This window comes from Lepus europaeus, chromosome 5 (assembly GCF_033115175.1).
Source record: "Lepus europaeus isolate LE1 chromosome 5, mLepTim1.pri, whole genome shotgun sequence".
In the NCBI taxonomy this organism is placed as follows: Eukaryota; Metazoa; Chordata; class Mammalia; order Lagomorpha; family Leporidae; genus Lepus; species Lepus europaeus.
The window spans coordinates 3,769,097-4,907,156 of NC_084831.1; the positions used below are offsets into that span (position 1 = coordinate 3,769,097).

Here is a 1,138,060-nt window from a genome sequence, read left to right on the forward strand (position 1 = left end):
AGGACTTAGGCCATCTTCTACTGCTTTCTCAGGCCATAGCAGAGAGCTAGATTGGAAGTGGCGCAGCTGGGACTTGAACCAGCGTCCATACGGGATGCCGGATGCCGGCACTGCAGGCGGCAGCTTTACCGGCTATGCCACAGGCCGGCCCCCAGAACCTGCGTCTTTACCAAGTCCCTGAGTAACGCTGTTGCTGCTAATCCAGGGACCGCGTGTCCAGAAAAGGGTGTGTGCCACTCACTTAGGACACTGCCACTTGTGAACCATCGGCTTCTCGATATTCTGAAGGTGGACGGGTATTCACAGAACTGTGCACACTGAACACCAAAACGGCCTTGCGTCGGGGCGCGTGCTGGGTGCGCCCACATCAGAGGGCCTGGGTTTGCGTCCACCTCCACTGCTGATTCCAGCTCACCTTCAGAGGCAGCGGGTGGAGACCCAAGCACTTGAGCCCCTGCCACCCGTGCAGGAGGTGCAGGCAGCTCTGGGCTTCAGCCTGGCCTGGCTGTGGCTCTGTGGGCATTTATGGAGTGAACCAGTGGATAGAAGATCTCTCTCTCTTTCTCTGCCCTTCTAAAAATTATAATAAATTAGAAAAACCCCTCAAAATCTACCCTTCGCTCTCTCTGGCCCCTGAGCCGCACTGACTTCTACTCTGAGGATCTGGAGGCGACAGGGCTGTGCGTGTCAACTCCCATGGAAGTCACAGTCCACCCAGTGAGGAATATTCGCTGGGCTTGTTCTTGATCCACCAGTGGCAGGACACGTGGGCAGTGCGTTTGTGACCCCAAGCCTAGACACAGCGGAGAAACTGTGCTGGAAGGGAGTGAGCTGGGGCGGGAGCGAGCCGGCCCAGGGGCCAGGGCTGCCCCCCCCCCCCCCGTAGGGGGGTCATCTCCCTCACAAACCTGCTTCCTTTCCTGGATCTCTCCTGGTTTCCTTCTCTTGTGGCACGCCGTCTACTCTCCTCCAGCCACTCCCGACTGCTCTGCCTTCAGTCAGCCCAGAGGCCGCCCCTGCCTGCACCCTGCTCGGCCTGTGTTATGCACTGGCTTTGTGCCGGCTTCCCCCCTCGCCCCTCTGCTCCGCCTGCACTATGTGCCCTCCCCCTGTGACATCTGTCCTACCGTGTCACTCGCACTTCCCACTGCCCTCGGGATGAGTGATTCCTGACCTGGCCCAGCGGGCTCTTCCTGCCCCTGGGACACCAGGCACTTCCACGCTTCCCTTTGCTCACTCAGCTTCCATAGTCGAGCCTCTCTGCGCTTCCCCTGACCCATAAGGGAAGCACTCACCCCAGGCCCTTTGCACTGGCTCTTCCCTCTCTGCAGGGCATGTGTTTCCCCCAGAGACCCACATATCTACTTCCTCGCCTGCTTCTGTCTTTGCTCAAGTATTCCCTGAGGTTACCTTCTCTGAGTTTATTTTTTTTTTTAAAGATTTATTTATTTAAAAGGCGGGGGAGAGAGAGAGAGAGAAAGAGAGAGAGGGAGAGAGAGACCGTCCTTCCATTCACCGCTTCACTCTCCAAAGCCCACAACACTCCCAACTGGGTCAAGCCAAAGCCAGGAGCCTGGAACCCATGCAGGTCTCCCACGTGGGTGCAGGGCCCAAGCACTTGGGCCGTCATCTGCTGCCTCCCAGGAGCATTAGCAGGGAGCTGGATCAGAAGTGGAGCAGTGGGGACTCAACTCAGGGGCCCCAGGGTGGGATGTGGCGCCCAGCATCGTGTAACCCACCTCTGGCCCTCTTGCTGCTCTCCCTACCCTCTTGCCTGCTTTATGTTTCTTCTCATAGTACAGTGTGAGAATGTCAAAATCCATGTGGGCAGGAATTTTGCTCACAAGGCCTGCCACATAGGAGGAGCTAGTAAAGTTTGCTGAATGACTAAATGAACGCCCATGTGGTGGGCCAAGGATTGAGTGCACACGGAGGCCGTTGTGGGACTCCCCAAGGCTGGGAAGGGGAACTGCTGGATAAGGTACTCAGCTCATCGATCTGGGACGGCAGGAACCTGGCAGAGCCGCAGGCAGGCGTGGCTCTGAGAACCCAGGAAGCGCACGCAGCACCGGGATGCCGCTGATGCTTCTCCCGTCTCTGTATTTTCCCTTGTTCCTTCCCCTTCCTCAGCTGGGTAGCTGGCTCTGTGTGTCTGTCACAACCTCTGACAGCGCTGGAGCTGGCAGATCACAAGGGAAGCTGCAAGACTCTGGCTTCTGTTTCTGAAACCCCAACTCCACAAGAAAACCCGAGAGCAAGCAGGGCAGAGTGGCTTGGCCACAGCCGTGAGCCTGGGGCTCGCGTGCGACTGTGGGGCAGGAGAGGCCCAGAGCCGGCTGAGGGCTGACATGAAATTAAATGGCTCTTAGAGGCAGTCTGTCTGTCTTTCTTTTTTTTTTTTTTAAGATTTATTTTATTTATTTGAAAGACAGAGTTACAGAGAGAAATAGAGCCAGAGAGAGAGAGAGAGGTCTTCCATCTGCTGGTTCACTCCCCAGATGACCACAACGGCCAGAGCTGAGCTGATCTGAAGCCAGGAGCCAGGAGCTTATTCCAGGTCTCCCATGTGGGTGCAGGGGTCCAAGGACTTGGGCCATCTTCCACTATTTTCCCAGGCCATGTCAGAGAGCTGGATCAGAAGTGGAGCAGCTGGGACATGAACCAGCGCCCATATGGGATGCTGGCACTGCAGGCTGGGGTTTTAACCCGCTGCGCCACAGCGCTGGCCCAGAGGCAGTATTTCTTATGATACATATGAGTATAGTCCATTGTCTGTAGCACCAGTCTGTGGCTAATCAGGTCAATAACCATGCTCCCAAGGACTGGATCTGAGTTAATGAAGACATCCTGTGTTTATTGAGTGCTTACTATGTGCCAGGCCCTGGGCGTGGCGCTTCACCGTGCACTGGATGTAACCTACAGGACAACTCCTAAGGCGGGCTTATTGCGCCTCCGTTTTACAGATGTGAGAAGCGAGACTTGGAGAAGCTCAATAATTCAGAGGAAGCCGTGTAACGATGAGTGGGTGGGATTTGAAGCCAGCCCCTTCTGTCTCCAGAGGCTGGACTCCTAAACATGGCCCCTGAGACGCCCAGCCTGGCCCAGACACTGCTCATGCTGCAGGGCTCTGTCACCCTTATGGGAGACCTGGTTCCTGGCTTCAGCCTGGCCCAGCCCTGGATGTTGCTGGTATTTGGAGAACGAACCAGCAATAAAAGATTCTCTCTCTCTCTCTCTCTCTCTCTCTCTCTCTGTCTCTTGGTGTCTCCCTTTCTCTGGAACTCCGACTTTTAGGTAAATAAATAAATAACATGTCTTTTTAAAAAAAATATGTATTTGGCCGGCGCCGTGGCTTAACAGGCTAATCCTCCGCCTTGCGGCGCCGGCACACCGGGTTCTAGTCCCGGTCGGGGCGCTGGATTCTATCCCAGTTGCCCCTCTTCCAGGCCAGCTCTCTGCTATGGCCCGGGAAGGCAGTGGAGGATGGCCCAAGTCCTTGGGCCCTGCACCCGCATGGGAGACCAGGAGAAGCACCTGGCTCCTGGCTTTGGATCAGCGCGATGCGCCGGCCGCAGCGGCCATTGGAGGGTGAACCAATGGCAAAGGAAGACCTTTCTCTCTGTCTCTCTCTCTCACTATCCACTCTGCCTGTCAAAAAAAAAATAATAAAAATAATAAAAAAATAAAAAATATGTATTTATTTGAAAGGCAGGAGCCAGGAACCAGGAGCTTCTTCCAGGTCTTCCACATGGATACAGGAGCCCAAGTACTCGGACCATCTTCCGCTGCTTTCCCAGATGCATTTGCAGGGAACTGGATTGGAAGTGGAGCAGCCAGGACTCAAACAGGCGCCCATATGGAGTGCCAGAATCTCAGGTGGCCGCTTTACCTGTTACACCACGATGCTAGTCCCAATAAATAATCTAAAAAGTGATTACGATGGTGATTTTAATTATGTGCATTTTATCACAATTTTAAAAATATCAGAGGACAGATGAGAATTCAGCCTGGAGGTCACTAGAGATTTCCACCAGCCCTGTTTCGGTGGAGGCACGGGGTAGACGCCGAACTGCAGTGGGGGAAAGTGCGGGAGTGAAGCCCCCATAAAGGCGGCTGCCAGAGGTGGGAGGGGATGGCGAGGGGTGGAGGGCGTCAAGGGGCTTCTCATCTCCAGAGATGGCCGCTCTGGGTTCTGCTCACGGCTCCAGGGAAGGAGGTTTGTTTGTTTGCTTTTTCTTTTTTGACAGGCAGAGTTAGGCAGTGAGAGAGAGAGAGAGACAGAGAGAAAGGTCTTCCTTCCGTTGGTTCACCCCCCAGTGGCTGCTGTGCGGATCCAAAGCCAGGAGCCAGGTGCTTTCTCCTGGTCTCCCATGGGGTGCAGGGCCCAAGCACTTGGGCCATCCTCCACTGCACTCCCTGGGCACAGCAGAGAGCTGGCCTAGAAGAGGAGCAACCGGGACAGAATCCAGTGCCCCAACCGGGACTAGAACCCAGTGTGCCGGCGCCACAAGGTGGAGGATTAGCCAAGTGAGCTGCAGCGTCGGCCAAGGGAAGGAGGTTTTTTTTTTTTGTTTTTTTTTGTTTTTTTTTTTTTTTTTTTTTTTGACAAGCAGAGTGGATAGTGAGAGAGAGAGACAGAGAGAAAGGTCTTCCTTTGCCGTTGGTTCACCCTCCAATGGCCGCCGCGGCTGGCGTGCTGTGGCGGGCGCACCGCGCTGATCCGATGGCAGGAGCCAGGTGCTTCTCCCGGTCTCCCATGCGGGTGCAGGGCCCAAGGACTTGGGCCATCCTCCACTGCACTCCCGGGCCATAGCAGAGAGCTGGCCTGGAAGAGGGGCAACCGGGACAGAATCTGGCACCCCGACCGGGACTAGAACCCGGTGGCGGAGGATTAGCCTAGTGAGCCGCTGCACCGGCCAAGGGAAGGAGGTTTTAACTGGGGGTTGCTTTACGCTTCAGAGTGAAAACGTTTGCCCTCTTACAAATGCAGTCACGTGATCCAGCCTGGGCCCCGAGTGCTGGGGAGAACTTGTGTTTTCATTCCCTTCCCTTGGAAAGACGGCAGAGTGAGAGGGGTCAGGTAAAGGGGCATGCAGGTTATGAACAAGCTATGCATGGGTTTTATTTTTTGCAACAAAATAAGCTTATCTTTTTTTTTTAAGTTTTATTTATTTGAAAGAGTTACAGAGAGAGAGAGAGAGAAAGAGAATCTTCCATCCACTGGTTCACTCCCCAAATGGCCACCATGGTGTGGGTTGGTTTGCTGGTGAAGCCAGGAGCTTCTTCCAAGTTTCCCACATGGGTGGCAGGGCCCAAACACTTGGGCCATCTTCTGCTGCTTTTCCCAGCCATTAGCAGGGAGCTGGATCAGAAGTGGAGCAGCCGGGATAGAAACTAGCGCCCACCTGGGATGCTGGTCAGCCAGCGGCGTGCAGCTGGTGGCTTAACCCATTGTGCCCCGACTCTGGCCCCAGACCCTGCTTTTTGCTACGCCCCCTGCCCAGCCTGGTGATGGTCTCCTGGGGGTTATAGTAATTCCTTGCTTGGAGTTGTGACAGTGTTTGCTTCCTTGTCTCTATCGCTGGAATAGAATATATGAGGACCAGCATCCCATATGGGCGCCAGTTCAAGGCCTGGCTGCTCCACTTCTGATCCAGCTCTCTGCTAAGGCCTGGGAAAGCAGCAGAAGATGGCTCAAGTCCTTGGGTTCCTGCACCCACATGAGAGACCTGGAAGAACTCCTGGCTCCTGGCTTTGGATCAGTGCAGCTCTGGCCATTGTGGCCTTTTGGGGAGTGAACTGGCAGATGGAAGACTTCTCTCTCTCTCTCTCTCTCTCTCTCTCTCTCTCTCTGCCTCTGCCTCTCTTTAACTGCCTTTCAAATAAATAAATCTTTAAAAAATAAATAAAAAATAGGTAATGCATGCTTTTTTATTTTTTAAATTTTATTTATTTATTTTTATTTTTTTGACAGACAGAGTTAGACAGTGAGAGAGAGAGAAAGGTCTTCCTTCCGTTGGTTCACCCCCAAAATGGCCGCTACGGCCAGTGTGCTGCACTGATCCAAAGCCAGGAGCCAGGTGCTTCTCCTGGTCTCCCATGCGGGTGCAGGGCTCAAGCACTTGGGCCATCCTCCACTGCACTCCCAGGCCACAGCAGAGAGCTGGCCTGGAAGAGGGGCAACTGGGACAGAATCCAGTGCCCCAACCGGGACTAGAACCCGGGGTGCTGGCACCACAGGTGGAGGATTAGCCTAGTGAGCCGCGGCGCCGGCCGTCTGTGGGGCTTTGTTATGGCGGCCCAGCTGACTGGAACAGTGTCCACACCAGGGCCACCTTGAATTCCCTGAGAATTCCCTGCCTCACAGCAACCTGGCTCATTTGGACAGGGCAGGTGTGGGCCGTCATTTGTTCATTTGGTATCTCCTGCACACTGTTGTGTGCTGTTGTATCTAAGCTCTGGGCACACAGCAGTAACTGTGTCACAGTCCCTGGTGTCATGGAGCTGCTGCCTGAAATCCCCAGGAAGAGGCCGTGTGTCCTGAGCGTTAAGATGCCCGAGTGCTGAGCTCAACGCGCGGCTCCAGCTCCAGACAGCAGCTTCCTGCTACGCCTCCTGTGAATGGTCCCGGCTCCCTGGGAGGCAGCAGGGGATGGCTCGTCACTGGGTTCCTGCCACCTGTGTGGGAGACCTGGATTGAGTTCCTGGCTCCCAGCTCTGGCCTGGCCCAGCCCCATTTGGCACTGGGGAGTGAATCAGTGGATGGGAACTCTCTGTATTTCTGTCTTTTTCTCTCTGCTTCTAACACACACACACACACACACAGACAAAAAAAAAAAAAAACACTCTCCAATATCCTCCTCAAGAGAACTACTGGAACATTTACCAGGAAAAAAGAGAGGATACAGTAAAAATAAACTAATGACCCAAATCATGATTCATGGTCCAAATTGTATTTGTTTTCTTGCTTTTAAACATAAACCACTCTTGGGCTCATATGGGCCCATATACCCACATCCCTGCACCCACATGGGAGACCTGGAGGAGGCTCCTGGCTCTCCTGGCTTCAGCCTGGCCCAGCCCTGGCCATTGCAGCCATTTGGAGACTGAACCAGCAGATGGAAGATTTCTCTGTCTCTCCCTGTCTCTCCTCCTCTTTGTAGTTCTGACTTATAAATAAATAAAATAAATCTTTAAAAAACTACATAAGCCATTCGTTGCCTTGTTTCATGGGAACTTTCAGGAACAAAGGGCTGAGTGGGGTGAGCATCCCGCGCCCGGCATAGCCAGCGTGGAGGCCGGCAGTCCTGCTGGCGCTCTGAGCCAGCGCCGTCCTGGCACGTGTGCTCCCAGGGACCACCCAGCTTCTGGGTAGAGCTCCAGCTCTGCTGGTGCTGGTGGTGGCTCCCCTCTCGGCAGGAGACTGAATGCTCGGCACGTACGTGGGTCCACTTGGCTCTTGCACGGCTCTGCCCTGCTTCCCAGGCCCTGGGTGCCGGGAGCAGCTAGAACCCCCGTGCATTCCAGCCATGACTCAGCCGCCTCCCCGGCTTCCCTCTCGCAAGGTGCTCTCTGGACTCTCAGGCGAGCCCGAGAGGCTCATTGCAGCTACCCATCATTAACGTGCCTTTCACGCTTCTTAATTCCCTCCAGAACTTTAACAATCATGGCAAACACGGAGAGGATGTTCTTCCCGGAGAAAGACATTCATCACGCCCGGGGCCCAGCCTCCTCCTCTGTCTGCGGCGCTGGCGGGGAGGACTTCAGTTGCCAATGGGGAGAGGGAGCCAACAGGTACTTTTAAAGAGGCTGTATCCGCCGGAGGATCGGGAGGAAAATATCCCCTCTGAGCATTTAGTCACACACATCAAAGGAAACAGCAGTCTCAATCTTCATTTGCATCGCGCAGGCATTAGATGTGGTCCAGTTACACCGCGCTGCGCTTGAAAAGGCAGAAGTGCCAGTACTTTCCAAGCCTTGACGGAGACAGAGAGAAAATGCAGCCAGGCAAATAATATATCACCCTGCCAAGGCATTTTCCATTTTTAAAAGGACAGAACAATTCCACAGTATTTCTGGAGCTTCTCTGCAGAGCTTTTCTTGACATTTGCTCAAGCACCCTGGCCGGCTGGCCTCGGAGCGCTGGCCCGCCGCAGGATGCTGCTCCAGGCTGTGCGCCCGAGACCACGTTCGGCCTTTGAGTCTGGAACGTGCAGACGGGAGAAGGGCGATTGGCACGGCTGTGGAAGCACAGGCAGGAGCGGCCAATGAAGTCAGCACCCTGATGCAAGGAACATGGTGTTTCAGGTCCCAAGAGGGAGCTGGCTGGAGAATCAGCACTCAGGGCTCAGGGCTGCTGGGACGGAACATGACGGGGGGCTTGGGCTTTCCGGGCGCCGGCCTCCTGGGGAGACCTCTTGGGAAATGGGGGAAACAGACCTCAACATGGGAATAATTCAGCACAAAGGGCTCCTAGTTAGGGTGACGGAGACTCAAGATCGGCCACTGCCTCGCAGTTCACAGTCTTCTTCCCAAGGGGTCTGGGGCGAGGCCCTTCCTGTCAAGGGTGAGCTGTGGGTTTTGTTGTTTCTAATCCTCAGTCCTGGCTGGCCTGAAAAATCCCTGGGTGCTGAATGATTAATTCCAGCCTGCCCTAGAAACCGTTAGTCAGCTGGCAAAAGGAAATAGCCCAACGTGATGGCAAAGGAGCAAATTGACTTTATCTGTGAGTGATTCTGTTTGACAAGATGAAAAAGAAAGAAATCTTTGTCACTGAAGAAAATCGCGCTTTGAGAGATCTTTGCACGAGTCTGAAGGCTGTGCTTCACCCAGTCTGAATTAAAATAGAAAACCCCCTCCCCCTTGGCTCCCGGATAAAGGGCAGAGAACTAGAACTTCATTTCCCTGCGTTTACTACAGCGCTCCGGGACGCAGACCGGCAGCTCCGGGTCTGCTCCAGAGCGGCACGTTCATTAGCTAGGAGATTCTTTCAAGAAACCTATTTTTGAATTGCTATTTACTACTAAAATTTTAATTTCTCCTTTAAGTATTGTCACACATGCAGGCTGATTCTTTGTGGGTGGAGGAGCGAGGCAGATGGGAGTCTCCGCTAATGGAAAAGGAGAGCCAATTTTCCTTACGAAAGGGTGAAAAGATCAGCATTGTTAAAGTTATTCTTCGGCTCTCACACTTATCTCCTGCCCACAGCATCACCGCACGCCGGGGACTTGAAAGCACACATCATGGGCGGGAAAACAAACACGTTTAACTCAATCTATGATTCATATTTTTCTGCTTGCATTTTTTCCTCTTCACCAATGTTTTAAAAATTAAACTTCTTTTTAAAAAGTCTAAATTCCTTTTATATTTTAAACAGTCCTCTCTCTGATACCCACATGGCTAACTCTTTCACCTCCTTTGAGTCTTTGCTCAAATGATTTCTTTTTTTTTTTAAAGATTTATTTATTTATTGGAAAGGCAGAGTTACAGAGAGAGAGGGAAGAAGAAAGAGGGAGAGAGAGAGAGAGGGAGAGAGAAAGAGAGAGAAAGAGAGTTATGATTCTTTCATCTGCTGGTGCACTCCACAGATGGCTGCAATAGCCAGGGCTGGGCTAGGCTGAAGCCAAGAACCAGGAGCTTCATCTGGCTTTCCCACACGGTACAACAGCTCAAGCACATTAGCAGGAAGCTGGATCGAAAGTGGAGCAGCTGGGACTCAAACTGGTGCCTGCATGGGATGCCGGCACTGCAGGCCTCAGCTCAACCCGTCACACCACAGTGCTCAAATAATTTCGGATATTTTAAAAACCATTTATTTATTTATTGAGAGGCAGGGACGAGGCTGAGTGATCCTGTGGGGTGAGCTGCTTTCTGTGGGCCGTACGGAAATAGGAAAGAGAGAATAATGCCGATGCTTTTTGTTCTATAGAAAATATGGCTCTGAACGTGGCAGTTTATTGCCCTGCAGGGTAGAAGCAGTTCTGCAGCTCTTAGCAAGCACCCTTGCTGGCCTGCTCACCTCTGTTCTTCCAACCCTCTTTTGAACTGATTTCAACATCTCACTGATTCCTTCATTAATTAAAGAGCCGAATAAAATCCTTGACACATACTCTCTGTATTTGTAGGAGAGGCATGGTTTTTATCCTTTTTTAAAATTGTGGTTGCGTAAAAGTGAGCTATGTCCCCTCCCCTTGGAAATCCATGGCTTTAATTAATTAATTATTTTTATTATTTTTTTATTTTTATTTTTTGACAGGCAGAGTGGACAGTGAGAGAGAGACAGAGAGAAAGGTCTTCCTTTGCCGTTGATTCACCCTCCAATGGCCGCCGCGGCTGGTGCGCTGCGGCCGGTGCACCGCGCTGATCCGATGGCAGGAGCCAGGTGCTTCTCCTGGTCTCCCATGGGGTGCAGGGCCCAAGCACTTGGGCCATCCTCCACTGCACTCCCTGGCCACAGCAGAGAGCTGGCCTGGAAGAGGGGCAACCGGGACAGGATCGGTGCCCCGACCGGGACTAGAACCCGGTGTGCCGGCACCGCAAGGCGGAGGATTAGCCTAGTGAGCCGCGGCGCCGGCCGAAATCCATGACTTTAGATACCTCTGAGTGCTGATTACTCTGCTTCCCTGGTTATAACTTCTGTGTGCTTCAGGTGCATGGGAGGCCCCATCAGAGAGTTCACAGAGAATGTGTATTTTGAAAAAATTACGCACGGAAGCCAGCACTGTGGTGCAGCAGGTGAAGCTGCCGCCTGCATTGCTGGCATCCCATACGAGTGCTGGTTCGAGTCCTGGCTGTCAGCGCCCTGTTAACGTGCCTGGGAAAGCAGCAGGATGCTCAAGTACTTTTAGGCTTCCTCTCCAGCTTCCTGCTAATGCACCCTGGGAGGCAGCTAATGGCGGCGCAAGTGCCTGGGCTCCTGCCACCCATGTGGCAGACCTGGTGGAGTTTGGTCTGGCCCAGCCCTGGCAGTTGCAGCCATTTGGAGTGAGCCACAGGATGGAAGATCTCTCTGTCTGTGTCTCTGCCTCTCTCTCTCTCTGTTCCCCCCTCCTTTCAAATAGTCTTAAAAAAATAGAAAAAATTATGCATGGATTTCAAAATTTTTTGCACCAAAATAAGCTTACCTCTTAATTCCATTTTTCCACAAACATTTTGAAGTTCCCGCACATATTCAGTTGCCTTTTTGATATCTCCACTTGTGTATCTTATATGCATTTCAGAATTATTAGCATGGCCCAGATGGAATTTGGGATTCCCGCCCACTCCTAAATCTGCTCCTCCTCTCGTCTTTGAATGCATCACCATCAACTCAGTTGCTCTGGCCCAGATCCCAAGAGTCAAACTAGGCTCCAAAACATTCTTTCTCTTATCATATTCAATCCTTTAGCAAAAGCTGAGCAATCTACTCTCAACACGTATCCCAAACCTACCAAAGACCCCCTTGAGACCCTCAGCTTTCATCTAACAGGTGGCACTCATTTTCATCAAGTTTTGCTGGAACCTAGGCCTGCCCATTGGTTTATGTATTGTCCATAGCTGCTTTTGTACCACAGGGACAGACTGGAGAAGTTGTGACAAGGATCACAGGATCTTCCAAAATTAAAATATGTAAAATTTGGTCCTTTACTGAAAATAATTGCTGACCCCAGTGTGGTAGGTGAATAAGGGCTCCCAGAGATACCAAGTCCCAATCCCTAGGATGTATAAATATTACCTTACTGGGAAGAAGGGTCTTGAGATGGGTTGATTATCTTGCATTATCTGGGTGCGCCCTAAATGCCATCACCTGTCCTTAAAAGAGAGAGGCAAAGGGAGAGCTGACACAAGACAGCAGAGAGAGAGAGCAATGTGGATTGGCACACCCAAGACTTGAGGATCTTGGCTTTGAAGATCAGAGTGATGTGGATACAAGCCAAGGAGTCCCAGCAGCCACTGGGAAGTGGAAGAGGCGTGGATTCTCCTCTCCAGGAGAATCCGGAAGAGTCCAGCCCTGTCAATGTCTTGATCCAGCCCAGTGGAATTAATTTCACCCGTCTGGACCCCAGAATTGTGCGAGAACATATTTCTGGTTCTCTGAACCGCTCAGGTGACCTGTTGCAGCAGCCACGAGGAGCAAATACCGTGCAGTCTCAGCCATTGCCAGGCTTTGGCATCTGTGGTAATCTCCAAACCGGTCTCTCTGCTTCCTCGCTCGCCTGTTCCCGGTCTGTTCTCTCCATTGTGGCAGAGTGATCTTTTACTTTGTAAGATTTATTTATTTATTTGAAAGGCAGAGCAACAGTGGGGCAGGGGATAGAAAGAGTAAGAGTGAGAATGAGAGTGAGTGTGTGTGTGTGTGTGTGTGTGTGTGTGTGAGAGAGAGAGAGAGAGAGAGAGAGAGAGAGAGAGAGAGATCTTTCATCTGCTGGTCCACTCTGCAAATGCCCACAACAGCCAGGTCTTGGCCAGGCCAAAACCAGGAGCCAGGAATTCCATCTGGGTCTCCCACATGAATGGTAGGGGTCCAAGTACTTGGGCCATCTTCCACTGCCTTCCCAAACGCATTAACAGGAAGCTGGATCAGAAGCAGAGCAGCCGAGACTTGAATCCCACTTCTATGTTGTAGCAGCGGCTTAGCCTGCTGCACTACCATGCCAGCCCCACAGCAATCTTTTAGAAACACCAGTGAGATAGTTCTCCCAGTTCCATGAGGCCAGCATTATGGCACAGCCAGCTAAGCCAGCACCTGTGAGGCTGGCACCCACATGAGTGCCAGTTCTAGTCCTGGCTGTTCCACTTCCCATCAAGCTACCTGCTAATGTGCTTGGGAAGGCAGCAGAGGATGGCTCAAGTGTTTGGGCTTCTGCCATCCACATGGGAGACCCAGATGGAGTTCTGGCTCCTGGCTTTAGCCTGATTTACCCCCAGCCATGTGTTGCAGCCAAATGGGAAGTGAATCAGTAAATGGAAGACCTCTCTCTCCCTCCATCTCTGCCTCCCTTTTCCAGCAATTCTGTCTTTCAAATAAATAAATAAATAGGTATTTTTTAAAAAAGGAATACTTTTTTAATAATTTTTTTTTTGACAGGCAGAGTGGACAGTGAGAGAGAGACAGAGAGAAAGGTCTTCCTTTTGCCGTTGGTTCACCCTCCAATGGCCGCCGCGGTAGCGTGCTGCGGCCGGCGCACCGCGCTGTTCCGATGGCAGGAGCCAGGTGCTTCTCCTGGTCTCCCATGGGGTGCAGGACCCAAGGACTTGGGCCATCCTCCACTGCACTCCCTAGCCACAACAGAGAGCTGGCCTGGAAGAGGGGCAACTGGGACAGGATCGGTGCCCCAACCGGGACTAGAACCCGGTGTGCCGGCGCCGCAAGGCGAAGGATTAGCCTGTTGAGCCACGGCGCCGGCCTTAATAATTATTTTTTATTTCTTTGAAAGAGCTACAGAGAGAGTTAAGAGACAGAGAGAGAGATGTCTTCCATTCTGCTGGTTCACTCCCCAAATGATTGCAACGGCCAAAGCTGAGCTGATCTGAAGTCAGGAGCCAGGAGCTTCTTCCAGGTCTCCCACACGGGTGCAGGGGCCCAACGACTTGGGCCATCTTCTACTGCTTTCCCAGGCCATAGCAGAGATCTGGATTGGAAGAGGAGCAGCCGGGACATGAACTGGCGCCTACATGGGATGCTGGCGCTGTAGGCTGGGGCTTTAACCCACTGTGCCACAGCACCAGCCCCCAAAAAGGAATACTTCTACCTGCACACTCCTCACTCGTTCCTTAGCCCCCTTAGAATAAAATCCAAAGAGTTCACTGTGGGAATCGAGGTCCCATGTGGTCTGGTGTTAGGTCACCTCATCGTTTTCCTTCGACACGCGGAGTGTGCACTAGCCTCAGGGCTTTTGCACTTTTGGTTTCCTCTGCCTCGAATGTTCCTCCACCTCACCCATGACTGCATGACTCATGTCCCCTCCCTTCAGGTATCAGAGAGAACTTCCCAGACCCCTTGGGTCCAAAACAGCACCCTCATCACTCTAGCCTCTCGGGGTTTTGCTTCAAGCTGATATTACTATCCTGTGATACTCACATTCCGTCATCTATCTGCTTGTTCATCATCTGTCTTTCCTACTTCCATGTCGGCTCATAAATGCAGGAGTTTTGTGTCTTCTGCTCATTGCAGCATCCTCAGCACCTAGAACCAGGATCTGGGGTGTCAAAGCATCCAATATTGTCAAGTGCATGCGCATGGCAAAAATAACTCAAACCACGTCCAGTGAACAGGAAGCTCTTTTTTCCTGCCTTGTCCTCAAAGGTAACTATATATAATGCATTTCTTGTTAATGTTCCAGAAATTTTTTAAAAAAAGATTTACATATTTATTTGAAAGGCTGAGTGAGAGGGAGAGAGAGAGAGAGAGAGAGAGAGAGAGAAAGAAAGAGAGAGAGAGAGATCTTCCGTTTGCTGGTTCACTCCCCAAATGGATGCAATGGACAGTGCTGGGCCAGGCTGAAGCCAGGAGCCTGGAACCCCATCCAGGCCTCCCATGTGAGTGCAGGGTCCAAGAACTTGGGACCATCTTCCACTGATTTTTCCAGGCACATTAGCAGGGATCTGGATCAGGAGTGGAGAAGCCGGGACTGAATGGTGCTCATATGTCGTGCTGGTATCATGGGTGGCAGCTTAACCTGCTACACCACAGTGTTGGCCTCTGTTCCAGAAACTTTTCACATATACAAGAATATCTGCACATGCAATAAGCCTGGCATCCATTCTCCGCACATGTGTATGCCGTGTTTGTGCCTTGCCTTCTGGGTGAAGCAGTGGAACTGGAGACCTGCAGCACGCACTGGTTTGCCTCCACTGTTTTTAATGGCTGCCTCATATCCCACAACTTAACACTTAAAGAAGAATAAATTGCTTGTCTTGTTTGAAAAATGGAAAGGCTGACGACGATTAGATGCCTCTCTGTCCACACCCTTTTTATTGATTCTGTGGATGGCAGCGGTCTGGTCTCTTCTGGACACTCCCCAGTGACTGCCGAAGACCGCAGTGCTGGACTCCCAGCAGCTCTTCTGTCCTTCAGTTGTTTTGATAGGGCCATGTTACCTTCGACAACTGGACAAGGCCTGGGAGTCAAAATAACAAGCAGTTGAAAGTACTGAGCCAGGGGCTCGAGCTCGGGTGTGATGAGTTAAACCACTGCTTCAGGGGCTGGTGTTGGGATGTAGTAGATAAAGCTGCCACCCGCCACCCTGGCATCCCTTATGAGTGCCAGTTTGAGTCCTGGCTGCTCCACTTTTGATCTAGCTCCCTGCAAATGGCCTGGGAAAAGCAGCAGAAAACCACTCAAGTGCTTGGAGATCCTGATGAAGCTTTGACTTGGGCCTGGCTTTTGTGGCCATCTTGGGGAGTGAACCAGAAGATGGAATATCTCTCTCTGTAACTCTGATTTTCAAATCAAAAATAAATAAATCTTAAAAGAAAAACAAACAAACAAACAAACAAGTAACAAACCGCTGCTTCAATGCTGGCATCCATGTCAGGGTGCTGATTTGAGTCCAGCTCCCTGCTATGGCCTGGGAAAGCAGTAGAAAGATGGCCCAGGTTCTTGGGCCTCTGAACTCACATGAGATACCTGGAAGAAGCTCCTGGCTCCTGGCTTCGGATCAACCCAGCTCCTGCAGTTGCAGCCATTTGGGAGAATGAACCAGTGGATGGAAGACCTCTCTCTCTCTCTCTCTCTCTCTCTGCCTCTGTAACTCCGCCTTTCAAAAAAATAAATACATCTTTAAAACAAAGAGTGGAGCAGCTGGGACTGGTGCCTACATGGGGTTACCCCCTATGCCACAAAGCCAGCCCCAGATTTCTGTTTCTCTCCCTCTCACTTTGTTGCTCTGCTTTGAGATACATAAATAAATAAATAAAAGTATTGAGCAAATCAGCAAGAGAACAAACAAAACTTAAGAGTCCTCCCAATGAGCTCACAGCCCTCAGTGGTGGCCACAGCACCTCCATTGGCTGCCGGTAGTCACCAGAGGAGAGAGCTTGAGGGCAGCCGGGTCTTCCCGTGCGGCTCATCTGCTCCCAGCAGTCACACGGCCGCTCCCAAGCCCTTTTTCTGTGGAGACTGTCTGGCGCGTCTCTGGGTTTCAGGAAGCAGGGGTCTGACACTGGTCTCCTAAAACCATGCGCTTCAGGAGTCATGATGCTCTTCCCCTGTGGCCCACGGGATCTCTCCAAACTTTCCCATCCTGGGAAGCCATTTCTTTGCTCCTGAGTCCAAATTCAATAAAGAGTATCAGGCTGCAATACCAGAAGGCTCAAGAGGGAGAGGAAAGACTCCAGTTTTAAGAAGAACATCCAGAAAAACACTGGATTGATTCCTAAAGTACTGTATGAAGGTGAGACACATTCCACGCGAGGCATTTAGATGTAGTAACTCCAGCAAGGGCCCCTGGAGAGCCAGTGCACTCAGGCATGTTTTATGCAATAGCTGGATGACGGGCAAGAGTTTTATGATTATAACTATTGTTTAAACAACCTCTCTTGCAACCCCAATAACGAAGGATAATGGTCTGTTCTAGGTTTTAATTGCTAAAAAGAAAGCAAACCTGCCAGACGCAGTGTGGCTGGTCCTTGGACCTCCTGTCCATTAGGATCTGGCTACACTTCGGTGAAGTACATATTGAACCAAGGAAACTACTCATTCGTTTCAAAACTTCAACAGATTCTTGGTCCATAAATCAGGCTCTTAATATTCCAATTAGATTTCAAACGAGTTGAGATTTTGGCCTACTAGGTCCAAATACCTCATTCTATTTGGGGTATCTGTGAAGTTTTTCTTGCCTCTAGTAGTACACAGATTGTGTCTTTTCATCAGTGCTAATTTTTTTGTAATTCATATTTTCCATGAGCTTTTTGATGATCCTCTTGTATGCATGAATTCCGAGCTTTTTTTGCATCAAAGTAAACTAATCATTTCTGATATGAAAGATTTATTTATTTTTTTTTGGAAGGCAGAGTGACAGAGACAGAGAGCGAATGAGAAAGAGAGGTATCTTCTATCGATGGTTCACTCCCCAAATGGATGCAATAGCCAGGGCTGGGTCAGTGTCCCACATGGATGTCAGGGGCCCAAGTACTTGGACCATCATTCACTACCTCCTTGGGTACACTGGATCACTCCTTGCTAATGACCATCTGGGAGTGAACCAGCAGTTGGAGGATCTCTCTCTGTCTTTCTGTAACTCTGACTTTCAAAATAAATAAATACATCTTTTTTAAAAAAGATTTTTTTATGTATTTATTTGAGAGTTAAGAGTTACAGACAGACAGAGGGGTCTTCCATCAGCTGGGCTGATCTGAAGCCAGGAGCCAGGAGCTTCTTCCAGGTCTCACATGTGGGTGTAGGGGTCCAAGCACTTGGGCCATCTTTCACTGCTTTCCCAGGACATCAGCAGGGAGCTCAATGGGAAGTGGAGAAGCCAAGACTCGAATGGCACCCATATGGGATGCCAGTGCCGCAGGTGGATGCTTAACCTACTACGCCACAGTGCCAATTGTAAATCAATCTTTAAAAAAAAATAGGAAGCTGGATCAAAAGTAGAGCTGTCAGGACTCGAACTGGCACTCTGATATGAGATGCCAGTGTTGCAGTGGTGGATCACTTCTCCTTCAGGAATGTTTAAGTTTCTGAAATGGGTCTGTCCACATTTTCTGCTTTCCCAATCCAGTAATTCGTAAACTTTAGTTACTTTTTTTTTTTTTTTTGACAGGAAGAGTGGACAGTGAGAGAGAGACAGAGAGAGACAGAGAGAAAGGTCTTCCTTTACCGCTGGTTCACCCTCCAATGGCCGCCGCGGCCTGCGGTGATCCAAAGCCAGGAGCCAGGTGCTTCTCCTGGTCTCCCATGCGGGTGCAGGGCCCAAGCACTTGGGCCATACTCCACTGCCCTCCTGGGCCACAGCAGAGAGCTGGACTGGAAGAGGGGCAACCGGAATAGAATTCGGTGCCCCGACTGGGACTAGAACCCAGGGTGCTGGTGCCGCAGGCGGAGGATTAGCCTATTGAGCCGCAGCGCTGGCCAGTTACTTCTAAATGAAGGAAACAAACCCAAGCATTTTCATTTTTGTTAACACCAAGACTGTTAAAGGCACTTTATTTCTTGAAGTTGACCATTGAGAGAATGCTTTTTACAAATATTTTTAGGGTGACAATTTAATATGCTCATCACCTATCTAATGATCATGTTTCAGGATGGCAACTTTTAAAAAAATTTACTTTTATTCTCCCTGTCTCTCCCTCTGTCACTCTTCCCTTCAAATAAATAAAATAAATCTTAAAAAAAAAAAAAACAAACAAGACCAAAAACAGGGGCTGGTGTTGTGGTGCAGTGGGTTAAGCCACTGCCTGTGACATTGACATCCATACTAGAGTGCCAGTTTGAGTCCTGGCTTCTCTTGCTTCTGATCCAGCTCCCTGTTAATATGCCTGGGAAAGCAGTGGAAGATGACCCTTGGGTCCCTGTCACCCTTGTGGGAGACCCAGATGGAGTTTCAGGCACTTGGCTTCGGCCTGGCCCAGCCCCAGTCATTGCAGCCATTTGGGGAGTGCAACAGCAGATAGAAGATCTCTTTCTCTCTTCCCACTCCCCCTGTCACTGTTTCAAATAAAATAAATCTTTAAAAACTTATTTTCAATTTATTTGGAAGAAGGGAAGGAAGGAAGGAAGGGAGAAAAGGAGGCGAGGAGGGAGAGAGGGAGGGGAGGAGGGAGAGAGAGAGAGAGAGAGAGAGAGAGAGAGAGATTCCATCTGTTGATCCAAGTGCCCTCAACAGCAGGGGTGGGTGGGTCAGGCCAAGCTAGGAGCAGGGACCTCAGTTGGAAGCAGAGGTGTGGCTTGAATCCAGGCACTACAATATGAGTGTGGGGATCTCATGTGGTGGCTTGGAGGTGTAACTGCTGAACCAAATGCAGGCCATGGGTGGTAACACTTTTTCCGGTGAAGAACATCAGGGCCCAAGGGGGCAGGATCCCAAGCGGTCCTCTAAGTGTGTCTTCTACTACCCTTTTTTCCTAAATGGGCTGCATCCTTTACTTGGAATTCCCATTTCATGCTATCCCTCGAGCAAACAAAATAAACACCAACCAGTGAGTCCTCCATGCCTCTCACTGTCTGTCTCAGGGATTCCCAGACACTCTGGTCTCAGGGTCCCTTTACCAACTCCTGAGGACTTCAAAGAGTCTTGTTGTGTGTGGGTTGGTTTATCTACATTTAGGTACTGTCTTTGCAACTAAAACTGAGACACTAAAAAAAGTTTACCTGCTTATTTTAAATTATTAAATAATAATAAACCCATTACATGTTAATGTAAGTCATTTTTATGAGAAGGACATTTTCCAAAACTGGAAAAATTAGCACTGACATCGCTATCTAGTTTTGCAAATCTCTGCAGTGCCTGACTTAATAGAAGATGGTTGGAGTCTGATCTGCTTCTGCATATGGTCTGAGACAACATGTCATGTAGCTTCTGGAAAACTCCACCGTGCATGTGGGAGAGACTGACACAATGTTGTGAAGAAATCAGTTCTAACCTTGTGGATCTCAAGAATCTTGGGAACATCCCCTTCCGCACTAGGAGAGCCAGGCCTGCATTTAAGGTAATTCCCATGGTAAAGGCGATGTCTTCTTCTTTAGGATCTATTTATTTCAAAGGCAGAGTTACAGAGAGAGAGAAGAGAGAGATCTTCCATCCACTGGCTTACTCCCCAAATGGCCAGGAGCCTCTTCTGGGTCTCCCATGTGAATGCAAGGGCCCAAGTACTTAGGCCATCTTCCGCTGCTTTCCCAGGCACATTAGCAGGGAGCTGGATGGGAAGTGGAGCAGCTGAGACTTGAACTGGTGCCCATACAGGATGATGGCACTGCAGGCAGTGGCTTAACCCTCTATGCCACAGCGCCAGTCACACGGTGATGCCTTCTTTTTTTTTTTTGGACAGGCAGAGTTAGACAGTGAGAGAGAGACAGAGAGAAAGGTCTTCCTTTTGCCGTTGGTTCACCCCCCAAGTGGCTGCCAGGAGCCAGGTGCTTCCTCCTGGGCTCCCATGCAGGTGCAGGGCCCAGGGACCTGGCTATCCTCCACTGCACTCCCGGGCCACAGCAGAGAGCTTGCCTGGAAGAGGGGCAACCGGGACAGAATCCGGCGCCCCAACCGGGACTAGAACCCGGGGTGCCGGCACCACAGGCGGAGGATTAGCCTAGTGAGCCGCGGCGTCAGCCCTTGATACCCAGCTTATAGTCACTTCCTTCTGTGTCCCTACCACACCGTGTCCTGCTGTTTGTTCACTCTGCAAGACTGTGATCCCTTGAAGGAGGACGCTCAACTTTATTCATCTTTATAATTTAGCATCTGGTCCTTAGTAGGTACAATAGAATTATTTTAAATTTAAATATGTATTTTAAATATAAAAACAATATTATAACTATATTACAGAAAATAGTCACTCATAATCCCCTAAATGTCACTTGAGGTGTACACCAGTATTTTTTTGAAATGCAGTTTTTTGTATCTCTCGTCGAATCACATGTTATAAATGAGCACCGTAATTCTGAATACTTCTCCCTCTCAGCAATGGTAAAGTTGTTTTTTTTTTTTTAATATTCATTTGTGAAGTGGAATGACAGAGAAAACCAGTGAGAGTGTGAGAATCGGGCACTCACTGGTTCACTCCCCAAACGTTCACAACAGTCAGATGAAGCCAGGGTCCAGGGACTCCATCCAGGCCTCCCACAAAAGGAGGGGCTCGGGCAGTCGGGTCATCATCTGTTTTTGTCGGCGCATTGGCAGGGAGCCGGCTCAGAAGCAGAGCAGCTGCTGGGACTGGAACTGGGGTTTAGATACGGGATGCTGGCACCGCAAGAGGCAGCTTAATCTGCTGTGCCACAACCCTTGTCCTTGTTCTGTTTCTGATGTCCCATTGTGTGGGTGGGACACAACGGAGGTTCACTTGCTGAATATCCGACATTAGCCCACGTAGGTAGGAGGCTGCTGCTTTGTGTGTAACACATACAGTGATCCTGCAAATACCTTCACACACACGGCTTTTTTTTTTTTTTTTTTTTTTTGCATTTCGTGTTATTTCTTTAGAACAGATTCCCAGAAGTAAGATTACTGGGTCAAAAGATGCAGACGTTTTTATGGTTTTTAATACACACTGTAAAATTGCTTTTCAAAAGGGTTATACTAATTCACAACGCCACCAGCACTTTTAAGAATGTTCCACTGCAGAAATCGTCAACACAGGTGCTATTAAGAATGCTAATCGATAAAATACTGCACCCTGGTTGTTCAAAGTTTGCATTTTTTGAGGCTTATAAAATTAGAAGTTTGTGGAGAGACGAGCACGTCCTACAGAAACACTCTTCTGGGACGTCTTCGGGAAACCGCAGCCCTGCCGGCGAAGCCCGCGTCGTCGGGGCTGCCCCCCGCTCCCGCCGTCTTCCAAGCTCGGCTTTTCCCGCGTCCGCGTCTCCTCAGCGACAGCGACAAACGGCAACGCTCCCCGCCAGCCGCGCTCCAGCCCTCACGGGGCCCGCGGCTCCGCTTTTCCCTCAACTTTTCCCTCTCTCGGCGAACATCTCCGTTCAACTTCGCGATTTCGGCCCCCGCTTCGTTCCCGGCGCGCTCCGCCCGCGACTTCTCCTCAGAGGGGCTCTTGGTGGTCCGCGAGCGTGGTGGTCCGCGAGCGCGCGCGGCCACCCCGCGCCCGTCAGCAGCGGCGCGGAGGCCGGGGACGCCGGGCCTCGCACTCGGGGGCCCCGGGCGCCCCGTCCCGCCTCGTCCGTCCTCCAGCCCGGCGCGCCGCGGGGCCGCGCGTCTCCACGGCTCCCTCCGGCGGCCTCCTCCTGGGACAGGCGCTTCTGAGTCATCGCCCCGTCGGTCACGTGGGCAACGTGACCAAAATAAAGTTTCAGTATTTTAAGCCGCTGGAAAAGGGGACAGCGGAGCACACCGGGGGCGGGGAGCCGGAGGCGGACGCGGGCGGGCCGCCGGCCCCGGGGCCGCGGCGGCGCGGGGCCGAGGGGGCGGGGCGCCGGCGCAGGGGGGGCGGGGCGGGGCCTGGCGGGAGGCGCGCGCGCGCCCCTCCCCCGCGGCCGGCAGCGACGCCCGGGCTCCCGCGCTGACCGGCTCAGGGCCGCGGCGTCCCGGCGGACAGCGGCGCCGAGAGGGGCCTCCCCTCCCACCCCGGGCCCTCGCCCCGCCGGCAGCGACAGGCGGCGGGATCCCGGAGATCCCGGCGCGCCCTCCGCGGCCACCGAGACCCCACGCGCCGGCAGCGGCTTCCCCGGGAACGTCCTTCAGCCCCGGGAGCACGCGGGAAAAGCCCCAGCGCGCCAATGAGCGAGCGCCTTCCTCATGACGGTCACGCTTAGGGGCGGGGCTTCCCTCCGCCGCTCCCGAGTTCCGGGAACCCCCTTTGATTGGTCTGGACGGCCTGGGAAACACTGTAGTGACGCCCAATGAAAACGCCACGTCTCGGCCTCGAGGAAATATTCCGTGTCGGCCCCGTCGTGATTGGGCAGCCCTTTCGGGCCCAGGCCACTGGGAAGCTTTGTTTAGGTCTGGAAGGCGGGCTTTCCTGGGAGTGGGTGGGGAGGGGGCGTTGATGCCTGACCAATCATTTCGGTCCTTTGGGTGGTGACCAGCCAATGGGCCAGATGGATAGGACGCTCCTCCCGGAGAGTAGTGAGACCCCTGGTGCAGGGCGATTGGCGGTGGGAGCGGTGAGTGGCAGCCGCGCGGCCCAACGGGCGCTGTGCGTGGGCCGCGGGGCGGGGCCAGGGCGGGTGCGCGGCGGCGGCGGGGTGGCTGGGCCGGCGGCGGCGGCGGTACGAGGCGCGCGCTCGGGGTCCCGGTCGCGAGGAGGAGGAGGATGTGGCGCGCGGAGGGGAAATGGCTGCCGAAAACAAGCCGGAAGGTAAGAGCCGGCGCGCGAGGGGCCGGGGGGCGGCGCGGCGGGCGGCGGGACGCGGCCCCGCCGGACATCCCGGGCATCGGCGGCGCCGGGCGGGAGCGCGGGGGCGCGGCGGGCGGGCGCCCCGGCCGGGGAGGGGGCCGGCGGCGGGGGGGGCGGAGCGCGGCCGAGTCCTGAGGTGACTCGCGGGGCCGGCGGAGCGCGGCGCCCCACCCCCCACCCCCGGGGGCGGGGGGCGCCGGGGCGGGGGCCGGGCCCAGCGAGCAGGGGGAGGAGCCGGCGGCGGCCCGGCGCCTCCCCCACCCGGCCCGGGCAGTCCCCGCCGCTCGGGAGCCCCGCGCGGCCCCCGGCGCCGGCCCGGGGTGGGGGCCGCGGGGCGGAAAGTTTATCGGCCCCGGGCCCCCGGCCCCGCGCCCCGCCGCTCCGGGCCGGTCCCCCTCGGGCGGCCGCGGCGGCGCCCTGCCCTCCGGCGGGCAGGGCCGCCGTGCCCTCCCCGGCAGCCCCCCGCAGCCCCGGGCGCCGCTCCCCGCCAGGGGGACCCCCGGCGGAGGGCCTCGTGCGAGCCCCGGGCCGGGAAGGGGGCCTGCGCAGCATCCCCGCCCCTCGCAGCCGCTCGCCTCGTACTCTTGCCCTTGCCCCCTCCCCGCCGGGAGGGTGGGGTCTCCGTGTCCACGGCGAGTGGGCTCGCCACGGCCCCTTGCCCTTTACCTTCCGTGACCCCGATCTTCCCTTGGCTCCGGGGTCCGTCTGAGCCGCTCATCCTCCGTGGGAGCTCCTGGGGCCTCGGCACGCTCTCCGATGACCCTTGGGCCAGGACAAGGGGACTCGGGCTACCTGTGCTCCTCCCTCGCCCGTGGACCGTGGGGGCCTGTGTGGCTCCGAAGTCATTTCCAAATGGGAGAGCAGATACTTCGAGATTGGGTATACTCTCCGCACACTTTCCTGGATTGGGGTGAGCTCATTTCCTGAACACCCTTTGAGTTGCCCTCTTTCTTGCTAGGGGCCCGTGCTCCCCTCCCGTTTGTCTGTCTCCCCCGACACGCGCCCTCTCCTCGGAGTTCTTGTCTGGGCCCAGGAGGGTGCCCCAGGAGGATGTAGGGCAGGGTCTCCATTGTGCCTCGCAGCTGAGTGGAAAAGAGCCCCAGGACTCCCTCGTGTGCCCGAGTGGTTTTCTCTGCCGCTGGCCCTTCCGTGGGAGGGCGCAGTCCCCAGGTGACACTGCCCAGCTCCAGGGGCGTCTTGCGTCCTTGCGTGTCTGTTCTGATGACCGTCTTCTGTGCAGCAAGAACCAGACTTTGTGCGTCCCACACTCAGGAGTCTCTGAACCGTCCCTGGAAATAAACTTCCCAATTCTTTTTTGAGAGAACTCATATCCTCCTTCTGGCTTCTGTTTCCAGTCAGCCATATTTAGGGAGCCTGTTACCTTGACTTTTTCTAATTTTCTCAAATTGTATTCGTGTTGGCTGGGTAGGGAGAAGCCATATGCCTTTCCATCCAGAAAAGGGAGTGTAGACACCCAAGTCGCCCACGTGCCATTCGGGAAGAGGTTGCTTGTGTGCTCCTTGTTGTACTAGAACCTTCCTTTGGCCCTGGTGTTGTCTCTTGTGGGTTTCAAACGTTTCTTGGGATCTTGTAGCTTTCGGGCGGAGAGGAAATTTGAATGTTTTCTCTCTCTTGCCGTTCTGGTTTCTTTGGGTGAAGCAGACAGAGGTGGTCGTGCCGCGGTGTGTGGTTGTTGACAGACTTACCTGCGGGTTATATTCGTAGAGATCAGTGCGTCACAGATGTATGGGAACTCAGCAGCTGAGGTGGCTGGCTCGACAGAGACCTGTGTGTGAAGGAACACAGACGTGTGTTGCTGCTGTTGGGAAGTCTTCAGGCTGAGAAGAATCACTGATCAATGGGCAGTTCTCTCTGCTCTCTTATTTGTCATCTGCTCTGTAGAGTAGAATGACATCCCGAATGTTCAGCACGTCCCTGAGTGCTCACCGATGAGCACCCAAACTTGGGCGTTCCGACTTGAGGGGTGAGGCTCGTTCTCTGCTTGATTCTTTACTGCAGTGGGGGGAAGATTTCACGTGTTCTGGGCAAACGACAGGGGATGGGTGAGGAGAGGTGCTTTCCTCGGACAGAACCAGGAATGATTTTCCATAAACATATCCCAGTTATGTTTTGGCTGTTTAAATAATTGCCAGAGGTACTTTTGGAGAGGCCCTTCACTCTTCCTGAGGGTGGGAGGGGGCTCTTCCGGTTCCTTTCCTTGGGCAGAGGGGTAGTGGGAGCCCTTGGGGCTGTCTGGCTGAGGTCAGGTGCCTTGCTTCTCCTGGTCTCCTTCACTCCTTCCCTGGCAGAGCTCAGAATGGCTCTGACAGCTGGCTGCTGTCCCTCAGCAGTCTTACTTTTCGACAGGCCTAGTGTGGACACAAGTCCTCTCCAACAGGCTCTGTTTTGGGCCCTGGCATTCAGGCCTTTGAGCTGCCCGCCTTGATTTACTAAGGAGATGTGGTCATCTGGAGGTTTGCTCAGCACTGGGCCTGGACTTGTCGACTTTGCCTTTTAGTTAATAGTGAGTTGTCCGGTGGGCGTGGTGCCCTTCACCAGAAAGTAGAGCCGTTGACCACAGTTTCCTTCTTGTGAGCTTCTTTTAATTTTTGTGCGTTTTTATTCTGTCTGTATCTGAGCAGCTCGATGGGAGTTGTGTATTTTTAGGGAAGTATCAGTGAGCTTTGACGGCCTGCTGTACATTGCTGGCGTTTACCCAGAGAGTCAGCTCATTTCTTATAGTGGCTCTTCTGTGCCCCTTTCCGTGCCTTTTGTAGTTTTCCTTGCTAAGAAGGGTGTTCTGTACAAGGCACAAGACAAGGAAAAGTTGTGAAGATTGGTTAGAGCCGCACACTTCAGGCTGGCGTGCGAAGTCAGGCTCTCCCTCTCGGGTTGAGTGTGATTGTGCCTTCTGCATCCGCGGGTTCCCTGGAAGCTGTGCCGGGACCAGGCGCCCTCCTGCAGGTAAGCAGGCTCAGTGGGTGCTCCGAGCCACTTTCTTGCTTACGTCTCTCTGCTGGCACGTCACTCTTTCCTCTCTCTGACCACTTAGGCTCGGCTTTCTGGACAGGGTTGGATGGCCGCCTCTCCCCTTGTCTTCTTGAAAACCTTACTTACCCTGCTCCTGGGACACGTTTGGTTTCCACATCTCATCCTTGAGTGGATTCAAAATGTTGACACATATACAGTACCTCTGCTCAAGGTCATATGGGGTCAGTTTTTCATTCTCAGAAAAGCAGCATCGCTCTTGCCCTTTGGGACTTCCTTATGCATCCTGCTCAGCCACGTTCTTCTCTCTCCCTTCGGTTGTAGGTGCTGGTGGCTGAGGGTCCCCACAAAGAGCCTGCTTTTGAGAGTACGGTGGTAGTAGTTCCGTCCCCTGTAAATGGCAGACGTTAGCCCTGATTCTTTCTGATTTTGAGGAGCTCATCTTGTGGTTTAACATTTCCCCCCAACTGTTTTCATGACTTTGTGCCATTCTTGGTTTCCCATTTCTGAAGTTCTGAGGAAATACGTGTGCAGTTGTACTTGTTTCTGATTTCCCTCTGGAAGAAGCAGAAGAAAGTGATTCTCATGTTCCCTTTCTTTCCTCATAGTTGTGACAGTTGCTTCTTTTTTGAGATCTTAGAAAGTTGTCCGTTTGGGGAGAAGTCATTTTTATATCCATTCTCTCATTATCTGAAGTCATTGAGGAGACCTTTCCCGGAGCATCTGCTATGTGCAAGGACCTGTGGGGCTTTCTGTGCTTTTTTGCTTGGGACTGTTCTGGAGCTTGTTAGGCTTTTAGTGTGAATGACATTCCTGTGTATCTAGTGCTTGTTTTTTTTATAGTCTTGTAAGGAGTTTTTCCCTGGATTTTATTTTATTTTATTTTTTTTGAGTTGTAATCTTACAGATGTATGCCCTGTACTGTGCTGTTGAGCTTTTCTCCCCCTCCCTGCAGGAGTAGGGGTGGTGAAGAGGGTGGAGCTTAGGCTGGGAGAGGCTTTTCCCAAGTCTGTGTGGGATGTGGGTGTCGAAGAAAGTCAAGTCAGCCTTCTCAGGCTAATTGTCTAGGCATAACTTTTAAACCGTTTAGTCAGATGACTGATTGGAATGCTTGTTTACCATGTGGACAGCAGTGCTATTCCAGGTATCGTGTAGAATATAAAATCACACACATCCTTCATCTAAGGAAGTGGTAGAAGATATTTTCTTCTTCTGATTAACTTGCATGGCTCATCTCATCAGATAGCAAGAACTGGATGAGCTGCTGTTAGTATTTTCACTGCCAGGACGTGTTATATCTAAATTTAATGCTTAATTAAGTGTTGACCATTCTGGGGCTAGATCGTTGATACAATTACCGCTGCTTTTGTTATGTGACTTTTAATTTTTTGTGCTTTTTAATGTTGTTATTTTTTAAAAATAAATAGCCTCATACTTCTTTTTTGAATGGAGGTTATATACAATGATACTGATGATACTAAACATCAACATGAAGGGCATTTTCTTTTCCTTCTTTATTAAGCAGATATCCACCTTCCACAATGTATGTGGAAACCAATTCCGCCAGTATTTCACTTCTGTGCAAACTCTTGTGTGGGATTGTTGTAGTATGTAATTTGGCAGTGTCCTTTGAGTATGTGACTGAATATTTTTTTGTGCTAACAGGTGGTGTGTGTATTTCCATTTTACAGATCGCTTTCCAAGATGTGTGTTTTCCAGAGTCACTTACCATGCCCTGTTTCTTGATGTTTTACAAGACTTAAATTCTATTTCCTTTCCTTTTTTAGCCTTTCTTTTACTTTTTGCCCTTTCCTATAAAAGGAGGTTTCTTTATTGCGCTTGTCCTCATTATTAAAAAAAAAAAAGTGTGAGTATTTGTAGGTTTACTGTGTTTGTAGCCTTCTGTCTTTCAGTAAGGGGTGCCCACTGTCCCTTTTGTCCTGTAGCACATGGTATTATTTTTATTTCCCTAGGATAGGCAGGTGGATAGGGCAGGATGGGGTGGTTGTAGTGTTTGCCACCAGATGACATGCTGGGGTGAGACACTGGGCTTCCCCATGTAGCATTTTGGAAATTTGTTTTTGCTATATTTAGTGAGTTTCTTTCTGTCTCTGTGACAACAGTACATTTACTTGGGCATAGAACTTGAATAGTGTGTAGTCATTCACTTTGCTTTCCAGGTTCTAGTATATAATCTTCCTTTTTCTTCTTTTTTTTTTTTTTTGAAAACTTTGTCAGAATTAGGACATAGGTTGATCATACACGATCAGATTCTTGTACTTGTCATGTTTGTGGTAGTGTCAGTCCTGTGGTTATGCCATATTAGAAAGACTTGTAAACACATAGATGGCCTGCCATCCCATAGTGTAAGCATTTGTCTTGTAAGGAGGTTTATTTCTGTATATTTTGACAGTGGACAGAAGTTCATGATTTTTAATGGTGGGACAATGTAAAGAGTGGTTTTTTTTTTTTTTTTTTTTTTTTTTTTTAACATCAGTATGCTGGCTGTGTGTTTCCAAGGTTGTATTACATCTTTCTGCTTAGAATGCCATTGCTTATGGAAGGTCATAGGCCTGCTTGTGTAAAGATTGGTAGTGCCATCCTGATCTATTTTTTTTAAAGCTTCATTACCCTGGACTTAAGAAATACTAAGTACCCCACTGCGAAGAGAGGTCTGTGTTAGCCCCTTTCACTCCTTTTTTAAATGGTTGTTCATTTACTTTCAGCTGATGGGCATAGCTAATATGGAAGGACCAGAGATTTTTTAAGAATTTTTTTTCCACATTCACTCCAGTGTTTTGCTCATTCCTGATGTAGTTGCGTGTTCTCTTGGACATGAATTCCTTTGCTCCTTTGGAAGAGCACAATTTTGTTTTCTCCAACTTACAAGATAAGATCCCTTACAATTTTAGTGGAGAGTAGCTCTGAAGGAGAAAGTGCTGGCTGCGGCTGGCTGCAGTATAGTTTGATAGTTGCTGATGCACAAGTGACATGTCTTGGAATACATGGTTGGGGTTGGTTCTTAACAGTTGAAACCATAGCCATGCCTGGCAGCTAATTAGATGGCAGCGCTCTAACCTCTCATCCCACTCCCTCATGGTTTCTCGAATGCCCCCACCTCTTCCCTACCCTGCCCCCCACCCTGTTTCTTCCACAAGACCCCCAAATTCAAAAATGACAATTTTTGTAACAGCAAAATTCCAGAAAAAGCAAGGCGTCCTGAAGGCTAGCTCTCACTGCTAGCTTTGGACAGGTGTGTACCTGCACTTTTTGGATGTGTTGTCTTGGTGAGGTCGACGTGTGACATGTGCGTCACTCATTGAACAGCCCGTGCAACATAGCTTCCGTTATTCCTTATCAGTTACCATGTGGTAAGCTTATGGGTTTGGTCACTTAAAACACACAACATTGTCATGAATACTGGCAATTGCAAATGGCTATGTCCCTACTCTGTGTTCAGCTCCTGAGAGAGCAGAGTACTGGCTTCCAGTCAAGGCAGTGCAGCCACTTGTAACTGACTTCTCTGTGTAGCTGGCCCCCACCAGCAGTAGTGATCTATACTTGACAGTGTAGGTAACAAGGGGCAAACCAGGCCTTCTGTTTCTTCTTTTTTTTTTTTTACAATGCAAATTTAACAGAATATGTTTATGTGTTGTTATGATGACATGCAGTTATAACCAGAGATATGCTTCAAACTAAAAAGGAAAAAAGAAACAAAAAGCCTTTCTCTCCTTTTGAAAAACAGGTGTTTTTTTAAGTTTTTTTCCTCAAGGTTGATTTAGATTGCCAGGAGTCATTTCTGAAGATACATTAATACAATCAAGAACTTATCCTTTAAAACTTAAATTTGGTTTTTTAATCCTTTTCTGAAAGTAATTTCTGAGGTTGTGTTTGCCCCATTTGTTTGGATATCAACTGGGGAGTAAAAATAAGAAATTGGGACAAAGTGTAAAATTATGTAGAAAGGAAAAAAATACTACAATGAAAAAAATTAGGATTAAAAATAATCTCAAGATGATGAATGGAAGTGTAAATTAAGTATTCTTAAGACAAATGAAATGTTGATCTGGTTACCATTTTGAAATTGACATATGTACATATGTCCAAAACGGGGACATTGAGAAGACAAATAGGTGTATGGGAGTCGTCATTTTAAAATGTTAAGTGTTTTTCCTTTTTTTGAAAAGTAATTGAAATAAAATAACTCTTAGTGAAGAAATTGTAAACTTTGATGGAACTTCAGCAGAATGGAACATTTAAAGAGTGAAGATTGAAGATAAGGATATTTTATTGCAAATCCACAAGGGGGTAGTGATGTTCTATCAAAGATTTGTGGTGGAAATGTGAGATGATCTCTTCTAGCATTTTAGATTTACAAATAAAGCTGGCACGTTTGCATTTTAACTTAATAAGATCTTCCTTTTAAAATGTTTATTGACAACATTGTTTATTGAGTAAATTAAAAAAAATTCCACTTGAGAGGAATGACTATTTTCAGTTCTAGGAATGGTAGGGAAGAGAGAACGCCCTTGTAGTTCTGTGCTTTGGAGAGATTACTGAGGATCTGAGGGTCACTGTCATTTTCTGAGAATGTAATCATCTTAAATTTCCTGGGAAACATTAGGAATCTGGGGATCAGTTACTTAAGCATCCTGAATGAAAGAATTTTGGTAAATTATGTGTAAACTTTACAGAAGTTTGCATTACTACTTGTATTTTCAGTTCTGCCAAGAGATGAAAAATGTGAACAGTCCACAGCACTAGCCCTTTTAATAGTTGTAAATAAATCAACTTTTTATAATCTTTTTTATTAGTTTATATTACATAATTAGAGAAATTTTTTTCCTCTCACATAAAAATTTCAGTAGCTTGCCTTTGGTCACTGGCTTCCAATCCATTATATTTAGAATGACTTAAAATCAGGTGTGGTGTGGCAGTACCAGGTGGTTCATAGTGGAGAAATAAAATTCATGCTTTCTTTTTTAGTTGATAAGCCATGTGGTAGGACGAAAATTTAAGATTGGGATGGAAACTGTGTCCTACTTATTTAGAGACTCAAATAGCCATATCTTTAAAAAATACTACTTCCAACATTAATAACAGGAAGCAGTTTTGTGGCCTTAGAAGTTATGCTCGTTCATGCCCTATCTGTTGTATATTCTGCATTTCTGGTCCAGGGAGAAGGTTAATGCAAGTTTTCCTGTTCCCCCACTCTTCTGCCCTTATGCTGACCTAGGGCTGCTGCTTTTATCTGCCTTCCAGTTGTCCCCAAAGACACACAGTTTCTTCACTTACATGCTAAGCTCTGTTGGGAGCTGAACTATGACGTCAGCATTTTCATTCATGAATTTGATTCTTCTACATCTCTTCTGTTTTGTATTCCTGAACTGATTTCTGGCACATCCACACATTGGTTTACCATCAGTCAGCATGTACATCAACGCTGAAAGGAAAAGCAGAAGGTAGATAACAGGTATTTTGGAAGGGCTTGATTTGCATCAGTGCTGTTTGCATATAAGATTGCTGCCCAGATTGAAATCTAAAATCAGTCAGTTTAATTATCTCGTGATTTTGTGGACTGGACTGTGTTGTGAGCATATTGACACAAAATTTTTGTTCTTGCTGGAAGTTTAGAGTGCTATGGTTGTAGCTCCTTTGTTACAAAGCAGCATGTCTTTTATAAAAAAATTTGGCTAAATCGGAGTATTCTATCTTATTTCAGAGCGGTTAGGCTTGGAGATTAAATTATGTCCTAGAATTTGGATTTTTTTTTTTTTGGTGAGGGGGAATTTGCTCTTGAAATATTTTAGATGGCTTTATTGTTTGATGCTTAGATTTTTGATATAACATTATTACTATTAAATTAGTGGTGCATCCCTTGTGTTGGAGTTAGATTTCTCCTACCCCAGATCGTGCACTTATGTAGCTGTTGACTCGTTTCTCCTCCAGGGAGGTCACTGCTTGTAATTTAGCGCTGCCTGGGAGCAGTTCTTGAAGAAATCTTATTTGGAGGTTTCCTGTGCAGGGCCGGGTTTGAGGCTAAGCCTCTGGCCTCTGGCATCTTTCAGGCCTCCTGTAGTTGATGAACGGTGAACTGTGAAAAACTTCATTTTCTCTGCTTTCTTGAGGGTTTGCAGACTTTCTGGAGATTTGATTTCTAAGAAACATTTAAAATAAAATGTGTTTTTAAGATTCACCATTTTGGTCCAGTTATAACTTAGGGTTAGAGTAGACGATCTGAACTGCACTGATTGGTACCTTGTCTTTCTCTGGAGATGAAGTGAAAACGTCATGGCAGCTCTTGGGTACTGTCTCTTCCTAAGTGGAACTAGAGCTTTGTGTTCCTCTGGGTTAACTTGTCCGCTGGGTAGCAGAAATGAGTGGTCTGCTAGCCAGCTTTTGCCTTCAAGGAGATGCACTAAAAAAAAAAGAATAAGAACAAGTATATTATGAATAAGCATTTGAAGATTACTTAAATTTATTTTCCCCAAGAACTTAATAGTTTTGATATTATTTAAATATATATGAAGGAATATATTTTTAAGTATTATTAAGAAAGGAATATTTAATCATAGAGGGTCTTTGTAAAAGATTTGTAATTTTCTTTTTTTCTAAAGATTTTTTTATTTGAAAGGCAGAGTTACAGAGAGGCAGAGGCAGAGGCAGAGAGAGAGAGAGAGAGAGAGAGAGAGGTCTTCCATCCACTGGTTCACTCCCCATATGGCTGCAGTGGCCAGAGCTTCTTCTGAGTCTCCCACGTGGGTGTGAGAACCCAAGGACTTGGGGATGTCTTCTACTGCTTTCCCAGGCCATAGCAGAGAGATGGATCAGAAGTGGAGCAGCTGGGACTTGAATTGGCACCCAAGTGGGATGCTGGCATTGCAGGCAGCAGCTTTACCCGCTGCACCATAGCGCAGGCCCCATGCTTTGTAATTTTCAAAACCATGTGCCACTGTAGGATTTATGAAAAGTTAGGAGCTATGATTATTTATTTTCTTCCTCCCTCCCTCCCTCTCTTCCTCCCTCTCCTTTCTTCCCTCCCTCCCTTTATTCCTTCCTTTCTTTCTCAGAGATAGAGAGAGAGAGAGATTGATTGATTGATTGATTTCCATCCACTGGGTCATTCCCCAAATGGCTGCAACAGCTAAGGCTGGACCAGGCTGAAGCCAGAAGCCAGGATCCAGGATCTTCTTCTGGGTCTGCCACGTGGTTGCAGAGGCCCAAGCACTTGGACCATCTTCTGCTGTTTTCCTAGCCACATTATCAGGAAGCTGGATTGGAAGTGCAGCAGCCAGAACATTTTCTTTTGTGTCACTTTGAACCCAACAGTGATAAGGTTAGTTGTCTGACCTTGAAGTCATAGTTTAGGTTTTCCGGATGCTTCTTTGGTGCCGCAGGTTGAGCTGCTTCCTGTGACACCGATTCCCATATCAGAGTGCCAGTGTAAGTCCCGGCTCCTCTGCTTCTGATCCAGCTTCCTGCTAATGTGCCTGGGAAGGCAGTGGAAGATAGTGAAATACTTGGACCGCATCACCCATGTTGGAGACCAGAATGGAGTTCCTGGCTCCTCCTGCCTCTAGTCTGGCTTGGACCTCGTTGTTGGCAGCCATTTGAGGAGTGAATCAGTAGCTGGAGGATTGATTGTCTCTGTGTGTGTGTGCGTGTGCGTGTGTTTGTCCCTCGCTGTTGCCTTGCCTTTCTGATAAATAGCTCTTAGAAAAAAGAACAAGCCTACTTTGATTCCCAGCTAGTGCTCTTTGCTTCCTGTAGCTGGAATGCTGGTGAAGGGGACCAAGGAGCTCCTCTTGGAAGTGCGGTGCCTGTGTCCTTTGCCGCCCTCCAGTGGGACAGGAGCTGAAGCCGCTCTCCTTGGCGTCTATACCTTCTCTTCCTTACCAGACAGTACTTCTCCATTCCTCTCTCTTGACTCTGGCCCAGCTCCTCAAGTAGTGCCTTCCCCTAGGGTTGTCCTAGTGATGAGTTCTAAAGTGCCTTCCCATTCTGTCTTAAAATGATAAGAAAATGAAGTTGGCTATGTGGAATTTGCATCGTGACTTGCTTGCTGCCATCAGCTGTTTGGTACAATGGTCCCTTTTCCTTTTGAAGTACCTGCCCCACATCAAGAATCAGCGCGTTGACTCAAGCCCCTGTGGGAAGAATTTGAACTACGGGCACTGAAGTGAACCTCCTTTCTGGTGTACATGGTGGGCTTAAATTTTAGGTCTCTCTGCGTACCGCTGTATTTTCTGCAAAAGAAAAAAAAAGGAAAAACTGTTAGTGTTATCATAGAAGATGAACAGCACAAAAATGTTAAGTCTTATTAGTTATTCCCTGAGGTAGATTGAAGGTCTTTATTTTTAGATACGGATGAGGGCTCAGAGTTTTGGAAAATAGACTTAAATAATATATGATTACAGCTGAAAAGTATCTAGTAGCATCAGACTATTTCATGTTCATGGTAGTTGTTCGTATTCATTTGACTGTATTTTCTGGAGTTGATTAATACAACTGTTATTAAAATGAATCGATTGCCAGTAATTCAGTAAATAAAGACTCTTCCTATTAAGAACTACTCCTGTGGATTAGGGAGTTGCTGCGGGTCCACTCTAATTGATCATCTAGGATCTTCACTTGGACACACTCCCTCGGCACAGGCCGCATTTGGAAGGGCTTTGAACATGATTTATTTTTTGACAGTGCCTTTCACTTTTAAAGATACGAGGGGCAAGTTAGAGTTCCTAGTGTTCTTGTAAACGTGCCCTGCCTTTTCCTTCCCATCTCTGCCATTATGAATTGGGGTGGCTGAATCATTGCCTTGACAAAGCCTTGATGGAGGTTTCCCTCTCGTTTACTTTTGTTATTGAGAGAGACTGTTGTGCTAAAAAGAAAGCTGTAACAAATGTGGGTACTCAGTGTTTTTAAAGTACTTGTTTTTCCTGCTGGGGTTCTCCAGAAATTGATCATAGATTACTTGACCAAATTTAAGGCCCAGAAGCTTATTGCAGACATCCAGGAGGGAAGAAGCATCAGTGCTATACTGAATCTGATTATTCTAAATATGACCCGTGGCTGCTTGTGTGAGTGTCTCCCGATGCAAAAGTGGTGATAACAGTGACCTAACTGGGCTGAATATCCTTGGCAGGTTTTATCTGCCCGCACCAAGTATTTTCAGTCTCTCTTGCCTCTGTGGCCCTGTCTGGAGGAACTGAGGATGGGTTTAACCGCTCTGGTGCTGCTCCAAGCTGCTCCAGTGGCTCTGCCACCTTCTCCACCTGTTCCACCCAGCATTGCTCTCTGAGCCACCTTGCCCTTGTCGCTGGATGAAGGAGTGGAGACAGAACTGTTTGTTTGATGAAACTAAAAGAGTTGTGATTTTCAGGATGGTTTTAAAATTAAATGGGTAGTGTGATGGTGAACAGCAGTGTGAATGTAACCAGCATCACTAAATTTGGTATAATCAAAGAAGGTTGCAGTGGCAAATTTTATGTTACATGTGTATTACTACAGTTACCAAAAAAAAAAAAAAAATCTAAATGAATGTAAAAGGGCCGGTGCTGTGGTGTAATTGGTAGAGCTGCCACCTGCAGTGCTGGCATCCCATATGAGCACCGGTTTGAGTCCAGCTGCTCCACTTCCAGTCCAGCTCTCTGCTATGGCCTGGAAAGCAGTGGAAGATGGCCCAAATCCTTGGGCCCCTGCACCTGCGTGGGAGACCCGGAGGAAGCTCCTGGCTCCTGGCTTCAGACTGGCATAGCTCTGATTGTTTCGGCCATCTGGGGAGTAAACAAGCGGATGGAAGACCTCTCCGTCTGTCTGTCTCTCTCTGCCTCTCTGTAACTCTGCCTTTCAAATAAATAAATAAAAGAATTTGAAACCTAATGAGAAAAGTAGTTATAAGGTCCTAACAGGACATGGCACTATTTTCGTTACCCAGAGGTGGGAGATTGTATCTTAATTAAGCTGTCAAAATCACACATGCACAATAAATGATGATAATCAGGCTTTGAGGCTTGTTTATACAGAAAGTAATTTTTAGGTGAGATTTTAATGTTTGCGGTATTTATGTTTGTAAGGAGATTTGACCAGCTCATTCAGAAGAGTCTGAGGCCCTTAGTGAGCACTAAGAAACACTGACTATGTGAGGTTGATGTTGGGGAGAATGAGCAGGTCCTACCTGAAGTTAGAGCAGTTTGGTTGCAAAGATCAGAAGTCACTTGGGTTGGGCTAAGTGGAGTGGTTTTATTAATTTAGCCTTTATTTATTTATTTGAGAGAGAGAAAGAGAATTCCAACCTGCTGGTTCACTCCCCAAATGCTTGCAGTGACCACAGCTGGGCCAGGCTAAGGGAGCCAGGACCTCAGTCCAGGTCTCCCACATGGGCAGGGGAACCCAACTACTTGAGCCTCAGCTGCACATTAACGAGAAGCTGGAGTAAGTAGCGGAGCTGAGACTTGAATTCAAACACTCTAAGGTAGGATATGGACGTGCCAACTGGCGTCTTAATAACTAAGCCAAACATCGGCCCCAGGTAGAGCTGGTTCTAGTGTAAGAAGAGCAGAAGCAGTACTGAAATTGAGGTGTGATGGCCAGTTTGGATGGTCTCCAGAAGATGCCGCTGTGAAAATGCCCTGAGCTTGGCTGGGATTCCATCTGGGATCTCATGCCTTGCGTCCGTGACGTTCCTCTGCCTGCTCCCTTCTGTTTGTCTGTGCAGACAGGCTTTCCCGCTCACAACATCTGACTTCCATGTCTGTAGCTCTGTGTGGAGTTTCTAAGGCAGGGACTTGGACTGGACTCCTCGGTTTGTTGTCCGCTGGGTGTTCAGCCTGCTGTGGGCCAACTCTGAAGGAAGCATGGCTAGGGCCCAGTGACGGCTGATCATTTCCAGGGCGTGGAGTGGGAGGAGCCTGTATAGGAAGGATCATGGCACCTCAAACGCAGTGTCTTTCAGGCAGTGTAAACTAAGGGATATTTACTGCTAAAAGAGTTTCCTCTGTTCAGTTGCTATTGTGATGAAACTTTGTGAAAGCGAATGTTTATTGTCGCTCTAGCTAGGAAGCATGGTGTCCTTAGCGTGGATGTCATAACTGTCCTAAAGCTTATGCTTGGAGTGGCAGCGGAGCAGGACACCCTGCAACGCCATGTCCATGCACTCTTTGTCCTGTGGGAGTTCTCAGCTAGGATCAGGCGGTTTGGGGATGTCGGTATCATCTGTGGGCTTCTATAGGTCAAGATGTTTGGGTGAGTTTCCTCTGCTTCCCCCTTGTTGTGGACTTCAGGTCAACTTGAAGGGTTGGAGACGTGCAGTGGAGACATTGTCTTCAGAGTGGGTGTGGGAGAGGAAGACAAACAGTCTCTGTTGAGCTGTGGCCACCTCTAGGTACACTCATTGGGCTTTTCCTTGGTACATCCTACTGGTCTCCAATCTTGTTTTTCTAAGGAAGAAAGCAGAGTTATGGAAGACAGGTGTCAGATTGTAAAGAGACAGTACTTTGGAGGTGCTGTTTAAAGGGCTGATAGTTGTATCCATTGAATTCTCTGTGTAGTAGTTGGTATTTCAGAGCGATGACCTTGAGTGTACAGTATTCAGGAAAGCAGTGTTTAGGGCTCTGTTTTGCTTAATGAAAGAGGAGAGAAACATGGTCATCAAAAAACAAAACCAAACCAAACCAGAAACATTATCAAAGTAGTTACAGGGATTGGATTCTGATTAAAAATTTAATTAATTAACCTTATTAAAGAGAGAGATATCTCACATCTGCTAGTTTACTCCCCAAGTGCCTGCAACAGCTGGGGCTTGTCCAGTCCAAAGCCAGCAGCTAGGAACTCAATCTAGGTCTTCCCAGCTCAGGTGGCAGAAATCCAACTCCTTGAGCCATCACTTGGCTGCCGCACAAGGTGTGTGTCAGCAGGAAGCTGGAATCGGGAAGAGGCTGGAACTCAAACCCAGGCACTTTGATGTGGAATGCAGACATCCCGTGTGGCACCTTAACCACTATGCCAAATGCCAACCCCTTGATTCTTTCTTAAGACATGAATCATAAACTATAACATTCAACCTCTAAAATATCTGATGGGGGAGGGCTTTTGGCTTCATGGTTAAGACTCCTATGTCCCATTTTGGAATCCTTGAGTTTTGATTCTCAGCTCTACCTTCTGATTCCAGCTTCTTGCTAAATGCAAACTCTGGTAGGCAGTGGTGAGAGCTCAAGTGACTGAGTCCTGGACACCTACGTGGGTGACCTGGATTGAGTTCCAGCTCTTGGATTTGGCCAGGCCAATCCCAGCTGCTCCAGGCATTTGAGGAGTCAGTCAGTGGATGGGGGAGCTTGTTTGCTCTCTGCTCTCAAATACATTTAAAAAAATTAAAAAACTTAGACAAACCAATGGATTTTAGTATATTTACACAATTGTGCAATTATCACCACTGTCTAATTCCAGAACATCACTCCCAAAAAGAAAACCTGTATCCACTGGCAGTCACTGTCCTGTCCTTCCACCTTAGGCAATCACTAATTTACTTTCTTTCTTTTTTTTTTTTTTAAGATTTATTTATTTATTTGAAAGAGTTACCCAAAGAGAGGAGAGGCAGAGAAAGAGAGAGGTCTTCCATCCGCTGGTTCACTCCCCAATTGGCCGCAACCGCTGGAGCTGCGCTGATCAGGGGCCAGGAGCTTTTTCCAGGTCTCCCACACGGGTGAAAGGGCCCAAGGACTTGGGCCATCTTCTACTGCTTCCCCAGGCCATAGCAGAGAGCTGGATCAGAAGTGGAGCAGCCAGGTCTTGAACCGGCGCCCATAAGGCATGCCAGCGCTTCAGGCCAGGGCGTTAACCTGCTGCGCCACAGCGCTGGCCCCGCAATCACTAATTTACTTTCTGTCTTTATGAATTTGCCTATTCTGAACATTTCACATAAATGGCATCATGGAGTGTTTGTCCTTTTGTGACTGGCTTATTTTCCTTAACATAATGTTTTCAAGGTTCATCTGTGTTGAAGCATATATCATTACTTCATTCCTTTCACAGCTGAATAACGCTCTGGTGTGGATATATTACGTATACCCACATATATATTATGTTTATCCATTAACCAGTTGATGGACATTTGAGTTATTCTTTTTGGCTATTATGAAAAATGCTTCTATGAACATTGATGTACAAGCTCTGTGTGACATTTTCAGTTCTTTTGGGTATATACCTAGGAGTGGAATTGCTGTGTCATATGTTAACTGTGAAACAAACAGGCAGTTTTATACTTATTTGAAAGGCAGGGAGATAGAGATGAGATACACACACATACACACAGAGATATCTCCTTCTCTGATTTACTCCCAGAATGGCTGCAATAGCAGGGGTTAGCTGGGAGCTGGGGATGAGTCCAGGTCTGCTCTATGGATTTGAGCCATCATCAGCTGCCTTCTAGGGTGTACATTAGCCAGATGGTAGAATAGGGAATGACCTGAGACTTGAACCCAGATACTCCATATAGGATGTGGGCATCTTAATCACTATGGCTGTTGCCTGCCACCTCTGTTTACCTTTTTTGAGGAGCTATTGAACTGTTTTCCAAAGTGGCTGCATCGTCTACCAGTCCCATCAGTTTCTCCACATCCTTGTTAACATTTGTCACTGCCCATCTCTTTGGTTATAGCCATCCTTGTGGATGAGAAGTAGATGGGTATACCCTTGTTTTGCATTTGCATTTCTGTAATGACTAATGATGTTGTGCTTCTGTACATGTGCTTATTGAACACTTGTGTTTTTGCTTTGGAGAAATGTTTGTTCAAGTCCATTCCCATTTTTGAATTGAGCCAAAAATTATTTTCATTTTTTGCTGTTAAGAGTTTTTAATACAGTCTGGATATCAGTTCCTTATCACATCCATGATTTGCAAATGTATTTTCCAGTTTGTGGGCTGTCTTTTCACTTTCTTGATTGTGCCCTTTGAAGCACAGAAGTTTTAAATTTGATAAAGTTCCATTTATCTTTTTTTTTTTTAAAGATTTATTTATTTATTTGAAAGGCAGAGTTAGAGGCAGAGAGAGAGAGAGAGAGAGCGAGGTCTTCCATCCCCTGGTTCACTCCCCAGATGGCTGCAATGGCTGGAGCTGTGCCAACCTGAAGCCAGGAGCCAGGAGCTTCTTCCGTGTCTCCCATGAGGGTGCAGGGGCCCAAGGACTTGGGCCATTTCTGCTGCTTTCCCAGGCCACAGGAGAGAACTGGATCTGAAGAGGAGCAACTGGGTCTCTAACCAATACCTATATGGGATGCTGGCACTGCAGGTGGCTGCTTAACCCATGATGCCATAGCGCTGGCCCCTGTCTTTTTGTTTATGCTTTTGGTACTCTACTTCAGAAAACATTGCCTATTCCAACATCATGAAAAATTTGCCTTTATGTTTTCTTCTGAGTTTTATGAAAGTTTTAGCTCTTAGACTTAGGTGTCTGATTTTATTTTTTAAAGATTTATTTTATTTATTTGAAAGAGTTACAGAGAGAGAGGTCTTCCATCTGTTGGTTCACTCCCCAGAGGGCTGCATGGCTGGAGCTGAGCCGATCCGAAGTCAGAAGCCAGGAGCTCCAGGTCTCCCACATGGGTGCAGCAGCCCAAGCACTTGGGCCGTCTTCCACTGCTTTCCCAGGCCATAGCAGAGAGCTGGATTGGAAGTGGAGTAGTCGGGACTAGTCGGACTGGTACCCATATAGTATGCTGGTGCTTCATGCCAGGGCTTTAACCCGCTGAGCCACAGTGCCGGCCACTCTGATTTTATTTTGAGTTAATTTTTATATGTGATGTGAAGGAGCTCTCCAACTTCATTCTTTTGCATGCGGACATTCAGTTTGTCCCAGCACTTTTTGTTTGAAAGAGCCATTTGTTGTAAAAGACTGTTCTTTCCTCATTGAAGTATGTTGGCAATCTTGTTGATAGTCAATTGACTATAAATGTGTGGATTAGTCTCTAGTGTCCCAGTTCTGTTTCATTGACACATATATGAAGGTGTTTCAAAAAATTTGTAGAAAATGGAATCAAAAGTGTGAGTTTATTTTGGTGCATTGTTTTGCAATTCATGCATAATGGGGCCAGTGCTATGTAATAGGTTAAGCCTCTGCCTGCAGCAGCAGCAGCATCTCATATGGGTGCTGATTTGAATCCCAGATGCTCCACTTCCAATCCAGTGCTTAATGGCCTGGGAAAGCAGCAGAGGATGAGCCAAGTGCTTGGACCCCTGCACCCACATGGGAGACCTGGAAGAAGCTCCTGGCTCCTGGTTTCGGATTGGCTCAGCTCCAGACATTATGGCCATTTGCAGAGTGAACCAGTGGATGGAAGATCTCTCTCTGTCTCTACCTCTCTCTGTAACTTTACCTTTTAAATAAATAAAATAAATCTTAAGAAAATTCATGCATAGTTTTTTCATAATATTCATTTTCTGAGCCGGCGCCGTGGCTCACTAGGCTAATCCTCCGCCTTGTGGTGCTGGCACACCGGGTTCTAGTCCCGGTCGGGGCGCCGGATTCTGTCCCGGTTGCCCCTCTTCCAGGCCAGCTCTCTGCTGTGGCCAGGGAGTGCAGTGGAGGATGGCCCAACTGCTTGGGCCCTCCACCCCATGGGAGACCAGGAGAAGCACCTGGCTCCTGCCTTCGGATCAGCGCGGTGCGCCGGTCGCAGCATGTCGGCTGCGGCGGCCATTGGAGGGTGAACCAACGGCACAAGGAAGACCTTTCTCTCTGTCTCTCTCTCTCTCACTGTTCACTCTGCCTGTCCAAAAAAAAAATTCGTTTTCTGTATATCATGAAAAAAATTTTTTTACACTAAAATAGACTCATACTTTTAATTCCTTTTACTTTTTGAAGTACTCTTATTTGTTTTCTTCTCAGGACTACACTGTCTTAGGTATCATAGCCCTGTAGTATTTTTAAAAAAAAATTATTGGCCCCCGCCGCAGCTCACTTGGCTAATCCTCCGCCTGCGGCGCTGGCACCCCAGGTTCTAGTCCCGGTTGGGGCGCCGGATTCTGTCCTGGTTGCCCCTCTTCCAGGCAAGCTCTCTGTTGTGGCCCGGGAAGGCAGTGGAGGATGGCCCAAGTGCTTGGGCCCTGCACCCGTGTGGGAGACCAGGAGGAAGCACCTGGCTTCTGGCTTCGATTGGCGCAGTGCGCCGGCCGTGGCGGCCATTTGGGGGGTGAACCAATGGAAAAAGGAAGACCTTTCTCTCTGTCTCTCTCTCTCTCATTGTCTAACTCTGCCTGTCAAAAAAAAAGAAAAAAATTATTTTTTTTTGAAAGAGCTACAGAGAGAGATCTTCATCCACTGGTTCAGTCCGCAGATTGCTGCAAAGGCCAGGGTGGAGCCAGGCTGCCTTTCTTCTGCTGCTTTCCCAGGCCTTTAGCAGGGAGCTGGATCAGAAGTAGAGCAGCAGGGACATGGATGGGGCACTCGTCAGGGATGCTGGCATTGCCGTTGGTGGCTTTACCCGCCGTGCTCCAGCTCTGGCCCATATAAACAAGTTTTGATATTGGAAACTGTCCTTCAACTCTGTACTTCTTTCTCAGAATTTTTTTGGCTATTCTAGGTCCCTTGTATTTCCATATGAATACTGGGATCAGTTTGTCAATTTCTGTGGAAAGGCCACTAGAATTAGCTTATATCTGTGGGTCTGTTTAGGGACTTTGAATCCTTTTTATGGATCTGCTGTATACTTAAGAACTCCTGGGTAACTTGTTCAAGCATCTTGCTTTAAAGACATAGTGTTGTTTTAACTTATTAATATTGTAGGCTGTCATGGTGAAACAGTGCATTTCACTGTTAGACTAGAATTGGACTTTTCAGGTTATAAGAGAGCAAATAGCTATTCCATATAGTCTGTAGGTTGATTTCTTATACCATATGTTCTTTGTTGTATGTGTTCTTTTGATGTGAAAATTTGCTAATGCCTTGTATGTTTAGAAAAAAATGTTGGTATTCTTGTTAGGATAGATTCTAGTTAACAGAGAATTAGTAGATTACATATGTGGATATTTAATGATTAAAGACTTAGGATGTGTTGCAGTAAGATTGTGATGTTGAAATTTATATAATTGTTATTATTAACGTTGGAAGCCTCCGAATTGTTTTTTGGTTCTTGTATTACTGCAGGGGCCACGTGAACCTCAATTGGTACACTTTTTTTTTTTTTTTTTGACAGGCAAAGTGGACAGTGAGAGAGACAGAGAGAAAGGTCTTCCTTTGCTGTTGGTTCACCCTCCAATGGCCGCCGCGGTTGGTGCGCTGCGGCCGGCGCACCGCGCTGATCCGAAGGCAGGAGCCAGGTGCTTCTCCTGGTCTCCCATGGGGTGGAGGGCCCAAGCAGTTGGGCCATCCTCCACTGCACTCCCTGGCCACAGCAGAGAGCTGGCCTGGAAGAGGGGCAACTGGGACAGAATCCGGCGCCCCGACCAGGACTAGAACCTGGTGTGCCGGCGCCGCAAGGCGAAGGATTAGCCTAGTGAGCCGCAGCGCCGGCCAGTTGGTACACTTTTTAAGTTAGTTTGTTTACTGCCAGGCAGAGAGAAGAACAGACCCAGCCAGCCTCTATCCTTGTTGAGCTAATGAGGGAGGCTGACATTAATCAAGATGCCATAGGAATTACATCTGTGATACATGCTGTAAGGTCCAGTGCACTGAATTCTAAGGGGATTCGATGAGAGGTTGGGGAAGACTTCTTCAGTGGTACTCTGGAGGAGAATGGGAGTTCATTGAAGAAGAATTAGGGAAGAAAGTTCCAGATAGTGAGGTTAGCTGGAGGTATGGTGTGTGAAGGTGTCTCGCTGTGTCTGGCTGCTTGTCACTGTTGGGAAGGTGTCTGCAGACTCAGCTCTGGTCTGCTCTGCCCCTGACTGAGCAAGGAACTTCGTCTTTGTAAGCCTGCTTACTTGCTTGTATAGCTGTTTTATTTAGAGATGCTTATATGAGAAAATATGAAAATATCTAGGCTTTTGATGGAATGTTTTCATATAATTCAAAAATGATTTTTGTGATCTGTGCTTCACTGCATAGAAATGCAGTACTGGTAAATTGAGTATTTCTCTGGAAAATTTCTGTAGTATTTGAAATTAGTATTTGCTTTGGTTTATATATACTCTAGTCCTGCAGGGGACAGAAGTGTGTAGGGAAGCAGATACGATCAAGGCAGTTTGTGGCATTTTCCAGTAAGGCACTGGGAGGACCTGGGAAGACTTCCCAGAGGAGGTAGAATTTGATCTGGAGTCACTGAAGGCAAATATGGTTGTTGGAGGAGAAATTCCAAACAATGGAAAAGGAGCAAAGAAACAAAGCCAGGCAGTGGCTGGAATTCTAGGTACATGGGGATAGATGACCCTGGTAGGCGTCCAGTTTTAGAGGCTTCAAAGGCAGACTGAAGCGTCTGTATCTTATTGTTTGCTCTGGGAAAGGCTTTTAAGCTAGAGTTTTTTGTTTGTTTGTTTGTTTTTGTTTTTGTTTTTTAAAGTAGAGGACTGGAATTGGTTGCATAAAACCAATTCTCTTTCAAAGTGTTAAGAAGAGCCACTTGCTTTCCTCTCCACTCTATAGGTTGTGCCAGAGACCCAGGCTCTCTCGAGGTTTTAATGCAGCTATTGCCTGGACTTAGAAGATGCACCTGTCTCTAGGATGCAGGCACACAGACTCAGCATGCTTTTGTGGACTTTCCCTGTCCTCTGAATTTCAGCTTAAATGAGGCTTGTCCCAGAAGTCTTCCTGACCTTGACTTTTTTTCCGTATAGGATTGAATACCCTTTCTGTGTGTGCCGTAGCGCTCTGGTTATCCTGGTGATCACACATTTTAGCTTTTACCGGCATTGCCTGTTAACTGTTTTTTTTTTTTTTTTTTTAAATTTTTTTGACAGGCAGAGTGGACAGTGAGAGAGAGAGAGAGACAGAGAGAAAGGTCTTCCTTTTGCCGTTGGTTCACCCTCCAATGGCCGCCGCAGCCAGCGCGCTGCGGCGGGCGCACCGTGCTGATCCGAAGGCAGGAGCCAGGTGCTTCTCCTGGTCTCCAATGGGGTGGAGGGCCCAAGCAGTTGGGGCATCCTCCACTGCACTCCCAGGCCACAGCAGAGAGCTGGCCTGGAAGAGGAGCAACCGGGACAGAATCTGGCGCCCCGACCGGGACTAGAACCCGGTGTGCCAGTGCCGCAAGGCAGAGGATTAGCCTATTGAGCGCTGGGAGCCTGTTAACTTCTCTTTCTGTCTCAATCAGATGTAAATGTCTAGAAGTTGGTGGCATGAGTACCTGGGTATAGTAAATGTTTATTGGTTAGAGGAATGAATGTGTGAATGAGCAAATAAGAAGACCTGTAGCCAGGAGAAAATTGTTGCAGTTAAGAGTTGTCCAGGGGCCAGCACTATGACATAGTAGATTATGACTGCCTGTGGCGCCAGCATCCCATATGGGTGCCAGTTTGAGTCCCAGATGCTTCACTTCCAATCCAGCTCCCTGCTAATGCACCTGGGAAAGCAGTGGAAGATGGCCCAAGTGCTTGGGCCCCTTCACCCAAGTGGGAGACTGGGAAGAAGCTCTTGGCTTTGGATCAGCCCTGCTTTGTCCGTTGTGGCCTTTTGGAGAGTGAACCAGCAGATGGAAGAACTTTCCCTTTATTTTTCCCTTTCTTTGTAACTTTACTTCTCAAATAAATAAATCTTTAACAACAACAAAAGAATTGTCCACAGGGGCCAGTAATGGGGCCTAAAGGGTAAAGCTGCCACCTGCGATATCAGCATCCCATATGAGCACAGTTTCATGTCCTGGCTACTCCACTTCTGATCCAGCTCCCTGATAATGGCCTAGGTAAAGCAGCAAAGATGGCCCGTGTTTGGACCCCTGCTACACACATGGGAGATCTGGAAGAAGCTCTTGGCTCCTGGCTTTGTTGAGACCATCTGGGGAATGAACTAGCAAATGGAAGATCTCTCTTTCTCTCTGTGTAACTGTGATTTAAAAAATAAAAATAAATAAAAAAGATTGTAGTTGAGTTGGGGATAGTTTTGGTGTGGCTGAGTTGTGTGTGTATGTGTGTGTGTGTGTGTAGGCATGCACACAAGTTTGTGACTGATTGAAATGTGGGCCTTGAGAGACAATGACTCATATTTTGAACCTCAACAGCTGGGAGTTTGGTGAGGCCATACTGAAGAGATCTTTTGGAAAGACTGGATTCTAAGGTGTTTGCTCTTCAGGGTAGCTTTAGAAGGTGCATTGGCAGCATGACCTGGAATTGTGAGTCAGAGATTAGGGAGTCATTCATTTCACCTTGTTATTTTTTGCCTTCAATGTAACTTCACAGGGCAGAGAGCCCTGGCGATGTACTCAATACAGGTCAGCTTCTTGGGCGCATGGCAGTGTGCAGAGGAGCAGTAAGTGGAGCTGGAACCAGCACAGTTCCAGTGAGAGTGGAAGTGTCCCAGTGAAGCAGCCTTGTTTGTCTTCTCATGGTTACATTGCTGCATCCACACGTGCCTCTGATTGAATGAATGAATGAGTTAAAAAGAACTAGGAGTAGAAATTGTAGTTGTGAGATTTCCATGGGAAAAGAAAGGACTTGAGGGGAGAAATGTGGAGAATGCTTGCGTTTCTTTTTCTTTCTTTTTTTATTTAAAGATTTACTTATTTACTTCAAAGGCAGTTACACACACACACACACACACAGTCTTCATCTGCTAGTTCTCTTCCCATATGGCTGCAATGGCTGGGGCTTGGCCAGGCTGAAACCAGGAACCTGGGACTGCATCCTGGTTTCCCATGTGGGTACCAGGACCCAAGTATTTGGATCATCATCCACTGTTGATTCTTGACCCCTCCTGGTGACACTTAGATGCAAGCATTCTGGGACAGGGGATGGGGGGGGGGGGGGCGGCGGCGTTGTGGCTCAACAGAAAGCTTCTGCCTGCAACACTGCATCACATACGGGTGACAGTTCAAGTCCCAGCTGCTCCACTTTTTTGTTTTTTTTTAAAGATTTTATTAATTTATTTGAGAGGTAAAGTTACAGACAGTGAGAAGGAGAAACAGAGAGAAAGGTCTTCCATCCATTGGTTCACTCCCCAAATGGCTGCAGTGGTTGGAGCTGCGCTGATCAGAAGCCAGGAGCCAGGTGCTTCTTCTCTGTCTTCCACGTGGGTGCAGGGGCCCAAGTGCTTTTGCCATTTTCTACTGCTTTCCCAGGCCATAGCAGAGAGCTGGATTGGAAGAGGAGCAGCTGGGACGAGAATGGCACCCATATGGGATGTGGGCACCTCTGGTGGAGGATTAACCTACTGCGCCATGGCGCTGGTCCCCTAGCTGGTCCACTTTGAATCCAGCTTCCTGCTAGTGCACCTGGGAAAGCGGTGGAGTATGGCCAAGTACTTGGGCCTCTACAGTTGTATAGGAGACCTGGATGGAGTTCCAGGCTCCAGGCTTCAGCCTGGCACAGTGGTCGTTTGGGGAGTGAACCAGCAGGTAGAAGATCTCTCTCTCTCTCTCATCTCTCTCTCTGCCTTTCAAATAAATGAGTAAAAAAAAGAATGAATGGCCAGAGAGGTAATCGAACAAGAAGGGATGCCTGTTGCAGAGGGTTGAAAAGAAGTTCTCAGTTTTGATGCCCCAGAGAGTTTGAGTAGCCTGCAGACTAAGGGACAGGATTGGTTTTGTGAATTTGATAGTGAATTGAAAGCGTAAAAGAATTTGGGTGATATACAGAGTTCTGGTAGAAATGATAAATCAAGTTAAGCTGAAAAAAGAAATCACTGGGACCTAATGGGCTGTGGGTGTATTAGTTATCTAACAAATAACCTCAAACTGAGCAGTTGAAAACAACATACATTTACTGTTTCAGTGTTTTCGTGGGTCGTGTTTGGCCAGGCCTCTGCCTCAGGGCTCCCCAGGTGCAACAGAAGTGTTGGTCAGGACAGGCCTGGCACTGGAAGCCGAGCTGGGGTGGGATTGTGTCAGCTCCCAGGGTCACGTGGGAGATTCTCGGCTTTGTGGGCTGTCGGGCTGAGGCCGCCCCTCCGGAGTCATTCTCAGTTCCTGCTACAGGAACCTCTCCAGCCTGGCAGCTTGGGTCATCAGAGCCAGTGGGGAGAGCCTGCTGGCGAGACAGAAGTCACAGTCTGCGTCCCATCCCCAGAAGCAACAGCCGTCACCTCTGCCGTGTTGAGCCGGCTCGCGGCAAACTGCTGGCCCAGCCGCATTCTGGGGGAGGGAAGTACATGAAGGTGTTGGCATCAGAGGTGGCAGTCGTGGTGGGTATGTCCTGAGGTTTGTCCACTGTGTGGGGAGGGATGATGAGACTGGAAGGGGGTAGATCAGGTCTTCAGGTGGACGCCCTGGGGAATGCACGGGAGCAAGAGAACTTTTGGAGAGGGAAGTTTTGGAAGTGAGGAAGTTCCAGTTTCAGGTCAAGACACAGTCGAGAGGTGAACTCTCAGGAAGCCTTCCATGCCCTCTCTGTCCCCTGGCAAGTGGGGTGGGTGCTGTCTCCCTGGTAGACAGGTTAACATCCTGTCTTACAATTGTTGATACATCCGTCTGTCTTGCTGAAATAGAATTATTCCCAGTGCAGTTACGTGCCCTGCTCACCTTAGGATTTTGTTGAGGATGCAGGAGGTAATTCAAACGTAGCTATTTTACATAATGTGAAGCGATAGGTAGACAAAAGTTACTATACTGTTACTGTCTTAGCTGTGTGAAGCAAAACACCTGGAATTTAACTTATTTCTTTGTTAACTTGAATTCATTACATTGTGCCCAAGTTATTGAAGTGGGCCATATTTAATACTGTGATATTTTTAGGATCTTCTGAGTAGAGTGCTGTTATGGAAAATGATCACAAACTGCTGCACCTTTCAAGTCCTTGTCTGTCTGTCCTCTCTCTCTTTCTCTCTCTCTCTCTATATATATATATATGTATATATATATATACACACACACTAAACTCTGTCCTTGTTGTCCACTGTCACTCTTTTGCTCCTCTCTGTGTGTCAGTTTTTAGCTGTCTTTTTCCCCCCTTCTGAATTGTTGCTTCTGATCTTCTCTGGGTTTGGCAACCTGATAATTAAACTCGTTAGAACTGTGAGTATTCTAATAGTAACCAAGCCGGGAGTACGGCCTTTTGTTGCCATGCTGTATGTGAGCTTTTGTGCTTGGACTTGTAGAAACCTCTGTTGGCCTTCAGAGTGTGCTTGGCTCCCTTCCTGCTCTGGCTGTGTTCAGATTAAGTGAGGTTCCCAGACAGCCCAGGTCTGTTGGGGGCGCATGGCTGCCATTTTCTTGGCATACGCCTCATTGCTCTGTTAGGAGAAACAGTATTACTCTCTCCTTTAGTTTTGATCAGGTTTCTGTTTTTTGGGCAGGAGCAAGTGGTGATAGGTGATAGGTGGTCTGTGGTTCATGGACCAAAAAATGTTTGGGAAGCAGGGAAAATCTTCTTTAGACAGGATCAACATTGAGATGTGTGCAGTTGCATTCTGGTCTGCGGTTCTTGCCTGCAGGATGTCCACCCCGCAGCCTGGATTACCAGAGGTTCCTTGCTATTCCTCCATATGCACAGCTCCTTTGCCTTCTTTCAGAGAGATTTTTTTTTAGTTGTTTTGTGCGAACTTTTGTTGATTTCTTTGTGGAGAAGCATGACCACGTTACCAGGGCGAGAGCAACATAAGATTTTATATAAGAAAATGCTTGTTATTTGTGCATATTAATAGTGTCAAATAGATTGCTTCATTTGTGTTTGATTTTGTTGATTTCTTTTATAGTGCTCTATCTCTGAGGAGCTAAAAAATTATACTAGCAACAATAAATACTGCAAAAACAACGTGATTTATAATTTTATAACATTTTTCCTGAATATATCCTACTGGTATGTGTATTTTTGTACAAATGTGAACATTTAATAAGTGCTGTCTGTTTACTCATATTTCCAGACTACTGAGTATACTGGCTTCCTAGACAAACTATAATTTATGAAAATCCTAATGACATTGTGATTCATATCTGGAAAGAATGATTTTCTTTTTTAAATTCTGAAATCACTTTAAATATGTTTTACAGGAATCTCTGGTAATAGTAAATCAATTAATCTGATTTCTCAGGTCATAAATCAGCCTTGAAATATTCTAGTAATAGTTCCTGTGTGAGCAGCTTAGAACTTACGCTATTTTGTGGTCTGTTCTAGCTACTTGTTTGCTTTTGAACTCAATTCTAGGTGTTGAACTCAATTTGAGAGCCTAAAATGGTTTGTGCCCCAATTACCTTGGAGGTTACTGTTTCACTTTTTTATTTCGCCTGCCCCAGGAGTAGGAAGTCGGCTCCCTACCAGACTTCCTTTTAACTTGAGTGTGCACTTTAATTTTGTGTCTATCCCATAGGAATGTTGTGAAGGTTATTATAGCATAGTAGCACTTATGGTATATTTTAAACTTCTTGAAAAGAGGTAACATGAGAACTCAAAATATTTTTGTACTATACCACATAATTTTTTTTTCTATTAACCTTTTGTGGTTTAGGAAAAGAATAAAGGAACTTGGGTCTAGTTTTCCATGTTGAGTTTTCAGTCAGTAACCCAATTTTATAAAGTATTCCCCAGACCCCATGCTCTAGCCAAAAATTTTAGTGTTGGCTCTGTTGGTAATGGTGAAAACTGCCTCTCCATTCCCCCACCCCACATTGCTTAGTGGGTCTAAAGTAGCTTTTGTCATATTGCTTGATTTCTTGAATGAATAAGTGGAAGTGGTCCCTTCTTGGAAAACATCCACAACATTGCTAGACCAGGACTCCCATGTTCATCTCGTCTTCCTGTTCAGTTATTTGTTCTTGTGTCAGTGGCTGGAGCACTAAAGACAGCAGAACATCAGTGTGGTGTCAAGGGGTCCAGGTGATAGGGAGCGGCTCGGGGTTGCATTAGCAGAGGGAGAAAGGTGCTTAAAAAAAAACAAACAAAAAAACACAGAAGGCCTTGGTACATCACAGGTAGGAGATGGGTCAGTCTGTCTCCTTTGCATGAAATTTTGTGAATGTCATTCATTCATAAATTCAACAAATATTTGAACTTCTGTTTTGTGCCAGACATTGTATTAAATCCTAGAGATACTGCAGTGTACAAACCAGACGTCCCTGTAAAGATGCCCTTGATGCACTCCGATTTTGAGTATGTTAGAAAAATGTTTATTAGAGAAGAAAAACTACTAAATTGGTTTTAGATGCTAAATGGACTTAGGAAGCAAAGGTGGAGCTGTAGGTTAGCAGAAAAAGACAGTTTTGAAAAGAGTGACTTTTCTGAAATTATACAGGTGGTGTTGTGGCCATCCCAAATCTGCCTCCTCTTCCTGGCTTCTGTTTCCCTTGCTCCAGTTCCAGCCAGCGGAGCAGAAGCAGAGGCCACTTCTGGCCAGGCCCTGGACCTTGGGGTGCAGAGCAGCCTCACGGTCCTCGCGTGAGAGGAGGGCAGTGCCAGAGCCACTGCTCGGAGGTGCGTGGTCTGCTGGTCAGGCTCCCCTGCTCTGGACTTTATACCAGCAGGAAGTAAATATGATGGTATTTGAGTCATTTTATAGTTTGTCCTAAGACTTAGCCTGCCTAACTGATCTAGCCATGCCTAGAAAACTGGTGAGGTTAGGAAAACGCTAAGAATTTCAGACTCTGCTTGAATTTTGATTATCTGTAAGTAATGTTGGATGCAAGACCAATGAATTTTTTAGAATCTTTTTAAGTCTTGATAAAGTGACAGAAATTTTTAATGTACCACTTTTAATGGGTACAGTAGTTTATTGCACTCACTGTGGCCTTTCTCCATTTTGATTTAATATGCTATGTGGATCCTCAGTTAGCTTTAAAAGTACTCTATGGAGACTTAAACCTTCTCAGTTCTTATTTCAAAGAACTGTAAATACCATTTTCATCACACTTCTCTGTTCCAAGGCCTGCAGTTACTTCTCATGCGTATGCCAGGTTCCCATCATCAAGAGCTGACACGTGGATTGTGAAGGGGCATGCGACAGACACCCTGACCCAGGTCTCTGGAGAGGACAGGGTGAATAAAGCGTAGTCCTTGCCTGCAAAGAAGGACACAGCGGGCCACGGAGTTCCCACACTGCTGCCATCTACCTTTCGTAAATCATGTGTTAGTTTTTCATTACATCTGTTTTTAGTATTATCTCTTCAGCTAGACAGCTTGCTTTTTTTCTTTTTTTTTTTTATTTTTTTATTTTTTTATTTTTTTTATTTTTGACAGGCAGAGTGGACAGTGAGAGAGAGAGAGAGAGAGACAGAGAGAAAGGTCTTCCTTTGCCGTTGGTTCACCCTCTAATGGCCGCCGCGGTAGCGCGCTGCGGCCGGCGCACCGCGCTGTTCCGATGGCAGGAGCCAGGTGCTTCTCCTGGTCTCCCATGGGGTGCAGAGCCCAAACACTTGGGCCATCCTCCACTGCACTCCCTGGCCACAGCAGAGAGCTGGCCTGGAAGAGGGGCAACCGGGACAGGATCGGTACCCCAACCGGGACTAGAACCCGGTGTGCCGGCGCCGCAAGGCGGAGGATTAGCCTGTTGAGCCACGGCGCCGGCCGACAGCTTGCTTTTTTAAAAAGACATTTATTTATTTTAAAGACAGAGTTAGGGAGAGACAGAGAGAAAAGAGATCTTCCAACTGCTGGATCATTACCCAAATGGCCATAACAGCCATGGCTGGGCCAGGCCGACGCCAGGAGCTAGGAGCTTCATCTGGGTCTCCCATGTAGGTACAGGGAACCAAAAACTTGGGCCATCTTCTGCTGCTTCCCCAGGCATGTTAGCAAGGAGCTGCAAAAGAAGTGGAGCGGCGGGGACATGAACTGGTGCCCGTATTGGTTGCCAGCACTACAGGTGGTGGCTTAATCCATTGACAGCTTGCTTTTTGAAAGCAGGGAATGTATCTTACAGAGCTCAGCATTTCCCCTCTTGGGAGCTTCTAACAAACACTGGGCACTATACTGTCCTTAATTAACTGTCCCTGTGGTTTCTTTTCATTGTCTTGCTGTGTTATTTTTGTATTATAGAATGTATTAAAAGCCAGGTGTACTTTCTTAGTCAACAAGGAATTCATCCACTTGTGCTAGAATGTTCCTCCAGAAGGCAGACCCCTGCTGTCTTGTTCCCTGTGGTGCTCATGCTGCTTGACAGTAGCACATGATAGGTGCTCCTGTTTGTGTTTGTAGAACTATCAGAAGGGGTTACAGTCAAGAGGAATTTTTCTAGAAGTGAGAGGGAAACACAGACTACTTTGTAGGCTCCAGCAGGGCTGCCTAACCCCGAGGGCAGGAAGCTTCCAGAGGGACAGGAGGTCTGAGTCTAAGTCTAGAGGAAGACAGCCTGGGAGATGAGCACGCAGACCTGCTGCTGATCCACCCGACGTGGCGGTTCTGTCTGCTCTGTTGTGCTGAGTCATTTGTCCAGACTTCTCGGCAGTGGCAGGTGGAATGGGTGGCAGCTGGCTCTAGCCCTGCACGTGCGCAGTGCAGTCATTCCCACTTTGTGTAGTCCCTCAGGGTTACAGATGTCTAGAGATAGGCTGGGACAACACAAGGACCGTGGACGTCCGCTCAGTGTCTCGTACAGGGTATCTAATTCACGGTAGACATTAATGACTAATTTGAGATGCAGAGAAAGAGGCAGAAAAGAGAGCTTTGCTGTTCATTCCCCAAGTGGTCACAACAGACGGGGCTGTGCAGAGCCGGATATGCAATCCAGGAGGAACCTGGTTACTGAGTCATCGACTGCTGCTTCTTAGGGTCTGTATTAGCAGAGCAGCAGCTGTGGGAAGCCAGAGCTGGGATTGTAACCCAGGTTCTTCGGTGTGGGACACTGGCATCTTGATTGGTATCTTCTTAACTGCTAGGCTGTATCCCTGCACCCAGGCTTAGCCATTTCTTATTAAGTTTTCTTATGTTTGGCTTACTTGCTTTGAGAACCTTGAACTTTTTTTTTTTTTTTTTTTTGTTTAAAGCTTTATTTGAAAGAGCATCAGAGAGAGAGAGAGAGAGAGAGAGAGAGAGAGAGAGAGAGAGAGAGAGAGATTGATTTATCTACTATCAACTAGTTCATTTCCCCAATGCTTAGAACAGCTAGAACTGGGCCAGGCAGAAACCAAGAGCCTAGGACTCATTCTAGATCTTCCACCAAAAGCCTAGAACCCATTCTGGATCTCCCACAAGGGTGGCAGAGATCCAGGTACTTGGGTCATCTTCTCCAGCCTCCCAGGGTGCACAGGAGCAGGCACTGCTTTGTAAGCAGAGGCCGGGACTCCGGTACAGCACGCTGGTGTCCGGCAGTGACTTAACCACTGTTCATAAAGCCTGCCCTGGGAACCTGCTGTTGTTAACTGTGACTCAAGGGGTTTCACTCTCAACTTTTCTGAATTTCTTTCTTTAATTATTAAGACTTTATTATGCCAGTACTGAGAAGGTTTTTGTCCATGTTTCTGTTATGTGTGTTATTTTGGTGCTTTTAATTCTTCCTGCTTGTTATTTGGTATATTTTCCCACTAATTATCATCAGTCTTTGCAGTTGGATGTGAAAGTCCTTATTTGTGAAGCCATTCATTAGTGTGTTCTTTTTAGTGCTTTTTAAACTTTTGATCTATGACCATTGTTATGATGGTTGGAAAGTGATATCTTATACTTTTTACTAATAGCATTTTAAACCTTAAATGTAAGGCATTCTTTTAACACCACAAAGCTTTACGTTTCAACTCAGAAACTGTATTAGGGTGGAATGTTGCATTTGTGTGGTTAGTGGATTGTTGCTGGTGGCTTTGCAGATGTTAGTGAGAAGATGATACTGCCGATGTCATGTCAGCTGCTCATCATAAGACATCATGATCCTGGGCCCAGAGTCATGGGTGGAAAGTAATGTCGACTCTCTCAGAGGTGATGTGAATTCTGAGGTTTGTCCATAGGTTACAGAGATACTCCTTGACTGGAAGTTACACAGACGCTACCACAGACACTGTTGATTAGATCAAAGAGTGTGCCAGTAAAAGTCCTAGAACAAAACTTTTTCAGAAATAGTAAAGGATTAAGGAACTGATGGTTCTGCTGGTAGCTAGGAATCACATTGTACAGAAAGACTTATTATATAGACCCTGAAAATAATGTGACTTCTGCAGTACTTGATCATGGATATGAGGGAGAGTAAAATTAAAAATTAATGGTAGGGGCCAGCGCTCTGGTGTAGTGGGTAAAGCTGGTGCCTGCAGTGCGGACATCCCATATTGGCACCGGTTTGATTCCCAGCTGCTCCACTTCTGATCCAGCTCTTTGCTGTGGCCTGGGAAAGCAGTGGAAGATGACTCGAGTCCTTAGGCCCCTGCACCCAAGTGGGAGGACCCAGAGGAAACTTCCTGGCTCCTGGTTTTGGATGGGTGCAGCTCTGGTGTGGCCAATTGGGCAGTGAACCAGCAGTTGGAAGACCTCTCTCTCTCTCTTTGCCTCTCCTTCTCTCTCTGTGTAACTCTTTCAAATAAATAAATAAATCTTTAAAAAAAATTAGTGGTAGTCAAGATTAGTCAGATTTCAATACTCATTTTGGTATAAAAAATTCAGGCAATCCTAAGTTTGTTCTTAGAAAATCTTAACATTGTTAAAAATTATCTTTATTATTTATTTTAATTTTTTTGGAAGCAGAGAGCAAGAGCAAGGGTGGTGTTGGGGGGTGCGGAGAGAGATCTTTGTTGGAATACCTACAGCAGGCAGGGCCGGCCAGCCTGAATGCAGGCGCTCAGACTCAACCAGTAAGTAATCTCTCCCATGGCGGCAGGAGCCCCAGTGCTGGAGCCATCGCAGCTGCCCGAGGATGCACATTAACAATTAGGAATTTGAGGTGGGACTGGATATGGGATGTTGTCGTTTTAACTGCTATACCAAATGCCTGCACCGGAGATTATCCTTCTTAACCATAGTAACAATAGTGTTTTATGTTTGCTGGTACTTTTGAATTGAAAGTGCTTTGGTATGTATTATCCCATTTGATCCTCCATCTACCAATTAGACATGAGAATCTTTTTTCTGATGAGATAATACCTAGTGGCTTTCCCAAGGACAGCTAGTAGATGGTAGAACTGAGCTCTTTATATTTTAAATATGAAACACTGAGGGTGGTTGTTGAACTTGTAAACTGTCTTTGGTTTTCTAAGTATATAAATGTGTGGTTTATAATGTGAAATCTAAAATTTTATTGAATACTAAAACCAAACAAGTTATTCATAGAACTGAAAATAATTGGCTGGCAAGATTCAAAGGGATTTTCCTTCTTCTCTTAAAGTTACATTGTATAGGTTTTTATCTGAAACTTTTAATTTTTTCTGAATTGAAGCAGCCTGAAAGCAGATACTTTATTTTCTGATTTTTTTTCCTGACTTAACTGCCACATTACCAGTTGGCACTCGGAAGATTGTTTTGAATGAGTTGTGTGTTGGACTTATTGCCATGAAATGATTATTAATGTTGTTGGCATTGACTGAACTATAAAATGAATATGACATTGGTTCTTAACAAAATTTACTGTTACAACACATGTTCTTCCATGAAAAACTTTATGAGTAATACATGTTCACCAGCATAGATCTTTTTCTCTCACACATACACACACCCCTCAAATTTTGAAACAGTCTTAGGCCTACAGTGTGAGGAACTTTATGTCTCCAGAACCATTTGTAAATTTGTCGCAATGTGATGTTCCCTCACTCTTAACTACTTTATTATGTATTTCCTATGAAAAAGAACATTCTCTGTAATCATAAAAGGAGAATGGTAATCAAAATCAGGAAATTATCGAGGCATTTCTACTAGTTAATTGTCAAATCCTATTCTAGTTTTTTCAGTTGACCCAGCAGTGACCTTCGTAGAAAAATGTCCAGTCTGAACTTTGGGTCACGTACTGTTGTCTCTTCAGTCTCCATTCATACAGAACAGTTCTCAATCCTTTTTGACTTCTGTGACCTTGATACTCTTGAAGATTGCAGGCCAGTTGTTTTGTGGAATGTGCCTCAATGTGGATTTGTCTGATGTTTCCTCATGATTAGATTCAGGTTTTGCATCTTTGGCAGGAATTTCACAGAAGAGCCAGAATATATCTTTTTCAAAGATTAGTTTTACATTTTATTTTCTGTTTCCTTAGAGCGTTTCCCAAAGTGTATTCTGCGGAACTAGCACCTACTGTGTTCTCAACACCGTGCCACCTATAGAAGGTAGGATTTGAAAAAGCTTTTGACTTACAGGAAGGGGTGGGCTTGGCAGTGAGAGTACTTCCATCATCCTAGTGCAGTGGGAACAGCCTTTGGCCAGCACTTAGAAGACCTGGGTTCTGCCTCTTAACTGCTGTGTGATCTTAGATGAGTTACTTAATCCTGGGGTAGCAGAAAGAACACTTTCCTCATAAACTTCATTTGAGGATTCAAAAGGACTATGGATTTATCACATGGGAAATTCGCAGCATTCTGCAAATGTTAGATTTTAATTAATAGAATGATTCTGTAATTCTGCTGTCCAGTAGGTGAGTTAGAGTAGGAGCAGTGTGGCATTATGGGAAGAGCCACAGCTCATGTTTGAATCCCAGTTGAGCACTTGGTAGTTGTGGATTTTGGGCAAATTAATCTGAACCTCAAGCTTCTGATCTGTAAAATGCGGGTGACTAAACCCTTGTGTTTTATTGTGAGGATTGAATGAGCGCACTGTGAAATCCTTTGAGTGCCTAATACGTAGTAGAGTCCCACAGATGTTTACCCTCTCATAAATAATAGAAACTGGATTTACTTGATCACACATAGCTCAAGTTGTAATTGAATGAAATAATGCAGTAGAGGGTGTCCCGAAGCCCACGTTGAAGCAGTGGATTGCAGGGCTTCCTTGCCACTGTCTTACTTGTCTCCACCCTCGTATTTCTATAAAAGTGCAGATAAATAGTAAGAAGTTAATTGAACCTGAATTAAGAGTCAACCTAAACCTGGACCAGAGATTGGGTATTGATGTAAAGGAAAAGGGTAAATCTGGACAGCTTAAAAAGTAGGAGAGATAAGATGTGATATTCATACAACTCTTAAGAGGCAAGTGTTGTTACATAGCAAAACTTGTTTTTTTGCTAAAGAACTTTTTATCTTTTAAAAATCTTTTAGAGAAGTACAACTGAGTTTAATTCATTTTGGAGACTTTGGGAAACAATATAAAATCAGATGAATGCTTGGCACATAATGCTATCTAATTAATAGTTACTTTGGTGAGTAGTGATCAGAAGGTCTCAGGTTAGTAATGGGAGTCTCTGCTGCTGTGAGCCTTGAATGTAACAGTTTCTGCCCATGTTTTCTTGAATCGGTTCCCATCTTACTAATTAAATCTAAGCACATAATAATTAGAGCTAAACAGAAAATTGTAGAGCTTTCTTTTAATTTTATCATTCTAAGTTGTTGATCAAATGTATACCCAATAATATTTATCAGTTTGACATACTGTTATACCAGCTAACTTTAAACAGTTCAGTATAGAGTTGAGATTAATCATAATCAACTTGATTGAATAGCAGTGTTAGTCATTATTCATAGGACCAAAATTAATTTATATTATGAATCAAAATAAAATGGATGTATCATTTCTATGTTAGAGTTAATATAGTTATAATTTACCTTACAGAAGTTACAGCTTGCTCTAAGGAAAAGGTCAAGTACATTTCTTTGGATTTAAATAAAGGATTTAGCTATGTGAATCTCAGTTTTTAGAAACAATCATGAAAACAATAATTCTGTCTTTTGCTTAGTTAAGTAAGTGAGTGAGCATTTTTGTACAGTTTAGAAAGCTTTACCTAAATTATACCGTGACTTTAAAATTACCATTTGGAAAATATTTGAAGGTTGGTTCATTCTCTAGAATTACAACTGCCAGCCAAGCACATCATCAGTCAGTTTCAAGAGCTTCATTAATTATTTTTTTCTTAATTGGGAAGTAGGCTAGAATATTATTTTGTAAAGTTGTATGTCATACATGCATATTTTGCTAAATGATGATAATGGACTATTTTGCTGTCATTTGGTCTACACTCTAATTTTGCAGTATCAGAGTTTTAACTATTTGAGTTGAATCTTGAGCTGTGGTTGAAACCTGTGTACCTTAATTTTGGAGTTAACTCACAATATTGTTAGTAAGATTTAAAAGCTGGCATATACGTTTAATTATTTCATTATCAGTTGTTACTCTAAAAACATTACAAAGCAGTTTAAAAAAAGCACATTTTTATGTAGTATAGCCATATGATTAGATCTTTTCTAGTATAAACGCGAAATTACTCTTTATCACACTTTAACTGGAAAAGCTGAAATTTGAAAATGAGTTTTAACATTTTGTGTGTTTGAGTTCCTAATAATTCTTTTCCCAGTATTAAAATTGCTATATTTATAATGCACAGTGGGAAAATTTTCCCATTGTATGTTTCTTAAAAACATCCAGTTTATATTCAGCATGAAGCTAAAATTCTGGAAATGGCATAGTTTAAAAACTGATTAAGGGGAACCCATCGGCCTGTCATACTTCTGGTCCTTTTTAACCCATGGCTGCACATCTCCATAAAATGTTATATTTAGAAACTTGATTGCGACAGTGCTTACACAGTGGTTCTCCTTTTTCTCTGTGAAAGCCTTTGGGCAGACTTAACCGCTGCCTCAGTTGGTATCAGAGTGGAAGACCTAAGCTTTTTCTGGAGCGTTGACTTGTGTTCAGAACAGTCCTCCGCACACACGCCTGCACGCTCCGTGTGCACTGTGTACCACCTGGCAGCTAAGTTCCTCATCAGGCTAAAAGAACAGAAAATTACCATCAGGTTGTGATCACATAGGAACCGGGGTTTAATCTGTTCATTAGGATTCAGATTTAAACTTTAAACAAATAGCTGTCTCAGAGATAGGACTGCTCATGAAGAGTTCAGAGTAAGTCTTTTAGTTGAGCACCTAGCACAGTGCTATTTTCATAAAAGGTACCCTGTAAATGTTGAGTATCTGAATCGAATATAGATTTTGGAATTTCACCTCTATTTTCACAATCATAGACATCATGAGCGATTTTAAAAAATGAGAGTAAAACCACTTTAGGGGAAGAGAGAAGGGAGGGAAAGACTCATGTGGTTTGGTATTCTGTGCTTTCAAGTTTTATGGCCCATGGTGCCTCCCTCAGGAGGATGAAGTGCATGGAGCATGCAGAAGCACACAGAATGACGAAGGTTTTATAGTATGTAATTAATCCAGAACTTTCTGTGAACTTTCATAGTTGAGAGATTTCCTTTTGGTTTCATAGCAAGATTTTAAAAAGTCTAATCTTACTCTGTTATTAAAATTTTGGATTCTTAAAATAGCAGTCAGTTTTTAAGTTTTTCAAGTTTTTCTACTGCTTATGGAAATATAGGATGGGTATTATAATTCATTTGGTTATATAGTTCATAGACCGAAAAAGATTTAGTGTGCTAAAAGTCTGTTAAGTTCATCCCTATAAAATATTTCTATAAGATGCAATAAATTGTTTCAGACTTTATTTCTATGCCTAGTGTTTTCCTTTTAAGATCGTTTCTTTGAGGAGAAATGTGTTAATTGAATAAAAAATGTTTGGAGAGGGTTTTGTGATCCTAGAAAATATTTTTTTATTCTTTTTTTTCACATCTTCCAAAAATAAACTATGCTATATGAAGTTACCACAAATAAATTGGAAAGGTATATAAATATGATATATTGCTTTTCACTTTTTTAAAAAAATATTTATTTTATTTATTTGAAAAACAGCGTTACAGAGAGAGGTGGAGACAGAGAAAGAGGTCTTCCATCTGCTGGTTCATTCCCCAAAAGGCTGCAATGGCCAAAGCTGAGCCGATCCAAAGCCAGGAGCCAGGGCCTTCCTCTGGGTCTTCCCTGTGGGTACTGGGGCCCAAGCACTGGACCATCCTCCGCTGCTTTCACAGGTGCATTAGCAGGGAGCTGGGTTGGAAGTGGAGCAGCTGGGACTAGAACTGGTGCCCACATGGAATGCCGGGGCTGCAGGCCAGGGCTTTAACCCGCTGTGCCACAGCGCTTGTCCATTTTTCACTTTTTACGTTAACTGTTGCCTGTATATAGCTATGTAAGGTTATTAATTATAAGGTATATTAAGTTATTGGATGATAGTAAATTTTACAGATTTGTGCCTGAGAAAAAATGAGATTTTTTTTCTAATTATCTAATGATTTGCGAAAACTGAAAATATTAAGTAACTTACCCAAGGTCACACAATTAGAAAGTAGCAGAACTGGGCCAAAGTCTTGGACTCTTGACTTTGAGTTTGGTATTTTTATTATACCTGTTAATAAGAGAAAGAGTTCTTTCAAGTCTTCCTTGAGGACTTCCTGGAGTGAACTCAGGCCTCACTGTTTAATGCATTTCTCCCAGGTTGCCAGTTATGCATCAAATCCTTCGGATATTGGTGATTTCATTTAGCATGTAAAAAAAATTGGAGGAATTTGAAACCTTGATCCAAATTTACCAAAACTGACAAGAAATTTTGAGCCAGGCAAAAGTACTGTATTATAGAAGTGAAATGATACTTGTTAATGTAAATAAGAAAATGTTACATAAAGGAAATTATCTCTTATAGAAATCATCATGTAGAATGATTATCAGGTAGTGGGACATACTATACAGACTGGAAGGAATTGATTTTTCTTGTACTCATTTAGAATTACATTTTAAAAATACATTAATTACATAGCTATGCTTATGTAAATCAGATCAGTTAAAATTATATGTTTTAAAAAATTCCATCTAGAAAGGCCAGCTTCTGTATTACCTGGTAACTAACTATAGGTTTAAATTCCTTATATTTGTAAGATATGTGATTTGTTTCTAAAGTATAAATCTTATTTGTATTCTGAAGGATGAAGTAGTATTAGCTTATGAATAAAATAGTCACATATTGCTGTAATTCTTCTTACCAAAAAAACCTAAAACTTTCTCAGCTGGTTAATGAAAGATGTCTGGATTTTTTGAGGCTAAATCATTTTGCAGTTTTGATGTGCTTCTCGGAAATGTGGGGAAAGAACCTTGAGAGTTATATTCTGACTCTGGGCAGCTGCTGGGGTGGTGGCTGTTCACTTGCGTGTGATGGAGCAAGACCTCACTCCGTGTTAGAGCCTGTTGCCCAGATTCTGCTGCCATCTATCTGAGCTGTGTGAGTGAGTGTTACTGACTAAGGAACACTTGGGCCTTCTGATGCTCTTAGTCTCACAGTGACTATACTGAGCTACTGGCTCTGACCTTGCCAGTGTACTTTATAGGATGTTTGCCTGTGCTGTTTTCTCTGAATTTATCGTTTTCTTCTTTATAGATGATCATGGGAACAGCAATAGTAGTCATGTAAAAATCTTTTTACCGAAAAAGCTGCTTGAATGTCTGCCGAAATGTTCAAGTTTACCAAAAGAGAGGCACCGTTGGAACACTAATGAGGTAGATACATTTCTATTTTTAAGGATATCATTATTTTAAGGGCAAATATGTTAGGTTATTTTGCATAGCAGTACTTTATATTAGTTTTATATTCAAAATATTGAACTAAGAAGTTGTAAATGAGAAGAATATTTAATCTGAATTTGACAGAAACCCACATGTTTCTTGATCTTTCTCTAATGTGCTTGGCTTGTGTTGAAAAACAGAAAATGTGCTCACTGAGTTTAACTAGGGTAGCATGAGTCTTAACTGTTTGTTTTTCTTTTTTGGTGTCTTGCGTTTGGTGGTTAACACTGCCTGCCTCTCAGTTAAACATTAGTTCTTATGTTGTCATGAGTATAACAGATACACGGCCCCCAGAGTTCTGCAGATGTGTCTGACAACGTGAAGTTTCTGTGGAGTTGGGAAGGCTAGACTTATTAGGAGCAGGTTAGTTCTCTGTGATGAAGAAAATTTCCTTGCGGAAGTAACTGGTTTACCTTAATGAGTGGGGTTTTAATTAAGAATGCAGGCTGTGTTGTTGAGTGTATATTTGGCATCCAGTTGGAAGGTAGATTGATGATACAGGAAGAACGCACTTTTATCTTTTTGGGTAATGTTGCTTTTTTTGGTAAATTTTAATCTGGGGGGATGTTTTAATGTTAGGAGTGGATTGCCTTCCCATTTTTATTTTGCAATCTGAATATTTCAGTTTAGGGTAATAACTGTCAGTGTGGTGGTTAGGAATTGGGTATGTGTTCATTTCAATTCAGGGTAATATTCATTTAGTGTGGTTATGAGGGTTGGATATACTTGTATGTCCATTTGGGAATTATATTCCTTTAATTCGAATGTTTGGAGTTCCTGGTTTTGCTAAGTTGGGTTAAGTCCATTTGTCTTTGTAGTTCATCGATACTTCCAGGTTAGGTTAAGTGCAGCACTGGGTACTTACTGGCTGCCCAGTTTTGGTAAGCTACAGGAGAAAACGTCACCCATTCAGGCTCGTTTTTGAGAGGTTATTTCGCATCAACTTGACACAGAATGTTTTGTTTTGAATTGTGGGAGGTTATGTAGGTGAAAGTCTTTTTACTTATCACTGGTTACAGATTTAAATACTAGCTTTGTTACTTGTCACAACAAGTTTTAAATTTTGATTATTTGCGAAAATTATATTTTCTCCTCAGACTACTCTAGCTTAGACAAACGTTAGTTTAGAGCTCTGTTGTTTTAACCAGCTATGTATTAGCTATTTCAAAAATGTTAGACATGAAAAATAAATTTGCTGAAAGTCTTGGTCATAGTTGTTACTCTGTCAGCAAAGTAGTTAATTTGGAAGCCAGCCAGTTGTTCATCATTAGGTTATCAATTGTTTGGAAAGTCAGTATGTTTCTTAGTATTCCCTGAATTGTAGATTTGATACTATATTATAGTACATTAGCTCCAATTTATTTATAAGTGTAACAAAACACATAATAGGTGTGTATTTTTCCAGTATTCTATTTTATATGAAATTGGTAGCTTATTTTAATTATTATGAATTATATTTGAAATGAGAAATTGGTTAATAAATTAAAATCATTGCCTTTAAAAGTCTTATAAAACTGGATGTGGAAATGCTGGAAGTTTAATTGGTAGATTAGATCAGTGGCTCCAAGACTTTTTTGGAACTTCGGAGCATAGATCCTCTACTTCTGCATATTTGTTTGCCTCTAAGTGATTTACACGTTCCACTTTACTACTGTGTTAGATACATTATAAAGTACTCAATGAAGGATTTTCCTGGAGGAGGAAATTAAAAGAAGTGAGCAGTGATTCTCTGTTTTCTGCAGGACCTCAGCATGTGTAATGCCCTTGGAGACGGCAGGTTGATACAGTCCAGGTTAGAGCCAGGAAACGTCTCTCTGGTGAGATGGAACATTGCAGGTGTAGAGGAGAAGAAATGGATTGCTCTGTGCCAGCTGTTGCCCAGTGTGTGTTCTTGAGGGGGAGGCAGCAGGAATTCTGGTAGCGGAGCTGATGAGGGGACAAGTCATCCCACCCCCTGGGGATTGCTGCTTCTCTCGGCAGCTTGTCAGCGCCACTTGGACAGAAACTTTCAGTCGAGAGAAATGAATTTAAAAGTTAGCCACATTTCTGTGTAAAGACCTCCACTTTTTTTCTTGTCTCTTTATTTTTTGGCTTTAGGAAAAATAGGGGAATAGTAAGTATGGTAGCAGAAGATTTTGGTAGGAATTGTAAGCAGTGTGTTCAGGGTGATAACCTGGCTTGCAGCCGAGCCACCAGTGCTGAAGCACTTGCCTCTTCCATCTGCTGGGAATGGTGTTTTCCCCTGTTCTTCATCCTGTCGTCCTTCTCGTTGACATCAGACCTGAAGGAAGCTGGGTTTGATGGGCTTGTCTCTTAATGGGACGTCGTTGGTCCTTTGTAAGGTAAAATGCTGTTCAGTCAGAACCCTGTGAAATTCCTTGGCTTGCTCGTAAAGTTTAGTCGTGCTCCATGACTAAGAGCCGGTTTCCTTCTAGAGTTGGGATAGATTGCTGTGTTCTGGTTGAGGACCACATGAAGTAGTTGGCTTATATAAGAAGCTGTGTTGTGCAAAGACTGCATTTTCTTAGATCCCACTTACTGGGACAAGGGGCTCACATTGGATGAGGTGGCGGGAACGAGAGCAGTTGAGTGCAGTGGAGTTGTGTTTCCAGCACACTCTCTGGCACTGCATGATTGACAAGTAAGACTGGCAGTTGGAGCTGCCTGTGTGACATGTCAGCTGTCATCTTTGTCTCCCACGTTATCCACTCCACCACTGCTCTCTGGTGTGTAACAGTGGAATTCCTGGGTTAAATGTGGCTCCTCCCCGTACTTGTAAGGAAATTCTCTACTCAAATCTGTGTTTCAGTATTTGTGGTTGAGAAGGTCCAGCGTCTGTACTCTCTGCGTATGTGGGTGTTGAGAGCGGACGAGGGAGCGTGTGCCCATTCAGAGGCTGCTCTTGAGCACCTGGTCTTCGCTAGTGACTGGGTACTTGCTTTATAAAATTATTTCTGAGCCTCATAATCATATTGTAAGATGGTAATATTTCCTTTTAGAGGTGAGAGAGTTTAGATAGATAGTTGTTAAATAATCTGGTTAAGATGGGACACTGATAGAGCCTGAGCTTAATTTCTTCTGTGTTGCTTGTTAATTCTCGGGAACTTCATTCTGTTGTTTGTCGTCTAGACTTGTAATCAGAGATCCCATAGCTCTAAACCACATTAGTGTACTCAGCACATCCATTCCATAATGTGACTTTGAACTTAAAAAGAGTAAATATAGGATTAGTACTGTGGGTTCATATGCAAATGTTTGAAGCTAGAAGTTCTCCAGTAGGAACATGGAGAAGATGAGAGATCTTTGTTCCTAGTTAAGCTCCTTTTAACTGACCCACTGGAATATGTAAATCTGCTATCCTTCTTGAATGTTACTTGAAGTTACAAAATAAGTTAAATGCTATATCTACAAACAGACCCATTTGTGATCATGGGCTCTCAGTCACAGGCACTGTTCCTGGTTCTGAAGACGATAGGAGATGATGATGATGACGGCAGTAATTATGGCAGCTAGCATTTGTCGAACATCTATTGTCTGCTAGGAGCTATTGAGTGCTGTGCATGAGTAATCCCATTTAGTCCTTGAGTTAATCTTGTGAGTTAGGTTACATGATTATCTTCATATACAGGTGAGGAAACTTGAGCCCTGGAGATATCACACATTATAGGGGTAGGGAACCTCTTTTCTGCCGGAGACCATTTGGGTATTTGTAGCATCATTTGTGGACCTATGAAATTATCAACTTAAAAATCAGCTGTATATAGATTTACAGGTTTTGAGCCTGGGCTGCGGTTGCCTTGGCAGGGCCAGACTAAATGATTTCGCAGGCCAGAGGAGTCTTCCTCACTCATCAGTTAACGAGGCAGAAGTAGGGGACTGGGGAGTCCAGCCCATGCTATCTGACTTTGAGTCCGTATTCTCTTCTATTCTGTCCCAAAGAACCATTTCAAATAAACTTTTCCAAATTTTTTGCTGCTGATATTTAGTGTTTTGTAATCCTTTTGTTTTCTAGACTTGTTTGGTTTCTTTATTCATATACATTTTCAAATATTATGGAATGGTTCTTCAAAAAAGTTCTGGAAAAATGTAATTAAAAGATAAGTTTATTTTGTTACCAAATTTTTTTGAAATCCACAAATAGTTTCATAGCACACATTTCCATGAACTTTTTGAAGGACCCTTATACGTAAACATGTATTTTGATGATGATTTAAAAAATTTTTTAAATTTTTAAAATTTCTTAGGTAAATACTTTTGATTCTTAATAATGAATATTATATGGCTCAGGATAATAGAGAAATACATTAAAAGTAGAAATTTTATGCATGTGTGTACCTTGAGTTTTAAGCTTGATTTTTTTTTTTTTTTTAATATTTATTTACTTATTTGAAAGGCAGAGTGACAGGGAGGGTGGGGGAGGCAGAGAGGGAGAAGGAGGGATAGATAGAGATAGATACTGCTTGTTTTCATTTGTCCCAAGTGGCTGCAACAGCATGGGCTGAGACAGGCCGAAGCCAGGAGCCAGGAACTCAGTCTGGGTCCCCCTCACGAACGTCCGGGGTTGAAGCCCTGGAGTCATCATCTGCTTCCCAGGCACGTTAGCTGGGAGCTGGATCAGAGGTGGAGCACCTGGAGCTGGAACCCACGTGGGTGTGGGATGAGGTGTCAGAAGCACTGGCTTAACCCCGACACCACAGTGCCCACCTTAGGCCTGTTCTTTATCCAGGGCCGGAGAGAAAGAATATTTTAATTACAGATCACGTTGGCTAAAGAACCGGTTCATATTTCATAATCAGTTTGGTGCTCACATCTTCAGTAGCTGAACTATTAGAAGGTTTCTGCGTTTTAAGCTAATATTTTTAAGGCCCAGAGCCAGAGATAATTATGCTAATGCAACTTTCTGATTCACAAATGACTACTTCATAATTATGCATATTAGTACTCTGTGTGTGTTGTCCAGACTGAAATTTCTTTTGTTTAGTCATTAATTAGCTGTTTGACTTAAAATATAGCTACTGCAGTCCCCAGTCTCCAGATCTAGGTTTCAGATGGCATTCTTCCAAAGTCAAACTAGTGCAGTACCATGAACCTTTCATAATGGAAATGTTCTCCCTAAATATGTTCAAATCCATGTGGTATGCTACTGTTTTTGAACTATTTATGTTATTTCTTTGGTTTTTCCTCTAATACAAAATTTTTCTAGAGTAAGCAGGCAAAATAGAATTTTAGTTTGTACTAATTCTTAAAGTTGCATCAATGTTTTTAGTCAGTGGTAGCTTCAGAGAACTTTTTATTCAATGAATATTTTCATTTAATTATTTACTTTTAGTGGTAACATTTTCATGTAGGTGTGGACCGTTAGCCCATCGGTTAAGACGCCTGTGTCCTACACTGGAGTGTCTGGGCTCGATTCCTGCTCTGCCTTCTCTGACCCTGGCAGGCAGCTGGTGTTGACTCCACGGGTTGGATTCCTGTTGCCCATGTGGGGAACCTGTTCCCAGCTTCTGCCCCAGCCATTTCCAGCTTTTGGGGAATGAACTAGCAGATGAGGGCTTTCTTTGTCTCTCTGTCTTGCAAATAAGTAAATAAAAATTAAAAGAGTCTGTGCAGGGAACAGTATTGATACAGATGGTTACATTCTAAGCCATGTCTAAGAGCCTGAAGAAAAAAACTCCTATATGTAGTGTGTTTTTTATAGGAGAGAGTTACCCTTTTAAGTCCTGAATACATTTTCTCCTCAACTATATATATTTTGAATTATTAAATTTCATTTCATTTTTTTAAAGCAATAAGCCAGGTTGTCTTTTTAAAAATTTCTATGAAGGCATACATTCTTGTGTGTTTTTTGTATTTCTAATTTTTTTCTTTGTATGACTTTAATAAAGTTATAGATTCAGGGCTGTGGTTTCTTTTCAAATTTTTATTTTAACTTAGGGATAGGAATCTCTCATATGTTGGTTCACATCCTGAATAATTGCAACACCAAGCCAAACCAGTAGCCAGGATTTCAGTCCAGGTCTCCTGTGTGCGTGGGAGGGGCTCAGCTGGGAGTTGGAATTGGGAGTTGAACTGGCACTTGAATCCAAGCACCCTGGTAAGGATGTGGGCATCTCAAAGACATTTTAACCCCTATGCCCAACACCCGCCCCCTAGGGCTGCAGTTGTGTAATGACTGGTTTTGCTAGTATATTTGTTTCTCTCTCTCTTAAGGATTTAGTTATTTGAAAGCAGAGTTACGAGGGAGAAGGAGACCTTCCATCTGCTTCCATCTCCCCAAGCCCTTGGGCCATGCTGCTTTCCCAGATTTGTTAACCAGGAACTGAATTGGAAGCAGTGGGGACTTGAACTGATGCTTACATGGGATGCCCAGCATCACAGGCACGTGACTTAACCCACAGTGCTGGCGTCTGTATGTTATCTCTTTGAAATACAGACCCACATGTGTGGGGATTATTGAAGATACTTCTGTCTCCTACCTGAGAGGGAAGCTGAAAAGCACTGATGCTCTAACAATGAAGATGGGTGAGAGATCAGTTTTGATGACTTGGGAAGTTAGTCCAGAGGCAGGGCTTTGTTACGTTTAGTTTTTGGCTGTGCTAGTGCTTTGAACCACCCGAGTACTCTGAGTCTAAGTAGGTCTTTTCTGGTTAAATTGCAGCTGGAAAGAATACAGCTAGGAGCAGCAGTGCAGAAAGCTGAACTTTAAGAGGATGCATGGTAGCCTCAGCAGCAGTAGAAGTAGACACTGAGATGCGGGACAGAAAGCCCCCCAGGGTGGATGAGGGAAGCCAGGAGAGGAGAGGAAACGGGGGCAGGTTTGGCTCTGAGCAGCAGTAAGGAAGGCGGAGCAGTGTTTGTAAAATTTAAATAGCATATTAAAGAAATTTTTTTAAAGGAATAACATTACTGTGGGCTTACCTGATTTTTTAACCTGAACTGTTTTTATTAAAATATTCAGTATGTAGTACATAGAATAACTGGCTCAGGGTCGTAGTTTAGGAAATATTTGTTGAATGAGTGAAATCTGAGAAACACAAAAATCTCAGTATGAGTTTCTTAATTCTTGGAGTTCTTATGCAAATACAAAACATATATATATATATATGTTTATATATGTTTATTTGTGTATGTTAGTGGAGATGAGTCGGATAGGTTCTTGTCTTCATGCAAGAAAGAATTCAGATGTGAGACAGAGACGAGTGGTGGGTAGCAAGATTGAGGGTCCCTGTCCCGTTCCTCCTCCTCCTCCTCCTCCTCCTCCTCCTCCTCCTCCTCCTCCTCCAGGACAAAGGGCTGCTGAGTGTGAATTGGATGAAATTCCCCCCAAGGTTTCGCTGCTCAGCACTGTCAAAGTGGGTAGCCCACCTGGTGCCAGGCAGAGAAGCTTCCCTTAGAGTGCCTTCCTTGGGAGAAGGCTGTGAAGTTTTCTTGCTGAAAGTTACCAGGCTAGGTAACCCATTTGGTGCTGAGGAGACTGGATTCTCCTGGGGAGCTTTCCCTGGGGGAAGGCTGAGGCTAGTGTACAATTATTGGGGTCTGGGCAGGACTTTTTAGTGTGAAATCCTGGGCTGCTTCCAAGGTCTGCAGATGCTTTGTTTTTTCTTAGGCTCCTCTAGCTTCCTAATGCATGTGTGTGTGTGTAAAACAGGTAAAGAAACTATAAAGCTGATAAAATTTATATTAGCAACATTTGTTCAATGCAGTAGGTGGTGTTTTGCCAACACTAAATTGTCTTGCAACACGAATATTGCACTCACTGTTCTCAGGCAGGTTCTTTTGAATTTGGCATGGGATACTGTCTTGTGCCCTGCAATTCTATCCCTTTCCCCATTGAGAAACTATTTTTTGCACAGCAAGCATTTCTATGTCCTTCACACAAAAAAATCACTTAGTCTTAAGTTCACATCTTTCTCATTAGCCGGAGAGCAATTTAAATGACACTACTGGGTACTAAGGCAGATGTAATCACAGATTTCAAACTTGAGCAGTGAATTGTGTGCTGAGATATATTTTTTACAGGCATTACTTTTTCAGATTATGTTTTAAATGAAGATGTGAAATTAAAAATTTCTTAAAAACCCATGGACTCCTGATAGTAATTCCACAGAACCTAAAGTGAGGACCACTGCTATCCAGGGAAGAGTACAGAGCTTGCATTGGAAACAGGTTGTAGTCTTGCCTTTTAAATGTTGGGTCAGAAACCTACCTGCTCTGCCTCTCAGGTTAGTGGTGCTTAGTGATCTTTGAAGATTGTGTTTTTAAAGATTGCTGTTGCTTTTGGAGTTGTGCGAGGGGAGTTTGAAACCTTCCTAGGAGGGTTGGGTTCAGCTTGGAAATTTATTTAATTAAAAATTTTTTTTTACTGTTAATCATTGTCTTATTTTTTTAAAGATTTATTTATTTATTTAAAAAGCAGAGATACAGAGAGAGGAGAGAGATCTTCCATCTGCTGGCTCACTCCCCAAATGGTCACAATGGCTGGGCTAGGCCAGGCTGAAGCCAGGAGCCAGGAGTTTCTTTGGGGTCTCCCACTTTGGTGCAAAGGCCCAAGTACTTGGGCCATCTTCTGCTGCTTTCCCAGGCATGTTAGCAGGGAGCTGGCTTGAAAGTGGAGCAACTGTGACTCGAACCAGCTCCTATATGGGATGCCAACACTGCAGGCGAAGGCTTAACCCTCTACGCCATAGCGCTAGCGCCTATGTATTTCATTTTTAAAGTATACAGTTCATTGGTTTTTTATTATAGTCAGAGTTGTGCAGCCATCACCACTGCCTAAATTCTGAACATTTTTCATCATCCCTCAGCCTTCTGGACTGCGTGAGGTCAGCAGTGTCTTTGCATGGGACTTGAAGCTCTTTGGTATCTCCTCCAGGTTTCTATGCCTGTTTGGTACAGGAGTTGTAGTTTGGACAGATTGTCCTTGTTTGTAGGTCATTACCTGTGCTTAAACTTCATGTGATTGTATTTACAAAATGTTAAGGTACAGAAATGATCCATTTTGAGTCCTTGGTTTTTTAAGTTGAATGGGGTGTGCTTGAGTCGTTTTCAGTTGCAGTTCTGTGTACTGTACCTGTGCCATATTGATGGGTTCCAGTGAGGATAGAATGCCCCCTTGTTTTCAGTAATGGTGGGGAACTCTGGGTGGTGGTGACTTCCCTGAAGGAGCTGAGCCATATTAGGAGGTAGGCTGAAATGGGAAAGGGAGAGTACTTGGGAGAGGTTGGTGTTCCTGAACTTGGTGGGCTGCAGGTTTGAGCTGCAGACAGATTCAGGCCCAGATGGCCTGGGCCCATTTCAGTTTCTGCCCCAGGGGGTCTTGGGTGGATGGCCTGGGCATGTGCATTGCCAGCAGGTGCCCAGGTGAAGAATCTAGGTGTGTTCTGGTTAACCTCACTTGACTTTAGTTTCAGCTTTCTGTCTCCATTCCACTTGGGTATATTTTGGTCTACTTTGGTTTTATGAGATACTGTTGAGCTTTGTAGAGTTTATTTTTCATGTGTTTAGCTAATAAGTACTTAAAAGTAGTAGAATGAAAAATCTTTTTCTTTTTTGGTGTTTAAGTGTGTGTCAATAGAAAGCTCATTTTTTCAGTATATTTTGGCAGCAGTGGGAGTGTGTGGAGGAATTTTTTTTAAGATTTTATTTATTTGAGAGATGGATTTATAGACAGAGGGAGAGGCAGGGAGAAAGGTCTTCTTCCATCCACTGGTTCATTCTCCCAATTGGCCGGAGCAGCTGAGCCAATCCGAAGCCAGGAGCTTCTTCCAGGTCTCCCATGGGGTGCAGGGGCCCAAGTGCCATCTATATGCTTTCCCAGGCCATAGCAGAGAGCTGGATCAGAAGTGGAGCAGCTGGGACTAGAACCGGTGCCCATATGGGATGCCGGTGCCACAGGAGGAGGATTAACCCATTGCGCCACAGCGCCAACTCTATAGAAGAATATTTTTAAAAAATTTACTTGAGACGCACACACACACACACACACAGAGAGAGAGAGAGAGAGAGAGAGAGAGAGAGAGAATGAGAATGAGAATGAGAATGCTTCTCCATTACTTGTTCACTCCCAAATGTCTGCAGTGGTTGGGGCTGGGCTGGCCCAAGGCTAGGAGCTGGTAACTCAGTCCATGTGGGTGACAGGAATCCAGTCATTTGTGCCATCACTGGCTCAGGGGCTGGGCCAGGCAAGGAACCTCATACACTGCAGTATGGGACTTGGCCATCTTAATCAGTGTCTTCATTGCTAGGCCAAATGTCTACGTCCACATTCTCATTTCTTCAGTGTTTTTTAAAGAGCTAGCAGGAAGGATAGTCCCGCTACCTTTTTCTCTGCCATTTCCATTTGACCCAAGGAGCTGAAAACAGAAGAATCCTAAGATGAATATCTTTTTTTTTTTTTTTTTAAAGATTTATTTATTGAAAGTCAGAGTTACACAGAGAGAGAAGAAGAGGCAGAGAGAGGTCTCCCATCTGCTGGTTCACTTCCCAGTTGGCTGCAGTGGCTGGAGCTGTGCCAATCTACAGCCAGGAGCCAGGAGCTTCTTCCATGTCTCCCACACTGGTGCAGGGGCCAAAGCACTTGGGCCATTTTCCACTGCTTTCCCAGGCCATTAGCAGAGAGCTGGTTTAGAAGTGGAGCAGCTGGGACACGAACTGGTGCTCATATGGGATGCCGGTGCCGTAGGCGGAAGCTTAGCCTACTGTGCTATAACGCTGGCCCCATCCTGACACATCTTTAAGCTGTGTAGTGACAGACCCCACTTTCCTGGTGTCAGAAGGCAATTGTTAATGTGTATGTTAAAATTTTATTTTTGTACTGTTGAACAAAATTTAGACATCTTAACACTGTTTTAAGAATCATTTTCTTTTTCTTTCTTTCTTTCTTTCTTTCTTTCTTTCTTTCTTTCTTTCTTTCTTTCTTTCTTTCTTTCTTTTTTTTTTTTGACAGGCAGAGTGGACAGTGAGAGAGAGAGAGACAGAGAGAAAGGTCTTCCTTTTGCTGTTGGTTCACCCACCAATGGCCGCCTCAGCCGGCGCGCTACACTGATCCGAATGCAGGAGCCAGGTGTTTCTCCTGGTCTCCCATGGGGTGCAGGGCCCAAGCACTTGGGCCATCCTCCACTGCACTCCCGGGCCACAGCAGAGAGCTGGCCCGGAAAAGGGGCAACCGGGACAGAATCCGGCACCCCGACCGGGACTAGAACCCGGTGTGCCGGCGCCGCTAGGCAGAGGATTAGCCTGTTGAGCCACGGCGCCGGCCCTAATGTGGGGGCAAACTGTTGAAATCTTTACTTAATATATATACTAAACTGATCTTCTGTATATAAAGAGAATTGAAAATGAACCTTGATGTGAATGGAAGGGGAGAGGGAGCGGGAAAGGGGAGAGTTGTGGGTGGGAGGGAAGTTATGGGGGCGGGGAGCCATTGTAATCCATAAGCTGTACTTTGGAAATTTATATTCATTAAATAAAAGTTAAAAAAAAAATCATTTTCATTAGGCCGGCGCTGCGGCTCAATTGGCTAATCCTACGCCTAGCGGCGCTGGCACACCGGGTTCTAGTCCCGGTCTTGGCGCCGGATTCTGTCCCGGTTGCCCCTCCCGAGGCCAGCTCTCTGCTGTGGCCCGGGAGTGCACTGGAGGATGGCCCAAGTGTTTGGGCCCTGCACCCCATGGGAGACCAGGAGAAGCACCTGGCCCCTGCCTTCAGATCAGCGCGGTGTACTGGCCGCAGTGGCCATTGGAGGGTGAGTCAACAGTAAAGGAAGACCTTTCTCTCTGTCTCTTTCTCTCTCACTGTCCACTCTGCCTGTCAAAAAATAAAAAAATAAATAAAAAGAATCATTTTCATTAAATTATTTAATTATTATTTATCAATTTTTTAATATTTAAGCACTTTTCCAGTAAATTTTAAACATTCATTCGTCAAGCAATTTAGATACCCTGCTGCATGGTGATTATTTGTTTATCTTACAAATGAAGATAGTGAGACATAAGTATATTGGAATTAGTATTTGTCATCTCTAATCTACTATATAATTATGTCTTTTTACTGAGCATCGGACTGTTGGACTGTAAGTTCTAGGTGGGCAAAGATCTTTGTTTTTGTTTCCTGATGGCTCCAAGGAGTTTAGAATAACACGTGTTGTGTAGTGGGGTTCAGGGATCTATCATTGAATGAATCAGGGAAGACTTTGTCAACAAACACTGTTTAGCCTCCTCCTCAGGTGTATTTTGTCGGTGCTCTATCAGGGTTCTTGGTTGGACATAAGGGAAGGAAAGTGGAGAAGAATGATGCTTTGTTTGTTGCCTCAGTGCCTTTGTGATGCTTGTGCTGGTCATTGAGACAGGGAAGATTGGGGAAAGGGAGGGTGGGAGGAGGGAGTGAGGGTGTTGTCTGCTAGACGTGGAAGCAGTGGTGTCCAGTAGGCGACAGTCCAGAAGTCTGTAGAGGGGTCCTCTCTGGAGACAGTAGTTAGAGAGCTGTCAGTGTGCAGATGCATGTAGGACCACAGACTAGGTGCTGAAGGTGGAGGAGGGGAGGCCATGCCCTGCACAGAGCACGAGGAGCTGGTGCCGGAGGCTGCGGGACAGCAGTGTGAAGTGGAAGCTGGAAGAAGAAGGTTCTCTGTTTGCTGCTGTAACAAGTGATCACAGCTTAGTGGCTTTAAACTGCACAAGTTTATTGTCTGAGATTATGTGGGTCAGATGCCTCACTTGGCAAAGATCAAACTTTGGGCAAGGCTGCCTGCCTTTGTGGAGGCTCTGGGGGAGAATCTGCTTCCCTGCCCGACCCGCCTTCTTTATACAGGCTTTGTACATCCTGGGGCACATGGCGCCGTCCTCTTGAGAGCCAGCAGTGTCCTCCCTGACCCTGCTCCCATCACTGCTTCTCCCCCTCTGACTCACTGCTCCTGCCTCCCTTGTCTACTGTTAGTTAAGGGCCTTTTTGATTACATTTTGTCTGACTGGGTAATCCAGGATAATCGCTTTATTTTAAGGTCAGCTGATTAAGAAGCTAACTCTATTTCTCTCTGCTGTGCAACCTGATACAATTGCAGGTTCTGGAGATTGGGATTTGAATATCTGGGGGGAGGGCACTGTTGTTCCTGTCACAGATGGTGTAGCCAAAGGTTCCTGGGAAGTTGAGTAAAGTGAGGATGGGATTGGGTCCATGGTGGCTCTGAACAACCTTGACAAGCAGTTCCAGGCAGTGCTGGCACAGAGGCCACAGAGGTGAGGATGTGGACAATGCAGGTGAGCTCACTTGTGCCACGCGGAGCTCTGGTCTTTTCCTTTCCTGTTTCGGCCTGGGACTACTTCACTGCATTTCTGCTGTTCTCCTGCTCCTTGCTGACATTGTAGTCGTGCCTCAGTTTCTCACCTTCATTACAGTTTAATGTCATTTATTCACTCATTGTTGACCATTAGACTCTGGGGAGCACAGTGGTAAAGCAAACAAGGATCTCTTTCTTGTGGGACTTGCGTTCTAGTGGGACCCGCCTCACAGGTAGTAATAGATCAGCCAGGGCTGCCGTCTCCCACTGGATGAGGCCTTGACCTTATGTGGCCTGCTCTTTCTCTGGGGATCTTGGACAGTCCTAGGACCTTGCTGTTGGACCCCTGTAGACACGTTGTTGTATTCCTGCTGAGGCTGACCTGGCTGCTCTCGTTGGCGTGGCTGCTCCTCTCTCCTCGCTTACACTAGCTAACTGCTTACTGATTGCTCTTCTGCTTCCTTAGGGAACTCTGAACCTCAGTCTGCAGGAGTCCCTCTTTTCATTATTTCTGTTTGTACCTGGTTTAAATTTCAGAGTCATAACCACTCTCTTACACGTGTCCTTGACTTCCCTGCTCTCTCCTCTCCTGTCATAATCACTGGCCCGGTCCCAGTTGCAGAGGGACCTCATCTCCTGGCTCTTGATGATTGTACCCAGGCAGTTGTCAGTGCAGAAAAACCGGGCAGAGCAGACTACTGTCTTTGCAGAAATCTGTCATCTGCTTCAAGTGGGCAGGTGCCACTAGCAACTAAACCTGTCTGCCTCTCCACTGCCTCCTTCAGGCTTCACCAGCCTCTGCCACATCTGCTTGGGGCTGAAGGGGCTGCTTGACACTTAGGAAGTAGAAGACGGTGAGAGCTGCAGGTCCTCCCCTTGTTGAAGGCTAGTCGGCTTCCTTGAGCTCTGGATCCCAACCTGCTCTCCTCTCCAGGCCTTGAGACCAATAGTCAGCTCGTTTTCTCCTACATCAGTGACCCCTCCATATCTACCATATTATTCAGATCATTGCTGAAATCCTCCGGTTAGACCAGTTATACCTCGCTACCCATACCTCTCCATCAAGAGCCGCATTAAAAAAACTCAACGTGAACACTTCCCCCAGAAGTGTATTCAGCATAGTTGCCTTTTCCTCCCTTAGAACAGTGTCCTCTTCTAGGTTCCTCTGCCCACCCTGGGGCTACCTCCTCCCAGTCCCCTTGGTCCTCCTTCTTTTTTCTTTTGTTTTTCTTTTTTTTTTGACAGGCAGAGTGGACAGTGAGAGAGAGAGAGAGAGAGAGACAGAGAGAAAGGTCTTCCTTCCGTTGGTTCACCCCCCAAATGGCCGCTATGGCCGGCGTGCTGCACCAATTGGAAGCCAGGAGTCAGGTGCTTCTCCTGCTCTCCCATGGGGTGCAGGGCCCAAGCACTTGGGCCATCCTCCACTGCACTCCCGGGTCACAGCAGAGAACTGCATTGGAAGAGGAACAACCAGGACAGAATCCGGCGCCCCGACCAGAACTAGAACCTGGTGTGCCAGCGCCGCAGGTGGAGGATTAGCCTAGTGAGCCGCAGCGCCGGCTGCCTATATTTTCGATTAAATAAAATCCTGTATTGTAGTTGAAAGTTAGTAGATATAAGGATGCCGTCCTTTTCTTATCCAAGTTCATGGACCCCTGCTCTGTTTTTCCCCATTTACTTCTAGGTCCTTCCGTTGCCCGTGGTTGCCACCTCTCACAGTGGTCTCATGTATCACTATGGGAGCCTCCTCTAGTGCTGGACCTCTTCCTCCTCTTTCTCCTGTGTCTCGCTGCTGTGTGAGCGTAGGGTGCAGATGTGGCGTGGCTTGGAGTCTGTAGTAAAGGTGTAGGCCAGGCTGGAGCTGAAGACTTTACTGGGAAAGGGCGTCTTACTGACTCACGTGGATGTTGGCCTCATGAGTGGACTGTTGGGCTGAAGGCCTTAGTTTCCATCCATCCCTGGGTCATTTCTCAAGTGGCCACAATAGCTGGGGCTGGGTCATGTGAAGTCAGTGGTCTAGAACTCCATTTGGGTCTCCCATGTGGGTAATAGGGACCCAGGTACTTGGGCCCTTCCACTGCTTTCCCAGGCATGTTAATAGGGAACTGAATTGGAAATTGAGCAGCTGGGACTTGAACTTGTGCTTGTATGGGATGCCGGAATGGCAGATTGCAGCTTAACCTGCTGTACCACCATGCTGACTGCTAAAAGTACTTTTTTTTTTTTTTTTTTAAATAAAGATTTACTTACTTTGAAAGAGTTAGAGGGAAAGACAGAGCGATCTTCCATCTGCTGGTTTTACTCCCTAGGTTGTCAACGGTCAGGGCTATGCCAGGCTGAAGTCAGGAGCCAGGAGCTTCATCCAGGTCTCCCATATGGGTTGCAGGAGCCCAAATATTTGGGCCATTTGCTTTTTTCTAGGCCATTATCGAGGAGCTGGATCAGAAGTAGAGCAGCTGGGACATGAACCTATGCCCATATGGGGTGCTAGTGTTGCAGGCAGCGTTTTACCCACTGCACCATAATGCTGCCCCCTCCCAACAATTTTTTTCTAAAGATTTATTTATTTATTTGAAAGGCAGAGAGAAAGAGAGAGATTGGCCAGACAGAAGCCAGGAGCCTGGAACTCCATCCAGGTCTCCCACGTGGGTGCAGGAACTTGTGCACTTGCACCATCTTCTGCTTTCTCGGGTGCATTAGCAGGAAGCTGGATTGGAATTGGAGCAGCTGAGACTCAAACTGGTACTCATATGGGATGCCAGTGTGGCAGGTGGCAACTTTACCTGCTGTGCCACAAGGCCAGCTGCTCAAAACAAATTTTTAAAGCAACAGTTGGACCAGTTTTTCAAACATAATTTTATGAGGAATCAGAACCTACCAAGTAGACAGAAGTGGAGATACTGTGGTTTAAGCCAGGGAGCGGAGCCCAGCTCTGCTTGCTCCTGCTGACAGCTGCCACAGTGAGCCCTGGGAGTCCTGGGAGTTAGGGAGCCAGGTTAGAGTGTTAGGGCTGTAGTGCAGCTCTAGTCCTCACAAAATCTAGACTGCACACCAAACCTTTCTGACCCGTGGCTCTCTGGTGGTGGAGGTGCTGGCCTTAAAGGAGAACCTAAAGGGGTGTCCTGTGTGCGTGCTGCAATGCTGTGCTAGATGGTAAAACTGCCCTTGCTCAGAAGCCAGTCCTCGGTTATTGGTGGCTCTCCATCCTGGCTGCATAGTAGAAGTGCGCACACAGCTTAAACATGTCGGGGCCTGGGCCCCCCTCATACCAGTTCTGATGGAGTCTCTGGTTAGGGCCCAGGCCTGGGAAATTAAAATAGTGGCCATGAAATTCTTCTTCTTCTTCTTTTTCCCTTCCCTAAAAGCTTTGTAGGTGATTCTAAAGTACAGCCAAGGTGAGAGCCACTGCCTTAACGCTGCTGTTGCCTGCTTTTGGAAGAAGTCTTCATTGTAATTAATCAAATTGTGGTTAAAAATAAGGAAAAGGAAATCTGGAGGGGAACATTTGTAATAGGTGGTGGTATTAAATGTGCAGTTTCCTTATTAGAATGCACATTGCCGGAATCCATGGATGCTTCTGAGTTTGGAATGATGCTCTGAAGCGGGATGTGGCACTCACAGCTTGGCAGCTGTTAGGGCAGAGGTCATCCATCATTCCCCAGGGCCTCTTGGCACTTTTTCCCTACCCGGATATTTCAGCCTCATGAAGTGAAGCATGTTTGTCACGTGTGTGCATTGTGTTTTTTTCTTTCCCCAAAGTCCGTTTCCTCCATTAGCTCCTATGCTCGTTCCATGCCCGAGGTCCTTAGATGTCCGTTTCCTTCCCCACTCAGTCCCAGAGCACTGTGATGGTGAGACTTGCTGACAAAGCCATCATCTAGGGTAGGAAGACTGTATTTTGCATCAGTTTCTGAGAAATGCCAGTTGTTAGAAAACTTCCTGTTGTTGGCTTTGCCAGGGAAAGAACTTGAGAAATGACAGAGGAATTATGTTAGCTCCAGCCTCGTGGAGTTCTCAGAGTGGGGACTGGTTATTAATTGGTCTCACAACTTTTCCTCATTGTGTAACCATCCCCGTCGTACCTTTCCAAACTGTTGTTACTGTGCTTCTTTCTGACATTGATATATTCTCACAATGACAACAGATTTAGCAGGGTTTAAAAAATACTTCAAAAATATGTCATGACAGTTAATCTCACTTTGCTTTGTAACTTTCTAGAACAGTCATTTTCTTCCTAGCCCACCCTGTAATTTATAGTTTTCTTACTGTTTGGTTTTCCTGTATTACTCATCAGCACTACTGAATTATCTGCCTGTGATTTTTCTGTGAACTAATGCCAATCTTCATGGTTTAGCCTATGTCTCTTCACTTTTTCATGAGGTTGCACTGGAAATATGTTTTTGAAATACAATTTAATTTTTAGATTAATTTCTTTAATATGGGTTAGAAATGTATATATGTGGATAAATGTTACATGTTTGTATTGCACATGTATGTGTATGTTATACTTATGCATGTGACTGTTTTACGTATGTCACTTGTGTATGTGGGTCATTGTTATATGTGCATGTTCTCTGTATGTGGGTAAGGGCGAGGTGTGGTTGGAAGAGTGCTATTGGAGGAGTTGCCATCTTCCGCCAGCAAACACAGCTCGGTGTATGACACTGGGTGGTGAGAGCAGGTTTGCTGCATCTGGCGGCCTCTTCTGCCCAGTTCTCCTGTAGCACTCTGTCCACCTTGAGGATGGTTTGAAGGATTCAGTGAGTTAACCTACAGTATATGACAGAACATTGGTTCATTTGACCAGTGTTGGTTTGTAGAGTAAATAAATATTAAATAAGTCACAAAAAGTAATAACTATAAAGAGAAGGATTGATGATTTGGATTACATCAAAAGAACTTCCGTTTGTCAAAACATATCATTAACTGAATGAAAAATGAAGTCATAGGATTAGGTTGGCTAAAGTAATCCCATACTCAGAAATTCTGATAATTCCTAAAAGTAAGAAGACTGCTAAGTAGAAAAATGTACAAGATAGTTGAATAGGTATTCTATGAATATACTAAAAATACTCCTTAAGGGAATAGACTTCATGATACATGAATTATGTGTTAGTAATGTATTTATTTATTTATTTTTTAAAAAGGAATACGAGATATAGCTTTTTTAAAGATTTTTATTTATTTTATTTGAGAGGTAGAGTTACAGATAGTGAGAGGGAGAGACAGAAAGGTCTTCCTTCCGTTGGTTCACTCCCCAAACGGCTGCAATGGCTGGAGCTGTGCTGATCTGAAGCCAGGAGCCATGTGCTTCCTCCCGGTCTCTCACGTGGGTGCAGGGGCCCAAGGACTTGGACCATCTTCTACCGCTTTCCCAGGCAACAGCAGAGAGCTGGATTGGAAGTGGAGCAGCCGGGACTAGAACCAGTGCCCATATGGATGCAGGTGCCGCAGGCAGAGGATTAACCTACTGTGCCATGGCGCAAGCTGCTAGCTTTTTTAAAAAAAGTTTATTTATTTATTTGAAAGGCAGTGAGGGAGAGACAGAATGAGAGAAAGAGTTCTTTCATCCTCTGGTTCCCTCCCCAAATGGCTGCAATGGAGAGGGCTGGGCCAGGCTGAAGCCAGGAGCTTCTTCTGGGTCTCCTACATGGGTGCAGGGGCCCAAGCACTTGAGTCATCTTCTGCTGCTTTCCCAGGCCATTAGCAGGAAGCTGGGTTGGAAGTGCAGCAGCTGGGACTCGAACTGGTGCCCGTGTAGGATGCCAGCATTGTAGGTGGAGGCTTAATCCACGCCACAATGCCGGCCCCATAAAGCCTTTATTTAAACAAAAACTGCCACAGGTTACAGACTCTATAAAGAAAAACAAGCAGATAATTAGTAGAAAAGTCAGGGTAGTGATTACCTTTGGGAGACAAGGGGCAAGGGATTGTGAAGCAGTTTTCCTGGTGTAGAAGACTACTTTCCTTGATGGTGGTGGTGGTTCCTCAAGTGTTTGCTTGGTTGTGCTGACTTCTGCAAGTCAGTGTGGTTTCTAGAGTTGTAAGGCCACGCTAAATCTGCACTTCCTAGCTTTGTGATGATTAAAACATGGCTCATTTCAGTGCTGCTTCCTGAGTTCTCCAAGTTTCAGGGTAATAACTGCATCTTAACCAGGTTGTATCTTTAAACCACTGTTATTTGGAAAGCCAGAGAGTAGTAACTTGGCCTGTTTATTAGCCAGGTCTCTGGTTTTGAAAACAGGTTAATGAGATATTTCTATTACTTTTCATTGTGTATGTTTGATTTAAAAATTTGAATTATGATTTGTTTGTTTTTAAAAGTAGGTTTTTCAGATTCATCAAGTCATAATAAATCTATTTAGATAATCTTAAGGAATTAAAACATTCCCATCATCAAACGTACTGTAAGTGCCCTTATCTGTTTTCTGTTTTGTAGAGCCACTTTCCCTTTGAAGATTCCGTATGGCTCTTTTTATTCTCTGTGTAATGAGGAAGCAATTGTCCAAATAAAGACATGCAGCTTTCCTGCCTGGGGCTGAAGTTGTACCATAGTGAAGAAATGGAAGTGAAGGTTTTTCTGGAAGTTCAAAGGCAGACATTTGTGTTTGTATGCAAAGACTAGAGAAATAGTTTTCTGTAGTTATGTAGGCCTTTTTGCTTCTTCTCTTGGTGTAGAACATATGTGGACTGTTTTTTGAATGAAGTGATTTAACTCTTCTCTAAAAGGACTCCCAAACAGTTTATTTCTGCCTGGGTTAAATTTACAGCGATAAATCCTCTTTAGTATTATTTGTAATGCCTCTGAACTATTTGAAAACTTCAGAGGTATATTTGTTACATAATTTAACGTCTGTTGCCTTTATTACATTATTATAGTGATTCCTTTATTATATTTATGATTTGAGTCAAATGTAACATTTATATTTTTCCATTGAAAATAAATTCTCGATAATTTTTGTTAACCATTTCCTCAAGCATTATCTGCTTAATCTTTTTCATCCAGTGGTTATTTTGTGTACCTACCGTATGCTGTTGAAGAAATAGTTACTCACGTTACTCGTTAAAATAGGCAGACTATATTTGGGTGTAGGAGGGTGGTCTTGCATAGGAGTACAGCTGTGGGCTTTCACAGTAGGGGAGTGAGATTGGGCTCAACTCCCAACACACACAAAAATGGGAATTTGTAGCCAAGTATCAGTGGATGGAATATGACTAAGAGGAAACATCAGAGTAATAGAGAGATTCTGCTGAAGTTGACTGTGTTAGTTTTCCTTTACTACAGCTAAATTACCTTAGAAGAGCTTCTTGGGAAAAGGAGGTTTATTTCAGCTTATGGTTTGGAGGTTCATCGTCCAGGTTTTGGCTCGTTGATCTGCCATCTGGTGAGGTTGGAGGATGGCACAGGGGCAAGCATGTGGGCCAGGAAGCAGAGACACAGAGGAACCATACTTAGTCTCCCCTCATATGATCTCTTTTTAACAATACTGTCATGATCTGCCCTGGCAGCCTGGTCCAATCCGGTCTCTTCCCAAAGGCCCTACTTTCCAGCACTGTAGTCGATAAGTCTCCACCCTTAAGCCACCAGCCATTAATCCGTTACCGTTGACTTGCTGCTCTGAAGTTTAGATGTCCAGAGTTTGGGGAGTCAAACAGGAATCTTGCTACAGGCCAGGTGACCAGACGTCATCCAGGGGATGTGGAGGAGGGTTCTGGCTATACCACATCGACAGGAGTTTTGCTAGGATTGGGCTACACAGGTGTGACTAGGGCACTGAAGTTTGCAGCAGAGGAACTAGACTGGAGTGTGGCCAGGGGGACACCTGTGTCCGTGCTGGGGCCAGGGTGTTGCAGGAAGAGAACTGCACAAGAATCATTGCATATGGTATGATGCAGGCTGCGATGCAGTGTGCAGTAGGGATGTGCACCTGCAGCAGCAGGCATGGGAAGAGTTTAAGAAGAGACACTGCAGCTACACTTCAGAGGTGATTAGGAGTTTGCCAGGCAGGCACAGATCTAGGCTGAAGATACGACCTGTGCATAGGAATGGAGACAGAACTCATTTGACTTGCAGAGGGTTGAAGGATAAAGATGGACAACATTGAAAACAAAATTTGTATGAAAGATAAAAGAAACGGAAGATTTCTGGGTCCATGCTGTGGTGGGTAGGGTAGGTAAAGATGTGAGACCAGCATTGCAGTCCGTTCTGTCCTGAAGTAAAATGCTGATCAGGAAGAGGCAGGCAAATGAGAGACTGCAAAGCCCAGCAGAACTTTTGGTGGAGGGCACCGTCGGAGTGTGCACAGCTCATGGAGGTGGGGCCCTGGGCAGGGGTCCTGAAAGAAAGCCTATACCCCAGAGTAGCAGGTGTTTGTGGATACTTCAGTCCAGCTGCAGGGACTTTGGATCAGGGTTAACGTGGCAGAATGAATGTGAATCTCTTCTCGAAGAACATAACATCCCTCATGCAGAGCCTCAAATTATCTGTTGGTTTACAATGTCTGGCACTCAGAAGTCACCAGGCAGTTAAGGATTTAAGACAGCTTGACTGGAAACCAGGAGAAACAACAGACTTTGAAGGCAGATCCACTGGGCTCCATGGAATGAAATTATTAGAAAAGGGTAGTGTGCATGGTATGTTTTAGGAACAAAAAGATAACATTCAGCGTCTGGAAACTGGAACAACAGCAATAAAAGAAACCTAAAATCCAGAAAAACCAAACATAAGTTACGGAATTGAAAGGCTATCACTAAAATTGCCATGTCAAGCAATGCTACAGAACAGGGACATGGGGTGCTGTTGTGCTCAGTCTTGGAGCCTTGAGAAGCCGTTTGCTGGAGAAGCCACCTGGTTGCAGGCGCCGGATACTGTAGAATAATACACTTAATATAGAAAGATCTAGAAGGCTAAATATAACAAGATGCCTATGGAGGCTCCAGTGGTTTATGGGATCCAAATAGGATTATGGCGATTCTTTACCCCATTCTCTTTTGGGGTAAAGACATTCAACATTAATTCAATAACTGTTCAGGGGCTGGTGCTGTGGTGTAGCAGATAAAGCCACTGCCTGCAGTGCTGGCATCCCATATGGGCGCCGGTTTGAGTCCCAGCTGCTCCACTTCTGGATCCAGCTCTCTGCTATGGCCTGAAAAAGCAGTAGAAGATGGCCCAAGTGCTTGGGCCCCTGCACCTCCCGGGAGACCTGGAAGGAGCTCCAGACTTCCTGGCTTCGGATTGGCGCAGCTCCAGCCTTTGTGGCCAACTGGGGGGTGAACCAGCAGCTGGAAGACCTCTCTCTTTCTCTCTAACTCTGTCTTTCAAAGAAATAAATTAAAAAAAAAAAAAAAAACAAAAACACAAAAACCGTTGAATGTTCTCTTTTATGATAGACTGTGAGTTTGTTGCTGGATATAAAGTAGTGAACAAAATCAGTGTTCAGCTTGCTTCTGCAATGTATGGTCAGGTAGGTCAGCCAGCCATTCAGCTGATCAATTGAGCTCTTTTTGTCAGACACTGTGTGCTATCCCTGGGGATATAATGGTGATTAAGATTCAGTCTTGTCTTCAGAGGGAAGCAGTCATTAATCAGACAAGCATAAGAATGTATTTGTTATTACAAAATCATAGAAAAGTCTCTGAAGGAAAAATACAGGCTACTATGGTAGAAGAGGTTCTAATTTAGATAGGAGGCCAGGGAAGGTTTCTCTTAGGAAGTTATCTATCTATTCACTTAAATGAAAGATAGACAGAGATTGACAGAGATCTTCATCTGCTGGCACTCTCCCTAAATGTTGGGTCAGGCTGAAGCCAGGAGCTAGGTATTCAATCTGGGTCTCTCTTAGGGGTGGCAGGCTCCGCGAACCTTGAGCCATCACCTCTGCCTCCTTGGGTGTGAATTAGTAGGAAGCTGGCATTCAAAGCAGAGCTAGGACTCAAGTGAGACCCAGGTACTCTAATATGGGATGTGGATGTCCCAAGTGGTAGTGCCAAACACCATCCCTGATTGCTTTTGATAGCCGTCATTCTGGTGCTGAGTGAATGGCTCACGAATTGGAGGCGAGAGTGGAAGTTAAGTAATCACCAGATACATATTCAGGAATCAAGTGAAAGGTGCTGATGGTGGAGGTGGTGCCAAACAGCGGCAATGGAGCTGGATGGTGTGGAGATGATGTTGAGAAATAGAATCAGTCAGACCTGGTGACGGGGTGGAAGTAGGCTGGGAGGGAGAGGGAGAATTTGACAGTGACTCCCAGATTAGAGTATGGAATGCGTAAAATAAAAAAAACCCGGTTACAGTGGGGAGTAGGAGGTGAAGAAATGGAGGTAGTAAGTGCCAATTACTGCTGGCCCACGATGTCTTTGGAGGAGACTGGGAATAGGGCTGCAGGACGGAGGTGGCTGTGTCTTGTTTTATTGATGGGAGAGGTGTACGCTCTCTGTGGGGAAGCTGAGTCCATAGAGAGAAGAGAGGGCATTTGTTAGCTCAGCTGATGGCTGGGTGTCTGGATGCTAGAATGTAAAACATGAATTACATTTCTGTCTCCAGGGAGCTTGCCTTCTAAAGGGGGAAGACTGACAGTAAATGAGATAACTTGTTAAGTGAACCATAAAGGGCAAAAAAATGAGAGCCTGTTTATGGGGATACACAGGAACGCTGAGGTGTGGTAGTGGGGTGCAGTTTTATGGATTGGGTGGCATGGATGGATTTGATGCTACTAGAAAACAAGACACATCTGGGCAGAGATTTCTGTTGTACTCACTGCTCTATCTCCAAAGTTTAGATTGGTGCCTGGGAAACAGTATGTGTTCAGTACATGTGTATTTTGAAGATGAGAGAAGTTAATGAAAAATATGCATTATAAAGGAACTGTATGGGGCCAAGCATTGTGGAACTGGGAATTCAGCCACAGTCTGTGATCCTGGCACCCACATGAGTGCTGGTTCTAGTCCTGGCTGCTCCACTTCTGATCCAGCTCCTTGCTAATGTACCTGGGAAAGCATGAGAAGACAGCCTAAGTCCTTGGACCTCTGCCACCCATGTGGGAGACCCAGATGGAGTTCAGGCTCCTGGCTTCAGCCTGCCATTCAGGGAGTGAACCGTGGATGGAAGATTTCTCTGTCTTTGTCTCTGTCTCTGTAACTCTGCCTTTCAAATAAAGAACAAACTTTAAAAAACCAAAAAAACAAAACCCCAAAAATCCCTGTGCATGGATTTGAAATTTTTTTACACTCAAATCTGTCTTTTAATTTTTCCACTAATGTCCTGAAGTCCCCGCGCATTGTGAAGTTCTGTCACAACCTGGCTTGCTTTCAGTTTTTATTTTTTTTATTTTCATTTTTTATTTGACAGGTAGAGTTATAGACAGTGAGAGACAGGCAGAGAGAAAGGTCTTCCTTCCGTTGGTTCACTCCCCTAATAGCTGCTTGGCCTGCGCTGCGCTGATCCGAAGCTGGGAGCCAGGTGCTTCCTCCTGGTCTCCCATGCAGGGCCCAAGCACTCAGGCCATCTTCCACTGCCTTCCCGGCCACAGCAGAGAGCTGGACTGGAAGAGGAACAACCGGGACTAGAACCTGGGGTGCCGGCGCCGCAGGCGGAGGGTTAGCCAAGTGAGCCATGGCGCCGGCTTGCTTTCAGTTTTATTCTGCCGTAAAGTGGCATGTGTGTGGTGGTTTTATACCAGGTAACCAAACCAGCTGTGTTTAAACTGCAGTGGTTATATCGTAAATTCAAGTTCGTGCTCCTTGCCACGACTGTTGCAGGTTGTGGTTGGGTGGGTTGGCTCCGCAGGGAGACTCTTCATGGGCCCTTGTGAAGTTTGCCTCCTGATGGTCTTGTTGTTTGCTTGAGATCATGCTGACGGGCTGTCACTCCTTTAATGTAGGCATGTGTGAAGAAGGCTACCCTTTATGTGCCGAGTCGAGGGTTCTTATTTGAGGGCTCCAGTGCCATATATAACTTCGCCATAGCTCAAGACGATCTCACTTTTTCTGACTGCTAAGTATAGGGCGTTTCCGTGTCAAAAGGACATGCAGATGTTTTAAGACTATAAAGTCCTATCTGGAAGTTGCTTTGTACGTATTTGAAGGACTTCATAAGTAATGAGGAAAAGGGTGCATATAAAATCACAACACCCTTTTTGCTATAGGCTGTCTCCTTTCTAATAATCACTTTACTGTATTAGATTTTTATTATGAAAGTATATAAAAGTAGACTTAATTATAAAATTAATAAGTGATCACTGGAGAAGCTGTAATAACATGGAATTGTAGAGTTTAAAAACAAGGTTTTCTCCTAAGGTTTTCCATCTTTAGGAGATAGCCATTGCAAATAATTGGATTCATGTCCTTCTTTGGACTTCAAAAATACATATGTAAATTCTGTGTGTATCTGTAGTATGTATGTGTAAGTACATGCACAGCACACATGAGAAGAATTGTGTGTACTTACTCTTTTTCTCCCTGTGATATAATGTATTATGGACATGTCCCATGTTAATCTATGTGTGTGGATGCATGTGTGCATAATTGTACTGCGTGGACGTTGGATAAAAAATTTGAGGCCAGTCTTTATTGATATCAACTTCATTTATTTCTTTTAAATTTTTGCCAGTGGTCTTGTTGCTTTTGTGAAAGGATTTTTCTAAGTCTTTATGTCATTCTTAACAGAATTGCTTCATGTCCCATTCTCTGTTAGCTTTTTAATTTATTTTTATATATTTATATGAAAGGCAGAAAGAGAGAGGGAGAGACAGAGATAATCTGTTGGTTTATTCTTCAGTTTCCCACAACAGCCAGGACTGGGCCAGGAAGAAGCTAGGAGCCAGGAACTCTGTCCTGGTCTCCGCTGTAGGTGGTAAGGGCTCAGGTCTGCTCCCTTCCCAAGTTCATTGATAGGACTCTGGAGTAGAAGTAGAGTAGGCCAGACTTGAACCCTCACTCTGATATGGCTGCTTAACCCTCTGGACCACAGTCTTGCCCGATATAATTTTTTAAATTATTTATTGATTTATTAGAGAGAGAGAGAGAGAGAGAGAGAGAGAGAGAGAGATCCTTACTCTTCAAATGCCCTCAACAGCTTGGGGCTGGGCCAGGCCAAAACTAGGAGTAGAGAACTCAATCCATGTCTCCAATGTGGGTAGCAGCAGTGACTTAGGTGTGAGCCATCTTGTGCTGCCTCCCACATTCTCAGGAAGCAGGAATGGAGAGCGGAGCTGGGACTTGAATCCAGGCACTCTGATATGCGATGTGGGCATCTCATATTTGGTCTTAACCCCAATGCCAATTTATTTAATTTATTTGAAAGGCAGAGAGACAGGAAGAGGTCATATCCATTTAAATAGATGATTTATTTATTTGAAAGGCAGTTAGGGAATGGGGACGGGTTGGGGATACTGATCTTCCAGCAAGGGTTGGGTCAGGCTGAAGCTAGAAGCCTGGAACTCCATTTAGGTCTCCTACATGGGTGGCAGGGGGCCCAAGAACTTGGACCATCTTCCCATGTGCATTAGCAGGGAGCTGGATAAGAAGTGGAGCAGCTGTGACTCGACCTGGCACTCAATATGGGGTGGTGGCCTTGCAGGCAGTGGCTGTGCGTGCTGTGCCACAGTGCTGATACTTTGTTCTTATAGTCAGTGGTACACTTAACATTCTTCTTCATGCGTGTTTGCTCACTTCTCCTGTGATTTTCTTAGGCCACAAGCCTGTCAGGTGTTAACACTTGTCATAGCCCTTTAGCAGTTGGACTCTGAGTAGCCCCACAGGGGAGTATACATTTCCCCAAGCCCTCACCAGTGCTAGGTGTTGTTAGTCTTGTAAATCTTTTTCAGCCCAATAGGTGAAAAACTTAGGTCTCCTTTTTTTGCATTTCTTTGTATATTCTTTCCATTTGACATGTTCTGATCACTTATATTTTATTGAACTATCTTTTTGTCCTTTGCTCCTCTTCCTAGTAGGTCATTCTTTTTCTTTCTGATTTCAGTGTTTTTCTTCAATGATATATATAATTTTCCCCTTTTAGTCATTATATTTCAGTTAATTTTCTCAATACTTTGTGTCCGTGCCAGTCTTCTGTGTGTACAGCCAGACTGCGAATCTTTGTGGCCTTGGTGATGTACTCAGGAAAGTAGGTGATGTACCAGGCCAGTGATTGATCGTTTTCCCAGGTTTTCTTCTTTGCTGTGAACTTAAGTCTTGGAGGTTGAATACAGACATATATGGCGGGGCCGACGTACAGCTCTGACTTCATTTTCCTCCCAAATGGATGGTTATCATTGAATCATTGATCTTTTCCTTTTGATTTGAAATTTTATCTTTGCCATGTGCTATTTTTCTGCAGCTACATTTTTTTTTAATAGTATGGATTATCTCTACTCAGTGCTCTGTTTATTCTCTGCATATATCAGTAGCATCTTGTTTTTTCTTTTCTTTCCTTACACAGTGATTTTCTTGGGTCATTCTTACATATTGTAAAGAGAAAAGTTATTGCTCCTTTTCTCTTTAAAGATCCCTCAGAAGTGGAGTGTGGCTTTGCAGTGGAATGCATTTGTTCCCCCAGATGCCCTCTGTTACTAGTTTCAATAAGTTAAGATCATGTAATCGTTTTTCTTCTTTGGCAGCAAAAATTGTGGATTAATGAAGAAAAACTAAAGCAACTTTTCTTGCAACCGAAGATGAAATTGAAATCATCTCCAACCTTGATTTCTTTAGCTGTTATAAACTAGCCTTTCTCACATCTCGGACAAGTCAAAAGCAAAAGTTTATAGGACCAACTGTGTGAATGTTTGAGTATCCTTGAGGTCAGAGACCACAGGTCAGGGGTCAGTTGGGCTTGGTTCCCCCTGCAGGACTAAAGGGGAGCTAGACCTGTGCCCATTTGCAGGTCGTCAAGAGAAGTGTCTGAGAAGCACTGCTCACAGCTACAGCACTCCAGCTGTACAGTTTTTTCCTTGTAGGTCATGTAACTTGATACGGATTTACTATTTGGAGAGCCTGATTTGTTTCTTTTCAAAAAAAATTTTTTAAAAGATTTATTTATTCACTTCTACGGAAGAGTTACAGAGAGGCAGAGGCAGAGAGAGAGAGAAAAGAGAGAAGTCTTCCTTCCTCTGGCTCACTCCCCAAATGGTTGCTATTTCCAGAGCTGGGCCCATCCAAAGCCAGGAACCAGGAGCTTCTCCCGGGTCTCCCATGCAGGTGCAGGGGCCCAAGGACTTGGGCCATCTTCTGCTGCTTTCCCAGGCTACAGCAGAGAGCTGGATCGGAAGTGGAGCAACTGGGACTTGAACAGGTGCCCATATGCTGGCACTGCAAGCAGTGGCTTTACCTGCTATGCCATGGCTTTGGTCCCTCCAAATTTTTTTAATTGCAGTAAAAAACACATAAAACAATCTTAACTGCTTAATTTATCTGCCTATTTATTTGAGAGGCAGAGAGCTAGGGAGAGCCACCATCTGTTGACTTACTCCGCAGATGCCCATGATGGCTAGGGCTAGGCTGGGGCTGAAGCCCAGAACTAGGAACTCGATTCTTTTCTTCCCATGTGGTTAACAGGAACCTAATTATTTGAGCCATCATAAATCTGCAGTTAGGAGCTGAAAGGTATATATATGTATATTATACATGTATATATGTATTTATGTATTTATCTAGAAAGGTAGAGTGACAGAGGGAGGGAGAAACAGGCACATACGTGCGTGCACACACACACAGACAGACATCTTTCATCCACTGATTCACTCCCCCAGTAGTCGCTATTGCTGGGATTGGGCCAGACCAAAGCCAGGATCCTGGAACTCCATCCATGTCTTCTATATGGGTGGCAGGGACACAAATACTTGGCCATCTTCTGCTGCTTTCCCAGGCTTATTAGTAGGGAACTGGATCGGGAATGGAGCGGCCGGGACTCGAACCGATGCTCTGATACGGAGTGCAGGTGGTACTACAGTGCTGGCCTCTGGAGCTGGCTATTTACCCAGATATAATGTGGACATGGGGATCCTGTCAACTTAACTTTTAGGCCAAGTGCCCATCCTCTTCTGAACTATTTTGAGAAGAGTTTAGTTTAGTAGTGTTGAATTCATTCATATTATTGGGCAACCATCATCACTATCCATCTCCAAGACTTTTCATCTGTATAGCTGAAACTGTATATCCATTAAAGAGTAACTTTCCATCTTCCCCTCCCTTTAGTCCTAGCATCACCATTCTACTGTCTATCAAAGAGGAGTCATACAGTATTTATATTTTTTATGACTGACTTATTTCATTGGCATAATGTCACCAACATTCACCCATGTCATGGCATGTCTTTGTTTTGTAGGGTCAAATAATATTCCATTATGCTTTTTTTTTTTTAAAGATTTATTTATTTACTTGGAAGGCAGTTAGAGAGAGAGAGGGAGAAACAGAGAGATCTTCCATCCTCTGGTTCACTCCTCAAATGGCTACAATGACCAGGGTTGGGAAGCTCTGAAGCCAGGAACCAGGAGCTTCATCTGGGTCTCCCATGTGGGTACAGAGGCCCAAGGACATGTGCCATCTTCTGCTTCTTTCACATGCCATTAGCAGGGAGCTGGATTGGAAGTGCAGCAGCCAGGACTTGAACCAGTGCCCATATGGGATGTTGGAACTGAAGATGACAACTTAACCTGCTCTACCACAGCACCAGCCCTTCCATTATGTGTATACCACATTTTGTTTACATATTTGTCCATCAGTGGACACTTGATTTGCTTCTGCCTTTGGATATTCATGAACATGGTATATATGAACATGAGTATGTATGGACATGCTGTATATGTCTGAGAGCCAGACTTCTTCTTCTTCTTTTTTTAGATTTATTTATTTATTTATTCGATAGGCAGAGTTACAGAGAGGCAGAAGCAGAGAGAAAGAGAGAGAGAGAGAGAGGTCTTCCATCCACTGGTTCACTCCCCAGATAGCTGCAATGGCCAGAGCTGCATCGATTCAAAACCAGGAGCTTCTTCTGGCTTTCCCACATGGGTGCAGGAGCCCAAGACGTGGGCCATCTCCTACTGATTTCTCAAGCCACAGCATAGAGCTGGATCAGAAGTGGAGCAACCGGAACTCAAACCAGTGCCCATATGGGATGCTGGCACTGCAGACGGTGGCTTTACCCTCTTTGCCACACTGCCGGCCTAAAGGAAGTCACACTTCTTGAAAGAGAGGTCTCATATCCATCTGCTGGTTCACTCCCCAATTGGCTGCAATGGCTGAAGCTGGGCTGATCCAAAGCCAAGAGCTTCTTCCAGGTCTCTCATGTGGGTACAGGGACCCAAACACTTGGGCCGTCTTCCACTGCATTCCCAGGCCATTAGCCTGGGAATTTTTAACCATTCCAGTATGAATTGAGCTTCTGCTGCCCTCTTGAACCTTCTTTCTTAGATCACTGGTAGTCTTAAAGTTTTAAACATAGGGAACATTTTTCAGTATTTTATGAGTTCTCAGCCATGTTCAACCAAGTTATCCATATCTTCCTTCTCTGCTCTTGGGCTGTGCAGGGCCCTGGTTTTCTTCCCACAGGCTGGAAAGAAGAGAATCAGAGAGATTCAATCAAATAGTCTCATTGTTTACATGAGCAGAGTAACTCTCTCCTTTCTTCATTTATTTATTTGAGAGGTAGAGTCACAGAGAGATCAGCTGGGCTGATCCAAAGCCAGAAGCCAGGAGATTCTTCTGGGTCTCCCACACAAGTGCAGGGGCCCAGGGATTTGGGCTATCCTCTGCTGCTTTCCCAGCCACACTGTTGGGCAGCTGGATCTGAAATGGAGCAGCTGGGATTTGAACCTGTGCCCATATGGGATGCTGGTGTTGCAGGCTGGGGCTTTAACACACTGTGGCACAGCGCTGACCCCCAGGCTAGGCATTTTATGGTGTTCTTCAACGTGGGTCTGTCTGCTGTCTCCTTCATGATTAGACTGGGCGTGGAGGAAAACCACAGAAGGAAACTGCCATTCTGGTCTTATCCTGTCCAGGCCCATGCTCTCAACATGACCTCCTACAGACAGAATTAACCTTTGCTTGGCTCAGGTAGTGTTTATCAGGTTTCACTACTGAAGTTACTATGTTTTCTCCTGTAGGGGTCATTTGGGATACTTTCCCTTCTTTTAATATTAATATATATTGAATCCAACCCAATTCCTACCAGTCCTTTTTCCAAATTCTTGTATATTTCCATTCTGTCCGAATCACTCTTTTTTTTTTTTTTTTTTTTTTTTGACAGGCAGAGTGGATAGCGAGAGAGAGAGACAGAGAGAAAGGTCTTCCTTTTTGCCATTGGTTCACCCTCCAAAGGCCTCTGTGGCCGGTGCATCTCGCTGATCCAAAGGCAGGAGCCAGGTGCTTCTCCTGGTCTCCCATGCGGTTGCAGGGCCCAAGCACTTGGGCCATCCTCCACTGCCTTCCCGGGCCATAGCAGAGAGCTGGCCTGGAAGAGGGGCAACAGGGATAGAATCCGGCGCCGCGACCGGGACTAGAACCCGGTGTGCCGGCGCCGCAAGGTGGAGGATTAGCCTGTTAAGCCACGGCGCCGGCCCGAATCACTCTTTACAGCCACATTCCACTTCAAGCCAGTTACCTTCTTCCAGAGGGCTCCTCCCTCCTGTCTGCGTGTACCCTTGCCTCCTCCCAACCTGGTCACCACCGTGATGCCAGAGTGGTCTTTGAAAAATGCCAGCACCCTTCTCTTCACCCCTTTGAATGACTTCCCGTTGTACTTGAGGTGCCATCCCAGCTCCTCAGCCAGTCTTCCAGGCCTGTGTCATCTTGTTGCCGTCAGCTCTCTTGGCTCCTGTCAAGCCCATGTTGCCACCCACTAGTTTCTTGCCCTGACTCCCTCAGCACTCTGAGTTCCTTTAGGCAATGTCATTTTTCCTGCTTAGACTGATGGTCCTATTCCTCTTTGTTTTCCTTCAGATTTTAGCTTATATGTGGTTTAAGTGTACTTTTTTTTTTTTTTTTTTTTTTTTTTTTTGACAGGCAGAGTTGAACAGTGAAGAGAGAGAGAGACAGAGAGAAAGGTCGTCCTTCCGTTGGTTCACTCCCCTAATGGCTGCCATGGCCAGCGCGCTGCGCTGATCCGAAGCCAGGAGCCAGGTGCTTCCTCTTGGTCTCCCATGGGGTGCAGGGCCCAAGTACCTGGGCCATCCTCCACTGCCTTCCCGAGCCACAACAGAGAGCTGGCCTGGAAGAGGAGCAACTGGGACAGAAACCGGTACCCCAACCGGGACTAGAACCTGGGGTGCCGGCGCCGCAGGCGGAGGATTAGCCTAGTGAGCTGTGGCGCCGGCCTAAGTGTTACTTCTTAAGAGAAAACTTCCCAGCCCCCTGGCAGGGTCAGTGACGTTTGTTTGCCATGCATTCCTTAGTGTCCTGTGCATTTTTGTACTCAGGATGCTTGAAGTCCTGTGTCTGAACTGCACCTTAGTTGCTAAGGTGGACAACGCTGATTGCTTACTCTTCATTGATGCTGAGCCCTGCTCCACAGTGGGTGCTAGACAAGTCTTTGCTGAAGAATGAGTTTTGTCTTTTGAATAGATAGAAAACAGTCACTCATTTAAAAAGAAAAATATTTGAGAGGGAGGGAGTGAGAGAGAGAAAGCGCGAAAGCATGCCTGAGTGAGTTCCTGCCCACCGCTCACTCCCCAGTGTCCTGCATGCCTGGAGCTGGGAATGCAATGCAGATCTCCCTCCTGGTGGCAGGAACCCAGTTACAGGAGCCATCACCACTGCTCCTACGCTCTGTATTAGCAGGAAGCTAATGCCAGGAGCAAGTGCTTGGCGTTGAACCCAGGTACTCTGCTGAGTCACCCCCACTCTTCATTTTTAGTGTGCAAGTATGCAAATAAGTTCTGGAGTTTATTTATCTTAGCCCATTTATTTGAATAGCATGGGTATCCTTTCAAATGCATTGTGTAAGGTGCTGTGTGATAGGTAACTAGTAGATCTAGAATTTCAGTTCAGCCTCTGCTACCCTCAGGTACTTACCATTCCATGACTTTATCACACCTGTAACAGGAGCTTCCATGGCCAAGTCCTGTGCAGAATTTGGGAACGTGATGCGAACGAGTCTCTTGGGGACCTGGAGAGGATCTTACAAACCCTTCAATGTTGCGGGCTGGACCAGGACAGATCTGGACAGATTTAGTTTGAATTCTAGCTCTGCCATTTTTTTTTAACTTTTTATTTAAAAAAATTTTTTTTTTATATATTTATTTGACAGAATTAGACAGTGAAAGAGAGAAATAGAGAGAAAGGTCTTCCTTCCGTTGGTTCACTCCCCAAATGGCTGCTACAGCCAGCACTGTGCTGATTCGAAGCCAGGAGCCAGATGCTTCCTCCTGGTCTCCCGTGCGGGTGCAGGGCCCAAGCACTTGGGCCATCCTCCGCTGCCCTCCCGGGCCACAGCAGAGAGCTGGACTGGAGAGGAACAACCGGGACTAGAACCTCGCGTCAATATGGGATGCCAGTGCTGCAGGTGGAGGATTAACCAAGTGAGCCACAGCGCCGGCCCTCAGCTCTGCCATTCTTAAAAAGATTCATTGATTCTAACACAAGGTGACAGAGAGGGACAGACCGATAAACACACAGAGAGATCTTACATCTACTGATTTACTCTCCAAATACTTATTGTATATTTTTAGAAGACTTTTATTTAATAAATAAAAATTTCAAAAGTACAACTTTTGGATTATAGTGGTCCCCCCCTCCCATAACCACCCTCCCACCTGCAAACCATCCCATCTCTTGCTCCCTCTCCCATCCCATTCTTCATTAAGATTCATTTTTTCGGGGCTGGTGCTGTGGTGCAGCGGGTTGATGCCCTGGCCTGAAGCGCTGGCATCCCATATGGGTGCCGGTTGTAGTCTGGCTGCTCCACTTCCTGTCCAGCTCTCTGCTGTGGCCTGGGAGAGCAGTATAAGATGGCCCACACCCTTGGGGCCCTGCACCCACATGGGAGACCTGGAGGAAGCTCCTGGCTCCTGGCTTCGGATCAGCGCAGTTCTGGCCATTGCAGCCAGTTGTGGAGTGAACCAGCAGATGGAAGACCTCTCTCTCTCTCTCTGCCTTTCCTCTCTTTGTGCAACTCTTTCAAGTAAAATGAATAGATCTTTAAAAAAAGATTAATTTTTAATTATCTTTATATATAGAAGATCAACTTAGTATATACTAAGTAAAGATTTCAACAGATTGCACCCACACAGACACACAAAGTATAAAGTACTATTTGAAGACTAGCTTTGCTGTTAATTCACATAGTATAACACATTAAGGACAGAGGTCCTACATGGGGAGCAAGTACACAGTGACTCCTGGTGTTGATGTAACAATTGACACTCTTATTTATGACGTCAGTAATCACCCGAGGCTCTTGTCATGGGCTGCCATCTCCAAATACTTACAACAGCTGGGGCTGGAGCAGGCCAAAGCCAGGACCAGAAACCCTAGAGTATCAGGAGCCCAATTACTTGGGTCATCATCCCATCATCATCACCCCCTGTCCTGCCTCCCCTCCCCCCCATTACAATAGCTGGTTAGGAAGTGGATTAGTTGGGACTTGAACCAGCACTCCTTTATAGGATGTGGCTGTCACAAGCAGTGGCTTAACCTGCTGTGCCACAGTGTCCCACTACAGCAGCTCTGCCGTTTTTAGGATTTCCAGTTTTGATGTTAATATTTACCCGTCTTCAAAAATGGGGCCACAGTGTCTCCCTTGTAAGTTGTGAAACACATCTGATAAGAACAGGAGTGTAAGATGATCAGCATTTTAATCATAGTAACCACATAACTAATGTTTATTGTGTTTTAAGTCTCAAGCACTGTGTTAAACAGTTAATTCTCACAGCAACCTTGTTAGGTAGAGATGCTGTTATTTTCACATTATAAGTAACCTCTGTTAAAAATATTTATTTATTTGAAAAGCAGAGAGATGGAGAGAGAGGAAGAGGGAGAGGGAGAGGGAGTGATCTTCCATCCACTGGTTCACTCCCCATGTTCCCACAACAGCTGGGGTTAGGCCAGCTGAAAGCTAGGAATCAGGAACTCCATCTGGGTTTCTCTGTATAGTAGGAACTCAAGTACTTGTGCCATCAATGGCTGCCTCTCTGGCATATTGGACAGGAAGCTGGGTTGGAAGTGCACAGTAGCTGGGACTTGAACCAGGTTCTCTGATAATGAGATGCAGGTATCCCAACTGGTGGCTTAACCTGCTGCAGCACAACACCCCATTCTGAAAATGAGAAATTAAAGCATTTTTCCAAGGTCACAGAAGGAGTGGATCTGTCAGTTGAACTCAGATTCAACTACTTGGTGTCCTGAAAGGACTCCTTATATCTTACATAGCCACTCCACCTTTCAGTACAGCTTTATTCTTTTGGCTTTTTTTTTTTTAATTTTTTTTTTTTTTTAAATTTTTGACAGGCAGAGTGGACAGTGTGAGAGAGAGAGACAGAGAGAAAGGTCTTCCTTCTGCCGTTGGTTCACCCTCCAATGGCCGCCGCAGCCAGCGCGCTGTGGCCGGCGCACCGCGCTGATCCGATGGCAGGAGCCAGGTGCTTCTCCTGGTCTCCCATGGGGTGCAGGGTCCAAGGACTTGGGCCATCCTCCACTGCCTTTCCGGGCCATAGCAGAGAGCTGGCCTGGAAGAGGGGCAACCGGGACAGGATCGGTGCCCCGACCGGGACTAGAACCCGGTGTGCCGGCGCCGCAAGGCGGAGGATTAGCCTAGTGAGCTGCGGTGCCGGCTTTTTTTTTTTTTTTTTTTTAAAGATTTATTTATTTACTTGAAAGGCAGAGGCAGAGAGACAGAGAGAGAAGAAAAAGAAAAAGAAGAAGAAGAGAGGAGAGGTATTCCATCTGCTGGTTCTTCCTTCAGATGGCTGCAATGGCCAGACCTGGGGCATCCGAGGCCAGGAACCAGGAGCTTCTTCCAGGTCTCCAGTGTGGATGCAGGAGCTCAAGGACTTGGGCCATCTTCCACTGCTTTCCCAGGCCATAGCAGAGAGCTTGATTGACTGTGGAGTAGCCGGGACTCAACCGGCACCTCTGTGGGATGCCAGCACCACAGGTGGTGGCTTTACCTGCTATGCCACAGTGCTAGCCCCTCTTTTGGGTTTTAACAACTTTTTAGGCCTGCATTGGCATTGAAAACATTTGAATATTCTTGTGAGGGAGGATGATCTTAAGCTGCTATCAGCTTTAACATCTGTGATTTGGACCCTGCATGAGAAGAGTGTGTCTGTATGAGGACTGCGGGGTAGGGCTGGACCCACCTGGACAGTATACTTTAAAGTGAAGATTAGATTTCTGATCAGAGATTCACCTGGGAGTTTTTCAGAAATGCAGGTTACCATGCCACTTCTTGATCTCCCCAGGGTAGTTCTTGGGAAACTATTGTTACAAGTCAAGTGGTTTAGATAGGGGATTCTTATTCAGTCTGAAGGTGTGTGTGTGTGTGTGTGTGTGTTTTTAAGTTAAGATTTTAATTTGAAAGAGTAAGAGAGAGAGAGATCATCCATCTGTTGGTTTACTCCTCAGATGGCTGCAACACCTAGGGGTGAAGCCAGGAGCCAGAAGCTTCATTCAGGTTTCCCAAGTGGATGCAGAGGCTCAAGCACTTGGGCCATCTTCCACTGCTTTTCCCAGGCCATAGCAGGGAACTGGATCAGAAGTGGAGCAGCTGGGGCATTAATAGCAGTGATATGGGATGCCAGCATTGCAGACGCTATGACGTTGGCCCCTTAGCCTGAAGATTGAGAACAAGTGAATAGAGAAAATGTGAAATGTTGAGTCTTAATGCTTCAGACTGTCCCACAGGAAGCCAGTAAAAACATTAAAATAAACGTTACTGTTCATGTCTAGTAAGTTTAAAAATAAGTGGAAGAAAAATCAACAGTGAATAAATTTGTTTCCCTTTTGCTTTGTTTCTTACATATTTATATTTGGAAGAATTTGGCATATGTCTTATTATCCCTTTTTCCTGGTGTGGTAGCACTGGTAGGGACTGGGTTTTGGCTGTGACAAGATTGGCTCATATAAATGCAGCAGACCAGTCTTAAGAACAAATTTAAGTAAATTTTGTGAATTAGTATTTTCAAAACTAGCAATATGTCATAAGCTGATTTCAAATAGCCTTTGCATATAAGGGATCTTCAGAAAGTTCATGGTAGGTGTGGGTATTGTGGTGCAGTGGGTTAAACTACCACTTGGAATGAATGCCTGCATTCCACATCCGAGTGCCAGTTCCTATCCTGGCTACTCTGTGCTTCTGATCCAGCTTCTTGTTGTTGTATCCTGGGAGGCAGCAGACTCAAATGCTTGGACCCTTGCCACAAGTGTGGGAGACGCAGATGGAGTTCCTGGCTTCAGCCTGGCCCAGCCTCAGCCGTTGCATGCATTTTGGAAGTAAATCAGGGCATGGAAGCTCTCTCGATCTCTCTGTCTCTGTCTCTGTCTCTTTCTGCCTTTCACATAGGTGAAAATAAATAAATAATCATCAACAAAAAAGGTACTGGTAAATGTGTATTATTAAAAACTGTGTATGAATTCCAAACTTTTTTGGGAAAAAAAAAAGCAAAAAGCTTCTAATTATCTATAAAATTTTTGTAGTACCCTCATGAAAATTAGTAATCAGTAACAAATGTTTTAAATTAATGTATTTATATATATATTATGTATTTCTTTATAAACAGTGATGATTCTCCTGTTACCTTATATGACAAGAAGGCAGCAAGCGTCACTGGGGTAGACTTGCCCACAGCCTGCTTGGCTGTCTCTGCACAGCTGTGTGACTCTAGGCATGCAGGGAGAGGCAGAGGTCTGTGTGGTGCTTCCTACCTGCCAGTCATACATGTACAGGGTGTGTACCCCATGACCGTCACCGCACTGCCAGTCACACATGTACAGGGATATAGTCATACATGTACAGGGTGTGTACCCCATGACCGTCACCGCACTGCCAGTCACATATGTACAGGGATATAGTCATACATGTACAAGGTGTGTACCTCATGACCGTCACCGCACTGCCAGTCACATATGTACAGGGATATAGTCATACATGTACAGGGTGTGTACCCCATGACCGTCACCGCACTGCCAGTCACACATGTACAGGGGTGCAGTCACACATGTAGAGGGATGGTTACCCCGTGACCGTCACTGCACTGCCAGTCACATATGTACAGGGGTATAGTCATACATGTACAGGAGTGTGTACCCCATGACCGTCACCGCACTGCCAGTCACATATGTACAGGGGTATACTCATACATGTACAGGAGTGTGTACCCCATGACCGTCACCGCACTGCCAGTCACACATGTACAGGGGTGCAGTCACACATGTAGAGGGATGGTTACCCCGTGACCGTCACTGCACTGCCAGTCACATATGTACAGGGGTATAGTCATACATGTACAGGAGTGTGTACCCCATGACCATCATCACACTGCCAGTCACACATGTACAGGGGTGTGTCACACATGTAGAGGGATGGTTACCCCATGACGGTCACCGCACAGCCAGTCACACAGGTACAGGGGTGCAGTCACACATGTAGAGGGATGGTTACCCCATGACTGTCACCGCACTGCCAGTCACATATGTACAGGGGTATACTCATACATGTACAGGAGTGTGTACCCCATGACCATCATCACACTGCCAGTCACACATGTACAGGGGTGTGTCACACATGTAGAGGGATGGTTACCCCATGACGGTCACCGCACTGCCAGTCACACATGTACAGGGGTGCAGTCACACATGTAGAGGGATGGTTACCCCGTGACCGTCACTGCACTGCCAGTCACATATGTACAGGGGTGCAGTCATACATGTACAGGAGTGTGTACCCCATGACTGTCACTGCACTGCCAGTCACACATGTACAGGGGTGCAGTCACACATGTAGAGGGATGGTTACCCCGTGACCGTCACTGCACTGCCAGTCACATATGTACAGGGGTATAGTCATACATGTACAGGAGTGTGTACCCCATGACCATCATCACACTGCCAGTCACACATGTACAGGGGTGCAGTCACACATGTAGAGGGATGGTTACCCCATGACTGTCACCGCACTGCCAGTCACATATGTACAGGGGTATAGTCATACATGTACAGGAGTGTGTACCCCATGACCATCACCGCACTGCCAGTCACACATGTACAGGGGTGTGTCACACATGCACAGGGTATGTACCCCATGACCGTCACCACATTGCCGTAGTGAGTGTGTTTATCACTCAGAAGTTCCTGGGGCCTTCATGATTCCCCCCTCCCACCGTTTTTGTGGAATCTTTGAAACTGTTAAGGTATAAAAGTTATATTGTTCTGAACAAAATACTAGGTAGAAAAATATTAACTTGTAGTCTAGGTTTTTTTTTTTTTTTTTTTTTTTTACAGGCAGAGTGGACAGTGAGAGAGAGACACAGAGAGAAAGGTCTCCCTTTTACCGTTGGTTCACCCTCCAATGGCCACTGCGGCCGGCGCACCGTGCTGATCCGATGGCAGGAGCCAGGTGCTTCTCCTGGTCTCCCATGGGGTGCAGGGCCCAGGCACTTGGGCCATCCTCCACTGCACTTCTGGGCCACAGCAGAGAGCTGGACTGGAAGAGGAGCAACCGGGACAGAATCCGGTGCCCCGACTAGAACTCGGTGTGCTGGTGCCGCAGGCGGAGGATTAGCCTAGTGAGCCGCAGCGCCGGCCTAGGTTTGTTTGTTTGTTTTTTTTTTTTTAAACAAAATCATGTTTTTGAGAAAGAGTGAAAGATAGAGGAGAGAGAGAGAGAGATTGAGAGAGAACTCACATGTTCTATCCATGGGGTCACTCCCCAAATGCCCACAGCAGGTGGGCTGGGCTGGGGCTGAAGCTGGAAGTTGGGAATGTGATCCAGTCTGCCCACAGGGGCGGCAGGAACCCAGACACCTGAGCCGTCGCTGCTGCCCCCCAGGGTCTGCATAGCAGGAAGCTGGAGTCAGGAGCCGAAGCTGGGATTGAACCTGGGAACTCCGATGTGAGACATGAGTGCCTGAGCATTCTCCTTTCCCTTCTTTCATTAATTATTGAAGGAGACAGACATGCACACAGAGCGCCGCCACCCACTGGTTTACTCCCCAGATGCCTGCAGTGGTCAGGAGTGGGTCTGGCCAAAGCCAGGAGCTGGTAACTCAATCCAGGCTCCCATGTAGGTAGCAGGATTCAACAGCTTGAGTGGTTGGTCTGCTGCCTCCCAGGGTGCACATTAGCAGGAAGCATGGAGCCCGGGGGTGGAGCTGGGTCCTACAGAGGCTGTGACATCTTAACCACTGGGCCGGATGCATGCCCTCGTTGTCTTGGTGGCCTGCCAGAGAGAGGTTGATGCATTCTTTACGACTTTAGAGGAGCAGACATTATCTTAGAACAGATCATCTTGAAAAAGTAGACAAGAAATGACATTTTCAGAAAGGCTGAGTGGTGGAGATGGGGAGAGGAGGGAAGGGTGCCTCCTGCACCCGCACTGAGTGAGTCACAGACGGGAGAACCAAGTGCTTCTCTTTCTAATAGATGGCATTGCTGCCATGAACTAACGTGAATTCTAACAGGAAATGGTGTGACAGCAGCATAATCCCTGCTTAACTGAAGGCTAATCTTAGCTCAAGTGCAAGTTCATTCTAGTGAATTGTCTGTTTTATTGAATAGTATGCTGGTGATTTATTTATTTACATTTATAGATTACAAATAATAAATTTTGCCGCACCACTATAATCAGCTTTGGCTGGGCGTTTCTTTTTAATCGTAGAATACATTTGCTGAGGTTAGTGTCTGCTGCAGAAGCATTGTGTAATGTTGTTGAGTTAATAGACATTTTGTAAGGAATTAGTAAAATGTATAGCATTCTGTTTTAATGGATTTCTTGAACGATCTCCTTTTAGCTTCTCAGACTCTTTGCATTTTCTTGGCTCTTTATTCATTTCTGTCCAGTTCTTCTATGTACTTTTTTTCCCCAAAGTAATATGCTTGAGGTGAGAATGGCCATATTTCTGTCATAATTTAACCTTATTGGAAATGATGGTCTTCTTTTCTGTGAGACATTAAACAATTACCTGTGCTTACAAATGCTGCTCCTCACCGCCCCCCCCCCCCAAAAAAAAGATAAAGCATTTTTTATTTATTTTAGTTATTTGAGAGAGAGAAAAAGAGAAATCTGCCATCTGGTAGTGTACTCCCAAACGCCTGTGGTTGCCGGGCATGGGCTAGGCTGAAGCCAGAAGCTGGGAACTTGATCCAGCGCCTCAGGTAGGTGGCAGGAACCCAGCAAACCTCAGCTGTCCCTGCTGCCTCCCTGGGGACTGGAACCCAGCTGTTGTGACATGGAATGGGGAGTCCTGAGTGGCATCAGCCAGTGTCCACCTCCCACCCCAGCCCTCCCCCATCGCAAAGAAAAAAAGATTTTGAATAGAGTACCAGTGGAGTTGATTGGAAGGTACAACACTGTAAAATGTGCAGATGGAGCTCACCTGGGTGAGAATATCCCTGTAGGAGCACTCCTTGCGAGGGTGACACTTGATGTGCCCCTTCAGTGACACAACTCGCAGTGTGGCAGCCTGGTTTCCCAGAGTTGGAGGTAGCTGGTCAGCTGTCCTGGCACCTTCAGGTTCTGGGATTGACTGGGATTTTTGAACGTTTCTTTTTGATACAGTTAGTTACAGAAAGAAACAAGGTGTGCTTTCAACAGGTCTACCTAGGGCTGACTGGCCTTCTCCTGCGCTGTGTGTCTTGAGGATCTGTCGGATAATAGAGAGCCCTCAGCCTGTCCATACACCGTGTGTCCATCAGTAGCTGCCTGTGGGCCTCACGGGAGGAGGTGGAGGCTTCTGAGGGAGAAGATGGGCAGTCTTGGGTCTGGAGGCACTGCTGTCTGAGGCTGGGATTGTGGCCAAGAGGTAGGAGCTTTGGGAGAGGAGCCCAAGTTTCAGCTTGGGCCAGGCCTTGGGGCGGAGGAAGCTATTGGAACCCAGTAGTAAACCCTAAGACGGCAAGAGTGGGAGTGACACGAATGCTTGTGAGATTAAATAGGCAGGTGTTAGCTATAAAGGCTGCTTGTGGCGTCGTTTCTGTGGGAAAATGGATGTGGACGATGGACCTGCCTCAGGAGACAGTTGTGTTCAGAGACTCAGCTCGTTCTGTGGTTGGAGTGAAGTCAGCTGCTCTCCAGGGCTGCACTGTGCCTTGATGGCTTCAAGCTTTCTTCCTTTCCAGGACCCCTGGCCTTGGGGACCAGGGGAAACCCCTAGTGGTCTGTACCTCCTCTCCCTTAGCAGCAGACTCATTGTAGAAAGTATTGAGTTAAAATCCTTCACACGTGTTTTTGGGATTATGTGTGTTATCATTTATTGGCATGTTTTCATTCATAGCAGATTTGTCATATGTAAGAAATTAGGTAAGGAGATAGACATTATGCTCGTGGAGTGATGTGTGAGAATTTGGTTGGAAGAGCAGTCCCTGGCCACATGGAGGGTACAGCATGTCCTGGGGTCCTGGGGTCCTGGGGTCTGAAACGCTGGGCAGGGACTAAGCTGGTAGAAAATTTGAGCTAATGTTTTTTGAGAGTTGCTGAATTTTAAAAATGATTTACAAGACTTTTAAAAAGCATTTGTGAGGGGTCTTCAAAAAGCTCACAGAAAATATATTATGGAAAAAATGTTTTGCACCAAAATAAATCTTTTAATTCAATTTTCCACAAACCTTTTGAAGCCCCCTTGTGTAAGTTCTTTATCATTTTATTATTAAAGTTGTTATCTGATCCATACACATTTTGGTAATGAAGGGGGTACATTTGATCTGAATAGGCATGCTTTTTCTCCTTTATAATGGAAAATATTTTAGAAAAATAAAACGACACATTACACTGCTGACTTCTTGGTGTTTGTTCTCACAAACATGCTGAAGTGATCTAAATAATGATGCTACTAAAACGACGTATGCTGCATTGTTTTGATGAGGTATTGATTGCTTCTGTAGTGTGCAGAATTGTTTGCATGCCTCCCAGCCACGAACACGTGTGTGACAGGCTTTATGTGAGATGAGCAGTCCAGAGAAATGAGATGCCGGTTTACTTTTCAGGGGCTGTGCAGTGTAGGACTGTGGCCTCGCGGTGCTAACACGCTGGTGTGGGGGCACGAGGCTCTGCTCTGCAGGTTGTTGACAAAGCCTAGGAAGAGGGAGCAGTCTGGCATCCCAGTCTGTTTATTGATTGATTGCCATAAGCCATGAGAACAAATAGTCTGTTCCTTTTAATAAAATCCTTTTGGGCAGTTGTCTGTAGTGTACAAGTATTTCTGGAATTTGATTTTAACAAGATTATCTAAATGTTAGCTGTTGTGGGGCAGACCTGAGCTCGGAGAATGGAAGGAGAAATAGCAGCAGATAGGGGCTGTCTTAAGAATGGTGACTCAACCAAGTTCTTCTGTTGCTAGTTATGCTCCCAGTTATGGTCATCTGTGGCGGGTTATCTTTCATGTTGCTTTTTAGAATATGCTGTCCAGTAAGCATTAAGGAATTTGGGTCCCAAAATTTGGGAATGTAGCTGCTCAAGCTTTGTTTTCCGAGAGGAGATGCCAAACGTAATTATATTATGATACCATTCATTTTATTCATTAGTGAAATGAATATAGAATTATTTGCTGTAACTATTAGTTGTACTTAACTATAATGCAAAGTTGAATAAGTTTGTCATAATTTAAGTGGTAGCTACATGTTTCCAAACAAAGCCTCAGCTCTTTCCGTTCTTTGTAAAAATGTGAATTACTCTAGTTTGTTTAGGGAAAGTGAATAAATAGTAATATTTGTTGAAGAAATGAAGCCTGTGAGGTACTTTTTCCCCCCTGTAGATATTCTTTGTTAAGCTTCTGTTAACTCTGTAATTCCAGTAGAACTAGCAAGTTACTTTGCTTTAAATGTCTTTTTCCCCTGTGCAGTGAGAGTTGAATGTGCGAACAGAGCCTAATAGATAGTTACACAGTTTATTTTATCATGTATCACTTTATTGCTGTCTTCTAGAACATTGTTATACTAAATGTTCCAATAATGGAAATTTTATGCAGCTACTTCAAATGAAACAAATTTGCAAAAACTCAATTTTGGAACTCATTCCTTGAGGAGAGGGAAAAAAAACTCACCATGCTGTGACCAAATTAGATTTCTGATATGTTGGCAACTTATCAAGCACTGTCATTTCCAGAATGTATGGTATGGGGTCCAATTGAAAAACCAGTACTTCCTAATCACTTTCAATTGGAGATATTTTGAGTTTTAATATGGTTGAATGGTTAAATTTTTAGAAAAATTTTCTTGGTAACAGGTAATTAAAATATAGTTTTGTACCTAAATAGAAATGGTTCTACACGGAATCAGGAATGCTGTGTTCAATTACGTGGAGTCTTCTTTTCAAGAGCTGATTTTAAATTCTCGGAGATATCAGTTGTACTTACTGGAGCTCCTTTGTTTTGCAGAGATCATGATGCAGCCGTCCTTTTGGATTTCTTTTTAATAATGTGTGACCCTTCACCTTTGATCCCCTGACCTGCATTACCTTGGTAACCATTTCATTTTTTAATTTAATTTCATTTTTTAATTTTGGTGTACAAGCTGTAACATTTCATCTCTCAAAGTGTAACACGCTGATTTCCTCAAATAGAGATACCCCTTTGAGTGATAAATTTGCAAAATGCTGTCTTCATTTTCTGTATTAAAATTCATTTCAGTTTTAAAAATAAAGTGTAATCTGTGTTTTCATCCTTTTAAAATTTAAGTTTAATGAGTGCATTTCCCCATACAATATATTTCCTTTTTATTCATGTTTTATAGAAGCTGAATGAACTTGTTTATATAGAACTCACACACACCCAGGCTCCCACAATCTCTCCTCTCTTACACACACACACACTCTACACACACACACCCACCCATTGTCTTTGTAGAGCACTGTCTGTGTAGAGCAACTTGTCTTTCTTTTGGAAATACAAGGGTGGTTAAAAAAGTTTGTGGAAAATGGAGTTAAGTTGTTTGGGTGTAAAAACTTTTTGAAATCCATGTATACAAGGAGTTTTTAAAAGGTCCATGGAAAATATGTATTATGTAAAAACTATGCATGGATTTCAAATTTTTCACCAAAATTTTTGCACCAAAATAAACTTAAAATTTCCATTTTTCGAAACTTTCTGAAATTTCCTCATAGTAGCTACTTGATTTCATTCGTCTTAGCTGCCACAGTCTTGCATTCCCAGATTGTATTTTATATTTTCAAATGTTATTAAGGAAAAATGTTCAGACTTTTAATTTCTTCTAAGGGCTAGAAGAATAAAGTTGTCTCATTACCAAAATTCACTCCCTTCCCCATTAATATTTTATTTCTTCATTTGAGGCATAAGAATAAGTAACAGTTACATCATGACCAAAGAATACTTTTATCTCTGCTAAAACCTGGTCAGTCAGCTCTGATCGTCTGTATACCAACTGATTTACACCATGTGCTATTTCAGGACTGGTTTTCAAACAGTGCACATTTTATTGTATTATTCTTTTCAGAAAGCAAAACAAACCAAAATCAAAAAATAAAAATAAAACTTAATTCTTTGAACTGGCAAAATATTCCTAAGAAATCAAGATCTTGATCTTGAAAAAAATCATGTGAGATCTCTTACCATGGCCCGCTGAAGCAGATTATTTTTTAAGTGTCTCATTATTTTATTCTCTAACATTTAATGCGGAGGTTTTAATTGCACACAGCTGAAACTGCTAAATGAGCATTGAAATGGATTTAAGTCCTCTCTGAGCTTTGTTGGTACCTATAAAAGTTTATATCATTCATTAGAACCACAAATTAAAATTAGTCGTGGTGAGCTGTTCATTGGCTGTTGGAACTGTCATGAATACTTGTCAGGCTCACCGGCTTGTTTGTGCCTCCTATACCTGGAAAGGTGCCTTTGTCCTATTCAGTATCTTTCCATAGAATTGCAAAATATCAGAGATGAGAAATACAGATAGGGAAGGCATCCTATGATAACCAAGACCCTGTGTTACAAATGTCCCTATACTTGAGAGAAACTTGCCGAACCTTGAGTTTGAAGGTGATTTTTTTTTGTAATAGTGCTTTTCACAGTTGTACAGGAATATTTTCCAGATCTTTTGACTTGTTCCACCTCAGATGTGTCCCATATTTGTTCCTTTGGTGCCTTGTCCTTCCTGCCCCGAAGGAATGGCGTGTGACTCCACGTCCACGGTAGAGTAGCAGGGCTGCAGCGGCCCAGACTGTTGGCTCCACTCCTCTTGTGAGCAGTGAGCTTTCCGGTGGTCCCCTGCAGAGTCTCAGCTCCCCTGGGGGTTGCTGTCTGTTCCTAAGATGGTCAGATTCATAAGTCCAGTAGGAGCTGAAGAGACATTGATAGGTGGAGAAGAAAAATGTCTTCACTGCCATATTTCGTGATTAGATCAATCAGATTGAGGTGTTTGCTTTGTATGTTCTATGATAACCTAATCATTCTGATATAGCACATGGATGCACTGAGGACATTTTCTACAAATATTGCTCACTTGGCTAGATTTCTCGTCAGCTGAAAGCTGTGTGGGTGCCGTGTCTGTGAGCACGAGTCACTGGGCAAGCCTTGTCTGGGACTTAGGCCTGCTCTGGACTCTGAAGATCTCTGGATGTGTTGTTGGTGCTGGGAAGGTAGTCACAAAAACTAAAATACCCAGAATGCAAAAGACATCCATTTTAGTGTAAAAGCCATGAAATTAATTGTTTGGCTTACCATCTGGGAGTTTGTAAAACATTTCATTGATGCTTCTTGCTTTTTGTCCTTAGATGTAGATACTGTCTGCTTTTAGGGTTGTTGGGAGGATACATGAAACATGGTGTGACAGACACATGGAGAACTCAGAAGAAATGTGCTTTTGAAACTGAACCTCATCTGTGATGTCGCGAGGCAGTGGTAGTGAACCCCATCCGGAGGGGCCGGGACCAGAGGCCCAGGAGCCAGAATGCCTTGGTTCAAATCCCTGCTCAGCCTCCTGCAAGTGGTCTGACCACTGCAGATTACCTAAGCTCTCTGTACTTGAGTCTCCTCTTCTTTTTGGTGGGAATGGTGACCGTAGTACCTGCTCAGAGGGCCATGAGTTCTAGCTGGGTTGATGGATGCAGAGTCCTTTGAACAGTGCCTGATGTGTGGTGTGGCTGATCTGTGCAGCAGAGACACCTTGGGTGGGAGACACATGCCTTATAGAAAATCACATGGCACATATTCTTCTGCTAGTCTTCCTTTTTTTTTTTTTTTTTTTTAAATAAAGATGTGTTTGTTTATTTATTCGGAAGGCAGAATTACAGAGAGGGAGAGGCAGAGGCAGAGAGAGAGAGGTCTTCCGTCCGCTGGTTCATTCCCCAAATGGTTGCAGTGGTCGGAAATGAGTTGATCAGGAGCCTCCTCCGGGTCTCTCTCTAGGGTGAGGGGCCCAAGGACCTGGGCCATTTGCACTGCTTTCCCAGGCCACAGCCAAGAGCTGGATCGGAAGTGGAGCAGCTGGGACTCAAACCAGCGCCTGCATAGGATGCTGGCGCTATAGGTGGAAGCTTAGCCCACTACGCCACAGCACTGGCCCCCTGTTAGTCTTCTAACATTGACTTAGAGACCCTTGGGTGCTTCAGAGGGGGAACAGAATAGTTTAAGCACTTCTAGAGCCAATACTCATTCAGGAGCATGATGTTGAATGTGGGTTCCTAAGCTTTCATGAGGGAAAGTTCAGATCATGAAGAGCTCTGTGTCCCTTTGTTTTGATAACTTCTTTTGTTTGAGCTCTTTCTGGCTAGGGAGACACAAGGATAGAGACCCTGAGGGAGAGACCCATCTCGTCCTTTGCCCTACTTGCTCTCTTCGCCCTGGTTTAGCTGTCTAGCTAACTTTCAAGGAGTCAGAGTTGTAGAGGTGGTCAGAGATTTTCAGTGTCCTCTTGAGGGATGTTCGGCTGTCTCTGTGTAGGAGTATGTCTCACATGTTGTTCCCAGAGCTTTCTGAACATTTTAATCATTCATATTTACCTCAGTGATGGATGGGCTGTTAACCCCAGTTTGCAGGTTACTCTCCCAGGCCCACACCCTAATAAATTGCAGAACTGGCACTTAAACTTTGGTATTGCTCATCTCATGGCACCTGCTACCTTGCGTTTGTCTGTAGACCGGGCCAAACCTCTCACATGAAACAGTTCTGCAGTTTTGTTGCAAAGCCCCCAGCTGTGTATATCATCTTTGCTCAGCCATCAGACCTCTTATGTCCCCACACCCTGAGGCGCGAGTACGGTGTCTGAAATGCTGCTCGAGCTGCTGCATCCCATATTGGAATGCCTGCGTTCGAGACCCGGGCTCTGCTTGCATTCTGGCTTCCTGCTAATGTGCACGCTGAGAGCAGGTGAAGACTCAAGTACTTGGTCCCTGCTGCCCACACGGGAGACCTAGATTGAGTTCCTGGCTCCCAACTCCTGGCTTCAGCCTAGCCCAGCCCTGGCTCTTGTGGCATTTAGATAGTGAAATCAGTGGATGGAAGATCTCTCTCTCTCAAATAACTTAAAAATAACGATAAAAAGTTTTTTTTTTTAAATAAATAAATAAACAAACAGCATCTCTAATTTAGTAAGGCCTCTTTTGATGGCATATCTGGTTCCAGTGACACCCCCCTCCCCCAGAACCAGGCAGGCTCTGTCAAGTGAGACACATTTAGGACTGTAGCAGCAGCTTCCTCACTCCTGGCTGCGAACCTAGAATCACTTACACAGTTTTTCAGAAACTCAAGTCTCTGACTCAACCCCAGGTTTCTGATGTTTGTTCTTACAGAGGGCCATTGATCTATAGCTTTAGAAATACTGGAAGCTTGTTTTATAAGACAAGAAGAAAATAATTTGTGTATATATAGCTCTGTGCTTCTAGAATACAGACCAGTGCTATTCTATAATTTTCTATGTTGTGGGTTAAACTGGGTCTTTATGGGCCAGTTCAGTTGTTCAGTAATCAGTACCTTTTTGGGAAAATCCTAGGCATCACTGTTCTCTGGAGTGAGCACTTGACAATCAGAAACAATAGATTTGAGCATAATTATGGAGTTTAATGAAGTAGAAGGCCAGGTACTTTCTTTGTCAGTTTTACTTTCACCCACTCCTTTTTCCTTTTCTCTCTTTTTAAAAGAAAGTTTTAAAAATTTATTTCAGAGGCAGAGGAAGAGAGACCAGCACACAGACAAAGAACTCGAATCTGCTGGTGCACTCCCCAAGTGCCCCAGTAGCTGGGGCTGGGCCAGGCAGAAGCTGGGAGTCAGGTCTCCTGTGTGTGTGTCTGACCCAAATGAGCCATCACCTGCTGCCTCCCGGTGCATGGTAGTGGAGGCTGGTGTCAGGAGCAGCGCCTGGGCCTGCACCGGGCGCCCTGATGTGGACTGCAGGTGGCCCAGTGGCATCCTAACCACTGGGCTGAATGCTTGCCCTTCCTCTTCTCTGTTAAAGCCTTTGTTTTTCCATTTCTGTCTCCTCTCTTATCTCCTCCATAGTTCCTGTTCTTGCTTTTTTTCTCTTCTGGGTGTTCATAGTGTATATGTCATCAGACTGTAAAGTACCCACAATCTTATGGGTGCCTAGGGCATAGCAGGTGTTGAATTTTTCAATGTTTTTCAATTTGTTTTGGTATCTTATTTTTCAAAGCAGTAGGCTCTACCCCTCACCCCCACCCCTGCCTGAGCATTGTCAGGTTTATCTGGAAAATTTAGATAGTTTAGTTTCATGGATTTAAGTGGGTTGAGAAATGTTAGGCTTCACTCACTGAGTAGAGCGGAATCTTGGAAAAGAGCAGACAGACTGGGACCGTTGTAGAGGCCCCATCAGTCGGGCTTTTTAGCACATCTGCTGCCTGGTTTTTAGAGTTAGGAGGTCCAAGATTATCACCCTTTGTTGCTGGTGATGAGAAAGCTGAGAGGAACAAACCTTCCTCAAGCTCATGGCCAGTCTAGACTTGCACCGTGTGTATGGGGCGGTGCGGCGGGGAGCAGAGCACGCGTGAAGGCATGGGTGCCTGTGATGACTGCTGCCTCCACAGATACTGGAGGAGCAGTCAGGGTGATCCTCCTCTGCGTCCCCCTCCTCTCCACTGTCAAGGAAACACATGGCTGAAGGGTGGGTGAGTGGGAGGCCACCCAGTATGAAGGTTGGGAAGCCTTGTTTGACCTTGGAGCCCAGCAGGTTGGCCCACGTGCCAGCCAGGCTGCCTGAGGAGCCCCGTCGGCCAGCAGTTAGCAGTTAGCTGTTCTGAGGCTTTTGAGGAGAATAAAGTACACATGGGGAAGGTATGGGATGAGGTTTTTGTCATTACTTATTGAAAATCCATCCCAGCCAGAAAAGGAGTTAATGAAGAGGTCGGCAACAAAATTGCTGCACAGGCAGGAAGTAAGGGGAAACAGCTCCTGTTTGTCCTCCCTCAGAACTGGTGGTGGTCACTGTGGCGTTGTGTGGCTCACTCCCACATCCCGAGATTTAGACCAAGTCTTCCTGTGTACACTCATCTTTCGGAAAATGCCACGTGATGAGTTGTCACACACACCTGCCACAGAGTTCTCAGGTTTGGTTCTTCAGGCCTGTAAGTTTTCCCCTTTGAGTTGATGTTTCTGAGTGTTTACCGAGATGACTTGATATGGTGGGGAGAGGGTTGACACTCTTGCCCAAGGTGCCACCCTGCGCTTCTTTGACTGGCTGCAGTTCACATGGAAGCGCCTGGTGAGGTTCTTATGCATAGTACACTCAGCAGATGCTGATTCTCTTCTCATCTCTCCTTAGCACAGGTAATTAAGAGTAGGAGCTAGTAGCCTGCACGTATCTTTGCAGAGGTATGTCTGCCATTCAAGTTCTAATTACAGGTACACCAGATCAGGCAGATAGTTCTTATCCCTGCATCCTGTAATCCAAGCAGCCATGGGTTTTCAGTCTTGCAGATAAGCGTAGCTGAGAGCAGCAACATGTGTGGGTTGCACCGAAGGGGATAGGTAGTCTTCGTAGCTCCCCACAGTCTAATTTTGGTAGCCTCTGTGTGATGCCAGACCCAGGGACAACACTGCAGTCTGAAATGGAAAGATAATACATCAAAGTTGTGTCCCAACCAAAGCTTTTAAGCTTCAAGTCAAGGGCATTACTACAGCCAGCTGGTAGATCACAAGGCATGTGGTTTTGTGCTAGATCACAAAAGCTGACAAAGTGTTATTTAGGATCATCAGCTAAATACAGTATTAAATTAGAGTGCTATCATCCAGATTTTTCAGATTTTGCCACCGTATGACAGTGCAAAATTGAAATGTGACTTGTGCCTGTCTACTGGAGGTCCTTTGCTATGTCACAGTGACCTTAAACGTCAGGTAGGCTGGCGCCGCGGCTCAATAGGCTAATCCTCCACCTGCGGCACCGGCACACCGGGTTCTAGTCCTGGTCGGGGCGCCGGATTCTGTCCCGGTTGCTCCTCTTCCAGGCCAGCTCTCTGCTGTGGCCCGGGAGTGCAGTGGAGGATGGCCCAAGTGCTTGGGCCCTGCACCCGCATGGGAGACCAGGAGAAGCACCTGGCTCCTGGCTACAGATCAGTACGGTGTGCCGGCCGCAGTGCGCTGGCTGCAGTGGCCATTGGAGGGTGAACCAATGGAAAAAGGAAGACCTTTCTCTCTCTCTCTCTCTCTCTCACTGTCCACTCTGCCTATCAAAAAAAAAAAAAGTTCAGTCAGGTAGATAATCGAAAAAAACAAACAAACAAACAACAAAACCCCACTCCCCACAAGGAGGGCGTAACAGGAAAAAACTTCTTATCACTTCTTAGGGATACCCTGCAACCCCACCTCACAGTGAACCCCAGGCATTTGCTCTAGTTACATCAGTGTCTGGTGCAGGGGCAGGAAGTGAGGCCCATGCCAGTTCACACCTCCTCTTGGGACTCAGCTGTTCTCATAGCCCCCAGGTTCATAGTTCTTCACTTAGCTGTGCACATGATTTTAGGCACTTCATGCAGGCAGGCGGTTCCACACTGGAGTTGTGCGCTGGTGATGGCAGTTCCACACTGGAGTTGTGCACTGGTGATGGCAGTTCCACACTGGAGTTGTGCACTGGTGATGGCAGTTCCACACGGAGTTGTGCACTGGTGATGGCAGTTCCACACGGAGTTGTGCACTGGTGATGGCAGTTCCACACTGGAGCTGTGCACTGGTGAGGGCAGTTCCACACTGGAGCTGTGCGCTGGTGATGGCAGTTCCACGCTGGAGCTGTGCACTGGTGATGGCAGTTCCACACTGGAGTTGTGCACTGGTGATGGCAGTTCCACACGGAGTTGTGCACTGGTAATGGCAGTTCCACACTGGAGTTGTGCACTGGTAAGGGCAGTTCCACACGGAGTTGTGCGCTGGTAATGGCCGTTCCACACTGGAGCTGTGCACTGGTAATGGCAGTTCCACACGGAGTTGTGCACTGGTAATGGCAGTTCCACACTGGAGCTGTGCACTGGTAATGGCAGTTCCACACTGGAGTTGTGCACTGGTAATGGCAGTTCCACACTGGAGTTGTGCACTGGTGATGGCAGTTCCACACTGGAGTTGTGCACTGGTGATGGCGGCTCCACACTGGAGTTGTGCACTGGTGATGGCGGTTCCACACTGGAGTTGTGCACTGGTGATGGCGGTTCCACACTGGAGTTGTGCACTGGTGATGGCGGTTCCACACTGGAGTTGTGCACTGGTAATGGCAGTTCCACACGGAGTTGGGCACTGGTGATGGCAGTTCCACACTGGAGTTGTGCACTGGTAAGGGCAGTTCCACACTGGAGCTGTGCGCTGGTGATGGCAGTTCCACACTGGAGTTGTGCACTGGTGATGGCAGTTCCACACTGGAGCTGTGCACTGGTAATGGCAGTTCCACATGGAGTTGTGCGCTGGTGATGGCAGTTCCACATGGAGTTGTGCGCTGGTGATGGCAGTTCCACACTGGAGCTGTGCACTGGTAATGGCAGTTCCACATGGAGTTGTGCGCTGGTGATGGCAGTTCCACACTGGAGTTGTGCGCTGGTGATGGCAGTTCCACACTGGAGCTGTGCACTGGTAATGGCAGTTCCACACTGGAGTTGTGCACTGGTGATGGCAGCTCCACACTGGAGTTGTGCACTGGTGATGGCAGTTCCACACTGGAGTTGTGCACTGGTGATGGCAGTTCCACACGGAGTTGTGCGCTGGTAATGGCCGTTCCACATGGAGTTGTGCGCTGGTAATGGCCGTTCCACACGGAGTTGTGCGCTGGTGATGGCAGTTCCACACTGGAGCTGTGCGCTGGTGATGGCAGTTCCACACTGGAGCTGTGCGCTGATGATGGCAGTTCCACACTGGAGCTGTGCACTGGTAATGGCAGTTCCACACTGGAGTTGTGCACTGGTGATGGCAGTTCCACACGGAGTTGTGCGCTGGTAATGGCCGTTCCACATGGAGTTGCGCACTGGTAATGGCCCTTCCACACGGAGTTGTGCGCTGGTAATGGCCCTTCCACACGGAGTTGTGCGCTGGTGATGGCAGTTCCACATGGAGTTGTGCGCTGGTAATGGCCGTTCCACACGGAGTTGTGCGCTGGTATTGGTGTGTTTTTGCCACCTGCATCTGCTCATTTGCGTTGGTTTTGGTAGAGCCATTACTGAGGATGTTCGTTTTTTGCTTCACAGTGAAGCTATTTAACGCAGAGGTTGTGAGGTCGTTTCAGCTTTGCTGAACAGTGGGTGACCTCACCATCCTCTGCTTCTTTTTAAGGAGGTGTAGTGTCTTTGCTTGGAAAAGAGCTCCCATAGCCCTAAGAAGTATACAAGCATATTAAAGACCGTATCATAATGTGGTAAAGCCTGGAAGTATTCTAACTTAATACTTCTGTAAATCAGAAACCTGGTCACACGGGGAGACACTGCAGGGCCATGGGACCTGGGGTATCCTGTATGGACCCTGGGTCTCACGGTGGACAGAAGTGTGTCTGCCACTGTCTGGGGTAGGGGAGACTCAGTTACTTGGCGAGATACTCTTTGGTTTTAGAAGTCAGTTAAATGTAAGCTGCTTTGACTGAACAGTCTTTTGTTTGTGTCCAAAAAATACTGCAAGGCCTATACAGAATTGTGATAGTAGTTGTTAAGTCGGCTTTTTGTGTGTGGGATTTGAACCTGACTGATGTGAAATCTCTTTCTTACTTAATTTGGTTAGAGACCTGAGCCTGTAACCTTTGAGTCTACAGCAATCTGGATGGCAGGGGTTTCTTTTCAAGGGGGACGGTTGGCGGGGTCTCGCTGCAGGGTGGGAAACAGACTTGCTTCCCCACTGAGGGCAGAAGCATGAGCAGACCCACCCTGGGGGGTGGCAGGTTTTCTTGCCCTTTCTGTGCTGGCCCTCCTGAAGGTTCGTGTGATGATGGGAGGAGGGTGTTCTGCCCACTCCAGAGCGACTTATATTCACGTATTTATTCAGTAGTTACTGAATGTCTAGTGCTGTGCACTGTTTTAGGTCTTTGAAATAAAGCAGTAAGTAAAACTGTTGAGGGGGGACAGGAATGATAAACAATAACTAAAACAAAAACCAGTAGTAGTCACTGAATGCTCTTATGTGACACTTACACTTATTAGCACTCTTAACTCTTCAGAACACTGAGGGAAGTGGGTGCTGTTTTCACTTAGACTTCACAGATGTGGAAACTGAAGTACAGAGACGTTAAATTAACTTGCTCATTGCCACGTAGCTCGTAATTGCTGCTGTTGGCATTCCAGCATTCCATGCCGTTTTGTTTTTCTGTTTAAAAAGTGTCTAATGGTTTGTTTATTGGTTTCAAAAGAAAGAAGTGTCAGGGAGAAGGAAAGCGAAGAACAGTGAAGCAAAGTGGACAGTTCAGAGGGTTCCTGTGCTTGTGTGTGCGTGTGCACACGCTGGGCGTGACTTTAGCAGGTGTGTCTTCCTAAGGTGATTGGCAGGAAGTGACACAGGGAACCATGTAGACATCTGGAGTGGGGGTCTTCCAAGCAGAGGGGCAGCAGAAGCAGGACACGCAGGGACTGCAGGCTTGGCAGTAGTGCGGGCGGGCCAGGATACCAGGGCTCCAGTGTCACTGCTCTGAGGGAGATGGGGGGAGGAGCAGGATATGGCAGCCCGGAGCCGTACCCTGTTCCCCCCTACCTCCTCACCCCTGGCTGGCCACAGTCAGGCCTTTTGAGTTTGTTGTTGGGAAGGGAAGCCGTCCAAGAATTTTTGAGCAGGAAAAAGACACGTTTAAAAGGATTGCTTTGAATGTAGGGCAGAGTCCAGGGCACGGTCAGCAGTCTGCGGCCCGGGGCCGTATTTGTGTATAGGCAGCAAGTAAGAGTGCACTTTACATTTTAAAATAATTGAATGAAGTGAATAGTGATATTTTGTGTCACTTGCAAGTTATATGAAATTCACATTTCGGTGTGCACTTGGCGGCAGCGCTGCTGGAGTGGGGCCACACTCTGCGTTGTCTGAGGCTGCTCTCCAGCTGCAGCAGCCGAGTGGACTGTCGAGTCAGAGCGGCATGGCTTGCTGACGTGAGATGTTCACAGTTTACTCCTTCACTCTTTGCAGGAAAAGTTTGCTGACTCCTGGTTTTTTTGCAGGATGGAGTTCGGATCAGGAGACCAGGCAGGGGACGGACTACTGCAGGAGCTGGTGGTGACTTGGACAAGGGCAGTCAGGAGTCAGGATATAGTTTGCAGGAAAAACTGTTAAGATTGTATTCAAAAAGGCGGAGTCAGGGATGATGTTGGTGTTTTGCACCAAGTAACTGGAAGAACGCTGTTTCCTGTTGTGGGACGGGGAAGACCTCAGGAGTGGCAGGGTCAGAAACACATGTGTTGACTCTAGGGCACCAGTTGGAGTTGTTGAATAGCTGGCCACACGTGTGAGTGCGGTGGAGGGAAGGGGCTTCGACTTCTGAGTGTTTTCAGCTTGTAGAAATAGTTCTTCAGTCCTGTAGGGGTGTGTACAGAGTGAAGTCTGAACATGGAGCTGGGGCTCCCAGCGTGAAGAGGAAGGGAGGAGAAGGAAGTGAGGGCGAATGAGAAGCATCCGGAGAAGGAAAACCAGGAGCCTGGGGTGTGGGTGAGCGTTGGCTGTGGATTCGACAGCATGGGGTCGTGGCTGGCTTTGAGGAGCCGTGTGAGTGAAGTGCTGGGGACATGAGCCTGATGTCGCTGGTTTAAGCAGGAAGTGGAGCCCGTGCCCTGAGGTGTTCTGTAGCCTAAGTGCAGGCCAGGGGAGGGCAGAAAGATTCTGAGGGATTTCTTGCCCTATTTTTAAATTCAAGTGATAGCTCCTGGAATCAGGGTTTGGGGCAAGATTTCTAAGTTAAGGTAAAGTATGAGAACACAGGCCATAATGTTGACAGGATCTTCCAGAAGGCCTTTCATTGAGTCACTAATGAAAATGCTAATCCAATGTGGTCCTCTCCCCCCTGTAAAAATACCCTTTAGGTTCTTATCTTTCCTTATCTTTGGACATACCTTTATATGCTTTATTTCAGCAAAATCCTCAAATCCTGTTAGAAATACTGACCAGGCCGGAGCCGCAGCTCAATAGGCTAATCCTCCGCCTAGTGGCGCCGGCACACCGGGTTCTAGTCCCGGTCAGGGCGCCGGATTCTGTCCCGGTTGCCCCTCTTCCAGGCCAACTCTCTGCTGTGGCCAGGGAGGATGGCCCAAGTGCTTGGGCCCTGCACCCCATGGGAGACCAGGAGAAGCACCTGGCTCCTGGCTTCGGATCAGCACGGCGGCCATTGGAGGGTGAACCAATGGCAAAGGAAGACCTTTCTGTCTGTCTGTCTCTCTCTCTCACTGTCCAACTCTGCCTGTCAAAATAAATAAATAAATAAATAAATAAATAAAAAGAAAGAAAGAAAGAAAGACTGACCAGTCCTATCCGTGTTTGAATCGTGGCCGTAGCAATTCCTTGCCTGCCATGTAATCCAGGCAGCAGCATGCGAAGTCAGCTGGCCCCATCTGATGGTCAGCCTTTCACCACGCAGAGAATTTGTATAGGTATAGGTGTACACACACGTGTGTGTGTTTGAGGACACTTTTAAAAGTTTGTGGGAAGTGGAGTTCAAAGATAAGTTTATTTTGATGCCAGGAGTTGAAATGCATGCATAGTCCCCCCCCCCCCCCCCCATAATAGCATTTTCATGAACTTTTTGAAGAACTCTCCTATCTATAGGCTTTGGTCCACATTGTGTCTAAGATGAATGAAAGCTGATGATGTCAGAAAGCTGTGTTTTAACCTGTGCGCCATAAAAATATTTTAAAAAGTTAAGCAGGGACACCTCAGTAGCACACGTACATGTGTTGTTGCTTTTCATACTGATAGCCAGTGCTGCCTACCCCAGCCCTGAAGGTGTAGGTCGACGCTACCATGACTCTGGGCCTTTATCAAGCTTAGATTTACCGGCGCTTCCTTTGTGTGCGTTTTCCTGCAGTATTAGGATGACCAAAAAGTCCTCAGAAATCTAGCAAGCCCTGATATTAGGAAGACCCATGTTGAGGCATGTGCAGACGAACTTGATGTTCCTGGATGACTTGTGTGTCGAAGGAACAAGGATGGGGTCATTTTGTTGTACTCGTGTCATGGGGATGAAGGATTGAAGTGGTTCGTAACTAGTCGAGGTCAGACTTCAGACCCCTGAAAGCAACAGGCAGTCCACTCCGTCCTGGACACTCCTTTCCGTGTAATGTATTCCTTCTCACACCTTTGTGGTCACACAATGAAAGCTCAGGAGACACCATTTAGCAATAATGCAAGTTTACTCATTGCGGAAGTTTTCTTAAACTCTCTTTATTCTAATTAAAATGTTTCCATCTGATGGGGAAAGTGTATGAATACTAAGAACTGGAGATTAAGCAAGAAATTAAAAGAACATTAATGGCTTTATTGCAATTTGTTTTGAGTCTTTCCTCCTCACTAAATGGTGTTTTGTGTGCAAAGTCACCCCTTCACACATAAATCTTTATGACAAATGGACTGGAATGGGTCCCAGCCAAAGAAGAGCTATTTTATGATGCCACTTGTAAATTATAACACATGTTATGGAAGAGAACCAAAGAATTCATTTTTTAAAAAAGCATTGTTAGTGTAATTACTTAATTGGCACACACAAAATTCTAGTTTCTTTGAAAGTGAAGTTGCTGTGTCTAGGAGACAAGTGAGTGTCCTGACATTTGCACATTGGTTTTTTGTTTGTTTGTTTGTTTGTTTGTTTTAGACCTGGGACACTAAAATGCACACAAAAAAAATCTGGAGTATAACGTTTAAGCTTGTAATCTATTTATTGCTTCACGAATTTACTGCTGAAACTTCAGTAACCACGACTGCATGGAGGCAGCTGTTTGGCCTGCAGCAGATAAACATTTGCCCCTTTCTTGTCTTTGAGGTGAGGCTTTCCTGTTGGTGGTCATCTGGATTTCTCTCTACTAGTCAAGTATTCTTTAATCTGAAACTCCCCACCTCTGGCCACAGCAGCAGGTGAAAGTCGAGGAAAACCAAACCTGCAGCCGTTCCTGGTGCAGTGTAGCCTGCCCCGCGCAGCTTCTTCGTCTCACCTGCCTGCTCTCTACCCCGCTCTCTGCCCGCCCCAGAATGTGGCAGTTCCCACTCCTGTCTCCCGCCGTTTCCTTTCTCCTCTACCCCAGCTGCCCTCTGACTTCTGCCTGGTCCAGTGGACAGAGCAGAGGCAGTCCTTGCGCCACTGCTCCCATAGTTTCCTCCCTGGACTCTGTCAGCACAGCCTGTTCTGAGGTTCACTCTGACCTTGGCTCTGTTTCTCACATCCCCGTGAGGCTGTTGCCATGGTATATTGCAATTTCCTGGAGCCTTTAATCCACTAAGCTAGGAACCCCTTGGGAACAGGTGCTGGGTCTCCCTTACTTCTGGGTCCCTAGTCCCCAGGCCAGCATCTGGTTGTGAGTGATGAATGGGGGAAATGACCGTGAGGTCATGTTCTACAGGCCAAAATGCTAAACTTAATGGTGTTAGAGGAAGAGAGAACTAAATGTGGCTTTTGCTTATACAGGTCTTTAAAATTTTGGTAGCAGAAAACAAATGTGCAAAGAGCAGTGGAAAATAAGTCAGAAGCTGCTAAATCCAGAGATGATCACATTTTATGTAAAAAAGATATAATTTACATTTGATTGCTTTGAAATCTTAAGTTTGTCATTTTGGCATCTTAAGTAGCTAATTATTTAATTGAATACCTCCTAGGGAAATAGGCTATGCCACGAGGACTTCCCTTGGGAGAGGCCCATGGTTCTGTTCGTTTCACAGCATGGCCTTTATAGTACATATTCTAGACTTGTGAAAATGACGTGCCTCTGAACCCAGGACACATGCCTGACTGTGATGGTCCTTTTTTACTTACCTTGACTCACTGGAATATTACAGTCAATTTGGAGATTTGGTTGGGAATCAGTCCCAAATTGGGAAAACAAATTAAGACGGTACCCACACCTCCACCACCATGTGCTCTTAGCTTGCTCTGGAAGCCTCACAAAGCATTCAGGGTTTTGCCTGAAATCACTCACGCTTTTTTTTTTTTTTTTTTTTTTAAAGATTTATTTGTTTATTTTCAAAGAGAGGGAGAAAGATCTTCATCCACCAGTTCACTTCCTAATGGGTCAGGCCAAAGCCACGAACCAGAAGCTTTCGTCTGGGTCTCCCACATGGGCAGCAGGGTCCCAAATACTTGGACCATCTTCTGGGAACTGGATTGAAAGTGGGGCAGCCAGGACACGAACCAGCGCCCATGTGGGATGCCAGCATCACATCGGGCAGTTTTTACCTGCTGCACCACGATACTGGCTCCAGAAATCATTCACTTTCATGACTCCTCCCCTGCACCTTTATGACTCCTCCGAGCTTAAGGAGAGGTAAATGGGAGACCTTTGAGACCCTTCAGCATCAGTGTCATCGTGGTAGGTCTAAAGGCCATTGGAGAAGTGAGGAATGCTGTATTTAAATGGTGAAACCGCCTAGCAGTGACATTTGGGAGTGCTTGGAACTGAGTTTAAGAAGTCCACCTCCTGTCCTGTACTTCAGCAGGCAGTGGGGGAGCCTCCCGAAGCGCTGTGTTCTGTTTCGTCAATGTCTACTCAGACGTGTTAATCGGGACGAGAGAGCTGATTGTACACAGTGACTCCTGGGATGCAGCATCAGAAAAGCAACACAGAAACTCAAATAGATTGCTGAATAAGCATGCTTCTGAAGTTAGTATTATTTGACTCTGAACCTTGATCATCTGTAATTTGATCTTTTGAAAAAGTTTTGTGTCCTTTGATGATACAAACTTTAACCAATAAACGTTATGTTATATTGATTGCAGAAAGACCAGTTGTGCCAGAGTCAGCTTTGAGTTACTGTAGGAAAGTGAGTCACATGAATGTGGGTGTGTACGGTATAGCGGATGTACAGGGGACATGCTCACAGACATGCACACACATGTATGTGCGTGTGTTTAACAGGGACTTCAGTTTGCCTTTCCTCACAAGTCTCCTCTCTTTGCCTCTGGAAGTGGGGCAGATTTTCTTCAGTTAAAAACAGAAATAGAAGCGATGGTCTTGACCCATTTTATACCTGTTTATTTCAGGCTCTCACCACTCATTTGTTCATGGGCGCAGCAAGAAGAGGGAGCCACAGAGCTGGAGCCAGGAGGGCTGACACATTGGAGTGAGAGCTGGCAGGGTTTGTAGGGAGAGCTTTTCCATCCTGCCAGCCCCATATCTGGCTTCAAGACAATTCTATTAGTGAATTAATTGTACTCCAAACCCCAAATTAATTTGAATCGAATGTTACTAAAAAGGAAATAGATTAAAGTGACCTACTCTTCCTCACCCAGACTGAAGGAGCTCCACGGCCTGACTCGGCTCTGCAGAGCAGGTTTCTCTACATGCTGCATGGCCCCGAGGCCTCCATGACCATCCGTGAAGCCCTCTGTGCCCTCAAGCAAGCTTCCCTTTCCTCCTAGCAATGATGTACGCACATCTTGATGACTGTCTGTCTCTGGTGAGAATGGAAGCTCCATGAGGGCAGGGCCTCTGTCTTGTCTCCCTTGTATGCCCAGGGCATAGGATAGTGCACAATGGCTTCGAGTAAATGCTGTGGAGCGAATGAGGGGTCGCGGTGTTGCATCGTTTCTGCATGTCTCCCTGTAACTTGCTGTTTAGATATATACTGTGAGCTTCTGAAATGATAAAGCAGTGAAAATTTGGGCGTGAATATAAAAATTTGATTGGGAGTGAAATAACTGGCAGCCCCGTTGAGGGTGGTGCGTATGAAGCTGAAGCACGTCAGGACTCGGAACCGTGAGTTATTATGCATTTGCCGTGTGCCTTGGACTCATGCCTCCCAATGCAAAGGAGAAACACAAGTCACGTCTCTGGGATATTTGAATGTCAAGATGTCTAGTGACAGCTTAGAAAGAAACACCAATAAATAAACGTTGGGGGGTAGAAAACAAGCAAATGCTGATAACAATACATTCTAGCATCAAGTAAGCTAGATAAGCTATTTTCCACATCAAGTGGGCTTTAACGAAGTGTAGAGGGGACAGTTACAGTCACATGCCACGGTGGAGCGCACGTCTGCCTGTGGTCCCATCGCATCATGTCGCCTGGTGGTGCAGCCGGCCCGGCTGGTGTAAGCACACACAGTATTCTCACAGTGACAGATCCCCTGCAGTCCTCACGTGTGTGCGTGTGTTCAGGTCGTACTACAAGAGTACCTTTGTTTTCCTTTTCGCCTTCACGGATGCTGTGGTTACCCCATCTTTGTTCTTTGTGTGTTGGCACAGGCCAAAATTTCAATATTGATTTTGAAAAAGTTTGAGGAGATTTTTTTTTTTAACAATACCAAAAACAGTACCTAGGAGATGGTATCCTGTGATGTACAAGGTGAGTTTATTTATAGCACGAACTTGTGATGAATTGTTCAAAGAACTAAAACTTCTTTTCAGGTGTAGTTTATTGGTCATTTTTGTTTTGTTCATTTTAGTGTAAACCTCAGCTGTTCCTTAGGCCCTGGAGAAAGCAGCTAACACTAGTCCAGTTGAAATCTGATTCTGGTTTACATAGAGAAGTGGCCGGTATTTCTGATCAAATCGGTAAATATGTCTTAGTTCCTTCTACGTAAAAGTGAAAAGCAAAGTCCCTGTGTTTATGTACTACAAAGCAAAACACAAACCTTTGAGGCATGATGTATTTTTCATTAAACTTGTTGCTGAATTATTTTGATTATATGCTCTTACCCACCCATGAAAGGGTAAGGAGTCCTAGGGTGAAGAAATGATTGCAGAGCGCAGTTAATGAGGCAGAACTCACAAATCCATATTTATAGTTGTGTAGACAAATAAATCATCAGTGGGCGATACAGATATAAAGAAAAAAGTCGAGATTGCGTTGAAGAAATGCAGGGTGGAGCTTTGTAACAGGATAGAATTTTAGAGCCTCTCAGAGGGGTGTTCTGAGTGTCACGTTAGTGCAGAGCGCTTAGGACTGCGGCCCGGAAGACAGGGAGCACTCTTCCAGTGTGGCGTGTGGTGTGTGCTCCTACAAGATCCTAGCCAGTGTGGTGTGCGCTCCTACAAGATCGTAGCCAGTGTGGTGTGTGCTCCTACAAGATCGTAGCCAGTGTGGTGTGTGCTCCTACAAGATCCTAGCCTGAAGAGTAAGTCAGATCTTAGTCAAGCTTAACAAACTGCACTATAATCTCATCACAGAAAACGGCCATCTCTGATTCAATCATGAGTGACTTCCAAAAGCCAAGAAGAAGCCAGAATGTTCTGTACACATAAAAGGATAGGAGGTGTTGGGACAGGGTATCCAGGTGAGAGTCCTGGCGACTGAAGGAGCAAGTGCGTCACTCTTTGTTTTATCCGGGAGTTATTTCCATAAATCTAAGGATCTGATGAACTTTGTTTTTAGTATGCCCTGCTGTTGCATGTGTGTACCTTTTATGGCATTAAAGTGAAATACAAGACAACAAAAGCTTAAGCCGCTGTCGAGATCCATACTTAACACTTCACTGATTGGAAATCTGGTTGTCACTCAGCATTGCTGCAGTTAAAATGTGGGACAGAAAATGTCAAAGAGCAGTTCCATGACTTGGTGCCCTCTGGTGGCTCACGGAGGACATCGGGCAGGGAGGGGCTCTGGCCCACGGCCTTGGAGGGCTCTGCTGGGGGTGGGGGGTGGGGAGCCACGCTAGAGCTGGTTCTTGGGGAGAGCTTTGGGAAAGTCCCAGGGTGGTTGGTTTATGCCTATTGTGATTTTTTTTCCTCCTGCGTATTTAGTGCTTGTCGCTTTGCTGCTCCATGAAGCGTGGCCTCTGACAGTTTTGCAGTGTCTTAAGTGAAATTCTGGGAGAAAATTTAGTGTGGCCTTCCTGTGAGAAGTTCTGAAGGGAACCAGGACTTCAGGTTTTAGGGGCATTTTTTTTTTTTTTAATTTTTAATTTTTTTTGATTTTTTGACAGGCAGAGTGGACAGTGAGAGAGAGAGGTCAGTCTTCCTTTACTGTTGGTTCACCCTCCAATAGCCACTGCGGCCGGCGCACCGTGCTGATCCGAAGGCAGGAGCCAGGTGCTTCTCCTGGTCTCCCATGGGGTGCAGGGCCCAAGCACTTGGGCCATCCTCCACTGCACTCCCGGGCCACAGCAGAGAGCTGGCCTGGAAGAGTGGCAACCGGGACAGAATCTGGTGTCCCGTCCGGTACTAGAACCCAGTGTGCCGGCGCCGCAAGGTGGAGGATTAGCCTAATGAGCCATGGCACCGGCCAGGGGCATCTCTTAACTCCCTTTTCCAGGGGAGATCATGTCCCTTCCTGGATTAATGAGCCTAAATGGTGGCATTTGGGTGACTGTGGCCATTTTGGTTGATTAGCCTTGGGGGAGTGGTGTTGCCATTCTGGTCCTGCCCACCCCAGTCTCTTGGCCAGATGCTGATACTCTGGGCTCTGGGATCAGGCAGATCAGGAACCTAACCCCACCTCCAACCCTGTGGTTTCTTTAGCTGTGAAGCAGGGGTGATCCAGAGCCCGCATCAAGAGGTGGTTGTGAAGATGCGGTGAGGCAGTGGATCCAAGAGTCCTGACAGCGACCGGGGCCCTGGAGACCTGTTTGCCTCTCTCTCTCTCTCTCAAAGGTGGACCTTCCCCTCCCCTTCCTTTTCTTCGTATTTGGTATTTTGTTACAGTAATGGGAAGCTGACCAGCACAGATGGGGAAGTTAGTGTCTGTGTTTCAGTGAAGCATCTTTGCAGTCCCATGGCGACTTGTCACCCAGTGACAGAGTCAGGAGTGGGGGCCGTCCAGCCCGTGGGCCATATGATGACTTGTCACTCAATGACAGAGTGGGGGCCGTCCAGCCCGTGGGCCATATGATGACTTGTCACTCAATGACAGTCAGGAGTGGGGACCATCCAGCCTGTGGGCCATATGATGACTTGTCACCCAATGACAGGAGTGGGGGCCGTCCAGCCCGTGGGCCATATGATGACTTGTCAGCCAATGACAGAGTCAGGAGTGGAGACCATCCAGCCCGTGGGCCATATAATGACTTGTCACCCAATGACAGGAGTGGGGGCCATCCAGCCCGTGGGCCATATGATGACTTGTCACCCAGTGACAGAGTCGGGAGTGGGGACATCCAGCCCGTGGGCCATATGATGACTTGTCACCCAATGACAGTCAGGAGTGGGGGCCGTCCAGCCCGTGGGCCATATGATGACTTGTCACCCAGTGACAGAGTCAGGAGTGGGGGCCGTCCAGCCCGTGGGCCATATGATGACTTGTCACCCAGTGACAGAGTCGGGAGTGGGGACCATCCAGCCCGTGGGCCATATGATGACTTGTCACCCAGTGACAGAGTCGGGAGTGGGGACCATCCAGCCCGTGGGCCATATGATGACTTGTCACCCAGTGACAGAGTCGGGAGTGGGGACCATCCAGCCCATGGGCCATATGATGACTTGTCACCCAATGACAGTCAGGAGTGGGGGCCGTCCAGCCCGTGGGCCATATGATGACTTGTCACCCAGTGACAGAGTCGGGAGTGGGGGCCGTCCAGCCCGTGGGCCATATGATGACTTGTCACTCAATGACAGTCAGGAGTGGGGACCATCCAGCCCGTGGGTCATATAATGACTTGTCAGCCAATGACAGGAGTGGGGGCCGTCCAGCCCGTGGGCCATATGATGACTTGTCACCCAGTGACAGAGTCGGGAGTGGGGACCATCCAGCCCGTGGGCCATATGATGACTTGTCAGCCAATGACAGTCAGGAGTGGGGGCCGTCCAGCCCGTGGGCCATATGATGACTTGTCACCCAGTGACAGAGTCGGGAGTGGGGACCATCCAGCCCGTGGGCCATATGATGACTTGTCACCCAGTGACAGAGTCGGGAGTGGGGACCATCCAGCCCGTGGGCCATATGATTTGTCACCCAATGACAGGAGTGGGGGCCATCCAGCCCGTGGGCCATATGATGACTTGTCACCCAGTGACAGAGTCGGGAGTGGGGACCGTCCAGCCCGTGGGCCATATGATGACTTGTCAGCCAATGACAGTCAGGAGTGGGGACCATCCAGCCCGTGGGCCATATGATGACTTGTCACCCAGTGACAGTGTAAGGAGTGGGGACTGTCCAGCCCGTGGGCCATATGATGACTTGTCACCCAGTGACAGAGTCAGGAGTGGGGACCATCCAGCCCGTGGGCCATATGATGACTTGTCACCCAATGACAGTCAGGAGTGGGGGCCGTCCAGCCCGTGGGCCATATGATGACTTGTCACCCAATGACAGTCAGGAGTGGGGGCCAACCAGCCCGTGGGCCATATGATGACTTGTCACCCAGTGACAGAGTCAGGAGTGGGCGCCGTCCAGCCCGTGGGCCATATGATGACTTGTCACCCAGTGACAGAGTCAGGAGTGGGGGCCGTCCAGCCTGTGGGCCATATGATGACTTGTTAGCCAATGACAGAGTCAGGAGTGGGGGCCGTCCAGCCCGTGGGCCATATGATGACTTGTCACCCAGTGACAGAGTCAGGAGTGGGGGCCGTCCAGCCCGTGGGCCATATGATGACTTGTCACCCAGTGACAGAGTCAGGAGTGGGGGCCGTCCAGCCCGTGGGCCATATGATGACTTGTCACTCAGTGACAGAGTCAGGAGTGGGGGCCGTCCAGCCCGTGGGCCATATGATGACTTGTCACCCAGTGACAGAGTCAGGAGTGGGGGCCGTCCAGCCCGTGGGCCATATGATGACTTGTTACCCAGTGACAGAGTCAGGAGTGGGCGCCGTCCAGCCCGTGGGCCATATGATGACTTGTCACCCAGTGACAGTGTAAGTCAGGAGTGGGGGCCGTCCAGCCCGTGGGCCATATGATGACTTGTCACCCAGTGACAGAGTCAGGAGTGGGGGCCGTCCAGCCCGTGGGCCATATGATGACTTGTTACCCAGTGACAGAGTCAGGAGTAGGGGCCGTCCAGCCCGTGGGCCATATGATGACTTGTCACCCAGTGACAGTGTAAGTCAGGAGTGGGGGCCGTCCAGCCTGTGGGCCATATGAGGCCTGTGATGTCATTAGGGGGTCGTCCAGCCCGTGGGCCATATGAAGCCTGTGATGTGATTTGGGGGCCGTCCAGCCCCTGGGCCATATGAGGCCTGTGATGTTATTTGGTTTGGCAACTGCAGGCAGGACTTGAAATTCAATAAATCTATAGCAGGCGAATTAATTTGGCAATTTTATATGAGCTGTGAATGATATTATAAATATGCAAATAGATCTTAGCAGAGAAAAGGTTCCCCACCCCTGGTTTAAGTCAAGGTGGAAGCACACATTTTTTTTTTTTTTTTTTTTTTTTGACAGGCAGAGTGGATAGAGAGAGAGAGAAAGGTCTTCCTTTTTGCCATTGGTTCACCCTCCAATGGCTGCTGCGGCCAGCGCATCGTGCTGATCCGAAGCCAGGAGCCAGGTCTCCCATGCGGGTGCAGGGCCCAAGCACTTGGGCCATCCTCCACTGCCTTCCCGGGCCATAGCAGAGAGCTGGCCTGGAAGAGGGGCAACCGGGATAGAATCCGGCGCCCCAACCGGGACTAGAACCCGGTGTGCCGGCGCCGCAAGGTGGAGGATTAGCCCGTTAAGCCACGGCACCGGCCGAAAGCACACATCTTAAAGAAAAGGTAGCCTCCAGATGTTTCTTGCCTTCCGAAATACTCACTGAGCTTCCCAGTTCCAAGTCTAGCTAATTTTAATCCATAGCTGGCCTTGTTCTATGAAGGAAATATTGTGCAGTTTCAGAAAGTGGTGTCATAGACAGCATCTCAGTTGCTTTCTTAACAACCCCGAGGAGCTGACAGAGCTTTGTCCCCTCCCTTTTCATGAACGCAGATGAAGTAAGGGGGGCCAGGGAGTGACCTGGTGGAGGCCATGTGACCAAGAGTTGGAGCCTGGGTCCCTTGGAGTCGTCGTAGCAGCTTGGCCTGAGCACTCCTGGGCTTTCCCACAGCTCTCCCACACTGTGAGGCTTGGAAATGCTGCTGTTGCCCTTCTACGGTGACTAAATTCTGCCTTGTGGCCACACTGTTAGTCTGCGTTAACAGTTCTTTCCTATCAAATAGACAGTGTCTGCAGTTCATTTCACTCAGCTCTTCACTGAATACTGGGAAGTCAGTGTTGTTAGTCTTGGTTACCAAAACCCTGCCATACCGCCCTGTGCCCCCCTGACAGCGCCGGTGCCATGATTCGTTGCTGTGCGGCCACACCTTGTTTGGTCTTTGGGTTACCTGTTGTGTTAGCCATTAACTCTGAGATACTGCATGAGAAGGTGATTGGTCTGAAAAGTGGCAGGTGGGCCAGTGTCCTTGCGAAGCTAAGCCCAGTGCTTTACTAGGACAACGAGAGGAGGCAGAAGCGCATCTCCTAGGTCTGGTGGCTTTTGGGTTAGCCAACACGATGGGGCAGGTGCTTTTATATACACTAATGCCTCTTTCTTACAAGTGGCTTGTGTTGCCCGTGCCTGGGTTTGTTTGCTTGTGGATCAGGCCTCCGCTCCTCATGGCCTCCCGGCTCAGGAGCCATGTGCTGGTGGCTGCAGCAGCAGCTGGCCCCAGGCTGAGTTTGGAGGGTGGAGGTTTTTTTCTTTTTCTTCTTTTTAATCAATAACAGGTAAATCTACAAAGCAAAAGGCAAATATATGAGTTAAGATAGGTTTTAACTTTTTAAAGTTCTAACAGCCTCATTAAAGAGCCCTTTATTTTCCTTTTTCTTATAAAAAACTGAAAAAATATCTTAAGTATTTGCCTGTTCTAGCCTGGTACATGGGAGTTCTAGGGCAGCATCCAGAGTGGTTTTCTGCTGGCCTGAGGCAGGGGTGAGTTGGGGTGGGGGCAGCTTCTTTCCTTCCGGAACCTCTCGCTTCAGCTGTGCTGCTGTGCTGCCCTCCTGGCCACAGTGAGGGGATCCTCCAGCGCACGTCTGCAGACTTGCAAATAAAGATTGAGCTTGCACGTGCACGTTGTGGGGGAAGCTGTGCATTCTGATAAGCTGGCTCCCACCAGGGACGGGCATGCACCCAAGAGGTCCTGGCCTCCGCTGGGCAGTGGTCGTTCTGTATAACACTTACCTGTAACCCATGGACCAGTCTGAGTGTGGTTTTGTATTCATTCATAGCTTGCTCACCTAGACTGGAAAAGAGATAAAAGATTTTTGGTATTTAAATGACCCACACCATCAAGCCCACTCCTCACATACACAACTGACCCAGTTATCCAAACATTTTCTATCATTGTAAATTTCTTAACAGCCAAGGATGAGCACTTCATTCCCCCTCTTTTTCTTTACTTACTAAATAGATTCACAGTGAAAAATCAAACAGGCTCCCGTATTTAAACTTTGGAAGTGAAGGTTCATGTGTCGAGGTGCCTCGTGGCCAGCACAGGTGTATAAATGGAGAACTGGGCGGTTGTTTGTTTGAGTTGGGTGTGACCTGTGAAAGAGCCTGCCTTGGCTACCCACCTCCCACTTCTCCATACAGGACCGAAATAGGAATTGGGAGGTCCCCCCCTCCTTAAGATTGATTTATTTATCTGAAAGTCGGAGTTACAGAGAGGAAGAGACAGATCTTCCATCCACTGGTTCACTTCCCAAATGGCAGCAACTGCCAAGGTCGAAGCTAAGAGCTTGGAACTCCATCCATGTCTCCCACGTGGGTGGCAGGGGTGCGAGCATTTGGGCCGTCTTCTGCTACTTTCTCAGTTGCCAATTTTGAGAACTAGCTATTCTCTGTAAAAGTGAAGTTGCTGGGAAATTTGTTTTAAAAATGATGCTACCTTCTATTTCTGTGAACCCAGTAAAAATAGCATGGAAAAAATTTAATTATGCTATGCTGAATATTTCATGTGGAATTAAGGGGCAAAAGCATTAGGTTTGGGAAGAATAAAGGCTGCGTAGGTTCTTGGGAAGATACTATAATTAAAAGATTTGCTCAAATGTATTTTTCCCTTTTTGAAGAGTTTAAAGAAATCCATCCGTCCCTTCCCAAATTGATTGCCTCCCAGGCACCGGCCCCGCTCGGCAGTGGACTTGGCGACTCTGCGGTGCTGATTTGATGGCTGCTTTCTGTAATTGTAAAATAGTTTTTTTAATCTTCTGATGTCGATGTTTAATAGAAAGTAACTGTTTGACTTGCTTTGGTTTCTGCTGAACCTGTATGTGAATCCACACAAACAGCTTGAATAAAGTGAAAACATCACTGGACCAGCTATTTTAAACATTTCAGGATATAAGATGCTAAATGGGGTTCCCTTTTAAAAATAGAAATAGCTGCTTGCATTTACATAATTACTGCTAACTAGCACAACATTTTAAATGGTGACAAACTCAGGGTAGAGAAAGTATCTGTTTTTAAAAGCCTGGTGAAGGGTGCTGAAAGTGTTCTGTGAACAGCTGCTTGGGGTGGAGGGTCTTTGCAAACCCGGGAGCTGGCGACAGCCACGTCGAGGGAGGAGCAGGTGCGTGCCCAGGCAGGCTTCTCAGATCCCAGGCTGCGCAGAGGCCAGACTTGCCAACCTTTATTTTAGAATCGTGGTTATAAGTGTTAGCATTTAAGCTGCTTTGCTGCTTTGGACAGGGTGAATGTTCTCTGCTCATAGGTGCCTGGTGGGATTGAAGTTCAGTGTTGGACAGCAGAGCATGGACAGATGTTTGTGAAAGTGAAGAGGAGGCTTACCCAGACTCATCATTGGTTCAGGCCAGAAACCCAGGACTGTCCTTGATGTCGCTTTTTTTTTCCTTCTTTCATCCCCAAAATCAACTCTATCTGCAAGTTCTTTTGTTCTCCTTCCAGGTTCTATCCGACTCTCCACCTGTCCACTGGTGTCACCCTCGTCCATGCCACACTTTTTTTGTTGCCTGACATCTGTCACATTTTCCTGTTTGGACTCCTGTCTCCATTCTTGCTCCTCTTGCAGGATGTTCCCAGTGCAAGGGCTAGCAGAACCTGTGGGAAGTGTAGATGGGAGTAGGCCAGTAGCTCGCCTCCCCCCACAGTGACTTTGCACCTGTTTGGCGTGTAATCAGCCTGCCTCGTCTTTTTCCCATTGTTTGCCCCTTCCTTCGAGGCACACTGACCCCTCCCATACCCAGGGTGCACCCAGCATGATCCTGTTCAGCCTCGCTGTTTGCCCCACCCTCGGCCACCCGTCTGTCGGTGCTGACCCAGGTCTCACCTCAGATGTCACTGTGTCCTCAGAACCCTCCCTGCTGACCCGGTCCAACAGTCCCTGTCATTCCCTCTCGTCGCAGTTTTCTCTCATCATATTACTGTCTGAAATAATCTCTCGTCTCTTTTTTTAGTTTTATCCTTATTCCCCCCACCCCCCAGCTCTTTTAGGGTAAGGATGGTGGTTGACTGTTTCCTCAGCTGTGTTCAGCATCTGGACAATTAAGTGGACATGGGAGGGGCCCCCTGAAGATGGCTGCCGTAGAAGGGGCACACGTGGCTGCAGAGCTGCCTGAAGGGTGGTCCCTGCAGCCCCGTCAGCGTCTCCTCGAGTGTTTGCCTGGGAAACACTGCTCTAGACCTTGTCTTGGGGGTTTGAAAGTTAAACAGTAAGGTGCATTGGGTTAAAGCAGCCGCCTGCTGTGCCGGCATCCCATATGGGCGCCGGTTTGAGCCCTGGATGCTCCACTTTGATCCAGCTCCCTGCTAATGTGCCTAGGAAGGCAGCAGAGAATGGCCCAAGTGTTGGCCAAGTTTTGGCGTCCCTGCACCCACATGGGAGACTAGGATGAAGCTCCTGGCTCCTGGCTTTGGCCTGGCTCAGCCCCAGGCCATTATGACCATTTGAAGAATGAACCAGCAGTTGGTAAACCTATCTCTCTCTCTCTTTCTATCCCTGCCTCTCCCTCTTTGTAATTCTGACTTTCAAATAAATAAATAAACCTTTAAAATTTTTTTGAAATTTAGGGATTAAAAGAGTGGCTGTACTCAAGTGAGGTACACAGTTCATGTTCCTAGTACTCTTGGCCTGCGGTCAGGGCTCAGCTGTGGGGTTTGGCCTCTGGTGCCAGGGACTGAATCTGAGTTCACTCCCCCCAGCCCGAGAGCCAGGCCTTTTCTCTGGCTCCTCCCACAACATGCTTCCGCGCATGATGGGAACACTTCCTGGGTTCCAGCGTTCGTTCTGGAGTTAGGTAGCCAGTCTGTTAAGGTGAAGGTGTTTGCAGACTAAATTTCAGGGAGCAGCTTTTAGCTACTTTGAGTTTCCTCTGGCAGTGTTGGGGGTGGGGGGCAGCCCCTGGCTCGACTACATCCAGTTTCTTGTCTCCACTTGAGAAAGAATTCTGGAAAGAGACATAGAAGTGAGCAGGAAAGCAGTATTTATTTAAAGCCAAAGTACACACTCAAGAGTCTTAAGTGCAGTCAAGCTAGAGAGAGAATGAGTAGCCCTTAACAAGGCCTGGAGCTGTCCTTTTATATGGTCTGGAGGCGGAAGGGGTGGTTTGGGTTGGGGCTTAATTGAATATTCAAAGGGAGTGGGTTTTAGGTGGGGCTTGAATACCACCCATTTCTGTGCCCATGTTTGGAAACCTCAGAAGGGTCAGGGCACTAGGTGTGTGATGGGAGTGGGAGTCTTGGCCATAGTAATGCTATTACAGTGACGTTACAATGACCTAAAGTTCGTCACAGGACACAGCTCCTGGCCATACTGGAGATTTCTAGTTGGCACTGATTCTAAGTTTGGAACGTCGCAGAACTTGCAGTTTTTGCTGCACGGAAACACGTGGTGGTTGGACAGTGGGTGGAAAAGGGGTTTGAATGGTGCAAACTGGGCCGTCATGGCTACGACACTGGCTGGGGCTTCTAAATGGACTGGCCAGAGCTGTCATGTGGGTTCGCTGTGGCTGTGGCTGTCACACGGGTCAGCTTAGCCAGGGCTGTTAAACCTCTGCTCCTCTGTGCTCTCTGCCCACATCAGCAACATCTAGATTCTTAAGAACAGGACGTTAGGCCACTGAGACCTAGAGAGTCAGGGAGGGTGCGTTGAAGTGGTTGCTTTTCCAAGTCGCTGAGTCTCAGCTACGTTAGCCTCTCCAAGCTGTGTGTTGGAGTGTTTATCCTGCTCTTCAATGTGCTAGCTGGGGACTGGGTTGTAGAGCTCAGGAGACCTCTGTCTGCTTAGCACAAGCTCCCCTTTGTGCCATAGACTTCTTGCTGCTGTCTCCCTGGGCTGTGTTACAGTGGTTGGGTTGTACTAAGAACAATCACTTTACACTCAATTGAAAGTGAATGGACCTTGGTAGAACTGAAACCCAGGGCTAAGCCCTGGAGCTGGAGGAGGTGAGTCTTTGATCATCAGTGCTTTAGGCCAAGTTTGAGAAACTGCTCTTCCATTTCCTGTCTGGGACCCAGTGCCAACACATCCAAGTGCTTGACTCTACCTGGTCCCCCCTAGTTCACCTAAGGAACAGGTCTGAGCCGGAGGAGTAAACAGGATGAGCACAGGCAGAGTCACCAGGGCCTCGCCTGTGCCGTCTTGAGGTGTGTGCAGTGGAGGTGGGTAGTTGGGGCTGGACAGTTGGTTTGCTGCAGTGTGTGGAGCAGGTGGGTGTTTTCCCATGGCTGTGGTAGTGAGCTGTTACGTGTTTATGTCAGCAGGGAGAATACTTGGGACTGCATGTCAGACACTAGTTTCCTGTTAGTGCAAACTCGGTAAGCCTAACCCTGTGGAAAGTGACGAACAGATTATTAGAAATGTGTGCAGTATGCCACATTCTGTATATGGTAATTAACTGCTTAATTGTTTGAAAATGAAACAGGCCCCTCTGATCCAACCTGATTGGGAAACGGCTGCGATCAAACCTGAAGCAGTGAGATCGGCACTTCCAGATGGACATACTTGTGTTTAATTGGCCTTGAATGTTGTTATTATCCATTTCTCTCTTTCCTTGAAAGAGCCAAAATGATTTCTTGCTCACAACAGCTTGTCTTTTCTTTTTTCTTCCTATTGTCTTTTCATGGTACAATCTTTACAAAAGTTTCTGGCTAATCCTTAGTCCATCACTTTCCCTCTTCCTTGCAAATGCTGTGTTTTCTAAAAACTTCCGCCTTAGGGAACTTCCGAGTCCTGATTTGGTTGTCAGATCGCTGCTTCGTACTCCTTGTCTGGTTACTGCAGTTGGATCACTAAGGGTTTCTCAGACTTGACTGTGGAGCTTAAATACTTGCTAGAATTTTAGTGTGTCCTGATTTTGAGAAGAATATCGTATATAATTTACAAGATCTGCTAATACAGTCTGTCTGCCAGGTGAGAGACGGTGGCATTGGCCTGTGACTTGGCTCCTCAGGGTGGTGCAGTGCAGTTGGTTTCCCAGGGGACATCTGTGAAGGTGCTAGGAGAGGCACCTGGCTGAGCTCGGCTGGCCTGAGTCCGGGAGGGACCTCTTTGTATTAATTAATTTATTTGAGAGGCAGAGTTACAGACCGAGGGAGAGAGAAAGGTCTTCCATCTGCTGGTTCACACCCCAAATGGCTGCAACGGCCAAAGCTGAGCCAGTCTGAAGCCAGGAGCCAGGAGCTTCTTCCAGATCTTCCATGTGGTGCAGGGGCCCAAGGACTTTCCAAGGTCACGGCAGAGCTGGATCCGAAGAAACGCAGCCAGGATACGAACTGGTGCCCATATGGGATGCCAGCACTGCAGGCGGAGTCTTAACCTACCACCCCACAACGCTGGCCCCCTCATCACATAGCAGTCCTCCAAACAGACCTGGTTGACCTGGAACCCCAGGTTTGCTTTGCTTGGGTTATTATTTCTAATGGAGAAGTGGACGGTCTCGACTCAGTGCCAGGATTCACTTGCCTTCCATCAGTTCCTTGTGTCTGCAGGGAGTTGAGGTTGTCCCTGTGTCTGTGACGCTGGCTGTGCTGTGCTGCTCCTCTGTGTGGGAGGATGTGCCGCCCTCGCGGCCCCGGCTCCGATGTGTGTGATGATGAGTCGTAGAGGCCGGGTGCTGGGAGGCAGGGTGCAGCCAGTGTGTGCTGGGCTACAGGGTTGTCCTGACGGATGGAGCCTCTTCTGGGAGGCAGCCTACTGCTTCATGTGAACAGCCCTCCTAAGTAAATGACTGCTTTCTGGAATTTTGAGTCATTTCCTTCAGCACGTGTTTTGTTGCTGTGGTTTGAAAGCTTGCCAGATGCATGCCTTCACACAAGTCCCTGTAGGGCTGGGTCTACAGTCAGACCAAACCGTGCGATTGAAGCCTGAGCGTAATTGGGAACTCAGCAGTCGCCTTATTTTGATAGAATGGTGGTGGGGATAGAATGGCTTGGGAGTTATTTCTCCGTTAAATAGTGTGTATGTAAGACACACAGACACACATAGGGTGTCACTGCCTCCTAACAGAAGTGTCTGAAGCGCCACTGGGCAGGAGCACCGGCATGATAAATAATTACTTGACTTTTGTGATGGAGGGAATACTTAACTTCAGACACATCCTAGCACTTGACACCATAGACGTGAGGACCTCAGTCATGTTATTTATTTTTATTTATTTATTTATTGACAGGCAGAGTGGACAGTGAGAGAGAGAGACAGAGAGAAAGGTCTTCCTTTTGCCATTGGTTCACCCTCCAATGGCCGCCGCGGCTGGTGCGCTGCGGCCGGCGCACCGCGCTGATCCGAAGCCAGGAGCCAGGTGCTTCTCCTGGTCTCCCATGGGGTGCAGGGCCCAAGCACTTGGGCCATCCTCCACTGCACTCCCGGGCCACAGCAGAGAGCTGGCCTGGAAGAGGGGCAACCGGGACAGAATCCGGTGCCCCGACCGGGGCTAGAACCCGGTGTGCCAGCGCCGCAAGGCGGAGGATTAGCCTATTGAGCCGCGGTGCCAGCCTCAGTCATGTTATGTAAGGTTGCAGGAGGGAAGAAAATGAGATGGAGTAGAAATACATTTTAAACCCAAGCCTCTGTCAAGTCTGCCACCAGATGATCTGTTCCTTGTTTCTCTGTACTTGGGTGATTGAGCCATAAACTTGGTGAACTTGATGTCGCCTCCCTGTGAAACAAGGATTTTTGCTTTTTTACGTTTCAAACACAGCTGTGTGTTTTTTATTGTTGGATTGTCAGTTACCTGTAATTGAGACCTTTTCACGGGCCTCTGTGCTGGTGGGAAAAATGCTATTAACAGCCTCACTCCCTGGAGTGCTTTAAAAGATGAAATTGAGAGCTCTTTGAAAAGTCACATGTGAAATCCAAAGTTTTGTTTACAAGGCCAATAGAGATCGTATTACCAGAAGCTTAGGATAGAAGAGGATGGAGGGGCACCGTAGCAGCTGCTGCTGCTTCCCTGCCAGGCACGCCGGTGTGCGCCAGGCCCGCCGCCAGCACTGCGGACCGCACAGGAGAAAGCTGTGGTGCGCGGAGGGAAGAGCTCTGGGGCCGTGCGTGAGAAGTCGCAGCTCTGCAAGCCCCTCCACAATGGCATGTCCCATTGCCGCACCATCAGCCAGCCTCCCTTGTCCCCTGCGAGAGCGCGCCAAGCCAATAAGGAAATAAGACTCCGAGGTCAGAATGTTGTCATCCCAGTTCACGCGTTTACAGTGAATTTTTCCCCAAATTTTTGCTTCTGGAATTTTAGGCACTCTAATAATGGAACTCTCAGAGTTCCACACAGTCAAATCATTCCAGGTGCAGAATTTAACTTTTATTTGCAAACAACATGATTATGAGAACCCCTATGGGACCTATTAAAGAAAAAAATCTCCTACAAGAATAATACGTGACTTCAACAAGGCTACAAAGCATAAGATCAATTTTATTCCTGTATGTTAGCAACAAACACTTCAAGGCAGACGTTTAAAAGTACTGTTTACAATAGCTTCAGAAGCATCAAATACCTTAGAATAAAACTAAGGAAATGTCAGCCTCTACACTGGAGACGATAGAACGTCACTGAGCGAAGTTGGAGATTGCATAAATGGAGGGTTATTTTATGTATTTAAAGACGCAGTATTGTGAGGATGCCTGTTTTCCCCTAAATTGATTTATGAATTCCATGCCAGCCAGGTCAAAATTTAGACAAGCTGATTGTAGAGTTTATATGGAAATGCAAAGGGCTTACAAAACCCAAATCAGTCTTGAAAAAGAACAGAGCTGGAAGATTGCACTGCCTGATTTCAAGACTTCGTATACAGCTAAGAGTAATCAAGACAGCGTGGTACTGCAAGAGCATAGACACAGGAATCAATGGGACAAAATAGAGTCCAGAAATAGACCCGCACACTCTTGGGATCAGTAGGCTCAATGGAGGTGCACAGGCAATTCGCTAGAGAGGGGAGAGCGGTAGTGGAGCAATTAGACACCCATATGCCGGAAACAGAGAGGAAAACCCTCACCTGATACTCTGTGTATACCAAAAACAGACAAACTCAAAATGGAGGGTAGACCTGAGTTTAAATTCTGAAACTGAAACTTCCAGAAGAAAACAGATAAAAAGTTTTGTGACTTGGGTTAGGCAATGATGTCTCAAATATGGCACCAAAAACACGACCCTAAGAACTGGAAGTTAGATTTTATAAAAGTGAAAACATTTTGAAGAAGATGTCGTTAAAACAATGAAAAGGCAAAGCAAACAGCAGCAACCTTGTGCAAAGCATGTATTTAATAAAGGGGCTTGGGTTCAGAACATGTGAACAATTCTTTAAAACCCAGTGGTTTGAAAACACCCTATTTTGAAATGGGCAAGAGATTTGAATAGACTTTTTAAGAAACAGATGGCCACAAAGCACATGAGAGATACTCAACGCCGTTAGTCATCAGGGAAATAAAGCTGAAACCACGCTGAGGCAGGAGCACACGCCTATCGGGATGTCTTCGAAAGAATGAAGCCAGAACACCCTGGTGCTGCCAGTGCTGCAGAGCCGTGGGAGCCACTCCTCCTGTCTTGGTTGTCAGAATGTAGAATGGCTCATCCAGTTTGGAAACACATTTCAGTTTCTTATGAATCTACACTTTAAAATTTTAAAAATGCATTTATAATATGACCCAGGGATCCCACTTTTAGGTATTTTTATCTAAGAGAATGACGAGTTATTTTTTATGCAGAAACATGCATGTGAATGTTTACAGTGGCTTTACTCATTATCTCCGGAAATTGAACACAACCCAAATGTCATTCAGCTGGTGAATGAATTAACAACTTCATTGAAATACTAGTCAGCAGTGGGAAGAAACAAACTGACATAATGCCGACGAATCCCAAATGCATTATGCGTAGTGCTCAAAAGACTACAGGCTGTCTGGTGCCATTAATGCCACAGTTTGGAAAAGGCAAAACTGTGAAAAGAAAGTCCTAAATGGTGTTGGGGACTGGGGCTGGTGATGGGGAGACTGCAGTAGGACACGTGGGGTTTTTGGGGTCATGGCAGCTTTCTATCTCTTGATTGTGGTTGTGGTTACACAGCTGAATAGAGTTTGTCAAAATTATGAACCTGCTCACTTTGAGCAAGTACTTCTCAGAGGAGGATACACAAGTGGCCAGTGGGTGCTCAGTTCTTCTGTCGCAGAGAAATACGAACTAAAACCACCATGAGAAACCATCTATTAGAACAGCTGAATTGGAAAGATGGCTGTGGCGCGCCTGTGTTGCTGGTGAGGGGATTAAGTGATTTCTCTTTGGAGATCTGTTTGACAGCCCTCCCTCCCCCATTACACATACATCTGCTGTGGCCCAATAATTTAACTCTTGTCTGTTTACCTCGGAGAAATGAAAGTACACGTCCACAGAATTATGTGAACAAGAATATTTAAAGAAAGCCCTAACCGGAAATAGCCCCAATGTCCATCCGCTGAAAAATGAATAAGTAGTCCAGTTGAGTCCTGCTCAGCAGTAAAGAATGAACTGCCCGTGCGACCACGCGGGTGGAGCGCAAAGCCGACAGCAGTCCCTACCGTAGGAGCGTCTCCAGGTAAAGTCAGAGCGGATGAGATGTGGTCAGAAGTGGTTTCTTGAGAGAAGGAAGGGAAGTTGATTGGAAGGAGGCAAGCAGGCTTCATTGAAGTGTGCTAACTGCCATTCTGGGCGTTGATTACACGATGTGTACAATTGGTAAAGCTCACTGGACAGATTAAGATCTGTACATTTTGTTGGGTGTTAATTATGCCTTAATAAAAAATATCTTTAAATTCCGCTGCAGTAGACACTTCATCCAGTCCTAAATCCTCTCAAGTGTGTGTTGTATTTGGTTGTCGTTGTGTGCATTTTGCATAGCCCCAGTTTTTACGTGGTGATCTTGTTGGCATCCTCCGGTGCTCTACCGAGTCACCAGGAGAGGCTTCACTTCTGCTGGAGCTGTTGATGCAGCTCCGGGCCTCAGACTGTTTAGGCTTCCAAACAGGTAAGTAGCCCATGTTTCTGACTCGGGGTCCATTGCATCTTCCTTTGTTTAACATTTCAGTCTCTGTGGAACCTCAGTGTTGCCGAGAACTTGAAGACCTTCCATCTGCTTCTCATAAGGGACAGGCACTACTAGAAGTTAGGGTGGCCAGCATCGGCCTTATGGGCCGAGCTGTGTGAGTGGGGACAAGGCGCGGTGCTGGGGCCAGCATCGGCCTTATGGGCCGAGCTGTGTGAGTGGGGACAAGGCGCGGTGCTGGGGCCAGCATCGGCCTTATGGGCCGAGCTGGGTGAGTGGGGACAAGGCGCGGTGCTGGGGCCAGCGTCCGGCCTTATGGGCCGAGCTGGGTGAGTGGGGACAAGGAGCGGTGCTGGGGCCAGCGTCCGGCCTTATGTGTCGAGCTGGGTGAGTGGGGACAAGGAGCGGTGCTGGGGCCAGCATCCGGCCTTATGGGCCGAGCTGGGTGAGTGGGGACAAGGCGCGGTGCTGGGGCCAGCATCCGGCCTTATGGGCCGAGCTGGGTGAGTGGGGACAAGGAGCGGTGCTGGGGCCAGCGTCCGGCCTTATGTGTTGAGCTGGGTGAGTGGGGACAAGGCGCGGTGCTGGGGCCAGCGTCCGGCCTTATGGGCCGAGCTGGGTGAGTGGGGACAAGGCGCGGTGCTGGGGCCAGCATCCGGCCTTATGGGCCGAGCTGGGTGAGTGGGGACAAGGAGCGGTGCTGGGGCCAGCATCCGGCCTTATGGGCCGAGCTGGGTGAGTGGGGACAAGGAGCGGTGCTGGGGCCAGCATCCGGCCTTATGGGCCGAGCTGGGTGAGTGGGGACAAGGAGCGGTGCTGGGGCCAGCATCCGGCCTTATGTGTCGAGCTGGGTGAGTGGGGACAAGGCACGGTGCTGGGGCCAGCATCCGGCCTTATGGGCCGAGCTGGGTGAGTGGGGACAAGGAACGGTGCTGGGGCCAGCATTGGCCTTATGGGCCGAGCTGGGTGAGTGGGGACAAGGAGCAGTGCTGGGGCCAGCACTGTGGCAGAGTGGGTGAAGCCTCTGCTTGTGATGCAGCATCCCTATGGGTGCCAGTTCATGTTTTGGCGGCTCCATTTCTGATCAAGTTTCCTGCCCAAGTCCTTGGGCTCCTGCTACCCTCGTGGGAGACCTGGAAGAAGTTCCTGGCTTTGGCCTGGCCCCAGCACTGGCTGTTGTGGTCATCTAGGGAGTGACCTAGTAGATGAAAGATCTCTTTCTTTCAGCCTTTTCCCCCTCCTCTGTAACGCTTTCAAATAAATAAATACATCTTTAAAAAAAAGCAATGCTTGGATCAAGGATGGGAAAAGAGACCCTTGCTCCAGCTCCGTTTAAACCTCACAATCTGGTTTGGGCTTTATTTCCTGCATACTCTCCAAGAGCAGGGTCATCCCTAGGCCTCCCACTGTCACCCATCTGTTGATGGTTTCTAAGTTCTGCAACCCAAACTTCATACCCAGATACCCACTCTATGCTGCTCTCTCCCTCTCTCTCTATACAAGTGTGCTGTCACTCTCTGGGTGTGTGCTTTCTCTCCAACCTTCCTGCTAAAGTTCTCCTTCCCATTCCCCCTTAACACCGATGGTGGGCGCCTCCCTTCCCACTCCATTCGATAGGAACTTCTCATTTTAGGCTTCAGTGAGAACTCTTTGTTACTAAATCTCATGGCCTGTTTGTAGCCCTCATCCTTCCTGGCTTCTCTTTAGCATTATTTTTAATTTTTTTTCTGAACTGCCCTTTTTCTAAAATAAAAACATTAAAAAAATATTTTCTTATTTGAAAGGCATAGTTGCAGAGAGAGGGAGAGATGGAGAGAGAAGTCTTCCATATGCTCCCTATACACTCCCTAGATGGTTGCAGCTGGCCAGCACTGGCCCAGGCTGGAGCCAGGAACCAGGACTGCATGTGGGTCTCCTACAGGTGTGGCAGGGGTCCTAACACTTGGGCCGTCGTCTGCTGCTTTTCCAGGCCATTAGCTGGGAGCTAGATTGGAAGTGGGACAGCGGGACATGAACTGGTGCCCCTGTGGGATACCGGCGTGCAGGTGGCAGCTTTACCTGCTACGCCACAACACCGGTCCCCGATAGAAAATCTGCCTCTGCTGGGGGAGACTCTTCCTGCCTCATTACCCAGTCCTTATGCCCTTCTTGGCCAGCCTTGGGGTTGGCTGCTCCTTGGGTTTACATCCTTGGCCTGTGTTTCTCTTGCTGAGAGCTCTCAGGACTGCCTACCCCACTAATGGTTTAAAATTCCATTAATCCACAGAGGATGCCCACATCTGTGTCTTTAGGTTCTACTTCTCTTCTGAATTTCAAGCCTTTTTTCATAGCACATCCTGAACACTCCTGGTGTCCATAGCCACACTCATCATTTCTCCAACAGCTTCCATGTCTGGTTCAGGATGTCCCTCGGCTGAGGCCAGTGGCCCTCCTTGGTGTCCTTCTCCGCTCTCTGGAGTCATGAAGGCTTACAGATCCATACCCGGTCCCCTGCCACCTCAGTGTGAACCTGAGTTGGGGGAGTCTCTAGGTCTCCCTCCTCGTCTGTCCAACCCGCTTCTGCCTTCAGGCCAGCCCTGCTGTGCAGGGTGAAGCGCAGGTCCTCAGAACAACCCAGGCACCCTTTGTGCACTGCTTTGCCCTTCCTGCTGCTGGGTCCGGGGGGCTCATTCAGGTTTCAGTTTAGCTCTCCCTCCTCCCTGTCCGTCCGCATCTCCCAGCAGTATCAGTTGCTCCCTCGTGTCTTTATTGCTTTGTGCATATGTGTGTGTGCACACGCTGAGTTCCTTGGATAGCACTTGGATCTCTGTCTTGGCATGTTCTGGGCCCTCGTACGTGGAAGTCACTCAATACAGTGTGCAGCTGATCTGGTGGAAGCAGTGCCGAGTCCGCCCTGGAAAGACTCCTGCTCATGCTGTGTCTGGGCCTCCCACACAAGCTCTGCAGCTCCAGACATCCAAAAGGGACAGAGCTTCCAGGTGGCCCACATGTCCAGTGGACCAGGAAGGACCACTGTGTGATCCAGAGACTTTCTCATGTGTGACGTTAAGAAGAGGGATTCCTTCTTCCCTGTCAGCTGAAAATTAATTGGCAGTTAATTCTCCAGGGTCGTCCTCTTCCTGGAGGTGGGCAGAGGGCTGCCTGCCAGAGATGGGAGCATCAGCCTCCTAGCCGAGGGGTGTGTCTTCCATGCCCGGCGCACTTGTTGCGCCTGGGCTGCTGATGCTTGTGTTGTATCTGGCGCTTTCATCCTTACTGGGCGGTGGGCAGCGACCCCTTGTTCAACTTTAAAGCATGGTGTGGGTCCAGAGAAACAGCTTCCACCCTAGACCGGTTCTGCCCCACTGACGTGGAAAATGAGGGTGGCGGCAGGTGCTGCAGGCGAGGTGGGAGACGTGCCAGCGACCTTGGCCATGGGAGCTGTGGAATTGGGCACTTTTAATTGATGCCTTTAATAATTACTGTGTAAGCAACAGAAGGCGCAGTGAAACGGTTTCCAAGGCAAATCAGGGTGGCACAAAGTTTGGAAGCTGGCTCAGACATTGGTGCCTCCCTTCGCTGCTCTGTGGCTGTTATTTGAAGACATTTTTTATTTAATTTTCCCTCCCCCTCATTTCTGAGCACGACAGTCTTTTCCCCCAAAGGGTGTGAAGGAGGAAAGTGCTAAATGAAATATTCTCATACCGTTGCTCTTTGCCTGGGGCCAGTTCGGGCTTCCTCAGTAGACCACAATATGCGTTTTAGCAGCATTTAGAGCTTTTCTGCCTGAGCCAGGGTGGGCCCTGCCAAAGGGGCAGGAGCTGTTGCATCTGTCTCTGTGGCAAGCCTGCTGCTTTCTCCCGGGGAGCCTTGGGTCTGAAGGGGAAATCGAGGTCCATCTTCAAGGTAGACACCATGTAGAGACTCAATATTCAAATATTTGTGTTTTGTCTCCGCTAATTGCTTTTCCGTTGGTTTGCTTTTTAAAGATCCGGTGTGTGGTTCCCAGGGTGTCCTTGAGCTGGGGAAGCAGCAAGAGTTACAGGGCGTCCTGCAGCCCGAGCTGCGTCGGCAGCAAGCACGCTCTGCTGAGTCGCCAGACAGCTGGGCTCTGGGGTGGATGGAGAGCCCCGTCCCTGGCCTCGAGGAGCTGTGCTGCAGAGCGAGCTGGTGAGCTGACTAGCAGCCTCAGCAGGTACCCTGTGGCACCCGCCTGCCCCCAAAAGTGCGCACGTTTCTGAAGGGGGCAGAGTGTGTAGTGTGAGTGAGGTGCTGCCTGATCAGGAGCTCTTCGAGAGCGAGGTGTGCTCAGAGCAGGCAACCGAGGACCTCTGGGTTTCGTCCAGACTGTGGCCGGGTGACCTTCAGGAAGGCAGGGCACCTCTCAGCCTCCTGTGACCCCAGGCCCCTTGCATCCAGCCTTCCTGCTCGCTGTACATGGGAACCAGTGTGACCCTCAGGCAGCTCAGAACCCACCCCGTCCTGCCCACCTTATTGGCTACCCGTCACTCTGCAGCCCAAATCCAGAGGCCTCCCATGCTCTCCTGGGGTCCTGGGTGTCCAGCGTGTGATGCCAAGAGGAGGGATTGGCTCCTGGATCCCTCTGCCCTCAAGTCTTGTCGCAGCTGCTGTTCTTGGTGCCTTGGCACTTGCCGCTTCTCCTTCCTGGGACGCCCCCGGTGGTTCACTGTCCCAGTTCTGCTCAGACCACTCTTCCCCTCAGCTCCCTGTCTGCATTTTGTCTTTGAGGTACCCAATGTATCCTCTCGTCCCCCTGCAGGAAGCTAAGGAACACCAGGAAGGGGCTTGTACTGTGGCTGCAGGTCTTGTATGCCTGGTGAAGAGTGGGTGCATGGCGAGTGGCAGGTGCCCTCCTGCAGGCGGGTTGGCCAGGCCCTTGCCTGTTCTCAGCATGCAGTAGCTCTGCTCAGCTGGGCCTCTCCTGGAGCTACAGACACAGGGCACTCACTGCTCACTGTGCAGGCTAAGCCAGAGCATTTGAGCAGCCGATGTAGAGGGAATGTTTATGGGCTTTCCCCAAGACAGATTTTCTTGTTGGCCGTTTGGCAACCTGATCACCTGTTGGCCCTCCCCCATAAACTGGAGGCTCAGGATGGTGGCCCTGTGGTCGTTCTCCAGGGTTCAGAGACATGAAGTATCATCCTAGCCCATGTTGCCAGTTGGGAAGATAGACACAAATTTTAAAAATAAACTTTGATTCAACTTTGATAAATGCTGTTCACCAGGCACTGGGGGTCTAGGGTGATGAAATCTAACCTAGAGGAGGGGTTCATGCAACTCCGAAGTTGGGGCTTCTGTGTGAAGTGTTCCTGCTCCACCCTCCCAGCCGGTGCTCAGTGGGGTGGGCTTTCCTTGGGCTCCTGGGTGTGCCATTTCTCACCAGGAGTGGTTATTGACAGGTATGTGTGTAATATTAATTTAGGCAGATTCTCAGTCACACACGAGTACTGAGAAATCATTGCTGAAGCTACTCGATCAATTTCAATATAATTAAAAGGCATCAAATCAAAGAATAACACAGTAAAGTACAAGAATAACCACAAGCATCCTGGTCATTGTCTACCATAATCCTCTCTGTTTTTTTAATGAAGCAGGTGGGATTAAGCAGACTGACTTGCCACATTGTCTACTCTTTAGGAAAACAAGAATTTCTTGTCACTAAGAGAAAACTCAGTTATTTGAGTTATTTGTTTCGGCCATGTGAGGTGTTTAAATGCAGACTGGAGAATCCTTGGGAATTTTGATAATTTAGATGAAAGGGAACCCAACATAGTCACCTAATCTGTATAGTACTGGTGGAGTGTTTCTGAATTCAAAATCTGTATAGTATTGGTGGAGTGTTTCTGAATTCAAAATCTGTATAGTATTGGTGGAGTGTTTCTGAATTCAAAACATACATGAAAGGTCAGCTTTGCCTCCTTGTCTGTCTACACTTTGAAAAGACACCTGTAGATGTTCTTTCTAAGCAACATTGTAGTATCATTCTCCAGCACTTGCTCTGGACAGGCTGGAAGCAGGTTTGAGCTGGAGGTTCATAGCCGGAAGAGGCTACAGGCCTCGGGGTTCCTCCAGCATGGAGTGCCGCCTCCGGTGAGTGGGGCTCCACCACTACCCATGGGCAGGCCATACCCATACCCATGCCGCGGGGGACAGCCTGGGCCAGACAAGGCTCCGGCCTCTCAAGGAGCTGGTGGAGCTGAGGCACCTGTCAGTTTGCAGCAGGGATTAACGGTAGCAGCTGGGGGCTCACCAGAGAGGAGTGATGTAATAACAGGAGTCCTGAGTGCACTGACGCACCTGGGGTGGTCCTGTGATCTTGAGTGTGACCCAGATAAAACTAACGAGTGTGTGCTTCACAGGCTTGTGAAAACCACACCTTAAGTGAACTTTCAGGTCTCCTGTCTTCCGGGCTGAGCTCTAAGGAAGGCTGCTGGAAGCCTTGGGAACTGTCCTGCCCCCTCTGCTGGTACCTAAGCCCAGGAGATTGCTTCTGCTGTTGCTCCAAGGACGGTCCAGCCCAGCGATTGGCCTTTCTCACGATGCTCCGTCATGGAATTTGCAGCAGTGCTTCCTGGCTCTCGGCTTTGTCTATGTATTGAGTGGGTCTTGGGACCAGGCAGAGACCCCTGCTGCTGTCTCGGAGCTTGTGTGCTGGGGCCCAGGTGGCGGTTCCGTGATCAAAGGAACACTTTGTTTATCTTCCCTCTGCAGGGTCAGACTTCAAGTGTACAAACCAGATGATTCCAAAGCCACCATGGCTTTTACTTCGACAGCCTGCTGGGTGGGAAAGGAGAGCTGTAATCCCAAAACCCTGTATGGAAACGTTTTTTTTCCTTTCCGATTTACCCCAGTTTTCTTACAGCTTGTCTGCCAGCGCAGAGTCCCTAGGTGGCCCCAGGCCTTTTTAGCCAGACTGGACCATGGTTAACCCATTCCCAGACATGTTCCTGCTGAGTTGAGGCCCACAAGGTAGAGCCCGCTTGGCCTTTTCAGGGATGTGCTGGTGTTCGAAGGGAACCTCCTGGTCTCTCTTGGTGAGTGCTGAGCTGTTGAAAGTGTTCTCTGCACACCTTGCATCCCTGTGGCGCGTCACTGCTGGGGACGGTCACTGTGTCCCCACAGCCCGTCGTGTGCCTGCCCTCTTTGCAGAGCACAGCAAACAGGGTCAGGGACCGAGGCAGAGGCGTGTCCTGTCCTCTCGGGGCCTGCGTGTGGCAGCCTGTGGCTGCTGGGTCAGAGGTGCTCCTGGCCCAGGCCTGGGCTGCAGAACTCCCCCGTGGGCTTCGGCAGCTTGGAACGTTGCGCTGGGAGTGCTTTGTTCCCGACTGCTCAACGGTGAGGAGCTTGAAGTGGCGGGGGGACGCGGCCGTGTCCCTGCCGCCGTCCTCCAGGATGTCATCCTGAGTTGCCGTACATCTGCTAATGATGAGACAAGGTGTTGTCTTCCTCCTGGAGCGGCTGCATTAATTACCTCCTCTCAGACATCCCCTGTGCCTACCACTCCTGGCCAGCTTCCTTTGTTTTAAATTAATAGACCAAATTGGAGGGAGTTGGGGGGTGTCCCTGGAGGCCAGGTACCCTCTACTCCTTGGACGTGGAAGAGGACGTTAGCTCAGGACCAGGAGCTATTGGTGGAGGGCAGGCCGGCTCCGTAACGGGGCCCGTGGGGGCGGGGGGCGGCTGCCCTTGGCCTTGACTTCTCGTGTGGCATCAGGGATGGGGCAGGGGAGGACTGAGTGGTCCCCCCGCCAGAAATTGTTGAGAATATCTGAAACAGACCCCTCCTCACAGTGGCTTCTCAGGCACTCATCCTTTCTGTAAGGAGGCCAGCGTGCAGGGGAGCCTGTGCCTCGGAGCCCACTCAAGCCCCTCGGTTTACTGTGTCCCCCCTCCAGCAGCAGGGAGAAACCAAAAACCTCCCCAGCCAGTTGCTGCTGGGCCCGTCATCTGAAAATTGGGAGCGCTAATACCCCCTCGCGGGGCTGCGTGCACCATAAATCAACACCTGGCGTTAATTCCTGGTTTGCTGGCAGCAGCTCCCTGTTGTGTACCCAGTGTGGAGCGCGTGCCTGCCACACAGCAAGTGCACAGATGTCACAGTGATCTGCACAGTTCCTGACTCTGAATCCCTAACGGGAAGGGTGGACGTGGATCCTGTAACTTTTGGGTGGCTCTGCCGCGACAAGCCCTCAGGGGTGCGTATATGAGCCTGCAGGGGTGAGGTGTAAGAAGCCTGAGAAAGGTTTTCCTTCCTCACCCTTGCAGCTCAACTGCTTAGCCCTCCATCCTTGGATTAGCAGGTTTCATGAGAGCTGCCTCCCCAGGAGATCTTGCTCTGGGGGCTCACTGGGGGCTCACTGGCTTGAGTAGCCGTAACCCTGAAGGTCAAGTCCTTTCCAACTGGCTGCTTCCGGGTGCTTAGCATGCCAGCGGGGTAAGCCGCAGAGTCTCACCACCCACACCTCCCCCACCTGCCCCCATTCGTTTCTGAATGAGACATTATTCCCAAGAAGTCACGAGTGTGAAAATATGTGTTGTCTTGCTAATGGGACATTAATGAAATATTAAAGTGCCTCTTCCTGTCTGTCTCACGGGGGCCACAGTATCCTCTGGATGTAGGCGATTTTAGTGAATCTTTGCATAGAGCCCCAGGGAATTAACATTTCGTGGTACTTTAAAAGTAACCTTGGTGTTCCCGATGCCATAATAGAAAAGTTCCTAATTTACATTTGGTGCTGCCTGGCTTGGGGAGAGGCTCTGTCCCTTTTAGGAGATGGTTGTTTTGGTCAGCTCTCTCAGCAACCCGTCCTCGGGCTCACACCTCCCAACTCCCTCTCAACGGAAGACTCTGCCCTGCTTTGTGGGCGATTTGCTGTCCCGGCCATGCTGACAGCTCAGGCTGGGAGCCAGGCGTCCTGCCGGTCAGTGAGTCCTGGCAGCTGGGGAGGCATTTCGGTCTCCACCTTGTAGGGAAAGAGACCTGGGTGTGGTGCGGTTATGTGGCTGCTAAGTCACAGAGGCCGGGTTGGACCTGGTGCGAGCAGTGACGCATGTGCACAGAGGTGCCGTGCTGTGCTGTGTTTTGCTCCCCACCCACAGCATCCGCTTTCCCTGTCTGCAGGCTTGGCCTCCCCACGCTGCCAGCCATGCACTGTGACCTTGAGTGATTCACGTGATCCGTGCTTTAGCTCTCCCTTGTCTCCAGAAGCAACAAAGCACTGTTCTTCGTCCTCATACGTGTGGAGCCAGTTTCTCCTCCCGTTGGGCTTTAGGCTCATGCCCTTGTCTTTGCTCTGGCTGCCACTGCTTGGTCCAAAAACCCTTGCCTGGGTCCTGGGGAGGTTGAGTTAGCCATCCTGTGTGTACTGTTCCACATGGCCAGACACGGTTCCCGTTAGGTTGGTTGGAGCTCTGCTGAGGAGCCTGCAGCCCCTTTCAGCTCCGCCTGCCCCTGGGGTTTCCTGGCCCTCCGTGCTTGTCAAGGTGCCCTTCCCAGCAGAGCCGCCGGGTGATAGAACAGCAGCCCCCGCCTGGGATGTTGCCTCCTTCCCTTATGCCCCAGCTTCCTCCAGGGTAGGCTTGGAGCTGCTTCTTCCTGGAAGTTGTCACCAAGAAACTTCTTGCCCTGGTTTCTTTTCCTTTTTTAAGGTTTATTTATTTATCTAAAAGAGTTAGAGAGAGAGACAGGGATTTTCCATCTCTGGTTTGCTTCCTAAATGGCCACAACGGCCAAGGTGGGGCCAGGCTGAAGCCAGGAGCCAGGAGCTTCTTGCAGGTCTCCCATGTGGGCACAGGGACCCAAGCGTTTGGGCCATCCTCTGCTGCTTTTCCAGCTATATTAGCGGGGAGCTGGGTTGGAAGTAGAGCAGCTGGGACTCAAACCAATGCCCAGATGGGATGTTGGCGTCACAGGCCGTGGCTTAACCCAGTGTGCCACAACACCAACCCATTATTTTTCAAGCCGCTTTATGTGCGAGCATTTTTGTTCATCTCCAACTGATGGGCCAGGCTCTGTGCTCAGTGCCAGAGAGAGCTGAGGTGAGTCCAGAGGAGAGAGATGGCAGGGGGCCCCTGATGGAGGTTTTACAGAAGAGGTGGCGTGGACTTGGGTTGTTTGGGTGTTCCAGGGGAAGGGGCAGTGTGAATACAGGCATAGGAGCAGGTTGAACTTGGAGGCAGAGTAGTCTGTTTTGTCTGGACCGTGGGGAACTGCAAGGGCCAGTCCTCCCTCACATCACCTCACCTGCCTTTGAGCTGCTGGGCACGGCTGGTCATTTCTGAGGTGGTCCACTTGATGCCTGTCTCCCCATTGAATGTAGGCAGTGACAAGGCAGGCCCGTCTCTGATTGGTCACTGTTGTCTCTAATGCTAGGACTACCCCTGGCAGCTTTCCATAACTGAGTTTGCACTTGAGATACAACAGACTCGTGCACGCTGACAGCACTACACACTGAGCTCGCTGGTGACCACGCTGGTCACTCCCCGCGCCTCTGCCGGTGGGGGTGCTGCGTGGGGTGCCGTCTGCCCATTTGCAGAGCCTGGTCTTAGGTGGACTCCTGGGGAGGGGTACAACATGTGTAGGATTGGGACAGGGACCTTTTCCCACTTTGGGCCCAGGTCTGGGCTTGAAGAAGTTGGGGTTTTTGGTTCAGCAGGTCTGTGGGCGTGGGGAGCTCCCATTTGCCGGAGACACCAGGAGCCAGGGCACTTGGGGCATTGTCTGAGCTTTCTCTCTCCTCCCCAGAATACATTCTTTTCTCCATCTCACCAGCTTTTTATCTTAATTTATGAGCCTGCTGTAGCACCAATGAAGACACACTGTACTGCCCGAGAAAAACAGCCGCACCCTAATTCTGTGCCATTCAAAGGCGGACCTCTGGCCGGAGACACTCCAGAAATAAGCAGAGCAGGCAACGCCGCCCGCGTGCCTTTGGGGCTTGTCTGGAAGCCTCGCCCTGGCTGCTGCGGACTGGCCTTGGGCGTAATTAAGCTTTCTGATTTATTTTCAATTCATTATTTTTTGAAAAAAGAAAAGCTGCTTTAATGGAAGCTTTTAAAATCCAGCAGCTTTGGATTCCTCTACTTCGTCAGGCAAAAGTAGACTCATTTAAGTAGTTTTATTCTTTTAAGAGCATATATTTATGGTTTCAAAGATTAGATTTTTCACTCCAGGAACCTAAACGCCAAACTTGGAGAATACTTTTGTGGTGGTATTTCTTTCAGCCAGGGAATCTAGTGATTTTAGAAGTGCTCTGAATTTCTGCATTTTGTATATTCCCTGACCTGGCCTCTTGGGAACACGGGCTTTGATTCTTTCCCTGTCCGCACTCCTGATCTGGAGACATCGGTGCAGGCTAGGGCGTGAGAAAGAAGGGAGACTCGGTGGGTGGGAGGGGTGTTAGGGAGCTGCGTCCACACTGCTTTTGGAGATGGAGGACCTGTGTGACTCGAAGGTAGAGGGCGAGCCAGAGGGAGATTGGCATGTGGCCCCACAAGGCCAAGGCGGGAAACAGCAGCAGGGCTCTGGGCTCCGACCTGGGCTCTGCAGCTGTGGCCACTCAGGAAGAAGAGTCAGGGACACCAGGAAAGACAGCAAGCCAGCCTGTCCATCTCAGACTGCAGCCTGCGTGCAGGGGTGGCACTCCACTCCGCCGCTGTGAGACATCAGCCGTTCCCGGACTCCCGCACAGCAGCTGATGCCTGCCAGATGGTCCCTGGAGCTGCCATGCTTGCTCTTGGTTCTGTCTGTCACACTTGGAGTGGCTGCTGGAGCCCCCAGTTTCCAGGGCATGCCCCAGGAGTGCCGTTGCTGCCTTCCTGTTCCTAGACCCAGAGGCCTTGGAGGGGACAAGGCTGCCAGAGAAAAGGACAAGCAGGGAGCTGGGGACATGTGATGCCTTAGTGTTCTGTCACTGGACAGAGATCCCCAGGACCATGGTGACATCTGGGTCTCACCCTGGCTGGCCTGGATCCGCCACCCTCCCCCACCTGTCGGTGGAACCCAGGGGCTTCCCAGGCATCACAGTAGAAAGCTCATCTGGTTTCCAAGAAAGGCTGCTAAGAGAGATGGCCAAATTGAGTTAGGAGTGCCAGGAATCCAGATCCCGGCGTTCCTGTAAGGCCCGCCCCAGCTCTGAATCCCAGCAGCATTCTGAGTTTCTGCAGGGAGACCGAGCCGCTCTCCCCGCGGCCTCTACAACAGCTTGATTGACAGCCCGCGTGTGCGCTGCACTCTGCGTCCATCCTTTCTCCTTCTTTAAACTTTTAAGCCTTTGCCTTGTGAATGAGGCCACTGCTTTTCTAGGTTCCATATGCATCTCTATCAGGGTTTCTCTCTGTTGGTTTGTCTGTGAACATGACCCACGACTCGTTGTTCTGGGACTCCAGGAGTTGCCATTCCTGGGTGGGAGTGGGGGGCACCCGATATGCAGATTTGCTGTCTGCTTTGTTTACACACTGAGCACGTGTATAACGGAGCCTTGCGCTGTGCAGGCTCAGTGCCAGGGGCCGAGGCTGTGTAAGTGATGAAGGAGGCTGACACGGACCCTGAGCTTCCCCTGTGGGGAAGGCAGAGGCGTGGTGAGGGTTCAAGGGGAGACCTGCAGCCATTCTGGGAGTCCACAGTAAAGCTATGTGTTCCAGGTCAGGGAAGACTCCTCTGAGCACGTGGTGTCTAAGCTCAGACCTGAAAGACGAGAGTGTTCGGGAAGAAGGAGCTGGGAGAGGAAAGTTGTTCTGAGCAGAGGCAGAGAGAGCATGACATGTTCAAGAAACCGGAGGGAGGCCGGAGAATGTGCAGCCTGTGTGTGGGGGGTGTGAGCAAGGGGTGAGCAAGGGTGTGAGCAAGGATGGGGTTGTGTTTGTGTGCACGTGCACAGTGCCACAGCACCTGGGGAGCCTCTGTAACACTGAGGGCCCGGGGAGGGGTGGCATTGAGATGCTGGCTTCTAGGAGAAGGCAAGGCTGGCAAGACTGGACACAAGGGAACCCATTAGAGGATTCTGGCCTTGCTGTCACTCTAGGTGACAGCTGGCCCAGCGGAACTGGAGAGAAGTGGCAGTCAAGAGATTGTTAAGGCGTCCGTAGGACTCGGTGGCCCATCAGATTTGGAGGGCAAAGGTAAGAGAGGAGGCTCCCGTGTCTGTCTTGGCTGGCCAGCAGACAGAGTACCCACTGCCCTGGGGGGCCAGGATGGGGTGCAGCCGAGCTCAGTAGGAGGCCCCGTGGAGCAGCCAGGTGCAGAGCAGAGTTTATGGGTGCGAAACTCTGACCTGAGGAAGGGCAAGGAGATGAAGATTTGGGAGGCATCAGCAGGTGGCAGAACCCCCGTGGGGGAGATTACAGAGTGGGGGGGGGGCGGGGCTGGAGGGAGCCCTGAGAACCAAGGGCAGGGACACAACCACAACCGATATGGAGAGGTCTGCATCAATGGGGACCCTCTTGGGTCCTTTGCACAATGTGGCATTTCAGCAGGTGGGGATCACGGGTCCCCGGGGACATTCCAGGTGACTGGGCCAGCATGAATGGTGGGGAGGTGAAGGGGCACCTCATTTTCCTTGGAACTGGGCTGGCCAGGGCTGAGTTAGGCCCAGCGCGTAGAGGGCCCCAAATGCCCAAATTCTAGGGCCTTGCTTGCTGGTCTCTAACTTCTGTGGCACCCACTTGTGAAGGCTCCTCAGCTCCTGTTGGGGAAGAATACGCAGTTACTCCTAAGTGGAGTGCGCGTCAGCAGCCCTGACGCTGGCCAGGAGCAGCTTGTGAGGAGAAGCTTCTCACCAAGTCTTAGTCCAGCTGCTTCTGGAGAATAATGACAAATAATAATATTTCTCTAATCTGGGAGAACTTTGCCTTTATGCTTGACTGAAGCACGGACCACAGTTGTCCTGGGAGCCAATGGGAAGCCAGAGTTGGGGTAATCTATGTAGAAGCCCCTCAGCTGCCCAGCGTCCATCATCCTTGGTGACAGCATTTCCATCATTAATCATCGGTGGTAATAGAAAAGTCATTGGAATAGAATGTTGTCTCAGGATAAATGTCTCCCAATTGCATAGAAATGTCTCCGCCTTACTGTACTGTTGGAGCTTGAGAAATACTGCAGCTTCAAAACGGTATTTATCTGGAATCAAGAAGCCATCAACCCCAGTCGGTGCTGCCCACAGCCCTTCCCAAGGAAGCCGGAACTTCCCACGGAGGCCTCGGACCCAGGGCCGTGGTGTACACACTCCTCGGGGGAAAGGGAGGAGAGGCCAGGCTCCTGGGTGCTGTCTGGTTCACGAGACCATTGGAAAGCGCTCACGTTCCCCCTGTGCAACCCTCTCATGGCACCCTCTCCCTGGCTGCCCACCATGTGATGGAGAGAAGAACAGGGGTTTGAAGCTGGCCCAGCCGTGCCGGCAGCTGACACGGGCCCGGATTCAAGGGCGCGGTCACTCCAAAGCCACCACAGGCTGCCGAGAAACCAGGGGAGACCCAGCAAGCCAGAAGCCAAAGAGCTCAATGCTTGAAGGCCTCTTTTCCCTTTTAGAAATGAAGGCCGCGGCGCGTTTTGGCTGGAGTCTTTCTGTTCTGTGACCTGAAAACACTCTGTTTTTGGAAAGTGCAGATCTGCTGACACCGTTTTCCGAGGTTGGTGTTTCTCTCCGTGCGCGCCGAGACAGATGCTGGCGCGGGGCTGAGCCAGGCAGCCTTTGCCGGGGTTGGAAGGAACTCTTCGTTTCGAGCCCTGACCTCTCCATCCACTCAAGGGCCTTGGAGCCCGACTGGGCCGTGCAGAGGGTTTGGACGCCAGCAGTGAGGCAGGCATGCCGGAGGCCACGGCGGGAGGGAATGGCCTTTGGTGGTGGATCACGGGGGTCCATGTGTAGGACATGTGGGGCCCGTGACCTATGGGCAGTTTTAGAACAGAGCCAGGGGTCAGCTGATGGCCAGGACAGAGATTTTTAGAGTACATTTGGCAAGAAGAGAGGAGGATCCATGTTTTCTGTGGGGGATTTAATAAAAAACAGCACCGCATGTGTGGAAGTGATCAGAGACCCCTCCTCCCCCAGCCAGGTGTTCCCCAGCACTGGACATCACAGGCTGGCCACATTTTAAGAACATTTGTGGGACTGACACAGGATGGGCAACTTCTACTTTGACCGACAGAAGCCGTTACAAGGCCATTGCCATATACTTTGTCATCATTTCATAAAGGAAAGACCATTTATAAAAAAAGATTATTTATTTATTTGAAAGTCAGAGATACACATAGAGAGAAAGAGAGGCAGAGAGAGAGAGAGAGAGAGAGAGAGAGAGAGAGAGAGAGGTCTTCCATCTACTAGTTCACTCCCCAGTTGGCAGTAATAGCCGGAGCTGCTCCCATACAAAGCCAGGAACCAGGAGCTTCTTCCAGGTCTCCCATGTGGGTGCAGGGGACCAAGCACTTGGGCCATCTTCTACTGCTTTCCCAGGCCATAGCAGAGAGCTAGATTGGAAGTGGAGCAGCTGGGGCTCAAACCAGCCAGAGCCCATATGGGATGACGACACTGCAGGCAGTGGTTTCACCCGCTACACCATAGTGCCAGCCCCAGGAAAGACCATTTTAACACCAACCTTGTAAGAGAAACCCAATTTTAAGATAAAGAATATCTCTTCAGTGGATTAAATTTAGCATAATGAGGGATTCATTCCATTATGCCGTTTTCTTCCTTGTTCCTCTCGCATTGGCAAAGATTGGCAAAAATCTGTCTGTGGTCCCCGCTCCTCTTGGTTCAGATGAACAGAAGGAGGTGCAGAGGGGCGGGACTGGCCGGGGCCCTGGGCTGGCAAGGCTGTGGGCTGTCCTGGTGGTTTCCGGCCCCGATGTGGTGGTGTGAGACGCCAGTGGTGTGTCACCACCCCCTTTCTCAGTCTGGGCTTGGCTCAGGCAGCCCTCACTTGGGGTGAGTCAGGTGGTATCTGGACTAAGTCATCCCAAAGACTGCTCGCCCGAGTGTGTCAGGGAACGTGCAAGCATCTGGGGACAGGGCAGCAGGTGTCTCGGGTACCCCCCACCCCCATCCTCCTTGTGGCCCTTAGCCTGGCAGCTTCAGCTTCAGGACTTCCCATTTGCTGGTCCCAGGACAGCCCGGTGGAAGCCGTGAAGCCTTTGGGGGCTGCACCTTGGAAGTCAATGTGTCCTGTGAGTGACAGGTGAGCCATTATGGCCAGCCTGTGTGCAAGGGGAGGGGGATTAGACTGTGTTGGTGGGAAGAATGCCAGGTGAGTTGCAGATGTGTTTGAAAACCACCACATGGATTCAGTAGGCCAAGTCCAAAGCTCCCGGGGAGAGCCGGGACCTTCAGGGCTCCAGGAGGGTGTCTGCCAGGGGACTGGCAGCCACTTCTGGTGCTGGGCGGCAGGCTTGGCTTTCTGGTTCGTGCTGTTCTAGCGTGAGGTAATAAATCTCATGAATAAGGTAGATTCCCTCAAATAACTATCAATTAAGGTCCTTTATGATCATAGCCGAGATGATGAATTAAAGTCAATTTAAAGAAATAACCAATAAAAAGAACAGAGACTTCAGGAACACAGCATCATCTCCGGACTCGCGAGCACTGTGTGTGCAAGGCTGCTGCTGTGGGCTCTAGTGAAGGCTGCAGTCCCACGGGAAGCAGGAGGTGGCCACGTCAGCACCCCCAGTATTTGTGATCAGACTGGGCTTCAGCCACCTGTCACCCACACCAGGACCTGAGTGCGCGAAGGGGTGGGGACTGACCCTTTTCTTTTTTAAAGATTATTTATTTGAAAGGCAGAGTTACAGACAGACAGAAGCAGAGACAGTCTTCCATCTACTGGTTCACTCCCCCAAATGGCTGCAACGGCCAGGGCTGGGCCAGGCTGGAGCCAGGAGCCAGGAGCTTCATCTGGGTCTCTCATGTGGGTGCTGGGGCCCAAGGACTTGGGCCATCTTCCACTGCTTTCCCAGGTGCATTAACAGGGAGCTGGATTGGAAGTGGAGCAGCCGAGACTTGAACCAGTACCCACATGGGATGCAGGCAGTTGCTTTACCTGCTGCACCACAACGCTGGCCCCAGACGGGCCCTCTTCAATCGCTGCTTGGTTCTAGGGAGCAGAGCTGCTGCTGCTCTCCAGTTCCTTGCTGACAGAGGTTTGTGTTAAGGACTCTTGGGAGAGTGGGGGAACCTTCAGACCTCCTGGGGCTACAGGGCGCATTCCCCAGCGTGCTGCTGGCAGCCCTGGCTTTGTCTAGCCAGGGATCAAGTGTGTGAAGTGAAGGGCATGTGGGGACCGGGAGGGGTTTGTAAGCCTCGCAGGCAATTTCCGTCGTGATTCTCCGGTGAGCCAGTGGGTGGGTAGGGTCAGTTGGGGCTGGGGGAGAGTCAGGACTGGGCTCTGATGTCCTGGTCAGTATAAGCAGGCCTTAGCAGGCTCTGGGCAGGGACCCAGGGTTCCCAACCGCCAGTTAGCGTCTCTCAGCCTCAGCTTCAGCAGAGCCTCCTCAAGCATCCCTGGTCGGCTTCCTGCTGGCCCTGTGCCCGTGTCTCTCCTTGAGTGGCAGACAGCCCGAGGAGTCAGGTCCTTTGAAACCTCCACTTACTACCCTGCAGCACCTTCCAGTTCCTCTCTGAGCGACAAACCCCTTGTCTCAGGAGGCCTCTCCCGACCCCGCCAGCCTCACTCGCTTCTCCTCATTTCTTGTGGTGCTGAACGCCGGGGTGGGGGTTTGTGTTGCTGCCCCACCCACTGCTCCTCTGCGTAAGGAAGTCACTGACGGTTCTTCCAGCAAGGTGAGTCTGCTGCCAGCTGTGACAAAGCACAGGGCTGTGTCTGGGCAGTCACGGAGCTGGCGGGACGTCCACCGTGTGCCTGCAGTGAGACGAGGTGGCGCTGGCCTGCTCAGGTGCTCTTAGTCTTCTTGTAGGATGGAGATTGGGGACCCACCTTGTGCCAGTCAGGCTTGCAGGGGACAGAGTAGCAGACACCGCCCGCCTGCTGCCCCGCACAGCTGCCGAGAGGGTGGCTTTGCTTGGCTCTGAGTCTCCTGGACCTGCTGGTTTGGGTGGACAATTATTTTATACCATAGCTCTTGTCAAAAGGAGAAAAGCAGCTGCCTAATGTATGAAATCTACCAAAAATGAGGAGCCCCCCCCCCCCCAAGGCTGTCAGGCTGGTCGGTAGCCCCACGTGAAGGGGCTCCTGGGTACATTCATCACTGGAGGTCAGAAGCTCACCTGGAACCATAGCAGACTGGCAGGAGCTCAAGCTAAGCCAGGCTTGGCCACTGGTCACAAATCCCTCCCCCAAAGATTGATTGATTGATTTGAAAGAGTTAGAGAGAGAGAGAGAGAGAGAGGAGAGATCGATCATCCATTTGCTGGTTCTCTCTCCATATGGTTATAACAGCCAGGGCTGGGCCAGGCCAAAGCCAGGATCCTGGAGCTTCATCTGGGTCTCCCACATGGGTCCAGGGGCCCAAACACTTGGACCACCTTCTACTGCTTTTCTGGGGTTCTTAGCATGGAACCAGATTGGAAGTGGAGCAGCTGGACACAAACCCATGCCCACGTGAGATGCCAGTGTTGCAGGTGGTGTTACCCACTGTGCCACAACACCGGCCCACATAAATGGCTGGGCACTGGTCACATGCCAGGGGCTATTCCAGGGCCTCAGAGTAAACAGTGGGCAGAAAAGGAAAAATCCCTTCTCTGGAAGGCCTTGGGCTGGGGAGAGACCTGCCAGCCCCCTTGAGCACGGCCTGTGGGGCCACAGTCTACACTGGCCTCTCCACCCTGACCAGGGCGTGAGGGCTCCCAGCTTGGTCCACTGGTCATGTGGGGAGGTGACCCACGGCCGCGCCTCCCTGCCTGGCTCGTCCCTCCTTCACCCACTGAGTGTCAGCTCCGCTCTTCTCATCTGGGTCCCTGTGAGGAGGAAATATATATTTAGACTCCTCTGTACTTTCCGTGGTAACAGCCGCTTTATTCCTGGTGAAGAATGAGGAAAATGGGTCAGCTGTATTTACTAAGAAGCGTGTTCCAGCTCCTTTTCTGGGGCTATTTATAAACTTTCAAAATGTGAGCTCAGCCTTCACCTCTTCCTGGGAGCTGGAGTGCCTGTGAATACCCCTCTACTACTGTGCCGGGACTCGGGCACTTGAACACGGGAGCTGTCGAGTAGGGCGGGTGGAAATCTTGCAAATAGCGATTTTGATGAACCCTAGGCAGCCCAGGTTTGCTGCTTGGTCTGGAGCTTTTTTGTGTGGCTTTCTTAGGGGGGGGGTTGGAGGGCTCTGGCCATTCTGGGGCCCCTCGTGTCAGGCATCCTCACCACGTCGTCTGTACCTGTCCTGAATCGTGGCCCCTGGTGATGACGGGGCCCTGCTCTCGGCTGGTCTTGCCCGCTGGGTCGTGGGGCAGTGGGTCCAGGGAAGACAGCCCCCTGAGCCTGGGGATCTGGGGAAGCTGTTTCTGACCTGCCCCTCTGTTCCTCACATCCCCACAAGGCCCTGGAACTCTGCCCCGGCTTCAGCTCCCGAGTTGCGTGCTGGGCCACCAGCCCCTGGCCCCGCTCCTGTCTCTAGTGCCATGCCTGTGTGTCGTGGCCCGCATGCTTATACTGTGCCCCATGTGCTTTTCCCTTTCTCCAAGATGGGGATGAGAAATTGGGGTCCCCTCCCCGAGTCCCTGCTGCAGGGAGGCTGAACTGTAAAACCCAGGAGCAGCGGCTTTGCTCAGGAGTCAGGGGCAGGAGTCCCAGCACCCACGGTGGAGCCCTGGTTCCAGGATCAGTGGAGTCAGGGGCAGGAGTCCCAGCACCCACGGTGGAGCCCTGGTTCCAGGATCAATGGAGTCAGGGGCAGGAGTCCCAGCACCCACGGTGGAGCCCTGGTTCCAGGGTCAATGGAGTCAGGGGCAGGAGTCCCAGCACCCACGGTGGAGCCCTGGTTCCAGGATCAATGGAGTCAGGGGCAGGAGTCCCAGCACCCACGGTGGAGCCCTGGTTCCAGGATCAATGGAGTCAGGGGCAGGAGTCCCAGCACCCACGGTGGAGCCCTGGTTCCAGGATCAATGGAGTCAGGGGCAGGAGTCCCAGCACCCACGGTGGAGCCCTGGTTCCAGGATCATCTCATTGGCTCTCCAAGGCCCCTTCCTTCCATCCTGATTTTCTGAGGTCTCTGCTTTTGGTGACCCCCTTCACCAAGTCACTGGGGCCTGCAGCTGGTAGGACATAAGCTACCTGGGCTGATCTGCCCACCAGGGGGCAGTGTACTGAGGGGGGGGGTAACATGGGCAAGGGCTGAACAGCCTTGGAGAACTATGGTATCCTGTCCATAATAAAAGTAAGTGCCCCCAACCCATCACTTCCTGAGCACCTGCCCTATGCCAGGCCGTGCCCGGCGACTGTCCATGTGTGAACAGATTAAACCCACAAGGCAAAAAGGGCTGATAGGAGAATGCAATAAATTACTCAAAGTCAGAGTCACAAAGGATAGTACCTGGTCAGTGGTCACTCCAGTTACTGTCCTGCCTGTTGCACGTTGGGAAGGGCCTTGAGCCAGGTTTCCCCCAGAGAAGAAATCCCCAAGTTGTTTTGATTCTTAGTACCCCCTGTGTCTAGGCCTCAGGAAATATCCAGCAGTTCTGCCTGTTAAGTAGTTAGGTCCAGACTTAATAAACATTTGTGTCCTAGCAACCTGATAGCTATTGGAGAATATGCATGACTTTAAAAATTTCATTTTTTTTTCAATTATTTGAGAGGCAGAAAGAACTAGAGAGAGTGAAAGCAAGTAAGACGACTCCCATCTGCTGGTTTATTCCCTCTGAATGCCCGCAGTGGCCAGAGCCGGGCCAGCTGGAGCCAGGAGCCAGGAAGTCGACCCAGGTCTCCCGTGTGGGTGGCAGGTGCACGACCACTTGAATCATCACTGATGCCTCCCAGGTTCTGCATCAGCAGGAAGGCAAAGCTGCAAGCTGGAACTGCAGGTCAAATGCAGGCACCCTCACATGTCGTGTAGACACCTAGCTGGCTATAGGAGACAGCTGTCCCCACATGTCATGTAGACACCTAGTTGGCTATAGGAGACAGCTGCCCCCACATCATGTAGACACCTAGCTGGCTATAGGAGACAGCTGCCCCCATATGTCATGTAGACACCTAGCTGGCTATAGGAGAAAGCTGCCCCCACATGTCATGTAGACACCTAGCTGGCTATAGGAGACAGCTGCCCCCACATGTCATGTAGACACCTAGCTGGCTATAGGAGACAGCTGCCCCCACATGTCATGTAGACACCTAGCTGGCTATAGGAGACAGCTGCCCCCACATCATGTAGACACCTAGCTGGCTATAGGAGACAGCTGCCCCCACATGTCATGTAGACACCTAGCTGGCTATAGGAGACAGCTGCCCCCACATCATGTAGACACCTAGCTGGCTATAGGACAGACAGTTGCCCCTACATGTCATGTAGACACCTAGCTGGCTATAGGAGACAGCTGCCCCCACATGTCATGTAGACACCTAGCTGGCTATAGGAGACAGCTGTCCCCACATGTCATGTAGACACCTAGCTGGCTATAGGAGACAGCTGCCCCCACATCATGTAGACACCTAGCTGGCTATAGGAGACAGCTGCCCCCATATGTCATGTAGACACCTAGCTGGCTATAGGAGACAGCTGCCCCCACATGTCATGTAGACACCTAGCTGGCTATAGGACAGACAGCTGCCCCCACATGTCATGTAGACACCTAGCTGGCTATAGGAGACAGCTGCCCCCACATCATGTAGACACCTAGCTGGCTATAGGACAGACAGCTGTCCCCACATGTCATGTAGACACCTAGCTGGGTATAGGACAGACAGCTGCCCCCACATGTCATGTAGACACCTAGCTGGCTATAGGACAGACAGCTGCCCCCACATCATGTAGACACCTAGCTGGCTATAGGACAGACAGCTGCCCCCACATCATGTAGACACCTAGCTGGCTATAGGAGACAGCTGCCCCCACATGTCATGTAGACACCTAGCTGGCTATAGGAGACAGCTGCCCCCACATGTCATGTAGACACCTAGCTGGCTATAGGAGACAGCTGCCCCCACATCATGTAGACACCTAGCTGGCTATAGGAGACAGCTGCCCCCACATCATGTAGACACCTAGCTGGCTATAGGACAGACAGCTGCCCCCACATGTCATGTAGACACCTAGCTGGCTATAGGAGACAGCTGCCCCCACATGTCATGTAGACACCTAGCTGGCTATAGGAGACAGCTGCCCCCACATCATGTAGACACCTAGTTGGCTATAGGACAGACAGCTGCCCCCACATCATGTAGACACCTAGCTGGCTATAGGACAGACATCTGCCCCCACATGTCGTGTAGACACCTAGCTGGCTATAGGAGACAGCTGCCCCCACATGTCATGTAGACACCTAGCTGGCTATAGGAGACAGCTGCCCCCACATGTCATGTAGACACCTAGCTGGCTATAGGAGACAGCTGCCCCCACATCATGTAGACACCTAGCTGGCTATAGGAGACAGCTGCCCCCACATGTCATGTAGACACCTAGCTGGCTATAGAACAGACAGCTGCCCCCACATGTCATGTAGACACCTAGCTGGCTATAGGAGACAGCTGCCCCCACATCATGTAGACACCTAGCTGGCTATAGGAGACAGCTATTCCCACATGTCATGTAGACACCTAGCTGGCTATAGGAGACAGCTGCCCCCACATGTCATGTAGACACCTAACTGGCTATAGGAGAAAGCTGCCCCCACATCATGTAGACACCTAGCTGGCTATAGGAGACAGCTGCCCCTACATGTCATGTAGACACCTAGCTGGCTATAGGAGACAGCTGCCCCTACATGTCATGTAGACACCTAGCTGGCTATAGGACAGACAGCTGCCCCCACATGTCATGTAGACACCTAGCTGGCTATAGGAGACAGCTGCCCCCACATGTCATGTAGACACCTAGCTGGCTATAGGAGACAGCTGCCCCCACATGTCATGTAGACACCTAGCTGGCTATAGGAGACAGCTGCCCCCACATGTCATGTAGACACCTAGCTGGCTATAGGAGACAGCTGCCCCCACATCATGTAGACACCTAGCTGGCTATAGGACAGACAGCTATTCCCACATGTCATGTAGACACCTAGCTGGCTATAGGAGACAGCTGCCCCCACATGTCATGTAGACACCTAGCTGGCTATAGGAGACAGCTGCCCCCACATGTCATGTAGACACCTAGCTGGCTATAGGAGACAGCTGCCCCTACATGTCATGTAGACACCTAGCTGGGTATAGGAGACAGCTGCCCCCACATGTCATGTAGACACCTAGCTGGCTATAGGAGACAGCTGCCCCCACATCATGTAGACACCTAGCTGGCTATAGGACAGACAGCTATTCCCACATGTCATGTAGACACCTAGCTGGCTATAGGAGACAGCTGCCCCCACATGTCATGTAGACACCTAGCTGGCTATAGGAGACAGCTGCCCCCACATGTCATGTAGACACCTAGCTGACTATAGGAGACAGCTGCCCCTACATGTCATGTAGACACCTAGCTGGCTATAGGAGACAGCTGCCCCCACATCATGTAGACACCTAGCTGGCTATAGGAGACAGCTGCCCCCACATGTCATGTAGACACCTAGCTGGCTATAGGAGACAGCTGCCCCCACATGTCATGTAGACACCTAGCTGGCTATAGGACAGACAGCTGCCCCCACATGTCATGTAGACACCTAGCTGGCTATAGGAGACAGCTGCCCCCACATGTCATGTAGACACCTAGCTGGCTATAGGACAGACAGCTGCCCCCACATGTCATGTAGACACCTAGCTGGCTATAGGAGACAGCTGCCCCCACATGTCATGTAGACACCTAGCTGGCTATAGGAGACAGCTGCCCCCACATCATGTAGACACCTAGCTGGCTATAGGAGACAGCTATTCCCACATGTCGTGTAGACACCTAGCTGGCTATAGGAGACAGCTGCCCCCACATCATGTAGACACCTAGCAGGCTATAGGACAGACAGCTGCCCCCACATCATGTAGACACCTAGCTGGCTATAGGAGACAGCTGCCCCCACATCATGTAGACACCTAGCTGGCTATAGGAGACAGCTGCCCCCACATGTCATGTAGACACCTAGCTGGCTATAGGAGACAGCTGCCCCCACATGTCATGTAGACACCTAGCTGGCTATAGGACAGACAGCTGCCCCCACATGTCATGTAGACACCTAGCTGGCTATAGGACAGACAGCTGCCCCCACATGTCATGTAGACACCTAGCTGGCTATAGGAGACAGCTGCCCCCACATGTCATGTAGACACCTAGCTGGCTATAGGACAGACAGCTGCCCCCACATGTCATGTAGACACCTAGCTGGCTATAGGACAGACAGCTGCCCCCACATGTCATGTAGACACCTAGCTGGCTATAGGAGACAGCTGCCCCCACATCATGTAGACACCTAGCTGGCTATAGGAGACAGCTATTCCCACATGTCGTGTAGACACCTAGCTGGCTATAGGAGACAGCTGCCCCCACATCATGTAGACACCTAGCAGGCTATAGGACAGACAGCTGCCCCCACATCATGTAGACACCTAGCTGGCTATAGGAGACAGCTGCCCCCACATCATGTAGACACCTAGCTGGCTATAGGAGACAGCTGCCCCCACATCATGTAGACACCTAGCTGGCTATAGGAGACAGCTGCCCCCACATGTCATGTAGACACCTAGCTGGCTATAGGACAGACAGCTGCCCCCACATGTCATGTAGACACCTAGCTGGCTATAGGAGACAGCTGCCCCCACATGTCATGCAGACACCTAGCTGGCTATAGGACAGACAGCTGCCCCCACATGTCATGTAGACACCTAGCTGGCTATAGGAGACAGCTGCCCCCACATGTCATGTAGACACCTAGCTGGCTATAGGAGACAGCTGCCCCCACATGTCATGTAGACACCTAGCTGGCTATAGGAGACAGCTATTCCCACATGTCGTGTAGACACCTAGCTGGCTATAGGAGACAGCTGCCCCCACATGTCATATAGACACCTAGCTGGCTATAGGAGACAGCTGCCCCTACATGTCATGTAGACACCTAGCTGGCTATAGGAGACAGCTGCCCCCACATGTCATGTAGACACCTAGCTGGCTATAGGACAGACAGCTGCCCCCACATGTCATGTAGACACCTAGCTGGCTATAGGAGACAGCTGCCCCCCACATGTCATTCTTACCCACATCACTCACTTATGGAGTGTGTGTCCCTTGGGCATGGGCCATTTTTCAAATTCTGGCATCAGACTGGACACTGCCACTGTAGTTTGTTCAATATTGACTCTGGCAAGGTCCTTGCTTTTTGTCTCAGCAGCCTCTGAAAGCCCAGCCTTCCGTGGCACGGCGACCTGCGAAGGGGTCTAGAGTCGTCTCAGGGTGAACCTGTGAGCTGCCCCATGCTAGCAGTTCCGATGGTGTTAGGTGTTTGGGGAAAACCAGTATTGCTTTTTTTTTAAAAAAAAATTATTTATTTATTTGAAAGACAGAGTTACACAAAGAGAGAAGGAGAGGCAGAGAGAGAGAGAGAGAGAGAGAGAGAGAGAAGGGTCTTTCATCCGCGGTTCACTCCCCAACCGGCCGCAACGGCCAGAGCTGTGCCGATCCGAAGCCAGGAGCCAGGAGCTTCTTCTGGGTCTCCCACGTGGGTGCAGGGGCCCAAGGATTTGGGCCATCTTCCACTTCCTTCCCGGGCCACAGCAGAGAGCTGGATCAGAAGTGGAGCAGCCGGGACTCAAACTGGCGTCCATATTGGATGCCGGTGCTACAGGTGGCGGTTTTACCTGCTACGCCACAGCGCTGGCCTCAGCTTGTTTTTCTTAAAAATATAGAAGTATACTTCAGGTCTCCTGTGAGTTGGGTGAAGTTCCCCAGGGTGCATTGGTACCTGGTTTGGGTTGCTGTGCATACTGGCAAAACCCAGACCTGCCCTTCAGAGGAGACTCCCTGTGTCAGTTCAGTGGGTGCGTGCCCTCGCCTGGAATGATGAAATCCGTTTCTTCAGGGGTCCGGGAGCTCCCTAATTGACCAGGGGCTCTGTCTTAAGTACAGGTCACTTTGAAACTCAGCTAGGCAGACGTCTTATTAAACAGGTGCTTTGCCCCAGCTTTGGCTTTGCTGTTCTGGCTCCCAGAGCCCCTTCTCTTTTCCCTTCCTTTCTACCTTTACCACCTGCACTCCCTCGCAGGGATGGTGCCTGTGGCTGCCTTGTTCCCAGACAGGCCCTCACCTGCGTTTCCAGGTGCATGCTGTCCCACTCTCACACCCCCACCGAGAGCTCACCCAGCTCATTCTCAGGAGTTCTGTGCTTGCCTTTCCCCCTATCTGGGACCCTCTGTCTCTAGTCCCTACCATTGGTGGTCCCAGACCATTTTCCGGCCCTCACTGTAAATGTCACTCTGAATAAGCAAGCCAAGAACACTGCTGTGGTTTGGTTGGGGTCTGAGCGTCCCTCAAGGCTACATGTGTTGAAATTTAAGAGGGTGGAGACGTAATCTGAGCGTGGTGTTTAGGGGAGGCCCTTTGCAAGGTGAGTGGGACTAGACGAGGTCATCAGGGTGGGGCCCCTGTGACTCTTCATGGCTTGGTAAGAAGCAGCGAGGCCAGCCAGCTGGATAGCCAGCCAGCCAGCCGGACAGCTACTCCCTGTCTTCGCCTGTGATGCCCTGTGCAGCTTCTGCAATCTGCCAGCCAGCCCGAGATGTGAGCCCTTGGACTCCAACATAAGCTAAACAAACATCTGCTCTTTGTAAAGTTGTCTCAGGAATTTCATCCTGGTGATGAAAGTGGACTAATGCAGGCACCTTGTCTAAGGAAGGCCCCCAGCTTCTCTGTTTAACCTCTGAAGACACCTTGAACTTGAACTTGGTGGTGCAGCCAGCATCCACTTGGTTCGTTGCTGCGTCTTAGCACTTAGCCCTGAGCCTGGCCCATCGCAGGCTCCCGAAAGTTGTGTCCAGATGAGTTAGGGCTTCCACAGGGGGTACATTCTTTTGTTCTAAAGGGAAGGGACTTACGAGACCAACAACATTCGATTTTTCCAAGCAAGATTTAGAAAAACCTCTGGGGCCAGCACTGTGGTGTAGTAGGGTAAGCCTCTGCCTGCAGTGCTGGCATCCCACGTGGGTGCTGTTCCACTTCCGATCCAGCTCCCTGCTATGGCCTGGGAAAGCAGTGGAAGACGGCCCAAGTGTTTTGGCCCCTGCACCCGCGTGGGAGACCTGGAAGAAGCTTCTGGCTCCTGGCTTCGGATCGGCGCAGCTCCAGCCATTGCAGCCATTTGGGGAATGAACCAGAGGGTAGAAAATCTCTCTCTGTCTCTCCTTCTCTCTGTAACTCTGCCTCTTATATAAATAAATAAATATTAAAAAAAAAAAAAAGGAAAAACTCCTGCCACTATATATCATCAATATTCTGTAAAAGAAACGGTGGATGGACATGATCTCCGAATAAGTGGAATAAATCCAGCGTGACTGAAAATGTGTTTCATTGTCTGTCTTCCCTCCTTTGGAGGATGCACGAAAACTCAAGACAACAGCGTAAGCACTTGGGGGTGTGTGTGGGACTTGGTCGCTGGTTCGTTGTGGCCTGTGTTTGTCTCTGCCACTAACCCAGGAGAGCCTTCAGGACAGACCACAACGAACCAGCGACCAAGTCCCACTAACCCAGGAGAGCCTTCAGGACAGACCACAACGAACCAGCGACCAAGTCCCACTAACCCAGGAGAGCCTTCAGGACAAGTGGTGTTTTACACTTGCCTTCGCATGGGCTAATCCTGCATGGAGTGCCCCGTTGCTCTCTGGATTCCTCCAAGTTCTGCACAGACCCCCTCTGCTGAAGCTTTGCAGGACCAGCCTCTCCTCCCCTTCGCCCTTGTCCACTTGCCTGGTCCTCAGGATCCAGGTGTTTTTGTTTGTTTGTTTGTTTTTTTAAGATTTATTTGTTGGGCCGGCACTATGGTGCAGTGGGTTAAAGCCCTGGTCTACAGTGCCAGCATCCCATATGGGTGCTGGTAGGAGTCCCGGCTGTTCCACTTCCGATCCCAGCTCTCTGCTATGGCCTGGGAAAGCAGTATAAGATGTCCCAAGTCCTTGGACCCCTGCACCTGCGTGGGAGACCAGGAAGAAGCTCCTGGCTCCTGGCTTCAGATTGGCGCAGCTCCGACTGTTGTGGCCATCTGGGGAGTGAACCAGCAGATCAAATACCTCTTTCTCTCTCTCACTCTTTCTCTCTCGCTCTTTCTCTCTCTCTCTCTCTGCCTCTGCCTCTCTGTAACTCTGCCTTTCAAATAAATAAATAATTCTTTTCATAAAAGGATTTATTTGTTTATTTGGAAGGCAGAGTTACAGAGAGAGAGGGAGAGACAGAGAAAGAGATCTTCCATCTGCTAGTTCACTTCCCAAATTACCACAATGGCTAGAGCTGGGCTGATCCAAGCCAGAGCGAGGAGTTTCTTCCGGTTCTCCTGTGTGGGTTGCAGGGATCAAGGCACTTGGCCATCCTCTGCTGCTTTCCCAGGCGCATTAGCAGGGAGCTGGATCAGAAGTGGAACAGCTGGATCTTGAACTGGTGCCCATGTGGGATGCTGGCGATGCAGGTGGAGCTTTACCCGCTATGGCACAGGGCTGGCCACGGGATCCAGGTCTTACCCTGCTTTGTGCTGAGGGGCCAGGCATGCTGTATTATGCTGAAAGATGACCAGCTGCTTACTAGCAGTGGCATAAATAGGCGACAGGAACAAACCTCACAGCCAGGGTTGTGACATGAAGGCTTCTCTGTCTTGCTCTAGTTGGTTGTAATTTCTGTTTCAATCCCTCATCCCCCAGGTTACAGAAACATTGTCTTTGGGTTTCCTGAGCTGCCCGAAAGCTTCCCCTAGTCCACTGCTGGGTTGGCCAGTGTGAGAGGCAGGTAGAGGGGAGGGTCTGGCCCTCAGGCCTCTGGCTGTCACCCTAAAGGTCTTTGCTGGCCCCCTTTGTCCCAGCAACAAGGCTCCTCGAGGCCAGTTTCTTGTTGGTAGCTTCCTGCCCCTCTCTGGGGATGAGGGATTACCTGGCTGTGCTGCAGCCCCCAGGAGTCTTCTCCGGTCTTGGATCAGGGCAGAAACTCTGCAGCTCCTCTGGGGTGTGGGCCTCTGGAGGGCTCAGCACCCCCATCCCCAGGTGTGGGGCAGGAAGTGTCTCACTCGTCACTCTCCCTCCAGCATGGCTCTGGGCAGGATGTGGCCCTCACTGGCCTTGGCTTCCGCTGGGCCTTGACTTTTGTCGTTCTGAAGCCTGGGCTTTGACTGTTTGGTTCTCTGGTTCTGAGTTACAGTCTTCCTTGGGGGGTGGATGTCCTCGGTCTGGTTGGAATGAAAGGCTACAAGGACTGGGGGCAAAGAGCAGCCTCTGTGCAACCTCTGGTGTATGTACCTGCTGCAGGTACAGGGGCTGTGGTGTGCAGGCCGAGCACCCTGGAGCTTGCCTTTAAAGTGTGCCCAGGGGGGTGGGTAGGTAAATACTGAAGCTGCTCAGCATCCCGCCTTTATTTGTTCATTTGAGTATTTTTATTTACTTAACATTTTAATTATCAGTGGTAATACATGTTCAGTGAGGAAAAGTAAGGAAACACAGGAAAGAAAATAGAATCAGAGTCACTTAGCTTAGCGCTGGAAGATGACCTGTACATGTGGTATGTGTCTCTACAGGTAAGTCAGTAGTGAAAGCAGAGATGACTACGGTCTTAACTGTAGGACACACTGTTGAGTGCTTCTGCGGTGACGTTGTTCTAAGAATTTCACAGATGTTAGCTCTGAGATTATGAGCACATCCTCTTCACTGTACAGACGAGGAGACTGAGGCACAGGTGTTTATTCTGTTATTTGCTGAAGCTCAGCCATCCTGGCCAGGTGTGTCTGCATGCAGGTCTGTCTCCGACCAAGGTGCAGGGCAGCTAGCACGGTCGCCAGCCAGGTCCTCACGTTGGCTTCTTTCAGGGGAGAAGTCAGATGTTGGTACCTCAGGGCTCTGTAGACCATTTGCTAATTGAACAAGCGAAGGAAGGACCGAGGGGTTTGCTTTTGAACACAAAGTTTCCCAGCACTAGTCACCGGCAAATGACTGTTCCTGCTGACGTCTCCTTTTTTTTCTTTTTTGGTAAACTCCGTGGACGTACAGCACCTCTGCAGCTTAATGTCTCCTTGAACACTGTCCTTGTCACTCTTCACGTTGTGCTCTTCTCCTAGTAACAGCTTTATTGAGGCATAACTGACGCGTTATTGAGTTACTGATGCATAATGCACATATTTAAGAAATGCGATTTGGTGAGTTTTGGCATAATTGTCACCAAGTCAGGATAATGAATATACCTATTGAACCCAAGTGCCTCCCAGGCATCCGCTGATCTGCTTGCTTTTGCTGTAGATCAGTTTGTGGTTTCCAGTATTTTGTTTCAGTATACATTGTTTTTGGTCTAGCTTCCTTAATTCACTATAGTTATGTTGGGATTCACCTGTGTTGTGGTGTGTATCAGAAACTTCTTTCTCTTTGTTGCTGGGTGGGTAGGAGATAATTTGTCTCTTTACCTATTGATGCATATTTGGGTTGTTTCCAGTTTTTGACTTACAAACAAAGCTGCCATGAGCATTTGTGTTCAACCTTTCATATGGACATCTGCTTTATCTTCTCTTGGGTAAAAGCCTAGGGGTGGCATGGCTGGGTCTTATGGAGGTTGCCACGCTGCGGTCCAGGGTGCCTTGTGCTGTTACAGTCCCATTCCAGGGGATGAGGGTTCCAATTTCTCCACCTTCTCTCCAATGCTCTGTACAGTCATTTTAATTTCAACCATTCTAACAGGTGTATGGTAGTGTCTCCCTAAAAATGCTAGTGCTGTTGAATTTTTTAAAAAAGATTTATTGATTTATGGATTTGAAAGGCACAGTGACACAGAGCGAGGGAGAGACAGAAAGACATCTTCCATCTACAGATTCACTTCCCAAATGCCTGCAATAGCCAGGGCCAGGCGAGGCCAAAGCCAGGAGCCAGGAGCTCCATCTGTGTCTCCTATGTGGGTGGCAGGGACCCAAGTACTTGGGCCGTCATCCACTGCCAGGTTCATTAACAGGGCGATCAATTGGAGGAGCTGGGGCATGACCAGCAGTCTGATATGGGGTGTGGGCGTTGTAACCTGCTCTGTGCCACACAGCCGCCCCGTGGAGCATCTTGCCATGTTCCTGTTTGCCATGTGCCTTCTTTAGTGAAGTGTGTGCTCAAATCTCTTGTCCATTTAAGAACAGTGGATTCCTTGTGTGCTTGAGTTTCGCAAGTTCTTTGTGTAAATGTTCTGAAGTCCTTGATCGGATGCGCGCTCTACAGAGACTCCCTTCCAGCCTGTGACTTGTCTTTCATCCACTTAGCAGTATCTTGTAAGAACAAAAGTTAGTTTTGGTGATGTTTCAGTTTATCAGCTTTTTTTTTTTTTTTTTTTTTTTTGTGGATCATGGTTTTGGTGTCCTAACTAAACAATCTTGGACTAACGCAGGGTTAGAAGTATTTTCTCCTATGTTTTCCTCTCTAAGTTCTATAGATTTTAAACTTAGCTCTAGTCTCCATTTTGGGTCAGTTTTTGTAAATGGTGTGAGGTATGAGTTGAGGTTTCTTTTTCGTCTTTAAAAAGATTGTGTAGCTCCTTCTGCCATGGACCCTGCTTAGCAGCACCACTCTGGCTCTGGCTGCCTCGTGCGGATGGCCCCCTCCTGTACCCCCACAGAGGACTCCACAGAGCGGCCAGAGTCACAGCTGAGCTGGCTGCAAGTGCCTGATGGGACACTGAGATGGGCTGAGCTCATTAATGACCCGACCAAGGTCACATGACAGTGGGACGATGGGGCTCCCTGGGGAAGCCGCCTCCCTGGGAAGCTGCTTGCCAGAGCTTTTGTACCGAGATTACGGGCATGTCCAGGATGTAGCGAGGCACACACATAGCTTTATTTGGCACTGAGCCGTCTGCCAGGCGCTGGGAATGCTGGGATGGGAGGACACCATTTGGTGGAAAAGGCCTGGCCTGTGTGCTCTGTTAGCCTGGGCCTGGAGGCACGGGGCCAGGAGCCATGTTCCAGATGCACCCGACTGCTCCTTCGCTGCTTCCTGCGAACCGTTCTGTCCATGGCCCTGCCCCGCACTGACCTCTGTGAATGCCACCACAGTGAGGATTGAGGTGGCAGGGATGTGACTAATTTTGTTGGTTCCGGGGCTTTGGGGCAAGCCTTCCCTTTTCCCTGGGCACGCATGCCTGTCTTCCCTTCCCAAGGAGGCTGTGCGGGTGGAAGGAGCCATGCAGGACTGGCGGTGGGAGACACAGGCTCTGCTCCCCATCTTGACGCCGGCCCAATGCGCAGTCTTAGATCAGTTGCTTCCTTTCCCGGTCCTCCATGTTCTCATCCATGCTAGATTAAACATGGCCACAGACTAGTTACAGAACTTCCCATCAAGAGACGGCATCTTTCTCTCACTTCCTCCGATCCCACCACCTGCCAACACCCTAGCCGAGGTCTCCATCATTGCCTTCGCTCCCTGATAGTTCTCCATACATTCACCGCGCTCCTGCACCCTTCCCCTAGCATGCTGCGCCCAGGATCTCCAACACCCGAAACATACATCGGAGCTGTCATTTGTCACCCGGCACTCCTACCTGGCTCCCTGTCCTCTCTACCTTTCTCTCTCTGCTTTGTTCACACTGCTATAACTCACATCTGGGCCTGTGACCCTGCTCCACACAGCTGGCCGCCTAGAGACAGACTGGAGCAAAACGCCAGGGCAGCAATTGAGTTGGAAAGCGCATGAAATTGACGTTTCACCTTAAGATAAATGCTCAGCACTACAGGAGACAGAGCGTTGCCCCTTACACCTGGTGAAATGAGTTTTGCTAAGAGGTGGTGATGGTGGTGACATCAAGGAGGAAGGGGCTGGGAGACCCAGAGATTCTGGTGGAAGGAAGTGGTCAGAATCCTCAGCTGTCGTCTGGCAGCTGGAAGGTGAACAGGGCCAGGGAGGCACCAGCCAGGCTGCTTGCACCTATCTTACTTAATGCCCCTTGACTACACCTCTGGTGCTCCACTGTGGCCTGAACTCCATGGAGGGAAGGTCTGTGTCGTGTCCATGTCCCCAGCTCCCTGTCTGCCGTACTTTGCCATGGAGAATGTCTGATGCACGCGTGGGCGACAGTTCTTGTCAGCCCACCCCCTGGTGGCAGCCGTCCACCAGAGAACCCTTCCTTCCCCACTCTCGGTCCGTGTGCTCTTCCATCAGAACCAGTTCCCTCTCTGGCTCAGGCTTTAGCCAAGCAAAACCTCAGCCCCTCCAGAGCACAGCGGGTGGGGAACATTCCAGAAGCAAATTGACCAAGGAGACCAGGAGAAGCAGCTGAAGGCAAGCGGCTTTTCTGCAGTGCTTCAGGTGGTAAGGATGTGGCAAGAGAGAGAGGTCCGATCCTGATGGCAATGGCTCAAGCCCCTGGACCCGGCTGTGTCTGAAGCCATTTGTGTCGTTCGATTTTCGAGTCGTCCGAGCACGTAAATTCCATTTCTTGCCTAAGGCAATTAGAACTGGGTTATCTGTCACTTGCATCCGAGAGAGTCCTGGCAGAGCAAGGAAGGATTGAGTGAATGTAGCAGCATCTCTACCAGAGACTGCGTGGCATAAAGGAAAGTCTCACTACCAGGGGTCAGGGTGGGGTCCTGCCGTTCTGATCACATGACACTGGGCCCCTTTGCCACCGCCTTTGAACTGCAGGGTCATTCGTTTCTTCAGCATTTGTTGTACCTGCCTGGCTAGGTGTGGACAGGACTGCGGGGACAAGACCCTCCCAGTTCTGTGAGGATGGAAATGAAGTTCAGTTCTAGAAAAATAAGGTCTCGTTTTGGCATTAAAAAAAGGCTATTTATTTATTTAAAAGGCACAGTGACATTGAGGGAGGGAGAGAGGGAGAGAGAGAGGTTAGAGGATATTTTCTGTCCACTGGTTCACTCCCCAAATGTGGCAAATAGGCAGACCTGGGCCCGGCTGAAGACAGGAGCCAGGAACTCCATCTGGGTCTCCCACATGGGTGCAGGGGCCCACGTACTTTGGCCATTTTCTGTTGCTTTCCCAAGCACATTAGCAGGGAGCTGGGTTGGAAGCAGAGCAGCCAGGACTCCGACAAGCGCTGTGATATGAGATGCCAGCTTTATAAACAGTGGCTTAACCTGCTGTGCCTCACTGCTAGCCCCGATTTTTCTTTTTCTTTTCTTTTTTTTGCATGTGGATACCTGATTATTCCAGCACTAACTATTGAAAAGACTCCTCTCTCTCCACTGAGAGGCATTTTGCCCCTTTGTGAAAACCTGTTTGTGCCTGTAAATGAGTGTCTGTCTGCTTGTCCGTGTGCAGTGTCACACTGTCTTGACAACTGTGGCACTATGAATCAAAGTGGTGTTGGCTCTACAACTCCATTCTTCTCTTTCAAGTTGTTTTGGCTACTGAGCCCTCTGCATTTCCATATGGCTTCTAGAAAGGGCTTGTCAATGTTCAAAACAAAGCCTGCTGGGAGTCTAACTGGGAGTGAGCCTCCCCTGTGTTCTCTGTGGACCGGTCTCTTCTGGTGCCCCACTGTGCTGTTTGCCCCTGGAACCAATGAGCGACCAGACAGCACTTGCAGTCAGTGCAGTGAGGGCTTCTTGTATTTAATGAAGCATTTTCAGAGGTTTTGCACTGGCCTTGGGGTTTAAAGATGTGAGTTTTTGGCCAAGGAATGTAGACTGGACAAATTCAGACACGCCGTGGAAATTACCACTGCAACGATCAAGGTTTGGCAAAACTGCCCCTCCTTGGAAAGAAGGGTGCATAGAACTCTTGTTCTCTGATCATCCCTGTGCCGCCTGCTTTAGGAGTTAGCATTGTAGGGCGCCCTGGGAGAGGGGGTGAAGGCCAGTGCGGGAGGGATATCCTTTCCAGAACATTCCTTTGAGGAGGAGAGAGAAGCAGAAACTTGGTAGGTGTGGCTGCACTTGGGCTCGCTGTGTGCCTGTGGTGTGTGCTGTGGACGCATCACCTCCCTCCAGGGCAGTTTGTGAGGGCAGGAGCTGCCCGAGGCCCGGCAGGCAGGGGCTCGCCCTCCCTTCACCAGCACCGCCTGTCTCTCCAGTCGGCTTCCCTGGCGAGGCCCTGTCGTGGGGGAGGAAGGAGAAGCGCTGAGGAAGCTGGGAGGTGCCGTTCCGGTGTGCTTTTCCCAGGACTGCTCACCAGAGGCTGCCCCTGGGGAGAAGGAGCTGTTAAACCGTCAAAAAGAGGCCGGCGCCGTGGCTCAACAGGCTAATCCTCCGCCTTGCGGCGCCGGCACACCGGGTTCTAGTCCCGGTCAGGGCACCGATCCTGTCCCGGTTGCCCCTCTTCCAGGCCAGCTCTCTGCTGTGGCCAGGGAGTGCAGTGGAGGATGGCCCAAGTGCTTGGGCTCTGCACCCCATGGGAGACCAGGAGAAGCACCTGGCTCCTGCCATCGGAACAGCGCGGTGCGCCGGCCGCAGCGCGCTACCGCGGCGGCCATTGGAGGGTGAACCAACGGCAAAAGGAAGACCTTTCTCTCTGTCTCTCTCTCACTGTCCACTCTGCCTGTCAAAAAAAAAAAAAAAAAAAAAAAAACGTCAAAAAGTCCGGCAAACTCCGTAGGCCAATCGGAAGCACTTTAGTGAGAGTGCAGACAGCAGAGGCGGCAGGTTTCCCTGCCACGGCTACGGGGGAACCTCGAGAATGCAGGGGAAGTTTTCAAATTCAGAGTACACCTAGTCAATAATATATTAAATTTGGGATTCACAGAAAGAGATAGTGGCGAACATCTTCCCAAATAAGTTTTCATTCTAGAATCTGATGACAAATCTCTCGGAGCACCAGTTATCCCGTAGGTATGAGATTCTGAAATACAACCCGAGGCATATCTATCGTCAAATAAGTAAGTATTATGAAACCAATCAGCTGTGAGCTCCCCACTTGGCAGTTTGGAAGTAAAACCCTTTCTCCTTTACAAGGCCAAGCGACTCTTAATTCCTCCCAGGAGGTTTCACGTTAAAACGTGTTCACTGCCAGCTGACAAAAGAGGCAAGTCCAGATTTATTACCCTGGCACCTGCCGCAAAAAAAATGACGGATGGTGAAAATGTATTTAATTATCATTCTGTGCCACGTCTCTGTCTGCTCCAGTCGCAGGGCTGCAGCTGCTGGCGTGCACTTTATTTTAAAGTCAATGTGCTTATCTGGAGAGGAGGCTGCTCCCGAGTAAATTGACTTGGGGGAGGAAGGAAGTGGCGGTGTCCTCCAGACCCAGCTGAACAAATGCAGATTTCTGTTCCAAGAGCCTGCTTTGTTGTCTAATCCGCCTCACGTCACATCAGCTCCAGGATTTGGCTCTTGTAAAGAAAACATTTGCAGAAAGTAAACTTTTCCATGGTCTTTCTGAGCCAAAACAAGTGGATTTTCTTCCTGGAGTATGAGATGTGGGCAGATAGTGGATGCTCACGTTTCTGCTGTGGGTGTGCAAATTGCTTTTAGTTGCATCTCTGAATGGAGGAAGCCCTGGCTGGGCCCTCTCCTGCACTAGACGGAGGGGCCACAGATCTTCAACGATGGGCTCAGGGTCTCAGTGGGTGGGAGGTCTGGAACTGGAGCTCAGAACGCCTCCGTGTTCCTGTAGCTGTGGCCGTCGGTGGTTTGACTGTTGGGGATGTTGACCCTCAGCCTGGAGCACGGCGCCCCCAGACCTGCCTTCCTGTTTGCCTTCTGGAAAACGGAATTTGGGGGCAAAGCAGCAGCACTCAGACGTGGGCAGAGCCATCCGATTTCCTGGAATAAAGCCCACGGGGATGACTCTGGCCTGGCTATTGGGAGGCTATGCCATCAGTGCGCACGGAAGATGTGCCGGTTTCAACAAAAATAGCTCAGATAATAGGCAGCACCCAATGTGGCGATTTTCCTGCTGTATCTCTTATCAGGAAAGCCACTCAATGTCTGGTACAAAGTGATGGGATTTCGACTGAAAGTAAAGTGCGATAACTGGCTTAGCAGGTAGCGTTTAGGGAAGAGAGATGATGCTGAGTGTTCTTGACTGGGCCTGGTGTACTGGTAGCCAGAGGCAGATGGACGCCTGTGGACAGGGCTGGGAAGGGATGAGGTTTCTGTGAGGGGGCAGTAGATCAGCGAGAGGCTCGTTTCCCCGACCTCTTTGATGAATAGGATGCAAGATGGCATCTGCTGAGCCTGCAGCACCTGAGGCTTGGGTGAAGAAGTAAAGCCTGGCTTATGGATTTGGGCTCTGAGCAGAGTGCTTGGCTCCCAAGATTTCTGATGTATTGATCAGATCTTGCCTATAAGACAGAAGGAGGAGTCCATCCTCATCAGTAGCAGTAACATCACCATCATCACCACCATCACCACCACCACCATTATCATCACCACCATCATCACCACCATCACTACCACTACCATCACATCACCATCATCACCACTATTATCCCTGCCATCATCACTGTTACCTACATCACCACCCTCACCCCCACATTATCACCCCTATCACCACCAGCACCATCACCACCATCACCAGCACCATCACCACCATCACCATCACTACCACCATCATCACCATCACCACCATCACCACCATCACTACCACTACCATCACATCACCATCATCACCACTATTATCCCTGCCATCATCACTGTTACCTCCATCACCACCCCCTCACCCCCACATTATCACCCCTGTCACCACCATCACCATCATCATCACTACCACCATCATCACCATCACCACCATCACCATCATCATCACTGTTACCTCCATCACCATCATCACCATCATCATCACTACCACTGTCATCACCATCACCATCATCACCGTCACCACCATCACCATCACCACCATCACCATCATCACCATCATCATTACCACCATCATCACCATCACCACTATTACCACCATCACTACCATCACTACCACTACCATCACCATCATCACCACTATTATCCCTGCCATCATCACTGTTACCTCCATCACCACCCTCACCCCCACATTATCACCCCATCACCACCATCACCATCATCATCACTACCACCATCATCACCATCACCACCATCACCATCATCACCACCATTACTACCACCACCATCACCATCACCATCATCACCCCTATCACCACCATCACCATCACCACCATTACTACCACCACCATCACCATCACCATCACCATCACCACCATCACCAGCAGCAATAGCAATAGCAGTGCTAACACTACCACTACCACTATTACCACTACTATCCCTGCCATCATCATTATTACCTTCATCACCACTCTCACCTCCATAGTCATCACACCATCACCACCATCATCATCACCATCATCATTACCACCATCATCACCATCACCACTATTACCACCATCACTACCATCACTACCACTACCATCACCATCACCACCACTATTATCCCTGCCATCATCACTGTTACCTACATCACCACCCTCACCCCCACATTATCACCCCTATCACCACCATCACCATCACCACCATCACCATAATCACCCCTATCACCACCATCACCATCATCACCATCACCACCATCACCATCACCACCATCACCGGCAGCAACAGCAATAGCAGTGCTACCACTACCACTATTATCACTACTATTCCTGCCATCATCACTATTACCTTCATCACCACTCTCACCTCCATAGTCATCACACCATCACCACCATCATCATCACCATCATCACTGCCATCACCATCACCACTATTATCTCTGCCATCATCACTGTTACCTTCATCACCACCCCCACAGTCACCACCACCATGTTCTCCATCAGCACTGTTACCATCATTGTCACCACTATTACTACCACCTCACCTTGCTCAGTAATTTGTACATCACTTGTCACATACCAGACCCTTTGATAAGTTATTTAAATTGATCTTCTTTAATCTAATGCGCAGATACTATTCTGTCTGTTTCATGCAAGAGAAAACAGAGGCTTAGATGAGTGACAGGCCTGGGACTGGAAGCCGGGCCCTGGAGCCCACCCTGTTGATCAGACCTTTTCATCCCCCTAGGATTCTGGCTTTGCCACCAACAGCACAGCCCTGTCTCTGCTGGTTTTCGCGTGATCAGTTGGATCTGGCGGGTTGTGCCAAGTGGCCTGCACTCTGATCCTACCCTAATGTGGCCTCATAGCCCTCAGGATGCCCGACCTTGGCATTTCTGGCCTTTCCTGATTCCTTCTGGCTCCTACCAGCCCATCTGGGGCTCTGTTTTTTTTTTTTTAAGATTAAATAAATCTTAAAAAATATAAATAAATAATTTATTTATTAGAATGACAGAGGGAGACACACACATACACACACACATGTGCATGCACGCATACAGATCTTTCTTCTGCTGGCTCCCTCCCTACATGGCCACATCAGCCAGCTCTGGGCCAGGAGCTCCATATGGGTCTCTCGTGTTGGTGGCAGGAGCCCAAGTACGTGAGGCAGCTTCTGCTGCCTTTCCAGGAGCATCCGCAGGGAGCTGGATCGGAAGCAGAGCAGCCAGGACTCCAGCTGGCACTCCAACATGGGATACCTCGCAAGTGGCAGCTCAGCTCACTGCACCACTGCACCAAACCCTGGGGCTGACTGACCAGTACAGTGGCCTCAGGCTTTGTGGCTGAGCCTCCCAGACACGTGATAGGGTTGTGCCAGCAGAGGATGGCAGCCATGTCACATTCAGCTCCACCGTGGCCCTGGACTCGGGCAGGATCTGGGGGTTTGTGCCGGCTCCTGGAGACGACCAGGCATGAGGGCCCTGAGTATCTCAGAGAACAGCTTTGGGCAGATATTCCTATGTGTATACGATCTGCCAGGGACTGGCGAGGCTTGGAAAACCTTGGGGAGTTGCCGTGACACATAAGATTGTCTCTTATGTGCACACGTCCTTCTGAGGCCTGGGATCCTTGGGATTCGAAGTCACTGCCGGAGGAGCAGGCATCTCCCACATGGATTGAATCGAAGGTCGAAGAGGTGGACATGTCACCACCAGCTTGTCAGGATAACCGCGGGCAAGATGTTAATGCTTCCATTTCCAAGTAAGGCCGATTATTCTCTTTTCCACATTAATTTTTATTAAGCGTTTTATGTATTATTCCAAAACCACATAATATACTGAGACAGTTCAGGACACATTATGGATCGTACACTTTGTAATTATCATATGGCCTCCGTCCAGGATGAAGAAAAGAAAATAAACACACTTTGTTTCCCAACAGAAGGGAATCACCAGGCGATATGTGGAGCTGCTGGAACCACCCATGGGCTCCAAGTTAAGGACCCGGTACCACCTGGGACTTGGAAAGTGGCTCAGACCTGTCCTTTGGGGCAGCCTCCTGGCCCTTGTCCTACTCAGCTTGGTTCCCTGTGGCAGGAGTTCCTCCCTCCTTCCCCTGTGCTGCCTGGGACCCTGTTTATTCTCTGAGGCTGGACACATCCCACAGTTCTTCTTGCTGTCCAGGTCTTGTCTTGAATAAGCCTTCCTTGCTGTTCAAACCAAGGTAAACCCCAGCCACTCTGCCGCAGCACAGAGCCTTACCCACAACATGTGTTTACTCTACACAGCATCTATGTCCTGCCTCCCTGCAAGCTCCTTGAGGGCAAGTCCCTTATCTGGTACCCAGGGCAGCACCCAGCACAGAGGAGGCGTGGATGAATACTTACTGGGTGAATGAAGGAATGAAGGAATGAAGGAATGATTGTCTCCTCTGTGGACTGCGTGCTTCTCAAGGACAGGTGCAGCTCTGCCTTAGCCACACACACAGCCAGCACCATGCCCCTCTCTCTGCCTTAGCCACACAGCCAGCACCATGCCCCTCTCTCTGCCTTAGCCACACAGCCAGCACCGTGCCCCTCTCTCTGCCTTAGCCACACAGTCAGCACCGTGCCCCTCTCTCTGCCTTAGCCACACAGCCAGCACCGTGCCCCTCTCTCTGCCTTAGCCACACAGCCAGCACCGTGCCCCTCTCTCTGCCTTAGCCACACAGCCAGCACCATGCCCCTCTCTCTGCCTTAGCCACACAGCCAGCACCATGCCCCTCTCTCTGCCTTAGCCACATAGCCAGCACCATGCCCCTCTCTCTCTCTGCCTTAGCCACATAGCCAGCACCGTGCCCCTCTCTCTGCCTTAGCCACACAGCCAGCACCATGCCCCTCTCTCTGCCTTAGCCACACAGCCAGCACCATGCCCCTTGCTTTCTCTGCCTTAGCCACACAGCCAGCACCGTGCCCCTCTCTCTCTCTGCCTTAGCCACACAGCCAGCACCATGCCCCTCTCTCTGCCTTAGCCACACAGCCAGCACCGTGCCCCTCTCTCTCTCTGCCTTAGCCACACAGCCAGCACCGTGCCCCTCTCTCTCTCTGCCTTAGCCACACAGCCATTACCGTGCCCCTCCCTCTCTCTGCCTTAGCCACACAGCCAGCACCATGCCCCTCCCTCTCTCTGCCTTAGCCACACAGCCAGCACCGTGCCCCTCTCTCTGCCTTAGCCACACAGCCAGCACCATGCCCCTCCCTCTCTCTGCCTTAGCCACACAGCCAGCACCGTGCCCCTCTCTCTGCCTTAGCCACACAGCCAGCACCATGCCCCTCTCTGTCTCTGCCTTAGCCACACACACAGCCAGCACCATGCCCCTCTCTCTCTCTGCCTTAGCCACACAGCCAGCACCGTGCCCCTCGCTTTCTCTGCCTTAGCCACACAGCCAGCACCGTGCCCCTCGCTTTCTCTGCCTTAGCCACACAGCCAGCACCGTGCCCCTCCCTCTCTCTGCCTTAGCCACACAGCCAGCACCGTGCCCCTCCCTCTCTCTGCCTTAGCCACACAGCCAGCACCGTGCCCCTCTCTCTCTCTGCCTTAGCCACACAGCCAGCACCGTGCCCCTCTCTTTCTCTGCCTTAGCCACACAGCCAGCACCATGCCCCTCTCTTTCACCGAGTGGAGGTCTTCACAGTCCAAGCAGAAGGAAGGCTGGGATGGGGTCTGTGTTAGGATTCCCTAGAGAATGAAACCAAGCGATACAGGATGCATTTCCTGTACAATCACATGCGTGTGTGCGTGTGTGTGTGTGTGTGTCTGTACCTATGTATCTGTGAAGTTTATAAGAAGTTGGCTCATGTGATTTTGGAGCCTGGGAAGTCCTACGATCCGCTGTCTGCAAACTGGAGACCTGGGAGAGTGGGAGGTGTTGTCCTAGGCTGAGTCTGAAGGAACCGATGGTGTCAGTTCCCACCCAGGGTGGAAGACTGATCCCAGAGAGAATTCTCACTTCAGAATTACAGAGAGAGAGGGAGAGATCATCCATCCACTGATTCACTCCCCTAGTGGCTGCAACAGCTAGGGTTGGAGCCAGGAGCCTGGAACTCCATCTGGGTCTCCCATGTGGGTAGCAGGAGCCCAAGCATGTGGGCCATCTTCTGCTGCTTTCCCAGGCAGAATAGCAGGGAGCTGGGATGCCGGTGTTGCAGGCATCAGCCTACTCTCCCGGCGATGGCTCTCAAGCCAGCTTCAGTCATTGTCCATGGGCCCTTGGGTCCAGCTGCATTTGAAGCAGGCCTCCACTGGCGCTCCACTACTGCCTTGAACTGTGAGCTCTCCCTAGCTCTCCAGCAGCTCTTCCATGATCTAAGCTCCTCACGGGTCAGGCGCCTCTGTGTCCTTTGTGCAGTGAGGACGCCGTGACCCCAAGGGGCAGGGACGCGATGCTTTCCTCTGATTCCCTGTAGAGGTTGACCTTGAGACAGATTGGAGTGCGAATGACCTATGTGGGAGGTGACTCCAGAAAGCAAACCAGGGAGGGGTGGAATCCAGGAAGCCCTTTGTTGTTGAGGACACACTGCCCAGTGGTGCACTGATGGCCCTAAGAGCAGCCTTGGGCAGAGATGCACATGCTCAGGCAGGGTCTGTGAGTGACCTCCAGAGGGGCAGAGGTGCAAGTGGGCCTGCCAGCCATGCTCCTGAGCCTGCTGGCCAGTGACCTCCAGAGGGGCAGAGGTACAAGTGGGCCTGCCAGCCATGCTCCTGAGCCTGCTGGCCAGTGACCTCCAGAGGGGCAGAGGTGCAAGTGGGCCTGCCAGCCATGCCCTGAGCCTGCTGGCCAGTGACCTCCAGAGGGGCAGAGGTACAAGTGGGCCTGCCAGCCATGCTCCTGAGCCTGCTGGCCAGTGACCTCCAGAGGGGCAGAGGTGCAAGTGGGCCTGCCAGCCATGCTTCTGAGCCTGCTGGCCAGTGCCTGGAGCAAGCTGGAAACCGGTGTGCCCAGCGCTCTCTCCTAGGACACCACGAGGAGGGACAAGAGGCCCACACAGTGATCAATTCAGCCAGTGAAGAGTCTGCAAACGAGGGGTGACGTGCCAGGGACAAGGAGCGGGTGACTCTGGGTAGGCTGGGGTCAGGCTGCTGTCCCTAGGGAGGACTCACCCCTGGGTGCACAGGGTGCAGCCTCTGGGGTCTGCCACTCTCAGGGGCCCCACAGGCTCCACGCAGGCCTGCCTCTGTCTATGCCTTGTTTCTTTTTTTCTTTTCTCATTTTTTTAAAAAAATCTCATTTTATAAATGGTTTTCTGCACATTCCAAGTGCTGCTCACAGCGCTTATACCCTGTTTCATAATTGGCCCATACAATACACCCTGTTCAGAATTTTTAATCAGTTATGGCAAGTTGCCCCAGCAATTTAAATAAAAAGTATATAAATGAATTTAGTATTTTAATATTACAGTGACATTAGCCTTATATATGTACTTAGCAATTTCATACAGTATTACAGTTTTGTAAAATATTCCTCTTCATTTGGCTGGCGGATAAAGCCCAGAGTTAGAACCATGGATTCTTTGTGCAGCCAGCGGAGGAGGGAGTGGGTCTGGCGGGAGGAGCAGGACCTGCAGGCCAGGTCCTCCTGAGGGTCAGATGCTTCGAGTGCCCAGCAGTCCAGCTGAGGCAGGGCAGCCCTTGGCAGCACCCATGTGTGTTAGGACGAGGGACTTTGACCTGGTGGCCCTGGCACAGTCTTGGACAGGTCCCTGGGCAACCTGCTACGTGCTGGGCAGGGCGTGAGAGGTGGCCTGGGCAGGGTGAGAACGCTAACGTGCCGCTTCCAGCATCTGGCCACTTCTTTTTTAAATTAAAAAAAAAATTCTCTAAATGTCTTTATTTGGCAGTTCTACTTATTTTTTTTTACTCTTTATTTATATAAAGGGAACAAATTCCATGTATTTCATATATACAGGTTTAAGAGCATAATGATACTTCACACCCTACCCTTCTTCCTTCCCATCATCTCCTTATTTTCTTTTAATTTTTACAATGACATGTTTTCAATTTCCTTTATAATCACAAGCTTAACCTCCACTAAAGAAAGAATCCAGCAATTCTCAAGAGTATAGAGGGCCCAAAACAATAATCAAATATAAAATTGTCAATTTTGCTCATATATATTACTTTTTTTGTACCCTATATTAATTACCACAAATCAGGGAAAATATATGGTATTTGTCTTTTTGGGACTGGCTTATTTTACTAAACATAGTGGTTTCAAGTTGCATCCATTTTGTTGTGAAAGACAGGATTAATTTTTTCTTTTTACAACTGAGTAGTATTCCATAGAGTATATATACTGCAATTTCTTTTTTTCCCTAAGATTTATTTTATTTATTTGAAAGTTGGAGTTACAGAGACAGAGAGGGAGAGACGGAAAGAGACAGATTTTCCATCCGCTGGTTCACTCCCCAAATGGCTGCAATGGCCAGAGTTGGGACAGACCGAAGCCAGGGGCCAGGAGCTTCTTCCAGGTCTCCCATGTGGGTTGCAGGGGCCCAAGGACTTGTGCCATCTTCTGCTTCTTTCCCAGGCACATTAGCAGGAAGCTGGATTGGAAGTACAGCAGCTGGGACTCAAACCAGTGCCCATATGGGATGTCAGCACTGCAGGCTGGCTTAAACTGCTGTACCAGAGTGCCAGCACCTATACCACAATTTCCTTTTCCAGTTATCATTTGATGGACATCTGGGTTGATTCCATAACTTAGCTATTGTGAATTGAGCTGCAGTAAACATGAGGATACAGATAGCTGTTTAATATGCTGACTTCATTTCCTTTGAGTAAATTCCTAGGAGTGGAATGGCTGGGTAGATCTATTTTCAGATTTCTGAGAAATCTCCATACTGTCTTCCACAAAGGCTGTACTAGTTTACATTCCCATGAGTAGTGTATTAGGGCACCTTTTCCCCTACATCCTTGCCAGCATTTGTTATTTTTTGATTTTTGGATGAGGGCCATTCTGACTGGAGTGGGGTGAAACTTCATTGTTGTTTTTATTTGCCTTTCCCTGATGGCTATGATCCTGAGCATCTTTTCATGTGTCCGTTGTATTTCCGCCTTTGAAAAATGCCTGTTCACGTCCTTTGCCCATTTCTTAACTGGATAGCTTGTTTTGTTGTTGTTGAGTTTCTTTTATTTATTATTATTATTTTTTGTGATTTTATTTACTTTGTTTGAGAGGTAGAGTTATAGACTCATTGTACAGAGAGGGAGAGACAGAGAGAAAGGTCTTCCAACCACTGGTTCACTCCCCAAATGGCTGCAATGGTCAGAGCTGGACATACCCAGAGCCAGGAGCCAATAACGTCCTCTGGATCTCCCACACAGGTGCAGGAACCCAAGCATCTGAGCCATCTTCTATGCTTTCCTAGGCCATAGCAGAGAGTTAGATTGGAAGAAAAGCAGCTGGAACACGAACTGTTGCCCATATGGGATGCCAGCACGTCAGACAGAGGCCTAACCTAATCGCCACAGTGCTGGTCCCATTGTTGAGTTTCCTGAGCTATAGATTCTGGATATTAATCCTTTATTAATTGCATATTTTGCAAATCTTTTCTCCCATTCAGTTACCTCACTATTTTTTTAAAAAAGATTTATTTATTTATTTGAAGGCAGAATTACAGAAGGGAGAGACAGAGAGAGTGAAAGAGAGATCTTCCATTTGCTTGTTCACTCCTCAAATGGCCACATTGGCTAGGGCTGGGTCAGGCTGGAGCCAGGAGCCAGGAGCTTCATCTGGGTCTCCCACGTGGGTGCAGGGGCCCAAGCAATGGGCCATTCTCTGCCATTTTCCCCGTCACACTAGCCAGGAGCTGAGTGGGAAGTGGAGCAGCCGGGACTTGAATTGGCACCCATACAGGATGCCAGCACTGCAGGCAGCGGCTTAACCTCCTGTGTCACAGCATCAGCCCCCTGCCTCATTACTTTGAGTGTTTCCTTTGCTGTCCACAAGTTTCTTAGCTTGGTATAATTCCATCTGTTCTGCTGAGACCATTGCATGTGCCAGGGAATGTGCTAACCACTCTGCAGATGTTGGGCCTTCCCAAGGTCATGGGTGACCTGCCTGTGGCTGGTGCAGGGCTGGTTCCTATTCCTTGTCTCAATGGACAATCCCCCAGCATCCTAGGATGGTCTTCCCCTGGTCTCCAGGCCAGCTCGGAAAGTCTTGCAGGCAGTGCCACGATCCTCTGTATGAGGCCGGATGATCCCTGGTGTACACGTGCAGTGAGAGAAAGATGGGCGCTTTCTCATGCCAACTTCAGTCCATCCTCTTAGTGCTGCCAAGAGCAGGTCTTGTTGTCCCCATTTTACTGATGGGGAGCTGAGGTCAGGTGACTTCCTGGAGTGGTGGTGGGGGACATCACTTGGTAGAGCATCTTCCATGTCGGTTACCATGCTGTAATATATATGTATCTCCTCATTCAACACTGTTACCTCTGCTGAGTGCAGAAAATTGATGCTCAGAGTGGTGAAGTAAAGTGTTGCGTGCACACAGCTCATCGATGGCAGGATCTCCCTTCAAACCCAGGAGTTTGACCGCCCCCCCCCCCATTCTACCTGCTTTCCTTGCACCATGAGGGCTGAGGTAAGGAAATCATTAAAGGGAGATGAACATGCACAAGGACAATTTCCAGAAGGCCAGTCTTGGCAGGTGTGTTGTCCCCGACACATGTCCCCTCCTATGTCACCCCCACTTGGGTTCCAGTTTTGTCTCGGGAGGCAGGATAATCTTCCAGGCAAATGCAGGCAACCAGACCAGCTGCTGAGCCAAGAGACCCGTTCATGCAAACTCCGGTCTCTTCCCAGATAAATCTGGCTAATCCAGTCCTTGTGACTAATCCACTCCGAGGATTTATCTTTAGAACTGATGATTAATTGAAATAGGCTAAATTGTTCTCCTTTCAGCCCCATACCTGGGAGCGCCTGCGGGAAGTGGGGTTAGGGCAGGAGGATGGTACCTGGGGGTTGTGAGGGTCTTGAACTCCTGGGACCGCAGAGTTTCCAGCAGATGGGGCTGGGGCCAGAGCCCATGTGGGACTCTGCAGCGGATTCTTCTTTGGATACCCCAGGCAGCACCAGGTACCGCTGGGGTCAGACATGTGCAGGGGACCCCCTTTCTACAGATCTCACAGCTGAGGCTGTGGGTGAGGCTTCTGGGAAGACAATGCTGGCCCGTCTGTGGCCTTTTCTTCCTGTTCCACACCAAGAAAGGAATTCTGCCCTAGGATTACAAGACCCCACGTGGTCAGGCACAGGGAGTGGACGGAGCCGTGGGGTGCTGTCACAGAAGTCCCCCTCCAGCTTGCCCTGGACACCCTTACCATCTGACGACCTGACTGGAGTCAGACTCCTGGCGACTCCTGCCTCAACGACTTTAGGCAAATTATTTGGTGTTTTGAGTCTCTGTCTTCTCATCTCAGAGCTGACCCAGGCCAACAATTAATTATTCCACAGAAGACTCCGAGCCGTGGGGTCTTCTCCAAAGCTGTGCGTTGAGTGAGTGTGGAAGGACGGGCAATGACATCGGTTGATTGCCCCGGGAATGCCAGGCCTCTGTCATCATCACATTTGGTCTTCGTCACCAACCCTGGCTGACAGGTTACTCTGCCAAGGCCACACAACAAAAACGTGGCAGAGCTGGGTTGGGATCCTGGCTGACTCCAGGCCTCATGCAGGTCTGGTGGATACATCCTTGGACGTCTCGCTGCTGGCTGGCTGTCAGCTCAGCCGATAGCCATTGCCTCTGGGATGGAGAGGAGGGGGGCTCATCGGTTCAGGGGCAGGGGACAGTGCCAGCTGGGCGAGCTTGGGGTGGGGGCAGTGAGAGAGGAGACTGCCTTCTCTTCCCAAGCCAGCCCCTACTCAAGCCCAGTTGCTAAGAGGACCCTGGGCCTGCGGAGGCCAGCAGCCGCCCAGCTCCATGGGGGCGTTCCTTCTAACATTTACATTCAGTGCCATGTTCCCTCGGCATCCAGAGCTCAGAGCTTTGGGACTTTGGATTTTTTTTTGTTGTTGTTGTTTATTCACATTTTCTTTGAAAGACAGACAGAGGTCTTCAATCCACTGTTCATTTCCTAAATGCCTGCAATGCCTACGACTCGGCCAGGAACCAGGAACTCAGTCCAGGTCTCCAGGGTGCAGGGACTCAGCTACCGGTGTTGTGCAAACTGTCAGGAGCTGGAAGTCCGTGAGGGTGCCATGCACGCTGCTGCCTCCCAGACTGCACAGAGCAGGAAGCTGGACTCGCACCCAGGCACTGTGGTAGGGGGTGAGGGTGTCCCAGGCATCTTAACCATGTGTCCAGCGCCCGCCCCGGCTGTGGGACTTGGAATGGTGAGAAAGGAACCCAAGTGCCTTTAGCGCCAGCCTTCTTCCCAAAGCTGCCCCTCAGATCTCCCAAACCTCAGTGAGCGGTCTCTCACTTCTGCATCCTGCTCACTGCAGGTGGGGTGGGGGTGGGAGTTTGTGCTGGGCTCATCATGGTCATGCAGGGACTCGGGGCAGCCACCATTTCAGCCATCACCGGGCACTGCAGAGAGAAAGTGGCGGCCTGGAGGGCCTTGAAATGGTTTTCAAATGTTCCAGCCAGAAGTGGTCTCACTTTCACAGCTCGCTGCCCAGGCCCTAGGCTTTCCCCCTGCAGTGCTGCAGGAGGGCACTCCTGCGGTGAGCAGCGAGTGAGGGAGAACTGGTCACGGAGCTGATGAAGGCCACAGCCGGGGAGAAGTGAACGAGGGCTCTCTACACCATGGTGCTGGGGAGAGGCTCCCTTTTGTGGGCCGGTTCATGAGCAGGCGTGTCTGGCAGGTGTCTCGAGATCTGAGCTGGGCTGCGGCAGGACAGTGGGCCATCTGTGCCGGGTGTCCGTGAGAATGCAGCGTGGACCATCCGTGCCGGGTGTCTGTGAAGCGCGGGCAGAACTGTCAGGGCAGTGTCGCTGTGATATGTGTGCGACTGGTATGAGGTGCTGTTTTCATGGTCAGGGTCTGGCCTGGCTTCCTGCTGCTCCTGTGAGCCACAGCCCCAACCCCTCTTCTCCCACCAGTGGGGCCCCATCTGTCTGCCTGCTGCCTGTGCCCTACTGGTACCTCCTGTCAGTGCCGAAAAGCATTGGCTTGTTTAGATATTTCTGGCATCAGATAAGATAAAACAATGAAGACTTTTCTTTTGGAAGGAATGTTATTTCAATACGTAATATATTTTCACATCATCAATTTTAGCTGTTAACAGCAACTGTTTAGTGCAGGGGATTGGGAACGTACGGAAAGACATTGAGGAACACAGGGCTCACTCGCCCCAACCTTACCGCCTGGCGGTCACCGCTGTCGGCCTGTGCTTGCTTTCCTCCGGCCCTTCGCTGCGTTTGGGCGAGAGCTTCGTTTTCTACACGGCAATCCTGTTTTTCCGTGGCTTACTTTTCCACGCAACAGTTTATTGTGGGCATTTTCCCGTGGCACTAAACACTCTCTGCAAACATGGGTTTGAATGTTACCCAACTGCCCGTCCTGTGGCTGTCCCGTCCTTTTCTCTCTACATCACTGCTGTGGCTTCGAGGAATTTGGTATAGATCCTGTCCCTGGAATCCAGCCCAGTCTGAGCGATAGAAAAGATTCTAGAAACTGTCAGGAGCATTCTGTCTCCACCACGTGCGTCCCTGCCTTAGGAGCTGTGCAGAGACCTGGAGGGGTGTGGAGGGGCCAGGGCCCCACCCTGGGAGCCTGGCGAGGACCACGGTGGACTGTGCTTCCTACCCTGCCTGTGGCCTCCTTGCTGCCTTGCTGGTGTCCCCTCCCTGTCAGCCTTGGCAGGGGTGCTCTGACCACTGCACCCAAGCAACAAGTCCTTCTTTGTTCAGGGATGCTAGCTTGGGCCCTAAGCCTGCCTGCTCCCGATTCTCCCATCCCCCTGACCTTGGAATCCACTTTTCTTATGTCCTTGTCACCTCCTTTTGCCCAGAGTCTGCTTTGATTGGGGGACTCTCTAATACAAGATGGAAAAACCCAAGGGTATGAAAGTCACTGCACTTTATAGCCTGTTAAGGGCCTTTTAAAAACAATGTTCATTCCATTTCTTTCTTTTTTATGAGCTTTTTGGTACACACGGCACATAATCCCACATAAAACAGCTGAGCGTTATACTGGCATAAAACCCCAGCGATGGTGTGGAAGTCCACAAAGTTACGGTTCAGCTTCCGCGGGAGAGGCTGCGGTCTTTCAGCTCTGAGGGGCTGCTGGCTTCCCCGCCGAGGCTGGCTGGGGCCAAGGGCAGCACCTCGGGGCTTGGGTCATCGAGGGTGGGTTCACGCTGGCCCGGCCTGAACCTGACCGGCGTGGGCAGCCGCACTCATCGCTGGGGGTCGATCATTTCCTCGTCATTTCATGAAAAGCGCCTGTTGCTTTTGTCAGCCAGTCTGGAAGAGCAGATCGCAAGTTGTGACTTTCTTTTTAAAAAAAATATTTACTTTTTATTTATTTGAAGAGCAGAGATACAGAAAGAGGGAGAGACACAGAGATCTTCCATCTGCTGGTTTACCCCCGAAATGGCTGCAACAACCGGGGCTGTGCCCGGCCTGAGCCAGGAGCCTGGAACTCCATTAGGTTCTCCCACGTGGGTGGCAGGGGCTCAAGGACCTGGGCCACCTTCTCCCGCCTTTCCCAGGCACATTAGCAGGGAGCTGGATCAGAAGTGGAGCATCTGGGGCTTGAACTAATGCTCCTATCGGGTGCTGGTGTCACAGACTGTGGCTTAACCTGCTGTGCCACAGTGTAGGTCCCCGTCGTGGCTTTCTCAATGTCATCTGTGGATGGCTGCTCGATGACTGACGAGTCCACAGGCCAGTAAGGGGTGGCGACTGCATGCAGGCGCCAGGTGCTGGGCTCTGTGTGGACAGCAGCAGGCTTGGCCTTGGGTCCCAGACTGTTATGGGTCTGGGGGACTTGTCCCACAGCAAGTAGCCAGCAAGGTGTCCAGTGCCAGTGTGGGTTAGAACCTCAAGTCCAGGGTGATGAGACCATAACTGTCTGTCTGTCCTAATAAACTACGGTGTTATCCCATGTGTGCCACGCGCTCCAGTGTTGCATTATCCAGAGCAGCCTCTCAAACCTCAAAGTGCAGACAACTCTTCTGTGCGATCTTCGGCTCTCAGCATGTCTTTGCGCAGTGGGAAGAAAGTTCCAAAGGCAGTTGCTCTGTGCCTGGCGTATGGTTACAAATAGCCCAAATGAGGCGATAAGAGACTTGGAGAGGTCAAGTCAGTTACCCAAGGCCACACAGGAGACAGACTTGGAGTCCAGAGCGGTGCATTTCCAAAGAACACCTTAAGGGAAATGAACCCCTTAAAGCTCACCCTGGCAGCTGGGAGTTGGAACAGTGCCAGCGGGTGCCTGCTTCTCAGCAGGGTGAGGCTGGTGGGCACTCTGCCTTCCTCACCTGCCTCCGGCTGCCCCTCTCCTGCCCGGGACAGTTTGGGCTCCCTGGCTGCACCGAGCTGGGGAGCAGCCTCCTCGCGGCTCAGGGCCACCCTGACCTCTCTCAGCATGCCCCAGTTTCCAAGCCATGGTTTCCGTTTCTCTCGCTTCCTCCATTCTCCTCCGGCTTACTCATTGCAGTCTCTAGGCCTGCGGTGTTTCCCTGGGGGCTCTGCCGATCTGGAAACGAGGCCTGCGGCCTCGGTAGCCTCTGCACTCTGAAGAACATCTGACCTTTCCCCCGCCGGCTCTAACGAATCATGGCTGGTGCTTCTGGGTGAGCCGAGGTGGGGGCTGGGAGAGCAGGGACCCTGGGGTAACTGAAGTGCGATGACGACCCAATGCCGCCAGGCATGGCCTCTCCTCAGCCCTCTCCACTCCTCCTCTGTCCTGGGGCCCCAGGGGCCTGTCCGTTAGCTTGTTAGGGTCTTCAGTGATTCAAGGTCAGACCTGGCCCCTTCTTGCTTACGGCCAGAGGCCACGCCCAGTGGGAGAGCATGTGGAGTTCGGAGCCAGGGCTTCGGGGTTATTAGATACAGGTGCAGTCCTGGGCTCGTGGCCCTGGGCACGTTTTATATAAACTGGACGGGGGGCACGAATGCCTCAAGGCTTAGGGCACTGCCAGGGGTGAAGTGGCCACAGGATTCCTGTTGCTGTGATGGTCCAGCAGGTCCAGGTTCCTCCCAGAGACTGCCTGGCCTTGTCCCTGAGCCTGGCCCCTTGCTCTCTGTCTGGCTTGATGTTCACAGGGTCGAGCTTGCTGAGCCCTGAGCCGGGCCTGCGAGGCCCGCATGGGTTGCCTGTGGAGGAGGAAGCTATTTGGCTGCCAGGACTGGGGTCTGGCTCCGTCCTGCACTGTGGCTAGTAGCAGAAGCATCGGGGTACTCTGGCGAGGGGGTGGGGTTCTTCCACCTGGTCTTTCTGTGCAAACCAATAACGATGCAGGCAGCAGAAGGCAAGGAAGCCGTGCGCAGAGGAGGCAAAGGTCAGGGCGGCTCCTGCGATTCCCTTCAGCTCCTCTGCAGCTGTGTTTCCAGAGTTTTCTACGAGAAGGTGTGGCAGCAGGGCCTCACTGGGGAGTTCTCTCCACTGAACAGATAAGAACTGAGCATCTGCTCGGTTCCATGCACACCGCCTGGGGCTCACTCCAGACCGATCCAGGACCTGGCAGCCCTCAGGGCAGCCGGAGACAAGCCAGCAGGGCCAGGAACTGCTCCCTGTGGGGAGTCCCGGACCTGTCAGCACCCCAGTCTCCAACAGGAACTCGGGGGGTAGAAAACATCCCACCCCTTACCTCCGCTAGGAGAGTACTCCGGTGCACAGCATGGTACCGGAAGTTCCTGGTCAACCCCAGGGGCTGCGGGATCCACATGGCTTTTCCAGAGAGCTGATGGGGTCCCAAGTGTCCTCTGTCCTGCCCCTGCTTGATCCAAGCCTTGTTAGTGCTGTCCCTGGCTGGGCCTCTCCTGTTTACCATTCACTGTTAACAACAGTAATTACAGTACAGTTGTGAGATGAAAACATGACTAAATTATGACACCGCTTGTGTAACAATCTCTTAAAACTGACTCAGAAGGCAACAGCTGCACAATTAGGCCATAAATTCCCTTAAATGAACTTGTCGGTGGCAGCGGTACCTGTGTGGCGGTGCCGTGGACGAGATAACTGGGCTTTGTGGACTTGGAGAAGGAGCACCAAGGATGCCCGCGTAGAGAAGGAAACTTTGTTCTTTGTCATAATCCACTTGTTCTCTTATAAAAACAGAGAGCTCAGCGTTGGCCCATTAACTCCCCGTCTGCTGGGGCCGCGGGAGCAGCGCTCCGTCTGATGGGCTGACACCAGGGAAGGGCTCTGCCTTGAGGGCTTGGCCTGCGCCAAGTCTCCCGTAGGGGCGCAGCTAGCGAAGGCCTGGGTGGGATCTGTCAGTCAGCAGGAGTGGCCTCGTGGGGGCCCAGGTGAGCTGCTGCAGTCCTCATGGATGAGCTGGCAAGGCCTGCCGCTCTCACACCAAGCAGCACACTGCAGGACAAAATCCACGCAGCGGAGCAGCTCGGGTGTGAGCCTGGGACTTGTGAAACCACAGGCTCCGTGGGGGCTGGGAGAGGCTTGCTGCGCATTTGCTGTTTGGGAGAAAAGTTTGGGGCTGGCGCTGTGGCATAGTAGGTTAAGCCTCCGCCTCTGGCACCAGAAATCCATACAGACAAATGTTCGAGTCCCAGCTGCTCCACTTCCAATCCGGCTCTCTGCTATGGCCTGGGAAAGCAGTGGAAGATGGCCCAAGTCCTTGGGCCTCTGCACCTACAGGGGAGGCCTGGAAGAAGCTCCTGGCTCTCGGCTTCAGATTTGCCCAGCTCCAGCCATTGCAGCCATTTGGTGAAAGAACCAGAGGATGGAAGACCTCTCTTTCTCTCTGTCTCTGTCTCTGTCTCTGTGTAACTCTGCCTTTCAAATACATGATTAAATTAAAATAAAAAAAAAGCAGACCCTTTAAGAAGAATCAGCTGATGAGTCACCTTCATTGCATGTGTATATCCATGGGGTTTGAGGGTTACGCTGTGAACATTTTTCGGGGCCAGTGTCCTGCTGACCACAGCAGGTAGAGAGCTGGGCCTTGGACCAGCTTGACCTTTGTGTCCTCTGAGTGGGCACAGGCAGGGCTTGGACTTGAGCAGGGGAAGGCGAGCTGGTCCTGTGGGAAGCCCTGAGTGGGGAGGCAGGGGAGTGGAGTCCACAGCTCGGCTGGCCGGGCAGCGATGGCTCTGCCTCAGACATCACGTGCGTTTTCCAGGAGCTCCTGGTCAGTAGCAGGGAGAGGACTTGCAGGAATGAAACCCGAAATGAACGTGCCCCACGGCTTCACAGACTGTGCCGGAAGCTTCCTGAGTGAAACGACAGGTGGGTAGCCTTTCCCGCCTGGGCTCCCTCCCTGGAGAAGGTGCGAGTCTGGAAGCCGCCGACAAAGGATACACTTCAACCATGACCATCTTCAAAATAGAGGAGCAGCACGGAATTCCCCTGCACAAGCCATGGGTTTTGCTATGCTTTACCCTCTGGGGCTGCAAAGATTTTGTCTGCCTGGTCGCCTCCACTTTCTCCCTTCCCATCCTGGCTGGGTAGCAGCTGGACCCTGCTCCTGGACAGTGTCTCCCTAGCCCCGTCCGCACGGCAGATTTCAGGAGCTCGGCCCCAGAGACCTCCAGCTCACACCCATTGCCGAAGTCCGTCACCCAGAAAATGTGTTGACAGAACCGTTCTCTCTGCACCACGAGCAGACTGGGCAGCTGGAGTGTGATGCAATCAGCCTGCAATGAGCGCGCGGAGCCACTCTCCTCCCAGCCTGGCGTCCTCCGCCCTCTGCAGCTTCCTGGGCTGTCATCCTTGAGGGTGGCCACATACAGTATTTATTTTCTTTAATTAAGCTGCATTGCTATGTGGCTCACCCTCCCCAGATGCTTTATAACGCCCAGCCTTCTAAGTTGCTGAAAGTTTTTATTTTTTTTAAGCGGATAGTAAAATTAAGCAGTTATTAGTATTCACGAAAAATGCTCATGGCAGGCTTTGCACACGTAATGAGAAGCCACCTGCAGTTCAAAGCAGTACTTGATAATGCTGTAATTAGATTTGAGATGCAAAAAAGCTCATTAAAATTAAATAACATATTTGTCACTGTTGTAAGAGGTACAGATTGCCTAGAACCATGCTGGTCTCTTGACCTTGAGTATTCTGCCGGAGTCCTTGCTGCCAACGATTCAAAAATAACATCGGCAGTTCTGCAGAGTCCGAAAAACATGTTCATCCTCTGCTCAGTTTGTGTTGAAAAAAATGATAGAGATGTCCAGCGGCCATCAGGGATTCGTACCCTGGGAGGGAAGGGTGACCAGAGTCCTTTCTGAATAAGCAGTTCTGATGACACAGAGGGTGTGTGTGTAGGGGTCCCCACAGGACATGGCGACACTGTGACGTGGAGCCCACAGGAAGTGGCAACATCAGGTGCCCCCGCTGACCCCTCTGGTCCCCCGGCGAGACAAAGCCGCTTGGCCAGAGCAGGCCCAGGGCAGCTGAGAACCAGAGGGTCAGTGAGTGTTTCCCGGGTCCAAGCAGGGAGCCACGGGCCAGGGAGATTTGCCCCAGGCTGCACAGAGTACACAGCTTCAGTGTCAGTGGCTGAGGCCGAGGGTGTCAAGCACGTGGCCTGCATTATCCCAGGACCTGCCCGCAGGGTCTCACACTGCCCCGCCTGTCCCAGTTTTCCTTGAGGAGGTTAAGTTGCTTGAGGTCACATAGTAAGCACGTGCTGGAGACAGGATGGAATTCCAGGTCTGCTCTCCGTGAACCCTTGTGTTAATCACAAAGCAGTTCCTGTCCGATGGCTGAACAGAGAGAGCTAGGGTAGGGGGATTGGAGGGGGACAGAAAAGTACTGGAAGGCACCAGCACTTTGAGTGCCCACCGTTTGCCAGAATCTATTCTGAAAACTTCATGTCTATTGACCATGTCACTGCCATAGCCACCCTCTTACACCAGTCTACAGATGAGGAGATGGAGGCCTGGTAGATTAAAACAGCAGCTGCAGGTCACCAGGCAGGTGGCAGCAGAGCTGGGCTGAAGCTCTGCTCTCGACTGTTATCTTACTCACATCTTCTCCCTTGAAATCTATAAGCGTGCTGCAGAGACAGGGCGTGATCCGAAAGCGGTCGTGATTATATTTGTTCCAGGGAAAGAAAACGCTAGTTGCAGTCACAGGGCAGAGACCGGAAGTCTGTCTGGGACACAGCACTCTTGAGCTGGAGGTGAGTGGGCGGGGCTGGGCTGGGAACGTGATACAGAGACCTGACCCAGCCTCCGCGGAGATTCTGGGCACCCACAGCCTGTGGGAGCTGCTGGGAAGGCAGCCTGCAGCTGGCTGCCCCTTCTCCGGTTGGCTGGATTGATTTTTGAGGCCGGCTCTCTGGGCGCTGGGTCCGGATTTAGTTGTGTTGGAGAGCTCGTCTTTCAAAGTCCAGCTCAAATGTCACCTCCTCAGCAAAGACTCCCCAGCCCCCGAAGCAAAATTAATCACTCCTCCTCTGTGCTCCCGGAGCATCTGTGGGTACCTCCGCAAGTGTCTTATCACACGGGACGTGGATTTATGTGTTTACCAGTCTGTCTCTCCAGCTAGGCGGTGACTTCTGAGGGCAAGTCCACTCTGCCTTTGCATAGCCAAGCTTGGGGTAGTGCTGCGCCTAAAGTGGGTGCTTAATCGGCAGTGCCTGTGTGGATGAAGGGCCTGTGGGCACGTACTGAGCACCGAGTCTGTGCAGGTCTTGCTCATAGCCTTTTGCATCACGAATGCTTGTAGTCTTCATGGCAACCCATGAGATCCTTCAGTTCTAGAAGCTCCATTGTCCACGTGAGGACAGTGAGGCCCAGAGATGTTATGTGACGTCTTGATATCATGAGCTGGTTGGTGGTAGAACTACGGTGTCCTTTTCTCTTTCTTTTTTCTCCTCCTCCTTCCCCCCTCCCCCTCCCTCCCCCTCCCTTCCTTCCTCCCTCCCTCCCTCCCTCCCTCTCTCCCCCTCCCCCTCCCTCCCCCTCCCTTCCTTCCTCCCTCCCTCCCTGCCTCCCTCCCTTCTTCCCTCCTTTCCTTCCTCCCTTCCTTCCTTCCTCTCTTTTTTTTTCTTTTTTAAAAGATTTATTTGTTTATTTGAAAGGCAGAGTTTACAGAGAGAGAGAGGGGGAGAGACAGAGAGAGATCTCCCATCCACTGGTTCACCCCGCAAATGGCCGCAATGGCCAGAGCTGGGCCGGTCCGAAGCCAGGAGCCAGGAACTTCATCTGTGGTCTCCCACATGAATGCAGGGGCCCGAGCACTTGGGACATCTTCCACTGCTCTCCCAGGCACATTAGCATGGAGCTGGGTATGAAGTCGAGTGGTGCCCATATGGGATGCTGGTGCCGTGAGTGGCAGCTTTACCTGCTATGCCACGGTGCAGGCCCCAGACCTAGGGTTTTCAAACCAGACAGTCTGGGGTGGAAACATCTGCTTAAAGCGAGTTCATGGGTCAGCCTATTCCAATTGTGGACAGTGATTCTTTGTCAAAGGAGTTTCTGGAATTGATTCTTAGTCTCCTTTTCTTTCTTCTCTAACTTGTCTGAATTTACGAAGGTTTGGACAAAGTGCTTGGGCTATGATGCAGTTACAGTTAACTTTGTTCTAAGTCACAGAAACCAATTGGCTAAATTAAGAAAAAAAAAAAAGTCTATCATGTGCTACGAGTGGCTTGCAGAAGGAGCCAACGGAAGAGAGAGCTTTGAAAGCCAGAGAGACCTAAGTGACAGGAGGCGCAGGGCGCTCTCACTGGGGCCAGCTCAGCGTCCACTTTCCGTCTGCAGTTTCGGCCCGGTGGCCTGGCAGCTATCATGGCGGTGCAGCCAACAGGGCTCCAAGACTGTGGGTGGTGCCGGGGGCTCAGGAGTGTGCACTGCAGCTCTCGGGTTGTCCGTGTCCACCCTGGCCCTGCGGCTGGGGGCGCTGAGGGCCGTGAGGGCCGGGGCTCTCCGTCACGCCTCTGATGCGTAGTTCTGCAGTTTGGAGCGGGTGATGCTTCTAAAAAGAATATTCACTGGCAGTGACCTTTCTTAGGTTTTTAACATTTTGAGGGAATTGATCGAATTGATCCAGGCCCATTCATTCTCTGCCTCCCAAGGACACGAAGGCATCGTGGCCAGTGCAGCTCGGAGGGCTGTAGGAGGGGGCTTGGTGGAGTCTCCCTGTCGGTGGCACCCAGCCCTGAATCTGGAGAAGGTGGGGTCTGGCCACGTGGACCCTGTTCTGAGGCTTCTTGCCACCTTGGCCCTCCCTGAGGCTGGTCCCGCGTGTAACAGGATGGGAACCTAGGGGACTGGGGGTGTTTGCAAAGGCTGGGGGCCTACCTCACCTTCGACATTCCCGGAGAGTCAGGGTGCTCATGAGGGGCAGCGTCCTGGGTGCTCAGTAGGGACTCAGCATCCTGGGTGCTCAGTGGGGATCAGCATCCTGGGTGCTCAGGTGAGGACTCAGTGTCCCGGGTGCTCAGTGGGGACTCAGCATCCTGGGTGCTCAGGTGAGGACTCAGTGTCCCGGGTGCTCAGTGGGGACTCAGCATCCCGGGTGCTCAGTGGGGATCAGCATCCCGGGTGCTCAGTGGGGACTCAACGTCCCGGGTGCTCAGTGAGGACTCAGCGTCCTGGGTGCTCAGTGGGGATCAGCGTCCCGGGCGCTCAGTGGGGATCAGTGTCCCGGGTGCTCAGTGAGGACTCAGCATCCCGGGTGCTCAGTGAGGACTCAACATCCCGGGTACTCAGGTGTGGACTCAGTGTCCCGGGTGCTCAGTGGGGATCAGCGTCCCAGGTGCTCAGTGGGGATCAGTGTCCTGGGTGCTCAGTGGGGACTCAGCGTCCCGGGTGCTCAGTGGGGATCAGCATCCTGGGTGCTCAGTGGGGACTCAGCGTCCCGGGTACTCAGGTGTGGACTCAGTGTCCCGGGTGCTCAGTGGGGATCAGCGTCCCGGTTACTCAGTGAGGACTCAGTGTCCCGGGTGCTCAGTGGGGATCAGCATCCTGGGTGCTCAGTGAGGACTCAGTGTACCCGGTGCTCAGTGAGGACTCAGCATCCCTGGTGCTCAAGTGGGGATCAGCGTCCTGGTTACTCAGTGGGGATCAGCGTCCCGGGTGCTCAGTGAGGACTCAGTGTCCCGGGTGCTCAGTGGGGACTCAACGTCCCGGGTGCTCAGTGAGGACTCAGCATCCCGGGTGCTCAGTGGGGATCAGCGTCCCGGGTGCTCAGTGAGGACTCTGCGTCCCGGGTGCTCAGTGGGGATCAGCGTCCCGGGTGCTCAGTGAGGACTCAGCATCCCGGGTGCTCAGTGAGGACTCAACATCCCGGGTACTCAGGTGTGGACTCAGTGTCCCGGGTGCTCAGTGGGGATCAGCGTTCCGGGTGCTCAGTGGGGATCAGCGTCCCAGGTGCTCAGTGGGGATCAGTGTCCTGGGTGCTCAGTGGGGACTCAGCGTCCCGGGTGCTCAGTGGGGATCAGCATCCTGGGTGCTCAGTGGGGACTCAGCGTCCCGGGTACTCAGGTGTGGACTCAGTGTACCGGGTGCTCAGTGGGGATCAGCGTCCCGGTTACTCAGTGAGGACTCAGTGTCCCGGGTGCTCAGTGGGGATCAGCATCCTGGGTGCTCAGTGAGGACTCAGTGTACCCGGTGCTCAGTGAGGACTCAGCATCCCTGGTGCTCAAGTGGGGATCAGCGTCCTGGTTACTCAGTGGGGATCAGTGTCCCGGGTGCTCAGTGAGGACTCAGTGTCCTGGGTGCTCAGTGAGGACTCAGTGTCCCGGGTGCTCAGTGAGGACTCAGTGTCCCGGGTGCTCAGTGGGGACTCAATGTCCCGGGTGCTCAGTGGGGATCAGCGTCCCGGGTGCTCAGTGGGGATCAGCGTCCCGGGTGCTCAGTGAGGACTCAGCGTCCCGGGTGCTCAGTGAGGACTCAGCGTCCCGGGTGCTCAGTGGGGATCAGCGTCCCGGGTGCTCAGGTGAGGACTCAACGTCCCGGGTGCTCAGTGAGGACTCAGAGTCCCGGGTGCTCAGTGAGGACTCAGTGTCCCAGGTGCTCAGTGAGGACTCAGTGTCCCGGGTGCTCAGTGGGGACTCAGCGTCCCGGGTGCTCAGTGGGGACTCAACGTCCCGGGTGCTCAGTGGGGACTCAGAGTCCCGGGTGCTCAGTGAGGACTCAGTGTCCCAGGTGCTCAGTGAGGACTCAGCGTCCCGGGTGCTCAGTGGGGATTCAGCGTCCCGGGTGCTCAGTGGGGACTCAACGTCCCGGGTGCTCAGTGGGGACTCAACGTCCCGGGTGCTCAGTGGGGATCAGCGTCCCAGGTGCTCAGTAGGGACTCAGCATCCCGGGTGCTCAGTGGGGACTCAACGTCCCGGGTGCTCAGTGGGGACTCAACGTCCCGGGTGCTCAGTGGGGATCAGCGTCCTGGGCACTCAGTAGGGATTCAGCATCCTGGGTGCTCAGTGGGGACTCAGCGTCCCAGGTGCTCAGTGAGGACTCAGCGTCCCGTGTGCTCAGTAGGGACTCAGCATCCTGGGTGCTCAGTGAGGACTCAGCGTCCCGGGTGCTCAGTGGGGATCAGCGTCCCGGGTGCTCAGTGGGGATCAGTGTCCCGTGTGCTCAGTGAGGACTCAGTGTACCCGGTGCTCAGTGAGGACTCAGCGTCCCGGGTGCTCAGTGAGGACTCAGTGTCCCGTGTGCTCAGTGGGGACTCAACGTCCCGGGTGCTCAGTGAGGACTCAGTGTCCCGGGTGCTCAGTGGGGATCAGCGTCCCGGGTGCTCAGTGGGGACTCAGCGTCCCGGGTGCTCAGTGAGGACTCAGCGTCCCGGGTGCTCAGTGAGGACTCAGTGTCCCGGGTGCTCAGTGGGGATCAGTGTCCTGGGTGCTCAGTGGGGATCAGTGTCCCGGGTGCTCAGTGAGGATCAGTGTCCTGGGTGCTCAGTGGGGATCAGCGTCCCGGGTGCTCAGTGGGGATCAGCGTCCCGGGTGCTCAGTGAGGACTCTGTCCCGTGTGCTCAGTGGGGACTCAACGTCCCGGGTGCTCAGTGAGGACTCAGCGTCCCGGGTGCTCAGTGGGGACTCAGCGTCCCGGGTACTCAGGTGTGGACTCAGTGTCCCGGGTGCTCAGTGGGGATCAGCGTCCCGGTTACTCAGTGAGGACTCAGTGTCCCGGGTGCTCAGTGAGGATTCAGCGTCCCGGGTGCTCAGTGGGGATCAGCGTCCCGGGTGCTCAGTGGGGACTCAGCGTCCCGGGTACTCAGGTGTGGACTCAGTGTCCCGGGTGCTCAGTGGGGATCAGCGTCCCGGTTACTCAGTGAGGACTCAGTGTCCCGGGTGCTCAGTGGGGATCAGCGTCCCGGTTACTCAGTGAGGACTCAGTGTCCCGGGTGCTCAGTGAGGATCAGCGTCCCGGTTACTCAGTGGGGATCAGTGTCCCGGGTGCTCAGTGAGGACTCAACGTCCCGGGTGCTCAGTGGGGACTCAGCGTCCCAGGTGCTCAGTGGGGACTCAACGTCCCGGGTGCTCAGTGTGGACTCAGTGTCCCGGGTGCTCAGTGGGGATCAGCGTCCCAGGTGCTCAGTAGGGACTCAGCATCCCGGGTGCTCAGTGAGGACTCAGCGTCCCAGGTGCTCAGTGAGGACTCAGCGTCCCGGGTGCTCAGTGGGGATCAGCGTCCTGGGCACTCAGTAGGGATTCAGCATCCTGGGTGCTCAGTGGGGACTCAGCGTCCCAGGTGCTCAGTGAGGACTCAGCGTCCCGTGTGCTCAGTAGGGACTCAGCATCCTGGGTGCTCAGTGAGGACTCAGCGTCCCGGGTGCTCAGTGGGGATCAGCGTCCCGGGTGCTCAGTGGGGATCAGTGTCCCGTGTGCTCAGTGAGGACTCAGTGTACCCGGTGCTCAGTGAGGACTCAGCGTCCCGGGTGCTCAGTGAGGACTCAGTGTCCCGTGTGCTCAGTGGGGACTCAACGTCCCGGGTGCTCAGTGAGGACTCAGTGTCCCGGGTGCTCAGTGGGGATCAGCGTCCCGGGTGCTCAGTGAGGACTCAGTGTCCCGGGTGCTCAGTGAGGACTCAGCGTCCCGGGTGCTCAGTGAGGACTCAGTGTCCCGTGTGCTCAGTGGGGACTCAACGTCCCGGGTGCTCAGTGAGGACTCAGTGTCCCGGGTGCTCAGTGGGGATCAGCGTCCCGGGTGCTCAGTGAGGACTCAGTGTCCCGGGTGCTCAGAGGGGATCAGCGTCCCGGGTGCTCAGTGAGGACTCAGTGTCCTGGGTGCTCAGTGAGGACTCAGCGTCCCGGGTGCTCAGTGGGGATCAGCGTCCCGGGTGCTCAGTGGGGATCAGCGTCCCGGGTGCTCAGTGAGGACTCAGCGTCCCAGGTGCTCAGTGGGGATCAGCGTCCCGGGCGCTCCATGTAAGGGTGCCTTGTCCCAGATCTGGGTAGTACCCAGCAAGCCCACTGGCCCTACCGCCTGGAGGACTGCATGGAGCCTGGAGGACCGCTGTGCCCACCCCTCATTTCTCCTATGACCTGGGCCTCTGTGTGGTAGGAGTGTGCAGGCTGCCTCTCTTCCACATTGGAAGAGGAACACTTTTTTTTTTTTTTTTTGACAGGCAGAGTGGACAGTGAGAGAGAGAGAGACAGAGAGAAAGGTCTTCCTTTGCCGTTGGTTCACCCTCCAATGGCCGCTGCGGCCGGTGCACTGCGCTGATCTGAAGCCAGGAGCCAGGTGCTTCTCCTGGTCTCCCATGTGGGTGCAGGGCCCAAGGACCTGGGCCATCCTCCACTGCACTCCCGGGCCACAGCAGAGAGCTGGCCTGGAAGAGGGGCAACCGGGACAGAATCCGGCACCCCAACCGGGACTAGAACCCGGTGTGCCGGCGCCGCAGGCGGAGGATTAGCCTATTGAGCCGGGGTGCCGGCCGAGGAACACTCTTTAATATTAGTTTTTAAAAGATTCTTATTTTGGCCGGCGCCGTGGCTCAACAGGCTAATCCTCCGCCTTGCGGCGCCGGCACACCGGGTTCTAGTCCTGGTCGGGGCACCGATCCTGTCCCGGTTGCCCCTCTTCCAGGCCAGCTCTCTGCTGTGGCCAGGGAGTGCAGAGGAGGATGGCCCAAGTGCTTGGGCCCTGCACCCCATGGGAGACCAGGATAAGCACCTGGCTCCTGCCATCGGAACAGCGCGGTGCGCCGGCTGCAGCGCGCTACTGCGGCGGCCATTAGAGGGTGAACCAACGGCAAAGGAAGACCTTTCTCTCTGTCTCTCTCTCTCTCTCACTGTCCACTCTGCCTGTCAAAAATAAAAAAAAAAAAAATTAAAAAAAAAATTAAAAAAAAAAGATTCTTATTTTATTTGTTTGAATGGTAGAGTGATAGAGTAGAGAAAGATCTTTCATCCACTGGTTCACTCTCCAAATTGCCACAACTGCAGGGGCTGGGCCAGGCTGAAGCCAGGAACTCTATCCAGATCTCCCACGTGGTGGCAGGGACTTGAGCCATCTGCTGTGGCTTCCCAGGTGCGTTAGCCTGGGAGCTGGACTGGAAGTGGAGTGGCCAGGATTCTAACCAGCCCACTGATGTCCGAAGCAGTGGCTTAACTCTCCTGGCTCCAATGCCAGCCCCTATTTGTATTTTCGTTTTATTTGAAAGGGAGGGAGGGAGGGAGAGGGAGGAGTAGGGACACGTGGCAGTGGCTCTGGGGGTCCACTCCCGTGCGGGAGGAGGTGGACTCTGGCAGTGACCGCTCCGGTGGCCCTGGGGGGCCCTCCATGCTAAGGAGGCTCCACTGCCTTCCTCTCCTGCTTCTGCAGGCTAATGGTCGCAGGCAGGAGGGTGACTGTCCACTCATTCCTTTGTACGTTTCTGTCAGAAACCCTTGTAGATCTTGTCTTGCTTTGGTGGATTTGAGGTACATACAGCAGCGGCTGGGTTCTTCCAAGGGGCATCTTGGGGGTGGGCAATGAGTCTTACCTGTGGGGTGCTGCCAGGAACTTTCTGGAAGGAGGTCCAGGAGATTTCTTCCTCCCATGTGTTTCACTGTGTCTCTGTAAGAGCTGAGGAAGGGAGGCTGGGCTGGCTGGGGTAGAGCTGTCTTGTGTAGGCGGGGGAGGAGAGTCGACTTCAGATCTCAGGAGAGCAGGTGGAGGGCTAGAATCTGCTGATTTAGGGGGAGGGTCTTGTCTGGGAGACCCGCCTGGCCCTCTGTTTCCTGGGTGTATGCTGCTGGCAAGGCAGGGCACAGAGAGGCAGGGCTCTCGGAGGGCTTGGCTGTGGCCTTTGTGGGCTGTGTGCGGAAGCTGCTTTGAGAGATGTATGTGTGTATGTGTGTGCACATACGTGGGCATGCTTGCATGTGTGTTTGTATGTGTTTGAGTGCATGCCTGTATGTGTGTGCTCCCATGCCTGTGTGTGAACGTGTGCACATGTGTGTGTGCTGTGTGTACATGTGTGTGTGACACACGAGCAGCCCTAACCTGAGGGACATTCTGTTGTTATAAATAAGGCTGATTTTTATATTCCCATTTGGCCATGGAGTGCAACCAGCCGACCAGAGGTAATGCATTTCAGCCGCCCGTCGGGGAAGGTAAATGTGGTTTATAAGCCCCTCTGGCTCAGAGGGGGGTGGACAGCAGTCGCAGCTGAAGCAAGGCGGACTCCAGATGGAGGGGGGGTCAGGTTGGGGATGGTGTGCCCTGGTTTCTCTAAAGGTAAAAAAACGACGTGCCGCCTGTTAGCTAATCAACAGCGGGTAGAAAGTCCTGACAACAAGTAAAGAAAACTTAGCTGGCAATAAAACAAGGGACTTTTTATGGTGGTTTTTATGGGAACATTTTCACTTTGGGAGTTATTAGAGTTAGTGCTGGTTGTGACAAAAGCCGCATTTGCATATCGCCAGTGATGGAGGCTGGATGGAGCCTGAATGCGGCATTAACTGCATATCAGAGACCCTTTCAGAAGCCAAACAGGATGACATTTATTGCAAGCTCGATGCCGCGTGTCTGGCATTAGTTACTGCTCGTTGTGTCCTGTGGAATGTAGATTGCCAGTCTTGGGATCTTCATGGGACTTGCCGCAGCAGCTTCCTATGTCGGGCGAAGGCTAGGGCCTTGGGGTGCGGTCTGGGGGTGGGGGGCACTCCTGGGAGAGGGGGAGGGGTTAGCCTTTGCAGGGTTGGACATAGCCCAGGTGCCTCTGCAGGCTGCCCTAGACAGGAATGCTATTCTACAATTCAAGCCACATAGCAGGAATTTCTCCCAGTTTTTTTATGTTTTAAATAACAATTCACATGCCATAAATTCACTAATTTTCAGCGTGTAATTCAGTGGCTTTTAGTGTGTCCACAGAATGGTGCAGCCACCGTAACAGCCGAATCCAAGACACTGCCATTACCCCCAGCCCCCTCATCCTCTCCAGCCCTGGGTGACCACTAATCTAGTGCCTTCCATGGACTTGGCCTGCTCTGGACATTTTGTATGGATGAAATCTCACAGGGTTTGCCCTCTTGTGTCCGGCTTTCTTTCCCCTCAGTAGAATGTTTTCTGGTCCATCCGTGTTTAGCTTGAATCAGAACTCCCCAGTAGTGTTCCACTGTATGGATGTGGTTTGTTTATGTATTCATCAGGTGATTTCCCCTACTTATGACTAAAAAATATTCGGGAGGGAGGAAGAGTGTGGATGGGAGTGGGTGAGGTGGGAGAGCAGGGAGAGGGGAGAGAGACCCCCTGTCCATTGGTTTGCTCCCTAAATGCCTCCAACAGCCAGGGCTGGGCCAGGCCAAAGCCTGGCACCAGAAATTCAATCCAGTTCTTCCAAATAATTGAGCCGTCACCCACTGGCTCACAGATCTGCATCAGCAAGAAGTTCATATTGACAGCTGGAGCTGGGAATCGAACCCAGGAACTCCTGATACGGAGCATGGGCATCCCAAGTGATGCTTTAACTGCTGTGTTAAATGCTCATCCTTCCCTTTTAATTTTAAAATGTATTCATGAAAAAAAATCACAGGGGAGCCTGTTGGGACCCAGCTGACCTGGAGTCTGGAGTTGTGGGAGAGGTGAGGAGGACGTCGGGAGAGCCGGGCGGAACCACACTGCCTCTCGTCGGGGGGGGGGCCGGGCGGAACCACACTGCCTCTTGTCGGGGGGGCCAAGCAGAACCACACTGCCTCTCGTCGGGAGGGCCGGGCAGAACCACACTGCCTCTCGTCGGGGGGGCCGGGCAGAACCACACTGCCTCTCGTCGGGGGGGCCGGGCAGAACCACACTGCCTCTTGTCGGGGGGGCCAAGCAGAACCACACTGCCTCTCGTCGGGGGGGCCGGGCAGAACCACACGGCCTCTAGTCGGGAGGGCTGGGCGGAACCACACTGCCTCTCGTCGGGGGGGCCGGGCGGAACCACACTGCCTCTCGTCGGGAGGGCCGGGCAGAACCACACTGCCTCTCGTCGGGGGTGGGGGGGGGGGCGGGCAGAACCACATGGCCTCTTGAACAGTCAGAGCCGATGCTTTGCATCCAGGCCTGGTCAGCGGACTGGATCGGGGGAGGCGCAGCCGCCTCAGACCCCAGTGCTACCGGACAAAACCGTCGTGCCCTTTGCTGCTCGTGCTGGACAGCCAATTCACCAAGGATGCGAGTGGGTGAGAGAAAAGGGTTTATTTAAAAAAGTCGGCAGTCTTGGGGAAAGAGTGGTGTCTGAACCCCAAAATGTGCTCTTTCTGCCCAAAAAGCCAGCAAAAAGGGTTTTTAAAGAGCAGGGGTAGCTGCAGGTGGAGGTTGTAAAGAACAGTTGTGTCAGCCGATTGAAAAGTCGACTCTCAGGCTCCGATGATGGTCCTGGTGGTGGCGTCTGGTGACGGAGCTCAGCTGTGCGCAGTGGCTGGTTGCAGGCCAGCTCCTCGGCTGGGCGTGAGGCCTGCCTTTCCAAGTCATCTCCTTGCAGCAAGCTTCGAAATTCCGGAGCAGACGTGATTGTTCACAACACCGGCAGCTGGCCCGTGTCAGCCAGCACTGAGACCGGGGCCCTTGGAGGGACTTGGCTGCTGGTCTTTCAGAGGCTCCTCCCTTGCAGGGGCCCTCCGGGTGGGAGTTCCCCAGGCTTGTGAGGTTGAGGGCTGTTGAGCCACTTGGATAGGGGGCTGGAGTTCCGGTGTTGACCCCTCCTCCCCATGAGCTCCCACCCCGGGGAGGTCTGGGCTGAGTCTGCTGAGAGGCCACGCAGGTTTGCAGCTCTCAGGTGGGGGTGATCGCTGGGAGACACAGAGGGTTCTGCCTGGTACCCACTTTGGGCAGGGGTGAAGCCAGAATGTTCTATTTTTTCCTCTCCCAGAGAATCAGCAGGATCCCTTGGTGACTCAGCTCTTAGTCTTAATTATGCTGCTATGTAAATATTTCTGAGGTCTCTTGGTTTTCTCAGTTGGCATTATATCATCGTTAATAACTAGAGGGCACATTATAAATATGCAAACTAATAATAATGCATTAACTCAAAGAACATCGATAAATTGCCGTCGAGCCTGAAGCGCTTGGCAGCCGGTTCCCCTTGCTGCCGAAGCCACGCACCCCCCTCCTGAATCGTGGAACCCAAGAGTCCCGTCGGCTCCCTGGCCCCAGCTGGCTTGCCCCCTCGTGTGCCAGGGAATCCTCTCTTCCTGTGACTCTGGTGTGTTCTGCAGCATCCAGAGCTGTCCTGTTGAGGGCCAGGTGAGTGGTGTCCTGGCTCGCTCTCTGCTCTCTCTGTGCAGACAGGATTGGAAATGAAGGCTGGAGGGCTGGCTCTGTCCGTCCTTGATTGAGTTGGGAAGATCACAGGCCCCAGGGTGGAGACACTGCCAGCTCCCTGCCCGTGAACATGGTCTCAGGAAGTCACCTCAGCTCCTTGTTCTGGAGTTCATTAACTCGACCGGTGTTTGCTGGTGTCTCTTGTACGCCTGGTGCACATGGTTCTTGTCTTCATGGAGCCAACAGTCTGACGGAAGAGACAGGTGACAGCAATGAGTGCAATCAACGTGTGTATGGGAGCATAGGGGTCAGTGGGCTGTTCAGGGTATGTAATCCCTGGTGGGAGGGAGTGCTGAGTGCAGGCCTAGGGGGTGACTTGGAGGTGCCTTGGCACAAGGAGGCTCTTAGAGTGGTGGGGGTGGGGATAGCAGGAACAGCATGCCCAGCAGAGGGAATGGAACGTGCAGGCGCTCAGAGGACAGGGTGCAGGTTGTGACTGGGGAGCTGCTCCATGGAGAGTGTGGAGGAGAGGTGGGGTGATGTGGGGGGCAGACGTGGTGAGGGTCTGTCTCTGAAGGCCTCGTCCGTCTCACCATTTACAGAGTTGGGGCTTTATCCTGGTGGAGAGAGGGGCTGCCCTGAGTGGACAAAGGGGGCACGTGTGGCGGCTGGAGCTCTCAGGGATCCTCTGAGTGCAGTGGGGGCTAAACCAGCTGCTCCACCTACTGCAGAGCACGCCGGGCAGGTGTCTGGTGGCCTGAGCCATGCCACACAGGCAAGGACAGGATGCAAGTCCAGGGGCCTGACCTGGAGTCCGGACAGAGGGAGGTGGTGATATGGAGGCACCACAGAGGGGAGGTGGCCAGGTTGGGGAGCAACCAGGTGCAGGGAGGAGTCCTGGACTCCTGTCACTGTGCCGCCAATGTGTTCGGTCACCTGGTCGGGCTCTCACCTGAGAACTGAGCACAGTCTCACCTGCTGTGGGCTGTGAGGAGGGTAAGTGGCCCAGTGGGGTCTGCTTCCGGGTGAGCTGAGCATTTGAAAGAAGGCTGGGGGCTGCCAGGCTCGTGCAGCTCAGGGCCCTCTTCCCGCCCCAGCATCCTTGTCCATCAGGTGGGCCCTGCCTTGTGGGTTCTTTGTGGGCAAAATGAGATAGGAGATCCAGCAGAAAGAACGGGCCGTCAAAGAAGGAGGTACCTTTCTCTGAAGGGAGAGGAGAACTTCCACTTTGACTATGGCCTTGCCTAAATAAGATCAGAGCTGGCGAACTCAGGAGGCTTCCATAGCCCTGGCAACTCCTGACAAGAGCCTTGGGTGATTACTGACGTCATAAACAAGAGTGTCAATTGTTAAATCAACAACGGGAGTCACTGCGCACTTACTCCCCATGTAGGATCTCTGTCCTTAAAGCTAGTACTCAAACAGTACTTCATACTGTGTGTGTCTGTGTGGGTGCAAACTGTTGAAATCTTTACTTAGTATATACTAAATTGATCTTCTGTATATAAAGATAACTGAAAATGAATCTTGATGAAGAATGGGATGGAAGAGGGGGAGGGGATTGGATGATTGTGGGTGGGAGGGTGGATATGGGGGGAAAAAGCTGCTATAATCCAAAAGTTGTACTTTGGAAATTTATAGTTATTAAATAAAAGTTGAAAAATGAGATAAGAGAGCATGCTCCCTGCCTTTCTGTGTTCACCAGCCTGGGTCTGCATGGGTGTTGATTGGCGTTCAAAGTCAGCTTAGGCTCGCAGATAGACTCTTACCCATGTCCCTGAACGTTGGATGGAGACAGTGGTTAGATGGATTTTAAACTGCTTACTTTGAAATAATCATAAAATTGTAGGGAGTTGCAAAGATGGTACAGAGAGGCCTCACATGCCCTCTCCGTTTCCCCCAATACAGCACAGCATCGTGGCCCTGTGTGCAGGTGTATGTGGAGCCATGTCACGTGTTGGAGTCACGGACCCAGCACCACGACCCAGAGGCAGAGCTGCTCCATGTCCACAGACATCGCCTGCTGCCCCTTTGAAGTTAGCCCACCCTCCCACTCTCTCTAACCACTGTCACCTGTTACTTTTTAAATTATGGATTTGCATATTTTTGTTGTACAGTATGTATCTTCCAGAAGCTTAGGGACATGAGAAGAGAAGCATTTCCACTTTCCTGCGGCTCTCGGGAGTCCTGTGGCTACTTCCAGGCTGCTCTCGAGGTGCGTGCGAAGCTGGAGATGTTTGCAGTCCTGTGTGCACAGGGCCTCTGGCCTGCTCTGTTCTGACGTGCCCGAGCATTCCCCACGCGTGTTGGCCCAGGAGGAGCACAAGCACCACTCCAGGGGCGGGGATCAGGTGGCACACAGGGCACTCGGCAGGAGGAGTGGGGACCAGTAGAGACAGCATCAGTGACGGGGATGCGGGTTCTGTCCTTGGAGAACCTTGGTCCCTCCACAGGCCTGGCAGAGGAAGCAGGGCCAGGACCGGTGACCTCCCTGAGGCCTGAAGAATCCAATGATCACAGTGACCTCTGACCCACGGAGCCCTGGAGAACAGCCCAGCCTGGTGGCCGGCGTCCATGGGCGTCATGGCTGGCTCTGGCCTGTCCCCTGTCTCTCCCTTCCTGGGCCTGGCCAGCCCCCCTGGGTGTTGGGAAGGAAATGGCTCCTTACTCCTGAGGCCCTGGGGAGCCCCTTTGCTCTGAGAGCAGCCCAGCTCTGTCGCCAAGCTGCTGGCTGAGCGGAGCTCTGGAGGGTCAGTGAGCACAAAGCAGGGGTGGAGAAATGCGAGAAGGCCTGAGGAAGGGCCGTGGACACCGCTTCTCTCACACCTCGGTCTTGATGAGTTACTCCGCCTGGGTGTCTGGCAGTGGCAGTGTTTATAGCTGGAGTGTGGACATTTCTTCTCTGTGGCACTATACTCACAAAAAGGTAATCAAATAGCAGGCGATGTGATCATTATCTGTGTTGTTCTGCGGCAACTTTAATGAGGACTAAAAAGAAATAGAAAATTGCAATTCTGAAATTGTAATATCCCAAATAGTTTGCGAGCACATCAGTGGAGGTGGAGTTTGCTTTATTCTTTTTTATTTATTTATTTTATTTTTATTTTTTGACAGGCAGAGTTAGACAGAGAGAGAGAGAGAGAGAGACAGAGAAAGGTCTTCCTTTTCCGTTGGTTCACCCCCCAAATGGCCGCTACGGCTGGCGTGCTGCAGCTGGCGCGCTGTGCCGATCCAAAGCCAGGAGCCAGGTGCTTCTCCTGGTCTCCCATGCGGGTGCAGGGCCCAAGCACTTGGGCCATCCTCTACTGCCTTCCCGGGCCACAGCAGAGAGCTGGACTAGAAGAGGAGCAACTGGGACAGAATCTGGCGCCCCAACCTGCACTAGAACCTGGGGTGCTGGCGCCACAGGTGGAGGATTAGCCTATTGAGCCACGGCGCCAGCCTATTCTTTTTTTTTTTAACAACCCCCACCCTTACTACTAATTTCACAGTTGTCTCTCAAGCTGTGCAGTGGCAGAAGCACCTTTGGGCAGGTCTCTGCTGAGCATAGGTCCACAGCCTGGCCTTTTATTAAAAGGCATTTAATGACTTCCTTGCGTGGGAGCCGACTCAGTGCAGGGTAATGGTGTCTGTGGCCGGGATGAAAGCCCCCATGACCATCCTCCGGCATTAGGAGGTAAGTGATGGGGGTGGATTCCTGCTCTCCGAGGGAGAAAGGAAGGAAAGGACAGGACTGTCCTGGAGAAGCAGGAGTCTCGGCTGTGGCCGTCCCCGGGTCTCTGCAATGGCGTCGCAGCTGCTAACCCGTGTGTGGCTCGGCAGCATCTGCTGTCAGCATGGCCTGTTCTGCTGCGGCCCTTTGATCTCATCAAGAAACAAGAGATGACCCAGAGAAAGGGGGAACACCCAGGGCAGGTGCTGGGGTTGCCGTCTCCAGGGAGGCCTTCCTGTGTTCTGGACAGGCTGTGAGCGGGAGCCGGAGGGTGCTGGTGAGGTGTCCATCAAGGCGGGACTCCGGCAGGGGGGCTCGGGCGGGCCCTGGAGCTGGGCGTAGCTGGGAGGGAAGGCGGAGGTAGACCTTGAAGGCTTTAGAAGGGAACCTGGTAAAAGGGCTCCTCTGCCTCTTACCTTCCTCCCAGCAAGGACATCTGCCTGGGGATCGGCCAAGGCAGGCGGTTCTTGTGCTACTCCACTGGGAAGGGAATTTGTTTTGTGAAGTCTAAAGATTGTAAGTAAGGGGCTGGCATTGTGACGCGGTGGGTTAAGCCACGGCTTCTGATGCTGGCGTCCCATGTTGGAGTGCTGGTTGGAGTCCCAGCTGCTCCATTTCCAGTTCAGCTCCCTGCAGGAAGTCCTGTGTGTGCTCTTAGTCACACATCTGGACTCTTTGATAAAGACAAACAATAAACCAACACCTCAATTAGGGCCTTTTCTCATCCTTGTGATTTGATGATCGACAAGTATTTGAAGTTTTACTTTTACATCTGGAGGAAGGACTCATGCTGAATAAGCATTTTATGCCCTGTTATTTACAACTATGCTTCAGCCACTGGTCCATCTCCACTGGCACCTGCTATGCGTCAGGTTGCTCTTTTTGGGCTTCAGGGCTCCTGGTCCCTGCTCTCACTGGGCCTCTGTTCTAGGGAGAATCCAAGAGGGAAGGAGGAGTCCTGTTGGCTGCCACGGGGTCTGGCAAGGAGCCGAGAGCTGAATTCTGCCTGTGCTTCCTGGCCAGGAGTGGCATGGGGCGGACTTTGTATCCAGACACCATCTGATCCCAACTTGTTCTTTTGTAACTAGCAGCAAGAACACTTAGATGTGTGAGTGTACGATACAGTGTTGTTGCCGTAGGCACACTGTGGTACAGCACATCTCAAACTAACTCATCTGGCACCATTGAAAACATGTACACCTTGACCAGACCCCCCCCCCGGCTACCGCCATTCAATTCTCTGCTTCTGTGAGTTTGTTTTTATTTATTTAAAAATTATTTATTTGTTTGAAAGAGAGAGAGAGAAAGAGAGGGGGATTTATTTGTTTGAAAGTCAGAGGGAGTGATTTATTTGACAGGCAGAGACAGAGAGAGAGAAAGAGGGAGAGATCCTATGCTGTGGTTCACTCCTCAAATGCCTGCAACAGTGGGGGCTTGGCCAGGCCAAGGCCAGGAAGCTGGGTTTCCAGCCGGGTCTCCCACAGCGGGGCAGGGACCCAACTACTTGAGCCAGCACCTGCTGCCTCCAGGGTGCGCATTCACAAGAAGCTGGAGGTGGGATCGAAGCTGGGACTCAAACTCAAGCGCTTGGATACGGGTTTCGGGCATCTTCGCGACTACACCAAACGCCTGCCCTCGCGTGACGATTTGAGAGATGTGCAGTGAGTGGAACCATGCACTGTTTGTTCCATTTTGTACAAAGGCCTCCCAGCTCATCCACGGTATCACACATTCAGGATTCCCTTACTTTTAAAGGCCGAGTAGTATTTATAAATATGTGTATATAAGGAAACTTTAAAAAGTTCATGGAGGGGTGGATAATGATTAAGACCCTGGCATCCTGGGGCCGGCGCCGTGGCTCACTTGGTTAATCCTCCGCCTGCAGCGCCGGCATCCCATATGGGCATCGGTTCTAGTCCCAGTTGCTCCTCTTCCAGTCCAGCTCTCTGCTGTGGCCCTGGAGGGCAGTGGAGGATGGTCCAAGTGCTTGGGCACCTGCACCTGCGTGGGGAGACCAGGAAGAAGCACCCGGCTCCTGGCTTCGGATCAGCACAGCTCTGGCCATAGCGGCCATTTGGGGTGTGAACCAAAGGAAGGAAGACCTTTCTCTCTGTCTCTCTCTCTCACTGTCTAACTATCGTGTCAAATAAATTAAAAAAAAAAATTAAAAAACACCCTGGCATCCTACAGCAGACACCCGGCTCTGCTCCTGACTCCAGCTTCCTGCTGATGCAGGCCCTGGGAGGCATTTTGGTTTCTTACCACCCACATGGGAGACTTCGCTTGAGTCCCTGGCTCCTGCCCATTGCAGGAAGCAGTGGCTGGGAGCCCTCTCTGTCTGTCTCTCAAATAAATAAAAAATATAAAACTTTCATGTAAAATGGAATTAAGTATATTATGGTGACAAAAAATTGAAATCCGTGTATAGATTTTTCATGACGAGCATTCCATGAACTTTTGGGGGGACCCTGGTCGATACTCCATTCTCCTGTCCGTCCACGTGAAGGTGGACGGTTCGGTTCTTTCCACGTTCTGACGGTTACGAATAGTCTGCAACGAGCTTGGCGCAGGAAACGGCTCTTCAAGATTCAGATTTTGCTTCTTTTGGATGGACATCCAGAAACGGGATCGTATTTGAATCCGTTCTTGGTGCTGACCTCCTCATCCACCAGACACCTGCCTTACAGGGTTATTGCGACACGAAGCGCTCAGTGCTTGCCTGCTCCGTGGCAACCTCAGTCCCGTTTCTGTGGCCACGAGAGGCAGGAAGAAGCCACCACCTCTAACACCCACAGTGGCCAGCGGGGTCGAAGCTGGAGCTGCTGCCTGCCCCTCCCACGACACCAGGCTGGGGAAAGAACCTTCACGTCCCCAGATCTCAGCACCGAGAAGAGCTTCCTGTGCAGGACCAGCGTTTGTGAGTGAAAGGTGATCCTCGGATCCAGCTTGAAGCCATGGCCAGTTTTTGCAGGGTTCTCCTTGTTTAAAACTTGGCCTGGAATGACAGATTTTCCTGACCTGCAGGAAGACCAGAGCTGGAGCCGTCGGGCCTCCACCGGGGTGTGTGGCACGGCTTGGGCTCCCGGGGCCTGGTGCGGGTTGTTCTGCTTCATAATAAATGTTGTTCTTGGTGCCAGGAGCCGCCGCAGTGTCTCAGGTGGGGAGCAGGGAAAGGGAGGAGCCCAGGAGCAGGAGGGAAAATTGGAGTCGGAGAATCCAATTTTTCATATAGTAACAAAACAATACAGTTGTGTATTCCCATAATATCCCTTCAGTTTCTTGTGGTCTGGAGTTGCATCTATTTTTAAAAACACTTGGACCAATAACTCTGCTTTATGCGGACCAACTAGAGGGTCTCTGGCTTGGAGATTTAACGTAAAATAAACTCTAACTGGGCGGCACGCAGCACGGCGGCCTGAAGCTGCAGACAGGCCATTCTTCTCCACCGAGCTCAGGGACTGATGTAAACGGTCACTGGGTTCGGTCTGTGCTGGAGCCCAGTGCTCTCTGCAGATCGCGGAGTTGGGTGGGGGCTGGGAGAGAGATGCAAGGTGGGGCTCCAGTGAGTGCCCCTGGGGTGGGGCAGTGCCGCAGGCTGCAGGTCCAGCAGGACTGTCCAGGCACCGGGATGGGGACTCCCCGACACGTTGGGGCTGACGTGCGAGGCTCTCTGCTGTGTTTGCAGGTGTCTGACGCTGGGCTGGCAGGCGTCTCTGAGAAGGTGCAGCTGCAGTTCTTTGTCCGTCTCCCAGGGGTTTTGATCCTGAGCTTTTGCATCTAAAACCTACTTGTTTCTGGCCACCGGAAGGGACGCAGTGCTAGAACTACGTCCTAGGCCCCAGGCCATGCTCAGGACTGGCCTAATCTTTCGAGTTATCAGAACAGCGTTGTTGAGCGACCCATCTCCAATCTGAACAATACTTTAAAAGTTGCAGGGCTCGTCTTCATTCATTTATACCAGAACCTCCCCTCTTCTGGCTCCCAGCCTTTTATTCTCGAATATTCTATCATCTGCTCTCCGTGCCTGGGGGTTGTTTTACGCTCATCCTTGTCTTTCCTCACTAACTTTTGAGAGGCCACACGTTCCTCTCTGCCCCAGTTCTCTCCAAGCTCTCTGGTCACTGTCTCAAGAAATAAAACATCAGCTGTCTCAGAGGCCAGGAATTGTGCTTGGCCAGCGAGGCGGATATGAGTTAATCATCTCAGAGAATCCCCCTAAATGTCAGCTTGGAATCCGTCCAAGACGCTGGGAGGATTACATTTCTTTGTTTAAATAAAATAAAATCCAGTTCAAGGCCCCATTTGCCACGATTACAAGTTGGTCCCAAATCACGAGTTCTTGGGGCTTCCTGTCCAGGTTGTGGGGGAACCCCGGCTTACAGTCCAGGAACGACCTCCTGTGGTGGCTGCAGGGGCAGCCTCTGCTTCTCCATGGGGCATCTGCTTGCTCCACTTGGCTGAGCCCAGCCGAGGCCGTTCTGGGTTGGCTGGCCCCTCTGGTGGCTTTGTGTCTTGCCAAGCAGGGCCACCATGAACCTTGGTTAGGTCACAAAAGCCTTGGCATTTGGTCCTCACAGACCCCCATGTCCCTTCTGAGGTTCTGCTACCTCCGTGTCACTGGATCTGACCGAGTTCAGGTCCTTCCACCCCCAACACCATCCTCCTGTCCTCTCCAGTTCATGGAGGAGCCAATGTCCCCCCCCCCCAAACGGGGTCAGAGACCCTGGAAGTCCAAGACCTCTGCCACGGGCTGTTCGTCTCCTTTCATAACGCAGGTGAGTTGTTTTCTCCCCATGGAGTTGATGATTAAAAAAGGCATGAATTCACCCAACAAAGACCAAGTATTTGTTGGAACTTCTTATTCCTGGTGAGTCTTCAGGATACAAGTTAACTTCTCAACAGATTACCCCGATGGCTTAAATTCTCAGTGAATCATCCTGGCACACTGGGTTCTTTTGGGAGGCAGGTGCCGCAGGGCAGGGATGGAGGGGCCTGAGCAGCGTGACCCTGTGGGTGGCAGAGCTGGACGCTGACACCAGGGCTTCTGAGGCCAGTGCTAACCCCTGTGTGTTGTGTGAGGTTTGGGGGGAAATAGGTGCAGTACATTGTCCCCATCCTTGGCGAGTTCAGGATCTGCTCAGGAGGAAGGAGCAAACCCTGAAACATTCAGTACAAATGCGAAGAGGCAGTGGGGCGGTGTGGCTGGCATCACTGCATCTGATCGCCCTTTTGCTTGCTGTTGTGCGTGTTGTTTTGTTGTTGCTTGTTCTTCATTAGCCTGTGAGCTCCCTGGGAGCCAGGACTGGGTGCTGTTTGCTGCCGAATCCCCGGGAGGCATGGTGGACTCACGGTCATCATCTGTTGAGTGCAAGAATGACTGAGTGAGGGGTGGGCACGGTGGAGCCGCCTGGGATGCCTTCATCCCGTATTGGAGCGCTGGTTCAGGTCCTGGCCGCTCTGCTTCCCATCCGTCTCCCTGCTGTTGCACCTGGAGAGCAGTGGAGGATGATGGTGGCCCAGTAACTGGATTCCTGCTGCCCGTGTTGGAGACCCAGAGGGAGTTTTGGGTTTCTGGCTTTGATCGACTTCAGTCCTGACTGTGGTGGGCGTTTGGGGGGAATGAAAGCTCTGTCTCTGTCTCTTTCACCTAGATGAACGTAAATAAATAAACACTTCAATAAAAAGAATGAGTGAATGCATGAATGTGTGCAGCTTCAGGAATTTGGGGAGCTAGGCCTTGCAGGATGGACAGGCTGAATGGGATGAGACAGCAGCTCTGGCTGCGGGGGAGGTGCAGGCTGCTTGGAGCCCAACCACAGTTTTATTGAGATAATTCCCATGCAGTGCAACTCAGTCATCTAAAGTGTGCAGCTAAGTGGTTTTTGGTGTACTCGCAGACTTCACATGGCTTCAATTTTGTAACATTGCCATTGCCCCCCCAAGCCCCCACCATCCCGAACCTTCACCCCAATCTCCTAATTCCCCTCCCATCCCTTGGCAACCACGAATTTCCTTTCCATCCCTATCCACCAATCTTGCATGTTGGATTTGCCTATCAGGGACATTTCATGCAATGGGCTTTAGGTTCTGGCCTCTTCCGCTTAGCACAGTGACCTCAAGGTGCAGCCACAGTGCAGCCCTGCAGCACTGCCGTCCCGGCTGCTGCGTGGGCCGCTGTGGTGTGGACGAAGCTCAGGGCATCCTGAATGCAAACCCGAGTCAGGCACCCAGAGGCCTAAGCAGAGGCTGCTGACCAGGGAATTTTAGGGAGATCAGTCTGATGGCAGGATGGCAGCCCGCGGGGGCTGTAGGAGGCTGAGGCCGGTGGGGAGCCCTTGTGGGGCTTTGTGGAAGTAGCTGGTGAGGGTCAGGAGCTCGTCGTGGGAGGTGCGGGGAGGCTGCTTCAGAGCTCCTGCTGGGATGTGCGTAAGAGGCCAAGGAGAGGGAACAGGCGTTTCCAGAATGGACTCTCAGGGTGAGAATCCCACGGTGGTGATGGAAGGGGAGAGAGGAGTCCCCACTGGCGCGTTGCCTTTGGGAGCGCTGCAGGCATGGTGCGCAGTGCGCTGTCGGGCTCTGGAGTCGGTACCTGAGTGCACAACGGCTCCTTCCTTGAGGAAGTTGCCTTTGAGAGTGAGTGAACCTGCCTGAGTCAAGTGGAACACCTGTGGTGGACCCTGAGTGAGGGGCCACCCAGAAGCAGGGAGCACAGGCCAGCACGCCCCACACAGGGTAGGTGGCCCGGGCAGAGAGAGAGGGAAGAGAATCTTCCAGACTCAAGCCAGGCTGCCAGCAAGAGCAGGGGCCCTGGAGGGGAGAAGGTGACGTGGGTCAGACCCCGCAGCCTGCAGAACACGGCAGAACAAGGCCGTCGGCACAGTACTGGTCGTAGCACCTTCTGCCCGCGTGCAGTGGCTTGGTGCTGATCGGTTATGTTGTGGCCCAGCTTTTTAATATACGTGTGTTATATCCTTTGCCCTTCACAACGGCCTGCCAGTAGACGGTGTTATTCCTACTGCTCTTCAGTGGGGGAAACCTAGGCTTCAGGGGTCCAGCCACTTCTCTGCAGACTGCCGAGCCTGGGTTCCTAAGCTGTTTTCATCAGGGTGTAACAAAAGTCAGTGATAATCACAGCATGCTTTAGCCTGGATGGCGTTCACCCCACTGGCGGGCTGGGAAGCTTCCAGAGATGAGATTTCAACCCCGCAGATGTTGGTTAGGGGCTGGGTGTGCGGGGTACAGAGCTGTACCCCAGCCTGGGTGTCCCTGGCAGGTGTAAAAGGGCAACCCCCGCCCCTGCTGCCACACACACTTGGAGGAAGACTCCTGAACTCTGCCTGCTGCTAGCCAGGGTGGGGTCTCCAGGGCAGGTGGGCTTCCCAGGCAATGCCCCCCGCGCCTGCTCCCCGGGCCCCGGGGCCCGCTCTGCTTCATTGAGGCGCTAAATGGGTCTCCAGCAGCTCCAGAGAGCATCCATTGAAACCGCGCGGTCGTGTGGAGGAGGCGCCGGGAAGAGCAGCCCTCGCCGAGCTCCTGCGTGTCTCAGCCTTCTGGAACCAAGCAGCTTTTAGAATTTCAAGCCACAATTTGTATTCAAATGAAGGTCATTTGAAAGGTGTAACATAGTAAACAGCCATTATTTCATTTTGATGGTGGCACTAAAATTATAGTGTTGGTTGAATTATTTTAGTGTAGGACCATTACCATCTCCCTAAAACACTTACAGGGGTTCTTAGAACGCTGCGGCAATCCTAGAATTAGAAGAAAATTAAAGATCAGGAAGCTGTGGTGGTGGTGGTGGTGTGTGATGGAGGGAGAGGACCCCTGTGTGCCAGACACTTTGTCCCCTCAGCTGCACTTCCCAGCTGTCGGGGTGCTCCGCTCCCCACGTGCACGGGAAGAAGGGGGGTTTCTGAATACTTTGAATTGTGGAATGTAGAGGAACGCTCACTCCAACCTGTCCCTCTCACATACATCCTCACAACCCCATCGCTGAGACCTTCTCCCACTGGGCTTTCCTTTTCTTTTTCTTTTTTTTAAAGACTTAATTATTTATTTGACAGAGTTACAGAGAGGTGTACACACACACACAAACACACACAGAAAGAGAGAGAGAGAGAGAGAGAGAGAGAGTCTTCCATCTGCTGGTTCACTCCCCAAATGACTGCAATGGCTGGAGTTGAGCCATCCTGAAGCCAGGAGCCAGGAGCTTCCTCCAGGTCTCCCACGTGGGTGCAGGGGCCCACGGACTTGGGCCATCTTCTACTGCTTTCCCAGGTTATAGCAGAGAGCTGGATTGGAAGTGGAGTAGCAGGAATGCAAACCAGCGCCCATGTGGGATGCCGGCACTGCAGGCAGTGGCTTTACCTGCTTTGCCACAGTGCTGGTCCCTCCCTGGGCTTTTCTTCCAAAGGAGAGCACCCTAGGAGGGAGCCCCTGGGAGAGGCAGATTATGAAGCCATCGCTTACTGAGCACTTCTGGAGAAGCTACGAGTTCATTTGCTTGTTTTCCATTGTGTTTGGGGCTCAACCATTGGTGCCTACAAGTTGTGGGGGAGACTGAGTTGGGGCAGGCACTGTCTTGCCCAATGGGCAGTTACCCTTCTGCTACCATGGGGGCATCAAGAATCTTCTCCCTCTTTCCAGAAGCCAGGGCTCCCCTCTCTGCCCAGCCAAGATGGAAGAGGTGTTGGGTGGACTGAAGGGTTGGGCTCCTTTGGTGACTCTGCATGGCCTCCTAGCGACACCCAAGGTCAAGAACACGCAGAGTGATGGCCCAGGAGAGATGTAAACGTCTTCAGCCTTTATGGTGCAGATCCAGAAACTGGGATCTTAGAGGGATGTGACTTCTGTTAGGCCATGCCCCAGGTCTCAGTGGACAGGAGCCTGAGCCTGGAACCCAGGACCTGTTTGGCTGCCACTGGGTGTGTGGCTCCCTTGTCTGTAGCCCCCAGGGTCCATCACAGGATTCATTCTCTGGGTTTCTGCAGAGTGAGGAGGGCACATGCTGGGTCAGCTTGGTGGATTTGGACACTGAGCAAACACGTGGGCATTCCCACAGTGGGCCAAGACGTGGGCGTATCCACACCAGGTGGGATAAGTGAGGACTATGCCTTGTGCCAGTTCAGATCAGGTTTTGCCACCACAAGTTGCCAAATTAAAGTAAGGCTTTGTGTTCCCCAGGCTTTTTGGATTACAAGATTTTCCATGAAGAAAATCTTAGGCCACCCCTAAGAGTAACACGCACTCCCCGCAGCGAAGTTGAGAAGTTCGAAAGAGTACTTTAGGAGAAGATGACAGTGGCCCCACATCTTACCGGACTTTCATCTGTGCATTTTGCATAGCTGAGCTCTTGCTCTGCACAGTTATCAACCTTTTTTCATGATGTTAATGTGTAATTTTTTGCATGTAATGCACACTAGATTTTTACTGCATTGCATAGTAAATGCATTTCTATTTTTAGACACGTTCTCACTGTGAGACGTGAGCTCCTGGCTTCACCCCCCACAGCACACACTGCTTCTCTCCACACAGCCGCCCTGAGAACCCACAAAGCAGCCGTTGAGAGCATTCTCGAAGGTGTGGGGATGGCGTGGGAGTCCCCCTGGGAATGCGCCCCCCAGAGCTGCACCTGGGAGCTGTGCTTGGGGTGGAAGGTGAGGGATGGAGCCCCAAGGCTGCTTCTGGGGACATACACTTCTCTGCTGTCTCCTCTGCTGGCCACGGGGCTTCCATCAGCTTGGCAAAGCAGGACAGATCCTGGAGAGGCCCGCTCCTCTGTCTGCTCACCTGGGATGGGACCATCACGTGCCACGGCGCAGCCCTTGAGGCGCGAGCTTCCTGCCTGCGTTTCTCGGGAGCCCTTATTCGATTCCTAATTCCCAAGTACTTCTCAAAGTCACAGGCTTTGTGGGTGTGGCCTGCGCCCCTAAGGGGGTGGCAGAGAGTAGCTGGAAGCTCCTTGAGCCTCCCTGGACGGCCCCTCCCCAGCTGTCTCTCCCTTCATAGAATCTGAGCACAGGCTCCCAGACGTGCAGGCCTTAGACTGTTGAGGGGGAAGTGAAGGGGAGCGAGCGTGGCTCCTGTCTCAGCGGCTCACGCTCTGAGGGCTTGGTAGGGGCCAGGCCGTGGTTTGTCCTGGTTCGTGGGCTCCCTGCCTCGTCCACTGTGGAAGGCGTGGGTTGGAGGTGAGGGTTATTGCACTGCATGACGGCGACCTTGGCGTCCTTTCTGGGTGAGGGAGCCTGGGAGGCTGCCCGTTCACGTTCCTTAGTGGTTCAACCTCCCAAACTCTGCCTGGCGGCTGGGAGTGGTCCCCAGGGCTTGCGGAACACGCTGAGCTCGGGACCTGTGTTCTGTCTTTATCTTGTGTTACTCCCCCTCAGGCGGGCTGATCCAAAAGCGAATTCTAGAAAGAATCCAAGAGTTTGTTTTCAGAAAGAGCTAGCTTCTAAGTCCCCCGAGTGAGCACCCCAGCTTCCACCCGCCCTCCCCTCCACACATCCAGCTCCACTGGCTGCCTTTGGGTTCCAAAGCCCCCGCGCTGCTCTGGCCTCTCCCTTCTCCCGTCTCCCTCATCTGCTCAAAGTCTCAGCCTCAGTCTCGGCCCCCACACCTCCCGACACTCCTGCCGTAATCTGTCTCCACACTACGTGCTCTGCCTTCGTAATCCTTATCACAGCTTGTCTTTATGTATTTATTTTAAGGTTTTGTTTTATTTCATATTTATCTCCTCCACAAAGCTTTGTGAAGACAGGTTCCATAACTAATTTCTTCACTATTGTAGTTCAGCGACTGGCATATGGTAAACGCTCGATAAATAGATCTCTTGGGTGGATGTATGGGAGGGTGGGTAGATGGATGGATGGATGGAGGGGTGGAGGGGTGGGAGGAGGGGGTGGGTAGGTGAGTGGATGGATTAGTGGATGGATGCATAGATGCACATAAGTGGATGGAGGGGTGGGTGGGTGAGTGGGTGAATGAGTGGGAGGGCAGGCGGGTGAGTGAACAGATGGGATGATAGATCTATGGCTGGGTGGGTGAGTGTGTGGATGGATGGGTAGGTGGATAGCAGGTGGGTAGATGGGTAGATGGATAAGTGGATGGACGGATCGGTGAACAGATGAAAGGAGAATGGGGGTAGATGCATAGATGGGAGGGTGAGAGAGTAGATGGACGGATGGTTAGGTGAGTATACGTGGGAGTGCAGGTGGATGAACTGGTAGGTATGTGGCTGGGTGGGTGAGTATGTGGATGGATGGGTAGGTGGATAGCAGGTGGGTAGATGGGTAAATGATAAGTGGATGGATTCGTGGCTAGATGGGTGAGTAGACGGAAGGGTAGACGGATGAAGGGTAGGTGGATGGTGATACCAAGGACTTCTGGCACATTCCATGAAGATTAAGCTAGATGTCTCAGAATATCCTTGTGCATTCTGTATTAGAGGCTCTCCCCTCAGCTGCAAGCCTGGGACACCTGCCCATGTGGAGCCGTGAGCGCGGGGGAGCGGGCTGACTGCAGAGCGGCTCAGCCACCGGGGCCTCTCTGGGGAGGCTTCCTGGGTCCGTCCCGGGGGATGCTTCTGGGGTCTGTCAGACGCCGTCTGTGAGTGAGAAGATGACTATGAAGTGGAGAAGACCCCCGCGAAGCGGGGAGAGAGGACCCTGTGAGGCGGTGAGGGGTGGAGTCTGAGTTCCCGGGTCGACCCCCGCACTCCCCCACACCCAATCTGATTTTGCAATGGGCAATTGCTGCCACTCTCAGAATAGAAATTTTCTCCGTGGAAAGAAAGAATCCCTGTGTGCACTTTTACAAAGCTGAATCTAATTTAGGTTTCAATAAGGGAAGGAACGGTTATATCACCCTACTTCAGCGCTTTTGGTCACTGCATTATATTCTTAAAAATACTTTCATCACAGACCTGATATACACTTACAACGTCTCTGCATTTATTTTCTTTTAAGAACACATATAATAAAACTCAACGTTAATAGCACGCGAATAATTTCTACAATAACAGTTGTAGCAAATCTCGGAGCTGCCTGGGTGAAGGTGGCTGGACAGAGTGAGGCAATCAGGCCTATGATTAGCAGCGCGGGAAGGTGGATGTGCAGCGGGCTGTGTGTAAGCAGGGCCTCCCGACGTGAACCACATTTCAATGGCGGAATTCTCATAGATTAGAACTCCCTTCATTAACATTTTCACACATCGCTGACTGACAAATGAGGAGCGAGGCCTCCCACATCCGCAGATTTATTAGGCTCCGGGCGCTCCCCGCACCCCTGTGCTTGGGCAGGGCTTCATCTTCTAACCTCTGACTGCAGCAGGATTAACTCTTCCTGGGCTGACCTGCTTCCCTCAGGGGTGGGAGAACGTTCTGGAAACACCGGCTCTGCCATCTGAGACTTTTAGGCGTTCGCTCCTGGGTGCGGTCCTGCCTGCTCCCTGTGATCTTCCTCCACGTTCCCTTGTTGGCACCTGCAGGTGGATGTCAGAGGACCGAGTCAGGCCAGGGGCTGGGCGCGTCATCCACCTGCTGCCACACCTCATGCCCGCAGTGCAGAGGGAGCTCGCCCTGCTCAGCTACTGGAGTCCCAGGAGCTGTGTCGCACCTTTTAGCATCAGATAACGATGTGAAAGACGAGGCACAAGAGGAGTAAAGCAGCCATCCGTCCCCATCGAGGCGGGGAACGTGGTCCAGGATGGGACAGAGGGAGTTTTGGGGGTGGGCTCGTTGGGCAGAGAGAGAACAGTGGACCCTTTGGTGAGGATCCGGGTGAACTGGATGCCCAGGTGCTGAGCCGTGTCCAGGAGAGGTTGAGTGGTTATGGATTTAGAAGCTGTGGGGTGCCTGCCCTGGAGGGGTTTGGATGCTAAGGAGAGAGAATATGGCAGAGGAACTTGTTCTTGCGTGAGTTCGTGTGTCGTACACAGACTGTGAGAGGGAGTGCAGGGGTGTGTGGGGCAATGCTGTCTGCCAGTCACCCCACTGATCAGGGAGGGCTTCCTGGAGGAGTCTGTAAGCCTGGGGGCTCCAAGGCGGTGGTGCAGTTGTTGTCTGTGCCTGGTTCCAAGTGGGTGAGAAGGTCAGACACCGAGGATGTGAGTTAGTGCATGGAGAACACCCCTCCAGCCTCCCTGCTGAAGCCCCCCTGCTACTTTCTTCTGGGGACAAATCCTTGGTGATGCACAGCCGGTGTTTTATAAGCAAGCTCTTGGGCGGGTTTTGTGATGTCTCTTGGGCCCCTGCAGGCACATGAGCCCCTTGGGTTCAGTTTGCTCCCAATGCTCATTTGTATGTCGCTGAGTTGGGGGGGGGGGCATCTTGATAAAAGTTTTCAGCACGTTCTAACCCTGTCTGCATCTTATCATCTCCCAGAGGAATGTTTAAAAACCGTGGATGCCGGGGCCCACCCTCAGAGACTTTAAGTGACCCTGATGGGGCTCAGCAGCTGGTTTTGTTGAGAAGGTCCCCGGATGACTGTCATGCCCAGGCCAGGTTGAAGACCCCCCAAACCATTGGGGCAGGGGAGCTGCGGTGGAAGAGTGGCAGTGTGACCAGGGCAGAATGAAGCATCGGGCCAAAGGCGCTGGTGTGTAAAACCCCTCCCTCTTCCTCTCTGTGCTTTGCCATCTGCAGATAGGAACTCGTTGCTGTTGGACAGAACTTGCACGCAGGTCAGTGTGGAAAAGACCACTCTGCTCTGGCCCCAGGAATCCAGGTCCCCCTGGTCCCTGTCACTCTGCCCTTCCTCCCTTCCCAGCCTGTGCAACGTGGCACCCACCCCAGCCTCGCGGTCCCTGGGTGAGCCTCGTGTGTGGCAAGAACTGGCTTCTGTAGTCTGGGGTCTCCCCCTGCAACTCTGCAGGGCTCAGCTGGCTCTGCCTGGCACCAGCTCCGCACCAGGAGCAGGAGCTGCCCTGCCTCCCTCGAACGTTTTCCCTTAAATAAAATCAATAGGCCCAGAACACGGCTGGAATCGGGGAGCCCATCCTTCACAGGTTCCCCTTCCGTGTCAGAGTTCTCCCCGTGGCCGTCGCTGAGCGTGGGGGTGGCCACCTGGGCCAGGCCTTGGTGAGGGCCCCGTGGGGGTGGGGAGGGGTCTCGCTGTGCTGGATGGCCCCGCTGGGCAAAGGCTTGCCCTGGAAGCTGGGCTGGGGTTCCTGCGCCTGCCCAGAGCCCCTCCTGATCCTGGCACCCATCAGGTGTTGCGGAGTGTGGGAGGCAGGCCTAATGAAAACCCCGGCTTCATTTTTGCATAATCAGGCGCTATTGAAATGATCCTTTCAGTGCGACATGCTGCAAATTAACAATCTGACTTATATACAATAAAACCCGAGTATTGTACAAAGCGATACTTCTTAGGTGGTGGATACACAGATGGAAATTCATTTAATGAACTACAAGTCCCCAAATGGATTTTAAACTTCTTGTAATTACCCTGGAAAGAACCCCAGTAGAAATAGAAAAAAAAAAAGCGTCTTGTATTCTGCGTTCCCCTGCACCGTGGCAGGCATCTCCCCCATCCTCACGCTGCGGCGTGGAAATGACTGTGGTCATGTGGGTTCTTCCAGCCCGTCCCGCAGTTTGGCTTGGGCCCCATGCAAATCGGCAAACTCTACCCCCACTTCCTGGGGTTCTGAGAACAGGGTGATTCGTAATGACGTTGGTGCTGAGTAGAGTGTTCAGTGGTGTTGAGAGAAGTTTAGCTCGTCACCCCCCAGCGTCAGCCAGAGAAGAACCTGGCTGTCTGCCCCGGTGTTTGAAGGACTGGGGAGACCCAGTCTTTGGGGCACTGGTTTGACTGTGTCTGCACCAAGGTGACCCAGGGCAGGGGACTCAACCCTGCTCCTCCTGCTGGTTTTCTCTGAGATGTGTTGCTCCAGTGTCGGAGGCCATCAGAGGGTTCCCCTAGGCCAGCAATATCCAGGGGCAGGATGAGGTGGCGTGCCGTGGGTAGTCCACAGCTGAGCCAGGTACCGCACCTCCTGCCTCCCACCAGGAGCACCCTCATGCTGGAGGCAGCGCCTGGGACCGGCCTCTTCAGAGGGGTGGGTTCCGTGGAAGGGGGTTAGGAGCAGATGTGACGTCCACAGAGACTGCCACACTCGATAAGTACCACAACCTGTTCCATATTTATTATGGGCAACAATTTGACTAACGGAGAATTTAGATTAATAACATTCAGGCCAGAGAAGTAATTTCCTTTGAGAAAGCGATTTACATGCACTCTGCCAGAAAGAGCCGTCACCGCTCTCTTGTCGTGTCAGCTCAAATAATGAAGTTGAAAATAACATGGAAGGTTAATAGGTCCAACTTATCTCCTTAGAACTGAAAAGGAAGATATACAGTGTGCAGGCTGCTTTGCATATTCCCAGTGGGAATTGAAAGGTTTTCTTCTTTTTCCCCCCCAAACAAGATTTATGAGAACCCGTGGTTCAAGGTATCTGGCGTTATTGCTCCTAAGTGAGGCAGCAAGCCTCATCACTTGGTGGATGCTCTCGGCATCACCAAGAGCCGTCTCCCTGGGACACCGGCACGGCTGCCGGGACGCCAGCTTCGAAAGCAGAGTCCTCTGCTTCTGACCGTGGAACGTCACATCAGCGGTCTGCAGACGGCTCGGGAGAGCCTGAAACATCTCCATCATTTGGACCTTTCAAAAACGTGTTTTGATTTATTTGGTCCTCACTTCCTGCTCCTAACTTGGTGGGCTGGCGCCCGGGGTTGAGGAATGTAGGGGACTGGAACTGGATCGGCACAAGGAGAAACCTGGGGCAGAGCAGCGACAGGACCTCTGGATCCCAGGCCAGAGGTGGGTGGGAGAGGGCCTTTCCGGCTCTCCTCCTGATGCGCCTTCCTGGAAGTCCCACCAAGGGCTCCTGCTGGCGTCTCCTTGTCCAGCTCTCTCTGCAAAGAGGCTGCAGGGAGATCTCCTCAGTGCGTTCCTGCCCATGATCAAGTTGGGGTGTGACGTGTAGCAAGAGGGGGGGAGAGATCCTGGACGACCTCCAGCGTAGCTCATTAATTTTTATCCTTTATTGAGTTCCACTTTTTAAAATTTTTATTATTTATTTATTTGAAAGGCAGAGTTATGGGGGGGGGGAGAGGGAGAGGGAGAGGGAGAGGGAGAGGGAGAGGGAGAGAGAGAGGGAGAGAGAGAGAGAGAGAGATCTTCCATCCACTGGTTCACTCCCCAAATGGCCACAACAGCCAGAGCTGCTCTGATCCGAAGCCAGGAACCAGGAGCTCCTTCTGGGTCTCCCATATGGGAGCAGGGGCCCAAGGACTTGGACCATCTTCCGCTGCTTTCTCAGGCCATTAGCAGGGATCTGGATTGGAAGTGGAGCAGCCAGGACTCAAATCGACCTCTCTTGTCCTCTGTTGAATGCAAACTATAAAATTCCACTGAAATACTGCCTTGACTGTATCCCACAATTTTTGCTTGTCCTCAGATTTATATTGAAAGTTTTCCAACACGAAGAAGCAGCAGAAGGATCATATAATGCTTCAAAAATTGGTGGATTATGGGATTAAAAGAAATTTATTTCAGAGCAAAGATTTTTTGAAGCTCATAAGTAGGAAGAGGAACCTTCAAAAAGGTTATGAAAAATGCATTTTATGAAAAAATCATGCATGGACTTTAGAATTTTTTGCAACAAAATAAACCCATCTTCTAATTCCATTGTTCCACTAACTTTTTGAAGTGCCCTTGTGTATATCCATCACTGAAATGCTTTGCTATGTTTGCTTTATTGCGTGCCCCGCATGTAGGAGGATTCCTCAATCCATCATGGTCCTTTGATGCATTTCATAGTAAAATAGCAGATGACAGTATATGTCACCCCTAACTCTCACAAACAACCTGTTTACTTTTGAAGTGAAACTTCTGTGCAACGAGATGTACAGTCTCAAGCGTGCTGTCTGATGAGTGCTGACAAACGTGGCCACCCGTATGTAACCCAGGCTCTTGTTAAGACACGGACCGTTTCCGGGGCAGATGGCTAGCCTGGTGGGTAAGCAGCAGTTTGGGATGCCTGAGTCCCACCTCAGAGGACCTGGGTTCGATTCCCAGCTCTAGTTCCTGATTCTAGCAGTGCAGACTCTGGGTGGACAGGGGAGCGATGATGGCTCAGGGTCTCTGCCACCCTTGTGGGAGACCTGGATTGGCTCCCTGGTTTCTGGCTTCCACCCCAGCCCAGCCCTGGCTGTTGGGTTGGTGGATGGGAGTTGTCTGTATCTCAAATACATAAAATAATTAAAATGATGCAGGACATCAGGAGCACCCACAAGGTCTCCTTTTGCCCCTCTCTGGTCGATTGTGCCCTCCCCTGGGTGTCCACCACTGTGGCTGTTTTCATCATAGATGTTTTGCCTATTCTAGAACGTCACATACGTGCAATTTCCTCTCTTTGGGGGGAAGATGTTTTCACTCAGCTTGTTCCTGTGATTTATCTAGGTTATGGCAAGCATCAGAGTCTTTGTTGTTGTTGTTTATTGATGTATTCCAATCGTATTCCATTGTGTGAATGTAGCATGGTTTGTTTATCCATTCATTCATGGACATCTGGTATGTTTCCAGTTTTGGGCTATTATGAATAAAACTGTGACTATTTTGTACAAGTCTTTTTTGGGGATGTGTGTTTCTATTTCTTTTGGGTAAATGCCTAGGAGAGAATTGTTGGGTGCTATGCTTTCCTTTCTCTCTGCCAGGCTTTTTTTTTTCTCCCCTAGAATGAGTGTGCCAATTCCACCCACTGTGTGTGAGGGTTCCAGGTTCTCTGTGCACACACCAGTGTTTAGCATTGTCACTCTCGCTAATTTTGGCCATTCTGAACTCATTGTGGTTTCCATTTCCATGTCCCTCATGACTAATGATATTTTCCAGATGCTTAGTGGCCATTCATGCATCTTCCTTTGTAATGTTTCCATTCTGATCTTTGGCCTCTTCATTTTTTAAAAATTTTCTTTTTATAATTGGCTTATAATCTAAGTACAAGTTATTTGTTAGTTATACATTTCACAAATATCTTCTCCTAGGATGTGGCCTACTTTTTATTTTTATAGTGGTATCTTTTCACAAACAGAAGTTTTAAATTTGGCTGAAGTTTAATTTGTCATTTTTTTCCTTTTATCATTATTGCTTACTATGTCCTCGGTAAGAAATCTTTGGTTACGTGAAGTTGATTCTCCTGTGTTTCCTTCTGGAAGCTTTATAGTTTTAGCTTTTACATGTAAATTACCTGTCTTAAACAAACTTTTGTGTGAGGTGTGAGGTAGGAGAGAACATGGTTGTTTTCCGTACCATGCTTCGCTGCTCAGAACCACGGTAGAAAAGACTCTGTCTGCTGCAGAATTAATCGACTGTGTGAGGGTGGGTCTGCTCCGGGTTCTACTCTTTTCCATGGATCTCCTTGTCTGTCTGGTGCAGAACCTCACTGACTTGATGATGGTAGCTTGGTAATAAACCCTGAAGTGAGTCCTTCAAGTTTGTTCTTTGGATTGGATTTGGCTATTCTGCTTCCTTTGGATTTCTGTATAAATTTTAGCAACACTTTGTTAGTGTCTGTAAGGGTCTTGCAGGTGTTTTTCATTGGGGTGGTGCTAACTACATAGATCACTGGGGGCACTGTCTTCAGTCCACAAGGACGGCACAGCCCTCCCTGCTGTGGGCCTTCTTGAATCCCCCTCAGCAATGTTTTCAGTGCAGAGATCTTTTTTTTTTTTTTTCAAAGGATTTTATTTATTTGGGAGGCAGAGTTACAGACATAGAGAGGGAGGGAGGGAGGGAGAGATAGGAGTGGGGTTTTCCATCTGCTGGTTCACTCCCCAAACAGCTGCAACAGCTAGAGCTGAGCTGATCCAAAGCTAGGAGCCAGGAGATTCTTCCAGGTCTCCCACATGGGTGGGGCCCAAGGACTTGGGCCATCTTCCACTGCTTTCCTAGGCCATAAGCAGAGAACTGGATTGGAAGTGGAGTAGCCAGGTAGAGTTAGTGAGAGAGAGAGAGAGACAGAGAAAAAGGTCTTCCTTCCATTGACTCACCCCTCAAATGGCCGCTACGGCCAGTGCTGTGCTGATCCGAAGCCAGGAGCCAGGTGCTTCTCCTGGTCTCCCATGCGGGTGCAGGGCCCAAGCACTTGGGCCATCCTCCACTGCCCTCCCGGGCCACAGCAGAGAGCTGGACTAGAAGAGGAGCAACCAGGACAGAACTGGCACCCCAACTGGGACTAGAACCTGGTGTGCCAGCGCCGCAGGTGGAGGATTAGCCTAGTGATCTGCGGCGCCGGCCTCATTTAGCTTTTTTCATAGAAGAGGATGTGCTGGTGGTCAATTTTTAAAAAATTCTTTTAAAAATTTTTATTATTTGAAAGGCAGAGTTACAATCAGACAGAGGGAGAGACAGAGAGAAAGGTTTTTGATCCACTGGTTCACTCCTCCAAATGGCCATAACAGTGGGAACTGGACTGATCTGAAGCCAGGAGCCAGGAGCTTCTTCCAGATCTCCCACATGGGTGCAGGGGCCCAAGCACTTGGATTGTCTGCCACTGCTTTCCCAGGCCATAGCAGAGAGCTGGATCGGAAAAGGAACAGCCGGGACTCATACCGGCACCCATGTGGGATGCTGGCACTGCAGGTGGAGGTTCAGCCTACTACACCACAGTGTCGGCCTCTGGTGGTCAATTTTCTTACAGTTTATTTTTGTGAGCATGTCTTTTTGACTTCATTATTGGTGGACATCTTTGTTGGGTATAGAATTCTGGATGGACAGTTTTTTCCTTTTTAAAGATGGTGCTTTCCTCTCTTCTGAGCTGATTTTGCTGTTATTCATCAACTTCTTTGCTTGCTCTCTGTGGAATGTATCGTCTCTGCCTACTTCTAGGATTTTCCCTTTATCTTTGGTGTCATTCACTTTGACTATGAGGTGCCCACATTTCTTGTTTGTTTGTTGAGGATTTGTTGATCTTCTTGAATCTGAAAATCCACATCTTCCCATAAATTTGGAAAACTTTTGGCTATTCAAAACCTTTTCTGCCCTAGACTCATTTTTCTCCTCTGACACATTAATTATACATCTGTTGGACCACGTTATTTTTTCACAAGTCACTTTGTCCAAAAGTCTTGCTTGCAGATTCATCAGGATTTGTCAGTTGATTTTACATGACTGACATTTTGGGCAGATCATCACATGTTGTGTGTGTGTTGGGGGGTTCCTGTGAGATCACCGTATGTTGTGTGTGTATTGGGGGTTCCTGTAAGATCATCACATGTTGTGTGTGTGTTGGGGGTTCCTGTAAGATCATCACATGTTGTGTGTGTGTGTGGGGTTCCTGTAAGATCATCACATGTTGTGTGTGTGTGGGGGGTTCCTGTGAGATCACTGTATGTTGTGTGTGTATTGGGGGTTCCTGTGAGATCATCACATGTTGTGTGTGTGTTGGGGGGTTCCTGTAAGATCATCACATGTTGTGTGTGTGTTGGGGGTTCCTGTGAGGCCATCACATGTTGTGTGCGTGTTGGGGAGTTCCTGTAAGATCACCATATGTTGTGTGTGCTGGGGTTCCTGTGCACTGCGGAGTGTTTAGCAGCATCTGGGGCCACCGTCATTGCATCCCAGTGGTGTCCAGACATTTCCAGAAGTCCCCTGGGGAACAAACTTCACTTTTACTGGAGACTCACTGTAAAATTATCCAGTCCTCAAACTCATTGACTCTTTTCTTGGGTCATCTCCAATTTAGTGAATGTTCTGGATATTTCACTTTGTAGTTACAGGATTTGTGTTTGGTTCTTTTTCATATATAGCTTCTACCTCTTTGTGGAGATGACTTATGTAGTAATTCGTTTCCAGCATATTTTCCCTTCTTCACTTGAGCATAGTTATAGATCCTTCAAACTCTTTGTCTTCTAATTTCAGTGTTGCTTCAAAATGCAAGCTGTTGGTATTTGGGTGTGGTGAGACCAGCGGATCAGATGACTGCCATTGAAAAGTTAGCTCATAGCCGGCGCCGCGGCTCACTAGGCTAATCCTCCGCCATGCGGCGCCGGCACACCGGGTTCTAGTCCTGGTCGGGGCACCGATCCTGTCCCAGTTGCCCCTCTTCCAGGCCAGCTCTCTGCTGTGGCCAGGGAGTGCAGAGGAGGATGGCCCAAGTGCTTGGGCCCTGCACCCCATGGGAGACCAGGAGAAGCACCTGGATCCTGGCTTCGGATCAGCGCGGTGCGCCGGCCGCAGCACGCCTACCGCGGCGGCCATTGGAGGGTGAACCAACGGCAAAAGGAAGACCTTTCTCTCTGTCTCTCTCTCTCTCACTGTCCACTCTGCCTGTCAAAAAAAAAAAAAAAATGAAAAGTTAGCTCATGACTGACAGTTCCAAGGGGGAGGGGCTTAGCAGGGAGGCACCAGGGTTGGTTGGGAGGCAGAAATGAGGGCCAGAGCCTTGATTTGGTTTCCTGCGAGAAGTCAAGGCAGGGTAAGCAGGTCCAGGATAGGCTAGTCTAAGCACTTTCAGTGGACTCTGTCCCCACTCGCTTGGTACCTGGCTCAGGGGTGATTAGGGTGGGGGAGTAGTGGGGTGAGTGTGGAGCCTCTGAGAACCCGATAAGGAAAAGAGGTGGCTGGGGTGTGGGCTTCAGTTGGTTGTCTTGCACAGGAGTGGGGTATTGGGGGCTCTCTTTAGGAAGTGGCTAACCCTGGGGGGGGGGGCAGTGTCACCAAGGCCCTAAGAGGTCAAAGCATCAAAAGGAAGAGACGGGCCCCACAGATGCCTGCTTGTTGTCTTAGAATTGGCCTCCACTCCCTGCCTGTTCTCTGAGGGTGGATTCTGGTTTTCTACAGAGCCTTGTAGAATTCGGGTTGTGTTCTAGACCTTGTGAAGGGTGTGCTGTGGAGACCCAAACTGGGCAGCAGCCGAAATCCCTGTCCCGGGTTGTTTTTTTTTTTTTTTTTTAAGATTTACTTATTTATCTGAAAGGCAAAGTTAGAGAGCCGGTGGCGGGGGGATCTTCCATGAGCTGGTTCACTCCCAAGATGACTGCAATGTTCATGGATGGGCCAGGCTGAAGCTAGGAGCTTCATCTGGGTCTCGCATTTGGGTGGCAGGGGCCCAAGGACTTGGGCCATCTTCAGTGGCTTTCCCAAGCCCACCAGCAGGGAGCTGGATCAGAAGTGGAGCAGCCGGGACATGAACTGGTGCCCATATGGGCTGCTGGTGCAGCAGTTGGCCACTTAACCTGCTAGGACATAATGCTCCACACCCTGCCCCCACCCATCCGGGTCTTACAGCCGGGGTGGGCTGCACAGTCTCCCGGCCCATGATTCAGGGACTGACAGGAGATCTGGGCAGAGTCAGCACACAAGCTTTGTGGCTCTTCCTTTCTGGGCTTTCCTCTTTCACTTTCTAGCCGCTGTGATCGCCCCGAGTCCCCTCTGATTCTACAGTTAAGAAAGACTTCAGTTTCCATCTGAGCGTTCGCTGCTCCATGACACTGGGGCCTGCCTCTGGCAAAAAGCTATTAAAAGAAAAACAAAGCCCAGAAACTCACCCAGTCTCATTATCCTCTTCCTGCTGGCCACATCCTGCCAGTTCTGCCGGCGTCCGGTTGATTGGAGAGTTGTTCCAACCCGAGCTCCTCCTCCATTATTGGAAATGGAAATATTTGTGTCCCATGAATCTTGGCTTGGAGGTATTATTTTTTACTGTGTTCTGAGCGTTTGAAGTTTCCCTATAAGCTTCTTCCTTCAACAAGGACCAACACAATGTTTGTTTTTCCCCGGATATGTTGTTCATCGTTTTTGTTTTACTGTGTTAAGGTCTCAGCCGTGGCTGTGACACTGATGCCTTGGCCTGGAGCATGTTTACTTCTCAAGAATTTGTTCTATTTATGCTCAAAAAAGCATGTGTTTTCTCTGCGGGGTGAATTCTCCATATATGTAGTTCAACCTTAATAAGTCTCTTTATCTTTGTATTTTTTTGCTTTCTGTGTGCATAAGCCATCAATTTTTTTCTGAGAGGGGTGTTGAAGTTGCCAACCAAACCCCTTGATTTATCTGTTTCTTCCCGTAGCTCGGTCAGTTTCTGTGTGGTTTTCCAGGCCAAGTTCTAGGTGTGTGTCTGTTCGTGACCGTCACACCGTCTTGAGTTATTGTTCCTTTCTGGGGCATCCGATGCCCCTCTGTGTCCCAGTGTCCCCCGGCACCCTGGACATCCTTTCTGCCTGAGGTTTTCCCGCCTGTGCGATTCTGGGAAACTCGGTTGTCAGTTCTCCATCTGCTTCCCCTCCACACACATCGCTGTCCTTCCGTGTCTCCCTTGTATAGACGCTGACAAGTGTTCTGTTCTCCAAAATACTGTCACTCGTTTATTAAAAAAAAATAACAGACACTTCCCATTTCTGTGTCCTTTCCTGCTGCTGCCTGGGCAGGTTCCCTGGCGTGACCGTCCGTGGTGCTACGCTACACTTTGGTTGTCTATTGGCTGCTTTCTTTGGGGAGTAAAATGGGAGGGGCCCAGGCCTCTGACAGCCTCCATGCCCTCACTGGGGCCCAGAGCACCGAGTGCTTTTGGCAGGTGTCCAGCCCTCTGCCTCGTGCGTCCCTGCACCTTTGTCCGTGTGCTCATTGGTGACCGCCAGGAGCCCTGTCCCCACGGTTCCCTTTGGAATCCGCTCCCTGACCTCGGGATGGGCTCCTGGCTCCCGGCGCCGTGTGGAGTGCGCTGTGCTGTGTGTGTTTTCTGTCTTTCCTGCCAGAGGGCAGGGCCCCGACGCGGTGCTCTCTGCCTTTCTTGTCCTCTAACGTTTCTCTGTGCTGCCGAGCATCCGACTCCGTGGGTGCTCAGTGAGGATCTTCTGGGTGGATCGCTGATTTTGTTATCGTTTTTGTCTATTTCACCTGCTTTTTTTTTTCCCCCAAATAAAGCTACCTTTTATTGGGCATCTCTGTTCCAGAAACAGTGTTAGGATCTTTACCAATCTTCCATCTACTTATTCACTCCACAAATGCCTACAACAGCTGGGGCTGGGCCAGGCTGAAGCCAGGAGCCAAGAACTCAATCCTGGTCTCCCACATGGGTGGCGGGGACCCAGGTACATGGGCCATCACTGCTGCTCCTCACTGTGTGCATTCGTAGGTAACCGGGTCAGAAGAAAAACCAGGACTTGAACCCAGGCCATCTGATAGGGGCTGTGGACATTTCAAACAGCATCTTACCTATTGTGCCAGATGCTGCCCCTAATTTCTTGAAGTTTTGAGGGCCTGGATATCGGACTGTTAGGGGAAAATCTGATGGGACATTCTTAATATGGAAACCCAGTGTCTTCGCAGCACCTCCCCCGCTGTGTAACCACCGACTTTGACTCCATGAGGACGGGCTCTCCCCCAGCTCCCGGGGCAATGCTCTCAGTACCCAACTATTGAGTGAACACATGGCCTGGCCAGCAGCCCATCCTGGGGGTCCACCTCCAGCCCCATCCCGCACCGGAACATTGTCTCCTGCAGTGACCTGCCAGTTCTGAGCGGCCGCATGTTTAGGACACTCTTGCTCCAGCTGGTCTGCAGTCGTCTCCCGTGGACGTCACTGCTCCTGCTGCTGACCTCTGGCAGCACGGAGGGTGTCAGGCGCTCACCCTGTCCCTGAGGGCACTTCTGGTATGGACAGCAGCCTCGCGGACTCCCTGGAATGTCTAACAAGCAGACGGCCCCATTCCGGCGTGTCTTCTTCTTGGGGCACTGACATTCGTCAGCGTCTTAATCATCCTCCGGTGAGCGAATTCTTGTGCCCAGTGCTGCTTTTAGATGCAGCTACACGACGAAGCCACAGGCGCGGCTTCTGCCCAGAGCAGGGAATAGCATTGCCCCTTCCCTCCTTCTTGACCGTATCCCTGATTAATGCCACCGAGTTAATGCCTTTCAAGTCTGCCTGCCACTGAAGCCCTTTTTCAGACGGACTCCCCGTGCTGCAGCCAGGATGTGTTTTGATGTACCTGCAGACACTTGCATCCCCTCGGCGAGGCGGGAAAGAGAACAGACGAGGGAGCAGGAGTCAGGGGACCCACCCACCTCACGGGCTGGCCGTGATGATCAGATGAGCTAGCCTGGTGTGCAAGTGCTTTGAGAACATTAAAAAAAAAAAAGTGTAAGGCCGCCTATCATTGCTGCATAGCTGGCCTTTTCTATCAGAGCCCCCTGAGGTCTGTTACGTTGACTCTCAGCCCATCAGAATATCAGTATCCTTGCCAGCGTCGCGTTGTGTGAGATTTCCTGAGTACTTTCTGGGACTTTATTCAAGTCATCGAGAGCAGTGTCCCACTAATAGGGCTGAGGGCAGAAGCTGGGCCTGGGGTAATTTGGATTTCCTGTGCCACGCTCAGTGGGCCAATGACGAGTCTCCCTGATGTCCTGTTCTGCTGTCCAGCCCGTGCGGCCCCATCTCATTGACAGGGGTAGCACGTGGACTTTGCCAGCTGTGTGGCTGAGGTCCAGAGGCACTGCAGGTTCTGTCAAGAAAGGGGGCCTGGTGGTCTGTCGCGACTCGCTCGTGGTGCTGCCCAGCAGCCTCGGGGAGGCCCAGCCTCCTTCTCAGTGTCCCTCAAACCCGTAGTCACCAAACCTCCACGACACGGCAGCTCCTGCAGGCACGTGGGAGAGACCGCGGTGAACCACGGTGATCTAGCTCAGCACTGCCCACCTCGGCCCCGTGGGCATTTTGGTCTGGATGATTCCTTGTTGTCGGGGCTGTCCGGTGTGGCACGGTGTGCAGCTGCACCCACAGTTTCCACCTGGGTGCCAGGAGCACCCGCCTAGAAGGCACAATAAAAACAGCCCCCAGATGTTGCCAAATACCCTTGGGAGCCAAAATTGCCCCTGGTTGTGGAGCTCCGGGACAGACATATTTAGAACAGTGCCGCCTCGCTCTCCCACTGTTCACGGATGTGGCTCCAGAATGACGTAGATCTGCCGCCCTAACGGTGTGTTCAGGGAGTTTGTGTTACAATGAGTTCGCGTGCGCTGGTGATGCTCTGTCAGCACAGAGTAACGTGGTCTCGAAGCACGTCGGTGATGAGGGGTTACCAGGCTGCACTCATCCCCGGTCACAGGTAACAGGGTAAGTGGATGGTCCACACGAGAACAGCTGCTTGGGGAGACGCTGCCGGAATCCCGATCTCAGCAGAGCACGCCTGTGGCAGGGGCGCTCCTGGACTTCATGCATGTGGCCCAGGGCAGCAAAACGGAGTAAGAGGGAACGTCTCGAGTTTCCTTGGTTTTAAGTCATCCCTCACGCAGGTGGGCTGGCGAGCAGGGGAGGCCACACGGCTGCTCTGCTCAGAAGTTATCATTTCCATGAGAAAGAGTGATGATCTTCATTTTCCAGCAAGGATGAAGCCGTGTGGTCAGGATGGGCTGAGGCAGGGACTAGCAGGGCCTCTGCAACTTTGCTGAAGAACCTGGCTTGCACCCTGGGAGGTAACGCAAGGCGTGAGAGGCGAGTCAGAGCCTGTCATCAGACGTCAGACAAGAGATTGCTCATCATTATTATTTTCGTTTTGAAAATTAACTCCCCCACAGGGGCCAGGCTGCGCTCTGCGCCTCCAAGGTTTAATTCCACTTTAAAACGTAAGCTGTTCTGAGATGATCTGAGCACAAGGGTGCATCCAGTTACAGAAGATGATCTCCCCGAGATAAAAAATTGCCCGGCGTGCTTAGGAAATGGGAATTATGGTGGACACTACATTATTTTCTAGATGGATCACCTTACAAACGAAAGTCCCGTCATCCCGTTAATGGTGAAAAATTGTCTGTTTGAAGAGAGAATAATTGCTGAGGAGCAGAGAGGCCAAGTGTGTTGGTTTTTTTTTTTTTCAAAAGCGGGGGTTTGATATCAATCGCATTTGGACTTCAGCATGGGGAAGCTGAATCCTCAGCTGGAGAGCGTGGCCAGGAACCTGCAGCTTGGTCGGGAGGGAGACGCCGGGCCGTGGCTGGGGCCGGGCCGTGGCTGGGCACACTCCTGTGCTCCCTTCCTCCTGTCAGGAGGCGCTCATGAACCCACGGAACTTGTAGAAATGTGACTTCTGCTTGCTTTTATTTAAAACCATAAATTTGTTTATTGTGAAATAAAGTATGTATACAAAAAATACCCCAAGTGCAAGCGCACGGGTGGGCAGGGAGCGTACGTGAGCCTGCTGTGTGCAGGGTGCAGCGTCCAGTGCCTCCCGGTCCTCGTACTCACCAGCCCCGTCGTCCTCAGGGAGACCACCCTCCTGACCTCGAGGGCTGCGGCTTAGTGTGAAAAAGTGCCACACGTACAGGGAAGAGGAGCACCTTCCTATTTCCCCTGGGGACCGGTTGTGAATGTTGACCTCACCTGGGCCATGGGGTCACACTCGGGCCGTCTTCCAGAGGGCACTTAATTGGCCAAAGCCTCGCTGATTCTGCAGCTCTGCAGGCTCCTGGCAGAAGGAGGAGGGGGCTTCCCCGTGGGGCCTCCAAGGAGTCTAGGTTCAGTTACTTGGGAAAAATGATCAATGAATGAATTCATTCATTTCTCTTTCTCTCTTTTTTTTCCTCCTCTCCTTCTCCCTTCCTCTTTCCAGTCTTGTCCCCTCAATGACTACTTTCTGAACCCCGGAGGTCTTTGTGCCTGGTGCTAGGGCGGCAATGTGGGCCTGCCTTGGCCTTCACGGATCTGACCTGCTGGGGAAGGGGAGGCTAAGAGTATACAGACAGTCACCCAGGTGGCGCACAAGGAAGGCTGGGATCCGGTGGGAGCGTGCAGGAGGCCGGGGAAGGTTTCCTGCCAGCCGGAACCTCCAAACGCAAGGGCAGCTAGGTCTAGTTGGAGCTCCGTGTGCTGAGTCCTCTGTCTAACGGGTTGAGCACCAGACACACACAGCCACCTGCAGGCTGTGAGCGCCTAGACCTGGGTCTGCAGGGTCTGGGTAGACAGCTCAGCCCTCGGTGAAGCTCCCTCGTGCCAAGGTCCAGACACGACTGATTTGAAACCCTCACTTTCGAGAAAAATATAAGGCAAACCCACACTTGGTGCCCTGCTGTGCTGGAGCCAGCTGCCGGGCAGACAGGACACCGGTGCTGGTGGAGGGAGAACAGAGAGGCCCGGGGAGGTGGAGGGGTTGGGACCAAGGCTGCTCTCGGAGTGTTTGAAGGATGTGGAAAGGGAGGGGAGGATGTGCCGAGTGCTGTGGTCCTGGGCTTAGCTAGGCTTGGAGGAGAACTGGGGATCCCTGCGTGGACCTGCCTGTAGCACTCGAGTTTGGAATATCTGCAGATTTAATTCTGGGCTCACCTTGGGCAGTGCGCTGGCTTCTGGTCCTCCTGTCTGTGCCTCAGTGTGGTTGGTAAGGTCCAGGGGGCAAAGGCGTTTTTAAGAATAGAGTTTACTTTTCCCTACTACGAAGCAATCTAGGCCCATCACAGAAAATTCAGTACAGAAATACAGAAATAAGAAAGCAATTATCAATGGATGGTGGCCTTCGTCCTAGGAATCCCATGGAAAGGAGCACGGGGGTGTTATCCCCATCAGTGTTTATTTCACGGGGAGGGGAGCAGCTCTGGGCTCTGCAGAATCACCTGATTGATTACGAGGAAGATGACACCACGGAGAAGGGACTCCTGCCTCCCCGAGGCCAGCCTGCGCACGCAGCCGGGCAGGGCGACATGGAATTGAGCTTCTCCAAAAGCACTGGGCTCAGCCGGTCACTCCAGGCCACCTGGGCCCAGGTCACCTGTCACGGGGACCGTCCTTACCTGACACTTCCAGACACCCGCTCCCAATGCCCTTGGCCTTGAGAGTGGGGGCTCCTGTCTCCATGTCAGCCCGTTTCCTTTGGGTCCCACGCTCATGAAATCACACATCTACACCAAGGTATGGCTGGCAGAGTTCTCTCCCTGGTTGGAGGACTTTCCCGTTCACTTCGGCTCACGTCTCATTCGCTCTCAGGAAGGATGTGTGAGAGACTCTAATGAAATGCAATTTCTGAACAAAGGTAATAGAATCATAGAAAATGATGTTATGTCACGGGCTCTACCAGGTGTCCTGGTGGTCAGGACAAGAGGGCGTGGCGGGGAGGGTCACGGCCATGTGCCTGGAAGCTCCGCTCTGGGTCTCCCTAGGGCCACTCACCAGGAACAGGGTGTGTGTGGCCCACAGGGTCACCCATGGCTGAGTGCGAGCCTTCCCGTAAGCATCTCTGAGTGACAGCCGAGGCCTCACAGAGGGAGCATGGGGAGACTTCCATGGACCAGCCGTCATGCCCATGCGGCAGAGGCCACGCCGTGGAGCTTCCGGTGTAACTGGGCAGCACAGCATCCCTCCTGGGTCCTGCCCAGGCTTCCCAGGGGGCTTGCCAATTCCTGCAGGAGAAAGTGCACACTCTAGAACGTGCCTCTGTTTACCTCCTGCCTTTAGCTCTAAGTTGTCCCTGGCCACCCCAGCCTTCCCCCTGCTGTCAGGCACCCTCGTGTCCCCTGGGCCGGGCCTCTCCAGGGCCTGCCAGGCTCTGCCTGCTGTTTGGAGGCCGCCTCCTTCAGGGAGGCCCTGTGTGGGGCTCCGTAGCAGCTTGCTTCTGCCTCTCCCACAACACGCCTGCACTGCTCTGTGCTTTTCCACCCAGAGAGACGAGGGGCTCGTCCCAGTCACAGCCACCCCTCCAGAGGCCTTGGCACATCACAGGGGCTTAATGCTTGCCCACTGGGTCCCCAACAGAGCAGCTAGGGGTCCTGAGGCCTGGGAGACGTCTGCTCATTGACTATACAAAGCGCTGTGCCGAGCGAGGGGCCTGGGGTGGGCACCCCTCCCCTGTCCGGGAAGCAGGAGAGACTTGAGCAAGAGGACACAGAGTGCTGCCTCTGTGTTTCCCTTGGAAGCAGGGCTGGGAGGGAGCGCAGGGGGCCTTGGTGGGCTTCATGGCCAGCGCTGTCCTAGGTTATCCAGGGAGTGGGAGGATGCGGAGTCCTTGTTTTCTCTCTGGGCCTTGGATGTACTCAGACGAGCTCCTTATGGACCCATACATGGGACTGTAAGGCAAGCGTTGGGGAGCAGCACAGAGAAATTAGAGCAGAGAAGCGCCAACTGCGCCAATGCCCAGGTGCGAGTGGGCCCTGCTGGTGTACGGGGGAGGGCGCGTCCTTGCCACAGAGAAGGTGCTAAATCAACATTTCTGTGGCTTGTTTGTCATTTAAAATTGTTTATTTATCTATTTTCATCTACATGAAGGGTGGGGGGGGAGAGAATGAGAGAGCGAGAGAGCAAGCATCTGTCTGGCAGTTTCCTCCCCAAATGCCCCTGACAGCCAGGCCTGAGCCAGGCTGAAGCCAGGAGCCCAGAACTCCATCTGGTTCTCCCACATGGGCTGGCAGGAGCCCAAGCCCTTGAGCCATGATTCTCTGCCTCCCAGGGTGCATGAGCAGAGAGCCGGGTCAGAAGCAGAGGTGCTGGGACTCAGACTGGCACTCCGATGTGGGATGTGGGCATCTCAAGCTGTGGTGTAACCTGCTGCACCGCACCACCCACCCACCCACCGTTTGTCACTTTGATGGATGTGACTAGGACACCAGGGAGGAGAGTCCAACCAGGCCAAGAAAGAGCTTGGCTCGGAGTGAGGCTCCAGAGCCTGGCCTCTCTCACCTGAGGGTCCCAGGAGAAGGGGAGGAGCTGGCTGTGGCCAGGTGGGTGAGTGCAGATGGCTGGGCCTTGAGCATCCTGCAGCCAGGACCCCATCGAGCGGCTGGTGGGCATCGTCCTAGCTCCTTTATGTGCTCTGGATCAGAAGAGTTTTACAAGCTCATGGCTGTGTCTTGATTGTTTAAATTTCATAAAGCATTGGGACCCCTTTTGAGTGGCTCTGAGAGGAACTGGATTGCTAAAAAATGCAAACTGAAATATTCATTGGAGATGATTATTTCACATTATTGAGTAAGTGCAAAAAAATGAACTTTCTGCTCGCGTACGGTGGAATCTATAGCTATCCGAGCCACTTAGTGGATGAAATATTCAATCTAACTCATGTGCCTCAAGTGACCTCGGGATAAATGCTATGGTTTAGTGCTGGAGAAGAAACTCACGGAAATAAACGGACTCTTCCAGCCTCCTGCGACTTCTGACCGGGAGGGGACGCTCTCCTGGCTCGGCGCTCCTGCAGGCACTGGCGCCTCTCTGCCCTCCACAGGCACCCACGCTTGTGACACCGAGTTCACACGCCCTTGATCTCTGCCCTGAGCTCAGGGCTGGGGAGAGAGCTTGGAGGGCCTCGGGCACTTCCCTCTCTGCTCTGTGTTTGCTCCTCAGAGCAGTGCAGGCCCGAGCCAGGGACTCCAGGGCTCTGTCACCTCTGACATGCGAGGTTCTGGGGGCTGGGAGGCATCTGCCCTGGCTCGGGGTGGTGGGTGGTGGGGGGCAGGGAAGCCGGCTCCTCCTGAGTTGAGGCCTAATGGCTGGGTGGGCTGGCCACTCGGGTCTGAGTTCTCTGGGGGCTGTGGGGCTCCAGGACCAGGGCCCAGCTTGGTGGCCGTGGAAGGCCCTGCCTGCACCTCCCTGGGTTTCCACGTTCCTGTTTGGCAGTGTGTGCAGTTCTGCTTCCCATGCTTCATGTTGCTGAGCTGACCGGTGGGGCTCTGGCACCTTGGCCTCCTACAGGGAGAGTTACATGCTGCTGCCGTAGCTCCAGGCTGCTCGAGGGGTCACGCCTGTCCCCCAAGCTATATGGAGCCCGAACCCCTGACTCAGGACTTGCCTCTCAGCCAACACGCAAGTCACCAAGCTGCTGGTCTCTGCACAGCCTCTGTGCCACCTGCGACCCACAGAGCTGTGGGCTTGGTCCTGCTCTTGGCCGAGGGCCCTGGGTCCAGGCAGCGGATGCTGAAGCCCATCCCTGACTCCTCCAGCCTGGGCCCCCAGAGAGCTTCCCTCCTGAATGCCGGGCCCCTGGGCCTTGTGTGTGGATTTGAGAACAGTGTCCACAGTGGGCTGGGGCTGTGCAGGGCCCGGCCAGTGTGGACGTGGAAGAGCCCGTTCCTGGGCCTTTCACCAGCCACTTGCTTTGCCAAGTTCAAGCCCTTGACAGGTGTTTCTGTTTTGGGTTTTGGACGGGGTTTGTCCCTTAGGTAGATGTCCTCAGGCATAACCAGTGGCTTGCAGGGTGTTGCTACAGGGAGGGCTCCCGGGGTCTGGAGGAGCTGATGCCCAGGAAGGGAGGGGACTGGGGTGCAGAGACTGCCAGGGAGCGTTAGAGGCAGAGTGGGTGCCCTGCGTCTGGATCCTGGGCCTGGCTGCTCGTTCTGTGTCCAGAGCACAGGCGTCTGTGTTCTCACCCTCTCTTTACCTGAGCTCTGCTGTGCTCGGTGGCTGTGGGCTGTGGGCTCAGGTGTCACCTGCTCCAGGAGCCTTTCTGGCCACTCCCAGGCCGGATCCGTCCTGCGGGTGCCAGGATACTTGCTTCCTGATTTTCGTTATCTCGTGTGGCAGGTGCAAAGTCACATCTTGCCCCGCTGCTGGCCGCTGTGTGACGCATGGATGGTTGCCCACACAAGCCCAGGTTTTGTCTGTGCAGCAGGAAGAATTCCAGGTGTCCACAGAGCCCACCGAAAAGGACTGGCTCGGGACGTGTGGTCCTCATACCTTAGCTGTTAGGATGTGCTCCCCCACCCCACACCCACCGACCACACACCCACCAACCGGCTTCCGTTTTGCACAGGTCCGAGAAGTGAGGCTTGTTCCCGGCAGCTTCTGTATCAGCCTCCAGCTTCCCTTCCCTTCCGTTTCCGCAGAAGCCTTCCGGCCGAGTGAGCAGCGGGGAGAGCACGGTCTGCTACCTGTGACCTGGTCACGGAGGTGTGACCACCCGGGCCCAGGTGCAGGTGCCACCTGGGACAAACGTCCTAGCCCCCAGCATCAGCAGCCTCCTGACGTGGCACCCAGTGTCCTGCGGGGAGCTCTGTTTCCTGATTGCTGCTGGCTGGGGCTGACTCGGTGCTGAGATGTCCCCGTGTGGGCTCCTTTGCTGCGGACACCTCTTCAGATGCTTCCTTGCCCTCAGAATAGCTCCCGGGCCCCTCACCACGCCTGCACGCTCCCTCCCATCTCTCTGGCTCCGTCTCGGGCCCTCCTGTGTCGCTCTCTGCTCTGAAGGTGTGGAGGGCCCTACCTTGACTCCCTCCATGCTTTCAACACAGGGGCCCCTTGTCACCGTTCTGGCCTCCGCTCAGCTCCTCCACAGACGACCCCTGGCCACTCTGTTTAACATAATCCCTGCCCCAGTCGCCCGCCACATCCGTGCTGAATTCCTGTGTGACATTTATCTTGGCTTGCGGCTATTTTATTGTCTGTTCCTTCCCTTTTTGGTCGATTTCCCGTACCAGAGTGTAGACTTGACAAGTCTACACCTGACAAGTCTCGACCTGCCTGTTGCTCCCAGACTGGTGGGTGGAGATGCTGGCCGTGCTCTCACCATCACCAGCAGCTCCAGCGCCTCCACATTCAGAGTCTACAAGCGCCCCGTCTCCAAATACCCCATTCCCGTCTCCAGCACAGTCCCCCAAGGCCCCACAGATACCGCAAGCCACTGGTCCCAGTCCTGGCCCTCTGGTCCCTTTCTGTCACCATCACACTCCCCTGGTAAAACCTCAAGCCTGCTCAGACTCAGCTCTGGCCTTGTTCCTCGGCTATGCCCGTGTAGCTCATGTGCTACGCAGACACCTGCAAGTGTGCTGACATCACAGCTGCTGTCACTGGCCAGGCTTGGGCCTGTGATGCTGCCCAGCCAGCTCCCAGGGTCCCTGTCTGCTCCTTCTCCTGCTCTCCTAGGCGGCTTTTGTCTACCTTCCCCCTCCTCTCCAGCCCCTACCCAACATTCCCCCCAAAACCCCAGATGTTGACCTTGCTAGATGGAAAGAATCCAGAAAGCATTTCCTTAGGCTCCTCCCACCTAAGCTGCCACCTTCCTGCCAGTCCCTGGGTGGCCCTGGCTCTGTCCATGGCTGCTCCTGACCTTGGCCTCATGCCCTCCCAAGCACCTGTCTTTCTCTGTCCCTGGATCTTCCTGTCAGCACGCAGCCATGCTACCACTCCTCCCATTAACCACCCCCCCCCCCGGACCCTACTCCCTTACAACCACAGCCCACATCTGTGTCTTGCAGGGAAGCTCTTGGAGAAGGTGCCGATCCCCATAGCTCCTGTCAGTCTCCTGGTCCACCATGAGCCCTCCACACTCAGCTGTGCACCAACCAAACCAGAGTTCCCAAGGCTGCCATGGCCTCCACGGCCCTGAGCCCAGGGGTCAGCTGCTTCCTGAGCCTCACCCCTTCCACACCAGCAGCGCTGGGCCTGGGAGACTCCTCGCCCTGAAGCTCCTTCTCCTGCGCCCAGCCTGTCCCGTCAGACATGCTCGCTTGCTTCTTTCCTCTTCTGAGAGGCTGCGTCTCCTCTTGTTCTGTTTCCTGGGCCAGCTCCGCCTCCTCCTCCTCTCCTCTCCACTGCACAGTGTCCCCAGCTCTGCCCTTGGACTCCTGCAGCCATGTCCCTGTGATGTGTGTTGGTGACCTGGGCTTCCCTTCCTATCCCCAAGCTCACCCGTCCGGCTGCCCCTCTGCCACGTTGGCTTGTCTAAGCAGCCCAGGCCCTGAAAGCCTTTTGTTCTCCCCAGATCTCATCCTTGGGCTGTCTTCCCCTTCTCAATGAGTGCCAACCTCATCCTTCCAGCAGGGCCCAGGGCCCAGGCTCAGCTTTGAGTCCCCTGTCTCTCTCTGTCTGTCTCTCTGTCTTTCCCCTTCCCCTCCCTCCCTCTCTCTCTCCCACTCTCTGACTCTCTCTCTCTCCCTCTCTTTCTTTCTGTTGGTTCTACCTTCAAAATGCTCCGGTGTCTCACTGCCCTTGTCCCACCTGCCCCTGCTGCCCCAGCATCTCTCACAGGGGTGGCTGCCGTCCCGCCTGCCTTTACCCTTCAATTTTTCCTGGAGCCGGCCGCCGAGCCGTTGTACTGAGCTGAGAGGCCAGGCTGCTGTTTGCCCTCCAGTGGCCCCATCTCACCAGGAGTGAGGAGCAAAGTCCTTCCCTTGCTGCCAGGCCCTGCGCTGCCCTCTGCTCCCATCGCACTGGCTGCCACTGTTCCCGGGCTGCTCCGTCCTCTCCCAGTGCTGGCTCCAGGTTGTTTTACTGTTGCTGTCGCTGCTTAACCCCAGCCCTGTCTTGATATCTATGAGACGAGGACGAGGCTTGGAGGGCTCACAGGACCTGACACGGGACAGGTGCTCCCACCTGCTGAAGCGTCACCTGTGGGGGCCACCGTGGGCGCCACAGTTCTCACTGCGTCCCTCCCACCGTTCTCCTGTGCTTGCTTTTCCTCCGTGGCACCTTTCGCCATCCAATCTGATCAGCCGTCTCGTTTTGTCCTCTTGCTCACCTTCTCCGTTTTCTGTCGCCCCTTAGGATGGAAGCTTCTGGAACTCAGGGATAGCTGCTTCTTTTGCCACCACTGGGGGCCGCTGGCCCCGAGAGCCTGGCTCTGCCCGCTGAGGCTTGATCAGTGTTGTGGGAGTTTGTTGCCTGGTGACTGGCAGCACGAGCTTCCAGGCCCCAGCAGGCATTGTGGTGGCTCCTGGAGTTTTGAGATAAGACTGGAAGCGCAGCCTTGAATGAAGTTGTTGGTTTTAAATTGTAGAATATATGCACTGGGGCTGGTGCTGTGGTGTAGTAGGTTAAGCCTCCGCCTGTGGCTCCAGCATCCCACGTGGGTGCGGGTTCATGTCCGGCTACTCTACTTCTGATCCAGCTCTCTGGCAGTGGAAGGTGGCTCAAGTGTTGGACCCCTGCACCCATATGGGAGACCCAGAAGAAGCTCCGAGCTCAGGGCATGCAGCCATTTGGGGAGTGACCCAGCGGAGGAAGACCTTTCTTTCTTTCTTTCTTTCTCTCTCTCTCTTTCTCTGTAACTCTGCCTCTCAAATAAGTGAAAAAAATCTTTAAAAAATATGTTCTGTAAAGTTTACCATTTTTTTTTTTTTGACAGGCAGAGTGGACAGTGAGAGAGAGAGACAGAGAGAAAGGTCTTCCTTTTGCCGTTGGTTCACCCTCCAATGGCCGCCGCGGTAGCGCGCTGCGGCCGGCGCACCGCGCTGTTCCGATGGCAGGAGCCAGGTGCTTCTCCTGGTCTCCCATGGGGTGCAGGGCCCAAGGACTTGGGCCATCCTCCACTGCACTCCCTAGCCACAGCAGAGAGCTGGCCTGGAAGAGGGGCAACCGGGACAGGATCGGTGCCCCGACCGGGACTAGAACCCGGTGTGCCGGCGCCGCAAGGCGGAGGATTAGCCTGTTGAGCCACGGCGCCGGCCAAGTTTACCATTATAACCATCTTAAAGCGTCCCATTCAGTACCTTTGTGTTGTTGTCTCCAGAACCTTCTCATCACTTCAGACTGAAACTCTGTCCCCATTCAGCACTGACTGCTGTCCTGTGTCCTCCCCACCCCTCCCCCAACCCCAGTCCCCATTCAGCACTGACTGCTGTCTCATGTCCTCCCCCACCCCTCCCCCAACCCCAGTCCCCATTCAGCACTGACTGCTGTCCCGTGTCCCCCACCCCCTACCTCCAACCCCAGTCCCCATTCAGCACTGACTGCTGTCCCGTGTCCCCCACCCCCTACCCCCAACCCCAGTCCCAGCCCTGGCAATCCCAGTTCTGCTTTCTGTCTCTATTTAAATAAAAAAAAAGAATTTATTTATTTATTAGGCAGAGTTGCAGAGAAAGAGAGAGAGAAAGGACTTCCATCCGCTGGGTCACTCCCCAAATGGGCACAATGGCTGGAGCTGGGCCCATCCAAAGTCAGGAGCCAGGAGCTTCTTCTGGGTCTCCCACGTGGGTGCAGGGCCCCAAGCAGTTGGGCCATCTTCAGCTGCTTCCCCAGGTGCATTAGCAGGGAGCTGGATTGGAAGTGGAGCTTCCAGGACTTGAACTGGCGCTCATAAGGGATGCCGGCGTGGCCGGCGGCGGCTTAACCTGCTGTGCCCCGATGCCTGCCTTGCTTTCTGTCTCTGGGAGCTTGACTGCTCCAGGTGCGTGCTGTAAGTGGAGTCGTGCCATGTTCGCCCCATGATGAATGACTCGCTTCATTTAGCACGGCGTCGTCACGGTTCGGCCATGTGGCAGCTTGTACGGCGGCCCCTCCTCCTCACCCATGACACCACTTTGCAGCGGTCAGTTGAGCCCTGAGAATACTACATGGAAAAACCCCGGGAATATGTAACCCCTGGGTTTTAAACTGCATGCCGTTCCGAGCATCTTGATGATGTCTCATCCCATCCTACGTCCTCCCAGGATGCGAGTGTCCCTCCGTCCTGTGTTTTCACTCCGTATACAGTGCCTGCCATCACTAGCGCCCATGTTGGTTATCAGATCGGCTCTCATGATATTGTAGGGCTTGTGTTCAAGTCCCTCTTGTTTTACTTAATAATGGCCCCCAGGCACAAGAGCAGGGTGCTGGCCGTTCAGGTGTGCCACGGAGAAGCCGCACCGTGCGCCTCTGGGGGAGGGTGTAGGAGTTCCGGCAGCGAATCATATGCTGAGGTTCAGTAAGAGTGAATCTTCTACCCAGGAGACTGCAAACAAGGAAAAAGAGATTTGTGCTGGTTTTGCTCCTGCCCCTCACGCTGCCGAAGCTACGGCGACAGTGTGGTGTAACTGCTTAGTTAATCCGGAAATGGCTTGCGTGTATGTGTACAGGAGAAAACGTAGTCTGTGGACCGTCTGGGGACTGTTGTCTCAGAATCCCCTCCCTGGGCAGGCATTTGGCCTAGTTGTTAAGACGCCTGCATCTCACGTTGAAGTGCCTGGGTGCTGGTCCCGGCTCTGCTCCCAGTTCCAGCTTCCACTGATGATACCCTGGGAGGCAGTAGTCATGGTGTAAGTATTTGGGTCCCTGCCTCCCCATGTGAGAGACCTGGATTGAGTTCCCAGTTCCTGGCTTCAGCCTGGCCCATCCCTGGCTGTTGCAGGTTTTTGGGGAGCAAGCCAGGCGATGGGAGCACTCTCTGTCTCTCTAATTGTTATTATCATTACTTCCTTCCTTTTGAAGGCTGAGTGATATTCCACAGCTGGTGCTTACCACATTTTGTGTATCCATCCACTGGCGAGTAAGTCAGCAGTCCTGGAGCGGCTCCCACCCCGGCTCCCGAGAACGGTGCCGCTGAGCACAGATGGGCAAATATCTGTCCAAGTCCTTGCTTCTGATCCCGTTTTCTAGATACCCCGAAGTGGAGCTGTTGGATCATAGAGTCGTTTTCTGCTTAATGTTTCAAGGAACAGTCTGTCTTCCAAAGTGGCTGCACCTTTTTGCTTTCCCACTGGCAACACACAAAGGTACTGGTTTTCCCAGCTCCTTGCCAACACTTACTCTCTCCTCTCCTGCCCCCCCCCCCCCCCCCCGATAGTACGATAGTAACCTTTCCCGTCGTGTGAAGTGGGTGGCACTCAGTGTGATGTGACTTACGCTCCCCTAGTGACTTGTGATACTGGGCATCTCTTCTTGTGCTTCATGGCCATTCCTAGGTCTGCTTTGCTCTGGTCCTTTGCTGACTTTGGGGTTGAGCTGTTTGTTTTCTGTGGTTGAGTTGGATGAGGTTTTGAAAGAACCTCACTTGCTTGAGAGGCCCAAAGGGGTTGCATATTATCCTGGGGGAGCGTGGAGACAGGGAAGCCTTTGGAGCAGGGGGGCGCCATGCTCTGAGTGGGCTGGCATTGAGGAGGGGACTCGAGGCAGAAGGGGGAGTTGGTGAAGGACAGGGACCCCTGACTGTGGTTGTGGAGATGGCTGAGGGAGGAGACAGTGAGTTTCTGTCCCTGAGAGTTGGCAGTCCTGGGATGGCATGGTGGAGAGAGCAGGGCTCATAGAGACCCTGTGCTCTTTCCCATAACATGGTGATCCTGGGCTCATCACAGCAATACCAGCTGTTGGACACCTGCCACAGGCCGAGTGGCAGGACCAGGTAGCCTGGATGCTCCATCTCACTCATCCACTGACCGGTACCCACAAGGGGGCTGCCAGTCCGCAGGTCCTTGTGAGAAAAGTGTGGCTCAGAGGTGCTCCCATACTGGCTGTGGGTAACAGGTGGTCACGGATGGAGCGGGAGTGGAGCTTAGGATGCTACCTCCCCGCCAGCCTGGTGTAGCAGGCTGTTGGTCCTGCATATGTTCTTGAACAAGGCTGCTACTGCACATCTCAGCTTCTAGGCATGGGCAGAATTCTTCCTGTATTGCCCTTACTCTTTCAGCCCCCAGAGCACCCCTATATGTCCATTGGCCCCAAGAGCCCCCTTCTTCAAAGCCCTGGCATGGTTGGCTGAAAGCGGCCTCCAGTTTGAGCCAAGGAGGCCCAGCAGTGTAGCTGCTGCTAGGGGCGAGTGAGGCCATGATCTTGGAATGTAGAAACCCAGCGTGTTTGTACGTCCTAAAAATACAGCACTTAAAATAGACCCGGCCATGTGGGAGACGGGAGCCTGCCCAGCGCAGGTTCTGAGATAGCAGCACCACAAGGGGACGGGCCTGCTGGGGCAGCGTGTGAGCAGGCTGGGGTGCCAGGGAAGGTGCCCGCAGCTCTGGTCTGAGCAGGCCCCACCCGGCCCTTGTTCTGCAAACCCCACGCAGAGGCAGCAGGTAGCAGCCTCCTCACCTGCCTGGAGCCTGCACAGATGGGAATATGAGTAGACACACAGCCTTGGGCTAGGCCTTGCAAAAGCTGCAAATAACAGTTTGTGTTTAGGGTGTGAGGCTAAAAATAGCCCCGGAGGCCCGAGGGGGCTGAGCCTCACTCAGCTGCGAACAGAGCTGGAGCAGGCGCCCCATCCCTGGGAGTGCCAGCGCCCACAGGGAAGGGGCGCACAGGTTGGCCACTCTCCCAACCCCCGCCTGCCCCATCAGACTAGGCGATGGCAGGGAAGGTGGCTGCAAGGACCACAGGGCATTCTGTAGCTGAGCCCAGCCCACACCATAGGTAGATAGACCCAAGCTCCTGTCTCAATGCAACAAAACGGTGTGCGAGCGCTGTCCCTTGCCACGGAGGCCCAAGACATCTCTGCCAAGTCCACTCTGGATCCTCACCTTGTGGAGGTCCTCCCTGCGAGGGAGCCCCCCGCCCCAGGCTCCTCCTGAGCGGGGCAAGGACTGATCTGGGACAGGGTGTCTAGAGAGCACACATTCCGAGGGACTTCTTGAGGGTCTGGTCCAGGAATCTTAATCTGGAGCCGGTGGGCCGTCCCAGACCCTTGCTGAATTCGGGGGTCGGTGCCGGGGAATTCAGGGAGAGCCTGGGAGCTGCTTGCTCGCCCTGTGTTTTCTCCTGGAGAAAGAGCGGGGCGGTTTTGTTCAGATTCCTGACCGCAAGCTAAACGATCCATGAATTTCCTTCCAGCTCCGAGAGTCTCTGATCCTATTATTCCAAGTCAAGAAATTTTGAAAATTACAGGATAGAATTTCTCCTCCCAACAGATGCCAGGGACTTGTAAGTTTCCATGGCTCACGCTGCACGCACCTGGGCGCATCGCTGGACCAGCACCCGCATTGTCGAGGCTCTGACCTTCAGAGCTCTCCTCTGCCGTGCTGGCGAGCTGAATGGTCCTCACGGCACCACAGCCGTTTGCCAGGCTGAGCAGGCACATCGCGTGGGGGGTACCCATAGCGGGATTCCCCGCCTCCTCTCCCTGGCCCCTGACGGTCCTCCTCACTCTGCCACAGAGTGGCCCCTTCCAGCTCCTTCTCTGAGCCTGGGATGTTCCACGTCCCCTCCACCCAGCCCTGTCTGCTTTTGGGGTCCGGTCAGATGCCTTTGAGGGGCCGCACGTGGCGCTGGTGTTTTTTCCATCTTTTGTGGACGAGCGTAAAGTACCTACCGTCGTCTCTGGGAGGAGTATGCAGCTTTGTGGGTTGTAACCACGGAAGCACCACCAGGGCTCAGGGCGGCTCCATGCTGTCGCACAGTCACACGTGGCCCCTCTGTCACACCCAGTGGCCGCTCGCTGCGCTCTGCTTTGGTCTTTCCGAGAAGGCTGATGCCTTTAAGACCCACGCAAAGCTGTTGTGTCAACATTTGGTTCCTTTTGTTTTCTTGGTGCCAACGCGTTGTCTTCTCTTGATGAATCTTGCCTTATTTCATGCGTGCGTTCTGTGTCACGAGACACAGGGAGGCGGGCTCAGGGCCTGATTCATTTTTATAACCCTGGAATGCCGTGCAGACTGTATGCACTTAGCTGTCGGATGGATGAATGAATCAACCCCAGTGAGTGACGTGAAAGTGAAATTAATTTTGCAGAACTTTGGTATTTCCTAAATCATTAAAAAAAAACCTCAACTAATAAACATAACCACCAATGTCCTAAATTAAACATAATTATTCCCCCTGCCCCCTATTCTGCTAGTAGGAGAGATGGGATAAGAGTTTGGGGCACTAACACAGGGGTTTCTCTATCTACCTGCCCACCCCTGCTCCCTTTTTTGCATAAGCATTTTCCAGGCTCTATCCTTGGGCCTCTCTCCCTGCTTCTGATGCCCCACTGTGCATAATCTTCAACAACACAGGCACAGGGAGACACGCTGAGGCCCAGGAGGGTGCTGAGTGGCCCCTGTGTCTGTCGTCTCTCTGCACCTCCGGGCACAGCCTCAGCATCGTGACCTTGGCTCTGCTGCGTGACCTTGCTTACACCGCTTTCCCTTTCTGACCTTTCTGTTGGAATTTTTATTTTAGTGGAAGAGAGGCGGGGGAGAGAGGGAGAGCACGCATGCTCCCAACCATTGGTCTACTCTGCACGTGCTTGCAACGGCTGGGGCAGAGCCAGGGTTGCGGCTGGGAACTGGGAATGCAATCAGGTCTCCCATGTGCGCAGCAAGAATCCAGTTACCTGAGCCATCACTGCTGCCTAAGTTGGGAACTGAACTCAGGTCCTCTGATGTGGGACGCGGGTGTCTCAACCACGAGGCTGAACGCCTGCTCCATGGTCTTTATTTTCTTCACCGTCTTTATGTGTGTCTGTTAAGTGATGAAGCTGAAGCAAACGACTTTTGCGGTTTCTTCAAACTCTGAAACAAGATGGTTTTGTGACTGGGTGATCTCAGCTCACACACTCCTACCCGGGTGAAGACAAACAAGATGGCTTTTCTAATGAACCTCATCTGTTGTTTTCTAAAACGAAAACCCCTTGCTTATTCGTGCGTATGCTTCTCCAGCTAGTGTTTTTTAAGAAGCCATCATGTGTTGGCTTTGAACTTGAGACTTGATATTTGCAGGGACTGGGAGTGCTGAGTTCCAGTGTTTGCAGGAAATGAAGACGCCGTCCGATGTCACGCATGTCTGTTCTGTAAATGGAGGAGAGGAAAAGATGACGTCTGGGTCATGACGGCCCGGCCTCGCTTCTCCCGTCTCCTTTCCGTAGAGGTTCCACAGTTGTCACGGGGCGCGCCCATGGCTCCCTCTGCCCGCCTTTTCCCCATGTGCTCTCGGCGATGCCCCAGGTCCCTCGGGCTCAAGCCCTAGACCAACAGGCTTTGGCTGTTCCTCGTCCCGGGGCCTCCCTGAGGCTTGGCTGAGCACACACAGGTGTGGCCGGGCTCCCGTGTTTTCAGCAGGGCCAGGGCGGCACATTCGTTAGCAGCGTCACTGGCTGGGAAAGGCGCCCTGCTGCTCTAACAGGCACTTCTCTCCTGAGCCCCGAGGTAACACAATCCACGGTCATGAGTGGGAACTGGAGCCGGTTAGGGCTGAGGGTGTGTTCTAAAGCATAGGCAGGCAACAGGCAACCTCCCACCCCCCAGGCCCAGTGCCTGGGACCCAGGAGCCTCTGTGGGCTCTGTCGGATGTGCTCCCTGCCTCTGAGAGCTGTGGCTGCAAACCGTGGCTTTGGCCCTGAGCTGAGGCATGGGGTAGCCATGATGAGCAGACACCAGGGCTACAGGGCCGGTGTAGCAGGAGGCAGCCAGGCCTCCCTCCGGTGGGGACATGAGTCGGTGGCTGGGTCTCACCAGGCTGCTGTACAGAGTCAGGCCGGTCTCCGATCTCCTCCTGGGCTGCCATCACCTGCCCTGGATCAGCAGAGCGGCTTTTTCCAATTCCAGGCTCAGGCTGTGACTTTGCATCCTCCTGGGGCCAGGGCACTCCCGCCTTTCACCAGCCTTTGTGCTAGGGGAGGAGTAAGTCTGGGGCCCCGCCCAGGTGTGTGCTAGGGGTCTGGGGAGGAGAGTGGAGGCTGCCACAGCTGACCAGACAGCATCAGGTGTCAGAGACGCTTAGAGGAACTGCCTTCAGGGCAGGCAAGCCCTGGCCCCGTGGAATCCGCCCACGTTGACATGGGTGGTTTCTGAACCTGGCTGTGATGAATTGTGTTCCAGCATGGCCTTGACAGTGAGAAATGGGGCTGGGTGGTGGAGCAGGAAGGCGCAGGTCCCTGCTGGGCTCGAGCCTACGCCTGAGCAAGGAGTCCACAGTGGGTGCCTCCTCTGGGTGGCCCGGGAGCCGGCGGATGTGCACTGCTGGCCCCAGCTTCTCTCTCTGTCTCTGCTCCCTTCGAGGACAGCGTCATCCACATCTACAGGCCATGCTGTGGCCACCAAGTGCAGTGCCTTCTGTTCTCCTGGTTTTTACTCCTCTCTCTCTCTCTTTCTCTCTTCCCCTCCCCCCTCTGCTTCCTTCTTTCTCATTCTTTTAAAGAGATTATAATCCAAAGGAGCCACTTGGCAGAGGGAGAGGGGCAGGAGGGAAATCTGGGACTGACGGGGATGCTCACTGTCTGGGCCAGGGTGACGACTCATGAGTGTAAAAATACGTCCAACATGGGGGCCGGCACTGTGGCGTAGCAGGTTCAGCCTCCACCTGCAGCACCGGCATCCCACGTGGGCGCAGGTTTGAGTCCTGGCGGCTCCTCTTCCTATCCAGCTCTCTGCCGTGGCCTGGGAAAGCAGTGGAAGATGGCCCAAGGCCTTGGGCCCCTGCACCCACATGAGAGACCCAATTGAAGCTCTTGGCTCCTGGCTTCATATTGTCTTAGCTCTGGCCATTACAGCCATTTGGGGAGTGAACCAGCAGATGGGAGACCTCTCTGTCTCTCCCTCCCTCTCTCTGTAACTCTACCTCTCAAATTAAAAAAAAAAAATTAATAAAAAAATTACATAAAAACTTAGCTGCCATGCACCTTAACTACGGCAGCAAATTGTAGTCAGTTCCACCTTAAGAAAGCTGCTTTTCAATCCCCTGCCCATTTGGAGCAGGAAAGCAATGAGACAATCATTGCTTATGAACATCGACCTCTCAGAAAACGCCGTGTTTGGCTTCCCTGTAACACGGAGGGAGGCTGAGACCCAGGGGCAGTGGATTTCTGAGGTTTGTGGTCCTTCAGGTCCTGAGTAGCAGCACCGACCTCCACCGCCGTCCTGTGAACAAGTCCATCTGCAGGGCGAGCCGTGAAACAATGTTTGTCCCCAGGGATCCAGAGCGGGGCGCGGAGTGACCCATCCAAGGCCACGCAGCCGCGGGTCGGCACACTGCGCCTCACACCCAGGTCTCTGGAGTGTGATCCCCCAGCGTCAGCTGTGGGCTGGGAGAGACGTGCCACCTGGAGCCGTCGGCGGCTGCACGTTGGAAACGGCTGGTAGCCTGCTCTTGTGGTTCGGTTGGAGCTTGAAGGAAAGACGGCCTCTGCTCCTGCCGATGGGCAGTCGCCCCTCTGCCCGTTCTGTATTTTGCATCCCCAGTGAGGGGCCATCGGTGAGCTGTCAGTGCCGGCTGGGGCTCTGCTCGATCTCCCCCCTCCAGAGACTCCTGCAAAGGGCACGGCGCGACCCTCGTGTGAGTGTTGGGTGAGGCTGGTACTGTGTGGGCTGGCTGTGCGACCAGGAGTGAGATTCCATCTCCATCCGGCCTCTTTAATTAGTCCAGGGTGACGTAAAGTAGTAGCCTCTTTTAAAAAAAAAAATCCGATCTGGTCAGATCTTGTTTTCCAAGTTTTTGAAGAAATGCATAGAACATTGTCCTGGCAACATCTGCAGTCCTAGGGATGTAAGGCCGGCACCGTGGCTGGGTCTGGCCTTTTTTTTTTTTTTTTAATTGCTCTCTTTCCTCCATCTGATTGGGGGGTGTTTATTGGCATGTGCTGGAGCTATTTCAAGGTGGATTAGCTATGACTGGCGTTTGGTGTGTTCTTGGGAAATATTAGGCAAGGATCTAATTCCCTGGGGTGGTGTTAGGGAGCTGTAGTGGGCTCTGCTCTGTGTGGGAATCCCTGCTCCCTCACACCAGACCCGTGGAAGTGCTGGGTTAGCCACGGCAGCAGGAGCTTCACTGGATTCACAGCTGAGGGGGGGAGTTTCTGTGCGCTGGAAAGGAGATGAGATTCAGAGTTGAAGGGGGGTCCTCCTGCAATTTCCAGAATAAACCCCTCACAGCTGGGCTCGTCAAGGCCCTAGGGAGCTGGAACTAGGTTTCTTGTGCCAAACCAGGTGCACGAAGGGACTGTCCTTTCTGTCCATAAGAACTAGAAGAGTTCTTCTCATTGGTTCAGGGACACGACCCTAAGCTATGGCTATGAAGAGTCTTCTGCAAGGCAGGTGCACTGAGCACGAACGGTACGGACAGGAGACCAAGTCCTGCACGATCCAGCTGCGCAGAAACCGGGAGCTGAGAGTCGAACGTGAAACGTGGCCCGGAACGAGAGAGACCCCTAAGGCTTTGTGCGATGTGGCTGCACGTCCCCCCAGAGGAGCGATTCCTCAACACGGGCTCTCATGAGAGTCCCATAGGAAAGAACCTGGGGGCTCCCAGTGTGGACAAGCCCACACAAAGACTCCAGAGCAACCAGGGCGCCCACCGCCACGCAGGAAGCACGTGCTGTGAAAGTGAATTCGTCTCAGGGACTGTAAATCAGGGCGGATGTGAGAGCAAGTGCGCGTAACCCGCGTGAGAGATGAATTAAGAAATAAAATCCATAAGGCCTGCATGGGCGATAATGGGCAGAAACAGGCAAACTAAAAAACAAAACCCAACTAGTCATTCTAGGGATAAAAATATATTTGGGACTAAAAACCACAAGGCCTCCTACCTAATAAACAGGGTAAACATAAAGAGTCCGTTAGCTACAGGCCACTCCGAGGAGACCTCCAGACCGTGCCAGTCCAGCACCCATGTGACCGGAGTCTCAGAAGAAGAAGAGGACAAGGAGGAGGCTTCCTGGAAAGGACTGCAGTTGGAGAAATAAAGAGAGTGGGGGCAGGGCCTTCCTGTCGGAAACGAGCCTAGGCCCCAAGTGGAACCAATAAAAACAAAAGCCCACACACGGGTGGACCACAGAGAAGCTAGGGAACGTCAGAGGTAAGGGAGGCCTTAAAAATCTGCCAGGAAAACGGCCCCGGCAAGACCTCGCTCGTTTGGATGAACCTAAAAGGGGAATTGGGACGGGGGCTGCTTTTATGTTTTCCTGTCTTCCTAAGGAAACCCGAAGGGCGAACACGACGCTTGGCTCTTCAGTGAGTGTGCACCAGAGGCGTGCGGCTGCCTTTGCACGCAGACGTGTCATCCATGTGTGTGTGTGTGTGTGTGTCTCTTCCCGGTGATTTTTGGAGCACTGCTCACCGGGCGAGTTGGCTAGTGCCGTGACTGCTCCATGAATACCTTTCTGGGATAAACCTTCAAACACAGGCTGTGGGCCTGGGATCCCCTGACAGGTGCTGCCGAGAACAAAAATGTGATCTTTCCAGGGTGCTTACCTCCTATTAATAAGGGAAAGAAGCAAACTAAATTAGTCTTGGGAAGTAAACTGCCATATGAATCAGCTCTCCGCACTCTGAAAATAACTTGCTAAGAATTTATAGATCCCCTAAGTTCTGCTGATTTTTTATATTGTTTACCTTCCTCTCCAAAATATCAAATAATTCACAGGTGGTAGGTATGGCGACTATATGGGTAGTTTGAAATGAGAAATGGACAGCAAGAGAAATTTCCTTCCAGGGGGTCAGTGCTGGGGTGACTCCCCAAGACTAATGGCGCTGGATTAATAACCCAGGGCTGCTTCAATATTCATAGCCTGTTCCCTCTGAAGGCTGGGATATTTCCCACTTTTATGTCCTGCACAAAACTGTAAAGCAAAGATGGTTTCATTGCAGCTATGTGCGTAATGAGATGCGCAAGAGCTGCTCCTGCCCATTAATCAGTGTTTGGGGGAGGCTTCTGGAAGCTGACCTATTGCCGCTGTAGCTGATCTGAATGCAATGACTTCTCCCCTGTGGGAGTCAGTGCTGCAGGGCCCGAGCTGGCTCTGCCGGCCAGGAGGCCCTGGCCGTGAGGGTGTGCTGCAGGGAGGAGGGCGGTCACGGCTCCAGGGCACACAAGGGAACAGCTGAAGTCTCTTCAATGGGAAGCTGCAGGGATGTGTGGGAGCCGCGGGATGTAGGGTCTGTGTCTGGGTCCATATTGCCCCTTCTCTGGCCTTACTAACGTGGGGGTGGCTGCAGGGGCAGTGCAGCTACTTTTAACAGGAACTTGGGTGTGTCTGTGCCAGGCTCCGGGCCAGGTGCTGGGGACAGGTACATCCCAGGGCACTGCCGCTTCCTTGAAGGTGGTCCCAATGGCATGGGGGCAAAGAGAAGCCCCACCCCCAACAATGTCAGTGAGCCGGACTGGGGAAACAGAAGGGATCTGATCGCGCACAGGTGACCGCTCCTTGCCCGTGGTGGGGGTGCAGGGCTCCTGTGCTCTGGGAGACTTCTGGGGGAAGCAAAGAAGCAATGGAGACTTAACTAAGAGCAGCCCAGGGGCACCACGTGGACCAAGGCCAAGAGTGAGGGCATCCGTCACAGCCAGGGATCTGCCCGGCCTGGCCTTGAGGGGCACAGAACCCCATGCAGGAGGAGGCAGGTCTGGCAGAGGGTGTGATGACCCCGTGAGGATTCTTGGATTTGATCACGATGTTCTTGTATTTCTACTGGGGCTTGTGTGCACGGTGCCGCCCAGCATGTGATGTGGGGGACGTATTGCAGAGGGGAGGGAGGCCAGGATGTGACCCAGGAGAGCTGTCCTAGGTTTCCTGCTCCACACGCTCCCCTTGCTGGAATTGGGGTATAATAATCTGGTTCACTCTCCAGTTGGCTGCAACAGCTGGGTCTCGGTCAGGCTGAAGCCAGAAGCCAGGTCTCCTAAATGAGTGGCAGGGACCCAAGCTGACTTCCCAGGCACATTAGCAGGAAGCCGAATTGGAAGAGGAGCAGCCAGGACTTGACCCAGTGCTCAAATGGGGTGACGGTGTCACAGGTAACAGCTTAACCCACGACGCTGCAACGCCAGCACCGGCTGTCCTTTTCTGATGTGAAATTTTCCTGGCCCGTTAATGTTCTCAGAGGTCTTATCCTTACACGGGGCCTTTCTCCAGCAGTGGCGTAGCTGGGTGTGGGGTGCACTCCTGGCCCTGGGATTGGTTTGAAGTTTTAAGAATTTTCCAGCTGCCTTTGACGGCTGGAGACAAGGGTGGGAAAAGAATTGAAGAAGCATCAATATCTTTCTCATCTCTGGAGGACAAAGTGGGAAAAAAAATCTTGTGTTTGAATTCGGTTACACATGCATTGCTCACCAGCTGCTGGGACTCATGGTGACATCATGAATACTAGCATTAAAAGGCTGCATTGAGGATCAATAGCAATGCATGCGCTGCATTTAAATATTTGCAATTAAGGTCGAAGCCGGAAAACGTGGCTCCCAAGAGGCCCATCGGACCTGGGGGAAGGGACACATTGAACTTCCTTATACATTTCAGTGACCTGGAGATCAATATACGCCACGTTGCATTTTCGTATCTGTTCTTTAGATCTTGATCCTCGCCTGGGTCCATATCTTCAGTGCATTCTGCCAGCTTGGTGTTGTTGGTGGCGGGTGTGGTGACTCCCTGCCAGCAGCGTCTGAGTCTGGTCTATAGGATCTCTGAGCCAAATTTCAGAAAATGGAAGTTTGGCCAAGGTGTCTGTGGTGACGTGCAAAGGATGAGAACTGTCAAAGACCCCTGATTCGGAGCTGGAAGGAGTGGGATGGATTTGGTCTGACAGTGGGCATGGAGAGAGATCCTAGCAAGTCTTTGACATGGGATGCACCCATCTGTCTTAGACAGTCAGGACTGGGCATGTACACAAAGACCCTTAGACTTTTTATTTGTTCATTTCGATAGTAATGCCGGGATGTGCATTTACTGCCAAACAGAGATACTCAATGTATTTCTTCCTGACACTTTTCTGGGTCCACTTTTATGGCAGAAACTAAGCCCAGGAGAAAAAGTGCATAATGTGGGCCAGCAAGCAATGAAATAGCTGTCAGGCACTGCATTGTCCCACTTATAGAGTGCAGAGCTTGGTGCCGGCGAGTCTCTGGGCAGCAGAGCTGATGGTCGGAGTGGACAGAGCGCCAGAAACCGCAGCATGAGCCATTGAGGATGGCCAAGCGCACTCAGCCCCTTGGTTCCCGCACAGGGGTCCTCTCTGGTCAGGTCCCTGGTTGTGCTCAGAAACTACAAACTGGTCTTCTGGGTTTCCTCCTCGCTGCCCATGGACCGAAGTCTCCCCTTCAAGGTCACCCTTTCTCTTCAAGTCTCTCTGCTCATCCTGACTCTCAGCCGCCGTGCCTATCTCTGGGGTATTCCCCTTGGCCCCAAGAGGCATTCCAGTGTTGTGTGCCCACAGCCGTGTCTTCCACCTGTGTGCCCCCACGGCATCCCATAATACCCTACACATGCGCAGGAGATGCATTGTGCATTCCTGCTCTTTCTGGCCTGGCCTTCAGGGCACTGAAGTTGGAATTCAGCCAAAAAGAGTCAGGATTCAGGGTCTGTCTCCTAATCCCCCCCCTCAGCTTGCCAGCTCCTGCTGAGAATGCTCTTGTCCTGGGATTTGGGGACATCCCACTAAACTGAAGCACCAGACCTCCAGATGCCTGTAGGACCTGGGACACACAGCCATCTGGGGCTCCATCCCTGCTCCATAGAATGGGCAGAATCATAGGTGATGTGTAAGGGTTAGGCCTAGAGAGCCTTCTCTGTGTGAAATAATCGGTAAAGAAGAAAGCAAGTGTGGTGTGCAACTGGAGCTCCACGCGCCGCAGGTCACAGAATCGTCTGTTCTCATGAGGACGCGTGCGTCTGGTTGTTCCTCCACTCCTTCAGCAAGTATCTGTGGGTGCCACGTGTCGGATGCCACGTGCCAGTCCCTGCTGTAGGCCCTGGCGTGTAGACAGAGTCATGGGGCGCCCATACTGACAAGGAAAAGACAACATCCAAATGCCGTGTGATGCACGAGGGGCCTTCAAGGAATCGGATCCAGAAGATGACGGGCATTGTCCAGTTTCTGAACCCCTCTCATTGCAGAATGGGAAGAGACTGACATGGCACAGTTTCAGGGAAAAAGTGGGAGCTGCTGCTGGTTTGGGATCAGACAGGTCTGGTTTCAAATCCTGATTCAAATCCTGATTCCTTCACCCTCTAGGGCAACTAATTTGGCCTCTGTGAACCGCAGTCTCTTTCTCATATTAGGTGAATAATACTCATTTTCCAGGTTGTTGGAGGATAACAAGGGTTTCAGTTTGAGTATAATGCCTGGCAAATAGTACGAGCTTAATACACGGGAGCTTTTATTGTTATTACGGTCATCATTATTATTGGAACCATAAAACAAGGGCTCTATTAGTCATATGCACCCAGCGGTCTGTTGCTCAGCTTGGGATCTCTCAGTGATTTTGCAAATGTCAAGAAATACCTCCACCCTCTCCTCTGTGGGTTTTTCTTTTTTTATTTTTTTGCATGGAAGATGACTGAGCAATTCTACTTCTCTAGAGCGATGGCTCTTGAACTTTTTGGTCACACAGCTTCTTTACAATCTTAAAAGTTTAGGAACCCAAAGATGTTCTGTCTATGAGTTATAGCTACAAAATTTACTGCGTTAGAAGTTAAAACACAGACATCATTAGAATACTAAAGTAGTGATATAAACTCATTAAATGTTAACAAATAGCACATTATTTTATGAAAACTAACATTTTCTAGAACAAAATAAAAGTTAGTAAGAAGTGACACTGTTTCACATTTTTGTGGATTCCTTTAACGTCTGGCTTAATGACAGATAAGTGGATTCTCAACACTTCTTCCTTCAATCTGGTTCTATATTTTGAAATAAATGAAGAAATTTAGCTTCATACAGATGTGTAACTAAAAAGGAAGCAGTATTTGAACAGACTTTTCAGAGAATTTTGAATATTCTTTTCCTAGAGCTTAGTTGCAGTGTGGAGCTGAAACTGTACCTGTGAAATTTTTGTATCTGTTATATTAAAACCTGCAGGCTTATCCTTTTTTTTTGGGGGGGGGGAAGGGTATCTTTTAGTAAGAATATTTAGAAAGAATTTTTTCCCCAGGGATGATTTAGTCCTTTAGAAAGTCTTGGTTCCCTGAGTTATCCTGATCTTTCAAATGGGGAAGCGTTTGATTACCCAATAGCCTACCTCCTGCACAGTGAATGTCACTCCCCATGTCCTCAGTGCTGTCTGAAGTTTTGCAAGCTGTCAGGTTCACAGTGGTGAATACAGCTTTTCCCAAATTCTAATTTTTACTTAAAAACGTAGATCTTATCATCGTCAACAAATATCGCCAGTGGAAGCAATGGTCTTACCACATTCACTTTTGAGGATACCGCCTGCCAAATATCTGTTTGTTCTGCATTTCTAAATTCCGCTGTGGCCAGAGAACTTGCTTTGTATGAAGAATTCTTCTAAATTTATTAAGACCTCTGATGGCTCCGCACACGATCCGTCTTGGTGGACGCTTGGCGAGCGCTTGAACCCACTGTGCCCTGCTGCTGGTTGGAACGGTCCATCCACACCCGCAAGGTGAAGCTGCTGGGGTCGTTCAAGTCTTCCACACCCTGACTGTCCTGACGCCTGTAGTTTTGTCAGTTACTAGGGGAGGGATGTGGAAATCTCTACAATTACAGATTTGTCTATTTCTTCTTGTATTTCTATCAGTTTTTGCTTCCTACCTGTTGAAACACCGTTGCTTGGTCCATACACATGTTCATAAACTGTTCTGTCCTCTTGATTGATCGATTCTTCATTCTTTTGAAGTTGCCTTCTGTACCCCTGGTAGCGTTTATTGTCCTGAGATCTACTCGCTGTGGCGTGAATACTGCCACTCTTCGCTCTGTTCAGTGGTGCCAGCGGAGATACGTCTTCTGGCATTTTACTGTTAACTTATTTTTTCTTTATAAGTTTTTTAAAAAGATTTATTTATTTGAAAGGCAGAGTGACACAGAGAGGGGGAGAAACAGAGAGAAAGAGATCTTTCTTCTGCTGGTTTATTCCACAAATGATTGCAACACCCAGGGCTGGGCCAGGCCAAAGCCAGGAGCCAGAAACTCCATCCTGGTCTCCCACAGGGGTGGCAGGGGCCCACGTCCTTGTGCCATCTTCTGCTGCTTTCCCAGGTGTGTTAGCAGGGAGCTGGATCAGAAGTGGAGCAGATGGGGCTCAAACCAGTGCTCCAGTGTGGGATACCAGTGTCGCAGGTGGCAGCTTAACCTGTGACGCAACACTGTTTTCAATATTTATAATTAAAAAGAAACCTTTTTGTTTATTTTAAAAGTGAGATGAGGGGTGGAGAACACACCTCCATCCACTGGTCTTCTCCCCAAATGCAGTTTGTTCTGGGCTCAAGTGAAACTAGGAGTCAGGAACTGCACCCAGGTCTCCCATGTGAGTGGCAGGGGCCTGAGTCCCTGAGCCTCCCAGGTGTGTCAGCAGGTAGCTGGATGTGAGTAAAGATGGGCCTTGAATCCAGGCGCTGCGGTGTGGGATTGGGTGCCCCCAGCGGCGGTTTAACTGCTGTGCCTCCATGCCTACCCCCTTTCCTCCGTATTTAAAGTGGGTTTCTTAAGCACACTGTTGCGTCTCAGTCCTGTTTTACATTCCCTATCTTTTACGTGAAGTATTTATACCATTTCTACTCAAGTGTGATGACCACGTGGTTGGTTTTCTGTTTGTCCTTTCTGTTGCTTGTTTCTCTTTTCTCTCTTTACATATTTTTTTGATTAACTGAGAATTTATCTCCTTTGTCGTCTTCCTAGCTCTCTCTCTGTTATTTTAGCTGTGTTGGAGTTTCGAGTGTGCATCTGATTGATTGCCGTCAGCTTTCAGGTAGCGTATGGAGCTCATCAAGCGCTTGCCTTCCAGATGTGCTGCAACCCCAGAGTTGCTTGTCGCTGCCTTTGCTTTAAGCTGCTACCTCTGAAAGAGATCCCCATGGCTCACCGAGTGTGCATCAGCCCAGCGCTCCTCGTGTCTCTGTGCAGATCCAGATTTCTGTCTTCATTTTCCTCCTGCCTGAATGATGTCTGCAAACATTTCATGTAGTGCCTGCCTGCTGGTCGTAAATCCTTTCAGCTTTGGTGTCTATGAACAAAGTCTTTATTTCACCTTTATTTTGAAAGATATTTTCAGTGAGTAAAGAATTCTAGGCTGACAGATGATTTTTTTTCCTGGTGCATTGAAGAAGTAGCTTTATGTCTTCTGGCTCGCTCAGGTTGTTTCTGATGAGAGTCTGCAGTGATCCGTCTTTGTTTCTCCGTCCATAATGTGTGTTTCCTCTGTGGCTGCCTGGAGGTGTTGTCCTCAGCGCTGGGTTTAAGCAAGTCGATTATGATGAGCCCTTGAGTAGCCTTCTTATGTGTCATGCTTGGGACTCCCTGAGCTTCTTGGATCTGTGGATTTATGGTTTTTATCAGATATGGAAATCTTTGGTCATTACTAATTTTTTAAAAAAAATTTATTTATTTATTTGAAAGTCAGGGAGAGAAGCAGAGACACAGAGAGAGGTCTTTGATCTGCTGGTTCACTCTCCAAGTGGCGGCAACAGCCGGAGCTGGGCCAGGCCAATGCCAGGAAGCCAGGAGCTTCATCTGGGTCTCCCATATGGGTACAGGGGTTTAAGCTCTTGGATTATCTTCCACTGCTTTCCCAGGCCATTAGAAGGGGGCTGGATCCCAAGTGGAGCAGCTGGGACTTGAACTGGCACCCACATGGGATGCTGGTGCTGCAGGTGGAGGCCTAGCCCACTGCACTACAGTGCCAGCCCTAAGGGCGTTACTTTTCCGATGGTTGTGCCCTGTCCCCTTTCCTGCACTGGAAGCTTTTTGTGTAGCCTGAGGTCGTCACGGATGTGCTGTTCATTTCTACCCCCTCCCTTTATTCTTTCTGACTCTCATTTTCGGTTAGCTCCTGTAGCTGTTTTTATGTTCACTGATATTTTCTTTTGTGCCATCTGATTTTTGGTTAATTCTATCGAGCTGTTCTCACCTCAGATTGCATCTTAGATTCTCATTGCAATTTCGTCTCTTACTTGGGTCTGTTGAACAGTTCTGTCTTACAGCTTGATCTTATCAACTGATTTTATCATCATATAATTTCTGGCTTGCTTGGGGTCCATTTTTCTTCCCTTTATAAGTCATATTTTCTTGCTCCTCTTTATGTGGAAGTTTCCTATTTCATCCCAGACTTTACGCATTGGCCATGCTGGGGACCGTGTACCGTTTTCTTGCTATAACTCACTGTGGAAGGTGGTTGCACTGTGCGATCAGTTTGGCCCTGTCCTGCTTTGACAGCAGCTCTGCGGCAGCATTGGGTTCATTCTTCCCACCCCTGAGGCAGAACACGGCTGCACCCCTTACTGCTTGCCCCCTGTGTCGCGAAGTTTTCTGCTTTTGTTTGCAGAAACAGGCACCATTCCAGGTCCAAGTGTGAGTGACGGGAGTGTTCATGGTGGGTATGGATGATGGGAGTGTTCATGGTGGGTGTGAGTGACAGGGTTGCTCATGGTGAGTGTGAGTGACAGGGTTGTTCATGGTGAGTGTGAGTGACAGGGTTGTTCATGGTGGGTGTGAGTGACAGGGTTGTTCATGGTGGGTATGAATGATGGGAGTGTTCATGGTGGGTGTGAGTGACAGGGGTGTTCATGGTGGGTATGAGTGACAGTGTTGTTCACGGTGGGTGTGAGTGACGGGAGTGTTCATGGTGGGTGTGAGTGACGGGGGTGTTCATGGTGGGTGTGAGTGACGGGAGTGTTCATGGTGGGTGTGAGTGATTGACAGTGTAGTTCATGGTGGGTGTGAGTGACAGGGTTGCTCATGGTGGTGGTTATGAATGACGAGAGTGTTCATGGTGGGTGTGAGTGACGGGAGTGTTCATGGTTGGTGTGAGTGACAGGGTTGTTCATGGTGGTGGTTATGAATGACGAGAGTGTTCATGGTGGGTGTGAGTGACGGGAGTGTTCATGGTGGGTGTGAGTGACAGGGTTGTTCACGGTGGGTGTGAGTGACAGGGTTGTTCACAGTGGATGTGAGTGACAGGGTTGTTCATGGTGGGTGTGAGTGACAGGGGTTGTTCATGGTGGGTGTGAATGACAGGGGTTGTTCATGGTGGGTGTGAGTGACAGGGTTGTTCATGGTGGGTGTGAGTGACAGGGTTGTTCATGGTGGGTATGAATGATGGGAGTGTTCGTGGTGGGTGTGAGTGACAGGGGTGTTCATGGTGGGTATGAGTGACAGTGTTGTTCACGGTGGGTGTGAGTGACAGGGTTGTTCACGGTGGATATGAGTGACAGGGTTGTTCATGGTGGGTGTGAGTGACAGGGGTGTTCATGGTGGGTGTGAGTGACAGTGTTGTTCATGGTGGGTGTGAGTGACAGGGTTGTTCACAGTGGCTATGAGTGACAGTGGTTGCTCATGGAACTCCTCTTGGATGGTCTGCTCCATGGCCTCTTGGTTTCCTCACTCAGGTGCACTGGCTCCTTTGTTTTGAATACTTGAAGGAGAACCCGCACAGCTCTGGGCTTCTTGGTGCATCTTTCTCCAGAATGCTGTCCCGTGACCTCCGGCTGCCATGGCCTCCTTAGATTCCTGGTTTCTTCTCCTCAACTCGTGGAGGTTTCTGGACCTGGGGTCTTTCCTGTACCATTTCTCTAGCACATGAACTGGCGTAGTTGTAGGGCTCACCTTACTTCTTTCGCAGGCACCAGGGACTTCCGTCCATCACTGCCTGGTGTCCAGTGTCTGGAGAGCTGAGGTTTCACATGAGTTGTCTTGTTTTTCAGTCGTTCCAGTCCTCAGCCCCGTTCTTCCATCTTGGCCATAAGCAGAAGTCCTGCCAAATATCCAAGTCTACGTAACTCGAGTTTTCCAAATGAAAATCACGTCCTGGTTCGGCTTGCATCTCAGTCGCACACACGCTGTTCTTCATCCCGCATCCTGCAGTCTGCAGCACTCTGTGTCACACAGACTGTGAACGAGAGCATGCCCCAAGGAAGGGGTTTAACACACCAGGCACTTTTACTCCTTCTTCAAGGAATTCTTAAGTGAAACTGGCAAGAGAGCGTGCATATGTGCGGGTGCTTGTGTACGTGCACGGCCGAGAAGGGTGCCCGACTGCTGCAGGCAGTGCCTGGTGCCTTATTTGTGCTCAGGTCCCTACCATCTCACCCGCGGTTGCTTTTGCTCCAGCACTGCACATGGAGCATTTGAGAAAAGGTGAATAATTTCTTAGAATTTTCCAAGAATGGTTTTGATCTCATGGTTTGCTGTTAGGGTTCTGGGGATGCCCCCAGGGTCTGCTGACCATGCTTTGGAAGCTGCTGCCCGAGGGACACCCTTGACCCTGTGCACAGAGACAGGCACACACGTGTTCTTGGTAGCATCGCTCACACACATGCAAATTTGGAAACCATTTAAAGGGTCACCAGTAGTGGAATGTACAAATTGTAGTATATTTATGTAATGGAGTGATATATAGGAGTTAAAATGAGTAAGCTAAAGCCGTGTGTATCTCTGTGTATAAATATCAAAACAGCTGGGTGGAGAAAAACGAGTTGCAGAAAGAAATGTATAGCATCATTTAGATCGGCTTGGAATATGAAAATACATGTGTGTGGATGCCTGAACTTGCAGTAAATGAAAGTGAAACAAGAGGTATTGGCTGCCTGTGAGCGGGAGGCAGAGAATGAGATGGGCCAGTACACAGGAGCTCCAGTTACACAGTTACAGCTGTCATTCTTCTTCGTTATTTCTAAAAAAATAAGTCTGAGGGCATCTGGTGAGATGTTGCCGCTGGGAGCTGTGGTTGGCCAGCATGCAGGTTTTAGGATCTCATTCCCTGTGGCTTTTGGAGAGCTCGGACTCTTACATCATCCTCATGGTCACGAAATACACAAAAAGAGAAAACATGCGAGCTCACGATGGAGCCACAGTTCCATGTGACAAACGCCAAAGACAGCCGGCTGGTGAGGCCGCCGTGGCTGCTACCACAGAGCTAGCGGCCGCCGCGTGTGGGGAGGCCGCTGCCTTGCCCCGGGGAAGCAGGGCTCAACCTCCGCCTGCAGCGGACACTTTGGCATTCGGGAAGCTGAAGGAACCGCGGTTCCCACCCAGGTCTTTCGGGTTCTGGGTTTGTGCTCTTACTTCCCTGGCGAGTTGGAGGTGCTGGCTTGCCGTGTGACGTCACTCAGCTTCTCCTAGCTTTCCCCTCGCACCTGCTCTTCCGCATAGTTCGCTGTGTTCTGCTAAGTGTGCCAGCCGTATCCATTACCTTATTTTTGTTGCTACAGCAACAGCGACGCAGCGGTATTATTAGGTATTATTACTGTCTCGTTGGTGCGGGGACTGGTGTTCTACTGCTTGCAGTTTCCAGCAGCCGCAGCTCGCGTGTCTTTGAAGCCGATCGTGTGAAGACTTTTCGACGAGGCTCGGAAGTTTGGGGCTGGTACTACTGCCTGCTACAGGAAGATTTCTTAATCAGTTTTCTAATGGGATCATTTGTAATGTTTTAGGTAATGAAACAAAAGAACCTTTTGAGATTGTTGATAAAAATATCCCAGTGACACGTCAAGCACTGTCTAAAGATTTGCTGGAGTTAATTGAGTTGATGATGGAAAGAGAGACGATATTCTTATTTATTAGTCCTTTCTGCTCGCAGCTGTCTGCTAAGGAGAAATGGAGGTAGACTACTCGGGATCGCATTAACACGTCTGCGAAGGTGGGCGGGGAGTTCTAGGGTTTAAAAATAGAAGACTGAGAGTTTTGTGGGTGCCTTACCTGCTGGCACACTCCTGCAGATCTTGGGGAGGGGGCAGGCAGGCAGGTGAGCGGCGAGGGGGTCCCCCGCTGAGGCGGAGCCACTGCTCCCAGGCCCCTGCCTGCACTTCAGGGCCTCCTTTCCCCGCCTAACGCACACGTTCTGAACGCCCTTGGGTTCTTTGCCCCGGTCTTCACGGCATTTGGGAAAATGCACAGTGTTTTCTTTCAAGTCTTAGATAAATTTAAAATAGCCCGCCCAGGGAAGCAGGAACTCCCAAGCACTCTCGGTAGGTATACACTCTGATCTGGTCTTTGTGACCGTACCTTGTCAAGAGTTAGGCTGCCGCGCTCCAGCTCTGAGACCTGGGGCGGGTCATCTAATCTCTGTAGGCCTCAGCTTCCCCAAAAACAAAGTGAGGATACAATAGGACCTACTTAATTAGGCTTTTGTGAGGTGCATATGGGGTAGGATATGAAAAGTGCTTATGGGGTGTTTGCATGGAATTAACTCGTTATGTGTCAGAAGTAACAATGTATATTCTGTTTGCATTAATAACTCCATGCTTAGGAATTCATCCTACAGAGGTGCTATCATATTTAAATACATATTTACATGAATATTCATTGTGGCATCATTCGTCATTGCAGGGTAACCTAGATGTCCATCTGTGACGGTTAGGTTAACAAATTGGGATGCACCAATAATACAGACTCTTGTGCACAGTGAGAAAGGACAAACGGGACGGGCATTGGACACGGCGGTTTAGATGCCACGTGGGATGGTTTGAGCCCCAGCTCTGCTTCCAGTTCTGCCTTCCTGCTAAGGTGCTTGGAGGCAGCAGTGACAACTCAGGTCCTCGGGTCTCTGCCACCCCTGTAGGAGACCCTGGTGGCTCCCCAGCTCCTGGCCCTGTCCTGGCCTAGCTCTGGCTGTCGTAGGGGTCTGGCATGTGAACCAGCAGATGGAAATTCCCTGTCTTTGTTTCTTTGCCTTTTAAGTAAAATGACAATAAGCAAATAAAAAAATCACAGAAGACAAAAAGATTTGTACATATTGGTATGGAAAAAGATCAACAACATACTTAGTGAAAAAGTTAGGTTCTTTTTGCCATTTCAATTAGAAAGTTTCAAACATATAATAAAGTTGTAATAATTTTCAGTGAAATTCATGTACTCACTAACGAGCTTCTACAGTTAGCATTTTATTCCGCTTTGTTCATGTCCATCTCTCCATTCATTCATTTTTCTTTGACTCATTTCAGAGAAAGTTTGTAGACATCGATACACTGGCCTCAGAATAGTTCAGCATGAGGTATATAATTCATTAGTGTTCACTGTTTGTTTACAGTTCTTTTGGAAAATTAGTTTTAAAAATAATACAGGCCGACGCCGTGGCTCAATAGGCTAATCTTCCGCCTTGCGGCGCTGGCACACTGGGTTCTAGTCCCGGTCGGGACACCGGATTCTGTCCTGGTTGCCCCTCTTCCAGGCCAGCTCTCTGCTGTGGCCCAGGAGTGCAGTGGAGGATGGCCCAAGTGCTTGGGCCCTGCACCCCATGGAGACCAGGATAAGCACCTGGCTCCTGCCTTTGAATCAGCGCGGTGCGCCGGCTGCAGTGCGCCGGTCGTGGCGGCCATTGGAGCGTGAACCAACGGCAAAGGAAGACCTTTCTCTCTGTCTCTCTCTCTCACTGTCCACTCTGCCTGTCAAAAAAAAATACAGATATTTTATATATTCATTTATGTAAGAAATAAAGATGCTTATATATGTAGGCCTGGCAGCTCTGCCAAGAGTTGGATCACTGAAAATGGACCTGCCCTGGAGTCGAAGGATGCCCAGGTCAGAGCCACAGATCTTATTGGCTCTAAGCTGAAAAGCCCTTCACTCAGCCCAACTTCCAAAGTGACCACTGCAGCTGAGGGTATGGTCAAGTAGGGTCAGCAACATTGCAGGCAGAACTGTAAATTTCTTGTTAGAGATGCCCCCTGCCTTTACCTGGCCAGCTCTCCTCCCAGGCCAGCCAAGTAATGAAAGTCAACAGAGTGCCTTTCCCTAGGAAGTTCACACCTCCCTTAGGATATACCCCATGTGAAGAGATAGATAGGTCTGGGCCTCTTAACTCACAAGGCCTAAAGCCCAACAGATTATTATCAAGCCCCTTCTATCAGGTTCTATTTGCCTCTCAATCAGAAAACTTAATTGTAGCTTAGACAGCACCTTTCTTAGCTCCTCTAATAATGACTCTGTCCTTTGTTCTAGACCCTGTCTAGCGTACTCGGGCCTCATTCCTTTGTAATCATAACCTCTACCACCAATGGCTCTACTCCCAACCTGTGTGTACTGATGGTCCTCTTCCCCACTTAATGCTGTATAATTGTTCAAACCTGGTAAATGCCACTCTTAGGATCATTGGTTACTATCCTCACTCTGTCTTTTATGACCTTGTCTAAATATGATCAGAGTCAGCAAACTTGGAAGGCTTCCATAGCCTTGGCAACTCATGACGAGAGCCTAGGGTGGTTACTGGCGCCATAAACTAGAGTTTCAATTTGTTGGGTCAACAACAGGAGCCACTGTGCATTTGCTCCTCATGTGGGATCTTTGTCCTTAATGTGCTGTACATTTTGATTTAATGCTATAACTAGTACTCAAACAGTATGTTTCACTTTGTGTTTCTATATGGGTGCAAACTGTTGAAATATCTTTATACTAAATTGATCTTCTGTATATAAAGAGAATTGAAAATGAAAAAAAAAATATATGTAGGCCTATAGGATTATAGCAAATCACTTACTATTTATTTTTAAAAAGATTTATTTATTATTTGAAAGCCAGAGTTACAGAGAGAGAGGTCTTCTGTCTGCTGATTCACTCTCCCAAGGGTTACAATGGCCAGGGCAGGGCCAGGCTGAAGCCAGGAACCAGGAGCTTCCTGTGGGTCTCCAGTGTGAGTACAGGGGCCCAAGCCCTTGGGGAATCTTTCACTGCTTTCCCAGGTGCACTAGCAGGGAACTGGATCAGAAGTGGAGCAGCCGGGACTTGAACCAGTGCCCATACAGGATGCCAGTGTCTACTGTGCCGCAGTGCCAGCCCACAGAAAAATACTTCCTGTAGCAGTCTGTTAAAACAAGGGTTACTGAGCAGTGCTTTATAGTTTTCTTTGTGTCCTATACCATGTATTAGCTTTTAGTTATGATACCAAAAACCGGAAGGAGGCTCCTAGTCCGAGATTGGGTGGCCCCATTGACTCAGGCATCTGCTGAGGGTGGGGGATGGTGGAGCAAGGGTTGCATGGTGAGCCAGGAAGCAGAGAAAGACAGGGAGCACACTCCTCTCCCATGTCCACAAGCCTCTCGTTATACAGCCGTCATGATTTAATCATCTGCCTCCACCCTAACAGCTCAGTTCATCCAGTCATTTCCCTAAGGCTCTGCCATCGACACCATAATCGGATCAACCCACCAACCTTGATGTGTCAACCATTGATCCGCTAACTGGCTTTTTAAAAAATATTTATTTATTTATTATTTGAAAGGCAGAGAGAGAGAGAGAGAGAGAGAGAAAGAGAATGTCTTCCATCTGCTTGTTCACTCCCCAGATGGCCACAAAGCTGGAGCTGCACTGATCTGAAGCCAGGAGCCAGGAGCTTCTTCCCAGTCTCCCATGCGGGTGCAGGAGCCCAAGAGCCTGGACCATCTTCTACCGCTTTCCCAGGCACATTAGTACAGCGCTGGATGGGCAGTGGAGGAGCCGGGACTCGAACTGGTGCCATATGGGATGCTGGCACTGCAGGCAGCAGCTTTACCTGCTAAGCCACAGCACCAGATCTGATCCATTAACTGTTAACACGAGACAGTGAGGTTAAAACGCTGGTGTGGGTAGGGGGAGACAAAGCCCATTCTGACTATAACCCACCATTTAATACATGTGGCAGTCTCCTCCAGCACCCACCTCCTCTTTATCATTGCGATCAAGTTTTGCTTTCACTGGGAAGGTGCCCACGTGCCCGTGGGACTCCTGCACCTGCTGCGGCAAAGGGGCCAGGGATGGGGAACTCTTTGAGCAGAGACACTGGTGTTGTCATTCATTGCGTCTGGGGTCCTTCTGCAAGCTTGGAGCAAAGGCTGAATTAAAATGAGTAGCGCTCCCTTCCACATCTGAACTGTCATGCGAGAGCCTCGTTTTCATGAAATATTGAGAAACAAATGGAGATATTCGGAAGACGGGTGGGTGCGTGGGGTGATCTATCTCAAGGGGCGTTTTATTCTGTGAGAGGCTTGAAGCTAATTGGCATGTGTCAACCTGGCTAATGGGAATCACTTTAAAGTTTGAAACCAAAGTTCTGGAAGGCAGAGAGACAGGTGCTGAGCGTTGTTGGGGTTTGGAACCCGAGTGCTGAGACTCACTTGCTAATTTTCTCCTCATTTCTGTGGGCTGCAGAGTGTGGGAGGAAAATGGGTAGCCTGTAGGGGCGAGGGGGAGTGAGTCAGACCTAGCTATAATTTACTTTCCTGGAAAGATATGCAGACAAGTCCTTTGAATTGCTTTTCTTCCGGGGGCGTGTACCTCCAGATCCCACTTGGAGTTGGGTGCAGTCCATTAGAAGTGGCAAAGCATCCCCCGCCCCCACCCCGTGGAGAAATTCAGGAACGTTTAGAGGTTTGCAGCGCATATTTTTTTAACAAGTTAAGTGCCATCATGAGGCTTGGATGTCTCAATCTTCTTTAAATAAGTGGATTTTACAATTGCAAAGTGGTGACTTACTCTTTTTTTGGGCTGCAACTCACAATAGCTCCACCTTTCAGGGGGAAATTTTAGACACAGTGGGTTCCAAAACGCTAACTGTGAATTTCTTTTGGCTTTTAGTGTTTTGGAATAAAGTTGAAAGTTTCAGGAGCAGCCAGCATATTTCAGTTTAATCAACTGCTGCCGTGTTTGCCTCTTGCACAACGCCAGGGCCACGGAGATGTTTTCATGATGTAAATAATTTGTGTGTTGTAAGTTGTCTAAACACGGCGTGCGTATGATAGGCGGCAGTAAAATTGCCTGGATGTGGTTTTACATGACGGACTGTAATGGTTGCTTTGGAGTCATTAGAGCATAGTATGTAAATAACCCGCATTTTAAAATTGTCTCAAACGCACACAGACAATGGATGGATGCTTCCTGCACATTCATTAATTCCTCCAAGAATTCACAATGTGTGGTACCTGGAGGCATCGGCCTGCCTCCTCCGGCGCGAGCTCTCAGCCCTGTCTGTCCACCTGCCCAGCTCCCAGACGTGAACGCAAATGGGCACTGGGGTTTATCCTTCCACCTTTAAAAGTCGCGAGTGTACCCAGGCACGGCGCGGATGAAATCCCGGCCTCTGCTTCAGCTCTCCCTCCTCCGTCCCACAGACTGGAGCCTGTGGGAGCAGCAGGCCTGGGGTGGCGCTGCAGAGGGCGAGAGGAGGCTGAAAACGCTCCCTAGAAGTTGCCCGGGAACCAGCAGGGCGACAGCACCCGGGACTCTGTTCATTTCACACACGGGGGCCAAAGGGGCAGGGAGCTGCGTCTCTGACAGCAGGTTCACGTCTCCCCCTCCCAACTTCCTCTGCTGAGGGCCAGCGAGGCTGGGCTGTCAGACGTGCGGGCGCCCGGGGTGCACCTGCATCGATTTCATGGGCATCTCTTGTCTGTGAGGGCCAGTTGAGTGCCCTCTCTCTCTCTCTCTCTTACACACACACACACACACAACATGGCATAAATCAGAGCCAGAATCTTTTAACATTTACAGTTTTAAATGAAATTCCTGTTGAGAGTCTCCTAAGCTAGATTTATATCTGATTCTGCATTGAACTGTATCGTTATGTGGGGCTGAGAAACTCTTAGGAAATTAAGCATAATGCGAAAACATGCTGAAAAGACAGTTCTGTAGAAATGCGAAACGTTATTATGCTATAGGATATTGGAGTGAAGAAATATGCAGAGAGGCACTGTTACCACGGACATTTTCCTTTTAATGATCCTGTACAAGCCTTGGCAGGAAGCTTTGCTGACGTCTCCTCGTAGATAAAGGAAAATTGAGACAATATTGATATTCCACCTCCATTTTGAGCTCCAAAGTGTACCAGGATAGTGAACCAGTCTGTCTCTGTTCTCTGAACAACGAGGCCCAGCTGCTGCTTGTAGGGAGAACCTGGGAGGGGACCTACCATTCGCGTCTGGGCAGTTACCTGATGCCCACACACGGAGCGTGGGCCGAGAGGCGGCCACATTGGGAAAGGAGGAACTTATGGATGCTCTGAACCGGAAGCTTCTAGAAGCCGCTGGAATGGGTGGTTCTGAGGTTGTTGGGTTCTCGTCTGCTGCGGGCGTGTGGTGGTGGTGCTGGGGACAGCCCAGCCCCCTTGTACTAACTGGCGGCAGGGCGGAAGTACCCATGCCCACCCTTCTTCCACCACACAGGGGCTCCTATTCAGCTTTGTTTCCCGGGGACGAGCTCCCCTCCTCGACCCTCTCACGGTGCCAGCCTGGCTCAGTGTAATGGGAAGCTTGCTCCATGCCCTGGGGTTTTCTCTCTCCTTCCCTCCTACCCAGGCCAGAGCTCTGGTCTCTGAACGACTCCCAACAAGTGCATCTTCTCTGGCCGCATTGCACCCCTCACCTGAGCTCCTGTGGCACTGGGGCCTGGGTGGATGTGAGCGGAGATGTGTTTCTCCCTCTGGTTCCTGCTGACTTTCCCTGACTGGGATGTCTTAGCCCGGGCCTCTGCCTATGGCTGAGCCCATGCCCTGCGGCAGGGCTGGTGGCAGTGCTGAGGTCACCAGGCTCCTAGAAACCCACACCTCCCTGAGCCTGGCCCTGATGGCCACCAGCCAGGGGCTGGAGAGGCACAGTGGCTGAGACATTGGGAGCATCACCAGGGTTACCCTGGGTTACCCTCAGGGTCAGGTGACAGCCAGCCAGGCTCTTCCTTCAGTGGGGCTGGCGGCGGCTCCAGCTCACGGTCCCTCCCCTTCCAGCTGGGAACCTCTCAGAGGGCCTCAAGGCATTTATTTCTTGGAGTTGCTTGAAATTAAGCAATTTAATTCTAATTTGGCCATGCAATATCTGGTTCTTGACCAGCAGAGGTCACTGTAATAAGGTAGAAAACAGGTGTTTCCGTCTTTAACTTCGTGGTTGCCTGAGAAAGCAAAATGAAACCCCCTGATTTTCTAGCTGGCGTGGGTGTGCTTCGGGGGAGGGGCCCTCGGCTCCCGCTGTCTGCTCGCCTGTGGGAGGCCCACCTGTGGCAAAGTGGACACTTTGGGGCTCCTGATGCCAGTGCCCACGCAGGGCTCTCCTCTCGCTGCAGCCAACACACACCCGGGCTGCATCCTCAGAGTCCGTTTCTTGAGTTTCTTGTGGTAACTTGGGGTTAAGCTCACTTTGGTTTGGTTTGTCTGACTCATCTTCTGTGGGTGTGCGTGCGTGCGTGCCTGTATGTATGTCTGCACATATGTGCATGTGCGCACGCCTGTGCGTACACACGTGTATGTGTGCCTGTATGTATGTCTGCACATGTGTGCATGTGTGCATGCCTGTGTGTGCACGCATGTATGTGTGTGCACTGTACATGAGTGGCATGCCTGTATGCATTGTTCTCGTGTGCATGTGTGTTTGTGTTCCGGTATGCACGTATGTGTGTGTGCACACGTGTGCATACATGTTATGCACATATGCACATGTTCACAATGTGTGTGTTGTGTGTGTGTGTGCGTGCATGTGTGCTTGTGTGTGTCCCCCTCTGTCACGTGGGTCAGTACTAGTCCTGTCTTCTTGTTGGAATGAACACAGCAGGACGTAGGTGCCTGCAGCTCGGTGCTGGCTCCCGGAGAGTGCTTTCTCCAGGAGTGGCTTTGGCTCCTTGGCTCAGTGCTCCCCTCCCTGTCTTTGTGGGCCATCCACCCTGTTGCCTGTGTTTGGTTTGGAATAACTTGGGGTTCTGGCCTTTCCTACCCCCAGAAAGGAGAGATGGAAAAAGGAGACGGAGACCGACTTCCACAGAGACGGGTCGCTTTATTGAAGTAAAGAGGTGGTGACAGGCTCCGAAGAGACTGTGCACAAGGCGGGCGTGGGGCTGGGTTTTCATCTGGTCTGGTTGCCGAGGGAACTTGGCACCAGGGCCTCTCCAGAAGCCTTGGAGGCCTTTCGCTTATCTAGTTTTGGGAGCAGTTTTGCAGGTGGCTAGAGAGAGAGACCATGAGTGGATCTCCACGGTGTTGAGGGGAGAGAGGTGACATTCTCGTGCGCTGTTGTGTCCTTTAGCCTGCACCCCTCTGGACAAAGTCGGAATCCCTGCCTCCCTCAGCAGCGCTCCCGGATGGCAGCTCCAGGGCAGGTGGTGGGCAGAGGCGTTCAGGGCTCAGGCGCGGGGTGGGCTGGCCGGCCTGCAGTGACCGTCTGGCTGGAGCTCGCATGAGGCTCTTGCTGGCTGCCCTTCCCACTCTGAATCCTGAGTCGCCGGCACGCGGTGAAGTTAGAGAGGCACCATCTCTGCCGGGCGCCAGGCAGCCAGGGCAGAGGGCAGCTCCGGGTGCTGGGGCTCCGTGCCTCCCTGGGAACATTTCCAGGACGGGTGGGTCTCGAGGAAGGGGACTGCATTTCCTGGGTCCTCTAGAGGCCGTGGGCTGCCGAGCAGGGGTCTGGAGCGATGATCTACAGGAGATGGGCCGCCACCTGCATCAGCCGTGATTTCCCTCGATGTCCCTGTGGAGGTGTCACACCTGCACACACACACACGCACACACACACACAAGCAGCAGGGCCTGTGAACCTGCTGCTCTGGGGCCTGAGAGCCCATAGCAGGGTCTGGCCCCACAGGAGGAGACCCCAAGGGAGACAGGGTGTGCTTCTGGGGACCCTGAGTTTTTTCCTGTAACCTCACGTGTGATTGACAGCATGGATGCCCACGGTTTGGCTGGGCAGAGGTTGGGCAGGCACCTGTGTGACTTCCAGGTAGGGGACCCTGGCTGGTGCTGAAGGAGGAGACTCTCAGACCCCAAGGGCACCGGGAGCCTGGATGAGCAGGTGGAAGCTTGTCCCCCTACCTGTGGTGCCCTTCTGAGGCTCAGCTCCTCTGGGGTGTGGGTCTTCCCCCCAGCCCCTCCCTGTCTGCCCCTTCTACTCTCTCCTCCTCCCTCCTGGGTGTCGGCCTCCCTTCCTGTCTGCCAGCCAGGCCTTGCCGTTTTGATTGGAAAAAGCCCAAACCCAAGCCCAGCCTGTGCAGGTTTGCCCTGGCTCTGCAGCTGTCTAGAAGCAGCCTGCTGCACCAGCCCCAGCAGTGCCTGCCCTGTTCTTAGCTGTGTGCCTGACACCCAGCACCGGTGCTCCCGAATCCTTCCAAGACCCCAAGAAGCCAGTGCCAGATTCGTCCCCGCATCTCAGCGCAGAGCATTTAAAAAATGACTTGCCCAACGGCAAAAGGAAGACCTTTCTCTCTGTCTCTCTCTCACTGTCCACTCTGCCTGTCAAAAAAAAAAAAATTTAAAAAAAAAAAATGACTTGCCCGAGATCCCCCTGCTGAGAGACAGCAGAACCCCAACGTCTGCCCTCGTCGCCCTCTGTGGCACGTTGCCTCTGGAGATGAGACCCACCTGTACGGGAAAGGTCCCCAGCGGTCACCAGCCTGCCTGACCACCTCTTGCTGTGGTTGGAGGCATCTCCCCTGCCCTGTCTGTCCTCAGCTGAGATAGAAAGCAGTGACCAGCAGCCTGCGCCAAAAACGCATCACTAGTCCGAAGTTACCCCCTGGCCAATCTCAAGCCCTAGACTTTTAAATGCCTCTGTATTTGAGAGATTATTGTTATTCCATTAGAACCATTATACGTTCATTGCAGGCGCCCTGGAGGAAGGGAGTGGCGGGTGTTACTGAGTCATGGTGCTTTCCTCTGGAGATTCGAAATTGGCTTTTAGAGCAGTCTGTGCTGATCCGGCCTGAGCACAAGGTCCCCCCTTGAAGACCTCCTCCGGTATCTGCTCTTGGATTGTGTGGCTGATAACGGCTTGGAGTTAAGCACACCCTTCCCTGATACTGGTTCTCCCTTGCCATTAAAAAATGCAAATGCAGAGGCCTGGAATGTGCCTGATTGAGATTTTTCGATACCAAGAGGCAGTGTTAATCAGGCCGTTCAGCAGGATGTGGTGCTTAGAGGAAAATGAAGGAGGGGATTAAATTAATGTGGTTCCTTCCCATACTGGTTTTCCAGGCACCAGGACCCCCGCTCCTCTGGGAGGGTCTGGGATTCCTCACCAGATGCCTTGGTGGGGGAGGAGACCCCTCTGTGAGAACCCCTTGCCTCTGACCTCAGCAGAAGTGTGCAGGAAGTCCAATTTCAGACCCGCTCTCTGCATATTAATAGCAATATTACTTTTAAATTGAAAATTTCATTTTTCCTGCCTGGTATGCAAGCAAATAATTGAGACCTAATTTACTTTATTTAATAAGCTGGCGGCCAATGTGGTTAAGCCCACACTGATAAAGCTTGGAGGGCATTTGTTTGCAAGCTCCCAGATTTTTCTGGCCAGCTTGTCTGGGTCTGAGCCTGCACTTGTGCTGCAGGGGGCCTGTACACCACGTCCTCCCAAGTCCCCCGAGAAAGCACGGCTGGTCTCCCAGGTGTCCAAGGCAGTGGCCGCAGAGGGGAAGGCTGTCAGGCAGGTTCACAGCCTCAGGATGCTCCTGGGGGAGGGGCCGCCCAGTCTGCTCCATGCATTGCTGGGGTGGTCCCATACACTCACTCTGCACAGTTTTGAGCATCTGGCTTGACAAAGGTGGCGCTGTTTTTCCAGGGTCCAGTGACAGACAGGGGTATACCACTAATTCCACCTCAGGATGAGTGTAGCACAGGGATAGGCGTGTGGGTTTTGGAATCATAGGTGACCCATTCTGATTCTTAACAAGAATTATTTATTGTGGCTGGCGCTGTGGTGTAGTGGGTGAAGCCGCTGCCTGTGATGCAGGCATTTCGTAAGGGCACAGGTTCAAGTCCTGGCTGCTCTACTTCTGATCCAGCTCCCTGCTAATGGCCTGGGAAAAGCAATGGAAAATGACCCAAGTGCTTGGGCACCTGCCACCCATGTGGGAGACCTGGATGAAGCCCCTGGCTCCTGGCTTTGGCCTGGCCCAGCGCTGCCCATTGTGGCCACCTGGGAAGTGAATCAGCATGCGAAAGATCATTCTCTCTGTTTCTCCCCCTCTTTCTGTAACTCTTTCAAAATAAATAAGTAAAGCTTTTTACAAAGTTACTCATTTGAGAGGGAAGGAAGGGGAGAGAGTGAGTGAGCAAGCCAGAGCTCTCAACACCCCCATGCCCACAGTGGCCAGCACCAGGTTGGCTGAAACCAAGAACTGGGAACTCAACCCAGGACTCTCGGGCGGGCGGCAGGAACCCAGTTGCTGGAGCCGTCACTGCTGCCTCCCAGGGTCTGCATTGGCAGGAAGCTGGGGTCAGGAGCGAGCTGGGGACGTGGGCATTTTAGTGGCTGGGCGGCTGGTCCCAGGACCCGTCCTGAACACTGCTCTTATTGCTTGTTCGGATCCCAACTTCCGTAACTGTATTTGACTTTTCCGTGCCTTGGTCTCCTCGTCTGAAAATGTAAGCGTTGCGGCCTTTCTTCCAGGCTCGCTCCAAAGCCTGACGGGATGCAGAGCAGCACCCAGCCTGCGCCTGGCCTGGGGTCCCTTGGCACTGACTGCCCATGTGTCCGCACTTCCTGCCCAGTGTCCTGGTGGGACTACGCTTCCTTGCCTGCCTTGGGGTGGCCGTGGGTGTGTGACTGGCTTTGGCCAATGTGATGCAACCCCAAGAAGGCACTGGTCTCTTCTCCGGGCAGAAGCTGTGACAGCCAGCATGCTGCCAGCCACGCCCCCTTCCCTGACTCTGCGGTGAGGCCGTGTGGGTTGAGGTGCAGCCCTGGGCGCTGCAGATCCCAGGGTGACGTCGAGGAGCAGAGCTCCCTCCTGCCCCGCCTGCGGGGGATGTGCGGTGGGAGCTTTGGAGCCCCTGAAACTTTAGGGTCTGCTTAATCGTCACTGCAGCGTAACTTTGCATGCTGACGAAACGATGGGGGCGATAAACTTCTCCCTCCCGCGAGAAGGGGGCTGCCTCACAGAGCAGTTACGATTGCGCACAGCCTGGAATCGGGACTGGCAGGAGGGGACAGGGAATTCCAGGTACAGGAAGCGCACACACCCGAGACCTGGAGGAGGAAGCCTCGTGCCTCTCCCTGCTCACCTCTCTTCCCTCTGCATCTCCTCCTCACTTCTCCAGCCTCCTTCTTCCCTTCCATTCTCTTCTCCTGCCAGGTGTCCCCAGGCTCCCTGTGGTCCTGGACATTGGCATTCCCCCGGCCTGCATCCCCAGAGAAGTCTCCTGCCGGGAAGCTCTTTGCAGCCTCCTGTCCTCTGGCCCCGGGGCTGCTTACTGCTCCATTTTTGGAGGTCGCAAGGAGGAGAGAGCAAGACCACCAACTGCAGATTCTGCAGCTCCTGGGTGGCGACGGGGTGAGGTCCTGGCCAGCAGGACATGAGCCTGACGGTTGCCCACCCAAGCAGCTGGGACGTGCGTAGCTTCTGCACAAACCGTGGAAGCTCTATCGCCAGGTGACTTTTCCTGGTTTTTGCCTGCAAAGAAGAGAGTTTCAGGGTTCGCAGTCCCTGCCTTCCGACTCCGGACTTGGGCAGTTGGTCGTTCAGGCTCGGTCACTCTGAGGGTGAGGGGAGCCCCAGGCCGTGACCGTGGAGCCTGTCTGGGGATTTGGAGTGGGAGACGGCGGGACCTCCCAGGCCCAGTGGGGATTAAGTTTCGCTCTTTTGCCGGATGGCACTCAGAGCTGCACTTTAAGATAATTTGAATATAATTGCTTTAGGAAAGGAACCTATTAATTATTGTGACAAGGAGAAGTCTTGAGTGTGGAGAAAGGGAAAACGGGAGAGAGTCACTTCAAGGTAGAATAAACCAGTACGGCTGAGAGCCCAGGTGACTGCCCAGGTGAGACGGCACTACCTGGAAGGCACAGCCAGGCACCTGGGAAGCCAGCTGGTGCGAGGGCATTGGGGTTGTGGGGATTGGTCTTCTTGGGAGAGGGAGTCTTGTGCTTGCATTTACAAATATCGATTTATTTATTTGAGGGGCAGAGAGAGCAGAGCTCCCATCTTTTGGCCCCAAATTGCCCACGATGGCCAGAGCTCTGAGGGTCGCAGAAATTCAAAGCTGGGATCTTGATCCTGGTCTCCTATGTGGGTGGCAGGGAACCAACCACTTGAGGGTCCCCTGCTGCCTCCCAGGGCCTGCATTGGCAGGGAGCTGGAGTCAGGGGCCGGAGCTGGGCGTTGCTCTCAGGGTCTCCGGTGCGGGACACAGGTGTCTCAACTCTGAGGCTGAACTCCACCCCTCACGTTTGCTTTGTGCAGCCTCTGCCCCTGGGGACATGGCAGCAGGGGTCTGTCTCTGAGTAACCGGGAGCAGTTGTCCCACTCCTATGCTGACCGGGTCGCTGCATCCCTCAACGAGGGTCCCGAACCTTCCCACCATCCTCTCTCACCTTCCTCACCAAAACTCTTGGCTTCCTTTCGTTCTCAGCTGTCCTGGGGCTCAAGTGGGCAGCTCAGCATCCAGGCCCATCGTACCCCTCGAATGTCAGCCTGTGCCCCGCTCAGGTGTGGGCACCTGCAGGCTGTGCCGACACAAGGTGCGGGCAGGTCCGTGTGCACTCCTCGGAGGGGTGGGTTCCGGGATGGGGCCTCCCCTACATGGACGGCTCATTCCAGCACTTCCGGAACTCAGAGAGATGCTCCATCCACCTGTGTCGCCAGTCAAGGAATTCATTTAGAATTGGGGTTACAGACAGGCCCGCTCTTCCTAGGCCCAGGCTAACTTAGGAAAGTGCGGTGCGAGACTTTTTTAACAAAGGCCTCCCCGATATTTTATGCAAGTAAAATGTTGCTGAACCTCAGCCAGCTACTCCGTATATGCCGCACTCAGCCCATTTCCAATCAGGGTTCGCACACCAAGGTCTCAGCCCAAACTGAGGGTGGCTTGGGATTAGTACGGACAACACCTTGGGGAAGCCTTCCTGGCCCGGAGCTCTGCAACTCCTTAGGAAGACAGAGGAGGACGCAGGACTGAGGGTGCGGGGCCTGGGGGCTCCCTCTCTCCCACCTTCACAGAGCCTCAGCTCTGGGGAAGGGGTTGGTCCCACTGCATATGTGGATGCATTCCGTCTTCATGCCAGTCTCTTGTTTTCAAAGAAACAATCAACGGCCGATAAGATGGGATGCTTTCCAATGGTTTATTCGTCTCACAACTCCTTGGCAAGCCCTTAGTGTGTTCCAGGCACTGTCCTATCGATGCCGAGTGCATAGCCCTTAAAATATAGAAGGGGTTGGTGCCGTGGCGCAGCAGGTCAAGCTGCTTCCTACGATGCCAGCGTCCCATACGAGCACTGGTTTATGTCCGGGCTTCTCTGCTTCCAATCCAGCTCCCTGCTACTGCACCTGGGAAGGAAGCAGAGGATGGTCCAAATGCTTGGGCCCCTGCCACCCACGTGAGAGACCCAGATGGAACTCCTGACTCCTGGCTTCTGAATGATCCAGGCTTGGCTGTTGTGGCCATCAAGGGGATTGAACCAGCAGACAGAAAATCTCTGTCTCCCCCTCTCGGTCACCGTGCCTTTCAAATAAATAAATAAATGTTTAAAAAAACCCATGTAGGCCTTTGTCTCCTTGGAGTATGTGTTCTAGCGGAAGGGGAACACAGAGTTCTGGAGAGACAGACAGGTGTCATGAAGTCTCGGAGGGCAGAGAGGACCGGAGCGAGAGTAAAGCAGGGGAGGTGGAGGCAGGGCAGGCCCTCTGGAGTCCGGGGAGGGGTGTGGGATCCACATGGACTCCTGGGGAGGGGCGCTTCCTCCAGGGGCTCACCACGCACGGTGCCCTGAGGAGGATCGTACCCGGAGCATTTGAAGGACAGCCAGGAGATGTGTGGCTGTGGTGAGAAAATGGGTGAGGGGTAAAAGGACCTGAGGCCACAGGAGGGACTGGCAGGGCTTGGAGAACTCGGGCCGCTGGCTGTCCTGGAGCCAGGCCTGGTCCTCCACCGTGGAGGAAGGATCGGGGTCAGAGCAGAGCTCCCTCGCCTCACCTTCCAGGGCAGCGGGAGGGTCCTCTGGGCCCTGAGACCAGAGGTGGCTTCTTCCACTGGGGCTGACATGAAGCCTGCACTAGAGCCACTGGGCTGTGGGGTCCACACCTTGGCTGCTCACGGCCCCTCTACGTCCTGACTTGGGATGTGGCTTCAGACAGAGACCCTCAAACAGGCCTGGGCTGCACCAGCTCATCCTTGGGGTGAGCGATGTGGGCCCAGTGCCACAGTCCCAGGACAGACACGAGACTGTGCAGATGCCACCGGCAGGGGTGTCTGTCTCGGCACGGCCAGCCTATTTGAGTGCGACGTAGGCGAGTTGCCCATGTGGATGGGTTCATTGTATGTGGGGGACTCTGTGGTCCATAAGCTGATATGCAGGGGGTCCTGGTGAGGGTGTGGAAGGTGGAGGGGAGTGTATGATGGAGGAGCCCTGTTCTAGCCCTGCAGGGGTGAGGCTGGAGAAGAAGAGGACCCTATCAGGAGGAGGAGAGATAATGTAATAGTGGTGGGTTTATGGGAGTGACGTGCAGGGGCTTTGGTCCTTGATGGCCCAGATCCCTGTGGTGTTCGTGTCAGGCACGAGGGATGATGCCATGGTGCCCACTCCTGACGTGTCTCCTGGGCTCGTGTGTGGATGACGCCAAGTCAGCCCTTTAGCTTTTGGTCTTGGTTGGCAGGGAGCTGGGTCCAGGTGCCCCGTCCCCCTCCTCGACTGAGCTGATGACCAGCTGGGACCCTCTTTGAACAGCAAAAGGTCAAAAGGCCAGGTGGAGTCAGGGTCCCTGGTTCAAACCCAGCCCCACCCCGAGGTCCATGTGGACTCTGGGCTTTTGGGGGAGGATAGGTGTGGTGCTCTCTGCCCAAGACAGGAATCTGCAGTGTAACACATGTAATGTGTTGCCGGGGGAGCTGCTCTGCTGGAAGACGGGGCTCCTCGGGTCAGACCAGTCTCTCCCGTGGCTGAGCTGACCGTCTCAGAGTCCAGGCAGGCGATCGGAGTCCATTGAGAACGCAGCAGGCTGCTGGGGAGGCGGCCATGTGGTCAGCAGACAGTGGCTGGCGCAGGCTCCCTCAGTGGCGTGGCGAGCATCGGGGCCCAGGGAGAGGCGGCAGGGTTACCACGGTTACACTGCAGATTCCTGTCCTGAAACGGAGGCTGCTCCCTGCGGGTCCTGTCATCTAAACGGCGTCTCTGTGAGCTCCCGTGCCCTGCCCTGCAGCTCCTCGCACCCCATTTTGAACCCCACTCCCACCTCCTGAAACCTCCCACTGCCTCCAGGCACTGGATGCCTCCTAGCAGCAGAATCGCAGCTTCCCAGCTTCTGCCTGAGCACCAGCTTCGCTCCTTCCTCAAAGGGACGGCTGACCGCCCTGGTGACCGCCCTGGTGACCGCCCCGGAGGACGCTGCCTTGCTGCAGGCCCTTGCAGCTGGGCATCGTGTCCTCTCTCTTGACCAAGTGTCACCCAACCAGGAGTCACCGTGCTCTGGGTCCCAGCCTCAACTTCCAGCCCATGGTTCCCTCCTCCCTGTTATTACTATTATTATTTTTTAATTATTTTACTTATTCGAAAGGTAGAGAGACAGACAGACAGATCTTCCTTCTACCTCCCATATGGCTGCAATAGCTGGGGCTGGGCCAGGTTGAAGCCAGGAGCTGGAACTCAATACCCCCCGGCATTCTCCACCTTGCCCCTCTTGTGTGACCAGACTTGGGGCCAAGTCCCAGCCCCATTTGGGTCTCAGCCTCCTCTGAGCACTCACTGTGTTGCCAGCCTGCCTTCAGTTCCCCACCCCCACCTTGGCCCTTCTGGGCACCTGGTGCTCCTACTCCAGCCCCGTCGGGCTCTCTTCTGAGATGCAAGACCAACATCTCCTCTCTTGAACCATACCTCCAGAAGCCCCGCTCTCGGCTCCAAGCCCTGTTCTCTGCTCTGGGAGCAGAGAGGAGTGGGGCAGGGCCTGGCAGGGGGAGGAGGGGCACCGACTTGCCAGTAGCTGGAAGGTTGGGAGGTTCCTGCTCTTCACCTCGACCTTGGCTGTTCCCAGCCGCGTGGCTGCAGGTTTCCCGGACTCCTGCATTGCCGCTTCCCCAACTGCCTCTCTCCCCTCTCTGTCTTTCCCGCTGGCGGCCGAAGTCCTACTGCCTTGACCCACCTCCCCTCCAGCCCTCGTTCCATCTCTCATCAAGGATGGGTTCTAGACTCACCGTCTCCATGATGATGTTGCCATTGTCTGGCACTTAGACACGCCGGTGAATCATGACAGCCTTCTTCCTAGCCTCCCTGCTTCACCCCCTCTGCCACTTCCTGCCTCCGGGAGTCTGTATCCTGTCTCTTGCTTGGTCAAACCCCTTACCGTCCGCTTCTGGAGCAGGAGCCAAAGTCCTGACCACGACAAGAGTTGCCCCTGCTCCTTTCTCTCCTCACTCTCGCTCTCTCCATTCTGGGACCTGCTCTTCCCCAGGTGCCTGCACGACTCCCTCTCACTCCCTGGGATGTGAAGTTTTATGCTTCTCTGTGTCCCCAGCACCTCCGAGGGAGCTTGGATGTGGTTGGTGCCTGGTGCACGTTTGTGGAATGAATGAATGAATGAATGAATGAACAAATGCTGTCTGGAATCCCGAGTCTTGCCCGTGAGAGATGGTTTTTCCCAGTGCTGCCACGTCTCTCCTCCCTGGCTGTCCTGTCACTGCCCTGGCCTCGTCTCAGGCTTTGCTCTCGCTGCCGCCTCTGGCCCCTCCAAGCCGCTGTCCGCCTCCGTCTGGGGGACTCCTCCCTGCTGCCGTGTGCTCAGCTGCCTCGGCCGCCATCTCTGCTTGTCCGTCTCCTCACTCGACACTGCCTGTCGCCCTCGCTATCCGACTCACTGCCGGTGCTTTGGCCACGCAGGCAGTGGCGTGTGGAGGTGGCCTACTTGATTTCCAGCTGGGGGACCCCCAGGGGGGCCACTGCAAAGTAAAGGCAGTGAGCTGGGACGTGGGGAGCTGTGGCTTCCCTGATATGGACAGGGGATGGAGGAGAAGGGCGGCCGGCCTGTCTCTGCATCTCTTGGACAGGGAGCTCGCTCTCTGGGGCTCCTGGGGGCTGACAGCCACGGGACAGCGCTGGTGGGTGGTTTGCCAGCGCTCAGCACGTGCATTCTCATCTTTTTTCTAATTCTTCGCGCTCCTTTTCCGATTCATGTGGTTTTTCAGAAGGCACTAGCGGGTTCCAGCAGCTACTTCTGCAGATGGGCCGAGCTGGATCTGCAGTGTCTGAAGACTGGGGCCTGCCCTGGTGTGGGTTCTGCGCACCACTGGTGAGGGTTTATATGCTCAGCCTGGCGAGAGGCAGCCCAGCCCGACAGGTCACAGTGAGAGCTATGCTTGAGTTGCCACCCAGCACCCCTGGCCCTGTGTGCTCGGGAAAGGCAGCCTCTCTGACCCTCAGCGTTCTGCTCTGTAGAATGGGATGGTAAAAGGGGCCGGTGCTGTGGTGTGGTGGGTTAAGCTCCACCTCTGATCCAGCTCCCTGCTAATGTGACTGGGAAAGCAGCAGAGGATGGCCCAGGTGCTTGGGCCCCTGTACCCATGTGCAAAAGGCAGAAGAAGCTCCTGGCTTCGGCCTGGCCCAGCCGCGGCCATTGCAACCATTTGGGGAGTGAACTGGTGGGTGGAAGATGGATCTCTCTCTCTCTCTCTCTTTGTAATTCTGACTTTCAAATAAATAAAGATATCTTTAAAAAAGCAAACAAAACAAAACAAAAAACCAAGAATGGAGCAGTAACAGCAGCTGGCCTGCAGAGTTGTTAGGAGACTGAGAATGTGACTAGCACATAGAATCACTCAGCGCCGGGAGAATTCCCTTTCCAGCAACATCAGGACTCTGTCTTAAAACCCTGGGGGAGCTGGCTCCGCCTCCCAGGCTCCAGTGGGATGGAGCGTGCTTGGACCCCAGAGAGCTCAGGTGAGAGGACTTTGTGAGTCCTGACACACAGGGCACAGGTTGGGGACAGTGGCTAACTCTCAAGGAGCCCTCATGGCCTTTTCTGTGCTGGACACTGTGGAAGGTGGCAGCCTGCGTGGAGACCTGCCTTCCAGGGAGCACCCTGGGACACCTCGCCTGGGTGGCTCTGTTCCTGTCCAGAGGCCACAGCAGTGTCACAATGGGAGGCCCTGAGTCACCCTTGTGGGCTCCAGGCCATTTTCTTGTTCCATTACACCAGAGTTTACCAGGCGCACTCAGGAACTCTGGCCACGCTGTTCTTTTCAGAGCTAAGCAACCACCTTGGAAAGCCGTGATTGGTCAGAGGGGCCTCTCGGGCTCTCCCCCCACCCAATAGGTCATGCCCACCCCTCACTCTTTTTTTTTATTTTTTATTTTTTTATTTTTGACAGGCAGAGTGGACAGTGAGAGAGAGACAGAGAGAAAGGTCTTCCTTTTTGCCGTTGGTTCACCCTCCAATGGCCGCCGCGGCTGGCGCACTGCAGCCGGCGAACCGCGCTGATCCGATGGCAGGAGCCAGGTGCTTCTCCTGGTCTCCCATGGGGTGCAGGGCCCAAGCACTTGGGCCATCCTCCACTGCACTCCCTGGCCACAGCAGAGGACTGGCCTGGAAGAGGGGCAACCGGGACAGAATCCGGCGCCCCGACCGGGACTAGAACCCGGTGTGCCAGCACCGCAGGCAGAGAATTAGCCTAGTGAGCCGCGGCGCCAGCCCCCTCACTCTTTTTTTAAAGATTTTTCCATTTATTTACCTGAGAGGTAGAGCTACAGACAGTGAGAGGGAGAGACAGAGAGAAAGGTCCTCCATCCACTGGCCCACTCCTCAAATGGCTGCAACGGCCGAAGCTGGGCTGATCTGAAGCCGGGAGCCAGGAGCCTCCTCCAGGTCTCCCATGTGGGTGCAGGGGCACAAATGCTTGGGCCATCTTCTACTGCTTTCCCAAGCCACAGCAGAGAGATGGATCGGAAGAGGAGCCAGGACTAGAACCGGTGCCCATATGGGATGCTGCTGCTGTAGGTGGAGGATTAACCTACTGTGCCACAGCACCGACCCCACCCCTCACTCTTTAACAGCCTGAGATTCTGATGCTTCCACCAGGGTGGGAATTGAGCATAAAATCAGAAGGAAACAGAGCTGGTCCCCAGGGCCCAGAGGCTGCGAGTGACAGCTCGGGGGACGTCTTTAGGGTTATTCTTCACCTGAAGTCAGCCATGAAGAGCACATTTCACACACATGCATGGTTTCATGACCTCTTTTGATGTTTGCATGGTGCTCTTCAATATTTAAATTTATAGTTTCAATAATTCATTTTAACCGCCGATGGCTGAACCTGCAATTAGAACCCGTTGCCACCAGGCGGGAGGGGGGGTCCTGACATCATCCTTCAGGTGTATCCGTGTGTGATCACCTGAAAGGCTGGGAGTCACTTCTTTTCCAGCTCTTTTCATCTTTAAAAAAATGTGCCCTGTTAAAACAGTGACAGAGACAAGTGCCAGGTGTAGAGCCTCACTGATGGATGAATTTGGCCAGCGTTTACCAAGTGCCCCGCCTTCGGGGCTGGGCATCCGGGCGGAGGGGGGTGACTTGGTATTTTTCCTTGAGGGAGGGGCTCAGAGGCTGGAGAGGAGGAGGCAGAGCCCAGGGGACTCACGTACCTGGCAGGTACCAACATGGAGGCACCAGGATGGCTTGGGGGATGGGGTCTGCTCTGCTGGGGGAGGCCCAGGCTAGGGGGTCCTGAAGCTTGTGACACCTTGGGGTGTCTTGGGAGCTGCATGCAGGTGGATGTATGTCCTTAGCTCCCAAACTTCAGAGCCACGAGGGCCAATCCTCTCCACAGGGAGCCCCACCCGATTCCCTGACACGGACCCCAGGGCCGACGTCCACAGCTCCTGTGCTTCTCGGGTTCTGTGCTCGTCTTCCCTCAACCTCACTGCCTCCTTCCGTCATCATGGCGTAGGGCCAGCACCACTCTCTGGTGGGGATGAGAGAGGGAGTCTGAGCCCCCGGCTCTCTGCTCTGGGGGTGAGGGCTCTGGTCTGTGTCTTCGCAATCCAAGGTCGTTCTGGAAGTTCATCGTTTGAGCAGCCTCCAGTTTTGCCTGTGGGTTTCTCAGTTTGGAAGCTGACCTATGCGTGGGGAGTACCCTGTGCCTGTCCCCCAGGCCCCCTGCCATGCCCGTAAACTGGCTCATGCACATACTGATAGCTTTAGCGAGAGCAGGCTGGGGGTAGACCCTTGTAAGAGCTTGTATCGAGAGCAGGCTGGGGGTAGACCCTTGTAAGAGCTTGTATCGCAGTCAGAACAAAGTGTTTTTGAAACGCCAACCTTGCAGATCTTTCGACAAGATCTAAGGCGGCTCTTAGGCCCGTGTGCTGCAGGCTTGGCCAGTTCTCGGAGTGGAGGGGTGGCTGCCGGTGCTCTCTGAGTCCCAGTTGGCCCAATCGACATCCCCTCCCACCTGGAGGAGGGCAGCGGAGGTGCCTGGTCCAGCTGTCCACCCTCCGGGGCTGACCCTGTGAGGCTAAGACCCCATCCTGGGACTGCACACTCAGAGCAGGTGCCTCAGAGCTGGCCTTTGCTGATACCTAAGGGAGGCCTCCCTTTCACCCTCTTGCACCCCCACTGTCACACAGACGAAGCTTTAGGTGTCAAGGCCCCGGCACAGCCATAGCCAGGGTTTACTGCTGCTCCAGGAGTGTGCCAGGAGCCTTCCCTCTGAGCTGGGACAGGTCCGAAGTCTTGCAGAGCCAGAGCTGGGACAACCACTCTCTGATGATGCCCCTTCTCTCCACCCCTGGAGCCCTGAAACCCCAGAAGCAGAGCCAGGCCAGGCCATTTCTGCAGCAGAGCCTGGGGGTATGAGGACAAATGTCCACTCCAGAGGATGGGGGTGGGGGCCCTGCACCATCACCGTCTCACAGGAGGCCCTGTGTGGAGGCCAGCATCACCTGCCTTGGATTCTGTCCCAGGGGCCACAGAGCTCACCCGGCCGATATCATTCCCAGGAGTACTGCCCAGGTCTGGGGGAGACTGCACCCCTGTTGTCCCCTCTCAGGGCAGATGGAAGTGGCTTTGGGTTGCCAGGGACTCTTTCCCCAGACTGCCCAGCGTCAGGCATGGGTAACGTCCAGGACCAGGTCGCCTCTGGACACTGGTGTCCAGAGTGCAGCTGCAGGGGCTGGAAGTGAGAGTTCCCTGCTTGCTGATTTCTTTTTTAAAGATTTATTTGAAAGTCAAAGTTACACAGAGAAGAGAGACAGAGAGAGAGAGAGAGAGAAAATCGATCTTCCATACACTGATTCACTCCCCAGATGGCTTCAATGGCCAAGGCTGATCCAGGTTGGAGCCAGGAGCCAGGATCTTCTTCCAGATCTCCCAGGTGTGTGGCAAGGCCCCAAACACTTGGGCCATCTGCTGCTTTTTGCAGGCCACTAGCAGGGAGCTGGATCAGAAGTGGAGAAGCCAGGATGTGAACCCTCACCCACATGGAATGCTGGCTCTGCAGACAACGGTTTTACCCACTATGCCACAGTGCTGACCCCTGATTTCTTTATCTTAGATTTATTTTTTTATGTGAAAGGCAGAGTTACAGAGAGAGGGAGAGAAAGAGAGAGAAATCCTCCATCTGTTGGTTCACTCCCCAAATGGCTGCAATGGTAGAGTTGGGCCAGACTGAAGCCAGGAGCCAGGAGACTCTTCTGGGTCTCCCAGTGGGTGCAGGGCCCAAACACTTGGACCATCCTTTGATGCACTCCCTGAGTTGGATCAGAAGTGGAGCATCTGGGACTTGAACTGGAGTCCATATGGGATGCCAGCGATGCAGGTGGTGGTGGCTTTACCTGTTACACCCCAACACCAGCCACATGTGCTGATTTCCTTATGATCAAGATGTGTTCTTGGCCAGGGAAGACTCCAGAAGGTCTCATTTCCATATCAGGCCAATCTCTCTGGGGAAATGTGACCAAGATATCTGGACCCTTTGTTCATGGACCACTGGCCTGCCTGGGGAGTCCTCACGTGGAGTCCTTGTGCTGGGCTGGTGGAAACCAGACACAGTGCAGGGCTGTGGACTTGGAGTCATTGGCTAGAAGGCGAGGGCTGGTGCCAATATGCTTTCATGGTGCGGTGGTGCCCACCAGCTGTCTGCAGGATGGACGAGTAAGTGATGCCCAACCTTGGAGAGGCAGCGCCGCCCTGCGGGCTGGATGGTCAGGGTGAGGCAGTGCCCACTGAGGGCCTCTCACCTCTTCCGGGGTGGCATCTGGGTTCCTCCATCTTCTGAATGCAGAGCTCAGGGCTTGTCACCATCCTTGCTGTCACTGGCACACTCTACGTGCTACCCTGGCCCCGTGGAAGGGTAAGAAACCTTCGGAGGATGCCGACAGCGTCCAATGGTGAGGGGTGGAGAGACACACGTGTCCTCTCCCTTCCCTGCTGTTTGTCTGACTCGGGCCATTCTCTGCTGCCAATCACACAGTGCCACAGCCTGGGAGCATTTGAATGAAAAGAGGTTTGTTTTGGCTCATGGCCCCGGAGGTTCAGGGCTTCTGGTGTTGCCCCTGCTTCTTACTGGCAGAGACCCCAGACCGTGCAGGGCCTTGCAGGGCGATGGACGGGGCACACGTGTGTGGACATGTGTCTGGTCTCTCCCTCTTCTGACAAAGCCACCAGGATGCAATCGCGGGGGGCTCCACCCCGGAAACCTCATCTGATCTTAATCACCCCCAGAAGCCCACCCCCTGCACGCCACAGTGGGGTTGAGTTCCCGCCCCACTGATGCCTCATGCTGGGGGCTTTTCAGAGGAGACAGACGGTGTTCAGAGCACGTGTGTTCCCAGGTGATGCCCTCAGCCGCACCAAGTCAGGAGGTGGGCTTGTCAGTTACACTTTTCGGGTCTTCCTTGGGTCTCTGGAGGGTTCAGCATCCAGGGTTAGTGCTCAGGGTCCTGGCTCCCCTCACCCCGGGGTCCCCCACTGCCTTCTGCCGCTCATCGCACCCACAGATATTCTGTGTAGGCTGGGTTAGGAGGAGGACTCCCTCCAACTCCCTGCTTCCTAACTGACCCCAGAGATTCCAGACTGGCTCTGTTCAAGAATTTCATCTGTCAGGTAGATGGAGAGGAGCTTAGGAGCCCGAGGGTGCTGTCCCCATCCCAGCAACTTGTGTCCCCCGCCCCACTCAAACGGCATCCTCCATTCTCTGATTCTCTGTAGGGGACTTCTCCCCACTCCTCAGGCCGAAGAAAGCAGAGTGGAGTCGTGTGCTGGGGAGGGACGGATAACATCCTGTCTCGGGTGGGCTTGGTTGAACTTTCCTTTTGCTGTGCACTTACCCCTTGTGCTTGAAAGCTATCACCGGGTCTCAGCCTCACAAAGCAGGTGCTGTACCCGCCCCTGCTGGAGAAGGCACAGGTTACACCCAGGTCGGCTGAAGACCCCAGATGTGAACCACAGTCACTGTCACCACTGCCCTAGGCTGGGCCCAGGCCACCAGGGTTGGTGGCGTAACTTGTATGCACATAACCCACGATGCCCATGCATCTTCATGGACCATTTACGCAGCGGGGAGCTTAGGATCAGCAAATCCCCCTTCTGAGGGGCCAGGGGAAGGGACAACACGAGTTTGTTTGCCACGGTCCTGGAGCTGGACGTCCGAGGCCAGGGTGTCGCAGGGTTGGTTCCTCCTGAGGTTGCCCAGCTTGGCTTACGGACGGCTGCCTCCTCACCGAGTCCTCACGCAGCCTCCCTTCTGTGTGGACGCCTCCCAGTGCTTCCCCGTGTGTCCAAATCTCCTCTTTATGTAAGGACATCGGTCCTTTCGGGTTATGGTCCAGCAGCCTCATTTGAATGCAGCCACTGTCACCAGCATCGTATCTCCACACAGCCATGTTCTGTGATTCAAACTTGGGTGTATGAAGGGGGGTGGGGGCACAATTCAGTTCCTCGCGGGGTCTTCCTCGTCACGGGGCAAGGGTCCCCTTGGTGTCCCCCACTCCCCCTACCCCATCTGCATGTCTGCAGACTGCCGGGCCGTGGCGAGCCCGGGGCGTGGGTGGCGCGTGGCCCGCAGCGGTCCCAGCCGTGCGTCCTGCCCACCCTTGGTTTCATGCTCCAGGTGGGCAGCACGCTCCTTCTGCAGCCTGTGGAAAGTTTTGTGGCCTCTTGCATAATGCGAGAGGAGCCTGCCGCACTGAAGGCGCCCGAGCGCCGGGTTCCGGTTCCCCAGGAGCTCACGGAGCGTTGCCAAGAAAGCAGAGTTGCTGGAGGTTTCTGCCGGCTTTTCTGACACAACGGAGGCTTCCCTTTGTTTTTTGGAACCGACGGGCAGGCGCTTGCCAAAAGCGTGGCCACAGGCTCCTCTTTTTTTTATCCCCTCTCCATTTGCTTTCAGGTCAGAGCTCCGTGAGGTCGCTGGAGCTGTGAAGCCCGACAGACGCCCCCTCTGAGCGAGCGGGCTGCCCAGGCACAGGTTTTGTTTGGTTCTCCAAGTAGAGGTGCCAGTCTGGGGGAACCCTCACTCTTCCCGTTCTGCCTTTGCCTGGGAGGCTTTGGTTCCGTTGGACAAATGTTCACCGAGCGCCTCCTGTGCACAGGCACTGAGCAGGACCCTGGCTGTCTCAGGGCGGGGGGCAGACGCCCACTTATGCCCGAGGCGTGTCCCACTAGGCCCACAGGAGCCACTGCTACTCACGTGCTGCCAACCCATCCAATTACTTTTGCTGCTGTTGGTGGGGGCTCCACTCCGAGCTCCCTGACCACCCCCACTGTCCTGGCCTGTGTCCATTCAGCACTGTGGTGTCTGTACCTGGCCTGTGGTTACATCTTTGAACATCCACTCCCCCCCCCCAACCCCGGGGAGAGGGCACACAGGTGGGAGGGGCTGGGTTGAGTGTCAATTGGTTGAGTGTCAGCTCGCCACGGCCCCGGCAGTCTGCAGATGTGCAGATGGGGTAGGGAGAGTGGGGGACACCAAGGGGACCCTTGCCACGTGACAAGGAAGACCCCGCGAGGAACTGAACTGTGCCCCCCCCCAATCATACACTCAAGTTTGGATCACAGAAGTGGCTGTGTTGAGATACAGTGCTGGCAACAGTGGATTCATTAAAATGAGGCTGGGGGACCATAACCCGAAAGGACCGATGTCCTTACAAAAAGAGCAGATTGAACACACGGGGAAGCTCCAGGAGGCATCCACACAGACTGACGCTCAACACACAGTTGGGGAAGGCCTTCCAGAAGAGTTGGAGACCTGGCCAGACTTAGAGTGGGAGCTGAGCAGACAGACCAGGGCGGCCAGTCTGAGAGGAGAGAGACTGTGCAAAGGTCCCGGGGCAGGAAAGAACATGGTGGTTTTGGGGTGGGGGAATGCCTGGGAAAGCCAGGATGGGGAGTTGCTGAGTGGAGGGTCGCACTGGCAGAGAGTAGGATTCAGACGTCAGGGTTTGTCACGCTGCGCTGCCACTGGCCACGTGGGCTTTATTTGTTGATGTGACCACTTTGTATCTTAAACACATACACGCATACACAATATTATTAATTTGGAAGAGTGCACATTTTCTGTCTGCTGGCTCACTCCCCAGATGCCTGCAGCATCCAAGGCCAAGGCTGGGAACTCAGTCCAGTCTCTCATGGGGTGGCAAGGGTCTCATTACGTGAGCCATCACCCACTGCCTCCCCAGGGTCAGCAGCAGCAGGGAGCGGGGGTCAGAGCCACACTGCAAACTCAGGCACTCTGATATGGGGTGCGGGTGTCTTCATCAGTACCTTATCCGCTCGGCCAGACACACAGCTGACGCTCAGTGAGTGTGTGATGGAGTCCACGTTCAGGGTAAATGATAAAGAACCGTGGTGCAGTCAGTTCAACACTGTTGGTGTGGAAAACTGAGGAAAGATTTGCATTTCCCCTACGACCAGGGACCCTCAGCACTTTTTCATGTGTCTGTTGACCATTGGATTTCCTCTTTTGAAAAATGTCTAAGTCCTTTGCCCATTTCTTAATTGGGTTTTTGTGTTGTTGTTGTTGAATTTCTTGATCTCTTTATATATCCTGGTTATTAATCCTTTATTGGTTGTATAGTTTGTGAATAATTTCTCCCATTCTGTTGGTTTCCTCTTCACTTTACCGAGTGTTTCTTTTGCTGAACAGAAGCTTCTCAACTTGGTGTAATCCCATTTGTCAATTTTGGCTTTGATTTCCTGTGCCTCTGGGGTCTTTTCCAAGAATTCTTTGCCTGTGCCAATGTGTTGCAGGGTTTTTCCAATGTCCTCTAATGATGATGTCAGGCCATGCATTTAGGTCTCTAATCCATTTTGAGTGGATTTTTGTGTAAGGTGTAAAGTAGGGGTCCTGCTTTATTCTGCTGCAGGTGGAAATCCAGTTTTCCCAGCACCATTTATTGAAGAGACTGTCCTTGATCCAGGGGTTGATTTTTAGCTCCTTGGTCAAATATAAGTTGGTTGTAGATGCTTGGATTGATTTCTGGCATTTCTATTCTGTTGCATTGGTCTGTCCGTCTGTTTTTGTACCACTACAAGGCTGTTTTGGTTATAACTTCCATGTAGTATCTCTTGAAATCTGGTATTGTGATACCTCCAGCTTTGTTTTTGTTGTATAAGATTGCTTTAGGTATTCGAGGTCCCCTGTGTTTCCATATGAATTTTAGCATCATTTTTTCTATATCTGAAAAGAATGTCCTTGGTATTTTGATTGCTATTGCATTGAATCTGTAGATAGCTTTTCGTAGTATGGACATTTTGATGATATTGATTCTTCCAATCCATTTTTTGTATCTTCTTCTATTTATTTTTTTTAATGTTTTGTAATTCTCATTGTAGAGATCTTTGATCTCCTTGGTTAAATTTATTCCAAGGTATTTGATTTTCTGTGTAGCCATTGTGAATGAGATTCATCTTAGAAGTTCTTTCTCAGCCGTGGCATTGTCTTTGTGTACAAAGGCTGTTGATTTTTTGTGTTGATTTTATATCCTGCTACTTTACCAAGCTCTTCTGTGAGTTCCAATAGTCTCTTAGAGGAGTCTTTTGGATCCCCTACATATAGAATCAAGTCATCTGCAAATAGGGATAGTTTGACTTCCTCCCTCCCAATTTGTATCTCTTTGATTTCTTTTTCTTGCCTAATGGCTTTGGCTAAAACTTCCATATGGGCTGGTGCCATGGCTCACTAGGCTAATCCTCTGCCTGTGGCACTGGCACCCTGGGTTCTAGTCACAGTTGGGGTGCCGGTTCTGTCCTAGTTGCTCCTCTTCCAGTCCAGCTCTCTGCTGTGGCCCGGGAGGGCAGTGGACGATGGCCCAAGTGCTTGGGCCCTGCACCCGCATGGGAGACCAGGAGGAAGCACCTGGCTCATATCTTCGGATTGGCGTAGCGCCGGCATAGTGGCCATTTGTGGGGTGCACCAATGGAAGGAAGATCTTTCTCTTGTCTCTCTCTCTCTCACTGTCTAACTCTGCCCATCAAAAAAACAAAACAAAACAACAACAACAAAAAACAAAAAACTTCCAGTACTGTATTGAATAGCAATGGTGAGAGTGGGCATCCCTGTCTGGTACCAGATCTCAGTGGAGATCCTCCCAACTTTTTCCTATTCAATAGGATGCTGTCTGTGGGTTTGTCATAAATGCCTTGATTGTATTGAGGAATGTTCCTTCTATATCCAACTCGTTTAGAGTTTTCTTCATGAAAGGGTGTTGTATTTTATCAAACGCTTTCTCTGCATCTATTGACATAATCATATGGTTTTTGTTTTCAGTTTGTTAATGTGATGTATCACATTGATTGATTTGTGGGTGTTGAACCATCCTCGCATACCAGGGATAACAGTTACTTGATCTGGGTGAATGATCTTTCTGATGTGTTGTTGGGTTCTGTTGGCTAGTATTTTGTGGAGGATTTTTGCATCTATGTTCATCAGGGAAATTGATCTGTAGATCTCTTTCTCTGTTGCATCTTTTTCAGGTTTATACATTAAAGTGATGCTGGCTTCATAGAAAGAACTTGGGAGGATTCCCTCCCTTTCAATTGTTTTGAATAGCTTGAGAAGAATTGGAGTGAGTTCTTTGAGTGTCTGGTAGAATTCAGCAGTGAAGCCATCTGGCCCTGGGCCTTTCTTTGTTAGGAGGATGTTGCTGTGGATTCGTTCTGAGAGGAGAAGTGCAGTGGGGACAAGAGGCGCGGAGTCACCACACAGACCCTGGGAGTCGGGTGAAAGCGGGCCAGAGGCAAGCAGCCGCAGGCTTGTTTATTTCAGTTGGTACAGCATCTTACGTAGCTGAGGCAGCCAATCCAGTCAAGGGGCGGTTTATGCCCTAACCAATCACAGCCCATTGCCAGGCAGGCTCTGTTGCCAGATGGTTTCCCAGGGGGTTTCCGAAGCCATTCCTGAGTAACTGATGCTCGCTTGTCAGCGACCATCTTGGCATCGCCTTCTCACTTCACCACATTTCCTCCTTTTCGTGTATTTTTGAGCAACAGGAGGCATGATTCTTGGCCATACCATTGTTGACCCCGTTTCCATGTGGTCTCCATACGTGGCTGTGCCTGTCTTAGGTTGTCCCCCAGGGGATTTTACCCATCATTGACTAACCAGCGCTCAAATCGGGAGACCACAGGAGTGCTTGCTCAGATGAGGGTAGGAGTGAGGAAAAATGGTAATCAGGAATGGCATGACCGCACACAGGCTATGGGCCGTTCGAGTGGCTGAGCAGAGCTAAGTGGGGTATAAAACAGTAATGGATGTGGCTATGGGCAGATTCGCAGGGTAGGCTGATAGGGCAGGTGCATCTGCTAACAAGGTGGGCTCCCAGTCTTGTTCAGCTGGTTCTGGTTGACTGTCAGTTGCGGGCTTGATGTTCTGGCTGGTACCCAAGTGGGCTGTCCTGTATCCTCTGGAAAAACACAAGCATATCCTCGGCTCTTGGTTAGCAGAAGCCTTTTTATGGGCATTGGAATCCAGGGCCTGAATTCTGTGTCCACTCTGACATTAACGGCAAACTTGTGGGTGGAATGGGGTCTAGCGGCTGCCTTGAGAGACTGGGGTGCCCAGGGACTGCCACAAACATGGGGATCCTCACTGGGTGTGGATGGGACGACCTTGGGACTTCTCATTCCACCCCATTCAATGCAAATCAAAACCATATGAGATTTCACCTCACCCCTGTTAGAATGGCCCTCATCCAAAAATCAACAAACAACAAATGCTGTGAGGATGTGCAGCAAAAGGAACCCTAATCCACTCTTGGTGGGAATGTAAACTGGTAAAGCTACTATGGAAGACAGTACAGAGATTCCTCAGAAACCTGAATATAGACCTACCATATGACCCAGCCATCCCACTCCTGGAAATTTTCCCAAGGAAAATGAAATCAGCATATGAAAGAGTTATCTGTACCCCCATGTTTATTGCAGCTCAATTCACAATAGCTAAGACATGGAATCAACCCAAATGCCTGCCAATTGAAGACTGGATAAAGAAATTATGGGATATGTACACCATGGAATACTACATAGTGATTAAAAAAACAACAACAACAAAATACGGTCATTCACAACAAAATGGATGAACCTGGAAAACATCATACTTAGTGAAATGAGTCAGTCCCAAAGGGACAAATACCAGACGTTCTCCCTGACCTGTGATAATTAATAGAGTAGCTAAAAGGAAATGTATAAAAGTGAAACTGACACTTTGAGAAGCAATGACTTGAATAGCCATTGTTTTGACTGTTGAGGAACAGTTTTTTTTGTTTTTTTAAATACTATTTGTTAAACTCTTAACATAAAGTTAAACACATGTGTATAAAGTTAATTGAAAATAGATCTTAGTAAAAAATAAGAATGGGAATAAGGGAGGGAGGAGGAAGTGGGGTGGTAGTATAGGTAGGAGGGCGGACATGGTGGGACGAATCCCCATGTTCCTATAGTAGTAATTGTGAAATATATGAAGCCTGTATCTGCAAAGCTGTATAGTTCTGCATACATTCATACAGACTTACTTCTAAGGGTACAGTTTAAAAATTTGCCATGGGATGCCAACTCCCCATAAGCAGGGTGATTAAAAAAAAAGCATTTTAAGTGTTGAAGTGATCACAGGGATAAGATTAAGCATTAAAGTGATCATATAGATAGCATTAAGTATAAAGTGATCATAGGCCAGTGCCATGGCTCACTAGGCTAATCCTCTGCCTGTGGTGCTGGCACCCCAGGTTCTAGTCCTGGTTGGGGCGCTGGATTCTGTCCCAGTTGCTCCTCTTCCAGTCCAGCTCTCTGTTGTGGTCCAGGAAGGCAGTGGAGGATGGCCCAAGTCCTTGGGCCCTGCACCCACAGGGGAGACCAGGAGGAAGCACCTGGCTCCTGGCTTTGGATCGGCACAGCGCGCCGGCTGTAGCAGCCATTTGGGGGGTCAACCAGAGGAAGAAACACCTTTCTTTCTGTCTCTCTCTCTCCCACTGTCTAACTCTGCCTGTCCAAAAAAAAAAAAAAAAAGTGATCATACAAATAGGATTAAGTGTTTGGTAATAATAATAGAATTAAAAAGGAGTGAATGTTCCAACATGGGAAGCAGTCCATACAGCAGACTCATAGAAAGACAATGGCTTAAAGTAGCACTCTGACCTCAGAATCAGCCCTTAAGGCATTCTGGTCTGGCTGAAAAGCCCACAAGAGTATTTCAGGCAAGGAGAGCCAATACACTGTGGCAAAAAGTGTCCTACATGAAGGATCTTGGTGGGTGAGACCCCAGGGGAAAGAAGTAGTCATCAAAGAAGGATATACTTTTCTCTGAAGGGAGAACTTCCACTTTGCTTATGTCCTTGTCTAAATACTGAAGGAGTTTATGGATTCAAAAGTCTTCCATGGCCTAGGCAGCTCATGTCAAGGGCCTTGGGTGATGACTGACTTCACACATAAGAATATTAATTCTTAAATTAATAACAGAAGTCACTGTAAACTAACTCCCCATGCAGGACTTCTGTCCTCAAAGAGTTGTATTATGAGAGTTAATAGTACAATTTGTTCTCAAAGATCTACTTCATATTAGTGTATTAAGTAGAGGAAAATTTTATGTTTCATAAGTTTTAGATAAGCCTAAGTGCCCAACTCCATTGCCTGTTTCCTTAGGTGTTTCTTTGATTAATGATAAAGCTTGTTCTCAAAGGAAAAAATATATTATTGCAAAAATTAAAAAGAAAAATAAGAAAGGAAGCAAGAGGAAGGGTTGGAGGGAGGGGGGATGGGGTAGGAACTGTCATTATGTACTTCAAACTGCATGTGTGAGGTACATGAAGTTTGTTCCATTTATATAAACAAAAAATTTAAATAAAAAAGTGAAGACAGAGAAAGAATGCGAGGCGAGATTAGAATATGGAGTGTGCCACGTGGGACCAAGGCTTAGGTAATGCTGTGGGTCATGGGCAGCCAGTTTGCAGGTGGTGACGTGCGTGGGAGGGCTGGGTGCAGGAGTTAAGAGGTGGCTGGAGGAGGAGGAGTGGCAACACTACATGGGGCTAAGACCCGGCAGGTGCGTGGTGGGCAGCGTGTGGGCTCAGGGGTGGGGCAGGCGATGGGAGACTCAGGCTGTCGGGCGTTCAGTTCCTGTGTTTTCTCTAATAAAGGACCGAGTAGCCTGATCTGCCAGCAGTGTGTTTTCTCCTCGTCCCAGAGGCTGGATGTCCAAAGCCAAGGTTCAGCAGGACCCCAGGAAGGTTTTCCCCGCCTCCTCCTGCCTCTGTTGGTGACCCTTGTGCTTACAGTCCCTTGGCTTGTAGCTCCATGCCTCCCATCTCTGCCTCCGTCTGCACATGGCTTTGTCCCAGTGTCTCTGACCTCATGTGGCCTCTGGTAGGGGCAGCAGTCCCATTCGGTCAGGGTCCACCCTACTTGACTCAGGCTAGCTTGACCACCTCTGCCATGACCCTGTCTCCAAATGAAGTCCCATTCACAGGTTAGGACTTGGGCATGTCTTTGTGGGGAAACAGTGTAGGTCAGCTCCGGTCCACTCAGACACAGCCTGGCATTAGGACAGCTTCCCCAGGGGAAGCAGGACCCAGAGCATTTCACTTGCAGATCTGACCTCTGGTACCACTCCTTCCCTTCTCTTGACTTGGCAGAAGCTCCGCAGAGAGGGCTTCTGGGAGCATCCTCAGGAAGTGTTACTGTTGCTGCGGTGTAGACAAGGCAGGGGCAGCCTGATGACCATTCAGCCAGAACCTGCCAACTCTTGAAAGATTTCCCTGAAATAGCCTCACGCCCTCCCCCTGCTTTGTGGCCTTAAAAGCAACTTTGGGTCTGAAATACCTCCCCCGATGCGACCATTTGCAATGGGACTTAGAGCATCGGGCATTTTCTTCCTGCAAAACAGAAGTGAGTTGTAGCTGCAGCTGGGAGCAGGTTCAAGAATCTCAGCTCCTTGGGCGCCTGCCCTCCATCGGGCCTCCTGCTGGCCCTGGGGATGCGATGCTGAATACGTGCGGGACATTTTCTGCCTCCTGTGGTTGATATCCCAGTGCAGGAGAGGGGAGAATAAATCACTGTATCATCTGCTCAGGGCATCGTAACAAAATATCACAGACTGCCTGGCTGAAGTGACACAGACAACTCCCAGCTCTGGGGGCTCCAAGTCCAAGATCAATGTGTCTGTGAGGCTGCTCCTTGGTGGGAGTCTGCTTCTTCCCTTGGCGTCACTCTCTAGTGGGGATTCTCTCTCTCTCTCTCTCTCCCCCTCCCTCTCCCCCTCCCTTTTCCCCTCCCTCTCTCCCTCCCTCTGCCTCCATCTCTCCCTCTCTGTCTCCTTCTCTGGCTCCCCTTCTGTCTCTCTCCTTTTCTCTCTCTCTCCTTGTCTTGCTCCTTTCCTCCCTCCCTCGCTCTCTCTCCCTCTGCTTCTCCCCCCCTCCCCCTCCGCCTCCCTCCTCCCTCCCTCCCTCTGCCTCCTTCTCTCCCTCTCTGTCTCCTTCTCTGGCACCCCTTCTCTCTCCCTCCTTCTGTCTCTCTCCTTTTCTCTCTCTCTCCTTGTCTTGCTCCTTTCCTCCCTCCCTCGCTCTCTCTCCCTCTGCTTCTCCCCCCCTCCCCCTCCGCCTCCCTCCTCCCTCCCTCCCTCTGCCTCCTTCTCTCCCTCTCTGTCTCCTTCTCTGGCACCCCTTCTCTCTCCCTTCTGTCTCTCTCCTTTTCTGTCTCTCTCCTTGTCTTGCTCCTTTCCTCCCTCCCTCCCTCCCTCTCTCTCCCTCTCCTTCTCCCTCTCTCTCTCCCCCTTGCCCTCCCTCCCTCTCCCTCTCTCCTTATAAAGCCCCCAGTCCCATCGTGAGAGTTCCACCCTTGGGTCCTCATCTAACTCTAATCATGTCAGACGTCATTTTCAAATGACGTCATGGTTAGGACTTCAACACACGATTCAAGGAGCACAGTTCAGTCCCCAGCAGGCAGTCAGTAACCCAGATGATGCCATTGGTGAGAAGAGTTTCGAAGCCAAGGAAGAGGCACCCAGGAAGGAGGAGATGGCGGGGAGGGGCAGGGCCGCTTGCTTAGGGACCTGGGGCCTGCAGAGGTGGACTCCGAGCAGGAAGGCAGCCTTTTGAAGGGCCAGGCAGGCCCCATTCCAGGCAAGGAGAACGGTGACTGCCAAGCGACAGGGAGAGCTGAGTGTGTCCCAGGCCTGCGGGAAGCCCCAGCTGGGGAGCTGGAGAATGTGGGGGGAGGTGGAGTGGCCCTGGGGGCAGGAGCCCCCCAAGGCATCCTGGGAAGCCCAGGGGAGTTGAGTGGATTCCAGGTCCTTCCATTTCCCCTGGGGAAGGAGAGTGGTGAGGGGCTGACTTGGCGACCATTGCTGCTGTCCTGTGAGACACAGCAGCCACTTAGACCAGGCTTGTGTGGGGGAGACCAAGAGAAGGGGACAGCTTCCAGACATCCCTCAGAGTTAGAACCAGCGGGCTCCGTAGGTCTCTGGCCTATGGGCCTATGCGGGGTGGGGAGGGTGTCTTCTGTCCTGGGCATGTCCAATGCAGGCATTTACTGTGTGTCCAGACTGTGGGGTAGCAGGCATGTGCTGGAGCAGGAGCTCAGAGAAGCAGCCTAGGTTTGAGACAGAAGCTTGCAAGTCGCCGATGATACTTGGTGCTTGCAGGAACAGAGCCAGGGCTAGACTGCTCAGGACAAAGTGTGCAAAGAGGGAAGAGGGCCCAGCCAAGCCAGCAGGGCTCAGATCCTTAGAGGTTAGAGGAAGGGGGAGGAGCCCGCCATGAAAGCAGAGGAGGGGCCTAGGGCTGCAGGAGGAAAGGGCTGAGGGGGGGAAGGGCCGGGCCAGCTCCGTGGGAGGCAGCTGAGAAGCTGAGATGAGGAAATGGTGTCATTCCCAGGGTGAGAGTGGCCGTGGGGAAGATGCATAGCAAATATGGAGGAGACAAAAGAGACGGGAATGGGAACAAGCCAATGGAGGAGGCAGGGAGAAAAGTTAATTTTGATCGCCTGGCGAGGTGGGGAAAAGGCACAGTCTAGGCTGCAGGCCCTCCAGAAGGCGAGGGGTGGGATCAGGACCCCCAGTGGAGTCTGTTTCTGTCCACAGCAGTGGAGGCGGATACAGGGGAGGTGTGTCACCTTGCATTCCACCTCAAGTGATGGGAGGAACTTGGGAAAGGGAGGGCTGGGTGGGTGGGAGGAGGCCCCCGGTTGAAATATCTGATTGCAGAAAAGATCAAGCAGAGAAATAATCTTCCTCTTTGAACCGGCAAAGTATTTTCCTCCTTTCAAAGAGCAGGTGGGTGGCCTTCAAGGTGTGCTTATCAACCTTCACCCCCCTGCCACTCGCGTTTTCAGAGTGAGCAGGGCTGAGACACAGCGCAGCACTGGCTTAGCTTGGACTGTGGCATCGGCACTCACGGGGAGCGGCTGAGCATCTGAGGGCTCAGAGCAGAGAAATGGCACCTGCAGGTGCTTATATGAGGCCGGGCTGGCCTTTGTAGGAGGGGCTGAGCCTTGTGTGTAGGGCCACCTGACCTTGACCTCGCACCTGTTCACGTCCTCACTGCCCATGTCCAGTCAGCCCCTCTTTTCTGAGCCTCATCGTGGCCCAGGGTTTTCTCTCTTTTGCCCTTTGTTGCTCTGCAGATCACCTCCTTCTTCCCAGTGGTTCACTCTTGTCCCCTTGAGGATAACAACCTCACCAGGGTCATCCTGGGCTCCGGACGACAGCCTCACCAGGTCATCCTGGGCTCCGGGACCTTCAGCTGGTTGCCTTGCCCAGTGCTCATGACGTTTCCATCGCTGGTGTCCTGCATTAGGTGGGCTGGATGTGAACCGCCCCTGGTAGCTATGGAACATGGAGGAAGGCACATATGCTTGTTGTTGATTGACAGGGCTTGTCATCTGAAGAACTCAGGATGGACTTTTCTGGTATCCAGTCGATATTTTCGCTTAGATTCTCAGAGATCAGATCTCGCAGCTTTCAACGCAAACATGCTAACTTTCGGTGCAGAGAACCAGCATCCTCTGAACAGGAGCTGACCTTCCTGTCCCCACGTTCCCATGGATTTGGTAGAACTTGCACTGGATGCAAAGTGCAAGACGTAGAAGCTGAACTTTTGATGAAAGACAGAGAAAATTTTAAATATTCAGCATCCATTTTTCTATTTAAATAAAGAGTTGCATCCTTTCAGGAGTCTTGATGCTAAAACGTCTGGGGCACAGGACAGCCCGAAGGTGGTGCTGGCCCAGGGATGTCTCTGAGTGGAAGTCGGGGGGCTGGAGTTCACCTGGATTTAGGTCAAATTAGGAGAAAGAAAATTTTACTTCCTGGCCAGGGCAAAATTTTCATCTGGGAAGCCCCAAGGGCTCAGTTCAGTCAATGACTATGTTTGCTGTGTGAGTGAGTTCTGGAGTCTCGCGTGTGTTGGGTCCTGCCTCCGTCCCGTAGGGAGGTCTGGTTTGGGGAGGGTGATTTCTGCTGCTCACCGTGTGAGGCCGCGCAGAGGGAGAGGCTGGCTCAGCCAGGTGCGGTGGAGGGGGTTCTGCCTCGTGGTGATTGCCTGGCCCCCCCCACAGGCAGCTCCTTGCCCTAGCTCCAGCTTGTCCATGGTGGCTCCCGCTCAGGGAATTGAACAAAGGGTGGGAGGTGGTTGGTAAATCCACACTGTGGACATCTGCAGGCCTCTGCGGGACTGGAAGGTTTGCATCCCCTGAACGCGAGCCCCTTCCCTGGACAGCGCTGGACAAACAGTGCCAACCTTTGACTGCTGGCAGGACCCTGTCTTTTCTTCAGTGCCCCTGGTGGGTTCTTGCCTGCTGAATCGGTCTCCTTGTCCTGGCTCTCCGAGACCAGGTGGGAGGGTCTGAATGTTCTAGAATCTGTTCCCAGTTTCTTGGTTTAATTCCAGCACGCACTCATTCAGCTGACACTTGAGCGTCTCCTGCACGCTAGGCACGGTGCTCCTTGCAAATACTGCAGCAGCAAAGAACAAGGTGGGTAAGGCCCATGCTCTCATCGTATGTGCATTCTGCCGGTTAAACTTGGAACATCCTCTGAGACTACCGGTTTCTCCATGCAGGCACAGGTCTGTACGACTCACCCAGCGGCAGTCCCCTACAGGACTTGGCTGTGTTCAGGCCCCTGGGGCCAGCTTCTTCAGGAGAGGCTGCACCTCCTCCAGCCCTGGGTGTGGGTGTAGGGGCATCTCTACCTGTCCCAGCCCATCATGCCAGTGGTTGGTCAGAGGGAGCCTGTAGCTCAGTTACTGCTGAAGAGATGGTTGAGCGCCTCTGGGGGAATCTCCCAGCTCTTAGGAGACAGTGTGAGCATTCCATCGGCTGGTTCAGGAAAAAGTGATGGGGGGAGCTGCTGTGGTTACCCTGTGGCCACGTGGGTCCAGGTCAGGGCATGGTCTGGCTGAAAGAAGCCAGGTGCCTCCAGCTCTACCTCCAGCCCTCTTGTAATGGGAGCAATGCATTTTCTTTGTTCTTTGAGGCTGGAGTCTGATCGGTAGACACTTTGCTCCTAGACTTGTGCTCATTCTGTCCTTGCTTCAGCCCTCGTCCCGGCTTCTTGCGCCATTGCCTGGTGTTGTGCACCGGGGTCTTCTTTTCTCAGCTGTGAGATGCTGGAAGCACCCGTGGGCTTTCTCCTCTGCTGCCTGCCTCCAGCTCAGCACCTAAGCCCAACATCGTGCATGCAGTAGGATATCAATAAGAGCTTATTGAGTTGGATTTGAGCTTTTAGGACAGGAGTTTAAATTTAGTGACTGCCCACGGGCGTCTGAGAAGTTATTGAAAGCCAATCAGTGGCCCGAAGGGAGGAGGGGCTGAGCAAGGCGTGCACTATTGGGCCTGGCTGACGGCGGCGGGAGGGAACGTGCCCTGAGCTCGGTGCCAGAGAAGATCCATCATGCGTCCAGAGCCCTGCTTTTTATTGAAAAATCCATTTATAAATAATCTGGACAAATAAAGTAAAAGGCACTTTATTGGGATTCAGAAAAATTCATGGCTGCTGAGCGTCGGACTCCTCCAGCTCCCAGCACTGGGTAGCTGCCGTCGCCTCTCTCCGAGGCCAGGAGCCTCAGCCGTTCCAGTGGTTGCCCTGGGACCGGGAGTGCCTTTCCTGTTGCTCAGCATGCTGTTTCTTTTCTTTTCTTTTCTTTTCTTTTCTTTTCTTTTCTTTTCTTTTCTTTTCTTTTCTTTTCTTTTCTTTTCTTTTCCTTTCTTTTCTTTTCCTTTCTTTTCTTTTTTCCCATTCCAGCATTTATGGGGGGTTTTGGCCAAGTGGGTTTATTGATGGGTTTTCATGGAAACAATGGATGGTGAGGTGGGAGACGGCTCCTCTGCACGGCCCCCCGCTCTGCACTCGCTCACTTGAGATGTCTGTGTCCCTGGGGGGGTGGGGAGGGTGAGCTCGCGAGCGGCCTGGCGAATGCAGAGCTGTAACAGGAAAGGCAGACGAGGTGTCCTCCCGTTTCAGGTGACACCTTTGTTCTACGGTTGTTCCTTTAACCTAAAGGCCACGAAGGAGCCCTCATGCTTTAGGGAGCACCTGCTGCACGCCTCGCATGCACAGAGGGTGCCCCGCCCTGCGTCTCCCCTGGCCACACACACAGCCTCTGAGCCCAAAGATGAGCACCTGAGGCATTCAGCCGTGTGCTCAGGGGCACACAGCGTCTAAGGGGCGGCACCAGGATCGGAAAGTGCGGTCTCTGGTTTGGAGCCTCCTCCCCTTCCACTGGGATCGCAGTTGTTATATTTTCCAAACCACAAATTGGATGCAGATGGCCTGGCACAGAGTAATTAGGCAACAAATAGTTGTTGAAGGAAGAAACAAATGAATGGGATCATGGATCAGCCAACAGGATAGCTCTCATGTCAGTGAGCCACCAGCTCTACCTCCCCTCTTCATGGGTGGGCCATGGGTGGAGGAGTGCCTTTGAGGGGAGCAGAGGAGGAGCGCCCAGACCTCGGGAGCTTCAGGGCACGGGGGACTGGTGGAGCGGTCAGCCGAGGGGCCATCAGGGCCGGCAGTGGGGACTTGTGCATAGCTGCCTAACGGGACTGATTTGCCAAGTCAGCAAAGCCTGGAGCCAGACTTCAGGCTTTGCCTAGGCCCAGCTTGGGAAAACATTATACAGTACAAAATAAAATTAAACAGTATTAACCACAGGCCCAAATTGCACCTGTATTTCAAAAAGCATTGTGCAGCTGAGACTTGTAGAGCCCAGCACCAGCATGAGGCCGCCTTGGTTAATGAGAATCTGTGCTTCCTGTTCTTTTCCCGGCGCCCCGTTCCTGCTCTCACCCTCTTCCAGGCACTTGGTCCTTGGGCAGCTCCATGGAAAACACAAGGGCGTGCCCTTGGCTCTCTGGGGGAGGAAGGGCTCTGCCGAGAGGCTGGGCCTTGAAGGACCTAGAACCAGCTGCTGCCCGGGTGTGGGAGCATCAGTCTGACCTCACGGCTCCTTTCCCCTGTCCACAGAAGGGAAAGCGTCCGGGGGCGGCACACTCAAGTGGGAGCAGCTGGCTCGGCAGGGCTCGGTGCACCCCCACCCCCAACACTCACCCGACCTCATAGCTGCCAAGGGGTCAGAAAGGAGACGCATCTATTGTACCTGGTGCTCTAGGCTTTGGGACGTTCATGAAGGAGCCTGCATATTCCCTAGCCACCCTGGCTGTGTTTCAGCGCCCTCCCTAATTCACATTGAGTCTCGAAGTCAATTATTTTTCACGAATGACTTGTTTTTCCTTGCTTGAAAGCTGGGTCTGATGTTGGTGGTTACTGTTGGCTTCCTGATGCTATGGAACGAAGCTCTGGGGTCATTTCTTTCCCTTTCCAAATCCTAAAGCTCCCTGGGCTCTGTGGCATTCCCGCAGGGAAACCTTGTCTCGGGTAGCACGCAGTGATGCCTGCTGCCCCCTGGTGGTTGAGCCTGTGATCTCACGTTGCCCACCAGCTCGGACCCAGGCCTGGTGGAGATGGGCAGTGATGGATTGCAGTGAGGGGACCAGAGAGCCCCCCAACCCCTGGCATCTCTACCACGTAGCCCTCTGCCCCATCAAACTGTCACCAGAAGCCAATTTTTTCCAAGTATGGGAAGCGTCTCTGTTTTTAATTCTGGAAAAATCAGTGAGGCAAGGCAGAGACTTGAGGGTTGTGTTGGTGCAGGGACTGGAAGCAGATCTGCTTTCTGCAGGGAGGTGAGCTTTGGCAGCAGGCACCGACGTGGCGTGTGTTGGGGCAGGAGGAAGCCTAACGCGGGACAGTGAGAGGCTGTTCCTGTGAGGAGCCCGGGCTGGCTGAGTGGGAGAGCGAGGACACTGCAGGCCCATGGCTCGCCAAGGAGACTGAACGCACTCCCCCGCCCCCCCAAACAAGGTCACGAGTGACAGATGAACAGGAGATGGCGGAGGTGGTTTGGGTAGGGTTTGGACGTGTTTCTTCTGACCTTGAGGGGGCCGTGTCCCTTCTATTTGTAGTCCTGGGCGAGGACAACTGACAAATGGCCTGATGGGAAACAAAAGCAAACAATAGACTCACTTGAAAGATACAGTGAATGGAATTTAATTGAATTTTTTTTTTTTTTTGGTACAGACATTGATTTGACCCTGTAAGATGTATAGAGTAAATCATTAGGGGGATTAATATGCATTAAAATGTAGTTTATTATCATGGAACTTTTATTGTGCTTGTAGTTGTGTCTTTAATTATTATTGTAATGACTTTCTGTATTTCAAATTGTGATAGATCTATTTTATTTCATTTTTTAAGAAGCAAACAGGCTGTCGTTTTTTAAGGTGCCGTGCCGGGCAGGGCTGTTGATGAGTATTGCTCCTTCGTTAATGAGAACGAACAGATTACAAAGACTGAAAATGGGCCGATTTACACACTTTAAGAAAAGCCAATTAATATCTAACCATTAAACACAAATGCTACAGATTCGTCTCACCATTGCATCTATTCTCTGGGCTCCTATTGGATCATACAGAGATTGACTTTTTAAACCAAGTGCATGGAGGAAGCTCTGGAAATGGAAATGCCTGGGACCAATTAAAACAAAGGGTTTGAACCAGAGTGTGCTGAAAATATCCTGTGCCCTCCTACTTGGGGATCAATATCAGAGGGGCAGAGGGGACGGAGGTGTCCATCCAAGCCGAGTCCGAGGGTGAAGCAGAGGCTGGCGGCCGTGTTGGGAGGATCAGGGCTTTGGGCGATTTCTCCAGCGGTGAAGATGGATTTAGGCGGCCCTATCTGCAGTGCACCTGCTGAGCCTTCTTGGGATCAAGGACAAATCCTTGCCCTGTGCTCCTTGGAGCTTTGTGTGCAGCCTGACCTACACGGAGATCAGCTCTGTGACTGCCTTCTACACTGGCTGTGTAGCTCAGCTCAGATCCCTTGCTGCAAGCCAGTTGAATATTTCTGAGTTGACAAGGTTGGCAGGCAACATGTCTTGGCAGCCAGAGGCAGGAGAGTGTGTGGGCCCTGGAGGCACTGGCCTAGGTCTAGAACCTGGCACCAGAATTTATTGGGTGACCTTGAACAGACTTGTTTGTTCATTCGTCCATTTGTTTGACATTCACTGAATCCGGGCCAAGTACTTGGGGCTGGGGATGCAGCAGGGAATCAAATGGAAAAAAATCTCTGCCGTCCAGTGAGGGTGGCGGGGTGGCGGGGGCGCAGGCACAGAGACAGACAGCGGACACCTAGCACAGTAAAAAGCATGGTGTGTTGCAGAATGTTGGGTGGGCACACAGACCGTGGGGAACAACGGGCAGGGAGGGTAAGGGCACATCACTGTTGTATGCAGGGGTGCAGGAGGGCCTTGCTGATGAGGGGGCGGCTGAGCTGAGAGCCAGAGGCAGTGAGGAAGTAGTCCAGAATTCTCAGAGAGAGCTTCTTCTTGGCACAGGGGACTGGAGATGTAAAGGCCTTGGGTAGGGCAGGCCAGGCCGTTCAGGGAGAAACGAGGGCACAGTGAGGCTGGGGCAGCACAGTAAGGAACACATCAGAGAAATGGAGGGACAGTGGGCCAGATCCCACAGGTCCGGGAGGCTGCTGTGAGGACCTGGGCTTTGACTCTGAGTGACACGGGAGCTGTTTTAGAGAATCCTCCTGGCTGGGGTGGGGGGCAGGCAGGGAGACCAGACAGGAGGCCTTGCAGCCATCCAGCTGGAGCTCTGGTCACTTCCACCGAGAGGGCAGCAGCGAAGGGGAGGGCAGCATTGGATTTGGCTCGTATTTTGCAGGTGGAGCGAGAGGGTTTGCTTATTGTATTTCAGAAGTGGAGGCCATAAGGATTATTCCAGGTGTGTGGCTGCACCCTGGGTGGGGCTGATGTCTACTGGGAAGGGGGAGCTACAAAAAGAGCACATTGTGTGTGTGTGTGTGTGTGTGAGAGAGAGAGAGAGAGAGAGAGAGAGGCTACATGTGAACGTCAAAATCCTAATGGATATTTGGGTGGAGTTTTTATTATTTTTTTTAAATAGGCAGTTGGATAATGAACCTGGAGTTCAGGCTGAAAATGGGAATTTGGGGGTAGGGATGGTATTTAAAGTTGTCTCACTGGGTGAGGTGAAAGTGAGTGGAGATGCAGAAAGGGACCTGGGGTGAGCTTTGGGGAGACTCAGTGTTCAGAGAGCAGCAGGTGAGGAGGAACTCGGGGAAGAGGCTGAGAAGTAGCAGCCAGAGAGCGTGGAGTGCAAGAGACCGAGTGAAGACAGCATTTCCGCAGGCGGGGGGGAGGGGGAGAGCTGCAGGTGCCCACAGGGTTGTAACACGAAGCCCGAGAGTTCACTGAGACGTTGGCCATGACAAGAAGGGCTTGGAGGAATGGTGGGGATAACACCCAATAGCAGTGAGTTTGGGAGAGAATGGAAGGAGAGAGATTGCAGGTAGCTGGTAGAGACTGTCAACAGAGTTTGCTGTGAAAGGGAGCACAAGGAGGGAGTGATAAAGCAGCTTGGCTTGACGTCTCAGTCCCCTGATCTGCAAAACGGGACAGTGGCCACCTGTTTCATAGAGTTAATGATAAGATTGAAGGACATACTGCTGGAAACGCAGTGTGCCACGTGGGAAGAGCTTAAAAAAGACTGCTGGAGCCACTCCTGATCCTCTGTGCCAGAGCCGTGGGCAGGAGATGTGAGCTGTTGTGCCTCTCTCCTGGGCTGTTGAAGATCCTATCTGTTCCTATGACCTTCCGGGGTTGGAAGTAAATCCAAAGTTTGGGAGTTTCCGCATTTTTAGCAGTTGTGAAGTATCACAGGAAGACCAGAAAGTTGGAGACGCTGTATTCCTGCCCCGTGTTGGCTTCTCTGTATGACTGTGCAAATGAAACGTGCTACTCTGCTCACGCCTGTATTCCGTTTTATTGCCTGCCTTGCAGAACGGCATATTGCAAGATTAAAGCCATTTTGACTTTGAGTGAGAGTCTTTGAAGTACAGTTTTTTCCCTAATTAGGAAAACACATGCTAATTGTAGGAAGAATTGGAAAATAGAAGAAAATGTGCAAAAAAGAAATTTATCTAAGGTCTCATACCCAAATCCAACTGCTATTGTTAACATCTTAGTAAATTTCCTTCCAATATTTTATGAACTCTTTAAAATTATATCTTAGATTATATTGTTATATAGCTTTGTATCCTGCTTTTTCTCATCACCATTGTATCATAAGCATTAAATTCTTCGTAACTGTTTTTTAAAGGCTGTGTAATATGAAATCTTTACATTTTGCCTCTAAATATGTATCCAAATGCAATGGTTGTAACAGTTAACCCTCCTGTAGCATTTTCTGAGTTCCAGGCCCCATTGTAAGGACTTATAAACTTTGTCCTGTCACATTCCTGACTATGATATAGCTGCGTTCATCATTCCCAGGTTGTACTAGAACCTGCACTGAGAGAGGGGACCACAGGATGATGGAAGGACCCCATTTAGCAGGCAGTGTTGCCGCCCTGTCAGGGGACTGGGGGTTTGCATGCAGTTGCTTTCTCTTTAGAACCCCTCTAGGGTCGGGAGTAGAGGTTGGTGATAGACCTCCTACTTCAGTTTCGCAGGAAATAAAATCCCAACAATGTTGGTAGCTGGGTTGAAAGTGTCTCCCCCTGCCTGCCCTCAAAATCTCTTAGTGGTTTCAGTTCTCTGTTCATTCGCTTCCCTTGGTTTTCATCCTGCATTATCTCCTACCACTGCCTCTTGGTTTAAACCTTAGTTGGAATCCCTGGGGGCAGTCAGAAGTCTTCAGTGTTCAAGGACAGAAGGAAACAACTGTACCTTGGAGAAGTGATTTTCCAACATTTTGTCCTTGAACCACCAGAAATCTATTTCACGTCATGACCGAGAACACACAGAGCCATATTCATCTATGATGAAATACCTGCACAGAAGTTTCAGGAAATGGTACTATCTGGGGAGCACTCTGGTGTTTTCCATTCCACTCCACTCCATCCCATTTGACCAAAACTCACTTTTTGTATGTGTGTGTCTGAAATTTATTTCAGCATTCTCTAATGGGCTAGAACATACAGTTAAGAAATTGCTGCTTTGGAACAGTGTTGGTTCAGGACCAAGGATAGCGGCCCCCTCGCGTCTGCTGCCTCCCTGGTCACGGCTCCCCCTCCTGTCACTTTTTGGTTCCTTGATTTCTCCAGCTTGTTGACCTGGCCCTTACTGGACTTTTCATGGCTCACTTTCGATCTTTGTGGTGCTAGTGTCTTGTGTTACTCTCTAATTAGGTACTTTGTCTTCCTAGAAGGCATGCTTCTTGGAGAGAGAGGGTCTATATTCCCTACAATGCTTGACTCAGGTCCCCAAGAAATTAGTAGAGTTAACAGGTGAAGATAAGAAAGTTGCATTGAGGCCGTTCCCTGGGGGTGGCGCTGGCTGCAGATCCACTGGAATCGACTTTGTAGACTGTCATCACATTGGAAAGAGAGTGCCTCTGATTATTAGGCTCTCTTTCTTGCATGCCTAGAGGGGGGAAAACGTGTTCAGTCCTTCCCCTATTTCCTGGGAAAAGTGAGCCCCTTTTTGTAGCTTGACATGATGTGCATCACCACATCTGGAGCTTCTCAGGAAGTTATTCCTGATGGACTGTTTTCCCCCGTGCAGCCCCGGTGGCACTTCAGGTGACACGTGATACTTTGTGGCTCTTACCTTTCATCTCCGTGCTTGATGATATCCGCCAGCCCTTCTAATGGAGTCTGAGGACAGGGACCACTGGTCAAAGGAAGACTGATGGAGACTCTTAACCGATGGTGGTCAGCTTCGTGATGTGTTCACCATTTTTGGTTTTGATTGAGTCCTCGCTGGGCCTGAGCTCGTGGCTTTGGGAATAGGGCATCTATGTGATTGCTCAGTACCTGAGGGTTGGGGTCTGGTTCTGATCTGCTTTCCCAAAGGGATCTCTGCTGGAGCACAGTGGCACTGGGCCTTTTGAGTTGCGTGTTGTGTTTTGTGCATATGTTAAGGTCTTCAGAGACCAAACTCTGCTACTTTTCAAAGCAGAGTGGAACAATGACGATATAAAATTCATGAATTCTCCTTCTGTTTACCCTTCAATTCCGAAGTCTCAACGCTGTGGTGCTTGCTTGTTGTGTGGGATTCATGATCACATGTGTTATCAAATGGAGACGGTGACTCAGCTTAACTTCCCTTAGGAGGAAGGGTTCTGAAATTCAAGCACAACGGAAATCCAAAGACCTTTCATCTCTTGCTGGCCACCAGCGGCCTATAATCACGTCACAGTCTGCTAGCTACACAATTAACATGTTTGTTTGAAGTGGGAATGAAGGATTTGAGGCATTTTCTAATGAATCTCACTGGCTCGCTACTTCAGCTGATAGCCTTGAATTTCCCAAACGCAGGCAGTTCTGGACTTTAAGGAAAGGTGTTTGTTGACCCTGGTTCCTTGCTACATGAAATCAGCTCCTGTTTTGCTAGTGTTCACCCACGCTCAGAAGCAGGCTCACAGGCCCTGCTATCCACAGCTCTACCTTAATTTCATTCTCAGCTTGGTAACTTGTAGAAAAAAAGCCTCCTCTTTGTGGCAGTTGGCTCTCTCAGCTTGAGGTTTCCACCCCTGGTCTGGGAGCAGAGGTGAGCGCTGATGCACCCCCCCCCCCAGCCCCTTTTGTGTCTCTTTGTTTGTGACTCTCCTCTGGAACAAGTTTCTTCTGCAGATAATGGGATTCCATTGTGAGGGAGCGGGGCTTCTCTGCAGCTGTCGGCCGCGAGGGAAGATAGGGAATGGTGATCAATGGTTTCCGCTTGTCTCCCGGATGTGTTCGCTTTAGGATGGCTTGTTTCTGTTTTTATTAGTTCTATTGGCTTGGCGGTGGTGGCTGGTGGCTGAGGATGAGTGTTGGCATTTGTTCTGCAAGGAAATGTGGCTGCTCTGAGTCGGGTGGCCTTGCTTTTCCTGGAGACTCAGAAGGGCCTGGAGCAAGGCAGCACGCCGGCCTTTGCTGTGTCTCTAAAGGCACGGAACACTTGACTGCAACCATCAGAGCTTTTCCTGACCTCTTTGAAGGAAACCTGTTTCCCAGGGCTGCACAAGGTCATAGGTTAGGGCAGAGATTGAGTGGAAAATTTCAGCACCGTGGCATTGGGGTTATTTGCTGGTACAAAGCGAATGCACACACAACTGGTTGCAAATTCTTCATTTATCTAGCCAGGGATTCAGACACATCTCAAAAAGAGGTGGCTACACAAAGACCAAGGGGGAGGCAGAGCATTTTTGCATAGCTTCTCCCTTGTCCCTCGTTCTTAATGGGAGTTGGCAGTATGTGGCTGTCGGTGACACTTTCTATGCAGAGAGAATCCTGCCAAGGTTGAGGAAGAAGCCAAGTTCTTGCAACACTGCTTCTGTTTCATATTCAGGTTTATATCACTCTCCTGGAAGGTCTGATAACAACAATCTGTGCTCTTTTAGGCTCTTCTGGTTCTTGAACTGAACCTGTCAGATCAGCAAGTCAATGTCTTCATAGAGATGGAGGTGGGAGTTGGGCGATGTTGAAGAGAGCAGATTCGGTGTTGAGTTGTCCCTGGCCATTACCTCTCCTTCCTGCCTTTGACCACTGGGAAAAGCCAGACTCCTTAGAGGCCTCCAGTAGCCTCTTCCAGAGACAGCAGTGAGGTTCTTGAAGTTTCAATGCCTTCCACCTTTCCTGGGGCTGACTGGCTGTGCCCTGCCTCCAAGGGTTGCCAACCGCTCCAAGAATAAAACAGAAATCTAAAAACTTGTGGCAAGACTTTTATGGAGGGCCATGATGGAGGGCTGGGACCAGATTTGTCCTCTTGCTATAAACAATTATAAAACTGGATGAGACAAGTGAAATAAACATTTCCAGGTCTTAGACCATAGTACGGGTAGAGCTGTCACTACACAATCTCATAGAAGACAGTGAGTCCTACAGTCACGTTGTGTCTCTGCATGGGGACCTATGAGTCTAGGGTTTCAGGGAGCTATGCCAAGTAGGGGACAGTGATCCTATTCAAGTGACGACACCGATGTTAGAGTGTGGAGAGGCAGAGGTGGCCATAGTCGTCACAGAAACCGCTCCAGAACACTATATGGCCTCTCCAGAATGTTCTGTTGGATACTCAACTATTGATGTGTCAGGGGAAACTCACTGGGGCTGAGCAGTGAGCACTCCGGGTGAAAAATTCCAGGGGTCTTGGAATAGTTAAGATGGTCAGGGGAGACCCCAGAAGGAAAAATCTGTAAATAGTCGGGTTAAACTCTCTGTAGAGTGAAAGCTACAAAGATTACAAATAAGCCTTAGAGAATCAGGATGATCCACAAGAAGCTGAGTGACTGTGGGAGCACAGTCCACTGTTCTTTATTCAAGGATGCAACACTGACAGTTTTCCAGACTTCAGGGAAACTATCAATCCATTGACCCGAGGAGCTCAACACACCCCAGGCAAGACAGACATGAAGGAAATCACGGCCAGCTGCACTGGATCCAGTTGCTTCCGGTGGAACTTGTCAAATCGGCTGGTGGCAGAGACGGATGGGTGGAAGGGTGGGATGGGGTTTGGGGGAGGGGCGGGCAGGAGACCAATTGTTGTGGCTAAAGATCAGAGTTTCTGCGGACTACTCTTCAGCAGCAGCGCGAGCCAGGAGTCTGTGGGACCAAAGGGGGAACAGCCTGTGTGGCTGGAATTCCGTGTTCTGCAAGGTTGTCTTCACATGTTTAATCCTTGAGCGTGATGATACCGCTAGTGAATTCCTTGGGGTTTCCAAAGATTTATTTAGTTAACTTATTTGAAAGGCAGAGAGAGGGTGAGATGTCTTTATTCTGCTGGTTCACTCCCCAAGTGGCTGCAACAGCCAGGGCTGAGCCATGTTGAAGCCAGGAGCCGGGAAATCCATCCTCATCTTTCATGTGGGTGGCAGGGGCCCAGGGAGTGTGGCTGTCCTCTGCTGCCTTCCCAGGCACGTTAGCAGGAAGCTGGATTTGAAGAGGAGTAGCCAGGACTAGATGTGGGATGCTGGCGTCACAAGCGGTAGCTTTACCCACTGCACCACAGCGCAAGTCCTGTAATGCACGCATTTGCTAACGTTCATTGAACTGCACCTTTGAAACGAGCTGCGTTTTATTGTGTATAAATTATAACTCAACAAAGCTCCTTTCAAAGACATTTAACCCGATGATCCAACGTGTGCTGAGAATCTACCTACATCACCTCCTTTAGTGCAGTTGTGTTGTCCCATATTCCAGGTGAGAAGTCTGAGGCACAAAACACGCAGCCAAAGGACGATGGGGTGATTTTTTTACTTAGAAGAAATACTTCTACTCTCTCAAAGTAGGCAGATTCAGATCCTCTCACAAGCTGAAGAGGAAGACACGCTTCCACCGGCATGGAAACTGGTGTCTCGCTGGTGTCTGGAACATTTATTATTCAGTCCTCACTGGGCTACTCTGCAAGTCTCCTCAGATATGTGCCCTCACTCTTCCCAGTGCTTTCCACTACCCAGGCCTCAGAGTGTGGCTTCTAGGGTGGTGCAGGGGTGAGGCTGTGAGGATGGGGGTGTGGGTGAGGCTGTGAGGATGGGTGTATGGGCGAGGCTGTGAGAATGGGGGCAGGGGTGAGGCTGTGAGAATGGGGGCAGGGGTGAGGCTGTGAGGGTGTGGGTGAGGCTGTAAGGATGGGGGTGTGGGTGAGGCTATAAGGATGGGTGTATAGATGAGGCTGTGAGAATGGGGGCATGGGTGAGGCTGTGAGGGTATGGGTGTGGGTGAGGCTGTGAAGATGGGGGTGTGGGTGAGGCTGTGAGGATGGGGGTGTGGGTGAGGCTGTGAGGGTGGGAGCCGTGGGTGAGGCGGTGATGGTGGGAGCTGTGGGTGAGGCTGTGAGGATGGGGGTGTGGGTGAGGCTGTGAGGGTAGGGGGTGTGGGTGTGTGTGATGATGGGGGTGTGGGTGAGGCTGTGAGGAAGGGGGTGTGGGTGAGGCTGTGAGGCTGGGGGTGTGGGTGAGGCCATGAGGATGGAGGGCATGGGTGAGGCTCTGAGTATGGAAGCGGTGCAGTGGTGAGGCCGTGAGGACCTCCAGGGCCATGGGTGACTGTTTTGTCACTTGACCTGGCCAGGGGACGGAAGTCACACTGCATATTTGAACAGAGAACATTTACCTAAAGAATTGCTGACTCGTGTGCGGTGGTTGCCTACTAATGGGAATGAAAGAGAGTTCTGAGCTCCCGAAGTCTCAGCTGAGAAAGCAGACAACGTGTAAACTGAGGACCCAGGATTCCCCCAGCCCACTGCCTGGGCTGCAGATCCCTTCAAAGGCACATGGCTGCCAGACCAGGGTGCTGCCTGCCCAACGGTGGGGGCTTGAGGATGTTGGGGGGAGCACAGCTGGTCCAGGGCAGTGGAGGGAGCCTGTCCCAAGGCTGCAGGTGGAGCTCACCTGCGCCACCTGGGCCCTGTGCTGCGTTATCATGGGCATTGCAATCATAATGATAGCTGTCTTAGAGAGAGAGGTCAGGAACCAGAGGGATGTGTCTTCTTGCCGTCCTTGGCTGGCAAAGGAGAAACGCCTGCAGGGACCAGCTTCAGCAATGCAGAGCAGGACAGAAAGGGTGACGTGGGGCCCAAAGACCACACTGCCTTCCCAGCTAGCACACGACTGGGCTGGATGTTGGGGCAACTGCGCTCCAGCTTAATGGGCAGATGCCATGGTCTTGAGGGGCACTGGGTGCTCTGGCCCGCATCACTCCCCTGGAAGCCTGTCGTCCTACAGTGTCTTTATTTCTGGCTAATCCATATCAGTCTGTGGCCCTGCGACACACCCAGTTTCCAGTGGCATAAATATCCACGTTGAACCCCAACACCACGTCCCAACAAGCGCACACAGCTGTGGACAGTGGAGACAGCCTGGCAGCCGGAGCTGCCACCAACGGACGCCATAACGGACGCACTGCAGGGACACGGGCCCAGAGTTGTCCGACTTTATTTTTCAAGAGAAGCTGGAAATCCGCACCTCCCAGGCTTTGAGTGTTGGCCAGTACAGCAAGTGGGAAGGACACCGTTTGGCTCAACCAGGTGGCCTCGGCCTCTGGGCTGCCAGCCTGAACCTTGGCTTTGCAGGTGCTTTCGCTGCTTTGCTGTCCCTCATTTGTCCCCAGCTGGTGGACTCCAAGCCCCACCTGTGTCCCTTATGCAAACATTCGGCTTGGTTCCATTTCCCCTCCCCCCAGCTGCCGGGCTGCCATCCCCGCCTCCACCTGGCAGGTCCCCGGCAAAGTGAGGTTTCTAAAGCACCGCTCTCGTTGGGTCACCGCCCTGCATGCGGATCTTCACTGAGCCCCTCGCTCTAGGGGATGAACCTCCCCTTGCTGGTGCCGAGATTCCTCTGCAGTTTGGTTCCCACACCGTCCTTCCAGCTCTGGGTTCTGCCAGGCGTCTCCATTGCTTGAATTTCCCCAAGCGTGTTTGCTTTTCCCGCATCCCCACTTTTGCTGGTGCTGTTTCCCTAATTCCCTTACCACTTGTCTGCCTGGCAACCTCCTACTCGTTCGTCAAGACCCAGTTGAAACGTTAACTCCTTGGCGCAACCATCCCTGCCCCCTCCCCGCCCCAGGGTGGGCGCTTCATCCGCACTGCCAACTCAGCGCTGAGCGTCTCTGGGTTGCCGTTGACACGCTCGCCTTGGATCCTGCAGCCCTGTCTGCCTCCCCAGCTGTGTTTCCCAGGCCAGTCCTCGTGTGTCTGTTGTGTCATCAGGGCCTCGCCTGGTGCCCATCGGGTGGTAGGTATTCGGTAGTTCACTGAATGATTGAACCGGAGTTGGGTAAATGCATGGGACACGGGGTGAGCTGCTGTTAACTCTGTCTCCGGCACGCATGCGGCCACTCATTGTCTCTTCACTTTGACGGTCATGAGACTGTCAGCGCGTCTCCCTGGCAGACAGCCTGCGGGGCCAGGCTTTGTTCCAGAAGTCCAGGCTGTTAGGGGTTTGTTCTGGGTTGCTAATTCCCATGTTGTAGGGAAGGAATCCCCTAGACCCTCGGCTTCCTGGGATCTTCCTCACCACCACATTCATGAATTGTCCAGCACAAATAAAAAACCAAGCCATCCTATACGCTAGGTGTTTACGTTAGGAGCTGGTAATCTGTTGGAAGTGCTGACTTTGACCTCCACGTGGGGTGCTGGCTTGGCTGTCTCAGTGCTCGGGATGCACAGGGCCAGGGATGGGGCTCTTATCCTGGAGGAAACCCACCAGCTTCACCTAGGGATGCCCCGGGAATCCTAGGTGGGGGCGTGCGAAATGGTTCTTTATTTGTTTAACACAAGGTCAGTGATTATTTTTTTGTAAAGTACAGTGAGTAGTGGATTCTGGGAAAATTGCTACCACTATAAACATGTTCGTTAGAAGTCATTAATATGACATTCACACATCCCTAATAAACTACATAACACAGAGATCTGGCACCATTGAAATACCCAGAGGACATTAAGTACGAGTCTTAAAACCAAGAGTATTGGAAACAAGATATTTTTACTTCTCGTTTGGGAGTAATATAATTGCATTTTGTGGGTCTAGCAGATGCTGGGGCCAGCTGCTAGGAGAGCCTTGGAATTTTTTTCCCCCCTCAGCTTTGGTCCTTTACAGATAAAACCCTTGTGCAGAACTCTCATAAAAACCAAACTTTAAAAATTATTCTGTGGTTGAAATCTGTTTTCTGTGTGTCCAGAAGGTATGGGAGATTGTATAGACTGTAGAGGTATTTGTGTTAGTTGGATTCAGGTGACTCAAGAACAAAACATATATAATATAATATAATATAATATAATATAATATAATATAATATATACACACATATATAGGTGTTTGCATACATACACAAGTATATATATAAAATGCACTTGTCAGGTTGCTGCAATGAGCCCTGAAAAGCCCCTGTACTCACCTTCTCCCTTCTCAATCTTGAAGGCAGATTGAGTCTGGGCTGAGAGACCTGGGAGGGTCTCCTGGCCCCTCTCTGGGGCTGTGTCGGAGGACACCAGTGGAGGAGAAGCTGACTTCTCTGGGTTTGACTATCTATGGGTTCAGCCCCCCAGGATTTCCGCGGCCCACCCAGCCAGGTGGGAGCCAGCTCACACCCTGGAGGTGGGACACAGCCTCCTCTCCTGTGACCGAGCAGGACCTGTGGGGCAGGAAGCGTTGGCTTGTGAAGCAGCTCCCTTCCCACCTGGGCTCTGAGTCGGCCCCGTGGGGTTCAGAAGGGCCCTGTGATTGGGGGTCCTGGGATGTCTCCACCCAGAGCTGGCTGTCCAGCTCTGCAGCCCGTGGGAGATGCACCCCGGATTTAGAGAACTTTGTATGAAAAAGAATATGAAGTAACCCACGAATGCTTTTTAAGATTAGTGCAGTCATAATATTTCCTATATATTGGGTTAAAACGCGAGGCATATTATTAATCTCTCATTTCTTTTCACCTTTTGTTTTTTTTTAAATGGCATGTAGAAATTTAAAAATCCTACACAGAGCTTGCTTGGTGGCTCACACTCTGGTTGGGTCAGAGATTGGCCGTGCGCTGCCTGTGTGAGTGGGCGGTGCCAGGGCAGTGTCTCTGGTACGGGTCACGTGGGGCACGGAGCCTTCACCGCAGCTGTCCACGCCTTGGATGCTGGTGGCCAGGGGAGGCCCCGGCGGGCTCTTTATGCTCAGGTTTCCATCCCTTCACTCAACAATCCAGCAAGCCAACGTCATCGTTGGAGACGGGGCCCTGCAGGGCCCTGCAGTGATAAAGGGACAGAGACTCAAGCCCCGCACAGCTCCTGTGAGACCAGGGAGGGATAATGACCACATTAGACCTACAACAGGAAGCACAGCGCGTGCCGGGAGGCCCAGGGCGCTGTAGCCGCTGCTGAGAGGGACTCGGCAGCCAGAGATGGTCATGGAGCGAGGCAGCAGGGAGGGCTTCCAGAGGGGTTGGGCTGTGGACAGGGCCGGACAGGTGGGATGGGCAGGCTCGGTGGCAACGGGCAAGAGGAGCGTGGCACAGTGATGTGGTACATTCCTGCCAGGCCCAGCAGGGTGGCCTCTGGGAGTGACCCAGCCTGCTCGTCACTCTTAGGGGCTGGGCAGGCTTCGTCCGAGCCCTGGAGGCTGTGTGCAGTCCACATGCCTGTGGGCGGTGGAGACAGATGGACCAGGCCGGGGTGCTCAGCCCTGCTCTGCTCTTTCTTCCTGCTGTGGCCCTGCTGGCCCCGGGAAAGGCCCACCTGTCTCCCAGGTCTGTATGACTGATGCTGGAGACACCAGGGGCCCTGCGGGATTCCATCACACCACGCTCCCCTGAGCGCCGGCCGCACACAGACGCCGTACCTTGGCGGCCGTTTTTCTGTTTGAACGTCCAAGGGACAAACTAAACATTTACAATCTGCAAGCTGGACAGTCTTTGCTTTGGAGCCTGCCGTGAATTCCCTCGTCCTGACGGTCGAGTCATCCTTCTCAGCACGGAGGCCGTGTTTAGGGTCCAGGGCGAGAAGGAGGCTCAGGGGCCCAGGGAGCTGGGGGAGGCGGTGGAGGTGAGTGTGGCCTGTGGGCTCGGGCCTGTCAGCAGAGGCAGCCAGGGCTAGTGTTGCATTCTGGCCGGGTGTGCTCTCCTCTTGTCCTCTTAAACACGGTGGCGAAACACACGTCACAGAAAACTCACCGTTTGCGGCGCTCAGTATGTCCACGGTGTTGTGCAGCTGTGATACTGTCTAGTTCCTGACATCCTCAAAAAGGAAACCCCAAACTCATTAGGCAGTCGCCCCCTGCTCCCGCCTCCCCCCAGCCCTTGGCCACCGCTAACTGGCATTCTGGCTCTGCGGGTTTGCCCGTCCCGTAGCTGTCGATGCACATCCCCGGCCTGCGTGCCTGGGTGCCTGGCTTCTGTCTCCTAGCTTGATGTGTGCAGGGCTGCTCCACGTCACAGCCCTGCGTGTCGCTCTGTTGTTCCTTTCTGTGGCTGAACAGCATCCCATCGCTTAGCCCACCTGTGCGTACCGTCGGAGCCTCCGTGCCACTCAGGCAGCTTGCACCTTTGCCTCTTGTGGGTGGCGCTGCGTGTGGGTTTGTGCCAGTTTCCACTTCTCTGGGGGCGTGCCTTCTTGCTTGAGCACCCTGTGACTCTTCAGGGCAGAGTTCCAGCGGCAGTGAGTGAGTGGGGCGGAGCGTGTGTGCCCGGGACCGGGAGCCAGGAGTCCAGGGTTCCCAGCGTGGCAGTGAGTGAGTGGGGCAGAGTGTGTGTGCCCGGGACCGGGAGCCGGAAGTCCAGGGGTCCCAGCACAGCTCAGCCATAAACACGCTGGCCCCGGGCAAGTCCTCGCCCTCTCCGTGCCTCAGTTTCCTGCTCTGGGAAAAGGATGTGGACCACAGCTGTTTCCTTCTGCCTTCCTCCAGGTCTTAGGTTTGTGGGGCTCTGGGGAAGGGGAGCGAAGCTAGAGAACTGTGCTGACAGATCCTCTTCACAGCCTCTCCTCTCCTCTCCTCCGTGAGGACATTTTCCCTTCTCTCTGTCCTTTTTTTTTTTTTTTAAAGATTATATTTATTTATTTATTTAAGAGGTAGAGTTACAGACAGAGAGGGAGAGGGAGAGACAGAGAGAAAGGTCTTCCATCTGCTGGTTCACTCCCCAGATGGTGACAACTACCAGGGCAGGGCCAGGGATTAGGAACTCTTCCAGGTCTCCCACACGGGTGCAGGGGCCCAAGTGCTTGGGCCATCTTCTACTGCTTACCCAGGCCATAGCAGAGAGCTGGATTGGAAGAAGAGCAGCTGGGACTCTAACGGGTGCCCACATAGGATGCCGGTGCTGCAGGTGGAGGCTTAGCCCACTGCGCCACAGCACTGGCCCCTCTGTCATTTTTAATCTATAGTGTGAGACGTTTCAAGCAAAGGGTGCCATGGATGCAAGGAATTTTGCCTATCACTGAAGCAGGTGCCTCTGTAAATGGTCTGTAGGGTTTTGGAGATAGAAATGAGGTTGATCCTGCTGGAAGCAGAGAACCTCACAAAGGCACGCTCAGCCTGGACTCCTTGTCCACTGGGAGAAGCTGACTTTCTGCATGTGGGTTTTCTTTGTTCTTCTCCAGGCAAACGCGTGGCGGTTTTTCCCTAGGAAATTCAGGATGGTGGCACAGAGTGTGGCTCTGCGAGAATTCCACTTGGGTTCTGTAGGCAGAGGCTCTGTGGCATCGGGCAGCTTGCATAACAGCTCAGTGCCTCTGTTTCTATGCCTGTAATGTGGGCATGGTTCCATTTTCATAGTCTGATAGGAAGACTCAATGAGATTACCCCTCATGAAGGCTCAGGGTGGTACCTGGCTCCAGGTAGCACTCCATCCGTGTAGGCATGGTGACATTGATGGCAGGAATGGCAGATGGTAAAGTCCCTGTTGTCCAAAGTCACTCCTTCTTGGTCCAGCCAACCCTCCCCACTTTGAGTGTTGGTGCTTGTTACAGCACTGCCCTCTGTTTAGCACTGGATGTGAGTATACTGTGTGCTTTTGTGGTGCTGGGCCGTGCACATCTCCCCAGCCAGTTCCTAAGGTTTGGGAAGGCAGGATCTGTCCATCTGGTGAGGAGGTCAGAGGACTGGGAAAACTGGGCGGCATGAGTCTGGGATTGGACAGGGGACCCAGACAGGTCCAGTGCAGTTGGAGACTGCGCAGCAGTGTGGTGGCAGCCCTGGTAGCCAGATCCGCTCTGGGACACAGCCAACGTCAGCACAGAGCTAATGAGCTGGGTCTTGGCGTTGCCTTTCTCAGGAAGACCCCTCTTGGATGGGACGAGTGCTCTTCCACCAGGGACTCTGGGTGGGAGCTGTCGTGGGGTAGAGGAAGCAGCAGCCCATGCTGAAGGGGCATTCCCACATCCGTGTGGTTTCCTGGGGCTCCTGCCTGCTTGTGCAGCAGCTCATCACCCCTGAGCGAGCCTCAGATGTGGCGTGGGGTCGACTGCACAGCTGAGCCTGTAACAGCTCGGACGCTGCCCTCCTTGGAGGCTGTGAGACCTTTCACGGCAAGCTTCAGCATGGTCTTATTCCCCGACTGGCATAGGGCAGGTGCCCAGTAAGTATTGGTAGAGTAATTATGGGTGCAGTAAGCGGCCCAGGCAGTTTTCTCTTTGGGCAACAGGAGCAGTGAGGCGGAAGCCCTGCCTTGTGGGGGTGAGTGCTGGCTGAAGGGCCTTCCTGAAGGTCTTCTTCGGGGATCTGGGCTTGGGGACATAATTGACCTCGAGGTGCCTGGGATGCTTGCAGTCCCCTCCTCCCCCCACACACATACTCTGGGCTGCTGAGGCCACTTGGCTCTCAACGTGGTCCTGGCAAGGGTGGGGATCTGGGGTCCCACAGGCACATCCATTGCTCTGGATCCCAAGCCTCCAGAAATTCAGGAAATGAGCTGATGCACTTAACAAGTGGCTGCCTGTGGCCACTCCATGAGGCCAGCACTGTCTGTTCACACTGCTGGGTGATGCTCAATGGAAAGCGATGGACAAGTGGAAGCGCTGACGCCAACAGCTGTGCTCTTACCATTCATTGTCTGCAAGGACGGACTTGGAGTGCCTGAGGGGCAGACGGTGGGGTCCAGCAGTGGTGGCTGCTGCTTTTGGGACCATCTTGGTTCCTGAACTTTATCAGGGCCTCCAGCAGGTGCTCTCTCCATGTAGACCTTATCACGAGGATGATGGTGTCTATATTTGGGGGTTGCTGTGTTCCAGCCAATGTATTCAAAATTGTCATTCCCTAACTGCCCCATGAGGTGACATTTTCCTAGTGTCATGGGTAGCTGAGGTTTGGACAGGTTAGGGAATGTGCTTAAGTGGAGACAGCTAGTACAGGGCAGAGCTAGTGCCCAAAGCCATGGCTGATTCTTTCATTTATTTATTTATTGAAAGTCAGAGTTCCAGAAAGAGAGAGAGAGAGAGAGAGAGAGAGAGATCTTCTATCTGCTTGTTCACTCCCTAGATGGTCCCAACAGCAAGGCTGAAGCCAGGAGCGTCATCTGGGTCTCCCATGTAGGTGCAGGGGCCCAAGCACTTGGGTCATCCTCCGCTGCTTTCCCAGGTCATAGCAGAGAGCCAGGACACCCATATGGGAGGCCGGCATCACAGACAGCAGCTTTACCTGCTACACCACAATGCTGGCCCCGGCTGTTTCCTCTTTAAGCATGTGCTCTTCTGAACTGTGGTTCAGTTCATTAGGTGTTAGTCACATGACTGGCCATGGCCATTTAACAGCACGGGAACTGCTGCGTTTTGCTGCTTTTAAGCTCTTGCTTCAGCCCTCTTCAGCAGCGGACACACACGGAGGCCCATTCACTGAGGGATGCTGGTTCGCCTCTTCCTCCCCCTTTCTCCCTCTTGCCCACCCCACCCCCACCTGCTCACTTAGCAAACGCTCAGCAGGTGCTTCCAGGTGGGGGGGACACTGTGAAGTCCTGGGGGACCATCCGTGAGGACACTGCCCCTGCTCGTGGTCCAGTCAGCATGCGGAGTGATAAGCCCCATGCACTGGGGGGCGTCCAGGTGCTGGGGGAAGGCGGCGTGGGGAACGGGCACTGAGCCCTGTCCTGGGTGTGAGGGAGGCTCCACAAGGGCAGAGCCATCTGTGTACAGTGAGGCCTTCGGGAAATATTTTCTAAGGAGAGAAAATACACTGAGAACAGCTTGGGGGTGAGCGGACAGCATGCTGGTTGATCAGCTGCTCACCACGTGCTTTCTTCAGCCGCAACCGGCGGCAGAAACTTGCACAAAGAAGCTGCTCTGTTCTGCTTCCCAGGTGCTCGGTGTATGGACCGGGCTTTCAACGCCCAGGCACCAGCTCCCTGGAGGCAGCGGCCGTTTGCCTTGCTTACACGAGGCCTTGATCTCCACCTGCGCCTCTTGCCGTCACGCCACACTCTCGCCTGCTCTGTCTACCTGGCTTTGGTGACATTCTCTTCCTTTGCCTCAAGGCCACGTGTGGGGTGTCACAGGCATCCACCCCATCATGTCCAAGCCCAGAAGAGGCTCCTGGCCCCTGGGCGGAGGGGCTGGCCCATGGGAGCACTGAGAGGGAGCGTTTTGCCGCAGCCCCGGGTCGCAGCTCCGCGCTCCGTCACCACCACGAATCCAGGGAGACGCGGACGAGTGCAGCCTTAATTTAACTCAGTCCCCGCCAACTTCACGTTAGCAGGTCTGTCTGCAGCTGGAGGTAATGGGCCGTATCATGCCTCAGAGCTGGAGCCCTGACTTATGTCGATGTCACCACCGGCTTTTTATGGAAATTATTAATAAATCAGTAATTCTATCTGCAGCGATGTTGTTGTGTTTATAAATATTTAATTTACCTCCAGGTGCCCACGTTTTCTCCATCTTTGCCCCATGCTCTGCTGACATTGCTCTTCTCTGAACTTCGGCTCAGTAGATTAAGTTATCAGTAGGGGGAAAGGCTAACCTCTCTCTCCTTCTCCCTCTCTTCCTCTCTTCCTCTCTCCCTCTCTCCCTCTCTCTCTCCCTCTCCCCCCTCTCTTTCTCTCCCTCCTCTCTCTTCCTCTATCTCTCTTTTTACCTCCCTCTCCTCTCCCTCTCTCCCTCTCCCTCCATCTCTCTCTCTGTCTCTCTCTCCCTCTCTCTCTTTCTCCCTCCATCTGTCTCTCTACCTCCCTTTCTCCAACTCTCTCTCCATCTCTCTCTCCCCCCCTCTCTTTCTCCTTCTCTCCCTCTCCATCCCTCTCTCCATCTCTCTCTCTGTCCCTCTCTCCTCTCTCTCCCTCTCCCCCTCCCTCTCTCTTTTCTCTCCTCTCCCTCTCTCTCATCTCCCTCTCTTCCTCTCCCTCCCTCTCTCTCTCTCCCTCTGTCTCTCTCCCTCTCTCCCTTTCTCCCTCCCTCTCTCTCTCTCTCCCTCCTCCTCTCTCTCTCTCCCTCTATCTTTCCCTCTCCCCATCTCTATCTCTGTCCCTCTCTCCTCTCTCTCTCCCTCTCCCCCTCCCTCTCTTTTCTCTCCTCTCCCTCTCTCATCTCCCTCTCTCTCTTTATCCCTCCCTTTCTCTCCCTCTATCTCTCTCTCCCTCCCTCCCTCTCCCCCCTCTTCCCCTCCCTCTCTTCCTCTCTCCCTCTCTTTCCCTCTTTCTCTTCCTCTCTCCCCCCTCTCCCTCTCTCTCTCCCTATGTCTCTCCCCCCCTCCCCCTTCCTCTCCCTCCCCGCCCCCAGCCTCACATGGCTCTATTTTTCCTTCTCAGTCTCTTTGGGATTTGGCTCAGGGGGGTGGGAATTTAGCCGTGAGATGCGATGTTGCTCCCGTGACTAAGTTGAAAGATCTGTCCAGCTTCGGAAAAGGGCCACGCTCGCGGGTGGCGACCTCGCGTAAGTGGAGGCCCATTGTTGGCAGGTGTCTGAACCAGAAAGCGTGCGTCATGTTTTGCTCCCACAGAGAAATATTCTTGTCTTTGCCGCCGACTCATTTTTTGAAACCCAGTGCTTTGTTGTTGTTGTGTGGCACCGGGGTGGACGGGACGGAGACTCTGGACAGATGCGGCATCCACACCCAGCACTCCAGCAGGGGAGCAAGTTCCAGCCTTGGCATGGAGAACTCGGCTAGGAGACAGCGCAAGCTTTCTGATCCGATGTGAGCTAATTGTTGCTATTATCTTTTTATTCTTCTGTTGCAGGAAATTGCAGCTTATTTAATAACATTTGAGAAACACGAAGAATGGCTAACCACATCCCCTAAGACAAGGTAATGTCCCAGATCTTGCAGTTTTTTTTTTCCAATGTGTACAGTGAATGGATTGATTTTCATAGATTATCTGATGGGGCAAGTCCACTCTTGGGCACCAAGTTGAAAATGCCACGTTGTGCGTGGCAGCTTGTGACATCGAGGTCCCTTTAATCGACCTGGGACAGGGCAGCTGGTGGATTCTGAGCTGTGCAGCTGAGGCTGGGCCCTGCAGCAGGTGTGAGCGTGGGCGGCGCCAGCGGTGTTCTCTGGAAATGCACTCTTTGAGTAGAGAAGGGAGCTGGACCTCCCCTTTTATCTCAGCGCCTTTCACAAGGTCAAAGCCAAGTTCTTGATTGGGGCAAGAAGGTTCCCTGCAGCCAGAGGCAAAGGCCGGGCTCGCGGTTTGTTCCGCGGTCAATGTCCTTGAGCCTAGGACCTGCCAGAGCCCTTACCTCACCTCGCCACAGGGAGCAGAGCGAGTTGGCAAAAGTACAGTGGATCTGCCTCCCGCTGGTGCAAGGTGCAAAGCTGGGATTTAGGGTTTGTTTTAAAGGCAGCGTCTTTCTCCTTCCCCGTCCCTAAGTTTTGATTTTCGGCGTGTTCCATGCTAGAAGCTTCAGAGGTACAGGGCCAGTGGCTTCCGATTGCCTCCTGTTTCCTACTGGTGGGGTCAGGGCCAGGTGTTGGTCAGCTCGAGCAGCCCACAGGCGGGCTGGGCTGGGGACCGGCATGTTAGGGGCGGGTGCCTGGGCTGTCTTCGGACAGAAGTCCCCGAGGCCCCAGGTTTGTTGGCTGGTACCAGGGAAAGGGGGTTGTGAGCTTGACCTGCCGTTCGTCCATTCTGGGCCGTGGAGGAAGCAGGGCCTGGGTCCTCAGCGTTTTTCACTCACTGAGAGATGCTGCTTCGGCAGGCTCAGCTTCTCACGGTCAGCGTCCTGCAGGGGAGGGCAGACTCTGCTTTAGAGGAGGTCAGGACAAGGGACGCTGGGTACTGAGGCTCCCGTTTCCCTGGTGACCATGGTTCCTTTACCTTCCGGCCTGAGACCTGCAGGGGACACTCAGTGCCTCAGCCTGTGGGGGCCACGACTCCCTTTGCTAGGAAATCAGACGGTCCGTATCTGTCAGCTTTCGCGGTGGTGCCGCTGTGTGAGGAGCAGCCCCTAAACGGGCGACTCAACACCACAAACTTTGGCTACCTGCTCATGGGCTACCTGCTCGTTAGGGTTAGGGTTAGGGCCAGGGTCAGGGTCAGGGTCAGGGTCAGGGTTGCTGTGGCTCTGGGATTGCTCCATGCGTGCTTTCATTCCCGGCTGAGGGAGCACCCTGTGTCTGGGACATTTGGCTCACACAGAGGAGGACAGGGCTTACAAGGCTAAGGCAGTCCAGGCAGCTGCCATCGAAACCCTTGCCCCGAGGTGTCGTCGTAGGTCACGCTGGCTCACAAACGCATTGGCTGAAGCGAGCCCCCGTGACCAAGCCCAACAAGAACGGGGCTGGGAAGGGCACGCGTCCTAGAGTGGGGCCAGGGCGAGTGGCATTCAGTGCAGTGTTCTGTGGCACAGCCATGGCATAGACCACGGTGAGCTTCTGGGGCATCTCCTTTTAGGGCTGTCATTCCCAACCTGAGTGGCCGTCACGTGAGCTGCTGGGCCCGGCTGGTAGAGTCCGCGCAGGGCCTGAGGATTTATTATTTTGAACAAGTTCCTAGGAGCTGGGCTGGGACCGCCGGGGACCCCCCACCCCCACCGCCGGCTCCCTTTGAGAACCACTGCTCTCATGCTTTCGAGGAAAGAGAGCTGGCTTGGTTTCCCTCTGCACTGGAGGCGATGAGCAAGTTTCCCCGGAAATTCTGGGGCCAGATGTCCGATTTCAGACCCGCAGACATGGGCCGAGCCTCAGCCCCGCAGGGAGCAGGAGGTTTAGCCTCAGAGTTGGGTCTCAGGTGAGACGTGAATGTCACTTGTGGCCATGCCTGACTCACTTGGCTTTTTAGAGTAAAAATAGAACCGAGAGACGTCCCACCTAGGGCCCAGCAGGTGCGCACGGCGGAGAGGGAATTTGTGCTTTATCTCTGACTCTGTCACTGTACAAAGTCACTTCCACTCCTCTAAAACTCCACTTTCTCTCGTTCACGTCAAAAGGGGAGCTGAGGGGGTGTCCGTGATCCTGCCGTGCGTGCCGTGAGGATCCCAGTCAGCTCCCCACTCCCTGAGCATGCTGGGCTGGGGGCTTCGACCAGAGGAAGCACCTGTTGGGGCTCCTGCAGGGCCTGGAAGGACAAATTTCTTCCCCAAAGAGAGAGGGTAGCCACAGAAGGTTTCTTGTCGGTATTCCAATATCCACTCTGTGTTTACCCTGGAAAGCATCCGGTCCCAGGGGAGAGAAAAGTTGCTGTGCTTGTTCAAGGTCCTTCCTAAATTAGTTGTAGAGTTGAATTTGGAGTCCCTGCCCCCGCCCGCCACCTCTAGTATTGAAATTAATTGGTGCTGTTAACTGCTGAGTTCGTCCAAACTGGCCTCCCGGTGTTAAGAAATTAATGGCACCGATACCCCGCCACACGCCGAGGCCATGCAACTTCCGTTGCCGCCACTGCTAATCTCATTTTGGAAAATTAATAAAAATGAATTGCACCACTGACATTTATAGAGTTTCCTAATAAAATGATACATTGTTTGCGTGGAGGAATCCCTATTAAATTAATTGTTGTAATCAGTTCACATATAGATGTTGGTATAGGAGGTGCAGCGGGACCCACTGCCTGTCTCCCTGGCTTGCTGATGACTGGGGTTATAAATTTAGCACCCGCTCAGATCCTGCCCTAATTACAGAGAAGGCCCCAGGAGCCCGGCTCACCTGTTTCATAATGAGGCGTGTTACAAGGAGGCTCCCGGGCTTGGGGGCCTCGACCAGCCACAATGCCGCCACCAGGCAAGGAGGCTCCCGGGCTGGGGGGCCTCGACCAGCCACAATGCCGCCACCAGGCAAGGAGGCTCCCGGGCTGGGGGGCCTCGACCAGCCACAATGCCGCCACCAGGCAAGGAGGCTTCCGGGCTGGGGGGCCTCGACCAGCCACAATGCTGCCACCAGGCAGGGAGGCTCCTGGGCTGGGGGCCTCGACCAGCCACAAGGCCGCCACCAGGCAGAATGCTGAGGCTCCTGCAGCCTGCATTGGCCTGTGTCATTGTCCCCAAGTGGCTGGGAGCCTCCCTGCAAGCAATCACCCTTCAGTGTCCGTCTCTGGGCACTTGCCCTGTGCTCAGCGCTGCAATACCATTCGCAGACCCTCGGGGGCGCCATGCTCCCCATCCTGCTCCACGGCCTTGAATCTTGGCGGGAAGAATGTCCTTCCCTGGTCTAGAATGTTCTTCCCGCTCCTCCTTCAGGCCTTGCTTCAGACCCCTTCCCTCTGTCCCAGGTTGCATTCATTACCTCACCCCCTCCTCCAAGGCTGAGTCTCATGGGGAGAGGGGTTTTTTCTTGTGCTTGGTCTCCAGCCATCCCCAAGTACCCTAGCAGCACTGGACACCCCAGCTGGCCCCGGGAAGTGTTTGTGAAGTGAGAAAATGGACCTGAGCCTTGTCAAGGAAGCGACCTGAGTTGGCTTCCGTTTTTCCTCCTGTTCCTTGTGTGTCTCATGCTGGCGTCGGCCAGCTGAGCCGGGATGGTGCTCGTGAGCATTTCCTGTGTGCCAGGCCTTCGGCAGTGCCACCAGGCCATGAACCAGAGGCAGAGAGGGCGTGCGAGTTCCCAGGGCAGCACGGGGCTGGGATTGGAGCCCAGCGCAAAGTTCATCATCTTCGCGTTCCTGCTGCACTTCCATGCCCAGGGCGGGTGGCGATTTGAAGCTGGCACAACAGTAACACCAGAATTCCTCCCCACTGTCCATGGCCATGAGTTCTGAACCTGTCGAGGGACCCCAGTGGTTGCGGGGGGGTTTCCCTTTGTTGCTGCGTGTGGCGTAGGTACACCAGCCTGGTGGGCTTCCTAGATCTTCACACACACACACACACACACACACACCCCACCCCCCGCACAGGCTGCCTGGGAGAAATGCACACTGCCCAAAGGGCAGGTGCACAGCCAGGCAGAGGCAGCAGGAGACTGCAAACCTAGCATTTCTGATCATTCAGCCCCCCACCCCCACCCTGGACAAATGCAACCTTCCCTGGAATCTGGGGACACAGCAGGCTCAGGAGTAAAGTGGAAATGCCTCCTTCCCAGGAATCCCGTTAACGGTGGTAAGGAGGCTGGGACATGCTATTAACTATCTAATTAATTCATTAGATTGATACGGATAGCACCTTAACACCGAAGCACTAAAGGTCTGGTAATAGAATTTTCCTATAATGAACACTAAATACTTGTTGTCAATAAGCAGTAAATAGCTGAGTAGGAGGAGGGGTTCAGGAGAAAAGGAGACAAAAACGGGCCAGCACTGTGGTGCAGCCGGTGAGGTGGGTTAAGCCGCTGCCTGCGATTCTGGCATCCCAGATGAGCTCTGGTTCTGGACCTGGTTGCTCCCCTTCTGATCCAGTTCCCTGCTAATGCTCCTGGGAAAGCAGCGGCGGATGGCCCAAGTGCTTGGGCCCCTGCTCCCAATGTGGGGGACCAGGATAAAGCTCCTGGCTCCTGGCTTCTGCTAGGTCCAGCCAGGCTGTTGCAGCCATTTGGAGACTGGGCCAGCAGGTGGAAGACCTCGCTCTCTGTGTAAGTGCCTTTCAGGTACATAAATACATCTTAAGAAAGAGAAGTGAGCCCTGAGTTTCAAGGAGATGCAACCGACTCATTGGGACCCCACCCTCCCTGTCCCCCGTGAGTTCTCCAAGTGCCCTGGGCTCCCCCAGTCCCAAGGGGATGTGGACACCCAGTGTTGCCCTCTGCGCTCTGGGGCCATGTTCTTGCTCCCAGGACTGCCCGGCCCACGGCCTGGCCTTTAATCCCTGTGAGTCATCCCTGCTCTGCAGCTCTGCTGGGTGCTGGGATGTGGCCTTCTCACCTGACAGGCACCGTCCTCCCTCTTCCTGCATCCCTGGCTGCTGCTTGGGTTTTCCTCTTCTGACTCCCTGGTTCTCAGAAGAGCTGCCCACACCTGCTCCTCTTCCCAGCGGCTCCCTGAAACAGTCCTCCTATGGCGTCATCATGCCCCTGGAGACCCGCGGGAGCTTCCTAAGACTTAAGGGTCAGACCCCCTGGTCCAGCATGTAAGAATGTCGTTCTGCCTCGCCCACCTGTTTAAGCTTTTCCCTCTCTGCCCACCTCCGAGTCCACACCCCAGTCCCCTTAGGGGCTACCTGCTGCTCCCCAGACAGTCCCCTTTGTCCCTGACCTCACTTGAATGCCATCACATCCAACTCCCATTGGAATCCTCTCCAAAGCCCAACAACACCTAGCAAGCTCTCTTCAGCTTCCGTCGCTACATTCACCAGACCGTGCAGTGTTTGAGGACATAGCGGTCATCAGTGTGTACGCCTCGCCTGCCGGGGTGGGGGTGGGGGGGAGGGCGAGCACCCCAGGGACCAGGGCATGCCCTCTCTGTGTTCTCTGGCCAGGGCGTGCAGCAGAGGCACCCCATGCGTGGGCACTGAGGTGACCCAGGAGGCACTGCAGGTGTGGGCAGTGAGGTGGCCCAGGAGGCACTGCTAGTGTCTGACCCTGTAGCCAGTGGGCTTCTTGTCTTCCTGGGGGTCCTGGGAGCAGTGCCGCTCTGTGAGCAGGGGGCTGTTCCTGGAAAGGGACCTTCTCCGCCCAGGCCAGTCTCTGAGCAGCTGGGGCTGCCTTCCTAGCTTCCCCGTGAGCTGTGCACAGGACGGAGGCACCTGCTCCTCGGGACGGTTACAGCCCTTTCCAAAGAGGCTCCTTTCCCTGACACGGCTGCTCAAGTGACCAGAACAGAGTTGCAAAAATTACACGGAGATCCTTTTCAGATGATCACAGAATTCCCAGAGCTAACAAGGAACAAAATCCCAACACAGTGCACGCCATGATTAAAGCTTGTGGACGCTATGCTAAGGGGCAGGTAGCGGATTCTGCTTCCGTGCGGGGTCGTGAGGTGCTGGAGAGTCAGCTCCAGAGCCCGGGAGCAGACGGTGGACAGGGGCTGGGCGTGGGCGGGGGACGGAGGTGATGGTGTTGTTGAGGTGGGTGGTGGTGACGGTTGTGCCATGGCCGTTCTTGAGGTGGGTGGTGGTGACGGTTGTGCCATGGCGTGAGTGAACTCAGTGCCACTGAACTGTGCTCTTGAAAGCAGCTAAGATCGCAGACTTTAGGGTACGTATGTTTTACCATGAAATTTCTCAAAATTTCTCCTGTAGCTCTTTGTCAGGCTTCCAGTTTGGCTGAGTTGTGGGGGAGGAGGGGATTGCTCTGTGCATATATGCGTGCGTGTGGATGTATGTAGGCATGCGTGTGTTTGTATGTTGGAGGACATGTTAGTGCACGTACATGCGTGTTTTGGGGGGAGCGTGCTGTCAATGGCCCATCTGAGGGGCTGTCTTATACCCAGGTCATGTCAAGGACTCTCTAGTTCAGAACTCACAAGAAAAGCTAGTCAAGCCGTTCTGGGTCAGCGATGGTTCTGATGTGGCGACTTTTGCCTGGTGCTGAGTCAGGGAGCTGCTCGCACATTCACACAGTGCTGCATCGTGTCACACACATTTTAGCAAATTAACAGCGCGGAGTCACGTTACACTCACTTCAGCAAATACCGTAGCGCTGAGTCACGTTACACTCACTTCAGCAAATACTGTAGCGCTGAGTCACGTTACACTCACACTGACATTTGCCGAATGTCTTGAGCAAATCCTCGACCAAGTCCGAACTCTGTCATCATTAACGAAGGAGCGCTGCAGTGCGAGCAGCTCGTGGGTGTTATGCCTGTCGTGACTCACGGGGGTCCCTGGCTGCAGGAGGGCTTCCCCGGAAGCACCTGTCACCTCGTTATCCGTGTCGGGATGAGGCAGGGAACCGGCCGTGTGTCATCGAGTGTCTGGTGGCGTCTCTGCAGTGGTGGGAACTCCCTGGGCTGCATGGGGCAGCGGGAGGGGTCTGTCCCGAATCCCAGTTCCTCATCAGGGATCGCAGGAATGGCCGAGGGCCAGCCCACAGAGGCCACCTCCCCGAGTCCCCTCTCTGACTGCCCTGTGGATGGTTGTCACCCACAGGGGACTTTTGGGTCTGAGGACAGGTGAGCCTCGCGTGTCCTCAGCTGTGCCCGGATGCTTGTTGAAATGGCAGTGCCCGCCTGAGGTCCCTGGCGTGAGACAATGTCGGCTTCGTCACATCCCTCCTCATTCCTGGCCCAGGAGTGCACGTCCTGGCTTCCTGGAGGCCGTGGGCCTGCACACTGATGTTGGGGTCTCGGTTTCTAGCTGGGTCACGTGGCTGCCAGCTCCTGGCTCCCACCCTCCCCACTGCTTTCTGTTAATATTTAGATTTCTATCAAAAGTATGCATGCATGTGATTTAATGTGCACATGATCCTAAAAAGCGCACAAGAAAATATGGCGTCCTCTAGTTGCATTCACACAGAAAGACAGATGCCACGAGTTCTCTCCCAGCTGTGGCAGCTGGACAAACTCGGTCAAGACACAGGAAGGCGATTCCTAGAGGCCGGTGTGTGTGCGGGGTGGGGGCTGGGGGCAGGGGGAGTTTGGATGACAGATCCCAGATCAGGGAGAGGTGGGAGGAACAGCTCTTCATGTAACACGGAGTGCTTGGGGCCACAGTTCACAACGAGCCTGCGTGGAGTTTATGAACAAACAGAAGAGCTCCTGGCCTCCAGACACACAGTAACATCGAAGCCGGGCAGTGCCGGGCCGGCGTTGTGGCACAGTGGGTTAAGCCGCTGCTTGTGATGCTGGCATCCCGTATCAGGGCACCAGCTAGAGTCCCGGCTGCTCCACTTCCGATCCAGCTCACTGCTGATCTTCCTGGGGAAGCAGTGCAAGATGGCCTGAGTGCTTGGGCCCCTGCCATCCACATGGGAGACCCAGATGGAGTTCTGGGCTCCTGGCTTAGGCCTGGCCCAGGCCTGCCCATCGTGGCCATTTGGGGAGTGAACTAGTGAACAGAAAATCTCCCTCCCTTCCTCCCTCCCTCCCTCCCTCCCTCCCTGTCACTCTTTCAAATAAATACAAAGTCTTAAAAAAAAAAAAAAGGAAATGATGATCACTGTGATTTGCTCAGCACACATCGTGTACGTGTGCTGAATCGTCGCTGCAGTCCATGGGTAGGTACAATTATTGCAGCCTCTGCCCGACGGCCCAGTCCTGTTTCCCAGGGCAGCCCCGCTGCACTGTCTGGGCTCTGAGGTTGACCACAGATTTCTCAGGGGGCTGCTGCTGCTGCTTCTCGATGTCTCCTGACTTCCTCATGTGCTCACTGGGCGTCCAGTGCTCCTGCTGTGCCAGCTGCTTTCCCCTTCCTTCCCTGGTGGGTGGAGGGACTCAAGGGCGGAGGTGTTGCCTTTTGGTTGGGAGACTCTGAGGTTCAGCACCTGCAGATCTTTTTTCTGGCACCATCCGAGTGCTTCCTTGTCCACTTGTGGCTCCAAGCTGCGCATTGCTGTGTCTGCTGGGACCCAGGCAGGGAAGGAGCCCGGAATTTCACCTTCCAGCGTGAAAGCTGGCCCTGAGCTCTCCCCGATGATGTCCCGGGTTTCCCACCTCTCCCCTGCTGCCTGCGTCTGGAGTCCCCCAGGTCGATTTCTCCAGAAAACAAACTGGTCCCTGCTGGGGCAGAGCCCGGGTTGGGGTGTGTGGCTGTTCACAGATGAGGGGTCTTCAGAAGTCACAGAAAGTGTGTGTGTTATAAAAAAATGATACTTGGATGTCGTTTTTATTTGTCCCCAGATACACTTTAGAAAATTTGTTTCATTTTATTTATTTGAGAGGCAGACAAAGCTCCCACCCACAGGGACAGACAGAGAGAGAAGGGCGAGCGAGCACCCTCCCTGCTGCTGATTCCCCCCCTGACTGCCCAAAACAGTCCCTGGCTGGGTCTACAACTCAGTCCACGTGGGCGGCAGGAACCCAGACACCTGAGCCGTCACTGCTGCCCCCAGGGCCTGCATAGCAGGAAGCTGGGGTCACGAGTCAGAGCCAGGAGTGGAACCCAGGTGCTCTGATGTGGAGCTGACCACTAGGCTAAGTGCCCACTTCTTCCAGTGCAGTCTGGAGGTGTGTAAACGCGCAGCCGCTCAGACCAAGGAGGCCCCGGTGCCGAGATGCACGCACCCCTCTTGTGCAGCCACAGAGCTGCTTCCCACACCCAGTGCTCAGTGCTGGCCGCCTCCTCCCCTTCTTTTGTGAACCACCCTTACTTTGTAGGGCGGTGTGGTGTGGCCTCTCTAGGCAGAACCCAGAGGGCCATCCGGTAGCCACACACTCCCTGGCCATGGCACGTGAATGTCTCTTGTCTTGGTGTGGTGTGGGTGTGTCTTCCTGGGATGGTTCCAGGGCAGACATCTCCTGTGGCAGGTGCCTGTGGTGCAGGCTGGGGTGCTGGGGAGCCCGGCTGGAGGCTGTGTGCCGGGCTGTTGCCTCTGGTGTCTCTAAGCAGGACACCCTAGTGGTGACGAATGTTTCTGAGGACAAAAAGCACCCTGGCTTTGGGCTCACACAAATGGAGAGGCATTTGCATACCCTGTCAGCGTCCATTGACTGATTTTGCATCGATTCTGCTGCCTACCGGTTATTCTTAGCTTCTTCGCTCCCCTCATTGTCTGGCGTCTCTGTAATGGGCCCTGATTGGCATCCACCACGTCTCTTCTGGGCCAGGTCTGACGTGATCAATCCCTGCTCGCTGCAGAGAGGGAGCTGGCCGGCGGGCTGCGGCACTGCGGGGTGGGGAGGCATGTTTTTAGAATAAACCACCTTTTGCGACGGCGTAAGTTTGTGTGTAATGAGCAGTTACCAGATCATCTGGGTGTTCTGGGCTGGGGCAAGGAGGTGTCGCTGGCTTTTATTTTTAGGTTTCCCATGGTCCTTCATCATAGAGCTTTCTAAACAAATGCACAATCAGAAACAGAGCAAGGCCACCTTTGCTGGTCCTCAGACTGGACTGCACGTCCCGCTTTCTACGTGAGCTTGCGCTTTGTGTGGGGGTGTGTGTGTGTTTACATGGTATGCATGTATACACACACAGAACACACACATGTGCTCAGGAACATACAGATACATGCGCAAATTCACTACACAGTGCCCACACCACACAGGGCCTATGCACACATACATGTACACATGCAATGGAGAAATACACAGTACAATACCTTATACATACGTGTACATATGTATTCATGCATGTATCCAAACACACACACACACACCCCTGCCTGTACTGGGTGCTGTTCTGTCTGCATTCAGTTATTTAATAGGATGGAATTTGGGGGAGAGAGGAAAATCTCTCGTAGAGGAGAACACTAATTCCTCTGTACTGGCTGCTTCTGAATTGCGTTGATGAAGCCGTGTGGTTTGGGTGACCAGAGGAAGGGGGCACGGGAGCATCCTGGCTGCGCGGTGTTACGGGGACTTGGGGGTGTTCCTGGCCTTGCTCTGTGACTTCCACAGGCATTTGGAGCGGACTTTTTCTTCTTCCCAGCAGCCTGTCTGGCTCAGGACCGTTGGCCTGTGTGGAGTCAGATCAGTCTGTGCAGAGCACGCGGCTGGGGTGACGGGTCGCAGCCACGCGGCTGGGTGGACGGGTCGCAGCCACGTGGCTGGGGGGACGGGTCGCAGCCACGTGGCTGGGGGACGGATCACAGCCACGCGGCTGGGCGGACGGGTTGCAGCCATGCTTGGGGAGGGCTGCAGAGTGAGGCGAGGGACGCGCACAGGAGGCAGACTTGGGAGCAGTGGTGCAGGCGTGGAAGCTGACGAAGGCCTTCACTTCCGCAGCCAGCACCGTGACCCGTGCCTTCTGTATCATTTGCACACCAGAACGTCCATGTATCGGCTGCCGGGGGTTCTTGATAACGGACCAGGTCCACCAGCGTACGGAGAGGTTGATAGAGCTCCGTCTGGGAGGGACAGCGCCTTCTCCCAGGGGTTGCTGTGAGCCCCCTTACTCCTCAACTAAATGACGCCAAATCCTCACCTTCATGCAGTTGGTGGGCACCGGCTCCTCTGCTTACTCAGCAGATACAGTTTGGTTGCTTCCCGTGTGCCCCCGGGGCTGAGCCGGACACGGGGGTGAAGCTGTGACCACGGCGGATGACTTACAGTGACCACACTTGGCGGAGTGCTGCCAGGGACCAGTGCAGGAGCGGCTGCCCCAACACCCCCGAATGGGCTGAGCGGTGGGCAGTGAGGGTGGGGGGAGCAGTGCAGGCGGAGGCCAGGTGAGGACAGCCGTGTAGACCAGGCAGGATCCGGGGACCGTGCTGGATGCAGTGGGCATTCCCAGCAGCAGGTGTTGAACAGACAGTTACGTGAGTGGATGAGGTTGGCGCTAGAGCCCTGGATGTGGGCAGGGGTGGAGAGTGAGCTGGAAGGACATTGAGTGGAAGTGGCAGGAAGGCCTCTGCAGAGACCCATTGCACTGATGGGAAGACTGAGGCACAGGTGTCCTTGTCCCAGAAGACACAGCGGGGTCTGGGGAGGCAGAGGAGCCTCCAGCAGAACTGTCACCCCAGGGCGGGACCTCACGTCAGGGGCTCAGCCTCTGGCTATGTCGGCCTGTTGCATCCCGTCCTCCTCCTTGACCCTTCCTGCCCTTGTGTGGGCAGCAGGTCAGGGGCCTCACCGGTGGTGATGGCTGTGTATCCGGGGCCCTTTGCTGGTGCCGGACGCGTGGGAGAACAATTCTCTCACAGATGGCCAGACTTTGTTGTCTCCGGCTGTGGCACGGAATTCCAAGGTGGGGAAGGAACCTCCCCTTCACTTCCGAGTCAGTGTTTCGGCGCTGCTTCCCATGGACAGCGCCATATCCCGTCAGCGTGTGGCTGGAATCCCGCACCATGGCCAGGCCAATTCCCCGGTGCTTCGTTCCCTTGCCCTGTGCCAGAGGGTCTGCAGGCATGCCTACGAGTTCTGCAGTTTGTTAATTTTGCGTTCAATAATTAATAGTAAAGTTAATTGATGAATTATTCAATTTTCAGGTAAATGGGATGATAAATATTCATAACTTATCTTATTAAGGGAATTTCCATTTCCTGTGTCATTAAATCTAGATTAACGAAGGCTGATTTTTAAATGAAGATGGAAAACAATTGTGCTTTGGAATTAATTTACTAAGTTAAGGTCAGTGCTTTGTGAGTTTATCCCCTGTTAGAAAGTTAGGGCCCACCATCTGCAGACGTGACTGAACTCACCCAAGTAGTGTGGCTGTCAGGTTAGGAAAAGTCTCCCAGGTGGCCCCGGGATCTGGGGGTGTGGAGCGAGGGCAGAGCCGACCGCCTCCCTGCCTCCCGAGAGCGGCCACCTGCTGTTCTTCATCCAACAATCGAGTCAGCCAAACCTGAGGCAAGGAGGGTGCAGAGCCTCAGGGTCCACTTCCTGTGGGTTTCCCCAGGACGGCGAAGGAGGGCGTGCCTGTCACTCAAGGCTCTCAGCCAAGGGCTAGCTGTCAGTTCCCGCCAGGCCCGGTCTGTGCACCTCTGTAAGCATATCTATAGAGTGCTGGCCCTCTGTGGAGCCTCAGTGCTGTTTGTGACTTGTAAAACCCTTCAGATCTGGGGTCTCCGTCCTCACGGCCCTGCCACGCAGGCGGCAGGGGAGAGGGCAGGGGGAGGAGAGGGAGCAGAGAGGAAGGGGTTGAGGGAGAGAGCACAGTCCTGCTTCCCTGTCCAGCCACCTCTCTCCACTCAAGGACACCGAGACCCAGAGGTGTCGGGGCTTGCCCAAGGTCTCTCAGCTAATGCACCACCCAAGTCCAGACCAGAGCCCGGTCTCTGACTCACAGTTGAGGGATTTTCTCCATGCAGTGTCATTCTCAGGGCTTTGAAATAATTTCCGGCCGCCCCCAAGGAGTGGGCATGAGTGGAGTGGGGCCACCCCATGTTGCCAAGTGCTGCTCATCATTTAGTATCGTCCAGTGGTGCCTGATGGCGCCGGAGAAGCCGCTCCTACCCTCAGCCTCTGCTTCCGAGGGCGTTGGCTGTGGGATCTGGGAACCTGCTCTCCCCAGGCTGTCCCTCACCGGCACGGAAAGTTGCTCCACCAGGCAGGTGATTTAATGCCTTGACATCCTGGTATGACTGGGGGAGGCACAGGGATCAGATCCGGTTTGGGCCAGAGGCCCCATTAACATGGAGGATAAGATGCTATACGACACGCAGGTGACAGTGGCTGGCTCTGGGGAGGTATTGTGGAAACCCCAGGGACAGCCCACGTCAGGGATGCGGGATGGCAGGTGGGGTGGAGGAGGGGTGCGGGAATGCCATTCCGTAACATGTGGCATCCATCAGCAAGCCTTCCCTGTGTGGGCACTGCGAGGTGACAGAGGCAGTGGATCTAATTGGAGAGACAAGTCACGCGTATCTGAGATAACAAGAGAGCAATTGCAGATGGCACACACGGTGGCGCCTGCGTGTGCGTGTGTGCACGGGTGTCTGCACACATGCACAGAATTGGGGGAGGAGGGATGCAAAATGGGGCCGAGATCAATTGCATTCAATTGATTTCAATGGGGGAAAACAGCACAGCAACATCTGCCAGGTGAATTTCCATCAGAAAACCGTGTGCCTTGGTAGGGGATGGCACGGTCTGATGAGGGAGAGGAGCGATGACACTCGGGCTGTTCTCACCCTAAACCACACAGGGAGCAGATGGAGAGGTGACTTTGGCCTAAGTGACTGTGAGGTTCTGGTGGCCAAGGGCCACGAGGACGCTGACAGAGGGCATTCATCCAAGACGGGGCAGCTCTGGGAGGCGCGGGCTGCTGGGGCCGCAGGAGTGTGCTGTCGTTGGGCCGTCTACAGCTCGTCAGACTGAAGGACTCCCCTTGAGGGCACACATGTGGCCACACTTGCTGAGAGCGGGGCGGGGGGGTGGTGGTGGTCCAAAGGCCACCCCGGCCTGGAGCTGTAACACCTGTCAGTCTTGTTCACAAGCCCTCTGCCCCTGTTCAGCCAGCAGGGCTAGTGACAGGAGCATGTGAAAGGTCACCCAGCACTTCTCACCCAGGGACCCCACCCACCCACCCATGCAGGGACACTAGACAAGGACTGGAGACATTTTTGGTGGTCCTGGTGGGGGCAGGTGTGCTGCCGGCACCTAGTGGGTGGGGCCATGGATGCTGGCAAACATCCTGCAGAGCTCCGGGCAGTGCTGGGGTTAGGGCAATTCCTCCCCATGTGTCCACTGCTGCGGCCAAGGTCAGTTGTGAGAACTCCTCCTGAAAGACACGGTGGCCAAGAGCCAGGCTCTGGGTTTCAATCTAGCTTTGCAGCTTATTGTTATTAATATTATTAAAAGATTTACTTATTTTTTTTTTCAAAGAGTTACAGAGAGGGAGAGAGGCAGAGGCAGAGAGAGAGATCTTCCATCCATGGTTGACTCTCCAGATAGCTATAACGGCCAGGGCTGGGCCAGGCCAAAGCTGGGAGCCAGAAGAAGGAGGGACCCAGGCACTTGGACCATCTTCTGCTGCTTTCCCAGGCCATTAGCAGGGAGCTGGATTGGAAGTGGAGCAGCTGGGACTTGAACTGGGATGCTGGTGCTGCAGGCAGAGGCTTAGCCCACTACACCGCAGTGCTGGCCCCACACTGATGGTTCAGTTCTGTCTTCCATGAACTTTCTCGAGTACCCTCGTATGGTAGGTGCTGTCCGTGCACTGATTACAACAACCCCTCCAGGGACCCGTTCAGAACGGCAGTCCCACCCGGCGCCAGGCTGTTCCTCACCTCCGCTTTCACAGCTGTACAAAATGATGGCTACGAAGAACAACACAGCCGCCCTTGGGATAAGCGGAGTTCAGAGAGGAACAAAGAGAACCAACAGAGTCCACGTCACAGCATTCAGCAGGCAAGAGCATTTTATGTGAGAGGTGGGGGCCCGGACGGGAGCCCACACCTCATGTTATTATCCACCTGACACCTGCTCACTGGCTGCGTGCTAGTACCCATTGCTGTGTGACGAATCATCATGAAACCTAGCGGTTCCCATACCCCATATTTGCCATTTCCCCATGTCTGGGTGTGTGTATGTGTGTGTGGGGGGGTCACAGCTCAGCAGGGAGCCTCTGCCCTGCCATCTCTCCAGGCCACCATCCGGGGGCCAGCGGGGGCTGTGGTCTCCCTGGAAGGTTCACCAGAGGCAGGACCCACTCCTAAGCTCACGTGCCTGCTGGAGGGGTCAGTTCCTCCTGGTTTGTTGGGTGGAGGCCTCAGCTGCTTGTTGGCTGCTGGCCTGAGGCCACCCTTGGGCCCTCTGCAACATGGCAGCTTGCCTCTCCCCTCTTTGTAGACCAACTGCACGGGGACTTCCTGTTGCTTTCACTGGAGTCCATGTAGACGGGAGCCACTGGGTCCAGCTCATTCCAGTGGGCCGGGGGCTCACAGGGGCATGAATTCCACAGGGAGCCCCCCTGGACGCCACCTACCCCACTCACACCTGACAGGGAGGACCGATGAGAGGGACAAACTGTGGGTAGGAGAGGCCCAGAGCCTCCTTGCCTCCTTGCCTTCTTGGGCCTCAGTCTCCTTCTCCTTAAAATGACGACGATGCTGATCTGTCAGTGCCCGGGCAGCACTGACCACAGCGTGGCTTTGCTGTGCTCTGGGTCAGCCTCAGCCTGCTGCCCGACACAGCTCTGGTGGCAGATGGCCGCCGCCAGCAGCTCCGTCCTGCGCCTGTGCTCGGCGCCCCTGAGCCGTCTGACCAGGGCGTCCTCTGACCACCGGGCAAGGTGAATCCTCCCCCCGTTGCCGGAGTGAGAAGGCTGATCTCTTGGTGCCTGGGGACTGGTGGCCAGTTCTGCAGCCCGGCCCTTCCTGTCTCGGTCAGTCTCCGGTCTCCAGGTGGGACGAGTCAGAGGGGACCTTGCTGAGGCGCCCACGGGGCCTGAAACCCTGGGTGGGGCTGCTCTGCCCTGGCCTTCTGTTGAGTCCCCTGGGCTGTGCTGGGCCCTTCCTCTTGGGTCCCTCATGGGGGCAGGATGGCCTCAGTGCTGCTGCTGTCCACTGTGGCCTGGAAATGAGCCCCAGGGCCTGGGCTGGGTGAGGCACCCGGGCTCATCTGGTCATTCCTGGGTTGTGCACCTGGGCTCCCGCTTCTGCAGTCTCGCCACCACTCCGTCTGCCCTCCCTGCTGCTGCGAGGGCCTCCTGCTCACCAGGGCCGTGCACGTCTTCCAGGCCGTGTGACCCCTCCCCAGCACCCCCTTCCCTCTATTTCAGAAGTTTCTTCTCCTGAGGGGCAGGCCTGTTCCCCGGCAGTTTAATAGAGATCGATTTGCAATGATTTGTAGCCACTGCACTTCAGGGGAGTTGAGAAACCAATAATTAATCCTCGCCACCGCAGGCCGGGCCGGCCTGACGGGGCTCAGCTCCTCGCCTTCTGCGGCTTGGTCCAGAGGAGTCCACCGTGGATTGCGCTGTCCAGCAGTGGGGGCCACGGTACTGCTCTAACGATCCTCCGTCAGCAGCTGGAGGGACAGGCATGCCTGGAGGTGAGGGTGGGATTCCTGCCATCTCAAGGAAGCCGCTTTGTCTTCTGGTCTCTGGGGGACGGTGCTGCTCCTCGGCTCCCCGTGACCCCTCCCTTCTGTGGAATCCTCTTCCAATGCGGACAAAGATGATCCCAGGGACCTCCCGATCGAGGGTCTCTGTGTGGCCCTGTCCCTGGGACATCCCCACATCGTACTCTTTTATTGTCTCTGTTACATCACCGGGAACAGCACGGCTCATCATGCCTCGAACCGGCTGTCTCGCCATTCTGTGCATGGCCCGGGTAGCACCGCTGTTGCTGGCTGTCACCTGGTGTCAGTGGGGCTGGGTCCCTCTTGCGAGGCTCTCTTTCAGCACCTCTCTTTCTCTGCCTCCAACCTCCCTCCTGCCTACAGCTTCCACTTTCACTTATTTTTTAAAAAGATTTAGTTTTATTTATTTGAAAGGCAGGGTGACAGAGTGAGCAAGGACGAGAGATCTTCCATCCATTGGTTCACTCCCCAAATGGCTGTGATGTTTGGGGCTAGACAGGCTGAAGCCAGGAGCCTGGAACTTCATCCAGGTCTTCCACATGGGTGCAGGGGCCCAAGCACCGGGCCATCTTCTGCTGCCTTCCAGGCACAATAGCAGGGGGCTGGATTGGAAGCACAGCAGCTGGGACTTGAACTTGCCCTCTGTTAAGGGATCTGGTGTTGCAGGTGACGGCTTAATCGGCTGTGCCACAATGCTGGCCCCAGTTTTCACCTTTACATTAAAAAAATTATTTGAGAGGGTTAGTGGGGGAGAGAGAGACACACAGAAATGCTCCCATCCTCTGGTTCACTTCCTAAATGCCTGCAGCAGCCGGGGCTGGGCCTGGTCAAAGCCAGAAGCCAGGAACTCGATCTGGGTCTCCCATGTGGGGTACAGGAGCACAGTCACCTCTGAACCGTCACCTGCTGCCTCCCGGCATGTGGGTTAGCCGGAAGCTGGAATCGAGAGTGGAACTGAGACTCCAACCAGGCACTGCAATGTGGATGCAGGTGCCCTAGCTGGCGTCTTAAGCACCAGGCTCATCTCCAGCCCCTCTCTCCCACTTCTGAAGACCCCGGTGATTCCATTGGCTCATTCTAGATCATCCAGAATCTTTTCCCCATCTTAAGATCGGCTGGTCAGCAATCTGAGTTCAACCTGCCACCCTTGTCCCCCTTTGCTACCTGCTGTGACACATGTGCAGGTCCAGGGATAGGACACAGATACCTTAAGCACCATTCTTCCTCCTGCTCTGCCTGCCATCACACTGGCCTCATTGTTCTGGATTTATGGAAATTTCTTTCAGGAAGAAATCCTCCAGGAGCTTTCCTGAGCAGGTGGCCCAGTGTAATTTTAGGAATGTGGAGGCAGATAGCTCGGGCCACTTCTTAACTATGCCAGCTGTGAGCTAAGAGAATGGTGTGTGCCAGTGACATCAGGTGGACAGTAGACAGGTTGCTCTACCTCTCTGAGCCCCAGTTGTCCCTGTAAAATGGGCTTATGAATACTTATCTCTCAGAGCTGTGGTGAGGATTAAGCGAGGTAACACATGGACCGGAAGGAACCTGTGGATGTTGTGTCTTTGTCTTCAGTCTGACTGTGTGGGCGCCTCCCTGTTAGGGGGCGGGGCTTGTACCTCATTAGCTCATCACCTGGACCTTGTAGAGAGAGGCTGGGGGGTGGGGGCTGCCGGGGCGTCTGTATGACCCAGCCGCAGGTGCATTTGCTGCAGGACGGCAGCACGGAGCCAGTGGCCACTGCGTCCTTCCTTTGGTTGTGTCATCCAAACCCATTCTCTTAGTCTTTGATCTTGTGCCCCATGTCCCTTGGAGGCACAGGCTGGCCTCGTCCCGAGTCTCCCTCAGGAGTCCTGCGGATCATCTTAGCACCGCACGTCACCCGGTTAGTTCCCTTCCATGCCTCTGCGAGCCTAAGGGACTCTCAGAGTCTCCCTGTTTTCCGCCAAGAGCGGTGGAGGTGGAGATGACTCCCCCATTCTACAGACAGAAGAGGCACGCGGCCCCCCAGAGGCCCCAGACGTGGTGCTCTGCCCTCCAGGTTCCTGTCCTTGGCTTCCCTGTGAGAAGCCCCGGGCCTCCTCCCTCCCTTTCCCGTCCCTCTCTGCAGCAGCCATTCTGGGGCCAACTCCTGTCCTCGGCTCATGAAGGAGGGGTTTCCCAGAGGCCGCAGGTCTTTCTCTGTGCTCTCGTGTGGTGCTCTGGCCACAGGGGCCATCTGTTTATTTCTCTGGCTTCCCAGACCTCAGTACCATGCACAGGGCAGGAGGGGCCTCAGGGACTGGCTGCTTGCCCAGTTGAATGTACTGGTACATTTCTCCATGTCCTGGGACCAGGAGCCTTCCTGGGCAGCCTCAGGCCCCCTTTTCTGGGTACCCTTGCCCTGTCTCCGCAATGGGCTCTCGATTCTTCCCGGAAAGCGTAGCATCAGCACAAGAGGCAGCTACTTGCTGAACTGCAACGTGTGCAGGTTAATTATTCAGTGGAGCGCAGATTGACTTTATGAAGGCTGGCGTCATCCCTTCCTGTCAGAAGCCACAGACGGAGGTCCCGGGGCCAGGATGGCTCCTGGGGCGAGTGGATCACGGCGGGCCGAGGGTGGAGCACTGGGGTGGGCTTCCCGTGTGTGCTGCTGTGGCGCCTGGGGCCAGCTGGAGCTGGCTGGGAGGAGAGAGCGCTGGGCTGGCAGCTCCTGGGACAAGGGCGTCTCTGTCTGCCTCTCTGGGTCCAGGGAAAAGGACGCGTGGCCGGTGTGGCTTCAGGTCAGAGATCCAGGCCGACAGAGAGCAGGGAGGACCTCCCTGCACGGAAAGACCAGGGCAGCACGTGTTTATCCCTGGTATTTAACACCGTGATGAAGTTAAGGAGTTTGTGGCATTTTGAACGCTGCACAGATTAATTGCTATTCCAACGTGGTAATGAGGAGGCAGCTTTTGTCCGAGAGGTGAGATATGCAAAAATAACCTTTAAGTTTCTCATAATTAACCTTTAATGATATTCTCTCACTTTAGCAATATATTTTATGCTTCAAAACTGTAGCAGACAGAAAGGACTGAGTGCCTCCTGCATCCAAATGCCTGGCAAACGCAAACTCACTTTGACAGATGAGCTTCGGCCTCTCCTGCTGTTGGTCCAAGACTACCCGGGAGGGTCAGATAGCGGAATGGCCACAGGAGCCCGTGGCTTTGAGGCCACCTGGGCCTCTCTTTGTCGGTCTGTAAAGTGCCGTGCCCGAGTCTTCCAGGCTGACCCTTGCATCCTACAGATTACGCCCACCAAGTCCATAGACAGCTGACCCCTACCCCCACCCCAGTAAAGGGCTCTTTCTCTGTCCGTCCTGCTCCTGACCTTTGTAGCGTGCTTGTCCCTCAGTGTCCCCTGGGGACTGGATTCAGGACCTCCCACGGATACCAAAACCCACGGGTGCCCAAGTCCCTTAAAATGGCTCAGTATTTACATATTACAGATGATGTGCCCATAAATTGTGTTCATTTATGTTCGTTTTATTTGAAAGAGGCAGAGACACACAGAGGGATTCTCTGTCTGTTGGTTCACTCCTCAAATGCCCGCAATAGTTGGGGCTGGATCAGACTGAAGCCAGCAGCCCAGAACTCCACCTGGATCTTCCATGTGGGTGGCGGGGGCCCTAGTATCTGAGCCTTGCAAGCTGGATCAGGAAGCTGGATCAGCAGTGCAGCAGCTGGGACATGAGCCAGGCAACCTGTAACCTTTCCATCGTATCTGCAATATTTACAGTACCAGATGCAAGGAAACTGCTATGCAGTTGCTATAACATGTTGCTTTAAACTTACTATTTATTTTTTACATTTTAAAAAATAGTTTATGTCTGAGGTTGGTTGAACCTACACAGTCGCAGAATCCCCAGATATGGAGGTCTGGCCGCATTTGGCCCCACTCCCTGACTGCCCCTTCACCAAGGTCCCCTTCAGTCGCGTTTACAGAGACCAGCATGTGCTGAGGTTGTGACCTCCCGGTTTCTGTGAGTGGGGGCTGCGATACCCTGACCACAATGACAGAAGCTGGGGGCAGGCTGCACTGCTGTGTCCTAGAGGGCACTGTGTTAGGCAGGGTCCCCAGAGAAACAGAACCCATAGCATGTGTGTGTATGTACAGCATACATGCATATAGACTGATTTTAGAAAACAGAACAGTGTGTGTGTCTCTGTGTGTGTCTGTGTGTGTGTGTCTGTGTGTGTCTGCGTGTGTGTGTGTGCAGCATGTACACATGTGAAGAGATTTTAGAAAAACACTTGTTTAGCTGAGTTAGAGATAGAGAGAGCAGCAGAGAGCATTCCCATCTGCTGGTTCTTTTCTCAGATGCCCAAGACAGCCAGGGCTGGTCCAGGGCCAAAGCCAGAGTCAGGAATACATTCTGTGTTTCCCACCACGCTTGAGCCATCATCACCTCTGAGAACGGAGCACTGTTACTCCAGTGTGGGACACAGGACTCTGAACCCCTCGGCTAAGCTCCCACACCACACATCCCAAGAGAAGGATTCTAAGAAACTGGGCGTCGATGACGTGGGCTGCAGACAGCAAGGCGGAGGCCCAGGAGACCTGGTGGTGTCGTTCCCGGGAGTCTTGAAGCTGAACACTGCAGCTGATGTGGACGTTTCGGTCTGCAAGCCAGCGGGCTGCACTTGTTCCAGAGCCAGGCCAGAGGCTGGGCCAGGCACGAGGATTCCTCCTCGCTCACGGGAGGATCAGCTGTTTTGTTCTGTTCAGGCCTTGAGCCATCCCTGCGTTAGCAGGAAGCTGGAGTCAGGGGCTGGAGCCGGTTCTCAAACCCGGGCTCCAGTGTAGGATGTGGCTATCTTAACTTGCTAGGCCAAATGCTTACCCACCACCCCAGTATTTTATAGTTAAATGGATGCCCTTGAGTTGGCAGGGTTCTTGTAGCAATTCACTTTTATTCTGAATCTTTCTAAGAATTCGACTTAATTTTCATAGAAACAACTTTCCTTGTTTATACTCATGTTTCAATATTCTACATATTATTTAATTTATTTATGGAATTATAAGAAAAAGGACAGCTGGGGAATGACCATGATGGACTCTTGGTACAAACTCCACGGAGGGAGCAAGAAGCATCCGGCATCTGTAGCCTCCTCTTTGTGTTACCGTGGCAAAGTACCCGGGGCTGGGTAGCTTTGTAAGGACAGGAGACTTACTTAGCTCACAGTTCTGGGTCTGGTGACGGCAGAGTGACGAGGTGGTGCAGGGCGTCACATGGTGAGAGACGGGGAGCCGGTGAGTATTCCTGGTCTCTCTCCCTCTTCTCACAAAGCCACACGTTGTCAGTCATGGGGGCTGCATCCTGGCGACCTTGTCTAACCCTCCCAAGGGGCTCCCCTCTAAGCATCACAGTGGGGTTCAATTTCTCCCTTCTTAATACCCCACAGTGGGTATTAAACTTGAAAATGTGAACCCAAAGGAGACTTGCTGGAGCCACACCTACGGCATCCTACAGAGTCACCGTCTGCAGCCGGGAGAGACACTGGTGACGTCCAGGGCATAAACGCCCTCACCACAGCGGATGTAAAGTCACCGCTGGTTAAAAAACCCGATGGCTCAGACCTTTCCGTAGCAGATGTGGTCACTGTGTCGTCCTGGTCTCGAGTTGAGTCCAGCCCACGCTGCCTGCTGCCCTCCAGGGCTGATCCTTGAAGGTGGGTGGGGAGAGGGGGCTGTCGGCTCCTCGAGGAAGGGGAGACGTGCACGTCTCGGCCGCAGCGGGCATTCAGTTCCGCAGCAGGCTCCTCCTGCCCTCCCGGGCCCTCCTGCCTCTGAATGCCATTTCTCCCCACTCAGTCTCGTGCTGGAGGCCTTGGTGCAGCCGCTCTGCTGCCGGCGAGCCCTGCCACACCTGCCCTGCCCAGATAGCCTCTGGACTGCCCTGGCTTTCTAATCTTCCTACAAAACGCCTCTGCAGTGTCCCAACCCCTTGGGCACTCACTGGGCGGGCGGCCTGCTAATTTAATCTGCATTTTCTGCCGAGGGATTGGCTTGCAGAGTCACCATCTCAAGCCTGGAAGTCGGGCTGACCCTGAGCCTTTCAGGCCTGGAGCATCCATTGCCACACCCCCACGAGCCTGTGCTGGTCCCCGTAGAGGGACTCCCCCAGCTCTGACTGCACCAGGTATCAGGAGCAGAGACCTCCTGGAGAGCGAGGGCTGTGAGACTGCATATTCTTGGATCCCACTTTGAGCTTTGATGCTTTTATTTTTTTTAAGATTGATTAATTTTGGCCAGCGCCATGGCTTACTAGGCTAATCCTCCTCCTGCGGCGCCAGCACACCGGGTTCCAGTCCCAGTCAGGGCACCGGATTCTGTCCCGGTTGTTCCTCTTCCAGTCCAGCTCTCTGCTGTGGTCTGGGAGTGCAGTGGAGGATGGCCAAGTGCTTGGGCCCTGCACCCCATGGGAGACCAGGAGAAGCACCTGGCTCCTGGCTTCGGATCAGCATGGTGCGCCGGCCACAGCGCGCCAGCCGCAGCGGCCATTAGGGGGTGAACCAACGGCAAAGGAAGACCTTTCTCTCTGTCTCTCTCACTGTCCACTCTGCCTGTCAAAAAAACCAAAAATGATTAATTTATTTGAAAGGCAGAGTTAGAGTGAGACACACACACACACACACACACAAATCCTTTACCCGCTGGTTTACTCCCCAGATGGCCACAAATGCTAGCACTGGGCCAGGTTGAAGCCAGGAGCCAGGAACTCCACCCAGGTCTCCCTTGGGGGCGGCAGGGGCCCAAGCACTTGTGCCATTTTCTGCTTCCCCAGGTGCATTAGCAGGGAACTGGGTAGGAAGTGGAGCTGGTACTCAAACCAGCATTCGTATGGAATGCCAACATCACAGGCGGTGGCTTAACCCACCGGCCCACAATGCCAGCTTTGAGGCTTTCAATGCCAGGCAAAAGGTGGTTTGTGGAGTCTGAAGCGTTCGTGATTGATTTTGCTCATTGTCTGGAACTCTTCACTGTTAAAAAGCGTGCTAGGGCACAGTGCTTCAGTTGCTTTGGCCAGCAGGTACAAAGCCTCCCTGGGGAGCAGGGAGGGACATGGTCCTGGGGACACCAGAGCTGCCCAAGTGTCGTGGACTGGGGTGGGAGGCCTTGATTGATGGGAAGGAAACACTGGGGGCTTGCTCTTCAGACTTGCTTGATATGAGGTGCCCGTCCCAAGTGGAGCAGATGTGGACAGCTCCGCACCTTCCCCAGTCAGCAGAGGAGAGAGTTCCCGGGCCTGACGGAGGTCACCGTCATGTCAGCTGTCATGGAAGTGACAGCCCGTCACCTTTGTGGTTCTCACGTTCTCTTCCCATTCAAGGAAAGGGGATTCCACAGGACATGAACACAGGAGGAGGGGCACTGGGGGACACGGGGGAACCTGCCCACCACGCAGCCCAAGCCGTGAGCCTCCTTCTGCTGACAAGAGAGGCTCAGCTCGGTAGTCTGGAGACCTCCTTGTTGGCCAGGAAGTTTGCTTTTGGCTGTGAGATGGTTTCCATTGTTTCCAACCTCATGGATGTTATCAGGGTGGAATTAAAATCTCAGGACCACACTTTTGATGAAAGATTGAGACATAACATTACACATTTCATGAAATTATCTTTCAAAGAAAGCAAGTGTGCTTTCAGGAGAAAGGTCAAGGTCAAGGTCAAGGGCATGGCTGGCAGCTCAGTAAGCAGTGCTCCCGCCAGCCATGCAGCCCAGCAGCTTCCTGGGGGCCTCACTGGAGGGGAAAGCTCTTCCAAGAGTCGAGCGTGGTGACTGGGGATTGCGTACAGTGGGAGGCAAGGACTTCTGTGTGCTCCTGTGCCATTGTGTCACCCGGCTTGGTATCAGGGCTGGCTCAGGATGGGGTTCCGATGGAAAAGGGCATGAGCTATGTTGGAATTAAAGGCCCCCCATGGGGCCCTGTGGGCATCTGACCTGCCCTGTAGAGTCGAGGAAGGAGCCACAGTTTGCAATGCGCAGGAGAAAGAGGATCCAGTTGAGTGCTAGAGTGGCCAGGAGTTGGACATTCCAGTTAATGGAATGTTCTGGTTGCTGGGGAATAGGCACATACATGTTCTCCCGCAGAAATGGTTAGGAGGGGATTAGAAGAATCTCCATGTCCTGGGGTACAGTTCCTGGGTGCAAACGTACCCAACATGAGAGCCACCACGGTTCTCTGACATTTCAGAAACCCAGGGTGGATCTGTCCCTGTCGGGGTATTGGTGGTCAGGTCAGCTCAGCCCTGGGGGTCCCAGAGAGGACCAGAAATGGGGCAGGGCAGCAGCCTGGGCTGGCTGTGGGTGGAGCCCTGGTACTTGGCTGTTGGCACTGAGGCTCCTTGATGAGTGATGCACCCGAGGGCGGGGCCAGGAGGCAAGTGCCAGTCACTGCCTGGGAGGGGAGGGACTCTGTGCCTGGGGGGGTGGCAGGCTGGGGGAAGGGCCCTTGGGAACGGCAGGGATGCTCTCAAGCCCATTTTCGGGGAAGTCATGGAATGTTCTGGGCTCAGAGGTTGACTGACGCCACCTGGGCAGGCTCCTCCCTCCCTTTGGTTCCCTAAAGGAGCTTCTTCCTAGATCTTCTCCCACCCACACCTTGCCCTCCGTTCCAGGGGCCTTGTCAGCCCCTTCCTGCCTTTCCTGTCAGCCCTGTGCCTGAGACTCATGGGAAAAGTGCCCCCAGGAGGGAGTCGGACACAGCCCCCTCCCCTGGAGCTGGGGTCTGATGGAAGAGGCAGACGGAGCTCTGGAGGGTGAGAGGAAGAAGGGGCATGTGGGTGAGGGCAGTGCCTGGAGCTCCGGGGAGGGTTTTGATTGCAGAGTGGGGCCAGGAGGCCAGGGTCAGCGACGGGCCGGTGTCAGGGCTCAGGCCAGGGGCCACTGTGTTTCTGCCCACCCAACATGGCCCTCGCCCTGGAGCGCACATCTCGTTCCCTGTCCGGGCCACTGTCAGGAAGGAGTCTGAGGGTGGGTGGTGGACAGAGCCGGGTTTCCTTCCCAGGCGCTTTTGTGTCCAAGTACAGCTCAGGGTCTGAGGAACAAGATGGCCGGACCTGCTCTCCTGGGACCTCTGTCTTCGGCTCGACCACCTTCCCTCGTGCTAAAGCCAGGAGCTTGGTCAGCCCAGGCTCCCTCCCCACTGCCACCATGCCCACAGCTGCCTGCCCAAGAGGTAGTCTTCTCCAGCTGGTCTCCTGGGCGCCCCCACAGGAGCCAGGGTGATTCTGTGCGAGTGTGGCAGGAGCACTTTTGTGGCAAAACCCTGTTTGTGGCTCCAGCTCCTTCTGGGGTGAAATGTGGCCGGCTGGCTCCCCCCAGCTGGCTCCTGCCTGGCTCCCAGGCCCCAGGGTGTTTCCTGGGGCTGCAGTAGGTCTGCAGCTGGGAGCTTAAACAGCAGCAACGTCTGTCCCGATGCTCTGGGGCCGTCCTGTCTCACTGTTCCAGGGGCCGGGAGAGGCATTCCTCCTGCACCTGGAGGGAGAAGTGCTCCTGCCTCTTGCCTGCCCCTTAGCAGGTGGGTGGCTGCCTTCTCTCTGTGTGTGTCTCTTTCTGGGTCCACATCTCCCCTTTGAATGAGGCTGCCATTCATCTTGGCTTAGGGCCCACCCTGGAGACCTCATGTTAACTGATCATTTCCAAGGTCACATTCACAGGCGCTGGGGGCTAAGATTTCAGCATCTTTGGGGGGGCATGAAGTGCACCCTGTAAGAGATGCCTGCATGCCCCTGCCCTCACACCCACCCTTCCTTGGGTGTGCCCAGCTCTTCCCTGCTGCTCCCCTTCACCCAAGCCCATGGTCCTTCTCCCCACTCTGGGTAGGCCTGGGACACCTCAATCAAGGTTTATTCCTTGGGGACACCTTCTCTGGACCCCTGGCTTGTGTGGAGCGTGCTGCCATCACTCCCATGTCCCTGGGGTTCCTCTCCACGACACTCATGTTTCCACCCTTTGGTGGAGACCACCCTTTGGTGGTATGGTGAGAGCCTTGTGTTGGGAGAGGCCTGTGGGGTTTTCTCCAAGTCTGAGAGCAGCTGCGGAGCGGCCCTGACTTTTCTGGGGAACTGTCTGATGGGGCCAGCCCCAGGGTCCTGGTGTCTGACTCCTCTGAGCAGGAGAGCCCAGAGCACTGTTTGGGTCTGCACCTGGCTGCACCTGTGCTGATCTGGTCTCTAACCTTTCTCTGCTCCTTTACCTCCTGTGATGTATCCCCTCTGTCCCAGACCCAGGTTCCCCACTGCATTCCTCCCCAGCAGGCACCGTGCGTGTGTGCTGGTGGGCTCAGCACGCTCTGGGCGTGCCCATGGTCCCCCTGCTGTTGAAGGGGGCTCCCTTGCTGGGTGTCCTTTCATCCTCCTGGGCCTGGATCGCAGGTTCCCTCCTCTTTGATGCTTTTCTCCAAGGCGGCACTTTCTCGGTGAGGGGAGTCTCCATGGCGAGGAGATGGCAGCGAGGCGGTGGTAGCTCATTCAGCTGCCGTTTGTTCTCCACCTGCTCTGCGGCTGCTCATAAACTCCTTGAAGCCGGCGGTGATGGGTCACGCTGCAGGTGGGGGATGCTCAGCAGAATTGTGGGCTGGTTTTTGTGGTTGTTGTTGGGTGGGGGGGTCTTTTCTGACAGATTCCCTGGAGTTTAGGGTCGTGGGTCTCATTCTTGAATCCCCACAAGCAAGGCATGGTGCTGACCAGACAGGACTCAGTAGGGATTGCTACCCGAGACGATCTCACGGCAGCCTTCCCAGGATTTGAGCAAATTAATGGGGAATGCTCAGAGAACAAAGACCTCCAGGCTCTAAAGAGACAACAGGGATAGGTGGAAGCCTAGATCATGGGGGTCGAGAAGGAGACGGGAGGTTTTCCCAGTTCCCTTGGATCTGCTCTAAGTGCTGCCCCTGCCTCGGTCCTCGCGCCTGTGAGCACACAGGATCTCCAGCCTGTTTCTGTCATGGCTGAATACTTGCTTTGTAAGAAGCCTGAAGTCCCTGTCTCCACCCCAGGGGAGTCCGGGGAGCAACCCTCTGCTTCCACGCCCCTGGAAGAAGGAAGAGAGCATTGCCGAGAACGTCGGAGCAGATGGGGAACTGGATCCCTGACCAGGAAAATGGGTCTGCCCTTCCCCAGGTCACTGAGCTCCAAGTTGGCCTTGGGGACACCAGAAGATATGACTTATCCAAGGGGTCTGGTCATTCATTCATTCACCCACCTTTATTGCTGTGCCGGCCAGTGTCCCAGGTGCCGTGCCGGGCAGTGAGGCCATGGGGGTGGCTAGGAGCAGAGTGATCATGATGGATCCTGGGTCAGGGCCAGCACAGAGTCCAAGGAGGGTGATGATGTGTGCTGGCCACTTGTCCCTCCGTAGATGCCTGCGGAAACACCTCTGGGGTAAGTGACGTGCAAGCTGAAGACCCCAAGGAGGAGTAGACATCAGCCTGGTCAACAGGAAGGAGGGAGAAGGGTGTTTCAGGTGGAAAAGAGCATTCCAAGGGGGAGGGGCAAGAGAGGCCTGGGTGACTGGTGGCTGAAAAGGTTTGCAGGGCTGGGGGTGAGCAGGAGGGGCTGGCAGTTGAGGGAGCAGCTCCTGGAGGATTTAGAGCTTTGGCCTGAAGCCAGGTCCTGTGGCAGCGGCTCTGGGGTTCCTTCCCTTTCTCTCTCCTCTTCAAAGCCGGGCAACTCCGCAGTCACCACTGCCCATCTGCCTGCTGAGGCCACCGCGGGTTGGGTGTCGGTGGTGCCGCTCTCCCCATCCACTCCTCCCGCTCCTGATGTGATCTGTTCAGGCAACAGATGACACAGTGTAGCATTTAATTCTGAACTCTGCAAACCCAAAAGATTAAAGAATGGATTTTGTGATCTGCTGAGCTCGTTCCAGGGTAGAATGATAAGATGTCAATTGGAAAAATTTAAATATTGATGAGTTTTAACTTTCGTATTGATTGCGCAGTGACATATTTTGAATAATGATTCGCAATAAAAAGACGAGAATTTGGGTTGATGATGCAGTGTCTGCCATATTAAAGTCATCGAGTCATGCTTAGAACTTGGCATGCTTTTACGATTTTGTGCCCTTGATAGCCAAAGATCCATCTAAGGCATAACTTGCGATGGCCACTTTGAAATTTTTGCACCTGTCAGTCTGGGCTCTTCTCATCTGCTCATTGCCTCTGCAAGGGTGGGCAGCCTGGGGCCTGGGGAGACAGAGCTGAGCCAGCAGAGGCAGGGTCACCGAGCAGCCAGACACTAAAGGAACCCCAGGGGAATCCACTTCTCAGACTGTTCAGCTTTTCTGAGTGCCCGTGGCTCCAGGGTGAAGGCAAGGTCCGAGGGGCTCGGGGCTCATTCTGTTTTATCTTTGCTGAAGCCGATCCCTTGGGATCCAGGCACCCTCGGGATCCAGGAGTCTTGGCTTGCACTCCTTGAACTCCCCCTTACACTTCCTGCAGGGCTTGGGCCGAGGTGTCCTCAGATTTCCAGGCTGAGTCCTCGTCACACTGTCAGAATTCTGCCCTCTTCGCTGTGGCTGTGAGCATCTCCCTGAGCCTCAGAGTCAGGCGGCCGGGCAGTGGATGTGGCACAGCTGGCTGACCTGCCGCTTGTGACGCTGGCATCCAGGGTCGGAGTGCTGATTCGAGTCCCAGTTGCTTCAGCTCCTGTTCAGCTTCCTGCTGATGTGCCTGCCTGAGAAGGCAGCAGAAATGGCCCAAGTGCTTGGGCCCCTGCCACGTGTGTGGGCGACCCGGATGGGGTTCCTGGCTCCTGGCTTCAGCCTGGCCCAGCCCTGACTGTTACAGCCATTTGAGGAATGAGCCAACAGATGGAAGATCTGTCTTTCCCTCTCTTTTTGTTGCTCTGCCTTTTTAAACAGACAAACAAATAAATCTGTCAACGTAGGCAGTGCATTGGAACAGAGTTGCCATGTGCTGGTGTTGATTTGTACCAGCCCCTTTGTAGGACTCCTTGTGATCTTTCATTCCTCCCTCATTCGCCTGAGGCTTATTTATTACCCTCTTACCTGTGCCAGGTGGGCAGTGCACCTGCCCTCAGAGCCTAGAGGGGGAGAAGATGTTAACAAATGATTCCCCGAAGAGTTGATGCATGACTCCATTACTTCCAGGTGTGATACAGGTTACCAAGGAAACAGGGGATGGGGGAGTTAACCCAGTCAGATGCCGGGCAGACGAGGGATAACCCAGCAGGACGGCTGCCTCTCCTGAGACAGGCCTGTTGGCGGAGTCACCCTCGTCTGGGATCTGGGAACTGGACTGGGAAACGCTTCTCCATGCCTTCCCACTGTGCCTAGGCTGTGTGTGCAAACAACAGGGCTTCTGCTGAACGCCCTCTTTTCTTCCTGGAGTTGGGGGCTTGGGTGTGTGCCAGGCAGAAGATGCCTACAAGACCAGGAGTCTCTGATGTGTTTCCCAGGTGCACAGCACTGCCTGAGCGTTGTCACAGCCTGTCCCTGTAGGCGCCACAGGTGTCCCGTGTGATGTCCCTGGGAGAGGAGCCTTGGAAACCGTTGCCTGGCTTCCCTGAGACTTTTTTCCATTCTCCCTTTCCCTTTGGGGATTTTGCTGTGTATCCTTTCGCAATAACAAACCTCAGTCACGAGTACAACTATATTGTGGGTCCTATGAGTCCCCCTGCAGAATCTTCAGACCCGGAGTGGTCGTGGGGCCCCCATCACAGGTGGTCAGAGGATGCCTCCTTGATGGAACGGAAGGGGTGAGACCGAGTGTGAGAAAGCGTCCGAGACAAACCCAGCTGCTCGTGCAAAGGCCCCGAGATGGTGGCAGAAGGAGGTCAGAAGTGTTGCTGTGGACAGGGCAGTGTGAGGTGGGCTCAGGAGGGCAGTCGGGGCTTTGAGCAACAGTAAGGAATGTGGACTTCACATTTCAAATGTTTACAGCGACCCTGAAAAATAGGAAAGATTTGCCCCATTTTTAAAGATGAAGAAACTGAATCACTTGCCTGGGCTTACAAGGCTCATGAGTGTCAGAATTTCTCATGAATTTACGTCCACGGCTTCCTGGAAACTAGTTTCTTCCCATCAGACCCTCTGTGTGAGCCTTCCTGAGAAAGATGACCTAGAAACGCAGGCTGGGTTTCTGCCGCTGTCTCCTTTCCCTCGGGACCTGCTCCCCAGGGCTCCCTACCTGGGGGAGCACTGTATGCAGTTAGCACTTGGGGGTGGGGTGGGAGAGAGCTCTGAGAGCCAGGGTCCTGCCCTGTGTCAGAGTGCTGGAGTCTGGATTGTGCTGGAATCCCAGCCGTGTGAGGATCGTCTGCAGGCAATGAACTTCATTCGTTTTTGCCTCAGTTTCCGCACCTGTAACGTGGGGCTGATGATGGTGCTTAATTCGCAGGCCTGCCAATGGCTGGTTTTACGGAGGTGAATTGATACACAGTAGACTCACATTTAAAGCGTGCGACCTGGTATGCAGCCGTGAATCGTTACGGCCATCAAGGTAACGGACACATTCGTCACCTGCCTCCAGACAGCCGTTTGTTTTCTCTCGCTATGGATTAGCTTGCGTTCCCCAGACTTTTACATAAATGCTGTCCAACACGATGTACTCTTAGATCCAGCCTCTTAGACTCAGCGTAATGATTTTGAAATTCATCCAAGTTGCTATCTGCTGTCAAAGACTCCTATTTTATTCCTGAGTAGCATTCCATGTTTTGAGACATACCAATTGTTTTTTTCTATCACCTCACCTATGGAGAAGGTTTGTGTATAACTTTTGACCATACAAACACAATGATGACAAATATACTGATGTGGGTGTGGACAAAAGCTTTGTTTCTCCTGACCAAGTAAATACCTAGAAGCTGGAAGATGAGGTTGTATGGCAGGTGCACATTTAACTCACAGATACTTCCTACGCCTGTGGCATTTCCCATCCCCACCAGCAGGGGCATTACAGTTGCTCCCCATTCGTGCTAACCCCCAGTGTGGTCTGTTCACTGATTTATTGTATACTTTCCCTAATGTATATGTGTTGCTCCACCCACAGTTCCTGATGATGTTGATGGTCTTTCTGTGTGGCCATCGGCTATCTACAAACGAGGGTGCTTCAAAACATCCATGGAGACATGGGGTTAAAAGATGAGTTTATTTTGCTGCAAAAGAATTTTGAAATCCACGCATCCCATATGGGATGCTGGTGCCATGGTGGAGGATTAATCTTCGACGCCATAGCACGAGCCCTGACACATACTATTAGTTGGATCTATTTTATGTGTGTTAGGTGTATTTTCTCATAGTTTATTACTTGCCTTTTTATTTTATTTTTTTAAAGATGTATTTATTTATTCGAAAGTCAGAGTTACACAGACAGAAGAAGAAGAAGAAAGAGAGAGAAAGAGAGATAGAGAGAGAGAGAAAGAGAAATCGATCTTCCATCCACTGGTTCACTCCCCAGTTGGCTGCAACGGCCAGAGCTGCGCTGATCCGAAGCCAGGAGACAGGAGCTTCCTCCAGGTCTCTTGGAGGAAGCCAGGAGACAGGAGCTTCCTCCTTGGGTGCAGGGGCCCAAGGACTTGGGCCATCTTCCACTGCTTTCCCAGGCCATAGCAGAGAGCTGGATCAGAAGAGGAGCAGCCAGGACTTGAACCAGTGCCCATATGGGATGCCAGCACAGCAGGCGGTGGCTTTACCCACTATGCCACAGTGCTGGTCCTGCCTTTTTATTTTTGTAAAAGGGCCATTTGAAGAGAAAAAGTTTTTACTTTTGACAATGTAAAATTTGTTCACTGTTTCTTTTATGTTCATGCTTTTTGTGTTACATTTAAGAAATATCCATCAAACTCAAGGTCATTAAGACTTTCTTCTGCAGTTAAATTTCTTCTCGAGGTTTAATAGTTGGGTCTATCATCGTATCAATTTAGTTTTCGCATGTGGTATACGATAAAGGTCAACGTGGTTTTGTCTTGTTTTTGCTGTGGCTGCCTGAATGTCCTAGCAGTGTTTGCTGAAATGATTATACTTCTCCTATTGGATTGTCTTGGCCCTTTCACTGAAAACCAACTGACTATGTATCTGTGGATGTTTTGATCAAAAATTATTTATTTGAAAGGAAGAGTTATGGGGAGGTGTTGGAGTAGGAAGAGAGAGAGAGAGAGAGAGAGAGAGAGAGAGAGAGAGATTGAGAGATCGATCTTCCACCTGCTGGTTCTCTCCCTAGATGGCTACAATGGCCAGGGATGGGCCAAGTTGAAGCCAGGAGTCAGGAACTTCACCCAGGTCTCACATGTGGGTTCAGGGGCCCAAGGACCTGGGCCATCTTTGCTGCTTTCCCTGGCCATTAGCAGGGAGCTGGATCAGAAGTGGAGCAGCTGGGACATGACCGGTGCCCACATGAGATGCCATTGTCTCAGGTGGTGGCTTAACCTGCTTTACCACAACACTGGCCCCATATAGGACTTTTTCTAAACTTTCTATCCTGTTCCTTTTTTCTACATTTATGTATTTATGCCAGTATCACTTTTTTAATAATATATATTTATTTATTTGAAAGGCAGAGTTACAGAGAGTGAGAGGCAGAGAGAGAGAGAGGTCTTCCATCTGCTGGTTCACTCTCCAATTGTCCGCAACAGCCAGAGCTGCACCGATCCGAAGCCAGGAGCCAGGAGCCGGGAGCCAGGAGCCAGGAGCCAGGAGCTTCTTCTGGGTCTACCACATGAGTACAGGGGCCTAAGGACTTGGGCCATCTTCTACTGATTTCCCAGGCCATAGCAGAGAGCTGGACTGGAAGTGGAGCAGCTGGGTCTCGAACCAGTGCCTATTTGGGATGGCGGCATTATAGGTGGCGGCTTTATCCGCTATGCCACAGCGCAGGCCCCAATTTTGTTCATTTTCCAAACAGTTTTGACATTTCTATGTCACTTTTACTTCGTACACATTTTAGAACCAGCTTATCAATTTCTACAAACTGTCTGATTTTGATTAGGATGGAATGGGATGTATAGATGAGTTTGGGGAGAAGGGACATCTTAACAATATGAAGTTTTCCTTCCACTTAGGAGAGGAGAGTATTAAACCTGTGTGGATGGGGCTGGCGCTGTGGCTCACTTGGTTAATCCTCCACTTGCTGTGTCGGCATCCCATATGGGCGCCAGTTTAGTCCCGGCTGCTCCTCTTCCAACCCAGCTCTCTTCTGTGGCCTGGGAAAGCAGTAGAAGATGGCCCAAGTCCTTAGGCCCCTGTACTCATGTGGTAGACCCTGTACCCATGTGGGCCCCTGCACCCACATGGGAGACTGGGAAGAAGCACCTGGCTCCTGGCTTTGAATTGGCAGAGCTCCGGCCATTGCAGCCAATTGGGTAGTGAACCAACGGAAGAAAGACCTTTCTCTCTGTCTCTCCCTTTCACTGTCTGTAACTCTACCTCTCAAATAAATAAACTAAATATTTTACCAATCCAATCCCATTTGCCATAGCCCTTCCGGCCCCCGCACTCATCTAAAGTAAATCTTTTTTAAAAAAAAACCTGTGTGGATATTTCATGGTTTGGTGTAGATATTGTCTTCACTGAATTACACCATCTTCATGAGAACATGCCCCTCTTTCCCCACATTATAACCATGACACCTATGTTAGGTGATATTAATATCCCTGCTTTCAAGAAAAAATAGTATGCATGTATGTATGTATGTGTGTGTGTATATATATATATATATATATATATAAAATGTCTACAGATGAAGGGAATGTAGCAAAATGTTAAAAATCATTAAATCTTAAATAAATATAATTTTTTTTCTTTTTTTGACAGGCAGAGTGGACAGTGAGAGAGAGACAGAGAGAAAGGTCTTCCTTCTTGCCGTTGGTTCACCCTCCAATGGCTGCTGCGGCCGGCGGATCGTGCCGATCCGAAGCAAGGAGCCAGTCGCTTCTCCTGGTCTCCCATGCAGGTGCAGGGCCCAAGGACTTGGGTCATCCTCCACTGCCTTCCCGGGCCACAGCAGAGAGCTGGCCTGGAAGAGGGGCAACCGGGATAGAATCCGGCGCCCCAACCGGGACTAGAACCCGGTGTGCCAGCGCCGCAAGGCGGAGGATTAGCCTGTTAAGCCACAGCGCCGGCCAAAATAAATATAATTTTAAAAAATACCAAGTTTTCCTCTTCATGAACATGGTATATGGGTATATGTCTATTTATCTTAAAAAACTTCTAGCAATTTTTCATGTACAAAAATTTTTTCGTACATCTTTTCATCATATTTACCCTTAAGTTTGTAATATGCAGTGCCAGCACTGTGACATAGCGGGTAAAACTGCTACCTGCAGTGCTGGCATCCCATATGGGTGCCGATTCAAGTCCCAGCTGCTCCACTTCCAATCCAGCTCTCTGCTATGGTCTGGGAAAACAGTAGAAGATGGCCCAAGTCCTTGGGCCCCTGCACCCATGTGGGAGACCTTAAAGAAGCTCCTGGCTCCTGGCTTTGGATCAGCCCAGCTCCGGCTGTTGCAGCCAATTGGGGAGAGAATCCGCAGATGGAAGACCTCTCTCTCTCTGTCTCTGCCTCTTTGTAACTCTGCCTTTCAAATAGATACATAAATATTTTTAAAAACTATGCTTTTTTTTTCCTTTTCTGATCCATATGCCTTTTATGTCTTTTTCTTGATTTGTTCGCTGGCTAGGTGCTCCACCACAGCACAGACAGCAAATGGTGACGAGTTACTCCCTCCCTCACTTCTTCCAATACAGGGAAATATTCAGAACACTTCTATGCCACATGATGCTAACTGCAGGTTTTTCACGGATGATTTTATCCCTTCTTCTTCTAGCTTGAGGCAAGTAGTTTTGGGGATGTCGACGCCTTAATTTAGATGACATTACAGACCCTCATGCAGTCAAACTGGTAGACCAAGGGTCTCTGCCCCCTCCATCCTGCTCCCCCAGTGGTAACATGTCACACACCTGCAGGGTCTTACCAAAACCAGGAAGAAGACTTTGCCACTGGACTACCAGCTGGTCTGCAGCCTGGCTTGGGTTTCTGCTGTGAGTTTTTATTATGAGCAGATGCTAGGTTTTGTCAAATGCTTTTTCTGTATCTGCTAGGAGGATCCTGTGGGTTTCCTCTTTTAGGTTGTTATTGTGGTGAGTTACTTGAATTTTCAAACGTTAAACCAGCCTTTCACTTGGCGATGACTTTTTCAATATAACTGGATTTGATTTGCTCATATTTGTAAGGACCTGAGCATGCTTGGGGGCTGTTGGTCTGTGGATTTCTTTCCTTGTATTGTCTTTGTCTGGTTTTAGTGGGTTCATAAAATTATTTGGCCTGTTCAGCTGCATTGTGGGAGGCTTGTGTTGTGCTGATGCTATTTTGTCCCTAAACGCTTGCTTGCATCTGTGAAATTCTGGTCTTTTGTGCCTGGAGTTTTCTTTGTGGGCATGTTGTTCACTACACATCACATTTCCCTAACGACTAAAGGTCTTTTCAGGTTCCCTAGGTTTTGATGAATGAACTGGGTACCTTATGTCATTTAAGGAATTATTCCTCTCACCTGCATTATCGAGTTAGCCCTCCTTTTCCCCTGCTGTTCACGGGACACCTGCAGGACCTGTAGCAGTGTCCTCCTCTCACTCGTGGAATGGGTTATTGTGTCTTCTCTCTCTCTCTCTCTCTTTTTTTTTACAGGCAGAGTTAGACACAGAGGGAGAGACAGAGAGAAAAGTCTTCCTTTTCCATTGGTTCACCCCCCCAAATGGCCAGGAGCCAGGTGCTTCCTCCTGGTCTCCCATGCGGGTGCAGGCCCCAAGCACTTGGGCCATCCTCCACTGCACTCCCGGGCCACAGCAGAGAGCTGGACTGGAAGAGGAGCAACCGGGACAGAATCCGGTGCCCCAACCGGGACTAGAGCCCAGGGTGCCGGCGCCGCAGGTGGAGGATTAGCCTAGTGAGCCGCGGCGCCGGCCGTGTCTTCTCCCTTTCCCCCCTCAGTTGCCTAGGGCTTTATCCAGGTGTTAGTCTTCCCCAGGAGTCACCGACTCTCCTCTGAGGCATGGCCGTACAGCACTGTCGGTTCCGTCGGTTCTGTCCTTTGGGAGAGGTGTTGAGGGGCCCAGTCCTCAGCGCTGCACTGTGGCTGGCGGTGGTGGCTCACTCACGGTCAAGGGCAGAGCGAAGCTCCCGGGTCAGAAGCCTGGGGAGCTGCTGTGTTCATGGAACCCTCTCCCTTGGTGGAGCCGCGCCTCTCAGTGGCGGGGGAGGGGGTCTCCTCTGACCCTCTCCTCTCTGCTCAGTCCACTCCTGGGCCGTTCACATCCACCATTTCTCCCCCTCCTGGGCAGCCCGTGCCTTGGAGCTGCTGCAGTAGATCTTTCCCTACTGCAGTCTACAGCTTCCCCGAGTGGCTCCCTCTCCTTGCTTACGACTTTGGCACCTGAGTACCTCTCTTTTCCCGACTCTACACCTGCCACGATTCCTGAGGGTGTTCAACACCCACATCGAGATTCTCTCAAAACTCACGAGCACTGGTTACAGTCAGTAACATTCTGCTGCCACAGACAAACCTCACAGTCCCAGTCGCTCAACCCGCAGTCAGAGATTGTGCCTTGCGGTTGCCAAGCCTAAGCCACTGCATGGTGCTCAGCAGCAAAGCCGTCTGCCTGTGCAGGTCCAACTCTTTCTCCCCGGAAGCCGCTGTCCGAGCTGCCCAGCGAGCATAGCGGGGGGACAGAAGATACCCACACAGACTGGGTGCGTTTTAAGCTTGGGGCCCCTCCCCTAAGCCCTGGTGCCACACAGAGGTTCTGAATGCCACTCTGTCCATCCCTGGGCCACACCTTTCCCTCTCTCCAACGGCACCTTGTCCTCCTTGCTCTCAGATCCTGGGATTATTTCATCCATCAGCAGGCGATGTGCACGTGCTTCCAGGGCGGTGTGTGTGTGTGTGTGGGGGGTGGGCAGGCTCCCCCCATCCCTTGGGTAACCTATGTGCTGTCCTGGTCACGTTGTGTGCTGATCCTCTCTTGCCCACTCAAGGATAGCATCCTGCCCCCACTCCCCACCCCCAGCCCCTCAGCCCGCGCATCCTCCTCTCTCTCAGGTCATTCCTATCAGCAGTGTAGCGTCTCCTATCTCTTAGAAACGCAGAAAACCTTGCTGACAGCTGCCGTCCTGTCTCTCTCCGTCCTCCCTCAGCAAATCAGCTGGGCCGGCTGCCGTGTTCATCTGCTCTGGCTCACCTCCGTCACTTCTCTCTGGGACTTGGCTTTTTTGCTCCGCTAGGAAGCTCTTGTTAAGGACACCAAGTGTGATGGTCACATCTGTCCTCACTCTGCTGGCCCACGGGCAGCGTTCGGCATGCCTGGCCCCTCCTCCTTGCCGGCCCCTCCTCCTCCCTCTGCAGGCACTTTCCAGTCTCCCTGAAGCGACTCCTCTGCCTACCCCCTACTCCGGCCCAGTCATCAGATTCTCAGATTCTCCAAACACTTCCAGGCGACCTCACCCTGGCCCTGGCCTTTGCCTTTGCAAACTGTCCGTATGCGGATGACCTCGCGTTTGTAACTTGGGCCCTGACCGTCTGGAGCTTCAGGCTCATCTGTTCATCTGGATGGCGAGCAGGCATCTCACCTCCTAACAATGCTCACACCAAGCACTCCACCTGCCTCCTGCCTGGGAACCAGCCTGGGCCCTTTCCTCCTCCTTCCTTCCCAGAATCCACCGGCAGATCTGTGAGCTGTACTGTCCAAAAGACCCTCCCTGCACCCCGGCAGCCTTTCTGTTTGTCCCTCCAGCTCCTGGTGAGGGTGTGTTCCGCTTGTTCAGCTCCCTGTTCTAAAGCCGCTGCCTGGAAAACCTGGGTTCTCAGAGTCGTGGCATTGCCCTCCACCCCCTCGTCGTACTTGTCCACACCCGGCTTCCACTGCCTCTGTTGTGCCAACGGTGTTGCCACAGACTCCTGTTTCTGTGATTCATTAGGTTGCACAGACACACATTACTACGCAGGGTGTGTCCTTTCTGGTTTTGTGTCTTCTATAGTTGTGGACCTAGTAGGTGTTTGTTGGGTGCATGGAGAGATGTAGAAGTAAAAAGATGAGCTTCGTATCTGTTTTTTTCCCCCTAAGCAGCACCTCAAAAAGGCTTCGTGATTCAGATTTGCAGGGCTTCTGGCTGGGGCATGAGCTTCTTTACTTGAACGCACCTGAGCAAGTTGTGGGCCTGTCCAGCGTGGTGTGACGCTGGTGCTAAAACACAGCACACACACCAACAGCTACAGTCAGAGCAGGGAAGACTCCAGCGACCACTCTGTGAGGGCCTCGTGCTTAAATGCTTTGCGTGCACCGTCTTTAATTTTCTGACAGTCTTACATGAGTGTAGTACGATTATTATTCTTTCTGACTTGCAGAATAGGCTGAGAGGGATGAAGTAGCCTGCTTCCGGGGGCCCATCTGGTAGCTGACAGAGCCAGGATTTAAGCCAGGACTGCCCGACCCAGAGCCCAGCATCTCAAGTCCGGTATCTCCCTGATTTGCATGGAATTTTTTTCTCCCCATGGGATCCCGTTGCATTTTTTAATTGCAGAAAGTTTCCAATCTGTGACTAGCAGACCCCCCCCCCCCATTTAATCTGCAAGTAAAATCAGTAGTGACAACACTCTAGCCAGGATAACTGACTCCTCCCACCCTCCCCCAAACCCTTAGGTGACTTCAAAAGCCTCCAACCCGCTCGCTGAGTCCTTGATTTCTTTGGCGGATTTTCTGCGTTAGCAGTGAGTAGGCAAGAGAAGACGGGTCCCGAGCTGCACCCCCGAGAATAAATAGTTGGGTCTCAGGTGGTTTGTTGTGCAAGCAGAAAAACATTTCGGACAGAATCATCAACTGTCTGTGTCAAACTCAACTCTGGGTTCTACAAAACCGAGTTTAAGAGAAAAAAAAAAAGCTATCTGCAGAGGTTTTGTTAAAGTTCCACTTGGTTAGCATGCTTGCGATGCACACTGTAACAAAGCTTTAATATAATTAAATTTTAAATTCCATGTAGAATCTAGCGGGTAGGCAGATGTACCGGTATGTTAAACTTTATGTCGCTTGAAAATGGTTTCCAAGTACATCAGAGGGAGGCCATCGGCCGTAAAGCGATCTGCTTTATGATGCCACATCACGGCTCTGATCTTTTCCTGTTAATTAAAAATGTGCCTTCACGTCGAACCGTCCCCGCTCTCGGCTGCCTTTCCTCCTTCCTGAAACTTACCTGCAGAAGGCCAAGTGGGCGACTGCTCTGTGAACCCACAGGGATGTTTATGTGAGAAATAACTTTCCCATTAAATATTAATGTTTGTGGCCCTTCCGCTGGGCTCGGCTCCTCTCCGGGCCAAAGGCCAGCTCCTCCCCTCCCAACATGGTCGAGGCCGGGGGGCCTTCGGCGAGGCCGACCTTCTCACCCCTCGAAGCCACTTCCAGAATTCGAGAGAGCTAGAGGATCTGCACGGGGCTTTTCTCAGCTGTGACCGGCTCTGGGTGTCTGGCCTCAAAGCGGCTGGCAGGGCCCCTGGGGGCAGGGCCCCTGTGCTCGTGGTCCTGCCACATCCCTTCCTGACTGCCTGGGTAACGTCTTTTTTTTTTTTTTTTTTTTTTTCTCCCTTTACTTGGGGCTTCACAAACTGCTAAAATGCAGGTGGCAGCATCCTCCAGTCCCTGGCCTTCGCCATGGCTGAAGTCCCAGCTCCTTCCTGGAAGGCCACACAGATGCTGGAGACTGGTGTCTAGGAAGCGGCTCTGCAGAGGGGCGAGGCCCGCAAATGTCCCTGGGGAGCAGGAATCTGGTGGTGGCCACTCAGCAGCTGTTAGTCCACTCAGCGTTGCATCGATCAGAGAGCAAGCACTAAACAAACACTGACGGTTGTTGCGATGCAAATATTCCATCATTCTGACCACAGCCGGATCCCTGGCCGGCCCTCTCCTGGATCCTTCTGGAACCTGGTGCGGGGCGGAGGGGAGGGAGACAAGCGAGTCCTTACCCAGAAGACCTGTTGGTCGTCAGGGAACCTGGGGTTCCCCATTACTGCAGAACAGGAGACGGGGCTCCCGGTGGGGAGGGGGCTGCTCTGAGCACTGCAGGGGGCTGTGGCAGCATCAGTTCCTCTGAGTCCTCTCTTCTTTCCATCAGTGCTGCAAAGGACCCGGGCTAAGCTGCTTGGGTCTGACTTTTCTTTGCATTCCTCTGACTTTGTTGGGACGATTGTCACCAGGCCCCTACAATCCTAGAGAGCTCTGTTCTCCTGCTACCCCCCTCCTGGGGTGTGGGCAGAATGAATGGCCGAAGAGGGGCTGGTGTTGTGGTGCAGCTCATTCGGCTATTGCTTGTATTGCCTGCATCCCATACTGGAGTGCCAGTTCGAGTCCCAGCTACTCCGCTTCCAATTCAGCTCCCTTCTAGTCCATCTGGGAAGGCAGTGGAAGATGGCCCAAGTACTTGAGTCCCTGCCACCTGTGTGGGAGACCCCGGTGGAGTTCCCAGCTCCTGGCTTCAGTCTGGATCAGCACCAGCTATTGCGGCTGTTTGGGGAATGAACCAGCAGATGGAAGCCCTCTCTCTCTATCCCTCTCTCTCTGTGTCACTCTGCCTTCCAAATCAATCAATCAGTCTATCAACCTTTAAACATGAGAATGACTAGCCAAAGAAAGTCCCTTGTGGCAGGATACCCCAGTGCCCGGCGGCCTCTCTGCTTCCTGCCTACCAGGCATCCCAGGCACCCATGGCCTATCCCAGGTCATGGCCCTGTATTCCCTGGTGCTGAGTGTGACTGTGATGATGCTACCTAAGAGCGGTTTTCCAGGAACCACAGCCCCCAGAGGCCCGGGTAGGGGTAGGGGAGTTGTTATCAAGGGATCCGACTTGGGAGAAGGTTTTGCTGAGGGATCTCGCTCAGGGCTGGGCCCAGCGTCACTTGCTCTGGGGACTCAGGACAGTCCAGCCTTCTCCGGCATCCAGTGGCTCCCAGTCGACTTGGGGAAGAACTCACCTGCAGGCAAATGCAGGGCAATCGTCTCCAACTTGGAGGCCAGATTTTGTGTTCACACCCAGGGGCCGACGCTCCTGAGACAACTGGGCTTCCTGGAGGAGGTAGAAGCCACTGTGGAGGAGGCAGACAACAGGGATGGTGTATGTGCTTGTGGACTTGTGTGCATCTCCTGGTCTCGTGGGTTTCAGGGGTGGGCTCAGGCCTGGCTATGAGTTAGAAGCGTGGGGTGGGACAGGTCACGATGACAAGGCCATCTCATGGCTCCTGTCATGGCCACTGTCATCTGGATCCAGGTGTGTGTGGCCCCCCTGCTCAGAGGCAGGCTCTCCTCAGGGGGAAGGTGGGCTTGGGGGACTCGTGGGAACAGTGAAGGCGGGCAGTTTGCTGTGATGGGGACAGGTCCCCACCTAGCCAGCCTCTGGGCTGTGCTACTAGCAGGTGCTGGCCCCTCTCGTGGCCTCACATTCCCCCCGCCCCAGAAAACAAAGGGCCAAACTGGACCCATTGAGGTGCTTTCTGGCCGCACGAGTGGATTCCGGTTTGGTGTCTTTGTGCCTGAGCAGTCTTGGATTCTGCAGGCCAAGGTCCTCTATGGAGACCTGGGTCTTGTCCTGTCCCCCCCTCCAGGTGACCCCAGGGGAAGGTGGGCTGCTGATCTAAGTACTGGCCCCTCCAGGGGTGATAAGGAGAAGGGACCCCAGCATGCAGACAAGGGGGGAGAGCGTCTGTTGGCAAGGGGGGGTGGGCAATTCAAATGTCCTCTGGGGATTTTACCCGAGAGCCAAGCCTTGGGCTGGCTGTCAGGTGCTTCCTTCTCAGCAGTTAGAGCAAACTGAATTTCAGTCCCATCCTCAAGTGTTTGTCACCACGGGGGCAAAACCCTTCCTGGAGACACTTTGGAATGTTCCAGGGCCAGCATTGTTCGGGCCACCTCGGCCTTGTGAAGTCTGGACCGATCACGTTCTGCACACCACAAATTCTCCTAAGAGCTGCAGCTGGCTCACTCCTCCCTGCCCGTGGGGCTGCCTGCTGTGGGCTGACTGCTCTCCTGGGGGGCAGGGGGGGTTCTCCAGGGGGACATCACTTCCCATCCAGCACACAGCTCACTCTGAGGCTCCTTCCCAAAGGACTCATCTGGTCTTCTCTCCCTCCCTGAGGGCCCCCACAGAGCTGCAGGGTGAACGCCCCCTTTCCCAATCATGTGTGAGGTTCAAAGATAAGACCTTTCGGGGGAGGGAGCAGAGTTCTTTGTCCAGGGTCCTTCTCCATGTGCCTCCTACAAACCCAAGGGCAGAAGGCAGGTGCCCCCTCCCAGCTGGCAATGCCCCCCTGGGACTTCCTGCCTTCTGCTTCCCTGGGTCCGGGCTGGGGGATGCCTGGCCAATAGCTGCTCCTCCGTGGCTTGGGTGGGATTCCCCGGTGCCTCTTCATCTTGCTTTAAATACGGCGCCAGCGGGCTGCCAACATACTCATCTACTGAATTTATGGAACCACTAAAGACTTCAAAAAAAAGGGCTTAATTCAACGTGAGTTTCTATCTTTGAAGAAATCTGTTTAATAGTGCAGGGAAAATTGGGCTTTTCATACAGCAGGTGCAGAGCCTGCTCTGTAACCTAAGAGAGAAAAAGGAACGAGGACTGCAAGTCCCAGGGCTGGCTGCGGGCTCGGAGGGAGGGCGGGAGACATGGGGTGGCAGTGCAGCCGAGCCCGGGGGAAGACGTCCAAGCTGCAGCTTCCCCATGGAAGGTCAGGGCACAGGAGCTCAGCGGGACCTCAGAGGGCAGTGGCCCTGGGCTGCGTCACATAGGAGCAGGGCTGGCCTGACAGTGGAGGGCAAGGGTAACCCATGGGTAAGGAGGCTCCTGGGGGCTGGACCCCTGACCCAGGACAGCCCCAGCTCCCTGCAGGGAAACACAGAGGGTTCTGAGGGCTTCTTGTGCACACAGGGCGTCTTGTAATACAGCAGGCCTGGGTTCAAGTCCACTGTCCAGGAGCTCTGTGACCTTGGGCCAGTTTCCCTGGCCCCCAGTCTATGCTGCAGAGCTGGCAGGAGATGCTAGGTTGTTGTGCCGGTGAATAATGGCGGCTATTAGCTGAACACTCACTACGTGAGTGGCGTGGTGCCGAGTGCTTTAATTGGATCATTTTCTTTAAATGGGAGGATGTTTGGAAAGGCCCCAGGGGTATCTCACCCTGGGGGGTGCTCCCCAGTGGCCGTTCCTCGTCCCCGCCCTGGGAGGACAGGCAGTCGGCTCTGCCAGAAAGAGCCAGTGGGCCTCTGATCCTGCCTGCCAGGCCCCCTGCCCCAGCCAGCTCCTTCTGGGAGGGCTTCCATGGATCCCCTGGGCCTCCAGACGCTCACGGCTGATTCTCAGAGGTCCTGAGGCAGGAGGAAGCATGTGTGGAAGCCGGGGGAGGCAAGAGTATGGAGGGGGGCTATCTCTCACTGACGCCAGGCCCAGACTCGTCCTGTGGGGTCTCCCATAGGAGTCTCCGCTTCGTGCCTGCAGGGCAGGGGTTCTGTGCAGTGTGAGTGAGTGCTCCCACCCAGCAGGACCCTGCCCCCGCAGCCTCCCACTTCCTGACACCTCCCACAGCCTGATCCCCTCTCCCCCCTCAGGGGTGTTGTCAGGAGGGCAGCACAGGGCCCCAAAGCCAAACTGGGGTGCCAAGACCTGTCCCGTGGCCTGGGATGGGTGCAGGGTGGATGTCAGAGGACGGGAGGGAAAAAGGACTTGGCATGTTGGGGTCTCATGCACACAGAGACTTATCACTTACACACCATATACACCAACATATATACCCACATCCACATATATACATACGCACACCACTTACACACCATACATACACATACACACACCATGGACACATATACACACACTCTCACCTCTCACCCCCCCCCCACATATACATACATACCACCTGCACACCTGCAGAGACCACTCATACCCCACAGAGCACCCCCTCCCCAACAGATGCATTCTGGGTGGGCTCCTGCTTGCCCCTTGGCTGGGCTCCTGATACCAGCTTAGGAGGCTGCTCCTGCTCTGGCTCCATCTGTCCAACTTGTTGACCTGCCCCCTGGTGACTGTGCTCACTGGAGGGTGCAGTGGGTCCCCTCCCAGCTCTGCCCCCTCTGGGCGTACACCCAGGATACTCTGTTCCTATTCAGGATGGGGCACAGCCAGCCTGCTCATTCAGCCCCAGGATGCCCCCACCATACCTCTTCCCCCCTCCTTAGGGATGCCAGGGGCTCTGGGTATGGCAGCAGAGGGCAGAGGGTGCTGTGTGCTGAGCAGCTGCCGCTGCCTTGGGGACTGGGAGGCGGCCCTGGAGTGCACTGACTGCTAGGCTCACACCACACTCTGGCGCATCCTCTGCCGGGCTGTTTGGCTGCCCCACCTTCGGGTCAGGCCCTGGGCTGGTCACAGGTCCTCAGTGTCTGCTCAGGGCCAAGCACCTGGAGGGCCGCAAATGGCTGTCGCTGTGGGCAGCTGCCCACTGGTGCCCTGACTTCTGAGGCACAGAGTGGCCTGGGACCTCTGCGCGGAGCTCGCCCCAGCTGCCCAGAGACAGGGGTGCAGCAGAGCTGGGGACAGGGACCCTCTGTGGGGACCTGGTGGGTGGGTCCTTCCTGTCATTCACGCCCCAGCAGAGCCTCAGCTGGTTGGAGATGGACAGCAGCCCCCAGGGAGTGGTGGGGTCCTGCTGGGTGCAGAAGGGGTGCCGCTCCCCGGAAGAGAGGACTATGTCTGTGCCACAGCACTGGTCTCTGCAGGAGCCTCCCAGGCCCGGGGCAGCTGGTGGCGGCTGTGGAGGGCTGCAGGGGGCCTCCTGCCCTGGGGAACTTGCTCGTCCTCTGCCCCGTCCATGGCGTCAAGTGTGGCAGTGGAAATGCTGTCCACTTGGTGGCTCAGAGTAGTGGACAGCTGGGTCAGCTGCTGCACCTTCCAGGCTGGCGGATCCAGGGAGCCACTTTCCAGGAAGGCAGAGTGCTTGTGCTGTGAGTTATTTCCCATTTGGGCTTGGGTCCCTGACATACACAGAAGGCTTTGCCCTCCTAGAATGGCTGCCCCTGACCTCTGGACTGGCGTGCGGGACCTGGGGCACATCCGGCTGGATTCTCGGACTCACTCAGGCCTGAATCAGGTCAGAATGAGGCCACGGGTGCTCAGGGAGCCCAGGGTGTGGGGATGCTGGGAAGAGAGAAATACGTGCCTGTGTAGGGAAACAGCCATCTTTATGGTGATGGGAATCTCAACAAACCACGAAATACTGGCCCTCCTTCCTTCCTCTCCATTCTTGGGTCTCCTCGTGCCGGGGTGGTGTGGGTCACTTCACTGCCAGAGGAGGGGCTGCCCAGGTCTTCCACTGGGGAGCTGAGACACGGAGACCTTGCATTCCGACAGGGAAGTGGTAGTGTTGCACACCGCCGGCCTGGTTGTGGTCTGCAGTCCGCAGCCACACCAGGAAGGAAGCCCTCGGTGGTGCCCCATCAAGGACGCTGAGCGCTGCCCAAGGCTACTGAGGCCCTGGCCTCTGCCCAGGCCCCAGCAGCTGCTCGCCTGCCCTGAAGCTGACTGCAGGCTTGCCTCGGGAGGCCCGGCCAGGCCTTGCCGTTGGCCCAGACGGGCAGCTGCACGCCAGGCCCTCCGTTGATGAAGCAGGCACTGCCATGGCTTCCCACCTGGAGCATGAGAATGGGGAAGTGATGGAGCCACATGGCAAAATCAAGTAGAATTCCTGTTTCCTCCCTCACTGGGATGAAGATACATTTCCTCAAAGACACAGACGTCTCTGTGCCGGGCTTCCCAGCTCCAGGCGCTGCGGACCTCCCTATGGTGGGCCAGGGGCTGTCCTGTGCCTTTATCATGTTCAGCAGTGTCCTGGTCTCCACCCATAAGACGCCAATAGCACCCCTGCTGCCCGACAGCCCCAAGTGTCCGCCGACGCTGTCCATGTCCCTAGTGAGACCACTGCCCACAGGGGGCAAGTGTGCAGGTTCTCAGCATTTTAGGGACCAAGTCTCCACGTGTGTGCACACGGCAGGACACAGAGCCCCTTATGCTTAGGTCACGGTCACCCCTTCCAGTTGCTCTGAGGGCAGGGCCAGCATCCTGGTTGGACATAAAGGTGAGAGGTCGAGTCTCTTCCGACGTTGTCACCGCTGGCTGGTGCCACAGATGGGCTCCGAAAGCCCGTCTCATTTGGCCCGGGTGCAGGGGCAGGCGCCGAGGCTGCTCATGTATTGATTGACTCATCAAATGATCTGCCGCAGCTGCCTGCAATTGTGTGCAGGGCGAAAATTAATGCCACAGATGTTTACTGTATAATAGGATTTGAAATCTGGGAGTGGGGGGGAGGGCAGCACCCGTTGAAACCGTTGGGCCAAGAATGAGAAAAACGCTTTTGCATCAAGGAGGATTTGGTTCACTAAGTAGCATGCAGAGCTTGCTGTCAAATGCTAACAAGAAACACGGGCCTCCTCTGCCCTGGCCAGTGTTGGCGTCCGCGCCTGTCTCCATGGCTCTGCTCGGCACGGTGCTTTGATATGGCACCTTCTAGCCGGTTTTCATTATGGAGAGCGCCCAAGCCAAATGAATGGGTGCCTGATTTGTCAGGAGCAGTGAGGCAGGCTGGATCCACCTGTGCCTGTCCTGGTCCCCCCTCCTCTTGGCAGTGGGCAGTGGGCAGTGGCAATGGATGTCAGTGGGGCGGGGGGCTCCAGGGGCCCAGACCCTGTCCCTGGTCTGCAGCCTGGAGCTGGTTCTCTGTGTGTAGGGGTCCAGAGCACCCAGGCCAGGTGTCACGGAGAGCTTTGAAGGTGAGTCCAACTCCTGGCCGCAGCCAAGGCTTCAGAGGCCCCAGTTCTCTCTCCGTATTGTCCTCTGGAGGACATGTCTTTGAGGCCACATCCCCAGCAGAGACTGTGGCTGGCAGCTGGTGCAGTGCCGGTGCCCGCTGGGGTTGGAGAAGTTTCTTCGAGTGGGCTCACACGACGTCTCCATCCCAACTCTGTCCTGTGTTTTCCTCTCCAATCGGCTCTGATTGGATTCTGCAGAGATTAACGTGTTCCATTATACGTTATAATGTGTTTTTTTAAAACCAAATCTCCCTTCACAGATTGCAGCCTTTGTAATATAGGAATTATTTCTCAGTCACTTTAAAAGTCCTGCTTCATTAGCCTGGTGACTGTTTGGTAATTTGCAAAGTCACTTTCACAAGTTTTAATACTGCCCGGTTGAGACTCATGGTAATAAATGTATTGGATCTTAATAGTGTTATGATTCTGTCTGAAGTGAAAGAAATTAGAATCAGTAATTAGCTCTGACCTCAACACAAGCCTGCACCGTGCAGGAGAGGATGCGCTTTTGTGATCAAAGCATCCGCCATTTACGGCTTCTTGGTGAGGCCACGGGGCTTGTTGTCCTGGCTCTCGCCAAGAGTAAGCAGCAAGGACACCAGTATGGCTGGTGCTGTGCACTGTCCCCTTCTGCCTGTAATGGCTTAGACCCTTCCTTCCAAGTCAAGCGTCCCCTGTCTAGACTCAGCCCTCCAGGGAGACGTACTGGGCAGGGGCAATCTCTCCCCATTTGCAAACAGACACCTTGCCGCCCCCAAACGCAGGCTGCTTTTCTGGCAGTGGATGGGACCGGCTGGGAGAATGTTATCGGAGGATTTTGAATGGATTTGTTGGCTTTGGTGAGGGGGATGATTGCTTTTACTTTTCTTGCTCTGCTTATGTTAAGGCCACCTCTGAGCCAGGCTAGGAGCTGGGGCCAGCTGCCAAGGGCAGAGATGTCCAGCTCTGCTCTGAGGCTGCCAGGCCCCTTCACAGGGTGGGGAGGAGGGGGCACCATGGAGCAGGCACCATAGAGTGGGCACTGTGCTCTCTGTTCAGTTCCCTGCAGGCTCCGGTGCCTCCCTGGGTGCTCCTAGGGTCCTTCCCATCCTGAGAGCCCGAGACTCGCTCCCTCTTGGGGGAGTGGGCTTGGGGAGGGGGTGTGGCTGGAGCCTCGCGCGGCTCCGTCATGTTTCATTTGCCCTGATTAATTTGGCGTCTGTATGAACCGAGGGAGTGGTGCTCGCCCCTAACCTTTCACAGATGTTTCAAGCCAAGGTTTTCTGGCAAAATCGATTTTGACATTTTGATAAGAACTCATTCGCTGTGTTCTGTATTTTGAATCTTTGACTCTAAGCTGTTCTGAAAACCAGCTGTGAAGCTAAATCTTGTTTGTAAAATCCGCATACTGCATCCGCAGCAGAAGCTGCCAGAGCCCGGAGGTCATTTCACAGACACTTGCAGCAAGCCGGGCGGGATGTGGAGGCACCGAGTCCTGGTGCTTTATCAGACTGCTGCCGCGGGGAGCGTAGGGAGAGATGCGTAAAGAATGTCTGGAACCCTCTTCTGTCTCTCGTGGTGCTAGGAATGCAGAAAAGTGCGTCTTTCACGGAAGAGTTTGTACACATGAGAAAGACAAAATGTCCTGCTGCCGAGAGAACTTGGGTGCAGTGAGAAACTGCGCCTGTGTCAGGAGCGGGGGACCCTCTGTCGCTTGGGATCAGAAGGAAAAAAAAGGAACCATTGGATGGGAAGGGTGTTAGGCCACCCTTTCTAAGGCACTGGCTTCTGTCTAAATTGAGCTTGCTGTTTCTAAGCACTGTTTTAGGAGGAGAAAGAGTGACTCCCAGACCGTGTCAGTTGCCAAGGAGTGGTCTGCGCCCACCTGCCCCGGCTTATGTGCAGCAGCCACGCAGGCTCTGCCCTTCGCTCCATTGTTGGTGACCCTCGGCAGAAATAGTGCAAGCCACAGCAGCCAAGCATGGGGTGCAAGGAGGAAGGCCCAGGACCAGAAGTGGGGGGGTGGGGAGTGACCGGCACCCCCTGTCCGCCCTTCCTCCCTGGAGAAGTCATGGAGAGGCGCTGTGGTCACTGCACGTTCTTGATCCCCTTCTTCCCTCTGCTGGGGGCCCCGTGTGTGAGCAGAGGCGTTCAGGGAGCATTTTGTGGGTGACGATGAACGCACTGCTGAGAGGCTGAGTTAAGACACAGCCTGTGTGAAGACTGAGGGGAACATGGAACAAAGACCCCAGGAGCCACGAGACCTGGGTTCCCGCCCTGGGGCTTCCCTGGCTTCTGCCATGATCTCAGGTACAGTGGAGCCAGCCTTGGGCACCAGGTGTCCCATTGTCGCCAGGGGCACTGGGCTGGAAGGTGAGCAAGGGCCTGGGAATTCCTTCTGTGTAGCACAGTGGTGCAGTGAGGTGCGGTTGATGGATGGCAAGTGCTTTGAAATTCCTTGTTGAAGAGAGCAGTGAAAATGTAGGGAGATGCTGGGGTACCCCCACCTGTATGGTTTAGGGGTGCCCTTTCCTGTCAGAAGATGATGGGTGGAACCTGGGGATGCCCCCCCCACCTGAGACTCCTGTTTGCAGGTGTTGGGGGCTGCATCTGATAGCAGGAACATGCATAAATATTCCAGAATTGCTGAGTGAGTGTCTGATATTTTCTGTTTGTTTTTTTGTCCTGAGGTCGAGGACTTTCTCTTTGGTCCTCCAGGCTTCTCCCCAATGGTCCCTTGCTAGCTGTTGGCATCCCCTCCCCACTGGGAGCCTGGAACGCTCTCTCTGTGCTGCCCATGCCCCTCTGCAAGGAGAGCAAGGCACTCGCACGCAGGCAGCCAGGAGTTATGTCGCCTTCCACGGGACATCTACTTCCTAAAGCAGGACCAGGTAAAGAGAGAAACGCCAAACAGAAGGTAAAAAAGTGCTGATGGTGACCTTCCGGGCACAAGGTGCCACCGAGTCCAGGACACCTTCCTGTCCCCACTGTGCTGGCCAAGAGGCGGGGAGCTCAGGGAAGGGGAGACAGGACAGGGGTTGTGCTTGGGCTCTTGGGGCCCAGGGCTCCCCGTCCTGCACGGGACTCCTTAAGGAGCCTTGGTTGGCAGGGATTAGGAGGCAGAGCCCTCCCGCTCCAGCTGGGCTCCTGGGAGCCTGCAGGCTGTGCTTACGTACGTACACACGTGGGGGCTTCAAAAGGGCTGTGGGGAGATGGAATTAAAATACAAGTTTATTCTAGTGCCAAAAAATCCGAAATCCATGCATTTGTGGGATCTTCCAAAAAGTTCATGGAAAATGTGTGTGATGAACAATTTCATGGTTTGATTTAATTTTTTGCAACAAGATAACCTTATTTTTTAATTCAAAATTTCCATGAACTTTTAAAAGTATCCTGGTGTTCAATTAAAAATTTCTCATGACTTGTGAATAGGGTACCCCCTGCTGAGTCTCTATTCTTTCTCTGCTCCAGACCCTCTTTCAACCAGGGGGTTGGATGCCAAACCCCAGAAGTACCAGCGAGTGAGAGACTGCAAGGCGCAGAGCAACCTGGTGGCAGAAGGTCCCTGGGGTTAGGCTGTTGGGGACAACACCCCTGGAGACAGATGGGAGGCAGAGTGGAAATGAGCCTGTCTCCCACAGGGAGACATCAAAGCCCTGACGTGTGGGGCGGGGCCCATCATTCAGTATCTGTACTTTGGGGAATAAGGGAGGTGGTGAGAGGAGGTGAGGAGGCAGTGGGTGGCATTGGGCAGGATAGAGAGTGAATTCCACGGAGGAGGGTGAAGGAGAGACTGCCCTGGAGAGAGGACCCCAGCTCCTCTGCCTGACCTGTTGCTAACAAGCCTTGAGGTTCTGGGCAGCGCCCGATGGAGGGGGCAGTCCCAGGCTCCATAGCCTGGTGTCCCCAGCTTCAAAGGACGCATCTGCCCAAGTCCAGCTTGCCCTGCACATGGCTCGGGGTGGGCCATCCAGTTGTCCTTTCAAACAGCTCCCCCTGTGCTGGGCACCTCTTCCAGGAATGGCTCCGTGCCAGGAAGAGGCAGAAAGACGTAACGGTCTCTGTCTTCAGAGAGCACCCAGGCTCGTGGGGGCAAGCAGTCATGGAAGTGGCTGGCTTTGATGCTTTTTTCCACAGAAAGAAACAGAACAGTTAACACATGAGGGTCACTCAGGGTGGAATACTAGCGAGCTAGGCCCGGCCGACACAGGTGCAGTGACTCCCAGTGTCTCGGGAACGTTCCGCAGTGGTCAGACTCGAGTCAGGGTCTGTGTACTCGTGACAGGAAGCTCTCATTCACTGTGACTCGGGGTGAACGTCTCATGTGACTCGGGGTGAACTTCTCATGGATTGCAGATGGCTTTCTGAGAACATGATTGGTTGCAAACATCTTCAGAGACAAGGCACTGTCTCTGACGGAAAGCCACGGGTTAACTTTAAGAAGGGCATTTCTGGGACTAGATAAGGGACGTGTAGATAAAGAACGTAGGACGGCACAAGTCGCCTGAGGTGGCCACGACAAGGCAGGCTCTACGTGCACACCACCCGGGGGAGTGACCAGTGGGGAAGAGCACCAGCTCTGACTGGATGCTACCTGGACAGGCGCCCATCGGGGTCCTGATGAAGGCTTTGCAGGCCTTGAGGGGCAGTTTATTCTCAGTCCTCACTGCTGGCCACGTCTCACAGGCTTCTGCATGTGTAGGTAGGCCATGCACGTGGCCCCTCACACCCATGTCACAGGCTTGTACACGTGTGAGCGGGCTGTGCACGTGGCCCCTCACACCCATGTCACAGGCTTGTACACGTGTGAGCAGGACGTGCCTGTGACCTCTCATACCCATGTCACGGGCTTGTACACGTGTGAGCAGGACGTGCCTGTGACCTCTCATACCCATGTCATGGGCTTGTACATGTGTGAGCAAGCCGTGCACGTGACCCCTCACACCCATGTCACTGGCTTGTACATGTGTGAGCGGGCTGTGCACGTGACCCCTCACACCCATGTCACAGGCTTGTACACGTGTGAGCAGGCCGTGCACGTGACCCCTCACACCCATGTCATGGGCTTGTACATGTGTGAGCAGGCCATGCACATGACCCCTCACACCCATGTCACGGGCTTGTACACGTGTGAGCAGGACGTGCCTGTGACCTCTCATACCCATGTCATGGGCTTGTACACGTGTGAGCAGGACGTGCCTGTGACCTCTCATACCCATGTCATGGGCTTGTACATGTGTGAGCAAGCCGTGCACGTGACCCCTCACACCCATGTCACTGGCTTGTACACGTGTGAGCAGGACGTGCCTGTGACCTCTCATACCCATGTCATGGGCTTGTACATGTGTGAGCAGGCCGTGCACATGACCCCTCACACCCATGTCACGGGCTTGTACACGTGTGAGCAGGACGTGCCTGTGACCTCTCATACCCATGTCATGGGCTTGTACATGTGTGAGCAGGCCGTGCACGTGACCTCTCACACCCATGTCACAGGCTTGTACACACGTGAGCAGGACGTGCCTGTGACCTCTCATACCCATGTCATGGGCTTGTACATGTGTGAGCAGGCCGTGCACGTGACCTCTCACACCCATGTCACAGGCTTGTACACACGTGAGCAGGCTGTGCACGTGACCCCTCACACCCATGTCACGGGCTTGTACACGTGTGAGCAGGACGTGCCTGTGACCTCTCACACCCATGTCATGGGCTTGTACATGTGTGAGCAGGCTGTGCACGTGACCCCTCACACCCATGTCACAGGCTTGTACACATGTGAGCAGGCCGTGCACGTGAATCTTCCATGTACTGGTTCACTCCCTTGATGTCTGCAATGGCCAAGGCTGGGACAGGGCAAAGTCAGAAACCTCATCCAGGTCTCCCACGTGGGTCCAGGGGCCCAAGCACTTGGGCCATCTTCAGATGCTTTTCCCAGGCACATTACAGGGAGGTAGAGCAGAAGCAGAGCAGCTGGGACATGAATCAGTGCCCATAGGGGATGCTGTAGGTGGCAGCTTTACCTGTTATGCCACAACACCAGCCCTGCAAACAAACTCTTCAATAGATGAATGACTGGCGATGTAACAAGACAACATGGAGGTGAAAAGGAGAGAACATTCCGGAGTTACCAGAGTTCCTCTGTTGGGGTTACCTTACGTAACTGAAACCAGATATTGGTGATAGCTACCGTAGACCGCGTTTGTTCAGGTACGGGAACCATTGCCAGCGTGGCCGTGCACCTTGAGGTCGGAGATGCGTTTCCAAGCGGCGACTCCTTTCAGTTTGGCACTGCCGGAGCTAATAAGAAGTACTTGCCAGGGTCCTTTCCTGATGGGAGTCTTTTAATTGATGTTTTTCTTTCAATAGGCAAAGTCCCCAGGGTTCAGCCTGTGGTTTCCATGTCTGTCTCCTGGGAGCTCACTAGGAACTCAGCTGTATTAGTTGCAAGCTCATGATTTTGGAACTTGTTTCTTTTTCCTTTTTAGTTAAAATCAGACAATTGGTCAGCTAGAATCAGCAGACTTTCAGTGGGAAGAGATGCTCAGGTTGCATTCTTTTTGTTAGGGCAGTTCATTCTTCATCACACCCTTCTATGAAGCCAGAACTTAGAAAGGTGTCACTTTAGTGATTTTTAAAAACACCATTTTTTTGAGGGGAGAGGGGAGGAAATCCCAGAGCATTGTTTAAAGGTCTTTTCAGAGCAAATTTAAAGATGAGGAGCAGTTTCATTGCATCTTATACTGTTGTTATCTTAGCCCGATTTATGACTCCAGGAAAAGCACTGGGCAGCACTATACACCATCAAGCTACGAGCTCCCCAAAGCATTTCAAGAATCAGCCTCTGTTTTATCAAAATCATCCAGTGATTTCTTCCGCTCTGCTCACCAGAGCCATCCTGTGGACATATCCTCCATTGTCGATCATGGGACTAACTGGCCCGGGTCTGAGGACCAGGGTCACAAGTCCTGAGAGCCCCAGACAGTCCTTCTGCAAACCCCAGTGGGTCTTGGATTGCAGCAGGGCATCCTGAGACTGTGGCTTTTAAATCTGCTTTGGTCTTGGGAGCGTAGAGAGTATTTGGTTCCCCATGTTCAGTAGTTTTGGTTCCAAAAGGAGGAATTACAACATTTTCCCTTCCTCTATGTTTTCTTTCTTTCCATTAATTATCAGTGAAGGTTCAGGTGGAGGGGAGGGAGGAGTTTGGGACCCAAAACCTGAGGCAACTCAGGGAGGGGGGGTTGCAGGTGGAGTCAGCCGCGTTCAGGTTCAAGGGCTGCTGATCTTTCTGCTGCAGCTCCTGTTGCCCTTCAGTCTGTGACGGCCTTATTCTCTTCCTCTGTGCTTCTTGTAAGGAGGCAGATTTATCACCCCCTCTTTCTGGTGCCTCAAGATGCCAGGCAGCATAGCTTCCCTCCCCTTTGTGCGAGATCCTAGTCCTTCTAATTTTGACCTAAGAAAAACTGGCTTTGGAATATCAATCATTCCCCATTTTGGGAATCTGAGACTTCAGTCTTTGGCAAGACTGCCCCATTGACTCCAAGACGTGCAGGTGAGGGTGCTGCTGTCACTGAACATGAAGCGGCAGGCGTGCCTGAGCGGGGCTGAGCTCCTCGCAGGTTGCCACGTGGTTGTGGGAGAGCTGCTGGACTGCCCTGAGTGACACGGATCAGCTGTCACGGATCAGGAGGTGCTGCTCTGCGGACTTCCCTTTAGCTGTCCTAGATGCCTCCGTCTTCCCTCTGCAGAACCTGTCTCTGGGCGGGCTCAGAGCACAGGGTCACCAGCCTTTGTGATGTGACTCCTGGCCAAGTCTTCTCTCATTACCAGCTTGGAGTTCCTGTGGGGCCACCGCACATCACAGAGGGGTCACCCCCTCGACACTCCCACCAGGTGCCTGGTCACGCAGGGCCACCTTGCCCATGGGAGGAGCTGGTGCCCCATCTCTACGGAGTCTGTGAACCCGTTCTCTCCCTTTTCTCAGAAAGAGGAAGACAGCCCGCGCGTTCTCCTTGCCTTATCACAGCCAACTTGAAAGGATCAAGGAGGAGAGACTTCTTAGATGCAGGACTTAAGGTTCTGAGAGAAACTGTCCTGTCAGTTTCTGAACAAGAATGAAAGAAAACAAGGCACGGATGAACCTAGGGGGAACATTGACCAAAGCAGAGAGGCCCAGAGGCCCAGGGGAGCTTCTGGCTCCACCAGCAGAGAGGGTCAGGCTCAGAGCGGGCACACGTGGCCAGTGCAGGCACCAAGCACCAATGCGGGCAGCTCCTCTGAGGGTCCTGAGTCTTCCCTGGGCCCTGTGGTGAGTGCCAGTGTAGTATTGACAGAAGCAAACAGGCTGTGTGGACAGGTCAACACAGGGCAGGGTGAACAGGCACAATAGCTTCTAGTCTCAGGAACCTCCCGAAGTGGCCACCTTCGTGTCGGAATCCAGACATTGAGTTCTCATTCATCGTGACTTGGTGAACGTACATTGGTCTGGCCCCAAAAGGCAGGCTTTCGAGAAGCAGGGTGAGTTTCTCACGGGGTGGACTTGACTTCCTGGGAACGTGATTGGTTACAAGCACCCTGGAAACAGGGCACTGTCTCTGGAGAGAGGCTGCAGGTGCACTTTCAGAAGGACGTTTCCAGGACTAGAAGGGGAATGTACAGAGAAGGAACGCAGGGCTGTCCGAGGTGGCTAAGACGAGACAGACCCCATGTGCACACCACCCATGGCAAACTGACCTGCCAGAGGAGATGAGCAGCCCTGTCCAGCACTCCCTGGACAGGTCCAGCAGGTGCTTCTACTGGGCGCTTTGCTGGCATTCAGGGGCAATTAGTTCTCAGTGTTGTGCAGGCCTGCCAGTGAGAGAAACACACATGTGCATGGGACCACAGAGGAAGGAGGCCAGGTGCCTGTGAGGGCAGGGAGGGCTTTGTAGAGGGAGGCGGTGTCTGAGCTGGACGCCCTCCCCAGAGAAATCCATCTGCCACTCACGGACTATCCATCGGTGCCCCACAGGGAGCACAAGGTGGTGCAGGTCTGTCTCTACAAGGTGCCTACGGTTTTGCTAAGCGTGACCAGGCTTCCTCACACTCAGACCAAGACCACTCCAGAAGCTTCCACACCAGGTGTGGCTTGCATCCTTCTGACTGTCCTGTGGCCAGTGTTTAATTTTATGGCAGACAGATCATTCACACTTCCGGATGGTCTGGATGCATTCCTGCTGTCCACACCTTACAGAGCGTGCCGTTGTCAGGCCCGCACGATTCTGTTCCTGATAAGAACGCCGCGGCCACCACCATCCTCACCCCAGCAGCTCCTCTGGCTCTTACTGGTGGCCTGTGAGCCAGTGGGACAGGGAGAGAGAGGCTTTTAAAACAAGCATTCTCACTATCTCCCTTGTCCCCCAGAAAAATCACAGGTTGGAAAGATTCATCTGCAGAGAGTACGTATTTGACAACGCAAAAATTAATGATCAATCCTTGTAGCATATTAGGGACAGACACGTCCTTTCTTATCCTGATAGAGGGTAACCATCAAAATCCGCAGCAAGGGAAAAACAAATTAAAAACACAAGGAGATGCACATCGTACCTGCCCTACTGGTCAAAACTTGAAAAGACGGAGTGTACCAAAGATCGTCAAGGTTGTGGAGCAACAGGAAGCTTCCTGCGCTGGAGGTGGAGACGTAAAATGGTACGAACACAGCAAAAAACTACCTGGCAGATTTCTGTAACTTAACTAAATCGCTATCAGCCCTATCGCCTCGCAGTTCCTCCCTTGGATGCTTACCAAGGCAAATGAAACCATGTATTTACAAAAAAAAAAAAAAAAAAAAAAAAAAAAAACTAGTTTAAAAATGGTCTTGGCGGTCTTATTCATAGTCACTAGAGACAGGAAGCCACCCAGGTCTCCACAGGTGAATGGGTCAGCGTGCTCATTCAAGGGAATCCTACTTAGCATCCAGAAGGAGCGGATTACTGGTGCAGGCCACAGGGGATGAAGCTCAGGCATGGCACGCCGAGTGGAGGAGCAGCACAAAGAGCGCATGGAGGGGGTTTCTTTTCCATGACCGTCTAGATTTGGCAAAACTCACCTACGGTGGAAAATGGTCCTAACAACGGTTGCCTCTCTTGTGGGTTATGGATCTGCAGTATACGGGGAGAGGCCATGTGAGAACTTTCGTGAGTTGCTACAGTGTCTTTTATTTTAAAGACTTATTTTACTTATTTGTAAGGTGAAGTTACAGAGAGACAGGGAGACCCAGAGTGAGAGACAGAGGTCTTCCATCTGCTGGTTCACTCCCCAGATGGCTGCAACAGCCAGTGCTGGGCCAGGAGCTTCATCTGGGTCTCCCGTGTGGGTGCAGGGGCCCAAGCACTTGGGCCATCTTCTGCTTTTCCCAGGTCATTAGTAGGGAGTGAGATCAGAAGTGGAGCAGCCCATATAGGACACCGGCATCACAGGCGGCAGCTTTACCCACTGTGCCACAACCCGGCCCTTACAGTGTCTTATACCTGGACGGGTGTCAGGTTACACAGGTGTTTGTCCCATGATGCATGCAAGATCCATGCATTTCACTTCCTGGAAACTTCACCTAAAAACAAAGCTGCAAACAAATCTTGAACTCCAGTTAATGAAATGTACTGATAGCTGAAATTTGCTTTGAAATACATGAGAAATAGAATGGGCCCATGGAAGCACAGGGGAGGACTGAATGGAGAGTTACAAGGCAGAGCGAACGTTAACTGTAGCAAAATGTTTAGTGGAGAATCTGGGTGGTGGCAATGAGGGTTTTTTCTATAAAATTCTCTCAGCTTTTCTGCATGTTTGATAGTTTTCATAGTAAATACTAAGGAATTTCTCTCATGGACTTATACATTTATGGTAAAACTATATTTTTAAAAATCCAAGTATTATTAGCATAAAGGTCAGGATTATAAGCACGAAGGGTTGGGCGTGCTGGGAGCAGGGCTCAACGGACTACACACGGTGGCTTTGTGTGAGATGTTCCAGTTGCTGAGTGTGGGGAGGGGTGGGGTGAGCTCAGGAGCCTTATTTAAGCTTTGTAATTTACATATAGAGAGGCTCCATCTTCCTGTGCATTAAGTATTACCGAATTAAACATGTAAAAAAATTGTAAGGTTCTGGGGACTCTTTTAAAGGCAATAATGAGATCTTAGGGGTCGGGTTGTCCGTGTGAAATGTGCTTCCCACATTTTGGATCCTAGAGGGGCTGCTGTTCTCCCCAGGGTGAGATGGAGTTTGGGTCAGGGAGCCAGCAGGATTCTAAGGTGATGGCTCTGCGGCTTAGAAAGTGACTCTTCAGATCGTGACTCTGGGTGCCGACGTTCAGAGTGATGGCTGTGGTCAGCGTGCTGGTGTCCCAGTGTGCTTAGAAAAGCGTGGAAACCCATGCCGCTGCAAGTCCAACAGCTGCCTCGGACCTCAAATGCAGCCCCTCCTCCCTCTCAGCAACAAATGACAGGACACCAAACCGTCCCCAGCCTGCACACTCCCTGCCACTTCTGCCTTGGAGAGGTGGGGGAGCGGCCATCCTGAGCCCCCTCCTGCCGTGGGCCCCTCCCCGTCTGCAGATAAAAGCTTGGGAGGGTTCTGTAGAGAGGGAGCGATGAATTCACATGGTGTGCTCAGGGCCGTGCTGGCACACAGGACAAGCCACTAAGGTTAGCTGTTCATTCTCAACCAGGGACGTATCTCTCTCCGTCATATTTCCTCTCTGTATCTTTGAGTCTGCTCCTCCTCCCTGCGCCTCCCCCCACCTCCACCATCTACCCAAATGTCAGTCAGCTGGTTGCCACTCCTCTCGGCACAGCGCTGACCAGAGAGGGACCTCAGTCCTCATTTCTCTGGAGGTCACAGCGGCACTGGCTGGATGCTGAGCTAGACTCTCCCCTTGGCTCCCTGGCTGCCACATTCCCTGGCTTTGCCTCTCGCTCCTTGGCTGCCTTCTCTCAGCTGTGTGAGTCCCTCTTTCTCTACCCGTGACCTTGCCAGGTCCGGGCCAAGGCTCCCTGGTTAGTGTACTTTATAGACGTCCCTAAGGAAATGTCACCTCCTTTTATGGCACTGGTTTCAGTGATGTCACGCGTGTCTCTATCCACAGCCCACAGCCTTCTCCTGAGTTTTGTCCCCCGCTGGGACACCCCGTGCCCTGAAATGGTCTCCGCCTGCATCGTCTACCTCAGTGCATGGCACCGTCCACCCGAGTCTCTGTGTCTCGGCTCCCACGTCCAGCCAGTCAGCGCTGTGTTGGCTCTGCCTCCTGACCCTGGCCCCTTGTCCCTGTCCTTGTGTCGCTCACCCTGGCTCAGGGTTCCATTATCTTTTCCGAGTTGCTACAAAGGCCTCTTCCTCTCACTCCTCCCTCTACTGGTCCTCTCCACTGGGCCTTTCTAAACCTCCGTTCTGCTGTGTCGGCCCCTGCTTCAGGCATTCTTGTGCCTTGCTGCTGCTCTTGAATGAGATCCAGACTCCCAAATTTGGTTCACACATGGCGCCCACTCCAGCCCCGCCTCTTCTCTCCCATTTATTGCATCTCTTGGGTCCTCTAACCACTGTGTCTCTTTCCCCTGACATCCACATCTCTGCTCTCTCTTCCTTGTTTCCACCTCTTCCTACTCATCCTGCAGTGCTCAGCTTGGCACTCCCCCCGGGAAGCCTTCCCTGATCTCTTTGTCCATGCAGCAAGTATTCATGAGCACCTACTCTGTCCAGGCACTGAGGACGGAGCGCTGAAGAGAGAGGGGGGTTCCGCAGGGAGCTGACGGCTGTGGGGAGGGCAGTGAGAGGATCGACGAGCCATGGGACAGGCTCTGATAGGGATGATGCTCACGGCACAGACAAAAATCGGAGGAGGAGATGCAGTACCGAGTGCACTGCCTGTGTTTCTGGGTGTCGGCATATTCCATCCCCGCCCTGGTGATGGCTGCGCCGAGTCCTGAAGAAGCTGAAGTGAGCCTTGCCAAGATCCGAGGGACGGGAAAGAAGACCAGGGCTTCCAGAGTGGGAGAGCTGGGAGACAGCCTCAGGCCCAATGGGGGATGGGAGGCTGCAGGGCAGGGGGAGACACTGGAGGGCTTTCACTGTGGGAGTGCCACCTGGAGCCAGAGGTCACAATGCAGGACCAAGAAGTGCCAGGTCAGCTGTGTAACCATCGTCTCGGCCAGCTTCAGGACCTGTGTGCCCTAATGGTCACTCCTCACTTCCACATGCAACCCCAGGTCTACTTTGTGTTCTTATTAGATTTGTGTATTCTGGGCATTTCATATAAATGGAATCGTGGGCCAGCACTGTGGCTCAATAGGCTAATCCTCCGCCTTGCGGCGCCGGCACACCAGGTTCTAGTCCCGGTCAGGGCGCCGGATTCTGTCCCGGTTGCCCCTCTTCCAGGCCAGCTCTCTGCTGTGGCCAGGGAGTGCAGTGGAGGATGGCCCAAGTGCTTGGGCCCTGCACCCCATGGGAGACCAGGAGAAGCACCTGGCTCCTGGCTTCAGATCAGCGTGGTGCGCCGGCCACAGTGTGCCAGCCACGGCAACCATTGGAGGGTGAACCAACGGCAAAGGAAGACCTTTCTCTCTGTCTCTCTCTCTCACTGTCCACTCTGTCTGTCAAAAAAATAAAAATAAAAAAATAAATAAATGGAATCGTACGGTATGTGCTCTCTCTTGACTGGCTTTCTTCCTTTACCATCGTAGCCCATGTCAGAACTTCATTCCTTTTCTGTGGCTAAGTAGTACTCCGTCACATGGACAGACCATAATTTGTTTATCCATTCATCAGTCGATGAACATGTCAGTTCTTTCTTCTTCTTGGCTTTCCTGGCTAACACTTCTGTGACCATTCACATGCAGGTTTTTGAGTGGCCATGGGGCCTTCCTTTGCCATGGGTTTATGTGAGGGGACGGCATTGCTGGGCCACCTGGTAATGCCATGTTCGGTCTTTTCAGGAACTGCAGGACCATTTTCCAAAGCAGTTACACCAGAGGTGGGAAGGTTTGAAAAGGTTCCATTCTCTTCTTCCTGGGAGAATGGATGTGGGAGGCAGGAGCAGAGGCAGGAAGCCCTGAGGCGTAGGAGGCTGCTGCAGGACATGTGTAAGAACTGATGGCCCTGTGTGGGGAGGTGAGGGAAGCGGGCAGGTTAGGGATGTGCGTGGAGGCGGAGCTGAGAGTGCCTGGCCGGCTGAGGGGAGGGTGGGGAGGAGAGCAGGTGGGGGGGCGGGATTTCCACCTTGGGAACGGAGTGGATGGTGGTGCTGTTTGGTGGGCTGGGCAGGGTCGGGGATGACCCAGTTGCTCTCTTTGGGGTCCGTTAAGTTTCAGATGCCTGGCAGGCACCCTCCTAAGTGAATGTGGCAGATAGGACAAGAGCTGGCACTTGAGGTTATCAGCGCGCAGGTATGAGGTCAAAGGACAGTGAGGCCGCCCATGTAAGGGCGAGGTGGACGGGGTGCAGAACCGAGCAATGCGGATTCCAGCCTGCAGGGCTAAGGAGAGGGGAATCCAGCGGAGGAGACAGAAAATGAGCGACAGTGAGTGAGGCGGGGGCCAGGAGACCACGGAGGCCTCAGGGAGACGGAAGAGGTATTGTGGGAAGGGGGTGGGCCCCTGTGTCAGCTGCTGTCCCAGGTTAGAGGCTCCCGAGGGCTGAGAAGAGACCAGTCCACGTGCTGCATGCATGCCCTGGCAGCCTGTGTGGGGGTTATTTGGTGGAGTGGAGAACGAGGAGGTCAACGCCAAGGTCCGGCCTCCTCCCAGTCGCCCTGCCGTGAGGTCCCTGCAGGGGGTGACCCCGGAGCAATCTGACACCAACAGATGTGGCCAGCGCAGAGGCAGGGCCAGGCGGCTCAGAGCAGAGGGATCTGGGGTGAGGCGCATCCTTGCGGAGGCGACAGGATGGACGCAGAGTACGCAGGGCCGTGGTCTGAGGCAGGAGCAACGGTGCCTTTCCCTGAGCCAGCGAAGGAGGCAGGGGACTGGGGTAGGTAGGCGGCAGCCTGGGGAGGGGGCCCGGAGCTGGCTCCTGACCAAGCACCTTGTACCCTCGTTTCCTCAGAGAAATGTGAAGCCCACCGTCGTCTGGGTGGCTGGGGACAGACGGGTGTGAGGGGTGAGCTGGTGGGACGCGGTCCTCTCAGGGTGAAGCCGAGCGAACTTCAGTGAGTGGAGAGGGAGACATGGTTGTGCATCTTAGCCGAGCACCCTCAGCAGAGCTGAGCGGCCCAATCCCGGCTGAGTGCCATCACCCATGGTCTGGGTGCGAGTGTGGGGGTCTCAGGGCTTCCCGCCTCCCTTCCCCCACTTCCCCTCTCTCTCTCTCTCTGTCTCTCTCTCGTTCTTTTTCCTTCCTCTCCGCTCCTCCCCCTTCCAGTCCACTGCATTATGGGACAGCCAAGATGGTTAGAGTGTTTAGCTGGGAGTATAACAGCGGACTCCTGTGAGCTAGGCACGGAGAGCAAGACGCCACGGGCTTGGAGGGCTTTCTTAAGCTGAGGCTGCCCGGGCGTCCATCCTGGCACAGGAGAACAGGAGCGAGAGATGCCGGCCAGAACAGGAGAGGTGTGCAATGGTGATGTCAGGGGTGGTGCCGTCACTGATGTCTGGAGGGGTGGGTGGCTGGGGTTGGGGTAGAGGAAAATCCGTGGATGTTGAGGTCATCCAAATGATGGCAGGTGTAGGACTGGAGAGGAGAATGACCCAGCCCAGGGTGTGCACAGCTGGCGGAGGCAAGGGTGGGGCATCAGGCAGGTGGATGGAGTGGCAGAGCTTTGAGGGGGCTGGGGTCCTTAAGCAAGAAGCAGGACATATGCTTTGGGACCGGTAATGCCTGTGAGGATGACACCAATGTTATCTCTAGGCTCAGCGATGCATGGGTTTGCAGTGAATAGCAGCATTTGGGGGAGCCATGGAGAGACAGGGAACTACAGGTCTCCTATGGGGCCAGGACTGGGGACAGGGCAACAGTATTGGATGGTACACTGGGAACACTGTTTGGGCCCCACAGACCCTGCTGAAGAAGCCAGCAGGATTGGAAGAGCAGGACCTGGAGAACAAAACCTGGGTGGGGGCTCCCAGCACTCATCACCTCCCACCCCCACAAGCTCTACCACGATCGCTGGTCTAACTGCCTCCTTCTAGACGATACATTCCCATATACGGAGAGCGGATCCTTTCCATCCTCTGCTGGGCTGCAGCTCCAGATCCCAGCACAGCTCTTGGCAACCAGTGTGTGCTCAATACTACCTGAAAGACAGAGGGGTTGGGACTTCCCTGATGCTGTGACCGTGCACAGAGCAGTCAACTGGGGGTCCTGCGAGGGGCCTGCTTGAGTGGCTTTACCTCCCAACTCCAGTGTCGAAGTCAAGTCCGTCCTACATTTTATTGCAGTGTTTTTGGCAAATGGCAGGCCATAGGCTGTGGACTCAGAGTTGCTGGGATCCCCCAGGCCCCAGCTGGCCCCATCACTAGCTATTTGGAAGTCGAGGCAGACAGATTGGATTGACTTGTTGAAGGAGTTTGCCAGTTTGTGGTGGGAATTGAGTTGAATTTATTATCACTTTTTTGCCAGCAGTACTTTGCCAAGTATTTATTTAATCTGAGGATTCTAGAGAATGCTAGGGGTTTGATGGGCAGACGGCTGGATGCCAACATGGCCTGTGTCTGAGCTGGCATCCCTCACTCTGCCTGGTGCTTTCTAACTTGCAGAACCATGGTGCCTGTGACATGTCCCAGCCAGGGTCTTGGGGTCCACCTGTGCCCAGGACTGGCCCCGTCATGCCCTGTGTGGAGCTGAGCATAGCAAGTGCTGAGCTCAGATTTGCACCTTTGGAAGCCAGGGAATAACAGAAACGTACAGATTGATAATTTTTTTTTGGGTCTTGTGTTTGCTGCATTTCAGCCAACAAGGTTTATTTCACCTTTATAAAGGATGATTAATCGAATTCCGAGAAGAACACTACCTAATTGTGTGTGAGTGCATTTAGGGCAGCGTGATTGTTGGAACACCAAGAGAAATGATGGAGACAAATATTTCTGCCCTCTTTGTTCCCTATTTCAATGGTGAAAACATTTATAATGATGCTGTTCTTTTCAGGAGTATCCTGTGTTAAAATGCCATCCTTTGTCCCCTTCAGAACTGCCGCTTTTCTTTACAAGGAAGTGTTTGGAAAAGCTGCTTACATATAATAGGGCTGAAAAATGTTGGAAGTATGACGATAATAGAATAGGAATTACTGGCTAAAATAAGTTATCTGTTGTAAAAGAGAAAACTAAGTCAAAGTTGGCTGAATCACTTGAAGCTGGTAAAGATTACTAGGTAACTCTCCATCTGGAGCTATGTCTATAGTTACGTATAAACTGGTGGTTAGAGATCTTCATTTAAAGTGGATTGACTACTTCATAATATACCTACAGACAAATGGGGAAAATAATATAATGTGTACCTGTTTGCCTATCACCTAATTTTATCAGATCTTCCTGTCCCCCATTTAATTTGCCATTTTTCTTTTTTTTTTTTAAACATTCACTATTTTTTAAAGATTTATTTATTTATTTATTTGGAAGTCAGAGTTACACAGAGGGAGAAGGAGAGGCAGGGAGAGAGAGAAAGAGGGCTTCCATCCAGTGGTTCACTCCCCAATTGGCCGCAACACCCGGAGCAATGCTAATCCGAAGCCAAGAGCCAGGAGCTTCCTCCGGGTCTCCCAAATGGGTGCAGGGCCTAAGGAGTTGGGCCATCCTCCACTGCCTTCCCAGAACACAGCAGAGAACTGGATCGGAAGTGGAGCAGCCGGGACTCAAACCGGTGCCCTTATGGGATGCCAGCACCGCAGGCAGCGGCGTTAGCAGCTGAGCCACAGCGCTGGCCCCATTTTGCTATTTTTCAAGGAAGAAACAAAGCATAATATCCACCAGTACATTTTGATCCGATTTCCCTCACTGGTCCTGATGCTGATGCTTTTCATTTTCATGCATCTTTTCCATTCCAAAGCATATTATATATTTTCATCACATATTTACAGACTCAGTATAATATATAGCATTGTCTTGCAGATTTAAAGACTTTACATAAATGGGATCATCCAACATCCTTTTCTAACACTGTTAATTATTGTCTGCACTGATACATACATGTATAAAACATGTATCAAATGTCTGAGGTGTGTGACTAGCACAAGAAATACATGTTTCTGTTCATTTATTTTAGCTGCTGGGTAGAATTTCATGGCACTAACATGTATGTGCTAGTGTCCCTCTGAGGGGTGTGTGTGTGTGTGTATGTGTGTGTATATATTTGGATTCTCTCATACTCCTAAAAGGGGAACTGCTTGAGGGTAGAGTACCTGCATCTCCCACTATTTGTCAAATTGCTCTCCAAAATGACTGTATTGATTTATGCTTCCACATGTCAGTGTGTGATAGTTCCCGTTTCTTCACACTTCCATCACAGAGTTAAGAATTTTCGCCAATCTGAATTTGTGAAATATCTCAGTATTGTCTTCATTTCGACCTCCCTTGCTACCAGTAAGGCTGAGCTGCTGCTTATAAATGATTCCCCATCGGGTTTGTTCTGTGCATCGTCCATTCCTTCCCCTCAACTCCCTGCCATGAGTTTTTTGTTTTTTAAATATCGGTTGATTAGCAGGGATTTTTTTTTATATTTCCTAAATGCCAATCTTCAGTCAGCTCATGTATTATAAATGTCTTCTACATTTTGAGGATTTTAAAACAGCACTTTCAGTTTTAACTTTGGGTGGATAGGAATTCTTAATTTTGATGCAGTTTAATTTTACCAATCTTATTTTTATGGTGATTTAAAAAAATTCTTGTTTAATGCATCTTTTTCTATTCAAAATAACATGTTATTTTCTACATTATCTTCTAAAAATCTTAAGATTTTGGCTTTCACATTTAAGTTTTAGTACATCTGGAATTTATTTTGTGTAGGAAAATTCTTACTTTTTCCCCCTGTGTTGAAGACCTGTTGTCCTCATACCATTTATTGAGTGGTTCACCCCTCTCCCAGTGATATGCACATGTTAAATTTCCAGATCTGACTTCCGTCATTTTTTATTTGAAAAGCAGAGTTACAGAGCGCAGAGTAGAGCCGGTGGCACTGGGTAGGGGGGACTTCCATCTGCTGGTTCACTTCCCAAATGGCCACAACAGCCAGGGGTGGACTGATCTGAAGCCAGGGGCCCTGAGCTTCTTCTGGTCCTCTCACGTGTGTGTAAGGGCCCAAGCAGTTGGGCCATCTTCTGCTGCTTTCCCAGCCACATTAACAGGGAGCTGGATAAGAAGTGGAACAGCTGGGTCTTGAACTGACGCCCACATGGGATGCCAGCATCGCAGGTAGAGGCTTAACCTGCTATGCCACAATGCCAGCCTATTGACTTCGTCTTCTGTCATGTGGCCATACATGGGTTGTTCTGTTGCTGGGCTTCTTACTCTATTCCAGTGGTCAGTTTGTCTACTGCTGTCCTGCTCCGTCCATCATTGTCTTACCTGCTGTCATTCACCATGGCTTTGAAACAAAATCTTGATAAAGGGGTAGATGGTGTTCTTCAGATGTATTCTTTAATTCACATGTTCTTGGCTTGGGCTCTGATTATAGAGCATAATCTTAAGATCCTCAAATTTCTGTGGAGATTTTGAATGGGGTTATAATTAGCCTACCTACCAATCTGATGGGAATTGACCGTATCATGGTATTGAGTCTTCTGTCTTGGAACATGGGATCCCTCTACATATATTTAGGCCATGGTTAATACGTTTCCACAGTGGGGTGGGTGTTTGGCACAGCAGGCAAGTCATCACTTGGGATGATTGCCTCCCATATTGGGATACCTGGTTTGAGTTATGGATACCCTACTTCTGACCCAGCTCCCTGATAATGCACCGGGAAAGGCAGCACATGATGGCCCAGGTACTTGGGCCCCTGCCACCAGTGTGGGAGATCTGGATGGAGTTCCCAGCTCCTGGTTTCAGCTTGGTCCAGTCCTGGATGTTGAGGCCCTTTGGGGAGTGAACCAGTGGATGGGAGATCTCTCTCCATCTGTTTCTCTGCCTTTCCAATAAAATGAAAATAAATTTAAAAATATTTCCTCAGTGTTTTAGATTTTATTCATAAATTTATTCTTAGGACGAGTCCTCAGAATGTATTCCTAGAAACTTTAGATTTTAATCATAAGGGGTGCTGCTTAGAATACATTCTCTGTTTGTTACAGTTGTATAGGAATATTTATTTTTGCATATTGACCTTACGTCTGCCACTTTGGTAAAATCTTTCGATGCTTTGCCTCTACGGTCTTTGCGTTCTATGTGGATACTCACATTCTTGTGACTATCGGAGCATTCTTCCTCCATTTCCAAATCTGGCTTTTGTTTCCTAACCGTCAGTGACTGAGCCTGAGGAGACGTGGTCGTGGCAGGAACCCTCGTCTCGTGGTAAAGGAGGTCCTTCTGTGTTTTGTGGTTAACAGTTGTTTTCTGCAGGGGTTTTATTTGGTGTAATATGAGCTATTTTATCAGGTCAAGGAAGCTTTCTTTTATCCCTAGTTTGCTAAGAAGGTTTAAAATCAGAAATGGATGTTTAATGTTATTGAATGCTTTTAATGCAAGCTATGGAGAATGATCATATAGCTCACTTCCAAAAATGTATTAATATCACGAATTACATTTATTTATTTCTCAATACTAATCTTTGTAATACTAGGGTAATACTCATAAATCGACTCATTCATCAATATTATAATTTTTATACATTGCCTGATTAGTTTTCCAAGATTTCGTTTAGGAGTTTCTCATCTGTGCTCCTGGTTTATATTGGCCTATACCTTTCTTTCCTTGTGATCGGTGTGTCAGGGCTGGTGTGATGTGTGTGTTTGAGGCCACAGAATAATTATCTAGGATTGTTTGTGCACACAATACTGGGACTATTTGTTAAGTCAATATTTAGTAGAGCTATGTAAAGGGCAGAACCATCTGGGTCAGGTGTTTTTGTTGCCTCAACTTCTGTATGCTTACAAGAACCTTCAGGCACCTCTCTTTGTAAGGCAGCACTGACCAGAGAGCTTAGGTTCCAGTTCATTCAGGAGCTGATCCTATGTTTGAAGTTTCCCTGGTTTTGTTCTCTTCACTCCTAATACTGTCCTCTTTCATCAGGATTTTGTCAACTGTGTCGTTCTTTTCAAAGAACTAACTTTTGACTTTGTTGGCATTCATATCCATTTCATATTTATGTCTTGTTTCATGAATTTCTTTTTAATATTTATTTCCTACATCCTGTATTCATTGAATTTATTCTGCTGTCTTTTTTCTAATGTCTTAAGTTGGAAGCCTTGCTTATTAATTTTCAGCTTTTTCTCTTTTCTGTAAGGACTTTTTAATTAATAAATTCCTCTCTAAATATGTTTTGAGTGTGTCCCACACATTTTAGTACTTTGATTATCATTCTGTTCTAAATGTTTTATGACTTTCATTATGATTTCTTTTTTTGAGTTGTTTAAAATTGGTTTCTTAATTTCTAAGCACATAGTAATCTTTCTAGGATCCTTTTGCTACTCACTTCTAAATTAATATTTGATTTTGAGTTCAATTAATCATATATGGAAAACACTATCCACGTGGTGCTAGGACTTTGGGAATTTTTGAGACTCGGTATTGGCTTGGGAAACAGGGACCATGGAGTTTCTTTCTGCATTTGGGGTGCATCATTTGGGTCGCATCAGCCTCCTTGATTGTGTTGTTCAAACCTTCTTTGTCCTTTCTGATTTTAGTTTTTATCTGATCTATAATTTACTGAAAAAGGTGTGCTAAAATCTCCCATTTTGGGGGCTAACTCTGTGTCTTAGTGGGTAAAGATGCTGCCTGCAGTGCTGGTAGCCCATATGGGAGCCGGTTTGAGTCCCGGCTGCTCCACCTCTTGTCCAGCTCCCTGCTAATGGTCTGGGAAAGCAGCAGAAGATGGTTCAAGTACTAGGGCCCCTGCAGCTGCATGTGAGACTGGGAAAAATTCCAGACTCTTGGCTTTGGATCAGCCCAGCTCTGGCTGTTGTGGCCATTAAGGGAGTGAACCGGCAGATGCAAGCCCTCTGCCTCCCTGTAACTCTGCCTTTCAAATAAATAAATAAATAAAAAACCCTCCCATTTCTCAACTTCTCCCAGTCCCCTGTCAAAGCTTTTCTTTATTGACTATTTCATTTCTTGATAAATTTGCTTTCAACATGTTCTCCTGGAACTAGAGGAAAAGGCAGCTCGTTCCTGGGTCCATTTGTCCTGTGGCATGGTCAAGAAAGGCTGGAGTCACATCTGTCAATTCAGCGGCAGTGAGCTGTTAAGAGTGAGCCTTTGTGTTGCCGTAGAAACACAGATAGGATGCTCATGTAAGACATGGCTTTGCTTGGCTGGTCCTCCACCTGGAAGCCTTTAACTGCTCTGTCCTCTGCCCCCGTGCCCCTGTGCACCTGTTTTCTTCCATGCTCTGTTCAACGGCTGCTTCCTGTTTACCATTTCCGCTTCTGCCTCCTCTGGTATCACAGGGCTGGCACTGAACTCCTTCCTATAAATTACCCTGATCCTTCAATCGAATGCATCCCTTATTGTTATGATTTGTATTGAGGTGAAATGCACATTGTGTAAAATTATCTGTTTAGAAGCAACCAGTTAAGAAGCATTTAGTGTGCTCACTGTGCTGTGCAATCGTGTCCTTCCAGCTCCAGACATTCTCCATGCCCCAGAGTAAAATCCTAGACCATCAGGCAGTCCCTCCCCAGGGCCCCTGCTCCCAGCCCCTGGAAATCACTTCTCTGCCTTCTCTCTCCACCCTTTGGCCCATTCTGGATTCTGTGTGTAGATGGCGTTGTGTGCTGTGTGGCATTTTGTGACTGGCTCCTTTCATTGTGCTCATGCGTGTCATAGCGTGTGTCAGCACTTCATTCCTCCTCATGGCATGCACTGACCACGTTTTGAGTGTCCACGTACCCGCTGATGGGCACTTGGGTTTCTCATTCTTATCCCATTTCTCTTCTTTCATGTCGAATCCTTTCATTCAATAGTTTGGTCCTTTCTGTCATGGGACAGGTGAGGGGTGGATCCAGCAGAGCTGGAAATCTTCTCTTATAAATCCTGAAGTGCTTCTATGGAGAGGCAGGTGCGAGGAGAATGAGCCAGCAGGTGGATGGGCCTGCAGCGGGGAGAAGCTGCCGGCCTGGGAATTACACGGTGATCAGCAAAGGGGCAAGGGGATGTTCATACCAAGATCCCTGAGCTTGAAATTCTGCACCCATTCTGGTGAGACGGCCCTGCCTGAGACCACCTTCCACCTCTAGACAACCCTCCGCCCGACTGCTGTGCCGCCCGGCCGGTCTGATGCTGTCATTCTTGACAGCCCTCTCTGAGGAGACAGGAGGACACTTGTACCTGATAGTGGGAAGGACATCGGCTCCCTGGGCAGTGCCCATGAGAGCCTGGGGTTCCAAGGCCCTGGGCAGGGAAGCATGAGGGGCAGGGACACAGACTCACCAACTCCGTCTTCTCAATTCTCCGTCTGTGATCTGCCAGGGTTGGGGACAGCTGAGGGTTTAATGATCTCTGCACCAGCAGTTGTGGGCTCTGGGAGCTAAAATTAGATTCTCTCCCGGGGCTCAGGAAGGATGAGCTCCTTCCCTCCCGTGACAAAGCATGCCAGGTGGCAGTCGGTGCAGGAGGCTCGGGGGCGAGGCTCAGCTCTTCAGCCAAACCTTACCCTGAGGACACACAAAGTGGCACGTGGCTGCCCTGTGTCCTCTTGAGGGTCAGTAAGTCTGCATTTGAATCCCTGCCTTGGAACCTTAGGTGCATTTGCCAAAACCCAGACCCCCCACCCCTGTGTCCTGGAGTTGTGTTGGTGCCAGGCCTACGTGGTACTCAGTTAACACTGGGCCCTTCTTCAACCTTTGTGGCAGAGCAGGTAAAGCAATGTTTGCCTCTGGACTTTGTGATATATATATATATATATATATATATATATGATTTATTTTTTTCATTTGAAAGACAGTTACAGAGAGAGGTAGAGACTGAGAGAGAGGGGTCTTCCACCTGCTGGTTCATTCCCCAAATGGCTGCAATGGCTGGAGCTGAGCTGATCTGAAGCCAGTAGCCAGGAGCTTCTTCTGTGTCTCCCATGTGGGTGCAGGGGCTCAAGGACTTAGGCCATCTTCCACTGCTTTCCCAGGCCATAGCAGAGAGCTGGATCAGAAATGAAGCAGCTGGGACTCAAACCGGCACCGATATGGGATGCTGACACGGCAGGCTGGGGCTTTAACTTGCTGTGCCACAGCGCTAGCCCCAGTGATATATATAATATATATATATATATAATATTTCATTTCAGAATAGTTTTAAATTTCCCAAATAAAAATCGTGAGGTAGTAACACAGAGTTCTTATTAACCCTCAACCCATTTCCCCATTAACATCTCATATGAGCATCTTTGTCGCAATTAATACACCATGCCCAGAGGTCCATATTTTTTTTAATCCCAAAACTTCTATGCCTCCCAGCCTCTAATAATCACCATTCTGTGTCCAGGTTGAATTGTTTATTCATTCATTTTTAGCTCCCACATGTAAGGGAGACCATGTATATCTGTATTTCTGTGTCTGTCTTATTTCACTCAGCGTGATACCCTCCAGTCTCATCCATTTTGCTGCAAATGACGGGATTTCTTCCTTTTTCATAGCTGACTGTGCATAGATCCTGGGGGGGAGGGAAGGTGTAGGAAGGAAGACAAGTGAAGACTTTCATTCCCTCAAAACCCAGCAGAGCTCAGCCTGGGCCACTTGGACCCCAGCAGAACCTAGCAGAACCCAGAACGGCCTGGTGGAAATCACTGGGACCCAGCAGCACCCATGGTGAGTGGCACTCAGCAGAAGTGGGTGGCACCCTGCAGCCCTGCCTTGACCATGGGTTACTCTGGCCATTGGGGCCCACACAGTGCCCACCTCAGTGTGGTCGGCTCTTCTGCTTTCCTCCTGGCTGCCGGACACACCTGTCCACTCGCAGAAGAGCCTCCCAGCTCTGTTCCTCACCTCGCGCCCATGGTAGAGGAGCCAGGCAGAGAGCTTCCGGGCCTCACGGGCCTGCAGGAGTGGCTGTCGGGCGGGAAAGCGCCCGTATTATTCTTCCATGGGACTTATTAGATTAGAAACTTAGTCAAAACAGCCCCAGCTGCAATCGCTATACATAGGCTCTATCAGCAAGGAAAATTTATGCCTTAAAAATAAAAAGAAACTCAAGTGCATTAGTCAGTGTGAAGAAGTGTTCACGAAAAAGGTTTTGTTCTCCAAGGAAACAGCCACAATGGAATTGTAATCAAATTTCTTAATTATTTCCATAAATCTCGAGTACATAAAAATACACAAAGCCCTTTTTCAAAAAGTCACTGTTTACAAGTGCCTTGGATGAGGGAGGCGGTAATCCAAACAGCCTACGTGTGACTGGAAGATTCCAGAAGGGGAGAAGCCAGTGGGACGCACCTGAGCTCACACCCCTTCCCTCTGGGCCAGGGCTGTGAGGAGCCTGCTGCCCACCATGTGCTGGCCGGAGGCCTGGGTGGCCGATTCTGAGGGGACGCAGGACAGTTACGTCGAGGGCCTGGGCCTGGGTCCAGCGCTGTGGGCAGAGGGCAGGAAGTTGACCTCCAGGGCTCTGGTCTTCAGCTCAGGGCCTGCTGTGCTCTGGATCCCGGGGCAGCTGGGGCTTCTCGCCGGGAGGCAGGAGAAGGCAGCATTGCCTGTATCTCTCCAGGGCTCTGCAGGGGCTCCTGGAGCAGGGGCCGTGGGTTGTGGCGATGGGTATTCCTTGCTGGCCATGGAGTAGTCACAGGAATGGAGCTGCACCCAGCGCAGCACAGCCTGCTGTCAGGTCCCTTGTGGGTGGCAGGTCCAGGTCTCCTCCTCTTTCAGCTTAGGCATTCACTTTCCCCAGGATTGGAACACGGTTCTTTTCTAAGCTATTCTTAAAAATGAACTAGAAAATTAGAAACTTAGAACATTTTTAGTGAGTCATCTTGGCACCTCCTTGTGTGTTTATGTGTAAGAGGGTGATGGTGAGAGAGAGGGGTACAGAGTGCTGATGCCCACGCCTGGCTGCTGGCACCTGGCAGGCGTCCAGGTATTGCCTCTCGCCTCTTGGACACTCTGGGGAGGATGGCAGACAGGGTCACGGACACCGGGCCGTGGTGCCAGGGCAGGCTAATGCCATGGCACGTGTGACAGAGACAGATGTGTGGCAGTTCAATTGTGGGCATATTCTCCTATGCATCAGTATCCCATACTGCAGTGGCAAGTCTTCTGTCTCCTGTTGTACCCCATCCTGCTTAGTGCCGCGAGAAGGCTGAGAGAGTGCCTCGTCTGAGCAGTTGGCCGCGCATCTGCGTGATGACACAGTTCCCTTATAGGTCACGCATCCGGAAGAGCGGCACCGTGCCCAACAGTCTCCGTGTTGTGCCAAGCCATAATCAGAGTGAAAATGTGGAATCCCAGCCATCCCACAGTGTGCTTTCCTGTGCAGGGGCCTGGTGGGCAGTGGGCTAGGGGAGGGGCAGATGTAGCTGCGCCGCTAAGCCCAAGTTTGCAAGCCCCTGCCCCATCCTATGGCCGCTCCCATGTCACTGAATGCAGGATGGGCCCTGGGGTCAGCATCAGGCTCTGTGTCAGACCCAGGTCAATCAGACACTTCCTTTGTGCAAAGGCCTGCCCTTGGCCGGGTATCCCTCTCCCCCCTCGGGGGAGGACTGAGGGAACTGAGGGGAGCAGGTACTTCCCTTGGAGCCCTCGGGCCAGCTGCAGAATCCAGACTGGCAGCTCTGCCCAGCCTTTCTCAGTTTCAGGAAAAGCTCTTCCTGGCCCATGAGCACAAATTACATTATTTTCAGTGTCACTGATTTTGCTGGCTGCCTCCCACGCTTCCCAGACGAGCGCTAGACAGAGGCCGAGTGGATCAGCAGCGCTGCTCCCCAGGGAGGAGTATGGCCTGCACAGTCCCCGGCCCCCCTCCCTGGACTGTGGCTCCTGCTGCCCGAGCCTGGGTGTGTGCACCCGACGTGGCGCTTCCAACCTCAGACTCCTCCTCTCGGGCAATGGGCTGGGGGCGGGGGGATGGACATCTCTGGATTCTTATTCAAATGATGGAGTCCTTCGGTCAGGTGTTGCTTGGTGAGAATTTTGCAGCCAGGGTTCCCTTACAGTGAGGTGCTCTCCGCACTACAGGTCGATCTCTCTGTTTGGGCAGGGGGGTAGGTGTGCAGGCCAAAGTAAGGGGGAGAGAAACCCAAACTCAGGCATTTGGAGCTCTGTGGTGCCCAAGAACAGGGGTCTTGGGGACTGCAAAAGCCCCCAGGTAGCTGGGGTGGTGGGGCAGAGGCTGCTGGCTCCTTCCATGTCTGCCTGTGCAGACGGGGCCTCTCCCAAGCAGGATGCTTTGTGCTCTGTAAGAGTTCCCTGCCAAGCCCACACAGTGTGGACAGGGTGGCTGTGGGTCTCAGAACTGGGCCCACGCATGCCAGAGTCTGGCTGCTCTCCGAGTCCAGCTACTGTTGGCTCCAGCTCTGGCTGCTTCTGACTTTCTCGTCAGCCTGGATCTGGGGTGGGGATGGGCAGACCCTGAGGCTCACTGACCAGGGGTCTGCTGGAGGACATTAGGACGCGGGAGGCCCTCCAGCCCAGAGCCTGCTGTATAAAGTTTAGTCAGACATGCCTGGGAGACTGGTAAGATGCGCGTTGCAGCAATGGCCAGGTCAAGGGGGCAGGCCTTTTGCAGGAGATCAGCGGTGGACAGACCTGGAAGTGGCAGGCATCACTTAAGCCGTGGTCCACTGCCTGACTCAGAGGCTGGGGAATACAAAGTCCTGCTGACCGTTTGCTCAGGAGGGGGAGGGAAACACTGGTGAGCATTGTGCGTGGGCGAGGCAGGGCCCTTCCTACCCACAGGGGCCCCTCCCACACGCTGGGGCCCCTCCCACACATGGAAACCCGGGGCCGACTCTGAGGCTCCTCCACACAGTGTGGCCCCGCCTCACACTGAGGCCCCTCCCACAGATGAAAACAGCTCACAGGCTGAGGCTCCTCCCTGACAGCGAGGCTCCTCCCACACCAGGAACCTCCCACAGGCTAGGCCTCTCCACGCCGAGGCTCCTCCTACACCAGGCCCCTCCCACATGCCGAGACTCCTCCCACACCAGGCCCCTCCCACAGGCTAGGCCTCTCCCCACACTAGGCTCCTCCCACACCAGGCCCCTCCCACAGGCTAGGCCTCTCCACGCCGAGGCTCCTCCCCCACCAGGCTCCTCCCACATGCCGAGACTCCTCCCACACCAGGCCCCTCCCACAGGCTAGGCCTCTCCACGCCGAGGCTCCTCCCCCACAGGCTCCTCCCACATGCCGAGACTCCTCCCACACCAGGCCCCTCCCACAGGCTAGGTCTCCACGCCAAGGCTCCTCCCCCGATGCCCTGAGGCGCCTCTCTTCCTGAGATGGCGCCCGAAGAGGAGGCCCGAGCACTTCAGAAGCGCGAGCTCTGTGCTCTCTGGAGCGGCTTTCGCTCCTCCGCCGTGCCCGGGGCCGCTCCAGCCACTCCCTGGCACCCTTGTCTGGCCGGGCCACGTCTCTCTGGCTCTGGACAAAGCCTCTCCGAAGGCCTGGCAAGTGGAGAGTCTGCGTTTGTCGTGGGCTGGCGAGGCGTCCAGGCCGCTGCGGACCGAGGGGAGAGCGTGTGGGACCCTGGCCGCCGGTTTACCTCAGGCGCGCTCCGGCCTCTCCTGCTCTGCTCATCCCCGAAGCCCGCGCGCCTGGACTCAGCCGGACCTGCCTGTGACGGGCTGTGCCGGAAGGCGGCCGCCTCTCCCGCTCGCCGTCCGGGGTCTCCTTCAGGGCTGTGAGGGAGAGGGGCTCCGGAGGCAGCCGTCCTCGCGGGCTGCCAGGCCCAGGCCGCGGCGGAGCCCGGGACCCCCGACGCCTTCGGGAACGGCTGTGCCAGGCCCAGGTTGTCTTCACGAGCGGAGCGAAGCACCTCTGAGCCTTGGCGGCCACTGCTCCCAAACACGCGGAGGACAGTGACACGGCGGAGGGGGCCCCGCCCGCAGCAAGGCCCACTGGACGCATGGAGGAAAGAAGGGGTGACCGCGGGTCCCCGCAGTGACGTGTCAGCGGTTAGCACCTGTTTGCGCACGCCGCGCAGCAGCCTTGCTCACGCAGAAGCTGCAGAAGAAATCCCGAGGCCCAGTCGGGGACCCACTGGCAGTGGGAGATTTTAGGACCCACACGCAGCCCAGGCAGGCGGAGTGGTCATCAGGAAGGTAGGTAGATGTGCCTCCATCATAGTATAGGATACACATTCTTCTCAAGTGTGGTGGAACGTTTACAGAAATATGTTATATCACAAAGAAAGCTCCAGTAAGTTCTAGAGCATAGAAATATTACAAATGATATTCCGATCACAACACAGTAAAACACACTAAAAACTTAACAAAGACAAAAAGGCTCAGTCATCTGGAAATATAAAAAACCTTCTGTTAAACACGTGTTAGATAAAAGTGGGAAGACAGAATTTACAAAGAAATAATGAGAATAAAAATACTGCTTACTAGAATTTGTGGGATACATTGAAAGCAATGATCAGAGAAAAATTCACATCCTTAAACACTTTTATGGATAAAAGTTTAAGAAATGAAAATGAGATAACTAAATCTCCAGCTCAAAAAGCTAAAATAAAAAAAACCGAAAAACCATAGAGTAATGCAAAATGTAGCACAAGAAAGAAAATAGATAAAAGCAGAAAATAATAAGGTAGAGAATAGAAGGACAGTATATCTAATTAATAATTCCCAAATCTAGTTTTTCAAAAATTAACAAAATGGACACAACACTTGCTAACAAAAAAATAGAAAGGACAAATATATAAAATCAGTAAATGTCAAGGGAGACATAACCATTGAAACAGAAGAAATAGAAAAAAAGATCTTGAGATTACTTTGCAAAACTCTGTAAAAATAAATATGAAAACCTAGGTAAAATACAGTATTAATTAAATATAGGAAGCCTAAATAAACCAATTTCCATAAAATTACCTAGAAAAAGCTATTAAGGAAGCATCCCACAAAAAATCGCCAGGCCAAGATGGTTTCACAGGGAAATTCTACCAAACTCTCAAAGAGCAAATACTCTCCATTCTTTAGAAATTGTTTCAGAGTATTAAAAATACAGACATTCATTCTAAATCTTTACTGAAAGTATTTTTATGCTGATATCTGAATCTGAAGATGCAAATATAGGAATAAAATGAAATTATAGAGTAATATTACTTGTAAATGTTGAAGTAAAAGTACTCCATGAGTTATTCATGTGTTGAATCTAAATCACCTTAGGAAATCAGAGTATCATAACCATTCCCCCTTCCCCCAGAAATTCATAGTAGGTTCAATATAAGGAAATTCATTGATATATTAGATCTAAGGAAAATTCACATAATGGTTTCCACAGTTGCTGAAATTTTTCATTTAACTCAGTACCTCTGGGATGGATAGGTATTGCCCTCATGTGATGTAATATTTTATATGCCCGAATCCTGAAGTCAGGATCTTATCTGATGGGGACTAGAGGCATTTCTACCAAGATGAGGGCCAAAACAAGGATGCCTGCTGTCTCCCTCTCTGTCCTACAGCAACACAGAAGGGATTAGCAGTCAGATAAGAGAAGTCAGTCAGTGACGTGTATGCTGGAAAGGAAAATCCAAACCCATCTCAGTTTGCTTGTGATCTGACAGTACACTGGGGAAACCCCTAGAGGAACACTGATGAATGTAATTTGAACTATAGCAGAACTCATTAGGGTGGCAGGCTGGAAGATTAACATGTGGAACCAAGCAGGTTTCTAGGACACAAGTAAGAACCAGTGGGAGGACATGGCAGCAGTCACGAAGATAAAATGCTCAGGAGTAATTCTAGCACGATGTGGACAAAATCTCTAAGGAAAACTAAATACTTGTGAAAGACACAAAAGTAGTCTGGGACGGCAGGAAGACAGCTCCTGGCCTTGGGTGGGTTGCTTAAACTCATACAGAAAAGCCAGTTTGTCCATGGTTAGTTTGTTCTTTAAACACACTCCCAGGAAGATTACCAATCAGCTTATTCAAAGAGCTAAACAATTGATGTTTAAGTCAAAATGAAAAACAAACATTCCATAACCATGGAACCCTGAAAAATAAAAACTACAAGAGGGAATAGCTCTACCACACATTATAAGGATAAACTCCAAATGGATCTAAGTTCTAATTATTAAAAGAAATCATAAAAATACTGGTAGAAAACATGGATATTAGGAAAGGTTTTCTAACTCTCAAAGTCCAGAAGCAGTAAAAGATTGATACATTTATTTGATGACAGTGCATGGAACTAAACACTTTTGATGGGGGGAAAAAATAAAAACTCATTATAAGTATAGTTAAAATGTAAATGATGATGTTGGAGAAAATATTTATCAGACATAATGGGTTAATATCCCTGATATTTGAAAAACTGAAAATTGAGGAGGGATACCTGATAGGGAAAAATCATGGGCAGAAAACGTGAAAGATAATTCACTTGAAAGATACATAAATGGCCTTAAACATGGGAAGAGCTGTTCAGCTTCACCCATAATTAGAGAAATGCAGATGCAAACGACTCTAAGATATCATTTTTCACCTGTCAGACTGGCAAAAATTAAAGAGCTTGACAGTGCATCTGTTGGCAAGGCTGTGAAGAGAAAAGCAATCGGGACCCAGAAGTCCCACTTCCAGGAATTAATCTTGAAGACATACCTCAGATGTCTAAAAATACTTGTGCATAAGGTCCATCTCTGCAGAGTTATTTGTGATTCTAAAACATAGATGCTCTGCTTCTTACCATGGGGTTACATCCCAGTGACACATTCTAAAGTGAAAACACCCTAGGTTGAAAATACACATAAGCCGGCGCCGTGGCTTAACAGGCTAATCCTCCGCCTTGCGGCGCTGGCACACCAGGTTCTAGTCCCGGTTGGGGCGCCGGATTCTATCCCAGTTGCCCCTCTTCCAGGCCAGCTCTCTGCTATGGCCCGGGAAGGCAGTGGAGGATGGCCCAAGTGCTTGGGCCCTGCACCCACATGGGAGACCAGGAGAAGCACCTGGCTCCTGGCTTCGGATCAGCAAGATGCGCTGGCCGCAGTGGCCATTGAAGGGTGAACCAACGGCAAAAAGGAAGACCTTTCTCTCTGTCTCTCTCTCTCACTATCCACTCCGCCTGTCAAAAAAAAAAAAAAAAGCAAGATGAAAAATTAAAAAAAAAAAAAGAAAATACACATTTATTACACCGAACCCCCTGCACATCACAGCGCAGAAACACAGTACACGGTAAACCCCTTTGCGATGGGGTAAATCCCCATGCTTGTGCCCAGCATTGCCAGAGAGGGCTGGACCATGTGTGCTAGCCTAGGAAAGGATCCACATTCAAAATGTGAAGTTTCTACTGAATATCTTTCATTTTTGTACCATGATATAACCAGAAAAATCATGAAGTCAAACCATTACATTGGGAACAGAAAGTACTGGAATCAAACTAGCTGTCCACACAGGGCGGAGTGGTTGACTAAGTTGATACCTGATATGAGAACATAATGCACACACAGTGGAGCACTGTGCAGCTGTGGACAGGAAGGAGGGCAGTCTCCATGAATGCACACGGGCAGCTTCCAGGCACGCTGATAACTGACAAAAGCAAAGTGCAGAGTTGGGTGGGAGCAGGGATCACGTGTGGATGGGCATCTCAGAGCTGGTAATGCTGAGTGCACACTGTAGATATGCTTTTATAACAACTTACCACACTGCACACTCGGAGTGAGTGAATTTTATGGTATGAAGACGGTGCCTAAACAAAGCTGTTAAAAGAACAACTTTAGTATGCTACTGTTGTATAATAAAAAACATAAAATTAGAAATATACATATCTTCAAATTTTGGTAAAAAAAAGAAATTTAGGAAAGTTAAAACAGAATCTAATGATACTGATAACCAGTGGGGGTGGGTGGCACCCAGGTGGGGAGGAGTGGGGTGGATGGAGAAAGACATTTTTCTGGTCTACCTTTCTGTACTGTTCTGACATTAATAATCGTGTCACCATCTCACGATTCAGAAAAACGCAACAAGGGCTAGAGACAAAACCCAGCAACAGAAGCAAGTGAAGCCAGCTGTATGGGGATGGGAATTAAACCTGGCTGAACAATGAGGGCAGCTCCCTGAGTATCTTTGGGACTCTATTTTGACCATATGCCTCCAGGCTCATAACAAAAACTAATTATAAAAAAAAAAAAATAAGATGGTTACTCCCATTGATAGGTCTGTCTTCTCTCTCTCTCTCTCTCTCTCTCTCTCTCTCTCTCTCTCTCTCAGATTTATTTATTTATTTGAAAGGCAGAATTATAGAGAGGCAGAGGCAGAGAGGTTTTCCATCCACTGGTTCACTCTCCAAATGGCTGCAATGGCTGGAGCTGAGCCAATCTGGAGCCAGGAGCCAGGAGCTTCTTCCAGGTCTCCCACATGGGTGCAGGGGCCCAAGGACTTGGACTATCTTCTACTACTTCCCCAGGCCATGGTAGAGAGCTGGATCAGAATTGGAGCAGTCAGGGTTCGAACTGGTGCCCATATGGGATGCTAGAACTGCAGGTGGCAGCTTTACCTGCTAGGCTGCAGTGCTAGCCCCTAGGTCTGTCTTTTAATGTGATGTGGATTAGCTGTGCTGACATCATCTTATCAATATTTGAGAATAAAGAAGTGTATACATGTATTGTGAATAGTAGAAACCATCTTTCTCCAAGTCAGTGGAAGGCACTGCATGTGTGGACAGGTGGAAGGCTGGAATCAGTCCTGTGGTATTGGATTGGGATTTGAGGTAGCACATAGGAGAGAGAGAGAGATCTAGAAATACACGATGGCCTCCCAGTAGCAAGCCCAGTGTCTGGATCTGTTCTGCCGTTGTCTGCTCCACTGACAAGTACCAGGGACCTTGGGAGATGTTATTCCCATGGCTGGGGCATAGAGGGTACAAATGAGCTGGAACCCTGTAGGCCAGAAAGGAAAGAGGTACCCAAGCCCCAGAGAGGTGGTGCAGGAGATCTGTCCTCACCCCCTCCCCAGCCCGCCACTGGTCAACTCTGGCATCACTGAACCTCGGAATCAATATAGTGAGAGAAGAATTGTTTCTTTATAGTAGATTGACAATGTAGAAGGATTTCACATAGTTTCAACGTACCTCCTCATAAAATCTTACTATTTCTAAGGGGGGGAATTATAATTTTACAATGAGGAAATGTGGCAGACACTACCTCAATCAAGCGATGAAAATTAGTTTCACTAGTTCTAGGACAAGACACCCTGTGGCTCTGATGTGCGGCCCCAAGAAAGACCCAGCCTCATTTCCGTGACAATCCTGCCCAAAGTGTACATCCGGAATCTAATAATGAGGAAATATCAGAAAAACCAAATTGAGGGACCGCCACAAAATAATTGGCTTGTTCTCTAAGAAAAATGTCAAGGTCGCAGAAGAAAAATACGCTGAGGAACCGTGCCAGATTGAGGGAGGCCAGAGAGACAGAATGTTAGATGTTAGTTGAGCTAGGTGGGATCGAACTAGTGTGTGTCCTTTCGTTTGCCTAAAAGGACATCACAGGACAATGGCCTGGTGTCACGTTAATGTTCTGAGTTTTAGGAATGCACATTGAAGAGGCAAAGGGGCATGGTGGCCTCTTCTTCCTCTCAGTTCAGAGACAGTGAGTCAGGGTGGGTGACCTTGTGTGTATCTGGAGGGAGGCCAGGGGAGAGGGAGACAGAGAGAAAGGAAGAGGAAGGGAAGGAGGTGTTGACAGCTCGGGAATTAGGGGAAGGACATACAGGGATCCTTTGCACTGTTTTTGCAAAGTTTCTGTTTCAAAATAGAAATCTGCAGAAAGGAAGCCAGCGTAGTGTTAAGCTAACAAAGCTAAGTGTGCGATAATACTTACAAGGGTGCTTCAACAAGTTCATGGGAAATGGGAATTGAAAGATAAATTTGGTACAAAAAAAACTAAAACCATGCATAGTTTTCTCATGATATTCATTTCCATGAATTTTTTGAAGACCCCTCTTATAAGGGCAAGGGCCAGGACTTAGACTTAGAAAATGCCTAGACAGTGTTCGCTTTGGTGGTCAGCGCTGTGATGGTTTGGAGATGTGTGTGATGCTGGCCTGAGAAAGTCGTCCCTTTGTTGTTGGGGACACTGGCCGGCAAGAGCAGTGAACTGAGCATCAGGTGACCTAAACCCGCCTGCTGGGGACTCCGAGTTGGGAGTCACCAGTCAGGCCTCATTTCTTTTTCTGAGGGGTGGTTTTCTTGGTAGGCCTCCTTTAGAATAAGCTTCATCAATTCATTATTTGCATGAGCATCACTTCCTGAAGATGATGTGGCAGAACCCATTGCTTGCACTTCGCCAGCTGCTTGGGGAATACATGCTGTCATTTCGGGGAGAGAAATTTCACAGCTTTAACAGTGTACAGTGACAGTGTAGCGAGACGTGTACAACCAGGTATGTATTTCCTGATGGGCTGTTGTCCAGGGATCTCCCTGGTGGGTGTTATTCAAAAGCTTTTGGTGGGTGTGATTAGGGAGTCTTTCTGGTGTGTATAGACAGATTTTCCTGATGGGTACCATTCAGTCGTCTCTGGTGGGTGTAATTCAGCCTGTAAATGCGTAATTCGGGAGTCTCTGGCTGGTGTATTCAGTCTTTGGTGGGTGTCATTCAGGAGTCTCTTGGTGAGGTGGAATTCAGTCTCCCTGGTGAGGTGTAATTTAGGAGTCTCCTGGTGGGTGTGATTCAGAATCCTTTGGTGGGTGTAATCAGAGTCTCCTCTGGGTGAAACTCAGTCCCTTGGTGGTTGTGATTCACAGTCTCCCTGGTGGGGTATCATTTAGGAGTCTTCCTGGACAGGGTGTAATCACAGTCTTTCCGGTGGGTGTCATTTGGAATCCTGGGAGGTGTCACTCACAGTTTGCCTGGTGGGGTGGCATTGGTCGAGTCCCTGCTGGGGGTAACCTGTGAGGAGAGGAGCCCAGGATGGGAGTGAGGTCACTCAGGTCACTGCCCTGACAGCTTGGGAGGTTGCCCAGGCACTGGTGGAGGGGGCTCAAAACAGCTGCCTCAAAGCGGTGGAGTGAATGCAGGCCCTGCCTGCCGGCTCTAGCCCTCTACTAGGCTGGGGGTCGGGAGCTAGGTTGCGGGGAGGGGGTCTGTGTGTGTGTGTGGGGGGGAGAGGAGCAGGCAAACAAGACCAAGGAAAGGAAGCTGGCAAAAGGAATGCAGGTGCAGGTTGGCACCGAGGAGCGTGGGCTTTTCTGGAATCCAGAGGGTGGCCAAGCGATGTTGCTCTTATTCTCTATCATTTTCTGTGTGTTTGGAGCTGAGGCTGAAGAAGACTGTGCTCTGGGTGGGGAACACGGCAGGGGGAGCCTTCCCAAGCCCAGGAAGCCTGATTTGTGGCAAAATAGGAAAATGAGGATTACTCGGTAGGAAGGCTTACCAGAGGTCCCTCCTGGGAAAGACTGTCATTTATGTACAAGCTCAGCTTTTTAGTACAAAACACACCTTCTTTCATGACATAATGTTGAAAACAGATGGCAATTTTAAAAACACCCTTGCTTAACAAAATCAAAAGTTATCAACCCTGTTTGTCTTCCTGTTAAATTTTTATAAAGTGGATCGTGAAATCTACACAGCTGGAATGTAGGCATTCTAGATTGCCTGAGCAAAGTTTCACAGCCCTTTCCCGTTTTAAAAAGTGTACTTTTTTTTTTTAAATTAGTATTTTAAAGACACAGAAAATGATAGAGAATAAGAGCAACGTTGCTTGGCTGCCCTCTGGATTCCAGAAAAGCCCCTGCTCCTCTGTGTCAACCTGCACCTGCATTCCTTTTGCCAGGCTTCCTTTCCTTGATCTCTTGTTTGCCTGCTCCCCACCCACACCCCCCAGCACCACCACGCTCCCAACCCCCGCCTTAATAGGGCCAGGGCTTGCGGACAGAGCCTGCATTCCACTGCTTTGAGGCAGCTCTTCTGATGCAGGGAAATCTTGATGGGCCTGAAACAAATCCTCACAGACACACAAAATATGTCAGAACCCGCGTTACGTAACCTTTACCATTTTAGCCAGTTTCAAGCACATCACGGATTGCATGGCTTTAAGTCCATCCGTGCTGGGGGGTGACTTCCTCCCACCCACTGGCAGGCCTCTTCCCAGGCTGGAACTATCACTCCCTCCCCCTCTCTCACAGCCCAGGTAAGCACTTGTGTACTTCTGCCTCTAGGGGTGTGACTACTCCAGGTGTGCTTTAGTACAAGTGGAATCCCAGGGGATCTGTCCCTTTGTTTCTCAATTATTTCATTTGACATGATGTCTTCATGTTTCATCCCTGTTGTAGCCTGTGTTGCGATGCTCTTCCCTTTCAAGGTTGTATAATATTCCACCAATTTGCCTATTTTGTTTATCCATTTTCCCTTGGTGGCCACCTGGCTTGTTTCTACCTTTTGGCTCTTGGGGATGGTCCTGCTATGGACAATGGCCGACAAATATTTGTTCAAGTCCCTGCTTTCAGTTCTTCTGGGCATCCACCCAAGTTGGAATTGCTGGATCAAATGGTGGTTCCATGTTTAATTTTTTTAAAAAAAAGATTTATTTATTTGGGGCTGGTGCTGTGGTAGAGTGGGCTAAGCCTCAACCTGTGTATCCTGGCTGCTCCTCTTCCAATCCAGCTTTCTGCTGTGGCCTGGGAAGCCAGTAGAGGATGACCCAAGTACTTTGGCCCCTGCACCTCTGTGGGAGACCTAGCAGAAGCTCCTGGCTCCTGGCTTCAGATTGGCTCAGATTTGGCTGTTGCGGCCATTTGGGGACTAAACCAGCATATGGAAAACCTTTCTCTTTGTCTCTCCCCCTCTCTGTCTGTAACTCTGCCTCTTAAATAATCTTTAAAAAAAAAAGATTTATTTATTTGTTTTAAAGGAAGAGTTAGAGAGAAATCTTCCATCCACTGGTTCACTTCCCAAATGGCTGCAGTGGCCAGGGCTGGGCCAGGCCAAAGCCAGGAACCAGGAGCTTGATCCAGGTCTCCAATGTGGGGATAGGGGCCCAAGCTGCCCTTCCAGGTGAGTTAGCAGGGAGCTGGATTAGAAGTGGAGCAGCTGCGACTCAAACCAGTGGCTATATGGGATGCTGGTGCTGCAGGAGGCAGCTTAACCTGCCATGCCACAGCACTAGCCTCCGTGTTTAATTTTTTGAGGACCGGCCCTGCCATTTACCACCGCAGCTGCACCAGTCTGCATTCTCACCTGTCGTGCACCAGAGTTCCAGTTCACCTCATCCTCACCAACCTGTATTGTTTATTTATTTAATAATAGCCATCCTGGTGGATATAAAGTGGTATCAAACCACTACACTCAGAGCTTTCTATTATTTATTTATTTATTTATTTTGACAGGCAGAGTTAGTGAATGAGAGAGAGAGACAGAGAGAAAGGTCTTGCTTCTGTTGGTTCACCCCCCAAATGGCTGCTACGGCTGGCGCACTGTGCCGATCTGAAGCAAGGAGCCAGGTGCTTCCTCCTGGTCTCCCATGCAGGTGCAGGGCCCAAGCACTTGGGCTATCCTCCACTGCCTTCCTGGGCCACAGCAGAGAGCTGGCCTGGAAGAGGGGCAACCGGGACAAAATCCGGCACCCCAACAGAGCTTTCTATTCTTGTTACTAGGTAATAAGCAAAGCAGAATATCTCTATCCTAAATAGACAGTCTCTCCCCTAAATCTCATCTTCTCTGGCTTCACCCCTCCTTCAGCCTCCATGATCGCTGTTGCCCTGTGCACACAGATGTTTGTATACAAAATCTTTTCTGCATGGTTTTTAACAGGGAAATGCTAGAGAAGACCTCAGTGCCCATCAGTGAGGGAAAGGTAGGATCCTCTGTGCCACACCTAGGTCACAAAATAGCAGAGTTACAATGCAAGTGTTAATTGGAATGAGGTTCATGACATACTGTTAGGTGAACAAAGCATGCTCTAGAATAAAGTGTTATAAACCGCGCGTGTGAATTAGATACATGTATAAGTGTCTGTGTATTATCGGCAGTCCTCCTGTCATTGTGATTCATTTTGTTGCATTTTTTACAAGTTGAAGATCTGTGGCAACCCTACTTCGAGTAGGACTGTGAGTGCCATTTGTCTAACAGCTCAGATGATCATTTAGCATTTTTAGCAATGTAGCCCTTTAAATTAAGGTATATACTTTTTATATATCATGCTATTGCACACTTAATAGATCACAGTATAGTGTGGAGTTGACTTTTATATGCACTGGGAAACATACCTCCCACCCCATGTGACTGACTGACTTGCGATATTTGCTGTATTGTTGTGATCTGGAACTGAACCACAAAGCCACTAGGGTACAAGGATGGATATTCTCTGTGGAATGGAATCTATTCTGGTATAGAGTGCAAAATATACAGGACATGTGGTCTAAGTGTGCATATACTGTTCTGACTGTTGTCAGAAACACAGAGAGAAAGTTTTGGAAAAATATGCCAGGGGTTGTTGTCTGTGATTATATCTGGGAAGGACTGAGGTTAGTAGAAGAGGGAATTTGAATTTTTTAAAATATATTTATGTATTTATTTGTAAGGCAGAGAAACAGGGGGAGAGGAAATAGGAGGAGTGGGAGAAGGGAAGAGAGAGATTGAGAGAGAGAGAGAGAGAGAGAGAGAGATATCTTTCATCTTCTGGTTCACTCCCCAAATAGCTGCAACAGCCAGGGCTGGGCCAAGCCACAGCCAGGAGCGAAGAGCTTTGTCTGGGTCTCCACATGGTTGACAGGGGCCCCAGTGCCTGAGCCATCATCTACTCCCTTCCCATGTACATTAGCACAAAGCTGGGACTTAAACTTGTGCTTCAGTATGGATGCTGGTGTCACAAATGGTGGCTTAATCTGCTGCGCCACAATGCTGGCCCCAGGAATTTCAATTTTTACTTGTTATGCTTCCAATTATTTGAGAAGTTTTTTTTTAAAATAAAGAATGTATTATTTTTATAATTTAGAAGATAAAAAGAATGAAGAAGAAAACCCCAAATGCATGAAACCTGATGTGCCAGCTGTGGAACACAGCCCACATTAATTGCAGAAACATGGATGGTAATTGTTGCAATGGCTTGGGACTTCCTGGGAGGCAGACTGTGTGCTAAGCACTTCGGTTCATTCACTGACGGCAGCAAGCCACACTATGTGGACGTTATGCATATTTTACACCCGAGGAAATGAGCTCAGAGTGGTCACTCACCTAGCATCACACAGCTGCTGCTGGTGTATTTTCCATTTGTAAATGGCAGGATTTCTTCTAGTGAGTACACAGTAAGGCTTTAAAGACAAGGGCCTTGACTTCTGACTTATCTTGTGAAATCATGAGGTATTGCAGACCATGCTTTGCAACATCCAAAGACTATGCCAGCCTGGCATTTGGTTTGTTTGTTTTGCTTCATGTGAGCACGGCTTTATTTATAAAGAGACCATGGGCGTGGGAAGGGTGCCAGGGACTTGTCAGCAGCGCGTCTCAGACATGAACAGTTCTGTGCTTCTATTTTAAATGAAGAGAATTACTAGGCAGGACACTTTATAGCTTTGTTCCTAATCCCAGATGCGAATGGCGACTTGAGTGATTACCCTACACTTACTGTTGAGTTCTCTGCTGCTGGATGTAAGTGTCTTATTAATTTGCCTTCTGCCTGAGCACCGGGTGCAAATCGTCCCTAACAGTTTACATGCTGGATGCAGTCCCCCACACTCCGTGCTGTTCCGAGCAGCAGCATCCGGTTCCCCCACGAGTCATCCCTCTCTTCCAAGTGGACTCTCAGGTGGCACCATCTCCTCTGCGCCTAAATGAACCGATTCCACAACAAAGATTTCCAAGTGCATCATTGTGTTAAACTCTTAAAACTGTTAAATTAATAAAATCAGCCTTAACAGAACCCTGATTAGTTCGGAATTGCTTTAAATTTGGTTGTTCAGTCTCAGGGAATGGGTTGTTTTCTCCACATCTGGTACAGCTGCAAGGCATGGGGGTTGGGGTTTGTCATTGACGGTTCCTGGAGGAGGCCCCTTTGTCATTGAAGGTTCCTACAGCCCTGGGAATCAGCTTCCTGGGGAGCCGTTAGGCCTGGCGTTATTTCTCCAGAATGTTCTCTTCCTGCTGCAAGGACAGTGCGAACGGCTGGGTGTTGAGGGAGCTGGGCTCACGTTCTGGAAACCCCAGAAACTTGTTTTGCCACTCTAGGTGTTAACATCCCCATCTGAGAAATGGGCAAATACCCACAATGTTGTCTTCCTTTTTCTGGATGTGTCTGTGCGTGGCATGGGGGCTATGTGGGAGAGGGGTGGAGCCGTTGCTTGTCAGGAGCATTAGAAGACCCTGAGGTACACTCTTGGGGGAATCCCTTGTAGGTATGCATTTCTCTGTCATCCTGGCTCCTCCCCTGCTCTTGGGATCTTCTGGTGGGGGCTTGGGATCTGGTCTGTGAGTCACTGAGCCCCATGTGGAGCAAGGCTCTGAGGCTGAGATGGGCTGACTCTGCCATGACAGGGACTGATGTGGCTGTGGCTGGGGCGTGTGGCCTTGGGCTGGAGCTGTCCCGTTTGATTCACGACTGGCAGCTGCCACTTCGGAGCCCGTGTTTTCTCACAGAGGAACATGCCAGAACTTTGCAGAAAGATCCCAGCGGTGTCTGCAGAGCCAAGCAATGGTAACCCAGGTTTTGTGGAAAAGAGTGCCTGGGCCTCCAGCCTGGGGATTCTTGAGTTAGAGCAGGAACCTGAGACAGGTCAGGTGGAACCGTCTGTGCTTGCAGCCATGGCTGGCCATGGAGACAAGTACCCCAGTCCGGGGCAGTGAGGGTGGCAGAAAAGACCAGGTCCCGAGTGCCCATTTCTTGCCAGGTAAGTGCTGGCAGCCCTGCCAGGTAAGGCCTGTGAGCAGGTGAGGCTGCATGGGGTCCTGGGGCTTACCCAGAGTCACACTGGGTGTTAATGGCAGAGCTGGGATTTGAACCCAGGAGTGAAATGCAGACTCCCCATCAGGAGCAGGAGTTGAGAAATTGAGGGTGAGCTGTCTTGGGCAAGCTGTAGGCTGAGGTTCTGAGTCACATCCGTGAGTCCTTGCTGAGTCACCCTGAGTTTCCTTGTGCAGAGTGCTGCGATCCTGTGGCCCCGAGCCATGGATCCTCGCAGGCACTGATGCCTCCAAGAGCAAGTCGTTTTCCAAGACACAAGTCTCCCCCGAAAGCCAAGTGCCCCCTGGAGTTTGTGGCCCATAATTAGGTTGCTGCAGCCCAGTCGCACCTGCTTCTGGAACTCTACTGGGGTTTCTGATGGAGCAGCCGAGCTCCACCAGGCTGTAGCTGCTGGAGGCGCAGATGTTGCCGGGGAGATATGGACCCTGGGGTCACACAGTTTCTCTATCTGTGTGTCCCCAGCCAAGGGAGTTGGGTGGCAGCTTGGGTCACACCCACTCCTGTGACTGGTCCCGCACTGGACTGGTCACCTCATGGGGAGAGAGCTCAGGAGGTGGCTCCCCTGAGCACGACACCCGTGGCTGCAGCACAGGCCCCAGACAGCTGAGCATTCTGGAAACGTGCTGTGGAAGCTTGCAAAGCTACTTTCTCGGGGTGCTTCTTCAGGTATCCCAGGTAGTTTTTATGGGAGAGGCTGCTGGCCTGAAGCTGTCGCTGGCTGTCAGCTTTCAATTAAAGTCTCCCACAATCTCTGAGGTCGAAACGACAGGCACCCTGCATTCACTCACTGTCTTGCCTGCCTCAGCATCGCGTTGTTTCCACACGTGAGATACATGGAGGGAGGCATTGTTGACATAAACACGTGCACATCTGTGACCTCAATTTAAAGGATGCATTTAAAAACAGAGTCATACCTAATAGCGTGAAATATTTGTAGCCGTGAAATAAAATCCTTAGAAATGTGACATGAAAGCAAATAAAAGACAATTTTACTAAGTTTTTCCTGTCTATGATCCCCATTCTCTTCTTAACATGTGGTCACAACAGATACCTTTTGGTAACATGGTTTTAAAAACAGCCCTACTGGGGCTGGCATTGTGGTATAGTGGGAAAAGCTGTCTCCTGCAATGCTGGCATCCCATAGGGGCGCCATTTTGTGTCCTGGCTGCTCCACTCCTAATACAGTTCTCTGTTGGTGCACCCTGGAAAGCCGTGGAAGATGGCTCAAGTTCTTGGGCTCCTGCACCCATGTGGGTGGCCTGAATGATGCTCCTGGCTCCTGGCTTCAGCCTGGCCCTGGCTGTTGCAGCAATTTGTGAAGTGAACCAGTGAATGGAAGATCTCTCTGTCTCTTTTTCTCTCTCTCTAATTCTGCCTTTCGAATAAATCAATCTTTTTTTAAAGCCCTATCTTCCAAAAGCATGGCAGTTTCCAGCTGATTTGTTTAGTAACCCCTCCTACTCTTAGAGTCTGGAGCCATGCGTACAGCTGGAAAAGATCTCCTTGGAGGATATATTTGGACAGGTATTGAATATAATAAACTATATTTAAATATTTATATGTAGAATTATTTTTTTTATGGTGCTGTTCTTTAAATCATCGAACAAGGTCCCATCATTTCTCCAGAAGATGTATGAGCTCTGTCTCTCGGCATATAGATCATTTTTGCCTTTGAAAGATCTCAACTTAAAAATGATTTCTACAGATGATCTTTCCCATACATTTGTTATTGCGGCGAGCGTCTATCCCGTGGTGTTACAGCAGTGCTCCGAGGATTGCTTCCAAAAATAGCAGTGTATTTGTGGAAAGCAGAAAGAGGGGAGGCGAGGGCAGAGAGGAGAAGGTGCCGGTTTCATCGGCTCGGAGCCTGGAAGGCGAGCTGGGGGCAGCGATGTGCCTGGCCAGCCCTTCCCCCTCTCCCCCCTTTCCTGGGCTCCTGGAGCGGCGCAGACCTGAGAGAAACACTCAGCTCCTCTCTTCTGCCAAGAGTCTTAGAATTCCATGCCTTGTAGCTTCCACTCAGGCCTTTAAGCCATCCCTCCCGGGCTCCCCTCCTCTGTCCCTGAAGAGCTTTCTTCCCTTCCTGCTCCTTACCTGGGTAGTGACCGTTTGTTTTCACGATCGATTCCTCCGGAGAGTACACTTGAGCCACACTGTGGCAAACAATGCGACTTTCCCAAGCCGGCGGTGCCTGCTGGCAGAGATGAACAAACCTGAACCTACACACAGCACACAGCACACAGCACACAGCACAGGCCGACCACTCTCCCTCCCGCGTACACACCAGAGGAGGCTGGGTGGTCAGTGCACCCACTCTCTGTGCGCACCTTGGTGTTTGTTGCTCAATCATACCTCTCAAAGGAAAGTGACCTGCACTCAGAATCCCCGTGTGGTTGACCTCATTCCTCCTTCTGCTCTGACAAATTTTTTTAAATGACTTTATTGTGCTTGCCTGTGGGTGCTCTGTGATACTTCCGTGCATGTATGCAGTGTGTCACGATCAGGGCGGGGTCCTGGGCATTTCTATTTCCTTAAAGGTTTAGAACAGTTGTGTGATGCACACATGAGCAGTGTGCTATTTCTGGGGGTACAGTGAGCTCTTTGGATCTGTGTACCCACACAGTGTGCTCCGATGGAATCAGGATGGTTGACCTTGCCATCACCTGACATCTGGAGGCTTCAAGTTCCCCTCTTCTCTATAAAAGACCTAACTGGTTCTTGGGAGCCACGGTCACTGTACTGTGCTGCAAGACACTAGAATGTGCCCCTTCTGTGCTCTGACAGTTTTGGAGGGAAACCCTCAGTGATCGTGTAGCTGGAGCAAGAGACAAGCCTGGCTTGTTACTGCAGCAGAGCCAAGCCTGTCCTGACTGATTCAAGTGGATGGAGCCAGGCAGGCGTCTCTGACCATGGTGTGATGTTCTTCCCTCACATTCACTCAGGCATCCCAGCCGGCTTAGAGACAGCCCTTATCCCACGAGGACGCTGGCTGGCAAATATGCCCGTGCCCAGCCACACACGGGAAGGATGTAGGGGTGCAAGACTAAGGGAGAATGCCAGTGGACAAAGCAGGTTCCACAGAGGTCTCTGTGTGCCCTTGGAGCCCCAGCTGAGTGCAGTCATGCTGGTTGGCAGGAGAAGGGGGCACGGAGCTCCGCATTGCCGGGGGAAATCAGTGCAACCGGCTCCCACGGGCGCACAGATTCCGGAATGATTTATATGAAAACAGTTTAAAGCATTTACTAGCTGTACGAACTAATTTCCAATAAATCAGACAGGATTCCCTTGGGAACCAGAAATAAATGAGGGCAAAAGAAATTGCTAAGGGTTGTTGAGCAATAAAGAGATGGGTTCTAGATATCTTAAAATGATATTTAAACGGACAAAGTTGATTTAACTGTCTTTTTTCATGTCTAGGAGGAAGATTTAAGTCTACAGCATGTCATTATAACCAGGAATTATTCACCAGGAGACTTGCAGGGTTTCATGCACATTCCACTGAATGGCAATTTTAATATTCCAGTTGCAGTCCTAAATTGTAATGAAAAGGCATTAATTGCTTGGTTCCCTGCAAAGTCCGTTAGAAAGTGTTTCTAGAAAAAGTTCAAATTTGGTACATGAAGCAGAACTTTCATTATCTAATTCTAGTCATTTTTCCCTAATTAAAAATTTTAAACAAATATATATTTTATTACCTTCAAGTTCACAAACACTTACTACAGATACTGGTGGTCTGGCATTGTGCCACATGCTCTGGAGAAGACAGCAAACATAGAAACAAATATAGATGTGTAAGGGTGCTTCAAGGCACTCACAGAAAATGGAATTAAAAGATAAATTTATTTTGGTGCAAAAATTTTTGACATCCATGCATATGAGGGATCTTCAAGAAGTTCACGGAACATGTGCAATACAAAAAAGCTCCTTGTGGATTTTAATATTTTTTTACACCAAAGTAAATTTATCTTTAATCCCACATTCCCGTGAATATTTTTTCTAAGAACCTTGCTGAGCCGCAGAAGTGTAAATTTCACGGGAAGATGGAGCCGTGACACCCAGAGAAATCTGCAGCTGGGTGCGGACTCCTGCCCAGGAGGGGACTGCGGGAGCCTGGGATCAGGGCTGGCCGAGCTTGTGGGGAGATGATGCAAGGTCTGGAAGCCCTCACTGGTCTCCTGCTCCAGGGTGGGGGCCAGCTGTGGCTGGAACCCGACACCTGAGGGAGTTCACGGGGTTGCCACCCCCCAGGAGAGGTACCCCGGGCTGCCCAGCCTAGGTTCTGAGTCTGTCAGTCACGGCTATTTCTCAGGGTGAGGACCTAGCATTGACTCCCGAGGAATGGACCTCACCCCTCCCTGGGACCCGAGACATGACCAGGGTCTGTTTCAGCTGGATTGTGGGATGTTCTCAGGAGGGTGAGGATAGAGAGCCAGGAAAGGACATACAGGATCAGCCCCCCGGGGGCCGTACCTTCTACTTTTCTCTCACTCCGTCCTCTGAAGCCTGGGCATTTTTCACTTGGTCTTCAGGGTTGAGATTGAGGGATTGGAAACCTTGCCCAAGCTGCCTGGCTGGGAGGCTGCTGGGTGTGGGACCCACACGGGTGCTCTGACCTGCGGCAGGCCATGCACGGCCAGTTTCCTCAGGGAGCCCTCGGGTATGGCGTCTGCCCTTGTTTTCTCTTGTATGTGTGACAGAATCACCCCAGCTGCTTAGCAGGGCCTATGTAGGGGTCCCTTGCAGCCTGCGCCTTGGGTGCTCTTGCTTGCTCCCTCTGCCTGCTGGTCCTGGCCCTGGGCCTTCTAAGAACTCAGTGTAAGTGGGAAATGGGGCCCTGCTTGTGAGGCAGGTGCTGACCTGTCTGCACCCCAGTGTTCCTGTGGACTGTGGCAACTGCCCAGGGCCATGTCCCCTTCGTGCCCCTCCCTTGCTTAGGAGCCCCACTGCTCCCTGCATCACCTGAGAGCCCTGGGCACCACTCTGGTCTCACTCTGTCTTGTGCCCACTCCAGCGACCACCCTGGCTCCTTTGAGGATCAGCTGAGGGGAAGCACATGGTCTGCACCCCAGGACTCCCCTTCCTGCCATTGCCTCTGCTTGGAACGCTCTTCTCTGTACCCACAGGTCCCCTCAGGCCCCTAAATCTCTGCCCAAAGTCTCCTGCCCTGCCAGACCCCTCCCTGCAACATGTGTGTCAATCCTTCTATTTGAAATTGCAGCTGCATCTTGAATTCTTTTTGGACTTGTTTTTTTGTTTTTGTTTTTGTTTTGTTTTATTTGTTTGTTTGTTTGTTTTTAGCTTTATTTATCCAAGAGGCAGAGGACAGGAAGAGGCAGATCTTTTTCTGGTTAAATGCTCATAATTGCTGGGGCTGGGCCAGGCTAAAACTGGGAGTTGGGAATGCAGGCCAGGTCTCCCAGGTAGACGGCAGGAACCCCACCACTTGAGCCATCACCACTGCCTCCCAGAGTCTGCATTAGTGGGAAGCTGGGGTTGGAAGCCTGAGCTAGGAGTCAAAGCCAGGTGCTCCAGTGCGGGGTGTGGGCATCTTAACCACGAGACTGAATGCCTATTCCTTCCACCCCAAATTCTTGTCTCCAGTTCTCGACCTCTTTTCCCCAGAAGACTTACTACCTTAGTGTCTCCTCTCTCTCCCGAGAGCCCAGAAGGGGCGCCCACTGCATCTTTGTGGAGAATGGAGGTCTCTCTTACAGATACACCACACTAGACAGTGCTGCACACGGCCAGGTACAGGCTGCCCTTCACACCGGCCAGGTCTTCAGCCCTGCCCCAGACTCAGGCCCAAGCACAGTGGCCCCTGCTCTGCCTGCTGGACTTCTCCAGCCTGACTGTGGGACACAGGGGTGGCCAGGTCAACAGGTATCCCTTCTGAGGCAGAGCTCCAGCTGTGAACCAGGCCAGGCCATGGCCTTCTCCCCTCACACTCTGTGTGTGTGTGTGTGTGGCTTACTTCAGGAGACTCCCGCACTTCAGGATCCCTGGCACGCCTGCCTTCGTGAGCAGCTGCGGGAGCTACAGGCATCTGCCCCTGCCACTCCTGTGACCCCTGTGACCCCTGTGCTTGACGCATGTCCCTTCCCCTACCCCCCTGCAAAAGCTGGAAGATGGCTTTGTTTCTGCAGGGGAGTGATGGCGCGTGGTACCCTCATCCACAAGCCCTCTCTTGTGGGCTCCCTTCTCCAGGGGATCTGTCTCCTGTGCATGGTGAGAAATTCTCTGTGCTGTTGTGCATCTGAGGATGAGAGGGCCCCGCCCTTCTGGAAAACCCTGCAGTCCAGATGAAAGGGAGATGGGGAGCAGCACCCGCTTTTAATTAAAATTTTCATCATGCAGTGCTTCAAATATATAAATTGTAAATCATCATAAAATGACCAGTCCCATATCGACCACCTGAGTGAAGAATAGAACTCAGCTACTGTCCACCCTGCTCCCTCCTCCCCAGGGGCACCGCTGTCTCCCAGGCTTCTGTGGGGCTTTCCTCACTGTCAGGAATCACCTGACTCAGGTACTTAGCAAGACAGGGGAGGCTTAGTTAGCTCTCAGTGTCGAGGCTCATGGGCATGGCACCTGCACCATCTTAGTTCTAGTGAGGACCTTCATGCCCATGGCAGACAGCAATGGTGAAGCTGAGTGAGGGCCTGCAGTCTCATCCAGAAATGGGCAGAGAGGTGGTAGCCAGCCTGGCTCTTTTTGCAGCAAGCTTCTTGCAGGAGCTGCTTTGGAAGAGCGGGTCCCCTGTGGCCTGTGCAGCTCCCGCCAGCCCCACCTCTCATAGGGTCCACTAGCTCCCTGAAGTTTCCCTGGAGACCAGGCTGCGCTCCCAGCAGGCCCCCAGGGGGCCACTCTACCTGTGCGAATTGTTCCCTTCCTTGTGCTTTGGAACTATGTATCCATGATACTGTGCTACCAACTTGCTTAGTTGAAGCAGTTTTAGAAAGCTGAAAAGTTTCAAAGACTAGTACAAGTTACTGTTTGCATATCATTCACCTGATCTCACAGTTGTACCATTTCATGATATATGCTTAATCATTCTCTCTGCCTCTCCGTCTCTGACTCTGTCTGCTGTCTCTCTATAGACACACACTAGTTCTTCCTTATTTGCTCTTTCATTTATCCACAATCAAGTGCAGCCTGAAAATGTTAAATGGAAGATTCCAGAAATAACTCAGGAGTTTTAAATTGTGCTCCATTCTGAGCAGCATGATGGAGTCGGTGAGGCATCCCTGTGTCCAGAGCACGTGCCCATGCTGTGTGTGCTGCGGCCCTTAATCACTGGGAGCTACCATGGAGAGTTGCTGTGGCTCCCGGTGCTCTTGTTCAGGCAACCTCTGCTTTACTGAATGATGATCCCAAGGTGCAAGAGTGGTGTTGCTGCCATTCGGAGCGGCGTATTTGCTTCTTTGAAGTGAAAAGACGAAAGTTCTCAGCATATAAAGGTGCTCTTTGTGGTTTCTGGCATCCACTGGGCGGGGGTCTTGGAATGAATCCCCCACAGATGAAGGGGGCAGCTATACAAGAGGTCAGCAAAAGATTTGTGGAAAATCTCTCTTGGGTAAAAACTATGCATGAACTTCAAGTTTTTGTACCAAAATAGACGTATTTTCTAGGTCAATTTCCCGTGAACTTTTGAAGTATGCTGGTATATGAACTAGTACACATTTGTGACATTTTGACTTTCTCCTGAAACACTTGAGGCTGTTGAAGACATGATGCTTCCAAGTGCTGAATACTTCATTGTGTATAAGGCTGGGGACATTCTTGGTAGAACCACGGTCCAAATATCAAAATCAGGAAATCAGCACCAATGCAAAGCTGTTATTTAATCCTCATGCCTTAGAGAAATTTCAGTAATTGTCCCACTAATGTTCTGGATAGTGAAAGAAAAACTTTTTTTTTTTTTTTTTTTTTTTTTTTTTTTTTTTTTGCCGTTGTCCAGGAAGCAGTCCAGGGCTACAGGTTGCATGTGGTTGTCACGCCTCTTTAGTCTTGTTTGGAGCAGTTCTTCAGGTTTTTTTCTTGATTTGACACTTGTGAATACTGATATGTTTCAGAGCAAATGCCCCTTGGTTCTGCTGTCTCTGGTGTTTCTCATGGCTGCAACATAGCCCAGAAGTGATGTTGCCTCTTTCTCCTTGAGTCACCTGACCTCTGTCTCATGGCTGGATTGTTTACAGTAAACTTGCTACTTTCTTTCCTTTTGTATATTTTTGTTATTAATAACTATCACATGAGGTGATACTTGGGGAATGTGTGACTATCTTTTTAATTATTAATTAAATGGAAAGGGAGAATCAGAGAGAGGGGGAGCTCCCCCAACTACTGATTAACTCCCCAGATGCCTGCAGTGGGGATCAGGCTGAAACCAGGAGCTAGGATCTCAGTCCAGGTCTCCAACGTGGGTGACAGGAACCCAGTTACTTTGGTCTGCATTAGTGGAAAGCTGGACTCAGGAGCCAGAGCTGGGCCTTGAGGCTGGGTACTTCAGTGTGGGGTGTGGGTACTCCAGTGTCCTAACCACTAGTCCAGTGCCTGCCCCTGTGGTTACCCTGTTTCCCTGAAGCTTAAAATTAAAAACAAATTTTAAGCAATTTTATTGTGATATAGTTCCAATTCATCTATTTAAAGTGTATAATTCAATGGTTTTTAGTACATTCACAGATCTGTGCCACCACTAATTTAAACATCTTCAACACTTCATAAAGAAACCTTGTGTCATTTAACTGTCACCCTGCTGTATCCCTTTCCCCACTCCTACCTAGCCCCCCCAGCTTTATGAGGCCATTAATCCACTTTAGTCTCGAGAGATTATTGTGGACTTTTGTATGAAAGATAATGTGTGGGCTTTGGGGACGGGCTTCTTTCTTTATAGAATATCTTAAAGGTTCGTCCAACTTGCTGCGTGTTCCTTGTTTCTTTCTGTGTCCAGATAGTATTCCATCATGTGGATAGCACATTTTGTTTATCCATTCCTCAGTTGATGGTTTGTTTCTGCCTTTTGACTGTTGGGAATAATGATTCAGAAGCACTGATGAACAAGTTTCTGTGTAGACATATTTTTCATTTGTCTTGGGTCTATACCTAGGAGTGAAATTGCTGGGTCATGTGGCAACTCTGTTTAATTATTTGAGGAACTTCCACACCCAGACTAATTTCCAAAGTGGCAGCACGATTTACATTCCCACCAGCAGTGTATGGGTTCCAGTTTCCCTCTCAGCACTCGTTATTGTCTGACGTTTTTTATTCCAGTCTTCCTGGTGGGTATGAGATGGTGTCTCGTCATGGTTCTGCTGTGCGTTTCCCTGATAGCTTATGATGTCAGCTGTCTTTTTGTGTTTATTTGCACATCTTCCATTTGTCTGTTTTTCCTGGAGAAGTGTCTGCTCAGATGCTGTCTACTTTTAATTGGGTTACATCTTTTCTTATGAAGTTGTAAGTGCTCTTTCCATAGTATAGATTTATAATTTTTGTTAGATATGCAATTTGCAAATATTTTCTACTATTCCATGGACTGTCTTTTCACTTTTTTCCATCATGGCCTTAGATGAAAAACCTTTGGATTTTGTTGAAATCCAATTAATTTTTACTTTGTCACTCATGAATTTAGTGTCATATCTTAACATGTTTGCCAGGGAGGCCAACAGGTTGTGTCATAGCAGGTTAAACCTCTGCCTGCAATGTCAGCATCACATATGGGTGCCAGTTTGATTCCCAGCTGCTCTACTTCCAATCCAGCTCCCTGCTAATACTCTTGGGAAAGCAGTGGAGGATGGCCCAAGTTCTTGGGCCCCTGCCATCCAAGTGGGAGACCTAGAAGAAGCTCCTAGCTCCTGGCTTCAGTCTGGCCCAGCCTGACTATTGTTGGGGAGTGAATCAGTGAGTGGAAGATCTCTCTCTCTCTCTCTCTCTCCCCTTCTCTTTCTAAATCTGCCTTTCAAATAAATAAAATAAATCTTTTAAAAAATGCTTTGCCAAGTCCAGAGTCATGAAGAATTACAGCCCTGTTTTCCTCTAAGGATGTGATGGTTTTAGCACTTACAGGTAGACCTCCAATATCTGTTTTGAGTTAATTTTTTTTACATTGTGCAGGTAAGGGTCCAATTCCATTCTTATGTACGTGGCCAGTTGTGCCAGCACCGTATTTTGGGACAGACCATTCTTTTTCCAAGTGGGTGGTCTTGGAATCCTTGTGAAAAATTAATTGATGATCGACACTTGGGTTTACCTATGGACTCTGGGTTCTGGCCTGCAGATCTGCCCTTGTGCTGGTACTCTTGTAGCTTTATAGTACGTTTTGGGTTTGGGGAGAGTGAATCCTCTCACTCTGCTCTTTTTGAAAGTGCTGTTTTGTCTGTTCTGCTGTCCCTTACGATTCCACACGCGGTTTGGAATCAGCCTGATGTTGTCTAGGAAGAAGTCAGCGGGAGCTCTGGTGTGGGCGGGGCTGGCTCTGCTGAGCAGCTGGGGCAGCGCTGCCTTCTTAGCAATGGCAAGTCTCGTGACCCACAGGCACTGACGTTTCCTCCTTTACTTGGGTCATCTTTAATTCTTCTCAACATTGTCCGGTAGTTTTCCCAGTGTAAATTCTTTACTTCTCTTGTAAAATTATCCCCAAGTAGTCTGCTCTTTTTGATGCAATTGTGAGTGAAATTGTTTTCTTTATTTTTAATTTTTAAAGCTTAAATTTTAGTTTTTGACAGATTCAATGTGGTTTATAGTTACAATTCTAAGAACATAATGATGTTCCTTTTGTCCATCCTCTTTCTTTCCCCTCTGTTCCTCCCTCCCTATTTCCTTCCCCATTCCTTTCTGTCTGTTTTTAGTTTTTGAGATAACATATTTTAAATTTACATTACAGTAAAAAGGCTTAATGCTTCACTGAATAATAAGTTTAACAAGTAAAAAGCAAAAAGACCCTATTTTAGTGGGCATATAGGCAATGGCTATAAACAATAATGGAATGCAAAAATGACCATTTCACCCCTATACAGTAAATTTTAAAGTAATCACAGATCATTAAAACTACAGTAGTACAGGGGCCAGCACTGTTGCATACAAAGTTAAGCTGCCTGCAGTGCTGGCATACCCTATGGGCTCCAGTTTGAGACCTGGCTATTCCATTTATGATCCAGCTCCCTACTAATGCAGGGAAAGCAGCAGAAGATGGCCCAGGTCCTTGGGCCCCTCCATCCACATGGGAGACCCGGAAGAAGCTCTTAGCTCCTGCCTTCAGCCTGGCCCAGGCCCAGCCCTTGCAGCCATTAGAGGAGTAAACCAGGAGATGGAAGACACTCTCTCTCTCTCTCTCTCTCTCTCTCTCTCTCTCTTTGTTTTGGTTTGCTTTTTAAATTTTAGCTTCCACGTGTAACTCATGTAAGGGAAAACATGCAATGTTTTTCTTTCTGGGTCCAGCTTATTTCACTCAGCAAAATGTCCTCCAGTTATGTCCCTTTTAGCTGCAAATGGTAGAATTTCATTCTTTTTATAGCTGAATAATATTGCATTGTGTATATATACACCACATTTTCTTTATCCGTTCTTTTGATGGTGGATACCTTGGTTGATTTCACATTTTGGCTGTTGTGAAGAGTGCTGCTTTAAACATGGTGGTGCAGGTGTCTGCTTCATTGTGTTCAAGTCTCTTGGGGATATGCCCAGTAGTGGGATTGCTGGATCATATGGCCAGTCTATTTTTTTTTTTTTTTTGGACAGGCAGAGTTAGAGAGAAAGAGAGAGACAGAGACAGAGAGACAGAGAGACAGAGAGAAAGGTCTTCCCTCTGTTGGTTCACCCCCCAAATGGCCACTATGGCCGGCACACTGTGCTGATCTGAAGCCAGGAGCCAGGTACTTCTTCCTGGTCTCCCATGTGGGTGCAGGGCCCAAGCACTTGGGCCATCCTCCACTGCCTTCCCAGGCCACAGCAGAGAGCTGGACTGGAAGAGGAGCAACTGGGACAGAATCTGGTACCCTGATCGGGATTAGAACCCAGGGTGCCAGCGCCGCAGGCTGAGGATTAGCCTAGTGAGTTGCAGTGCGGGGGGCCAGTCTATTTATAGTTTTTAAAGAAATAGGCCGGCACTGCGGCTCACTAGGCTAATCCTCCGCCTTGCGGCGCCGGCACACCAGGTTCTAGTCCTGGTTGGGGCGCCGGATTCTGTCCTGGTTGCCCCTCTTCCAGGCCAGCTCTCTGCTGTGGCCAGGGAGTGCAGTGGAGGATGGCCCAAGTGCTTGTGCCCTGCACCTCATGGAAGACCAGGAGAAGCACCTGGCTCCTGCCTTCAGATCGGTGTGGCGCGGCGGCCATTGGAGGGTGAACCAACGGCAAAGGAAGATCTGTCTCTCTGTCTCTCACTGTCCACTCTGCCTGTCAAAACACACACACACACACACACACACAAAAGAAATATCTATTAATATGCATTAATTTACATTCTCACCAACAGTGTGTGTTCCCATTTGTCGACGTCCTCGCCAGCCCTTGTTACTCTATGTGTTCTGGGGTTCAGCCGTTCTGACAGGGTGAGCTGACATCTCATGGTGATTTTGGTTTGCATTTCCCTGATGGCTTGTGATGCTGAACATTTTTTTCAGATATTTGTTGGCCATTTGTATTTCTTTTGAGAACTGTCTACTGAAGTCTCTTGCCCATTTCCTAAGTGCAGTGGTTGTTTTTTTGTTGCTGAGTTTTTAAAGTTGCTGACATATTCGGGATATTAATCCTTTGTTGGGTAGGTGGTTTGCAAATACTTTTTCCCATTCTATTGGATGTCTCTTCACTCTATTGACCCTTTTCTGTGCAAAAGCTTCTGAGTCTGATGTAGTCCCATTTGTTTCATTTTGGTTTTGTTTTCCTTGTTTTGGGGGTCTTGTCCAAGAAGTTGTGTCCTACACCAACAACATGGAGTGTTTCCCCTACATTTTCTTCCAGCAAATTCATACTCTCAGGTTTTTTTTTTTTTTTTTTTTTTTTTTGACAGAGTGGATAGTGAGAGAGAGACAGAGAGAAAGGTCTTCCTTTTTGCTGTTGGTTCACCCTCCAATGGCCGCTGCGGCCGGCGCACCGCGCTGATCCGAAGCCAGGAGCCAGGTGCTTCTCCCGGTCTCCCATGCGGGTGCAGGGCCCAAGCACTTGGGCCATCCTCCACTGCCTTCCCAGGCCATAGCAGAGAGCTGGCCTGGAAGAGGGGCAACTGGGATAGAATCCGGCGCCCCAACCGGGACTAGAACCTGGTGTGCCAGCGCCGCAAGGCGGAGGATTAGCCTGTTAAGCTACGGCGCCAGCCAAAGTCTCAGGTCTTAAATTTAGGTCTTTGATTCATCTTGAGTTGATTTTTCTATATGATGCGAGGTATGGCTCTAATTGCATTTTTTACATATATACATCTAGTTTTGCCAGCACCATTTGTTAAAGAGATTACCCTTACTCCTCTGTAGGTCTGAGCACTTTTGTAAAAAAATCAGTTGGTTGTGTCTATTTGGATTACTTTCTAGGCATTCTATTCAGTACCATTCATCTATGTATAGGTTTTTATTCCAGCACCATGCTGTTTTAATTACTATAGCTTTGTAGTATGCTTTGAAGTCAGGTAATGTGATGCCTCCAGCTTGATTTTGCTTGTTCAGGTTTGCTTTGGCTATTCTGGGTCTTTGTGATTCCATAGGAATTTTGGGATTGCTTTTCCTAATTATGTAAAGAATGCCATTGGTGTTTTGATAGAGATGCATTGAATCTGTAGATTGCTTTAAGTATTATAGACATTTTGATGATATTGATACTTCTGATCTGTGAGCAAGGAATATCTTTCCATTTTTTGTGTCCTTGATGATTTCTTTCATCAATTTTTTATAATTTTCATTGTAGATATCTTTCACTTTTTTGATCATATTTATTCCTAAATATTTGAATTTTTTTGGTGTGGATACTATGTGATTTCTTTCTTGATTTCTCGTTCTGTGAGTTCATCAGTAGCATACAAAATGATGTTTTTTATATGTTTATTTTTTAGCTTAAAATGTTATTGAACTGGTTTTTCAGTCCTAACAGCTTTTTGGTGGATTACTTAGGATTTTCCATGTACAATATCATTTCATCTGCAAGCATGGATCATTGGACTTTCTCTTTTCCAATTGTGATGCCCCTTCTTTCTTTCTCCTCCCTAATTGCTCTTTCTAAAATTCTCAGTACTGCATTGAATAAGAGTGGTTAAAGTGGATATCCTTGTCTTGTTCAAGATCTGAGGAAAAATGCTTTCAGATTTTCCCCATTCAGTATGATATTGGCTGTTGGTTTGTGATATATAACCTTTATAATTCTGAGGAATATTCCTTCTGTACTTAATTTGTGGAGGGTTATTATCATAATAGCATTGAATCTTATGAAGTGCTTTCTCTGCATCTACTGAGATGACCATATGGATTTTGTTCTTCATTCTGTTGATGTGACTTATGACACTTATTGATTTCTGATGTTGAACCAACCTTGCATTTCTGAGATAAGTCCCACTTGATCATGATGTATATATATGATCTTTTTGATGTGGTTTTGGATTTGATTTGATGGTATTTTGTTGAGTATCTTTGCTTCTATGTTCATTAAGGATATAGGTTTGTAGTTTTCTTTTTGTGTTGTATCTTTGGTTTTGGTATCAAAGTAATGCTGACTTTATAAAAAGAGTTTGGCACAGTTCCATCTTGTACAATATTTTGGAATAGTTTGAAAAATATTGGAGTTACTCCCTCTTTTAATGTTTTGTAGAATTGAATAGTAAAGCCATCAGGCCCAGACTTTTCATTGATGTAGTCTTTTGATGACTGCTTTAATCTCATTGCTTGTTATAGGTCTTTTTAGGTTGTCTATTTCTTCTTGACTTAATCTCGGTAGCTTCTATGAATCCAAGAATTTGTACATTTTTTTGAGGTTTTCCAGTTTATTAGCGTATAGTTCTTCATGGTAGTTTCTTATGGTCCTTTGTATTTCAGTGGTGTTGATTGTAATGTCTCCTTTTTCATCTCTAATCTTATTTGAGGTTTTCTTCTTTTTTTCTTTTTTAGTTGGGCTATAGGTTTATCTAAATTGCTTGTCTTTTTAAAAAAAAACTTTGTTTTTTGATATTTTGTAATTTGTTTCAGTTTTGGGGCCGGTGCCTTGGCTCACTTGGTTAATCCCCCACCTGCGGTGCTGGCATCCCATATGGGCGCCAGTTCTAGTTCTGGTTGCCCCTCTTCCAGTCCAGGTCTCTGCTGTGGCCCGGGAGTGCAGTGGAGGATGGCCCAAGTGCTTGGGCCCTGCATCCCATGGGAGACCAGAAGAAGCGCCTGGCTCCTGGCTTCAGATCAGCGCGGTGCTGACTGCGGCGGCCATTGGGGGATGAACCAACGGGAGGAAGACCTTTCTCTCTGTCTCTCTCTCTCACTGTCTGTAACTCTACCTCTCAAATACAAAAAAAAAAAAAAAAAAATTAAAAAAAAATTTGTTTCAGTTTCATTTATTTCTGCTCTGATCCTTATTATTTCCCACCTGTTGCTGATTTGGGGTTTTGTTTGTTCTTGTTTTGCCAAGTTTTCAAGATCCACCATTAGATCTTTAATTTGAGACATGTCTTTTTTTAAGGTAAGCACTTAATGCCAAAAACTTCTATCTTAATACAGTTTTTGCTGTATCCCACAGGTTTTTGTTAGGTTTTGTTTTCATTTTAATTTATTTCAAGAAAATTTTTGATTTCTTTCTTAATTTCTTCAATAACCCATTGATTATTCAGTAGCATGTTTTTTAATTTCCAATAATTTATGCATGTTTTATTGTATTTCTTTTTTTAAGATTTTATTTATTTATTTGAGAGGTAGAGTTACAGACAGTGAGAGGCAGAGACAGAGAGAAAGGTCTACTATCTGCTGGTTCACTCCCCAAATGGCAGCAACAGCCAGAGTTGATCTGAAGCCAGGAGCCAGGAGCTTCCTCTGGTTCTCCTATGCAGGTGCAGGGGCCCAAGCACTTGGGCCATCTTCTGCTGCTTTCCCAGGCCATAGCAGAGAGCTAGATTTGAAGAGGAGCAGCTGGGACTAGAACCAGTGTCCATATGGGATGCTGGTGCACAGGCAGAGGATTAACCTACTGTGCCATAGCACTGCCCCCTATCATATTTCTTATTGTTGATTTCCAGTTTTATTCCTTTATGGTCTAAGAAGATACATGGTATGAGTTGAGTCTTTTTAAATTTGCTGAGACTTGTTTTGTGGCCTAATATGTGGTCTATCCTAGAAAATGTTCCATGTGCTGTTGAGAAGAAAGTCTATTCTGTAGCTGTTGGGTAGAATGTCCTGTAAATGTCTGTTAGGTCCATTTGCTCCATGGTCTGTTTCAACTCTGATGTGTCGTTATTGATTTTTTGTCTGGGCGATCTGTCCATTGATGAGAGTGGGGTGTTGAATCACCTACTATTATTGTATTGCAGTCTTTCTCTTCCTTTAGGTCTATTAGTATTTGCTGTATATATCTGGGTGGTCTTGGGTTGTGTGCATATATATTTATGGTGTGTCTTTTTGATGAATAAAACCTTTTATCAACATATAATGTCCTTCTTTATATCTTTTTATAGTTTTTGAATTAAAATCTGTTTTATTTGTTACCAGGATAGCTATGCCTGCTTGCTTTTGGTTCTCATTTGTCTGGTGTATCTTTTTTCAATCTTTTACTTTCAGTCTGTGGGTATCTTTGTTTGTGAAGTGAGCTTCTTGTGGCAGCATAGTGGGGTCATGGCATTTTATCCATGCAGCCGACCTAAGTCTTTTGGTTGATGAATTTAATCCATTCACATTGGCAAGAACTAGTGTATTAGTAGTTCTACTAATTAGTATTGACAAGAACTAAGACATGCCATTTTGTTAACTGGATAATGACTGTACCTGCTCTGTTAGTGAATTTGGTAGTGTCATGTGTTTTCATGTTTAATTTTTCTTTTTTTATAAAAAAAGATTTAATTATTTATTTGAGAGGCAGAATTATAGACACAAAGAAGGAGGGACAAAGAGGTTTTCCATCTGCTGGTTCACTCCCCAAATGGACACAACAACAAGGAGCTTCTTCCAGATCTCCCACATGAGTGCAGGGGCCAAAATATTTGGGCATTTTCCGCTGCTCTCCCAGGTGCATCAGCAGGGAGCTGGGTTGGAAGTGGAGCAGCCAAGGCTCGAACCAGTGCCTGTATGTGATGCCAGCACTGCAGGCTGTGGCTTTACCTGCTATTCCACAGCGCCGGCCCCTACATTTACTTCCAATGCAGGATGCCCTTCAGAATTTCTTGTAAGTCTGATTTGATGGTGGTGAATTCTCTCAGTTTTTTTCTTATCTGAAAAGTACCTTATTTCTCCTTCACTTTTAAAGGATATCTTCACTGGATATAATATTCTTGGTTGGAAGTTTTTCCCATGAAGACTTTGAATATATCATCCCACTCTGTTCTGGCCTGTGGGGTTTCTGCTGACAAATTTGATGGTAATCTGATTGGTTTTCCTTTATATGTTGCTTGATGCTTTTTTCTTACTGTCTTTAGGATTCTCTACTTTTCATTATCTTTTGACAATTTGACTACAATATACCTTGGAAAAGACCCCCCTCCCACTTTTTTGGTAAGATTTATTTATTCGAAAGGCAGAGTTATTGAGAGACAAAGAGAGAGAGAGAGAGAGAGAGAGAGAGAGGTCTTCCATCTGCTGATTCACTTCCCAAATGGCTGCAGTGGCCAGGGCTGGGCCAGGCCGAAGCCAGGAGCTTTATCCATGTCTCCCACATGGGTGACAGGGGCTTAAGCACCTAAGCCATCTTCTACTGCCTTCGCAGACACATTAATAGGAAGCTGGATCAGAAGTGGAGCAACCAGGACTTGAACCAGGGAGGCTGACACCAAACTCTCCGGACCAAAGATACACACCCTAGGAAACCCATGTTCATCTCAAAGCCACACTTCTATCCCTACAAACTGCCACAGACTAGACCACTGGGTCACTTATTGACACAGTTGACACTAATTAAGACAAAAGAAATTACTCAGACATTAGATCCCTGGGCTAACCTAGAATTAAAGTCAAAGCAACAAGCCAAGTGATACCCTGCATTCAAGCTAAATGATAAACCCTTTTCCAATAAAACCTATTCCTTAAAGAAGGGACAAGTAAACCAGATGCACAAACATCAATGCAGGGACACAGGAGAAAGGAAGAAGCAAGACACATCCAACAGAAAAGGATACTCCGCCAGAATTAGATCCTGAACTGAGGCAAATCTATGAAATGACAGAGAATTCAAAATAATGATTGTAAGGAAATTCAGGGAGATGCAAGAGAATACAGATAGACTGAAGAAATGAGGAAATCGATGAGTGACATGAAAGAACATATTACCAAGGAAACAGGACTCACTAAGAAGAACCAAATAGAAATTTGGGGGATGAAATCTTTAATCAGTGAAATAAAAAATATGACTGAGAGCTGTAACATCAGAATAGACCAAGTGGGGGAAAGAATTTCTCACCTTGAGGACAAGAATTTTGAAATAACACAATTGGGCAAAAATAAAGAAAAAAAAAAGAATGAAAAAGTCTACATGAAAGAGTATGTGAGCGTAGCTCTGGGGCTGATGCCCCAAAACTCTCACGGTTGCAGGGTGCAGGGGCTCTGTCCTTTGCCCCGCACAGTGCCCTGACTCTCTGATCCTGGTAGGACAGGCACACTCTGCAGAACTTTCTGCTGCTGAGTATGGCACGCTGTATGAGTTAGGGAAGGGAGGGAAGGAAAGAGGCTTTCCTGCTCCAAGCCCCGCGGTTGCTCAGACCCCAGTCAGCTCCAGGCTGAAGGAAAAGCCAGAGGGTGAGTGTCAATTCCCCATCAGCTAAAATGGCGAGCAACAGGGTGCACAGCAATTTCTTCCTACCTGGATGTGGTAAATGGTGGCTCACAGCCAGTTGGCACCTGCATCACGTGGCTGCCATGGTGCTGTCTCTGTCTTCTCTCCTCTTGTCTCACAGAGTCTTCCTTTTCTTTTTTTCATTCCTTTGATGAACATTTCCATCAGACCCCTGGAAATGTAATCTTTCCTTTGTTCTTGTCATATCCTGTAACCACTTAAGTTAATGTGGCTATACCCTATTCAGCCATCTTGGAGCTCTCCTGGAATTGTTTTTCTTGATTTCATTTTCAGATTATTTATTGCAAGTGCATAAAAATACATTGATTTTTTCATACATTGATCTTATGTCCTGCAGCCTTGTTGAACTTCTGCACTAGTTCTAATAGTTTTTCAGTAGATTCCTTAGGATTTTCTCTATCTGAGGTCATCTCATCTGTGAATAGTTTTATTTCTTCTTTTCCCACATGGATGCCTTTTGTCTCCTTTTATTGCCTAATTGCCCCAGCTAGAGTTTGCATCAAAATTTGAGTAGAAGTAGTGGAGTGGACATCCTTGTCTTATTCCTGATCTAGGGACAAACTGTCCAGTCTCTTGCCATTAAACACAGTGTTGGCTGTGGTGTTTGGTAGACACCTTTTATTGGGCTGAGGAAGTTCTCTTCTTGCTGAGTGTATTTTTAATCATAAAAGTGTGTTGGATTTGTGTCTCTCAAGATGATCTCATAACTTCTGTTTGTTGTCTATTGAATGATTTGATGTATTACTTAGTTGATTTTCAGATACCAAGCCAACCTTGCATTCCTGGGATAAGTCTCACTTGGCCATGGAATGTTATTTTTTTGTGTGTGTTGTTGGATTCAGTTTGCCATGATTTTGTTGAGGAATTTTACATCTGTATCCATAGGGGTATTGCTGAGTAATTTTGTCTTCTTGTGATGTTTTTGTCTAGTTTGGGTATCACAATGCTGCAAGTTCCTGTGTTGCCTGTGATGGGTATGGGGCACTCAACTTTGGTCCCAGCCTGTAGGATTTTTAATGTCTTGTAGGGCTTATGTCCCTGTGAAGGCTTTTCTTTCTCATTGTTTTCCAGGATATTCTTGAAGGTTTATTTTTACACATGAACTTAAGTATCAATTTGTCTATCTCCATAAAATTGCATTAAATTTATAAATTAACTTAGAGAGAAATGGTATCCCTATAATATGTTGAGTTATCTCATCCAAGAACAACTTATGTCTTCCCATTTGTTCAGGAAGACTTTTATATTCTGTATTAGTTTAAGTTTCCTCATGGAGGTTTAGCACATACCTCACTATATTTAATCCTAAGTATTTTATCTTTGTTGCCATTAAAATGGGATTTTCTTTATGGTGTTGATTTTTAAATGTCATTTTTATATTCTGCTTCTTTGCTGAATCTTTTTTCAAAAATTTGAGCTGTAACTGTGGGTTTTTTTCTTCATGTATTTTTTGTGAGAGTCATCATTGCAGATGCCTATATTCCAGTTTGTTTTCATTACTGTCTGCTATTCCATGGGTGAATACGCCCAGTGTATTTATCTGTTCACTTGTGGATGGACATAGAAATTGTTTCCCGAGAGTTGGAATTGTCAAGTAGTTTTCAAAAGTGGTGCCGCCAGTTTTCATTCCCGTCTGTGGTGTGAGTCCCTATTGCTTCGCATCTTTGCCGGTGTGAGCTATCCTCAGTCCTCCTGTGTCATCAACCTGAGACCTAGCAGGTGGCAGAGAAGCGTCTCTAAGGGCCATTCCTAAGTTCTTGGTTTTTGAACTCTGACCCAGGTGATACCTTCCCATGGACACACAGTCCCTGAAGATATCACACTCCCATTGCCTGCCCCTACTTAGAAACAGGGCTGTCAATCAGAACTGGGAACTACGACACCTCTCACACAACCTCCTGAGAGCAAAGACGCTTCCACACAACTTAACTGTACCCATTGTTGGAAGAGAAGTGCGCAGACTTGGCTCAAGTCTCCTCGAGGAGTTGCCTCCTCGCATTTATAGCTGTCACACAATCCTCAGCAGTGAGCACTCAGCGAGTGACAGCGAGTGCCTGGCCCTTGGTTAGGCTCTATACGGCATTCAGTGATGTGTAAGACTCAGCTCCCACCAGGGGCTTTCCCCTTGTTGGAAGTGAAGACAAGTTTACATCCGAGAACACCACCAGGTAAAGTGCCAGGGATGCCCGGTGAGGCGCCAGGTGCCAGGTTACCAGTGCCCATGGAATGGCCTCTGTGAAGTGAATATACAAAGGAAAAGAGCTCTCTCCTCCTTATTAAGTGACAGATTCTCCTCCTGAATCTGAAAAATTTATACTTGTTTTAAACAGGTTAAATCTATCCTTGTACCAAAAAAGTAAAAAATCCACTCTCTTTCCAACCTGCACAATCACCAGCAACTTAGTGTCACCTTGGTGCTGAGCCCCACTAGTGGATAGATCCAGGATCAACCTTGTTGTTAACCGGCAAGTTCCAGGATCCCTTGTCACAAGACCTGTGGCACGAATAAATGTGACCTCGCACCAGGCGCCCCACCTTCCTCCCTGCTGCTGCAGGTTCTGCCTGCAGTTCTCCCGTCTTGCTGAGATCAGAGCTCTCCCCTTCCTCCTGGTGTCTGTGGCTCTGCCCCCTCCACTGGACTTCTCAAGGCTGAGTGTCCATCCGCCCCAGGTCCAGGCATTTCTTCCATTAGCAGTTCCCTCATTTTGCTGCCATCCCAAACCAGGGGTTTTTTTTTGTTTTCTGGTGGAAGCACGATGAGGTTTATTCAGACAAAGCATTGAAACGGGGCTGGCTCTGATGTGCGGGAGGGACTGTGGGAGCTGGAGTGGAAGGGCTAGCATCATGAGCAGGTGTCCAAGGTCAGTTGGAGTCGGAAGCCTGTGGAACGTGCTGGAGATGACCTGGCTGACCTGTCTGGGCAATGTGTTGAAGACGAGGAGGAGGAAGGTGGTGAGAGCGCCAGCAGCACCAGGATGCCCCGGCGCTGGATGAAGAAGGCAAACGTTTTGAGTGGCTTCGTAAAGCAGTTGATGGAGGTTTGGGGCAGTTGGGCTTCTCCAGGGAAGTTTCCACTCTCAGCAGAATGCTGCCTCATCTCCTTCATGCAAGGGTGACAAGTCCCTTCAGTTAGAAGCCTCTCACCCCCTCGGCTTGTTCCTCCTGTGGCCAACAGCACACCCTGGAGGCTGCTGTGCAGCATTGCAGATGTAGCTGGAGTTGATGGCCAGCTGCGCTTCCTGGGAGAGGCACGCTCTCCTGTGCAGATGTCTTGTTTGTAGCCTTGACCTTGCTAGGTCCACTTGCTAACCTACCAGGTAAACTGCTTCAGGCTCATAGTAGTTGGTTTGTCCTTTTATTTTTCATTTGTGCATTCATTCATTCAATACACATATCGTGGACTTGGCTGAAAGTTCTACAGTTATCCTCTGGATTATTTCTCCTTCCCTTCTCCTCTTGTGGTACTGAATGTCCCTGAGCATCCAAGAGCTTTGGAGTTGTTGCCAGAGCTTTACCTGCTTGTCTACCCCTGTGCTGGGTGGTATGAAAGCTGCCGAGGCATAGCAGGTAAACCTGCTGCCTGTAGCGCCGCATCCCACATGGGGGCAGGTTTGAGTCCTGGCTGCTCCACTTCTGATCCAGTTCTCTGCCATGGCCTGGGAAAGCAGTAGATGATAGCCCAAGTGCTTGGGCCCCTGCACCCACTTGGGAGATCCGGAAGAAGCTCCTGGCTTTGGATCGGCCTAACTCCAGCTATTGTGGCCATTTGAATGGAGTACCTTTCTCTTTCTCTCTGTCTCTGCCTCTGCCTCTCAGATTAATAAATAAATCTTTAAAAAAAATAAAGCTGCCTAGGACAAGGTCGTAGTTTTCTTGAAAACCGTGTGGTTCTGTTGAGGGTGCGAGTCAGGCCAGCCCATGGGAAGCAAGGAATCAGCGTGTGCTCCACTGTGTCTCGTTGTTGTGGTTCAGAAGAGTGGTGCTCAGGTTGTTTGCTGAGGGCTGGAGTGGGTCAGGATTGCTTCCTGGAGCTGGATCTGAGACCTGCAGGATGGGCGGACTTTGGATGGAGTCTGGGGACTGGCATGATAAATAACTTGAGTGTGCTGAGAACAGGTGTAGTGGGTTCTGGCGGCACTGAAGGAACCAGCTTGATGGGATGTGTTAGACGTTGCATGTGTCATCCCCTCGGAACCTCCTAGGTGACTAGATTGGCACTTGGGGCCTTTGCATTGGAAGCTGTGTCCTGGAATGGCCATTGCTGGGCAAACCTGGCTGGCATAGACTATCTGTGGTTGACTATCTGCTCCAGGCAGGGCTGTGAAGCTTCCGTAGCCCAAGCCTGGTCTGGTTATGGCACAGAATAGCCTCCAGCTGTGATTCAAAGCCCCCACCCTTCTCCTGGGTGACTGCTGTTTGAGCACTTTTATTTTTTTGTTGAAGCTGTCGGGTAATTACCCTTGTCCTTAATAATTGCATTAGTTTCCTTGATGAGCAGAGATGCTCTGGAGTCCACACTGTTTAAAAGAGGTTAGGATTAAGTTTTTCAACCTGCTGCTGGTGTGAGAAGGATATCTCCATGCCAATTACTGTCTCCTTGATAGGATTAGTCACTGTGTTAATTGCTGCTCAGAAAAACTGCCAAGTTTGTTGTTTTAGACTTTGCCTTTTAAAATATTGCAGATGTCATCTCAAATGCAAATTGCTTTTGGTATCAGAGATAACTGTTGATCCATTAACACTTTGGGGTTGACTCACATCTGAGGCAGTGTGAGAAAGAGGAGTCTTGCCCTGGATTATTAATTGCAGTCTTTGATGGAGGTTCCAGAAATGGGAGGCAGGAGGCGGCTGTCCAGACTGCAGCTTGGCACCCTGTTGGAGGGAACCCACGGCCTTGTCAGCAGCGGTCCATGGGCCTCAGCCAGTAGGGCCTCATTCTCCAGCCCTGGGGCCTTGCCTGTGCACCCCACAGGTCACCTGGTCAGTCAGCTTCTGCTTCAATCCTTGAGTGTCACCTACTCAGTGAGGGTCCAGTGGCCACAAAATTCTCCATCTTTAGATATTTCTGAATCAGGGGTGCCTCCCCGTTCTGGCCCAGGGAAGGTTAGTAAAAATTGAGAATTCTGACATTCTAGAACATTTTATTTTATCGGTTAGAAGCTATATTTTTTAAATGATTCAGAATTTCAGAACAGTAGGAATAGATCAAAGAAATCCCATATGCCCTTGTCCGCTCAGATCGATCCCCTAGTTGTTAATATTTTATCCTATTTGCATTATTCTGTGTGAGTGTGTGTGTGTGTGCATGTGAACCATTCAGAAGTCAGTTTCAGACCTGATGCCCCATAACCCTAAATACATCAGCATGTGTATCCTCCTAACTAGGGCATCGTCTTGCATAACCCAGTACCATGATCAGAATCAGGGAAATAGCACTGATACGATGCCATCATCCAGCCGGACACTGTGTTCCTGAAACTGAGAATGTCCCAGTAATGTCCTTTATAACAAAACACAATTAGCGTCATCATCACTGTCCTCATCGTCATCTATTGTGGGGTCTAGCACAAGACCTCACTTTGTGTTTAGTTTCCATGTCTTTAATTCCCATTCATCTGGAACAGCTCCTCCGTCGTTGTCTTTTCTGACCTTGCCTGTTGCGGTGCTCGTGGCTCAGTGGTTCTGTGGAACGCCCTTCAGTTTCAGTTTGTCAGATGGCTCCCGCTGACTCTCTTTAGGAGGCACGCCTTTGGCGGGACCCCCATGGAAGCGAGGCTGGGTCTTCTCCCAGGGTAATATGTGAAGGAGATAGTCCAGCTCTCCCATGGCTGGGGTTAACTTTGATCACCGGCTACGACAGCATCTCCTACGTTTCTTCCATATAAAGCTATTGGGTTTTGCCTTTGTAATTAGCAATTTGTGGGGATGTGGTTTGGTTCTATGTAAATATTTTGTTTTCATTATGCCATCTGGTGATTTTCCCTGGATTTTCTTATTGTTCAGCATTTTCCACCATATTGAAGAGCTTGTGCTTCCTCACATTTATTTACCTTCTCATTTATTTATCTAAACCCATATGGGCCCCTCTTTCAGTCCATGACTTATGCTGACTACATTATGTTGACTGAGTCACATTCAATGGGGTATGTATTTGTCCACTGGTCTGTAATCCAGTTTTTTTGATGATTGAATCATCGCAGATTTAGCCAATGGGAGCCCCTTCATTTTGGCTGCTGACAAGTCTCTGTGATATTTTTCACAACATTTTGTTATGACAAATTTTAAATATACAGAAAGCTATTTTTTTTTTTTTTGTGAATACCCTTAGACCTGTCCGTTGGGTTCTTCAGCTACCATTTTACCAAGCTTGCTGGTTCACAGATCCATCCAGACATCCATTCTTCCATCTGTCCAGCAATATGTCATTTTGTTTAAATTGCATTTCGAAGTCAGTTGTAGATATCAGCACACTTCATCCTTAAACACTTTGGCATATTGTGCACAGTTCAGTATTTGTTTACAGCTCTTTCAGACGAGATTTACATGTGGCACAGTGCTCAGATAGGGAACGCGCCATTTGCTGAGCTTGGACCAGACGTGCGCCTGTGTAACTCAAGCCCCTCTCAGCACACAGAGCCTCAGTTGCCCCAGGAAGTTCTCTTCCAGTCAGCCCTAGTCCTCATCTTTGTCAGCAGCAGCTGTGGTTCTGATTTTGTCCCCAGCACTGGGTGGTTTGGCTTGTTTCAATATTTTATGCAAACAGGGCCAGCAAAAGCCCTTGTTCTTTTGTGTAAGAATGAACTCATTCACCATAATTTTGGAATTCATCTGTGATGCTGACTGTACCATTGTCCAGTGCTCTCACCATTCCTTGAGCATTTCCTTACTTTCTGGCACAACAAAGAGTTCCAGGGTTCCCCAAACTCCCCTGCACGCACCCCGGGACTAGCTCTACCTCCAAGGAGTCCTGACACCTTTCAGGAGAGAATGGTTTCTGGATTCCAACTGTGTTTGTTGCTCCTGGTGTGCCATGGATTCTAGGCACCCTCGTTCTGAATGGGCAGAGCTGAGGTGTATGTGTGAGTGGACACCCACAAATATACAAACACATGTCTGTCTACATCTATTTTAGTGCATCAGCATTCGTAGGTGTGTGTGTATGTGTGTGTGTGTGTGTGTGTGTGAGAGAGAGAGAGAGAGAGAGAAAGAGAGAGAGAAACCATGCATTCCTGATGGTGCACCTAAATACACAAACACGTGTATTTCTTTCAGTGCATCAGCATTTGAATATGTATGTGTGCGCATGCAACCGTGCATTCGTGATGGTCCTGGTTTTTTAAAAATAAATATTTTTAAGACTTTATTTATTTATTTGAAAGGCAGAAGCAGAGAGAGAGAGAGAGAGAGAGAGAGAGAGAGAGAGAGAGAGAGGTCTTTCATCTACTGGTTCATTCCCCAGATGGCTGCAACAGCCAGAGCTGCACTGATCCGAAGCCAGGAGCTTCTTCCAGGTTTCCCACATGGGTGCAAGCACTTGGGCCATCTTCCACTGCTTTTCCAGGCCCTAGCAGAGAGCTGGATCGGAAGAGGAGTAGCCTGGACTCAAACCAGCGCTCATATGGGATGCCGGTACTGTAGGCGGCGGCTTTACCTGCTATGCCATAGCACCCGGCCCAGTACCGGTTCTGATCCAACACCTCAGGTGTTATTTCTGTTTCCTGGCCTCCCACCTATGGCATTTCCTTCTCCAACAACAAGAAGTTTCCCTCAGTATATGTATTTATTGTCTAAATCCAAAATGCACTTGAAGTAGTTAAATAAGAGTTAATCCACACCACTGAAGAAAACAAATCCACTAATTGGAGTTCAAAATTTGTTTAGAGCTTATTCTGTGCTTGGTGTGAGGGCAGGTTGTTGGGATACTGAGTTCAAAAGTTATTTGGGTCCATTAGGCAGATGGGAATAGAGCTCTTTGTGTCTCTGTCTGTCTCTGTCTCTCTGCCTCTCAAATTAAAAAAGAAAAAAAAGAAAAAATATCTGGGTTAGCCTCCTTCTCCCCACCCCCTCTTATTGTTACCTTATTCTTGGTAATAAAATACAATTAGGTTATTTTTTGTGTGTTCGATTTTAAGTTCCCTCCCTATACTTGTTGGCTTTTATTTTTTTTGATGGAAACTATTACCATGTTTACAAAAGTCAAAACTGTGCAAAAGGGGCCGGCGCCGTGGCTCACTTGGTTAATCCTCTGCCTGTGGTGCCGACATCCAATCTGGGCGCTGGGTTCTAGTCCCCGTTGCTCCTCTTCCAGTCCAGCTCTCTGCTGTGGCCCATGAGGGCAGTGGAGGATGGCCCAAGTGCTTGGGCCCCTGCACCGCATGGGAGACCAGGAAGAAGCACCTGGCTCCTGGCTTCGGATCAGCGCAGCGCTGGCCATGGCGGCCATTTGGGGAGTGAACCAATGGAAGGAAGACCTTTCTCTCTGTCTCTCTCTCTCACTGTCTATAACTCTACCTGTCAAATAAACAAACTAAAACAAAACAAAACAAAACAAAAAACTGCAAAATGCGAGACAAGTGTCACTGTCCCCATCGCCCCCTCCACGTGGGGACTAAGCCTTGTTAATATCTCTTTATCTGTCCTGTGTTTCTGTGATGAGGTAAGCAAGTGCGTGTCTGTTTCCATGTTTTCTCCTTTGTTTCTTGCACACAATGAGATACTCCTTTGTATATTGCTGCTTTTAAAAATTGGACGTTCTGTTTTTGGAGAGCTGTTGATCCACGTGTAGTTATAAGCAGATACAGAGACCCAGAGATGTTTTGAGAAGTTTCCCAGTGGCTCATCTTGAACACCATGGCTCAAGTTCACAATGAAGGCTCTGGACGTGGGTATGGTCAAGGTACAGAACATTTTTGTCACCAGGATCCTGCCTGGCGGCCCTGGTAGCCACACCTGCTTCCTCCCCACCCTACACCCTCTTTAGCCCTGGCCACCAGGAATCTTTTCTCCATTTCAATATGGTTAACCATGTCAAGAATGTTAGGTAAGGGGGCTGGCGCTGTGGTGTAGTAGGTAAAGCCGCCGCCTGTAGTGATGGCCACTCCACTTTGAATCCAGGTCTCTGGTATGGCCTGGGAAAGCAGTAGAAGATGGCCCAAGTCCTTGGGACCCTGCACCCATGTGGGAGACCCAGAAGAAAGCTCCTGGCTCCTGGCCAATTGGGGAGTGAACCAGCGAGGAAGATCTCTCTCTCTCTTTGTCTCTGTAACTCTGACTTTCAAATAAATAAATAAATAAATAAATAAATCTTAAAAAAAAGAATGTTAGGTGAATGGGCTCACACAGAAGTTACCTTTGGGACTGAACATTGTCACTCAGTGTAATTCTCTGGAGAATTCTTCTGTGTTGCAGCTGAGCCCTGTCCTGTGGTTCGCTGGACTGTTGTCTGTAGCTGTTTACCCGCTGAAGGACATCGGGGTATTTCTAGTTTGGGGCTCTTACACAGGAAGTGCTCTGGGTGGAGCATCTCCTATCTGAAATGCTTGTGACCAAAATTATTTCACATGTGGGATTTTTTCAGCTTTTGGAATATTTGTATATATGTAAAATGAGATGTCTTGGGGAGGGGACCCAAGTCTAAACACATTTAAAATATTCATTTATGTTTCATATACACCTTAGGAGCATAACCCAAATGTGATTATATATATATATATATATATATATATATATATATATTTTATGAAACGGTGTTTTGTGGTGTGAGATTTTTGTTTGCACCATCCCATCATGCTTGGGACATTTCAGGTTTTAAATGCTCAGACTGTCATAGCATTCGTGTGCTAGTTTTTATGTCATCACAAATTCCCATTTCTTTGGAATTCTTGGAGTGCAGCTGCTGGGTTGTATGGGAGTTAGGCATCAGTTTTTAAAGAATCTGCCAAGTACTTTTCAAAGCAGCTGTACTGTATCTCCCCACGTCCTCACCAGCTTTGATGTTGTCACTGCATCTTATTTTAGCCAATGTGCAGCAATACCTCATTGTGGTTTAAATTTGTATTTCTCTAATGGCTAGTGATGCTGAATATCTTTTTGTGTGTTTGCTGTCTGTGTACTTACTTTGGTTAAATGCCTGCTAGTGTCCTTTGTCCATTTCTTAACTGGTTTATTTTATTTTTAATGTTGAGTTTGGTTGAACTCTGTTTGGTGGAGCATTAAGCCTGTGACTATAAAGTAACTAAAAATATGTTATCATGAAAATTAAAAAAGGAAGGAAGGAAGGGGGAAGTATCTTTATATTCTTAAAGATATATCTATGAGATCTCTTCTCCTATGTTTATAAAAATAAATAACAAGAAGAAACTAAAACAACATTGAGTTTGAGGGTTCTTTGTATATCTTAGGTGGTAATCCTCTCTCCAGCATGTGCTTTACAAATATTTTTGCCCAGTCTATATCTTGTCTTTTCATTCTCAGTCGTGTCTTTGGCAAACACTTTTAATTTTTTTTTTAAGATTTATTTATTTATTTATTTGACAGGTAGAGTTACAGACAATGAGAGGGAGAGACAGAGAAAAGTCTTCCTTCTGTTGGTTCACCCCCCAAATGGCCGCTACGGCCGGAGCTACGCCGATTCAAAGCCAGGAGCCAGGTGCTTCTTCCTGGTCTCCCACATGGGTGCAGGCACCCAAGCACTTGGGCCATCCTCCACTGCCTTCCTGGGCCACAGCAGAGAGCTGGACTGGAAGAGGAGCGATGGGGACTAGAACCCGGGGCTCATATGGGATTCTGGCGCTGCAGGCAGAGGATTAGCCAAGTGAGCTACGGTGCCGGCCCAAACACTTTTAATTTTGATGAAGTCATTTATCAATAAACATTACCAATTGGCGTTGAGTCTAAGAACTCCTTATCTGTAGATCTTATTTGTAGATCCTGAATGTCCTCCTATGTTTTAAGTATCTTGTCCACTCTGAGGCTGGCTGTTTGGGTGTGCAGTGGATTTACATGGAGCTCCCTCCCTCCCTCCACCTGTGGAAGACCGTCTGGCTTGGTGCCTGCTCTGGTGGTCCATGGGCTGTGTCTCTGTGGGCCCCTGAGTCCTCTCTTCTTTGCAGGCTCGCTACCTGTCACTGTATGCTAAGTTCCGTTCCAATGATGGTTGCCCCTCTATCACTCTTATTTGCTATAATTGTGTTTTCTCTCGCTTTGATTAAGTTTAGCTACTGGTTATCCTATTGATTTTGTTGAGGAAGTTCCTGGATTTTGATGTATTCTTTTGATCTAACTCATTAATTTCTGACTCCCCCCTGCACCCTCCTGTGCTTTTGTTGCTCTTCCACCTTTGGCCTGTGGAGCTTGGCATGTAAGAGTTTTCTGATTCTTTCATTTTTGTTGAGACAGTTATTTAAGGCTCTGAGTTTCCATCTGATCTCTGCTTTAATATGTCCCATAAATTCTGGCATGTCGTGTTTTAATGATCATATATACATTTTTGGAATTTCTGTTATTTTAGGTTTTTTATCTTACAAATTAGTTTCCAGTTTTATTGCACTGTGACCAGACACTATTTCTATGTGACATTTCTACTTTCTATAACCTATCGATTATTTGTCACCTCACGAGAGATGGGCTTTATGGAGAGTCCACAAGTGCGTAGGGAGGAGATGTGATCTCTCGCCATCCATTGTCTGGGACTCCTGTGGTCTTCTCCTTCATCCCTCTCGTGATGTGAGTGATGTGGTAAACAGCATGATTAGTGTGTTTCCATCTACGTTTTCTAACATTTCTTACTCTTTCTACTTAGAAAGGTGGCAGTGGCCCCTGTAAGTTTCGTTTGGCACACTGATATTCAGTTACTCTAGTGTTTTCATTTTGAATTGTGATTTTTTAACATTAGAAAGTGTTTCTTCTATTTTTTTTTGAATTCTACTTAATCTTTGATATCAAGATTGTGATCTTATTTTGTTATTATTTCCATTTGGATTATATTACTTTACCCATCCATTTATATTTAGCCTTTCTGAATCCCTTTTTAAAAGTATACAACAGATAGTTGGATGTCGTTTTTCTTTTATTACAAAAGATTCATTTATTTATGAGAGAGAGATTTATCTATCTACTGGTTCACTCCCCAAATGGCCGCATATGCTGGGTCTGAGCCAAGCCACAGTCAGGAGCCAAGAACTCTGTCCAGGCTGCCCCTGTGGGTGTCAGGGTCCCAAGCTCTTGGGCCATCTTCCATTGCCTTCCCGGGTGCATTAGCAGGGAACGGATCAAAGCACAGTAGCAGGGACTCTAACCGGTGCTCCAGTATGGGATGCCACCATTGCAGTCAGTGGCTTAACCCATTGCACCACAACCCTGGCCTCAGATTTTCCTTTTATGGCAATTGACTCTTTTTTTCTCTTTTTCTTAAGGAAGTTAAATCCATTTGTTTATTTGTCCAATGTTTCCGATTGATATGCTTGTTCTTTAAATTTTTTTTACTTATTTCCTTTTATTTGAAAGGCAGAGAGATAGAGAGAATGGCACAGAGGGAGCTCTTATCTCCTGGTTCCCTCCCTGAATGCCTACAGCAGCCAGGCTGGGCCAGGTCAGAGCCGGGAACCCAGTGAGTCCCCTCCATGGGCGCAGGCACACAGGTGCTGGAGTCCCCATCTGCACATCCCGAGGGGCATCAGCAGGGAAGCTGGGTGGGACACAGGTGCCCCAAGCAGCAGTGTGTGTGCTGTGCCACATATCTGCCCCTGGTATAGCGGCGGCTATCCCCGCTACGCCACAGCGCCGGCCCCACAAACTTACCTTTTAATTCCATTTCCCACATCTGAGAGTGGCCTCGCGTCTTACGTAATAAACAACTACTGGTCTGTCGGGCGTGTTTCTCTATGTTTTCTTGGCTCATTTATGGCTAAGCTTTGTAGGTGTTCACTTTGGTCCTCCAAGCCTTGGCCGGCTGGTCCGCTGGTGGAGACTCCTGGCCACTGCACGGGGCTGACCCCGGACTTGCTTTTCTTCCGGCGGTGGACGGCCTGGGACACCTGTCCGTATTTGCACCTCAGTGCGGTTGCAGACGCTCTGGAAGGTTCTTCTGGCGAGGGTCGCATGGTCTTGAGTGCCGCGGTGCCTCCATGGGCCCAGCCCTACTCAGGGCGTGGCGGTCGCGACGCCCGCTCTGCCTAAGGGCGGAATTGTGATGTGGCGGCCGCGCTGCGCAGGGGAAGGCGCTGGGCTAGCAGCGCACCCCGGGGCTCGCCCTCGTGTCGGCTTTCCTGATCCGGCTGTGAGCAGCGGTTCCGTGGGCTCATTATGTCGCCGTTCTCACCCACTGTTTCTGGAGTGGCCGCTGCCAGCTCAGTTACGGGGCTGCTCACCTGGGCCCTTCCGCTTCTCCAGGAGGAGGGCGAGGAAGACTCAGGCCTCCTGCATCGGATTTTTTTTTTTAGCTCCAGTGCTCCCTCTCCTGGCAGTGCAGGGCAGTGCGGTTTCCCCAGGCAAGGCTCCTGGGTGAGGGGTGAGGGGTGAGGGGCAGCGGGCCTGGCCCTTGGGTTATGCCCATCTCCCACTTCTGCTTCCCTTCCCTGCCTGCTTCGGGGTGGGGACCCCAGCTGGTCTCCAGCACTTTCCGGCGCTGTGCCTGCTGCGGAGCTGTGCTCCAGGGGGCTGTCCCCCAGATCGTGCCCCTCCGGCCACTTCCTGCCTGACTGCAGGTGCTGCTTCTTTCCTAGGTCACTGGAGCTCAATTCCTGCTCCCTTCACGTGGGGGGTGTACCTGTCCCACCCCCCACCCCTGCTTCATTTTTATTTATTTGAAAGAGTCACAGAGATTGAGAGAGAGAGAGAGAGAGAGAGAGAGGGAGAGGGAGAGGGAGAGGGAGAGAGAGAGAGAGAGAGAGAGAGAGAGAGAGAGAGATCTTCCATCTGCTGGTTCTTTCCTCAGATGGCTGCAAGGGCCAGGGCTGGAGGTCAGGGCTTGTGGTTTTTCAGGGCCCTGGAGACCAACTCAGCATCATCACAGGTGGTGCGGGCAGTGCCTGAGGCTCTGGGATGAGGAAGAGGACTCTGCATAACCCGCAGTGGTGCAAGGGGGTGGTGAATCCACGCTCGCTCCAGGGGTCTGAGGGTGGACAGGACTCTGCCAGGCGTGGATTGGCTCTGGGTCTTTGACCCCAATGAGTGAGGAGCTCAGTGGAGCTCAGCTGAATTCATGAATATGCTAACCAGCTTTCCTTTAAGCTCAGGCTTTATTTTATTAGATGCATCTAAATTTATTTGTTGTTTGTCATGTGGATCTACGGGAAATTTAAGGGAGGCACCATCCCATCTGCAGGGCAGAAGTTAGAGGGTCGGGGGAGGTTGCTGGGGGACAGGGTCAGCCTGGAGGGCCAGTGAGCTTCTGGGTTCACTGTGACCCCAGAACAGTGGTGACCAACCAATCCCATGGACCATCATGGCAAGCGACTGTCCACACTCACTGGTACCTGACTCCCTCTGCAGCTTTACACAAAGCCAAAGCACTCAGGCCATTCTTGAACCTCACCTGGTGGGAGGGAGGCTGACGTCCAGCAAGGCAGAGGCCTTTGGTTTTGGTGAGCCTCAGTTTACTGCGGGAGACCACAGGATCAGTTGAAAGTGGAATAGCCGCTCAGGGTCAGGCTGCAAACCAGAGGCTGGGGCACTTGGTGGGCTGGGCACGGGATGGCCTGAGGTTGCATTCAGCTGCTGGCCCTTGTCCAAGTGATGGGACACTGCCATAGGATGGCTCAGCTTCTACCCAAGGGGAGGAGGGGAAACCAGGAGCCAGCCAAATCTGGACAGCTTGTGTTCTCACTGCCAGCAAGATCCAAGATACTAAACAGTGTTCTAAAACTATTTTCCACTTGCTAAAATTAAGGGATTTTTAAAAAGGAAATCTGCTTGTACTGGTTTTATTTTTAAACATCATCATCATTTGGGAGAGGAGCCCCAAATGCATGCTCTTGCATCCCTGCTTCTGCCACTAGTCCCGGGGGACGTGGGGGTGTGGAGCCTCTCTTCTGGGTCAGTTGATGGTCAAGGGCCAGGGTCAGTGAGGCACTGCCTCCTCAGGGCCCTCAGCCACTCTGTGTCATGTGGGTGGACTCTTGGCGCCCTGCCCTCCTGTGCTGCAGCTGTACCTGCTGCTGCTGCACACCATGGCTGCCATGAGGAACCCCAGCATCACAAAGTGCAATCTCATTGCCCTGTGGCCTGGGAAATGGGGAAAGTATCCCCCCACCCCCTTACCCCCAGCCGTGGTCCATTTCTCCTTGGCTGAGACCGGAAGTTTGGAGGAGAGTCTAGAAGTGTGAGGACAGAGCCGAAGTGTGGGTGGGTTCCTGCAGACAGATGCAGATTCTCACTGGCAGTCAAATCTTTCCTCTCCCAGGGGCCCCTCCTCTACCTTCACCTCTCCCGCAGCATCCTGGGAACTTTCTTTCTGACAGCAGTGGGATTCCTCACCTCAGGCCCTGGATTTCTGGAGTTCAGGAGCAGTTCTGAGAATACTGGGGAGGGTCCAGTCTCCCATCAGGGAGCAATGAAGTGGGTCCCCCAGTGCCTCGTGCCAGGGTTGGCTACTGCGCCCAGAGGAATGGACAGAGGCCCTGGGCATTTCACTTTCCAGCATTGGCCCCACTCTGGAGAAGGCCACAGGCTTTTAGTTGATTCTCAGTTCTCTCTAGAGAGTCTGGGGTCCACTCTCCCCTCCCCCACCCTGTGACAGCCAGGTGTCACCTGCCCGAAGGTTGTGAGTGATGGCGATGTGCTCCCTCTCCCGTTGCAGCACAGCCAGCTGTGCGGGTCCCTGGCAGGTACAAACCCTTCCGAGCCTGCATTTCCTCCTCCTGAGGTCTGGGTCTTAATCCTCCCTGCAGAGCTGTCCCAGCACTGCTGGACAGAAGGAGGACATGCCCTCCATGTCCCCTCAGTGACCGTGTGCTCCCTGCCTTTTCTGGCTTCCAGTTCAGTTGTGCTTCATCCCAGGGGGATCCTGAAGGGGCTTTGCACTCTGCCAGGAGAGAACTTCCTTAGTGCCCAGCACCTGCCTCAGAAGGGCATGCACAGGCCAAGGATGCTTGCCGTGAGAGCCGGTGACCCAGAATCCAGCCCTGGCCTCCCGCTGCCTGCACCTCAGAGCTGTGCCTGCAGCCCTGCGCTTCATCTGTCTCTGTAGCCCTGGGACTCGGTGCAGACTAGGCTGCTGGCTGCGTCAACTCGGGAATCCTCGCCTTTAATGGAACCTTTTTCTCTCAGACAAAGGTGGTGCACGCTCAGTGAAGAGCATTCTCACGCAGAAAGACTTCCTAGAAATCCCCACAAATGCTCTGAAGTTCCAGCCCAGAGAGAGCCGGGTCGGGCCTGGAGGACACCAGCCCCCGACTTCTCTGCAGGCACGGAGGTGTGGGAATCATTCCATGCAGATCTCTCCACACAGGCTCCTTTGCTGTTTGCTTTGTGAAAGCATCGTGGCCATATAAAAATAGGCGTGACTTTTCCGATAACCCTGTGCTGTTTTATCAGTATGCCGTGATTAATCTGTCAAAGCACGCATCTTCAGCCGTGTTGTGGTGGTTTCCACACTTAACTGGGCAGTGGCGCGAGTGTCCTTCTGCATCTCCATGGCCCTGTCCACCCATGCCGTGGTCCAACCCCATGCTTTTATCAGCAGAATACACAATTCACACTCATTTCTGTGAAGCTCCTGTGTGAATGTTAAGCTGTCCATGTGTAGGCTGATGTCCAGAACCTGTCTTGGTTTTCTAAAATGGGGAGGGGATAATCCTTTACCATGGGGGCCACTGTGAGGAGTGACCAGAGAGGGACCCAGAAAACTGGCTGGATCTCCCTGGCTCCAGCAAGCCTGAGTGCTGATGAGGGCAGAATGACCCTCTTCTCCCCTCTCTCCCCTCCCCTCCTTCCCCCATCCCTTTCTCTCCCCTTCCCTCCCTTCCCTTCTCTCCCTTTTCCTCTCCTCTCCTCCCCTTTCCTCTCCTCTTCCTCCCTCCCCTCTCCTCCCCATACCTCCATTCCTCTACCCTCCCTTTCCCTTCCCTCCCCTTCCAAGATTTATTTATTTATTTGAAAGTCAGAGATACAGAAAGAGTTGGGGGGGGGAGAGGGGAGGGAGTGAGGGAGAGAGATATCGATCTTCCATCCATTGGTTCACTCCCCAGATAGCTACAACGGTTGGGGCTGGGTCAGGCCGAAGCCAGAAGCTTCTTCTGGGTCTCTCACATGAGTGCAGAGCTCAGGGACTATTCCACTGCTTTTCCCAAGTCATTAGTAGAGAACTGGATTGGAAGCAGAGCATCTGGGACATGAACCAGCACCCATATGGGATGCTGGTGTCGCAGGCAGCACCGTTACCTGCCACTTCACAACACCTGCCCCAGGACTTTCTAAGCCAAATCTTATATACTCACCTGGTAATCCTCACCCAGGATCCTGCACATACTGGCCTCTGAGGACAGTGGCTGACCACCAGGGAAAGAAGGCCTGAGGTGAGAGCCCCAGGCTGGGAGCCCTCTTTCCCTTGGACTTGCATAAGGTCATGGCTGGGCATTTTACCCGTCCCTTAGCCACCTGGCTCCTCTGGCAGTGAGACATCATTTTCTATTACATGATGTGTCTGACATTTACCAAATGTTTATGTGACAATTTAGCAGGAGCTGGTTGCATTAAACAGCCTTATTAATATTGCAGTAACATGATTAGGGGGCCATCGTGGCCGGCAGACCATAGGGCTCTGATTTAGGAGCTCCTGGGAGAGGAGGTACGGGGTCTCCATGGACTGAAACACCTTCCGCACAGTTCACACCACAATTAATGAAAGTTGGGGACGGCTCCCAGTGAGGACACAGCCCGGCGAGTGAGGTCAGCATCAAGAGCATTCGGAGAAGTCTGGGTTTTGTGTTCCCATCTCGGAGGCACACACTGGGAATTTAGCACCCAGGGCTGTTTAAACTGCCCATAAAACTCCCCTGGGTAGGGGAGCAACGGGACCAGGCTCTTTGCTGCCCTCCAATGGGTGCTGGCACAGCAGTCTGATGTCTCAGCCTGCTCCCGGGGAGGGGCCCAGTGCAGTGGTCAGAATGAGTGCCTGGAGCCTGACCTCCCTACCATGCCAGTGTCAGCAGACCCTGGGCCCTGGCAGTGGTGCCTGTGAAGGGGATTGGCAGCATCACCCGCTGTGCAGGCTCATTGTGAGTCTTGTGCGTGTGCATCCTTGGGCCTCAGCACAGCTCCTGAGCTTACTGTGTTCAGCCGACAGAGGCCTGGCAAGATCCCCTCTGAGCTGGGAGCCCACTGGAGGTAGTTTTGGAGATTCCCCACTCCTGTGTGTGGAGGCTGATGTGAGCTCTCTCTGTAATCAACAAGGGCAGTGCAGGGAGGGTGCGGCAGGGCCCCATGTGCTATGGGGGGTGGAGGAGGCCGTATTCAATTTCACGCCTGGGAGGGAGGAAAGTGGCAGCAGTGACACTAGAGACAGGCCTTGAAGAACCAGGCAGGATTTTGGCCTTCAGCCAGGGGACGCAGCTCTGAGTCTGAAACAGCAACGTGATGGTTCCCACTGCACTCCTTGGACATTCTGGACTAGGGCAGCAGTGTGTGCAGTGACTCGAGGCAGGAGGGCGAGCTGTGCTGATGACAGGGGCGTAGCTGCAGGGGTTTGGGCTGGGAGGGAAAAGGGGCAGAAAGCAGGCTGAGCTAGGGTGGGGAGGGCTTCGCACACCACCCAGAGGACCTGCCCCTTGGCTGAGGCAGTCAGAGCGAATGGGTTGGGACCATGTCCCTGGTGGAGGAAGGTCACCCCGGAGCACATGGAGGGGAGGCTGCCCCTAAGAGGGTGGCTCAAGGGCAGGGGCAGGAGGGGTAAGGGCTGTGGGATGGTAGTTTCTGTCCTTCTGCTCCAACAGAACCTCAGGCTGCCATCCCTCACATGTGACCACAACCTGGCACCGTGGTCCTGTTCTCACAGAGCCAGGGAAGGCAAAATAGCCCCAGGGGCCCTCCAGAGCTGGGCCACAAGGCAGACTGGGCAGCTAGAGGAGATGGGTGGCCTGCAGTGCAGGTGCCCAGCCCCGCAGAGCAGGCGAGGGAGGGAAGGGGAAGGCAGGAGCTGGGCCAGGGGGCGCCAAGCCAAGAAACTCTGCGAAAATTCAGCGTTTCTCTTATAAAAAAGGATTGGAGGAAAGTTGGGGTACAGATAGGTAGAAAAGAAAGCAGATCCCATGGTGTCCGTTCATGAACGTCAGCCCCTTCATCCCCACTGCCCACGAGCCCCAGATGACCCCTGATGAGACTGTTAAGCCTGGTCATTACTATTATTCTCATCCAGGTATTTCCTGGTATGTGTGGGGGGGTGTTGAGTGGCAGATTGGGCCCAAAAGCTTCGGAGGATGACCCTCAGAGGCCCCCGTGGAGAATTCTCAGGGCCCTTTAACCTCAGAGCCAGCCCCTGAGCAGCCAGGCCCAGAGAGCCAGCCCTGACAGCCTTGTGAAGGATTCTGAGTGGGTGCAGGGCCCGGAGGAACATTCCTGGGGGTCTCCCCGACCCCTGGGGGAAGCATCCCCTGGCCACAGAGCTGTGGGTTTGAATTAGCAGCCCAAGGATTCACAGCTGCACTTGGGCTAGCTGAGCCCTCAGGGAGCTCTGGGGAGCAGGAGGGTAGGGTAGGGAGGAGATGACGGGCGCTGGAAGCCCCAGCCCAGGCTGGAGCCTGTGTCCTCAGACCCTCACTCCATTTCTGGGATTCTGTGTGCTGCCCTGGCCAGCCCTGGGCCTCTCTGAGGTCCCCACCCCACCCTGGACAGCCCATCCTCCATCCTTGCCTGTCCCCGCCCTGGCCAGCCTGTCCTCCATCCCTGCCTGTCCCCGCCCTGGCCAGCCCGTCCTCCATCCCTGCCTGTCCCCGCCATCTGGAACAGCCCTTGAATCTCTCTGCCCCATCAGCTCCATCTGCACAAAGGTCATCCCGGTCCTGGTATCCATCCTGGCTGCCTCGCGCTTGCATGGCTCAGTCACTGCCTACAGGCCTGTGTTGGGGGAGGGCTGTCACTTGGGGCCTTCTGCTTGGGAGCCCATGCCTGAGAGAATGACCCTTTCCTAGCCAGGGAGAAGGGCAGCCAGGCAGGACGGCTGAGATGGTTTCTGGGCTCATCTCACAGTCTTAGGGAGCCTGCCAGGAGGGGGACAGGCACGGGGAACTGTGCCTGGGACTTCCCCAAGGGCGGGGGCTCGCACCTTCCAGGCCCATCGTATTGAGGCAGAGGGTCTCCTTCTCAAAGGACGTGGTTGCTGAGTACAGGACCACTGTGCTCTCTGCTCTGGTGGAAACCAGTGTACAGAGGGGCCCATGGGTGCCTGGGCTGTGACAGGTGGCAAGGGAGGCTTCATTCTATGCTGAGGCACCTGCGTGTAGAAGGAGACAGATTAGGCCACACGGCAAGGGGGCTCCCAGCTCGGGGTACAAGAGCCCTTTGGGGGTCTGCCCAAGCAATATCCTCACCCCTCGGTGGTGGGTTTGATGTTTAGGGATGGGCAAAAGCTGGCTAAGCCAGGTTTGAGAGCAAGGTGGACAGGAAAGCAGGGAGGGAGGGAGGCAGAAGATCTGGCTGGTGGGGCATGCTCAGGCCTTGGGTGGCCTTGGGCGGCCTCGGGTGGCCCTGGGCGGCCTCGGGTGGCCCTGGCGCCTTCTGCACTCAGCTAATGTGTGTGGGGTGTGAGCATCTCCATCGAGCCAATGAATGACTCCAGAGTAATGAAATGGGGGTGGATTAGGGGAGGGGGATGGGGATGATGGAGGTGGGGAGATGGGGGCATGTGGGGGCCATGACTGCCCCCCAACATCAGATGGGCCTGGGGTCCTGAGATGAGGCTCCAAGGATGTCCTCTTCATGAGCTTGTGCAGATGGAAGGAGACCCCAGTTAGCTCAAACCAAACATGGGTGGTCTGTCCCCTCATGGAAGTTACCAGAACAGGTAACAGGGGCCATGGCAGGGGTCCATTGTCATGGGAGACACGATCCAGTTGAGACCAATTTTGTTCTCCCCATGGGGTGGACCCAGCAGAGAGAGCAGGTCTTGTGGATGAACTTCAGGGCCTTCCAGCCCTCATGTCCAGCCTGCTGGGCTGGAGCTCTGGATGCCTGGCCTTCTCCCCATGGTGGCTGAGCTAAGGCCTCTGGACTCCTGTGGGCGTGCAAGCTGGATGGCGGAATCAGCTGGGCGGGGCTGTCCCTGGGCCCTCCAGTACTCCTGCTAGGTTCCTGCTGGCCAGGAGGAGGTGACGTCAGCCCGTTCATCCCCACTGCCCTGTTTGCTTGGAACCAGAAGTGTGATTTTTGCCAGAATGCATTTGTATGCATCGCACTAAAGATAAAAAGTTTCTAGACAAAACAATTCTATTTTGATACACAGAATTCCTATCTTGGGTTATCTTATTTAGAGCACTTCTCTGCTTTCACTCATGCAAAGCCGTAGGCTCCTGAGGACTAGGACACACGTGTCGGTGCAGCGCTGTGTCCTGGCCACCTGCGGCAGTGCCCAACGTGCAGGGACTCCTGGGACAGGCGGTGAGCGGCGATTGCATGCTGTGACCTCTCGTGGTCTCCCTGGCTGATGCCCCCACCTGGTGTTGACGTGCGTCTCCCCTTGTGACTTCTGCTCTCTGCCCGTCTCTCTCCTAATAGTTATGGATTATGGAAAAGGAGAACAAAGCCCATTAAGAGGTTCCCCCGCGTTTGATTTGAGGAAGTTCTCATCAGAGCGGCTCCATTTATTGGCCGTTAGTGTACAGCCTTATTCCCCTCTCACAAAACGAATATTGCCTTGTCTCCTTGAGAAAAATTGATTTCAACCAGGAAGGAGAATAGCCGGCTCCCTCCTCCTCCTTTTGCTCTTCTTCTTCTTCTTTTTTTTTTTTTTTTCTTTTCCTCCCACAGAGACGGAATTTATCTCTGAGGTGGGTGGGGGGAAAACAGGAATAATTGGACCCGAAGCTAATTCTCAGAGATTCATTGTCTTGAAAGCTCCCGGCAGAGCGTGGGAAGCTTGCCTGGAGTTGCATGCTAATGATAAGTGACAACTCCAGCAGACCATGGCATTGAGATATTTAGGCCTTCCTGCTAGGAGATGACACATTCATTTTCTCTCAGATTGACACTGGATTATTAATAAAATATCGGTGTTGGGATATGACAGGTGAGGGGCCACGGAAGCCCCAGGCTCCACTTAGGAGGCGTGGACTTGGGCCGGATGAGACCGCAGTGGGGTTGAACGAGAGCCTGGTGCTGGGAGCATGCGAGTGAGGCTCCCATGCTTGCCTGGGTTGGGCCTGGGGCTCCTGCAGCCCGGGCCGCCGCTGGGCAGTGGGGATGGGCATTGCCCCTTTTCCTGGGGGAGAGATCCCAAAGCAGGAGGACACATTTGCTCTCTCACCTTAAACCGCCCTTTTCCTGGGCCTGTTTGTTGGCCACAGGCTTTCAACATAAGAGATGTTTCCTGTTAGTGTTTACAAAAGCCACCGAGGCGCTCACCTACTTCACCCACTAGATGGATGGGCATTTATGGAGTGCTTGCTGTTTACAAGTCATGGTGGGGGGAGGGAGCAGAGCAAGCCAGTGTCTTGAGCCAGACGTGCCAAGTGTAACTGGCCACCACTCTTCCCTGCTCCCCAGCCCCCCCCCCCCCCCCCCAGTTTGAAGAGCAGAATTCCCAGCGGACCCCTGGGGAGGCCGTTCCCACTCTCCCCGCTCTCCCTGCACCTGGCAGGCTGCGCTTGCCAAGGGGGTGATGACAGAGTCCTTTTCTGCTGTCTCGCATCTTTTGTTCCACGAGAGCCCTCGCTTTTCCTCCCTTGCCATCCACACGTCTGTAGGGTCAGGCTCACTGGTGTCTCATGTGGTATTTAGAATCAACTCAGGAGCCCATGTGACTGGGCCTTGGCCTGTGCCCTGCCCTCCAGCCACATACTCTAGGCCTGTTGCTGCTCCACCCCAGCTCTGTCCCTGCCTTGGCCTTGGCTTCTGCCCAGATGCTGCCTCGCTGGAGAGACCCCCCCACCCCACCCAGGTGGCCCTGCCTTGGCCCCCTCACCACCCCTTCATTGGTGAACCTGCTGGTGGTTCTCCCCCTGCCCTTTCCCCTACCTCAAGACCCCAGGCTACACAGAGTTGGGGCGACAGCGCTCAGAGCACCCTATGTGATGGCCTGGCCCATAATAGTTGCTCAGTAAATATTAACGGAATAAATCACCGAATGTCATAACAGAATCTCCAGCCAAGCCCCAGGGAGCACTTGGGAGGGAGTTGTTAATGAGTCCCCGAAGACGGGCTCTGGAGAGATTCCTGGTCATTACCGTCTCTCCGTACGGGTTGCCTTTTCTTTCCTGTGACCTCCAGCGACAATTTATATGAACAGAACTGTGGCTGACAGCCTGCATTTAATGATCCTTGGAAAGTACAGACTGACTCCTGCCTCTGCATCTGGCGGTCCTCCCGCTGCCCCTCGTCCTGCTGTCGCCTCCTCACAGGGACGCCTAGGTCCTGGAGGTGGGGATCTGGGGGCACCTGGCCTGGGGGGGTGTCATCCTCCTGCGTGGCTGTCCCGGGGTGGCCTTCCTCCCAGGTGACAGAGAAGACTCAAGGCTGCTGACCACGCAAAGCACCCGCCGCAGATGTGGATGCACAGCGCGGAGGAGTCCTTGGAGGAGGTGCTCGGGAGCACCTGCTTCTTGGGACCTGCTTGTCTCAGACAGGAGAGCGGGCACAGGCGCGGCTGCCTGATGGCTTCCAGGGGCTTTGAGGTACGCGCGTCTCTCTGGTCGTTTGTTCTCTGATAAGAAAGCCTCGTTTACGATTTTCAATTTGCCCTTATTTTAATGAAAAGGAGCCGGGGTTGGACCGCCCAAGAAGGAGCTAATCAAATAACGCAAATTGGTGTTACCTTCTCTGCGTCCTGATTATGTCTATGGCTCCATCTGGAATTTATTATGGAAAGCAATTGGTTTTCATATCTGGCAGATTGCAGCCTGGACTGGGCCCGGCAGCCCTTTCTTCCCCATCAGTCCGTGAATAGCTTGGAGGGCCCCAGGTGGGGGTGGAGGAGAGGACCCTGAGTTGGCCAGAGCTGCTTCCCTGCCCCTTGTGCAGCCCCAGATCCTGAAGAACCTGTAAACACACCCGAGACAGGCAGCAGTCTGATAAGCCGGCCCCTTCCCATGAGACTTGGGCTGTCGCACAGGCTTCTTGGGGCTCCGTCTGGCGCTCTGTCAACCTCGCTGGGCGCCAGCCGTCCGATTCAGCCCCCTGGGCCCATGTGGGAGGGAGATAACAAAGGAGACGCTCCTCCACCACACTGCTTCAGGAAGTACTCCAGGCCACGTTTAAATCAGGCTTACCCCATCCTTCCTCCACAGGGGCAATTCTCAAGAGCCCTGAGAGTGCCTGGGTTTTGCTCTACAAGAAGGGGTGTGACAGGCATCTGTAGCAAGACACAAAGCAGGGGTGTGGTGTGCGGTTTCCAGGTTCTGCCCTGCCAGCTGTGTGGCCTTGGGACCGGCTCCCCCCCTTCTCTGAGCTCTGAGTAAAGCGAGTGACTGTGGTACTAGACGAGACATGCATAAAAGGCTCTGCCCCACATCTGGCACAGGGCAAATGCCTCCCAAATGTCAGCTCTTCTTGCACAGCAGGTGTCATGGTTATTATGGACATTTTGGCCCAGGCTACTTGCTTCTGATGGTGCATTTAAATCGGGCCATTCTGCATTGGAAAGATCAGAAATAAAGGTGTGGGGACATAAAATATGTCCACTGCAATTAAGGGTGGCATTTCCCATTTTCTAACTGCCCACTGGAATGGAGATTTAGCACTGGCCTCAGGAAAGCATCCTCTGCTCCAGCATGCCTAGGGCCCTGGCTCGTCACAGGGGTCTGTTTTATGCTTGGGGTCAGAGCCTGGGGGCAGTCAGAACTGCACAGACTGCACTTGCCTCGAGCCAGGCCCTTCTGTGCACCTTGTGGTCACAAGGATAGGACAAAGGAGTGGACAGAAAAGGAGGAGCTGCCGCAGGGTTTGGCTGCCAAAGGAGAATGCTTTGGAGATGTTTGCTGCTGAGCAGCCGTCTGCTAGGCCCGTGGGTGCTGCCTGTTCTGGTAGGGAGGCCACAGGGACAGATCTGGTGAATTCAGTGAAGCAGGAACTGGGCAACCTGAACAGAGCTGGTTGCACAAAACCCGCTCCCTCCAGGCCAGACTGACAGGATGGGCCAGCGGAAGGGCTCCCCACAGGTCACTGGGTCTCAGCTACCTGCAGAGATGAAACTGGTGTTTCTGAGGTTCTAGAAAGATCAGTGACAGAGGAAGTGGGGTTCCAGGAGGAGGGGTATGAACCAGACACTTTTCATTTTTGCTGGATAAACTTTGTCTCAGATTCAACCCTGAGTTGCTCCATAGGTATCTGTCTAGCATCCACACACAGAAGCTCTCAAGAAGCACCGTGCCTCTGACCTTTGGTAACTTGCCTTCCTCCTTCCCCTGAAGCCCTGGAGGAGTCTGTGGGCCTCCAATTTCTGGGAATGGCCTCTCTTGTGGGTAAGCTCTCCAGATGTATCCCCTGGGTCACCATTTCCTCCCATCACTGCCCACTGCAGGGGACAGTCCCAGAGAAGGGGAACAAGTTGGTGATGTTATTAGACATGAAGAGCATGCACTGTGTGCCAGGCAGCACGCTGGGCACCTTGTGACCATGTGTAATTCGTCACACAGTTCATACAGAGCTGAGCCAGGACTTCAGATGTCATCTCTCACTCTAAATCCCATCACTGTCTTCTTATCAAAGACTTTCTATCATGGGAAGGTCCAAACATCCACACGTGTAGACAGGCTCATGTAACAAACTCTAGAATCATCCACCTTCAACGGTGGCCAGCACTTGGCCCGTCTTGTTCTGTCCATGCCCATCCTCCAGCAATGAGGAAGTAAGTTACGTTTGTCTGTTTTAGGATCATTATGTACTCAGGTTTAAACATACGTACTGTGTTTTAGTCCATTGTAGTTACTATTCTTATTGGTACTTCAATGGGGTCTCTTCAAGTTGCTTCTTGAGTCCTTTTCACAGTATTTCAAGTCTTTGATAACAGAAGGAGTCATCCTTAATGATAAATCAGGAATGAGGCAGCGTTCTCTCCTCTGTTCAGTGCTGTACTGGAGATTCCAGCCAGTGCAATAAAGCAAGAAAAGAAATAAAAGGCATCCACAATGGAAAGTAGGAAATATTGTCTTTATCTACACATATATTTTTACGAATGTAGAAAACCCTAAAGCATATATGAAAAATATTATTGGAAAGAATAAACAAGTTTAGCAAGGTCACAGGATGCAATTCAATATGTAAAAGTTAATTGTAGTTTTAAAAGATTCTTATTTATTTATTTGAGAGGCAGAGTTACAGAGAGAGAGAGAAAGGGAGAGAGAGAGAGAAAGGGAGAGAGAGAGAGAGAGAGAGAGAGAGAGAGAGATGACTTATATCTACTGGTTCACTCCCCAAATGGCCAGAGCTGGGTGGATCCAAAGCCAGGAGCCAGGATCTTCCTCTGGGTCTCCCACATGGGGGCAAAGGCCCAAGCACTTGGACCATCTTCTGCTGCTTTTCCAGACAATAAGCAGAGAGCTGGATTGGAAGAGGAGCATCCAAGATATGAACTGATGCCCACATGGGGTACCAATGCTGTATGCGGAGGCTTAGCCCATTAAACCACAGTGCCTTTCCTGTTAATTGTATTTTTATACAGTAGAAATGAACATTCCAAAATTAAGATAGGAAAAAATTCTATTCATAATAACATAAAAAACTACTTTAAAAAAGCCCTTGGGCTGGCGCCGTGGCTTAACAGGCTAATCCTCCGCCTTGTGGCGCTGGCACACCGGGTTCTAGTCCCGGTTGGGGTGCCGGATTCTATCCCGGTTGTCCCTCTTCTAGGCCAGCTCTCTGCTATGGCCTGGGAAGGCAGTGGAGGATGGCCCAAGTGCTTGGGCCCTGCACCCGCATGGGAGACCAGGAGAAGCACCTGGCTCCTGGCTTCAGATCAGCGAGATGCGCTGACTGCAGCGGCCATTGGAGGGTGAACCAACGGCAAAAGGAAGACCTTTCTCTCTCTCTCTCTCTCTCTCTCTCTCTCTCTCTCTCACTATCCACTCTGCCTGTTAAAAAAAAAACTGTTAAAAAAGCCCTTGGGATAAATTTAATTTACAAATTGTAAAACCTGTACATTGAAAACTGAGATAAAGATTGATCTGGATGGAGAGACCATCCGTTCTGTGTTCTGTGATTGAAGGACTGAAGGCTCAATGTTGGTAAGGTGGAAATTTTCTCCAAACTGATTTTTAGATTGTTAAGGTGGAAATTTTCTACGAATCGATTTCTAGGTTCCTTGTAACTCCTATGAAAATACTAGCTGGCTTTGCACCCCCCCCCCCCCAAGAAACTGTCAATCTGATCTTAAAATGTTTATGGAAATACAGTTTTAAAAAAGAGAAACAAGGTTGGAAGAAGTGTACTCTCTGATTTCAAAGCTCACTGTCAAGATCCAACAATCAAGACACTGTAGCACAACAGAATAGAATATGAAGTCCAGAAATAAAGCTACGTGTCTGTGATCAATTTTTTTTTTTTTAAGATTTATTTATTTGAAAGGCAAAATGATGGGGAAGGAAGGGGTGAGGAGAGAGAGAGAGAGAGAGAGAGAGAGAGAGAGAGAGAGAAAGAGAGAGAATGAACCTTCCATCTGCTGGCTCACATCCCAAATGCTTGCAACAATAAGATCTGAACCAGGTCAAAGCTAGGAGCCAGGAACTCCATCCAGGTCTCCCACTTGTGTGTCAGGGACCCAAGGACTTGGACCATCATCCATTGCCTTCCCAGGTGCATCAGCAGGAAATTGGATTGTAAGTGGAGAAACTGGGACTCAAACTGGCACTCTGATATGGGATGTAGGTGTCCCAAATGACAGCTTAGCTCACTGTGCCATAATACCCAGCAAAGCAGTTCAGTAGGGCAGGCAGGACTGTGCATGTGGGTGGGGATAGGGAAACCTGGTTAAGCTTTTTCTGTCTTTAAGCAAATACTTCTGGGACAACTGGATATCCAGATGCCAAAAATCAATTTAGACCGTCAACTCACACAAAAATTAGCCCCAAAGTGTATGTAAATGTAAGTTAAAAATGTAAAACTCTGTAAAGAAAATGTAAAAGAAGGTTTTTTGTGGCCCTAGGTTAGGCAAAAACAGTCTTACACATGATTCCGACATTACTCATAGAGCATTTCAGGCATGGAAAGCCAAGACACTGTGGCAAAGTCAGCTTGTGAAGAGCCCCTGGCAGCTCTGCCAAGAGTTGGATCACTGGAAATGGACCTGCCCTGGAGTCGAAGGATGCCCAGGTCAGAGCCACAGATCTTATTGGCTCTAAGCTGAAAAGCCCTTCACTCAGCCCAACTTCCAAAGTGACCACTGCAGCTGAGGGGATGGTCAAGTAGGGTCAGCAACATTGCAGGCAGAACTGTAAATTTCTTGTTAGAGATGCCCCCTGCCTTGACCTGGCCAGCTCTCCTCCCAGGCCAGCCAAGTAATGAAAGTCAACAGAGTGCCTTTCCCTAGGAGGTTCACACCTCCCTTAGGATATACCCCATGTGAAGAGATAGATAGGTCTGGGCCTCTTAACTCACAAGGCCTAAAGCCCACCAGATTATTATCAAGCCCCTTCTATCAGGTTCTATTTGCCTCTCAATCAGAAAACTTAATTGTAGCTTAGACAGCACCTTTCTTAGCTCCTCTAATAATGACTCTGTCCTTTGTTCTAGGCCCTGTCTAGTGCACTTGGGCCTCATTCCTTTGTAATCATAAGCTCTACTCTACCACCAATGGCTCTACTCCCAACATGTGTGTACTGATGGTCCTCTTCCCCACTTAATGCTGTATAATTGTTCAAACCTGGTAAATGCCACTCTTAGGATCATTGGTTACTATCCTCACTCTGTCTTTTATGACCTTGTCTAAATATGATCAGAGTCGGCAAACTTGGAAGGCTTCCATAGCCTTGGCAACTCATGACGAGAGCCTAGGGTGGTTACTGGCGCCATAAACCAGAGTGTCAATTTGTTGGGTCAACAACAGGAGCCACTGTGCACTTGCTCCTCATGTGGGATCTCTGTCCTTAATGTGCTGTACATTGTGATTTAATGCTATAACTAGTACTCAAACAGTATGTTTCACTTTGTGTTTCTATGTGGGTGCAAACTGTTGAAATCTTTATACTAAATTGATCTTCTGTATATAAAGAGAATTGAAAATGAATCTTGATGCAAATGGAAGGGGAGAGGGAGCGGGAGAGGGGAGGGTTGCGGGTGGGAGGGAAGTTATGGGGGGGGGAAGCCATTGTAATCCATAAGCTGTACACTGGAAATTTATATTCATTAAATAAAAGTTAAAAAACAAAAAACAAAAAAAAAAGAAATTTAGAGATAGTTTTCAGAAGAAATATAAATGGCCAATAAAACTATGAAGAGATGGCAGCTGTATTAGTGATCAAGGGAAAATACAGAAATTGAAGTAATAAGTTGACAATTTCTCCCAACAAATATATATATTTCAGATTTATGAAAAAAAAAATTTCTATGAGTGAGAGCCAGTGGGAAGAAGGAGCCATCAAAGAAGGAGGTACCTTTCTCTGAAGGGAGGAGAGAACTTCCATTTGATGATGGCCTTTTCTTAAGCACTGATGGAGTCTGTAGACTCAGAAGGCTTCCCTAGCCTTGGCAGCTCATGATGAGAGCCTCGGGTGATCACTAACATCATAAATAAGAGTGTCAGTTATTAAATCAACAACAGGGATCACTGTGCACTTGCTCCCAATGTAGGCCCTCTGTCCATAATGAGTTGTACTATGAGAATTAACAGTTAAACTTGTCTTCAAACAGTACTTTATACTTTGTATGTCTGTGTGGGTGCAAACTGTTGAGATCTTTATTTAGTATAGAGTTGATCTTCTGTATATAAAGATAATTAAAAATGAATCTTAATGAAGAATGGGATGGGAGAGGGAGTAGGAAATGGGACAGGAGTGGGAGTGGGAGGGAGGGTATGGGGGGGAAGAACCTTTATATTCCAAAAGCTGTACCTATGAAATTTATATTTATTAAATAAAAGCTTTCTAAAAAACATTACTCATAAATAAAAAATTACAAATTTAATTACTAAAATGAAAAGAAGATAAGGGCCAACATTGTGGTATAGCCACTGTGTGCAACGCCAGCATCCCCTATTGGAGAGGTGTTTGAGAACTGGCTGCTCCATTCTGATCCAGCTCCTTGCTGATGCACCTGGGAAAGCAGTAGAAGATGGTTCAACTGTTTGTGTCCCAGCCACCCATGTGGGAGACCTGGATAGAGTTCCAGGCTCCTGGTCCTGTTGTGGCCATTTGAGGAATGAACTAGTAGATGGAATATTCATTCTCATTCTCCCCCAAATCAATATTTAAATTTTTTTAAAAGATTTATTTATTTATTTATTTGAAAGTCAGAGTTACACAGAGAGAGAAGGAGAGGCAGAGAGAGAGAGAGAGAGAGAGAGAGAGAGGTCTTCCATTCGCTGGTCCATTCCCCAGATGGCCGCAATGGCTGGAGCTGTGCGGATCTGAAGCCAGAGCCAGGAGCTTCTTCCGGGTCTCCCAATGGGTGCAGGGGCCCAAAGACTTGGGCCAACTTCCATTGCTTTCCCAGGCTGTGGCAGAGAGCTGGATAGGAAGTGGAGCAGCCAGGTCTTGAACCAGCACCCATATGGGATGCTGGTGCTTCAGGCCAGGGCATTAACCTGCTGCGTCACAGCGCTGGCCCCCAAATTTTTTTAAATAAAAAAAAAGACAAGCATGGTGGAAGTAAAGTAGTTGCGAATGTTGCATCTAGTAAAGAACTTGTAACCAGATTATATGTAAAAAACCCAAACAACCAAAAAATGAGAGGATAAACAATCCCAATTTAAAGTGGGCAGAACATCACCATTGCACTAAAAAATGATGTGGAAAGTTAATAAGGACATGAGAAGATGTTCATTATCATAATGCTGTGCACACACAGTAGGACCAGGCTGAGTGTGGGGAGGACGTGCACTTCTTGTGAGGGCATGGAGGGGTGTGCCATGTTGGAACAGAGTCTACCAGCTTTGTTTCTGTGTGCTCAGTTGTACCCATCACATATCATTGCTGGATTTTGAATCATGGTTAGGAATGTTTGCTCCATTTCCAAGTTACAAAAAAATCACCTGTATTTTCTAGAATATGCACGATTTCATTTCTTATATTAACATGTCTGGCCCCTCTGGGACAGGTGCTACTGTGCAGTAGAAGGGATGGACCCGATTTCCTCTTTTGCCCTGTGCTGATCCAGTTCTCCCCATAACCCCTCCCCCATCAATTTGAGATAACTTCTTTATTCTATCTGTTACATTTGTACATGTAATAGGGAAAATTTCTGGATTTTCTTCTGTTCTATCGGTCTGGTTACTCATGTGTCAATTTCATCCTTTTAATATATAGAGGTTTTGGGACCAATGCTGTAGGTTTAATATATAGTGTTTTGGGGCCAGTAGGTTAGGCTGCTGCCTGCAGTGCCAGAATCCCATATGGGCAGCTGTTTTAGCCCTGGCTGTCCCCACTTCTGATCCAGCTCCCTGCTAATGGCCTGGAAAGGCAGTGGAAGATGCCCCTGCTACTCATGTGGGAGATCCAGAAGAAGCTACTGGCTTCAGCCTGGCTCAGTCTATCATTGTGGCCATTTTGGGAGAGAACCAGCAGATAGAAAAATCTCTCTGTGTCTCTCCTTCTCTCTGTAACTCTTGTTTCAGGTAAATGGGTAAATATTAAAAAAAAAATTAGAGGTTTTATTGTGTTAATAGCTGATCGGGCTAAGCCTTGCACCTTGGTCTCCTGGGTGGGGTTTATCTGGCTATGTATGGTGGTTCTTCCTTTCAGGTAAACATAATAAAATTTTGTAGGTCCAGGAAATAATCCTGATGGAATCCTCATTGTCACTGCATCACATTTATAAATTAAGTAGAAGATTCACATTTTTATATTAATTTTTCTTTACCAAGATGTGTTTTTGCATTCATCAGTAACTTAGTTTCTTAACCTTTACAAGATAGCTACAGCTTTTCTCTTTAGGTTTTGGGAATTTCCTGTTAAATTTATGCCTAGGTATTTAATTTTCTTTTTGTCTGTGGTGCATTGAGTCTTCCAGTTTTCTTTGTATCTGCCTGTCCATCTGTCCATTCATCCATCATAAGTTTATCTATATCTTGATTTTATAGCTGCTTCTTTACTGTTATAATTTCTGCTAAACTCCCATTGAGTCCTGATCTTTCTGCTGTGTTGCCCTGAGCCTCGTGGCTTGGCTAGCTGTTGGTGTCTTGGATAAAAGGGTTACCCGGCCAACAGCCTCCCCAGTTAGATTGAAGCTTCCTGTGGTCCACATTTTTCCCTTGATATTCCTCTGTGGGACTGCAGCAGGATCTCTTGGGGTTCCTGAGGCTCTCTTGGGCTATCAACATCGCTTCTGCTTCTCCCAGGGGAGACCCTAAGATGAGAATTTGAGTACAAGCCTCTTATCTGAGAGGTGGCCCCAGGAACCAACAGCCGGGAAATGTGGATGCAAGAAAACGGAGCAGGATTGCAAACACAGGGCCTTGTCCACTCTGGGAAGTCAGGTGACACACAGAGGCAGGTGCGAGAGGCTGTGGAGCATGCCCAGAGTTACTCCACAGCAGGGTGGGTATGCCTGGACCTCACCCGCCAACTCCCTCTCCATTGTGTGGAGTAGGAGAGCAGAACTGGACCTGTTGTCTGCACTAGACCAGCAGTGTTGGGGGTGACTCCACAAGGCACCCCATGCACAGCAGTGTGCCCCAGCAGCGCCTGGACATGGCACACAGTGCTGGCACCTGGGTCTTTCAAGCTTGGGTCTCCGTGCCTCCTCCAGGCAGCTCCTGCTCCCTTCCCAGTTCCCTGTGCTTCTCAGGAGGGCGCTGCTATTACTCTGTCTTGACACATGGGAAGCCCTCCCCCAGCTGCTGGGCCCACAGAGCAGCTCCCCAAGTCCCTCTGTCCTTCTTTGGATCCCTGCCCACCAGGTCCAGCTTAGCTTTGGGGGCCCTTCCTCAGCCTGTTTTTTTGCTTTGCCACTGTTGAGACTCGGGGCTGAGCTGAACTTTTCTGGTGGTGCAGAGCAGAGGCAAGTCGAAGCAGAATCAGATGGGTGGGTGAAACACTACGAGGTTGTTCTTCCTTGCGGGTTACAATGACGATTCCATTTATTGAGACCACTTAAGTTGAACACCCCTGTTCCCCATGGGATTGTGTCCTGCTTTAAGTGTCAGGTGACAGGGCCATTCTAGGGGTACTGATGGGTGGCCATGCAGGGGAAGATGGGTTTCTGTGGGGCATGTCCTTGCCAGGCTGACATCACTCCGGGGGTCCCCTCTCTCTGGGTTGTCTCCTCCACCCTTTGGGGCAGTTAGCCTGGAGGCTCACTGCCCATGTTTAGGGAAGGCAAGGGATGGAGCCTGGCCCCATTCTGTAGCCCACGAGAGGCTGGGTTGGATGAATGGTGGATCTTCTGGGTGGTGCTCCTGTGACACCCTCACAGGGTCTTCCCTCCTCACTGGAGAGGACAAGGTGGACACAGAGCCTGCTGGTTTGACCGTGTTTCCTGAGGCAGTGGCCTTTGGCATGGAGGTTGGACTGTAGGCCTGAGGGGTCTTTTAGGGGTGGGCAGGGTCTGGTTCACTCTGAAGCTTCAGGATGAGAACCTGGAGAGGGTTGATGAGGCAGCCAGCCACAGAACCGGCCGCGTCCCCAGGCCCGCCTGCCATTTGGAGGCAGGAGCCAAGTGTACAGTGTTCTGTGCAGCCTGGTGAGTGCCAGACTGAAGGTGTCCGGTGACAGCACCGTGACAGCGTGTGGAGCCGTTTCCCGATTGTTTTAGTCAGTGCAGACTCAGGGAGGAAACAACACTGACACAAACCAATTGCACCCTGCTCGGAAAACAATGAAGTGCGGGAGTCGCTGTTGAAAGTCTATAATTTCCAGTGGGATTGCTGTTTAGTCATCGAGTTGCAGCTGAGTGACATCGTCGGGCTGGGTGGGAACAATTAGCTGCAGTCACCCTGGCGGGGTGTTTTTTTTTTTTCCCTCTAGACAATGCAGTATTAAGCCATCAATAGCCAATGTCCCCAGCTGATGGTGAAATGGCCTATTGTTCAAAGGATAAAGGCAGAGAGGGAGACTGGAGGCTCGGCGCTGCTGGGAGGAGGGCTGGCGTGTCTTTCTACACCTCTTCTGCAGCGCAGAGCCCAGGAGTCACCATGCCTGGGAAGCAACCCCTTGGTTTGCCTGATTTGTGCTGAGGGTTCTCTCACCTTGCCTGCAAGAGAGGTGAATGATAGCCAGTCTTGTGCATGCAGAGCTACTGGCTTTCCTTGCCTTGTGCTCAGATGGAGGGTGGCCCAGAGATGGCTATGGCTGTGTGCCGTTAACTTCCAGGGGTCTCCCATGAAGGCAGGATCTGCTGGGCCTGTGCAGCTTTACCCTGAACTCATCCTCAGCTGCTAGAGAGCCTTGGTTCTTTTGTCTCCAAGGAGTTTCCAAACCCAGATAAGTGACCACTGTAACTATAGATACACAGATCATCATCCTCTGCTCTCTCTAGCTGCTGCAGGCTCCCTTTCTAAAAAACTCAAGGTTCCCATGGTTTGTTCGTTTTAAGTGGTGGAAGGATGGCTACCCTACCCTTAGCTTTTCACAAGCAGGTAGGAATTTTCCTAAGATGCTTTGCCCAAGGGTGGAATGGATGAGTTTTCTCTGCCTTGTCTGAGACTTCTAGCAGCCGAAGCCAAAATGGGAAGAAATCAGGTGCTCAGCTTGTCCGGGAAGAAGTGCTATGGATGCTCTTTCCTATCTAGCCGTGACCTAAACACAGGCAATGAATCAAGAGCATTTGGCTCTGGCGACTAGCTCCTCTATTGGTCTGTTCTTAACATAGTCATCCACTGTCTGCGTTCAACTTATTTATTTCCTGATGCTGGGTGATGGATTAAAAGACGTGCAGGAAATCCTTCTGTGGGAGATAAGATATTGCCGGCTGCCACGACACCCCTTGACTCTGTTTGCTTTCTCTCTCTCGGTTTTGCCTACTTTTCACAGGCCCAGGTCTCCACATCGTATATCCTGATTCGTTTGCAGATATTACTAAGGGGATGTTTTCTAAGCCTATCATTGACACATTTAATTCATTAGGTACCAAATCCACAAGCAAACTTTGGCTGGCCATAAAACATGGATAATCCAGGGAGCGGCGATAAAAGGTGAAAAATTACGTACCAGCAAACGTGGAATGCTGCTTTTCAGAAGAGACTGGCACCAGTCCTACGGTACCTTCCTGCATAATTTTTCCTGCTGCTCGATTCTCTTGGTAACTCAACCATTTGTCATTTGCAGACCCCAGAATGGCTCGATGATACTCTACAACAGGAAGAAGGTGAAGTACAGGAAAGATGGGTATTGCTGGAAGAAGAGGAAAGACGGGAAGACGACCCGAGAGGACCACATGAAGCTCAAGGTCCAGGGAGTGGAGGTAAACCGCCGGGGAGCTTCTCCTGTCGCGCAAAGCCATTCGCAGCCCACAATGGCCAATGGCATCATGGGGGAGCCTTCTGACACCCTCAGAACATCTCCTGCCAGTGCCCTGGCTTTGCTGCTGTCTTGTTTTGCTGCCTTGTCTCCCTCTATTGTTCGTTCAGGGTCCCAGTGGAGCTGGATGTCACTAAAGCCCTCTTGTTCTCGGAGCCACTGCTGGATGGATGGGGACTTGCCGGGTTGCTGGGGAATCATTCTTTACATTTATCACAGCAGAGCCTGCAGATGTGCAGAGAGTTTGCAGGCACTGGGTTGGGGACGGGGGGCGGCGGCGCCAGGCAGCTTCCTATCCAGATGGCCCTGCTGGCCTCTGGTGGGCCCTCTGTCTTTCTAGCCAGGCTCATACCCTCTGTGGCAAACCCCTCCCTCACCTCTGGTATCCAAATTCTTTGGAGGTTAAAGACAATTGTGGGGGTGGGGGTGGGGTGGAGGTCACAAGGTGTGTGTGGTTCTTGCAGAGCTGGGGCTGCAGAAACATCTTGGGGTCTTGTGCAAACTTGGGGTTTGGGTCCTCAAGAGAAGATGGGGTTCAGGCTGGGTTCCTGGCAGCCATGTTGACCGCCAGGGCCCTCAGCAGAAAACATCTCCCACTCCTCTTGTTGGAAGGTCTAAGCCAATGCCTATAGTGGTAGAGGGAGCGAAAACAAACAGTGGTGGATTCTCAGCCTGGGAGTTGGAGTGCGCCTGCTTCTCTGTGTCTCTCACTGACCCCACAGAGCACAGCTGGTGCTGCCGCAGGCCAGAAGCTGGGAGGCCGACTTGTGGCTCCTGGCATTTCACGCTGGCTGGAGGAAGGTGTCCTCTGTCATGGTATGCTGAGTCCTCCAGCTGGGACCGTACCCCACTTCTGTTCTAGGGGTCATCCTTTCGTGCTGACGTTCTGTGACTTTGTCATTACGACTTCTTCTGTACTGATCATGTGCTTTGATGACTGTTAAAAATAGCATCAAATGGCTTCTATTCTATTACCCCACAGAGAGAAATAACGTTTGCTTTATGAGTTTTTTTTTTTTAACACCTAATAACAGTGCTTTATGATGATGAACAAAGAAAGCCCCGATCCGAGAAATTCCTGTTCCCTACACTCTCCCGTGCTTGGCGTTTGCACAGCATGGTCTGATTGACTGCATGGGACATTAAAACGCAGATCACGCAAACAGGCTGCTCAGGACTCAGCCCTGGGACCACAGCCCACGACTGTTCAGATACATCAGCTGCTGTCCATGGGAGGCAGGGCTCTGCTCTGTTGGGGATGACCCTCATTGCCTGTGACGGAGAAATATGCAGAAAGAGAGGGACAGTGGGGATAGGGCCCCAGAGGGACCAATAGGCCTGCGGGGATTCCTGCGCCTGCTCCCGGTGTATCTCATCTGCAGTGTGGCTTCCACCAGGAGCTTGTGGTTTTCAGTAACAGCAGGATAGAATTTGTCCCCAGCAGCAGCTGAGAAGCCTAGGTGGTGTTGGTGGTGGTGGAGGGGAGCCACAGTCTCCATTTGCTTCCCTGGTGTTATAAATTAGAATTGCCCCTGGATGGAATCAGGATGTGTTGTTATTCTTAGAGTATGTTCATGTGTGGTCTTATTTGTGGCTCTCTCACTCACTGTCCACATCCTGGCCCCTTGGCCCTCGGGGGAGGGACACCTGCCCTGTGGGAAAATGCAGGGCTTCTGGGACTTTGTGGGCATGAGTGGCCACAGAGAGGGTGGACATGGGAGGGGGGCTTAGAGATGCAAGGAGGCTCTCGAGGAGGGGGTAGTGGCCAAGGTAATGTGTGGTGCTATGGTCTCTCCTGGTGAGCTCAGGGGGTTGGGCCACTGGGTCTATCCCCTGGTACCAACTTGGGGCCAGGCCCTGTGGTGTCTATAGGGTGAGTAGGAACTGTGTCCTGTGCCCCACAGACTCATGGTCAAAGTGGGGGATGGCTGTGCTGGCGTAGAGGTCATTTACAATGATGGGAAGTACAGAAACTGGAGCTGGCAGAAGAGCTGCAGTTCAGATGCTTCCTGCATGAGATGGGGTATCAGCTACACTCTCTCGTAGTGGTGAGCAAAACCATCCCGTAGCCTACCTTTCCCCTGAGCATTGTGCTCTAAGCTGTGTCCTGGTTGAGCTTGGATCCCTGTCCCCTTTAAGTTTTCGGTATTATCCCACCATGGATAATACCGAATAATGGTCCCCATTTTAGGGGTGGTCCAAATTTTCAGCACCATGGACAGTGCTTCTGTAACCCGTCTTGGGCACATCTTCCTGGCCTGTGTGCATCCAGGCCAGGTGTCTCTCTAGGTGCTGCCACACTGCTCCTTGGCAGCTGTGCCAATTGTGTGCCCACGCACATTGGAAGTCACCATTGCCCCTCACTGCCCTCTGCAATGACACCTGAGTTTTTCTTGATGCTTTGTGGGAATGAGTATTTTCTTATGTTAAAAGGAGCCTTTAGCTGGGCCCTGAAGAAGGGTGCTTCAGCTCTCAGGATCGTGTTTCTTGTGTGGGCACCAACGTGGACCTGGGCTGGGGCCCACTGGCTGTGTTCTCAGAGAGTGTGTAGGTGAGCAGTCGCCATGGGGATGCAGACGGGCCTGTGCCTCTCAAAGCTACAGGGGGCTTCTGAGTTTGGACCCTGCTTTAGTGGACTCAGTTGGTTAGCTGCCATCACTCAGCACCTACATGAGGCCCGGTGTGGCAACTGCCAGCTCCCTCCTGCTACAAGGGCCGTGGGTTCTGCATGGGATCTCAGAGCTGTTTTCTACCACCAGAGCCAGTTCCCTGGGTTCCAGAGTATGATAAAGATACTCAGATCCACCGTTTAACAGATCACTTGCCATAAGCCTTCCCTCAGGCCAGGAAGACTCGCAGCCATCCTGGAGCTGCTCCACAGTCTGGCTGCCTTTGTTGTCAGAGGCCGGGGCCCTGGCACACACGGCACCCCAAGGGCTCATTGATTTTCTCAGCTGGGCGTGGGGCCGGGCAGCTGCCTCTGAAGCTGACGAGCTGTGAGACCGTGATTAGCTGTCTTGTCTGGGAGCCCAGGGGATGCTAGCGCAACAGGGTTTTCAGGGATGACAAAGGTAGATGGGGAAAAGAAGGGGATGGTGACATCACCGTCTCCCAGGACAAAATCTCAGTGGGCCTGAGGTGGGCCCTGCACCCTGTGGATTCCTGCCCCTGTAGCCATGCCTGTCAGGGCCGAGGCCCTGTGGGGTAGGAGTTCTTTGAGAGCAGAGCCGTCTCTGAGGCGCCCCTGTTGTAGATCAGCCTGTGCCCAGGCTGTTCTCTGGGGCTCACTGAAGAGTTCCTTCCGAGCCCATGGTACTTTCTCTGGCCCCAGAAGCTTGTGGGGCTGTTACATCCTGAGTGTGCTGGGGGTCTTGTGACAGTCAGGTTGGCTCCCTACCCCTGCCCGTCACTCCTTCACTGCTGGGTCCCCATGACAGGGCAGTCACGGGGTTACAAGTCGCCTGTGCCCCAGGTACCCCATCCAATCCTCATGAAAGCATTCCTGCAGAGACAGGTTGTTATACCCATTTTATAATGTAAATATACTTTATTTATTTTTAAGATTTGTTTATTTGAAATGGAGGGAGAGGTAGGAGAGGGGGGAGAAAGAGATAGAAAGAGAGAATCTCCTATCTGCTTGTTTATTCCCCAAATAGCTGCAACTACCTAGGCTAGTCCTGACCAACACCAGGAACCTGGAGCTCCATCTGGGACTCCCAAGTATGTGCTGGGGGCCCAAGCACTTGGGCCACCCCCATTGCTTTCCCTGGCACATTAGCAGGGAGCTGGATCAGAAGTGGAGCAGCTGGGACTGGAACTGGCACGCTGATATGGGATGCCGGTGTTGCAAGTGGCAGCTTAGCCTGTTGCACCAAACACCAGCCCCTATTATACCTATTTTAAAGAGAAAGAGACTGAGCCTCAGAGAAGGTTTCCCTTGCTACACAGCAGTGGCAGAGCTGGGACTTGAGCTGCACTTGCTGGTTCTGAAACTTCTGCTGTTGTCCTTGTACCTGTTGCTCCGGGCACACGGATGTGGTCTCTGGGTCCTCTGGATCCAGTCCACCTGTGTGGGCTCTGCCCATTGCCTTTGCCCACCAGCACTGTGACAGGGATGTAAAGAACATGCAGTGCCCAGGCCACAGGGAGACAAGGAATCACGTGCACTTCAAATGCAGGATGTCCAGGCTGTGAGAGGAGATGGTGTAGCTGCGGCTCACCTGGCCTCAAGGCAGTGAGATCAACAGAAGGCAGAAGGGCCTACTAGGAGCCAGCCAGGTACCAAGGTAGGGAAGGGTAAGTTACCTGTAGTGGAGTCTGTTGACAAACAGCTCACATGACTGTAGGTGACAGGTGACCCTAGTGCCAACAGATCAGTGTTTCAGCCTTAGCCAGCCCAGATGTTTGTCTCCCGGACCGGCTCCCTCTGCTCTGAAGATGGGTACCTCGCCGCAAACAGTCAGCCTTTGGAACTGAGAGGTGGTCCTGGTGCTGAGGCTGTGCCATAGCCGCTGTGGCAAGGATTGAACCTGCTCTGTGCTGGGAGGAAGCTGCTGGCCTGGACCGTCCCCAGCAGGAAGGCCTGCCAGTCACCTCTGACTGTAATGTCCAGACATGAAGAGGGAGTTTTGCTGAGCTGTTTGTGATACCTAAAAAGAACAAAGAGTTCTGTTGCCTCCTCTGTGAGCTGTCTTCAAGCTGGAAGCACAGCAGCCTGGTCCCGAGGTTATGTTTTGGGCTTGACCTCATTAGAAGTGATGTTCTTTATTTGGGCACTTAGGCCACATTTTTTTTTTAAAAAAAGCACCTCTTTTAAAAGTAGGAATGATATTATAGTTACTGCGTTAGGAATTAACAGGGCATGAAATAGCTGTCTGCCTTGTGGCAATGCCAGATCACTTCAGCTCTGCTTGCAGCCCTGAGATGAATAGGTATCTTGCTTGCCACCGATGGAAAATGTTTTAAATAGCCAGTCACAAACAAGTATGGTACCCAAGTCAAGTTTGAAAACAGCAGTGAATAGATCAGGTGGAAATAGGCTAGCTGATGAAGCAGAGGGACAGTGCACCTGGCTGCCATGTGCAGAGGCGTGTTTCTGCCTGTCAGTAACTGGTTCACTCATTCCCTCTCTGGCCACCCTGTGTGCCCAGCAGGCTGGACCCTGCAGCTCCCTCCTCTAGAACCCGGCTTGTCCCATGTCCAGATCCAGAACCTCAGCCCCTTATGATCTCTGGCCCCTCCAGGGTACCTCTCCCCTCTTCTCCCGTTCGTTGTCAGTGACCTCAGTCTGGGCCTCTCTTACAGAAGTGTTCACTTTGTGTATCAGCTTTGTACAGCTCAACAGAGTAACACCGAATGCTTGTGATTTTCATTTTTAAAAAGATTTATTTATTTGAGAGGGGGGAGGGGAGACACAGACACACACAGACACACACACACACACTGGATCTTCCATCCACTGGTTCACTCCCAAGATGGTCGTAATAGCCAGCACTGGGCCAGGCCAAAGCCGGGAGCCAGGAAGTTCTTCCGGGTCTTTCCTCGATTTCTAATTGTTTAGCGTTCCTAGGACCCAATTCGTGTAATAAGAATTCTTTTTATTTATTTATTTATTTTTTGGCAGGCAGAGTTAGGCAGTGAGAGAGACAGAGAAAGGTCTTCCTTCTGTTGGTTTACCCCTCAAATGGCCGCCACGGCCGGCGCACTGCGCCGATCCGAAGCCAGAAGCCAGGTGCTTCCTCCTGGTCTCCCATGAGGGTGCAGGGCCCGAGCACTTGGGCCATCCTCCACTGCACTCCCAGGCCACAGCAGAGAGCTGGAATGGAAGAGGGGCAACCAGGACAGAATCCGGCGCCCCAACCGGGACTAGAACCCGGGGTGCCGGCACCACAGGTGGAGGATTAGCCAAGTAAATCATGGTGCCAGCCATAATAAGAATTCTAACTGACATCTGGAGGCTGGTGGAGCCCTGACAGCCTGGGGTTTGGTCCTCCTCTGTCCCAGTCATGTAGACAGTAACTTCTCACAGCTCTATGGTCAGGCAGCCCAAGATCAAGTGCAGGCACACATGGTGTCTGGTGAGGGCCCTGGTTGACAAAGAGCTGCATTCTCGCTATGTGAGGACACAGATCCCACTCTGGGGCCCCGCCCTCCTGATCTGATCCCCTCCCAAAGGCCCCGCCCTCAGATACCACCACCCTGGGCATTAGTTCTCAACATAGGAAGTCCCTGGGGGACACAGTTGTCAATCTGCAGCACCTGCTGAAGGCTGCCTCTTCCCCAGCGTCACCTGTCGGACTTTCACTGAATGCCCACTCCTGAGCTCATTGGTTCATGTGCATCCTTTCTTCTGGTCACCAGCCACATCCCTTCCAGATCCCTGCTTTCTCTGCCCTCATTCCACCTGGGGACTTTGAGAAACCATGACAGGCCTCCTGCTGTCCACTTCAGTTGATGGGAATTGGACCCCAAACATCCAGAACACCCTGCATTACCTCCTAGTAGGCCTTAGCTGATTTTTTTCAAGTCCTTCTGGAAACTTCTGTATTCCCAGATGAACTGCATAGGTAACAAGGTGTCTGTCTACTTCCAAAATGAACTGTTTCCTTGGGTCCTGAAACCATAGTTCTCGTGCTCCCAGCACAGGCTGCACACTTGCACTTTGCAGGCTCTCCAGATTTACCACGTGTGCATATACACATTCCTACACACATACCCGAGGGATTACAGAACTCCCAGTTAAATGTGAATCTCAGAGAAGCAGCAGATTATTTGAAGGACAAAGATGGCCTATGCAATAATTCGGGACATCCTTCTGCTAAAATATTCTCCATGGTTTATCTGAAACTCAATTTTTTGCTGAATTGTCTTGTATTTTATCCGACACCCCTTTGACCACCAAAGCAGTTTTCCTGAGTCTTTGCCTACAGATAGGTCTGCTTGGGTCTCGTTAGAGACAACGAGAAAGTGTGACAGTTTATCTCTAGACCCATCACTGAGTCAGGAACCACAAATGACAGGAGGGCACGGCCATCGCTAGAGAGAAGACAAGACCCTCCTGGCGGTTTGCTGATGAGCCCAAGGATGGCCAGGCCACGGCCCTCCTCCTCTCGCTGAAAATGGAGTCATTCCTGTGTGCCTCTCCAGGGCCAGAGTACTGGTCCTCCTGAAGTGCAGGTGTGGCACCTGGGAGGCTACTCCCTGGAGGAGCAGATGGCAGTAGGAGAGCAAAGGCAGGCCAGGAAGACGTTGGAGGGGATGAGGCCGTTGTCTCTGCTTGCCTTGCGTATTTAGTACATGACGAGATGTAAAATATTTTGTAATTTCCCCTTTAAACTTGATTTGAGCCTTATTAAGAGAGGAACTCCCAGATGAAGGTAGAGCTGCGGAATAACCACTTGATATGCTGAACTTGTATTTAATTATTATCATAACGGTCTCTTAACATCGTGGCAGATTAGCCCACCAGGACATGAAAAGAAATTTTAGCATATTCAATTACGACACAAACCCTTGCATACCACTGTCAAAATTCACCGAAGGCCTTCTGTGCTTGGCCCTCACCGTGCGGCAGGTGCCGGGTTAGTGCGTCCCAGGCCACACCACCTGGCGTTCCTGGACGTCAGTTATAGCAGAAGCTGGGGGATGGGTTTGAAGCTGTGGTCCTTCCTCCTTTCGTCCGTGAGTGCCCAGAGTTGTTGCGCTGGGTAAAGAACAGCTCCAGCCTTCCCTTGTCGGGGTTGTGAGATGCTAATCTCTGCATCTCCTGGCCCCTAACACTGCTGGGGATGCTCCCTCCCACCCCAGGCAGCAGCCAGGGCTGGGTCCACGGGCACGGGTCTCCCCCTTGTCCAGCATGCTTTCACGGATGTGGATTTGTCATCAGCTCAGGAGAGGTTTGCCAACCGATTTGGCCACATCCCTGTCCACACTGTGGAGAGAGGGGTCAGGGAAACAGGTGTGGACAGTGAGCTTTTTTGGTATCCGTAGGAGTTGGGGAGAGAAATGCTGCTGAGCAGCCAGGCAGGGAACAGCCGTCCACACAGCAGCCCTGGACACGAGTGCTGTCTTGACAGCTGGCCCCGCCTCTTGTTTTCCCGGTGCAGTTGTTGGGGTGTCTGGCTTCCAAATGGGATGACCTTCTCTTTCCTCATGGCCCTCAATTCCAACAGGGCACATTGCTGTGTGTCTTTAGGGGGTGCTCCACTTCCTGTTAGAAATGGCTCCTGGCCCACTCCTGCAACACCTGAGACAGACAAAGCAACGGAAATGCTCTCAGTGTGGGCTGTGCATGGGCCAAAGCCACATCCTCGGGGAGCCAATTAGAAGTGCAAGCTCGCAGGCCCTGCCCGGGACCCGCTGGAAGAAGTGTGTGTTGTTGTGAGCCCTGTGCAGCTTGGGAAGTAATGACACACGCCGTTCTCGGGATGCCGGTGGGGTCCTGCCTCTGTGCCTCCTGACGCCTCTGATGAGATGAGTGCAGCCGACCGTCCATTATCTTGTCCTTGGCCATGAAGGCTGGAGCACAGCAGGTTTCTGACAGCAGAGGATACCACTGGCCATAATCTAACAATTCCCCAGCCTTCCATTCCCTGAGAGTGCCCTTGGCTGGCTTTTTTCAGCTCCTCTGAACCTTGCCTATTTGCTTACCACCATAGCCCATGCTTGGTGTGGTACTTGGGGCATGTTGGGTACCCAATAAATGTTTTTTGAATGAATGAATGGATTTTGAATGCATGAGATTTTTAAGAAAAATTCATTTATTTGAAAGGCAGAATTAGAGAGAGAGAGAGAGAGAGAGAGAGAGAGAGAGAGAGAGAGAGGAAGAAAGATCTTCCATCTGCTGGCTTACTCCCCCAATGGCCAAGGCTGGGTCAGGCTGAAGCCAGGAGCTAAGAGCTTCATCCGGGTCTCCCATGTGAGTGGTAGGGGCTCAAGGAATCAGACTATCTTCTGCTGCTTTTCCAAGGAGCTGGGATTTGAGTCAGTACCCAGATTGCTAGTCCCTGAATGAAAGGACTTTTTCTGTAAAGGGCCAGACAATATATATTTTTGAGTTTGTGAGCCAGAATGTCACAAGTAATTCAGCTCTGTCACTGTAACGTGAAAGCAGCCTTAGGTGGTAGACAAGGGATGGACTGGCCATGTTCCAGTAAAACCGCATTTAAAAAAACGGGTCAAGGGCCAGCTTTGGACTATGGATGTGGTTGCCCACACCCATTCTCGAATATGGCAGCAGTTTCTAGAAGGAGTAGGTGCTATGGGAACAGGTAAGAGCTCATGGGGGATGACCAAGGACTGACTCCAAACACCTCTAAGGGATTCAATCCGAGCCCTGGTATCTCCTACAGCCTGTGGTGTTCATACTCAGTAGATATCCCTGCAACAAATGAATGTTTCTGTTCGTGACATACCTGGTGTGTTTAGAGCTTCTTTTTCCTTATTTTTAAGGTCAGTGCTTCTACCTGCTGCAGGCTCCTTTTTCTCAACCTAAGTTGTCCATGGCCTCGCAGAGGGCAGTTTGCCGGTGGGGATGAGGAAGGGTTGTTGTCTCCTTGGCTGCAGGACATCCCTCCGTGGCACCACATAGAGGGTGGGGCAAGTCTCTGGGATGTGCCCTGCCCTTCCTTGACCAATAGGACAGCTCAATCTGTGACCTGGGCCTTGCTGAGTCTGGCTGGGTTGGGGGCTTGGGATGTCCCAACAGACAGAAAGGTTGAACGGCCTGCGTCCTTGGCTGTGGTGTGTCTTGGTCTGTCTTGTGCTGCCATAGGAAAGCTGGGTAACTTTCTGAGAGCAGAGGTTTGCCGAACTCACAGTTCTGGAGGTTCAGGGGCACAGCGCCCACTTTTGCTCAGCTCTGGGTAGGGCCAAGTGGTGGGTGGCATTACAAGGGCAGGAGCAGGTGCAGAAGAGGCTGCAGGTGAGACAGGAAGCTGAGGCCAGGGAGTGGCCACACTTGCTTTTTTTGTAACTGCTCACTTTTAGGAACCCGCAGATTCCATGAACTCAGCATCAATGGTCTCCTCCCCAGGGAGGTGCCCATGACCTAATTATCTCCCACCAGGCCCCACCACCTCAGAACACCAGCACACTGGGGACTGAGTGTCTAGTGCATAAGCCTTTGGGGCACACTTGAGCCACACCCAAACCATAGCCAAGTGCTTTGAAAGAAGCCGGGAACAGTGGCCATGGGGAGGACCAGTGCTCCTTGTCCAGGCTGCAGCCCCTGTGACCCAAGAACACTGGGAGCATCTCTGTCGTCTTTGCTGCCACAGTTTACATTCAATTTTATGACAGATGCGAGAGGCAGACGTTTATTACAAAGGTGTGAGAAATGTTGACTCCTCGCGAATTGATTATTTAGGATTTATTTTATTAACTATTCTGGGTGGCGTGTGATAAACGGAACTTCTGCTGGTGTGCAGCTTAATGATTCATGTATGGCGGTGGTGATAAGGAAGTCAGGAGGGAGGAGGGGATCATTATTAAGTCTGCAATGGGCCTCCCGAGAAGCCTTCCTTCCGGGAGCACACTTCTTCTCCGGGCGAGAGTCCTAATGTCTCACTTGATGCAAACATAAATCCCACAGCAAGTGGCTGTGGGTCTTTCCCTCCCTTTGGCTCCTTGCATCTGCCGCTCACAGATGAGAATTCTTCATCCCTTAGCTGGTGACCAGGCTTCAGTTCCTTAATGCTGGTGCTTGCTTTTCCCATTTCTAACTTTTCATGTTTTAAAGCTCTGCTGAGCCTGGGAAACTAGCCAAGGAGGACCCATGTACTTGGGTCCCTGCCACCTGTGGGAGACCTGGATGGAGGTCCTGGCTCCTGGCTTTGGCCTGGCCTAGCCTTGGTTGTTGTGGCCATTTGGGGAGTGAACTAGTGGATGGAAGATCTCTCTCTCTCCCTTTCTCTCTGTCACTCTGCCTTTCAAATAAATAAATAAATAAATAAATCTCTTTAAAAAAAAACCCAGGCTCTGCTGAGGGGTGTGTGTTCCAGCACCTGAGATTCTGGTGGAGAAAAGGATGTTATATGAGGGGTTTCAGAAAATGTGTGTGGAATGGACTTGAAAGTATGTTTATTTTGGTACAAAACTATCATGGACCACTTTTTCATAATATACAATTCCATGAACTTTTTGAAGATCCCTTGTATACATATATTTCAAAGCTTTTTTCACTATAATAAGCTTATCATTTAATTCTATTTCCTACAAACTTTTTTCATTCACAATGCAGAGAGAGAGAGAGAGAGAGAGAGAATGAGAAAGAGCGAGCTCTCCAAATACAATGGCCATGGGCTGGGGACTAAAGCAGGGAGCTGGAGCGCAGTCCAGGCCTCCCACATATGTACAGGGACACAAGGACTTGAGCCATCACCTCGGCCTCCCAGGGTTGGCCTTAGCTGAACTCTGGAGTGGGGGCTAGAGATGGCTCTCCAACCCATTGTACTCTGTCTGATACGGGATGCATGATTGTGACTGCTGTCTTAATGGCTAGGCCAAAAGCTCCGCCCTCCACAACTTTTGGAAGTACCCTTGTATTTGCCTGTGGTCCTTTTTAACTTAAAATTCCTTTAAATGAGATATGTAAGCCTTGGAGTAGACGATGAGTGACCACAGGATTGCAAAGCTCTCGTGAAATGGGGATTGTACTCTGACTGAGGATAGCAGATCCTAAACTTTGCCACCCTGGGGAGGGGGGTTGCTGATGGCTCAGAGCTGGGGAGGGGTTAGAGCGGGTGAGGCTGTGACTGGGCGGCAGAGCTCCCAGGTGACCTTAGCAATGGCTGAGAAGCCCACAAGCCCTCCAGTGACATTCTGAAGGTTTTAGCGTTGTCTGGGAGCTCGAGTTCCAAGATACTGCGTGACTTTCTCTCCAAAACCTCCAGCAGATGTTAAACACTGTGATCTTCTCTGTGGGGGACTGCGGGAAAGGAAATTGGAAAATCCCAGGGCTCCCGATTTCTACCCCCCTGCTTCCTCGCTGTCCCCATGCGGTACGGCAGGCAGGCAGGGGTGGCACTTGCTCCTCCTGTGGCCATGAGCCCCCAGCACCCGTGATTTCCTCAGACCCCTCACTGCCGAGTGCTCCTGTCGGGACAATGCCATGGCACGCTCAGGGAGCAGCAAGGGTGCAGTGGGCAGCTCTCTCCCACCGGCAGAAGCTGCCCAGCCTTCCAGAGGACCCTTGGCCCACTGCTACTGACCTGTAGGCTCTTATCACCGTGAACTGGCTGGAAGAATCTTCAACCAGAGCCCCCCACCCAAAGGAGGGCTTGAGGTGCTCCCTGGGCCCCTGAACAGCCCCGGGTTGCATCCTGGTTGCTCTCTGCTCCTCAGCTTCCTTTCCCTCCCCTAGGGATGGTCGGTTCAGTGTCTGACTCCGCTTCCTTGCTGCTGCTCACTTTGCCGGTGGCTCCTCAGGGCCCAGCCCAGCAGGGCCTCCGTGTGTAGCTCCTGAGTGGCCAAGATCGGGCACAGCAGAGCTTCTGGTGATCACCGAAGCATACTGGCTCCCACCCGGGACACAGCACCCACGACATGGGCAGTGGGGCCGGATTGGGTGCCAGAAGCCACCCCATCTGCCTGGTCCTGGAAGGCAAGGAAAGAGACCTCGCTGAAGTAGCTTCCCTCCCAAATTAATGACTACTCGCAGGCATGATATGAAATGTTTGGAAACAAGATGCAACACAGTATTTTGGCCGTATTTTATTTTTTATTTTTTTGCTTTCACAACACCTGGCAATGAAATGCTCAGGCTAAATAGCAGACGAGTGTGTGCTTCATTATGTAGAGCAACTTCGTCTCTAACTTTTTTTAAGCCCTCCAGATGGAAGCACGGTATAAATGTGGAGAGGCTGAGAAGGGGAAATGAAAATAAATGCTCTAAGAAATAAAGAATCTGTTTTTTTATACTTTCTTTTGCAAATAGTGTTTGCAATGACATATTGTGAATGGACTGAATTATAACAAAAGCAGAAATGAAACAGAGCTCGGGGGTGGGGAGAGCGATTGTTACTCTAACAGATTCAATGCAGAGCGGCGCTTTTTACACTCAATTAGTTTGCACATTGTGTTGGACACAAACCAGAATGTAGAGTGTTTCGGGGTTTTGTTTTTGCATGATTAAGGGGGATGAGATGAAATCAATTCAGTAAATTACCCTCCACTCCTGGCCAGTCAGAACCATTTTTGTTTTGTTTTTCCTTCCACCCACCCCAGGCATTCAGTGAAGGAGCCTTGTTCCTGGGGAGAAGGGGAAGGGGGTGGGGGAAGGCAGATTGGGGCCCCCCTTGACCTGACCTCTGCTCCCTCTAAAGGTCACTGGGTTTTCGGGAGTGTTTCTTCTCCCACGCCAGCAGTGAGCAGGGCGGCCACTCCCAACTCTCTCCATGCCTTTGGCGTTTCTCCGTATTTGTGCTTTGGCCATCGGAAGAGGGTAGCAAGCGTGCTGGAGGCCAACACGTATTAGTGAGCATTTAGGCCACACAAGCATTTCCAGGGCTGTGTGTTTCAAGATCCATGTTTATTTTGCTTAATTAGCCTTCCTCGCATTTTAACGCTCCTAATATGATAACACCAAGAACTGCAGTACCATGATTACACAGTGCTCATTTTGATACGTGTTGGAAGCAAAGGGACAGGTGGGTTGCTCCTGGGAGCTGGGAACAGAACTCGGGGAACCACCCCAATGCCTTCCCTGGGGGCAGCCCTAGAAGTCTCCTCCTGGACAGGTGTCCAGGAAGGGACTTGGCCTTTGCAGCAAATGATGGAGAAAGGTGTAGGCGGGTCCCCAGGGGATGTAGCATTTATAGTGAGTCCCAGTGAGTGGGGCTCGTGCTGCCTGCACTACATGTCCTTCGAAGAGCCCTGAAGATGGGAAAATGCTAGGGAGGGAAAATGATGGGCTGCTGACCAACTTGTGCTCTGCGCCAGTCGAACAGTACCCATGCCTGCTACTGAGCCATGCCTAGGGTGCCTGGCACGTGCAGTCCCCTCCTGGCACAGAAGTTGTGGCCTGGGGACCCAGTCAGACTCCGGGTCTCACAGAGCTCTTCCTCCTACGTGTCCCACCCTCGGCCTCAGCTCAGCGAGTCTGTGTTTGAAATTCGAAACTGCCAACCCTAATAGGAAAACAATGGAGAAACCTGTTAGGTATAATATCCAATTACAATTATTTTTTACTCCAAAAAGCACATCAAATAAATAATGCAGTTTATGTTACTTCTAGAAAATGCAGCAGCATTAGTTCATTTACATAAATTATACAACTCATTATCTTTGTTTATAAAAAGCCTTAGCAATATTTTGGCTTACGGATCTACAAGGGGAGAAGAGTATCTCGGATTTCCATTCAGTCTGATTCTCCTTCTCTGTGTAGGGGAAGCAAGGCTGTCAGATCCCCGGGGACCACCGCCCTTCCTGCTGATGGATGGGCTGTATGAAGTCTGACTTTTGTTTATAAAAAGCCGAGTAGATACAAGTGAATTAATCCAAGCATTCAAGAAAGCTCCCAGAGCAGCTGTGGCTTCCTCTGCTGCCACCAGCATCTGCTGGGCTGGAGAGGGGGCTTCCAGGACCAGCAAGCAGGGCTCCCAAGCCTCCCTCCTCCCTCCCTCCCTCCCTCCCTCCCTTGTTCCCTCCCTCCTTCCTTCTTTTCTCCTTCCCTCCCTTCCCTCCCTCCTCCCTCCCTCCATGCCACGCAGGTCCTCAAACAGCACCTCCTCCCCACGCGTGACCTCTGAGCAGTGGGACTCCATGTGCCATCCAGATGAAGAACTCTGATGCAGGGCAGACTGTGACTCCCAAAGCCCCCGTGGTGGCTGAGCCCTGGGAATGTGGCTCACGCATGTGCCACCCTACACTTCTAGAGACTTAGTATGAAAACAGCTGTGTTATTGATTATGTGGTGAAATAACACTTTAAATAGATTGGCTAGATAAAACATATTGTGAAAATTAGTTTTATTTGTTCTTTTTTTTTTTTTCTCTGTTGCTGCCAGAACACTAAATGTGGCTTGTGTGGTGCTTGTGTTGGACAGCCTGGGGCTGCCTGCAACCGAGCCAGGCTGGAAGCCTCGGTCACTCTTAAGCTCGCCCATTACGCAGACTGTGAGTCTGACTCTCCGGCTGGCCCTGCATCAGGCTCTGACTCATGACTGGGAGCGCGGGATTCACGCTGTGGGAAGGCTAGGCCTTGTTTGATGGCTTGGTTGCCGACTTGAAGGGCACACAGGAGAACAACATGATATAGGAAAATTGAGCTCTTTTCCCTCGATGGCGCTTGGCTGTTGCTTCCAGCTTAAATATTAAAGGCTTTGCCTGTGGATGCAGAAACCCAGCTCCCAGGTTGTTTCCCAGTGGAAACTAGTGAATCCTAAATTCTCCTCCATCGCTTATGCAGAACCGAGGTATAGCGGGAGAACAGACAGCCCTGAGGCGGCTCTGCAGAGCTGGGGCACATGTGTGGAGGAGGGAGCCTCGGACATGTTTCAGCTGTGGGAATACCCATGTGCTGGGGTGTCAGGGTTTGGGATAGCAGTGTGTTCAGGGTATGACTGAGTGGGTTATGTGGAGTGCAGGTGTAGCCCAGGACCCCAAAGCCTTTGCCCTCGTAGCACTTGAGAGGTTAGAGACAGAGGGATTTCTGCCACTGCTTGGTTGGTGATTAATTATTTAACTCTTCTGTCCAGCCATTCATTCAAGAAACATGATTATAAGCTCACCGTGTGCCAGGAAGTTTGCTGAGGCATTGGTGGTGCAATCATGCACAGAACAGGCATGTTCTCTGCTTTCTCAACACTCACAGCTTAGTGGAGGGGCACAGACAGGACGGAGCTAAGAAGTGGGCCCCTGGGGTCCCTCCGAGGAGGCTGCAGGGTGATACCCAGGGCTGTGCCCAGATGGAGAGTAGCAGCTGTCTGGACTTTGGTGGCCCAGGAGCACCAGATGAGCAGGGACTTGGCAGAGGGAGGGCTGGTGCTGGGAAGAACTGGAGTGAGGCTTTCCTGGGGATGCCATGGGCTTCCGTGACCAAAAGGGCGGGACTTGGAAGTAAGTTTGGTGGTGGTGGGAGGGATGTGGAGTAGGGCTGGTGGAGCCAGAGCCCAGAGCTGCAGCGGCCCAGCTACACTGTGGTTTTGGATTCTGCTCTGAAGGTCACTGACAGGGTCATCACAGGGGTTTGGGAGGCAGTGGAGGAAGTTCAGGATGGGCCACTCTGCCCTGGGCCGAGTGATGTTGGACTTGTCACTCAAACCCTCTAGGTGTTGGTTTATCAATCTGTGGGGTAGAAAGGCTGGGGGAGAGGAGGCAAGGTTGGCCAGAATGTTCTACAAGATTCTTTCCAATTGACAAGTGTTATAATTCATAGAGAGTGCTGTGTTTTCCCTTACTGGAGTCGTCACTGTGTGTCTTTGGGACTAATTGTGGCTGGCTGATGAGGCACGAAATTTCTGTGAAGTCTTCTGTTCTTGCATCCATGAGTCCTTTGGCTTTGTTGGACATGGGACAACAGAACCATCCTTGGCCAGGTGCAGGGATCATAGGGGAATGCCAGGCTTCATGTTTTTCATGGAGTGGGGCATGGGCATTTGTAATCTTTTTGAAGCTTCCTGGGTGATTGGCTCCATGTGTCAGCTGGATCAGAGATCCCCCTGGACTTGAGCCCCTTAGAAGAGGCTCTCTGTGTAAGCATGTGCCAGATCCCCAGACACATGGGATTTACAGGGTCCACTCCACATTCAAATAGCCAGGCCCATCACCAGACCAAGGGTCTTAGTTCAAAGGTTCAGATTCCTGCGTAGCTCACAGAATGTACAAATCCATGGTAGACTCAGGGGCTTTGTGATGGATTCTTGTCACACACCGACAAGCTATCTGCAGAGGAGGCAACAGGATTGGTTGTTTTGAGTGCCACTAATGAAGATCTGGGGACTTAGGGCTGTGACGCAGCTGGTGAGGAGTGTTTCAGATGCATATTTCCCTGTCCCCTCCCAAGGAGGAAGCCAGCTGAGTATCTGCACATAACTTAGGAACTCGAAGGCCAGAACTAAGTGCTGGTCCTATTTCCTTGATTAATTTCTAAGAATTAGAAATTGCCCGAAGACCGCCAATGTCAGTGGCCCAGTAGCTGATAGTTAAGTTACCATTCCACCAATACCAATGAGAACACCAGGAAATCTATCACATAACTATGGGACAACAGGCAGCTCCGGACAGTGCTGTCTGTGCACAGGAAACACACAGGCATCTCTGGCTTTCTGGCCATGGGGCATTTTCCAGATTTGAGTGTGGGGATGGGGGGTAACCGACTAACACAGCATCTAGCTGAGGGGAGGAGATGGAGCCAGGAGCTCAGGGAGGTTGCCACAGCTGTTTACAGTGTAGAGGGCTGGAAAGTTCTGAAGAGTAGGGGCATAAGCCGAGAAAGAGGTCCAGAAATCTGCATAGCAAGTCCACCAGAGGCTGTGGCTACGTACACTGCTGTACGTGCTCAAGGGGAAAAGCAGTCCCTGAGAGCTGTGAGGTACAGTCTCATGAATCACAAAGAACTTGGAGATGTTTGAGCTCAGCCTGTGCGAAGAGGAGTTAATGAATACCTGGGTATGCAGTAGAGACCCCAGAAGGATTGCACCTTAATAATATGGCTAAGTGCCCCGTAGAGTAAGAACTTTTCCAGACCTGCCTTAAGGAGGCAGAAAAACAAAGCTCATGAGTGAGCTGATCTGCACATCTTGCAAACTCCTGACAAAACAAAATCCAACATCCTTCAAAGGAAGAGAACAAAATCCACACTCAAAATATATTATTCACAGTTTCCTACAAGAACTAAACAGGAAACAGGAAAATATAACCATATCCAAGAGAAAAATCAGTCAGTAGAAAAGGAGTCCAAAATAGTATGGGATTAGAGTGCGAGGTCTTTAAAACAGGCCTTGTAACATTCTCAGTTACTTAAAGACCCATACTATATAAAAAGAGCCAAACTGAATTTTAGAATGGGAAAATACAGTATCTAAAGTGAAGTAACAAATCATCAGAACTCAGCGCAGCTCAAAAAAACACAGGTTTATCAGCTCACAGTTTTGGGGGATCAGAAATCCAGACGTGATTAAGCTGGGTTCTCTGTGTGAGGGCCCCTCCCCATGGCCAAAACCAGGTGGTGGCCAGGGCTGAGGTCTCATCTGAAGGCTCAGCCAGGGAGGAACTGTCTGTAGGCTTTGCTTGTTGTGTGAATTGAGTTCCTTAACAAGTATTGGACCAAGGGCTTCTGCTCTTAGCTGGTTAGTACCTTGCTATGTGGACCTTGCCAGCACAGCAGCTTGCTTCATGAAAGTGTGCAAGACAGAAGCTGTGGTCACTTGTAACCCAATCATCCCATCACAGAGGTGACGTCTGATCATCTTTAATGTGCTCTATTGGCTAGAAGCAAGTCACTGATGCATCCACGATCAACAGGTTGGAATTACAACAAGGAACAAATGTGAGGCGTTAGATTTCATTTGAGTCACCTTAGAATGTGGCTATCACAATGGCTTAAAAGTGCATTAGACACAGATGGAGCCTAAGAGCTACTCAAGCTGAGGCACCCAGAGAAGAAGAGTGGGGATAAATACAGTCTGAGTGACTGTGGAACGCATCAGGTGCTCTAACACACGCACATAATTGGAGGCCCAGACCAAGGTGTCAGTGGGGAAATGGCAGAAAAATATTTAAAGAAATAATAGTCAAAATTTTCCAAATTTGATAAAAATGATAGTCACAAATCATAGAAGCTCAATGAACCTGAACACAAAGCAAGATAAAGACAAAGCAAATAATAACAAGAAATAGAATCAAATGGCTAAAGACTAGAAACAAAGTGGAAATGATAAGGTGGAGAAAAAAGCTACATATTTACTACAAAAATAAGAATTATCACTGATTTCTCATAAACATTATGAACTAAAAGAAAACACATCTTTAAATTGCTAAAGAAACAAAATAATCTAGAATTCTATATTCAGTAAATGCACATTTAGACAAAAAAGAAGCATTGGTAGGATTTATTGCTAGCAGACAGATGCTGTAAGATATATTAAAGGAAAGTCCTCAGGTTGAAAGAAAATGGATGAAAATTCATAAGTACACAAAGGAGGGGGGGTACCAGAAACAGTAATTATGTGGTAAATATAATACACATTCCTTCTTGGGTTTTCAAAATTTTTTCTTTAAAATATAATTGTTAAAACTTATGGGAAAATTATAGCTCTTAATGCCTAGATCAATTAAGAAAAATGATCTCAAACAACAACTTAGCTTTCCACCCAGGAAACAGAAAAGAAAACTGAGCCGAAGTCTAGTGAGCCAAAGGCAGGAGTTACAGACTGGATGTTTGTGTTCCGCCCCAAACCCTATGCTGCAGCCCCAACCCCTGCTGTGGCTTGTGATGGGGCCTTAAGGAAGTGATCAAAGGGGTCATGTGGGTGGGACCCTGATAGAGTAAGGTCAGTGTCCTTTGAAGAAGAGATGCAGAGGACTCCCTGTCTCTGCAGCCCACACCAAGGAAGGGCCATGCGGGTACCAACCAAAAAGGTGGCCACGTGCGAGCTAGGCAGAGGGCCCTCAGCAGAAACCAGATTTGCTGGCACCGTGACCATGGACCTCTGGCTGCTGAAGCCACCCACCCCATGGCATCATATTTCAGCAATCCAAGAGGATTAATGGGGAAGGCGATAATTAAGAACAGACTGAGGGGCCAGCGCCGTGGCTCAATAGGCTAATCCTCCACTTTGCGGCGCCTGCACACCGGGTTCTAGTCCCGGTTGGGGCACTGGATTCTGTCCCGGTTGCCCCTCTTCCAGGCCAGCTCTCTGCTATGGCCCAGGAGTGCAGTGGAGGATGGCCCAAGTGCTTGGGCCCTGCACCCGCAAGGGAGACCAGGAGAAGCACCTGGCTCCTGGCTTCGGATCAGCGCGATGCACCATCCCCAGCGCGCCGGCCGCAGTGGCCATTGGAGGGTGAACCAACGGCAAAAGGTCTGTCTCTCTCTCTCACTGTTCACTCTGCCTGTCAAAAAAAATTAAATTAAAAAAAAGAACAGAGTGAAACAAATGAAAGGAAGACTAGAAAACAATTGAGAAAATCAATGAAACACAAACTTGATTATTTCAAATGATCAGTAAAATTGATGAATCTATACAATGTACAAACCTAGTGACTGACAAAAAGAGAAAGAAGAAAGAAAGAGAAGAAGAAAGAAAAAGGAAGAAAGAAAGAAGGAATAAAGAGTCAAGTGACTAAAATCAGGAATGAAAGAGGGGACAATACTACTAACCTTACAGAAATAAACAGATTATAATACAACCACATGCCAGCAAATTAGACAATTTAGATGAAATGGACAAAATCCTAGAAAGATACCACAACTTAAATTAACTCAAGAATCATATACCATGTTATACCCACCCCATCCCAGGGTGGCTCTAACAGGAAAGACAGATGATAGCAGTACTGGCAAGCATGCAGAGAATTGGGACCCACGTACATTACTGCTGTGGAGAACATCAAGGGTGGCAGTCTCTGAAATTTTTTTAAAAGATTTATTTATTTATTTGAAGGTCAGAGTTACACAGAGAGAGAAGGAGAGGCAGAGAGAGAGGTCTCCCATCTGATGGCTCACTCCCTAATTGGCCACAATGGCTAGAGCTGCGCCGATCTGAAGCCAGGAGCCAGGAGCTTCCTCCAGGTCTCCCACACGTGGGTGTAGGGGCCCAAGGACTCAGACCATCATCTACTGCTTTCCTAGGCCATAGCAGAGAGCTGGATCAGAAGTAGAGCAGCCGGGACTTGAACCAGTGCCCACATGGGATGCTGGCACTGCAGACGGTGGCTTTACCTGCTACGCCACAGCACCAGTCCCAAAATTTCTGAAAATATTAAACATGGAGTTGCCATACGACCCAGAAAATCCACTTGTAAATATATACCTGACAACAGTGTAATACCATATCATGTGACACTAGTTATATGAAATGCCTCGAATAGGACAATTTCTAGAGATAGGAAGTAGGTCAAGAGTTGCCTGAGGCTTGAGAGATGTGTGTCATGTGGCCATGTGTAGTGGTGGTTGATGAATATAAAGTTTCTTGTACCCATTGTGAAAATGTTACAAACCTAGATGATGGTGATGGTGGCACAGGAGTTCAGATACACTAAAAACATTGAAGTACCCTTTGTTTATTTTTTTTCTTTTTTTTAAAATTTTATTTAATGAATATAAATTTCCAGTGTACAGCTTATGGATTACAATGGCTTCCCCCTCCCATAACTTCCCTCCTACCTGCAACCCTCCCCTCTCCCGCTCCCTTTCCCCTTCCATTTGCATCAAGATTCATTTTCAATTCTCTTTATATACAGAAGATCAATTTAGTATAAAGATTTCAACAGTTTGCACCCACATAGAAACACAAAGTGAAACATACTGTTTGAGTACTAGTTATAGCATTAAATCAAAATGTACAGCACATTAAGGACAGAGATCCCACATGAGGAGCAAGTGCACAGTGGCTCCTGTTGTTGACCCAACAAATTGACACTCTGGTTTATGGCGCCAGTAACCACCCTAGGCTCTCGTCATGAGTTGCCAAGGCTATGGAAGCCTTCCAAGTTTGCTGACTCTGATCATATTTAGACTAGGTCATAAAAGACAGAGTGAGGATAGTAACCGATGATCCTAAGAGTGGCATTTACCAGGTTTGAACAATTATACAGCATTAAGTGGGGAAGAGGACCATCAGTACACACAGGTTGGGAGTAGAGCCATTGGTGGTAGAGTAGAGGTTATGATTACAAAGGAATGAGGCCCAAGTACGCTAGACAGGGTCTAGAACAAAGGACAGAGTCATTATTAGAGGAGCTAAGAAAGGTGCTGTCTAAGCTACAATTAAGTTTTCTGATTGAGAGGCAAATAGAACCTGATAGAAGGGGCTTGATAATAATCTGTTGTGCTTTAGGCCTTGTGAGTTAAGAGGCCCAGACCTATCTATCTCTTCACATGGGGTATATCCTAAGGGAGGTGTGAACCTCCTAGGGAAAGGCACTCTGTTGACTTTCATTACTTGGCTGGCCTGGGAGGAGAGCTGGCCAGGTAAAGGCAGGGGGCATCTCTAACAAGAAATTTACAGTTCTGCCTGCAATGTTGCTGACCCTACTTGACCATCCCCTCAGCTGCAGTGGTCACTTTGGAAGTTGGGCTGAGTGAAGGGCTTTTCAGCTTAGAGCCAATAAGATCTGTGGCTCTGACCTGGGCATCCTTCGACTCCAGGGCAGGTCCATTTCCAGTGATCCAACTCTTGGCAGAGCTGCCAGGGCTCTTCACAAGTTGACTTCTGCTGAAGCCCAGGCTTACCACATTGAAAGCCACTGCAGTGGACTGGCCTGTTGGGTCTCCTTGAGGGCAGATCACTGTACAGCTCAGCCATTAATAGGCCTGCCACCCATTGCTTCTGATGCCTAGCTTTCTTTTCCTCCTGGTTTGTGTTCAAGCAGACCAGAGGATGCAAGTCAAGGGAGTGCCCAAGAACCATCTCTCATCTTCAGTGGCCTGAACTACAAGTCTATAGTCACAGGCATGTTCTGTAGTAGTTTTTCTAAGGTAGACAATGCCCATGAGGAAAATTATATTCTCACTTTAAAACTTTCTTTCCCTTTGGTCTGAAAGGGAGGTTTTTTCTGCTTACTGTATACTTCGCCGATGGTGAAGTGAATCTAGCTATGAGATTATTATTTAAGTTCTTATTTTGGCTATGCTATTACAGAAAAATGTTAGCCATCTCTTTAATAAGGTCTAAAGATTAAATTGTGCGTCCTACAGATTCCTTCATAATAGAATTAGTTTCCTACCTTGAAGAGAATAGAGAAATGAAAGAACAAGTTGGGCTTAGAATAGAGAAATGAGGGAGCAAGTCCTAGATCGCTTGCTGACAATAGCAATATCACATGAATACTTAGCAAACAGTTTCAACCATTAGATAACAACTTAAGAAAACATTTACCAGAAGGTCCAATGCCTTCTATAAATTTTAAGAATCATGTATTTGAAAACACCTCTTAAATATCTAACATGGTGTAGTTTGTTTAACCAGTAAACTTAAGCACAACCATATAAAATGTTTTTAGTTTCTTTCTACCAACACGTTTAAAACATATGATACACAGATTTAGGTCACACGAATTAAAATGTATCTTTGATTGATTTTAGCAGCTTAAATTTATGGACAATCTTATCTATAAGCCATTTAAATAAACCTTTGTTTATTTTTTAAAGATTTATTTATTTCTTTGTAAGAGTTACAGAGATAAAGGGGGACACAAGATTTTTTATCTGCTGGTTCATTCCCCTAGATGGCCACATACCAGGGCTGGGCTAGGCCAAAGCCAGAGGCTTCCTCCGGGTCTCCCACATAGGTTTCAGGGGCCCAAGCACCTGGGCCGTCTTCCACTGCTTTCCCAGGCACATTAGCAGGGATCTGGATAGGAAGTTGAGCAGCCAGGACACAAACCAGCCCCTTTTGGAATACTGATGTCACAGGCAGTGGTTTAGCTTGCTACGGCACAATGTCTGCTCTGAAGTACACTTTAAATGAGTGAACTTTAGGCTGTGTAAATTATATCTCAATAAGACATTAAGATAATTGAATAAAAAATAATAACAATAGGGAGGGATCCTCAAAAAGTTCATGGAAATATCCAATATGATAACTCTACATGAATTTTTTGTTAATTTGCACCAAAATAAATTTATCTCTTAATTCCATTTTTCCATGAGCTTGTTGAAGTCCCCTCATATAGGGGTAAAATGTATGATAACAGTAATCTAAAGGAAATCAGACGAAATGCACAAGTGTGTTGTTGAAATGTGCTTACATTACTGGTGAAATGCTATAATATTTTTGAATATATGATACAGTGAGTAGAGATACGTATTGCCAATCCTTGAGCAGCCACTAAAAGCCAAGAGGCATGGTTAATAAGCCAATAATGAAGATAAAATGAAAAACTCCAAAATAATGAAAATAATGATGTCAGAAGAAGAGAAAGTGGAACAGAATAGAAAACAGCTGGATGGCAGAGGTGAACCCAACTTTATCCACAGTTACGTCAATTGTACATGGCTTAAACATTCCAGTTGGAGGCTACAGATTAGGAGGGTGAACCAACAGCAAAGGAATACCTTTCTCTCTGTCTGTCTCTCTCACACTGTCCACTCTGCCTGTCAAAATAAATAAATAAAAATAAAAAGAAGACTATGCAAAAACATCAATGTCCAACTACATGCATTCTACAAAAACACATTTTGGCACAAATGGGTTAAAAGTGAAAAGATGAGAACAGATAGTATTGCAAATATTAACCATAAGAAAAGTAAAGCAGTTATGTTATCAAGTCACATAGACTTCAGGTCTAGAATTATTACTCAAGATAAAGAGACATTTCATAATGAAAAAAAAGTCCATCAGAAAGATACAGCATTCTGAATGTGTGTGCCTCATTATGCAGCTTCAAACTACGTGTCAGAGACAGAACGGAAAGGAAGAACAAATTCACAGTGATAGTGGGAGAGGCCAGTCCTCTTTTCTTAGTGATGAATGGATAAGTAGATAGGAAATCCATAAGGACCCTGAGAGGGGTAACACTGCCACCCACTTGATCTGTTTAGAAGTAGATACCCAGCTGAGGACCGGCACTGTGGTGTAGCAAAAGTAAAGCTGCCACCTGCAATGCTGGCATCCCATATGGGCACTGGTTCATGCCCTGGCTGCTCCACTTACCATCCAACTCCCTGCTGATGCACCTGGAAAGGCAGCAGAAGATGGCCCAAGTGCTTGGGCCCCTGCACCCACGTGGGAGACCTGGAAGAAGCTCCCGGCTTCTGGCCTTTGTGGCCATCTGGGGAGTGAACCAGTGGATGGAAAATCTCTTTCTCTTCTTCTCTCGCTGTAACTCTGGCTTTTAATAAATAAATAATTTTTTTAAAAAGCAAAAGAAATGAATACCCAGCAATAGCAGAATGAACATTCTTTCTAACTGCAGATAGAACATTTACCGATACATACCACATACTATGACATAAAATGAGTTTCATAAACTTAAAAGGATTACTTCTCTGTTAGTAACTGAACTGATTTAAAGTGTAATAGTAAAATGGGATATCTGAAAAGTTCCCAAGTATTTGTAAATTAAACAACATACCATTAAAAATCCTAAAGGAAGCTAGAAAATATTTTGAAATGAAAGAAAATTCAAAGACAATATGTGAAATTTGTGGATGCAGCCAAAGCAGATCTCAGCAAGAAAATTTGTGGCTTTAAGCACTTATACTAATTCTACATTAATATCAGTAAATGTAATTCATATTAACAGAAGTTTGAAAGATGACCCTAGCTTTCACATTTAGGAGCTACGAAAGGAAGAGCCAAAGGAAATCAAGTAAGTAGAAAAAACTTAATATTAACTTAAGAATAAAATCAGTGAGATATTAGGTAGGCAGACAATAGAAAACAATAAAACACAAAGGTCAATAAGTTGACAAATCTGTATGTACTTTGATCAGAAACAGAGAAAAATACAAATTATTAATATAAATGAAGTAGGATGTATCACTACAGATGCTATACATACATTAAAGTTATAGTAAAAGAATATCATGGAAACTCTATAGCAATAATTGAATAACTTAGATGGAATGAACAAACTTTTTTGGAAAGATAATAATTACTAACATTGATATAAAACTGAAAAGCCTGAATATCTTTATTTTAAACATTGGGTTTATAATGAAAAAAAAATCTTCCCATACAGAGAACTCCTTCATGGGTAATTCCATCAAGTGTGTAAGGAATGAATAATGCTAACCTCACCAAACATTTTCAGGAAAAATGACGGGATGATGGAACGCTTCCCAGAACATGTGATGAGACCAGAATGCCTGATAACAACAGTCCTGGCAGACGAAGGCCTTCGGAGACAACTGTAGACCAGCATGTCTCGTGAGCATAGACATAGGAGTCCTTAGGAGGTGATGAGCAAGTGGAAGGCAGTTATGTGGGAAAAGGATAACACTCCCTGATAAATGGGATGAATTGAGGGTATGCAAGATTGGCCCAATGTTTGGAAATCAATGTACTTTTTCCTATTATCACTACAAAGGATACTGACCAAAAAATCATCTCAACAGCTGCAGAATAGAAGAACCTAATTCTATCCTCATTTATGATTAAAAAAAAATGCTCTCAGCAAGCTAGGACTAGAAGAAAATTCCCACAGTTTGATAAAGGACTTCTAGAAAAGTCGGTATCACACTTACTCACTTCTCCCCAAGACCAGGAATTGACCAACATGTGCACTTCCACCACTTCTGTTCTGGACTGGAATAGTTCATTAAGGTTAGGAAAAGAAATAAAAGGTTTACAGATGGAAAAGAAAGGAATAAAACTCTACTTGCAGACAACATGAATACATAACACAGAAAATGCCAAAGAACCTATGAAAAGATTACTGGAACCAGCAGATAAATTTAGGAGACCACACGGAATCTGGTCAGCATACCAGAAAAAAAATTTCACTTCTATATATTAGCAATGAACTACTTGAAAATAAAGGTAAAGTAACATACAATTTATAATAGCATAAAAACTTAAAATGTTTTAGGATAAGATTAACGAAATATTTAAGACCTGTACACTGACAACTGTAAAATATTGCTGAGAGAATTTAAAGACTAGTAAATGGAGAGGTGTCCCATGTACATGGATTGGGAGACTCAGTGGTTTTCAAATGTGAGTTCTCTTCAAACGGATCTATAGCTTCAATGCAATTCCAATTAAAATCCCACCAGGGAAACTGTAGAAATTTAAAAGTCAATTCCAAAATTAGCATAAACCTTATAAAGAACCAATAAGAGCTACAAGAATGTTTAAAATAAGAATAAAATTGAAAGTTGCACTACACCATTCCAGTATGTGATCTGACGCTGCAGTATTTCAGCCAGTGTGATATTGGTTGCATTGAGTGGATATTCCAAGGAAGCAGATTTCTGGGTTCTGTTTTTGGACCTTCGTAAGAGTTAAAGTAGGGAAAGCAATTGATCTCCAGCAGTGATGTGTGTGTGTGTGCAGAGGGCGGGGAGAGGATGGGAGGGGTGGAGAGGAGAGGAGAGGAGAGGAGTGCCACCCACAGACACTCATTCTTGTCTTCTTGTCTCAGTCTCATTCTTGGATTGCCTGCCTCACAGGTAGACTGAGTTTTCCAGGAAGCCCCTCCATGCAGAGACTATGTCTCCTTCTGTTCTGTGTCCTCTTTCTCAAAAGAAAAGTAACTTTCTCTTATGGCTTCAAAATGAATATCTATATCTATCTATCTATATATACTTATATATATACATATATATATATATATATATATATATATATATATATATAAATTGAAAAACATTTCAAATACTAGGGAAAGTTCAAAAAGATAGTAAATCCACTCTAAATCCCATTCATAAAACAGCCCATCATGTCTGTCCTTCTATTTTCTTTTTTTTTTTTTTTAATTTTATTTATTTGAAAGAGTTACAGGGAGAGATGGAGGGAGGAAGAGAGAGAGATCTTTAATTCACTGGTTCACTCCCCAGATGGCTGAAAAGCTGGGCCAGGCTGAAGCCAGGAGCCTGGACTCCATCCAGGTTCCCCATGTGGTTGCAGGGGCTTATGCACTTGAGCCATCTTCTGTTGCTTTTCCAGGCACATTAACAGGACACTGGGTCAGAAGTGGAGCAACTGGGACTCAAACTGGTACTCACATGGGATGCCAGTGACAGCCGTGGTGGCTTAACACACTGTGCTACAACACCACCCCCTAATTAAAAAAAATTATTTATTTGAGAGAGAGAGAGAGAGAGAGAGAGCAAGCGAGCACTCCCATCCAATGTTTCATTTCCCAGAAGCCTGCAATGGCCAGTGGAGGTTGGGGGAGAGTGAAGGCAGGAGCTGAGAACTCCATCCAGGTCTCCCATGTGAGTAGCAGGAACCCAGCCACTTGAGCCAACCCAGGGTCTGTTCTGGCAGAAAACATAATCTGGAGCCAGAGCCAGGAATCGAACCCGGGCATTCTGATGTGGGATGCAGGCATTTTAGGCCAAGGCCCCTTGCTTTGCATATGCACACTTATACACACGCACATGCACGCTTTACCAAATCTGCTGTTTTGAATTGTTTTTTCAGTTGAACCCATGTCGAATGATTACACCTGTGTGATACCATCCAGTTAACGGATCCATTGCCATCACTATCACTTACCATTAGATGTCGCTCTGAGTAACATCCTGGTATCTATTCAATAATCCTTCAATAAATTTTCTTTTTTTAAGTGGTTCACTTTTTAAGATTTTATTCATTTGAAAGGCAGAAAGAGACAGACAGACAGAGAGGGCTTCCAACCACTGGTTCACTCCCCAATACCCAGGAGGCAGAAACTCCATCCAGGTCTCTGATGTTGATGACGGGAACCCAACTGCTTGAGCTGTCACCCGTTGCCTCCCAGGATGCACATTAGCAGGAAGCTGGAGTTGGGAACAGAACCAGAAATCAAGCCCAGGCACTCCAATATGGATGCAGGTGTTCATACCAGCAGCTTAACCCCTAGGCCATACGCCGCTGCCCCAATAAGTTTGCATTGGAAGACTTACTGTGTCCCATGCATCTTGTACTTGTCCAATTGTTGCCTTGGGCATATTCTGAGAAATAGTAACGCTGGGTTGCAGGTCATATCTGGTTAAATCATGGATTTAATGGGCCAGCCCACCCTGCACAAGGATGGTGTTGTGTAAAACTGTGCAGTCACTGTGCCCACTGCACGTGACCTGGCCCCGGGGAGGGCGTTCTCGACTTGGTGATGGGTGAGCCTGCGTCACCATGAGGGTGTGTGCAATGCTTTCCTTGGCTCAGAGAGGACCCGTTGCACTCACCGACCACGAGTGCTCAGTGTTTCCATGGCCACAGCACCCACAGCAGGAGTGGAGCGCACCGTGTGCCACATGCTATCATGATCTTACACGAATCCTGTAATGCTTCACCAAGGATAAACCGAGGCCCACGGGGGTTGAATGATGGACGAGGTCACTTATCCCCAAGCCCCGACTCACACGCAAGGCTTCCTAACTCCCATGTTCATGTTCATTCTGTAAGTTCCAGCACAGATTTTCAACTTGAACTTGTCAGTCTTTTTTTTTTCCTAAGAGCACTGGCTTTGCACATCATTCATCTCATTCATTGTGCAAATGAAGGTGCAAATTGAGCACTTTCCCAGGGCCTGGAGAGCACACAGAGTGGGGTCCTGGCCCTCACAGAGCTCCCAGACTGGTGAGGGAGGCACAATTTCATCACCAGATCATTAGAAAGAACTCTGACCAGTGCCATAGAGGACAAGTGAGGGGACTCTGTGATCTTTTATTTTTGTATTTTATTTTTATTTATTTATTTTTTGACAGGCAGAGTGGACAGTGAGAGAGAGAGACAGAGAGAAAGGTAGACTCTGATCTTATAGCAGGAGGGTCTTTTTTTTTAAAAAAAAAAAAAGATTTTATTTATTGAGAGGTAGGGTTCCAGACAGTGAGAGGGAGAGACATAGAGAAAGGTCTTCCATCTGCTGGTTCACTCCCCAAATGGCCACACTGGCTGGGGCTGGGCCAGGACAAAGCCAGGAGCCAGGCGCTTCTTCCAGGTCTCCCATGTGGATGTAGGGGCCCTAGTACTTGGGCCATCTTCCACTGTTTTCCCAAGCCATTAGCAGAGACCTGGATCAGAAGAGTGGTAGCCGGGACACGAACTAGTACCCATATGGGATGCTGGCACCGCAGGCAGGGGCTTAGCCTACTATGCCACAGTGCTGGCCCCCAGCAGGAGGGTCTTGTTGCATCCAGGGTCAGAGAAGGCAGATCTGGTGATTCACTGAAAAAGTCCATTATGGGTGGGAGGGCCATGGGAGAAGGCAGAAAACACAGGGCAAAGGGACCATCTATGCAGGGGCTCTGAGGCGGGAGGAAGAGGGGTGGGCAGGACAGGAATGAAAGCAAGTTAGTGTACTTGCAGCAGAGAGCCTGACGGGGGCAGTGATGAGAGAAGGGTGGGAACTGAGCCTAGTCCCATGCAAGCCACTGGGAGGTTGTGAATTAGGGGAGTGTCATCGGCTGATTATTGTTTGAACTGGGGCTTGGGGGGGGGGGGCAGGCAGATTCCAGAAGGAGGGACTTCACCTTTCCCAGTTCTTGCCAGTGCTCCCTGTTCTTTTTATTTATATATTTATTTTCCAGTCTCTTTCTTCATTTCTTTCTTTTTCTTGGCTGATTTCTCCTCCCTGTCCTGTTCTCACATTCTGGGATTCAGGCTCAAGGAGGGAGAGGATACAGATGGCTCGAGTCTGGAGCGGGGAAGCCAGGGGACCTGGGGCCCCTGAAAGCTGTCAGTGTTACACAAGTCATCTTTCCAGAACCACAGCCTTCCCCCTGGGCGCAACGTCTAGCAGCCTGGCTGAGCAGCAGCTTGCGGGGCTGGGCGTGGTGTCAGACACTGTACATAATGGTCAGCTTCCCACACAGGTGACCCCGATCTCCAGCCCCACAACGGCCGCACCCAGGCCAGACTGTCTCTCCCACATCTGTTTCTGTTGCTGGCAGAGCCCACAGTGTAGGCCCTAACAGTGTTGTGGGCCTGAATGCTAAAATGCAGAGCCTGTGCTCCCTGGAGTGACGGGAAGCCAGAGCAACCTCCCAGGCACCTGAAGGAGTCCCCCTAGACCAGTGAGATCCCTGGTATCACAAGTCCCTGCAGGTGGGACTAGGGCAGGACATGGCTCTGTGCCCACTAGGCCCTGGGGGTTGGGGGGAAGGAGGTGGACCTGCTGGTTGCTGTGGAAACCTGGCACCACCCCATCCAGACCCCTCAGCCCTCTTGACTGCCTTTGTTCCTGCAAATGTTAGAGGCACTTGGCCTTGAACAACAAAGCCAGAATAAAACCCAGTGACCACAACCTGCCCAGCTGATGCATGTCGCTGCCCCTTGCCCACCTGGGCACCCAGCCTCATGCTTGTCTCCTCTGCCCTGTCTGGCTCACCACAGCCCTCTGGTTCTCTGTGGGAGGAATCCTGCAAAAATTCATCCAGCAGTTTCCCCCAGGTAGTGCATCTGGGGGAGTGCTGGGACAATTCCCTCGCTCCCTGTCCCAAGCAGGAGACACCTGGGGTCAGCTGTAGCCTGTGGCTTTCAGAGGAGCATCTATGGAGTGCAGTGTGGCGGGATGTAAGGTGGGACCCAGGTGCCGCGTGGGTGTCCTGAAGTACAACCGAGGGCAAGCCCTCCCTGGGGAGGCTGCCCTGTCACTGTCACGTGGCGCAGGCTTGCAGCAATTGCTTTGCACCTGACCGCATCACCTTCTTCCTGTTTCACAAAGAGCACGGATCAGCGACCCGCACGCGGTGGGGTTGTGATTCGGATGCCAATGGACTGCAGCTGCACATTTGTCATCAAGCATGTAAAGGCAGTTTCCATGTACATTGTTTCAAAGGATTCTCCATGGACTAATGACGTTAGTGTCTGGGTGGGTGAAACCGTCTCAGTAATTGATACTACAACTGCATGGTGCATCTTGGAGAAAGAAATTGGTGCTGTAACTGGTACACATTTGTTATTATTATTATTAAAGCCAAATACGAAACAACTGCTATAAAAAAAAAAGCAAAAAAACAAAAGAAAAAAACCCCACCCAAATATCTCGTTATTAGGAATACAAAATGGGACACAATCTCTGTGATATAAAGAGCCAAGTTCTTTACTGATAGACACTGCAAGGGGAGGCCTGGGTGTGGGCAGCCTGGAGCCATTCTCTTTGTCCTCATCCGGGCACTGGTTCTTCACCAGCACACAGCGTCCTTTGGTGTCGTGGTCCCCTGCTGGCAGTAGATGTTATATTCCGGACATCAGTTCAGTTTGTAAAACTACAGACTCATAACTTTTTTTCTCCTTATAACTAGGCAGAATATTAATCTTGCAAACCAATTCAAGAATCTCTTTAAAATTACGGCCTTGTGGGCTTCAAGGTTGTAGGTATATACTTAATAAATCGCAGTGCTATACAGCTAATATGTCAAAGGCCTGGTCTGCCATGTGGATAAAAGAATTGTTGTAGAAACAAGAGGAAAAACCATATTCCCAGGTAGCTCCCTCTCCTGGAAACGTGGCCTCCACACCCCTGGATACGAGACCATTGTGGGTTCAATGTGCAGGCCCAGCAGAGTCATAGTCGTGAAGTAGGAAAACAAAACTTGGAATGAGTATGTTCTTAAATGAAGGAATTAATCATGCTAAATTAGAAAAAGTATTAAAATAGTTTTAGATTAATACAGACTGTGAATATCAATATAATTGCAGCAGCTTAATTTGGCATAAAAAGCATCTAATGAAATATTTTAATATCACTGTCCATTCAATTTACCAGCTTGACTTTCATGAGGTATTAAGTGGTTTTTAAATTATCTTTGCAAAATATCCCATATCCATGTGTTTTGTTGCTGTTGTTTATAGAAAGAGGAAGAAAGAAATATGTGTGTATGCATGCATGTGTGTACATGTGTGCGTGTACCTGTCTGTAAGTGTGCATGTATGTGTACCTGTGCATGTATGTGCCTGTGTTGTGTCAGTGTGTGCCTGTGTGTGTGGTGCGTGTGTGATTAGTGAGCCTAAATCCAAATTCCTACAGGTGGCACAGGTGACAACCAATCCCTCGCTCTTGCCAGTTGTGCCAGGAGTCAGCACTTCTCTACCGGGGCCTTTGCTGGCCTGTCTGGCACTCACTGCTGCAGAGGAGTTTCTGCAGTCCACCTCAGTCAGCCCTTGGATATGCACATGAGGGATGGGACTGCTCCATATTACCATAGAAAGAGAGCTACGGAGACGCATTTCTTGTGTATTATCCGGCTCAAACACAATAGAAACACCCTAGCATGCTGGACAGGGATCCAGATGGAAGTAGCCCGAGCAGGCATTTCTGAGTATCCTGCGATCTTCACGCCAACTGGGCTCCCCTCTGTTCCCCCAGTGGCTCTGAGATTGGGCTCATTGCATCTTGTATGCTGTGGCCTCCATGCCCAAGTTCAGCTTTTTGGCCCCTGTGCACATCCTCCTCCTTGTTCCCTCAGCTCTCAGCTCTTGTGCCCAGGTCTGCTCAGTCACCATGCCCAGCTCTGGAAGGGCAGAAGTGCTGGGCTGGCAGTGGGCAGCACTGGCCACTTAACTTGCCTGGATGGCGATTTGTTCCATCACTCATCCCAGCAGGATTTCTTGGTGGCGTCTGGTGACAGCTCCTCTGAACCTCCCTCTTGACCTTCCTTTTTCTGGGCCAGAAGTTGGGGTCTCAGTGACTTCTATCACCACTCCTAGAGTATAGAGCAGCTCTGCCCAAAGGCTGAATACAGAGGGGCTTTGCTGGGAAGGAGCCTGTGGTCACCTCCACCCGTTAGGGTTAGGGTTAGGGCTAGGGCTAGGGTTAGGGTTAGAGTTAGGGCTAAGGTTAGGGTTAGGGTTAGTGTTAGGGCTAGGGTTAGGGTTAGAGTTAGGGCTAAGGTTAGGGTTAGGGTTAGGGTTAGGGCTAGGGTTAGGGTTAGGGTTAGGGCTAGGGCTAGGGCTAGGGTTAGGGGTAGGGTTAGTGTTAGGGCTAGGGCTAGGGACAGGGTTAGTGTTAGGGCTAGGGCTAGGGCTAAGGCTAGGGTTAGGGTTAGAGTTAGGGCTAAGGTTAGGGTTAGGGCTAGGGTTAGGGTTAGAGTTAGGGCTAAGGTTGGGGTAAGGCTAGGGTTTGGATTAGGGTAATGCTAGGGTTTGGGTTTGGGTTTGGGTTTAGGGCTTAGCTCTCCCACACAGGGGCTCATCCTTGGTTTCCACATGGGTTCCTTCTTGTCTTCTGAGAGGGGACTGGGCTGCGCATCCACAGTGGATGTCGAATGCCTAGCACTCGATTTGTCTAATTCAGAAGCATAGACTTCTTCTTCAGATGTCTCTGTTACCATGAAATGTGGCTCCACCCATCCAGTTCTGCAAGCCAAAAGCCTAGGGGTCCTTCTTGCCACATCCATCTCCATCTTCCCCTTCTCCGAATAAACCCCAACTCCTTTCCTTTCTGAAGTCCCAGACCTGTCCCTCTCCCTCCATCCCCTAGGTCACCATGAACCCAGGCTGGACTCACACCTGTCCACCACTGGGGCGATAGCGTTATCCTTCTCACTTGAGTCTTCTCTTGCTCCCCGTCCATTCTCCATACTAAAGTGGAGGGGTCTTCCGATGTGTAAGTTCCACCAGTACTGTGTAGTGTTTTCTAAAATTATTTATTCATTTTTCATTTTATTTGAATGGCAGAGAGACACAGAAATCTTCCATCTGCTGGTTCACTTCCCAAATACCCATAGAAGGCAGTGCTGGTCCAGGCTGAAGTCAAGAGGTTGGAACTCAATTTGGGTCTCCCCTGTGGGTGACAAGGACAGAAGCACTTGAGCCATCACCTGCTGTCTTCTGGGGTGCACATTAGCAGGAGGTCAGAACTGGAAGTGGAGCCAAGTGGAATCAGCATCTGGAGTGTGGGCCGCAGTGCCAAGTGCCTGCCCTGTGCTTAGTTCTTAGGGTGTGATTTCTAGCTCTCTGCCAGGACCTGGAACTCTGGCACCAACTGCACAAACTGAGTCCAACTGCACAAACTGAGTCCCTGCTGCTCCTCCTCCCTGTCTTGGGGCCCTGTGCATGTTACATGCATTCTCCCCTTGCAGTGTTCTCATCTGAGAGCAGTAGGTGAAGTCAGTCGCCGACTGTCTTCTCCCATCAGCCCTGGCATTTGGAAACACGGGTTCAGCCCTTATTTCTGTTGGTCTTGTTAGTTTGCTATTGCTGTCTGCAAAATGAGGACTGTGGTGAGAAACACGAGAGTTAGTGCGGGTGAAATGCATACAAGTGTGTGGACCCAGAGGAAGTCCTCCCCTACCACTGGCTGCTGTTGTCCCCTGGCTCCACCCCATGCCTTGTGCTTCTCCCTCCCTTTGCCTTTCTGATTCCTTCAGTTACTCGTTTCCCAGGGCCCTCCCACCGCAGGGTCTTTGTACATGTTCTGCTTTTGCCTCTTCGCCTAATCAGTGCACCCTTCAGGTCTTAGCACCAACAGTTGCTTCCCGGCCTTGCTGATGGGGCTGCGTCTCCCTGGCATGGGCTCGTCCTTCCTGCATGAGGAAGGATGGTGCAGTGGACGGGGTGCTCAGCCTCTGAATCTCATGTTGGGAGAAGACAGAACTTGAGCAGCTCCATTGGAAACCTGTTGTTCCTGCAGAGCCCTCGGTGCCTTCTGCTGGCTGGCCATCCCCAGGTTCCTCTGGCCAGGTGACCTCCATGGCCCTGTGTCCCAGCAAGTGAAGCTGTCCAGCCTGGTTGGAGAGAGGAGAGACATGTGGGTGCCTGGCAGACAGGTTTTGTTTAGACCACTCACTTCCATGTACCCTGTCCCTGTCACCACAGCTGCCGGTGAGAAAATGGATCCTGAGGTTGAACAAGTGCCATTTCCTGCTCTTTGTTTCAATTTGAGAGAGGGGAGCGAGAATCCTTGTCAGATAATTCCATCCCAGAGGGGAGGCACTAGAGCAGCTTCCTCCAAGTCCGCGATTCCCCTGCCTCCCACGGCCGGGGGAGGTCTGGGCTATGCAGGCTGCTGCTGGCCATGGTGCTGCCACCTGGGGACAGTTCTAGCCCTCGGTGTCACTGACTTGTACCTCAGGGAGTATCGTGGTTCTCCCACGTTATTGGGGAGGAGCTGGCAGTGCCTCATCCACCTGGTTGCTCCCTCTGAACAGATGCTCAGGGGAGGCTGTTTCTCCTGAAATGCAGAGCAAAGATCCGATAGTTCGTAAAGAGCTGAGCTGTTTCCAAGGTGTGGGCACCCCAATCTCTGGGACCTGAACACCAGGTGCAGGGAAGCTGGTGCTCAGGTGAACTCATTCTCAGGTTTGCCCCCATCTCCTTCCAGTGAGTGAGAGATTCAACTGGCTTTCTTTTGGGGGTGAAAGTGGGGTCCCTGAGAGGGCCAGACAGCTTCTTTATGACACGCATGCCCCTGGCAGCTGCTGCGGCTATGCACTGCTTGTCTCCAGCCCCACTGAGGGCTGAGACCCCTCTCTGTGCCAAGACTGGAACCAGAAACTGGATAACTAGAGATTTATGACACAAGCAAACATGTTCATTTCTAAATCCACTACGAATCTGCAGGTCACGTGTGTCCTTTTTTCACCACGTAAAGACCAGGAAAGAGACCCACTCCTCTCACATGCTTCCCCACAGTGCTGGTATCAGGGTATCAGGCCCAGCAGTATGAGGACAGAGCCTACCGTCCCCCAAGCACTGTGCAGGGTTCTGATGACTCAAAGACCAGTGCCTCGTGGTCTCTGCCCTCAAGGCTGCAGCCTGAATGCTGAGGGCCTGGGGTGGGCAGACCTCACAGGGGAACAAGCATGTGGTCTGAGTCTCGAAGGGAGAGGAGGAGGGGTCAGGCACAGATCAGCGCCAGGCAGAGTTAGTAGCATGGGTGGAGCGGCACAGGTTCCAGGGTGTGTTGCCTGCTTTAAAGCTGCTGGGCCTGGAAGAAGGTTTTGCAGGGGCCATAGCTCTTCACTGCATTTCAAAACCCCAATAGTGGTTTTCCTCACTAAGGCACATCTGTATCCACGGTGTCTCTCTCTGCTGGAGTTGTGTGTGTTCAGGATGGTCACCCTGGGTTATTGTCTGGGGAAGGCCAATGTGTAGATGACCGGGTCAGTGGATGCAGCCATTGTGTCCATGCAGGACTGTGGCTGCCAATGGTCTTGTACTTGGGAGTGAAGATCCTTGAAGCCACTGGGCTGGAGCATTGGGCCTCATGTCTCAAAGGCTGTTAGGCATAGATTGTGAAGTGCCTTGAATGATCCCAAATACTCCTACCTGGCAGGTAGCACATGAGAGACTGGCGGGGGTGGGAGTGAGGCTCCTGAGGGTGAGTGGAAAGAAAGCAGGTTCCAGTGAAAATCCCCGGTAGTGAGGGCAGGCCAGGTAGTTCCCCTTGCCGAGCCTCAGTCCTTTCTCTGTCGTGAGGCTGGAGGTGGGGCGGCCTCAGGACTCCAGGCTGCACACACGCTGGGCTCATGCCTTTCATCGAGCCGCCCCTCTGTGAGGAGGAGCTGGAGCTCCTACTTCCGGACTGTGTCAGACCCCACTGCGATGACCACTGAGGTTTACTCGGCAGTGTCAATGAAATCAGTCCAGTTCGAGCTAGCCGAGATCAATTTGCTGGAGATATTGAGGCTTTGTGTGTGTGTGTCATGGGGGTGGGGGGACAAGATCAGATAAGGAGCGAAAATTGGTTATTTTGATCAAGACGCACTTGGCAAGGAGAACAGGTGACAGAGGGGAGTCGGCCATGTGAGCACAAGGAGCCAGCAGTAGGAGACGAGGGCAGCTGGGTAGGGAGAGCCCAGAACCCCAGCCAGGGTGCGCCGACGTCTGTAGAATGAATGTCAGTGTGACGCAGGCTGAATGTGGCCACCCAAATTGGTCCTTTGCTGTAGGACTCACTTTGGGAATAGTCTCACTGGACGGTGGAGCCCTGGGGTACCAGTCACTGAGGGGGACCTCTGAGGAGGGGCCTGGGGTACTAGTCACTGAGGGGGACCTCTGAGGAGTGGCCTGGGGTACTAGTCACTGAGGGGGACCTCTGAGGAGGGGCCTGGGGTACCAGTCACTGAGGGGGACCTCTGAGGAGGGGGCCTGGGGTACTAGTCACTGAGGGGGACCTCTGAGGAGCAGCCTGGGGTACCAGTCACTGAGGGGGACTCTGAGGAGTGGCCTGGGGTACCAGTCACTGAGGGGGACCTCTGAGGAGCAGCCTGGGGTACCAGTCACTGAGGGGGACCTCTGAGGAGCGGCCTGGGGTACCAGTCACTGAGAGGGACCTCTGAGGAGGGGCCTGGGGTACTAGTCACTGAGGGGGACCTCTGAGGAGGGGGCCTGGGGTACTAGTCACTGAGGGGGACCTCTGAGGAGCAGCCTGGGGTACCAGTCACTGAGGGGGACCTCTGAGGAGGGGGCCTGGGGTACTAGTCACTGAGGGGGACCTCTGAGGAGGGGGCCTGGGGTACCAGTCACTGAGGGGGACCTCTGAGGAGCGGCCTGGGGTACCAGTCACTGAGGGGGACCTCTGAGGAGGGGGCCTGGGGTACTAGTCACTGAGGGGGACCTCTGAGGAGCAGCCTGGGGTACCAGTCACTGAGGGGGACCTCTGAGGAGGGGGCCTGGGGTACCAGTCACTGAGGGGGACCTCTGAGGAGGGGGCCTGGGGTACTAGTCACTGAGGGGGACCTCTGAGGAGGGGGCCTGGGGTACTAGTCACTGAGGGGGACCTCTGAGGAGCGGCCTGGGGTACTAGTCACTGAGGGGGACCTCTGAGGAGGGGGCCTGGGGTACTAGTCACTGAGGGGGACCTCTGAGGAGGGGCCTGGGGTACTAGTCACTGAGGGGGACCTCTGAGGAGTGGCCTGGGGTACTAGTCACTGAGGGGGACCTCTGAGGAGGGGCCTGGGGTACCAGTCACTGAGGGGGACCTCTGAGGAGGGGGCCTGGGGTACTAGTCACTGAGGGGGACCTCTGAGGAGCAGCCTGGGGTACCAGTCACTGAGGGGGACTCTGAGGAGTGGCCTGGGGTACCAGTCACTGAGGGGGACCTCTGAGGAGCAGCCTGGGGTACCAGTCACTGAGGGGGACCTCTGAGGAGCGGCCTGGGGTACCAGTCACTGAGAGGGACCTCTGAGGAGGGGCCTGGGGTACTAGTCACTGAGGGGGACCTCTGAGGAGGGGGCCTGGGGTACTAGTCACTGAGGGGGACCTCTGAGGAGCAGCCTGGGGTACCAGTCACTGAGGGGGACCTCTGAGGAGGGGGCCTGGGGTACTAGTCACTGAGGGGGACCTCTGAGGAGGGGGCCTGGGGTACCAGTCACTGAGGGGGACCTCTGAGGAGCGGCCTGGGGTACCAGTCACTGAGGGGGACCTCTGAGGAGGGGGCCTGGGGTACTAGTCACTGAGGGGGACCTCTGAGGAGCAGCCTGGGGTACCAGTCACTGAGGGGGACCTCTGAGGAGGGGGCCTGGGGTACCAGTCACTGAGGGGGACCTCTGAGGAGGGGGCCTGGGGTACTAGTCACTGAGGGGGACCTCTGAGGAGGGGGCCTGGGGTACTAGTCACTGAGGGGGACCTCTGAGGAGCGGCCTGGGGTACTAGTCACTGAGGGGGACCTCTGAGGAGGGGGCCTGGGGTACTAGTCACTGAGGGGGACCTCTGAGGAGGGGCCTGGGGTACTAGTCACTGAGGGGGACCTCTGAGGAGTGGCCTGGGGTACTAGTCACTGAGGGGGACCTCTGAGGAGGGGGCCTGGGGTACTAGTCACTGAGGGGGACTCTGAGGAGTGGCCTGGGGTACCAGTCACTGAGGGGGACCTCTGAGGAGGGGGCCTGGGGTACTAGTCACTGAGGGGGACCTCTGAGGAGGGGGCCTGGGGTACCAGTCACTGAGGGGGACCTCTGAGGAGCGGCCTGGGGTACCAGTCACTGAGGGGGACCTCTGAGGAGGGGGCCTGGGGTACTAGTCACTGAGGGGGACCTCTGAGGAGCAGCCTGGGGTACCAGTCACTGAGGGGGACCTCTGAGGAGGGGGCCTGGGGTACCAGTCACTGAGGGGGACCTCTGAGGAGCGGCCTGGGGTACCAGTCACTGAGGGGGACCTCTGAGGAGCGGCCTGGGGTACTAGTCACTGAGGGGGACCTCTGAGGAGGGGGCCTGGGGTACTAGTCACTGAGGGGGACCTCTGAGGAGGGGACCTGGGGTACCAGTCACTGAGGGGGACCTCTGAGGAGGGGGCCTGGGGTACTAGTCACTGAGGGGGACCTCTGAGGAGCGGCCTGGGGTACCAGTCACTGAGGGGGACCTCTGAGGAGGGGGCCTGGGGTACCAGTCACTGAGGGGGACCTCTGAGGAGTGGCCTGGGGTACCAGTCACTGAGGGGGACCTCTGAGGAGGGGGCCTGGGGTACTAGTCACTGAGGGGGACCTCTGAGGAGCGGCCTGGGGTACTAGTCACTGAGGGGGACTCTGAGGAGGGGACCTGGGGTACCAGTCACTGAGGGGGACCTCTGAGGAGGGGGCCTGGGGTACTAGTCACTGAGGGGGACCTCTGAGGAGGGGCCTGGGGTACTAGTCACTGAGGGGGACCTCTGAGGAGCGGCCTGGGGTACTAGTCACTGAGGGGGACCTCTGAGGAGGGGCCTGGGGTACCAGTCACTGAGGGGGACCTCTGAGGAGGGGGCCTGGGGTACTAGTCACTGAGGGGGACCTCTGAGGAGGGGGCCTGGGGTATTAGTCACTGAGGGGGACCTCTGAGGAGGGGCCTGGGGTACTAGTCACTGAGGGGGACCTCTGAGGAGCGGCCTGGGGTACTAGTCACTGAGGGGGACCTCTGAGGAGGGGCCTGGGGTACCAGTCACTGAGGGGGACCTCTGAGGAGGGGGCCTGGGGTACTAGTCACTGAGGGGGACCTCTGAGGAGGGGGCCTGGGGTATTAGTCACTGAGGGGGACCTCTGAGGAGGGGCCTGGGGTACCAGTCACTGAGGGGGACCTCTGAGGAGCGGCCTGGGGTACTAGTCACTGAGGGGGACCTCTGAGGAGGGGGCCTGGGGTACTAGTCACTGAGGGGGACCTCTGAGGAGCGGCCTGGGGTACCAGTCACTGAGGGGGACCTCTGAGGAGGGGGCCTGGGGTACCAGTCACTGAGGGGGACCTCTGAGGAGGGGGCCTGGGGTACTAGTCACTGAGGGGGACCTCTGAGGAGCGGCCTGGGGTACCAGTCACTGAGGGGGACCTCTGAGGAGGGGGCCTGGGGTACTAGTCACTGAGGGGGACCTCTGAGGAGCGGCCTGGGGTACTAGTCACTGAGGGGGACCTCTGAGGAGGGGGCCTGGGGTACCAGTCACTGAGGGGGACCTCTGAGGAGGGGGCCTGGGGTACTAGTCACTGAGGGGGACCTCTGAGGAGGGGGCCTGGGGTACTAGTCACTGAGGGGGACCTCTGAGGAGGGGGCCTGGGGTACCAGTCACTGAGGGGGACCTCTGAGGAGGGGGCCTGGGGTACCAGTCACTGAGGGGGACCTCTGAGGAGGGGGCCTGGGGTACTAGTCACTGAGGGGGACCTCTGAGGAGCGGCCTGGGGTACCAGTCACTGAGGGGGACCTCTGAGGAGCGGCCTGGGGTACTAGTCACTGAGGGGGACCTCTGAGGAGCGGCCTGGGGTACTAGTCACTGAGGGGGACCTCTGAGGAGGGGGCCTGGGGTATTAGTCACTGAGGGGGACCTCTGAGGAGGGGGCCTGGGGTACTAGTCACTGAGGGGGACCTCTGAGGAGGGGGCCTGGGGTACTAGTCACTGAGGGGGACCTCTGAGGAGGGGGCCTGGGGTACCAGTCACTGAGGGGGACCTCTGAGGAGGGGGCCTGGGGTACCAGTCACTGAGGGGGACCTCTGAGGAGGGGGCCTGGGGTACTAGTCACTGAGGGGGACCTCTGAGGAGGGGCCTGGGGTACTAGTCACTGAGGGGGACCTCTGAGGAGGGGGCCTGGGGTACCAGTCACTGAGGGGGACCTCTGAGGAGTGGCCTGGGGTACCAGTCACTGAGGGGGACCTCTGAGGAGGGGCCTGGGGTACCAGTCACTGAGGGGGACCTCTGAGGAGCGGCCTGGGGTACTAGTCACTGAGGGGGACCTCTGAGGAGGGGGCCTGGGGTACCAGTCACTGAGGGGGACCTCTGAGGAGTGGCCTGGGGTACTAGTCACTGAGGGGGACCTCTGAGGAGGGGGCCTGGGGTATTAGTCACTGAGGGGGACCTCTGAGGAGGGGGCCTGGGGTACTAGTCACTGAGGGGGACCTCTGAGGAGGGGGCCTGGGGTACTAGTCACTGAGGGGGACCTCTGAGGAGTGGCCTGGGGTACCAGTCACTGAGGGGGACCTCTGAGGAGTGGCCTGGGGTACTAGTCACTGAGGGGGACCTCTGAGGAGGGGGCCTGGGGTATTAGTCACTGAGGGGGACCTCTGAGGAGGGGGCCTGGGGTACTAGTCACTGAGGGGGACCTCTGAGGAGGGGGCCTGGGGTACTAGTCACTGAGGGGGACCTCTGAGGAGGGGCCTGGGGTACCAGTCACTGAGGGGGACCTCTGAGGAGGGGGCCTGGGGTACTAGTCACTGAGGGGGACCTCTGAGGAGGGGGCCTGGGGTACCAGTCACTGAGGGGGACCTCTGAGGAGGGGGCCTGGGGTACCAGTCACTGAGGGGGACCTCTGAGGAGGGGGCCTGGGGTACTAGTCACTGAGGGGGACCTCTGAGGAGGGGGCCTGGGGTACTAGTCACTGAGGGGGACCTCTGAGGAGGGGGCCTGGGGTACTAGTCACTGAGGGGGACCTCTGAGGAGGGGCCTGGGGTACTAGTCACTGAGGGGGACCTCTGAGGAGCGGCCTGGGGTACTAGTCACTGAGGGGGACCTCTGAGGAGGGGCCTGGGGTACCAGTCACTGAGGGGGACCTCTGAGGAGGGGGCCTGGGGTACTAGTCACTGAGGGGGACCTCTGAGGAGGGGGCCTGGGGTACCAGTCACTGAGGGGGACCTCTGAGGAGGGGCCTGGGGTACTAGTCACTGAGGGGGACCTCTGAGGAGGGGCCTGGGGTACTAGTCACTGAGGGGGACCTCTGAGGAGGGGCCTGGGGTACTAGTCACTGAGGGGGACCTCTGAGGAGGGGGCCTGGGGTACCAGTCACTGAGGGGGACCTCTGAGGAGCGGCCTGGGGTACTAGTCACTGAGGGGGACCTCTGAGGAGGGGCCTGGGGTACTAGTCACTGAGGGGGACCTCTGAGGAGGGGGCCTGGGGTATTAGTCACTGAGGGGGACCTCTGAGGAGCAGCCTGGGGTACTAGTCACTGAGGGGGACCTCTGAGGAGTGGCCTGGGGTACTAGTCACTGAGGGGGACCTCTGAGGAGGGGGCCTGGGGTACTAGTCACTGAGGGGGACCTCTGAGGAGTGGCCTGGGGTACTAGTCACTGAGGGGGACCTCTGAGGAGGGGGCCTGGGGTACTAGTCACTGAGGGGGACCTCTGAGGAGGGGGCCTGGGGTACTAGTCACTGAGGGGGACCTCTGAGGAGGGGGCCTGGGGTACCAGTCACTGAGGGGGACCTCTGAGGAGTGGCCTGGGGTACTAGTCACTGAGGGGGACCTCTGAGGAGGGGGCCTGGGGTACTAGTCACTGAGGGGGACCTCTGAGGAGGGGGCCTGGGGTATTACTCACTGAGGGGGACCTCTGAGGAGCAGCCTGGGGTACTAGTCACTGAGGGGGACCTCTGAGGAGGGGGCCTGGGGTACTAGTCACTGAGGGGGACCTCTGAGGAGCGGCCTGGGGTACTAGTCACTGAGGGGGACCTCTGAGGAGCGGCCTGGGGTACTAGTCACTGAGGGGGACCTCTGAGGAGGGGCCTGGGGTACTAGTCACTGAGGGGGACCTCTGAGGAGGGGGCCTGGGGTACTAGTCACTGAGAGGGACCTCTGAGGAGCAGCCTGGGATACTAGTCACTGAGGGGGACCTCTGAGGAGGGGGCCTGGGGTATTAGTCACTGAGGGGGACTCTGAGGAGGGACCTGGGGTACTAGTCACTGAGGGGGACCTCTGAGGAGGGGGCCTGGGGTACTAGTCACTGAGGGGGACCTCTGAGGAGCAGCCTGGGGTACTAGTCACTGAGGGGGACCTCTGAGGAGGGGCCTGGGGTACTAGTCACTGAGGGGGACCTCTGAGGAGTGGCCTGGGGTACTAGTCACTGAGGGGGACCTCTGAGGAGCGGCCTGGGGTACTAGTCACTGAGGGGGACCTCTGAGGAGCGGCCTGGGGTACTAGTCACTGAGGGGGACCTCTGAGGAGCGGCCTGGGGTATTAGTCACTGAGGGGGACTCTGAGGAGGGACCTGGGGTACTAGTCACTGAGGGGGACCTCTGAGGAGGGGCCTGGGGTACTAGTCACTGAGGGGGACCTCTGAGGAGTGGCCTGGGGTACTAGTCACTGAGGGGGACCTCTGAGGAGGGGGCCTGGGGTACTAGTCACTGAGGGGGACCTCTGAGGAGGGGCCTGGGGTACTAGTCACTGAGGGGGACCTCTGAGGAGGGGCCTGGGGTACTAGTCACTGAGGGGGACCTCTGAGGAGGGGGCCTGGGGTACTAGTCACTGAGGGGGACCTCTGAGGAGGGGGCCTGGGGTACTAGTCACTGAGGGGGACCTCTGAGGAGGGGGCCTGGGGTACTAGTCACTGAGGGGGACCTCTGAGGAGGGGGCCTGGGGTACTAGTCACTGAGGGGGACCTCTGAGGAGTGGCCTGGGGTACTAGTCACTGAGGGGGACCTCTGAGGAGGGGGCCTGGGGTACTAGTCACTGAGGGGGACCTCTGAGGAGGGGGCCTGGGGTACTAGTCACTGAGGGGGACCTCTGAGGAGGGGGCCTGGGGTACTAGTCACTGAGGGGGACCTCTGAGGAGGGGGCCTGTGGTACTAGTCACTGAGGGGGACCTCTGAGGAGCGGCCTGGGGTACTAGTCACTGAGGGGGACCTCTGAGGAGTGGCCTGGGGTACTAGTCACTGAGGGGGACCTCTGAGGAGGGGGCCTGGGGTACTAGTCACTGAGGGGGACCTCTGAGGAGCGGCCTGGGGTACTAGTCACTGAGGGGGACCTCTGAGGAGGGGGCCTGGGGTACTAGTCACTGAGGGGGACCTCTGAGGAGCGGCCTGGGGTACTAGTCACTGAGAGGGACCTCTGAGGAGCGGCCTGGGGTACTAGTCACTGAGGGGGACCTCTGAGGAGGGGCCTGGGGAACTAGTCACTGAGGGGGACCTCTGAGGAGGGGGCCTGGGGTACTAGTCACTGAGGGGGACCTCTGAGGAGGGGGCCTGGGGTACTAGTCACTGAGGGGGACCTCTGAGGAGGGGGCCTGGGGATATTTCTAACCCGCAGGTGCCCATCTTCTCTTAGAACTGAGCCGGGCTATTCTGTCCGATGTCCTCCCTCTTGCCTTTCCTCCTCTTCCTCCATCATCATCACAGGTAATATGTGTTGCTTGGGTCAGGCTAGGCTGGGCTGTGCTCTGGGAAGGAACCAACCCTGCAATGCCCGTGGCATCCTGCACTCAGGTCCATTTTTCAGATGCCTCTCCAGACTGAGGAATCCTGGCTCCTCTCATTGCCTGGCTCCACCACCTTGGGGTCTTCATTTCTCAGCCCTGAGGATAGAGAAGAGAAGGGAGATATTGCAGGGGCCAATCCTGGTGTCCATCGCTTTTTCCCTCAGTCCATTGGCCAGAACCTAGTTACATGGTCAGATCCACTGCGAGAGAGGCTGGGAAATGTAGTCTTCATCCTGGCGGAGGAAATGGCTTTGATGAGCCCCATGCTCATCTCTGCCATGTGCATGTCATCTGGCTGACTCAGCATTCTAGCATTCCTCATGGAGCAGGTGCAAATACCATCCCTCCTGTAAGGTACAGAGTTACCAGACTTCTTCTAGTTAATTATGGAGCCAGCATTCCAGAATAGGAATGTGACTCTAAGCCACACTCTGAACACCTGGTACAGCAGGGGCTATGGGGATACAGGAGCCCAGAACACTGCTCATGCCACACAAAGAGCTGAAACCCAAGAGAGGTTGCCTAACAGGAAGGGGATTCTTTTTGTCCCTGTAGCACATCACCCCTGTTTTCCTGTGCATCATGGTTGTTTAACTTCTCTCCTCGCCTTGACACCTTGGGTTTCAGGATCCATGTTGGATGGGCAGCTCTGCATTGTCCTTATCCTGACAGACACCAAGTGAGCACTGCTGGGTGGAGGCTGTGGAGAGGCCCCGAGAGTCAATAGAGACCTGGGTCATGGCATGGAAGAGAAGAGCTAGGAAGACAGGACCACCACGCTGGGTGCAGGGAGACTGCGGGTGAGTCAGGGCTGAGGAAGAAGCTGGTGAATCGTGTTACGAGCAAACATAGCGTGAAGGGGACGAGGGTTGGAAGACAGCAGCAAATAAGATGTCATTGGTGCCCCTGGAGAGCCTGACAGCTGATGAGCAGTGGCCAGAAAGCCAGGGGTTGAGTATAGTTCAGTATAGATTTGCTCTCACAAAACCTTAGCTGTTTTACTGGGGGGTGGGGTAGTACAGTCACAGTTGAGGAATGGGTGCCCAGGCAAGAGGAAATACACAGGAGGGGTGGGAGTCAGGGGCAAGGGTTGCTTCCCAGATCCACTCCCAGAGGCCAAGGGAGGACTGCAGGCTAAGATAACAGGTGAAAGGTTGACCTTGGAGAAGGAGCAGGCTTCTCTCTGGAGAGGTGAGGAAGAAAAACAGGGCCCAGGTTCCTCCTCCAAGGAGTGAGATGTTTATGCTTGTTGTCTTCATAGTGATCATTGAATACTGTACCCCCCAAAGTCATGTCTTCCTGGGACCTCAAAATGTGACCTTTGAAAATAAGCCCCCTGCAGATCAAAATAATTAAGTCATTTGAGACCACAGTAGATTAGGGTGGCTCCTAATCTAACCACCGGTGGGAAATCTGGACACGGACACAAAGCAGACACAGAGAGACCATGTGAAGGTGGAGAGGTTGGAGTCATGATTCTGCACACCAAGGAACCCCAAGGGTTTTCCCAACAGTCCAAGGAGGGCCCTCCCCTGGAACCTCAGAGGGAACTTGGTCTACTGAGACCTTGATCCTGCAGCATCCGGAGCCTAGAGACAAGCACTCTCTGTTGGTTTAATCCACCCAGCTCGTGAGTGATTTGTTCTGCCACCCCAGGAGTCTGACCCAGCAGGGAGCATGCCAGGTGCATTTGAGAATACTGCGGAGTATTGAGAATACTGGGGAGTATTCTCAAATACTCTCATTGCCACAGAATGTGTGACATTTTCATCAAAATCTCCATAAAGGCAAAAGTCAGGCAGTGTTGTGTGGACCTGGCCTGGCAGAGTTGGAGGGGGGAGGTGTGGGTGTGAGGAAACTCCACATTTTCGCTTGTGGACTGCGTTCCCTGTGCCTGGGGCTTCTCCTGCATCGTGTTTGGTCTCTCTGGATCAGGTGATCGCAGTCCATGACCTCTCCCCAGCCCCAGGTGCCTGCATCTCAGCAGCCACAGCGTGTGTCCTTCAGTTGTTAGATTTAGAGCGAGCCGCAGGGGGAGGCACACAGGCTGCTCTACGTCACCTGTCTTCGCTCCTGGGCACAGGGGCGAGGGTAATGGGGGACACGCAGTGCTAGAAAGTTCCACACCCCTGAGTGTCCCTCAGGCTGCTGTGCATTTCCGGACGGATGTGGACTGGCGTGGCAATCCATCTTTAAAACTCGATCCACCTAGAAAGGGGCACAGATCCTTCTCCTTTCATCACCATCTTCAGATTCTTCGTCATCGCTCTCTGACAGAGCACAGAGCCTGCCGGTTACTCTTTCTGATGGGACAGAGCTGTAGAACGAAGTTACAGATGTCTGGAAAGTGCCCAGCATTGTTTTCAGTTTGTGCTTCTCCCAACTTGTAAACTCTCAGGTTTCTTTGGACTTTGCTGTTCTGGAATTTCCCCCACTCTGCAGGTGCAGGAACAGAGGCTTATGGGTGCTCTGCTTCTCATAGGGTCGCTCAACTCCCTGTGCAGCGGGAAGGCGACGCCTGAATGTGGGTGCTGAGTGCAGCATCTTGTCGGGGACGACCCGTGCTCTGATCCCATTCACGTCTCAGTCTGCCTGGGCCTGAGCCCTGTGCGGGGACATGGAGGGTGCTCAGGGGTACCCCGGTGAGTGGGCCAGACCTTCCCCCCAGGACAGTGTCCTGAGGCTGAGAAAGGTGGGGACAGAACAGGGCTGGGCTGTGTCAGGACTATTTGTCACAGTGGAGAAGGGAATCATAGGACCACGCTGGCAGGGAGAACCCGGCTGTGGAGGGAGCTGACTGGCTCTGCCGTGAGTAGCCACACAGCACCCTCTCGTCCTCGTTGTCTAAAGTGGAGTTTCAACGTGTAACTCCTAGGGGTTGTTCAGAGATGGTGCACGTCAAGCTCCTGGCCCAGGGCCTGTGACCCTTCCCCACCATGGCCAGCACATGGTTAGCTTGTCTTCTGGGCCCAGGGTATTCCCTAGCAGTGGATGAGCTGCTGCTGGGGGTGCTCTCTGGGGCCATTTCAGCTGCCTGGTAGCGCAGCTGCAGCCTGCACTGGGCTTTATGCCTTCACTTTTCCTTGCTGGCTGGCCGCATCCACGCCGTTGGCGGCAGCTCCCTCAGACGGTTTTGGTTCTCACCCACATTTGGCCTCTTAGCAGGAGCTCTAGAGGCACGTGTGCAAAAGCAGCTGGTGCAGGGAAGGGAACCCGATGCCAGCTTCCCGTGCCGTAGTCGGGGAGAGCCGAGAGCACTGTCCAAGGGCACGCAGCACGTGGCACGCAGCGCCAGTCTCAAAGCTGGCCTGTGCACGGCACAAACACACTCAATTTCGTATTGGAGATTTCGGCTCGCAGAAATCTGAAGTGAAATACACTTCCCACCTACACTGAGAAATCCGTTTATAGAAAACAAATCACATTGGCATCTAAGGACTGGGGGCCAGAAATGAAACATTTTAAAAATAAAATATATGGAGATTGAATTGCTGCCGTGGCTTGATCTGAGGCTTCCTGGGAAGAGAGCAAGAGGGAAGGCTCATTGGACAGACTGTCCTCTGGGGATCGCCTCGTACCTCCCCGCAGTTTCGAAAGGAAGGGGAAAAGTGATCTGAAAGAACTTGTTTAGCAGCCAGAGCCAATGTTCTGTGCTTCCTCAGAGCCACTTGCATTTCGGCTCCGGTGACTGTGAGTCTCTTGTGAGTCTTTCTGGGACTTGCTGGAACCCTGGGGGCAGCTGCGCCTGCCACTGAAGCCTCCTGACCTCGCCCCAACTCGCCCTGCATCCCCAGCACTCAGTGGTTTTCTGAAAGTTGACACGGATTGGCACAGCATTTTCCCTAGGAATGCCAGTCCCCAGCTCAAACTCAGCAGCAGGTAAAACCCCCGCATTGATCCCTGATTGAATTTTCCAGAAGAAACCTCTTCCTGGCCCTTCCAAGGCATCCGTCCTGTCCTGCGAGGGCCCTGCGAGCCGGCCGGTGCTTGTGAGCTGGGCTGTGCCCTCCAGCTGCTCCGGGAAAGCTGTTTCTTTGGTACAAGGTGGCTGAGTTGAGTGATGGAGTTGAGTGCTTGCCCTTCCTGTGCTGCCTGCTGTGTTGCTCTCTCCTTTGGGAAGCAGGCAGAGGAGTCCCATGGAGCACTGGCCCATCCAGTCCCACCTCCCATCTTTCAGACAGCACACCCCGTCCCATCCTCCTGGGGAGGAGCCGCCCTGCGTGGTGTCCAGCTCCCTGCTGGCTCCCAGTTTGAAAGCCTAGGCTAATTTCCATGGTAATTCTTCTACTGCATCCCACCTGTCTCCTGCTCCGGGGAGACAAGGGAGGGATGGGGCTGGAGAAGCAGCAGGGGGCTGGGGGAGAGCAGGAACACAGGCCCAGCTGGTCCCAGCAGCCAGAGCCCCCGCCTCCCGCTGCGACACAGGATGACGCACGCAGGCAGGCGCCTGGCCGGATCGTTCCCTCCTGCACCTGGATGTCGTTATGGGGCTGGCGTTTCTCTGGCATCCGTGTGAGCAAAGCCCATTCGGTCGTTTGTCAGCGAAGACAGAGTCACGCCGAGCCGATTTATGGAGTGGTGGGGGCTGAGGCCCAGATTGTTCTGTGATCCACGCACTCCTGTTCTGAGTCTTGTTTGTTTGTCATTTGCTTTCTTGCCATCTCCTGGGAAATGTCTTTCTCAGGTCAGTTTTCATAATTTGATACTCTGTTTTCATCTATTAAAAGCAAAACGCCGGATATTTTAGAAAGACCAAGGAAGGGGGCTGGGGTGCCTAGACAGGAATCACCCCAGCCCAATGCTTCCAGTTCTTGTGGGTTCCCTGAGGAAGCAGACTGGGAGCATCCTCCCGGCTCCTGGGATGCTGCCACCTCCCGACAGCTGCCTAGGTCACCCTTTCGGCCGAGGACTCACAGTGACCTCTGGGGCCTCCTTGGAGCTTGTTAGAGCAATGAATGCTTGGCTTTTGCAGTCTTTTCCCTGCTCCAACAGGCAGCCTCACATGCCCCACTGCAAGCGCTTGCAAAGGTACCATTGGCAGGCGGGCGTTTGCCCAGGGAAAGCACAGCTGCAACCCCAGCTCAGAGCAAGCCGGGCTTTCCTTGTCTCTGTATGGAGGGCTTCAGTGAAGGTGGTGCCCGCGGGAAAAGGTTCACCCAGAGAAAGCTCACCCTACAGGTGTCGATGACCAACCGGGCTTCTTAGGCTGGGCTGCAGGGTGGGGGTTGGTGCAAGAGGGCTCAAGGTGTGGCTGAGGCTGTTCTGTTCACCCAGGTGCGCCTTCTCTCTGGGTGGGGGTGGGGGGGAGGAAGTCACTGACCACTGCTGAGTGTTGGATTTTGGGGGCTGCCATGGCCAGCAGGGAGAGTGTTTGGCAGCTCTCTACAGAGATGTGCTGACAGTGGCTCCCACCGGGTGCTGGACTGGATCTGACAGAAGTGTCTGTGGATGAGTGGGAGGCTGGCAGCAGCGTCCAGTGCACGAGTGGTCCCGGCTAGCAGCCTGCTCATCCTACAGAGGACAGGGGCCTCGGCCACGTCTGCCCCAAGTCTCAAACAGACAAACCGCCCATCTTGTTTCTCCTGGGTTTCCTGGAATGGATGCTATAGGGCAGGCAACTTTCTGGTCCCTGGAATGGTGATTTCTTGTCACACATTAACATAGAGCCATTATGAATGCCTGTATATTGTGAACTTGGTTAAAGGGGAGGATGACTGTGACCCTCAGAGACTACAGTCGCATGGGGCCTCTGGGCCTGTAGGCAGAGAGCGGCCATGCCCAGGGTGAGACCTCTGTCCAGGGCCTCTGTCCAGGGTTTTCCCACATTTACCTTGGAAGAGAAGGACCTTGATCCTAAGTTTGGCCCCAACTCTCCCTGCTCCTCTTCCGTTTGTCCCATGACATCCCTCCAGCTCAGTTTGACCTCCAGTTCTGTTGCTGGCTTTCCTGCTGGAACCCCTGATGAGCCCCCAAAGCCTCGTTGCTGCCTGGCCAAGCGCCTCATGGTGTTGAGGTACTGGCTTACAGACAGACTTCAGGTGCTTAAATGCTGGCTCTGCTCTTTACTTTCATGTGAGCTGAGCAGCTAACTCATCTTGGCTTTGCTTTTCTCTTTATTTTTTTAAAGAGGCATTGAGACACAAACACACACACACACACACAGAGAGAGCGCACTCTCATCTGCTAGTTCACTCCACAAATGCTGGCAATGACCAGGGCCAGGTCAAACTAGGATCCAGGGACTCAGTCCACATCCCCCATGGGGATAGCAGAGACCTCAGCACTTGAGCCATGACCTGCTGCCTCCCAGGGTGTGCATGGGCAGGAGGCTGAAGCTAGGAATCAAATGTACATCTTTCAGCTATGGGATGTGGGACCCTCAGCCAGCATTCAAGCCATGAGACCAGAGGCTCAACCCAGGCTTTGGTTTTCTGATCTGTTGTATTCTTTTTTTTTAAGATTTATTTATTTATTTATTTGAAAGTCGGAGTTACACAGAGAGAAGGAGGGGCAGAGAGAGAGAGAGAGAGAGAGAGAGAGAGAGAGAGGTAGAGGTGTCTTCCATCCACTGGTTCACTCCCTAATTGGCCACAACAGACGGAGCTGTGCCAATCTGAAGCCAGGAGCCAGGAGCTTCCTCTGGGTCTCCCACACGTGGGTGCAGGGGCCCAAGGACTTGCACCATATTCTACTGCTTTCCCAGGCCATAGCAGAAAGCTGGATTGGAAGTGGAGCAGCTGGGACTTGAACCAGTGCCCATATGGGATGCTGGCACTGCAGGCGGCGGCTTTACCCGCTACGCCATAGTGCCGCCCCCTGTTGTGTTCTTAGGGCACCTTCCTCTTGGGTGTGGGAAGATTACATGGAGCAGCACACTCATAGGACTGGGAACAGGGTCAGGCCCACACACATGCTCTATAGTGCCAAGGGGCCCGTCTTGTCTCACAGTACATCTCCATCTGTGATCATTCATTCTGCTCGCCAGGCTTGAGGACTAAACCCCTTATTGCTTTCACCAGCTGACCTTTTCTTCTTCAACCAGACGGTGCCTCCCAGAAGGGAAGGTTTGTTCTATCTCACACAGTGACACTCATCAGAGTCCTTGGCACGTGCTAAGGGCTAGGGGAACACGCTGGCTGAGTGCATGGCTGATGATGCCGTGAATCTGGGAGTGGATTCCAAATTACTTCCAGGTGTGCATCATTTCAGTCTCAGACAGCCACTTGGGAAAAGGCCCACCATGTGAAATTTATTCATTTGTTCAACAAATATTTATTGAGTGTTTACCATAGCATGGTTCTAGTTCCTGGGGCTTCAGGAATGCACAAGACAGATAATACCCAGGCCTTTGTGCAGCTTTCTTGGAGTTTGGAAGACTGGCAATGGACAGACACATGCTTAGGAGGTCATTGCTGCCACACGGAGAGTATCACAGGAAGTTTGCTGACCCCCAAACACAGCAGCTTCAGAGAATGCATGTTCATTACTGAACCATTCTTGTGGGCTGGCAGTAGGCATGGCTTTATGGGATCCTCCAGCCCAAAGTCTCATGAGACTGCTGGTAAACTGCTCGCCAGAACTGGTCATCTAAAGACCCCTCTGGGCCTCTTCCTAGCTCACTCCCATGGTTGTGCAGAGGACCCGGTTCCTCACAGGCTGCTGCACTGAGAGCTATGTGCAGAATGCCAGCCTCAGTTCCTTGCCACATGGAACAGTGACAATGGGGGACTTGCTGTGTCAGAATGAGCCAGTGAGAAGAGCCAGGGAGAGCAAGTGTGTCTGACCCCGACTCACAGTCTTTTGTAACAGTCTTGCTGGGAGCTTTTGCCACTTTACAGATGACCACTGAGGGAGTAAGCATTTTGAGCTGAAAATTGGCTCAGGATCATACAGCTAGTGTGTGGCAGGGCCAGGGTCTGACCCCAAACTGTTTGGACCCAGAGCCTGTGGTTGTAACTGGCACAGTGTACCCCTTCTACGCCTTGTATGTCCTTTGTCATCTTCAGTAACTTTAGTGGCAGAGAAGGTGATGAAGGGTGAGCTGACTAGGGATGCACGCTGAGGATACTGATAGAACTGGTTGATAGTTTGGATGTGGGAAAGGGGGAAGAATGATTTTAAAGGTGAATCTGAGATTGGAGGCATGGGACACTGGGTAAGTGGTGGTGCCATTACTCAAGGAGGAGAATCATGGGAGAGAAGCAGATTTGGACAAGAAGATCAAAAGTTATATTTTGGCCATGTTGAACATGATGTCCAAGTATAGGAGTTGAGTGCCCCAATGAATATGCAAGTCTGGAGCTAAAGGGAGAGTCAGACCAGAGAAACAAGCTTGTGTAGTCATCAGTCATGGATGGTCACTGAAAGAAAGAGTATAAAGAAGACATTGACCAAAGATTGACAGCCCATGGCACCTCAAACATCTAGCAGTCTGGAAGAAAAAAGAGAGCCCATGAAGGAAATGGAAACACAGGGCCCATGTGGGCAGAAGGAAAACTAGGAAAGCATGCTGACCTGGAAGCCAAGCGAAGAGGGACTTCAAGGAGGAAGTGGTTGGCTGTGCCAAGTGCCTGATGGTAATGATGTCACTAGGCAGGGCAGGGGAAAGGAAGCTGTAAAAAAGAATATGCAGAAAGTTCCTAATTTTGCATAAACAATTTTTCCCCTGTTAAGAGAGAGAGAGAGAGAGAATTGGAATATGTGATAGTTAAATCTGGAGACCAATTTCAATCCATGAACATGGTGTTTCTCTATGATAGCTGTTTTAGAAGATGTGTTATAGGAATTCTGGATTATGTTGTTTTCCTTAAAATGCTGAACTTTGTTCTGGTGGGTCATGTCCAGTCAGTCTTGGTTTGAATCGTTGTCAGGGTTGGTCTGTTTTGACTTTGCCTTCAGTTGTAGGCTATGGTCCATACTCTTGGGTATGGTCTTTGATCCTCAAGGCCTGGTCTTTCTGGAGCCTTAAATAAATACCCCAGGTACACATCAGTGGTTCCCAGTCTGACTTGTCCATAAACCAAACTCCCCCAGCTTTCATGGGCTCTGGAAACTCCACTTACTCCCAGTCCTGTAACATCTACTGATCTTGCCCTCCCTGTGGGCAGCTCTTTCCTCAACCACATACCCACAGGGAATCCTCCTAGATGATCAGGAAGCTGGTGGTGCTTACCTGTGTGTTTCCTTTCTCTCAGGATCACAGTACCCAGCTTCTTGCTGTCCAGTACCTGCCAATAGTAGCCTGAGACTTATTTTTGCTGAGTTTCATGGTTATTTGCAGCAGGAGTGCAAGTTCAGTACTAGTCACTTCATTATGGCTCGTGTCAGCATCCTTTTGAGTTAGTTTACCATTTCTTCCTGTTCCCCAGGCCAGTTCATCCCCCTTACCAGTGACAATTCTGTGTGTGAGTGTGGTGTGATACAGTGCAGTCCTTCAGGTAGAAGGAAATTCAACACTTTGTGATCAGAAATGGACAAAGACCCTTGTGTAGCCTTTTCATTGGCTGCCATCTCTAGGAGATTCCCAGGGGAGGATTGCCAAGACAGTTAGTGGGAAGCCCCTGGACAGCTAGCCATGGACTTGAGTCCAAGGGTGGCCCCCTGTGAGAGGTGCAGGAGGGAAGCCAGAGAGCAAGTCAGAGCTCCCTGGAGGAGCAGCAGGGGCTGGGTTTCCAGCTCAGCCTTTCCCAGAGGTGCATGGTCCCCCAGGGTGCTCCTGTGCAGGATGACCCCCGCTTCCAGACCAGAGAAACTGCTGTGGAGCTGTTGCTGGGTCCTGCCTTGGCCACTTGGAGTCCTCAGGAATGAACAGTGATTGTGAGGGACAGTGATGGCCTTTTTGGCTGTGAATCTTAAATGGAAATGGAATTCCCACAGCCATGAACTCCGGGGATCACTTGCTTTGACTGAGGGCTCACGTTGTAGAGTAAGAAGTGCTGAGCTTGCACTCTGGGCAGATGCACTGCTTGATCTTTGACGAGTGCCTTCCTCTGTCTGGGTCTGGTTCCTGAAAGTTCAGAATCTGAAAATTATGATTCCAAATATGGGCTGGAGGTGAAATAGCCAGGATTCCTGAGACTGCATGGATCAGCGATGAAGGAAACATTGCTTCTTCATAGTACAACACTGTGTGAAACATGACTTGATTTCTTTGCCCGGAAGGCACTCTGCAAGCCTGAAATGTTATTAAAATCATCTTGGCCTCTGAGCAAGGGCTCCTCAGACCCAGCAGACTGCATGGTCAGCAATCTCTCCTCTTATCATAGCCCTCAGTGTTAACAGGGCAGAGGGGATGGCCCGGCCTGCCCCATTGAGCCATGCTTTCTCTGGAGAACCCCACTTGTTCATGGTCTGGGCGATCTGCCTCCTGCTGCCGCGTGGCTCAGACTCAGGGTATCTGCCAGCCTCACCCTGAGCCTCAGCTCCCCTGAGCCACACGCTGGCCACTGTGTCTCGGGCTCCCAGAACCCTTTGATGCCACCCTCCATGCCCCTGCCCCGTATCCTCCTCCTCCCACTTCAGGCAACACCACCCAACCCCAAGCAGTGACACAGGCAATTCAGCACACTGCACTGACCCAGGACCTGGGGGCAGGGGTGGTTCCAGCCCAGCTCTGAGACAGGATTTCCAGCCCTTCTTGTTGGCTTTTCTTATTTTGCTTTGAAATGTAAGCTTCCTTCTGATTCGGGGCAGATCCTAGTTTTACTGGGGGCCCTGTAAGCCCTAGAGCCATGGTGGGAGGGGTCCTGACAGCTCACACTCCATTGGCTTCCTGGTTAAATGTGACTGCAGCTCTGATTCATTCAAGATCTGGAGTAGCTGCTCCTTGCACCTACAGTAAATTGCAATATAGAATAAACAATTTGGAATAAAGTAAGAAGATTGCTTGCTACATCCTTATTTGAGAACCAAGCAGCCACTGTATAATTTAGATCTGAGATAGTATCCTTTTAAAAAAAAAAAGCAACAAAGTGAATGTCCAATGAGTCACAGATGCCCTTCCGAGAACAGCTGCTTGAAGGCACACACTCAGGAAACTGGTTTCCTTTCCCCATCCCTGGGCTGCCTTTGGGTCCCTGGTGTCTCTCTCAGACCCTGGCACAGGATTCCCCAACCCCTCCCGCCATCCGCACTTGTGGCACCTGGCTGCACAGACCCCTTCCACACAGGGTACATCCTATCCATCATCTGCATTCTTAACTGCAATAATTGTTTAGAAACTTGTGTAGAAATTGATTGAACCAGAAAATGGAAAGATTGTGAATAATTGGCAGGCAACGAGAGGAAGCGAATTCAAATCCCGTGGTTGGCTGGCGACATCTTCGAACTCTCCGGGTTTAGAGTGATTCTAGACCAACTTTATTTGAATAGTCTGTGTAGCACTCAAAGTAAATATTAATTCCATTATGCCATAAACTTTTATTTATCATGACAGCAAGTCATAAAGTTCTCTTACTAGAATATAGCTTCTAAATTGCATATCATAGATGAGATACAGCACACGCATTGGGCTCCAGTGGCAATTACCCACCATCCTTTCTACAAGTCGGTATTAAACGTGTTTTCTAAATATGAGTCGCAGCCTGAGCTTATGCAGAAAATCCTCCATGGCTGTTATCCATGGGCCCAGAAATATGGGGACAGAGTGACAGAAGAGCCCTAGCCGGCAGGGCCCAGACACAAAGATCAAAGTGCACCGAGAGCCCCAGCAGTAATTCATCCGAAGTGTTCTTTGCGTATTATGAGTCTGACTTTTTAAATTACATAAATTGCTCATTAGAAGTGTCTTATAATTGCCTTCCTTGGTGGCACTGCGAGAAGTGCAGGTTTTAATTATTCTTTTTTGATTTGTAGTGCAGTTTGACTTGTCCGGGGTGAGAGCTTGAAAACATGGATCTGCTTTAATTGTTGTACTAAGTGAGAATAGATCACTCTGTTTATCAAATCCCTCGGCTTTGTGTGTAGGGAGTGCATGAGGGGGCTTTTCATCCCCCAGCCCAGGGAGAATTCCACTGAGCAAGTTGAGGCAGCGCACAGAGGGATGTAAGGACACCTGCAGGGAAGTCCCCTCATCTGGCCTACAGCATGGACAGGACAAGAAGAGCCAGTGTGTTCTCATCATCTTTGGATGGTGGGACAGGCACAGTGGATGCTGAGGGCAGGAGGGGGCATGCCTGCATGTCAACTGAAGAGTGCCTTCCTCCCTAGAGGCCCTTTCCTGGCTGCCCAGCGAGCTCTCATGTCCCCTACAGCACAGAGGCCTCGGCCTGCCCGGCCCCACCCAGAGCCAAGCTGTTCTGAGCTCCAGAACAGGCTTCGGGCTTCGCAGGCCCCTGTCACGCGGCGCATGGAATTGATAGGTTGTGAGAGCAGAGCCGTGGCTTCCGGGGGTAGACGCGCAGGACCTGCGCTGGCTCATCTGCAGCCACTGATGAATAAAAACTCGATTAGGACGCTGGTCCTTGAAAGGCAGCTATTTCAGGGCTCGCTTTTGGAAAGACGGAGGATTTCTTTTTCCAAGATAAAATTATGCATTTGTCAATACAGCAATAGCATCGACCGCCTTCTCTTGGGGGTCTCTCACCGTAATTATTCTTTGCCAGAAGCCTTTCTCTTTGAAGCCTAGCTGGGATGGGCTCCCATGCATCTGGCTCATCGAGAGATGCCCCCCGGCCCCTCCCTCTCCTTCCTGGAGCAGCTCACTGCTCAGCAACAGAGGGGGGCAGCCATTCGGAGTCTCGGAACAGTGTTGTCATAAAGCCCCTCGCCCTTCGCCCCTCTTTTCATCGCTGTTTTATGTGTGTGGCATTCTGTTCCAGACCAGATTTCTGTGACATGAAAAATAGACTAAATATGGGCTGCCACAGAGGCTGTCATTAAGCAACCACTAGTTGTGCCTTTATAAATTTTTACACACCGCTAAATTATGAATATGCAATGCTGAGAGTGATGAAATATGCACCTGTAATATCTGCAGTTATGAGATTCGCAGTTCCACATGCATATGCTGTCAATGGGGGGGAACTTGATGCTGCTCAGTGAGAAACCCCCAGGCATCTTCTCCCCTGCCCCGGGGGTCCCTCAGTGAGGGTCTCTCTTCCTGAAGGGTCTCTGGGGAAGACCTCCAGGTGCTGGGTTTCCCGGTTTGGTGCTTCCTCCTTTGCTAGTCACATGGGTTGGATGAGCTTGGTTCAATGGCACCCATCGTGTCTCAGGGCTGGGCTAAGCTGAGTTGGTCTCTCACATCATGTTGTCTGATTAGGGACAGGCAGATTACTGAGTCCTGGCAGGGCCAGCGGAGCAGGAGGGGAGGGTGGCTGCATGCTGGCGGAGGGGAGGATGAGGTGAAGCCACTCTGACCTCTCTGGGTGGGGCCCCCTCGTCTGGACTTGGAGCCAGAACCATGACCTGCCTCTTGGTACTGCCGGGAGTGTTCTGTGAGTCACCACACAGATGCACAAGTGGAAAAGTCCCCCTAAATTTAGTGCACACACAAACACACACACACACTTTTATGATGGTGTTATGGGTTCTTCCAAAAGCTCATAGAAATGCAGTTAAGAGATAATGCTAAATTTCCATAATGAAGTCCCCTCACACGTGCCACTTGTGACCACAGCTACACTGTGGACATTATTTGATGTCACACGAGTACATTGTAAGAGCTGCATGGTTGCCCACGATGTTGTCCTCTCCTAAGTTGGATGTTTCATTGCTTCCTGTGTTCATTCATCCAATGAGCATTTATGGAGCACTGTTCCAGGTGCTAGAAAAGTGGGAGCCCCCCCCTTGAGGAGCACACAATCTAGAGAGAGGAGGTGGATGAGGGGGAGCACACAGAGTAGGTCAGATGGTTCTGAGAGGTTGGGATAACAGAGGAAGCCACAAGAGGTGGTGCACCTTCAGACTGAGGGGACAAGGATGGCCTTGCTGGAAATCCAGGGGGCCAGAGCTGAAGGAGGCAGGGAGTCTGGGGAAATCTGATTGCAACGCAAGTGAGAGGCTTTGAGATCATGGTGTGACTCGACAGAGCTCGAAAATGTCAGCCAAGCGCACAAAAGCACATATATGTATGTGTAGTCATTCTGGGAAGCATCCAAGGGCAGGCAGATCCACAGCGACAGCGATCAGGACAGAGGCTGCTGCAGGCTGGGGAGGGAGACTGAGAAGTTGTTGCTTAGCGGACGCAGAGTTTCTGTTAGGGATAATGGCAAAGTTTTGAAGACACTGAGTGGCAATGGTTGTACCACGTGAATGTCCTTAATGCCACTGATACATGCACTTGAAAATCGGTAATATCTGGCTCTCGGACAACACACTGTTGTGTGGAAAATGTCATATGAATGGAATCATACAGTCTGTGGTGTTTTGAGGAGCACTTCCCATTCAACTCAACACCTATGATTCCTCCACAGTATTGCTCCCCATTGGCTGGGGGTAGCGTACCCCTGAGTGCATGCACCCTCTAAAAAGGGAAGTGTGGGGCAGTTATGAACACAGCTTCTGCCAACATTTGCATATAGCTTTTCTTTTAAGGATGCAAGGATTCATTCATTCATTCATTCATTCATTTAAAGGGCAGAGCTACAGAGAGGCAGAGGCAGAGAGGTTGCTCGGTTGGTCTTCCAGCCATTGGTTCACTCCCCAAATGGCCACAATGGCCAGAGCTGCGCTGATCTGAAGCCAGGAGCCAGGACCTTCTCTGGGTCTCCCATGTGGGTGCAGGGGCCCAAGGACTTGGGCCATCTTCTACTGCTTTCCCAGGCCATAGCAGAGAGCAGGACTGGAAGTGGAGCAGTCGGGACACGAATTAGCACTGACATGGGATGCTGGTACTGCAGGCAGTGGCTTCACCTGATACGCCACAGCACCAGCCCCACATATTGCTTTTAATACAGTTTAGTTTTTTCCAGTAGAAATATCCAGGAGTACGATTGTTGCATTATATGGTAAATGTATAGTTAACACTAAAAGAAACTACCAGAATGTTCATTGTTTCTGTGTGTGTATTTCTGTGTTTCTGTGTGTGTGTCTGTATTTATGTGTGCATTTGTTTGTGTATTTATGTGTGTACATGCAGGTGTGTTTGTGTGTGCATGTTTTTATATGTGTGTTTGTTTCTATTTGTGTGTGTATTTCTGTGTGTATGTACATGTGTTTGTGCATGTGTATTTATGTATTTATATGTGTGCATGTGTTTGTGTTTGCGGGTGTGTGTGTATGCATTTCTCTGTGTGTATATGTGTGCAAGTGTGTGTGCATCTGTGTTTATGTGTGTTCATGTGTCTGAGTGTTTATGTGTGTGTTTATGTGCGTGTGCATGTTTGTGTTTATATGTGTTCATGTGTCTGTGTCTGTGTTTGTGTGTGCATTTCTGTGTGTGCGTGTGTGTGTTTATGTGTGTTCATGTGTCTGTGTATGTGTATTTATGTGTGTGTGTGTTTATTCCAGTAGGGAGGAGCTGGCATCTCATAGTGTTTCAGTGTGTGTGCATTTCTCTGTGTGCATGTGTGTTTATGTGTGTATACATGTGTACATGTGTGCATGTGTGTTCATGTGTCTGTATATGTGTTTATGTGTGTGTGCATTTCTCTGTGTGTGTATGTGTGTTTATGTGTGTTCATGTGTCTGTGTATGTGTGTTTATGTGTGTGTGTGTTTATTCCAGTAGGGGGGAGCTGGCATCTCATTGTGTTTCAGTGTGTGTGTGCATTTCTCTGTGTGTGTTTATGTGTGTGTACTTGTGTGTGCATGTGTGTATGTGTGTTTATGTGTTTGTGTGTATGTTTATGTGTGTGTGTGTGCTTATTCCAGTAGGGGGGAGCTGGCATCTCATTGTATTCCTGTGTGTGTGTGCATTTCTCTGTGTGCATGTGTGTTTATGTGTGTGTCTGTGTGTGTTTATTCCAGTAGGGGGGAGCTGGCACCTCATAGTGTTTCAGTGTGCATCCTTCACAGTCAGTGATGCTGACTGAGTTGTCCTCTGCTTTGTTTTCCATTATTGATTCTTGCTAAGAAAAATGTCTGCTCAAGTTTTTGGCCACTTAAGGTGGATTTTTGGTTTTCTTGCTCTTGAGTCGTATGTGTGATCTGCCAATATCTTTAACTAAATGTTAACCTGAATCTTCATTATCTCCAGAATGTCTTTCATAGAACAGAAGTTTTAAACTTTTGATCAAGTCTAACCTAATTGTTCTTTTGTGGATTCTGTTCTGGGGTCATACCCAGCAAATCTTTGCTCACCTGAAGACCACGGATATTCTCTTATACGCTTTCCTCTAAAAGTGGTACAGTTTTATATTATAGTTAGACCCGTGAACAGTTCTGAGCTGACTTTTATATAATTATGGGTTGTGGATTGAAGAGCTAGCTCTTGTTGTCCCCGCACAACTTATCCTTTTGCCTTCAGATTGCCTTGGCACCTTTGTCCAAAAGCCAGTTGTCTGCGTTTGTTGTGTCTGCTTCTGGAATGTCTGTTCTATGCCATTAATCCAGGTATCTATCATGTCACCCATTCCACAGTGTCTTAATTACTGTTGGTTTATGTAGATCTAAAAAGTGGGTGGTCTGATTTCTCCGACTTTAGTTTTCATTTTCAAAACTCCTTTGTCTATTCTAGTTCCTTGGCCTTCTGATATAAATTTTTGAATCAGCTTGTCTATAGCTGCAGGAAGAATCCTGCTTAAATTTTGATTGGTATTGTGTTACATCTATAGATCACTTAGGGGGAAATTTGAAATTTTTACTATGTTGAGTCTTCTAATACAAAACCACAATATATCTCTCCATTGAGGTAGGTCTGTAAGCTTTTGCCTCATATATTTTGCAAGACATTTAGGATTATGACTTACCCTTTTATTATTATTTAATATATTCTTTGTCCATGCTAATACTTTTTTTGCTTGGTCATCTACCTTGTCTGATATTATTTTAACCACTCAAACTTTTTTTAAATTAGTGTTTACATGATGTATCTTTTTCTATCCTTTTACCTTTTTTAAAAAAGCTTATTTACTTATTTAAAAGGCAGAGAGAGGGAGAGACAGAGAGAGAAACTGGTCTTCTATCTGCTGGTTCACTCCCCAAATGGTCACAAGGGCCCAGGTCTGGGGCAGACTTAAGCCAAGAGCCTGGAATTCCATCGAGGACATCTATAAGGGTGGCAGGGGCCCAGCGCTTGGGCCACGTGCATTAGCAGGGAGCTGGATCAGAAGTGAAGGAGCAGGGACTTGAACCAGCACTCTGATATGGGATGCAGGCGTTGCGAGCAGTGGCTTATCTAACGTACTGCACCACCACAGCAGCTCCTATCACTTTACTCTTAACCTGCTTGTACCATTATACCTGAGGTGACTTGTTTTAATGAACAGAATATAATTGGGTCAATTTTATTTATGTATGTATTTGAGAGGCAGAGGGATATACGGAGTGGGAGAGGAAGGGAAGGGGGAGAGAGAGAGAGATAGACTGGCCGACCAACTGACCTCATCTGCTGGTTCACTCCCCAGATGCCAGCAGTGGTCCACAAGGGTGATAAGGAACCCAATTATGTGAACCATCGCTGCTGCCCCCCAGGTCTGCATTGGGAGGGCTCTGAAGTCAGGAGCTGTGGCTGGGAATCAAACCTAGGTACTCCGATGTGGGACACAGGTGTCTTAACTGCTGGGCTAGGTGCTTGCTCCTAGTTGGGCCATTTTATTACACATTCTGATAATCCCCATCTTTAATTTGCTCCATTGAGATAATTTATATTTGATGTCGTTGTCACTGTGCTTTGTTATTTTTTTTACTTTTGTTTTCTGTGGTTTTGTTCCTTTCCTTTTCTTTTTATGCCTCCTTTGTGCTATTTGAACATTTCTTGAGTATTCTGTTTTATGTATTGTGGTTTTAATGCTATCTCTTTGTATAGTTTTTTAGTAGTTGCTTTATGGATTATGATGTGCATTCTTAATCTACTTGGAATCAACACTTGACACCGTCAAGTGGAATATAGAAATCTCTCCACCATATAAATCTCTTTACTGCCTCCTTATACTTTTGAACTTTTATATATTACACCTATGTATGTTGAAAACCCCAATAGAAATAGTTATCAGTTTTGCTTTCAGCCATCAAAATACTTTAAAGGACTCGGGAGAAGCATAATCTATTTTACTTATCCAAGTGTTTATTAGTTCTGTTGCTCTTTCTGCTCTCTCGATGTTCCAAACTTCCTCCTGGTAGAAAATTTTCCTTCCATCGGAAGGATTCCTTTTCTGAGCAAGCCTGCTGGCAATGAACTCTCCTAGCTTTCTTTCCTATAACACTATCTTTATTTCACCTCCATTCTTGAAGAATATTTTTTGCTGGGTCTAGAATCCTGGGTTTGCAGTCCTTTCATCACTTGAAATATATTGTTTCACTTCTCTCTGGCCTCTGTGGCTTCTGATGAGAGATTGGCAGTCATTCAAATAATTGTTCCCCTATATATTAAAAAAAAAATCAGTATGTTTTTTTTTTTTCTCTGTAAAAGACCAAATGGATCACAGATAATTTTGGTGTTGCAGGTTATATCTCTATCACAACCACTGCACTTGGGCATTTAATCATGAAACAGTCTTGGATAATACATAAAGGAACGGCCATAGTTTTGTTCCTACAAAGCCTTGTTCACCAGAGTACTTGGTGAGCCGGACTTGGCCCGCATACTGCAGCTTGTGGTCTCTGCCCTGTGAGGAAGGCGACGTTTCTCTTGGCTGACTTCAACTTTTTCCATTGTCTTCAGTTCTCAGCAGTTTGATTCTGATATATTTGGTTAAGAAGCTCTCAGATTTATCCTGTTTGGAGTTCACCACACTTTTCAAATTCTCAGTTTATGTCTCTTGCCAAGCTGTGGAAGTTTTCAACCACTGCTAACTCAAGTGTGTTTTCTGCTCCACGGCCCTCCGGCCCCCCTCCCCCGTTGACCCGCTGTCCTGCAGTTGCAGAGGCTCTGCTCGTTTTCCCATCTTTTCTCTCTGTAGCTCAGACTGGATACTTTTATTTTTCTGTATGCAAGTTTGCTATTTTCTGCAATATCCATTTTCCTATTCAGCCCACCTGGTGAGTTCTCTGTCTGGGTTATCTAATTTTTCATTCTAAAATTTCCATTTGGTTTTTTTCTTGTATTCTCTATTTGTTTTCTGAGACTTCCTCTCTTCCCATTTGCTTGAAGAGCGTTTACCCTTCCTTCTTGGAACATTTCATAATAACTGCTTTTACGTCCTTGCCAGATCATTCCACCATTTGTGTGTCTTTTTCTATGAAAGCTGAGATTTTTTCCAGTTCCTCTTATGCCAGCTGATTTTGGATTGTGTCCTGTGCATCTTGAACAGTATATTGCAAAACACTGGGTCCTGCTTACATTGGAAGGAAGATGAAGGTGTTTTAATTTTAGCAGGGAGTCAGTCCAGTTGGGTTCAGGCTGAATGTTCAAGCCGGGCTCCTGGGGATGGAGTTTTAAAGTCAGAATCCTGTGCACTAGTGCATGTTGCCATTGGTGGCCAGTCTGGAAGGTGGCCATTGTCTTCCCTACAGTCTGGTTCCCAGTCTCTGGTGTGCAGGCTCAAACTGTGTATGCAACCTGGGGGTGAGCCAGAAGTTCATCAGCGACTCTGTGTGAATTCTCCATCTCCCTACTTCTTGAGCCTCTCCTTGTCTCTTGTCTTTCCTCTGGCCAGAATGCTGGAGTTTGAGCTGCCTTCTTCTGTGATGCAGACCCCACAGCCACAGCCACATCCGGGGCCATAACCCAAGGTCAGAGACAGGGGACCATGGGCCTTCCCAAAGGGAATGCAGTTTCTATTCTGAGGATGGTTCCATTCATGGTTTTAGACATTTGCTTCTTCCCCTGCGCTACATCATCACTGCAGGGTTGCCTTGGGGCTGCTCTGCCAATGACAGGACAACATTTAAGTAGGGGCTTTCCTCCTATTTCCACTCAAGGTCTGGAGACCCCCTTTCTTGTTCCTTGAGTGACAACTGGAAGCTCCTCCCAGAGCGCTGTCTTCCACACACCAGTGCCCCCATCCTGGATCTCAGGGACGGAGGAACATAGGGAGCACACAGCTCTTTCCATGGTGCCTTCAGTTCTGCTGTCTGTCCCCAAACCCCTGCTACATTTCGGGGTCCTCAAATTGCTGCTTGAACATCTTCCACGGTTTACAACTTCTTTCATTCTGATCTTTCTGCCCTGCCCAGAGCCAGAGCCATTCCCATGGGCTGGCGCTCATGCTGCCGGCACTGTCCTTCCTGTCCCCTGATGCCCTTCAGCAGGGTTTGCTTTCCCGTGGGCTGCCTCCAAGAGGACTTCCCTGGCTTAGTGGCTTATTTTGTTTTTCTTCTCTTTCTTCCCTGAGCTCTGACAACTCCTGTTTTAGTCTCATTGGTGCCTTTTGTGCCATTCCTGAGCACTTGTATCTCTGCTGTGTTTTAAAAGAGGCATTTGTTTCATTTTTTTCTTAAACTTGTGGTAATGCATGACCATGACATTTTCCCAGTGTGTTCATCCAGTTATTTCTATTTCGTTCCTCCTTTTCTCTGTATTTCACCGTCATAAGATTCTGGCTCCTTTGTGTTACTCTGAGTCTTTTAATAAGTTGGGCTTCCCCCCCTTGATCTGCAGGGTGGTGTTTCTGGCTGGCATGAATTTTGCCTGAACCACTGAGGTCCCCAGGCAGAGAGATGGGAGTGTGTTTGAGAGCTTTCCCCAGCCAACTGAAGCCAGCAGCTGCAGGACACTACCAAGTCAGTTCCTCTCCTCTGACGCCCACCCACATCCATTCTCTGCACCTGCTGGTGAATCCCAGCCGCCCTCTCTGCTGCCATCCACACACACTGCTTCTGTTGTTCCACACACAGGCTTGTTGGTCTTGTGCCTCAGGGCATGCAATCTCTGCTTTGATGAGCTGCAAGGCTGCAGCTGTACACGTCCTCTTTCCATATCTTCCTATAGCCCTGGGAGACCTTTGAGCTTTGCTCAGCCCTTCTCCTGACACTGTTGAAAGAGATTGGAGATCATATTTAGACATAAAAGCTAGAGTCTGTTTTTCTTTTCTTGTTATCCTTAGTATTGGTAGGGGTGGGGAAGATTTCCTGAAGAAAGGGGTAGTGTCTTGTGTATTCCAACATATCTAGCTGTGGACACCGGTCACCCTCGATCAGCAGTTAGGAAGCAGGACCGAAGGCAGAGAGAGCTGTTGGAACATGAGGCTCCACTTTAGTGTAAGGGTTACATTATTTTTAAGATTTATTTATTTTGAAAGAGTTACAAAGAGAGAGGAACAGAAGGAGAGAAAGAGGGATTTTCCACCTGCTGGTTTACTCCCCAGGGGACCACAATGGCTAGTGCTGGATGAGGTTGAAGCAAGGAGCCAGGAGCTTCATCTGAGCCTCCCATGTGGGTGGCAGGGGCCCAAGCACTTGGGCAATCTCCATTATCAGGGAGCTGGGTTGAAAGTAGAACAGCCAGAACAAGAACCAGTACCCATATGGGATGCCAGTGTTGCTGGCAGCCTTACCTGCTATGCCACAGTGCTGGCCCAATAGGTTACATGGTTTGAAGTCATTTTTGCATCAGGAATCTAAACTCCCACACAGAGCAGGCTGGACAACCAACTGCTGAGAGCAGATTGCCTTGAAGGGCAGGGACTCCTTTCCCTGGGAGGGATTCACTCCCAGGCTGGACAGTTGGAGTTCTTGGCAAATTCTCACACAGGTGGGGTCTTTCCTGCATATGGTGCTATTCTCCAGTCCAGAGCACCTGAGTCTGTTCCCATCCATGTGTGTGGCAACCATTCAAACCTTGGAAGGCAGAGTCCTTCAACTAGGGATAGCCCCACAACAACTTCTGCCTTTGCCAATGTTGGGTGGATATACTTGTGTCTGAGTCCAAGACCACTGCCCCCAGTGCCGGACAGATGTGGTCTTGGGACTTTGTACCAGGGCCTCAGGTTTGCCATTTGGGGTGCTCCCCGGTGTGTCCTGGAGATTGGAGAGTGAGAGTATGCTCCATGCTGAGTCCTTCAGGAGAGGCTGGAGTGGCCTCTGATGTCATCGGTGCTGTCGTGGTGCTGAACCACCACTTCCAGGAGGGCCTTACTGCTGCTTCTAATCCTGGGAGCTGGGTGTCTCAAGTGAGCAAAGAGGCAGCAATAGCAGAGGATAGGGAAGTCTATGGAAAAGAGCTGTGCTTTTAAATCATCATGTGAAAAATGAGCCTATGACTGAGGTTTCAAAGTTGAGAGGTTCTGGGTGTCTTGACAGTCACAGATTCCTCCCTCTGGGATTTAACTCCCTGCCCCCAGTCCTTTATCTCTGGGGCTCAGCTTCGGGAACCAAAAGTAATTTGCTATGCATCTGGCAGTAGTAGCTCTGACCACAGAGAGCCAAACTCCCCTTCCAGGTCCCAAACAGAATCCTGAAGTTGTAATCATCCCGAGACTGTCTGGCTGAAAGGCAGACATGACCTTGAGACACTGACAAGAGACATGATTAGATTCGGAGAAAGAGTGCAAGGCAATGAGGATGTTGAAGGGGTTTTGGACTCCAGGGTCAGCCATGGGTGTCAGGGAACATGAAGAGTGAGTGAGAACACGCTTGAAGGTTCAATCTCATTGCTCCTTCTCCCGAAAAGCAATTGACAGCCGTTGACATTGAGAGCAGTGCTGGGACCAAGGTTCACGCTGAAACTACCCACACACACCTGAGGACTCCAGGCTCTGGAGGAGGGGCGGCAAGGGCTTGCAGCCACAAACACATTACCTCTGTCAGTAGCTAAGGACGATCGGCCTGGGCCAACGTGTGGGGAAGATAGAATTGTTGGGAGACCCAGAGATCAGGGAGGAAGGCAGCTGCTTTCTCTGCTCCTTCCTCCCAGCCCACTCCATGTGGCTCAGGGGAGAGTGAGGTTTGGAGAACTTGGCTTTGACTTGGTTGGTCACTTAGGATCTGGGTCCGCACAGACAGATCTCTCCACCTTTCTGCCAGATGGGGATATTCTGGTGGGTGGAACTCTTTTTTTTTTTATCTCCGGAGGCTGCTATGACAAAGGACCACCCACTTGGAGAGCTAAAACAACAGAAATTGTCATCTCATGGTCCTGAAGACCAGAAATGTAAAATCAGGTATCATCAGGGCTCTGTATCAGAAGGCTGGAGGGGAGGGGTCTTCCTGCCTCTTCCACTTCTGGTGGCTGCCAGCCATCCTTGGCAACTCCTGGCTTGTAGACACATCACTCCAGTCTGGTGTTCTCCATGTGGGTTTCTGTCTCCACATAATCTTCTCCTCCCTATATCTTCACAGAGCTCTCCTACAGGGACATCAGTCATTTGACTTAAGGACCACTCTGGTCTGCTATGGCCTCATTCTGTTACATCTACAAGGCCACTTTTGAAGTTTGGGTCTACATGGGCTTGGGGGAGGGGTACTATTCAACCATGAACAGATACTTTAAAGCTTAAATGGGTAGCAGACGTTGTAGCACAGTGGGTTAACCTACTACCTGTGATGCTGGCATCCCATATAGGAGTGCTGGTTAAGTCCTGGCTTCTCTGCTTCTGGTCCAGCGTCCTGCTAATGGGACTGGGAAAGCAGAAGATAACCAAGTACTTGGACCCCTGCCATCCATGTGAGAAACCAGGATAGAGTTCCTGGCTCCTGGCTTTGGCTTGGATCAGACCTGACTATTGTTACCATTTAGCAAGTGAACTGGTAGATAGAAGATCTCTCTCTCTCTCTCTCTCTATCTCTCTCCCCTTAACTCTCTTCTTCCCTTTCTCTTTCTGTCACTCTGCATTTCAAATAAATACATCTCTAAAAATGATTAAATGAGGGGCTGCTGCTGTGTCATAGCAGATAAAGCCACTGCCTGCAGTGCTGGCATCCCATATGGGTACCAGTTTGAGTCCCCTGCTCCAGTTCTGATCCAGCTCTCTGATATGGTCTGGGAAAGCAGTAGAAGATGACCCAAGTCCTTAGGCCCCTGCACCTGTGTGGGAGACCCAGAGGAAGCTCCTGATTCCTGGCTTTGGGTTGGCCCAGCTCTGCCCATTGTTGCCATTTGGGGAGTGAACCAGCAGATAGAAGACCTCTCTCTCTGTCTGCCTCTGCCTCTCTGTAACTCTTCCTTTCAAATAAATAAATAAATATTTTAAAAATGATTAAATGAGATAATACATGTGAAGAATTTAGTGCAGTGTCTGATGCTGGATGTGTAGGACCACTCCTTGTCCCATCTACAGAGTCATGTCTGTATGGTTACGTCCACTGTGGACAGCAGTTCTGCTCATCACTTTAGTCATGGAGGTTGTTGTGCTGGGCATTCTGCCAGGCTGGGCATTGCAGAAATGAAAGGCCTGGACTCTGGTTTTGAGGCGTACAGGAGTGGGCGGCAGGCACATAAACACAGCTGTGAGATGACTACCATAGGAAGGGTGCGTGTGCTGGGGACACAGGGGAGGAGGCTCCGAGGCCTCCTAGGGGAACTGGGTGGCTCAGGGTAGGTGGTGTCTGTTGAGTGGGGACTGGAGGGTGAGTGAGTCCTTCAACAGCTGAAGGTGCAGCAGTTTGGGGAAGAGCTGGGAGGAGTGGAGGAGCATCGATTTGCCACTCAGCTGCTCTGGAGGGCCCCAACTCCGTGGCTGGTTCTGTCCTGTCACTGGGTGAGGAGGTGAAGAGAAACAGATGACAGAGACATAGACCTTTTTCCTGGACCTGAACAGGCACCCTACAGGTTGGGGGAAGGCAGGGAATGGCCCTTCCCAGAGACTGATGCTATACAGAGGGAAGGCTTTCCTATGCCAGGGGCACGGGAAGGCAGGCCCAGGGCTGGAGAGGAATTGCAGCAGACCAGAGCTGGAGAAGGGGCCAAGGTGAGTTCCTAGAGAGTGCTAGCACCATGAAAGCTGACTTCAGAGTGGCCATCCCCTTGGCTCCCCACACGGTTGAGCCTGGGATGTGGGACCTTGGAGTAGCTGTTAGCTGTAGCTGGAGAAAGGAAGGGTCCTAAGATCCTCTGTGTCTCCAAGGAAGTCACTTGGCTTCTCTGTAGCTCCCCATCCTCTTCAGCAACATGGGAATGACACCGGCATCATGGTGGGGTTCAGTGCAGGTATAAATGCCTGGCACAGTGAGCGGCCACGAGTGGTTGTGTTGGTGGTCTGAGCAGAAGGAGCCAGATGGCATAGGGGTCTCAGAAAGGACCTTCCAGGTCCTTTATCATCTCTTCATCGGTGCTGTCAGTTATGTCCAATGCCTGCAGACACAGGGAGCCGACAAGGCAGCAAAGGGCCTGAAAGTGGTTGAGATGTACAGTAGGCATGGAGCGTGTCCCATCTGAGCTCAGCTCAGGTCAGTGACGGGTGGACTGGAACATCCCTGATGGCCCATAGCAGAGCGCGGGGGCAGAGGGCAGTGAGTTCACAGCCCTTTGGGGCATCTTTGTGAAAGACACTTAACACTGCCTAAAGAGAACCTTCACATGACCAGAGTTCAGGGTTACTGATTTCCCTCTGTCCCTGCCTTACCTGAGGCACAGTTCTTGATTCTTTGAATCCATGGGAAGACGTTATTTTGTCCCCAGAGGCCTTCCTACCAACTCCCTGAGGGCCAAGGTACCATTTGTCTTTCATAGGGTCAGGGGAAGTACTGGGGAAACAAGCAGAGGTGTGGGTTTGGCAAGCCTAGAAGAAACCAGAAGATGGGGATGGGGAGGAAGCTGTGCTACAAAACTGGTGTCAGAACCCAGTGCACCAAGGCAGTACCAGGGAGGCCCAATCCCTGGCTCAGAACTCATGGCTGCTCAGAGAACAGACCATTGTTCCTCTAAATAAGGCAGAAATTGCACCATGTTGCTAGTTGCTCAAGCAGGCACAATGCAGTGCCAGGGAGCGCATTGGAGTTTCACTGAATTTCACGCCTGGAGCTGATCTATACAGGCTTCTCTGAGATTTGGTGAACTTGCTCAATGATGAGTTTGCTGGGGGTTTCGCTTGGGCGGCCGCCTAGCTTATCATGACTAAAACACTGCATCGGGCAACTTAGGGGGCAGGACGTGTGGGGAGCGAAGGCCAGTGGATTTCATAGCCATTTGGGGGGGATATTTATGAGAGACGCTTGCCTTGGTTAAAGAAAAATGTAATGTGGCTGGAGCTAAGTGTTATTGATTTTTCTCCTCCATTTTGGTATTAAATGAATCACAGCCAGAATGAGTCCTGACTGTATTAATGGGGTGTCCTTAGATGACAGCTCAGCTGAGCGAGCTACAGAATTGGAATTCCATAGAAGAGGATCATTGGATGTGACAAATGGGAGGGGAGGCATGTTTTTCCTCAGCTATTTTGGGGGATTACATAAAATGTTGTGAAAAGGGAGAACCCTTTTCCCTCTGCAGCCAGATAAAAAGATCTTTCCTGCTGTTGTACAGGAGCACACCTGCTACCAGTGAGTGCCAGATCTCCAGTGCCATGTGTCTTATTTACTGCTGTGTCCTTAGATCCTGGCACAGGTGCCCTATGAGATATTCAATGAATGAATGAACCGCGTCAAGTGATAGGGCACCCAGGGGGAACACTAGAAATGTAAGATGGTGATGTGAAGCCATGTGTGTTGGACAAGTGGAAACGGACGGCTGAAGAGCTTCAGAGAGCTTGTTGATTCATTCATTCAGCCAATGTTGATTCATTCATTCAGCCAGTCAGAGAGTATTTCAGGGTACCTCCTCATGTCAGCTGCATATCTCACCTGCTTGGAGTTCACTGTCTCCTGGAGGAAGGTGGACCCTGAGTGGTCAGTGACACAGTTAATTTAAGAATGTGGGTCCAGCCTGGTGCAGGGGTGAAGGGCAGTTTCTCTGAGGAAGTGACACTGCCGTGGAACCATGAAGGAAGGATGAACGTCAGGCATCAAGGAGGGAAGATACCATACGGTCATATGGAAAATATTTGCTGGGCACCTCTCATGTGCCAGACACATTCCTAGTGCTGGGAAGACTCAGCATCAAGCGAGCTGGGGTCCTTGTCCTCAAGTGAGCTCGATACGAGGTGTTAAGTCCTGTGCATCTTTTGATGGAGGTATTCTCAGCAAGCTGACATTTTCAGTGCCATCCTAGATCTTTCTGGGTACATTAAGAATTTCATTTTGTATTCTATGGCTGCAAGAGAAGTGCAATTCATTTTTGTGTATTGACCTTGTAGCCAGGGATCTCGCTGTTTACTCAGCGTAATAGTGCATCTGTAGAATCCTGTGTGTTTTCTACAAACACAATCATGTCATCTTCAAACAATGGAAGTTTTAATCTGTCCTTTCTGACCTTTATGCCTGTGGCTTCTTTTTCATGCTTTATCACACTGGCAAGGATCGCCAGTGCTTTACCAAATAAACACGGTGGTTGTAGGCATCCTTTCCCTGTTCCTGGTCTCAGGAGGAAGGATTCCAGTAATTCTCCTTCAATCATGATATGTGCTGTAAAGTTTGGGTATGTATTTCACCGTTAACCATGATTCTCGCTATGGAGGTTTGGTGTGTATTCTCTGTCAGATGAAGGAAGTTCTCTTCTAGTTCTGGTTTGCTGGGAGAGTTTGTTTGTTTGTTATAAATGAATGACTTCTTCCACATGAGTGAGGGGTTTTCTGATTGAGACAGAAGCGAGGACAGTCATCACATCAGTGGCCCTGCCACGCGTCTGAGGCTGGCCAGAGAGAGTGACCAGGGATGCCACTTACCTGAGCTCGCAGGGCTCTACGCTCATCCTGAGGCTCCCTCTGGTTTCTGCAGGGTCTACGCTGGTGACGTAAGTGAAGACACGAAGGGAACCGCCCCTCTGCTTCCTTTGGATCCTCAGGGGTGCACTCACCTCTGTCATCTCACTGGGATGTGGTGTTGTATTGTCTACAATCTTAACCAGCACGGGGAGAGGGGTCATCTCTGAGAATCCTACTTGCCTTTCCCCTCTCCTACCCCTCTGGCCAAGGACTCCACCTGGGGCAGGGCCAGTTGCCAAGTGAGTTCATCTCAGTGATACATTTTGAAGACAGGCGTGGATCGTTGGCTGGATCCACAGACTCAGTGGACCCACTGAACATGGACTTTGAGTGACACTCCAGTTTTCACAAGCCCCTGCTCCAACAGGAAGATCACCCAGACACTCAAGTTTCTGAGTCTCAGTATCAACTAAGACCATGTATCTAACAGTCTTCAACTTACCCAGGTTTTCCCCAGTACACAGCCAGACAAATGGCAGGGAGCCTTCAGGGAAGGAAAGGGGGAAGTCATCCCAGTATTCGTACATGAAGGGTCTTCGAAAAGTTCATGGAAATTCATATTACAAAACAAACCCCACTGTGCATGGATTTCAATGTTTTTCACCAAAATAAACTTATTTTTTTTAAAAAAAGATTTATTTATTTATTTGAAAGACAGAGTTACAGAGAGATGTAGAAACAGAGAGAGAAAGAGGTCTTCTATCCATTGGTTCATCCCCCAAATAGCCGCAGTAGCCAGAGCTGAGATGATCTGAAGTCAGGAGCCAGGAGCTTCTTCTGAGTCTCCCATGTGGGTGCAGGGGCCTAAGGGCTTGGGCCATCCTCTGCTGCTTTCCCAGGTACATTAGCAGGGAACTAGATTGGAAGTGGAATAGCTGAGACTCAAACCAGCACCAATATGGGATGCTGGCACAATAGACCAGGGCTTTAACCTGCTGTGCCACAGTGCTGGCCCCAGTAAACTTATCTTTTAAAAGATTTATTTATTTGAAACAGATCGAGAGAGAGAGAGAATATCCTTCTATCCACTGGTTCATACCCAAAATGTCCACAACAACCAGGTCTGGGCCATGCTGAAACCAGCAGCTAAGAACTCCATCCAGGTCTCCCTTATGGATGACAGGGGTCCAAGCACTTGGGCCATCTTCTACTGCCTTCCCAGGCCCATTATCAGGGAGATGGATAAAAAAATGGATCAACTGGGACTCAAACTAGCATTCTGATATGGGATGCTGGCATCGCAGGTAGCAGCTTAGCCCACTGAGCCATACCACCAGCCACTATATTTTAACTCTGTTTTTCTGTGAACTTGTTGACCTACCCTGTAAACTTGCCATGGAGTGGCAGAGTCCTTTTTCTTCGGCACTGGCCATCTGTTTTTCTAGTGAGTCCCAAGTCTAAAAACTGACTTTTAAGTCCAGAGATCGGATAAGGGATTGTGACTCCATTGGGGCCACCACCCTCAGCTCCCAGGCCCCTATCCTTGATTGCCTTTGCTCAGCAAGTCTGTTGGCTTCTCACCCATCTTTCCTTGTGTCCGAATAACCTTCTTATAACTCTGGGAAGGTCTCTGGCTGCCACTCTGACGTTGTTGCTTGTTTCAGTAGTCGTGGGCCCAGTCTTGTTGTGGGAAAGTGGTAGCCTCTGCCACTTTAGGCACCGTTATCCCACTGCTGTCAGCAAGGCAAGTTCTCTCCCCGCCTCTTCTCAGGTCAGTCCTCCAGGCCTCACCTGCAGGGGAGGGTAACTGGGCCCCTTATGACCTTGGGAACAGTTTCTCTCCTGTCTTTGCCATGGAAGAAACTCATCAGCAGGTGTTCTGGCCATCCCTGGGGAGCTGTTCCCTTCTGCTCAGTCTCCTGGCCCTTTAGCCCCTTTCTCTGCCATCTGCTAGGACCCTTCTGGCAGCTTATCTTCTAGTGTATTCTTAGAAGCCACCCCGGAAGTTTAGCCATCTCAGGGAGCCCCTGCCATGGTTTCAGGTCTCAAGAGCATGTACAGACCCACTTGCCAAGCACCCTTGCTCATTCTGGGCTAGGACTTGTGGCTCCCTTGGGCCTCCCATATCAGGCCCACAACATCCTCCACTGCACCACTTAACCCTAGTTAGAGTCCCACATTTGATAACAAAAGTAGAAATCTGCTCTTAGCTGAGGCACCAGTTATCTCGTATCGGTGAGTCCTCTGACAGCGGTGAGCCTGTTCTTCCTAGGGAGGGATGGGCACTCCCACAGGCTTGGGAGATTTGGAGGGGTCTTAGGGATTTAAAATCTTTGGAGACATTTGCCCAGATTTTGCATCCCTTGTGTCAGGAGCCCCAACTTTCCCACACCAGCCCCTGACCTTGGTACAACACTCATGGCCTTTACTTGCTTAGCATGTGCCTTTAGCTGTTTATTTATCTTCCTAAGGCAGAGGTCGGCCAGCTTCTTAAAGGGGTAGACAACGAACGTCTCAGACTAGCTAGCCTTAAGGTCTCTGCTGCAGCTCCTCGGCTTTGCCTTTGCAGAGAGCATCCATCAATGGTATGTACACGAAGCACTGGAGCTGTGTTCCAATAAAACTTTATTCAGAAACAGTGGCTCCCCATGGGCCTCAGTTTGTCCATCCCAGTGGCACAGTCTCAGAGGTGATAGGCATGGCGTCTCACTGTCTCTGTGGGGATTCTCAGACGTTGCTGGCAGGGATGTAGGAGGCTAGAGCCCTGGTCTGTTTTTGAGTCACATTTGGTTGTTTGCTTTTTTCTAGTCATCTGTTCATTTAACCTAAGTCTTCAGACTAGGTGGCAAAAAGGTGTTTACCTTTGTAATCCCTGTTTCATCTATTTGTTTTATTTCTAATATTGTTTAATTGCACCTTCCCTCTTTCCCTCTTGGTAAGAATTACCAGAGATATGTCAATATCAGACTTTTCTAAGAATCGACTTCTCTTGTCATTGATTCCCTGTCTTGTATGCTTGTTTTCCACATCATAAACACCAGCTCTTGTCTTAATGTCGTCTCTCTACTCCCTTTATGTTGATTCAGTTTTTTCCCTTTGTGTTTACTCTCTAATTTTTTTCTATATTTAACTCATCATTTTCCACCCTTATTTTGTTTTTTAACATTTATCCATTTGAAAGAATTACAGAGAGTCAGAGGCAGAGAGAGAGAGAGAGAGGTCCTCCATCTGCTGGTTCACTCCCCAAATGGCTGCAATAGCCAGAGCTGAGCCAATCTGAAGCCAGGAGCCAGGAGCTTTTTCCAGGTCTTCCACATGGGTGCAGGGACCCAAGGACTTGGACCATCTTCCACTGCTTTCCTAGGCTATAGCAGAGAGCTGGATCATAAGTGGAGCAGCCAGGACTCGAACCGGCGCCCATATGGATTCCAGCACTGCAGGCAGCGGCTTTACCTGCTGCACCACAGTGTCGTCCCAGACCCTTTCTTATTTTAAAAAATTTAACATATATTATTTATTCCCTCAAAATACTATTCCTTTCATTTAGTATTCTTTCTTGCTTTTGTTTTTATTTCTTTTGTAAGACTCATGGATTTTGGGGGGGAATGTTTTAAAGTTTTCAAATTTGAGCAGTACTTCAAAGAGTTTGCAGAAAATGGAGTTAAAAGACAAGTTTAGGGGGCAGATTTAGCCCAGTGGCTAAGATGCCTGTTAGAATGCCTGACTCCCATATCCAGTGCCTGGTTCTGTGCCTGGTTCTGGCTCCCGACTCCAGCTTCCTGCTCAGGCAGACCCTGGGAGGCAGCTGCAATGACCCAAGTAATCGGGTTCTTGTCAGCTGTTTAGGAGACCTGGATTGAGTCCTCAGCTCCTGGATTCTGCCTGGCCCAGCCTAAGCTATTGTGGGCACTTGGGGGTGTGAACCAGCAGATGGGAGATCTCTTTCTGAGTTTGTCCCTCCCCCCCCCCATCCTGCCCATCTGTCTCTCAAATCAGACAATATTTTTAAAAAGATAAGTTTATTTTGGTGCAAAATAATTTTGAAACTCATGCATAGCTTTTTTTAATAATATACTTTTTTTTTCATGGACTTTTGGAAGGCCTCTCCTGTGTGAGGAGGAGGAGGGTCTCCATTCTGTTCCATTCAGGGAAGTCTCCCAGAAGTCTGTGTGCCTGATCCCCCACTGCCTTCAGGCCTACCCCCACAGTCTGCCTTCTCAGGAAGACTTCTCACAATGCCGTCTTCCTCGGGGAGGTCAGGACCGGCCTCCACGAGGTGGTGAGGTTTGAGTGAGGCTGGAAGGAGTGAATAAGGGAGCTGTGTTCCCCAGGAGGGGGTGGAGGGATAGTGAGTGTGGGGTGTGGACATGGGGGCCAGCATGGCTGGGACAGGGAAAGCAAGGACATGGGCCCACAGAGCAGGAGCAGGGCCAGGAGACCTGAGCTGTTGTTTACTGTAAGCGTTTTGGCCTCCTGTTGTGAAGACTGCAATGGGGAGCCACAGGGAGGTTTGGAGCCTGAGAGCAGCAGGACCCGACTTTTATTGTAAACATCTCCCTTCACTGCTGTGGGGCTGGGGACCCAGGGACCCTCAGGAGGCCACTGTAGTGACCCAGAGAGAGCCAACATGACCTGTTCCTGGGTGAGGGGTGAGAAGGCAGACGTCACCAGATGGGTCAGATAGGCAGAGCCAAGCATGTTTCTGAGGGCCTGGCCCTCAGCACCTAGGAGAGAAGTGTTGGGGGAGCCTTAGGAGAGGCAGGTTTGGGAGGAATCTAGGAGCTTGGTTTCAGACTGACTGTGAGAGGTCTCTAAATTGAGCGAGGCAGCTGGGTACTCATGTCTGGGATCTCGAAGGCGGATCCAGGTTCTGTGGACCTAAAGCATGTACAAGTCTGGAGACCTTCTTTAAGGAAGAAAATGCAAAATTACATTGAAAAATTAAATAGGAGAGAGATCCAGTAGCTATGAGAGCCACCTTTTGAGTTCTGGGAGAAAGGGCAGAGCTGGAAACCTGAGTGTGTCGTCTCTGGGGAGGTGGCATTTTGGTCGTGAGGATGGCTGAAGTATGTCCCCAGAGAGTCATTCAAGTCCTAATTCCTGGTATCTCTGAGTGGGACCTTAGTTAAAGGTAGGGTCTTGGCAGGTGTGATCAAGGTACAGTGAGGTCATGCTGGGTTAGGGCGGGCCCTAAATCCAATGTGACTGCTGTCCTTAAAAGAAGAGTGAAATCTGGGTACGGACGCAGAAGGGAGAAGGATGTGAAATGACAGGTGGCTGGAAAACTCCAGGAAGAAGAGGTGAGGAAGCAGCATCCCTTAGAGCAGGCAGGGGGAGGGAGCATGGCTCTGCCCCTAGCTCGGGCTCAGAATTCTGGCCTCCAGGACCGGGGGTGGGGGTGGGGTGGGGATCCAACAGCTCAGTGAACAAATGCGGATCTGGGATGGGCTGAGGTGTCACCTCCAGGTCATCTTCGTGGAGGGTGGAGAGCTGGCAGTTGGTTCAGCAATGAGGAGGTCAGGGGCCAAAGTCTGTCTGGAGCTGGCTTAGGATCGGCTAGAAGAGAAGAAATGGGAGACAGGAAGTAGCAACGACTGTGTCTCGGGATAGGTGCGAAGGTCAGCAAAGGGATGTGGACACGCTGTCAGAGACCGGGAGGAGGGTTTTCCGCTTTAATGTGCAGGGAATCGTAGCGTGTTTGCCTGCAGGGGATGACCTGGCGGAGCCTGGATGTTGATAGTATCCGGAGCCCGCGTGGGGAACTGCAGAAGGAATGTCCTTGATTAGGCAGGAAGGAGCTCAGCTTGCACGAGCGAGCGAGGTTGACGTTTTGTGGAGTACAGAGGTGAGAGCCAAGTTTGTCTTGATGCAAGAAACTTTTGAAACTCATGCATATGGGGATCATGAAGATGTTCCTGGAAATTGTGCATTGTGAAGAAAACCACACATGGATCTCAAGAAGTGTCTTGCACCAAAATAAATTTTTATTCTTTTAATTCTGTTTTCCCTGCACCCTTTGAAAGCCCTCAGGTAGGGGAGGAGAGGCTGTTTATGTTTACTCTCAATTTCACCGATTCCTTCCTCTGTGTTGATCCTCACGTCCTACACCTTCCTTCTGGGATCTTCCTCTTCCCAAGGTGCACCCTTGAGATGCCTCTGTTACAGAGTCCCATTGGTTAGGTCTTAGGATTGTTAGGGTTCTAAGAAGGCAAGGAGGCAACCAGACAAGGCAAAAATGACTTTCATTGTCGGGGGAGAGAATAGCCGGTCAAGAGAGCGGGGTTCCAGCCTGCCTGGACAGAGGGCAGGGTTCGAAGCCAAGCTTCCTTCCACTTGGGCAGCAGGCAGGGTCCTTTCTTAATTGGCTTGTTGGGGGAGGTGCAGAGCACCACGTGGACCCTGATGAGGTGGGTGGGACCGTGCAGGGGGGCTCCTTGGGGAAGTTTACAGTGATTGCTGTAGCAGTTTGGAATGTCCCAGGGGAGGGGCTTTGCCTGGCGATGGGCACCCCCCGCGGCCTTTAGGTGATCTACCCGTGCCCAGTTCCATCAGGTTGGCCTGACAGTTCTAATGCTGTTGGGGTGCGGACTCTCTCAGGCTTGGTTTGCTGCCGAAAATGCTTTCACTGCATCCTCCTTCTCGGACAGCTGCCTTGTTTCAGCGGAGCAGGTTGTTGTTTTCTTCTCCGAGGCGCTTGAATGCAGTAGCCCAATGTGTCCTGGGACTTACTGCTGCCGTAGGGGAATCAGCTGTCACTCGCACGGTCATGGCTCCTTTTCCAGCTGCTGTTGAGATTGCCTCTCTACTTCACTTTGTGTTCGTTCATGATGACGTATGGGTAGGAGTTTGCTTTTGCTTTCCCTGGGTGGGGTTCCTTGGGCTTTTTGAACTGAGTGGACAGTGAAGAGTCTCAGGCTCAGTCTTGCTGCTTCCCTGCTTTTCTTTCCTTTGTGAATTCAGGGCATCTGTATTCTCTGCTTTCTACATCTTTATCTCAATTTCATAGTTTCCAACATTTTCTCTCTGTCATGGGTTTCTTAGTAATATCTTTTGATTTATCTTTAAACTTGCCAGTTCTCTCTTTGAATTCTAATAGTTTCTTTTACATTGAGTTTTTAATTTCTTTTTACTTATTTAATTTATTTGAGAGATGGATACAAAGATAGATCTGCTGGTTCACTCCCCAGATGCCCATAACAGCCAATGCTGGGCCAGGCCAAAGCCAGGAGCTGGGAACTTAGTCTGGGTCTCCCATGTGCATGGCAGGGACCCAACTACTTGAGCCAGCACGTGCTGCCTCCCAGGGTGCTCATTAGCAGGAAACTTGAATCAGGAGCAGAGCTAGGACTCAAACCCAGGAGTTGCAATGTGGACTGAGTGTGCCCCAAACAGCTTCTTAACTTCTGTGCCAAATGCTCACCCCTACATCAGGATTAAAAATGGTGATTGTTGTTATTTCTGGAAGTTCTATTTACCAGTTTTCCCAACTACGCCTACATGTTTTTAGATTCTCTTTTCCCTTCATTGTGTTTCCCCCCTTTCTTTCTAACCAATCTTACATCCTGTTTCTGATCCTTCTGACATCCGAGCCCTTGCAGATCTTTCTCTTGGGTTCTTGTTTATAGAGAACTTGCTGTGCTTGGTGATTTTTTTTCTTATGGACTTGTGCTCCAAAAGCTGCAACAGAGATGAAGTCACAGTGCCTTAACTCCACTTAATGCATCTCTGTCCTTCCGGAATCTTCCTGAAAAGTCCATGCAGGTGATTATTTGTCCTTTTCTCCAAGCTACAGGAGCAGTAAGTCAAGTCATTGAAGTAACATCTTGAGAAAAAAAATTCTGAATCCTTAATTAATAGCTTACTGTAATTTCTAATTATGTTGAGGTTTTAAGATCCTGTTCCCTAGATGAACATAACTTGTGACTAAGTGTTTTCTAAATAATTGAAGTTAATATTTTTAACAATTAGGACATTGCAGTTGTGTTCATAATTGGTCATTTCCCCCTTCATTTAAGATCTTTTTCATTAGCAGAAAGAAATTTCCAAAATTCTGAAACAACCTTAGAACTAAGAGATTTGAAGATTGCCCTTAAAATTTTGCTGCTTTCTGGAGTGAAATTGTTCCACCTTTGACCAAAAAATGTTTTGTTCTCAGGGCTTATTTTTCTAAGTTGGAAAACTCCAGGAAAAGTAATGTCCAGTAAATCTCCTGCAAGCATGGGGTGATATTGAGATGGGGAGAGGGGCTGCCTCCACCCTCGCTGGGAGAGGAAGCAGGAACTCTCCTGAGGATCCTCCTGGACTCAGATGTGAGCCAAGACCAGGCCTGAGTGGCCGGCAGGACTCACTGAATCAGATAATCCATCGCAGTTTCACATGACTCTGGTCTTCTACACCTGGATGCTAAATCAAGATAATGCCCAGGGCAAGTGAGAAACAGGAAGAATTTACTTAATCCTATTTGTTAGTGCTAGTTGGCTGTTACATTGTAAGAGAAAAAGAGAAGGGTTTAGGGCCAAAATTGCTCCGTATGCTTCCTCTCTGTCCAACACAGGGAGTGGCCATGGCAGACGGGCTGCGGCTGGGCTCTTTGTTATACCCAGTGCCCCCCAGAAGCAGGCTGAGGCTGACTCCCAGGGATATGGGAGGCTGGGGCCACGTTGGGCTCGTGGGGTTAGAGTTAAAGCTGGATGAGCGCCCCCTCCCCAGAGGGGCACGGACATCTGGGGCAGGGCCATCCTCAGCGTAGCCACCTGTGCCCTGAGGTAGGCACCGTCCTCAAACAGGTCTCAGAACTCCCTCACACCCTTGAACGTGAACGAAGACCCCAAGATCTTTAGACTGCTTGGGTGACTTCTAACACTATCCATGGCCTTTGAGTGAGTGCAGAGGGGATTCTAAAACACAAGAATACATGAGCATTGCACATTCGGTGAGCCACACATCGTGTCCGGCAGCCTTGGAAGAACGCCGCCACCAACTTGAGGCACATCCCATCTTCACAGGATGCAGGCATCTTGTGCAGCCCCCAGACCACAGCTTGAGAACCCCTGCACTCGGCAGCCCCCTGGAGGGTCGACTGGATGGAGCAGCCGGTCAGAACCACGTGCCCAGCAAGGCCAGAGATTTCCTGCCTCTTTGACCTTCTCCCCACCACAGCCTGGGATGGGGGAAGGGCAGCTGTGAAGCGCTGTGGACAGTCGCTCTCTGTGCAGCCATCTTGTCCCTAAGCCTGCTTCTCCCTCTTGTTGGCTTGGGTCCGTGAGCTCTTGGGAGCTTTCCATATGTTGTCAGTGGGAAGCCCAATGCAAGCCACTTGGGGTTCAGGACTTAGGTGCTTTGCCCCACTTGCTGGTACCCAAAGACTGGCTGCCCTGTTGGGAACAGATGGGGCACAGAAAGAGGGTCTTTGGGGCCCCTTCTGTCTGTCATTCCCAGCCCACTGTCAGCGGACTTCCTAAAGGAGGCCGGTGTGGCCTGGGAACACATGTTTATTTTATGAATGACTTCAGGGAAAGAGGGAAAAAAATCACCCAGAGTGTCATCCAGGAGGCTGTGTTCTTTTTATTATGTTTTGTCGGTAAACAAAAAAAATTGCCACGTTTAATACTTACTCCAGTCCTGTGGGGTTCCTCTGACTAATGTAAAATGACAGTTGTCGCAACGTTCTATATAAATACAAGTCTGTTTGCGGGAGCCTGTTCTATTTTTAATGCAAACCCCGCCTAACTCGTTCTGAAGAATTGTACCCTTGGAATTTAGAGTCCGTCTCTCGTCTGTTTGGGGGACCGTGTTCTCTTAGGGGCAGCACAGGAAAAACCAAAGGCAGCCCAAACTTTTTAGTTTAATGTGAGAATTAGTCGCCTAATTTTCCTGCAGCTATTGTGTTACTTAAATTATTGTTGTGCCGAACTGCAGGATGATGTAGCTAATGAGTGACACAGCATACGCGGCGAGCCGATCTATAATTTAGGAGGCGCTGATGATCTTAGTGCTGTCTGCGGTCTGAGCAATGCAGGCAGTAAAAATGAAGAATAAACTCACAGATTATATAAACTCACATATTATATAAACATGCACAAACCCACAGATGCACACACTCACACACAATATCTATAGATGCACACACTCACACACAATACCTATAGATGCACACACTCACACACAATACCTATTCATAGGCTTGTAACACCCTTGCTTGCACAGAACATGAACTCGCTCTGCAGAGTTGCACAAGGAAAGCTGATGCTGTCTTTTATGAATTCACAATGGACCCCACGGCCACCCACGTCGTGGATGTGATCCTGTGGAGACCTGGTGGAACAAGGAGACCTCAAGGGGGGCAAGTGTGGCACCTGTGCGTGTGGCTCCTCTTGTGTCTCAGCCATCTCCTCCTGTTCCTCTTCAAACTGGCATGTGTGGCAGGATCTGCCTTGACCCTAGCTGCATTCAGGAGCTAAATGGGTAGAGACCTGGTGAGGGCGCCCTTCTCTGTGGCTTTTGGGCTGGGTCAGGAGACACCACTGATGGGTGATAATGGACTCTCCTGATGGGCTTAGGCTCCCCAGTCAGGAGCTGCGGAGGCTGGTTCAAGAAGAGCCAGGAAAAGCCCCTGAGGCGTCTGGTCCTACCGTGGACCCTGTGCTGGTGCAGGGAGCCACTTATAATGGAAAAGTTGGAGCCTGCATCTTCACCCAGGCCTTGACAACACCAGACACCGCGCTGCAGCTTTTCCCATAAATACAAAAGTGTCCCAGGAACCTCTGAGAGTGGGGAGCCGGGTGTATTTGCATACCATGGACTAGGCTGAAAAATCAACTTTATTTTTGCTTTGCCTTTTGTAGGCTCTTGAATAAAGCATTTTTGTAGCCTACTCAAAAACCTCTCTGTGTGTTTACATTTTAATGGGCATTTCAGTGAGATGGAGGGATTTTTTTTTATTATTACTTACATTTAATCAGGAAAGGGTGGGGCAGCAGGGGCCTGGCTGCTGTTTGTGGACTGCCAGGCTTCTCCGTGCTTCAGGGACTGCAGCCTTTGGCTGGGCTCACATGAGGGAAGGGGAAAGGCCATTTGTATTTGGGTGTTGAATATTCATCCCTGAGAGTTCACAGTGTTTATTTTTGTTTACTTGAAAGGCAGAGAGGGGTCAATCTTCCATTCTCTGGTTCATTCCCCAAATGCCCACAACAACCGGCAGCTGTGGACCAGGCCAAAGTCAGGAGCCAGGAACTTCATCCAGGTCTCCCATGTGAGTGGCAGGGACCCAGGTTCTTTAGCCATCACTGCTGCCTCCCAGGGTGCTCATTAGCAGGAAGCTGGAATCAGAAGCAGGGCCAGGACTTTTACTAGGGGCTGCAGATACCCCAGTTGGGTCTTTTTTTTAAAAAGATTTTATTTATTTGAAAGTCAGAATTACATAGAGAAGGAAAGGCAAAGGGAGAGAGGTCTTCCATCTGCTGTTCACTCCCCAGATGGCTGCAATGGTCGGAGCTGTGCTGATCTGAAGCCAGGAGCCAGAAGCTTCTTCTGGGTCTCCCACATGGGTGCAGGGGCCCAAGGACTTGGGCCATCTTCTACTGCTTTCCCAGGCCATAGCAGAGAGCTGGATTGGAAGTGGAGCAGTGCCCATATGGGATGCAGGCACTGCAGGCAGCGGCTTTACCCATTATGCCACAGCTCCAGCCCCCCAGGTTGGGTCTTATAGGCCAAATGGCCACCCTCAGAATTTTATTTTATTTTTTATTATTTTATTTTTTTCTTTTAGGGAAAGTGTTTATTGGTGTGGAAACCCCGACAGACCGGAGGGAAGGGGTGAAGAAGGAAAAGAGGGAGAAGGAGAGTATAAGAGAGGGAGAGGGTGCAAGAGAGATCAAGAGAAAGAGATAAAGAGAGAACCACATGTTCGGGAACAGGTCCTGTTAAACCTTTGCTGGAGCGTGGGCAGGGAAGTAGGAGCAGCGAATCCCATTAGGATGGGGTGGAGCTGACAACAGTGGTTGGGCCATGTGGTCACCTGGCTTCTAGCAATGGTGGTAGGTAGAGCCTAGGATGGTGTCTGGGGTGTAGATCATGTCATAGATAAGACTGCACCATTTCACTAACATTCCCCCCTTTTATTTTTTATAAAGCAGGAGTTGTATGGGATTACATTAGCCCCAAAAGTCCAGGAGGGGTAGAGGGATGATGATCTCTCTTTAGAACTACTTCCTGCTGACATGGGGTGACAAGGTACTCTCTGCTAGCATGGGGTGATGTCTCAAGCTGCTGTCTCCTGGGTGGGGAGCCGAGTATATCCCTATAGCAACATTTGGTTGACTGTCTGGCTGGTGAAGGCCTTGGTTTGTTCCATTATCAACTCCTGTAAACACTTAAACAGACATGGTAGTATAAAAGACAGGAGGAGAATAGCAACCAATGGTCCTAGTAGCAGCATTAACCAAGTAATGAGAGAATTTCAAGGGGAGAGGAAATGAAGGGGGTATCTGGACACTTGTGAAGACTGCTTGATGGACATGGTTTAAAGCTGATCCCAACCAAGACTGAGAGAAAGGCCACTCATCTTTTGCAGGTAGAAGGATTTGTCTGTAGAGAAAATCCTGAACAATCATACACATTAAGTGGGGGAGATAACCATTAATACACACAGGTTGGGAGAAGGGCCATTGAAATTAGAGTGAAGGCTATGATTACAAAGGAGTGAGGCCCAAAGTGGCCTAGATGGGGTCTAAAACAAAGGACAGAGTCATTATTGGAGAACCTAAGAAAGCTGCTTCTTAAATACGAGTAAGTTTTCTGATTGAGAGGCACATAGAACCTGACAGAAGGGGCCTGATAATAATCTGGTGAGCTTTAAGGCCTTGCCAGTTATGAGGCCCAGACCTATCTATCTCTTCACTAGGATGCATCTTAGGGAGGTGTGGACCTCCTTGGGTAAGGCACATTGTTGACTTCCATTACCTAGCTGGCCTGGGTGGAGAGCTGGCTAGGTGAAGGCAGGGGCATCTCTAACAAGAAATTTACAGTTCTGCCTGCAATGTTATTTACCCTACTTGGCCATCTCCGCAGCAGTAGTGGTTGCTTTAGAAGTTGGGCCCAGTGAAGGTCTTTTCAACTTAGAGCCAGCAAGAGCTTTGGCTCTGACCTGGGCATCCTTTGACTCCAGGGCAGTTCCATTTCTAGTGATCCAACTCTTGGCTGGCAGAGCTGCCAGGGCTCTTCATAAGCTGACTTCTGCTGAAGCCCAGGCTTACCAGATCGAAAGCCACTGCAGTGGACTGGCCTGTTGGGTCTTCCCTGATGGCAGATCACTGTACAGAGCAGCCTTTAAAGGCCTGCCACCTGTCTTCACATTGCTTCTGATGCCTAGCTTTCTTTTCCTCCTGGTTTTTGTTAAAGCAGGCCAGAGGATGCAAGTCAACACCCCCAGAATTTTAAAGCAGTGCTTTAGGTCAGAGAAATGGACATAAGAATATTAGATCTTGGGGCTGGTGCTGTAGTGTAGTGGGCTAAGTCTATGCCTGCAGCACTGGCATCCCATATGAGCACTGGTTCATGTCCTGGCTGCTCTTCTTCCAATCCAATTCTCTCTCCTCTTCCCTCTCTCCTCTCAGCTCTCTCCTCTCTCTCCTTTCTCTCTCTCCTCCCTCCCCTGGTGTTCCTGGGAGATCCCTCATTAAAGCTACAGATGCAGTTTAGAAATACACTCGCCATATGTTAGTTTAAAATGACCAGTGACTGGCAGCAGAGATGGACGACGCCGATGATGTCGGAGGCCTTCTGTAGCCTTGGCTGAGGCTGTCATCGTGTCATCGGTATGCAGATCAAGGCTCTGCAGAGTCTCAAAGCTGGCCCCGCCAGGCCATCAAGCCAATTGCTCTGAAGGCAACACATCAGTAATTCTTATCACTTGGCCTCTGGAGCACAGGCCTCCTTCCCAGCTAGAGCACGCACAGGCATCCCTGACTTGGGGGAAGCTCTCCTGGTGTGCTCTGCAGACAATTGAAACGTTGAGTCTGCTTGCTGCAGCTCGCACAGCTCCCCGTAGGACAAACCATTCTTTACGACAAATCCAGGCTTGCAGACAGGCCTGCCATGGTCCAACTGCGCCTGGACAGTATGGAGGAGAAGGGTCATCCAGCCTCACGGTCGAGAGACCGAGGCAGACCCTTCACCAGTCGTCTGGTCTGTGCAGGTCCCAAAAAGTTCTACGATTGCAGAACCTTCACTGAGTCCTGGTTTCCACTGCAGCGCTGAGGGGTGGGAATGCAAAGCCTGGGGCCAGGAGCTTCGGGAACAAAAAGCTCTTCCTTTTCACAGACAGTGCATGCCTACCAGCCCTGTGCCCAGTGCCTTATGACATCAGCGGTCAGCTGAGGGCTCCCAGTGCTGTACTGCCCCCAGCTTCCCCGCCTAGTGCCCTTGACTGGGGCTCCAGCATGAGGCTTCCTGGTTTTTTGGATAAAAATGAGGACCCTGCACCCTGCAGTTCACTCTGGGGAGAAAACCGAGGCAACAGAGGCAGCACGAAGCCAGGACTTACATTCAGAGGGGAAGGGCGGATAGCGTTGGTGTGTGTCCCCCTGACTGCCAGGCTGACTTCCAGGGCAGGAGTTTTGTCACTTGGAGGGAAATATTCTCATAGATAGCTTTGAAAATGAGACCTCTGCAGTGGCTGGGGCTGTGCCAGGCCGAAATCTGGAACCCAGAGCTCCATCCAGGTCTCCCACATGGGTGCAGGTGCTCAAGTACTTGGGCCACCTTCTGCTGCTTTTCCAGGTGCATTAGCAGGGAACTGGAACAGCAGTAGAACAGCCTTGACTCAAGCCAGTGCTCTGATATGGGATGCTGGAGTCTTAGGCATTGGCTTAGCTCACTGCACCACAACACCAGTCCCTAAAATATTAGTCTGTTAAAGGTACAACACAGATTTGTGTAAAAAACAAAACGTGGTTAAAGACGATTAATCTGTTGGGTCCATAAGCAGCAAGGGTGTCTCAGAGGTACAGTTGTTTGTCAGATGAATTAAAAATGTACCCACGGGCTCCATGGCTCTGAAAACTGGGCCTTCCTGCCCCAAGAAAGAGCCTGTACTGAGCACCTGGGGTTTGTTTTTTGTTTCTTGTCCCATGGGAACACAGAACAACAGGTATGGGCTGGCTGTCTAGAGGGCCATTCCCACACCATCTCTGTGGCCACTGCCCGCCTGGACGGGGCATGTACTTGCTGTGGTGCTCTCCCCAGGGAAGCCACACGCTGAGCTAGTTGGCAGCAGTGTGGGGTAGAACAGGGGTGTGGGAGGTGCAGGTGTTCATGGGCCTCATGCTTTCAGATGGTGTCCATACAGCTGCCCGTCAGAGTCGCAGCAGGGCTGTGATGCAGGTGCCTGGCTTGGAGGAGTTACTGTTAGAATGGACAAGGGAGTAGACCTGAGGCCAGGGAGAGGCACCAGTGGACGTCCTCACAGTTCCCTGGGTGCAGCCTGCACTCTGTGACTATCCTCACCTCCCAGGAGTGTGGCATGGGGCTGGGGGAGGACACTTAGCAGAGAGGAGCACACAGGGCCAACTGTCTCAGCTGCTTGGGGCGATTCAAACGCTTAAAGGTGGCATGGTTGAAAAGTGAAAGGCAGAGACACTGAGCCAAGGGGGGAAGGATGAGGTGCTGGTGGGCAGCCTTGCCCTGTTTATCATGCCTGCATTGTGTCCAGAGGGGCAGGGCGACCAGAAGAATCCTCAGAACTGGCCCTAGCCCACTGCTGCCCGGAGCCAACTTCAGGGGTTAGCTATGAGCCCTTCTCTCTGCCTCCCTCCTAGGTGCTTGGGCTCCCCATGTGTCCTAATGAGCCAAAGCCTGAGGCCTCCTCTGCGCATCTCTCTTTGGGTGATGGCTCCTACATCCCATCTAGGAAGAAGGGAAATGGCCAGGGCAGGCCCAGGAGCCATTTCTTCCTGTTTGGCTTATGCTCCCGGGAGCATAGGAGCAACAACCAGAATGTGGTTTTAGTACGGTTGCCGGGGTCTGAGCTCCCTGGAGCAGGTGCTCACACAGGTCCCGGCAGATTCTTGATCAGAGGCTGCTGAGTGCAAAGTCCCCCACAGGTCCTGGAGGCCTTGTCTTGCGCAGTGCATCGATGCCGTCCCCTTGTGATGGGCATGGGCACAGAGAAGCTTTGCCAGGTGTCTGTCTACACGTTTGTGCTTTGTCTTCTTCCTTTGCTGGGAGAGAGAACTGGCCTGCAAGATGGGCGGGGGTGCCTGCCGTGAGGATTGTGCAGGCTCATTTCTCACGTCAGATGGCCAGGCTGTGGTGTCCGGAGTTGGTGTCCCTGTGCAGGTGTTCTGCAGGTGCGATTCACACGGAAGTCTGTAGACTTGAAGGCGAGCACAGGGCACTGCCCGCAGTCATGGGCCACATTTCATCAGTGGGTGGAAGCCTTGAGAGCAAAGATGCAGGTTTCCCAAGCAAGCAATTCTGCTCCCAGACTCAACCCAGAAACCCTGCCCAAGTGTCCAGTTGGCTGCCCCATGGAACTAGGACTGATGTCCACAGCATCAGCTCTTACCTAAGTTCCCTGCCAGCATGGGTGCCCTACAAATTTGGGACTTGTCAGCCCCCACAGTTGATCATGTGAGCCAATTCCATAACCCAGCACCTACACACCCAGACACACACACACACGGAGGGGGGGCTTCAAAAAGTACACAGAAGGTAGAATTGAAAAGTAAGTTTATTTTGATGCAAAATATGTTTGAAATCCACACACAGTTTTTCCACAGTATGCATTTTCCCTGGACTTTTTGAAGGCCCCTGTATACTCGCCTATACTGTATCCCAAGAACCCGCTGACTTGGTCTGCAAAGGGACAGACAGTAAATACGCTAGCCTTTGCCAGCTCTGTGGTCTCTGCTGAAATTGCTCCACTCTGCTGTTGTAGCACAAAAGTCACCTAGACAGCATGTAGACAAACGGATGTGGCTGTGTTCCCGTGAAGCTTGTTACAGATGCAGGCCACGGCTGCCCGCCCTCACTCCTGCTTCTCATTTTCTCGTCTCTGGAAAGTCTCCCTGGAGGTGAGACTGGGAGATGTTGGATGATTTCTGCCCTCCTTGTACTTATGTCCAGGAAAAGGCACAGGAATGGCTTCCTCTGGCCAGATGCCCCAGTGGACTGGGACAAAGCTAGGCCCTTTGTTAGACACATACATAGGCCAAGGCTAAGGGCCCAGGAATTACCTCTTTCCTGGATGTCGCTGTCTTCCATGGACAGCTAATGAGCAGTCATCCATCTATCCACCTGTCATCTAATTCCTTCTTCCTTTCCACCCATCTGGCTACATCCACCCAACCATCTATGCAGCTTTCCTTTCTTGCATTCACCTGTCCATCCATCCACCCCACACACACACATATGCCCTTCCCTCCTCCTTCCTTCCATCCATCCACCCACCCATTCCACCCACCCACCCACCCACTCATCCATCCATCGTCTCATTCATAGACAATGTCTATGTCCTCAGGGCCTACTCTGCACCAAACTACGGTCGTGGCCTCAGGGATTCAGTGGAGGACAGGAGGCAGTCCCTGCTCTCAAGGAGCGTGTGCTGTGAACGAATGCACACGAGGCCTACACACCACTTTGAGAAGTGCCATGATAAAGACACAGCAGGGGTGGCCTAGGCAGTTGGTCAGGGTGCTCTTCACCCTGCAAACCCTTTCTCCTGAGGCCAAGCCAAGACTCTTCCTTGACCACAGCACGTCACACCCCCGGACACCAGCTCTGTAGCTACAAAGGGTCTCCGAGGTGGGACTTCCCCTACAGGCCTCTGCTTCATGAGCGTGATCATGGTTGCTGGACCTAGAGCTGCCCCTCAGCTGTGCCAGCCCTCAGCATCCCTAGGCTAGACAAGTAGTCCCCAAGGATGTGGGGACCACATGGGGGACTTGGGGGTGATTGTGAGACAGGGGTGCCATGAGGAAGAGGAGCAGAGTCACCCCTGTCTTCCTGTCCGTGGACATAGGTGGCCACCCCACATGTCCTGTGCAGAGTGGGACCTCTCCAGGAGGTGGACACAGCTTTCTTTGTGTCCAAACAAAATATTTCCACTCTTTTATATTCAGGCTCAAAGTAGGTCACAGATTGTCTTTGGTAAGGAGAACGAGTTGAGCTCCCTTGTCAGGGGAGCCCTCCGCTTCTGCTTCAGAATTGAGCCGTCGCCCAGTCTGGAGCTGGCTCCCCTGCCAACGGCAATGACAGCAGCCCTGCTGGCCCACACCCAGCCAGGGGGTGGTGGCAACCCCAGCCGCCCGGGTTTGCCGTGGCTGCCACCAGCCTCATGTCTGCGTGACTGTTCTGCCATAAACATCATCTGTGTGTGTGTGATCTTTAGGCAGGCTGGGCTCGCCAGTTTGGCCAGGATCCAGTGCTTTCTGTCTCCACACAACTCAAAATCGTGACTGTCTCTGCCTCCATAGGATAAATGAGACGCTCTGTCCACAGGGAAGCAGAAGTGAATTTCAGGAGGGGCCCCAGGACCTGGCCTCCTAGGGAGCCAGGGGGGTGAGCAGGGGCAGCTCAGGGCCCATCTCTGGGAGTGAGCCCAGGTCTCTGGTGGCCTAGCATGGAGGGAAGGGTGCTGCAGCCAGGGGACCTCAGGACAGCTCCAGGCTCCAGGGCCTGTCTGAAGGCAGCAAGGCGGAGACACAGAGCCTGGGCCCCTCTGAGCTTCCTGCGGTGGATGCAGGCCCTCTGTCCCCAGCTGGAAGCCCCTCCTTCCAGTTCAGGGTTGCCTTAGCAGCCTGTCCCCACCCTTGGGGTAGGGCAGCAGGATTTGAGTTCTTTCCCTGCCAAGCTGTTCCCTACAGTGAATCCCTTGTAACCTGTTCAGGTTGTCCCTGGAGGGTGAGGCCTGGGCTGTGGGGGAGAGGTGAGCTGTGTGGGGGGCAGGTATCGCTCCAAGGATGGGACTGGGAAGAAATGACTCCCTGTAACCATGGCAGATGCCACTGTGCAGGGCATTCCTTGAGGAATGTTTCCATTCATTTTTAAAAAAAGTTTTATTTATTGATCTTACTGATTTGAAACACAGAGACACACAGAGAGAGAGAGCTCTTATGTCCTCTGATTCACTTCCCAGATGCCTGCAACAGTCGAGATTGGGCCAGGCCAAAACCCAGAGCCCAGAACTCAGTCCAGGTCTCCCACATGATGGCAGGGACCCAGGCACGGGAGCCGTCACTGCAGCCTCCCAGGGTGCACCAGCAGGAAGCTGGGTCCAGGAGCGGAGCCAGGGCTGGAACTCAGGCACTTGGATGTGGAATGCACGCGTCCCAACTCATGTCTTAACCACTGAGCTGATTGCTCACCCTTTTCTGAGAGTCCTGGGATGTGGGGCTCGAGTGAGGCAACCCTGACGTTGGAAATCAGGGAGATTAGGGAAGAAGGAATGACATGGGAAGAACTTCCATGTCACCCAGCAGGTCACGGGGAGCTGTAGCCTCTCAGGTGGCTGAGGATGGAGCCGCTGGGGGCCAAGGTCCTGAGCGCTCTCAGTCGGGCTTCACCTCCCTGGATGCTTTCCGCAACCCCTCTCCTGTCTTTGGAGAAGCAATTCCCACTTTCCCTGAAAGCATCAATCATACATACATCTCCTTGCTCCCATTAAGGCCTGAGCCAGTGCCCTCCGCCCTCTGTGCTGTGCTGGGTGCACAGTCGGCATCGTGTGATGCCTTCTCCCTGACCCCACACGCTGCTAAAATATTGTCCTGTGGATCAGCAATGAAAAGGGTACAACCTTATTTCTTCCGAGATCGCCCAATCTAGCCCAGAGGTATAATAAAACCCCAAACTCTCCTTCCAGGAATCGCCTTTTATGAGTAATATCCTTCCACGTTAAGTGATAGGCACCAGGCCCAGCAACGCCCACGTGACTTGGGGACGTGGGAGGGATGTGCCTTCTGCCAGGAGTGGCATTGTCTGTCACCTGCGGTGACTGAGGGCAGCATTGTGTTCTGGGGTCCAAACCTTGGCCATTCCCTGCTGTCACAGGGGATGGGAGCCTTGGGTATTTGTTGACTGAGGGTTGTTTTTTTTTTTAAAGAAACAAAAGTATAATTCACGTAATTAGATGAACTATAATCTTCAGCTGACGACACACTGTGATAATTTTGTTGGTGTAAATATCACTCCCACAGATGCCCGTGACCCAGCAGCTGAGTCTGTGAGCGAGGTAGCACCATCAGCTGCACCTGCCAGCCTGTGTGCCCCTCCTGCCGTCTTGCCCTCTCCCACTGCAAGCCACAGTCCGGAACTGGTGCTTCCTCCATCTCCTCACTTGTCATTTTAGTCTTGTCCCTGATACGCGTTGGCGGAGATAAAACCAAATGAGTTGAGACAAAGAGTGAGGTTTCTCTGGCTTACCGGGATGCTATCCAGCCTGGAAGAGGACGTCCTCTGAGGTTTTACAAGGTGGTGGCTGCCTTGAGATCTTTAACAGTGAGCGGGTTACCCATTATGTCTCCCATCCTTCCAGAGCTGTGATTGGCATGGCAGGAATTCATACGAAAAGTATTGGGCACAGCCTCTGGAAGCTGGGGAGGGGGGTGACCTCAACAAACTGTCAGAAAGACCCGTGACCTCCCAGAAATCACAACTAGGTTCCGTGCACAAGGTCAGCGTGTTCTTCAGAGGCTGTGCACGGGCAGCTCAGCTCAGCAGCTCAGCTGTGGCTGTGCCTGACACCCCTTTATCCAGGGCTGCCCAACTTTATGTGCCCCAAACCAATGCTACTCCACTTTGATTATCTTTCTGAACATCCATTTTCCCTAAATAATGCATCATTTAATTGAGCCTGGTTCTGAATCTATAGAAAAGATTTTGTTCCCTGGGTGAAGCTCTGGAATTAGCTTTGGACATTCAGCATTACATGCCTAAGACTGGTTTATGTAGTTGGCATATAGCTGCAGTCCATTTTCACAGCTGCATAGTGCCCCACTGTGGCATCCTGCTACAATCCACCTACCTCTCCCCTCACTTCCAGGCTTTCAATCTTTTCTAGTCTTTGGTGGTCATGGGCAGTGCTGCCTAGGGTAGTTACATGTGTGTCTATGAGTCTCCTAGCGATGCACCTGCCAGGTGTCCAGGTACCGACTGCCCACATGTCAAGTCATTTGTGTTGCTGACAGGGCTCCAAGAGGAAGACACCTGGGCTGCAGCAGGTCCAGGATCTCAGTTGGGATGAGTTGAGCAACGAGGGACTGGACACTGGGGCTGGCCCTCATCTCCCTATCTCCGTGGAGTCCAGGACCTTTCCACATGGCCTTTTCACCTGGTCTATCCCAGCATGGTAGCTCAGGGCCCCCCAAGGTGGATTTTCTGAGACACCTGTGGGAGGCAGGAGGCTTCCCCTGGCCAGCCCACCACACCGTGTTGGTGAAGCAAACCAGCAGGGCCAGCCCAGACTCAAGGGCAGGGGAGTTTGATGTCACCTCTTTGTGGGCATCACAGTAGTTGCATTGCTAGATCCCAGAAGACAAGACACTCAGATCTGTATCTCTACATGTGAATTTAGGCTGTGTTCCAGTGATTGCCAATGTGCAGTCCTACCAGTGAGGCCTTGGGGGCTCCCTGGACCCCCATCCCCTTCTCAGTTTCTACACGAAGGGATGGGATGGGATCCAGCCATGGCTTTCAGGGGAGTGATGGGCACCACTGTGTTTCTCCTCTCTCCTACTCCTCTTTTGTTCATTTTTTTTTTTGGTTGTCTCTTTTGTAAGAATTCCTTATGTTTTCTTGCTACCCATCCTTTGTCTCTTTTATATGTCACAAATACCTTTTGTTTTCCAGTTCGTAGCTTGTCAATCTCTTTAAGATGGCTTTTGATGAACAATTTTTAATATGCTCAACTGTATCAATGTTTTATTTTACAGTTTGCATTTTTCAATCTTATTTAAGGAATCCCTTCCCTTTTTAGTCTCAAAGTCAGAGTAATATTCAGCACAATTTTTTTAAGATAGATTTATTTATTTATTTATTTTTTGACAGGCAGAGTTAGACAGTGAGAGAGAGAGAGAGACAGAGAGAAAGGTCTTCCGTCTGTTGGTTCACCCCCCAAATGGCCACTATGGCAGGCGCTGATCCAAAGCCAGGAGCCAGGTGCTTCCTCCTGGTCTCCCATGCGGGTGCAGGGCCCAAAGACTTGGGCCATCCTCCACTGCTTTCCTGGGTCACAGCAGAGAGCTGGACTGGAAGAGGAGCAACTGGGACAGAACCGGCGCCCCAACCGGGACTAGAACCGAGGGTGCTGGTGCTGCAGGCAGAAGATTAGCCTAGTGAGCCGCAGCGCTGGCCCAAGATTTATTTTTTATGTATTTGAAAGGCACAGTGAAAGGGGGGGGGGGAGAGAGAGAGAGAGAGAGAGAGAGAGAGATCGTCCATCCACTAGTTTACTCTCGCCACAATGTCAAGAGCTGGGCCAGGCTGAAGCCAGGAGCTAGAAGCCAGAAGCTTCTTCCAGGTCTCCCATGAGGCTGCAGAGGCCCAAGCATTTGGGCCATCGTTTGCTGCTTTCCCAGATGCATTAGCAGAGAGCTGGATTGAAAGTGGAACAGCTGGGACTCTAACAGGTGCTGATATGAGATGCCAGTGTTGCAGGCAGTAATTTCACCGACTGTGCCACAACACCAGCCCCTCAGCACAATTTTTGAAACATGGTAACGTTTGGATGCTGACATTTGAACTCTGAATATCTCTGGAGCTGACTGCATTTGTTGCTGCTGGTGTCCAATCTAGGAGGAGCCTGTTTCCTGCTCCTTGATGAGATCGGGGGTCTGTCTCTGATATATTAGTGATGGGGCACATCCTGACAGCCCCTTCATTTGTGCCTTGAGAGTGATTTGAGAGAGACTGTATCTGTCCCCGGGAAGGATGTGTGTGACCCCTGGGTCTTGCTTTCTACATCTCTCACCCTGTGGGGGTTGTGCCAGGCCAGGAAAGCACTGGCTGCTGGAGCTTGAACCCATGTTGGTGTTTGTGTTCACACCTCCATGTGGCTCACCAAAGAGATTCAGTCTGGTTAATAATGTGTGGGGCCCAGCACACGATCAGTGCTCAGTGTCTGGGAGTCATGAGGCCAACTTAAAACAAAAATGGGTTTTTTTTAAAAAAAATATACTTGATGGCCGGTGCTGTGGCTTAACAGGCTAATCCTTTGCCTTGCGGCGCCGGCACACCGGGTTCTAGTCCCAGTTGGGGTGCTGGATTCTATCCCGGTTGCCCCTCTTCCAGGCCAGCTCTCTGCTATGGCCCGGGAAGGCAGTGGAGCATGGACCAAGTGCTTGGGCCCTGCACCCGCATGGGAGACCAGGAGAAGCACCTGGCTCCTGGCTTCGGATCAGCGAGATGCGCCGGCCGCAGCGGCCATTGGAGGGTGAACCAACGGCAAAAGGAAGACCTTTATCTCTGTCTCTCTCTCTCTCTCACTATCCACTCTGCCTGTTAAATATATATATATATATATATAATATATATATATTTATATTTTATTTATTTATTTTTTATATTTATTTATATATTTATATTATATTTATATATATTTAATATATATATAAATATATATATATCAAATATATATATATATATATATATATATATTTGAAAGGCATAAAGATAGAGGGAATGAGCTTCTAGCCCCTGGTATACTCCTCAAATGTCTGCAACAGCTGGGGATGGGCCAGCCTGAACTTGGGAGTGGAGTGGAGAACTCAGTCTGAGTCTCCCACTTAGATGGCAAGGACCCAAGTACTTGAGCCATCACCTGCTGCCCCCAGGGTGCACATTGGCAGGAAGTTGGAAACGGAAGCAGAGCCGGGACTCAAACCCAGGCACGGCAATATGGGGTGCAGGTGTCCAAGACACAGGAAGAATCCCATGGCATCCACGAAAGAGACAGAGAGCAAAACGCCCTGGGGCTGAGGGTTGTCAGGATGGTGGGATCCCAAGGAGGTATCTTGGAGTACAGCAGGCCTTGTGTGGAACCTCCCTCCTGGGCAGCCACTGGAAACCCCCAAACATCAGAGAAACCTGGGGCCCAGCCAGCGGCTGATTGTGTTTGGGAGTCAGGCAGGGAAGGGTGGCTGCCTTGGTTACGTGGGGCTCACTTTTAGTAGGGTGGGTGGCATTAGGGTTTGAAAGCTCTTCAGGGAGTCAGCCCCTTGCCTGCCCAAGGACCGCCTTGTGTTTCCCTGAAGGCTGTGAACTGAGGCAAGGGCACTGGCGCCCTGGATTCTGGCCCCAGCTCCACTTCTTCCTTGGGCAGGTCGCGCTCCATCTGCTATGCTCAGGTCACTCCTCTTTAGCATGCAAGGGGCCAGTGAGTGACCTTGCCATCCTCCACTTTCTGACCCTTCTCTTTCTGTCCCTGGACTGTGATGCAGGGAGGCGGGATGACCCTAAGCCACCTCTGGTCAGGATATGGAACAAGAAATGCCCGACGTTTAGACAAAAATATCAATAGCTGAGCCTTGTTTGGCAGCTGGGTGAGCCCTAGAAGTTTGTGACACCCCTCCAAGTTGTTTGAGATCGCCAGGCTGGCCTGGGAGGTGTCACCGGGGCTGCTGGGAAAGAATCCACTTGGCAGAAGCGTCTCCTGCCCTAGCGACTGAACCAGTCATCACATGTCTTCCAGAGCGGAGTTTGTGGTGCAGGTGGGCTCACCTTGGGGATCCTGGCAGAAGTGGCCTTCTCAGGCCCCCAGTGTGGGCAGGGGTCTGGGTGGCCCTGCCCTGTCCTGCTCTGAAGATTGGTGGCACCTCTGGCAGACACCAGACCTGAGCACCATAGGAGGCCTGGTGCCTCAGCCCTAGGGACTCCTCTGTGCCCCCGGGAACTGGGCCTCAAAGCCGAGAGCAGCTCGTCCCAGCTGCACTCATTAGCTGTAACCAACAGCAGCACAAGTGTCCCCTGACTGCCAGGTCCCTGTCCTGTGCCACTCTGCTCTCTGGGGATAGCTTCAGCAAGATGCCAGCCCTGCCCCCCAGGCTGTGCCAGGGAGATGGGCAGGAGATCCCACCCTGTGAACAGCAGGAGACGTTCAGCTGCCTCTACCTCAGAGCCCATGTGGGTCACAGCGTAGAAAGGTGAGCGGCTCTAAGAGATAGTTGAGGATTCTCATCCATGGCCTGCCCCGTTCCCCCTGTCCCAAGGAAAACACCCAGTGAGGCCCAGATGGCTCCACTGGAAGTGCCTGCGAGCCCACCCCCCCATTTCTTCAACTGTGAGCCACACACAGAGAGGGCACAGGCTAACCCAGGTCACAGAGGGCACCCACATGGGAAACCCTGACTGAGTTTCAGGCTCCTGGCTTCAGCCTGGCCTAGCCCCAGATGTTGTGAGCATTTGGGAAGTAGACCAGCAGATGGAGATCCCTTTTTGTCTCTCTGTCTTTAAAGAGATAAAATTTTCAAAAATAAAAATGCTGTCCTTTGTTTGCAAGGAGCAGAGACTTGCTCAGGTCATCCTGGTGCCCACAGCAATGACCGTGAACCGGGAAGTTTGAAACAGCAGAAATTCTCTTGCTCACAGTCCTGGAGGCCGGACTTCCAGCAGGGCTGGCTCCTTTCCCGCGAGGTAGGCGGCTGCTGGCAACCCCATGCTCCCCTTGGCTTGTCGCCGCACCGCCCAACCTCCACTCCTGGGTCACGTGTCAGTGTTCCTCCCTCTGTCTGTACATCCCTGTCTCCTGTAAGGACAGTCCCACCAGATTTAGGAACCTCCCTAATCCAGCATGCAGTCATGGTGCTCCTTCATTGTCCTATTTCCAAAGAAGGTTGCGTTCGCAGGTTCTGAGGGCTAGGGTGTGAACGTATTTGGGGACCACCATTCGCTCACAGGGAACTGGAGTGGAGGGCTGGTTCTCATGGCCGTGGAACAGAGGCAGCCATGATGAGGGGCTGGTAGGTACTGCACTCGCTCAGCTCATGTTCCCGGGGCCTTTCCTGTCTCTCGGTGTCTCTGCTCTGGCTTGTGGGTGGGCATGCTTCTGCCTCTCTTCTTTCTCCCAGGAATTCGCTTTTCTCTGCCTGGGGGGTCAGCATCTTCACACTGTGTCCCGATTCCCTCCAGGCCCCTCTCGCTCTCTGGCCTTGGCCTTTACCACTTCTTGCCTGCACATTGTACCTCTGATGCTGCCCTCTGTGAATTGCCTCTGATGGAGGAAATCGTACCTGGTGAGCCCACCACTCTCAGGGGCACAGGTTACATCTCCTGTTGGCTGTTCTTGGGGCTGTGTGGCCACAGTTGACCCACACAGCACAGTGGAGCTGTGGCACTTACCTAACCATCCCTGCCTACTCCCTAGAAGGAGTGGAAAGGTGTCAGGCACAGGGTGGAGATGAGGACCCCGATGCGGGTGCAGGGCCACTGCCTGCTCCCTGCAGAAGTAACGGGGCCCAGATCCAAGTACAGGAATTGCCATATCATCAGTCACCTGCGGGAGAGGAGAAAGGTAGAAAACAGGAACCTGCAGGAAAAGCCACTGTGGGGCCTGTCCCAGCATCAGTCCAGGCCTCATCCATCTCTGAGGTTCAGATGGCAAATTCCAGGGAGGCCACAGTCCGTTAAGCAGTGGAGAGAAGTAGAGTTACCACATTCACTCTGTGGCCTCAGTGCGCAGAGAAGGAGAGCTGTGGCTGGGGAAGGGTTTCCCAACAGCACCCCTCAAAGAGCCCAGGCCTCATTTCCACCCTCATGTGCTCTCCGGGTTTTCCTGGGACCCCATGCGTCACCATTGTGCTGCTTCCCACCCTCCCTCATCTGGCCATTCCTTCTTGCCTGGTTGTGCGCGCCTCTCACCGTCCCAAGGGAACATCTCAGCCCCACGCTACAAGCTGAATGAAGATGGCAAACCAGAGCCGTGACCAAAACATCATCGCCATGCTCCTTGAGTGCGTGTTACTGCCACCAGTGTGCTCTGCAATCATTCACCGACACTCTTTCTCCAAAGTCAGCACGAGGGACGCTCGGTCAGTATCCTGGGGCCTCTGACAAGGGCCACCCAGTGACTGTTAGCCATGGCTGTATGAGCATGCTGGGCCCAGCAGTTGCCACCAGCCTCTTTCTGGGCTCTGAGAGGAAGTCTTGCTCTGTGCCTGCTCTGCCCCCTGCCCTGGCCCGGCTGGCATTGCTGTGCCCTCTGGTCTGCTCTGCTCTGTGCCTGCTCCAGTGCCGTTACAGAGCACCACAGCCTGGCAGCCTAAACCACACTTCATCGTTATGCAGTCTCGGAGAGCAGCAGTCTGAGACTGAGGTGTGGCCAGCTCTGCTCCTCCTGGGGCCTCTCTCCCTGGCTGGCAGGTGCCGCGGTCTCCCTGTGTCTTTGCTCTATCTCTCTCTCAGTGTGTCTGTGTCCTAACTTCCTCCTCTTAGAAGCACCCAGTCATCTTGGATTGTGGTCCCACCCTAGGGACTTCACTTTAACCTGACTATCTGCAAAGACCAGATTCCCCAAGAAGGTCACCCTCACAGGTACTGGAACATAGAGTGTCAGCATCTCTTGAGAGCACACTCACCCCATCACAGGACTGAACTGACATGTCTGTCAACCTCGTGTTTAAAGTAAGACATGGGGGCAGGTGTTGTACAACAGGAGTGCCAGTCCGAGTCCTGACTGCTCTGCTAACGCACCTGGGAGGATCCAGCTTCCTGTCAATGCACCTGGGAAGGCAGCACATGATGGCCTAGGTGCTAGGGTCCCTGCGCCCACATGGGACACCTAGATGGAGTTCCTGGCTCCTGGCTTCAGCCTGGCTCAGCCGTGGCTGTTGCAGTCATCTGGGGAGTGAACCAGCAGGTGGAAGATCTGCCCTCCTCTCTGTTCCTTTCCCTTTCTCTCCTTTTTCCCTCCCTCCTCCCTCTCTGTCAGTTTGTCTTTCAAATCAGTCAGTGTTTATAGTAAGCCCTGAGGAGCCACAGGTCTTCTACACCTCCCTAGCCTCAGCCCTGCAGTCCCTGCTCCTGTGGACGCCCTATGAAGGCTGGGGACCTTCTGGTTGGAGGGGAGTTGGTGTGTGATCTCAGCTGGGTATGGGACAGGGAAACTCTTCAGAGGGGTCACCCATGGATCCCCTGCTGGACCCATGGCTCTTGGTGGGGTCCTGGTGCAGCCTCATAGGAGGGATTCTTGACCCCATGAGCTGCTGGGTGTCCCCTGCCCTCCTCGCCCCTCCCCCGCCCCAGCCCCCATCCTCCTAGCTCCCCTCTGCATCCTCCATGCTGAGCCTCCTCAGTGACGGCAATCTGGGGTGCTGGGCTCACTCTGTGTCCTGTGGGGCTGAAGTGGGGGGCTGTTTCACAGACTGTCCTCCTGCCTGTTGACCTACCAGGTCCCCTGAGTCCCCTGGGAACACAGTCACACAGTCACAAAGGTGAGACCCCAGTGTTCTCTTTTATTAACATTGTCCTCTCTTGTTCCAGAAAGTGTTTAAGGTGGGCGGAGCGTCATTTCCTGGCCATGGGGATGCCACTGGGCAGCAGCCTTTGCACAGCGTCCATGATGAGCTGCCCGTCACTCCTCAGGGCAGCGGTTCCCATGCAGGCAGAACATTTCCCTTTTGTTCTTTATTTGAGCCCAAATCTGTGTCCTGGGACTACTGGTATAGATTTTTGGGGCACTTTAGCTGCAAGCAGACAACGTGTGGGAATGCACAGGTGGAGTTCTGGGCACCCGTGTGTAGGCACAGCACGCACACAAGGTGCCCAAGGGTTTTCTTCTCAGACCTGGGTCTGTGTCTTCCAATCTGTTGGGGTGGCAAGGAGGGACCTTGTAGCCTGAGGCAGAAGTTGGCACTGTAGCCAGTGCTTCTCTCCAGGCCACCCATCTGCCCCAGCAGTTTCTTGTGGGGTCCTTCCATTCCCGCCATGGGTGAGACGCCCTCCCACAGTGGTACCCTGGGTCCCCCTGGAGCACATTGGCAGTTGGCTGACCTGAGCAACCCAGGAAACCCAGGAATAGTGGGGGCTAAGCAGCATGAGCCCTGGGACTTGCCCCAGACTGGGCCCCTGCCAGAGTGAGTGTTTCCCCTGGGAGAGCATCCATGCATCCTTCAGCCTTCCCGGGCACACATCTTCACAGCTCTCACGGGGAGACATGCAGAGCTGGTGCAGCAGCCAGTGCTCAGGAGCTGGCCAGAGCCAGACAGGAACTTCCAGCACAGCGAGGGCCTAAGCTGCCTCCAGGTTCCCGACCAAGCCCGGACGCAAACTGGATGGATGAAGCTGGGCTGTTGGGAAGCCTGAGGCCCCGATCCAGATACAGAGGCCTTTGCCAAAGAGGGGACAAATACTCTTGTCTGAGAAACCCTGGGGGCAGAATTGGGGAGCTCTGTCCAGGCTGCAGACCAGTGACAGCCTGCACAGGGCTTAGACTGTGGCCTGGCCCCGAGCCCTGTGTCCATGGAGGCAGCTGGTCGGTGTGGCGAACTGGGGCATGGCTTTCCATCATCTGTCCAGGGCATCATCCTCTCTCGCCCGCCCATGCCGTCAGGTGGGAGATGTCGAAGGAGTGCCCATCATAGTCGGGAAGGCTCTGGCTCCGCCCTCAGAGCTGCGCATAAGCTGCAGTGTTCCAGGGTAAGATGCGAGCACAGTGTGTTACTGGGACTTGACATTTACAGCCGAGCATAAACAGAGCATCATCACCACCAGATCACACACTTCCCACCAAGAGGAGGGCAGTGCGGACAGCCCAGAGTGAGCGAGCGCAGAGGTTGCCTATCAAGGAGAAGGGAGTGATGGCTCCTGCAGAAAACAGAGCCCATCCGGGAAGCGCTGGGGCCAGGGCAGCCTCTACAGATATCATGGGGAGGCAGTAGGTGGCGCTGGCTCAGCTGCCCAGGGATGGAGCAGGAGAAGAGGGAGCGAAGGTAGGAGGGGCAGGAGGAAGGAAGCATGGGGAGTGGGAGAGGAGGACGGTGTGGAAACCCCAGGCAGTGCTGACTTTTCCTCTGGTTTCTGCGAACCTGGGCTCCTGAGGCCCCTTCAGGGAAGGTGGTGCCTGGCCGTCTAGGAGGCCTGGTCACACACATGTGCCTTGGCCCCTCCCAGGAAGGGTGCTTGAGAAGATTCTTCAGGTGTAGCCCCCGAGAGGTAGATGCAGCTGGGTCTCAGCCTAGTGTCGGTCCTGGGCTCGGCACAAAGGCCCTGGTTTGGAAACCTGCAGGGTTACCATCCGGCCTGGCTGGGGAAGCGGAGCTGGGATGACTGGTGGCCTTTGTCATCCACCTGCCCCCACTCATTTCCTCTCCAGAGGAGACTCCTGAGGATCCCATCCCAGGAAAAGCTTTTTAAAGGAAGTGGCCTGAGCTTCGTCTTCTGCACCTCGCAGCCCAGACCCGGCAGAAGCCTCTATGGGTGCAGGGCCTCCTGGTTGAAAGCGTGTGGGGTGGGAGCATTTCTGTATGTCTCTACCCCTAGTTGGGCCCAGGATTCTTGGCAAGTCCCCAGTCTCTAAAGAAGCCAGGAATCTGGTGTGAATGTGTCTGGCCCTCCTTCCCGAGTGAGCCAGCCTCACCAACGAGCAGCAAAAGCAGTCCTGAGCCACCTCCACCCCCAGCCCTGGGGATCCATGCCGCAGTGTTGAGACATCTGCAGATGCCCATGAGCACCTGTGGGTCCAGGGCTATGTCCAGGAGGATTTGGACAGTTGTGCGAGTGATGGCTGCCACCTCCTCCTCAGGTTCCCTAGTCCACAGGAGCCCCGTCCACCCTGTTGCTGGCGGCTGCTGATGTTGGGAATTGGAAGAATGTTGGTTAGGAGTGGCGCCTTTGGGGTTGTGTGGACACAAGTTGAAATCCTGCCTGTATGACTGAGCCTCAGTTCCCACTGTGTGATTGGGCTGGTGCACTGCCTGTCCCCTGGGCTCGGTGAGATGTGCACGGCCCTGAGCCCCGAGGATGCTTCAGTTCACCTTAGCTGTTGCTGTGATCGTCCACACTCAGCACCACAGCTCCATCTTTGCAGCCCCTCTCCTCCACGAGGGCGTTCCTGCCCTGGTCAGAGCAGAGCCTGTTCGTTCTGGCGGCTCTGGTGCAGCTGCAGGATGTCGGGGTGCTGGTGGATTCCTTTATCTTTCTTGTGAGGGAGGGGGTATATTTATTTACTTGAAAGGCAGAGTTACAGATGGAGAGAAGGAAGGCAGAGATCCTCTCTCTGCTGGTTCACTCCCCAAACGACTGCAACAGCCAAGGTTTTGCCAAACCAACACCAGGAGCCAGGAGATTCCTCTGGGTCTCCTGCATAGGTACAGAGGGCCAGGGACTTGGGCCATCTTCCACTGCTTTCCCAGGTGCATTAGCAGGGAGCTGGATTGGAAGTGGAGCAGCTGGGACCCATATGGGATGCCAGTACTGCAGGCCATGGCTTAACCTGATATGCCACAATGCCAGCCGCAGTGGCGGATTTCTTGGCACAGGGGAGCAGAGGCTCAAGCTGAAGTCCCTGTGATGTTGTCCAGTCTCTTGCAGCATCCAGACAGGGAGGCGAGTGGACACCAAGGGCTCTCCACCCTCCCTGCCTTCCCTTCTTCACAGAGTTGCTCTCCCAGGACCACTGGCACTGTCCCTCCCAGCTGGACACCCTTGGACAGTCACTTAATCTCTCTGAGCCTCTGTTTCTTTGTTTGTGAAATGAGGTTGAGGATTCCCATCTCACAAGGGTGGTAACTTTCATTTAACAAGCAGAAGGTCAGAGTTGAGCCTGAGCGGGATGGGTATGAGCAGCCTAAGCTGTACAAACAATTTCACTCTATACCCAAAGGGCCTTAGAAAGCCACAGAAGGGTTTTGGTTTGTTTATTTTTGTTTTTACTATCTTTAAACAGACAGATGTCATAATCAATGTATGTTTTTAAAAGATTACTTCCACTCCTGGGTAAAGAGCAAGTTGGAAATTGTGAAGACTGAGTGAGACACATGTAAGGCATTTAGCACAGCGTCTCGCATCCAGGAAACTCAGCAGTGCATCCAGGAAGTGCTCAGTACTGCATCCAGGAAGTGCTCAGTACTCATCCAGGAAGTGCTCAGTACTGCATCCAGGAAGTACTCTACTACATACAGGAAGTACTCAGTACTGCATCCAGGAAGTGCTCAGTACTGCATCCAGGAAGTGCTCAGTACTGCATCCAGCAAGTACTGTACTACATACAGGAAGTACTCAGTACTGCATCCAGGAAGTGCTCAGTACTGCATCCAGCAAGTACTGTACTACATACAGGAAGTACTCAATCCAGGAAGTGCTCAGTACTGCATCCAGGAAGTACTCTACTACATACAGGAATTAGTACTGCATCCAGGAAGTGCTCAGTACTGCATCCAGCAAGTACTGTACTACATACAGGAAGTACTCAGTACTGCATCCAGGAAGTACTCTACTACATACAGGAAGTACTCAGTACTGCATCCAGGAAGTACTGTACTACATATAGGAAGTGCTCAGTACTGCATCTAGGAAGTACTGTACTACATACAGGAAGTACTCAGTACTGCATCCAGGAAGTACTGTACTACATATAGGAAGTGCTCAGTACTGCATCCAGGAAGTGCTCAGTACTGCATACAGGAAGTGTTCAGTACTACAACCAGGAAGTGCTCAGTACTGCATCCAGGGAGCGCTCAGTACTGCATCCAGCAAGTACTGTACTACATACAGGAAGTACTCAGCACTGCATACAGGAAGTACTGTACTACATCCAGGAAGTGCTCAGTACTGCATACAGGGAGCGCTCAGTACTGTAGACAGGAAGTACTCAGCAATGCATACAGGAAGCAGTTAGTAATACATCCAGGGAGCCATCTCTTCGTGATTAGAGCTCTAAGCACCAGCTCAGGACACTCCACCTAGAAGGAGGTGGCTTCATTGTCCCTGTGGGTCTTTGGGCTGCTTTTTCGTGGGGGGCTTATGTGCACACAGCAGCTTCTCCTACTTCAGGTTGGGGGTCTGTGTGCCAGGTCAGTGGGTGGAAGAGGGTCCTGGTACACACTGGCTTGTGTGCTACAAGGGAGCCAGGACCTGTCCAAGTACAGAGAGCCCAACTCAGAGCTCAGAACCCAAATTAGTTCTTGGTGTATTTATTGCATTTAGACCCTGTGAGTTAATAGTTTTACAAACTTAAGAGCACTTTGAGCTCCATGGCTGGGAATTTAAAGTTCACTTCGTTATTTCTTAGCCCATTGTTTTCTGAACTTTTAAAAACTTGTCTTTGGTTTGAATTCATCATCCTTCCCTCTTCTGTCTCTTTCCATCTCATTCTTCTACGTCTACTTTCTGTCCAGCTGCTCCCAGTGGGAACCTGGACTCGGACCCCCGCCAGTCTTCGCTGACGTAGTTATCACCATCGGAGGTCTGCTCCCTCTCCTTCGCCCCTGTTTTCTTCCTTCTTTCTCTCTCTCCTTTGGTCCTGTCTCTCCCTCCCTGAGGTAACTCCGGGTGAAGTACTCACCGAGCAGACACGGATTTCAGTTTCTACTCTGCAGCACACTCATGTTGTTGATTCTTCACACCTCCCTACTCTGGTTTCCACACCAGGAAAATTGGCATAGTCCTGACTCCTGCCTTTCCAACTTTGCCTAAGTTCTTGCTCAGCAAATGTGAACGTGGCTGTTTAGAAGGAGCCTCGTGGTGGGGGGCGGGGAAGAACTGGGACCCCCCACCCCCCACCCCGTGGCTGCTCTTGATGTCTCATGGAGACTCATTTCATCTTAGCATTCAGTGCTTCCCCAAGGAGAGCCGGCCCCTTGTCCCTCCCTGTGCCGGCCACTGCACGCCCCTCCTTCGCTGTCTTTCTCAGGGGCAGCTCCTGTGGGAAAACCATGGCATTCTCCCCAGGGCCTGGTGAGTTGGTGCTTCTGGACATTTCTGTGCGTGGGGAGATCCCTGGGAAGGCTTCCCTGTCCTGTCTGAGCAGGGTGCCTGGAGGCCAGAGCCTAGAGTCCCATGCTCTCCCACCTGGCACCCCAGGTCTCTCTGCTGTGATTGGAATGGGTTTCCCCAAAGCTCGTTTAATCCCCAAATCCATATACTAATTGTGTCTGCAGATGCAGTTTTGGGGCTGATAGATTTCTTTTTTGTTTGTTTGTTTATTTATTTGAAAGGCAGAGTTACAGAGAGGCAGAGGTAGAGAGAGAGGTCTTCCATCTGCTGGTTCACTCCCCCAGATGGCCACAACAGCCGGAGCTGTGCTGATCCAAAACTAGGAGCCAGGAGCTTCCTCCAGGTCTCCCACGTGGGTGCAGGGGCCTAAGGACTTGGGCCATCTTCCACTGCTTTCTCAGGCCATAGCAGAGAGCTGGATCAGAAGTGGAACAGCTAGGCCTCAAACCAGCGCCTGTATGGGATGCCAGCACAGCAGGCAGTGGCTTTACCTGCTATGCCACAGTGCCAACCCAGTGATAGCTTTCTAAGAAGAGGAAGATTGGCCTGAGCCAGTGCATCTGCTCTGTCTCCCCATGTGGTACCTTCTGTCATGTAATGACCAGCAGGGAGGCCCTCACCAAAGGCCAGGCAGATGCTGGCACTGTGCTCTTGGACTTTCCTGTGTCCAGAACCTGAGCCCCAGGAAATTGTTCTGTATCAGTCAGCTGGTCCCAGGCATTTGTGACAACAACAGGGAACAGGCGAAGACACTTTCCCTGCCCTGGAATGAGGCGGGAAGTCATTGTCCTTGTCCAGGCCGTTGGTGCTTCTTCCTATGGCATCTAGAAGGAGGCCCTGTGTTTCTTTGTGGACTGTTGGGGACAAGGGGACTTGTGGGCTCATTTTCAAAGTGAAGGAGCAACGTCAGATCTCAGGGGGACTCAGGGAACATCCCACTGTTCTAGGCTCCTTGCCATGCTTCTGTTTGAAAAAAAAAAAAAAAAAAAAAAAAACAGTTCAGAGGAAAGGCTGTGGACAGTGATCCCAGGGGACGAGCCCCATGTCCTCATGTTTCGGTTCTCTGGTGCCAGAGAGGTGTGCTCTTCAGTTGTTTTTCTGAATCTGTTCTAAAAATCTTGACTTGATAAACGGATGTGATGTGGGAGGGAGTTTGCTATCTGGCAGCCCTGGGAGCAGGTGTTAAGAATGGACTGCATTTGTTTCTCGAGGAGTCCACACACATCAAGCTTCTCATTACTGATCGGCTAATCTCTGCTTGATGACATTTTACACTGGTTGTACATTTTTATCAATGTCATCGTGCCTAGGTGGCCGCTTCTTCAGGCTAGCCATGGGCAGCTAGGGGTGGGGCCTTCCTCTTCCCCACAGCCACCCCTGACCCAATCCCTGTGAGTCTGCAGGAGAAACCGTGATGCTGACAGCAAGGGTATCTTCCTTCCTTCCTCAAGACGAGGTGGTCACTGTCCGCTCCGTGTGCCAGTGGCCACCGTTGCATGGTGCCAGTGGGGACTGGTCAGGGGAAGCACTGCTGCACCCAAGGTTTTGTGAGGGGGGCTCCTTGCTGTGAAAGACATTGTTTGTGGCCGGGCAGGTTGCTCTGCTCAGCCCCTTGGCTGGAGAGCACAGCTCTGATTGGAATCAGTGGTGTTGAAGAAACAAAGGAGCCGCAAGACCCCGGGACCCCTGTTTAACAGCTCAAAGGCTCATGGGGAAATGAGAAGTTCCCTTCCAGAGCATTCTGGGAGGCTCTTGCTGTGCAAAGAGCCTGGTAGGGCAGACCCAGCTGTGGAAGAGGAGTTCCAGCAAGGGAGAGAGGCAGAAGGGTTCTCCATGCGCTCATTGTTCTGCAACCCTGGTATCAGGCACGGGTGCCAGGTGACCCCATCCAGCAAGACTCTGGGGACCCCTGGGGTCATGGACACCTGTCCTCATCCATATGCCAAGGACACAGGTGATAGGAAGCCTAAGAAAGGCACACTGAGGCCCAGAAAGGCACACATGGGGGCCCAGCCTTCTCCTGGACTGAAGGACAAACGCTGGCTTCACCCAACCGTGCTTTGTGGTTGTGAGCTGGTGGCCCCTTGGTGCTCCCCAGGTCAGGCCCAAGGGCCAGGGTGCAGCCGGTGCAGATAACTGTCCTCCCGCACCAGCCCCCTCGCAAAGCTGCCTCATTCTCAGGCTCAGCTCGGTGGTGCTGCTGCCTGAATTCTTAGCCTGGAACCCCCTCCTTTCCCCCTACCCTTCCTCTGCGGTCTCCCTGTAGCCTTTCTGTGGCAGAAGCACTTTGGACCTTTGCTGTTTGTAGAACCCAGACAGTTGGTAAATGAGAAGGGAGGCTGTGCCTACCTCTGACACTTTCTTAATTTGTATCTGTTTTATTGATTTGAAGGCAGAGAAATGGAGATCTCTCATCCACGGTTTCATTCCCTAAATGCCTGCAATAGCTGGAACGGGACCAGGCCAAAGTCAGGAGCCTGGAGCTCAATCTGGGTCTCTCAAGTGGTGGCAGGGATCCAACTACTTAATCCGTCACCTGCTGCCTCCTGGGTGTGCATCACCAAGAAGCTGGAATTGGAAGCAGAGCAGGGGCTCAAGCTAGGCACTCCCATATGGGGTACATGTGTCCCAAGCAGTGTCGTAACTAGTACACCAGAACACCTGACCATTTCTAGCACTGATACATGGGCTGCAGGCTGGATCTCTGGAATATACGCCCTGAGAGGACAGAGGAGCAGGGAGGGAAAATGCCTGCCTTCAGAGCCAAGCCTGTGTGCAGCTCTTCACAGCTAGCATCTTCCCGTCTGCCAGAGCTGTTGTCACCAAGCTCCACAAACTCAATGGAGCAAGCATCAGACACGTGTTGTCTCCCAGCCTGGAGGCTGGAAGTTGAAGATCAGGGTGTGGCCTGGGTCACTTCATCCCAAGGAATGTGAGAGGGGTCTGCCCCATGCGTCTCCTGGCTGCTGCTGCCTGCTGGCTGCCTTCCCATTCCCCTGGTCTTCTTCGCCTGTTATCTGTGTCTGGACCTCTCTCTTCCATATGGATACAGTCATGTTGGACGAGAGTCTACCCTAAGACCTCATTTTGACTTGATGATCTCTGGACAGACCCTGTCTCCAGATAATTCATGTTCCAAGGGACCAGAGGTAAACACTTCAACGTATGATTTGAGATCACAGCCAGAAGGGAGATACACCTGGATGAGTCCCACTACAGACGTGTCCCAAAGGACCCCTGCACTGCAGCACTGTAGCGTGGGGGCTGAGAAGACGGTCTTTGCATTTGTGTAATCGAGGTTCAAATCTCAGGTCTAGCAGTCACCAGCACGTGAGCTTGGTCAAGTGTCTTGACTTCTGCAATGCTCAGTTTCCTGTTTGTAAAATGGGGGTAATGCCGCCCACCCGGGAGGGTTGATTTAGGGTCAAGCAAGATACCAGCTGGGAGGGAACGTCTCAGTGTGCCCACACTGTGTGCCCCTGCTGTGCTGGCAGTGTGCAGGGTGCTCCCGGCTTCAGTGCCTTGTGCCCCAGACTGCATGATCCTTGAAGCTGCTTCATTCTGCCCCGCCCCCTTAGCCTCACCCTCCTCTGGCTGGGTGGAGTGCTCAGGCAGTGACTCGGGTACTCAGATGTTCAGCAAAAGAAGGACATGTGATGAAAACAAGAAGCCGTTTCTCTCCGCTGGATTTGTCTGCAGCCACTTTGCAGTCGGGGCACACGGTGCTAGGATGGAGGGAGTTTACTGCTGAACTTAATAGGGTCGTTTTGTGCAGCACATAAATCTGTCCAGGCTCAGCTGAGGTTCCTGGGTGGCTGGAAACCAGCCATTGTTAACGGGACTTGCCCTGGAAAGCAGGGCTGGGGGTGTTACAGCCTTGTTCTGGATGTTTCTTCCATGAGAAAGGATATGGCTCACAAGAGGATTTAGGATGTAGTAATAGACGCTCTGTTCAGTTCTTGGCTGCTGCCTGCCAGCCCGGCCTAAGGGTTGCCTTCAGCATGGAGTAGGAGGGACAGCTCATTCGTTTGGAAGTTGTGGTCCCCCATCCTAACAGGTTCACATCACTGAATCAAGCAACAGGGATAGGTCCCCAGTTCTCTCTGGGCATGCATTCACGCAGTGCAACCTGCTGAGCTCTTTGCATGGGCCAGGATAAGGCCAGTGCTGATGAGCAAAGCCATGTGGGAAGGCTTGGGTCCCTAGCCTTGTGGCACTGAGAGTCAAGCAGAGAATCTTCAGGGGAGTCAGGGGAGGGGCCGGCAGCCAGGAAGAGCTTCCCTGGGGAGATGGCCTTCTAGCTGACACCTGATGGATGACGGTGAGCTCTGCAGGCCAGGAGGGAAGGCTGGGGAAGCCCAGGACACCTGAGGAGCCACACATTCTTCCTTCATAGAAGAACCACAACATACAGTTCCTGCACATCCAGCCACCTCGGTGATTCTTCCACAGCTTGACTTTTTAAAAAGTCAAGGTGAATCTCATTTCATGCAATAAATATTAACCTGGAAGGTTGGGGGTACATTAAACTTTTATGCATGGCAATCAATTTCTGTGCAAGAGGGAACTTGCTACTGGTTAAAGGTGTCTGGGGTGAAAATGCCCGCAGTAGGGGTCCCCCCACCTTGTCTGCTTGGTGAGTTCCACCAGGCTCCTCTGGGCTGGGTCCATGTATATTCATCATCCATGAGCCTCTGTTCCCTCTCCCCTTCCTGCATCTCTCTCCCTGACTCCGTAAGCAAGCCCCGGGGCTGCCCTCTGTCTGGCGCCTTCTCGAGGAAGAATCCCTGACATCTACCCTGATTTGTTTATTTATTATTTTAAAAATCAGAGTTATGGAAAGCAAGAGATCTTCCAGTCATTGGTTCACTCCCCAAATGCACACAACAACTGGGCCTGGGCCAGGCCAAAGCCAAGATTCCAGAACTCCATCCATGGGTGGCAGTGGCCAAAGTCTTTGAGCCACCATCTGTGCCTCCCAGGCTGCACACTAGCCAGGATGATGGATTGAAAGCATGGGTGGGACTTAGTGCCAACACTCCATTATTGTCTGTGGGAATTCTAAGGAGCAGCTTAACCACAATGCCATAATACCCATCCCCTTCTAGAAGTATAATATTCTTCAACCACACAGGACCCAACCCATATGTCTCAGAAACCAACCTGAAACTGTCCTCTGTGTTTCCCGTTTGCAAGCATTTATACCTGTGTCCTCTCAGGGACATAACCTGTATTCCTTAACTGCTACGCCTCCCACTCACGTGGCTTTGTAATTTATGCTTATTGTGTCTTAATAGGGTTCCTTGTATGGCTGGTGGGTGTGGGGAGAATTGGGGGGTGTGATTAGAACTGGTGGTATGGTAGACTTGATGGACATGGTAGAATTGGAGGGTCAGTGGACTTAGTGGCATTAGTGGATATGGATAGGGTTGATAGGCTTAGCTAGAGAGGGTGGACATGGTAGGGTTTGTGTAGGACTTGGGCAGAGTTGATGGCATGGGTAGAATTGGTGGATTTGGTGGCAGTGAATGCACTTGAGTGAAGTTGGCAGGTATGGGTAGCGCTGGTGGGTTTCGGTAGAGTTACTGGACTTTGGTAGCCTTAGCAGATATGGACAGGGTTCATGGACTTGGAGTTGGTGGGTATGGGTAGAGTTGGCAAAATTAGGAAGAGTTGGTCAGTGTGGGGCAAAGACATCCAGTAGAACAAGACTGGAGGGACATGACAATTTTAGCCAATCCACAAAGCCACAGGAAGCTGTCTGTAGAGGGAAGAGGCCTTTGAGGACATTTCTAATGCAGACATTGTTCCACATTTGAAACCTGTGAGATGCAAATAGCGTGTGCTGTGCCCTCCTCTGCCCCAAGCGCTAAATCAGTGAGAACGTGCAGCTCTCTCGTTGGATCACCCATGGGTGTAGGCTGGGCTGTTTCTCTCGCATCCGTTTCACATGGTGATTAACATCTTTTTTAATGTTCAGCTGCAGTGAATTCTTGATAAATTATTTCGTAACACATTGAAATCACTTTGTAAGCTTTTTGTTAACACCTTTAAGAAACCTCCAGCTATAAAATACTGCTTTATCATCTCCCCAGTGCTGGACATGGGATGCAGCGCCCCCGTCTCTGGAGTTGTTAATAAATAATGAGTGGAGGGATGATCACGAGTGACCTTTTGTAGAGCATCACTCCTCCGCCAAACTTCACTTAATCCTCCTTTCCATGGTCTCTGGCTTTCGGGATACTGCAGTTTGCAAATCAGGTGGTTTGGTCCCTGCCAGTGAGTGACATTTCACAGGACGAGTGGCACTGGAATGATTGGCCAGTGTGACTGCCTTTGGGGCCCTCAGGAGGACGTAAGATCTGTGATGAGCACACCCATTATCAGCCCATCGTGCGCAGGAGGGAAGACCCCAGGTGTGTGACTCCTTGTGGCTGTGATGTGGCCCAGCCATACCCAGCAGGGACTCTGTGTGTAGAGTGTGGCACCGCTGCCATCAACCATCTGGGCATGTGGTGTCTCTTGAATGAGCTTTTGTAGATGGGCCCCCCCATTAAAGATTTTCTGCCTTGCTAGCTCCCCTCAAAAGGCACAGGAAACCAGAGTGTCATGGGGCCTGGGAACATGTGGGACGGATGCTGTGTGGGGAGTCCCAGAATCGAGGAGGGTTTAAACAGAAATCCCCAAATGCTTCCGTAGTGTCACCCATCAGCTCCCAGAGAAGAGCTGAGGCTCAGCCAAACCAAGCGCCTTTCCCGAGGCAGCGGGTGGGATAGAGCATGTTCTCCCATTTGAATCTGGAAAACTCTGGTCTCCTTAGCCATGGAATGAGTCTAGATTCACTTCATTCTTTCACTCATGAACAAATGCTTATCACGGGTGCCATACAACATCCCGCAGATGCTGCAGGGAGCAGGACAGGTGTGGGGTCCCTGCCTTGCTGGGTTTCTCATCTGCACATCAGACCCATAGGTGCACAGTGATCATGATCGCTTCGATATGTGCTGTAGGGAAATCACGAAGGGGGCTGCAGCTGCCGACACGGGGGCACAGGGGAGTGAGGGAAGTTGTCCCCGAGACACGGCTGTTGCAGGTGAGGTGTGAAGGATCAGTCAATGTTCTTTGGGTGGTGGGAGAAGGGTGTTCTGCTGTGCTGGGGGCCGTGGGGTTATAAGGTGCAGTCCCCTCTCTCTGAGCCCTGTAGAAACACGGTGCTCAGTGCTCCTAGGGTCTTCACACTCAGCAGGCATTTAGTGCAGAGTGAATGAATGGAGGAATGAGCCACGGCCACAGTGATTGCTCTCTAGCGGACCATTTCCAGCCCATGGGCGGCTGATGAGAAAGGACTCAGGAGTCCTCCCTGAGGAAGGGGGTCCTTCTCCACGAGTCCTGGAGTCCAGCCCACCTCGTGCTTGGCTGCGTGACGCCTGGCCTGTGGAGCCCAGGGTCGCAAGGAAGAGGCTCTTGGGGGACTCTACCTTGCAGACTCTCTTAGGAGCCTCTGAGCAGAGAGCACTCAGCTGCCGCCCCCGCCGCTGGGCTTAATGGTCTGAACCAGCAACACCAATTCAGGCATCTGAAAATCACCCTAAAATTATCTCTAGAGTTTTATTTCCTCGAATCCTGAATAGATCACATTTTATTGTTGAATACTGAAATCTCATTACTTTAGGAAGTGCTATTACTGGGCTATTACCAGGAAGGAATTCCTCTCTCCTGTTCTGATTAAAACCTCCTGTTCATATTTAAAAAAAAAAATCATTTCAAGCCTTGCCATTTTTTTAATGCATCTAAAACTCTAAACGCAGCCAAGCGTCTTCCCCGGGGCCGTGCCTGGGTATGACTTGCCTGGGTAGACTGGGGAGAGAGCAGCCGTGTGGGGAGTCTCCTCTGCACCCCCTTCCTGGGGAGGAAGGCCCCTTTCCCTCTGGCTTGGTTGCTTCAGAAGATTCTAACTGCAGTTTTGGTGCGAACAGCCAGTTCCCGCTGACAGCGGTTTGTGGCTTCAGCGCTGAGCTTGGTCACCTACAAGCTGATGCTGAGAAGGCTGGGCACAGGGCCCAAAACACTCGTGTCCCACTGATGGAGGGAGCCAGGGTAGTTGGGGAGTGCTGCTGCAGGCAATCCCCTCCCCTCCTGCAGAGTCAGTGTCTTCCTGAGCCTGGGTCCCTACCCGGGGTGTCCCCCACACCCCACAGGGCTCACCTGGCACTGTCATATGATCAATACTCTGCTGTGGACTTCACCTCACTCCTCCTCCAGCTCTGTCCAGTCTCTGCCCCCTGGTGTGTTCCCGACAGCTGCTCCAGCCTCAGAACATACTTGTAGGATGGATGGCTGAATTCATGCCGGCACCCAGGAAACAGGGTGGTTTGGCAAGTGGCAGCTTTAGCACATTCTGTGTCCCCCAGGCTGAGCACAGACCGCTCAGTAAATGACAACCCGCCAGCCTTCCCCCGTGGCCTGTGTCTTCCTGCCACCCCATATGGACACAAAGTGCATGGATTCTGAACATGGGAGAGGCCCCCTGGGGGTTACAGGTAGACAGAAGGAGCTGCCACTGCCTCTCGCCCTCAAAGGCCAGGTCTGCCTTGGAGGAAGCCCAGAGTGGCCCTGCAGCCCCCACACAGGCCCTGAGGGGGTGTGCATGGCTGGAGTTTGTGGACTCCTGACAGGGGTGCGAGTTTCCCCTGCTCTGCAGACATCTTGGGGCCGGGAGGTCCATGCCCTCCTCCCGCAGGCAGCTGCTGGTAATGGTTAGGTCTTCCCACCCAGCCGTGGGTCAGCAGCGGCGTGGCTGTGGGTGTTTGTATTTCCCCAGGCAGGTCTGCAGCCAAGCATGTGCATCTCAAGCTACGGGACCTGCCAGTGTCAGCCCTGGGTGCAGATGTGACACTGCCGTTACCGCCGGCAAGGCTGCTGGCTCCCCAGCTCCCTCCACCGGTTCCCTCCCTAGAGTGGATGGGGGCAGGATCCAGGGTCAGGTCAGTTGAGGTCGCTGGCTCCAGAAGTTCATTTTGGGTGGGACGTGCAGGCCTCCCGGCTCTGGTTCCGAGAAAGCCGAGCATGGGCTTCCCTAGGGGGTCCCCTGCTACTGCATGGAGACTGCTGCCTTCATCTCTGCTCCATTCTTTCCTCTAAGACAAATCCTGCTGACGGGAGCTTTCTGACTTGTCATTTTGGAGATCATCAACAAATTCTACAGAGAGGTGACCTCCATTATGGGAGAGAGACGGGGAGTTGGACGGGACCCAAGCCGAGGAAACGGAGTCTCTTCTGACCGGCAAGGTGACATTGTGTGTCATATCAGCATTCAGGACCGGCTCTCTTCTCCTCGGAGAGTAATTATTTCTTTCAGAGCGAAAGGTCCAATTTGCTGTAAAGAACAGAGCCCCAGGTAAAAGGCAAGAGCTCGCCGTGAGCTCCCTGGACACAAAGAAGACCCGTCTGGCCCGCGCACGCTCTGCTTCTCGGTCTCAGCACGGCCCTGGCGCCAGATTCACCATGTTTGTTTGTGCTTCCTTCCTGACACGGCACATCAGGGGCTCACACGTCCCTTTGGTGAGGCTACCTTGGCAGGTAGGGCTGAGCACCTCGCAGGTGATGCCGCGCTTTTATTTATTTATTTTTTAAGATTTACTTTTTTTTATTTGAAATTTAGAGTCACAGAAAGGTAGGGAAATCTGTTGCCCAGGCCAAGCTGGGGGCACTGAACACTCTTGCTGTTTCCCCTACTCCCGGGCCATTTCGAGAATAAGCAGCCCAGGTTATGGCCTTGGGCACCAACACCACAGTGGTCGCCATTCAGTGAGTGCCCACTCTCTCCCAGGCACTGTCTCACTGGGTCCAGACAGCTGGCGTCCATTTATGGACCAGCAACACGAGGTGGCAGGTGGGGAAGCCTCCTCCGACCCTTCCCCCAGGTCAGGTCTCCTGCTGCGGGCTCCCAGGCTGTCACCTTGGGGTGGCACTTGGCACGAGAACTGTCTTTGTGTCTTGTCTGCCCTCCCCCTGAGCCGTAGCTGTTTCTCTGCCTTGCTCTTTCTTCTTGCCTCAGCCTCCTATGTGGCCCCAGTCCTCAGCTGGTATTCTATACCCTTTTGTTAAATGACTGGATGAGAGCGGCACGAGGTGAATTCCTGCCTGGCCATTGACAGGGCCTGGATCTGAGCCCTGGCTGTCCCACGGCAAAGCCCACACCACATTCATTCCATTTTCCTGCCCTCCCACTGCAAGGCTGTCACACAGCGTTTTGACAGAGGATACTCCCACCTCTTGTCCTTCTGCTCTGTTTCTTGGATTCAGTCAAAGCTATTATGTTGCTCGAGGCTGGAAGGGAGAGTATATGGAGGTACATGTGCCTAGCAGCCAGCCGGGTCCTGGGTCGACTAGGTTGCTGCCTATCCCGTCTCTTACCCTCACCAAGGGGACCAGGGTGGAGGTGCGGCAGTCTCGATGAGAAACGTCTGAACCAGAGCCTAGACCTGAGACCCAGCCATGGAGGGGTCTCCCGTTTGCCTTGCTCATCTTGGTTGAAAGCCTGGGTGGGCTCCGGGCATGGCTGATTCAGGCCTCCTGCAGGCAGCTTGTCTACCAGAGCTTGCCTGTTTCATAGGTGAGATGCCTGGAGATCAGAATTGTTGCAAGACCTGCATGAGGTCATCTGGCAGAGCAGAGTTCAGACTCAAACCAAGGCCTCCCTGATTAGTCTAAGAGGCAAGGGACCATCTGTGAGACTCCCTCACTTCTGGCACCACCTGCAGAGTTTGGGGTCCTTACTGAGTTGGTGTCCTCCCAGGGACCCCTAGACTCCTCTCAGATTAGAGAGTCCACCAGGAGGGCTGACGGAGTGCACTGGTGTCTGTTGTGATCACAGTTATGGGTTTATTACAGTGAAAGGACACATCTCAGAGTCAGCCAAGGACAGACGCTCAGGAGAGGTCCACGTGTGCAGCTTCCGCTGTCCTCTCTCGGGAGGATGTGAGCAGTGCTCATTTCTCCCAGCACCTACGTGTGACATCACCACAAAGCAGGGACATTCTGGGCTGTTACCAGGCACAGTCACATGGACCTGGGTGACAGCTCCTATGGCTGACTTCTGTCCATACCCCCTGATACCACATGACCCCAAACACACTCCCCTTGTCAAGTGTTTGGATGACCTTAGATGGTTCAGAGTCCCTAGACAGAGACCTTCCTGCCTCAAAGACTGTCTCCCAGGAGCCCCAAGCAAAACCCAGAGTTCTCCTTGGGCCAGGTTAATTCTTTTGTTTTCAAAGGTTTATTTGAGAGGCAGAATTACAGACAGAGAGAGGTCTTCCATTTGCTGTCTCACCCCCCAAATGGCTGATCCAAAGCCAGGAGCTTCTTTCAGGTCTCCCAGATGGGTGCAGGGGCCCAAGCACATGGGGCCGTCTTCTGCTGCTTTCCCAGGTCATTAACAGAGAGTAGGATTGGAATAGGAGCAACCAGGACACGAACTGGTGCCCATGTTGGATGCCGTCACCGCAGGCAGAGGCTTAACCCTCTACGTCGCAGTGCTGGCCCTGCCAGGTTAATTCTTGATTACATGCAGTGCTATTTCAGAGCATCTGGGGACCAGATTGGAGTTGATTCTCTGATGGACTCTTCTCATCTGTGTTCGAGGCACTTGTGCCTCCCACCTTGGTTCTCTGGTTCTGTCAGTGGCTGCCACGTGCTGGGTCACCTCCGCCTCCATCGTTGCCCTTTTCTCCTTTGCACCCACAGTTGCAGTAACCACTCACTCGCTCTGTCCACCATGAGCGACCCCTCGCCAACACCACCAGCCCTCTGTGGAGGCAGCAGGGCCCAGTGTCCTCCTGAATGGCACCAGGTACCTCCCCTCTAGCACCAGGAACAACTTCGATTTGATAGAGATGAAGAAATAAAACTCGGAAGTCAATTGACTTAAACATAGAACAAGCGCAGCCTGGTTATTACGGCGTCTGCTACATTTTAATGGCATTTAGGAAGCATTTTGTGGGGTGGAAAAGGGAAGCAGACCCATCAAACCTCAACTATGCTCCAGGTTTTATAGCGCAGAGCATCTTCCCGCTACAATCCAGAGACTTTAAAACGTAATAAGGTACATTTGAACCCAAGGGTTTTAAAGCACACGTAAGAGACACACGCATCCAGAAACAGAGTAAAGCAATCTGTCAAGGCCCAAGGTGGACGCGAGGGAAGACACATCTTCCCGGGAATGCTTTTAACGTTGCGTGTTGCACAGACTGCTATTTACTGGCTTGCGTGAGTGCTCCAAGAGTAACATGAGCGTGTTGCTAAGGAGAGGGAAAAGTGTGTCTGGGAGAGGCTTTGGTGCTGGACACCACTGGGTTTCTTGCTTTTTATTAATGTATTTATTCCGATATATTTAACATCACATGTCACATGAATTAGCATATCGGTTATGGAACGATGCAAAATTGCCATTCCTGCTATCTGTTGAGGCTTTATTTCGACTGTCACATGCATCTTAGACATCTTGTCCTCGGCACCTAATGCGTTTTTCTGGAGCCCGGCATCTGGGCTTCGGTGCTGTGTAACAGCGGTCACCCCCAGCAGATCAGCTCCACAGCTCCTGTGCCTGCAGCCTGGGAGCTGCCTCAGGAGCAGGCCCCACCTCTGCGGGCAGCAAAGCTGCCGCCTACAGAAACCTGCTTGTATCACCGGCTCCCTCACACGCATGTTTTTCGCAATCTTTGAATTTGAAGGCTGAGCTGATCGCTGAGGTCAGGGCTCCCCTGGGGACATATTTGATTGTCATGACTGGGAAGTGGGATCTGCGGGCATCTGAGACCCAGGAAGGCTTTGTGCCTTCCTCAGATCACACCCAGCCAGCGGAGATGGGGCAAGACCCTCCCAGAGTCCAGACCCCATGCTGCTGCCTGGGGAAGCCTTGGACTGATCACGCACTCTTCCTCCTCAGGTCCCCCGCTCTGCCGTGGCTTCTGTGCTTTGGGCTCCCAGCACCAAGAAGAGGTGGGGTCTGCTCCAGGACAAGGCTGCCAGGTTTGGCGGCCCTCCACCTCACATCCCTCCCCATGTCCCTTCACCTGTAGCCTTCGCCAGGACCCCTCCCCACCCCGTGCTGGCTCCCCCTGCTATCAGGAGCAGCCGATGTGGGTGAGACCCTCAGGGGAGCATGTAGACCTGCTGTATACCAACCAGCTTAGATCTTGGGAAGACAGAACATGGAGGTTTTTTTAGTGAGGATTCCTGCTGTGTGGTTTTATGGTGTGTCATTGTTTAAGTAAAATAGCCTTTAATTCCTTTTTCACAAACTAAAAAAGACCACCCACAGGGGTCCACACCCTATCAGCCCATCAGTGGCTCAGCGTCTTTCCCGGCCTGGCAGGTTTATGGTGGAGGAGCCGTACTCAGAATGGGCACCCATCTGGGCAGCTCATTCTGTGCTCAGCCCTACACGTGAACAATGCTCTGCGTTTCTCAATCAACTTCATCATCGTCAGTGTTAATAATTATAACAGCCTACAGTCATCACGCCTCACGCGTGCCAGCGCCGCTGTAAGTGCTTCGCGCCTGAGAGCTAATTTAATACCCACAGCAGCCTTCAAGGCACACGTCCTCTGGTTACCCCTGACTGCTCAGCTTGCGGCTCAGAGAGATGCCGAGCAAGCGGCAGTGGAGCCAGGCTCTGAGCCCCCAGCAGCCACGGTCCTGCACTGCTCCTCACTTGCAGTGGCTGTGCCGTGGCATGTCAGGGGCCAGCCCCAGCCGAAAGGCCTAAATCAAGCTGGCAGTGCCGTGGCCTAGCCGCCGACCACAGCTTTGTATCCTGCCTGGTGTTGCAGGTGGGGATTCTGGGCTCCCTCCACTCCGACATGGAGCCCGTAAGAGGCATGGGGACAGGGGGAGGGGACGACGTGATGACTCCGGCCCAGAGTTTCTCAGCCTTGGTGCAGTCGGCGTTTGGGACAAGATCCTCCTTTGCGCTGGGGGCTGCAGTGCAGTGTGGGGCTGTCTTGGAGCATCCTGGCCCCCACACACTGCAATAGGTCCACCGGCAGCACCCATAGCCCCTGCTGGTCCTGTCTACAAAGAATATCCCTGTATGTTGCCAAATTTCCCCAGGCAGTTGGGGGCAAAGTTGCCGGGATGGGGAGCCAGTGCCAGTGCTGGCATTGTGATTTGGTTCTCTGTGAGTGCAGTTCTCCCAACCCCTGTCCCCAGTCCCAGGTTGGCTGCAGCTGGATGAAGTGAGGCCCAAGTGGGGATGCCCCAGGTCACGCTGCCACCCACCATCCCCCTCTCCTGGCTGCACCCCTCCCTCCACCCTGTGGGCCTGGGAGGGTCAGCCCCAGGCTCAATCAGAGCCCAGCAAAGCAGAAGGGTCCAGAGAGAACAAGAAGCTCCAAACGGTGACTGCCAGCTTGCAGACCACCTTGCTCTCCCGCCTTGTGGGGAAACTTATAAATTATTTGGATAGTGGTATTGGTCTCTTTGCTTCTGAGAAGGGTTCTGCATCTTTAATAGAGCCTGGTTTTGAAACATAACTCACAGAGTTGTACAAATACCCCATCAATAGCGCAGCGGCTCATTTCATTGTTCTCAGCGCATGGCGTCTTCATTATTTGCACTGTTGATAAAAGGCAGCGTTTTCAGCAGATCTGCACTACTCCATTTAGCTGAGAACAATGATTTATTCCCCCCTCACTATTGGACATCCTCAATTTCCTTGGGTAATAAAGAACGCTCCCACAGACAGGATGAGCAGGGATGGCCGGCTGCTCTGAGCCTGACAAAGTCCAGAGAGCAGAGAGGTCCTGGCCCGTGGCCCCGCCAGGGGAGAAGCCCCGGAGCCTGCCTCTGGCTGGCTGGCAACTGCTGCCTCCAGTGGAAGCCGGGAATGAGCCCTTGTCATTGACAGATTGCCCAGGCAGCAGCCGGGTCCCTGATGGGAAACCGCCCATCTCAGCACAGACCCTGTGTGTGCCTGTCCTGTCTCCCGCTGTGCAGAGCTGAGGTGCAAGTGGAGCCCCCTCTGCAGTGCCCCAAGCCCGGGATGGGCAGTGTTGCCTGCTGAGCCTTGTTTTCTCCCCATCAGAAACTCATGGAACCATGAGAGAGAGGGAAATAAGAGTGGTAGTCTCAAAGAGGAAACGGGAGAACTTTCGGCACAAAAGAGAGTTATTGCCTTCCTTGGGCGAGCAGAGAGAGCCCGGTGGTTGGCAAGGAGAGGCTGCAGGTATGGAGCGGGGGAGGGGCCGCCAACAATGGCAAGGACATCCTGAATGGCTGCTTTCCCCAGCACAGGAGCAATCAGCTCTGTCTCAGCCTAGCCTGACGGAAGGGAAGGAGGTGTCTCGGGGCTCTCCTGGGAACACAGCCATGGCTCTAGAGCCCCATGCCCACTGCTGGGGTGGCTCCCAGGAGGCATCAATTATGGGGTGGGAGCTGGGGTGGGAGCCCCTGGGCAAGGGCTGCCTGTGCCCACCAGATGCTGGTGGGCCTGAGAGCTGAAGACATGGTAGGGGGAGCTTTCTGAGCTGCTGCTGCTGCTTTTTGTTTTTCTTAAAGATTTCTTTATTTATTTGAAATACCGAGTTACAGAGAGCGAGCGAGTGAGAGAGGGATCTTCCATCCACTGGTTCACTTCCCCAGTGGATGCAACAACTAGGGCTGGGCCAGACTAAAGTCAGGAGCCAAGAGCTTCTTCTGGGGCCCAAGGACTTGAGCCAACTTCCACTGTTTTCCCAGGGGCATTAGCCGGAAGCTTGATCAGAAGTAGAGCAGCCGGGACTTGAACTGGTGCCATATGTGATGCTGGCACTACAAGTGGTGGATTAACCTAATGGACCACAGTGCTGGCCCCTCTCGGGGCCTCTTACTGGCCACCAGTCTACCATTCCTGCTGAAATATCCAGCAGATGTCTACTGACCCAGCTGGAGACCCAGACATGGACAGTTGCCTGTCTGCCTAAACCCCTCCAGCTGTCTACAGTGTGAGTGTAGGGAGGAGCTGCCTTGGTGGAGCTGCATGTTCCTGGAAGGTTCTGGAAGCAGAAGATGGATGAGTCAGTGGCCTGAGTCATGCTGAGAGACTGGTGTCTGTATAACCATTGTCCTCCCTGTCCACCAGCTGACAAAGGGCTGTCCAGCCCAGCCCTGAGCCCACCCCACAGCACCACCCCTGAGACCAGCCTCACCAGGCAGAAGAAGCAAATGGTGTTTCACAGTCACTGTTGCTATAGAAACCTGGGTTGTAAGTGTGCTGGTTGCCTCTGGGGGTCTGAGATGGTCTCACCCAGGTGTGCTGGCCAAGAAAGGAAAAGCACCAAGCACAGGACGGGGACCAGGGGTGGGGGGACAGGCAAGCAAGCTGAGGTGTAGCCCCTCCCACTCCGTCTGCTGTCCAAGCAGCAGGGCCCCTGGCCTGCCTCTGCCCCATCAGGCCTGGCTTCTCTGGTAAGGGGACCCATGTCCCCTTGGCTACCCAGGCTGGAGGATGGCAGTAAATACCAGGACCCAGTCCAGGGAACAGACCTGAGGCTCGAGCTAGTTTGTGAGCTTGAGAATCAGCTGCTTCCAACCGCAGTGGCCTCGTGAGAGGTCTGTGGAATACGGCTTGCCTCACGCCCGCCTTTGGAAGCAAGGACATGGGGGGGGGGAAGCAGGGGCCCCATCTGCCACCCCACTTTGGCCCTCCCCACGGGGGAGCAGCCCGACTGAGGGGTCTCCCAGCACCAATCTCCTTGCCGCCTCTAAGAGCCCCTGAGCCCTTAGGTTTCAAGGCGCTCATGAGGAGGCCGAGTCAAGACTTGGTTGGTCTTGGTTAGTTACAGATTCCTGGCCACCTCAGTCTAGAAAGCTTTCAAGCTGTAGAGGGATCAGCAGTAAGAGAGCCGCTCTTGAATGTTTGATTTGATGCTGCCTCTACCACCTGGGGTGGCTCTGGGCCTGGCAGGGCTGCCGGGGTGGCTCTGCTCCGGCAGCTCTTACGTGCTTGTCTGGTGCTGATGGGGAGAGCACATCAGCCCCATGCCACAGCCTGTGTCATCTTGGGGACCCAGGGCCTTGGCAGGGCCGAGGCAGTGCCTGTCTTAGGGTGCCCAGCATGCCCCAGTGGCCTGGGCACTCCGTGCCAACAAGCTCCTGGGGCAGAAGGGGTTAAAGTTTCTGTGCATTCTTTCCCTCCCTCCTTATTCCTTGGGGATACTGCTCTGGGGGAGGGGGGGGGGGCTGGATATGTGTTAGCCCAGGTTCTGTGCCTCCAGTGATGGAGCCAGGGCATCCTCCCCAGTCCTGTCTCCGGGGCTTCCTTGATCCTGGAGGAAGACCCCAGTGCTCTTGCCCACCCACACTGGGTATCATTCCCTTCTATCTCTGCCCATATGAGCAAATCCACTCTCCAATAGGTGTCACTCCCCAGAGCTGCCTTATCCCTAACCTGAGTCCAAGGTCTCTAATGAATGACATCCCAGCCTCCATCACTTCCTATTACACAGCCATCCAGAAGAGGGCTCGGCCATGGCAGGACAGTGCTTGGCAAGTCCCCATCCCAGTGCCAGCCCAGAGGAGCGACCGCCCTGCCGAGTTCCCTGGAGAACATGAGCATTGGGTGCATTCACCTCCCTGCTCCCAGGAGACCCCACAGCCTCCAAGAGCTCTGCAGGCAGCAAAGATTTCCCAAGGACTTGCAAAGTCTGGGGTGCTGGGACCGTCCTCAGAACGGGGGGCAGGCCGGCTGTGCAAAGGCAGGACACCCACGAGGCAGGGAAAAGTCCAGATACAGAGGGGACTTCCTGCCTGGCTCCAGCAAGGCCCTGGCCCTGCTCCCTTGTGACTGCAGCCTCTCTCCCCTGCCCCCCTCTTGGGTGTTCTTGGTCCTCAGCCTCGTTCCCTCCTTCTTGTTAGCAAAACGGCTCCATGCACTGCAGGCTTCGCAGACCCATGCTCCTCTGTCCGGAAGAAGGGAGAGCTGCTCTTCTCCCAGCCTGGGCTTCACTCTGCACTTGTTTAAGTCACCTGACTGCCCTGAACCAATCGCTGTGGCTGGGGCGATGCAATTAGTTTATGCTAAAGTTTGACAAACTGTGATCCGTGGACTGACTCTGGCCTGTATATCTGTTTTTGTAAATAAAGTTTTATTGGCACACAGCCATGCCCATGTGTTTGCACATTGGGTATGCACAATGGATGAAGGAGGAGCAGCTGAGCTCATTACCTGCAAAGCCAAAAACATGCAGAAAAGGACTAGGTTTCTCCTGGGAGATGGTGTTAGAGGAGATTCTCCCAACTTTCATGAGCACTAAATAACAGGGATTGGGAGGGCATCCATTGCCCTCTGTAGCACCTCCTACTCATTCATTCATTCATTCATTCAGCCAATGAAGCTGATCCACATGTGTGTAGCTAACCCTGTGCTCTGCTCAAGAGATCTGACTTCAGAGAGACAGAGGACAAAGCCCCACCGAATAATCAGAGGAGACCGAAGGTGGAAGCCACTCGAATGGCCTCAGCCAAAGAGCAGATGCACAGCACATCCGGCACAGCGTTTCCCTGGAGTAGGGTGGAGAGCCACACACACTGCATCGGGGGGCCCTGGGACACGAAAGATGTCCATCACACAGGGCTGCGGGTAGGCTGTCCCATTGGCGTGAAGTGTCCAGCACAGGCAGATCCACAGGCACAGAACACGGGTGCATGACCGGTGGGGAGTGGGTCAGGAGCTGCTGAACAGGTCTAGGGGCTTTCTCTAGGGGGATGGAAAGGCGTGGGAGCTAGATGGTGGTGGTGGGAGTTTGTATGACTCTCTGAGTTAAAAGTGACTGAATTGCAGACTTTGGTGAAGTCTGTGCTCTGTGAGTCCTGCCTCAGTTGGAAAAACAATTTAAATCCAAGCCAGAGTCAGAGCTAAACTTGGGGGTGGAAGGGGCAGGGAGGAGGAAGGGCTGTGGTCTTGGTGGACAGCAGAGGGGTGCATGAGGCTGAGGCCAAGGGACTTTGAGTCTTCCTGAGCTCAACCCTAGCACCGGGACCCCCCAGTGCCCTTCAGCCCAGGCCGCCCAGGGGCTCTGACTATGGTTCTCGGGCCTGGGGACAGCACCTGCAGCCCCCTCCTCACCAGGCTTTCTGTAGCACACCATGCACAGTGAGGTCTACAGATCTGCCTGCAGGTCTGGCATTTATGTTTGCCACCTTTGTGGAAATATTATTTCCCATTGCTACCCAGTTTTTATAATGTCAATATACTAAGATCTACCTCCCCGTATTACACTCTATCCGCAATGCCGCTTGCCTTATACCCTAGAGCACACCTGTTTTTCTAACTTGGCTTTCAAAAACAGTTGGTTTTCAAAGAGATGTCGCAGGAGACTTGCGTTGGCAGTGAAATAAGGTTTTTGTTTGTTTGTTTTTATTGTGGTCTGGAGCAAAATCTGTGGTGGACTCCCTAATTGAAATTCACCTTTAACATCCGCGTTGTGTTTTTAGTACAATTTGAAATCCATGGTGAGGGATCTCTATCTGCTGAGGTTCGTTTCTTCCAGGAAGTTGCTTCTTTGGTGATGCAATTTAAATCTAGGGAGCCAGCAAAAAAAACAAAAAACAAAAAACCCACGAGTGTCTTGTGTTCCTAGCTGTTGGCAGAAGAGGCTGCTGGCGTGGGTGCCGGGGAGACTGGAAAAATCACTTTCTTTGTCTGCGACCGTCCTCCTATTGGGGTCCCCCAGGCCCTTCCAGGGCTTGTCTGCATTCCCTCGAAGGCCAGAGCAGGACCCCCCCCCCCCCTCACTGACAGGCACTATTGAAGGGGTCTCAATGTCCAGACCCTCATTTTGATCACTCAGGCCTCCCGAAGGCCTCTCTGGCCTCCCCCTTCTTTGGGAGATGTGTCCTCACGTTTTTATTTTTCAAGCCACAGGCACAGACCACAGCTGAGCCCACGAGGCCTGTTGTGTAGGCCTGAGCCTTGTGCTTTACAAGAAAACACCAGACATGGCTGCAGCCAGGCAGACATGGGGCTGCCGAGGGAGCAGCGTGGAAAGGGCAGCCCTTGATCAGCTGTCATCACTTCGGGCAATATAAAGGCAATTTAATTAATTACCCAGAGGCAGTGCTGAAGACAGGGTCTGCAGGAACTTCTCTAGAATTAGGAAGTTATTACAAATCGTGCATTCTCAACTGTTACGCTGAATATTGAACCCAGGCATCCTGGGCTCTGACATGTCCATTGTTGGTATGCAAATCTGGCTGTTGGGAGAGGGTTTCTGGAGAGGCCACTTGTTTGAGCTCCTGCAAGCTTGGGAAGCCACGGTCCGTTCACCCACTCTGTCCTTCTCCCTGTGCAACCTCCTGGCCTCCTTTCCATTGAGCTGCTGAGTTGAAACAATTCTGCCTGAGAGCTGAATTCTACGGTGCCTGAGTAAGACCTAGGCATAAATACGGGCTGTCAGTACAAAGAGTTTAAGGACCTCCTCTGGAGCTAGAGTGACAGTCCCCCCCTTCTGATGCCAGGCCAGGGTGGGCACTCTGGGCTCTGTGATAGCTGTCTTGCCCAGCCTTCCTTGTCAGTGTGGTCGCTCTGGATTGCTAAGCCACGCTGTCAGGGTGCCTCGTGTGTAAAAGCAGCAACAGCAGTCACAGATCAATGAGAACAGTGGCCAGCAGGTACTGAGCGAGCCAGCCAGCGTTTACTCTGGGCTGGACACGGTGCCAAGGACTTTATCCTAATGTTCCGACGTCTGGAAGGGATAATGAAGATAAGCCGCAAGAAACACACCCTGGAGTCAGACAGGCTGCATCGGTTAGGATAGGCTCAGCTGCAAGTGACCAGAGCCCCATCCTAACAGTGACTTCAATAGGATCTGCTGATGTCTCTGCCTTGGGTCCAGGGCCGGTGCGGCAATGGTGGCTCCTCAGAGTCCCAGCCTTCCTCGGTGCAGCCCCACTGTCCTCTGCACACAGCTCTGCTTCATGGCACAGATGGAAGCTTGAGTTCAGGCCATGGTTCCTGAATTCCAGCCAAAAAGAAAGAGGATAATAACATTCCTGCCTGTGTCCCACTGACCACAGCTCAGTTGTTGCTGTTGCTGCTGAAGAGGCTGGAAAATGGAGTCTTCCCCAGGGGGTGACCACATGCCCAGCTGTACTGGAGTTCCAGGACTTAAGAAGAGGGTAAAGGTGACCAGATGGCCTCCTCTGTACAGGACTAGGTGCGAAGCTCAGGTGGGTTCAGGTCTGCCAGATACATTTCCTTATCAACTTAGGCCACCGCTGGAACTTGATGGCTGTTGGAAGACAACATGAGGCAGTCAGTCTACAATACCTAGAGAGGTGCCTGGTGTATATGGCAGGAGATGCCATCTTTCCCCAGGACAGGCACAGTCTCTGGTTTCATCATCTGAGGGAAGGCTCATGACCAGACATATGAAGTCAGCCAACCGAGTACTTGGTTTCACGCTTTGCAGTTTACCTACAACCCGTCACAACCCAGCCTGTGGTGTTCTTGCCCCCACTGGACAGAGGCTTCCTGGGGGCCACATCGCTCTAATGGGAAATCCAGTGCTCTTTCATGGCCCCATGCATTGATGCACCTTCCAGCAGGTGAGAAGAGTAGAATGGGATGTTTGTTGTAGTGATGTATCAGCCTGCATAGATGGATGGATGGGTGGATGGATGGATGGATAGATAGAGCAAGCTAAGGCTTGTATATGATTTGTACCCTGAATTCCTGCCACAGTTTAATCCTCCAGTTCTTAAATTAATGGTATTAAGAGAGGGGCCTTTATGGCTGGCGCCTCAGCTTACTTGGCTAATCCTCCACCTGCGGCGCCAGCACCCCGGGTTCTAGTCCCGGTTGGGGCGCCAGATTCTGTCCCAGTTGCTCCTCTTCCAGTCCAGCTCTCTGCTGTGGCCCAGGAAGGCAATGGAGGATGGCCCAAGTGCTTGGGACCTGCACCCTCACGGGAGACCAGGAGGAAGTGCCTGGCTCCTGGCTTTGGATCAGCGCAGTGTGCCAGCCGTAGCGGCCATTTGGGGGGTGAACCAACGGAAAGGAAGACCTTTCTCTCTGTCTCTCTCTCTCTCACTGTCTAACTCTGCCTGTCAAAAAAAAAAAAAAAAAAGAAAGGGGCCTTTGGAAAATGATTAGGTTAGATCAAGTCAACGAGGCAGGGCCCGTGGTTGAACCTTGATGGCTTTATACAGAGGGGCAGAGAGACTGCATGGGAACAGATGCATGCACTCCCAGGCTCTGCACTGCCTGAGGACTGTGCCAGCAAGAAAGCTCCTACACCTCACACTTCTAGAACAATGAACCAAAACAACCTCTTAAAAATACAGTAGTTATCGCTTCTCGGCCTTTTGGCCAAGATCAAGTATAAAAATACAGTAGTCTACCTCAGGAATTCTGTTATAGTGGAAAACAAAATATACAGTACAGAAAGCTAAGATAGACTAAGAGAGATTCCTGTATGTTCCAGAGATACAGTCTGAGACATTTGGGGAAAATGCTTCCCTTTAGACTCTTAGTTCCTTTGTTTATACAGCCAGGATCTGCTTCCCAAGCAGCTCCCATGTGCCAGGCACTGTGCTAAACACTGGGAATATAATATGAGCACAACCACCTCCGCGCTTGTGTGGATTTAGCATGGGGTGGGGCGGAGAAGCAAGATAATAAATGACGTAATCATAAAGCAAGAGCACACATAATTAAAAATGGCCTCACTCAAGGGGAAGCTGGACTGGGACAGGAAGGGGGAGCAAGTTGGCCTAGGCCTTCTAAGGCCACAGATCTTATGTGGACGCATATCCTGGGTGCCCAAGTCTGCTCCTTCTTATGTGCTGCCGTGCAGCCCCAGCGCCGTGTGCAGGGACGCCTGTGGGTGGGAGTATGGGCTGTGGAGAGCCTTCCCCACGGCCGTCAGGAGCAGATCCAATGCCTACCAGTTCCCTTTGTTTCATTCTTGGTTCCAAGGAGCCTGTGCCCACCTAAGCAGCAAGGGCACACACAAGCACATCAGCCCATCTTTGCTGTTTTGTCACTCTTCCATTTTTTTTAAACATGTATTAAATTGGGCCATAGTACCATCCTTCAATATTATGTCTTGATAGTAATTTTTCAACCAGATATCTAAATTTTAATAACTAAAGGCTACAGATCAAAAACTATGTATGTCTTTGCAGTAAGTACTTTTTATTTTAAGTCTAGAAGAAGGAATTAGGTAGAGTGGACTCCAGATTTTAGTGTTGTTTTTTTTTTTTTTTTTTTTTTTTTATCAGGTAGAGTTATAGACAGTGAAAGAGAGAGACAGAGAGAAAGGTCTTCCTTCTGTTGGTTCACTCTCCAAATGGCCACTATGGCCGGAACTGTGCCGATTTGAAGCCAGGAGCCAGGTGCTTCTCCCTGGTCTCCCATGCAGGTGCAGGGGCCCAAGCACTTGGGCCATGCTTCACTGCCCTCCCGGGCCACAGCAGAGAGCTGGACTGGAAGAGGAGCAACGGGGACTAGAACTGGCACCCATATGGGATGCCGGTGGTACAGGTGGAGGATTAACCAAGTGAGCCACGGTGTCGGCCCTCATTCTTCCATTTTTTTTTTTAACTGTAGTAGGAATAGTCAAGCTAAAGTTTGGTACACAGCAGACCATAAAACTCAGTAGTCCTGTCAGCCTGGCACTGGGTGTGTGGCTGACTGTTCATGGGGAGGGACAGGGCTGTGACATTGGGGGTCAGCCTCTGGTGGGGACAGAGAGGCCCTTGGACTCCTCTGACCACTCCAGGGGCACTGAGGGATCCTGCATCCCCTACCCGTGAGCACCACTGCTGGTTCGGCCAGCTCAGGACTCAGCCTTCCTCCTGGCTGTGGATGAGGGGTCTGCACGGAGTGGGTAGAGGTGCGAGTGGGTCAGAATCACCCAGCATCTCGCAGCGGGGCCCCACGCTCCACTCCCCTCAATGTGCCCTGCCCCTCTGGTCTGTTTGCTATCAGCAGGACATTTGATTTTTGCTAGACAGCAGCAAGCAGTGTTTCCAGAGCAAACAAAGCTGTATAGACATTTGCTGTAGGCGAGTTGGGCTTCAGCTTGAGTGTGTCTGCTCCCGCCTGGCTGCTCGCATAGTCTCTGCTGGGATATTTCGGGCGCTTCAATTTCTGCTCATAGGCTGCTGCCAGAAGTGAGGGTGGACCTGACAGCCCAGAGAAGGCGCCAAGAGGCCACGCTGCACCCCTGAGAGTGGGCTGGGGGCTGGGGCAGCAGCACAAAGGACACACTGCAAACAGCAGGGGAAGAAATGGAGCTGGGGAGGCCAGGTCAGCCCAAGGCCTCCCAAGGAAACCATCCTTGCCAGAGAGCTCAGCCCAGGCACAATGCTCCCTGGTCCCCCGGTGACCTTGGTGTACCCTCTCCACTTTTGCTTCCCCAGCATGCTAGCTATGGCACTCCATGTGCGGTCCTCCAGGTGCCCTGCTGTCACTCTGGGCTCCCTTACTCACAGGTGCTGCAGGCCTGGCCCCCTGAGGCTCCTCTGCTCCTCTGGAGGGGCAGCAGAGACGCCGGTGCACGGCCTGCATGGGCTACTGTCCACCGCGAGTGCCTGCCTCAGAGAAGCTGCGTTCTGTGTGTGACTCTCGATTGGGACAGGTTGGCAGGGCACGGACCACATGGGCCCAGGATGTGGTTCTGTGTTGACATCACAGGCGCAGAGGGCAGAGCTGGTGAACCATCCTCTGTGAGGGCCGATGCTGCCGACTCTCACGAGCAGCCACTGTCACTCACCCGCGCTGCATGGCCCAGTGAGGGCTGAAGCATCCCCAAGGCCCCAGCCCAGGTGCTGCCCTGGGAGGTGGCAGCCACGGAGTTGTCCCTGTGGCTGATGCAGCAGGGGCCATGTCAGCCCCTGTGGTGGTGTCCAGCTGTGCTGGGCCTTCCCATCCTCTGCCACAGGCATGACCCCTCCCTCTGCAGTGTGTGTGTGCTTGGCCCTCTGTTCTCCTAGGAGCCCCTTACTCAGCAGCAGCTCCCCTTCCTCCTAAGAGGAGCTTGGCCTTGACATGGAGCAGCCAGGGTGTGAGGCCTGGAGCAAATACTTAGTCCCAGCTGCCCTCCACATCCTCCTTAGCAATACAAGGACGGTGACATCCCCTGCCTCACAGGGTAGAGCAGTTGGTGGGATAAGGTAAGGAAAATTCTTTCCTAGACCATTTGGCTCCTCCCCCTGGTGCCCAGTCCTGTAAGGTCCGTCCTTGGCAATCTGCCTGTGGTTCCACTGCCTGCTTGCCCCCTCCCTGCAGTGCTTGTTGCCATGGTTCCCATGATGCTGCTTCTCCAGCCCCTCTTGTCCTCCTAACCTCTTGGGTCCCCGTATCTCCTGGAAGTCAGAGTCCTCCAGCCTCCTTCTCTCCCCAGGCTCTCTGTGTTCTGTTGCTGGGTGGGTCAGACCGCTCAACTCCACCCACACACACACCCCCTGCCAGAGTGCTCACACACCTGATGTCTCACCCCATCTCCAGCCACCACCCGGTAGCTCTCTCCCTCCCAGTAATGCAGCATCCCCACCCACAGAGGGAACCTCCTAATCCTGACTTCTCCCAGATCCTGCCCCTTCTGAAGGGTGTTCCATTCTCCTCTCTCATCTGTTCTGTTCCTGTCCAAGCCAGGCCGTGGGGTCTCTGAGCTCCACAGCACAGCTGCCCCATGTCCCTGGGGCAGTGTCCCTGTCCCCATGTCCCTGCCCTGTGTCACTCCGCAGTCCCAGCCCAGCCTGGACTCCCGACCCCCATGTGCTTTCTGAGGCGTCCCGTGCTTCTCTGTTCTTAAGGCTGGAGGCTTTGAGCTCCAACCTAAGGAAAGAAAGGGAAAGCCGCACAGCAGGTTCAGGAAGTGCATGGTGTAAAAACAACAGCAGGGGGTTGGGAAAGTGTGTAGGAGGCTTGGACAGAGGAGGACTTTGCGTCACATTGGAATGAAAACTGATAGATCCTGGCAGAGTCTGCTCAGGAGGGATTTCCCACGCCCCGTCTCCCGCCACATCGTCTGTGACACAGCCGCTCTCCCTCTGACTGCCGCCCCCTCCCTGCCTCCCCTTTGGATTTTGTGCAGGAAAGGCACAGAGAGCCCTTAGCTATCACTGGAGTTGGTTCTGGGGGAGGCCTTCTGAATCCACATCCATTTCCCCTCCCATTGGGTGGGGAGGTGACTTCTCTGTCTTGGAGGACCAAGGTCCCCATCACTAGCCAGGGGCAAATGACCGCTTTTCCATCTGGAGTGTGGTGGGAATCACACGAAATAGCCATAGGAAGTGCTGGGCTTCGGCAGCTGTGGCCATTGCTGTAGTTGAGAGGGGGCCGCGGAGCCCTTGGGGTGCTGCTCACCTCCAGTGCTGTCATGCTGCAGGGAGAGGAGACGGAGCGTGCTTCTGTCCTCCCTGAGCCACACAGAAAGGCCACCTGCCCACGGCTGGTACAGTCAGAGATGCAAATCCAGCTCACATTCGTCGCCAATGGCCAGTGCCTATGGCCTTCTGGTGGAAATAGCACCATGTTTTCTTCCCAGAAGGAAATGTTGGAGGAGGACTGGTGTCAGGAACCTGGAAGTGAGGTGACAGCTGTGGAGTCTGGTCCTGGCTGGAGCTGCTCCCGAGGCCCTGGCCTCACACTGGGCCTGTGGTCTCCCCCTCCCATTGCCTGAGCCCTGTCTCCACCTGATGATGCACCTGCTGGCAACAGCACCTGCCCAGTGTGAGTGCATTGTGTGTCTCGCTGGCAGCTGCCATTTTCTACCTGGAGAGGCCAGTCCCTTGGCCAGTACAGACACAGACTGGGGCTGGAAGGATTCGGGCCTCTAAAGCCCGCGGCCAGGGCAGGCACGTGCCCTTTGCACATGTGACTAGTGCTGCCTGGGCTGATCCCCCTGGGATAGGGAGCTTTGCAGTGGCGGGGACCGTGCTCTTCATCAGTGCCATTCAGAGCATTGCCGCACTGAGCAGGTGCTCCAGTAGTGAGAGGGAGGGAGCGGGGAGGCTTCCTGTGGCTGCTCGCCCGGTCACAGTCACCGTGGAACACTGCAGAGCAAGGCCACGCTATTAAGAGACAACTTCAGATGCCGCAAGATGCTTTCTCCCTCCAAGCCCTCCCTCTAGTCTGTTGCTTCCCAACTCCATCCCTTCTATTCCGAGCCCCTCAGGCGGGGAACCTCGGCTTCTGGGCCCTAAGGGAGCCTCCTTCCTGGCTCCTCCCTGCAGCCCTGCCAGGTGTTCTGGGGATCCCCACCCAGGCTTGCTCTCACCTGTGTCAGTTTGTCCCCTAGGCAGTGTCCCCTGACCAGACTGGGGAGGTAACAGAAAGAGTGACTCCCTGAACGTGTCTTAGCAGGGAGGCAGGTGCGCAGCTCCCTCTAGTGCCCTGGCTGTGAGAGCAGCTTCTCTGTGGTTTCACCCCTTTAGAATCAGGGGTAGGTGGCTGCGAGGCTAGAGGAGGCTCTGGTAAGACACATGGGGGCAACTTGCAGATGGGCAGCTCATCTCACTCACCATGGGGCATGGCTGAGAGCAAGGCAGTTGTCTCTCCAGGATGAGCCAAAAGCCCCTCTTAGTGGGAAAGCCAGAATCTGACCACGTGGTCCCCAGAGAGACTGAGTCTCTAGTTTGCCACTGTCCACTGGTGCAGGTCTGGGCAGCTTTGACACTTTGACAGCCCTATCTGCTGCCATGCTGACCTGCACTGGAGCCCAAGCCATGGGGCAGGGCTGTCCCTCCCACGCCCATCCAGTCCCATCCACTCACCTAGCCAGAGGGCCCTGGAGGAGCTCAGCTGTGGCCGGCCTCTGAGAACTACCATCTCTTAAGCTGTGGGTGGCCAGTGTTTACAGGGTCAGGGTTGGTAGGTGGCACAAACTGCCATAGGACTGCTGTCCTTGGATTGCCACTAGGGGGGCACCCTGGCTCTGGGCTCCACACCAACTGGTCCTTGGAATGCCTTCTGGACTCGAGTGCCTGTGCTGAGGGCTGTGTGACGCACCCAAGGATGTCCACAGGACTGGCTGTCAGTGCTCCAAGGTGCTGCCCGAGCAGGTCCAAGAACAGCCCTGTCTCCTGGGACCGCATGAGTGACTTATCCTCTGATGACCTCAGTTTCCCCCTATGTAAAATGGGGACACTAATGTCACTCATGACAGGGGTGTTGCTTTGGGTACCCAGTGTCTATGACAAGTTCCCCCAGGGGCCCCAGCCTATAGTAAATTCTCAGCAGCAGTGAAGGTGTGTGGGCTGCAGAGGAGCCCACTTCCCTCCATGGAGAGGCAAGCAGACCCACTTCCCATGGTCCCGTAAGGGACGGGTGGCCCAAGCCCCAGGGTGTCACATGCTGCAGCTGTGGGCTTCTGCCCAGGCCTGGACAGGCTTCCCAGCACGGCCTGCTTCAGCCTCCCTGCCCAGCACATACCTGCTTAGGCTGGCCCTGCTGGTGTTGTGGGATAGAGGTATCTCCTCAGTCAGAGGCACTGGGTGGCACATCCAGCAGGCTCCTGGGATCTGGGCAGCTGGAAGATTGTCAGACCCTGAGACGGTGTGTACATGTTTGTCTTCACTGCTCCTTCCGAGTCCCTGGGCCCCAGATGGTATTGGCACCCACTGTTTACAGATCCGGAACCCACTGCTAAGAGAGGTCTGGCCCGGGTTCTGTGGCTGGGAGGTACTTGGTCTCCAGTGCTCCCGGAGGCGCTGGGGACACATGGCAAAGCTCCTGCTTCTCTTGGCCAGGCCTGTGAGCCCTGACAACTGCATGTGGTCTGCACGTAGCCACAGGACAAAGGTTTCTATCAGCTCCAAACCTTCCCTGGGCCCCTGTGCTAGCCAAGACCTCCCCCAGGTCCAGCCCTGATCCCGCTGACCCACTTCTGTCCCCTGCAGTTTTGTCTTTTCCAGAATGTCTTAGAAACGAGTGCAATGAAGCACAGGGTCTGAGCCTGGCATCTCTGGAGCGTGCCAACTCCAAGTCCATCCTCGGTGCCGCACGCTTCACGGTCTGCTCCTCGGCCTTGCTGCATGGTGTCCCGTGGTGTGGACGCTCAGCAGTCCAGCTTCATGAAGCATTGGCTCTTGAGGGACATCTGGGCAGTTTCCAATTTGAAGCTATTATAAGTAAAGGGCAAGAAACATTTGCATACGGGTTTTTGTGTAATCACACGTTTTTATTTCTCTTGGGAGTAAGATTGCTAGGTCAGATGCTAAATACGTTGAACTTTATAAGAAACTGTTCCAAAGAGAATGTACCTTTGTCATTCCCATCAACAATGTGTGAGTTCTATTTGCTCCGCATCCTTGCCAGCACTTTTTTTTAAAAAAAGATTTATTTTATTCATTTGAAAGGGAGAGTTGCAGAGAGAGAGGAGCCAGGTCTCCCATCTGTGGGTTCACTCCTCAAAGCAACACAATGTCTGAGACTGGGCCAGGCCAAAGCCAGGAGACCAGAATGCCCCCCAGGTCTCCTAGGTAAGTGGCAGGGGCCCAAGCACTGGGGCCATCCTCTGCTGCTTTCCCAGGTGCATTAGGTAGGATCGGAAGTGGAGCAGCTGGGATTTGAACCGGCACTCTGCTACTGGCAGCGTCACAAGTGGGAGCTTACCCTGCTGGGCCACGATGCTGCCCCTTGCCAGCATTTGCTATCATCATTTTTAGCTACTCTGGAAGGCGTGTGGTAGCATTTCATTGAGATTTTACTTTGCATTTTCCTAATAAGCTTTTTTTCCTTCCAAGTGTTTGCTTGAATGTCATTTGTGTATCTGCTTTGAAGGGGCACCCAAATATTTTTGGCCCCTTTTTCTGTCAGGTTATTTGTTTTCTTAGGATCACATTTTGAGAGTTCTTTGTATTTCAGATGCACCTCTGTATCAGCTATTTGATTTGCAAACATCCTCTCCCAGCTTGTAGCTTATCATCTTACTCTCGTTTTATTCTCTTAGTGTCTTTCAAAGAACAGATGTTCTTTAGTTTGATGAAGCCAAATTTATCAATTTATTCTTTTATTCATATGCTTTTAGTGTTGTATCTAAGCAATCTTTGGCTTAATCCAGATCACAAAGGTTTTACATTATGACCGTGATCCATTTTGCATTACTATTTGTACATGTGCAAGCCGGATTGAGGTTCTTTTCTTTTTTTCACATATGGATATCCAATTTTCCCAGCACCCTTTGCTGTAATGCCTGTCCTTTCCCCTCCGGATGGCCTTTGGTTGGAAATCCATTGACCTTAGACACCAACTATATCTGATTGCTGGCCTGCACTTTATTGATATCTATCCCTTTGTCAATTCCACACCGTCTGGATGACTGTGGCTTTAGTAAGTCTTGAAATCAGGTGGTGTAACTCTTCCGACTTTGTTCTTTTTCAGAATTGTTCTGCAATTCTACTCCCCTTACCTTCACATAGCTATTTTAGAATGAGTGTGCTGACCAGAGCCATGTTGACTCTGTAAATGGCTGTGGGGAGGGGGGCTTCCGTCCCCTTGCATCTGAGTCTTCTGCCTTCTCCGTGTGGGCCACTTCCCTTCAGTGAGCTGTCCTTTGCCTTCCTTCCTGGTGCTCCGTAGTTCCCAGTATGTGGATCTTACCTGGCTTTTGTTCGATTTATTTTAAACATTTTGTATCTTTGTTGTTGTCATAAAGGATGCTGTTCCTTCCAGTTCCCAATGCTGTTGCATAACTTGATTTTTAGTTGTTGTCCTGACCTGAGTGTGAGCCTTTTCTGGTTTCACACCTCTGCTGCCCATAACCCTCAACCCCCACCCCAACTTACCCTCTCCAGGCTACCTCCTTGGCAGCAGGAGCCATGTCTGGGGTGACGGTCCCTGACCTGACTCGGAGTCAGCTTGGTGGAGTGAGTCACCTGCTCTCTGTCGTTTTCCTAAAGGATGGATTGAGCCACCTGCTCTCTTACTGCTCGAAGCAATGTCCACAGGTGAGAGAGAGTGAGGGCTGCAATGCTCTGACAGGAATGGTTTGGTGTGGCTGAGACCCTGGAATCATTTCTTTTTTAACCCAGGCATCACTGTGGTTTGTAGTTTGGGGGGAGGGGGTGCAGGTGGGTGCACGGTCGAGGCAGCAGGCAGCTGCTTAAGCCCTGTCCCCTCCCCGCACCCCTTTACACAGTCCTGCAGACCCTGGCTTCCTGCCCAACCCCAGAGCGCCTTCTCCCCTCCCCTTCTCCCCACCCACCTAGGAGACCAGCCTCAGCCTTCCCTCCTCAGCTGCACGTCAGTCTCCCTGAGGCCGTGGCAGGTGGCTCTCTGTCTTTACTGGGGTTGGTTGTCCGTCCTGTCTCCCACACTGTGGGCATGGGCAGGGACCCTAACTCGTCCCTGGGCCTTTGCAGACTCCCCAGCTGTGCTGGTCATGGCGGGGCTTCCTCCGTACTGAGTGGGACTACGCTTTTCCCCGCATCTCTGGTGTCCCCTTCCTCTCCTGGTTCGCACTCGGTCAGGCAGGGGCTCCTGTCTGGGTTGAGAGCGGACGCAGCAGGGAAGGAAAGCGAGCAGGGGCTTTGACGAGAGGCTTGGTCAGCAGCAGCCAGTGGAGAGTTGGGGGCCCCACAAGACGTTATTTGTGAGCCTGGAAGAGAAGTGAATTCCAGACCACAGCACATGAACCTCCCGTGTGTTCCCAGGCAGCCCCCGCATCCGGAGCCTGTGAGCAGGAAATGTCCCCTGAGTGGGAGTGGAGCAGGTGGGCCTGGCAATCATTCTTCCTTCATTCACAGAGCAGTCCCCACAGAGTGGATTACATGACATCTGGTGAATGAATGAATGAATGAATGATCGGGTGTACCATGCGTGGTATTGGGGATTCTGTGGTGCAAAGGACCATGGTCTGGTGAGGGAGGCAGGCACCAAGGTGAAAATAGCTCTGTGTGGATTCATCCACTGAAGACAGGAGAGGGGAGTCTCAGGGGAGGCTTCCTGGAGGAGGTGACACCAGGCCTTCAGGCTTGATTAGGAGCTGGGATGGGAAACAGCGTAGGGCTTCAGTGGTGCTACAGGCAGACAGTTGGGCTCTGTCTCAAGTGTCCATGGCCAGGATTGCCCTCCTGCCATGTGACCGTGGGGTCAGTGCTGTAGACTGGGATGATCATGAACCTGGCCAATGTTCCACAGGAAGAGCTGTTGGGAGGAACTGTGGCTGGGCCTCCACACCTAGTGCTTATGATGGCCTCAACAAACCTCCCACAGTCCCTGGAGGGACTGGGGTCGTTCCATTTCACAAGGAAGGAAAAAGGCACGCAGGAGCAGCCACACCCCTAGGGTCTCTGGCTTCCAAGTGTAAGCTGTGCCCCTTGACCACAGCAGGACCCTGCCTGCTGGAGGTGTGAGGCGGTGGGCACTGTTCTCTAGGCACCTTGTGTGGGCATGGAGCTGAGCTGACATCTGTAGCCTCGTTTCAGCCTCACAAACGTGCAGGGGGGCGCACTGCCTGCATTGCACAGATGCTAACGCCGATGCTGACCGCTCTCCAGCGCTCTTGAGTTTGAGTCACCTGGGCCAGCCCTGAAGTTAGCAGAGGAGAATGGGCCTGTGCGGGATCACGCAGTCCTGATGACAAGAACCATGAGGAGCACAGCCTTTGGTCAACTCTGGCCCTGCTTGCCAAGGGGCCCTGGACTTTGAGAACAGTCGGTGCAAAAGATGATTCTCTAGGACTGTGCTCTGCCCTTGGGCAGCTCTGAGCCGGGCACCCAGACCCCCAGTCTCAGCCTCGATTTTCTGGATGGCAATGCGTGGGCCTACCAATAAGCTGTGCACCTGCTCAGCCTGGTCCCGGGGACCTCTGTCATCAGCAACGTCTAGGTCACATCAGTGGTGCAAGACCCAAAGCATCTCTTTAATGTTTCCAATGTGAATTTTAGAAATCAGTCATTGTATTAGTCTTCTGAGGATGCTATGTCAAATTACCAGAAATCTGGTGACTAAAAAGAACACAAATTTGCCATCTCCCAGTTCTGGGTTAATATCGCAGTGCTGTCAGGACCACATTTCCCTCTGGAGGTCCTAGCAGAAAATCCATTTCCTGGCCTGGTCCACCTTCTGGGGGCCACCTGTACCCAGACACGTGGTCCCTCCCTTCATCCCCAAAGACGGCGTCACAGAATTTCTCTAACATGCCCCTACCCACAGGGCCTCCTGACCTCAGCCTGGAAAGGGTCTCAGCTTCTGTGGGTGTACGTGGTCACACTGTCCCCTCCAGACAGTCGCCCCAGGGTCCTTCACGCTCATCACATCTGCCGAGCCCATGTGTGGGCCCTGGGATGAGCACTAGATGTGCTGGTGACCTGCCCAGCACCCTGACAGTCACGGGGTTCAGAATCATCGCAATGTTGTAAGAAGAGGTAGGTGTCTGTTGAGTACTCGTGCTGATTTCTGTGGTGGTGTTGCTTGTGTCTTTGTACAGATGCAAAGGTACCTTCTCACTGCCCCCTCTCGGGCGCTGCTCCCCCATTGCCCACGACGATGTACGTTTGCTTTCTTCATTTAGTGAAAACCCCAGAAGGCGTTTCCTGTCGCCATAGAGAATCCCTTGTTCCTTCCGCTTTCATTCTAATACCACACAATGCCCTTTGCATACCGTAATTTGTGATTGCTTTTTCATATTTTGCTGTGGCAAAGGTCACTACGGGGATAACTGTGTGCATGCATCTCTTGGTGCTCGTGCAAGCACAGCCACAGGGCGAATTCCAGAAATGGGATTCCAGAAATGGGCTTGCTGGCTCGGTGGGTAACTGCATTTGCAAGTTTCCCATTCATCCCGTGTGAACTCGTGAGCTTGTCTATAGCCTCACTCACTTTGTCTGCTTTATCTGTGTTGGACTGAGAAAGGGGATGGAAACCCATCATTCGTGTATTCTGTTTTTCCTTGTATTTTCTGGACATCTCTTTTTTTCTTAATCTGATCCCTAACATTTGTATTTCCCCAAGAATTGAAGCTTTCAACACCAGGAAGCACTTTCCTTGCTTCATTTCTTGCCTTCTTTGACCTGAATTCTGCCTCATCTGACTTCACAGCTGTGACCTCTGTTTCATCTCACTGCTCTCCTCTTCTGCCGTGGCCGCAGAGCACACGTGTCCACCCGTGGCTGCTGGCTGCTGAGGACACCATGCCCGGTCAGCTAGAAACCAAGTCCTTGTAGCATTGTGATAGAGCTTATATGATAATATTGCTAAGATGGGGTGGGGGGCAGTATTCACCCCTATTGTCCCTGGTGCTTCGGCAGGTGGGAGGTGAGGCTTGCTGCTGCTGGAGGCGGGTCTCAGGGTCCTCCTCCCTCCCCTCCTGCAGGTCCACAGCAAGTGTCTTCCAGGAGGCTTTGGCATCAGCCACTGCCCTCCCTGGTGGTGCAGTACCACACTGGGAGGCCAGCACCTGTGGCCTCCCTTACAAACACAAGCTTTGACCTTGGGCAGGTGAGTTACGTTGTCAGGCCTCCGTTTCCCAATTTGAAAGTGGGGATGACCTCGCAGTGCTGGGTGCGAGGCTCCCATGAATTTCTAGGTCAGTGCTCATCCAGTGCCCTGGGGGTGTCACAAGAACTGCAGCCAGGTGGGTGGGCAGGCGTCATTCTGTGGGTGGGGGCCCAGCTATCAGGCAGCGGGGACTTTTGCTGTTGTGAAGTTGAGCTCCACCAACTCACATTCCTGGCCCAGGCCTTAGATCTGCAGTGGGAGATGTGGGGAATAGTCTGGACAGAGTTAGATGGAAAGGGATGAGGTTCCCCTGAAGGCAGGCCTGGGGCTCCACAGCCTCTGGCTTGTGGTGCCCGTTCATGTCAGTGATAAGCAGGCATCTCTCCAGTCTCCAGATGGCCTTGGGCCCACAGGAGGAGGGGTGGGACTATGCTGAGTGGCACATGGAGTGGCAGGGAGAGGGTGTGGAGTGGCCCAGGAAGCGTGCGGTGACATTCACAGTACCTGGGCATTGGGGACACCCCACAGCCTGGCCACTGAGGACGGAGAAGGCTGCCATAGCACTCAATCGCCCTGGTGGAATAGCGTCCTGGGAGGCTGGAAGCCACCGTGCAACCAGCATGGGGACAGGAGATGCTGCAAACTGGGTACCTGGAAAATGGCCTTGATTGCCAACAAAACCCTTGGCTTTGCCTGTGCCCACCATCTTCCAGGGTACACGGGTCACGTATACATGTGCATGCACCTGCACACACACACTCACACATACGTGTGCACACAGGGCACTTGTGCAAAGGAGCATGTCGAAGGCGGCAGTTCTGCCCAGAGGTGGCCGCATCTTCACAGTCCCCTCACAGCCCGCAGTGGGCCCGGCCAGGCAAGGGCAGTGGTGATTCAGGCTTTTCACAAACCATTGCCTGCTTGCCACCAGGCTGTACACCCACCGAGCAAGGAGCAGCCCTGATTCCAGGAAATCTCAGCCTGTCGCCGTGCCCTAGGCCTCAGGGGCCCTTGAAGCCAGGTGCCTTCGCCCACTGAACACAGTTCGCGTGCACTGAGACGGTCACCATGGCGCCGAGCAGACACTTCCAGGGCAGGTGCTGGCAGCCTTGCTGCCCAGGCCCGGGCACCACTTCCAGGAGTCCTCTCCGACCTGATAAGTGCCCAGCAGTGGACAGTGGACAGAGGTGCTGAGCGAGCTGAGCCGGGGCTCCCAGATGCTGAGTAATGCCAAGAGGGGGCCCAGACGGCATCGGAGCCCTGGCCCTTAGTGGTGCCCAGGTCTCAGGGGCTGGGGGCCCTTCTGGGGGATCTGCGGTGCACTAGGGAGGTGGGGAAAGGCCCCATTCTGTGAACGCCTTGTTTCTTACCCTGGAACCTGAATCGCAGGGCCTGTGGGTGGGAGGGGCCGAGGTGTCCCCAGAGTGTGGTGCTCTGGGGGGAGTGGCTTCCTTGTGGGGCGGTGTCAGGGTGGATCTGGTCATCAAGGCCATGGCAGGGCGGCGGGGGCCCAGAGGTGGCCCAGCAGGGCAGGAAGCAAAGGCTATCGTGGGTTACACTCCATTTTTGCCTCAGGAAGTTTCTCCCCATGGCCAGGGGAAGACTCAGTTTGTCCAAAGTGGGGCCGGGAGTTCTTGACAAATGCAGGCCTGAGCAGGGAGGGGCTGAAAACCCTGACTGGGGAAAGGTCAGAGCCGGCCCAGGGCCAGTGCTGTGGTACAGCGGGTAAAGCTGCCACCTATGGTGCTTGTATCCCATAAGGGTCCTGGTTCAAGACCTGGCTGTTCCATTTCTAATCCAGCTCCCTGCTAATGGCCTGGGAAAGCAGTGGAAGATGGTTCAAGTGTTTGGGCCCCTGCATCCATGTGGGAGAGCTGGAAGAAGCTCCTGGCTCCTGGCTTTGGCCTAGCATAGCCCTATTTGTTGTGGCCATTAAGGGAGTGAACCAGCAGATGGACAATCTCTCTATGTGTGTCTTTCCCTCTCTCTCTAATTCTGCCTTTCCAATAAATAAAAAGTCTTTTAAAAAAAGAAGAAGAAGCAGAAGAAGCAGGCCTAGCACCCAGGCCAGGGGCTCATCACTGCTCGATGGCGCTTGAATCCGCTGTGTCCAGGCCCCATGCCACCAGCCCCTCCCAGGATTTGCAGCGATCCTCTGGCCCATCCCGTCACAAGTTGCTCAGAGGGAGAACGGAGATGGGGGCTCGGCCCAGACCAGGATGCGGGACCGTCAATGATGATGTCTGGTTTGGTTCTGCATCAGCAGTGCCTGGCACAGGGCCTGGCTTGTACAAGAGAGCTCTCAGAATGTGTGCTGAGTGACAGCCTTCCCTCAGCGGCTTCCGTGGCTGCTGTTGGAGTGATTGGGGGTAGGGGGGCACGGGTAGTTTGGGGCAGCCCCTCCTCCTTCCTGCCCTGCCCAGCTTCAGCTCTGTCTCTGCCCAGCCTTTGCTGACATCAATTATTTCTGTGTCCTGTGCCTGGAGGCCCCTAATGGAAGTGTCAGCCAAGGCGTAGGGCAGCTCGTGAGGAGGGAGCTGACCTGGCCAGCAGGCCTGCCTCACTGACAGGGATGGGCCCCTGCAAGGATGTGCAGCTTCTGCAGGCTGATGGCCTCTAGGCCACCACCTCCCTAGGTCAGCATCAGTGCCAGGAGGGCTCCCATGACCATTGAGGCCATCTCTCCCATTTGGCAGGTGGGGATGCTAAGGCCCATTGCCCCAAGCCTCCCACTCATTGGTGGCAGGGCCCCAGCCCCCTCAGCCTACTCTCATGCCTCCCTGTGTAAGCCTGGTACCTCTGTGCCTGGCCATGCAGCTTTCCCAGCCTCCCTCGGTGCTCCTGTCCCAGCCCATTCTGAAGCAGTGGAGGCCGAGCCTGTCCTGGGGATGTGCCAATCCCAGTCTCACCAGCTCTCAGCACTCTACTCAGATGATCCTCCTGGTCCCTGCCTATGGCTCCCCCACCAAGCGCATCCAAGGGGCTGCCTGGGAGAGGAGCTGCACCTTAACCTGGCAGCTCTGCCAGGTTGTGCCACTAGGAGGAAAGTGTGCCAAGGGAGGAAGGACTGGCCCATCTGCCAGGCAGCCCAGGGGTCAGGCTGCAGTTCACCTCCTGGGCAGTCCTGACTGGAGACAGAAGGGACAGAGAGAGGGACAGGACAGGCCACCTGCTCATCTGAATTCTTCCATTTGGAGGGAGGGGAGCCCACTGTCAGCCCAAGGTACCTGGAGACGTCTGGCCAGTCCTTGTGTCCTGCAGGGAAGGCCTCCAGCCAGGGGGACCCATGGCCCCACCAGCCTGCACTTGAGAGCAGGGTGGACTTGGAGGCCCTTACCTGCTGTGGCCTCCCCTGGCAGGATCCCAGTGGCTTCCTGGGTCATGGCTGGCACTCTGTGATCCTCACCCATATCCCATGCTGGGCTCAGCACTCAGTACTGAGCCCTCCCAGCCCAGGGGCTGGGGTGACAGCACCTGTGCCAGAAGAGGCACGGGCCCAGGAGGCTAACTAGCTTGCCCAAGGTCACAGGTTTGCTGCCCAGGATAGGAGACTGGGAAACCTCATTCAACTTTCAAGGGCAAAACAAGCTAGATTTTCCTTCCCAGAGTGGAGCACCCAATTCCCCATCCTGGGATTCCCCCTGGGGCTCCTCAGAGGGTGACACCCAAGTGTTTTTGGTAACACAAAAACCACTGCATGGCTTTTTGGCCTCTAGGAACCTGGATCCCTGGGTTTGTCCAGGAGTTACCTGCCAGGTGAGTTATGGGGGTTCTGCCCTCCACTGCCCAATGGGCCCAGGGGCTTTGCAGGGACCCAAGGAGAAGCCTTGTGTTTCAGGCATGAGCAGAGGATGTGGCCTGAGCCTTGAATCTCACGGTTCTCTCCCCGGAAGGAAAGCAGTGAGGAGTGTGCCACTGAGGGCACAGGGAGCAGTAGTGGGTTCATTTCAGCAGGGCACCCCTGCAAATGGCTAGGAGTGGGAGCTGTTCACTCCAACACAGCCTGGACCCCAGGCACAGAGACAGCAGGAGGGGAGACAGAATCCAGAGACCCCGGGAAAACCTCGGAGCTGGAGCCAGCCTGGGGTGGCTAAGGCAGAGGGTGGGCTCCTGATTGCTGCTGAGTGAGATTACGGCCTCCGGCCAGCTCAAGCTGAATACCCAGGACATGACTGCCCACGGCCAGGAGCCCATGCAGGGTTCAGAGTGAGCTGTGGAGCCGACCCGATGTGTTTGGGATGGCTACTCCACCACCCCCGCGTCAGCAACCGCTCCAGAGTTGATAGCCATGAAAAACGATAACTCTTCCAGAAACAAAAAGAGAGAGAGAGAGCATCGCCCAGGGAGAGGGAGCGGAGGCTGTGGGGAACAGTTACACCAGAGACGGCAGATCAGGCAGATGAAGATGAGAGCCATGAGCACGGCGCCTGATGCCATCTCCATGCCCCATGAGACTGTAAACACACAACCCAGGGGTGGCGGGCTTATTAATGCCCCCATGCAGGTGCAGGGCGGACCTGGGGCCTGGCAGACCCAGACTGGGTGCTCTGGGAGGAGTGCAGCAGGCTGGACCACATGCCTGGGGTAAGGAGAGTCTGCACCCCAGAGGAGTTTGGGGTCCCCAACGTGGGACTGGAGCAGCACCTGTGGGCACATGTGCCGATGTCATGACAGCTGACTTCCGGCCGTGGCTCCCTCACTCTGTTCAGGGTTTGAGAAAGAGCCTCGTGCCCTTCACAGGTGAATGGATTCTCCGGTGTTCCAATGGTGCCAGATAGGACCCTGCAAGAGGAAGGTGCCCACTTCCCAGCCACCCAGGTCCTCTTTGTCCCACACGGGACGGAAAACACCTGGGCCAGGTCTGATACTGGCTCAGGGATGTTCCTGGATCTTCCCAGGCCCCATGCCACTGACTGCATCCAGGAGCTCATGCAGCCCTGCTCTGGGCCGGGCACTGCCACCATGTTCAGCTTCCATCCTCTGTCGGTAGCAGCAGCTGAGGCTGTGGGAATCACTGGTCTTCAAAGAATTAGAATCAAATTACATAAAAGGGTTAATTCAGTTCTGGCCAGGAGGGAACCCTTTCTCTCTCTCTTTTTCTTCCTTTTTTTTTTTTTTTTTCGTGACGATTCAGAAGGCCAAGGCCATCCCTGACAACTGCTGACCACACTGGTCCCTGTGATGAAGGCTTGGTTCAGAGAGGGACTCTTGCCCTGTGCTAGGAACCAACAACGAGGCTTAACTGAGTGAATGAACGCATGTGATGGAGTCAGGCCAGCTTGTGGGAGCAACTGGCCGTGCAGCGGGTCCCTCTCCACCCCTGCCTGTCTTACCTGTCTCTGTTGCCTTCATCACCATCTGGAACACTCTGCTTGCTTGCTTGGTTGCTAACTGTCCTTCCACAGGAGTGGAGCTTCTTGGGGTGTTCTCAGCACCCTCGACGGCTCCTGGCCTGTGTCGGATGGAGGACTGAGTGAGTGCACAGCTTGCAGGGGTGGAAGTGGGGGCTCCCCTTACACAAGGCCCTGGTTTGCAGGCTCCCCTGAGCCTTGGTTAGCTGCCGTGGCTCTGTCAACCGGTCTGGGTGCCATGCTCATGTCTGGAACACCCATGCACACACAGCTTCAGCCCAGAGAGTCAGCCATGTCCTGAGTCCAAGGTGGCCCTGTTCTCTGAGCCTTTGAGCTGGTAGAGAAGTGATCAGAACCATGAAAGCACAGATCAGTCTGTTCTACAGGGTCTCAGGGAAGGGTGTCTGGCCACGGGGGCAGAGAGGTCTCAGCAGGATTCTGAGGACCACATCCCCACCCTGGGTTCTGAATGTTGTCCTGGCCTTGGGCCTGGAGCACACTGAGACCCAGGCTGCAAGTTCTCTGGGTTCCTGTGATTTGCCACCGGCCACAGAGGTGCTTCTCATGGCAGGAGTCTTCCTGGGAGTGAAAGCTCTGTGTCTTTGACCTAGGGAGACAGCTGCCCTTCTGATTTCCCAGCCGTCGTCTGATCTTCACCCAGGAGACTTCCAGCACCCCTTAGACTCATGGCTGGGCACCCCACGTGCTCAGGAGAGACTGCTCTGATATCTTTAAGCAGGGGGCAGGGAGTGGCCGAGTGCAGGGGCCAGAGCGGGAGGGCTCTGTGACTTGCTAATGGAGGCTCCTGGACTTCTCTGGGGCTCAGTTTTCTCACCTGTAAAGTGGAGGTAGCAACTGCACCCTCCCCCCCCAGGCTGCTGTGAGAATTCACTGATGCAGAGCGATCAGAACGGTGCCTGGTGAACAGGGACTTTTACAGAAGAGCATGTAGTTATCACCTCCTGGGTGGTAGCAGGTGGGTCCTGGGGTGGTAGATGGATGGTGAGGATGAAGGAGGCAGGAAGGCTGTTCCTGTAGGCCTGGGCACCTGTGGTCAGCTGGTGGAATGGCCCCTTGGCTCAGCACCCTCTGCAGGCTGGCAGGGCAGGTGACAGATGACTGAGGGGGTCTCCCCCAGCACAGGGTGCTGTCTCCGAGAGCCGCTCTCCATTGGGCCTGCAGCATGATATGTGGAGGTGCTCTGAGTGAGCCATGGCCATGTGAGGGATGAGCAGAAGGATTTCAGGGTGTTCTCGACGCTCTCCTGAAGGTCCTTGAGCTGTTTGAGGTCAGCCTAAGGAGCCTCACAAGGCATGGAGAAGGGGCTGATGGGCGGGCACAAAGTGACAGCACGCTGGTGTCGACTGAGCCTCCCCTTGCTTGGCCTGGTGCTGCTGGCCGCACACTTGGCTGAGGTCCCTGTTTTAATTCCCAAGGGCAGCAGCAGGTGTACATGTGTGTGTTAGGATATGAAGAAGGCTAGTGATTGCAAGAAGAGGGTCAGAGGAAAGGCCAGGGGCTTCCCAGGAGACCTGGTGAGTGTCCCTGATAGGGGAAGGTGAATGGGGCTTCGAGACCAGGGAGCCCTCCCTGGAGGAGCAGCAGGTGTGGTCTCCAAGGCCAGATGGGAGGACATGCAAGGCAAAGGGCATGTGGTGAGCATGAAAGGGGGTTGATTAACAGACAGCTGGAGCTCCGTGTAGGGGCTCTGGCGGGGTTGGGCTGCCACCATGAAGACACGTCTTGAGATGATGCATACAAATACAAGCAGCAAGTATTTTCATTGCCTTCTTCTGCAGGTGGGGGAAGTGGGGATCAGAGAGGTTAAAACCAAGGTCCTGGGGCCGGGCTGTACACAGTGCTTCTGTGACCCTGGCACCTCCAGGCTCCTCTGCTCTCTCAGTAGCACCCAGCAGGTGGCCTCAAGCTCTCTGCAGAGGCACAGCCCCCTACCCGCCTGGCTTGGGCCACTGGGCTTGCAACTCCACGCTGAGGACAAGCTTCCCTTGGGCGTCCAGTGGGCGGATGGCTTGTGAGTGTGAACATCCCCCTGTCAACTTGGTGGGTCGTGCCCGCCACTCAGGGAGCATCCTTCACAGGCTGTCCCCCAAGACTCATGTGCAGAGCATAAGATGAACAGAAATTCAGGCTTGAGTGTTTCCAAAAATTTTCTCTATTAATCTTGAGCAGGGGCCAGTTCCTACCAATTAGGCTTACAAATACCTAGTATGAGTTCAGAGGAGGCTGGGGGAGAAAGAGCCCAGAGTACAGCAGCTCCACAGCCCCAGGCAGTGGCCAGGTGGGGAAGAAATCCTGGGACCCAGCATCCAGAGAGCACCTGTTGCAGGCACTTGGCCTTCCCTGGCTGGGCATGCTTTCTTGAAAGCCACCTTGAAGTGTAGGGGAGAGAATGAAGATGTCCCCTGCCCACCCCCAGGACTTCCATGAAGCAGTCATGCTTCCTCCTCCTTTGGCCAAACTGGGAGGATGAGGAAGGGTGGAGGGGGCAGGGGGGACTCTCACCCACCTGAGGGCTGCACATTGTGACTCACAGACTCCCTGGGCAGCCGAGGCCTGCTGAGAACCAGACTTGTCGGTGCAACTGACGGGCTGGTGGTGAGCAATAGGCCCAAGGCTGGTGATGGTTTTTTAAGGGTTAAATCCTCCACTTCTGTTCCCCGAGTCTTGAGCTAAAGTGGAGTCAGGGCCCAAGCTCCTGGGAGGGGGGAGAAGGCTGCAGAGACCAGGGAAGCGTGGCCTGAAGGCGTCATGCTACAGCGCGATATGCCAGGGTGGGCGCACGGCCAAGTTCAAGATGGCTGGGACTTGCAGGGGACTGGGGGGAGCAGCTCCCCAAGCCCGAGGAGCCGCTGTCCTCGGAAATGACAATGACAGTCCTCTGTGCACTGTGCAGAGCCGGAAGCACCTTCCTCGGGAAGCCTTGTTTCAGGGGGGAAGGGGGGATGCGGCCAGCTCCAGAGGCTTCTGGGAACGCTCAAGGATTAGAGCTGTGCCCTTAGACCTCAGAGCTCTGCCTCTGACTTTTGGGAGAACTTGAAATTATCTGAAAATTGGACCCTCTGGGTCACACCAACAAAATGCCCATCAGATCAGGAGATGTATTTGGGGGAGGGTCTCAGGGGGCCCCAGGTCCAGGCTGAGAGGCTCTCCATCACTGGGTCAATTGCCTTTGTGAAGCCCAGAGGACAGTCCTTGCAGGAGCAGGGTCCTGGAGAGCAGCCCCAGTGGCTGTGTGCTAGTGAGAACAGCCAGGCCCTTTGGCTCCTGCAGAAAAAGGGGGAGTAAGGAGAGAACGTGTGGCTGAGGCTGATGTGGGCATTGGAGGAGGGGGTTAGGGGATCTAAAGAGTCCGGCTCTTCTTGCTGCCAGAGGACAGTCAGAGGGAAGCCAGGAGCATACCCCCAAACCCACAGCACCCCTGCACCACGGGCTGGACAGAGCTAGCACCTACCATGGGCCCCAGGCCTGGCAGGGCCTCCCCTTCACTCTCCTGGGAAGAACAGTAAGCAGAAAGCAGCCTGTCCGCCTCCCCTTTCCCAGAGGAAAGCACAGATCACATGGACCCGGGGTCTCCCTGGCAGTTTAGACTCTGGCCTCTCTCTACTCCAGGGGTGCCATGGAGGACTCCAGGCTACCTCCTTCTCCCGGCCCCCCAGCAACAGCGGTCATTCAGCAAGCGTTTGTTCCTGAGCACCTGCTCTGTGCCGGGCCTGGTGCCAGGTGCTGAGAGGGGAAGCTGCTGTGAACATAAAGCAGGCGCTCCTACACTCAAGCACTTGGCTGAGCTGCAGCCCTGGGAGAGGGGTCTCAGCATCTAGGGGGCGCCTCCCTGCCTCTCCAGCACAACATCCGCCTAGTCCTTAAGCACTGGTGAGGGGCTTCCTGTCCTGACCTGATATTGAGTGGTTTCTAAAGGTAAGGGTTCCCCCCTGCCCCAGCCTTGCACACACCCAAGTGCCCAGGGGCCAGCGAGAGTCAGACATCCTGAAGCATGAGCCATCCCCAGTAGCATTTCCCATCCTGTCCCTGGGTGTCCCCCTGGTAACCGGGGCTTGGGACTAAGAAGAGGAAGGTTCCCCTGGTCAGGGGTGGACAGAGATGGCATCGACTCCTGTCCTGGCTGCTGACATAAGACTGACAGGAGTGTTTGCTCCCAAAATAACCAACCCCAGACTTTCAGTGCATAGCCCATTATCTCCTGAGTGACCTCGTGGATCTGATGGATACTGCTTGTTAGATAAAGCGGAGGTTCTGGACGGGGCTAAGCAAGGCCTGGTTTACATGGAGATCGTTTAAAAGATTAACTTTAGTGAAAGCTTCAAGATTTGGTAAATCCGTAATTAATCAGCCTAGCTCAGAGCTTCTGTCATTGTGGGGCTGGTGACAGCTCAGCAAAACGGCAGGGGTGGGGGTAGGGGTGGTGATGAGACAATGCCATCATCTACACGTTTGTGGAGGGGCATTTAAGATCTGGAGATCTGGGCGTCGTGAGTTGGGTCATTTTTGCACCTGGTTCCAGCCTGCGGCAGCGTCCCCCTAGGCTGCAGGTTGAGACGAGATCTGGTCCTTTAATCTGGCCTGTGTTTTTAGTAATTTTTCAGGACGACCGCAGGGCTCTCCTGTGCAGCGGTGGCATTTAGACTTGTGTTTTCCTTACTCGGCTTTCTTGGGTGTGATCTCCGCTTAAGCTTTGCTGATAGTCTTCTAGAGGTAGGACAGCGACTGAGAGGTTGGAGAGGCAGCATCCCCTTCCTCAGGGACTAGTGAGGGCCCGGCAGGTGGGGGATGGGATGTGTCTGAGCCAGGAGGAGTTGTTTATTACAGTCCTGAAAATGAGCTTAGCCACGTTTGATAAAAAATTAATACCTGGATGAGGTCGACCTTTTGGCTGCTTCCTAAGTGGCCCGTGAATGTCAGAAAAGCTCCGAGCTTATTTGTGCGTTGTGAATTCCTGCACATTTAGTCGCTAATCTTAGGAGACGAAGGCCCGGCTGTTCAGGTTTGGAGAACGCGAATGCAATATTTATAAGTTGATTGTGAGCTATCCAAATTTCTACAGCAATGGGTTCAGAAAGACCTCAGACGCTTGCTGTGTGTCATTCTTGCCAGCGTAACTAGGCCCCGGGAAGCTCTGCAGTCACTGGGCTGTGATGACATTGTCAGGGCTACCCTGTGATTTGCTTTAAGTGGTACCAGCAGCATTTTATTGGGGAATTGCTGAAAGGAAGTGTTGAAGCTCAAAGGCTTGCCGATGTTGATAACATACGTGTTTAATTGTCAGTCTCTGAACTCTTATAATCCTGAGCGGCTTGGCTTCAGAAATATCCTGCACACTGAGAACACCACCCCCCGGGACGACACGCCCACCCTGTGCACACGTTGCTCAGCCCAGGGCAGGGTTAGGGGCACAGCTAGTGCTTTGGGGCAAGCAGGCTGCTGCTGACCCTTCAGTCCCTCTGACACTGCCAGTGTGCTGGGATCAGCCCTGAAGTACTGTGGGCTCTGGGTTCCAGAATGTTCTTCTATCCTCTTGCCACTCATCATTTGCTTTCAAACCACCTTTGCCTGGGCTTATAGATGGGCTCAAGACTGGAGAATTTTCCCAAAGCAGAGTGAGGGTTGCACTGAGGGCGGTGCCAGCACTGACTGCCTAGTCACCCACTCCGCCTCCCTTCCGGCTCGCCGTGGACCTGGACCAGTGATCATCAGTTAGTCTCAGTGGAAAACAGTCTCCAGAAAGTTCTGTGCAGATGTGCTTTCTGGAAGGAGGGGGCAGGAAGGTCACTGGCACCTGTCAAACTCCAGAGGGTTGCAGGGCTGTCCGTGCTGTTGGGACCAGAGCAGGCCTGGCCAGGCAGTGTGGGCAGCCTGGCTGGCAGTACGGTCTCCTGTGCACTGGTTGGCGAATCCCTGCAGAGCTCACACAGTTCCACCCCAGCCCTAGAGGAGCAGCCCTCAGTGAGCATTTGTCATGTTGCCGTGACCTTTGTCTGAGGACCTCAGACAGGAGCAGGGGACCAAAGAGCATCCGGGGCATAGCTTGCTGCTGCTAGGCCTGCCAAGGGCCAGTCACCACATCGGGGTGACATGGCCCTGTGACACTGCCTGCCCAGCTGCCTTGGATGGCCCTCCAGCATCCCTAGGGTCCAGGTCCAGCCCAAGGCCCTCGCCCGAAGGGCCGCATGGTCACAGCTCTCTACAGTAGAGACCCAGGCTCCCTCCTCAGCCTCTGCCTGCACCACGCCTCCTGTGGGCCCTGCTCTGAACGCACCTGAAGCTCGCAGCCATTCCTCAGCTTTCCCACATCTGAGCTGTCCTCTGGGGGCCTCCCGCTCCCTCGGCCGGCAGGGGAAACTGCACTAATCCCTGGGCTCCCCTTTGTCCTGTGTCTTGGGTCGCGTGGCCTTTGTGTGTCTGCTGCAGAGCAGGTGTCTTGTGTGTCTGATTCCGGGCCTGGTGTGTTGCTGCTGCCCAGTGGGTCCTTACGTGATGGAGTTTTCTCTGTTCATTCTGCTGATGGTGTTGTTATTTCAGTCCACAGTGCATACGAGTATAGAGATACACCCGGCACCAGGCCGCTGAGGCAGACGATTCCTCACCATCCAGAAATTTACTGAGGTGTTCTTCCACTGCAGACAATTGGAGCCAGATGGCTTGGGTTCCTGTGAACTCTGCCACCCACCGGGTGTGTGTCCTGGAGTCAGTTCTAGACCTCCTTGGACGTTGGTTTCCATATAGGATAAACAAGAGTGATCCACATGGCTGTTGTGTGAGGTTGAAGTGGGATGGCTAGTGCCCAGCACTACATTAGGGTTCAACAAGTGGAGACTTAGCCTAGTGACAATGGTGATGAGGATGATGATGGTGGAGATGATGGTAGTGCTAGTGGTGGTGATAATGAGATATGGATAACGATAATGATGATGATGATGATGGGATGATATTAGGATAATAGTAACAGTACTGAGAAGGAGGAGGGGGCTGATGATGGTTTTGATGGTGGAGATGGTGGGGGATGATAGAGATGGTGGGGGTGATGGAGATGGAGGGGGTGATGCTGGGTGTGAAGGAGATGGAGGGGTGATGGAGATGGTGGGGGTGATGGAGATGGTGGGGGTGATGGAGATGGTGGGGATGACGGAGATGGTGGGGGTGATGGAGATGGAGGGAGTGATGGTGATGGTGGGGTGACGGAGATGGTGGGGTATTGGAGATGGTGGAGTGATGGAGATGGTGGGGGTGATGGAGATGGTGGGGTGATGGAGATGGTGGGGGTGATGGAGATGGTGGGGATGACGGAGATGGTGGGGTTGATGGAGATGGTGGGGGTGATGGAGATGGTGATGGTAGTTATGGTGATGATGGACATGATGCCTGCAGGGCTGATGATGATGGGGATGTGAGTGTGTTTCTCACATTTCAGTGATCAGCAAGGCCCCACACCTTCGGGTCTTCGCAAATCTGCCTGATATCTAACCAGTGTCAGGCCCTCCTCAGGCATAGAGAGCACCCTGCCCCACTCTGAGTGTTCACCCCTAGGGAAGTCTGATCCAGAAGCCTCTACTTGTGCCCTGTGGGCCAGTAAAGGCACCAAGTAAAATCTTGGCTAAATCCCTGCACTTCCAGGGCCCATCAGTTGCTTCCTATTAGAGCTCCACGCATCCCTCTGACATATTTTTATTGTCAGGTTAGAAGAAAATATTCAGCTCGTTTGCAACATTCTCATTATATTCCCTTTATAACAATTTCTAAAAGAGAATAAATATAAAATATTTCTCTGTATTGTGGCAATATTTCAGCCTGACTTTAATACGCTGCATAGTTTTCCAACTCACAATTCTTCTAACCTTGGGATGACAGTTTAGAAATCTTCAGGCCTGGGAAAACAGCGGATCAATGAGGGAGTGGAAACACAGGATACTTCACAGGGACCTGGGGAGAGCAGCTTCCTGCCGACTCGGAGGAGCCCTGCCAGCCCTGAGAGAGCAAAACCATTCTAGCAGCCCCAGACTCCCTCCCCCAAGCCTCACATAGGAACTCAGAGATGGTTCTTTCCGGACTGATCGGCAGCTGAGTCCCCGATCAGGAGGCATGGTCTGGGAAGATAGACCTGGGGACCCTTGGCCGTGGCCTCTGGCCCCTGGTCAAGCCTGGATGCCCCAGGTGGCTATTGCAGCTGCTCTACTCCAGAGGCCCCAGTCATATGGGCACCTGCTTTCCTTGTGCAGGACTCAGCTCCACGCTGGTGGCCACTCCCTCCTCCTGCAATGCTACCTCTCAAGTGGACTTCAGCCCATGTGCAGATCCTGACCCCTTAGGGGGATTCCTGCCCCTGCACCCTTGCTTGGCACCTTGCCCTCCCATTTGGCTGAACTCGTCCCTCCTGATCTTTGCAAGCAATCTTTGACACCTGAGCCCCAGGGACACCTGTCCTCCCCCTGCCCCTGAGCCCCCAGAGCTGATGCATCCTCTGAGAGCCTCTTTGGTGCATGCAGCCTGGGGTGCTTTTCTTCCTGGACACTGAGACCCCGGACAGCACGTGCCTCCCTGCCATGGTAGGCGAGGGACAGTGTCCAACACAAGGTGAGCACTCTGGCAGTTTTTTGATGGAGATGCTGGGAGACATTGGAGCCCTGAACCAGGCAAAGGGCAGCCTGGTCCTCAGGAAGTGGCAGCTAGCTCTGGAGAACAAGACCCACAGCGGGGAAGTGACTGAGCAGTCCAGAGACAAGGCTGCCCGGTGCACAGCAGGGACGGGGACCAGGACAGTGGGGACAGCGAGTACTGCTGCCTGTTGTGCAAACACAGCAATGCGCCAGAACACCGATGCACTCGCTCTCGTAACTTCACCCAGAATGCTCTCCATTCTGCAGATAAGAAACAGGTTCAGCAAGGGAAAGTGACCATCCCCAGTCACACAGCCAGGAGAGGCTGAAGCCAGGGCTGAAGCCAGGTCTGACTGCAAATTGGTGTCCCAGGGAGTTCAGTCGGTGGCTGTTTCCTGCGATCCAGAGGAGCAGCGAGCATGGCAGGAGCAAGCCCCAGGGGCAAAGGGGGCGGTGGGGTACAGAGACCATGCCCTGGCTGGGGAGCACTGCGTGATGTGAGCCCAGGCTCTCGCTGGGGGACAAAGCCTCCTGGTGGGCTACACAGCCGTCCCAGGATGGCTGGGCCAGAGCCGCTGCTCTGCTTCCATCTGGGCAGGGGCCACGGGGCCAAAAGCAGCCTTAGCCTCTGGCGCCAGGGCTACCCCTCCCGAGCAGGGTCTGGGAGAGGCAGCTGGCTCCTTCCCCAGCAGCCGCCTTGCCGCTGTCTGCCTTGCATTCAATCCAACAAAATTTGCTGTCCCCCCTGTGGCCCTGCGTCTCCTGTTATCTCTATCCAGGGCCCTTCTGTCTTTCAGCTTCTCCGGGAGAGAATTATTTATGGCCTTGTTTATTTCGCTCCCTTGCAGGAAATGCCCGAACCGGGCCCCCACTAGGGAGACAGGGAGGGAGGAGTGGGCGGCTGCAGCGGGCGCCAGGGCTTGCCCTGCTTTGTGTGCCTGACCTGTCCTCACAGGTTCACCCCCACAGGGGTCTTCAGCCCCGACAGGCCCTAGCCTATAATCAGCTCCACAGAGGGAAGCAGGCAGCCCCTCCCACAACCAGGAATGTGCTAACCTGGTTCCCACCACTGAGGGCCACTTGGTCTCTACAGCTGGCCCAGAGCCCCCTGGTGGCCTGCCTTCTACCCTTGAAGCCTCGGAGGGATGAACTCCCAGGAAACCAGTGGCTGTCCCACCAGGCTGGGGCTGTGTGGGAGGAGGAGAGAGAGTGGGAGGTTTGGCTGTTCTGCACACACTCTCCCCACCCCAGCGCTGCCTGTGTAGGACTCCCTCGCCTCCTTAGGCCTGGGAGCTGTGTGCCCCCCTCCCCACTTCCTGTGGAGCCCTCTGAATGGGACTTTGTCAGCTGGGAGATTCTGAGAGCCACTTGGGCTGTGCCGTTGCTCCCTCCTGCCTAGTTCCTGAACACCATGGGCAGCTTCCTGCAGGGTCTCCCTAATGCCTGCTCCTCAAGGAGGGGCTGCTGGTCACTGGCTGGTGGGTGCCCACAGGAAGGCGCTAGGGCTATAACCACACAGACCCTGGCTGGGTCTCAGAGGAGGCTGCTAAGCGGTGCAGTGCTGTTGAGATGACTGCGTAGATGCGACAAAGTGACAGAAACGAAGCCGGATTAGCGGCCGCTGGGAGTTATGAAGGGGAGGGGAGGTGGGTGAGCTAAGAGGGCAGCACCCTTGCCATGGGAATGTTCCATGTCAGCATTGGGATACATGGAAGCGATGCTCAGTGGCCCCAGGAGGGCAGACAGCCTGGCTCTCAGCTCCAGCCATGTAGTAATCAGCAGAAGGAGGCCCCCCCGGGCAGGGGGGGTTAAGTCTGTGCCCATGCCTCCATCTCTGCAGCTGCCCCACCCTCGCCCTGCACCCCTGGGACTCTCCACGCCTCTCCCTGCCTTCCAGCTCTCTCTCTTCATTGTCAAAGTTGCTGTCAGAAGAAAGGAGGCCACAGCTCTGCCCACAAGTGAAGGAGCTCTCTGCTCTCCCCAGGGGTCAGGTGTGGTGGCGGCTGGGACTTTGACCCCACTCAAAGGCCTGCAAGATGCAGAGGGGATGTGCCTTCTCCAGCTTGGTCAGGAGCAGAAGTGGTGTCTGTCTCTGTCTCTGTCCCTCTCTAGCTCTTCCTCTCCCTCTGGCTCCCTGCCCTAGGCACTGGTGCTTCAAGTCTGACCTCTGACTGTGTCTCCGTCCATTTGTGCTGCCACAACACAATCCCTAAGACTGAGTCATTTGAATGGGACAACATTTACTTCTCCCGGTCGTGGAGGCTCAGAAATCTAAGATCCAATGCCGACCTTGGTTGGGGGAGGGTCTTCTCGCAGTGTCCTTGTGGGCAGACTGTGGAAGGGACAGCTAGGCCACTGCCCCATGCAGCCTTTCTCAGTCTCGTTAACGAGCTTTTGTGGCCCCGTTGCCACCTCCCCTTAGTGCCATTACGTTGGCAACACCTGGCTTTTGGAAGAGACACGTTCAAGCCCCAGCCACATTACCTGCACCTGTGGAGCTCACAGTCTCAGGGAGAAAGCAGGCCGAAACCTTCATTCACTCCTCCCCATCAGGCCTGAGCTCAGGCCAGGATCCCATACTTCCAAAGCCTAGAATTCCACATCTGGGACAAGGTTCCATGCCCTGGCTCCAGCTGGGCTCTCGTCCTGTAGCCTTTCGTATTTCGAAGCAGAACCTTCTAGTTTCCCAGGGTCAAATAATCCCTCTTCCATGACGAGAGAGGTGGCCAGCAGCAGGCTGTGTGTCTGCAGTCTTCCAACCTGGTGGGGCTGGGGGCAGCTGGGCACAGTCTCTGCCCTTGCAGCCACATGGTCACACTGGCATGGGGCTAACCTGCCTGAGATCAGGGTGGCCCAAGTAGAGGGCCCTCCCCGTGACACCACTGGGGGCTGCACCCTCACCCCTGGTGGGGCCTAGGAGGCACCAAGCTTTTAGACCCAGGGCCTGGCCGTGCTGGACCCCATGGAAGACTCAGGAAACCTACAGAGCAAGGTGGGAGCTGGGCAGACCACCTGCCTCTGCCCTGCACCTGTAGCCAAGAACCAGCCCAACTTGCAAGCTGGGGAGGCGGGTCTGGGCTCCTCGAGCCCCTCACTTGGCTTTGGTTTGTGGCACGCAGGCCACAGCCTAGGATAGATTCCAGATTGGAGGTGCGCTTCAGCCCTCAGCCCCTGACCGCAGGTGGCAGAGCCTGAGGGAGCCCAGGTGGGAGGGGCAGGCCGAGCTGCACAAAGCCCTCTGGGGCTCGCAGTCTTGAGCAGTTAAGTACTCTCGAGTACTGTTTCTTAGTAACTTGTGATCTCCTGTCTTTGGGCCCTGAGACAGCTGGAAGGATGGGGTCCCTGTGGGCACACAGGGAGGCGGGATGCAGGATGTGGTGGGAGGAGGGGGCCCTGCTGTCTGGGTGCGGGGAACAGGGACGAGGTGGAGGCTGAAGGTGAGGCCGGAGTCCTGAGTGCTGGCACAGGAGTGGGTGGGTGCTGGCCTGGGGGCCAGGCCTGCCCTGACCAGGAGATGACAAAGAGGTGATAGGGAGGTGACAAGGCTGCCCTGACAGAGAGGTGACAAAGAAGTGACAAAGAGGTGGCAGGGAGGTGACAGGGCTGCCCTGGCATGGAGGTAGCAGGGAGATGACAAGGAGGTGACAGGTGACAGGGTTTCCCTGACAGGGAGGTGACAGGCCTATTCTGACTAACAAGGAGGTGACAGGGTTTCCCTGACAGACAGGTGATAGGGAGGTGACAGGGCTTCTCTGACAGGTGGCAGGGAGGTGACAGGGAGGTGACAAGTGACAGGGAGGTGACAAGTGACAGGGAGGTGACAAGGAGGTGACAGGGAGGTGACAGGGCTGCCCTGGCATGGAGGTAGCAGGGAGATGACAAGGAGGTGACAGGTGACAGGGCTTCCCTGACAGGGAGGTGACAGGCCTATTCTGACAAGGAGGTGACAGGGTTTCCCTGACAGAAAGGTGACAGGCAGGTGACAGGGCTTCTCTGACAGGTGGCAGGGAGGTGACAGGGAGGTGACAAGTAACAGGGAGGTGACAAGGAGGTGACAGGGCTTCCCTGACAGGGAGGTGACAAAGAGGTGACAGGGTTTCCCTGACTGACAGGGAGGTGGCAAGGCTCCTCAGCCTTATAGAGGTTTCCCCAAATCCCTGGGGTGTCTGTCCCTCTGGACACAGGCGGCAGGCCTGGCCAGGGGCCCAAGAAGAGGGAAGCGGGAGGCTGAAGAGACTGCAGGAGGCCCAGCAGGGGCCCCTCCAGACCTGAGGCCTCCTCAGGCCACTGGATATCTGTGGCCAGTCTCTGGCCATCGGAGCAGCAGCCTGGACCCCCACCCTTGGCCTGCAGCCTCCCTGGGCACCTTGTCGGCATGAGGGATGTATCAGTCGTCCGGGAGTCCAGCATGGAGCCCAATAGACCCAGAGGCTTCCGCAGCAGATGCTTCTTGTCCCCAGCTGTGGGCTGGGAATGGGTTCTGCGCCTCCCTTTTAGTGGGCAGTGGTTGCAGGCCAGCTAGCCTCCCAGGCTTGTAGAAGCACCCGATCTCCATCTCTGCCTGTCCTTGTGTGTGTGTGCCTGTGTCCGACTTCCCCTTAGTGAGGACAGCAGTCACTCCAGGTCAGTGGTCCCCATGTTCTAACCTCGCATCATCTTAACGTATTGTACCAGTGATGGCTCTGTTTCCAAGGGGGCTGCATTTTGAGGCATGTGGAGTTAGGACTGCGATGTGTGGATCTACGGGAACAACATTCACCCCAGAATGGGGCCTCTGACTTGTAAGCCAAGAAGCAGGCCCTTCCCCCAGGAGACCTCAGAGGAAACCTGTGTCTGAGAGGGCTGCAGCTTTGGGCTGCTCTGGGCCCTGACCAGGAAGGACAGGCTCCCCTGTGCCCAGACTCACTCTGTCACAGCTGCTTTGTGCCTGTGACCACTTCTGGGACAGGAGAACCCAGACCCCCTGGCCACATTGGATCGGCGCCAGCCACAACTCTGTCTGCTAGCCCCTTCCTGTCTGGAGCTGGCCCTTCTCTGAGTCAGAGAATGATGGCTCCCTGGCCACGCCCCCAGCTCTGTGCTGGTTCTGTGGGGACACACATCGCATGGGTGCAGCTCTTCTTCTGATCTTGGCTTTGACTTCTTGCCTGGCACCTCTGTAGTGGCTGCTGCAGGGGTCCCCTGCCACCCCTCACCCCTGCACCCAGCTGGCTCCCTCCACAGACTCCCCAAACTGTCACCCCCTGACCTCAGCCTCCCGAGTGCAGGCCTCAGCTGAGGACCAGAACTGCCCCAATGATGAGGGCCCAGGCTGTGACGGGGAGGCCCCTAGGGCGCTGGGGCTTGAGCCTGAAGGAGGGGAGAGAGCCCAGGCTTTTAGACTAAGACTGGACTCCGGGCCTGAAGGAGGGGAGAGAGCCCAGCCTTTTAGACTAAGACTGGACTCCGGGCCTGAAGGAGGGGAGAGAGCCCAGCCTTTTAGACTAAGACTGGACTCCGGAGGCCTTCGAAAGCACAAAGCACCTGACCCCTGTGGGCTGTGCCTTGGTTTCCTCCTTTGTAAAACTGGGGCTCCCTGCCTCTGAGGTCCATTTGCAGAATCAACTCTAAGATTCCAGGAGGCTCTCAGGAGGCCCAGGGCCTGGCCCAGTGCCAGGAAGTGCAGGTAGCAGGAAATGGGCACCTGTGCTGGGCTCCACAGATGGCCCTGGTACGTCAGCCCGTGGTGCACACAGCCAAGGGCGGGACTCTCTGTGCCTGTCCCCTCATGGAGCAAGGTGTGAGTTCACCGCCAGAACCCGGCGGCTTTCATCCAAACTCCGCAGCCACCTCCAGACTGGCCTCTTCTCTGTCCTCACCGGGACCCAGGAAGATGGATGGCCGGGTGCCCCAGGGCAGAGCTGGGGCTGCCCAGCCAGGACCCATCTGTGGCCAGGGTGGGGCTGTAGGTGCCAGGGAGGCCCTGAGTCTGGTGAATCTGCATCTTGAGAGTCTGATTGATTGCGCTTTTCAGAGGGGATGTATTTTTTAATAAACTGTTTCCAAAATTAGCCTTCCTCTGCATAGCAGCTGTCACAGACAGCACAAGCCGCTCTCCGTTTTACCTGTCAGCGGCAGGCAGTGGTTTTCCGCCGTGACAGCAGCGGGGGATTACGTGGCCCAGGGCTGGCGAGGCAGATGGGCCAGGTCGGACTTTGGGCCTTATCTCGCCTGCTGTCCACAGTATGGGGGCATGATGTCAGCTGCCCACACCATGGCTTCCTTACTGTGAGTGGTGATGGTTGTAGCGGCTTCAGGTGGTCCCTTGGGAATTAAACCAGATAGTGGATACAGATCATTCGTGGTGGGTGTCCAGTGAACATTCAGCAAGGGGAGGTTGCTTCTGCCTGCCTTTGGGCCTCCTAGCAGCTCCACGAGGCTGAGTCCATCTTGGTCTTTCCGGTCTGCTTGGCGCATGGTTCTAGACCCTTATCTGTAACCCACGTCTCCTGCACATGAGCTTCATAAAACTCTCCCAGTGGACCCACGGTCCCTGCCAGTGCCTTTCTTCTGTGAGCTCCTGAGTGGCCACTCCAGCCAAGAATCAGTGTCCTTGAGTTTTCTGTTTCTGTTGTTTGTAATTCCAGACAATAGGTTTTCCCCTGCATTCTGGAAATAGAAGCATGGGTGGGATTGACTGTGTTGGCTCAAGCCACTCCTTGCCCCAGCCTCTTGAGCACCGCCCAGGGGCACACATCCCGATGTCTCATCACAAGAGCCCCGGAAGTGTTCTTGTCGCCTTGGCTTAGGAGTGCCCCACTAAGTGCCTGCCCTGTCCCAAGAGGGAGAACAAGGTCAGGTCAGCCTCAGCCCAAAGAGAGCCCTCTCTCTGGTGGAGGAGACAGGTGGGGGTGAGAGATGTGAAACCATGGATTCTGAGGGCACACCGTGCCTCAGGCCCTGAGCCCAGAGAAAAGGGAAGGGTGGAGTCTGGGCCAGCTTCTGGGGAGGGGGATCCTGAGCTGAGCTCCCCCAAAGATGGCAGACTTTGGATGGGCCAGCAGGAAAGGACAGCTTTGCAGGTGGATTCCACCCCACCTAAAGGACATGAGCTTGTTGCCCAGGGGGCATAGAGTGGGGAACAGCCTGTGACACACAGCAAATCCCAGTCCCACCTGAGAGTTGGCCGTGTGGCCTGATGGTGCCCGCTTCTCCTTCCTCCACCACCCAGCTGGGTTCTGCTCCCGCCAACTCCTGTAGCCTCTGTGCAGAACCTGAGTGGAGCCATGGCCCCAGTGGAGGCCTCGACTCCTGAAGTTGCAGAGGCTGTGCCCTGCCCGTGTCGTCTGTCAGTCTCCTCTCAGGAGCCCCCACCTCCAGCTTCTGGAAACCTCCAGGACTTCCCTGGCTCGGTCCTCCTCCTCCTCTGTGTTTCCATGGAGAAGTGCTGACTATTTTGTTTCTCCTCTTCCATTTCTGTCTGAAGTTCATCTGCATCAAAGCGAGATCCCTTATGCTCAGCTCTCAACAAGGCCGTGGTGATTAAGCACTTAAATTGATTAATCAAATTTCCTGTGATGAGAACTACTGTCACTCATTAATCTGAGCGGGATTATAAATAAGAGATGGCAGATACAGGAGACAAGCGTGTTGATGGCCCGCCGTGAGGGCCTGAATCACAAGTAGGCGCCTGCTCCTGAGGGCTGTAGCTGTAGGGAGCCTGGGGACGGAGCTTCCCTGAAGACAAAATTAGACTGAGATTAAAGTATCCCCATTTTAATAAGGAAATCTGCCAGATGAGCCTGTAGCCCGCATAGGCGAGGAGCTGCAGGTTTGCATACCAATGGCCAGGCTGTGTTCACAGTGGGGCTGCAGCTGGGGGGGGGTTGGGGGGTCGGGCAAGTCTGCCTGGAGCAGAAACCACAGCAGCTGGACCTCAGAACTGCACCCCAGTGTTGGGTGTGAGATCGGCCCCCGTGCAGGTCCTGCCTCCTCTGTTGCTCAGTGTGTGGCTTGGTCGAAGTTCTCGGCTTCTCAAAGCCTGCGCTCCCTCACCCAGAAAAGCTGGGCTTACTGTTACCTACTTTGTTGGGTTGCTGTGGGCATCCAGTGAGGCTGTGTCTGTGAGGCACTTCCTGTTCCACGAAGACAGGGATCTTCTCCAAGGCCATGGGTGATGTGTTTTATGCAAAACCTATGCCTGGGTTGTTAAAAAAAAATGTCATGCCCAAATAAGTTTATCTGTTAATTCCATTGTCCATGAACTTGTTGAAGCACGCTCATATTGAGAAGCTACTGTTTCCCACCCGGTACTGTGCTGGTATTTACAGACCTTGAAGGAATACGGCCAGTATGGTCTCTGCGCACTTCTGCCCCCTGCCCGCAGCTGGCGTTCTTGGGGAGAAGACAGATAATGACTAAAGGGCCAGGAGCAAGGGTCATGGCCATAGCCTTCCCAGATGCAGCCACAGGATGTCCTGTCCACTCTGGGTCTTCACGTCTTCCTTCCGGCCATGATTCCCCCAGGACACTGTTCCTGAGGTCCTGGCCTCCTGGACAGGCCTGCCACTCCCAGCTCAAGTGCTCTGCTTCCCCCATGCCAGCCCCACAGAGCACAGAGCCTCCAGCACACAGAAAGCATGTCTAATATGTGTGTGACCACCTGCCTGATGCCTGGGTCCCCAGTTCCATGGGGTTGAGGCCCCTCAAGGCAGGGGCCAGGTTGGCTTTGGTCCCCACTGCAAGCTCAGCCTCAGCATAGGGCCTGGCACACTGCATGTCTTTGTAAATACTTGTTGACTTGATTGATGCTGAGTCAAGGTAGCCATGGCAACTGATAGGCACACTGATGGCCATGCCAGGTAGGGGAGAGAGCCACCCAGCCCTGCGCTGGATGGTCAGCAACCACTGGAGATGGGCACCAAGCCACCTTAGCACTGTAACTTCTATGGACCTCCTGCTTGGCATGAGGCCCTGTTAGGGCACTGAGAACCCCGTCCTACCTTCCAGCAGCATCAGGTGGGACAGGGGAGGTGGTTACAATGCCCAGGGTTGGTGTTGAGTAGAGGCAGCCCTGAGCAGGGTGTGCCAGAGCCAGGCTTTGGGGGTGTGGGAATTGGGAATGAAGAGACAGCTGGAGTTCTAGACAGCATCACTCAGGCCTCTGCACCTCCCGTTCCATTTATGTTTGCCTGCTGGCCACCTGTCCAAGGTCTCAACCCAGCCCCTGCACTGGGGAGGGGGGAGGGACCAAGTTGAGCAGAACAGGAGCAGGCCTGGCCTCTGCCTGGACACAGGACTAGGAAAGTCTTGCTTGGTCTCACTGGGCTCATGTGTGGTGATGACTGCAGGGCTGGTGAAGGTGGAGCTGGGGCTGGGACAGGGAGAAACCAGGTTCCCTCCCTGGTGCTCAAAGAGATTAGAGCTGTCAGTCCTGGCTGAGGTGGTTCTTCCATGGTTTGCTAAATATTTAGACTCTCACCCCTTATTTAAAGAGGCACCCTCTTAAAGATGGCAGCTCCTCAGCTGTTGCGTCTTTGGAGTGTGACCACCAGGCTTTGCCCTGGGTCCTGACTGCCTCAAGACCTACACTGGGTCTCTAGCACACTGGGGTCCCCAGGCGGCTGGCGGCTCAGCCTGGCCTCAGCAATGTGACAGGCCAGCACCTGCCCTCACAGGTCTTGGGGAACCCAGGGAGGAGTCAGGTCAGGCTGCAGCCCTTACCATGCTCCTCTTTGCCCAGCCAGGATTCTGCCTGCTGGGCCCTGGGCCAGGCTGGAGGCAGAGGCCTGGGAGGAGCTCCCAGCCCAGGGAGGGATGACACGGTTGGTCCCTGAGATGTGGCCTGATCTCGACCCTGCTGCTCCAGTGGTGAGCAGAGTGGAAGAGGGTACTGGGGAAGGAACATCTAATTCTGCCTGGGGAACTAGAACCGGCGAGGGCAAGAGCAAGTGGTGTCAGAGTTAGGTGTTGGAGCAGTGTTGTACCTGAGTGAGTGCAGGCAGAGGCGCACCACACATTGATAAAATTCGATGGCCCTTTACTGCTAGTGGTGGAGAGCGGGCTCATGCCCTTAAGAACTCTTGACCCCGAAGCTCAAAGCAGCAGGGTTTATAAATGCAAAAACCACAAGGAGGGGAGGGAGAATCCATGGTTGCTAGGGTTGGAGGCAGGGAATATGTGGTTACTAGGGTCAAGCTGACCTAAGGCCTATCTGAAACTAATATCAGCTACAATCTTGCCAATAGACAAATTACAGTCTTCACATTAGTCCAGGTGCAGCCTGTTTTAAGCCTGAGCGATCATGCTAGGGAGTGTCTATGTTCTGCCAAATGGGCTGCAGTGTCCTGTGAGATCCTAGTTTCAGCCCATGGTCTCCCTGCTGGGGTGGGGGGTGCTTTCTCATGAAGGAGTCTCGGGTGCTCTAAAACGGAGTCCCTACTGTTAAGGGGTTACTTCGGCAGCACCCTGAGGGATGCGTGCAAGTTCCCCCGGCTCATAATCAGGGCATTCCCCCAGACCTCCCCGACAAAGGACAACCTGCAGAGACGAGCAGCGTGCTCAGGATTCACGCAACAGTGAGCGCCTCCTGGATGCCAGAGGCCACACCACACCTGGGAGTGCGGAAACCAGGGTGAGACGTTCACGGCCCACAGTTCGCAGGGTCACAAGGGAAAGAGACGGGGGAGAATCCTTGGCGCCGCAATGGGAGCCTGTTCCAGGCTTCCTGCCACGTGGAGGAAGGCACGCCACATGTATGTGTTGGATGGGGGCTGGGCGACGCCTCCAGGAGGATGTTGCACCTGAGTAGGTGTGGGAAGGATACCCTGAATTCAAACTGCAAAGAGGGAGCAGCTCCGCGTGGTGGCAGACGGGCGTGGAGGGAAGTGTCCAGGAAAGAGGCCAAGGGTAGGGCTGAGGAGTGCAGGAGGTGTGGGTCTCCCAAGGGGAAGGTCTTGAGTGCTGGGAAAGAGAGTGCTAGAACCTTCTGGAAGGTCCAAGCAGGGCTGGACACAGAGGCCAGCCGCTGAGAGGAGAGATTGCTGCAGCCCCACAGAGGTGAAGTTGGGGCTGACTTACTGAGGAAGGGGAGGCCATGACAGTAATGGTCTGAGCCGGTTCTGAAGGGGTGGGTGGCTAGGGATGCCCACTGCCTGTGCCCAGCCATGGAGAGGCTGGTGGCCTGCAGGCCTATGTACCCAGCCAGAGCCAACTGCAGGGTGAGCCAGGCCCAGGGAAGGCTCAGCCTGGAGGCAAGGGGAGGACGGTCATCCTGCATCACCCTCCGTGGGTGTAGGAGGGCCCAGCTAGGAGGCACAAGGCTGCCTGACACTGGGGACAGGCCAGTGACGTGGGTCAACCTTCCAGCCACAGCCATCGTCATGCAGAAGAGGCTGGGACTTGGTGTGAATTTTTCACGTCTTTCAAGAAGGCCTGAAGTTGTCTCCCAAGTGCTGGAGACTCTCAGGGAGCTGGTGCTGTGGCAAATGGCCAGGGAGGGGACGGGGGGAACACTGGCCAGCAGGAGCCCCTGACGACAGTGGGGCTGCAGCCAGCGTCCAGGAAGTGGTCATGGAGCCTTCCGGCTGTGGCCATGGGCGTCTAGCTGACCTTGGGCCTTCCTTTCCTCACTGGGAAAGAGATGGTTCCAGGCTCGTGGGCACACAGCCCCAGCCATCCTCCAGCTCCAGACGCTTTCCAAGCCGAAGCATCCTCCGCCCACCCGCTCACCTTGCTGTCGGCAAGAGTTAAGTTTTAATGAGAAAAGAATTTCTCCCTGGAATATTGCGTATAATTAAAACTCTGCTGTGGAAAAAAAAAAAAAAAAAGCAAGTCCAGCAAACATTGAGAGTCCTAGAGGAAGTAAAAATGTTTAAAAAAAAAAAAAAAGTGACCCCCGTTTTCCTCTCTCTATGACATGGATTATTAAGTCAGGTTTGGAAAAGTTCCTATTAAATATTTAAATATTTCATTAAATATTCATCATCCCCAAAATTGCTTCCTAACAGATCCTCAGGTAAATATAACAATATTTGATCACAAAAGCTGCTCATCCGGACACCAGCTCAGGAAGGGTAAGAGGCAATCCAGGGACTGGGTCCCACAGGAGCAGGGGATCCCACATGCAAGAGGTGCTGAGTAAGACAGGGCCGTGCGCCTGGCCGTGGAGAGGGTCTGGGTGGCCACGGGCGGCCGCCTACACCAGCCTCAGGCAGTGAAGTGACAAAGAGGCCTGTGGCTCACCGCAGTGCAGCTGGGAGCCGAGCTCACGTTGGCAGGGCCCTTAAGTGTGGCTCTTCCACAGGTGCTGCCATCCCAGCACGTGCCTCTCACACAGGTGCTGTGAAAGGGACTTCCTGTCACACCATTGGCTGGGCTGGAGACCCCTCGGAATCCCTTCCAGGCTGTGGAGGGGATCTTTCTCTGGGTTCTATGAACTCTGCACCTGCCCCCTCTGTGACCATGGCATCTCGACTACCAGAGCGGAGCTGCAATAGCTTCCTATGGACAAGATCTCAGTGTTCCCACTGCCACTGTTCTTCCTGCCTCCCAAATACAACTCCATGGTCAGCCAGTGCTCACCCTCTCTGAGCTACTGGAATTCAGGCTGCTTTGTTCCTTTGTCCCATGCAGGGGTGTGCAGCAGAGTCCCTGGCTTCCACCCATGAGCCACCAGGAGTGCCCATCCCCAGTCAGGTCCACCTAAAGTGGCCTCAGTGTTGCCCAGTGCCCCCAGGGAGCAAAGATTGAGGACACTGCTCTGCTGGGCAGGTGCTTGGTGAACGCGCGGTGGGACACGTGTTTGAGGAGTGCTGACTGCAACAAGGGGAGGATTGGAGGGGAAATCTCGTCAGGTGGTTGGCCAGAGACCAGCCCTGGCCTGAGAGCTTTGGGTGAGTGTGGGGAGGGCAAGCAAGACGGGCTAGGGGAGCTGTGGGGCACTGGGTTTGAGCAGCCACAGCACCCGTATGAGGCCCCACCTGGCATCGTCTCTGAAGGCCCCAGGACTAATTTTCCACTCTCCCACCTCCACCTTGGCCCCCAACCTCACCACCACACAGCCTCCTTAAGGCCACACTGGGTCTCCACCTCCACCCAGGCTTCCTCGATGTCCCCAGCAGCCCCTCCCTGACCCTGAACTCCCATTCAATGCCCGTCCCAGCCTCGTGGGGCAGTGGGACAGGGGCCAGGCTACAGGGTGGGAGCCTAGCATCTCGTCCTCACCTCTACCTGGCACTCACTAGGAACTCAGGGCAGACTGGAGCCTCCCTGGACCGGCCCTCATCTGAATAGCAAGGACTTGGAGCAGCCTTGCCAGCCCTGGGCCTGGGTTCTTTTGTCCAGCTGTGTAGTTCACGGATCCCTGCAGCCTCTGCTGAATGAATGAATGAAGCCCAAGAAGGGCGGGGAGCCCCCACCCACCCACCCACCCACATCCTGCCTATGAGGGAGAATGCTCCCCAGGGGCTTCCTTACTGGGTTTGCAGACCCTCATCTGAATTGCAAGCTGACGCTGACTGCTGTGCATGGTAGAAGCTCTTCCCATCTTCCCACAGAAACATGGATGGGAACAAGCGAAGCTGTTTGCCCAAGGTCACAAGGCTAGTAAATCCTGGTTTACGCCCAGGTTGGTCCAATCCCAATAAACAGCCACAGAGAGATCGGGTAGTGAGTCTGCCAGCAGGTGAGCAGCCTGCCCTCATGCCAAGGCCAAGGCCAAGCCAGGATGCCCAAGTCCAGGCCTCCCACCGCCCTCCTCTCCTTAGGGTGAGGAGGAGGCCACCGAGATCGATGGGCTCCCTCCAGGCAGCAGGCCTGGGCGTGGGGGGAGGCCTCTCTGTGCCGAATTCTGATAAATGACACCTGCTGTGAGCACTGCCTCCCCCGGGCTCCTGGGCCAGCGGGAAGGTGTGAAATCCGATGCTTCAGTGGCTGTGCAATGCACGGGAGCCTCTGTGTCCTGGGGGAAGGACCATCTGCCGGGAGAGAGCCTGGTCTCCCGAGTTGGGGTGTCCTGTAGATATGGGGAGCTGGGCAGGAGCCAGGCCTTCTCGGCGGGGGCAGCGGGGAGGACAAGGCCTGTCTTGGTCTGTTATTACAACCGGATGAATTGTAAACAGCAGCAATTTGTTTCTTGTGGTTCTGGAGGCTGGGAAGTCCAGGTGCCAGCAGACTCGGTGTCTGGCGAGGGCCTGTAGATGCACCTCCTCGATGCATCCATCCTCTTGTGGTAGAAGGGTGGGGGTCTCCCTGGGGTCTCTCTGATGGGGGCTAGATCCCATCCTGAGGGCCTCAGCACCTCCCAAAGCCCACCCCCCATACCACCACCTTGGAGGTTAGGGTTCCACCGTGCACGCTGGGGACACAGATCCAGCCCCCGGCAGGCTCTCTGTGGGCACGGAGCTCTGCCACCATCTCGGTCCAAGACAGCCATCCAGGCTGTTTGCACCCAGATGGAAAACGGCTCCCGGAACCAGCTGCTGTGGAGATGGGCCCCTGCAAGGCCTGTGTGGGCCCTGCGGCAGGGGCGGGGGCGGCTGCTGGAGGGTAGGGGTGGCTGTTTGCACATTTCAAAGGAGGACAGCAAAGAGGCTGGGCTTGGGAATGTGGCTTTGTCTTCTGCCTCCAGGCTGAGGAGGCGAGGGGTGAGAGCCGGACCCTGAAGCTGGGCGAGGCAGGCTTTTTCACGCAGGCTGTGCCCATCATGGTACCGGGTAAGGCAGGGGACAAGTGTCGCTTTTCTGAGGTCAGGGGAGTGCAGCACAACTGGTCCAGGCAGCCAGGCTCAGGAGTGGGGAGCCAGGAGTCATGGCCCTGAGAACCCCAGGACACAGGGACAAGCAGGCGCTTGACCCCTCCCTCAAAGCAGCCCCAAGAGGAGAAAGGCGCTGGTGTCATGCTTTGCAGCAGGCCAAAGCAGACCAACTTAGAGGGAGCAGCAGGGCTGGCTTCAGCTCCTGTCCTCTCCACCATGTCATCCTAAAGGCCTTGGGAGGTGGAGCTGAGGGGAAGCCTCACTGGCCAGCCCAGTGGGGATGTGTGCCCTCAGGGACCGTGGGCCCTGGCTTGGAAGCCACCACCCAGCAGGCCCTGAGGCTCTGATCCCCGCCTGTGACGTGATTGTGCTAATCCCTCCTCAAAGGGCCGCTCTGGAGATCCAGAGCTCAGACAGATACCAAGCAGCCAAGGTGCAAGTCCAGGAAACAAGGGGGGTGGGCTTCTTAAAGCACCCAGGACGTAGCCAGTGTGGCGCCACCGCCCATACTGGCGGTTTCTCTTTGCACGGGCAGCCAGAGGGAAAGCAGGACCCCTGCTGCCTCAGATGCCTCTGGTGTGAGGTGGAGGGGAGGGGCCGGCAGCTCCCAAGACAGGTGGGATGGAAGGAGCCACAGGTGCCTGGGACAGCGGCCCACCCCTTCACCGCCTCGCCTGCAAGAGTCGACACCGCCTCGCTCAGGGTAGCCGCGTGTTGATTCCCACGACTCGTATTTTAGCGCTGCCGGGTAGTCAAGGCGACAGAAAGCCTGTTCCTTTCCCATTTTTAGACATCCAGGAAATTTGTACCACATGCAGCCTGCATGTCATTATACAGTTTAAAATACTGCCTTCTCTCAGAGCCAGATGAAGTGCAGGCCCAAGGGTGAGAGTCCCTCTGGTGGGGCCTGCAGAGAGCGAGCGAGCAGCTGGACGCAGGGGGCCCACCACCCTGGGAGGCCCGTCTCCAGAAGGCTGCAGGACAAGTTCTTTATTTCCCTGGGGAGGCCTGTGACGGTGCTGGCCTGGGAGAAGCAGGTGTAATTACAGTGGCCCAGGCGGGCACTGCTTTAGTAGATGAAGGGGGGGCTGCCACAGCTGAGCCCCCAGGCACCCATCCCCACTGTGCCAAGGCTTCCAGGCTGAAGAGATCAAGCCTCCTGCCTTGGTCCATTAAAGCGTCCAGCAGGTTCCTATTCCTCCCAGCCCTGACCCCGGTTGAGAGCCATTTGCCTCATGTTCACCTCTGTCATTGCGCCTCCCTCTGGGGAGCTGAACATAGCATCCGGAGCAGCTGCAGCTGCCCAGGGGGCTGGACAGGGGACCTCCTCCCCTCTGACACACGCTGGGGCGCCACGGCCTGGCATCACCTGTGAAGAATCCAGACTGCCCTGGGACTGCAGAGTCCGTGTCTGCTCTCAGAAGTTCACGGTCTTCCCTGGGTCACCCTTCCTCCTGCAGTGCCTGCCCACCAGGCTTTTCTGGAACATTCGTGCGTGCCATGGGCTGTACTCAGTTGGGAAGACAGAGGCGCATGAAGCCAACCGTCCTCCTGAAGCTCCAAAAGGGCGCAGGGACTTGATTCCTTCTCAGGGCAGGCTCCCGAGGTCCGGGGCTGGGACCACAGCCGTGGTCACCAAGCTCCAGAGGGATGGACAGCCACCAGCCCACCCAGAACAGCCCATCCGTTCCCTGCCTCTCCTAGCCTCCTCTGCTCTGGGGAGCAACCACACACCATTACCAGTAGCTCCTCTGTGCCAGGGAACCTGGGCTAGACCCAGATGCAGACAGGTGGGTGGGGCTGGGAGTCAGCAGAGAAGGAAATGGAAGATTCAGGCCTTGCCCGCTAGGAATGGACAGTCTCCCTACAAGCCTCTGTAAGAGCAGAAGGGAACCTGGAGGTGGGCAGCTCCAGCCTCAGTGCTGAGGTTTACCCTCAGGCTCACTGGGCTGGCAGGGAACCAGGCAAGGACAGAATCTGTCTTGTCTGGTTCTCAGTGGGACCCGCTCATGTGACGTCAGCCGAGCAGGTGCACTCATAGAAGGGCCCATTTCTCCACGTCCCCTGGGACCATCTCCAGGCTCCACCAGAGGCTCCACCCGGCTAAGGCAGGTTCAGAGCCTGGGCAGGATGGGGGCCCTGGCCCTGGCCCAACCTGGGCCAGTTTCTTTTTGTTTGTTTGAATTGAGGTGAAATTCACTTAACATAAAATTAACCTTTTTAAAGTAAACAACTCAGTGTCACGAAATACATTTGTACCGTTGTGAAACCAGTTTCATCCCCAAACATGTTCATTGCCCCAAAAAGAAACCCCACACTGGTTAGCAGCCTTCTCCCTGTCCCCTGCCTCTGTCCCCCTGGTCTGCGTTCTAACTCTGTGGGTTTGCGTCCAACTTTCATTCACGTTGTGGCATGTGTCAGACTTGGCACCTTTTTTGTTTTACGATTTGTTTATTTAAATGGCAGAGTGACTGAGAGATAAAGGGATATCTCCTGCCTACTGGTTCACTCTCCAAACGCCTATAACAGCAGAGTTGGGCCAGGAGCCAAGAGCTCCATCCAGGGGCCCAGGCACTCACTGCCTCCCAGGTGCACTGGCAGGAAGCTGGATTGGAAGCACGGAGTAGCAAGGACTTGAACCAGGCACTCTGACATGGGGTGCACACATGTCAAGCTGAGGTCTAATCTGTGACCCCACAAGGCCTGTCCCAGACTTGATTCCTCTGCATGATGGACAGCAGTGTGTTGTATGGCTCTGCCATGCTCAGTGTGTGTGTTCCTCTGTTGATGAACGTGTGGGGGAAGACTGACACTGCTTTGTGTACATGTCTGTGTCCCTATTCTTGATTCACGGTACATTCCTGTGAGTGGCACTGCTGGGCCAGATAGAAAAATTTTGTGTTTAGTTTTTTTTCAGGAATGGGCCACCATTTCTCTCCAAAGTTTCCAACAAGATTTCCAAGCAGCCTTCTAGGTGCTAAACACCACTAGGTGCTGAGGAAAAAGAAGAGTGAGGACCCATCCCGGTCCCTGGAGACTCATGGCCTGGGCTGAGCCCATGGGTGGTGCCCAAGCTGCTGCCAAGCCAGGCCCACTCCTAGGAGAAACTTCGTGGGTCCAAGCCCCTGGCTGCATCTGGGAGCAGCATCTCCCTCTGCCACCTTTGTCCTTGAAGCATAATCAAGGCCCTCGAGAGCTCAAGTCCCCTGCCTCGGGAAGGAGCCCCACACAGAGGTGACTGTGGCCTGGGGCCAGCCCCCTTGCTCCTGTGCTTCTTTATCTGCAGCACCAAGGTCTGGCAGCTTCCAGTCACCTGTCCAGGGACCACAATATACATGCTTCTGGGTCCCAAGTCCAGGGACCACTAGCCAGGAAGGAAACCTCCCTATTGATGCTTCTGCCTCTTTCCACTGGGAAAGCGACCTTTTTGGCATTTTACATACAGATGAAATATTTCTAGGCACTGTTTGAGGCACCTGGGCAGAGACAAGCTGACCTGCCCCAAAATCCAAGTCCTGGGGGAGGCGGCGATCCCACCCAGAGGCTCCTGGAGCAGGTGCAGGGTGGCCTTGGGTGGCCTGGGCTGAGGGACACCCAGGCAGGGGCTGGAATGTGGGGTGGGAAATGCTTTATTGAGAGCAGATGGGAGCCAGGCAGTCTGTGCTCTGTCTTGTGCCAAGTGAAGCCCACTGTGGGATGCACTGTGTGTATGTATGTGTGTGTATGCTGGGGTGGAGGGTGGGGGGCTGATTTTTACCTTCAGGCTCTGCCTGCCAAGTGGGAGGAGCTGGCAGAGTCCAGCCAGAGTCTGGCACCAGGGTGAGGTGAGGGGCTCAGGCAGGGGTCCTAACCATGCAGGGAGAGTAAAGGGATATCGGAAGAGGGGCATAAGGTGGGATCTCAGGGATGTTGGAGATGGAGTGACCAGAAGGGAGGTGTGGACAGCAGGTGGGGACCCTGCTGGCCCTGAACTGCCTCCCCAGCCCCAGGAACACTTCTGTTGGGGGATGGGTGGGTAGGGTGACAGAGAGGTGATTCCAAGGCCTGTGGGCAAGGTTCCAGCCAGCAGGGTGATCCAGCTGGCCTCCCCTGCCCTCTGCAGATCAGGCAATAATGCCTGCAGGGCTGTAGCCATGGGAAGGGCTTGATTCTATGGGGGACAGGAAAGAAGCCCCCCCAGGAGACAAGGAGAGAGCAGGTGGGGTTCCTTTTTGCCTTGCTGCTGCCGTGGGGCCTCCTCACACTGTGGCATGGCCTCCCACAGCCAGGCCAGGGCTGGAAATGCATCTGCTGTGGTCAGCTCAAGTCGGGGAAGGGCCATCTGGGTGCTCCTGTGGAAGGCTGGGATTGCCGGGGGCCTGCACAGAGCCAGGGTGGGGGGCTGAGTTTTGTACCCAAAGGAGGCTCCTGGGCTCTAGTGGGGGGGGGGGGGGGACTCTGGAGCATGTGTCTCCAGAGGTTCGCACTCATCCTGCTCTCCATGTGCGTGGGCAGGGCTCCAGAGCTCCGGGAAGCTGCCCCTTATTTCAACATAGCCCTGGTGACTTGGGGAAGCTGGCAAGGACAGGAGGGTAGAGGCTGGCCTCCCCACACCGCCTCAGCAGGAGCCACCCTGGCCATCCTGGGCCAATTGGCATGATCAGGAGACATTGTTGTAATCACAGAGATGTAGGCAGGTGTCCTAGTGCCCTGTCTCAGGGAAACAGAGGAAGTATGTGTTTATGCAAGCCCTCCTGTGTGCCAGCTCTGAAAACCTACCGTCATTCAGTCCAGCTAGCCTGCAAGCCCAGGGCCAGCATCCATGCCCTTTTCACTCTCTGGGATGTTGAGATCCAGGGACCAAGTCCTGCCCTGTCATTGGTGCTGCTCAGCCGTGCGGGCACAGTGCAGACCCGGGACGGCTCCTGCCTGTGCCTCCCACTGGGTGCCCATCCTCCACCCCAGAGGGCCAAGGGGCAGATTCCGTGCCTGCCCAGGAAGGATGAGGAGGGGCCTGCCCTCCACTCATAACCCTGGACTCTGTCCAGAGGTCACTGAGCCAGGCCCAGCCCCAGGGCTCCCAGCTCCTGGGGGACATCTCTTCACATAGCCCCGCGGCCAGTGGGGATGTTTCTCACAAAGGTCACAGAGTCCTCTGCGGGCCAGCCCCTCTTGCTGCTGAGCCAGAGGCTTCTTTATGTAGCGCGCATTCCTTATGCCTCCTGTCGTCATTGTTGGGATCATTGTGGGATCTACAGATGAGAAAGTGGGGCCCAACACCCTGTGCAATTTAGGTTCCTCTCCTTCCAAGAGCTACCAGGGCTTTGGAGGGTCAGGTGGTCTCAGGCCCCCGGGGACCCTCAGAGCAGGGGTGGGGGCACCAGCTCACAGACCCCCTAGTACCTTCCCGAGACTGGCTTTGCTGTCCAGCCTTGCACCTCTGCTGCCTGCGTGATTCTGCCTGGGTGCCTTCCTGACACACGCAGGGCCTGGTCCTGGGGCTGCTCCCCTCCCAGCCAGGCCAGGCCCCTCTGCCTTCTCCCTTTTGTAGAGATGTTTTTGTGAACTTGAGGAAAAATCGGGAAAAGGCCGATTCCTTCTGTCCAGCCCATTAATTTTGCATGCTCAGGCCCAAATTAACCTTGGCAAGCCTTCAAGAGGAGAGAGTAATTCTAACCTTAAAAATCTGCTGATTCAAGCTGGTTTCAGGAATTGGACTCCACTTAATGTCTTGGCTGGGAGCCCAGCCTCACATTAACATAGCCACAGGCCCGGCCTGGCATGTCCCCCGTTTCTTCATAAACAAAGCCCTGTTGCCCATTTTAAGCAAGAATTCCTTCCCAGACTGGCTGGCAGCCTGCAGGTGCGTGTCCGAAGTGTGCCATGGGTAGCCGGGCAGTGTCACAGGTGCCGGGGAGATGGGGGAGCTGCAAGCTCTGGGGCACGGCAATCATTGATCACTGAGGCCAGAAATCCCTGCACCCACACCCCGCGCCCCCTGCAGCAGACCGAGCCGGCTGAGGTCTTGGCAGTGCTTTGCCATCCAGGCCCTCTAGAGTGGCCTCTGCCTCTGCTCTTCCTCTGGGAATAGGAGCCCAGGATTGGAGGATGAGGAGGGCAGACTCCCTGGGAACCTAGGCCACGAGCTCCCTGCACCAGAGGGTTGCCCCAGTCCCTAACAGTGGCGTGAAGTCCCACCACGGCTTCTCCTTGGGCTGAGATGTGCAGGCTCCTACAGGCTGTTAGCAAGGAGGACACCAGCCAAGAGGTGCAGTGGGAAGCCAGGGTCTGGGTCGGGGAGTCCGTGGTACCTAGTGCAGGTGCCTGGGAAAGGTGGGCACTCGCCACAGGAGGAAGGCAGGAGGGAGACAGGAGGGAGCTGGGACACCAGCAGTGTGGACCACTTTCAAGATCAGTTCTAACCACCCACTAGGCTCTGAGGAATAAGTGTCAGCAGCACACCTTGATGAGAGAAAGGAAATTTCACTTTATTTATGTATTATTTATGCCCTGTACTTCTAGGAGGTATTTGAGATAGCAGCAACACAGATATTTGAAATAGGCTAAAAGGACGAGACTCTGCAGGTAGGAGATAATTGAATCAGATTAGGCACACACATGTATACACACATACCACATATCCCCCACCACACACACGCACATGCATACATCGCACATGCTCCACATACCCCCACATACCATACACACATACCACACATACACATACTTACAAATATACACCCTGCACATACACCATGCCTACACACTACACATGCACATGCCACACACACACCACACCTACATACTATATACGCCACACATATGCCAGACATACACATATACATACACAATTCACACACTGCACTTACACCACAACACACACCCCACACATAGACACACACCACACATGTGACACACACACCACTCATATGCCAGATGTATACATATATACGTATACATACATAACACACACATTGTACTTAATACCATATATACATACCACACATAGACACATAGCAACATGTATGTACACCACACATATGATACACATACACTTATACTATATCCACACTTACTTACACATATATACACCATACACATGCCATACCTACACAGTACACACACATACCACACGTATGACACACATTTACTACACCTATGCCAGACATACACATATACACATACACACACCACACTTACAACACAATACGCACACCACACATAGTCACATACCACACACATATATAGACTACACATATGCCCTTACACCACATATGTACATACAAATACCATACATACACACTGTACACACACCATACATATACCACACACGTATGCACCCATATGCATCCCACACATGCACACAGTGCACACACACCAGACATACACCACACACACACACACACATATACACACATATACATACTTACACATACTCACGTACTACACACACTGGGAACAGCTCCTGCTGACTCTGAGTGGGGCATGCTGGGCCACGGGGGACCAGGTATGGTGTGTGGTTTCTGGGACAGCAACGGGCAGTCTCTGACACCTGCTCCCTGGGCCAGCGCAGAAGGCATGGCTGGGCGCTCGGGGCCCCTGCTGCAGTTTGGCGAGTGCTGGGAGAAAATGGGCAGGTGAGGGCTGCCAGGTGCCTGGGGTGGACTCTGAACAGCAGGAAGGGCCGGCTAGGAGCGTGACCACAGAGATTCCACCCGCCATGCCCCACCCACCCTGGTCTTCAGCTCCACAGCTCGAATCAACCCCTGCTCTAAATCTAAATTTACCTTATTATCAATTTTTAGCTATTATTCCATTTTATGCCCCCTAATTTATTAATCTTGGAACCCCCAAAAAACAATAAAGTTGAAGCTGCAAGGATTTTATTTCCATCTTTAAGCATGGATTTTATGCCTTTTTATCTAGGAATTCATTAACTCTTATTGCCCTCCTTACTCATGCCATCATTAGGCTGCAGCTGCTGCGTTTGGATGCGTTTCTCCTGCACATGTGCAGGGCTCCTCAGACGGAGCCCAGGTGAGGGGAGCCAGGTGGGTCAGGCCCATGCTCAGGGTGGTCCCCTCCCCTGCTCCTTTCCCAGAGTCCCCTTGACTCTCACCTCTGCACATCATTTCCTGCTCAGGTCCCCTCCTAGTTCTCGGGACAACCTATAACTGTCCAAGTGATCTAGAACTTTCTTGGAGGTGTCAGGGCTGCTTAGGTCCCCTTCTAGTTTCCGGGACAGCCTGTACTGTCCAAGTGATCTAGAACTTTCTTGGGGGGGGTGGTTAGGGGAGCCTCAGTTTGAGGACCTTGCATGATCTGCAGGGCTTCCCACTGCTCCCTGCCCAGACTGAGGGTTGTGAGGCCTAGGGAGGTGGGCAGTGCCTTGAGCCCACCTGTCCTCCCTCTTGAGAAGACCCCAGGATCCACAGTGCCCCTGCCTGCAAGTCTCTTTGGCCCTCTCTACTTGCCTAAGGTTCCTTGCTCCTGCCTCTCAAAGGCCCTGCCAGTACCAGTGCCCAGGGACTCTCGGCTGTCTGCAGGGTCCAAGGGTCCACAGGCACTTCCTGCTAGGCATCAGGTCCCCTCTGGCTGTCACCCTCACACACTTCCTGTCTGGGAGGGTGGAGGGAACTGCCATCCTTGTGACACAGCTGGCCCTGCTGGTTTCCGTCTGCCCTTCAAGGTTTCCACCTTGGAGGAGGCACCCTTCACAGTCAGGTTGGACCTCCTGGCCACAGTGTCCCTCCACGGGGCAGCCTAGACCTTCTGCCCCCAGGACATGGGGCTGAACTCTGGAGACACTGGAGGTTGAAGATTCCAGCTGTAACATGCCCCTGAGACCTTGGCCAGGGAAGGTACTAATGCAGCTGGGCGTCATTCCACATCTGTGGAGGGATCCATCCTGCCCCTCCTTGGAGGACAGCAGAGCCCCCCACTCCCATCCTGCTGGGTCCCCTTCAGCCCTGGGCCCCAAGCATACTTGGTGAGTTGGTAGAAGTCTCATCCAACCTCAGGGAAGAGCAGGGTCACCTGAGATGCTAGGTGCAGGGCAGCCCTTCTCCCAGAAGTTCTCTGGAGCTCCCCCCTCCCAAAGAAAGTGCAGTGCTTGGGGGCGGTTCCTCTGGGGCGGTCTGGCCTGAACCTGCAGGGTCAGGGGGTCCAGGCTGGCCCCTTGCTGACTGGCCTCACTGTCCTGGAGTGGCTGGGTGGCTGTGGGAGGCACTGTTGAAGATGGCCCTGAAAGAGAGGCCGGGCTGGAGCTCTGGTCAGCCATGAAGGGACATCCCAGATCTCTGCTGTCACCCAGCCCTGGAGGCCGAATCTGACTGCTGCAATCCGTTTAGCTCAAACTCATTTTAGAGCAATTCACTATTTAACAAGTTCTGAGGCCCAGCGCTTTTGCAGGCAGCATGCGAATTGAATCATTTGGCCTAATCTTAGATTAATAGGAACCAAATCCTTCAGCAAGGACAGCTCTAGGAGCAGCCCCAGGGCGCTATCCCTTTTGTCTGTGATGAAGGCGGGGCTTGCGATTCCTTGATATGGCAGCCAGGGAAGAAGGAGCAGGGGCTGGGGCAGGGGCTGGGGCAGGGGCGCGGCAGGGCGGGGGACAGGGCGTGGGGTAGGGGGTTCTTGTGTGGATTCCCAGCACAAGACTTTGGTCAAATTGCTCAGCCTGTCCAGGCCTTGGCCTTCCCTGGGTGCAGGGGCGTTGGGCCACCAGAGGGGCATGGCCTGAGCAACTCTGCGTCACCCTCCATTTGACCCCAGGCTAGGGCCTCCCAAGGCCTCCCAGCATCTGCCTCAGCTCTCCAGGCACCCTGGGGAACAGCAGGGTGTTGTGCCTTGGCACAGCTTCCACTGTGCCACTTCTATTTGCCACATCGGCAAATAGAAGGTTCTGGAAAGGTTTCACTCCCACGTGCTCTTCTAAGAGCACCTGTTTCTTGCTGGTCACAGCTTTGGCAGGGAGGGAACCACTTTTATCCCCACTCTGTGAGCCCCTAGCTCTTGTGCTCGGGGACCCTTCTGGCTCCTGCCTAGAGACCCTCCCTTCAGACCCCAGGAGAACCAGTCAGGGGCTCTCCTGCCCCACTGATAGCCCCTGGACCCAACTCTCAGCCCCGGGGAGTTTGAGTGCATTGCTGGCACTGCCACCCCAAGTCTGGAAGTGAAAGACTTCACTGCCTCTTGGGTCACAGCAGGGATAATGGGACTCTGGGCACTAGCCAGGCAGAGATGGTCCAGCCGTAGCAAAGGAAGCGCAAGGGACACTCACAGAAGTGAGAAATGGAGATGGAGGGAAGGAGAGGGGTCAGACCCATCCATACTTGCCCTGAGCCTGCTCTTGACCCTTCCATTCTCGCTGCCCAGAGTCTGGGCTGGTGGAGCAGGACAGGGCCTTTGCCTCACACTCAAGCCCACCTGCCAACCACTACTCATGGTTCCCTCGGGAGGATCTGCAGGTCGGGCACAGCCCAGCCCACGCAGGGGAACCACGTGAGAAAGCTGGGAAGGGGGTTGACGTCCTTGCCTGGACCGAACCTCCACTCCCGAGGCCTTTGTGTCCACTCAGGCCGTTCTCTGCCGCCTATTGTCCACATGCCAATCTCCTACCCCCCTTTCTGGCTCAGCACAAATGTCACTTCCTCTCAGGTGGCTTTGCTGACCTTCAGCATGAAAAAGGGACACTGCCTCCCCTGGACCACATCGTGCCCTCTCTGGGTGCATTGCCCTTAGCACCAGGGCCATCAGCTCTGGTCTGCTCATTTCCTCAGCTCCCAGGAGTCTGGGGTTCCCTAGAGGATGGGACGCGGGGTGAGCACAGAGCGGGTAGTGGCGAAAGGTGAGGGCTACAACCTCCTTGCCCGGGTGAGCCCAGGCCCCGCCCAGCCCAGGGCACCCCGTCCCCGGGATGAGGCTGCGTGGCTTCAGGATGAGATTAATTGTTCTCTTCCAGGCTGCTTTCCTTTCCCTTCAGTTGCCTTTTTCTCCCGCACCCTCACACCCGTGACACCTTTTGGAGATGATTCATCTTGGTCCTGTGTGCATCAGATACACACAGGGGAGATAAACCAAGCACCCCTGATGGCCTCTGTGTAGACACTCACCTCCCCAGAGGGAGCCAGGTGGGCATGGCCAGTCCCAAGGCAGAGCTGGGAGGGTGCAGGCTGCCGCTCCAGCTCAAAGCCCTGCTGGGGGCTGGGACCGGGCTGTGGGCAGAGCTGGCCGAGGGACCTTCCTGGAGAGGTTGGTGGCTGGAGATCTTGTCGCAGCCCTGTCTGAGGACACAGCAGCGTTTTCCCTGCACTGCAGGAGGCTTCAGGGAGGGGGCTGAGCAGTAGGAGGTGAGCATAGTCCTGGAAAGCCTGTAGATTCTCAGTGGTCCATTCAGGCTGACCCAGCTGGGATAATAGATTCCAACCTGCAACATTCCAAGTCCCCTGGGGTCCCCAGCTCCAAATGTCAGCTGCAGAGCTCTGCTGCACGCCCCAGCCCCTGTCCTCAGGATGTGAGCGTCTCGTGGAACTTTCTGCAATGGTGAGATGTCCTGTGCCAGCCAGGGTGGTAGCCACAGGCCTTGTGCGGCTGTCGAGCCCTCGACGTGTCGGCTCGCACAGCCGAGGAACCAAGGTTTCCATTCTGAACTTGAACAGCTGTGTGTGGCCCCTGGCCACCTCGTTGGAAAGCGCAGCTCCGACAAAGCCTGGGAAGCAGTGCCAGGGACATTTATCCCAACCGTGCATGGGATGAGATGCTGGGCTCACACTCCCCAGGAAGCCACTGCTTTGGGGGCCCCAGGAAACAGCACGGAAAGGTCTTCCTGGAGAAGAGACTGTGGGAGGCAGAGCCGAAAGCCTCCCGCAGCCCCTCTGGGTGTTCTTGTTTACTGCACACCCTGTGGTTTTCCATTTGCCTGGGGCTGGCCCTGCCTGGGTGCCTGCACCGTGCGCACCTGCTCCACACCGAGCGCTGATGGGAATTCACTCTCCCCAGTGTCAGGTCGGGGCTCACACACGGTGGCCCACGGGGGCACTCTGGCCCACTCCCTATTTTGTGATAGCCCATGAACTAAGAATGTTTTGATGTTGTTTTAATGGTTAAAAAAAAAAAAAACAGTCAAAAGATCTCAGAAAACTCGGCTGGCACCGTGGCTCAACAGGCTAATCCTCCGCCTAGCGGCGCCGGCACACCTAGTTCTAGTCCCAGTCGGGTCGCCGCATTCTGTCCCGGTTGCCCTTCTTCCAGGCCAGCTCTCTGCTATGGCCCAGGAGTGCAGTGGAGGATGGCCCAAGTGCTTGGACCCTGCACCCACATGGGAGACCAGGAGAAGCACCTGGCTCCTGGCTTCGGATCAGCACGGTGCGCTGGCTGCAGCGTGCCGGCCACGGCGGCCATTGGAGGGTGAACCAACGGCAAAGGAAGACCTTTCTCTCTGTCTCTCTCTCTCTCTCTCACTGTCCACTCTGCCTGTCAAAAATTAAAAATAAATAAAAATTTAAAAATTTAAAAAAAGATCTCAGAAAACTCAAATTTCAGGGTCCCTCAAGGCAGTTGTATTGGGACAGAGCCACATCCATCCACTTTGCTGGTGTCTCAGACTGCTTTTGCCCGCAGAGTGGTGGAGCCAGCCTGACTCGCAAAGTTGAAAATATTTTCTCCTGACCCTTGGCAGAAAGTCCTCCCACCTGTGTGAGGTAAGCAGGACAGCAGGGGTCCCCCGGGGAACCCTCAGAGCCTGATCCAAAAGAACCAGGACTTTGTCTGCCGCGAGCCACCGCAGACGGACGGGCGGCTCTTTTGATGAGTGGGTGAAGGAACGGCCTTGACACCCTGCCACGTGAAACGTGCAGTGCATCCCCGAGTGAACGGGAGTGACGGGAGCAAGACTGAAAAGTGAGACCGATGACGAAGGGACATAGCTGGAGTAGCTTGGGCATGTGTGCTGGGGCACAGGGGGCTCACAGGGAGGCAGAGGGGCTGGCCGTGGGTGGGCAGCTTCACACCTCGGCTGCCTTGCCCACCTCAGAGGTTCCCAAAAAGCAGCCAGCTTCTGTGGGCCACCCACCCCAGGTCTCTGGCCCTCCTCATCAGCTGCCAACCCCCTCCCCACGCTGACCACCGTTTCCAGCCCAACCTGAGCCCACACTACTGGTGTTCCGTGGGCATCCACTCAGTGTCCATCAAACCCCTGCAAGTCACCAAGTAGAAATCCAAAGCCAGCCCCTCCCCCACCTCGAGCCTGCTGCACCCCAGGGGTTCTCATCCCAGGGAGTGAAACACTGTGGACCCCCCTGCCAGCCAGGAAGCAGGGACATCCTCCTGACTCCCACAACTCTGTCCATTCCCCTCTCCCCTCCTCACTGCTGCTGTGCTAGCCCCATCCCCTGCTCATCTCCTGGACTCACGGGAATGCCTCCCACTGACATGTCCCCGTGCCCTCAGCCCTCCTCTCCCCTGTGCCCTCCTGTGCTGACGTGACCATGACACCCTTTGCTGTGCCCCTTGTGGCGTCCTGCTTCTCTCCCCTGGGCACTAGTTCCTCAAGCCCAGCCCACTCTGCCTCCCGTTACCAGGGTCAGCCCCCACTGCCCCATCCCCCTCGTCCTTCTGCTCACCTGTTCAGCCTCTGCCTCCTCTGATCCCCTCCATCTGCTCCAGTGACAATCACTGAACTGGCTATACAGGCACTGGGCCTGAGCACCCTCCTGTTTCCATTACCTCATAGCCACTCTACAAGAAGGTATCAGGGTTATACCCATTTCACAGGCTGGAAGGATAAGGACCCTCTGAGCTGCCGAGTAGCAGGATGGACATCAGGTCAGATCTCCCACCTCTCTGAGAGAGGGTGGTGGAGAACTGCTGGCCATGTTCATTCAGAAAGCTTCGGCTCCCAGCCATCAGGGAGACAGACCTGAACATGAGCCGTGGGGTGGCCCAGCGTGCTGAGTGGGGCACCACGGGGTGGGGCTCCTGGAGTCCCAGGCACCCCATGCTGGTCGAGGCCGTGCACACCAGGGGCCCGCCTGCAGCCCCTCCTTCCACCTTCCTAAGATCACACTTCCCATCTGATGAGACCGGAGACTAGGGATCACCAGGTGGGGAGAGCAAAGTCTAAAAATAGAATAACTAGGTTCTAAGCAAGGCCCCGAGGGTTCCTCTGATTAAAATGCAAGAGCCTTGATGGAGCGGCGGCAGTTTTTCTTTTTAACTTCGTTTTGCTGATCTGATGGTTCCGGGCAGTTCTGGGTAGGCCAAGGTTGCCAGCAGCGAGAGGTGTCGGGGACGGTGCAGGGGGATGGATTCAGATCTGTGCTTTCTTCTCCTTTTCTACTTTCCCGAAATGGACAGGGCGAGTGGGACTCAAGGATGCTGAAGCCCAATTCAGACAGATGGGCGGTCGGGGGAGACGCTGCTGATGGACAAGCCAGAAAGAGCAGCGGTGGGAGACAGGGAGAGTCCCCACGCGGGAACAGGACTCAGCGGGGACAGGGACGGGAGAAACTTCTCCAGCAGTGCCTGCCTCCGACAAACGGGATCACCAGGAAAGAAGCCGCCCTTGGGAGCGGTCACATTCTGAGGCAGGAGAGGTGGCTAACGTCGTGGGCAGGGTCCGCGTTCCCTGTAACCAGACGCTCACAGGAAACACGCAGACTCGAGTCTTCTCTGGCAAGGAGCGAGTTATCAAAAACACCAAAAGGACTGAAACAGCACATGACGCCTTGAAACCCAGAAGAGGCAGGAAAGGATATTGCCTTCTTAATAATAAATACATTTCGTGGGCAAGAATTGCAAGGGAATCGTTTAAATTAATTTCCGCTTTGTTTGTTTGGTTTGTACAGGGCTTAAGTCCCAGCTGACAGCGTTCTGTAAAAGTTCTAACATATTGGAAATCTGATTTTCTTGCAGCCAGAATCCCGTAGTCCAAAATGATTGCTCTTTCAGATCTGCTAATCAGACAGGCAGGGCTCCGATGGACTCCCGTTCGGACCCCTGGCACTTGGTGTCTGGGGGGGTCTGGATGCATCTGAGGAAGCCTCTGGTGTGGAGGGGTGGCCATGTCTGTCTGGAGAGCTGGTGCTGGGGCATGGAGCCTGCAGTGCAATTGGAATGAACCCAGAGGGGGGTCGAGGGCCTTCCCCACCTGGGCTCCTGGAGCCCCCACCGTGGGAAGCCAGGGGGACTTTGCAGCTAATGGAGGAGCAATTGATTCAATTTGGAGTTGGAGACTCCAAAAGAAAAGGCTGTGGCCCTGGCTTTTACTTCATTTTTCAATGTTTATTTATTTATTGAAAGGCAGAGTTACAGAGAATGAGAGAGAGAGATCTTCCATCCCCTGGTTCATTCCTCAAATGGCTGCAAGGGCCAGGGCTGGGCTAGGCTGAAGCCAGGAGCCTGGAACTCCATCTGAGTCTTGCATGTGGGTGGCAAGAGCCCAAGTACTGGCTTTGATGGAGCTCCCGCCACTGGGCACTGTGAGGCTACAGCTGGCCCGACTCCTGCTCAGGCCCTGGATTTTGATTTCAAGCAAGACCTGGACAGTTGTTCCCCTTTGACCCATTTCTCTCACCAGCAATCTTATCCCTAACTGTAGCCCAGAAGTGGGGCTGTGGTATGCCCCACTTGCCGGTTAGCTCCACCCACCAGGGTCCAGGCGCCAGGCCCTGATGTCCATCCCTCCTCACACCGCCATCCACAAGCCCTCCCTAAACTTGAATCCCACCCCTTGTCCTCCAGCCCGACTCTGGTCATTTTCTAACACCAAGTGCACATGCGGAAGGTGCAGGTCTACCCCTCAACAAATAGATGTGTGATAAACAAGCTGTCATTCAGAAACAAGCAGCAAGGATGTGCAGAAGTGGTCTCTCGGGCTCTGGAGGTCAATCCTAAGAGGAGCTGCTCAGCAATGGCCCCTGGCACTGGGCAGGTGTCCACCAGGGCTATGTGGCCGGGAAGGGTCTAGAGTGTGTGTGTGTGTGTGTCCAAATCAGCTCTGTAGCCCTCAGTCCTTCCCCCAGCACCACGGCTCTAACCTGTGGTGTGGGGATGAACATCTGAGTAGCTTCAAGTCCCTATAATAAGGCAGCAGGTGCACATACAGGCACTTCCTGTTTCTCAGATGTTCTGGACTCTCCGCTGCCTATCAGACGCCCAGAGGATAAGACCCAGCTGCCCACCCCTGGGCCCACTGGCCAATCCTCTTAGAAGCTGTTCCGGAAGTTAGTCTTGGTACCAGAGCCTGCTGTGGCGGCACCTCCATCTCCCTGGGCCTTCTCGCTCCTTCTGTCGCGACGTCTTCTTTCCTTCCTTCCTTCCCTCTTTCCAACTGAATTCTCGTTTTTCCTTTCTCCCTAGTGCTTGTACGGCTGCTATGTCCATTCCTCCATCATCCCCACCTTCCACCGGAGGTGCTACTGGCTCCTTCAGGTAGGTGGCTGGGTCTGGATTCTTCTTCTGTCACTGGTGCTCGGGAAGGGTCTGTGGAGGGCACAGCGTGGGCAGGGGGCTGCACATGCGTGTGGCCGAGGGTCCTTGCGAACCTCCCCGGAGACTTTGGCTGTGTGGCACTGAGTGCAGCTGGGGGCTGGCCTGGTGTTGTCGGGAGCAGATGGATGGGGAGCGAGCCTGGTGGTAGGGGGCAGCCCGTTCCCACCAATGAGAAGTAGAACTAGGTGTTTCCAGTGTGTCTCAGTTTCCAAGGATGAGAGAGAGCCTGTCAGAGCTGAGGGCTGCAAGTTCATTTTCTTCGGCAGGGTGGTCACAGCGCCTGCAGCGTGCCAGGTGCAGTTGGGTTCCGGGGACCGCTTGGGGAGCGGGGGCACCCAGGTGCACAGGAAGGTGCTCCGTGATCGGTTTGTGACATCTGCCGTGGCGGGGATGGAGGGAGTGGTGGCGTGGGGATCCGGCCATCCCCAGAGAAAGGGGCCCTCTGCCCGTGCTGCTGAGGCCGGGGAGGGTCGGTGTGGAGCCCTCCAGCCACTCACTGCAAGAGTGCAGTCTGGCCAGCCAGCTGGGCTGTGTTGTCCTGTCGGAGGTGCTGCCGAGTCGTTAGCAGGGACTGTGGGGACCACCTAGTCAAGCTGGACCTGGATCCCTCTCCAAGCTGGCCCTCAGGTTTGCAGCTGTTCTTTCTGGAGCCCCCTCCTGCCTCCCTGTGGGCCTGGCGCCGTTCCTCCAAGTCCTTCCTGTAGCTCCGCCCAGGAGTTACTGCCAAGGCCTTCCCCACCATGGTCTTGCTGTCTACACCCATGGTTGTCCTGCTCGGCAAATGCCCGGGCCTCGCTGTCTTGGGGATCGCTGTGAAACTGGAGTGTGGTTGGAGAGGCCTGAAATCTGGGGGAGTGAGCCCCTCAGTGCCACAGTGGTGCCTACCGAGGCCAGAGAGGCCCTGGGGCCTGGGGAGGCTGGCCTGGAAAGCATCCACAGGACCCAAGGCTGTGTGGACGGGGAGGCTGAACGTCTGCCCAGCCCCAGCCTCCAAGCCCTTCCTGTTCTGCCCGGCGATGACCGTCTGTGGTTCAGCAGGCTCATGAGCGTTCAAGGCCCTGGGCACTGTGGACTGGAAGGGCTGCTGCTCCCAGACACCTGGCCCCAAGTCGGTTTCCCCAGCTCGGCGGTGGCCCAGCTCGGCGGTGGCCCAGCCCAGCATGCTCTGAAGGGTGGTTTCCTCGTGGTCACAGGCGATGCTCTGCCGTCCGTTGTGGCCTCGTCCCACTTGGTGGAGGTTTTGCAGGGGTGGGGGGTGGGGCCGCTTAGAGCAAGTCCCTAGGTCCCCAGGATCGAACTCTGCCTCCTGGAGAAGGACCATGTGCCCCAAGCAGCCTGCAGCTCTCGGCAGCTCCTTTGTGGGCTTCTGATTCGGGGTCTGGTTTTGGCTCTCTTCTGTTCTGGGGTCCACACCTGCCCACCCCCCTCATCAGAATACCCTGAGGGCCCTCCCTCCTGAAGGAGCAGCACCCCAGGGCCAGGTTTCTGCCCATCCCCCCCACCAGCTGTGGCCCCTCCTGCAGGCCAGCTCCATGCCCAAGCCTCTGCCCGCCTCCCCTCATTCCTTCTCGGCTTTTCAATCCCCGTGATTTTACTTTCCGGGAATCAGACACCAATGGGCTGCCGTGAGGGCCGAGGTCGTGACTTTGCCCACCAGCTCTGCCTGCTGCTCCGGGCCCCTCCCTCAGGTGCTGCTCCGGGCCCCTCCCTCAGGTGCTGCTCCTACGCCTGGCCTCATGCTCCCCTTTCCTGGAGTTCCTGTCAAGGGACATCCTTGTGTGAGTCATGGGCCTCTGGCTTGTCACCTGCCAGCCCCCGTGGGCCAGTGTCACCAGTGTCACAGCCACAGGGTTCCTGTGAGTCATGGGCCTCTGGCTTGTCACCTGCCAGCCCCCGTGGGCCAGTGTCACCAGTGTCACAGCCGCAGGGTTGCTCCTGGCTGGTCCAGGGCCTCACTTCTTCTCCGTGTCAGGGGCAGGTGGACCCCCACACCCCCCCTCTCCTCTGTGTCCTCCAGCGCTGTGTCTGTGAGCAGAGGGAGTGTGAACAGGTGTGGGTCTCCCCTGCTCCCCCAGCCCACGCTGGGCATAGGAGGCTAAGAAGCTCAGGCCAAAGCGATTAGCACAGCACACATCCTGACTGGAGCTGGGAGTGGACTCGGCAGCCGGAGCACTCAGGGCAATTAGTCCAGGTGCTAATTACAATGCTAGGATGGCGATGGCTTGGCCGGGTTTGACGTCTCATATTAAACAGGAAAGAAGCCGTGAGACACCGGCCCAGATAAAACTTGGCCCAGGTCTGTCTCTAACACCAATTACCAAGGAAAAGCATGGGAGCAGAGACGTTCAATAACGGCCATGGTGCGAGCTGAGAAAGGAGGTGCCCAGGATGCCAGCCCAGCCTGATGCCCCGAGCACTGCCGGGTGCTGCTGGGGAAAGAGGCCCAGGGAAGGCCACGCCTCCTGTCAGCCCACCCCCCAGGGTGAGCCCATCGGCTGGGACAGGGGAATCTTCTAACAACATAGGGGGCTTGTGTTGTGGCCTGTGAGTGTATCAATTCTTAAAGATTTATTTATTGATTTGAGAGGCAGAGTAACAGAGGGAGAGACAGAGAGAGATCATCCATCTATTGGGTCACTTCCAAAGTGGCCCCAGTGGCCAGAGCTGAGCAGATCTGAAACTAGGAGCCAGGAGCTTCCTCCCGGTCACCCATGTGGGTGACCATCTTCCACTGCTTTCCCAGGCCATGAGCAGGGAGCTAGATCAGAAGTGGAGCAGCTGGGACTGGAACCAGCACCCAAATGGAATGCCGGCACCGCAGGCAGAGGCTTAGCCTACTAAGCCACCAATCCAAGTTCTTGCTTCCTGCAGAGATGGAAATACTAAGCAGATGTCAATGGGAGCAGAGCTTATCTGGCAGACGAGGGAACAAACGTACATTCATGCAAACGTATAGGCGCCCCATACAGAAATACCCAACATGAGTGGGCCACAGAGCTGCATGAACCAGAGAGGAAAGAGAAGCTGAACAAGCTGAACACCATACCTGTCACCCGGAAGAGCGGCCATCACTGTGTTAGCGGGACAGCAGGAGAGGTCGGCCCCAGCGCACACGAGAGGGGTGTGTTCCGGCGTGTTCTGCAGTGGAAAGGGGGCAGACGACACTGCACCTCTAAGCGAGCCCCCCCCCAGGGGGGTGCTCTCCCGCCTTCCACCTCTTTTTACAAGGAACAGGTTAAGGTCTTAGCATGAGCCCTGGTCCCAGGTGCGACAGGTGCGTCCTGAGAAGGTGGGTGTTTCACATCGCCAGGTAGAGAAAGCTTCAGCTCGGTGCTCTGAGCTAGTCTCCTGCTTATTTACCCCACATCACTTGGAGCAAGAAGGGTGGGCAGGGCACTTCTGAACAAACAGGAGTCTCTTCGAGAGCAGCACCCTGCCCAGCTCAGTGGTTATCTACTGGCCATAGCCAGGAGCCCTGAGATCCCCCCGCTGAGGCCCCTCAAGGCCACCTTAGCACAACTGGGGCCTGGGTCTTCCTCCCTAGCCAGGCTGTTAGCTCCCCAGGGAGAGGCTGGTGTCCCTGCCTCCCTCAGCACCCAGCACAGAGCTTCAGCCAGGTAGACAGGAGGGAGGACCTGGCTGTAGGGACAGGAGGGAGCAGGTGCCCAGGCTGGGGTGGGAGCGCGTGGTCAGCACCAGGGACAGAGGTGGATGTTAGTGATGTGGCTTTGGAGCTTCTGAACCATCTGGCATTAGGGGAGGGTACTACCTGTCCGTCACTCTGTGTGTCTCTCTCTGTCTCCTTCTATGTCATGCAGCCACCCCACCCCATCATTGCTAGTAAATATCCTATTAGGATGTGAATGAGGAACAACAAGCAGCCTCTCCAACACAGGGTACTGAAGTCCGCTTAGTCCACAGGTGCATAATGTCAGTGCCGTGACTGCTGGGCATCATGTGAGGTCACTGGACAGCCCAGAGGTGCTGGGGGCAGGTCCACTCCTGCCCAGAACCCAGATAATCTGAGCTCAACCCAGCTGTCCAGCTGGGCCCCGGCCGCCGGCCCAGCTGTGACCTGGAGAAGGCCGCCTCTGCAGGCAGGGTCCTGGGGCTTCACAGAGCTCCTCCGTCCACCACGTCTTCTGGGTGGGTCACCGAGGTGACAGGCAGGGCCAGGCCAGGGTCAGCCCACAGTCCGTGATCAGCCTCTGCTCTCGCTGCCGGTCGTGGGCCTCCCTGCAGCCACCAGACACCCAGGACCCCTCCTGTCTGGGGTTTCCTGACAGTGATGGGCAGCAGGCAGCAGCTGCTCGTGGCCCCACCTCCTCGCATCCCCTGCCAGGAGAACAGGCCAGACTTCCCAGCAGACTCCGCATGGCTCATTTGGAAATGACTCCTGCTCCTAATGAGTGTTTTTCACTGCGCCCTTGTCCTCTAAATGCTTAATGAATGCTTTCTGTGCTGGAGGGAGGCAGGGGTGTGTCCCCACGCGGTTGCCATCACTGCCAAGGACTGTTTGGCTGCTGATTCCAGCTGGCTGGGGTGGAGGCCACAGGGGCACCCTCCTGGCTCACCCTGGCAACACACAGAGGCCCGGGGAAGAGGGGCTGTGGTGAGGGTTCTGCTACGGGAACACAGGGGGAGGCCCCAGTATGAAGCAGATCTATCTCAGAGCACCAGTGCCTGGCAGGTGTTTGAATTCTAGCAACTTTGGGTACCAGGAGGCGCACAGGGTTCAGAGAGCAAGAAGTTGGCCTCTGGTCCTAACTGAACCCCTAAGCACCAGCTGTGACCCCCACGGCCTCATTGTTAGAGCTGCCTCCTGCTGCCTGGGCAGTGAGCCTTCTCCACATATCCCCATTTTGCTGGGTAGAAGACTGAGGCTCCAAGAAGTCCCATGAGAGTAGAATTGGGCAGGACTCCAAGAACCTCCCCCTGTGGCCTGGTTGCCTGCTCACAGGGGCACCACTGTCACCCTTTCTTAAAGGTGAGGAATTTAAGAGGCAGGGAGGTTGGGCACCTGTCCCAGAAAGTGAGGTGGCTTCCGGCCCTTCACCTCAACACCCTGCTCCCTGCCTGTCTGTGAGCCTCTGCTAGCCACACCCCTGAAAAACAGTGGGTGCAGAGGTGCCAACACCACCTGGAGCAGGCCACACATGGCTGGGCACCATGGCCCACGTGGCCAGCATGGAGCCACCACAGGAGCTGAGCTGGGGACCCATGACATCCACCTGTCCCCATCTGCCCTGGGAGGCCTGGGGTTCCAGAGCCAGGTTCACTGGACAGAGCTAAAACTCCCAACCCCCAAGACCGCCTGGCATTTTGTCCTCAGTGTGGTCAGCTTCTTGCCCAATCTCATCTTGAAAGCAGTTCCCCCAAGGCAGGAAGTGTAAAGACCGAGAGGCCGTTCCCAGGGAGAGGAGGAGGGCTGGGATGCAGGGAGGCACTGGGCACCCCCGGAGCAACGGCACCCATTCCACCCCCACCCTGGGCTGGCTGTGCCACCCATCTGCCCTACAGCAGGTGCCTGTGGTGTCCCTAGAGTGTGGTTATCTCGGGCTGGAGCAGGTGCAGCTGGCGTTCCTAGCTCAGGGCCTGCTGTGCAGCAGCTGTGGCTGGGGTCTCTGTGACTATGGGGACTCCTGCAGGGAGCATGGGGAGGGCAAGCTGTGCAGGGCCCCCAGAGAAGCCCCCTCTGCTCCCCATTCTGGGGGCCTCGTAACAACGACGCTGCAGGCCCAAAGCCCCGAGTGCCTCAGAGGGCCTCCCTTCCTGCTGTGGCCCCCCCATGGCCACCTCTGTCGAAGCCTTGAGGATGGACAAGCCCTTCCCCTCCTCCAGGCACCCCCATCAGCAGAGGAGAGGGCAGGGCGTGGGCCTGACCCTCAGCCCTCCTGGTCCAGCTCAGGAGACTGTGGCCACTCACAGAGAGGCTGAGCTGTGCCCACCAGCTCTGCCGACTGGGCCTTCATGTTCCTCTCCATGGACACAGGGACCATGTGGGCATCACAACATCTCTGCTCCATGCCAGCTGCCCCTGGCACCCAGGGTGTGTCCTCAGAGTTCCTGACCTTCCTGTGGGTCCTTGAACCCCCTCCCCTGCCCGTGTACCTTGGCTGGGGCCACTCGCCATGACAGTGAGTGGGTGTGCGGGCACTTGCTGGCCCTCAGGTTAGACCCTGAAGTCATAGGGTTGGAATAGCCCTGAGGAACACTCGTTAGTGTGACTCTGGGCCGTTTGTCCCATTTTCTGGGTCTCTGCTTCCTCCTCAGTAAAATGGGAACAATAATAGTAGTGTCAACTGCCTAGGGCTGCAGCAGGAACCGAACATAACTAATATGCACTGTGTATTTTATATATAAATGCATAATATAAATTAATATAATGCATACAAGAATGGAACTCTCGTCATGGCACACAGCAGCGCTCAGGAAATGGTAGCTGCAGGGCAGCCAACATCCCGATGTCCCGGAGAAAGCTCCTGTGACAGCCCCGCCCACCACAGTGATCTTGAGAGAGGCCAGAGCCAAGCCCCTCCCAACTCACTGCCAGAGTTCAGCAGGGTCTCTGGGCTCCACACTTCCTCCTCTGCCGTCTGCACAGGGATGAGAGCAGAGGAGCAGCCATGGTGGCTGTGACACTGCAAGAAGCACCCCTCAGCCGCCCCAGCAGATGTGCAGCCAGGTGCTCCCCACTGCCCACCACTCCAGCGGGAAGTGAGGCCGGCCCTGGGACCGCGCCCTGGGAGCCAGGCCCTGGGACCGCGCCCTGGGAGCCAGGCCCTGGGACCGCACCCTGGGAGCCAGGCCATGGAAGGAACCAGAAGCCCAGGAAGAGCACGTCCCTGCCTCATCTTAGTGGTGGGGACGGCTGAGCAGCCCTCTCCTGCCGCAGATAGTTTAGCAGGACATAGCCTCTTTCTTCTTTTTAAATATTTTTTTAATTAGAAAATATTGCAGCTTCGTAAAGAATACCCAAGGCTTTTTGCTTGGTGACCATTTTTCAGTCTTGCTGGGGTGGGGTAGGAGTGTCTGTGAAACAGCATTAGCAGCGTGTACTGCAGTGGGCCTGTGGGCAGCCCAGACGGCACGGTGGGCAGTGGCCTTGCACAGGCTCAACAGGAAGTGCAGCTTTCCCGGGGGTCAGAGCAACAGGAGGCGTTGCCCTTAGACACCTGATTCTCTGTGCTGCAGGGGGCATCCACCATGCAACTCAAAGAAGGGAAGTGAGGTGGTGCTCCGAGGTCGTCGCCCTTGTGTGCAGGGCCAGTGGTGAGGAGAAGGTGCCAGGTCTACGCAGCCTCCCTGAAGTCAGGGAGCCCGACCCGGCCGTGGGGGCTTTGCTTACAAACATGGAGGCTCACCCTCGGGAGGGCGTGGCCAATGCCACAATGGGCTGGGCAGGAGAGGCCCCGTTTCTGCACCGCCAGGGCTCAGGGAGACCACAGCCCTGGCCCTGGGCGTCCCTGGGTACCTGGTCAGGAGCTCCAGGTCCAGAGTGTTTCTGTTCTTAGTCACGGCGGCCCTGGGAGGGGGTCTCAGTGCTTCACAGAAGAGCAAACACAGGGACCCCCTAACAACCTAGGGCTGCTACAGCTGAGCCTACATGCAGGCCCTGTAACAGAGACAGCCCCTCTGCTCGGGAGCTCCAGGCCACAGTGACCAGACACGAGGGGCACCTGGGTATGGTGAGCAGCTGAGAAGTAAAGGCTCTCATAGCCCCCGCGTTTGCTGACCTCACAGGCCTGGGTCTGAATGCCATGGACAGGAGAGGCTGCCATTCCTGGCCACCAGCCTGGACCTGCCCCAACCTGGGCCCCACGTGTCCCTGTGAGGTTGGGTCTGCTGGGCCCCTTTACTCCACACCCCAGCTGACTTGGAGCCCTCTGTAGGGCAGGAGACCCTGGCATGGGCACTGGGCCAGCCTGCTCTGCTCCATGGGGAAGCTTAGGGGCAGGAGTGGCGAGGCCCTGAGCATTTGGGGTGGACCCCACACTGAGCAGAAGGTGAAGGAGCCTGTGGCATGAGAGTCGTTTGCAACCCTAAACATACTCCCCTGGTAGGTAGTTCCTACAGCCAGTCAATGTGATGGATCCCGAGGAGGGGACAGAATGAAGTAGTGGTCTGGGGCGGCGGGGGGGCTTCCTGAGGAAGAGGTGGGCCTAAGGTTGGAGGATGGGCAGCACAGAGTGAGCATGTTCAGACCCCATGGTCAGTGGGGCCACCACGGCTGCAGGAGGGGCCCCAGCTGCCGCACCAGTCAGGTAATGTGGAAGGCAGCGCAGGGAGGGGCCTGGAGATGGCTTGAATCTGCTTTGGACCCAGAAAGGCGTGGGAAAGAGGGGCCATCCCAGGTCAGGGTGGGCAGTCGGTGACAATGGCCAGCCTCAGCCTCACCTGGGGAAACAACAGACGTTGCAAGTTGCAGGCTTCCGTGGGGGATCCACCATCACTGTCACCATGAAGAGATGAGGTTGGGTCAGCCAGTGGCAGGCCTGAGGCACAGGAGAGATGCAGGCCCAAGACCAATCTGATGGCTCAGCTCACGGGCTGGCAGCACGGTGGGAGCCACAGGTATCCGCCAATGGTCAGGTCGTTGCGGGGGTGGAGGGGGCTTTGATCCTGAAGGAAGAGCAGGAGCTGGGGGCAAGAGTACCGGGCTGGGCACCCAGAGAGAGAGAGAGAGCAAGGGTGGGGGAGGTTTGGATGTGCCTGGGGGCAGCACTCCAGGTAGAAAGAGGCAGGGGGACCACGGCCAGATGGAGGAGCAGCCTCAGTCCAGCAGGTTGCAGCACAAGCCCTGTGGCAGGTATCATCTGTGGGGAAGAGCGTGGGCAGCCATAGATGACAATGCCATTTGGAGGCAGGGAAGGGATCCTGTCTGGGAAGGAGAACAGGGTGAGGGTGGGGGTGGGGATGAATTGTGGCATCACACCGATCATTCTTGGACTGCCTTCCCGTCCCGGCTATATTCTAACCAGCAGCTTCCACATCTTTCTCCATTTAATGTCCCTTGAATAACGCGATGAGGAGATAAGGTAGACACTAGGAATTTACGGTGCTATGCAAAAAAATTGCTCCATTCCATTAAGATTTCAGGACTCTTGCCAAGGCTGCACAGCAGAGCGGGCGGTATTTCCTTCTCAGACGTCTTTGGCTGATTGCAATTTATGGTGCCAAGGCCACTGCGGTACCCACCTAAAGCCTCCAGAAAATATGACAGTCCCCCCAAAACGGCCGTGATCACCCCGAGGAAAGGCGCTGGATGTCTTCCCTCATCCAGATCCTTTACCTCACTCCTCCTCTGGGGACAGGGACATGGGCAGGGTATATCCAGGTGGCTTTTTCAGCAAGTCTCCCTGCAGAGGGTGTTGGGGCAGCCCAGGGAGCCTCTGCCTTGCAGGTGGCAGAGGAGCCAACAACTGATGGTGCAGCCAGGGACTTCTGGTGTGCTGGGACCCTCTGTTCCCACTGTGCACATGGAGAAACCTTCCTAGCTGCCTGCCTGGGACCACCGGAGCCTGGGTTAGAAAACAGCTACACGGCCGGCGCCGCGGCTCACTAGGCTAATCCTCCGCCTTGCGGCGCCGGCACACCGGGTTCTAGTCCCGGTCGGGGCACCGATCCTGTCCCGGTTGCCCCTCTTCCAGGCCAGCTCTCTGCTGTGGCTAGGGAGTGCAGTGGAGGATGGCCCAAGTGCTTGGGTCCTGCACCCCATGGGAGACCAGGAGAAGCACCTGGCTCCTGCCATCGGAACAGCGCGGTGCGCCGGCCGCAGCGCGCTACCGCGGCGGCCATTGGAGGGTGAACCAACGGCAAAAGGAAGACCTTTCTCTCTGTCTCTCTCTCTCACTGTCCACTCTGCCTGTCAAAAAAAAAAAAGAAAACAGCTACACTTTGACTTGCCATGTGACTATGGCTGAGGGGTTAGCCTCTTGGAATCCTATTGCTGTTTTGGTAAAATGCCTCCCTGCTGAGGTCGTTGGAAGGACAAGCTAGGCTCAGACACACAGAGGCCTTAGAGCTACGCTTGGCTCATGGCAGCCCCCAGCCATAGAATGGCACCTCCGTGTTCTGACGACTCCTCTTCAGCATGTGTTCCTCCCCCAGTCCGAGTCCTTGTCCCTGCCCATTCGGGCTGCCCAGGCGAGACTGGGAGAGAGGAAGGAGGAAACTGGCTGCAGCTACCGCCCCTTAAAGATGAGGATTATTAATTAGTTTCATTATTCAGAATTTGAACCTCTTCCAGTCCTTCCATGGCAGGTGTTTTCAGCCTGGCTCAGCGATCACTTTTGGTACAGAGGCGGAACAATGGGCAAGGCAGTTGGGTTACTGTCTTAGATTATCAAGCCAAATGATTCCTACTCCCTTCTCCAGAACACCCTTCCACCACAAGTGGACGGCAAGAGCTGCTGACTTTCCCTCCTCGACGTCTAGGCTTGTGCTGCGGGCTTTGGTTTAATTATCCTTTGTGTGTAATCCTGCACTGACGCTCGATGCTCAACGCACCCGATCTTCTTTGGAGCAAAGCGGAAGCTGTGGGTTCCAAAGCCAGAGACAAAAGTTTGCCCCAAGGAAACGCTTTCTGCTTTGCCTCTGAAGGAGCTCAAAGGGCCAATAGCAAAATTCAGATAGAAATTTGATAGAGAAAAGCAAGTCAGGTACAGGCTCCGCATGCAAACATTGGACAGGGCTTCCAGCTGCACCCCAGCCAGGCTGTGGGGGCGAGTTTCAGGTCTGGTCCAACAAGGGCACCCCACAGCCTCGCATCTTGCCCCCCGGTGATGTTTCAGTAGCCACAGGGTGCAGATGCCCCACGGGAGACTCACAGCATGTGCTCCAGACTCTGGGCGGACTGTCTTGGTTTCAGGTACACAGGTGTGCTTGGGTGTGCAAAGATGTACACAAGTGTGCACAGGTAAGCCCAAGTGAACGCGGGCATAGCAGCACCCCCACCTCTCCTCTCAGGTCTCCTGCTGTCCTCCTGGGGCCAGGATCTGGGGTCTGTAGACCTCGCTGTCCTGACACCACCCCCAAAATGGGCAAGGCTGCCCTTTCCCAGGGGTCCCCCTTGGTTGAGGGGAAGTGTGGTGGGCTGTACCTTCCTTTCCAGCTGGCTGCTGGGGGAGGCCCAGCTCAGCATCCCACCACCTCGCCGCAAGGCTCTCAGAAGCCGCGTCTGCAGGTGTCCCTGCACCTGCCCTTTTCCCCTGAGCCACAGACGAGGCCACCAATGACCTCTGCCTAAATCAGAGGTCATCTAGCCACCCCTTCCTTTCCTGACCTTCCAGCTTCACTCTGCAAGGTTGGCCAGGCCTTCCTTCTGGAATGTTCTGTGGCTGTGACGCTCCCTGGTGGTCTCCCTTGCTGCCTGTTCTTTGCAGTCCCTCATGCGGGGTCTCCTTGGGCTTTCTGAGTCTTTTCCTCTTCCCTGTCTACACCCCTTCCTGGGATCTTTCAGCCAGGCTCCATGCCAGTTCTAAGCTAACGACTCCCACATTCCTGTGTACCCTGACCTGGACCCTCAGGGCCAGCCCTTTAGATGCAGCTGCAGAATCCGCAGCCAGAGCGTGCGCTGGCAGAAGCTGGACTCATGATCCCTTCCACGAGCTCGCTCGTCCTCCTGTCTTTTTGTGCAGTAATGATCTCCACCCACCCAGCAGCTCCACCACTCCCCAGCCCCACTTCTCTTGCTGCCCTCTCCCCCATAGGTCTTCTGCTCGCATTGCTCTATCAACCCCTCTGCTGCCCTAGTCCAAACGATGGCTCTCTCTCCTGCTCCCACGCCTCCTCTTTCTTCTTTCTCTGTGAAGCATCCCCAATCAGAGCTCGTCAGTCCCATGCTTCCGGCAGTCTCCACAGCACTGGAAATAAGAGCCAGATCCTTGCCGTGACCTCCGGGGACCTGCACCAGCCAGCCTGATCCTCTCCCACGGCATGCTGCAGCCTTGCTAGTGTCTTCCTGGCTCCTGGGGGCCTTGGCACATGCTCCCTCCCTCTGCTCAGAGGCTTGCCTGGATCTTTTTTTTTTTTTTTTTTTTTTTGACAGGCAGAGTGGATAGTGAGAGAGAGAGAGAGAGAGAGAGAGACAGAGAGAAAGGTCTTCCTTTTGCCGTTGGTTCACCCTCCAATGGCCGCTGCGGCCGGCGCATCTCGCTGATCCGAAGCCAGGAGCCAGGTGCTTCTCCTGGTCTCCCATGCGGGTGCAGGGCCCAAGCACTTGGGCCATCCTCCACTGCACTTCCGGGCCATAGCAGAGAGCTGGCCTGGAAGAGGGGCAACCGGGATAGAATCTGGCACCCCAACCAGGACTAGAACCCGGTGTGCCAGCGCCGCAAGGCGGAGGATTACCCTGTTAAACCACGGCGCCGGCCTCGCCTGGATCTTAGCTCCCATGGCTGCTGAGACTCTGGCATCAGCCCAGGTGTCAGCTCCCTTCAGAACTCTCCCCAATTCCCTCCTGACATCCACCCCCGGGCAAACCACTCCATCCTGCTCCCCACTACTTGATACAGAAGTGTTTACAAGACACAGGAAAGGGGAGAGGGTTTTCTTTTTCTTTCTTTCTTTTTTTTTTTTTTTTTTTTTTTTTTGACAGGCAGAGTTAGACAGTGAGAGAGAGAGAGACAGAGAGAAAGGTCTTCCTTCTGTTGGTTCACCCCCCAGATGGCCACTACGGCTGGCGCGCTGTGCCGATCCAAAGCCAGGAGGCAGGTGCTTCCTCCTGGTCTCCCATGCGGGTGCAGGGCCCAAGCACCTGGGCCATCCTCCACTGCTCTCCCGGGCCACAGCAGAGAGCTGGACTGGAAGAGGAGCAACTGGGTCTAGAACCCGGCGGCCATATGGGATGCCAGTGCCGCATGTGGAGGATTAGCCAAGTGAGCCATGGCGCTGGCCCCAGGGGAGAGGGTTTTCTGAGCACCCTACACCAACTGCCTGGACTCTTCCACCGATGACGGCATTGTTTTGTCGCTTACGTGTCCAGCTCTCCGCGGTCCAGGTTATTTTTCATGTGGGTCATGAGACAGACACCTCTCCCAGGTTCTTCTGTATGCAGACTGTTAGTTAAAACCCGATATTTCTGCACAGTTCTCCCTTTGCTTTTGAAGCAAAGTTCACACAGCACAGAACCACAGAATGCACAAGTGGTGCGTGTCCTGGTTGCTGAGCTATAACAGGTGCATGCATTAATCATAGCCCAAGCCCACATGACCCAGCCAAGTCCCCTCCTGTCCCTTCCCAGCCAGGCTCCTTCCCACAGTCCCTAGAGGTCACCACTGTTCTCATTTTTCCACCGTTAACTGGTGTTGCCTCTTCTAGAATGTCCCCAAAATGGAAACATGTGAAGGGTCTTCAAAAAGTTCATGGACAGTGGATGACCAGAAAGCTATACACGGTTGCATGGTTTCCAGATTTGTATTTTTTTGCACCAAAATAAACTTACTTTTTTAAAAAATATTTATTTATTTACTTGAAAGTCTGAGTTACACAAAGAGAGAAGGAGAGGCAGAGAGAGAGAAAGAGAGAGAGAGAGAGTGAGAGAGAGAGAGGGGTCTTCCATCCACGGGTTCACTCCCCTGTTGGCTGCAAGGGCCAGAGCTGTGCCGATCCAAAGCCAGGAGCCAGGAGCTTCTTCTTGGTCTCCCACGCAGGTGCAGGGGCCCAAGGACTTGAGCCATCTTCCACTGCTTTCCCAGGCCAAAGCAGAGAGCTGGATCAGAAGTAGAGCAGCCAGGACTAGAACCGGCACCCATATGGGATGCCGGCACTGCAGGCGGCAACCTTTACCCACTACACCACAGCACCAGCCCCAATAAGCTTACTTTTAATTCCATTTTTCCACAAACCTTTTGTGGGCCCCTCATGCTGCTCCTGGGTATGGCTTCTTTCACTCAGCGTGACATTCTGGGATTTATCTGTGTTATGGCAACATCACGGTGCTGTTTATGCCCTGTCTATCCTGAGACCCCAGCCCCACCTTTCAAGAGAAAAGTCCTACAAGGGTGGAGGGAATTCTCAGTTTTGTTTGCTGCTGGGTCTCAATGTCTCGACGTGAGCCTGGCACGCGGGGGTCTGTTGGATGAGCATGAATAGCATGTGTCCGCACCCAGAGTGCAGGCCTTCTGAGGGTGGGGCTAGGCTGCTACTTCCTGGGGTTCCTGCCCAGCCTCTCCCAGAGCAGTGTGTGGGTCCCTGCTGTTTCCCACAAGTTCAAGAGTGAAAATTCTAGCCGGCGCCGTGGCTCACTAGGCTAATCCTCTGCCTTGTGGCGCCGGCACACTGGGTTCTAGTCCCGGTCGGGGCACCGATCCTGTCCCAGTTGCCCCTCTTCCAGGCCAGCTCTCTGCTGTGGCCAGGGAGTGCAGTGGAGGATGGCCCAAGTGCTTGGGCCCTGCACCCCATGGGAGACCAGGAGAAGCACCTGGCTCCTGCCTTCGGATCAGCGCGGTGCGCCGGCCGCAGCGCGCCTACCGCGGCGGCCATTGGAGGGTGAACCAACGGCAAAAGGAAGACCTTTCTCTCTGTCTCTCTCTCACTGTCCATTCTGCCTGTCAAAAAAAAAAAAAAAAAAAAAGAGTGAAAACTCTGTGCAGAAATCAGGGCGAACATGCTCCCTCCTCCCTCTGTCTTTGCTCCCGTGTAAATTGGCCTTGTTTTGGGTGGAATAAGGCATCGAGAGTCTGGAAGGCTTACCCCAGGGATACAAAGCTTGAGAATTCTCTGTGAGGTTAGCTTGGAGGGCTGAGAAGAAAATCCAGGGAAGGAATGCTTGTTGATCCTGAATCACCAAAAGATTTCTTAATTTGGAAACGGAGTTCTCAGGATTTTATCAGTTTCAAAGAGAGGAGCCGGGGGACCTTGCTGAGCTGTGGGCTTCTCTGTGGGTGTGGGGGCTCTGGGGTGCAGGATGCCTGCAGGAGGTGGGATGTCCCCAGCTCAGGCCAGAGCAAAGCCAGACACAGCCTGGGAGCCTGGCTCAAGGGAGGGGACCACCACTCCAGGAGCTCTTCCCCCTCTCTGTGGTGAGGATCACAGCCCGAGGTCCTGCCCCCCACAGTGGAGGCCGGGAGCCAGCCTCCTGCTGGCCCCAGGCCTGGAGTGTGGCCAAGACTCAGGTGCAGGGAGGAGAGACTCACTGCCCCGAGGGGAGAGGAGCCCACCTTTCTGCAGCCTCCTGCTGGGTGGGAGGCAGCGGCATGGGCTGTCATTGTCACCCCCTCCCTGGGTCTTGGAAGAGGAGGCTGGGCAGGCTAGGCAGGGAGCCCCCTCCTGTTTGGGCCTCACAGTAAAGTACCCGCTGAGTCATGGCCTGAATGTCGCAGACACTGGCATTCACCTTGGGCCTGACCGAGCAAAAGAGGTGAACCCCGGCCAACTGCCAGCCGTGGCCTCAGCATGCCCAGCCTCAACAGCTCACCCAGGAGCCAGTGCCAGGGTCTTTGCAGTTCCCATGTCCCAGACCTGGGCCACACACTGTGTGGAGGGTGGACCTGCCCCTCACTGAAGAGGTGCCCACCCAGGGCTGCCTTCTCCAGGGGTGGGGTCACCAGGCCTCTCCAAGCCAACACAGCCTCTGGTGGCCAGGGCTCTGCCCCAGGGGAGCCTTGAAGGGCCTTTTGGGCAGGTGCCAAGGCCAGGGCAGTGGTAATGACACCGATCTGGATTCTAATCCACTTGTAAAGCCACCCTGAGCCGGGCAGCTGCAGGCTAAGGAACCCATAGTGTCCGACACAGACAAGCCCCAGACAATGGCAACCTGCCCCATGTGACCCCGGCAGACACAGAGCCCCCATCATGGGTCCTTCCCTCTTGACCATCGCTTGGGTGTCAGGCTCTGCTTCCCCTCACCATCAGAGACCTTGTCGAGCCTGGGTCTGTGGGCACCAGGGGACGTACCCACCCCAGAAACTCCACAAACGTCCCCAGAGCTGCCCAGGCCAGGATCTGGCTCCTTCTGCTGCCTTCAAAAACCTGGAACTCAGAAGATCTGCCAGCAAATCTCCGACTGTCTGACCCTGCCCCCTCTCCCGGCCAACACCCCCACCCGCTGCGTCCCTGGCATCCTCAATGAACTCATAGTCAGCTGACTGCTGTGCCCCCTCACCCCAGCTCTCAGGATGTCTCCCAGCACTGCTCGCATCCCCAGCCCCTTCCAACAGGTGGCACACTTGCTGACAGTGCTCTCTGCTCCCTGACACCTGTCACTCTCCTGGGAGCAGCTGGGGAGGTGAGAAGGGGACGGGCATGGCTACTCTTCAGCCTGGCCCCAGGCTGGGGTGAAGACCTGTGGCGGAGGGGGTGGCCAAGCCCTGGGGGCCTGGGGCTGCCACTGCTCAGCAGTGACCCTGGCAAGATCTCCATGGTGAGGAACATGGGGTCCAGAGAAGCTCAGTCATAGCCCTGCCCACAACCACCACCAGGCCAAGCCCCTCTTTGTGGGCAGCACTCATGGGACCTCAGGAACCGGCTGTGCAGCCCCTTGTGTGGGGGGAATGTTGTCACCAGGGAGTCCAGGGGACATACCCAGGGCCACACAGTGAATTAGCAGGACAGCTGGGCTCCATCCAGCTCCCTGACGGCCAGGCTGGACCTCTGTCTAGAACAGAGGTTGTGGGTGGTTCCCCAGCATTTCTGTCATTCCAGGCTGGCTTCCGCGGGCGGCCCCAGCTTGCAGCTCAGCCGCCAGCCACGGGGGCCGATCAGAGGACGCAGGCTCCTGACAGCAGCCACAGTCAAGCTTCATTAGGCAGAGGAGGCTTGTGCGGCTTCCCCAAGCCCCAGAGGTGACGCAGGGATGTGACTGTTGTCTGGGATGGCGAGGGCTTCCTTCAGCAGGACGCACACGGCCCCTGGGGTGTGACAGCTCGAGAGCAGATGGGTTTTCCTAGGGGAAAAGATTTTGCCCCGTAAAACAGTTGAGGCTGGTCGATGCCCGAAATTGGCTCTCCAGGAGAACACAGAAACAAGTGGCCAATGGGCAGCATCTGCTGATCTCTGTGGTGTGCGCGCATACACACACACACACACACACATACACACCTGTCATGGCCTTCGTCAGGCTGTCCATGAATTGCCCCAGAGCTCCCGCACACCCCAGTGTTGCCGGCCCCAGGCAGCACAGACAGGCCACGGAGGCCCACATGCAACCTCCTAGGGTTTGTTCGGGCCTCTGGGTTCCTTGGCCGAGGCTAACAATGCTCATGCCCGGGGGAGGGAGAGGCAGGCCTTGTCCCCAGGTATCCGCTGGGTGAGTAACTGGTCACCCCGGAGATCGCTGAGCTGGACGGGGCCTGCTTAGGGCATCTGAGACCTGATTTCCAGGAGCTGTCTCTGTCCCTGTGTCAGTCATTTAAGTGTCCTGTGGCAGCTCCTGAGCTGCGCCTCCCACACCCAAGGACTGCTCCTGGGCTCCTGGGCTCTTGGGCTCCAGCTCCCCTTCCTTCTGCCCCCGTCTCTCCCACACCTGGGGTGACCCAAGTGGGCCTTTCGTGGGGGCTGTGACAGGGCTGCTGTTGGGTTCCCCTTGTGATGGTCAAAGTCACACCCAGACAGACTAGTCTCCCTGCCCTGGCTGCACCTCTCTAGTGCCCCCAGCTCCACTTTGGAATCCCAGCCCAGCTCCTTGCTTCCTCACAGAAGAGGCTTAAGTTCTTTGTGCTGGACAGTGGAGGTGACCACAGTGCTGCCCGAGGTGTGGCTAGGAGGGAATGGAGCCCTGATGCAGTGAGTGGCCAGCACGCGGGAGCCGCTCGCCTGAGCCGAAGTTCCAGATGCCGGCTGCACTGTCCCGGAGGAGCCTGTCCCTCCCGACCCTCACTTCCTGGGTTCCTCACTCCTGTGGGCACGAGGGCCCCCAGCTGTCACCAGCCGCCCTTCAAACCTCTCTAGTTAACCCTGGAGCAAGGTGCTTGAGGCCCCCCAGAGAGGGCCAAGAAAGGTGACAGGGCTGACCTCTCCATCTCTAGAACTCTGCTAGGCCATAGGCGAGCCTTGAAGCAAAAAGAAAATCCAACAGTGCTGCCCCTGTCTACACCATGGATTTCTGCCTGAATGTTTGAAAATGCTGCCTGAAAATGCACTGGCCTTGATGGCAGAATGTTCTGGCTCTCCATGGTTCCCACCCATCGGGGACATCCTCCGAGGACCGGCCATGCTCACGAGCATCCCTAGTCACGAGCATCCCTGCTCAGGATACCCCAGGCCCCTGGGAGGCCACTGAGCTGTTTTCACTAAAGCTGAGGTCATTTGCTGTCACCTCCATCCTTCTCCGAGGGAGACAGAAACCACAGCTGCCTCTTGGGAGAGCTGTCTTCTTCTGTAGGACCCGTCTCACCCATGTCATTCAACCTGGAGTCCATGGAGGGGCCAAAGGGGGCCAGGGCCTCACCCCACTCATGCCACTGAGACTGATCCCAGAGCCACTCTGAGCAGGCCACAGTGGGCTCTGATCTGGGTAGAATCTGAGTGGAGGCCTGGGCAGCCAGCGACAGGTCCAGACCCTGCTCTTGGCATCCTCACCCCTCCAAGGACTCCACGGTGTCCCCAGCTTCCCCCATAAGCCTCTAGGACCAAAGGGACCAGGAGCAGGTGGGGTCAGGGATGGCAGCTCCTGCTGTTTCCTCTTAGCCTTTCTGCCTGCCCCATCTCACACACACACACATGCTACATGCTATGTACACACCACACATACTATACATGCACACTACATGCACATCTCACAATATATGTTCTATACACACAAGCTACACACATATACTACATACTCGCACAAGTTCTTGGAGAATGTATATTATGTAGCTACAACACACATTTCACAAAAATGGCACACACACCACATGCATGACACATGCTACCCACATGCCGATACTACATGTTACATACACACTATACATACTATCCATAACACATGCACACAGTGTGCACATCACACACACACTACATATGCATTCCACACATATGACACGGTGCACACATATGGCACATACCACATACTATACATATTACATATCACATACACATACTAAATACACATCTCACTATTTATACTACATACACATTTCACACATATAACACATACTACACATATGCCACACACTACACACACCACATGCTGCTTACACACCACACACTACACATACTACACACAACATATGCTGTATGTACATTACACACACATTTCACACATATGACACGTGCTACACATCACATGCTATATGCTGCAATCAAACCACATTCTACACATGACATACACACACTACATGCACATTACAATACACTATACACTCTGCACACACATTTCATGTATGTGATACATACTACACATATACGAGACTTTACATACCACACCTTCCACATGCCGCACATACTACATAAACATACACACTACACATATGCACTACAGACACATTGCACATGCACACACAACACACTACACACATAGCACACACTACACAAGCTACATACACCTGTACATGCAATATGTACTATACACACAAGCTACACACATGCTACACATACACACACATAAGGCTACTTCAGAAAGTTCATGGAGAGTGTATATTATGAAAAAACTCATGGATTTCAGTTTTTTTAACCAAAATAAACTTATCTTTTGATTCCATTTTCCATGAAATTTTTAAAGTGGCCTCACACACATGTACATACATATACGTATGTACATGTACACACAGTATGCATATATCCACAGGTATGAGAAAGCAGACATACACATCTATTATATATCACACAATACACATGTGCATACATAGCACACATCCATCCATACATACATGTGTGTATATACGCACAACATACATGTATGCACACACATACACATGCACACATCACCAGTGTACACACAGGTACGTGTCTAATACATGTATATGCACATGTGTGTACACAGCACAGTGACACACGTGCATGCATGGCCGTCAGCATGGGACTTTGTCTGCAGCTAGGAGCAGGGAAGGGAGGCCCAGAGGCTCCCACCTGGAAGCCACTGCCGGAGAGAGGAGCGTTCCCTACGCAGTTCAGCCACCCTCGGGGAAGGCTTGCAGGGTTCACAGGAAGGACTGCACCCCGCTGGCTCTACCTGGCTCCCTGGCTTTTCTGTGCACTTCACAGCCCTCTGTCTGCCTGGCGGAGGATGGCCCTGATGAGGGCAGGTGCCAGCCAGTGCCCTGCTTGGCCAAGGTGCACCAGTCAGAAGGCAGGTCTATGACAGGGCTGATGCCACGGGGGTCTGACCCACAAAGAAGTGCTTCTGAAGGGCCCAAAACACAGGCTGGCATTGTGGAATCAGATTGGAGGGCCAGGGGTCCACAGAAGACAGCTCAGAGCGGTGGACGCAGGACCCGGAGCTGTGGGAAGGAAGCTGGTGGCACCCAGGGCTGCCTACCTCCCCCCAGCACAGTCGGGGCTGGACTCCACTCTTGGCCTAGGTGGGATGTGCCCATGTGGGCAGGAGGGCCTCCAGGACTAGCGCCTCTTCTGCTGGGCCAGCCCCCTGGTCGGAGGTTAGCTCCCAGAATGTCACTGAAAGCCCTCGGATGCCGTCAGAACCCAGACTCCCTGTTGGGCCTGGCTGGGGTCTAAGTTGCTTTTGTTTCCCTTAACAGCCCCGTGCTTCCTCCCACCACAAACTGCCCTCCGCCCTCTCCTGCAGGTGCCTTCTAGGACTGGAAAGAGTTTCCCAATTGAACGAGGGTTTCATGGGCTGCAAACCAGAGCACTCCCATACCTGTCAGGGCCAGAAGGTCAGGAACAGTCGCTCCCCAGGCCACAGGCCACAGCCTGAAGCCAGAAAACTTGGTCCCAAATAGGCCCCACCGGCTCGGGCCCCAGGGCAGGGCCTCCCTGTTCCCCTGTGGCACTGCTGTCCCCTTCTTGGAGCTCACCTGGCTGTGTATGCCTCGGCTGCTGCTGCCATGACTAGGAACATGTCCCTGTGACCCAGGCAAGAGTGGTCCTGGAGATGCAGTGACACACGGCAGCCTCCTTGCCCCGTGGCTGCCTGACACTCAGACCCCAGTGGACAGTTAGGGTGTAAACAGGCATGGAAATACCGTGTGTTCAAAGCTGTTGATGTGAGGGATAAAACCCGCCAGCGGGAGCAAGCCCAGCGCCTATGCAGCTCTCCTGAGGCTGCAGGCTGGCGGCTTCCGTCTTCATTCATTCACTCATTCAATCACTGAGAGTGTCACTGACGCTCGTGTGCCTCCAGTGAGACTGCGTCGTGCACCTGCCTTGCTCTGCTTCCCGGTGATGTGAGTGCTGTTTCCCAGGTGCCCACGGCACTCCTGGAGGGTGGTCTCCCATGGTGTGCCTGGGGAGGAGGCCGGCCATGGACAGGAGAGACCAGCTGAGGAGGCCACGGCCGCCGGGGGTTTGGACGCTGCCCCGTGGTACCTAAGCCATTAGCTGTCCCTGACCATTTCCTGCCATTGATGGCTGTCCTCTGTCGTGCAGGGTAGACCTCGGGCGGGTGTCTGGGTCCTTGGACCTGTAGCTTCCCTGTGGATAAATAGGCACTGCATGGCTTGCTTCCTGGGATCCTGGCACGAGCTGCAGGTGGGCTCCCACAGCTCCTCCCCCTGACCTCGTGGGCAGCCCCTCCCTTCTCTGGGCCTTAGTTTCCTCATGCTTCCCCCACACCCTGCCTGCCCTCCCCTTCCTCTCTCCCTCCTCATCTTCTCTCTCGGGCCCAGGGTCTCCCTGCTTCAGTTACCTGCAGGAGCAGTCACCAGGCCCTGTGGCCTCTATGGACCCAGGAAAGCCAGGTGGCTGTGAACGCCCTTAGCATTGGGTGGGCTGCAGCCTGGGCGGTGGCAGGGAGGCCTTTCCTAGGCCCCAGTCATCGCTGCTGCCAGGCACTGAGGCAGACGCAGCAGTGGGGACACAGCAGTTCCTTCCGGAAGGGCTCGAGCCAGGTGGTCTTGGGCAAGGTCTCGGCGGGGGGAAGGAAGGAACTGACAGGCCCCACGCTGCTGCCTGGGGGACAGCTGGTCAGCGAGGGTGCAGGCCAGGGCGCGCCAGGCCCCTGAGGCAGCTTGTGGGCTCCAGAGGATGGGAGAGGAACTCTGCAGGCAGCAAGAGCGTGTTCTTGGGGGTCAGGCATTGTGCCAGGTGCTGGGGACACGGAGAGGAACCAGGCCTCAGGAATCCTGCAACTGGTGCGAGGCAGCGGGTCAGACACTGGGACACAGGGGACCTGGGGGTAAGCCCTCAGGAAAGCTGACTCATTAGTGCGGGACACAGCCGGCCTGGGCGCCCTCCAGAGGCTCAGGGCCCTGGTGGGCAGTGCCCCTGCCTCGTGGGCCAGTCCCTCCCACCCCGCCAGGCCAGAGCCATCCAGACAGATCTTCTGCCAGCGTAACTGGAAGAGGGCCCCTCCACACCCCTCCCTGCCCCCTCCACACCTGGCACCTGGAACACAGGGGGTGGCCGGTAGTGGCTGCATCGGTTTGCTTTTGGCTGCTCAGCAGCCGGGGTGACTTTGGGCGGTCACAAGAGGACACTTGGATCCTGGTAGAAATGTGCACACGCTTGGATATCGGATCCCACGGGCCAGCCCCAGGCCCCCACCAACCTCCCTGCCTCCGGTGACTGTTTTCTCCTCTACTTGTGACCGGGCATCTTGGCGATTGGTGCAGAGCAGGAAGGGGCTCAGTGGCTCTTTTACCCAAATCAGCAACCTGACCCACAGCCCCCTGGCAAATCCCACACCGGGCTGGCCTTGCTACGCTCTCCAGCTTCCTGTTGATCTTTGGACGGGCTTGAGAAGTGATTTATATCAGAGATGTGGCTAGAAAGGTGCAGTCACTGGTGTGGGTAGCACTCTGAGAACGGGCCAGTGGGCCCTCCGTGAGGCTGGAACTGGCATTGCTGCGAGTGCTGGTGTGACCAGAGGCCATGCCACCAGGGCACAGCGGGCATCCTGCTGGGGCCTGTGCTGGATGGGCTGTTGCCCACAGAGACCTCTGGGCAGAGATGAGGACGGTGCCCCCTCCCAGCAGCAGGGCTGCGGAGGCCGCCTCCTTCAACATGGAAGGTTGGGGGCTGTGGGCACTGCCCTCCCCCATGCCAGCTGCTCTTCCTAGGGATGCCCTGTGTGTACAGGTCCAGGGCATCACTCAAGAACAGCTGAGAACTTCTGGTTAGGGTAGCAAAGGCTGTCCGTGCCCCTGAGCATCGACTTGAGCTCCACTCACTGCCCCAGCCCACAGTCAACCATCCTGTACATAAAACACTCATGCTTGTCATTGTGTCCATTGTTGTTTGTTTGCAAATATCCTAAGGAGGCTGTAGTTCATGTAACACCCACACTGCGCAATCCCCACAACATTTCTGTCCTTACGACACCCTGAGACCACCTGCGCCCCCTGCCTGGGCTTGAGCCCTTCCCTGCTGGTCCCATGCCCAACTCCCTGGCCACAAAGACTCGTCCAGCAGCAGGGGGTCTCTGTGCTGCCGTCTCAAGGGCTCAGGTGGGCTGTAACTCAGCGCCTTCACCAACACAAGAGCTCGAGGCAAATACTGCTTCACACGAGCGCCCAGAATCCCGGTGTGGGAGCAAAGCAGACAGAGGGAGCATGGTTCCCGACATGGCTGGGTGTCCCACGGACTGTCCTACTGCTTTGGGCTGGATGTGAGTGGGCCTCGGCGGCCTGGGCAGGTGAAAGGAGAGGGCCCATGGTGGTCTGTCTCCGGACTTGTCAGAGGAAATGGTGCTGATGGTTTCTCAGCCAAAGCGACCTGGCTGCTCCGAGAGGATAATAATGTTTGAAAACAAAGTCGCTCGTCCCCACTCTGTCAGGAAGCCAGTGCCGCAACGGGCAGCTCTTCCTCAGTGTCCATTTGCTGGCTGCATGCTGGGAAATGCAAACTCGGTGCGCTCCGTCCTGTGGGGCCTTTGGTGTTGATGCCGTGTCCTTGGTAGGCACTCCAGACATTCTGGTGGCCAGTCGCTGGCACTGGATGCTCGCCCAGGGTGCTGGACAGAACGCTCTTGGAAGCTGGCTGGCTCCATGTGTGCTAGATGCATGTGTGTCCATGTGGCCAGGGGAACATGACCGGCCACCCGAGCTGGGCAGACACTGAGTGTTTCCTGTCATCCCGTGTGACTCGGGCAGGGGCCCTGGACTCATCTCTGAGTGAGAAAGAGGCAGAAAGCACAGTTTCCCAGGGCCCAGAGAAGGGAAAGTTGCTCCACAGGCCCGAGGGCCTGGTCTGCCCCAGTCGGGGCCGGGCACTGCCTATGGGATGGCCAGCGTGAGGCTCAGAGGAGCTGACTGCCGCTTCTTGCCATCCTGGGAGGCTCCACTCAGCCGTGCACAGTGAGCGAGGGCAGCCCACCTGCCCCAAGCATGGGACGCAGCACTGTGGGCTTCAAAGAACTGAACACAGAAGAAATAGGGAGGGAATAACATCTACCCCTGCATGTGGCTGTGAGATTTGAAATACCATGTGCGTGTGTACACACATGGGAACGTGTCACACACGGTGCCCGGCAGGATCCAGACATCAGATCCTGGATCCTTCTAGATTCTTGTAGATCTTTCTTTTCTTACTTGACAGCAGGGCACCCATGCCAGGGAACTGGTGAGAGGGTGGACGTTGTCCTTCTGAAGGATATTGTGGGTGTCTTCGGGGTTCTTCCTGACCCAGGTCTGGCCATAGAAGGAGCCAGTAAAACAGAACTGTGAAATGTGGGGATCCGGGGTCTTGGTGGGCCTGCTCTGCCATTGGTTTTGGGGTTACCAGGTGAGATGCTGCTGCAGTGACAGGCCAGCGGGCAAGTATGGCTTTGCTCCCCAGCTTGGCCTCCTGGGTCCACACGCCCCTCACCGTCCACTTTTGTCCATCTCCTGAGGGACACCGGGGGTCCCTGTATCTACAGGGAGGAACAGGGAGTAATTTAGCATAGCGGCCGCTCCCTTGACACGTTTTAAACTCACTTCCAAACTCTGTTCATTTTGCCTTTGATGGGGAGGCGGCCTTCTGGGTTTTTCTTTCAAGAGATGCAGATTTAATGGACTGCGATTTTTCTCCAGATCTGCTGTTTAAAAAAAAAAAAAAGCAGCATTAAAAAAGCAACTCAGAATTTCTATTTGCTCAGGGAAAAAAAATCTGCTTGCTATTCAGGCCCTAGATTTTCCTGAGAGATTAGTGTACTTGCCTGCCAAGATGTTAGCTAAAGGAAAACACATTTGCTATAGATCAGAAATATTTATCCTTTCCTGGGCAGGAGATCGCAGAGCCTCATCGGAATGAGCAGCACCTGGAAATATGAGCGAATTTCACTTCCTGAGCTGCAGGCATCGGCCGGAGTCCCCAGCACTGAGGGGTGCAGGCAGCCTCCACCGAATGGAGGCCACGGCAAGAGGGAGATCAAGGGGGACTGCTGGGGTCTGGGGGCACCTGTGAGTCAAAGGGTCCACACGGAAGCCAGGGCGTCAGCAGGAAGGGGCCTGGTCGCTGGCTTGCCCTGGGGCTAAGCACAGTGACCCTCCCCTGTTTCTATGCCCTGTGGGTGGGGACCACCCAACAGGGACACAGGACGGGGTGACTCAGGCCAATCCCACTCCTGATGCTGCTTTTCTTTTCTCCTTCTCTTTTTTTTTTTAAAAAAACCATGTTGAAATAACTCCTTTTCCTATAAAGCTACTACTTTCACATAAGAGTATTTGGCAACCTTATAACATGTCGCTCCCAGGCACAGATCACTAGACCCGCAGCCAGCGTGCAAGGGTCAATTCGGGGTCCTGAGCATCTCCAGCACCTAGAGCGGTCATCCTCCCTGCTGGCTGCATTGACGCGGTCCATGAAACTGTCCCCGCCCCTGCCTCCTGGCACGACAGAAGCCCCGAACGCCTGCTGGACTCCATTCAGCTGCCCCTAACTGACCGCCCGCCCTCTTGAGAAACTGTTAAGGGTCTCCAGACTCCAGTTGGTGGCTGCAGAGCAGTGAGAGATGCAAGCTCATGAATAATGGAGGGGCCTGGTGGTTCCTCCCACCCAGACAGCAAGCCTGCACCCTCGGGGGCAGCAGACATGGTGCGGCATTTCAGGCACCAGCACTTCCTGATGCTTTGTTGCTCACTGTTTGCAATGATCTCAGTGGTTAGATTTCTGGTCACCTGCTGGGTTCTCTGGGGCAGAGGTTCAAGTCTGGGACGTGAGCAGGGACAGAGCGAGGAAGCAGCGCGCTCCAGGCAGTGTCGGTAGTAGAGCCTGTTCTGGGGTCATTCGTCCGTGCACAGGAGCCCTTTACCCTTGAGCTCTAGCCAGTGTCTGCCCACCGTGGGATGAGTGCAAGGCTCTTGACCTCTGGCAGGCTCCTGACCGCTGGCCTCTCATTCCTGGCAAGGCCTGGTGGCCAGGGTGGGGGAAGGGGCATCCTGAGCACTTTGCCTCCTCCCAGGCGTGGAAGGCTGCACTGCGGCCTGTGTGCCGGCCCTCACAGGCATGGAGCAACACGTCCCCTCCCAGACTGGAGTGTGTGTCGGGGAGCTTTCTGCTTGCTGGGTTTCGTTATCCGGGAAGACCATGCCCTTTCACTTGGCATCCCCTAGATCTTGTTCAAACAGAATTACTCCCGGGGCTTCTCAAGGGTAAACCAGCCCGGGAACGACTACAAATCCTGGGAATTTATCGTGGAGCTGCTTGTTCCCCGTTATCTATTTTGGTCTTGTTCAGAGCGCCTCCTGGCTATAATTTCATCGCTGGTGGATGAAAGCTCCTTTCGTCCCCCTCAGAACCGGGAACCACTTCCTTGCTCTCTTGCTCACTCTCTCGCTCTCTCTCCTGGCCCAGGGCCAGCTCTCTGAGCTTCCCCCAGGAGCCACAGGAGAGCGGCCTGAGCAGCCCTGGATACCTAGACCTGGGGGGACGGCTCGGAGCAGCGCAGTCCTCTCCCTGGGCTGTCTTTGCCTGAGTTCACTCCCCCTTCCCCCACAGGGTACAGAATAGGCTGGGGGCTTCTCTGTGCTTGAGCAACAGTCCACAGATGCTGGGAGATGAGCAGGGGAGAGGAGAGGGGTGAAGGCCAGGCCTGCGCTCTCGGGGAGGGCAGGGGCGGCTGTGGCCAGGGATCTGTGTCCAGGGTAAGTGCCTGGCGATGGCGTGGTGTAAGCCCCAGGGGTGTGAGAAGGCAGGGATCAGCAGTCCATGTGCGCTCATTGTGTCCAGGAGCCTTGTGTGCTCCTGTGGGTTCATGTCTGGTGTGGCGGCAGGGCAGGCATGGGCGCTGTCCCTGCACCTGCTGGCTGCCATGGTGGTGAGACACCATGGCCATGGCAGTGTTTCCCAGTGCTGAAGTCCAGCCACACTCGTCTGCCATTGGCTGTAGTTAAAGCACAGATGCCTCAGAAAATAGGGGCAAGGAGAGAGGACAGCACCCTGGCCCTGTCCCGTTGTCTCCTTTAAAAGGAGGCTCTTGGAACCTCACATTGTCCAACATTCTGCCTCCCGGGAGGCTGTGGTTCAGCCAGGGAAGGAGGCCTCTCCAACCTTGGTGCTACCTCCCCAGGCTGCCGGTCACTGCAGTCACAGGCAAGGGAGCCCGGCCTCAGGTGGACACAGCCCTGGAGCTTCCATCCTGAGCACCTGCAGAAACACGCTCTGCTCCTCAGCTACGTGGAGGCAGTGCAGCCTGCAGAGACAGGTGTAGAAGGCAAGCCAGGCTCCCGCCCATGGACCTGCAACCAGGGCCAGCAGCTGAGGCCACCAGGGTCCCTGTCCTTTCAGTTTCAGTGAACAGTAAGCTCATCTCGCATGATAAGCAGAGAGGAGGAAGCTGCAGCTTTTCCCAGGCTGCTCGCTGATGGCTCATGGCAGGCTGGAGAAGCTGCCAGTGTCCCCTCCTTGTCAGCCCATGGCTGACCTGTCGCTGCCCTGCTCTGTGAAGGCCTGAAGCTAGAAGCCTCCCACAATCCACAGCTGTCCCAGTGAGCTGAACCTGGGGCCCATCCCCTCCCTCTGAACCTCTGCTGCGTGTCTGTCCACCTGGCTCTGCCCTCCATTCCTGGTGACCTTGGACAGTCCCAGCCGGTCTGCAGAGCTGGGATGTGTATGGTCATCCACCATGGGCGCCTTGAGCAGAACCTATAAAGGCTCCTCTGCTGTCCTCGGCGGGGAGGGGCTCTCACTTTACAGCCCTGGTGCCTTCTCCCAGGGGACCGGTTCAGGTGGACAGGAGCCACCAAGTGTGAACCCAGAGGAAAGGGGACGGAAGACACAGAGCCTGTGCCTGACTGAGGGTGGCCCCAGACACCAGGGGTCACTCTCTTTCTGGGGAACACCTCTCAGAGGGTCAGTCCTCATGTTCAGTCTGGACAGAGGCTAGCTGCCCACCCCAACCCGCACGGAGAGGACAGCCCCGGGGAAGACAGGCCTCAGCTGCCAGTCCCGTTCTAGACCCTCAGTGCTCACTGGTGCCAGCATTCAGCTCCACTCCCAAGGCCTTGGAAGTCCAGTCCTGGAGCACCTTCCAGGGGGTGGTATAGGGAGAGGCATCTCTCCACACTCACCTGCAATGATCAACAGCTCCCTGGGGATCATAACTCTGCATGTGTGTATGGATACATGTGAGTGTGAGCGTGTGTGTGTGTGTGTGTATGCTCATGTCAGTGTAGCACTTGTGAATGTATAAGTATGTGTTCATGTATGAGTGTGTGTATCTGTATAAATGTGCATATATGTGCTTGAGTATTATGCATGTGGTGTGTATGCATGCGTGTATGACAGGTGAACTGGCTCCATGGAAGATGGAGCTGCCATCTGCCTCCTCTGCCCCTGGCACATGGCAAGCCCCAGGGAGCCGGACACAGGCACCTGTTTTCTTTGTCGTCTACAGGTGTACGGCTATGGGATTGGGGGCTCCAGTGTGGTGGCCCCAGGAAGTGTCAGGGCTTCCCACTGCCCTGGTCGGACCCACCAGCAGGAGGGCCCCAGGCAGAGACTGCCAGACCGAGCCATCCCTGCAGGATCGGAAGGGGACCTTCAGGGCTTGGGCAGTCCACAGACCTCCAGGAAAGCGAGCAGAGCGTGCAGGAAGCCGGTTACCACCCACCTGTGACGTGTGGGGTCGTTTGTCCTCGGTGCTGCTGTTTATAGCCCACAGCTCGAGGGCAAGGAACGGCAGCCAGGAGACAGGAAGCTGAGTAGGCAGATTCTAGAACATTCTCCGGAGACCCTCCAGGGAGAACCTCCTTGGAAGGCTGCCTCGGTCCCGGCCTTTCCAGTCAGCAGCCATCCCATTGCCCGACCCAAGGCTGGCAGAAGGCTAACAGAAGGGCAGGGCACGGGGTGAAATGGAAGTGTGGACACTGCGTGTGGCCATGGACTGGAGGGAAAGGCCCGAGAACAGGGGTTTGCTGCAGGACCCAGCCTGGACTTGCCCTCTGGGTATCATCTCCGGCTTCCATTTCGGATTTAGGGCCCCCAGGAAGAGGCCTTGCTGGGTGGGGTGTGGGTGTGGGTGGGACGAGGACACAGGGACTGCTTGTGTATGCCTGATTCAGCAACTCAAAGTTGCAGATACCCACTTCGACTTGAATTTCAGATAAACTCTTTTTTTTTTTTAATTTGGGGATATACATAGATAGTACTTGAAGTCCTATTGATCTGAAATTCACATTTAATTGGCACCCTCTGTCTTATCTGGCCATCCCCTGCTGTGGGCCTCTCTCCTCACAATATTTCCTGCTTTCCATCCATTTCATCCACTGTACTAATCTGAGTAGGAGGGTGGGGGTCCTGTGATGGACAGAAACCCCCTGGAGCCCACATTGCTCAGCTGCCCCTAGCTCTGTGGGGTCCCTGTGTCCTGCATTCTTCCCCAAGCCCCTGGGGCTCCAGCCAAGGGCGCTGAGACCCCTGGCATCCCCAACCAGCCTGTGCCTCTGATGCTGCAGGAAGGGCTGGGGAGGATGCTCAGGGGTCTTCAGGCTTAGCTGTGGCCCCAAGCCCTGGGGAGGAGGTCCAGTCACGCTGCTGATTTTTCTGCTCTGGGTTGGGGTGCATGGTGCCGCAGTGAGGGCGACCAGGGCAGGTCCAGGGGGAACAGAAGCCTTGGCAGGGGCTGCCTGCGTTCAGAGGTCCCCCCCGCCGTCCCTGCTCTCTGCCTCCCTAGTGCCCCTGGCCAAGGACGAGCACAGACACAGCCCCTGTGCAGGGAAGTGGCTTCTGAGAGAGCGTCCTCCGCTCTGGGGAGGAGCATTTGCAGTCAGGTCTGTGCATGGAATTTTTATTCCTCTAATTCAGCCTCGGCAGGATTTAGTACACAAGTTCTCCAGAGGAAATGCATCCAATAAAAATTTGATGGGCTCTGGCAGCAAAGCAGAATCTCCTTAGGAATTCCGAGTGTGCGTTTGGTCCCGGCTGGGACAGGAGCTCAGGGACAGTGGGCAAACGGCCTCCGGTGAGTCAGGGAGCCTTGAATGCAGGGCCCACCCTCAACCCCGCGAGTCACCTTCAGCCCCTGCTTCCCAGGAAGCAGCCACAGTGCTTCTCCAGCTGAGAAATGGGGGTCCTGGCTTTGACCTTGAGAAGCAGCTGAGGCCCAGGATTCTGGGGGCCCAGAGTCCCCACGGCACATTCATGAGGCCAAACGACACTGGGTGGGCACTGATGCAAATGAAGATACTAAGTCTGCTGAGGGACAGAGTGGCTAGCGGCAAATGTGACAGATTTTCAGGGATTATCCTGACACTTTCTTTGCTCAGCACACAAAGGAATTTCCTGGGAGGGCCGGGGAGAGGCAAGTGGCCCCCCTGCTCTGTATCCCATGAGTCACATTGTGCACAGCCGGGCTCAGAGGAAAAGTCAGCTGGAGCCAGGCTCCCAGGGGGCATGGCTGCATCTGTCCACCTCCCTCTTCTTACCTCCCAGGAGGCTTAGCACAGGGAGCCTGGCCAGTCCTCATCAGGCAGATGGGGGCGGATGGCAGAGCCCGATGGGGAGAGGCCCCTGCTGGCCACCCTCAGCTCCTTGGAAGCCCCAGCCCTCATCCTGATGAAGCTATGTCAGATTATAAAAAGCTGCTCCCCACCGCAGCTGCACTTGGGACCGCAGGGCTGGGGACCTTGAGCTGATTGCCTGTGGCATGGGGGCCTGCCCACCTGGTCCTTTGCTTGCACAAAGTGCGGCAGAGAAGGGGAAACACGAGGCCAGAGGGCGTGCTGGCAGGATGGCCTTTACACCCCCACGCACAGCTGCCTCCAGGCCGGGAGAAACACAGCCCACCAGACAGACATCATGGAGCTGGCCTGAACCTGCCTTCTCTGTAAGGGGAGGGGATAGTGGCTCTGAGCTCCAGGGACAGACGGTGGGGACAGCTCATGATGGGGGTGCAGGTGGGGCCTAACCAGAGCTCCGCACTTACTAGTGGACAGCCTCCAGAAAGGCACTTGACCTCCCTTAGTCTGTGCACAGCCTCCCTCTCAGAGTGGATGAGAACCTTGGTGGGACAGGGCTCAGAGAGCACCTGGGCAGGGCTGGTCCATGGGCTGTGCTGGGTGCTGAGCAGGACCTGAAGGCCTCGGCCATCCCTTGGGGCCTAGGAAGCCATCCCCGCTCTCGCTCAGGTCCAGCCCATCTCTGTCTTGGGGATTCTCAGTTCACACACCCACACTTGTGCACCTCACACCCGTACACACACATTCTCACATTTACATGCTCACAACTTGCACACACAATAATGACACGCCTGCATTCAGGCTGACTTGCATGTTCCCTCCCCCAATTCACACACACTCACAGCTGTACACACTCACATGCAACTCCTAGTCACTCTCACATTTATACACACAGCTCACATTTTCATTTACACACTCACAACTTGCATGCTCACCCTCACATTCACACACAAACCAGCATCCTCACATGCACACTTACACTCATACTTGTACATTCACCTCTCACGTTTGCACACTCACACACACTCACACACTTCCTCCAATCCTGAGCCCTCCAGTCTCTTTGCTGGGGTCCAGAGCCCGAGGCTGTCCCTTGTCCCTGGCTCCTGGCTCCCGGCTCCCAGCTTTGGAGAAGTGGCAGGCAGGCTGCAGGGCAGGGGAGGGCCCATGCCATCCATTGCAGCATTGGCTCCCTAGAGTAGCACTTTGCTTCACTTCCTTTTTCTCTCTCCGTTGGCGCCTGGAAAACCCCAAACGTTCCCAGGAGGGAGAAAGGCCCTTTATTGCCTGGTGGGCACAGGCTACATCGCAGTAATTGAAAGTGGCTGGACTCAAATTGCATTTTCTGAGGAGCCAGACAAGATGGGAGTGCGGGAAGGACGCGGGTGGGGCAGAAGCAGCTGCAAGTGCCAGTCCTGAGCAGGCCCTGGGAGGCGGGGGCCATAAGCTGCTGGCAACTGTGGGGCCCAGATGAGAGCAGAACCTTGATCACACCCCACAAATGAAATCCACGCTCAGTGGGCAGCACCTGTCACCTGCACTGGCCTCCCAACAAGCCCCACCACCACCACTGGGGAAAGGGGAGTAGTCCTTGTCTCCCCAGCTGTTGACAAACGAGGAGCCTCCTGCCACCTGCAGCCTTTGCCATGGCCATGGGGACCCCCCAGTGGGGGCCAGTTGGGGAGAGGCCACTGTTGCTCTGTCCCTACCCTCAGCAGAAGAGATAGTTAGGACGCTTCTGGAAGCTGGGGTTTGGGGCTGGTGTGGTTTGAAAAAATCACTTTGGAAGTGCCGCCGCTTGGGTTTGTTGCCAGTCCGCACGAGTTATTCTGAAACTGCATGGAGAGTGGAGAGTAGGGAGGGCGGGAAGGAAAGAATGAAGGAGTGGTGAGAGTCTAGTGGGGCCAGGGAAGAGGGTGAGGGGACAGGAGGGAGGGAGGCTGGGCCAGCCAGAGGGAAGGGTGGGGCAGGAACGAGGGGTCCCAGAACAAGGCTGGAGTGGAGGGTGCAGGGCACCCAGCAGGACCCTGAGGAAGGCCCGGTGCAGCCACTGCTCACCTCCTGGGTCCACCACGGCTCCCTTCCCAGCCCCTCCCTACCTGATTTCTGCACCAGTTGGAAGGGAAGGCCTCCCAGAGGCTCAGCAGAGGCTGGGAATCAGGTGTCAGTATGGCTGGCCTGAGACCACAGGGGCTGTCCAGGCTCCTCCCCCTGGAACCAGCCCCCTGAGAGGGGCAGCTGGAGGGGGAACAGGGAAGGGGCGCTTCCCCCTGTACGCGGTGAAAGCCGCAGTCAGCTGCGGTGTCCCCTGGAGTGCGCCGACCTCCCTGCAGACGCCTTCGCAGAGCCGTGGGTGCCTTCCCACGCTTCCCCTCTGTGCGGCCCTCAGGCTGCACACAGCTGGGAGACGACAGAGCCCTGGGCCAGGGACGCTAGCATCCAGAATTCAGGATGGAGACCAAACGTCATGACAGCGGCTTGATTTCTGAACTGTCGGCCTCAGCAGAGTTTATCGTTCGCAGGCACTTGTACCGTTTTTCCCCTCCATTATTGTCTGTAAGTTTCAAAATGGCCCAGGATCCCTGAGTGGTTTATAAATTAGGGCTGTATTCTGGGAGCACCCAGTAGTGCTGCTATATTTTAGCTGGTGTCAGAGTTTCCATTATAAACCCCATTTCTCAGAGGTTTATAACTCGGCCATAAAAATGCACTGGGGCCCGAGGCTCAGACTGCACCATGAACAGCTGCTGGGTGCCTTCGGGTCCCCAGGCAGGGACACCCAGCAGGTGTGTGACGGAGCAAGGGGCCAGGGCACAAAGAAGCACGCCCTGTGTGAGAGGGCAGGAACACAGGAATTTCTTCCCACCAGCTGGTCAAGCCGCATGGCCTGGATGCAGGGTCTGCCTGAGTTAACGAGGCCAGGACACTCCTCGACAGGCGGAGGCCCAGGGGGGCAGCTCCCCTGCCTCTCAGGCCTGGTCTCTGACCATCACTCCTAAGTCCTTCTGCAAAATGCACCTGCTCAAGGCCCAGGCCACATGCTGTCCCTCTGTAAGCCATGCCCAGTGAAGAAACAGATGCTTTTCTGAAGGGTGTTCACACCAGGAGGAGAGCACACACTTGGGAAGGTGCCTGGTGCAGTCTCCCACTGGGTACAGTGTCACAGTCCTCAGGCTTGGGGGCTGTTAAAAAATGCCCACTCCAGGAAATTCTGCTTGGGTCGGTCGTTTTCTTCAGCTGCCCCCAGTCACTGTGTCACCTGGGGAAGGTCACCGGTGGGAAAGTAGAGCCAGATCAGGAAGGTGGGCAGAGGCCAGGGGTAGGGCTGCTCAGGGACCCTACTCCAGGACAAGGCTTGGTTTTCTGGGGAGGAACACAGCCCTGTAGGCCACGGAGCAGAGCCCATCCCACCCCTGACACCTGCTAGTGTTGGTGCACCTGGTGGTGCCTCCACCCACCCACTGTAGCCAGGGAACACTGGTGGCACTGCCTTCTTGCTTGTTGGGAGGATGGGATGCAGCGCTCTTGAGCAGTGCCCAGGCTGTGACCAAAGGCTGGAGCTCAGCCCTTACCCTGACTGTTGTGGCCAAGGCTAGCCCAGGGCAGGAGCCGAGGAGGGAGGAGGCACTAACCCCAAGGGCTCAGAACCACAGATGACCTGCTAGAATTGAGGGCAAGATCCTTCCGGTTCTTTTTTTTTTTTTTTTGACAGGCAGAGTGGATAGTGAGACAGAGAGACAGAGAGAAAGGTCTTCCTTTTTGCCGTTGGTTCACCCTCCAATGGCCGCTGTGGCCGGTGCATCTCGCTGATCCGAAGCCAGGAGCCAGGTGCTTCTCCTGGTCTCTCATGTGGGTGCAGGGCCCAAGAACTTGGGCCATCCTCCACTGCCTTCCCGGGCCATAGCAGAGAGCTGGCCTGGAAGAGGGGCAACCGGGCTAGAATCCGGCGCCCCAACCGGGACTAGAACCCGGTGTGCCGGCGCCACAAGGCGGAGGATTAGCCTGTTAAGCCACGGCGCCGGCCAGTCCTTCCGGTTCTTGAGACAGGGAGGTGCAGCTGATGCAGCAGCCTTTGCCTCCAGGCTCCCAGAAACTCACCTAAGATGAGGCTTCCCCTTGGCGTTGACCCTTCAGGGACAGTGGGACGTGACACCAAGCTCACAAACAAGCCCTGCTGTTCCTACTGTGACCTGGGGCCTTGCTCAGGGCCCCTATGGTTTAGAATCACCATACCTTTGCTTGACCTCACCCCACTTCCCGCCTGAGCCCCAGCCACTCTCCATCACCCTATTCACCGCCAGCCCATGGGGAAAACTCTGTGCCCTGTGTGCGTGCCCCTCCTTGGCCCCCTGCTTACCACCCTGTTCACTCATTCCTCAGCTGGGCCCTGCACCTGCCGTGGCTGGGCAGGAGATCAGTCACCATGCATGGTCCAGGATGGTGAATCGGTTTCTCCCACTAGGAAGGCGTCTTCCGTCAGCAGAGCCTGAGTCTCATAGGGCAGCCCTGGGGGGAGCTCAGATTAGAAAGTCCTGAGTCGGAATCCTAAAGGGGCATCTCCTCAGCTCTGTGGCTTCGAGCGTGTATTTTCTCACCCGTGACGTGCGGCTCGTCCTCTGTATATTGTCATGAGAAGAGGAAACAACAGATGCTAATTGCTTGGTCTTGTCAAGGCTTTCATCGTGTGTGGACTGATACTTTTTTTTTTTTAAGATTTATTTATTTTATTTGGAAGGCAGAGTTACAGAGAGAGAAGGAGAGGCAGAGCCAGAGAGAAAGGTGTCCCATCTGCTGGTTCACTCCTCAAATGGTTGTAATGACCAGGGCTGAGCCAGGCCGATGCCAGGAGCCAGGAGCTTCTTCTGGGTTTCCCACGTGGGTACAGGGGCCGGGACTTGGGGGCCATCTTCCACTGCCATAGCAGAGAGCTGGATTGGAGCACTCACCTGCCCTGGGTGCGCCACTGCTCTGGAGTCTGGAACGTGCCAGACAGCCAAGCAGACAGAGACACTGCTCCAGGGCTTACGCTTGGGCAAGGAGGTGGCCCCGGATGCTGGGCGGGGCACAACAGTCACTGTGTCACCTGGGGAAGGTCACCTGTGGGAAAGTAGAGCCAGATCAGGAAGGTGGGCAGAGGCCAGGTGTCCCCAGGGGAGGACAGGTGCAGCCTGGGGGAGGGCAGTGAATCTGCTGTGTACCCCACAGCCGTGGAGTCCCGGGTGCCAACAGGAACAGGACTCACAGACCCTGTGACCGTGGGTGATACTGCAGCTCTGCCAGGCCGAGGGCAGGAGTAGGGCTGCTCGGGGACCTTACTCCAGGACAAGACTTGGTTTTCTGAGAGCAGAGGGTGGGTGACCAAGGGCCACTCTGGTCACTCTGGTCACAGGAGCCATCCTGAGGGGCCACTCCCACTGCACAGGCCTAAGCAAGTCACACACCACAGCCAGCGTCAGCCATGGAGGGGAGGCTGGGGACAGAGTGTTGAGTGCGGAGCAGGAAGTCACTGAGAGGGTCTCTGCCTGTGAGCGAGGCCTGGGAGGACGGAGCGAGCCAGGGGAAGTCGGGACAGGAGAGAGGACAGAGGCCTCCTGGTGGGTAGAGAGACCATGCTGGGGGAAGTGGCCGAGGCCCCGGGAACCACTTGCCAGGCCAGGCTTCCCACCAGGTGAGTGGCAACACTGTGGATTTTGAGTGACAAGTGCTGTCTCACTTCCCAGAGCACCACTGGTCTCTCCTGGAGGGACCCCCAGGCAGGAGGTGATTTCTGAAATCCAGGACAGATTCCGGTGTGGAGCCAGGGGGCGGAGGGGGGAGGTGGGTGTCAGATTCCAGGTAGATTCTGAGGGGGCTCCTGGGGTGGAGGACATAGAGCAATGGTTCTGGACTGGCTCCGGCTGCTCAGTGATGGCTGTGCACGGGGCTGGGAGAGCCATCTGTGGTGCATGGTGGAGAAGCCAGCAGGCATCTTGCGAGTCCTGGGGCTACAGAGCAGCGAGAGCCTGCTCCAGGCTGCTCCCTTCCCTGCCGCTGGCTTGGGCAGTCCCTAAGTCCTGACCTCACCTCCGTGTTCACCGGCTCCTGTGTGTGTCTCTGAGCCCAAAGTCCCCACTTTTACAGGGACGTCAGTCACGTGGGGTCAGGCCACCCTGCTCCAATGCGCCCCAGTGAAACGAACGCTATCTGCAGCGAGTCCGTTTCCTAGGCCACAGCCCAAGACCCACAGACTTCAGCCTGGGAATTCCAGGGTCCACAGCTCAGCCTGTAACAGCATCCAAGTGAGGAGCTCCCCACCGGGACAGGAAGGACCCCTTCCCACATCTGTCTGTACCTCAGGCCCAGGAGCCTCTTCCAGCTCTGTGGGCGGGGTTGGGGGGAGGGAAACTACTTGGATCTCCTGCCCCTCCCTCCAGCTCCCAACCCCCACTGGGAACAAACAAGAAGCAGTCGCCCAGACACAGGACCCAGGTGGACTGGAAGTATCTGGGAGCCCCGAGGGGAAGTGTGCAAGTGATTAAGTTCAGAGCTTCATTCAGCATTGCACCAGCATTGCCTGAGCACCTACTGTGTGCTGTGGCCTCCTACAGAACTTGGAAAGGTGTCAGACAAGTGCTGGGGGCTGGGAGGGGAAGATTTGGGAAGAGAGGTGGGGTTTATCCCAAGAGACGCCTTGGCACAGAGAGCCTTGGCAGGCGGAGCCCAGGGTCCAGGCTGCAGGGGGAAGCCCCAGGTGGCAGGGGGCTGAGGACTGGACAGTACTGCATCCGAAGGGCATGGGCAGAGAACAGTCACCTGCCCCCCAACACCCCCAGTGCCCGTGTCCAGCCAGAGCTATGGTCCTGGGGCACCTGAGGATGTCTCTCTCGGGGCCACAGCCCTCCCATAGTCTCCGAGTTAGCTGCATTGCAGGCTGGCTGAGATGTGTGCCTGAGACTTAAGACAGTCCCCGAGGAAAACCCCAAAACCAGACGGAGCAATGCCTGTAGCCTCCTGCTGGGTATTGAGAGCCAGACTGAGCCCTGTCCCCTCTCCGGCTTCGCTCATAGGAGGACATCGCCTGCTCTCGGCATCCCCCCTTCTTGTGGCCCTGACAAAGCTCCTTAAGATGCTAGGAAGAGAGGGGCCGTGACCCTTGGACTGTGGCGCCAGACTGCCCGATGCTCATCAGGGCACCACTGCTCCCCAGCAGTGTGACCCCAAGTGAGTCACTGACCCTCTCTGAGCCCTGCTTGCTTGAGGGATTAAATACAAGGGCTTTCCAGAGCAGCGTGTACGGAAATGAAATTAAAAGACAAGTTTATTTTGGTGTAAAACAGATGACATCCGTGCATCGGTTTTCCATCACATGTGTTTCTCAGGGTTTTTGGAAGCCCCTTGGGTGTAAATGCTCAGAGTAGAGTGGCACCTGCTGCCAGGGCTCAGCAGGCCACGTGCCAGGTGTCAGTGCTGCCGAGTGGGCCAGGGTCTTGCCAGGACAGGGGTCACTTCCTGCAAGGGTGGCTTGGCCTGCAGCAGGTGGGCTTCAGGAGAGGGGCAGATGTGCAGACACTGCAGGGGGCGCCAGCTCCCTGAGCCCAGGTCAGAGCTGCCAAGCTCCATCACCCCTGTGCGTCAGCTGCCCCCATCCTTGTGTGGGGCCTGTGTTCCTCTGACCAGTTGTCCACTAGGCCTGTCAGCCCCGAGGGATCCTGAGAAAGGGCAAGATCATGGGTCTGAGTTTCCCCTGGGCGTGAGGGAGAGGGCACCGGGAGGACGCTGGGGCTTGGCCTGGCCGTCTACTCTAGGTACCTCTCACTTCTAGACCCACTGAGTGGGGTGGGACGGGGCTTGCAGGAGGGACAGCGAGGGTCTCCTCCTGCACCCTCCATGGACTGAGTTTGTCTCTGCCGCCTACCACAAAGTCACAGGCCCCACATCTGAGGGTTTTGTTTGGGACTTAAAACACTTGCTCAGATTAATGACCAAAAATGTCAGATGTGTCCACAGCTAATTATTCATTAGATGCTTAATTAGTGTGGGACGATCGTGACATTTTTATGTTATTAATTTTTTTACTGTAATAGGAATTAAATTGGTTGGCTGTCCTGAAGCCTCCTATTGGAGTCACACTGTGGAGTTGGGGCCTAGGGAGAGGCAGGGGCCAGAGGGTCCAGGCCAGGGTCCAGAGCATACAGGCCCCACCCCTGGCTGGGAGCTGCTTCCTCCAGGCCTCTTCCAAGCTGGGCTTTCCAATGACCAGACTGATGATGGTAGGAGCAGCTGGAGTCAGAGAGACCGTGGTAGACCAGATGGCTTCCTGCTTAGACATTTGAGGATTCCATGTCCTTTGTTCCCTTGCCCCATAGCAATAAGAAGGCCAGGAAACCATCCTAAAACCCCACATTGAGAAGAGACCAAGGCTGTGCCCCCCAAGAGGACACCCAGGCGTCCGAACCTGTCCGAACCCCAGGGCCCAGAGGGAATGAAGGAAACACTGATTATTCTCAGACAACTGGAAGTCCTTGGTGCTGAGCACGGGGTTTTGAGTGTGGACCCTCGGCAGGCTCTTCTCTGTCAGACAAACATGGCTCTACTATTGGTTCCTCGCTGGGAAAATAATTCCTGTCATGCAGAAAAGTAGTGCGATGATAGAAACCAGTGAAATCCCACCACTCAGAGATGAGAGCTCTCAACGTTTTCACGTATGAGCTTCCAAGCTCTCCTTCAGCACAAAACCATGTGGACTCTTACTTTAAAAAAATATAAATTTGTTTTTTATTTATTTGAAAGGCACAGTTAACGGATTGCAAGGGAGAGCGAGAGACAGAGGGAGAAAGAGAGAGGTCTTCCATTTGCTGGTTCATTCCCCAGATGACCACAACGGCTAGGGCTGGGCCAGACTGAGCCAGGAGCCAGGAGCTTCCTCCAGGTGTCCCACATGAGTGCAGGGGTGCAAGGACCTGGGCCATCTTCAACTGCTTTCCCAGGCCACTAGCTGGGAGCTGGATCAGAAGTAGAGCAGCCTGGACATGAACCAGCACTCATATGGGATGCCAGTGTCACAGGTAGCAGCCTTACCAGCTATGCCACATGCTGACCCCCATGTGGACTCTTATTAAAAATAGGTTCACATGAGACACAGCTATCGTGTAATCTGCTTTTTTCATGACATAGTATCTCATGGGCGTCTTTCCAGGATCCTGCACTTAGAGTTGCACAATCCCTGTTGGTGGCCACATCCCATCCCAGCCCAGCCCATCCCAGCCCAGCCCAGCCCATTGCATCCCATCCCGCCCCATCCCATCGTATCCCATCCCATCCCATCGCATCCCAGCCCAGTCCATCCCATCCATCCCATCCTAAGAATGCACTGTAGTTTCCTGTCCCGGTCCCTGGTCACTGGACGTTGGGATTGGTCATAATTATTCACCATTGGTGACCCAGGCCTTTTTGATCTTCCTTTCTATGCTGTCCCAGTCCTACCCTTGGGAAACAGTCCCAGACACGGGGTTGCTGGGTCACAGGCCACTCATAAAGCACAAGCTCTGAGTGCATTTCTCCCTGTGACCTTGGCCAGGTGTTTTCATTCCCCTGAGGCTACTGCCCACCTGTTCTGAGTGACAGTGAGCATTGCAGGAGCCGGCACAGCGTCTGGGGCTTAGGTCCTGCTGAACATGAGCTCCGTCTCTGCATGGCCATCGTGTGGCAGCTACTGGCTTACAGAGCACTTGGGTAGATATTATCTCTTTGCATCTTATTCCATAGGGAAGAGTAACTCTCGAAAAGGATGCTCATTTGAATACTCGGGCAGGGCCTGGGGAAATTCCTGAGTGGGAGGCTCCAGTTGAGCTGGAAAGAAAAGGGAATGATATCTGGGGCTTGTACTTCAGCCTCCAAGGTCAGAGGCTCTATTGCAACCAACACACCCCTCTGTGCACTGTATCCTGGCTACCCCACCAGAGAAAGAACGTGGCATCCATCCTGGGGACGCAATTTCTGATGGTGAGACCCGTCCCAAAGAGGAGAGGGGAGTCCAAGCAGAGGTTTGAGCCAAGGTCCTGTCAAAGGAGGCCTTCCAGGGGCAGTGGAGGCCCCCAGGGTGCTCGGGGACGCCTCCTGCACCCAGCTCCGAGAGCCCGGGGCTCTGGGCTGACCCAGGCCTTCCTGAGCTCAGACTCTGCTCACTAAGCTTGGGCAATCGGCAGAGCCTCAGAGATTCGTGGTTTTCCAGCCTGGAGAAGACGTCTGAGGGTTCTGGGAAGTTTCCTCATGGAGCAGGAGAGAAGGCATTTGGGCAGAGTGCCGTCCACTGAAGCCCATAGCCACAAGGAGTGGGTTGTATTTAGGAAGAACTTGTTAGGGCCACAGGTCTGATCAGCAATTCCAGGGATGGTTGAAAACTCTCCTTCTTATGCAAGTGGAAAAAAATACCTGGTACAATGAAGCTGGCAGTTGGACCCCAGATTTTAGAAGCCTCTTCCAGAGGTGGGCTGGACCTCCCTGGAGGCTGAGCCCCACCAGAGCCCCCACTCCTGGCTGCCCTCTTCCCTGCTCTTTGTGGGCCATGCTGCCCTGGGCTTGGCTGTCACTCACAGTAATAGCATTAGGAACCAAGCATCCTGACTTTGATGAAATGCAATAAAAGTGAAGGCTGCAGGCGGAACCCAAGGAGTACTCTTGTGGGAGGGACAGCCCCACCTCCCTGTGCAAGTCAGCCAATGAGGAGAGCAGGAGGGTGGGCAGCCCGAGGCCCCTTGCCCACCTCAGCCGACTCCAGGAGCAGGGTCCAGGCTGAGACTCATGGTGAGGCTGCCTGTGTATTTGACTCTTCCGAAACGAAAAGTGCTCCTCTCTCTAGAGCCTCCGTTTCTCTAGAGTCACAGAAACACACACGGACCCATGTGTCCTGTGTACAGAGGAGCCTGGTAAACACCAGTCTCCCTTCTGCACCCAAACCTGGCCATTCTGTTGAGTGCTTGAGGAAAACCAGCCTGTGATGGCACAAGCTTGCCAGCCATGGCGCTGTGGGATGGCATGGGGGTCAGGGGAGGGTCCCTGGCTCCTCTCTGCCAGGAGCAGAGCCTCCTGGGGGAGGAAGGTGGAAGCTGAGGAAATCCCCCAGCCCCCTCTGCCACTGTGGTCCTCCTGCTGCAGGTGAAAAGGAGAAGAAAAAAATGTGCATGTGCAATTAAAGTTGAGATAATAAACAGATGCTCTAATTAGAAGTCTTCGCAAATCATCAAAAGCTTGTTTACAAGGTGAGATGCCAGAGGGTCCTGAGCTGTGTGCAGCTCCATGCTGGCGAGGAGGCGTTGGGGGAGGCCTTGGCAGGTGGGCAGTGCCAGAGAGATGGGAGGGGCAGTGGGTATCCTGGAAGGACAGCTCCTGTCCTGGCCTTCCTAGAGGCGTTGCATGGAGGAGTGGCCTGGGAGCCCCCTCTTGGAGTCCAGAGAAGCTGGGCTTCAACTGTGGACCTCCCTGGAGTGGACCTCAGCCAAGCTCTTCCTGTCTCTGTCTCAGTGTAAGACTCCTCTCCCATCCACCTTTGACACTGCCACTGGCCAGTCAGGGCTGAAGCCAGCCATCTCCAGCCCTAAGCCACCCCAGGCCTGCAGCCCTGGACACTCCCTCCCTGGTAGCTTGCTTCTGTCCCACCCACTGGTTCTCCCTGCTCCTCCTCTGGGGCCCCCTCTCCCTCTGACACGTGCCACCGTCCATCAGGTCACCATACATGTGGACAGCACAGCCTGTGTACTCTGCTCCTAATGTGCTTCTAGGCTGTGCCCATCTCTATCTGCACAGCCACAGCCCTGCCCAGGGCCATTTCTGCCCTTGACCTTGGCCATGATCACCCTGCTCATCTCAGGGACCTATCTCCTGTGCCTGGCCATGAGACCATCAGGGCGGTCATCTTCCTAAGACAGGTCACCTTGGGCCACTCCCCTGTCCTCAAGTCTTCAAAGACCTTGTCCTGTGGGAGAAAAAGCAACTGCCCAGCAGAGCTCTCTGCCTTCTGGGGACTCCCGCCCTTGCCAGCACCCCAGCCTCATCCCCAGGGCTTTGCAATGGCAGAGCCCCCTGCCATGTCCTGCACCAGGCTTCCTCTCAGGCCTCAGCCCCCGACTTGCACTGGACTGACCTCCTCTTCCTCCCCCTCTTCTTCCTCTTCCTCAGCTAAGAAATGCTCAAGCCCAAGTCAACACTGCAGGCTCCTGTGGGGTCTTACAACTTAAGCACAGACTCAGGAGCACTGGAGCATTCGCTGAGAAGGCCCCACTGCAGACCCACGGGGTCAGGAGTCCCTGTAGGTAGAGCCGAGAAATCAGCCTTCCAGTGCCTCCCTGCACCCCTGTTCAGGAGCCGCTGGTCTCCACTGGGGCTGGGGTTTCTGTGAATGTCAGCACCTTAGGGCCAGCGTCGGCCTGGTCCTCTCCGTGTCAGAGTCTGGGGTGGGTTGTGTGTTTTGTTGTTTTTGTTTTTCACCTTCTTGGAGGGCTCACTTCCCATGCACTAAGTCAGACTCTTCACCTGAGATACAGGACAGACTTTTCAAACCACCCTCAGAAGTGGGCACTGTCGCTCTTTTACAAACAGGGAAACTGAGGCATGGAGAGGTTAGGTGGCTTCCCTGAGATTTGTTTTTTTTTTTTATTAAACTTTTATTTAATGAATATAAATTTCCAAAGTATAGCTTATGGGTTACAATGGCTTCTCCCCTCCCACAACCTCCCTCCCGCCCGCAACCCTCCCCCCTCCCGCTCCCTTTCCCCTTCCATTCATGTAAAGATTCATTTTCAATTCTCTTTGTATACAGAAGATCAATTTAGTATATATTAGGTAAAGATTTCAACATTTTGCCCATATAGCAATATCAAGTGAAAAAACTACCATTGGATTACTAATTATAGCATTAAATAGCAATGTACAGCACATTAAAGACAGAGATCCTACATAATTTTTTTTTCAAAATAATTAATTTTCTATGCCATTTCCATTTTAACACCAGGTTGTTTTTTTTTTTTCATTTCCAATTCTCTTTATATACAGAAGATCACTTCAGTATATAATTAGCAAAGACCTCATCAGTCTGCGCCCACACAGAAATAGCTCTGGTGGGTCTAGGAGTCGGGGAGATCACACAGACAAGACAAGTATCTGCTAGTGCTGACTGATAGAATCGAAGAGGGAGAGAGGGATCCAGCATGGGAGGTGGGATGCACAGCAGACTCATAGGATGGCAGATCTCCTAAACAACACTCCGGCCTCAGAATCAGCCCTCAAGGCATTCAGATCTGGCTGAAGAGCCCATGGGAGTATGGCAGGCATGGAAAGCCAAGATATCATGGAAAAAAAAAAAAAAGACCTAGATGGGGGATCTCTGTGGGTGAGATCCCAGTGGAGGGAGCGGGGCCATCAGGGAGGGAGGTGCCCTTCTCCGAGGGGAGGAGGGAACCTCCACTTTGACTATGACCCTATCGGAATGGGACCAAAGTCAGCGAACTCTGGGGGCTTCCATGGCCCTGGCGGCTCATGGCTGGAGCCTGGGGAGATTGCTGACGCCATGAGCAGGAGTGTCAAATTGTTGAGTCAGCGGCGGGAGTCACTGTGTGCTTGCACCCCGTGCGGGATCTGTCCCTAATGTGTCGTCTGGAGCCAAGTGATGCTATGACTGGCTTCCCTGAGATTTGAACCCAAGAAGTCCAACGCCAGAGTTTGAGCTTGCACCTCCCCTGACTGATTCCCTCCCAGGGCCCAGGGTGCACTAGATGCTGAATGGATGGATGAGCGATTTGTTGAAAGTTTGCTTCCTTGGGTGAAAGGATGCACTTGTGTTTAAGAAACATGCTAAACTCCAGCTTCAGGGTCTGGTTTCTGGAGCAAAGCTCCAAAGACACAGAATCCTCACTTCCTCCAGGATTTCTATTCAGGAAGGAGGGTGCCAGCCCCTGCTGGCTGAGGACACCCTGTCCCCACCCCCACCACCACGACCTCACCTGCCCATCATACTGCCTGAGGATGTGAGCCCTGCCCGCAGCCACCCAGGGACCGGAGCTGCCCAGTCCAGCCCACAGTTCAAGGGTTTCTGGGGCTGGTGTCTGTCATCAGCATACCTAAAGCAGGTGCAGGGGGCGATTCCCCTCCCCCCACTGCCCAGGCTCTCCTCGGTGAAGTTCTGCTGCACAGGTTCCTGGCCACATGGACTAGCGCGGAGCTGAGAGTGGTTCGATGAGTGCCCTGGCACTGCACTGACCCCTTGCAGAAGGCTGAGCGGGAGCTCCGTAGCAGGGCACAGCATGGGACCAGTCTCTGCAGCCATGATCACGAGTGCCATGGTGCACACATGGATCTGCCCCAACAGGGTCTGACCGAGAAGGAACACCTTTCTCCCAGGGAGCCCTGGAACCACCTGCCCAAGAGGATAGTGGGACATCTCACTGGTGCCACTGAGGGAGCCCTGGCCTCTGCAGGCCCAGCCATCCCAGGTCCCCATATGGAGAACCCAGAGAGCCACGCAACCTACCACATGTGATGCCAAAGCTGAGAGAACGTGAACGGCCCTGGCACCTCCCCAGTATCCATGTTACCTTCCCGGCATCCTGGCATGCACCTGAGCCCAGGGACCACTGTAGACCGCCCCTCCCCCCGTCCCAGAGTGACAGCCGGGCACACACACCACCCTCCCCATCACAGGGAACTAGCCGGTCCTTAGTATCAGTGGCTCCCAAATGCTCATCTTCAACCCATTTAGCTTGTGAATAAGTTCTTATCAGTCTGCGGGGAAGTGAGAAAAATCACAAAAATGGGTGAGCTTCTCATAAGCGGAGTGTTCATTTCAAAGGCACCGTCCTCCGTTCTGAGCCTGGGGCCTTCCTGCTTGTGTGACACTTACGAGTTTTTTTCTTTTGTGAAAGTCAATGGGGTGATTTTTTTTTTAATGACTTACTTGGCAAAATTAAAAAGCAACATCCTTGTCAGTTCTCTCCTTTTTAATTGAAATTTTTATTAAGATAATTGGAGATTCCTGTGCAGTTGTAAAACGTAATACAGAGAGGAACTGTGTCCCCTTACCCAGTCCCCAGTGGTGACACTTTGTGAAATTGCTGGCCTGGTATCACAGCCGGAATGTTGACATCACCACAGCCCAGCAATCCTGCTCTGTCTTCCCTGGTTCTGTTCACTTTTATTTGCATGGGCATGGGTGTCAGTATGTGTTTGTGTTTAGCTCTGTACAGTTTTATCCCCTGCAGGTTTGTGCAGCCACCGCTACAATCAAGATCGGAGATTTGTCCAGGGTTGTTGTGCGTATCAGTCAGTAGTTGGCCCCTTCGTGTTGGGTTGTCAGTAGCTGAGTCCTTTGGGTTGTTGGGGTGTCGATTGGTGAGTCTTTTTCCCTTGCTGAGCAGTGGGCCATGGTACCTCTGTACTGATACTCTGTACTGATCTGGTTTACCCAATCACCCACTGAAGGTCCCTTGGGTGTTTCCGTGTTTCTGCTATTGTACATGGAGATCCTGGGAACCCCTCGCACAGCCGTGCACATGGACAAAAGCCTTCTTCTCTCTGGGATGAATGTCCATGGGTGCGGTTGTCAGGCTATGTGGTATTTGCATGTTTAGTTTTTCAAGAAATTGCCAAAACACCGTCTGCAGTGGCCACACCATTGCACACTCCCAATGCTCTCAACACTGTGGGAGTGGTCCAGGGTCTCCACGTCACCACCAGTGCTTGCTGTTGTCCCTGTTCTTCATTTGAGACAATCTGATAGGGCTGCAGTCACGTCTCATTACGGCTTCCATCTACGTTTCTGTGAAGCTAGCGATGTTGAGCGCCTTTCATGAGCTTTTGCCATCTGTATATCTGAAATGTCCAAGTGTGTCCTTTGCACGTTTTCTAATTGAATTATTTCATCTTTACCGTTGAATTTTATGAGTCTTGTTTAAATATATATTTTTAGCCTAGTTCACAAATGTCTTCTCTCAGGCTATAGCTTTTCGGTTTTTACCCTCTTTAAGTGAGCTTTTGCAGAGAAAGTGTTTCAGTTTGATGAGGTCCAGTTTGTCAACTTTTTCCTTTATGGATTGCACTTTTAGTATCAGGTTGCCTAGCGCCAGCTCCCACAGAGTTCTCTCCTGCGCTTCTCCTGAAAGCTCACTATTCTACACTGAAGTCCATGATCCATGCTTTGAAAATGTTTGTATCAGATCTGACGTTCAGGTCAAGCTTCCTGCTTCTGTCCATGGATGTCCAATTCCCCAGCGCACTCTGTACTTAAAGATGAAGCCTCATGATCCTCCCTTGATTTTATTTTAAAAGATTTATTTATTTTTGGAAAGTAGAGTTACAGAGAGAGAGAAGGAGAGACATAAAGAGAGGTCTTCCATCTGCTGGTTCACTCCCCAAATGGCCACAACAGCCAAGGCTGTGCCAAAATGAGGTGGGGAGCCAGGAGTTCCTTCTGGGTCTCCCACATGGGTACAGGGGCGCAAGCATTTGGGCCATCTTCTCCTGCTTTCCCAGGCCGTAAGCAGGGAGCTGGATTGGAAGTGGAGCAGCTGGGACTCAAACCAGTGTCCTTATGGGATGCCAGTGCTGCAGGCCATGGCTTAACCTGCTGCCCCACGGCACTGACCCCAGGCATGATCACTTCTGTACCTCTGTCCAACAGGAGCTGGGCATGTCTGCTAGGGTGACGGTGGGATCCAGGTCCCACCCCCGATCTGCATGCTGAGCCCCATTTCAGAAGCCCAGCCTAACACATAGACTGTGCTGGCCCCCACGTGAGCCCAGTCCAACACATAGACTGCACTGGCCCCCACATGGGCCCAGCCTAACACACAGACTCCTCTGGCCCCCACGTGAGCCCAGCCTAACACACAGACTCCACTGGCCCCCACGTGAGCCCAGCCTAACACACAGACTGCACTGGCCCCCACGTGGTCCCAGCCTAACACACAGACTCCACTGGCCCCCACGTGGGCCCAGCCTAACACACAGACTGCACTGGCCCCCACGTGGGCCCAGCCTAACACACAGACTCCACTGGCCCCCACGTGGGCCCAGCCTAACACACAGACTCCACTGGCCCCCACATGGGCCCAGTTTAACACACAGACTCCACTGGCCCCCACAGGGGCCCAGCCTAACACACAGACTGCACTGGCCCCCACGTGAGCCCAGCCCAACACACAGACTGCACTGGCCCCCACGTGAGCCCAGCCTAACACACAGACTGCGCTGGCCCCCATGTGAACTCTGGCATGTCAGCCATGACTGTGGATCTCCCTGCACTCCCAGCTGTGGCTCCAGGAGCAGCTCTGCCCCACTCTTCTGTCTTTCTGGGTAACACCTGTCCCAACAGCCTCCAGAGCCCACCCATCTCCTGGCTGCCCTACAGAGAGTAGAAGCAGCTCACCAGCCCCCAGACCCCATCCCCTGCCCCCTCCAGCCCTCCTCATCTTGTCCCAGCTCCAGCCCTGGTACCAGACCCCTCTGTATAGCCACATGATGATTGACTGTTAACATTCTGGAGCTTTCTTCTTTCAATCAAGGGAACGGCTTTTGTCTGTGCGATTCTTTGTGGTACTACTAGTGTTATCTTCATCACCATGGTCTCAGATGGGAACCTGCTGAACCAGAAAGCAGCCAAGGCCATGGTTTCCACTGGTCAGCCCTGAGCTTCATTCCCAGCTTTGGGAAGACAGGGACCCCCATTGTCCCTGAACAGTCCCAGCTGGGAGCAGGCAGCAGGTACCCAGAGATGCCCAGCAGTTTTGTTCTCATTGGAACATTCCTGAAACCACCCGTCCTGTCCTGCTGCCTGCACTGCCTCTCCTCTATCCCAGGCTATGGCCAGGCCAGCCACGCAGCCACAGTGCTTCCTGCATGAACATTTACTGACCTCATGTCAATTACAGGTGGGTGCCACTCACAGTCTGAGAGAGGAGGCAGGCAGGGCTAGTCCCTGACCCCCAACACCGAAGGCCTGTGAGAGCTGTCACCCAGACGTGGCCAGGAACAGAGTGAGGCACTCACCTTGGCCAAAAATTAAAGGGAACTCCAAAGCTCTTCAGTAGTCAAGCTAAATAATACTTAATACAGTATTTTTCCAAAATTAAAATTAATGCGGGGGCCGGCACTGTGACAGAGTAGGTTCAGCAACTGCCTTCAGCCTCAACATCCCATATGGGCACCAGTTGTGTTCCAGCTGTTTCTCTTCTGACCCAGCTCTCTGCTATGGCCTGGGAAAGCAGTTGAAGATGGCCCAAGTGATTGGGCCCCTGCACCCACCTGGGAGACCCAGATTGAGCTCCTGGCTCCTGGCTTCAGATCTGCCCAGCTCCAGCCATTGTGACCATTTGGGAGTGAACCAGCAGATGGAAGACCTCTCTTTCTGTCTCTCCCTTTCTCTGTCTGTAACTCTACCTCTCAAATAAATAAAATCATTAAAAATGCAAAAAAATCCACATTGAACAAAATATGGAATTTTTTTTTTTAATTTTTGACAGGCAGAGTGGACAGTGAGAGAGAGACAGAGAGAAAGGTCTTCCTTTTGCCGTTGGTTCACCCTCCAATGGCCGCTGCGGTAGGCGTGCTGTGGCCGGCGCACTGCGCTGATCCGATGGCAGGAGCCAGGTGCTTCTCCTGGTCTCCCATGGGGTGCAGGGCCCAAGCACTTGGGCCATCCTCCACTGCCTTCCCGGGCCACAGCAGAGAGCTGGCCTGGAAGAGGGGCAACCGGGACAGAATCCAGCGCCCCGACTGGAACTAGAACCCGGTGTGCCGGCGCCGCAAGGTGGAGGATTAGCCTAGTGAGCCGCGGCGCCGGCCTAAAATATGGAATTTTATTTATTTTATTTGAGAGACACAGAAAGACAGAGAGCTCATATCCACTGGTTCACTCCCCAAATGCCTACAACAACCAGGGCTGGGCCAGGCTGAAGCCAGGAGGCAGCAACTCAGTCCGGGTCTGCCACTTGGGTGGCAGAGACCCAAGTACTTGTGCCATCTGCTGTCTCCCAAGGTGTACACTACCAGGAACTGGAGTCAGGAGCGGAGCTGGGACTGAGGCCCAAGCACTGTGATAGGATGCGGGTGCCCAAGCAGTGTCGACCACTGCCAAACACCTGCCCCCAAGATTGTAAATAGATATTCGTGGAAGGTGAAGCACTTAACTAGCCCATTGGTACACTCACATCTCACACCAGCATTGTGCCTGGTTCCAGTGCCAGCTCCTCCACTTCTGATCCAGTTTGCATCCTGGGAGGAAATAGATGATGGCTTGCAGCTCCCAGCTCAAGTGAGAAGGCTCTGGCTCTCCAGGAGCCTGTGGGCTGCAGAGCCCGGCCTGGCCTCCAGGAGCTCTGTCTGGACAATCTCCTCCACACCCATTTGTGTTGCTGGCCACTGAAGTTCTTTCCTCCTTGTGCCCAGGGAAGAACGTGCATTTCCCAAAACCCAGCCTTGCACATAGCAGCCCTGAGCACCAGGATTGTCTGTCCACCCCCAGGGCTGTCATTGTCCCCACAGGGGCCTGCCTCTCCCTGCCTCCACCAGCTGGCAGTTCCCTCCTGTTCTCGCGACAAGGTGGGTCCCCAGGCAGCGTGACTGTGCTCCCTGAGAAGTTGTAAACCTGCAGGCCCCCGGATCAGCTAGAAACTGGAGTCTTGTTTACGTCTCACAACTCCACTCTCAGAGGCTGAAACCGAGGCTCAGAAAGCTGTCGGTCAACCTCACTCTCCAGTTAGCTGTGAGTCAGGGTCTGGTTCGAGCTGTGCCTTGAGCCAAGGTGTGATGCTTATCCCTCTGCACAGCCCGTCCCCCTGGGCAGCCCAGCCTCAGAGAGTGGTACCAGGAGACAGACAGCCCTGGATCAACCGCTGACCTCCAAACACAGGGAAGCTTCCCCATGAGCTTGTCAGGACTTTGAGATGCCCAAACCTACTCTGGGGACAGAACATAGCATGCAGAGGCTCCCTGGATGGGAGCAAAAAAATAGTGCATTGGACTTAAGGGCCCACATCTTGGCATAGAAGAGGCCAGAACATGGCTAGGGTACATCCTGGGTGCTTCCTCGTAGAAGTCACTAGGAACTGTCTGTACCCACAGCCAGGGAGCTCCAGTGTCACTTCCTCAGTCAGTTCAGGAGCAGGGCCCTTTACCTGGGAACGCTGCCCCCGACCAGTGGCCGTGGGTCTCAGGTTCCACAAGTTCATCCTGTGCCTTTCAGTCCTGCCCCTCCGCCCTCCTCCAGGGCCAACAGTAATGCTAACGCTCAAGGTGTGGCTCCCAGGAGATGCAGAAGGTTTGGAGGCACAAGGGACAGAGCCCATGGGAGTGCATGGGGGGCACCGGCTGCAGCCTCAGGACCCATGACCCACACACCCATCCCAGGCCTGGGAGGGAGCAGAGCTGTAGGCCCCACAGGCAGCCCCAGCCCACCGAGAGCAGAGCATGACTGTGCAGGGGGCCAGGGGCCTGGCTGCAGTAAGGGAGAGGAGCTCCCATGCCACGGATTTGCACTGCAGTGGCTGATCTGGTTCCTATGCCTTTCCCCTGTTTCCTTTTCCTTCTCGGCAATTATTAGAAAACAGAAGTCAGGGCCAGTCTATGTTGCTGACATCCCATATGGGTGCCAGTTGGTGTCTCAGCTGCTCTACTTCCAATCCAGCTCCCTGCTGATATGCCTGGAAAAGCAGCAGCAGATGGCCAGAACAGCAGATGGCCAGAAGAAGCTCCTGGCTCCTGGCTTCAGCCTGGCCCAGCTCTGGATGTTGCGGCCATCTGGGGAGTGAACCAGTGGATGGAAGACCTCTCTCTCCACCCCCCCCCCACCTCTTTCTCTCTCTGTCTCTCTCTCCTTCTGCTCCCTCTTGCTCTCTGTAACTCTGACTTTTAAATAAATAAATAATCTCTAACCAAAATAATAATAAGTAAGAAAAAGAAGAGAAAACGGAGGTCAAGACTCAGGGCCCAGCCCTCAAGCAAAACGGCCTGGGCAGCTGCTCTGCCCCCATGTGTCTTAACACTGAGCTTCCTTTTCAGGGTTGAGAATTGAGAAACTGCAGACAGAATAGCATTGTTTCCGGTTAAATCCTCAAGGATGAGCGGGCTGATCATTTGGTGAAAGTTCTTTCTGAAGGGAGGATGCTCAGTGGCCCCTTGGGGGATCTGGAAACTGCACTTCTCCCCGGGCGCCCAGGCGATCCCGGAACCACTTGTGGATCTGATTTTGCTTGCCTCTAAGTGTCCACTCAGGTCTGGAACATTCCCAGGGGGCCGGCATGTGGCCCCATGGCGGTCCTGGAACACGGAAGCAGCACACCCAACTTCCAGATGAGAACTCTGAGCCCTAACAACGTGGAGGGGGAGAAAGCCAGAATTCAAATTTAGGAAGCCAACAGCTATTTGATGTCAATTCCAGAAGCGCTACCTGCAAGCTATGAACCCCGGGCAAGCACTTCCACTCCAGTGTCTGTAAAACGGGAAAAGTAGCCCCGCCCTTGCAGAAGTTCCCTTAGAGTCTTTATTTATTTTTTTTTAAGATTTATTTATTTATTTGAAAGTCTGAGTTACACAGAGAGAGAAGAGGCAGAGCGAGAGCGAGAGACAGGGGGGTCTTCCATCTGCTGGTTCACTCCCTGATTGGCCGCAGAGGCCGGAACTGCGCGGATCCAAAGCCAGGAGCCAAGAGCTTCTTTCATGTTTCCCACGTGGGTACAGGGGCCCAAGGACTTGGGCCATCTTCTACTGCTTTCCCAGGCCATAGCAGAGAGCTGGATCAGAAGAGGAGCAGCCGGGACTCGAACCAGCGCCCATATAAGATGCCGGCACTGCAGGCAGTGGCTTTACCCGCCTTGCCACAGCGCCAGCTCCTCCCTTAGGGTCTTAAACAGAAATACATACCCAGCACATAGTAGGTCCCATTAGAGTACTGTGTAGCCCCAATGTGAGGCTACAGTGGCCACAGGCTGGCTGCTGACCACACCTCTCCTAGCTTGCCCCTCCTGCTGCCAGGTTGGGGCTCTCTGGAGCCTTCCTGCACCAGGCAGGCTCAGCAGCTGCACCCAGTCCCTGTGCCTGCCTGCGGTTGCCACCCACACAGAGACCCAGGCCTGTGTCACTGTAGCCCCGTGCCTCAGGCTGCGGCTGGCCCCAGCTCCCCTTCCTCCCTCCCTGTCACAAACCTAACCAGAGTTTTATGAAAGGAACTGAAGCTAATAATTCAAGAAATAATTTGTTATTAGTGTGGCACTGATGCGTTGAGCTGACCAAAGTGCCTTTCAGAGGATTGTTATTAAATATTAAGTCTATCGATCGAGGCAGAGCTGTGCTTTTGTCGGTCCCTGGCCCCTGGGGACAGACATTTGTTTCTGTGATTTATGGGAGCCCAAGCCCCTCTAGGGAGCCTCACAAGTTCCCCCATCCTGCATAACCAGGTGTCTCAGAGCTGCGTTGTCCCTGAGGACCTGAGGGTCTCAGAAGTTCAGGAAGCTGCCCACGGCTGCAGAGCTGCTACGCGGCAAAACCAGGACTCAACCTCAGGTCTGTCTGAGTCAAGCCTCTGCTGCATTGAAGCCACGTTCCAGGCACACAGTAGGATGTGCCGGACACACAGTAGGACACACTTGATGTGTATTTGTTCCTTCTCAGACCTAAGCTCTGTACCCACAAGAGCAGTGACTTCCTAGTCAGAGAAAATCGTGCATAATGTAATAGTTTCAGTGTTTTTGCCTTGATGTTTCTGTGCATCTTCCAAAGTCTCAAAGTCTATGCATTCCTCAGCCTCTCTGCAGCCACCCCTCACCTGTGATGTCCAGGGTGGGTCAGCAAGGGGCACCTGCCCAGGTGTGAGGCAGCAGGGGTACCTGTCCAGGTGTGGGGAAGCAAGGGGCACCTGCCCAGGTGTGGGGCAACAGGGGTACCTGTCCAGGTGTGGGTCAGCAAGGGGCACCTGCCCAGGTGTAGAGCAGCAGGGGATACCTGTCCAGGTGTGGGGAAGCAATGGGAATCTGCCCAGGTGTGGAGCAACAGGGGGTACCTGCCCAGGTGTAGAGCAACAGGGGTACCTGTCCACGTGTGGGGAAGCAAGGGGCACCTGTCCAGGTGTGGGGCAGCAGGGGTACCTGTCCAGATGTGGGGAAGCAATGGGAATCTGCCTAGGTGTGGAGCAACAGGGGGTACCTGCCCAGATGTAGAGCAGCAGGGATACCTGTCCAGGTGCGGGGAAGCAAGGGGCACCTGCCCAGGTGTGGAGCAACAGGGGGTACCTGCCCAGGTGTGGGGCAGCAGGGGTACCTGTCCAGGTGTGGGTCAGCAAGGGGCACCTGCCCAGGTGTGGGGCAACAGGGGTACCTGTCCAGGTGTGGGTCAGCAAGGGGCACCTGCCCAGGTGTAGAGCAGCAGGGGATACCTGTCCAGGTGTGGGGAAGCAATGGGAATCTGCCCAGGTGTGGAGCAACAGGGGGTACCTGCCCAGGTGTAGAGCAGCAGGGGATACCTGTCCAGGTGTGGGTCAGCAAGGGGCACCTGCCCAGGTGTGGAGCAACAGGGGGCACCTGCCCAGGTGTAGAGCAGCAGGGGTACCTGTCCAGGTGTGGGGAAGCAATGGGAATCTGCCCAGGTGTGGAGCAACAGGGGGTACCTGCCCAGGTGTGGAGCAGCAGGGGATACCTGTCCAGGTGTGGGTCAGCAAGGGGCACCTGCCCAGGTGTGGAACAACAGGGGGTACTTGCCCAGGGTGGGTCAGCAAGGGGCACCTGCCTAGGTGTGGGGCAACAGGGGTACCTGTCCACGTGTGGGTCAGCAAGGGGCACCTCCCCAGGTGTGGAGCAACAGGGGGTACTTGCCCAGGGTGGGTCAGCAAGGGGCACCTGCCCAGGTGTGGGGCAACAGGGGTACCTGTCCAGGTGTTGGTCAGCAAGGGGCACCTGCCCAGGTGTAGAGCAGCAGGGGATACCTATCCAGGTGTGGGGAAGCAATGGGAATCTGCCCAGGTGTGGAGTAGCAATAGGCACCTGACCAGGTATGGGCCATCACAGGGAAATGACCATGTTGGTCTGCACTAAGGACTTGCCCAGTATCTGCCAACCAGGCCCCTAGAAAAAGTCAGGGACTTCCCTGACATGCCACAGATGCCAGGTCTGTGCCAAGCCCCCTTCCTGGGGCAGGCCCACTAGGTCGTGCTTTTTATGCAAGTTAGAGAGCAGGTAGAGCGTGCCTGGCAGGCAGGTTGATCCAGCACAGGCCTGCAAGGCCCTGCCTGCTAGGGTGTGAGTGAGCCAGGGCTGCAGAAGGCCTGGCAACATCACTTTCCATCTCTAGTAGTATCTTCTCTGAGTGAGAGCCCTCAGGAGGGAGCAAGGACCACCCCGAAAGACATGGGGGGACAGTTCTGTGCCACAGAAAAATCCAGGCCGAGCTCTCTCCATACAGCTAGACACAACATTAGGACTCCTGTGGACCAACACCTTCCCTTAAAGCCAAGAGGGGCCTCTGCAAGCCCCCACGGCCAAGAGCCTTCTCCTGACCCCCAGCCCTGCCGCCCCACTCCCCTCACCTCTCTCCTGCAGTTTGGCTCCCTTTGGAGCCTCATGGGACCCCTCAGCCTCCCCACCATCCATCACCCACCCCACCCAGTCCCCCAGCCTCAGATCTGCCAATGCAAAACCCTACATCTCAGTGAGTGACTAATCACATTCTAATTGTCCCAGGGGAGAAATCCTTAATCTCTGCTTGGTGTAACAGTCACCGTGACCCTCGCAGAGCCCCAGCTGACTGCTGGCCAAGGCCAGGACCGGGGCCAGCCACAGAGCTGTTTGTAGTTTGCTTCCAGGCTGTGTGTCTTCCCGATGCCCCAGAGCCTGCTCTGCCACACCTGGAGAGGAAGGGAAGCCTCTCCACTCGGGATGCGGTGCTAATTGGCTAATTGTCTGTACAAATTTGTATCACGTCTCACACAGAGTCAGGCTGCAGTATGTAGCCTGGAGAGACCCAAGTCGTGCCCTGTGGAGCGGCACTGCCTGCTCCCACCTCTCGTCCTCTCCGTGCTCAGCCCTACCTCCCTCCATCTTCACTCTATGCCCCGTCCTCTCTGGCAGTGTCCTGTCTGCAGCGTGGGCTCTGGCTGCAGAATGTCAGCAGCTACCCACAGTGGCACAGGGGACGGCCACAGCAGAGAGGAGCTGTGTCCCAGCCGGGCCGCCTCCCTGCACCAGGAGGCGTCCCCAACCATCCTCAGCTTCAGAGAGAGGACAGCCAGAAGCTGTGGGTGTGGCCTTGGCACTGCCTCCAGAACAGGGCAGGCTTGTCCTGCATTGTACGAATCTGGGGAGAGAGGCAGAGAGAACTCAAAAAAGAAAGTGAGGCAGGGGAGTGGAGGTGGGGAAGAGAAAAAGAAATCCCCCCTAAGAAAGGGGAGTTGCATCAAGGTGGCATGTACCAATGCCATCTTACTAGTCAAAGTGATCAGCTTCAGTTTGTAATTGATCATAATGATAGGATTAAGTGTCAAAGGGATCACATAAATAAGACCAGTGTCTGCTAATAATAACTGATAGAATTAAAAAGGAGAGAACGATCCAACATGGGAAGTGGGATGCACAGCAGACTCATAGAATGGCAGATGTCCTAAACAGCACTCTGGCCTCAGAATCAGCCCTTAAGGCATTCAGATCTGACTAAAAAGCCCATGAGAGTCTCTTGGGCATGGAAAGCCAAGACACTGTGGTAAAAAAAAAAAAGTGACCTAAATGAAAGATCTCTGTGAGTGAGATCCCAGCAGAAAGAAGGGGCCATCAAAGAAGGAGGTACCTTTCTCTGAAAGGAGGAGAGAACTTCCACTTTGAATTTGGCCTTGTCTAAATAAGGTTAGAGTTGGTGAACTCAAGAAGCTTCCATAGCCTTGACAGCTCATGACAAGAGCCTCGGGTGATTACTGACGTCATAAATAAGAGTGTCAATTGTTAAATGAACAACAGGAGTCACTGTACACTTGCTGCCCATTTAGGATCTCTGTCCTTAATGTGTTGTACTATGTGAATTAATGGTAAAACTATTACTCAAACAGTATTTTATAATTTGTGTGTCTGGGTGCAAACTGTTGTAATCTTTATTTAGTATATACCAAGTTGATCTTCTGTTTATAAAGATAACTGAAAATGAATCTTGATGAAGAATGGGATGGCAGAGGGAGTGGGAGATGGGATGGTTTTGGGTGGGAGGGACGTTATGGGGGGGGGATCCACTATAATCCAAAAGTTGTACTTTTGAAATTTATATTTATTAAATAAAAGTTTTTTAAAAAAGCTCATGGAAAATACATCCTAAAATAAAGGGTGGGGGGGAGTTGGTGTCAGGCAGGTGGCTGCCCCGCCGCTCCTGGGGCCAACCTCCCACAGGACAGTGAGAGGACAAGACTATCAGCCCATTCTGGGATGAGGACCAAGCCCCAGGAGGAAGCAGAATTTCAGTGAATGGGTAAATGCATGACTCTTGGGGCAAGGGGCTCCGACTGGCTGGCATGTGTCTTCTGAGGTGGCCCCACCCCTCTAGGATGACCCCATTGAGAGCAGAGAGATCCGCTTGGGGTCAGCAATACTGAGAGTCCCAGACAGCAAGGCACCTTAATTAAGGAAGCTCCTGGTTTGCAATGACAACAGCAGACAGAGTGTGGGCTTTGAGACCCAGAGCTCAGTCCCTGTCCCTGGTGCTGAATCAAAACAACAAGGACCTTGTTTAAGGGTAAAGGAAAGAACAGTTACTGGACAAACAGGTGAGACAACAGCACACCTGGCGGTCTGGAGAACTTGTCTTGCTTGCTGCGGAGAGTCTGGCGTCTGGGGTCCTGCTCGTGAGAGTGGGGTGGGTTGGGCTGCTGGGCCAGGAGCTGAAGGCAGTTGCAGCTGATGCATAACCGGGCGTCCCCAACATCAGCACAGTTCCTTGAGAAACTTGCTTGCTGGGCTGCCTTTATCATGACCAGGACATAACACGATGCTCCACACAACTAAGTAGCTACAGAACGTTATTTAGCTGAAATCCGAAAGAGGAAAAGTGTTGTATTCAGGGATTCCAGTGCTTCGTTGGTCAGGATGAAGCCCACCCAGCCTGGAGCCTAGTCACTTGCACCCCTTTGCATTTTGTTACAACAGATTCAGACCTCTGGCCATGCTGACCAGGGAGGGCCAGATTACTTCGCACCTGCGTCTGGCTTTCCCAAGGCCAGCTTCTGGAATCCATGAGCAAGCGTGATTTATGTTTGAGCAGACGCTTTGGTCAGTCACCAGCTCAATGGTTTGCTTTTGTTCACCAGAACATAGAGAGGAAAAATGAAGCTTCATTTGGTCTTCTTGAATGCAGGCTCAGGATCATTACCCTAAAAGAAGAATCTGAGGGGCTCTCAGGCCCCCCCGGGCGGCTCAGCCAGGCATCAGCTCAGGATTGGCTAAAGGGGTTTGCCCTTGCACCTTCTCTGGGATGGGACCTGGGCCAAGTGGCCATTTTGCAGTCTCGAGAAATCATGGGATGTGTGATGGAAGCACACAAGGCTGCCTGGCTGAACCAGTGCCTCGTGGAGCTCACCTGGCAGCTCAGGTAGACAGCTGCCTCATGTGGTCCCCTCCTGGTGGCCACAGCCCTGGGCCCCAGGAGTAACACCCCACACAGTCACTGGTTCTTTGAGCCAGAGCACAGCCACAAGGCATGCAAACAACCTGTTTTGGCAAAGGCAGCTCACAAGGAACTCTGGGCCTTTTTTTTTTTTAATTTTTAATCAGAGCAAAATGCACTGAAGGATTATTTCTGTGCATGGAATGCGAGGTTGCTGAGTTTAGGTTCCACCTGATGCTAATAACCTTAATTGTAAATCCTTTATTTATAGACTTGGGCCGTAACAACCTCCGCGTGGAATTAAACTAAACGCTGACGAAGGCGAGGTGGGCTGAGCACCCGGCAGCTCCCATCATCCTGTGCATGAAGTGACAGGGCTCATAAAAGCAGAGGCCCCCTCCCCCACAGTGAGTCCTGCTCCCAAGGGGGCAGGTCGGTGGAGATTCTCATGCAAAATAAATTGCACTGCATTTTCATTAAAAAGTGGATGCCCCTGACTCAGCACTCTGGGGGTGAGTTCAGGGAGGGGCTTTGTGGCACAGTCCAAGGACAGGGAGGAGACTTCCACCAGAGCTCCCGGGAGACCCTGCCTCCTTGGCCTCCTGGCTTTGCCTTGGGGTTCAGCTTTCCCTACCCTCTGGTTCACTGTCTGCCAGCGTCAGTCAGGGTTATGAGGAAGGCAGATCCGAGAGTGAGGATCTGATTCTGCTTGGAGCTGACCAGGCCTGCAGGGGACTCTAGAGTGCCCTCTGCCCTGGAAAGATGCCAGGGCCAGGGCTGAGCACAGGTTCCTGGGTCCCTCCATGCCTTGGTCTTCTTCAGCCAGTGTGCAAAGGGCTGTTTCCAGGGGCAGGGCTTTCTGGGGCAGGTGCTCACACCAGGTGAGGGTTTTCAAACACCAGCTGCAGGAAAAAGCAGGTCCAACCAAGGCTTTCCCCCTGACTGACCCCTGTGGGTGGCCCCTTGGCTGTATCTCCTGAGTCCTCAGAGACTCCCAATGAGCAGGGTCCATTCCCTCCCCCACCCCCTGCTCTCTATCCCCCTGTGTCTTTCTGTCATCCCAGACATCACCTCCTGCAGGGAGCACCAAGACCAGGTGTGTTTGGGTGGCCCTGGGCCCCTGGCCTGAGGCAGAGGGTCCCCAACCATTCAGGTAGTGGCTGCTTAGTACGCCGGGGTGACATTCAGCCATGGTCGCGGCCTCCCCACAGACCCCACGTGCAGCATCGGGAGAGCAAGAGGCATATGGCCTGACCACAAGGGACACACTAGCCCACGGTTTATGGGGTGAAGCACGATTAAGCGGATGGGGCATTGGGGCTGCCATCGAAAAGGACACTTTTTCTGTGACCCGTCGCCAGGTGGGCAATAGGTCCAAGCTAGCAGAGTGCCCACTCCAGGCATTCAGGCACGTGCCCCGCCCTCTGCTATGAAGGATGCCTTGAACCCTAACCTGCCTCTGCCTAGGGAGCTTCTCCCTGGGGCTTCCAGGTCAGGAGGCCCCTCCTGAGCCGCATGACCGACAGCTGGCCAGAGACTGTAACAGCATTTTCCTTAACGGCACACCATGGCTGCACCAGCTGAGGTGGGCTGGCCATGGGGTCCGGCACGTGGCAGGCTGAGCCCACTGGGCTTCCCAGGGCCCAGGCCTTGGGGCACGTCCGGGGAGGCCCGGTCTCCCCAGTAGTGGGCGGAGCCCTCTCTGCTGCAGGTGTCAGGACGCAGGGGCTGGAGCAGTGATCCCTCAGCCTTTCCTCTCCGAGGATTCCCCTTCCACGGATTTAAATCCTTCAGCTCCAGATGGACACAGTCTCCTGCCCCTTGAAAGAAATGAGGTTTTAATTTGAGTTGATTTTACTCAGCGAATGCCCCCAAACCATGTACTTTTCAAAGGGAGACTCCTGGCTCAGTCCAGCCTGTGGGGGATAGAAGAAAAGACCTTTTTTCTTGTTTTCATTCCAGCGCAAGTGGGAGGGGATCCCCTTGCTCCCCAAAGGGTCTTTCTAGTTTCCTCTGCTTCAGAAAACAGCCCCTCCTCTTCTTTGAGAGCTCGGCTCCAGATGGTTTCCGCTGCCTTCCGTGGATCTGAGAGGCAGATAATTCACGGGCTTAGGAAGCCGTGGTCTAGCCCCTTGTTGGGACGTGCAGGGGTGGGCTGGCCATCACTCAGCACCCAGTTCTCAGTGGAGGGGGCTGGGGTGGGGCAGAAGAGGGTGATTTGCAGCATTTGCCAATTTCCATGCCATCACCACTCCCACCCTGGCCAGCTGCGCTCTGCAGGTTGAGGATCCCTTATCCAAAATGCCGGAGATCAAAACAGTTTAGACTTTAGGTTGTTTTTTTTTTTTAATTTTGAAGTATTTGTGTATACAGAGTAAATTTCTTAGGGATCAGACCCAAGTCTACACAAAAAAATCATCTATGATTCCCATAAACCTGTACCTATAGCCTGAAAGTAATTTTATACCATATTTTAGGTAATTTACATTTCATGGCATGGAAGTTTCCATCTGTGCTGTCCATGCCCAGAAAGGTATAGATTTCGGAGCCTTTTGGGTTTGGGATTTGTGGAGTGGAGATGCTGAACCTGGACAATAGGACCTTACTGAACCCAGAGCTAACAGGGCAGGCAGTCAGCTGCCTCTCACACGTCAGTTCACCCGGCACCAGGTGCTGCTGTTTGGGATGCTAAGCTCCACGCCCTTTTTCTTTACAAAGACCCCCAAGGTACGTGGAACTCAGACCCAACACACTGAGTCTGCCTGTGATCATGGTGCAAGTTAGGGTTCCCTAAAGCGGTGACGTGTGGGGCCACTGGTTCCCCAGTATCAACTCTGCGCCAGGCGTGCATGGACCACATGGCGTAGGGCTGTGGGGCAGGTGAGCCCCAACATTCTACTTCGACAGTGGGGGAGGATGGAGCTCCCTGGCCTCCACTCTTTTTTAAATTTTTTTCTATTTATTTATTTGAGAGGTAGAATTACAGACAGTGAGAGAGAGAGAGAGAGAGAGACAGAGAGGAAGGTCTTCCTTCTGTTGGTTCAATCCCCAAATGGCCGCCACAGATGGAGCTGCACCAATCCAAAGCCAGGAGCCAGGTGCTTCCTCCCGGTCTCCCATGTGGGTGCAGGGGCCCAAGTACCTGGGCCATCCTTCACTGCCTTCCCGGGCCACAGCAGAGAGCTGGACTGGAAGAGGAGCAATCAGGACTAGAACCCGGGGCCCACATGGGATGCCGGCACCACATTTTTGAACTCCCCAAACTGTACCCAGGCTCTGAGCTGCTACCAGTACGTCCCAGCTTGGGAGGATGGGGTGTGAGTCCTGGGTCCCAGCCCACCTTGCTCTCCCCTGCGACCTTCCCATGGTTCAGAGCTCCTCATGCATATTATGGCCTCCAAACGCACAGAGCCTGCCCCCTTGCAGGGCCAAGACCATGAAGGTGGAGCCCTTTAGCCTTCTAATGTGTTTGGCACACAATGTCTTACAAATCTGAACATAAAAATCTGGAATTTGCACACAAAACCCCAGATTTATGACTTTTCTTGAAAAATTGAAAGACCTAGCCTCATTGCCCCTCACTCGCCACATGGCTGCCAAGGCAGGAACCCTGAAATCAGGATGTAGCCCATCGGACTTCCCAGGGCACACCCCTTGGGCCGGGTCCTCCAGGCTCAGGGCAAGGAGTCGCCACCATTTCTCATGGTGCCTGGGCTGGGATTCTTCTTAGAGAAACAGTTCCCTCTGCCCAGGTTTCTTCCAAAAGTTAGAGATGAAAGATGGAACCAGCAGGCCATGTGTCTGGAGAGAAAGCATACCGCATATCTCCTTGTGGGAGTGAAGGATATTCCTCTCAGGCCGTTGCACCGAACGATGGCAGGGGCACAGCGCACGAGAATTTGTGGGCATGGCGCCTCCCAGAGCTGTGCATTGCACAGCGCATGTGGCCTGACTGCTCTGTGTTTCCTACGCACAGTGGAGCAGCCCCAAAAGAGCTGCACTGCAGCCCCCCTTGTTCTTGCACATGCCTAGCCTGCTTCCCCACACAGGCGTCTGCATGGCTGAGGCCCACCTGCACCCCAAGGTCTCATGGGAATTCTGGCAGATGATGAGGGCAGACGTGGGAGGGCAGGACCCAGAGCCCGGCAGCCCCAGTGTGGAAAGTCCCTGCACAGATAACCTGACAAGGGCCTGACAGGCATGTCACATGTCACAGGCACACTGCGTGGCAGGGTGCAAGTTGGCCTCAGGCTAGGAACCAAGCAGCCGCCTCTGCTGGCCTCGCCTTTACTCTTTGTCACATGGACTACCTGGCAAGCTTCCACTTCTTCAGAGCCCAGCCAGGAAGCCAGGAGGCTGGTTCTTCCAGAAAGTCGGTCACGTCCTCCTCTGGGCTTCACCTGAACCCCATCCATGCCCGGTGTGACACATGTCACTCTGTGTGTCATGGTTCTGTTGACATGATCTGGCTTATGATTGCATGGCTAGTGCCTGAGACAGGCCTGCTATGTCGTTGGAACTCAGTGAATGGTCCATTAAATGGTAGAAGAAAGAGAGATGTATGCATGCATGCATGGACAGATGGTGGATCTGAGAGTGGATGGAAAGATGGAAAAGTGGGTGAATGGATAGGAGACATGCAGGACTCCAGCCCTGGGGGTGCAGGCTGCAGCCAAGAATTAGAACTGGGGTACAGGCAGGGCTTCATTAGGGTGAGCTCATTTCTGAACCAGATTTCACCGGAAGAGCAGGACTAATCCAGAGTCTTGACACAAAATCCCTGAGCTCCTAGAAGAGCTTCCTTTATGTCCTGACACCCACCCACACAGAAAAGTGATGCTAGCTGGGGGCAGCAGCAGCTGGGAGGGTCACAGTCCTGCACTCCAGGCATCTGCTCAGCTCCCAGCTCCCCGGTCATGAGTCTTTGGGTTTCTACTTCCCAGGGCAGCGTGATGGATGCAGGAAACACTCTGCGTGGATTTGCCTCTTCTGTCTAGCTCTGCTTTCTCCAGGACACCAGTGTGGACATAGGGATCTAATCTGAGCGCTATGAGAGTGTGGTTGGGAACGGGGGTCTAATCTGAGCCCTATGAGAGTGTGGTTGGGAACGGGGCCAATTGAGGATGTCAAAGCAGTGAGCAAAAGACTTCTGAGAGACAGTTGTATCACCAAGGAATGGTCAAGAGAACTGGTGCTGAGACCCGGGATTAACTGATAGGTCAAAGAGTCCTTAATCCACCTCTCTCTGTTGAATGGATTAGTTGATGAGTAGCATCAAGTTGCTTCACCCCATGAGGAGGAAGCAGCCCGCTGGTCTTTAGCTAATGGTGCACCCCCGTGAGTTGCTCCCAGCCTGCCCTGGGCACAGCTGCTTGAAGAACTGGAAGGAGCAGGTCCCTGCACACTGCCTTGCCAGCAAAGGACACAGGGGCCCTGCTGGGCAGGACCAGGTGACCTTCCTTGCTGCTCCAGCGGCACCAGGCCCAGCTTCTGCACCCTTCTCCCAGCCTCCTGCCCTCCTCCTTCTGACTTCCCTCCCTTCTCCCAGCCTCCTGCCCTCCTCCTTCTGACTTCCCTCCCTTCTCCCAGCCTCCTGCCCTCCTCCTTCTGACTTCCCTCCCTTCTTCCAGCCTCCTGCCCTCCTCCTTCTGACTTCCCTCCCTTCTCCCAGCCTCCTGCCCTCCTCCTTCTGACTTCCCTCCCTTCTCCCAGCCTCCTGCCCTCCTCCTTCTGACTTCCCTCCCTTCTTCCAGCCTCCTGCCCTCCTCCTTCTGACTTCCCTACCTTCTCCCAGCCTCCTGCCCTCCTCCTTCTGGCACTGATGCTTTGAAATTTGTTTTCTGACCCTTGGCCTCGGGGAAGGGGCAAAGCCCTGCCAGCTCCTCTCCAGTCCAGAGAAGGGAGAGCTGGGGAGTGATCCCCTGCAGACCTGGTCAGTGCTGTCCTGGCTCTGCAAACAAATCACCACCCCTATCATAAGTATTGACAGGGCTGGACTTGCTGAGTTAGAGGGTGGGAGAAGGCTGGATATTGTGGCCACTGGACTTGATTTGGTCAATAAAGCAAATTGGTTTAAGGGAAAATAAAGCCACGTTAGCAAGTATATTAGAAGAATAAAGTAATTGCTGTCCAAGGTGCATGGAATGTAAATCTGTTTGCTTGAAATTATTACAATGTGGTATTGATTACTCCGGACCTGCCGTTAACTTTTAAGTTATAGTTCATTAAGGGGTAATATGTTCAACAAATATCTTCCCTGGCATTACAACAGATACACAGAAGTCAGATGGGCGTGTCTGCTGCCCGCCTGCCCCAAAGCATGCTGGGTGCCGTGGGTACACGGTCATCCTCCGGGCCCAGCTCACAGGGGTGGGCACCCAGCCAGGGCTTCTGCTGACCGAGGACTGTGCCAGGTCCCAGGGAGAGATCTGTGGGAGGCCTGGGCGAGCCCTGGCCGTGCTGCATTGTACAGCTAGCTTCTCGGTGGCGCCCACAGGAGGGTGAGCCCGCGGGGTCCGGCACCGTGCACTGTGCTTCTCCCAGTGTCCCTGCTGTTCCTGCTGCTTCCAGGACCAGGCATCCTGCCCAGACACGCGAGGTGGTCAGTCTATTAGGAGAAAATGATGCCTGGGTTTCAAAAACTTTTCACACCAAAATAAATTTATGTCATTTGCACTTTTCCACAAACTGTTGCAAGTCCCCTTGTAGTGTGGTTGCATCCGTGCTTATTTATTTATTTATTTATTTGCTTCACTTTCTTCTTTATTAAAACTGTTTAATTACAAAGGCAAACAGGCTCATTAAAACAAATGAATACATTACTTTTAAATATTTAAAAATATTTTTCTAATTAGAAAAATTAGACTTGCTCATGGTAGAACATTTATAAGCTACTGGAAAGCATTAAAAATTTAATAAAAACCACCTATAATCCCATCGCCAGAGGCTACTCCTGTTTTGATTTTGATCCTTTTCCTGCCAATCCCTTTGCTATGCCTGTGGGGATGAATATTGTTTTCTAGTTTAGTGTTTTGCATTTTTTTAAACTTAGGACTATACAAGGGTAATTCAAAAAGTTTGTGGAAATAGAGTTAAAAGATTAAATTTATTTGAATGCAAAAAAATGCTAAGGTTGTTTTTTCATAATATGCATGTTCTGGGATCAGAATACAGCACTTGAATTTCATTAAAAATTCCTCAAAATACAGTTTTTAATTGTTGCATAATATTCCACTTTGTGGATGTACCACAATCTGTGATTGGTCATTTACGATGCTTCCAGCTGTGAGCGTTAGAGATGATACCATGTTGAATGTGCTTTTGCATAAATCTTTCATCTCTTCTGTGGGTATTGAAACAGGGCAAGCTCTTAGCAGCCAGCGGCAAATGTTATGGAAAGGGCCGGACTCTGCGTGAGCAGCCTGCATGAGTGCTGAGCTCGGTTGAACGCTCATGCTGCCTTGTTCTTGGAATGTCTCATAATTTTTGAGCAAGGGAGCCTACGTTTTTTCATGGGCTCTTCAGGTGATGCAGCCAGTGCTGGTTATGGAGGGTGCTTTCCCGCTGGTGTGGAGGGGCCGTCTCTGACCTTCAGGGATTTTGTATCACGTTCTGCTGCGTTCCATGAAGCAAAGATCGCTGTGTGTGCCTTCCTTTGCCCAGCTCTGCTGAGCCTGAAAACTAACTCCCAGAGGAATGTTCCAGACAGTGGGAGTGCACCCGTCAAATCCAGAAGCGTTCTTGTTATGATTGTTCGTGTCTCATTTACGTTGCTTTCTATCTGAACATTAATTTGTTTGTGCAGTTATTTTGTTAGTTTTTTTCTTTGCATATCTAATTGTCCCTTTCATTGTTCCTTATGTTTTGAAGCAACCATGAACTTCTTAAAAAGCTGAGAGGGCAATGCAAAGAAATCTTCTCTGAATCTTTTTTTTAAGATTTATTTATTTATTTGAAAGGAAGAGTGAGAGAGAGAGAGAGAGAGAGAGAGAGAGAGAGAGAGAGAGAGAGAGATCTTCCATCCTCTGGTTAATAGCCACAACAGCCAGAGCTGATCCAGTCCGAGCCCAGGGGCCACTTGTTTCTTCTGCTCCCACATGGGTGCAGGGCCCAAGCACTGCTTCCCCAGGCCAACTTCCACTGCTTCCCCAGACTATTAGCAGGAAGCTGGATCGGAAGTAGAGCAGCTGAGACTAGAGCTGGAGCCCATATGGGATGCCAACGTTGAAGGTGGCAGCGCTGGCCCCTAGTGTCCGTTTCCTACAGAGAACACTCCCCTATGGAACTGTATCATGCTCTCAGGTCAGGAAACGAACATGGATACACTACTACCTAATCTTCCAGCTCCCAGTCAGGTCCGCCAGCTGTTGCAGCCGATGCTCGTGCTGTCCTTGACTTGTTTGAAGGTTGCGACCCGTGGTGTTGCAGAGCTCCCACAGGTTGGCTTTGGCTGATGCTCCCTTGTGCTTAGATTCAGATTGTGCATCTTCGGGAGGAACCTCACGGAAGGGACACAGAGCTCGTCAGGGTGGCCCAGGACTTGCATTTTATCCTTGACTAGCAATGTTCCCTTTGCTTTGTTAGGTGGATCTGGGAGGATCTGGGAGGCTTTTCCACTGTCAAGTCACTCTTTTTTTAAAAAGATCATTTATGTATTTATTCAAAAGGCAGTGTTGGGGGGGTGACAGGGAGAGAGAGAGAGAAAGAATCTCTCATCTGCTGGTTCACTCACCAAATAACCACAACAGCCAGGGCTGGGTCAGGCAGAAGCCAGGAGCCAAGAACTCCATCCTGGTCTCCCACGGGGGTGGCAGGGCTCAAGTACTTGGGGCCATTCTCTGCTTCTTTCTCAGGTGCATTAGCAGGGAGTGGGATTGGAAGCAGAGCAGCCCAGACAGAGCAACCTGGACTCAATCCAGCCCTCCAGTATGGGACACTAGCATCGCAGGCAGCGGCTTTAACACACTGCACCACAACGCTGACCCCAAGTTAACTTTCCATCGTTCATTGTTAATAAGTATTTTGTAGGAAGTTATGCTAAAACTATATATATATGTATATACATATACATATATATGTGTATTTTTATATATGTATATATACATATATATATGTATTTTTTTCATTTTTGGTTGAAATTTTATTCAGTGGGACGCTTTCTCTGAAAGCTACCTTATGCGTGTGATCTAGAAAACCGGAGTGAGGCCAGGGTGGCAGGGATGGAAGGTGGGGGCCAAGGCTCCTGAGCATGCCCGAAGCTCACTTCCCCAGCAGGTTGGCAGGTGCGCAGCCGGTGCCGCGACGCTTAAGGCTCTGGCTGTGTGTTGGCAACAAACCAGGTGTGACTGTGGCAGACTCGGTCCTGGCCGGTCGCCCTGGGCACTGGGTCTCTCTGCCCAGGGTACCGGCTGCCTCCTGCCACCCTGGGGCCGGCAGTTGCGGCCTGCCACCCTTCGCCGTTGCATCTCTGGACTCGGGGTTACAGGGTTAGAAGCTACAGTCCTCTCTTCTTGGGCTCACAGCGGGATCATGAAGCGCACCTCCTTCTTGTAGGTGTCGGGGATCGGGCCCACCGGGGAGCTGAGCATGCGCACACTGTTCTTCCCGAACAGCTGGAACTCGTAGTGGATGAGCTGCTCCCAGAAGCCCACGTTGGGCCGGATGATGATATATATATACACACACACACTATCCCTCTTCAGAGTTTTGTTTATCTATTTGTAACTTTAAGGGTGTATAAGTTCCAATTTTGCTCAATGGGTTATAATTACTTATATTTGTCACTGTCATTGTTTTTGTGATGCTCGGATTGGCTCAGATGTGGCTGCTGGGTGCCCCTGCAGGTGGGCTTCTTTGCTATTCGGGAGCAGCCCTCATTCCTCAGGTCCTTCCTTCCTTTCTGAAGGTGTCCCGGGCCTTCCTGGGTTCCACCACTTCTCCAGGGGCCCCAGTTCTCCGGGTGGGAGGCAGTACTGAGAAGCCGTGATGTGTGTGTGAGTGCGTTTGCTGCCATTCAGGTGTCTGCTCCCAAGCCCCTGTCAGTGGATAGAGTGGAGTATATGAAGAGACTTCAAAAAAGTTGGTGGACAATGGAATTAATTAGAAGATAAGCTTATTTTGATATAAAGAATTTTTGAAATCCATGAATAGTTTGTTAATTATACCCATTCTCCATGATTTCTTAAGATGTTTTGTTTATTTATTTGAAAAGCAGAGTGACAGAGAGAGTGAGAGGGAAACAGAGAGAGATCTTCCATTTGCTGGTTTATTCCCCAAATGCCTGCAATAGCCAGGTCTGGGCCAAGCCAAAGCCAGGAGCCAGAAACTCCATCCTGGTCTCCATGGATGTCAGGAATCCAAGTACTTGAACCATCGTCTTCTGCCTCCCAGGTACATTAGCAGGAAGCTGGATTGGAAGTAGAGAAGCTCTCTGACATGGGATGCTACACCACAGTGCCCGCCCCTCTGTGAAGACCCCTTATGTAGGCTACACAGATACACACACACAGAAACACACACACAGGGACAGACAGACACACACGCAGAAACACACACACAGGGACAGACACACACAGGGACAGACACACACACACAGGGACAGACACACACAGGGACAGACACACACACACAGGGACAGACACACACAGGGACAGACCCACACATAGAAACACGCACACAGGGACAGACACGCAGAAACACACACACAGGGACAGACAGACACACACACAGGGACATACACACACAGGGACACACACACAGAGACAGACACACACACAGGGACAGACCGACACACACACAGGGACAGACCGACACACACAGGGACAGACAGACACACACAGGGACACAAACACAGAGACAGACAGACACACACGCAGAAACACACACACAGGGACAGACAGACACACACACAGGGACAGACCGACACACACAGGGACAGACACACACAGGGACACAAACACAGAGACAGACAGACACACACACAGGGACAGACAGACACACACAGGGACAGACACACACACAGGGACAGACACACAGGGACAGACACACACACACACAGGGACAGACACACACAGGGACAGACAGACACACACACAGGGACAGACAGACACACACAGGGACAGACACACACACAGGGACAGACACACAGGGACAGACACACACACAGGGACAGACACACAGGGACAGACACACACAGGGACACAAACACAGAGACAGACAGACACACACACAGGGACAGACAGACACACACAGGGACAGACACACAGGGACACACACACAGGGACACACACACAGGGACACACACACAGGGACAGACACACACACACAGGGACACACACAGGGACAGACACACACACACAGGGACACACACAGGGACACACACAGGGACACACACACACTCAACGTCTGTTTCTGTGCACAGAGGTGGCTATGTTGCATCACCTCACTCCAAAGTAGCTGATTTCAATTCATCATCAGCTGGTTCATCCTCATCTCCCCCTTCCCGTATTGTAACTTCCATATAATAAGAAAACTGTCTCCTTTATGCTTAAATATGCTCCTATGAGTGATCAGTCTCCCGGTATACAGCCAATCTCACATGGCCACCACTACCTCCTCACCCTGCCCAGGCCCCGACATCCCACTGTGTGGACCTCCTCCTCACCCCTCAGTATGCCCCTGATGTTGTCCTAGGAAGGATCGTGAAGCCACCTACAGGCTCAAGGGAAAGAGTGATGTGATTGATTAGCAATGTCTGCCCTAGACAGAGAACAGGAAGTGTGGAACAGCCTGCCCCCACCTTGGGGTGATGGATATGAGCATCCATCCTGAGCGGGTGACCACATGACTTTAAGAGACAAACAGCAATTAACAGTAATGATTCGTTAAAGCTGACGGTCACACCGGGCCATGGTGCCGGCCAGGTCGTCTGCTGGTCCTGAGTCGTGGGCCCTGGAAAAGCACAGTTCTGGGTCTGCACACCTGCTCTTCTAGCAGCTCCTTCGCCGATTCCCCCCTGTCCCTAACAAGGCTGTGAAGAATGAAGGTGACCGTGCAGGCTGCTATGACTTCATGGGCTCATGGAGTCCTTGCCTATTTCCCTCTTTGCTGGCCCTGGGTGGCACCAGGAAGCTCACAATACCCTACCCTCTCCTGCCACCAAAAGCCCCTTGCCCACCTCCCTGGGGGATGCCCACAGCACCTAAGCACCAGGATGGACAGCTGTCAGCAAATGTGTCAGAAATGACTCATTTCCTCTCCTTGCCCTGGGGCTTTTGACATGTCCAGTGGGGAATCGGAGCTTTGGCTCAGCTGTGGCTGTGGGCTAGCCCAGCTCGAGCTGAGCCCTGCTCAAGCCACAGGCAGTAGCCAAGGACCTCCTGTGCATTAATGTCCTCGAGTGAATAAAACAAAGACCCTTTGGGGACAGGAAAGACCCATGGGAAATAGAAAACGAGTGTGCATGTGAGAAAGAGGGGTGCAGGGGGAGGGAAGACACCCCCAGCAGGCCCGTGAGCATAGGGCGCGTTTCATCCCTCGGTGATTTAGGGAGCACCTCCCATGTGCCAGCACCCAAGGGTGGCCTGGGGAGCACATCACCCGAGGGAGAAGAGCACAGATCCAGAGGCTAGGGGCTCTGATGACCTCCTGGACAAGGGTCTTGGAGGGACCTGAGGAGGGAAGGAGCTGGAGGAGATGGGAGGAGAGGGCAGCTTCCTCCCCTCCCCTCCCCTCCCCTCCCCTCCCCTCCCCTCTCCTCTCCTCTCCTCTCCTCTCCTCTCCTCTCCTCTCCCCTCCTCCCCTCTCCCCTCCCCTCCCCTCCCCTCCCCTCCTCTCCTCTCCTCTCCTCTTCTTGACAGGCAGAGTTACACAGTGAGAGAGAGAGACAGAGAGAAAGGTCTTCCTTCCGTTGGCTCACCCCCCAAATGGCCACTACGGCTGGCACGCTGCACCAATCTGAAGCCAGGGGCCAGGTGCTTTTCCTGGTCTCCCACATGAGTGCAGGCACCCAAGCACCTGGGCCATCCTCCACTGCCCTCCCGGGCCACAGCAGAGAGCTGGACTGTAAGAGGAGCAACCAGGACTAGAACCCGGTGCCCACATGGGATGCCAGCACCTCAGGCAGAGGATTAACCAAGTGAGCCATGGCGCCGGCAAGAGGGAGCTTTCCTCAGGGCTAGAGTGACAGAGGAGAACTGAGACAATCTGACTCCAGATTCTGAAACCTTTGAATCCACTGCCTCCCTGGAGGGGCAGGGAGGACACCAGAGGCCAGGGCTGGTGGGGGCTGGGTGTGAAGTGCAGACCCTGGTCTGGGAGACAAAAGTCAGGAGGACAGTCCTGGTGAGAGAGGTTTAGCCAGGGATGCCCTCCATTCCTGCCCACCTCCAGAGGGAGGCCCCACTCCAGAGCCCCAGTGGGGGATGCCTGGTGCCTCCCACCTGCCTGAACTCCCTGGCCACTCCCACCTGGGCCTCCCCACACCTGGCCCAGTGCAGCACGTAGAGATCCTGGCCACCTCTGCCCCTTCCCCGTGAGGCATCTCCATTGGCTTCCTTTCCAGGGAGACCAGGTACCACCCCCCCTCCTGGCTCATTTTAACAGCTCCTTGTCAGATTACCCCAGGAAGAAAAGGCAAGACGTCTGCACCCCAGCACTTCACAGGAAGGTCTGGGGCACCTGGCGGAGTCTCCTTCTGCCCCAGCCTTTCCGGGACTCGGGAAGCCAGAATAAGGGTGCAAGGGCAGAAGGGTGCGTACCTGTGTGTACACACGAGTTTATGTGCACGTGTGTATGTGTGTGCCCACGTGTGTGTATGCATGTTGTACGTGTGTGCACATGTGTGTATACGCATGTTGTACTCTCTGTGTGCCTGCAGGTGCACATGCAGGGCACAGGGCAGGGAGCACTCACCCCTTCCCGGACCCTCCTTCCTTCTCTACAGTTGTAACAGGGCATGCTGGGAGTTGTCCAGAGTGCCCAGAGCCCTGGTCTTCCAGACAACTTACTGTGTCCCTTAGGTCAGACCCTCCCTGTGGGCTTGTGGGCTCCCGGCACCCGTCCCCCCCCCCCCCCCCGCCGCCCTGCGCCCCCGGCTGGGATGCTTCCTGAAGCTCCAGAGACAGATTGGAGCAGGCTGACTCCACTGCGGGGTTGCCTCAGCATGGCCTGAGCAGAGCCAGGGTGGGGCCTGTGTGGCCCTGAGAGGGCCTCCTGCAGCCCCCAGAGCCTCAGCCCTGACCCCAGCATTTGTCCCTGTTCCCGAATCTGCTCTCCCCAGTCCTCCCAGCAGACGGGTCCCTGGGGTTTGGGGACAGCATCCTAGGCTTCCCTGTAGTCCTGACAGCCCCAGCACAAAGCCAAACACAGAAAATTCCCTGGAGAGGAGAGTTTCATGGGACTGGAGCTCTGGTGTAGACCCAGGCTGTGTCAGCAGGCAGCCAGCAGATCCTCACAGAGACCTGTTCCAGGCTCGGTGCCAGGCGCCGGTGATGCTGTAGCGAGTCAGAGACTCGGCCTGGCTCGTTTGACCAGGAAGTCCTTAGGGAACAGAGACCACCATGAAGAAGAAACAGCCTCCATGCATCTGGTGGGGGTGCTCTGGGGGTGGGGGACGACAGTGCTCTTCCCCATCTCAGTTCAAAACCACTAGCCTTCAAAGGCATGGGGGACAACTCCACCAGCAGCCACCTTCCCATGCTGTGTCCAGGGCAGACATTACTAGCTGATCACAGCACATTTTCCTGCTGGACCTGTGTGTGATTTCCTTAGCCTGGTCCTGCACTGTTGGCTGTCTTTAGAAGCCAGTGAACAAGTTGGAAGCCATTAGCTGTCCCTGCTCTCTCCAGCTCCTATCACTGTCACTCTTCTGCCTGGTTGTCTCTGACCTCCTGGCTCACCCTTCTGTTTCAGCCTCACAAACACTGAGCCTACCCCTTCCAGCCGTGCTTAGCACCTGTCTGCCTGGGGCCATGGGGCTGAAGCCCCTACAGCTTTCTGTGGCTGCCCCTCTCCTGGGACCCCATCCCCCATAACAGGCACCATAGCGCTTTAGGGCAGGAACAAAAAACCCAGCTGACTTAGGCCAGATGGCAGGGCCCACATTTGAGAGTAGGATTCTTCTGTGTTTTTTTTCCCAAGCAATCTGCTAATGGAGGTGAGAAGGAGGCTGACAGAGCTGCCGGTAATGATGTGCAGAAGCTGGCACCTCACATCAACTGTGAACCCCAGCCCTAGTCCCAGTCCCAGCCGCCCCCTGCGAGCCCGCAGCCGTGGGGTCTGTGCAGGGAGCCAGATCGGCCCGCGGCTTTGGGAGTCTATTTATGGGACCCACGGAGCTCTCCCTGATTTAGAACCCGAGGAGACTGACAGCTTCGATTGACAGAGCCACAAAAAGCAAGGGAGCGTTGTTTCCATTTTTAAATGGATGCTTGTATTGGGGTGTCTGCGGAGGACCCGGGAGGGCAGCTGGGGCCAGATCCTGGTAGAATGACAGCGGGAGGCCTCTCTTTCCTCCTCCTTCCACCAGCCCTCCAGGTCCTCTGCCCCTCTAGGGGCCCCACAACCTCTCCAACGTCCTTCTCTTTCCTCCAGAGACCCAAGGCTGTCCCCTCCTGGAGAGCCACTCTCTCCTCGCTCCCCAGGACACAGTCTAGGTCTCCCAAGAGCCACAGTTTGAAATTCTGACCCCAGCAGCAGGCAGGACAGGCCCCTGACGCCACAGTTTCTAGTAGGGCCACCTCTCCTTCCATCTTTGTGGTCTCGCACCCCTCACAGGCTCCAGGCTGCCCTGGGGGCTCTGGTCACACAGGTAGCTGGTGTTCCCCAGCTGCTCGACACCTCAGCCCAGCACCCGGCCAGACAGATCTCAACCCAGCAGCCACCAGTGCTACCCACTTCTCACTCTCCATCGCCAACTTGCCACCAGGTCTATCCTCTTGTCGCCAGCCTTGGTCCTTCTGTTTTTTTGTTTTGGGTTTTTGTTTTTTTTGTTTTTGTTTTTTGTTTTTTTGACAGGCAGAGTGGACAGTGAGAGAGAGAGACAGACAGAAAGGTCTTCCTTTTTGCCGTTGGTTCACCCTCCAATGGCCGCCGCGGTAGGCGCGCTGCGGCCGGCGCACCGCGCTGATCCGATGGCAGGAGCCAGGTGCTTCTCCTGGTCTCCCATGGGGTGCAGGGCCCAAGCACTTGGGCTATCCTCCACTGTATTCCCTGGCTACAGCAGAGAGCTGGCCTGGAAGAGGGGCAACCGGGACAGAATCGGTGCCCCGACTGGGACTAGAACCCAGTGTGCCGGTGCCACTAGGTGGAGGATTAGCCTAGTGAGCCGCGGCGCCGGTCCTTCTGTTTTAAGCATGGATTTCATTCATATGCAGCAATGGCAAGGTCAACAGATCAAGACATACTGCTCTTTATTAAATGTTTATTTTATTTATGTTCATCTACTTGAAAAGCAGATGTCGGGGCGGGGGGCGGGGAGGAGAGGTCTTCTATATGCTGGTTCACTCCCCAAATGCCGACAACAGCCAGGGCTGGGAACTCCATCCAGGTCACCCATGTGGGTGACAGGGGCCCAAGCACTTGAGCTGCCCTTCGCTGCCTTCCCAGGTACATTAGCACGGAGCTGGATCAGAAGTAGGGTAGCTGGGACTTGAGCCGGCACTCTAGCTGCCATTCCCATATGGGATGCCAGCATCGCCAGCAGTGGCTTAACCCATTGTGCCACAACAGCGGGCCCTGTGCCTTTGAAAAGATGGTTTGTTACTCACAGTTCCCAAGGGGAGGGGCGCCACAGGGAGCACCAGGGTCAGTTGGAGGTGGGGGAGTGAGGGGTGGGAGGGCGGAGCCTTTGCTGTGGTTTCCAGGGGAGACAGCAGGTGAGGCAGGAGGAGCAGGTTTAGGATTACCTTGCTTGAATGACCCCAGTGGGTTCTGGGGCACAGGGGCTCCCCCTAGTGGTCTGTAGCTGGCCCTGGAGTGACTGTGACAGGTGGACAGGGGCATGGGGCGATCCCAGGGTTGGGGGTGGGGGGCTCCCAGGCAAGTTCTTCCTGTTTCCAGGGACTGCCCCATCCTGCCAGAGGGTGGTCAGCAAGACCCCAATGTCAGAGTGGCAGCAGTGCAGAGAAGAAAAGGACATGACCACAATGCCTTCCCTAGACTCTTGGCACTGTGCCCAGAGAACGCTCTTCCTAACTCTTGTCCACACAGCATGGAGAAAGTGCTCAGATTGTACAGGCACACCCCCCAACTGGTCAGCGCCTGGCTGGTCAGCATGTTCCCTGTCCTGGGAGGCTGAAGACAGCCCTGTCTCGAATCACGTGCCTGCCTGCTCCTCAGACACCCTGGCCTCCCGCAGGTCCTGGGATGTTCCCCATCCACCCGTTCCCCACAGGCGGTCCCTAGCTCCCAGCCTGCTCACTGGACCTCTGGCCATGGTACTCTGCCCCAGGACCCCTCCCTCACAGAGTGGCCATGGCTGAGATGAACCCTGGGTCCAGGAGGGCCTCCCTGCTCAGGCTGGGCACTCACCTGGCATCCCCAGCATCTGTCTCAGGTCACACACCATAAATATTTGCAGAAAGCTGGCCAAAGTCTCCGTGGTGACCAAGAAGGCAGGCATCCCTGATTATCCAGGTTCTTGAGGTGAGCAGCTGGAGTCCGGGAGGCTCTGTGGCCCTAGGCTGTGCAGGGTCTCCAGCTAGGCTGGTGTCTCTCTGGAGGCTTGGAAAGTTGCCATGTGCTCCTCCTCTGCCCTCAGCTCCAGAGGAGACCTGAGGTCCCACAAGGAGATTGGTCATGGCCTGAACCTGCCTCCCGGACACCTGCAGCCTGTTTCAGACTTAACCAGCACAGGAGTGAAGGAGTGAACCCTGAGATCCAGGGCAGAGGCCGGCGCTGCGGCTCAATAGGCTAATCCTCCGCCTTGCGGCACCGGCACACCGGGTTCTAGTCCCGGTCGGGGCACCGATCCTGTCCTGGTTGCCCCTCTTCCAGGCCAGCTCTCTGCTGTAGCCAGGGAGTACAGTGGAGGATGGCCCAAGTGCTTGGGCCCTGCACCCCATGGGAGACCAGGAGAAGCACCTGGCTCCTGCCATCGGATCGGCGCGGTGCGCCGGCCGCAGCATGCCTACCGCGGCGGCCATTGGAGGGTGAACCAACAGCAAAAAGGAAGACCTTTCTCTCTATCTCTCTCTCTCACTGTCCACTCTGCCTGTCAAAAAAAAAAAAAAAAAAGATCCAGGGCAGAACCAGCACTGGCAGGTTGGGGCCCTGGTGGGAGCAGGGCTTTCTCCTCAACCAAATGCTGCCTGGGGCATATGTGAGCATCCTCAATGGCCCCTAGAAAGTGCCACACACTGGTGGCTTCAAGCCCCAAATCAAGACCTCAGCAGGGCCGCACGCTCTCTGAAGGCGCCAGGGGAGGATCCTTCTCTGCCCCTGTGCTCCTGGTGGCCGCCAGCAGCCCCTGGCACTTCCCAGCGGTGGACGTGCCACTCCTCCCCTCACCCCCTCGTCACGGCGTGCTTTCCTTGGGTATCTCTGGTGATGCTGGACTTAGGACCCGTCCTGTTCCAGTATAACATCATCTTCTTTTAACTAATTAGATCTGCAAAGATCCGATTTCCAAGTAAGGCTACATTCTGAGGTTCGGGGGACATGAACTTGAGGACATGGCTCAGCCCAGTACAGAGTGGATTTCTCTTCCTCCAGTCCAGTCTGCTGGCCCCAGTGTCCTCCAGCTGCAGCCTGGGGTTTGGGATCAGGGCTTGCCCTCTCTTCTTGGGAGCTGCGAGAGCTTGCTGGGGCACTTAGTGGCCTTGACCTGGGTCCAACCAGATCCTGCTCTGTGTAGAAACATGAATGAAATAGGGCAGGAAAGAGTCAGGACTGGGACTCGGAGCCCTGCCAGGCTGCGGGACCAGCTCCTCTCTTCCCTGGGTCTTTAATTTCTCGCCGAATGCTTTCCCAGTGGTTACCAATCATGATGTCCTAGGTTCCAGAACATTCCATAGCCTCTTCCTTTGTAGGTCCTTATTTTCCAGTAGAAAAGCTGATGACAAATATTATAGTTAATCTTGAAGAATTATGGGTGGAGTGACATTCACAGCAGGAGGGTGGAGCTCAGGAGGATTGTGTCCGTTTCTCCATGGCCCCCGGTCGGTTACCATGCAGTTACTGAGTTCGCACTGAACCTCCAGCCCCGTGCAAGTGAGCTGCTCTCGGCCTCCACCTGCAGGGGCTGCAGCCATGGTTCTTCCAGGCACTGCAGTGGGCAGAGCTCGCCGGAGGCATTTCAGGGCCCTTCTCCGTGTGTGGGATGTGGGAGGAGGAAATGAAATGGAGGGAGAGCCACGTGGGGCAGCGGCAGAGGGTGGAGGTGGGAGAAGGGTGGCTGAGCCTGGTGAGCCCCACCCCGACACCTGGTTCTGCCCCGGGGTGCTCTGTGTTTGCCTGTCTCTGCCTAGGTCTCTGGCACTGACCTGAGGTGGGAAATGACCAGGATCCCCAAGCTCAGCTCTCTGCCTCTGCCCACAGCCACCTCCTGTGACCCAAATACCTCCAGCCGGACAGCCTCTGATCTCCTGCTGCCCAGCGCTCTGCCCTGCCTGGTCTTCGGGCCCTGGGGCCCACACTGCCTCTATTCCTGGCAGGATTGTGTTCAATCCCAAAGGGGCCTGTGCTTGGAGGGGAGAGGACTGCGGAGGGGCCAGAGCTGGCATGGTCTCCAGCTGCCTGCTGGGCTCCAGAGCAGAGAGAGGAACTCTGTTCTGGAAAGAGTTCTGGTTCCTTCCACAGTTGTCCATGTGGGATAGGCCCACCAAGGCCAACAGGCTTGAGCCACCATGTCCCTGCCCCACGCTGCCAAGGTCTGGGGCACAGAGGAGAGGCAGGGGCTCCCAGGCAGCCTGACCAGTGCCTGCAGCGCCACGCCCCGTCCAGGGCAAGCCATCCACATGGCAGGCACCATGCACAGTTGCAGGAAGGTTCAGCATCTGCAGTCATTAAGATAAAAGTCTCACTAATGATTCAAGCGCTCTTTAGTTCTGATATCTTAATTTAATTGGATTTTTTTTTTTTAATTAAGCAAAAGACCCACAATCCGACAAGCACTGCAGTGGCACCGCTTTGCCGACATCTAACTTAAAGGACCAGGCCTCCGACCCCATCCCTCTAGCCTAGGGCCTGGGGTCTAAGCTAAGATGGAAAGAGGCCCAGCCTCCCCTGCCCATCTACCGGTGTTGCCAGTTCAGGGAGGAGGTGCCAGCGGGACTGTTGGCACCATGTGACTCAGGAGGCTGGGGCGGGGGGAGGAGCACTGTCGTGGCCACTGAGAGGGGACCCAAGTGGTCACCCCACGTGGGCTCCCAGAACTGTGGGCATTCCCCTCCTGGGACTACCCAGACCAGGGCCCTCTACCTCCTGTCCCTCTGCCAGCAGCCCCGTCCTTCTCAAGGGCACATGGTCCCCAGCCTGGGCTCTTATGGGGAGGGGAGGCGCACGGGGGTCCCTCGTGCCTGCAGCCCTCGGTGATGTGGCCTCCTGCCCTCCCCCGCTGGGCTCTCACAGCCAGGGGCTGCTTGGTGACGGTGATTGATGGTTTGCCAATAGGAGTGGAATGAAGTTTTAATAGTCTCAGATTAAAGGATCAGAGAGCAGAGGGAGAGGGGAGCCCTGCGGCCAGCTGCACATTTTTCCACCAAGCATAGCTTGGCACCCTGTGGAAGAGCCTGTTAAAGCCACGTGGGGATGGTAGTCGACCCACGGTGGGCACGGGAGCCCCAGAGCCCAGCCCCTATAGCTGGGCATCCTCACGGAAGCAGACCCACAGGACCCTGACATTCTGAGAGCACCCCATGGCAGAGCCAGGCTCCATCTCCAGTCTCTGGGATGGAGGGGAGGGGCCCTGGGTCCTGGCTGGAAGAGACTTCCAGAAGGAATCTCAGATCGAGCTGAGGGGAGAGACTGTCCTCTGTTCCTCTTAGGAAAACGTGATTTTCCTGTTGCTCAGGGGATTCTTTGTAAAATAAATGCATGCTCCCTCTGGAAATATCTCAGACTCGTGCAGGTCTAAGCAGGGGCTGGGCGTTCCTGCATCCATCCTCCTTGGGTTGTTCACATCCCTGTCTCTGGTCCAGGGGGACAGAGCCTGGGTGGCACCTGCAGGGGACCTGTGCCACTTCTCCTGACCCCCTGAGGTGTCTCTGCCCACTCTCTGCAGGCCTCACTGCCCTGCAGGTGTTTAGGACCCGTGTTGGGGCTCATTCCGCAGCCCAGGTGCCAGGTGCTGAGCCAGGAGTGGCAGCCCACGTTGGGGCTAACAGTACCCTACGGGTCACCAGTGGGCAGGGTCTCAGATCTGTGACACCAGAGGTCCCTGTCCCCTCTGAGTCTCAGCGCCTGACAGTTCACATCCCCATGGACCCCGAGGGTACACAGCCGCTTGGGTCATGAACTAAGCCAGTGCCTCACAAACCAGCCACGAGGGTCTTCATATGTTCAGGGGAGGCAGGCAGGGCTGGCCGGGCCAGGGAGGGGGCAGTGTGGGCTGCCATGATGGACTGTGTCCTAAGATCCCTGGGGACCAGTAAGTTCACCAGGGACACCACCCATCAGCCCGCTGGTGCCCCTGGAAAAGAACACCAGGAGCCAATGGGACCTGGGTGGGCAGTTTGGTGAGGAAGAGAACCCAGGCAGGCTGGGCCTTGGGGAGAGGGCGGGGCAGGGCCGATGGCCACTGCAAAGGAGGAGGGGCAGGGACCTCAATGCAGCTCAGGCTTGTGCAGTGTCACCCCAGAGACCAAGGGAACCAGGGCGCAGGATGAATGAAGGCTGTGGAGGACAGGTGTGGGCACTGGACAGGTGTGGGCACCCTGGGCTGGGTCCTATCTTCATGCCAAACACACAACCTGGCACAGGCAGGCACAGACTGAGGGAGATGAGTATCGGGGTGGGGGGAGGGTACATGCAGGTTGCCCCCAGCCAGCCCAGCCGGCTTCTCCAGCAGCTTCTGGCCTCATTATTGATCACCTTGTCCCCTCTGCCATCTGCTCAGCCACCAGGGCCAAGGTCAGCACTCTAAGAGGGGCCTCCAGGGGCTCTGTGGGGTGACAGAGGGACTGAGAGCCGGGGCAGGCAGGAACAGGCACCCTCCTTCTGGGAGTCACGTGGCCCTGGAGGGTGCCTGAGTCCCAGCTCCTGCCAGGCGCATTCCCACCACAGCAACTCTGCCTCTGCTCAGAGCCGCCTGAGCAAAGGGGAGGGAAGCCCCTCTCCTGGTCACTCACTGGAGGGGAGACAGCAGGCCGCTGGCCTAAGGCACTCCTGCAGGCAAAGCTGGCTCTGGGCCCCATGGCACCACACACAGGACCCCAGGCATGGAGCTGGAAAGCCCTCCCACCGCCTCCAGGCCCCACCGCCACTTCCCAGGGCAGAAGTAGCCCTCAGATGGGAACATGAGCCCTCAGCCCTGCCTGCACGCAGCATCTGATGCCCGCCACACCAGGTCCTGGGCTCCACAGCTTCCCTGCCCACCCTGCCCTGTGTTTGAGGGCAGAGGTGCCATGGCGAGGTCTCAGGAGAGAACCTGGGAGCTTTCTGTCCAGCAGAGCACTGTGGCAGAGACAGGATTTGGAGATGGTGGCTGGAGGAAGTGTGTGCCCTAGGACAAGCCAGGCCGAGGCCACCAGCCCTTGCCTGCCCTCTTTCCAGCTGCCTGCAAAGCTGGCTTGTCCGAGGTGAGGAGGTCACGGCTGCCCACACGCGGGGAGCTCTCAGCCCCTTCAGAATCTGCTGTTCTAACAACAACCCAGCAATGCTAAGGCATGTGCGTTAGATAACTGTTACTCAGCATATTTTATGGTGTCTTGCCCGGGTTGAATATGGAAAGGCACTAAGCTGTTTAATTCAGCTCCTCTCACGTGGCTCAGAGGCGTAACTCAGCTTGAGATCAGCGGCTCAGAGCGGCAGCCTGGACAGGCCATGGCAGTTTGGGTGATTTAAGCTTCGTTTGCCACGGCCGCTGAAACTTCTGCCTGGCTCTCGGCCTCCGTTCCCCACGCAGGCTGCATGACGCTGCCAGCCCCCTCTGTACCCCCGACAGCTCCCTGGCTCCCTGACAGGTCGCTGTGACGCTGCCATGCTGCCCGTGCATCTCAGAAATGTTAGGTCCCCTTTCCTGGAATTGTCCAGGCCATGGGAGGAGATGCCCAGGAGGACAGGCACTGTGGTTCCCACACTTCATCTGCCTGCATGGAGAAGTCTGGTGTCTCCCTGCTGCTGCTAACCCTCATCAGGCTGCCTGCAACCCCCGAGCAGACAGATGCTGGCCCCTTGACCTGCAGCCCCCTTACCTGCCCATGAATACCCAGCTCCCTGGGACCCCTGCTGTAGCTTGGTCCCAGCCCAGGGTCCACCCATCCATCTGGTCATTGCTGTGCTTTCACAGACCAGCTGGCCCCAGGCAGACATGTTGGCCATGTGGAGGGGTGGCCATGACCCTTGTCCAGGTGGGGAGACCGGCATCTGGGAACCCCAGCTCTTATGCTCATCTAGGGAATTGAGTCCTACAGTGATTCAGGGACTTGCCACGTGCTATAGCAACTGTGTGAAATGGGGGCTCATTCATTCACTCAGCAAAGAAGTATTGTGCACCTGCTGTGTACAGCATGGAGAACAAAGCCCTGCCCCACCCCCACCATCCCCAGTGGTCAGTGCCACAGGGGACAGTAGTGTGGGGTGGGAGAGAGAGGGAGGGTGTGAGCACAGGAGGTGTTGGGCTCCTCCCTTTCAGTTTTAAGTTTCTGGAATGCAAGTGAGAATCAAATGGAGTTGACGCCTACGCTACAAATGAAGAATGTCTGAGGGGCCCGGGGCAGGGTGGGGGGTGTCCTCAGGACAGCCCACCCCACTTCCTCTGCAGGGTGCCACCTCCTCCCCCGGCAGTCTCCTGTGTACTCCAGCCACAGCTGCGTGGCTGCTGGGCAGGGCTGGCTTTGTCACTCCATCCGCCAAGCCAGTATCTGAGGCCAGAGTCTCCGGGCTGGAGGTGCTAACTCGGCTCTAATCCTCCCTTGCGGGTGATGGCACTGTCGGGATTACCACAGCTGCTGGGACTTGGCAGGGCTCCAGGAGCCCGGAGCGAGCTTCCTCGGGGCTTCCCGTCTGTACTCACCATGAGCTCTGAAAATTAATTAGGGAGGGTGGCATCTGCCCGGGGCCAGCGGGTGGGACTCGCTGATTCAGAAGCTGCCGGAAAGCATCCGCCTTCACCTCTGTACCCTGGGATGGCCCCTGCACCAAAAACGAGACAGAGCAAAGCTACGCCGTGGGGTGCAGGCATGCGTGCATGCGTGTCTGTAAGCCTGTGCAGGTGTACATGTGTGCACATGTATGTGCATGTTCACAGTTGGTATGCATAGGTGTGCTTAGGGCCATGTGTGGACATGTTGTCCATGCTTGTGTGGGTATGTGTTCATGTGTGGATGTGTGTGCATATGCACATATAAGTGTGTGTTTATGCATGTGCTCATTTGTGTGTGTTCATGTGTGATGGGTGTATGTGTGCAGACTTATGTGAGTGGGTGCTTGTGTGTGGCCTCCAGACATGGTCACTGTCCAGGAAGCTGTCCAGCCCTTCAGCCCCCCCTGTGTGATGTGGAGACAGGGCTCGCGGACAGGGAAGAACAGGAGAATCGTGGAGTTCCATAGGAGGAGGAAGAGGAGAGGCTGTGTGGATGCGGAAGGAGATGCGACCATGGCCAGAGAGGGGAGAATTCAGTGAGGCAGTAGCAAGCGATGATGGACAAAAGGAACCATGGTGTGAGGAAAAGCACCCAAGGAGAGACACCAGGAGAGGAGAGAGATGCAGCAAGGGCTGGGGCAGGGGGAGCCCTGGAAGGAGGGGGACTGCGGGCATCAGAGGGGCCTCTGAAAGGCCAAGTCCCTGCTGCCCCTCCTGCCGGCCACCCTGTGCCGCCTGGGTGTGCACCCTGCACCCCTCCTTTGCCAGAAGGCCCTGGGGCAGGAAACGGGCTCTCCTTCTGTTCCTCCTCCCTCCCACAGCAGGTGTCTCTGCAACCAAGGCTCCAGGAGAAGGGCTGCTGTGGGCTGAGGGGTGGGGGCCCTCGGCGAGGGCCAGGGGAACGGCCTTGGCCGTGCAAGGAGGCCAGGAGCGCAGGCTGGGCAGGCGTCACATCAGGGGCTGGGCCCTCCTCGGAGGGTGCCTGCTCTGCAGGGACACCACCTTTGTGCTGGGCAGATCAGGTGGGTGGCACACCTGGAAAGGGCTGGCAGGGCCTGGGACCCGGCGTCTCCCTGCAGCTCCCGCTGGCCCACGTGGCTGAGCTGGCAGCAGAGCCGTGTCCTGCTGCTGTGGGAGGCCCCTGGGCCCGGGGCACAGGACCGGCTGAGTGCTCTGGAGGCTGAGCAGCCCACGAGCAGGAGGCCTGCATGGCTGGAGTCTGACAAGGGCTCTCCTCCTGGCCAGCAGACAGCTGCCCTCTCGTCCTCACCCACTGGGAGGAGTGGAGAGAAGAGAGCCCCTCTTCTATCAGGCCATAAATCCCAGGAGCTTGAGAGCCTCACCCTATGACTCCATTTACCCTTATGGACTGCCTGAAGGCCCAACCTACAATACAGACGCATGGGGCCAATACAGACACATGGGGCCAATACAGACACAAGGGGCCAGTACAGACACACAGGCCAATACAGACACACAGGGCCAATACAGACACAACACGGGGGCCAATACAGACACATGGGGCCAATACAAACATATGGGGCCAATACAGACACACAGGGTCAATACAGATACACAGGGGCAGATACAGACACACAGGGCCAATACAGGTTCACTGGGCCAGCCAATACAGATACACGGGGCCAATACAGACACATGGAACCAATACAGACACACAGGGCCAATACAGACACACGGGGCCAATACAGACACACAGAAGCAATACAGACACACGGGGCCAATACAGACACACAGGGCCAATACAGACACATGGGGCCAATACAGACACAAGGGGCCAATACAGACACATGGGGCCAATACAGACACACGGGGCCAATACAGACACACGGGGCCAATACAAACACATGGGGCCAATACAGACACACAGAAGCAATACAGACACACAGGGCCAATACAGATGCACAGGGCCAGCTAATACAGACACACGGGGCCAATACAAACACAAGGGGCCAATACAGACAGATGGGGTCAATACAAACATATGGGGCCAATACAGACACACAGGGTCAATACAGATACACAGGGCCAATACAGACACACGGGGCCAATACAGACACATGGGGCCAATACAGACACACGGGGCCAATACAGACACATGGGGCCAATACAGACACACAGGGCCAAAACAGACACATGGGGCCAAAACAGACACACAGGGCCAATACAGACACATGGGGCCAATACAGACACACAGGGCCAATACAGACACACGGGGCCAATACAGACACATGGGGCCAATACAGACACACGGGGCCAATACAGACACATGGGGCCAATACAGACACACGGGGCCAATACAGACACATGGGGCCAATACAGACACACAGGGCCAAAACAGACACATGGGGCCAAAACAGACACACAGGGCCAATACAGACACATGGGGCCAATACAGACACACAGGGCCAATACAGACACATGGGGCCAATACAGACACAAGGGGCCAGTACAGACACATGGGACCAATACAGACACATGGGGCCAATACAGACACAACATGGGGGCCAATACAGACACACAGGGCCAATACAGACACACAGGGCCAATACAGATGCACAGGGCCAGCTAATACAGACACACGGGGCCAATACAAACACAAGGGGCCAATACAGACACATGGGGCCAGTACAGACACACAGGCCAATACAGACACACAGGGGCAGATACAGACACACAGGGCCAATACAGATACACGGGGCCAGCCAATATAGATACATGGGGCCAATACAGACACATGGAACAAATACAGACACATGGGGGCCAGTACAGTTACACGAGGGCCAATACAGTTACACAGGGACCAACATAACCACACAGTGGTCAATACAGTCACACTGGCACTGATACAGACACGGGGGGTTGAACTTCAACGTATAGGGTGGGGGCCCAGTTCAGTCCAATGCACCTGGAACTCAGTCTAGAAAGAAAAGTGAAGGTTTCCTTTTGGTCTGTGCCCCTGGAGGTGGAAGACAAAAGCTGCAGGGCAAGGTGGGCTGCACCCTGTGTGACTCCCAACCCACCACTTCCCTTCCTGGGCCTCTCCCCATCTGTCATCTGCAAAGAGCAGCCCCATCCCTGGAGGATGTCGGGAGAGGCGATTACGGTTATTTTCAAGGATGTAAAGTGGTCTTTCGAGACAGGCCCAGTGTAAATAAGGTTGGTTTTATTGCTTACAATAAACATTTATTAAGCACCCACTGAGTTCTGGCCTTGCACAGAATACCAGAGAGACCCCAGCCCAGCCCCTGCCAAACTTTCCACCAGCCCCTGCCTCTCCTGCCTCCCCCCAGTGGTTGTCCACAAGCAGGAAGCACCAGGCCTCAGCCATAAACAGGCAGCACAGCTCCAAGAAAATCTCACAGTTGTGGCTTTGCAGGCCTCTATGAAACAGATGCGGTAGCCAGACCTCAGCTCAGCTAGGGCCAGAGAGCGCTGGATCTCAGCCGCTGTCCTGCAGGGGAAGAGTGGTGCCTCCAGATGGACCCTCCTGTGTCTGGTGAGCACCAGTCTCGGTCTAAGAGAGGGAGACAGTGAGAACAGGCCACGCCCCAAATCCAGGTAGTTGGTCCCAAGCATGCGTCACCCACTCATTGATGAGGTGGTGGCCCTGGTGCCCACACGGGCCAGTCCTCACAGACCTGGCCTACTGGTCGGAGAGACTGAAACCAGGCCAGTGTGGCAGATCGTGACAACAGGGGTCCATGTGGATCCCTGTGCCCCAGCCTGGGACAGGGCCTGGGCCAAGAAGACACTGAGCAGAGATGTTAGGAGAATACTTGAGGCTAGCAGAGCAACTGTGTTAACCTGGGAATGGAGAGCAATGCAGGAGATGGTGTCCATGTCCGGGACAGTGTGTCTGGAAGGCCCTCCACAGAGGTGATGTCCCAACTGACCTGGCAGAGTAAGAGCCAGCCAGGCCACTGGGGATTGGGGGGACCACTCAGGCTGGGACGTCGGGGGCCAGGCCGTGAGGTCTTGAGATGGTCACAAGCCCCAGGGACGAGTGGCCTGGGGACAAGGATGGCACAACCAGCTCACAGGGAGCTACAGGACAAGGGGTTAAAGCATGCAGTTAGATGGACCCCTGAAGGGCGGGCAGTTGTACCAGGGGAACAGTGGCCTCCACTCATGTGGAACCCTCGGGGGAGTGGAGACAGCCTTTGGAGACAGACCAGCCGGCTCCCTCCCCTGTGCCAGCCCAGCTTCCTGCTGCGTTCCCACCAGGTCCTGGATTGACTGCAGCAGAGTCACCCAGGGAGGTTGTGAAACATAAGCCTGGCATGGGGAGGCTGGCAGCAGCCCTGGAATCCGAATTTCCACACTGCTTTGGTAACTCCCACGCACACATTATGCACTTCAGGTGTGTGCAAGCATTTTTATGGGGCTTTCTCCACACCCATCAACAGGTGAAGGGAGAGGGCTCTGGTCCCAAACAAACCAGCTGGGATCCCAACCAGGCTCTGCCACCGTTACCTGTGTGGCCCCGGGTATATCCTTTCACCTCCCATGCCTGTTTCCATGTCAGTAAAATGAGGGTGGGACTGTTGCCTACCTGAGGGGGTTGCTGTATGGGTTAAGTGAATTACTGTGTGGTAAGCTCTTGGAATATAACCTGACACACAGCATCAGCATCAGCACCTGTCATCATCATTCGCACCATCATCACCCATCATTACCACCACCATGAGCAGCTCCATCTTCATCAGCACCAACATCATCTCCACTGTCACCACTGCTTTCATCACCATCACCACCACCACCAGCACCATCACTGTCATCACCAACATCACCACCACTTCCATCCCCCATCACCATCCTCCCACCCAAGTGTAGACAATCCCAGAGCCCTGGCCAGGTCCCCTCAGTCAGGAGGCAATCATGTTCTCCTGCTCCACTGCCTGCCCTGCGTCGTCTTGAAGGCTAGGGTGCAGGGAAGGGCACCCACATTCATACCTCCACAGGAGGAAGTTGCCAAGACAGAAGAGAAGTGGAAGACAAAAACCAAGGCTCTGAGGGCTGGCCAGGGCCCCGTGCAGGGAGCCATGTCTGAGCTCCCACTGTGGGTGTGGATGCCTCCCCTGCTCCCTCTCAGCACAGCCTGAACTCACCACTGCCTGGCTCCTAGCCCCCTGTTCTACCAGGAAGCAATGTCTTAACCTGTGTCTGGTTCCCACGGTCTCCGCCTGGACCAGCCTCAGCTCTTTGCCCCAAGTGAGCCTGCTGGTGGGGTACACAGGAGCAGGGTGAGCACACATGCACCCCATGTAGCCCCCTGAGGACCACTGCCCCCCACCCTGCACCACCTCCCTGGCCACTGGGATTTATAAAACTCCCACAGGGCTGGCCACGGCCTCCTGTGCGGTCAGCCCATTCCTGTTGGGGGCCTCAGGAAACTGAGGCTTTGGGAGGCAGCTCTGGCTCCAAGCAGGGATTTGCTTCTGCTCTGGGTCCCCATCCACTTCCCTCCTGTCCTTGGATCCGTGGTGGCCATCACCACGTGGCACAGCCTTGGGGATGGAAAACCAGACTTGTCCTCTCAGTTCAGTAGAGCAGACAATGTCAGAGTGGGCGGTGCTGGCTCCTGCTGGAAGCGAGGGGCAGATCTGCCCCAGGCCCCTCTCCAGATTCGAGAGGCTCCTGGCAGTCCATCCCTGGGCTCATAGCTGCACCCTGGGATCTAGGAGCCTCCCTAGTGTGGAGTGACCTCGTCTGAAGTCAACTACTCATTTCTGAAGTCAACTACTCACTTGTTTCTGAACGAGGTGGCATTCGGAGGTTCCAGGGGAACACGTTCAGCCCAGTGTGGGGTGAGAGCCCGGGGGAAGGACAGCAGGGGGCACCCACTTGGAGAGGGAACTTACTCTACAAGGCAGGGCCCTGCTCACGGGATGGTAAAGCACGTGGTTCCCGCATTGTCCATGGATGAGCAACTGTATGGTCTCCCCAGGGAGTCCGAGAGTCCACCTGAGGCAGGGGCCAGGTCTGACCTCCACCAGGGTCGGAGGGGCGTGGGGTCACCTGTGGAAGAGTAGGACACAGATGTGACACCAAATACAGCATCGTGAGCAGGGGCGGGGGGGCTACCAGCTGGCCCCATAAACCTACCAACCATTTCCAGGCATCTGTCAGCTCTGGGGCAGCCCACTCCCGCCCACCTGGGTGACTGAGCCCGGGTCCTGGGGGCCAGCTGGCACCTCATTTGCTCAGCCAGGATGTGCGGGGGACTCAGACCAGCAGAGCGGGAAAATAAATTACCCAGGAGGCTGACTCAGGCCAGTTCCTTCGCCAATGAAGCCCTGATAATTGGCGCTGGGCACTCCGGCCCCGGTCCATCGATCCACCTCTATTTTTAACTCAGGGGTCGTGGGGTCGTCCTCCGGGAGGAGGGCTGTTTGTTCTGCTCCCTCTCAATGCCATGCAGGAAGGTCCTCCACCGCACCACCCTGGGGAAAACCGTTCTCAGGGGTCAGCAGAGGCAGGGTCAGAGTTCCAGCCAGCTCGGCGTCCAGCTGTGAGCTCCCGTCTGCAGGTCTCAGACCCACCTGCACCCCAGATCCACCAGTCTGCAGCCCACCCCAGCAGTGCCCTGGGACAAGGCACCTGTGTAGACCAATACCAACAGTAGCCATGTGTTGAGCCCTGGACTGCTGCTTCCATCACGTCCCCTGCCCCTGACCCAGCATGATCGCTCCTGTCTGTGTCTCTGCAGACATATTTGTAAAATGGGTTGATAATGCTTGCTTCGGAGAGCTGAGAGGGACACTGGGAATAACTTGTGTTGAGTGCTTGGCTTTTTCTCCTGCCAATGGTCCGTGCTCCACACGACGGCTGACACCTCGGTGGCTCTCCTCTGCGGAGCCTCACAACCTGCGAGCTGGAAGCCAAGCACCACCCAGCCCTGCCCCTCATACTGCATCCACAAGCGGGGGGGCAGGGAGACAAGCAGAGCTGGAGCCAGGCACACAGGCTCCTGGCAGAGTAAATTCCTCCTGCATGCGTGAGGCGGAATCCGTGCACACAGTGCAGGTCTAGAGCCAGCAGACGGACTGTCGCTTATGTGTAGAGCCCTGGGCCAGGAGGACAGGAACTGGAGACATGTGCCTGGTTCCACCTTGAACGTCCATGTGGCTTTGGGTCTGTCACCTTCCCCCAGCCTCAGTTTCACCCCAGCAAAACTGTGGCAAACAGGGATCATGATTTTACATAACATTTGTCAAGGGAAGGGTGGAGAAGTATGGGGTCTGAGTTCTGGCTCAGAAGGAAAGAGTGCTGTGATTGATTAGTAATGTCTGGCACGGATATGGGCGGGGAAGGTTGGGCACGCTTGTCACTTACCTGTCATGCCCATGCGTATCTTCTGGTTCCTGCCTCCCCCAACACTTCAATGAGTGGGGGCAGGAGGCAACCAAGGTAACAGAGCTGTACTGTGGGACTGATGGCAGGGAGGCTCGGTTTTGGGGGACCAGGAAACAGTAAGTGCCTTGGCATTATGGACTGAATGTGTGCCCCCCAAAACTCACCTGCTGAAATCCTATCTCCCACAATGCAGTGGTACTTGGTGGTGGGGCTTCGAGAGGTGCTTCCGTGACTGGGGCCAGAGCCCTTATACACAGCCCGAGAGACCTCTCACAGCTGCCACCACATTAGATACAGCAAGACCTCAGCTGTCTGTAAACAGGAAGTGGGACCTCCCCAGACACCAGATCTGCCAGCCCTCCAGGACCAGTGTGGAATGCAGGAGACGCCTGCTCTCTCCTGCTCACACCAGGCTTCCCTCCTGGCTGCAGACGCCCCCGGCCGGCTAGAAGTGGGTTCAAGTCCTTGCACCCGCACCAGCCTGCCTGCCTTTCTGGTCGGGCCTTGCTCTACAGCAAAGTTTGGCAGATTTTTTTCTCAGGGCTGGGCAGTATCTCCAGCCTCATGGTCGCTATGGCAACCACTCAACTCTGCTGTGTGGCAGAGAAGCCACCGTCGGCAATACACTGTGCACCGGCTGGCTGTGTACCAATAAAACTTTATTTACAAAAACAAGCAGTGGGCCGGATGTGGCCTATGGGCTGCAATTCGTCATTTCCAAACTGTTTCCACAAAAACAGGGTTCCAAAGTCAGGTGAGTCTGGGGGACACAGGATGAAATAAAATGAGCTGGACAGCGTTTCCCCAGCCCTTCCAAATCTGAACTATGGCCTGACCCAGAGAAGTCATGGCAGCATAGGGGAAGCTTCTAGAAAGAAGGCAGATCCACAGGCAACCCCACAGCAGCCTGGAGGAGGTGCTGGCGTCACTGCCGTCGTGTAGCCCAAGAGACCACTAGAGGGCTCAGAAAATCCCAACATTCCAGCCCCTGGAGCAGGCAGAGCCAAGATTCTGCTCTGGTTGGGTTTACTCCAAAGTCCACTTTGTAAAGTTTCTGGAAACTTAAGTGCTCTAGAAAAAATAAAGCACAGACCTGAGGTTGGGTAGGGAGACAGGAAGACAGGAGAGGGAGCTGCCGGGAGCTCCAGGTGTGGGAGCTGTGCCGCGATCACACGGGCACGTGGCCCACCTTGGGACCACCGCTGGGACCTGGGAGGCACGTGGCCCTTGTTCCCCATGGGTCAGATGGGGCGACTGGCACTGCCAGAGAACCTTGGAGAATCACAGGGCTTCTGCTGGACCCCAGGGCCCCCAGGGGACACAAGGGGAGGGGAAGCTGGGGCCGGGCCGCAGGGGGAGCCCTCCAAGGAGCACAGGGCCTCATCTCTTGAGCTGCCCTCAGCCCCTCCTGGAGGTCCCGCTCCTCCTGAGCCCAGCAGCCCCCAGGCACCCGTGGCTCAGAGCAGCGCCGAGGCCACTCATTTGTGGGGACGCCGGTGGCCACCATGGCCCATGGGCAAAGGTTCCTGGGCACATGGGCCTGAGGACAGTCGCTGTGCCCAGCACTGAGCAGACCCCTCACGCACTTCCTCTCCCTGGATCAGGCTGCCCGTCAGGGGACGTGGGATTTGGCTCTGTGCCTTTGGAGGTCTGGGTTTCCCCTCCACAATCACAAGCTCCCCCACAACCCTGCACCCATAGCAGGTGCCACACCCAGAGGTGCTCACTCAGTGAAATAAGGTGCGATACACCCCGACTTGGGGAAGTGACGTAGCTTTGCCAGGCCTCAGTTTCCCCATCTGTGAGTGGGGGTCGTAACGGAAGCATGTGTGTGTGTAGGTGGAAGAGCCTGGGCTGGAGTCTCAGGCCTGGCGAAGACAGGCGCCCGCATGCTCTCTGGGGCCCCCTGGTGGCCCTGGGGATCAGTGCGCCCACCCCTGGCTGATAAGAACCAAGGCCGCCCCCCCCCCGCCCCCCCCCCCCGGGGCGGGGGGCTCCACCTGCACTCTCTGCAGGGGCTGAGCTTGCAGGGGTGCCTCCCGGAAGCAGTCCCCTTTCCTGGCCCAGGGGATGGGTATGGCCGCCATTCTGACAGCGCTCGAACCCCAGCAACTTTGGGGGGCGGCTCTGGCTGGTGCTGTTCTTTGAATTGCTAAGCTTTGGTGGCTGTGGGCGCACGTGGAGAAAATTGAAACATTGATTTATCTATTTGTTTTGCAACCAGGACTAGCAGCTTCATTACTCTGCTCTCGGGAGATACCCTCCCACAAGCTGCAGTTGGAAGTTAACTCTTTTTACCTGGGAAGGGGCAGCAATGGGTTTTTAATTTGAAGAAAGTACAGTCACTCAGCTCCTGACCACACCCCTGGTGTGGTCATTCGTGTGGGCACGAATGAGCCTTCTCGCTTATCCCCCTGGGCTCCGGGTCCTCTGGGATTGGCAAGTGGCAGAAAACCTAAACTGACAGAGGCTCAGCAGTTATGGATCGATTTCTCTCTCTGCTGTCAGAGGCTGTTCTGGCGGCTCCGCTCGGTCCAAGGGACCTGGAGCAGGATTTGTGGACCGAGACAAGACACGGAGACCTTTTAACAGGGAGTGGTCTTTTATTCTGCTGGCATAAGGCCCAGGTGGAATTTCATACCCCAAATCCTGATCCCCAACGATGACGGGTTTTCCCTTATATATGGTTTATCCTCTGTCTCCCTTGTATGGTTACCTGCACGTGTGATTGGATATCCTCGTGTTACAGGCAGCCACAGGACTGATGCAATGCTGCACATGCGAACGTAGTGAAGCTACACACGCACTGAGCCATCTGCTGTCGGGCAAGGGTTAGCATCAGTGCACGGTACTGACAAGCAGAACCTCAAATGGTTACACAGAAGGAGATCGGGACTGCGGTTGGAGCATTCCTAGGCAAGCAGATAACCCACATTGCATTCCCAGGATGGATGCCTCCCCTTTTCTTCTTCTGACCTTGGGAAGGCCTCTACCACACTTTAATCATATCAGTTAGAAACAAGATTAATTAAAAGACAGAGGCCTCTGCCACACACCCAGGCTTCTTGCATCCTGTTGCTCCAACATCCACTGCAGCAGCTTCTACTCCAACATGGCTGCTCTCACTCCAGCCATTGTGTCTGTATCGCAGCCACAGGAAGGAGAGAAGCACAGCCTGGAACATGCACACACCACTTTCGCTACCTCCCATTGGCCCGAGCTCCGTCACAGGGCCGTGGCTGGCTGTGAAGGGAGTGGGGCGTGCCCACAGCTGTCTGGGGGGTGAGCACTGATGGAAGAGAGCAATGGACACTGGGGCTAACGGCCTTGGGCCCCATGGCCACACCCGGACCTAGCCCGGGCCCCCCGTCCTCTCCATGCGCACCCAGTGGCTGTGTGCAGACGAGCCCCCGTCTCCAAGGGCCTTCATCTTAGCCTGGAGCACACTTTCCAGAATCTTCCAGGGCAGTCACCTGCGAAGGCTCTGAGGCTGAGCTTTGTGTCCAACAGGGGCCCAAGGTCTCCTGCAGTGGGTCCTGCAGCCACCTGTGGTCACCCTTGGGGAGAGGACAGGAGCAGCATGGCAGCCCCAGTGGGTACCGCAGAGGTCAGAGGGGGGCAGAGGGCAGAGCAGAGTGGAATTGTGGCCCATAGCGGCTGCCTTCTATGTAGATAGGGCCACGGTCCCTCATCGGAAACCACTAGGGCCAGCCGCACTTAGGCCAGTGGTCCTCGCCCGGGCAGTGTGGCACTGTGTGGGGACGTCACAGGTTGCCTGTCACAGCTGGGGGAGGGATGTTACCAGCCCCAGGCTGCTGCAAATGGCTCACGGAGCAGCCACTCGCCCCGCGGTGCCAGTGGGGCCGAGGCTCGGAGATGTGTGGGGGCCGCCAGGCTGGGAGCATTCGTTAGGTACGGCCCGAAGCGGGGTGTGGAGGAGCACCCACCCCATAATTGCACACATGAGCACTTGTGCAGCAGAACGTATGAATATTCACGCAGAGGGCTGAGCCGCGACTATAAATAGCCTTGCGTCCGTTCAGGTCACGTTTGCCACCAGATGAGTTATGAACAGGCTCCTGGTTTTCAGAGCTTTATGGATTTTGGAATTGGATTGTGGGCCTGTAATATAATTTCAGATTGTGATAAACACCCCAAGTGGAGCCAGGGAAGCAGTCCTGGTGGGTTTTTGATAGAGTGGCCACAGAGGGCCTCTGGTGGAGGGCGCATCTAGGCCCAGACTCGAGAGCAAGGAGGGAATGGGCCATGAGTGTGTCTGGGGGAAAGCCATTCCAACAATGGGAAGAGCATGTGCAAAGGCCCTGGGGCGGGCCAGTGGCAGCCAGGAGCCCAGCACACCTCTAACAACGCCCAAGGAGGATACGAGGGATCAGCAAGGCTTTAGAGGGACCAGGGAGCAGGAGAGCCCAGCTTGCAGGCCCTTTAGGGACCTGGGGTTTGCAGGGAGGCCTGTGGGATCCAGCAGGGAGCAGAATGCGGTACAAGGGACACAGGGAGAGTGGTTCAAGTCAGGATGGGGCTCACGCCCAGGAGGACAGGGAAGCAGAGGACACTGCCCATCAGCCCCTGGCCCTCATCACCTCAGGTCTCCTGCCACAGGGCCTTTGCTCATGCTGGTCCCACTCCCACCACCACCTAGCCTCCTGCGTGCCCTGTTTTCACTCCTCCTGCACCAGCACAGCCAATGTGTGCCAGGTGTGGTTATGTCACCGGGCTCAGTGGTCTGTGTGTCTCTTAGCTCACAGGACAAGGACGGAATTCACCAGAAATCCTCACCATGTTTGGAAAAGGTAGGGTTGGTCAGGGCTGGTCCCAAGGAGGTGAGACTCCATAGGCCAGTGGAGACTGGGGAGATGGAGCCAGGATGAGGGCCAGACAGGGTTTGAGGGTATCCAGGCTCCTGGCTGTGTCTGTCCCTCGGGCCCGTGGCCCCTGCCATGTGCACAGACAGTTCCCTTGTAGGTGCCAGTCAGGGCCAGCATGGTGTCAGCAGGTGACAGAGCCTGGCTGCGGACACATTCTGAAGAGAAAACCCAGAAATCGGGGAAGCACCCCTGGTTCGACCTGAATCCTCGCCTTATCCGGACTCCGCAGAGGCTGAGATACAGCGGGTGCTGGGCAGCCCGCGGCGGGAGCACTGACCCCTGGCGCCTCATGAAACCCACAGGGAGCCTCAAACAGCAGGACGGGCCCCCCACGGGGACCAGCAACTGGAGAAGCAGGCCTGGGAGCCCCCTGCTCAGAGGCCCCGTGCCGCCACCCCAGGCCCCAGGCCCCACAGCCTCCCTCCCGTCCGAGCCGTCCTCTGCCCTCAGACAGAGCTGCTCAGAAATGGGACAGAAGTGCCCGTCTGGGCATGGGGCGGCGCCATCTCCACCTCCGGCGTCTCTGCCTCCTGCCCCAGAAGTGAGTGGAGGGGCATCCACAGCCCAGAGAAGCCCCTGGCCCCCAGGAGCTCTGTGCTGTGCCTCACGTGCTGGGACAGAGAGCCCCACGGCCATCACCTGGGTTGCAGGTGAGGGGGACCACCCACGAGGGGCTTGTCCATGCAGAGTGGCCTGGGTGTGCCAGGGCAGGGGTCTGTGATATTCCTGACGCACCCCTTCCCCGTGGTCGCCTTGTGTGCCACCTACACCCCTGGCCCATCCCCCAGGGCAAGAGAGACAGGAATGCCTAGGATCGTTCCTGTCACAGGCTGCTCCGTCCGTCCGTCTGTCCGTCCCCCACCAACCCCCACCCCAGGCCAGGGGACAAGGAGGGGCCTCCCTGGCAGCAGCCACGGATCGGGGCACAGCAGAAAGACAGCAGGGAGCCACCGCACCCACCAGCCTGCCCTACAGGCCGCCTGTTAGGGGCTGGGCCCAGGTGGGCTGGGTTCTGCCGGGAGGAGCCCCCAACACTATGCAACTCCCACCTCTGGGAGGGGAGACCCTCTCCTGCCTGAGGGCTGTGACGTCCCAGGACTCACAGCGAGGGGCACCCCCCGCTGCGGCGATTCCCGGGCCGAGTTCCGTGAGAGCGTCTTCCCTTTGTGTCGTTCTGATGACATGTTTCTAAATCAGACACGAAACGTGCAGGGTGAGTAACACCTCGCGGCTTCGCCACGTCAGACCTGAGGTTACTTCCCCGGCTGCTGCCTCGGGTTCCCGTGGCTGAGGCAGAAGCGTTGCTTTCGGATCCATTTATCTTCATAGCAGGTGTTTCAGACGAGAGCTTCAGCTGCCTCCGAGATACCGCCCCCACCACGTGCTCGCCTTCTGCAGGAGCCTCCCCTCCTCCCGCCGCCCTGGCCCAGGCTCTGCGGCATCGTGGCCCCAGCCCCCTCCCCAGGGAGGGCCCATGGGGAGCAGAGGAGCCCCCAGAGACAGCAGAGCGGGGAGGCCCAGCTCAGAGTTTTAGAGCGGCTTTTCCTGGAAGGCAGCATAAAGTACTGGGCACCTCCCCCAAGCCCTCCCCGCCCCATGGCCCAGGCAGCGGCCACTGCTGCCTGTCTGGTGCTCATGCATTCATGGGAAACTAGCAGGGGCTGGGTGGCCCTGGGTAACCTGCCTGTGGCCCAGGACCTGCCCAGGTCACCAGAGCTGCTGCAATAACCCCAGGGGCTGGGCTCCCATGGGGCAGAGCTGCAGGTGACAGCCCCATTGTCCTCTCAGCCAGGGAATTCCTGTCCCTGAGACAGACGCCTGTGGCCTGGCAGCTCCTGCTCCGGCCGCTGCCCTCCAGCACACGTAGCTGTCCCGGTCCCACTGCGCAACCCAGGCTCCACCAGGCTGGCCCAGGCAGCTGCGCCATGGGGCGCTCGCTGCTCTGCTGCTCCTCTAAGAGGGCAGGGTCCTGGCAGCCAAGGAGCTTCTCGGGCCTCATGGCCACACCACCCGGCAGCCACTCTGCGCCGGCGGCTCTGCCCGCATGTTTTATCAGACCACATCAGAGCTGTCCCTCCTACTGCTTCACAGTGGAGGACGCTGAGGGGTTGGTGAGCCAGAGGTCACGTTGCCTAGCCCAGGTTTGGCCCCAGGCAGTGTGACCGCCCCCAACTCCAGGCCGGGGAGACCTGGGAGCTCTGACAGTGACCATGGGGTGCCTTCCCCTGCAGGGTGACCCTGGGGTCCTCACTAGATCTGCCCCCTGCCAATGGGTGCCAGCCCCTGGAGCGGAGCTGACAGCCTATAGGCAGGAGATGCTCCCGAGGGGAAGCCCAGGGACCATTTATCACATCCATCAACCGTGCAGGCGCACTCTGCCTGCCGGTGATGAGACGGGAATGTGATCCCGCCAAGGTACTGGGCACCAGGGCGGCCCCATGGCGGGCGCTTATTATTGTCTGCCACGATCGGGGAAGACTGATTGTGCTTGGATAAGTGCAGCTTAAAATTGAAAACCAAGCAATTTACCTTCAATCGCTTCCCAGAATTGTGTGCGGCCCGAGATGGCGAAGGAGATCTGGACGCCTTTCCTTGCCCAGTGCTGCCCTGATCCCAGAGATCAGGGCTGGGCTGGGGGAGGCGCTGGCAGGGTGGTGGCTCCCTCCCTCCTCCTGGGGACAGGGGATTTGCTCAGGGCTCCTCTGTGTGAAGGCCAGCAGGGCAGGGGCTGCAGACTGTAGAAAGCTTGGGGACCCTCGGGAGGCAGAAAGACACTTGGTGACAGTCGTCAGCAGGGCCCCACGGAACATAAGCCACTGCTACTGTCCTGAAAACCCGTGCACGGCTCAGAGCCCAGGCCTTGCTGCAGGTCCGCAGCCAGGGCCCAGGCCGAGCCTCTGATCTGAGGCAGTGGGAGGAAGCACGTTGCTGGCAGGAAGAGCAGCACGTTCCTGGTCAGAGGCAAGGTGGTTTAGCGAGACGCCAGGGCCCCCACCCATCTCCATGTAACAGGACAGTCCTGCTTCTGGAGAAGCCCGGGGGGCTGGAGTGCCACCCGGAGCTGGGGTCACTGCAGCAGGACTGACAGGCTGGCCTCGGTGCCCACGCCTTGGGTTCACCAGGGCCACCACTGAGGTCCTTTCACCCACTGGCTGTACCTGGGGTGGGCAGGAGGCCGGCGGCCATTCCAGCATTCCACACAGCACTTCCCCAACCAGTGTACACTGACTTTGGAGAGCACCAGGGGAGCCCCAAAGCGTGGCTACAGTTGCTTTGTGGTCTGGGCACTGGTGTCAGGCTCTTGTAACACTGGGACAAGTCCAGAGAGGGCAATGGCGGTGTCCACTGCTGAGTGCACATCCCAGGTCTTCCCAAGAAGCTGTCTGCAGTCTGGATCACTAGGCAAAGTCTCTGTAAGTTCTCTCACATGTGGTCACACACCACATCACGATGGCCACGTGTGGTCACATGCCATGTAGCGGCAGCCACGTATGGTCACACACCACATAATGACGGCCACACATGGTTACACACTGGTTAACAACAGTCACCTGCAGTCACACACAATGTAACGACAGCCACATGTATTCACATACTACGTAACAGCAGCCACGCACAGCAACACACCATATAACTATGGCCACACACAGTCACACCCCATGTAACGATGGCCACACACAGTCACACCCCATGTAACGATGGCCATGCGTGGTCACACTCTGGTTAACAGCAGTCACATGTGGTCACACACCACATAACTATGGCCACACATGGCCGCACACCATGTAACAGTGGCCACACACGGCCACACACCATGTAACAGTGGCCACGCACAGTCACACCCCATGTAACAATGGCCACACGTGGTCACACTCTGGTTAACAGCAGTCACATGTGGTCACACACCACATAACTATGGCCACACATGGCCGCACACCATGTAACAGTGGCCACACATGGCCACACACCATGTAACAGTGGCCACGCACAGTCACACCCCATGTAACAATGGCCACGCGTGGTCACACACTGGTTAACAGCAGTCACATGTGGTCACACACCACATAACTATGGCCACACACGGCCACACACCATGTAACAGTGGCCACGCACAGTCACACCCCATGTAACAATGGCCACGCGTGGTCACACTCTGGTTAACAGCAGTCACCTGCAGTCACACACAGTGTAATGATAGCCACATGCAGTCACATACCACGTAACCAGTCACACACAGTCACATACCACGTAAGGACAGCCACACACAGTCATAGCAGTCACGCGTGGTCACACACCACGTAACCAGCGGCAGTCCCGTGAGACTGGCCTAGCAACGTCACAGCCACCTCAGCCTGGGTTGGGTGAGCACGCTTCGACTGCCTGCAATGACAAGTCGCCCATCGGTGCACCTCTGGGGAAGCGTCCCCGCCGTCTGGCTCTATGTTCACGTCTGCATTTGCTCGTTGTTGCTGCCTATGGAGACATGTGTGAGACACACGTGAGCCAGTGGAGCGGTAGCTGGAGGGCGGGACCAGAAAGAGGCGGTAACCCGCACTGGGTCTCTCCCTTGCAGAGCCAGGGTAACCAGGACAGACACCCCAAACCGAAACCAGTTCCACGCAGCTCTGGGCCCACATAGCACGCCCCGTGGTCACCATCGATTCCTTTCCATCCCAGTCTCCAAGAGAGGGGCCCGGTGCAGAGATGACAGGATTCAGGAGAGATTAATTTGTTGTTTTAGACCTTTAGAAAGTGTGGTTTGCACAGAAACGGAGTCCCTGGCTCGTAACGAAGTTCAGATCAATTAAAACAATTTACTGTGCTGCTAATGATTTCAGACCATTGTAATTTATTGGTAAGTAAATGACTTCAAAAGCACATTCCTTCCCTGGCTGCACAGAGGGAATTTTAACAACTTCTTGGAGAAATTCAGTTTGGAATTTGTTAACGGGCTGTGATTGTAAAACATTTAAAGGGGACCACTTTGCACTGCTCCAAGGCCTCAGAGTTCCCAGAAAGAATTAAAACTTCTGATCAGTTCTTCACCGTTTGTGAAACAAGTGGCAAGGAAGGGATCCGGGGACCTGGTGGGAAGCCGAGGGTCTTTGGGGCGGGGGGGGGGGGGGCAACGGGATCCTTCCCACAACTCCTGTCCCCCGGTGCCATCCAAATTCCGACTCCTGGCAAAATCCACCGTGCGCAAAGCAACGTGTCCCCACCCCTCAGGTGTCGCTCTGACTCCCCTGGCCCGTGGCACACAGCTCGGCCACGCTGCCTCCGCTCCCCTCCCACCGACGAGCCACCCCAAGGCTGGCCCTGGCCACCCGCTCTGCCTGCAGCACCCTCCGGGTCTTCCATGGCTGCTGCTTTCTCTTGGTTTAGGTCTCAGCTCCGCCGCCTTCTTGGAAAACCCGACCCTTAGCAGGTCCACCCTGTGCTGTCCCAACCACCTGTCCTCCCTCCTACCCCTCTGTCTGGGCTCATGGGCCTCACTGCAGGCCACATTCACTCGTCCTCACCTCTCCTGCCCATGCACCCTACCTGGGGGTGTACTACGCCCTGTGAGGGCAGGAGCAGGTGAACACGTGTGTGACTGGATGGGTGCCGGCTCCAGGCCTGAGACACAGGTAGTGTCCTGTTGGGATGCATCAGCTGTCCCTGGGGGTGCCCCGGCCAGGGCGGGAGCTCCCAAGGACACAGGGCTGTGTGAAGGGCCTGGCTGTCGGTGAGCTGCCCACCCGTGAGACAGACGGCAGGGGGGTGGGAGGTGTCGTCCAGGCATCACCACGCACTTGCATCCACAGCTCCGCTCTGAGCTGACACCTGCTTCCCTGTGCCCCGCCCGTGTGGCCCAGAGCATCAGAGCTGAGGCCAGCCGGGTCCTCTCCGCGAGCCTCTCCCTTCCTCACACACCTGGGTGTCTCGCCAGGGACAGGAAGAACAATGGCTGCAGTGCTTGCCATGCACTTGGACCCCTCAGGAGAGGCAGTGGTGTATGGAAACCTGCACAGGGCTGAGGCAGGCACTGCGATTCTGCCGCGCAAAGGGCCTCCATGGCGGGGAAGGGACTCTGGACACCTGTGCTCTCAAACCCCACCCCCACCCCGAGCCTTCTAAACCACCTCCGCCCCTGGAGTCCACCCTGGACTGGGACACAGCCACGGGCAGCTCAGCCAAGGCCAGGGTGCTGCTCACTGGGACTGGAGTCGCAGACACTGGCACACAGGTGGCTGAGAGTGGACGGCCTGGCCAGGCCCCGACCCCGCGTGCTCACTCATCAGGATGGGTGTCCTGCAGAGGGGCTGGCACAGGTGTCCAGGCCACAAAGTGGGAGGAAGGGGAAGAACAAAGATGCAGGAAAGTCGTGTTCCCCAGGAGTCAGGCCCGTCGTCTGCCTATCAAAGGTCAGGGAAGGACTCTGGGGAGGTGGCACTAGAGCTGACAGGGTGACACGGACACAGCTCTACGGACCTGGAGGGAGAATATTCCACACAGAGGGACCAGCGGTGCAAGGGCACAGAGGCTGCAAGGAGAGAGCGTGAAAGCAAGCAGGTGGCGGGAGCTGGTGAGCCGGGGGACAGGGACCAGGAGGGGGTGCCCCGGCATGGGGGGCAGGGCCAGGCATGGAGCCCAGGGCCAGGGATGGGATCCGATCAATGGGTTTCAAAGTCTGCTCGGAGTTGAAAGAGTGTTTGTCCCTGGCGGGTCCCCACGGAGAGGACGGTGGCACTGGCCAGGGCAGAAGCAGGGGAGAGAGGTGCAGAGGTCTGGGCCATCCTGAAGGGAGGGTGACAGAACCTGCTGTGGTGTGGACATGAAGCAAGGGAAAAGAGAGGATTCTGGGTGACAGGTGGATTATGGGGTTGAGGAACTGGGTGGTAGTGCGGCCATGGGCTCAGAAGAGGATCCAAGGGTGTTTGGGGCTGGGGTTGTCTTGTGATTGCGCCACCTGGTGGACGTCTCAGCGGATGCATTCAGTGGGTGTGGAGATGGGTGGGGAAGTGTGAGCCTGAGACAGAACTCAGGCTATGGGGGCCCAGGACAGCACCCCAACATTGTAGATCACAGGAGGCAGAGGGCACCAGGAGAGAGCTGGCCAGTGTCTCCATGAGCCAAGAGGAAAGCAGCTCCCAGACCAGAGGTCCCCAGGTCCGAGGCCACTCTGCAAACCCTGGGGTGCCCCCTGTGAGGCTCGTGACCCCTGCGGCGAATAGAGCAAGCACGTGACTCGGAGCAAGCGCGTCCAAGCTCAAAGGGTGCGGAGCCGCCCCCAACGGCACTGTAGTAATTTTCAGCAGCCAACGAGACCCCCAGGCAAGGGGGAGAGCCTTTGAATGGAGCATTGAGAAGCCGTCTTTAAAAATACCTTTTGGAAAGCTATTTAAATCCTCCTGTCTGTGGCAAGCTCCCTGCGGAAACTTAGCGCCTTCATTTGGTTCTTTAAGCAATGAAGGCGGGAAGCTGCCTCCTCCACGGCCCCGCTGATTCTGGAGGTGGCAAGACCATGCCCTGCGGCGCCAAGCCCACACCTTCCCAGGGATGCCAAGTGGTGCCCTGTGAGTGAAGCCAGTGACATGATTTCACCGATTTCAGAGGTGGGGAAACTGAGTCCCAGGCTGTGTAATAAAAAGCTAAGCAGGGTTAACCTCGTCTCAGAGATAGGGAAGTGATACGGAGCTTGGAAGGATCTGAGTGTTGGTGGCCAACAGCGTGTGCCTTAACCCTCCCTGCCTGGGCACTCACCTGGCAACTCTTCATAACCGCGCCCTTAGAGGCAGAGAGCCAGGGACTGTGAACACTGGCGGGGCCCTAGCAACCACCTGTGCCCTGCACAGCTCAGGACACAGAGGCCCGGGCCCCTGGCAGTTTCTCTTCCCAGCCTCCAGGAAGGAAAAGTGTCTCCCCCAAGGAGATGCTGTGTTCTGAGACGAGGCAGGAAGCTGTGACCAGGGCAACCTGACTGCCCTGGGGTGGCCCTGGCTAGGGAAGCCAGTGTCAGGCTGCTCTGAGCTTCTTATGGGCCTCGGCTCCAGCCTCAGGGAACTGAGTGGTTCTGCTAGCATGGGCCCAGGTCTGCCCTGTCCCCTCTGAGCCGGGAGACTGGGGAGGACAGAGGAAGCTGAGATGAGCAGCTGGTGCGGGGGGTGCTGGCGGTACCCGGGAGCCAGCCACAGGAACACAGAGGGCTCGCTGAGCTGATGGCGACCTGGTGTTCGGCCACCCCACCCACCACAATCCAAAACGCCTCATTCTCAGCACAGATGTGCAGGGCCAGCCCCATCTCCACCTTGGCCTGGATAGAAAGGGAGTGAGGGAGTGGTGGAAAAGGCGGGTCCAAGCTCCATGCAGCTGGGCCTCAGGAACAAGGGGTGAGCTTGGGAAACCCCATTTGACTTGGAGCAGATAGCAAGGCTGGCAGCTCCTTGGCCCAAATTTGTCCAGCGTTTCCCACCACATGCCTGCTCCCACCCCACACATGTAGTGCGCTCATCACACATGCCCACTTCCCCCTCCACAGGACCGGCCACCTGCTCCCCATGGCCACAGCTGTCCCGGCTCCCCTCTGCCTGGGACCGTCCCTGTGTGGGCTGACGTCTGCCCACCCCTTGGATGAACGGGGAGCACCAGCTCTCAGGGTCACCTGCTCCAACTTCCATTTTCATCCATGACTGGGTCAGTTGTCACCTGTGGGGGACAGTGAGATCTGTGTCGGTTCTCTCGGCTTTGCTGCCTTTTGTGATGCAGTGAGGGGCAGCCGCTGCTGGGGAATTGCTCTAGTGGACATGGCGTTCTAGGTTTCATTTTCCCCATCCCCACCCATGTGGACGGAGTGACAAGGTGACAGGCACTTGGGAACTCCCAACATGAGTAGGATGGATGTCCCTGGGGAAGGCTGTGGGCGCCACTGTCTGCTTTTCATCCCCTTCTAGCCCTTGGCCTTGGCCTTTCTTGGCAACCTCACCCTCTTTGTTGCCCAAGATGCTACCTCGGTGCTCATGACACCACCAACCTGCTCCTCTGGGAGTCCCAGTAACCATGAGGACAAGAACCCACCACATAGGTAAGGGCCTTGGACAAAGCTGAACCCAAGTCAGCTCCACCACCTCCCAGCTGCACCTGACCCTGGCAGGTGGCTTGACCTCCCCAAAGTTCCATTTCCTGTGCTTCCAGCTGGGAGCTGAGGAGGCAGCCTTCCTCCCAGGGCTGGGATGAGGATGGGATGATGCGTGTGACGTGTCAGCTCCGTGTCCTGCACAGGACAAGTGCTCCCTGCTTCTCAGGGAGCACCATGATGTTTCCTTATCATTGACTGGTTTATTGATTGCTGACTTTGGGCCCAAACCCTGCCCAGGAAGGAAGAGAGGCCTTGGTCCTGAGCACCCTATGGGGTCTGTGGAGCAGAGCAGTGTTCCTGGCAGGGGGCTGAGACAGTCAGGGAGCTCCCAGGAAACAGAACCAGTAGGATGTGCAGAGACAGAGAGAAGTTTATTTTAAGGAGTGGGCCTATATCTGGACACCCAGATTCTACAAGGGCCACCAGGCCAGAGACCCAGGAGAGGGTTGGTGTCACAGTTAGGACCAAGGGCCATCTGCTGGCAGAGTCTACTCTTGCTCAGGGCATCCCCAATATTTTTCTCTTAAGTCCTTCAACTGCCTGGCTGAGGCCCACTCACACTGTGGAGTCATCTGGTAAACTAAAGTCTTCTGATCTAAATATTGATCATGAGATCATGAGACAGCTCGACCAGTGGCACACCAAGTGGTTCCAGGCACCAGCCAAGTTGACATGTAGGATTGACCAGCACAAGGAGGTCTACCAGATGCCCAGAGTGTCTGTGGCCAACCCTGAGGTTTCATGGTCCCAGCTGGTCTTTTCTCTGCCAACCCTGGCCTGTCCATGGTGGGATCCAGTGGGGAGCTTCAGCAAAAGGTGGCACCACGTCCGAGTCCTGTGGCCTAAGCAAGGCCCCCGGGCAAAGAACAAGGAGATTGCCTGGGTGTCTGCAAGAAGAGGTCTGTGTCAGTGGAGGCTCCCATGCCTGGAGGTGAAGCAAGACCCCATCCAGTCAGAGACTCCCAGCCCCTTCCCGCCGGGTGGAGGCCAACAGGTGTGCTGCAGGGTGCTCAGGAAGCAGCAGAGGGCTCCCAGAGGCCAGGGGTCTCCAGGAGAGCAGCTGGGGGAGGGCCCAAGACCCAACAGCTGCCACCCAGCATGTGGCACAGGCCAGGAAGTGGCTCCTTTAAGATGCCACTTGTTTGTGGACGAAGTTCGTTGCTCCCAGGAGAGCCCAGATCAATTCTCCCGCTTTTATCTTTTCTCAAGGCTCAGCATGATGAAAAGTGTTCTATATTTACGGCTGATAAATAACCAGGAACTTGCTGTATCTGCTTTCATTTGATTTTCTTGGACAATTACTGCCAGCATGCCTCACGTTCCAAGGCTGAGATTCAAGTGGCCAAAAGGAGTCCCCACTGAGCCTGACAGGGACTCGGTGGAAATGTTCTTTGGTGCATAGGAAAGCTCTGGTCATGATCTGTGAAGGAGCTTGGAGGGAAGCCTTTTGTGGTCATGGTGCAAACACAGGACAGGAATGTGGGAGCAGGGCTCCCACCTCAGGCACGGGCCTGGCCTCCCCACAGCCCAGGGAGAGCACTAGGTCCAGACTGAGCATTGCCCATCACAGCCATAGGCATTGAACTTGAGGAGGACAATGTCCAGAGCAGGAAGCACCCAGAGGAAGTTACTCAGGGTAAGGAGGGGACTGGAGTCCTTGGGATGATTAGGGAGGAAGCTGGGGATGCTGAGCTGCGTGAAGTCTGGGTGCTGTCCTCGTTCCTCTAGTGAGCATTCAGGTCACCGTGATTCTGGCTACACATCTGCCCCAGCACCAGGAGACAGAGTCTCAAAGCCAGGATCTGCGTCGAGCAGTACACAGAGTGGTGTCAGCACTTAACAAGTCCTCGACACTTGTTGGATGGATGGGAGGATGGATAGATGCATGGATGCATGCAGGGGTGGATGGGTGGTAGGTGAGTAAGTAGATGGGCAGATGGATGGGTTGACAACTAGTGAGTAAGCTGCTGGATGCGTGGAGAGGTGGAAGGATGAGTGGGTATGGATATATGGATCCTTGGAAGAACATACGGTAATTGGATAAATAAGTGGGTGGGTGGATAGATGATGAATGGATGGATAGGTGGATGGATAGATGGGTGGATGGATGGATAGGTGGATGGATAGATGGGTGGATGGATGGGTGGATGGATGGGTAGATGGGTGGATAGATGGGTGGATGGATGGGTGGATGGATGCGTTAATGGATGATAAATGTGTGTCTGGATGGATGAATGGGGAGCTAGGTCAATGGATGATGAATGGATGGATGGATACATGGATGGGTGGATGGATAGATATGTGGATGGGTGGAGAGATGTGTGTATGAATGTGTGAACAGATGAGTGACATGAATGTTTCTTCAAATCTTTGAAGGAGTATCACATCCTAACCATGGAATCCTCTGTGGATCCAGAAAACAAAACCATGGTGTATTCTCTAGTGAGGTGTATTTGGACTCAGATCAAGAAAGAACCTTTTAATGACTTAAGCTGGCTTTTGGTGGAGAGGGGACGAGCCCCAGGTCCCTGGTAGTGTTCGGGAAGAGCAGCCTTCAAGTGTAATAGAAGGCAACCTTGTGCAGGGGGAGGTGGGGCTGGGTGACCTCAGAGGGTGACCTTGTGCAGGGGGAGGTGGGGCTGGGTAACCTCAGAGGATGACCTTGTACAGGGGGAGGTGGGGCTGGGTGACCCCAGAGGGTGACCTTGTACAGGGGAATTTGGGGCTGGGTGACCTCAGAGGATGACCTTGTACAGGGGGAGGTGGGGCTGGGTGACCCCAGAGGGTGACCTTGTACAGGGGAATTTGGGGCTGGGTGACCTCAGAGGGTGACCTTGTACAGAGGGAGGCAGGGCTGGGTGACCCCAGAAGGTGACCTTGTGCAGGGGGAGGTGGAGCTGGGTGACCTCAGAGGGTGACCCTGTGCAGGGGGATGTGGGGCTGGGTAACCTCAGAGGATGACCTTGTACAGGGGGAGGTGGGGCTGGATGACCCCAGAGGGTGACCTTGTACAGGGGAATTTGGGGCTGGGTGACCTCAAAGGGTGACCTTGTACAGGAGGAGGCAGGGCTGGGTGACTTCAGAGGGTGACCCTGTACAGAGGGAGGTAGGGCTGGGTGACCTCAGAGGGTGACCTTGTACAGGGGGAGGTGGATCTGGGTGACCTCAGAGCATGATCTTGTGCAGGGGGAGGTAGGGCTGGGAGACCTCAGAGGGTGACCTTGTGCAGGGGGAGGTGGATCTGGGTGACCTCAGAAGGTGACCTTGTGCAGGGGGATGTGGAGCTGGGTGACCTCAGAGGGTGACCTTGTGTGGGGGGAGGCGGGGCTAGGTGACCTCGAGGGTGACCTTGTGCAGGGGGAGGTGGATCTGGGTGACCTCAGAAGGTGACCTTGTGCAGAGGGAGGTGGAGCTGGGTAACCTCAGAGCATGATCTTGTGCAGGGGAAGTAGGGCTGGGAGACCTCAGAGGGTGACCTTGTGCAGGGGGAGGTGGATCTGGGTGACCTCAGAAGGTGACCTTGTGCAGGGGGATATGGAGCTGGGTGACCTCAGAGGGTGACCTTGTGCAGGGGGAGGTGGATCTGGGTGACCTCAGAAGGTGACCTTGTGCAGAGGGATGTGGAGCTGGGTGACCTCAGAGGGTGACCTTGTGTGGGGGGAGGCGGGGCTGGGAGACCTCAGAGGGTGACCTTGTACAGGGGGAGGTAGAGCTGGGTAACCTCAGAGCATGATCTTGTGCAGGGGGAGGTAGGGCTGGGAGACCTCAGAGGGTGACCTTGTGCAGGGGGAGGTGGATCTGGGTGACCTCAGAGCATGATCTTGTGCAGGGGGAGGTAGGGCTGGGAGACCTCAGAGGGTGACCTTGTGCAGGGGGAGGTGGATCTGGGTGACCTCAGAAGGTGACCTTGTGCAGAGGGATGTGGAGCTGGGTGACCTCAGAGGGTGACCTTGTGTGGGGGGAGGCGGGGCTGGGAGACCTCAGAGGGTGACCTTGTGCAGGGGGAGGTGGATCTGGGTGACCTCAGAAGGTGACCTTGTGCAGAGGGATGTGGAGCTGGGTGACCTCAGAGCATGATCTTGTGCAGGGGGAGGTAGGGCTGGGACCTCAGAGGGTGACCTTGTGCAGGGGAGGTGGATCTGGGTGACCTCAGAAGGTGACCTTGTGCAGAGGGATGTGGAGCTGGGTGACCTCAGAGGGTGGCCTTGTGTGGGGGGAGGCGGGACCTCAGAGGGCCATTCCCTCTCCGAGCTGCTGGGATCTCTCTTGAGCCCCTGTCCTCAGTTGGGTCAGGCTCTGCCTTTGCTGCCACCAGCCCACATTGTGGGGAGGGACTCTCCTGCCCACTCTCAGATGCTGACAGCAGTCAGATGTTACCCTGAGGCTCCTGCAAAAAGCTGGCCGGCCAAGGGGACAGAGACTTGGACCTGATGGAAGTGAGGAAGAGGGGTTGTAAGGAAGTCCCTGCAGGTCTGGGTCAGAAAAAGCCAGGGCAGAGCAGAGCTCCCTGGGCCTATTACCTGGGGGATGCTCAGTGCCCATGACCCTCCTCTGGGGGCACACACTCACCTACAGGAAGCCAGGGCCCAGAGGAGCCAGAGAAGACCTGAGAGAGAAGCTGGGGACCAAGACTATGGCACAGGGAAGGGAGCCATCCCCAGCAGCCTGCAGGAGCCCCATTGGCCTGTGTCAGTCCCCTTGGCATCTCTTTCTCTTTAGAAAATCTAATTGCTTGTAGCTTCCACTCTGGCCATCAATCTGATCAGAGCTCAAGGGTACAGCCAAGGCTCACCTCGTTCTGCTTAAATAACGCAGGTAGTGAGGCTATCGACAATCTGTCTGCTGGAAAGTGCCCTCGACGCTGCCAGAAGCCAGGGGGGCTCCCAGGGCCCCCACCAGCCACAGGTCCAGCCTGCATCTGTGACAGGTCTCCAAGAAGGGGCGGAGCCTCTGTGCAGCCAAGGCAGACGGTTGGGGGCACGAGCCCTGGCCGTTTCCAGAGACGTAGTCAATGGGGAGGGTCTAAGAAGAAGCAAGGTCAGCAGCTGTTGGACTGGGAGGCCTGCCCTGGGAGCGGGAGAGGGTCTGGCAGTGCAGGGTGGGGTAGTGCTCGGTCACTTCCTGCAAGAGGACCCTCTGCTGGGCTCCCAGGACCCTCTGTCCCTGCCGTACCTGCCCGCACCTGCCTCCATGGACAGGGGTGGGGTTTTGATGAGTCGGCTGCTCTTCCCTGAGCCTGGGTTGGATTTTTTTTCTTAGTGCTTAAAGATTCCCCACAGCACGGCAGATGCCCGGCTGCCAGGTCACCCCATCGGCTGTTCTGTCATCAGACATCATGTTTACCCGTCAGATGCTGTTTCCCTGACACTCGACACTCAAAATAATGATCTCGTTGGAGCACCTGCATGAATGATTCATGAGGCTCCGTCCAACGTTGGGTGTCAACAGCAAATCAAAGCCCCTCGGAATGCGGAGCTGAGCAGCAGTGGCGAGGCCAGTCCTGGCCCCGCCCGGGAATCCCCCCCCCGGGGGATGCTCAGAGCCCTCCCACAGGGCCCCAACCTGGCCCTGCAGGAGTGAGCCAGCCTCGGGGGGAGGGAGAAGCAGGTGCCAGGGTCCCAGCTGGACCACGTGTCCCAAGGACTTCCCTGGGGATAGGAGATAGCAAGCTCGCAGTCCCTGACAGGTGGGGTGACCCGAGCGGGTTGCTTTGCTTCTCTGAGCCTCCCTCTTTGCAAAGACGCTGGGAGGGGGCTCTCCCACAGATGCCTGTGAACAGGAGGTCTGGGGTGAGGTCCCGGCCCATGCAGAGGCTGCTCCCTCACCTCTCCCACCTTCATCCATGACCGGGATGACCCGTGTGGTCCCCATGACTCCTCCCCTGGAATACGGCACAGGTCTGTGCTCGCTGAAGCCAGATGTGCGGACACAGGGAGCAGTAAGCAGCAGCCGCCTAGTAGGACGTTCTCAGGACATGTCCTAAGCAGACTCTGGGTTGGCACAGAACCAGCCCTTGGAGGACCAATGCCCAAAACACACTTGGTGCCCAGAGAGCAGAGCAGGCAGTCCCTGCCCTCCACAGCACACGCGTCGCTAGCTCAGCACATGAAGACCTTGCAGACGGCCTCAGAGGCAGGGGCTGGAGACCTGGCTTCTCTTCTCCTCCATCTACCTTCCCCCGACCCACCTTTGGCTCCCTGCAGGACGGGAGGCGTCTGCTCCTTCACCCACCACCGTGAGCCCAGCTCTTGCACACAGCACTCAGCTCCAAATTTGTGCTTAATAAATATTGGCCAATGAAAGGAGTTTACAGATCTGTATTGAGCGTGGCAGATACAGCATCGAACAAGGCCAGTTTTGTACAATTAGCCGTGTGACCTTCCATCTGGCCTTCATTTCTCCTCTGCAGAATCAAGGCAGCAGATGGGAGGGTTAAACCCCTAAGCCTGCAAACGTCCCCGCTCCACGAGGCATGCTGGCTGGTACCTGCCACTCAAAGTAACGGGAGGGGTGCGGGGTACCCTCCTAGAGGCCTGGCAGCAATGGTGTAGAGGGCGGGGGTGGGCAGGGGGAGGCAGGGGGACTCCTCCCGTAACCCTGATCCCAAAGACAGGAGGTAGTCAGGGCCATGAGACCCTGTGTGGACCAGAGCTCACCTTTCCCTTCCCCCAGAAACAGGATTCGGCTGCAGCACGGGATGCCTGCTGCTTTTCCTTGTCTGCCTCATTGGCCTGGATAGGGCCTGCATGTGTGGCTGAGGGTGGTGTTAGCACAGAGCAAGGAGGTGATCCCAGAAAGCGCACGAGGAGGCTGAGGCAGACACCTCCCGGTTCTGATCACTGAAGCGCACAGGAGTGCCGAGGCCAAGAGCCTGGGATGAAACATCCCACTCTCATGGCCCGGGACAAATCACCATGGCTCTCGGGTGCTGCTTTCCTCCACTGTAAAGTGGGCGTTGTAGAAGCCCCGCCTCTGAGGACAGCTGAGCAACACCCCCGAGGCCAGGCTCCAGCATGCATAGCCCCGGTGCCAGCCTCACCGGTGACATTAGGCACAGCCAGGGAGCCAGAGGGGGCCTGTGCCTGGATGCTCTGATCCGCGTTTACTGGAACTCTAGCGCACTTTGCCCACCATGCAGTTTTTCACACTGGTTTAGTCTGTTCAGAATCCTGCATTAAACATGACGCTTGGCACCTCCTAAAACTGTGCCCAAGGTGGGGGATGACTCCCCAGCCTCTAGAATCTGGTTGAAGTATCTGATTCCAGGAGAGCGTGGGTCCAAGGAGCAAGATGCCAGGAACAGGGCTGGTCCCGTGGCTGAGTCAGCCTCCCAGGAAGGAAACAGCATCCTTCCAGCCCAGGGAGGGCCTGAGACTCACACACATCCAGGCAGCTCCATCCAGGATTGGGCCAATCCCAGCAAAGGTCTGCACTTCTTGTGCTTGGGGGTTGGGGGGAGTGTCTTTCCCACACATCCTTCCCCCCCATCTCTCCTCACGGCCGGCCCTGGTAGCACAATGGAGAGCTCCTCGTCACCCTGTGCCTTGGCAAGCCCTCCACCTTGGCTTGCAAGGTGCTGGCGCAGTTCCCTTGGAGCTCACTGGGCTGTGTGGCCGGAGATGGAGATGAGCCTGCCAAGCGTGGCCAGTGTGACATTTTGCAAGACTGTGGACCCTGCCAAAGGCCGGAACTGAGACGGCTGGAGCTGTGGGGCTCTCAGGGGACTTGCTTGCCCTCACAGATTAATGAGGCTTTGCATAGGGGGTGGATGGAGCAGGCATGACACGTGGGGGGCTGTGAAAGCAAGACTTCTATGCCTCGTGCTCTCTTCTGGGAGTGCCACTGTACCCAGGCCCTGAGATTCCTGGACTTTCCACATATCTGGACTCCCTGCACCCTCCCCCCATTTCCTGTAGACAAGGCTCCCATATTAGAAGTCCCTAAGTCCTCCCTGCCTCGTTAGCAGGTGCCCAAGTGACCCAGTGAGCACAGGGCCTTGGAGGGGCCAGCACAGAGACCCTGGACGACTGTGTCTGCTCTGTGAGTTGCCGGGGCTGGGCATGCACTCTGGTGTCCAGCCATGCTTGTGCAGCAAAGCCACCCAGTCCTCACTGGTCCCTGCCAAAGCCCTGCCATTCTTGTGCTCACTTATGCAAGAGCAACTGTGTGCCCAGTTGAGCTGAGATGCACACACAGTGAGGAGAAGGGTCCCCCAGCACCAGACTGGCCTAGAACCACACGGAGGAGCCCCAACCCAAACAGGGCTGGACCTTGCGGGCTAGAAAGTCATAGCTTAGGTTTGGCAAACTGTTGAGGAAGAGGGTGCATGGAGGTGCAGAGGCAGCAGCCGGCCCCTGGGAAACCCACAGAAGCACATACAGCAGGGTCCTTGCCCACAAGCAGGTGTTGACAAATAGAACAAGATTGAGGCCCCATTGCCAAGCAGGGCACAGAGCCATGCTTAGGAATACACGTGAGTCAGTGCCCACTGTATCACCCCAGGCAGAACTCTCAGTTGCAGGAGAGCACAGGTAGCAGGTGCAGGCTGGACACTGCAGGTGGGCAGCAGGGAGGGGGTCTGAGCAAGAGAAATGCAGATGTGACCAGAGGTCCAGGGCAAAGGCTCTGTCCAGCGGACAGTTTGGACAGACAATTTGAGGTCGGATCCTTTCAGAGCCCTGAGCTGCCCTGCCTGACCCTGTGCCTCCAGCCTGAGCCTCCTGTGTGTGCCCATCTTCTGCCCACACAGGGAAGACCTAAAAGGGGGGGGGGGAAGATTCATGGACCCCAGGACACGCTCTATCCTGGAGAATTGAGATATTTCGTACATAATGACAATCGAGTCATCGTGCGACCTTCCTGGAATCACTTCCCAGATATATGACAGTGACAACAGCCAGCCTGTCGGCACTGACGCGCCGAGGGCTCCCCAAAGCCACCACCTAAAAAATGCCTCCTGCATTATTAGCATTCCTCGCTCGGGGAGGTTTATGGTTTGTCACTGTTATCAGCAGTCACACATTTCAAGAACCTATAAATGACGCCACCCCCGAGAGATCGAGCCGGAGCAATCTGCCATCAGCATACCCAGCCAGGCTGGACCACGATCATCACATCAGACCTAGCTCATGGGCCCAGGGACACCCCCCCCCCCCCAGCCCAACCTCACTCACCTTGGCCCCAGAGCACCCTGTGTTGCACTGCCTGGAGGGAGCCGCCTGTGCTGTCAGGGCCATGGGGCAGGGGGTCTTCGGCTCAGGGTCAGGGCTTTGAGCCAGAGCAGGTGTTACATTTCCTGACTGGGACTGCCTTTCCAGTGCGCAGCCTCCCTCAACACCCCTGCCAAGGCAGCCTTTCCCCTCGTTTATTCGTTCATCCATGCAACAATGTGTTTGCTGGAGTGACTGCGATACAGCAGGAGTGCCCGGGGCCACACAGTCAGAGGTTTCAACCCCCAAGGGCAAGGACCCAGATATCAGAACCCACGATGCTCTGGTCCCCATCCCCAGAACAGGTGACAAGAGACAAAGACCCTGGCTGCCAACAAGAGGGGCAAAGCTGGTCTCCTGCCCTGTAGAGCCCTCCCTCTGGCTGATGCTAAGGCTGTCCTCAGAGACAAACAGGACATGTACGGCACAGGCATGGGTGCTCAGGCTCACCCCAGAGCAGGCTGCTTGAGTATGGATGTGGCCATGATGCTGACAAGCTATGATACTCTAGACATCCCTTTCTGTAGCTCTAAAATGAGCCACAGACCTCAGAGCTGTGCAAAGGAAGTAATGCTTTTTCAGGTCACAGCACATGCTTGGCATGTGGTCCACGTGTAGTGGAGGAAGACTTGGCTATTTTTAGGGATTCTCTCCCTTGGCTTTGGACCTTAATTATTTTGTTTATTTATTTATTTGAAAGGTAGAGTTGCAGGGAGAGGAGAGAGAGAGACAGGAAGAAAGAGAAAGAGAGAGAGATCTTCCATCCACTGATTCACTCCCCTGGAACCTGCAGTGGCCACGGCTAGACCAGGCTGAAGCCAGAAACCTCTTCCAGATCTCCCACATGGGTGCAAGGGCCTCAGCATGTGGACCATCATCCCTCTGTTTCCCAGGCACATTAGCAGGGAGCTGAAAAGGAAGTGGAGCAGCCAGGACTTGAACCGGTGCCCATATGGGATGCCAGTGCCACAGGCAGCAGCTTTAGCTGCTACACCACAATGCTGGCCCACAGCTTTAATTCGTCTTAAAAGGCGGAGGCCAGGGATAGCCTGGGAAAGCAGTAGAAGATGGCCTAGGTCCTTGGGCCCCTATTCCCACATGGGAGACTTGGAAGAAGCTCCTGGCTCCTGGCTTCAGATCAGCCCAGCTCCAGCCATTGCAGCCATTTGAGGAGTGAACCAGCAAATGGAAGACCTCTCCCCCTCTCTCTCTCCCTCTCTAACTCTGCCTTTCAAATAAATAAATAAATAAAAAAGGCAGAGGCCGTGGAAGGAGCTCTCCATTTGGAGAAGGCAGGGTGATGTGAGAACATATGACACATCACACTCAGGGATGTGGGAAGGTGCAGGGCAGGAGGTAGCCTGGAAAACACCTCTGCCAGCCCTGCCCAGAGTGGCCCCGTGTAGTGACCTCGAGCTGTCACTTACCCTGTCTCAGTCTCAGTTTCTCCATCTACCAAGAAGGCCTCCTCAAGCCTGCCATTCACATCCAGATGCTGTGAGACTCTGACAAGCTGACGAACACCAGAGGGCTCTGGAAAGTCCCAGTGTTTAGTAAATGTAAGATTGTTATTCCCAATACCACCCTTTTAAAAGGATAGCTCCCCTCTACTTGGCCAAACTTAACTCGGACGATGAAGAACCAAGCCAGGCTTCCCCAGCCGCAGTTTCTGTGCCTCTGAATATTAAAACACAAAGGCACCCTTTGCGGAGCGGAAGGGAAGCAGCAGCCTACAGAGGCGTGACGGCGCACGCAGAATTCAAAGCGATGTTTCAAGCAGGGCGTTCTGTTGATACAAACCTTGAGAGCCCTCAATGAATGCCAGCAGAACTTTGAAATTAAAATCGCTCCTCTCCTCACACGCTGCTCTCTCTGCTGTTGAGCCTGTGTCGTGGGTCTTCGGGGAGGTTCGAAGCCACTTGAGGCTTGCTTCATAATGATAGGAATGCTAAGAGACGACACAGAAACCCATCACAAATGGCTCTGCATGGCCAGACCGGGCCTGCAAGGCCAAGGCCAAGCCTGTTAAAGTGATGGCTGCCTGGAGCGCTGTCCAGAGTGCTGAAAGGGAAGGTGTGCCATGGTGGCGGGCAGGCATTTGGACAAGTGCTTCTCAAGGGGCACACTCTTGCAGCTCCCTAGAATCCTGGAGGGGTGTGGGGAGGCCCTGAGAGGCCAAGCCTCACCCTCACCTTATCCCCTCCCCCGCCGTGTGAGCTGGAGTGGGGACACCAGCAGGGGGAGGAGATGTGTGAGAGGGAGAGGAGACGGCCACTGGAGTAACAGCTGTTGTGGAAACGAGAGGTGAGCAAAGAAGCAGCAGGCGTGGGGGGGACTAAAAAATACAGAAATAAAATAGAGAGATGCACCTGGGTGACAGCAGAGAGATAAATGGAGCAAGTTACATGAAGGGCTCATTTTTGTGCAAATGTTTGGGGCTCTATAAAATAAGGCTGTTTATTATAAATCTGTCTCCTGAATAAGACTTGCCATCACACAGGTGTCACCTGCTGTCACGTCTTCCGTCTAAGACATACAGGGCCGAGCCCTTGGGGTACTGCGTGGCTGCAGCCGTACTTTCTATCTTACACACAGCCCTTTCCAGGGGGAAGGGTGGCTGCTGTGCCGAGAGACAGAGGCAGGGCCAGCTGCAGGCTCTGGGGACGTTGGCCTCCATTCCCAGCCAAGGGGCTGCAGGGTGCTCTGTCCTCTGGTTCTCTGGCCAGTATGGTAGCCCCCACCCCTTAATCCATAGCTTCACTTCCTGCAGTCAATTGTGGTCCAGATATATTAAAGGGAACATTCCAGAAATAGGCAGTTCGTAAGTTTAAGTTGCATGCGCCCATCCAGGGTGTGACTCCTCCCTCCTCTGGCTCATGCAAGCTGCCTGCGCTGCCCACCCATCAGTGTAAGTGGACAGTGGACAGTCTCTCAGTTACCAGAGAAGTGATTGCAACATCACAGTGCTCACATTCAAGTAACTCTGACTGCACTTAGTGACGGTCCCCAAATGTGAGAGCTGCCATGTGAGGAGGTGCTGGGGCACAGCACGGGGGAGGATGGATTGGCCCTGGTGCCCACCCCGATGTGACTTGGCATACAGGAAATGACAGCACACTTGGGTTTGGTGCCAACTGCAGCCTAAAGGATCCACTAGGGAGGGGGGGACTATGTAGATCAGCAGAGCAAATAAGGCCTCAGGTTTGATAAGGCATTGGAGTCATGGAGTAGCATCTACCCTGCCAATGGGACACTTAGACACCAGGAGGGGACCCAGCAGGGGTATTGGTGTCCCCACTGCAGGTTCGCTCTGAAGACTTGGGTCACATACCACATGCATACCATGTGTGTACACACCTACACATGCATATATGTACATGCACCACACAGAGACACATACCACATGTGTACACATATACTTACACACATGCATATACCCCACACATACACATACGTGTGTCTGCCACATACCACACATGTGTACATATACATACACATACATGCACCTGACGCATACTACACCTATACACGTGTGTGTGACATATCACATGTGTGCACATATACACACATGTGCACATATACACACACTCACCACACATAAAGGCACACAGCACACACACTGACACAAATACACACTGTCTATAGCACATACACCACAGCCCACACACAGAAACACACATACCCCACAGGACACACAGACACATGCGTATACACACACACGCACAGACACACACGCAGACACATGCACACACACATGGTCTAAGACACTATTTCCCGAGGACCAGGCTGTGTGGTCCTCAGAGGAATCAGCTCTCTAACGCCAGACCCTCGGGTGTGGAGCAGTCTGTGTGGGGAGTGGGACGTCTTGGTCTTTCACTCTCAGTGCCTCGGCCAACCTGCTCAGGCAACTGGAGAGGGTTCTGGGTTGCATTGCCAGCTCCTCTAGGATGGAGTGGCAGCCAGAAGCAGGCTCCTGGACTTCTCTGAGCCCATCTCCTTGGTCCTAAAGTGGGGCTGATCCTAATGAGGTTCTTAGGAGAACCCAATGCAGGGAGCCAGCCCAGAGCCTGGCACAGGAAGACAGGGGCTCTCCTGGGTGAGGTCTGGACGGGACCTCAGTCCTGCTTTGTGCATGCTGTAGGTGCTCCTGAATTGCATACAGTAGGTGCTCCTGGTGCAGCGAGGATGTCTTTCTAGCGTGGTCGTCACCATCACTGCCTTCGCTGTCTCCTCAGGAGACTTGGACGTGACATTCTCTCTCTGCAGTCCCATGGTCCTCCTGAACCCTGAGGACACTCTCTCTCCCATCTCCATGGCTCCTGAGCCTGGCATATCATAACTCCAGGAAGTGTTAGCTGAGTGGGAAAGAGAGATGGCATCTCCCACAGACTGCAGCCTGGGTCCCACGCTCGTGTCAGGTGCCAGCAGGTCCCCACTGGGGAGGACCGTGCTCTGGGCAAGAGCCCTCTCCTGTTCCACAGCCTTTTGTCTTGTGTTGTGTGTGGCCCCAGGCTTGCGATTCTGCACCTCCAGAAGGGACTTCTGTTTCCTTCCTGGTGGGTTCCGCCCCAAGCACTAGCTTTGGCCCTTTGCATCTCCCTCATTTTCAATGCTCTGACTTGAAGTCTGGCTCCTTGCGGCTGATCCCAGCTGGTTCCGAAGGAATCCTACAGCACCTTCCTGATTTACTGCCTCTTTATGGCTGTAGTAAAAGGCCACACATCAGGGAAGGCCACCAGCCAGGAAGCCAGGTCCCTCGCCTTGTCAGCTCAAGTTGAGCATTGTGATTTACGTGGATACCCTGTGGCTTAGGGTGTTTACCTCCCGTGGAACCAGTCTCTTCTCCCATGATGAGAAGGAGATAATTAAAATCTTCCCTCTTCCTTTCATACATACATACATACATACATTAGGTTAGCTCAGCCCTCTTGCAAATGCCAGTTGGAAAGCTATTGTGTTCTTGGAGTTTCAATTTAGAGCCCACTGGTTTTTCCCAGAAAGATGTTTTTTGTTTGTGTATTTTCTCTTCACCTGCTCCAGGCTTCCACAGAGGGATGTGTTCAAATGTAATCAGGAAATTTGCATCTCAAACAGAAATTTGGGGGAGGCCAGGCCAGGGAGGCAGCGAGGCCATTTGGCTTCTCCCCCCACCCTCACCCCCAGGGCAGCTTCTTTGCAGCCTGCCTGGTGGGAGACTGTGAGATGCTAATCCCTGGACCAGTCCAGCTTCACCCCCTCGCCCATCTACTGTCACCTCTGGGAGACGCCATGGTGAGATAGCTCTGCCCCTTGGCAGAGCAACCCACCCTGGAACTGGGTCAGCGATGCAGAATTTACCAGATCACCTGCACGGGAGGGCGTGCAGTTGGCAGGGCTACGGGATTCGGGGGCTCATCCGGCTCACCCAGGACCCTGGTTCTTTACAGCTCTCACGATGCCATCTTCTGCTGTAGCTTCAAGCTCCTGCGGGGAGCAAGATGACGGGAGCAGCGACTCCCAGTTCCACTTATCGCCTGTCAGTGCATCAGGGAGGAAGAGTTGAGGGAACCTGAAGTGCCTGTCTCTGGGGAAAACCTCTCTAGCAGAACTGGGTCCACACTGATTCCCAGGAATCCCCAGCAAGAGGGGTGGGGGAGCAGTTGGCCAGGTGAGCTCACCCCCCTCCCCCAGGGCTTGTGGCTACATGGCGAGCGTGGGCTTTGCTGGAAGTCAGTGCTGCACAGACGTGAGCATAGAGCCCTGATCTGCCAGGTGGCTTTGCATGGTGGCAGTACCCACCAGCCGTGGCCTGAAAATCTTAGCTGAAAGATTCCAGAAGTAAACAGCCCGCAGGACTTACATTGCCCACTGTTGTGAGTCCTGTGGTAGGATCCTTTTCTGCCTGGAGTGTGGCTCATCCCTGGGTCCAGCGAATCCACAAGGTATGTGCCACCCTCCGGGTAACGTTGCCGGTTATGAGGGGTGCTGCTGCAGCACAGGGCTGGTATGTGAGGTGCAGTGCTGTCTGCACTCAGGTATCCACCGGGGGCCTGGGGAGAGATGCTCCCCACAGAGAAAGGGAGACTGCTGACATGCACTTGGGAAGTGACGAAAACATGTGTGTGTGTGAAACAAAAGGTAACAGGAAAAGTGAACTTCAGACCAAAGAGACCAAAGCCAGACCCAGCCCTCTGCAGTCCCCTTGTTACCGGAGAAATGCAGGGTTCTTGTCTTCGCGCAAGAAAGGATTCAGGCCTGAGACAGAGTAGTGGAAAGTGAAGTAGCAAAGTTTATTAGGGTAGGGACATCCGCAAGAACGGATGGGCACCTCTCCAGACAGGACCTGAGAGAGAGTGCAGTCGCTTGGGTGGGGGGGGGGGTGGATCGAGGTTACATGGTTGAGTGGAGAGATTATACCTGGGCAGGCCAGGCGGGCAGCTCAGCAGAGAGGCCGAGGGCTGAGTCCAGTTGAGGCGGGGGCAGGGGGGGGGGGGTTAAGGAGATGGGTCTCTGTCTTCACAGATTTCCTCCTGAAACAGAGGATTTTATGGCTGTAAATATTAAGATATTAAGAAGCTCCTATCTGAGTTTTCCCTTGAAGTTATCAGACAGGAGAAAGCCTAGCTGGCGCCATCCTGGGTTCAGAGGAAGGGTGAGCAGGACCCCCTGGAGAATCGGGATCCCAGCAGGGTGTTTGAAATGCAGACACTGGGCTGCATCTGGGAGATTGTGGAAGATTTGTCAGGCAGAAGGGGCGGGGACCTCCACCTGGCAGGTTATCAGGTAGAAGGGGGCAGAGCAGGATGCGAAGGCCGGGCTGCCCCTGAAACGTTATTGGGATGACTTTGAGATGTAGATGCATATGCTGGACATAGATGTCTTCTCTTTGGGCCTGTAATACACACATAAGCTCATACCTAACTTCCTACCTAACACCCTCAAGGGCGCTCTTCTGCTTCCCTGTCCCACTGGAGTCTTGGGAGTTGAACACCATGGAGCCAGGACCGTGAGCAGGACCTGGGCACTGGGGAGCCCAGTGTTCTCAAACATGGATGGCTTCACCCCCAGGAGACCCTTGGCAGTGTCTGGAAACGATTTCTATCGTTTTCATTTGGGGTGCTACCAGCACTTAGTGGTAGAGGCCAGATACTGCTGGACATCCTACCACGCACCGGCAGGAGTGACCAGCCCCGGAAGTCTGTAGCATGAGGCGGAGAAACCTTGCTTAGGGCTGGCTTGCATCTAGATGCTCCCAGGATGCTTGGTTCCCTGGGGGAGGAGGGGGAGAGTGACTTCCCAGGCTGTGGTTGGAAGCTGGGGATACAGAACCATACTCCCCCTCCTTCCCTTCCCCCACAGAACTTTCTTTTACCTTCTTCTATTCCACTCTGCCTTGTTCTACATGAGTATCTCCCAGGGAGACCACCAGCACCTGCCAAGCAGGCCCTTTGGCCATCCCAGGTATCCCCAACATGGGCTTAGAGGAGGCAGGGGCAGGCAGAGAGGGGCGCTGGGCAGAGACAGTGCGATCTGGAGGTGGGGGCCCTCCAGGCACACCTTGGCTGGGCTGACATCAGCTAATTCTCAGCTGCAGAACAAAGACAACTGGAGCAGCTCAGAGAGAATCCAAGGTTTGGGTTGAGAAATTGAATCTGACAGTTCAGACCCAGCAAAGGATGCTTTCACAGGAGCAGGTGGGAAGAGGTATCAGAGGACACGACCCTGAGGACGGGCGTGGGATGAATGGGGTGGAGGAAGAGGAGAGGGAGCTGGGGGAAGGCCCGAGGGTCGGGGATGGGGCCCATCTGAGTTCTCCCCGCCGATGGGAAGAGCAGGAGCCTGCCTTGGAGACAGGCAAAATCCAGGTGGTGCAACTCAGCCCCGCCTAGGGGCTATGTACAGGAAGGAGGGAGCAGGGGATGGAGGCCCTTGCCTGGGATGAAGCAGTCACAGGCTCTGGGGGGGCTCCCACGGCAGGGCCAGGGAGCCCAGAGTCCTCCCAGGGACAGGCACAGCCAGATTGTCTTGTCCCCATCACCTGTCAGCCCCAGCAGGATGTGCGCAGGGGCCACAGTCTGGGATGCCAGGAATTTTCCGTTCACTGCTGAGACACAGGCTGAGCCAGGTGGCAGCCTGAGAAGGAGGCAAGGGGGACAAAGCCCAGGGCTGGGGCGCTGACCCCCGACAGCAGCCTCGCCCCGCAGCCCGGCTCAGCCAAGATGCTCCCCCCATCAGCTTCCCGCAGGAGCCTCTGCCCAGCCGTGACAGCCCACCTCCTCCACCACTGGGAAGTGGGGGGACAGGGAGTGAGAGGGTGCCACATGCTGTGCTGGCCCTTCTGGAAACTTCCTGAGGGAAGAATGGAAAAGTCTGTGCAATCCCTGGCAACACGGCCCGGCCCCAGGACCGTCGCTGCTGGAGATGGTCGCGTTAGGTTTTGCTTGGCCTGGGTTTGTTGTAAAATTCCAGGTTTCACCCTGCGACGTCCTGGCTCCCCTGCGTCTCTAGAGAGGATGCGCTGAGGACAAAGCCGGGTGCCCTTTCTGGTGACCTCCTGTGACCTTGCCCACCCCCCTCCCCCCAGACCTTTAGTTCTTACAGAAACAACTGTCGGGGGCAGTCAGTCCCCTCCAGAAGCCAAAGGAACAGGAAGGCCCCGTAAATAAGCTCATCTGCCCTGGGGGACGGAAGGAGGAATGGCAGAGGTTGGCGTGTCTGTGAATGTATCTGTCAGTGACCGAGGGGCTCCCACTGGCCAGGAGTCTGCTGGGCGCCCGTCACTAATGCCAGCCGCCTGCACCCTTGCCCCACCCCCGTCAGGCCGACAGGATGACCCCCATTTTCTTGGTGAGGCCTCTGAGGCCGAGACGGGCTGAGGAGTTTGGCCAAGGTCACACAGCATAGCCAGTGGCCCAGGTGGGATTTGAGCCCCCAGGTCTGACCCCGTGTCCTCACTCTTTCCCTTGTCTGGCCTCAGGCAAGGTAACTTCTTCCTATCGAGTTTTAACTCCACCCGGAGGCTAAAACCAGCGGACTTAATTATAACCCATCATCAATGCCTTTGCTCAACAAATGGCCAGCAGAACACGTGGGTCTTTAGAGCAAGCCTTAAGCAGATATCTTAGCCTGTGGGAATCACTCCCTGTGTGTAGCGTGCTGAGTCTCGGACAGGCGAGCCTTTCCTGGTGATCGGGTTTTCTTCCGCTGAGAGACTGGAGCTGCCGTTCTGGGTGGAGGCTCATCCAGCATTGAGGGGTTCCTGGACCGTTTCGCTTATTCTGCAAGTCTCTACCAAGCCTTCCCTCTGGCCCAGGCGCCAGGCTGGACACTGGGCCAGTGAGGCAGGCGTGGAGCCGCCCTCCTGGGACACGAGCCCCAGTTCTCTGCACCCCAGGCCGAACCGCATGTTTCTGCTTTTCGTAGCTGTGGCCTCAGGAGCTCCCTGTGGGCCCCAGGCTGTCAGAGGTCCTGGTCCTGCTCCCGTGCCTGAGCCCTCCCCTCCCAAATGTCCCCACGCTGACTTCCGGTTGTCCTTCCAGGCTTGGCTCATAGCCACCTTTTTGGAGCTTGCGAGCTCCCTGACTCCATGGAGACCCTACCCGCTGACCCTCTGTCTTTACGGCTCACAGCGCCGTGGCCTCTCCAGAGTCACCCCTTCCTTCCAGTGTTAGTCACTTGTCCCTTCCACGCCCCTTCTGGTGGAGACTCAGCTCAAGGCCGACCCCAAACCTAGGCCACCCCTGCACATCACGCTCTTGAGCGCTATCTGTTGAATGAATGAATGAGTGAATGAGTGCCTGTGCAGGTTGTCCCTGCCCTGGGGAGGCCAAGGCCCCCACGCCATGAACCCCGCTGGGGAGTGGATGCTCTGGGAGCCCTCTGGCGTCTGGCCCTCACGGAGCAGGAAGCCCAGGTTCCTTAGCAACACATTCCCTCCTCCACAGGGAGGGCAGCACCAAGACGGAGCAGACAGGCATCCGGCCCAGGGAGTCTGCGCCCTGCATTTGCCTTTCAGCTTCCCCACTCCCATCAGCTCTCTCCAGAGGAGCTGCTGGCCCGATGTGCCTGCAACCACCACGATTAATTGCGATCCCCGGGCGCTAACGTCTCACACCAGCTCCATAGCAACAGCGGTTTGCAAATGCCAGCAAGTGGTTTTTCCAAAGGGACTCTCCCCTACACAAAATAGAACATTTTGAGTGAAATTTAAACACAGTTTTTGAACGGTGCTCTTCTGATGTCTTCACACTTCACAAATGCTTTCTTTGCAAACATGGGTGTCCCAGTTACCCTGGGCTGGTGCCAAGGCCCTCGGCCCAGCGTCTGTTTCCTCAGCTTCAAGGCAGCCGTGATGAGACCTGAAAACAAACATGGAGTCACACACCTCGGGGCTGTGTGTGCATGTGTGCGTTGTACATGTGTGTTCATGTGTGTTATATGTGCATGTATGTGCAAACTGTTCATGGGTGTTTATTTCTGCGCCTTATATTGTGTGTACATGCATGTGTGTGCACATGTGTTTTGTGTGTGTGTTGTGTGCGCACACGTATGCATACATGTGCGTGCAGCTGGCCAGCAACCCAGACCTCTGCTGGGATATGAGCTTTAGCAGAAAAGAGCACCGTCTGCCGTGGTTTAGTGCAAAAGTCCAAGGCCAAGAGGAGAGTGGGGATCCATGTTTGAGTGGCTGGTGCCAATCACTCTGCTAGGCGCTGGCTCCCACAAGTGAGGCAGAGGGAGATCCAGATAGGCTTCCATGTGGAGGTGCCCAGAGAGACCCTTACAGTGTCATCACTCTGCCTTAGGAATGGCGGAAGAGAGTAAATGGGAGGCGGTGAGGAAAGGAGCCTGGCAGGTGTACCTGCTCCCCACTGAGAGCGACACCCACGGGGCTCACTCCAGTGACCGGTCCAGGCTGGGCGTCCCCATTCACCACCACCTCTAGGGCAGGTCAGACGCTGATTCAACCCCTTGGTGACTACCTACGGGGGAATGGGTTTCCTTCCAACTTAGACACTGCCCCCAGGAAGCCTGGGGTCAGCCAGAGGAGTGTAGACCCCAGCCCAAAGATCTATGTGAAGGACCAGTGCTGCATGTGTGAGGTCAGGGTCTGCTTTGGGAGTCCTAAGAAGAATGCAGTTCCTTTTGTAGGCTCCAAGGACAACACAGCGTTGGTGCTGGGTCTTGACAAGTAGGTGGCCTGTGGAGAGGCTCCAGGCCTTGGGGACAGAGTGGGCGGAGCCGGTGGCACAGCAGGCTGTGACAGAGCCAAGGGGGCATGGGAGGTGTAGATGGCAGTGGATTGGCTAATCAGGGAAGCTCTGGTCTCCAGCATGGGGTTGCATTCGTGAGAAATGGGGAGCAGTGTGAAGCTGGCAGCACCGATGCCATCAGAGCGGGGACCAGGAGAGACAGCTCAGAGGCAGATGGGACAGCCTGGCTTAAAGACAGGAGCTCAGGCCAGTGCCAGGGCGCCTGGGCAAGGCAGTGAGGGTCAGACTGGGGACCTAGAGAAGACTCCTTCCCCCTTCTGCCGCCCCCACCTCCTGTAGCTCTTGGGGCACAAGCAGTGCCTCAGATGGGAGTGCCATTGGAGCAATGAGCTCTCCCAGTGGCTCAGTGCTGCCCCTGCTGGCAGATGCTTGGAGCTGCCCAGAGGAAGCTTCATGAGCAGGTCTCCCTGTCACTGTCTGAGGAGGGGTGGTGGGGTCCCCAGCTCCCTGCAGGCCACAGGCACCTGCCCCACTGCTGACTTCAATGTCTGCCACGCACAGGGACACTTAAGGGCAGCATTTTAGGATTTATGCACTCAGCTACCCTCCCTGCCGCTGTCTGCTGTGGGTTCGGGGTGCAGTGATAACGACGGGGTCTCGATCGTGTTGGTGTGCAGGATGCTGAGCCCCTCGGGCCTGGGGGACAGGTCGGCCTTTCCTGGGGGAGGGGCGGGCCTGCTGCGGTGGCTGTGCCGGGGGCGGTCCCGGATTTGCCTGTGTCGGGAGTGCAGCGGGTCCAGCGTTACCCAAGGAGGCTTAAGGTTATCAGCGAGCTCCAGGAGCCACTGGAGAAAGGAAGAAGATAAAGCAGGATTTAAAAGGAAAATAACAAAAAGAAAAACTGTATTTTCTAATCCAAACCTTGCCCTGCGGTGGCTTTGTTAACCCCCAGTCACTCTTTCAAGACATAAACTGGTGAGGGCCACAATTACTGCAGCGATTCCACTTTATCTTGTCCTACCAAGGTATTAAAGAGGAACTGGGGAGCACATTAAAAAAACACACGGCCCAATTTAATCATGATTCTCTCTAAGACAATTGCCGGGATCTCTCCGTTACAGCTGCCGGAGCAGAACAATCCTATAGACGCTCCGTGGGCCGGGCACAATTCATCCTCCGCGGCCTCCACAGCTGGCCCGTTTATCAGTCGAGGGAGAGCTTTGGGGTTTACGTCTTTAATGGGATTTAGTGGAGGGGCTCCCCAGGTGCTCTCCCAGAGTGGGAGGAGGTGGCCCAGATCCCAGCCTCCCAGACTCCCCCGCTCGCTGCACCTGCCCCGCCACGGCCCCCACCAGGAAGATGCTGAACAGAGAGGCGGAGCGCTGAGGAGCTCAGCTCAGGGCCCCTTTCCAGTGTGCCATGATCATGAGAGCACGTTCACGGTCGAGGCTGGGTGGCACGACACTGACCAGAAGCCAGCCTCGGTCCATGGCCACCGCGGGTGGACGGCACCAGTTCCGCCCTCCTGCATGGTCTCTCTGCAAACTCAGGCAGCTGTGATCACTCGCCTCCTGGTGGCTCCAGTGATCAGGAAGGGGGCAAAGTCAGGGAGCCAGCAGAGGTAGGGCCGGGTGGGGCTCCCTGGCCTCACTCTCGCTTCCTGTCCACTGGGGGACATGGGACATGGGGCAAAGCAGCCTCTATGGGTTCAGTTTTCCCAGCAGGAAATAGGAAGGATGGAGGAGCTGACCTGGCCCATTGCTAAGTTTCCTCTCATGTTGTTCATGCTCTGTCCCGTGAGGAGGAGGCAAGAGTTCGGGACTGGCAGGATCTTTGAGGGTGTCTGGCGCACAGTCCCGGTGCAGAGGTGAGCCGTGTGGGGATGGATCTGAAAGAGCCAGGGTTCCTCCAGGACCGCCCATCACCCGATGCTTGGGCCACTGGGATGAGATCTGAAAATGGTCCCGCTGGCCCAGATCCCTCGGGTGCAGACAGACTGGCAGGAAGTGGGTGGAGACTTTGGATTTATGGAGACGCACAGGACACCTGTCCAGGAAATGTAGTTTTCTCCCAGTCCTTACACACAGCCACAATTTTCTCAGAGCTCCTGTTTTTATGATTGGTATTCTTTAAAAAAAAAAAATTATTTGTTTGAAAACCAAAGCTACAGAGAGAAAGGGAGAGAAAGAGAAAGAGATATCTTCCATCTGCTGGTTCACTCTCCCAGATGGTCACAATGGCCAGCACAGATCCAGGATGAAGCCAGGATCTTCATCTGGGTCTCCTACATGGGTGGCAGGGGCCCGAACACTTGGGCCATCCTCTGCTGCTTTTCCCAGGTCATTAGCAGGGGCTGGATCGGAAGTGGAGCTGGGACGCGAACCAGTGCCCCTTTGGGGTGGCGGCTTGACATGCTATGCTGCAGCCCCGCCCCAGGACTGATGTTCCGATCATCAGGATCTCCCCACTGGCTTGAGCATCATTGGGATGACAATGCTTCCTTCATGTTTGAAAATAATCTCTCAACTGCCTAGACAGCTCCCCACCTTAAAGGACCACACCTCCCGCACAAGCAGTGTCTGACTTCATTTTGCTTCACGTGAGCTCTCTGAGGTCTTAGGGCATGACTGGGTCCAGGGGTTCCATCAGTGGCCTCGAGGGTCAGTGCCTCCTCCCCTGAGGCCTGCCTATGATGCCAGCTCCCTCTGGGACTCCATGTGCTTCCAGGAGCAGTAGGTTTCACCCTCCCAGGTTCAAGGCCAGCAGAAAAGAGCATCCCTGCTTCCCAGTGGCTCTGACCAATGTCCAGGGATGAGCTCTGATTGTCCCTGCTGGGGCCAGGAGTCCATCCCTGAGCCAATCAGCACGGCCCTGATCACCTGAGTAACACTCTTCACTCCTGGACTGAGCTGGGGCTAAGAAAAAGCGGATACTTTCATCAAAAGAAAGTACACCATACACTAGGACCGCGTCCAGCACTGCCCTCCCATCAGCCATGTGGCGCCTCTCAGGCCAGCAGAGGTGGTGACCGTGCCCAGCTTCCTCCAGAGCTATTGTGGGAACAGATGGACAGGAAGGGGTCCAGAGCACGTCCGTTCTCCAGAGATGCTGCCGTGACCGTTTGGTGCCATTGTCATCTGATGGGGTTGATTCACTGCCTAATAGGGTGTGGCTCGGAGCAGGCACACCAGCCCCAGGGGCAGGCCTGGGATGCACACCCTCAGAGAGCGTGGAAAGATGGGGAGGGCAGGGGGTTTGGCTTCCAGCCTTCTGCAAGGACATGGCCAAGTCTAAGCTGGGGGCAGGGCCTCTCTCAGGCTGGTGAGAGGGAGGTCATGGATTAGCTCCTGGGAGCAGAGAGAAGAGCAGAGGTGCCAGAATCAGAACCCCCAGGGCCCGGCCTGGCATCAGCACTGCCTTGCCTGCCCTCCATCTCTGCTGGGCCACAGCAGCCAGCCCTGAGCTGGGCCCTTCCCCATAGGGGTTCTTCACGTCCCTGAGAAAGACCCTGGCTTCTAACCCCAGGGCTGGTAGGAGCAACTCTTGCGATGATCTCTAATAAATCAAAAATTGGTTCAAGGTGAGAGCGAGAGACACACGGGACACAAACCTACAGTCTCATCCAAGCGCAGGCTCTGCCAGCCACCAGCCGCCCACACCCTGGCAAATCCCCGCTGAGTCCTGGCAGGCATGAAACAGGGGGTGGATGCCCAGCACCTGGCTCACACGTCTAGCCCTGGACTCTGGCCTGGGGGGGGCCCAAGCACGGTGGCACCTCCTGGGTTTGGGTCCCAGAGAGGGATGACCCCCAACATCCCCGTCTCCTTCCATAACTACTCATGGAGCCACTGCCCGGGAACTGGTGTCACCCATTTTTAAGAAATCTCTGTAGTTTTCAGCCTTGGTCTCCCTTGGGATAAGGAGCCCCCTGCATCCACTGCCTTCAGTGTGACTTGGGCTGAGATGACCCCTGAGCTCCAAGGGGGACCCTTACTCTTAGCATCCAGGGGTCTCGGAGGAGGAGCTCTCCCCTGTCTGACCTACAAGACTTGCACCCCATTTCCTCTCCTCTTGGCTGTTGTCTTTCTGGACACAAACACCCAGGGTGGCCCCTGCCCTCACCACTCCACATCAAGGTCTGGAACCAAGATGGCCTTTGGGATTCTGTTCGCACCTCCCAGACTCCCACCTTTTCCATTCCCTGCAATGATGCTGGGCCAGTGGCTTCTGAGAGTCCCAGGGAGAAGCCCCGGGCTTGGCTGATGGCAGCTCAGGCCCTCGGCCTCCCCAGCCACTACCTCGCACTCCACCTGCCCAGGGTCCATCTGTCACTCCCCCACCCAGCAACACAGCTGCCCAAGATCCTTTGTTACCCATAAAAGTTTAGTGTCCTCTGCAAATGTGGACTTTTATTGGACATTTCTTCCCCCAGGTCCTTCGTAACGATTTTAAATAAGGCAAAGCCTGGCCCCAAGTCAATGCCATGGTTTCCATATGGCTGCCAGCAATGCCATACGTCCTCAGCCTGTGTGTTCTGGTGGGCAGCCAGTTCCCACTGCACACTGGGACATTCTCCTCACCACCACCCCACCCCCAGCACCATCCGGCCACAGTGGCTTGGCCTTCTAAGAGCCTTTGGGTAGAACTTTCTCAGATGCTTCTAAAAAGTGCCTGTTCTCCTGCTCAGGGAGAGTCGTGAATTGGCCTTCTTGGCCTGGCACTCCCTGAGTGTCTGGGATACCCCTGGACGGCGCCAGGCATGGTTTCCCACCTCTCGTGTGTTTTTCCTCCCAGGCTCAAGGAGGTAGAGCAAGCCCGCGGCATGGTTCCCGGAACCCAGCACCAGGTGGGAATTGTTTAACTCGATTCCCATGGCTGGAAAATCCCGGTAATTGTGTAATAACAACAGCAGCAGCACTCAGCAATTTCCCAGGGTTTTTCATCTTCAGACCACTTTACCCGCATTAACTAATTAAGTCTCCCAGCCTCCCTCCGAAGCAGGGAAGGGCTGCTGGCCCCAGGCAATCACCGAGCTCGCGCTCACTAACTACGAGGAGCCCCACAAAGGGGCCCCGGGTCTCCCCCTGGGCAGCCGGCCCCTGGCCCTGCACGTGACCCCCTGAGCCTCCTGCTGGGCCCCGCAGAGCACTGGCAAGGAGGAGGGCTGTGTCCTGCCACCTGGGCTGGTGGGGTAAGAACATAGGTGACCACTGGCCCTGCCTAGGCCTGGGGGTTCCAGGGACCCTCTGGCTCCTCCTCTCTCTCTTCTCTTTTGGCTTCTCCTTCAACCACCCCTGACTTTGAGGGCCCGGCTCTCCCCACCACCTGTCAGGTACTTGGCTGCAGATGGAGTGCTCTGTGGCTGTCCTCCCACACACGCTGCTCCCTGACCACGGGGTGAGGGCCCTTGAGAGAAGGCAGGGACATCTACAGCCATGGCAGCTCCCTGCACCCGTCATGGGCCAGCCAGGCTCCCTGGCACTGTTTTGCTCCAGGACAGATGCTGCCTGAAACCCCGAGGCCCAGCCACGGCACCTACCCACTGTCCAGCGACTCCCCCCAGAACCCCAGGGCCCAGGCCAGGGAAGCTGTGGAGGTGGGGCTTAGAACGTGGGTCTGAGTTGTGAACGTGACACTCCGGGGGTCTCTCTGCAGAAGGTACCCTGTGCTCTGTGCATGGGCCTGCTGGCCACAGAGCCCCTGCTGCAGAGCTTGGCGTGAGGATGGCCACACCCCACACTCACGTGCTGGGGATGCAGGCACACCCTGACCCCCAGAAGTGCCCCCAGCAGCAGGGGGAGATTTCATGCCCTGGAGCCCAGGAGGACCCCAGGTGACAGGAGTGCCAGCTGCCGCCACCCTGGCCCTGTCAGGAGTAGAGGTCTGTCTCCTCCCGTCCTCAGGCCTTCGTTCTCCCTCATCCTGCCCACTGGCAGCGCTCAGGGCCCAGCCTGCCAAGGACTCCCTGAGCAGCCTCCTTCCCACTGGGACCGGCGGCCTCCACCTCAGACCCCTGTCCAGAGCAGACAGGTGGCAAAGTGCCAGGGGCCGCGGCAGCAGAGCGGAGGATGCTTCTTGCCTTGCACCCGGGACTGCGCCAGCCCTGAGCAGCCTGGGACCATCATTTATTCATCCCCTAATCAACCCTGCCCTGCTTCCAGGCGGCGTGGCCCTCGTACTTTATGGGCTTCCGCTGCTGGTGTTTATCATACACCCAGGTACGAGGCCGGCTGCATCTCTCAGGAACTGGCTCATGAGGCACTGGCCATCCACACGCACAGCACTCAGCGGGCACGAGCGGTGCGGAAGGGGCTTGTGGCGCCAGCAGCGCTGATTTACATGCCCAGCCCCCTCCTCCCGGCCGCCCCCGCCCCCGGGAGGCTTGCCGGAAGGTGTGTGGCAGCACTGCAGGCCATGATGACTTTCTGGGTAATGTATACACTTTCACCACCCCTCGGCCTCTCTCCTTCATTTTTCATGAGAACTGGCACGAGATTAATGACCGAGCCGCAGAAGAGACGGAGTGCCACGCCACTCTGATTTATTGGCCACTTAGCGTTGATGAAGCTGCAAACAAAAGTCAAACAGATGTTGCAGCTGCGTTTTTCTTTATCAAAACCCACAGCTTTTTGCATTTTTAACCACTTCTAACGCTGCCGTCCTGCTAGCTCCAGAGAAAGGGGTGCAGGCTCTGGGCCTCCTTCCCAGCCGCCCAAGGCCGACCCCAGCCGTGGCTGCGAGGAGGGCGTGAGCACCCCACAGCTCTTGCTCTGGGTGATGTGTGGCCCCTCAGGAGGTCTCCGGGGAGGAGCTCCACGCTGGGCCCCTCACCCATCTCCAGGGCTGCTATCAAACCTGGGCTGGAGTAGGTTCAGCTTCCTCTGCAAACCAGAAACCTCCCCCAGCTCCATCTCAAACCAGTGGCTGGTCACTGCCCCCTGCTAGCGGCCATGCCCGGGGCCTGGGATGTGAATGCTGGCTGGGGCTCAGCTCCATGCCGAGCCCTTTCTCCCTCCCGCGAGGTTAAGAGCAGGGGTACTCGGCTCCCCTTTCTGAAGAGCAGGCACGGATGCTTGGTGAGATTAGGGGCTCGCCCCAGACCCTGTGTCCCATCTGCCCTGGCCCTGGCCCCTGCACCCAGTCCCTCGCCTCTCAGGAACCGGAAAGCACAGGAGCCAAGGGGCCTCGCTCTACACTGCATCCCCTACATCTCTGTGCCATCCCGAGGTCCCGCCCTCCAGACCGGCTTCTCTGGCTTCTGCCTTGAGGGTCCGATCCCCTGGCTGGGGGCTCTTCAAGGGGAACCGGCGGCCCAGGGTGGGGAGACCTGCAGGAGAACGCTTGCCTGGTCCTCCCTCGCTGCTGCCCCCTGCTGCCGTGCTCGGCTGCCCGAAGCAACCTGGGCTGGCTGTAAATCCAGCCTGCTGGAGACAGGAGCTACTGCGGAGCAGTTGGGATCACAGGAGCCATTGCTGGTGGCCCCGGCTGGGCCCACCTCGGCCTCACCAAGCTCCTGAGGTGTTCTTGTTCAGAGCAGCTTCATTTCCTCAAATCCCCATCAGCTGTCATTAAGGAGATCCACTCCTACCCCACCGCCCGTCCCCGACCTCAGTGCCCATAGCGGGAAGCTGGCCTGGTTCCAAGTCTCCCCAGGGGACCAAGCAGCCCAGGTTCCCAGGACAGGAAGGACCAAACCCACATCTGAGAGGAGGCAGAGCCCCCTGTCCTGGGCTGAAGTCTTCCCAGATGGAAGCCCTTCCCCGAGGAGTGGCCTCCACCATAGCCATGGGCAGTGGGGACCCTCGGGATGGGGAGAGCTGTGAGGACAGCACAGCACCCAGGCCAGCACTGCTCAGAGACCCAGCACCAGCTGGCAGCTGAGGGGAGCCGGGTCCAGAGCCCCAGCGGGGACCCGGCTTAGGAGAAGGATGGCCACCCTGCTTCCCCGGGGACTTGGATGCTGGCCAGGCCTTTCTTCCAGGGACTGCTTGAAAGGCGCTTCCTTTGTCCGAACTGTGTTCCAGACAACACCAGCGTTCCTAGAGGGTGCTCAGGCTCATGTTCAGATGGGCACGGAAGAGGGGGCCTCTTGCACACGGCACCGCCAAAGCTCCGAGGAGTCTTGCTCCAGGAGCCTGCTCCACCCAGGGCAGGGGTTCTCTGCACACCATTCTTAGCCTCTCCCGGGCCTGGGGAGGCAAAGGTGACCAGTGCGTCCTGCCTGCCCTCTTTGTTGAGGGGAGCTGGAGGCGAGTGTGGGTTCCGTCCACAGTGCCGGGGAGCACTGCTGGGTCTGTAGGTCATTCCTGGACTGGAGACAGAGGGCAAGGGGCAGGCAGGGGCCCCGGGGAAGGGCCCTGGCTCCCACATCCACGCCCAGGGATGTGGGGGGGAGGGTGGGCCACAGGCTTGGGACACTGAGACGAGGGCTTGGCCGTGCAGGGAGGGAGAGACGACGGGAGGGAGTATTGAGGTTGGGACCTGTGCAGCAGGGACCCAGGTGCCACCCTCGTCAGGAGAGGCCTGGCATGGGCCAAGGGTGAGGGGTGCCCCTCGCGGGAGTCACGCTCCATTGCAAGCGGCTAGGGGTGCTTTGATGTCCCTAGAGGAGCAGTCGACAGGAGAGCCAGGAGGGGCAGGGTGGGGCTGGAAACAACCTGGTGGGTTGGAGGCCGGTGGTTGGATGGGGACACCAGGAGATGAGGCAGAGCCAACAACCCAGGCCCGAGGCTCACCACGGCAGGGTGTCTGGGAGCGCGCCTGGGAGCTGCCACTGGGAGGGTGGGACTTGAGTGGGTGGCTGGCTGCTGGGAGCTCAGCCCTGGCCACTCTCAGGGCTCCGCGGGGTCTGGTGTGGGGGCACCTGGGGCCGGGAGTAGCAGGTGTCCGTCTGGACCTTGTTCCTCTCCAGGCCCCGCCCTGGCTCCCTGCAGCAGTGCCGTGACACAGGCAGGGGCACAGTTTCCAGGCACAAGTGAGAAGCTGGACACTCCAGGAGGAGGGAGGGGCTCTCCCAGGCTCTCTCAAGAAGGTTCTGGAGCTTCCGTGAGGCTGTGGTTATCCTTGGTTCCCCAACCACTGCATGGCACCCCATGGGGTCCACTCCGTGCCCTCCCAACCTCACTGTGAACACCAGCCAGGCCTCTGGGATATACAGGGGGCCATCCTCAGAAGTCCAGTTCACTGTGGTGGAAAAGGCCGCTCATGTCTCTGGGGAAACCCCACAGCCCAGGCAGGAGCCCCACCCCCACCCCAGGCCCGAGAAGCCAGCCCTGGGCAGGTCAGGCGTGGCCAAGGCTCCGTGACTGCAGAATCGAGAACCAAGGGCCCCTGTGGGCTCAGGCCCAGCCGTGACCTCCCATCCAGGCACAGCCGTGATCCTGCCCCGCGGAGCTGCCCCAGCCCAGCCCTCAGTGGCACCATGAGGGCTCCAATGCCATTACGAGCGCTTCATGAAACTGATACATTAGGTCTCCAAGGCTAATAGATTTTTTCTGCCGAAAATGCCCAGTAAAATGTACAACGAATGCATACAATTGCAACATTGCCAAGAAGCGGCATACACCCCAAATAATCTCCCGGTGCCTTAAAACCAGCCCTGAGCAGTGGAGGTGGGGGTGGGGGTGGCCGATGCTTCACAATGAGCTCTGGGTACCACCAGCAGGAGGTTTGGACCCTGGGCTGGCAGAGGGGTGAGAGGCAGAAAGCACGGAGCCACCTGTTTCTGCACCCTGACCCCAAACCCTGGAGCCCCCAGGAGCTGGGACCACCTGCTGATTGTGTGAACAGAGAACGGCGAAGCCTGTGCCAGGCGCACCCTCAGATTGGCACGAGCAGCAGGGCCAGCATCCCCAGGTTGGTCCTGACGGCCATGGGGCTCACGGGCCCTGGCGTGCGGAGCCCTGGAAGGGACATGGATGTGGCTTGGGATATTCTTCAGGGGCAGGGGCAGGGAGCCCACAGCCTTCCTCGACCTCGAAAGAGGCCTCAGACCCAGAGAGGGAAGCACCAGCTTCGCATCGGGTCCTTCTGGGGAAGCCCTGCATTTGTAGACGCAGAAGACTGAAGCAAGGTCACGAGGCCCCAGGTGCCGGCAGGTCACGGCTCAGCCTTGCTGGAGTCTGCAAACCTGAAACGCCAGGCGCTGTAACACCTCTGGGGCCTTGACCTTGAGGTTGAGGAGCTATTGTGGACAGACCCAAAGCCAGTTGCCCGCCTGCTGTGAGCAGGTAGAGAGGGGGAGGTATCAGGGAAGGCTCCCCGGAGGAGGAGGGGATCCTGGTGCCTGTCCTGAGAAGTAGTAGGTGGGGGCTGGTTATGCAGAGAGGCAGCAGATCTTCCTAAAATAAGAGCTTCTGGGTGCTCTGTGAGGTTTGGGGATTGGGTGCCCGGTGAGTGGGGGCCTCTGCCTGCCTCACCCCTGTCACCTCGGCCTCACACAGGTACCCAGCCTCTGCTCAGCGGAAGCTGCAGCCCTTTCATTTCCCAGGCGGCTGACAGGCCATCTCCCTCCCACCGGGCCGCTCCTCCTGCCCCAGAGCTGGATCAGAGGAAGCTCCGGGGAGCGTGCTGGCTCCTGCAGCCCTGTGATCCTCCCGCGCCCTGCTCAGCGCTGGCACTGCCACCCGGCCAGGTCCAGACTTGAGCAGGCGCCTTCCACCCAGCCCCAGCCCGGGGAGGCCGGCATGCTGGCCTACAGAACGCAGGGCTGGGACTCCCGCCACGCCTCCCGTCTCCCAAGTCAGCCCAGCCATGCCGTGAGCACAGCACGTCTGCCCAGCCCACCTGACTCCGGGCACATGGCAAAGGTGAACCGAAATGTGAGGTGGGAGCGTGCTTGCGCCAAGCGAGAAGAGGCCCTCGATGTCTTGGCAAGACCTGAGTTAGGAGTCGCAATCCTGGCTTCCAGCCCAGCCACGTGGCTTTGGGCAAAGCCACAGTCTGGCTGCAGACAGAGGGCGCCCTGCCCAGCAGCCCGGCCCGGCCCTGCCGGCCTCCCTGGCCAGCGTGGGCACCCGATGAGATAATGGCTGGGAAGTGCTTTGAGAAGAATAAAGTGTGCACCGATGTCAGGGATTATCATTATTATTAAGGAGCGTGATTACTGCCATCCAGAGAAGCTGCCGTGAACGAGAAGGCTCCTGTTCGTGTTGATTTAATTTCCTGGTTAACTGAGCGTTGGCAAGAAAAAAACTATATTTCAACCCTTATTGAAAATCCTTTTAAGTTATGCCAGTCTTCTTTCTCGTGCCGGTCCTGGTATAGTCTTGGGTCGTTACTTATTAATGGATGGATTGATTCATGCGTTCATTTCTTACTCTGGCTCGGACCACATCCAGAAAAAGCTGCTTCAGCCCCAGCCTCTTCGGTGCCTGGGGTCCCACCCATCCCAGGTGAAATATCGGGAAAAGCAGCCAGGACGGATCTGGGGGGTACAAAATCCCAGGCCGGGGCCCCCCCCACAGTGCTGACCACAGCTCCCTGCGGCGGTAGAGGGGCTAAGCCGGGTTCTCCCGGCTTTATCCATGTGCCTCCATGACATGTCACGCCTGATCTGACCCAGAAAACAGCCTCAGCTTTGGGGGGCCCTGGGAAGGTCCCAGCAGGCCCCAGATCATTGCAATGAAGCCGCTGCCTCGCGGAGACCCCGTGATGCAGCCCGGTTGGGGCTGGCAGGGAGGTGGAGGCTGGGCCATCTAAGTAGAGCCGTTTGGGGACACAGGAGTTGCGGCCTCAGGGTCTCCAGCAGGCAGCTCTTCCCTTCTTAAGCCCTGCAGGGACTCCAAGGACAAAGAGATTCCCAGCCCCTGCCTGGGTGATGCTGCCTTGGAGAGGGTTGGGGCCATATGTGCGGGCAGCAGCCCCCAGGCTACAGGCAGAGGGGCTGCTCCATCCCTCTGGGATCCCCGCTTTGGCCCTGGTAAGAAGAGAGCAGTGATGCCCGCATCCAGGAGTGAAGTGGGGCCCGGAAGCTGTGGGCGCCACCGTGGACGTGGGGTCTGTGTAGCCATGCTGGAGACACGGTGGCGCCTGCTCCAGGCGTCCCATGTCACATACACGGCGGCCATGCGGGTCCATGGTTTGTCTACCCAGGATGCCAGGCAATGTCTGGAGGCTCGTGTAAGGGGTCACAATGCAAGGGGTGGGGCTTAATGGAGACCAGGATGCTGCCTTGCCAATCAGCCTGGAGTTCGGGCACCCAGGGCTCTGCCCGCACCTGCTAGGGGCTGTGCCGGCCCCATGCTGCCAGTCTCTGTGCTCTCCCCCCAGAACCCCGACATCGTCCTGGTGCACTATCTCAACGTGCCGGCCATCGAGGACTGTGGCAAGCCCTGCGGCCCCATCCTCTGCTCCATCAACACCGACAAGAAGGAGTGGGCGAAATGGACGAAAGAAGAGCTCGTCGGGCAGCTGAAACCCATGTGTGAGTAGCCTCGGCTGGCTGCAGCCCCCACGCGAGTCGTGGAGCCCTGTCTCTCTTGGCTGACAGTGGATGATGGGGACACCGTGAGCTGAGCACAACGCCCACCCCGTCCCCATTGCACCTGACTCTCACCAGCTCCCTCCACCCCAGGCAGGGCCCAAAACATCCCACCCATAGGACAGGTGAGAAAAGCTGAGAGGAACAAAGCAACCAGAGTGAGGACAGGAGCTCTCTCGCCCGCCCAGGACTGCACCTCCCAGGCCACAGACAGCCGGGGCAGGGCCTGGGCTGCAGAGGAGGGACCTGCCACCGCGGGCCCCGCCTCCTGTCCTCGGCCAGGCTCAGCCTGGCATCCTCGACCCGGGGCCTGTGGCAGCTCCCGCACCGGGTGGCGAACGGTGATGGGAATTGAGCAGGATTTGAGTTTGTCCGCCAAGGGCTGCTTTCTGCTGCATCTGTCAGGTGCAAGTCACTAAGTGCAGATCACCGTGGATGTCCAGGGAGCTGGGGCTCGGCCGGGACCTCATTCCCTTGGGCTGTGGGTCGTGGCAGCCACGGGAGCGGAGCGGGGATAGGGCAGGGGCTCTGTGTGGCCTCTCTTGCCTCCTGGACAGCTGGGCTCTGGGTCTGCCAGAGCCAATAAGGACATGAGATGTCCATCCCTGGACGAGGGCCCCCAGGGTGTAGGAACACTGACCGCCCAGGCTCAGAGAAGCACTGACCAGCAGCACCACACCGGCGGGTCAGAACCAGGACCTGCAGGGGAGATGCTGGAGGGACCCCCGGCCCTGGGGCCCTTCACAGGGAGCCACCACAGTGTCCTTCCCGGGGTCCAAACTGCGGTGACCAGTCCTCCTGAGAGGCCTCAGGCAGGGGGTTCAGGATGAGGATCCAGAGGGGTTCTGGGAGGGAAGGAGGCCGCCCAGCAGGAGGTGGCCCAGGCCCTCAGACCGAGCCTCCTCTCGTGTCTTTGTCCTGAGCCAAGCGCCCAGGCCAGTTTGGCTTCGCTGCCCCTGCCTGGAGCCAGAAGCCTTGCAGGCTGCAAACGGCTCTCACGATGGCTCTGACTGCACCCCCAAACCTCTGGCCTCTGCCCTGCTGGGATGCCGCTCTTCCACCTTCCACGGCCCCCCACATCCCTGTGCCTGGTGCTCCCCCGGCTTCACTGGCTCCCTGCTGCCCCCTCCGCGCCAGGCTGAACACCTCCCCAGCCTTCCCTGCCTACCCCCAGGTCTCCCCAAGACCCCAGGAGAGAGTCAGCAGACTGAAGCTCGCCCAAGGGACTGCTTGAGCCCCTGCAGTTCTGCCAGCGGCCCGGGAGGCACTGGGCACGTGGGTGCCTCTCTGCCTGTCTGGGGGAAGGCTGGGGAAGTAACCACGCTGGCTCCAGTGCGGTCCAAGCAGTGGGTAAAGGTCTCCAAGTGCCAGACCCTTCCGGACACTTCCAAGGCCAGGCCTGCGGCCGGGGTGCTCAGGGTCCCAGTGCCGGGGGCTCTGCCTCCACACCTGCTTGTTAACCCCTTCTGATCCAGCACTGATGGACACGGGGCTCTGCCCACCCCACCCCGGGCCTACTCCCGCATTCTCGGGCGGGGCTCAGCCAGACTGAGTGATGACTCCGCTCGTGGCGGGCACAGAAGCCACCTGGCCCTGGTGGGAGGCAGAGGCAGAGCCGATGAGTGGGAGGGAGCCCTCGTCCTGGCTCTGCAGTTGTCTGGGCGTGGCCCCAGGCCCATCACCCACCCTCCTGGAGAGAGAGGGGAAGAATCTGGTGGCCTCTGCTTCCAGCCTGCTCAGTGGGGCCTGGCTTGGCTCCCAGAGTCCAGGTGCGTAGTGGCCGCCCCATCAGAACGGGCGCCCCCTCCTTGCCCCTTCTTCCTGGCCTCTCTCTGCACCTGTCAGCCTTTGTCCTTGGTTACTGGAAGGAGTTCCCTGTGTCGGATTCCACTGGTACCTTAGGACCCCTGTGCTGGTGAAAGGCCCCCATCCACATTGTGGAAGTTCCAGAAATCATGTTACCCAGAGATCACCAGGCGCTGCTCCCAAGGGAAGGGCTGGCTTTGCAAGATGTCCCTGGCACCACAAGCAGCCCCTCTCCCTCACCCATCCCATTGCTGATTCCCTGGCTCCATCACACAGGAGCACTGCCTCCAGGCTGGGTGGCGGGGACCCAGACAGACCTGAGTTGGCCCCGGATGCGTAACTGGAGAGCACTGGCAGTGCCTGCCCACGCCTCTGCAGCAATGGAGTGCGCGGCACCTGCTGCACGTGCACAGACCGGCAGGCACAGCCCGGGCGGGGTGGCTCCGGTGACAGCTTCCGGCGCCAGGAACCCAGGCAGGGCTCAGCTAGCCGAGCTCGGGGAAGCAGAGGCATGCGGAGAGCCGAGACGGCATCCAATGTGGTTCCAGAATCAGGCGTGCCGCCCGACGCCGGAGCCAGACACATTAGCTTCCCCACATCTCACATAAATCACGTCCCTTCAAAGACTTCACAGTTGGATTTCCCGATGTTTCCAAATTTCTCTGCCCTGCAGCAGAGTTGTCAGTGGTTTAATCAAAATGCTGTGCTTCTCGGCGGGGAAGGGAAACTGATCCGAGCCCTCGCCTCTCCCGTGGAGAGATGGGGGCCTCTGGTCCTCACATACCGGGAGCCTCACGGACGCTGCCTCCTGCCCCAGACCAATTTGGAGAACCCCATCTTGAGTCCTGCAACCCTGCCCTTGGGTCAGCCCGCACTCTGGATGCCTTCTCCAGGAGGAAAAACAAATAGACAAACACTAAGGTGTCCGATGGGAATTCCCAGTTCCCAAAGCTCCCCCCGTCTTCTGGGATCCTGTCCTGAGCCCTTACAAGCTGTGGACCGGTGGCTTAAATAAAACAGGAGTGGATTTCTCTCCTGCAGAGCAGTTCAGGGTTGATATGGCAGCCCCAGGTGTCAATCAGCCACCCAGGCTCCTTCCAGTTGGTTGCTCAGACGTTCTCAGGGTGTAGCCCCCTTTCATGAGGCCTGAGATGGCTGCTCCAGCTCCTGCTATTGCAACTGTATTCCAAGCAGTGGGAAGGGGAGAAGGTAGAGTGGGGGGAAAGCTTTTCTTCCCGTCGACATCATGTCATTTCCACCTGTGTCATTGGCCAGACACTTGCCATATGGTCAGCCCCAGTTGCAAGAGACACTGGGAAGTGTAGTGTTTTCCTGAGCACTTGGCGAATGAGGTTCTGCACGTGAGCCATTCGGGGCTGAGGAGAGCTGGGCTCAGCCAGGGACACCCCGGAAGGCCCCAGCTTCTGGGCCCACAATGCACAGAACTGCTCATCTCGGCTCAAGGTCTCTGATGATTGGCTGAGGGTAGGAGTTTACAGAACCCAGGGGGAGGCGATCTGAAGCTCGGCGCATCTCGTTCTGGAAATTCTGGGATTTGGGCTGGACAGTGCAGGAGCGCTGCACCTGGCAAACGCCCGAGGTGTGCATGAGGGGCTGAGTGTGAATGTGGGGGGTCCGCTCCCCACATCAACCACTGAGAGTCAATTGCAAGGTGGGAGATGGAAGCACAGGCAAAGGTCTGGCGGAGGCTTGCTCCGTGGCCCACGGCTTCACTTCCAGCCAGATGGAGCCAGTGCCCCAGAGACCATTCTCACCCTCGGAGCGCCCGTGGCTCTCTGCCCTGCCCCGTTTCTTGGCAGCAGGGGGAGGGGACAGACTTGTAGTCACTTCATGGCTAGCAGCCGGTGGGGCTGAAGCATCCTTAGCGAAGGGTGAAGGGGGACTCTGTTCTCACAGCATCTCACCCACTTGTCCCCCAGGGGCTCTTCCTGGAGTGCCCCTGCTGGCCAGCTGGCACCACACTGCCAAGCAAGCCCCAGCCATCACCAGGGAGCCCCAGCAGCCTCCCAGCCTGTCTCTCTCCAAGCTGCCATCCCAGAGTCTCCTGGTCCTGAATTGGAGGCCTCTAGGGCAGATGCCCTCGGCAGGATGGGGAGGGCCACGCAGGAAGGAGCAGCATGGCCCAAGGACCCAGCCCATTCCTGCCCTCATGTGACATGGAAGCTTCCACACCACGCCACATGCACCTGCACGCTGCTGCTTCCGTCACCACGGCACACGGGGACACATGAGGGCCCAGCAGGTGAAGCCTGGCACTAGCACCGCCTCCGATACGCTGTCTCCAAGAGCAGCCTCATCTCTGTGCCTGGGGACCAAGAGCAGCAGTCCCTGGAGACGGTTCAGGCCCCATCCTGTCCCCTCACACAACGTATAAGTGGGCCAGATGGCAGGCGGCCAAGCCCCAGCTCCCCTCTGACCAGGGCGAGGCCTGGCCAAGCTCCTGAACTCTCGGAGCCTCGGTGTCCTCTTTCCCGGTGGGGACGGTGTGGCCCCCTCCCCCAGGGCCCGTGCAGCCATCAGGGGACGTCATGGATATAAAGCACCTGGGGTCCAGATGTGGCCGCACCCAGAGCAGAAGCCTCTGAAGACTGAGCGCTCCCGGGCTGAGCACATGCTTGTCCCACTCAGGTGGGCACCCAGCTGGACAGGCCTCCAGGGGTCCTTCGGACCCTGGAGTATGACAAGCTGTTCAAGCTCCTGTTCTGAGCTCAGCTGGTGCAGGGCCCTGGGGTGGGTGCCACGGAGGAGGAAGCCAGGCCCTGCCCTCAGGGAACTCTTGCCAGAGGTTTTGCCAGCCAGAGTCCAGAGAACGATGGCCCTAAGGGCAAGCAGATGACTCTGCCTCCAAGTGCTGCAATGCCAGCACCTTGGGGAGGGGGCTGGGCACATACGACGGGAGGGGGCTCTCCTCAGGCCTTGAGGGTCTGCAGGGTTTGGAGACGAGGAGGAGCTGCGGGGGCTCCCATCATTCTGCAGGGAGCAGCAAAAAGTGGGCAGAGCAGTACTGGCTGGAGTAGCATTGAGGTGAAGGGACACACTGGGCTCAAGGCTTCCAGGGCTGGGTGAGGATGACGAGTGGAGGCCATGTTGAGTGTGGAGGGATGGAGGCCATGATGAGTGTCAGGGGATGGAGGCCATGATGAGCGTCAGGGGACAGAGGCCATGTTGAGTGTCAGGGGATGGAGGCCATGATGAGCTTCAGGGGACAGAGGCCATGTTGAGTGTGTAGGGATGGAGGCCATGTTGAGTGTGGAGGGATGGAGGCCATGATGAGTGTGGAGGGATGGAGGCCATGATGAGTGTGGAGGGATGGAGGCCATGTTGAGTGTGGAGGGATGGAGGCCATGGTGAGTGTGGAGGGATGGAGGCCATGATGAGTGTGGAGGGATGGAGGCCATGTTGAGTGTGGAAGGATGGAGGCCATGATGAGTGTGGAGGGATGGAGGCCATGGTGAGTGTGGAGGGATGGAGGCCATGATGAGTGTGGAGGGATGGAGGCTGTTAGAGTGGGAGATGACAAAGGCCATGTGACGAGGGTGAGGGGACAGAGTTCCTGCTGATGGTGAGGTGGCAGAGGCCATGTTGAGGGTGAGAGTGTGCAGGGCGTGAGTGATGAGGCGACTGAGACGTGAGACGATAATGGACGTGTTGGGACTGGAGAAGCCATGACAAGTGTGGAGAGGCAGGGATTGCACTGAGCGTGAGGTGATGAGTGTTAAGTCCATAGTGCTGCAGAGGCCACAGTCAGAGCAGTGGGAAAGCTGGGGTGCAGCCCTGTGGAGCGTGACGGCGGAGGCATGGTGACTAGTGGGGTTCCAGGTGTTACGGCTCCCAGCATCCCATGCTACCCCAAACGCCTTAGGTCCTTGCCTGCAGGAGCCCAAGGCTCAGCCTCCTCCCCACAGGCTCACAGAAAGGGCGGCCCCTGGGCTCCAGGCAGTGTGCAGTCTGGTGCAGCCAGGGCCAAAGACAGGGAACCCCGATAGCCCAGAGGTGGCCTGCGGCAGCGGGGAAAACACAGCGGGCCAGCCGCCAGCACTGCCTCGCCTGCTGCCGAGGCCACGGTCATGGTCATGGTCATGGCCGTGGTCGTGCTGTGGTCCTCTCAGCTCAGCGGAGCCCTTGTCCTCCAGGACCCCAGCCCTTCCTCAGCCTGCCCAGAAGTCCTCGCCGTTGCTAACACCCAGGCCCTGGGTTGTACAGTCAATGCAGTCTTTTGTTTTCTCGTAATTTTTCAGACAAAGACCAAAGACCCAGTAAGGGGGGCTGTGTTTATTTGTTTTGCTTTTTTGCTTAGATTGTAATCCTGGTGATTATAGAATATCAAGAAGTAAAATCAACAAAGGCTTCCCTGGGCCTTGCTGCGCCCGTTCCTGGTTGATGAGCGCCACCTGGTGGCCAGCAGCAGCCCAGCTCCCAGATGCAAACCCAGTCCGGGATGGGGGGGGTCCCATCCCCACCCCTGCCTCTGGACCTGGCGTTGGGGAGGTGGTGGAAGGCTCTGATGAGGATTGGCTTGGGGAGAGTCCAGAACCACGGAAGAGGCCCTAGGGCAAGGCTCCATCTCTTCTGAGTCGGGGTGGGAAAGGGCGCCACCCCTGGGTCGTAGGGCCTGTCCCTAAGCCTGGGCAGATCCTGTAGGGAAAGAGGAGCCCATGGCAGAGAAAGTCCCAACAAGGTGCCTGCTGGAGCAGCCCCGGGAGCGAGGGGCTGTGGTTGGGAAGGCTTGAGGGCTTCTTTCTGGCCAGTGAGGGCGCAGGCTCGGGCACCTCCAGGCACCCCCAAAGCCACCAAGACCCAGCCAGGCCTGAGCAAAGACTGGGGGCTGTGAGAAGGCGGCTCCCACCCTCCCCCCACGTTCTGACGTGGAGGGGTGGCCCCAGAACCTGAACTTCCTGGGGAGCGGGGTACTCATGTGGGGCCCCCAGGACACACTCCCCAGCTACAGCATGTCCGGCAAGAGCAGGGTTCACACCTTTGCAGGCCTGACGCCTCCTTGGGAGGCAGTCGCCTCTCGCATCAGGGGGAGGGTCAGGTTAGGGAGGCTCCCAGACAGCACAGAGAATTGGGGACAGAGTTTCTGGGTGTTCTAGGTCTTTCTGTAGACTCCGGGTTAAGGTAAGACAACCCTGGAGGTGTCCTGGAGTTGCAGCTGAGGCATCACTGCCAGGACTGGTAGGGCCTTGCCCGCCCCTCAGTAACTTGAACTTGTGGGAAGTCCTAGAGTCCCGTAACAGGAAGCCCACCTGCGTATCTATGGCAGGCCGCAGGCATGGGTGTCAGCTCTGTCCCTCGGGGTAAAGGCCTTGCCTCCTGCCTGTGAACCCAGGACGTGGGGGTGACGGAGGGGGCCGGGGCAGCACCCTTTGGTTAGGAGCAGGTGCGTGGGAGCCTTGGCTCTCCAGGCAAGCCCAGCCACTGCCCCTCCTGCCAGAACTGCTGGCCTCAGCGGAAGGCTGGGTTTAGGTGGGGACCGGCGGCTTGCGCCTGCCCCTGGGATCCAGGTTTGTTTGGCATGTGTGTTTCTCCCTCTGGTAAATGCCCCAGAACTGATTCGGCCCCGGAGAAGGACAGAAGGAGAGGCCCTGTCTCCTCGGCTCCTCACCCCCCGGACACCCACTCGCTTCCGTCTTAACCGCTCACCTGCTCCGTGGGCTTTTGTGGGAGCTCCTCTGGGCTAGAGCTGGAGACACAGCAGGGCCCACCCATGTCCCAGGCCTGCCTGTCACCGGGAGCTGGCTCTGAGCCCCTCCTCTGTGCCAGGGCGGTTTTGTCAGATTTAGGATTCCTCGCCGTTGTTCACGGCCCAGAATCTGAGCCTCTCTTTAGAGACCGGAGTCTCCCTGGCGGCCTCTCTGCAGCACTGCCCCCGATTCCCGGCTGGCGGCTGAGGCTGGGTCCTCGGGCAATCTGATGAGAAGCAACATGGAAGCCTCTGGACTCCCTCTGGATCCCCTGTCCCTGCTGCCAAGCGGCCTGGAGGACCGGACGGCTTGCCACTCCCATGCCTGGGACACCGGCTGTGGCTGTGCCTGAATGAGACGAGGATCCCAGAAGCCGCGCGGCTCCGGGATGTGGAGAGGACTATTGAAGCTCCTCTCCCTGCCGAGTGGCACCCCAGGCATTCCCAGATAACCAGAGCTTCTAGCACTGCACACCCGCACTCCTGTGCGTGGGAGGCCTGGCCGCTGTGACAACGCCGCGTGGCCTGGTAGCTCCAGCACCCTTGGCCTGCTCAGCATGGCTGGACAGAAACACCTGTCACTGACGCCTCGGACGTGGAGGCCAGCCTTGGGGGCAGGGGCCTGGCTGTCGCCTTAGCAGCCAGAAAGTTCTCCCCTCCCCCTCAGGTTCAGCGCTCTGCCCGGAGCTTGCCACCTGGGCAGTTTCCCAGGGTGTATGTGACGTAGGACGGGAGCCCGTGCCCTCTGGTCCCAGGGGGAGCCCCAATGCCTGGGTCCCCCTAATGAGTATCAGGAATTTCAAGCTGGTTTGGGTCAGGCACACGCCTCCTGTCACAGGCACACGTGTGTGCACACACGCACACACACACACATCCCAGCCTGTCCCCCTCAGCCTCTGCGCTCCTGGAAATGAGATTTCTGAAAATCTTGTCCCCAGGACCAATAGGAGAGTCAGAGTTGAGTGGTGAGATGGGAAAATTGAATAGTATGTGGGTGTCTGGCTATGGGAAGTTAAATCTAATGAAAATTCCATCCAGTTGAACCAAGAAATCAGAAGCAGGGCCTTTATTCCTGTCAACAAGGATACAGTGGAAATTAACCCAACGCCGCCGCTGCTTCCCCGCGACTTTGCTGCCGTAGCGACAGCCTGCTGCTGTCAACAACCTGCGGCCCGGAAGGGGCTCCCGTTCACTCCTCTGAGGCACGTGGCCACCTCCCTCTCCTGCCCCACGGCCTCCCACACACCTGGGGTCCCTGGGAGCCTCCCAGCTGTCCCACTGCCCGGACAAATGAGCACAGTGCCCCTTTTCCATTTCCAAGGAGACCTGGTTTGGACAGCAAGTTGACTGCTTCCCCTCTTCTGAGATCTTCCATGGGTAGAGTAGGGATGAGGCCAGGCTAAGGAGGAGGAAGGGCCCCACGGCCCTCTGGTCAGGGACACTGCTGCTTGTCCTTGTCACCTGCTCACCACGGCACCAAGAAACCTCTTCCCTTGTCCAGAAAGCCGGCTGTCGACTCCAGCAGGTGCTGCCTGTGCCGTTACCGTGGTGATGGACGCTCCTGCTGAACTTGCCCTGTCATCCTTCCAGACACAGAACAGGGGGCAGGCCCTGGCTCTCACCAGCTCTGCTTGCTGGCCCTGGTCTGCCTCCGTTGCCTGTGGGTGCCGCAAACCAGAACCCCAGGGCTCAGGCCCTCTCATTGGCAGGTGTATGACATCCTTTGAGAAACAATGGACCAGCAAGAACACCCACTCTACAGACGAAGAAACCGAGGTCCAGAGGAACCAAGGACTTCCCAAGGTCACGTGATATGAGAGGCAAAGAGCTGCCGACACACAGCCCCCAGGCCAGCGTGGTCCTGGGGCTCAGCTCCCACCGGCTCCCCACACCTCTGAGCCCCAGCACCTTCTTCCCATGTAGCCTCAGCCTGTGTCTCAGGGAGATTCAGGAATCATGGTTTGTAGCTTCCATAGATGACCAAGAGGGGTGGCCCCTGGGCCCCCAGTCTGGCCCTCCCCACGCCCACCTCAACCCCAGTAATAGGAACTCCAAGCCTGACACCCCTGTGTCAACCAACCCCGCCCCCAAACCCCACACTGGCTGTCTGGGGTGAGGTCTGTCTGCCAGTTCTCCTCTCTGAAAGTGTCCCTGAGGTGCGCCAGTAACAGACACCTCAGCCTGGGCCCACATCTGGGGACCCCTCGGGGCAGCGGCCTCCCCTGGGCTTCCCTCCCCCTCTCCCACTAGCTCGTGTGCTAAGAGCAAGAACCACCACAGCACCCTGGAGGCTGAAGTCTCTTCTGCTCTGGTCTGGGGGCTCAGCCAACTGGGCGGTCGCTCACTCGGGCCTGGCTGCCCACCTGGCCTGGCCCAAGCACAATCAGGAGCCAGGGGCTGTGGAGCTCCTGTTGCCTACATAGCTCCACCTGCCTCCAGCCAGCGAGGTCCCTTAGGCGGCCAGCATCAGCAGCCCAGGAGGCTGGTTACCTGGGCCATGCAGGAATCCAGGAATCAGACTCCCTGTGTCTGGGAGAGGAGGAAGCCTGGCTGTGCCTACAGGGATCTCTGGAGGCTTCTCTCCCCTGCCTGCTGCCTGCTGCCTGGTGGCCCCGCAGGCCCCCGGTGCTGGAATCTGCAGCCCCTGCCCACCAGCACTCACCTGCTGGTTACCAAAGCTCGCTGAGCCTTCATTTCTGGTTGAATGACAGGAGCATCGGAGGACGCTGGAGATGTCCCCTCCACACCGCGGGTCCTCAAACTCCAGCCCAAATCCCCTGGAGGGCTGTGGAGTTCCCGATGCAATAGGGCCTGGGAATGTGCAGGACCACACTCTGAGAACCACTGTGAGCACGAGAGCGCCCAGCGCCTGCCCCAGCAGGTGCCCGGCTGGGCCGTGTTGTGGTTATTTATGCTTGCAGCGTGTGCCACCGTACCTGGCCCGTGGGGGCGTGTCCAAGGCCCACTGTCACTGTGTTGCGAGTGCTACTGAGACATGAGCTCCGCTTACAGCTCGGAGGTGGGAGCGATGACCAAGAAGACAAAAGCGGCTGTGCTGGAGTGGGCGTGACCGAGCGCCAGTCGCTCCCAGGGCCACTCCGCTGCACTACTTCACTACTTTGCATCTGCCGGGGGGGGGGGGGGGGCACTGCTTCCCGCACGGGAGGGGGCAGTGAGCAGCTCACCAACCCCTGCCTCGGGACTCGGCCTCCACGGACTCGGCCTGCAGCCCCCCTGAGAGGGCGAGGAGGGCCAGAGCAGCCTGGGAGGCGGGGCTTGTGCCAGGCTGGGCTGGGCTGGAAGGAGGTGGGGGATTTATAGTGGTGAGGGAAGAAGTCTTCGTGGACAGCTGCCGACACCAGACAGGGCTCCCTGAGCCGTACACAGCATCCACTTATCACAGACACAACACGCATGTCACACACACCCCCACACATACACACACACACCATGTACACACCGCATACACACTACACACATCACAGGCCACACACACACCACCCACTTATCACAGACACAACACGCATGTCACACACACCCCCACACATACACACACACACCATGTACACACCGCATACACACTACACACATCACAGGCCACACACACACCACCCACTTATCACAGACACAACACGCATGTCACACACACCCCCACACATACACACACACACCATGTACACACCGCATACACACACTACACACATCACAGGCCACACACACACCACCCACTTATCACAGACACGCAACATGCATGTCACACACACTCCCCACACACACCATGTACACACCACATACACTACACACATCACAGGCCACACACACACACCACCCACTTATCACAGACACGCAACACGCATGTCACACACACACCCCACATATACACACAATGTACACACCACATATACACACTACACACATCACAGGCCACACACACACCACCCACTTATCACAGACACGCAACACGCATGTCACACACACACCCCACACATACACACACCATGTACACACCACATACACACACTACACACATATCTCACACACACACCACACACATCACAGGCCACACACACACACCACCCACTTATCACAGACACAACACGCATGTCACACACACTCCCGCCACACATACACACACACACACCATATACACACCACATACACACACTACACACATCACAGGCCACACACACACACCACACATACACTACACACATCACACACAACACAGGCCACACACACTCGACACACACATGTAACCCACACACCACATACACACTACACACATCACACACATCACAGGCTGCACACACATCACATACACACCACCTGCACACCATATACAACACACGACATATGTAACACAACACACATCACAGATCACACACACACACTGCACTAATCACACACACTCCCCACACATACCACATACATATCACATACACCCCACATACACACTACACAGATCACACAGGGCATATGCATATCATACACACATATACATATCATACACACACCATACCTTATCACACACATACTACACACATACCACACACATCACACACATATCACATACACACACCACAAACACCATACTCATACCGCATGCGTGCACCTGGCACACATACATATCACTCACTCACCACACACACATACCACATACATATCACACACATACACATCACATACCACACAGATATACCACACACATACCATACACACCGCAGGCTACACACAGAGACATACATAGCACACACACTACACACAGACCACACATCGCATACTCACCACACACAGCAGGTACAGTGAGTGCCAGGCAGGTGTCTGCTCCAGGGGTTTGTGCTCCAGCCCGGAGGCTGGCGATGGGGGAGGCTTGGGGCCCCAGGGTGTGCATTGATCCGCGTGAGCCGCGGTCTGAGCGGTCTGAGCGTCTGTCCCTTCACAAACTCACAATGAAATTTCATCCCCAGTGCAACAGTGGCGGGGCGGGGCCTGACTGGAGGTGTGCAGCCGACTGAGGCGGCTCCGGCCTCACCAGCAGGACCCCACTGACCATGGCAAGGGCTCCAAGGGGACAGTTCTCATCCTTTCCCTCGGTCAGGCGGTGACGTCACAGCAAGAGGGCCTCTCCGGGTGCCAGCCCTTGACAGTGGCTTCCCGGCCTCCAGAGCTGTTGATGAGAAGTGGCCGGCCTGGAGAGCTCCGAGTCAGCCCCTCCCAGCAGACCAAGATGCTGCCTACAGAGCACCCCCACCACCTGGGCGGCTCCCAGTCTGGGGGCTGCGAGTGAGTGCAAGCCCCGGGTGCCATCGGGGTCGGAGTCGGGGAGGCCTCTGGGCCTGGCTTGCCGACAGCCGCCTTCTCTGTGTCCTCAGGTGGCCTTTCCTGTCCTAGGGCGTGCCAGGGGTCTTTTCCCATTGATCAGGACCCCATCAAATGACCTCATTTAACCTTGTCTCCTCCTGTCTCCAGTACAGTCGCACAGGGGTCAGGATGTCCACAGGTGACTAGGGGATGCGCGCAGTTCAGCGTCGCGTCATGGGGTGTACGGGAGGTGCGCCCGGCCTGCTCCCCAGGGGGTCATAACCAGTTGCCCTGGCTGGCAGCCTGCCCCTCCCCACCCCCACCACATGGGCTAAGCCCCACCCCCAGCCATCTCCTCCAGGTCTCGATATCTCTCTTCTCCGCGGTCGGCCGCCTCTTGGGTAAATTGTTCATCAGAAGACGCTCTCAGAAACACCGGCCACCTGCTGATGTCATTGATTTCATTTTGATTATTCGTATTAGCGGGAGCACCGCTGCCTTGCCAGGCGTTGTCATGAGGACAAACATCACGTGCGGACCAGGGGGGCGAGGGAGGGGGCCGGGAGGCTCCCATGATGGCCGCCCCCAGCCTCAGCTCTGCAGAGTGGGCCTCAGCCAGTTCCAGGCATGGGTCAGGGGGCAGCAGCCACGTTCTTGGGGACCTGTTTACTGGTGGCCATCGTCTCTCCTGGCAGCTCCTGGCCTGAGCAGGTCCAGGTGGGGGGTTGGCCGATCCCACCCGGTGCCTGCTCTTTCCCCTCTCTGCTACCTGCCTTGCCCCAGCCTTCGTAGGGACGCAGGTATCCTCCATCCTTGAGTGGCCCAGGGACCCCCACCCAGGTCCCCTGTGTAGGACGCTAAGCAGAGGGGCTGTCTGTACAGGATCCGAGCAGGAGCAAGAGGGGCTGGGTGGGACCCGGAGCCACCCAGGAGGCCGGGTATTTTCCAGGGACTCCCCTTTCCCTTCCTGTCTGTGCCCCACTCCCCATGATGCGCCTTGACCTTGCGTTGGACCAAGCTGACTTTCGATGCAATTTCCCTGTCGCAGCTTTCCCGAAGCAGGAGGGGGTGGCGTGCGCGTGTGTGAACCCTGCTTCCTAAGCAGTCGTCCCCTGCAGAAATCCTGCTGACTCATTACCGGTCGGCCAGCAGAGCGTGACTCGTGAAAAGCCATCTTGATGGCGTTTGATATTCGCACTAACAACTCACCACCTGGGCGGTGTGGGGGGCTTTCTCCTCGCCCCTCCCCCCGACCCAGGCCGGAGGGAGACAGTCTGCGTATTGAATGTGCCTGGACAGTACGCAATTTGCATCAAGCGTCCAGAAAGTCTCTGTGCAATCTGTCACCCTCCGCTGGGTTTTCATTTTATGACCTTCACAACACAAGGAGGGGGCAAGAGGCAGGAAAGGAGGCAGTTGCTGCAACCCCATCGGGGGTTGGAGGGGAAACCAGACAGAGCAGGGATGCCCCAGGCATGGGGAGGACATGCTCACCAACCCCGAGACCCAAGGCCCCCGAGTGGGCTGTGGCCGGGAGGCCAGAAGCCGGCAGTGGGGCTGCGCTGAGGACAGCTCCTCTCCCCAGAGAGCCAAGTTCAGCTGGTTGGGGGGTTCCCAGAAGCACGTCCAGCCTGGCTCGGCAATGGGTCTGCTCCAGGACGGGCTGGGCTCAGCGCATGGGTGTGTCTGCTCCCAGATCTGCAGTCGCTGCTGAGTTTGGGCGTGGGGCAGAGGAGCTGGGTGCCCAGCACTCCCCAGACCACCGACATCACAATCTCCAGGCTGCGTTGATCGGAAGGAGGGGCTCTATAGTGTCGATGAGGTTTGAAAGCCTCTGGCCTGGGCCTTCCCTTCTGGCTGCAGGGCGGGGTGCTCAGAAAGAGTGGACCCAAGGGGGCCAGAGCCAACAGGAGCCAGGGTCCCTGGGGTCTGCAGAGAATTCCTCCAGGGAGTCCCCAGCTGGAGGCACTGCCCAGAGGCAGAGAGGTGGACAGCTCGGTGAGCTCGGGGCCAGGTGCCTCTCGGCCCACGTCCGTCTCCTCCTTGAGGACCTGCCAAAAGCCAGAGCTGGCTGGGGACAGGTGAACGTGCAGGCAGTGGGACCCTGCAGGCCTCCAGAGGAGCAGAGGGTAAAGAAAGGGAGCTAACACCTGAGCCAGGCGCACCAACCAGGAAAGCAGCAGGGCTGCAAGGGGCTCCAGCCAGACCACACAGAGTCTTTGCCTTTGAAAACCTGGACGTTCTGGAGAAAGCTGCTGACTGACAGCACAGGCTGAGGGCCACAGCTGCCACGGAGAGCTGCCGCCAGCGCTCCCCGGTGGAGCTACCTGTGCATTTCCCAGCAGGAAGCCTCCTTTCCCCAGCCCGGTCCCAGGCGGGGCAGCCACAGCCACGGCTCCTCTGCTGGAAGCCACGCAGGAAGCACTAAGCTTGTGGGTCCTGCTTCCTCCTGGCCCACCAGAGAGGCAAGAGCTACTGTCTTCCCATTTAACTGATGAGAATGTTGAGGCTAAGTGAGCTGCGCAGAGCAGCAAGCTCAAACCCTGGACTCCCGTCCAGGTCTCAATTGGAGCCAGCTCCTTGCCGCTGTGTTGACCGTCCCCCCGGGACTCTTCTGGGCATCCCGACAGGTGACAGGTGACAGGTGTGTAGTTTTAATACTTCTGGGCATCCCGACAGGTGACAGGTGACAGGTGTGTAGTTTTAATACTTCCTGCCCTGGAGGCCCCATGAGAGAAGCTTCAGGCCGAGGAGGAAGTGAACTCTTCCTGTACCGGACCGTGACCTGTGGAGTCCCCAGGGAGTGCTGGGCTGGGCCACGTGCCGGACTCAGGCCACCAAGAGGTGGCCAGCTGTGCCAGCCGAGGAAGGAGAAGGGTGGAGCGTGGACCTGGCAGTTCACACGCAGATGAGCAAGGCAGCTCATTCCAGCCGTCTAGCCCCTTCCCTTCTTCCCGCCCCCACCGCAGGGACCGCCGCCAGGCCGTTATCAGCACTCACTGGGAGCTGAGGCCCTGCTGTCCAAGCCACAGGCGCCAATCAGCTGCACCCCCTGTCACATGCCCCCTCCCCCGCTTCTCCTGCACTCCATTGGGGCACAGAAGCCGAGCAAGGAAGGAGGCTGACTTCTCCAGCTGCGCCTCCTCCCATGGCCTCCTGGAGGCAGGAAGCCCCAGCCTCAAGCCTCTCCCAGCCTCTGCAAGCCGCCTGCAGGCTGGAAGGCTTCCAGCCGCCCTTCAGCTCTGCCAGTCCATCCTTGCTCCTTCCATCTCCTCTTGAGCAACTGTTGGCATTCGGACTCAGAGGAAACAGGAGCGAGACTCTAGGCCGTGCACTGCCCAGGCTGCAGGCAGGGAAGGAGGACGCAAGGCAGGGGCTCAGAGCTCCCACCGGAGCAGGGAGACTGCCTCTTCCCCTCCTCACATTTACCAGTTTCCTCCCCTGGAGCCGGCCTCCCAGGAGAGAGATGGCTGGGCTCAGAGAGGGCTGGGTCCACCCCCTGGCCCCACCCAGGCCTCCCCTGCCCCTGTGGTCCCTGACGGGCACTGTGTCTCTCTCCCCACAGTCCACGGCATCAAGTGGACCTGCAGCAACGGGAACAGCAGCTCGGGCTTCTCCGTGGAGCAGCTGGTGCAGCAGATCCTCGACAGCCACCAGACCAAGCCTCAGCCGCGCACCCACAACTGCCTCTGCACCGGCAGCTTGGGTGAGCCGGGGCTCCCGGGGCAGGCGGGCCGTGCCGGGCAGTGGGCACAGCTGCCCACACCGGGCCAGCCCATCCAGGAACCAGTGACACTGCAGCCCCCAGGACAGACGCCCTGGGCAAGAGAGAGCCATTTCTGGGAGTGGGCGCAAGATCTGGTGGAGTGGAGGTGCAGAGGTTTGGGGCTCGGACCTCTGTCCACCCACAGCCAAGTGCCCACAGCACACTCCTGGCATCTTCGCAGCAGGTCCAGGCCCCAGGCACGGGGGTTCTGCACGGAGATCTGCCCCAGGCCCACGGGACCTCTGTCTCGTTCTCTAACCTCTGTCTCCTCCGAGCGTTCAAGCATCCAGCACGCTCTCCTGTCTGCCTGCTTGTCTGGGAATGCCATCCTCTCTCTCTCGTGCTCTCTCTCTCTCTCTCTGTCTGCTTGTCTGGGAATGCCATCCTCTCTCTCTCGTGCTCTCTCTCTCTCTCTCTCTCTCTCTCTCTCTCTCTGCTTCCTTAATTAGCTATTTCCATTAGGGGGTCGGTCCAGCTCTCTGCCAAGTCTTCATGCACTTAGCAGTCCTGGAGGCTGTAACACAATCAGGGGAGAATTCACTGTCATCAAGAGCGAAGTGACCCAAAGAAAAATGATGACCGGGGTCCAGGGCTGTGGGGGAGGGGCTGCAAGTGAGACTCGCCCAGCTCAGAAAGGCCTGGCCTGCCAGCATTTGGTCTTCCCTGCCTCTCGGCTAGGGCTATGGGGCTCCAGCTCTGCCCATGCTTAGGGCTTAGAAGGATTTTTGTCCCCCAAAGAGCTGAGGGGACTTGGCCGAATGGTGGATGGGGGTGGCTCCCATGCCGTTCTGCCTCTGGAGCAAGTCCAGGCCCTCCTTGGTCCCAGGACGCTGTTCACCTGCCAGTGCTGACCTCTGGCTCCTACTGAGCCACCTGCAGGACAGGTGTCCACAGCCTGGACAGAGGTGGAAGGGGTGGGGGACACAGCTACCATCCCTGGGCTGCGGCCCTGGCCAGCAAGTCCCCTGTTCTCTGATGGTGAGGGGACTCTCCTGGGAGGTGACACTGCCCCCCTCCTTCCCGACCTCCCATATGCTGGGGTGCTATGGCCACAGTCGGCAAAGAGCTGCGAGGACAAAGGCCCTGATCTATAGAAGAGGGTCACACAGGGCAGGAGGAGCCCCAGGGATTAGGGGAAGTGGACGAGAGACCTTGGATGTTCGCAGGGTGGGGTCGGTGGCCTGCCTGGGCTCCTGAGCTGGACATCGCTAGAGTCCCCAGCTCCCCAGGCCAGGGCCTGCCATGACCCCAGCCCTGAGTCTCTGCATGTGTACATGCGTGCGGGCATGTGTGCGCACGTGTGTTGTGCTCTGGTCTCCACAGGCGCGGGCAGCAGCGTGCACCACAAGTGTAACAGTGCCAAACACCGCATCATCTCGCCGAAGGTGGAGCCGCGGTCGGGGGGCTACGGGGGCCACTCGGAGGTGCAGCACAACGACGTGTCCGAGGGCAAGCAGGAACACAGCCACGGCAAGAGCTCGAGCCGCGACAAGAGGAACGGCAAGGTGACCAAGCCCGTGCTGCTGCACCAGAGCAGCACCGAGGTGTCCTCCACCAACCAGGTAGAGGTCCCCGACACCACCCAGAGCTCCCCTGTGTCCATCAGCAGCGGGCTCAACAGCGACCCGGACATGGTGGACAGCCCCGCGGTCACAGGCGTGTCCAGCATGGCGGTGGCCTCTGTGATGGGGAGCTTGTCCCAGAGCGCCACAGTGTTCATGTCGGAGGTCACCAATGAGGCTGTGTACACCATGTCCCCGACCTCCGGCCCCAACCACCACCTCCTTTCGCCCGACGCCTCCCAGGGCCTCGTCCTGGCCGTGAGTTCCGACGGCCACAAGTTTGCCTTCCCCAGCACGGGCAGCTCGGAGAGCCTGGCCATGCTGCCCACCAACGTGTCTGAAGAGCTGGTCCTCTCCACCACCCTGGAGAGCAGCCGGAAGATTCCAGAGACCACCATGAACTTTGACCCCGACTGTTTCCTCAACAACCCAAAGCAGGGCCAGACGTACGGGGGCGGGGGCCTGAAGGCGGAGATGGCCAGCACCAACATGCGGCACTCGCCGCCCGGGGAGAGGGCCTTCGGCTTCACCACGGTCCTCACCAAGGAGATCAAGACCGAGGACACCTCCTTCGAGCAGCAGATGGCCAAAGAGGCGTACTCGTCCTCCACGGCGGCCAGCTCCCTCACCCTGAGCGCCGGCTCCAGCCTGCTGCCGTCGGGCGGCGGCCTGAGCCCCAGCACCACCTTGGAGCAGATGGACTTCAGCGCCATAGACGCCAACAAGGACTACTCGTCCGGCTTCAGCCAGACGGGCCACAGCCCCCACATCCACCAGACCCCCTCCCCCAGCTTCTTCCTGCAGGATGCCAGCAAACCCCTCCCCATCGAGCAGAACGCCCAGAGCAGCCTGAGCGACTCGGGGGGCACCTTTGTGATGCCCACGGTGAAGACGGAGGCCTCGTCCCAGAGCAGCTCCTGCAGCGGCCACGTGGAGACGCGGATAGAGTCCTCATCCTCCCTGCACCTCATGCAGTTCCAGGCCAACTTCCAGGCCATGTCGGCTGAAGGGGAGGTCACCATGGAGACCGCGCAGGCACCCGAGGCGGGCACGGTCCTGCTCAAGTCCGGGGAGCTGCAGGCCTGCAGCTCCGAGCACTACCTGCAGCCGGAGACCAACGGCGTGATCCGCAGCGCCGGCGGCGGCGTGCCCATCCTCCCGGGCAACGTGGTGCAGGGACTCTACCCGGTGGCCCAGCCCAGCTTGGGCAATGCCTCCAACATGGAGCTCAGCCTGGACCACTTTGACATCTCCTTCAGCAACCAGTTCTCCGACCTGATCAACGACTTCATCTCCGTGGAGGGGGGCAGCGGCACCATCTATGGGCACCAGCTGGTGTCGGGGGACAGCACAGCGCTGTCGCAGTCGGAGGACGGGGCCCGCGCTCCCTTCACCCAGGCCGAGATGTGCATCCCCTGCTGTAGCCCCCAGCAGGGGAGCCTGCAGCTGAGCAGTGCCGAGGGCGGGGCCGGCACCATGGCCTACATGCACGTCGCCGAGGTGGGGCTGCTGCAGCAGAGCGGCCGGGTGTTCATGGTGACCGACTACTCCCCGGAGTGGTCATACCCAGAGGTAAGCCGCGGCCGCCGCACCTGCCCCTGTGTCTCGGCCACTCGGGGAGGCTCTGGACCCTTAGCACAAAACTTCCCTCCTCTCTTACCCCGGGACACGTCGCTCAAGCAAGGGTCCTCGACCTTCTCGGGGCTTTCAGAACAGGGATGCCGCTGGCCTGGCCGGCCTGCTGCCTCCTGGCGTGGGAGTGAGAATCCACCAGTTGTGCTTTGCTGGTTTTTTGTTGTTTTGTTTTTGACGAGGGTCCTGGGGCTGCTCCATGACGTTCCCAAGTCACCGCCCAGGTACCTGCGTCCATCGCTCTTTTTTGCTTCCCCTCTGAGCACACAGAAACCCTCTCGCTGAAATCGCAGGGGCAGGTGCAGCTTGCCGAGTCACCTCCCAGGTCCTGGCAGGATCAAAGGCCTGTTTTATGGCCTGGGATCTCCAACCTGACCCCTGCCCCGCCCCACCCCTCCCTACCTGAGCTGACACAGCTCCCCCAACACACTCACCCTTCCCCCCTGCGGATCTGACTCTGCTCCCAAGAATAGACCCAGGTCTTGTCTGGGGAGAGAGGGGGCACGGGGCTTAAGGGGAGAGCTTTGCTTTTTTCTCTGGAGCAGAGTGTCACAGGAAGGGGACAGTGTGGCCCGAGTCTTCTTGGAACACCCTGCCCCCACGGGCAATGCCCCCTGGCTGCCAGGAGCTCTGGGAGCCCAGGTCCAGTGCGGGCTGCTGGGCAGTTTCCCCCCGGGAGGCTTCCTCGGGTCCACGCCATGTTTCACCCATGTCCTCGCTCCATGAGGACCTTGGGCCAGCCAGCCGGCCTTCCTGTCTCTAAGAGGGAGCAAGAGAATCTAACTGGGCAGGGTGAGGCCCAGCTGAGGACAGGGCTCAGCCTGGCACCTGCCTCTTCCGACCACGTCCACTCGGCCCCAGCCCTGGAGGATGCACTGGGCTTCCTCTCCATGTGGCTCCGTGTGACCCCTGCTGTCCCTGACCCCTGCTCTGGTCAGCCACACGAAGTTCAGCAGCATCCTCATATGTCCAGCACATCCTCCAAACACCCTCCTTGGGGCTTAGAAAAACAATTTGGGGGGGGGAGTCAGGTTGGGGTGCCGCGGGGAGGCCAGAGCTGACGTCGGAGGCCAGAGCCATCTTCCGATCCTGACTCTGAGGCCGACGCTGTGAGCCGAGGTGGTGGCCTCAAGGCACTCTCAGTCCCAGAACCTGGACATTTGGCCCTGGGGAAGGGTCCCTTCTTTCCAGGGACTTCGGCCTGAGAGCACAGGTCGCGGGGCTGGGTCCCCCTGGGCCGGAGCACAGACCCAGCTCCCTCTGTTCCCTGCAGAACCCTGCAGAATCGGGAGGGAGTCAGTTCAGCAGCTCGCCACGCGAGGGCGGCCCAGGAACAGGAACAGCAGAGGCGGTGGGGCGCATCCAGCCCTGGCTTTCCAGGAGCCCTGGGTGCTGCCTCCCCGCCAGCCAGACCAGAAAGCAGCTCCAGTTCAATCCGACTTGGGAAACACTCCCTTGGGGCCCAATGAGGCCATAGAGAAGGCTCAGAGGCCCCAGCGGCACTGGCCGGGCCACTTCCTCTCTGCTGTCCTCTCCCACCAAGGCCACTGTCCCCACGCCAGTAGCAGGAGCCACCCCACCTGGGGTCCTGCAAGAGGGAGCACCTTCTCTTCCAGCACTGCCATGCTTGGTGTCAGCCCTGACACTTCCCCCAGCCTGCAAGAGACCTGTGTGGGGGCTGCCGTGTCAGGGGCTCCGTGCTGGCCAAGCTCAGAGGGCTCTGCCATGTGTCTGCGACACGGGGCCAGGCTAGGCGGTCACTCAGGCCCCCACCCAGCTCTAAACAACCTTGGCTCCCAGGCAGCCAGGCAGCAGGAAAGCCACGGCCACAGCCCTCTTGCTGTCTTCTTCTCTCTCCTGCTCTGTCCACTGCTTCACCCCCGGCGGCCGCTGGGCGCACACCCCGGAGGCATGCCTCCTGTCCTGGCATGAGCCCTGGCTGCAGTGGAAATCAGAGCTCCCAGGACACAAAGACCTCAAGGCAGTCGCTGCTCCCCCTCCCCCCAACGCCACCCCCACCCCCTCTGCGTCACCTCCCGCCACTGACATTCCCGCTGCACCCTGCAGGAGAGACTGTAATTAGAGGCGCTGGCAGGCACGTCACCACTGCGCCAGGCGGCTGTTGCCACGGCAACCACCCGAGCTGATGGATGCCGAGCTGACCTGGGGCGGTTTCCATGGAGAAGGCCCTGATGGTCTCCAGGAATTCCCGCAGCGCTTTGTTCCCCGCAGCGCCCCAGCTGCGGATTGCGGTTACTGTTCTGGGCCCCCTTGTTCCTCACGTGGCAGCTGCCCACGGCCTGCTCCCCAGGATCCAGGGAAGGTGGTGCCCTGAGCTGGCCTTCCGAGCTTCCGGACTTCCCAAAAGTCAGGCTGCACCTGTCCGCCTGGCACACTTCCCAGCCAGGAACTCACGCCAGGCCCCGCCCTCCACCGGGGCAGCTGTCCGGATCGGAAACAGGGGGCCACTGTAGGCCGAGGGGCGGGGCACGCCTCCCGCTTTCGGTGCCCGCAGGAGCTCCGTCCATGGCCTCCAAGCTCTGGTTGCCTAGCCCGGGGTGGGGCTCATCGCGGAGCGTAGGGCAGCCATGGCCCCTGCCTGGCCGAGGGCTGCAGTGGGAGGGCCCGGGCACGCCTGGCCTCCTGGGCCTGGAGGTGGGGAAGGGGGCTCCGGCCGCAGCGCCTCTCCCGGCCTTCTCCGGCCTGGACACCAGGTGGCGCTCTCCGCCCTGACCTGCGCAGCTCTGCCCCCCCCTCCCCCGCAGGGAAAGGTGTTTACCGGCGTGGGGGCGGGGCGCATGGAGCCCGTGGGGTGGGTGCACGGGAGGTCAGCCGGGAGCCGGAGGGGCCCGCGCCCCGCCCCGCTGCACCCCCAGGGAGCGCCTCCGTGCACTCCGGGTGACCACCCCTCTTCTCGGCCAAGCCGTAAGTACGGGACCTGTAAGGCTCCGTCCGGCGCTGTTCATCCCCAGGCAGGAGCCAGGGCCCAACTTCCCCGGTCGCCGGCAGGGGCGCGCGGCCGCCCCTTGCCTACCCGCCCGGCAGCACCCTAAGCTGGCCCGAGGTCCTGCAGTCCTGATGCTCTCGCGCCCTGGGCGCCTCGGGTCCTCGCCCTGGAGCCGGGAAGGCTATCTGAGGGCCCCCCAGCCAGCCTGTCTGCGCCCAGGTGAGGGCCCAGCTGCCTGCACCGGGCCGCCCATTGGCAGGTGCCCCCTCCCCACCGTGGCCATGGCAGAGGGGGCTGCCCCCTCCCATCTGGCCCCTGAGGCCCTCACCCAGCCCTCTGCCCCCTTGTTCTGGTCTTTCTCATGTTCATCTCCCACACCTCGGGCCCCTCCCCTGAATTCCCTATAAGTACTCTTCTGGGGTAACTCCAAGGGCTCAGGCCTGTTTCCAAATCTGGGAGTTTCCTCACTCGGTCCCCAAGAGAGAGGCAGCTGTCCCCTCCCTCCCCTCCGCCTCCCTCCTGGGTGGGCCCTGGCCAGCTCTGAGGCCAATGATTGGTGTTAGGGAGAGGGTTGGGGTCACACCTGCTGTGCCCCTGTTGCCCCCCCCCCCCCCAGCTGGAGGCAGCTGTGCGGGAGCGGCTGGGGCTCCAGCAGGGCAGGGCAGGGTGGGGCGGGGATCTGTGGCTGCTGGCCTGAGTGGTGCTTGGCAGGAGTCAGGGCTGACTGCAGTCCCTGGGGCCAGGCCTGGGGCGCTGCCTGCTTCTCCAGGCCGTGGGGGAGGGGCGCAGGCCTGCCCTGCGGGGTGTCGCGGGGGGCTGCATCTCCACCTCTGCCCCCTCTGGCCCTGTAGGGAGGCGTGAAGGTCCTCATCACCGGCCCTTGGCAGGAAGCCAGCAATAACTACAGCTGCCTATTCGACCAGATCTCCGTGCCTGCGTCCTTGATCCAGCCCGGGGTGCTGCGCTGCTACTGCCCAGGTGAGAGGGAGGCCTCCCCCCGGGGACGCTGACGAGCACTGGACTCGGGATCGACCTTGGGGTGGCCTCGAGCAAGCTGCGGGGCTGCTGTGGGCCTTGGTGTGCTTGGCTGTGAGTGGGGCCCCGCTAGAGCCTGGCCGTGCCACCTGTGTCGGGTTGCGGAGCCCCGATCAGACAGGCAGGCGTGCTCCCCTGGGATGTTTGAGGACAACGTGATGAGGGGGTGGACTGTTCAGAGGACCTGGAAGCCAGGGGCACACCCGGGACTGGCCACAGCAGGAAGCGGTGGCCACCCTGGGCCTGGAGGGGCTGGTGAGAGCCGGGACCAGACTGAGGGGTCCAGACAGGAGCTGCATGTGAGGCCAGAGGTCACCCATGCAGCAGGAGGACCTTTCTCCTCCTGCCCTGGCCCAGGCCAGTCAGAAACCTAGGGAGCCCAGGCCCCTGGGCTGCATCCCCCGGGGCCCAGAGCAGACCATACGAGATGGGGACCAGGAAGTATCCAACTGAGAACCATCAGCACAAACTTCGCCGGCCATGCAGCTGGGCATCAAAGGCTCAGTGGCCCCCAAGAAGCCAGCCAGCCCCTCTGCTTGCCTCGTGGCTCTGACCTTCCCGGCCTCCCCCCAGGGGGCTTCATCATCCACTTAGCTCTCTGTTCACCTCCAGTGCCTTGTTCTTGACCTCTAGCCATCACCACCTCCTGCCCACTGGCCGGTCAGCTCCCTGAGGGGCAGGCCCTGTGTCTCTCTTGATCAGCATTCTGTCGCCAGGGCCAGTGTCATGAGCGGGTAACTGAAATCATGAAGGTCTGAGTGAGTTTCTGGAGTTTGAGGTCAGTTTCTAGCTGGTGTGGAGGGGACCCCTTGGCAGGCTTGTCTCCCCCATCATCAGCTTGGGGTGGCCTGGGTGGCTAACCCGGCAAGAAGCAGGTGAGGCTGGAGGAGGAGGTGGGGTCAAAGGGCAGAGAGACCCCTCCCAGGGAGTTGCCTAGGGAAGGAGGGGCGATTGCTCCCAGGTGAGGGCTGAGCATGGGGAAGACAGGTGGGGCAGAGCTGACCACTGGGGGGCTCCCAGACTCCAGCCAGGCTCTGCCTTGGCTGCCCTAACTCTCTGCCTCCCCCTACATGGTGCCCAGGCTGGAGGCTCCTGAGCCCACACCCACCATTCTTCCTTCCCTTTCTCTCTCAGTGTACCTTTGGGGCCCACCTGACAGGGCTGGCTTCTACCTGAACCTAGCTCCTTAAATATCCCAAGGAGCCAGACTGGCCCCTGCGGGGCCTCCTGCCGGCCCTGCCCTCTGGCTCCAGAGCCCCCCACACCCAGCAGCCCTGCGGGGCATACAGCAAGGCCATCCCAGATGCCTCAGGCTGGGTCGGCCTGTCACAGCGCAGGGTGAGGGCAGCATGGTGTGAAACTGTCCACCTGCCACCTGCGGCTGGCAATGGACGTGCCTGGCCGAGGAGTGCGTGCCACTTCTTGTACCAGGTTGTCTGACCCCTCCCCACATAAATGGCCTCTGAGTGCCCTCTGGGGGATGTCCCAGGGGGCTGGAGTCAGTCACCCCTGGGGACCTCCCGGATCGGCCAGACTGCAACGGTGTGACCCGAGCTCTGTGGGTGACCCCTCTGCAGGCTGGATGAGTGCAGTGGGGAGGGGAGGGCCGGGGAGGCTCGTCTGTGCTCTTTCTTCCCCCAGGGGAGGGTGGCCAGGGGACCAGCGCCCAGCAAGTCTCGGCAGGCGCTTCTGGTCCCCAAACTGGCAGCAGAGTGTCTCTGGGTCATTCGGACTCTTCTGACCCAATGCGTCTCAGCCCAAGGGGCCAGAAGCCAACAGGCTCCGGGCAGCCCAGGAGCCGTGGCCTCTCCTAGAGCACCATTCTGACCTAACCCCAGAAGGGGACCCTTTGGGACATCTCTGTTTTGAGGCCCAAATTGAAACATGTCCCTCTTTAAGACTGCTCTACATGTATTTACTCATTCATTCATTTCCCCTCTACAAAACGGTGCCTTCCATTTGCTGTGCACTGGACAGGTGCCCAGAATGGAACAAAGAGTAAGACCCAGCTCCTACCTGGGCCCCTGGCCCCAAGGAGCTCCCAGTGCAGGGAGGAGTGAGTCATGCAAAGGAACAGTACCTGGGGGCCTGATGTTGGCTACTCAGGGACCTCCCCCAGAGCAAGCTGGGGCTGAGCTCGGAGGATGGACCTCGAAGCCAGCATCAGACCAGCTTTGTCACAGAGAAGTGCTCAGAGGCCACTGAGGGCTGAGAATGACCAGAGGAGGGCCAGGGAGCATAAGTGGCCAGTGGGCAGTGGGCAGGTGCAGCTGCCCAAGCAAGTCAGAGGGAGGGTCCTGCCTGGCAGCTCCCACGCCATCACAGGCCGCAGGAGACACGCGGTCACAGACTGCTTTTCCACAAGTCTCCCAGGGTGCCTTGAGCCTGGGTGGGAATGCTGAGCCCAGGGGAGAGTGGGAGGGGGAGAGGCAGTCGGTGCCACCCTGGATTCCTGGCAGGTCACCTAAGGCAAAAGGTGAGATTCAGTTCACACACCAACAGTGACCGAGTGGCCACAACATGCCTGGCACTGACCTTGGCATGAAAAGCAGGCCAGACCCGGGGTCCCCGGTCTCATGAAGGGGGACAGAAAGGCAACAGAGTGGTGGCCAGGCCAACCGGTGAGCGCCATTCTCTCTGCGGCAGCACACACCTGGGAGGAGGGAGGCTCCTGGTAGCTGAGATGCAGCCGGTGATGGGAAGGGGGGCGGGGAAAGTCCAGGCCAGACAGAGGGTGAAGAGGCGCAAAGACACAAGAGGTACCCAGAGTGACTGACTCCAGCCCCCTGGGACATCCCCCAGAGGGCACTCAGAGGCCATTTATGTTGGGAGGGGTCAGACAACCTGGTACAAGAAGTGGCACGCACTCCTCGGCCAGGCACGTCCATTGCCAGCCGCAGGTGGCAGGTAGACAGTTTCACACCATGCTGCCCTCACCTTGCGCTGTGACAGGCCGACCCAGCCTGAGGCATCTGGGATGGCCTTGCTGTATGCCCCGCAGGGCTGCTGGGTGTGGGGGGCTCTGGAGCCAGAGGGCAGGGCTGGCAGCAGAGGTGTGGTGCGTCAGGGAGGGAAACAAAGCTGACGGCTGGATGGTTGGTGTGGTGGAAAGACTTGAACGTGGTAAGGTTGAAGGAGACGGCAAGGACCAAGAATAAATGACGCCTCAGTCGCAGGACGGAGCCCGGTTGGATTTTCCGTGCAGTGGGAGGCTTAGTTTCACATGGGGGGGTTACGTCTCGGGGAGATGGTTCTGAGTGCGGGGGCATGGATCCCCAGGAGAAAGAAGGGAAGCAGGGTGACCGTAGGAGCCGCTGAGCAGAGGGCTCGCTTTTCATCTTGCCTGGCTCTTTGGCAATATTCTCCCATTGCTTTCCTGCAGGGGCGTGCAATACAGCGCCCCCCTCTCCCTGACACCGTCCCAGCAGGAACAGGGGTCACGTGTGCTGGCGTTGACCTCAGCAAGTCCAGGCAAGAAATGACCGCAGCTCGGACTAGAGCAGTATCAGTGGAGGCGGAGGGAAGGGTGGAGCCAGGACCCAGGATGGGCTGAACCCGGGGAGGCAAAGAGCAAGCCGAGGAAGGCCCCGGGTGCTGGGCTGGCACCCAGGTCACCGCATGGCCTCTGCCCTCCGTCTCTCTGGGGAAGCAAAACAGCCTTGGAGTCTGCCACCATCCAGCGTCGCCGCAGGATGCGCAAATGCCAGGGGTCGGTGGAGGAAGAGCAGCAGTGAGGAGCGCACTGGCTGGGACATCTGGCACCAGAGAAGCCTCCAGGTCCCTAGAGGCCCCCTGAGCGGCTCACTGTGAGGAGCAGGGCTCAGCGGGGGGCGGGGGAAACCACCCTTCCTTCCTGATGGTAAACCAGACAAATCTCTGGGGATGGCGAGTGCCCACAAGCCTGGAGACCTGCCCAGTGGCGCTGTCAGAGCCACAGGAAAGCCTGGACGTGGCTGTCAATCCCCAACCAGAGGGGCCCCATGACAGGTCCTCTGATTAAGGCTGCAGCCTATAGTTGCGAGACCCAGCCAGGGTGGGAGGCACAGGGGAAACCCCAGGTGATCGGCAGGCAGTGGCAGCCTGCAGCCTGCAGCCTTAGTGTGTCCACCTGGGAGGCACAGATGCCCCTGGCTGGTGAGTTGGTTTTCTCATGGGAAGTGGGACCTGCAGATGTCCTCTGGGGAAAGCTGAGCTCTCCTGTGTCCCGGGGAGCAGCTGACTTGGACTGCGTCCTGAGTCTGGCAGCGCCTCCGAAAGCCAAGAGCCCAGACGGTAACGCAATCCTCGGGTGTGTCCTCCCTGGAAGTCCGAGCTGGGGACACCCTGGTTGTTGGTATCTGGTGCCCCAGAAAAGCAGGGCGCAGAGCGCTGAGCCAGGGGCCTGCACACCCACCATTGCCCCTGGGCTGGCTTTGGGGGCCACAAGATACAGCAGCAGCCTGACCCTGAACTGGAGCAGGTCTCTACCACGCGCTGGCTTTCCTCCCACCCACAAGGAGGACGTCTCATTCACGTGTTCAACGCATCCAGTGTTGAGCCTTGTGTCTTGAGCCTGTGTCAGGGCCAGACCTGCCCCGTGAGAGCTGCAGGCTGTGCAAATGTCAGGGGACAATGGAGGTCTGGCGTTGAGGCAGGGGCAGGTTTGAGCCAGCATCCGGGGCCTCCCGCGCCAGCCAGGGTCCATCGTAACTCTCGCTTCCATCTGGGAGGCAGAGGGACTTCTAGAAATCCATGGAAGGCCACATTAAAGGAGTCAGGCCATGCCTTTAGGAAAAGATGAAACACAGAAGTGGGCACAGAGGAGTCCAAAGTGAATGTACACGAAGCCCGCACAGGACAGAGGCGAAGAGAGGGGAAGTCAGCCAGCCACCGTGTGAAAGGTGGCACTCATTCCTTCATTCCCCTACTCAGCCAATCCGTGCCTCCACCAGCAGCAGAGGGACAAGCGGTGGCTACAGTACAGAGGGGTGCGGTGACCACAGGGCACCTGGCTGCATCTGGGGGACCGGAGAAGGTTCCTGCAAACAGCAGCTTTGCCTCCTCGGGGCACAGGCTGGGACGAGGGCAATGGTGACCTCGCGGGTCCTGGTGGTGCCCGCCCACCCCCACCCTGACCTCTGTCTCTTTTGTTTTCAGCCCATGACACTGGTCTTGTGACCCTACAAGTTGCCTTCAACAACCAGATCATCTCCAACTCGGTGGTGTTTGAGTACAAAGCCCGGGCCCTGCCCACCCTCCCGTCCTCCCAGCACGACTGGCTGTCACTGGACGGTAAGAACCGTGCTCCTGTACCTCGCCGGGCACCAAGGGAGAGGGACATTCGGGGACCCTGTGTACCACCTGTGGGTACAAGAAAACAAGGAAGCACCCAGAACGGGGGAGTGGCCGTCTCTGGCCACCGGCTGGCCCCAGCCTCAATCTGGGGAGCAGAAAGGTCCCTCTCTGGCAGACCCCAAGCAGCAAGGTCTAAGCACCTGCTGCGCCCATCCTGGGCTGTTGCCATGGAAACCACGGGAGGCCACCGCCCAGCCCCATGTCTTGTAAAGCTTGGGGAGCAGCTCTTGCCTGGGCTGCTTTGGGATTCGGGGGCCTGGACAGTCCGAGCTCTGTGTTGAGTGCTTTCTTTAGGGGTAACTAGCCAAACCTCATGGGCGGCCTCAGATACCTATCTGCCCTGCTTTGGCTGTTTTTCCTTAAGCCTGTGCCGTGGACGGCCTCCCCGAGAAGCCCGGGAACAAGACTGTGGCAGAAGGCTAGAGGAGCCCCCAAGGGCAAGGGAGGAGTCAGGGCCGAGGAGGGGCAGCCACTGGGGTTGGCAGGGGAGGCTCTGCAGAGCAAAGCTGCCGAGGATGGGCCGGGCATCCCAGCGTCAAAGGCTGCCCTCCCCACATGGGCACTGAGCCCACTCTGCTCTTTGCCCTGAGGGTACAGCAGGAGGGATGGCTGTCGGTGACCTTGGGTGGGGCAGCCTGTGGAGGTGCTGGACAGCTCAGCAGTTGCAGCGTTGGGGTCTTGGCTAAGCCCAGTTGGGGGTCTTCTGGGCGGGGTTCCCTAAGCCCCTCTCCCCCACCCACAGCAGCCCCTTGCCTTCTAATCTCCTAGGCTTCCCCTGTTGCCACTTCGGTCCATGCCCTGCAAACCCTCCCTGATCCATCCAGGGTGCAAACCTCGACCTCATCCCAGACCCTGCCCCAGCCATGCAGGGTGCCCAGCAGCCACCCTGGCCGGTGAACCCTCAGGAGCTATTCCCAGAGGTAGCCTTGGGTCAGCAGGCGTCTGCACCCTGGCAGAAGCTGCCTGGGAGCCCCGTGCTGGTCCTGGCAGCATCCCTGGCTGAGGCTAGAGCCAGCTAGGGTTGTGCCGATGACCCGCAGGATGTAACAGAGAAGGGCAGGGTGACCAGGGGTTCCCGTTCAGGAAATCCGGTTTCGGTTTTGCAGAACAAACCCGAGATAGGAGCAGAGAGCTCTCCCTGAGTGACCCAGTCGGCCTCACCAGGGTGACCTGAAGGATGTGGGGACCGGGTAGGACCCTGACTGGGAGAGGGAGGCTTCTCTGGGGGCATGGTTTCAGCCAGGTGGGGCCTCAGGACACGGGAAACACACGTCAGCCCCTGGAAGCCCAGAGGGCCAGCTGTGCTCCCCACCCATGGCGGGAGGGCTGCTGGGGTTCAGCCACCGAAAGGGCAGACTTCATGCAGACACACCCCTGAGCTCCCCCTGGGATGGGCCTGGCGCCCATCGGGGCCCCTGCTCCCCAACAGCCCCCTCCTCCAAGACTTCGGAGCCCTAAGCTCTATAATGCCCCCAGACGCTATACTCGCACCCTTGGCTTTGGCGGTGGGAGCAGCGGGACCCCACCTTGTTACTGTGAATGAACACAGGTGACACACCCACTCCAGGACCCCGTCCCAGCCCTTCGCCAGCCTGGGAAGCAGCCCGGGTGGGGGGGTGGGGAGTGCGCGGGGGGGGGGGAACTGTAGTGCCGCACCCAGAGCTTAGGGGACAAACGGACAGCAGGGCAAGACGGCGCGAGGGCGGGGGTCCCGGGCTTCCGGCCAAGCCCTGGCCGGCAGTGAACTTCATGCGGGGGCAGACGCCGCAGTGGCTGGCGTTGGCCAGCGTGCCTCTGCTGCCCCTGCTGACCCCGCCGCCCCAGGCCCGCGCTGTGCTAGTCCCACGGTGCCCGGCGCAGGGTTGGGGCGCGGGGGCGTGGCAGCGCGGAGCCTGGGGGGGGGGGGGCGGGATACTGCGGCGCCAGCTATGTGGGGCGCCGATGTGGCGCGTGTGCACGCCCAGCACAGGCGCGCGCAGAGCCTGGCGCGCAGCCGCAATGCGGGGCCCCTAACTCCCAGTAGAAAGGCCGGCGGCGCGCAGGGCCGGAGGGCGCTGGGCAGTGGGTTCTGGAGGGCCCTCAGCCCCGGGGGCTCGGGTCCACGTCGCCCGCCTGCCAGCCGTAGCGTCCCTGCGCTCGCCGCGCTCCTCTGCGTCCTGGGGTCGCCCTCGGCCCACCCCTCACCCCAGGGTGGGGCGGTTTGGGGACTTGAATTTCTGCCTGGGTCTGACTGAGCGGGGGTTTGTTTGCCAGGCTCAGGGCCGCTGGGGCTCACGGGCTCCCAGCGCAGGGAACGCGCGCGTGCACACACAGCAGCTGCAGCTCAGCCTTTGTCCCCACAGCGGTCTTTGTCCCCGCAGTGCAGTGTCTGTCCCCATGGCGCAGCATTTGTTGATGGAGCCCCGCCCAGCGGCGGACGATTGTCCCCGTGAAGGGGTCATGACGCAGGGACCTCCCTCACAGCCCCCAGATATCTGGGGCGCAGCCATCCAGGCAGACACCTGGCGCGGGGAGTGGGGGCGGGAGGTGGCGCGGCCGGAGGGGGAGCCCAGAGCTGCAGCGCCTGGAGCAGACCTTGTAGGCGCCCCGCTCCGTTGTGAGTTGGAGGGGACAGAGGCAGGGTCCCCTTGTTAAGCACTGTATTTGTGACCCGAACGCACGCGTGCACATGAGAAGAGCTTAGTCCCGCCTAGTGACCCTTCTGGTGAGACCTGCAGCCTGAGCTGGCATCAGCCTGGCTAGGAGGAAGGGGAGAGTCTGCCTAGAGGAGGGGGTAGCATGGGACAGAGGGGCGGGGCGGGAAGGGCTGGCTGCCATTGGCCAGGGCTGCCGGGCTCCAGGTGCAGATTCAGGACGGATCCCCCTCCCCACCCGACTCCAGACCCTTGTGTAGGATCCTGGGAGGTGTGCGCAGGTCTGCGGGTCTTTTCCAGCCGGGAGGTAGGCAGGTCCACAGGGTTTACCCGGAGATGGTTTGATGAGGGCCCCTGGGAAATGTCACTGCCTGCAGTGGGTCCCAGGGACTCCAGCAGCCAGGGCTGTGCTGGGCTCGGCTCGGGGAGGATTTGCTGTCTGTTTAGACTGTCTCGCCTGTGCCTGTGTTTGCAGAGGGAAGAAGCCCAGACAGTTCAACACTGCAGCCCCGGGGCTGCGGGGGTGGGGCAGGCCTCTCCGGCCAAGGGCACCTGGGCCACCTCTGAGTGACCTCTGTCCCTGGAAGGCCTGTGGGCCCTGTCCTTGCTCTTCCTGCGTGGATCTCACTCTGCTCAAGGCCATGGTGAGAAGGCTCCGGGTCGGCTGTCCCCACCCCCACCCTGCACCCTTGTCCAAAGCCCACTAAGCTGCTTATCCTTGGCCTCTGAGTCCCCTGCCCGGGTGAGAGGATTGGAGTGAGACAAGGATGCAGCTTTCCTGGGCTTTGCCCAGTCACCTGGGGGCTGGTGTCCTGGTGACCTGGGGGAGGGGCGAAGGGCCTTGTCACCCAGGCAGAGGGGGCCGTGGGCTGGGAGCTGCCACCTCACCCTCCGAGTGCCTACTTTTTGTGCAGGTCCCAGGGCGATGGAGGCACTAACAGGCCCTGCAGATGCCCACAGAGAACCAATGCCAAAGGCCTAGCTCTTCCCAGGTGATGCCGGAGGGAGGGGCAGAGCTGAAGGGATTCAGTTGGTAGACGATTGTAAATGGCTGTGTTTCCCTGAATCAAATACAGTTTGCTGTATGGCGTAAAACACGAACTTCCCATGAACATTTAAGAAGGGGAAAGCTGCTTTGAATTCCGGCTAATCACAGCTGACAGCCGCCCCCCCCCCCCCATCTTCCCCTGGGGCCGCTTCGGGGAAGTTGGAGAAGTTCTGTCTGTAAGTAAGCAGGCACCGGGAGAACTTTCTGGACTCCACTGGGAGTGAGGTCTGGGGCTAACAAGCAGGTTGGCTCCTGGCCCTGTGCTTATGCTGTGTGCATTGTGGTGACCTGAATGACACACGTGGTGACATCTGTGTGCCGTGGTGGCCTAGGGCACACATGTGGCAGTAGCAGAAGCCATTTGACCTGGTCCTTATTTTTTTTTAAGATTTATTTATTTGAAAGGCAGAGTTGCAGAGAGAAAGGGAGAGACAGAAAGAGAAAGAGAAAGAGAACTTTCATTGGCTGGATCATTCCCCAAATGGCCGCAATGGCCAGGGCCAGGCCAGGCCAAAGCCAGGAACCTGGAACTCCATCCGGGTCTCCCATGTGGGTGCAGGGGCCCAAGCGCTTGGGCCATCTGCTGCTGCTTCCTCAGGCCCACTAGCAGGGAGCTGCATTGGGAGTGGAGCAGCTGGGGCTGGAACCGGCGCTCATATGGGATGCCGGCATTGCGGGCAGCAGTTCACCTGCTGTGCCACAGAGCGGGCCTCCTGGTCTTCTTTTTGGTTGATGTGCAATACCTGCTCATATGCACAGGATGCCCTGTGCTATTTCAGCACACAGACACAGGTGTGATAAGCGGGTCAGGATAACTGACGTGCCTGTTGCCTCAGGTGTTGCATCAGTTCTGTGTGTTGTGATGTTGAAAAACACTTTCTCCTAATTTTATGCAATAGATGATTGGCTGTTGTCAGTCACAGTTACCCTACTGTGCCAGGGAACGCGGGAGCTTGCCTGTACCTGTTCACGTCCTCCATCCGTCCCTCCCTGTCCCATGCCCTTCTCAAGCTGTGTGAGCCCGCCTTAACTGGGGACTTGAAGCTGAGTGGCAGGAGGAGTGTCCTCTGAGCCCAACGAGTGCCTTGCTCCAAAGCCGCTCCAAATCGGTCGCCTCTTCTCTGTGGGGTCCACAACATCATGGGTCGGGGTGGGTCCTGCTCTCCTTCCTCAGCACCCTGGGGGCCGGGTCGTGGCTGCTGCCGGCTGGAGGGGGTCTTAGCGATCCGGACTTCCGGGGAGCCAGCTGTTGCCCCTGAGCCGGAGACCAAGACACTTCCAGGGGAGGCGACTCCCGGCCGTTCATAGCAGGGACAACGTGGAGTGGATCCGCAGGAGCTCCTCTGTGTGGCGGGGAGTGGGTCACCTTGGTGCTGGGCCTCACCCAGCCGCCTCCTGGCAGTGACAAATGGCACCCTGCAGAAAAAACAGCCCTGAGGAGAAAGCGCAGGTTCTGCAGAGGCCGAGGAGGCTGTCGGGGTGGGGGGCAAAGCAGATTCCGCGGAGGGAGCCTTGGGGTGCGGGCAGGGCGGGCTGCTCCTGTGGGACTGGCTGCCGTTCTTCCGTTCTGAAGTTTGAAGGTGAGAGGCTCAGGAGGCCCTCGAGTGGGCAACACCCACCAGCTTCCCCTCCACCACTGCGTGATTTCCTAGGCTGCTGTGCACATCCCCAGCAGGGGCGTGGCTTCAGGCAACATTGATCCCTCCCAGTGCTGAAACCCAGGGGTGGCCAGGCCACGCCCCTGTGAAGCTGAGCCCTCCTTGCCACTCCAGCTGCAGACACTGCTGCTGGCTGTGTCCATCTTGGCGTGTGGCCACAGGACTGTCTGTCTGCACTGTCACGTGGCTGTCTTCTTCCCTCGGTGGGTGTCTCAGGGTCACTGACCATCCATGTAGGGCCCATCCTATCCAGGAGGAACTGGTTTTAACCAACTACATCTGTAACTAATTACAAAGACCATGGCCACACACAGTCCCACGCTGAGCTTCTGGGTGGACTGGCGCACTTGGGGAACGCCATCTGACCCAGCACGCTGTCTCTTGAGGCGTGTTCCCAGGAGAATTCAGAGCAGCAGCAGGGGGCACGGCCCTGGCCCCCAGGCCGTGCTGGGGAAGCCTGCTGAGGGTTTGTTGTACGCGGGGCTGACTCTGGCGGGCAGTGTGAGGACTGAGCCACTGTCCTGTGGCCTCTTTCAAGGAGAGGACCTGGACATGCAGCTGCCGTCCACACCGAGCACTGATTCTGTGAGCAGTGGGATGGGTGTGGGGAAGGAGACCCCAAGTGCTGGAGACAGACTCCTGCCCTGGAGGGGCTGCCCAATGGCGCCTTCCTGCTGGGACACTCAGGGACAGCTGTGGGGCAGCAGGGTGGACTGGGCGTTGGCCTCCAATTCCGACCTCCCGCTTCCACCCTGCACACACACGCCGGCCGGCCCCGTCCTTGCCAAGGCCGCAGCAGTCTCTGTTGACTCCATGGCCTGTCCAGTTCTCGTTTGACTTGAGGACTGGACACCTCTGACCTCAGTGACCACCTCCCCCTCTGGTGGAGCCCTGGGTCTACACTCTCCCATCCTTCCATCTCCCTCCACCTGCTCCCACTGCTCTTCCTTCTGGAATGTTCCTGAACGGGCCACATGTCCAGCTCTCTCCTGAGCTGCTCTCCTCCCCCGCCCATTCTGTTGGGACTCCCTCCCTGTGCAGAGCTCTTTGCCCTAGCAACTGCGGTGCGCTGATGGCTGCTCCTTTGTATCTCAGATCTAGAACCATCCATCTCGCCACCCATAGAACCGTGCACTCAGATAGCCCTGGGCAAGCCAGCCTGTCCCTGACGGGCCTCCCACATGTTCGTGTGACCCCACACGCTGCTCCCCACCCCTGAACTCCTGCAGCCTCCCTCACCTGAACACAGAATCCCAACGCAGCCACTGGTGTCATCCCTGAGACCCGTGCCTGCTCCCTGCCTCCCCTCTTCCCGGCATAGCCTGGGACTTTTCTTTCCTTAATTTCTCACACGTACGTTGTTTCCCTCCGTCCTCTCTCCACCACCATAACTCAGCCCCAAATAATCTCACACGTGCTAACCTGTAAACCTGCCCCGGAGGCTGCTGTGCACAGGTGGCTGCTCTGGGCCCTGGGGCGTCCGGATTCTCGGGGCGTTCGTGTGCTAGTGGGGGAGAAAGACAGCAGCTGAGACGCAAAGGGACGATGAGGCTGTGCTGCGTGCTGGCAGGGACTGGAGCTGGGTGTTCTGGGAGAGGCTGCCTCTGAGTTGGGAGGTCGGAGGAGGCCCCTGAGAGAAGGCTGTTGGCACTGGGACAGGGGTGACAGGAAGGAGCCACCCCCCCCCGCTGGGGTCACGGGAAGAACAGTGGGGGCAGGAGGAGTAGCGGGGAGACCATGAGCATGGCACGCGTTGGAGGAGCTGTCGCGAGAATCGAGGAAGGTGGAGGGGAGCGAGAAGGGACCGGGGCGCCAGCAGGGGCCGGGCCACACGAGGGCCGTCAGCCAAAGCAGCGGGCTGAGGTTGCATCCTGAGGCCAGTGGGAGACACGCGGCCACACTCAGATTTTTGGGGCCGCCCCAGCCTCTGCGTGGGGAGTGAGTTGTGTCTCCACTCACAGGCTGTGCCGTCGAATGTCAATGGCACTGAGACTGCAGTACCGAGTCTGAGAGACACAGTGGGAGGGTCGGGGTGAAGCCCAGGGTCCCGCCGATGATTTGGAAGTGGAGTGTGAGAGAGGGGACAGTGACTGGTGGCACCTGGATGTGGGCTTGGACAGCCAGAAGTCTGTGGCCCCCTTGTTTCCTGTGATGGAGAAGGTTCTGGAAGAGGTGGGGAGTCTAGGGAAGAAGGGAATCTAGAGTTTGGTTTGGGCCACTTCAGGACTGTTAACCTTAGGGGACGTGCCAAGTTCATGGGCGGCATTGACAGCCTGGAGGCCAAGGAGAGACCAGAATGAGGCCAGGAGTTGGCGTCAGCTGGTGGGTGGTCCTTGAAGTCACGGCTAAATGCTGGGTGTAGATGCAGCAGAGTCCCCCATGGGCCACCCCCATGTGGGGGTCGAGCAGAAGAGGCGGAGCGGCCGGCGCAATGGGAGGATGGCCAGGAGGGAGGGACCCCGCGGAGGCTAAGCGGCCACCTCGAGGGCAAGAGCGGGGTCAGCCAAGTCAAATGCCAAGCAGAGCGGCTGGAAGTGTGTCCCAGATGGAACCCCGTGGGAGGCTGGGAGAGAAGGGTGCGCTCCAGGAGTGTGAAGAACTCAGAAGCAGCTGAAAACTCCAGAAAAGATGGTGCCAAGCCCATCTCCCCGCTCAGGGCTATGGCTCTTGTGGTCAGGAGAGTAGGGGTCTCTGGGATGCTGACCTGGCCCAGGACACCCTGCCCCTCCCGAGCCCCAGCCCCCTCCTGTGTAGCGGGAGGGGAGGCCCCGGTTCTGCTCTCCCTGCCTCCCCTCGGTGTCGGTCCTGCACAGTTTTATGGGTCTGTGGGCTCCAGGAAGGTGGCCTCCCTGTCCTGGGATCCACGGGTAACCCCACATCCACTCAGAGGCACACACTCAGCCTTTACTACCCCTCCCTGGGGTGCAGGAGCTGGAGGCGAGCACCCAGCCAGGAGCACACTGTTCAGCCCCAAGCAGCGTGTGTGCATTGCACCGGGCGGAGATGGTTGCAGCCCCTGAGCGCCGCTTGTCGCAGGAATCCTGCCTGGGCAGTTACACCCGGAATCGATTACTCTGGCCTCCCAGTATCCTGCCCCGTTGGTCGGGTGTGGGCCGTCTGTTCTCCAGAAAGCAGGGCCTTAAAGAAAGAAAGGCCTCTTGGCAGAGCTAGGGCCCCAGGGATGTCGCCAGCCTGGCCTCGGGCTCCCTTGACCTGCCCCCAGATCGGGCTCTCAGAATCCATCTCCCCGGAAAAGAATGCAGGGCCTGGGCTGCAGCAGTGGGCCTGAAACTGCGAGGGTCGAACATCAGCAGCCGGGAAGAGAAGAGGCAGAGGTGGGGAGGGGGCCTCGGGCAGCCTGGGAGGAGACCTGAGCCTGCAGTGCCCTGAGCAGGTGGGAGGAGGCGCCTCCCACCCAGTCCAGCCCCCAGCAGGACTGAGAAGGCCACACTGAGCCTCCGCCTGGAGCCAAGAGCAAGGCCCTCTCCTTTTAAGAGCTCCTAAAAATACACACGTTTCTCATCCCTTCTGAGCCGCGGGCCACCTTGTCCTCTGCCTCGGACACCAGGACTTCCAAGTGGTCTTTGAAGGTCGAAGACTCGTGGCCTCCACTGCAGGGGCCTGCTGAGTGTCTGTCCCAGTGGACTTGGGGTCCTTAGTGCTGGGGGGCGGGGCGCGGTGGGGGTCCTGTGTTCCCTTCCTAGTGGATAGTGGGAGGCGTTGTAAAAACTCAGGGCGGAGTGCAAATCATGTTCCAGAAACAGACACAGTATGTTAGAGAGTTTACAACTTAAAGAGAACTCGGTTGTCAGTAATCCAGCTCTCCCCTCCTGGAAGGAAGGGCAGCCACTTGCCCCGGGGTGGGGCCGCCTCCCGCCTCCTCGGCCAGCATGCCACTGCCCTTCCGTCTTCTTCCCCGTCTCCATCCCACGGCCAAGTTTCCAGAAGCCCCGGAAGCCAGGGCACAGACGAGCCGGCTGGAAGCCCCGGGCCACATGACAGACTGCGATGTCTCTGCCAAGGTCAAGGTTTGCCTCCAGTGTCCTGGCTGAAACAGCAGATGCTGTTCTCTGCATTCACACAGCAAGAGAGGGACAGGACCTGGCTCCTACCCTGTGCTCCATGGCCCTGGTGCCGAGGGACCCATCCTGACATCGGCAGGTGGGGAGGTCCCCACTGGAGGCCCCGTGTGTCTCTTCTCCCTCAGCCTGAGCGTGCAGGGGTGTGACTAGGGAACCCTGTCCCAGCCCCTCACTCCATTAGGTGGTGTTTCTAAGACCTGGGGACACCTCGTGACGCTTGGGTGCATCGACTGGTCCTGAGACACGTGGGAGAGCGAGCAGACTTGTCTCTTCCAGCAAAACCCACCTCCTGGCACAGAGCTGCCCCTCCCCCCCGACAAAGCAGCTGAGACCCAAGTGCTCACCACCTGCAGGCCCTGTCTACCCAGCAACCCATGGGGTCCCCACTGTGCGGACGAGGACCTGGGACACGACTGTGAGCAGGGCGGAGAGCCTGTGCGTGCTGGTCCGACCCCATCGTCTGCTCCTGACACGCACTCCAGGCGCGTCCTCCTCGGGGTCTCGTCTCCCTGTGGCTGGATTCGGTTCAAGTGTCCCAGCACCCCCTCCACACACGCGAGACGCCTTCGTCACGCTCAGCTCTCCCATCATACTTTGCGGATTCCTCCAGCAGCTGTTTTTTTTTTTTTTTTTCCTTTGTAATCATTTATTCAACACCTGGTAACGGAGTGAGGCCCTGCCGAGCCAAAGGCTGGGAATCAGAGTAGACGCCGAGGGCAGGTGCAGTCCATGTGCTCACCAAGGTTACCGTCCAGTGCAGGGAAAATCAGGCCTGACCACCACACCCTTGCACAAACGAGCATTCTGGGAGCTGGCGTTGGCTTTTCTGGGGGACCTGGGAGGGAGTTCTTGAAGAAATGGTGCTTGAACTGACATCTAAAGGATGAGCAGAAGTTACCTCCCCAACAGGGCAGGCACGAATATTCCCAGTGAGGGAACAGTGGTGCCCAGGAGCTCTGTGTGTGGGGAGTAGGGGAGGGACCATCAGGGAGGCCAGTGAGGCTGGGGGAGCCAGAGGGGCCAGGTGAGTGGGCCAAGCTGTATTGGCTTTATACCCTGGGAGAGGGAAGCCACTAAAGGTTTGGAAGCAGTGCCATGGCCAAGAGGTGTACTTGGCTGCTGTGTAGGGAACAGACTGAAAGAAGGGGGAGTCAGTAAGAGTAGACCAGCTACCTGCCAGGCCAGAGACCATGGTGGACGTGGTGGCTCGAAGGAGAGGGGGACAGAGTCGAGAGACATCAAGGAAATGACACGGGAGGGCTTGTGGGTTAGCTGTGTAGGTTCCGTGCCATTCACCTTGAAGAGGACCAGTGGTGAGCAGGGCTGGCCACAAGGGGCTTGTACATCCATGTGCAAGGTCAATGGCAAGTGGATGTGGGCTCCAGAGTTCAGAGATGCAAACAGGAAGGAGAACAGTCTGTGGAATGCTGCATGGAGGTGGTACTGGTTGCAATGGGGCAGTGGAAATGGGTGAAATGGACACGGTGGAGACGACAGCTGAGCCCGGAGGCCAAAGGCTTTTCCTTAACCATCTGTATTCCCCACGGTCTACCAGAGAGGTCAGGAACACAGCGGGCTCTCCATGAGCCTTCCATCCAGGGACGGGTGGCTGACCGGCCAGCCCAGTGGTGTCTGCGAGCATTGCTCTCACTGCTGACCGGCTTCAGCGTCAGGCTGCGGGGGCCCTGATGTCCTCCCTGACATCAGAGGCAGGCTGGGGAGGGGGTCCAGAACTGACCAGGCACTGCCACCCCTGTCCAGTCTCCTTGTCACTGGACGAGCTTCAGCAGTGACCCAGGTCGAGATGCGGGAGCCCCACCCTAAGCCACTCGAGAACCATGCAGGTCCCCAAGAGCACCCCCAGGCCTGGTGGTTCTCCAGGCAGGCAGTGACAGCCCCTTCCCTCCAGAGGCCACTGCTCCAAATCAGCTATGGGGAGAAGACAAAGGACAGGGGCCGGGGTGGGGGCGAAGGACAGGGGCCGGGGTGGGGGCGAAGGACAGGGGCCGGGGTGGGGGTGCTGGAACAGGGAGCTCTGTGCTGCTCTGCCTGTGGCGTCACAATGGCGTCACTGTCCAGGCGCTGATGTGTGGCAGCACACACGGAGAACTGGAGAATTGCAAACCCAAGGAGCTCATGCACCCCTCAGGGCCCAGAGTGTCCACTGGGGCTCCATCAGGTAGCTGTGAGCGATCGCCCACGTGACCAAGTGACCAGGCTCAGTCCCAGCCCTTCCAGAGGCAGCTGGGACCAGGTGTATGACCCAAAGCCTCTCATCTAAATCACTCTGTTGGTGGTTACAGCCTGCTCAGTCCCCACCCTCAGCCTCACTGTTAGACGGTCCTGTGACCCAGGCATAACTCTCTCATCGCGCATGGCCTTCCAGGGAGCTCAGCAGCCACCTCCCAGAACGGAGGGACAAAGACGGGACCTTTGCTTTGCAACATGGCGCCTCCCCACTGTTGCCCGCCCTGCTCCTCGGTCCAGACACCAGACTCCCTTTGCTGTCTCTCTGGAGGAAGCAGCCCGTCTCATGCACCCAAGGTGCTTTGGGTCCCTGCTGTGTTCGAGCGCTGCCCAACACAGGTCCGGGGTGGTGGTGGCAGTTCTCTGGGGCCCAGGGATACAGCGTATCTTGAGACAAGTGTGGGTAAAGACTTCTGTCTTCTGCGGAAAATACCGTTTGAAGCTCAAGTTTCCAGGGCAGAGATGCGAAAGCAGCTAGACTGTACATCCGTCGGCCTAAATGTGAAATGAGATGAGAACTTGCAGGAGCCTTCCGGCGCGAAGGTTGCTGTTCTTATGCGTTCTCAGTCGCGTCTTTAAATGACTCACCTGCACCATGGCCCGCGCTGCCTCCCGTCTCCGCTGCAGACAGCGCCCCCGGCCCCAGCGATGCCCCCGTGACTCCGTATTCTCCACATTGGGTCTGTGTGGCGGCTGCAGGGCTGTGTGCAGCTCCCTCCCGCCGCTCTCCCCATCGCTGTCTCCCATGCTGGGAGGAGGCCCTAGGCCAGTGTCCCCTCTGCTGTGACTGTCCCCCTCTCCCCCAACACGGATGGGAGTGGACCTGACCTTTCAAATGGTGCCTGGCTGGGTGCGGCCAGGGGTGGAGCCTTCCTACTCAATAATTCACCAGTAAGGGAAAAGGAGCCGTGGATGCAGCCTTCGGCCATCTTCCAGGACGCTAGCAATTCAGTGTGACCCTTGAGGACTAGAAGGTTCCTCACTGCTGTCGTTTCTAAGTGTGGCGATGTCTGTTGTGACAACGGAAGACCTGGTCCCAGGTCACCTGGGAACAGCTACAGCTGGCAGAAGCAGGTGTGCAGCTGTGAAGGCAGCCCCCTTGGAGGGTCGAGGACACAGCGCCCGAGGTCAGGCCCGATGCACTGGAAGCCCCCAGTGCCCTGGGATTGGAAAACGCCAGATGCATTTATTGGGGGTCTGTCCATCCTCTGGGAAAGCCACAGGAGAGGGCGAGCTCTGAGCAGGGGGCAGAGGCTGCAGCTGGAAATCTGGAACTCCAGGGCCTTCTGGGGCCCTGGAAGACACCCTCCCTCCCATTTTCTCTTCCCGGTAGGAAAGTGAGTGGGTGCTCCTTCTCTATTGGGTGAGAGGCCCTGGCACTGTTGCAAGTCCCTTGAAAGCCGCTTGAAGCTGGAGGCTGGCTGGGTGGGGCTGTGTCCCCTGTCCCCTGTCCGGAGACATAGACGCAGGGGCAGCAGAGCCAGGCTGGACTCTGACTCCACTTCATGGGTCCCAAGGCCAGGAGGGGCCAGCCTGTGTCAGGTGTGGCTGCAGTAGGAGGGGCCGCTGAAGGAAGGCGACCGGTGGTGCTGAGGAGTGACCCCCAGGGGCTCACAGGTACTTGAGACACCTGTGCTTTCTCCCGGCTGGCGCTGGTTTTCTCCATCGGGGACTTCAGCATCTGGGGTGTGTGCAGCTCTGCCCAAACTGAATGGCTGCTTCCCCAGCGCCCGAGGCGGCTGTCCCTCCCAGTGCAATGCACACTCGTGGTCTTCCTTGTCGAGTGCTCCTTTTCCTCTTGGTAGCACAGCGTGTCTAGTCCTCTCGTGCTTACCATCTCAGGGAACGGCTGAGCTGCTCCCCGCGAGGGGAACTCAGCAGCTGACCGTGGCCGTGAGGACGGTGATTGTGAGGTGGTTTCCCCACATGTCCAGATCTTTGAACTCCCTCGAAACCAACAACAAAACAGAATGAGTGGTATCAATTAGCGAGACAGCACGCCAGGGCAGTGTTACTGCACGCGTCTTTTGAGTCTACTTCTCTGATCAAAATGCCTGTTCACGGTTGTGACTCCACTGCGCTCTGGGGTGCGTGGCTTCCTGTTTGAGGGCTCTGCTGGGTTTTCTTGCCTCTTGGCAGGGCTGGACAGCAGCCCCAGGGCACCTGCGGAGCTGGCTCAGGCCTCAGGAGTTCTCCTGACCTCCTCTCCAGGAGTATTGTGGGAAGTTCGAGCTGGGGGGAGGCTGTGGAGTGCACAGGCTCTGCCAGGAGAGGCCTCGAGCCCCTCGCCAGGGCAAGGAAGCTCGGAAGTGTGGGGATTCGTGCTGAGAAGGAGGAGCTCATCTTAGTCCACAGGTGCAAGCTGGGCTGGCTGGGACCCCTGAGTTAAACCAGCACGTGCTGGGCCTAGGTCCCCTCTCCCACCCCAGCTTCTCTTGGATGGCTACCGAATCGGGTGCAGTCAGGGCACTTGTGCCCGTCTGTGTGAGATCACCACCCACCCGTCAGGCACCCCTGCCAGCTCCTGTGCACGCAGGAAGGCAGGCTTCTCTTAACAGCACAAGAAGCAAACCGTGGTGGGAGAGGATCTGCCCCCAAAAGAGCCCAGAGCACGTCACAAAGACCCTTCCTGGGTCTGTCCCCCCAGCCCTCCCTTGAGCGACCCCAGGACCTGGGCCGTCCACTCCCATTCATTATTCAGTGTCGCCCCGGCTGTGTTTCCAGGAGACACTTCCGTCCCCATTCTGCTGCATCTCAGAGGGGCCAGTGGCCTGGTCCGCGTCACACAGCTGGGGGCGCACCCTCAGGGCTGTCCCCTGCTCCAGCTCGCTGGCTGCTTTATCACCACCCCTTCCCACCCCAGAGGCTCTGTACTCCCTCAGCACCCTGCTGCCTCCACATCCCATCCGCCATCCCCTTCAGTAGAGACCCCGTCCGTCTTGTCATCACTGTGTGTGCCTAGTGCAGGGCGCTGGGGGCGCCTGCGTCAGCCACCAGAACGAGATGAGGGGGTTTGCACCAGCCTCTTCCTGCGGCACGCCCCGTAAGAGACAACTGTAGGTTCCCAGGCTGAGGACCCAGGCGTCTCCTCCTCCCTCCGGCTTCGTGCTGCCAGCCTTCCCGGCCTGAAGCTGTGGCGTGCCTTGGTGGCAAACGCCGGGCTTTCTGACTGCCCGCCGTCACTGGCTGCGCTAAATACCCACTGCCGCACAACAGCCCCGGAAGCTGGGGGCCCCGGCCGCAGGACGTTACCTTCTGTGATGCTGGGCTTGGCCAGGCTCATTCACGCGGCTGCAGCCACGCGCCTGGTCCTCTCACATCTCCAGGCACCGGACCCCCTGAGTGTGGCCTTAGGCTGTGCTGGACTTAGATTAAACTGGACTTCTAGGAGAGTTGTGTTGGAGTGCAAGTCCGTTCCCATTTCCCACAGGAGAAAACCGAGGCTTGCCGCATGGGGAGTCAATGACAGGACTAGAACCGGAGCCCAGGCCGCTGACCCCAGGCTGGGACCCCCTCTGCCCACCCTCTGCCCCTCCCTCACATCGGGCAGCCCCGGGGCCCAACCAGGGACGTCGGCCACCCAGCTGGAGATGCGTGAGGCTCTCGGCTGAGCTCACCCTCCCACCCAGGCAGCCAGCCACTGCCAGCTTGCAGGGAACCAGGTCAGGGGTGCCATTCTCTCCGGGGTCTCTGGCAGCAGGAATCTGGCTGACTCAGCCCTGGCCAGAGAAGCACCATTAGGGCCATCTTCTGACCTCCTCCTGCTCTGGGAGTCACCGTCCACATGAGTAGTCCTGGGGCAGGAGCCGTCTACCACGTGCTCCCCTGCCACCGTTCCCCACACAGGGCTGGCACACTCGCAGTGAGGGTCGGCCATCGGGCCCTCTGACCTGTGCCCATTCTCTTCAGCCCGGTCCGCCCTCCATTCTTCACTCTTGTCTTCTCTCTCTTCTCCTGTGTGTGGTGATGGTGGAGGAGGAGGGGCACAGCTTTGTTGAGATGTAATTAACGTTCCGTACAATTTACTGTGTGAAGTGTACAGTGTAAAGGTTTTTAGGGGCAGTGTTTAGCCTAGCAGGTAAGATTCCCATATCCCACACTGGAGCAGCTGGGCTTAACACCTGGCTCCAGCTCCTGGCTCCAGCCCTCTGCTAAGGCAGACCCGGAGAGGCAGTGGTGATGGCTCAAGGAATTGGGTTCCTATCACCCTTGTGGGAGACACAGACTGGGTTCTGGGCTCCTGGCTTTGGCTCCAGCCCAGCCCCAGCCATGGTGGGCATTTGGAGTCTTTCACATCAATCAATCGATCAATCAAAGTGTTTTGGTACATTAACAGGGCTGTAGAATCATACCACAAATGAGTCGTCGAACATTTTCATCCCCCAAAAAGAAATAAAGAAATCCTTAGCCCCTTAACACTCACTTCCCAGTCCTCTGCAGGTCCTCCCTCTCCCCACTACTATTAATCCACTTCCTGTCTCTAGAAACTGGACCATTCCAGACGTTTCCTGTAAAGGGATCGTCCAGTGTGTGGTCTTCTGGCATGACGATTCCAGGGTTCACCCGTGTTAGCGCGTGTCAGCCCCTCATTGCTTTTTGCTGCCTAACGGTCGTCCCTGTGTGCCTGGCCATCTGCTCTGGGGCGCACAGCTGGGAGCAGAGTTGCTCGGTCACGTGGTAACTGTGCGATTAACCTTCTGAGGAGCCGCCAGCCTGTTTTCCAAAGTGGCTGTGCCGTTTTACTTTCCCAGCAGCAGTGTGTGAGGACTCCAGTTTCTCCACTCCCCTGCGGCACTTGTTCTTGTCCATACTCTGGATCACAGTTGCCGGGGCGGGCGGGTGTGAAGCTCTCACTGAGGGCCGGATTTGCATTTCCTCGGGAGGTTGCTGTCCTCAGAGGCTGAGCAGCTTTTCCTGTCCTTACTGGCCATCTGCAGATCTGCTTTGGAGCATAATCCCAGTCTTCTGCCCATTTTAAAAATTGGGCTATTTTACTTTTCACTTTGGAACTGTCAGAATTGTATTTCTATTCCAAATGCAAGTCCCTTATCAGATATGTGATGTGCAAGTATTTTTCGCCCAATGATTGCCTTTTTCACTTCTTGATGGTGTTCTTTGAAGCAGAAGAAATTTTAATTTTCATAGACTTCAATTTATCTATTTTTTTCATTGGTTGCTTGTGCTTTTGGTATCATATTTAAGAAAGTGTTGTCAAATCCAAGGTCACAAGGATTTGCCACTGTGTCTTTTGCTGAAAGTTTTGTCATTTTAGCTCCTATGTTTAGACTTTTGTTCTACTGTGAGTTGATTTTTACATGTGGTGTAGGGTGGGGGTGGGGATTCAACTTTCTTCTCTCTCTCTCTTTTAAGACTTATTTATTTGAGAGAGAGAGAGGGGAAGAGGCCAAGAGAAACATCGAATCCACTGATTCACTCCCGAAATGGCCGCAATGGCCATAGTTGGGCTGAACTGAAGCCAGGAGCCAGGAGCTTCTTCCTGGTCTCCCACACAGGTGCAGGGGCCCAAGGACTTGGGCCATCTTCCACTGCTTTCCCAGGCCATCAGCAGGGAGCTGGATCGGAAGTGGAGCAGCAGCACCCATGTGGGATGCTGGCACCACAGGAGGACGCTTAACCCACTACGCTACAGTGCTGGCCCCTCTACTTTATTCTTTCACATGGGGCTATCCAGTTGTCCCAGCCCTACTTGTTGAAGAGACTGGTCTTTCTCCATTGAATTGCCTTCACACTGTACCTGTGGCTTTAATGTTTTTTACTTCTTATTACCTAAAAGCTACAGCGGGTATTCATCTCCCACTCATTTTTAGATTGTCACTCAGTTTGAGCAGAATCCTATTTGATTATTTTTTGCTTTTATGGGAAGTCAGTATCTGCAGACAGACCCTCTATTTCTTCCCAGACGAGAGGTTAGACCACGCCACCGTGACAAACGTTTCAGTCAACGGTTGGTTTCTCCCTCGGGCCACACGTCCACTGCCAAGGGGTAGGGACAGCGCTGTGCATTGTGGCCACTCAAGGACCTAGGGTGGTGGAGGAGATCTCTTTACAAAATCAGGCTTTCACAGTCGCCAGGCCCGGGGGAAAGAACGTGGCGGACAGCTTCCGTCTGTAAGGATGCTGCGACTTTTACTCCGAGTTCATTGGCTAAGGGAATCCCACGGTCACCTCTCACTTCAGAGGACCCAGGCTGGGGGAGGGACCCCCACGGATGGCAGCTGAACACTTGGTGTATGGTAGTAACGACTGTTATTCCCCGGCGTGCGGTGAACGAAATCAGCTGATGCGGGCTCTCCATTGTGTGTCTCACACCATAAACACTCTTTGTAGGAAAATCCTTTGTAGAAATTTCCGGACTCTTCCCTTGAATGCTGTCTAAATGCTGGTGTGATGTTTGCAGGTGTTTGGAGTGGGGTAGAGCGAGTGCAGGCTGGCGACCTGCAGCCCAGGTCCGCTGCTTCCCAGCCGTGCGGGCTCTGACCTCCTGAAGCCTTTGTCCCATGTCCTACCGGCGGGAACTTTAACAGCAGCCTGTGGGAGCGCCTAGCTAAAGAGCAGGCACATCACGGCACCCACCCCATCAGGAGACCCTCGGCACAGTTAGGCCTGGAAGAATGGCTTTCCACACCTGCTTCAGGGGATAGAAATCACACTTAGTCTGGCTGCTGCCCTGAGGACTCCCAGCAGTCGTTTTCCTTTTCTCTATTTAAAAAAAAATGACCTGGGCAGCCTCAAAGCCTCATAAAAGCCCAGTGTCATCTTGAATCACCAGCACGCCACGCTCTTTCATTTTCTGCCTTGGAAGAGAGGCGGGGCCCGCGTGGAGCCGCCACCTGTGGGCGCCGGGTCCCAGCACGTCCTCGCTCTGAGCTCGCTGCAGAAGCATTCAGCTCACCCCACCCTGCCCTGTCTTGACTCCCCGTGCACCGGCGTGGCTTCTGGGGTCTGTGGGGACTCAGAGGGGGGCAGGACCTTCCAGGAGAGTGAGCACCGCTGAGGAGCAGGGGACATAACCCGCCGCAGAAATGTCACTCAGGCTGCCGGCCCCAATCAGCAGCCTTCTGTGCTGCTTGGCCTGGGCCCACCTGTGTCACACGCCCTGTGGGCACCGGGCTGAGGGGTGGGGAGGGTGGGGGAGTGGGGAAGGGTGGGGAGGGGGAGGGCACCGGGGTTCCCCTGAGGCTCCTGCTACAGCAGCTGGGCTGCTTGTGGCTGAACCCTGCCTTTGTTTACAAATGAAAGAACTTCCCCAGCGGAGGGGGAGACTGGGGATTCCTCCTCCTTAGCGAGGCCCAGGTGGCTGAAGGAGGCTCAGGCTACAGTTCTCTGGCACTGGGAGGAAGCCGGCAGGTGTTGCCCCGTATGCTGTCCCCTGTGCCTCTGCTGCTCGCAATCCACTCTGAGCAGGTGCACTGTGCCCAGCTCACACCGTGCAAGGTGCCAGCATGGGTGAGTTTGTTCCCGTTCTCAAGGTTTGGGCTTCTTGCTGCTAGCTGGTAGCTTTCACGTTAAACGCTACTTTTTCCTTCCTGTGTGGCTGCATAGGGAGGAGTGCGCATCTGACAAGGACGAGGCACTGTGGGTGCTCCTCACCTGAAGCTGGGAGTGTCAGACTCACGGGCGGAGGCCAGGCCTTCCTGGACAGCGCTGGCAAAGGGCCAGGGTCCTGTGTGGCCACAGTGGGGTCAAAGTGGACAGACTCAGCAGGACCGAGTGTCCTCTGGAACGTGTCTGTGCAGGCTCCCAAGTGAAACCACACAGACGCCCTGCCTCTGCCTGCTGACAGGTGTGGGTGCGGCCGGGGGCCCAGCCTCCCCGGACGCCCGCCCTCCGCCTGGCCGCTCACTGCCCATTCCCACTCGGCTCTGCGGCCTCGGGGGCTGTGCAGAACGCTGTGGTTGTTTTGCGTGTTTTGGGGGGCTGGGGGGTCAAAAGAGAGACTGACCCAGATGGCAGAAAGGAGCCGGACAGATTTGTAAAGATGATGGACAACAGGAAGCAACAAAAGGACGGCTCGTGGGTGGGTGGCAACTGAGAAGCAGTGGACACAGAGGTTAGAGGACAGGAAAGGGACCAGGCTGTGCACTGGATACCCCCGGGAAGGCTGCTGGGGGTGGTGAGGATCCAGGGCGCAGGGTCTCCAAGGGAACACAGCCAGGGCTTGTGGACGTGGAGGTCTGACCGAGGAGTGGACACGGGGATCCGGGGGCCCTGGGGGCTCCTGAACTCCGCGGGGAACGCCCGGCACCGCCTCCGGCCCCACCCGAGCCGACGCCCTGGCCAAGCCCTGTGTCCGCTCGGCCTCCAGGGCGCTGTCCGCTCCCCGGGCCGAGGCGCCACCGCGCCCCTCCCTCCTGCCCGCCCAGCCGGCCGCGCTCCCCGCTCAATGCGCTCAATGCGCAGCGCCCGCCCCTCCCGGGGCTGCATTGCAGACGCCGCCGCCGCCGCAGGGCGCGCCGGGGCTGAGCAGGCTGCCCTGGCCAGGGACGCGGGGCCCCTGGGCGCACCCGACGGCGCCGCGGGGCCAGGAGTCGGGTGGGGAGGCCCCGCGGGGAGCAAACCCCTCGGCTCGAGCCAGCCCCCGAGGGCTCCGGAGGCCGTCGGCCCGGGGAAGCGGGCGCGGCCGTCGGTCTCGGAACCGCCGTGCCCTCGAGCGCACCGTGGCCGCCCCTTCACCCCCCCACCCCGGCGGCCCTCCCTCGATCCGAGCGGGCAGGGCTGAGCCGGCGGCGGCGCGAGGTGCCGCGACCCACCCGGCCTCGCGCGAGGGGGCGCCGGGAGCCGCACTGCGCCCGCACCCTCCGGGCCCCGCCGCCGCCGTCGTCCAGCGCCGCGCCGCGCGGCCAGGGCGCAGTTCCGGCGCAGTCCGCGCGCCGCGCCGAGCGGCTCCGCGCCCCACACCTGCCTCTGCCCGGCTCCGGGTGACGTCCGTCCCCGCGACTGGCCCGCACGGCCGGGGGGGCGGCGCCGGGGCCGGTGAGCTCACCGCCGCGCCCCGCCATTGGCCCGCGCGGCGCTCGCGGGCTGTGGCGGGGAGACGGCGGTACCCGGAGCCCAGCGAGTCCGTTCCAGCTGCGGCGCGGAGCGGAGCGGGCTCGGGGCCGGGCCGGGCGGGGCCGGGCGGGGCCGGGCGGGGCGGAGGGGCAGGAGAGCGGCGACTCGGGGCGAGCCTGACCGAGCGGTGGCCGTGCTCCGCGAGTCCGAGTGAGTGTGCGAGCGGCGGAGGGGCGAGGCGGCCCGCGCGTGCGGGGCGAGGGCGGCGGCCGGCGGGGGCGCGCGGGGGCGGGGGCGGGGCTGGCGGGGGCGCGCTGGGCGGGGGCGTGGGGGAGCACGCGCGCCTGTGGCGCGGGTGGGGAAGCGCGTTTGGATAGCGGCTTGCGGCCGCGCGCGTTTCTGGCGCCAGTGGGCAGCGGGGCGGCGCGGGAAGGTGGCGGGGGCGACTGCGTGTGCGGCGCGGCTTGGAGCGCGAGTGGGGAGGGGCGTGAGTTTATGCGGGGGAGTGGGTGCAAGACACGCGTGTGTGCGAGGGCGTGAGAGGCGAGTGTCTCGTTGCCCAGGGGCGCATGGGGCGCAGAGTTCGCGAGGCGCGCGTTTACCCGAGGGGCGTGCGTGGGGGGCCGGACGGGGCGGGACACGCGGGTCCGCGGGCGGGTGGGGCGTGTCTCGGTGCGCGCGCGCGCGGGAGGGGCGGGCCTCGCGTCAGATGTGGGTGGAGCGGGTGTGGGGCGCGCGCGTCCCGGGCGCCAGGGCGCGCGGGCTTCAGGGGTCGGGGCCAGCCCCGCGCCACAGCCGTGGCTTGCCCTCGCGTGCGGCGTGGGCGCGCACAGCGGGGTCGGGAAAGTTGGGAGGAAAGGTTTTGGGAACTTGCGGAGCCGCGCTCACCTGCGCACCTGCCTGCCATGGCTGGCGCTGCAGGTGGCGCTGGTGGCAGCCGCTGTCGAATATTCTGCAGCTCCCTGTGGAGCGCACAGACCCCGCCACCAGGTTCCCTGCAAACGAATTGCCAGCGTTTTTTGCAAATCATCTGTCTGATCGTTTGCCTCACTGAGCACTGCCGATCACCTTAAAGTCTCTGCTGTGCACCGTCCCTAGCCTCGGGTGTCAATGCAGGGCGATTCCCGCACAGGTGCCCCGCGCGTGTGCTTGCTTCTTGCACCAGCGAGGCCGAACCCTGACGTCTCAGAGTCGCGCTGAAAGTTTTGTCTCGCGGGCAGCGACGCCGGCTCTGCCGCGGGAAGCAGAGTCCTTTTCCTGCAGACGCCGTGGTTCCCAGACGCCCGCCCGCCCGAGAGAGAGAAATAACTTGGGCTTCCAGCCGAGCCTTTCCTGGTGCGGTTGTGGGAAAACGTTACTGTTCAGGGCCAGTCTTGGTCTTAAGCTTCTGTTTCTCCTTGTGTTAGACTTAGCGAGTGGTAGCGTTTCATGTTGTCAGGAACAGTGGGATGTGCATGTCCCAAATAAATTGAGCTTTGCGGTGAAAACAGAGGACTTCTGTGAATCCCTTCAAAGCCTTGCCCAGGTCGTCCTCATTCATGGCTGTGAATGCTCCGGCTGGAAACGCGGAGTTGAGTGCAGGAGTTAACCACACTGCGCTCGGGCTATCTCGGGCTCCACCGTGGTCCTCTGTGTGGGGCTGAGCCCGGCCTTGTGGAGCCGCTCCAGAGTACACGCGGAGCAGGTGGGACTGAGCTCTCCTTGGTAGCCAGGAAATGTAAACAGGGGTGGGGAGGGGGGTGGTCTCAGCTTGCTTTGGGAACTATTCTGGTTTTTCTGTTACTTTGATCGTTTTTGTGAACTTTGGGAGTTGCAGAGCCAGGGGTGTAGGCTTATGTTTTAATGTTTCTATAAGACACAGAGTTCAGTGCAGACTGTCACCTCCCCAGCCTTGATGCCGGTGGACAGGGCTCGGCTCTCTCTGGTTTGAAGTGGTTTAACATTTGCATCCCGTCCATCTTCTGAGGAGAAGGGATTTTGGGTGGCGCCTAGCCTGCCGTGTTAGCCACCAGCTGTGCCTCCTGCCTGGCACTTGGGGTCTCACTTCGGTTACGTGCGCCTCTGCCGGAAAGCCCTTGTTACCCACACGCGATAGAGTTTATTTGTGTGCACCTCACCTTCATCCAAAAAGGGACTTGAGGGAGCTGGCCGAGAGACAGATTGCACAGGGGACAGCAAGAAGGGAGGGTCAGGCACGAGGAGAGGGAAGGTGCGGGAAGGTGAACCGGGCCCTGATGGAGCTGGTGCTCAGTGTGGGTCTGGGGGGACCTGGCACCACCCAGGCTCCCTGACAGCCCTGGAGTGTGCAGTGTGGTTCCTTAGTCTTCCTTAACCCTTTCTGGGCAGGGGATTTTCTTCTGTTTCATGTGAGCTGTGACAGCTGCCAGGTAACCGTGATGATGGGAGAGGTACAGCTGACGCGTGTCGGATTACATGCACGAGCGCACGTGAATGTTAGTCACGTTGAACGTGTAGGAGGTATGGATCGGTCGCTTCCTGTCACAAAGATACCAACACTGGGATCGTGAAGAGCCAGGTGCTTGTCCCGTCCTCAACGATGGACCTGCGTTTGGGTTCACCCAGGGCAGGCAGAGCTGCAGGGAGTGGTTCCTCTCCAGCCCCACGGAGAGGAAAACCATGGGACTACACCTTATCAGTTGTGGTTTTAAAAAGTGGCCTGGGGGCGGGGTGCCAGTATGTTGTTGGGTGCTGTATTTCCAGGGTGTTCTTTCCGTGCAATACTTTTGTTTGTTTTGCAAGTGCCCAGTTCCCGGATTTGCTTCCTTGTACAGTATCTTGTAAGCTGGAAATAGAGCAGGACATTAGACCTGGGTCGCGCGAGACCAGTGCACACGTTGAGAAGCACCTGTTGTGTGTCAGCTGTTCAGAAAGTTGTGACTAATGATTAAATATTACTTTGCAGTAGGCGACGTTTGAGAGGAGTTCAGCCAGGGTAGGGGTCTGTAGGTGCTGAAGTGCCTGACACTTTTGTAACATGGAGAGTGATGGCTATGATGTCGCCAAGTCCCAGCTTTATATTGCACTCAGGTTCAGCTTCTGTTCAGGTTAACCAGTTAGGCTCTGTGTGTTCTAATCCCCTCTCTTCTTCCACCTGACCTTCACCACCCCCCAAAATCACATCCCTCCCTTTCGCCCGCCTCCCTCACACCCCAAATACTCAGCATGGTGTACTGGCCCCTGCCCCCACACTCCATATTAAATTCTGTTCTCTCTCTTTTAAAAATGTATTTATTTATTCTTGAAAGGCAGAGTGACAGGGAGGCCTTCCCAGGTGCATTAGCAGGGAGGCGGATCGGAAGTGAAGCGGCTGGGACTCCAGGTGAGTGCCGGTGTCGCAAGCAACAGCCTCATCCCGCGTGCCAGAGTGTCCACCGCCCCCCTCTGTGTTCTCTGAGCCTGTTTCCTCGGTTGGCCACTCTTGGTGGTGGGGAGTGGGTGCAACCCCTCCACTGTATGTTCCCCCAGGACCAGGACGCCTGGTGTGATCTGGGAGTTGGAGTTCGTGAACACTGTTAGTGGACAGAGCACGTAGGACACAGTGCTACTTGCTGGAGGGCGGGAGCGGAACGGGGTGAGAACGGGCTCCACTGAGCCTGGCCCTTCCTCATGTCCTCGGTTCAGTCTTGTCTGTCGGTATTTGGGGTGCAGACTCTACACAACCCCCGGTTCAAATCAGTAGAAGGTCCCAAGTGGACTTGAATTTTCTCTTAAATGGTCTTGAGTTGGCCCTGAAAACCTTGCACCCTGTGCCAGGGTGGACGAGCCCGGTCTGACAGCTGCGTCGTCCACCCCAGGGCTGGAAGCTTGCTGGCTGGGAGACACATCCGTCCCTGCTGTTTCCGTTCATGGACAGCGGTAGGCTGGATCCTGGCTTTTGTTTTAGCCCTGCCACTTGCTAAACAAGAGCCTTAGGCAGATCACCTCACCCTCAGCTGCTCGCCACACCTGTCAGTGGTGCAGGAAGTGTCTAGTGGATCGCATCATCAGTTTTTGCAGAGTGCATTACACACGAATTTGGGAGGTTTTTGTTTCGTGTGCACGTGTGGGTGTGGGGGGTGCTCTTTCTTTCTGTAAGGCCCTGGTCAAAAGTAAGGTGAGAAATCACTGGACTGGGTAATTTCTCGCTGCCGTAACCCCAGTTCGTATGGTGGTTCTGTGGCATGTGTCTGTTGTCACGGCACCGCGGTGGCACTAAGGTAGAGTTGAGATCCCCGCATGTACAAGTCTGTAACACAGTCAGCTACGCGGGTCCTCCAGCTCGGCCAGAGCGCAGCATACCTTTCCCAGCCTTTCCCAGCCTCCGATTTCTGTGGCTGATCAACGTGAATCATTGTCTCAACAGGCAGGACAGCTTATTTCTGCTACAGCCCGCGTTTCACAGGGGAGTTCTGCCGACACCAGTGCACCACTGCTAGGTACATGTAATGTTAAATGTGTTGAAATTTGTGTGTGGGAACAGAAATCTTAGATTTATCCAGCAAAGGGGTCCACATTTCAGTTAACAGAGTCGCTGTCGACCCCACTTCCAGCCACGCCTGCCCTGGAACGCAGGCTGGCTCACGTAAAAGGAATGTGTTGGCTCGGACTGGATGTCGTCTTCAGGTGCAGCTGGCTCTAGCTGCTTAGAGGAAACTCTGTCCCTCCCATGGCTCTGTGTTGATTGTGTTCTCAGGGGTCCCTGAAGGCAGCCAGATGTCCCTCTCCAAGCTCCAGGCTTTAGTTCTGGGGGTGTAGCCAGTGTCTCTGGAAGCAGGGTTCCGGGGACACATCCTGTCTCTTACTGGCTCTGCGTGCCCCACGTGTCCCGGTGCCTGCACAGGGGCCGGCCTCCTGCGTGCACCCCAGCCCTGGTGGCAGGAGTTGGGGTCAGCACCAACCCAACTGTGGCCAGGGCAAGAGCAGCTCCCTGCCTCAACTACGGCTTCCTGGCGGTTGTGGTGCCTGCAAGCCTGCAGCCAGGGGCTGGCGTGAGCTCTGGGGAGGGCCCCTCCCGCATTGCAGACGGTGGCTTCTCAGAGCACCCCACGAGGGGGAGAGCGCAGGGCTGCTGTCTGAGGTCCGCTCACCTGGGATCCATCTTCTCTTCCTGGTTACCTCCCAGCCCCCTCACACTGAGGGTTAGGATTCGGGGGGCAGGGAGGCCGCCCCAACCTTAGTGCATTGTACATCCCAGAAGACAAGGGCAGGGAGGGACTGCCAGGCAGGTGTGCGTCAGGGAGCCCTGGAGACCTCCCGTCCTCGGGCTTCCAGTCACCATGGACTGATTGTCCCGCTGGCAGAGGAGGGGCACTCCGGCAGAAACCACACGGGCACGGACGCCTTATTCTGTTCTCTGGCCCCATGCTAAGCTGGGAGACCCCAGAGCCCAGCTCCCTCTAGCGCATCTGTAAATGGGTGCTGACGAGTCATTCCTGGACCATTTTCAGACAATGGGATTTGGTCCCTCAGTGTCGCAGGCTGTGGTCTGCATTCATCGACAAAGGATTTATTTAAATATCCTTTTCTGTCTCCTCTGAGGGAAGGAACCCATTCATTCCGCTCAAGCCAGAATCAGTGCCCCTGGCATTCATGTGTGTGAGAAAGATGTTTTAGCCAACAGGAAGGACCCAGCCTCATACTGGGGACGTCTGAAAGCTCGTATGGACGTCAGCCCCGTGCTGCTTCCCAGATGAACACTACGGTAATGGTGACCTGAGAAGAAAGACATTTTCAGATCACGCAATAATTAAAGTGATCTGAGTGCATGCGTGTGTGGCGTGTGTTGTCAGACATTGAGTTACTTAATGTGCACCATCTATCAATACATGACACATAGCAAAGTAAGTGCAGATAGTGAAGTTCACATTTATGAGATGATGTTGCGTGAATAAAAAGTGAACATAAATGATTTCCGTGAGTGGGCGTATTCTTGGTGAAGATTCTTAGTCTATGTGGTAGAAGTCGCGGTTCTGTGGAAAAAGAAAGCCCAGCTCTACAGTTGTTTAGAGTAAATCCAAAGAAAATCGGCAAAGTCCTTAACAGTATAACCCTGGCATTGTTGTTTTCCGTTAAAATTACAATCTTTTTTTTTCCCCCCAGAAGGAACGACAACAACAAAAAATGAGATCAATGCATTTTAGGATTCTTGAGGGAATGAGCAATGGTGGGGGTTGAGGGAGGACGTGTGGGCTAGGATGCTCACTGGGTCAGCCCCTGGGTCCACCGTTCATCCATGGGACTTTGGGCTGGGGTGCACCCAAGCCCAGCCTGATGAGAAGAGGAAGAGCATGGACCAGGAATTTCCTAACTCGGAGACTCTGCATCAGAAAAAGTCGGTTTAGAACTGGTTTCAGCTCCCAGCGGCTCCTTGGGAACATTAGCACTGGAGATGCGTGTAAGGGCGCCCCACGCAGGAAGGTTCAGGGAATGCGTGTAAGGGCCCCACACAGGAAGATTTAGATAATCTTGGAAAGACAGCCGCTGCTCACTTACTGGCAGTCAGCAGGTCTGGTGCCTGGGAAGGCGGGGGAGAGGCCTAGGCTAGTGAGCTACGCATGGCAGTCGGCAGGTCTGGTGCCTGGGAAGGCGCGGGAGAGGCCTAGGCAGTGAGCTACGTGTGTGCTCTGTTGCCAGAGCGCAGCATGGTCTCATGGAGAATGTGTGAGGTGACATGTGGTGTGAGTCCTCTGAAATTGAGCAAAAGTTTTTACTTGCATTTGGTGTGTTTTTTAAGGAGAGAAGTCACAGCTTTTATTGTTGTCCAAGAGCCCATGACAAAAAGGCTAAGTGCCATTGCAATGGTTTCTTCTCTAACAAGTGAATCAGGTTTCTCTTGCATTTCTCCCATCTGTGAGATTTTTTATTTTGAAGGGCAGAGAGAGAGAGAGAGAGAGAGAGAGAGAGAGGTTGTCCATCCACTGGTTCACTCCCAAATTGGCTGCAGTGGTCTGGCCAAAGGCCAAAGCCAGAGCCAGGAGCTTCTTCTAGGTCTCCCACATGGGTGCAGGGGCCCAATCACTTGGGCCATCTCCACTCCACCGTGCTGGCTGTTACCACCCAGCGTCCTCATCGGGGCCTGTGGGAGAACTCGCTTCCAGACCTCAGGGCCAGCAGAAGTCGTGCCGCCCAGAGCAGCGGTCATCTGGAATAGACCGCCTCCTTTTCTGCTCGGGTCCTCAGTGCAGCCAGATTTGGGATGGCGTTTAACCGGCCCAGTGGGAGGGTTCCGTGGGTGTTCTGTGTGTCCCGGCTTTTCCTCAGCTCACGCTTCGTCCTGTCTTCCACGAATCTTGAGTTTTATGTAATCTGTCGTTAATTCTGAGTGTTCCTGGCGGCCACGTCCAACCACCAGGGTCCACGGTGGTCGACCAGATGCATGGGAGCAGGGCAGGAAACAGGTAGAGGGGGCCTGGAGGGGGTGGGGGGAGGTGGTCAGGGAAGGGAGGGGGCTGCAAGGAGGGGCTGTGGACAGGTGCCCCCTTTCGCCCCGTTGGTTAAGGGCCTGGCAGACCCTGGGCTCTGAGTGGGCTGACTTGGTGAGGAGGGCAGGACCCGATCGCCAGCCGGTTTGGTGAGAGCCACGGTGAGGAGTCAGCTCTTCTGCCCAGCGCTGGCCTCAGTGGAACCCTTGTTGTAGTCTCACCGATTGATCTGGAATGTGCAGAAATTGGAAGATTTCCCCCCACACCGACTCCGGGGAGGCATGATTTGGAACGTGCAGAAACTGGAAGATCCCCCCACCGCCGACTGCGGGGAGGCGTGGTGCTGGCGTTCCCTCCAGCGGGGACCCTTCTGCACTGTCACAGGGCGGAGGCCAGGAGACGGCGTGGCCCTCACAGGGGTCTGTTGCCACAGGAAAGAGGGCCTAGAACTTTCCCACACCCCGAGGGGTCCCCTGAGGAAGTATTTTATTAAAGTGCCACACTGAACGTCTTCAGCTGTCCGTCCCCTGTTACCAGAAAGGCCTGTGCCGAAGCGTGAAGTGGTGTCCAGTGTCGTGTGTAAAGTGGTGTCCAGTGTCCTGTTACGTCCAGCTCTTCCTTTTGGGACGCGTAGGCCGCGGTCCATCCGCTTGAGCGGGACTTCTGCGCCTGCTTGTCTAGTTTTGCAGTTTTACAGTAGAATTAATAAATTTTGGAGTTCCGGCACCGGAATCTACGAAGGAGCCAGTGCTTCACGGAGATAAGTGTGTGTGGAGCATCTTGGACTACAACACGGTGGTGCCTGATGGACGTCTGTGCAGATGGGGTCCCCAGCGCCAGTGAGCAGGGCCCCCCCCCCGAAGCCGTATGGTGCTGGCAGCTGCCACACCCAAGGCACCCGCTGTCCCCGCGGTACGGTGAACACCTCCAGGAACTCTGGCACAAACAGTACGGCTGTGGCTGGAAGGGTGAGCTCGAAGCAGCCAGGAGCACGGAGCATCACTCGCCGCTCCTAGGACCACCCTGCCCTGCGGTGAAGCTCACGTCCCAGGGGGAGGCTGCCGAGGAGGGGCCATCCTGAGCCGGTTCCAGTGCCCAGCGGCTGGTGTGCCTGCGTGATGTCCGCGCTTCTGCACGTGTGTTGTTGGAGAGAGTCGGCTGCAAGACAGCCGCGGGAGAAAGGAAGGGGCTGCTCAGTGACGTGGCTGGAGAAAGAGCCTGGTGGCGTCCTCCACTCCCCCTTGTCCTCAGAGTTGACCCTTCGTGTTTCAGATCAATGTCCTCCCATCATGTGCCCAGCGTGTGTGGGCGCAGCAGAGGGCCGTGAGCACGCCGAATGTCGTCCCTGGCCTCTTGGAGCTAACGGGTTCTCTGCATTTACAGGGGGCTCAGTTTCTGGAAGGAGATTGGAGGTTCTGGGGCTTGGGGATGCTTGGTGGTGACGGCAGCTTGCGTCGCCTTGTTCGTCCTGTGTCCCTGGAGCCTCCTGGCCCTGGCTCTCCCCGAGGGATCGGAGCGGGTGCATTGGAAGCACTGGGTGCCACACGTCAGCCTGCTGGTGCTTAGCGCACGAGCTCACGCCTCCTGCCAATCCCTGGGCCTTGTGTGGCTTTAGGCTTTGCGGGTTTTCACTTAAGTTCCGGTCCACCCTCCTGTGAGGTCGGTGTTCATGTCCAGGTCTCATCTACAGACCCCATCACTGTCACCGTAAAGTGCTGTCCCTGTCCCTCTACGCCCGTCTCCTTGTCACCTGCTCTGGAACATCTCACTCTGTGCTTAAAGTAGTTCTTGTTTGCTCTGTGGCCGAAACCACGGAGGCCGCACCCTCCAGACGGGTCCCTTTGGGAAAATATAGCGGCCTCACGAGGTCCAGGGGCTGCCTCAGCGTGCCTCAGCGTGCCTCAGCTGTGTGCACTGTGTCGGCTGCAGCGTCCTGCCTTTCTCTCCAGGTGGATGTGCGACTCTGTCCACAGCAGAGGCTACTGCTGCCCACTGTGCACCCCCCCCCCCCCCGCCTCGTGCTGCGTTGTGACTGTCGAGCGCCTGGGCACCCCGGGGTCTGGGTCTTGCCCTCGTGCCCACCCAGGCTTTGGCACATGGAGCTTTCAGACAGGAAGTGATGGCGAATGTGCTCGGCGCCTGGGGTGGCCTTCTCTTTGCAAGTGCTTCCTGGTTTTAGCAGCGTCCCAAGTGGCTTTTCTAGATTTATGCGATTCAGAATCACCGCGGATGAAGACCTCCAAGGGCTGCCCACCTCCCTTCTGCTGTCCGGTGCCTCGAGTTGGGGAGTTTTTAAAAAGTGGCGTGTGTACGTCTTTTCTGAGGCTAAATTTAGCCATTGCTTTGGAAAATCGGAGTGGGACAGCTTGTGCCTTATCTCCGTCTGGCCCTCACCCTCTCCTCTGCACTTGGACGTCTTACACGGCGTTGCCCGGGAGGAGCGGTTGGCGCACCCTTTCGGCCCCGCTGTTCTGGGAGGGAGTCGAGGGCCTTCCTTCCCCGGGCCTTCCGAGCGTCCCGAAGAATGCAGACTTCCTAGGCAGCAGCTCCAGTCCCCTACAGAAATAGCCCGGGTCTGCCCGCTCGCGCCTCACCAGCCCTTCCTGCCAGCACGGCCACGGGCCGTAAATGGAACAAGAGATGGCCTCTCATGCCCAGTCCAAATAGCAACAGGAGGGCACATGTGCACTTGAGCCACAAATAACGCGTTCTAAAATAGCAGGTGGTATCTGATGGCTGCCCCTTCATTCATTCACCTGCCAAGGCCGAACCTCCCCTCCTGCTCTGGCACTGGGACCTGAGGTGGCTCTGCTCAAGCCGTTGGAATAACAAGATGCCATCCGCTGGCCTGTTCCCCAGTGCTCGGGTCCACACACCTGCCCAGCCCCTTCTAGAGCATGGCTCTTTTGTTGAGCCTGATTAGAATTCCCAGTTTGTGCATCAGCCTGTTGGATGCCTTCATCACCAGCAGTAGGCACTGTCTCATCACCCCGTGCCACCAGTCGTCTAGGAAAAGCGGGCAGAGCTTGGGGCGTCTACTGAGGCCCAGTAGTGCAAGGAAGGGGACACGGCCGTGACGTTCCGGCCTGCGACTGGCGAAGCCAGAGCTTCCTGAGTCTTGCCCCTGGAACCTGACCCCAGCACCCTGTGGTGACACCGCCTCCTTACCTGAGCTGGAAGGCAGTGGTGGCTGGCCAGGCACTCGGCTTTCTCCCACGCGTCCCAGGTCAGCAGCACCGGGCAGGATCATGCGCAGTCTCCCCACCGCTGCAGATAGCTGACGAAGCAGCTGGTGGCGCGTGGCCACCTGGGGCCCACCCGAGAGTGGAGGCTGCTCAGATCCATGAACTGCCTTCTGGAAGCTCCAGTTGGAGAGCCACCACTGGTCAGCACCAGTGAGGCCCACAGGGCCATCAGATGCCCACTGGGTTACACCTGAGAGTTTGAAACCCATGTGTGAGTCCCGGGACGGGATTAGCTCCCCTGGAACCGGCGTCGGGAGCTGCCTTGCGTTGCGTGGCTCAGCACAGCTAACGGAGGCTATGGAGGTTCCAGGGTTTACAGGGAGGAGGTGGAGTGAGGCTGGGTGCTGGGAGCCTGCCCGGCTGGGCTCGGAATTGCTTCCTGAGGTAGACACGTCCTCACGGCAGGCGCCCAGACATGCGGGGTGCCCCGCGCTGCAGCAGCATGTCTCAGGGTGTCTGATGTCATGTGCCCTTCTGTCTTTAAAACTTCAATATTGCTTAGGGATTTTTTTTTTTTAAACTTTTCTTGATTTAAAAGACAGTGACCAGAGAGAGAGAGTGATATTTCATCCACTGGTTCACTCCCCAAATGGCTGCAACAGCCAAGGAGCCTGGAACTCCATCTGGGCCTCCCGTGTTGGTGTATCTTCTGCCTTCCCAGGCGGGAGCTGGACTAGCAGTGAGCAGCTGGGACTTGACCTGGTGCCGCTGCTCAGCTTAGCTGGGGTGGGGGCGGGGTCAGGGCGGCCCCTGTGTAGCAGTGTTAACCATCTAAGTGAATACTAATTTGGAGCATTTGAGAAGGAGTCCAGTGAGAGTTTAGGAATCACAGACAAAGAGCGGACTGCAGGGTGGTGGGGGGAGGCACCCTGTTCTTATCAGCCCAGGGGAGGGAGGGAGTCAGGGACCTCCTGAGGGCTCAGAAATGTGGTTTCATCTTTCCTGCGTCTCCATGTCACTCAAAGCCGTGCTGGGATTATGACCCTGAGTACTTGAGGAGTCTTCAAAAGTGCATGGAAGTGCATATTGTGGAAAAAACCAGGCATGGGTTTCAGGTGGCTTTGTACCCCAGGAAACAATTCCACTTGCCCACAGGCTTCCTGAAGACCCTCAGTTCTGTGTGGCTTGTGTTTCCTCGTGTTGTTGCACTGCTGCAGGGTAACAAGGTAGCTGGATACAGCACCCCACCCCCACCCTGACCCTGCCTGCTTTCTTACAAAGATCTATTTACTTGAAAGGCAATTACAGAGGTCACTCCCCAAGTATCTGCAATGGCCCAGGCTGGTCCGAGCCAGGAGCCAGGAACTGCATCAGGGTCTCTCACATGGGTGGCGAGGGCCCAAAGCACCTACCTAGTGCATCGTCCACTGCCCTCTGAGGCGCGTGAGTGGGGAGCTGGAGTGGAAGCCGCGTGGTGGGCAGTGGCTGACCTGTGCACAATGTCCCGCTGTGTACTTGTGAGATACAATATTAGATGTATAGGTTTCCTTTTTTTGTGTAGTTCAATGCACCGATGGGATTTTAGCATCCTGTATGTTGGTTTGTCACATCTAAGCCGCACGTAGATTTTGCCATCATTTTGGCCATGTTTAGAAAGCCCCAGAAGGCCAGAATGAAGACTGCGGTGCTGTTTCACAGTCAGACATGGGAGTGAATCATCTTTCTCTTAATATATACACAGATAGAAACAGAAATGGCTCTAGCTGTGTGTGCACACACGGGTAATTACTCATGTCTACACGGGATCTTCTACAAGTTCATGGAAAATATATTATTGGAAAAAGCCTTGCATAGATTTCAAAACTTTTTGTAGCAAAATATGCTTGCCATCTAATTGCGTTTTCCGTAAGGTTTTAAAAGCATCCTCATAGATTTTTTAGCTCTGCCCACTGACAGGGCTAGAGCAGCAGTAAGCACACCCAGCCCAGATCTTGGTAGCTAAACACCATTCTTAATAAAAGGAACCAGGACTCTACTCCTTGGAGAAAGTGTTGGTTTTAGGAAGAACCAGGAGCAGCTTGTCATGCCAAAAAGTCAGGAGGTGCTCAGAGCAGGAGGCAAAGACAGGCAGCTACACGTCCAGGGAGACAGAGGAGCCCAGAGCAGCTCCTTGGCCACAGCTGGAGCAGTGAGAGCAAACTAAACATCGTAGTGTTCTGTTGTGACCCCAAGGGTACAGCAAATACAGCCGAGACCACACTGAGAGGAGTGAGTGAGAGGACAGGATCTTCCTCCTGGGAGAGCTCCAGATACCTGTGTCAGCCCCTTGCCACCCAGCCCAAGTATGAGCCAGACTTAATGACTTCCTTCCAAAGCCTGGAAGAGAGAAGAGCAACTTTGCAGTAGAGAAATCTGGCAGGTACAACCTCCCCCAGATGGGCAGGTGAGCCTCACCCAAACATCCCTCCCCGTGAGGTGTGAGATGGGCAGGTGAGCCTCACCTGACCCCCCCCCCACAGTGATGTGTGTGATGGGCAGGTGAGCCTCACCCGAACACCCCCCCCCCCCAGTGATGTGTGTGATGGGCAGGTGAGCCTCACCCGAACACCCCCCCCAGTGATGTGTGTGATGGGCAGGTGAGCCTCACTGGAACACCCCCCCCCCCAGTGATGTGTGTGATGGGCAGGTGAGCCTCACTGGAACACCCCCCCCCCCCAGTGATGTGTTAGATGTGCAGGTGAGCCTCACTGGAACACACCCCCCCAGTGATGTGTGTGATGGGCAGGTGAGCCTCACTGGAACACCCCCCCCCCAGTGATGTGTGTGATGGGCAGGTGAGCCTCACTGGAACACCCCCCCCCCCAGTGATGTGTTAGATGTGCAGGTGAGCCTCACTGGAACACACCCCCCCAGTGATGTGTGTGATGGGCAGGTGAGCCTCACTGGAACACCCCCCCCCAGTGATGTGTGTGATGGGCAGGTGAGCCTCACTGGAACACACCCCCCCCAGTGATGTGTGTGATGGGCAGGTGAGCCTCACCCGAACACCCCCCCTCCCCAGTGATGTGAGATGGGCAAGTGTGAGATGGGCAGGTGAGCCTCACACAAACATCCCTCCCCGTGAGGTGTGAGATGGGAAGGTGAGCCTCACTGGAACACCCCCCCCCCAGTGATGTGAGATGGGCAGGTGAGCCTCACCCGAACACCCCCCCTCCCCAGTGATGTGAGATGGGCAAGTGTGAGATGGGCAGGTGAGCCTCACACAAACATCCCTCCCCGTGAGGTGTGAGATGGGAAGGTGAGCCTCACTGGAACACACCCCCCCCCCCCAGTGATGTGAGATGGGCAGGTGAGCCTCACCCGAACACCCCCCCTCCCCAGTGATGTGAGATGGGCAAGTGTGAGATGGGCAGGTGAGCCTCACCAGAACAGCAACACCCCCTAAGATGTGTGTGATGGGCAGGTGAGCCTCACCTGAACCCCCCCCCCCAGTGATGTGTGTGATGGGCAGGTGAGCCTCACTGGAACCCCCCCCCACCCAGTGATGTGAGATGGGCAAGTGTGAGATGGGCAGGTGAGCCTCACCGGACCAGCAACACCCCCAGTGATGTGTGTGATGGGCAGGGATGTCACCTTCATCATTCCTCCTGGAGACCCCAAACCCGTGCCAATCCCAAGAAAATAGCAGACAAACCCTCAACCTTGTAGCTACAAAACACCTGGCCAGGATTCTTCAAAACTGCTAAAGTCGTGAAAAATACAGGAACACTGAGAAATCAGGTCAGAGGAGACCTCAGCGCTGGGTGTGCCGTGGTGTCCTGTGTCGCATCCGGAGCAGCAGTGAGAGAACAGGAAAAGCGGTGGAGCTGCCTGAGGTCTTTAATTGACAGCGGTTGTATACCGGTGTGCGGTTGTATACCGGTGTGCGTTTCCTACCAGTGTGCCGTGGTCACCTAAGAAGCTGGTATTAGGAGAAATTGCGGGCGTGTGGGGACCCTGCTCTGCGTGCAGCTTGGCGAGAGGGCATTTTCTGTCCCTTTGGCTGCTGGAGAGGGGCGGCGGACTCACCACGGAGCTGGGGAAACCTGGCCCTGGCACGCCTCCCTGGCAGCCTGGGTGCCAAGCCCGCGAGCTCGGGCAGGGCCTGTGTGACGTGTGCTCACTCCTCTCCTGCTCTGCCCTAGACAACCAGTTCAGGATGTCCATCCTGGAGCGCCTGGAGCAGATGGAGAGGAGGATGGCCGAGATGACGGGGTCCCAGCCGCACAAGCAGGCGAGCGGAGGAGCTGGTGGCGGAGGCAGCAACGGGAGCGGGAACGGAGGAAGCCAAGCGCAGGTACCAGTCTCCGGGTTGATGGGGGCGGGGGCTCAACTCCAGCTCCCTTCTCCGCTGCTGCTCTCATTCCCGGATGTGGGCAGAGGCGTACTTGAAGCACCTGTGCTCCTACGCATTCCCGTCACTCGCCTCCCCCCACCTTGGAGTCACCTTGACGGATCTTGGAGATTCCGCAGTTCCCGGGCAGTGCAGGTAGAGGGCATCCAGGCCCCTGAAGCCTGAGGGCCACTGCGCGGCTTGGGGCTCCCAGGGCTCAAAACCAAGTTGGAATCTCTGTGGACAGCATTCTGCATTTCACCCCGTCTTCAGACGGTGTGATCCAGTTCAATAATCACATGCCCGTTTATGAACCCCACAAGATGAACACGAAGGGGGCCCAGAGAAGCTTCACGGAGCTGCTGAAGGTGGAACAGCGCATGCTATGCCCCGCACCCCAGGCTTTCTCGTACATTCCACGAGAACAGGGTGCCCTTACCAGGCGCGGGAAGCGGCCAGATACTGTTTGAGTGGCACTGGTCTCGAAGGCTCCCTGTGAACTTCATCGAGGAGCTACATTTGGTGAAACCGTCCTGGGCAGAAATCCTTCCTTTTCTCTTTCCTTTCCTCTCCTCTCTCCTCTTTCTTCTCTCTTCTCCCCTCCCCTCCCCTCCCCTCCCTTCCCCTCTCCTCTCTTTGATTTTATTTATTTATTTGAGAGGAAGAGTTACACACACACGGAGAGAAGGAAAAAGAGAGAAAGTCTTCCATCTGCTGGTTCACTCCTCAAATGGCTACAACAGACAGCTGGGCTCACCCAAAGCCAGGAGCCAGGAGCTTCTTCCGGGTTTTCTACATGGGTGCAGGGGCCCAAGGACTTGGGCCATCTTCCACTGCCTTTCCAGGCCATAGCAGAGAGCTGGATCGGAAGTGGAGCAGCCGGGACTCGAACCAGCGCCCAAATGGGATGCAGGCACTACAGGTGGCAGCTTTACCTGCTATGCCACTGCACTGGCACTGAAGAAATCATTTCTTACGAGACACTCCAGGGTCTGGCCATATTTCTTAACCCCACTGCTGAGTTGGGGGCCTACAAACCTCAAACACTACCCACTCTTTCTTTTCAAGATGAATGGTGATTTCCTTTGAACATTTTAGGTTTTAAGTAAAACTTTATTTCATGATTCTTCTAAATATCCTATGTTGGAAATAATTTTAATAATAACAGATGAAGACACAGCAACCAGTAGCACGCCTGCAAACGTCAGGCTCCCTCCTCGGTCTTCAGACATCGAAAAGAAAAGCACTGGTGCCCACGCAGTGCTCACCAAGCTAAGATCGGCCGAGCTGTCACCCGGCACTGCTAAGGGTTATAGAAGTAACCGCTGCTTAGAAGTAGAACGCGTCACTTGCAGGGTCTCCAAGCTACCACCAGTATCACTTTTCCTTCACGTGAAGTAGGTGGGCGCTTGTTAGATCGCTTTAGAAAACCCCGTGGCTGAAACACGAAATCCCCACGGACCCTTGTTCCTTCTCCAGCAAAGGGTGCATCAGTGTCGTTTCAAAGCTCAGCCTTTGAGCAAGGGCCTGTCGTGAGCGGACCCCACGTCAACTGCTGTTGGATGCGCTCTTGCAAGTCTGCTTCCGTCAATACCTGGGTCCGATGCCGGTGCCAGAGACGTGGCTGGAGGCTTCGTGTGCCGGTGTGCAGAGCTCCGCCTGCCTGAGGCGGGGATGCCCCGCTGTGCTCCGAGAGGTTCCCACGTGACACCACGCAGGCATTATCTTCCTGTCACAAGGAGACGCGACAGTGTTTCTGTAGTAATTGAATTCTATGGGGTGTGTTGCCAGGAAAAGTGCTCTGGATGCAGCTTGGGCTGGAAGTGCCGCCGGTTCGGGGGAGTGTGAAACAGGACTGTGCCGGGGCCCCGGGGAGCTGCGAGCGTGCTGACTCACAGCCGATTCACAGCGAGCGAGGGAGGAGGCCGGGCCCCTGAGAGCGGGGTTCCTGTGTCCTGCGTGCTTTCGTTGTCACGAACAGCGCGTCACTTGCAGGGTCCCCGAGGCTCCCGGCAGCATCACTTTTACTCTCTATGAAGTTTGCCTGGGTGATGGTTAGATTGTTTTAAATGTTTTGCTGGGGCAAACCCCCACCTCGCGGTGACTTGATTCTCCCTGAGATGCAGCAGGCGGCCAGAGGCCATCCATCTGGCCCCAGGGGAACTCGCCGGCCCTTGGCCCCCATGGCTGCGCCCCATTTGTCCGTCCGTTCAGCAGCACGTGTGGAGCTCGTCACCACAGCGTCAGCAGCCGCAGGGATGACCTTGCCACACACTCCATCCCCTGCTGCCAGTTTGTCCCCGCTGGGAGTCAGTGCCCGGAGTGACACATGGCTTTCCCGCGACAGTGTGTTTCCGGGCCGGGGACCCTGGGGAGCTGCTTCGAGAGTCGTGTGGTGGTCGTGTGCGAGAAGATGATGAGCCGAGCCTGCTGGGCCAAGTCTAAGCACCTGATCCACTCTAAGACCTTCCGCGGGATGACCCTCCTGCACCTGGCTGCCGCCCAAGGCTACGCCACCCTCATCCAGACCCTCATCAAGTGGCGGTAAGGCTGAGCTACGGGTGTGCATCAACACGCAGCCCCCTTCCCCCAGCTCCTCCAGGGGAGAGCACGCTGGCCTCCCACCAGGCTCCACGGCTGGGGAGCCGAAGGCCGTCCCTGGGGGCCTTTCCCGGGGGTTTATGAGCTGTGCCCAGGAGGCGCCGAGCGAGACACTGAGCGTCAGGCTTCTTATTGCCTTTGGCTCCTGGCCAGACGGAGAGCCTGAGCCTCCTAGGAGCCAGGCACGCGGTATTTCTTCGAGCCAGGGCTGCTCCTTGCCCAGGTTGCCTTCTTCGTGGGGCTTCGCACTGCTCTGTTGTTTCCCATTAACCTTTGTTGCCCTGCGGGGTCCCTTACAGCACAAAGCACGCAGACAGCATTGATCTGGAGCTGGAAGTCGACCCCCTGAACGTGGACCACTTCTCCTGTACGCCTCTGGTAAGGAGGGCGCACCTGGGTTCTGTCGCCGATGCCCGTTGCTCGGGGCCGCTCTGTCGGGGTGGGGCGTGTAAGGACCAGTTCCCAGCATCCCTGAGAAAGCGTGTCCCATCCTGTCCTGCTCTGTTGTAGATGTGGGCGTGCGCCCTGGGACACCTGGAAGCCGCCGTCGTGCTGTACAAGTGGGACCGGCGGGCCATCTCCATCCCTGACTCTCTGGGGAGGCTGCCTCTGGGAATCGCCAGGTCACGGGGTCACGTGAAATTAGCAGAGTGTCTGGAGCATCTGCAGAGAGACGAGCAGGCGCAGCTGGGCCAGAACCCCAGGATCCACTGTGCTCCCAGCGAAGAGCCAGACACGGACAGCTGGGTGTCCCAATGGCACAGCGAGGCTGTGACCTCTCCGGAAACACCCAAAGGAGTCACCGTGATCGCCAGCACCAACCCAGGTGAGAAGCGGCGACAGCCCGTCTCGTCCTCACCACCGCCCTCAGCAGAGTCCCTAGCGCAGTCACGTCCACCCCGGGCTTGCCTTTGTTGTTGTTTCTGACTTCCTGTTAAGAACGCCTGGTGCTCCTCCCACCCCCACCCCACTCCCCCGCCAAGGCCACCCTGGAGGTAGCAGACCCTGTGTTTGTGCAGGCAGTGCACTCCTGGGGGAGCACCCGCGCACCGTGCCCCGGGGAATGGACGCGTCCTGGGTCCCGGCCTCGTGACCCTCAGGCGTGGGAAGTGTTGGTTCTGCGGGTTCTCACTCTGTCACCTGTGCTGACTCTCCTTTCTACTGTACTTTTCAGAGCTGAGAAGACCTCGGTCTGAACCCTCTAATTACTACAGCAGTGAGAGCCACAAAGATTGTCCGGCTCCCAAAAAGCATAAATTGAACCCCGAGTCCTTCCAGGCGAGGCAGAAGCTGCTTCCCACTGCACTGAGTCTGGAACAGCCAAATATCAGGAAGCAGAGCCCTAGCTCTAAGCAGGCTGTCCCCGAGGCAGTCAGCCCCAGGGACGGGGTGAGGGACTGCAGCCGGGAGCCCTCCCCTCCCTCTCCAGAGCCTGCAGGACTCCACGCCTCTGCGTCCCAGCCGGTAGTGACGTGGAATTCCAAAGATCTTTCCATTGGTGTGTCTACAGTGCAGGTGACTGGGAATCCGAAGGGGACCAGTATAGGAAAGGAGGCAGCACCTTCCCAGGTGCGACCACGGGAACCAATGAGTGTCCTGATGATGGCTAACAGAGAGGTGGTGGATCCAGACATGGGGTCCTACCGGGACAGTGCAGCAAGCGAGGAGTGCTCACAGCCCATGGACGACATCCAGGTGAGCACTGGTCAGGTAAGCCCGCAGAGGCCGGCCAGGGCGCCAGAGTCCTCGGTCGGTCGGTGCAGTCCTTTTGTCAAGATCATGTAGCGTCCTCCCCGGACAAGGGCTGGAGGCCCGGGCGTCAGAGTGTCGGACGGTCATCTGCCCTCTGACTTGCGCTTCTGTTTGCGGACGCGGGTCTCGGCAATCTTCGCTCTTGGCTCCCCAGAACTCACACTGGGCCTCCAGTGGGTTCCTGCCGCCTCTTTCCTCCAGGATGACTGATCTCGCTGCCCTCAGCTCCAGTTATGATAGAATCCGGGCCCTCAGGACAGTGAGAACAGGAAGTGCTGGACAGAACATGAATTATCTGCATGACTTTGACGGGCATGGCCATCGTGTGGCCACTGCAAAGGGCGCGTGTGGCGTGAGGCTGTCACGAGGTGCACTGAGATAGCCCTAAAGCTGACCAGTGACAGCCTTAGGAAACATCTAGAAAATCCAGAATTCGTTTCAGGCACCAACTTGTTATGGATCAGGAGGGTACATACATATGCAAGTAACCTTGCTAGGCTACTAAACAAATCTCATTAATTATGACGTATAGGAGGCCGGCACCATGGCTCACTTGGCTAATCCTCCACCTGCGGTGCTGGCACTCCGGGTTCTAGTCCTGGTCGGGGCGCCGGATTCTGTCCCAGTTGCTCCTTTTCCAGTCCAGCTCTCTGCTTGGCCCGGGAGTGCAGTAGAGGATGGCCCAAGTGCTTGGGCCCTGCACCGCATGGGAGACCAGGAGGAAGCACCTGGCTCCTGGCTTCGGATCGGCGCAGTGCACTGGCCGTAGCAGCCATTTGGGGGGTGAACCAACGGAAAAGGAAGACCTTTCTCTCTCACTGTCCAACTCTGCCTGTCAAAAAAAAAAAAAAGATGTATAGGGGAGGGCCACGGGGGGTGACCTAAGAACACATTAGCCTCCCTCTCTTTCCCTTGCCCCTGATCTAACCAGAAATAATCGTAAAAGGAGAAAATGCCCACGGAATTTGACAGGACACGTGCACCTGCAGAAGTGATGCGAGGAGAAGGAGGGGCCTGCAAGAGCTCCTGGGTCCTGGCTGACCCACCTAGGGCAGGGTCCCTGGGTCCCAGGCCAGCACAGTTAGGGAGCCACTGCTGGTCAGCACACCTCAGGGGCCCCTTCCTGCCAGCCGCATGCTGTGTGGTGCAGAGAGAGAAGCCTGGCTGCTTGCTAACGGCTCCCACGGCCTCTCCCGGAAAGCCAGATGCCGTCCTACACAAGAGGCTGGCTGATACTTTCTGATTCCATCGGGGCTATTAACTGTGATCTGGCAGCACAGAATCGGCCTTGAGGGAGGGAGTGTGGCTGTGTTCCAATAAAACTTTATTCTCAGCAATAGGTGCTGGCTGGATCTAGCCTACCATAGGTCGCTGAGCCCTGTTTCAGACAGTTCCCCTGGGGACCCATACAGATGTCAATACTAAGCCATCCAGCACCATGCTTGTGAAATCAAACAACCACAAATGAGAGCGCTGAGGGAGGCAAGGGGGCACCCAGAACCAGGCCCCCCAGAGCTGTCTGGGCGCTGGAGACACGGTGTGCCCCTGCTGTCCACAGCTGCAAGCCGCCCGCGTTGCTGAGCTCCAGAGTCCTGGCTGGTGCAGCCCAGGAACCAACCTCCTAATTTTATCTACACTTAATTAATTTAGGTGTAGATCACCACCAGGTACAGAGCTTCATGCCAGCTGGCCTCTGAAACCACTGATGCATGAAACGGAAAATAACCTAAAAAAGCTATTCCACGTTTTCAGAGTCTTGAGAGGATATTTTACTAAGTTAAGAGCACATACCCATGAAAAAAAAAACAGTTTAAAGAACTGAAATGAAAAATTAACAATTAGAAATAAGAAATGACGGAACAGTTCCCAGAAGAGGAGCAGTGAAGCCGATAAAGCTGCCGTGGCCGAGTCGCTGTGTAGAGGCCTCATCTTCAAACAGCGCCCAGAACCCACAGCCTATCACTTATTTATTTATTTAATCGTATTGGAAAGGCAGAGAGAGATCGGTGCTGAGAATTCTTCACAGAGGAGAGGAATGATCTTAAACAGTAACCCAGAACTGAAATTCTAAATTGTTTATTTTTATTTGAAAGGCAAAGAGAAAGATCCATAGATCGATCTTTCATTTGCTGATTTACTCTCCAAATGCCTGCAATAGCCAGGGCTGGGCCAGGCCAAAGCCAGGAGCCCAGAACTCCAGAGTCTTCCATGTGGGTGTCAGGGACCCCGCGATGTGGGCCATCACATGGTGCCTCCCAGCATCTGCATTAGCCGGAAGCCAGCGTCAGGAGCGTTGCCCAGGCCTGAACCCAGGCACGTATGTGAGTGTCCCACATGGCTTCTTAACTGCTGGCCCACTGCCTGCTCCCCAACATGCTGAAGTGTTTCTCTTTTAAAGATTTATTTTTGCTTATTTATTCGAAAGAGTTACAGAGAAGGAAAGGCAGAGAGAGAGAGATGTTCCATCTGCTGGTTCACTCCCCAGATGGCCAAACGGTTGGAGCTGGGCCAATCCAGAGCCAGGAGCTTCTTCTGGGTCTCCTATATGGGTGCGAGGGCCCAAGCACTTGGGCCATCTTCTGCTGCTTTCCCAGGTACATGAGCAGGGAGCCGGATCGGAAGTGAAGCAGCCGGGACTCGAACCAGCAGCCTTTTGGGATGCCAGCACTGCAAGCAGTGGCTTTACCTGCTGTGCTTGGTGCCAGCCTCGCTGACGTGGGGAAGTGGAGACAGTGGGTATCACAGTGGGTAGCACATCCTGTGTTCAGGGGAGGTGGTTGAGTGTTTCCCACGAGAGGATGGGTAAGGACAGGTGGACAGTGCTTGTCGGTAGTGTCAGCGTGCACTGCGGAATTTCTGAGTCACTGAAGGGGAAGACGGACGTCTGGTCCACGAAGAAAAAATTCAGGGACGTAAGGGAGCACAGAATTGCTGCAGAAATAACAAAGGACAGAGAACGTGGGAGGGTTCCCAGACGTGACTCATTCCCACCTTGCTAAGATAAAGGACTCTCAGAACTGATAAAAAAGAAACCAGAATACACTGTACGCTGCTTGTAAGACAAACGAAGATGAAGGAAGAGAAAGGAGACAAAGGGGTGTGTGAAGCCGGGAGGGCAGATGGGTGCAGAAAGCAGGAAACCCCGCAGATGGAGGCAGACAGGAGCCGTGGGATTTGTCAGGAAGACCCAGCAGTGTGACCTGTAAATGCTGCAAACCGGCGGGCGCAGAGAAGCGGAAAACGGTGACCACAGTGGGACGCCGGCACGGCCGTCTCACAGCCTCAGCCGAGGACATACCAAAAGGATGTAAAAATCTTAGCAATACAATTAGCTTCACTTAATATACGCTGTATGTAATAGGACAGGGCTGCTGTAATTAGAGATATAATCAATATCCACGGCACATATAACACTGTTCTCTTAAATTGTTTTATGAAAATTGCCCATACCCTAGGACACAAAGCGTGTTTGAATCAAAACCCAAAGCTGACCACATCCGAGAACTTTGGAAACAAAGGACATAGTGTCTGAGGGCCAACTGCTAAGAAAATCATTGGCTTTAAAGTCGTTTAAATCCCCTCGCTTCTGCCGCTGTTACACTGAACGCTCTGCCTGAGTGGTGGCACTTACTCGGTCACACTGAGGTGTCCTTACCTTGATATCCTGCACGACTGGGAGCAAGTGTGAGTGATAAGTAGAAAAATCTAACTTTGCTCTTAATACAGTGTTTTTGTCCTTTAATAGAAAACAAATAAAGGCGGTCTTTTTATTTACTTTGAAAGTCAGTTACAGAGAGAGAGAGATCTTCCCTCTTCTGGTTCACTCCCCAGTAGGCGCAACAGCCAGCGCTGGGCCAGGAGCTTCATCCAGGTCTCCCACATGGGTGGTGAGGGCCCAAACACCTGGGCCATCCTCCTCTGCCTTCCCAGGCATGTTAGCAGGGAGCTGGATCAGAAGTGGAACAGCTGGGACTCGCACTGGCTCCCATATGGGATGCTGGCACTGCAGGCAGTGCTGTACCTGCTCTGCCCAGTGCCAGCCCCCATAAAGGCAGTCCTACTTTCTTCTTATTCCCATGCAAAACATAATTGTTCTTTGATGAAGATTTAGAAAATTATCCAAGACAAGTGTTTTTAATGGCTGCCTTGCAAGGCAGCTGGGTGGGGCGAGGAGGGGTGACAGGCACCACACCGATACCTCCACCCGGCTGGCGCATCATTGGTTGATCCTGGCTAAGGGTAGAAGTGGGCTCGAGCCAGAAGCTGTGCAAGACTGGAAAAGAAAGGTTCTGGCCAAACTGCGATTGGAGATAATCTGGTCTGCGGATCTCCGTGTACCTGGGCGAATCGTCGAGCAGCTTCACGGATGTTGGAGCTCTTTGGGCTGGGGCATGAGCTTGCCCGCCTGCCCTTGTCTTTCGTCTTTCTGAGGGGCGGGTGGAGGTGGCGCCCAGCTAACCTGAGAGTTCTGTGCCCTGGTTCCAGGTGAACATGATGACCTTAGCGGAACACATTATCGAAGCCACCCCCGACCGAATCAAGCAGGAGAATTTTGTGTCCTTGGAGCCCTCCGTGTTGGAAAGAACGGAGCCTGCCGCCGTTAGCAGCACGATGAGCTGGCTGGCCAGTTACCTCGCTGACGCCGACCGCCTGCCCAGTGCCGCCCATATCCGGTCAGTACAGGTCTAGGGGCTGCCACCCAGGCTCAGTTCCCAGATGTAGCTGGGGGCAGGAGAGGAGAACTGTATTTGCTGAATGCTGTGTAACAGAGGACCTTCCCTCCCCAGGGAAGGAGGAAGCTTTAGGGCAGGTTGCGCTGCTGCTTGGAGGTGCACAGCCTTCCCTCCTCCCATTTCTTGCCGTGGCAGAGCATGTGAGCGCCCCCGGGCGGGGGAGCGTGCCCAGGGCTGTTCCTGTGGAGTGCGGCCCTCAGCTCACAGCAGGTGCTGAGTGCGAACCTGCTCGTGGGTGGGACGGTGGCAGCGCTGGGTGTGTTGGGCAGCCTCCCTCGTGAGTGGAGGCGGCTCCTGGCGGTCACGATCGCCTCTCGCTGGCTGCCCTGGCGTGGGTTGTGAGCTCAGTCACGAGTCCGTCTCTGTTTTCTCTCCTCCTTGCAGAAGTGCATATAGCGAGCCTCTAACCCCGTCCTCTAACACCAGCTTGAGCCCTGTCGGCTCCCCTGGCAGTGAAATAGCCTTGGAGAAAGCTCCCCTCCCCTCGGCGGCAGACTGGTCGGAATTCCTGAGCGCGTCGACCAGCGAGAAGGTAGAGAATGAGTTTGCTCAGCTAACTCTGTCTGACCGTGAGCAGAGAGAACTCTATGAGGCTGCCAGGCTTGTCCAGACAGCTTTCCGGAAATACAAGGTAAAAGAGAACGGACGGACTCTCGGTGTTGTGATGGCTTTGAGATCTGGGACGTTAGCCGGAAGTCCCGGTTGTTGAAACTGAAACCTAGACCGGGCCTTTCGCTGTGTTTCGTTTTCCTCTGAGTTGGCAGAGCTTGCAGTTGAGGCTTTTGTGTTGCATTAAGTGATTTCTCCTTTGCAGAAGCTTTAGTAGAATAAGCGGCGGGGCGGTTGTCACCGTCTCAGCCTAGGAGTGGGCGTGACAGTGGGTGTGGGTGGGAAATTGTGACCTCAGATAGAGGTTTCCAGCTGGAGGCCCAGGAGCTGACTGAGGGGGGCTCCCTTCTCCATGCCCCCATGGAGGCTCCAAGGGGTCTCTGACCCTCTGCCAGAAAGGTGATCCAGGAGAGACCACTGGCGTGTGGAGGGACAGTGCAGCACCCGCTCTACTTCAAAAACGAGCGTTTGTGAGGTCTCCTGCCCCTGCAGATGTCGGGGTTTCATTTAGAAGCAAGGGTAGTCGAGGGGTCCACTCTGCGGGCTCGTTCATCCCAGAGTGTGCTTACCGTCGGTGCGCGTGGGGAAATGCGGGCGCTCGTTTCTGAGCGAGCTGAATTACCTGGGTGATGATTCTCTTTCAGTTTTAAGAAAGTTGACATTTCTCACAGGAAATCCTCGCTGATCTGTGCCTCTCACTTTATGCTTTCAGGGCCGACCGCTGCGGGAACAGCAAGAGGTGGCTGCAGCTGTCATTCAGCGCTGTTACAGAAAATACAAACAGGTGAGCCCCGGCTCTGGTGTCGCTGGCCATGGCGTGGCACTTGGCCAGAGGCCACCACGTCTGGCACCTGATGACAGAGACTTCCTGTGAATTGGCTCGATTGAAAACCAGAGTGAAACATAACAAAACCACCTGCACTTAAACCTATGCGAGAAAAGAATAATGGTCCAAGCTTGTGGCCTTTTAGCATCTTGTCACCTCCCGGAGCTGCCCCCACCCCGTTGGTCTGGGCTGACAGCTCGTGTTTGAGTTGCGAAGCCGTGCTCCCATGATCACGTAACTGCAGTAATTCGGGAGCTCCAGGAAGTTCCCTAGGTGCCTGAAGAAGGTCAACGCCGCTCCTGCCGTGGACGTCGGATTACATAAGTGATGTCGTCTCTGGCCACTTTGCTTTCAGCTCCTTACCCATTTTCAAAGGAAGAATTGTAAAAATCTTGGAGGATCAGAAGCTCGGAACATCTTAAATTGCTTTTGCCTTCCCTCCCTAGGAGGCACAAGAATCACTAAGTAATCTTCCCTGGGTTTGTTCCCCGGACAACGTGCAGGGTCCCATAGACTGGCAGTTAGCAAAGGGACCCGGCAGGCATCTGTGGGGTCCCCAGTAGGGACTGGGTCTCGGGGCACACCCCCTGGTGCACCCCTACAGTTCTCCCACATGAACCGTTCTGCTTCTGCTTCTAGCTGAAGAAGCCGAGGTGAAGAGGCATTTGATAAACATTAAGACTTTTTGAAATCACCGAGGCAGCTATAAAATATTAAAAACCTGAATTTTGACAATAAAATTCAGTCTTGTCAGTATATTTCTGAACCTCTTACTGGGCCGTGCTCTAGGTCAGTTTTCAATTTTTATTTAAAAAATAAGAAGTGTCAAGACGTACACAGGGGTCTTCAGGAGGCCCACGGGAGACGCACATCATCTTTGACCACAGTTTCCCCACAGGCTTTTGAAGTGTCCGATATCAGTCTCACAGAAACCCGGGGTTACGTTCTGTTACAGTCCAGGGCTCGCTTCTGTTTCTGACCAGGGCTGCTGTTTCCTCCGGTTTCTCTTGGATGATGCCCGGGGCGGCGCAGAGGCGTCTCCAGCTTGTAGCCGGTTGAGTTCACGATCCCAGAAAATGAAGGTTTATTGTGCAAACGCTGACACCACAGTACCATAGGCCTGTGGCAGGGGCCGCACAGGCTCCTGTCTGGCGAGCAGGCGCAACCTGAGCACAGATAGCCACAGCGTCAGGGTTTCCAGTCTGTGATGAGCACAGTGTTTGTTCTAAAACGTGACTTCGGGTTGTTTTCTTTAACCTCCTTTCAAAGAAGTCGTTATTTTTGGAAGTAACGGCAGCTGTCAGAGGAGTGTTTTGGAAGATGGAAGGCATGACTGTAGCCACTTTGTTTAGTGTTTTTTCGGACGGGAGTTTTATTAGTTCTGGTTTTTTATTCCATTATAAGCAGCAATCTAACATTAATCTTGTATTTTCTGTTTCTCCCCCAAGCTGACATGGATAGCCTTGAAGGTAATGACACACCCAAGCCCTCTCACAAGCCATCCCACCCGAGTCACAAACCACACACATCGCCAGCCCCCAGCAGGGCGGGCCCCTGTCCTGAGATGGGCATGTGGTCATCAGTGAGAGGGGTCTGGCAGGATAGTCTCGGGACGTCCTCTCGGCTCACGTCCACCCTTCCAAGCCAGTTGCCTGCAGCTCGGAGGCCGCCAACTAGGCGTCCCCTTTTCCCGGCGGGCTCCACGGTGGCCCCTGGGGGCCTGAGTGTGCCGTGGGCACAGATGAGGGTGACAAAAGCCCCACTTGGGCCACGGCGTTCTTGTTGTACAAGACTGTCAAGCCCGTGGGTGAGAGGGCAGATCCTGGCGTGGGCCCTCATTCCCCTCACACATCCCAAGGTGCAGGGAGGTGGAGACAGGGACTTTCCGAGGGGCATGTTCCTGCAGAGAGGAAGTTGCCGTAGTTGTCACTCCTTGTCCCCAGAGTCACGGGTGCTTTGCTGCGCCCCTGCTGCCTGGGGCCTCTCGGCGAGGAGGAAGCCAGCTCTGTGGCTCCGTGCTGCTCCCAAGCAGCCCCCGGGTCTCCTCACTCTGCCACGTAGCTCTCGCGAGTGCTAATCTCTCACAGGTTAAACTGGCTTAAAGGTGTCAGCGTTTCATGATAAGCCTCGTATTTGGGACCTTGTAACTCAGTCAGAGACTTGTCACCCGGATGACAGTTAGAAGTCAGCTGCTGGCGGCTGCGCAGCTCTCGGTGTGGGGGCGGGGCCGGGGGTACAAGGAAGGACACACGGGTCAGACCTGGATAGGAGACCTCAGGCTTAGAGCAGATACTGAAATTTTACTGCCTGAGTATGTTTTCAGACCCATCAGAGTCTAAGTTTGTTATGGTTAAAACTCCTTTCCAAGAAGGGGAACTATTTTGAGGGAAAAGCATAGATAAAGCAGTTTTTTTTTTTTTTTTTTTTAATCTGAAGGCAACCCTTCTAGTAGTACTTCACACTTTGGAAAGGTAGGTGAGGAGATTCCTGTTCTGCCTCTCGTGATTAAACCAAAGCAGAGGCAGTGGTGGGGGGAGCGGGCCCGGGGCGGGCGAGCTGCTGCAGCTCCGCTTGTCATGGCCTGGCCTGTTCTCTCCCACGCAGTACGCACTTTATAAGAAGATGACCCAGGCGGCCATCCTCATCCAGAGCAAGTTCCGCAGCTACTACGAACAGAAGAAGTTCCAGCAGAGCCGCCGCGCCGCCGTGCTCATCCAGAAATACTACCGGAGCTACCGCAAGTGCGGCAAGAGACGGCAGGCCCGCCGGACGGCCGTGATCGTCCAGCAGAAGCTCAGGTGGGTCCCGGGGCAGCCCTTCGCCGAGGGCAGGAGACGGCCTGTGCGGGGCCTGTGCGGGGCACTGGCAGCCTCTGTCTTCTCCATGCACTGCAGCTCCGGCACGTCCCATGGTTAACTCCTGCGCTGCTGGTCTCTGTGTGCTTAGCTCCAGGTATCTTGATGTCACCACCGAATGTCAACTTACCTCGAAATGGGGAGGGCCAGAATTTCCACTCAGAAAAGTCTTACTCTATTTAGGAAGTCTAAGTGGCAGTTGTCTAAGATGCAGAGTTGCTGCTACGTGGAAAGCCTTCCAGAGTAGCCAGGCTTAGAGTGTCATAAAAGCTTGCATCAAAGTGAAGGAACGCTGACTTAGAAAGATCAGAGGGGTGAGCGTCTGATGCAGCGCAGCCCACATCCGAGAGCCTGAGAGCCGGGGTTCAGGTCCTGCCTCCGCTGTCCATCGCGGCTTCTTGCTCAGCTCGCTCACCCTGGGAGGCGGGAGGCGACGGCTCAAGTACTTGGGGCTCCACCACCCACGGGGGAGACCTGGATGGAGTTCTCACCTCCCAGCTTTAGCCTGGCTTAGTCCTGGCTGGTGTTGGCATTTGGGCAGTGAGCCAGTGGGTGGGGGAGGGGGCAGAGTGGAGAAGGTTTTCTCTCTCTCAAATAAATTAAATATTCTTTTAAAAATGGAGAAAATAACAGCCCAAAGAGAGTATCAGACTCAGGCGAGTCAGCTTCTACACTAAGAATGCCCGTGTGGTGCCGGGCAGAGTGAGTTCGTAAGGAGCTGTGATGGGGCTTTGAGAGGGGGCTTACTTTCAGTCTTTATATGGCCTCCCTGAAAGTGAGGGGAAGGGCCCAACCCCCCGTTTTCGTCCAGTGATGCGCAGACTTACTGCCCTGACAGCCACACGTGCCTGTGTTGTTGGGTTTGCCCCGTGAACCGTTGAAGTAAGTCCTCGGTTACCAGGAGTCGGCCTCCGGTTTTCGCACGTCAGGCTTCACAGCGCCCTCCTTGTGACAACAGCTTTCCAACTTTTTCAGGAGCAGTTTGCTAACCAAAAAGCAGGACCAAGCTGCTCGAAAAATAATGAGGTTTCTACGCCGTTGTCGCCACAGGTAGGTGAATCCCAGTCTGTGCGTGTCAGTCGCCGAGAGCGAGGCGGCGGCCCTGACTGCCTTCACCGCCCACTGGCTCCGGTGGAAAGCTAATCCCTGGCAGGCAGGCAGGGGCAGCACCCCGGACTACGGCGGGGCAGTGGAGCCCCTGAAGCAGCCAGGAAGTTGCCGCTGGCGGTGCTCTGGGAACTGGCCCAGACCCCGCGGTGCCTGTCGGGCCAGGGGCTCAGGCCTCGGACGTGAGGACGGCGTGCCGCATGCCGCTCAGCTCCAAGTTTCCCCTTACCCTGTGACTTGCGGGCCGCATTGCAGTGTTCTTGTAATCCCTTCCTGTGCCAGTGTCTGTCCAAACTGAAACCACGCGGAGTGTTCTCTGCCCCAGCAAAGGAAGGCGAACTGTCAAGGCCACCCAGGTTCTGTGATGCAGAATTTCCACTAAGCAGGTGGTGCCCTCTGCTGGATGTGGGGTGGCTAACAGGAAATGGCCCGGCAAAGCTGTGCAGGGTCAGAAGGCCGCTGACATCCTGGGGGCCGTGCACTTAGTGGGAGGTGGGCTCCGCGGCCCCTCCCTACAGGTCCCTCCCCTCGCACGGGCGCTTTCTTGCTGAAGTCGGGGTCTTCACTCACACCCGGGGGCTGGAGAACAGCATTTTGCTTCCTCTAAGTTTCAGTCCAGCCCGACCTCTGTCACAGTGGCCACGTCTGCCATGCGGAGGGGGCCTCCCCAGTGGTTTGGCTGTGTATTCCCTGGGCAGCAGCCGCCTCTGTGTCTTAACACCTCCTGGAATTTGATCCTCAGAGGTCTTGTGTTACTGCCATTTGTATTTTTTCTAACTCCTAAAACCATTGGGTTGCTAACTTTGAAACGTTTGACCTTTGAGACTTCATAGGGTTTAACTGGTCCCTTGTACCTTTCCCTAAATCAACAAAAGAATTCACTTAGATGGCTGTGGAGGGAAACACGCGTTGCCCCTATGTTAGCAACAGGGAAAACAGGAAGAGGGTTTCCTGGCCCCACGGGCTCTATCCAGCGCGGAGGCTATGACGAGCAGGTGCACCTTCCCTGGGCCTCCGAGGCTCCTCGTGTATCCGAGGTGCAGGACTGGGGGCTCCTCATTGCACACGGCAACTACCAAACGATACTGCTACCAAGACTCAGAAGTAGGAAGTCCTGTTCGGAAACACATATGAAGCGTGGGACTCGGCTGTCACATAGTGAACTTGATCTCCAAGCTCGCCGTTCTCCTGCCTTGCCACTTTGTCAGATACTCACCTGGCATCAGAGCGCCGGGGACCAACACCAGCAGCTGGCGTCTCCCGTCGGGCTAGCAGCCCGACGTCTCCCGTGTGCACTCTGCCTCCTTCCCCGTCTCTCTTGCCAGGAAACTTTGACCACCGGGAGCAGAGTCTCGTGGACGCTCTGCAGACGGGTTGCGTTTTCAAGAACATTGCTGTGGCATAGTCCCCCTGTTTCCAGAATGTTCACAAGTGAACTTGGACTCCACGAGCTCCCTCATTTCTTCGAGTCTTATCTTCAGACACTGAATATAGGTGGAGGTAATGCGATCCTCTGGATTTTGAGCAAAGCACATGACGTTCTACACTTTTTTTTCTCTTTTTTTTTTTTCCCAAAGCCACGCCCTGTTTGTACACTGGGTGGGTTGAGAGTGGAATGCTTCAACAGGACATAAACTCCCCGAAGACTCCTACAAAGGAACCTCTTCCTGCTTGCTCTCTGTGGGCTCCAGCAGCTGGGAGAGACTTCACGGAAGACTTGTAGCTTCCTTCGGCTATCACCTCCGAGGAATGCCTCCCGGAAGGCTCGGTGTGAGGAGAACACGAGGTTCTGGGCCCTGAATCCCCGTTCATGATTTGGAAACAAGTAAAGATCGTTGCTGGCCCTTGACCTCGTGTTGACCAGACATTAGATGTTAGAAAGCAGCCCAGGGTTTCCTGTGACCGGTGTGTGTGGCCTGCAGGACTGGTGTTCACCTCCCACTCACTCCTTCGTGTTCCACCGGGGAATGTGAAAAGATGCAGAAAAGCTGTGCGGGCGCTGCCGTCAGACTCAGATTTCCCTGGGGCTTATGTCACCCTGGTGTCATCCTGGGCCGTCTGATACTGTTTTAAGGGAAACTGTCGATGTCTGTTGTCCCTTAGAAGCACGGAAGTCCATATTAAAGAAAACCTCGTGTGGCCCCTCTCAGAAGGGCAGGTAGACAGGGGCTTCAGGAATCAGTGAGAAGTGGAGACCCCGGCCCTGCTGTAAGACTTAAAAGTCGGTGAATTTTCCACCTGCTCATTCCACATACCCCACTATCACGCGCCTTTTCTTTCTCCCCGAAAAAGAAACCACTTTGTATTCCCTTTGGTTGAAAAGCAGCTGTTTGTCGATCCTGCCCTGGCCCTGTGCTAATAGCTCTCTGGTGTTGTTTTGCTGTCTGAAGCCCCCTGGTGGACCATAGGCTGTGCAGAAGGGTGAGTGCAGCTGCCTGCTAGCCAGTTCCTCTTCCTCTCCCATTCTCGGTATTTTGCTTTTTGCTTGCTTGCATGGGGCTGCAGCCTAGGTATGCCAGTAAGTTCCACCTCCATTTTGAATGAAATGAAATTAAATAAGAACTAACCCCGATTACTAACACTGCCGTCTCGCACAACAGGAGAGCAGTCGTGTACGGTAGACGTACAAGTGCATGAGCGAGGGGAGAGGGGGGCCCTCTCGGGCACCGCAGGGCATGTGTAGGCTCGGTGGAAGAGGCCTCCCCTGTAAAACAGTGGCTGCAGCACGAGTTGAACCCTAGTCAAGGCTGCGTTATGAGAAATAACTCGGCTTTTGCCGACATTGCCAGAGCAAGAAGGCACAGAGCCAGTCAGTGTCTTGTTTAGGACAACTCCTGGCCGAGTGCACTGCCCCTGTAGTTGGCTTTCTGAGTCTCCCTCTGCCTATGTGAGGAGGTAAGTCAGACAGCATAGGCGTCCTTGCCAGACCCGCCCAGGACATGCGGTGTCACGCAGCTTCCAGGGCCAGGCTGGACAGAAAACGGGGGTGGGGGCGGGTGTGACGTCTCCCGGACCTGCGCCCTCTCTGCCACGGTGCAGAGTGGCTGTTCCAGTGGGGTCCGTGGTTTAAAGAAGCGGCAGTGAGTCGGTGCTCCACAGTGGGCGCTGCTGGTTTTCCTGAGATTTTGGAAGACGTGCTGATTTGTCAGGCCAGAGGCAGAAGACGCCGCCAGGTGACTGGAACACACCTCAAGGTACAGTGAAGACTGAGCGGCAGAAACCTGTTAAAAAGAAGAGACAGAATGCACTAGAATTGGACTTGAGTTCAGATGGATTTGTTAGCTTTTTTTCTTAGGAATTTGAAATACGGGCCTTATCTCAATCAAGTACGTTCAGCACCCACCCTAACTGCACATTGGCACTTTATTCAGTCCTTTTTAAAGATTTCTCAGAGAAGACCGTAGCTCAGATCTTAGAACCTCTGACCTCTGGAGATGTGAATTATGTCCCAGTAACCACAATTCGATGCTGGTGTTTATCTACTATACTCTAAGCCAGGGGTTGGCAAACTTCTTATAAATATCATAGATTTTATATTTTCAGTCAGGGGCTTAAAAACTTTTTCTTTTTTTTTAAAGATTTATTTTATTTATTTGAAAGACAGAGTTTCAGAGAGAGGTAGAGACAGAGAGGTCTTCCATCCCCTGGTTCACTCCCCAGATGGCCGCAATAGCCAGAGCTGAGCCAATCCAAAGCCAGGAGCCAGGAGCCTCCTCCGGGTCTCCCACGTGGGCACAGGGGCCCAAGGACTTGGGCCATCTTCCACTGCTATCCCAGGCCACAGCAGAGAGCTTGTTTGGAAGAGGAGCAGCCAGGACTAGAACCGGTGCCCGTATGGGATGCCAGCATTTCAGGCCAGGGCTTTATTTAACCCGCTACGCCACAGTGCCGGCCCCTTGAAAACTTATTCTGAATGGGCCAGAGAGTCAATACCGTAGGCTTTGAGGCCACACAGTCTGTCCTGCCGCTCTCCCAGAGGAACAGCTGTGGCCACGTTCTAATAAAACTATTTATGAGAATGGACGCCGGGTGGGTCCCACCTGGGTCTCACCCAGGGGCCGCAGCTTGCTGGCTTCTTGTGTCACGGCCCTGTCTTTATGGAAGACTAAACCCATGAGTAGTCACTGCAGAAATTTGTGTTGAGAAAAGGAAAACAGAGCAAAACCCAGCTCCACGTGTTTACGGTTACCTGGTTGAGGCTTTTCAGCGTCCGGCAGCGGTTTTCAGCAGAGGTGCCTCAGGTCCAGAAGTAGAGCAGGCTCAGAGATGTCCTTGTTGGAAATGCACGAGAAACGGGGGACACTGATGGCCGCCTCTGCCGCCGCCTCCCACCCTGGCAGACACAGATGATTTTTCTATTTAAAACAAAACAAAAACAAAAACAACTCCTCCAGGAGAGGAGATGCATGCCCTCATAGCGGTGCAGCCGGCAGCTGCAGCGGGTTGCATGTCACACGCAGGGAAGCGGCGTCCTGGTAGAAGGTTGCTCCTGCACTCGGGAAGCTTGGGCGTCTCGAGTTTGCTAACGGCACTCTGCAGAGGCGCTCACTGCCAGCACAGCCCCTGCCTCCACCTCTCCAGTGCCTGCTGCATCTTGTCGGGAGCTCCCGAAACTCCTACTCATGCATGGGACACTGGAACCTCATCACCGCCCTTACGCCCGCCCACCCCTGCCCACCCAGTCTTTAGGGAGTTTGAGTGACAGGAGCTGAGCAGCTGTCTGAATGGACACGGCACTTCCTACAGCTTTGCCTAATTGCCCATGACACCTCTCCTGGTTCTCACAGCAGCTCTGCCCCCACCAACCCCAAGTTGGAGTCACCCTGGGGAGGCAGAGCCTTCTCTGAGGAGTCTCTTTCTGGAATGTCACAGAAGATAACGTGCTCATTTTTTTTGTTAATTTACAAAGCACTCCTATCTGAGGTCCTTTAGGGTGTTTGCATCAACAAGCATTTGAAAGCTTAGATTTGGGGCCCTGTTTGTGGTATTTGTGTTTGCGGGTCTCCATCATTGACCTGATCTGGGAGGAGAGGTGAGCAGAGGGGCCGTGTACTTTGTCAGAATTAAGACCCTGTGGGCTCCCAGCAGCCCAGCAATCAGAAAATACCATTGTGTCTGGAAATGAGTGGGGAAGAAGCACCAAGCTGCCTCAGCTGAGCCCAGTTCCTGTCCCTTCAGGTTTAGCCCCAGGTCACCCACTCACTTCAGCACTACAGTTACCAACTTGTGGATGCTCCCCTAAGGGACTTGACTTCTTTTTTTTTTTTTTTTTCTTTGTCTTGGATGTGAATTGTCCACTTAGGAGGGAACTTCAGAGACAGATGTTTAAATCAGTTTTAATTGTTTCTCAGGTAGTTTAGGTATTACACCAACTTAAGCAAATAACCAAAGGACTTCTGTGATGATGTAAGAAACTTTTTTTTTAGTGAGATCCAGATTTTTTTAAAGATTTGCTTATTTATTTGAGAGGCACTAAGTTACACAGGGAGGGAGAGGAAGGGAGAGAGAGAGAAAGAGATCTCTTTCATACGCTGGTTCACTCCCCAAATGGCTGCAGTGACTAAAGCTGGGCTGATCTGAAGCCAGGAGCTTATTCTGGGTCTCCCACGTGGGTGCAGGGGCCCAAGCACTTGGGCCATCTTCCACTGCTTTCCCAGGTCATTAGTAGGGAGCTGGATTGGAAGTGGAGCGGCCGGATGCCCATATGGGATGTCAGTGCCGCAGTTGGAGGTTTAACCGCTACTCCTCAGCACCGGCCCCATAAGAAACTTTTAAAGTGCACTGAAAACACCTGCTTCCAGTTGAGTGAGTGTGAGGATGTTAACAGGAAAAACCAGGACAGTGCACGTATAGAGGAGGTAGCCGATGACAGGCTGTGGAACGGACTCCATCTGCCTTAAACACAAATGCCCTTTTTAAGACAGAAAATGGCTTTCCGCTTCTCTCCATGACTTTTCTGTAGCAGAAAATGATCTTTGGCTTTGAGAGACGTCCCTCCCTGGAAAGCAGCTCTAGGCAGATCCCTGCTTGCTTTGGGAGTCAGACCCCTGGGAGCAGCATTTTGTTACCATGAGCAGGGGCAATTCTGCTATGTAAATAGCCAGTTGGTAATCGCCCACCCAGTTGTCCATGTTCAGTAAAGGTGGGTACACGTGTCCTAGTGGACTAAAAGGAAAAACACTTATTGGTTGCACTTCTCCCCCCCCCCCTTTTTTTTTTTTAGTATTTATTAATTTGAAAGAGAAGGAGAGGCAGAGAAAGAGATATCTTCCATCTACTGGCCAAAGCCAGGAGCCAGGAGCTTCTTCCAAGTCTCCCATGTAGGTGTAGGGGCCCAGGTACTTGGGCCATCTTCCACTGCTTTTCCAGCTATTAGCAGGGAGCTGGATTGGAAGTGGAGCAGCTGGGACTTGAACCGGTGCCCACATGCATTGCAGGTAGAAGGCTCTCCCCTCTGTGCACATCGCCAGCCCCTTGGTTGCACATTTTAAACAACAGATTTTCTCTGTATTTGAGAACGGAGTTTTCTAAACACTTCCCTCGCCGGAAGCGCCGGCCACTTTGGTAAGTAGTGATTTCAGGGACGCGGCTCTGCCTTATGCTTCTGACAGCTGCGCTGTGACGTGGGTCCCCTCCACAGGGCTTTCCCGGTTCTGGAAGTCACACGTACACTCCCAGCTCGTGGGAACAGCACCTGGAGGTCTGTCCCTCGGGGGAACGGAGCCAAGGCCCTGGCAGCCCCCGCGGTGTCCCAGCCCTTCAACTAGATTTGCCGTGAGGTGTAGTTACCACGTGGCCCAGTCTGTTGGCTGAGCAGTAAGACATGAATGTGGGATGTGTCATCGTGGGTGTATTTGGACTCTCCGAAGTAACTTTGTCTCACTTGCCTCTTTTAGGAAATGGATGTTTTTGGAAGACAGTGGTGTGCGTTAAATCGCAGACAGCAGGCTCTGTGTCGTTCTTACCGGGCCTCTCTGTCTTTTTTGTTTTGCAATCCCAATGAGATTTCTGGAAAATGGCGAGATCTCCCTTTCCCTAAATTCCCCACGAGCCTTTGCAGCTCTCAGAGCAACAGGTAACTCATCAGAAAGTCACCCTGGCTGCCCCGATCTCTGACGCGCAGCCTTGCGGGAAGACACCTGCTGGCCTCCACTGACTCATGAAACATTCTGGCTGAGCATTCCCAAGCAGATGGAACGAAGCAGCTGTGGCCCTGTGCTTCCCCACGCAGCCGTTGTTTGCTCTGGGTTTCCTAAGTTGTCACCGGACGTCTGCTGGAAACAGACCCCGTGGCTTCTGCTGGCTTTCGGTGCTGCTGCTTCCTCCATCACTCCAGTCACCCCAGTACATTACGATGCAACCACTTTTTTTGCGGGGGGGATCTGGTTGAGACTACAGTGGTATCCCAAGGAAGGTGATGAGTCTCCTTAGCCTAGACCTGGGAAGACCCTGGGATTGTCCTCCAATTTAGTCGATGGTCACAGGCGAGGGTGTTGCGGGCCTCACTGCCCCAGCTCCAGGTTACTGGTGGGAGATTCAGAGATGCCCATGGAGCTCTCCAGAGGGTACAGCAGCTCTGGTTCCCATCCCGTTAATTGTCTTTACAACCTCAGGAGAGAGAAACTGCTTGTACGTGTCTTCCACGTAATGGGATTCAGACAGAAGTGAAATTGCAGTGAGGTTTTTTAAAGTGACCTGGACATTTTTAGGTTCATTTTAGCCCCCAAAGTGTCTCACAGTTACATTCCCTCAAGAGAACCAAAATCCCAGGTCCCCGTAAGAAGGGGCGGGGACTGCCGAGCACCTGTGTTCTGAGTAATAGATGTATAGTGGCAGGCACCAGATCCTCAGACTTACTTCCAACTTGAAAGGCTCGGGTCTGTGTTTACCGAGCTGACACTGAAAACACACCTACAACACAGGGAATACCAGGCAACTGATCTTGGTTTCTAGTTTACAATTTTTTTCCTCCCCTATGTTTTTCAGCTATTTGTATGTCACATGAACACATTTGTGAGGTGTAGGTAGATAGAAAAACATCAGTTTTCAAAGGATGATGAGTAGGCCTTAAGCCGACAAAAGCTTTGGAAACAGCCCAGAGCCTCTTGGGGATCGTTCACTTTGTTGACCGTAACAAGGCAAAGACAGATTCCTGTGGTAACAGGAAGCACTCTGATTCTACATCGTATCAGAGAGAGGATTGTTCTGTTTCATTGCGGGCAATGTAGTGTTCTGACATTTTTTCCAGTTGACACTTAATTTAAAACAATAAAAATCACCCCTCCCATCCTGAGTCTCATCCAAATGACACAAAACTCTGGTGTTTCAGGAGGGTAGGGAGAAGCCGCCCAGCTTCCTGTGCCTTTGGGGGCCGGTCAGCACCTGCCTGGTCTGTAAGATGCGAGTTGGAGAATGGGGCTTGGGTTCTTGCTGCGTGGTTTTGGATTTAAAATCCGATTGCCTTGTAAGATCAAGATGCACATCTTATGCAGAGGCCTCCCCCAACCAAAACCTTGTAGTGAGACCAGCGCAGTGTCTTGACAAAGGGGGCATCCTGGCATTGAGAAAGCAGAGCTGTCAGTCTCCTTTCCTATGTGGAACTTTCCAAATGGCTTCGATTTTTTTTTTTTTTTAGTAAATTCTTTTGGAAAAAAACAATGAAATATGAATATTAAGATTTTTTTTTTCTGTTAGCCTGAGATTACTAGAAGCAGTTGAAGTCAAACAAACCTGGGTTCAGATCCCTGCTGTGCTGTTTATTAACTGATCTGGGGCAAGATGCTTCCTTCCTGTAAGTCTCAGGTTCGCCATTGACCTCTGGAGATGACTGCAGGAGGTAACGAGTCCCAGCAACCTGCACAGCAGCTGCAAGGTCGTCCATGCTTCTTCCTCTTTCTCCTTTCTACCTTTTCATCTAATTCCTCCTTTAATGACTTCCTGTAGAGAAATGTCTGTGCCATGTCCGTCATTCTAGCATCATGTGAAACACTAGCACGCTGCGGCAACTTCATGACAAAACCAAGAATGAAATTCTCCATCACTCAGGAGTTACAAGAACCTAGCATGTGTCTGTGATGATTGGGGTGTCCTCATTTGTCCCAGGCAGACATTCTCTGTTCGTGGACATGTACCCCTTCTCAACTTGGTGATCTGTGAGGCCATCACTAATTTTATAGCAGTTTTTACACAATAACTCTAAAACCTTATGAAAACTTAATTGGTTTTCTAATTAGTTATGAGAGAAACTGAAAAAAAAATCATTGAAGAAACCAATGTGACCATTTAACTAAAAGAAAAATGCTTTCTTTTTGTACATACCCTAACCAGCTGATACCAGGTTCTTTGGTAGAAACTGTAGGAAACATCTCAGCCTTATCATTCACACTCTTTTGTAGTTCATCTCAGTGATGGACTTCACATTTTTGAGGCACTCCTCTTCACTCTAGGAAAATTGAGAATGGATAGAAACCTCATCAGCGATGGAGTCTGTTGCATATCTGTGAATGGGTTCTGTGCTAGTGCAGAGATCAAATACGGCAGCGGTAGCATGCGTCTTTGGCAGTGACCGACAAATGGGTCTGCACAAGTGCAGAGATTGCATGTCCAGAAGGGAAGGTGGCATCGGCGCATGCCTTGCATTTTTCCAGCCAAAGGGATGTTAGCATAGATATGCATGTTTAAAAATTGAACACAGACTGTAGCATGTTTCAATTTTTAAAGGCCATTTATTAACTATGCATGTCCAAAAGGAGGGACCTAGAATGATGCACTGTCCTGTGCTGTGATAGGACCCAAACCACCTTAAAAAGGTATTCATCCATGGTTTACTTGATTATAAAATGTAAAACCAGATAACATCTGGCTCTAGTTGTAAGCCTAGCAGTGTATTCCACATGTGCCTGTTAAAAGAATCCGAGATTTAGGAGCTAACTGCTTGTCAGTGTCACATGTACGTGTCATGCGAGGAGGCCCAGGCTGGGCTTGGTATAGGTGCAGAGTAAATCAAACAAACGAGTTTTTAAACACAGTAGCTCTGTTGAGTGTCGCTGATGGAAACGTGCTGCAGCATTGCTTCTGGGGGCCTCCTCTGAAGAGGCCGTGTCAGCCTTGCAGAATTCCCAGAAACCCTCTGTGTCGAGGGGGGGACCACAATCACCTTCTCTCGTTGCTGGGACAGCGTCTCGTCCTGTTGTTTCTGACCTGGGCAGCACGGGAATGACTCCTCTTTTTAAAAGCATTTTCTTCCTGCTCAAGGATCTGTTTAGAAAGTAAACTAGCATTTGTTTTAAAATGAAATTTTAGTTTTACTGGTGCAACTTAAGGTAACAGAAAAGACCTTACTCTTTGAGAACTGGAAACTTATTTGAAATTATTGACCCCTGTGTAGGTCCAGAACAAGTCAGACTTCTTGTCTTGCCACCGAGGGAGAGAAACTAATGCTTCTCTTGTACCAAAATCAGGCGCTCATTCCCTTTCTGGAGAAACAAATGCTACTGTATAGCACGCTGTACTACAAAGCCTGACTTCATGGCGTGCACTGACTTCATCTGGTTAATCAGCTGTTAGGTGAACTCATAATTCCTTGTCAGTATAGAGGAATATTCTCACAGTTTACAGGTGCTTGCCTGCCACCCAGTCTATTCAAAAAAATGGGCAAATTTTTAAATGAAAAATACAGATTGGAGATGATAATTAATGATTTGCTGATGTGGCTTTTCCATCAGTCTGTAACAGTTCCATTTAAATTTGCTCACAACCATATATTTGATAAGCAGAACAGAGTGTGTTATCAGTGTTACACACTTGCTGTCCATCTGGGGGCTCTAGAGAGAGAAACCTCAATGTGTTTTAAAAAAAGTCACATGTGGATTGAAAGAGAAAATCAAAGACTCCACAGCACCCGAAGGCAAGAGTGAATTGTGCAGATGTACTCAGGTTCAAGATAGCCAAGAGTTCAATTCCTCAGTACACTGGGAGCTATAATGAATGTATGTGCACTTCCCCCTGTGGAGCTCTAGGGCTTAGTGGTGCTCCAACGGGCCCAAAAGTCATTTGAATAGGTAGCCTTTCCTAAGTGGGCCCTGTTGTTACACTCAGTACAAGAGACTGATTTTGCTATTCTTAGAGCACTTGATGGTACAGCACATTTTAGAGCAGACATTTTTAATCACCCTGAGAAGGGTCATTCTTCCCTTCCGGGTGTTTTTCTGGCAACTTCCCAGAAGTTTCTTTTGCCATCAATCCTGAAGAGGGTTGCTGTCCTGGCTTCTCAGTCCAGAGCGAGTGGTAACACCCCTCCTTTATTCAGTCACAGTTTCACTAAATAGTTATCACCTGGTGTTTTCTTTGTTTCTCTTCCAGAGTGAAAGAGTTGAAAAAGGCCAAGGAACTTGAAGACATACAGCAGCATCCCTTAGCAATGTGACGTTGCTTTTTCAGACTGTTTTCATTTCTGTTTTTAGCAGAGACATGCAACAACACAACTCACACACATGCGCACACACACATGCACACACGATCCCTCTGCAGTTTTGGGGAGATCAGCTGCAGGATTTTAACAGGAATGTTTTGGTCATTGCATTTGCACTTTCATGGACAACTTTTAATTTGATCAGCAAGACATCTTGGAACTCAATCTTCTGTTGGATCACAGGAAAACCAGACACCGGGAGGAACTGAAGAGGCTTCGTCTTCAGAAGAAGCCGTTTTCCTTCTCATACAGGGCTGCATTCAAACATCGTGTGGAACTGTACAAATATTTATACCAAAAATACAGCTAAGGAAAGGTGGGGCTGCCTGAGCAGCAGCAAGGACGCCGAGCCTGCGCCTGTCGGTCATCGCCAAGAAGCTGGGTCTCTGGGATCGGTTCTCAGTGGAGGGCTCAGATCAGACAGTCTGTATCGGGTCCGTGTGTTCTCATTTCCTTCACTGTTTCTTTGTTCGTTTGTCTTGTTTGTTTTAATCTCTACAGCACACTTAATGCAACTTTTAAAATCTGCAGGTTTTTAATGTCTTGTGGAAATTTGCAGAGGGGCGGGTGTGTGGCAAACGGGTAATGCATGGGAAATAACAAGAAACAGCTTCACAGAGTTTAAATTTATTTTCTTGTCCCCACCACCTCCCAGAAGCCCTGCGAGTAACCGTCTTGTCCCTTCTCTCATGTTCAGCACTTTAATTTTTTTGCCTTACTTTCATGTGCAATGAGAATTACTTAAGAATTGGGAAAGCATGTAGCCTTTTTTAGTAACCTTGGAAACTAGCACTTCTAAGGAATCATAAACCTTGCCTGGACATTTGCCACCTAAACGATCAGTGTGGTGCTGCGTTCTGGCCAGTAAATTCCATGTTTTTGGCTCTATCTCATCCAGCGGAGCGGTGTCTGTGTATATATAGAAGGTAGAAATGAAAAGTGAGAAAATATTTGAAAGGGATTATATTAATTGCTAAATATTTTATTCACAAAGGTCAATAACATGGCAAGATAAAATTATTTGTATAGTTTTGTCTGAATGAGCGAGAAAAATGTGGATGTATTGTTTGTATATATTGTATATATTAAAACAAAGAGATATGTGCATGAAATCAAGAAAAAAGAAATGAACAAAAGCAAAGCATTAGTGGCTATGGTCTGTAAAATGAAACAAAAAATCCTTTATTTCACTATAAGAGTACTTTATTTTAAATGTTCTTTAGAAGAACATTTTGCTAAAGCATGACTAAACTGCAAAAAAAAAAAAAGAGCTACTGTATTTAGACTTAGGAAAAAAGGCAGAGTAACATTACTTAAAAAAAAAAAAAGGATATGTTTACATTTAATTTTGGCTACCAGGAGTTTAGTTTATTTTATTTAAAATTTTTTTGCCAATGGTGCCAAGTAATGTGAATGCTAATATTGCTTAAGAAAATTAATTTAATTTTGCAAAACAGATAATCATAAGAGAAATCAGTATATAGCCTAACACCATCCACTCCAACAAAGAACACTCAGAACGATCAAAACCTGACAAAAAGAAACGGAATGCAAAGTAGGGAAATGTCACATTTTCATATCTCCTGCTGGAAACCAGAAAGTGAAGTGAAAATTGCACACACACAAATAACTCAAAAGTGAAAAAGATGCAGACTGGCCCTGTAAGGGACATCATGGTATTTAACTCTTTCCACATACGAGGAGCCAAAGAAATCTGATATTACAAATTAAACTACCAAGGTTGAGAGAATGAAGTTGGCGTTGCTGACGCCAGTTTAAAATGCCCAGGCGAGGCCGAGCATCAGCTGGCAGAGGTTTTTTTCGGTTCCAGTTGCCAACTGTGAGTTGAGAACTCGAGGCTTGTTGTGAAGCCTATCAGAATTCGCGAATGAGCTTTTAAACTGGTGTCTTCAGAAGGAAGGTGGACACAAAAAGATTGTGGTAAAAACTGGGGTCAGTGCTCTTGGTGCCTTTTCTATAGTTGTACTTGTTTTTTAATTCCTTTCACTGCCAACCTCGAATTACTGTACAGTACACGTCTTTCTGCTTTGTGACTGGCTTTGACAACAGTGACCGCCCCACAACGAGTAGCCACCTGTACATTTGTAAACGACCTGACTCCATTTTGTTTTTAAATGTGTGGGTTACGTCGCAGCTGTGCGGTCCCCCAGATACCCGTTGTTTGACACAGTCTGACCTAGAGGAGGACGCTGCGTATTCCAGGAACACACAGTCGCATTCATAAACGGGGAATGTGAAAGCCAGCTCTTCCGGGATCCCTATACCAACACTAGATCTGGATGTTCAGTCCATTGATTACGGTACAAGTAACTGATCTTTTGACCAGAGTAATGACCTCAGTGGATTTGCTTTAACCCTCACACTATTTTTTTTTTTTAAAGATGTTTCACATGCTACATTATTAGCTGAGTAAGTTAGAAAATTCCAGATTAGAGACACAGAATCGGGAGGGCTCTTACGGAGGGGATGGGAAGTAGGTTCCGACCTACCAGTCCAACTGTGAATCCTCGGTGAGGGACAAACGCACTTCCACTGAAACGAAGCTTTTCCGACCGCTTTCTCTTGGTTGTGAACCTTAATTTCGAATATAAGATGATAGGTAAGCGCAGCTTTCTTGGATAATCTGAATTCCCAAGTGCCAGGAGTAGGATTTCATTATAAAATTAATAGCTAATCTTATTCTGTCTCCTGAAGATTTAATTGCTATTCTCGTTACCCATTCGAAATCAGCTGTACTGTGTGAACGAAATAAAAGACAATAACACGAACCCCCTCTCTGGCTGCACGGTCGCTTCTGGCAGTTCCACACAGTAGTTGGCGCCCAACGGGGGGTCCCTGAGACTTGCATGTAAAACTAGTCTAGATGTCTTCTTTTTTGTAAGTTTTATTTTTGTAATTGTGCATGTAAAGCATCATTGAATCAATGGATCTGTTGAAGAACTCAGCTGCTGGAAACCATGCAAAATGTTTTGAATTGCCCTTAAAATATGGAAAATGTTTTCTGAATGCTTTATATTCTTTCTGCTGTAAATTAAAAATGAAGAAAATTTCCCCATACTATCCGTGTTTTGCTTTAACTTGACCCGTTCCCGGAATCCAAGGGGATGGGCACGTGTCGGTTCCCAATACCAACCCGTGACCCGGGAACAGCGCTGGGCGGACGCCTTCCTGAGCGAGAGCCGTCTCTGCCCCGGCACCGCCCAGCTTTGCAGTCACAACCCCGAGTCCGGGGCCGGCGTTCGGCCAGCGGCCGTCCGCGCCGCGCAGGACTCCGCCGGCGCCGTCCCTCCCCCTCCGCGGCCAGCGCGCGGCTCCTCAAGGCCGCCGGCGCCGTCCGCCCGCGGGCGCCCCCGGCCCCGCCGGCTGCCGCGTGCCCGCGGCGCCCACCGCCGGGCCTGCACGGCCCGTCCCGGGGCGCGCGCTCGCTCCCTCCTCACGTGAGGCGGCCAAGGCGGCCCTGCGCTCCCCACTGCCCACCTCACGCTCCGCCTCAGCGCGGCCGGCGGCAAGCGCTGACAGACACCTGTCACAAACGAAAACACCAGAACGTAGAGCCCGGCCCTCGCCCAAGCAGTCCCTTTCCCGTGCCGCCCGCGCCCCCAATCGCGTCCCCAGCGGCCAGGCCCACCCACGCCGCCACTGCTAGCGGCCCGGGGCGGCCGCCACAGGTCCCGGCGACGGCGTCAGGACAGCAGACGGCGCCTCGCGCTGGCCCCGCCCACGAGGGCGCCCACTTCCGGCGCGCCCCGGCCGCGCCCGATGACGTCATCGCCGCCGCGCCACCCCACCCATCCCCAAGCCTAGGTCCCGGGCTACGCGGCTCGGAGGACTCTCGCCCCGCCGCCCGCGCCTCCGCCGCTGCCGAAATGTGAGTGACGCGACGGGACGCGGGGCGGCTTCGGGGCCCGCAGGCGGCGGCCCGCGGCTGGAGCGGTCGCACGGCCCGGTAGCTGCCTGCCGGTCGCCCCTCCGCCGCGGGCCGCGGCCGTGAGGGCGTTGCGTGCGGTTCCCGAGGCCTGCGGCGGGCGACGACCGCGGGAGTGCGGGCTGCGGGAGGGCCCAGCTGTCGCCGCGGCGCCGCCGGCCGTTCCCAGGGCCCTGCCGCCGGCGGGCTTCCGGGAGGAAGCGGCTGCGCCCAGCCCTGCAGCCGGGCCCTCGCCCCTTCCCTCCCGGCCCTGTCCCCCGAGGTCCCCAAGAGCAGCGCGGCGACCGCGGGACCCGGGAGTGGCCCGGGAGGGCGCGGCCGGGAGCGGCAGCCTCGGGACACGGCGGCCTGGCCGGGGCCTTGCTGCTGCTGAGCGAAGGCGCTCCTGGGGCTGCGGCCTGGAGACCGGTGTTTCCAGCTTTGACAGATGCGGTTGTCGAGCATCGCCGGGGCCCGGCAGTCTCGCCTCCAGCCCGCTCGATGCAGCCCCTGCGGAGAAAACCAGCCCAGGGTCCCGGGGGCGCGCCCGGGGGACGTCCCTGGGGAGGCCGCTGTGCTGGTCGGCAGAGCCCCGCGGCTCCACCGTCTCTGGGGAGGCCGCTGTGCTGGTCGGCAGAGCCCCGCGGCTCCACCGTCCCTGGGGAGGCCGCTGTGCTGGTCGGCAGAGCCCCGCGGCTCCACCGTCCCTGGGGAGGCCGCTGTGCTGGTCGGCAGAGCCCCGCGGCTCCACCGTCCCTGGGGAGGCCGCTGTGCTGGTCTGCAGAGCCCCGCGGCTCCACGGAGCTGGTGAACGCCCCCCTGGAGTGACTTGCTCAGCTGTGAGTGAGGGCGTCGGCAGTGTCCCCCCCCAAAAGAGTTAGGGTCCAAGGGCAGCAGCGCAGCCCCGGGGCGTGGGCCCTGCCCGTGCTCTCGCGGACACTCCACGCAGAACAGCGTGGGATCTGCCCTATTCCCCGGCTCCTGACGTGGCAGATTTTAAATAACTGATGTTGTGTGGCGAGGCAGGTGCTCCACGCATTCTTGAACATGGAGGAGAGAATTCTGGGACCCAGGAGCCCGTGGTCTGTCAGGAGAGAGGTGACTGGTGACTGTCCGGCGCCAGCCAAGCCCTGCGGGAGCTCCGGGCCACAGTGGCTAAGAAAGGGAGACTTGGAGCATGAGTCGGTCGCTGAGAGGATGCGATGCTTCCTCACCGTTCTCGAACATTCCACGCCATCCCCCCCAGCCCGGTGTTCCTACCCTGTGTCTGTAAATGAGTCTCTATTAGAAGACGACCACCGTACCTGCTTATTCCTGTGAAAGCATTGTGGCCGCAGTGGAAGGGCCAGGGGAGTCCCGAGTGCAGCTGGGCCAGTGTGTGGCTGAGAGCGGACGCAGGTGGAGTCTGCCTGGCCTGGGGTCGCTGTTGTAAACTAGATTCTGCTGAGCCTTCGACTTGGACTCTGGGCTCTCGGGTGTGTGGGCAAATTGAAATTTGGAGGGACTGTTCAGGCCTACAGGCAGGGTTGCTCTTTCGCTTTGGTTGTGACGTGAGAGTTGTCAGCACTGGAGTCCTGGGAGAACGGGAGAACTCCTAAAGCTGACAGTGCTGTGTTTGGACCCCTGACCGACTCATGCTGTGTCTGTCCGCGTTCCAGGTCTACAGGTGCAGCTGCAGGTTCGAGCGCTGCTGCCGGCAGCAGAAGACTTCAGCAGACACAGAACCAAGTAGATGAGGTATCGCTCGGAATGCTGGGAACGTAGATTTAAACAAACATGGCAGCGCGCTGAAGATAATTCTGTTTAGAAACACTCTCATAAAGGTGTGAATGGAACATCAATTTTGAGTTACCATAAAGGTAGTAAATCTGCCCTAATCTAAGCCAAAGTCAGACTCTCCTGGATCCTACATAGAATCATATACATAAAACAGTCTGAGGACATGCCGCAAAAGTGTCTTATTAAAAAAAGTAATAGAGCTTTAAGGATTAGGTCTCAGATTGCTCGTGCCAGGACCAGTCCTTCTGATGGATATCTGTGTATTTGTAAATCAGAACGCTCTGTCCTTTAGCCTGACTTACAAATTACCCAGTCTGAGCAAGTCTGTAGAATTCATCTGTGACAGTTGCCCATTGACACACAGAAGGCAGTCTCTGGCAAACTGCAACTCAACACGTCCGTATTTATAGAATTATACAATTCTTTTTTTTTAAAAGATTTATTTATTTGAAAGTCAGAGTTATACACAGAGAAGACGAGGCAGAGAGAGAGAGACAGGAGCCAGGAGCTTCTTCCAGGTCTCCCACATGGGTGCAGAGGCCCAAGCACTTGAGCCATTTTCTGCTGCTTTCCCAGGCCATAGCAGGGAGCTGGATCGGAAGTGGAGCTGCCAGGATACAAACTGGTGCCCTTGTGGGATGTCGGCACTGCAGACGGCAGCTTTACCCTTAGGCCGCAGTGCCAGCTCCCTAGAATTCTTGAGCTGTAGAGATGTTCACAGAATCTTTTTTATTTAGATATTTATTTATTTGAAAGGCAGAGTTACAGAGAGGCAGAGGCAGAAAGAAGTCTTCTATCTGCTGGTTCACTCCCCAAATAGCCATGACAGCTGGAGCTGAGCCAATCTGAAGCTGGGAACCAAGAGGTTCTCTCCGGTCTCCCGTGTGAGTGCAGGGGCCCAAGGCCTTGAGCCACCTTCTACTGCTTTTCCCAGGCCATAGCAGAGAGCTGGATCAGAAGAGCAGCCGGGACTCCTACGGTGCCCATAAGGGATGCCGGCGCTACAGGCACTGGCTTTACCATCCACGCTACGGCACTGGCCCCTGTTCACAGAATCTTACAGATGCGGTAGTGCAACACAAGATTGTTTCAGATATTCAGACCAAGATTTCCTTGCTCCAAAAGTTATAACTAAGCAACAAAGATATTTTGGTCTTTCTGTGTGTTGCTACCCTACAAAACAGAGTTAAAACTATGTTAGATACCATCATTAAATCATATAGTAATGTTTGATGGTTTTGTTTATGAACTTAATTCTCAACATTTTGCATTTTAGAGACCCCTTCTAACTCTGTGCTGCCTTTAACTTTGGCTTCCTAATGAAATCAAATTAGAGCCCTTTTTAAGCAACTTTAAGGAGAGCTGTTTCCTTTTTTAGTGGAGGTGGAATTCACATAACTAACTATTTCAAAGTGTACAATTTATTAGTATTTAGTATATTCACAATATTGTGCAACTATTACCTCTTTCTAGTTTCAAAACTTTTTCTTTACCCCAGAAAAGCACCCTGTACCCATACAGTAGTCCTGTTTACTTATCTGTTCCTCATTCCCATCTCTGGGTACCTAACCAGGTTCTGTGTAAGTGGATGGGCCTGCTTCAGGCATATCGGGGACCACGAGACCTTTCGTTTCTGGCTTCTTTTACTCAGCGTTATGTGTCAGTGTTCATCTGAACAGTGGCGAGACCAGCACGTCGTTCCTTTTTATGGCTGAGTAATATTCCGTGTGTGTGAGACCATGGTGTGTCTGTCCAGGCATGCAGGAATGGATGTTTGAGTTGTTACACATAATCCTGCCGTGAACATTCACGAACAAGATTTTGTTTAGACTTCTGTTTCATTTCTCTTGAGCACATACCTGGGAGTAACGTTGCCGGGTCCTGAGGCCCTCTCTGTTCGCTTTGTGAGAACCCACCGCACCGTTTGCCATGGTAGCTCCACCATTCCATGTCCCCAGCAGCAGCACCCAAGGGTTTCTCACCTCTTCACCAGGACCTGTGCTGCGTGTTTTGGATGCTGGCCGGCCCAGGCAGCCTGAAGTGGTATCTGGTCCTGGCTTGGCTTTGCGTTTGTGAATGGTTGTGACGTTGATCATCTTTTCTTGTGCTTATTGGCCTTTGTGTGTGTCTTTTTGAAAGCAATGCTATTCAAGGCCTTTGTCCAGTTTTTAATTGGATTTGTCTTGGTTGATGTGTCAGTGTTCTTTATGTTTTCTGCTTGTTAAACCTTCATCAGATACATGATTTTCAAATATTTTCTGCTGTGCTGTGGATTGTCTTACATTCTTCATACAGTCCCTTGAGGTACAAAAGTTAATTCTTACAAAATCCAGGTTATCTGTTTTTTCCTTTTGTTGCCCTTGATTTTTGTTTCAGGTCTTACAGGAACAAACCCTAGATTATACTCACTCTTGTTTTTGCTTCTTTTGTACTTTTAGCTTTTACACTTGGGTGGTTGATCTATTTTGAGTTAATTTTTATATGTGAGGTGAGGTAGGGGTCCAGATTTATCATTTTACATGTGACTGTCCAGTTGTCCCAGCACCATTTGTTGAAGATACTACTCTATTTTTTAAGACTTACTTATTTATTTATTTGAAAGAGTACAGAGGGAGGAAGAGAGGGGGAGAGAGATCTTCCATCTGCTGGTTCACTCCCCAGATGGCCACAACAGTCAGGACTGGGCGAGGCTGAAGTCAGGAGCTTCTTCCATGTCTTCCATATGAGTGGAGGGACCCAAACAATTAGGTCATCTTCCACTGCTTTTCCACTGGAAAGGAGCTGGCTCAGAAGTGGAGCAGCTGGGACACAAACCAGAGCCCATATGAGATGTTGACGACTGCAGGCAACAGCTTTACCCCCTACTCCAAAATGCCGGCCCCTGTAGATACTGTTCTTGCCCCCACTGCATGGTCATGTCAGAAATCAGTTTGCCATAAATGCTTGGACTGATTTCTAGACTCTAGGTCTGTCCCATTATCTGTGTGTTGTCTATTCTTTGGCCAATACCACACTGTTTGGATTATCGTGGCTTTGCAGTAAATTTTGAAATTGCAAAGTGTGAACCTTCCAGCTTCGCTTCACCTTTTCAGTTCTGCAATTCCATACGATTTGGTTATTGGCTTTCCAGTTTCTCAAGAAAAAAAAATATTGAATTTGATAGAGATTGCATTGAGCTTGCACAGCACTTTGGGACTGTTGCCATCTTAGCAATATTGTATTAAGTTCCAGTGTATGATCAAAGGATGCCTTGTTTAATTGGATTTTCTTTCATTTCTTTCAGCAATGTTTTGTGGTTTTCATTGTGCAAGTCTTGTACCTACTTGGTTAATTCCTAGGATTTTTGATTTTTTGGATGATGTTGTCAATGTAATTGTTTTACTGTTCGTTGCCAGTGTGTAGAAATGACTGATTTATGTGTGTTGATCTTGTACCTTGCAGGTTTACTAAATTTGTTAGTTGTACTTTTGTACTTTTTTTTTTTTTTTTAACTTTTATTTAATGAATATAAATTTCCAGTGTACAGCTTATGGATTACAATGGCTTCCCCCCCCCAATAACTTCCCTCCCACCCACAACCCTCCCCCCTCCCGCTCCCTCTCCCCTTCCATTTGCATCAAGATTCATTTTCAATTCTCTTTATATACAGAAGATCAATTTAGTATAAAGATTTCAACAGTTTGCACCCACATAGAAACACAAAGTGAAACATACTGTTTGAGTACTAGTTATAGCATTAAATCACAATGTACAGCACATTAAGGACAGAGATCCCACATGAGGAGCAAGTGCACAGTGGCTCCTGTTGTTGACCCAACAAATTGACACTCTAGTTTATGGCGCCAGTAACCATCCTAGGCTGTCGTCATGAGTTGCCAAGGCTATGGAAGCCTTCCAAGTTCACTGACTCTGATCATATTTAGACAAGGTCATAAAAGACAGAGTGAGGATAGTAACCAATGATCCTAAGAGTGGCATTTACCAGGTTTGAACAATTATACAGCATTAAGTGGGGAAGAGGACCATCAGTACACACAGGTTGGGAGTAGAGCCATTGGTGGTAGAGTAGAGGTTATGATTACAAAGAAATGAGGCCCAAGTGCACTAGACAGGGCCTAGAACAAAGGACAGAGCCTAGACACAAAGGACAGGGCCTAGAACAAAGGACAGATTAGAGGAGCTAAGAAAGGTGCTGTCTAAGCTACAATTAAGTTTTCTGATTGAGAGGCAAATAGAACCTGATAGAAGGGGCTTGATAATAGTTGTACTTTTGTTGTAGATTCTTCAGGAATCTGCAGATAGAGTGAAGTTTTACTTTTCCTTTCCAATGTGAATGCCTTTTCTTTATCTTTACGGACTGCTCCGCCAGAGCTTCCAATAGAGAGTAGAGCAGCACCAGGGAAAGTGAAGTGCCTGTCTCCGTCCCCATCTCAGGGGCCCGTCCGGCTTTCACCAGAGTGTGACGCTGGTGAGAGTGTCCCCATGAATGTCCTTTACCTTGTTAAGGACATTCCCTTAGTTTTCTGAGTGTTTTCATCATGAAAGGGTGGGCCCAATTTGTTTTGTTTTGTTTTTTGTTTGGTGGAAGTCAGATTCAGAATAATAAAGGGCTGATGTGAAGAAATGTGCCAGCACATCACAGCTGCAATTCTGGTCCTCCACTCCATGAGGCATGGCGAACTTGCTGTGCCTGTGTTCCCGTAGGTGGTGGACATAATGAGAGTCAACGTGGACAAGGTGTTAGAAAGAGACCAGAAGCTCTCCGAGCTAGATGACCGTGCGGACGCACTGCAGGCTGGAGCCTCTCAGTTTGAAACCAGTGCTGCGAAGTTGAAGAGGAAATATTGGTGGAAGAATTGCAAGGTAATTCTCTTCCAACCGCCTGCTGCCTTGAGCCTCCTGCCCCTGCTCAGTGGATCAGCAGAGGCTGGAACACCAGACTCATGAGCGGGGAGGTGGCTTTGACCCTCTACATGTAGGAATCTGAGTCAGCCGTGTTCTGCCCTCCACCCCTGCAGAGCCCTGACCAGACTGCCGGGAGAGGGCTGGAAGTGATGGGCACATTGCCTGTGGCTCTGCGGACAGCCCCGAGGTCAAGGGAAGGGAATATGAGGCGGTCACAGTGTGCACAATGGAAGAGTAGAGAGCAGGCGTGCGAGGAGCGTGGCCCCCCAAGACGTGCTGCAGCCAGGCCCCGGGCACCCTACCCTCTGCCTTGTTTAGCAGTGACACGACCAGATATGTGGGGTGCATCCGCAGCCTCCTTGTGTGGAAGCCTGTCCGTTCCTAGGGGCCATAAATCCTTTGCATGTATTTTTGTTTAAGATTTATTTATTTGAAAGGCAGAGTTGTTTTTTGTTTTGTTTTGTTTTGTTTTAGTTTGACAAGTAGAGTTATAGACAGAGAGAGAGACAGAGAGAAAGGTCTTCCTTCCGCTGGTTCACTCCCCAAATGGCCGCTATGGCCGGAGCTATGCCAATCCAAAGCCAGGAGCCAGGTGCTTCTTCCTGGTCTCCCATGCGGGTGCAGGACCCAAGCGCTTGGGCCATCCTCCACTGCGTTCCCAGGCCATAGCAGAGAGCTGGACTGGAAGAGAAGCAACCAGGACTAGAGCGTGGCACCCATATGGGATGCCAGCGCTGCAGGCCGGAGGATTAACCACGTGAGCCATGGCACTGGCCCCCTGTTTTGTTTTGTTTGACAGGCAGAGTGGATAGAGAGAGAGAGAGAGAAAGGTCTTCCTTTGCCGTTGGTTCACCCTCCAATGGCTGCTGCGGCCAGCGCATCTTGCTGATCCGAAGCCAGGAGCCAGGTGCTTCTCCTGGTCTCCCATGCGGGTGCAGGGCCCAAGGACTTGGGCCATCCTCCACTGCACTCCCAGGCCTTAGCAGAGAGCTGGCCTGGAAGAGGGGCAACCGGGACAGAATCCGGCGCCCCAACCGGGGACTAGAACCCAGTGTGCTGGCACCACAAGGCGGAGGATTAGCCTGTTAAGCCATGGCACCGGCCTCTCTTTTGTTTTTTAAATTTACTCCCATGTATGACACATTGTGGGCTTTCTGTGCCTGAGATAGCAAAGCATACCTGCGACACAGGTTTTTTGTTTTTTGTTTTTTTTTTTTAAGATTTATTTATTAATCTGAAAGAGTTACACAGAGAAGGAGAGGCAGAGAGAGTGAGTGAGTCAGGTCTTCCATCCACTGGTTCACTCTCCAGTCGGCCACAATGGCCAGAACAACGCCGATCCGAAGCCAGGAGTTTCTTCCAGGTCTCCCACGCTGGTGCAGGGGCCCAAGCACTTGGGCTGTCTTCTACTACTTTCCCAGGCCATAGCAGACAGCCGGATTGGAAGTGAGCAGCCAAGACTCCATCCATTGCCCATATGGGATGCCAGCACTGCGGGCGGCAGCTTGATCTGCTATGCCGTGGTGGAAGGCAGAGTTACAGGGAGAGAGATATCAATATTCTATCTGCTGGTTCACTCCCCAGGTGATCACAATGGCCATGGCTGGGCCGGGCCAAAGCCAGGTGCTTGGAACTGCATCTGGGTCTCCCATTTGTCCAAGGAGTCCAAACACTTGGGCCATCTTCCACAGCTCTCCCAGGAGCATTAGCAGGGAGCTGGATTGGAATTGGAGCACCAGGGGCTGGTGTCTGTATGGGATGCTGGCATTGCAGGCAGTGAGGTGGCTTAACCTGTGCCACAGCTCTGGTCCCTGAAATTTTTTTTTTTTAGGTATTTTTCTACACTCTTTTTTTTTTTTTTTTAAGGTTTATTCATGCATTTATTTAAAAGTCAGAGTTACAGAGAGGCAGAGGCCAGAGAAAGAGAAAGAGCCTCCATCCACTTGTTCATTCCCCTAATGGCCACAATAGCCAGAGCTGGGCTTATCCAAAGCTGGGAGCCAGGAACTTCTTTTGGGTCTCCTACATGGGTGCAGGGGCCCAAGGACTCGGACCATCTTCTGCTGCTTTCCCAGGCACATTAGCAGGGAGCTGGATCAGAAGTGGAGCGGCTAGGAGTTGAACCGATCACCCACATGGGATGCTGGTACTGCAGGTGGTAGCTTTACCTGCAATGCCACAGCACCGGCCTCCTGAATATACTTTTAATAGCACATAAGTAACCTTCAGGCCCTAACTGGGAAGATTAAGTTTAGGCTTTAGTTGTTCAGATTGTGGACACCTTCGTTTCTCTCTCGGTGACTGGAATTGTGAGATCCTCTCCAGTAAGCCTGTGATGTCTGTTCCAGATGTGGGCGATAGGGATCAGCGTTCTGGTCTTCATCATCATCATCATCATTGGTGAGTTACCCTGTGTTCAACTCTGGGAAGATCTGTGTTCTCAGTTGGTTGTGTGTGCAAGAACTCAGGATAAAGTTCCCTCTGAAATATCTGCTTATTTTGAATAATTTTAATTTGCCTAAGCAAATATTTTAAATACTTGAGTTTTGTATGAGTAAAGTCTGAGTTTTTTTATATAAGCATTAATCCTTGAGGTTATAGATAATTTGTCCATTTCTACTGACTGATGAGTTTTCTCTCTGTATTCTTCAGCAAGTGTTTCCTTCTCTGTAGTGCAGTGACTCCAAGTGTGGCCACATACAATCCATCCTGGCTCCACCGCTGTCCTGCTCTGGCCTTGAGCAAGCAGTTCAAAATCTGTGTTCCTGGGTTCCCTCCCTTTTACAGTGGGGATAATAATAGAGCCTACCTTGTTTGTTACGGGGACAAATCTGGTTATGACATAAAACAAGCTTAGGGTGGCACTTGGCATATAATCACAACATTTATGGATTTTAAAAGATTTGTTTGGAAGGCAGAGTTACATGGGGATGGCGAGTTCCCATCCACTGGTTCACTTCCCAAATGGCCAGGGCTGGGCCACGCTGAGACCAAGAGCCTCAAACTCCATCCAGGTCTCCTGCATGGATGGCAGGGGCCCAAGGACCTGGGCCATCTTCCACTGCTACCCAGGCACACTAGCAGGGAGCTGGAACAGAAATGGAGCATCTGGGACGGACCTGAACTGGCACGTAGGTGGGAGGCGGCTTAGCATGCTACGCCACGCCACGCCAGCAGCCCCGATAAATCATTTACAAATAAATGTATCTGTTATATAAAACACACACCCCGTTACTGTTAGTATTCAAAGTGCGGTCTCCTGACTCAGGCCTCCCGTGCTCTCTGTAGCCTGTAGAGAAGCTGTTAGGAGAAAATCAGCCAAGTGCACGCTGTGCACATTAGGCTGCAGCGTTCACTGCGTGTTCTGGGCTCGCACTAAAAGACTAAACTGTGTCTCCCCCGTGTGTGACTCTCCCCGCTCAACAGTGTGGATCGTCAGTTCCTGAAGGGCCGGCGAGCCCGAAGCCGCTCTTCAGGAGAACTCTTCGAGACTTTGGACTTAGAACTTGCTGTATTATGAAGCCTCCCTACTGTTTTTTATCTAAAATAATTATTTTTTGTTCGTGTAAAGTTCAATTTCTAGGAAATGTGCCTTTGGTCTCTAATACGCACTCCAAGCTAGAAGTGGGCCAGCCCACCTGCATTTTACATAGCGGCCTCACAGGTCTAAGCTGATAAAGACCTCCCAAGCCCCAGAGGCTACTCCTCTAGACCCAACTTTGTCACTAATTCACGGCCCCTGGCTCTCACTAAGGGAACTTGTGTGAAGTTGGCTATCCCTGTCATATGGCACTATCCTTAGGTCTACCTTTTCAACCTTGAGTAATCACACTTCCAGTTTGTACCTTCAGAAAGAACACTACCGCCTAACACAAACCTGTGACAGTAACAGGTGTGCCTTACTTTGATACTTTTCTGGTTGCCTATAAGAAACCTCTACTTTTTGTAAGCAAGACTGACTCTTCTGCTGTGTCTAAAGACATGCTAAGAGCTTGGCTCTTCCTGAGGCGTGAAGATATTTCCTTGTTACTGTTAAGTGCCACTTGCTACAGTTACCAGTCAGAATAGTAGCCATTTAACAAAGCTTTTATAGTGCTGACGCTAAGACCAAAGTTTATTTTGCCAAAATGTTAAAAATGAATAAAATTGCCTTAAGTCTGTTCCTGACAGATAAATTCAGGAAAGTGCCAAGTGGACCGTAAAGTGCCCTTCAGAACTCAAATGGTCATTCGGTGTGCGCGCCTCCTGCAGCCTGGCGAGCCTGTCCTGCCTTGGAAGGCACAGATGTGCGGCTCCCCTCTGATGCCACCTCCCCCCGGGTCGAAGGGTTGAGCTGGATTCTGGCGTGCTAGCGACAGATGTCAGCGTGGGCTCTGATGTGTTTCTAGTGATTACGGGAGCAGCAGTTTGTAGCCTTCAAGGCCATCTGTGCATTGACCTCATAGATGACAGCTGTGGGAGTTCGTGTGCCATGTGCATTCGTATTCCACATCCTACAGCAGTCCTGCGAGGTGTGCTTGCACACGGGCTGTGGACAGGTGGAGGGCCCTTGGCACCAGCAGAGCCCACCAGAGCCACTTTGTTTCTTCAGCGTCTTAAGCACAGGATGCTGCTTTGGGTGTAACTGCTGCCACCAAGAGACGTGTGTGTACTGAGACTTCCAGCGCGAGGGCATGTGGCTGAAAGAGGGGAGGAGGCACTGGGGGAGAGACTGGGGCCTTGTCACCCTGCCTGCCACCAGAACGTCCTCCCGTTCTTGGGACTTACAGAGCAACCACAGCTGAGGTTGCCCCGAACACCACTGCAATGCTGCCAAGAAACAAGCAGCTGTGAGGGTCAGGGCGTCCGCCCAGCCTCCGTGGGGGGGCTCAGACCTCGGTGCTGTCCCCCCGGTGTCAGGGTCAGGGCATCCGCCCAGCCTCCACGTGGGGGCTTCTGGCCATGTCTGGCTCAAACCTCGGTGCTCTCTGCCCGGTCCCATGTAACCCACTGGCTCCTGCATTAACCCAGGAATACCTCACTCCTCTCTGCATTTAGCTGGGAACTTGCCCACTATGATGCTCTGAATAAAGTGTTTATAAACATGGTTCTGGCCCCTGTGTTGTTTGGAGAGGGACAGCGCGCCTTGTCCAAGTCATGAAAAGGGCTTTTCTTGCTCTCCTCCTACCTTCCCTTGGCCACTACTCAGTCCCCACCAGCTCTAGTACTCGGGTTGCTCCTAGCTGAGTATCTGGAAGCGAACGACTCCGCTCATGAAAGAACTCCTGAGCACAGACACGAGTGGGACCCTGGCTCTCACAGATGACCAGAGTGTGTTCAGGATTTGGCTTCTGAGTATCTTAAACATAAGGTCTTTCAAAAGTGGGGTACGAGCTGGTGCTGCCAAGGGCAGACCGGCCAGCTGTCCACATGGGATAGCCAAGTGTGGACAGCTGAGGGACGTCTCTCGACACAGGACTGCTGATCTGTGGATCTGTTCCCTTGAATTGGTTTCCACAGCCCTAGGAAACTACAGGGGTGGGTGGAGTTGGCTGCTGGTATTTAGAACTGTTCTGGGCCCCTTGAACTTTGTGTCCTTGGTTTCACCTGGTGCTCTGAGCGCCAGACAGGAAGCTGCCACTCCCGTGTTCAGCAACATTGCTGCGGGGCAGGGCCTCCAGGAGCTGGGCCACGCCTGCTGGGCCGGCTCCTCGGGTTCCAGTCTTCTCTCCTCAGAGGCCGGCCCGTCTCACCTGTCACCCTCCACTGCTGCCCCATTAGCTTGTGCACACTTGTTCACACTTTCTGGACTTATTTTATGGAGTCAGTTGTATGTTACGTCTTTCTCATAAAATGCTGACACCACACCCCACCCCACCCCCGAGCAGGGGCTCTGTCCATTCTCTGCTCCGGGACCACAGTCATCCCCTCCCAAATACAGGCCCAGTAAGCATTTGTCAAATGGGTGCCTTGGAGAGTCACTTAGAAAAATAAGGTGCTCACCCAACACGTCAGGAGGGCACGCACTCCACTTCCTAGTAAGCTCTCGTTCGCCCAGCAGAGGGCTGGGCCCCTGCGCTGGGCGCTCGGAAATGAAACCAGCATCTGCAGCCCAGGGCCACGCTCGTGTCCTGCCCAGACCCTGGTCACTTTCCAGGTGGTCTCAGCCCCACCCCCAAGGGGAGCTCAGCTGGACAGCCCTCTCTCCTCAGCACCCGTGGTCACCTGGTCTGCTAACAGAATAGAACCTCCCCAGGCGGGCACTGCAGGGGAAGGGCCCTGCCCCGTGCCGGGTGCCAGCGCTGAGCTGTAAAGCCGTGGCAGGAACTGTTCCTAGCGCACACGCACCAACCCTCTGTCCTGGGGGAGGGGGAGCCTGGCGCTCCTTTCCCTTTGAAGCCCGGGTCTGACAGCTCTGCTGAGCCACCCCGGCCCGCCAGGCGTGTCCTCTCCGTCTAACCATGTAACCTTGCTTTCCCCGGTCTGAGTGGACACACTGAGCCTGCCCCTTCCGTTCTGACGATGGCCTACCCCAGCAGGCCGTGCTTAGCACTGCTGTCTCGGCCTGAATTCTTTCTTGCGGAATTACCGGACGATGACCTCCGTAACAGGGTGAGCCGAGATGCAACCTACCAGGAGCTTTGACTCATTAAGGGGCTCCCACCTGCCTTCCCAGAATCACGTGTCGCTGACGTGTTTGCTGCACCTGTCTGTCCTCAGCTGCGAAATAAATCCTTAGGAAGACCCTCAACATGTGTTAAGTCCCATCGCCCTACATATAGGACAGCTTTAAAAAACACTTCATAATAAATATACCACCTATGGTAACTTTGAAATAAATGTTGACATGGTCACAGACTTGAAAACCTGGCACTTAGAGGGTTAAGTTCCTGAAAATGGATTGGATTTGATAAGGCTGCGTCCACCCAGCCAGGTTCCCAGCAGGTCCAGGCGCGCGCACAGACGGCCACAGCCCTGCGAGACCCAGGCCCCTCCCCCCGGGAGCCACGCCCCTTCGCCCTCTCCCTCGCCCGCCTCTCGTGCAGGCCGCGCCGGCCCCGCCCACCTGGTGACGGACAGCTCCGGAGCCTTACGACTGCCTCGCTGGCCCAGAGGCCCCGCCCCCTCGGTGGTCACGCCGTTCCCGCCCACGCCCCGGGCCTGCCGGAATCAGCCGAGGATTGGCCGCGCGCCGGCCTCCGTCACGTAACGCTCTGGGGTCTTCGTCCCCGCCCACTTGCCTGCGGTTACGTAACCCGGGTGCTCCGGCTCGGGCCCCGCCCCCGGACCAATGGAATCTCGCGGAGCCGGAGGCGGCGGCCAATCGCGTGGCCGGGTCGGTCGCGGGGTGCGCGGGGGCGCGGCGCCGGCAACTTGCCAGCACGCGGCGGGCCTGGGCACTGCGCGCGGCGTGGCCGCGGGCGGAGGCGCCGGTGCGTGCTGGGGGCCTCCGCTCCGCGCTGATGCCCCCTGAGCTGGCCTCAGCCGGCCCCAGTTCTCGGCGTACGCCCACCTTCCAGGGTGGAGCGTGGGAAAGTGGGGTGGTGGGGCCAGCGCGCCGTTCGGCCTCGAGCGGCCGTCCCCCCGTGGGCCAGGGCGCCGCGAGTGGAGAAGCCGGCTGGGAAATGCGGGGAGCAGAGCCGCCCGCGATGCTGGGAGTGGCGCGGGGCGGGGAGCCGGGGCCCCCAAGTGCCCGCAGCAGGGGCCGCCACAGCTGATGCTTCTGCCCCTGTTGCCGGGGTCCGGGGCTCTAGGAGCGAGAGGCAGGGCGGCCGCAGGACCCCCTCGGCCCCCGCCCCCAGTGTCGTGGGCCTGGGTCGGTCCCCGTGGGGCTGGCGGGCGTCAGCCGCCGAGGACGCGCCTGTCGTGTGTCGCCGCCCAGGGTTCGGGAGAGGCGCGGCGGCCGGGCTGGAGGTCCAGTCAGGCCCTGCTTGGGCAGCGTCCTCGGGGTCCCGGGTGACGGCCGCCGATGGATCCTCGGATCCCCGCGCCAAGCGCACCAAGCAGAGCTGACCAAAATGCAGTGCAGTTCCCGCAGCGAGTCCGTGGTCCTGAGGGGGAAGCCAGGCGGCCGCCGGGCCACGTGCGTCCGTGGCTCAGCCCACGGGGGTTTTCTGGGTTCGCGGGCCGGACGGGGCCCCTGAGGCGGCCCGGGAGCGCGCGGTCCGCAGGAACTGGCCGCCGTGAAGGCAGAACCGCTTCCCGGCAAGCGGCGGGGACGCCCGCGGCCCGCGGCCCGCGGACCTCGGCCACGCTGTGGGGATGGCCACGCTGTGGGGATGGCCACGCGGTGAGAACGCCCGCGGACCTCGGCCACGCCATGGGGACGCCCGTGGACCTCGCCCCGCGCCTCGGCCATGCTGTGGGGCGCCCGCGGCCTTTCCTCTCGGTGCCGGGTTTTTCGGTGGAGGCTGAAGGTTTCAGTGGCCACCGCTGGAGGTGGAAGGCATTTTGTTTCTTTCCCTCCCTTGGCCACGCATCTTCCACGCGTGCGGTGGCCGCAGCACCCTGCCTTCTCTCACATCCAGGGGCGCACATTGCGGAACACCTCCCTCATCTGAGCGCAGCACTCGGGCCATCTTCCATTGCCGTCCCAGGCCACAGCAGAGAGCTGGATCAGAAGTGGAGCAGCCAGGACTCGAACCGGCGCCCATATGGGATCCCAGCGCTGCCACAGCTCCAGCCCCTCCCCACCTTTCAAAAATAGAGATTTCTCTTCCTCCTTCCTCAGCACATGTTTTCAACATTTAATTGTCTCTGTTTCTCTGGTCTCATTAATGGTTTGTTCATCCTGTAGACGTTTATTCCACAGCCAATCACTAAGCATCAGGAGCTGTTGTAGGTGCTGGGATGGCTGTGACGGGGACAGGCGGCTGTGCTAAGTCATGGCAGGACTGACGGGGACAGGTGGCTGTTGTGTCGTGGTGCAACTGACAGGGGACGGTGTTCGCTGGCTCTTTCATGTTCAGCCCTGGTGTTTGGCCTTTAGTATCGCCTCTGTAGGCTCTGCTGTGTCTTTTCAGGCTTCTTGTCTTTGCGGAGTATTTTTTGCCGTGTTTGCCTGTCGTATGAAAGCTTGGTGTTCCCCAGAGTTGGTGTCTTGTGGGCCCTGGTGGTTCACTTATTCCACAGCAATGTGATGTGCATGTACTTTACTCCTCATAAGGCACTCCTGCCTGACAGATCTCGAAGATTCAGACTTCGCCGAGGGCGAGGTTCCTGAGCTGCACGCCTGCTGCGGCCGCCTCCCCTCCCTTTGAGCCCAGCTAGAACACATTTCCCCTTCACCCTGGTGGAGCAAACCCCATGGAAGGGTCTGATCCCTGAGAAGCAGGCATCCCCTGTGCACAGCGAGGCGAGGACGTGAACACTGGGCTCCCATCTGCGTCTGCACTGAGTGGTCTGGCCCAGGTGTTGGGCCTTTGGCGACGACAGTTGGTGCCCAGGCACCTGCGGGGATGTGTGAGTGGAGTAAGTTTGGGTTCCAGTCCTGATTCTTCATGCGCCTTTCCTTAGAGGTGCAAAGACCTGGCCTTCCTCGGGGTTTTGGTTCTGTAGGATTCTCCCTGTGTGCATTTTTGAAAGTTCCTGTAGCTGAAGACTTCACACTCTGGTGCGCAAGTTCCCACAGATACATCATGCGCGGAGCTCTACCACAGTCAGTGCAGTCAGCAAGCACTCGGGGAGGGGCTCAGCCCTCTCACTCGCCCCTGTGATAGGAAGATTGATTTCTGAGTTGCCACCTCATTGGTCAATGAACTTGATACAAAAAGCAGTAAAACTGATACAAACCGTTGACATGAGGGCCGTGAGGAAGTATTAGTGATGGCACTGGGAAGTTGGGACCTGAGGAGACTCGAAGTGATCGTCATTTAATTTAGGAACACAACTTTTGGAAATTTATCCAAGGCAAGAATGTAAAATGAACAAAGAGGTGGAAGATACGTATCATGTAGTGAGAAGCTGAAAATCATCTCAATTCCCAGTGTTTGAGAAACACCCAGGCCGTTAGGATGGAATAGACTGTTCCCACCAAGACAGCCGTAGAGGTCATCACGTGGAGATTGTGGGAACATGGGCAGGACCACAGGAAACCCTGACTGAAGGTTCCTGGTCCGGGTGCCTGGTGCTGGAGATGGTTCAGATTTCATAGGGTTCTCTGAGGGGCGGGGCAGTCTTTGGGGACATACATCAGTTGAGCATCCATAATCCAAAATCCGAAATACTCCAGAATCCGAAGCTTCATTTTGGAACATCTCGGATTTCAGATTTGCGAATGAGAAATTCTCAGTCTATAATCAGGGGAGGATCAATCAGATGCTCTCCCTGTCTCTCCTGAGCTCTCCCGTGGGAACACAGAAGCCCTCAGACAATGCAGGCATGTGACTCGATTTCAAAGGGAGGAAGAAGAGTACTATCTTAAGCAAGAGTACCTCTCTCTCCTAAGAGAGACAGGCGCTGTGATGTGGTGGATTAAGCTGCTTCTGACCCGGCTCCCTGCTCACGCACTGGGAGGCAGCAGAGGGTGGCTCAAGCACTTGGGCCCCTGCCACCCACATGGGAAACCGAGATGGAGTTTGGGCCTCCGGGCTTCTGCCTGGCCCAGACCCAGCTGTTGGGGCCCTTTGGGGAATGAACCAGTCGATGGAATATCTCCCTCTCCCTGTCTCTCTCTGCCTTTGAAATAAATAAATAAATCTTCGCAAAGTAAAAGATGGTTTGTTGGTAACAGTGCAGGATTGTTCCACTGAGCAAGAGCCGGGCGGGGGGCGGGGAGGGGGGTGAGTGACAGTCTGTCTTTGTCTTAGCAGTGTCCCGTCATGAAGATGCTCCCGGGAAACTCCTTTTCTGCAGGATCTGGTACATACAGGGGCTCGTAAAGGCCGGAAACAGTGGGCTATGCTCTGATTTATTTTATTTAATTAATTAATTTTTTTAGTGCTTATTTGTATTCAGCTGGGTTCTGTTTTGGATACAGGAGCACAAGATGATCCTTGCTACAAGGAGTGTGTAGTGCTTTGACTGAGGAGAGCAAAAAAGTTAATGGGACAGGAAAAAGGAACCACAAAGATCCTTCTTAACCGGAGGGCCAGGTCCCGGGCTGGGGATATAAAATGACCATTGTCTGGGCTCCTCTTTTTCAGTCACATGATTGGTTTTTAAATTTCTAAAGAAGGATATTTCTGGGGGGTGGGGAGAGGCGAAAAGGCCTGGAGAGAGTGAACTAGGGGACGGACGAGGGACACAATTTCAACAGTAGTTGGTTTCTGACTGGGGCACTAGAGATGGTTTTTTCATTTTCCGAATTTACTGCAATGTGGTAGTCACTTTCACAGTAAAACGAAAAAAACACTTCTAAGTGAAATCCTTGTTAGTGGTGAAATTACTTGGTGCTCTAGATATTTGGAAAAGAGAGGAATCCTTGTCGTGGGCGAGTTGGGTTCTCCATGGTCGAGGAGACTTGAGCTGATGTTACCCACTGGGGAAGCCAAGCTGGTGGGAGGGCCTGTGCCAGGTCTGGGGCCGTTCAGAGTCCTCATTTGTTAGGGCCTTGGGACAAAGGCTGACGTGTAGGAAGAGAGAGAGAGTGTATGTGTGTGTGTGTGAGAGCGAGCGAGCGAGCGAGCGAGCTGTTGCTAGGCATGGTTTCTGAGCCAGGCATTGTTAGAGTGCTGGAATCAAAACAAAGCCGTTGCCCTCATAGACTTTAACTTCTATGGGAAGGAGCCTGGAGGTATCCACACGTGTGTGTGTGCGCGCGCGCACACACATGCATTTGTTGGTAAAGCAGAGGGAGGGGTGCTGGGCAGGGCAGACTCTGCGGCTGTGTTTGGGGCCGCTCGCCTGCTCTCTGTTGGCTGTGGCAGAGTACCTGAGACGGGGTACTTGGAAGGAAAGCAGGCCATGGACGTCCACAGAGCATGGGGCTGTCGTCTGCTCAGCCTCTGGCGAGTGTCTCATGGCAAAGGTCAAGCAGGCACCTGCAGAGGCAGGAGGGCAGGGGAGGCCTGATGCTCTGTAGCAGCTCTCACGAGAGCGACATCATCTGTCCACGAGGGAGGAGCACTGTGACCCTGACACAGGCCCTGACGGCTGTCCTCTCCCCCGCCCCACGCGCATTGCTGTTCGGTTTCAGCTCAAATCATCACATTTTGATATTGAGGAACTTGTCTCTTAAAAAGCCGAATGGGGCCAGTGGGCGTTTGGATGCCTGCATCCTATATCAGAGTGCTTGGGTTCAAGTTTCAGCTTCACCTCCAATCCAGCTCCCTGTTCATGGGAGGCAGCAGATGGTGGCTTAAGTATTTGGGTCCTTGCCACCCTTGGGGATACCTGGATTGACTTCTCCACTCCTGCCTTTAGCCTGGCCCAGCCCCAGCAGCTGGGGGCATTTGAGAAGTGAACCAGTAGGTAGAAGATCTCTGCCTTTCAAATAAAATAAATTTTTTTAAAAATTTAGTTTTTAAATTATAAATATTTTATAAACCATGAGAACCAGATATTTGAAGGAAGAGAACAAGCCCCACAGGTGTCTGAGAGATAGGCAGTCTCTAAGGAAGTGTGTTGCAGGCCCTGTGGTGGTGGGGGCCTGACTTGGAGGAGTGACAGGACAGCCAGTGTGGGTGGTGGGAAAAGGGGAGGAGGAGGAAGCAGGCACCAGACCATAAGCTTTGCCTCCTGCATGAGATGTTTGTTCAGGTTAATCGCTTTATGTTCAAATTTTTTTACTTTGGGAGCTTTATAACACGTAAGTGCAGCAAATAGTGTAAAGATCCAACATGTTCTTAGCACCCAGCTCTCCTAATTTTAACCCAGCTCTGTCCCGTCACCTGCTCCCCGGCTTCCCTCTCTCAAGTTACTCTGCAGCCAGCTGTAGCTCTCGTGTTACCTCCTCCGCTGCTGTCTCAGACAGAGTTCTCGTTCATCTTCGTACGACAGTCATCCTGGCTGTGGCCAGTGGCAGTGCCTTCGGTCTGTGCCTGTGCTCTCTTGAGTCCCCCAGGGCTTGAGTCCCTCATCTCAGGACTCATCCTCATCTCAGACGTTTCTCTCCCCAGATGTGGAGTCACTGTGTCCCCGAGGGCCCCTGGTTCCTGGAGTGGGAGTCGGTGTTAGCGTTCGGAGACCAAGGCTGGGTGGTCAGCCTAGTTACTGCTGTGAGGTTGTCTGCTTCCGGGAGTTTCCAGTGGGCAGAGATAAAAATTCTCATTTTGTAGAAAGAAAACTTGGTTTTCTTGGAAGGGGCTGTGTTGGCCGCCCCTACTGTAGAGGGATCAGAGGGTGGGCAGGGGCAGCAGTCAGCCATTGGAATGAGACATGTGAGGTATGGTAAGTCTGGACCCGGTGTCTTGGTGGAGGTAGAAATGTTTGGACATTCTGGATCCTTTTAAAGGGACAAAGCATATTAGTGGACTAGACTTGGGCTATGACATGAGTCACAGACAACAGCAGAGCGCGTGGCTGGAGTTGTCATGTGCTGGAGTGAAGGGGAGGGGAAGAGTGAGCATAGTGTTCGCTCAGAGCGGTCAGGTGGGAGCGCAGCTGGAGCTCTGCCTCCAGACTCTGGGCCCGAGGGGGACCTCCAGGGTAGCCTTACTGTTTAGGCCAGCAGGTGTGCTCACAGGAAGAGGAGAGAGGCCAGCAGCATTGTGGCTGCTTCGGGAAGTGCGTAGAAGGCTCCCTTCTCAGTGCCACGGGAAGCGAGCTCACAGCCAGGAAGTGGAGGAGGGGAAGGGCAGGAAGGGAACCGGAGCTGACTAGACACAGCTGGGCCACGTGGGCAGTGCCAGACTCGCCAGGGATCCTTAGTCGTGAATTTAAATGGGGCAGGAGAGTGAAGGCAGGCATGGTGGAAATCGGGAGCCTGAATTCAGGCCTGGACATTCTGACCCCATGGGGACAGTGGCGTACCCACCTGCCTGTGTCCCGTGGGCAGCTGCAGGGAGCATCCTGGGTGGTCAGTCAGGGCTGCCGCGCCCCGAGGTCCTTGTGAAGACCAGAAAGGGGCTCCCAGGGCCGGGGCTGGGAGACTGGATCTCAGCCCTAAGGAGGCAGCGCAGCTGGGGACCAACGCGGTTCCGTGCAGGAGGGGCTGCAGGGAGCTGGTTTGGGGGACCTGCTCGCAAGGGACCCAGTTTTTGTCCTATGGACTTGACACGGACATATGTATTAGTCAAGACAGGCGTGCCTGTCTCTCGTCCAGGCGTCGGGGGGAGTCAGGGAGCGTGGTGCCTGGGCAGCATGGGGGGGGAGTCAGGGAGCGTGGTGCCTGGGCTGTGTGTGGGGGGTGTCAGGGAGCGTGGTGCCTGGGCTGCGTGGGGGGGGTGTCAGGGAGCATGGCGGGGGGGGGAGTCAGGGAGCGTGGTGCCTGGGCAGCGTGGGAGGGAGTCAGGGAGCGTGGTGCCTGGGCAGCGTGGGGGGGTGTCAGGGAGCATCGGGGGGGGGGGGGGAGTCAGGGAGCGTGGTGCCTGGGCAGCGTCGGGGGGAGTCAGGGAGCATCGGTGGGGGGGGAGTCAGGGAGCGTGGTGCTTGGGCAGCGTCGGGGGGAGTCAGGGAGCGTGGTGCCTGGGCAGCGTGGGGGGGAGTCAGGGAGTGTGGTGCCTGGGCAGCGTCGGGGGGAGTCAGGGAGCGTGGTGCCTGGGCAGCGTGGGGGGGAGTCAGGGAGTGTGGTGCCTGTGCAGCGTGGGGGGGAGTCAGGGAGTGTGGTACCTGGGCTGCGTGGGGGGGGAGTCAGGGAGCATGGTGCCTGGGCAGCGTCGGGGGGAGTCAGGGAGCGTGGTGGGGGGAGTCAGGGAGCGTGGTGCCTGGGCAGTGTGTGTGGGGGGGAGTCAGGGAGCGTGGGGGGGAGTCAGGGAGCATGGTGCCTGGGCAGCGTAGGGGGAAGTCAGGGAGCATGGGGGGGGAGTCAGGGAGCGTGGTGCCTGGGCAGCGTGGGGGGAAGTCAGGGAGCGTGGTGCCTGGGCAGCGTGGGGGGAAGTCAGGGAGCGTGGTGCCTGGGCAGCATGGCGGGGGGGGAGTCAGGGAGTGTGGGGGGGAGTCAGGGAGCATGGTACCTGGGCAGCATGGCGGGGGAGGAGTCAGGGAGCGTGGTGCCTGGGCTGCGTGGGGGGGAGTCAGGGAGCGTGGTGCTTGGGCTGTGTGTGGGGGGGAGTCAGGGAGCGTGGTGCCTGGGCCGCAGGTGCGAGTGACCAGTTCTGTCGTGATGGAGCTCACAGTAAGCTGAGCCAGTTGCCCGGTGAGTAAGGAGCGACACAATCTGACGTGTGCGTGTCTTAGATCGATGCCTCTCCCAGAAGTCACCAGCGAGATGATTCCCCAGCCTGTCTGACCAGGGCTTCTGGGACACAGCAGCCCTCCACTGACCATCTCTGGTCTCTGCAGTGGAGGTGCAGGCCGGGTCAGGAGAAGAGTTAGGCCCCGTCCCGGGCAACCCCTGCTCCGTCCACATCCTCAGCTCTGCCCAGCTAGAACCGGAGCCCTGCTGTCTGAGGGTGGTCGAGAAGCATCGCTCTGGGTACATGTGTGGGTCGAGGCCATTGGCTTTAGGCATGACATGGGGTTGTCCACCATCAGAGGGAAACACGGGCGGGCCCGTTCCCTGCACGCGTCGAGCAGAAGAGGGAGCTGGTGTCTCCCGCGTGGCTCTGATGCGCCGCGTGCCGCTAGCTGCTTCTCAGTATGTCCCTGTGTTGGCCTTGACTTCTTGCACAGTCCGTCTCCTTCACAGACAGCATGGCCGCATGGCCGACGTGGCCCGGGAGGCGTTTCTCCATGAGTGGCGTGTCCTGTGGACTTCTGCTTCTGTCTTGAGTGAAATAAGGGCCCTGGAATTGTCTCAGAGAGGGGCCACAAGAATGAGTTTTATTTTTGGAGTGTTTTGAACCCCCCTGAGTGAGAAGTCTTGTTAGACCCTTCTTCTACAAGCATTTCTGTCTCTGAACTCGTGTGTCGAGGCCGTGGCAGCTTCCTCGTGTTCCCAGGAGTTACAGTCAGTGCTGATGGAAAGTGACCGGCTTTCCTACAGCTTGTCTTACACAGAATCGCCCGACAGAAACACAGGGCTTACGGCGAAGGTGAGCTCGGGGACACAGCACTCAGAAACTGAATCTTACCTTGGAAGACAGGAACCCATAAAAAGGAGAGCCCAATTTTACAGGTGATAAAGGACTTAGACGTGCACACTGCCGTCGGTGTGGCTCCTAGCATGGGGTCAACGGACGCAGCAGGCGGGTGTTTGGGATGTGTGTATGGCCGCCTTCAGCTGCGTGCTGTTCTCTGTATTAAGTCTTCTTGCAGATGAAATCGCGTACGAGCAAATGGAATATCGGGGCGGACTACGCTTGGCTCATTGCCTCGCACCCTGAAGACTGCACGTCAGAGCACGCTGAGCATAGCACCGATCGTCCGGCTCATTACAGAAATAAAAACAGCCCATTCAGCACTGACATCTCAAATCCTTTTGTTTGTTGAGTTATACACAACACTAAATATGACCAAACTCTTTAGTTACTGCAGCTTGAAGCTTTTTTGAGGAGAAAATTAGCTGTTCAGTGAACACAGTTTAAAATTGACTTCAGGAGGCATTGCATTTTGACCTAATTAAAATGTAGTTAATAATGAAATTCCAGTCACTTAACTATCACTTTAGCTGCTTGAAGGCCAGACTCCTAGGTGAGATTTCCACCACTTCACATAGAGGTTTTATTCCCTAAGTATGTGAAACAGTTCGTTTTAAGTGGATGATTAATTAGATACTTGCCTTTAAATGGGTCATTCTGCTTTTTCATGGCTCCTCGAATCCCAGTGGACAAAATAATTTTTACCACAACACACACCCCAGGGTGTATTTTTCTTGAAGTAGATGAAAGGTCAGTGCTTCTGTAAGCCTAAAAGAAATTTGTTTTTAGAAACAAAGATATGAAGAGGTTTACGCTACATTCACATACTTGTCCATGTGTAGCTAAGATTATCCATTTGTCCGATTTTTATTATTTACATTGAAATTTATTTGTGTTGTTTAAATTTGTAGCATGTTGCATATTATGCTTCCCAAAGCTATTTGTAAATGGTATTTGATTTCACAGAAGTGTGCTTTCGGGCTCTCAGGGTCAGTTTGCAGAGAGCCTGTGTAGCAGCTGATTGGGCTCAGCCCAGGGCTAAGGTGGGTCCTCCAGCACCTGCTGCATCTGCTGCGGGACTCCCCCGGGCAAGCGCTTCTCAGGAGGACAGCTTTGTCTTCGGTAAGCTCGGTAATCTTAAATTTATTTAGTGTAAAGGATTGCTTTTTATTTTGAACTTATGTCCTTTCTGGTTTTGGGGTAGTCAAAGTAGAGAACAGTTGAAGCTTATTGCTGGTTTTCAGATGTCTTTGTTTGGAAGAGGTAAATGTTACCACCACCTCCGTATTCCCCATTTCTCCCTCCACATTTGTTTTAAAGTTGTGTTGACGCACTAAGGTAGAGGATCCAGGTGGTGGTATGCCATACCACAGATGAGGAGAGGCAGGAGGGTCAGCGTGCAGCCTGTCGGGCCCACTGCCACTCCTCCTGTCCAGCCTCTTCCCCCGGTGCAGGCACTCAGGCGCGGTGTTGCCTTTAGAGGTGCTTTGATGACACATTTGAGTAAAATGGTTTCGTATTTCAAATTCTGTAAAGAAGTATATTAATTCCTGGGTGAGTATACCACGCTTCTGTGTTGTGACTGTCCCCACAGCAGTGCCTTTGCTGGGCCAGCGATCCTCGCACACCACCCAGAGCACTGGCCTCTGATGCTGGCTGTGCACCAGACAGGCGAGGGCCTACGTGTTTGTGGGAGGAAGGTTTTCTTTACTTTAATTTTTCTCACTTTTTGTTCATTTCTCATTCTCTTAGCCAAATAAGTTATGGATCTAAACTGCTGAATAGTTGTTTCTTTTTTCAAAACTTACAAGTGTCTAAAAAGGACACCAGCAACCCAGGTCTGTGTTAACTAAATTCCATGTTTTCTCGTGATTCTCTAGTCTTCGAGTTTGCAGGCCGCCCTCCCTTTGAACGTTCACCCACCAGACTTTATACTCAGAATGGAGACCGCTCACCCTGGATTCCAGCTGCTGGAGCCACCAGGTTGCTTTCGCCATCGGTCAGCATAAGGCTCAAACGTGAGTCTGACCGCTTTCTGTGAAGACGGCTGTTGCTACGTGATGTCCTTAGCCGTTGACCGTCGCTCGAATGAGCGAAGTGCAGGTGTTTCCCAGTGCTTTTGGAACATAGCTGGACGTCTGCATCAAGAGCCTTAAAGGAGGCCAGCACCGTGGCTTAACAGGCTAATCCTCCCCCTTGCGGTGCCTGCACATCAGGTTCTAGTCCCGGCTGGGGCGCCAGATTCTGTCCCGGTTGCCCCTCTTCCAGGCCAGCTCTCTGCTGTGGCCCAGGAATGCAGTGGAGGATGGCCCAAGTGCTTGGGCCCTGAACCACATGGGAGACCAGGAGAAGCACCTGGCTCCTGGCTTCGGATCAGCACGATACGCCGGCCACGGCGGCCATTGGAGGGTGAACCAACGGCAAAAAGGAAGACCTTTCTGTCTCTCTCTCTCACTATCCACTCTGCCTGTTAAAAAAAAAAAAAAAAAAAAAAAAGCCTTAAAGGAAACCATTCCTAAGGTACCTTGAATGCCCATCAGAATTGAGCTCTGGCATATTTGTGGATGTGCTATATCGGTCAATAACATTTTTTTGGAGATTACAAAACATGGGGCAATATTTGACCCATTAGATATAAAGTACAGCATAAAAAATTATTTGTACCCATGATTATAATTGGGTTTAAAACATAAAAACGTAAACTGGGAAATGGAGAAAAGATTGAAAGGAAGTAAAATAGAAATGTTGGTCTGTGTGGGCAGTGGGATTCTTGTGGTGTAGCAGGTTAAATGCTACATGGGATGCCCGCATTCCATTTGGAAGCACCGGGGTTCAGTCCCAGCTACCCCACTTCTGATAGATATGGCTTCCAGCAAATGGGAGGCATTAGTGATGGCCCAAGTGGTTGGGCCCCTTGCACCCGCCCGGGAGACTCAGGTGGAGCTCCCAGCTCTGGCTTCAGCCTGACTCTCCTGGCTGTTGTGGGTGTTATGAGAGTGGACCAGAGTGGGCCCGTGGATGAAAGATCACTCTCCGTGTCTTTCTTTCTGCCTTTCAAGTAAATAATATTGTTTTAAAAATGCAGAAAATGTAGAAATCCAACTACGGGAACTTTCTTCATGGTCCCACTGCCCACGTGGAGCCAACATGTAGATCTTGCTTCCTTCCTGTCTTTTTCCCCATTCCACACTTTACATTTCTGTGTTTTAAACCTCGTTGTAATCATGGGTACAAATAATTATTTATGCTGTATTTTATATCTAATGGGTTCACATTGTCCCATCTTTTGTAATTCCAAATAAGATTTTATTTTATTATTTTTTTTTACAGGCAGAGTGGATAGTGAGAGAGAGAGAGAGACAGAGAGAAAAGTCTTCCTTTTTGCCGTTGGTTCACCCTCCAATGGCCGCTGTGGCCGGCGTATCGTGCTGATCCAAAGCCAGGAGCCAGGTGCTTCTCCTGGTCTCCCATGCGGGTGCAGGGCCCAAGGACTTGGGCATCCTCCACTGCCTTCCCGGGCCACAGCAGAGAGCTGGCCTGGAAGAGGGGCAACCGGGATAGAATCCGGTGCCCCAACCGGAACTAGAACCTGGTGTGCCAGCGCCTCAAGGCGGAGGATTAGCCTGTTAAGCCACAGCGCCGGCCCCCAAATAAGTTTTATTAATCAATGTAATAACACATCCGCAAATATTCCAGAGAAACTTTCCCAGGGATCACTTAGGGAGGAAGTTGAAACTGGAGACTACAACTAGGTTTTCTTGTTTCTTCCTGGTTCTGTTTGCTTTCAAAACAGCCTAATACTTCTCCGTTTTTAATGAAGGCTCCCTCTCTGCTGCCTACAGTTTGATTTCTGTAATTACTGATGTGAAGTACAGTTTTATCTTGGTGGAAATTTTCACAACTAGGAATCAGTAAGCCTCAACTTGAGCTGAAGAACAAAATCCAAATCCTTCTGAAAGTACATGGGATGCATTTATGCTGTGAATGTCTTGTACACATTTATGTGTTCATGGGCTTCTGCCGTGGACCAAGCACTGTGTGCTGAGTGCTTGAGACCCAGAAGTGAACCCTGCAGACAGAAGTGCCGGCTGGAGCGTGTGTGGTGTCGGGAAGCAGGGAAGGACAGGTAACAGGAGAAGCAGTCGGTGAGGTGCACGTGGTGCAGGTTGTGAAGTTACCATCAGCATGGGACGTACCTGGTGCTGCACTGGTGGCACCTGCCTGGGGCCCGGGCTGAGGCGCGATTCCACGGCTTGGCGCCATGCCGTCTCCATAGGGGGAGGTTTATTCCTGACCACTTTTGTGATGCTGCAACATCCTGTGATTCTCTGGTGATCATTTCTGCCTTGAGCTGCAGGCATCCATTGTGAGGAGCAGCAGCTGGCCTAGTGGCTGGAGGAGGCACTGGCTCCGGGGTCAGGCACGTGCTCCCCAGCCTGTCTCTGCAGCCGCTTGCTGGTGGTATACCTCCACAGCTCTCGGATCCCTGCCTCTCTGTGCGGGGGGAATACTGCCTTCAGGTGTGCGGCAGGGGCTCGGGCCCGCGACCTGTCTGACAACACACACCTCCTTATGGGCACTGCTCTGCCAAGGTCCGAGAGGCAGGATGGCCCCAGGCTGAGAGGCCTGGGCCCGGGAACCTCAACTGCGGTCCCTCCGTGAGTGCCAGGTGGGCCACCTGGAGAGGTGCTGGTTCAGGTGAGGGGATGCTGCTTGTAAAGCGCCCCCTGAGTGGCTGGGGAAGGGCAGTTCCTCCTCTCCTCTGTTGTCTTCTCTGTGGCCCGTCTGCCAGTCCCTGTGTCCACGAGTGTAAATGAGACCACGGCATGCTGGCAGCCTCACGTTGGCCGTGAGTGGGTGGGTGCAGAGCCATCCTCACTAGACAGCGTCAGTAATACTGCGCAGTGAATGTTAACTGCAGTTGGGCAAACTTAGGCTCTCTAAGATTCCTGCCATGGGCTGCTCAGTGAGTAAAAACTGGGGCCGGCGCTATGGCGTAGTGGGTAAAGGCACCACCTGCAGTGCTGGCATTCTGTATGGGCACCGGTTCAGGTCCCGGCTGCCCCTCTTCCGATCCAGCTCTCTGCTATGGCCTGGGAAAGCAGTAGAAGATGGCCCAAGTGCTTTGGCCCCTGCACCCACATGGGAGATTGGAGGAAGCTCCTGGCTTCAGATTGGTGCAGTTCTGGCCATTGTGGCCATTTGGGGAGCCAACCAGCAGATGGAATACCTCTCTCTCTCTCTCTCTCTCTCTCTCTCTCTCTCTGCCTCTGCCGCTCTAACTCTGCCTTTCAAATAAATAAATATTAAAAAAAAAAAAGATTCCTGCTGTGGGTTGCTGAGTTATTGAAAACTGGCAGTGGTTGAAGATCCTTTAGCAGCAAAGAGGTTAGCTCTTCGCTGGTTTGGATTTGTAATACCTCAGAGGGAAGAAATAGGAGAGAATTCCTGCCTGGAAACTGAAGAAGCCTGGTAATGTCTCACCTGTTTCCTCAGATCTCCCTCCCCAGGGAATGGGATTTGGTTTCATGTTTTCTATATTGGGATTCAGAGGCTTGCTTTATGAAGGCATAGAGTAATTCCTTTTTTCAAGTTCTTTCAATTGCTATTTATTGTCATGACTTTTTTTTCTTTTTTTTTTTTTTAAAGATTTTAATTTGAGAGGTAGAGTTACAGACAGAGAGAGGGAGAGATAGAGATCTTCTATTTGATGTTCACTCCCCAAATGGCCACAATAGCCAGAGCTGGACCAATCTGAAGCCAGGAGCCAAGAGCTTCTTCTGGGTCTCCCACACAGGTGCAGGGGCCCAACACTTGGGCCATCATCCACTGCTTTCCTAGGCCATAAGCAGAGAGCTGGATGGCAAGAGGAGCAACTGGGACTAGAACCGGTGCCCATACAGGATGCTGGCGCCGCAGGCGGAGACTTAACCTACTACGCCACAGCATCAGCCCCACACGTAGGGTTGTTCTGTGAACAGACTGTCATATCATGTGGGACTTGGTTGTGAATGAATTTTCAACGGCTTGACTTAGGCTGCGTGCAGTGTTTTGTAGGAGTGCAGTGAAAGAGGATGAAGAACTGCACACAACGATGACAAAGACACGATAGAATTACAAGAGCAAACTCGCAGACTTCTGTCGCAGGTAAACTGGGAGGTTTTAAATCAACAAGAGTGAAATTCCTGTAATTATGTGTTTTTAAAAAATATTTATTTATTTGAAAGGCAGAGTTACACAGAGACAGAGAGACAGCGAAGGAGGGGATCTTCCATCCACCTGTTCACTCCCAAATGGCTGCAACAGCCAGAGCTGGGCCAGTAGAAGCCAGGAGCATCTGCTGCTGCTTTCCCAGGCCATAGCAGAGTGCTGGATCAGGAGTGGAGCAGCCAGGACTCGAACTAGTGCCCATATGGGATGCTGGCACTGCAGGCAGTGGCTTTACCTGCTACGCCACAGCACCGGCCCCTGTAATTATGTTTCAACATTCAGTCTTAGGCAAGTCGCTCACAAAAATAAACCATAAGGTATGAGAAATCCTTACCTTCTACATTCTAGAAATTGTTGTCTTTATCTTTAATTTAAATCCTGTTCATTGTTTATCCTTTATCCTGTGTAGAATACACGGAGCACTTCAGTGAGAACACATTGTAAGACAGCAAACAGTCAAAGGGAGTGGCGGCGCAGGTTGCCTGTTCTGTGTGAGGAGACCTGATGGTCCCATGCCGGCAGTGCCCTCAGCATCAGGCTTTTTAAAATCCAGTTTTAAGGATGGGAGAAGGCAGATGGTGGGCCCTGAAGTCTTGATTACCATGAGGAAAGAGCAGTAAACTTAGCTGATGAACAGAAGTACCAGAAATGTTTCCACCCGGGATCCCCAGGGAGTGGCACCACGCGGAACAGCCGTCAGCCCAGGCGCTTGCAGGTCTCTCTCAGACTGCTCCAGCTCATGGACCCTGTGAAGTTCTTGAAAGAAGTATGGTCTGTATTTGATTTGTTCTTTGTATTCTAAAGTCAGCATAAAAAAACTAGTTTTCACGTTTTTAAAAATTAACTATACTGTGGTATTTTTAAAATTTGTCATTCCAGAAATTTCCTCCAAATTGAAAAAACAGGACTTTGCCTTCAGGGTTACTGAGCAGACAGAGGGAATGTCTGCGCTCTGCACATACCTGGCTGAGATTCCTGGGGACTTCAGTCTTGGTTTCTGGTTGTTTTAGATGAACTGTGAGGTGGAGAATGCCACTGTTTGGGTCACTGGCAACTGAAAACCAGCTCATGTGGGTGCTTCCAGCAGGTAGGGCAGCCTCGGGGGCAGTGGGTCTCAGGGGCAGCAGGTCAGCCTTGTGTCCTCCAGTGAGTCCAGCCTCCACAGGAGGGCATGGGTGTGAGCACCGGTGTTCCTGTGCAGGCGTCCTGTTCCCTGTGCGTCCTGCACATGGTCACGTCTCCCTGCGTGCTCCTGATTTGAAGACTTCATCTGAAAGTAGACATTTTAACCTATATATATATATATATATATATATAATATATATATATAAATATATATATATATATTTGTACAGGCAGAGTTAGACAGTGAGAGAGAGAGAGACAGAGAGGAAGGTCTTCCTTCCATTGGTTCACCCCCGCCAAATGGCTGCCACAGCTGGTGCGCTGCACCCATCTGAAGCCAGGAGCCAGGAGCTTCCTCCTGGTCTCCCATGCGGGTGCAGGGCCCAAGCACTTGGGCCATCCTCCACTGCCTTCCCAGGCCACAGCAGAGAGCTGGCCTGGAAGAGGGGCAACCGGGACAGAATCCAGCACCCCAACCGGGACTAGAACCCAGTGTGCCGGCGCCGCAGGCGAAGGATTAGCCTAGTGAGCCACGGCGCCGGCCATTAACCCATAATTTTTTTAAAGATTTATTTTACTTATTTGAAAGACAGAGTCACAGAGAGAGGTAGAGACAGAGAGAGAGGTCTTCCATCTGCTGGTTCACTCCCCAGATGGCCACAACGGCCTGAGCTGCGCCGATCCGATGCCAGGAGCCAGGAGCCTCCTCCAGGTCTCCCACGCAGGTGCAGGGGCCCAAGACTTGGATCATCTTCTACTGCTTTCCCAGGCCACAGCAGAGAGCTGGACTGGAAGAGGAGCAGCTGGGACTAGAACTGGCACCCATATGGGATGGCGGCACTTCAGGCCAGGGCTTTAACCTGCTGCGCCACAGCACCGACCCCTTTAACCCATATTTGTTTGAAAGTTGGTATTTGGATTAGTTATACGCTAAGAACAAGCTGATATGAACAGATGTTCTTGGTGTCCTGTCCATGCCAGTGTGCCATGGCAAGGGGCAAACTGGATTAAGCAGTTACTGTGCATGTAGTCATTCTGTCTCTGTAGAACCAACGTTAAAAGTATATGGTTGAGGCCGGCGCCTGGCTCACTTGGCTGATCCTCCGCAAGTGGCGCTGGCACCCCGGGTTCTGGTCCTGGTTGGGGCGCCGGATTCTATCCCGGTTGCCCCTCTTCCAGTCCAGCTCTCTGCTGTGGCCTGGGAGTGCAGTGGAGGATGGCCCAAGTGCTTGGGCCCTGCACCCACATAGGAGAACAGGAGAAGCACCTGGCTCCTGGCTTCGGATCATCGTGGTGTGCCGGCCACAGTGCGCCAGCTGCGGCGGCCATTGGAGGGTGAACCAACGGCAAAGGAAGACCTTTCTCTCTGTCTCTCTCACTGTCCACTCTGCCTGTCAAGAAAAAAAAAAGTGTATTGTTGATCCTTACTGTACACTTGTATAATTTTTGAGACTTAATTTTTACTCTTCCCTAAGCTGAACCTGCAGCAGGTCTACTCCAGAGTAAATGAAATTCAGAACCGTGGTCAGCAGCTCTCATTCAGTCCGCGACCAAACTGTCCATGCAGCCAGTGAGAGAGATGTGCACGGTGCCGCCTGGTGGTGGTGGTCGTGAGTCAGCAGCGCAGCCGGAGCCCCTGCAGGCACACGGGTGAGAGCTGTGAGCGGAAAGCCTTGGCCCTGGTGCTGGCTTTCACCTTTGTTTTCCCAGAGGGCAGGAGTACTATTACTATGATAGTAAAATTGATTAACTCCATAGTAAGTGGTAGCAGCAAACACTGCCCGGGAGCTCAGTGGGTCCAGAGTGTAGCTGCAGCTCGTGTCTACAGAATTCACGTTTCTGACAATACCAGCAAACACGGGGGTTGGCCTCCCTGTGTGTGCTGTCTATAAACCAAAACTTGACCTTGGAATACACTTCAGGTGTACGTTCCAAATGGAGAGTATTTATGATCTAAATTGAACGGGAAGCTCTAGCCATTGTTTCGATACACGTGTGCTTTTGTCCGGTGTGAGGAAGGAGCACTCCACAGAACTGGTTCCCTGTGGCAGTGGGTATCTTTTTGAAAGGGTAACCTACTTGCTATATAGCAAACGAAAATTTATAATACAGAGATCAAATTCAATTGATTTTTTTAAGGATTTATTTATTGTTTATTTGAAAGACAGAGTTATAGGGAGAGAGGGAGAGAGACAGACAGACAGAATCTTCCATCCTCTGGTTCCTTCCCCAAATGGCCAGGTCTGGGCCAGGCTGAAGCCAGGAGCCAGGAGCTTCTTCCTGGTCTGCCACGTGGGTGCAGGGACCCAAGCACTCGGGCCATCTGCTGCTGCTTTCCCAGGCTATTAGCAGAGAGCCAGATTGGAAGCAGAGCATCCAGGATTCGAACTGGCACCCATATGGGTTGCTGGCGCCATAGACAGCAGTGCTGTATCACAGTGCCAGCCCCAGTGCCAGCCCCAGGCTAATTTTTTTTTAAAAGATTTATTTATTTGAAAGTCAGAGTTACACAGAGAAAGGAGAGGCAGAGAGAGAGAGAAGTCTTCCATCCTTTGGTTCACTCCCAATTGGCCACTACGTCCAGAGCTGCGCTGATCTGAAGCCAGGAGCTTCTTCCAGGTCTCCCATGTGGGTGCAAGGGCCCAAGGACTTGGGCTATCTTCAACTGTTTTCCCAGGCCATAGCAGAGAGCTGGATCGGAAGTGGAGCAGCCAGGTCTCAAACCGGTGCCCATATGGGATGCTGGTGCTTCAGGCCAGGGCATTATCCCACTGTGCCACAGCACAGGCCGCATCAGGTTAACTTTTTTTTTTTTTTTTTTTTTTTTTGGACAGGCAGAGTGGACAGTGAGAGAGAGAGACAGAGAGAAAGGTCTTCCTTTGCCGTTGGTTCACCCTCCAATGGCCGCCGCGGTAGCGCGCTGCAGCCGGCGCACCGCGCCAATCCGATGGCAGGAGCCAGGTACTTCTCCTGGTCTCCCATGGGGTGCAGGGCCCAAGCACTTGGGCCATCCTCCACTGCACTCCCTGGCCACAGCAGAGAGCTGGCCTGGAAGAGGGGCAACCGGGACAGGATCGGTGCCCCGACCGGGACTAGAACCCGGTGTGCTGGTGCCGCAAGGCGGAGGATTAGCCTGTTGAGCCATGGCGCCGGCCAGGTTAACTTTTTAATTTAGATATCTTTGTCTTGATTTTTCTCCCTGAATGTTAATATAATTTTGGAAGTCATGATGGATTTTGGCCACTAAGTGTTGTTAATGGCCCTGTTACACGGTGGAGGTGAAACTTGTGTTACCGAAGGCCGGTGACAGCAGCAGCAGCAGTGACAGCTGTGTTTCCAGGACTCGATGTGATTTACCCCACAAATGTAGCAGCCGCTGTCCCCACAGGTGACCACGCTGAGAGCCTGTCTTAGTCACTTTGAGCTGCTGTAGCAGAATACACGAGATCACATGATTTGTAGACGACAGAAGTTTATTTCCGTTCTGTCCAAGATCAGGGTGCTGGCAGGGTCAGTGTCCGGAGGGGCCCTGACCCGGCTTCCAGGATGTCATCCTTCAGGGACTCCATTCTCACACTTCGCTTGTCCCCTTCAGCTCTGGCACAGGGCCACTGTTGCCATCCCGTGGGCTCTGCCCTCATCTGTGGTCACTTCCTGAAGGCCCCAGCTCCTCAGACCCTGACGTTTGCTTGACACTGTCCAGCAGGGGACGTCAGGAGGGAGGCCCGTGCGGAGCCCACAGGGCTGCTCCAGACTGGAAGTCCTCCCCTCTGCTTTCCTCTCTCTACCGTGGTAAGGAATTGAGCATTCCATTCACTGCTCCTGCTGTCTCCTGTAAGGGCACAAGAGACCAGAAGCAGCTTCTTAAAAAGATGTTTTTATTTTTATTGATTTTTAAAATTTTGGTCCCTTGAATCCACCAGCTTCCTCTAACTAGCATTCCCACTCTGTGTCATCACCCCATGTGCTGTCAGAGAAGATTCCCTGGGAGGTCTTAAAGCCGAGGTTCCTAAATGTTTCCTAATCATCAGGCCAGCCAACCCCCTCCCCAGTGCCCCGGCCCGGATCTCCCATCAGTGCCCTAGCTTCCATCCCCACTCTGTGGTCTCACAGTCGCTGCCCTTCACGCCCCCTGCACTGTGCAGTTTCTCGTCACCTGCCTTGGATGTGGCACTGTCAGCAACATTCTGTCCTGTATCAAGACCCTGGGAGATGCTTGAATCCGGGGATAGTGCCCAGGCTGGTGGATGCCGCTATTTCCAGCTAAAGCCACCCTGGCTTAACAGCATTAGCAGTCCATACCTGTCACACAGCTGTCGGCGGTGTTGATAGTAGAGGTAGACAGCGTGGCCCCTTGACACAGCCTCTGCCTTGCTGTATTTCGCAGGCTGCTTCTTGCCTTTCTGGCTGCTGTTTTGCAGTCTCCTTGCAGCTTCTCTGCCTCTGTAAGAAGGTTTAAGTCCCTCACAGCTCAAGCCTGGGGCCTTTTTTTTTCTCTGTCCCTGTGCGGTCCAGTGTAAATTCAAGTAAAATACAAATAAGTACAATTAAAAACTCAGTTCTGGGGCCGGCGCTGTGGCTCACTTGGTTAATCCTCCACCTGAAGCGCCAGCATCCTGTGTGGGTGCCGGGTCCTAGTCCCAGTTGCTCTTCTTCCAGTCCAGCTCTCTGCTGTGGCCCAGGAAGGCAGTGCAGGATGGCCCAGGTATTTGGGTCCCTGCACCCGTGTGGGAGACCAGGAGGAAGCACCTGGCTCCTGGCTTCGGATCGGCGTAGCACACTGGCTGTGGTGGCCATTTGGGGGGGGTGAACCAACAGAAGGAAGACCTTTCTCTCTCTCTCTCTCTCTCTCTCTCTCTCTCTCTCACTGTCTAACTCTGCCTGTCAAATTAAAAAACAAAAAACTCAGTTCTGGACCCCCAAGAGGCTCGGTACCGAGCCCAGGAGGGTCGGGTGGCTACCCTTCCACCGGGAGCCGACCCTGCGCTCCTTGGCTCCTCTCCGCCCACGAGGGGGATGCAGCTCCCAGAAAGCAAATTATACTTTGTTGTACTACAGATGGTACACTACGGATGGGAACTGTTGAGATTTATGATGTCAAACACTTTTCTTAGACCAAAGATACCTTCCACAAAGGTAACAGACTGGGTAGACCCATCATTCAATGATTGTTTGGAGAATACAGGCATCTCCACTATTACTGCCACATCATTAGGTGTGAATAACTCAACTCATAGAAGAAAAAATGTGTTTTTTACATTAGAAAGTAGCAAATTTCCAGCTAGAAAAAAAGGAAAGCTGTCTTCCTTAGAACCGATTTATGGCCCAGAAAATTCAAAGGAATATCTATCTGAAAATGAGTCATGGGTGGACAAATAAAACTGGAAACTCAGCATGAACTTGCTGTGCATAAAAAGAAAATTGAAGAAGTTGAAACCTGGTTAAAAGCTCACGTTCTAGAAAGGCAACCAGAACAGGTCCTCCTGGAAGTGGAAAGACGACTACTATAAAAATACTGTCAAAGGAGCATGGTATTCATGTACAAGAGTGGATTAATCCAGTTTTATCAGACTTCCAAAAAGATGATTTCAAAGAGATGTTTAATCCTGAATCGAGCTTCCCTCTGCTTCCATACCAATCTCAGTTGGCAGTTTTCAAAGAGTTTCTATTGAGAGCAACAAAGTATAACAAACGACAAATGCTTGGAGATGATTTAAGAAGTAATAAGAAGATAGTTCTGGTAAAGATTTACCTAACCAGTTTTATCGAGATTCTCCTAATTTACATGAAGTTCTAAGGAAATATGTGCAGATTGGTCGATGTCCTCTTGTATCTATAATCTGACAGTGTCAGTGGCGATAATAATCATAGGTTACTGTTTCCCAAAGAAATTCAAGAGGAATGTTCTATCTCAAATATTAGTTTTAACCCTGTAGTACCAACAATTATGCTGAAGTTTCTTAATCGAATAGTGACTATGGAAGCTAATAAGAATGGAAGAAAAATTGTTGTCCCTGATAGAAGTTCTTTAGAGTTACTCTGTCAAGGATGTTATGGTGGTATCAGAAGTGCAATAAACAGCTTCCAATGTTCTTCTTCTAAAGGAGAGAACAATTTATGGCCAAGGAAAAAAGGAGCGTTGTTAAAATCAGATGCTGTGCTATCAAAATCGAGACGAAGGAGAAAACCCGATAGGGTTTTTGAAAATCAAGAGGCCCAAGCTATTGGTGGCAAAGACGGTTCTCTCTTTCTCTTCAGAGCTTTGGGGAAAATTCTATATTGTAAAAGAGCACCTTCAGCAGAATCAATCTCACCTCAGTTGCCGTCTCATTTATCAGAGCGTGAACGGGATCCATTACTTGTTCCCCCTGAGGAAGTAGTGGAAATGTCACACATGCCAGGAGAGTTGTTTGATTTGTATCTTCACCAAAACTATGTAGATTTCTTCCTGGAAGTAGATGATCTGTGAGAGCCAGTGGATTTCTCAGTTTTGCTGATATCCTCAGTGGTGATTGGAATACGCGCTCTTTGCTCAGGGAGTACAGTCCATCCATCGCTACGAGAGGCGTGATACATTCCCACAGAGCCTGGGGATTTGAGCATTGCCAGGGAGGACATTCAAGTTTTCGACCCTTGCACAAACCCCAGTGGCTTCTAATAAATAAAAAGTATCGGGGAAATTGCCTGGCAGCTAGAGCACTTCTTTCTGACTTCTGCGCGTCAGCTTTGCGCCTCCAAACTCGCTGCTGCCACACCCTGCGCTGTTGACCATTGCAGGGAGAAATCACGCTCAGATTTCTCCTGCCCGAGATACTGGAAGACTTCCTCTAAGGCGACACTTTGGAAGGTTGAAGACGGACGCCCTGGCCGACAGGGAGCACGGAATGTTGGACCCTGAGAGCGGAGACAAGGTGCAGCTCAATGAAGAGCAGTCGGCGGAGGAGACGCCAGGTGAACTCACTCGGACCGCCCAAGCCGAAACCTGGCCGCTTCCTCTGAGTCAGAGCCCGCCGGCCAGCCGCAGCATTGTCCTCCCAGGCAGACATGGGAGAAGACATCTGGGTGGTGGAAGACTGTGAGCGTGACGGCCCGTAGACAGCAGCCTGCGTGATGACCCCTTTAAGCTGTGCTCTGTAGTCCCTGAGCAGGGTTAAGATGCTTTTCTAGTGAATTCCAAGGGTTGTTAATTCTTCACTCTGCGAAACTCCCGCACAGGCCATTGACTCTTCTGTCCTCAGCAAAGACCAAGCCTTCAAGCGATCTACAATGTTTCCTCTGGTATTTATTTAGGATTTTTTTTTTTTTCACAGAGTGGACAGAGAGAGAGAGACAGAGAGAAAGGTCTTCCTTTTGCCGTTGGTTCACCCTCCAATGGCCACCGCGGCCGGTGGCCGGCGCACCGCACTGATCCGAAGCCAGGAGTCAGGTGCTTCTCCTGGTCTCCCATGGGGTGCAGGGCCCAAGCACCTGGGCCATCCTCCACTGTACTCCCGGGCCACAGCAGAGAGCTGGCCTGGAAGAGGGGCAACGGGGACAGAATCCGGCGCCAAGACCGGGACTAGAACCTGGTGTGCCGGCGCCGCTAGGCGGAGGATTAGCCTGTTGAGCCACGGCGCCGGCATATTTATTTAGTTTTGCAAGTGGCTTCAGGAGAGGAGGTCAGTGTGTATGAAGTGTGTTGGAACCTGTTGACACCAACCAGGAAATGTGAAGGATGATCCAGGACACAGAACTCTAGGGGGCTGTAAATATGAATAAAGGCAGTTCAGGATGTAGCTACGAATGTGAATAGAACCTGGTGCCTTAAAGAAAAGCACAGAGACTCAGTTCTGGCTGGGCGTCTTTCCTAACAGTCCAGACATCCAGAGCGCCTGGGTTCGGGTCTGGCTCTGCTTCCAATTCCAACTTCCTGCTAATGTGCAGCTTGGAAAGCAGCAGGTGACGGCTCAAGTATTTGGGTCCCTGCCACCCCTGTGGGAGACCTGTATTGAGTTCCTGGCTCCCAGCTTCACCCTGGCCTAGCCCTGTTACAGGCATTTAGAGAGTAAACCAGCAGAGGGAGTCCCACTCTTGTGTGTACACGCCTTATGCCTCTCAATAATAATAATAATAATAATAATAATAATAATACTTTGAAAAACTTACTAGGGGTGGACTTTGTGGCACAGCAAGTTAAGCTGCTGCGTGGAATGCCTGCACCCCACATTGGAATGCCAACAGTCCCACCTCCATGTCCAATCTGGCTTCTTGCCAACATGCCTGGGCGGTGCGGAGGGTGTTGGCTCAAGTGCTTTGATCCCTGCCATCCCGTGGAAGACCTGGATCGAGTTCCTGGCTCCTGGCTTCATCCTGGTCCAGACTCATTCTGCCTTTTAAGTGGATAATTGAATGGATTTTTAAAAACTGTGTGAGGAATGGCCGCCTCACCCCAATAAAGAGGAGAGAGACAAAGCAGAGGTTTCAAACTCAGTGCATCCTGTGGTGCACATTTGATTCCCATTCCCTGCCAATGGTGATCACCGTCTTTAAAAGACAAAACAAAACACTGGTTTCTCAATTGCTCTGGCCACATGTCAAGGGCTCAGTAGCTGCCTATGGTGTTGGTGGCCACCACATTGGGCAGCACAAATGAAAAGCAACCCTATCAGTCATCACAGGAAGTTCTCCTGGACACGGGTTTCACATGGTGGAGCCATGTACTCAAAGGATGGACAGTGCTAAGTCATTCCACCTCTTGGTGACACCAGGATTGATGAGTCATGCTCATGGCATCAGCTGCACATTGAAAAGCCCCCTGTCGCCCGTCATTTGACCAGGATTTCGAGGATAACCTCCATCATCGCTGCCCGGAAACATCGATGAGATCATGCTGTGCGTAGTGGGTCCTCCTTCTTTTACTCGTGTTACTAAGTATGATGTGCATCTTTCCATATCAGCGTGTTTAGATCTGACTCATTTTTAACAGCTGCATAGCATTCTATTTGTAGAATCAAGTAGCATGATTAATTTTGCTGGGTACCTGTTCTTTGCTTCCTCACAAAGGCTTTTCATGGCACATCCTTTCATTCCCTTCCAGATGAGGAAAAGGCCTTTTCTTCCCCCAAGACACTGAAAAACAAAGATGTCGATACTGAGTCCTATGAGGATGTGCGGGGAGCACAGCACAGCCCATCCTATCAGGAGATGAATGTATTGATAGCATCATCGGGTGTGAAACACAGATAAACTGTATAGATAGCATCATCAGACATGGGACACGGATAAACTGGGATAGTGTTACCAGGTGTGGGACACAAATTTTGATGTAGTGTTACCTTTTTCCAAAAGCTTACGTTATCAGTGTAGAGCCTTCTGATAATTTTTAATAGCCATTCTGCGCTGCTTTTTTTTTTTGCTATAAATCAGTAGATTTTTCTGGAGTGCCTACCACATGGAGCGCATAGTTGCTGGACACTGTGGAGGATGCGCCTCCTCTCGGGGGGAGCCCTTGTTTCGTTGAGAAGCGGAGAGCTGAGCTTCCCAGGTTTCAGGCACATGAAGCAGGAAGAGCAAATTCCAGAAAGGGCCGTGGCACTGGTGGTTCCGGCTGGGATGGTCAGGGAGGGCTTGCTCAGAGAAGAGGGCCCACGCGTCCCCACAGGAGTGGCTACCAGCAAAGAGGCGGGGAATGCCTCGCTGCGGGGCCAGGCGGGAACGTGCGGCCTGCTTGAGCCGTTGCAGATACTGAGGAGCTGCAGCGTCCCTGCTCTGAAGAGGAAGTGTGTGTCCCAGGTAAACACGGTGTCGTCCTCTGAGGGAGACACGGCCGCTGGCAGCCGAGTCCTGCAAGGTAACAGCAGTGCCCTTCCCTGCTGGACGGAGAGGGTGCTCCTCAGCCGTCCTCCTCCCTGTTCCCCAGTAACCCTCACCTGCGTTTTCCGTAATCACAACGTCCGGGCCAGATACTACCTCCTCGTGGCCTGTAGGCTTCCTTCTGTCTGTCAGTGTCTGTGAATGCTTCGGGTCTTCAACGTGAATTTTCTGTGGGAATTTTTCTTTTCACTCTCAGTGTCTCTTCTCTCACCAGCTGTTTCTCAGATGCCAGACATACTGAAATTGGAAACACCAACCAGAGGGCACTCCACAGCCGAAGGCAGAGCTGCGCAGACCCTGTGCATGGCAGCGCTGAGCCTGTCACAGCAAGGCCTCTGCTCCTGCTCCACCCAGAGTCAGGTGCCACATTCACCTTTGAACGTGGGCTTGGTTCTCAACAGCACAGTGAAAGCAAGTCATTAACACCTATAGCTTAGTTGTAACTTCCACATTTTATAGATATCTTTCCCTTTCTTTAATCTAGTTAGTTATTTTTGGAAATTTCACCATGTTTACATTGGCTGTGTGTTTTGAACTGTATTTCCTATTATGTTATTGGTCAGTGACTGCAGTTGATATACATAAAGCAGTTAGGTTATTGTTGGCCATTATTAATGCAACAGTTGATGGGACTGTGTCAGTCACTCTGCTGCTGACCTTTAAAGAAGTTGTCCATTTACCACATGGGATGGAGGGATGGTTCAACATTCACAAATCAATCGGTGTGATACATCACATTAACAAACTGAAAACAAAAACCATGATTATCCCAATAGATGCAGAGAAAGCATTTGATAAAATACAGCACCTTTTCATGATAAAAACTAAGCAGAAGGAACATTCCTCAACACATTCAAGGCAATTTATGACAGACCCACGGCCAGTGTCTAATTGAATGGGGAAAAGTTGGGAGCATTCCCACGGAGATCCAGAACCAGACAAAGATTCCCACTCTCACCATTGCTATTCAGTTCAGTCCTGGAAGTTTTAGCCAGAGCCATCAGGCAAGAAAAAGAAATCAAAGGGATTCAAATTCGGAAAGAAGTCAAACTATCTCTATTTGCAGATGACTTGATTCTGTATGTAGGGGATGCAAAAGACTCCACTAAGAGACCATTGGAACTCACAGAAGAGTTTGGTAAAGTAGCAGGATATAAAATCAATACACAGAAAACAACAGCCTTTGTATACACAGACCGTGCCATGGCCGAGAAAGAACTCCTAAGATCAATCCCATTCACAATAGCTACCAAAAAAAAAAAAATCAAATACCTTGGAATAAATTTAACCAAGGATATCAAACATCTCTATGATGAGAACTGCAAAATGTTAAAGAAATAAAAGTAGATTAAAAAAATGGAAAAATCTTCCATGTTCATGGATTGGAAGAATCAGTATCATCAAAATGTCCATTCTTCTGAAAGCAATTTGCAGATTCAATGCAATGCCAATCAAAATACCAAAGACATTCTTCTCAGATCTAGAAAAAAATGGTGCCGAAATTCATATGGAGGCATAAGAGACCTCAAATAGCTAAAACAACCTTATGCAACAAAAACAAAGCTTGAGGCATCACAATACCAGATTTCAAGACATACTACAAGGCAGTTATAATCAAAACAGTCTGGTACTGGTTAAAAAAAAAAAAAAAACAGATGGACAGACCAATGGAACAGAATAGAAATGCCAGAAATCAATCCAAACATCTACAACCAACTTATATTTGATCAAAGAGCTAAAACCCATCTCTGGAGCAAGGACAAATGGTGCTGGGAAACTGGATCTCCACATGCAGAAGTATGAAGCAGGATCCCTACCTTACACCTTACATGAAAATCCATTCAAAATGGATTAAGGATCTAAATCTATGATGTGATACCATCAAATTACTAGAGAACATTGGGGAAACCCTGCAAGACATTGGCACAGGCAATCAAAGCCAGAATTCACAAATGGGACTATATCAAATTGAGAAGCTTCTGTACTGTGGAAGAAAACACTCAGGAAAATGAAGAGGCAACCAACAGATGGGAGAAATTATTTTCAAACTATGCAACCGATTAAGATTTAATAACCAGAATGTATAGAGACCAAGAAACGCCACAACAACAGGTATGAGCTCTGCCAAAAAGATAAAACATAACAAAAACAGAAACACAATACCACTTTTTTTTAAAGAAATGGAATAGACCAAGCAAATAATAAAATACTAGCTGTAGATCCAACTGCATTTTTAAAAAAATATTTTTATTTATTTGAAGGGCAGAGTTATATAAAGAAATGGAGAGACAGAAAGATCTTCTATCTGCTGGATCTTTTTACCTCAGGGGCTGCCGTGGCCAGGGCCAGGCCAAATTAAAGCCAGGAGCTGGGAACTCCATCTGGGTCTCCCACATGAGTGGCAGGGGCCCAAGCGCGTGGGCCATCCTGTACTGCATTACCAGGCATCTAAGCAGGGAGCTGGATTAGAAGTGGAGCAGCTGAGACTCGAACCAGTGCACTCAATACGGGATGTTGATGTTGCAGGCAGTGGCTTCCTTTGGCTGTGCTACCAAGCCAGCTCCAGTCCAACTGTATTAGTAATGAACACAAAATTAACTGAGCATTGCCTTTAAAGGGCAAAAATTGTCAACGGGCAAAAATAAAGACCCAGCTGTATGCGCTCTGCAAAGTCCTTTTTCAGTGGAAATTCATGCCTGGGTTGAGAATAGATGACAGGAGAGCCATACAGTGCAGCCGTGAGCATTGGGAGGCTGAAGGACTTGGTTCATGACAGCCCTAGCAGGTGCATCTAATCACCACAAAGACACAAGTCATAAGTGTGCATTTGCTAGTAACAGTTTCTGAAGAAAGACAGCAGAACCTGTGGCACCAGCATCCCATATGGGTGCTGGTTCAAGTCCTGGCTGCTCCATTTCCCATCCCGCTCTCTGCTGATGGCCTGGGAAAGCCGTGGAGGATGGCCCAAGTGTTTGGGTTCTTGGACCTGTATGGGAGACCGAGAGGAGACTCCTGGCCCCTGGCTTTGGATTGACCTGGCTGGCAGCCACTTGGGGAGTGATCCAACAGATGGAAGACTTCTCTCTCTCTCTCTCCCTCTCTCCCTCTTACTCTGCCTCTCAAATAAATAAATAAATCTTTTTTTAAATTAATTAATTAATTTATTTTGACAGGCAGAGTGGACAGTGAGAGAGAGAGACAGAGAGAAAGGTCTTCCTTTTTGCCGTTGGTTCACCCTCCAATGGCCGCTGCGGCTGGCGCATCTCGCTGATCCGAAGCCAGGAGCCAGGTGCTTCTCCTGGTCTCCCATGCAGTTCAGGGCCCAAGCACTTGGGCCATCCTCCACTGCACTCCTGGGCCACAGCAGAGAGCTGGCCTGGAAGAAGGGCAACCGGGACAGAATCCGGCACCCCGACCAGGACTAGAACCCGGTGTGCCAGCGCCGCAAGGCGGAGGATTAGCCTAGTGAGCCGCGGCACCGGCCATAAATAAATCTTTAAAAAAGCAAAAATGAGAGTGAAAATGAATGGATTTCCTATAATGATGATTGTAAAATTTAACACCCCTCTCTCTGCAGTTGATAAACCATCTAGACAAAGAACGAGTAGGAAAACATGATATGACAGCCCTTGCGACCTCAGTGACTCATGCCTGGGTAAATATGACACCCAGTAAGTGCAAAGCATATGAGTTTCCCAAGTGCAGGCAGTGTGTTCACTGAGATATAGTCTACTGTAATATAAATCTCAAATTTAGGGCCAGTGCTGTGGCCAGTAGGCTAAGCCATCACCTGTGGTCCTAGTTTGTATCCCAGCTGTTCCTCTTCTGATCCAGCTCTCTGCTTATGGCCTGGGAAAGCAGCAGAAGATGGCCCAAGTGTTTGGGCCCCTGCACTAGTGTGAGAGACCTGGAAGAAGCTCTTGGCTCCTGGCTTTGGATTGGGCCAACTCTGGCTGTTGTGGCCATTTGGGGAGTGAACCAGTGGATGGAAGACCTTTTTCTATTTCTCCCTCTCTATATAACTCTGCCTCTCAAATAAGTAAAAAACAATTTTTTAAAAAAATTTAAAAATCTGAAGTTTAAAAGAGTTGGTAGTATATAAACTGTACTCTCTGGTCAGAATAAATTAAATTAGAAATCAATACTAAGATAATAAACCCAAACATTTAGAAATCAAAGCATTTGTAAATAATCAGTGATCCTTAAGAAATCACAAAGGGGCCGGCATTGTGGCACAGTAGGTTAAAACCTTGGCCTGCAGCACCAGCATCCCATATGGGCACCAGTTCAAGTCCTGGCTGCTCCACTTCCGATCCAGCTCCCTGCTACGGCCTGAGAAAGCAGTAAAAGATGGCTCAAGTCCTTGAGCCCCTGTACCTTCATGGGAGACCCAGAAGAAGCTCCTGGCTCCTGGCTTTGGATTGGCTCAGCTCCAGCCATTGTAGCCATCTGAGGAGTGAACCAGTAGATGGAAGACCCCCATATCTCTGTCTCTACCCCTCTCTCTCTCTTTCACATAAATAAAATAAATATTTTAAAAAATCACAAAAGGAATTAGAAAAAATTTCAAAATCCATGAAGGTGCAGCACACTAAAATATGTGAGATGCTGCAAAAGCAGGGCTTCTTAGACTCCCGTGGGGGCTGGCGTTGTGGTGTAGCGTTGTCTGTGATGCTGGCATCCCTTCTGGGTGCTCCACTTCCAATCCAGGTCCCTGCTAATGTCCTGGGAAAAGCAGCAAACATGGCCCAAGTGCATGGGCCCCTGCCACCCCTGTGGGACATTCAGATACAGCTCCCGGCTTTGATCTGGCCCAACGCTGACTGTTGAAGCCATCTGGGAAGTGAACCAGTGGATGCAAAATTGCTCACTCTCTGTGTGTGTCTCCCACTTTCTGTAGCTCTGTCTTTCAAATAAATACATAGATCTTAAAAGATTCGTATGAAGTGTACAAAAGCACGAGGTAACTGTATGTATTGATAACATCCTCCAAGGGATGTAGTTAAAGGAACAGCGTGTTGCAGGCCAAGGTACGTAGGTGTCTGGGTGGAAACAGGGTCAGAGGGAGGCTGTACGAAGCTATGGCCAGGCCTTTAGGGGAAGCAGCAGGGACTTGGCAGGTGGTCGGCAGGGAGGGGGGAGCATTTGCTAACTGTGACTTAATACTTGTTGATGTTTGAAATGCATACATATATAACCTATTTTTTAAAGTGAAAGATTCACAAAAAATGTTCTGAAGAATTCAGGGAGATTATATTTCCAGTGAAAGCAAGGTTCAAATAAAGGACTATATGTATACTATTACAATTCACTAAAACATATAAAGACAGAAAACTAAAAGCTTATGCTAAGCTGACACTTTTTTAAAAAGATTTTATTATTTATTTGAAAGGCAGAGTTACAGAGAGGCAGAAGCAGAGAGAGAGAGATGTCTTCCAGCCACTGGTTCACTCCCCAAATGATTGCTATGGCCAGAGCTGTGCTGATCCTAAGCCAGAAGCCTGAGCTTCTTCCAGGTCTCCCACGTGGGTGCAGGGGTCCAAAGACTTAGTCCATCTTCTGCTTTCCCAGGCCATAACAGAGAGCTGGATCGGAAGTGGAGCAGCTGGGTCTAGAATTGGTGCCCATATGGGATGCTGGCAATGCAGGTGGTGGCTTTATCTACTATGCCACAGCAACAGCCCCTGGCACTGTTTTTTAAAATTTGAACAGTTATAATAATGTTTGCAAGAATTATTGGAAGGCAGGTCAAGAAATAAATCCAGTGATGGGTAGGAATTAGAATTGAGTTTGTCTTCAGCTCTTCACAGAGGCCGCTGCTCTGGCCTGGGAGCCCCCACCCCTAGGAACACGGCCAATGGCTTTGGCCTCAGAATGGAAACGTGGCAGGCTCACGAAGGCTGCCCTGCCCGCCCACACACAGAAGGAAGAGCAGGATATGTGATGGATTCCTGGAAAAGATCCTGTTGGTGCCATAGCTCCTACCGTCTGCAGGAAGGCAGAAGCAGAGTTCAGTGTTGCGGTGTGCAGGTAGCTGAGTTTTAAGAAATATATAAGAATTATGTTCCACCTGCTGTATATCTGTTACAAATCCATTGTGATTCCTGGGAGATGAGGGGTGAATAGAGATTGTGAAATGCTGAACTAAATTTGTATCAACCATTTATTTGGATCTTTCTTTAGATGCTAGATCTGAGAAACTGGTCTTTATAAGTAACTGATTAAGAGATTCTGAGATAAGTTTATAACAATTTTTATGCAGAATTTTTAAAAAACTTTTTAAAGATTTATTTATTTATTTGAAAGGCAGAGCTACAGAAGGGCAGAGGCAGAGAGAGAGAGAGGTCTTCCATCCGCTGGTTCACTCCCCCAAGTAGCCGCCACAGCCGTAGCTGAGCCAATGCAAAGCCAGGAGCCAGGAGCTTCTTCCAGGTCTCCCACATGGGTGCAGGGGCCCAAAGACTTGGGCCATCTTCCACTGCTTTCCCAGGCCATAGCAGAGAGCTGGATCAGAAGTGGAGCAGCCTGGACTTGAACCGGCGCCCATATGGGATGCCGGCACCACAGGCAGTGGCTTTACCTACTGTGCCACAACGCCGGCCCCAATCCAGAATTTTGTTCAGCTTTTCAGAACCACTTTCTGCTGTTGCTGGAGTAGACATGGTTGCTACTGGCAAGTGTTTGTTCCTTTTGCTCTGCCTGCACTTAGCTGTAACCTGTGTCAGGGGTTAACTTCCTGTCATACAGCGCCCTCTTATCCTCCGGGTGTCGTGCATCCAGGCAGAGCAGGCGCAAAAGCACAAGCGTAAGAAGCTGCCCGGGCCACCTGGTGGCGCTGGTGCTAAGGAAGACGAGTGTCCCCGCGGCAGTGGAAGGCTTCGAGGACACAGGGCCTGGGGCCCCTCCACAGCTGCCCCTCCCTGCACCTCCTCCAGCCCTTATCTTACCCCAGAGTCCCCCTCCGAGACAATGGGCCACCTAGAATGTCTGCTCCAGCTGCCTCTGCCTCTCCTTGCTCCCCCTCCCTGCTGGGATACGTTCATGACCGTTTTCCTGCCTGACCCCTTCTCCCCTCCCCCTACAGGCCCTTATGAGATCTCCCCCTCTGTTAGCCATGGCCCCAGGCCCGCAGCCCCATGTTGGGTCCTCAGCGAAAGGGGAGTGGAGGGAAACGTGGAGCCACGCTGAGAGGAGCAGCTCCCCCTTCCAGCTGAATCTGGTCCTGGAAGCGTTCCCAGACCCTCCAAGAGTGCAGGGCACGTGAGAAGGAATGCGTGCCTGGAAGCCGAGGACACGAGTGATGCTGACCCTGAACACACCAGTGGGGAGTCAGTGCCTCCTGCGGTTCTGAGTTAAGTCAGGTTCCTGAGGCACACGTTTGCTGTAGCGGTCAAGACAGCCACACCATGGCACCTGGGTTCACCCTCAGCCCTGGCTCCCTGACTGCAGCTTCTGCTAACGGAGACCCTGGAGGGCAGCAGTGAGGACCCAAGTGCTTTGGTCCCTGTCACCCATGTGGGAGACTTGGATTGAGTTCCCAGCCCCTGCCACTTCTGGGATTGGGAAGTGAACCAGCAGATGGAAGCGCACTTACGCTTTTTCTCTCCCTCTCTGCACTCAAGGGGGAAATTTTTTTTTTAATAAAAGTAAGGTCTTTGCATGGGCTCAGCACTGACCCTGAGCAGTCGTCTGCATCGGCGTGGAGGCCGCAGAGGCTGTGTTCTCTGTGGACAGGCCATCTCTGCACAGCCGCATTTACGAGTCAGGAGGGAGGAATGTCCGTGTCATTGCTCGGATAGTTGGTGAGGTTTCCCAGAGTGCTGAATTTCAAGCCCTGTTTGTGAACTGAACGTTGATATCCAGGTATTAAACTTCATTCATTCATTGCCGTAAAGTATATTTTCTAACAACTGGGGTAATGGTGAACTGACAAGATTAGAATTTAGCCATCATAGCTTTTCTTAAAAAAATCATTTATTCGAAAGGCAGGTTTATGGAGAGGGAGAAACAGAGAGGAGGGGATCTTGGATCTGCTGGTTCACGTCCCACACGGCTTATGGCCACGGGTGGGCCACGTCAAAGCCAGGAGCCTGGAACACTGTCGTGGCCTCACATGGTGGCACTGCCATCTCCCACAGCCTCCCCAGATGCATTAACAGGGAAGTGGATTGGAAGTGGAGAGCTATGACTCGTCGGGTGCTTGTGTGGGATGCTGGTGTCGCCAGCAGCTGCTGAGCCCGCTGTGCCGTGTTGCTGGCCCCAGCCATCCTCTTCATGTAGAGCTGCAGGGCAGCACGTGAGTGTAGAGGCCCTCGGAGCCACCTGTTGTCACTTCAGAAAGGAGGCAGTTTGTAGTTTCACACTGAACACGTCCCATTCTCAAAAGTGAACCGTTTTGGTCAGTTTCTTTTTCTTTCTTTCTTTCTTTTTTTAAAAGATTTTATTTATTTGATAGGCAGTTACAGACAGAGAGACAGAGAGAAAGGTCTTCCCTCCACTGGTTCACCCCTCAAGTGGCCGCAACAGCCAGAGCTGTGCCGATCTGAAGCCAGGAGCCAGGTGCTTCCTCCTGGTCTCCCATGCAGGTGCAGGGCCCAAGCACTTGGGCCATCCTCCACTGCCTTCCCAGGCCACAGCAGAGAGCTAGACTGGAAGAGGAGCAACCAGGACTAGAACCGGCGCCCATATGGGATGCCGGCGCCGCAGGCAGAGGATTAACCTAGTGCACCACGGCACTGGTGCCGGCCCCGGTCAGTTTCTTTTAATCTTTCATGCCTTCATCTGGAAAGGCATTCTGAGATTAAACTCTAGAATCTGAGCTGTCTGGGTACAGATCAGGATGCGTGTCTGTTTACACTTGTCTGTCCCTGTCCTCTCAGGGAGTAGACCTTTCCTTGAAACAATTCGGAATCTGATGATCCAAATCAAGACGTACGCTCACTTTTGGAAGCATGGTGTTTGTGCACCTGCTGAAAATTTGTGACAAAGTGGCATCCCGTGAGCAAAAAGACCCCAGCTCTGCCACTGCTCTCCTGGATTCGCTTAGGCAAGTCATTTAACGTGTCTTTGCTTATTAGAAAAATGGATCAAATGATAAAACCTGTAGGGGCTGGTGGTGTGGTGTAACGGGCTAAGCAACCACCTGTGACATTGGCCTTTCATCCTGGAGGGCCAGTTCGAGTCCCAGCTGCTCCACTTCCAATCCAGCTCCCTGCTAAAGCTGGGAAAGCAGTGGAAGATGGCCCAAGTGCTTGTGCCCCTGCGCCCATGTGGGAGATCCAGTTGTGGCTCCTGGCGCCTGGTTTCTGCCTGGGCCAGCCCTGGCTGTTGCGGCCTTCCAGCCAATGGAAGATCTCTGTCCTGCCCCCATCTCTGTCACTGTACCTTTCAAATAAGTCTTTTTTGAAAATGATGGAAAATCTTGATGGTACTTCTCTCCATGCAGTTAAGCTCCAGGATAGCTGGAATCTTTTGTTTACTGTCGTATTCCTGGTGTTTCAAGCATTGCTTGGAACCTGTAAAATGTCCATTATCTGTTTGCTGAGTGACAAAAAGGCAATTAACGCACACACATCCAGTGCCTGGAGCATAGCAGGTGCTCCGGAAACAGCTGTGCCTTTGGCGTCCTGCACAGTCGCTCTGACCCAGTCTCTGGGTGAGGCTGGGAAAGCTGTGCCCATCATTTGCACATTTATGTCGTTAGTCGTTTTTTTTTTTATTTTTTTAAACTTTTATTTAATAAATATAAATTTTGAAAGTACAACTTTTGGATTATAGTAGATTTTCCCCCCATAACCTCCCTCCCACCCACAACCATCCCATCTCCCACTCCCTCTCCCATCCTATTCTTCATCAAGATTCATTTTCAAGGGCTGACGCCGTGGCTCACTAGGCTAATCCTCCGCCTTGCGGCGCCGGCACACCAGGTTCTAGTCCCGGTCGGGGCGCTGGATTCTGTCCCAGTTGCTCCTCTTCCAGTCCAGCTCTCTGCTGTGGCCCGGGAGTGCAGTGGAGGATGGCCCAAGTCCTTGGGCCCTGCACCCGCATGGGAGACCAGGAGAAGCACCTGACTCCTGGCTTCGGATCATCGCGGTGTGCCGGCCGCAGTGCGCCAGCTGCGGCGGCCATTGGAGGGTGAACCAACGGCAAAGGAAGACCTTTCTCTCTGTCTCTCTCTCTCTCACTATCCACTCTGTCAAAAATTTAAAAATAAATAAAGTGATGCAAAAATTAATCATTAAAAAAGATTCATTTTCAATTATCTTTATATACAGAAGGTCAACTTATGTGTATACTAAGTAAAGAATTCAACCGTTTGCACCCACACAGACACACTAAGTATAAAGTACTGTTTGAGTACTAGTTTTACCATTAATTCGCATAGTACAACACATTAAGGACAGAGATCCTACATGGGGAATAAGTGCACAGTGACTCCCGTTGTTGATTTAACAATTGACACTTTTATTTATGATGTCAGTAATCACCTGAGGCTCTTGTCATGAGCTGCCAAGGCTCTGGAAACCTCTTGAGTTCACAAACTCCAACTTTACTTAGAAAGGCCATAGTCAAAGTGGAAGTTCTCCCTTCAGAGAAAGGTACCTCCTTCTTTGATGGCCCCTTCTTTCCACTGGGATCTCACTCACAGAGATCTTTCATTTAGGTCATATTTTTTTTCACCACAGTGTCTTGACTTTCTATGCCTGTGAAACGGTCATGGGCTTTTCAGCCAGATCCGAATGCCTTAAGGGCTGATTCTGAGGCCAGAGTGCTGTTTAGGGTGTCTGCCATTCTATGAGTCTGCTGTGTATCCTGCTTCCCATGTTGGGTCGTTCTCTCCTTTTTAATTCTATCAGTTATTATTATTAGACACTAATCTTGTTTATGTGATCCCTTTGACACTTAATCCTATCTTTATGATCAATTATGAACTTAAGCTGATCACTTCAGTCAGTCTTAACTCTGTTGAAGGTAAAGTTGAAGATCTGCCGGTCAGATTATCACATCGTGTTTGTGCCTTTCCTCGGGTCCTTGCTTTCTGGCAATGTGTTACCGGCAACCATGGGACTAGGAATAGGCACTCTACTCCCAGTGAGCTGTCCGCGGTGTCCCTCCTCGAGGCGTCTCTGAGTGGCCTGGTGCTGCACCACCAGGTAGTCATCAGGATTACAGTACGGTAAACTCTGCTGCCAGCCCTGGGTAAGGGCTCTGTGACTGGTTTTAGCTGTGTAGAGGAAGGTTTCTGTTTCTTCTTATGAACAATAAATTGGTATGTTGTAGAAGCAGAGTTTCTGTTTCTTCTTACTACAGTAAGATAGGAGTGCAATAACCTAACCCCTGGCGCAATCCCCAGATAGAACATTTCCCATCGCCCTGAAAAGTACGTCTGTGTCCCTCTACAGCGAGCCCCTGCCCTGATTCCCCGGCTTCTGGCAACACGTGATGTGCTTTCTCACTTGAACTTTCCCTTTCTGCGTAAGTTGCATCAGGGGCTGTGCATCTGTCCTGGTGAGAGTCTTCCATACTGCTGAGTAGAGGCACAGGTAGGGGTCCACCACTTGATGCCTGTCGGTCTGTGCAGCCTGCACTATCATTAGTCACACTGCCCTGAACCTCTGAGTCTTTTTGTGGATGTATATTTCCATCCCCTCGGTGCCTAGGAATGAAATTGCTAAGTCATGTGGGAAGTGTTTTTTAGAAACTACCAAGTGCTTTTCCAAAGTGGCTATCCCATTCTGCATTCCTTTCAGTTTTGTGTGAGCTCCAGGTTGCCACATGGATGCCCTAGCCAACACTGGCCCTCGTCCATCATTAATTTTAGCCTTTCCAGTGGGTGTGCAGTGACATCTCGTTGTGGGTTTGATTTGCATTCGCCTGTTCCCTGATGACGTTAAGCATCTTTCCATGGACTTGGTCACCATCTGTGCGTCATCCTTGTGATAATCTGTTCATATTTCTTGCCCATTTAAAAAAGTTGATTGTGCTTAATTTTCCTACTAAGAAGGCTATATATATTCTGGATACAAGTCCTTTATCAGCTATTTGTTTTGCAAAAATTTCCTCTCCACATGTGGCTTGCCCTTTTATTTTGGTAGCAGTACATTTTGAAGAGGAAAAAAAAAATTGTTTTGATGTTGTTTACCTTACCGATGTTTTGCTTTTGTAGATTGTGGTTTTTGTGTCCTTTTTAAGTAATCTTTGCCTAACCAGAATCTACTAACATGGTTTTCTGTGTTTTCTTCAGAGGGTTTTTAATAACTTCAACTTTTTGTAGGCAGATCTGTGATCTGTTTTGAGTTAATTTTTGTATAAGGTGTGAGGTAAGGGGCAATATACTTTTTTTAAAAAAAGATTTATTTATTTATTTGAAAGGCAGAATTACAGAGAGATTACAAAGTGAGAGAGAGAGAGAGATCTTCTATTCACTGGTTCACTCCCCAAATGGACTCAACAGCTGGAACTGGGTCTATCTGAAGCCAGGAGCTTCCTCCAGGTCTCCCTCATGGGAGCAGGGGTCCGAGTACTTGGGCCATCTTCTGCTCCCTTCCCAGGCACACTAGCAAGGAACTGGACCACAAGGGGAGCAGCCAGGCATAGTGGATAAAGCTACTGCCCACAGTGCCGGCATTCCACATGGGTGCTGGTTCGAGTCTCGGCTGCTCCACTTCTAATCCAGCTCTCTGCTATGGTTTGGAAAAGCAGTAGAAGATGGTCCAAGTCCTTGCACCATACGTTTGATGTGTCTATACTGCAGTGTTTGACTTCAGTTTTCCTCTTGCTGTGTATCTGTTCTGTGTTTTATCTTCCCTTTCTTCCTTTTTTTCCTCCTTTTGGATAAAGTGTGTATTTTTAAATTCCATTTTCTCTCCAGAATTGGCTTTCCAGGATTTTCTCCTTTTTGTTTTGTTTTTCTCTTGTTGTTTTAAGATTTACTATGTACATTTTTTGGTCATCATAATTTACCTGCCAATATTACAGTCATTATATGGCTTTATATGTAAGAACCTTACAACAGAATATTTCATTCCACCCTCTTCTGTTTTGTGCTATTTTTGTCATACATTTAACGTGTGTTGTAAATCCTAAAAAACTATTATTAGCTTTGTTTTAGTCAATTACATTTTACAGAGGGTAGTATTTTTGTTTGCTTCATGTTGTTAATTGTTTCAAAGCCAGTGAGGGGGCCGGTGCAGTGGCACAGCAGGTTAAAGCCCTGGCCTGAAGCGCCGGCATCCCATATGGGCACTGGTTCTAGTCCTGGCTGCTCCTCTTCCAATCCAGCTCTCTGCTGTGGCCTGGGATAGCAGTAGAAGATGGCCCACGTGCTTGGGTCCCTGCACTCGCGTGGGAGACCCGGAAGAAGCTCCTGGCTCCTGGCTTTGGATTGGCGCAGCTCCAGCTGTTGAGGCCATCTGGGGAGTGAACCAACAGATGGAAGACCTCTCTCTCTCTCTCTACCTCTCTCTATATAACTCTGTCTTTCAAATAAATAATAAAAAAAAGTCTTTAAAAAAACCCAATTAACAACAACAACAAATGCCAATGAGAAGGATCTAGAAGGGTGAAATGCAAGATGGGAAAAGGATGACCTAGGGCTCCATGGCAGCTGTCAGTAGTGGGCCTGGGGGTGGGGGCTCCTCAGCCACACCAGGAGGGGCTGAGAGCGTTTATGCTTGGAATCGGACAGGTGGTGCATTTCCTTCTGCCGGTTCTTTTCCCTTGGAGAAGAGTGGAGTGGGGGCGGTAAGGGGGAGTGGAGAACAGCTGCTGGGGGAGGCGGAAGAGCCCTGCTGCAGGGTGCCCAGCCTGGCGCTCCTGTCCCATTGGGGCTCATGGCGGTCGAACACCATGCACCTGTGCTGTGTGGCGTTCTCCTCATGTTTGGCTGCCTGGACCTAGTTGGAAAGTCAGTGATTGGCTCTACTTGAGCCGATGCTTCGACAGCAGTGAAGCGTCAAAAGGGAAAAGATGCCCACGGTGTCACGAGTCTGAGATACTGAAAGATGAACCGTGGGCTCCAAGGTGAAGAGGGAACCAAAGAGACCAAAGCAGTGGAGCACATTGGTAGTGGAGCAGCTGAGCAAGTAAATGAGAAAGCAAAGTTGGGATGTTGGTGGTTTGGGAGGCGGAACGGTTGTGGGGGATGGTAAGGATGGACAGCTGCTGAGGCGTGGGGGAGGATCCAGGAGGAAACTGAGGCTGAGCACTGCCTGCAGGGCGGCCAGCGTTCCCTGGACAGTGGCCAGGCCTGGTGGTGAGCAGCACTGTCGTCACTTGCCAGGGTCTTGTTCTTTTCCTAAATTCAACACTTTTTTTAGTGGTGGTTTCTGGCAGGAAGCAGTGACAGCAGAGAGACTTTGCTGGTGGCAGTTGTTCTGTGGGAGTCTCCCTAGGTGGGCAGTGGGCTCAGGGTGCACAGGAGGAATCATGGCTCGAGACAGCTGAGGAGTCCGACTGGAGAGTGAGGAACAAACTCCCACCTCTGTTCTCAAACTCACCAGGTGCCCAAGAGGTAAGACCACACGTTAGACATCCCACTCGGTGTTATTTTTATGGTTTCTTAATGTGTTTTTAGTAGAGAATGGCTTCTTAATGTTTTATACATGCCGTGAGAAAATTGTGTTTTCAAATTCATTCATTTGAAGTCAAGTGACAACGATGTACAGTCCAGGACGGTGGTGGAAGTCACGTGTATTCAGCTCCCGACTAAGGAATGGGACGCATGCAGGGAGCCCAGTAGGCAAGGCCGGTGCCGTCCAAGGTGGCAAGCCGGTGCCAGGCTTCCTTTGCAGACTGTGGACTTTCACCCGTTCTGAAGGGAAAGAGCTGCAGCAAGTGTGTTCACCTCTGTTGCTTCACGGAAACATGAAACAGGTTTCCCATGCAGGACAGAGCTCTGCCTGACCAGCCTGATAAAGAAGTGGTTGTTCTTTTTTAGACATGTGCGTCACGCGTGAACAAGCGATGGGGAAGACATCGCCAGTCATGAGGCCGGACTGCTCCCAGATGCCTCATTCAGAACCCCTGAGGCGTGTGTTTATTTTCAGGGTTCAGTAGTGGTATTGAAACAGGACTAGATAAAACTAGATCACATGAGGCAGCAACAGCCCCTGTGTTCTCGTGGGCAGAAGGAAGAGCTCGCCCAGGTGCATTCCTGGATTCAGAACCCCATGTCCATCAGGAACTAGACAGCTGGCCTGCACTGAGGCATCTGTGCCGGATCCCTGAGGGCCTCAGTGCTCCCACGGCCTCTGCAGGGTGATTCTGTCCCTGCTTTATTGATGTGTCTGTAGATGGTAAATAAGCAGCCGCAGCCTGGGGGTTCTCTGGTTTCTGAGTCTGAGTGTTTTTGTTCCACTTCTTGGAAGGCCTGGGATGGTGAAGAGTAAAGGTCCTGCTGTGACGCGTGGTTGATGAGGGAGCAGAGGGGTGAGGTGCACCTGCACATGTTTGAAGGGAATGAAAGCTGCAGACTGACACCCGAGACACCTGGTGTTCATACCTGCTGGGGACTTTGGAGTGACCACTCTGCTGTTCTGAGGGCTTCTCAGTGAGATCATCTGTGAACAACCAGGTGTGCCAACTGGTGGTGGTGGCAGCCGGAGTGATAGTGATAAGGGCTGTACTCATGATGAGCTCTTTGTTTCCACAAGGATCAAAATATAGGAGCAGGCATCTAGCCGAGTGCCCAGGACCTGGGTTCGATTCCCAGCTCTAGCTCCTTATTCCAGCTTCCCACGGGTGCAGACTGGAGGAGTCAGTGATGGGGTTCCTAACACGCAAGTGGGACACCTGGGTTTTAGCCTGCCTGCAGCCCTGGGCCAGCCTGGGCATTTGGGGAGTGAGCCAGCAGATAGGAGCTCTTTCTGTCTCCTCCTGCCCCCCCCCCATCTCTGCCTCTCAAATAAAAATTTTTTAAATGTAGGAGGATGAAGAGTCAAATTAAAGTTTTAACAAGAAAATGAAGTTAGGTGTCCAAAAAAGTATGAGGTTAAGGCTTATGCAAGTCACTGAAACCCTCCCCACCATAACCCCTTTTAAAAACTGAGTAACGGCTCAATAGGCTAATCCTCCGCCTTGCGGCGCCGGCACACCGGGTTCTAGTCCCGGTCGGGGCACCGATCCTGTCCCGGTTGCCCCTCTTCCAGGCCAGCTCTCTGCTGTGGCCAGGGAGGGCCGTGGAGGATGGACCAAGTGCTTGGGCCCTGCACCCCATGGGAGACCAGGAGAAGCACCTGGCTCCTGCCATCGGAACAGCGCGGTGCGCCGGCCGCAGCGCGCCTACCGCGGCGGCCATTGGAGGGTGAACCAACGGCAAAAAGGAAGACCTTTCTCTCTGTCTCCCTCTCACTGTCCACTCTGCCTGTCAAAAAAACAAACAAACAAACAAAAAACCTGAGTAACACTCTTTTGGTTGTGGTCCAATGCACACAGTGCACAGGAAGTGTGGGGCCCCGAGGGGTCAGCGCGTCCAGCTGGTTTCTCAGCCGTCGTCACCACTCGCTCTCCACTCTGCTCGTGCTACGAGCCCAGGTGGTGCCACTGAGCTGTAACCCATCCTGCCCCTCAACCCTGTGACCACCGTTCTGCCTCTGCCGGAACACGTTCGATGACGCTGGGCGCCTCGGGTGAGTGGAGTCACAGTGACTTTGTGACCAGCTTCTGTCTGGACCCTGGCTCTGCTTCTGTCACCGTTTCCGTCCTTTCGCTTTCCACCTATTTCTCTCTAGATCCGAAGTGAGTCTCTTTTTTTTTTTTTTTAAATTTTTTTTTTTTTTTAATTTTTATTTTTGACAGGCAGAGTGGACAGTGAGAGACAGAGACAGAGAGAAAGGTCTTCCTTTTGCCGTTGGTTCACCCTCCAATGGCCGCCGCGGTAGCGCGCGGCGGCCGGCGCACCGCGCTGATCCGATGGCAGGAGCCAGGTGTTTATCCTGGTCTCCCGTGGGGTGCAGGGCCCAAGGACTTGGGCCATCCTCCACTGCACTCCCTGGCCACAGCAGAGAGCTGGCCTGGAAGAGGGGCAACCAGGACAGGATCGGTGCCCCGACCGGGACTAGAACCCGGTGTGCCGGCGCCGCAAGGCAGAGGATTAGCCTATTGAGCCGCGGCGCCGGCCCCGTGAGTCTCTTGCAGATAGCATAGAGCAGGGTCATGTTTTCGTTAACCTACTCTGCCAGCCTCTGCCTAAAGTAATTTCTGATGAGGAGGGGCCTCCTTATGTCACTTGCTGTCTGTGTACACCTTACAACCTTTTGTCCCTCATTTCTTGCGCTGCCGTCTTCTTTTGGGCCTGGTTGATTCTTGGCAGTGCGATTGGTCTGGGGCTCACGTTGACCCACTCGCTGCAGCTGCCCCCCCAGGCCTCCCCTGGGCGATGCCGGCATCCCACAGACTCCAGAGCTCCCAGGCGGAGACAGCGGATGGATTCCGCCAGGGCCAATGGCTGTCTGGGGAGGGAGACAGGCTCCTGTGCTTCCTGCTCCACTGTGTGCAGAACCCCTCCCGACGCCCAGTGTTGAAGAAGAGAATGAGCAATGTCAGACTGGTTCTGGACCCTCGCTAGAAAGCAGGCGCTGGGCCATCCACGTGCCTTTGCTGTGTAAAGAGTATGTGAAGAGTGTGCACCAAAACAACTTACAGAAAAACACAGTCCTGTGCCAGGTAACACGTGAGCCAAGACAGACCCCGTGTTCACCCATGATCCCGTGGAGCTGCAGTGGGGCTGAAAGATGCCCGTCGCCTGGGGACAGCACGTCTGTCACGGTGTGGCGCAGTGCAGCACTCGCCAGTTTGTGGTGCACCTGCTCTGCCAGCTGTGAAGAGCAGAACACATACGAGCTACATGCACTGTGTGATGGCTGGCTGTGAGGATAAACCACGGTGGTACTGTTCTACGTATTCACTTCTCTCAGTGTCTCGGAGGACACTGCTGCTTACAGAAAGGTTTGCTGAGAAGCGATTGCATCGCTAGGCTGGCAGCAGCGCCCTGCATCTCATGGCTACCACATCTGTTGACTGCAGGGAGGCCAGGTGGAGTGACAGGCCTGTACGGGCTAGTTTGTGTGAGTCACTCTATGATACCCACACAACGAGGAATTGCCTAGCGACACATTTCTCAGAATGCACTGTTAGGCGGCACATGACTGTATTTAAATAATTTCTGTCATTTACTGTCTAATAATAAAGAGCCAGCTGCATTTGGATATTTGAGGACATGAATAAGTTGGGGAGTTAGAAGTATGTTGCTTGGCCACCCTTCTGTTGATTCTAAAACCGCAGATGACACCCACGTCAGATCACTTGCCTGCCTTGATCTTTTTGGAGAGCCGTGTCACTGGGGAAACCAGAGAGCTCCTCCATGATGCTGCAGAATCCCGCAGCCCGGACCTGGCAGAAGACAGCGGCTGAGCACCTGTGGGGATCCCTGCTTGGCCTTTCCCAGACAGGCAGGATGAGCAGCCCTCTGTGGACCCTTCAGTCACCAGGAGGGTACCCTGTTAGGATTTTCCCATTTTTATTCTGTTAATACCATTTTTCTGAAGCATGCGTTGTATGTAGAATCCTCTCTCTGTTCCTGATGTATTAAAACTTCTCGTGTAGCCATCTTCTAAAGAAATTGGATTGGGGCCTGTGCTGTGGTGCAGTGGGTTAAAGCCCTGGCCTGAAGCGCCGGCATCCCATATGGGCACCAGTTCTAGTCCCGCCTGCTTCTCTTCCAATCCAGCTCTCTGCTATGGCCTGAGAAAGCAGTAGAAGATGGCCCAAGTCCTTGGGCCCTTGCACCCATGTGGGAGACCTGGAATAAGCTCCTGGCTTTGGATCGGCACAGCTCTGGCTGTTGCGGCCATCTGGGGAGTGAACCAGTGGATGGAAGATCTCTCTCTCTCTCTCTGCCTCTCTCTGTAACTCTGTCTTTAAAAAAAGGAAAGAAAGAAATTGGATTGCCTCTAAGGAGGTATGTGTGTGACAGAACCTCATTCCAGACGTCACACGAAGTGAGCTGTCATGAGAAGTGTGGCCAGATGGAGCCCCAGACGTTCGCCTCAGTTGTGTTGCTCTGTTATGGAACTGTTCTCCTGTTAGAGTACTTGAAGAAATCCCGCTTAGAGGTCACAGACTGCTCATCATGATGTCTGTTAATGTGACACATCCAGCCAGCATCGTGTGGCCTGGTACCTCCGTCCCATAACTAGGGTAGAACTCTGTGGTTCGTCACAGCGCTTTGCAACGCAATCTCCATTGGTGGATCTAGAAACACCTCATTTTTAGGGTTGAACGTAATCTTTATTCTTTTTTTTCTAGTGGTTCTTTATTTATGTATACTTAATCTGTATTCTTATAAATGCCTTTCCTATTGATTTTCCACCTCACACTGAAATTCTCAGAGTCTTGGATGAAAAATTGATCAGCTTACCCTGGGCTTATTATTTAAAGAGTTCAAGTTCACATTTTCATTTGTGATGTTCACACAAGAGCTTCTCACTCAGCCTATGGTGTTCCCTTTATAATGTTTTCATTTTTAAAATACTGGTGGTCAAATATTTGACAAATATTTAAACTGATGATTTCAAAAGTTAGTTACTATTGTTTTCATATGTTCACATGTTGAAAGGTTCAGTCTCACCACAACGAACAGTTTAATCCTTTCTTCTGTCCAATTCATATGAAAGAGCTCTCTCCATCCTCCAACCTGTTTGCCTCTGAGCAGGGACAAGTGTTGTGGGAACTGTGCCATGAGAAGAACGTTCTAGGGAGCCCAGCAGCTAGCGCAGGGGGCCGCTGTGATGCCTCTGTGTATCCTGCTCTCTGCCACTCGTAGCCGTGACCCCGAGGCAGTGTGCGTGACTGTTCGCGTGCTGTCAGCTCGCTTGCCACGGCTCATAGGGAAGGCTGTGTGATTCCTCTCAGAAGTGGAGGGGTCAGTGGAATCCCTACCCACGCCGAGGAGGAAAAGGGGGTACAAGGAAGTAAAGGTTACAGTAACCTCTTTTTTAAACTTGCAGCACACCAACATTTTTGTTTTCTGTTTTGTTTCTGTTTTAGGAAAACATTTCTTCTTCAAAATGTTAAATAAAGCCTCCTGATAATGATTAGAATTGATCTTTTTATCCATGACAACTGCCAGACACCCTAACTCCCCCAAGTCCTGGTAGCTTGGAGTTCCTTTCTGAAGCAGTTTTCTGGGTGGAAATCGGTGTCAAAATCCTTTCCAAATGCTGCTTTGCCATTTCTTGGTGTTTTCTAACACGAAGCAGCTCCATGCAGACATCCTTTTCTTGAAGACATTCATGTTCTAGCCCCCTTGATGTTTAAATGTTTTCTGAGGCCTTTGTGTGTTGATCACTCATATGGTATCTTTCCCCATAGTGAAAAATCAGATTTTAAAAAATCATTCAATTTCCGTCTTGTCCACCAGTGATCCACTGTAGTAGCAAAGTTTTTGTGCAAATCAGAAATGATACACGTAGCCACCAGGGTCGTCCTGCGTTCACAGATGAATATTGGGGCACTTAGGTCTCTAATAATAGGAACCTTCCTCCCGTTATTTCTAGATGCCATCAGAATTAGCCTGCTTCCTGCCTTCAGATACGTTTTATGAAGTGTGGTGTACGGTTTGATTGACACTATGCCTTCATAAGCAGGCCGGGGCCTGTCAGACCTCACCATGGCCCATAATGAGTCAGCATAGAGGCTGGCTCTGCTGCTAATGGTGGCCATGGGCCCAGCAGTGACGACTGCCCCCCCCCAGGGGTTTTGCCCAGCTTAAACTTCAGTGTTCAAGTTTATTCACTCTTTATTCATGACCATAGGAATTGATAATAAAAATGTCTATTGTAGGTTTCAGCGTTTGCATGAGTGTTGTTGTAAATTGAAATTTTCCTTGTACTGCATCAACCAACCTTTGCCCGAAATTTGTTTCCTATCTGTGGAAGCAAATGATGCCAGCATGTCACTTGGAAGTGAATGATGTCACAGAGTGTCCCTTAGAAGTGCTAATTAGGGTCCCTCGAAGGTCCTCATGTCAGGTTAGCAGGACCTTCTCAGCAGTGTCTGGCACTTGCTGTTGCCGTGCTGAAGGTGGGGCAAGTTATATTCATTCGCTTGTTATTGGCTCCTGAATCTGTGCACATATTTTTAATACTTACTAATCTTAATGCCAAATTTATGACACTTGTTGCCAGATGACTCTTTTTTTTTTTTTTTTTTTTTTGGACAGGCAGAGTGGATAGTGAGAGAGAGAGACAGAGAGAAAGGTCTTCCTTTTTGCCGTTGGTTCACCCTCCAATGGCCGCTGTGGCCGGTGCATCGTGCTGATCCGAAGCCAGGAGCCAGGTGCTTCTCCTGGTCTCCCATGGGGGTGCAGGGCCCAAGCACTTGGGCCATCCTCCACTGCCTTCCTGGGCCACAGCAGAGAGCTGGCCTGGAAGAGGGGCAACCGGGACAGAATCCGGCGCCCTGACCGGGACTAGAACCCGGTGTGCCGGCGCCGCAAGGCAGAGGATTAGCCTGTTAAGCCATGGCGCTGGCCTGCCAGATGACTCTTATAGCTTATATAGAGTGATCACCACTGCCTCACAAAGTCTGACAGTGTAACCGCTGGAAATAAAATCCAGAAATTATAGAGCAAGATCCAGCATCTCAGAGGGCTTTCATAGTGTTACACGCTTGAGACCTTCCACAGAGACAGCGGTAATAGCCAGGGCGAAAGCAGCTCGGTATTGGTCAAGTGTGCACCGCCGTGGCGGACTAAGTGCTTCATGTGAATGGTTTTGCTTAACCCCCGCAGCCACCGATGTTGTCCGTGTTGTTGGTGACCTCGGCTTGGAGAGGAGGAGACCAAGGCAGAGGAGTGAGTCGGCACAGCCAGGGGGGCTGAGTGTGGGGTTGGGGGTCTGACCGTAGTGTTCTGACTGCAGATCCCCATCTGTAAAACAACTGCCTGTCGGCTGTGGAGCAGGTAAGAGACGTGGGGGTTTTCCCACAGTGGGACTCCACCCTGCGGTCACTCTGGTACCAGGTGGTTTTGGGCATCGGAGTTCTGCTTCAGAGAACCGGTGCCAGTTTAACTTCAGCGAGAAACAGCTGACCCCAGCCCGGCCCTCGCTGTGGTTCATGCTTCTGAAACGAGGCACCTGCTCCTCTGCTGGGACACCTGCTTCCTTGCAGATGTGTTCCTAACGTCTCACCCCTGTGCTCCGAGACACGTGTGCTGTTTGCTGCCCGTCTGTACCTGCCCCTCGGTGCATCCTCTGGGAAGGGCACGGCCCAGCACGGAGCACAGGCTTCCGGGCTCCGAGCCACCCAGAGTTCTCCTGGGTGTGGGCCTCTGGCCTCCCAGCCACCCAGAGCTCCTGGGAGCTCACAGATCTTTGGTACAGACAGAAGCTATATTTCTGTAGATGTATTAGCAGAATATAAATTAGTGTTTATACATGTGTGGTTTTTTTGGAAGAAATACACAGGGCTGGCGCTGTGGTATGTCGGGTTAAACCACTGCCTGCACCATATGGGCACCAGTTTGAGTCCCAGTTGCTCCAGTTCCATTCAGCTCACTGCCGATACATGTGGGAAAGCAGTGGAAGATGGCCCAAATCCTTGGGTCCCTTTATCCACATGGGAGACCCAGATGAAGCTCCTGGCTCCTGGCTTCAGCCTGGCCAAGCCCTGGCAGTTGCAGCCATTTGGGGAGTGAGCCAGTGAATGAAAGATCTTTCTAACTCTGCTTTTCAAATAAATCTTTAAAAATAAAGAAATGGAAAGACATGTGCAGGTGTCTTCCCTCGCATGAGCAGACTGATTCTGAGCTCACGGGAGCTGAGGTGTTCAGGGCTCACGTTTGAAGCACTCAGTGCTGGGCACGTGAGCTCGTGGCTGGCCTCAGCCTTCATCTGCAGCCAGCCTTCATTCAGATTTTTTTCTAGGCTTGGAAAGTAATAACCTGTGTTACCATCTTTAAGTGTTAAGAGAGAACATAATAGCTAAGATAATATAGTTTACTCAAGTGATTTGTAGTTTAATGATTTTAACTATATTTTGTTTTTAGGAGTTTCTTAGTATTTTATTCCATTCACTTACTGGTTTTATTTATTTATTTTTTAATTTGAAACAGAGATAGGCAGACAGAGATCTCTTATCTACTGGTTCACTCCCCAAATGCCTGCAAGAGCCATGGCTGGACCGTGCAAAGCCAGGAGCCCGGAACTCAGTCCAGGCCTCCCGTGTGGGTAGCAGGATCTCAAGTCCTTGAGCCCACACCTGCTTCCCAGAGTACACATTAGTGAGGAGCTGACATCAGAAGCAGAGCCAGAACTCAAACCCAGACACTCCAGTATGGGATGGGGGCTGCCAAAGCAGTAGCTTCATACTGTGCTAAATTCATACCCCTGGCTTCACCTTTAAATTCTAAAAGAATTCCATAGGGTGAATTGAAATAAAGAAAAATTACAGATTTTAAAACAATGTTTATGAATAACCACTCATGTTCTTTGCAAAACATAGAGGATTTATTTTTCCAAATAATAACAGGGTGTGGTTTGCCTAGTTTTTCCTCACGCTGTTTTCAAGTCAAGCACTGATATTTTTAATGTTCTGAGCTGGGTGTTTCTGAACTAAAGGTGGCCGTGTCCCTTCAGACACAGTATTTCCAGAAGCACTCGGAGGGAGTCCCACGTTTCTTATATTGTTTCCTGGTTCTGGCCAAAAGATGACTCAGCAGAATGTTTGGACCTTGTCCGGAGAAAGCCTGAAATGAGAGGGAGCCAAACAGAAGGCAGGATAAGTTGTCAGTGAGTTGAGAATCCTACGGGTCTTCAGCACGTACAGCCTTTAGCAGGTGCTGACTCTGGGCTGGGCCGGGGACCAGAGTGCTGCATGCTAGTGGGGCTCCCTGTGCCGCGTGGCTTACCCCTCCTAGAGCCTGTGTGTCCAGGGTTTCATGTTTGCAGGGTGCATTTTTGCTAGGATGTTAATGAGTGTCACACTCAAAAAGGCGTCTCTGGAAAGGTCTGGCAAGTGCGTGACTAGAGCTCAGTAGAATCCTTTGTGCTGCGATCCTGGGGGCCCAAACATGCTCAGAGGCGCTGGCGGCAGTTGGGTGGCCAACGGGATGGCCGTGAGGACACAGAGTTCGTCATTCCCTGTTACAGTCTGTCCACTGCGCCCGAGAGAATTCTCTACAAATCCTTCTCTCTCTGCACGGGTTCCCCCTCGGTGTCTCACAGCCGCACTCTTCACCTTTCCATGTGCACAGGAATCACCCGGGGAAGCCACGGGGTTTTGTGAAGTGGGGACATTGGGGAGGTGGCCAAGATTCTGTCTCCCATGCTTCCAAGGACACCAGGGCCACTGGGCTGTGGGCCGACTGTCGCCACGAGGATGAGCCCACACAGTAGACAACATGCTGCAGAGCGGGGGCCTCATCTGCTTTTCTCTTCTCTTGCAACCGGTTAGAACTCATCCAAACCGGCAATGGATAAGTGCTTGTTGCTTCCAGATTTTATATGAGTCAAAATTTGGAAAATTAATGCTTTGAAACAACACCGGCCCGTTATCTTAAGGTGCGGCTTCCACCCGGAACGTTGCCGTGGCTCATGATGTTAAGATCCTGGGGGATGCCTGCAATGTGCCCCTTAGTGCACACCTAGCACTCACAAGCAGTCACTCACCTTCTTCAGATTTCCTCTTGGGTTGAAAATGTCGGTCTGAGGATCTGCAAGACAGTTTGGAAACCAGTGCATCAGCTCTCCCACTTCCGTCTTACGCTTGTTTTCAAACATGGCGCCAAGTGGTTCTGCCTGTCCACGCTGCACGGATGTTGGCTTGGGGGCAGACAGGCGGGCCCTCTTGTTCTTGCCTCCGGAACTCATAAGACACGGCACTGCCCCCAGGAACCTCGCAGATGAGCAGTTTGTCACAACCGCAACAGAAGCACTGGTGTGTGGGACAGGCCCGGCCTGTTTCCAGAGCAGATGGGAAGCAGCCCCCGCTGGCCGCGGGTGACCACTCAGGGTGACTGAGCGGGCTCTCGGACACCTCACCATAGCCCTGTTATCATTGCTGTTCACTGTGCATCTGCGCTCGCTGGAAATGACCTCGCCACCCCGTAAAAAAACAAGTGAAAGCCCACACAGAAAGAGCAAAGGCCGAGGTGCCAGGCAGAACCCCCACTGGCCGGGAGCTCCCGGGGCAGGGGAAGCTGAAGGCTGCAGAGGGCCGCGGGCCCGCAGGGGAGGCTGCCAGGGCCCAGCGCCGGCTCCGTGCTGCTCCCTCTGTTCCAGAGCAGGGTGTGCCCTCACCTGAGGGTGTGAGCAAGGAGACCACACAGCAGAGGCACCGTACCTGCTTCCCCCAGCCTGGCACTGCTGTCGGCACCCAGCATCTCCGGCAGCGTCTGCAGAACGGGCGTGTGCTCCAGCGCCCCCAGAGGCTCCCTGGTGCCTCCATGGCGAGCTGTGGAGCAAGAACAGACACGGGGCGGTGGGGGGGCGGGGTCTCCACTTCAGCCGGTTGTCTTCAGGCATCTCTTGGGAGTACCCAGGGCAGCGAAACGTGCCTGGAACACCCTCAGATGCAGGAGCTGTGACCTGCTGTGTGTCAGAGTAGACGTCCAGGGCCATGGCTGCAGTGCCCACCCACTCCTTGCTGCCCATGGGAGGACCCAGCCCCCCAGGCACTGCGGGCAGGAGAGGGCTGAGCCCTCTTTCTTGAGACCCAATGTCTGCTCAGAAAGTCTGACTCGCCCTGCTCCCGTTTACCCACGGCTGCTGCCGCCTTCTGCTTCTAGGTATGTGGGAGGAGGTTGGACTAAGAGGAGAGGCAAAGATGGTGGGGTTTCCCATTAAGCAAATGGGCTGGGGCACAGGTTATCTCACCGGACTTCCAGACCTAGTCAGAATTGTTACACTTGGGAAGACGTCAGCTTCCAAATAATCCATAAGGAACTTGGCTGGCGTTTCTGGTGTGAAACTGGTGCAACGACATGGCAGACAACGTGATGGGAAGTTGGGAAGAGTGTGGTGAGTGACCGTGAGGTACAGTGAGCACTGCTGAGGTGCAGTGGGTGTGTGTGAGGTGAGGTGAGGTGAGGTTAGTGTGTGAGGTGAGGTGGGCGTGTGAGGTGAGGTTAGTGTGTGAGGTGAGGTGGGTGTGTGAGGTGAGGTTAGTGTGTGAGGTGAGGTGCAGTGGGTGTGTGTGAAGTGAAATGAGGTGAGGTGAGGTTAGTGTGTGAGGTGAGGGAAGTACGTGTGAGGTGTGGTAGGCGCGCCCAAGGCAGGGTAAGTGGGGTGTGGGAGGTACACCTGAGGTAGGGTAGGCATGTGAGGTGAGGTTAGTGTGAGAGGTGAGGTTAGTGTGTGAGGTGAGGTTAGTGTGAGAGGTGAGGTAGATGCGTGTGAGGTGAGGTTGGTGCATGTGAGGTGAAGTTAGTGTGTGAGGTGTGGTAGATGTGTGTGAGGTATGGTAGATGCGTGTGAGGTGAGGTTAGGGTATAAGGTGAGGTTAGTGTGTGAGGTGAGGTTAGTGTGTGAGGTGAGATAGATGCGTGTGAGGTGAGGTTGGTGCGTGTGAGGTGAGGTTAGTGTGTGAGGTGAGGTTATGTGTGTGAGGTGTGGTAGATGCGTGTGAGGTGAGGTTAGGGTATAAGGTGAGGTTAGTGTGTGAAGTGAGGTAGATGCGTGTGAGGTGAGGTTAGTGTGTGAGGTGAGGTAGATGCGTGTGAGGTGAGGTTGGTGCGTGTGAGGTGAGGTTAGGGTATGAGGTGAGGTTAGTGTGTGAGGTGTGGTAGATGCGTGTGAGGTGAGGTTAGTGTGTGAGGTGAGGTAGATGCGTGTGAGGTGAGGTTGGTGCGTGTGAGGTGAAGTTAGTGTGTGAGGTGAGGTTATATGTGTGAGGTGTGGTAGATGCGTGTGAGGTGAGGTTAGGATATAAGGTGAGGTTAGTGTGTGAGGTGAGGTAGATGCGTGTGAGGAGAGGTTGGTGCGTGTGAGGTGAGGTAGGCGCATGAGGCAGTGAGTGGAGATGGCGTCCAGTGAGTTCTCCTGCTGCGACTGCGTTGGGATTGGAGGCCCTGGGAGCTGGGCTGGGAAGCCACAACACAGCACCAGCTGCAGGCGTGCACATGCTGACCTCCAGCAGAGATCAGAGACAATAAACCATTATAGCACACTGGAGCACATTTCTGGATTTTTGAAGAATGTTACTGAAAAATCTATAAAATTTTATCAATATAAATGTTTGTCACGAAGGATCATTTATTTACAGATACAAACGATAAAATTCTAAGGTCAGCTGCCACCTGTCTAGAATGTGATTGAGATGTTACTCTCATTTCAGCTAAGTTTTAAAAATTCTAGCTGCAGATTTTGAGGGTGACAGTAATAACTGAGCGCTCTTGATTTCATCATATGATTTTCACTGATCCTTTTGAAATAGAACAGTCGGTGAGGTCCATGCCTTTTTGGCCATTAGGGGCTGCTTTTGAGCTCTGTGACCAGCAGTTGGCTGATAGTGCTTGAGTGATCACAGTGCTCAGGAGTCATCAGAAAGATGCTTGGGAGAAACTTTCAGAGCAAAGAAATTCTAAAACCAATGGCTTAGAAGAGTGTTTTTCTTTTAAAATCTGAAAGTATCCAGAATTAAAGACAGCATTAAATCCAGTTAAGGTTTATATAGTCAGTCTTTTCATCTATTAAAGTTAGAGGTAATAGCAAAATAAGTATCTACTTGACTTAACAGATTTTTAAAAATCCAACTTAGACTTGAACTAAATGAGCATACTTGGAAGCCTACAATGTCCCTAACTCCCACATGCCACTTTATTTTTAATGAACATTTTTGTTTCATACAACACATGTCAGGTGATTACTTTTAATATAAGATCAAATAAATACAGTATTAATCTATAACGGAAACAACCAGTTCTACATTCAGCCAGCTCATTTGAAATAAGAACTAAAAGTAATGAGGTTTTAAATTCAGGTCCATTTTTAAAATTGGAAAAAATAGCTTGGCCCCAAAAAGAGTTTGAATTGCAGAGCTGTCCTCCCATGATCACACTTTAGGGAGGGAACCTGTCCCCATCCCTAAGTCTCAAATGTGCAGTGAGGATCCTCTAATGATTTTTTCATAACCAGGGCTACTGATAGAAGTTTCCTTTAAGCAGAACCCCATCTTTGTCTCTAACATTGCTTCTAAACCAGGGAGGGCTCTCAAGCTTACCATAGAGGGGAAAATCATCTTACCTGAGAGCTGAAAGGACGCTTCCCCCGAGCCAAGGATGGGGAGAGCTGAGACAGGCTTTAAGAGTGCTATAAAAAGCAGACAGCAGGAGGCCAGCTTACACATGATGGGAGAGAGAGAAACCTTCCTTCTCGGCTCTGTGGCACTGGACTTCCAACTTGCTCCTTTCCGTTCTGTGATCACCGATTATATATATCATCCTATGACCTCATATCATCCCCTCCAAAAAAATAAACTTATTGGCTATGGAGGCTCAAAGGCAATCACTTTGCATTGATGTAATTTTTCAAGGTACCAATTCATAGACAATAAATTTGCTGTCTCGTAGCCTCGTATACAAAGGAGGTGTCATGAAGGACAGTGAAGTTTATAAGTCTGGCAACAGGAGCAGCAGCAATAAATCACGGGTTAAGGAAAGGGTCAGACACGAAGTGGCCACAGGGAGAGGCGTGGATTTATGAGTCCCAACAGAAGTGACGCAGAGCGCGACGTGAAATATGTCGGTTTCCTTTTCTTTCGATCTTTCACGGGCAGACAGATGAGTCGGCATTTGTGTTTAGGGCAGCCATGCCCAAAGATGTCAGTGTGTGGATTAAAACTTAAAACCAGCCCTTTACTTGAAATAGTGAGGATAGGTTAAAACGTGTCACAAACACTGCTGGAGTCTCTGTCCACACACGTGGCCTTATGGAAAATGACAAGCGCTGGAGTCTCCAGAGAAAGGAAGCAGCACTCCTTAAAGCCAGACACCATTCATCTTCTGATGAAGGGCATGGCCCAAAGCTCGCCGATGGCTCCTTCCAGAATTCAGCCTCGGCCACCACTTCCGCTCTGCCCAGCCCGGTCCATGCACACCTAGATCGTGGTGGTCACCTCAAATCTACCTGCTCTCCCACAGCCCCATCTCAGCACAGCAAAGTGATGCTTCTGGTGCAGGAGTCTTGTCATGTCTGTTCTTCGCTCAGAACCCCTGACAGGGACCAGTGCTGTGACACAGAGGGTTAAACTTGGATCAGCAGTGCTGGCAACCCATATGGATGCTGGTTCAAGTCCCGGTTGCTCCACTTCCAATTCAGCTCCCTGCTAATGCACCTCAGGGAATGGCCCAAGTTCTTGATCGCAGCACCCATGTGAGGGAGACCTGGAATAAGCTCCTGGCTCCTGGCTCCCCCCTGGCCCAGCCCTGACCATTGTGACCATTTGGGGAAGGAACCAGCAGACAGAAGAGCTCTTTTTTGCTTCTTCTTTCTCTGTATAATTCTGCCTTTCAAATAAATAAATCTAAAAAAAAAAACAACAACAAAAAAACAACAAAACAAAAACCAAAAAAAACCTGACTGACCGCAACAGAAAACAGTGGAATTACAAGAGACAAACTTGACCTTCACAACATCAGGATGAGCAAATATTCCTCTATTCTTTTTTTTTTTTTTTTTTTTGACAGGCATAGTGGACAATGAGTGAGAGAGACAGAAAGGTCTTCCTTTGCCATTGGTTCACCCTCCAATGGCCGCTGCAGCCAGTGCACCGCGCTGATCCGAAGCCAGGAGCCAGGTGCTTCTCCTGGTCTCCCATGCAGGTGCAGGGCCCAAGGACTTGGGCCATTCTCCACTGCACTCCCGGGCCATAGCAGAGAGCTGGCCTGGAAGAGGGGCAACCGGGATAGAATCTGGCACCCCGACCGGGACTAGAACCTTGTGTGCCGGTGCCGCAGGCGAAGGATTAGCCTATTGAGCCACGGTGCCGGCCTCTATTCTTTTTTAATTTAATTTGATTTTTATTTTATTTGAAAGAAAGAGTTAGAGATTGGTCTTCCATCTGCTGGTTCACTCTCCAAATGGCCAGAACGGCAAGGGTTGGGCCAGACAGGAGCCAGGAGCTTCTTTCAGGTCTCCCACATGGGTGCAAGGGGCCCTGGTACTTGGACCATCTTCTTCTGCTTTCCTAGGCATGTTAGCAGGGAGCTGGATTGGAAGTGGAGCAGCCAGAACTCGAACCACTTCCCTTATGGGACATTGGTGCCACAGGTGGCAGCCCTACCTGCTACAGCACTGTGCCAGCCCTGGAACATATTTCTCAAGACACCTTCCACATAAGAAGAAAACAGAGGAATTCAGGAGTTCTGCATGCCATGGTGATGTCACTTAACAGCAATAAATTGTATACTTGAAAACTGCTGAATCATTTTTTTAAGTTTATTTGAAAGAGTGACAAGGAAAGAGAGAGAGCTTCCATCTGTTGGGTCACTCCCCAAATTCTCACAACAGCCAGGCTGGGCCAATCCAGAACCAGGAACCAGGACACTCCATCCGGGTCTTCCACATGGGTGGCAGAAACCCAAGTACTTGGGCCATCACCAGATGCTTCCCAGTGTACATTAGCAGGAAATGGGATCAAAATGGAGGTGGAACTCAATCCCAGCAGCTTAACTTGTTGTGCCACAACACCTACTGCAGGGATAGATTTTAAATGTTCCCACAAGACAGACACACACAAAGTACATGAGACAATGTATAGACAAGTTAGTTAGCTTGTGCATATGTCACCCAAGCAGCATGCTGTACCTCATCAGTACATTTTGTTAGTAAGTGGGGAAAATTGATAAATTGGATGTCATCAAAATAGAAACACATGGAATCAACCTAAATGCCCATCAACAGAAGACTGGATAAAGAAATTACGGGATATGTACTCTATACAATACTATACAGCAGTAAAAAAAAAAAAAAAGAAATCTGGTCATTTGCAACAAAATGGAGGAATCTGGAAAACATCAAGCTGAGTGAAATGAGCCAGTCCCAAAGGGACAAATACCACATGTTCTCCCTGATCGGTGACAACTAACTGAGCACCTAAAAGGAAACCTGTTGAAGTGAAATGGACACTGTGAGAAACAGTGACTTGATCAACCCTTGTCCTGACTGTCAAGGAACAACTTACTATCTTATTCTTTTTAGTATTTTTTTTTGTTCTACTTAATACCGTTGGTTGAACTCTTTAATTAACACACAATTATTCTTAGGTGTTTAAATTTAACTGAAAAGTGATCCCTGTTAAATATAAGAGTGGGAATAAGAGAGGGAGGAGATGTACAGTTCGGTACATGCTCATTCGGACTTACCCCTAATGGTAAAGCTAGAAACGTGCCAGGGGATTCCAATTCAATCCTATCAAGGTGGCATGTTCCAATGCCATCTTACTTGTTAAAGTGATCAGTTTAAGTTCATAATTGATCATAAAGATAGGATTAAGTGTCAAAGGGATTACATAAATAAGACCAATGTCTGCAAATAATAATTGATAGAATTAAAAAGGAGAGAATGATCCTACATGGGAAGCAGGATACACAGCAGACTTACAGAATGGCAGACACCCTAAACAGCACTCTGGCCTCAGAATCAGCCCTTAAGGCATTCGGATCTGGCTAAAAAGCCCATGAAAGTTTCTCAGGCATGGAAAACCAAGACACAGTGGCAAAAAAAAAAAAAATGACCTAAATGAAAGATCTCTGTGAGTGAGATCCCAGTGGAAAGAACGGGCCATCAAAGAAAGCAGTACCTTTCTCTGAAGGGAGGAGAGAACTTCCACTTTGACTATGACCTTGTCTAAATAAGATCGGAGTTGGTGAACTCAAGAGGCTTCCATAGCCTTGGCAGCTCATGACAAGAGCCTCGGGGGATTACTGATGTCATAAATAAGAGTGTCAACTGTTAAGTCAACAACGGGAGTCACTGTGCACTTACTCCCCACATAGAACCTCTGTCCTTAATGCATTGGACTATGCCAATTAACAGTAAAACTACTACTCAAACAGTACTTTATACTTTGTGTGTTTTTGTGGGTGCAGTCTGTTGAAATCTTTATGTAGTATATACTAAGTTGATCTTCTGTATATAAAGATAGTTGAAAATGAATCGTGATGAAGAATGGGATGGGAGAGGGTATGGGAGATGGAATGGTTGCGAGTGGGAGGGAGGTTATGGGGGGGGAAGCTGCTATAATTCAAAAGTTGTACTTTGGAAATTTATATTTATTAAATAAAAGTTGAAAAGAAAATGAAAAGACCAATCATGACTCTGAGAAAATACTCACAAAACATTTGCCTAACAAAATACTGCTTTCCAGCATATACATGACTATGAAGAATCGTGACTCAATAAGCCAAATGACCCAGGGGAAAAAGACAGTCTGGAGCTGGTGTTGAGGTACAGTGGTTAAAACAACCTGCAACACCTTTTTCCCCCATATTGAAGTCCTGGTTCAAGTCCCAGCTGCTTTGCTTCTGATCCAGCTTCCTGCTAGTATACCCGAGAAGGCAGCAGACGATGGCTCAGGGGTTTGACCCCCTGCCACCAATGTGGGAGACCCAGAGGGAGTTCCTGGCTCTTGGTTTCAACCTGACTCAACCCCAGCTGTTGCAGCCATCTGGGGAGTCAACTAGCAGATGAAAGATCTGTCTGTCTCTCTCTCCCTCACTCTCCCTGTCTCTCTCTCTTTCAAATAAATAAACTTTAAAAATAAATGGAGGTGGTTGAAGAAGCCCTTCACAAGAAAAGGTAACCAAGGAGCTAGTAAGCACACAAAAACTCCACGTCTTTAGTCATCAGAGAAATGCAAGATAAAATCACAAAGCGGTGCTGTGACACGGCCTCCACGGTGGCTGCAGTATCAAGCGTTGGCACAGGGCAGAGACAGGAAAGAGTTGGAAGTTCTCTGAAAGTTAAACATAGCCAACTGCGACCAGCAGCCCCTCTCCTGGTACAACCCCAAGTGAAGTGAAGCACATGTCTGTCCAGACGGTCATACACAAATGGTCATCGCAGCCTTAGTCCCAGGAGTGACCAGCAGCCCCAGTGCCCTTCTGTGATTGGGTGAGCAGGATGCTGTATCATCCAGTGGCACCTGACACAGCACCACAGAGATTGTGCCTGTAACCCGGCAGGAATGAATTCCACAAACTTTGTACCAAGCAAAATAGGCCAGACCCGGAAGAATAAGTATCACATGACTGTGTAGACACACAAAAGATTCTGTGCTCGTGAGCTTCCTAACTGGAGGAGACAGACGACAAAATGAGCACATGCTAGGGTCCTTTTATGTTGCCATGAAGAGAGATGACAGCTGGAGTCGGTGGGACAGGGGGCCCAGAGGATGTGACTTCACATGGGGCAATCGAGGGGCCTCAGGGTGGGGACACTGAGCAGAACCTCGAGCAGGGAATGAGCGGGAAGCGGTCTGGTGTGCAGTGAACTGTGGAGGGTCAGGCAAAGAGGTGGAGGAGGAGCCCAGAGCAAGGCGGGGGAGGCACAGAAAGTGACCACTGGGACCAGGGTGCCCACAGACTGGGGAGCACCCAGAACAGAACCGGCACAGCAGGGAAGTCACTGGCAACCTTGCTAAGGGCACTTTCCAGGCATGAGACGTCAGACACTTCTCTGTAGTGGGGAAGGTGGCCGTGGCCAAATTAACCAGTGTCTCAGCGCAGCTGGGTGTAGGACAGGGCTGTGGACACAGAAGACAGAAGGCTGGCCGCGAGAACCCAGCATCCTAAGCACCAAGGGAAGCCACCTCAGTCCAGCTGAAGACGAGAGCAGGTTGCAGGACATGAGAGCAGGAAAGGGGCTCCCTGCCTTGTGACCTCTGCCTTCAGTGACTGCCCCCGCACTGCACCCCAGCCTGCCCGTCTCTCCAGCGCCATGGTGTCCTGCTGGACAGCTCTCTGTCTGTATATCTCGTTCTTTTCTCTTTTAGCAAAAGCTGGTCTTTGTTTTTTTGTGTGTATTTGGTCAAATATACACCTCCCACCAAGGTCTTTACCTTCTCCAGTTTATGTGAGCAGCTCGGGTTGGCTACTTTTTAAATCAGTTTACACACTCCCAAGAGAGAGGGTGTGCTTCCCCAGCTGAGCTGGATTTGGGGTAAGCATGTAGAAAACCATTGGCAAAAGAGGATCCCAAAGGACCTCCCAAATGGAGTACGGCCTGGCAACAGCCAGAAGGAATTTACTATGCCTGGTAAGCCTGCCTTCAGGATGCAGCCTGTGGAAACGAGGCAAAAGCTAAATGAAGTGGGACCAGTGTTGTGGCACAGTGAGTTCAGCCGCCACCCAAGATGTGGGCATCCCATCTCAGAGCGCCAGTTTGAGTCCCAGCTGCTCCACTTCCGATGCATCTCCCTGGTAATGCACCCAGGAAGGCAACGGATGATGGGTCCCTGCCACCCATGTGGGAGACCCAGATGGAGTTCCTGGCTCCTGACTTCAGCCTGGCCCAGCCCCTATTGATGGAAGATTGATTCATTCTCTCTCTCTCTCTCTCTCTCTCTCTCCCTCCCCCCATCACTCTGCCTTTCAAATAAATAAAAATAAAGTTTAAAAAATTTTCCCCGAAGGCATCAGCAGCAGCTTTCCCTGTAGTGGCCAGAGCGTTAAGTCCAAAGCTGCAAACTCACCAGGAGTCAGCGCGGGGCCCATGTGGATAACAAGGCAGGCGTGGAGGGTGACAGCAGGGACTGAGAGGAGTGGGGCAAAGTGGGGAGCTGCACTCTCTCAGGGTGGCCTGGAGCCATCTGGTGTGAGAAATCTGGATTTTAAGGGTTATCCGTTATTCCCTTTGGCACTTAAGTTTTTAAAATCACAACACAGTCCTGTGTGATACTACTGTGTATTCCAAATGAAACCTACCCACAAACCACAATTCAACCTACAGGCACCCAAATTTGGCCTGAAAGCCCCTAAATATAAACTAGTAGATTATAGAGCATATCAACATGTCGTTTTAATCAACATTAAAATAGCCGCTAAAAGACATAAAGGTGACTGCTGCTATGTAAGAAAATGCAAGAACTCACAAGTAAGCTTACACCGTGAAAATGACAGGACTGGGTAAAGGGACTTGTTTTCTTAAAATGCAGTTCTATGTCTGTGCGTCCGTCTGTGTGCTGGGTGTGCTATGCCTGGAACCACTCGGAAGCCTTGCTGAGATGGGCAGCTGGGATATGGGGGGGGGGGGGGGGGGCGGCCTCAAGGGCGGCCTCGGGGAGAGGCAGGGGCCACCCGGGCTTCTGTCCTCCCTCCAGGAAGGGGCCGTCTGCCAAGCTTTGTCCTTCGCTGGTGACTCAGGCACTGCTGACCGCTGTCAGTGACGGCGCCATAGCCTGGCCTAATTAAGTTACTACCAGAAAAAATGAGCTTCCCCCCTCAGCAGACAATGACAGAGTCACCTTGTCCCAGAAAGGGACTGCGCGGGGACCGAGCGCATCACTGGGTTTTGAGTGGTCTTTGTTGTAAGCAATTTGGCTGCACACCGATGTCAGGACAGGGAGGAACCATGACCAGCTGCTGGAGTGGGGCTTGAATTAGTTGGCAAGTAGCTTTCAGAACAGTGGTTGGCTTTGCCTGTGGAACCCTGGGATCCATTGGATAAGTATGAAAAACACAAGCCTCTTTCAATTTTGTGTAAAAATGGATCCAGATTCACCCTCTCAGTTTCCATCTTTACCTTTTATAAGATGGCCATAATTTTTTTTTTAAAAGACTTAATTCTTTGGTTGAAATGCAGAGTTAACAGAGAGGGAGAGAGAGTTCTTCCACCTGCTGGAAGATCACAGTGGCCAGGACTGGGCCAGGCCAAAGCCAGGAGCTTCATCTGGTTCTCTCACAGGGTGACAGGGGCCCAGGTACTTGGGCCGTCTTCCACCGCCTCCCTAGGTCCATTAGCAGGAAGCTAAATTGGAAATGGAGCAGCCAGGACTTGAAGTGGTGCTCCAGTATGGGACACTGGCACGCAACAGCTTAACCTGCCATACCACACATGAGCCCCATGGGCAGAATTTGTGAACGTGGGATTTATATGGACATAGTTGTGAGAACTTGGGAGGCTTGGCTCAGCCACGTGCTGGAAGCCCGCTCGGTAGCACTTGCTGATGAGTGAGTCCCTGTAGGGGAACTATCAGGAACGTGTTTGTGCCCCTCAAATACTGCTGTGTGCCATCTTCAATGCAGACCTGGGTCCGAGCAAGTTCAGAATATCTGAGTCCGTGACAGCTCGTGTTCACTGACGCTGACTCTGTTTCAGACATATCTTATGTGATCCTACGTATTCCAGGTAACCATTGGGTTCAAGTGGGTACAGAACGCCTACCTTGATGACTGCACTACAACAACTCGTGGCCATCACAGGCCCATCGCCTGGCCCCTCCAGGGACGGGGAGAAGGAACACGTTGAGTCAAAGCCCAGAGGAGGGGCCCAGTGCATTTGCAAAGAGCAGAAAAGCCCCGAGAGCAAAACAGGGCTGGGTCACGTGGCCATATGAAGAACGGTGGGTGGCAGTCAGGACACAGAGAGGGGTCACTCACTCATTCATGCGAGTGTTTATTGAGCGCCTGCTGTGTGCCAGCACTGTTTGCTGTATGGGGATGTAAACACGCAGGTGCAATAAACATGAGGAACCAAGTCGGCGGGAGGCGGGGGTGGAAAGAAATGGCTGTTTTTATAGAGGGGTCAGCGTGGACCTGAGGTCTCTGGGAGAAAAGCTCATTCCTCACAGAGAGGGGCGTGCACAGGCCGCAGGGCAGGACTCTGCTGTCCCCCCTGAGAGCACGCGGAAGTCCCCTGTGGCTTGGTCAGCGGTCGGGGGCGAGGACAGAGGGAGGGAGGAGGACAGGTCGACCTACCCGAGCTCTTGAATGTCACTGTAAGGACTTCCTGTTCCAGGGAGGAGGCCATGAGGCCCGCTTTGGACAGCAGTGCGGCGTCGCTCGGGGAAGCCACAGCCCACGCTGGAGAACTAGGGTTTGCTGGAGCCCAGGATCCCAACCCAGCTTCCTGGTAATGCAAACCCGGGAGGCAGTGGTGATGGCTGACAGGACAGGGCTCCCTCCGCCCGTGTGACGGGGCTCAGACCGCTGTGTGACGGGGCTCAGACCGCTGTGTGACGGGGCTCTGCCCTCTGTGTGACGGGGCTCAGACCGCTGTGTGATGGGGCTCAGACTGCTGTGTGACGGGGCTCTGCCGCCCGTGTGATGGGGCTCCCACCACTGTGTGACGGGGCTCTGCCCCCTGTGTGACGGGGCTCTGTCCCCTGTGTGACGGGGCTCTGCCCCCTGTGTGACGGGGCTCCCACCACCGTGTGACGGGGCTCTGCCCCCTGTGTGACGGGGCTCCCACCACCGTGTGACGGGGCTCAGACCGCTGTGTGACGGGGCTCCCACCACTGTGTGACGGGGCTCAGACCGCTGTGTGACGGGGCTCCCACCACTGTGTGACGGGGCTCAGACCGCTGTGTGACGGGGCTCAGACTGCTGTGTGACGGGGCTCTGCCCCCTGTGTGACGGGGCTCTGCCCCCTGTGTGACGGGGCTCAGACCACTGTGTGACGGGGCTCTGCCGCCCGTGTGACGGGGCTCCCACCACTGTGTGACGGGGCTCAGACCGCTGTGTGACGGGGCTCTGCCCCCTGTGTGACGGGGCTCCCACCACTGTGTGACGGGGCTCTGCCCTCTGTGTGACGGGGCTCAGACTGCTGTGTGGCGGGGCTCTGCCGCCCGTGTGGGAGACCTGGATTGACTTCCTGGCTCCAGGCATTTGGGGCGTGAACTAGCAAGTGGGAGCTTCCCTCTCTGTCCATCTCTCTGCCCCTAAACAAAAACAAAAACAAAATAAAAGCAGTTTTATTATAAATTAAACTTGCAGGCCGCGTGTCCTCCCCGGTCTGTGAGTTCTCCCGTGGCCATCGCACTCCTTTCCTCGTGATGCTCCCCGGGGCTCCTCTGAAGGCGCAGAGCTCAGTCCCTGCTCACTGACGGCTCCTGGCGCATGGGAGGAGCTCAAATACGGGTTAGTAAATGACTGGATTTTTGGAACTCAGCCCAGTGGGTGGGCTCTGTGTTCCTGTGTCCAGCCAAGCTCACTGGCCAGCTACCTTTTGCTGTATAAGAAACCACCTGGAACGCAGTGGCTTTTAAAGGTTTATTTATTTATTTATTTATTTGTGAGACAGAGTTACAGAGAGAGCGAGAGAGAATCTTGCATCCGCTCGTTCACTTCCCAAATGTCTGCAACAACTGGGACTGGGCCAAGTGGAAGCCAGGAGCCAGGAGCTTCATCCAGGTCTCCCATGTGGGTGCAGGGGCCAAGGGACTTGAGCCACCTTCCACTCCTCTCCCAGGTGCATTAGCAGGGAGCTGGATTGGAAGTGGAGCAGCCAGGACTCGAACTGGCACCCATGTGGGATGCTGGCAGTGGCTTTACCCGCTACACCACAGCACTGGCCCTGACAGCAGGCATCCTACTGGCTCCTGAGTCTGTGGTCTGTGATCTGGACTGGGTTCCCAGCAGGTGGGGAGCCTTCCTCTGTTTTGGGGAGTCACTCACGCAGCCTGGGTGGCCTTCCTCACTCACCTGGGGGCTGGTGCCACCTGGCAACTGGGTCCCCCTAACCCCGGGGGTCTGTTGCCCCTAGGAGTCTGGTCCAGGAGCGTCACGTGGCATTTCAGGGCAGCACGAGGACAGGACCCTGCGGCAGAAGTCCCTCCACATCGCAGCCATTGCCTTCTCCTGGTCGGAGCAGGACCCCACGCCCGCCTGGATGGCTGCTGTCGCTGAGCGCCACAGGCTGGAAGACTTGTACAGAAAGCGAGTCTCTCCCAACACAGAGGCTGGAAGTCAAGATCAAGGCATTCGTGGGGCTGGTAGACACTGTCCTCTCCTGGGTCCTCGTCCTAGTCTTTTCCTGTAGGGACACCAGTCCTGCCAAACTAGGGAGCACCCTAGCGACCACTGTTACCTAATGAAAGGTTAAGACCCTCTCTCTTGGCCAGCGCCGCGGCTCACTAGGCTAATCCTCCGCCTTGCGGCGCCGGCACACCGGGTTCTAGTCCCGGTCGGGGCACCGATCCTGTCCCGGTTGCCCCTCTTCCAGGCCAGCTCTCTGCTGTGGCCCGGGAGTGCAGTGGAGGATGGCCCAAGTGCTTGGGCCCTGCACCCCATGGGAGACCAGGAGAAGCACCTGGCTCCTGCCATCAGATCAGCGCGGTGCGCCGGCCGCAGCGCGCCTACCGCAGCGGCCATTGGAGGGTGAACCAATGGCAAAAAGGAAGACCTTTCTCTCTGTCTCTCTCTCACTGTCCACTCTGCCTGTCAAAAATTAAAAAAAAAAAAAAAAGACCCTCTCTCCAAGTCACGTGCTGAGGCCCTGGCGGGGAGGGTGGGACATCAACGATGAATTTGTGGGCACACAAGTCAGCCATGACAGTTGGGCTGAAACTGAGAAAGCTTAAGACACAGCATTGTTGCTGTGGATTTGTTCTGAGAGGAGGCGCGTGGTGGGGACAAGAGGCATGGAGTCACCACACAGACCCCCGGAGTCGGGTGAAAGCGGGCCAGAGGCGAGCAGCCCACAGACTCATTGATTTCAGTTGGTACAGCAGCTTATATAGCCGAGGTGGCCAATCCGGTCAAGGGGCAGTTTATGCTCTAACCACACAGCCAGTTGCCAGGCAGGCTCCGTTACCAGGTGGGTTCCGAAGCCATTCCTGAGTAACTGACACTCGCTTGCCAGCAGCCATCTTGGCATGGCCTTCTCATTCCACCACACAGCATGTACTTCCGCCGCAAACAAGAGATCCCCAGATATGAAGAGCTGAGCGTGGAAGCAGGCTGATGCCGTGGGTGCACCTGTGCATCCCCACACTCATGGGCTGCAGGCCTGAGCCCCAGGAGCTCCGAGTGCCGCTGCATTGGCGAAGGGGCCGTGAAGAGGGGGTGGAGTTGAAATAAGGTCCTTGGGGTGGGCCCTGACCCGAGTGGCGGCGTCCTTACAGGCAAAGGAAATCCAGGTGCTACAGAGGAGACCGGGAGAAGAGCTGGGAGAAGGCAGCCGTCTGCAAGCCCAGGAGAGGGCTCCGGAGGACCCAACCCTGCTGACTCCCCGTGCAGGACTTCGGCCTGCACAACTGTGACGGAGTAAACCCCAGGCCAGGGTAGTCAGTGATGGCCGCCCCAGGAAACCAACACAGCTGGACTGCATTCAGCCAGACCCAGGACCAAGACATCAACAAGAGGAGATGCACAAAATAGCCCAGGGGCTCAAACCACTGCCTCTCTCCTCTCACACGACGGCTTCCACAAACCGAAAACAGTCCTCGGGGCCAGCGCTGTGGCGTAGTGGGTAAAGCCGCCGCCTGCAGTGCTGGCATCCCATATGGGCGCCGGTTCGAGACCAGGCTGCTCCACTTCTGATCCAGCTCTCTGATGTTTCCTGGAAAGCAGTGGAAAATGGCCCAAGTCCTTGGGCCCCTGCACCCGCGTGGGAGACCCGGAAGAAGTTCCTGGCTCCTGGCTTCGGATCGGCACAGCTCCAGCCATTGCAGCCAACTGGGGAGTGAACCAGCGGATAGAAGACCTCTCTCTCTCTATCTCTCTCTCCCCCCCTTCTCCTCTCTCTCTGTGTAACTCTGACTTTCAAATAGATAAATCTTAAAAAAAAAAAAAATGAATAATAAGAAGAAGCAGCGCAGTCCTCGTCCTGCCAGGCCTAGCTGGGCCCACAGGCAAATCCCCGCCTGCAGGAGGCTGATCCTGACAGAACGCCAAGGTCACCGCAGCCTCGGAGGGGCAGTGCTATTGTCCTCGCCAACACCCACGGAGGCATGGCCGTGAGGGAGCTGGCGTGGTCAGGGTGTGGCAGCGAGGGCCCGGCCAGCCAGCAGATACAGGCCTCCCCAGTCCCTGTCCGAGGCCAAGTCCTGTTGCTGTACAAATGCCTGAAGCTGCGAAGGCCATAGGAAAGCAGGTTTGTTCGCCTCACAATCTGGGTGGCACCATCAGTTTGGCCTCTGGTGAGGGCCCCTTTGCCTGCATGCCCACATGGAGGAGAAGCAGGCAGGGGCCCAGTGTGTGCAGTGGCCCCAGCCCGTGACACCAACCGTGGTCCCGTGAGAACTACATTGATCCCTTCCAAGGGTGGTGCCCCCAGGGGCCCAACCACCCCCAACAGGGCCCCACCTCCTACAGCTCCCGCCACCTCTCAACACTGGGGCCCCTGGGGGATGAGCCACATCCAGACCACAGCAGCCACGGCCCATCTTCCCCAGGGGAGTCAGAGAGCCACGGCCCTGTTGCCCCAAGTGACAGGGAGCAGGCCGCCCAAGAAGCCTGGGCAGTTTCCCTCCAAGCGGAATGACTCCAGGGTCAGCACGCACACAGGGGTCCCAGGGCCTGGGTTCACCTCGCTGGGCTTGAATCACCTCTAATGACCTTGACAGTGTTGGAAGGTGGAAGGTGTGTGGCTGATTTCCCAAGGTAGCCCTGGAATCAGGGGCCCTCCATGGCAGGGGTGCCTAAGAGGAGCCATGTGGTGGGGTGGGACCTCAGAGAATGGCTGCTTTCCTTGGATGAGAAGCCGGATTTTTATAAAGTGCTAAAAGTCGCATTTCCATGGGACTTTGGGGTGGCCTGCTTGGCTGCCACCCTGGGACCCAGAGGCGAAGGAGGAGCTGCCAGAGGAGCCGCATTCCGGGCCTGGCTTCCACCCAGCGGCACACGGTGCCAAGCGATGGCTGGCAGGACTGGAAGGGTGACCTGCAGATAAACGCTGCTCTACTTATCGATCTGATTCATCCAATTACCTAGGCGGCCCGGGGGCGGGGGGAGGTTCAGGAGAGTGACTCACTCTGTCACCCGGAAGGCTCAGCCAGTGCCGTCGCCAGGTTGCAGATATCAGAGTATTCGCTCCCTGAGCGGGTGTGAGGATGAATGGAATTGGAGAATTCCGGCGCGACTGTGTCCCAAGTGACAGCTCTGAGGACGGGTGCTGAGCTGTGCTGAACCTAGCAGGCCATCAACCTGAATTTCCATCTCCCGTCCCTAGCTCACGTATCATGGACGGAGGTGACACAGCCTCGGTCACGTGCTCAAGTCCCCACCCCTAGGACTTTGAGATGGCACTATATTTGGAGACAGAGTCCTTGGGAGGGGGGGCGGTAGGGAGTTGAGGTGGGGACGGGGAGAGATCCTCCATCTTTTGATTCATTCCCCAAATGGCTGTAACCGCTGGGGATGGTCCAAGCCAAAGCCAGGAGCCCAGAACTCCATCCTGGACTCCCACGTCGGGTGGCAGAGGCCCAAGCACTTGGGCCATCTTCTGTTGATTTCCCAGTTGCATGCATGAGCAGGGAGCTGGATGGGAGGCGGAGTAGCTGGGATTTGAACTGGCGCTCTGATGTGGGACGCTGGCATCACAAGTGGCTTAACCCGCTGTCCACAATGCCAGCCCTGGGGACAGGGTCTTTGAGGTGGTAACTGAGTTCAAATGAAGCTCTTGGGCACAGTGGACAAGAAGCCACGTGCGACACCAGCATCCTGTGCTGGAGCCTCTGGGCTCAAGTCCCACTCTGCTCCGTTCCGGGTTCCTGCTATCGGGCGCCCTGGGAGGCAGTAACGGTTAGGGCATCAGTGCGACACTCCCTGGTTCCCACACGGGAGACCTGGGTGGAGTTCCCGGCTCCCAGGTTCAACAAGCCCAGCCCTGGCATTTGGGAGGGAACCAGTAGACGGGAGAGCTCGCTCTCTCTCTCTCTCTCTCACTTTTAAGTAAAATGAATAAACATTTAGAAAACCTTGTTTGGAAAATAAAGTAAAATAAAATGAATTCCGCAGGGGGGCTCTTGACCAGGAGTTCTGGAGGTGTGGGCACAGGCACAGGGGGAGGCCGGCGAGAACACAGGGAGGAGAGACCACGCAAAGCCCGTGGAGAAGGCCTCAGAAAGACCCAGCCCTGCCCGCGCCGTGATCCTGGGCGCGCAGCCCCCAGACGGCAGGAAAATGGCTCCTGCGGTTGGAGACGCTGTCGAAGGCCCGTGGTCCTTGGTGATGGCAGCTGGCACAGACTGACCCAGGCCATACTTTGTGCATCTGTTTGTGAGTCCTACAGAATCCACTTTTCTTTGATTTATTCACAAGGCCAAGTTATGGAGAGAGAGAGGGAGCGACAGAGAGAGAGACATCTTCCATCTGCTGGCTCAGTCCCCAAATGGCCGCAACAGCCAAGGCAGGGCCAGGCCGCAGCCAGGAGCCTAGGGCTCCATCCAGATTTCCCACGTGAGTGCAGGGGCCCAAGCACGTGGACCACCCTCCACTGCTTTGCCACGTGCATTAGCAGGGAGCTGATTGGCAGCCAGTAGCCAGGTCTCGAACCCACTGGCACCCATATGGGATGCAGGCATGGCAGGCGGCGGCTTAACCTGCTACGCCACAGCACCAGCCCCAGGGAATCTGACTTTGGGTGAAAAAACCCTCTTGCCCCTGGGACAGTGACTGAACTTTGGCCTCCCAGGCCTCAGTGTGCCCTTGACACCACGGTCCCCAGGGAGTATTGGTGCCACTGGGAGACAGGGTGTGGCAAAGTCGGGGGGGGGGGGGACTATGATGGGTGGGGCCGGGTCTTGGTGGGCGGGGCGAGTCGGCACTAGGCCACTTTCAGCTAGAACCTCCTAGGAGGAGGCCGAGGCTGGGTGGCGTGGGCAGGAAGCAGGGGCCGGGGGTTAAAGGGAGAGGTTCCCTGTCACTGGAGTAGAGCGCTCTTGTCTCCCGGTCAAGGTCTGGGGTCCCCTGCGCCGCGTCTGTTCCGGGGTGTAAGGTACCCCAGGCAGCCGGGGGTGCGTCTCCGCAGGAGCCTGCTCCCTGCCCTTTGCTGCCTAGGGCATCCGGGCCCAGCTGAGGAACTGAGTTTTGTCCCAAGTAACACAGACTGTGGTTATGGAATTGGAGCGAGGGAAGCATTTTGCTGTTTCTGGAGAGCGGATGTCCGACGTGCTGGTCAAGCTAGCTTTAAGTGTAAGCAATCACCGTTAGTGCTAATTCGTGGACTGCAAATCCGTGCCTGAGCAGTCGCCGTAAGACTGCAGGGCGGTGGACTCACCTGTCCCGTACAGGAAGCCCCAGAACAAAGCACCTGCGACCTGGAGGGCTTCCCTGTAATGGCTTTGAAAAAACGCCACAGCCTTATCAGAAATAAGCTTTCCAAAGGAATTCAGTAATATTATTCAGAAAGCTAACTCTGAGACCCATTCTGGACTGTTGGCTAAGAACTGTCACATGGTACTGTGTGGCTCTTCAACCAAAGGCAAATGAAAACGAATCAATGCCAAGGTTGGAATTACGGGGAGATGGGTCCTTGTCTTAGATACGAATTTTTTTTTCTTTTTCTTTTCTTTTCTTTTTTTTTTTTTTTTTTTTTTTTTGACAGGCAGAGTTAGACAGTGAGAGAGAGAGAGAGAGAGAGAAAGGTCTGCCTCCCGTTAGTTCACCCTCCAATGGCCGCTATGGCCAGTGCGCAGCATCAATCTGAAGCCAGGAACCAGGTGCTTCCTCCTGGTCTCCCATGCGGGTGCAGGGCCCAAGCACTTGGGCCATCCTCCACTGCCTTCCCGGGCCACAGCAGAGAGCTGGCCTGGAAGAGGAGCAACCTGGACAGAATCCGGCGCCCTGACTGGGATTAGAACCCGGGGTGCTGGCACCGCAGGCTGAGGATTAGCCTAGTGAACCACGGCACCGGCCTTATTTAAGAATTTTTACACTCGATATTTATTTGTATTTGTATTTTGTCTTGTGGCATTCAGTGGACTTCTGGGAAGACCCCTGCAGCTGTGCCAATGGGCACTCGTTCCAACCGGGAGGCCTCCCAGGGGACTGCGGAAATCCCTGGCAATGGGATTAAAGGATAAGCTTATTTGGGAGCAAAAATGTTTTAAAATACATGCATGATGCTTTCATGACACCTATTTTCTATGGTTTTTGAAGACCCCCCTCATCTATGTGATTTCAAAATTTTTGCACCAAAATAATCTTTTAATGAATTTTTGAAGTAAACTCACATCTATACACACCTCTGTTAACACATGCGCTCTCTGATCTACAGTTTCTAAGACAAATGGTCTTCTAACAGTAGCAAGGCAGAGAAAAAAATGGGCACGCCCCCTGCTGCAACTGCTTGCTGAGGGTGGAGGTGAGGAACAATGTAGAAAGCGCTTTTCCCCTCCATTTTACTCATCTTTGTTACTCCCGGCACAGAGAAGGATCGTAGGGGCTCCAGTTGCCCTCGTGGAATTAAATCAAAAACCAGAAAGAAGGGCCAAACATGGGAGCCTTCTAGTGGAAGCAATTGGTTATGCACAGAAGACAGGGACACCAGCCTCGCCCTACCGAGTTCACCTGTGTTTTTCTTCTGAAGAAGAATGCATTCCTACTTAAAAAATGAAATCTGCAGACAATTGTGGCTACGCTACTTTTAAATACGTGACGTACAGGCCAGCATTGCGCACAGCAGGTTAAACCGCTGCTTACAAGGCCAGCAACCCCCATCACAGCACTGGATCGAGACCTGGCCCTCGGCTTCCTGCTCATGTGCCTGGGCAGGCAGCAGATGACGGCCCAAGTCCCTGGGCCCCTGCCACTCACGTAGGAGAGCAGGATGGAGTTCTGGCTTCAGCCTGGCCCAGCCCCAGCCACTGCAGCCATTTGGGGATGAACTAGTGGGTGGAAGATTCTCTCTCTCTCTCTCTCTCTCTCTCTCTCTCTCTCCCTCTCTCTCACTCTGCCTTTCAAGGAAATAAACAAGTCTTAAAAATAAACAAATGCAGCCAGCGCCGCGGCTCACTAGGCTAATCCTCCGCCTTGCGGCGCCAGCACCCCGGGTTCTAGTCCCGGTCGGGGCACCGATCCCGTCCCGGTTGCCCCTCTTCCAGGCCAGCTCTCTGCTGTGGCCCGGGAGTGCAGTGGAGGATGGCCCAAGTGCTTGAGCACTGCACCCCATGGGAAACCAGGAGAAGCACCTGGCTCCTGCCATCGGATCAGCGCGGTGCGCCGGCCACAGCGGCCATTGGAGGGTGAACCAACGGCAAAGGAAGACCTTTCTCTCTGTCTCTCTCTCACTGTCCACTCTGCCTGTCCAAAAAAAAAAAAAAAAAAAAAAAAAAAAAAAGCATGACATGGCATATCGATTTCCCTTCTTTCTTCTGTTTTATGAGAATAGCGCCCCCTCTAGGGACCCCGGGGATACAGAGCCCTGCTCTGCACACCCACGCTTTCTGGGCTGCACTGGCGGCTCAGCTCCAACTCACATGAGGAGCAGGGATGTCTTCCTTTGTTTTTGAAAAAAAAATTATGAATTATCTTTAAAGTTACATGTGGTGAATAAACACTTTTTGCAAACGTTTCTATGACTCTTGACAAATCAGCAATCGTGGGACCACTTCTGCAAGCAGGACAGAATAGGTCAGCCGCCAAATTTCCCCCACGCTGACCCTCTGTGGTCAGCTCCCGCCACCCACGTGCCTGCCAGCCCCTTCCTCGTCCCTCTGCATGCCTGTCACATAAATGGAGTCGTTGCAGCCTGGAGTTCGGCTTCTTGCATTTAACACACGGCACTTGAGGGTCTTCTGAGCCAGTATTTTTGGTTATTTTAATTATTATTCCTCCTGTAGGATTGCATGTGAAACATATCACAATCTGCTCACCTATTCACCACCTGAATGGTCACCTCTGGCGCCTTTGCGTGAACCCCTGTTACATCAGCATTCCGGTCTTACATGACTCTAAACCTTCGTTTCTCTTGGGAGTAGGCTTGCTGGGTGCAGGGTAAGAACCTGTTTCTAAGGACCTGCCCCACTGCTTCCAAAGAGCTGTGCCAACCAGCTTTGCCCTGGTCCCACGCCAGGTGTTCTGCTCCCTCACAGGCACTAGGTATTACCTGCTAGTTTTTTGGTTTGTGCATCCGTGTGAGTTTCAATGAGTTTTGAAAGTCAGAATTCATTAAGGTCTCCCATGTGAGTAACAAGGGCCTAAACACTTCCACTTCTTTTACGAGGCCGTCAGCGAGGAGCTAGATTGGGAGCGGAGCAGCCAGAACTCGAACTGGCACCCATATGAGATACTGGCATTCCAGGAGGTGGGTTTACCAACTGAGCCACAAGGCCAGTCCCCAAGTAGTTGTTTTTATAAAAATCCAACTTCTACGTGTGCAATGGTGTCTCAATGTGGCTTCAATTCTCCTTTTCCTAAAGAGTAATGATGTTGACAATCTTTCCATTTGCTTATTTGCTGTCATATCAAGTCTTCTATTTTTAAAATGAGTTGTTTATGTTCTTACTACTGAGTTTTCAGAAGATTTTACATATTCTGGACGCAAGCCTTTTATCACATATGTGATTCCCAACCGTTTTCCATGGGTGGGTGGCTTGTATTTTCATTCTCTCAACAGTTTCTTTTGCAAGGCAAAACATTAAATCTAGTAAAGTTCAACTTTCCAATATTTTCTTTTATGGATTGTGCTTTTGCGACCTATCTAAGAACACTTTCCTGACTCAGTATCACAGATTTTCTCTTATGGTGAGTTTGTGGATTTTTTTTCATTGTAATAGTCCTGCGTTTCATATTTAATTATATATATTAAAGTTTTATTTTGTTTATTTGAAAAGCAGAGTTACAGAAAGAGAGAAGGAAAGACAGAGAGAGAGAGAGAGAGAGAGAGAGAGAGAGATCTTCCACATGCTGGTCCACTCCCAAAATGGCCTCAAAGACCAGGGTTGAACCAGGCCAAAGCCAGGAGCCAGGAGCCTCGTCCAGGGCCCAAGCACTTCAGCATCCTTGGCTGCTCTCCCAGGTACGCTAGCAGGGAGCTGGATCAGAAGTGGAGCAGCCGGGTCTTGAACTGGTGCCCATATGGGATGCGCCACAGCGCCGGCTCTCATGTTTAATTGCATGGTCCATTGTGAGGTAATGTGGTGTAGGTTATGAGGTGTGGAGCTGTGTTTCGGGACTGTGCTTGTGGCTGTCCAAGTGTCCAGCACTACTCGATGAAGAGACTCTGCTTTCTCCACTGGACGGCCTTGTGTCTTCGTCCAAAGCCGCTATTGTACTGCAGACTCTATCCCATCACATAGACCTCTGTGTCCTGTGAATGCAGTAGTTAGCTTTTTGTCACAACAACAAAGTATCTGAGACAGGCGCCCAGTGGAGGAGGGTGGTTCCTTTCAGCTCCAGCTGTGAGGTTCCGAGTCCAGGGTCCGCGATCTGGCGGCCCATTGCTTCAGCATCCTGTACTGGCGTCACGGGCAATCCCAACGAGGGCAGCACAGTGCATGGCTCGAGGAGCCCACGGCTCTCCCTGTGAAAACACCATGTGTCAATCATGGGGCCGCACCAAGCAACCACACCCAATCCAGCCACCTCCCAAGGACCCCCCTACACGCCACAACTGGGGTTAAGTTTCCACTCTTACTTTTTTTTTTAACTTACTTGAAAGTCAGAGTTACACAGAGAAAGAAGGAGAAGGAGAGAGAGAGAGAGAGAGAGAGAGAGAGAGAGGTCTTCTATCCTCTGGTTCTCTACCCAGATGGCCGCAATGTCCAGAACTGTGCCGATCTGAAGCCAGGAGCCAGGAGGCAGGAGCTTCTTCTGGGTCTCCCACGCGGGTGCAGGGGCCCAAGGACTTGGGCCATCTTCTACTGCTTTCCCAGGCTATAGCAAAGAGCTGGATCAGAACAGGAGCAGCCGGGTCTCAAACTGGCGCCAGTATGGGATGCTCACACTGCAGGTGGCAGCTTTACCCGCTATGCCACAGCGCCGGCCCCTTCCACTCTCTTAAGACTGTTAACATGAGACCTTTGGGACCAAGTGATAACACATGGGCCTTTGGAAGACATCCAGACCACAACAGCCGATGTTACCGGAGCTATGCAGTGACTCTTCCAACCAGGTGATACAAATCCTCCCAATCTGTTCTTTTCCAGAATTGTTTCGGATGTTCTAGTTTTGGGGTGCTTTGTGGCATTTCGTATAAGCATATGAATCATTTTGTCTGTATCCATAAATAACCCTAATATTATTATTGGGCTTGCATTGGGGACAATTGAAATTTTAACGCAATGGGGCACCGCTCACCACCATGAACTCAGTATTTGTCTCCATTGACTGCAGTCTTCTCCTTATATATATATTTTTAAGATTTATTGTATTTATTTGAAAGACAGAGTTACAGAGAGAGGCAGAGGCAGAGAGAGAGGTCTTCCATCCTCTGGTTCACTCCCAAGATGACCGCAATGGCCAGAGCTGCGCCGATCTGAAGCCAGGAGCCAGGAGCTTCCTCCGGGTCTCCCACACGGGTGCAGGGGCCCAAGGACTTGGGCCATCCTCTCCTGCTTTCCCAGGCCACAGCAGAGAGCTGGATCGGAAGTGGAGCAGCTGGGACTCGAACTGTGCTGGTATGGGATGCCGGCGCTGCAGGCCCGGCTGTACCACAGCACCGGCCCCAGCTGTAGTCGTCTTTGATTCATTTCATCAGTGTTTGTAGTTTTTAGCTTGCAGATTCTGCACATATTTTGTTTGATTTATACCAAAGTACTCGTGGCTGTTTGATGCTATTATTAAGTGGTACTATTTGTATAATTTCTATTTCTAGTAGTTCATTGCTGGTATGTAAAAATACACTTGATTTTTGTATACTGCCTCCTGTCCTGTGATTTTGCTAGATTTACTTCCTTGTTCTAGGAATTAGACTCTAGATTCTTCCTAAGCAGAATCCACAAATTTTTATATTTTGCATTAGCTGGATTCCATGAACGTTGATATTTTGTTTATTTCATTCAGTCCAAAATGTTTTCTGATTTTGTGGCTTATTTAACCCCTGGTTACTTAAAAGTCTATTTTAAAATATTTTGGTATTTTCAGATGTCTTTCCATAATTATTAGTTTAATTTCATTATGCTCAGAAAATGTGTTTTACATAATTTTAATGATTTTAAATTGGTTAAAGGTTTATGCTCCAAAATATGGTCTACTTTAATGGATGTTCCGTGTGCACTCGAGGAGGCACATCCTGTTGTTTTTGGGTGAAATGTTCTATAATTCTCAGTGTTCAGTTCACGTAGATACTTGCTGATTTTCTGTACTTGTTTTTATACTGATTACCCAGACAAGAGTGTGGACGTCTTCAAGAATAACTGTGGATTTGTCTAGTGCTCATTTTAATTCTACCAAATTTTGTTTCATGTATTTTGAGCTCTTTGGTGCATACACATTAAGGAATGCTATGTCTTTTTTGGCAAATTGTTCCTTTTGTCTTTATGTAATATCCTTTTTCAATAGTAGTCATTCTGACTCTGAAATCTGTTTTGTCTGTATTAGTATAACCACTCTAATTTATTTTGACTCGTAGTATCTTTTTCTTCTTTTTTTTTAAGATTTATTTTATTTACTTAAAAGGCAGAGCAAAAGAGACAAAGGGAGAGGGAGTGATCTTCCATACGCCAGTTCATTCCTTAAGTGGCCGAAATATCAGGGGCTGGGGCTGGCTGGAGCTGGGAGCCTGGAACTTCATCTGGGTCTCCTGTGTGGATAGGAGGGACCCAAGCACTTGGGCCATCATCTGCTGCCTTCCCAGGTGCATTAGCAGGGAGCTGGATTGGAAGTGGAGCAGCTGGGACTGGAACTGGAATTCCAGTATGGGATGCCAACCTCACAAGCAGAGACTTAACCTGCTGTGCCACAGTGCTAGCCCTGACATAAAATAGTTCATCTGGGGGAAAGTATCAAATTTCTATGGAAAACATCTTCTTTTATTAGAAGGTATTTTATTACCAACAGTTATTATAAAACAATATGTTTCACCATTTCAGTGTTTCCCATCTAGGCTAAAACTTCCAGAATTCTTTTTCATGTCAATATCCTCAAGTTTAGAATCAAAGCAAAAATTTTTAAAGAATGCATATGGGGGCTGGCGCCGTGGCTCACTAGGTTAATCCTCTGCCTGTGGCGCCAGCAGCCCGTATGGGCGCCGGTTCTGTCCCGGTTGCTCCTCTTCCAGTCCAGCTCTCTGCTGTGGCCCAGGAGGGCAGTGGAGGATGGCCCAAGTGCTTGGGCCCCTGCACCTGCATGGGAGACCAGGAGGAAGCACCTGGCTCCTGGCTTCGGATCGGCGCAGCTCTGGCCGTTGCGGCCAATTGGAGAGTGAACCAACGGAAGGAAGACCTCTCTCTCTCTGCCTTTCTTCTCTCTGTGTAACTCTGACTTTCAAATAAATAAATAAAATCTTAAAAAAAAAAAAAAAGAATGCATACATCTGTGATTTTCAAAAGTAAATGAGAAGGGCCGGCGCTGTGGCGTAGTGGGTTAAGCTGCAGCCTACAGTGCTGGCATCCCATTTGGGCGACGGTTCTAGTCCCAGCTGCCCCTCTTCCAAACCAGCTCTCTGCTATGGCCTGGGAAAGCAGTGGAAGATATCCCAAGTCCTTGGGCCCCTGCACCCATGTGGAAGACCCGGAAGAAGCTCCTGGCTCCTGGCTTCGGATCATCACAGCTCCAACCGTTGTGGTCAACTAGGGAATAAACCAATGGATGGAAGACCTCTCTCTCTCTGGCTCTACCTCTCTCTGTAACTCTGTCTTTCAAATAAATAAAAATAAAATCTTTTTAAAAAATTGAGATTATAAATTACCTTGCTGCAAAAAAAAAAAAAAAAGAAAGAAAGAAAGAGAAAAAAGAAGAGGAAGAAAGAAAGAAAAATGCTTCCCACCGCTGTCCCGTGCCCTTGACAAACCCTGCTGGGACCGTCAGTCGTAAATGCAGGAATTTATCCGCAGAGCAGCTTCTCTCCCCTTCTTAGGGTGGGAATGATATCAGGTCAGTATGGAAAATCACCTTTCCCTAAAGACACGAGGATTTGCTCACAGGTGTCTCCTGAAATTCAGCACACCCCGGTGTTCAGCTCCGAGCGCCAGGACACCACGCCAGCCCCCACCACTGCGGCCTCGCCCGGAAGGTGGCTTCTGCCAGGCTCTCGTCATCACGTCTTCCATGTGTAGGCCCGGTCAGGGTGGGCAGGGGTGTGAGGCATCCATACCCTGCCTGGACACCACCTGCCTGGGCCCACCCCCTGTTCAGTTATCTGGAAGCTCTCTGCAACATTTTCAGCTGTCCACTTGAGTGCCCGAGTCAGAGAATGGGTCCATCTCTAACTTTCAGGAGAGAGAAAGGAACAACCCGGGGTCCATCTCTAACTTCCAGGAGAGAGAAAGGAACAACCCGGGGTCCATCTCTAACTTCCAGGAGAGAGAAAGGAACAACACGGGGTCCATCTCTGTTATGCTCAGTGGAGCCACCACTGTGTATCTTCAGTTTCTAACAGCGTCCGTCAAGTGTGTGGCAGAACGGCAAAGGCATGGACTGGGCACACTTGCAGACCTAGACCCGCTGTGAAACTGGGGTGAATTTCTTCCTCTCCACTAAAGTGGGGTTTCTGATGATCGCTGTCAGTCACCTCCCAAGGCTGCTGGGAGGATTAGGAGAGCCACAGCGCTTGTGAGCAGCCGCCAGGGCTCCCAGCACAATCGGTAAGTGACCCTGCACTCAGCATGGAAGCCACACAAATGGTTTGCTACGCTGCCTCTGAAGCCTCCATTCGGCTTTCTGGAAGGTTCTGGAATCAGAAGTTATTCCCCAACTCCCCGGGGAACAGGCGGTGGCCAGGATGTAGCTGGAGGAAGGGCAGCTTCCCTCTTGCCCTGTTAGGAATTAGATTCTCTCCCATACTAAACAGACCAAACAAATCTGAAATTCAGGACCGTGACGTGGGAGACCCCCCAGGTTCCCACCCAGTCTTTCCCCAGCTGACTCTCAGTGAAGAGGCAGCACAGGACAGATTTGACTTCTGCCCTAGGTCTGCCCCGGATCTCTGCCCCGGGCTGCTCTGCTCGCTCGCGCTGCTTCCGAGGGAAACTCCTCCACACATTCAACCACGCAGTCCTTGCAGCCCGAGGCTGGAGCCCTGTCATCTTGACCCATACTTTTATACTATCTCCTCTTTCATTCTCTGCTTTTAATATATTCATAAATTTCTTTAAAGTGAGTTTCTTTAAATAGAGCCCATATTAGGGTCTTGTGGGTTTTTTTTTGTTGTTGTTGTTAAGAATTATTTTTTTATTTGAAAGGTAGTGCTACAGAGAGGCAGAGGCAGAGAGAGAGAGAGAGAGAGAGAGAGAGAGAGAGGTCTTCCATCCTCTGGTTCACTTCCCAAATGGCCACAATGGCTGGAGCTGGGCTGATCTGAAGCCAGGAACCAGGAGCTTTTTCAAGGTCTCCCACGAAGGTGCAGGGGCCCAAGGACTTGGGCCATCCTCCACTGCTTTCCCAGACCATAGCAGAGAGCTGGATCAGGAGAGGAGCAGCCAGGACTAGAACCGGTGCCCATATGGGATGCCAGCACTGCAGGTAGTGGCTTTACCCACTATGCCAGTGCCACCTCATGTCTTATATTTTTAATTTGGTCTGACAACTCTTGTCTTTTAATTTGTACCATTTACATTTAATGTAGTTATTGATATGGTTTAATGCAGGCCTCTCACTTTGTCATTTGGTAGAGTATGTTTTTGTTTCTACTGTTTTATTTTTTTATTCCTCTGTTGCCCCTTTCCTACATTCTTTTGGATTATTTAGATGCTTTTCAACACTTAGTTTTAATTTACTTACAGTATAGACTTGTTCATACTTCTTAGTATTATTCTTTATTGGTTACCTAGAGTATAATATATGCCTAGCTTTTTACAGTGCACTTAGACTGAAAACGTTAACACTTCAAGTGATGGCGACCACGTGAGCATGGCAGTCTCTTTACCCCCTCCTTGTGTTAAAGCTCCCCTGTGTATTACAGCCGCATTCCTTGAAAATGCCGCCAGACCATGAAATAGGTTTCCCTTTTATCAGACAATGTGTGTTAAAGAACTTAAGAAACAGCCTACTATATTGAGTCAAATATTTATTATTGCTTTTCCTTCATTCCTAAAGTACCAAGTTTCTCTTTGGTACCTTTTTAGTCTAGAAAAGTTCATTTAGCGTGTTTTTAAAAGATTTATTTATTGGTCTGACACTGTGGCACAGCAGGTTAAGCCACTGTCTGCAGCACCTGTGTCCCATATGGGCGTCAGTTTGAGTACCAGCAGCTTCACTTCCGATCCAGCTCCCTGCTAACGTGCCTGGGAAATCAGCAGAAAATAGCCCAAGTGCTTGGGACCCTGCACCCACATGGGAGACCTGGAAGAAATTTCTAGCTCCTGCTTTCAGTCTGGCCCAGCCCTGGACATTGCAGCCATTCAGGGAGTGAACCAGCAAATGGAAGATCTCTCTCTCTCTCTCTCCCTGAGTCTGTAATTCTGACTTTCAAATAAATTAATAAATAAATTTCTATTAAATAAAAGGCCATTAAAAGCAATTTATTTAATTGAAAGACAGAGTTATAGAGAGAAAGATCTTTTACCTGCTGGTGCACTCCCCCAGTGACTGCAACAGCTGGAGCCGGACCGACCCGAAGCCAGGAGCCAGGAGCTTCTTCTGTGTCTCCCACGTGGGTGCAGGGGCCCAAGCACTTGGGCCATCTTCCACTGCTTTCCCAGGCCATAGCAGAGAGCCAGATCGGAAGAGGAGCAGCCAGGGACACCAACTAGTGCCCATATGGGGTGCCGGTGCCACAAGTGGAGGCTTAGCCTACTAGGCCACAGCACCGGCCCAGCGTCCAGAATTCTTACCACGTCTTGTTGGTGTTGACATTAAGAGGGAAAAAGCAAGTGAAAGTGAATTTTGCTCTGAAAATGTTTCAAGCTCGTCCGCTAAGTCTTTCCCACCTTTCCCACTGAGATGTGGGACATGAGTAGCTCCCCTTGGCTGGTGCCAGCCCTGCCAGTCCTCCATTGCAAGTTGCCCCAACACCCAGGGGCTTAAAATAACAAACATTTACTACCTCAGTTTCTACACCTTGGGAATTTGAGAAGGGTCCATTGTTGGCTCAGGACATGTTTCTGGGAAGCCAGTATAAAGGAAGCAGTCACGGCGCCGGCACAGAGGTTCCAGCCTCCACTTGTGACACCTGCAACCCGTATTCGTGCCCTGACTGCTCCAGTTCCAGTCCAGCTCCCTGCGAATGGGCCAGGGAAAGCAGCAGAAAATGGCCCAAGTGCCTGGGCCTCTACACCCACATGGGAGACCCGGATGAAGCTCCTGGCTCCTGGCTTCAGACTAGCCCAGCTCCAGCCATTACAGTCATTTAGAAAGTGAGCCAGCAGATGGAAGATCTCTCTCTCTCTCTCTCTCTCTCTCTCTAACTCTCAAATAAATAAATAAATCTTTAAAAAAAAAGAACCACCAGTCATAGAAGATGGAAGGGGCCAGGAGACCCCTGAAAGACGTGGACGTATTTAGGACCACATCAAGTGTTACACCGGAGGATGGGTGGAAATGTGGTTGTGGGAGGCCACAAGACAAGCGGAGTCCTGAGCAGTGAGGCAGGGGATTAGGGTCTGACGGACACAGGTGACCGTGGCCGAGTGCACCTGGACTTTCTCCAGACACATCAGCATTCCAGGAGTGATACCAGGCAGGAGTGACATCAAGTCCACATGTGTGTTTTCATGATTTTGTTTGTCCCCTAGGGTTGGGACTGTCGGGGTGATGGATGGTTAGGACACAGTGGCTGCTCTGTGTCCGTGGGGTCTGTGGGGTCTCCTGTTGAATTCTTGACATCAGTGGGGACTGTAAGGCCTGAAGGCTTGGCTCACGTTCCAGACGGCTTCTTCCACAGTCACCAGTGAAGGCTGTGCGTCCCCGTGGCCGGGCTGCAGGGGCCTCGGCTCCTCACCATGTGGGCCTCTCTGCAGGGCTCTTGCGAGCTGTCACAGCCTGGCCACACTTCCATGCAGAGAGCCAGGAAGAAACCATAGCACCTTTCATCACCTGGTCTCACGGTCACATGTCATCCCTCTTGCCACACTGCTCGTGGTAAGTAACCAAGAATGGCCCGGTTTCAAGGGAAGAGAATCGGACTGCACCCGCCAACGGGAGCCACACGGAAGCGTTGGTGGACCTTACGCCTTGCAGTCACAGCGCTGGTGCCAAATCCCCGGAATGTAAAGCAGATTTGAAATGAACTTGGGAGACCAGCACCATGGTGTAGCAGGTAAAGCCACTGCCTGATAGAAGATTGCTCTCTCTGTGTCTCCTTCTCTCTCTCTCCCTGTAAATCTGACTTTCAAATAAATAAATAAATCTTTTTAAAAAAGAAAGAAATGAACTTGGGATATCCGTCAGCCATCGTATTTTAAAAACAAAGCCGCGTAGATGGATTTTTTAGGACTGGATTGCATTCGGCTCAGAGGCAGAGTCCAGCACAGGAACCGCGGGGTCTCTTCCCAAAGCCAGGGGCGTCACCGCTTCTTGCCGCGGCGCTTACTCGGTGATCCAGGATTTGAGGGGATCAGACCCGGAAATGCACACGCTGACGGACTTTTGGCGTTCGCCGCCGACTTCTGCCCATCGAGCGAGGAGCCTGGCACCGGCCCAGCGCCTGGCGTCGCTGGTTCCTTCGCTGGGCCGCACTCTCTCTGACTCCGACTTCTCCTCGCCTCTTTGGCTTCCACATCTGTCCCTCTCGTCCGCCTCTCCGGGCTGTGTCTCCAGCCACACTTCCTTTCCGCGTCAGTGCCACGTTCCCCTGAAATGCAACCGTTCCAAGGGAGCACCACGCAGCTTCGGCCCGCCTGGGCCCCGTGCCCCCAGCACCTCACCCATCCGGAGCAGCCGTTCCCGGGTCCAGGCAAGCTCTGCTGTGTCTCCTGTGAGTCACTGCTCTTGCTCGGAGCCAGCGGCCGCTCGGGCGAGGCCAGCATCTTTCCCGGACAGCGTCTGCTCCCTTCCCTGTGCTCCTCTCTCTGCAGTGCTGCCCCCGCTCCAAGGTTTCCACCGTCTGCCGGAGCCGAACTGACAATGCGGTGCTGGCCAGCCTCTGGCCATCTCACCAGACACGATGGAGGGCAGTGTGGTGAGCTCCATCCGTGTGGGCCCCACAGAAAGTGTGGGACTTGGGTATGAGTTTTTTTTGAAGATTTATTTATGTATTTTGAATGTCAGAGTTACAGAGAGAGAGAGAGAGAGATCTTCCATCTGTGGGTTTACTCCCCAAATGGCCACAGCAGCCAGCACTGGGCCAGGCTGAAGCCAGGAGCCTCATCTGGCTCTCCCACGTGGGTGCAGGGGTCAAGCACTTGGACCATCATTTGCTGCTTTCCCAGGGCATTAGCAGGGAGCTGGATCGGAAGTGGAGCAGCTGGGACTCGAACCATCACAGGGAATAACTTTGGACTCAGCCATGCACAGAAACACTCTCTTAGGTTGAGGAATACTTGAGCCCACCCAGAGCAGTTTAGCTGTAGGTTGGTTGGGGGATATAGGGGCTGCTTGCAAACTTTAAAAAAAAAATTCTTTATTTGAAAGGCTGTGTGATAGAGTCAGAGATCTTTCATCCACTGGTTCACTCCCCAAATGACCACAACAGCCAGGGCTGGGCCAGGCCAAGCCAGGAGCCAGGAGCTCCACCTGGGACTCCCATATGGGGGGCAGAAGCTCAAGCAGTTGGGCCATGATCTATCGCTCCCTAGGTGCACTACCAGGGAGCTGGATCAGAAGCAGAGTAGCCAAGCTCAAGCCAGCACTCTGACATGGGTCCCAGGCGAACCACACAGCAGCCTGCCCTGCTTCGCTATTGGGCTGTGAATATATATATATATATATATATATATATATATATATATTCTTTTTTTGACAGGCAGAGTGAACAGTGAGAGAGAGAGAGACAGAGAGAAAGGTCTTCCTTTACCGTTGGTTCACCCTCCAATGGCCGCTGTGGCCGGCGCATCTCACTGATCTGAAGCCAGGAGCCAGGTGCTTCTCCTGGTCTCCCACACGGGTGCAGGGCCCAAGCACTTGGGCCATCCTCCACTGCCTTCCCGGGCCACAGCAGAGAGCTGGCCTGGAAGAGGGGCAACTGGGACAGGATCGGTGCCCCGACCGGGACTAGAACCCGGTGTGCCGGCGCCGCAGGTGGAGGATTAGCCTAGTGAGCTGCGGCGCCGGCCTGGGCTGTGGATATTTTGAGGTCTGTCCGGGGTGTGGGTACACCCACGAGACTCCAGACGTTCTAGTGAGAATCCTGCCCTACCTGGGGCTGGGGGACCTGGGCTGTTGGTTCCTCTGTGTCTCTATTCCTTCTCCAGAACACTGGGGACCACTGCAGCTCTCACCTGGGCTGCTGGGGTTAAGGGAGTTAAAGACAAATGCTCACCACCTGTGCACTACAGTAGCGATGGATTATGCAAAGGCCCCAGGCACCAATGAGCCTGACTAATGGAAGGAACAGGGAAGGAGACTTCAACTCAGCCGTCATGTTGCTTAGCAACAGGGATACACTCAGAAACGCGAGGCTGGGTGACTGTCATTGAGCAAATGTCACGGACGCACCCACACCAACCAACCTGGGTGATACAGGTCAGTGACATCGAGAGACGCGGTCAGCAAGTTGCAAGTTCTACGGGAAGCTTTGTCTGAGAAGAAGGCGTTCACTCTGAAACAGTGACCTGAAGTACAGGGAATACAGGGCCGCATGGTGGCGCAATAGGTTCATCCGCCGCTTGGACACCAGCACCCGTGCAGCACAGCGCTGGCGATACCACGCACAGGTACCATGGCCGCTCTGCTTCCCACCCAGCTCCCTGCTAATGCACCTGGGAAGGCAGTGGAGGATGCCCCACGTGCTTGGGCTCTGCCACCTTAACAGACTCCTGGCTTCAGCCTGGTCCAGCCCTGGCCATTGTAGCCATTTGGGGAGTAAACCAGCAGATGGAAGATATCTCTGTCTCTCCCTCTTTCTCTGTTAACTCTGCCTTTCATATAAATAAAACGATCTTTTAAGAAAGTGTAGTAAATGGTCCGGCGCTGTGGCGCACTAGGTTAATCCTGCGGCACCAGCATCCCATATGGGCGCTGGTTCGAGTCCCAGCTTCTCCACTTCTGATCCAGCTCCCTGCTAATGCTCCTGGGAAAGCAGTAGAAGATGGCCCAAGTGCTTGGGTCCCTGCAGCTGCGTGAGAGACCTGAAGAAGCTCCTGGTTCCTGGCTTCAGATCGGCTCAGCTCCTGCCACTGAGGCCATTTGAGGAGTGAACCAGTGGGTGGAAGACCTCTCTCTCCGTCTCTCCCTCTCACTGTCTGTAACTCTACCTCTCAAATAAATAAAATATTTTTAAAAAGAAGAAAGTAAATACATAAACTCATACTATAGTGGTTTATTAGTATTGTCAGGGAGCACACACTGTGTGTAACTGTGTGTGTGATGCTTTTTCGCCACCAGGAGCGCAGTAGGTGTGTTTGCACCAGCATCGCCACACACACACGGGGAATGTGTTCTGCTGGGACAACTGGGATACCATCAGGGAAAGGAGTTTTCCAGCTCCATTAGAACTTCAGGGGACCCGGTCTCCACGTCGTCCTGTGGCTGGGATGTCAGGTGGCTCAGGATGTACTCGGGTGAGCATGAGCCTCCATCAGAGATTGTCTTTAAAACAGAGCCTTGAGGGCCGGTGCTGTGGTGCAGTGGGTAAAGCCACTGCCTGCAGCACCGGCATCCCATGTGAGCCCCAGTTCATGTCCCAGCTGCTCCTCTTCCAATCCAGTTCTCTGCTAATGGTCTAGGAAAGCAGTGGAAGATGGCCCAAGTGCTTGGGCCCTGCACCCACATGGAAGACCAGGAAGAATCTCCTGGCTCCTGGCTTCAGATCGACCCAGCTCTGGCCACTGTGGCCATTTGGGGAGTGAACCAGTGGATGGAAGATTTCTCTCTCTCTAACTCTGCCTCTCAACTAAATAAATCAATCTTAAAACAAAACAAAACAAAACAAAACAGTAAAACCAGACCCCCTTGCCTGCACTTCAGTAAGAGTGCACAAAGTTGTTACTTTAAAATGCTCTTAAAAATCTCTCCCAAACCCCTTCTGAGCTCACCTTCTTCACTTGCTTAGCTTTCCCTGGACACCACTGACACAGGACAGGATTCAGATTTTCCCTGCCTGTGACAGTGAGAGAACGGATCGTGGCGTCTCTGCACAAGGTTGGCTTAGCCTTGGTGCAGCCATGCCCCGGCCCCGCAGTGTAGGACAGATGGTTGCAAACCCGAAGCTCGGTTGTGGGGCTGCTCTGCGAATCGTCCACCACTGGTCATCTTTGTGGACTTCTGCAGTTCTGTCATCGGTAGCCACCAGACGCCGGTTCAGCGGCGCTCTTACTCACACCACAGTTCTGGAGTCGATGGTTCTGCCTCGCCCCAGTCCTAGGTCTGCCCAGCAACAACCACCCCACCACCCCTCCCTCTCCCTGCCTAGGGCACGGGGCAGGTGGAGAGTCTACCTCCCAAGTCGCTCAACCAATGAGAAACTCTGTGACAGGTGCAAAGGGACCTGAGTCCCTGAGGTGGACCTGAGTCCCTGAGGTGGACCTGAGTCCCTGAGGGCAGACCTGAGTCCCTGAGGTGGACCTGAGTCCCTGAGGTGGACCTGAGTCTCTGAGGTGGACCTGAGTCCCTGAGGTGGACCTGAGTCTCTGAGGTGGACCTGAGTCCCTGAGGTGGACCTGAGTCTCTGAGGGCAGACATGAGTCCCTGAGGTGGACCTGAGTCCCTGAGGTGGACCTGAGTCCCTGAGTGTGGACCTGAGTCCCTGAGGTGGACCTGAGTCCCTGAGGTGGAACTGAATCCCTGAGGTGGACCTGAGTCCCTGAGGTGGACCTGAGCCTCTGAGGGTGGGACCTCAGTCTCTGAGTGTGGACTTGAGTCTCTGAGGTGGGGACCTGAGTTCTGAGGGTGGACCTGAGTCTCTGAGGTGGACCTGAGTCCCTAGGGTGGACCTGAGTCTCTGAGTATGGACCTGAGTCTCTGAGGGTGGACCTGAGTCTCTGAGGGTGGACCTGAGTCTTTGAGGGTGGACCTGAGTCCCTGAGGTGGACCTGAGTCTCTGAGGGTGGACCTGAGTCCCTAGGGTGGACCTGAGTCTCTGAGTATGGACCTGAGTCTCTGAGGGTGGACCTGAGTCCCTGAGGTGGACCTGAGTCTCTGAGGGTGGACCTGAGTCCCTGAGGACCGACCTGAGTCCCTGAGGTGGACCTGAGTCCCTCAGGCTGGTGAGTCCCTGAGGGTGGGACCTGAGTCCCTAGGGGGGACCTGAGGTCTGAGGGTGGACCTGAATCCCTGAGGGTGGACCTGAGTCTCTGAGGGTGGACCTGAGGTCTGAGGGCGGGACCTGTTTCCAGCTGCCGACCGCGGCTCTCTGTGTCAGGTAACATTAAAACCTCGCTTTCTGCTTCCTTCATGCCTCTGAGTCCATCCTCGGTGGGTAGGTGGTCTCAGATGGGCTTATCTCCCACAGAGGGACCTCTGAAATGCTCACGTGGGCATTAAGGGCCATGGCAGAGGCCAAGGGCACCAACACCAGGCCAGCTGACTCTCTGTGCCAGAATCCTGGAAACGCAGCCGCGTGGTCATCGGCTGTCGGCCATCTCCGATGTGTTGATTGCAGCTCGAGGATGCAGGCGGATGGGAGAACCAGGAGCTACACAAACACGCGTCCCAGAGGTTCCTCCTGCAGTCTTGGCAGGACAAGGCAAAGCAGACATGGCCACAGAAGAGGCTCACGGCAGGTGTTAGAAGCACACGACAGATTACATAAGAAAAAATGCTATGTATTCCTTAAAAATAAACATGCACCTACCATAACACCCAACCATTCTACTCCTAGGTACTTACCCAGGAGAAAAGAGAACATGGCGACCCAAAAACATTCATAACAGCTTCATCTGCAATGGCTGCAACCTGAAAACAACCTGAATGCCTGCTAACAGGAATGGAAAAGCCAATTTAGTGTTGTGATTACCACACGGTGGAGTATTAGCCAGCCAGGAAAAGGAATGCACTGCTGATACAGCCAACAACATGGAAGAGTCTCCAAACCTCCAGGGGGAATGAGAGAAACCAGACCAGGAACTCCTAGAAGCCGGGAGAAGAACGGTGGTTACCGGGCTGGGCTGGGGCCTGGGGAGATGCTGGCCAAAGCAGACAAGTAGAGGTCAGACAGCAGCAGTGAGCTCAAGCGAGCTGCCCGGCCACGTGGCAACCACAGTTCATCACAGCGTATTATATTCTCCAAAACTTAAAAGATTTTCACACAGAGAGAGTGGAGAGAGAGAGAGAGATTTCACATCTACTGATTCACTCCCTGAATGCCCACACCAGCCAGGGCTGGGTCAGGAGCTGGGAACTCGGGTCCGGGTCTCCCACGTGGGCGGCAGAAACCCAAGTACTCGAGTCACCGCCTGCTGCCTTCCAGGGTCTGCACTGTCAGGAGGCCGGAGTGCAGATGGGAGACAGGACTCGAACCCAGGCCCTCATCACAAGCAACGTCTTAACCACTGCACCAAACGCTTGCCCCAGGGGTAGATTTGAGGTGTTCTCTCCATAAAAAGAATAAGTGCAGGAAGCAATGTGTGTTTTATTTAGCTTGATTCAGCCCACATATATATAATATATATATATAATATACACACATTCCACAAAGTGTCACACTGTTCACCATATATGCACTCATATACAATTTTTGTCAAATGATGATGAAAATTTTAAAAAGAAAGAAATCAGACAAAAAATAAACCAAGAATAACATAGTTCATTTATGTAAAATTCTAGAAACTTCAAGCTAAGCTGTGAAGACAATAGGCAAGCCGGTGGCTGGTGGAGGTGGGAGACTGTGGAGGAGGGGCTACAAAGGGTCACTGGTGGGGGTGGGAGACTGTGGGGGAGGGCCCCTGGGGGGGTGGCTGTGTCCCTGGTCCAGCTGTGGTGACCGATTCGCCGTGAGAACGCCACCACTCGTCCTTCAGGTCTGCACCGTCTCCCTGGGCCTCACGCACGCTCTGCCCTCCCTGCCCTGGCGCAGCCTCTGCCGAGCGCGACCCCCTGACGGCCACTGTCGGGCTGCAGGGCTCCCTGGGCCGTCCCTGTCACAGGAAGCCAGAGCCTGAGGTGGGTCTCATGGGTTAAAATCGAGGGGGAGGCTCCGTGCCCCCCGCTTCCAGTTTCTTTTTTTCATTTTTTTAAGATGTATTTATTTATTTATTTATTTGAATAAATAAATAAAACAGAAAGGCAGAGAGAGAGACAGAGAGAGAGACAGAGAGAGGTCTTCCATCCGCTGGTTCACTCCCCAGGTGGCCACAATGGCTGGAGCTGCGCTGATCCGAAGCCAGGAGCCAGGAGCTGCTTCCTGGTCTCCCTGGCTCTGCTCCTGACTCCAGCTTCCTGCTAATTCAGACCCTGAGAGGCAGAGGGGACGGCTCGAGTGCTTGGGTTCCTGCCCCCAACGTGAGAGACCTGGAGGAGCTCCTGACTTCCAGCTTCATCCCTAGTCTAGCCCAGCAGATAGGAGAGCTCTCTCTCTCGTGCTTGCTCTCTCTCTCTCTCTCTCTCTCTCTCTCTTTCTTTCTCCTCTCTCATTCTGCTTCTTAAATAAATACATAAAATATTTCATATGAAAGTCAGAGTTACAGAGAGGCAGAGAGAGGAGAGAGAAGGCGAGAGAGGAAAAGGGGGTGGGAGGAGAGAAGTCTTCCATCCACTGGTGCATTCCCCAAATGGTCTCAATGGCCAGGGCTTGTCCAGACCAAAGCCAGGACCCAGGAGCCAGGAGCTTCTTCCAGGTCTCCCACATGGGTGCAGAGGCCCAAGCACTTGGGCCATCTTCTGCTGCTTTTCCAGGTGAATTAGCAGGGAGCTGGATCAGAAGTGGAGCATCCGGGACTCGAACAGGCGCCTTATGGGATGCCAGCACTGCAGGTGGCGGTTTAACCTGCTACACCACAGCGCCAACCCTGGGTCATGGGGTTAACATGTGAATCGCATTCCTGTAAGAAATCATCCCAGAACTGAGTGGCTTCAAGGAGTAGGCACTTGTTGGCCCACGTTCTCCCAGGAACCCAGGAGCAGCTGGCTCTGGGTCGCCCCTTCTTTGGCCCGAGCGGAAGTCATCCCGAGGTGCAGGTGATTCCAAGCTCACCCACGTGACAGTCCCCGCCGGGCCCCTCTGCGAGGTGGCCTCAAACCCAGCAGCCGGCAGCTGCTGTCCGAGACCTCGAGGCTGTGCCCAAGAGGCAGCCCCGTCTTCTCGTCACCTGATGTCATCGGAAGCAAGTCACTCGCTCTGCGCCACACTCCGGCCGGGGGAGACTCATTGTAACCTCTGGAGTTTAGAAATAACAAATGATGTGCGTGCGTATTTTTAACCAGCACATTAATATGTTCTCAGTATTTTTGCTCCATGTTGATGAGTGAGATTGGCCTCTGATTTTCCTTCCCTGGTTTTGGGATCTGGGCTACCCTGGCCCCCCGGAACCCATGGGAGACGGAAGCCCCTTCATTCTGGCCTCGGGAAGAACCCGTGTAAGACAGGAGTGAGCTGCTCCAGGACAGTTTAGGAAAACCTGTAAAGTCATCTAGGCCTAAGATCAAATTTTTGGATTTAATTTTTTTAAAAAAATGTATTTGAAAGGCAGAGAGGCAGACAAAGAGGAGAGACAGAGAAAAAGCTCCCGCCCACTGGTTTGCTCTCCAAACAGCCAGGGCTGGTCCAGGCTGAAGCTGAGGGCTGGGAACTCTGTCCAGGTCTCCCGGCAGGTGGCAGGAGCCCGGTAACTCTGAGCCATCACTGCTGCCCGCCAAGGCCTGCGTCAGTGGGCACTGGAGGCGGGAGTCAGAGCTGGGACCGAAACACAGGCACGCCACATGCAGGATTGTCACTTCTTCTTCTAAGACTTATTTATTTATTTGAGAGGCAAAGTTACAGAGAAGGAAAGAAATCTTCCATCTGCTGGTTCACTCCCCAGATGGCCACAATGGCCAGGGACAGGCCAGGCCGAAGCCAGGAGCCAGGAATTTCGCCCGGGTCCCCCACACGGGTGGCACCTCCCACTGCTTTCCCAGGCATGTTAGCAGAGGGCTGGATTGCAAGTGGAGCATCTGGGACTTGAACCAGTGCCCATATGGGATGCCGGCCTCATGGGGGCGGCTTCACCCCCTGCACCATGCTGCTGACCCCCAAGGTCTTTACTTCTGTTTCAATTTCCCCGATAGTTTTACAGCTATTCATATATATATATTTCCTTTGGTGAACTGCGTGTTGTCTGGGCAGCTGGTCATTTTGTCCAAGTCTTCAAATCTGCCGACGTGAAGCTCTTCAGGACAGCGTCTGGGCGCACGGTCGGGTCTCATCCTTCAGAGCTAACGTGTGGAGCAGCGCGGGCACGGGTCGGGGGAGCCAGGCAGAGACGCGTGAGGCAGGGACCGGATTCTAGAAACAACCCCGGGATCCGAGTGTCAACTAACTGAGAGGGTGAGAGAGAGGCAAATTCCATTAATCAGTTTTCTGCCTTAGGAGAGGGGGTGGGAGGCGCTGGCTATGGCAGAAGAGGTATCCTTTGCTGTAAACGTGTCCATTCAGGGACCAGAGCTGTGGCGTAGCGGGTTGGGCCTCCACCTGTGGGGCTGGAGTCCCATACGGGCACCAGTTCGGATCCTGGCTGCTCTGCTTCCGATCCAGCTCCCTGCTGACGTACCTGGGAGGTTGGTGGAGGATGGCCTGGGTTCTTGGGTCCCTGTATCCTCGGAGACCTGGAGGAGGCTCCTGGCTCCTGGCTTCAGATCAGCCCAGCTCCGGCCATTGCAGCCATCTGGGGAATGAATCAGCAGGTGGAAGACCTCTCTCTCTCTCTCTCTCTCTCTCTCTCTCTCTCTCTCTTTCTCTCTCTCTCGCTCTGTAACTCTGACTCTCAAATAAGTAGATCTTTAAAAAAGTGTCCTTTCACTGAGTTGTCCCATGGGCCAGGTTATATGCTGTGTTACATGCTGCACACACACGCGCACACGCACGACGGGGGGTTTCGTTTAGTCCTCGCAAAGGCCTGTGGCGGAGCTGCGCTGTCTTCAGCTCACAACCCGGACGCAGACCCAGCGAGGCGAAGGAACTGTTTGGCTGTGAGGTTGGAGGAGGCCCAGCACCATCAAACCCAAAGCAAAGGCTCAACCAGACTCGGCCAGTCCAGAGCGAGCTGCGTTTGAGGTGTCTGGGGGTCCGGGTGGGCTGGCCCCCGGGGTGTCTGGGTCAGAGCTCAGGGCAAGAGGAGCGGCAAACACGAACGTCCTGTGGCTGAGCTCGGGGGGGTTCCCGGACCCGTCAGCAGAGGGGCTGAGAGGGAGTCCGCGGTGGGCCAGGCGGCGGAGCGCAGGGTGGGACTGGGGACGCGGTGAAGGTCAAAGCCACTGGGGAATTGGGGCGAGCCCTGCAGAGGGCAGCAGCAGTTCCCGGGTCAGACAGGGCCTTGGCCTCAGGCGCTCACTGTCGCCCCCGTGTGGGGACGTAAAGCCCTGACTGCTTCCCGCCAAGCTGGTCCCACAGAGCTGGGGTCCGCCTCCAGCTGCCTTTTCCTTTTCCCAGGAAAGTTAGGATCCATCTCTCTGGAATCGGGCCGGGATGCCCGTCTCCTCAAGGGTCCAGCCCACAGCTCTAGCAGGGAAAGGGTTGTCCCTGGGGACAAGGGCTAGGCCAGGGTCAGGCCGGACAAGGCCACTCCAAGCCATTCCCACTGTCATTGCAACGTGGATGTTCGAGCTGCTTTCCTCCCCGGGGAGCTGCACACCAGCACTAGACAGCAAATTCCTGAGGACAAGCCTCCCGGCCTGTCTCCTTCCCTCTACCGTGGGGCCTTGACCTTCGAGGGCTGCAGACCCTGGCCTCTGGCACCATGATTTCAGGTGAGTCTCGGACCCTCGTCAGCCACCCTCCACCTGCCACAGGGGAGCCATGGATTAAATGATCCTAGGGCTCCGTTCCCGCCCAGCGCTCTAAGATGCCACCGGAGGCGCCGGCACACTGGTGGCGTTTACTGCCCTCTGGTGGCGGAGGGGACTTTTTGTTCTGCTCAGTTTGTTGTCTGACTTCACAATTCCCGCTACATCTACAAGATCAAGTGCTGAGCGAGTAGATGCTCAGATATTTATGTCCGGGGCCAGTGTTTGACGGCGCTGTCATGGCATTGCTGGGCGGGGCGGCGTTGTGGCACGGCAGGTTAAGCTGCCACTTGCGGCACTGGCATCCGTATCTGAGCAGCAGTTTGAGTCCAGCTGCTCTGCTTCCAGCCCAGCTCCCTGCTAATGCCCCTGGGAAAGCAGCAGGACATGGCCCAGGTCCAAGTGCTCGGACCCCTGCCACCCACCTGGGAGGCTAGGATGGAGCTCCTGGCTCCTGGCTTCCGCCTGGCCAGTCCTGGCTGTTGCAGACATTTGGGGAGTGAAGCTGCAGATCGAAGATTGACATCTCCCTCTCTCTCTCTCTTTCTCTCTCTCTCTCTCCCCCTTTCTCTCCCTCTCTCTCCCCCCTCTCCCTCTCTCTCTGTTGCTCTGCCTGTCAAAGAAATAAATTTTAAACAAAAGCAAAAGCTATTGCTTGGGATGCCCGTGTCCTAGGTTGGAGTGCCTTAGGCTCGAGCCCGGCCCCCCACCCCAGCTTCCTGCTCCTGCACACCCTGGGATGCAGCGCGAGTGCTTGAGTCCCTGCTGCTCACGTGGGAGCCTTAGAGGTCCAGGCTCCTGGCTTAGCCTGATGTGGTCCTGATGTTGTAGCGTTCTGCGGACCAGCAGATGGAAGATGGAAGATCTCTCTCTCGCTCCCTCTCTCTCTCTCTCTCTCTCTCTCTCTCCCTCTCTCTGCCTCTCTGTAACTCTGCCTTTCAAATAAATAAATAAATCTTAAAAAAAAAAAAAGACTCCTCTCTCCTTGCCTTCCAAATACTTTAAGCAGTTTTAATTTAAAAGGATTATTTCTGAGTGTCTCGTACAGAGCCATCAAAAGGAAGGAGGCGGGAGGCGGGATTGAGGGAGGAGGGAGGAGTGAGTGGACAAAGACTGCGCCACAGCCCTTCAGGATCTGAACACGTGTAATCTCTGCTCTCCAGGGACCCAGAGTGCTCCAGAGGAGCTAATCGCCTGTTTCTGACCGACCGGTACCTGGGTCTGGATTTCAAAAATGGACTTCTGGGGCTGACTGTGGTGCAGCCTGGCTGAACCACCCCTTTCTTTTTTTTCTTTTTCTTTTTTCTTTTCTTTTCTTTTCTTTTTTCTTTTTTTTTTTTTTTTTTGACAGTTAGAGTTAGACAGTGAGAGAGAGAGACAGAGAGAAAGGTCTTCCTTTTTGCCGTTGGTTCACCCTCCAATGGCCACTGTGGCTGGCGTACCGTACTGATCGGAAGCCAGGAGCCAGGTGCTTCTCCTGGTCTCCTGTGGGTGCAGGGCCCAAGCACTTGGGCCATCCTCCACTGCACTCTCGGGCCACAGCAGAGAGCTGGCCTGGAAGAGGAGCAACTGGGACAGAACCCGGTGTGCCGGCGCCGCAGGCGGAGGATTAGCCTATTGAGCCTGGGCGCTGGTTTGAACCACCCCTTTCAAACCTGCATCCCATATCTGAGCACGAAGTCCACCCCAGCTGCTCCTCTCCCAATCCAGCTCCCTGCCAGTGAGCCGTGGAGAGCTCACGTGCTTGAACCCCTATGACCCAGGAGGCGGGCCCAGATGGAGCTCCAGGCTCCTGACCCAGCCCTGGCTGTGGTGGCCATCTGGGGAGTGACCCTCCAGTTGAGATCTCTCTGTGTCTGTCTCTCTCTGTAACTCTGCCTTCCAAATAAATAGATGTTAAAACTAAAACAGCTCACTGTTGGCTCTGAAGCTGATCAGACTTAGCGTTTCACATAACAGATCAGCACTGATGCCTTGAGAATTCCAGAGACCAGCCTTGGGGAAGCCGGCTGGGACCTGCACGGGAACCTGGCTCCGGTCAGCAAGTGCAGAGGACAACGCGAGAGCCAGCAGGAAACGGCCGCTGTGACCCTGCCAGTGCCTCACAGCCTGCCTGAGGCTTGGCCGTCTCGGGCCCCTCCCTTCTTCCCCTGCTCACCAGGGCGAGTGACATGGTCCCGGGGACAGGAGGGCTCACATCTCCCCCGATTGCCAGCCTCCCAAATAAACCGGATTTCCTTGTATCAACTCTTTTTTTTTTAAAAGATTTATTTATTTGACAGGTAGAGTTACAGAGAGAAAGAGGGAGAGACAGAGAGAGGGGTCTTCCATCCGCTGGTTCACTCCCCAAATGGCGGCAATGGCTGGGGCTCAGCCAACCTGAAGCCAGGAGCCGGGAGCTTCTTCCACGTCTCTCATGCATATGCCGGGGCCCAAGCACTTGGGCCATCCTCCACCGCTTCCCCAGGCCATAGCAGAGAGCTGGATCAGAAGTGGAGCAGTCAGGACTCAAACTGGTGCCCATATGGGATGCTGGCACTGCAGGTGGCGGCTTTATCTGCTACACTGCAGTGCCGGCCCCAACTCTTTTTTTTTTTTTTTTTAATATTTATTTGTTTGTTTGAAAGTCAGAGATAAAGAGAGAGAGAGATCTTCTATCTGCTGGTTCACACCCAAATGGCCACAATGACCAGGGCTGGGCCAGACCGAGGCCAGGAGCCAGGCGCTTCCTCTGTGTGGCCTGCAGGGGACCAGAGACCCTGCTACGTCGAACACCAGCCTCCTCCTTGCAAAAACTCCTGGGTTGTGAGCACGGGCTTCCCAGCACCGAGCAGCCCCAGCCCGGTCTAGACCTGGGACGAAGTTGTTTTTCGTGTTCACATCCCCACCAGCAGACTCACTGTGCCCCGCGGGTGAAGGTCTCGGGAGAGGAGAGGGCCCTGCCCCAGGCGGCCTCCGCGGGGGCTGTGCTCTCAGCCTTTCCCTGGGTGGGGTGGGCTCCAGGGCACTTGCAGGCTTCCTTGTGGAGCTGCCTCATCTTTCCTGGCGCTTCTGAGGCCCACAGGGTTGTGGGGCTTGTCGAGGGTGGGCCTGGTTTTGATGTGGTGGGGCAGTGTCGGGGTGAGGGGCATTTTGGGGGCACACAGGGCGCTCGCAGGCCCCTCCATGGCCAGGGCGTCTCGTCAGGGGCACACGGAGCTTTGTGGACGTCTGTTAAGTAACTCCCACCTCAGGAGCACGGTGCTGCCCGCGTAGCCAGCAGGTGCACCTCCCAGCACCCACATAACTCGTGCGGGAGCTTCCGGGAGGGACACTGCTCATGAAGTCCAGAAAGGAACACTTCGTAATGAGTCGATTAAGTTACACAGAATGTCGTAAAAGGTGTCGGCAACTGTATTTTTCAAAGAATATCATCTTTTTAAAAATCGCTTATGTTTTATTTATTTGAGAGGCAGAGAGACAGACACACGGAGACTGAGATGGATCTCCTATCTACTAGTCCACTGAATATGTGGCCACGACAGCTGGGGTCAGCCTGAGGCCGGAGCCCGGCATGCAGTCTGGATCGCCCACGTGGGCCATCACCACGGCCTCCCAGGGCCTGCTCCTGGAGTCAGGAGCCAGAGTTGGGAGTGAATCCAGGACCTGGACGTGGGATGCGGGCTTCTTAGCTCCTCCCATCAACTTTTCTGATCATGCCTTTTCCTGTTCCTACAAAGGTGAGTTTTCCCTGAACTGGACTCTGAAGCACACGCCCTCCTGTGTTAGCACGGCCGGAGGCCTCTGGAGCAGGAATTCATGAGTGTCTTCAGTGCCTGGCTCATTTCACGACACGTGTAAGAGCCTTCTAGAATTTCTACACTGGCAAGCTCTCTCTAGAGTTTCTCTCTTGATGTTCCTTCCAAATGCCTCCTTGATGGTTGCATTTGGCACATAAAAACATTTCTAACTTCCTCATCTTGAGCACAGGAAATGATGACGTAGTGTCAACACCACGAACACAACTCCAACGTCAATACCACTCCCTACACTGGGAACCCAATACCAATCCCGCCCCAGTACCAGCACTGAGACCCAACACCAAGACCCACAGTGCTCACCCAACATCAGGAGGAACATCCAGGGCGAACATTCGGGAAGATAAGACAAACAACACTGAAAAGTTCAGTTTCGGGAGCCGCAGAGCTCGGGCAGAAGCCCTGAGCAGGGACAACGTGCCCGCTGTCTGCAAACGCACCGATGACAGCCGCGCGGTTACAGTGGGGGAGACACACAGCTCCTGGTCAGCTTTGGCGAATGAAGTCCAGATGTTTACCCAGAGCATAGGAAAGAGAGCCGAGCGCTGGCTGCGCCGAATGAGGGGCGCACGTGGAGCCCCGTCCTGGGCAGCCTGGGAGGGACCGGGAGCGCCCTGAGTCCTGTTCGGGAGGGCGCAGCGCTGACGTCAGGCCCGGGAGAGGGAAGCAGCCGTTTGAACGAGAGTCCTACAAGTGAGGCTGCCAATGCTGTGATTGACAGGTGTAAAATAGGAAAGCTAAACCTCTTTATTTATTGGAAAGGCCGAGTCACAGAGCGAGAAGCAGAGAGAGAGAGAGAGAGAGAGATTCCCCCTTCATCTGTCGGCTCACTCCCCAGAAGGCCACAACGGCCGAGGCGGGGCAGGGCCAAAACCAGGAGCCAGGAGACCCATTGGGGTCTCCCAAGTGGCTGTAGGGGCCCGAGAACCCAGGTCCTCTTCCACTGCTTTCCCAGGCGCATTAACAGGGAGCTGGACCGGAAGTGGAGCAGCCGGGACCCAAACCAGTGCCCACGTGGGATGGGGGCACTGCAGGCCGCAGCCCTACCTGCCCGGGCTCTATAAACAGCCCCTGGGAATTCATGGGCAAACTGTCAGCCTCAGGCTGATGTGGCCTTGTTGCTTCCTCCTGGAGCTGTGCCAGGGTATCCCCAGAGAAACCACCGTGAGACAAAAATGTGGTGAGAAAAATGAATCTGCTTAAAACCCTGACCGACGCCTTCCCGCATCGACACAACCTAAACAGGGCTGGCTCGGCCCCACGGCACGGCTGCCTCTTCAGTGTGGATCCATGGGGGAAAACGGGTGGCTGTTTTCTCAGATAACCAGGGGCTTAATGGACACCCGCATCCCACATCCGAGAGCCTGGGTTCGAGTCCTGGCCGCACTCCTCATTCCAGCTTCCTCAGGTGTGCACCTTGGGCAGCTGCAGGTGCACAGCTCAGGCGGCTGGGCCCCAGCCACCCACACGGGAGGCCCAGACTGAGCTCCTGGCTCCTGCCTTCAGCCTGGTCCAGTGCAGGGGGTTGGGGGCATCTGGGGAGTGAGCCAGCACATGGAGGTCGCTCTGTCTCTGCTTTGGGAACAAAAATAAATGCATGACCTTAAAAATAACAAGAGCGCTCTGGCTGTAAGGTCTGTCTCATCCGAGCACACAGCACCACGTACGGCTCCAGGGCTCCGTGTGGATGCACACGGCTGGACACGTGGCCCGAGCCCACTGGACTCAGATGGGCTGACTGTGGCTTCAGAGAGGGGAGCAGCTAAGCAGTGGGACAGTGGCTGGCGGGGAAGGGGCAGGGCGGGAAGACCAGGGCTGGGACAGTGGGCAATATTAAATATTAACTATCATCAAATATTCATACTGAGTAATATTAAATATTTTTACATATTTTTCTGTGTAATATGTCAGAAAAAAATTGTAATCTGCCGAGTTTTTAGAAATTTTTAGAAATTTCTTCCAAGCATTTAGATTCTTTATGATATTAACAACAGCAACAAAATATAAGTAGCTAGCGTGATAGTGAGGTCCTAGAGTTTTGTAAGAGATTTTTATTTCTGAGGCTCCATTGGGCTTTTAATTCAACAACTCTAAATTCAGTGCAGGAAAAAACATATATGGGATGCCATTCCCTCCAGAACATTTGATTTTCTGTGTTTTTTTTTTTTTAATTTAAGATTTATTTATTTATTTTTGAAGTCAGAGTGACACAGAGAGGGAGAGGTCTTCCATCTGTTAGTTCACTCCCCAGATGGCCACAATGGCCAGCGCTGGGCCAGGCCGAAGCCAGGAGCTTCCTCTGGGTCTCCCATCTGGGTGGCAGGGGCACAAGCACTTGGGCCGTCCTCTGCTGCTTTCCCAGGTGCATTAGCAGGGAGCTGGCCCAGAAGTGGAGCAGCCAGGACTTGAACCGGTGCCTAGATGGGACTCCACCATCACAGGCCACCAGCTTTGGCCGCTACGCCACAATGCCAGCCCCAGCACATATGACTTTCAATGCATCCAGGTCCACATGCCTGTCAAAAAAAAATTCTATTTTCAAAAACACGTTCTTCAAAGAGTGCTCTTGTGCCAGGAATACTCAGAGAACAGTCATTACATCTGCAAACGCATTGGTTAATGTTCCATAAGCATCCTGGAACTTCTCTTTCAGAAGACTCGAAGACACAGCTTCACTGTCAAACAAGCAAGCAGTAAAGTTTAATGTGTGGAGCATTTTTCCTTCGATTCTGTCGGAAGAATCGCAGTCCCCTGGGTTGTCAGACTTGAATTTGAGCTGGCGGCCCCAAGGGAGGTGGGGATGAAGGCTCTCAGCAGAAATCTGCCCTCGCAGGGGCTGCAGCCAAAACCAGCCCGCTCCATACTGGTCCCCACTTGGATTGCCCACCCACCACTGGGCTCCTGCTCCGTGGGAGTGCCTGTACCTGGCATATGGTTCTCGCCTGGGGTTTTGGTTTTGGTTTTAAAATATTTATGTATTTGAAAGGCAGAGAGAGAGAGAGAGAAAGAGAGAGAGAGAGAGCTTCCGTCTGCTGGTTCACTCCCCAAATGGCCAAAATGTCCAGGGCTGGGCCAGGCAGGAGCCAGGAGCTCCATCTCATGTGGGTGGCGGCGACCCAAGCCCTCAGGCCATCATCTGCTGCCATTAGCCAGGGGCATTAGCAGGAAGCAGGATGGGAAGTGTTGAGCGGGACTCAAATGTGGACATCCCAACCAGGTACTTAACCTGCTAGGCCACCACGCCCCTCACCCTGGGGCTGAACCACCACGCCCCTCACCCTCGGGCTGTAAGGCGTCTCTGTGAGCCAGGTAGCTTCAGACCAACCATGTAGAGAGGTGGCCACATCGTTAACGTGTAAAAATCTGAGCTTGGAATCCCTTGGCTGCTCTCGCCAACTTCCGAGTCCCACAGACCTTCCGCCAGGCCCTCCTGAGAGCCAGGCCACAGGTCAGCGCTACCGCCTCTCCTGAGGCCCCTGGGAGAGTGGGGGTGTTTCTGCATGGGGACCCACCTCCCCCAGGGGGAAGGCCCCTCAGTCCCCACCTGGAACGAGCAAGTGCCCCAGGCCTCTGCCATCATCCTGTTACCACAAGCCCTGGCCAGTGGAACCTTCTGGCAGGCACTCCCTCCCTACCCCTCCCCGACGCCCAGGAGCCTACAGTGTCTGGGGCTCTGAGCATCCTCCTGCCCCTCCGGGGCCCCAGCTCCTGCGTGCCCCATCTGGGTCTCTAACACCCACATTCAACCCTGCTCCAGCCTCTCCCATGAAAACAGAACCAAAGGCTGCCATTATTAGCTCGGTTTGCCAGATGTAGCAAATAAAAATTTGGATAACAAGTTAAATTTGAATTTTAGATAAGCACAATTTCTAATAAAAGCCTGTTCTAATTATTGCATGGGACACATTTACACTGGGGAATTATTCCTAGCTTATTTGAAGGTCAAATCGAACTAGGCAGCTGGTAATCTATCTCTGACAACCCTATCCCAAGACCCCCACCGCCCCAGTCCCCACAGCTCCCTCGCACCTGCTGGATTCTGTAGACCCAGCCCTGGGCCCCGCGCCCCTGTGTCCCTCTGACTCTGCCGGTGACCTTGCAAGTCCCCAGCAGGGGCTTCCTCAGCATCCAGTGCGGCCACTGGACCACCCTCTTCCTCTCCCCAGCTCCTCCTCCAGGGTCTGCGGCAGCTGCCCAGGCCAGAACCAGGATCTCTCCCCCGCCCCCCACAGTCCCTCCCCCGCCCCTCTCTGTTCTCGCACTGGGATTCCTACAAGCGCCTCTTCCCCTGGCTTCCGCACCTGGTCTCGCCTCTCTCGCCATTTTCTGATCTTTCTAAACGCAGCTGTGATCAGAGTCCTCGCCGGCTTGCCCGTGTGCACGGGTTCAACTGGGCTTCTTGGCTGGAGCAGTAAAAATCGTGGTGCCTGGTCCCTGCCCGCCCCGCGGCTTCCTGTATCTCCTCAGCCCGCAGCCCTGGCCTCTCCCGCACTGGCTGAGGCCGGGGGCTCCCTCAGGGCAGCACGGAGTAGGTACCTTCCACCGGGCACGATGGGAACCCCTGCTCCCGCCCCTCCTCCTGGGGGCTCCCCCAGCAGCACGCGGGTACCCACAGTGACTGTGCCAGCCTGTGACGGCCAGGGGGCAGCCGCTCCTGGTGCACAGTAGGTCTACAGTGACGCAGCTCTTACCAGGGTGGCCTTGGCAGGCCCTTGACTGCCAGTGGTCTGCTGGGAGGTAGTCCTCTGGTGCCTTTGTGTCCTAACGCAGATCCCAGAGCAGACCCCTGCGGACACCCTGGCCCGGGCGAGCTGGGGGTCTGCCATGGGGTTCCCAGAGCAGACCCCTGCGGACACCCTGGCCCGGGCCGGGTGGGGGTCTGCCATGGGGTTCCCAGTGCAGAGCAGACACCCTGGCCCGGGCCGGGTGGGGGGTCTGCCATGGGGTTCCCAGAGCAGAGCAGACACCCTGGCCCGGGCCGGGTGAGGGTCTGCCATGGGGTTCCCAGAGCAGACCCCTGCGGATACCCTGGCCCGGGCCGGGTGGGGGTCTGCCATGGGATTCCCAGAGCAGACCCCTGCGGACACCCTGGCCCGGGCCGGGTGGGGGTCTGCCATGGGGTTCCCAGAGCAGACCCCTGCGGACACCCTGGCCCGGGCCGGGTGGGGGTCTGCCATGGGGTTCCCAGAGCAGACCCCTGCGGACACCCTGGCCCGGGCCGGGTGAGGGTCTGCCATGAAGTTCCCAGAGCAGAGCAGACACCCTGGCCCGGGCGAGCTGGGGGTCTGCCATGGGGTTCCCAGAGCAGACCCCTGCGGACACCCTGGCCCGGGCCGGGTGGGGGTCTGCCATGGGGTTCCCAGTGCAGAGCAGACACCCTGGCCCGGGCCGGGTGGGGGGTCTGCCATGGGGTTCCCAGAGCAGACCCCTGCGGACACCCTGGCCCGGGCCGGGTGAGGGTCTGCCATGGGGTTCCCAGAGCAGAGCAGACACCCTGGCCCGGGCCGGGTGAGGGTCTGCCATGAAGTTCCCAGAGCAGACCCCTGCGGACACCCTGGCCCGGGCGAGCTGGGGGTCTGCCATGGGGTTCCCAGAGCAGACCCCTGCGGACACCCTGGCCCGGGCCGGGTGGGGGTCTGCCATGGGGTTCCCAGTGCAGAGCAGACACCCTGGCCCGGGCCGGGTGGGGGTCTGCCATGGGGTTCCCAGAGCAGAGCAGACACCCTGGCCCGGGCCGGGTGAGGGTCTGCCATGAAGTTCCCAGAGCAGACCCCTGCGGACACCCTGGCCCGGGCGAGCTGGGGGTCTGCCATGGGATTCCCAGAGCAGACCCCTGCAGACACCCTGGCCCGGGCGGGTGGGGGTCTGCCGTGGGGTTCCCAGAGCAGACCCCTGCGGACACCCTGGCCCGGGCGGGTGGGGGTCTGCCATGGGGTTCCCAGTGCAGAGCAGACACCCTGGCCCGGGCCGGGTGGGGGGTCTGCCATGGGGTTCCCAGTGCAGAGCAGACACCCTGGCCCGGGCCGGGTGGGGGGTCTGCCATGGGGTTCCCAGAGCAGACCCCTGCGGACACCCTGGCCCGGGCCGGGTCGGGGTCTGCCATCTGGGAATTTGTCACAATCCACCTCTGTAGTGGATTTGAGGAGACCGGGCGGGGGGCAGTGGTCTGAGAGGCTTTGCTGGTTTAACTAATTTGAAAGACAACAATCCGAATCAATATGGATATGAAGGCAGCATCCATTGGAGGCGGAAAGGAAATCCTGCACTGCAAATGGCTTCCATCCCTCGGCACTAAAGCCCGCGTTCCCCGAGTTCCCATCGTTTAGGGAATGGGGCGTGACTTCATCTCTAGCCTTTATGATTTGATGCTGCAAAAGCAAAATATATAAAACTTTATACAGCAAGTTTTTTGCTTAAGTTTTTTTCTGTGAAAATGATACATGTTTTATTATAAAGTCCTATTTTTTAAGTAGAATAGTTGCTTCTAAAATTTTTATGCATTGCTGTTAATTAGTTGAGAAGTGCACAGACACAGAGAGCTGCCATCTGTTGGATCCCAGATGCCTACAACAACCCGGGCTGGGCCAGACGGAAGCCACAAGCCTGGAACTCAGTCTAGTTTTCCCACGTGGGTAGCAGGGGCTTGAGCCATCACCTACACCTCCCAGGGCGTGCATTAGCAGGAAGCTGGAATCAGCAGAGCCTGGAACTTGAACCCAGACTCTCAGGTGTGGCTGGCGATGTTCCAACTGCGCGTATGAGCCTCTAGGCCAAGCACCCACCGAGTCCTTAAGAAATGCTGGTGATGATCTTTGGGGCCGGCACTGTGGCATAGTGGGTAAAAGCCACAGCTTGTGGTGCCGGCATCCCATATGGGTGCCCGTTCGAGTCCCAGCTGTTCCACTTCCAATGCAGCTCTCTGCTATGGCCTGGGAAAGCACTAGAAGTTAGCCCAAGTCCTTGGGCCCCTGCATCCACGTGGGAGACCCAGAGGAAGCTCCTGGCTCCTGGCTTTAGATCGGTGCAGCTCCGGCCGTTGCAGCCATCGGGGGAGTGAAGGAGCAAATGGAAGACCTCTCTCCCTCTCTCTGTTTCTCTCTCTCTCTCTCTCTCTCTCTTCCTCTGTAACTCTGCCTTTCAAATAATAAATAAATAAATATTTAAAAAGAGAGAGCAGAAAAACTTCTAATAAAAATAGATTATAAAAAAAAAGAAACGCTAGCGATGATCACTCGCTGTGCCCCACCACACGCCGGTCACCTTGCACCTGCTCTGTGGCCCCTGAGCGCATCCCACCCACAGAAGGCGACACCTGCCCACAAACGGGCCGGAGGAAGACGCCACCTCGGCAGCCAGAAACCCTCAGGTCGAAAGTTTCCGTCAGAGTGATCTTTTCCACTAAGAAGAAAATCAGAATTTGTTTCAGAAACTACCCGAGCTTGTTTTTAAGAAAATGATCCAACTTGTATATTCCTGAATATGTTAACTTACTTTGGTCACAGAAATAGTTATCTCTATGAAAATAAACTATTTTAATTATTGAATTTCCTAAATTAACCCCCAAATGGGATTATTTTATTCTTCTCAGTTTTTTTTTTAACTGTCTTTTGGGGGGAAAGATGACTCATACTCCATGTTCCTGTTTTTGGTTTTTTGTTTTGTTTTGTTTTGACAGGCAGAGTTAGACAGTGAGAGGGAGAGACAGAGAGAAAGGTCTTCCTTCCATTGGTTCACACCCAACATGGCCACTATGGCCGGCACGATGCACCGGTCCAAAGCCAGGAGCTAGGTGCTTCTCCTGGTCTCCCATGCGGGTGCAGGGCCCAAGCACTTGGGCCATCCTCCACTGCCTTCCCGGGCCACAGCAGAGAGCTGGCCTGGAAGAGGGGCCACCGGGACAGAATCCGGCGCCCCAACCGGGACTAGAACCCGGGGTGCCGGCGCCGCAGGAGGAGGATTAGCCAAGTGAGCCGCAGCGCAGGCCCATGTTCCTGTTTTTAATTTGTAACTTTTACACACATTTTACCAAAATACAATACAAGGGGTCGTCAAAAAAGTTCGTGGAAAATGTGTATTATGAAAAAATACATATAGATTTCAGAAAATTTTGTGCCAAAATAAACTTTTCATTCTATTCCCCTGCATCCCGTGATAAAGGCGTCACGCAGCCTCCCCAGGTCAGAATTTTCTCTCCACGTGGCCACGCAGCCAAAGCCAAGAGAAACCATCTGAGAACATCTAGCATCACGAACAAGTTGTTTCCTCTGCTTTCCAATGTGTGTTTCCTCCAAAAAGCTGTTTGATAAAACTCGACACCCATTCATGAAAGAAAGAGAGAAAGAAGCCCTCTTCACAAGCCAGGAATAGAAACATCTTAATCTGATCCAGCTTAGTTCAAAACCACCAGTGGATCACGTGCACAAGGAAACAGACTCTCACGTCGCACTGGAGGCCGGGCCGTCCGTGAGGCAGGAAGCCACGCCGGGGAAATGAACACCGGGATGGGCACTGTGCGGTGGTTAAGCTGCACTGGAGACGCCCGCACCCCAGATCAGAGTCGTGGCTACCCCGACTCCAGTCCAGCTTCCTGCACGTCCTGCAAGGCAGTGGGAGACGGCCCAAGTGCTTGGGCCCACGTAGGAGACCCGAACGGAGTTCTGGCTCCTGGCTTCAGCCTGGCTTAGCTCTGGCTGGTTTGGGGCACTGGGGAGTGTAACAGCGATGGTGTGGCGCTGGCATGGGATGAGCAAACTGACAACGGAGCAGAACAGGGGCCAGAGCAGCCACCTGCAGAGCCACAGGGAGAAGACAAAGTGTTGAATGCACGGTGCTGGGGTGGGCGTGGCCCACGTGCACAACCCAACAACCAATCCCTGACAGTCTAAACTCAGAGACAAAACACCAAACACACAACGCGGGGCCAGCGCTGTGCTACAGCAGGTAAAGCTGCAGCCTGCAGCACCAGCATCCCATATGGGCGCCAGTTCAAGTCCCAGCTGCTCCACTTCCGATCCAGCTCTCTGCTAATGCACCTGGGAAAGCAGCGGAAAGATGGCCTAAGTCCCTGGGCCCCTGCACCTGCTTGGGAGATCTGGGAGAAGCTCCTGGCTTCTGGCTTCAGCCTGGCCCAGCCCCGGTTATTGCAGCCATTTGGGGAGTGAACCAGCAGATGGAAGATTTGTCTCTCTGACTCTCCTTCTCACTCTGCAACTCTTTCAAATAAATAAATATTTTGTTTAAATCTGCACAAAAATAAACTTATATTTTAATTCTAATTTCCACAAACTTTTTGAATTATCCTTGGACTTGCAACCGACCAAAGGTTATTACCCAGGTCAGCTGCTTGGCCCAGCAGTTGCGCTGGCTAAGATGCCTGCAGCCCATTTGGAGTCCCAGGATTCAATACGCAGTTCCAGCTCATGACTCCAGCTCCCTGCTAATGCACAGCCCGGAAGACGTAGTGATAGCGTCACGGGGACCTTACCCCTCACTGGGAGACCTGCAATCAGTGCCCACTCCTGCCGTGGGCACGTGGGAACTGAAGTGCTGGATGAAGCGTCCTCTCTCTCTCTCCTCTCTCTCTATGCTTCTCAAATTCAAAAATGAAGATCAGGGGCCAGCGCTGTGCTGTAGCGGGTAAAGCCTCCGCCTGCAGTGCCGGCATCCCACATGAGCACCAGTTCAAGTCCTGGCTGCTCCACTTCTGATCCAGCTCTCTGCTATGGCCTTGGAAAGCAGTAGAAGATGGCCCAAGTGCTTGGGCTCCAGCACCCTTGTGGGAGACCCAGAAGAGCTCTTGGCTTCCGGCTTCAGATCGGCACAGCTCCGGCCGTTGCAGTCAACTGGGGAGTGAACTAGCAGAGGAAGACCTCTCTCTCTCTCTCTCTCTCTACCTACCTACCTCTGTAACTCTATCAAATAAACAAATTTTAAAAAAAGATTTCAAAAGACTATTTGTCTAGAATATATAATCTTAATGAATATGAAACAGACAACTAATATTTTTAAGATTTCTTTTTAATTTGAAAGGCAGAGTTATAAAGAAGGAAAGAGAGAGAGAGAGAGAGAGATCTTCCTTCCATCTGCTGGTTCACTCCCCAGATGGCCGCAATGGCTGGAGCTGTGCCAATCTGAAGCCAGGAGCCAGGAGCTTCTTTCGGGTCTCCCACAGGGTGCAGGGGCCCAAGCACTTGGGCCATCTTCTACTGCTTTCCCAGGCCACAGCAGAGAGCTGGATGGGGAGTGGAGCTGCTGGGACTCAAATGGGCACCCTTATGGGATGTCGGCACTGCAGGCAGCGGCTTTACTCACTATGCCACAGCAATGTCCCCATAGACAACTAATTTTTAAAAACGGGCCAAAAAAAGGATCAGCAAATATTTCATAAAAAGAAACAACTGGTATATAAACACGTGACACTCATTAGTAAACAAAAATTCAAAACAATGCCACATTGCGATGCCGTTTCATACCCACTGGATGACCCAGAGTAAGGGCACCTGGTATACTGGAGGGTGGCGACGTGGGTCAACAGCACACTGCACGAGTCGGTGTCTTGTCATGGTAACAGACACTCGAAAGAAGCTACGTACGAAAGAAAGAGACTGACTGTTGGCTCTTTTGCCTTTGGGGGTGCACACTCGAGGACCGTTGGTTCGGCCCCTCCCTGTGCAATGACACCCCTTGCCTCCGTAGGATGCCTGGCATGGCTGCGTGACTCGCTCTAGACACTGGCGTCAGCCAACTGGAGAACCACAAAGGGTCTGTTCCTTTGCCATCAGCCAGCCAGCGTTCCGAGTACAAGCTGCTCCCCTGCCCCGACCCTGGGTGAACTCAGGACAGAGCCACAGCCAGTCTGCAGCAGCACCCATGGCCCCAAGAAATGACCTTTGCTGTGCTGTCATCTATGAGATCTGGGGGCCACTTGTTATGTCTGTCTTGTCCGAGTGTCAGCAGAGCACGGACGTTCCCCCAGCTGAGCAGGAATCCTGAGGCTGGAAACAAAGACAGGAACCCCAGCTAAGAGTGGAGTTTATTAGGGCGACTTACATTCAGGGCTCCAGACCAGGGCGGCGGGCAGCCTGGGGACAGCTGTGGCAGGGCCACCCAGGATGGCAGAGGCACAGGCTTACACGGGTTTCCACAGGTTTCCGTGGGTTTACACGGTTTACATAGGCTTACACGGGTTTACACAGAGTTGCATGTCTCCAAGCTAGCAGGGCTCAGGGTAGAAGTCTGGTGAACGACATGGCTTCACTGGTCTTCAGAGTCAGCCCCTCAGGCATCTTGCTGAGCTGCCCACCTCATCAGAAAGGCTTGCGATTGCCCTTGACCTTCACAGCAGGAGAGCGGAGCCACTGGGCCCACAGCGGCCAGTGTCCTGAGAGATGGCGTCGTGTGGCTGTGGTCCTGGTGTGTCCTGGCTGAAGCACGCAAAGCCCCTGAGGTTGGGCGCTCACGTGCCCTACGCAATCCAGAAATTCCAGAAGTTTTCCTAGAGGTACTGCTGCAAGGAGACGCATAAGAGAACATCCTTAGTGACTGCAAACGCCCCGAAATGACCTGAACGGCCCTTGACAGGCACGGGATTAATAAATTATGACCCATCTACAAAGCGAACGTATCAGGCCACAGACGACGACACGACTGAGCCTTCTAGGGGCAACCCTGAGTGACCAGAGCAGGCCGCGGGAGTCTGCAGTGACCACATGGATTTCCTGAAGCTCAAAGACAGGCGACACTGAACACCGGATCATCACTCACGGCAACAGGCTGCTTCAGAACAAGGAAAACAATCAAAATTCCTAAGACGAAGGGAACAGCACCCTGATGACCCCCTGACCTTGCCGTGACCCTCCAGGGGAGGGGGTCATCGTGTTAAAGGATAGAATGAGGGGCAACGTCCACATCTAACGGCTGATTGTCACATGCCACGTCAGCACCCAACAATGTTAGCCAAACCATCAGCCCATGTGGTAGAAGTCAAACTCTCATTTTCTTTGGATTTAAAAATAAAACAAAACAAAATTAGCTCCTCCTGTGAAGAAGATTCTAGAAAATGCCCCTCTGCCCTGCGCATCTGCTAAAGGTGGTGCAAATTTGACGGCCAGTGGGTTGGTGAGGTGGTCGTGGGTGTCCTGTCAGGCTGGTTTTCACATCAGAGAGATGCAGTCACGCGTGCTTCCCGTGGGGCTCCCACTTCACGGTTCACATCCGCCCTCCTCTTCCTCCGGAAACTGGCAGCTGCAGGCGTCTTCCTCTTGGGCCGTTTGTACCGGTTTCATAAACGCTGGAAAACAATTGACCAGTGCGCACGTGCTGCTGTCTGTGTGCAGCACGCAGCCCTCGTCTTCCCCGCCCCGTGGTCGAGGGGCGTCTCAGCAGTGAGCACTCTCTCCCTCCCTCAGTGTCAACAAGCTCCTCCCTGAGGCAGACAGGGGCAGACGAGCCCCCCTCTGGATTATCTAAGACTTTTCCTCATTTTCTACAATGGCTTAGAGAAAGCCTTGAGCGCGCATCGCTATTAGCCAGCCCCAAACACAGCTGAAATTTCGATGCCCCAGCACGTATTTTCACCCCGACGGCGACTCAGACTACAGACCTTTCTTGTGAACGGGAGACTGTGGCTTCAGGTTGTATGGAAACCCCCAGCAGTAAGCAGCTGGTTTGTGTGTCAGCTCCCAGGTTTGCTGTTCAGGTGAAGTATTTGTGCCCCTGCTGAGCAGCTGTCAACCCTAAGCAAATTTTTCTTTGTAGCCCAACAAAGCAGAAGCCCCCCCCCCCCCCATTTTCATGCTTGCTACCACTGGAAGCAACGTCAGGGGCAAGGACTAGGTGTAGCAGTTAAGCTGTCATCGCCCCGCGTCACAGAGGCTGACCGCAACACTGGTGCTGCTCCTGATCTAGCTCCGGCTGCTGCGCACCCTGGGAGGCGGTGGCAGTGACCCAACTCCTTGGGTTCCTGCCCCAACGTGGGAGGCCGGGGTGGAGTTTCTGGCTCTTGGTTTCAGCCCCAGGCAGGGGTCACTGCAGGGGTCTAGCAAGTGAACCACTGAATGGGGTCTCTCTCTCTCTCTCTCTCCATCAATCGGACTCTCTGTCTCAAAAGAATAGAATTGTCAGCACAACCAGCCAACCACACTATGTCCCAGAATGTATAAAAGGGCAGCATGACCATCAGAGGTAGCGCCGGGTATCTTTTGAAGCCATGCCAGAGATGCACTGCAGGGTGGAGAGGTGCCTCTGGGAAGAGGGAGCTGCCACGCGTCCCCACAGCCTTCCTGCTCAGCACCACGGAGAAGCCCGGCCATTCCGCACAGCACCCACAAGAAGGCTTAGGTGCCAAGAAGACTGCACACCAGCTAAGGCTCCGGGCCCCAGGAACAACCTGGCAGTGAGCTTCGTGGGTCCACTTTCTGCTTCCGATGCCACAGACCAGGAACCAGAGAAGCCGGCATCCTAGAAATGCCAGCAGGCAGAGACCCAGAGAGGCCGCCCTCCTGAGCCACAGGACTGGTTTAAATCCCAGCTGCTCCGCTTCTGATCCAGCTCCCTGCTAATGCACCTGGGGAAGCAAAGGAAGATGGCCCAAGTGCTTCAATCCTTGCCATTCAAGTGGGAGACCCAGATGGGGTTCCAGATCCTGGCTTTGGTCTGGCCCAGTCCTGGCTCTTGTGGCCATTTGGGGAGTGAATCAGCAGATGAAATACCTCTCTCTCTCTCTCTCTCTCTCTCTCTCTCTCTAACTCTGCCTTTCAAATAAATAAAAATAAATCTTCAAAAAAAAAAAACAAGAAATAAAAAAATCTATTATTTTAGTATCAGGAAGGAAGTTTGAACGAGAAAAGACAATTGACAGAGAACACGATGCAGACGGAGGAATTACAAGAGGATTTAAGTTACTGGTCGTAAAAATGCTTCCACCAGCGATTAGGAACATGTTTGAAACAAATGAAAAAGAATTTAAAAATACAGAAGAGAATCAGGTGTCAACCTGGAAACTAAATTTCTTCAATGGACTCATTGGCAGAATGAAGAGGAGCAAGGGCCGAGTCGTTACCCAACCTGGAGGGGAGCCTGGGAATGTGCACCTGGGACGCGCGGGGCCGGGACCCAGGCTGGGAGCCCCTGTCCCTGGTCCCAGCAGGGGAGGAGAAGGAGAGAAGAAGAACTCATATTTGAAATGTTCCTGGCAAAAGCCATTAAAAACAAACAAACAAAGAAACAAACCTGCAGACTCCAGAAGCGGAGTGAACACCACCAGAACGAACCCGGAGAAGCCCACGGCAATGCACTTCAGAGCCAAGTGCTGAGAACAGAAGATGGGGGCGGATCTCTCGGGAGCAGCCAGAGGGAGGCCAGCGTCGTCTGGAGGGGAGCCAGCGCCGACCACAGCAGATTCCTGATCAGAAACGCACAGCAGCGGGCACTCGGTGCAGCCGCCAAGACACCACTGGGGGCACCGCACCCCATATTGGTTTGTCTGGGTTCGAGTCCCTGCTCCTCTGCTGATCCAGCTTCCTGCTAATGTGCACCCCAGGAGGCAGCAGACGAAGGCTGGGGAGCTTGGGCCCTGCCACCCACGTGAGAGACCTGGATGGAGCTCCCCACTCCTGGCTTCAGATCAGCCCACCCCTAGACATCCGTGGAGTCAATCAGAGGATGGAAGATCTCTCTGACATTTTCTCTCTGTCTCCCTGCCTTTCAAATAAAGTTAAAATGAATAGATAAATAAAAGAGCTTTCAATTTAAAAAGGAAAGAAAAGAAACTACATAGGCCAGCAGGAAGTAGCATGATTTTTTTTCAAGAACTGAAAGTAGGGGCTGGCGCTGTGGATTAGAGGGCTAAGCCTCTGCCTGGAGTGTCGGCATCCCGTATGGGCACAGGTTCAAGTCCCGGCTGCTCCACTTCTGATCCAGCTCTCTGCCATGGCCTGGGAAAGCAGTAGAAGACATCCCCAAGTCCTTGGGCCCCTGCACCTGCGCAAGAGACCCATAAGAAGCTCCAGGCTCCAGGGCCGGCAGAGTGGCTCACTTGGTTAATCCTCCGCCTGCGGCACCGGCATCCCATATGGGCGCCGGGTTCTAGTCCCGGTTGCTCCTCTTCCAGTCCAGCTCTCGGCTGTGGCCCAGGAGGGCAGTGGAGGATGGCCCAAGTGCTTGTGCACCCACATGGGAGACCAGGAAGAAGCACCTGGCTCCTGGCTTCAGATCGGCACAGTGCCAGCAGTAGCGGCCATTTGGGGAGTGAACCAGTGGAAGGAAGACCTCTCTCTCTGTGTCTTTTTCTCACCGTCTATAACTCTACCTGTCAAATAAATTTAAGAAATTATTTTTAAAAAATCTGCAACCCAAGACTAGCAAGCTTTCAGAGAATGACACAGGAGAGGTTCTACATCCTAGGGGCCTGGGGCTCGGTGGAGAGTTCCTACACATGACCCCCCTAAGTGGGGAAAGGCATAAATCAGACTTTATGGAAATCACACACTTGTTGGTGGAGGAGCCGCGAAGAGAATGGAAAGGGACAGAGTATTTACAAACCACAGACCTGAAAAGGACTCAGATACAACGGATGTAAAGAACCCTCAGATCTCAACAGCACAGCAAACAATCCAGTTAGAAAATGGGCAAAAGACGCGAAGGAACTGTTCACTGGCCAAGACATCAAACTGGAAAATAAACACTCAGAAAGACGTTCGCCCAGGCACGTGCAGACGAAAGGCCACATGAGCTATTGCCACCGCCTGGCAGAACGTCTGGCATAAGAGACTGCGTGACAACATGCTGGCAAGGGGCAGTACTGTGGCTCAGTGGGTCAAACAACCGGCATTGCGCCGTCACCGGCAGCCTGTATGGGAGTGCCCGTTTGTCCCAGCTACTCTGCTCCCAACCCAGCTTCCTGCTCACGTGTCTGGGTGGCAGCAGGTGGCAGCTCAAATACTCTCTCTCCCACCCCCATCTTTCAAATAAATAAGCATTTTTTTAAATGCTAGCAATGGTGCCAGCACTGTGGCACAGTGGGATAAGCAGCATTGGCGATCCATATGGGCACAGGTTAGAGTGCAGCTCATGTGCCAGGGAAAGCAGTGGAAGACGGCCCAAGGCCTTGGCCCCTGCCCCCACGTGAGAGACCTGGAAGAAGCTCTTGGCTCCTAGGTTTTTGTTTTGTTTTGCTTTGTTTTGTTTTTGACAGGCAGAGTGGACAGTGAGAGAGAGAGACAGAGAGAAAGGTCTTCCTTTGCCGTTGGTTCACCCTCCAATGGCCGCCGCGGCCGGCGCACCGCGCTGATCTGATGGCAGGAGCCAGGTGCTTCTCCTGGTCTCCCATGGGGTGCAGGGCCCAAGCACTTGGGCCATCCTCCACTGCACTCCCTGGCCACAGCAGAGAGCTGGCCTGGAAGAGGGGCAACCGGGACAGAATCCGGTGCCCCGACCGGGACTAGAACCCGGTGTGCCGGCGCCGCAAGGCAGAGGATTAGCCTAGTGAGCCGTGGCGCCAGCAGGCTCCTAGGTTTTAGGCCCATGTGAGAGACTTGGGAGAAGCTCCTGGCTCCTGGGTTTTAGGCCCATGTGAGAGACCTGGGAGAAGCTCCTGGCTCCTGGGTTTTAGGCTGGCCCAGCTCCAGCTCTTGTGGCCATTTTAGGGAGAGAAGCAGTGGATGGAAGATCTCTCTCTCTCTCTCTCTCTCTCTGTCTCTGTCTCTGTCTCTTTCTGTAAGTCTGCCTTTCAAATAAACAAATAAATCTTAAAAAAAAAAAAAGGATCACAAAAAAGACAAGAATGTCTACTTTGAAAAAAAATGCCAGCAATGATGCAGAGAACCTGGGTCTCCCACAGCCTGCTGATAAGAGCATAAAATGGTACAATTCCTCTGTTGAAAAATGAAACAAACCGATTGCACCTTGGGACATGTATCTTGGAGCTGTGGGAACTTCTGTCCAGCCAGCCCTGTCCACAAGTGTCCATAGCCGTCTTCTGTGTAACAAATGCTGCAAACAACTGGAACGCTGCTGGGGCGGTCGGCACCTGGCTGCACCGTGGAAGGCTACTCTGCAGTGAGAAGCTGTGAGCTGCTGAGAGCCACACCAACCCGAGTGGACCCAACCCGAGTGGACCCCCAGGGCAGGACGCTGCAGGAGAAAATCCAACCTGAAAAGGCCACAGAGTGACCAGGGGACTTCAGAAAGTCTGTGGGGGAAGTGGAATTAAAAGATGAGTAAGGGGGCCGGTGCTGTGGTGCAGCGGGTTAAAGCCACCACCTGCAGTGCCGGCATCCCATATGGGCGCCAGTTCTAGTACCAGCTGCTCCAATTCCCATCCAGCTCTCTACTATGGCCTGGGAAAGCAGTGGAAGATGGCCTGAGTCCCTGGGCCCCTGCACCCACGTGGGAGACAAGGAAGAAGCTCCTGGCTCCTGGCCTTGGATTGGCGCAGCTCTGGCCGTTGCAGCCAATTGGGGAGTGAACCAGCAGATGAAAGACCTCTCTCTCCCTCTCTCTCTGCCTCTATGTAACTCTGCCTTTCAAATAAATAAATAAATCTTTTAAAAAAAAAAAGTGTATTTGGGGGCCAAAAACCTGGAAATCCAAGCACATGAGGAGTATTCAAAAAGTTCATGGAAAGTGGATGTCATGAAAAAAACTGCGTAGTTCCAAATTTTTGCATCAAAATAAATGCATCTATCTCTTAATTCTGTTTTCCACAAACTCTTTGAAGTGTCCTCAGTTGATCCCATTTATGTAGCATTCCCCAAAGGATAAAAGTATAGAGAAGAAACAGACTGCGGGTGGCCAGGAGGCAGGGTAGGAGGGCAGGGGGCAGGAGGCAGGGTAGGAGGGCAGGGGGCAGGTGGGGGGGCAGGGTGGGAGGGGAGGGGGCAGTTGGGGGGCAGGGTGGGAGGGGAGGGGCAGGTGGGGGGCAGGGTGGGAGGGCATGGGGCAGGTGGGGGAGCAGGGTGGGAGGGGGCAAGTTGGAAGAGGCAGGGTGGGAGGGCAGGGGGCAAGGTGAGGGGGCAGGGTGGGAGGGGAGGGGGCAGGTGGGGGAGCAGAGTGGGAGGGGGCAAGTTGGGAGAGGCAGGGTGGGAGGGCAGGGGGCAGGCGTGGCAGGGGAGGGGCCGCAGGAGATCTTGATGGTTCTGTGTTTTGATTGTGCTGAGGTTTACACAGACCTGCACACATGATAAAATGACCTAGGACTATGCACACAATGTGCCATGTCAATTTCCTGGTTTTGATGTTGTACTGTTTGAGATTTTACTGTCTTTGCAATTTCCTGGAAAACTATATTGCGAAATACAAAGTTTTATGGCCTTGGGCAGGCACCGTGGTGCAGTGGGACAAGCTTGGGAGCCTGGCTTCCCATACCGTATTGGAGTGTCTGATACTCCTATCCAGTCCCACTAATGTGCATCCTGGAAACAGCAGGTCCCTGCCACCCACACGGAGACTCAGACTGAATTCATGGCCCTTGGCTTCAGCTTGGTCCAGGCCCTGGCTGTCGGGCATTTGGGGAGTAAACCTGCTGGTAGAAAATTATCTCAGTCTCGCTCTGCTCTTCAAATAATTAAAAATAAATAAGCTTTTAAAGTGACCTAAGGGGTCGACATTGTGGCGTAGCATGTAAAGCCAACTGCCTGCGACACCAGCATCCCACATGGGCTCTGGTTCAATTCCCGGTTGCTCCACTTCCAATCCAGCTCCCTGCTGACGCGCCTGGGAGAACAGCAGAAGATGGCCCAAGTCCTTGAGCCCTGGTACCCACGTGAGAGACCCAGATGAGGCTCCTGGTTTCAGCCTTGCACAGCCCTGGCCATTGCGACCATTTGGGGAGTGAACCAGCGGATGAAAGATCTCTCTTTCTCTTTCTCTGTCTCTGTCTCTCTCTCTGTCTCGCCTCCCCCCCCCCCCCCATAAACTCCTAACTACTCATTGACACTTCTGAGAAGCATTTCTATAAAGCTCTTTGCTGTATTCTGGGGTGAGATGGGCGGGATAGCACAGCAGACCAGGGTTCGGGGACAGCTTTGGGGTTTACGTTAGAGGTGGGGACCTCACAGAGGGAATGGGAGCACAGAGCATCACCAGGAAAAGACATGGGCAGCACACGCACAGCAGACGGAGGAGCCTACAGATCCGGAGGGGAGCACGGATAACCCCAGGGGAAAGAGCTCAACAGTCCATTAGGGGCTTCTCAAAAGAGGAAATGCAAACAACCAACAGAGCCCGAACCGCAGTTAGGGCCGGCAGTCGGCCTAAGGTTTAAGCAGCCCCTTGGGACGCCTGCATCCCGTAGCAGAGCGCCTGCTGCTCCACTCCCTGCTGCCTGCTGCACACCCTGTGAGGCAGCAGGGGAGGCTCAAGTGCTGTGTCCCTGCCGCCTGCCTGGGAGACCGGGGTTAAGTCCCCAGCTCTCTGCTTCAGCCCGGCTCAGACCTGGCATTTGGGGAATGAAATGGTAGATAGGAATGCTCTCTCCCTCTCGCTCGCTTGTTCTCTTCTCTCCCACCCCCTTTATGTCTCTCTGCCTCTCAAATAAATAAAAACTAATAATTTTTTTTTATTTTATTTTTGACAGGCAGAGTGGATAGTGAGAGAGAGAGAGACAGAGAGAAAGGTCTTCCTTTGCCGTTGGTTCACCCTCCAATGGCCGCCGCGGCTGGCGCGCTGCGGCCGGCGCACCGCACTGATCCGATGGCAGGAGCCAGGTGCTTCTCCTGGTCTCCCATGCGGGTGCAGGGCCCAAGGACTTGGGCCATCCTCCACTGCACTCCCGGGCCACAGCAGAGAGCTGGCCTGGAAGAGGGGCAACCTGGACAGGATCGGTGCCCCGACCGGGACTAGAACCCGGTGTGCCGGCGCCGCAAGGTGGAGGATTAGCCTATTGAGCTGTGGCGCCGGCCAATAAAAACTAATAATTTTAAAGGGGTGGGTGGCACGTAGCTTAGCCCCACATCGCAGTACCTGGGTTCAATGCGTGGACTTGGCCCCTGACTCCGGCTGTCCCCTAATGCAGGCTCTGGGCAGTAGCAGACGGTGCCTCAAGGGACTGCTCCAGCTGCCCTGGTCCCCACTCCTGGCTCCTGGGTCCAGCTCAGGTCTAGCTCCAGCCATTGAAGGCATTTCAGGAGGAAAGCAAAAGGTAGGAGCTCTGTGTGTGTGTGTGTCTGTCTGTCTCTCTCTGTGTGTATATGTGTCTGCCTCTCAAAAAAAAAAGTTAATTTAAAAAATCCACAAAACTACAATAAGTTACTTATATCCTCCCATCAGATAGACAAAAATAGCCTGATGGGGGTGTGCATTTGGTGCAGCTGCTAAGACCCCCTTGGGATGCCCACACATCTAATATGTTAGAGTACCTGGGTTCGAGCCCCAGTTTCTACTTCCAATTCAGCTTCCTGCCAATGCACCTGGGAGGCAGCAGGGAATGGCTCAAGTTCTTGGGCTCCTGCCACCCACGTGGGATTCCCAGATGGAGTTTCGGGCTCCTGACTTTGGTAGGACCCAGCCTCAACTGTTGTAGGCATTTGGGAAGTGAACCAGCAGATAGAAGTGTTCTCGCACTCTCTCTCTCTCTCTCTCTCTCCCTCTCTCTCTCTCTTTCAAATAAATAAAAACTGATTTAAAAGATTTTAGAGTCTGCTGATACCAAGTATTAGCAGGAATGTGGAGCGGGGACCACAACACACGCTCCTCGTGTCTCAGCAGTTTTATTCCTAGGTTCCGAAACAAACCGACACACAAAGACAGGCTCCTGTGTCCTGAGATAACCGAACATATCGCACCATCGCTCTAACAGCCCCAACCTGGAAACAAGTCCGTGTCCACCAACAGCAGAATGGAGAAACACACAATCCACTCACTCAGCAGAGGCCAGCAGCAGTGGAATCCCACACCAGACTGGTGGTGACGCCAGGCTGTGACAGGCACGGCTGCCCAGGGCACTGTGTTGTTGGGTAGCAAAACGATAAAGAGGAGCAAGGAAGTGGATACTGGGGAACTCTGGGTGTGGCCGGCAGCTGTGGGGAGCGAGGGCCATGACCTGGAAGTGGAACGCCACGGGCTGCCCAGAGCAGGTCATGCGCTGTGTCCCGACCTGGGAGGGGCCTTGCAGGTGTTCACCTTACTGTGAGGGGTTCGGGGCGGGGGTTTTCTTTTAATTTGTAAGATTTACTTAGTTGAGAAACAAAGAGACAGAGACTATGAGAATGAACATGCTGCCTCCTGCTAGTTCACTCCCCAAATGCCCACAGAGGACAGGGCTGGGCTAGGGCTGGAACTAGGAGCCAGAAACACTATCCAGGTCTCCCACATGGGCGGCAGGAACCCAACCACCTGAGCCGTCACTGCTGCCTCCCAGGGCCTGCATAGCTGGAGTCAGGAGCCGGAGCGGGGAAGTGAGCCCCGTGCCCTGTTGTGGGACAACAGGGACGCCTGTTGTGGCATCTCAGCGGCTGGGCTGAACGCCCACCCCACAGCAGTCTGTTCAGCTCTGTAAACATCACAGTGTGAACAGTCTTACAGTGCTTGTCAAAGAAGCTTTAAATAAGTTAGTGTCGTACCTTTTCAGATAAGATTTCACTAATGCTTTCCTCCCAATCATTTTAAACAATCTCCAAATATCACTCACTGGTCTAATTATGAAGTCTGGGGCTACAATTTTGCCCTCTGAAAGTGGCTCCTGTACAGGAATCTCTCGTACTAAACCTAGCCTGTTATCTCATCCTTTGTTCTCCACAAAGATATAAAAACGCGTTGCTGCCATCCATAAACTCTGCCGGACAAATGTTAACAGCTTTTGTCTGTAGGCCCTGCCTCGTTCCAGGCCAAGCTGTGTTCCTTACTAGAATCCTGCTTGAACAAATGAATGAAATCCACCCTGAACCTTTTCATTCAATCCACATTGTGTTGGAGTAAACCACTTCAAACTTGCTCCTGGTGCTCTGTGCCTTCCTCAATACAAGTCTAGACTCAGGTTAAGACTGTTCACCGGCTGGTGCCGTGGCTTAACAGGCTAATCCTCCGCCTTGCGGCGCCGGCACACCGGGTTCTAGTCCCGGTTGGGGCACCGGATTCTGTCCTGGTTGTCCCTCTTCCAGGCCAGCTCTCTGCTATGGCCCGGAAGGCAGTGGAGGATGGCCCCAAGTCCTTGGGCCCTGCACCCCATGGGAGACCAGGAGAAGCACCTGGCTCCTGGCTTCGGATCAGCGCGATGCGCCGTCCGCGGCGGCCATTGGAGGGTGAACCAACGGCAAAAAGGAAGACCTTTCTCTCTGTCTCTCTCTCTCACTGTCCACTCTGCCTGTCAAAAAAAAAAAAAAAAAAAAAAAGATTGTTCACCCACCCGAGGAGCAGTGTAGACACCCGAGGAGTGGTGTAGACGGGGTGAACGGCCTCGGCTGATTCCTCTTTGCCAGTGTGCTGCAGACACAAGTGCACACACACAGGCACGTGCAGCCATTCAATCCATCAGTGGCCCTAAGTTGTCATCGCCTCCGAACCCTGGCATAAGCTTGGCCACTGTTGACCTCTGGGCTGGATCACTCTTTGTTTGGGGCTGTCCTGTGCACTGCTGGGGTGCAGCAGCATCCTAAGCCCCACCCGCTAGATGCCAATGGTGCCCTTCCACCACCCCCACCTCCGAGTGGTGACCGCCATGACCGTCCACCGCTACCAGATGTCCCATCACGACCTCCGTAACTGTGACCACTGTCCACTGCCTCTATCGCCAGATGGGCCCTGACCCTGGGAATGAAGCTGCTCTTGCTTCATGACCATTTTTGTAACTTAGAAGGACATTTTTCCTTTACACCATGAAGAGCCCTGCCTGGGCAGAGTTCTGCGCGTCTTACGTTGCTTGAAGATGTACAGGAGTTTCTTTCTGCTCCGCTTGGCCAGAGAGAAATGGAGCACAAGGAAGAAGACCAGGAACAGCAGCGCAGCCCACGTCAGCGCCAGGAGGAAGGGGATGACCTGTGGACTGTGCCCTGCAAAAGAGCAGACGGGAGAGCTGTGCAGACGCACTCGAGCCGGCGCGCTCAACGCTGACACCCACACAGGAGATTCCTAAGCGCCCCAAGAGGCAGCGCCGCGGGCATCTCCAACCTGCTAACTTAGTGAACTTGAAACGTTTTTAAAAAGATTTGTTAGGTTTCTGGGAAGCCCACAAAAATTAAGCGGCTTTGCCCTTCTAAAGTAAATATGGGGCTCGATAATCCCCTAATGGCATTTATTAATGATCAATACAGTGGGGCCCTGTATTGACATTCCTCGACCCCCTTCGGGCTGAGTCTCAGCTCATGCTGCTTCCTCACGTGCACCTCAGACTGAACACACATGTCAGAGACCACGTGGATTTCTGAAGCCAGCGTGCCAGAAGGTGCATCCGGGGTGCACACCGCAGGCAGCGGTGCCAGACGTCACCAGGAGCAGCCGAGCCGCACCCGCTCTGGCTGGAGCAGTAAAGCAGCTTCCTGGCTCACCTGCAGGTGGAGGCGAGGTGGTGGAGGAGGCACCTGGAGAGAGGCCGGGCGCGCTCGGTCCGCAGACCACATCGCTGTCCTTGGTCCCATTCGCAAGCACAGGCCTCCCGTCTGAACAGCTTAGAGAGGCCAAGGAACAGAGTGCAAACGATCAAGGTACAGAAGATTCCAGCGAAACCTTTGACATCGCTTAACAAAGAAGCAGCCTGGTGACAAAGATCTGTGGGTCTGGGGTCACAGGTCACAGAGGACATTTTGAAAAGCTTTCATGTGAGTGTCTGGCTTCCTTCAGCTTCCACTCGGCTCACCCCACCCGACCTCCTAACTGGGTCCTTCCTTCTTTCCAGTCCTGGTAGCCATACTGGGCTCCTTCTGTTTCCATGACAACAGAATGAAGGCTGGAGTCTCTCGCCTCCAACTTCTCTATCACATTTGACCATCTCTGGCACACATGAAGGAATATGTAAGTTATGGATTCTGGTATTAGCTTCAGAAAAATCAGGATTTGAGTCTGGGCCTGCCACTTGACAAATGACCTTGGACAAGCTACGCTATGTCACTACACCTTCAGTTCTCTCATCTACAAAACAAAGCCTGCCCATGCTCCTGGGCCCACGGTGAAAGACAAATGAATGAACCCCAGTGACATATTTGTATATGGCTGACACACTCCATAGAGGGTAGCTGTTATCATCACTCTCACCACCATTATCTCCATCATCATCATATCACCATCACCATCATCATCATCACCATTGTCATGAACATCATTCTCATCCCCACCATCATCAACACCATCACCATCATCATCACATGAGCTTTATCATACACCATCATTATCATACACCATCACCCTCATCACCATCACTATCACCATCATCACCGTCACTATCACCACCATCACCACCATCACCATTACCACCATCACTATCACCATCATCACCATCACTATCACCATCACCATCATCACCATCACCATCATCACCATCACCACCATCATCATCACCATTGTCATGAACATCATTCTCATCCCCACCATCATCATCATCACCGTCATCTTCACCATGAGCTTTATCATACACCATCACCATCATCACCATCATCATCATCGTCACATGAGCTTTATTATACACCATCACCATCATTATCATATACCATCACCATCATCACCATCACTATCACCACCATCACTATCACCTCACCATCATCCCCACCATCACCATCATCGTCACCATGAGCTTTATCATACACCATCACCATCACCATCATCATTTCACCATCACATCACTACATCACCACCAACATCACCATCATAACCATCACCATATAACCATCCTCCCCACCATCAGCATTCCACTCACCATCATCCTCCTCACCAGTGATGTTGCTAGGCCTTTCCCTTTCCCCTTTAGCTATCCTCTAAAGCCCAGCTCACACCCGCTCTCCAAGCAGGCTCACCTATACACTCTGAACAGCTTGTGTCGAAAGACCTTTTTACAAAAATCTCTCCAATCTGTTATAAACCAACCCATTTGTAAAGTATAATAAAAATTATTTTCTAGTAAGAAAATCAAATGGAAAAACAACAAAGGCATAGAAAACACGAGGCCCAAATTCTTAGAACTAGTGTTGACAGATCGCATGGCTGCACCAATTTGCCTAAAAGGTCTCCTTACACTCACTTTCCACACCTGTACCGGTGCCGCCTCGGAGGGGCGACACAGGGCCCGAGGCTAGCACCTGTCCTCAGGGCACAGTCTGAGCAGCTATGGTGCAGATTCCACAAGCCAGCAGTCACGCTGTCGGCTTTTCACCTTCCGTGGTGGCCGGGCACACCCAGATGCACAGTGTATTCAGAAAGTAAGAGGCATACTTGACCCTTCTATGTCACTCCCAGTGAACACGTGAGAATGGGCTAGTCAGCGGGGGAAGGCAAGAGGCGGCCAAGAAAGCGAGAAGGAGACAGAACAGAGACCAGGCGAGGTGGAGGGGGCAGACCCTCGCTGGGAAATCTCAGTGCTTTGGGAGTTATTTCTGGGGAAACCGACCACTCTGCCCCCACACTCCTAACAGTGTGTTCCTATAGGTCCAGAGCTTCAGTTCTGCCTGTTCTTTAAAACAGTTTAACTGGAGTCTCTATTATGTAAGCAGAAGGGAATTAACATTTGTTAGCATAAGGAAGTAGTACCTACTTTGTCCAGGGTTGACAGATGCCGCCTTTCTGGTTGTTAAAGGAGCCAGAGGGACAGTCTTTGCAACCTTGCATGAAAATTAAAACAGTAACAAAATAAGCATTTTCTCCATTTCAAAACTGCTCCTGTGATGGACTGGATGTGGTGAAGTCGTTAACATGCTACAACCTGCACAAACTGTTCAACAATTCTTAAAATAAAACCCTAAGATTCTTGGCTTTTATTCTTACTTCGAGTATTTTATGTGTCTAGAATATGTGAAGAGATGTATGGTTTTGGTCATTAATAAATGTTCTGCTGTAAATTTCTTGTTAGAGATGCCCCCTGCCTTTACCTGGCCAGCTCTCCTCCCAGGCCAGCCAAGTAATGAAAGTCAACAGAGTGCCTTCCCCTAGGAGGTTCACACCTCCCTTAGGATATAGCCCATGTGAAGAGATAGATAGGTCTGGGCCTCTTAACTTACAAGGCCTAAAGCCCACCAGATTATTATCAAGCCCCTTCTATCAGGTTCTATTTGCCTCTCAATCAGAAAACTTAATTGTAGCTTAGACAGCACCTTTCTTAGCTCCTCTAATAATGACTCTGTCCTTTGTTCTAGACCCTGTCTAGTGCACTTGGGCCTCATTCCTTTGTAATCATAACCTCTACTCTACCACCAATGGCTCTACTCCCAACCTGTGTGTACTGATGGTCCTCTTCCCCACTTAATGCTGTATAATTGTTCAGACCTGGTTAAGGCCACTCTTAGGATCATTGGTTACTATCCTCAACCTGTCTTTTATGACCTTGTCTAAATATGATCAGAGTCGGGGAACTTGGAAGGCTTCCATAGCCTTGGCAACTCATGACGACAGCCTAGGGTGGTTACTGGCGCCATAAACTAGAGTGTCAATTTGTTGGGTCAACAACAGGAGCCACTGTGCGCTTGCTCCTGATGTGGGATCTCTGTCCTTAATGTGCTGTACATTTTTATTTAATGCTATAACTAGTACTCAAACAGTATGTTTCACTTTGTGTTTCTATGTGGGTGCAAACTGTTGAAGTATTTATACTAAATTGATCTTCTGTATATAAATAGAATTGAAAATGAATCTTGATGTGAATGGAAAAGGAGAGGGAGCGGGAGAGGGGAGGGTTGCGGGTGGGAGGGAAATTATGGGAAGGGGAAGCCATTGTAATCCATAAGCTGTATACTGGAAATTTATATTCATTAAATAAAAGTTAAAAAAAAAATAAAAAAATAAATGTTCTGAATTCCACGTAGGAAAAATAATGGAAATGTTTTCCTGATTAAAATATGATATTACTACCAGGCGCTCGACGCATTGGTTCATTACTTAGTACTTTAAGGCTCTACAAATCTACTTTTTACTTTCTGTTCAAAGGATGAAGACCTAGCTAATGACATGTTTATATATAAACTTGGGCCAGATTAAGAGGAACAAACCTACCCTCTTTCGTGAACTCTTGACCTTGCTCACAATCCTGTTCGCACATGGTGCATCCCGGCCCCAAGCAGTGGAATCCGGCAATGCATTCACACTCGGCGTCACTGGTGGGGGAGCATGGCTTCTTGGTCCTGAAAACACCTGCAAAACCCCAAACACGCTGTGACCCTTGACCTCCCGATCCAAGAAGCGGATGTGCACCCTGATGAGTGATGCTCACTCTCCTTATAGCTTCCTGGTGACTTTTGAATACATTTACTTCAACACCTTTTTATACTTTCCTAGTTAGAAGCCTCTGTCTCAGGAGGTGTGTTTGGCCTGGGGGTGAGATGTCCGCACCCCACACTGGAGTGCTGGAGTCTGAGTCCCAGCTCTGCTCCCAATTCCAGCGTCCTGCAAACGTGCGCCCTAGGAGGCAGTGGGGGTGGCTCAAGTGGTTGGATTCCTGCCTCGCACATGGGAGTGACATGGTTGAGTTCCTAGCTCTCACTTTTCAGCCTGGCCTACTTCTGACTGCTGCAAGTATTTGGGGAGTGAACCAGTGTATAGAAGCTAGCTCTCAGGGCCAGTGCTTGGCACAGTAGGTTAATCCTCTGCCTGTGGCGCCAGCATCCCATATGGGCAATGATTCTAGTCCCAGCTGTTCCTCTTCCAGTCCAGCTCTCTGCTGTGGCCTGGGAAAGCAGTAGAAGATGGCCCAAGTCTTTGGGCCCCTGCACCCACGTGGGAGACCAGGAAGAAGCACCTGGCTCCTGGCTTCAGATCGGCGTAGTGCCAGCCATTGCGGCCATCTGGGGAGTGAGCCAATGAAAGGAAAAGCTTTCTCTCTGTCTCTCTCTCTCTCACTGTCTGTAACTCTACCTGTCAAATAAATAAATAAAATATTTTTTTTAAAAAAAGCTAGCTCTCTCTCTCTCTCTCTCTGCCTCCAAAGTATATAAATAAATAATTTAAAATTTTTCATTCCCAGGGCAGGCATAATGGTACAGTGAGTTGAGATACCACCTGGGATGCCTGCATTCCATACTGGAGTGATGGTTCGAGTCCTGGTTGCTTTTCTTCCAATCTGGCTCCCTGCTAATGTGCTTTCGAGCCAGCAGATGATGGCTCAAGTCCTTGAGTCTCTGCCACCCACATGGGAAACTCTTGGCTCCTGGCTTTAGCCTAGCCCAGCCCTAGCTGTTGTGGCTATCTGGAGAGCAAACTAATGGGTGGAAGATATCTGTCTATCAATCTATATCCCTCCTTCTCTCTCTGTCACTCTGCCTTTCAAATAATAAGTAAATAAATCTCCAAAACATTCATTCTCCACTAAAAAAAGAACTTCTCTCATCAAACAAATGTTCCCCCTAATATTTAACAAGCTCAATCCATAAGCAACTGCATTTTCTATTTTGCTAGAACTGCCCATTGACAGGGGAATCAATATCATTGATGCTTAAGATTTTCAGTAGAGACCAACCAGTAAGCAGGGAATAAAAACTTGTCTTTCCTGATGAACAGCATCACATCTTTTGAAATCGTACCTTCACAGCGCCTGCACAGCACACAGGTCCGCTGTCCACTGCCACAGGAGAGGCTATCGGGAGGACAGGGAACAAAAATCGGATTCCTGCTTTTCCCACAGAAAGTACCTAAAAAAAAGCAGAAAACAGCTGTGCATATTTGACAATGGATGACCGTCACTCAAAGTATTATGACATTTCAAGAAAATTAGAATAAAATAAAAAAAGATTCCTTTTCTGTAGGTCACAGTGATGGACATTTTGTTGACTGCTTCTTTGACATTACACATTTGCAAGGTTTTGCTTAGTGTAATCACAGACTTAGAAACAATATACGTACACATGCATAGATACATACAATTTAAAATCAACATTTTGCAAGGAAATATCTTCACCATCTATGAGTAAGACAGAATGGTTCTCTTGACTGATCCAGGAGACCACCATGAGTGGGTCCAAGGGGAGCTCAATGGCCCTGGCTGGTTCACTGGAATTGACATGAGCCTGACTTCTCCCAGGAAGCCCTCTGCCCCTGCCGGCCCCCTGCCGTGCCCACAGTCTGAGCACAGAGGCTCGAACACAGAACCAACATTCATGGAGGTCCTGGGGTGTGCCCCGCTCCCCTATTGGGGGACCTTCCTTGAGGTCTGATGAGACAGGTTCTCTCATGATCCCCAGGCACAGGAGGTTTACCGATGTGGCTGTGTTCACACAACCAGTGTGCAGCATCCCACACACATGTACAAGTGAATGAAGGGAAGATCACGGCACAGGAGGGCTTCGGCCCTGGGGACTGACAGACGCACGTTCTCCCCAGAGCAGACCAGGGTGCCCATTAGCCCGGTACTCACCAGCTGGGCAGTTAGCACAGGGTCCCTGCACTGATCTCGCTCTCTCCAAGTTCATGACCAGCAGCACAGTTGCCACCACGTTGTAGTAGCCGCCTCCCATGATGAAATCTTGCATAGAGGGGACACGAGCAGAGCCCCAGAGAATTCCACTCAAAGGAGCTGGTCCCACAAATGTCACTCTGCAAAAGGCAAAAATCCCAGGGCTCAGGTGGTTTCTCCTTTCAGAATTATCTGCATTCCAACCACAACCTGTTCTCGGATTCCACAGGACCATCACCCGGACGATGACGGAAGGTTACAGAAAAACAGCAAATTCACAGACACGACCTGTAGCCTTGTGCACACCTGCCAGTGTAGACACGACCTGTAGCCTTGTGCACACCAGCTAGTGTAGACACGACCAGTAGCCTTGTGCACACCTACCAGCCAGTGTAGACATGACCAGTAGCCTTGTGTACACCAGCCAGTGTAGACACGACCAGTAGCCTTGTGCACACCTACCAGCCAGTGTAGACATGACCAGTAGCCTTGTGCACACCAGCCAGTGTAGACACGACCAGTAGCCTTGTGCACACCTACCAGCCAGTTCGATTTCCAGCAGTCCTGCCCAAATGCAGAAATAACCACGGCAAGGGTGCCAGCTGCCCCGCAAGGGGGTCTTCAGGAGAGGGTCTCGGTGGCCCCCAAAGGCCCCCTTCGGTGAGAAGCAGGGTCGTGACCTCTGCTCCCCTAGCTGAGCGCCTCCCGGCTCTCCTGCCCATCACACTTGTCTTAAGTGGAGACCCGGGCTTGCCCGTTGTGCATTTGAAGCCCGTGTTCCAGCGAAACTAAGGAATGTGAAAGTCTCCTGAGCCAGGGTCTCTAAGAGGAGCTGTGATCATGGGAAGGGAAGAAGCAGGGTAGAGATGTGTCAGGGAGCCCAGCCACTGCGCTCTCCCCACCCCGTCCCCTCACCCCCGGCTGCCCCAGACGGACAAACCTGGAGACCCCGGGGCTTCCGAGGACGCTCGGCTCCTTGCTGTCCAGGGTGTTCTGCTGCTGGGGACGGCTGCAGGTCAGACCCCGGGAACGGTGACTCAGCCGGGGCGGAGCCTCCTGGGAAGTCCCCGCCGCGATTTCCTCCTGTGAAGTGGTTCGTTTGATATTTTCTAACCCTGAAATCCCCCAGAGCCCCTGCGCCCTCCTGATAATGGCCCTTCTGACCGTTTCTTGGAATCATCTCTGTCGCTAGGACATTGTCCAGAGGACCTCGGGAATGGAAATCCGTTGCTGACAGTAGCTCTCTGTGCAAAGCTTGTAGAATGTCCTTAAAATATCTGAGAATCAAGAGAAGAAACCTGCCGTACTAACCCCATCATCTCAGCGGTGCCGTAGCTAGCGTCCCTTGGGTACAGCTGAGGTCCCAGGCCCCGCTGCGGTCACTCCTGGGGCAACATTACGCACGCGGGCAAACTGAGGCTGCCGGTCTGCTCAGACAGGCGGCAGGACAGAGCCGCGGGGCCCTGGACAGCCCGATCCTGTTCACTGTGCTCCTTGCCGTGCAGGGGAGACAGGGGCCAGGGGCACAAGACGGAGAGACAGAGGCGAGGGAAGAGCAGCATTCACACGACGGAGTGGAGGGGGAGCCTGCGAGGGATTTTTAAAAGTCAGGATCTCGAATTTTAAAATATCTGTATTTCAGAGATAGACACATAAGAAAACGAGCTCCTGTGTGCTGGTTCACCCCCACGTGCCCACAACGCTGGGTCTGGGAGCTCAGGCCACGTCTCCCACATGGGGGACAGGAACCCAGCTATCGGAGCCCCCACTGCCACCTCCCAGGGTCTGCATTGGCAGGAAGTGGAGCCAGAAGCTCGAGGCGGGGGTCAGCCCAGGCGCTCTGATGTGGGATGCAGGGGTCTTAAACGTTAGGCTAAACACCTACTGCTCTCACGTGTTTTTAAAGAAAAATGTGGAGGAAGAAGAGGGCAGAAAGAAGGGAGAAGAGAAGGAGGAGGAGGAAGGGGAGGAGGAAGAAGGGGGGGCTGCTCCAGGGACTCAAAGGGGATCCTGTCAAGTGCCAAGTGGCCAAGACCGTCAGGACCACCAGCACGGGCATCCCATATTGGCGCCCGTTCTAGTCCCAGCTGCTCCACTTCTGATCCAGCTCTCTGCTATGGCCTGGGAAGCAGTAGAAGATGGCCCAAGACCTTGGGCTCTGGCACCTGTGTGGGAGACTCAGAAGAAGCTCCTGACCCCTGGCTTCAGATCGGCTCAACTCCAGCTGTTGCGGCCATTCAGGGAGTAAACCAGCAGATGGGAGACTTCTCTCTCTGCCTCTACCTCTCGGTAACCCTGCCTTTCAAATAAATAAATAAATCTAAAATAGAAAATAAAAAAGAAGATCACAAAAAATATATTAAAAAAAAAAAAAAAGACCCTCAGGAGACAAGCAAGGGACTTGGCAGGAGATGGGGGCATCAATAGCAGTTGTGACAAAAACAGATGGGTTTTCCGCGAGACTCCAACAGAAAAGGACTAGTTTTACACTGGAGAAATGGAGGCGTGGTCTTGAACTGGAAGCTGAAGGGAAAGAAAGAGGTTGATAATTCCTGAACACTTCCCACCTGCTAGGCACTCTATTTGCACAACTCCCATCATTCCACTCTCCTCCCCAGAAACTTCTAGGGGCTTCTGTTGCCCACAGATAAACCTGGATCCTACAGTCCAGTATTCGGGCACCTCCCAGATCTGACCCTGAGGTTGTCTTTGAAAACCCATCCTTTCGGCCGGCGCCGCGGCTCACTAGGCTAATCCTCTGCCTTGCGGCACCGGCACACCAGGTTCTAGTCCCTGTCCGGGCACCGGATTCTGTCCCGGTTGCCCCTCTTCCAGGCCAGCTCTCTGCTATGGCCCGGGAGTGCAGTGGAGGATGGCCCAAGTGCTTGGGCCCTGCACCCCATAGGAGACCAGGAGAAGCACCTGGCTCCTGCCATCGGATCAGCGCGGTGCGCCAGCTGTGGCGGCCATTGGAAGGTGAACCAACGGCAAAGGAAGACCTTTCTCTCTGTCTCTCTCTCTCTCACTATCCACTCTGCCTGTCCAAAAAAAAAAAAAAAAAAAAAAAAAAACCATCCTTTCAAAGTGCGCAGTTGGGTGGATCTTAGTGTATTCACCACCCCTATCCAATTCTAGACTTTTTCACCTGTCAAAAAGAAACCCCATGGCCGTCAGCAGTCACCCCCATTCTCCTGTCCCCCGGCTCCCACCCTCCTAATCTGCTTCCTGTCCCTTGCCTGTTCTGAACATTTCATAAAGATGCAGTCATGCGTGGCCAGTCTCACGGCGCTGCCACGGTGCTGTGTTAAGTCGCTGCTGGCAATGTTGGCATCGATTGTTGGAGTGCTGGTTCAAGTCCCCGCTGCTCCGATTCCACTTAATGTGCTTGTGAAGGCAGCAGATGAGGGCCCAAGTGTTCGGGTCCCTGTCAGTCATGCTGCAGGCCAAGGTGGATGGAGTTTCTGGCACCTGGCTTTGGTTTGGCCCAGAGCTGGCCGTTGCAGCCATCTGAGAGATGAATGAGTGGATGGAAGATCTCTCTCTCTCTCTCTCTCTCTCTCTCTCTCTCTCTCCCTGTTCTCTCCTTCTTTCCCTCTCTTTACTGTCACTCTAACTTTCAAGTAAATAAATAAATCTTTTTAAAAATGCAGTGTTATAATACGTGGTCGTCTATGCCTAGCGTTTTTCACTTGGCATAATGTTTGCAAGTTTTATCTGTAGCTTGTGTCAGTACTTCATTCCTTTCCATGGCTGAATGAATACTGCATTGTGTGCTTAAACCTCATTTCCACCTTTTGGCTACTTTTTTTTTTCATTTTATTTGAAAGGAAGAGAGATGGAGATGGACAGAGAGATTCTTCCATGCACTGGATCGCTCCCCAGATGATTCCAACAGCCAGGGCAGGGCCCGCCTGAAGCCAGGAACCCAGCACTGAATCTGGATCTCTCACATGGCGGCAGGAACCCAAGCACTTGAGACATCACCTGCTGCACGTTAGCGGGCAGCTGGGCTCAGGAGGGGAGCTGGGCTTCGAAGCCAGGCTCAGATACGCCTGCCCTCTGGCTGTCCTAGATAACGCCGCTGTGGACAGATGAGTGTATGTTTTTGTGTAGACATACATTTTCAGAGGCAGCACAGGGAGGAGCAGCGTGGCTGTGTTCGCTTTGTAGGCAGTCACACACTGTTTTCCACTCGGCTGCACCATTTCACATTCCCACCAGCAAGGAACGGGGTTTAAATTTCCCCACACCTTCTTAACACTTGGTACTTTCCCATTAGAAAAAAAAACTCCTGGCCATCTCAGTGGGTATGAAGTGGGATTTCATGGTGGCTTTGACTTGCTACCCTTAATCCTCAGTTTTACCACACACACATGTGAGCACACACACACACACATGTGGGCACGCACGTGCCCTACGTACCAGAAGCGGTAGGGTTTAGCACTGTGGTTTGGAGCCCACACAGGCAGACCTAGGCTGAATCTAGGCTCTGCCATTTGAGGCTGGGTAACCTTTGAGCAGGCGTCTGCACCTTTGTAGGCTCAGTTTTTCCGACCCTTACAGGAACAGGAACACCGTAAGCCACCCCATTTAGTGACGACCGAGCGAAACAATGAACTTTAAGCTCTTAGCTCACTGCCTGGTACACAGCTCTCGAGACAACAGCAACTGTTACGATGAGACCTCGTGTGTTCAAGGTCCCTTCCCACCCTTGGTGGTCAGTCAGGCTGGGCAAGGCAGGGCAGGGAGGGCCGCAGGAGGGGAAGTGCACTCACATTGTGACGGCTGCTGAGCGTCCCTCTACCTAGGCCACTTCTGGGTGCCCAGCCCCAGCTTGGGCAGATGGGCTACTGGAAGAACATCGCCCCCCAGAAAGCGACTGCCGCTTGGGATGCCCCAATCCCACATCACAGAGGCTGGGTTCAAGTCCTGGCTCCACTTCCAATTCCAGCTTCTTGCTGATACAAAGCCTGGGAGGCAGTGGGAGGTAGCACAAGTACTTGGGTCCCTGCCGCCCACACGGGAGACCTGGATTGGGACATCTGGAGAGTGAGCCGGTGGACGGAAGGGGTTTGCCTCTCTCTGCCTCCCATATAAAAAATAAACTCAAAGCTTTTGAAAAAAAAAAAAAAAAAAAAAAAAAAAAAAAAAAACGAGACCGCTGATCATCTTCTAACACTTTCAACGTCACCATCTAACCAGGGGACCGCCTCATTTGCATGTGGTATCCTGTGTTTAACACTGCAACGTGCCATTTCACCGGACTGAATGTTTAACCACATGCTACTCACTCATCCATGTTTCTGGACAGCCTGTGGGCAGAGCAACTCCTCCTCTGCAGGTGACGTCGTTCATTTCCCAGCACAGCAATGACTTCACTTTCTCAAGGTTTTACGCCAAGTGCCGCAGAAGTATTCACTGAGCTAGGAGATCCTCAAGATTAGATTTTCCAGCCAAGAGTAAGACGAGATCAACCACCTTTGAATTATTCTACCAAAGGATGCGCTTTTAAAATTTTTGTGTGATAAAACCATCATGGTCAGCTAAGGCAAATTCTATGGCTACCCATATATATCTATTGTCTAAGCTAGCAACGGGTGTGGTATTCTTTTAGTATGATTTTCATTTGTTTTAAAATAAGTGTGACATGGGGCCGGTGCCATGGCTCACTTGGTTAATCCTCCACCTGTGGCGCCGGCATCCCAATGGGCACCGGGTTCTAGTCCCAGCTGCTCCTCTTCTAGTCCAGCTCTCTGCTGTGGCCCGGGAGTGCACTGGAGGATGGCCCAAGTGCTTGGGCCCTGCACTCCATGGGAGACCAGGAGCAGCACCTGGCTCCTGGCTTCGGATCAGCACGGTGCACCGGCTGCAGTGGCCATTGGAGGGTGAACCATCAGTAAAGGAAGACCTTTCTCTCTGTCTCTCTCTCTCTCACTATCCACTCTACCTGTCAAAAAAAAAAAAAAAAGAACTTTAAAAACAAACATGAAAAACAATTTTTCTTAAGTTCTATATACTTACATTCATAGTTTATATTAAATATATATAAATTCCATATTTCTGTATATATTTGATGTAACTATATTTTATTTTTTTAATTCTTTGTCCACAAAACACAAATTATGTGACATTCTCCATTATAACACATGAAATGAGATCGAGGAAGATGACTGTACAGAGCAAATATACGGTAACTGAGGAGTTCGGTGTGTTTTTATCCCTGAGACATTGTTAGTCCATGAAGGATCATGTACAGGTACAGACTCTGCCTGAATGGCTAAGGTGCCTGCACCCCACCTGGCTTCAATCCCGGCTCAGGCTCCCTACTTCAGCTTCCTGCCAGTGCAGACCCTGGGAGGCAGCAGTGACGGCCCGAGTAATCGGGTTCCTGCCGCCCCTGAGGGAGACCCGGGTTGCAGTCCCTTCTCCTGGCTTCCACCTGGCCCAACCCTGGCTACTGCAGGCATCTGAGAAGTGAACCAGCAGACGGGAGTGCCCTGTTTTCTGTCTTTCTCTACCTCTCAAAAGTATTTTAAAGGAGCATGGGTACTTCTGTAATCAGAATCAAATTCAGTCATACTGGGTATTTTGCCAAGGTTGTCACAGACGTTATTTTTAAAAATGTGTTATTTTGAAGAGTGTCAGAACAGTAGAGAATGGACAGCACTCTTGTTCAGCTCCATTCATCGCCTTGAATATTCAGATGTACTGTGAGTGGGAGGGGCTCTGCCCTGGCTCCAGGCTCCACGGTGCCAGAGACGGTGTGCTGGGGCAGGTGGGTGGGTGGGGGGCGGTTAGTGAGCCTTTACTGAGTGAACACATAAATGGACACACGTACGATCTGTTAATGCCAGGCCTAGAGTGAGGCCACCTCTCCATGACTCAGCCTCAGGTTTCCTTCTCTCCCTGCTCCTCTGGAAGAGATTCCGGAATGCACGCCTTAAGCAGAGCTGCAGTTTTCTCTCCCCAAATGCCCCCACAATCTGGGCTAGCCTGGAGCTCCTGGGTCTCCCACACGGGTGGCAGGGGCCCAAGTGCGGAAGCCATCATCTGCTGCCTCCCAGGGTGCAGCAGCAGAGGAGCTGGGACTTGAACCAGCGACTCCCTCATGGGATGCAAGCGCCCCGAGCAGTGGCTTCATCTGCTCCACACGCCTGCCCCTTACCAGGGACCCTTGGCCTGTCTGCACCCACTTCCTTTTCAGCTTGTGGGCCCTGATCTAGGGACTCTTCCTCAGGATATTTTTTTGAAAACATTTATTTATTTATTTGAAATTCAGAGAGAGAGAGACAGAATCGATCTTCTACCTGCTGGTTCACTTCCTAGATGGCCACAATGGCCAGGGCTGGGCCAGGCTGAAATCAGGAGGTTCTTCTATGCCTTCCATGTGGGTGGCAGGAGCCATCCTCTGCATTAGCAGGGAGCTGGATCCAAAGTGGAGCAGCCAGGACATGAACCAGCACCCACAGGAAATGCTGGCATTGAGGGCAGTGGCTTTACCTGCTACACCACAACGCCAACCCCAGAATAGTATTATTAAATTTGTAAAACATGGGGGCTGGCACTGTGGTACAGCAGGGTAAAGCCCCAGCCTGCAGCATTGGCACCCCATATGGGTGCCGGTTCAAGTCCCAGCTACTCCACTTCTGATACAGCTCCCTGCTAATACATCTGGGAAAGCAGCGGGAGATGGCCCCAAGTGCTTGGGCACCTGCACCCACGTGGAGACCAGGAAGAATCTCCTGGCTCCTGGCTATGGATTGGCTCAGCTCTGGTCACTGTGGCCATTTGGGGAGTGAACAAGCAGATGGAAGATCTCTTTCTCTGTCTCTACCTTTCTCGATAACTCTTTCAAATAAATAAAACAAGTTTTAAAAAATAAATCTGTCAAATATGATACAAAGGGAATCAGCTGCCAAACAGAACTTTAAATTTTTAAAAAATTCGCTGGCAGAGAGACAGATCTTTTAACTGGGGCTGGACTAGAATCAGGCCAGGAACCAAGAACTCCATCCAAGTTTCCCATCTGGGTGGCAGGGACCCAAGCCCTGGAGCCATCACCAGCTGCCTCCCAGGGTGTGACCTAGCAGGAAGCTGGAATCAGGAGTGGGGCCAAGACTGGAACCCGGACCTCTGATACAGGATTCAGGGATCCCAAGTGGCGTCTTCACGCCTGTGCCAAATGCCTGCCCTATCAAACAGCAATTTTTAAAACCAACTCGTGATGTGGTACTACATGAACTTCTTCATTAACACGTACCAGTCATGACTTGAAATTACCCGAGTCTAAGTGGCATGTGTGGAGTCCCTGTGAGAACCGTAATGTGACGTGACGGTGACTGATTCCTGGGGGCGGGAGGCCGCGTGCACCACAGCCTCGGCTGAGCTTCCTGAGTTTTATATTCAAAGGGGCGGAACACGCTAGATTTGGTAAGGGTTAGTGAAATCAAAGGCGGACCCTTTCGTCCCCGTTCAGAGGTCGCCTGAGTTTTGTCTGTGCCTGCCTGAGCGCCTGGGCACCCCGCGGGCTCAAGCCCCAGATGGAGTCAGCTGCCGTGAGTGCATTGCCAGTGCTATCAGCCCTGGGTACCTGGTCTCCCTCCAGGAAGAGCGATTCCCACCTCATTGCCTCCGATTCTGTCACTGCCTCTATTTTCAGGCAAAAGCCCCGTCTACTCCTGAGCCACCCCTCCTCACCTTCACCGAGACGCCCCTCTGGGCCCCTCTCCTCTCACCGTCCCATTGCTGTGTTTGGGCAGACTGACTCGGGCGTTGATAAATCAATGCTTTCTAGCAAGAGCTATCCACAGGGGCTGCCCTGCAGACACTGCACTGAACACTTCGTATCTGATTTGCCTCTTCTCTCTCCGAGGCAGAACGGTTACTGCTCTAACCTGGAGGAAGGAGAACCCGAGGGAACTGCAGGACCCCAGCAAGGGCCAGTGGAAGCATCGGTGTCTATACAGGCTTGGCCTCCTCCACCTCACAGTCCGCCTTTGAGGTGCGTAGGTCCTGTTAGCCCTGTCTGCAGGCGGGGGACCTAAGACGTCAGGGAGAAACACGGTGTCAGGCTCACTTGGCTGGCGTGGGCCACACCTGGGTTAGACCCAGACGGGCTGGGGGCAGAGGACACCCGTTCCCACCCACCACCTTCTCCTGGGCTCAGGGAGGCCACGGCTGGAACCCAGGTCTTCTCATCCCACAGCCGCCTCAACTCGTGGCCAGGAGCTACGACTGACTCAGAAGCTGCTCCCCGTGGTTGGTTCCTGTGAATGAACAGAAAGACGCGCTGAGTCAGCCGCCATGAATGAGACCGAAGGCAGCGGTCGGAGAGCTGAGTGGGAAACCACACCGGATCTCATCTATGTGAATGACTGCCAGAGACCCAAGGTCAAGGTCACCTTTGAGATGTGTGACAAGCAGCACAACTGACAGCCTTCCAGTAACCACTTTTAGAGGGTACTAGGCTAACCTTTCTTTTTTTAATATTTATTTATTTGAAAGACAGAGTTACACAGAGAGAGGAGAGGGGGAGAGAGAGAGAGAGAGAGAATGAATCTTCCATCGGATGGTTCACTCCCCAGTTGGCAGCAACAGCCGGAGCTGCGCCAATCTGAAGCCAGGAGCCAGGAGCCTCTTCCAGGTCTCCCACGTGGGTGCGAGGGCCCAAGGCTATCTTCTCTTGCTTTCCCAGGCCATAGCAGAGAGCTGGATTGAAAGTGGAGCAGCTGGGTCTCGAATCTGTGCCCATATGGGATGCTAGCGCTGTTGTTTTAAGGTTAGCCTATGGGGCTAACCTTAAATTATTAAATAAGCAAGTCTATTAACCTTAAACTATTAAATAAGCAATAAACTATTAAATAAGCAAGTCTTCTGTATTGGGAACTTCTGGAGAGAGATGGGACCACACACTACTACAGGGGAATGTATCCTTTAGGCTGCCAGGGACAATTGTGACAGAAGCAGTATCACCACCAAAGGACGTGACTGGGCAGAAGCTCCACCTGCGGGGTACCAGCTCCCCACCCCGGCATTCACCTGGGGCACCCGGAAGGCATGTGCTGTTAACTTTAGTAAGTACGCAAATTATAGCCAACTGCTTCATGAACTCAGCTTTTGTCAGCTAACATTCAGTTTTTTTTAAAGATTTTATTTATTTGGAAGGCAGAGTTAGAGAGGAAGGGAGGGAGGGAGGGGGAATGAGAGAGAGAGAGAGAGAGAGAGAATCTTCCATTTGCTGGTTCACTCCCTGAACGGTCAAAACTGTCAGGAGCCTGACACTCATCAGATTTTCACAAGTAGGTACAGGGGCACAGGCACTTGTCCATCTTCCACTGCTTTCCCAGGTGCGTTAGCAGGGATCTGGATCAGAAGTGGAGCAGCCAGGATTTGAACCAGCACCACAGCTGCCTATCCAGCTATGCCACATGAGCCCCAACATTCAGCATTATTCCTTCAAATAAGAAGCAAGACAACATCAGGACATAGACTTTATTTCTTTGTGATATTTTATATAGTAACCACCATTAGCTACCGAATAATTTCACTCACAAATCATTCTGGTTCTCCTTCCACAAAGATCTGTCTCCTGTTCTTTTGGGTTGCCAGCATGATGGACGAGCATGGTGTAAACCACTGGCTCTCATTAAGATTCCTTTCCAGTTAAATGTTGCTGCACTGAGAGTTCCAGAGTTCCTCTAAGTTGTAAAGACTTCACATATGACCCTGGGGTTATACATACACACATATGACCCTGGGGTTATACATACACACACATGACCCTGGGGTTATACATACACACATATGACCCCGGGGTTATACATACACACATATGACCCTATGGTTATACATACACACATATGACCCTGGGGTTATACATACACACACGTATATGACTTGTTATATACATATACACATATGACCCTGGGGTTATACATACACACACATGACCCTGGGGTTATACATACACACACATGACCCTGGGGTTATACATACACACATATGACCCTGTGGTTATACATACACATATATGACCCTGGGGTTATACATACACACACATGACCCTGGGGTTATATACATACACACACATGACCCTGGGGTTATACATACACACATATGACCCCGGGGTTATACATACACACATATGACCCTATGGTTATACATACACATATATGACCCTGGGGTTATACATACACACACGTATATGACTTGTTATATACATATACACATATGACCCTGGGGTTATACATACACACACATGACCCTGGGGTTATACATACACACATATGACCCTGGGGTTATACATACACACACATGACCCTGGGGTTATACATACACACATATGACCCTGTGGTTATACATACACATATATGACCCTATGGTTATACATACACACACATGACCCTGGGGTTATACATACACACACATGACCCTGGGGTTATATACATACACACACATGACCCTGGGGTTATACATACACACATATGACCCCGGGGTTATACATACACATATATGACCCTGGGGTTATACATACACACACGTATATGACTTGTTATATACATATACACATATGACCCTGGGGTTATACATACACACACATGACCCTGGGGTTATACATACACACATATGACCCTGGGGTTATACATACACACACATGACCCTGGGGTTATACATACACACATATGACCCTGGGGTTATACATACACACACGTATACGACCTGTGGCTATATACATACACACATACAACCCTGTGGTTATACATACATACACACATATGACCGTGTGGCTATACACACAGATATGACCCTGTGGTTATATACATACGCACATATGACCGTGTGGCTATACACACACATATGACTGTGTGGTTATACACATACACACGTATGACCCTGTAGTGTTTTATACACACACATATGAGCCTATGGTGTTTTATACACACACACACACAGATATACACATCTACAGACTCTGTTACATGTGTCCTCAAGCAATCTGTTTCATTATCGTCATTATATCATCCTCTGGCTCTTGCCGAGTCATCAAACTGCACAGCACTTCCTGAACGTCCCGGGCAGGGCTGCAAGGGTGTGCCTGTTTGCTCCCACTCTGCATCCATCATTCCCCTCAAGCCTGCTCCGCTGTTGCCAAGATGCCAGGCCTTCACTTGGTTTCCTCGCCTAAGACGCTCTTCCTCTCGCTGTGACTTGTCCCCTCCTCTTATCTGGGTTTCCTCCTTTGGACAAAAAGCAAGACTTGAACACGAAAGGTCACGCACACCCTGCACACACCCTTTATTCTCTCCTGCCCCTCCATCTTTCATTCACAGTCCCCATCGCCGCCTGGCAGGATCTCTTGGTGCACCTGTTCATTGTCTCTTTCCCCCACTGGACAGAAGCTCCGTGAGTGAGGACTCTTCACTGAGGTAGCCCTGGCACGCACAGCAGTGCCAAGAGAGCAACAAAGGCTTCTCAAACGAAAGGCTGAGCCCCGTGAGGCTCAGACGCGGCACCACCCCAAGAGCCATCACAGCCTTGGTCACAGAAGTCACTCATGTACGGCCACACAGCTTCACTGATTCTGTAATGGGAGGGCGTGTGTGAGGAGGGACTGGCAGGAGTCCAGTGACACAGCACAGAGGAGGAAACGGGCAGGGCCTCGTCCAGCAGACAGAGCGAGCGAGGGCACAGCAGGTAAGAACGTGGCAACCAGGAAGAAAGCTTACTGAACTGCACTGGGTAGGATGCCAGCGTGGTCGCATACCCACTGCGGGTTTAACCACCGACGTGGGCGTCACAGCCAAGACCAGCAGATTCGCTGGCTGCAGACACCCGAAAGACCACCAGAATATCTGGTCCTCAGCCTGGGGGTGGCTGCTACTGAGGTGGGCACTGAGATTTGAGAGACACCTCCAGGACAGTTAAAAGGCAGCCGGCGGTGGGGAGGGACTTGGCCAAGGAAGCCCTGCTGGGTTCCAGGGTGTGCTGCTGGGCGCAGAGGAATCCTTCTGCCCACTGAGAGGCGAGCTGCTGTGGCTCCTGCTGCTTCCAGGCTTTTGGGATCTGAAAACGTCACGAGAGCAGAGTCAGAATTAAGGGCTGCAGCAGGAAGTACTGAGAAGGGGCCCAGTGCTTCAGCCACGATCGCAGGAGGTCCTGCCGAACTTCTGGGCAGCCATCGCCATTGCCATCTTGCAAGAGCAAAGTATTTAAAAGCTTGATAACTCATATTTTTAAAAAATTTATTTATTTATTTGGAAGGCAAAATTAGAGAGGCAGAAGCAGAGAGGGAGAGAGGAAGAGAGGGGGAGGGCAGAGAGAGAGAGAGAGAGAGAGAGAGAGAGACATCCTTCTGTTGGCTCACTCCTCAAATGGCCAGGAGGAAGCCAGGAACGTCATCCGGGTCTCCCACATGGGTGTAGGGTCCCTAGGACTTGGGCCATCTTCTGCTGCTTTCCCAGGCAAATTAGCAGGGAGCTGGATCGGAAGCGGAGCAATCAGGAAACCAACTGGCTGTCTACACCGGCTGCGGGTGGTTTAACGCACTGAGCCACAGGGCAGGCTGGAGGACCTCTTATCGAAACTAAATAATCGGATATTACTCCTGAACTCCAGAATTCCGCCGCTCACCTGATACGCTGCAGAGCAATTGCTGACCCAGGGTGGGGGGGTGGGGGGAGTCGGTATTTATTGCAAATCGCACAGCAAGGAGCCAGGCCGCTCCCTCTAGCGTCCCAGGCTCCCTGAAGGGCTATGGGCAAAGGGTCTTAGACCCCAGCTGGGGCTACAGGTGCGTGCTCAGCGCATGGCAGGTCCCTGGCTGGTCTGCAGTACGGAGTCTGGGCACAGCGGGCTCCAGCGGGCCCGGCACCACGACGTCGGCTGTGGAGGGCGGGCCCGGGCGCCACACCCTCAATTCAGCCAATTTCAGTAAACCCGGGGGGGCCGGGACCTGACCGGGTCTGCTTGGGGCTCGGCTCCTCTCACCGCCAGACACGCGACACCCACGACCACACACGCCCGGCGGGGAAACGCACAGCGAACACGCCGCCCAAGGCCCAGTCTCCAGCGAGCGCCGCCGAGGGGAGCCGCGCGCCTCCGGACGCCGAGGACCCCGGCGGGCAGGGCTGACCCCAGGCCGCAGCGCAGGCCCCGCACCAGGCACGCTCTCCTCGGACTCGGGGGGACTCTGCGGGACCACAGAACGGCAACGCCCTTCACGCCACGCCCCGAACAACGCAACCCTCCACGCGCGTTAGTGCTCTCGTCTGCGCCCCGCCGGGACCCCCGCCCCGCAGCCGCCGGCTGTGCCGCGCATGCTCCGCCCCGCCCGCTGCGGCCGGGCTCGGCCAATCGCGGGCGCCGCCGGAAGTGAGCCTGACGTCACTGCGGGCCCGCCGGTCCGCTTCCGGCGCGCGGAGCGCCGTGGGAGTGGCGCTGGGTGGCCCACGCTCGGGGGGCTTTTCGCACCCGGTGGGAGCCGAGGCCGGGTCGTTCTCGGGGCCCCTCGCAGACCGCAGGGTCAGAATTTCCCGCCTCGCGCCAGCACCGCCTCGAAAGGTCAGGGCTCGCCCACTCCTCTCCGGGGCCGCCGACCTAACCTTTGAGGCGCTGCCGAGTGGAAATTCTCAGCGCCGCGGGACCTCGGGGGGGTCCTGACCCGGCTTTTGTGGGCTGTTGAGAAGTACGTTGTTTAGTGCCCCCAAGGTCTGGTTCCAGTCCCACCTCTCCGGTGAGGCTGGACCGCAGGTGCCTCGTCCGGTGAAACGAGTGAGATACCGGAGCTGAGGTTAGGGTTAGAAGTCGGTTAAAAAACCGCGTGTGGACGGCAGTGTGTCACGAAGCATGAACGTATGGCAGCATTCAAAGTCGAATACCGAGTGGCTCCTGAGCACCTGCGGGGGCCGGGAGGGGTCCCCGGGCCTCACAGGGCCAGAAAATGCCCGGAGGCAAAGTGCTGACAAAACGGACAGGCGTGGACGGCGCCGCAGGCTCTTAGCTGGGGGCCGGGGCAGGGTGACCGGACGGCTCAGGCCGGAGGAGGTGTGGGTGGCAGCGGCTAGCCCGCTCAGCGCCCGTCCCCCCGGACGGTGAGCGTCTGAAATGTGGCTGGCGGACCCTGGTTCCTTACAGACCCAGGGCGGTTTGTCTCCAGCAGGCAGTGGGCGGCCCGGGTGCTTCTGCCTGGAAACGGGCTGAGCCATGAGGTGTCCTCATTGCCGGGACCAGGGCAACGCTTCTTGGTACGAGGTCTGAATTTCTTGACTTAGTTCTAGAAATGTGTGTAAGGAGGGTGTCAGAAGTGCTGATTACCTGGGAAGGCGGCAGAATTTCGGGTGGGCGGAGGGTGAAGCCTGGGTCAGGGTCTCTGGACTGGACCAAGCCTGCGGGAACTCGGAGCCCTCTCACCTGCTGGACCTGTCTTCACCTCTGTATCCACAGTACCGGAATACCCGCCGGACAGCACACGGCGTCTGGAGCCCAGTTACCGTAATACCCGCCGGACAGTCAGCACACAGTGGTCTGAAGCCCAATTACCGTAATACCTGCCGGACAGACAGCACATGGCGTCTGAAGCCGTTACCGTAATACCTGCCGGACAGTCAGCACACAGTGGTCTGAAGCCCAGTTACCGGAATACCTGCCGGACAGACAGCACATGGCGTCTGAAGCCGTTACCGGAATACCCGCCGGACAGCACACCGCGTCTGAAGCCCAGTTACCGTAACACCCGCCGGACAGTCAGCACACGGCGTCTGAAGCCCAGTTACCGTAATACCCGCCTGACAGTCAGCACAGAAGCCCAGTTACCGTAATACCTGCCGGACAGTCAGCACACCGCGTCTGAAGCCCAGTTACCGTAATACCTGCTGGACAGTCAGTACACAGTGTCTAAAGGCAGTAGGCAAGATGACAATTATTAGCACGCTGTTTAAAAAAATAAAGGGCCCGGTATTGTAGTGCAGTGGGGTAAGTGGATAGCCCGTACGGGTGCAGGTTCAAGTCCCTGCTGCTCCACGTTGATCCAGCACCCTGCTAATGTGCATGGGAAAGCAACAGAGATGGCCCAAGTGCCTGGGGCCCCGCACCCACGTAGGAGACCAAGATGAAGGACCAGGCTCCTGGCTTTGGCCTGGCCCAGCTCTGGCCATTGCAGCCATTGGGGGCGTGAACCAGTGGATGGAAGATAATCAGTCTCTCTAATTCTGCCTTAAAAATAAATAAATGATTCTTAAAAAAAAAAAAAATACTGAGATAATTAGCAGAAGAAATAAGTTAGAGTTGGAAATATTTGCTCCTGGGCACCAGCTGAGCCCTGCCAGTTTGCTGCCGCTGTGTAACACAGGCTTCACTGTTAAGTGTGGCGTTGGCCGTGGCCGCACGGCTCCAGGTCGCTGGGTGTGCAGGTTGGCTGGGGCAGCTTTGTTCCCCAAGTGTCCTTCTTAACTCAGGTGGAGAGGCTGCTCCGGCTGCCGTGGGCGAAAGCGCGCTACGGCAACTCAGAACCCAGCAGGGCAGGCCTGAGCAGCAGGTCAGTACTTTCCCAGGCTGTGTGCAGGCATCTGTTAAGGTTCCACTGGCCAGCCAGGAGGGACACAGGTTCTGAAACACAAGTGGTGGAATATACCGAGTGTTCGAGGGCTGGGTGTTGTGGCACAAAAGGTTAAGCAACCCCTGGGGATGCCTGTATCCCATACTGGAGCTCTATTTTAAGTCCCGCTCTTCCACTTCTGCTCCGGCTCCCTGCTAGTTTCCCTGGGAAGCAATGGATAATGGCTCAGCCCGAGTTCCTGTCAGACATGTGGGAGCCCAAGATGGCTCCTGACTTCAGCCTGGGACAGCCCAGGCTATTGCAGCCATTTGAGATGTGAATCCTGCAGATAGGATATCTGTCTCCCAGTCTTTCTGTCTCTCTGTCACTTTGTCTTTCCAATAAATAAATGTCTCTAAAGAAAATCTCTGTTTGGGGCCAGCATTGTGGTGTAGTGGGTAAAGCCACCACCTGTAATATTGGCATTCCACATGGGTGCTGGTTCCCAACCTGGCTGCTCCACTTCTGATCCGGCTCCCTGCTAATGCACCTGGGAGAGTGGTGGAGCATGGCCCAAGTGCTAGGGACCCTGCACCCACGAGGGAGACCTGGAAGAAGCTCATGACTCCTGGCTTCAGTCTGGCCCAGTCCTGGCCATTGTGGCCATTTGGAGAGTAAACCAGAGGATGAAAGATTCTCTCTCTCTGTCTCTCTCGGTCTCTTCCTCTCTGTGTAACTCTTTCAAATAAATAAGTCTTTAAAAAAAAGAAGTAGCTGTCTTTCAGAGCCTAGTGGGGGACTGCAGTCATAATAACCTACTGTGTGTTTTATGAATAATGAGTCTGGATGACCTGGAAGGTTCAAAACATACGGAATGGAAATGGTGATTACACTGGTTTTATCAACACATTGAACATGTACTGGAACATCTCTGTACAACATAAATATGTACAGTATTACATGTTAGAGGAATTTTAAGAAAAACATTTCAAGAGCGAAAACAAGATCAAACCCAAAGTCAAACAACAGGAAGCACACTTCACCCATGCAGATGGGAGGGAAAAGAGTGACTATTTCTGAAAAATAATTCAGTCTACCATACGCAATGACTAGATTTTTAAAAGTACATGTAATATGCATTTGATGGAAGAGTGTGGCCTAGTGGTCACTTGGTGCCCGCACCCCACGTGGGTGCTGGGTTTGACGCCTGGCTCCTGACTGCTGCAGAAGCAGGCCCTGGTAGGCACCAGGTGATGGACCAGATCCTCGGGTTCCTGTCACGACACGTGGGTTCCCGGCTCAGTCCCGGCTGCTGCGGGCATTCGGGGAGTGAACTAGCAGATGGGAGCGCTCCGTTTTCTGTATGTCTCAAACTAATAATAAATCATTTCAAAAGCAATACTGACCCCGATCCATGTCAGATCTGACGGTGACGCCGGCGTCTCGGGAGTGTAAACTCTGGTTCGTTCTGTCTCTGCTGAGCCGTCTGTACTGTGCTGTGGCTGTTCCTTGCCGCAGCAGACCCCCACCCTAAGCCCCCTTAAGGGTTTACTATGGGGGACGACAGATTTTCCTTCCATCTGCCTAAAACCTTTGGACTTTTTGTAGGATTGATTTATTTAATTTGAAAAGTCAATTTTCTTAGACATTGAATTTGAAAAAATATTTTGAGATTCTCCATTTGCTGGTCCTCTTCCCAAACAGCCGTGGCTCCAGAAGCCTGGGCTGGGTCAGGCCAAAGCCGGGAGACTTCATCCAGGTCTCCTGTAAGGGCGGCAAGAACTCGGGCCCTCCAGTGCTGATTCCCATTAGCAGGAAGCTGGAATCGAGCAGAGCTGGGATTCGAACCCGAGCACTCCTGACATGGGGATCCCAAGTGGCATCTTTAAAAAAAAAAAAAAAATTTATTATGTTTTAGAGGCAGAGTTAAGGAGAAAGAAGGAGAGAGAGAGAGAGAGAGAGATCCCATCTGCTGGATCTCTCTTCAAATGGCTGCAACAGCTGGGGCTGTGTCAGAGCAAAGCCAGGAGCTTCTTCCGGGTCTCCCACCTGGGCGCAGGGGCCCAAGGGCTCGGGCCATCTTCTGCTTTCCCAGGCCACAGCAGAGAGCTGGGTGGGAAGTGGAGCAGCCTTGGGCCGGCGCTGTGGCGCAGCGGGTAAAGCCGCAGCCCACGGCGCCAGCATCCCATGTGGGCACAGGTTCGAGACCCGGCTGCTCCACTTCCGATCCCGCTCTGCCGCGGCCTGGGAGAGCAGCAGCAGGTGGAGGCCCCGGCACCCGCGTGTCAGCAGCGGGCTCGGTGGGCTCACAGCCCCGAGGCCAGGCTCCTGGCGGTGCCCAGGGGCTCCCCGGCCTCTGGCCTTCGCCCGTGGCTCCGGTGGGCCGAGGCCGCACTTGGCGGTCAGTTCGCGGTCAGTTCCCCAGGCCGCACTTCGGCCGCGGCGGTGGTCTCCGGCGGCAGCGGCGGGGCCCTGCCGTCCTCCTTCGGGCTGTGGCCGCCTTCCCCCTCACACGCACGTGCGGGGAGCCACCTGTCGTCGGGGTGCGGGGCAGCCCCGCGGGCGTCGCACCCACAGCCACGGCCGCGCCGTCTCGGCCGAGGGAGCGAGTCAGAGCACCGACATTTTACACCTCTTCACGGACCCACTCCGTGCTGGTTGGATGGACAGCCGCGACATCAGCTCCGCGGGGGAGACACCCATGACGTCACTGCGCGCGAACGAAGCGCGCCTCGGGGTCGCGGGCCCGGAAAAGCGGAGCACAGACTCGAGAAGGCGGCTCTGCGGCGCGGCGCGGCGCGGCGCCATCTTGCAGCGCGGAGAGCGCGGGGTGACCCCGGCCGGGGCGGGCCGGGCCGGGCCATTCGCCGCGGGGGGGGACGGCGTGCGACGTACGAGACGAAGCCCCCCCGTCGCCGTCAGGATGGGCTCGGCCGGATGTGACGCAGGGCGACGTAGGCCTGCGCGTTGCGAGGCGCAGGGGCGGGGCCCGGCGTGCGTGCGTGCGTGCGCGCGCGCCTGCCTACTCGCGTCTGCCTGAGGTGGGCTGGGGTGAGTGGTCCGCGGCGTCGCGTCTGTAGGGAGAGACGCGGGGTGCGGGTCGGGGCGCGGGAGGGCGCGGCGTTGCTGCCGGGGACGCCCGGGCGGACGCTGCCCCCTCGGCCCGGCCGCCGGCGTCCGCGGGTGCGCAGAGCAGCTCCGCCGTGCGGGAGGCGTTAGCCCGCGGTGTGGCGTCCGTGAGGTCCGGTCCGCTGTGCCTGGGCTGCAGGCCCCGCACGGGGGGCCGCGCGCGGGGGTCCTGGCCGGCGTTCCCGTCTCGGTCCGCCGGGGAGCCCGGCCGTGGGCGACGCCCCCGTGCAGAGTGGCCCCCTGGAACTTTGGAAAGAACCCTGGCCCGAGCCCGGGGGCGAGTGGCCGGAGCCCGCCGTGACCCTCGGGCCGCCCGGGGAGCGGCCACGCGGAGCCGCGGTCCCCGCGCCACGCCAGCGGCCGTGCCGGGTTCGTGTGGAGGGCGCTTGCTCTGCAGTGGGTTGTTAGGGAAAAAAACCAAGAAAAACGTGACGGAGACTCCCGCGGGGAACAAGGAACCCTGAGCGTTCGTGGGGAGCAGAGTGAATGACGGTGGGTGAGGGCGCCAGCGGCGTTTTGGAGTCCACGCGTGGGTTTTCCGGGTTAGCAGTTCGTCGTCGCTGTGTGCACCGTCCTTCACGCCGTGGAGTCCAGAAATGTTGGTGTCGAGCTAAACCTGCGATAAACCTGTCTCCACTGGCCGCCGACTTTCCCGAGGAGCCTCGGGCTCATGCGTTAGCACCCGCCTCGCCGCGTGTGTCACACTCACAGCGTTAGCACCAGCCTCGCCGAGTGTCTCACACACAGCGTTAGCACCGGCCTCACCGAGTGTGTCACACAATCAGCGTTAGCACCGGCCTCGCCGAGTGTGTCACACAGTTAGCACCGGCCTCGCTGAGTGTGTCTCACACTCACAGCGTTAGCACCGGCCTCGCCGAGTGTGTCACACTCACAGAGTTAGCACCGGCCTCGCCGCGTGTGTCACACTCACAGCGTTAGCACCAGGCTTGCCGCGTGTGTCACACTCACAGCGTTAGCACCAGCCTCGCCGAGTGTCTCACACACAGCGTTAGCACCGGCCTCACCGAGTGTGTCACACAATCAGCGTTAGCACCGGCCTCGCCGAGTGTGTCACACAGTTAGCACCGGCCTCGCTGAGTGTGTCTCACACTCACAGCGTTAGCACCGGCCTCGCCGAGTGTCTCACACTCACAGAGTTAGCACCGGCCTCGCCGAGTGTCTCACACTCACAGAGTTAGCACCGGCCTCGCCAAGTGTCTCACACTCACAGAGTTAGCACCGGCCTCGCTGAGTGTGTCTCACAGTGTTAGCACCAGCCTTGCTGAATGTGTCACACACTCACAGTGTTAGCACCAGCCTTGCCGAGTGTGTCACACTCACAGAGTTAGCACCGGCCTTGCCGAGTGTGTCACACACTCACAGTGTTAGCACCAGCCTTGCCGAGTGTGTCACACACAGTGTTAGCACCAGCCTCGCTGAGTGTGTCACACACTCACGGTGTTAGCACCAGCCTCGCCGAGTGTGTCTCTCACACAGCAGTGCCCCTCCGCTGTAGGAAATGGTCTTAACCCCAGATGCGCTGCAGGGTGTTTGTCAGAGCCCTTGGCCTAGTAACACTTCCTTCCGTTGCCCGAGAAAGTTCCTAAACGTCAGTGTTTGAGGTTTTCAAGGTGAAAATTTCAGGGTTGCATTGCAAGGTTTTTGAATTTATTTTTTAAGGCTGAAAATTCTCAAAATGGCTTCAAAAAGAGCTCTGGTCATCCTGGCCAAAGGAGCCGAGGAGATGGAGACAGTCATCCCTGTGGACGTCATGAGGCGAGCTGGGGTGAGTCCCCCGTTCTTTCCTAGTCCTCCTCTTGTGCAGTTTCAAGGTTTTTTTTAAAGATGTATTTTAGTTACATGAAAGGCAGAGAGACAGGAAGGAAGAAACAGACGGACCATCTCTGGTTCACTCCCCAGCTGGCTGTGAGAGCCCGGGCTGGGCGGGGCCAGAGCCAAGAGCCGGGAACTCCATCCAGGTCTCCCATGTGAGTGCAGGGACCCAAGCCCTTGGGCCATCTGCTGACTTCCCCAGGCACATAAGCAGGGAGCTGGCTCAGAATTGGAGCACCCAGGACTTGCCTGCCCCAAGTTTTAGGATTTTTTTTTTTTGAAAGTTTTACTTATTTAAAAGAAGGACACACACACAGAGAGAGAGACAGAGACAGAGACATCTTCCATGTGCTGGTTCCTTCCCCAAATATCCGCAACAGCTGAGTCTGGGCCGAGCTGGAGCCAGGAGCCAGGACCTCCCGTCCAGGTCTTCCACGCGGTGGCAGGGACATCACTGGCTACCTCCTGGGATGCCCATTAGCAGGAAGCTGGAATGGAGCTGGGACTCGAACCCAGGCACTCTGGTGCAGGATGCGGGCACCCCCAGCGGTGTCTTGAGCACTGTGCCACACGCTTGTCCATTGCTTAGCCTTCGCCGACTCGGCATCTTCATCTGTTAGACACGGTAAGGTGGTCTCTGTGCCAGGTGGCCTCCTGGCTGAATCTCATTTAACGTGCACGCATACTCTACAAGCCGTCCTGCCTGATGGCACGGAGAACAGGGAGGCGCTGTTGGGCAGCAAACCTCCAGCCCGCTCACCCCAGCTCGCATGGCCACTGAAGCTGACCCCTGGGGGAGCACCCAGCACAGTCCTTCAAGTTTTAGGATTTTAAAATATTTACTTTGAATATACTTTACTAAATATTTCAAGTGTATGCAAAATTAAAGACTGTAACATATTTAATCTTGTTAGCATTTGCCATATTTCTTTCAAACCATTTCATATTTTTTTTAGATCTATCTGCTTATTTACCTGAAAGAGTGATAGCATCTTCCCTCTAGTTCATCCCCAGATGCCTGCAACAGCCAGTGCTAGGCCAGGCTGAAGCCAGGAGCTCCATTTGGGTCTCTTGATGCAGGAACGAAAATCCTGGGTCACCCACTGCTTCCCAGGCCTATTAGCAGGGAGCTGGATTGGAAGCAGAGCGCCTGGGACTAGAACCAACATTCCAGTGTAGGGTGTGGCATCCCAGCGCACTGTCACCCACTGCTTCCCAGGCCTATCAGCAGGGAGCTGGGTTGGAAGCAGAGTGCCTGGGACTAGAACCAACATTCCAGTGTAGGGTGTGGCATCCCAGCGCACTGTACCTCGATGCATATCCTTTCTGGTTTTTAGTTTTATTTGTTTATTTGAAAGAGGTCTTCCATCCGCTGGTTCACTCCCCCAAGTGCCCCCAGCAGACAGAGCTGAGTCGTAGTGAAGCCACAAGTCTGTAACTCCTCCTGGGTTTCCTGTACCTGAGCCGTGCCCTGCTGCCTTCTGTGGTACCCACCAGCAGATAGCTGGGTGGTGAGCAGAGCAAGGACCCAAACTTAGGCACCGTGATGTGGTACGAGGTGCCCAAGTGGCATCTTTTCTTTTCTTTAAAGATTTATTTATTTATTTGAAAGTCAGAGTCACACACAGAGAGAGAGAGAGAGATCTTCCATCCCCTGGTTCACTCCCCTGTTGGCCGCAATGGCCGGAGCTGCACCAATCAGGAGCCAGGAGCTTCAGGGTCTTCCATGTGGGTGCAGGGGCTTAAGGACTTGGGCAATCCTCCACTGCTTTCCCAGGCCATAGCAGAGAGCTGGATTTGAAGTGGAGCAGTTGGGACTTGAACTGGTGCCCATATGGGATGCCGGCACTGCAGGCAGCAGCTTTGCTTGCTACGCCACAGTGCCGCCCCCCACAAGTGGTATCTTAACTGGTGTGCCAAACTCCCACCCGCAAACCCATTTCGTACAGAGCAGCCACTTTAGAGAGATGACCCCACGGCCCTGTTTGTCTGTTTTCTCTGTCCTATGCCGCCTTCTCTTCCTAGAGGTCACTGCTGTCACGTTGGTATCCGTGCGTCCATGCATGCCTGGCGCTGGGCTGTTCTCACCCTGCAGGCTTCTACAGGGGGTGTACAGTGTGTCTACACGAACAGCCATGGTGAACAAACTCCTCAGAGCTCCTACTCTGGGCCTGGCTTCATTCCAAGTGCTCCCTCACTGAAACTTCCCAGCAACCCTGTGAGTTAGAAGCTGCCACCCTCGTTTTACAGCTAAAGAAACTGAGGCATGGAGGCCCCAAAGAATGCCAGTAGAACCCGGACCCAGCAGTGGAGCCCAGAGTGTGTTCAGACCTGGGTACGCATAGGTCTGTTGAGCTCGCTCAGAATCGCCCACAGTGTTGGCCCGCGTGCAGGTGCACAGCCTGGCCGTCCTTGTCATGCATCTTCGCTGAGTCTCCTGTAGGAGGGTTCCCAGGCTGTGTTCCCAGTGGGGATGGCGAGGTCAGAGGACCACTCTTCCTGGATGCTGCTGAATCGCTTTCCAGTGCACCAACTGGCGGTCCCACCAGCAGGACAGGAAAGTTCCTCTTGTCAACTTTTTACATTTTGACAGGATAAAGTAGTATTTCCTTGTTTTAACTTGGATTTCTACCTTTTTTTTGAGATTTATTTATTTGAAAGTCAGAGTTAGAGAGAGAGAGAGAGAGGTCTTCCATCCGATGGTTCACTCCCTAATTGGCCACAGTGGCTGGAGCTGCGCTGATCAGGAGCCAGGAGCTTCTTCCAGGTCTCCCATATGTGTGCAGTGGCCCAAGGAGTTGGGCCATCCATCTTCCACTGCTTTCCCAGGCCACAGCAGAGAGGTGGATCAGAAGTGGGTCAGCCAGGATCCAAACCAGTGCCCGTATGGGATGCCGGCACTGCAGGAAGTGGCGTTACGCCACAGCGCCGTCCCCACTTTCTATTTGAAAATAACACGAAAGAGTGGGTGTTTGGTGCCGTAGTTAAGATGTTGCACATCTGTGTCCCATATCAGAGTGCCTGGCTTGAGCCCCACCCCCACTCTCAGTCCAGCGTCCTGCTGATTGTATCCTGGGAGGCAGCAGCAGGTGGTGGCTCAAGTACTTGGGTCCTTGCCACCATGTGGGAGACCTGGGTGGAGTTCCTGACCCCTAGACATTTGAACCAGTGGGTTGGTTCTCTCTCTCTCTCTCTCTCCCTCCCTCCCTCCCTCCCTCTCCCCATCTCAAATGAAAAGAAATCATAAAGTTCTAAATGGCAGTAGTAACCTTGTAAGATTATTAGAAGGAGTTATTAATGGGACGGTCCTATAATGTATTGCCCAAACTGGAATGCTTGTAGGAGAAAGGGTGTTCCAGCCAGACACAGTGCTAGGACAGCAGCTATAAATTGGGACTGTCAGGGAAATGGGGATAGACCTAGTTATTAAATACGTTTAGCTAACATAGTAGCTTAAATTCAGTGTGGTTGGGTTGTAGTATTTCCTGTCAAGTTATTTTAAAATGCAGGGTAGCTGTGAAAATGTCATTCTAAATGTGTCGGTGTTCTTAAATCTTTCTCGTAGATTAAGGTCACTGTTGCCGGTCTGGCTGGGAAGGACCCTGTACAGTGTAGCCGTGACGTTGTCATTTGTCCTGACGCCAGTCTGGAAGATGCAAAAAAAGAGGTTTGTTCCCCATATGTGGAATGATTCATCTGGCTTTGTCGCTAGTTTCCTGCAATGTCTTGTGAATACGTCTAAGACTTGGTAGCATAGACTTACTTTGAAAACTTACTTTGTTGCACGTCTTTCCAGTAACTCTGCTGGGAGGGCAGGGCTCCACCTCTCCGCGCCGTCACGTGGAATCCTTGATGCCGCGGTGCTTGGCGTGTTGGGGCGGGGGTGCCTTGCTGAGGCACCAGAGGGAGCGTTTTCCTTGCCGCCTCTTCTGGTTTTTGGAAAGGCAGAGTGACAGGAGAGACAGAGAGGCAGATCTGTCTGCCAGTCCACTGCCCAAATGGCTGCAACAGCCGGGGCTGGGCCAGGCTGAAGCCAGAACTCCATCCCCATCTCCCACATGAGTGGCAGGGGCTCAGGGACCTGAGGCGCCATCACTGCCTTCCCAGGTGAATTAGCAGGGAGCTGGATTGGAAGTAGAGCAGCCTGGACTTGAACCAGCACTGATAGGGGATGCTAGCGTCGCAGGCTGTGGCTTAGCCTGCTGTGCCCCAATGCCAGCACCCTATTCTAACTTTTTAATGCACTAAATCCTCTCTCTGCTCCCCCTTTGTTAAGCGACCTTTTACTTTTTCCTCTATAGTGACACAGATGGCCTGTGATTCATTTCACATGGAGCAGCTCAGACTTGATTAGTGTTGGGATTAAGAGCGAAGTAAACAGATCTGTTTAAACTGTGTCACTTTTTCCGTATCTAGAATTATGGTTCTTAACTTGTAAAGGCGATGGAGCTGGGATCCTTGCCCAGGTCGGGGGTCAGGAGGTGGGCTGTGCCCTCCTGGAGCAGCTGCATGGAGGGAGGGGAGGCGGGGCCTGCTTGCCATGCTGAGCTGGCCTCAGGTAGTCCATCGCTAGATTGTCAAGAGTTAGAATATTGGTACTTACAGGTGAGTTGTTGAGTAGAAGTAGTTTTGTTCCTCAGTGTTCTTGTATCCTATCATGCCGGGTATTTAGATCAGCAGTTATCTTTTGTAGATATTTATTGTTCATTCCAGATTCCAAAAAAATTCTATACTTCACATATTTTATTTTTTAGTTTTGGGTTTTGTTTAGTTTTAAAGCAACAGTAAGATACTTACGATCTTAAACAGTAGTTCTAAAAAGTGTGTGTTGTGCTGAATGTATACTAAGTTCTCATTTGTAGTTTGTTTAATGACTAATGATTTTCTTAAAACTTTCAGCATCGTCAAGTGTTGTTAAAGCAGTTTCCATTTTGTGTCTTCAGAGCTTGACATTAATGAGCTCTCTAGGGTGTTTTAGTGTTGGAGATACTAAAATATTGCATCATTTTTCTCTTCAAGTTCCATTTTTCATAAAGTTAAAAATATTTTTCCATGCCTTTTAAATTTTTTCTTGTGCACATACGTGTTAAAGACAGTTCACACAGTAGAGTCCGAGTGTCAGGTGTCCCCATCTCATTCTGCCCGTCTCCCTCCACCCAGCCCACAGAACATCCCTTTGTGAGTGCCTGTGTGCCACATGAGCAGGTGTGTCATGTCCGTACACATGTACACATATATTACATGTTCATATGCATGCACAAAGACTACGTGTTTTATTTCATGTTTTATCTCGTGTTTTGTGTATTGAGCACCTGTGTGCACGTGTGAGCGAGTGTATCATGTTCATACACATGTACACATCGCTTACCTGTGTTTGTGACTTTTCTGAGTCCCTGTGTGCACACACATGAGATCTGACCATACATGTGGGTTACCTATGTTTGTGTGTTTGATTGCAAGTGAGACTGTCCGCACCTGTCGCTCTGCAGCGTGGCCACGCTTACGTGTTCCGGCGGTGAGGAGCCTGTGTCCTCTGCTGACGATGACAGTGGAGTCCCGGGGCCACCTTTGTCTCACTGTGGTCCCACTGACAGCTGTACCTACACAGGTTCCTGCCTGTATTTTGCTTGAGTCCCACGTGTAAAATGTGAAAGCGTGGTTGGATCGTCACAGTGTTTTTTCTCCTTTTTTGAACTGTTTCAGGGCCCATATGACGTCGTCGTCCTGCCGGGAGGTAACCTGGGTGCACAGAATTTATCTGAGGTAAAAGCAGCGGGCCAGGACCTGGGGACACGGGCAGGGACACTGAAGGAAGTGTGTCAGGCCTGCGTGTGCTGTGTTGGTTACATTGTAGCTCAGCTGTTTCAGGGAGGGGGCTGTGGATAAGATGGAGACCACCCAAAGGAACATGTGTGTTCTAGCCTTACTGCAGACGTTTCTAGTAATATTTGCCATGGAGGTGCGCTGAACTGGTGGAGTGATTGTTCACGAACAAGTTCTGTGAATGCAGCCCCCAGTGAGATGCCTGCTTCCCGTGCCAGCAGCAGAGTCACTGGGCTTTGTGTAGGGGAAGGGTCAAGTCTGGGCTGGGGTTTGCAGGGAGCCATGAGGGCTGGCACTGCCGCTGTCGGGGGCTCAGCCTGCCCAGCAGACGGTAGAACAGTGTTCCCACTGGCCTGGACTCTGCTCCGCCCTCTGGAAGCGCCCCAGACCCCACATTGCCTCCTCCCGCCCACTCTCACCCTGGGAAACAGGAAGGCAAGGGGCAAACCAACAAAGTCGCTCTTTCCTTCCTGTGTTTGAAGGTGGAGGGATAAGGTTCCTTTAGGGCAAACCCTCTGTCAGGCCAAGGGTCCAGACACGTTGTGCATGTGGTCACCGTTACGGTAGTGATGTACAAGTGATCCTTGGACAGTAGAGCGCCGCTCTCATGGGTTAAGCTGGGCTGAGATTCTGCCAAAGTGTCCTAGCAAGAGATGGGTGGGACAGCCCAGTGGCAGCTTGACGTGTTCGGTTTCTTTGACAGTCTGCGGCCGTGAAGGAGATCCTGAAGGAACAAGAAAAGAGGAAGGGCCTCATAGCGGCCATCTGTGCAGGTACCGTGCCTGGGGGCTGCCCTTCCTTGTGGGGTTGGCTGCACGGGTCTCCCGCTTGGTCAGGCGAGAAGGGCGCCTTCCCTGGTCTGCTGGGTTGGGGGCACGGAGGTGGTGTTCCCTCAGAAGGGGGCAGCTGTGTGCGCCGCCTCTGGCCCGGCGTCCGTTCTGCAGCACTCCGCGTGTTCCGAGTGTGGTTGACCTCGGAGGAGAGGAGGGCCCTCTGGAATTCAGTAAACAGCTTGTCACGGCAGATCTGGCGCCAGAAAGCGTGTGTGCCAGCAGCGTCAGCAGGAATCGCCGGGCAGAAACAGCAGCTTTGCCCTGTGCTGCCCTGCAGAGGGGGAGGCCCGCGCCGCCTCCTGCCGCCTCCCTGGCCGTTTCTGACTCTCAGTGGGGTCTGAACTCGGGCACTGTATCGTCTGTGACTTAGAATAGGATCGCTCATGCTCCTCTGAGGTCCCCACATCTTTGAAACGTGACGTCCTGCTTTCTGGTGCTGTTTTAAAGCCGGTCGTGCTCCATCCAGTATTGGATAATGTTCCGCCAGCCTGCGTTTTTCCGTAGTGTGACCTCCCCAGGGCCTGCCTTGTTGCAGGCCGCTGTGAGATGTTTGCCCACATGGCTGGCGGGAATGGTACGCTGACGTCTTACTTCAGTACGTAGGCTCTGTAGAAGAAGTCACAGGCGAGGATCCCCGTGACTGCCACGTCGCCGTAGCACTCCCTCTGGGGAGTCAGGTCAGAACAGATGCTGCTAGGATGTTATTTGCCTTTTTCCTTCTCAGAAGTGACAGCAGGGTGTGACGGTGCCGTCCTGTGGCCATGGCATGTGTGCTAGAGATGTCCCAGGTCTACTGGTTCACGTGACAGGGGGTGATGTCACGTAGCCCACGCAAAGCCAAAGGGACCCCAGGAGCTGAATGGTAGAGAACGGGAGGCGCCGGAGCCCTGTCCTTGGCGATTTGTCTGCTGAAGGTCACTGCGGCCCTCTCTGGGGAGAGGGTCGTCGGTCCCATCGGTAGCCTCTCTCCGCGCTTTGACCAAAGGAAGACAGGATGGGATCGCGGCTTTGTGGCCCGAGGCCGTGGTGAGGCGCACGCTGCGTGTCAGCGGGGCTTTCGGTGCCAGTGAGCTCGCCTGGCTCGGCCTGGTCTGGTACTCGTGCTCTCGCGGCGTGTTCGTCCTGCTGCACACCCTGACTGCGGCAGTGAGGTGAGGGCCGTGGAGGGGAGCAGAGCAGGTGGAACAAGTGCAGGTTTTGGATGAAAAGATGCAAGTTAGGCCCTGATACTGCGTGAGAAAGATGGACTCAGAAGGGAGCTGTGTTGGGAAGAAGACAGGGAGGTTTGCTTTGAGTAGGGGCGGGCGGGCGGGGCGGGGCGGGGAGTTGACAGGTGTCAGGTGGAAGCCGGGCCTCAGACGCCAGCAGTGGCCAGGTGTCCTTTTCTAAGTCACCACCAGGTGGCGCTGGTGGCTTTTCCCTTGGCTGCCGCGGGGCATCCTGCTAGTCCTCCCCTCCCCCCAGTCTGCGGTGCTGACTCGGCAGCTCTCTCACCCTGCAGAATTTCTAGTAGTGGGGGTGCTTAGTGTCCCCGTCTCATTTTCAAAATAGACGGAATCCCCAGAAGACAATAATCGCGGACTTACCACGGCGGGCAAGCCAGCAGGAAGTGCCGGCGTCCGGGAGTGAGGGAGGGTGTGGAGGAAGCTCCCTAGGCCGCCTGGAGCCCCGGCCCCGCTGCTCGCTCTGCTCGCGCTCCCTTTACAGAGGAGACGTGGGGGGGGGGGGGGGGGCGGCTTTCTTATCCCTCCGCTCTGCCGTGGAAGAATTAGAGGTGACTCGGGAGTCCGTTCAAGTAGACTGAACAGCGCATATTTGGTACAATACAAGTAAGGCCAAAGGATGCCTGGGGCTTTGCAGAAGGTTCCTGGGAGATGTGTGTGATAAAAACACTCTGCACAGATTTCCAAAACATTTTTGTACCAAAGTTATCTTTTAATTCCATTTTTTTCATAGCCTTTTTGAAGTACCCGCGTGTGTTTGAGGCTTTTGACCTAAGAAGTAAAAGTCAGAACTTGGAGTGACACTGACACCTCGGGTTAGGTAGAGCGCTTATGCAATCAGGTTGCAGTTTGTTTGTTCCCGTGTTTACAGCAGCGCTGGCTTGAGCAGCCCACAGGTGTGTTATGTAACCATTTCCTGGGAATCATGTTGGAAAATGAAAGGTCAGGTTTGTGGAAGCAAACACAGGCTGTGTGAGGGGACGTCGGCCAGCTCCTGCCCTCGGCTGCTACAGCAAGCTGCCCTAGAGTCTGATCCTCTAGGTATGGCTTCAAGAAAAAAGGTGAACGTTTTTTCAGACCTTTAAAGTAAGGGAACAATTAAAAGTAAAAAGCCTTTTTGGTGTTAGTCCTTGTTTGAGCCCATCGCATATAAATATGCTTGTGATCCTGAGTTGACCGCTTTCGGTGAATAAATGTGGATAAAAATCTCAAGTTGGCACCCGCATCGTTCAGAGACTTCATTGTAGAGGCGCAGGCTGCCCTCTGCGCATGGCTGCTCGCCTGGGTGCTGTGACAGAGCAGCAGTGCTGTGACCTCTCGGACACCGCCAGGCTGTCCCCCCCAAGGTGGGGCAGTCTGCTGTCCCTGTAGAAAGCCTGCCGCCCGTGAATTTGGACGGGAGGGTTGGTGGATGTTCACCTACTCCATATTCTAGTAGAAAAATAGAACTGCAGCCGTGCAGTCTAGAGGTTGAGAGAGCACCAGGGGCCTCTCGTGTGTCCCTCCTGCTGGGAGTGTGGCGAGAGGTGAGCGCAGCGGTTTCTGTACTCGCGGTGCATCCGTTTCCTGCTGTGTGCTCTGTTGGTCTGTGTGTGCTCCCGTGGCATCGGGGTACACTCTCCTGACTCAGTGGTTGTGGAGGGAGGTGACGTCTCGCCAGATGTGCCCAGCAGATGGTTTCTTACAAACATACTCTTCAGCTCTCCCCAAAGTTCAGAACCCACTCTTCTGGGAAGAGCCTCTTGACTCTGAAGATGTTGTGGCTGTTGCAACTTCTAACACGTGAGTTTGCTGTACCTGCACTTACATCTTGTATTAATCTTGTATTTCCAGGTCCCACGGCTCTGTTGGCTCATGAGATAGGCTTTGGAAGCAAAGTCACAACACACCCACTTGCTAAAGACAAAATGATGAATGGGAGTAAGTATCTGCGCGTAAGCTGATGCACAATAAGGCTTCTCCTGCGCACCGGCGTTTCCCACCCGTGTGAGCCGTTAGGCGGGGACTGTCCGTGCAGCTGGTGGGGTCTCAGCTCCTCTGCACGAGTGGTCACCAGGGGCTGTGGGGTGGTGTGTTCTGTGCTGGGGGCTGTGGTCATAACCAAAGGCCAGCAGATTCCTTATTGTCACAGATTCAACGTGATTATGCAGTGCTAGCTTAACTAGGGTCGATGTGAAACCCTGACAGCCATTTCACAGTGTCCTTTTGCCCACAGTCCAAAGTGACACGAATGCTGCTCTCTGCATTCAGAGAATGGCCGAGTGGTAGGCCCGAGTGCTCGGTGATAAGTTTATTTACAGATAATCAAGCCGACATTTAAACTTTACCAGTTTTTGACTGTCAGAGCAATTTCTGCTCCTGGTGAAATCCACAGACAGAATAGGTGGAGGGTGAAGTGAAGCCAGGCTCCTCCTCTCTGTCTCCTCCCCCTTCTGTCTCCCAGAGTTAATTTGTGTGAAGTTGCTTGTGTAACCCTCTAGAATTTTCTCTGCACATATTCCTCATCCTTTTCAGCTTAATATTTTTACTCAAGTGGGACCTAAGTGTTGTTACACAGCTTGCTTTTGTCACTTGGCATACTTCACCATGATCTGCTCACAGCACACGCACTTGCTTCATCTAAGTGCCGGGAGCTAACCCGGCATTTGATGTGTCATGACATGCGTAACTGCTCTCCGAGGAGGGACACGGAGGTAGTGTTCTGCTTTTTTTTTCTCTTTTTCTTTTGGTCTTTAGAATCCAGTGAATGTCCTTAAATGTCTCTCAGCATCTCTGGGCCTTCTAAAGTAAGGTGATGCGTTATTTATTATTGCATATTTCTTTTTTTTATAATAAATAAACTATTTTCTAGGTCAGTTTTAGGTTCACAGCAACATAAAGGAGAAAATGCAGAGAATTCCCAGGTGCCCAGCCCACGTTATTCCCCCACCAGCACCCCAAGTGCATCCCACACAGGAGTGGTCCACTGTTAGGATGCATGGCCTCATACAGTCCCATCATTGGTATCCACAGTCCATAGTTTACACTGTGATACGCTCTGCATAGTCTGAAATTTGATCCAAGGTGGTATTTGCTTGAAAATATGTAGGAAAATATTAACTTGTCAATAAAACTGTTTGAAAAATTGATATTTTAAGAAAAAAGCTATACCACTGATTCCCACCCCCACCTACTTGGGAAGGCAGAGTGACAGAACTTCCATCCACTGGTCTACTCCCCAGATGTCTTCAACAGCCTGGGCTGAGCCAGGTGGAAGCCAGGAGCCAGGAAGTCCTTGCCCGTCTCCCTCATTGGTGGCAGGGGCCAAAGCACTGGAATGTCACTCGCTGCCTCCCAGGTGCATTAGCAGGAAGCTGGATGGGAAGTGGAAGAGTCGGGTCTCTCACCCAGGCATCCCAAGTAGCCGCTCATCTGCTGTGCCACAATGCCTGCCCCCAAAGAGCATTTTGAATACAGGAATGTAATCTGAGCTAACAGAGGGACTTCAGAGGGTCGGGGAGAAATGGGCAGGACAGGACCGGGCTTCCTCGGGTGGCTGTGACGCGTTGAGGAAGGCCCGGGGAGAGCACTTGCGCCCCGCGTCTGGCAGCCTGCCTTCTCTCAGTCTCCTAAGCCGGGAGGTTGATGAGTAGAGAGAGCCGGACTCGCAGTGTAGGGAGCGCGTTCCCCTGCGTTACCCCCAGGCCTGACAGGCGGGCATCTTCCTCCTGGCCTCGCGGATGAGGAACAGGCTCAGGGAAGCGAGGCGACTTCCCCGAGTCGGGCCCAGCCCGGGTCCTGTGTCGTTTTGCCCCTGTCCCGTGTCACAGCAGGGCTCCCACATACATCGACGTGTCCAGGCGTGGAGTCGAGCCGCTAAGTCCTGTTCCAAGGTAGAGAGACTGGATGTGCTGCCCCTCAGACCCCTCAGAACTGGTGCTGTGAGGGCCATCCAGCGTGTGCTGTGGCCGAGACCCTCCACTGGCCTTGGTGTGACCTTGAATCAGGAAGAAAGTTTTCCCTCGGATGAGCGATTAGCCTGAACCCCAGAGTCCTCCGGGTCTCAGGTTTTGAATGCGTCCGTCACAGCTCCGCGGTCGCGTGTGTGCTCTGCTTTGCCTGTTTGGGAAGCATCTGTGTGCTGGTCCCACTGAGCAGGGGAGAGCCAGGCGGTGGGGTGGCCCCAGGTCCCCCCCAGCCCTGCACAAGGGGGCAGGCTCGTCAGTCTCACCAGTCTGTTTCCTGGTCTGTCACATGAGCTAACAAAGGTACCTGCGGAGGTACCAGTGACTTCACGTGTGGCCTTGCACCCTCCCTGCCACCGCAGTGCCACCGCCGCCCACTTGGGCTGCAGGCTGGGAACACAGTGGCAGACAGGCTGCTGTGGCCGTGACACCACCCTTCCTGCTGCTGGCGTGCCCGTTTCACAGAGGGGAACAGTGAGGTTCTGGGAGGTTAGCCGGCTGCTGAGGAGCAGACCTGGGGTTTGAACCGAGAGCTGCAGATCGACCAAGTGTACGCTGCAGGTAGTGAATGTTCCTGGCTTCCTGGGACTGCGGGTCTTGGGCAGCTGTGGGGCTGCCGTGGCTGCACAGCACTGTGGTGTGAACATGGCGGTGGGGCCTGGTGCTGAGCCACTGTTCACGAAGACACACACTGCCTGCTGCAGAGCTGACCCGAGTGCTGCAGCTCCTGTCCCTCTGAAAACCTCCTGGCTCTGGAAGTGGTACTTAAAACCTTTTTTAAGTTAAAGAGAAATTTATCCAGCACCTTAGGCCTGTTTGCACATGTGATCTCGGCCCTAAACCCACAGAGCCTGGCTTGGGGGTGCATGGCCTCTGGGTGGGATGGCCTCCCGCACGTTGCTGTTCACCATTGCCGCCACCAGGTGGGGGCCGTGGACCAGCGTGGACCTGCTTTTCCTGGTGGAGGATTTGGGGAGAGCCCCAGCCTTTGCAACCCTGGGTAGCCAGGTTCAGCCCCTGACGATGCGTGAGGCATACACTCAGCACGTGCTGCCCGCCGTCCCAGCTGGGTGTTTGGTTCCACGTGTGTCGTCGTCTCGGGGCGCTTTAGCCATCACAAAACGAGGTCCAGTTAGGAAAAGCTTCCCCCCCCCCCCCCCAACCAAGGTCCCCTTTGTCTCCTGAGTGCGCCTGCGGAGGTGTTGCTGTCCTCTGCTAGGGAGGGGGGAAGACCGAGGCCACTTTGAAAAGACGTGAACTTGTGGCTTCTGCTGGGAGGGGCTCGTGAGCTGAATGTTCTCTGTGTGGTCGTTGGACAAGTGTTTGCTGACCGCTGCTCAGACGGGGCAGGGGGCAAGATGGAGGCGGGCCCAAGGTGTTCCAGAGCATGCTCTGTCTGCCCTGCATCCGGCGTGGGCACGGTGGTCGCAGCTGGCGTTCACTGTCCGTCTGCTGTTCACTGTCCGTCCGGCGTTCACTGTCCGTCTGGCGTTCACTGCAGAGGCTAGTGCAGCGGAGGGCAGCAGGATTTCACAGCCTCGCCTGCCCTGAGCCACCCTGCTGTCCCCGTGTCCCCTGCCACTCCAGGCAGGTCCTTCCTGGGTCCTGGGCACCTTTTCCTTAAGATCCACTGCAAGTGTCCCTTTCCTCTTGGTGACCACTGTCACCAGCCTGTCCTGGCCACCAGCTCCCACTTGGACCCACGTTCTCCCCTGTTGTTCTCCCAGCTGTGCCAAGACCAGACCCCAGGGGCCAGAGAGGGTTGGTGAGAGCTTTCTTGGGGGGCACATGGATGGGTTCTGCCGAGCCCAGAGGGGCGCTGTGCTGGACCAGTCTCCGAGCAGCCGGTGACGGTGCAGGGGGAGGCTGCACCTAAGGGCACCTCTGTGTTGTCAGTGTTCTGGGCCAGGTGGGGACAGGGGAAGGCCCTGCCCTGTTGGGAAGGGGACAAGGAAACACAGCATTTGCAGGTTGTCAGTGGGCGGGGCCCGTGCCCTGATGGGGCCCTGAGGGCCTGCCCTAGAGAGGGGCCGCGGGTGTCCTGGGCAGCCGTGCTGCTGGGCCTGCAGGGGAGCGCGTTCCGGGGCAGAAGGGCAGGAAGCAGAGGTACAGGTGGGGCGGGAGGCCACGGCCGGGCAGAAAGCACTCTGGCCCTGGGTGGAGTCCACGTCCGCCTGCAGTGGAGGGGGAGAGCTGCAGAGGTCGGTGTGGGAGAACCCCTGAGTTGTTTGCCAGAAAAATAACCAGTTGGGTGCACCCAAGGAATGGACCCTGAGACACGAGCTTGGCCACTGCCCCCACAGGCAGGTCTCCCCACCACTGGGCTGTGATGGTCCTGCCTGTTGGTGAGGCAGCTCCTTCCCCCTCCCCTGCATTCACAGAACTGTCCCTGAACAGTTGTTGCAAAGTAGAAGTGTGACTGGTTAGCGATTAGCGCTCTGACAGGCCCTGCCCGTGCGGTCTCCCCAACTGCATTTACCTTCCAGCTGTTTCCTTTCAGCAGTTTCTCGCCCTCAGCCCTCAACCCTCAACTTCTTCCTGGAGCTTCTAAGAGCCTTAGGAATGTTCTGGATGGCCAGCTAGCAGTGGGGTACTTTTTAAAAATGTGTTTTTGTTTGTTTGTTTTCTATTTGTTTATTTGAAAGGCATAGTTACAGAGAGAGGGAGAGACAGAGATCTTATCTTTATCTGCTGGTTCACTGCCCAAATATCCTCAACAGCCAGAGCTGCACCAGGCTGAGCCCAGGAGCCTGGAGCTCCCTCGGGAGTCTCCCATGAGGGTGGCAGGGGCCCAAGCACTGGGGCCATCTTCTACTGCTTTCCCAGTCGCAGGAGCAGGGAGCTGGACAGGAAGTGGAGCAGCTTGGATCAGCACTCAGATGGGAGGCTGGCCTTGCCGGTGGCGGCTGAACCTGCTGCGCCACCGTGCCAGCCCCTAGGGATGTAAGCCAGCCAGTGATGACGTGCCACGCAGCACAGCCCGTGAGGACGTAACCTTTCTGTTCATCGTCACAGGTCATTACAGCTACTCCGAGAGCCGCGTGGAGCAGGATGGCCTGATTCTCACCAGCCGCGGTCCGGGGACCAGCTTCGAGTTCGCTCTGGCCATCGTGGAGGCGCTGAGTGGCAAGGAGGTGGCGGCTCAAGTGAAGGCTCCCCTCGTGCTTAAAGATTAGAGCAGGAGAGTGGCGTGGGTGAGAGCGCCACCTGCTGGGGTTCACGCCCGCCAAGGAGGCCCGCTTGCATACTGAGAAGCACTGTGGATTGTGGCGTCACGGCCCACGGGCTTCTTGGCCTGCAGTTTGTGTCTGTACATTTCTCTGAGCCCTGTTCGCACAATAAACAAGGCGCATAGCAAGCCACTGGTGGTGCCGCCTCTGTCTCGCGTCTCTTGTGGAACCCAGCTCGTTACCAGCTGGCTTGCAGCTCTCACTGTGGATGCAGCTGCTGTAGTAAAAGCCCAGTGGGCAGCGTAGGCACGGCAGGAAGAAGGCAGAGGTGGCGTCGATGGGCTCGCCGTGCTCTCCCATCCTCCACTGCTCAGCGCGCTGGTGCAGGGCCGCTGAGGCTGGCCGCGGGGGAGTCCCAGCAGCCTCCGCCTCCAGTTCCGTTGTGGAAAGAGGCCTCAGGTGGAGTTGAGAGCTGCCCAGGGTGGCCCAGCCATTTGTTCCTTCCTCAGGTAACGGCACTGACTCCTTGTGTTTTCCAGAGCCCCCACACCGCCTGCCTACAGCCAGGGGAGAGCAGACAGTGGCTGCCGTGGCCAGGAGGCTGCACTGTGACCCCGGAGTGTCCGCAGCCATCTGGTCACTCAGAAAGAACAGCTGTAGTTGGCTGGTCGCAGGACAAGGCAGATATAAATCTTTTTTAAAAAAGATTTATTTGAAAGAGTTAAAAAGAGGCAGAGAGAGAGGTCTTCCATCCACTGGCTCACTCCCCAAGTGGCCACAGCAGCTGGAGTTGGGCTGATCAGGAGCCAGGAGCTTCTTCCGGGTCTCCCACGCGGGTGCAGGGCCCAAGGACTTGGGCCATCTTACACTGCTATCCCAGGCCACAGCAGAGAGCTGGAGCAGAAGAGGAGCAGCCGGGTATTGAACTGGTGCCCATATGGGATGCCGGCACTGCAGGTGGCGGCTTTACCCGCTGTGCCACAGCGCTGGCTCCAAGAGATGTAAATTTGTAAAGATGAAGGCAGGATTGCACGTTTTGACGAGCACTGTGAAAGACAGCAGAGAACGCCAGGTGAGACTTGTATGTTAGGAGGTGGCATGGGCCTCTGAGGAGTGACATTGACACTTAGACCCAAAGTACCTGCTGGCACCTGCTGTGTGCCCGGCCCTGGTGCTGGGAATAAGCCGGTGAGAGACAGGCACAGTGTTTGTGCTCACACCACGCAGAGGTGTGGGAGAGGACAGAGAGGCGGCAGATTTTATGTTTGTGTCCCATTGAGAAAAAGGAAGTGGGCAGGGAAGTGGTGGTGAATATTTTGTGCATGATGGTTAGAGGAACCTGAGGAAATTTGGGTGTGAAAGAGGCAAGTGCTGTTAAGATCATTCCAGACCGGAAGTGCAAAGGCCCCGAGGCAGGAGCTGCTGGAAGTGTGAGGACCAGGGCGGAGCCAGGTTGAGGGGGAAGCCAGAGTGATTGAAGGCTCGCTGTGCCGGGGGTCCCGGGGGTGCGGGCGGGCAGGATCTGTCACCGTGGGCGTGGCAGGAAGGGGCGCCAAGGACTCCCCCACACTTCAGACCTGCACATGAGGTTAGTCGGGGTTGCAGAAGGGGGAGGGGAGAGTTTGGAGTTGAGTTGGTGGACTGGAGATGTCTGCAGGCCTGTGCTGACGGTTGCTGTGGATCCGAGAACCGTGTTGGGAGCAGTGGCGAGTGTGAGCCTCCCACGTTAGCTGCAAGTTCCAGCACAGCCCCTGCCCCGGAGTCCGCGCCCTGCGGTGCAGAGCTGGGGACAGGAAGGGAGACCTGAAATTCCTGTGCCCTTAGGACGACAGGAAGAGGTGGTTCCCAGGCACCGAGGGTGGCGGCGTGGGCCTTGTGTGGTCTTTCCTGGTAACTTCTACAAAATCTCCACCCTGCCCTGGTCTGAGGCCTCTTTCCCGGGCTAACCACACCTGCAGGGAACTGAAGGGGGCTGCTGTCTACACTGCAGGAGTGGCCCGGAGTTGGGAGTGAGTCCTGCAGCCCCCTAGCCTGGGACCACCAAAGCACCTGCTGTGGGGGGCGGAGGGGAGTGGGGGAGACGTGCCCCAGACCCGGCTCCTGGTGGTCAGCAAGGGCAGCCGGTCGAGAGCTCGCTCATCTGAAACAAGCGAATTCCTCTCGCAGGGCCAAGGAATCAGCACCTCCCAGCAGCTGGCGGCCGGGATGGGGCAGCTCAGCCAGGCTTCCCCGAGGGTCTCCTGAGGCTGGGTCGGCCGGAGAAGCACCTGCCTCTCTCTGGGAGGAGAGGGGAGGGGCTTGGCCGACTGAGCCCTGCTGGCTTCCCAGCGCCTCACCAGGTGGGTCAGTGGCGGAGGGTTTCCCACGTTGACAGAGAAGGGACCCTGTGACATCACACACCCGCCCCTCTGTCCGGCAGCGAGCACAGACTGCGGTGTGGGCTGAGTCATCTCAGGTTAGCCCAGCCCACAAGCCGAGGAAGTGGCGCTTGTTGTGAAGGGAAGAGGAAAACCCAGCCCCTGTCCTGCCGTGACGGGGGAAGAGCGCTTCTCCAATGAGGAACAGGAATGCCAGGAGCGTGCAGGAACGTGCCGCCGGCCCCGTCCTGCAGGCTGGGTGCGTGCGTGTTCTATGCGCTCGGAACAGGGCGAGCGTGAACTCCGGCAGCTCGGCCGGCACGGTCCTCTGGGCGCTCTAGCGGAAGGTGCCCTTTGTCCTGAGTGAGGGGAGGCGGCAGCAGGGCCTCGGCGCCCAGGAAGCCCTGGCACCAGCGCTCGGGGCTCCGTCTGTGACAGGGAGGAGTTGTCAGTGACACCTGAGCTGGGTGAACTCTGCACGGTCCCAGTGCTTTCTGTCCCGGGGCATCCAGAGGCTCACGTGGGACCCAGCACGCAGGAAGCTCTTAGAACTGGAAGGAATGCAAACAGTAGGGTCACCATCCGCACCAGCACCATTGTCACCGCCCCGCCGTCGCCGGTGTCACTTCCTGCCCTCGCAGGGCTGCCTGGCGGTTCTTGGACGGGCCTGGGCCAGCAGCAGTCCCCAGACCCTGCAGGGCCCCAGCGGCTTGCTGCTTACAGCGGTCTTGCTTTTTCAGTTCTGCGTGTGGACACGTTCAGATTTTCTTGGTTAAAGAAGTATTCTGTGTGTTAATTCAACCCAGCCCTGCAGGTTTTTATGCGGCTGGAAAGTAATGTGAGGATGGAGTTTGTTGTCTTAAAGACAACATCGTGGGTGATGGAGGCGCAGCCACCAGACGCACACCTGGGGTTGACAGCGATAACATCTGAGCGTTGTAAGTGCCGCCGGCGGGGGTGGGCCGCCTCCAAGGCCACGTGTCTGGCGGGGGGGGGGGGGGGGGGGAAGGGGGGGCTTTGGTAAAGCCAATCAAGGCAAATACGAGGGTACATCAAAAAGTTGGTGAGGAGATGGAATTAAAAGTTTGTTTTGATGCAAAAAATTTTAAAATCCATGCTTTTTTTTATAATACACATTTCCCATGAACTTTTGAAACCGCCTTGTATGCTTATATTTAAACATCTTTTTGTGGGAGCCAAGTATTGTGACACAGCACGTTAAGCCACTGCCTGCAGTATCGGCATCTCATATGGGCGCTGGTTCAAGTCCCAGCTGCTCCACTTCTGATCCGGCTCCCTGCTAATGCTCTTGGGAAAGCAGCAGAAGATGGCCCAGGTACTACTCCTACATGGGACAGCCGTAAGAAGCTCCTGGCCCCTGGCTTTGGCCTGGCCCAGCCCTGGCCATTGTGGCTATGTGGGAGTGAACCAGCAGATGGAAGATTCTCTCTTTCTCTGTTTCTTCTTCTCTGTAACTCTACCTTTCAAATAAATAAAATGAATCTTTAAAAAACAAAAAGATATTGGGGCTGGCGCTGTGGCCTAGTAGGCTAAGCCTCCACCTGCAGTGCCAGCATCCCATATGGGCACCAGTTTGTGTCCTGGCCGCTCCTCTTCCGATCCAGCTCTCTGCTATGGCCTGGGAAAGCAGTGAAAGATGGCCCAGGTGCTTGGGCCCCTGCACCCACGTGGGAGACCTGGAAGAAGCTCCTGGCTCCTGGCTTTGGATCGGCCCAGCTCCAGCCATTGCAGCCATTTGGGAAGTGAACCAGTGGATAGAAGACCTTTCTCTCTGACTCTCCCTCTTTTTTGTAACTCAAGTAAATGAATTTTTAAAAATGTTTATTTATTGGAGAGGCAGAGAGAAAGAGAGAGATCTTCCATCAGCTGGTTCATTCCCCAGATGGCTGCAATGGCCAGAGCTGGGCCTATCTGAAACCAGGAGCCAGGAGCTTCTTCCAGGTCTCCCATGTGGGTGCAGGGGCCAAGGACTTGGGCCATCTTCTACTGCTTTCCCAGGCCATAGCAGAGAGCTGGATCAGAAGTGGAGCAGCTGGGGCTCGAACCGGCGCTTAGTGGGACACCGGAACTGCAGGTGGCAGCTTTACCTGCTATGCCACAGTGCCGGTCCCTAAGTAAATTTTTAAAAATTTGAAAAAGATATTCTTGCACCAAAATAAACTTATCTTTTAATTTTTCCATGAACTTAACAATCTTTAAAATGTTATTTGAGAGAGAGAGCACTTGTTAACTATCTAGATGACTGCCAGTGCAACCCAAGAACTCAATCCAAGTCTCCCTGGTGGGTGGCAGAAGCCTAATCACTGAGGCCATCACCACGTCCTCCCAGGGTGCGTCAGCAGGAAGCTGGAGTCAGGAGCTGGGTATCCAACCTATGCACTCCGGTAAAGAACAATTTGGGACACAGGTATCTTAACTGTTGGCACAAATGTCCACCCCTCTGCACTCCCCAAATGGCTGCAACAGCCAAGGCTGAGCCAGGACGGAGCCAGGAGCCAGGAGCTTCATCCAGGTCTGCCACGTGGGCGCAGGGGCCCAAGCACTTGGATCATCTTCCGCTGCTTTCCCAGGCACACTTCCAGGAAGCTGGATCGGTAGTGGAGCAGCTGGAATAGAGCTGATGCCCATATGGGATGCTGGCGTCTCAGGTGGCAGTTAACCTGCGACACCACAGTGCCACCCCCCCCGCCCCAGGAACTCTTTGGAAGACTCTCCTATGCCACCGGATCCGTGCATGGCTCAGCTTTCTTCTTTCCAAGGGAAAATGACTTCCCAATGCTCACTAAAGAGACAGCTGTGCTTTCTGGACCTGGATAGGACATGGCCGCTGTCAGTCCTGTGCCCACCTGTCCTTGGTGCTGTGCCCACCTGTCCTTGGTCCTGTGCCCACCTGTCCTTGGTCCTGTGCACACCTGTCCTTGGTCCTGGGCACACCTGTCCTTGGTGCTGTGCCCACCTGTCCTTGGTGCTGTGCCCACCTGTCCTTGGCCCTGTGCCCACCTGTCCTTGGTGCTGTGCCCACCTGTCCTTGGTGCTGTGCCCACCTGTCCTTGGTGCTGTGCCCACCTGTCCTTGGTCCTGGGCCCACCTGTCCTTGGTCCTGGGCCCACCTGTCCTTGGTCGGGTTCACACCTGTTCTTGGTGCTGTGCCCACCTGTCCTTGGCCCTGTGCTTACCTGTCCATGGTCCTGTTCACACCTGTCCTTGGCCCTGTGCTCACCTGTCCTTAGTCCTGTGCTTACCTGTCCTTGGGGTTCATCCTTCCAGCCCCTGCCATGTGCAGGTTGGAGGCCTCGGGCTGATGGGCCTGCAGCCTGGGTCCCTGACTAATGGGTGGTCAGCCATTAGTGCTGGCCCTGGGGACAGCAGGTCACCTGGAGGAAGCCTGTAAAAGATAGCTTGCCAGACGGGCTGAGGATGGTGGCAGCCATCTGATGGCTGTGCCTCCGACCTGCCGCAGGGTTGGCCTTGAGCTGTAAACCTGTGCAGGAATCCAGTGAGCCGGGTTCGCAGGCTTGATGAGGGCACCCTCCTCCCTAATGCTCAGTTGGGCTTTCACATCCCTGATCCGGGAAAGACAGCCACCCGGCATGCTTACGCCAGCGTCAATTATCTCCGACGGGGCCTAATACCATGTCATTAGATGGTGATTCTGTGGGGCACGCCGCTCAGCGCTACCTGGCTCTGAAACACATCTGAAATTTTAATCATACAACAGATACGTCAGTACCTGCTCATTGGGAAAGACGCCAAGGATACACGAATACAGTAAAGCCTAGAAAGTTCTCGTTACCGCCCGCCCTCCAAGCCCCTCCTCCTTTCCCAGGCACCCCTTCTCCGTCCCTCCCCCAGTCTGTTTTCTACGTGTTTGCACACATGAGGTCACACACACCCACACCCACCCCCACCTTCTCTTTTGCACTTACACAGAAAGTGTGCATCCTACTTTCACCAGTTGTTTTAAAATAAATGACGAGGAAGCAGCTGTAGGAATTGTCTGGCACGAGTGTTTCTGGCACAGTTTGCCTTGGAGCGCTGACCAGGCCACGCTGCCTGTGTTTGTGTGGTGCCTGGGCTGGAGGCCGCTGCATGGCTGGATGGCCACTTACCTACCTGATCCTCTGTTAATGCATTTCATCCAAGTTTTTCAATTACTATTTTTTTTAAAAAAATTGTTATTTTTAATTCTGGTAAAATGCACATAAGATTCAATTTACTGTGCTGTTTCTGAGTGTACAGTGACCTTAAGCATATCATGATGGATGCCGTCTCCATCATCCGTCTCCTGAACTCTCAACCCTGTGTCCATGAACTCCTCGGCTCCCTCTGCCCCAGCTCCCGGCAGCCACCTCTGCTTTTGCTGTGGGACGCCCCCACAGCTGGTGGGAGGAGTGGCTGGGTCCACTCACCCAGCCAGCAACACGCTGGGGCCCGTGACACAGGGCCCACGGACAAGAGCAGAAGGCAGGTGTGCACAGCAAGGCGCAGAGCAAGGAGCCATTGGCTTCGATTCCAATCCTCGACTCCCTGAGGCACCAACGCAGGGACCCTACAGTTCAGAGCTGGGGACTGGGTGGCCCTGGGTGTGGTCCCCAGTCATGTGGCCTGCCTCTGGTCAGCCATAGTGTGAGTCCCTTGGAATGGCAAAGGTGGGCTCCAGTCTGCCTGGGGCTAGGGGAGGGTTAGGTGCATCTTTGATAGGGCCTGGGGGTCCCTGCAAAGCTCTCAGAAGAGAGGCTGGCACCGAGGTATCAGCTGCAGAAGCCCTTGGACTCCTGTGATCAGAGTCTCTTACCTTTGTCACTCCTCTCGCTCAGAGGAGCTGCAAGCCAAGGAAAGACCCGGGGCTTCTAAAGCCAACATCCGGGCATCGGAGAGGGCCTCTGCTCCACTGCAGCTGCTCTTGTACCTTTCAGGTGGAATTCGGCAGCGTTCGACTTCTTATGACTGGCTGGTTGTGTTTAGGCCATCCGTGCTGTAGCGTGCATCGGGATTTCCTTCCATTCAAAGCTGAATAATATTCACTTGAACAGGGATAAGAGGGGGCTTCAAAAAGTTTTTGGAAAAACGGAATTAAAGATAATTTACTTTGGTGCAAAGAAAACGTTTGAAATCCACGCATGCTCTTTTCATGATCTGCATTTTCCATCAACGTTTTGAAGACCCCTGAAGCCACATTTTGCTTTTGTGTTTGTCCGTAGGGACACTTGCTTTGCACCTTCTGTTTTGAATAATGTTGCAGTGAACATGGACATGCAAACCTGTCCGAGACCCGCCCTGGCAGTTCTTCCACACACACACCCGGAAGTGGAGTCACGGGACTCTGTGGCCATTGTCATTGTGGTTTTTGGTGTGTGTTTCTCTGATGGCGTCTGGTGGTGAGCTTCGTTCCCTGCGGCTGTCAGCTGTGTGTGTGCCCGCACTGGACAAATGCTGAGCCCAGCCCTTTGCCCATTTTTGAATCGGGGTTTTGTTGTTGCTGATATTGACAGAGTATTGTTGTTTGTACAGGATGCACTATGTAGGACAATGTATTAGGGGACAAATTTGTATGTACTTTTTTTTTTTTTTTGCAAGTGTAAATATTTTTAGAGAGTTCTTTGGATCAAAGAGCAGGCACACTTGATGTTTGATTGATAGAACCAAGTTGAGCTTCAGTTTGCTACCCATCCCAGTCAACAATACTGATTATCGTCAGACTTTTGATTTCTTCTTGGGAGAGAGAGGGGAACTCCCGTCTGCTGGATCACTCTCCAATTGCTCATCATGGCTGGGACTGGGCCAGCAGGAGCCTGGAGCCAGGAACTCAGCCCAGGTGTCCCATGTTCTTGGCAGGGACCCAACGACTTGAGCCATCACCACTGCCTCCCGGAGTCTGCATTAGTAAGAAGCTGGAGTTGGGACCCACACCAGGGGTGGAATTTAGGGACTCGGATGGGGGACACGGGCATCCCGCTCGGCAGCTTCACTGCTAGGCCAAACACCTGTCCCGGCTTTTAAATTGTTACTGAAACATCTTTATTGTGAAACAGTCTCTGTGTGAAGATCTGCCGAAAACACGGCTGGGCACTGAAGGTCAAGGTTGTTCGCCAGGACCGCACTGGCTGGGTTTCCTTCTGCCTGGTCCCCGAGTGACCTCTCCCATGAATTCACTGCAGTGAGGAAATCGTCGTTTGGGGTATGATTTTCAAACTGTTTAAGCTGCAGGGCTGCGCGGTCTGATTTCGAGAGCTGCCGGAGGCCCTTCGGGGAGAGGCGGGCGGTTCCCGGCCTCGGAAGTCAGACGTGCCTTATCAAACCTCACCGGAACACACCGCTGGGGTTTTCATTGGGATTGCATTGAATCTGCAGGCGAATTTGGAATGATGTTTTTCTGTTAGCTAATTTATCCAGGAATAGAGAATACCCTCCATTCATTTACCTCTTCTTTAATACCCAGTGTCCTCCAATAAAATCTATAATTTCTCCCTCATGGGTTTGCACATCTGTTGTTAATTTATTAACTCCCCTTCCTCTGTTTCCTTTCTTTGCTTTCTCTTCTGATATATTTTTTTTATTATTTTTAAAGATTTATTTTTATTTGAAAGTCAGAAATACAAAGAGAGAAGGAGGGGAGAAGGGAGGGAGGGAGAGCGAGCCAGCCAGACAGAGAGAATATCTTCTATCCGCTGTTTCACTTCCCAAATGGCTGCAATGGGCAGGGCTGGGCCAGGCTGAAGCCAGGAGCCGGAACTGCTTCCCACACGGGTGTAGGGCCCAAGCACTGGGGTCATCTTCTATAGCTTTCCTAGGTGCATTAGCAAGGAACTGGATTGGAAGTGGAGCAGCCAGGACTTGCACCTGGGCCCTTATGGGATGCTGGCATCACAGGTGGCAGCTTAACCTGCTACGCCACAACACCGGCTCCTTCTCATATTATCCGTACCTTTAAGATATTGCTTTCTGAGTGTTCCTGGCATGAGGAAGTGCAGGTGCTGGTATATATTAATCGTGTGTCCAGTCTTTAAAAACTCCAACGTAATCGAGCTACAGAATACTTTGGCCTTTTAATGGAGATATCCGTATCTGTAACTGATACAGTTTGCTTCTCTCTTGCCATTCTATCCTGGTTCGGATCGCTAGCACGATGTTAAATACAGGAGCCACAGTCGTGCCAGATTTTAAGGAAGCAAATGTAACATTTGGTGTAGATTTAAATTTCTCTTTATTTGGGGGGATACAGGATGCTTGAAAAAGTTCACGGAAGGGCCAGTGTTGTGGCACAGCAGGTTAAGCTGCCTCCTGCGACGCTGGCATCCCATGTGAGTGCCAGTTTGCTAATGCACCTGGGAGAGCAACGGGAGATGGCCTGAGGGCTTCTGTCCCTGACACCCACGTGGAAGACCCAGATGGCGATCCAGGCTCCTGGCTTCAGCCTGGACCAGTCCCAGCTGCTGTGGCCATTTGGGGAGTGAACCAGTAGATGGAAGATCGATCTCTCTCTCTCCCCCTCTCATTTTGTAACTCTGTCTTTCAAATCAATCAATCAATAAAACTTTTATTAAAAATTTCATGGAAAATGGAATTCAAAGTGTGAGTTTGGGGCTGGTGCTGTGGCATAGCAGGTAAAGCCACTGCCCGCAGCACTGGCATCCCCTATGGGCACCGGTTTGAGTCCCAGCTGCTCCAATTCTGATCCAGCTCCCTGCTATGGCCTGGGAAAGCAGGGGAAGATGGCTCAAGTCCTTGAGCCTCTGCACTCATGTGGGAGACCTGGAAGAAGCTCCTGGCTCCTGGCCTCAGATTGGCCCAGCTCCAGCAGTTGCATCCATTTAGGGAGTGAGCCAGCAGATGGAAGACCTCTCTCTCTGCCTCTGCCTCTCTGTAACTCTGCCTTTCAAATAATAATAAATAAATCTTTTTTTTAAAAAAAAAGGTACGACGTTATAGGTGCAAAATTTTTTTTATGCAAAACTTTTTTCATAGCATAAAAACATATGGCATGTAAGAACTATGCATGGATTTCAAAATTGTTTTTGCACCAGAATTTATACTTCTAAAAGAGATTTATTTATTTGGAAGAGAGAGAGAGAAAGAGGGTCTTCCATCTACTGGTTCAGTCCCCATGGTTGCAACAGCTAGGTCTGTGCCAGACCAAAGCCAGGAGCTCCATCCTGGTCTCACATGTGGGTGGCAGTCACCAAGTATTTGGCTCATCCACTGCCTTCCTGGGCACATTAGTGGGAAACTGGATCAGAAGTGGAGCAGCCAGGACTTACACTGGCACTCTGATATGGGCTGCCGGCGTTCTAAGCAGCAGCTCCACCCACTGGGCCATAACACCTGCCCCTAATTTATAATTTTTATTTATTTGAGAGCCAGAGAGAAACAGACAAAGCTTATATCCATAGATTCAGTCTGCAAAAGCCCACAGTGGCCAGGGCTGATCCAGACCAAAGCTCGGAACCAGGGATGCCGTCTGGGTCTCCCAGGTAGGTAGCAGGGACCTAGGTCCTTGAGCCTCCCAGGGTGTACATTAGCAGGAAGCCAGAAAGGAGAGTGGGGCCAGGATGTGAACCCAGGGACTCCGTTATGGCATGCAGGCCTCCCCAGATGGCCACACAGCTGGATAATAGTACCAGGAGGCTGGGATAGGAAACAGAGCCAGGACTCGAACCCAGGCACTCTGAGGTGGGTGCGGGTGTCCCAGGTGTTATTTTATTTTATTTTTTTGACAGGCAGAGTGGACAGTGAGAGAGAGACAGAGAGAAAGGTCTTCCTTTTGTTGGTTCACCCCCCAAATGGCCGCTACGGCCGGCGCTGCGCTGATCCGAATCCAGGAGCCAGGTGCTTCCTCCTGGTCTCCCATGCAGGTGCAGGGCCTAAGCACTTGGGCCATCCTCCACTGCCCTCCCAGGTCACAGCAGAGAGCTGGACTGGAAGAGGAGCAACCGGGACAGAATCCGGCGCCCCGACCGGGACTAGAACCCGGGGTGCCGGCACCGCAGGTGGAGGATTAGCCAAGTGAGCCGCGGCGCCGGCCCCCAGGTGGTGTTTTAAGCACTGTACCGAGTATGTCTTTTCCATCCTCTTATTTTCCACCTGGGGGAGATACTACTCTCTGGCTACTGACTACTCATTGCTAATATTCTCTCTTGTCTACTTTTAAAAAAATAATTTGAGAGTGAGAGAAACGAGAGTGACAGATAACGCTCCCATCCCCTGCTTCATTCCAAACGGGCCTGCCGTAGGCGGGGCTGGGACTCCGGCCAGGTCTCCCACACAGGGGGCCCAAACCCAAGCACTGGAGCCATCGCAGCTGCGCTGGGGTCCGCCGCAGCAGCAGGGGCTGGAAACCGGAGCCCAGCAGCACACGCGGTACGCTGAAGGGGCAGTGGCCGTCTCCACCAGCGTCTCAGCCCGGGCCAGCCGCCTGCCCCTCTCGTCTCCTGCTCCTCCGCCGACGAGGAGCGACACCCGCCGCTGTTTGGACGACGAAACACAAGCAGGCTGCGAGAGGTCTGCGGAGGTTCTTCCCTGCCTCGGCAAGGCCCAGGTGTGGCTTCTTGCTCCTTGCTGCTTTCGGTGTGGATAAGGCCCGCAGGCTTGGTGTCCGCCCGGGGACCCTCAGAGGACGTCGGGAGAATGGCTGGGACACGGTCCCTCCCCTGCAGAGCCAGCACCAGCGGCTGCATACGCAAGGGAGTCAACGCAGCAAACGCAGGGCTGGAGCTGTGGCTTGCACTCAAGGGCGGTCTCCACACACAGACACCATCTTTGTAAAGAGCATGAACTTGTTAGCGTCTCTGGATGCCTCTTGTTAAATAGGAATTGAATTCACACACACAAACACACACACACACACCCACCGGTCTGCTTCTTGGTCTTGGTTTTCTTTTCAGTTTATGTTGTTAAATTGTCCTTTTTTTTTTTTTTTAACCATTGGCCATTTAACGTTTGTTTGCAAGTGGCTCCGAGGCTGTGTGTCCGGCTCCTGCAATCCCGGGTGATGTCCCAGTGTCCCAGTCCTTTCTCTGTGCGCTGGCCTGCTTTCTGCCTGAAGTGCGCCGATCCTTCTGTTCACAGCGACCAGTGTGTTGACAACCCCACAAACCACACCTTTTCCCCAGATAGTATGTTCTTCAGTTCTAGGGTTTCTACCTTTTTAGAGGTTTTACGTCACTCCTGAAAACGTCCTACAGCTTCACCTGTTGTATCCAGCTTTTCCCATACACTGGTTAGTGTATTTATGATTATTTTAGCGTCTTGATAATGAATTCCAGCTGAGTTCCCTGTGGGTCTGTTTCTTTTCTTTCTTTTTTAAAAATTTGTTTATTTGAAAGAGGGGAGAGAGAGAGAGAGAGATAACTTTCATCCACCGGTTCACTCTACAAATAGCTCTAAAACCCAGGGCTGGGCCAGGCGGAAGCCAGGAGCCTGGGACTCCATCCGGGTCTCCCACATGGGTGGCAGGGGCCCAAAGACTTGTGCCATCTTCCGTGCATTGGCAGGGAGCTGGATCGGAAGCCGAGTAGCTGGGACTCAAACTAGAACCCATATGGGATGCCAGCACCACAGGTGGTGGCTTTACTCACCGTGCTGCAACACCCGTCCCTTGAAAATCATTTTTTCTTTCTTTTTTGTGTGAGTCGGTTTGCTTTTTCTCCTTGATTATTGGATGCATACCCCTGCTCTTTGCACGTCTTGCAAACTGTGATCACAGAGGGAACAGTGTGGAAGAGACGGCGTAGTACAACAGCCTCTGCCGCTCACTTCTGTTCCGGAAGGCAGATCACCTTGACCCTGGGGCCCCGGTTCCTGGCTGTATGACCACAGGGTCATGTCCTTTTCCTCCAGTTTGGGCTGGGGCCGTCGCTTCTCAAACACTGCCTTTTCTAAGCATCTCTGTCTGCATTGCCAGGCGATGGGCAGCCCCTGAAATCCCCGTTCAGTTTCTGGAGTGTTTTTTTTTTTTTTGACAGGCAGAGTGGACAGTGAGAGAGAGAGAGACAGAGAGAAAGGTCTTCCTTTTGCCGTTGGTTCACCCTCCAATGGCCGCCGTGGCTGGCGCGCTGTAGCCGGTGCACCGGCGCTGATCCGATGGCAGGAGCCAGGGGCTTCTCCTGGTCCTGGAGTGTTCTTGCAGTCACTGGGCCCCTTGGAGTCTTGACCGCGCTGCACAGCTGGCGACTCAGCCAAATGTCCCGGCTCTCTGTGCCGGGCGCTGGGCTGCCCCCCTCCCCCTAACTTCCAGCCGCCCTGGCAGCCCTGAAATCCCACTGTTTGGTTGGAGGCTCGCTCTTCCCCTGCCAAGAGGATCAGGGAGCGGGCTCGGGAGGGCTGGCCACGCACGGATAGCCCCTCGCTTGTTTTCCTTCTTCTGAGCGCACTGGCTGCTTTCCAGAACCTTCCGCCAGATGTGCTTCTAAAATATTTTGTCCCGAGTTTGTAATTGTCGTAGGCAGGATGGGTCATTGGATGCCAGTTTCTCTGCTACTACTTGAAGTGGAATTTGGCTTCTCAATTTTTAATATGCACTTAATAAAATTCAGTAATGTCCCCAATCAATCAGTTCTTTTTCTCAAGAAAGGCAAGCCTGTCTTTGGTCTGCTCTCACTGCACTTCTCAGTTTCCTCCCTGAATTAATCTGGGATCCTGGTTCTTCTATTATTCATTTTTTTCTTCTAAGTTGTATTTATTTTTTGAAAGTTAGAGTTAGAGAGAGGAAGAGAGAGAGAATATGAATCTTCCATCTGCTGGTTCACTCCCCAGATGGCCACATTGGGCTGGGGCTGGGCCAGGCAAAAGCCAGGAGCCAGGAGCTTCCTCCTGGTCTCCCACGTGGGTTAGGGGCCCAAACACTTGGGCCATCCTCCGCTGCTTTCCCAGGTGCACTAGCAGGGAGCTGGATCAGAAGTGGGGCAGCCAGGACTTGAACTGGTGCCCAGATGGGATGCCGGCATCAAAAGTAGCGGCCTTACCCGCTGCGCCACAGCACTGGCCCATCTTATTCATGTTTTAGTGCTGCACAAACAATCACTTATACTCAACCAGGGGTTATAGCAGCTGCGTTACCACTGTCCTGGGCTGCCTGTCTCCCGCTTCTGGGAATGTTACTTGTGGGGCTGGGGAGTGGTCTGAGGCGCCCTTTTCAGAGAGACCTGAGGGACAGGCTCTCTGGGGTTTGCGGTCTGCAGGGGAATGGGGTCTCCGAGGGTCGGGGTTTCCAAGGGTCAGGGTCTCTGGGGATGGGGTCTCCAAGGGTCGCAGTCTCTGGGGGTCAGAGTCTCTGGGGGGTCGGGTTCTCCGAGGGTCGCGGTCTCCGAGGGTCGGGGGTCTCTGAGGGACAGGCTCTCCCAAGGGTCGGGGTCTCTGGGGGGTCACTGTCTCTGGGGGATGGGGTCTCTGAGGAACAGGGTCTCCGGGGGATGGGGTCTCCAAGGGTTGCGGTCTCCGAGGGTCGGGGTCTCCAGGGGACGGGGGTCTCTGAGGAACAGGGTCTCTGGGGGATGGGGTCCCTGAGGGTCACGGTCTTTGAGGGTCAGGGTCTCCAGGGGACGGGGTCTCTGAGGGACGGGCTCTCCGGGGGACGGGGTCTCCAAGGGTCGGGGTCTCCAGGGGTCGCGCTCTCTGTAGGACTCACTGTTCACCTGTGGTGCTCTGAGGTGCAAAGTGCGTGGCTGCGTGGCCCCATCTCCCAGTGCCCTTTGGGGACCTGCGTGTGCCCTCTTGTTTTCCTGAAGGTTCTGGCTTTCACGGAGCTCTTCCCACGGGAAGGCCTTTGTCTTTCTGCAGAGCTGGGATGTTTCTCCTGTTATGTTCTGATTTCTTCTATGCCACTCCATTTCTTTCCTAAATCCTAAATGTCTCTGAACTTCGTCCCTCTCCGTCATTCGGTGCTTAGGCACCACAGCTGTTCTTGGACATAATATTCTGTCCACTCCCTGAGAACGGCTGTAAGAGGTTTGCTTTGTGAAATGCTCCATGGGCTTACTCTTCATTTGTTGAGTTTCAGGCTTTTTTGATACTAATTTTCCTCAAATGCTTGGTCTTTTGGAAAAGATCTATTTCTTTCAAAGGCAGAGTAACAGAGAGGAGGGGCGCGCGCGCACACACACACACATGCAGAGGGATCTTCATCCTCTGGTCAACTCCCCAAATTCCTGCAACAGCCGAGCCTGGACCAGGCCAAAGCCAGGAGCAAGGAGCTCCATCCGGATCTCCCACATGGATGGCAGGAACCCAGGCACTCGAGCCATCCCTGCTGCCTCCCAGGGTCCAAGTGAGCAGGAAGCTGGATGGAGAGAGAGTTGGGCTCCAACCCTGGCTCTGCAATGTGAGATGTGGGGGTCCCAACCGGCAGCTTACCCTGCTGTGCCACAACACCACCCCTTCATTTTTTATGTAAGAGTTTATTTATTTGTACAATTTCCCCCAAGTACTTTTTTAAAAAAAAAAAGATTATTTATTTATTTGAAAAGGAGAGTTACAGGGCACAGGGATGGGCGGGGGACGGGCCAGAGAGAAAGAGATCGGAAGTGGAGCAGCTGTGACTCAAACTTGAGTTCATCTGAGATGGCGGCATCACAGGCGGCGGCTTAACCCGCCGCGCCACAATGCCGGCCTCACCCCTTAGTTCTTTTTAAAATACTTTTATTAATTTGAAGGACACAGAGGGAGAGACAGACAGAGGACTCACATCCCCTGGTTCACTCCCCAAATGCCCACACTGGCCAGGGCTAGGCCAGGTGAAGCCAGGAGATAGGAACTCAAAGCAGGTCTTCTGTGCGAATGACAGGGACCCAAGCACTGGAGTCGTCTGCTGCCTCCCAGGACCTCCATTAGCAAGAAGCTGGAATCAGAGCAGAGCCAGGACGCGAACCCAGGCCCTCTGCTACAGTGCCAGCTTCCCAGGCAGTGTCTCATCTGCCAGGCCGAACACCTGCTCCTCCCGAATTTCAGAACTTGAATGACATTGCTACCTGGAACCGATCATGGCGAAGTAAGGCAATGAACAATGCCAGCACTTTTACATGGATGTCTTCTACGTCAGCCACAACCTGATCAGCGCAGCTGGTGTGCACACGACACAGCAGCGTTTTATGTGCGACGGAGGGTGTGGCCTTTTTGTATGACTCAGAAAGAATAATAGAGTTTGTGTGGCTGGAATTGGGCACTTGGGTGGGGACCAAGCAAGGACAGGATTATAATGCGTCCTCAGAGGACGGGGCCACCTCTCCTTGCCCATGCCACAGCTGTTCAGGGAAAACCCGAAGTCCACAAAACCAACCGAGTGCGGCTACTGGCTTGCACGGGCTTTCAGTAAGCAACTTAAGAAAAAAAAAATTCTTGTAAGTAGGAGTTATCCACGGGTGCCGGCTGCAGGTTTTAGGGGAGGAAACTGGAGGCGAAGGTTCAGTTGAGCGAATTGGTTTCTGTGTGAGTTTCTGAGCGGCGTCCCGGGGGCCAGATGCCACGGGCGGTCCACCCTTGCTCAAGTCGCAGATTCTTGCAAAAAGGAACAATTGCACTGATTCAGCATCAACAAGTCTTGGAAGGGGAGAAAAATGTGGCTTCAAAAACAAAAACAAAAACAGATTTTTGGCTGCGGGCCTCCGAAGCCTCCCACACAGCTGGAGTTCCCGACAGGATCAACAGATGTGGTGTCTGTGTCCCACAGAGCAGCCATGGCAGGAAGCTGCAGCCTGGAGATGCCCGCGTCCCTTGGGGGAGGGCCCGGGCTCCAGTCACAGCTCTGCCCCTGACTCCTGTGGACCCAGGGAGGCAGGGGGTGACGGCTCAAGGACTCGGGGCCCAGCCGCTCACATGGAAGACCCGGACTGGCTTCAGTCTGGCCTGGGCCGGCCCATTGCAGGCGTTGGAGGAGCAAGCCACAGATGGAAGATCTCTGTGTCTCTCTCTCTCTCTGCTTCTCAAATCAACATACAATGCACTAAAGAAGTTTAACTGAAGGGGAAGAGAGCAGCAGGCCTGAACGGCCGCTGTAGCTTTGACTGTAGTGAGAGTGACCGCGTTGCTGTGCTCCGTCCAGGGGGCCTTTTTGCGAAACTGGCTCTCTTGGTCCCAGGGCTGGACCTGACGCCATGGTACAAGGTGATTCGTGTGCCCGGTGCCATGCCTGGCAGTCTGCAGGCTCCTGACAAGTGTCAAGGCCATCTGCCCGCGAGTGCTAGCCGCTGGACTCCCCGTGTGATGGGACAGCTGGCGAGACACAGCCACACTGTGTGGACACAGAGCCGCCACCTTGCGGCCCCATGTGGGCCAGGCCACAGAGGCGACAGCGAAACCGAGAGGCAAGGGCACGGATCGAGGCTTGAAACTCACACAGGAAGCTCCGGTTGGGTCAACACGTGTGTTATCTCCCGAACGTGGGCCTTCAGGTTCGGATTTGAAGCTCGGGGGGGCCTGCCCCAGGCCGGCCTCCATGCCGGTGGTGACACCGGGCCCTGCTATCTTCACAGCTCCCAGCCTGGGCGAGCGCAGGCACCTGGGCTCCTGCAAACACCAGACGTGTAATTAGAGGCCCCGGGGCCGGGCCGAGGCGGGGCGCAGGCAAGTCTCGTCCTGCGCGTGAGCCGCTGTGGGCGCTCGCAGTTGCCCCTGCAGCCGGCAGCTGGCAGGCAGAGGCGCCCATTACTCAGCCAGCGGCAGAAACCGTCCACCGGCTCCTGCTCCGCCAAGAACTCCCATCAATTACTGAGTAGAAACACTGTGTACAAGGACACTAGTTCAGCCAAGAACATCAGGACAGCCAGGAATTCAAAATATACAAAATACAGCTTCCTGTGTGTTGCGCCCGAGGCGGCTCCAGGGCCCCAGCCAGGAAGACACGACTCATTCCGACTTGCACAAGAGGGGCGGGCCCAACAGGCGGGCAGTCCCAGGGGAAGGCGCTGGGCTAAACCCTCATGACTGCAAAATGAAGAAACACGCATGAGGCATGCGATTACGATGTTTATTTGACGCAGATCCAGAATTATTTCCAAGGAATGAAGGTGCTGGCTTCCTCCAGAGAGGGGACTGGCTCCTGGGGGCCAGGGAGTTTTCTCTTTAGTGTGCGTGGGGTCCAGGGAGGGGGTGGGGAACTGTGGATTTATGTGCCTCTGTGGGTGTGCTAGGGTCTACTTGCTTGGGGTTCCTGGCAGGTGCCTGGAATCCCAGGGTCAGGGCTGATGGCATGGGAGAAGCATGCCCAGCCAACAGCCCGACGGCAGCACCTTTGCCAAGACAGGTGCAAACCAGGACTTGGGAGGGAGTGCTTCCTGTCCTACCTGAGCCCCCTCCCCACACTGAAGCCCCACCTACTGCCCTGTGACAGAGGATGCTGGAGAGTGAATGACAGTTACAGGGCTTCTCTATGGAAATGATTTCCACAGGGATAGATAAACATCCACACCAAGTATGTTTGCCACTCAGAATTCCGGGCAGATAACGTGAAAGCAGAGGTGTGTGTGTTTAAACATGCTCTCATAACAGATTCTTAGTGCTTAGGTAGATGGATCGTGAAGTTCCGTACACTCAAGTGAAAAGCAAGCATGAAAATTCACACCCTCACGACAGTCAGATCCCATGAAACATGCCTGAGTCCTATTGGTTCACAGAGTTACAGCCAAGTTTGCATGCAGAAATCCCGTTGGTTCACAGATACAACCAAATTTGCATGCCTAAATCCTACTGGTTCACAGTAACAACCAAAGTTTGGACAAGTTTTAATTTTCTCTGTTCTCTCCTACGCACCTCCCCCCTCACCCAACCCCCGATACACACACAGAAACCAAAACTTCTCTTAAAAGTTGTATGATTCCCATGTGGCCAGGAAACGGGTCAGTGTTTGCCAAATGACCTCATCTGCAAGGAAAAGCAGTCCCCACGTGTATTTTAGTTTCAACAAAACGTATTTGCTTAAGGACAAGACTATCTCAAAGCTTTAGCCCTAGAGTAGAAATTTATACTTCACCTCTGACTTGCTACACATTTCAGATTTTAAAACGTGAAACCTCAAGGTTGTGAGTATCCGGAGGCCTCAAAGGAAACAGCATGGATGAGTTCTCCAGGCTGAGTGGCCCGAGTGGAGCCCAGCAGATCAGTCCTACAGGAGGTCCCGGCAGGTCCCAGTGGCCCTGGGTCAGTTTTGTGTCCTCCAATACAGTGACCACCATGTATTTTTGCATGGCATTCTATTTTTGAAGTTCTCTTAGCTTTTTAGCAAACAGAATGCCAAAACTATCTTTTTTAAAGATTTATTTATTTATTTGAAAGGCAGAGTTACAGAGAGAGAGAAGGAGAGGCAGAGAGAGAGAGAGAGAGAAAGAGAGGTCTTCATCTGCTGGTTCACTCCCCAGTTGGCCACAACGGCTGGAGCTGCTCCAATCCAAAGCCAGGAGCCAGGAGCTTCTTCCGGGTCTTCCACGTGGGTACAGGGGCCCAAGGACTTGGGCCATCTTCTACTGCTTTTCCAGGCCACAGCAGAGAGCTGGATGGAAGTGGAGCAGCTGAACTCAAACCGGTGCCCATATGAGATGCCAGCACTGCAGGTGGTGGCTTTACCCACTATGCCACAGCACCAGCCCCCAAACTAATTTTTTTAACGATTTATTTTATTGGCCGGCACCGCGGCTCACTAGGCTAATCCTCCGCCTGTGGCGCTGGCACCCCGGGGTTCTAGTCCCGGTTGCTCCTCTTCCAGTCCAGCTCTCTGCTGTGGCCTGGGAGGGCAGTGGAGGATGGCCCAAGTCCTTGGGCCCTGCACCCACATAGGAGACCAGGAGGAAGCACCTGGCTCCTGGCTTCAGATCGGTGCAGAGCCGGCTGTAGCGGCCATTTGGGGAGTGAACCAATGGAAGGAAGACCTTTCTCTCTGTCTCTCTCTCTCACTGTCTAACTCTGCCTGTCAAAAAAAAAAAAAAAAAAAAAAAGGTTTATTTTATTTATTTGAAGGGCAGAGTTAGAGAGAGAGAGGGAGAGACAGAAAGAAATTTTTCATCCACTGGTTCACTCCCCAAATGACTGCAAAGGCCAGGCTGGGCCAGACTGAAGCCAGGAGTGAGGAGCTTCTTTCAGGTTTCCTGCATGGTGCAGAGGTCCAAGGACTTGGGCCGTCTTCCACTGCTTTCCCAGGCACATTAGCAAGGGGCTGGGTCAGAAGGGGAGCAGCCAGGACCCAAACCGGCCCCAGTGCAGAATATGAGCTTTGTAGGCAGCAGCTTTAACCGATATGCCAGAACACCAGCCCCCAAAACTAATCTCTACACTCATTTTTAAAAAAATATTTATTTATTTGAAAGGCAGAGATACAGAGAGAGAGGGAGATACAGAGAGAGAGAAACAGACCTTCCATCCATTGGTTCATTCTCCAAATGTCTACAACAGCCCAGGCTGGGCTGGGCAGGGCCGGAGCCAGGAGCCAGGAGCTTCTTCTGGGTCTCCCACGTGGGTGCAGGGACCTAAGACTTGGGCCATCTTCCTCTGCTTTCCCAGGCCATTAGTAGAGAGCTAATTGGAAGTGGAGCAGCCAGGACTCGAACTGGCACCCATGTGGGATGCTGGTGTCACAGGCCATGGCTTTACCAGCCATGCCACAAGGCAGGTCCTCTAAACTCATTTTAAAAAGCAAGGCCTAAGTTCATTTATTACAGGAGTTTGAGTGACAGAGAGTGAGCCCTCCCTTCCACTGGTCCACTCCCCAAATGACCACAGCAGCGGAGGCTGCACCAGGGCGGGACCAGGAGCCAGGAGCGTAATCCAGGTCTCTTGTGTGGGTGACAGGAACTGAACTGCTTGAGCCACCACTGCTGCTCCCCCGGCACCTGCACGCGCAGGAGGCAGGAGTCGGGGGAGCCGGGACTCAAACACGGGTACCCCGTGTGGGCACGGGGGTCTGACCGCCAAGCCACATGCTCACTCCCCTCTAACTGTTTTGATAGTCATGATTTCTACATGAAATGAGTATTATGTCAGTGCCAATTTCCTGGTTTTGATAATCAGATGTCCTCACTGGGGGACTGTAACAGGTGCAGGGAACTTCTATTTTTGAAATTTCCTGTGAGCTTATAATTATTTCAAGATAAAGGTAAAAACAGAAACTATGTGTGAAGCAACTGTGCTGGGGAACTTGTCTGTTTTTAAGATGAAGTTCCATCTACTCCCAAACAATCATGCGACGAAATAATCAAATTGGAGAATAGCTCATTATATTAATATTCTTGAACTAGTAGCTATCTGGATATGGGTCTCTCGCTAGTCAGCTATGACTGGATCCGGAAGACTGTTGGGCTGGGATTGGGCGCAATGGTTAAGATGCCACTTGGGCTGCCCGCATCCCATATCGGAGTGCATGGGTTCAAGTCTCACTCCAGCTCCTGAGTCCAGCTTCCTGCTGGTGTTCAGCCTTAGACACAGCAGGGGACGGCTCAAGAACTTGGGTCCCTGCCACCCACGTGGACTGAGTTCTTGGCTTCTGGCTCAGGCCTGGCCCAGCCCAAGGTGTGGCAGGCATTGAGGGAATGAACCAGCAGATGGGAGGCCTCTGTCTCTCTAATAATAATAATTAATAATAATAATAATAAATACAAGACTCTAATGGTCTTTTAAAAATAAGGCTGTATCTGTGAGAAAGCATTCTCTTAAAACTAGCTATTTCTTAAAAAGACATATTTATTTATTTGAAAGGCAGAGCTACAGAGAGAGAAGAAGAGGGAGAGAGAGAGAGAGAGAGAGAGAGAGAGAGAGAGAGAGATCTCATCTTCTGGGTCACTTCCCAAATGGCGGCGACAGCCACGGCTCATTCAGGCTGAAGCTGGGAGCCTGGAACTCCATCCGGGTCTCCCATGTGAGTGGCAGGAGCCCAAGCACTTGGGTCATCGTCCACTGCCTTCCCAGGTGCATTGGTAAGGAGCTGGATCGGAAGTGGAGCAGCTGGGACTCAAACTGGCACATGCCACGCTGGTGTTGCAGGCTCTGGCTTACCTGCTGTGCCACAGCACTGGGCCTGGTTCTTAGTTCTCGAAACATAGTTGAAGACATCCCTTGAGACCCAGAGAAATAAGCAACGAGCATTAAACTCCCACTAACATGTTTTTGGAAAAAAAAAGGAATTTAATAAAAATAGAGGACAGGCAACAGATATTTGATTGTTGCAGCTTAGAAACTGGCAAGTTTTACTGTGATGTCAACGTCAAAGTGATCGACAGGAGAGCCTCCCGGCCTTAGCTTCTGCTTCCGGCCACGAAGCCGCACCCGGTCATCCACCCGTCAGGTGCCACGCTGAGAGCTGCTCTGGCAGCGTCACCTGTATGCGGATGAGGAACTGGGAGGGGTGGGCTGGGGAGGCTGAGTGACTCCTCCACCTGGGAAGAGAAGCCACCCTGGAGCCGCAGGGACAGAGGGGCAGGAGGGGCAGCTGCCGGACGGCTGTTCCCCGGTGTCCCTGTCTCAGCAGCAGCTCAGAGTGTCGGCAGGGCCGGGGTTGGCGCGTGCCATGGAACGCCTCTGGACCCAACTTGCTGGTTGAAACCTAAGTTGGCAAATGGCGCTCTGGAGTGTGTGCTAATGGGCTGGTGTCGGCGTGGTGGTGGGCACACTGGCTTGGCCAGGCAAAATGAAGGCAACAGGTACATTCTTGCAAGACCAAGGGAAAATTCAGGTAAGAGGGAGGCAAACGTGGAACTAACGAACAACGCGATGGGCTTTCAAAAGGTTCGTGGAAAAAGTGTAAGATGAAGAAACTCTGCGTGGATTTCACAGCTGTTGAGGACCAGAATGAACTCACATGGGCCCGGTACAGCATCCCCAGGATGACCTGGCTTGAGGCACCAAGGACAAGACATCAGTTGGAAAAGAGCCCCCGCCAGAGCAGCACAGACTCTGTTGAAACTGGAGCAAGAACAAGCATCCAATCTGTGAGGATGCTTGGGTGGGAGAATGCTGAAATCCCTGGTGCTTTACTAAAAGTTTAATGGGGGGGGGCAGTGTTGTGGCAGCACGTTAGGCCACCCCTGCATGCCATATCAGAGTGCTGGCTCGAGCCCCGGCTACTCTGCTTACAAACCAGTTCCCTACTAACGCACTAGGCAAGCAGCAGGTGATGGCTCAAGCACGAGTCCTTGTCACCCATGTAGGAGAACTGCTTGGAGTTCCTGGCTCCTGACTTTGTCCTGGTCCAGCCCCAACTGTTGGGGTCACTTGGAGAGTGAACCAAAGGATGAAAGATGGGGCCACCGCATGTCAGCATCCCATATGGACGCCAGTTTCAGTCCTGGCTGCTCCACTTCTGATCCAGCTCCCTGCTAATGCGCCTGGGAGAGCAGCAGAGGATGGTCTAAGTGCTTGGGCCCCTGCACCCACATGGGGGACACGGATGAAGCTCCTGGCTCCTGGCTTTGGCCTGGCCCAGCCTCGGCCACTGCAGTCATTTGGAGAATGAACCAGCAGATGGAAGACCTCTCTCTCTCTGAAACTCTGCTTCTCAAATAAATAAATCTTTAAAATAATAAAAAAGGAATGAGAACACTGAAGTTGAAGCCCACAGAGGCAGACCATGCACATCCATTTGCAAGGAAAAAATCCCTCGTTAGTGCCCGAATTAAAGAGGAACGGTGATTAACAGCTGAAATAGCCAAGACCATAGGCATCTCAACTGGTTCTGCATAAAGGAGTCTGACGGAAAAATCAAAGTCGAGCAACATTTCTGCCAACACTGTTGTGCCCAGATTGGATGCAGACAAGAGTGGAGCTCTCTGCAGAAACCGTCAACAACTAGGACCAAGATCCTACAGTGTTTCTTCAAAGCATTGTAACAGGAGATTATAACAGGTCCCACCCCCCCACCCCCACCCCCCGTATGATCCCGAAGACAAAGCACCGTTAGAACAATGGCTACCAGGAGGTGGAAGTTGTCCACAGGAAAAGCAAGGGCAAACGTCTTGGCAAGGTTTTGGCGATGCTCACAGCACTTTGCTTGTTGACCTTCTGGAGGGCCAAATGGTAGCATCTGCTTGTTAGGGGGGTGTCTGGAGGGAGAAAAACAGGCAGGGGCCGGCGCTGCGGCACACTGTGTGGAACCACCGGCTGCGATGCCGGCGCCCCATACAAGTGCCAGTTCCAGTCCTGGCTGCTCCACTTCCAGTCCAGTTCCCTGCTAAGGTGCCTAGGAAAGCAGCAGGTGATGGCCCAAGTGTCTGGGCCTCTGCACCCACGTGGGAGACCCAGATGGGAGCTCCAGGCTCCCGGCTTTGGCCCGCCCAGCACTGGTTGTTGCAGCCACTTGAGGCGTGAACCAGAGGACGGAAGATCTCCCTTCCTTTCTGACTAACTCTGCCTTTCAAATAAATAAATCTTAAAAAACAACAATAACAACAACAACAAAAAAACCAGGAAAATGTCACCCAAATCCTTCTCTACCACCAAGCTTCTGCTCGCTCTTGTGACACAAGGGTGACTGTGCAAGTTTTGGGGAAATCCCTGGGCATCCACCTGGCAGGCCTGGGTGGTTTCTTTATTTCTTGAGACATCTCCGAAGGGTTGAAGGTGCCCATTTTTCTTCAGATAAACACACAAAACGCTGTGCTGACAAGGGTTAAACTCCCAGGACCCACAGTTCTTTAGGGATGGGTTAAGTGGCCGACACCACTTTGAATCCTGAACCTAATGGAATTTGAGAGGTAAAGCTTTTTATTTTTTAAATCCCATTTTATAAGAACGTTTGAAGCCCCATCTGTTGACCATAAAAGAAAGAAAATGTAGTAGGGGCACAGGAAGAGGCAAAAAAAAAAAAAAAAAAAAAAAACTACAGAAGACGGCAGAGAAGTACTGCCATCAGCCAGTGAACAAGCGCCTTCCTGCGCCCGGGCCCCCGGTGAGCAGAGGATGGGGGTGTGCCCCGTGGGCTGCATGCCACCTCAGTGGTCTAGGGCCTGCCGTTATCATCTCCCAAGTATCCTTACAGCCAGCTTCTCAACCCACCTCCACCGCCAGCCCTGGGCTGAGGACTGCGACTGCCCCAGCACCCGCCCCAGCACCCGCCCCAGCGCCCGTCCCAGCACCCTGTCTCCTTTTGCTCTTCTCCCATCTGCCACCCCCCCAGCAGCCACTGTTATCTTAAAAACAAACAAAAAACAACCATGGCTCTTTTGAATGGTAGCCACTTCCCACCCTATGCCTTCCGGGCCGTCAGCTTCTTAACACAACTTCTTCCCCGGCCAGGGTCCTGAGAAACCCACCGCTGAAAATGGACATCAGGGCCAGCGTGTCACTCCTCTCCCCACGCCCACGGAGTCGTCCTGGGAGCTCACACCAGAACCGAGGTCACTCTCTTAACTGTTATTTTCGCTTTTGTAATATTTTGAATAAAGTTGCTCAAATTATTTGTCATTTCACGTTTTAAGTGTACATTAGGACTCCTCTTGCAGGTAACAATGGTGTGGCGGTGCCCTGGGTAACTACTGCTGAGGAGGCCCTCATCCCGTGTCAGCACCAGGTCCAGCCTGGCTGCTCGGCTTCCCACTCAGCCTCCTGCTATGCTCCTGGGAAGAAGCTGGTGACAGCTCTAGTACCCGAGTGCCTGCCCGCGCGGGAGACCTGGACAGTTTCTGGTTCCCAGGCTTTCGCTCGCCCCAGCCCTGGCTGTCTGGGGAGTGAACCAGTGGATGGAGCATCTTTTCTGTCACTCTTTCAAAATAAACAAATAAATCTAACAACAACAAAACAACAACAAAATATAAGGCTGTCAAATTGCTTGAGACATTTTATAAGAGTTTAGGCAAGAAACAGTATCAATGGTGTCATAAATAAGTATTATAACTTTATTAAAATGAAAAGACAATATTCAAAATAATGCAACAAAATGAATAAAATCCTTTGTCCAATACTGTACACATAATGCAGAAATCAGTGCATTTTTCTAAAGCATGTTTTAACCTTCATTTAGTTCATACTAAAATATAATAAGCTTTAAATAGCTCAAATATCATTCAGCAGTTGACACTGTAAACAGCTTGTTTAACTGTTAAGGGAACGTGGTAATCGTGGACCTGTTAGGGAGCACCTTGTCTCTGTGCTTGCCTACACAGGACACACACATGGCAGGAGGCGAGGACAGGACTCCAGCTCTGGGGCTCAGCCAGGGAGGCGGGAGGCGGCCAGTGGAGAGCCTCTGAGCAGAAAGATGGCCGAGGTGACCTCTGGCATTGAAACAAACTGCGCTACTGGTCAGAAGTGTTTTACTTAACAAGCAAACAATCCCCAGCAAATACTGAATAGGAACCAGCAACACAAGGCCAGCTTGTGTTGTATTTGTTTATTAATCATCTAAAAAAACCCCTAAAAACAAAACATATAGCACACGCCCCCACACAGTGACTCTCAATCGCATAGCTAATCGCTTCGTTACTCTGTAAACACATCCCAAAGCCCACGGGCCAGCAGGCTTTCCCTCCTGTCTGGGGGAAGAACGCGGGGACTGAGCAGTGTGGACGAGTTCTCTCACTTTGAGATGTGAGACGCACGGGTGATCACATGGTTGCCAAGTAAGACTGCTTGCACGATAAATGACACAGAACAGAACTGGCTTGAGCCACATATCTTCAAACTTAACAAAAATAATCTCTCTACGATTCTGAGCTGCACAATACTGTTTCTCCTTGGATTTGCTCGATTTTCAGTCTCTCAGGAGTCATTTCTCCAGCTTGAGTTCTCATTACTCTAAGAGTAGCTAACTGGCTGACCTGCAACTACGGCTAGGGCTGGGCCACGGTGTGTACACGGGTGTGTGGTGCACGCAGAGGAGCCGCCCCTGCCCTCCCCGCTCGAGTCGCCGACCCGAACATGCTCCTCTCCAGCGCCGACAGTCAGGGACGCAGCCTCACAGCTGCCCCGAACCTTTCCATTAAGACACAGTTCAACCGTACAGATTCTGCCGGGACCCTCAAAACTGGCAAGGTGAGAGCCACGGCTCCCAGGTGACGGTCTATGGGGACACCACGTAGGAGAGGTGTTTGCGCTTCACGTGGCCGCCCAGATCCACTCGTGTTTTTGAGTCCAGCTTTTCCACGGCTGAAACCACCCCGCAGTCAGCAGGGAGTGGCTGGAGGTGGGCGCTTGCGCTTGTTTCTTCCGCTTCCCTAAAAAATTTTTCAAATTTGTCCAGGTAGGACGGTCTCTCAGGTAGCAGGTAGTAATGTGTGGAGCTCACCTTCCTCCCATTCTCAATGATGGGCAGGATGCAGGGAACCTTGTTAGCAGAGCCCTCGCTGTTCTGTCTGTGCAGGGCCTTGCTGCTGACATACTTGGGATCAGGGGCAAAGCTCTGGGTCGGGGGCATGACCCCATTGAGGTACGACGGAAGGCTCTTAGGACTCGGGGTGCGGGAGTTGCTCCGGGATAAAGGCTCTCTGGGGGGTACCTTGGGAGGCCTGTCCTCATCACTGTACGTGCTGGACGTCACCTCTGCCGACCACCTTCTATAATCAGGCTTCACTGGCCTGGGAGGTATGGGAACCCTGGGGGGAACCTCAGGTTTGTCTTCATCGGAGTTGGGAGACGCTCTGTGTGTGTAGCTGGATATCCTTATGGCTGGCTTGTGAAACGAGCCAGCCGGTCCCGAATGAGACCTTCTTAACCTCCGGTGGGCTTGAGTGGCGGGTGGATTTGGATGTGGAATGCTTCCGTTTTGGTCCGACGCGTAGCTGAGATCTGTGGCGGAAACAGCTGGGGTGTCAAAATACGCATAGTTGATCTGTCCACAGCCACGGAAGCTTCGCCTGCCAGGGACGTCGTATTTGAAATCAGAAAGTGTACAGTCTTCTAGAAGGAAGTCTGTGTCCGAGCTAGTGAGAAATTCAACCTCACAGTCTGTCTCATCGACAGAGAGGTCTTCGGAGATCGGCAGCGGTGGGAGGGGCCTCGAACCCCGTTCCCCAAGACTTGCACAGGGGAAGAGAGAAGGGGAGTTTTTTATGGGTGTAAGTGGAGGCGTGGAAGCACAAACACCATTCACCGAGAGTTTCTTAAATCCACACACAACTTGATCCTCTTCACGCTGTCCCACGCCTTCATTTGGGGGAATAATGAGAGGGGGCAGGCTGGGTCTTGGAGAGGGACCGTTTTCTGCAAAGTAGTGATGGCCATTCACTGGAGCAGATTTCGAAGTGTGCCCTAGAATGAACATGAGATGTCAATAAAAGATCAACCCTCTCTCCACCTGTATGAGACACAACCCCTAGCTTTCTACCCAAATTACTGGTGAAATACCTGACTGCTGTAACCCTGAGAACACCCATGCAACAGCCACAGGTGTAATTAGAGACCAGAAGGTTGTTAATGCACGTGATCCGGTTCAAAGAACAAATTATCTCTTGTATCTTCTCTGGACGTGTGCACGGTGGACACCCACACATCTCAGGCAAGTTTTGTGACGTGTGCAAAATTCACAAAGGATGAACAGCATATAATTTACGTGAACACCATAGGACATCAGCCTTGCCATTTAAGACATGCGACCATACAAGGCACGCAGGACACACATGAGATAAGACGAGGTCCTTACTGCCAGCACATCACAACAGCGCCAGGGAATGGACTCGCCTGCACCGTGCTCAACTGATAAGCAGCTCTTGACAAAAATCTAAGGAACATAATGTTCACATCAAAAGTCCTATCAGCACACAATTTTCCAAGTTTTGATTAGCATTTGTACTACTTTCATCTACCGCTTTGGCAGACGGTCAGTGAGATCTTGTCCAAGGTTTCTAAAAGGGAAGCATCTTCAGAGCTGGGATGAGTGGTTCTCCATTTCAGACACATTACCAGGGTGCTCATTAGCGAGCAGCAGCCCAGGGTACAACAGTTTGAGCTTCAGAATCTACAGCCACTAGGGGTCACACTGTTGTTGGACAGAGTTCAGCTTTCCTCATTTAAAGGATAATGGAGAAAAGCCCCGTGTTAATCCAGCCTGCCGGCTTCCTCTTCCCAGGCTAGCTTCACATAAACTTTCAGCATACATACCGAGAGCTGTCAGGTGCCCCTGAGCAGGCGAGTTCAGTCTGTAGGCCATAGTTATTGGGTCGATATTTAAAAAGTTACTGAAAGGAGAGGAAAACATCTTGGTCATAAAACAAGTATCTATCACATTCTCACCTGAACACAAGGTACTGATACAGGGTGTAGTTGGCAATGCTTTCTCCACTTACTTCTCAAACTCCCTCCGACTGCCCCAGCAGGTCTTCATGCTCCCCATGGCTTGGCCATTTCGCAGAAACCCAGTTTTCAACGGGACGCGAAGCTCCTGGGCAGCAACTCCTGCAGTTGACATCGTGCTCACTCGGACGTCTCCAGCGTGTGACGCCAGGGATTTTCAAGTCAGCCAGTAGCTTCCATACCCTGGGGTGGGGACACAGCAGAGAAGAAAGAATAAAAGAAAATAAGTCAGCAATGCCTGTTAGTACAGTCTAAATAAATTACTGCATAAACAGCTAACAGAGAATTGGCAAGGGGAGGGTGAGGGATAGACAAACTTGAGCTGTGGACTGTGACTGTATTCTGCCTTCACTAATTCAGACTTACCACGGTCCAGCAAAACCAGAGTCTACTGCCAGCAGAGGCTGACTCGCTGTGGGGCCCAACAGTGGCCAAGCCAGCGCACCCGGGTGCTGAGGCCCACAGCCTCCCTCTAACCCAGTAAGCCAACTTTGCAGGCGTGGTTGTCCTTGTGAGTGAAGCACAAGTGATCTTGCATTCCACACTGTAGAACTCTTGTTGACTAAAACCCACAGATTCCAGTGCTGGGCCGGACGATCCCATAACCTAGCACTTATGTGCATTCTGTAGTTCGTTCAGGCTTGGCCACAGTTAGATACTCTCCAGCTATTACTTGTGTAAGAAACAGTTACATGTATGAAGATACTAATTTCCATTATCCGGTAACAATGGGTCCTACAGGGTTACTAGCCTCGGTGCCAGCGTGGGACAGCCGGCTTGCTCTCTCCTAAGACAAACTCTCAGGTGCATTCTTGACATTCTCCTCTGTGGAGTGGCTGCGAGGCATGGGGCACAAGGTAAGCACAGCTCGGCAGCTCCTCAGCTTCAGAAGTCCCTCCCATGTCAGACATTCGCAGTCTGCAGGCTCCATGGCTTCTTTTTAATGCCACCTTTCTATTATTTCTTCTACAAGTGTCAATTATCATCCAGCCTGCTGCCTTCAGAGACACGTTTACTTACAGTAAACTCAGGCTCCTCCCTCAGGTTCAATGAACTGTGTGTTCAGCCGTGACCTTCCACTCTACAAGACTTTCCTATCTTTCACCACACATCTGCACAGCCACCAGGCGCCAGGCACCGCTCACAACCGAGGGTGTCATGAAGATGACTCTGACAGTGCGCTGGGTGGGGGGACAGCGGATTTTATCTGTAATTGCTCAGCAACTTCCACACTATTATTTACAAATCTGCTGCCTGTTGATTATGACCACAGGACAAAGGCTGTAGCCCAGTGACCGCACTCACCACCACCCGGATCATCAGCAGGCGCTAAGTGAACGCTGCTGAGTGGCTGCCTCATACCGTCTGCTCATCAATGTCAACTAAATGTACACGAAGGCGTAAGGCACAGGGCCCTAAGGAAACACTCTGCGTGTGCTGATCATTTTTCACATTGCAGAGGAACGCAAAATCAGTACTGTTCTGCAGGCTACGACTCCAGTGACGAGTAAGGAGTCGGGCCCGGTACCGACTCTCACCACTCACCCCTGCGAGGGCAGAGACTTTACAACAGCGTGAAAACAATGTTTCAAACATTTTTATACCAGTCTCTCAAAGATACAGGATTAAAAAAAGTCATTTAAGAAATGTACATTGTTGGGAGGTCTTTTTGAGAGTTTTAGATGACTAAAATGTATTACTTACCATCAAGTAAAGCTAGACAAAATTTTAAAACCAGTTTAAAAAAAAACCAAACTGCTAACTCCCCCCTTGGTGCGCTGAGCCCAGTGGGTCACTGTGCTCCTCCCGAGCACCCTACAAGCACTGGCAAGACGATGGGGAACGTCTGCGGTAACGTAAAAATGAAAGGCAAGACAGGAAGAAGCATAGGAATTAAAGTAGCGTGAAAGCACACGTGTGAAGACCGTGCATCCAGATTACGGCAAAATGCTGTGGGGGAGTCTGGAGGCCCAACCCCCACCTGTGTGCAAGCCAGCGAGCACTACTAGCAATTACCAAGCGTCAGCCTCCTATGCCATCTGATCCGGAGCTCTCAACAGAATGATTGTGTAACTATCGCCTCTGCCGAAATGGCTTTGGAATGCTAAACTTACATTTCAATGGTCATTTGGAATTATTTATATGTTCTAGAAAAAGTTATTTTTTATTCATTGTTTCCATCACCTACTTGTTAGCTTTCTTAAGAAAAAAATTTTCTTAGTATAAAAAGAATTGTGTTCACTAAGCCAGCTCACTTCTGACCACAATAGTGTCTTTGTGTATTCATAGAAGGTGACCTGCCTCTAAATTTCAATGGGGAATTGTGAATGGGCCATGTTATGAAACTGTCCCAACTTCCTACTGCTTGCATGGGAGAAGCGAGGAGGGCAATATAAGTGCCATGTTCACTATTTTTTGGAAAATAATTTCAAACTGCAGACTCAAAAAGAACCACATACCATGGGTTCAGAAGCAAAGTTTTAAAAAACTGCTCTTCAGATTGTAAACAGGGTGTGAAACCACCTGAAGCTCTTCTCCACCCTCCAGAGACTCCTAGCATTCAGTGTACAACACTCTGGGGTGCAGAGGGGGTGTCAACCAATTTGGCCAACCTTGAGCTGAAAAGAAGCAAACTCTGCTGAAATGAAAATCAGTTAACGCTGCATTGTTTCAAGTTTTTTTTTTAATCTGCCTCCTTATAGCTGGGAAACCAATTCTGCCTTAAAATTCATTAGGCAAAGAACTGCCAAAACACCCCGAGGTGGGAGGATCCGCACCTAACAGGACAAGATGGCAGCCGTCATGAAGCGCAAATACAGGACAAGCGAGTGTCTGCCTGTGCCGCGTGGCGTAGACCAGGATCCAAATGCCCTGGGACTGGTAACTTCCCTCCAGTTCACACACTAGCCTTCAGTGTGTCAGAGATAGAGTTCAATACCAACCCTAGATGACAACTATCTTTTCCTGTTAAGCACCACTTGATTTTTTTGTTTGCTTGTTTGTTGAATTCAAGAGGGGAAAACCCTAAAACAATTTGCATTTTGAGGTTATCATCTTTCTATTTTCTACCTTTCCGCCACCTCCGGCCCCCACCCAGCTCACTTCCCAAGCTCCCGTTCCCCACAGACAGCTCTGGATTGATGACTCCAGCCTGGCTCAGGCTTCAGCTGTGTGCCTCCTATTGTCTGGTGGTGATGTTTCCACGTCGATAGTCCCTTGGCATCCCAAACTTTTTAAATCAAACTTCTTTCACTTCGCTGCAGAGCCTGCTCCCCCTCCCCACAGCAGTAGAGCATCACACTCCTGAAGGCACCCGTTTTTAACCCAAGTTCTGGCTGGTATACACCCAACTGACAAGTTCCATAAACTATTTCTACACCTTCTCAAATCCATCCACCTACCACCCACCGGCACCCTCCTGCCAGGAGCCTGGAAACACCCAAGCGCACTCCATACCAGGGCCAATCAGTGCTCCTCACCTATGTTCACACTAAGTCGGTCCACTGCTCCCAACTCTTCAGACTCCTAAACAAAGCCTCCTCGGCCGGCCGGGCACTCGGGCAGCTCAACAGGACCCGAACCCATCTTCTTCAATGCCCAGAAGTAACATCCTTCAGGGCGACTCCTCTGGCACCACCTCCTGAACCCCTTGCCTTTTAAGGGAAACCAGAGCAGTCGCTGTTCTTGGGCGACTTCGTGCTGGTCCCAACTCCCTCCCAACTGTACACCTTCCAGGACACGACCAGCGTCCGACCAGCGTCCGACCAGCTCTGACCAGCGTCTGACCAGCGTCTGACTCCGCGTTTCTCTCTGTAGATCACAGGGTCACTAACTTCGAGAGGAAATGCCCATCTCCCTTTTCAAATATGACACCAAGATCCACTTACACTTAGGCCAGTGGAGAAGGCAAAAAGCGGAGGTGGGTAAGGTATAATGAACTCACCAAGTGCCGGCCTAAGACACAGAAGACAGCAACAATGCAGTGAGTTTAGAGCATGTGCCAGGAAGGCATTTTATTAAATTCAGTTCCCAATTCCCCAGTGGACAACCTGCAGGGTGAGCAGAACTGCAGATGTACACAGTGAACAGAGTAGCTTTCTGAACTGGTTTCTCACGGCATCTTTACTCAAAGCAGCTGGCGGGGGGGGGGGGGGGGGCGGGGGCAGTGCTTTCTGAAAACAATGAATTTTTCCTTACAGATTATAACGCACCTACTGTTTTTCTGCCTCTAAATTTAAGGTCACTTTCCTAAAAAAAGAAAGTTACACCAAAAGGCACTGCACTTTCTTCATTAAGGTGAAATCACATGCCTTTAGCTTAAGGATAGTCTCTTTGAAACTGCCAAAAGAAAAAAACAAAAAAGGAAAAGAAACAGAAACACAACACAGCAGGCTACCTTAAGGCAGTAACCCAGATAGCTTACCTTGCCACCAGATCTCATTAGCAAATCTCGGAAGCAATCCACAAGAGGAGGAGGGGCACATTTTTGTCATACAACTCATCTAGTTCTGCCCAGCGCTTCCTTATTTAAGAGTGTGATGTAATTTCCTTCTTTCAATCTGGTTCTGGAACCTGATTTCTGTTGATGCAGAGTGATAAATGGTCTCCCAGCCACATCTGACAGTCACCCTCCCGCTGCGTCTGTGCTCAGAGAAGGTGTGACCGCAGAAGACCCAAGTTCATTCAAGAGACTCAGGAACACGACAGAGTCCATGACTGTGGATCCTCCCCGAACACACCAATGTCTGCATGTTCGTATCCACATAAAAATGAAAACTCGCGGGGAGGGGGACATTCACTAATTTCATGTTGGTTAGTGTCTGAAGCACTTCTAGCCAGGCTAGTCGACACACTGAACGTTCAGTGTAGCTGTTTTAAAAAACGGTTTATTAATAATCTGAGAAAATGTACTGATTTGATACTCATTGACATATTCTGTGTTCAGGATGTTGTGTGACCCGGGTTTATTTACAAAAAGCGAAAGTACAGTTTGCACAGATTCTTCAGAAACAAAGGCCTCAATTCAGAGTTTTTCAGATTTCATTTTAATAGGCTCTGATTTGGGGGTAGGAGGAGAAAGGGAAAGTCGAGGTAAGACAGTTTCCTTCGCCATACTCTGCTGCCACGGAAAGCAGGATCACCTTTAAGTGAGATGCGTGTGAACAACTTCTAGAATAAGGTGTAATAGAAACACTGCCTAAACGCAGCAAAACCCGATCTCAGTTAAGTCAAAGGCAGTTGGATGTGGTAAAAATGAACCGGCAGGCTGCAGCGCTATTCCCCAGGGGCTTTCTGCCAGCACATAATGGCCCAGTTGTAGGAGGTAGAAATGGAGGCACCAAGGAAAATAATTTATCTTCAGACTGTCAAAATCTAAATGAAATGACATAACTTCTTCAGTAATTTGGAATACTCTCCAGCTAAGTATTTTAAGAAACAGCAAGCTAACAAAAACCCCATTCGTTCGCCCACGATAATCCAGAGCCTTCCCCAGGATCTCGGTGATGGCAGAAGGCAGAGAGCAGGAACGGCTTCTTGTGTCCTTTGTCCCTTCCTGCAGCCCTACAATCCGGGGCAATGCCACAGACGTGCACAGACACAGAGGAAGGTACGGGCATCATTCCTTTTCAACAGACTGCTAATTGTGAGAGATACACGAACTCTAATCTCAGTGAGAGCAACCACAATGGCCTAACCATGGGACCGGCAACTCTAGACCGAGACAACGAACACAAAACCATCCCTCATCACTAACTTCCACAGCACCCTCACTCGCCAGACAGTGTTCTAAGTGACTTACGTGCATTAATTCATTTAATCCTCTCAACAATCCAGGGAGATGTCACTATTACTACTCTCATTTTCAGATGAGGAACTGAATGGCAGCACCAGGGCCTGAACACCTGCCTGCCCTCCGAGTCCGGGCTCTGGACCACCACACGCTGCCCCACCTCTTCGAGGCCCATGGGCTCCTGAAACTAGTAGAGTATGACCTGGCCGACACAGCGGCTGGCTTCTGAGGGCAGCGGACACATAGCTTCTGGGGGATTTATGGGTTGTTAATATTTATGGAGTAATCGGCAGCTTACGAAAGTCCCTGTTTTACTTCAACTACCTCAAGTTCTATTAAGTTATTAATTAATTGCACATCTGGCCTGTATATATCTTCTCAATGGGTAAGATCAGTTTGACCATTCTAGGACCATTTTATATGATTATTTTTAGGCCTTCTATCTGAAATGACTCGCTGATGCCCCCCACAGTACAGCTCACCACAACATGCACCTGATACCTTGCAGGCCTGTCCTCTCGTAAAAGGGGCTACTGCAGGTACCCGAGGGCCTTTAAACACTCTCACTGCATGGATCCCACTGACGGCACCGCAACCAAGCCCTACTGCAAAACCTGGAATTTATTAATAAAATATATCTGTAAAGCACTTTCTTGGACATCACCTCACTTGGTCCCCACGACATCCCTGTGAAGACGAGGCAGGGATTGGCAACTCCATTTTGCAAATGAGGAGATGGCAGTGGGCGTAAACATCTTGCTGGGCAGAAAGGGTACCAGGGCTCCTCGGCGCTCTAATCTGGGACTTTTCCCACTGTGCCTTCAGGACATACCCTTGCTATCACAGCTCCATTTTAGGCAAACTCAGTGCTCCTCCTGACCTTGTTCAGCAAGGGGGAACTGAAACCCAGGACTGCCGAGTGCCACGCTCAAGACCTCGGAGCCAGGCAACTGCAGAGCCAGGAGCAGGCACCCAGCTCAGCGCTCAGCTCACACATGCACAGAGGGCGGGTGTCCACTCTGCCCATGAACACCTGCAAACGCCTGCTGTGCACTCCACACTCTGCGACCTCGGAGTCGTGGCTGCTGCCCTGTGATGTCTTCAAGCTAATGCAGGAGGGGATCATCTACGTACAAGCGAGCAATGTCAGAGCGAGGGGACAGTGACAGACAAAGGAAGCAGAGAACAGACTACACGGTGGTTACAATGTTCTGAATAGGTGACTTCTTGAGCTGAAATCTAAAGGAAGAAGAGGAGGAGGCAGCTACAGGCGCTGAGGGAAGCCGTCCACACGTGTGACAAACAACCTGAAGTTTCCGGTTTCCTTCGCTGTCTTTAGCGACCCTGGACCGCAACGTCCTACCTTCCTGTTGTCCCCAAGTTGAAAAGGCCTCCCACTCATGCAGCCAGAGCCCACGTTCTGAAGAGGTACTCACTGAGGTCTCAGAGATGGGGGGTCTTGAGAGACCGTACTGCCCAATTTCAGGAACACTGGACCAAAGTATCAACAAATAAAAACTCCCAACCTCAGAATCCTGCCCTTCCTCCGCGCCCTCTGAAAAACAATCCCGCTTCATCGCCCACCTCAGGCCAAGCTCCCTCTTACGCTAACGGCTTCATTTAGGACCCCGAAACTTGCCAGTTTTGCCCACCTACACAAAGCATGTTGCTACCACAAATAACGCCACACCACCACCCCTGGCTTGTGTTTGCCAGCGAGCTGCCTGCTCGCCTGCTATCACACCGCACGGCCCAGCACCCGGAGAGGATGCACAGTGGATCCTGACTGCGGAGGGACTGACGCGAACACGTACCGACTACGGCAGAGCCGCTGCTCTGGTGGAGGGAGCCCCTGACATCCAAACTGCGGGCTCACCCTGGCACCACCTCCCCCTCCTCTGCAGCCTCCCGGCATGCAGACGCTGGCTCCGAGCGTGTCAGACCGTACCTGTAATTTAGGCAACTTGCTTGTAAAAGCTGCCATTGCTGTCAGCAGAAAGGAAGTATTCTCCAGCTCAGCTTCTGAGAAGCAGCTGTCAATAGTTATTTTCGCACAAAAACTGAAGTCTACAGCACAATTAGATTTCACAAGAATGCCCAGTATCTGTTGTGAATTATCTATTGTGAAGCAGGAAAAACAATTCATTGAAAAATAATTTTACCTGTCAAAAACGAGCAGACCTTTCATAACAGCCATAAAAAAATTAAAACAGACTTGCTTTCCAGCCCTTATCAGTGACTGGTTCCTATCTCACCGAGCCTCAACGTGTGGAACATGCTCCTATGCATTTGTTTATCAACATCGACCGCGTCCAAGGCTGTGTAAGACAGAAGCTGCACACAGCGGAGACCCTGCCCCTGAAGGGTTTACAATCCAATACACCTATCAGGTCCCCAACCGAGACTTCTGGACCCCTACCGGTGGAGACCCTGCCCCTGAAGGGTTACAATCCAATACACCTGTCAGGTCCCCAACCGAGACTTCTGGACCCCTACCGGTGGAGACCCTGCCCCTGAAGGGTTACAATCCAATACACCTGTCAGGTCCCCAACCGAGACTTCTGGACCCCTACCGCCCATCAGCCAGCGTCTGCCGAACGCACAGCTTGTGACGCGAAGGCAGTGACAGCTTGAAGTCCACGCTGAGACCTGTATGGCCCGTGTTTCCCTTCAGATCTGCTGGTGCCTGGCAAAGACCCTGGCCGCCGGCGTCCCCGCACCAGCACCCACGTTAGCAGAAACCTGCTTCTTTTATCTTGACTTTGCAAAATCGGGTCTCGTGCTCAAACAGGCAGCTACTCCGCCCTCTGCCTCTGTTTAGGTAAGATTTCACTTAAAAGTACATACTTACAGAAATGTAATTAAAAAAAAAAATGCGGTTTCCAAAAGCAAGGCCAGGCTCTGTGAACTCAGGCTCCTGGACACCTGTCCGCCCACGGCACCCTCACAGCTCTGCAAAAGCTTACAACTTTGCAAACACTCGTTCTCTTGAAGAAGAAGAAGGAAAAAAAAACCATTTTAAACCTCACCTTTCTTCACCCCAGACAGTTGCCTGGAAACCAGTCCTGCCCTACCTGTGCTGCAGGTGGACCTCCAGTCACCAACACACCGCTTTTAAAGCCACAGGCCCTCTTCTGCCTGCACTTAAGTTTATGACTAACAATCGATTCACGTTTTTATCGGCTAAGAGGCTGGTTTCTTTCAAGCAATGATGAAACCCTAATAAAGACCTAGCCAGCACCAATACAGCACCAATCGTGGTTAAGGAGTCATCTAATTTGCACCAGGATACGATACACACATAAATACACCCGTTTCCCAACCGGCCTGCAGCCCCACTCCTACTGTCAGGAAAACGGCCCGGAGTGACTCAGGTCCAATTAAAAATGCGCATTTAGGAGCGACCCTCGCCGCGGCGGCCGGGCAGAGGGGCCGAGGCTGCCCGCCCAGGGCCTCCCACCAGAAAGCCCTCGCTCTGCGGGCGCAAGGTGCCTCACCGGACAGCGCGGCTGCCATTCCGACACGGCGGCGGGGGGCCACACCAGAGCCCCCAGGCCCGGGGGGGGACCCCGGTCCGCAGGCCGGCGCGGGGCTGCGGGTGCACGGCCCCGGCGAGGCGGGGGACCGCACGCGTCCACGCTCCGCCGAGCCGGCCGGCGGCGGCCCCCAGGGCGCCCCCAGGCCCCGGCCGCGCCGCGCGGGGAGGGTCCCGGGTCCCGCCCTCCGCACCCCGGCGCGGCCCGGCCCCCAGTCCGCCGCCGGACGGGACTCCGCGGCGCCCTCCACGCCCCCACCCCGGCTCCGGGGAGCCGCCCGGCGCCCAGGGCCCCGCGGGACCGGAGCCCCGCACCGCCCTCCCCGCCCCCTCCCGGCGCGCCGGGCCCCTTACCCCGGAGCAGCGGCCACTGCCCCTCGGCGCCCTCCCGCGCATGTCCGTCCCGGCTGGCTCCGCGCCTCGGGCTCCGGGGCCCGGACTCCGCGCAGGCGCCGTATCCTCCGCCGCTCGCCCTCCCGCTCGCGCGCTCTGCCTCGCACTCGGCCGCCGTCGCCGCGGCCGCCTCCGGAATTTATAGCGTGTGCGCGGGGGGCGGTGACGTCGACGCTCGCCGCCCCGCCTACCGCGTGCAGCCAATCAGGACGGCGCCCCTCTTAAAGGGGTGATGCCGCGGCTGAAGCGCTTGCGTGGGGCCCACCGGGGCGTCGCGCGCGCGCGCTGGGCAGCGGCCGGCTTTGTCTCCCGAGCCAGGCGTGAGGGCCGCGCTGCTGGCCTCTGCGGGGTCCGGTCGGCGGCTGCCGGCCCGAGAGCCCCGGGACACCGACTTCTCCTCAGAAACCTGCGGGCAGCCGTGCCTCGCGCGGAATTTCCCATCGATTTCGGCCCCGGGGAGGATTTTTGCGTGTTTTTTTTTTTTTTTTTCCTCTCTAAGGAAACCCGGGAGTGGACGAGGCGCGGGGAAGGGGTGCAGTGGGACGGTGCGTGGGGGGACAGGGCCGTTGGGACGGTGCGTGGGGGCAGAGTGGGACGGCGAGACGGTGCGGGCCGCTGAGGGGCGGTGGGGACACTAAAGGCCTCGGGGGACCTTGGGGACAGTGAGGGTGGCTGGGGGCCATGGGGACTGTGAGGTGGCTGGGGACCTTGGGGACTGTGAGGGTGGCTGGGCCCGCTGGGCCGTGGGGACAGCGAGTCCTTGGGGGCCTTGGGGACAGTGAGGGTGGCTGGGGGCCATGGGGACTGTGAGGTGGCTGGGGACCTTGGGGACTGTGAGGGTGGCTGGGCCCGCTGGGCCGTGGGGACAGCGAGTCCTTGGGGACAGTGAGGGTGGCTGGGGGCCATGGGGACTGTGAGGTGGCTGGGGACCTTGGGGACAGTGAGGGTGGCTGGGGGCCATGGGGACTGTGAGGTGGCTGGGGACCTTGGGGACTGTGAGGGTGGCTGGGCCCGCTGGGCTGTGGGGACAGCGAGTCCTTGGGGGCCTTGGGGACAGTGAGGGTGGCTGGGGCCCGCGGGGCCTTGGGGACAGTGAGGGTGGCTGGGGGCCATGGGGACTGTGAGGTGGCTGGGGACCTTGGGGACAGTGAGGGTGGCTGGGCCCGCGGGGCCGTGGGGACAGCGAGTCCTCCGGGGGCCTTGGGGACAGTGAGGGTGACTGGGGCCCGCGGGGCCGTGGGGACAGCGAGTCCTTGGGGGCCTTGGGGACAGTGAGGGTGACTGGGGCCCACGGGGCCGTGGGGACAACAAGTCCTTGGGGGCCTTGGGGACAGTGAGGGTGGCTGGGGACCTTGGGGACAGCGAGTCCTTGGGGGTCCTTGGGGACAGTGAGGGTGGCTGGGGACCTTGGGGACAGTGAGGGTGGCTGGGCCCGCGGGGTCACGGGGACAGCCGCCCCGGCCCAGCCCCGGGAGGAGCCCCTTGGAGCCCCGGGTCGCGGTGACGTGGGAGCCCTGGCCGGCCTGGACACTGGGCATCCTGGCGGCCGCGATGCCCAAGGACGAAGCCCGGGAGCCCGGGAGGAGGTCTCTGAGGGCGCCGGTGATGCAACTCGGGCTTATAGTTTAACCGTAAAATAAATAATACCAATGATAACAAACCGAGGGTAACTAAAGTAAGAAAAAAGGCAAACAGACAGAAACCCTCCAGCTGTAGCTCGAACAAATTCCCGGGTGGCGCGGCTGTGGGGAAGGCCGGGCGCGGCTGACCCCGTGGTCTCCGGAGAGCGCCCCTGTGGGCCCGGCGTGTGCGGGGTGAAGGCGCCGGGCCGGGTGCCTAGGCCGTGAGGTTGGGCCTCGTCATCCGGTTAACCATTAACCCGGCACCCCGCAAACGATGTGCCTTCTCTCCAGTGCTATTTACTTACATGCCTTCTAATTAATTCGAAGGCCCAATTTTGAGTCCGAGGTCTGGAGCCCACCTCCCACCCCCATCTGGAGTATTCCCCCTCCTCTGGGTTGCAAGGGAGGCGTTGACTCCATCCTCCGTCCCATGGCTCCTTCTGGCCTTCAGGGGCTATGGGGTCGTTTTTGTGCCTGAGCTGCTAACAGCTTAGCTCTTCCACCTGCCTGTGAACTTCCTACTGACCGCCGCTGATTTTTGCATTATTTGAGGAGGATGGGAAGTAGTCCCAGCTAACCGCTGATTTTCTTACCAAATTAACTAGGTTTTTTCGATCTGCAGAAAATCTGTGCGGGTTTTTCCCCGTGTTGCGGTCACGGGTGTTCCAGGCGCACCCACACGCTGCTGTCAGTGTAAGAAAAGGTGGGCCCGAGACTTGCCAGAGAGCGTCTTCTCATACTTCACAGCACAGCATCCACTGATGGGAGCCCAGATGGGCTCAGGTTTCTGAAAGAAGCCCTAGTTACACTATTTCAGGCCACCACAATGCGGCTGTGGTTTGTGCTTTGGCCTTATGGCTTGCTTTTACATTCACCTATTCATAAAGTGGTGATAGTCACCAGAGCAACCATCCAACACGGCCCTTCTTTAGAGAAAGAAGATCAACAGGATACTTGCTGTATACTGCGAGTTGTATGACGTGCTAATGTTTTGGTAAATTATAAAAATAAAATCACATGAGGAATACTTGAATAGTCTTTTTTTCTTCTGATCTATTTTAAACTGACGAAATAAATATTTGATGTATTTGGTTTTGGAAAAACCCACTTTTAGCTGCTAATTTAGAGTTTAGTTTACAATTATATTCCTACATCACTGTCAGCTGTGGAGGAATTACATGAGCCTTACACCCCCACAAATGTTTCAAATAGTCTGCTTAATGATATTTTGTAATAACATTATTATGTCACCAATATTATCGAATACTTTGGGAAGAGTTTAAAAGGAAAATGCTAGAAGTAATATTTGCATATTTTGTCAAGTGATCAATCGTCAACTTTTAACAGATTAACAGACTAGAGATTTAGAGAAAATGGTCTCTATTTCCTGAACCTAACTTGTTTTAAATTGTCTACAGCAAGAAAGAAATTTAAGCCAAACTTTTCTAAAACTCTCACAGTCCATCTAATTTTGAGGCCGTTTACCAAAGAATTTATATTAGCTGTATTTAATTGAAAGGCAGAGTAATGGACCTTCCTTCCACTGCAACTTCGGGGCCTGGGTCAGGCCAAAGCCAGGAGCCTAACACTCAATCCAGGTCTCCCATGTGGTGGCAGGGACCCAAGTCCATGGCCATCATGTGCTGCAGGTGCAGTTAACAGGGAGCTGGATAGGAAGCGGAGGAGCCAGGAATCAAACCAGGCACTCTGACGTGGGGTGCGGGCACCCTAGGAACGTAAGCATAACATTTAGGACATCAGATTGGCATCATGTTGACCCAAATTGTCACCTTGCGCTTCCCCTTCTTTCAGAGAAGACGAATCACAGGCCCTGCTTTCCTGACGTCGTTGCCGATCACAAGTTGTGTGTAATCAGAAACATGCTGTCCAGGGGCCTTGTCAAATATGTATTTCTGTTTTGATATTTGCATCCTGTAGAGGAGTCCACACATGTTGGTATTTCTTCTGATTTCAGCTTTCTGCTAATGTGCACCTGTGAGGCAGCAGTCGATGTCCTAAGCCCTGCCACTCACGTGGGAGACCTGGACTGAGTTCCCAGCTCCCAGCTCACGGCAGCCGTCCGGCAGGTGAGCCAGCACCCGGGAGTGCTTTCTGTCTCCCCACTTCTTAAATTAAAAAAAAAATGACCAACGGAAGGATTGCATTTCTTTCTTAGAGGTCATTTGTTAAGTGTTCCGTATTATGTTCTAGAAACATCTGTGCGTGGGTAGATGTTACATACAGTGAGCTCTGTGGATTGCTCTACAGCAGACGTGCTGAGCAGTGCGCAGGATTCTCCCGTGAGGAATGCCACATCACAACGGAGGTTCCCGCTGAGCTTTCAGCCTGAAAAACAGCACATAAAAATACATCTGTGCGACAGCCCGTCTTTTCTCCTGTGTGACTGGGGGTACTACGTTCTCCGAGATTTCCCTGTAAGAGTGTATATGTGCAGTATACTTAGCCTGTAACAGAGCGGGCCGATTTCGATTTTTTAGTCTGTTGTTTTAAGTGTTAGGGCCAGGGCTAAACTACTTTTTCTAAGTATGCATTTTAGGCTGTTGTTTAGCCATTTTGTTTTTTTGTAAGATGATTTTTATTTATTTGAAAGTCAGATTTAGAGAGAGAGATAGAGACAGAGATCTTCCATCTGCTGGTTCACTCCCCAAATGACTGCAATGGCCGGGACTGGGCCAGGCTAAAACCAGAAGTCTGGAGCTTCTTCCTGGTCTCCTGTGTGGGTGCAGGTGCCCAAGAACTCGGGCCATCCTCTACTGCCTTCCCAGGCGTTTTAGCATGGAGCTCAACTGGAAGTGGAACAGCCAGGACTCACTGGCATCCATGTGGGATGTGGGATGGCTGCACTGCAGATGGCGGCTCTACCCACTGCACCACCTCGCTGGCCCCTAGTTTATTTTTAATGACTTTTCCTTTGCCTCGCTCCCTCAGCAGTGCTGGATGCTGTTGGTGGTTACTGCATTTCTAATTCTATCCATCTCTATAATTTATAACTGTTAGAAGTATTTGAGTGTCCTACAGTTACACTGACTCGGATATGTAATCTAGATGCTCGCAAGACAATTTTTTTCAAGTTTCTTTTAGGTCTTAATCTGACTTCATCTTTAAGCAGTTAGCATTTTCTCCCAAGTACATGCTGTATTTCCTATTAGCTGACCAGTAGGGTGTGCTCTAGGCCCTTACCAAATTAATTAATTAATTAATTAAAAATATTACTATAAACTCTTCATTACAAGAGTTTGGAGCTATCGTTCACCTCTTTATTACCATTATTGTATATGAGATAAGGTTACACAGATACAAGTACAGACGCCTTGCAGCATATATGGAAAGTAAAATCATGTTGAAAGAAGAGACATTTTGGGGCCAGCACTGTGGTGTAGGTTAAGCCACTGTGTGTGGTACCAGCATCCCACATGGGTGCTGGTTTGAATTCTGGCTGCTCCACTTCCAATCCAGCTCTGTGGTAGTGCACCTGGGAAAGCAGAGGAAGATGGCTCAAGTTCTTGGACCCCTGTACCAACGTGGGAAACCTGAAGGAAGATACTGGCTCCTGGCTTTGGATGGGTACAGCTCTGGCCATTGTGGCCATCTGGGGAGGGGACCAGCAGATGGAAGGCCTCTCTCTCTCTCTCTCTCTCTAAATCTGCCTTTCAAATAAATATTTTTTTTTTAATATTTTATGTTTTTATTTGAGAAGTAGAGTTATAGACAGTGAGAGGGAAAAACAGAGAAACGTCTTCCATCCATTGGTTCACTCCCCAAATGGCCACAATAGCCAGAGCTTCACTGATCCGAAGCCAGGAGCCAGGAGCTTCTTCCAAGTCTCTCATGCGGGTGCAGGTGCCCAAGCACTTGGGCCATCTTCTGCTTTCCTAGGCCACAGCAGAGAGCTGGATTGGAAGAAGAGCAGCCGGGACTAGAACCAGCACTCATATGGGATGCCGGTGCTGCAGGCGGAGGATTAACCTACTGCGCCACAGCACCAGCCCCAAATAAATCTTTTTTTTAAAAAGAAGAAATATTTTAGATACTTCTTTGGTTTAATTATAAAATAATTTGGCACTATTTTTCTAGATTTGTCCCTCCATAACTGATACTTTGTTTTATTCTGGATGAAGAACAATGGGTTGCAATGAAGAACACGGGCTCTTGAGTTGGAAGGTTTGGTTTTGAATCTGGACTCTAGCACTCACTGGCAGTATGACTTTGGGTGAGTTACTTAGCCTCCTGATGCCTGCTCCTGCTCCGTGGGATCATAGGACAGATAAATGAGATCATACTTGTAAAAGCACTCACAGTGCTGTCTGGACCAAAATCTAATTGTATTTTGTAAATGCTAACTGTTTTTATTATTATTCCCATCATTTTATATATTCTACGAGAGATTTTGAACATCTTTTATTGCAAGATTCCAAAATCCTCAAATGTTCATTATCATCCATGACTTACTATGTCCAGGAAATTGCTTCACTAAATCCTGGGGGTATTCATGAGAGACTCAGAAGATAAAATGTCTTACTTGACTCTGCTGCATCCCGGCTGCAGAGGCTATAAAGCCTCCAGCAGAGGAAAGTCTCTGAACAGTGAAGTCTTAGGCGCCAGTGATCTATGGGGCGATAGGGGCCAAGGGCAGGGAAATCTTAGCTTCTCTGAAGGCACGCAAGCTAACAAGCTCACGAGCGTTCGCCTCTAAGCCCTTGATCAGAAATACCAACAGGCATGGTTCCTTAAAAAAAATACGGTGGGTACATAAAATCCCTGCAGAACAGTTTTTTAAAAAAGAAATCTTTTAATTTCATTTTGTTTTTTAAAAATTAATTTAGTTATTTGAAAATCAGAAAGATCAAAAGATATTATCTATCTACTGGCTCATTCCCCAAATGCCCTCAATAGTTGGGGCTGGGCCAGACTGAAGTGGGGAGCCTAGAACTCAATCCCAGGCCCCCATGTGGAGTGGTAGGGACCCACCTAACACTCCCAGGTGTGCATTAAGCAGGAAACTGGACTTGGAAGTGGAACCAGACCATGAGCCCAGACTCCCTGGTAGGACATGATGGCACCCCAAACGTCAACCCAAGCACACCAACCACAGCACAACTCTCTGATATGAACAGCTTGAGAATTCTCTCTGGAGTGCAAGGACAGTAGACATACTCAATCATCACTTTGAAAAGACTTTTCAAAATCCACGTCACAGAATAATAAAGCTATGATGAGTTGGGGTTTTTAATTAATGTATTGATTTCCTGCTTTTCCTTTAGTTTTTTCATCCTTATAACCAGCCCTAAATTATTTCCTTTAAGTAGTTAGTGAGTGCCCTTGTGCTGTGCTCACCCTAAGGAGGTTCTGGAGCGAGTGTCCCCCAAAGCCTGAAGGGCAGAAGAAACTGCTTTAACTCAAGAGACTTCTAGAGGGGCTGGAAGAGCAAGCAAGTAGGGGTGGGTGTTTGGCCTCGCACTTAAGCTGCCAGCCGGGACACCGGCGTCCTATTTCTAGGGCCTGGATTCAAGTCCTGGTTCCACTCCCAAGTCCAGCTTCCTACTGAGGTGCACCCTGGGAGACAGCAGCTGACGGATCAACTATTTGGGTCCTAGATTGTGTTCCAGGTTCTTCAGCCTGGCCCAGCCCTATCAAAGGCCTTGGGAAAGTGAGCTAGCAGACAAGAGCTCTCTGTCTCTCTCAAATAAATAAGAATTTAACAGATAATGAGACAGACAGACAGGGGGGGGGGAGAGAGAGAGAGAGAGAGAGAGGGAGGGTATGGAGTATGGAGTATGGAGATGGAGTATGGAGGGAGACAGTGGGTGGAGGGAGGGAGTGTTTGGTGAAGAAGTTGTGAATGTAGAGAATTGGTTGTGTTTGTGGCACATGGTAATCTCTAGCTTCTAGTAGAAAAAACAGAACTAGAGGATTTAATGTTGAGAAAGAGGAACCATACGGTACTCATTCATTTATTCAGTCAGTGTTTAGTAAGTTGCCCGCTGCATCTCAGTCGCTGTCCTAGCATGGGTGTGCACTGGGGAACACACTGGGGATAATTCTTGCCCTCACGAAACTTCAGTCTGCTGGGGAAGAAAGACGATAAATAACTGGCAGACGTAGACGTCACGAAAGGCAGGGCGCTATCAGAAGGTGCTGAAGCAGGACAATTGGACGGTGGCTGGAGGCAGGCTGCTTTATTTATTTGAAAGGCAGAGAGGCAGAGGCAGATTTGCTGTTTGCTGGGTCACTCCCCAAATGCCCTCCAGAGCTGAAGCGGGGCCAGGCCAAAACAGGAGTCTCTCATGTGGCTAGTGGGGACCCAAACACTTGGGCCATAATGAGGACGTGGTCAGCAGCCATGGTGGACATTTTCAGCTGGCGCCAGTTCTGGGTGGCAGTATTCTGCTTTTGTGCAGCAAAAGGTTGGGTGGAGTAGGCGGGGTTGAAGGGAGAGGCTGGGGACCTCAGCTCTGTCCTTGCCGCTACACTGATGGCAGTGGGAATGGAGCAAAGCTAAAAGATTGCAGAGAGATGGTTCTAGGTCTATATTTGGATCTAGAATTGACAGGACTTAATGAGCAATGGAGAAAAGAGGAAATCAAGAATGATTCTGGCTTTCTGGACTAAAACTGGAAGAGTGATGGTGCAGTTTATTAACCCATGAAGTCCCAAGTTTTTAATTTTGTGGATGTTTCAGCAAAATTGACACAAGTGCATTATAATATGTTGGAAATCGTAATCAAGAGCTTATCTATACTTTATTGGCATTAAAAATGAGAATACAGGTTGTCCTATAAGTAGGACACTAGGCCAATATGTTATCTTTTATATTTATAAGCCATGCTATGAATAGGGCATTGGGCAAACAAGATTATCTTTTACGTATTACACAATACACTAGAAAGTGACTCTCATGACCTGCTCAGCAATTATTTGTGGTGAAAGGAGAGCAGCAAAGGGCGCTGGGATATTTTCGACAATATGTTGTCAGTCTCACATGACAAGGCTTGTTCTGACGCATCGTTGTTCTTGCCCTTTGAGAATACTACGGCTTCTCATGTCGAATCTGGTACCCGCTTGGCAGCAGTAGGCCCGGGAACACTACACCTGCTTCCTCCTGATAGTTTCTCCTTGCATCATTTTAGAAGCACTCCGCAGATGTCTCTTGAAATCCAACAAACTTAGGAGAGCTTACTTGCCTTCCTTCACGCATTTATGAATAGTCCACGCATTTAGCATGTATCAGTTATTTGAGTGAACAAAGGTCATTACCACTGTTTACCTCCCATAACGAGTACAACATTGTTTACCTCTAACAACGAGTACAAGAAGTGTTCAGGAAAAGTATGAAATGCAGGTCGCAACTTGCCCGCAAATAACCAGGAGCAGCAGCGTCAGAGCTCATCAGGCCCCAGCGCAGCACACTGCGTGCTTCTGTGCAGGACACCGTGCCCCCCTGGTGCAAGCACAGCTGATTTTGAACACTGATGATCTGAAACAGTGCCTTCTCGAAGTGGACCGACAACCGAGTTCTAGAAAACACTTTCACGAATGCTTTCTTATATTACAGTATCAGTTATGTACATAATTTTTGCTCACTTGTTGAACACTTAGTAAAAGTAACTTTTGCAGTAGAGCTATGCCATTTTCAAGCCACATTTAAAAGTGTTTTCAAACACTTTAATCATTCACCTATTACTTTTCTCAAAAGAATAGAACTCCGAAAACATTTGTTTCTAAGTTATGTAAGTGGTATATTTCTTGCTTTAAGTTTTTTTTTTTTTTAAAAAAAGATTTATTTGAAAGTCAGAGTTACACACACACAGAGAGGTCTTCTATCCGCTGGTTCACTCCCCAAGTGGCTGCAACGGCCGGAGCTGCGTCGATCCAAAGGCAGGAGCTTCCTCTGGGTCTCCCACGTGGGTATAGGGACCCAAGGACTTAGGCCATTTTCCACTGCTTTCCAAGGCCATAGCAGAGAGCTGGATCAGAAGTGGAGCAGCTGGGTCTCGAACCGGCGCCCATATGGGATGCCAGCACTTCAGACCAGGGCTGCGCCACAGTACCGGCCCCTCTAAGTTTTTATAGGTGTCTTATATGTAGGACGATGGGACATAAGGGGTTCAGAAGGAGATCGAGGGAGAAACAGAGTAGTTTGGGAAGCAGAGTAAGGAGAAAGCACTGCTGATAAACAGAGGGACTTACACCAAGTGCTGGTACAAGGACAAGAGAGAGATGACGCCAGGTGTGTGTTCCCGTTCAAAGCTTTTCAAGATGCTCAGCTTCCGCAGCGCGGTACGGGGGCGGGCCGAGGTCAGCAAGCTGGGGTGATGACAGTTTGTGCAGGTGTCCCCCAGGGCTCCAGGGACTGTGGGTCACTTAGAGGCTTGACTCCCTGCTCTGTAGACACTCTAAGTCACAGGAATGGGGTCTGCCTGGCAGCCTCATTTGGGGAGAGACAGATTGATACTACCTTCTGCTCAAATCCCTGTCTTCTACGACATTGCAAAAGCTACCCATTTCTGGTGGAGACACCTCTAGAACTTGGAACAGGGTCCAATATTCCTTTTGTAAGAAAGGATCTTAATTTCAAATGAATTACAAGGGACCAATGAATATTGATTGATACTTGAGTTAGATTTGCCAATGTATATGTTAACATAATTTTTAAAATTTGTTGATTTTTTTGAGAGGCAGAGAGACAGACAAAAAAGGAAACCATTGGTTCACTCAGTGACTGGGGGCCAGGCTGGAGCCAAAGTCAGGAGCCAGGAACTCAGCCTTGGGATTCCATCCCATGCGCCATCAGCACTGCCTACCAGGGTTTGCGGGAAGCTGGAGTCAGAGACTGAAGGCGGGTATTGAACCCACACTCTTAACCACTAGCCTAAATGCCCATTCTATAGTTTCTTTTGAGCTGTTTCTGACCCCTTTCTTAGTCAGTCTAAGATTGTAGAGTGGAAGCCATCTTTTTTTTCCCTGATTGCACTTTTAAAATAATGGCTATGAATGCCTGATATCTTAAAGGTGGCAGATTTTTTCTTTATAAAAGGGGCATGTTTGTGTAACTAAGATAGATGACCATGCCTTTGTTGCTTCTGTTGTAAAACAGGTGTGATTAATCATTAACCTCAGGGAGCTGTGATTAGTGCAAGCCGTCTGGAAAAATAAGTGACAAAAACTTAGTTTTCACTGACTTAGGAATCCTGACATTAGAAGGCAATTCAGGACATTTCTTACATTCATTCAATAAATAGTGAATATCTATCACATGTATTTCTGATTTTTCAAAGTAAAAGTTTGAAAAATGTCCAGTCATTTCAGGTTTCTAATTGCTTCTAAGTTTTCTTTAATACTTTATATACATTTGCCCTATCTCATTGATTAGAGTATAGGATCTCAGGAAAGACTGTCACTTCTTTTGTATCTCTTGTAGGATATAGCATCACTTGACTATCTTGGCCATAGATACAAACTTAAATTATGGGACATAATATTTAGATGGAGACAAACAATTTGAATGACATGAAAAACACGGAGGAATACTCCTCAGACAAAGTCTGTAGCTTCTACCTCCTAGGGAGTGGGCTTTTAGCTTAGCGGTTAGGAGCCTGTGTCCCACGTTGGACCCAGGTTTGATTCCAGCTCAGCTCCGGACTCCACTGTCCTGCAAATACAGACCCTGGCAAGCGGCAGCAGCAGGTTAAGTCGCTGGTTCCTGCCACCCACCTGGGAGACCTGCGGAGTGTGCCCAGGGTAGCACCGCTCTTGCAGGAATTTGTGGAATTTGTCAGTAGATGGGAGTTCTTTCTGTTTACCTGTCTCCCTCTGTCCTTCTGCTTCTAAAATTAATAAAAATTTCAAAAACTTTAAGAATCAGATTATTTTTTTTAAAAAAATGACAATGACAGAGAAGGGGAGACAGAGAAAGAAAGAGAGAGAAACAGATCTTCCCTTTGCTGGTTCCCAGGCTGATACAAGGAGCCAAGAACTCCATCCCGGTCTTCTATGTGGGTGGCAGAAGCCCAGGCAATAGAGGCATCTTCCGTTGCTTTCCCAGGTGCATTAGCAGGGAACTGGATTGGAAGCAGGGCAGAGGAACTTGGACTGGTGCTCCGATGTGGGATGCCGACTTCGCAGGTGGCTGCTTAACTTGCTGCACCACAATGCTGGCCCCTCAAATGGACTCTTTGGATCATTATTTTCACTAGCACTCTAAGGAAGGGAAATAATCATAATACAAAAAAACTATAGCCAAAGATGTTCAATATGGTATGATTTATAATTGTGAAAAACTGGCCTGTTAGTGATAAAATATGGGATATTCTTATAAAAATAATATATATTTATGAAGATTTTATGATTAGGAATAATAGCTAATACTTTTATATTATTAACTAAGAACCAAGTACTGTTCCAAAAGTTTACATTTATTAATCTTTCACAACAACCCTTGAGGTACATGCTATTTTTTAAAAGATTTTATTTATTTGAGAGGCAGAGTTAGAGAGAGGGAGGGAGTGCGGGAGGGAGGGGGAGAGAGAGAGAGAGAGAGAGAGAGAGAGGTCTTTCATCCACTGGTTCACTCCCCAAATGGCCACAATAGCCCGAGCTGGGCCATCCTAAGCTGGAAGCTTCTTTCAGGTCTCCCACACGTGTGCAGGGTCCCAAGTACCTGGGCCATCTTCTACTGCTTTCCCAAACCATAGCAGAGAGCTGGATCGGAAGAGGAGCAGGCAGGACTTGAACCAGTGCCCATATGGGATGCCAGTGCCACAGGTGGAGGCTTAGCCCACTAAGCCACAGCGCCAGCCCCAAGTACATGCTATTTTTATATCAAGTTTATGAGGTGAGGTTATGTTATGTGTCCAAGGTTACATAGCCAGTTACTGTGGCTTCAGACCTGGGGAATTTTACTTAACTTTTAACCATCACAGCAGAATATAAAATTGAATAGGAATTCATCATCAGGTTTTTTTATATATATAGCAACAGAAACCTAATTCAAAGTAGATAAATAAAAGGAGAAATTCAGTGGCTCAGTACCAGAAAAACCTAAGGGTGTGGCTGCAGGCTTGCTCTAGTCAGGTGTTGAGATGATGTCATCCAGGTCAGGACCTGCTCTATCTTTTTTGTGTTGACCTCATTTTGAGATTCCTCGGTGGTGTGATGACAGGCATGAAATCTTAGGATCATTCAGGCTTTTAAAAAGTGTATTTAATGGCTAACACAGAAACCCTGGGCCTAATTCTCACTAGTCCATACTGCAGGGTAGGAACCTGTGGAACCTTGGCTAGAATCAGCTCCATTTGAAGTAAATGCAGGAGCAGAGGAAGTGACAGTTAGCTGGAGTGAAACTGAAGAGTGGAGCAAGCTATGGTCTGGGTATGGTTTGAGCGTGTCCCCCAAAGGGTTCATGTGCTGGAGTCTTGGCCTTGCATGTGGCAATGTTGGGAGATGGTGACACCTTTAAGAGGTGGGACCTAAGGGCTTGGGCAGGATCGTATTAGGCTAAGCCTCCACCTGTGGCGCCAGCATCCCATATGAGTGCCAGTTCCTGTCTCGGCTGCTCCACTTCTGATCCAGCTCTCTTCTGATGGTCTGGGAAAGCAGTGGAAGATGGCCCAAGTCCTTGGGCCCCTGCACCCACGTGGGAGACCCAGAAGAAGCTCCTGGCTCCTGGCTTCAGATGGGCCCACCTCTGGCCATTGTGGCCATTTGGGGAGTGAACCAGCAGATGGATGATTTCTTTCTGTCTAGCCCTCTCTCTGTCTGTAACTGTGCCTCTCAAATAAATTTTAAAAATCTTAAAAAAAAAAGACGTGTGACCTAGGGCAAAGTAGTTAGGTCATTGGGGGCACTACCCTTGGGAGGAGAGAGTTCTCATTAGACCCTGCTTAGTTCTCACAAGAGGATTGTATAAGAGAATGAGACTGGCTCCTGATCGCATTTGGGCATCCTCTCTTGCCACGTGACCCTGCTCAGAGGTACTGCTGCCATGGTAACATCCACCATGTGACACACCCAAGGGGGCCCTCACCAGAGCCCAGCCAATGCTGGTGCCATGCCCTGAACCTCATAGCAACAGAGAAGGAAGTATTACAGAGTAGAAAAAAAGGGACACGGATGTTGTTAGTACACATTCATGTCCCCAACAGAATTTCCTTATCTACAGCAGTTCACTTGCAAATTTTTTGACATTTTCTATTTGACCTCAATGACATGCCATGGTTATACCTTTTCGATGCTTCTCTTCAGTTCTTCCCAGAATTCTGTTCTTCTCTATGCTGACATGTAGGCATCTTTGAGGTTATCTTTATCTGTTTCGTAGCCATCTCATTCAAATCCTAAGCTTTTATTATGACCTCTCTATGAGCTAACACCAAAATCTAATTGTATTCCTACCTTCTCTCTTGTGTTTAATCTCACATTTCCAGTTTCTTATCAGTGCATCTATCCTGGATATCTGTTACAGATTGGCTTCCTTGGGAAGCTATCTTTGAAATAGAGGTTAGCGTGGAGCACATTATTATTAGAGTGCTGAGGGGAAGAAGAGGACGAGTTAAGAAGAGGAGAAAGTTGAGTTGTGATACAGGTGCAACAAAGGCCTCAGCTGACTCTATGAGAAATTCTGGAACAAAATGGGCTCTTCAGAGCTGTCCCTGAATCTTTTTAAAAAAAAAAAAAGAGGTGGGGAGGAGAGGCTGGCGTTGTGGTGTAGCAGATAAAGCTACTGCCCGCAGTGTCAGCATCCCATAGGGGAGCTAGTTCGAGTTCCAGCTGCTCCACTTCCAATCCAGCTCCCTGGTAATGTGCCTGGGAAAGCAGCAGATGTTAACCCAAGTGCTTGGACCCCTGTACCCACATGGGAGACCTGGATGAAGCTCCTGGCTCCTAGTTTTGGCCTGGCCCAGTGCTGACTTTGGCAGCCATTTGGGGAATGAACTAGAGGCTGGAAGATCTGTGTCTCTACCTCTGCCTGTCCTTCTCTGTATCTCTGGGTACCAGTTCGAGTCCCAGTTGCTCTATTTCTGGTCTAGCTCCCTGCTAATGTGCCTGGGAAAAACACCAGAAAATGGCCCAGGTGTTTGGGCCCCTGCCACCCATGTGGGAGACCCAAAAGATGCTCTTGTCTCCTGACTTCTGACTGACCTAGCTACAGCCTTTGTTGCCATTTGGGGAGTGAATTAGTGGATGGAAGATCTCTCTCTGTTTCTCCCTCTCTCGCTCTAACTCTTGTCTTTCAAATAAACTAATGAATCTTTAAAAAATGCTAGAAATTTTAAACTGCTTCATATAGGAAAGTCTAAAGTTAAGATCTTTTATTCTCTTGAAAAATAAAAGGAACAATTAAGAACATGTTCACTCACAACCACCTCTCAATTTCCATGTTCTTGTTTAGAATGTAAACCTCTTGTTGTTTTGTATCAATCATGAGACATTTGGTTAATATTTAGATTTAACTGTATGTCATTTTCGTTCACTATTTATTTTTGCCTCTCAGATATTATTTTAGTTTTCTAGATTCCTACAATATATTTCTTTTAAAAATTCCTTTAGGAACAATATTTGGTTGAATGCTATCAGTTTTTTTCTTGCTTGAAACATCTGTTTTCATTCTCATTGTTGGAAGACAGTTTCCTGTGTATACAACTCCAGATTGACAATTTTTTTCCCAAACTTTTCAAAAACTTTATTTTTAATTATTTAAAAGGCAGAAAGAGAGATCTTTCATCTACTGGCTTACTCCCCAAATGGCTGCAACTGCCAGGGCAGGTTACCAAAGCCAGAAGCCTGGCGCTCAATCCAGGTCTCCTTTGTGAGTGACAAGGACCCAAGTACTTGAGCAATTACTTGATGCTCCTTGGGAATGTATTAGTAGGAAGCTGGAAATGGAAACAGAGCCTGAATTTGAGTCCTGACACTTTGATATTGTAGATGGGCGTTCCAAGCAGCATGGTTTTTTGTTGTTGTAAATTAATTAATTTTCATGTTATTTGAAAGGCAGGGAGATGCATCAGAGACAGAAAGAGTACTTCTGTCCACTGGGTCACTTCCCTAAGTGCACATAACAGCCAGGGCTTGGCAAGACCAAACCCAAGAATCCAGAACTCAGTCTGGGCCTCCTTCATAGATGGCAGGACTCAACTACAAGAACCATTGCCTGTGGTGGAATGAGAAGGCCATGCCAAGATGGCCGCTGGCTTCGGAAATCACCTGGGAAACCACCTGGCAATGGAGCCTGCCTGGCAAAGGGCTGTGATTGGTTAGGGCATAAACCACCCCTTGACCGGATTGGCTGCCTCAGCTATATAAGCTGCTGTACCAACTGAAATAAATGAGTGTGCGGGCTGCTTGCCTCTGGCCGGCTTTCACCTGGTTCCCGGGGTCTGTGTGGTGACTCTCCCGGGGTCTGTGTGGTGACTCTGCACCTCTTGCCCCCACTGCGCTCCTCCTCAGAACGAATCCACAGCAGCCATCACCTGCTACCACCCATGATGCACATTAGAAGGAAGCTAGAACTGGAGATGGAGCTGGAGTTGGACACAGGCACTTATTTGATATGGGACGTGGGCATCCCAAATGGTCCGTAATCACTGCAAGAAGTGCCTGTCCCCCCTCAGAACTTGAAAAAAAGTTTTAAAGAATTTATTGGAGAAGGAGAGAGAGAAAGGGAGCGAGAGAGAATGAGCGAGTGCACAAGTTCCTGTCCTCTGGCTCACTCCCCAAATGTTTGCAACAGCAGGAGTCAGGTGCTCAACCCAGGTCTCTCACATGGCTGGCCGTTACCAAACAACTTGCGCCATTACTGCTGCCTCCCAAGGTCTGCACCAGCAGGAAGCTGGAGTCAGGAGCTGGCGGTGAGCATCTAGCTCAGGTGTTTCAGTGCAGGACACGGGTGTCTCAACAAGCATCTTAACTGCTAGGCTAAATGCTTGATCTCATTTTCTAAGATTTATTTATTTACTTGAGAAGCAGAGTTACAGGCACAGATTGGGAGAGTCAGAGAGAGGTCTTTCATTCACTGGTTTACTCCCCAAATGGCTGAAACAGCTGGAGCTGGGTGGATTCGAAGCCAGGAGCCAGGAGCTTCCTCTGGATCCCTGATGAAGGTACAGGGGCCCAAGCACTTGAGCCATCTTCTACTGCTTTCCTAGGTCATCAGCAGGGAGCTGGATTGGAAGTGGAGCAGCCGGGACTTGAACTGGAGCCCATATGGGATGCTGGCAGTGCAGGCAGATGTGTAACCCAGTATACACCACACCAGCCCCAGATCATTTTTTAAAAAAAGATTTACCTATTTGAAAAAGAGAGAGAGAGAGAGAGAGAAAATCTTACATTAACTGTTTCACTCCCCAAGTGGCCACAATACCCTAAACTGGGCCAGGTCAAAGCCAGAAGCCAGGAGCTTCACCTGGGTCTCCCATGTGGGTGCATGGGTCCAAGTACTTGGGTCATCTTCTGCCTCTTTCTAAGGCCACATGAGCAGGGATCTGGATTGGAAGTGGAACATGCGGGACTCTCACGGCTGCGCATACGGGATGACAGTATCGTAGGCAACAGCTTAGCCTGCTGTGCCATAACACCAGCGCCCACTTGATCATTTTTCATACTCTCTTCTTTCTTCTCTGATATGTTGTTTCATTTCTTTAATCATAATAAATGTGATATTTTGGGCCAGTGCCGTGGCGCAGTAGGTTAATCCTCCACCTTCAGCGCCGGCATCCCATATGGGCACTGGTTCTAGTCCTGGCTGCTCCTCTTCCTATCCAGCTCTCTGCTATGGCCTGGGAAAGCAGTAGAAGATGGCCCAAGTCCTTGGGCCCCTGCACCCATGTGGGAGACCCGAAAGAAGCTCCTGGCTCCTGGCTTTGGATTGCCTCAGCTCCGGCCGTTGTGGCCATTTGGGGAGTGAAAATAATGGAAGACCATTCTCTCTGTCCCTCCCTCTCACTGTCTGTAACTCTACCTCTCAAATAAATAAATAAAATCTTTTTAAAAATGTGATATTTTATATTTAATATCTAGTAATTCTAATATCTGCAATCTTTGTGGTTTTACCTATGAAGTCTTTCTGCTTAGTTATACTTTTAGTAACTTATTTTCTCATATGTTTTGTGCTTTTTGATTCAAACCTTATGTACTTTGGAAGCTTAAAATTCAAGGATTGGTGCTGATTTATGCTAGACACCTGGAGGCACTACTTGCCAATGGACGGAATTTTTGGCTGGAGTTTTCTCTGGGTCACCACGCAGATGATCTGGGGGCTGATCTGTGTGAGAATGGACTTGTGTAGGGAGTTCTCTGGGGAGAAGATTTTCTTCCCCCGCAGCCAAGATGTGAACAAACAAGTGTTCCCTCGCCTCCTTCTTCAGGGCAAGCATTTTCCTGATCCATCTGCTGAAGCTCTCGCCGGTCAGGGTCTCAGCATCATGCTTGGTCTTTCACACGGCACCCCACGGCAGGCGGGTCCCAGGCTGTCTCCCAAACCACTAGACTCAGCCCACTAACACTCAAGGCCAGCCATCAGCAAGAGGTTGTTTGTTTGTTTGTTTGTTTGTTTTTTCTGGAAAGGACCAGAGAGCAAACATTTTGGGCTGTGCAGGCCATACGGTCTCTGTTGCAGCCACTCATCTCTGCCACTGTAGTGTGAGAGCAGCCATAGACAGTCTAGGAACGAATGAGCATGGTTCTGTTACAATAAACAGGGTGGTAAATTCCTGCTATCCAAAAACCCTGACTCTGAAGTGAGCGTTTGGCCAAGCAGTGAAGCTATTGGTGGGGATGCTGGCATCCCGTATCGGAGTGCCTGGCTTTGAGGTCCAGCTCCAGCTCCCAACTCCAGCTTCCTGTTAACGCAGACTCTGGCATCACAGCGGATGGTGACTCAAACAAAACACAGAGGCAGAGACTAAGGCGACGAGGGGCGGGGGAATCTCCTGGACAGGGCCAGCTGAAGTCAGGAGCCTGGAACTCAATCCAGGTCTTCGCGTCCAGGACATCCTCCACCCCCCGCTGTCTTGCTCTCTGTCTGTGTCTTGTTCTCTCTATCTCCTTGCCTCTAAATAGATAAATAGCCCCCGGTGTGCCCAGCATTTAGGAGATGCTCCTTCATCAGCCCCCTTTGCCCTGTTGCTTCTCAAGGATGCAATGATAATCAGGCCTTGAATTCAACTGCATGGGATAGAAACCCACCCGGTTTGGCACCAGCAAGCCAGGGCCAGTGTAAGCCCCTGAAGTTGGGGGGTGGGAAGCCCAGGGCTGGCACACTGGCCCTAGGTACTATCAGTGCCTCTGACGCTTCTCTCTCAGTGCACTGGTCCTAGGTACTGTCAGGACCTCTGGGGCACTGGTCCTAGGTACTGTCAGGACCTCTGGGGCACTGGTCCTAGGTACTGTCAGGACCTCTGGCACACTGGTCCTAGGTACTGTCAGCACCTCTGGCACACTGGTCCTAGGTACTGTCAGCACCTCTGGCACACTGGTCCTAGGTACTGAAGCACCTCTGGGGCACTGGTCCTAGGTACTGTCAGCACCTCTGGGGCTCTGGTCCTAGGTACTGTCAGGACCTCTGGCACACTGGTCCTAGGTACTGTCAGGACCTCTGGGGCTCTGGTCCTAGGTACTGTCAGCAACTCTGGGGCACTGGTCCTAGGTACTGTCAGGACCTCTGGCACACTGGTCATAGGTACTGTCAGCACCTCTGGCACACTGGTCCTAGGTACTGTCAGCACCTCTGGCACACTGGTCCTAGGTACTGTCAGCACCTCTGGCACACTGGTCCTAGGTACTGTGAGGACCTCTGGGGCACTGGTCCTAGGTACTGTCAGGACCTCTGGCACACTGGTCCAAGCTACTGTCAGCACCTCTGGTTCACTGGTCCTAAGTACTGTCAGGACCTCTGGGGCACTGGTCCTAGGTACTGTCAGCACCTCTGGCACACTGGTCCTAGGTACTGTCAGGACCTCTGGCACACTGGTCCTAGGTACTGTCAGCACCTCTGGGGCACTGGTCCTAGGTACTGTCAGCACCTCTGGCGCACTGGTCCTAGGTACTGTCAGCACCTCTGGCACACTGGTCCTAGGTACTGTCAGGACCTCTGGGGCACTGGTCCTAGGTACTGTCAGCACCTCTGGCACACTGGTCCTAGGTACTGTCAGCACCTCTGGGGCACTGGTCCTAGGTACGGTCAGGACCTCTGGCTCACTGGTCCTAGGTACAGTCAGGACCTCTGGCACACTGGTCCTAGGTACTGTCAGCACCTCTGGGGCACTGGTCCTAGGTACTGTCAGCACCTCTGGCTCACTGGTCCTAGGTACTGTCAGGACATCTGGGGCACTGGTCCTAGGTACTGTCAGCACCTCTGGCACACTGGTCCTAGGTACGGTCAGCACCTCTGGCTCACTGGTCCTAGGTACGGTCAGCACCTCTGGCACACTGGTCCTAGGTACTGTCAGGACCTCTGGCACACTGGTCCTAGGTACTGTCAGCACCTCTGGGGCACTGGTCCTAGGTACTGTCAGCACCTCTGGCACACTGGTCCTAGGTACGGTCAGCACCTCTGGCTCACTGGTCCTAGGTACGGTCAGCACCTCTGGCACACTGGTCCTAGGTACTGTCAGGACCTCTGGCGCACTGGTCCTAAGTACTGTCAGGACCTCTGGCACACTGGTCCTAGGTACTGTCAGGACCTCTGGCACACTGGTCCTAGGTACGGTCAGCACCTCTGGCACACTGGTCCTAGGTACGGTCAGCACCTCTGGCGCACTGGTCGTAGGTACGGTCAGCACCTCTGGGGCACTGGTCCTAGGTACTGTCAGGACCTCTGGGGCACTGGTCCTAGGTACTGTCAGGACCTCTGGCACACTGGTCGTAGGTACGGTCAGCACCTCTGGTTCACTGGTCCTAGGTACCGTCAGCACCTCTGGCGCACTGGTCCTAGGTACTGTCAGCACCTCTGGCGCACTGGTCCTAGGTACTGTCAGCACCTCTGGCACACTGGTCCTAGGTACTGTCAGCACCTCTGGGGCACTGGTCCTAGGTACCGTCAGCACCTCTGGCACACTGGTCCTAGGTACAGTCAGCACCTCTGGGGCACTGGTCCTAGGTACTGTCAGGACCTCTGGGGCACTGGTCCTAGGTACTGTCAGGACCTCTGGCACACTGGTCCTAGGTACCGTCAGCACCTCTGGCACACTGGTCCTAGGTACCGTCAGCACCTCTGGCACACTGGTCCTAGGTACTGTCAGGACCTCTACTGGTGCTTGGTACTGTCAGCACCTCTGGGGCACTGGTCCTAGGTACGGTCAGCACCTCTGGTGCACTGGTCCTAAGTACGATCAGCACCTCTGCACTTCTCTCTTGGCTGTGCCACCCTCGGCATGACGTCAGTCCCTGTGGTCCCCATCTGTGATCACATCTTATCTGACAAGAAGTAGGAGCAGGAAATGGGGATGAAGAGGGCCCTGGATCAGGACCTCCCACTCCCACAGCTCATCAATGAAGACAATGGCAGGGGACAACACATTGCTGATCCAAACGAAATTGGGATTCTGTTAGTAACGAAAAAGGGAAGAATGGCTGCCGGGTCGACAACCAGCAAAGTCTTCCTTGACCTCCTTCGCTGGCTCAGGTCCTGCCGTACTAAGTGCACCATCACAATGTCCAGACGGCTGCTCTGTGTGTCAGTAATGCATCATGGCTTAGGGAAATAGCTTTTCAGCTGCTGTCTCCCAACAGAACGTGAACTTTCGGGAGGGAGGGACTGGGTCTATCCTGCTCGAGTATCCCCAGTGTCCCTAGACCTAATCAAATGCCTTGTACACAGTAATCAAAATTAGTGAATAAACCACTTAATCAAAGCTATTGATGGGGGATGGCACTGTGGCATAGTAGGCCAAGCCTCCGCCTGCAGCACCGGCATCCCATATGGGCACTGGTTCCTGTCCCAACTGCTCCACTTCTGATCCAGCTCTCTGCTATGGCCTGGGAAAGCAGTAGAAGATGGCCCAAGTCCTTGGGGCCCCTGTACCTGTGTGGGAGATCTGGAAGAAGCTCCTGGCACCTGGTTTCTATTGGCCCAGCTCTGGCCATTGCAGCCATTTGGGGAGTGAATCAGCGGACAGAAGACCTCTCTGTCTCCCTCTCTCTGTCTTTGACTCTGCTTCTCAAGTAAATAAATAAAATCTTTTTTTTTAAAAAAGCTATTGATCTGCATCTTGGTTGTAGACAGTTCACTTTTTCCTTGCTTAAATGCAGACTAGAAGTATTTGTATGCCTTATAAGGTTAATGTTATGAAGAATATGTGGAAAAAGTTGAGGACACACTGGGAAACTGCTGGGTAAGAACTTGATATATGTGATAACAGAAATAGCAGAGCTGTAGGGATATACTTTAAGGTCATGGGATAAAAAATATCAAGCAGGGGGATCCCAGGAACACCAACCATATTATTTGGTAACAAACACAGGAGGTGGAGTTAATGAGATGGGAGGGAGGGGCATACTGGGTCATGGCTGCCTTTTCCTTTTCTTCTATCTTCTCTCATTAAAAAGGAGGTGTTTTTTTTCTTTCTTGGGCCCGGCACTGTGGCACAGTGGGTTAATCTTCTGCCTGCAGCACCGGTATCCCATATGGGTACTGGTTCTTGTCCCAGCTGCTCCTCTTCCAATTTCAGCTCTCTGCTATGGCCTGAGAAAGCAGTAGAAGATGGCCCAAGTCCTTGGACCCCTGCACCCTCATGGGAGACCCAAAAGAATCTCCTGGCTCCTGGCTTCAGATCGGCAGAGCTCTGGCCATTGTAGCCATTTGGGGAGTGAACCAGTGGAAGGAAGAACTCTCTCTCTGTCCCTCCCTCTCACTGTCTGTAACTCTACCTCTCAAATAAATAAATAAAATCTTTAAAGGAAAATGAAAGAGGTGGTTTTTTCTTTTTTTTTTAAGAGTTATTTTATTTTCCTGAAAGCTAGAGTTAGAGAGCAAGAGTGAGAGCAAGAAAGAGAGAGTGAGGCCAGCGCCATGGCTCAATAGGCTAATCCTCCGCCTGCAGTGCTGGCACACCAGGTTCTAGTCCCGGTCGGGGCGCCAGATTCTGTCCCGGTTGCTCCTCTTCCAGTCCAGCTCTCTGCTGTGGCCCAGGAGTGCAGTGGAGGATGGCCCAAGTCCTTGGGCCCTGCACCTGCATGGGAAACCAGGAGAAGCACCTGGCTCCTGGCTTCGGATCAGGGCGGTGCGCCGGCTGCAGCGGCCATTGGAGGGTAAACCAATGGAAAAGGAAGACCTTTCTCTCTGTCTCTCTCTCTCTCACTGTCCACTCTGCCTGTCAAACAAACAAACAAACAAACAAAAAAAAGAGAGTGAGAGAGAGAGAAACAGATATATATATATATATATATATATATATATATATATATCTCCCATCTGCTGGTTCACTCCCTAAATGGCCACTTCAGCTGCTCTCCCAGGTGCATTAACAGTGAACTGGATCCGAAATGGAGCAACTGGGACCTGAACCAGCGCTCATATGGGATGGCAGCATCGTAGGCTGCAGCTTAACCCTCTGCCACAACCCTGGCCCCTAAAGACATGTTTTTATACATTGAATTGAACTACTTGGGGAAACTGCTTGACCAGTGCTCACTCACCTAACACTCGCTGTGTCCCAGGCCCTGTGTTTGCACTAGGAGTGCATGGTGATCAAGCATGGCTGCGTCCCACGTGGCACCTAATGGCTGGCTGGGGTGGTGGGGCAGGTGATACAGAAGTAAACAGATCTGTTGCCAATGACAAGTGTTAGGAGTTGCTGTGACCAGAAGAACAAGGGGAGGTGATGTGTAGGCCACCACCCGGGAGGGAGAGGATAATTACGAGAACAGCCAAGCAAAGGATGCTGAAGGTGCAGAAGGTGTGAGGCAGCAGAGACAGGTGTGCTCCAGGACCAGGACCGCTCCCCCAGGTGGACAAGGGGACAGCAGCTTGAGACGGCCCGTCCATCTGATGGCTTCTCCTACCGCCTGCCCTCGCCCCCAGCCCACCTCACTGGGACTTCGCTAAGCACACTCTGACCTCAGGCACTTTGCCCGTCCTTAGCCACTCTTCCCACGGCTTCTCAATGTTGACTCCACTTCAAATCTCTGCCCCTCAGCTCCCTCTCAGCGACCGTTCCACGGACTCAGGGACGTCAGCCTCTTTCGTCCCACTCTGCCCCTGACTTCCCACGTGCCCATACATAGATTTATTATCTGGCGCTGGAATGGGAGATCCCAGGGAGCAGGAACTGGGTTGGTCCCTCGGTGTCTCTAACTCCTGGAAAAGGACCTGGAATAGAGCAGCTTTGCTTTTATTTATTTGTTTTTTTTTAAAGATTTATTTTTATTTATTTGAAGGGGCGGGTCTTTTACTACTGGTTTGCTCCCCAAATGGCTGCAACAGCCGGAGCTGAGCTGATCAGAAGGCCAGGAGCCAGGAGCTTCTTCTGGATCTCCAGGACTTGGGCCGTCTTCCCACTGTTTTCCCAGGCACATTATCAGGAAGATGGATCAGAAGTGGAGCAGTCAGGACTCAAACTAGCACCCATATAGGATGACGGCACTGCAGGCCAGGGCTTTAACCCACTGTGCCACAGCACTGGCCCCTGTTTGTTTATTTGAAAGATGAGGTGGGGGTGGAGAGAGACATTGACATCTGCTGGTTCATTCCCCAAGACCACAACAGCCAGGGCTGGACCAGGTCAAAGCCAGGAGCCTGGAGCTCCCTCAGAATTTACCACATAGATGGCAGGGGCCCAGCAGCATTAGCAGGGAGCCGGATTGGAAGCAAGCAACCAGGAATCGTACTGGCATTTGAATACACGGCTTAACTCACCGTACCACAACGCCAATCCCCAGAGTAGGTTTTTAACAAATATTTGTGGAAAAAATAAATGGATTCCAGGCATATGAGCAAGCTGGGAAGAATCAACAGATATTTGTCACAGCGAAAGGGCAAGTGCTTGGCCTAGCAGCTAAAATGTGGGTTAACAGAGGGAGGGTGGGGTGGTCACTACGTTCCTAAATCTGCATATATGAAATACATGCAACTTCGATGATTTAAATAATTTGTTTAAATGTAGGTTAAGAAACTCAAGCTCCACATTGGAGTGCCTGGGTTTGCCATGCAGCTCTGCTCCTGATTCTGGGTGCCTGCTGGTGTGTGCCCTAGGAGGCCCCAGTAACTGGGTTCCCGCCACCCACATGGGAGAGCTGGACTGAGTTCCCCTGTTGGGGGCACTTGGGGAGTGAACCAGCAGATGGGACTGCTCTTCCTCTGTTTCTATCTCTTTCTCTCTCTGTCTCTTCGATCAATCAATAACTTTAGGATGTAAAAGAAAATGTATAATATCAAAGTGATATCTTTCAGTCTGGTAGGGGAAGGCAGCTAGACCTATACAAAGCTTTTTTTTAAACATTGCTGATATTCCTATACAGTCTCAAGCAACACAGCCAAGCATTAGCTTTTTTTTTTTTTTAAGATTTATTTATTTTCACTTGAAAGTCACAGTTACACAGAGAGAGAAGGAGAGGCACAGAGAGAGAGAGAGAGAGAGAGGTCTTCCATCTGATGGTTCACTCCCCAATTGACTGCAACGGCTGGAGCTGCGTCGATCTGAAGCCAGGAGTCAGAAGCCTCTTCCGGGTCTCCCATGTGGGTGCAGGGGCCCAAGCACTTGGGCCATCTTCCACTGCTTTCCCAGGCCATAGCAGAGAGAGCTGGATTAGAAGTGGAGCAGCCGGGACTCGAACTGGCGCCCACGTGGGATGCCTGCACCGGAGGCCGCGGCTTTAACTGCTATGCCACAGCACCAGCCCCTATACAAAGCCTTTAAAATTGTACCCCCATCAAAACTGAAAATAGCGAAGTGAAACAAGGAGCAAAGGATCAGCTTTGCTGCATACACAGCAAATCCAAACTCTTGGCAAATCAGACAACTAAGCTATAACAAGGGGAGAGATACTGGAAGACGAAGAGAGTGTATTACAGCAGCCCAATTGTGTAAGACAGAGGTCCTGGGGAAATGCGGAAAGACCAGCAATGCGGGTACTAAGGAAGAAAAAGCGAGCAAAGTGTTTTCTAAACAAAGGAGAGCCCCAGTGTCACTCATGGGCTCCAGAGACTGCCTCCCTGGAGCACTGTGAAACACAAACAAAATCCAGGCTCTACACATCTGTACACCCTGTGTTAAGTTTTCCAACCAAAACTTAACCAAAGAAATGTCCAAATTAAAAATAAAAATTACTTCAATCTCAGAGTTAAAAGTTACGAATCCTCAGGTTCCATGTGCTGGGTTGTCACTTCTCTTCAAAGGCCAATGCAGATATGGTGACATAACCGATAAGGACTAGTGGCAGCTCTGACCTCCGTCGGAATCAGACAGCTCAAAGCACGTGAGTCTGCAAAGTGATAAGTAGATCAACGCAGCAAGACAAAGCCAGTGACAGCTGGTTTCTCATCGGTCAACAGCAAAAGCTACAAAACTTGCCTCGGGTTTCAGAAAGAATGTTAGATGACTGAGGATTAGCTGAGGGGCAGACGTTGTGACTCTGTGGGTTAAGCCACCGCTTGGGATGCCCACATCCCATACCGGAGTGAGTTTGAGGCACAGCTGCTCCACTTCCAATCCAGCTTCCTGCTGATCACCTGGGAGAAAGCAGACGACGGCTCAAGTACTTGAGTTCCTGCCACCCACACGGGAGACCCAGAAGGAGCTCCTGGCTCCTGGCTTCAGCCTGGCCCAGCCCTGGCCATTGCAACCTTTTGGGAAGTAGACCAGCAGATGAAAGATCCCTCCCCCCCACCCCCCCACTCCTTTTCAAATAAAAAAATAAATCTTTTTTTTAAAAAAGGTAGATTTATAATATGTAAATTATACCTCAATAAAGCTGTTTAGAACATTTTAAAAACAGAGAAAGTAAGAGAGCAAGATGAGGGGTCAGGGAGTCCACGCACTGGGGCCAAGGAGGGCAGTTTCAGTTGAGCTCTGATGGTCACGGTGGGCTACAGGAGGACTTTAGCAGGGGAGTGGCTCTGGAAGAATCTCTGACTGCTAGACTGGAATTGCAAGCACATTCTTAGCCAGCGTAGAAGCAAGGAAGCCACACAGGAAGTTACTAAGTACTAAGGACAGGGTCAAGGTCTTTAGCCAGGGTCAGAGCAGGGGTGAAAACCAGGAGACTGGGATG

At 52.8% G+C, this 1,138,060-nt stretch overlaps 7 protein-coding genes, 1 long non-coding RNA gene and 1 pseudogene across 12 annotated transcripts; 6 read left to right on the forward strand and 3 right to left on the reverse strand.

The window, feature by feature from the left end:
* Positions 1–22,832: 22,832 nt before the first annotated feature.
* CAMTA1 (calmodulin binding transcription activator 1) lies at positions 22,833–891,875 on the forward strand. Of its 2 annotated transcripts, none has more exons than XM_062190365.1 (21): positions 22,833–22,950; positions 62,339–62,457; positions 332,660–332,727; positions 476,793–476,928; positions 663,423–663,494; positions 800,347–800,500; positions 816,934–817,074; positions 818,458–820,268; positions 824,127–824,253; positions 829,447–829,581; positions 865,115–865,266; positions 867,650–867,846; positions 868,203–868,281; positions 868,414–868,729; positions 869,078–869,598; positions 874,141–874,328; positions 874,773–875,019; positions 875,710–875,781; positions 878,428–878,621; positions 879,654–879,728; positions 891,147–891,875. In XM_062190365.1, exons 1-21 carry the CDS (start codon positions 22,926–22,928, stop codon positions 891,208–891,210), a joined length of 4,893 nt encoding a protein of 1,630 aa, XP_062046349.1. In that variant the 5' UTR covers positions 22,833–22,925; the 3' UTR covers positions 891,211–891,875. The 2 variants fall into 2 exon arrangements, with proteins under 2 accessions (XP_062046349.1, XP_062046348.1); XM_062190364.1 differs by lacking the exon at positions 22,833–22,950 and adding an exon at positions 23,473–23,899.
* A 3,184-nt stretch (positions 891,876–895,059) lies between these two features.
* VAMP3 (vesicle associated membrane protein 3) lies at positions 895,060–906,950 on the forward strand. The gene is made up of 5 exons (XM_062190366.1): positions 895,060–895,144; positions 896,839–896,917; positions 901,664–901,822; positions 904,213–904,264; positions 905,291–906,950. Coding segments are annotated over exons 1-5 (312 nt in total). The 5' UTR covers positions 895,060–895,142; the 3' UTR covers positions 905,311–906,950.
* Positions 906,951–919,610: 12,660 nt separating this feature from the next.
* Positions 919,611–950,336, forward strand: PER3 (period circadian regulator 3). Its single transcript, XM_062193845.1, is given in 13 exon segments — positions 919,611–919,632; positions 919,842–919,907; positions 919,910–919,960; positions 925,237–925,346; positions 926,772–926,829; positions 926,832–926,900; positions 934,373–934,504; positions 934,937–935,125; positions 935,195–935,257; positions 935,363–935,503; positions 941,022–941,085; positions 941,087–941,117; positions 950,196–950,336. Coding segments are annotated over 13 exon segments (1,137 nt in total).
* On the forward strand, positions 930,391–932,391 carry LOC133760475 (cell cycle checkpoint protein RAD17-like; annotated as a pseudogene).
* Positions 950,337–958,780: 8,444 nt separating the features above from the next.
* UTS2 (urotensin 2) lies at positions 958,781–963,492 on the reverse strand. Its single transcript, XM_062193846.1, is given in 4 exon segments — positions 958,781–958,894; positions 959,799–959,860; positions 960,490–960,600; positions 963,390–963,492. Coding segments are annotated over 4 exon segments (390 nt in total).
* Positions 963,493–1,016,983: 53,491 nt separating this feature from the next.
* On the reverse strand, positions 1,016,984–1,036,455 carry TNFRSF9 (TNF receptor superfamily member 9). Its single transcript, XM_062193083.1, has 8 exons — positions 1,036,386–1,036,455; positions 1,035,407–1,035,585; positions 1,034,577–1,034,684; positions 1,033,054–1,033,191; positions 1,031,603–1,031,669; positions 1,029,399–1,029,529; positions 1,028,781–1,028,915; positions 1,016,984–1,018,222 (listed from the first exon to the last, which is right to left on the reverse strand). The coding sequence occupies exons 2-8, from the start codon at positions 1,035,519–1,035,521 to the stop codon at positions 1,018,134–1,018,136; spliced, it is 783 nt and encodes a 260-aa protein (XP_062049067.1). The 5' UTR covers positions 1,035,522–1,035,585; positions 1,036,386–1,036,455; the 3' UTR covers positions 1,016,984–1,018,133.
* An 18,494-nt stretch (positions 1,036,456–1,054,949) lies between these two features.
* PARK7 (Parkinsonism associated deglycase) lies at positions 1,054,950–1,072,123 on the forward strand. 3 transcript variants are annotated; one of them, XM_062190368.1, is made up of 7 exons: positions 1,054,950–1,055,027; positions 1,056,786–1,056,891; positions 1,060,504–1,060,605; positions 1,062,642–1,062,701; positions 1,063,465–1,063,534; positions 1,066,651–1,066,737; positions 1,071,777–1,072,123. In XM_062190368.1, exons 2-7 carry the CDS (start codon positions 1,056,802–1,056,804, stop codon positions 1,071,935–1,071,937), a joined length of 570 nt encoding a protein of 189 aa, XP_062046352.1. In that variant the 5' UTR covers positions 1,054,950–1,055,027; positions 1,056,786–1,056,801; the 3' UTR covers positions 1,071,938–1,072,123. The 3 variants fall into 3 exon arrangements, with proteins under 3 accessions (XP_062046352.1, XP_062046353.1, XP_062046351.1); XM_062190369.1 differs by having other exon boundaries at positions 1,054,970–1,055,017; XM_062190367.1 differs by lacking the exon at positions 1,054,950–1,055,027 and adding an exon at positions 1,055,512–1,055,597.
* A 25,963-nt stretch (positions 1,072,124–1,098,086) lies between these two features.
* Positions 1,098,087–1,111,322, reverse strand: ERRFI1 (ERBB receptor feedback inhibitor 1). 2 transcript variants are annotated; one of them, XM_062190370.1, is made up of 4 exons: positions 1,111,179–1,111,322; positions 1,101,492–1,101,681; positions 1,101,307–1,101,383; positions 1,098,087–1,100,457 (listed from the first exon to the last, which is right to left on the reverse strand). In XM_062190370.1, the coding sequence occupies exons 2-4, from the start codon at positions 1,101,611–1,101,613 to the stop codon at positions 1,099,271–1,099,273; spliced, it is 1,386 nt and encodes a 461-aa protein (XP_062046354.1). In that variant the 5' UTR covers positions 1,101,614–1,101,681; positions 1,111,179–1,111,322; the 3' UTR covers positions 1,098,087–1,099,270. The 2 variants fall into 2 exon arrangements, with proteins under 2 accessions (XP_062046354.1, XP_062046355.1); XM_062190371.1 differs by lacking the exon at positions 1,111,179–1,111,322 and having other exon boundaries at positions 1,101,492–1,105,631.
* Positions 1,111,323–1,111,498: 176 nt separating this feature from the next.
* LOC133760550 (uncharacterized) lies at positions 1,111,499–1,115,500 on the forward strand. The gene is made up of 3 exons (XR_009865991.1): positions 1,111,499–1,111,762; positions 1,114,815–1,114,926; positions 1,115,051–1,115,500. It is a non-coding gene; the product is annotated as an uncharacterized LOC133760550 (long non-coding RNA).
* The last annotated feature ends 22,560 nt before the right edge of the window (positions 1,115,501–1,138,060 follow it).

Excerpts from the sequence above, each read along its gene's own strand:
- CAMTA1 (XM_062190364.1), top strand. The coding sequence starts at position 23,746 with ATGACCCTTGGGCCAGGACAAGGGGACTCGGGCTACCTGTGCTCCTCC. Across the intron at positions 62,458-332,659 it reads ACCGTTGGAACACTAATGAG|GAAATTGCAGCTTATTTAAT; the intron begins GTAGATACATTT and ends CTTCTGTTGCAG. Across the intron at positions 817,075-818,457 it reads CCTCTGCACCGGCAGCTTGG|GCGCGGGCAGCAGCGTGCAC; the intron begins GTGAGCCGGGGC and ends TGGTCTCCACAG.
- VAMP3 (XM_062190366.1), top strand. Across the intron at positions 896,918-901,663 it reads CACAGAACCAAGTAGATGAG|GTGGTGGACATAATGAGAGT; the intron begins GTATCGCTCGGA and ends GTGTTCCCGTAG. Across the intron at positions 904,265-905,290 it reads CATCATCATCATCATCATTG|TGTGGATCGTCAGTTCCTGA; the intron begins GTGAGTTACCCT and ends CCCGCTCAACAG.
- TNFRSF9 (XM_062193083.1), bottom strand. The coding sequence starts at position 1,035,521 with ATGCAAGATTTCATCATGGGAGGCGGCTACTACAACGTGGTGGCAACT. Across the intron at positions 1,034,685-1,035,406 it reads CTGTGCTAACTGCCCAGCTG|GTACTTTCTGTGGGAAAAGC; the intron begins GTGAGTACCGGG and ends GCTTTTTTTTAG. Across the intron at positions 1,031,670-1,033,053 it reads TCAAGAGTTCACGAAAGAGG|GTTGCAAAGACTGTCCCTCT; the intron begins GTAGGTTTGTTC and ends TTTTCATGCAAG.
- PARK7 (XM_062190368.1), top strand. The coding sequence starts at position 1,056,802 with ATGGCTTCAAAAAGAGCTCTGGTCATCCTGGCCAAAGGAGCCGAGGAG. Across the intron at positions 1,062,702-1,063,464 it reads GTGCACAGAATTTATCTGAG|TCTGCGGCCGTGAAGGAGAT; the intron begins GTAAAAGCAGCG and ends TTTCTTTGACAG. Across the intron at positions 1,066,738-1,071,776 it reads AGACAAAATGATGAATGGGA|GTCATTACAGCTACTCCGAG; the intron begins GTAAGTATCTGC and ends TCATCGTCACAG.
- ERRFI1 (XM_062190370.1), bottom strand. The coding sequence starts at position 1,101,613 with ATGTCAACTGCAGGAGTTGCTGCCCAGGAGCTTCGCGTCCCGTTGAAA. Across the intron at positions 1,101,384-1,101,491 it reads AGTCGGAGGGAGTTTGAGAA|TAACTTTTTAAATATCGACC; the intron begins GTAAGTGGAGAA and ends CTCTCCTTTCAG. Across the intron at positions 1,100,458-1,101,306 it reads GGGGCACCTGACAGCTCTCG|GGCACACTTCGAAATCTGCT; the intron begins GTATGTATGCTG and ends TGTTCATTCTAG.